Source organism: Podarcis bocagei (assembly GCF_964188305.1).
Source record: "Podarcis bocagei genome assembly, chromosome: 2".
NCBI classification, from domain to species: Eukaryota; Metazoa; Chordata; class Lepidosauria; order Squamata; family Lacertidae; genus Podarcis; species Podarcis bocagei.
In genome coordinates this window covers 54428361-55524038 of record NC_138126.1, presented here as the reverse complement: position 1 = coordinate 55524038, position 1095678 = coordinate 54428361, and the positions used below count along the sequence as shown (strand labels likewise).

Below are 1095678 nucleotides of genomic sequence, written 5' to 3'. Positions count from 1 at the left end.
GAATTGGCAGAGCCAGCCCTTCCAAAAACTACAACATGATGACAGTTTCCAGTTAAAAAAATTAACATTCCCTGTACAATGATGTATGTATGTATCCCGCTTTGATAATGAAGTTAGATGATGTAATTGATATGTTGATTTTCACCCCATAGTCATTAAAGTTGTAGTAGTACTGCCAAATTCTTTGTTTTGTGGCCAAGGGCTAATGTATAAAAACAGTTCTTTAACTGTGTACTTTTTCTGGATTGTATACTGTAAATGAAATTGTACAGTCAAGATGATTGTTTTACAGATTTATATTTTGGAAAAAAATCCTTGGCTATTTGTAATAAAAATGAAATTAATTTAAATCTTTTTTTTTAACAATGGCTTTTAGTTCGCAGTAGCTATCCCCTACCACCTCTGCATTTATTGAGCAATAATTGGAGGGGGGAGATAGGGAGGAGGCAATGTGGGTGGTGGGAATTAGAAACTCTGACCAACTGGAATTTTTAAACCTCTCTAGTGACTTGGCAGCACAGACTATTTCAGGATCATAAACACAGCTGAACAGAACAAATATGAATTGTCTAATGTAAATATCCAGGCCAGCTTTTTATTCCCAAACAGCTGTCATGCATGGAATCAAATTTCTTGGAAGTAAAGTTCTAGAAATTTACTCCATAGTTCTTTCCCACTTGCCCAAGAAAATAGCTTTTTAAACATCTATTTACACCAATAATATTAGATAAAAATAGGTCAGTTAAAACAGAAACATATTTTGGTTTATATAACATCACAGTGAAATAATCTAATGTGTATAGTATGTACATTACAGAATGTACAGTAATTGTTGTTAAAGCTTTTCTAGAATATCCTGAATCTAGGAATCTGCTGCCCTAAATGGAAATTACTGTCTTGATCCCAAACACCTTTGGTGGAACTTCCATTCATTTCAGTAGGAGTTATTTTCATATAAAGTTTTTGGGATTAGGGTGCAAATTTAATGTTAGCGTGCTGCTTCATGTTTTAAAACATTTTAATCTGTTAACTGCTAACTCCCCTTTTTATTTTCTATTTAAACATGTTTGTCATTCACTAAACATTAAACATCACTCAAAATTAAGTCTTTCTGCCCTGCCCCAACAGTCTCCAAAGCCAAGAACTGATCCAAAAGACTACCTTAGATACACCTAAGGCCTTTGGTCATGCTAAGTGGAATTCTTAGTAGTTTCTGAAAGACAGCAATGTAGACTATTAGCACATCAACAAACCTAGCAAAATATCACATTAGCATGGTAAAAGAGAAAGTTAAGGGGGCATGTCTGGTCAAATTCAAAGTGATACTTCCAAGTTGGCTGAAAAGGTAGTGGGAGTAGGAAAACTTTTTAAAGTTTAACATTTGATTACAGGAATCTAATGCCTGTTTTAAGTAAGAGTTCCAATAAAAGCTATTTTTAAAACTTAGACTGTAACATTTCAAAATACATAATAAAGTCTGCTTCTGAATAATATATTTCAAGAGATTGGTTCAATTATCTCTTGTTAGCTGACGACAAAGCCCAGTGAATTCAGTGGGGCTTCTCAGTAGGAAGACTGGACTGGAACTTCAGTTAACAATTCTGTGCATTGATAACAAAACAAAACTTACCGGTACTGAAAATCATTTAATTTTTATTTAGTTAGCACTGCTGATTTTTATTGTATTGCAATGATTTTTGGTTCTTGCCAATGAACCAAGTCACATGAAAGTTATGGTGAGGACCAGACACTGGAGAGAAAACAGAAAAATAATAATCCTAATACATCTTTTGTTTTCAGACAGGTAAACCTCAGTCTAACTGGAGCTCAAAGAAAGGGAGCAGGGGAACCTCTATTACTGTTAGGCAGGTCTGGTTCTGGAGTTGGGTGGCCTGTGGGGGGGTGCTATCAAAGCCACATTAAAAGCCACATTAGAACATTGGATGTTTCTCAACCCTCTCCCTGGAGGAACAAAAATTCTGTTACATTAAAAGGCAGCCATGGCTCCCCTGCATACCAGCGTTGGGAACAAGAGGCCACAGCAGCCCATGTAGATGCTGGAAGGTTTATAACGAGTAGGTGCTGAAGGTTTATAAAGAGTAGGTGCTAGGAGAGACGGGGAGGGACAAGCTATTCAACTACAAAACCCCTAACAGCACCCACCAGGCTTTGGCCAACGTCACTCACAAGAAAAATCTCGCCCTTCAGGCAGCCGTAACAGTCTCTGGATTGCTTGGCATTGGTGCCACACATGTCCTTCAGCCATTCACAGAAGAGGTCCTTGTCCTTTAGCACTAAGAACTGCCCCAGAACCACGTAAGCCTTGTCAAAGTCTGTCTTACAGCTTCCAAGTACATCTCGGTTCCAATGATTCTGTCTGGTGGTCATACTGCCTGCAGCTCTGACTGCTTTCTCACCTCAGCTGTCGCTCCTGCGCCCGCCCCCCGAAATTTCATTTTAGGCTTCTGAATAAATGTTAGTGAGTGGCCTAAAGTTTGTAAACATTTTTTGTTGGAGCATATTTCCAAGATAATGCTTTAAGCTGTGAGCCTTGTTTTTTATATACCTAAAACCAACAACAGTTTTTCTATTAGATACGGGTATTATACACAGAAAATCAAGAAATTTGAATTTTAAGTAACATCAAGGCAATCTTCTGATACCAAGACTCTGGACATTTTACAATTACTTCCCAAATGCTTTCTTATGTTCTCATAGACAGATCCATGAAGGATAAGACTTTGTTCTACCATTACTGATAGAAGTAGTGTGGTTCAGAATATCAACTGGAAACAGCAGGATTAGAGAAGTCCTACTTGTGGTCTTCCCATAGGTGTCCGTTGGCCACTGTGAGATCAGGATGCTGGATTATTGGCCAAACCCAGGAGACTGTTCTTATGTTCCCTGGCAAAATGATTTCTGATGTGAGTTTCAAAGCAACAGATCTGTTACTGTACTTAAGAAGAGCTGGATTGTTACCTAATTCTGTGCAAGGCAAAATGTTGCAGTACAATCCTATACATGCCTACAGTGGTACCTCGGGTTAAGTACTTAATTCATTTCAGAGGTCCGTTCTTAACTTGAAAATGCTCTTAACCTGAAGCACCACTTTAGCTAATGGGGCCTCCTGCTGCCGCTGCACCGCCAGAGCATGATTTCTGGTCTCATCCTGAAGCAAAGTTCTTAACCTGAGGTAATATTTCTCAGTTAGCGGCGTCTGTAACCTGAAGCATATGTAACCTGAAGCGTATGTAACTTGTGGTACCACTGTACTTAGAAGTAAGTTCCATTAAATTCAGTGGAAAACTTGCATTGGCAGCTGAAGAGTCACAAACAATTATGGGGGGAGTTCAACATAGTGTGAAGGCAAGCTTTCTGTTAGTGCAAGGAAATCTTTTTGTGCCACAAATACCCCCCCTCCTCCCCTGTGTGCCCCCAAAATATGTTCTAGGAGTTCCCCCAACCCTCTGAAGCAGAATTGGAGACCATGCAAGGTGTGTTCATGGGAGGCAAGAGGTGAGGAAATTCCTGTTGTGCAAGTGAAAATTGTTCCACTTAGACATTTATTTAGTTGACTACCATCTTGTGTTTGTAATATTTATTACCAGTAGGTTGTAAATGTGCATGTAAAAGGTACACATGCTATCAATGGGAGATAACCAAATGGGAGATAACCAACATTAGTCATACTCACAGAAGACTCGTTAAAATCAATGGACAAATTGGATTTCATCCTATATGGGTACAGAGGATTGCACTTCATAATAAGTATGAGTTTCTAGGAAGTTCTGTCACATTTATAAGAATATATAACCTTAAGACTGGTCTTAACTAGGGTTTGAAATATATATATGTCACACAGCAGCATGGAATTCCATATGATCATTATTTATGTTTGATTTTAGCCTTGAGACACCAAAAAGTGCTATGTATTCAATGTACTTCCCTAAGTGTAAGACTTTTTTCTGAATTAGATACCTATTTGTCTTCAAACGTTATGTGTTGTAATGCAATGTTCTATATTAGTTCCTTCGTACTGCAATCCTCTCAGAGTAAGTCCCATTGAATATAGTGATACTCTTAGTAAATATGTATGGGACTGCACTATCACTAGAATTTCTCTGCTAGTGTTATTGTAGATATAGTTCTAGTAAAAGCACACACTTAAAAAGCTAATGTAGTATAATTATAAACTACTTCATTACGCCAACTCAGGTTTGTTTAATACACACAAACGTTGGGGGAAAGATATGGTACAATGACATATTTAAATCTACCTATCTACTTATATAAAAACTTGCATAAAATTACAGAAATAAAAACAAGATCAATTCTGACAGAAATGATTGTGTGAAAAAATATGTGAAAATAAGTGATGGTAATACTTACAACATAATTATTAGTCTTTATGATCTATCTTGTAAAATCTACACCCAAAACCGGAGAAATGCTGTAATTTTAATATTTATTAGGTGACTCCCACTTACGACTGCCCACTGAAAAAAGGAATCTGACAGCAGAACAAGGTCATTTTCCAAACAAGGAACCCCATTTCTGCCAATACTCTTCCCACCCTCTGCAGCACCCTGATGCATCTAAAAGTCTGCCCAGATATCTAGAATTTTGAGGTGTGTTTTAATCTGTTTTAAGTTTATCACTGATTACATTTTTAAAAATGCTTTAAATAGTTTTTTTCTAACAATAATTTTACGGTTTTCTTTTTTGCAAACTGCTTGAGGGTTTTTTTTCAATCAATCAATATAGACATTGTATAAAATAATGATAAATAAAATAGTTCCAGAGGGCTAGAGATGAAAGGGGGTGGAGTGTCACAAAAATGACCCCCTTCCCCATTCTGCTAATGAGACTGCTGCCATCTATGAGTGGACAGTCGTCATTGAATGTCAGCCAACAGAAAAGTCCAGGAGAAAGGAATAAAATCCAAATGTAAAAGCTAGACCAAACAACCAGCGTGGAAAAAGCTGGAGATGTTTTACATATGGTGGAAAGTAACAAGGGTGTGGGTGTTTGTGTGTTTTTAAAACAGCAACTATGCTACAATATAAAGCCCAACATATTCCAGGGGTGTCTACTATACCATTAGTATCTGCTGCCTTAGATGTTTTGTTTTTACTGTATTGCTGCTGTTTTTGCTTCTACCATACTGACGATAAAAGAATTTGGAAGTTCCACAATATAACTGGATGCTGGATGCAAGTAGCTCTTTTGCAATTGAAAATGACTGGCTTGACATGACTAAGGATTACACAGGAAGAAACACTAGATCTCAAAAGGTAAAAGCAGAAAGGGCGGGCGGGCACTCAGTCAACAGAAACTATGAAGTATCTTTTTTCTGCAATAACCTTTTTTTTAAAGTCATATTTGGGTAGATCCTAATGCAGTTGCTGGGATTCATGGAAAATAACTGCATGCAATTCAAAACATGGAACGCTCAGCTGTATGACGAACCAAGTTAATATCTCTGTATTAGGTAGTCTGAATCTCTTGGTAGCGACTTTGTTCTCTGCCAAGGGTGGCATCAGGGCTAAGCATCATTTGAGACCTGTCAAGGTGCACAGCCCTGCAAGGGGACCACGGTTGACCCTCCAAGCCTCCTGCTTCTCTTCCTCCTTGCTGTGCTTTCACTGCCTGTTCACCTGCCTTTCCTGAGCATGCAAAAGGGAGGAGATAAACCAGCATCTTTCAGCTGCCCTGTGCTTTCCCCCTCTTCCCAATCTGCCGAGAGGCAGAGTGCAAGTAAACAGGCACTGTGGCCTTCCTTGATGAGAAGGCCCCCAGTGCCCCTCAAAACTTGGAGCCAATACCATTCTCTACAGTCCATGCATTATTCTTCCTGTTTCAGGACTAGGTTACACCTATTTCTCATTCTCCTTTACTATGAAATAGATTTGCAGAAAGCAGGCGTAACTCCCGGAAAGTGCTTTTGTCCTATGCCTTTCCTTGTCCCCACAGAGACACAATTAGCTTCCTGAACTCACCCTAACAACACAATGCTGTGATTACCTGTTTTGATGTCTGAACGCCTTGTCTCAGTTAATGAAGGACTTTTTAATTTATAACTTTTGAGAAATATTTAAAAACAACAACACTTGGCAGCACTGAATTAAGCCAATCTTTCACATTCACTTGTGGTGGATGTGCCATGGAGAAGGGGATGACTATCAGAGACTAAGTTTCTCCTACCTAACAGTATGTATTGCTCACTGAGGGCCTTGCCCTGAGTGCATTGTAGTTGGACATTTGATTGACCAGGACACAGGATTTGGCTTTCTGCATAGTGGAGTCCAGATTGTGGACTTCCCTCCTCTAAGCATTCTGATTGGTCCCCTAACTATTGGCATTAAGATGGAATATTAAGACCTTTTTGTTCTGTTGCATCTTTGTTATTACCTTTTTGGTTGTTTTATGCTTCTGCTTTAGCCTGTCAATTTTTTGTTTCTGTTCTTGGATATTATTTTATTATTGAGTGTATCTTGTAGGTTGTTTAAAATTATGTTGTGAGCTACACTGAGGTCCTTTGGAATGGAAAGCAGGTAAGAATATTAAATACATAAACAAATAAACAGTATAAACAAGCTGTATGTATTTAAAGCGTTCTCTGTTGTGACTCTGTTGTGACCACTTGAAAAAGTGAACTTTTAATGTACATGCAGAGATGCCTACACAACAGAGTTGACAGAGTTTTTCGCAAACAAACAGGCAACCATATGATCAGCCATCAGAATGGCTGTTATCCTCATATCCACTGTTCCTAATTGTTATGCCCATCATGTCCAGGATAACAGCAGGGTTGTTATGTTCTTATGTTATCTATATATGGGGACATGGGTGAAATTGTGCAAATTCAGCATTATATTGGCCGGAAAAAATAGCACTATGACAGCAAGGGACAAATTGTGAAATTAAATGGAATGCAACAAGAGTAACTGGTACATGAACACGTTTCTGAGATTTTGTCTGAGGGCCTTATAGGGCCATTTTTGTTTGTGAAATAAATAAAACATAAAAAAGAACACAAACAAATAGAACAATTTCCACATAAATCATAGATCTAAAATAAATATACAAAAAAATATAAATAACAGCAACAACCCCCAGCAAAAAACCCCCAAACAATACCCCAGCCCAATAGTCTCTTCTGCAGCCTCAGCTTTTGTAGCTGGAGTCAGTCAGGACCTCACCCTCCCTGGCCAAGTGGGAAAAGGGCTGCAAGGCAGGGAGTAGGTCTTCCAGGATTCCCAGCCAATATGGCAACACTCCCACATGACTAGACAGCATCTTGACATTTTTTAAAGTTAGTCATCAGAGCTGTATCAATCACATTGTTGTCTTTGTGTCTCATGGGGTTAATCATCGGAAACATGTTTAAAACTGAGTCATTTGCTAACACCTTTAACCAATCCTGAGAATGGTTGGAGTTGCTGATTAAAAACTACTACTGGGATGCCTGCCCTTATGACAAACAGAAGATGGTTAGCAGTCCCTCCCTCACCTACCCTGCTCACAAACACCTCTAGCATCCAAATTCTGGCTTGTTTGGGAGCCGTTAACTATAGTTCCTGGGACATGGGTAGCGCTGTGGGTTAAACCACAGAGCCTAGGGCTTGCCGATCAGAAGGTCAGTTCGAATCCCCGTGACGGGGTGAGCTCCCATTGCTCGGTCCCTGCTCCTGCCAACCTAGCAGTTCGCAAGCAAGTCAAAGTGCAAGTAGATAAATAGGTACCGCTCCGGCGGGAAGGTAAACAGCGTTTCCGTGCGCTGCTCTGGTTCGCCAGAAGCGGCTTAGTCATGCTGGCCACATGACCTGGAAGCTGTACGCCGGCTCCCTCAGCCAATAAAGCGAGATGAGCGCCGCAACCCCAGAGTTGTCCAGGACTGGACCTAATGGTCAGGGGTCCCTTTACCTATAGTTCCCACTTCACACATAGTGAGGAGCTATGCTTAACTATAGCTTTCTGATTCATTTCCCTGCTTGCATAAAGGGAGCAGCCAAGCAGGAGCAAAGTGTGTTTGAGTGTGTGTGTGTGTGTGTGTGTCCGCCAGAATTTGATCATGAGAACTGAAACACAGAGCACAAGCTTTATAAAAGTCTTCACCTCCTTACCTGCCTTCCATTATAGTCCCTATGAAGTAAATCTAAATCCCATTATCTTCCTTAACAGGAATAAAACCAAAATTAGTATTGGTCTTAGTCTATCCTAAACGCAGGACCGGTTTCAAATCCTCTGGGGTTCCATTCCTAGTTCTGTTTATTCAAACCACAGATACAGCCTTAGGTTTAAAGATTCTGACCTGTCAGAGCTCATTGGAGCTCTGTGTACAGATGATTGTTACCAAGTGATTGCAAGTATATCCTGGCATGTGATGCATATATGTTGTTTGCTTGAGGTGAAACAGGGGCTCCATTAATAGAAATACTTATTGTGCAAGATGCATTTCTGCTGTACATTAGTATTTTATTGTTTGTACCGAAATATGCAGACTGTGAGATGGTTTGCACAAACAAACATGGAATAAAATACAGAAAGTGTATTTAAATGTTGCAAAACACACACTGGAACTTGATATAATTATGCAAAGCATGTTCGACAAAAACATGGGTTTGGATAAGGGTGGTAGAATTTTTAAAGTCTACTCACCACCTCTATATTTGACTTGAATTTGTGAATTTCAGCAGCAGCATTAAACATATTATTTTACAAAACAGCTGCCTTATCATTGTAACCCAGAGTCTCTTGTGGTTTGTCCTCATGTTTTTATCCTCTAATGTGTTTGTCTTTACTGCAGTTGCATCTGTTCCTGGGCTGATGAAATATTACTGAAAACAGCAGTGAGGCCCAAACCTTTTTTTCAATTGCTGCATTGAATGATTGTTCTGTTGAGCAGAACGTCCCCCACTCGGTACATGTGCTAGACTAATTATATTGAATATGACTGCATTGACTGCAGCGGGTGCACTTCACCAGCCCAGTGACCTAAATAAAAGTCTTTACGCATCTGTGTCCTTTATTCCCTTTGACTTAACGTCCATTTTAGTTTTATTTGCAAAGCGTATGATTTGTTTCCTATAGTGTCTGAAGAAAATCCCTTTTAAAGGAACTCCTTGTATATATTACTCACAACCATTTTTCTACCGTTCTGAAAGTCCTTGTTTGAGACATTGAGCTGTTTTGTATCAATACTATACCATATGCTTTTGGCTGAAATTCTGTACACTCTTACTTGGGAATAAGTCTAATGGACTTAACCTCTTCACAGACATATATAGGATTGCACTGGTAGTCTTGCCTTGTAGAATCCCCAATTTGCAGAATCCCAAATTGTCTTGTAGAACCCCAAATTTAGAAAAATGTAAATCTGATTTTCACAATGTTCTGTTAGGACTGGGAAGGTGTACCGAATTAAGGGAGGGAAGCAAGAGTTGGTTATCACTAATAACATCAAAATGGACCCCATGGTTTCCAGATTCTTGTTTCTTGTGCTATTACATTGCACATATGCACTAAATTTCACATTTTCCGGTGCTTGGAAATGTTAATGTTTATGCAGAGGTGTACGGTATGTATGCCAAGTGCCTGAGGCTCCTTTGACCTGTGCTAGCAGTTGGAACTTTAGTATTTGTTAATTTTCTTACTGAGCTCTCTGCTTATGTATTTAAGTCCAGATTATTTATTTTGTAATACTTAATTTATGCTATGTTTGCTAAATGATTTTTGTCCCATTTGAATTTATTGATATGTATTGTAAACTGACTTCTGGGCCTCCACCCCAATGCTTTGTACTTTGATAAGATAAGCAGTTTTTTAAGCTGCTTTGGGCACAGCTCACTGTGGAAAGGTGGCATATTAAAAAACCTCAGCCAATCAGTTAGCCTAGCGCAAGATTCCATAGGCCACATCATTTAGCCAGTAGGAAGCCAGTATGTAAATTTTAAAAAATAAAAATAAAAATTGAAGCAGAATATTATTTTCAATTTAATCAATTGGCTTTCTTGAAAGAAAAAGGAAACAATGGATGGTATATCAGATGTCTGTACTTCTACCTAGTGAAAAACATCCAGCGAAGGACCATGAAAGATGTCAGTACGTACAACACACTGAAAATAAAGCACTTTTAATCAGCATGAAAAGAAAACATAGTAATAAACAGTGAGAATTATGTCACAGCAAGGAGTCTTAGTGTTCAGCAATTACTGATCCGCTTTGTGCATTATTCTTGATTGCCAATTCACAGAAATCATTTTTGTCAGTAGCATTTTGAAAGGTGGTGAATAAAAAAAGCAATAAAATTACCATCATGTAGGCTGATAGTGAGAAGTTGAATCTTGCCACCACTGCATAAAGAATGAAAGGGATGTAGCTGATTTCATGACAAATATTTTCATTGTTCTCTATGAAGAACAATTTCCCGGTTCCTCTGTGATGGGGCACGGGGATAAAATCAGGCATCTAATTCTATCAAGAAATCTCTCCCCACCCCCTTTCTTCTTTTACTCTTAGTAAAATTTCTTTAAGCAATTTTAACTGTATACATTTATTTTTTCACACACGCTTTCTTTTTAAGCGCACGTGCAGTAAAATGAACGGTACAGCTCCTCATTCTATGAATACTTATTATTTCTTTTCTGGAACAAGACTGGGTTTCCTTTTCTCTGAATTCTTTTTAAATATAGTGTTAAAACTGTTCAGAAAATTACTATGATATATGTGCTGTGGGGCAAGTGGGGGCAGAGCCAAGCAAAATGTTTGGAAGTTAAAACGTGTCTTTGGGACATTTAGGCTAAAGCACCAACAATACATATTCTGTGAAACACCCCGAGATGTTATGATGAAGGGTGGGTTTAGAAATCAAATAAATAAATAAAAATAAACAAAACAGAGAGTTTCCTTTTTCTGCTTTACCAAAGGCAGTTTGGTACAAATCACAATCACTATGATTTATGCATAGGTTAACAGTCTCACCCCGGCAACAGTCTGCTTTATTATGGCCTTTATTAAGCCCCCTTCATCCTATCCAATCACAAGTTGCTTATAAAATCTCAAATGATTATTTCCCCACAAAGCTTCTTATTGATTACAGCACTGCTTGGTTCATTTCACAAGTGGGTGTCAGTGGATCTTGAGGCCAACCACATCACCACTCCAATGGAAAGGCTAGGAAAAAATAAAGCCCTGGGGGCTTGCGGCCATGGCGAACCCACTTTGTGTTCCCTTGTGAAGACATCAGAAATGGGAATGGGCTACTGGCCAGGGATGGGAATCTGCTAGCCATTGCAATACCAGAGACACAACTAAAACAGTCACAGCTTTTCTGGAACAACCCCTGTGGTGGAATGAGTGCTGACAGAAGCATGCTGCCAACCTTGGTCCCAGCAAAGTTGCGTGAGAGAGAAGCAACAGGCACGGTTTCCCTTGTTTGGGTGATGCATGGGAGCCCTCAGAGGGTAAAGGTGAGAACTATGTGGGAGGCCATGGTGGCTGGTCCCCACTAGGATTAGGAGGGCGGAAGGGAGGAAGGCTAGCAGTAGGTGGGGCCAGACCCAGTCACAGGCAGAGCTAGCTGATTCTAGTTGCTGTCTCCATCCTGCTCCTTGCTGAGTTCTACAGTGGCAACACTGACGTTGAGAAGCAGGAAGCTGACAGACCGTGATACCATGTTGACTGAATAGAAGTAAAAAAAACAGGCAAGTCGAGGCTGAGGTAGTGTAGTTGGTATAACTGACCCCTGAACATAGTATTCTGACTGTGCTTGCAGCTCTTCCACAACTTCTCAAATGCAGCTCCATATCAACAGCCCTGCTGCATCAGACCCAAGCCCCAATCTAGTCCAGCATCCTCATAGGAGCTCACTCCTACAGGCCGAGGGGTCTTCGGCCCCCCAATAAAATATTTGAGGGGCCAGACCCCCCAAAGTTGATGGGCATTCCCATTCAAATGGTGTGCGGGCACCGCATCATGTGATTATGTGGGACAGGGCTTACCTGCCCCCATATTTTATTCAAGTTGACACCCCTGGGCATCCTGTTCTCACAGAGGCCCACCAGATGCCCAGGGAAAACTTGTAAATGCAGAGGCATAGCATGGTGGGGAGGCCTACCAGAACGATTACCCCAAGCACAAAAAAATTAGGGGTGTGCTTCTGCAGCTGCCTCCCCGACTGGAGGTGCTTTCCGTCCCACACACCTGCCTCATCTGAGCAGCATGCCGAGCAGGAGCTGTTGAGAGGGTGGGCCCTTGTATCTATCTCTTGGCCGCGCGGTGTCCCCACATGCAGCAGTGGCAGTGCCCCAACCCATGGAGATGCACATGCATGTCCTGCCACTGCTCCACAGCTCCCTCCAGCAGCAGCAGCACTGCATGGAGTTGCTGGTCAGGGAGCACAATACTTTCCCTGCCCTGGGCCCTGGAAACCCATGCTATACCACTGTGCAAATGGAAACTGTGTGTAACAGCGACCTCCCCCCCTGTGATTCCCAGTAACTAGTATTTGGAGATATACTGCTGCATATGAACGCAGGACATTGCTTTATATGGAATCAGACAATTGATCCATCTAGCACAGTATTGTTTACATGGGCAGCAGCTCACCAGGAATTCACATAAGCGTCTTTCCCAGCCCTGCCTGCGGATGCCAAGGATAGCCATTTGCACGCAAAGGATGTGCAGTACCGCTGGACTTTGGCCCCTCCAAATACTACTCCCTCTCCCCGTCTCAGTCAGCAGGGCCAATGGTCAGAGCTGACGGAAGCTGTAATCCAACAACCTCTGGATGACCCAGGTTCCCCATCTGTGTTTGAAGACTCCAACAGCTTCTATGAGAAGAGGCAGTCACCAAGATATGCTGAACCTTTAGTCGTTTTGAGCTTTATTTCCAATAAATATCATTTACAGTGTGAATATTACCTTAGGCAATTGGGCAGCCTTAGCCAAAATGTTGCCCTCCATTTGTTTCAGATGGTATCTCCCACCAGCCCCATATAGCAAAATAACAAACAATAAAACGAGATATCTTACATATAATTTGAACTGGATGCTCAACAGCCGAATAGCTGACATGTTGCTTGCGCAATGTTGTACACTATTAAGTTTTCTGTGTGTATGAAGTGCAAATGGAATTGCTATTACGGACAGAATTTTTAAAAATAAAGGTTTTTCATGTTTTATGGGTTCAGAACCTGTTCAAAATCCATGATTCTAGCAAATAGTAATGATGATCTACTTCTGAGAATAATGCCAGCATACCCCAGGAAATTTAAAAGCTCCAGCCCCATCTTTATTGCACTTAAATAACATGTAAATAACATGCCTTAAGCAAGTAACCATGAGAGGAGGAAGCTGAAAAACATTTTATAAAAGAGGCCCAATATTATTTCAACCACTAGGTGGTGCAGTTTAATTCTAAACCTATGCCTGAGTTGGGCGCTGCCAGAATATTGACACCTCTCTCATGCCCACCCACATATCACATGTAAAAAAATGCTTTTCTTACAAGTATCTTCTACTAAATAAACAAACTACAATTAATAAATGGTTTGTCAAAACACAGAAAGGGGGAGAATGTGTGTGTGTGTACATAACAATGTGTTTGTTTGTTTGTTTGTTTATGTATACATAATAAACTAATTAATGCATAGGAAAAACAACCTCAAAGGATGCTAAACTATTACTTAAACTGTTTCCAGCAAAATAGGTGGGCAGATACTTTGTTGTTTTTTTAACATGCAGAGGTGGGTGGAAGAATGAACTGAGTTACATTATGTTTAGATAAACTAACAGGAAGGATTCGAAACCGGCGGGACCAGAAATTCACGGAAGACTGGAGTAAATTTACGGACTATCTGAAAAGTATTAGTGAAGATCAGATGATGTATGTAGGTTTGCAAGAAGTTTTGTGAGGAGTATTATTGGAAGTATTGCAAAAATGGATAGGGGAAGGATGATCTGTTAAGAAATGTAAAGGTAATATAAAGTTAAGAAATGCATAAGAAGTGGTTAAAACGGTGGATCATCAGAGGTGCTGACGGAAGTCTAAAAAGATTGTATAAGTGATAAGCTTTGTGGTACATTTTATAATTTATATGTTAAAATCAATAAAAAATATAGAAAAATAAAAAGAGTTACATTATGTTTAAGCAGTGCAAAGTTTTCCTCATTTTACCAGTTTACTATGAATTTAACAGGCAGAATCATTACTACACTTCTTTGGAATTAAGTGCTAAGGAATATATTGGACTTCAAACTAAATGTGAATAGGGCTGGGCTGCATGTAGTAGATCTCTTTTCTGCATTGTGTCAAATGGGCTTGTTTCTAGACATGGATCTAATTTGTCAACATATTTGGTAAACCCAGAATTCTATTTACAAATACAAGATCTCTCTTATATCACTGTTATCACAAATAGTTTTAGTTTCAAGTAAGAACACAATTTGAGTCTTTTTCCATGTAATTGTATTCACAAAATACAGAGTCCTTGGTAAGAGCATACACATCCTGACTCATTGTGTGGCTCAGGATTAGACCAGAACTAGATGTTAAAAGTTGGTTTCTGGCTGTATTTCTCCTTCCTCTTCTTTTTAAACATTTCATAATGTCATGTGTGACACAACATCATAGATTTTTCCTTGCCCTCCAAACCACAACTAATGAGAATTGAGGAAAGCTGTGGAAAGTTGTCATTAAGGATGCAGTTCATGCTCACGGAACATTTTAAGCATTTCAAAATACTGCTGCTACATTATGTTTAACATGCATATTGTAGCAGGCTGTCTTATTTCTGTGTTGTGTGCATGGCATAATGGATTTTTATATATGAAAAATAGCAGTAGTGGCATACACATACACAAATGCTGTTCCAGAATGCATGAAGAGTTCAGTAGTTTGAATGTCCCACAGGTTAAAAATTTAAATTCAAACAAAGCAATTATTTGTGTATAAACCTAGGCATGCTACAACCCTTCTCTCCCTTACCATTTATTTTATGGGCACCGATTTTCTTTTATATAGATTATATATAATAATGCAATCCCCTACAGCACACTGAATTTATATAACCCCAGTATGGTTGTGAAGACAGAAGTGCCTGGTGTGCTCTGGTCCATGGGGTCACGAAGAGTCGGACACGACTAAACGACTAAACAACAACAAGTATGGTTGTACTGTGTTTATTGCTGAACATGTACATTTGTCTTAAGACAGACAACAAAGAGGTGGAGGGAATGATAAAAATTAAATATCTGAAGTGGGGTGGTAGAGGAAATAACATGACAAGTACAGGCCTAGTGCTTGCATGAAGCATTAGAAATAAAAAGAGTAATAAGAGGAAATGAGAGAAAAGACCTCGCAACAGTAGCTGACAACTTTAAATACGAAATGGATGAAGAGAGCAACAGACAATGAAGTGTAGTGTGTGATGTGATTAAAAGAACAGGTGAAGATTTCAGTATTTTCATACAGACAAACTGAATTGAATTAATATGGGAAGTACTGCAGTAAGGAAAGCTAGAAAGGAGGAAGTGAGTATAACATGGCAGATATGACCAGACTACAGGCAAGAGTTTAGTACATTCAGAAGGAGCAAAAAGGTCGCACTATGAGGTGTCATGTCATGTCATGAGTCATCAACTATCTCCGCATAAAAGAATAAGGAACGTGGCAGTTAAAGAATATCCTCCAAGTGGCAGAGAAGAGTGAGTAAGAAACGACACGAGCAAAAGGATCATTAGGGCTTCCATTTCGACATTTTTGGTCTAAAAAGACAGTATTTTAACACCATTCATGGTTACCATGACACTGGAATGTATGTGAGCATTCTGCACTAGTCTAGCAGTACTGCCAGAATATGGGATTCGGACAGCAAATAGAGAGTAAGATAGACATGATGAAGAAAGAGGTGCTAGATAGTCACAGCTGGGGATTTGAACTTGGACCAGTTTCTGATGTACCACTTTCTAAGCAGCCTTGACATTTTAGGTGAAACTCTGCTAGCACTTTACAGGACCTGCTGGAGGAATGGTTGGCAAGACTGGGTAGTGGACAAGGATTAAAATCAGATTTGGAAACCTTCGGCATAAGTAGGATTGCTGTCCTGTCGGGTTTTCTGGACTTGGTGAATAAAGAGAGGCTAACGGGGCATGAGCGAAACACAGTAACAGAGCAATCCAACCCCATCCCTCTTGCCTTTCTTTTTTTAACACATTTTTTATTAAAGATTTCTTGGTTTACAAAAGTATGTGCAATATCTCTTTTTTAAAGTTACATTTTATACAGATCAGTTTCATTTGTTGAGACATTAGTGTAACATTAGGAAGAAAAGGGGGGGAGAGGTGGAGGGGGCCATGGTGAGTGGGGGTGTGGTGGGGTCAGGTATTTCTATTTTACTTAATGTATGTGTGGGGTTTTGTGTCAGCGTCGCTTGTGCAGGTTCTCTTTGCTATTCGCTTGTGTTCCTTTGGTGGTGAGAGAGGTTGGGGTTGGCCTAGGGTGTGGTTGTTTGTTTGCGTTTGGCTGTGGTGAATTTTGTTTTCATGTGTGAGTGGGGTGGGTGGGTGTTTTTGAATCAGGTTGGTGGATTCTCGTCGTTGTCTTGTTGGGCTGTGTATGTGATAAAGGGGAGCCATACCGGGGTGAAGGCATCTTCTTCTAGTTGTCCCCATGTCAGTTTCAGTTTATTGGTCAATTTTTCTAATAAGGCTGTTTCCCATACTATTTGGTACCATTGGTCCCTCTTGCCTTTCTTTAGATGTGATTTGAACATGTGGTCTTGCCACTGTCACTAGCATCCTGGGCTTGAGTTAATAAGGGAGGAACAGTAAACAAGGAGCTGTGAAAGAGAATAAAATGGTTAAGGTCAGCTTTTTCCTTAGTTTTCTTCTAAAAATACACAGTAAAGCATGCTGACATGTATATCCTATGCTCAAAATATCAATCTAATTGACGTTTTAAAAGCTTTCCTTCTTTCCAGCCTGAGGACAACTGAGATGTGGGGTGAAGAGCCAATGTATTATTATTTTTTGTTTGTTTTATAGGTGAATGTTCCAGTGCTTTCCACATCAGGAATAGAAGACCCAAACATGGCAAAGTAACGCTAACATAATTTGCAAGCATTTTACCACCACTTTATTACAAGGAGGAGGACATTTTGGTTATAAAATTGGTTAGGAAAAAAATGTGTTCTATAGATCCTCTGAGAAGGAAACTAAACATTTTAGGGACTAGTGTTCTGTGGTTCTTCTACTGCAAACTTTGAATTTATCCGAGACAGTTCATTGTTTGTAGATAAGCCTTATGAAATTCTTTCATATAGGTAGATTGGAGACGCAATCAAATCTAAACATCTTTTTTTTAAAATGTATTTTTACTAAAGATTTTCTTGATTTACAAAGGTATGTGCAATGTTTCTCGTATTTTTTTACCCATGTAACACTTTTTTAAAAAAACAAAAAAATGGTTTCATTTGTTGAGACATTAGGAAGAATAGGGGGAAAGAGGTGGGGGGGGGGAAGAAGGGTGGCGGTGGGGTCGGGTGGTGATGTTTCTATTTTACTTAATATATGTGAGGTTTTGTGTCAGCCTTGCTTGTGCGGGTTCTCTGCTGTTATCTAAACATTATCTGAACTGCAGATTCCCATTTATCAGAGGGACTTCTTTAACAATATTCAGGCTCAATTATCATAGTACCCAAGGAAGCAAAGTACCTTGGGTTGGGCAATTGACCCTGGGAAGGTTGTGACTAGTCTGTTTACTCTGCTTGATGCAAAGTAGGGTATATTCCTCTGCAAGCAATGTATGGTATGAGAAGCTACAGAACCCATACAGATACAAAGAGTTTGAACTGATAGTTTAACTTAATGTCAAGGATGTACAAAGGTTTGCTGTGTGTGCTGCTAAATTCCTAAGGTTTAAGCATCTTTCTGAAGATCTCTTTCTCAGTCTCAGAATTAAATTTCCTGCTTTCATCTGTCTTTATAATATTATTTTATTTGTTTTGTTGCCTGCCTAATAGTAATCAGCGACAGTTCCATCTTAGGAAGGGAATGACCAAACCTCTTTTGGTAGTGGGAGGACGTACAACAAGAAAACCAAAAGGCTCTCTTCTCACAAGGAAACTGACCCAATCATTTTGCTTTTTACTATTTCGGGAAGTAGGTAGGACTGCTGGTTTATGGGTAACAACACTAAATTCCCCGGAAACACAGCTCTGAAAATCCTGACTCACATTTCAAAGCATTGTGCTGGTCTCCTGCTCAGGTGATTGAAGACTACTGTGAATGTAAAGAGACACCTTCAGTCCAAGAAAGATTATTGTGTGTGCAAATGTCATTGGCAGCATTAGGATTTATACAGATGCATTTATGTTTCAGAGCCTTAATTCATATTAGTCACTTTGGGAGTGTTCTGACTGTAATATTCAATAAATCTCATTTCTAGATACATGGTGTCCCTTGAGCAGCAATGTGATCAGAACTGTACATTCCCGAACCTTTTGGAGCCATTCCATTTAAGACTAAATCGCAAAGTGGCACATTACATCAGCTGACTGCAGGTTTTATTACCCCATTCTGTAATATAACCCAAGGGGTCCAGCATTCTTTGGAAACAATCAGCTCTTTTAAAAATAGAAACATACAAGTCATTGATGTGGTGCCAAAAATATCCAGCCTTAGTTCGTGACACAAACACCATTCACTGCATTAAATTATTCTCCCTCAACTACAAAACAAAGAAAGAATACACTGGCTTCCTTTATGCCATTAAATTTTTTAAAAAAATATGTTTTCCTGGCTTGCATCTCTCTTGCAAAACACAACAACAACAGCAAACACAACACATTTTCTTAATTAGCCTTAAGTTTTTCCAAATTTAATATTTAAAACATTTAAATAATGAACGGCTGTAGTGCACAGGCCATTTTCTGAAGGTTGCCACATCAAGGCATTCAGGCATCTGGCCAAGTCGGGTGAAGATTATGTTATGGCTATGTAAAACTAAATTATCAAACAATATTGCCAACAGTGTCAATCTGGACTATGTTATACCTGCAGAGTCAACAACTACAGCAAAATTTAAAAAGTGCAGCAGAGACGCCATGGTAGATCAAAATGGGTGACTGTGTCATTTCTGTGCAAACTGCTTGGAATTTTGTGCTAGGTTTCCCTCATGATAAGTGAGAATCTGGTGTATTGAGTTATGATAATAATATTATGAATTTACAGGGTGCCTTAAATTCTTGGGTCTAGTAGGTATCAGAATTTAATCAATGCTTGGAGTATTCACCTGGTGACAGACGCTGGATTTAGTGAAGTATTAAAATACAGGAAGAAACAGCTTCCTGTGTTCAGGAATTGTCCGGGAGATTAGCCATTAACCAAAGACAAAGGAAAGGTAATGGGCCATTAGGAAAGTCAGGGAGAGGGGACCCTCCTCCAGCTCTGAGTTTCTTAGCAGGATAAAGGCCAGAGTTTTGAAGGAGAGCAGTTACTTAGGATTGCAGTTGGCTGGGATGTGAACTCAGGGGAAAAGGTGACACTGTTAAATGCAGCAAGCTAGAAGCAGAGAAAGAGCTGTGACTGGTGCCTGTTTAAATCCAAGGCTGCTGTGGCTATGGGAGAAGCAGAACTCTCTTGGAGTGTTAATGCTGTGAGCCCCTCCATCACAGGCCCAGGTTGCATATATGTGTAAATAAACCATATGTCGTAAAGATACCCCAAGCTCCAAGCACCCAGGCACCATGGGTCTGTGTTTCCTTTTGGAAAATGAGGGGGGGCATGACTACATTCCAGCCAGAAGGCATTTACATATATCCTAGCTGGATGTTAGAGAGGGTTCCTGAATGAAAGGTGAGCAGCCAGGTAAGAGATAGCGAGAAGTTAAGAAGAGAAGGTAGGGGGAAGGTAATTCAAAAAGCTAGGCACTGCAAAGAACTAGTAAAGAGAGATGCAAGAGACAGGAGATTTGGCTAGGGAAACATGAGGATGTTAGAATAAAAGGAGAGTGGAAAGGAACAAGGGCAAGGGAGGAAGGGAACTACTGGTCTGGGGAGCCAAGGGTTAGGCACTTATCAGAAGCCATTAGGGCTGTTCCTCAAGAAATCAAGGCTTGACATTTGCTGAGTTCTCCAAGTTGCAATGCCTTCATCTGGGATTTTTGACCCAAGTGACAAGACCTCCACTCCATCTTCCAACTAGGGAGCTTATAGTTGCTGATCCTTACCATTACAGAACTATTGGACTAAAAATATTTCCTGAGGAGTTCCCAAGTGCTGTAATTCAAATTAAACCAAAGAATTGTACAGTTGGAAGGGAATCTTTTGCTCAAAGAGATTAAGAGTCTCACGCTCTACCAAATTAGCTATCCCAGCAATTACATTACTGTTACATTTTATTTTATTTCTGTTTTGTTGTGCCCTGGCTTTGGGCTCATTTTGAGGATGGGTGAGAAGGAAATATTTTCAAATAAATGACAAAATAAATAAAGTGTTAGTCTTAAAATAATCTAAAGTCTTTGACAAATGCACGTTTAAGGACATTTCACACTCGTATGCATGCAAACTTCACGCAAATAATTTACTAAGCCGTTGCTGGAGTCAGGTCTAAAAGCATGACGACATACCAGTATTCCCAAGTTTCAACATTACATTGCATTATTCTCCATTCCAGGAAGTGAGTCACAATGCATGGATTTATAGATCTAGGAAAGGGCAGCAGTTCTGTAACATTTTTCCTTAGAACAAACAATTGACCTCATCTCCAGAAACCTGTAGTTTCTAGCCCAAGGTCTGTGTTTCAACAAGTTAAAACTATAAAACTATTCTTTTGGAAGTTTTTACAAACCTTTTTTGTTTTTGCGACCCTACACAATTTGGTGGCATGATCAAGCCTGGTCACTTTATTGCTCGCCTTCAAGTCATTTATGAACATGTTAAAGGCACATGTCCCAAAGCTGACCATTTGGGAACCCCACTGCTTACACTCCTCCATTGTGCTAACTGTCCATTTATCCCCATTCTCTGTTTCCTCTTCCTTGTCCTCTTATGGATCATTAACCAGTTATCTCTATTTATTCCATGACTATTATTCACGAACTTTTGGGAAGGGACCTTATTGAAAGCCTAAGTACACAGTGTCTACTGAACCACCCCTATCCATATGCTTAATGAAACAAAATGTTAGTTAAGACAGGATTTACCATTAAATGGCATCCTATCTATTTGCTTAATGACACAAAAGTTTAGTTAAGACAGGATTTACCATTAAATGGCATTTAATCTAGGTTTCTGGTTACAGTTTACCGTGGCACCTCAAACTTGCCTTGCTAGAGCAAAGTTAAAAACTAATCTTCTACGGGTTTAACACTCCAAGTTTCAGCTCCTGAGCTGTAAGTTACCTATATTGGTTCTGGCTGTAGGAAGTGCTTACCTCTTTTGGATCGAACTCTTAGCACACAATGTCTTTGCTGTGTGCTTGTTAGTTTTAGCAAATGCTTTCTCACCCCTTCCTGGATATGCCTAGGACTGAACATGGGACTTTCCACATGCAAAGTGCTTAGTCTGTTACTAAGCTACTGCACCTCCCTTAAACGGTTCATACTGCAAGTGGGGGAATCCTTTTAAAAAAAAAAAATTCCCAAATGGAAAACCTCAATGCCAAAGGATAACTAGGAACATAGAGAGCTGCCTTATACAAAGTCAGAGCATTGGTTCATCTAGCTCAGTAGTGTTCACATTAGCACAACAGGGAGGGGGGCTGTGGCAGAACCTTTCTCCTAAGTAGTAGTCTTTCATTTGCAGAGTGTTTATGCAAAAATGTTCCGTCACTTCTGCAGTGCAGGAACTGCAGCCTGAATCAATAACAGTCTACTCTGCCACCTCAAAATCCTGTGATGCCATTGTTGTATGTATGCAACAGCCATCACAGAGCACAGCTGGGGAAAAGATCTCACTTAAAGCATCTGAAAGTATCTGAAGAAGTGTGCATGCACACGAAAGCTCATACCAAGAACTAACTTAGTTGGTCTTTAAGGTGCTAGTGGAAGGAATTTTTTTATTTTGATTAAAGCATCATAGCATTGCTGCTAGAGTCAACAATATTGATAGACCAAATGTCTGATTTTGCCTAAGGCTGCTTAATATGCTCCCAAATGCTGTAAGAAGAAGAGTTTGGATTTGATATCCCGCCTTTCACTCCCCTTCAGGAGTCTCAAAGCGGCTAACATTCTCTTTTCCCTTCCTCCCCCACAACAAACACTCTGTGAGGGGAGTGGGGCTGAGAGACTTCAAAGAAGTGTGACTGGCCTGAAATGACTGGGAGAATCCGAGATTTGGGAGAAGAAACAATAGAAGAGGACTGGAAAAAATTCAAGGACTACTTACAAAAACAATATAAGTTGTATGAATGTTAAGAGGTTGCACGATTCAGAAAAATACGGCTCCAGTAATTTGATTTTGAGATACAGAAAATTAAGTTATAAGTAAGAAAAGGTTGAAAATTAAAGTAATATTATGTTTAATTTAAGGTACAAATAATTGACAAAAACTACTTTAAACTTAGAAGCATAACATTTGAAAAGTACAAAATAAGGTATGAAATAAGGTAATAATTTGCTGGTATTTTTTATTACAAAGAACGCAGGGTAAGGGAGACGTGAGGAAGTCTAGTTAGTTATATAAAAAAATGTTTTGGACAGTTGGGTTTCTTTTTTCTATATTGTTTGTTGGTGTATTTGTATTTGTTTTTCTATTTTTTGTTATCTTCTTGGTGAAGGGATCTTATGTGTTTACTCTCTACTTTGTGTTTGAAAACTTAATAAAAATTAAAAAAAACAAACAAACAAGTGACTGGCCCAAGGTCACGCAGCAGCTGCATGTGGAGGAGCGAGACGCGAACCCGGTTCCCCAGATTATACTACCACTACACCACACTGGCCAGGACCGCAGGAAGCTGCCCTATACCAGAGTCAGAAACATTGTCCATCTAGCTGAGTACTATCTTACCCTGACCAGCAGCAACTGAAACATGGTTTCAACCAGGTCTTTTACAGCCCTACCTGGACGGTACCAAACTGCCTTGTGAGGGCAGGGGCCTCTGAAATGTGGGCTGGAAGCCTTTTAAATATGCAAATGACTAAATAAATTATTATTTTAACTAGTGTGCAACTGGATATTTTAATTTCGTTTTTAACTTGTTATTACATACTCCAAGCCTCCAGGGTAGGGGGCAGAATATATATTTAAATAAATGAATACAATAGCGAGCAGACTCCTGTCTACCTCCGATGCTAATCAAAGCCAGGGTCTGTCGTACAATCCTAAGATGTAGGCCATGTGGTTAAATATATATATATAAGAAGAGGCGACCATTTTGCAGTCAATTCCTGAAGCCGGTTTAGAAGGGACGGCGGCTTCTGAACAAACTGCCAAAACCAGCTTGCCGCCGCTCTTCCTTATCATATCATACACGCACACCTATGAACCGCGCTAAGGCTCCTGCGCATGCTCAGGGTCTTCCCGGTCAAGGGTGACGAACCCATTTCTTCCCGAACTTGCCAGAAATAAAGATGGCGCTTGCTACAGCCGTAGCCTTGCGGGAAGAATAGGAGCTGAGGTTGATGCCCCCATTAAATAGGGCCGGTTAAGGAAGTCCCGCCCCCCATACAAACCTATACAGTATATTATTTTCTCGGGTGGGTGACCTCCGCGTGCCCCAAGGCGGAAGGTGGAACTTCCTGTTCCGATCCGGGCGAGGACACTAGTGTGGGCTGGGAAACAACCAGGTGGTCGGCTTCGTTGAGCGCGTTGTCCGGAGAGGCTGCGCCTCATCGCTGTGTAGGGACTTGTGGGCGGGAGGCCGCGCGCGCAGTGGGACGGGGTGAAAACGGAGGCCGGAGCTGAGGGAGAAGAAGCGGCAAGAAGCAGCAGCAGCAGCAGGAGGCGACGACGACGACCGCCCGCTCGCCTTGCCGGAAACCAAAACGGAGGGGCCATTGGCTGGGGGATGGAAGCGGAGAAAATGGATGAGAATGAATGGCGATACCATGGGGAAGGCAACAAGAGCCTCGTCGTCTCCCACAGACAGGTAAAAAAGAAAAAAGGCGCCGGCCGCCTCTTGCCTCGCGCGCGCCTGAGGTTAGCTGCCAACCGCTCTCCTGAGTCTCGTGCTTAACGGTTCGGGCTTTTTTCTTCCTTTTTTGAAAAAAACACACAAAAAACCCCAGCCCCCCCACCCCCGCCTTCCACCCTTAACGGAAATTTTGGCCGGTCAGTTAGAGGGGGGCGGGGAAGGAGGGAACTGAAGGCCCGTCAGTTCCTCCCGCTTCACCTCTTCAGGGCTCCCTCCGCTGCTCCCCGCTTCCCTTGCCTCGGAAGAGGTGCCCGGGGGAGGCGGGGAGGGGAGGGAGGACACCCGCCGGGGAAAGCTCGCCTTTCTTCTTCATCAGCGGGTGAGCGAAGTGGTCCAACAGCCTCTCCTCCTCCTCTCGCTCCCCTCAGAAGCATAAAGGTAAAATCAGACGCTCCTTATTTCTCTCTCCGTGACACTTTTTTGGGGGGGACTGGGGGACATAAAACATTTTTATACCGCCGTTTTCGTTAAGCTAACAGACTTTGAAAGAAGTTGGTATCTTAAAGTATAACAACAAAAAACTGTGTCGAGACAACGAACTCTAATCGTAGTTGATCAGCAAATCAGATCTTCGGTTTTTTTGTGGGGAGGGGAGCAAGTTTTGGAAACTCCCCTCATATATAGGGAAACTCACTGTGTACATGAAAGATATATAGCTAAAGGCTCCATCCTTGCCAAAATGGGTGCCATCCCCGATTTGTGTGCCGGAGAAGCATTGTTTTATTGGATGCCCATGGTCCTTAATCACACTGTGCCTTAATGTGTGTTGCGTTGTGATAATTCAAGCTGAGTGACTTTCTTTTTCAGTGCTGGAAAGGGCTTGGGGGAGGAGAAAGAGCAAGTTATCTTAAAGCTGACTGGAAAGGGCCTGAGTCATGGTTGTGGAACAGATCTTACACCTCTGACAAAATAAGTGGGGAAAATGGCTATGATGTCCTGGGAGGAAGGCTATTCACTGCACCATGGCAGGAGGAAAAATTCCAAAATGGTGCAAGTTTAAAAGTGCTGGTGTGTTTAACACAAATGTCTTCTTTCTTCACACATCAAATGTAGTACATTTTATGAAATGGCAGACTTGTTTTCTAGGAAGGTGTAATCTAATGAAAGCTCTGTGCTAATTGAGATTTTTTTCGTTGTGTTTCATCTATTGATTCCCTCCTCCAGTGACAGCTAATGTAGTATAGACCAGGAGACTCATATTAGAACCCGTGCTCAACCACAAAGCTTGCTCTCAGCTTAACTTAACCTCACAAGGTGGCTATGAGGATAATATGTGCTTCACATACCACCAAGAAGGTGGTATGTGCTTCTTGGAGTGGGACAAAAATGTACATGTGATTATTAATATTATAGCATTATGGTACCTTTTTTGGGACCAACCAAGAATGTCACAAAAACATGACAGGGTTTCAAATTCTCCAGAACCTTTCCTCAGGCAAAATTTTGCACAAAGCAGGGGAAAGGGTGATGAGGAAGAGGAAGCAACTTGAAAGAAATTAGGCTGATACAGCCATGAGGTTAGTTTATAGACTTGGTTTCAAGATTAATATTGCAGGATGAAAATGTCCCTCACATTTGCTGCTGTGATATATATACTTAGGGTTCTGGGAAAAAGAAGCAATGGCTGCTTTCCATCTCTGAGAAATTGAAGTCTGGCTTGTAACTTCAGGTTGATAAATAAGAATCTAAGCATCCTTTGTCTCCCATTATTTGGCACAACCATAACCATCTGTTTTAGTGCTCCTAAAAGAAAGTTGAGTGATGCTGTTGCTGACTTGATACTGAATATATATGGTGTGTACTGGGTTTTAGGGGAGGGGTAGTACCTCCCCTCATCATGCTTCTTTTGGAGTAGTCTGTTCACCTTTGGTCCCCACCCTGCACTCAGCTCTCACCAGTGACTCCTAGACGCTGCCAGCTCAGCATGCAACAGCAGCCATACCTGAGGTAACAGCTTTGACTAGTTGGCTAAACCAGGTGAAGGTAGCTAATGGATCTCAAAACCTTGGTGACTTAGGAACGTCTCCTGTATGCTGACACTTTCCAGCAGATTGAGTGGATGAAACCAATAGCGGGCCCAATGGCCAAGAAGGTGGTTTCTGTATGTTCTGTAGAGGGAAGTGAGAGACAGATGGGGCTCATCAACATGGGAAGGTATCCCATCTAGGAGAAGGAAAACTGATCCTAAATTTCCTCTGCCTTGAGGGATATCTTCTGGAGAAGAAATCTGGAGTGGAGTCCTTAAGGCGTTTAGATTGTGCCTTGTACACCTTCTGGCAACTCCTGCAGCCAAGCTGGTGTCAAACATATTGCTCTGCTTTCCTTTGGACCACATCATTATGCCGAGAGGGTATTGTTGTCTGGGCAGCCCAGGATTTCCATATACACTGTCCAGGCTTGTACCCCAAGGTCACGCTGGTGCTGCCACAGCAGCGTTTTGACTTCACCCCCAGAGGTGTACCCCATTGTCTCTTGAAACAGACAGATGCCAACAACTGAATATATTTACCTGCCTGTTAAAGAATTAGAAATGTGACTTGTGCAAGTACCGTATTTTTCGCTCTATAACACGCACCCGACCATAACACGCACATAGTTTTTTGAGGAGGAAAATCCGTAGGCATGCCACCCATAGGCATTCCCTCCATAACACACAGACATTTCCCCTTACTTTTTAGGAGGAAAAAAGTGAGTGTTATGGTGCAAAAAATACGGTAATTAATCCCTGAAACATGGGTCCAGTGCAAATGTAACTCTGCCCAGTTGCCTAATTCCTCCCTCATCTCTTTATCTTTCAAAGCTAATTGTGGTTAGCATTACAACTAAAGTGGCATTTTCAATTTTAATTATTGTCAACAAATCAGTTAATTTTTTTGAAATCATGGTTGCAAACTGTGGTTTGGGTTTACTGTGGTTAGCATTAGCTTTATTGTAAATGAAATGCTCATCATAGTTTGTTCAAAAAACAAAGAAGGGGAAATACCTACGTGAGAGGAGATAAATTCATGTGCCTGCATCAGGGATGGGGAACCTTTGGTCCATGGGCCTAATTTGGCTTGCCAAGCCTGCCCACTTGGTCCATGAGGCAGTTTTGGCCAAGCCATGTTTGCCCTATGCCTGGCATGTTTGATATCAGATGTGGGGCTTGGACAAAAGGGGCTGATGTCTGCAAAGCCCTTTGTGCAGTGCCTCTGAGTAACTATTTTAGTTATTTTTTTGCTCCTCCATTGGCAGGGGTAGAAAAAAGGAAACAGGTGTGTGAAGAATTGTATATTTGCACGGTATTCCGTGAAATATTCTGTCCCTTGTTGATCCTGTTCTTCTTCTCTTTGTAACAGAGCTTGAACATGCACACGGAAAAGGTCTGAGCAGGTTCTGCTGCTTTTTCCTTTTGTGCACAAAGTTTATTGATCTGCCCAGTGCTGTTCTCACCCAAGTCTCGGTGTATATAATATGCTGAGCTAGTTTTGGTGCAGTGCTTGATGTTCAGCATAGTTGCATCTCTCTGTTCCCAGCATTTGGATAAGCTGAAGAAACTAGTTACTAGGATATGAGGCTCGTATCTTTTTCTGTGGTGCCAAGATACTTGCATGTGATACCTAAATACAGTTGGATTTTCAGTTAACCAAAGTAATAGCAACAGGGCTGAAAATATACTAGTTTGTGGTAGCTTAGCATAACCAAATGCATGTTCACGCATAGTGGTGCATATGTGTGTCCTTGTCAATTTCAGCATCAGTTGAACAGCAGTGTGTACTAAAATCTGACATACAACAGGACATTTGGAGTAGTAAGGCATTCAGTGATTATTGTGTTTAGAAATAATGCTAAGCCATGAAGTTCAGTTTGTGCAACTCTGCTGTGCAGACAACTTTTCAGTGTCGAAGCTAGAACTTGGGGCTTGTTATCAGCTTCCTGAACATGTTTTGTTTAGGAGAAATAAAGTGTGAATGCTGTATTTACAGCCTATCACAGAAAGTACTTAGGCACTTCCCTTAAGCAACTGGTTACATAAATATTGTGGGAACTGTGGGATGCTTGCTGGAACATGCATAAGACTGCATGTAAGGACTTATAGCACAGCTACTTCCACAACATGGTTAATATAATCACAATAAACAGTTGGTATTTATTTTTGACTAGTGAAGTCATGATAAAACTGAAGTAGCTCAGTTCCCTTGTGTTGACCAACAAATATTTTCCCTTGACCAACAAATATTTCCTCCCGCACCTTAATTGCCTGACAGAACAATGGGACTTGCAAAAGCATTTTTGTATTCCATTTTGGAAAATGATGTTTTTGAACTGGGGCTGGGGTTTCATATTAGAGGAGCTGCACAGTTTTCTTAATCCAGTTATATTCACATGTTTCCAATACATTGTTAGACACAGAATTCAATTGTTAAATCTGTCTTTTTCAAAAGCAGGTCACACTAAATCTCAGAAAGAAATCTTCCTTTCACTGTTGAAAATAAATGTTCACTTAATTTATAGTATTGTGACTATATGGTAGCTACAGCTTTCTGACAAACTCCTATTTACTTCAATAATTTGAAAAATCCTTTTTAGTAAGATGAACCTATGGAAAATGTGAGGCACGTGCTAGTAAGCTTACAATAATAGAAATATTCAGGCAACCATTTTACTTCCATGTAAGCAAATATGCAAGGGAGAGTTTCGGTGTTCTGCCAAGCCCTGCCCCCCTCCGTACATCACTTTCAACCTGTTTACAGCCTTGGTTGTGGAGGGCTGTAATCATGTTGAAAGTTATACAGATTTTTTACTTGATCAGTGTCATTGTAACCACATATAATGTAGAAGCAACTGATACTAATCTTATTAAAATATTGAGTCTGTTGTTAACCCTATAAATTATTTTTAAGAACCAAATTCCCCTGTAGTGCTACTTAGTACTAGTCAGAGTCCAATACCATTAATTAAATGCTCATTTTTGCCTTTGTTATTTTGGAAACAAGGACAGTATAATAAACTAAGTTTCCCCAGAGACCATATGTGATGAATTAAGAAGAAACTTCACTTCTTGTTGAGAGACAATTTGATGCTGTTTGGTAAATGGGCACCAGAGCTTGAATATATAAACTATTTTAATTGCTTTTACCCAATGTCTAGGCTTGCTGATTAAATGTTCACAGAACAGGTGGTCTTGAGCATTGCTAGAATTAGTGTTCCCAAGTTAAGGACAAATTCTTCTTGTTGCTTAAAGCTAAGTTAACACTCCCTTTTATTTTAAGGGGTGCTGCAGTAGAAATGAGTATGAGAGCTGTATGCTGTGAAGTCTGCTTTGAGATTTCCAAGGGAGCAACATCATGTGCCTCACTGTAATAGTTCTCCTACACATAAATAGAACATTTTGAAGAGAGGGCTTCATTACATACGCAGCCACTGCTTGAAGATGTTGAGAAACACAAATTGAAGTAGTAGTCTTATTGGACAAGCATATTATCCATTTGTTTGCATCTCTACGATGCGGTGGAAAAACCCATTTCAAACTTGGTCATCAGAAGTACCAACATCATGCCCCCTCTCCCACACCACCAGAATGATTAGTCCTATAAATCCTGAAAAACCAAGCTCAACTGATCATGTTTTGTATTGCATTCTTGGCACAATGTTAGCCTGAACAAAAGCAAGGGAACAATACACACAGCCCTGCTGGTTTGAATAAAATCTGGATTATCAGCAGTATGGTAAACATTTTAACCGTAGCTGACCACAGATGTGGCTTTTGAAAATCCTCCTATTTGGCTGTAAGAAACAGAAGAATTTACTGGAATCTAGTTCTGTTATTAGGGACGCGGGTGGCGCTGTGGGTAAAAGCCTCAGCACCTAGGGCTTGCCGATCGAAAGGTCGGTGGTTCGAATCCCTGCGGCAGGGTGCGCTCCCGCTGCTCGGTCCCAGTGCCTGCCAACCTAGCAGTTCGAAAGCACCCCCGGGTGCAAGTAGATAAATAGGGACTGCTTACTAGCGGGAAGGTAAACGGCGTGTCCGTGTGCGGCTCTGGCTTGCCAGAGCAGCGATGTCACGCTGGCCACGTGACCCGGAAGTGTCTCCGGACAGTGCTGGCCCCCGGCCTCTTGAGTGAGATGAGCGCACAACCCTAGAGTCTGTCAAGACTGGCCCGTACGGGCAGGGGTACCTTTACCTTTTTAGTTCTGTTATTGAAAAGTTCATTTGCTGTGTATTTTGTTCTTGTACTTTGCAGAGTAAATAAGAAAGCAAGTTAGAAAAATAATTTAAACATAAAAATTCTTGAAAAACATGGAATATCAGCAGACTGTTACTTAGTTGTACAACTTTTAGTCTTAGGTTTGTTTGTTTTTTTAAAAAAACTTGATTTGATTTCAAGCCTGGCAAATTCAGTGCCATGTTACTGTAAACAAAGTGAGGAAATCTTTGCTTCCTGTAGCTTTCAAGGAAGTATTGCACATACGCCAGCAAAGGACATAAGGTAAATGAGTTTGAAATAACAAAATTCACTTCTAGTGCCTATTTGTGAAATATTTCTATAAGAGCATATAGTTGGTTTCCGTAACAGCTGACAAACTGTAAGTTAATGAATAGTTGTGTTTACTGTGTCTCCTTAAGGAGAAAAGCTGTAAAATAGATGTGCATGCAACCTCTGTTGCTATAAAGCATAGAGGGAAACATTATTTCTAAAATACCACTTATGGACTAAAATAAATGTATTTTGTATTAAAGTAATGATCATTATCTACATATTGAAAATAATGCCTAAAAGGTCTGAGATTTGGAGAATAATACAGGTTGCACAAATGTGTATTTTTTAAATAATGACTAGGTCTGCAGAACATGTTAAACTTCTGTATTGCCTTTTTTCAAAGTTCAATGTGTATACAAATTCATAAGATAACATGTCAACAGACAATAGAAGGATAAAAGCAGAATAAAAAACACAAAATCACCGTACATACTCGAGTATAAGCCGACCCGAATATAAGCCAAGGCAGCTAATTTTAGGACAAAAAACTGGGAAAACTTATTGACTTGAGTAGAAGCCAGTTCACCACACCACAAACCTGGTGGTGATGGCAGTAGAGTAGGAAGAACAAGCGGCCCGAAAAAGCTGCCGACAGCGGAAAAGGCGGTGGAGGAGGAAGGAGCAGCCTGAAAGGGCTACTTTTGCGCTGCTCGTTCCTCCTCCGCTGCTGCCAACAGGAGCAAAGGCGGAGGAGGAGGAACGAGAAGCCGCTTGTCCGTCCGTCTCTGCCTCTGCCACTTGCAAGAGCAGGCATAGGAGCCTGGTTGGGAGGGGCGCAGCACAGCGCCTCTACCAGCCGCGGCTCCTGTGCCTGCCCTCGTCCCTCCTGTGCCTGCCCTTGTTTCTCTTCAGCCGCCTGCCTCACTCAAGTATTAGCCGAGGCAGGCTTTTTCAGCATAAAAAATATGCTGAAAAAGTCGGCTTATATTCGAGTATATACAGTAGTATTAACTTAAATAATAGCTGTCTGAAACACAGGCAGTTATAAAACTTTCTCTTACAACTGTTTATAGGTATTTCTTTTTTTGGTCTTCAGGCTAAATACATGTACCCCATGTACGGATTTTCATATTTTTATTGATTCTAGGATAGTTGTTTCTGTTTTCTTGCACTGAAGTCAGGGGAGATGTTGAACTTAATCAAGGCAGGCACATTCTGATTTTTGAGACAGTCTTTAACGTCTGCTCATATTTGCAGAAAATTACTTCTAGGGCCTACCTGATCTCAAACCTATCACAGGGAAGATTTATCCTGGTGGCTAGGGGAAAAGGAATGGCAAACTACAGAGATTCCAGGGAAAGTGCATTCAAAAGGAAGAGAATACAGCAGGTCTTTAGGAGCAGGAGCCCTATGATTCCTGTTGCCTGGTATCCAAACTGACTTCACTCAATGGTTAAAATATCTGAGGAACAGGAGCAGCCAGATTGGCTTATTTCACAGAAATTGCTACAAATACCTGCACATTTTGCTTTATACCGTATTTTTCGCTCCATAGGACGCTCCTGACCAAAAGACGCACCAAGTTTTTAGAGCAGGAAAACAAGAAAAAAAATGTGACTCAAATTTTGTACTAAACTATTTAAAACAGCAAAGTGTGTGGCTCCTGTCCACTTTGCTGCTTTAAAGTGAGCCATGGTATATAATGATGAGAATGGAAAAAGGACACATTCCATTATAATGTAGCTGTTTTCATTATCACTGGGAAGTCAGTATTGGCAGCAGTCACAAAAACTAAAATTTGAGCATTTTACTGTTATTAATCAAGAATATTAATAGTCAGGGAGAGAAACCAGGGCTGTGCAAATGAGAAGTGCTTGGAGTATGGAGGAACAGCAAAAAGATGATGATGATGATGATGATGATGATAATAATAATAATAATAATAATAATAATAATAATAATAATAATAATAATAATAATTTATTATTTATACCCCGCCCATCTGGCTGGGCCTCCCCAGCCACTCTGGGCGGCTTCCAAAAGAATATTAAAATACTGTGAAGCTAAAGATCAAATGATTGTGCTCCAGTTCCTAAATCTCTGAAGTTTTCTGAAAACAGGCATGGTTGTTTTGAAAGGAAGATTCAAAATGGAGTGACTGAGCAAAGAACAGAGGAGGAAAAGAGGGCAGATAAATAGCTTCCATTCAATACCAAGAGAACACAATGTTTTTGGTTTAGTATAGGTGGACTGTACTTGTAAGAATTTGTATAATGAATTATAGAGTTGGAGTGGAATATCAGAGCCTCTTTTCAGCAGTAAAGATTAGCTACTAGGAACATGGTCCACACACACAGGATGTCTGGTTATAGCTGTGCAGTTTAAACTGTTCCTGAGCCAGATACCTGCTCAGTTTTAGCTGAAATTACTATTACTGGTTTGTAGAGATGCTTTGCATGTATTTATGGCTATTTCCCCAAAACTGCTACTTGAAGAAATCCCCAAACTTACTATTTGTAAACTTCAAATGGAGCTCAGAATCCAGTTAGGCAATCCTTTGCAGTTGAATTAGGAGGCACTGAGAGACAGCAATTTGCTGCTCCCCACCCCCACCCTCCACCCCAGGAGCACACAGCCTTCCCTCTGCTTGCAAACCTTGTCCGGACTTCAGGGGAAAGCAAAGTCTGTAGGCAGAGCAGTGTAGCTCCCCACCCCCACCCCCAAAAAGCACCCCAGCAGCACACAATCTTCCCTCTGCTTGCAAACCTTGCAAACCTTGTCGGGACTTCAGGGGAAAGCAAAGGCTGTAGGCAGAGCAGTGTGGCTCCTCCCCCCACCCCCAAAAAGCACCCCAGCAGCACACAGCCTTCCCTCTGCTTGCAAACCTTGTCGGGACTTCAGGGGAAAGCAGAGGCTGCCGGTAGAGCCGCGTGGCTCCTCCCCCCACCCCCAAAGAGCAGCCCGGGAGCGCACAGCCTTCCCGCTGCTTGCAAACCTTGTCGGGACTTCGGGGAAAGCAGAGGCTGCCGGCAGAGCACCGTGGCTCCTCCCCCCACCCCCAAAGAGCAGCCCAGGAGCACAGGACAACAGCGATTTGGCTCCAGGGAACACACATTCGCTCCATAAGACGCACAGACTTTTCCCCTTGCTTTTTAGGAGGGAAAAAGTGCGTCCTATGGAGCGAAAAATACGGTAAATTTCTTTCTTGGAGTGCTAGACACTTTTTTAAAAAATTAAAGTTTATAGTCTAGGGCCTCTGGCTAGAGCACCATTGAAGGCCTTTGTGGGTGCCAGGTTGACAGTTGCCAATCTAAATGGACTGCTGATCTGATCCAGTAAAATCAATTGATATGTTTTGTTTGTCACCTGTCAATGCATTGATAACTAAATAAAGAATGCACAGAATACTGAGCAAATGTATGCTTGCTTCCCCTAAAAGCAGGGGCACTGCTAAGTACTTAAAGGATTCAGGAACAGGCTTACAACACAAATTTGCAAATTAAGATAATGGATGGCTGGGATCTTATGGGCACTACACTTTGCATTGAGCCTAGCTGCCATGTAAACAAAGTAAAAAACTAAAAAGGTAGAAAAGTCCAGGAATCCTGAGGCCTGCCACATACAACAGTGCCCCTGCTTAATAGATAAAGTGCCTTACTTGTGCAAATTATTTTACTGCAATGGGTTGGTACAGCTTGTTTTCCAAATTACAAATCTATATTAATTCACTCATTTTTTAAATTAAATTTCAGCGTTGTGTGGTACTACGTTTTTTGAAGTTTCCTCCAAATCGAGACAAGGTGAGACCATTATCATTTGTTATTCCCTTTTATCCTTCTTGTTTCCCACCAAAGAAATTTCAGCTACTTCTATTTAAAAAGGAGAATTAATTTTCATTCCCACTTTCTGTGAGCTCAAGGAGGCCTCAGCATTATTTTTTTAAAAAACCAACAGCAGCTTGATTAAAACATTATCTGAGATCTGAGGATTTGCAATCCTTTGATTAGCTGGGCTTTTAACCAATTAGTAGATTGAGATATTGCCAGATCTTGATAAATGTGCTTTTGATGATCTTCAATGAAAAGCACTGTAGAATAGTAACTATTCATATGAATTATTTCATTGTAATAAGCAAAAATGGCTCCAGTAGAAGAAACAAAGTCAATGCATATTAGTATTGCAGAAGACTTGGGATTTTAGAACACAGTTTGATAATCGGTTAAATCCCCCTGTGGAGAAGTGTCTTTGCTAACCGGATTTTGAAAATCAAGTTTTGCATATGGGAGCAGTAGTAGAAAAACTTGCTGCTTATAATGGCTTGATTCTCATGTCACATTAACCCATAGTTTTAAAATATGCTGTTTTATGTTGTAAACCTCCCTATGATCTTTGGATGAGGGGTGGTATATAAATTTAATAAATAATAATAAATAATGCTTGAGTACACGGCTAAAAAGCCGTCATTGTGCCTTTCTCCCACTTCTGCTATTGCCACTCCACAGGGACACAAGCCAGTATATGGCTTGTCGTGACAAAGGCCTGACCGAAGGCCTGGCCCGGCTGCAACTTGCCCCTCTTTAGCTGCAGAAGCTCAGCCACATGTCATTGATGAGCGGACCTGTAGTGAGAACACCTGGTTGCGCCCCTTCAGAATTTTGTGCCCGGAGCAATTGCCCCTATGGCCTTGCCATGCCACTGCATACAGCAAGAAGATTTAAGCAAAGTGTCACTTGTATTTAAATTCATTTCTGACTAATATGACATGGGAACCAGACCATTTTGTTTGGTAGCTTATGGTGGGTGTTGTGGACTTTGCAAATTTAAAGTACAGTGGTAGCTCAGGTTACATACGCTTCAGGTTACAGACTCCGCTAACCCAGAAATAGTACCTTGTGTTAAGAACTTTACTTCAGGATGAGAACAGAAATTGCACGGTGGCGGCGTGGCGACAGCAGCGGGAGGCCCCATTAGTTAAAGTGGTGCTTCAGGTTAAGAACAGTTTCAGGTTAAGAGCGGACCTCCGGAACGAATTAAGTTCTTAACCCGAGGTACCACTGTAATCTTTTTCAGGTTGTTTCTAAGTAGATTTAACTGTTATCTAGTAATGCTGCATAATCTGTGTTTCAACAGCAATTTATAATTTGTTTTTTAGACACCAGAAGAAATCTTTCAACATCTTCAGAACATAGTATACTTTGGCAAACACATAATGAAGCAGTTTTTTGGGGAGAAGTATGTTCACCATGGGGTAACTATTATTTCTTGTTTAATTTAGTGTTTTTCCTACTGTTGTGTTTTTGTTAACATCTGTAGCCAAGCTGGTTGGTTTGGTTTTTGTATGAAGGAACATTGCATTAAATCTCCATATTTAACCTGCTTTTAGATTGCTCATATAGAACATAGAGCAGTGGACAAAATGTCTATTACGTATCTCTAGGATTAGTTGTGCTCACCTCTGCAGTATAGACTGAGCTGTAGAGTAGCAACAGGAGTGTGTGTGGGTTTCCTGCGACTCTATTGAATGTTCAATCTTAATTCTGCTACTGAAATTTTAAAATACCCCAATTCTGATAGGTTATCCTTCAGTTGAGTGAGGGATGCAGTAAACATTTACTCCTTTTTTTTTAAAAAAAAAAGGTCTTAAAATGTTTATGTGAAAAGAATCTCTGAAGAAAAACATAACTTGTATACTACTTCTGTATGAAAATGTAAACTGTTGCATATGAAAGAACCCCAAAGCTCTATATTTGAAAGAAAAGAGGAACCCCCCATTAGCATGATGCTACCTTTATATCAGACTACTGTTTCTTCCAAGGAGAACTCTTCTCTGATGTGTATGTTCTTAATGTCTTTAATTTTTTTGTATTGTCTGATTCCCTGGGCTCCTTTTATGAAAAAGAGCAGGATGAATGGATAGTTACAAAACTAACCTATCAGAAAAACTGCCCTGCTCTTACAGGGCCATTTTCTGTGCTTCAGTATCAATTGATCAAAAAATTTAAAACTGTTCTAGTTGATTGCTGCTTAGATATAAAAGAGAAAATATACAACACCTACTTAAATATTCAGCAGTAACCTGAATATTCCTAATAAGTGCATATTGCTTAAGATCGGAGTCTCCTTTGAGTTCAGTGGAAAGCCTAATCAGCCTTGTCTCTTCAAGGAAAGGTGATGGAGCGCTGGGGACTTTCCACTTAATTTATTCTCCTGAATTCCAGCTGGAGTGTTTAATGCTAATGATTAATGACTTAAGGGCTGTTTGCTCCTGACTGAGAAACTTAAAATGTGAAGAATTTTTTTCAGTCACTGCTTTGGCTACAGAAGTGCTTAGGAGAGGGAAAAGATGTAATCATGCTTAGCACATAGTGACAAATGGGACGAACTGTTGATGTAAATATGAGTACTTCTTACTAGGAATGTGACATAACTTGAACCCATTTTCCCCATTTGTCACAATTACGGTTTTATAAGAAGAGTTGGGCAAGATTGCCAAACAAAACTATTTTTCCCAACTATAGGAATGTCATGTAAATTTTTGTCTATTTTTCTTCCACCTTTCCACCTAAAGGATCCTCAAAGTGACTCTGTTTCAAGTCAGTGCTCTTTCACTTTGTTGCAACTGTGCAATTTGTTGTGTAAAATAATGTTTCCTTTTTTCTTTAGGAGGTTGTGCAGCTGTCTTTGGACTTTCTGAAACAGCTTTGTTTAAAGATCCAGTCAGAGAGGCCAGGTAAGGAATTAAAATAATGGCATGACTACTTGCACAAAATATGGAATGTGCCTTATCTGAAGTCTGCTTTTAAAAAAAATACAGAATTGCAAAATGTGTCACACACGTCAGTCAGTATTGGAAATGCTTTCTTGGTTGCCTGAGAGAATTGAATTGCCTCCCAAGTGAGGAGGCAAGAGAGCCATGTGTGCACCCTCTGCAATTTTGGGGTTGGTTGGTGTGTGTGAGTTTTTACTTTTCCCATTTCCTGAAAGGCAAAAGGGGCTGTTATGTGTCATTATTTCTGGAGGCAGAGTATAGGGGTTGCTTTTTTGAACACCCTCCCTCCTTGGAGACAGAGAAACATCTTTGTGCACTGCTCCAGAACGGAGCACCAGAATTCTGAAGACTACTGCTGACTGTGAGTCTCTTTCCTGGAAGGGAAGGGTGAGGAGAAAATGTCACATGCTGCCTCCAAAAGTGAGACATATTCTGGCTAGATCGATTCCTCCAGTTATTTTTTTGCAAGTATGTGAGCTCTTTGTTTTCATTTGAGTCTTTCTTATGCACCTGGGGCATAAATGAAATTTGGATGGATTCTGCCCACCTGATTCTCATATTGTCTACTAATTTCATCTTGTCCAAGGATTTTTGTTAGGGGGCAAAACAGTTGTCCCCCCCCCCGAATAACCCTACAAAAATGATTTTTTCCCCTTTGTCTGTGAAATTAATAAAGGTTGGTGCTTCCCTCAATTACCTCTTCTACAGATGCATCTAAGTTAAGCATAACCTGAATAATTCCCTGTATGCATTGCCTCTCTCCATCCATACTTCCCATGGAATGTTTGTGGAGTTGAGTTTCTGTTTGGTAGCAGGTGTGATCATCTGTTTAACTTGCTGTTAAATTGGGCACTAGTACTTTTCTAAAGGAGTGTTTCAGTTATGGTGTATGTTTGCATTTGAATCGAACTGTTTGGCAGTGAAGCTTGTGCTGGTTAATAGTTTAAGGTGGTGTTTCTGAAAAGTTAGCCAGGCCCATGCAAACATGTTACATCACCAAGATGATAAAGAATATAATCCCTCTTTCAAAATAAACTTGCCCTAAAATAAACTTGTTCTCATTAGGGATAAAAAATAGTACAATGGCCTATTGTTTTGGTAAAGCTGGCGCATTTGTATTTGGATGCAAAATGATACACAACCCGAGGCCTTGCTAAGAGGGAGAAAATTTGCTTAATATTTGAATGGTGGGTCACTTAGTCCTGGTGAAATTCCAGTTCCTGTGATTAATGGAGCCTAATTTATTTGTGCATATAATCCTGGTGGATGAATTATTCGCTTCTCTTCTTAGATCTAACAATATTGTGCAGTGTTGCTGGCTCAGATAAATTCCGTTCTAGGTGTCACACCTGTTGAGTTAGCCATTTTCTGCAGCATGGTGCAGATTCTTCTGTCAGGTAAATTTACAGGCTTGCATTTCTCAAGCAGCTACTTCACAACCAGTGCATAAAATGACAGTGGTTTTTCTGTAAAGGTTTCAAAGATGTGCTGGTATTCATGCATATAGTTTCGGCAAACCAAATTCTCTAACTTTGGGAAACATTTGCAAAAGGAAAGTTAAAACTATGCATGTCGAATGTTATAAAACACTCTGGCTTGAAAATAGTTTATGCTCTATTTATAACCGCACTTGACTGAACTTTTCTCCGGCATTTATGTTGCTTTGGAGAAGGGACACAAAACAAAGTTATTGACCTCTTATAGTAAACTTCATGGAGGCTTTTGACAGAATAATGTTGCCTGCAATTTTATTCTACCCTTCCTTCCTCCAAAGAACTCAGAGCAGCACTTGTAGCCTCAACAATTACTCTGAGGTAGGTTAAAGCTGTTTGTGCCTCATAGTCAGCAGGGACTTAATGTGGGTTTCTCATGTTGAAGCCCAGAAGCTTAGCCATGGTACCACATTGATTCTTTGGTCAGTTTAAAAGATTTGTTGAACTACCTCTGGCCTTACTGTTCTGTAGTTAATGTACAGTGGTACCTCGGGTTAAGTGCTTAATTCGTTTCGGAGGTCTGTTCTTAACCTGAAGCTGTTCTTAACCTGAAGCACCACTTTAGCTAATGGGGCCTCCTGCTGCCGTGCCACTGGAGCACGATTTCTGTTCTCACCCTGAAGCAAAGTTCTTAACCTGAAGCACTATTTCTGGGATAGCGGAGTGTGTAACCTGAAGTGTATGTAACCTGAAGCATATGTAACCCGAGGTACCACTGTAGTTCTTTCTAAGTAGTAGTTGCTTTTGCAGCGTCTTGTACAAAGATGTTAATAGATTATGCTTTTAGTCTAAAGATTGTATATAATTCTGGACTTCAAAGAGATCTTTCTGTGTTTATGGAAAATTTTACAAAATAGTTTCCAGTTGTGCGAATAACTTAATGGCAGTCCTGTTTTATTAGTGCGTAGCTGGTAAAAATCAGAACCTCTTAGATGTTGTATGATGCAAACATTTGTAGTAAGTGTAATCACACTAGCTAAGTGCTTTGAAAATGCAGGGTTTGCTGGACCACTTAAGCAATGGAACCATGCCTCAAGATTGTTGGTGCTGCTTCACACATATGACTTCCTCTCTGGAATAAATCCACAAAATACAGTTTGTCCTTGCATTTGAAGTGTCCTGCTAGCTTACTGTGGCTGTCAAGTTGTCTGTGCACAACAGCATTGGTGCTACATCATGCTTGATGTAGCAGTTCTTTTTGCCTGAATGACTGTGGCACCTTGTGTCTCCCACTACATGTTTATGGGGTCTGCCTTTCTTGCACTTACTTCAGGAGACATGAGTAAAGAGTGATACTTAATTTTCCTTCTGAAGAAGATGGGATTGGGAGAGAATGGCCTTTTCTAAAAGTATTTTTGATGCCTGCTAGAGGGGTGGACTATAATGAATTAAAGAGGCAGGTTGTTTGGGTGAAATGCAAAGTGTTCTTGCTCTTATATAGGTGAAAACATGCTTGGAGATCCCTTTTACTCAAATTTTTGAATGTTTGGCTTGACTGTGCTGGTTCACAAAAGCCACATCAAAAGTCTTTTCTGCTTAAACTCCCAAACATTTGGTGTAGTTCTTCTATTGGTCGGTTTTATTACACTTATAGGGGCACTTCCTCTGAAGTCCCAGAGTAGCTTACACTTGGGCTCTAAGGCAGCTTCACATCCAAATACTGACTAGACTTTTAAGGCACGCTTATGTTAAGCAGTGGAAGAACATTGTGTGATTTCAGTATATTCACGAAGGTAAATGAAGCAGGAGTATCTCCTGCATGCAGGCGAAGCAGTGTAATGTGGGTTCCTGTCTGTTTTCTTTTTACTTATTGCATTTCATGATGGATACAGATGCGGGAGAGACAATCTCTGGAAAAATCTTCTACAGTGTAATGTAAGACAACATTTCCTCTTAAAGGTGGCAAACTGATGGCTGTGAGTTTATTTGTATTGCCCATAACACTTCAGCACTGAACATGGATGCAGACAGTTATTTCTTTTTATCCACAGAGTCTCGCTGTGATAAAGACATGGATGTTCTTAGTGGTTATGCTATGTGCCTTCCTAACCTTACTAGGCTACATGTTGTTGAACATCGACCAATACTTTGTGTAGAGATTAAGGTGAGTCTGTCAGGATTTTAAAAGCAAAAAAAAAAAAAAAAAAACAAAAACCCAAAAAACCCCCCTCAACTTTGAACAGCCCCATTCGCCTGGCAGCTGGTCTGTCAAGAAAAATGTGTCTCATTTTAAATTCTTGGAGCCAAGGCCTGTTCTTGTATACTCACTTTGTGTTTAGTAATAATTAGTTGCTGAGAGTATGAGCCCCTGTTTCTTTGGTGTTGCCACCCCTTCAACTCCCTGTGGAGCTATTTTGCTGGAAATTATGGGCCCCAAAGTACTGTGAATGTGAACAGTCTGAATTCTGTGTCACCATTAGAGGTACAGTGAAGAGGTGATTTGATATAATAGGTGAAACATTTTATGCCAGCCAGTTGTTTAACTTTGTATAAACATTTGAACCTGTACAATTAGAAGCTTAGAGCAAAAATAATAATAATAAATAATACAGACTGTTTTCCCTTATGCTGAGAGTTGCTCTTATCACAAAGGAGATAGGGACAGACAACAGGACTACAGAGAATGATTTTGTATTTCTATGTGATAATGAAAAAGACATTTATAAATGACCTCTTCTCATATGTTAATTTTTTGGCATTTATGCAAAGTTAAATTATTTACAAACCTGAAAACTGAACAGTTAACACATAACTCTTTCTAAAAACTACGAGTTATGCATTGGATTGGTTAAATGTTAGTTTAATTGAGATGTTTTACAAGTATTGAGGGAGATACTGCTTTGGGATGTATCAGAAATCATTAAGGTAGCCCTTCTCTATATTAATCACAGAGCATGAAGAGAGATAATCCTGATGCTCACATGTATCTGGGTGAATATATACACGTCTACCAAAACTTATTTATGGAGAAAGGCTAGATCCAGAGAGAAAGACACTTCAAATGTCATTTTAGACCCCCTCGCCCAAATAGTGCCTTCTAAATACAAAGTGTGCTAATAATTTTAATATATTTAAATATTTATTCTTGCAGCCCAAATGTGGCTTCCTCCCTTTCTCCAGTCATGTTTCACAGGAGATAAAGCACAAAGTATGTCGTTACTGCATGCATCAACATCTAAAGGTAATGTCTTATCTACAAGATATCCCCCCCCCCTTTGGTTAGTAAAATGATAGAACTAACATTCCATCTTGGGTACAGTCCACCAAACAAGAACTATTGAAATTGTGCCTATTGCTTGCTTTACTGAAACATATTTTAAGGAGATTAGTACTTGCATATAATTTTGTTTTGTCTAAGGAATAAATAAAGTACCATTCTTAGTTGAGCATTTTTGGGTGTAGTTTGTAATTGAGAACTGGGATACCTCAGAGCATGAGACTCTTAATCTCAGGGTTGTGGGTTCAAGTCCCATGTTGGGTGAAAGATTCCTGCATTGCAGGGGGTTGGACAAGATTACCCTTGTGGCATCTTCCAACTCTACACTTCTATGATTCTGTGAATGCCTTTATGATAAAATATATATGAAAAAACTCATTTAACCCACTGTGTCTTTATCAAAAAGCATTAGTGTAACTTCTTATGTTCCTTGACATATTGTTTTCATTGAGAAACATATAGATTTATGTGGAGGAGAATTTCCACATCACCATAGACCTTTCTGCACTTGCAAAAATGCTCTACATTACAGTGAAACTAGAGACGAAATGCTTTTGTTAGAGAAAACAAAAGACAAGTAACTGCTAGCTGATCAAATCTTAACATTTAACAGGTGATGTTATATGACAAATAACATGTGGACACCACTGAAGTTTAAATTGCATGAGCTACTTGTATATTTGAGATCCTAAAGGTTCTACGGGTGTAATGCTTGTTGCAGATGTTTTCTAGAAAATGTGAATACATAGTTGGGATCTCACCTTGTACTCATAAATAATGTGTTTTAACAGGTAGCAAAAGGAAAGTGGAAACGGCAAAGTAAATATTGTCCTCTGGATCTCTTCTCAGGGTGAGAGCTGTTACGTTTTTATGAATGTTTTGTGTTAGGTTTGTATCACTACCATTAATACTACTTATTTACTGTTTCTTAATTTATTTATTTTTAAATTTCTGTATTGCTTTGTATTTTTAATAAAAATCTTTTCAATTTTGTGTAGGGTCAGGTGCTATAGGTGCTGAATGAAAGGCAAGGACAGTATTCCTAGCTTGAGAATCTTCTCTGTTAGAGAAAAAAGGGTGGGTTCTGGTGGCGATATCAAAGGGGTAAGTAATGTGGCAATGGCAGTTATGGGCAAGTGTAAATGTGGCTTCAGAAAGACCTTGCTGAAGAAGGAGGTCTTGAAGATGATGCCCAAACATTAGAGGCAGGTTTCTTGAGAATAAAGGTTCGGAAGGAAATACTGAGTACAGATTAGAGGCAGCAAGAATGTTTTAGTGTTTGCCTGGTCACACTTTTTCATTTTAGATAGTCCAATGTGGTTTTCCTTTTAGAAATAAACAGCGAATGCACTTTGCCTTGAGAAGTCTGCTACAGGAAGCACAGAATAACTTAAAAATATTTAAGGTAAGGTGCACTGGAAATTGCAATAAGTTTTTGTTCTTCACCATGTCTGTTGCCCCTTGTTAGTATGCTTTACTGGGTGACCAGCTGCTAGTCCCACAGACTTAAATACAACAAGGACAGTCTTTACTGGATAAAAATTGGATACATATTGATGCATATAGAAACAAAGTTATTTATTTCATTTCCTAAAATAAAAAAATCTGTAGAGATAGGCAAGGAAATGGAGGAAGTGCAAATATGGTTATGTAAAGTTGAATTGAAGTGTGAAACTACTGCCTGTTGCTGTCAAAGAGGACATAGAGGCTTATTTTTGATCTTAGTACTAAGTACCACAGTACTAATATTTGCAATGTCAGCTACAAAGATCATATGATGAGAAAGATCTGTTATCATATGACTTCTGGTGACTGACATGTTGGTGTGTTTTACTCAAAATGATTTTATTAGCCAAATTCAAAGGTCTGGTGGGATTAATTAGACCTGAGGGCTAAAGGTTCTCCTGCTGTACTAAGCCACATTTTAGCATTTGGATTGCACACTTTTGAGATGTGCTACAAGGAGGTGTTTGGCAGTGTTTACTTCTTGTTTAGATTGACTGCAATTTGCCATGTCTAAACATGGTCCAACTGTCTTAATCTTTCCTATAGTTAGCTAAAATGAGCCTGCTTCAAACCATGTTTTTTAAAGCTGCTTTATTTCAGTTAACCATAGTCAAGATTAACCACAGTTTAGGGTTCAGGCAACTTGTAAACTGGTTAATATAAAATGAAAGAACTTGCTGATTTCATGACTGAATAGCTGTGCAGTGTGATCCCAAGGGTTGCTCACTCAGCCTTATTATTGCAGTGCCAGCTATAGATAAGCATTGCATCTCAGCACAACCACTGACTGTCCTCCCAAGTCTCCTCTGTTGATGTGATGGTTCTTTTGGTGAATCCTACCACAACAGAGACCATGGGAGGAATTCAATGTCATAATCTTCTGATTGTTCTGTCAGTGCAAGCATTTCAGCTAGCCAGATGAAATGGTTCTCCATCTCCCCCACCCTGCATACTGTTCTGGAGGTTATCCTAACCTCCAGAGCCTTTGGGGGGGGATGTACTGGGGAGGAGAGGGTAAACACCCATTGTGTAAGCGTATGTCCTCATTAGGTGTATCCCGCCTGCTTTCTCATTTTTTAGCCCTGTATTAGCCAAATTCAACAGGATCTTTCCTTCCTAGTGGCATTCAGATAAGGTGTGTGGTGAACATAAGGAATTGTTCTATAAAGGAAGTCTTTATCTAGCACTTAATCTCATTATAAACCAAAATAGCAAACTTGACTAGTTGTACACCAGTACATGGCTGTACATACTCTGTGTTTTAAAAGTGCAGAGTCTGCTCCATGAAAAGCTTAATTCTAGAAACTACAAAAGTTCATAAACAAATATTTGTGTTTTGCATTACTTGTTCCACTTTAAACTGAAATAGTGAGAATTCTGAAATCTGCACCTGCATGGCACAGTTGTAGATTAATGGCATACATGAGCCCTGTCTCCCTCTGCTGACTGTCTTTAGTTTTTGATGGTACTGTTAGTAATTTGATCTGTTCAGTGGTGAGCCTGTATGTTAGCACAGTGATCAAATAATGTTTTGAACAAACCTTGCCTTTATTAATTTGTTAATATGCTTTGTACCAATTTATCAGATAATTCTGAAGAAAGCAAAACGAGAGGAAAAAGACTTGCTTGCTAAATATACATGGCTAAACAATTCACTAAAGTCAGTGGGTGTCTTTCTATCTAATTTGTTTTTAAGTTGTGTTCTGTGTCAATAACTTTTTTTGTTTAAGTATCTTTTTTCCTGTCAGAGGCTAAGCTTCTTCCTCATGACTTATAATTAGTAGTATCCCACTTAGCAATTGAATAAGCTCCTTGTTTTAACTTAGGTTTGTATTTTGGCCTTCTTCCAGAGAGCTGAGGCTGGAACTATGCTTGGCAGTAGTTCTAGGTCTGAGAAACCAGGTTGCTCCTTAGCTCTTGAAAAAGTGGCAGGGGAGACTGAAATTTGGAAGAGGAAAGCAGCAGCATGGCTTCTTAATCTCTAGCTAAGGTTTGCAGATGTGTTTGCCCCTTCCTTTGCCTGCTGCTTTCCCTTGCCAAATCACACCTTTCTCCTGCCACACTTCAATCTGTCTACCCAGATTGTTCCCAGACTTGATCTGCTGCTGTACGTTTAGTTCACAACCTGACAATATCTCTGTGAGGTAGGAGAAGTGTCCCCTTATGCAAGGTTATTTAGTGTGCTTCACAGCTGAGCAGGATTCGGTCCCTAGCTTCCCACTTTGAAACCCAGTTTTCCAAGCCACAAAAGCACAGGACATACAAGCATGCAGTGTCTCTTACTCCATACATTTTGCTAATATGAAAAAATAAAAATTTAGATGTATGACTTCTTTTTCCTTCCTGTTACAGAATGGTGAACTAATTTATGGTTGTAAAGATAATGAGGACGCTCTCTCTGATTTGAATGAACTTGCTTGCCACCTGAAGCCTTTTTTCTTTCCTTCAAATGGCCTGGTCAATGGAACTCATTGTACACGGACAGTTCTGAAAGAATTAATCCATGTAATAACAATGGCTCTACTGAGTAGCACAGATGCCTGCAAAGCAGGTGATATGAAGACAGTTCCCTCCTCACAAGGAAGGAGTTTCTGTGAAGCTAGTGCTTTCAGTAAAGAAATAGCAAGAAATGGTAAGCAATTTCTGAGTTTCATCTGCCCATCTAGAATTCAAATGATAAAATACTGTACAGCAAGATATGCATTGCTGTCAGTGTGGTTGCCACTGGGTTGAACTGTAAGTAATCTCTGTCTAATCTGGGTTTTCTGGCTTCCCAATAATGTACTTAGCTTTTAAATCAGAAAATCTGCTATGCTTCTAACCTTAATACTTGTCAGGAAAGCATACAAGTATGAGTCTAGATGTGCATATGCTTCCCCACTGTGTCTGCATAATATACATAAAAGTATGTGAATCAATCAATTACTTTAGTAATCATTTTTTCAGAATGCATTGATAAAATGATTGTCTGCACTGTAATTTTCAAGTTGTCTATTTGCTGCAAAGCCCCGTGTGTTTCACATGTATATTGCAGAGTTTTCAAGAGATTTTTCAGTGTAGAAAACGCAAAGCTAATTCTGGGCATCCCGCTTCTTCAGACTTGTAGAACTTGCATATTTTGTTTCTCTAGGCCTATGCTGTTGCTTTTAGAGCTGTAGTTAATAGAATATTTCAGCAGCTTCTGCACTTCCCCTCCTTGCCACGGACTGCTTGAAAATTGATGAGGGCGGGATTCAGCTAATGAGTCCTGATAGCAGAAGCCCGTGCAAGAACTTCTGCTTGTGCATTGGGGCTTCCTCCCACTGTGCCTCCCTAAATTATCTCATGAGGGTGTAGGAAAACCTCCAGAACAGCATGTGGTGGGAGATAAGGAGTACTTGCCCTAATGAAACAATCAACATAGTGCAACATTGAAATGTTGAGAAATAAAAGTGGCAATAAAAACACAATTAAAAATCAATATGAATACTGAATGGACTGTACGTGCTGTTCACAATTGCTGCTCCTGCTGTTCTTCATGGCCACACATGTAGACCACCTGAATGAAGCTTGCAGACCACTGATGGTCTGTGGACCATAGTTTGGGAACCCCCGGAATATGGCATTAAAAATCTACACTGTGTAAAATGTGCCTTTTATACAAAACTTAGATTTGCAAAGATGTGCATGATTAAAAATCAATTAAATCAGTTTGGTGAAATTTTTCTTCTGAATAGCTTGAGGGTGGGGAACTGGGTATTTTCAAAATGTGCAAAGATAATATTTCTTCTTAGGATTGGCTCTCAAATATTGTACAACTTGAGGCCTTGACATTTAAAAATGTATGCCATTTGCAGTAGCATTAGCATATCACCATAAATCTTCCCTCAATATTGGGAGAAGTAAAGGACTTACATTTCTCTGTTGTTTTGGAAATGAACATTGAATTACAGTGCCTCATTGTTTCCTTTTTTGAACTGGGGGTACAAATCTGGCTTTTGTTTTGAAATACGTAAATTGGGCATGGTTAATCTCCCCTGCTCCATAACTTTGCTTTTGTTAGTTGTGAGCAGAGAGGTTTGTATATATATTTTTGTCAAACCAGTTTTGAATACATGCTTTCCTTTCAGGCAAAAATAAAATGGAGACCTCTGGCTTGCCCAAAGAAAGTCTCCTCTACAAAACACTCCAGGCTCAGATGCTGGATATGCTGGATATTGAGGGTGTATATCCTTTGTACAACAGAGTGGAGCAATACTTGGAAGAGTTTCCCAAAGAGAGGTAAGATTTCATGGCACCAGTTTTTAACTTGTCAAGTGGAATGGAGTAGAGCTTAGTGAAGCTCGCTGAGCAATGTGGAAGATTGTTCTCAAAGGCTCATTAAGGTTTATTTAAAACTCGGAGGGCCTGTTCAGCTATTCTAGGATTATCTTCACCATGATACTGGGGATTAGGGCTTGCGGGAAGATGCTGCATTTATTTGACCCTTCAGATCTACCAGTTTAAGAAAACAATGATGTCACTCTATGTACAGCTCTGAGTCGTAATATACAGCTTAGCTTAGCGTCTTGAGTAAAGAAGGTGGTCTGTAATATTACAACCTCTGCATAAATCCAGAAGTTATACTGCAGAAATTACCCACAGTTTACTGACCCAAATGCCACACTACCAATATTGTTGGCAACTGCCCTTCTTTCATACCACATTGGATAAAGGACTCCTGTCACAAAATAGCCTTTTTGACAGTTCTTGTTCTTATTTACACAGCTTTTCTTTAACACAGTAATAGTTATTCACTTTCTGTGTTGGGAAAAGAAAGACAGTAATGGGCTGGTTCTCATAAAATGCACACTCCTCCTCTGTTGAGAAGAGGATCTACCAACAAGATTGCAGTGTGGCATTTGAGTTGGTGACATATGGATTATTTCTGCAGTTCTGGAATATAACATTTGGACTGATGCAGAGGTTGTAATATTCTTTTCTGCCAATACTGCTTTTGGTTTCAAAGAATATAACATAGAACATAGTGTTATATGTGAACCAGGAGTCCTGGTTTAAAACAAACAATGGTATCTGATAAACAAGCCAACTTCAAACTGTGGATGGCGTTTTCAGCTAACCATTGCTTATTTTAAACCAGGATTCCTGGTTCACACAACACTAAGCTCAGTTTCTTCGAACTTGAAATTAAACTCAGTGGAAGTGGACATTGTTCAGGTTCACCCACACAGCACTACATGCAGGGGTGGGGGAATCTGTCTGCTTCCAGACAACTCCCATTATCCCCTGACCATTGGCCACGTTGGAAGTTGAACATCATCTGGAGGGCTATAGGTTCCTCACCTCTGGGTACTAAACCAAAATTTAATGTTAAGTGCAAGCCAGTGGATTCTGCTCACATTAGGAATTAAAGAGAGACTTCTGCATTGTTAGGGACTTGCTTTGTTAGGGACTTGCTTCTTTCTAAGTCAGTGTAGACCCAAAAAACAAGAGTGTTGCTAAGTATTTATATACTGAATTTCTTATTTCAAAAAGTACACACAAAGTACACACAAATGGACTGACAAGTTGGTCTGGACTATGAAGAGCATCTTGCAGCAGTACAAAAACACTTTAAAATGGACATGACAGACTAGACAGAACCCTGAACAAAAGCACTTTGCTCTGCAACATTTTTATTTCAGGTTCTATTTCAAAAACAAAAGACTAGAATGTTACTTTGGAGATGCCTTGTTTTGCAATATTAGTTCCATGGCTCATCTCTTGTGATTTTAGACAAAGGTCACTAGAGGGTGCAACAGCCTCACTTGTTAAAAACACTTTTGTTTTTGAGCAGCTAGATGTACGGTAAGAAAACAGCAGTGGAAACAAATTTGGTGCAATTGTTTAATGATACACGAATATAGTATAATCGGCAATACAGTTATGTATTTCTAGTTTTTGACCTGTTCTCTAATTGGTTCCCCCCCCCCCTGTTTTTTAAGGAATGTGTTACAGATAGATGGGCCTTATAATGAATCATTCTATGAGAAGCTACTAGATATCTCAACTGAAGATGATGGAACAGTAGCATATGCACTGACAAAGGCAAGGATCTGAAGTTCCTTCTTATTAATTATTAGTAGATGCCATTTTCAGATAATTATTATACTCGCATATGTTCTGAACAGTTGCTGAAGAAAGAGAGGCTAGGGCCTAGCATAGCAGAAGATCTACATCTAAGTCCTAATGCCAGCTTCTCTGTTGGGAGGCAGGGGAAGATGGGGTTCCTGCTGCAGGTGGCCTCCCTGCCTTCCAGGCCACCTGGTACCAACTACCCTGTGAAGAAGATACAAGGAGAGAGACACCAGATGTCTGCTCCAGATGCACGCATTTTGTTTGGCTTTTTACATATCAATTTGCATTTCATAAAAGTTGTAAGCTGTTCTGAGGACTCCAGTTGAAAAGGAGGGTATACATCTAGTAAATAAATAAATTCTGAACATAAGGGCAATGTAGGAAAGTTGTGATATGCCAGATCAGGCTGTTTGTCCATCTATTCCATTACTGTCTCATCTGACCGGTGGTTTATCTCCAGAGTATCAGGCAGGAGTCTTCCCTGTTATCTGCTACCTTATTCCTTTTATTGAAGATGCCAGGAAATGAACCTGCATCTTTCAGTGTGCATAGCATGTGGTCTACCACTAAGTTATGATCTTTCTAGACTGAACATAGATTCAGCCTGGTAGTGAGAAGGAACATCCCTTTGGAAGCCTCTTTATGAGGCCTCCCTCTCCAGGACTTAGGATGATCCGAGGCAGCAGGTATTTGTGAAATGTAGCTCCCCAAGGCATCTGTGCCTTCTGAAGGCCTTCTGATGGGTAAGGTGTAGTGGTAGTGTTCCAGTTAACAGACAATGATTCACTTGCTCAGATAACAGTCCAAACTGGAGGAAAACGTCTGAGACAAATCATGCTTAGTTTATAATACAGATGAGGTAATTACAATTTTTGGTGACACCACTAATTACTATGCAGATTTTGCTAATGGTACCGTATATTAAGACCAGCTTTGCATGGAAGGCATTGCCTTACTTTGAACCAATTTTAGGTAAAGATAAGACGTTTCCCCCCCAAGGAATTCTTAATGCACTCCCAATTCAGTTTGTATTAGCAATACAAGTCCTTTGCCTCTGTACACCTGGTCAAAGGGAACAGGAAATGGTTCCTTTCTTTTCGTAAGTAAAATGCTGGTATTAATAGCCACCACCCAATCATTTCACTCTGCATTAGAAGTGGAACAGGGCTTCATCTGACCTTGCCACATATTGGGGCTGATGCGATTGACACAACCTGAGTGCTTTCTCCCACATTGCCCCTGGAACCAATGAAGCCATCCACCTATGCTTGAATTCTTTATGTGCTTACGTGACTCAGAAGTGATGGATCACAGCATCATTTGTGTGCTATATAAATAGGGACTAACATTCTAATTGGACACTCCTGTGGCAGGAAATGGAAGGCAATTTTGAGCAATCCCCCACACTACCCCTGCTGTCTCTGCACTACCTCTCACATTGTTCCAGGGAATACTCTGACTCTCCAGAGCTTGTTTTCATTCAGCATAGAATGCTGCAGGTGGGAGGAATTGGTGTCAAAAATTGCCCCTTCCCCTTGTGTCAGTGGGAGCCTCCAGTTAGCAAAGTTTGGCCAAAGATAAGTCTGGCGCCAGCACAATGAAACCTAAACATGTTAAAGCTCTAATAAGGCTCCAGGTGTAAGAACTGCTTAATTTTTTTTTGTTTTATGACTTGGTTTTATTAGCAGCTTTGAGGGAAAGTGGTGTATTAATGTTGAGAATAAAACTGTCTGCTAAATGTGTTGGCTGATATTTCTCTGCTGGTTACTAGTGTTGTAGGCTCCAACATGTGGCTCAGTAGAACTGAGGTAGGGTTGTAATGTTGTCAATTAATTGGTTACTTGACTACTTGGAGTACAGTGAAATATTCCATGAAGTCGATGTACCTATACCTGTGTGGCCTACCAGTGGCATAATTTGACAACAGCATGAATACAATCTGATTTTTGCTTGATCAAATTCCCAAACATATATAAATGTACAGGATTGTGTAGAGGAACATAAGACCCATTCATGTGGGTAAGGGGCAGCCTCTTGCATCCATGTAGAGTTGGTGTCTGACCAGGGAAAGGCTTGCAAGCATAGGTCTCTCTCTATGTATATGTTTCCATGCAGACTGCATGGAAGCTTACACATCGGCTTCATTGGCTTAATGTAGGGGCTAGGGCCAGCAGCATGCCCTGCTTCCTAATAACTACTTAGATTCCTCTTCCTTGATTAATACAAGAAAGGGACTCTCTCATACCCCAGATAATATATGGGTACAATCAACAGTGGCCAGCAGCTGTTTCTGGTATCATATCAACTGCCAAAATTGAAATGGGGGCAGACCCTTGCAGTATTTATCTATGTATACAGGAGGTCAAGATTTATACTGTTGTTTTGCCACACAATACAGACAATAAAGATGTAAGAGGCTGGCTTGCATTTGTGATTGGCTAGGTCACCATTATAATTCTTAATTGTCTGTTAGATGAGTCCTGTCTTAATTTTGTTGCAGGTTCAGCAGTACAGAGTTGCAATGACAGCAAAGGACTGCTCCATTATGATTGCCCTCTCACCTTGCCAGCAGGATGAATGGTAAGATGATCTAAAATGTTATGCATGCTTCTTGGAGGTTCTCTGTCTGCACTCTTCAGAATGATCAGTATACATTGAAGTTAACGCTGCTTTGGTTCAAATTTTATTGTCCATTGATCATAATTTAAGCTCCAAACCCCATTCAACTAAAAGCATGCAAAAGTGATGATGCCTATGACAGCCTTTATTGAAAACCTAGTAATCTATTTTTTAGATGTCTTAATAGTACACATAGCTTGGTCAAGAGGTTCGTGACATATTAGAATGCTTGGGGTGACACCCATATGTACTGGCCGATGGGCACTTCTTCCCTTGAGGGGAACTCCTTCATTTTGCCCCTTGCTCTGTCAGCATTGGCCAGTCATTGATAAATATGTCTGCTACATTCTAACTCACTTTGCAAAGTTCTGAATGTCTCTAGAAAGGCTCTGGTTTTAATTTAAAATACAATTATGGTAGTTACATTGAAATTTATATATATTTTCAGTTAGGGAAACAGTTAAAACATATAAATAGGGGTTCTTCTGGAAAACCTTGTGTGCACATCTACCAACCACTTAAAGAACTTTACTCAACTAAAATTTACCAGCATAGCTTCTGCTCCCTGCTCCTATGCCAGTAAGGGAATAATGGTAAAGACTTTGTCCCATGAGGATGGGAGTCTCATATTGTGGTTAGCAACTGCACAGATGATGCACCTTCCAAGGGACTAGCCATTAATGCTGGTTTCTATCTGCAGTGTCAGGGGCACATAAATGAATGGAATACTTGACACATTCCTGTACTGGTATGGTAGCACCAGAATGAATGACTTTACTTACCAGGGAATCTTAGAGAAATGCCTCATGGGACCACAGCTATATTATTTACATATCAGAACAAAATTTGTGTAACAGGACATACTGCTATATTAACTTCTATGCAGATCTTTATTTCTTCAGATTTAAGACCTAAATGTCTTGGTTTAGGGAAATGATTACTAATACTATATATTCTCCCTGTGTTATAACTGATGCAATATAATCTGGTGAAAATGGTGACTTAAATTTAAGTAAGCAGATTGCTAACATCTCAGTGCAGTTCATTTTTATGGCAGTGTTGGTGGTATAACAATTTAGGGATGCTTGGCATAAACTGAGGTGGAAAATGATCAACATGATCAACTAAATTTTCATTCCACCACATTTTGGACTGGAAAAGCTGTATCTTATTTAAGACCACAGCTACTTCAAAAATGCAGCATCAGCTGAAGCTGGTCATGATTAGGTAATGGGTAAACTTTTTCATGTGTAGAAGATTTTTAAAAGTCTATTAATGTCATAATTTTTTCTTGGGGCAAGTAGTAACTTTTCTTTTTAAATTCAAACTACAGTGCAGTGCAGAGGCCACTGGTTTTAACTTCTAAATCAAGATTCACCTTTTCCGTCTCCGTCTTGGACCTAGACCTTAAGCCATATGAGAGCATTCACCATCAGTACAAACTTGATAGGAAGATAGTAAACTTCTATTTGAAGAACACACAGGCCAAAGACGACTCGGTGATGTCAAATCTCTTGAAAGAAAATGAAGACTGCACACTACTTCTCCATAAAATGTAACTGGCTAAATATTTATCAAACACAGAATGGGAATAATTAAGTTATTTTGGTTTTCTATTATTTTCAGTTGTGCTTTAAATTTATCTGCCTTTCAGAAACACAAAATACCACTCAGACTACCTTGAAGGAATATATTTATGGTAAAAGAGTTAGACAGATATATGCACCCTACAAACCCTTAGTAAACTGGTTGCTGGGAAAGTAGTTAAGCTTGAATCAAATGACTACTGTATGAAGCAGAGAAGTGAGTATCTTGAATTTAATTCTTCAATGCAGGGAACCAGTGTTCCTATGAGGTTTGCAGATGAAACTTTGCAAACAATAGTATGTGAACAGCTGAATAGCACTTGCTCAAATTAATTGTAAAAGCGAACCAGCTCCTATTTAAAGTAGTTATTAAGCTGGAGAGTGGATATATGGTGCTGCCTAGGTTTTCAGCTTGAAACTTAATATTTTTTAGTCTTGTGACAAAATATGAGTTTGGTTGTTTCCAAAAATGGTATTGTAGTGGCCATTCTAAAAAAGTGATTGGAATACATGCGAGTAAACTTACAAAACAAAGGAAACTTAATGGTATAGAGAAAAACAGCCTTATCAAACTAAACCAGCTCGTCCTTACTCAAATAGGTGTTGCTTTTAAAAGTTCACTAGAACGATTTAATTATGAAGCTCTTTCAAATGGTCCAGTGTTAACACAATTACATTCAATTGTCCCCCCGCCCCCTGATATTTTTAACTCCATGTAAAATAACTATACATGTGCCTCATTTATATACAGAAACCTTCCAGTAAAGCAAGCCATCCTGTGTTTTGCTGCTGTGGGAAGCATTTGTGAAGTTAAATAGTGGCTTTATTATCCCTGCCCATGGGTGATAAATTTTGTACTTAATATTTTGTTGATTTCCCCCTTCTAAATTAAACACCTGCAACTCTCCCAGAGCTGGGTAAAATAAAGTCATTGCTAATTGAGATGTTCCTCAAAGTGAACTCTATGAATTTGAAACTTACCTCACATTAGTTATTAGTTAGCAAGGAGCATTTTCTCTAGAAGTGCCTGTGCATGATTATTACTGTCTCTTACCCTATCTTGCATACAGATAATAGGATATATGCCTCAGGTTTGGCAGGCTGCAGGGCTCATCTGCTCAGACTCTTTTCCCACTGTGCTGTGCAATGGCAATAGGCTTCTCTTATTGTATAAGAATATTACTGTTCTTATTCTGGCTGCGTGACTTGAGCCTCTGAATTCAAAATGCTGGAAAGGCAAGTCATGTCATGGGCTTTTTGTAGAACAGGAGAAACTTTCATAGGGGTTGCCTGGGGGCAAGATACTTGAAGTGGGTGAAGGCTATCTGTGAGAAACCCAGATTTTAAGCTGCTTTAGTCATTCAAAAATTAGTATCTATATTCAACTGTAGGCATTTATGTTCTAACTGACATTTTGTGTGTGTCATCAGTGATCCAGTTTATTCATTGTTTTTAAGGTACAGTATCTATCCCTAAAAATCTAAAAGAATACTCTTGCCATTACCAATTAAGCTGCTACAGTTAACATTAAATATAATGGTAACATTTCAAAACTTGTATAATTTAAAAACTTGTTCTCATCTTACACAGAACATAATTTTGTTAGTGTTTCTATTCATTCCCATTACTTCTAAAAACTGTCTTGTGATAGCTGTACAGCTTAATTATAAGATGTGGTTATATAGAGGTTACAGACCTCAATTCACAGGATGTCAAGGAACCCAACTGCAGGTTAAGGCATTTATCTAGAATAAGACTTATAACTAGGTTGAAGTTAGTAAACTGCTATGCCTAATGGTTGGTTACAATCAGTACTTAAATTTGTTAGCTGACTGAAGTGTCAGGTAATATCTTATATCAGGTTTCCTCTTGGTATGTAAAGGTTCTGCAAGGAAGACTGTCATTCCCATATTCCTGAAGCAATAAGCAAAACAAGGCAATGGCACAAATAGATGTGCAGCAATGCTTATTTGATTTTGCACATTCTGGTCAGAACTAACTGATCAGAAGTAGGTAAAATTCTACATTTATAATCTAGGGCCAGGGAGTCAAGTGAGTTAAATTGCTGTTTAAGGGGTTTGCTTGAGGACTAGGTTTCCACCTTTTGAGAACAGCTACAAAGCTTGCTTTTATGCAAATACTGTTGCGGCACTCAAAAAGAGCAGGGGGACTTTTGAAATGGTTGTGCTACTTAACTTGGAAAACAAAAAAAACAGCAAGTACATGGGATAAGTTGTATGTGGGTCAATGATCTTGACCTTGCTATTTTCATTATAAGCAATCCTGGGACTAAAAATAAATAGGTTACATTTTGTAAATTGTAGCTATGCCTTCTGATCCATTGTAAATTAAAATTTCACAATTCTATTTTATGAAAGGTTTGATAAACCTGGTTTTGCCTTTAATCACTGATTGAGGAAAGAAGCAGTTGCGATACTGAGTGAAGTTTTTTGCATCTTGAAACTTCCTTTCATTTAACTTTTCAGTGTCATTTCTAATCTAAGAATCTGTTACATATACAGCTGTGAACAGAAACTGTCACTTTTTATAAACTTGAGTTTACCAGGTCGATCTGAACAGGTTCTAGGAAATGCTATTGAAGGGGGGGGGGGGAGAAACCACTTCGATTCAGAAAGTTAACTTTTTAAAAATAAAATTCACTTATCTATTTGGCATTTTGTATTTAAAATGGCTGTATTTATTTGTCATGATGATTTATATATATATGTGCCATAATTGTACAGATAGCATGTTTTATGGGTTTGATTTCTAAATGAAAAATAACTTAATGTTTATATTCAATAAACTATAGATGCATATTTTATTGTCCTGGTATTCATTTATCATTGCAAAGTGACTTGATCAGTGTTTCAATGCATGCTTGTATTCCAAGCACATGTAGTAGACTTCTGAAGCAGTACGGAGCATCTGATGCAAACTTGTTAGTTTCCACCACTGTAAGAGGGAAAAAAAAATATGGAGTTAACAATTCACTTTAAATACTAATAATGGCTTGAAATGGTCTAGCACTGAAATTTTGAATGAGGTCTAGAATTTATGCATTCATCTGTATTTAGGAAGAAAATACTTTTTTACATTAGCAGTATACAACCCATTTCTACCTCTGTATCATTAGGACTTGTACTGTTTCTCAGGTGTGGATAAACTAAGCCTGGCTATGTACTTTTAGTTGCCTACTGGATTACCTATAAGGGGAGGTAGATGGTGGGAGTGCATTCCTGTTATTTCCCTAGAAGTCTGAAGTTTTTGATTATGCTGGTTATGCTACCCTTTGCAAACTGGGAGATGGGCTTGGAAGGATATTTTGGTTTGGTGGCTTGGATACTTTCTTGAAGGGAGGCTCCCTAAAGAAAAGGGGGGGGGGACACTAGACCTATCAGTTCTACCCCAACTGCACAGGCCTATAGGTACACTAAATATATATAGTCTGCTCTCAACATCTAGCATGTCTATCACTGTATATATCTTTGTCCTATTCTAAGCTTTGGTAGTTTGAAAGACACTTTGCCTCCACACTCAAGAATGTGGCTTGAGTGTAAATAAATAGATGAACTAGGTATGCCGTACGAAGTTGCATAGCAGCCTCACAGGGTGAATCAATCCCTGGCTTCTGTATATTACCCCAGGATGGTTTAAATTTTAATTTCCTGATAATGATTTTCAGCGTAAAGTTTGCAGTCCAAAATCGATGTAGTTATCTAACGGATAACTAATAGGATGCATGCCATATCATAATTATCTAATTATAACTTGCCAACTGTTGCAAACATTTAATATTTATAATTTGTATTGCCTCTGTGGCTTTGCCAAACTGCCTAAGGAGCAACACTGCCAGAATTTTCACAGAAGAAAAAGGGAAATGAGGTGTTGAAGACAGGAAATCTTGGGCATCTGGCTAAAGAAAATGGTAGTGGCTGAAAATCAGTGGCAGGTCTAAAGAAATTGAGTGGATAAAAGATGATCTCCCTGTCCCCCCCACTTCTTTTCCATCATTTGCTGACTCCAATGGAGCCTAAGGAGCCTAATGGAGCCTAAGGAGCAACACTGCCAGAATTTTCACAGAAGAAAAAGGGAAATGAGGTGTTGAAGACAGGAAATCTTGGGCATCTGGCTAAAGAAAATGGTAGTGGCTGAAAATCAGTGGCAGGTCTAAAGAAATTGAGTGGATAAAAGATGATCTCCCTGTCCCCCCCACTTCTTTTCCATCATTTGCTGACTCCAATGGAGCCTAAGGAGCCTAATGGAGCCTAAGGAGCAACACTGCCAGAATTTTCACAGAAGAAAAAGGGAAATGAGGTGTTGAAGACAGGAAATCTTGGGCATCTGGCTAAAGAAAATGGTAGTGGCTGAAAATCAGTGGCAGGTCTAAAGAAATTGAGTGGATAAAAGATGATCTCCCTGTCCCCCCCACTTCTTTTCCATCATTTGCTGACTCCAATGGGGATGAACGAAACCCATCCCCCCGCTGATCTACATGGGCTGTGGGTGCGTGTTCTTGCTTTAGGGTCTGACTCCACCAACAGCTAAAATGCAGCCCCCGAGAGCTATCCAGCCTGAAAAGGGGTCATAACTTGGTTAGATGCTTGAATGGGCTGCTGCTTAAAACAAGCAAAATTAGGTCAGTTACTTTTTTATAAAAATAATAAATGTATAATGGAAATTGCAAATATTAATAGCCAAGTTGTAATAAGGGGCAACCATAAACTCTTGAAATGTGTGTTCATTATTTGCCATCTCTGAAATTTCTTGTCAGATTGGCTAGTCTCTGTGTCACAGAGATTCCACTCCTTCAATACAGGAGGTTTATAATTAATATTTTTGCTCTTCTGGATAAATGCCAAACAAACTTGATGTTTAGTTCACACTACTCAATACCAATATTCAAGCATTTCTAAATTTGGGGAAAATTCAAACAAAATATGGAGAAAATCAGCTATTGGTTGAAAGTAATTAAACCCTGTAGGTCTTGAATTTCTGTTTATGTAGGAAGTTTGGCAAGATGAAGAGAGCCTATACTGAGTGAATTGAAAACTTGCAACCCAGTATCTCTCCCCCCCATTAGTTGTAAGTTGATAGGTAATGAATGGGACAATTATCCTTTACAATTCTTTACTAAAAATCATACTTTCAAAAGGGGTTTCAGGTCCCCAGCCTTACATTCTCAGTTGAAAATACTGAAACTGAGAGAAGTAAACTGGTTATTTGGTGGCTTAAAGAATTTCCTTCTTGGACTACCTCCCTAAACTGTGTAGTATTATAGTGGATCCAGTGGCGATTACTCCCCTTAAACAAGAAAGTCACAAATGAAGCAGTAGTCAAGGCTTCATGCGTACTACTATCACAGCTGTATTTTGATCTGATAGCCTACAGGGAATAACAAGGGCCAAGAAGCAGGAGGAAAGTAGCTGAACATCACATACCAACTGAACTAGCCAGCAAAGTCTTTGTAGGCATTTAATAAACAGATGCGGATTTTGTTGAACTACATATTATATGCAAGTGTGACATACTAAACCCATTGGGGGCTTCATTAAACTAAACTCAGCTAATCTCAGCAAGCTGCAGCTTGGGGCAGAGAAGCAGGAAGGGTGTGTGTGTCTCCAAGATGCTTTTTCTTTGCAGAGAAAAGGCTAAATAAGTTGCTTTCTATTTAAAACAAAGCGAATGAGGACTTTATTCTTGTTATTAATATGTATTGTGTAGTTTGTCTTTAAGTGCTGCCAAAAGAATACTGTTATCAAGACAATGAATGTTTTGCAGGATGTACTTTCAGGAATGCAAAGCAATAAGACTTTCAGAGAGAGAATGAAGCTGGAATTAAATGGTTGGAACAAGGAAAGAAATACTTTATACAGTACTGTGTAAGCATACCTGACATTGGTATTTTGTGGAGGAGATCCAAGACTGGTGTAACTTTTCCTTCTTCATCTACATATATCTTCCAAACAATCATTAACTCAAGTCTATAAAAGGCAAATGATATTAAATGTCAGAGCTTAAGAGGTCAAATTCTGTATTGCAAAAAACTCTGCAGTTAGCAAATACACACTACTAGGCGTATGTATACCTGCTGCTGCAGAATTTCTGATGCTAAGGAAGAATGTTATTTTGCTCTTAAGTCTTTTTCAGCCTTTTCTCTTCGGGCTGCTGCTTTCAGAGGCAGGAAAACCCTAAAGTTACCCTTTCAAGAGACGTGCCTGGTACCAATTGTGTAGTTGCTAAACACACTTTTGTACACCAGGACTAGCACCTCAGCCATATCCTGCTAAGGCACATTAATGCTGGGCAAGGTCAGTTGCAATGAAAGCAATTTCCTGTTCCAAGACTTATCTACCTATTGCAATTTATTCATGTAAAGGAAGGTTGGCTCATAGGAGAAGTGCACTATAGATTATGGAAGGGCACTTACAATGACTGAGTTGTCAAACAAAATAATGAAGGGTGCGTACTTTCTGGTACTAGACTTTTATCATGGCCTTGAGGCCTTTATAAGAAATGCTAGAAATTGTAACTCCACTTTGAGGATTTCAACATCTTTTTAGCGAAGACTATGAACCAAATCATTAATTTACTTTCAAATGTTGAAGCAGGTAAAGTTATGAAACTCACCTTAGTCTGCATTTTGAAGAAATGCATTTTGCAGATTCTAAAGAGATTTTATTTTGAGAAATTTTCCCTGCTAAAATATGTGTTCCTGCTCAATCAATAATATTTCTATTGCCATCAGTTTCAAATACAGCAAATTGTGTCATCATGTTTCAATACTGTGAACCTTTGAAAAACTACCACCACTTTTCCATTATGTCAGTTTCTATGCAGTTGCTGCCTTGGCCTCCTTTGGAAGGAAGGAAAGGCTGTAAACAGAATAAATAAATAAATTCCACTTATAATTTATAACTATGACCATTCATCAACAACTTTCATTAATGTGTATCATAAAGCTTCCTTACCCAGGAAGGTTAGCACTTCTTAAGATCATGTAATCTCCAGATGATCCTTCGGGAAGTACTACAACATCAGGATACTTGTTCTATTAAATGTAAAAAAAGACAATACTATAGCCAGTCTGTAAAGATATTAATAGGTACAATCCTACTGATAAGCCAAATATTAGTTATAGCCTGCCTGCCCCCCCCCCCGGAAGTATACATGAGTTGAGATTCAATATGAAGTAATATTGAGTAGACTCTGGACACTGATGATGATCCAACAATTGTGATTTTCAGGTAATTATTATACTTGCATATATTCTGAAAAATTGCTGAAGACAGAGAGGCTAGGGCCTAGCATAGCAGAAGATCTACATCTAAGTCCTAATGCCAGCTTCTCTGTTGGGAGGCAGGGGAAGATGGGGTTCCTGCTGCAGGCAGCCTCCCTGCCTTCCAGGCCACCTATTACCAACTGCCCTGTGAGAAGATACAAGGAGGAGACAGACACCAGATGCCTGCTCCAGATGCACTCATTTTGTTTGGCTTTTTACATATCAATTTGCATTTCATAAAAGTTGTAAGCTGTTCTGAGGACTCCAGTTGAAAAGGAGTTATTTACATCTAGTAAATAAATACAATTCTGAACATAAGTGCAATGTAGGAAAGTTGTGATAAGCCAGCTTAGACTGCTTGTCCATCTATTCCATTACTGTCTCATCTGACCGGTGGTTTATCTCCAGAGTATCAGGCAGGAGTCTTCCCTGTTATCTGCTACCTTATTCCTTTTATTGAAGATGCCAGGAAATGAACCTGCATCTTTCAGTGTGCATAGCATGTGGTCTACCACTAAGTTATGATCTTTCTAGACTGAACATAGATTCAGCCTGGTAGTGAGAAGGAACATCTCTTTGGAAGCCTCTTTATGAGGCCTCCCTCTCCAGGACTTAGGATGATCCGAGGCAGCAGGTATTTGTGAAATGTAGTTCCCCAAGGCATCTGTGCCCATGGTTTGAACTAGAATTCCAAGGCCTTCTGATGGGTAAGGTGTAGTGTGCAGGGATGATGATACAAGAATTGTGATTGCACAAAAGACCACTTGAAGAAAAATTCTTATGGGTTGGACATAATGAGACAAGGTGATTTTTTGCCAGTGCCTCGTGCAACCCTCCGGTATGGCCTCTCCACAACCCTCTGTAGCAGGTTTTAGTTGGGCATTGGGGGCTGTAGGGAAATTGGCAAATATGGCCTCTCCACTTTTCCTCCAACAGAGTTGTTCAGTTAGTGGATTTCCACTCTCACCAAGTCTGGATTTAACAATATAAAAACAACTATCTGACTTTAAGATAGGGCTGAAGGCAGCCCTGTTTAGGGAAGTTTTTAATGTTTGATGTTGTCACTTTTTTATTAATATTCTGTTGGGAGCCGCCCAGAGTGGGTGGGGTATATATGTATAAATAAATATTACCATACACCCACATTCACTGGAAAAAAAGTCCAAGTACAGCAGACTGTTTCTGCTATGATAAAGAAAACCTTTCCATTATTCTTTATTTTGTGTCCAAGTAAGAGGAAGCAAATACTTCTACAGGGAACTTTATATGAGTGTCATGAAACGAATTCTCATATAATTACTTGTGTGTGTATTAGATCACTTTCAGTTTACCATGCTTGCAGAGAACTTTGAATTGCATCCTTTTTTTTTTACACTGTACAGTACTTGGATTTATATCCTGATCATATAAACAAATATAAACAAACAAACTGAAGTGATCACTGGAGCTATTATTCCTGAGTAACTGCTGCATTAATAAGCATGATCTAAGCTGAAGATCCTCAAATTGCTATGATGTGTTTACAAAAAAAACCAACCCACATTACAAACAAGCAAACAAACAAGCAAACAAACAAACAAACAAACAAACAAACAAACCACTTTCTTCCTGCTTGATATTTGGCTGGTTTACAGAGTAAGAAATCTTGTGAAATGTGAAAAGAAACTAGTTTAAATTAGTTTACACAGATCAAAGCAGGAAGAGAATAAATGGTAGTGATAAAGGGTCAGGATGTTTCTTTGAAGTGCACTGGAGACAAATCATTTTGCAAGATCCTATCTACATCTGGCAAACAGAAATGGCTACCACATGCTCCCTTTTATTGTTGCTTGGGAATACAATACATTAAACTGCGATCTCAGTGTAATGTGCGGACCTTGCTGCTGGAATCCATATGAACAAGAAAAACAAAAGATCTTGCACTGAACTGAGTAGTGACAAGAGATTTATTACAAAAAAGGCAGATAATTAGTATGGTATTTTACTACAGTGAGAAAAGCATGGAAGATTATGATGCAAAATTATGATGCTCAGTACCTAGGCCCAGGGAAGTCCACCCTTCCCTCTTCCCAATAAAACATAGCAAACTGCAGTATGCATATGATTTTGTGACATATTCAAATTGTGGTTACCTAAGTCAGCAGATTTGGGTCATGATCGAGAGGTGTTTATGTACTGGACTTTTCCAGTACATGAGGAGTTTCCTCCTCGGCAGAGTCTTCTATAGAACCCCCAGTGTTTGGAATTTGCTTACAGAAACTTCCACTGACAACACAGACTATTTTTGCAAAGGCTGTAGGCAAATAAAATGCTAGACTTCCTCAAACAATGAATATAAGAAGAAGGGTTTTCTCAAATGTTTTCCAACCTTAACTTGAATGGTCAGCAACTGAGCTGGCAAAGGAAGGTGAAGAGCAGACAAAGAAAGGGAACCCACAACAACCCACAATGGTTTTCTCGTGGTTATTTTCAGAAATCTTATTCCAGTATGGAACAAACTGGATGGTTAAAGAAAAGAACAAGGATCAAAGGAAGGAAAGAAGGATAGCATTTTTCTTTGGCTGGTATCTCAGCTGAGGGCCTGTAGTCAACCACTGAATAAGTCTTGCTGCATCAAGTCCTGCTGGACCAAGCTGTTTTTTATCTTGTATTTTATTCTGTGAACTTCCCTGAGATCTTTTGATGAAGGGCTGTATATTTTCCCCCTTCAGACCTTGTTTCCTTCCTGCGCCCCCCAATGCTATCTGAGGTTCTACCGCCCTAACAAAAGCCTGCCCCCTAACAAAAATCCTGGCCACGCCCATGCCCCCTCCCAGTCCTACCAGTAGAAAGGTAGCTATTTAAATGTTTTCTTTGTAAATTATGACTGGTAGCCACTGGTAGCCTTATCCTCCATGAATTTGCCTAAATCTCTTTTAAAGCCATTCAGGTTGATGTAAATCATAACATATTTAAGAATGAATTCCACAGTAACAGTGCACTGTATTTCCTGTTATCTGTCCTGAAACTTCCAACGTACAGCTTCACTGGATGACCTCAGCTTCTGCTATCTTGAGAGACTGAAAACTTCTATGTTCTTTTTCACAGCATTCCTTATTGTCTGTTTTCATTTATTTTGTCAAAGTTTGTATTTCTTTTTATTCCCTACATTTAGACAAAACTTCTATTTTTCAAAGGAAGCCTTATTGCCCCCAGATAGCTCCCTTTACTCTTTGTGGCCCTGGTCTGCAGTATACATTCTAGCTGAGTAGAGTATCTAGCAAGAATTACAGAGAAATTTAACCTGCTTCACTTTCCCTTTCAGCTTCCTTTTAACCAATCCCGTCATTTTTGGGAAGCTTCCTTTTCTGAACTCAAAAGTTACTGGACTTCCTTGGCAATTTCCCCACATAAATATGTGTTGAACTTGATAGCACTGGGGTCATTATTAGTTTAATAGCACTTACATCTCACACCAAGTCCTGGGCATAAGCCATAAATAACTAAAAACCTAGCTACAGCTTTCAGACATTGGTTACTTTGGATGATTTTTGCAACTTCAACTTCCTTGACATGTTCCTAAGACAAAGGAAATGGATTCCCCAACAAAAAGATCTAGAATATTCACAGGGCATTTTTCAACAGAGACAGAGATTCACATGTTGACAACCTCCATTCTTAGAAGTCCTGGATAAAAAAATATGGTTGTGTTAGGATTTCCTCACAGGAATGGAAAAACTTTCATATCCAAGGTGAAAAGCAATCACTCATCTTTTAATGTTTCTACACCTTTGGGAGATAACAAAGAAATATCTGTAGTCCACATTTGATGAAACAGAATTGAAGATTTCCAATAAGACACATGTTTCAGTTTAGCACACAGACAAACCCAGCTGTGGTATGCATATTTGTTCCAAACAACTTTTGAAACTGTCAGTTTTGAGAGAGATCCTGCCCTTTTAAGGTCTGCATAGAAGGGAGACTTCTATGATGTCCATCTTTATCTATCACTGCAAGTTGATGGGAAGACCTGTACCTAGTGAAGTTCTCCTGTCAGCATAGAAAATGTGATTCTGAGAGAAGACATATCAGTCATTGCAACACTGTAGTTGGAAAAGCCACCCCTAGATGCTTTTAGGTCTCGGCCTGGACAACCTACCCAGAGCTTGTTCCAGATCTCATGTAACTGTCCTCAATTTCTTGTTCCCTTTCAGAAGATGCCATACAGTCTGCAGAAGCTGCATATTGATGTGACACCTATCTCTTCTCACCTACCTTCCACTAGCTGCTGTCGAGACAATAATACTATTGAGCAACAACTAATTTAACTTATTGCTAATTTAACTTATTAGGCTCTGGCTCTTAAACTCCTGAATGCTCTAGGAACACCTAGCTATAAAAATAATGTTCTAAACATTTTGCTAGTGCCAGGAGAAAGCATTTTCAGGTGGTGTATATTATTTTCTCACTCACCCAAACTGAAAGCCTAAAACTGATATCCAGTAATTAGAGCACACTGCTTATAAGCTTGATGTGGGACATGTGGTTGGGTGTCCTTCCTCTTACATAGACTGCTGAAAGCAAATAGCTGAGTAGTAACTTATCATGGTGTACACACAAGGGATATCTGGTAAGTATGTACTCTTCTGGAAAGTGGCGACTCATCTCTTGTCAGCAGAATACAGATGACTGGTGGTCACATACAGTGTGGTCAATTATCATTTGGTAAATGATCACCTATATTCACCCCCCTCTGCAGATGCAGAACAACCAGAAGAAGGGCGATGGAGAAGAATCATCAACAGAGACTGCTTTCCAAAGTTAGACTCAGCTGTCATATGTGTGAAGGCATGCAGGCCTCTGTTGAACAACTCCACTTAGGTAGATGAGAACACTTTCCTAATCCCTTTCAATCGCATTGATCTTACAGTGGATTGGACTTTGCTTAAAACAGAGGTGGTTAACCTTTGGTTTGCCAGATGTTGCTGGGCTGCAGCCCATGCTGGCTGGGGCTGATGGGAGTTTGAGTCTAGTAACAGCTGGATGGCCAAGATTAGCCACCCCTAAATTAAAGGGAAATTTTCCATCCAATAAATCTGTGACCTAACTAAATAAAGGAGAAATGGGAAGCTAAACTTTAAAAACAACACTGTGAATGCTTCACAATCCATGAAAAATATGTTTCTCTAGTTTTAGTGCCAATTGTATTACAGTTTCAAGGACTTTTTAAAGGGTAGGCAACTGATTCATTCTACAACTCAGCTGGGTTAAAAAAGTGCATGTCAGACACCTCAGAATGTACACCGTTTTTGTTATTGGAGTAGATGAGGAAATGGAAAGTATTTTTGGTTGAACCAAACACTTCACTTCATTTGAAAATCCATTATTTTTCCAGGATCTGGTTATACTTTGTAGCAAGTTAAGAGTTTAAATGGATGTTCCTAGGATTTTAGAAACATTAAGTAACTGCCCTGTCTGGAATTGTTTTCCAAGTCTCACAAGCACTGTCAGCTACAACAGATGCCAAAACCAAACTGACTGAGTAAGAACTTTAGTTTGTACTTGCTAGTTGATTTTTTTTTTATTACCTTTGTGCCTCTCCCACTCCCAACATAAAAGTTGTGTAAAATGTAGACTCTATTGTGTTGGAGATTTTTGCATAATTGTAACATAATCCCAGGGTATATTCTGGAGGTACATGAAGCCACCATCTTGCCGAAGACGAGCAAGCAAGATAGAAAAGCACCTGGAATTTACATGTATACTTTGGGTCCTTGGTGATGTGATTGGGAAATCACATCACATTGGGTTCCTTGATAGAAGAAAGGCCAGATAAAAATGTAGTAATTTTTTTGGAAGTATACTTATTTCATAAATTTTTTACACCAGGTTTATATTCACCCAACTCTGCTGGATTATGGTCAATATCTATTGGAAGTTGTACATCACATTCTTTTCAGCACAGAAAATCTCATCAGAAAGTGGATAGAACAGCAAAGTGACAGTGCAAAAGGACTTCTTAATTCCTATAGTGCTATGGTCTGAAAAAGTTAAAGGTCTATTAATGGCTTTTTCAGCTCATACCCCTTCACCACAATTTAGCATTTTGTCATGGGAATGCTGTGTGATTATTTGCAGTCCATGTGCTATTGCTGTCATCATGACATTAGAATCAAAGCAAAGCAATCTGAAATTTGACTACTTAAGCTCTGTACCACAAATTTAAATTTAACATGTCGCAACAAATGTAGCTACTGAAACAGCAATACAAAACAAGAAAGAAACAGCACACATAGGGTTTGTGTGACTTTTACTGGAAAAAGTGATGGATTAAGACTTAAACCTCAAGGACTTTTAAATTAAAATCATCTGAACAAAGAATGTAAATTAAAAAACATGAATGTTATAGCTTAAATACAATTACATAGTCAGCAGTTTTTCATAGAGCAGACTAGAGGATTGTTTAGTATACAGCACATGGAAAATATTAAATGTAGACACCACCACCACCGAGAATTTTATAAGCTACAGAAAGTAGCACACATTTACAGACACAATTCCTTTAATTTCCAGAGGGGAAGCTGTGTTAGTTTGTTGGAAAAACAACAATAAGTCTTTTGGCACCTCAAACATTAACAAAATAATTTAATATGACATAAACTTTTATGGACTAGAGTCCCCTACATCAGATGAATGGAGTGCAACCCTCATATTACCTGCAACTTAAGGTGACACTTCATGCACAATCAATTATGCCCTATTTAGATTTGTTAGTTTTCAAGGTATCACAAGACTCCCCATTGTTTATTTCCTTAATGGAAAGCCAGAGTATGAAATTCTATAACCCATTCTATTGATGTGCTGTTTCCTCAACTTTGAAACACAGTGTTGGTAGTAGGTTACCTTACTATCTCACAGGTGCAACAAATGTGCAGAGGTGCCAATCCTCAGAGCCAAGGCTTTCCTACCCATGGAACATCCAATGAGGCTGGACTCACTGAAAAGGGTTAACTGAAAATAATCTGAAGTAAGCATTGCTTGTTAGATCAAAAACCAGACTTTATAGGTTCATTAATCCTTGTTGGTTATCTTGGATTTCAAGGGCTGTTCCATGCCTAGCATTCTTATGCTTAATAATTAAGACTGGTGTTCATACAAACTTCTATGTTCCATGGCGTTAGCAGATTCCAGAAGCGTGGCTGTGTTAGGCTGTTGTAGATTAAAATCGAACGTTTTTAATCTACTAGAGCATCGTTTGTCTGATAAATAACTTCAGAAATATATATTAGCCTAGGTTCTGTCAGTTTAAATGCTAATTAGTCACAAGAATGTACAAAATATAGCTGTATTGGGGGTTGGGGTGGAAGAAGATTTAAGATCCAATTTGTGGTTGGGAAGAGTTAAGATACTAGTGCCAAGAAGTTTAGAATTTTGTTCATGTCTTTTCCCATGCTCTTGGGACAAATACAAATGATAGTACTTACCCAGTTTATTGACTCAGAAAAAATCCCTTGGTAATAATTGTGGTTTTAAAAAATTATATATAACAATACATTAGTATTATTTGGAGGGAAATATACTATATCATCAGCCAAGGTTCCAGTTGCTATTATAAAATGTTTTTATAAAGGACTCTTTCTCAGGAAGGAAGGCCACTTCCCCAAGGAGTACATCCCCAGTTGTCTCACCAGCCATTGTCCACTTCTGTTCTGTTCCCCTTTCTTTCCAATAGCACACATAGTTTCCCCTCTCCACATTTTAGCATCAGAAGAACTGTGTGAGACAGGTTACAGTTAAACTATCGGTAACTGATGTGGCAAACTGTGCACACATAAAAACTTAATCTGCTTCAAAACAGCCTATTTGCGAGATAACACCCTCAGCTGGAAACATCCCTTTATGTCCTCATTACTGAGGAGTTAGTGAACAGAACTGAGCAAACAATCATTCTCTGTATTATTCACTGCTTTAAAGGGACAAGGAAAATGAGAGTAGTCCTTCCTTTCATACTCTTAATAGAAATATGGCATCCTATAGTCAGGGCTTGAAGTTACTTGTATCTCTCACAGTGGTAGATATAACAAAACTTTCTCAAAAGGGCTGTCACATGATGTCTTTCCAAATGAAATATACTTTTGACTTATTTTGACACTAAGTGTATTCATGCAGAGGACAATAAATGGCAGAAATAACTGAAAGAGATACTATTGTTGTACAAGTTGCCTAACAACCAAAACGGAGATATGGCACAGGAATGCTTTTCAGTGCTCTTAGTGCAGCACTTCAGTGTGCCCTGAGGCTGGGTATAATATTCATCATCTTGGTATGAAAACTATTCTAAAATGTTGTTTATGTATACATTCCTGTTCAAGGCTTAAGTGCACTGGACAAAAGGAGGGTTCCCCCTCGCAACCCAAAATGAGATTCTGTAGGCTGCTTTTAAATAGCTGCAGAAACACTATGCCAAATTTATGTAAGAAGACTGTACTATGACATGTACCGAAACTTCAGATTTTGTGGGAAATAACAGTGTTCTCTGGAACATTTTAAAAAGTAGTAATGCATTTTCAAGACTGGGAAATTAGAAGTGGTTCAGAAGAGAGCTTTGAAGATGTGGGGTAGGCTTAGTTTAGTCCTAGAGCAAACTATATATCAGGAGGCTTACTTTGGTTAGAATTGAGTATATACTTCCAGAGTTAATGCTAATAAATACATTACTTCTGGTAAATGAGCCATCATAGCCACTAGAGGGCCATGAAAATTTGTGTACTGGGGCCTTTTAGACTCAGCTTCCCATAGAACTTATATTCCACTTTTCCCCTCCACAAAGGAATTGCAAAGTGGCTTACAAATATAAAAGCAATCATAAAAGCACAACTATTAAAACACATTTGAGATGCTAATACTGCTTTCATATCAATACTTTGGCATATTCTAGAATTGTAAACACTTTTTTTTTGGCTAAAAGAAACTTCAACATTTCTTCAAGAAGCTTTATGAGGCTTGTAGAGCTTATTTTCTTGTTGTTAAAGAGTGTTCAGGTACCTTTTAAATTATGCACACATGCCTTAATATTGGAGGGAATTGCTATCAAGGCTAACTCAAACCATGTCTGAAGTTACAGGTAGTCTGGTTGCAAGTCACTGCACTTCTGAATATTATGTGCAACAAAATGCTATAAAATTTTCTTGACGAAAAGCTTGGGTAAATTAAAATAATTACCTCAACACTTGGCATTCTGTGTTAGATCTTGCCTTTATGCAACAGATATTGTCTAAAAAGCCCAAGTTAACACTAACATCATTGTCATGAAAGAAACAAGAACAGCTTTTAGGCTTGAGCAGTTTTTCAGGAATGCAACCCGTTTTCTTTTTGTCCCAAAGAAGATATTTGTGATATGAGTGAGTTTCATTACTTTGTTTTCCCCCAACTCATACAAATGAATTCCAACTCCCTCTCTCTTTTCTTTTGAGACCCAAAGTTTCATCTGGTAATTTAGTATCACAGGCACTTCACTTTGTATATCTCTTCAGGTTGTTTTACACAGAGCAAAGTAATTAAACAATGTTTCTCTGTATGCACTTTTGATGATGATCACAAAAATGTACAACAGTCTTATTAACTAATGTGGTGGGTACTGCCGAGATTATTATTTTTTAGATTAGGCATTTGACAGAAATGGAAAATTCCTGAGTTATGGTGAGGATGCCATCATGAAAACAATCAAGTGACCCAGTCTCAAATTTGGATGTGTTGCCCAGAGACTTTGAAATCCCTGATCAACAATAAATATCACATCACATATACAATATACTCATATCACCAAAAGGTTCCAATCTTGCTTTAGATGCAGAGCTGCCAGCTGGGATTGGGAAGAGTTTTGAGTGTATCTCAGAAAGGCTGAGACAACCAGTAAAATGCGCTGGTTAGTCTGAATATCTGGAGTCCAGGTATGGTGAAGAAGGAAAGTATAGAGAGAGAACACTTCCCAGGATGTGATTCCCCTTGTTCACAACCCCAGTGTAGGCTTGGGTACTGCATGCCCTGCAAGCAGAAATAACCTGCATGTGGAACTCTGTCCCAGATGGCCCAGACTTCTGTAGTGAGATTCTAGAGACCTTGCCATTTCCTGCTCTGGTTCTGTGGTTCTGTGCTATGACAAGAAAGGTGGGCTCCACATACACATTTGCCTCTGGAGGCTGAATGAAGATGCCAGTGACACAGTGTCCCACAATCCCAATGAAGGCCTCTGCCCTCTGTCATTCATGCCTATGACTCAAGGAGTGGCTCACGGTAAGAGTACAAACTCATCATGTAATGCCATCTTTCACAAACACAAGAAGGATATTACAAATTTAAGTGCAAATATTCTGAATAAGTTGAAGGGAGAACTATTACTTTATTGATTTATTTCACTATGGGTTGGAGTCTGAATTTATTATCATGGGCTGAATGGAGTTCTACTCATCCCAGCACCACCTCCCATGCTGTTCTGGGATGGCTCAGGGGGGTATTTTTACTTTAAGCAATTTTATCACAAAATCTTCAAAGACAGGGAGGGTTGAGTTTCAAATATGCTGTTATGAAAGAGGAAACAGAGTTTTTGAGAAGCTCAGGGATCAAAGCTGAGAATTGGTTAGATGAGGTTTTCTGAACTCTCTTGCTGGGATAACTGGGCAATATCACCATGGGAAACATATCAGAAAGCCATAAATTAGCTATTAAATTTCTGTACTTCTTTGAATCCTATTGAATCTTTGTCTAAAGAAAGCAAATTCTTCCTCATATGTATGCACTAGACAGTTTCATGTTGAGCTTGAAGAGTCTTACTTTACAACTGAATGTTCACATGCTATGACTACATATGTTTCCTATTTATTCATTGATGAGATGAAAATCTGACTAAAGTGCTTTATTTGATGTTTAGTGTTAAATCAAAAGCATATTAAATGTACTAAACCAAGGTAGAATATGCTTCAAAAACAATTTGAAAACCTGTGAGAAATTTCTGATACCTGTAGAAGTCAGTGTCAGAATATGAATTATATATTTTGGATATGGCAGAGTAGATACGACTTACCGTATTTTTCGCCATATAGGACTCACTTTCCCCCTCCAAAAATGAAGGGGGAATGTGTGTGCGTCCTATGGTGCGAATGCAGGCTTTTGCTGAAGCCTGGAGAGCGAGAGGCATCGGTGTGCACCGACCCCTCTCGCTCTCCAGGCTTCAGGAAGCTATCCGCAAGACTTGCAAGCCCGGCGGGAGGTCCCGCGGGCTCGGAAGGCTTGCAGGCAGCAGCCTGCAGCCCACAAGCTCGGGTGACAGCGGGGAGGCGCAGCGCCACCACCCTGCTATTTCCCGACCTGGTCTGGAGACTGGCGGGGGGGGGGGAGGGGAGAAGCAAGCTTGCTTCTCCCCATTGCCAGCCCCACAAGCTCAGTGGATAGCGGGGAGGCGGAGCGCCGCCACCCCGCTATTCCCGGACCTGGTCTGGAGGCTGGCGGGGGGGAGAAGCAAGCTTGCTTCTCCCCATCGCCAGCCCCACAAGCTCGGGGGACAGCGGGGCAAGGAAAATTTTTTTCCCCTTGATTCCCCCCCCCAAAAAAAACCTAGGTGTGTCCTATGGGCTGGTGCATCCTATAGGGCGAAAAATACGGTATGTCCTGACACTTCTACATTTTCAACCCAAGGGTTGCATTTCCCTATGAGCAACTTTTCAGAGGCTGAATGCCAGTGGTGAACATGGCCAGAGGCAAAAGTGGGTGAGGCAACTGATGCAACTCTTTTGTTTGAACAGTAGGCCCCATTTCAGCCATGAAAAAGCTAGAGGCTTCTACACTCCCTCCTCATATCTCTTCATCTTCCATCCAGGCATTATCACATTTCAAGTACACATTCCAGTCAGGCAAAAGCACTCAAGGACGATGCGGAACTGTGGCTTGGGAAAGAGGTATAGCCTAGGAAATTTCCCAAGATTCTGGTAGAAAAGCTGGGAGGAATGCATTTGTCTTACCCACCTTCTAGGCCTTAAGTTCCCTGCATAATTATAGCGAGTTCCAGAGCATAATTATAGCCATTCTGGGTGGATGCTACAGACTTCTGATTCTATTGCAATTAGAAAATAGTGTTGGAGAAGTGCACCTTTGGAGGTGAAAATGGAATCCTGCAAACTGTTCAGTTGGGAAAATTTATATTGTTGGAATGGGAGATTCTGTATCTCTTACTGTTCCAGAAACAGCTAAATCCCCCTAAATAAATATTTGAAATAGCTGTTCCCCGTGTGTTTCTGGAGGATAGTGAAAATGATTACTTTAACATTTGCATTAATTTTTTTAAAAAACCAGTTGATAATAGAAGTAAATGTGAAGCACTTTATCACACACAGTAACCAGATCCAATCTAACAGTGCAAGGTTTTACACATCTATTCAGAAGTAAGCACCACTGAGAACAATGATACTTATTCTCAGGTGGTTTCATGTCCTATTTGTGGGTTTCTCATAGACATCTGATTGGTCACTCTGGGAATCTAAATACTGGACAAGATGGCTTAGACCAGGGGTCTGCATCCTTTAAGACAAAAAGAACCACTTGGACCCGTTTCCGAAGGGAAAAAAACTGGGAGCCGCAAAACTCGTCATTATAAAAATAACTTTTTTGTCACTTCTTTATTATTTCTTTGTTTGACCCCTCAGAATTACTCCTCCTCATAGAAATAAACGTTAAATTAACAAGTTACCTTTTTGTGTGTGTGTGTTCTTCACTCCCCTTCAAAACAGTGACCAGCGTACATGCCCCCTTTCAATGCAGTGACCAGCGTACATGCCCCTTACAATGTAGCGGGCGGGCAGGAAGGTGACGTTGGGACGGTGCGTGACTAACACACGCACCGCCCCCATGCGACGTCACAGCCAGTACAGCGCCCGCCACAGTGGGGAGTGTCGGGACACACAATGCGCCTCCTCCCCTCGCTAATATCCGTCCCGGAGCCGCGGCAAAGGTGTAAAAGAGCCACATGTGGCTCCGGAGCTGCGGGTTGCAGACCCCTGGCTTAGACTGTATAGAACTGTAGCCTAAAATAATCATGTACACACTTACTGGGAATAAATTCCATTTATACCAATGGGTCTTAATTATAAACAAACATACATAAGTTTGTACTGTATTTTTTAAAAGCATATAAATATTGAAATTATACATTTGTAAACATAAATACAGTGGTACCTCGGGATACATACGCTTCAGGTTATGAAGTGCAAACTTTAGGACTAGACGACCCTAAGAGCAGGACCAAAAGCAGTCTAATGAGGGCTGGGCATAAATGGCCATGTAATGTTGACTGTAAAGATGGGTGGACAGCAAACTGCATTGGAGAAGGAATGGAATAGAGTTGCTGCAACTCTGAACAGAAGCACTCCATACTGCAACATTTTGTTGCAGGCCCCATTTGTCTTTATATACAGTGGTACCTCGGGTTAAGTACTTAATTCGTTCTGGAAGTACGTTCTTAACCAGAAACTGTTCTTAACCTGAAGCACCACTTTAGCTAATGGGGCCTCCTGCTGCTGCCACGCCGCCGGAGAATGATTTCTGTTCTCATCCTGAAGCAAAGTTCTTAACCTGAGGTACTATTTCTGGGTTAGCGGAGTAGGTAACCTGAAGCGTATGTAACCTGAAGCATATGTAACCTGAAGCATATGTAACCCGAGGTACCACTGTATTTAAGAATGTAAGCAAAATAGTCTTTTATGAAGTGAAAGGTGTCCGGCTCTTCATGTTTTTGTATCTGCTCAAAAACCTGAGTCATCTGAATTCAGACTGAAAATAACACGATTCATTTTCTCCTTTGCCATACTCCAGTCCAGCTGTTTTCAGTTTATTTCACTTGAACCAAGAAGGCTGTTTGCAAGCTCAAAACTTGTCTGTAAAATTCCCAGCCCATTTCCCCCTCCTAAGTCAGTAGGAACTAGAGAACCTCTTGTTCACCAATGAAATCCAACCAAAAATGATTCATGACAAGTTGAAATATATATCATCCTATTCAGCATAAACAGATTCCTTACTACTACAGAAACCATGCTAATTTAGAAACCTAATCTATATTATTTTCCTAACTTGGACTAAATAGTATGTCTGCAGTAATGTAATGGGATTCTTTATGCTTAAATGGCACTGCTTTATGTACCTTAGAAAAGCATTTGCTTTGAACACAGCCTCTTTAAACAGTAACCACATGTGTATAAGTATAGGATATTTTAGGTATTGTTGTAAACCTAAATGAAGTAGGAACAAAATGGATCCAGGCAATGACCACACAATGAAAGGCCAGCAACTGAGAACTGGGCTGGGTTTGTATTACACTATGGAATTATGAAGAAGTAAACATGATAAAGCATTCTCTGATGTGGATCCCCCAGCAACCTATGGCCCAGTCCTATAAGCCGCTGTGCAAAATCTGTTCATAGAATCCAGCCCAAGGATTGTAGCACCAACCAAAGGCAGACTTAAATTCTGCTGGGAATTTCTATTTCATACCACAGATAAACCCTGACATATGTGAAATGTGCATTAAGTAAATTTTAACTGCAAAGATGAAGTGTGCCTTTCCTTAACAATGGAAAAGCCACAGCCTATCTGCCCCCCCCCAAAAAAAATTAAGAGCAAGGAACAAGACTTCTAGATAGGGTTGGGCTCCAGCAACTTTTTCTCTTAGAAAGAGAGCAAGTGTTAGCAAGCATGGCACAGATTCTAAGATAACATACACATGCTAAAAAGGTAAAGGGACCCCTGACCATTAGGTCCAGTCATATCCGACTCTGGGGTTGCGGCGCTCTTCTCGCTTTATTGGCCAAGGGAGCCGGCGTACAGCTTCCGGGTCATATGGCCAGCATGACTAAGCCACTTCTGGCAAACCAGAGCAGCACACGGAAACGCCGTTTACCTTCCCACCGGAGAGGTGCCTATTTATCTACTTGCACTTTGACGTGCTTTCGAACTGCCAGGTTGGCAGGAGCAGGGACCGAGCAACGGGAGCTCACCCCGTCATGGGGATTCAAACAGCCGACCTTCTGATCGTCAAGTCCTAGGCTCTGTGGTTTAACCCACAGCACCACCCGCGTCCCTTATACGCATGCTACTATTAGTCAATTGGCTGATAAAAGATATAGCTGAAAGTAGGGAAAGGTTAATTGTTTGCTGTAAATGAGATGGTAGTCAATGAATACTCTAATTTCATTGTATGTTTTGGCTTTAAAAATAAAAATGATAGTGTGGGATTGATTGTAAAACCAAGCAGAATGAGCACGTATCTATTCAAGGATATCATCACCTTTGTTTGTTATTTTATATTGCTACTGTTTGTGGGGGTTGAATAGTGATACTCCACAATGAGCATCTGGCACAGCAAGGAAGTGTGTGTGGAGTTTATCACAGTCCCTTTGTGATGACTGAAGCTTAGGTGACAGCAGGCTTGGTGGATCAGGGCATAATTGTATGCCAGCTGCGAATTTTCATGGTTTGAGCATAGTGAATGATTCTTGAGTTCATAGTGTGTGGAGATAGGTAAATGTAATAATCTTTACCTTACTTTTTAGCTGCTGTATTGACAGTATTATTTTATCATCTATAATTATTTATAATGGTTTTAATGTTGTTTGTTAATTATACATGGTGCTATTTTTCTATTAAAAGGGTGGCCAGCACTCACCATGAACACCTCCCTTGTTCTCTAAGAATGGCAATGGCGCCAACCTGAGAGGTGCTCTAACTGAATTTCAGTGAGTTCTGGCTGGGGAAAAACCTTGATTATATAGGCGGTGACCATTTTAGGCGAATATCCAATTGATGCACAGGTCCTTTTGAACCCAGAAGAAGGTGCAACAGGAAGGAACATGCTTATATGCGCTCTGCCAATGCACCTGGGGGCCACGTATCTAAGATGTGGTGTAACTAAGATGTTATGTTACATTGCTGCTGTTTATCATTTGTAAGACACCTTGGAATACATTGTACGGAAAGTGGCAGAGAAATACAATAAATCAACCATATTGTATCAGTCAATCATGAACACAGGTCTGCACAGCTTAAAGGCCAAGAGTCAATTGCTCCCTCCAATTTGTCTGTTTATGCTACTTCCAAAGGAATTCTAATATTCACTGTCTGTGTTCCTTTTTCACTGTTGGTAAGAAAATCCAATTCATCAAATGTGGTAGAAGGAACAGAATAATGCCCCATCATTGTTTTTGTAGCTTCTCTGCCATGAGTTAGAAGTTCATGGCTGAGTTACCTCCAGTTTTTTCATCACGATGCAGCCAGTTCTATTGAATGGCCTAGCTATGCTCAAACCCCCTTTGCTGGTGTGGAGTCCTACAGACTGAATGGCTTGTGTGCTGCTGCTGCTGCTCAAGTTAACAAAAGAGGAGTGGAGATAAGGAGGAACTGGCTGAGAAAGGAGGCTCCAGAGGGCCCTGTGGATGAATAGCAGAAAAAGGAGAACCAAAAACAGGGTTGCAGTGTTCTCTTGACAGACAAACAAACAGCACAGGATAGAAGAGATAGAAAAGGAGAGGAAATTAACAGAGTGGCTCAGAAAGAATATTTTTTATGGGGTGAACATAGAAAAAGAGTGTTAAAGGAGAATGTATTAAATAGAAAACAATAACTTGCAAATGATTTTTTAAAAGCAAACCAATGTGGTGCTTTGGATATAGCAAAAATATAAAAATTGCCTTCAGTGTGATCTGAGCTTTGTACCCTGTTTTAATTTAACAGAACCAATACTGAATGCCATTAAAAATATTAAACACAAGTGGGAATTTTTCCTTTTCTAATTGACACTGGGAGTCACTGGGCATGCTCACTCCACCTGACTGGTTCCCCTGTTTTAATGTTTTGCACTTTTGTATTCTTCCAGAACATATCAATAGATTAATCTTGCTTCTTTGTGGCATCATTTTGGCTCCAGTCTTAATGACATTCAGCTATGAGAAGGAATGACATTAGCTCTCAAGGCAGAAATTTAAAAATTCATTTCACGTAGAACTTTGAGGGGTTGTCTCTTCTTCCTCCTCATTTGTGCTTCATGCTGTTGCCTCCCCCCCCCCTTATTTCACTGGCTCCCAAGTCAACAGCTGGTTAATCTTGTATAGTTTTATAACATTTACATATGGAAATGCTGCAAAATCATATAAGATTATCCAGCAATTGGTGCATATTCCTTTGCTATCAGCCAGAGATTCTATTTTGATATAGTTTTAATTCTTGCATACATGTGTTAAAGAAATATATGCAGTGCATTTATACCTTGATTTCATTTGTTTACTTGCCTTCAAGCTGGGCATCATCTTTGCAATGTAACACCCAAAAATCTGTCTAGCACTTAAGGAGATTGCATAATATTATTATTGTAATTTGCTAAATCTCTGAAGATGTGTTTCAAACCATTCTCAAATGCACATGCTTCCTTTAAAAAAAAAGTCAGGATGACTATACAGCACTAAATCATTATTTGGAAAGATCTAAGCAGACATGTTTTATGATCTCACATCTTAAGTATTGTTTGTTTGATTCAGATCCTTTGGCAATGAAGCACTGGGTGGAAAATTATTAAAATATGCTCCAAGGAATGGCTTGATTTATAATGCGGCCTTTCCTTCTATTTAATAAAACATTTTGGAGTTTAAAGCATAGCCAATTAAAAAATATTAATTTTCATTAATGAATTTCTATATAAAATTAACATTTTTACACACACACACACACACACACACACACACACACACACACACACACACTTGTTATTTATTTAAAAAATTCCTGAATTCTTAATATATTATTACTTAATATTTTTAACACATTAATTTTTTTAGCACAGATCTTCCTTGCCTAATTAACAGAAATGTCCCAAATGTCTCCAAAACAAAAGTGACACAATTTACCACTTTTGGTTGTTTGAACCATAATTCAAGGCAGTATCAGATATATATGGGAAGGGAAAAAAGGGTTTTCATTCTTATTTCAGAACTATTAAAAAAACTTTTCAGTGAATTGCTTTAAAATGAAGGGGGCAGGGAATCACATTTGCTGATCATTTGTTATTATTCATTTCAATCCAGACATGATGTGAATCTTGGTTATACATGTGTTTCAGGAAATGCAATCATATTTTCCTAGTGTTCAAATTGTAGTAATTGTCTCTGTGGACAACTAGTGACAGCATCATAATGTTGATTGTTGTTTGGAACAAGTGGCATGGGGACTAACTGAATTGTTCCTCTGATATCACTGATAACTTTCAAGGTGTTTTGTCACCCTGCCACTAGAAGGGATTTTCACAGGAGCTGAAAGAGCCAAAGACAAAGAGCGTTCTGGCAAAGTCATTGTGTAAGAGGAATGTTTCCTTGCACAATTAAATCCCCCCCCCCGCCCTGCCCTCTCAAATCTGCTACCTCAACCCTCCAGAGCAGCTATTTTTTACTAGGTTGCTGATAGTCTAACATGTCTGTGTGCTGCCAGAGCTTCCTTTGGCTGTTATGTTTGTTTGCTTGCTTAGTTTTATGATGTAATATAATTAATTTGTGTTTTTAATAATGTTGCAAGTTACTTGGAGACTTTTGTGAAATAAGTGACTAATAAGAGTAATAGATAGTAGTTGTTGTAGTAATAGACAACAACAACAACAACAACAACAACAACAACAACAACAGACTGTCAGCTCTTGTGCAAAACCCATTTCAGTACAGTGGTACCTTGGTTTTCGAATTTAATCCATTCCAGGTGTCCATTCAACTCCTGATATGGTCCAAAAACCAAGGCGCGGCTTCCAATTTGCTGCAGGAGCTTCCTGCACTCAATCAGAAGCCGCGGAAGCCACAGAGGGCGTTTGGCTTCCGAAAAATGTTTGCAAACTGGAACACTCACTTCCAGGTTTGCGGCGTTCAGGAGCCAAGCTGTTCAAATACCAAGGTACCACTGTACATTGAAATGAACATCCATATTTATGATTACAATAAAAACCAATTGTACTGTTGAACAAGCCTAGATTCATTAGCTAGCAGCATATTGACTACACAAGGGCATAACATGTTATGCTTATACTTAAATTTGTATGCCAGACAGAGGACCAGATCTAGTTCACAAGCTTATATGCTGACAGACCATAGTAGCTATGGTTAATTACTGCCTGGGGTCAAAGGAGCAGGGGACACAGACTTGCTGACAAAGGGAAGGGCAAAAGTTAAGTAATGTAAAAGACTTCTTCATGCATTTGTATCCATGCCCTTCTCCAAAGGAACACAAAGTAGCATACATCTAGTTTCCAGGCCAATTTACTTCCAGGCCAAATACTGGTTAGCTTCAGAGATGGAATTTCCAGAGCATGTTCTGGGACTTGCTGTTCTTGATACACAGTCAGAGTAACTCTGTATTTAGTTATGGAATTCTCCCTACAGTCAGAATATTGAAGGACTATTTTTATCCTTTCTTCTTCAGCCTGTTTTTATATTACTTGTTTTCAACATTCCTGCAGCTCTAGAATTTTTCATTCAACTACCAGAAAATGGTTTCTGCTTTCTGCCATTGGTATTAATATGTGCTCATATTCTTTGCATCACTGAACTATTTCTAGCTGGATAGCTAGACAAGGAGATAACTGATCTGCCAACATGTCTTTTAAAAAAGCAAAGCAACATGAATATTGGGCTTGGACAGTCTTTTGCACATACCAAACACTAAAAACATATGCTACTCCTGGATTCATAAAAAAAAAAGAACTTAATTCCAAGGGCAGGAAAATTACTCATTTTTATATACTCTGCATCCATTTTTTTATAAACCACAAGGGTGGAAAGGTACTTTACAACTGCAATTTCTATCAGACATTCATCTGTTCATGTTCTGACATCACAGTCCTTGGTACTTATAATACAAACAAAACACCAGGCCAATAGTTCAGATTGTATTCTCATTGACTGGAGTATAAGTAAAAAAAAATACTGTCCATGCTTATTGGAATTATAATGAAATTCTATAAATACAGATGAGATCAGAATTGGCCCACTATTCTAACTTACTGCAAGTTACAATTCTTGAAACTAGATCTGCTTAATACCATCTGAAGTGAGATAAAGCCCGCTAACTAGTTCAAACTAGTTTTCTCCTTCAGAAATCAGGGGTAACTGAAAGGGAGGTGCAAAATTACAGGGAGGAAGAGGTTCCCGGGGCATTTAGAGCCACTCTTTCCCTATGAGCTAAGAACTAGGGGGACTGAATGGCACAACTTGGATTTGTGAGGATGTATGCATCCCTGGTACCCACATCATCCCAATTTGATTTGGGAAGAAGGAAGATCAGTTTTTTTCTAACAATAGTCCCCTGTTTTAGGAGACCGGAGATGTCCTACTCATCTATACTGTGTTGGATAAATAACTCAATCCACAATATTTTCCTGCATCAGGAAGCTGCCCATAAGGATCTCTGTGTTAAACAGATTAGTATGGCGGTGAAGGGTATAAGGTAGAGTGAGTTCAGAAGGGGCTAAATTCAGAATGTCTGAGAGGCATTACACATCCGATATCCAGAAAGGCATTATGTTTTCAGCTACCTATAATGTGGAAGTAAATGAGTTGTCTTCAGTTTTTGGAAGAGCAGTAATATTTATTTATTTATTTCACAGGATAGCTGCTCCTTATGTTGCTCTTATGTTTATTATGACATTTTATTATTATTTTGCTCTTTTTTGTGAACTTGGTTTCCTATTTTATTTATCTAAGATTTGTACTGTGAAAAGTACTTAGGAGCCTTACTGGATTGAAAGGCAGTATGTAAGTTTCAGAATAATGCAAGCTAAGTATTCCTGATTCCTTTGATGAGAATGTATAGTTCACAGGAAGTAAATCAAGCCCAGCTCTACCAGACTCAGACTGAATTTGTTATTACAGTCATACCTCGGGTTAAAGTTGCTTCAGGTTGAGCGTTTTCGGGTTGTGCTCAGCGGTGACCCAGAAGTAATGGAACACGTTACTTCCGGGTTTCACCCCTCGCACATGCACAGATGCTCAAAATGACATCACACGCATGCGCAGAAGCGGCAAATTGCGACCTGCACAGATGCGGGTGGTGTTCGCTTCAGGATGTGAACGGGGCTCCGGAACAGATCCCATTCGCATCCAGAGGTACCACTGTATTTAAAAATTTATTAACATTCAGCTTTCAGTTTATAGTGCTAAGCAGTATAAATTGAAAGAAAAAAGATTAAAGCAGTTAAGACTATTTTGTGAGGAGTATTTTGGTCTAGTACATTCTTAACTTTAACCTCCACCCACTCCCCCCCAAAATCAGTTTTTTAAAAAGGTACCCAGAATTTATATTTTATCCATAGAAATATTTTCCAGTTTACAATGTATGAGGCTTTATGAGAAGTTGCTCAGAAAAACTAAACTGCATCGTCTCTTCTAAAATACTGAACTAAACTTCACTTGAGTTTATCAAATAAATATGTCCTTCAGATTCCACCAGTTGCGCTGTCAGCTTTCTAAATCCTAGAAGTCCTCACCCATAATATATTTGTGACTGGACAATAATGATCATACAATCAAAGCTTTCTATCATAATGTGTGTAAGCCTATTTTTCAGGTACTGAAGTTCGGGAGAAAAAATGGATCTGAACAGCAGCCATCTGAAAAAGTCCCAAGACCCCTACATGGTCTGGCCCTCCAGGCAAGAGAGAGAACCTGTATATGTAGTGACATGTCCTTTCCAGGAGGACTTTTCCATCATGAGCATCTATCTGAGGGATAAGATGGAACTAAAAGCTGGAGAAGATAGTTAAGACAATTTCTCAAAAGACAGTCCAGGGAGATGTGGCAGATAATTAGCAGTTCCGATGGGAATAAGAAAATAAAGAAAAGCCTGTAAGAAAGGTGAGCAGGCCAAAACATGCCAGTGCAAACCAAGGGGAAGAGCTTTTGTGCTGCACAAAGTCTGCTAAAACATGGATGAGGTTTGAGAGTATAATCAGAGTGGGAGGGGGTGAAGAAAGGCAAACCAATAAACGTGATGTAGGTTCTAGGAGCTGTTAACAAAAGCAGTTGCTCAGGGAGTTCCATCCCTCTCTTCTCACTGTCTCCCATCTACCGTATTTTTCGCCCTATAGGACGCACTTCCCCCCTCCAAAAATGAAGGGGAAATCTGGGTGCGTCCTATGGGGTGAATGCAGGCTTTCGCTGAAGCTTGGAGAGCGAGAGCGGTCGGTGCACACCGACCCCTCTTGCTCTCCAGGCTTCAGGAAGACATCCGCAGCCTAGGCAGCCCTGTGGGAGGTCCCACAGGGCTGTCTAGGCTGCGGATAGCAGCCTGCTTCCCGGAGTGCCAGGCGCGCTGAAAGCAGAGCACCCAGCGCTTCGGGAACACATCCGCAGCCTAGGCAGCCCTGCGGGAGGTCCCGCAGGGCTCCCCACGCTGCGGATAGCAGCCTGCCGCCCGGCGCGTGGGGCGCCCTGAAGCAGAGCGCCCCGCGCGCCGGGCAGACATCGGCCAGCCCCACAAGCTCGGGGGACAGCAGGGAGGCGCAGCGCCGCCATCCCGCTGTTCCTCGACCTGGTTCGGCTTCCCCGACCTGGTTTTGGGGGGGAAATAAAGGGGGGGAAATTCCTTTATTTCCCCCCCAAAAAACTAGGTGCGTCCTAGGGGACGAAAAATACGGTAACTGGGATTCAGTTAGTAATTAGCAACTGTTATTCAGAGGCATACCACCTCCAATAACGCAGTTCGTATATAGTCATGGTTAGCAGCCAGGATAACTTTATCCTCCGGCTCCCTCACCCTGAAAGCAGAGATGAGCACCCCACCCCACAGTTGAATTCAATTGGATTTAACTGTCCAGGGATCCTTTATCATCCATTAATTTACCTAAACCCTTTTAAAGTCATCCAAGCTGGTTGCCATCACTACATCTAGTAGGAGTGAACTCCATGGTTTAACTATGTGCTGTGTGAAGAAGTATTTCCAAAGATGTTTCTGGGTGTCTACAAATGTTCTCTACAAACCTAGACTTTCCTAAATTCCCTTTCCGTTCAAAGCTCCTCATGCTGTATAAAAAGTTAAGTATTAATGGACTATGATGAGAGCTTGTGGTCCCAAAAGGAGATTCTAAGACCTTGCCCATGTAACCCTTTTGATCATATCAATTACAGGTTAGTATCAAATAGCAATGCACATTATTTTTCCGCAGCACAGAATGTGTCACAACTGGAATGTGAGCTCTAGACAGGTCTTCGTAATCAAGTTTGACATTGTCTTCAAAAACTGTTTTGAAGTATTCCAGCTCAAGGTGATGCTGACATTGCACAGATACACTTGTGGAAAACTGAACAAAATCTTTCTTGTCCCACTTTAAATATGCCCAGTTTCATGTAAACTGAAGTAATAATGAAACCATGCTGACATTTACTTTGCAAGGAAAAATAGGGCTAAAGAAACTTGTTAAAATAAGGATGAACATTTCAGACATATTTTATACATTAAGAGAACACAAATGTGACCAAACTATTTTTTTAGCCGGTGAATCATCTTTTTATGTCTTGCCAGCTGGGCAGGCTAACAAAAACACAGCCAATGTGGCATGGTGTGGAAGACCTCAGACCTCTAATGGGAAAGTGGGGAAACTTAGGTACAAATCCCAGCACAACCACAAAGCTCACATTAGGTCAGTGACAATTTGTCACCCTAGCCTATCTCATAGGGCTATTGTGGAAACAAAATAAGAGCAGACTTCATATCTACTGCCCTAGTTGCTTGGAGGACTGGAAGGACATAAATCTAACAAACCAAAATACATGGCAGCTGCATTAATAAAAAATAAATATAAAACAGTTATAATTTCCTTCCTTCAGGATTCCCAAGGGTGACTGAACATCCAACACATCAAGCTCCTCACTTTTAAAAGGACACTGAATAACATTTACAAATATAATGAATACAAAAATGAATGCCAACATTTCTTACAACTTAAGTATTAGACTTTGCAGTCATTGAGATTATTGTGAAGATATCAAAAGTCTTTAATTAAAGAATGCCAACTGAAAATTAGTATTTTCTTAGAGCCATAGGCTCAAATATAGTATTTTCTAAATATATAATATTTTTGTAAACTAAGTCATGCTGCAGTTCCTGTGGCTGACAGTACTCAGTTACACAAATTGCAGTTTGACAACAGCGGGCAGAGTGATTGAGCAAAGCAGGCAACTGGCAACATGAGTGAGCAGGCTGGCAGAGCCAAGAAATGACTGGGAAGGCAGGCCTTCCCATGTTTCCCTTTTGTTGTTGCAGCCACTACGACAACCACCTGCGTATCCACTTGATTACTTGCTCTCCACTGTTACTGCTGCTGTTATTACCATGGAAGCAGGAAGTCTTTCTCCACTTCCTCTGTTGCAGGAAGGAAGTGGGTTGGTGAGGATTGGGCAGTCTGGGTGTGGAGTTAAAAGCCTATGAGAGTACAGGGGTTTGTGGGGAGGGGGTAAAGGGAAGGAGTGGGAGTAGGCAGGGTCAGAGAGCAATATAATCAAGGATGATAGCCCCTAGTGGAGTAATACCTAAGGAATAACAGCATAATGAATTATTGCCTCACTGATTGCACTTTCCTATTAAAAACTAAATACTGATCACTAGATATCTCTGGTGATATTCTAATAAATCTGAATAAGGATTTATTACTGCTGCAATACAAAATTGGTTTTAAAATTACTGTAAAATTACACAGTGATTGCTGAAGCAAAAATAACAAATTATAAGATAATAATGTTTACCCATTTAAACTATTGATATGATTCAAGGCTTTCACATCAGACTCATTAGATTTAAATGTTGTCAATGAACTCAGACTATTCATAAACAGATGTGTTGAAAACAGCTGAAAGTTGCCCATCTAAGCTATTCCTGAATTAAATAGGGCTGTTTTCTCAACAAGCAGCACAGTCTGATACATGTCCACTCAGACATAAGCCCTACTGAGTTAAATGGGGCTTACTTCCAGGTAGGCAGATTGCAGCCAAAGGTTGCAATCCTAAAGATACTTTCCATTGAATATAGCGGAACTTACTGCTGAGTATTCCTATAACTGTTAAGTTATATTTGTTCAAAGGGGACATACTCTCAGGAAAAGAACTATGAAGAATGGAATCTATATATTCACTGTCTAGCTTATTGTTTATTCTTTTATTACGTAATCCCTGGAATGTTAAGGCTGAATGCTTGTAGAAGAAAACAAACAAAACACGGTTATATGGACTCTGTTCTGAAACCATATGCCATCAGTGCTCCCAGCTATGTACGTGACACCACAGATTTTCTGAGGAAAATACAATCTTTAAATAATCTTCCCAACAATACTATACTAGCTACTATGGATGTGGAATCTCTGTATACCAACATCCCACACAACGATGGTTTACAAGCTATAAGGAACACCATTTCAGATAAAACCACAGCGGACCTTGCCACCAAACTCTGCCAATTTGTCCTTACCCACAACAACTTCAAATTCGGTGATGACCTGTTCCTTCAGATCAGCGGCACAGCAATGGGCACCCGCATGGCCCCACAGTATGCCAACATCTTCATGGCAGATTTAGAACAACGTTTCCTGAACTCCTACCCACTCAAACCTCTCTTGTACCTGCGATACATTGACGATATTTTTATCATCTGGACACATGGTCAACAGACCCTGGACACCTTTCACCAGAAATTTAATGATTTTCACCCCACAATCAACCTTACAATGAACCAATCTATGCAAGAAATACATTTTTTGGACACTACTATAAAAATACAGGATGGGCGCATAGACACCACCTTATACCGCAAACCAACTGACCGACAAACATATCTACATGCCTCCAGCTACCATCCCAAACATACCAAACAGTCCATTGTATACAGCCAGGCACTACGTTACAGCCGCATCTGTTCCAACTCTACAGACAGAGACTCTCACCTAAGAGATCTACAGCAAACCTTCTCAGAACTAAAATACCCAGCAGATGAAGTTAGACAACAGATCAACAGAGCCAGACTGATACCCAGAGAGAACTTGCTGCAAGACAGACCCAAAAAAGAAAATAACAGAACACCTCTAGTCATCACATACAGCTCCCAAGTTAAAACAGTACAACGCATCATCAGAGATCTACAACCTCTCCTGGACAATGACAGTTCTCTTTCTCAAGCTCTGGGAGGAAGACCTTTCATTGCCTACAGACAGCCACCCAATCTTAAACAACTCCTAACCCACAATAATACTACAACCAGACTTAACACAGACACTGGCACCAGAGCCTGCAATAAACCCAGATGCCAACTTTGCTGCCACATACACCCGGACAACACCATTACTGGCCCCAACAACATCACACATACCATCTCGGGACTATTTAATTGCTCATCGTCTAACATTGTGTATGCCATCAAATGCCAACAGTGTCCTTCAGCTCTCTATATTGGACAAACAGGCCAAACCTTACGCCAAAGAATAAACGGACATAAATCTGACATCAAGAATCACAAAACAGAGAAACCAGTAGGAGAACACTTCAATCTCCCAGGACATTCTATACAAGATCTCAAAGTAGCTGTTTTACTACAAAGGAATTTCAGAAACAGACTGGAAAGAGAAGCTGCTGAATTACAACTCATTACCAAACTTAAAACAATGGAAAAACCTGGGCTGAACAAAGACATTGGATTCTTATCTCACTATACATGACTAAACCATTTCTCACCTCCTCACCCCTTGCCTTCTCCTGTAAGACCTATTACAGTCGTTAAGAGTCGTCAACAGGCTCTCCCAGCTATCTGCCTATCTCCCATTCCCACCACCCTTCTGAGTAACACCCCTCCCCACCTTCTCACTATATAGAAGGATCTGGCAACTTCTGTTTCAGTGTATCTGAAGAAGTGTGCATGCACACGAAAGCTCATACCAAGAACTAACTTAGTTGGTCTTTAAGGTGCTACTGGAAGGATTTTTTTTATTTTGACTATGGCAGACCAACACGGCTACCTATCTACTACTGAAACAAAACACGATTTTTTTTATAAGAAAATGTTGAAGTGGATACAGATATAATAATGATCCCATGAAAAATAACTCTGAAAATACAACATCATTGGAAATACATACAACTAAGATTTATTCAGCCAAATAATTGCTTAGGTTTAGGCAGTTAATCACTTCAAATTCTAATACGTTTTAGAGAAAATAATGTTTATAACGCTTATAAATACAATGAAGTCAACTGTCTGACAGGGAGCAGCAGCAGAAACAGAACTTATCTAGCAGATATATGGCTAGGATCCAAGGCCTGCTGATGCTCATGTAAGAGGTTTGTCTGAGTTCAGTGGGGTTGACTTTTTCATGGAACATCTGACCCATTTACTATATCAGAATCTCTTTTTGACATTCCTCTTGGTTTAAAAAGTCATTTGCCATGTTATTGATGTGTGTGCATGTGAGTTGTTGTTGAAGAGAAGAAAATCTGGGGTCACAGAATTAATGTCATATTTTTACAAACAATATTGCCCAATAACACTTAAAAATCACTACTCCTAAAGGTTCATCCTTACACAAACACCCCTCCCACTTCCACTGAATACATCTGTTTCTAATATTACAGAATGTCTTTCTGTGTTTGTTCCCCCCCACAATTCTTCCATATTTATGGTTGTAAAAGAATTAGAGACCACTCATTAAACAAAAGAATGCAACTACTCATGGTTTCATATATGTAGTTTACTGTGCCAAGCCACTTCTTTTTGCATTTTGCTGACTATTATAAAAATAAATTGCTATGGGTTTGAACTCCCATATGGAGCAATGGGTCATTTTCCCCAATAACATAAGAAGCGCCTGCTGGATCAGGTCAATGGCCCTGTTTCAGACAACCAGATGCCTATGGGAAGCCTGCAAGGAGGACCAAGCGCAAGAGCAATCGGATCTACTGAGGTTTCTAACAACTTGTATTCAGCAGCATACTGCCTCCAACCACTAGGCAGAGCACAGCTACTGATAACCTTTAGCGCCATGTGAGATTGAATTCTGGAGTTCAACTATGGCAAATGTGGTAGATCAAACTTCAGCTGATTTTAATCTGATATCTTTGGCTTCAGCTGTATTTATTTATTTATCAATCAAAATATATACCAATATACCATGAAAATATAAAAGCAGATTTCAAAAATATCTGTATATAATCACATAATAATTTAAAATCAGAAACTACCAACTAGCCCTTATGGAAAGATCTATTCTTAACTGAAAGTGCAAGTTGTGCTAGTTGTTGCCTTTTAGCAACTGGTGCAGTTTTAGAGTCAGTTTTCTGCTGATCCCAAAATTGCCTGATTTATTGTGGGCAGGCATACACATCCTAGAGTTTTTAAGCTGGTGGCGCTGTAAACCACAGAGCCTAGGGCTTGCCGATCAGAAAGTCGGCAGTTCGAATCCCTGCGACAGGGTGAGCTCCTGTTGCTCGGTCCCAGCTCCTGCCAACCTAGCAGTTCGAAAGCACGCCAAAGTGCAAGTAGATAAATAGGTACCACTCCGGCAGGAAGGTAAACGGCGTTTCCGTGCGCTGCTCTGGTTGGCCAGAAGCGGCTTAGTCATGCTGGCCACATGACCCAGAAGCCGTACACCGGCTCCCTCGGCCAATAAAGCGAGATGAGCGCTGCAACCCCAGAGTCGGCCACGACTGGACCTAATGGTCAGGGGTTCCTTTACCTTTAATGAGCACGAGCTGGGCTAAATGGTAGGACTATGGCAGAAAAGAGCAGTCATTGATTCTGTAGCATGTGTGGAAATAGCATGATGGAAGCGAAAGGGGGCATAATCTCACCATTCTTTCCAGTTCTTGTTCTTTCCAGATTTGTTTGTGTTTGTTTTTGCAGGAGTGGGGGAGAGATAATTCATGAACAGAGAGCCCTAGCCAGCATGGTCAGTGGACAAGGCTACTGAGAGTTGAAGTCTAACAGCAGCTGGAGGATCACAGGTTCCCAGCTCTATATGACTGGCTATTTGTGTGGAGGAACTGGCTTATACAGAAACTTAGCTGTCTGGTGGAGGGACTTGTGCCACCCCTCCACCAAGCTATTTCAGTGTTGGCCTCAGTGTGTGTATGAGCTGGGCTTAAAATTCCAGCAGAGGCTCATTTAGTCCTTCGGGATTTTTTATTTTTTTTAATGTTCAACATATCTGTTAAGCTGCTCAACAGTAAGTGCTATTAAATGTTAAACACCTTTCCACATTGGGAGTTGTTTTAAAATAGACAGTAAAAATAGTAGGATGGTTAGGGGGGGAAATGTACTCAGTACATAATAATAATAATAATAATAATAATAATAATAATAATAATAAATTTTATTTATATCCCGCCCTCCCCAGACGAAGCCGGGCTCAGGGCGGCTAACAACAATCAAATAATCAGTCAAATAATCACACAATCTAAAAATATTTCATTATAAAAATTAATTAAATCAAATTGATGGCAACCAATTAAGCAAAATTCTGAGCAGGTTGCCAGAGGAGGGAGTCAGGCTGCGCCCTGACCAAAAGCCTGGCGGAACAACTCTGTCTTGCAGGCCGTGCGGAAAGATGTCAGGTCCCGCAGGGCCCTAGTCTCTTGTGACAGAGCATTCCACCAGTTTGGAGCCGCAGCCGAGAAGGCCCTGGCTCTAGTTGAGGCCAGCCTAACCTCTCTGAGGCCTGGGACCTTGAGGATGTTATTATTTGCAGACCGTAGGTTTCTCTTTGGGGCATACCAGGAGAGGCGGTCCCGTAGGTACGAGGGTCCTAGGCCGTATAGGGCTTTAAAGGTTAAAACCAGCACCTTAAACCTGATCCTGTACTCCACCGGGAGCCAGTGCAGCTGGTATAATACCGGATGAATGTGTTCTCGCAGCGAAGACCCCATAAGGAGTCTCGCCGCGGCATTCTGCACCCGCTGGAGTTTCTGGGTCAGTCTCAAGGGCAGCCCCACGTAGAGCGAGTTACAATAATCCAGTCTGGAGGTGACCGTCGCATGGATCACAGTGGCTAGGTCAGGACGAGAGAGATAAGGGGCCAACTGCTTAGCTTGGCAGAGATGAAAAAATGCCGCCTTTGTTATAGCTGTAATCTGCGCCTCCATAGAGAGGGAGGTATCGAAGATTACACCCAAACTCTTAACGGCCGGTGCTGGCACTAATTGCACCCCCGCAAGAGATGGGAGTTGCCCCCTCGATCCCATATCGTCCCGCCCCAGCCAGAGGACCTCTGTCTTCGAAGGATTTAACTTCAACCGGCTCCCACGTAACCATCCAGACACAGCTTCCAGACATCTGGTCAGTGTGTCTGGGGCCGAGTCAGGATGGCCATCCATCAACAGATAGAGTTGGGTGTCATCAGCATACTGATGGCAACCCAGCCCAAAACTCCGGACAAGCTGGGCGAGGGGGCGCATAAAGATGTTAAAAAGCATCGGGGAGAGAATTGCACCCTGAGGCACTCCACACACCAAGGAGTGGCGTGATGACAATTCCCCCCCAAGCGCCACCCTCTGTCCCCGACCAGAGAGAAACGAGTGCAGCCATTGAAGGACTGTGCCCTGGATCCCCACGTCGGCAAGGCGGTGGTCCAGGAGTTCGTGATCGACCATGTCAAAGGCTGCTGACAGATCTAGAAGAATCAGCAGCCCCGACCCGCCTCGATCCAGCTGCCTGCGGAGATCATCTGTTAGGGCGACCAGAGCCGTCACGGTCCCATGACCAGCGCGGAAGCCGGACTGGAATGGATCCAGAGCAGATGTTTCATCCAGAAACCTACCAAGCTGTTCAGCAACCGCTCTCTCAATCACCTTACCCAGGAATGGAAGATTCGAGACCGGGCGGTAATTGGATAGATCTGAGGGATCTAATGATGTTTTCTTTAAGAGCGGACGCACCACCGCCTCCTTCAGTTCCCCTGGGAATATCCCGGTGCCAAGGGACAAATTGATGATATCCCCCAGGGGGCCCCGCACCTCGTCTGGACACGCTCTAATCAGCCATGACGGGCACGGGTCAAGAGGACAGGTGGTGGGCTTTCCAGCTTGGAGGAATCTGTCCACATCGGCTGGAGATATCCGGTCAAAGTGGTCCAATACTGGACCCGAGGACAGTCGAGGGGCCTCCAGTTCCTTTATTGTATCCAAATTGGCAGGGAGGTCATGGCGGAGCAACAGGACCTTCTCCGCAAAAAAGCTCGCAAAAAAGCTGTGTGTCAGATTGTTATTTAAATTTGGCTGTCCTTCAAGGGACGTTAAAGACCGAATTATACTAAATAATTGCGCCGGGCGAGAGCTAGCGGATGCAATGGAGGCCGAGAAGTAAGACTTCTTACATACTAAGGTTTACAAGCAGACCTCAGTGAGATGGCTGCTGTTAACACCTATAACAAATTTAAATGTATTTCTAAGAATGATTCAGATGCAGAAAAAAACCATATGGGTTTGAGGCACTTTCCTGGACCAAGAAACAGAAAGCATAACTCACTTTTTTTATCCAAGAACACAACATTTTCACCAAACACAGGTATGTGGTGGGGGTAAATATAGAATGTGGAGTATAACTTTTACTGCTGGTCCATAACTTTATGATTTCCTGGGTTTTTTTCTTTTCTTTTGTAAATCACCAGTATTAGAATTATAACGTTCCATTCTCTCAAAAGGTGGATCTGCACTCTACTCTGGTATTTGCAGGGTATATCATGGAACAAAGCTATCCATGTTTTCATTAAAAAGTGTTTATACAATTATCTGAAATCAGCAATCAGACAAACTACCTACTGTATTAAGCTTCCAGTCAGAGAATTTAAAGGCCTCACTAAATTTCATCAGTACTTACCCACGTGAAATCGTTCTAGGTACAGAGCCATTTCCCCCCAAAGTAACAACTGGCACCTTATCTATCATAGCTTGATACTTTAAGAGCCAAGGAAGAGGAGGAGAAAACTTTCCTAGCAATTAAATTTACTTTTCTCCTTCTTTTATCTTGTGGAAAAGAATGTAGCATTTTTCCTTGTGAAGAGGAAGCTGTTCAGACTATAGCTGCTGGACAAAGTGCTTTGAAGCCAAACTATTTCTTCCAATCTCCTCAGTGAGACTCTCTGACTGGTTGTCTGGCAATGACAGGGAGCCTCAGATGCAAAGGAACAATTAGAAGTGCTCTTTAAGCTCCTGATGTCAGGTGTGGGACTGGTGGGCATGGTGTGAGGGAAATGGCATTGTATGCCAGATTGGGGCTCATACCAGGCCCAATTAGAAGCAGTGATGAGCTGGGTGTGGACCAATAAACAGAAGGTGAATCCTGAGAAGACAGAGCTGTTAATGTGTCCTGAGTTCTTATGTATGGGAGATGGGGAGACAGCCTGCCCTGGATAAGGTTGAACTCCACTGATAGATCTCTCGCTTAGGGGCGCTTCTGCATTTATCACGCACTGGAGGCTCAGGTGACTTTTTGGGGGGAGGAGGGTTCGCATTTTTCCAGCTATGGCTGGATCACCAGCTATGGCTCCTTTGCAACAGAAATAACTTGGTCACTGAGTTCCATGCTCTGGTGGTATCCAGACTGGATTATTGAAATGCACTTTGTGTGGAGCTGCCCTTGAAGATAACTCTGAAACTTTAATCAGATGAAAATGAAGTGGCCAGATTACTGACCAATGTTTTGTTTAGATCTTACACAACCCCTATTTTTAAACAGCTGCACTGGTTTCCAGTTGGTTTCCAGGCCCAATTCACGGTGGTCAGGTTAGTGACTCCAGTCCCAAATACCTGAAAGACTATCTTCTTCCTTGCAGACCCTCATGGGTGTTAACATCAGCAGAGGGGGCCCAAGTGGTTGTTGCGCTACCCTCAGAAGCTTAGAGTGGTTGCATAGCATATATCCTGTGTGGCTGCCTGAAGCGGTGTAGCTAGCCACATGGGTGCCCAGTGCGGTGCGCACGTCCTGCAACTGGGGGTGGGGTGAGCTGCCATGGGGTGGGACATGCTGCGTGGAGCCTCTCCACCACCTCCCCCTCAGCGGTAGGGCAGCTGAGGGAGAGACGGTGGGCAGACACAAGCCCCAGCTGCCATTTCAGGCAGCGTGGAGCCTGCAGGCGCCCAAGCCACCATGTCACTCCCGGGAGAGACGTGTGGCTTGGGCAGTAAGTGCCAGCCACGCTTCGTTATGTTTGTTGATTGAACTAAAAAGGTTCGTGAGCCCAATTTTTTTTAAAAAATGTTTTTTAGAACTCATATTTTTGTCATTTTGTCACCCCCACCCTCAGTGATCACACCTAGGGTGGCCCGCACCCTCCACACCATCTTTCTCTGCCACTGGCTGCCTGGCATCTTCATTAAACAGCTTTTGGCAAATGTGGAAGGCATATCTCTTTACTCTGGCTTCTGCCACCTAGATGTATATTTTTAGGACCCAGCTTATTTCTGTGACTGCAAAGTTTTAAACTGTTTTAACATTGAGTTTTAATTGTTGCCACCCACCCTGGGACCTTAAGGTGAAGGGTGTGTAATTAATAATATTGATGATGATGATGATAACAACAACAATAATAGTAACAATGCCTGAAGACCGAAATTTCCCCTCTGACATAATACGACTTTGCTACATATCATTGAGTTTAGGATTGCTCATTAAGGATAAATGATCACATAAAACAGACCTAAAGTGAAGCATACCTCAACCTTCACAAAATTATAGAATGATACTTTTTTTCCTAATATGACACTGCCTTTCAAGTTCCAAGCATCTATTATGGCAAATTAAATGATGTGACTTCAAACAAAGGATTGTTCAAAGGTTTTGTTCTGTTAGATGTTTTTTAGCATTTTTGAAACTGTGATACACTAAGAAACATATGCCAAACAATGGGAGACTTCACCCCTTTGGCACAAAGAGAACTTGTGAGTAATGTATACTTTCCTTTTTTGGTTAAAAATCCACTGTAGTTTCTACAGAGCTATGTGCAAGTGTCATATTTCAGGACCTAGTTACTCTTTAATGGCAAGGCAAGAAGAAATGCTTCAGTTACTCTGTTTTCAAAGTGCAAAGATTTCTGTTGTGACTAAATCTATTACTTCAAACAAAGCAGAATTTGTATTCTGAATAAAGCCTGCAGCACAGAGGGGAAAATGAGATACAGTGTTAGCAGAGAAACTTGGTCATTACGTAAGGAAATAATGAGTTCTTGGGGTGCTTCTACTGAAAATTTATGATATGTATGTAACCTGTAAAATTTATAAACCTACAATGAACTAATACTAAAATGTTTATAAATCAGGATTAAAATACCTGCAAATGATTATCAAGTTTGAAAATAGTCCTGTTTTCTTTTCCTTATGTAAGCATATTGTTAAAGGAAAGTTTCCAGCTGTGCCTTGTCAGCCTAAGGACCTAAAGTATTGTGCTGCTTTTCATTTTCTCTAAGTGAAGTTTGCACAATTCTCAATAGCTGTATTAGCAGAATCTTTGCACACAGGGCAGAGCAGTGCCTTGTCCCCAGGGAAAGGAACTATTTCAGACCCTAAGGAGTCATCTTACATGTTTCAACATAATTCTACTGTTGCTTTCTTTATTTTAAAGGCAGCCGAAGTTTCTTTCTTTTGCAGCTGGAGATTAAATAACAGCAAGCAGAATCTACTGTTAGATTAGATTACCAGGTAATATATTGCATTTACATTTTAAATTATTGCTTCAAGATTGGTAGATTCATGTGAAATATATGTAAAAGTTTGCTTAACAATTTGAGGTTTAACGTATGATGTACTTGCATATGATAGAACAAATGTCAAATATATTTGCAGAAAGAACTATGTATTTAGTATCATTAATTTTAATAAGCATGAATGCCACCAATAACAGAGTTATATAGCAAAAGAAAATGCAATGTGGAGTACTGTTTATCCATTTTTATGAATAATAGTAGTGTTGGCAGTGTTTTAATTGCTATGTAGCTAAATTCACAGCTGTGAAAATATGACATGATAATTAATAACTGTGTTGTATAACTATCAACTCCTTGTTCCTAGATATATTGCGTAAAAGTCCTACTTTTACTGTTTGAACAGTAGTTTGGAATATCAAATGTAATGTTTATGCAATTTAGCTTAGAGTCTAAGTACCTTTAATGAAGATCAGTTGAAGAAATTAACCATTTCCACTGCCTTGCTGACAAAAATGTACTAACTATAAAGAATGACCAGCATTCATAATGCAATATTATGGTACCTGGGAAAGTATATTTTTCTCAGCATTCAGTGACATTGTGAAGGATGCATTTGTGCAATGCTGGCCAAATCAGAAGTTACTTCTTGAATGTGATATGAGAGGGTACAAATAATAGAATCATGGAATTGTAGAGTTGGAAGGAATCCCCAGAGTCATTTAGTCCAACCCCCTGCAATGCAGGAACTTCAAAAAATTCCTGTGCATAACATGCTCCCAGTCACTGTTGCGCACTCCATTCCCTACTGCTAGGCAGGAAGCAAAGTCTGATTCAGCTGATCACATGTTCATCCCCATAAAACACACCCAGCACAATGAAGAATAGCTATTGCCTTCTTACCGATTTTATGTAAGGATAGTTGGCATGTTATCAAATCTGCTCGTGTCTATATGCACATATATGTGAATACATGTTCACAGAGGTATCAGTTTGGGGATCTTTACAGCATTCAGTTGCAGAACCCAGGAGTTACTCAATAGAAACAATTACATTAGAAATGCCCAAACTACCTTCCATGCCCATAGGAATTAGCAAGAACCAACCAATCTCAATACAAATGAATATAAAATACAGTGGTACCTCAGGTTAAGTACTTAATTCGTTCCGGAGGTCTGTACTTAACCTGAAACTGTACTTAACCTGAAGCACCACTTTAGCTAATGGGGACTCCTGCTGCTGCCCCGCCGCCAGAGCACGATTTCTGTTCTTATCCTGAAGCAAAGTACTTAACCTGAAGCACTATTTCTGGGTTAGCGGAGTCTGTAACCTGAAGCGTATGTAACTTGACGTGTATGTAACCTAAGGTACCACTATATTTATTTCAAAAATGCTTTTGTGGATTGAAGAGCAAGCACAGAGATATAAAAAAGCAAGATGGTTTTTTATATCTACCTGAATCCATATTGCTAGGGCTGTAAGCATAAATATTTCTACTACACAGACAGTCACTACATTATATGATGTGAAGATGGATGAATTATAGAATTGTAGAGTTGGGAGGGCCCCCAAGGGTTATCTAGTGCAACCCCCTGCAATGCAGGAATCACAGCTAAAGGAAGCTGGTAAAATGTGGGTTGAACGAGGTAACTGATAGGTGGATTTATAGCAGGTTGACTGACCGAACCCAAAGAGTACTCATTAATGGTTCCTCGTCATCATGGACAAATCCTATATTTGTGCATCTGATTATTTCTGCCTAAGTGTACAACTTTACATTTGTCCCTATTTAAATTTATTTTATAAGTTGTGGCTTAGTTTTCCAGTCTGTTAAGGTCATATTGAATCCTGATTATATTTTCTGAGGTACAGTGGTACCTCTGGTTAAGAACTTAATTCGTTCTGGAGGTCCATTCTTAACGTGAAAATGTTCTTAACCTGAGGTACCACTTTAGCTAATGGGTCCTCCCGCTGCTGCCGCGCCTCCGCTGCACAATTTCTGTTCTCATCCTGAGGTAAAGTTCTTAACCCGAGGTACTACTTCCGGGTTAGCGGAGACTGTAACCTGAAGCATTTGTAACCCAAAGCACTTGTAACCCAAGGTACCACTGTATTAGCTTCCCAGTTTGGTGACATATGCAAATTTGATAAGCATCCTCTCAATTACTTCATCAAAGTCATTTATAAAGATGTTGATCAACATCAGGTCCAGGACAGAATCCTGAGGTTCACCACTTGTCACTTTTTTCCAGGATGACGAGGAACCATTGGTGAACACTCTTTGGGTTGTGAGTAAACCAGCTACAAATCCCCCTTGTCTAGCACCTTGTCAAATTTTACCAGTTTCTCTGCAAGAATATCATAGGGGACTTTGTCAAAAGCCTTACTGAAATCAAGATACATTACAGACATGGCATTTCCCTCATTCACCAAGCTTGTAACTCTATCAAAAAAGAAAGAAGATTAGACTGGCATGATTTGTTTTCGAGAAGCCCATGCTTGCTTTTAGCAAACACAGTACCCTTTTCCAGCTCCTCACAGACTGACTGACTATCTGTTCTAAGACCTTTCCTGGTATGAACAAGGTCCCAGGCAGAATTGTAGTGGAGGCATCACCACCATCAATTTCAGTGAGTCTGCTGTGAGTATGAATAACATTGGATATAACCCACAGATTTTCACGAGCCTACCCTGAGTGTGATTTAGTTGGATACATCCCAAATAGTATGTTCTACACTGACAAGCAACAAAATAGCCTCTTGAGAATCCTGGCAATAGAGAATCAAGAAAATAATGTATCAATGCTCCATCCCACATCTTCAGATATTTTAGGCTAGAACAAATCCTTGGCACTTGGTCACACACCTCACTGCCCAATTTATAGAAAGCTGGTCAAAAAATAGTGGGCATTAATAATCACTGCAACAGCTGGGTACAAACATAATCCACTTCAGAGAACTCTTACCATTTTCTACAGTACTATATCCTACAGTTCCATTAATATTGAAAACTCCTTTTTTGTGTTTTCTGTAGGATACAACACTAGAAGGAGAAAATGCAAAAAGCAGCACTATTCTGTTACATTCTGCTTGTTTCTCTGTGCATTGCTGTTGTTCAGAATGAACGCAATGTAATGCGTAGGAGGGCAAGGAGGAGAATGCGCTATAGAGGGTTAAGAAATAGCTCCTCAGGAAATCATAGACTGAACAAGCAACAAGAAATCAAATTCCCAGTCTTTATTACTCCAATACCAAGCGTTCCACTTATTAATATTGATGGTGATATCACTGAAGTATTTGACTCTCTGATTGGTCAGGGTGGACAAGAATCCAGTTACAATATTTTACCAGGTAAGCAGAGAATATTTACTTTTTTATTATCCTAACTAAAATGCCAAGCCTATACTCGCTCACTTATATACGTGTATTTGAACTAAAAATGACTTATTTCTGAGTAGAAATGCAAAGTTTTGTACTATTATCCACCTATATATATTTACTAAACATATCAATTGCTTCCCAGAATTCTGCAAACCATGTATGTACTTTGCCTTCTGTAGAGAAGTTAAAGAAGCTGAGCACCCTGTGCAATGCACTTCTACAACTAAGCAAGAGGGACATGAGTGGCACTGTGGTCTGAACCACTAGGCCTCTTGGGCTTGCCAACTGGAAGGTTGGCAGTTTGAATCTGTGCAATGGGGTGAGCTCCCGTTGCTCTGTCCCAGCTTCTGCCAACCTAGCAGTTCAAAAGCATACCAGTGCAAGTAGATAAATAGTTACCACTATGGCGGGAAGCTAAATGGCATTTCCGTGCGATCTGTCACTCATTACGGTCCTCCATGTGCCAGTAGCGGTTTAGTCATGCTGGCCACATGACCCAGAATACTGCTTGTGGACAAACGATGGCTCCCTCGGCCTGAAGCGAGATGACCACTGCACTCCATAGTTGCCTTTGACTGGACCTAACTGTCCAGGGGTCCTTTACCTTTTTACCTTTTACAACTAAGCACACTAATTTCTCAAGACTGGGTTCTCTTCAATTTATTTTATACCACTGTTCATACAAACACATTTCAAGGCAGCTCACAATTAGAAACAATAAATTAAACTAATACAAAAACACAATTCAAACGAAAGATTTATATGTTGCCTAAGCTTTTGTTATTACAACACCAATGCCAAAGAACAAGATATGCTTTCAAAATACTGCTTTTCTCAATAGATAGTAAATAAAAATCAGTTCCAAATTATTCATTTTTTTCTTCTTGTCTTTTACTCCTTCTTTAAAACAATAATCCAAGAAACAGGCAAAGTATTCTCCTTCATATTCTCATAACCTTGCTAGCAAAACACATGGAATTGAGTGAACTATTCACTAAGTCAGCTTCAGCACATAGTTTCAACTCTTCATTGTTGAAGTATTGAATCTAATCCAGCAATTGGACAGTTCTCCAGTTTACATTTCTACTACCAATAAATGGGCAAACTGTGCATGATCCAAAAAACATCTGTGACTCATAAACAATGACAAGAAACCAACCTTATAAATATGTATGCATTATACAGCAGAGATAAATATGAAGCAATGGTCCAAAAAGGGGGAGGGGGGAGTTTGATCATTTCTCACAGTCTCAGCAGGTATGAATCATGGCCCAGCAATGAACTGCTGAAGAAATGCATTCCACATGTTCTATCATCCAGAATGCTCTTGCCCCCTTACTGCAATTCAATCATAAACTCCCAGAGTATCCTTCAGAATGCAGTGATGCTTTTCTCAGCTAAAGTTCCTCCTATATAGTGAAAGGTATAATTTCTCACAAAGAAACAATGTGAAGAATAACACTCTTTGCATGGTAATGTATTAAATAACATTTTTCAAAACTGAAATGTTTGTGGTAGAAACAAACTATACTACCAATCTATATGGGAAAGGGTGAGTAAAAATATAAAATAAGTATGTGTTTCACCAATAATAAGAGAATCCACAAATGGGGAGTTTAAATTGGAAACTTGAATATAAAAGTGAAAACAGAAACATACATATGCTCTCAACTCCTCCTATTAGTAACCCCATACCCTGCTTTTTAATGCAACTAGTTTATATAACACTAGTTGAAAATGTTCAGAATGACATATATGCATTGCAATTTATCAAGAAGTTACTGCAAACTTAGCAGTATATGACAATGTGAATACATCTACTACATTGTGGTCACTAAGGTGCCAGCTTGGCTGAAAATCGACCATTTTACATAATTCTAACCATGCAACTGGTTGAGAAAACTCCTCTTGCCCCAAACGGCATTTGGCTACTTTAGAGAATTGTATTACTGTTGCATATGAAACTGGATCATCTTCGAACATATATTTACCCTTCCTTCTAAGGCATGCTAAACATTGTGTTGGACAAATAATGTCAACTTCAATAGAAATGGCTATGATAAAAAAAATCTGATCAGAAATTATAGAGAACTACCACGTCCCATTTATAATATACATTGTTGATTGAAAACTGTTCATTTTGAGGCATTTTTTAAACATTAAACACAACTGGCAATAGATGTACCAAGCATTTCATTAACTATTTCAAATCTTCCTGTCAGAAATCATCAGCTGAAGTAATATGTGGTTTCCTCCTTTCCCCATTGATTCTCGTCTTTTTAAAACTGGAATTTTACCCAAAAGCTGAGCTAAAACCACTAGACACTTTAGCTGGAATATTGGATCTGTACCATATTTCCAAAGGTTGAAGGCATTGATATATCTGCCAATGATTTAAACCACAAGGTATTTTTCTAGTCTAGTATTTAGAATACAAGTTAAGGTCAGATTTGGAAAGAAGCCTATTCAACAACAGATCCTATAATCAATCTTATGTCCATATTATTTTTTTTAAGAAAGATCATAAGCATCACTGGCTTTAGCAGAACTCCACATCTTTCTTTCTTAAAATCTTCTTTTGTGTTTTCTTTTCATGATTCACATTTTAATAATATATATGTAGTGTGTAGACTACAAGCAAGCTTTTTCAATTGAACTAGCGATACTCTCTGTTCCATTACCCCTCTTCCTAGCCTAGTCCTACAATCAGAATTGATGGTGGCTTAGCAATTAGCAAGCCTTAACACTGCACTCTGAAAACCGTCAGTGACCCCTGTAAGTAGCTTTCCTACTTCTGTCTGATGGCGATAAGGAGGTCTTGCATGTAAGGGCTGGTACCTGATCCTTAACTATAATTAAGCCATGGTGGCTAACCTTTGGTCTTTCATATGTTGCTAGACTATGAATCTCCTGATTGTTGGCATCCGCCTGTCTCAAGAGACAATGGAGTGTGCCTCTGGGGGTGAAGTCAAACTGCTGGAGAATCACAGTGCTTGCTGTGGCTGCAGAGGCCGGAAACACTCCAAATCCCTAGCACGTGCTAGGCCATGCTAGGGAATTGGAGACCCACAACAGCTGGAGAACAACTGATTAATAACTCCAGCTCTATACTGGACAAAGTAGGTGTACCGTAAGGTAGCAAGTAACTTCTGAGACACATGTCTGATATATGAAAACAACCAAGCAAGCTTTGTTAGTGTTGTCAACTATTATCATATGAAATTAAGCCCTAATCTTGTATTTCTCAACTGTTGGATGAGGATTAACATCAGGTGCTTGGAAAGTAGTGCATTTCCTTTTAGATTTTTAGGAATGACCACTACCCACCCTGTTTTGAATGGCAAAACTGATTATGCTCCTGTAAAATGCTTTCTACTGTAGTACCTGAAGCCCAAGCTACCAGGATTGCAAACTATACCAAATAAACAAGAAAAAACACACAGCAGCATCAGTAAAAACAATCTAAACACTAGACATATTAAAGAAGCAGAAAAATGAAATTCTGCAAAAGCTTGCTGAAATAAAACTTTTCATTTACTATTTGGTGGATGGAGTTGCTAATTTCTGTTGGCATATTGTGGACCTCTCTTGAGTTTAGCTAGCTTTTTTAGACTAAGGACTTGGATTGTTGATCAACAGAGGTTAACAGGCAGTGTAGAAGGCCAAGTAAGTCTATTTCTGTAGCAGAGTAGACAAACATTTACACTAATTTAAAATTTAGGTGATCAAAAACTAAGCCTACATGTAAATCTCAATAATGTAATAAGACCAATTAACTGTAGAGGGTAGGGTTATAGATTTAGAGATACTATCTATGTGATAACAAACCTCCTTACAATGTTAAATAGAACTTATTTTGATATAAAATAATGCAATTCATATTTGGTAATCAAATCACCAGGATAGACAGGTGGCTACAACCACACAATCTTTTTGTCAACTATATCTAAATTAAAAATATTTCTATATTAAAGATATTAACAAAAAAGTATAATTTACATGGCTCTCCCAAGACAGAACATGACCCCTCAATTACATCATCCAATTCTTTATTATTTCTTTCTTTAATTTATAATAGTCTTTCTTCTAAGAGCTGAATGCAGTTTACATGGTACTTTACACATAAACATTTACTCTTGTAAAAACCCTATGTTGTGTGCTAGGGTAAGAAATAGTGGTTAGCTTGACGTTATCCAGCTTGAGGTTATTTAGTGAGCTTCATGGTTGAGTGGGGATTTGATCATGGGTCTCCTCGAGACCTAGTCTGACACCACGCTGTATCTCCCATGTTGGATACATACCAAGGATGGTGTGTAGCATCCTTCTTGTCCATGCACAGTTGTTTTCAACATTGATTTGGCTGGGGAGTCTTTGCTCATGCATACACTAGAGCCCCCACAGAGATTTGTATGAAGTTGGGTATCTGGAAAACCAACCCACCAAATATTTTAATTTACCAATACATTTTATACCAATTTTAAAACTTGCTTTTGTTTTCCATTTATCAGGAAAAGAAAATAAATGTTTTGCAAATGGGATGATTATGTATGATAAGTCTGTGTGGTCTCCTAAACCCTGTGTTACGTGCCTCTGCTCAAAAGGAAAGGTGTTGTGTGATGAAACCTTGTGCCATCCTCTGACGTGTCACAATACCAAGATACCTGAAGGAGAGTGTTGCCCAGTGTGTATGGATATTGGTACAGTATATTGATTTTTTTGCATACTTCAGACACACAGTATATATACAGGATACAATTTAGTGTAAGTAATGTAATCCTTTGAATATGTGCAACTGCTAAAAGGCAATGAAATTAGGAATTATTCATTAACCTTTTAGTATTTGCATAGATTATGGTAGGCTGTATGTACACAGGCATTTCCACTGGGGATATCTATTGCTGTCCTGATTGTCCATGATGATGGTGGCATCTTTTTTTGACCCTGTCAGTGCAGCAACTAGGCCAACACAAACACTCTTACCCATATGGAAATGTCAGCAGACATGAACAGCAAATCTGCATCAACTTAACTGAGCCACAAGCCCACGAACAGATCTGCCTGCTTTCCTCCTCCCTCCCTCCAGTGAGGAAACAAACCACAAAGCAGCTGACTTAACGTTATATCTGAATCAGGATTTGTGGTTTGTTTCTCCCAAGCAAAGATTGATCAGGATGCCTAGAATAAACCTTGGTTTGGTTTATCTTGGTTTGCTTAGAGGGAAATAAACCATGGACACTGGCTCTGATGTAATACTACATCACCCACTCTGTGCTTGCGTTTTCCTACTGGAGGAAGGGAGAAGCAAAGCAGGAAAGCTCAAGCTGCATGTAGTAGCACATAGCTCATGCATAAACTAATTTCCTAATAGTTTATGGTTTAGTGATGTGTCCAAACATTGCCAATGTGTAAGCTGCCATTAAATCAAAGGTGGGAAACAAAGCAGGATAATATACATTTTGCATTTGAATTTTTCCTTCATAATTTTGAGTTAATAACTGGAAAATTATATACGGTAGCTATTGGCACTACTGTTGAAAAGGGCAAAATTACCAGACACCTTAACTCAGTCTGTATATATGTATGTGCGTAAACATACAAAAAACGCACCAGCAAAACCACTGTAATTTTTTTATCTTAGGGATTTTATGCACAATACTGTATTTTATTAATATTCTTCACTATAATAGAATAATTATTCTCTTCAAGCATATATATTAATGCCTGCTACTAAAAACTGTGTTATCATTTTTCTTTATATTGATATCGACTGTCCACTTTCAACACCATGACCTCCTTGCTTTCAGAGCTAAGTACTATTTCACTAGGTGACACATCTGAATTTTCTGGTGATAATCTAGAGCCCAATGACCATACTGATCCAGTCTTGTACAACCGACAAACACAAGATCAAAATGCTGAAAAGAAGGGGAAACGGTTTGAAAAGAAAGAAATTACTATAAAAAATAAAGATAAAGAGAACCAGCAAAGAAGAAAAAGCCATGAACAGAAGGAGAAACATGGACACACAAAGGATCAAAGGGAAGATGAGAAGATGAGAGCAGCAGAAGAAAGGAGAAGAGCATATGAAGAAGAAGAGTTAAGAATAGAAAAAGGACTCAAGAAAGAGGAAGAAGAAAATGAAGAAGAAAGTGAACAACCTGAAGGAAGTGAGGAAGAAGAAAAAGAGGAGGAAGATGTTTTGCGTGGTGATGTTTTCAAAATGCCGCCTCGTTTCCCAATTCCTGAGCCTTCTACTGAAGTGCCTGCTTTGCCAACCGGATGCTCCATCCTGGACAACACAATCAGCTGTGTTAATGCCAAACTCAAACAAATACCACCAATCATGGATGCAGAGCTTACAAGCATAGAGCTTGTAGGTAAGGAAAAACTGACCTGTTTATTATAATAATTTTCAAATGCATCCCACATTAATGTTAGCTCTACTATTTCTGTTTGCACCGGACAACTAATGTCCAATGTTCTCATTGTAAAAATTGGAGGAGGGAAGGGACAATGTGATGTAAGTTTTGATATTCATTGCTTGGCTGTATCAAAATCCTTGCTTTGTTGGTTTATGAAGAAGCAATATGGAGACATCGTAATGTTTACTTGGCACTAAATATGGTACTAAGCATCTGTGTGATAAAACCATAAGGGAAATGGAAAATGATTAAGAAATGGAAGTGAGTCTTAAAATTCCTATTGCTATTACACACCTTTCCTTTTCCTAGGTAATACTATAACTTCCATCCCAGATGAAGCTTTTAATGGGATTCCCAATTTGGAAAGGATTGATCTTCGTAGAAATAATATCACATCATCTGGCATAGGTCCACGGGCATTTAAAGTAAGAAAATCTAGGGTTTTTTAATTCTCTCTGTGTGTGTGTGTGTGTGTGAATGTATAGAAATGGCTGTTTTGCTGAAATTGTTTGTCAAAGAATCCAAGAGAGTACATTAATGAATACTCTGTAACTCTTCACAATTGCAATCAATAATGAAATCATTGACAGAACAAAGTGAGATCTGGGGATATTTTGTGAGAATTACTACTTCCACAGGTTAGAGAGATGAAAATTAGTGTCTTCAATTTAATTTTAAATTCCCCATGTGCTAGTGTAGCCAACACAGGCCACATACAGTAATATCCATAAAGCACACATGAACCTAAAGCAAACAGTGCTAGAAAAAAATATTTTAAAGCTTAAAAATCAAAGTTAATTTGATTTCTCAATTTGTATCTTCCCCAACACAGATACTGAAGAATTTGCAACGTTTATATTTGGATGGAAATGCACTAGTACATATTCCGATTGGTTTGCCAGCAACTTTAGAAGAACTTAAAATAAACGAAAACCAACTACATGCAATTGATGAATACAGCTTTGAAGGTATATTGTAACTATGAATGCAGATGGCTAAGGTAATAAAAGCTTACAAATTCATGACAAGAAAAAAAGTAGGTGGAACAAAAGTAGGTGGAACAACAACTTCCATATTATTTAAAAATGCATCCTACAATTTTTTTGTTTAGTAACTATGAATAAGAATACATTTTAACACTACAATTGCATAGACATTTTTGTACTTGGCGACAGCTCCTAAGTGAAAAATTATATGCGTCATGCAAATTGATAATGGTTGTGCATTTGCCAAATCTTCTACAGAAGCAGCCATCATGAGAACTGCTGTCAGCAAGTTTTATGTCTTGAAGAATGCATATTTTTCTTTAAAATATAAAGCGGTATAGAAATAAAATGTTGTTGTTGTTTAGTCGTTTAGTCGTGTCCGACTCTTCGTGACCCCATGGACCAGAACACGCCAGGCACCCCTGTCCTCCACTACCTCCCGCAGTTTGGTCAAACCCATGCTGGTAACCTCGAAAACACTATCCAACCATCTTGTCCTCTGTCGCCCCCTTCTCCTTGTGCCCTCCATCTTTCCCAGCATCAGTGTCTTCTCCAGGGAGTCTTTTCTTCTCATGAGGTGGCCAAAGTACTGGAGCCTCAGCTTCACGATCTGTCCTTCCAGTGAGCACTCAGGGCTGATTTCCTTAAGAATGGATGCGTTTGATCTTCTTGCAGTCCATGGGACTCTCAAGAGTCTTCTCCAGCACCATAATTCAAAAGCATCAATTCTTCGGCGATCAGCCTTCTTTATGGTCCAGCTCTCACTTCCATACATCACTACTGGGAAAACCATGGCTTTAACTATACGGACCTTTGTTGGCAAGGTGACATCTCTACTTCTCAAGATGCTGTCTAGGCCTGTCATTGCCCTTCTCCCAAGAAGCAGGCGTCTTTTAATTTCGTGGCTGCTGTCACCATCTGCAGTGATCATGGAGCCCAAGAAAGTAAAATCTCTCACTACCTCCATTTCTTCCCCTTCTATTTGCCAGGAGGTGATGGGACCAGTGGCCATGATCTTCGTTTTTTTGATGTTGAGCTTCAGACCATATTTTGCGCTCTCCTCTTTCACCCTCATTAAAAGGTTCTTTAATTCCTCCTCACTTTCTGCCATCAAGGTTGTGTCATCTGCATATCTGAGGTTGTTGATATTTCTTCCAGCAATCTTAATTCCAGCTTGGGATGCATCCAGCCCAGCCTTTCGCATTATGTATTCTGCATATAAATTAAATAAGCAGGGAGACAAAATACAGCCTTGTCGTACTCCTTTCCCAATTTTGAACCAATCAGTTGTTCCATATCCAGTTCTAACTGTAGCTTCTTGTCCCACATAGAGATTTCTCAGGAGACAGATGAGGTGATCAGGCACTCCCATTTCTTTAAGAACTTGCCATAGTTTGCTGTGGTCGACACAGTCAAAGGCTTTTGCATAGTCAATGAAGCAGAAGTAGATGTCTTTCTGGAACTCTCTAGCTTTCTCCATAATCCAGCGCATGTTTGCAATTTGGTCTCTGGTTCCTCTGCCTCTTCTAAATCCAGCTTGCACTTCTGGGAGTTCTCGATCCACATACTGCTTGAGCCTTCCTTGTAGAATTTTAAGCATAACCTTGCTAGCGTGTGAAATGAGTGCAATTGTGCGGTAGTTGGAGCATTCTTTGGCACTGCCCTTCTTTGGGATTGGGATGTAGACTGATCTTCTCCAATCTTCTGGCCACTGCTGAGTTTTCCAAATTTGCTGGCATATTGAGTGTAGCACCTTAACAGCATCATCTTTTAAAATTTTAAATAGTTCAGCTGGAATACCATCACTTCCACTGGCCTTGTTATTTGCAGTGCTTTCTAAGGCCCATTTGACTTCACTTTCCAGGATGTCTGGCTCAAGGTCAGCAGCCACACTACCTGGGGTGTACGAGACATCCATATCTTCCTGGTATAATTCCTCTGTGTATTCTTGCCACCTCTTCTTGATGTCTTCTGCTTCTGTTAGGTCCTTACCACTTTTGTCCTTTATTATGGTAATCTTTGTACGAAATGTTCCTTTCATATCTCCAATTTTCTTGAACAGATCTCTGGTTCTTCCCATTCTGTTGTTTTCCTCTATTTGTTTGCATTGCTCGTTTAAGAAGGCCTTCTTGTCTCTCCTTGCTATTCTTTGGAAATCTGCATTCAATTTCCTGTATCTTTCACTATCTCCCTCGCATTTTGCTTGCCTTCTCTCCTCCGCTATTTGTAAGGCCTCGTTGGACAGCCACTTTGCTTTCTTGCATTTCCTTTTCATTGGGATGGTTTTCGTTGCTGCCTCCTGTACAATGTTACGAGCCTCCATCCATAGTTCTTCAGGCACTCTGTCTACCAAATCTAAATCCTTAAACCTGTTCCTCACTTCCACTGTGTATTCATAAGGGATTTGACTTAGATTGTATCTTACCGGCCCAGTGGTTTTTCCTACTTTCTTCAGTTTAAGCTTGAATTTTGCTATAAGAAGCTGATGATCTGAGCCACAGTCAGCTCCAGGTCTTGTTTTTGCTGACTGTATAGAGCTTCTCCATCTTTGGCTGCAGAGAATATAATCAATCTGATTTCGATGCTGCCCATCTGGTGATGTCCATGTGTAGAGTCGTCTCTTGTGTTGTTGGAAAAGCGTGTTTGTGATGACCAGCTTGTTCTCTTGACAGAACTCTATTAGCCTTTGCCCTGCTTCGTTTTGATTTCCAAGGCCAAACTTGCCAGTTGTTCCTTTTATCTCTTGCCTCCCTACTTTAGCATTCCAATCCCCTATAATGAGAAGAACATCCTTCTTTGGTGTCACTTCTATAAGGTGTTGTAAGTCTTCATAGAATTGGTCAATTTCAGTTTCTTCAGCACCAGTGGTTGGTGCATACACTTGGATTACTGTGATGTTAAAAGGTCTGCCTTGGATTCGTATCGAGATCATTCTATCATTTTTGAGATTGCATCCCAGTACAGCTTTCGCCACTCTTTTGTTGACTATGAGGGCCACTCCATTTCTTTTACAGGTTTCTTGCCCACAGTAGTAGATGTGATGGTCATCCGAACTGAATTCACCCATTCCCGTCCATTTTAGTTCACTGATGCCCAGGATGTCAATATTTATTCTTGCCATCTCATTTTTGACCACCTCCAACTTACCCAGGTTCATGGTTCTTACATTCCAGGTTCCTATGCAATATTTTTCTTTACAGCATTGGACTTTCCTTTCGCTTCCAGGCATATCCGCAACTGAGCGTCCTTTCGGCTTTGGCCCAGCCGCTTCATCAGCTCTGGATCTACTTGTACTTGCCCTCCGCTCTTCCCCAGTAGCATGTTGGACGCCTTCCGACCTGAGGGGCTCATCTTCCAGCGTCATAACTTTTATATGCCTGTTGTATTTGTCCATGTTGTTTTCTTGGCAAGGATACTGGAGTGGTTTGCCGGTTCCTCCTCCAGGTGGATCACGTTTGGTCCAAACTCTCCACTATGACCTGTTCATCTTGTGTGCCCTGCTTGGCGTAGTTCATAGCTTCTCTGAGTTCTTCAAGCCCCTTCGCCACGGCAAGGCAGTGATCCATGAAGGGGATAGAAATAAAATACATAACAACAATTCCCAGAGACACTTGGAGTGGATCATGTACATATATTGTTAAACACGGGAACTGCACTCTTTGTTATAGCACACTAACAGATCTGATTGTGCACAAAGTTGTTTTTCCAGTACTTAGCTACACGCTTTACAAGAGGGACAACCGCCCTCTACTCAGATGCATAAGAATGTAGCTGTAGCCTTGATTTTTACCCAGTAATCTGCCTAGAGGAGAGATACTAGGTTACATACTCTTTTTAATTCCACCTACTCTATAGAACGCAGGTGGCGCTGTGGTCTAAACCACAGAGCCTAGGGCTTGCCGATCAGGAAGGTCAGCGGTTCAAATCCCCACGACAGGGTGAGCTCCCATTGCTTGGTCCCTGCTCCTGCCAACCTAGCAGTTTGAAAGCACGTCAAAGTGCAAGTTGATAAATAGGTACCGCTCTGACGAGAAGGTAAATGGCGTTTCCGTGTGCTGTTCTGGTTTGCCAGAAGCGGCTTAGTCATGCTGGCCACATGACCCGGAAGCTGTTCGCTGGCTCCAGTCGTTTGCGACTGGACCTAACAGTCAGGGGTCCGTTTACCTTTACTGAAATGTATGTAAGCTGCCTTAGGATGGCTTTTCCTGAAAGTCAGTCTAAAAATACTGGAAGTCAATACATTATTTATTTATTTCATAAAATATATACTGCTGATTGTAAGAAAAACCTCAAAACAAAGTTTACAAAAAGAAATTGTGTACTGGTGTGGCTAAAACACGTAAATTACCCGGTTCAGAATGTGAACTGATCTAGCTCTTAATGCTGAAAAGCAGTATGAACAGAACATTATTTCACTCAAAAGTTGTTTATAGCTTGGAATGCAAAATAATACACATTATGTTCATTTTGCTACTTAAAAATTGTTCAAAATACATATCTTCTTTTTTAAGACCAAATATCTTCTAAGGCATTAGTTGCTGATAACAGAGAATCTGGTTAGTTTTAAAAGTCTGTTGCCAATGACTCATTTGCAATATCCAGATGCCACCTTTGTGAAATTAAGTACCTTCTTGGGGGCACCCTAAGGTGCTGCTATAGGATGAACCTCCCCTGGCCCAAGAAGGACTGCAGAAGATCTGGGAAGACCTGAGGCTCCCCTGTTTCTCACAACAGGAGATAGAAATGGGAGAAGAGGATGAGAGATCCTCCTTAGGAAGGACAGGAACTTTTATTTGAATCATAGCACAAAGGGTAAAAAATAAGTTTGCTTATCAGACTCAGAACAAGGCACAGTTATATTTTCAATGCATGTGGTTTCTACTTGAAAACTAGAATAAAAAATTAGTGTATTCTATAATTCTCGTGTATTATATTAATTCCTAATTTATTTACTGTATTTTTCGCTCTATAACACGCACCCGACCATAACACGCACATAGTTTTTAGAGGAGGAAAATCCGTAGGCATGCCACCCATAGGCATTCCCTCCATAACACGCACAGACATTTCCCCTTACTTTTTAGGAGGAAAAAAGTGAGTGTTATGGTACAAAAAATACGGTAAATTTACTATAATCATAGTTGTGTCTTAGTGAACCAACAAACAAGTGTGGAAAATTATAAATTGTATTCAAATAAACATGAAGTTCTCCTGCTATTATTAAATAACATTAGGATTAAAATTTCTCTCTGATATTCTGGAGGCATAGGTCAATGAGGAGAGAAATTGGTTAGAATATGAAATACCAATATGCAGATTCTTTTTTTGCCCTGAATCTTACTGGATGAGCAGAAACATTTCATCATGATTGCTTTATTTTCTAAAGGTTTAGAAAAGTTGGTGACACTGGAATTAGAAGGCAATAAACTCAACGAAGCTAATGTTAGTCCACTAGCCTTTCAACCTTTGAAGAGCCTGTCTTATTTGCGCCTTGGACGGAATAAATTTAGGACCATTCCGCAGCGCCTTCCCAATTCTATTGAGGTAAGGTTTTTTTAAAATAAAAAAGATGATCTGTTTCCTTTTCCATAATAGTCAGGGCTCCTCTAGGTGACCTATCCTGATTTGCTTGCACAAGGCTTACTGTAGAGGTTAGGTTTAGCATTCCTTCTGATTTGTTTGTGAGGCAGGTATATGACAATCAACATTCATCCTGATATGCTTGTGCGGCATTAATATGTTGTCCTGCTAATCACTTGCTTGTTCCATACTTTTAAATGCATTTTCCATCACTTTCCTAATAGCAAAACCTCCTTTTTTAAAAGTGAATTTGTTGCACCAGAGCAACAGAGAACTTTAAATTTCCTGGCATGTGCAAGAATCTCATATCCCCCATCCCCCCATGGCACAAAATACTGTGAGATTGGAGGCAACCTTAAGCTTTGATCCTGGGCAAGCTTACTCATTGGTAATTGCCAATAATTTCAAAAGCAATGAGTCAGGATTGCAGTCCAAGGGCAGGTTTAGGGACATGGGGAAAACAGATGCAGTACTCAATCACACAACCCGTGCAACATATGAAGGGGAAACTTGGGCTTCCCCTTTCATTTGGAACTAATGCCTCTTAACTAACTTTGTCTGGAAACAAGGAACAACTTTGTTGCCACTTTTGGAAAATAAGTAAAGCAGCTTTACGCCACATATTCTACATTTTAAAATAACCACTTTAATGTATCATACAATACACTTTTCACATATTTCCTTCTTTTACCATGCATTCTAAATAGGAATTATATCTCGATAATAACCAAATTGAAGAAATTACAGAAGTTTGCTTTAATCATACCAGAAATATAAACACAATTGTTCTGAGGCACAACAAATTAGAAGAAAGCAGAATAGCTCCTTTGGCATGGATCAATCATGAGTAAGTGTAAACTTTGTGTTATTTTCCAATCACAACATTTAATTAATTAAAGTATAGAATAAAGAAGTTGTACTACATAGAAGATGGAGGTTCCACAAATGTTTTTCTTGGCATATTAACCAACTATTTGCTGGTATACAAAGAGAACTTGGGAGAGAAGAGTGTGGTCTTCTTACCTTGCTTCCTTTTGGAGAAGGCAGAGCAGTGAGAGACACACATGCTGCTTCTGCTTCCTGTAGAAAGCTCAGGGCAATTTGAAATTAACTCCAATGTCCCACTCCCAGTCTACTAGCACAGTACAGGGTACTAGGGTATTTTTCATCACTTTGCACAGAGCTTTGTAGGAAGATGGCTTCAGTGAAAATACATTTCTCAATTACTTGATGTGATGTGGGATATAAGTAACTTCACAAACGACTCTTTCTAACATGATGGAAGGACTTTGTGTATTTCCTTCTAAACATCCAAAGTGAGAGAAAATCCTTTCTCCCGTCCCAGTGAGTCTTCTGTGCATGCCAATGGATTTGAGGGCTGTGCTGGCTCTTGCTTGATTTTGCACAGAATTTCTGGAGAACAGAACAAGTCCCTTACACTGTTCTATCTTCAGGACAATTTTATTTTCCAGACCCTTTCTCTCCAGATTGCTCTGCTCTTAGTGAACTACTGAGGAGTGGAGAGGGCCAACAATGATCATGATAGCAACATGGCAAATGAATTTGTAGACCTGACCCAGAAAACTGTCACCTTAAAAAAAATATCAAACTATTCCATACTCCCCAGGCGAGCTTATTTTTGGATTTTGACAACATATACCACGCAGGTGTCTAGTTTACTTAAAGCAAAATTATAAACACCAGAAGCATCTTCCTCTGAAGAAAGGAACTCCTGTGTTTTTTTATTCTTGGTGTTAATGAGATAGTTATTCACTGTAAGCAGGTTACATTCTACCAATCTATCTCAGTAGATAGTAGAATCCCGATGTCTGGAGGAAAATGTCCAATTAAAGGACGTGGCTATTAAGTAAACATTATGCTAATGTGTTACCTTTTAAAATAGAAAAATAAGGAACTATGGGTACAGTTAAGATGGGCAGGAAGAGAGCATACAGGTAGCATTCATAAATAAATAAATAAATAAATAAATAAATAAATAAATAAGCAAGCGGCCTTGGTCCAGTATACCTGAAGGAGCGTCTCCACACCCATCGTTCTGCCTGGACACTGAGGTCCTGTGCTGAGGGCCTTCTGGCGGTTCCCTTGCTGCGAGAAGCCAAGTTACTGGGAACCAGACAGAGGGCCTTCTTGGTAGCGGCACCCACCCTGTGGAACGCCCTCCCACCAGATGTCAAAGAGAAAAACAACTACCAGACTTTTGAAAGACATCTGAAGGGCAGCCCTGTTTAGGGAAGCTTTTAAAGTTTAATAGTATTTTAATATTTTGTTGGAAGCCGCCCAGAGTGGCTGGAGAAACCCAGCCAGATGGGCAGGGTATAAATTAATTATTATTATTATTATTATTATTATTATTATTATTATTATTATTATTACTACTACTACTACTACTACTTTTTACTTTTTGTGCAAAAATGCCTCTGCTCATATACAACATAGATTCATACAATCCAACAATAAAACTACTGACCAATTAAAACATTTCAATCCAAAGTACACAAACCAGGACTCTGGATGGAGATAGATAATGCTATCATCCTGGCAATAATATATATTGTTTCTTCCTTCAAAGGGAAATGCATTTGAATACTTGAGATTTCTGATGTGTCAAGTATTACAAATTGTATTTAAAAAAACTTGACTAATGAGATAACTGAGAGTGGGGAGAGTGGTTTTAACTCCAAAAGAGTACTTTAGCACAGATGTCCTGAACTAATGGAAGAGAGGAAAATTAAATAGGTTTGGCCTATGAATGTCACTATAGTTATTATTCTTTTTCTTATACAGACTTGAGCAATCTGTCAGATCCTGGACAGTGACAGTTATGTAAACATGTTTGGACAATAGCTATGGGAAAAGAGTAGGTGGTAGGGAAAAAGTTCTCTTTAGTGTGAATTTGTTTTGGAGAGCTGAGATATGCCCTTTGACTTTTTACAGTCCTGCCCGTTTATTAATTAGTGCAGAGTAGAATGTACTGCAGGCTGAAAACTACCAGTTGCTATGACAAAGAAGAGCTGCTCTCAGGCAACCCAAATAATTCACCATTTCTCCTTATAGCCTGCTAACTCTTTATGGCTAGAAAGCAGGATGGCAGCCCATCCCTGCCTTGTACATGTAAAAATGTAAAAAGTACTGCCAGTGTGGTGTAAGTGGTTAAAGCAGCCTTTCTTAACCTTGGGTCCCCGGATGTGGTTAGACGACAACTCCAAGCATCCCTGACCACTCGTCCTGCAAACTAGAAATGACGGGAGTTGGAGTTTTAGAGCCGAACAACATATGGTACAAATATTCCCCAAATGGTTTCCAGAAAAATAGATAAGACTGTGCGCTTCCAATCTTCCTGAACTCTTAAAATGCATGTTATGTATGAAGACAAAATTATTTACTTTATGCTCTAACTTTTTAATATCTTTTCACTTTATTTTAGGAACCTGGAATCTATTGATCTTTCTTACAATAATATATATCATGTTCCCTCCTATCTGCCAAAGTCATTGGTGCACCTTGTGCTTATAGGCAACCAAATTGACAGAATCCCAGGATTTGTATTTGGACACATGAGGCCAGGGCTGGAATATCTGTACCTTTCATTTAACAAACTTGATGATGAGGGGATTGATCCTGTGTCATTCTATGGGGCATATCACTCTCTAAGAGAAGTCTTCTTAGATCACAACCAACTGAAGTCTGTACCACTTGGAATTGCAGAAATGAGATCCTTAAATTTTCTGAGGCTCAACAATAACAAAATAAGGTAAATAAATAAATACACATCTTAATTGTAAATACAATAATGTTATACTGGCTTTCTATTATAAATGTTCAAACACAGCAAATCATGGTTTATGGAATTCTTGCTTACTTCTTTAACTGAATCTTTGAGGCCACTAGTGCAAGACATTGTTGATTCAATAGGTCATACTGATCCCAATAATTGGGATGCCATATTTTAGGTGGTCCTGTTTCACTTCCAGACCAATGGTCCCTCAAACTCTGAAGCCCCCTACTAGATGACTTTGTGGAAGACTGATTTTATGAACCTCAATTAACCCCGATGGCAAGACTGAATATCCACATTCAGATGCAGCATAGCTCTGAATTGCAGATGCTGGGGGAAAAGCCATGAGGAGGGATGTTGCCTTCCTACTCTGTTTACCCTGGATGGGCACTGAGGGAAACAAATGCTGAACGAGATGGGCCTTTGATCAAATATGGCAAGGCTCTTCTTTTGTTCTAACTAGTTATTGTTGAGCAGTAGTCATCTGGAAATTCCACAGTGAAGTGTAAATAAGCATACCACATTCTTCAGACCAAACTTTCCTTAACAATCCAAGGATGGTGCCTGACGTGCACTTAGGACATTTAAAATTATAGTGGTTGAACATCAGACTACAGCAGAAAGAAAATAGTATGCTCCCACTAAGTCTTTTTTCATTTTCTTTTCCATATGAAGATGGCAAACAGCAGTAGGAAATGCTCAGATACATTCTTCACAAAGCCCACAATATAGAAGATCATGGAATAAATAACTGCATATATTAGATTTATATCACCTTATTTCCAAACAGAAAATTAGATTTATATCACCTTATTTCCAAACAGGTTTACGTGGCCTGAGCATGTAAAAGCAACATGGTATGAGGATAGCAGCATTCCCATTTATCAGCAACATTTGGTATCGAGAAAGTAAGAGGCTGTCTAACCCTCAAAAGCAGGATAGGAAGTACATGGTACTGTCATGAATAAAAATAGTGTCTAAATTTTAGGCCAGTATTAAGAAATAACAAATGTGAAGGTTGGCCAAGTTTTCTAAATGAGTGAACTAAATTTCCTGTTCTGAGGATTTTCTGCAATGCTGCATAGGTTTCTAAATGTGACTAGACATCAAAACATGTGTACACAAACAGAAAACACATATGTATGTTGTAGAGGTACATACTGTGTTCATGTTTTTAGTAGTGTGTGCTATGTGTGCAAATGACAAAATATTTGATAGTGGCTTATAATATGCCTAACCAGAATATCTGGGGACCCGTAAAATGAAAAATTCTGGATACAGCTCTGTGTTTTTTCCACACTTTTTACAATAGTTTCCATCTTGAAAATGAGCTGCAAAGAAAAAGGAAATTTGCTAGCAAAATGTAACAGTTAATCTCCTTTAACTATTTCATATATGGTTTTACAGAACAGTCCCTACTGAGCGCATCTGTAGGAGTAGGTCGGATAATGAAGAGGAGGAGGAGGAGGAGGAAGATGATGACAGTGAAGAGAATCATGATTATGAAGATTCACAATTAGAACACCTTCATCTTGAATATAATTACATCAATACAAGGGAACTTTCACCATATGCTTTTTCATGTGTCAGATCATATTCTAGTGTGATTCTGAAACCTCAGAAGAGCAAATAAAAGAACTGTTTTTGCATGTAAATACTATAATTAGAATATTTGTTCTCCACAAGCAAGAAAACCAAAGCACAAATTATGAAAGGTGCCTCAGCACTATTACTTAACAGTATTATTTATTATTAATGAAGGGTAAGGTATAATTGTAGGAATATCTCCAGGAAGCTGGTCGTGTACATGCCTAGAAATGCAATAAATATATTGCAGCCTATTTTTCACTTCTAGTAAGATAAATATTGCATACCAATGTGATAAGTGAGTACAAGAAAGGTTCTTGAACTTCATTGACTTTCTGATTTTCCTCAAAAAGTTGACTTGATAAATATTTTCAATGCAATGAATTATAACCCTACAGAGAGGGGAGGGCTGTGTGTGTGTGTGTGTGTGTGTGTGTGTTTGGAATTGCATTTCAAATTAAGAAAATACTGTAAAATGCACATATAAATTAAGACAGTACCAAATGTAGAACATTTGGGGCCTCTTCATACATGGCATTAATGCTAACCTGTGCTGTAGGTTGCTCATGGGAACTGCAATTTAAAAAAACAAACAATGTAATACAAATCAATACATCACACAACATTATTTGAGTAACACATCTCACTAAGCCGCGTTACTGAAAAGCTCAAGGAGCAAGGAAGTCTTGGTGGGAGTAGTTGCAAGCATAGTCTGACTATTCCTTTAAGGAGTGAAGGAGGCATGAACCAGAGCTGGGAGAGGGACTTTCATTAATACAGTGACAGCTGTGCCTGAGAACGTAGCAATAGTCTACTATAATACCACAATAAGGGAGAACTTCTGCTTTGCAGATGCAGAAGGTCCCAGTTTCAATCACTGGCATCTTTTGGTAGAGCTGGACATGTCCCATGTCTGAAGAGCTGCTGCTAGTCCATGTAGACAGTACTGAGTTACATGGACTTATTCAGCACAAGGCAGCTTCCTCTGTTCTAGGAGAATATGTGATGGCATTTAGTTCACACAAAAATAATACCTGCTTGAAAACAGGCACATGTTCCAAAGCAGAAGTACACTAAGCTCCAAATAAGCTCCAAAGCAGGGAAAGCAGTGGCTCCATAATATACAAGCACAGAAAATCTGTAGCAAAGGAATGGCACAGTCTGCGCTAGTTCCTCTTGAGACCAGATTGCTTGGGAGCAGGATAAAAATGGTTTCAAAATAATAGGCAGAGTTGCCTCTATCACAGTTGCTTACCATTCACACTTCTCATAGTACAACTGTCATCTATTACCTCCACTTGCAGACAATGTAGATTACGCTCAGAGCAAACTTAGAAACCGTACAACACTTTGCAGATTTAAAATGGTATCAAATACCATGAGGAAATGGCATGTTGCTTATGGATAGGATCTTAAAAAGGACAGAATTGACAAGTGACTCTAGCTTATGAACATATGAATCTGCCTTATACTGCGCTGTGTAGCCTAGTGTTGCTTGTTTAGACTAGCAAAGGCTCTCCAACCTGAGATACTTTTAACTGAAGATGGCATATGCTAAGCTACACCTCTGAGCTACACCCTCTTCACTGTTTGATGCATCCTGACCATTATGTGGTGTGATAAAGAAGCAGAGGATAGAGAAGCTTTCTTCATATAGATGTGTGCTATTTGAGGCATAATCAAAAGCTATGCAACTTGCATTTATCATCAAAGGTCAATGCAAGCTGACGTCTTTGTCATCCACTAATGATATGCAGTTTTTGCTTGCATCATTAGCAAATTAAAAGGCAAAATTCCCCACAGAAAGTAATTCCATGCTAGTTCACATCGCAGTATTAAAGCTTTCATGGAACTGTGAACACTAACAAATATTTCAAAGAAATAGAAAAAGTACTACAAAAAAAATAAAAATTGACTGCACTCATAGTTGCCTGAGGCAATCCAAAGTATGTTCAATGAAAACAAGATAAATTGGAAAATCCACCTCCTAACAAATCTGTGTTAATTGAGGTGGTGACAAGAATGACTTACATGCCTGAGATGTAGCGGCTGGACGGCTTTCCCAATAATTCACATTCCAGATAAAAACTTGAAACCATGGAAAGCAGACATAGGATGATACAGTTGTTCCACTGTAAACATTCTTAGTTCCAGCTGCGGAAGCCGCTGCTGAAATCATCATGTGTACATGTTCTAAAAAGATTTTGACAGACAACAGCTTTTTCTAAATTTGGAGGCTTCTTCCACAATCATGAACTGAATGGCTGTTGTCCCGGAAAAGAAGAGGTGACTCTAGAGTCTGGTCACAAAATGTATATCATGCCACTATCCCTTTGTTTCAATAACATGCTCTCACTATTCAAAGAGCCACTAAGAACTGAGGGAAATTAAAACAAGGTGTAGGAGCAGGAACTCTGATTTTACACTACCCCCTGCCAGCTAGCTTTTTGCATTACCTGCTTGCTCCATTATGCAACATGGATACTTTGCCAGACTTCATGACACATGATATTTTACTGCAAAACACACCAGTCCAAAAGTAAGCTAATTGTCATGACCCAGGAATCTGACAATGTGATAAGTAAAAGGTGGGAAATAAAATGTTTTGTATACTTGCTTAAGATACAATAAGATTTGTGACCCTTTTCTCTCTCTTATTTGTGCCTTTAAGCATCTTTGTGGTCAAAAATATGACTCAATATCTGCTAATATGTAATCCTCTTGAGAAATATTTTTACCCCTAATCTGAATTATTAGATCACAACTGTGGCTCTCCAGTTGTTGCTAGACTGCAACTCCCATCATTCCTGACCATTCGCCATGCTAGTTGGGGCTGATGGGAGTTCAACAACATTTGGAAAACAACAGGCTCCTCACCCCAGATCTAAAGTAAAAGGAAAGGTGCCTTGGTAAGTGATATATTTTTGGTCTTTCTGTAATTCTTATAACGTTTTCAAGTTATTCTATCAAGATTTTATTACATGTTCTTTTACATGTTATGCACTTTTACAGAATGGTATAAGATTGCTCAAATATTACATATAACATATGTGTTTTCCAGGAAACATACATGGAGCGGGTAGCATATTCATGGGCCAATAACATGCATAATACATGTGCTTGCAATTATGTGCATATATATATGCACACAGACACACACATATATACACACATATATACACAGATGTATCTTTGGTAAGATAAATAACATACAAAATCTAATCAAATGATAACATATATTTTTAGCTTTGAAAGTACTATTGTTTGATAGCCATTTTCATGCTATATAAGGAATATTAGTAATTATAACTGTCTTCAATACTATAATAATTATAGTATTAGTAATTATAACTGTTTTCAATACTATAATAAAGTATTTTCAAAATACATATTGTCTTCAGATTGGTTAGTACAATTACTTGAGCACTGTACAGTACTAATAGCAGCTGGATAATGGGAAGATTTGGAACCACAGCCTAGCTGGAATAACTTGAATAATTGGGATGAATGGGGACTAAAAGGGAACTGGTGATGAGGGTTACTAGAGTGTATAATGCTAAAATCTCGAGTACTGAGGGAAAGTTAGGATATTAGTAATGATCGGAGGTATTTGCAACCAGATTACTGGACTGGAAAAGGAATTTGGCTGCATGGAAATGTAACTGTAATAGAACAAATCAATTATCGGGAAGATGTCAACTGCACATCTTTTATGGATATTGTCTTTTCAACATAAGCAAACAGAACACTCCATTCTGATGAAAGTATAGCTCAGAAAAAAATTCCATGGTCTCCTTTGTAATTCTTCCATCATTTCTATTTACCTTACCATTTGCCAGACATTTCTCTCATATTTGGTGAACTGTATTGGTATGGTATTATATGGATTGGCTACTGCAGTGGTAGCCAAAGTGGTGCCATCAGATGTTCCCAGATTTAAACTCCCCTCATCCCTACTGGCGGAGGCTGATGGGAACTGTAGTCCAACAACATATAGAGGGGATCAGGTTGGCTACCCTGAGCTGCTATGTCTCATGAAACTATGTAAATATCATTGTACAACATTCCAGTGCTGGGTACAGTAGACAGTAATGGAAAATAAAGCCTGTTCTTTCTGGAACAGAGGTTGTTTAAAAAAGTGAAGGATGTATGATCTCAGTGTTTATTCCTTCAAATCCCATGTCAAATTCCCCAAGACAGTTAAGTGGCTTGTGATTAATACTCCAGTCATCCTTAGCAATTTTTATTTCGTAACTTGAAGAAAATACTGAAATTATATGACAGGTTAGGAGACCTTTATTTTCAATATTATTGGTTTTGCTTCACTCACCATTACATGATCTATAATACTTTAGTCTTTCCATCCCAGTCTAGGATGGCTGTAATAGGTCTGAGCCATTGCCTTGGCTAGTGATAGATAATTAGAACAATACAGAAGTGTTCTTTGTAATAAGGCCACTGACCTATTGACTGGGTGGTACTGTGACTTTATATGGTTGCATTTCCCTTAAAAAAACAGCTTCACAACTTTGGGGTGGTTTCTGATGCTCAAGAGGCAGCTGTCCACTAGCACATATTTTTCAGCTTTTGCTGGTGCATCAAATATGCTAACTCCGGGAGCAGTCAAACCTGGCCGACAGTCAGTTACATTTAGTTACATTAGTTATCACTAGTTACATTTAGACTGGACTACTGTAATTATGGGACGCGGGTGGCGCTGTGGGTAAAAGCCTCAGCGCCTAGGGCTTACCGATCGAAAGGTCGGCGGTTCGAATCCCCGCGGCGGGGTGCGCTCCCGCTGCTCGGTCCCAGCGCCTGCCAACCTAGCAGTTCGAAAGCACCCCTGGGTGCAAGTAGATAAATAGGTACCGCTTACCAGCGGTACCTATCTACTCACCAGATGCAGCTTTGTCACGCTGGCCACGTGACCCGGAAGTGTCTCCGGACAGCGCTGGCCCACGGCCTATAGAGTGAGATGGGCGCACAAACCCCAGAGTCTGTCAAGACTGGCCCGTTCGGGCAGGGGTACCTTTACCTTTACCTTACTGTAATTATGAGGAACGCGGGTGGCGCTGTGGGTTAAACCAGAGCCTAGGACTTGCTGATCAGAAAGTTGGCAGTTCGAATCCCCATGATGTGGTGAACTCCCGTTGCTGGGTCCCTGCTCCTGCCAACCTAGCAGTTCGAAAGCACGTCAAAGGGCAAGTAGATGAATAGGTACCGTTCTGGCGGGAAGATAAACGGCGTTTCCGTGCGCTGCTCTGGCTCGCCAGAAGTGGCTTAGTCATGCTGGCCACATGACCCGGAAGCTGTACGCCGGCTCCGTCGGCCAATAAAGCGAGATGAGCGCCGCAATCCCAGAGTCGGTCACGACTGGACCTAATGGTCAGGGGTCCCTTTACCTTTACTGTAACTATGCCTTATGTAGAACTGCCACTGAAAATTGTTCAAAAAGTTCCACTAGTGACAAATGCTGTTGCTAAACTTTTGACTGGTGGTACATTTCAGGAGCTTCTCGCTCCTTTGCTATACTGTTGCATTTGTTGTCAGTTCGCCTCAATGAGATTTAAATCCCGTAATGAATTAGGACCAAGTTACCTAGAAGCAAGGGAGAAGTGGGGCATGTACAATCTTAGCAGTGTGTACTAACATGCTGCTTATTCACAGTAAGCCATGGTTTGTTTCGTACTATGTTTTACCATGATGGGTGAATGGGGCTGTGGACCTCACTGCATGAGAAGGTTAGGTTATCTTCTACTTTGCCAGTGTTCTATTGTCATTTAAATACTTTTATTGTCCAGTGTGCTTTTAATTATTTTTCTGCTTAAACATTTTTCCAGTTTTGGCTTCCTTGCTATTTATTAGTTCTGTAGAGTTTATTGCATTTTAAAATTGTTTATATATTTTGCTAGTTGTTTTGGGGCATCTCCATGTTTGAACTGAAAAGTGGGATACCAAACCCTAAATAGATAAACAAACAAACAGATTCCACTGTGTACATGGGGCTGAGTTCTTCCACTGATGAAAATCAGAAACCTGAGTGCTCATGACTACCAAATTCTTGATGCCTTATAAAGAAAGATTGTATCCCACTTTAATCTAAGAACTGAGAAACCGAATTTAAAAAATGGATGATAAAATAAGGCCCAGAAGCTGCACCCAATGATTCTGCTTACTTCATTTTTTCGTACTACTTTATGCATGTGATTTTGAATTGCTCCCTACAATTATGTTTGGTAATTCTCCCACAGAAATATAAATATTTACAATTCTGGTGAAAGAACAAATGCAGAACACTGTATTTTCAGTAAATTACTAGTTTATTCTATAGTCCACATACCTCCTAATCAAATGATATTTTAGATTTTTGTTTTAGAGGAGGTAAGTATCTGGTTTATAAGTTAAGCATTATTGTTTTATATCTTAGATAAAAGTCAGATATAATCAACTGCATGGTTTCAAGGAGGAGCCAAGTTTTAAGAAGAGTATTATTTAGCTCATGTATGTATGCATGCTCAGAGACCAATACCCCAATGGCTTAGTCTTTATGCTGGTGAACAAAAAGGAAACGAAAATAGAAATAACATAAACTCTTGGCTTTCAAGAATCATATAATTGTTAGCTTTTGCTTTTTAGACATCTTTTATAAAGCAATGGGTATTTTTTTCCAGGCCACGCAAGCATAAAATACGAACAAGCACTCCATTAAATTACAATAATGCTACCCAAAAATGTTGTCCAAATACCAACATTATTTGATACTTCTGGGAAGGGAGTGGAAGAGGACATGACAAATACAGTTACAGTACACCAAGTGAACATTTCCTGCAACCAATGAATGACATAAACCAAGCCTATATACTGGAAACGTTTGATGACCTGCTCAAATAAGATTCATCCCATTTACTTGTTAATCAAAAGAACTGTGGTTCTAAGTAAAGGCAACTGAATGTTTCCATGGGGCAGTGCCCCCAGACGGTACGCAAGGGTACGCAGTACCAGCATCTCTTTTTGTTGTTGTTAAAAAGTTTGACACTTACTGTACAACTTCATGGTGAGTACTGGCACCTTTTGTTCTAGAGACAAAGCACTGCCATGGGGGTTGCATTCTGGGTCAACACTCACATTGGTGGAACACACATAAGCCTGCCCCATCCCCATTCTTCCCTCTTTTGGGTCCAGAAAAGGACCCACATGTTGGCGGCCACATATCAATTGGACATGTCTAAAATGGTTGCCACGTGTACTACTGCTTTGAGACCTAGATGGTGAGAAGTGGGATATAAAATTTAAAAAGAAAATAAATGACAGAGACACTAATCAAACTTCTTGATACTAATTGTGATGGTAGGACAAGCCAGAACCTACCTATCTGGAACATCCTCTATAAATCTGGTTGTTAAATTATGAAATTCTGCCAAAAAAAGACATGTTCCAACTCTTTGGTTTTCATTTTTCCTCCGACTTACAATAAAATTTTACATTTATTGAGCGAGTTAGCCTTTCCTCCTTTGATATTTGGCCAATGGGGCTTCAATCTTCAATAAGCTTTCTTTTTATTTTTAAAAATGCAAGCTTATCTAAAAACTTTACTCTTCCCAAGGCTATTCTGTAATCTTCATAGCAGAACGCAATTTTCTATGGCCCGAATTCAAGATTGTACAGTGGTGTCTCGCAAGACGGAAAACTCGCTAGACGAAAGGGTTTTCCGTTTTTGAGCTGCTTCGCAAGACGAATTTCCCTATGGGCTTGCTTCGCAAGACGAAAACGTCTTGCAAGTTTGTTTCCTTTTTCTTAACACCGTTAATACAGTTGTGACTTGACTTCGAGGAGCAACTCATAGAACGCAGTGTACATAGTAGCCTTTTTTGAGGTTTTTAAAGACTTTGGTGATTTTTGAAGCTTTTCCAAAACTTCTTTTGCAGCCATTTGGTAAGTTAAGCTTTTAAAACTTTTTTTTTGGGGGGGTGGATTTTGGGTTGGGGTGTTTGGAATTCAAGGACTTGGTGTTGGAAAGGGGTTTGCAAGAATCTGGAAGCTTGTGTGTCTTTTTCAGCATTTTTATGATTTTCTGTGACCATTGGGCCACTCTGCTGTTTTATTAAAAAAATTCTGGGTTTGAATTTTGAAATGCTCTTTACAGTATGTGTGACTTTAAAGAGCACTTAATAAACTCTTGTTGTACCAAATTTGGCTTTGTTTGGAATTTTTTGTGCAAAGGAACGCATTAATTGATTTTCAATGCATTCCTATGGGAAACCGTGCTTCGCAAGACGAAAAATTCGCTAGACGAAAAAATTCGCGGAACGAATTAATTTCGTCTTGCGAGGCACCACTGTATTCATTTCATCACAATGGTGCTCATACACCTGTACTCTTACTACTGTTTCAGTAATTCCATGATGGCATTACACTTCTCACACTTGTAGATATATAGTTGACTTCTTCAGTCCGTTCTTCTTGCATTCATTGTATGACAGAAAATAGGGAACACAGGCATTTGATATCTTGTTTTCTGTTTACCGATATTTCAGTTTGTCCTAACTATTATCAACACCAATATAACTTACCTTAGTACACTTAATATACAGTTGCAATCAAAATTATTCAACCTCCATTGCAAATGAGGTTTATTATCAAAATCAAACAAAAGCAATTGAAATAGCTCGACACAGTGGATGCTTCAAGTGGTTTCTCCATTTTTTTCTGTTTGCAAAAACTCTTGCACAAATATGTTGTGTTGCACAAACTACCTCTCAATATCTTTCCATGGATTACTAAAGATTATATACTACAGCCTCTATCTTTCTTGTTCACCATTTTTCTCATACTGGAATGTAGCCCTCAATATATCAATCTTACAAGTTCCTACATGAGAGTTCATTACTACATTTTCTCCTTTTGTCCGTTCATGATTCTTTCTAAACCTCACTGTACATCTCACAAATCATGCCTGGCCTTCTTGCTGGAACTGCATGCTGTTAACTTCATGACTTCTATGTTTCTTATTGTTTAAAAATCACCAGAACAGCTTATGCTGTGAGAAAGGACTGACAACTAATGAATGAAGCACCAAATCAAAATGCTTGACTGATCCCAGAGAGCACTGAGTCATGACCAGTACACAAGACAATCAAGAGCAAGCATAGCTTGCTTTCAGGAACATTTTCCAATTTCATGTAGCTATATTTATCATCTGGGTGCAAAACTTTAGAAAAATGAATTGTGCGGTTGAGTGTACAGCGTTTATTCTGGTTCTCTAACCCAACATACCAGCATATTTCAATACAATAGTCATCCGTCCAACACTTTAAAAAAAGCATTGAATTTACAGTGCAAACAGAGGAAAAAAAGGTACAGAGAATGAGCAAAACTTCTGAACAAGGTTTAAGTATGCATTAATAGATAAAAGAGTAAAAAAGCTTCTGTGCAGTATTTGTGTTTATATAAATGTTTATGTGATTTTTTTTTCTTTTGACATCTGGTAAAAGATCAAAAAATAACTACAGTTCTGAAATAATGGATTTTCCATAGTCAAGCAACATAAACAATGTACAGCTTTTTAAAATAAGCCAGACTGAACTAAAGTCAAAACATATCACTAGAAAATTATGTCATATTAAATCATCTTGGCCCAATTCAAAAATGAGAATTTGTATTTTCAGGAGCTAGTATCATCAAAAAACAATGGGGGGAAATAAGCGGAAAATGTATTGCAGGATGTTCATATGGAAATATCATTTTAAAAATGTAATGCAAATGTTATATGAGTATTTAAAGAAAATGGATGAAAAGATACTTGAGGTTTTAAAATGTGTGTACTAGTGCTAATCATATTGCAATAGGACAGGAACCCCAAATATGGCTGCTATTTATAGACACTAACTGACATATTACTATTACATAATCTAATGGCATTTTTATATTACACAAAAGTCCAGTTGGAGCATACTCTGCCATAATGTCAACTATTTTAAAGCAGTGCTATTATTCTGAATTGATTTGCTAGGAAATTGTATTTTGATTAGTTTATGTTGATTTAACTAGAATCAGCTGTTGTTGTAATAAGTTTTTTAAATATAAAAAATAGGCTTAATATACACAAGGTTTGCTCACTATTATTAGTCTGATTATTGCTTTACTCAAGATATGTAACTTCTCTGCTAAGCCCTAAAAATCATTCAAATTATGGAAGAGACACTTGTTATCTGATTATTTTCCCCAATTGTGACCTCTGTTACTCTACTATAGTAATGTCTGCTAAGATGATTACCCACTGGGCCAATTGTTGCAGGATCTGCCAATAATACCAGTGTGTTGTTGTGACCCGATGGAGGTGAATTGGCCATGGATAGAAGAATTAACTGTGGCAACTGGGAACAGACAAGAAAATTCATGAGATCTCAGAATCTTATGCTGTATTTGAGTGGAAATAAAGAAAGACTGAAAAGTAAAGGACTCACTATGCAGCTTCCAAAGCAGGGCTTGCCTTAGGAAGGAGGATGAGGATCACAAGTGCAGCTAAACCTTGTCACTTACTATGACAGATGGCCAGGTAAAGCGAAGTTTGATGGTACAATATGGGCAAAACTCCACCAGAGTGATATAGCTCTCAGTATGCTGAGCTAGAGCTTCACTCTGATTGGCTGTGGGTACGGCTAGCCAGAAAGGGGTAGAGACAACACTTTGAGAGGGAAAGGGAAAGAGAGATTTGGTTCTTGGCATTGGACTTCATAACAGCATAACCTCTGAGCTGTATAAAATCTTCCCTGAGGGAATATTTCCAGCCAGAGAAGTCAGACTCTGAGCGGAGAGTTAGCTTGAAAGATAATGTTTATTATCTTTCAAGGGTATACAGACACGTGAGAACTGGGAAGCTCAATTTTGGGAGCAGAGGAGTTGTGAGGGAATACTCTATGTCAGCGGTTCCCAACTAGTTAATTACTGAGGACCCCCTATTTTTCAAAAGCCAAGCCACAGACTCCCTACTTTTGAAAATTTTGATCACTCTATGGTAGTTACCTGTGCAAAGCAATTTTTTTGAAGAAAATGTGCAGTAGCCCCTAATAAGCAAAGGATTTTAGATATACTAAAAAACAGACCATAAAAGTTGTGATATTACCACAAATTGCCTATCCCCAGACGGTAGTAAAAACTTGTCTCCATTGCTCCACTACAACTGAATTAAAAAAGCAATTATGTCCCTAACTTGTAAGTGTTCTATATGCAGAAGGCTTTTTATATGAGAGAGTATTCCTTATTGAGATGGTACATCTTAGCAAAACTAAGGGCCAGGCTTAGATTTTGCATAGTTGCGCTTTTGTTTTTGTTTGTTTTTTAAATAAAGGCGCACTCTGCATCTATTCTGGGTCTGAGTCATATACCCAAGAGACAACATTTCTGAGGTGGGACAATATATTGAACTAAGCCGAAGGCTAGCTCAATTGCCTCAGGCTTTCTGGTTCCCCAGTATTGGTGGTAAAAATCTGCCTCAAGTAGGAGGAAAGGTGCAGGTTCAGATTCACCTACTTTTCTGCATCCTGGGATGGGAGAATTACATAAATCATAATATCAATGGCTAGAAGTCATGATGGACTACCTCAGTCCATCATGGAGCATCAGTGTCTCGCTCTTTTTTTACTATCAATGCTATGTCATGTTATCGTTTATGTTATCTAAATATGGATAATGCTATGTCATTCTAGGATGCTATTAAAGTGCAGAGAAGTCTTATTTTAAGACACACCTGTTCAAACTACCCTGCTGTTAAATTTTCTAGTGAGTAGATTGTCCTCATAAAAGGAACTTTCCCAGTAAACTCATTGGGACAGCCACATGGAAGTACCTTCCTTGAAAGGCTCATCATGCATTCTACTCTTGCTTGGTGTGCTTGGTGTTCCCCTGGGCATCTTGAATGGATTATTGACTATTTCTCGGGACATAACAACATAACATAACATAACATAACATAACATAACATAACATAACATAACATAACATAACATAACATAACATAACATGAGCCCTGTTGTATCAGTTCAAGGTCTTTTTGATCCCATGGCTAATCAGATGCCATTGGGAAGCACATAACAAATCTCCATTCTTTTCAACTCAGAGAATAGGGATCATGTATGGGAGAGGGTTGTTGTATCCATTCCCTGCTTATGAGTTATGAGAGAGGGAAAAGACCTCTCCCTGCTGTTTCATAATGTGCTTTTTGAAGTTCAAGTTATAAAAGACATTTGTTATGTGGCATGGGAAATTACTATTTTAGAAACATAAGCTGAAGTTCCTTTGGGTGTTTGGACTTTGTTGACCAGTTTGTAGGATCTTGAGCAGCGTGTTTCCAACCAATCTGCTGGAGGATACTGAAAAATCATAGTATGCTGGCCTCTTCAAAGAATCCAGTTCAGTTGGATGTCCTACTTCTTTTATGTTGACTAAGAATGTGTGTGTAAATGGAGTGGTGGTCTTTTCCTCTCTCTGCCCAGCAATCATTAGGTCAGGTAAGGGGCCATATTTGGCGCTAAACTTTAACTAGATGCATTTTGGGAGAAGGGTGTGTCAGCAAACTCACTATGCACCCCAGTGGGCACCTTGCTTGAGACCACTGCCATAGCTCTCTCTCTATATGATCATCCTGTAACCCAATACATAGTTGTTTATTTAAATACCTCTGCCTTCAGCTCTACTGATATTCCCTTAAATATAACCAACATAGAATAATTCATTTACTGTTAGGTTGTCCTGGGTAGAAAGATGGAGACGTCTTCATTTATGTAAGAAATGGCACACTGCAGAAATTTTATGAGGTGTGTACTTGCACATCAGAAATGGACTTGAATGAATAATAATAATAATAATAATAATTTATTATTTATACCCCGCCCATCTGGCTGGGCCTCCCCAGCCACTCTGGGCGGCTTCCATAAAAACCAAAAATACAATAAAATATCACACGTTAAAAACTTCCCTGAACAGGGCTGCCTTAAGATGTCTCCTGAATGTCAGATAGTTGTTTATCACTTTGACATCTGCTGGAAGGGCGTTCCACAGGGCGGGCGCCACTACCGAGAAGGCCCTCTGCCTGGTTCCCTGTAGCTTTGCTTCTCGCAATGAGGGAACCGCCAGAAGGCCCTCGGCGCTGGACCTCAGCGTCCGGGCAGAATGATGGGGGTGGAGACGCTCCTTCAGGTATACTGGACCGAGGCCGTTTAGGGCTTTAAAGGTCAGCACCAACACTTTGAATTGTGCTCGGAAACGTACTGGGAGCCAATGCAGGTCTTTCAAGACCGGTGTTATATGGTCTCGGCGGCCGCTCCCAGTCACCAGTCTAGCTGCCGCATTCTGGATTAGTTGTAGTTTCCGAGTCACCTTCAAAGGTAGCCCCACGTAGAGTGCATTGCAGTAGTCCAAGCGGGAGATAACCAGAGCATGCACCACTCTGGCGAGACAGTCCGCAGGCAGATAGGGTCTCAGCCTACGTACCAGATGGAGCTGGTAAACAGCTGCCCTGGACACAGATTTGACCTGCGCCTCCATGGACAGCTGTGAGTCCAAAATGACTCCCAGGCTGCGCACCTGGTCCTTCAGGGGCACAGTTACCCCATTCAGGACCAGGGAATCCTCCACACCTGCCCGCCTCCTGTCCCCCAAAAACAGTACTTCTGTCTTGTCAGGATTCAACCTCAATCTGTTAGCCGCCATCCATCCTCCAACCGCCTCCAGACACTCACACAGGACCTTCACCGCCTTCACTGGTTCTGATTTAAAAGAGAGGTAGAGCTGGGTATCATCCGCATACTGATGAACACCCAGCCCAAACCTCCTGATGATCTCTCCCAGCGGCCGCATGTAGATGTTAAAAAGCATGGGGGAGAGGACAGAACCCTGAGGCACCCCACAAGTGAGAGCCCAGGGGTCTGAACACTCATCCCCCACCACCACTTTCTGAACACGGCCCAGGAGGAAGGAGCGGAACCACTGTATGACAGTGCCCCCAGCTCCCAGCCCCTCAAGACGGTCCAGAAGGATGCTATGGTCGATGGTATCGAACGCCGCTGAGAGATCCAGCAGAACTAGGAAACAGCTCTCACCTTTGTCCCTAGCCCGCCGGAGATCATCAACCAGTGCGACCAAGGCAGTTTCAGTCCCATGATGAGGCCTGAATCCCGACTGGAAGGGATCCAAATGGTCCGCTTCTTCCAGGCGTGCCTGGAGTTGTTCGGCAACCGCTCGCTCAATCACCTTGCCCAGGAATGGAAGATTTGAGACTGGGCGATAGTTGGCCATCGTGGCCGCATCTAAAGATGGTTTTTTAAGAAGCGGTTTAATAACCGCCTCTTTCAGCGGGTCTGGGAAGGCTCCCTCACGGAGGGAAGCATTCACCACCCCACGAAGCCCATCGCCCAGTCCTTCCCGGCTAGCTTTTATAAGCCAGGATGGGCAAGGATCCAGGAGACAGGTGGTTGGTTTCACTCGTCCAAGCAGCCTGTCCACATCCTCGGAGGTAACAGATTGGAATTGATCCCACTCAACTTGACTAGACAGAACTCTAGCACTCTCCCGCCCCGGCCCTGCTCCCACGGTGGAGTCTACTTCTTCCCGAATCTGAGCGATTTTATCTGCAAAAAACTTTGCAAAATCATTGCAGGAGAACATGTGGCCCGTATTGGGCCCCGATGTTGCAGGTGGTTCCGCTAAATTGTGAACCACCTGAAAAAGTCTCCTGCTGCTGTTTTCTGCAGATGCAATAGAGGCGGTGAAGAAATTCTTCTTCGCCGTCGCTATCGCCACTTGGTAGGCTCGACGTTGAGCTCTAACCTGTGTCCGGTCAGATTCAGAATGAGTTATCCGCCACCGGCGCTCTAGCCGTCTCAACGATTGTTTCATTGCCCTCAGATCCGTGGAAAACCACGGGGCTGTCCGGGCTCCATGCAATCGGAGAGGGCGCTTCGGAGCCAAACAGTCAATAGCCCTGGTTAACTCCACATTCCAGCGGGCCACCAGGGAATCGGCTGAAAGGCCATCAACATGGGATAAAGTATCCCCTACCACTCTCTGGAAACCATTTGGATCCATTAAGTGGCGGGGGCGGACCATCCGAATTGGTCCCACCTCCCTGCAGAGGGGAAGGGTCGCGGAGAAGTCCAGTTGCACCAGGAAGTGATCTGACCATGGCACTTCTTTCGTTTCGCTTTTACTTAGTGTCAGATCACCAACATCCATAGAGGTAAACACCAGGTCCAAGGCATGTCCACGGCTGTGGGTTGGGCCAGACTTATTCAGGGACAGCCCCATGGAGGCCATGCTTTCCACGAAGTCCCGAGCGGCCCCTTGTAAGGTCGTGTCGGCATGGATGTTAAAATCCCCTAGGACAACCAAGCTAGGTGTCTCCAGGAGAACATCCGCCACGACCTGAAGCAGCTCGGGCAGGGAATCCTTGGTGCAGCGGGGAGGTCGGTACACCAAAAGGAATCCTGTACTGCCCCTATTGCCCAACTTCCAGAACATGCACTCAGAAAACTGGGTCTTCCCAATAGGACGCCTGGTGCAAACTAATGACTTCCTAAAAATCACTGCAACCCCCCCTCCCCGCCCATGTGACCTGGGTTGCTGTGCGTAAGAGAAACCTGGTGGACAAGCAGCGGCAAGGACAGGCCCATCTGCTTCATCCAACCAAGTCTCTGTTACACATGCCAGGTCAAGTCCTCCATCCACGATCAAGTCATGGATGGCAGTGGTCTTATGAATCATTGACCTGGCATTGCACAGCAGCACCTTCAGGTCATGTGGGTATCCCTTGCTGATTCTAGTATCCATCCGGTCAGGACCAGACCCGGAGGCAGGGATAGTCCTCAGACAACGACTAAACCTGCCTCCTCTGTAATGGCATGGTCTGGTCTTAGCGTAACTCCTCCTCCTACCCGTGATCACTGAGATCGGTTGTCCCAGTGCATCCCCCCCTGTGGAACATGCCCCAGCCATTTTGTGGGCTGGGGCCCACTCCCCGGCAGCCCTGACCCCTCCCCCTAAAAACAAAATAACACCTTAAACAAACAAACAAAACCAATAAACCAATACAAAAAAAAAAAATGTAAAAATTACAAAAACATCAAATTAATAATAATAATAAAAATTCCCCAAGCCCAACCAAACATCAATCCCACCCCCACCCCCCACATACAAAAAATCCAGAGAAAATTTTTAAAAACATTTTAAAAACACTCTGTGCCTCTCCGGCAGTAACAACTGTCCTAGTGAGGCCTGTCAGGCCCCGCCCTGGGCCAGGTGGTAAGTGGCAGGGAGGAGCAGGGCCCTCAGCACTCACTCAGGGGAGTCCTCCTGGGCAGCAGGCCACAAGCAGCAGGCAGTCCTTGTGAGGCCCCAGGCCCCGCCCCAAGCCAGATGGTAAGTGGCAAAAGCAGGGCCCTCAAGCACTCACTCAGGGAGTCTTCCTGGGCAGCAGGCAGCAAGCAGCACGCAGTCCTTATGAGGCCCCAGGCCCCGCCCCAAGCCAGATGGTAAGTGGCAAGAGCAGGGCCCTCAGGCACTCACTCAGGGGACTCCTCCTGGGCAGCAGGCCGCAAGCAGCACGCAGTCCTTGTGAGGCCCCAGGCCCCGCCCCAAGCCAGATGGTAAGTGGCAAGAGCAGGGCCCTCAGGCACTCACTCAGGGGACTCCTCCTGGGCAGCAGGCCGCAAGCAGCACGCAGTCCTTGTGAGGCCCCAGGCCCCGCCCCAAGCCAGATGGTAAGTGGCAAGAGCAGGGCCCTCAGGCACTCACTCAGGGGACTCCTCCTGGGCAGCAGGCCGCAAGCAGCACGCAGTCCTTGTGAGGCCCCAGGCCCCGCCCCAAGCCAGATGGTAAGTGGCAAGAGCAGGGCCCTCAGGCACTCACTCAGGGAGTCTTCCTGGGCAGCAGGCAGCAAGCAGCACGCAGTCCTTGTGAGGCCCCAGGCCCCGCCCCAAGCCAGATGGTAAGTGGCAAGAGCAGGGCCCTCAGGCACTCACTCAGGGGACTCCTCCTGGGCAGCAGGCCGCAAGCAGCACGCAGTCCTTATGAGGCCCCAGGCCCCGCCCCAAGCCAGATGGTAAGTGGCAAAAGCAGGGCCCACAAGCACTCACTCAGGGAGTCTTCCTGGGCAGCAGGCAGCAAGCAGCACGCAGTCCTTGTGAGGCCCCAGGCCCCGCCCCAAGCCAGATGGTAAGTGGCAAGAGCAGGGCCCTCAGGCACTCACTCAGGGAGTCTTCCTGGGCAGCAGGCCGCAAGCAGCAGGCAGTCCTTGTGAGGCCCCAGGCCCCGCCCCAAGCCAGATGGTAAGTGGCAAGAGCAGGGCCCTCAAGCACTCACTCAGGGAGTCTTCCTGGGCAGCAGGCCGCAAGCAGCACGCAGTCCTTATGAGGCCCCAGGCCCCGCCCCAAGCCAGATGGTAAGTGGCAAGAGCAGGGCCCTCAGGCACACCTTTCCTTTGCATGCATGTAAAACTGAATGCATGGTGCAGGTAGATCACTGCTGTGTCTGTGCAGTATCAATAAAGTGCATCAGTCAAGTTCTGGAAGTTTGACAGAAAGGTGGTGCACAAACATATAATACAAACAGCTCAGTCTTATGACCTACCCTGACAAGGTAAAGTATATGAAATCAGGTGTATTAAGGTACAACTCCTGCGATGGTACAGTGCCCTGAAAAACCTCCAATGTATCATAACAATTTTAAAACCTGGATCAATTATGTCTTCTTGACCACACTCACTAAAATAGTGTTATATGACCAACATGTTTTATTTCATGCTTTAAAAAATTATGCTGGATACTATCATTTGGGTTTTTTAAATTACAAATCTCTTAACACCTTTCCTTCTTCCTCGTCATCACTATCAGTCACATTGACCTGCTGTACACTAGAGGGTGTGGATGGGGTTGCAGTAAAAACATTCTCAAGGGCCCCAATGTCCAGCTGTGGCATAGGATTTAAGTATTCTTCTTCAGTCTGACTGTGGCTGCTGTAATAGGATGTCCCTTCTAAGCTCTCGCAGCTACGGGAGTCTTCGCTATGTGTATGCTCATCAGGATACTCTCTAAAAGGATAGTCTCTATTCAGAGCAGAAAACATCGCCTCATGTTTTTGATACTGGTCTTCATAAAAGCCAAGACATTCAGGCATGGAGCTGGGGAAGTTTCCGTAGCCAAATGGTGGGCGACTGTATGGACATGTGCTTGATGGGAAATAATGGGGCCCAGGTAAAAAGTAAGGATGATGAAATGAAAATCGAGGAGGAGCTCCAAACAGGGTGGCTGGATGACCGATGGGAGGAGGCTGATAAACGTGTGGATGGGGGATGGGAGGAGCTTGAGGAATGGGTCCATTTCTAGAACAAGAAGAAACACCTGAGTACTCCTTAGGGGGTTGACTATTTGAGACACTGTATCTGGAATGTGTGGTGTTTGAATGAACCATATGGGGCTTGCACTGGCTTTGTGCCATGCATTATTAAGCTTCAAATTTAACCACATCTTCTGCTTAGACGTCTAGAATTAAGCTAGAAGTTTTGGCTGTGATACAAGCAGTGATGAAAAACACATGAGTAGTAACAAGTTTTCTTAACATCATTCTTCAGTGCTCAGATAGACTAATCTACAGAAGCAGTTTATTCAAGTATCACCCAGAGTGCCAGAAGGAACGGGAACTTTAAAGTGATTTTTTTTTACCCTTTTATTATTTATTGTTCATTTTACAGGCTTGAATCTGAGTTCTATACAGTAAGGAACTGGATATAAACTTCTCAGGTGGATTTTTATCTTTAGAAGAACTTGACAAATCAGAAAGGTATGTTTTAGTTTTTGGTTGTTTTTTTAAAAAAAACTTTTCTCATTGTAACTTAACAGTGTGCTTTTATCATTACTAATGTAAGCTAATTGACTACTATTCAGTATTTTAAAGGATACAGTAGATGATTGTACACAGTAGTAGAAATGCTTTTATATTGTGAACTGTATGAAGAAAGGAAAACAGGAAACCTGTACCTTTTGAACTGGTCTACCATAGCACAGTTATATTTATCTAGGAGAGAAAAAATAGCATCCTATACAGTTTTATAGACATTTAATGATTTTTTTTAAAAAAATTAGCAATGTTTCCAGGCATTCAGAATCTGATATTTACCAAAAAAGCAAAACAAACTGGAAGAAACTCACTGCCAAATAATTGTTTACAAAAACATGGAAGCAGTATAAAGTGCCTCTTCTTTGATGTTTTGAACAGATGAACATATTTAATTCCCCTCCAAGGCATAGCAAGTCTCTGCATTTAAAAAATGTTTGACTTCCAATATTATACAGTAAACATTTCTGCAATGTTTCAGCTTTATGCTGTAGATATTATAAACACAAAAGAGCTTAAAATGAATCAATTTCTCTGGGAGAATGTATGAAAGGTTAGTAGATGCTAAGTTTATAACTAACTCACTGCTCAGGATTCCTCTTTTCCTTCTATGGTTTCTGTTTTTGTGCAGAGCAATGACTGGGGGTTACTAGCGAACACAAGAATTTCCCATGGCTCTTCACAAAAAAACAACATTTTCTTGCTTCTGATTTACATTATTTAGAGACAAGGTTGTGTGGGCACCCTGCTCTAGACAATGGAATTTTTTAGCACTTTTAAAATCTGCCTTTTGGCCATTTAGAATACACTCCAGTGTCAGCTTTGTCATGAAAACAAGTACCAAATATTATAATATTATGCAACTGACATTTTGCCACTAGACAACTAAATGGTGTTCACTGTATGTTTGCATACAACCCAATAATTATTTTTACACTCTGTTCTATAATTGGTTATTTTAATATAATTGAGATGCTTTCCATCCTAGTACTTTTTATTATTTTGACTGCACCTTAAATTGTGCATAATTGCACATGAGTTACCTACTAATATCCTGACAGGCAGCATTTTAAAAATACTATATAAGGAAGAGCACTGACTGCTGCACCAAGTATTAATGTGGAAAAAGCACCTGTATTCTAATCCTAATCTATTGAGTAATTTTATTTATAAATATTAATACTTGGTGTTGCACCCTGCCATTTATGCAGAAAGAAACATATCAGAAAGTTTAGGGTATTGACTTGATAGTAAGGCTGCTATCTTGTGAAAGTCACTTAGGCTGCAATCCTATCAGCACTTGCCTACAAACAAGTTCCACATCTACTTCTTAGCATAGAATTGTGCTCTCAGTTTCTCAGATTTTCCACATATAAAAGTTAATTTGCCTTTGTGGTTTTTCTTTGTACATATAAACCTGTAGCTTTAGTTTTTAACTGCATACATACATTGTTAAAGCAAGAGCAAATCAAGAGTGAGAATTATTTGGCAAAAGTCAGACAGAAAACATATTCCAACTTCTTCTATGTTTCATATATACTTGAAGTACATATCCCCAGTGTCTCAAATCAATCTAACTCAACTTTCTGATGTAAAGTTAATTATTGAAGTTACAACATACTTCTGGCCAAATTGGCAGCATGAAACAATGTTTCCCTACCTTCTCTAAAATAATTATTTCCTGTGCCAAAATAAAATACTTAGGAAGTTTTCCCCATAAGACCAGGGGCTTAGTTAGGACTTTTCCTACTGTTAAGACAGTATGTCAACAGCACAGTTTAACAGCATGCAAAAGCTCTGAGGTCAGGGTATTTTTTCCTATTACAGATGTTGAGAAAGTAGTTAGGTTTCAGTGTTATTTCACTCACCAATCACTTGGTTCAAAGGAATGCATTTCCACCAGCCATTCAAGATTTGTGTTTGGAGTTTTTCATACTGCTAGGGCCAGAATACATATTATAATGCACATTTAGCATTTAGACCATAATACATTTTTATATATTTTAAGTATACACCTAAAAAGGTAAATACTGATTTACTCATTGGGAATTGTGTCTGGCTATAGCTTCTTGTTGAGTGTGCACTCAGTGGCAGAGCTGAGTTTGCATCTTCATTATACGTGAAATTACTCTAAGAGAAATGGGAAGAAATTATTGCCTTGAGGAGAAAACTGAACAATAGTAAGAGAGGCCACAGAGTTTTATTAGCAAGGAAGGAGAGATTTCCTTAATTTCAGGGATGGACAGAAGTTTCCTTCACACAGCATACATATGAAGGGAACTCCATATAACAAAGTAGCAGTGCTGCTGTCCCTGCCCCCAGCATCAGGTGCTGAATGTTTTCTGGTTAAAACTTTGTGCATCCTCAAGTATGGGGACCTTTTCAGACAATCTGGCCACAGTAATGAAAGCACATAGTCTGTTTATTTAATTGCTTGCACTTCTTATCTGTGCAACTATGAACCACACAGTAAGAAGAAAGTCATACAGGCCAAGAGATTGGTTTTAAACATTATTGAAAGCTGCTCTGTTTTGCTATGAGGGTGCCTAAGTATATAGAATGGAACAGAATAGTTCCTTCAGAGAGGGAGGGATGAGAAATGTATTCACGGATTCATTATAAAAATCTCTTAATAAAGTTGTATCCAACAAAATAAACTTTGGGAATGAAGGTTGCAATTTAAAAAGCCTTTAAAAAGCCACAAGATTCTTTATTGCTACAAGTGCTATGAATATGGAACAATAAGATAGTCATTTCCTTGAATGAGTTAATTCCAAAATTCCAAAGAATGAGAGTGTAATTGTGTACACACCCTCAGAGGGGCAAGTGGAAGCAGTTCATGGAGAAGTATGAGAGTTTCGGTAGCTCATAAAGTTCCCTTCCCTTGTTGATTTCACTTCACTGATTCAGCAAGAGCCCTGGACTTCTTCAGACAATTTAATACAGTACTGACAAGTAACAATACACTAGTTTTAATCTTCATGCACTATATAACTGGCTGCAAATCTCAAATAATTCTACACCTCACAGTGTCATATTGGCCTTGTTCTCATGTAATATTAAGACAAACTATGGCACACAAGTATGAGCAACCCAGGGTTAAAAATGCAGCTGTGTTGCTCCTGCCACAGCCATGCTGGTGCTGTGCTATCTGGAGCTAAGTCATGGCTACCCTGAGGTAAGCCATAACCCAGCTCACAATTTGCCTACCACAAACAAGCCATAAGCAATAAATAAGAACAAACATTGGTTGTAGCAAGACAAGCCACAAACCTGGGTTTGTCTGTAATGTATAGCCCTAGATAGAGTGATAGCTGCAGGACCAGGGAGGAGCAAAGTGGCTTCAGTTTTTGTTCTGGATAACTGAACACTTGTTTGTTCTTGCTAAACCAAAGTTTGGCAAGTTGGTACATTGGATATTAAGGTGCAAATAATGCAACACAATACAGTCAATATCCCCTGTCCAAGGAGTTGTTCCTGAGAACTAGGAATGAAATCTGAGCCACTTTATGTGCACATTGGCTGAAACTCTCTAAAGCCATTAGGGCAAACTCAAAGTCTTTGTAGTATTTCTTTTCAAACCCAGGCTATGAGGCCATGAGTTCATCAAAGCATCTAAATGGGCCCCATTAAAGAATACTTACATCCTAGGAAAATTCATTTTTATGGGCTGCAACAGTGAAACACTTCATATTGGAAGTACAAACTTCTAAGAAGAAGTTCCAGACAACAGCATACAAAGAAAGGAAATGCATAAACAAATTACAAACTAGCTTGTATTTTTTACTAGGAGTGTGTTCTCTGAAGATATGAGAGAATATGTGCTTCTCCTCCTCTTGGCTTTGTGCTCTGCTAAGCCTTTTATAAGTCCTTCATACTTCACCTTCAAGAACATGATGCTCATGGATATGGAAGACCTTGACGACGACGACGATGACGACGACAAAGATGACGATGACAGAGATGATGACAATTCTCTTTTTCCAACTAGGGCACCCATAATACCCTTTGATTTATTTCCTGTATGTCCCTTTGGATGTCAATGCTACTTGAAAGTTGTACACTGTTCAGATTTGGGTAAGAATAAATCTGTGCTTTATTTTCATTGGATCTATGTTGTTTATTTGTAATACCCACACACTTTTTAAAAATGGCACAATCTGGAGGTGGTAATAGTTTTTTCTCTAGAGCCTATGAACTCTAAGAGTATTTCCCAGAAACAGAGTTCAATAAAAGTCTATTCAGTAAATTAATATGTTAACCAGAATTATTTCAACAGCTGCCATCACCAAGGTATTAGGGTTATTTGGACACCTCAAAAATAAACACAAGCCTATGGAAAGAACTGCTTTGCTATCTGTTACTTTCTTGTGTATCTCTAGCATAGCTTTAGATTAATCTTATGCCTAATTAGATATAAAGTCATTTTAAAAAAGCATAACCACGCCACCAGAGCAGTCTTTTTGTAAGAGTTCAGTAGAATCTCATCTGTTCAATTTATCGGATGCTACCTTGCCCATGTTGAACTCTCTGATAAACTGAAACCTGATTCCAGGTTTCTAAATATAGCTTCATCTGTTACTCAAACAAAGGAGAAGGGGGCACAATCAGCATTAGATTTTATTGATAGTTGGAAGGGGTGATAGCCAACCAATTCATATTTAGAGTAGACCCAGCAATATCAATGGGTCTACTATGAGTAACATTGGCTATACCCAAAAGTTGGAATTAATGGTTACAAAACATTTTAAATTATTGCAAAACTGAAACAAACATTTCAGCATAATACAAACAAATGGAGATTAAAGGGTCTTTTGTTTGCAGATGAATATTTATTTTTTATTTCTAATTAATAGGTTTGACCTCAATACCAAAGAATATTCCCTTTGATACTCGCATGATAGACCTTCAAAATAACAAAATAAAAGAGGTCAAGGAGAATGATCTTAAAGGACTCACATCGCTACATGTAAGTCTGCTTTCTAGCATTCCTAGTATTTGTCTCTATCAAGGACTATGGCAATCTATCTTATGTCAAGTTGATGTTTTCTACCCTGACAGCCATTAACATAAAATGTATGGAAAGCAATGTGAGAAAAGACCAATAACACTTATGGGAAAAGTCAGTTACAGTGGTACCTCTGGCTAAGAACTTAATTCGTTCTGGAGGTCCGTTCTTAACCTGAAACTGTTCTTAACCCACTTTAGCTAATGGGGCCTCCTGCTGCTGCTGCGCCACCGCCACACAATTTCTGTTCTCATCCTGAAGCAAAGTGCTATTTCTGGGTTAGCAGGTATTATTTCTGGGTTAGCAGAGTCTGTAACCTGAAGCGTATGTAACCTGAAGCGTCTGTAACCCGAGGTACCACTGTATTTGTTATCTAAAGCACAGAAAAAAACACTTTCCATACACAAAGTTGATCAATATTCCTGGTTTATTGTTTACCTAAACTACAGTGGTGCCTCGCAAGACGAAATTAATCCGTTCCACGAGTCTCTTCGTCTTGCGGTTTTTTCGTCTTGCGAAGCACGGCTATTAGCGGCTTAGCGGCTATTAGCGGCTTAGCGGCTTTAAGAAAAAGGAAACAAACTCGCAAGAACTCGCAAGACGTTTTGTCTTGCGAAGCAAGCCCATAGGGAAATTCGTCTTGCGGAACGACTCAAAAAACGGAAAACTCTTTCGTCTTGCGCGTTTTTCGTCTTGCGAGGTACCACTGTACAGACAACCTTCAGTTCACCATTAACTGACAGATCTTGGGCTGAATTCACCCCTAATGAGTCCTGCCGTAGAAGCCTGTGCAAGGACTTTCACTAGTGCAATGGGGCTTATGCTCTCTTCTCCCACTATGTGCCCCTTAAATTGGCTCAGGGTATGTGTGTGTGTGTCAGGAGAACCCCCAGAACAAAGGGGAAGGAGAGAGGGGATCGTTCTGCCTGACAAGCTGAAATTGTTGCTCTGACGGAAAGACTGCTGTAGCTCATGCTGAATTCCTCCCCTTATGTCAGAGTGCAGATGTCTTCATATGCCGAAGTAAAGAAAATCTCATACATTTTTTGTATAAACTTTCCCGCATCTTGGATTCCAGCTGAATGGCCAGTTGAACGCCTAACTAACAGAAAGTTCTTGGCCATATAAGAAATACATTTTGTTTAGCCTAGCACTTGAATTATAAATAAATTGACTACAGTCTTTTAAGACAAATAAACATTTCATAGCTTAATGTAAAACCCTGTTGTTTACTGACAACCAGTAGCAAAATATTGTGCCTAGCCAACATACAGCCTTCTGTTTAAATCAAACTAGCACACATGTTTTTTGAAATCTCACTGAACAGGACTGGGAAACTTTTTCCAGCCTAAGGGCTATATTCCTTATTGAGCAAATGCTAGACACATGTCAGCGATGGACATGTTTTACAAAGCGCTCTTGCAATTGTGATTATTGTTTCAAATGTCTAAGATTGGTACTGGAATCAGGAAACTAAATGGGGGGAAAACACATTTTTAGGGTGGCAATTCTGCCAGACCAAGAGAGGTCTGTCCCTAAGCACAGATTTCAGCCTTCAATTCTCTAGGAAAAGGGTCAAAGTTCCTCTTCCTCAGCTGCCTCAAGTTCTTGGGAATAATCATGCCAAGGTACCTTAGGTCACCTGACTGAAGTTTCAGCCACGTGATGTTCTAAAGTCTTACCTGATGCTCAAGGGGGAGAGCATTCACAAAGTTCTGATTCAGGTTAGTTAATGTCCAGTTCTGCTGGAATTTACTTAGAAGTTGTGATTTTTCTATCACCAGTGCAAAAAAGGAAGGGAGACAGTAGACACCATCTTTGGTCCCCCTGCTTTGAATGAGACTAAGCCATTCACGCAAACTTGCGTTTGAGAGGGAGAGTAACACTGGGAGTAGAGCAAGGACATGATGTGCATGAAGTTTGATATAGAATTTGCTTTGGTGGCAAATGAATTGCCATTCCACCCTGTCAAATATTTTATAAACACCAAGCGACAACAGAGCTACATGGCATTTAATGCTACCACTGTGGTGTATAGCATTCAGTGTTCTAATTACAGGATCTGCCAGCTAATTGTTAAGAGCTGCACAGTGAGATAGACACTGTGGTGTCATAGTTCAGGAGGGCTGTTGGGTGGTACAGATCCAGAGACACTGGATCCTTTCCCATCTTAAGTACCACAATCAATATGGACCATAACCAGGATTCTGGGAAAGCACTGCCCTGCATAATTTCACTAAGCAGCATCAGCAGTTGTGGGACCGTTCCAAAATATCTTGCAAAATTCAGCTCTAAAGCTATCCATGGCATAAGACTTCTGTCACAATCACACACAGTTGGGATACAGCTTACGTTTTGACAGTACATCTAAGTGAAACTAAATGTTAATTCTTATTTCCCATTCTTAAGTCCTGACTGATTTCATTCCCTCTTGTTACTTGTTACTTCTTCAAATCTAAACACACACACACACACACACACACACGTTTCATTTTGGAGCTTTCTGACGCGTAGATGGTGTTTTTGAATTCAAATGTGCAAAATACATATATGCAGTTTTTAAAAATATGACATCTTCTGAATGTGAGACGTAAAATAAAATAAATATTCTAACTTCACATTTTCACATTTTGCCTAGGCACTTGCACTGAACAACAACAAAATAACCAAGATCCATCCCAAAGCCTTTCAATCAACAAAAAAGTTGCGGCGCCTCTACTTGTCCCATAATCACTTAACTGAGATTCCAGCAAATCTGCCAAAGAGTTTAGCTGAGATAAGAATTCATGATAATAAAGTGAAAAAGATACACAAAGAAGCATTTAAAGGAATGAAGGCTTTACATGTGTTAGGTAAGTGTGTTTTTTATAAATCAAGCTGTTGCATAACACCAGGGGGGAAGCAAACTACAGTACAGTATTATTTCATTCATCAGCAATGTGATAGAAATCAGGGATTAAATGAGCCCTAGATGAAAGGAAGGCTCAGAAACAGAGCTGAGACAGAGCTGTCTGCATCCAAATGCAGCCATGGGGTTTCTGCTGAACAAATGGTTCCCAATAGTAGATTATTTTTTCTTAGCCCAAGCTTTGTAGGTAGAATTCAGATTCCTTTTTGGCTGCCTGTTATTTTCTACTCTACCCAGCAAATGCAAACAGAATGGTTGCTTTATAGGGCAGAGAAAAAAACAAACCATCACCTGCACATGGGAGTGAATTGTGTGGGAATGATTTCTTGTCTGGCTACAGTTCACACAGAAACAAGGCAGGCAGCCCAAGTTACTGCATGGTTCTCTCATACATCCCTACCCCATCTGAGCAAACTGTGTGCATTTGTGTGTATGAGACTTTGTCCCAGCTGGTTGAGTTTTTCCAACTATGCTCTCCTGCTCTGTGTTACATGCCTAAGTGGTCAAACTCTCATCTGCACCAGGATGACAAATACTGAGATCATATTCCTAAGTGTGGGTGCTCCTAAGTTTCAGATGACTAGTTTGTTTTTATTCTTTAAATAAGATGTTTTAGAGGGGTGATTCACTTTGGGCAAGTAAGGTAAAGAAAAGTGTCTTGCCAGGTTACTTAAACATTTTAGAAATACGACAAACTGAATGTAAGGGGATAGTACAACTGCATTCCACCCTCACTGTGGAAGATTCTGCCATTTCCCAATAGAACAAACTGAGGAACTGATATATTGCATTGTTTTCTTGTAATAATGTTTGAGGAAAGGTTTGTCAGGTAAAATAAAATGTGGATTTCACCCTGGCACCCTATCTCCTCCATCCCTTAAAAAAAATTAAATCCAGGAAAGTGCCCTTCCTTATCACAGTCATATGGAGATAGGTTCTGTTTACTCCATGATGGGAGGCACACTGTACATAATCAAACATTATTTTATTTATTACATTTATATACCACTTTTATCTTCCAAGGATCTCAATAATGTGTACATGGTTCTCCTCCCTGCCCCATTTCATCCTCACAACAACCCTTTGAGGTAAGTTGGGCTAAGAGATGGTGACTGGCTCAAGGTCACCCAGTGAACTTAAAGGCTGAGTGAGGATTCAAACCCTGCTCCTCCCAGGTCCTAGTCCAGCACTCTAACCATTATGCCACACTGGAACTGAACCATAGCTTTGAAAATAGATTATGCTGCTTTGGAGGGCCCTGGCTTAAAATAAACTCTCACACTGGTCTGTGTGACATGGACAATTAAAACATAAGGAGAACCCTGCTGGATCCACAGACAAGTACTATTTAGACCAGCATCCTGTTTCCTACAGTGGGCAACCAGATGCCTATGGGAAATCCACAAGCATGCGGAAGGGCAAACAACTGGTATTCAGATGCATGCTACTGCCTAAGGGGATTGCAGCTTAAGGCTACAAAAGCAGACTGAAGGTGCAAATTTACATGCCTATGCAGAAGTTTCAAAGAGTAAGATAGCATATGTCATGATCTTGAGGAGAGACTGCAGGGAGTATAAAGGACATTGACTACTCGAATTAGGAAGAAAAGTAAACTGAATCCTGAGAGTGAGGTACATTTCTATTGGACACTTTTCTGCCCCAACACTAGGTTGCGCTGCATAACTCATCATAATGAACTTCACCAACAACAGAATTAGTGAACAGACTTACATGTCTATTCCAAATTCCAAGGAGTAAGATAGCATATAGTCATCAAGCCTAGCAGCCAATGACAACCTTATTCTCCTTGAATTTGGCCAATCCTTTAAAGCCATGTAAGTTGGTCAGTATCACATCTTGTGGAAATTAATTGTTTCCATCTTTGATAAATGTTTGCTTTATGAAAGGTTGACTGAAGTTTTTGAAAGAATTGTATGCAACTAGGAGCAAGTGTTCCCTGACATTTTAGAAGCTTTGATGTGCATTGCTTTGGTTTTTGGTTGTATTCTCCTTAAAAACAATGCACGACTTCAAGAATTTCTGCCATGTGACATGGCTTAATTTCTAAGCAAGAAACATTGGAGTTCAACTTTGTCTGGGAGTCATGCCTTCACATGGAAGCCACTACCCATACCTATGAGTATGAAGAGAACATTTATATTTCTGAGTGGAGAAAATCGTGCTACACATGTTTAAAGACATTCTTTCATTTCTTAATGCTGTAAAAGCCTCAACCAAGGAAAGGTGTCTTAAAAACTACAGCCTCACAAGCCACAACTGTTATTCTTTTGGCAGAGATGAGCGCAAATCCTATTGATAATGAAGGAATAGAACCTGGGGCCTTCGAAGGTGTGACAGTCTATCATATAAGAATTGCAGAAGCTAAATTAAACTCTGTTCCTAAAGGTATGATCTTTTTTATTATATAAATCAGGTTTTTTATCTTACATTTTCTCATGTACATTGCTTTCTAATTTTGAATTTGGTATTATGCTGATTGAATTAAAAATAATGGTGGTGATATACTTTTTAATTACAATGCATAATAAACATCAGAAGCCTATGGACACACCAAGGATCACCCATAGAACGGCCAAAATATGCAGATACCTGGGCAGATAGCAAAAAACTTGGAAGCACAAATTTAAAGGATATACCGTAGATTCCGGTATATAAGGCGACTTTTGAACCCCGGAAAATCTTCTCCAAAGTCGGGGGTCGCCTTATACGCCAGGTATGGGTGGCACGGAGCTGAGCCCGCCCCCCGCTGCTGCTGTGGCGGCGGCTCCAAAGCAGCAGCAGCGGGCGGCAGACTCAGGACTCAGCTCCGTGCCGGGCAGCTTTCTCCCTGAGCGCGCCCCTGTTGCTGCTTCTGAAGCAGCAGCAGCGAGCAGGAGGCTGAGCTCCATGCCGGGTGGCTTTCTCCTGGCACGGAGCTGAGCCCGCCCCCTGTTGCTGCCCAGTGTATTGGGCAACTGGGCTTATAAGACGAACCCTCAAATTGCAGCTGCCAATTTGGGGGGTCGCCTAATACGCCGGAATCTATGGTACATTTTTTTCTTAAGTGCCTTAAAATTCTGAGAAATCCCAGAAGTAGGTGTTTCCTGAGGGTCACTACTGTAGCTACTCTAATGACTATCTACCTAGGAAACCTGATCATTTGGAAATACAGATGAACTGATAATACATTATCTCCTTTCATGACTCAGGTTCATAGAGGTGTCACTGCACAGTGGCAGAGGGTAAAGCTGTAGAGTATCCAAGTCCTAGACAGAGGACTTGTCTGTCTTGTTGGACAAGCAACAGCAAATAGCTGTTATCTTGGGATCAAAACCTGGGGCAATGTATTATGGGAACTGGGGGCAAGACTAAGGCAAAACTAAGGCTAATCGGCAGGCAATCTGAAACATTGCTCCAGTGCTTGTTTGAAGCCAGCTGACAACTGAAATACTCTTTTAGAATGGTACATGTTGTTGAAGGCCATCCTGGCAGTCAGTCTTATTAAAGAGCCAGAATTCTCCTTTTGAAGTGTACACTGACTCTAGGATTAGCACAGTGGTGAAGGCATGATGCCCAGAGCTGGGCCACCTTCCAGGAAGAAGTAATCAATATTCTCAGGAGAAGTCAATGAAGAAGTATGGTCTGTTTATGTTACTCTTCCTCTTTAAGCAAGGAAGAAACCTCAGCAACCGCTTCTTGAGATGGTCTAGGGAGAAAACCTCCCACCTTTCCCAGGGTCCTGATGTCCCAGGAGTTCTCTTTTGCTGTTGAGATATCTAGTAATGAGCCAGGGATACATACTCACTATGTAGTCACTAAAGAGGCAAACTTCTCTGACATTATTATGACAACTTGAAGGAATTCATAGAACTCTACAGAAAATAATTTCCTAAACTAGTTATAACAACTTAGTGAGGGTAGAGAACTACTAGCTCCTTGTACCATTTTCGGGAAATATTTGCCTTCTAAATAAAAACTCCTGGGGAAAGCAAGACATCCTTTAATGACATGCCATAAAACACAGGAAATCAGCCTGAATTGAAATCCTCTTTGCTTCCCAGTTCCTGAATGAACACAAGTAACCGCACAACTTATGCATGTTTACCCCAAAGTAAGTCCCATTGAGTTTAGCAATGTTTACTCCCAGTTACTAACTAACTGTTACTAACTTTTTGTTGACTAAACTCAGGGTCACAATGCAAGAAAATGTTAATGAGAAAACATTAATTCTCCCTTCTGAGTAAAAATTAACATTGGCAGGCAAACAAGTGTGAACAAACATTTTTGTTTAATTTACCAACAAATGACCAGAAAAAACATGAATACATACACTAGAAAAATATTAGCATGCTAAAAAGAGTAGGGAAAGAAAACTATTAGTTGGTATTTTCATACTAGTGTTGCCAGAAGTAATAGCACTGGAGATTTAATATTTTCCTAAGCCACTATGAAAATTAGAAGCATGCTTGAGGTCATGGTACTGCACAAAAAATGATAACTAAATATAATAAACAGAAAGCTCTTGGAATCTAGAAGTACTAAATGCCTTCCATCTCTAATTTTAAAGCACACCACAGAAACAACTTTTGGCTATTCCCTGAATACAGAGGCCAACAGTTCTGAAGTATGGGTGGCTGCTTAGATTTAACTTGGAAAGCTATTCTGCAGATCAGCATGAAAAGAACACAACAAGGATACTATTATGCTTACAATTTCCATAGCCTATGCTATCATAATATCCTTGACAAATATAAAATTGCAACTCCTACATCCTTTGGAAAAATCCTACATGCGGTGATGATTATCACATATTTTTATTAGAAAAAAAATGAACTTGCTCATCAGCTGCTGAGAAATTGCACACAATGTCTGTATCTGGTTTTGTCTATTTTAGGAAGTACTAGGGCAAACTCAAAAGTCTAGCAAAAGATACATAGTGAAATTGTAACATTTGAAATATCACAAATATATGCAGGTCCACTATAACACTAGATGTGGTGTCCTTGCCACTTATGAATAAGTGGGTTATGTGGTTATAAGGCACCACGGTGCACAATGCTGTCTGCAGTGTCATGCCTGTATGCATGTAAAGCCACTCATAGACATACTTTATAACCCTAGGACTAAGGAAACCCTATTCCTGCATCCCAGATTCTTCAAAATAGGATATGGTTTGAACAGATCTCAACAGGCAAGAATCAACATATAGGGAGATATATTTTCCATTTACCATGCTGGGTAACCTTAGGCTTGTCACTCTCACCCTAACGTACCTTCAGATTGGAAATACAGCAATCCTAGCTGGGTGAAGTGATGGACACTTGCAAAGCCCTGCTGGCTTATGGTGGTTAGGTCAGGAGGTGAAAGAGTGCCTATTTTTATTTTCGTCTCCCAGCAGTTCCAAGACTGCCTCTGACCCTCTGTTTCAGAGTCTACCCCATCAAATCTTTCTGCTGATGTATATGTGACCTCCAGAGCATATTACACACACACACACACACACACACACACACACACACACACACACACGCCATGTGGAGAAGTATTATTGCCCCATTTTACCCCTTCTAGCCAGCAGATCTAGGGGTTAGGATTGCTCTCTAAGTCACTTATTTTAATTAATTGACAGTATGCATTTCTACTTAGAAGTAAATCCCACTGTGTCCAAAACAGTCCATGGAAAATGTACACAGGATTGCTGTTCAACACTACAAGCCTATATATGCCTATTCAAAAGCAAGTCCCATGCAGTTCAATCACGTTTACTCCCGGATTATAGTTTTGAGGTCTAAAACTTAAGCAATAAATTGAACAAGATTTTTTTTAAAAAAACACCCTAATAATAATTTGCCCTAGGTCTTTTATCTAATAGTAGGAAAGGGAATGACAGCATAGAAAAATTCCAGAAACTTATTGCAGAAATTTCTGCACAATATTATTTACAATAGTGAGACTTTTTCTATCAGTTGCATTAAAAATAACATCTTAATGCTAAAGGCAGAAGTCCTGCAAATGAAATAGAACAAACTATTTTCCTCAACACAATTAATACATTGCCTCTTGAAACTCTTTGTGTCCAGCTTAAACACTCAATGTGTGTCTCTCCCTAATAGGATTGCCTTCCAGTCTATTGGAACTTCATGTAGATGGCAACAAAATTTCTGCAATAGAACTCGAGGATTTTATTCGTTATAAAAACCTTCAAAGGTAACACTTAATATGGAAAATTCTTTCCAAACATTTGATATTATGTAAACATTTTAGGATTTTCTCATTTTTAAAACTATGAGGAATGGTGCAGTGATTGAAACAACCAATATTTCCTAAAAGAAAAATAAGGGCACTTCAAGGTGGAACATTTCTCAAGTGATTCAGTGTACCTGGCATCTGATCAATTATGTAGGAACTGGGCCAGTCCTTTTGTTCATTCATGTGGCATTTAACATAGTCAAAAAGCTGGTGTCATGGTCCAAGCAACAGGTCACAGCAAACTGTTAAATTTCCATGCAACACTTTAGCCATTTCAGCTTCTATATGGGCATTGCTTAAGGAAGCGTGGCTGTGTAATCCATTTATTTCACTCAAATTAATTTAAACCTTGCTTTTTTTACTTCACTAAGATGTGGACAGTATTGTGATTATATTACAGTCTCTGAACTAAAGTGCCTTTATCTTGTAAGACTCACCACACATAAAGTCCTTAAGAGCTATTGCTAAGGGGGGGGGGGAGCACTTACCATGAACTTGTTTTGCTGTTTAATTTAATTAAATTGAAAAATATGAAGAGCAAATGGGAACTTGAGCCAAAGTATGGTGAGTAAAAGACAGCTTCAGCACAACTGAGAGAAAAAAGTAAGATTAAAGACCTGGTGAATAGCAGTTCTCATTATTTGTTTCACCAAGTAATTTCAGAAGACAGTGCCCAGTGCAACTGATTTTAGGAAGACAGGTTTACCTATCTTGAGAAAATAATAAAATAACGGGGAGGGTGTGTGAGGAAAACTCAGGACAATGGCTACAGTTCAGAGGGCTATACAGTACGTTCACAGAGTACAGAGACTGTTGTTTGAAAGAAAGAAGTCAAGAAACCTGTGTACATAACCAAGCCTTTCGATCTCAAACAGAATTGCCAGTTTAGGTTGCACATGAGGTCAGGTGGAGATTTGGATTACTTCCAGATGAGCATTGTTGCAAAAGAGAGAGCAGCTGGCTGAAAATAAGACAGTGTTTGTTTGTCCAGGGAGCAGCATAAGGAAGGCAGAGTTGCTATAGAGAGGGAGGGGGTGGAAGAAGCCTTAGAAAAACCCACTGACCTTTCAAAAAACTGGATGTCTTGATTTATCAGAATGATTAATTATTAGAACTCCTTCTGTTATAGGCATCAGATTAGACAGCCTATATATAATTCTACCTCTGTAATTAGCTCTTGCTTCAACTGAATATGAGATTTGAATCAGATGCTAAGTATAGACTCTTAACAGAATAAAGACTAATGATGAAAACTGAGAATGGTCAGTGTCCACTACAATGTTCTGAAACATACTTTTGTATACTTTCTCATTGGGTTTCTCTTTGCCAGAGGTATCAGCATCAAGGTACCACTTATTCTTTCTGGAAGACTTGAGTACAATAGCAAGTGCCCCACTTTTCTCTAAATTCTCTGTACACTGCACAGGATCGTGGGAAGGGTAGGTCACTGGCAACCAAATTATGGGTTTGGCTAGTAAGCCAAGACTTCTTAACCACTGTTTCTATATGTTCATTTCTCTATACAGTATGTTAAATGGTTTCTTGGTGTTATCTTAAACCATATTGTCTCAGGTACTCTATTTTAACATTTATCTTTAGGTTGGGGCTAGGAAACAACAGAATCAAAGATGTGGAAAATGGCAGTTTTGCTAATATGCCAAATATACGAGAAATCCATCTAGAGAAGAATAAACTAAAAAAAGTGCCTTCTGGTTTTCCAGATCTGAAGTATCTGCAGGTAATACACAATGCAGCAGACTTTTAAAATCTTATCCTCTTGACATTTTTGTGCTACTTATTCAGTGTATTGTCAATCTATACAATAAACGTTTTTTAAAAAATGTGTTGGATTCAGGTTTTAGCCCACAGATGGGGGCAGGAAAACCTAACTTCCTTGCTGCCACCAGTCTTCAGAGTTCCCAGAAAATACTTCCCATGTGGCATGGGACCTTTAGAGGAGTGGACTAGAGTGCAGAACTTTCTGCTCTACACAAAAAAGGAGCCTATGCCCAAATTTCACTCTCCCTTCACCCCCCACTTAGCAGGGTCTTCTGACTCTCGGGGGGATGTCATTTTCAGGGGGCTCTAGGTGCTGGCAGGGAGAAGGGTGAGAACTTCAGTTTCCACCTATCCCCAGCTGTGTATAGGTATCTGGATCCAGCCAAGTATATTTTATGGTTTTTTATTTTAAAAACCGGTCAAGACATGGGTTTAATGTAAGTATGCACTCATGTGCAGCAATTACCAAAAGCTAAGAGTTAAGTCCCAGTGTAAATGCAATCCTACCTGACTGCCTGACATGGATACATGATCAGGAACGGAAGTTTACAAACTCTTCCATTTTCCCCATCTCAAACTGGCATATCCGCCCCCTTTTAATTCCAAAGCTATCACCACTGATACATCTGGACTTGTGTTTTCATTATCATAGTGACTCTGGCAACCTAATTTCCCCCAATTTTTACCTTTTGTCCTCAAAAAGCATATCTAAGAAGTATCAAAAATTAAACATTAAAAGTATATTGAATACAGTGGTGCCTCGCAAGACGAAATTAATCCATTCCGCGAGTCTCTTCGTCTAGCGTTTTTTTCATCTTGCGAATCACGACTATTAGCGGATTAGCGCTATTAGTGGTTTAGCGGCTATTAAAGGCTTAGCGTCTTAGCGGCTAAAAGGCTATTAGCGGCTTAGCGGCTTAGAAAAAGGGGGGGAGCGAAAAAAATCGCAAGACTCGCAAGACTTTTTCGTTTTGCGAAGCAAGCCCATAGGGAAATTCGTCTTGCGAAGCGCATCGAAAAACGGAAAACCCTTTCGTCTAGTGGGTTTTTCGTCTTGCGAGGCATTCGTCTTGTGGGGCACCACTGTATTTTTCTATAAATCAATATAAACCTCACTTTCCCCTTTGAATTTTAGATGCAAATATCTAAGGCTGCAATCTATACACTTTTACCTAGGATTAGCATATATTTCAAATCTTTACATGCAATTTAATGTAGTCATGGGATATGTCAAATATTTATTTTTTCTTTCTGTCCTCTTACAGGTTGTCTTTCTTCATTCTAACAGTATTTCAAAAGTGGGAGTGAATGATTTTTGCCCAACAGGAGGAAGGCTGAAGAAGACGTTATATAGTGGCATAAGTTTATTCAACAATCCTGTTAAATACTGGGATATCCAGCCTGGAACATTTCGCTGCATATTAAATAGAAACAGTGTGCAGATTGGAAATTATGGAAAATAAAGGTGTATATCCAAAACGTCATTCAAATTGCAATGTTAAAACCAGCAATATAATACTTGAAATCTGTTGAAGATGGACAACTTTATACTGTCCAATTGCTTTATAAAATACTAATGTAATACTGTCCAATTGCTTTATAAAATACTAATCCCATAAAATTCTATTCTTATGTTAAATTTACATATCTTCCAGAATAAAAGGCCTCCTGAACCCTAAACCGGAAACTTATCATTAGGTGTTTCCTATCATTGTTGTCTAAGCTATGTTTATAAACTATTTTTTTCTTAGCAGAAAACAATGCAAAATTTTGAAACATTTTTTGATTAACCTATATTTTTTTCTGTATTGCAAACGTATCCTGTAAAGGTATTTATCAGATTTCAAGGGGAAATTGTGAACTTTTAAGTTAACAAAAGTAAACTAAACTGGCTAAGAAGAAATTTTAAAAGGTACTGTAGTATTAATTTGTTGGTAAAATACATCAGGTCAGGTTAGATAATATGTATATCTTTGTAGTAAGCTGAAAGGCAAGATTGATACCATACACTTACAAGCCTCAAAGCCTTTAGTATTTATTCATGTAGTTTCTCCTGAAAACTATATATTCTGTTGGTAACAAAGGTGTATGTATGCTAAATATTAACAATGTAGAAATCCTATAACTTTTTTTCTTTTTTCTTTTTAAAGGAATGATAAAATTCTCTGCAGGCCAGTACAAATACACCATTGTTATATACTGTAAAAATAATTACTCAAGCTGGCAGTTTGGGACGCAGTTAAAAGACCTGCAGTCATAGGGGCCTAGTACACTGTTGCAAAGGGATTTTTTTAAATGAATGGACAGGAATTCCAAACATGTGTAGCATACCAAACTTAGTTTACAGAGGAAAAAGGAGTAGCCCCTGTGTGCACAGAGCTGTGTGTGTACACCACAGCCACTGGATCACTGTCATCGTATGCTGACCTTGTATTCCATATTACATCTTGAGTACTGTAACTTTGCTGAATCCATATAATGCAAAATGTGTTTAATCATGATTGAATAACTAATGATGGGACTGTATAAAAGTGGCTATCTTGACTATAGATTTAATGTGCTGTTCATATAAACAGGAAGTTGAGAATTTAAAAATTCTAAATGGTGTCCATAAAAATGCTAGATTGAAACCTTTAATGTTGTCATGCTGTTTCCTATTCAATTTAAGTAAAATAGTAATATTAAAAATATACTACTTATTGTAAACTTTGCAGCCTGATTCTTGGCATGTTTTATCCAAAAGCCTGTCCAATAGATTTCAGTACGAGTTAATTTCTAGTATGAATGTCTAAGATTCCTATATTAGATTTTGAAATTTTACTGATTTCTCATAATCTTATTTATTTACTGTAGACTGTATCCAACTAAGTTAGAATAAAGCCACTGAAATCAATAGCCTTGATTAACTTAAATCTATTGTACAATTCATTCATATTAATACTTATATCTAGGCTTTTGGCCTATTACCAATATTTCTTCCAAGAGCAATTTTTATGATATGCTGCTGTGGGACATGTGGGGAAAAACTTTCCTTTCTGTGCACCTCCTTCACTTTATGTAGCAAATCCTGTGTGTGGTTTGCCTCCTTGCACTCATGGTGTTGTTACTCCCTTTACAATAATTTAAATATATGGCCCTTCCTATCAGTCTCATTGACAAGGAGAACAGGTGAGGTCCCTACAGACTGGAGGTGGGCAAATGTTGTCCTCATCTTCAAAGGGGGGGGGGGAGAAGACCCAGGTAACTACTGACCAGTGAGCTTGACATGGATACCAGAGAAGGTCCTTGAACAGAAAATTCAACAGTTGATCTGTGAGCATCTAGAAAATGATGCTGTAATTACTAAGACCCAGAATGGGTTTCTCAAAAATAAGTCATGCCAAACAAATCTGATTTCTTTTTTTTTTATGGAATTACAAACTTGGTGGATCACAGAAATGCTGTGGACAAAGTGTATCTTGATTTCAGTAAGTCCCCCATGATATCCTTGTAAGGAAAGTGGCAAAATGTGGGTTGAATGAGGTAACAGTTAGGTGGATTTGTAGCTTGACTGACTGAACCCAAGAGTACTCATTAATGATTCCTCACCATCCTGGAAAAAAGAGACAAGTGGGGTGCCGCAGGATTCTGTCCTGGGCCCATTGTTGGTCAGCGTCTTTATAAATGACTTGGATGAAGGAATTGAGGGGATGCTCATCAAATTTGCCAATGACACCAAACTGGGAAGGGTAGCTAATGCCACAGAAGACAGAACCAGAATTCAAAATGATCTTAACAGATTGGAGAACTGGGCGCAAGCTAAAAAAACAGAATTTCAATAGGGACAAATGTACAGTTCTGCACTTAGGCAGGAAGAATAAGATGCACAAATATAGGATGGGGGACACCTGGCTTACTAGCAGTACATGTGAAGACCATCTAGGGGTCTTAGTGGACCACAACCTTAACATGAGTCAACAGTGTGACACAGCAGCAAAAAAACCCTAATGCTATTCTAGGCTGCATCAACAGAAGTATAAGGTCCAGATCAAGGGAAGTAATAGTACCACTCTATTCTGCCTTGGTCAGACCACACTTGGAATACTGTGTCCAATTCTGGGCACCACAATTTAATAAGGATGTTGACAAGATGAAATGTGTGCAGAGGAGGGCAACCAAGATGATCAAGGGTCTGGAACAGGCATAGGCAAACTCGGCCCTGCAGACGTTTTGGGACTACAACTCCCATGATCCCTAGCTAACAGGACCAGTGGTCAGGGATGATGGGAGTTGTAGCCCCAAAACATCTGGAGGGCCGAGTTTGCCTATGCCTGGTCTGGAAACTAAGCCTTATAAGAAACACTTGAAGCAACTGGGCATGTTTGGTCTGGAAAAGAGGAAACTGAGAGGAGATATGATAGCCGTCTCCAAATATTTTAAGGGCTGTCACATGGAAGAGGGAGCATGCTTGTTTTCTCCTGCTCTGGAGGGTAGGAATCAAGGCAATGGCTTCGAGTTACAAGAAAGGAGATTTGCCAGCTGCCAGACCTTTTGTCACTCCTGATTTCATGTGTGTTTTCCTTGTTTTTGTTTTATTTCCTTTTTACCTTGAACAATAGCTGGGTAGCTTAGGAGTAGTATAGGCTGCTACCTGTCCCATCATCTTGCTTTCCATTCCCCAGAATGCCTCTGAGCCCCACAAGGCTCAGGGAAATTCTTCATAGGGAATGAAGAAGGGAAAGAAAGAGGGTGGAATAGCCTTTCTCCAAAGCTCTTCAGAAACAAAAATGAAAAGGGAATCTGCCATAAATGTATGTTCTTCTCACTTGTTTTGGATTTATTGTTTTGCCCACATTTTTGTTTGGTTGTTTGGGAGTGAACTGTTTTACCTGCTTTTTGGAGGTTGTGTGTGTGTTGGCTATTCTTTGGCCAGTGTTGGCTGCTTTTGTTTTGCTTAGTTGGTTTGTATGTGTGCATGTTTTTTGTTTTTTTTATTTTGAGCAAGTATTTAATTTTTAACTGATTAATTAACAAGCAGAGGTTGAAATTAAAACTTGTAAAAAATTGGTAAAGAGCCTTACTAAGCAAGGATGCTTGTGTAAGATGGTCATTAAGACATTTACGCAGGCTTGGAACATAACCAAAGTATCAAGGAGGAATCTGAATGGTGAGATGATAACTTGAACCTTAATTTTAAAAAATGTGCCCCTTGCCAGGTTCAAAGGCATACAAGGTGGGTGGAAAGAGGTTTCAGGTGAGGTTATGTTGGCTCAGGGAGAGGCGGCTGACAAGCATGAAATGGAAGCAGCTAGTATGGCTGGGCAACAGGCAACATCCAAGGACCCTTACTTCTAGGAAGAGCTGGTCACTAGCACAACCCCCTTTTACCGCAGCGTTCTATACTTTGCCAACCTAATGCTCTGTTCTGCAGCAATCCTTTTAACTGCTTTATGAGCCAACATTCTGTTGCCTGCTAGGAAAGTGAGGCTTCCCAGGATAGCCAGATACTTCAGGGTCTGAAACATGTTGAGTTGAGTCCAGTACACGTACATGAGCCCCAACATTGTTGCATGACCCAGGTGAAAGATAATGGTGCTTGGAGCAAATCTGAAGTTGGAAATGTTGGCTCCGATCTTTATCCACAGAATAAAGAGCAAAAGCAGTGGGGAGAGTATCATGGCTGTGAATGTGTTGGACACCACGGTGGGAGGCCTCTTCTCAGGTTCTCTGAACAGGTGCTGTATCTCTGGCTTGGGAGTGAAAAGACTCTTTGACTGTACTGTGGCTGGAGCATCTTCTTCTGGGAACTTGATGACAACATCAGCCACATTCCAGAGGATTGGGTTTTCCAAAGTAGCATCCCCAATGATCAAGTACAGGGTGTAGGTTCCAGAGGCGGAATCAAACTCCGTCTTTCTCTCTGAAGTGTCCAGTTCAAACTTGTAGATGTTTTTGCTGTCTGGTTCTGCAACAAAGTATGTGTGCATGTTGACTGCTTTGTTTTCAGGAGTCATTCTTTGCCTGTTTTGAGGTGTGAGTCTGTTTGTGTTGCCTGTATTTTCTTTGTTTTTGCTATGTGTTTTGCTAGTTTCAGCATCATGAGTTTTCCCTCTTTGAAATAGGTATAGAGTCGTGCCTGTGACAGTTTCTTAGATTTCCAAATGTGTCCTAGCAATTCACTAGAAGTATTTCAAAATACTACAATTTTTTCTGTGATTGGTACTAATTATTATTAAATTTATAGACCATCCTTCATCCAAAGATCACAGGGAGGTTTACAACATAAAATAATGGCAGCAACACAATCAAATACATGAAAGTTTATCTGGATTTACTTCCACTTTTTGCATTTTGTATTTACTGTTCAAAAACTGTGGGCTCCATTTGGATGGACCATGCAACTTAAAAGAGATATCAAACAGCTGCAACCAAGATGATCAAGGGTCTGAAAAATCAAGCCTTATGAGGAATGGTTGAAGAAGCTGGGTATGTTTAGTTTAGAAAAGGGGAGACTGAGAGGAGATATGATAGCCATTTTCAAATGTCCCAAGGGCTGTTACATGGAAGAGAGAACAGACTTGTTTTCTCCTGTTCTGGAGAGTAGGATTCAAACCAATGGCTTCAAGTTACAAGAAAGGAGCTTCTGATGAAACATCAGGAAAAACTTTCTGACAGTAAGAGCTGTTTAGCAGTGGAACAGACTCCCATGAGAGGTGGTGGACTCTACTTCCTTTGTGGCTTTTAAGCAGAGGTTGGATGGCTATCTGAGTCATGGATGCTTTAGCTGAGATGCCTGCATTGAGGGGATAGGACTAGATGACCCTTGGGGTCCCTTCCAACTCTGCTACTCCTGTGTGGACCCTATGTGCATGCCAACTGAAGACTACAGTTGATGCATCTGAAGATTTGGATTATAGTCCACAAAAGCTTGCACCATAGCTGGTTGGTCTTGAAGACATCTGTTGTTTGATTACAGATTAAGCCAAATTTCAATGATTATGTACAACATACTGCAGGATTCTAATTACCCCAACATAGCCTGGAGAACCAAAAATTTCCATGAAACAGTAGCTGATACGGATATCTCTCTGCGCTTATTTTTATATGGTAACTTTTAAGATGTTTTACAGTTAGCTGAATTCCTGCGTGCACAGAATTCCTACAGATCTTTATTTTGCAGGAAACTCAGGAATGTTGTAAGAATTTAATTAAACAATTACAATGTACATAAATTTGTTCTGATACCAAGCATCTGAGTAATGTTACAGCAAACACTTTCTTCAGTTGCTGTGCTCTTGTCCTTTGCTGAACTAGTGTCCTTACCAGTGAGTTAGAGTAGTTGCAGCATGCCAATGTATTATGAAGTAAATGATAAGAATAAATCCAGCTTTTAAAATAATTCCCTCAGCCTACCCTTAATGCCATGATCACACTGCTTTGTGACTAGTTTCCTGCTTCTGATTTATATATGAAAACAAAATGTTATCATAGTACTTCCAGGACTGCCATATAGGCTTACCACTAAACCACCAAGAGATAACTTGCACATGAGAATAGAGTGGTGGATGTAAAGGCAAGAAGAAGCTATATTGTGCTCCATGACAGGGAAGGCAAGCCATACAGGCAACTCTAGGCAGGAGTGCAAGAGAAGGGAATTTAAAATGGATTTTTCAGGTACACCAGAATGAGACAAAAAATTACAACTGGGTCTAAGTTGGCACATGCTGAATGTTATTGGAATGCAGAAGGAACAAAGAATGCTCAGGGTTTGGTGTTTGTTTTTTACAATAGCATAAAACCACAGTTTGCAACTATGACTACAAGTAGGTTTGAACATTGTGTTCAGTAACTACTGTTACTGAAATTGCTTGTGCAAAATTAATGACAACCATATTTATCTCCAAAACTGTAATGGAGGGAGAGTGCCTGCACAAGAATAGCCATGTGCGCATGGGTGGGGCACCCATCTCCTAACTGTGGTCATATTGGTAAGTAGTATGTCTGCACTAAACTTGGGAAACTATGACTTCTACTTAATATCACCCATACTTATTATAAACAATTCAGGACAGAATTTTGTATCATTAATGACTCTGCTAGTTATTCTAGACAAAACAATTACACATCAGCATAAAAGGTATAAGAGGAATATATCAATGTCATTATATACAATGTGGACCCAGAAAACAAAACTATTTTTTGTGGTATCTCATCACCAAAGAGGGACAATGATTTTTGCCCCTCCCTCTTCACTTCCACTTGTACTCTGTCATCTGGTCCAACTAAGGAAATATACACATGGAAACACATTTTCCAGTATGCTTTAAAAGAACTGGGGGGGGGGGGGGAGAGAGAAGAATTGTGCTCAGATAATACCTTAGGGTACAGGTTTTCCAAGGCCAATAACTCCATGTCCCACACCCACAATCCCTTAAACTGGAATGGGGCAGTTTTCCTCCTTACAGTTTGTAAGGATATTTTAGTGTGGGGTGGGGAACTAGGCTCAGAAGAGGCATGTCAGGGAGGCTTCCTCCAAGGCTAGTCACCTCCACAACTGTTTGAACTGCAGGATCACCCACTTCAAGGATGGGAAACCTTAGGCCTGGGGCTTAAAAGTAACCTCTCAGGATTCTCCCTTCAAGGCCCTGCTCTGAGTCCTACTCAAGTGCTTTTGGCTGGCTAGAATGTGTCCTTGAACTGTGATAATGCCTGTTTCTTTCGTAGATGGAGGATAGAGGTGTAGGTGGGTGAGTAGAAGACTCTAGTTTTTGCATGGCTGCAATGTAGCCTGCTGCACAAAGGTAAGAGTCCACATTCATTGCTCTGTTCACTTCTTGCTCTAGCCCTACACACTTTTTGTCTCTGACCCTGCCAAGAAATAGCCTTTATAGCATGTAGGAAGGTTGTCCATGAGGATGTGCAGTTCTCAAGTTGAAAAATGTTCTCCATCCCTAATTTAAGGGATCCTTTGATGTGAAGAAATTGAGTTGGAGAATATGCACCTAAGGACCACTGAATCAAAAGAAACCAGTAACCAAGTGCTATTGCTCTTCTGTCTTGATGCAGCAAGTGCAGGCTTACACTTGCCTGCTTCTCTATTCTGTCAACCTAATAGCCAGAGTGTACCTTTACTGTGGAATCCCCAACCCCTTTCTCTGTTTTGATGTCCCAGAATGTCTGCATGTGGGGCAACCACTTACACATCACATCATATATGTTATTTTTTTCCCATAATCTAGTAATATATTCGAGGTGAAGGCTTTTATGTTCAATTTTTGTTGTTGTTGTTTGTTTCTATTTTGGGTGAACACAGGATAGGAAGACATCCTTCAGAGATGTGAGGTGCACTTATTTGATCCACAAATGTTGTAAAAAACCATCACAAAAATAAAGGCTACTCTTTTCTAGTTTAGTTCTTTAGTGTAACAGCACCACCTAACTGTAGAATAATAAGCAAAGGCACAATTCCTAAACTTTTAGACCTAATTATGGACTTACAGTAAAGAAAACCAGAAATAAACCAAACATCTATATGTATATAGATCTTAATGGCCACTTCCTAACATTGCTGTGACTCAGTTAACAGAATGTCAACAGACTGTTTGGTTCATTTTTCTGAATCTATTCCTGCTGTCAGTTTTCAGAATAATGGAGAACTGATTGTTCCTGTTAAGTAAATAACTGTAATGCACTAAAAAATTAGAAGCAGTGCCATGTACTGCCTCAAAGCAGCCTTTCAGTCTGTCATTCACCTAGTTACTGGCACATCCATTTGCACAAGTAGTACTTTGTACCCTGGTGCCTCAGATTGGCAGAGGCAGAAATACAAAACAGTAGGCAACCTTTTTTTGGTGTGCAACCTTAACAGAGCTATTTCTCAATTCCAAAAAGCAAATGGTGAAGGTGATTGGTTTTTCTGTACACCATTAGTTTCTACAATGTTCCTCCTTTAGTATAGTAGAACACAGGGAGTGGGGTCTGACAGTGGGTACAAGGCTTTTCTTCACAAACGTAGTAATGCATCTAATCAAACAGTGGCTCTGTATCTCTTAAAGAACTATGCAAATATTTCATAGAATCATTTGCTTCTTTAATTACATTCACAACATTCTGAACATGAGAAAAATGTTCACCATATGAATCTGACAACTACAGATGTAACCTACAGAGGCACAGCAAGCTGTCTTATATCAAATCAGATCATTGTTCCACCTAGGTAAAAAAGGTAAAAGCGGCGCTCATCTCACTTTCAGGCTGAGGGAGCCGGCATTTGTCCACAGACAGCTTTCTGGGTCATGTGGCCAGCATGACAAAACTGCTTCTGGTGCAACAGAACACCATGATGGAAGCCAGAGTGCATGGAAATGCTCCATCTACCTCATCATTGTCTACGCTGACTTGCAGCAGTTATCCAAGGTTTCAGAGTCTTTCCCATCCTTCCCTGGAGAGAACCTGGTACTTTTGTCCCTTGTCCACAAGCCTCTTGCACCTGCAATAGACTGGTGTCCTCCTGACACCTCCAGCTCAAACAAACCTCAGATATACCTGTGGTTCATATATAATATCTCATTGGCTTAGCAATAACTTCTGATACTGTGGGAAACTTGCCCTGGATGAAGAACATGAACCAAGATTATGATTTCTATCAGAACCTTTAATACTTAAATTGGTACAGTACATAAGCAAAGTAAAGTTCAAATGTACAACACATGGCTAAGCCACAGCTGTCAACGTTTCCCTTTTTTAAAGGGAAATTCCCTTATTCCTAATAGGATTCCTTGCAAGAAAAGGGAAAAGTTGACAGCTATGGGCTAGGCAAGCTAAGATGCAGATCCAGCAAGTGACATGCCCCCTGATATCCCATTATATGGAAATGGGGTGGTACAACTTAGGGAGCAAGTGGGCCTGTTTCTTAGACTAGGCAAGCAAATGGACACTGCTTCAGGAAGGTTGGGCCTGACCTATCTACTTATGTCTGAGCTGGCGTCTCCGTGACCTAGGTGATGGAGGAGGCACCAGCAATTTCTCCAGATCAGATCAGATGGGTGATTCCTCTTTAGGGACTGAACCAGAGGTGGACTCGGGTAGCTCTGGAGACAAGTTGATCTCATAAGCAGAGTGTCCAAGTCAGACCCTGTTGACTCCAGAGACAGAATAGAGCCCACACGTCTGAGTAATGGGCAGGGAAACAGGCAAGGAGATAGGATGGAGAGGAATCCCCTCCACTAGGACCTTCCCTTGTATCCTCTTCAACCTTTCCCCCCAAAATTGTGGCAAAAAGTCAGTCCAATCCCACTGGAATCCAGGAGGGGAGCCCATAAGGCTGTTTCAGGCAATCCCTGCCCACCTCTCCTACACCTATGCTATACATGTCAGGTTGGGTTTGGCAGAAAGAGGCTTTGCAAGCACTGCCAATTAGCAGTGCCTACAAAGCCCCTTGTGCAACACTTTCCAAGCACCAACAACCAGCTGATTGTCAGGTGCTTAGAAGTGTTGAACACAGAACTTGCAAAGTACTTTGCACACTACTTTCCGAAACCTCAACAACCAACTGACTGTTGGGTGTTTGTGAAGCACTGCACACAGGGTTGAGCAAGCCCTTTAAATTATCTCTTCCCAACTTCACAGGTCAACTCTGACTGGTGTCAATTACCTGGTATCATTGATGATTGACAGGTGCTGCCCACCCATCAAAGTTGGCCCACAAAGGCGGGGGGGGGGCGAGCAAAGGGATAAAGATCTGGCCTGCTGAGCCACAAAGCTTTACAATCCAAGTCTACATTGAGCAACGGCAACTCTCCGGTGTTTCATATAAATTTTTTCAAGCCCAGCGTTTAAATTTGGACAGTTCTCCATACAAAGCATGGGTTCTATAACTGAGTTTGGCCCTATCCCTTTAGCACTATGGAGGTGCTATGTCAACATAGTTTATCAGGTCCATTCTGAAATCCAGAGATGCTCACACGTATGTCTAAAGAGTAATGAAAAACATGTAGCGATTAATCTTTCAGGAATATAACAATGGTAAAGTACATATGGCTACTCAACTTTTATTGGTATCATTCCTGACAATCTATACTTTTGCTCCCAAGGGCCATGAAATATATTACTGTAAGATATTTGTACTGTATTGTCATATAAAATGCATTCAGAATTTGTTTAAGTCAAAAACTGATCCTTAATACTTATGCACTAATCAGTATAAATGTTTAATTAATATGCTTTTATCTCTGAATTATTTTAATGTATTTAATGTATTTTATTACTTTTTCACATTTAATAAACGTAAGTTAAATTACAATTTAACTAGTCCCTCAGGTATGAATTATGATGTATTTTTATCTTCTTTTCTCTTCTGCTTACTGTAAAAATAGAAAACTCAGTCAGACCATAGGATGGCAGTCTAATCCCACTATATCAAGGACTTATAAAAAAAAGGGGGGGGGGAATGGAATGCAAATAAACAAGTTTCTGAAAAATGAAGGATACTTTTACAAAGCAGTTTGATATACAGTGGTACCTCGGGTTACATACGCTTCAGGTTACATATGCTTCAAGTTACAGACTCCGCTAACCCAGAAATAGTACCTCAGGTTAAGAACCTTGCTTCAGGATGAGAACAGAAATCGTGCTCCGGCAGCGCGGCAGCAGCGGGAGGCCCCATTAGCTAAAGTGGTGCTTCAGGTTAAGAACAGTTTCAGGTTAAGAATGGACCTCCAGAACGAATTAAGTACATAACCAGAGGTACCATTGTATTAGAATAAACTTTCACACTATTGAGAGGATCCTGGTCCACATGAAGTAGCTCTCCTTCTGTGTATCCTACAGCTTCATTTTAAATGAATAATAAATTATATTATTCCATATAGCATTAGCTAAAGATTGATGAGTAAGTAATTTCTACAGAAATGTGCTTTATCCATAGTTAATCCAGTACCTAAACACATTTACTAGGGAGCAAATCCCACTGGAGACAGCGGGGTTTGCTTCGAATGAGCCTCAGAAATAACCGGAAGACAGTGCAGTTCTAGAAGGACTCATGCAACACACTCCCATCAGCTCATACCTGCCAATAAACAAGCAAGCTCATCCTGAACCAACTGACCTGGCTCCCACTCATGGGCACAGTGTGAAGACCCTGGCTCAATTATTCCTGACAACTTTATTCCAAAAATCACTAAATGGCTTAAACGTACATCAGGTTACACATTACACAGTTCAGGAGTTCAAAGCAGAGCTCTAAGAAACATAGATAGGCACAAGCTAAGACATTGTCTCAACACCTGACACATACCATATTTTTTGCTCTATAAGACGTACTTTCCCCCTTCTAAAAAGTAAGGGGAAATGTGTGTGCGTCTTATGGAGCGAATGCAGGCGGGAGGCTCTGATCAGCACTCCCTTTAAAGAGCCGCGTGGAGCGTGTACGCGGCTCTTTGGGGCTTTCCCCCAAGGAGCACTCTTCGCACGCTCTTTAAAGGGGGCGTGGCTCTTGGGGGAGTCTTAGCCGTGCACAGCCTTTCCCAGGCAGGGGATGAAGGCTCCCCTTGCCCAGGAGAGGCTGCGCGCGGCTATCCCATAAGCCAGGACAGCCAGCGGGATCGTGGCACTGTGATCCTGCTGGCTGTCCTGGCTTCTTGCTTAGCTGTGCACAGCCTCTCCAGCCTGGGAGAGGCTGCACACAGCTATCCCATAAGCCAGGACAGCCAGCGGGATCGTGGCACTGCAATCCCGCTAGCTGTCCTGGCTTCTTGTTTAGCCACGCGCAGATTAGATGATTAGGGAAGACAATGTATATCTGGGTTTGTGCTCTTCCCCACAAAAGAAAACCCAAATGAAGATATAGAAAGAGAAGCTGTCCTTCTCTGAATCACAATGCATTTGTTGTAAGATGAAAGAAAAAAATGCCAACATTATTTCTTCAACATAGGAGAAGGCCAGGGAATATCTCCACTAGTCTGCTGCAGTTATTTTCAGCACCATCAAGGACTTATATTTTTCTTTTTGGCTATCTTCTCTTGGTTTAGTGATAAATCTACCTATTCCTGACTAATGTAAAATAATTTTAGAGTGAAATGCCATATTTCGTTTACTGTAAACTAGGGTTATTGGCGGGATTTCTACCACCCACAAAGAATCAACCTATGGAACGATTACTTATTATGCCAAGAGAAACTCTGCAAGTAATTTTTATTGAGAACTTATGAATGCACTGTAAATTGTATACAAAATGATAAAACTTCTAATATAGGTCAAAATGAAAAGCACAGCTCATCCTCCCACAATAAGAATGGAGAAAATGAGCCAAGGACCTTCTTATTCTTCGAAGAGGAGTAAAACAAACCATACCCAGAACCAGCAATTTCTTTGAGGTTTTCAAAGTATGGGTAGAGATCAGGAAGGATCTGGCCAACATGAGAAGTATGAAAAAGATACACATCTAACATTTCTACCATCGTAAACCAAAAATCACATGCTAGTACACAAAGGATGTTGCTGCATACCACTGAAGGATACTGCTGAAATGTATTTAGAACACAAGCCTAACTTGAACAACAACATCATTTGCCGGTTTATATTTTTTCACAAGTAAATTAGCTATTTATTGGAGAAGATAAGCAGTAGCACAGTATATAGCATGCCAGATTTTTAGGGACATTATCATGCTACTGCTGGAAAATATGCAACCAGAAACATTTGTTGTTGATTTCATAATATCTCATTATGACACAGAATAGTGTACTATATTTAGTTATAAATGTTGCCTAACACCACTTGAATAAGCTCCTTTGCCACTCTATCTAACAAGAGATAAACGCTAAAAAAACACCTGCCGCTACCATTGGCTGATCTAACTAAATGAGGTGAGGTTGCAAAAGTTACAAGTGATGCAAACAGTGAACTACTGTTCAGCAGGAAGAGATCTGCACCCTAATAGTTTCACCTATTATATGCTCTCTTGCTTGAAATTGATTTTCTAGATCTATTTCAGTTGGGCATTAGGTCTGGTTTTGGAACAGAAGCTGTCTTGGTCACCCTGTAGGATGACAGAAGTAGTGCAACCCTGATGATTCTCTTGGACCCTCAAAGGCTTTTAGTACCACCAACTATGGTATTCTTCTAGACAGGCTATCTGGAACAGAGGACTGGATGGTATTTCATTACAGTGGTTCCACTTCTACTACATTTCATGAAGGTGGTGCTGGAATATTACAGCTTTCCCCCTACTATTCAATGTCTACACAAAAGCAGAGAAAAGTAATCTGGGGTGTGGCTGAGATGCGTCAAACTTAAATCTAGAGAAGACGAAGGTACTGTTCATGGGTAATTCAACTGCTCATTAAATGGTTCTCAAATTAAATAGTTTTGAATGGGCCTACACTTCCCTGAAAGAGCAGGTTTGTAGTTTGGTGGTTCTCTTAGCTTTTAGCTTTTTCACTTGCAGCACGGCAGCCATGGTGACAGAGAGTGCCTTTTATCAGGTTTGGTAGATAAATAAACTAGTGCTGCAAAGTTATTGGTGCTCTAGTAACCTCCCAGGTGGATTACTACAATGAGTAATCTGTGGGCTGCCTTTGAAAATGCTCTGGAAAAGAAATTTCAGTTACACGCGCCCCCCACCCCGAAAGACAAGATTATTAATAGGAACTGGTAGATATCAGCATATGATGTCAGTGCTTGGTTATCTGCACTGGTTTCCAATCTATTTCTAGGCCCAATTCAAATACTGTTATTAACCATTAAAACCCTAAATGCCTTGGAGACAGAATACCAGAAGAATTGGCTCCTTCCATACATACCTCCCCAGACCTTAAAAATCTTCACTACAGGCCATTCTCATAGTTCCTCTTCCTAATGAGTTGAGGCAGTTAGGAAAGGACATTTTCAGTAGTTGCTCTCATATCAAATGTTAATTTTACTGCTGGTTTTCATTGTTTTATTGCTCTGATGTTGCTTATGATGGTTTCATACTGACTTTTGTGCTTCTATAGTTTTTCTGTATTGTTTTTAGTTGTGATTGTATTGGTATCATTTTAAATTTGTGAATTGTCCAGAGAACATGTTTAATTGGGCAGTAGATAGAAGCAATAAAGAATACAATACCATGCAGTGTCCTATTGAATACAATGGGATTTACTTTGGAGTAGAAATTTATAAGATTGCATGGTAAACCTGTAATAAATGTAAGAAATATGAGAAATTGTTCTTTGATTTCCTCCTGCTTTTCTAATTAATCCAAACATTGATAGCTGCTGTTCAGTTTTTAAACAAATTGTTGAGTATTATTTTCCTAGCTAATAAAAATCACCAGAAAAATGCAAGTGCAAAAGAAGCATATAATACAATAAGAGTTTTTAATCTCTTCTCTTTTAAAACTATTATTGTATACACTCTTAAGAAATATGGTTACTCAGTGGAAAGAGACTGCGAATACTTTTTGTGTTCAGTAAAACTTAAGAATCTGCTTTCTATTTGTTTCTGGGAAGACTCTAGGTTTCAGAACAAAGCTGCTAACAAGAAACATATGGGAAAGTTTTGCAGTAAGTGAACAACTGGCTTCAGCTCCAAATGCCACGTATCACATTCCAGTGTCTCAGACAATCTGGGAAGAAGCTTGTAACAGTTACCTTACTTGTTCAATCACACAACAGTGCACATAAAATGTCAATTTTAAAAGATTATTATGTAGAACCACTAAAAAATCAACAAACTTCTAAACTGACAAAGCTGGAAACACTACTCAGATATTCAATTTGAAGTAAGTAGTTGGCCAGCATAAATCTGGAAAAATATTCAATAAAAATTAGCTGAGCTACATGTGCTGCCAGGAGCCAGACTTGCTGCAGTTTGTTTACAAAATATGAATGTACCAGTACAAATGTGACTTAAGAGTTTTTAACTACAGTGGTGCCTCGCAAGACGAAATTAATTCGTTCCGCAAGTTTTGCCGTCTAGCGAATTTTTCGTCTTGCGAAGCACGGTTTTAACGGTTTAACAAAGTCGCGAGACGTTTTCGTCTTGCGAAGCAAGCCCATAGGGAAATTCGTCTTGCGAGGCAAATCGCAAACGGAAAAACCTTTCGTCTAGCGAGTTTTTTGTCTTGCGAGGCATTCGTCTTGCGAGGTACCACTGTACATAGTTTCTGGGAAATAAGGATAGGCTATCATTCCCTGCTTTTTACTTGACACCAGGTTAATACAGAATATTCTTAGGAAGCATTCTAGGGGAAATGTTCTTATTTTAGCCCACAATCAGGCTCCCGTGAAACATGGTGTCAGGGAAGAGTTAGAAGTTTTCAGTTTATCAGAGGGAGAAAGCATTCCCCAAGGGGGGAAGGAGAGCAGTGAATCTAATAGAAGAGAGCAAGAGGAACAACAGGGAGGGACCGGCTGTTCACAGGAAAGGCAAGGGTTAAGTTCTAGCTCAGATTCGGAGGAGGGGAGATACAAGCCAGCTCTAGCCAGGAGGTTAGAAAAAAGAGCGGGAAAACGAAGGGAAAGGCGCCTTCACCATTTTGAGGGTGGCTGGTCACAGAGAAGCAGAGCTCAGAAGGTATCTGAAAGAAGTGACTCTGAGGAATAATAGTTAAGAACTGTTTATAAGATTATTTTGTTAATACACAATAAAAAGTTATAAAAGAACAAGAAGCGTTTGTGTGGTGATCTGAAGAGGACAACGACCAGTCCTGACACATGGCAACACCTTCCTTTGTAGTTTCTGAAACTGAGCATATCAAGTGAGTGTGGGAAATGTCTCTTCCAAAACTCAGGCTAACTAAGGAAAGTGTATACACTCATAAAGCATAGCTTCTCAGTTTAATTCTGCTGAACTGCATTATTTCTAGTTTTTAAACATTTAGCGTGATGGACACACATTTCCAATAATAATATCTATTTCAAGCAATTATATCCCCACCCACTAAATCCTTGTTAACTAGAAGGATTAATAATTAATTTTCTCTCTCGTTTAAATGTGTGCATACCAGCAACACATAGGTATTATTCACAACTGTTTATTCTTGCTGCTAATTGTGTTCAATAACCATCACACTCCAACAGACAATCCTTAAAATCTTTATTAAAATCTTTTTATATATATACAATAAGAGGTATAGAAGCCTGGTTCATACATGCTTTCATCAAATTCCTTTTATACCATCATTGTCCAAGTGACATGCTATCTGTGCCTCTGAGAAGTATAGTCAAGATGACAGCCAGTGATCCTATTCAGGAGCCATGTATGTGTTTTATAAAAAGGTCAATCTCCACGTACTGATCAGCATGAAGGCAGATGTTACCATCGTACATCCACTAAGAATGCTTAGCTTTGGAAGGTTATATCTTGAACCATTTCTACCCAGCTTCCTGAATATAGTTTTTGTCACCCTGATTGATGACTTGTATTAGGAGGACATGGGGACTAAGACTATGCTAATTTTTCTTGCTCTCTCAGCAGCTTTAGATAACATAACCTGTAGTATCTTTCTAGAATGACTTTGTGGATTGGGAGTTAAAGGCACGACACTACAGAGTTCTTGCAGCACCCTACAGTTCCTAGCCATCGGACTAGTTCCAGAAAATAACAGTAGAGGACCTCTCCTCAGTTCCTTGGAAGTTGTGCCATGGGGCCCTGCAGGTATCCATTTTGTTCCCTATGATATTTAACCTCTATATGAAACCTTTCAGGGAGTTTATAAGGGGATTTGGAGTGAGGCATCCCCAGCGCTCTCTTCCTTTTCTATTGAAATCAGGTGAAGCTGTACAGGTACTTAATTGATACCTAGAAGCAGTGGATTGAATGAGAGCCAATAAACTGACACTGAATTCCAGCACAAAAACGTGTTGTAGATTTGCAGTTATTGGGAGCAGGCTATTCTGGATGCATTCCACACAAAGGAGTAGATGTGTAGACTGAGGGTATTTCTTCATTCTAATTGTCAGTGAATGCCCAGGTGGCTACAGTGGCCTGGAATGCCTATTTCAGCTGCAGATCAAAGGCAGTCACTCCTGGACAGGTATAGCCTGGCCACAGAAATCCATATCCTTGTAATTTCCCAGCTAGACTATTGTAATGAATTTTACGAGGGGTTGTCCTTGAAGATGGTTCATAGAGTGGAACAAGTACAAAAGGCAGCTGCAAAGGTGTTATATAATCTCATACAGCCATATTAGACAACACAGGTCCTGAAATACTTGCACTGGCTGCCTTTTCATCACAGAGCTCAATTGAAGGTGCTGCCTTTGATGTGTAAAGCCCTAAACAGCTTAGGACCTTGCCACTTAATAAATTGTAATGAATTATTTGCTTCATAATCTTATATTTGATGAATTTTATAGTTATGACCCATTTTGTAATGATGGGCAGAATAGAAATGTTAAATAAACAAATAATTCTTTTAAATATAAACATGATTGATGACACCAACATTTCCCACAGAGAGATATTTATGTAGGGCACGCACTGTTTGATCACAAGAAGAGGTTTACTGTTACAAAATATTGATATATTTATTGTTATGATGTAGAAGTTTATAAAAAAATAAATAAATTATGGCTACTTTGTGAGAAATTGATATCACTAGTTTGTCATTTGTTGCTTTGAAGACTGTCCCCAACTCCTACTAAAAATGGCCAGTTAAAAAAAAGTGTGTATTACTTGGCATATCATAGATTTGCTACTTTCAAACTTTTGCTCTTACTTTTTTATTCCAGCATTCGAACTAATAAGATCAGATAGAGATATCTGAAACATGATGTTCTTATGTTAACTACAAGTGTTTTGTTTACTATGTGAATTGCCTTTCCATTAATGGAAGTCTTCCTTCTGTTGACAGAAGAGACTTTTGATACAATGGAGGTGCCTACTGCCAGAAGAGCAGTTTTCATTGGCAGCCCCCAGAGCCATCTCCTATGATGGATGCTTCAGGGAGTGCTCCAGCCGTCTGAAGCAGATTCTTTTTTAGGACACACATGGCTGCTGGGGTAGGGGAGGGTCACATACTGCCTTTCCACCAATAGGAACCACCCTGTTAGTGGAAATCTGCTCACAGAGTGTTAGGATCCAATCCTATATTTCTGTCTTAAAGCATACTATTGAATTGTCCAAAAATAATTCAGGCAACATAATAAAACTTGTATTGATAAAAATGTAAGGCGAACCCTGCTGGACCAGGGCACAGGTCTACCTAGTACAGCACAAGATATGGAAATTGTGAAAGTGATTTTTAAAATGAAATGTTATGAGTCCCATCCATCTGCCGGGCAGGAAAGATGTTGCTCCAACACATTCTGTCTTTAAATTCAAAAATTCAACTACTGCATATCTTAATCTACTGTTAAACATCTGTGGCACATAAATGCAAGACAGGAACCTTCTTACATTATTTGATTGTGAATGAAATGGCTGACCTGGTATTTGTTGGCTATATGAAGCTAGGAAAGCAGAGTTGGTCCAGCCCCAGACCGTGTCACTGAATACTCAGTACAGCATTAGGCTTCAGTGGCAAATATCAGTCACGGGGCAATCCCAGCAGACGATTCAATTGTTTTATTGATGCATTTTAAAAATTGCTGTTTTATAATTCAAATAGGTTATCAAACCAACTTAAACCATGCATTACTCACTAAGTGACCTTGAGCTAGTCACCATCTCTTAGCCTAACCTACCTTGACCTTGAGCTAGTCACCATCTCTTAGCCTAACCTACCTTGACCTTGAGCTAGTCACCATCTCTTAGCCTAACCTACCTTGACCTTGAGCTAGTCACCATCTCTTAGACTAACCTACCTCACAAGGTTGCTGTGAGGGTGAAATGAGAAGAACCATGTATACCACCTTGAGCTCATTGGAAGAAAAACAGTGTTTTAGGTCTTCAAATAGGCTCTGTGTTTTGTTTGCCCATATAGAACATGGGGTTTTCACCATCTGCACTCTTTAGTGATGTCCTGATGGCAATGTAGATATGCATGTGTAGGAACTACCATGTCTATTCCTGAGGTTAGCCTTGTATTTCATAATTCATTTATACTATCCACAGGATAACCATTAACATGAATAATCCTTATTTTATATAGCTCAAACTATATGCACAACTTTTTAAAATGGATGGCTGTGTTCCTGTCTCAAGAGATTTGCAATCCATACATAAAACAGAGAAGATTACATAGAAAGGGGAGGGAAATGGATGCAGGAATAAAGACACCAATAATATGAAACTATTTCAGTTATACATACTTTTGTACAGGAGGGTATGGAATTTAGGGGTTGCTGTGAAAACATTTTCATAATAGAATTTCCCTTGTAGAATTGTGTAAGCCAGTTGGATCCATTAGGCTCCAGGTATGAACCAGCCTAATTGATTGTGTCACAGGGAGGGTTTGAGAGACAAGAATCCAGGTATTCACAGGGTAATGACAAATGGAATGATGAATGGTAATTTAATGTTAGGGTGAAGGGTCAGTAATAAATTATAATAGTGTTAATAATAATATTTCACTTATTTCTTCTGGTCAACTTTTCCAGGCAAGTTCCACTTTGGAATATGCTTCCCAGAAAGGACCATCTGTCTACTTTTTAGTGAGCTTTCAAAAATAGCCCAAACATAGAGTTTCAAACAACCTTTTTCAAAATAAAACTTTATTTGGTGTTGTTACTTTTACTGATTTTTATTATATTTTGATCTGGTTTGTCGTAATGTTATTTATTTATTTCATTTGTATACCATGTTTTTCTTCCACTGTAATAAGTTGTTCCATCTGCTCAGTGTCATCCAGAGGAGCTCTTTCAGGTGACTAGCAGGCTATTCAGTCCTGGTCATGTTGGACTGTCCACCCAGAGTTAAAACTGCCAAGAGCCTGCTGTGATAAGCTACATTCTTTCCATCTTGAACAGTAATTAATACAGTCTATGCCAGAAAGATCATTAGCTGCCTCTTGTTGTGTTTGTCTGGATCAGTTTCAGTCTTTTTCTCTCCAGTGCTGGCAGGTTGCTTAGTATGAGCAAACATAAGCAGCTAGATAGACAAAAGTTTGTTGTCAGAGGAGGCGACAGCAGGGAGTGGGACCTAAATGTGAGTAACATCATCTGGATACACTGTTATTGTTCAAAGCATGTTTAACAGAGTGATCCTATACATGTCTACTTAGAAGTAAAGTCCCAATGAGTGCAATGGATCTTACTCCCAAGTAAGTGGGCCTATGACTGCAGCTTTAATTTGTGACATAAATAGACTAGGAAGACTAGGAAGATTAGAAGAGCACATGAAGATTTCTGGAAATCTTGTGAGTATGCAGCATTTACTGGTACTCTGTAGTTCCATTTCTACCTAACAGGGTGGTTCCAATAAAGAGTTGTGCCATTAACCCCATGTCAATTGTACTGAATTCTGCTGAGATGTTTAACAATAGGGTTGTATTTTTGTGTTTTGCCTTCAAGTAAAGATGGTCCACTCAAGCTAACAAAAGAATCTCTGACCAATCCGAAAGATTAACAAGTGGTAAGAAATAGAGAAGTCTACATTATCTGGGAAACTCTCAAGCATCATTTCTCAAACTTGGGTCCCCAAATGTTTGACTAAGTTCCATCATTCCTGGCCACTGCCATACCAAGATGATAGGGGTTGTAATCATTGGGGAAGAGTGCTTTAGAATTAAATTGCAAACAGATGTTAACCACCTTCTTCAATAAAGGAGAAGAAGGACAGTTAAAAGCAAAAAATGTCACCAGCACTCAAACAGACTTTATAAGGTGGGTAGTACAGTGGTACCTTGGGTTAAGAACTTAATTCATTCTGGAGGTCTGTTCTTAACCTGAAACTGTTCTTAACCTGCAGACCACTTTAGCTAATGGGGCCTCCTGCTGCCACCGCACCACCGCTGCACAATTTCTGTTCTCATCCTGAAGCAAAGTTCTTAACCCGAGGTAATATTTCTGGGTTAGTGGAGTCTGTAACCTAAAGCGTATGTAACCCGAGGTACCACTGTAATGACATGTATAGGATCACAGTGTTAAACATGCTTTGAACCATTTGTATATCCAGAAGATGTTAGCTACATTTAGGTCCCACTGAAATCAATATAAAAAGTGAGTTGTGACTAATTTATTTCAACAAGGATTATAATCCAATGAAATGAATTGCTGAAATGCATTTAGCTTGATGTGGTGGTAGATAATGACAGTGTGTTACAATGGAGCAGTCAATAAATCCAGATGTGAGTCATAGACTATTCAGGAATCACAAATCAGAAAGAATCAAGTGATGTTCATGCTTGCACTAGCTGTAAGATTTAGCTTATAACAAGAATGTCAAATAGTTAGCAATGTAAATATGTTGATATAATTTACCAGTAAGTGTCCTTAAAAAGGAGAGAATGGTAATATACTTAACTGGACTTTCAGGCAGTAAACAAACTGAATGGACACAAGAATTGGCACTGACAATAAAACAAGCAGAGTTGGATGGATCATGCTAAAAATAATCTTCAGCCACCCCTTCATGTGAAGGAAATTCCTGCCACACCTCAAACCAAACATTAGAGAAAGCAGGCTAAAGCCACATAATTTCACTAGGGTAAAAGTATACTCTTATTTGAATAAACTATTTTGTGCAACAAGCAGCATTTTAAGCTTCTCCGGAGGATTTTTGCAGTAAATTACATTTCATCAAGTACTCATATTCTGAACTAGATACTTCTTATATGGTGACTATGGATTTTAAGGGAAGCACCATCTGACACTTTCTAAAGCTTGCTGCATATTCATTGGCTGAAAACTACAAAATAATTTAGAGGTAGGAAATTATTTGTTTTAAATACTTCTATCTTCTTACTGGTAATGTGCTTCAGATTATAATACAACCTTGTTAACCAATTATCATGCTCATTGATTATATACATTTGGCGTATATCTAGTGTCCTTTCATCTAATTATATTTGTCATGTAGTTTTATCCTTGGAAGCATCCAGTGATACTCAGTGATACATACAACCTTTTGCCCAAATGTATACGTAGACATATTTATGTATAAATATAAATAAATTACTCTGATTATTCACTAAATTCAGGAATTAACATTTGGTGATCTCTTAAAATGTTCTTGACCACGTTGCATAGATATAACAGAAAACAGAACTCTGGCAACTGGAAAATTATGTAATATTGCATAATCCCCAATAAACAGTTAATAGTATGAATTTATGTTTCACTACCCCCCCAAAAAACACACCCTACATTCCATCTTTTGCCAGTCTACTTTGCTGAAATATTTCCCCTGCTCTGGAGAAATGGTGATGTCAGTTTTGCTGTGCCTATGTAAAAAAATGGGAGGGGGGAGGATCAATGCTTTTGGGAAACAAGAAGGTAGTTTGGGTAGTGGTGAGGTTGATGCCTCTTATAACTATCAAAGCAACTCCATTCTATCAGTGCTGGCAAAATGGTGTGCCAGCATTTTATTACATCTTGGTGGGTTGAAAAGGCATGCTGAGTGGAGCTGTTTTAATTATTTTTTTTTACAGTTATATAAAACCTTTTCCTCCAAGGAAGTCAAGGTGATGTACATGTTTTCCCCCTCCCCATTTTATCCTCACAACAACCCTGTGAGATAAAATAAAAAAATTCCTTCCAGTAGCACCTTAAAGACCAACTAAGTTAGTTCTTGGTATGAGCTTTCGTGTGCATGCACACTTCTTCAGATACCTGCATGCACACGAAAGCTCATACCAAGAACTAACTTAGTTGGTCTTTAAGGTGCTACTGGAAGGAATTTTTTTATTTTGACTATGGCAGACCAACACGGCTACCTATCTACTACTGGAACCTGTGAGATAAGTTAGGCTGAGAGATAATGACCAACCCAAGGTGACCCAGTGAGCTTCATGGCTGAATGGGGATTTAAAGCCTGGTCTCCCAGGTCATAGTCCAACACTCTTAACCAATACACCACACTGACTATGTTTCACTAGACTAGCACTCCAGACGCTGTTTCAGTTGCAATGCTGCATGCCCTTGTCTTCATTACTGCCACTTATGTGAGGATCAAGTTATTAGTCTTTTATTTAGGAGTAAGAGTAAGTTGATTGAAGTAAATAATACTTTTGACCTATTCAATCAACGTGACACAACTTTCAGTTATTTTTCACACGCTAATAGAATCAGTTCATTAACAAAAATGAATTCAACATCAGAAGAATTGAATAGCAAATTAGGAAGCATGAGAACTGGGAAATATTTGTCAACATTTAAAAGCTAATATTGTACAGCCAAATCTAGATAAGGAAAAGATGAGATATGAGGAAGCTGGACTTGAAACAAGGGAGAGTGTAGGTGAACGGCCACTATAGTACCAAAGCTTAAGAAGAAAGAAGTATCGTCTTCTTTTTGCACACAAAAAGTAAGCTTTTGACCTCATTATCTTCATTTTTGGAAGGGAAGGTGTTTAAAGTGAAGTGGAAAAGACAAAGGGGAAAGTTGCTAAGGAGAAAAGAGAATACAGCCTTAAAGAAGTGTCCCTCGGGAGCTGTGGTATATTGGATTTGTATGAAGAACGGAAAGCAGAGTGTTGTGTGACTATATTATGAAAATGTTGTTTAATATGCTTGTAAGGATTTCACTAATAATGGTGTCACAATAAAAAAATTCCTTCCAGTAGCACCTTAAAGACCAACTAAGTTAGTTATTGGTATGAGCTTTCGTGTGCATGCACACTTCTTCAGATACACAGAATGGTATCACAGAAAGTTGTAAGATCAGAGCCCTAGTAAATGCTACAGAAGTCTAGAGAGCTTCTTTATAAAGAAATAATAATACAGATTATTTAGATTAGGATATCAATTTTCTCAAGTCACAACAGCTGAATTAGGAAATATTTTTTCATTTTTAGCATTTGAGCTTGTACAGTAGACATTTACTTTGAAGATAGAATACAGTAAAATAAATATAGCTATGGTCCCAATATTGTCTTTAAATTGATTTAATATCTTTTAATGTTGAGAGGGAACTACTAGTAGTTTTGCATGCATTATTGATATTTAGACAAAAAGCATGCTTTGTGATATTTGCCAGTGAAAACAACTAACTGCACAGTATTGTAGTTTTATAGTTTTATATTTTTAACTCATAAACACTTCTCAGCTTGACTTTAAATATATTCTGAATTAGAATAGCTAAACATATTTCATAATACTGGTCCTATTGCAATATCAGATCATATTCCTGTTTCTTGGTCCATTTTATTTTTGTGTAATGTCTCCTTTTGAATTAACTGGAAACTGAGTATTAGATACTTTTTTGCTCTATTTACAAGTAGCAAGGCATGAAATTTCTAGTGTCAGGGACATCAATTCAGCAGTGGCTGTACATCAGACTTTATGGGACAGGCCCAGCTATAGAAAGAAGAAAACCATAAGAGAATAGATTTACAACATAATCCTATACGTGACTACTCAAAAGTTGAATCAAATGGATTTACACCCAGCAGGTTTAGGACTGCTGCCCTAATGTTCTGTGTGAGACCTACTCTTGATCTCTGGAGATACTTAAGAAAACTAAAAACCACATTTAACTCTTTCCATATCTTGAAGAAATGATTTCTCTTAGAATTTTGCTGACCAACATTGTGGGAAGTCAGTGATAAAAAGACCAGATTACTGGTACATCAACTGATGCAAACTAAAAACATGAATCATATACTAAATGTTAAAGCTTCAGGTAATATTATTGATAGGGTAAGATTTCCCTTGGTTATGATCCAAACACTTCTCTGCATCTCATGTAAATGTCCTGTTCATGGGCAAGAGGACTGAGATGGTCATGTACAGTCAGCTTCAGACGTGCTTGGAGGAAGCAGTTTATTTTGGTGAAATGTGGGTTAAACAAGGTAACTGTCAGGTGGATTTGTAGCTCCTTGACTGACCGAACCCAAAGAGTACTCATTAATGATTTGTCACCATCCTGGAAAAAAGAGACAAGTGGGGTGCCGCAGGGTTCTGTCCCGGGCCCATTGTTGTTCAATGTCTTTATAAATGACTTGGATGAAGGAACTGAGGGGATGCTCATCAAATTTGTCAATGACACCAAACTGGGAAGGGTAGCTAATGCCACAGAAGACAGAATCAGAATTCCAAATGACCTTAACAGATTACGGAACTTAGGCAGGAAGAACCAGATGCACAAATATAGGATGGGGAACACCTGCCTTACTAGCAGTACATGTGAAAACGATCTAGGGGTCTTGGTGGACCACAACCTTAACATGAGTCAACAGTGTGATGCAGCAGCAAAAAAAGCTAATGCTATTCTAGGATGCATCAACAGACGTATAGGGTCCAGATCAAGGGAAGTAATAGCACCACTCTATTCTACCTTGGTCAGACCACTCCTAGAATACTGTGTCCAGTTCTGGGTACCACAATTTAATAAGGATGTTGACAAGATGAAATGTGTGCAGAGGAGGGCAACCAAGATGATCAAGGGTCAGATCAAGAGCCAGTGTGGTGTAGTGGTTAAGAGCGGTAGTCACGTAATCTGGGGAACCGGGTTCGCGTCTCCGTTCCTCCACATGCAGCTGCTGGGTGACCTTGGGCCAGTCACACTTCCTTGAAGTCTCTCAGCCCCACTCACCTCACAGAGTGTTTGTTGTGGGGGAGGAAGGGAAAGGAGAATGTTAGCCGCTTTGAGACTCCTTAAAGGGAGTGAAAGGCGGGATATCAAATCCAAACTCTTCTTCTTCTTCTTCTTCTTCTGGAAACTAAGCCTTATGAGGAACACTTGAAGGAACTGGGCATGTTTAGTCTGGAAAAGAGGAAACTGAGAAGAGATATGATAGCCATCTTCAAATATCTTAAGGGTTGTCACATGGAAGATGGAGCATGCTTGTTTTTTCCTGCTCTGGAGGGTAGGACTCGAGTCAATGGCTTCAAGTTACATAAAAGGAGATTCTGACTAAACATTTGGAAAAACTTTCTGACAGTAAGAGCTGTTTGGCAGTGGAACAGACTCCCATTAGAGGTGGTGGACTCTCCTTCCTTGGAGGTTTTTAAGCCATCAGTCATGGATTCTTTAGCTGAGATTCCTGCATGGAAGGGGGCTGGACTAGATGACCCTTAGGTCCCTTACAACTATGGTTCTATGATTCTATTATTTCATTCTAGCTTCAGGCCTGAGTATGGCACTGAGGCAGCCTTTGTTACACTAGTAATCATCTTTATCAGGAGAGAAACAGGAGGACTATGGCCTATCGCTTATCGTTGATTTCCTGGCAGGTTTTGATACTACTGATATTATTTGTAAACCACCCTTCATCTGAAGATCCCAGGGTGGCTCATACAAATACAAAATGAGAAAACAAAGTACACAATAAAACAAAAACAAACCAATAACCGCCCAACCCAGTTTTATAAAGCCATAGAATATTGATCAGCTGAACACCTGGTTAAAGAGAAACACTTTCACTTGGCACCTAAAGTTTTTAATGAAGGGGCCAAGCAAGCCATTCTGGGGAGAACATTCCACAAATGGGAATTCCACTGTAGAAAAAACCTGTTCTCATGTTGCCACCTTCTGGACCTCTTATAGAGGACACAGAGGTGCTTTCCATTAGCTTTGGCTGGTGGCCTAGATGCATTGCTATCTGGATAGGGATATCCTAACTCATGTTGTCTATGCTCTAGTTAAAGTAACCTTTATGTTAGATTATAGCAATGCATTATACATAGGGTTGCCTCTGAAGACAGTTCAGAAACTTCAGCTGGTGCAGAATTTGGCAGTCAGGTTTCTCACTGGGGCAAGATAGTTTGAGCATATTACACCAATCCTGACCTGACTGCACTGGCTACCAATTAGTTTCCGTGCCCAATTCAAAGTGCTGGTTTTGACCTAGAAAGCCTTAAATGGCTCAGGACCACACTACATCAAGGACCATCTCTCCCCATCTGAACCAACCCAGATCCTTGGATCATCACCTGAGGCCCTTCTTCAACCACTTCCTCCTTTTCATCCACTACTTAATCTCATCTACTTCCTTTAATCACCCTGACATTCAGCCATCAATAACACACAACTTTTCTAACTTAAGCATTCTGTTAATTTCCCCCACATTTCCATAGTTTCATTAGCCAGTTTTCTCTTCACTCTGAGTATTCTAACAATTGTGCATGTTCATAATTACATTTTATAGCTATGTATAATTATAGCTATGGGGAGACCGGCACGACTTCCCGGCGGGCACCCTAGGCTTGCGGATAGCAGCCTGTTCTGGGGGCTGGGGTCGGGGGAAGCGCACCGACCCCTCTCGCTCTCCAGGCTTCAGGAAGCTCTCCGCAACCCTTGGGAGACCAGCGCAACTTTGCGCTGGTCTCCCCAGGGTTGCAGAGAGCTGCTTGCATCCTGAAACCTGGGGCGTGCTGAACAGCGCGCCCCGGGCTTCGGGCAGCTCTGCGCAAGCCTGGGGAGACCGGTGCGACTTCCCGCCGGGCACCCTAGGCTTGCGGATAGCAGCCTGTTCTGGGGGCTTTTATTTCCCCCCCAAAAAAACTAGGTGCGCCCTATGGGCCGGTGCGCCCCATGGGGTGAAAAATATGGTATTTCCCTGGACCTCTGTTTCCTTTATCCACTCTTACCACAGATGCCTCTCTCAGATTAAGCAGTGGGTGAGCAGCAAGAAACTTTAGTATATATTCTGACCCTCTGCTTCCCAGCACTGCCTCTGAACTCTCTGACCTAAGCTTCCCTAGTACCTGGGATCTCTTCCAAATCGTCTTCTAATCCTCAACCTATTACTTCTGTCTCTATAGCTGGAGTGAAATTTTAATCCAAACCCACAACTTTCCCTTCCACCACAGAAGCTAAACTATGAATATTCCTTTCCTTGCCATCACTTTAGTGCTTGAGCTGTTGAGAAACATGTGGAAATAAATGCCATTTGACAGTTATGCCTGTATATTTCTCTTAGAACCAAACTACATTAAATTTCTGAGGCAGTAAATAATTTTTATATGGCATCTTTTCAGAAGACCTGTCATATAGCTGGGTTACATCAACTGTGTTTATACTGCCAGCAAGTCACAAAGCTTCCTTAAAGGATCTTTTGCCACAACTTCCCTTCCTTTCCACTGGACACCACAAAATATAGCTTGTAGTAATGCATTCCTCCCCTATTATTTAGCTTACTCTTTCATCTGCTCAGTAGTTGTACAGTATATGTTTTACAGTTTAAATAGATGTGCAGCATGCTATTGAATTTTGAAAGGTAAAAATCAGAATATATCCTTATCTATGAACTTCCTCAACACAAAACATGACTTACAAACCTCTAGTCTCATACACTTACATACTAAAGAAATGTATTTAATGTATATGTCAGGATACCAGCAACCAAATACTTATTGTGCCAGCAAAAATGTTTAGGAAGGGAAATAACAAACATTTTATGTTAACAAATCCTCTCCTCATACTGCAGTGGCAAGGTACCTGAAAGAAAGTGGCCAACACAAGCAATGGGGTGATCCGCAAGAACAGGCAATTAAAATGTCAAATTAATACACTTTTGAGTACATTTTGATTCATTTATTTTTGCTATGAAGAGTTCATGTATTATCATCAACAGTTCTTAGGTTTGCAGTTGTGCTCTGAATTATCTGGAAGACTTGAAAATAGTTGCTAGTTAAGAGGTAGCAGATCTCTTTCATATTTAGCTAAAAGTAGCTGGAAAACATTTCAACTATTATATAATAATTTACCAAGAAATGTTCTGATTCAAACCATACACAGTATTTTAGCCCCAAGCCTAGAGTATGTTTTAGTCTCAAAACCGTACAATGGTTAATTCTCAGACAAAACAACATTAAAAAATGACAACATAATTTTGCCAATTTCACAATAGTCTTATTAATACATTTTATTTTGTTTTGTTTTGTTTCCACAGGATATCAGATCAGAACTTGAATATGGGAATCCTGAGTCAACTGTTAACTATCACTCTCCTCTTTGGAGTCCCAGTGTTCTGCCAATATGACTATGAGGATGACTATGATAATGAAATGGATAATGAATATCCATCCATTTTTCATCATATTCCTAGCATAGAATATGCCATTCCTTATCCCAGCACGCCTGCTCAGTGTGCCAAAGAATGCTTTTGCCCACCAACTTTCCCACTAACAATGTACTGTGATAATCGTAAACTTCAGACTATACCGAGAATTCCCAGTCACATCCAGCAACTCTATCTACAGAATAACGACATTGAAGCTGTGCCTGTGGAATCCTTTGTTAATGCTACTGCCCTGAAAGAAATTAACCTCAGCCACAACAAAATTAAGTCTCACATGATTGACACAGGTGTCTTTGGCAAACTTTCAAATCTAGTACAACTCCATTTAGAACACAATCTGCTGGAAGAAATTCCATCCCCTCTACCTAGAAGCTTAGAACGATTGCTCCTGGGTTTCAATCAGATTTCCAGGTTGCCCAGCAAAGACCTAGAAGGTTTAGTAAACATGACTATGCTTGACCTCTGCAATAACCACCTGGAAGATTCTCAACTGAAACAAACACATTTTTCAAAGATGAAAAACCTAATGCAGATCAACCTCTGCAGCAACAGACTTCAATCAATGCCTCTAGATCTACCATTTTCACTTATGCATCTTTCCCTTGAAAATAACTCAATTTCTCTCATTCCAGATAATTATTTCCAGAAACTTCCAAAGCTTACTGCTATAAGAATGACACACAACAATCTGCATGAAGTTCCTTATAATGCTTTTAACCTTTCTAATCTTGTGGAACTCAATCTTGGGCACAATAAACTGAAGCAAGTATTCTACATTCCAAGAACCCTGCAGCATTTGTACATAGAAGACAATGACATGGAAGGTTGGTTGAATTACTATTTTAAGGAGTTATTTCTGTAATGTTATCCTTTGTTTTCAATGATCTAGTCTCTGTAAAGTTAATATTAGTTTTTAACCATTCTTCATACTGTTAGCTATGCATGGTGACAGAGAAGTTAGAGCATAAATGGTGGAATATCTACCCTATTCTTCTAAAATATTTTTCCAGGAAGTTAGAGCAAGGCAATGTAATATGAAAAAATGTAACATTTATTTTTTAAGTGCTAAGAGGAAGGCATGTTTGGCAAACCCTCACTATGATCAACTCCTGCCCAGAAACCTATGTCCCCACTGTGGAAGAACGTGTGGTCCAGAATTGGCCTCCACAGTCACTTACGGACTCACAGTTAAGACCATGTTCATGGAAAACAATCTTACTCAGCTATGAGTTATTGCCAAAGAAGAAGAAGAAATTTCCTATTTGAAGTAAACAAAATAAATAAATGGATATATGTAGACCAATACAAGTTTCTCATGGTCTCTGAGACTGTTGTGTAAGACTAAGGTAGATGGGTAGAAGGAAACAAATGAGAAACTGGAAAACTTAATGGTTTAAAAAATAAAGTATGAACTGAAAACCACAGTCTTTCCAGCAGCTCTGGTTTCTGTCTTTGGTTGAATTGTGGTTGAGCTGATTAAAGCTAAAGTTTGAGTGGGTAAAGTTGAAGTCACATTATTATTATTATTTGCTCTTACTAGTTGCTTCTTCTTTACAAAAGTAAATAAAAATCATGACAAGACAGAAGTAATATTAGTAAAGAAATCTGATTGTTTGCAAGAGATAGGCTTGCTAGTAATCACTATGTTATCTAACCCTATCAGACCAAGCATATAGCTTAGTTCTCCTAAACCTAGTTTTAGTCCTATATAAGCAGGGGTCTTCAATAAAATACTTCATCCAATACACTAGCTGGAGCTCATCTTCTGATGGGCCTAAAATCATATTCAGCCAGAATTGCAGCCATTGCAGTGGATTACAGAGTTGTTAAAGGTGCACGTGTTGAGGTTTAGGTCTGTATGTACCAAATAGGACATTTTTTCATGTATGAGTTGCCTTGCATCAAGGTAAAAAAGATTAGTAGTAAGAAAAAGGTATTTTTTGCTGGTATTGCTGAGGTTCCCCCAGAAGAATTTCACCAATGTTCTTTCTGTTGTTTTAAAATAATGTATTTGTTCAGGCTCAAGTAGAAATAACTTGAATGGCATGTAGATGAAGGATCAGGTGAGGACATAGGAGGATTGCACAGACTTCCCATTTCTTGCAATGTCTCCATGTCATTCTGCAACATTGACAGGGGTAATGACTCTATTGGTACCTGCAGGGATCCACCAGTTGTGGATACTACATCTGTGATCAGACTGTATCTAGCAGCTGTCTAAGCTATTTTTAAAGCTGCTTTTTTAGTATACATTGAGAATTTTAATTATTATTGGATTGTCTAATATTGTCTAACAACTAGAGTTAAAGATAGCACCTTATTGTCAGAATATGTGAGAAAGATTAGATTTTATCTTATTTTATGTGAAAGTTTGAATATGCATTTGAGACAATACTGTACTGCAGCAAAGACACAGAGGAAAAGACAAAATTATTACTTTATCATCACCCACATAGCAAGTTGCAAACCTCACATCCTTTATGGCATCTGTTCAAAGTTATTTCTGCATGGGTTGTAATGAAGAAAGCAACATGCCATGTGAGTTGTCATGATTGCAAGGTAAGACTCCACTTAGCCAACCCTGGTGGTAAATGCTATTGTGTGAAAAATGAAAGGGAGGGGGAAGCAGCAGTCCATATACCCTATTATTTTTCAAGCTTTGTTACCTGCTTAGCACAGATACCCATTATTCCCATATTCCCAAATTGATTCAATTCAGACTCTATGCAAAACCATAGTTTGCACCAGTCATAGTTGAAAATCTAAAGTACATTTTGACCTCTAAGTTACAACCAACCAACCATGGTCTAGCACTGTTAAATGAATTGCATTCTGTCTCATAACAGCACTCTTACATCCATGGTGCAATCTCTTTCATTACTACGAACTCCAGTTATACAATGTTAGTTCTTAGTTAAATTACAGGTGGGGGCGGGGAGTCACAAAAGCTTGAAAGCAAAGGTTCCTGCACGATATAAGATTAAAAGCCTCACAGAATCATGTTATACTTCTTAAAAAACAAACAAAGCAGTTACAGTGTGATTCTATACATATCTACTGAGAAATTAAGTCCCGCCAAGTTTAATGGGGCTTACTCCCAGGAAAGAGGATATGTAATTGTAGCTTTATATTGTTAAGCTGAAGAAGTGGTTTCATCTTAACTACCGGTAGGCTGGCATAACTAATCATATAGTTCTATACATTTCTACTCAGAGGTAAACATCACTGACATCAATGGGACTTGTATAATGTATCAATGTATCAGAATCCACTCTTAGCAGTAAAAGTATCTTATAAATGACTACAGAAGGGAAAAAATCAGCTCCTTTTAAAGTATTCTTTGGTTGGATTATACTGAGTACCATTTTTGCTTCTATGACAGCAAATCAGCATTTTAGAATTAATAGTTCCACCTTTTTAACACATTGCTTTATCTTTTTACAGTAATCAATGTTACCTTAATGTGTCCTACTATTGATCCACTGAACCTCAATCACTTAACCTACTTACGAGTGGAACACAACAAGCTCACCACTCCAATAAGTACATATGCCTTCTTCTGCTTTCCACATATACGCAGTATTTATTATGGTGAACAAAAAATTGGTGCCAACCAGCAAACACAGCTGAGAACGCCAGTGTTCCAAAGATATTTAACACCAGAAGAGTATGAAGAAGCAGAAGATCACGAAGAACAAGATCATGATCATAATCAAAGGGAAAGGGATGATGATTACTTTGACCCTTATGTATATTAAGAGGTTATAAGGTATAGTAGTATTATGACAATTTATTTTCTTATAAATAGAGAAAATACCCATTTAAAAAGCAAACAAAATCATTTTGAAAATGCAAAATATTTGTGAGACTTGTGAAGCAGGTCTGCATATTTTTCGGCATTTATTTATCAAATTTCAACCTACAATGAAAAAGTACTTCCCATATTTTCAAACCAGACAATGTTGGAACAGAAAAAGATTCTAAATATCTTACCTACCCAATTAGAAACTTTCAGCTATATATACAAACACTTTGCTTGTGTGATATATTTCTAGCTACAGATATCATTGAACTTACTGTCTGCATTATGCAATAATGACATTCTCAAATGGGAATATTATTTTTCCTAGGTTTGTGATATATAGTACAAGTTAAAAGCATGGTCACAATCCTAGGGAAGCCAGTGTAAAAGTCATCACTGATGTAAAACGACCTGGACGGGACTTTAAGAAAATGTTAGGATTCCATTACGAGAACCAGCTACAATCAAATAATTAAAAGTCCACAATTACAAATTTTGCTGCTTTATAAACACTTTATTATTCAAATATATGCTCAGAAAAACATACTGCAACAATAGTCAGTTGAAAAAGAAGGCTATTAGAAATGTGCTTCTAGTGTAAGTTTTCTATAGGGTGCTTAGTGCATTTAAACTGGATCTAGGATGTAATCTGCACCAGTGTTCACCAACATTCAAATGTTTAATGTGAACATACATATACAAAACCAGAACTAGTTTACATTCAATTCAGTGACAATACAGATCAATTATAAGAGCAGAGTTGTCTTTTTATGAAGCATCTGGTAATTCTTTTACTCTGCTGGCTGGTTCCCATGGTTTAACACTATGTAACCAAGTCTCAGAGGGCCCTTGGGCTTGCAAGCTACCCTTGCTCCCATCTCCAGCCAAGAGGAAGGAGTTCTGTCAGTTTCCTTTCAGTTTCAATAATCTCAATTTAGTTTAATGTGCAAACCAGGAATCCTGGTTTAAAAACAAACAGCAGTTAAGCAAGGCAGCTTCATAACCCATGGTTTCACATTTGCTTGTTTAGCAATTAACATTTTTTTGTTTTGAACCAGGATCTGTTGCAAATGGAAGAGGCTTTTCTGGGGTTTGCTGGTGGCTCATCCACGAAGTGCTAAACCATAGACTTTCACAATGGTTCAGCATTAGTCATACCTCGGGTTACAGACACTTCAGGTTGAGCGTTTTTGGGTGGCGCACTGCGCCGAACCTGGAAGTACTGGAATGGGTTACTTCTGGGTTTCAGCGCTTGCACATGTGCAGAAACACTAAATCTCGCTTTGCGCATAAGCGCCGAATCACAACCCATGCGTGCGCAGACGCGGCGCTGCGGGTTGCAAACGTGCCTCCCGCATGGATCACATTCGCAACCTGAGCATCCACTGTAAGGTAAAGGTAAAGGGACCCCTGACCTTTAGGTCCAGTCAAGGACGACTCTGGGGTTGCGGCGCTCATCTCGCTTTATTGGCTGAGGGAGCCAGCATACAGCTTCCGGGTCATGTGACCAGCATCCACTGTACATGTGAACTAACCCAGCATTTCCTCTTTGTACATAACTTTGTAACAGACAAGTAATTATGCAAACCTGATGCTTGTCAGCAACACACATAGACTGAATTATATAAGCAGCTAGATTGTAACTATGTAATGTTTAGTTAGCTATATATCTAAGCATTTACAAATAAATGTACAATATACTTTAAAATGTAACAGAGTTCTTATAGAAGATTATCTAAATAAAGTTATCAGTAAAAACATGCACTGAAAATGTGACATTTATTATTCATTTTGCCCCTCCCCCATGGGGAAAAAGCTTTATTATGTTTTTCTAAATAAATTCTGTTTCTGACACTGCACTGAAGTACTTGAGAAGCAATACCATTTCTGAACAAGAGGTTGCTCAGCATTTAACAGATGTTTTGTATTCTTAGAGATTACTTATAATATATTAACATTCCAATGTAATACATATTCAGTTTCCTTTCTTTTATTGCTTTCTAAAGCTCTGAATTGCAAAAACAAAAAGATATCCGATAGGGGAAACTTCAATAGATGTACTTCAGAGTTAATATCAAAGTTCATTTTAGCTATACCAGATTATACATTTACATTGAGATATTATAGAAATAGTGACCTACCTACCTAAATCTCTTCCATTGGATGCATTGGAACAGCCGTATTTTATTTAGTACAGTTACTCGGGGAAGTGGTGGCATATCATAATGTGCTGCCATTTCCAGGGCTGTTTTTCAGTAAACATGGCAAGCACCACACCTTCTAGCTGCTCCAAACAGCTAAAATTGGGTTTTATTAAGGAAAAAGTGCCAGGCAGCCTTCAGGCCACCTTATTTTTTAAAAACCAATTAGGAACAGATCATGTGGTATGCCCCACAGAGAAACTTACGGTCTTCAAATAAAAACATCTTGAAGGTCGCAGGCCACAGAGAAGTTAGGCTGGCCTCAACTAGAGCCAGGGCTTTTTCGGCTGTGGCTCCGATCTGGTGGAACACTCTGTCACAAGAGACTAGGGCCCTGCGGGACTTGACATCTTTCCGCAGGGCCTGCAAGACAGAGCTGTTCCACCAGGCCTTTGGCCAGGGCACAGCCTGACTCCCTCCCTCGGCAATCTTCGCGGAGCTCTGGCCCAATGGTTGCCAGTGGCTTGATTTGAATTAATTTTATAATCAATGGTTTTAGAGTGTTGTTTGTGCTGTACTTTTGTACTGTTTTATTGTTGTTAGCCGCCCTGAGCCCGGCTGCGGCTGGGGAGGGCGGGATATAAATAAAACTTCTTCTTCTTCTTCTTCTTCTTCTTATTATTATTATTATTATTATTATTATTATTATTATTTTCAGAAAGGTCCACGGGCTTCTAATCTATTTTGCATATAAACATTAGAGTCAAAAGCATGTTTTGTCAGATGTACTCACAGGAAGTTTGCTACAAAGTGTGGAGTGAACTGAAGTCCTTTCCTCTAGCTTTGACCAGCTCCTTTGCCTGTGCCCATAACCCATCTTTTGTGGTGCTGCATCACTTAGTATTGACCAATTCACACTGCACATGGCAACAGTATTTTTTGAAAAAATGTCATGCCTTTATTAAAAAATAACAATCCAGTAAGACATATGAAATAGAATGAATTTTAAAAAGAGAAAAAGGAAAGTACAAAATATAGGGTTCACAACTATTACCTCGTAACTTTAAGTACATCCTTAAGAGACTACAAAGTATTTGACTTACCAGTATATACTCTAGGGCACACTGTGCTGAACACTGCACTATCAGCAAATGTTGAGTGGATACACTATTCCCATGGAGTGGATTCAGTATTTAAGGTGGCAGGGGAGTGAAGAGTAGTCCAGCAATGTAGGAAGAACACCAAAGTGGTTCCCTTCTCATTATACAGACCACTACAATTAGTGTCCCATAATTCAGAGTATTTAGTGTCCCATATTTAGTGTATTTTTAAGGAGGATAATCAGAAAAAATGCTTCCTTCTCTTCCTTTTAGGAGACAGTGGCCTGCTGCTGTGTTTCACTTACAGGCAACCAGGCAGAGGGCCTTCTCAGTAGTGGCGCCTGCCCTATGGATTGCCCTCCAATCAGATGTCAAAGAAATAAGCAACTATCCTACTTTTAAAAGACATCTGAAAGCAGCCTTGTTTAGGGAAGTTTTTAATGTTTAATGGGGTATTGTGTTTGTAATATTCGATTGGGAGCCGCCCAGAGTGGCTAGGAAACCCAGCCAGATGGGCGGGGTATAAATATTATATTATATTATATTATATTATATTATATTATATTATATTATATTATATTATATTATATTATATTATATTATATTATATTATATTATACTATACTATACTATACTATACTATGTTATATATTATTTCCTTGTGATTTACCAGGGAAGCCAATCTGGATCAGAGCACAGGTCAATCTAGAACAGCATTCTATCTCTAGCGACTACCAATGAGATGCCTCCGGGAAGCTTACAAGGGAAGCTCACAAGGTAGCAGCTCTCCCTTGCTGTTAGCATTTTGTAATCATCACTATTTTAACCTGAAGTAAGGGTGAAATATTATTAACCATCAGTTATGAAGTACCTACATTTTAAAAACAGCTAAAAGGTGGGAGGAGTCTGTCCCTGCCTGCAGGTATGCAAATTAAAAGACATGACACAAAAAGGATGGGGAATGAAGTCTCAGACAAGCGAACTGAGGGCTCAGTTTCTTAGTCACATAGCTGTTGTTTTGATGACCAGTATAAATGCAAACAGTACAGGGAAGGAAGGAGCCAACTGGCACCTGGTCTTTCAGCCAAGCAACAGCTGCATCTTTCCATGTCTCAACTATGAAACTAGAAGCAAGATGCTAAGAGGGCACAAAACCTACAGGCCGAAAAGAATGATCTACAAGTAGACAAGATGTGGTGCTCCAGATACTTTTGAACTCCAACTCCCATTAGCCCCAGTCAGCATTGCCAACAGTAAGAAATAAAGGCGGGAGTTGTAGTCCAACAACATATGAAGAACACCACAGTGGTTGCTCTGCAGATTAATAGTGTTTCCCAAATTTTCAGTAAAATTAGAGACACATTATACACTTATTTTTAAAGTGCGTAAGAATGATACAAGGAGGTATTTAGGTTTACAGTATTGCGCATGAGCAGCTACAACATACTGAGTCACACAGAGGTGGTATCTACTGTCAGATGAATTCTCTGTACTCTAGTTGCTGGCAATCGCAAATGAGGAGAGGACTATTGCATTCAGATCCTGCTTGCAAGCTTCACATAAGCATCTAGCTGGCTAGTGTGGGAATTGGATGCTGGATCTGAGTGGGCTTTTGGCCCGCTCCAGCCACAGCACGGCAGCAACTAGATTTTACTGCACCATACAAATAAAAAGAACTTATTTCAAAAACAGGAGAATTCTTTTGTCAGAAATCTGTTCCAGCCCCAGAGAAGCCCAGCCCCTGTGTATTTTAAGCATCACTGAGCTGCATGCAATTTGAAGGAGGCAAACCCAGAGAGCACCAACTTAAGCAGACACACAACTGAGAACCTCCTTCCAGTGGCTAAAAATTCTAGTGTTTCTCTATAACAGCAATGACTGAATTATACCAATTACATACAGTTCAGCCCTCATTATCACTACAGCATACTAGCACAGAGCTTTCCAAACTGTGTGTCATGACACATTAGTATGTCGGCTGCATCCTGTAAGTGTGTCATGCAAATGCTCCCCGTGCTCCTCCCAAGGCTGGAAAAGGGTTAGTTTAACCCCCGGGTTACTAGTAAAACTCTGTCATGATGCATGTCTAAAAAGTGTCTCACCAACATGAAAAGTTTGGAAAGCTCTGTATTAGCAGTTCTCTTACAGTACACTCATTTGTCCTGGCATACACTTTGGAAATTACTGAGCTAGTAAATGCATGTCTACAGGAGTAATAGAGATGAAGGGAGGCCTTGGCCCCTTCCCTATACAGTTAAACAAACTGAGAAAAATGACTGGGGAGTTCTTTGCCTTATAGGCAGAGCCTTATTAAAATCACAATTTGCATTCAAATTTGAGGGGATGAGCTTTCCAGTTCAATTTACAGTCTACCTGCCAACATACAAAGAAATAAAATCTCAGAGGATCATATTATAAAAAGAGTCAAAAGAGCAACAACAGTTATCTCAACAACAACAGGCTCAATTTTACTTTTCTTCTTAAACACCACAGGTTGCAATCAAAGCAGTGCTCCTACAAAGTGAATGCTCTAACCTCTCCTCCCCTGCACAGTTGTCTGCCCATCCAAAAGCATATCCCAAGGGTCAAAAAGTTTCAGGAATGGCCTGGAATGTTGGGTGGGTGAATTGTGCAAGAGCTTTCTCCAGTGATTCCTTACACCCACTCCTGACAACTCTCTCTTCCCACCCCACTGTCAGGCCTTTCCCCGGGAGTGGCTTTTGGAGGAGGATAAGGCTTGAGGGAACACTGCTCCGGATGCAGTCCAATCCGGGACTGTCCATATAATAGCTTGAGTTGTAAAAGTGGCATAAAAGTGAGAGAAATTGTCATCAGTCACTGAATTTAAGAGAAAATGAAACCAATGATAGGAACAGTTGGACTAAAAAACTTTAAAATTCTTCTGGTGCCTCAGTATTAATATTAACAGGACATATAGTATTTTAATATAACATGCACTGATTTTCAGTTTTGCTATCATTATTTTCCATCTGCACAGTGAATTCAGGGGAAACATTTATGTTCAGAATGGATCAAATTTCAAATGAAGACTGTAAACCAGCAGATGTACTTAAAGCAAAGCATCCAACTCCAACTGAGATGGCGTTCCACAGCAAACAGCTGGAGTCTGAACTTTGGCTTTTCTTGGAGCAATAAACATTCTACAACAGCATAGCTTTGGGCTTACAAAACTAATCCAAATGAAAATATTCTCAGCTGATGCATCTTCTATTTGGAGTCCCAGCTAAAAGTAACATACCAAAGCACAGACAGTTTCAGCAATGATGCCTTTCAACAATAAATGCTGTTTGTACATTTAGGTTCTGTTTATCTTTGTTGGCTGTGTATAAAACTGAAAGATTTCCCCTCTTTTAAGAGGTATAAAACATAAGAAGCACTTTTCATATCAAGACATGAATCTGAATTATTTTTCAATGAAATGTAATTTTTCTGCCATATGCACTTTCTGTCATATGTCATTTTCATATGCTAATATGCTTCTATTACAAACTGTAGTCTCAGTGAATATACATCACACTGTTTTCTATAATGAGCTGTTAAGGTTGGAATGCTCTCAAGATTTTCAAAACCTACAACCAACTAAACTGCAAACTAAAAGCTTGAATTTCCTCTGTGTGTATCTTGAGTTGCAAGTTTTAACTGCACAAAAAAAGTGGAATGCGTATGCCTAAACTGAAACGGAAGTCAGCTCCTTTGTCTTCCATTAAATGCTAAACTAAATGAGAAGCATATGACTTTGCTTAAGTCTTTATTGCATGAAACTGCAGTTGGTCCAGTTAAAGCTTTGAATGATAAGAGCAACTATATTAACATATTAAGTTGAATATTTTCCAACATATTAGTCGAGCAGGACTGATTTATCATTTTGCATTCAAGACTGCATGCTGACCCAGCCTTATTTACCCCACAGAAGGTGCTTTTAAAGTTTGACAGTATTTGTAGTAGTATCATTTCAGACTGCTGAAAATAATCTCACTCTTGTCTAGCCATTTGGAATTAATGAAGAGAAAACCATATTGAAACAGTCACACAAGAGATCTCAATCAGCGAAAACGGTAGGTGTTATCTTCCAAGAAGTTATCTTACCAATTTTAGCAAGTTATTGTAAAAGTTTATTATATACTAGATTACATATGTTAAAAGTTATAGTATTTTTTTCCTATTGTATGCATGCTATTTTTTATATTTAAATACATTGTTATTACTTTGTTGCATATTTCAAAGTTTAGTTTGCTCTACAAAATAGTCCTTAAGACAATGAAAAAAATACTTTTCAGTCCCAGGCTGGGCTCAGCCCTGTTCCTTTTAACTATTTCATCACCATACATACAAAATCTAAAACAATGTTTTGTATGTATTTCTATCAGCACTTAACTCACAAAACAAATCTGCAATGTATCAATTTGTACTTCTATTTTTCTACACTGTACATTGTCAACTTTTTAACATTGGAAATATTTATAGAAAGAATGCTAAGAGTTAATAATTTTTCCACGTTCCTTAAGCATTAGAAACCACTGCCAACTAGACCTCTACGCTTTAAATATTGTTTTGAGAGATTGCTTTTTTTATTTCCAGTCACAAAGAAATCATTCTGCTTAGTCCTTCCAACTCAATACAAGCCTCAGCCTCTCAAAATGAAGACTTTGCAGAAATTTGGTCTCTTCTTTTATTTTTTGTTGCCCTTGGTGAAGTTGGCACCACCTAAACAACACTCAGCCACATTTTATGACCCTGGTTTGGCCACTCTTGAAGAGACGATATTTAAGCAAAGCTATGAAGACATAATATTTAAGGAGGATTATGAAGACAAGCCACAGGATGCAGTAAAAAATCAGGTATTTGACAAGTTCTGTGTTCATCTATGCATGCAAGCATGTTCCATGGGTAATTATGAAAACAAGTGGAAAAAATAAGGATAATGTAAAGTTAGCCAAAATAAAACCATAATATAGTTACACACAATTGTTTTATTTTGTTCCTTTATCATAGTGGAACTGTTTGGGCACATAGGAATGGGCAATGTGACATACCTATGTGGGCCACAAACAATGGGTGTGAGCCCATGTTTGCCTTAATGCATGACTTTCTTCCCCTTTTATTTCTAAAGTACAGTTTACCAATTATCTGTTACATTATCATAAAGAGTGACCATTCTGCACTGATATACAAAAAATCAAGTGTGGTCCATTGATCTATCATGAACTCATTTTCTAGTCTAGACAAGTCTTAGGCTTATCCCAACCCCCCAATCCTTTTTGTGTAAAATAGGTTTAACAGTGGCCTATTTTATGAGAGCAACGTTAATATATATTATAAGGAACTTTGTGCATTATATAAATGATAAACAGCTATACAGTACAATCCTCAATTATTCAAACCAAAACACAGCATTGTACCTTAACAAGCCTTATAAATTGCCACTACATTTAATGCATTCACAATGTCCTGCCCTATTCAATAGTATTAAATACCTGCCCTGTGACCATTCAGTGATGGGCGGGCTACAAGTACAAATAATAAATAAATCAGTATTTAAAATTATATTGTCTAGAATGTAGTACACATATGCACAAAACCTATGGTGGATCAAAGCCTCATAACATGATGTTCAGGGCCAATGCCAAAAAGAAATTTAAGGTTTTAGCATTAATGTTGTTGTTGCGGTTGAGCATGTGACAAAGCTGGATCCAAAAACACTCCCATACTGCCTACTTGTTCTTTCAAGGGAAGTGCAACTCATCCAGGGCAGCAGTATTCATAGAATCATAGAGTTGGAAGGGACCCTGATGATCATCTAGCCCAACCCCCTGCAATGCAGGAATATGCAGTTGTCCCATACGGGGATCAAACCTGAAACCTTGGCGTTATTAGCACCATGCTCTAACCAACTGTCACAGATGGTGACAATTTAATTATTACATTATCTGCATATGTATTAAGTTCTTAACTGTTTATTCCTTAAAGATGTCTATTTACTATTTTTAAAATTGTTTACCTAAAAAGGAGAAAGTGTAACATTTTAAGTATAGTAAACTCTGCTTTGCACCAGTAGATGGCGCTTCAGTAAGATGAACTTCAGTTTATAGTACTTATCTTGCAAATTTGTTTTATGCAAAACTAGTCCATGTAATGTAAGATGCGTTTAATGATGTTTGAGACTGCTATAATCCACCCTGGGTCCTTCAGTGAAGGATGAGTAATACATTTAATAGTGGAAAGAAGAAGTGAGAAGGGGGTTAAAGAAGGGCAGCCAAAGCGATTAGAGTACTAAATGGGGAGAAGCTAATGTTTCACTTAAAAGAGAACCAAATAACAGGGGTTACAACTGAAGGGTATTAAAACAAAGACAAATTGCTTTTCTATTCATAATATTAAAACGGGATATGAACAACAAAATTAACTCAATGAACATTTAAGTGCATAAAAGACAAGCTCTTCTCATATATTCCATACATTTACCTGAATTTTTGCAAGTAGCACAATAGTTTGTCACCTCATATTTTAATACCTTTTATGATTTCCATGTCTTTTAATTCATGAACAGAAACAACATCAAAGCAGCAATACCCAAACTTGGTGGCACATTTGCATACCTTGATGGGGACTGGGGTATGATTTATAATTATTTATAAAACAGCCTGAAAGAAAAAAGACCCAGTATAACAAAACCCTGCTCACAAGTTTACAGTTAATTAAATTAAGTCACCTTGTTGGATCCCTCCACCATTCCATGTCCCTTCAAAACATGACTACATAAGGAAAACCCTGCTGAAGATCTAGTTTGTCCAACATTCTATTCTCCAAGGGCCAACAAGATGCCTATGGGAAGCTTACAAGCAACTGGTTTTCAGAGGCATGCTGCTCTCAATGCTGGGGTAACATAGACATCTTAACTAGTACTCCTTGGAGCCAGGAAGCCCCCCCATATGGCAATTGTTCCGCTGCAGCCCCATCGCCAATCTATGGGCAGTGACATCCTCCTGAGTAAATGCACAAGAACTGAAGGCACAAGAAAATCCCAGAAACATCACTGTTGTACAGAAATAGCTGTAACTATCCATAGCCATGCTGCTCTGAGATTTTTAAATAAGGCAACTCCCAATTTACGTGGAGGTTACGTTCCAAGACACTGCATGTTTAAGTGAAATCACATGTATTAGAAACTGAAAAAGCCGGCAAACACCCAGTTCTGTCCCTGTTCCTTTTTGTGATTGGGTCGCTTCTAGGTTCAGTGTGAGGCACATGTACACAGTCACACAAATATCAGTCACATCTAAAATGGCCACTGCCTGTATTAAGCAGTTTATAAATGTTTCATATACTTAAACAATAAATGAAAGGTCAGAGGACCCAGTTGATGTGATGAGGGGTGATCCTGCTTGATGGCTGAGCAATATGGAGTTGCAAAAAGGATGGTCAGCTCAGTCCCAGTAGTTGTCTCAACTATAATGCTGATGATATGGAGCAAAACACAATCAGTTGTTTGTCCAGCTTCAGAGTGTTATTGTGGTATCTGAGAGGCTTTTATTCCCTCATTTCATTTTCCCAACAGATCCCAGGGCAGGATTCTGAAATTCCAAAATTCTGATGGAACTACCAAGAGGGCCCCCTCTGCTAATATTAACACTGGGGAGGGTCTCTAGGGAATGAGGGGGGCCTTTCAGATATTTGAGGTCTAAATTGTTTAGGGCTTTAAATACTAGCGGAAGCACCTTAAATTGGGCCCAGAAAAGAATTAGCAGCCAATGCAGCTGTTTTAGAACAGGGGTTATATATGAGTAGTAAAGGCAGCCCCAGCCAGTAATCTGGCTGTTGCATTCTGAAGCAGTACAAGTTTCTAAGTCATCTTAAAGGGCAGCTCCAGAGTGCACTATAATAATCCAACCTGGAAGTTATCAGAGCACTGAGTACTGTGGCCAAGTCACCTCTGTCCAAACGGGGCCATAGCTGGCAAACAAGCCAGAGCTGGAAATAGGCATTCCTAGCCACAGAGGTCACTTAGACCTCAAGTAACAGTGCTGGAGCCAGGAGTACCCCCAAGCTATCAACCTGCTCCTTCCAGTGGAGTGCAATCCTGTCCAGAACAAGCTGTGTTCACCTCTTGGACTCAAGAAATTGGAACATACAACACCTTTGCTGGCCCACATCCAGCCTGCCACTGCCTCCACACACCATCCCACTTATTATTAGTCTGAGTGTTCACTGCAATTCAGAATTGGTAACCATGGTTTGATCCCAGTTACAGGGAGCACTGGGACACGGGTGGCGCTGTGGGTTAAACCACAGAGCCTAGGACTTACTGATCAGAAGGTCGGCGGTTCGAATCCCCGCGACGGGGTGAGCTCCCATTGCTTGGTCCCTGCTCCTGCCAACCTAGCAGTTCGAAAGCACGTCAAAGTGCAAGTAGATAAATAGGTACCGCTCTGGTGGGAAGGGAAACGGCGTTTCTGTGCGCTGCTCTGGTTCGCCAGAAGCGGCTTAGTCATGCTGGCCACATGACCTGGAAGCTGTACGCCGGCTCCCTCGGCCAATAAAGCGAGGTGAGCGCCGCAACCCCAGAGTCGGCCACGACTGGACCTAATGGTCAGGGGTCCCTTTACAGGGAGCTTTAAACCCACAACCTCCCAGTTCAGTCATCACAGCAAACTACCAGCTAGGTTATATTGTATTAAGCTAGGTGTGCCAGGGAAAGAAGCTCACAAGCGGTGCATGCCTGATCCAATAAATCATGGTTGTTGGGCCAGGAACATGACATCTGATCTGCCCACTAGCAAATGGAAATAACAAAGTATTGCTTAATTTAACTGTCTGTATTCAACATGAGGTGTCACATGAAGTTACCCTATCCCAGAAGTACTGCTGAATGTTAGATTTTGGTGTGTGTGTTTTAAACTAGATTGTTTCCAGTGCTCCAGGAAATGTTCCAGACAATGTGGTTTATTAACTTTTAAAGGTTTTACCACCACTATTGAATAATAATATATTAATCCCTGCATGTGTTTTTATAACTTCCTACATATAAGGAAAGCAATGATATGTTCCTTTTCCACGAAAATGAACTGCAAATGCAGAGAGATGAAGAGATACTTAATGAGGGATCAACAAATTTAACAGGTAAGATTTTACCACATTACAGTATAATATCAACCTTAAAACAAACAAACAAAATAGTTACCAAAAATGTGAGAAAGTATGCACACTGACATAAGCATCAGAATTCAACTTGCCACTTGCTTGGAGCAAGTAATGATTGCCCTGATTGAACCACAAAGTGCAAGATGCACTGGTCTCCCCTTCTCCTTATTTCTAATGCTTCTAGTCAGAGAAGCATGTTTTGGCAGCTGTGTGCATGCACACTCACATACTCTAGGCTTTAAAAATTGTACTTTTTTATAAGCCTAGACAGCAAGCACATGCTCACAGATATCACAGAGTTGCATTTTCCCAGACAAAAATGATGCGAGAGAAAGCAGAAAGCTCAGCAACAGATCTCTCTTCTCAACTACAGTGTTAGTGCTGGCAATATGTGATCAGTCAGTGTTGGGTCTAGCTGCTTCAGAATTTTGACTAAGGTTTCTCAGTGTCAGAAGAACAGGGGATGGAGAACAAAAATACAGTGGTACCTCGAGTTAAAAATGCCTCAGGTTACATACGTGTCAGGTTACAAACTCCACTAACCTGGAAGAGTTACCTCGAGTTGAGAACTTTGCCCCAGGATGAGAATGGAAATCATGTGCCAGCGGCACAGTGGCAGCAAGAGGCCCCATTAGTGAAAGCACGCCTCTAGTTAAGAACAGTTTCAAGTTAAGAACGGACCTCCGTAATGAATGAAGTTCGTAACTAGAAGTACCTCTGTAGGCAATAGTGAAGTGAGTAAATTCCTCTCCATGAAAACAAATGAGGAGGATTGAACCCATCTGTCATATCAAATTTCATTCCAATATCCTAAGGTTTGAGAAATATTACAATTAAAGCAAAGAAAAAGAAAATAGAGACTATTTCTCATGATCTGACTATTAAACCTGGAATTCTAGTTAACCTACATTTGTTATCCTTTCATCTATCTGTATTTTTCAACCCATACAACAATAAGACATGGAGCTGAAAACATTTTAGAAAGAATACGTACATTATCTCAAATTTACAAGATATGGTAAGTTTCTATGCTTTAGAAATCTAAATTCTAAAATTTACTAGGTCAATTCTGTTTGAATAAAGTGCTATGTAAAAAATTATGTTGACTGACACTAAATTCAAAGCTGTCAGAAGGCCTCTTGTGATGTGAGTAAAAAAATGTTTCCATATCCTAATGTCTGCAAAATACACGTAAGACTATTTGAATATAGCATTTACGCCCCATAAAGTGTGCCACTAGGACTGACAGACAATCAACCGTCCAACATTCCACTTACATAGAAACAAAATTATCTTATTTCAGATTTGGCTACTTGTCTGCTGTGTGTTTGTTTAAGTGGTTCAGTTTACTGTGAAGAAACAGATATGGAAAGTGTTCCAGCTCTGCCAAAAGAAACTGGCTATCTTTATGCACGTTTCAACAAAATCAAGAAGCTGAAAGTATCTGATTTTGCTGAAATTCGTAAGTATATACTTGATTTAAAACTACATACCGTACTTCTTGACTATACTAAAAGTTTTGGTAAAACATTAAAAATACATTTCATTACCTTTAAATTCATGTCCATATACTACTACTACTGAAGGTGAATTACATCTCATTCATAAAATTTTAATTGCAACCATCTATATTAGTAAACAAATAAACACTGACCAAGATCACTCTATTCTTTTTAAGTTCAATTCATTTATTATTCTTATTTTTAAAACTTATTTTTTCAGATAAATAACCACAGGTATTGTATGAATCACTATCCTGGAAGAAGCAATCCTTTCCCACACAAGGGACTATCTCTTTATATGATTCCTGTGGCCACAAAGTCAGACCTAGATAACAACTAAGAAAGAACATTTTAATCTTCAGCAGTACCATTTTCTTCATATGCATATACATGTATGGTTAATTAAGTATTTAATTGATTAATTAATTTAATATTTCTTCATCAATGACAACCCTAGAAATAAGATAAAACAGCATAGTACTATCCTTGAACAATGCCCACTGAATGAGAAAGGATTAATCCTAGAACTCCTTTCTGTAAGTTGAACACAGTGCTACTCTAGGAGGAAGACCAAAAAAGAATACATGCTCATAGATTAGCAGGACAACATTGTGTAAGCTGGCAGGAAGCAGACACTGGGTACCCTTGAGCAGCCTGATCAAATGCCAAAATCTCAGCAAAAAGGGATAAAAAAAATAAAGTAGCTTTAGTGCTGTGGTTTAAACCTTCCTACTGAGCCAAGCACCCAGCTCCTGAGAGGGCTGCGGAGCAATCATTTGATAAGTGGTGAAAGAGAGATAACAGCTGAGGAGGTGAGCCTGTTTGTGCACTTTTATTACTGAGTGTAGTGGTGGGGGGGTTCTCTTCCCTGACAGCCCACGTGCACAGAAGAGGAATGAGCACTCCCTTGCAATAGTCTGCTCACTCAGTTGCATGAAATTCCTGGTCATCTGTGGTTACCAGGCTAGTGCTAGAATTAATTAGACATTTACAATTGGTGCTGCCACTGTAAAGGGAGAACATTGGAGGACATTGAAGGCAAGCTTAGTTTATTTGAAGCTCTCCCAAGGAGAAAAATTATCAGCACAATACCCAGGACTCTATAACCAGGCTGCACAGCACAGCAACACTTTACTAGGGGCTTAGCAGGTGATTGCTTACGAAAAGCATCAGAGCCTATCTTTTCTTTCTTTCTTCTTTTTTAGCCACACTGAAAAGAATAGATTTGACTGGAAATATGATACAAGATATTGAAGATGGGACCTTTGCAAAACTAGTATTATTAGAAGAACTTTCACTTGCTGATAATAGACTTGCCAAGCTTCCAACTTTGCCTCCAAAGCTAACTTCACTCAAAGCAAACAACAACTTTATTAAAAGCAGAGGAATTAAAGCAAATGCTTTCAAGGTAATAAAATTTATTATTATAATTGATTCCTATGTCGCGCTAAGCCAAACCATGGCTTAGTGCAACATGTACGCTCTATGAGAGGACATCCTGGCCACTTGGCTCCTCCTCAGTTGTTTTGCTGCTGTGCTATAGTGAGCTATGGCCTGGTGTGTGCACGTCATCCGAACCCAATCTTGTGGTTTAGCTCTTCAGACTGTTTAAGAACTATACCCCAGATTTGTCCTGTAGTTTATAGTTTATGCTTTGGGAAGCTTTTCTACTTCTTCAATACAATATTGCATGGAATCCCAATCCAAAGGACCATACAACTAGTTTTGCATCCCCAAGAAGGCTGTCAGCTTGTTTCTTAACATAGCAGCCCACCATGCTACATAGCATTTCACCATTTTTTGCTCAAAATATCCAAAAACAAGTTGTTCAGAATTAATGTTATGAAAAGGAGAACAGGTAAAGTAGCATAAATAAGGTGGGATTTAATTCATTAATTTTGGCATGCTGAATGGCTTATATATGCCCAGTGGAATCTTTGATTCTTTTCCATGCTCCTCTCTCCCCATCTACAGCATCTATCATATTGGTGTTGGTCCAAAAGAACTGAAGGAGATAACTTTTTAAAAAATGTGTTATTCTTTTTAGATTAAGTAATATTTTTATTTATACTACAGGCTTCAAACATCTTTCAACACAACTGAATAGCCCAATCCCTATCAATAGATCCAATTAGTAACCAATTATCTTGTTTAAACTGCTTGTAAAAGTTTCTTTTCCCCTTCTTTTCTGTTTCTCTTTTACAGAAGTTGACCAACTTGTCATTTCTCGACCTAGGACACAATTTACTTGAGTCTGTCCCACTTAACTTGCCAGAGAGCCTGCGTACTCTGAATCTTCAGGTCTGAAAACATTTTGTTGCTGTCGCACAAAGAAATATTTTGTGTGTGTATGTGTATGTGTACACACATACTACCAATGGCCCAAGAGAACTCAGCTTTACATTTTTTGTTTCATTATTTTTGTATTTTAAAATACTTCATCAGAAAGGTGGTTTATAAATTAAGTTAATAAATAAAATAAAACAGAAGCTGTGCACTGAAAGCCTAAGCAAGGGAAACAGCAACCTGCCCAATAAAGAATACTGTTCTCTGGTAACTTACAGATTCTTCTGAAGGGATATGTTACTGTAGCGTAGGGACTCCCATTTGTAATCTATAGGAATCTGCAAGTTTTATTTTTCTTCATGTAAAGAAGAAATTTTCAGGGCAGAATACTATGCAATAGACAAACAATGTTGTATAGGAAGAGCCATGAAGGAACCAAACATTAGTGTAAGGACTTTCGAAAAACCATGTCCTATATACAATGTACATATGTATAACAGAAATCATTATAGTGCTATCGAGAGATGTATTGAATAGGATTTCAATGAAAGAAAACATCAAACTAGTGTATCTTTTAACTAGCATTGGATCTTCAGATTTTTCAAGTTCACTGTTTTGATTTGCAGTTCAACAACATAACCAGCATCACAGATGAAACATTCTGCAAAGGGAACAATCAGACCCGTTACGTTCGGCAACGCATGGATATCATAAGAATGGATGGCAACCCAGTCATCTTGGGAAAGTATCCCAATGCTTTTATGTGCCTGAGAACCTTGCCTATAGGCACATACTTTTAATTATTAACAAAACTGAAAATGGTAAAAAGTAGGTAAAGATTACCATTTTATCACGGTTTCAATTTGTCTTTCCATGTTAATATCTTCACATATGTATATTCAACACTTTTAGCCGTTATAACTTCTACCTTAACTTGGTGAAATTGCACGTTCTGATTTAATAAGCCTGAGCCTTTTTTATTTCTAGAACTTAGACTCAAATATAAAACCAGTAACGTATTCTTTTTACAAGGGAACCAATCTACAGGCAATGCCCCATCTATGTGCATTCAATATGTGCATGACGATGTAAATGCACATCACGCTGAACCCGAAAGTGGCCCAAAAACATCACAAAAAGGGGCAGAATGGGGAGGCGGTGGGGAACAGGGTGTTTGCAGGCTTTTGTTTTCAACTGTGTTTCAAATGTGCACTATTTCACTGACACGTGCAGTACAGTGGTGCCTCGCAAGACGAAATTAATTCGTTCTGCGAGTTTTTTCGTCTAGCGAATTTTTCGTCTTGCGAAGCACGGTGTCGGAAAAGTTTTGGAAAAGCTTCAAAAATCACCAAAATCCTCAAAAAAGGCTACCACACCGCGTTCTATGAGTTGCTCCTCGAAGTCAAGTCGCAACTGTATTAACGGTGTCGGTGTTAAGAAAAAGGAAACAAACTTGCAAAAAACGCAAGACGTTTTCGTCTTGCGAAGCAAGCCCATAGGGAAATTCGTCTTGCGAAGCAGCTCAAAAACGGAAAACCCTTTCGTCTAGCGAGTTTTTCGTCTTGCGAGGCATTCGTCTTGCAGGGCACCACTGTACCTCGGAACATAACCCCCACATAAATGGGGGGTTGCCTGTATTTCAAAAGAATAAAGAAATTTTAAAAAAATGCTTTAACACTGTGTGGAGAATAATCAGCTGATGTAGAGAGAAGGGCTAGCATTCTCATGTGACCAGTCTAATGTGTTTTATATAGGAAATACATAATGCACAACATGTGAGAAATGAGACAGACTTTGCTGAAGCAGAATAAACTTTTGTTATTTTCTAGCAAACATAAAGTAGCTGGATTTAAGACACCAGTTTTTTGTCTAATGGCAAAGTAGGACACAATATATTGGGGATAAAATGGAGGCAACAAACAGCTTTTCATCTTTAATCAGTAACAGACCTACAAATAGATCTGAGGAAGTTTCCCATTGTTTAAAGTTGGCAACTTCTTAGTTTGCTTTTCCACTCACAGAAACGGAAGTGCGAAGAGAAAGCAAAGGGTCTGTGTAAAGGTGCATGAACCTCATACAAATCCTAGGTTATTAAGCCAGGATTTCATCATGTGAATGAGAACAGTCAGATTGAGTTGGTTAGATTTCTGAAGCAGAAATAGTCAGCACCTGAAACTCATGCTTGGCAATATTAATATTGCTTAAAAGATACCATGGTATCTTAAAAGATACCAACATAGTCTCTGCATTGAACACTGTTACCAAGAAACAATTACTCATTTTCTGAAAAACCCTGAAGAATATTAATAACTGAACAATTCATAATGCACCTTATTGACACTCTTTAAGCTGTCAATGTACTTAGAAGGGAAATGCATCCATTTTGGTAATATTAAGTACAGTCCTATACAATTCAAATAGGTATTTACAAACAACCACAATCTTATGCACAATTCTAAGTTAGTCCTATTGAGCTCTGTGGAACTTGATTCTATCCAATCATGCATAGTACTTTGCAGTAAGCAATAATTGTGAATTTTTATTGTATTTAATATATCACTCTCCTCAAGCCACCACATGACTATTTTTAGATTGTGGTACCTGTGTTGTGATCAGCTAGAGTTTAAACCCTTATCTCAAAACAGAAGTCATTTGGGCTGGTTTGAATATAATTATCCAACTTTGTGCATGTCAGCTGAAGACTTCTTCAGAACTACCTTCTTTATCAGTAAATTCTGATCTGCGTGCTCTTTTTTTTCATACCAGATATGTTCTTTTCTGATTTAATTATTTACTAACATTGAAGATTTTTACAACTATTAAGCTCTGCTCTAGCTCTGCTGCTTTAATTGTATTATGTATCCAATCTCATTTACATGGCAAAATCTTTAGAGATTACTGTTTGCTTTTAGTTTGTGTGTATTACCTATTGACTAAAACTCTATTGACTAAAACATGTCTAATAATACAAATCCTCAGAAAGAAAAAGAAAGAAAGAGGACATACTTCACTATTCCTTTGTAAGTAAATGGTCTTCTGTGACTGGGCAAAGATGGTAATACATAGTTTGTCTTTGGCAAAATATGTGGTTGGGCAATGCCACCAAACCTCACTTCCATTTTATTACCTCAATCCTTTCCTTGTTTGAGCACTTTCAATCTCTGCCTACAGCCAGGTAGATTGAATATTTATTTGATCACAGCATCTTCCTCAGTTTTACGTTCCATGATTTGCCACTCCTTCTACTACATCCTATGACTGACAAATTGAACCCTTTATTTGCTCTCCACTAAACCCTTCTCCCCTTCCCTCAATAGGCATATTGGGGGAATCCTCAAATTGTTGTGACCCAGTCCCCAGTCCTCTTCTGTGACAATTCCAGAGTTACCAGACTCGGAATCTGTGACTAACAGTTCAGACTTAGATGAGGAGTCTTGTCAGCCTACCAACCACACAATGCTCTTGACTCTCTCAGAACCTCAATAGACAAGACAGTGAAAAGTTTCAACTCGGCAGTCCACACAATCATAAAACATTATTTTTGAGGGACTGAGATTTTTAAAATAGCACAGAACCAAACAACCATGAATTTATATTTTCCCCAAAACTTGCAGTACCATTAAATTAAGCCATATTTCAAAAACCAATGTCATTCAGTTTACTCTTGTTCCATAATGAAGCTGGTTAACAGAGAAAAAGGAAGGTTTAAAAGAAAGCATAACTTTTCAAAACACTACCTTGAAATGGGTCAAAGTGCGTTTCCGATGATCACACCACTCAGTGAAATAGGAGAGGCATTTGAAGAACAGCAAGAGATTCCCACTCTCTTCAACTCTAGAAAACAACATTATGCCATTAAAAAAATATTTCCATACCCCTTACAAAAATTCATTTATAATTTTTTAAAAAATATTTAGAACATCATTAGATTTTCTTTAGGCCCTCTGTTGGAAAGAACTTGCTAAAGCTGTTCAAACCAAATACCACATCATTTTGTGTATCTTCTGTTTAGGGTGATTTGTTGTGCTGTTTTAAACAGATCTTGAGAGGCTTAGTCCTGATTTGGATACACTGCTAATCCATAGTTTGTTTAGCTTAACTATAATTTGTTTGTACATCTGAAACCATAGTTTGGGGCCATCAAACCAGTACTGTAGATTACAGTTTGCAGTTGCTTTGTAAAACTCAGTTTGCGTTAACTGTGATTTGTAATTACATCTATGTTCCATATCCTGGCTTAATTCTAGTTTGTTGCATTGCTCCACGAATGCTGCACACTCGCCTACACAGATACAAGTGAAGAGTTGCTGAAAATTAATCTGCTTGCTTGGTTAAGAAACTGTCACTGACACTTTCACAGACCTCACACACCCTACTCACTCTGCCCGGCAGCTCCATTCCCTACCATCTCATGATTGTCAAGCTTCCAGCAGCAATGATGGAATGAGAAGGCAGGGAAGAGACCACAGGCACTTTTACTCATATCTAACAAGGAATACATGTTAAAAGCACACGTTTGCAAGCCCTACCATCACCAACAAACTCTGGGCAGGATTAATCTAATGAGTCCCATCAGCAACTCCTGAAATTGATTAAGGTGAACAAAAAAGAAAATGCTTCTGAAGTTATTCAGCCATGTGAGAGGTGGGAACATATAAGCCCAAGGCTCACTGCAAATTGTGCAAGTTACGCTAAACCACTGTTTACAGTCTCATGAAATGAAGTCGTTAAAAGAAAATCGTAACACATGCAAAAAACAACAACTTATGAACCACAAGCTATGTGTGATAACTTTTAATGATGTTGAACAAGGAAATGTTTCAGAATTGTTGGATTCTACATTAAGTCTTACCAAAAAAAAAAAAAAAAAAAAAAGGTTTTTAGAGTACCAAAGCATGATTACGTTTTTGCACCCATACTGGGGTGGGGGGGTCGAAAGCAGTGACCCTTCCAGTTATGGCAAAAAATGCTTCATGTTTTACCCTCCTCCACTACCTACAAATGTAAAAGTCTTTCAGTGCTTAATTGGCTCCAGATGTGATTTAATACTCACTTCTGGCACACTACTGATGGACTCAAATTTCAGTTGGCTGGTAGGCAAAAGTCAAGTTTAAATGCTTCAAACTGCATCAAGAAAGCAGCTTTTGAAATAATTACACAATGAGTTAGTTCTGTGATGATGATATAACAACCAAATCTAGCATGAAAGCCAAACACTCGCTTATAATATTTTTTTGGGAAACTCTTTCCCATCGTTATTTTGGTGAATGTGCCACATCAATTATGTTAGGCAAGAGCTAATATGCCAAAGTAAACCCAGTCTGGTTTGCTAAATATCAATGGGCACTATATACGTATGAAAACTGTTACTGCATAAAATAAACACAGTAAATCACTTTGTGTGACCCATACAACAGATTACACTAAACATTGGCTGCCACTTTTTATATTGCTCTCAGAAATGGGCAGAACTTCTGAGATGCCACTGCCTATTTCCACAGATGAAGGGAAAGAGTCAACTGTACTGCAACCGGCAGAGAAATTCAAGATCAGTTAGGCTCTGGGAAATACCACATGCTGAAATAGAAATCCTGACAAGAAAACCTACATTTATGTACTGCAAAGATGCTAAGCTTATTTTTTTCATTTATCTTTACCTTGGTTTTGCAGCCAAGCATGTTTCTAAAGGATCTAAACAGTTAAAAAAATAAAAATAGCCATATTGAGGGTTTTGTGTATGCTTTTGACTTCCATTTGGTTTGATTTGAAAGGGAAAGGAGGGGGGAACTATGCGCTGTAAATATTATTTATTCCAAGCCTGCTGTTGTTACTGGGGGAGGGGGAGAGAAAGCCTTCCTCGGGTGTATTTTGAGTAGCAATTTTCAAAGGCAAGGGATGCTTTAGCGACTCCCTTGACTTTAAGAATTGCTTCTAGAAACATGCCCATAGTGATTCCCCACAATTCACTGGACCAGGACTAAATCATATTTCTAACACTTGATTTCCCTACACAAACCTCCTATTTGACTGTCACTACCCCCATTTCTGCATTTATTTTAAAGGGAAAGGAAACAAGAGTTTAAAAACTCATGTGATAAGTTCTCTAACCTATGAACATCTTACATATAAAGTATTTGTGAGTGTGGTAGCAATTCAGCTTCAGGTACTTTTAGAGGAAACTATCTGGACACATTCCAGTCTGGGTTCAGGCCTGGTTTTGTCCCAGACTTGGCCTTGGTTGCCCTGACAAATGACCTTTTCTTCAGTAGCGATGGGGGACTGAAATCCTGCTGCTCCTGTTATAAGTCTCAGCAGCCTTTCATACCACTGACCATGGTATCCTCCTGGACCATCTCTGTGAGTTGGGGATTGGAGGCACTGTTTTATGGTGGTTTTGCTCTTACATATTATTGTTTAGCTAATTTCTTATGTGCCCTTCACCTATAAGTTTCCAGGGTGCATTTCAGCAATTTAAAAATACATTATTATTATTATTATTATTATTATTATTATTATTATTATTATTATTATTATTATTTCCAATAATTACATGTAAATCAATACATACTCAGTTTGAGCTCTCCTCCTCTTAAACATCAGTTTAAAACAAATTACAGTCAACAAATAGGGTGGATACTGAAAATATGTATCTCAGCTGTCAAAGGCCAAGATAAAAAGGTGCCCCTTCAGCATATGACAGATACATACTTGCATGACATGTCTCAGAGCATAGCATTGGGAAACTATGTGTCTATAATCTGGCAACATAGTTGCAGGATACCACAAAGCACTCTTTATTTCCAGGGTTTGTTTCCAGGGTTGTTTAGCATCAGTATGAAGCCATTGGGAGCAGTCACTGGGAAGTCTGGGGTACAATGTCATCACTGTGCTGATGCCACCAAGACTGTTTCTCCATTAAAACTGAGTCAGGAGCGGCTAGGCACAAGCTGAACCCGTGCCTGGCAGCAGTGGTGGGCTGGACAAGGGCTGATAGACTGAAGCTGAACCTAAGGCAGAGACACTGCGGGTGAGTGATTCCAAATCACAGATTGGTGCACCTTTAGAATAAGGTAGTTCATTCTCAAACATAAAAGCTGTATTATCTTGTATAACCATATATGCCAGCAACTTAATTAAGAGAGAAATTTTATACCACATGTGGGTGAGGGACATCAAGCCCAGGGGCTGAATGTAGCCCTTCCTATCCCACCCTCAGGACTCTCCCTAGGCCATACATCCTCTCCCCAGGCCAAGTCAGTCACCTGCCCAGTGTGAAATGCTTTTCCCTGGGTGGAATGTGTCCTTTGACTGTGGTAGTGCCTTTTTGTTACCTGAATGGATAGGTGTATAGATGCACCACTGGTATGTAGTCTGCTAAACTATGAGCCACATCTGTTGATGCTGGCCCCACCAACCACTGACATATGGCTCATGGAAAATTACCTTCAAGGGAATAGAAGTTACCCCTTGGGCTAAAAAGGATTCATTGCCTTACTTTACCACATAGCTGAATGTCTCAATGAACTCAGTGGGACTTGGAACATACTATATGTTGTGTGTAACTGACATTGTCCAAAGCAAAGAAAGATATTTCTCTATATATTAGTAGAAGTCTTACCTTGATACAAGCTTGCTTAAATCCAAATATTCGTCAGATTCTATCACAATGCTAAGGTCCGTAACAATAGCTGAAACATTTTTGTTACACTGGTTCAGAAAAAAGAAAATGTTTTATTAATAGATAAAATAAGTAAAAAATACTCAAATATAGGACTAAAATATGATCAAATTACAATGATTTTTTTCTATATATAGTACATAATAAATCAATGAAAGGTGACCATTAAGAGAAACTGCAATTTGGCAGAAATTTGGATGTCCTATGTTGATCTCTGCATGAGTTAAGGCTACTCCAAATTCTCTTCAACATTAGGGAAAACTAAGATCTGAAGGCACATGAGTCAGTCATGCTGCTGATGCCAAGGAGGCCAGGAATAGGGTTCTCTACTTCTGTAGTAATACAGAAGGTGTCAAACTTGCACTATACTGCTGGCTTACCCTTCCACCACTTTAAAGTGTGCATTTGACAAGTGTTAAACTACTCTTGGAAGATCTGGCAATGATTACTGCTGTTTCCTCTGGGATGCTTTTAAGAGATGGCATTTTTGGCTCAGGGCTAGAATGTATCCTTCCAAGTAGAAATAATAGTTGGGAAGAATTTTTGATCTACTGTGACTTTATTTTGTGAAGAACTATGGAACAGCCACTGCTTTTAGAAACATAGGAAGCAGCCCTATACTAAGTCAGACTACTGCTCCACTGGTTCAGTATACTCTACTCTGACTGGCAGCAGCTCTTCAGGGTTTCAGATGGGAGGGCCTTTCCATTCCTGTCAGGAGTTGAATCTGGGGCCTTTTGAATGCAAAGTGGATGCTCTGAGACAAAGGAACAGTAGTAGCAGGCTACCTACCAAAGCAGTAATACAAAACCAGTACCCAAGTTAACATTAGCACAGAAGTAAACTACTGCTGTCTGAAAAGCTTCCATGTGCACTCTGAAGAGCAAAACTTAGCAAGGGTGAAATATTTTAGGCAAACTAAAATCTTCAGAAGCTGAAGTTACATATTCATATCCAAGTGCCATCTTGTGGTTGAAAGAGAAAATGACAAATGCAATGTCCTAGTTCTTGAGGGAAAGAGATTTTATTTTAGATTTATATCCCCAAAGCAGTGCAAAGCATTCATGAGCTACCACAAGTCCATTCTTAAAAATATAGACTAACTGAAGCCATACAAAGAAATGGACGTTTTAGGAGATCACTTTAGGAGATCACTTAACTTGTTCACTTAAGTTAAAAAAATTACTGGCGAAGGGGCTCCAGAGAGGGGCTGCTTAAAATGGCAGCCGCTCGAGTGCTGCTGCTGCTGCTGGCACCAACAAAGCCCAGCCCCCTTCCTCCTCTAGAGAGGGCGGGGAGAAGCCAGGAGGAGGGAGGGAGGAGGTACCGCCACTGTGTGAGGGAGAGGGAGGGAGAGAGAAAGAACGCGTGTGTTGGAGATCCAAGTGGCGATTCCCAGACCGTCCACGGGACGGATCCAGAAGGCAATTGGGCCTGATCCGGCCCGCGGGCCTTAGTTTGCCTACCCATGGATAAGGCTATCAAGAGCTGCTAACCATGATGGTCATGAGATATTACAATGTTCTAGAACTGATTATCCTAAAACACTTCAGCAAGATTCTTTAGATGAACTTATGGATATCACATACCTTAAAAACTAAAGGTTTAGGGTTTTTTATTTGATCTCTTGTTTTATGCTATTGTTTCCACAACATGTGGAGAACACACTAAAACACCCATACAGCTGGTTTCCAGGGATGTCAAATACACATATAACAGCAACATGCAAACAGTCAACCATTTTCACTCCCTTCACTTTGCTGCACTCCTACCCGCTTTCATTTTACTTAAGGAAAACCTATTACTTGTTTTTACTTTCCTTCGTTCTCTGATCTTGGCAAGACACAAATAGTAATTCATGGAATTACCATGTAAATGATGTAAATGGAAAAGTCTTAGGGAAAGACCAACAGATTACATCAACTCAACCATGCTGCAAATGGCAGTTTGCCACTTATAATGGACATCATGTGAAGAATTTCTGGTCTTTTAATTTTCACAGAAAAATGACTTCATTTCAGCAGCAACCTAAAGCTACAGACACTATTACAATTCCACTGTATGAAAGATCTACAGGTGGATATTTAGGGATAGCTGAATGCCCTCCCAGAAGGCACATCTTCTGCTTACATTGTGATCTTTTTACCACAAGGTGAATATTTTTTTATTTTCCAAGTCTTTTTAATTTTTAGAATTGTAGAGTTAGAAGGGACCATGAGGGACATCTAGTTCAACCTCTTGCAATGCAGGAATCTCAGTTAAAGCATCCATGACAGATAGCCATTCAATCTCTGCTTTAAAACCTTCAAGGAAGAAGAGTCCACCACCTTCGGGGGGGGGGGGGTTCGTTCCACTGTTAAACAGCTATGCCATCAGAAAGTTCTTCCTGATATTTAGTTGAAATCTCCTTTCCTGTAACTTGAATCCATTGGTTTGGATTCAACCCTCTGCAGCAGGAGAAAACAAGCTTGCTCCATCCTCCGTTTGACAAGCCTTTAGATATTTGGCTATCATATCTCCTCTTTCCCAGGCTAAACATACCCAGTTCCTTCAACCATTCCTCATAAGGCTTGGTTTACAGACCCTTGATCATCTTGGTCACCCTGGAATAAATTTTACCTTCATGCCGATGTAAGACTAGCCAGTTTCCTTCTTTAATCAGGATTTGAGTTTAGATTCTGGAATCGATTAACAAATCTAGATTAAGTGGGGACACTATCTAATCTTAATAATAAGCATTGATGTAGAATTAAATGTGGGAGATAATTTCACTCTAGAGGAAGCATGTTACCCCACTGCCTAGCACTGATTACCTAACCACAGTTTAAAAAGCACCAGCATTACAACTGAACTGCCCCACTGAGGGCAGATGTTTGTTGTAAGGCAAATGCTGCACACGACAACTAACCAATTCCAAGCAGGATTATCACAGCTACAGTTGCAGAGGTAAATTACAGGAAAGTGCTATTTTGTGCTGTATTTAAATTATAAGTGTAAAAAAATAACTACGGTTGCTAGGTATATTACAATTTGGTGTTTCTCTGTAAGAAACCTAGGATGTCACATAAACAGAGGCTCCTGTTTTAATGACTATTTCTTACACTATATAGCTTTATAGTATATTTCAGAGCAGAAGAATACATAATCTGCTATACTCACCTTGTTCATGCATCACAATCAACCAGTTAATAGTTTACCATGAATGAACAGATGGCTTCCAATTCAGCTCCCCTAGCAGGAGCAGAAACAGCAAACAGCAATCCTTGGTTTAGTGTTATATCCAAAACCATCCCAAAATCAGCCAGAAATCATGGTTTGCAATTCCCACTCATGCAGTGGGTGGGGAGTTGAAGCAGAAGCCACTTGCATGCTCACAGTGAGACAATGTCTGTCCTACTGGCATAAGTGAACAAGGTGAGTATGACAGACTTTAGACCTACGTTATAAAATATAAAATAGAAGTCTGGATTTCAGTGCTAGTTTATGAAACACTGGTGTACATATATTTTTCTAAAGGGGAAACAATTTTTCAATAAAGATACAAATGGCAAATCTATAGTAATTTATATTTTGATGCTCATGACTATGTCATTATGAGAAGATGGAAAATGCTGCCATCTACTGGCAATTTAGACTTATTTACCTTGTTCTAACAGGATGCGGGTGGCACTGTGGTCTAAACCAGTGTTTCCCAACCACTGTTCCGCGGCACACTAGTGTGCCGCGAGATGTTGCCTGGTGTGCCGCGGGAAAAATTAAAAAATTCGAAAGATTTTTTTTTTTAAGTCAAATTTTCGATTGGAGCGCCGTCACTAGATGACCCCTGGGGTTCCCTCCCTCCCTCCCGCTCTGCGCCTCCCTCCTCCTCCTCCTCCGGGGAGGCCCTTCCTGGCTCTCGGCCAAGGCTTGGCGGCTGCCACTCACTCGCTCGCCCACCCGTCCCTCCATCCCTGCACCCGGCCTCTCCCCCTCCGTCCCCGGCGCGGGGGCTGCCGGGATCCATAGTCCCCTCGCCCTTGGGCTCCACGCCCGCGTGGGGTGCGCGAACGTTTCCCAGCGTGGCCTGGCGGGCCGGGCGTTTTGTTTGAAGCGCTCTTCTCCCGGCCATGGAATGAGCGCAGCGGCGGCTGGGTGGGCGGGCAGGGGCTCTTCCGCGCAGACCCCGCGCAGCCTGCCTGCGCCCCCGCGGAGATCGGGCGGCAGGATGGAGCCCGGGGATCCCCGCGGAGGCGGAGCGGCAGAGGCGGAGGCTGCCCCCCAGGTAGGGCTGCGTCGGGGGGGGGTTATTTTTGCAATGCTGCATCCGCGCCGGAGGGGACGCATCGGACCGCGGGGAGACCCCTTGGCAGGCGTGCAAGGCAATGCATGCGTGCAGGCGTTGCATGGAGTGCAGTGCAATGCAATGGCAACGCGGCGCCCTGCATGCATGCATGCAACTTCCACCGGCGCTCCGGACTTGGCAGGTGAGGGGGGTCCCCAGTGGGCGGCAGAGAGAGCCGGGAGGGCGAAGGGGAGCCGGGGGGGAGCAGCGCTGCTCCCCGAGCCGAGCCCGGGGGGAAACTTCGGCGTCGTTGCGCCGGGTGTTGGAAGCGGAGGCTGGCGGGGGCCCCTCACCTGCAAAACCTGGTCGCCTCTCATATATTTCGTGCATTGCATTCATCGCCCGCTTTCTCCTCCAAGGAGCTCCCGGGGGCGCGCGTGGTTCTCCCCGTGTTATCCTCGCAACAACAGCCCTGTGAGGTGGGTCAGGCGAGTGGCCCAGGGATTGTCCTGGCCAGGTGGGGTGATTTGAACCCTGCTCTCTGCCTGGTCTTCGTCCTCATTTAGCCCCCACATGTGCATGACTGTGCATGACTGAGGTTTTCCCCCCTCGTCTTGGCTATGGTGTGAGTCTGTACTGTTAATTAATGGGGTTCTGCCTTCGGAGAAGATGAGCCAGCCCTCAAGGAGGTGATTATGTAATTTGCTAGCAATTCATGTCCCTCCCGGCGTGACGCTGCGCGCTGACGTCACGGGGCTGTAATGGTGGTGTGCCTCGAGATTTTTTTCATGAAACAAGTGTGCCTTTGCCCAAAAAAGGTTGGGAAACACTGGTCTAAACCACAGAGCCTAGGGCTTGCCAATCAGAAAGTTGGCGGTTCCCTTTACCTTTAGCTTGTTCTAACTCAACCCTCCCATCACACCCCATTTAGATTACAATAGGACAAATCTATAGTAATTTATATTTTGATGCTCATGACTATGTCATTATGAGAAGATGGAAAATGCTGCCATCTACTGGCAATTTAGACAGCTGTTTATCGCAGCAGCCCTGGCTATAAGCTCCTCAGGTGAATGTTGCCTCTCGGAGGAACCTCTCTTGGGGGGATGGTCAGCTCAGAGACCAGGGACAGCAGCAGCAACTTCTCCTGGGAGGACTTCCAAGGAGAGAGGAGAGGAGAGGAGGCTGAGGGAATACTTCACAAGGGAGGGTGTTCAAAAAAGGGTGAGAGGCTGCCAGCTCTTCAGTCAAGGGGTGACTTAATTGGGCTCCTGAGCCCCAGGGGTGCTGCAGAAAGAATGTAGTTGGTTAAGGGAGCCGTGGACTCAAAAAAGTTGAAAACCTCTGCTGTACACACTGAAATAAGCAGCTGAACTCAGTGGAGCCTACTTCTAAATAGGCAAACACAGGATTGTGCTCTTAAATGGAACAAGTCATCAGAAGAACTAATCTTTCATGTGTTTCTAAATTAAATACACATAATACACTCAGGGGTGTAGTCTCTTACTCAGAGAAGACCCATTGAAATTAATGATCATGACTAGCATAGGTTCATTAATTTCAATACTAAAAGTCAGTTGAATACAACCCTCAGTACTATTCATTGTATTCTATCAGAAGCAGAGATGGGATGGCAAGGTGACTCAAACAACTCTACTCAGAGACTAGTTAAATTTGGCTCTTCTTCAACTACAGTACTTCCATGCAAGTTGGTTAGTGTTACGGAACTGTAAGAACTGGTGCTAGAGGTTTCTATAATTTTCTTATTTCCTCTTCATCCCTTTTTCATTTTGCATCACTTTACATAGTTGGCCTGAGAGTCAGTGCTGCCATATCTGTTAGTGACCTTATATAAGTCACTCTGGATGCCATTTCAGCTGAAGAGTGTGACATAAATGCTTTAAATTAAATATTGCAATGAGCTTTCTTTTTAGAAACACATGTGCGCACACCAAATACTAATCATTAGCAAGGAAAAGTGATGTTTTATCTTTCATGCTGAAGGAAAATGCTACTAGGCTTTCTAGAAAAGTAGTTACCAAAATAATCAAAGTGATGCTGTGACCAAATATAGATGGTTGCCAAAGAAAAATCAGACTTCCTAATATATACCTGTTTGATATGAACGTCTTCTTCCTTTGCCTGATTTTCTTCCATGAGTTGAAATTGCAACTGAAAGGACACTGAATGGCAATTTCCTGATAGCCTGTATTTGTGTGTAGTTCTAGTTCCACCTACCACAAAAGTAAACAAAAAGAGACCTTTATTAAGGTACTGATATCTGTTTAATTCATTTTTAAAAATGAGTAATAACATTAAAATTAGCCATATTTAACATAAAATATTTATTCTACCAACCAGTTCATGATTACAATTGTCTGAAGCTGGGCTGGAGGAACTTGTGGACCCTCCACGTGTTGCTTGTTCTGAACTGCCATCTTCCCTGACTATGCTGTCTGGGGATGATGGGAGCTGAGAGTCCAGAAAATATTTAGAGGACCCCTATAGAGTGAAGTAGCCGCATTCATTCCAAACCACACCAAGGAACAATCTGTACTGACAACGGACTCACAGTGAGTTCCCTAATCAATGAAATGGCTAAGATCAAGTCAAGGTTATGTCCAGCCACATGTGCTGGGCCAACAATGTACTGAGACAGCCCTGTCATTGTCCTGGAGGCTATGATGTCCAGAGCCCACCTGCTTGGGCAGCCCTAGTATGAATACTGAAGTCCCCCATGACCACTCTGAAAAAGCTATTCAACATAATTTTCGAGAATACTCACACCTGCTTGATCAGGGAGATTGTAGTACACTGGGATGAACAGTACATTAACAACATCTCTGATCTGTCTCTCTGGCCCAACAACACATACAATCCCTTGAACCCAGACAATGCACATCAGTCTCCTCCTAGAAAAGGGGACGAAGATTTTATGGACTATGGTGAACCCCTCCCCACCGTTAATCTCTCTGACATGGAATGATGTTGCACCAAATACACAGGTGAACACACCTGGGTTAGCAAATGGCCACCAAGCTCATCAGTCCGAGTCTGTTATACACACCAAGTCAGCTTGGTGATAGATGTTTTATTCTGGGCAGATTAGTCAGCACCACCAGTATAACCAGTGTTGGCTGATCAGTATCCCCAGATTCTAAAATACAAAAGGAAAAACAGAAGGGGGGGGGGCTTTCATTTAACTAGGCCTCTTCCTCTCCTCTGTAAACTTTCACTCATCTCCATACCTCCACCTATCTGATATCATGAGGATATGCAGTCTCAATAGATCTTATGTAGAATTAAAGACTATACAGAAAACGGAAACTACAGCTTGAGGATTTGGACAACAGGTTATCCTACCCCAGCTGTAGGATCTTTTCAAATGTGATAAGGTATGACATATGACAGAAGCTTATAGAAATTAAGAATGGGTGAGGCACAAAGAGTCAAAATACTTACTTTTCTCCACAGGTTTTCTAGAACAATGTGTGAAGCAAATGCCTGTAAATTTCATCATGAAGAAGAGATCAGACTCTAAGAAGTCAAGCTGAGTTTTCAAGTCTGGAGAAAATTCATAGTGCCTTAAGTCTTCTTGAGATTTTCCTTTAAATGATTTCCTGATAGAAAAAACTTCAGCTGTCAGCAAGAAAATGAGAAGCCTACTTCCAGCATTGACATATTGGCAAATAGCCTAGTTTTTTGTGTAAAGTATTTCAATACACATCTCCCTAGTATTGTTTTACATAGCACTAGACTTACATTGCACTGGACTGGCTCAAACTTAATGAACTTGGTCCAATAAGCCATATTTTATTCAATTAATAATGAACTATGTACCCAGACACTCCCTTCTCTCTTCCTTTCCTTGCAAGTTTGGCTTTGGCACCAGTATCCTAGATTAATAAATCTAGGACTTCCAACAAATCAGAATATCCTGGTTTCATATTCTGTTGGGGTTTTTTTGTGAATCCTTAAACTAATGTATTTCTCATCTGGGAAGTTGCAAGAAACAGTGGTTTAAGAAACTATCAGTGCCAAAGATAAATGCATGAGGGGAAGAGGAAGCCTACAGGAACACAAGTTGTTCTTGTTGCAATAAGCCACGAACCAATATCATTATGTTAAAAATGAGGAAACTGATCATTTTAGTTTTAAATCTAACAAATATGATAATTAGGCAGGTTGTACACAACAGTACTCAAGGCCACCTGTTCTTTACACTGGTGTTAATATTTATTTTCCTTTTCTAACTGATACCATGTAAAAGCACATCTATTATTGAAACAAAAGGTCATTTCCAATTTCAAAGTACCAGCTTCCTAATCACTTAATGTACTGGCTGCCACTAAGATATCTGTAACAGATGCCCTTTTACATTTGAGTAACAGAAAAAAGTTCAGTTTTACATTGCCTGCATATAGGATAAAGGCAATTTTCTACATTACTGTCCAAACCAAACTCAGGACCCTTCAAGGATCAGTCCCAAACTGCACATTACTCAGTTGGCTTTACATATGAATAAACATGGATTGGGCTAATTAGATAGATAGATAGATAGATAGATAGATAGATTTGCATACATAGCCTTCATTATCTCCCCATCAGAATAAGCAAAAGATCCATGTAGACTACATTCATATTCTTCTGTTAACATCTTAATTTCTTCTTCCAAAGACTGGATTTCATTTTCATAAATCTTAATATCATTATTATTCATTTTTCACACCCCAGGCTTCCTACAGAAAAGAGAATGAAAACAGCAGTTTGGTAAGTAGTGGGTTCCCCATCCCCCCCAAAAAATTAATGTCATTAAAATTAAGGTTAAATTTTCAAACTTAAGTGGAAAAAGTAACATTTATTCATTGGCTTTCTTACCAGACATTCTGGTAATCATCCCTAAAAGCTTTTTAAGGTTGGCATGATTTTAATTGTTTATCTCTTAATATCTTAATGAAGAAATTAATTTGAAGTAAGTGAATTTGAATTTTGGGGTACAATCCATGTAGTTAGCTTGTCTTAGTTGTCAGAAGCAAGAATGAGATTCAGCTTAACTATTCCAGAAGTTTATAACATGCAGTTAGATTGCCTGAACCAAATGTAAGATGTCCTGAATCCCCTCAAGATCATTGGATATATTATGTGGTGCGGTGACATTAAATACAGTGGTACCTCGGGTTAAGTACTTAATTTGTTCCGGAGGTCTGTTTTTAACCTGAAACTGTTCTTAACCTGAAGCACCACTTTAGCTAATGGGGCTTCCTGCTGCTGCCGCGCCGCCGGAGCACGATTTCTGTTCTCATCCTGAAGCAAAGTTCTTAACCTGAAGCACTATTTCTGGGTTAGCAGAGTGTGTAACCTGAAGCATATGTAACCTGAGGTACCATGTAGATACAAGTGCTGTGATCTGAGAGTCTAAAATACCAAACCACACATGCCAAGTACATTTCTTTATTGTCAGTCTTGGCATACTTGTCCTTTTTTCTTTTTCTTTTTTTGCTCTTTAAGTATCATGAAGGTAGAAACACAGGGCAGGGGAGAGAGCAAAATGTGCTTTTCAACGTATGCACACACATGTCTAATGAGGACAGAGGTGGGCTTCCTTTATGGCCACCAAATGCAAGCCCTACTAAGAGTCCCAGGCTTCCCCAGTGTTTTCATCCCAGTGTTTGCCATCAAGGCATTACACTAACCTCACCGTCCCTGCCATCAACTTTGAGGGAGTCGAGGCGGGGGCAAGAAACAGTTGCTGACGGAGGGCTTGGACCCCAGATGAGGCGGGATGAAGCGGTCCTCTCAGGCGGCAGAAATGGCATCACCCGACCCTGGAGAAGCTCCGCTTTGCCGCTGGCGAGGCCAGCATGGAAGCTCCCACCCCGGCAGGGGCAAAAATTTCCCTCAGGGGCAAAAACGTCTCGCGCAGGCCTCAACTGTAGGGCCATTTGGCATGGAGACCCGCCGCGACTACGAAAGTGGGGAGGGCCAGGCGGCAGGGAACGGCACAGGCTCAGAGGCACTCTCGCCAAAGGCAACAGGGGCCCCCGTCGTTGCTTCAGCAGCAACTCCTGGCAACTCTCCCCTGGCCCCACCGCCCCGAGGCTGACGTAAGGAAGGCAACGTACCCCTCGCGCCGCCGCGAAAACCGCCCTAGCTCGAGCTCCTCCGACCAGGCGTTAGATCTGAACTAACCGCCAAACAAAGCGCGTCTCAGACGCTACCATCGCTTAGAATAAGCGGGGGGAGAGAGATAAAGAGGCTAGTAAGCTTCGTCATAACCCTGGGGTTGGGTTAGGTCTCCCCACACCCCGCCACGACTCTTTCGAAGAGCCTTGCCGCGAACAGAAAAAGTTTCCGCGGAACAGCCCATAGCCCTCTTTTTCACACACCCCACTGCCTTCCGTTTCTCCCTCTTGAGGAAGATCAGATAGTTCAGTCCAGAAGTCTGCCGAGTATACTTGTCCGGCTGGGAAACAGTGAGCTTGGATGGCACGTAGAGATAGGAAACGTTTAGAGCGGTGCAGAGCTCTAAAACGGGAACACGCGCGCAGCATATGCTTTGGGTTGTTGGGCGAGCATTGGAGGGAGCGGTTCAGGTGGCCGTTTGGTACCCAAGCTGTGTTTTGTATAGATTTTTCATTGATTCAGGTGGGAAAACGTCCACAACTACAAAAGGACAAAACGGGTAGCTTTCAGCGCCCTTCCATTACCAACCTCCCCCCCTTTTTTTTCTAAATCAAGAGCTACTTAACAAAGTGACTGGAGCGTATTCGAGCGTTCCTAACTCCGCGGACCAGAGACGATTAAGCCCCATGGAATTCATTGGGCGCCTACCTCTGAGAAGACATGGTCAGAACTGCACTTAATAACACTGGGCTATATATTTCAGAGCCGTGGCAAGCGCATTTTCATCCTTACTCGCCTCTGCCACCCCGGGAAAAACAACACCGACTGCAGGGTCGTCACGAAGAGCTCAGGCAGCGGTTCTCAACCTGTGGGTCCCCATATGTTGTTGGACTACAACTCCCATCAGCCCTGAGCTCTGGCCTTGCTAGCTAGGGTTGATGGGAGTTGTAGTTCAACAACATCTGGGGACCCACAGGTTGAGAAAGGCTGCTAGAGGGTGGCCATGTAAGCCTCTCTATCTGGCCGGCGTGAGAGGAGGCAGGCAGACAGTCACGGTTCCCCATTATCACAGCTACGCCGGAGCCGTTTGCCGCAACCCAGCCTCCCAGGAATTTGTTTCTCTGCTAATTCTGTCGGGGAGAGCGGATGCAATGTGTTTAGTAGCGGCGCGGAACGTGACGCTATGGAGCGCGCGGCGGAAGTGGATCGAGGGGAAAGGTGAGCGAGGAGCACCCCGCGGAGACCACGCTGTGAGTAGCTCTGGGTGGCGGCGGGGGGAGAGGGACTGTGACGTCCCAGTGCGAACCCCGAAGTTGCAGGTCCTCCGCGGGTGAGCCCTGAAGCCTCTTTCTTCTCAGTCGGAATTGTTCGTCGTGGGCGTCGGGGAAAGGCAGCGGATCTCTTTATATCCCCCTTTTTAACTGGTCTTGATTCCCACTCAGAGTTTGGTGGCTGTAGGGGAGGGAAAGTAGCGCAGGGAGAATCCTAGAATTGTGGAGTTGGTAGGGACCCCGAGGGTCATCTCTTCCAACCCCCTGCAATGGAGGAATCTCAGCTAAAGTATCCATGGCAGGTGGTCATCCAAACTCTGCTTGAAAATCCCCAAGGAAGGAGAGCCCACCACTTTAGGAGGGAGTCTGTTCCACTGCCAAACAGCTCTTACTGTCAGAAAGTTCTTCCTGATGTTTAGTTGGAATATCCTTTCATCGATCCACTTGTCCGATGAAAGAGAAAACAAGCTTGCTCCATGTGGCAGCCCTTTAACTGTTTGAAGGTGGCTATCATATCTCCTCTCAGTCTCATCAGGCAGAGGTGATGGGGTCACCTGCAGACTAGCCCTGAACTTTTTAGCCCTGTTGGTTTCAGCGAGTTTTACTTGAAAGTGTGTTTAAAAGTATGTACAGTACTGCAGTTTGAGTCTGATAAGCACATATGCAAAGGATTGCAGGAGAAGTAGGGTTTGGGTTGCAGTGGGGTTCAACATGCTGGAGGTTTTTTAAATTCTTAAGTGAAACAGTTACAGCTGTGTTGTGCTTCTCTTTTCCTTTAACTTGTGGTAAATGGATCAAAATAATAGAATGAGTTGTGTGTTACCCTTGTAAAACCAGAAGTGTATCCATTTGAGGGGAATCCACTTCAAAGCAGGCTCAGTGGCTTGCAGTTGGAATTTTAAACTTCTAAGCCTTTGAGCTTCTTAAGCCCTTTGAGCACTGTTCAGTATGTGCCTGTATTTATCTTAATATTTTAATTTGCTTTAAAGTTTATACAGTGGTACCTCTGGTTACGTACTTAATTCTGAAGCAAAGTTCTTAACCCGAGGTACTATTTCTGGGTTAGCGGAGTCTGTAACCTGAAACATATGTAACCTGAAGTGTATGTAACCCGAGGTACCACTGTACTTTGCTTTTCAAATTGTCAAGGCAGGCAGATAATACTTTCTCCAGCGGGAGTGTCCCATGAATGGAGTTCCGCTCATGGGAACTCTGGATCCAACTCCTATTCTAACAACAACAACAACAACAACAACAACAACAACAACAACAACAACAACATCAATCAAAACAGAGTCCACAAACTGAACAAAACAGCATTGAAGGTGGTTTGCTTCCTATCCTTGGTCTGAATGTTCTCTCCTTAATTGATTTCATCTTAAAAACCCTTTCGATGACAAAATATACATTCCTAGTGTTAAACACCTGTTATTTTACAGAAAAGTTAAAACTGAAAAGACCCATGGTAGACCAGGACGTTTCCTAAATTTCTGAATATGGAGGAAGTGCCAGTTATAAAGAGACTATATGTTGGTGGACTTGGCCATACAATTTCTGAAACTGAACTGCAGGAAAGATTTGGCAAGTTTGGAAATGTGACAGAGACAGAAATCGTGACCCGGAAAGATGAAAAAGGTAATATGTTTAAACTCTTTAAAGTTTAAACTCTTTAAAGTCACAATTGATCTGCAATAAAAACCCTTATGCTGCAGTTTTTTAATTGTGCCTTTTTGGAGTAAACATAGTCTCATTCTTCAACAGGGAACCCTACAAAGACATTTGCCTATATCAACATCACCCTTTCAGAAAAAGAACTTAAAAAATGTAAGTACATGACCTATAGGTATATTTTTTGGCAGTGCAATGTTCTGTGTTTTAAGTATTTGCCAGATGCCAGAAGCAAAACTGGCTTATGGCACTGAAATCTGTGGCGAGCAGAAGTGTTGAAATTCACAGCTATTTTAACTCTAACTTCTCTGTTCGCCTTTAATCAATGTGTTTTGCTTAGTCTTTTGGCAAACCACTTGCAAAAATGCAAGTACTTATGTGTATCCTTGTAATACTGATAAACTCTACTATCATCCCACAGATTAGAGTGCTTTGAAACAAACATTTGAATAAAAACAATTACACATCTTAGTCATAGACACCTATCCTTTGTTCCAGTTACAGATAGGTAGCCGTGTTGGTCTGCCATAGTCAAAATAAAAAATTCCTTCCAGTAGCACCTTAAAGACCAACTAAGTTAGTTCTTGGTATGAGCTTTCGTGTGCATGCACACTTCTTCAGATACACTATCCTTTGTGGCATTTGTCTAGCCTTCTTATCCTAGTTGCACTGAATTCCTTACTGATGTGTTCTCTTTCTATTAGTATCAGTCGCCAAGCATTCAAGTTTTCTCTCTGTCACCTGACTCCTCTAGAACTTCTCCAACCTTGACTATCAAGCTATCCTTCCATTCTTTCCCATCATTCAGGCCCAATAACCTTGCCAATGTGGCTGGATAGTGCTTCAACCTAGGTTCCTCAGTTCCCATATTTACCTTGTCTCTACAAGACCAGCCTGGATCCCTCCTGATGTTGATGGACTCCAACTTCTACCAGCCCTAGTCAGTACAGGCAGTGGTCAGGGTTGATGGGAGTTGTGGTCCAACACATTTGGAGGGCTCCAGGTTGGGGGAGGCTGCACTAAAGCACATTGGCTCTTGTATGTTTCTTTGATCCATGGTACTTGAGATAAGTTCTGCCCTGGGCTCCTTTGGGAGGAAGAGTGGGATAGAAATGAAATAATGAAACAAATACTTTAAAACGAAGGTAGTGGGCCTTTGGCCCTCTAGATACTGATGGACCACACAATTGCTATCATCCCTATTGTTCAGGGTGGGTGGAGCTGATGTAAGTTGTAGTCCACCAATGCCTGGTTCCCCACCCCTGCTTTAGAAGTTGTTGAAGAGACTTACTTAGCATACTGGATGAGTTAATAATTCTGTTTCTATTTCTTTTCATAAAGGTGTATCTGCTTTAAATAAGACAAAATGGAAAGGTGGGACGCTACAAATAGAATTGGCCAAAGAGAGCTTTTTGCACAGGTAATATTTAGTATTTTACAAACAGCTTTCAGTGAAAATGTTGGATGAGGCATCAAATGATTTTCAGTAATCCTTCATTATAAAAGTGAACCTTACTCTCACAACAGAAATGAATAATGCATTGAATATATATTGTTTTTCTTAGTGGATGCTGATTAATTGGTATTGGGGATGCACTGTAATATAGAATGTGATCTTTCATTTGTGTGGAGGGAGGAATTTGCATGAACTGAAACTAGTAGAGCGTTTACAGTGTCTGTAAGTAGAAGCAACCATCTTGAAAGTTTACAAGATCTGTGTTCTCTTTTCTCTTAATCTGGAAAACTGTAATTGTATGCTACCATGTAGACTGGCACGAGAGCGTCAAGAGGCAAGTATAAAGAAGGAAAAGCCAGGCAAAAATGGCATGACAGATGTCTTAGAATCTATGAAGAAATCTGGATTTACAGATTTTCACATGAAAGCAGTACCAGGAACAGAAGTACCAGATCACAAGGTATGGTGAATTCAATGGCAGACATAAAATTTGAATGCCTAGCTAGGGATAACCAACATGGTGCCCTCCAGATGTTCATGGACTACAACATCTGGAGGGCTTCCCCAAGCCTAGACAGCTGCTTACCATTTTATTTAAATGCTGCTTTGTAATTGTATTAATTTCCCCCCCAAAATAATGGTGTATTTTCTTTTTCTTTAATAGGACTGGGTTGTTGGCAAATTTGGCAGAGTTTTACCAATCCTCCATCTTAAAGGTCAACACAGAAGCAATATATCCTTTCCTAAAGGCTGGGTAGATCTTAAAGGGCCTTCTCGGTAGTGGCGCCCGCCCTGTGGAACGCCCTCCCATCAGATGTGAAGGAAATAAACAGCTATCCTATTTTTAAAAGACATCTGAAGACAGCCCTGTTTAGGGAAGTTTTTAATATTTAATGCTGTATTGTTTTTAACACTTGATTGGGAGCCGCCCAGAGTGGCTGGGGAAACTCACCCAGATGGGTGGGGTATAAATAATAAATTATTATAATTATTATAAATGGAGGCAGGATATCATTACCCAGTTATTAACACTGTCTACAATGTGATAATCCAATTGTGCCATATATCTTCTTGCCTAGAGTAAAGGAAGCCAAACATGAACAATCCATTGAAATATTTAATCCATAGTAATGGTAATGAATAGTTTTAAGAATGTGACAAACAGTTTTTATAAACATTTTCTGAACTAAGTTGGACAACATGTAGCATAGGTGCACGCTTTCTGATATGTTTGTTCCCAGGCATTCTTAAATCATAGTGACACATTAATAAGAATTTTCTTTCCTGCCAGATAGTGTTGCAAACCTATCTATAATTAGTGCAAGAGAGTGATTTGTTTTTCCTTAATTCAGGCAATTACACCATAAAATATGACCCCTCCAAATATTGTCACAATCTCAAAAAACTGGATCAAGACCTTCCTGAGATGGTTCCTATTTCCAAGCTCACGTGGCATTTGGAGGAAGGCGACGACAGCATGAGCAAGAAACGGCAAGGGCACTTTCCTGCATATGAGCCACCTAAAAAGAAAATGAGAGTGCAGGATGGGGACAGTGTGAACCGGACAGAATTGCATTCATATGGTCAGTTGTCATCAAAAACAACAAGCATGGCCGCAGGCAAACTAGTTCAAAGCTGCACACCCAAGACCAAAAAGCAAAGTAAAGAGCACTCAGCCCATCAGAAGCTTGGAACTGCTTCAGCACCTTGCAGGAATAGAAACCGTCTGTCTGAAAGTGATATTGATTCTGAAGAAGAAATTCGAGCCATAATAGAAAGGGAGAGAAAAGTGCATCAAGATAATCCTGATACTGAACAAGAAGAGAATATGGAAGTTGTCAGAGAGGATTTCAAGCTGAAATATCGCACTCATTGGTCCTTACAGGAAGCACAAGATGCCAAGCAAGCGCCCACTGGGTGTAATGGAGTGCTGAGGACCACTGACAATCAGTCTGGTTATGATTCTGCTGACACTGATGAAATTATAGCTGTGACTAGAACACCAAATAATGAGAAGAAGGAAGCTCCAAAGGAATCTAAGTCAGTCATGCAAGGAAAGGAAGACAAGCCTAAAATGCATGCTTCAAATTCCAGGTCTTCTGTCTCAAGTGGTTTAATATTGGATAAACCGAAAAGCGTGGGGAGAGTAAAGCCTAAGAAAGCATCCGATTCAAAGGCTGCTGCTCAACAGAACAGCCTCAGTAATAAGTGCAAGGCTGGGGACAGTGAAAGTTCCGATTCATATCTTGACACAAGTGAGCCTGAAGGGGATGAAGATTATGAAACCATGATGCAGGGTTGTTACCGGCTAGATCTTACATTAGAAGAATTAGAAAGATTAGCCAGTGAAAATACCCAAACTATAGATAAAGATACTGCAGGTAACCAAAATGACGCTCCGTGTAAAAGTACTGAATTTCCAGTTAACAGTACCGGCAATATTGCAAAGAAATCCAAAGAGATCACCACCCGGAAAAAAGGCATTTCTCCTGAAGAGATAATTTCTGCCATTTTAGAAGGAGGAAGTTCTGATGAAGAGAATCCGAAGAGAAAGAAGCTGAATTTGAAAGTTCCGCCTTTCAGAGGAATAGGGTCATTAAGTCGAGAGCTGACTAAGGGTGAGTTGGGCACACAGGACAGTCAAGAAAACCAGACTTCTTCCAGCCTTGTTGACCTGGAAGCTCCCAAAAGTGTTTCTCAGCGCTCCAGCTCTGCAAGCAAAAAACTTAACTGCAAATCGTTAAAAGAAAATAGCATGGACTCTCTCAGGGGAGCTTGTATTCTAAAATCAGGGGAAGATTCTGACTGCAGTAAACTCAGTGCAAAAAGTATCGAGGTGGAAAGCAGTGGTGTGAGTGTTCTGTCTGAAAGAAAGAACTCAAAAAATCTGAAATCTCTTTGCAAGGAAACAAAGATAGAGACGAGCATTAAAGGTTCCAGTTTTGCACACTGTAAGAACATGAGAAGCGAAGAGCTCGCCCTGGATTCTGCCAAAGTTACAAGCACGTCTGATAAAAAGGAAAAACAGCTGCAGGATAATGAAAAAAGGTTGACTGCTCTACAGGAGAGGCAAAAAGAACGAGAACTGCAGAAGAAACTTATTCAGGGAGCGTTAACCAGTCTGGTAGTTTTTATATTTATATTTTTATTATGATGGGAGAAATTATGATATTATTGGGGTGGAAATTGGGAAGCGGGGTAGTGGTTGAAAAAATGATTCCTGCAAGTGGTCATAAAACCTTGAATTTCACAATTTAATAATTATGCCTTAGAAAAACGTAAAGAAATAATCATATTGGTAAATAATAATATGAAACAACATCTGCCATTACTAGGGAGCTGCCACTGAAAAAATTACATCAATGGTATTTGACACCGAGAAAGTTATCCATGATAAACCGTAATCTTTCCCCTATATGTTGGAGAAGCTGTGGCATGGGACACGGGGAGATTTTAAAATGCTGGGGGTCGGCAGCGCTTCGCTCCCGACCCCCAGCATTTTAAAACGCTGTTCCTGCCCCAGCCGCCCCACTTCAGAACGTTGTTCCGAAGTGGGGAGGGGGGGCGGGGACACCTGCCCCAGCCGCCCCACTTCGGAACGTTGTTCCGAAGCGGGGAGGGGGGGCGGGGACACCTGCCCCAGCCGCCCCACTTCGGAAAGCTGTTCCGAAGCGGGGCGGGGGGCGGGGACACCTGCCCCAGCCGCCCCACTTCGGAAAGCTGTTCCGAAGCGGGGAGGGGGGGCGGGGACACCTGCCCCAGCCACCCCACTTCGGAAAGCTGTTCTGAAGCGGGGAGGGGGGGCGGGGACACCTGCCCCAGCCGCCCCACTTCGGAAAGCTGTTCCGAAGCGGGGAGGGGGGGCGGGGACACCTGCCCCAGCCGCCCCACTTCGGAAAGCTGTTCCGAAGCGGGGAGGGGGGGCGGGGACACCTGCCCCAGCTGCCCCACTTCGGAAAGCTGTTCCGAAGCGGGGAGGGGGGGCGGGGACACCTGCCCCAGCCGCCCCACTTCGGAAAGCTGTTCCGAAGCGGGGCGGGGGGCGGGAACACCTTCTGAAGGCGGGCAGGGGGCGAAAGTCTTTGTCCCCCCTGCCTGCCTTCCCAGGGGCTTTTAAATCGCCCCGGACAGCGGAGAAGTCCTCCGCTGTCCGGGGCGATTTTAAAATGCCGCCCGCCAGCATTTTAAGATCGCCCCGGACAGCGGAGAAGTCCTCCGCTGTCCCTGGGTTTTTTAAAATGCTGGGGGTGGGAAGAAAAGCCCTTGTGTCCCCCCCCCCCAGCCTTCAGAAGAGGTCGGGGGACAGACTGTCCCCGGACCTGGTCTGAAGTCGGTTTCCCTAGGAACGCATTAATTGATTTTCAATGCATTCCTATGGGAAACCGTGCATCGCAAGACGAAAAAACCGCAAGACGAAGAGACTTGCGGAACGAATTAATTTCGTCTTGCGAGGCACCACTGTACCATATTGGCCTGAATATAAGCCTTACTTTTTTTCCAAATTCCAACCATGAAAAGTTAAAGTGTGGCTTAAATTCACAACCTTACAAATTAGGCTTTTATGATGTCGCTGCCAATTTGCAAGGTTGAGACTGTTCATTTGCCATTTACGGGTATGAGTGCCTGTAGAACTGTAGCAATTGAATAGCGATTTTAGCCATTGTATGGTAACTTTTGCGGGCCTGCAAGATCAAAGGCTTAAATTGGCTTGGAGTTCTAATTCTACCAACTGCAGCGATTTTAAGGGAGCGACTTATATTCAGGTATTGTCTCGCCCCCCCCCCCTTGAATTTTAAAGGTGAGGCTTATTTGCGGGTGCAGCTTATATTTGGGCCAGTACGGTATTCAGATTATCAGTATGTATAGTTGTTGAGCTGTCTTAAGCTTGTTAACTTGCACACTGCATCTTTTTTGTTTGTTTTATTTTTAATTTTTATCTTCAGAAAAGTTTAATAATATATTTATTCCTCTATTAAATGTCACTGTGTTAGATTCTCTTGGAGGTCTAGGTGGATATCTAATCTGATAGCTCAACTGTCCCTGTTCCCAGGTGGTTCAACAGTGCTCACATTTTGCACCTCAATGCCACTTCAGATTAAGTCCAGAGTCACCAGGCCCTGCAGAGGACCTTAAGGTCCATGAATAATCATAGTTTAGAGGTCCCGGGCCCTGAGGAAGTCAGACTATCCTCCACCAGGGCCGGGCCTTTTCAGTGATGTCTCTGACCTGGTGGAATGCTGTGTCCCAGGAGACTAGGGCCCTGCAGGATTTAACCTTCTATCGGGCCTGTAAGACAGAGCTATTCTGCCTGGCCTTTAATTTGAATTCCGCCTGATCTTTTATTTCCCTTCTCTTCCCTCCCGCTCCCCTTTTATGAAGATTACCCGCTCTGAGACCCCACAGCTAATTCTCCCCTGGCCTCCTCCCTGGCCCAAGTAGTACTAATTCAGCCAGCTAGCCCTGGTGACCATCTAATGCTTATTGGATGGATTTCCCCCAAATTGTTTTTTTATCTTTGAATTTTATTGTTGCTCATGTTTTTATACTGTATTTTATGCTGCTTCTATGTTGTATTACAATTAAGTGTTTTAAATTTGTTGTTAGCCGCCCTGAGCCCGGTTTTCTGAAATATTATTATTATTATTACCACTACTCTGGTTGGCTCCATGTCCAACTGCTCTAGATATGTGCAAGTTTTTGTTTTGTTCCCCTGTTGAATATTTTGTGTACTGCTAATGTTTCATCTTCATAATTATTCACTCTCTGGTTTTGTAGGAAACTCAGTCAGCAAATAAACAGAAGCACATAGTATTTGATTCAGAGGATGAAGCTGAAAATAAAGATGAAGTACAAGAGAGCATGCCAGGAGGGTCTTCAGGACAGCTGCTGGGAAAAGTGAGAGGACTACAAAATTCAGCTGTATTCATAGCGATAGCTATAAAATTCTAAACATGCATTTTGCATGGCCGACTGGAGAGAAAAATAAGCATACACATGTCTGGGTTTTTGTTTTAGAAAAATGAATGCTTCCACTACTTTCACCCCCGTCCCAGACAAAATTTATTGAATTTTTCTGAGATACACATCTAGAGCAACAACAATAAATTCTTAAGGTTGATTAATGAGTACAGGTAACCTAGATACTGGACCCAAATAAACAGACATGGTAAAATGTCTGACACTTTCCACTATCCTGAGTAGGAATAGGCAAACTTTCTACAGCTCGCCCTGGAATAACTCAAATTACAGGAGTTTTTCAGGGGGGAAATCAGAAGACATCAGTAAGTTTTCTGAATCAATCCAAGGGCTTGGAAGCAGAGGCTTTCTACCTGACTCTTTTAATGTAATAGAGTGGCCTCCATTCATTTGAATTGGAATGGGTAAAGGGTGGCAAGGGGCAAAATCTGAGTTGGGGAAGGCACACCTGTGGCTTATTTGCCTTTGTAGTTTCTTCCCACTCACCCCTGGATAAACTAGTGGAACACTTGCTAAAGCTTCAGGAATTGTTTTTGGAATTAACTGATTAAGATCCTGGATTTGTTACTCTGCCCAAGGAATTTGCTACTAAAACCTCTGGAAAGTTATTTGAGAGCAGTGATGATGAATCAGAAACAACAGATGAAGAAGATGACAGATTCAAAATCAAACCTCAGTTTGAGGGTAAAGCTGGAGAGAAGGTTAGTAAATCTACTTACCGGTAATACATTTTTCTTTCAGCTTCCTCATAGATTCCTATAACTGAACTTTATCCTAAGCATTTTCTGAAACAGTTCCAAAATGCAAATGTTTACAGAGGGCTTCCAATCAGCCCTTTATAGGTATAAATATTGTTCTTTTCATGACTTTTTATCCTAAGAAATAGCAATATTTTCCTGACATTCTAATATGTCTCTGACAATAAATGGTATTTCTGCCCCTTCATGTCTGCTAATCTGCCTCATCTCTGCTGTAACAGGATGCTTATAAATGCTTCGTTTAGCTTGCACATAACACTAAGCCCAAACTTTTGGCTTAGCACGGGCAAGCAAACAGTGCGGTGCATGTTTAGAAAATCATTCCACTTCGTTCTTCTTGTGGTTCTGCTGCTGAGAGATAAGCTATGGTTTGGTTTAGTGTTGCATGCAAACTCAGGCTTGCTTCAAATCTTAAGATGATTTGTTCTTGCTTTACCACTGGTGGTTTTTTTTGGGGGGGAGACAAACCACAAGCCCTGTTTTGGTTATAACACTAAGCCAAATGGCAGCTTAGTTCCCCATAGCGCAGCAGTAGTAGGTAAGAGGGAGAAGTGAAGAAACCACAGTTTTAAAAAACATGCACCAGAGTACTTGCTTATTCATGCTAAGTCATAATATGGCTTAGTGTTAATACAAGCCAGTCGTGTGTGTGTGTGTACACACAGAATAACAGTCATTATAACCACATAGCAATTATTGAAGGTAGAATGAACATCTGCTGTAAACCAGGAAGAAGGAATACCAACTTTCTGTTTGCTGTTGTTTCAGCTTATGCATTTACAGTCACGATTTGGAACAGATGAAAGATTTCGTATGGATGCTCGCTTCCTTGAAAGTGACAGTGAACAAGAAGGTTAGGTGCTTTCCTATTGATTGCTCTAGAGAAAACTCCATTAAAACAATTTTATATGCTGTAACCTTGTTATATTTATTGTTCCTTTTTTACTACTGCTCACCTTAAATGCTTTAAAAGGCAATTAACAAATACTGTGTCTGTGGCCATAGTGATATGGAAAAAGGGAAAAGGAATATACTACAATTGTATAGGAATAGTCTTCACTGCCACCTGCAATCCTTTGGAAACTTGCCATGTGTGACAGAATATCAATAGATCTACATCTACACATTTGGAAGAGGCAAGGCAATTTTTTAAGGCTATCATAAGATCATGGATTGCCATGATGTAATAACAGTCTCTTGAGGCTGGGCAATAACATTGGTTTGTCAGTGATTTGTTAATTCAGACAGCTAGGTTAAACTGGATTGCATGGCAGTTTCACACCATTTAATGTCACGCTATTTGGCAGCCCACTGCATAGGTTCGGATGTTGAAAGCAAACAAACCATGGTTTGGTGTGATGTTTCAATTCAACCAATATCATTTAGTGGTGCTGGTAATTAAGGCTCCTTTAATTGTTGTTACTTTTTCTCCACTTAGATGAATCAAAAGTGGAAATAGATGAAGAGGAGGAGCTCACTTTAGAAAAAAAGAGAAATCTTGACATCTTGAAAAATCTTCTGAATATTGGTGGAGAACTTTCGAAACCTCGCAAGCAGACAGCAAATGCCAAGAAATTCAAGTATGGGTATTTCTTTTATCAGATGAACTAAGGCTTGTTCTACACATACAGGAGAATGAAGTGTTGGGATGTACTACACCTTTTCACATTGCTGATGGTTCTCCCACATTAATAACTCCCTGAATGCAGAGGGCTATCACAGCAGACCAAAGCCTGAGTAGAACCTTTCAGCCTAAGATGGTTTTCTGTTTGTAGGAAGCTTTCTGTATAAGGAAGCGAAGTGAAAACACCCATTTTCCCAGCTTAGAATAGAACTACTGCTTTCTGCTGCTAAAGAGTGGCTTTTTTCTTACTATGGAATGTGATTTTAACATTAACTCACTAAAATAACACAAATTTCTCCTATTTGTTAATGTTTTGTAGCCATCTTTGAGGTTATTATTATTATTAATTTTATCATTTGTTATATAAAATAAAAAGTCTTGAAGTGACGAAGCAAGATAAAATGCTACACATAAAAGCAATTTAAAACAAAAAATTGAAACAATGAATACAAAATGTATAAAATGCTCATCCAGCAACAAATTAACAAGTCTTACCCACCTCACTAAAGGATGATCATAGAAGGCAATTAACTCAAGGCCTGAGTATGTCTTCTCCTGGCATCTAAAGGCTGACAATCTCATGCCTTTTTAAGTGATACAATTTTCTGTGTACCATTATGCATTACAGAAATAGAAGAATAGCAGGAGTTCACAGTCATTGTAACAGAGCTTCTAAATAGCTGTATCTAAGAATACTACTACTTTTATGAAGGTTAAAAGTTCATATCATGTTTGTTTCAGGAATACAGGCTAAAAGTCTGCTTGTATTCCACTTGGTTGTAAACTGGTGCCAAATCCTTTTGGATTGGAGCAATCAAATCAAGAATTGGGGTTGAAGGGAAATAGAAGGAGAGTGATCAGAAGCAAGTTAGGAAGGGGGCAGGAAGAAGGAATGTTGGGAGTCAAAAGAATAAGAAAATGAGGGAGGTCAGAAATACAGGAACAAATAACAGAAGGAAACAATGAAAAGTGAAAACAAGCCCCAAGTGTACAAAGAAGTCAGCAAAAGAAGGGGAAGAGAATATACATAAAGGTGGAACTCACACAAGCACACCTGTACCTTTTCCTCTCACACTAGATATTTTTGGAGAATTCAGGTCAGTCTCCACAGCTCTGTGGGCACTTGCTCTAGGAGAGAGAGAACCTGCAGATAGACAGGTCTTTGATACACCAGACTGAGGCCTCGGAATTCTTCACATAGTCAAAGTCCATTTTGGCATCTTCAGCCAAAATTGCATCACAAATCATAGCATGAAAAATCTCCTGAGGTGACATTGCGGGGAAGATAAATAAGTCAGCATCAAACCATTACAGCCTTGTTTTTAGCCTTCGACTGGTCTTCGAAAAACAGCTAAATGATGGTCTGATGTTAGCAAGAGGATTCCTCTCCCCCCCCCCTTATAGGATCATAGATTTATGCGCATGTACTTTTAGAAAAGAGAGGAGACGTACTTTAGTCCTAAGTGAATGCCCCAAGTATATTATGCAGAACTCTCAAGCAGTGCATGTAAGAGCATATTTTGGCATATATCCCATTCATCTCTGCTAGAACTGCCATAGATCGTTGTACAGTAAAACAAGCAAGATCTAGTTTTAGCAACAAAAACGTTTATAAATAAATATTTTCATAGAATGGAATCTTGGCGCCATTGGAGGAATTTTAAACTTTGCTCATGACATCTTGATTTACTTAGTCGTTTTCTTTTATAGAGATATGAACACCCTGCGCTATGACCCTACAAGGGAAGACCATGCTGTATTTGAAAGGAAGCCAGAAAACACTGAGAAAGAAAGGTAATTTATTCCACCAACTGCTCATTGCTAGGAATCTGTTTGTCTTTCACTTAGCACGTAAGGCTTTCCTTCTCAACACTTTCCTGGTGTGACACTTTAAATCCTATGCTATAGGAACCTCATGAGCTTTGTGCTCTTTGCTTTATTATATGAGTAACTGGAACAGGAGAAAAGGACTCGCCTAACTTTACAGAAGGCGCAGGATAGTCTAGCTGTGATTTCAGAGCTATTGCTTCCTAGTGAACTAGGCCTTACAGAAACATCAGACTCCTGTTTTAGATCTTAGAGAGCGACAGTGATATATATAAAAAACCAAGACTGGCCAGCCATCAAATGCTGAAATGGAGCAATGTGGTGCTTCTAAAGATGGGGCATGACTTATGTCAAGTCCTTTGCTATATGAAAACACAGCCAAAGTTAGTGAAGCAATAGTACCAGGCTGAGGGCTTTTGCACACTGAACGTTCCAAAGTAAATGGGTTGAGAAAAATGCTACATTCCTATTTACCCCGCCATAGGCTCTTGGCAATATATAAATCACCTGTGTATTATTAATCTGTAAAATATGAGAAACTAAAATGCACTCACACTTAATTCCTACAGTAAAGCTAAAAGGAAGAAGCAGAAGGAGGAAGCTCAGAAACTGCCCGAGGTGTCTAAAGAAATATTTTATGATGTCACTGTGGATCTGAAAGAGATACTTGGATCTACAAAGTGTGATGAGAAAACAGAACAAATACCTTGGGATAAACATGAGGATGTGGGAGAAGCAACTCCAGCTGAGGCAGAGACATTAGGATTCAGCACTGGAACCGACAGAGAAGAGGAAACCAGTGGTTTCAAATTTTCCTTTTTTGGTGCTGAAGAGGAGAGGCCGCCAATGAAAGAAGGTACCAATGCCTGTTCTAAGGCTGCAACTTCAGCATGCAAGCAGAGTGTTACTTAGCTCATTTTCATGGCCTCATAACTTTTGAGAGCTGACAACCATGGAGCACTTCATCCAAGGCAGGCATCCCCAAACTCAGCCCTCCAGCTGTTTTGGGACTACAATTCCCATCATACTTGACCACTGGTCCTGTTAGCTAGGGATGATGGGAGTTGTAGTCCCAAAACAGCTGGAGGGCCGAGTTTGGGGGTGCCTGATCCAAGGCCTCCGTTTATGGCGGCTTAGGGATTTGAGCTCATTCCAAACACTGTGGCTCATCTTTTTGATGGGGATGAATCATTAGGAGCTTATTACACCAGTATTGCAGCATCTGCTTGAGCTACCTGTTTCTTTCTAGGCATAATGCAAGGAGCTAGTGACTACCTCTGGAGCCCTTTGCTGTCTGAGCATAGCATAGCCAAGAAACTGTACTCATTCCTGTGTTCCATTGTGGGTCATTCCATGCCAAATTGCCTGGTGCCATGTGCTCTCACAACTCAGATTTTCTTAAAAAATAATAATATTATGTGTAGATACCTATGAGATAACCTCAAATTAGTTTTTTTGGTCCAAAATTGGATTGTTGGGTACCCTTAACCTGTGGGGTGATACACTGTAAGTCCACTAAAATACATCCGTAGAGAGTAAGATAGCTTCTGCGTGCCCACAATCCCATATGTGTATTTGCAACTCTTGTGTTGGTCAGCATTCTGAGCATGACTCCTCTGCATATTGCAGGGAAAGGGTGGGATAGCTTGGGAATGATTTCTTTCAGGTGGGAGTTTCTATGTTGGACTGCTTTCTTCATAAGCTGCCACCCTCTATTCTTTCTTGTGTCTGTTTTGCAGAACCCTATGTAATTGAAACAATAAAGGCTTCCAGGGTCGCATGGCAAGAGGATCCACGTTTTCAGGACAGTAGTTCGGAAGATGATGAGACCGAAGAAGTTGAAAGAGAAGATGTCGAAGAAATGTAGGTGGTCCTTACAAATGATATTTATTGAGAATCCGTAAAGCAGTTGGCTATATAGGCCCCAAATATCAGACATTCCCCAGACCACTCACAGCCAAGCTTCTCAACCCCTGTCTAAACTGTGGTGGTTTGCCCCTTCCATCACATCCCTTTGTGCCATATGCAGGCCCTTCTTGAAACCTCTCAATGTTCAGGAAAGGAGGGCAGGGCAAGCTTTAAAAATGTTGCATGTTGCTTTTAAGAATGTATACTTGTTCCTCAAGTTGAATCTACCATTCATGTGTTCCTTTTGGGGACTAATAATGTTCTTGTTCATTTTTTAGGTCTCCAGCTCTGCCACAGACTAATATTAGATTTTTCTTCTTCTCTCGCGATGATGATAGATTAAAAGGTAGGTACAAAGGAAAAGGAAAACAGACTGGTAACAAATACATGCTTAGCTGTCAGGTTTTCCCCCCATAGACCCTTTACTGAACCAAATAAAGAACAGGAAACAAGAAACTTCATGGTTGGCATGCAGATCTATTTTCCACAGCCTTGAGGTCTATTTAACAATCTGAAGTTCCCGAGGACTCATATTTTGTCTTTAACTTGGAATTGGTGCCCGTTGTGTCAGGTAGATGTTAAAGTGTTAGGCCATAAATCTCAAGGTGGTCTTTGCTAATACTGTCTGAGATCCTCCTTTGGGTTGTCACTTGCAGACCCAAAGAGTTTCTCTTTCCCTGTTTCCTGTTCATTAAGGTTCATATTTATTATGATGTCATCTTCCTTTCTGCTGCCCATATTTTGAACTTTATTTCAAGATAAAGCATGTTATTGTGTATGAACAGGAAAAAGGGCAGGGGGGCAGAATTGGGGGTTCAGCAGCAGGTGCCCCCTTAATACAGTCAACTGAGGAGGAGATGCCACTCAAGTTTTTAATATATATTTTTAATTTATTTCAGTGGAGCAGCCTGTGAGCCTTTACCTTACACTGTGAATGGTCAGGCTTTGAGAATTAGACTCATTGTGCTCACAATGGCAAATATGAGGAGGGACCAGCCCTCCTCCCATATTTGAAGTTGTAGAAGTGAGCAGGGATGCCTGCCACTTCAGAATTGGGAGGGAGGCCAGAAGTGATTTGGTAGAACCTGCAGGAGCATCATAGACACACCAGGCCAAACCAGCACCCCTTGCCAAAGGCAACCTTTCCTACAATGGAACAAGAAAGGCTGGCAGGTGGGGCATGCTTAGATGGCACTGGGCCCAGTAGTAGCCAAGCTAGCACACTCCCATCTCTGCCAGTCTTTCCCCTGGGAAAGGCTGAGGGTGGGTTTGACACCATTGACGGAAGGGAGCCAGTGCCTTTCCCTCAGGAACAGCCAGCAAGAGAGTGTAGCGACCACTGTCTGAACTCATGCATGGCCCCTTCAAACAGCTGCTTCCAACACACCTTGCTGCCATCAGTCCTTCCCTTGGAAAAGGCTTGCCTTAGATGCTACTGTGGGAAGGTGCTCAGAGAAGGCCTGGAAGAAAAGGAGGAGCTATTGGAGGCTGGGGTAGGGTGCAGGGGTGGTGAAGAGCATTTAGGGCAGCTGGATAGTTCAGTAACCAGCAAAACTACCGTAAAATTATAGACCTCTAAAAACATAGATTGTTCTGTCATGCTTTCCATGCATATGGTTTTTCCTTGTTCTAAACTTCTGATTTTTTTAAAGCTGCTTTTCACATTCCTGTCAAAGAACATTAGAATATATGTTAGTTGGCAGTGAAAGTTAGCTTGATTAGCACTGAACTCATAAGATGTGTTTTTAAAACAATATGCTTTAGCTTGGGCAGGAGTTGCCATTTCCCCCTCCCCAGGATGGTGTTAGATTGCGATCTCTCCTTCATGGTGTTTTTAGTATGTTTTGTTGCTGACAACATGGTTTTTAAAGAACAAGCGCAGTTTGGGGAACGCCATATGGCTGAGAACAGCATGTGATTTTCTCAGGCTGTGGACAGCACAGATAACCTTTTGTCCTTTACAAGTATGTAATTCATGCTTAACGTAGCAGGCAGTGGAGTGGGAGGGGGGAAATAGGCCACAGCAGCATGTGAGGTAGTAAACACTATCATGGCTTCAGCTATCAAAGCCATCAAGCATTTCATCTCAAGCAGGAGTTGGGATCACTGTCTCACAGTGATAACTTCCTCCCTTCGTACGCCTGCTGAATGCAAGATAATTTAAAAGAAAATACTAGAGTTCTTCTTTGTGCCTTTTGTAGAGGGTCCAAAGCTGTTCTGTAAATCTTCTAACCTTGATGAAGACAGAGATGATTGGGAAAGTCGGCGCCAGACATTACTTGAGGTATGTTGACTGAAGAGATTATTGGTCTGATTTAGAGATACTTGTGGAAATAACAAGACTCCTGGACCCATTTTTGTAAAGTTATTTTCACAAGCTTGGTCATGCAGTTCACGTTAACTGTACTCAACTAAAATATGCAGTTGAACTATGACCAATTCATTCAGGGGCAGGAAACCTGTCCCTGTTGTTGGTGGCAAACACCTATCAGTCCCAAACAACATAACTAATGGGCAGGGATTATGGGAGTTGTAGTGTGCTCATACTTGGAGGGCTGTAGGTTTCCCAGCCATGCCCTAGTTCATTGTCCAGTGTATCTGTACTATATTCATGGTTATTATAATTAAAAGGGATGGTGGGTTCAATCTAATGATTTGTGCAAGCAGAGAAGGAAGTTCCTCTCCCTCTCCTCTCCCTCACCCCAAAATGTGCTACAGATATTTGGGGGAACCCATGGAGTAGATTTGAGAGGGCGGCAGTGCAGGGGCAAGGAAGGGGAGGAAAGGGAGGGGAAGTCCAATTGCACAAGAAGGGCAGGGCTTCAGACAAAGATTGAGAGCTAGTGGAAAGGGTTTCAGGGGCAAACAAGGTCCCCTAGGCTCCAGATCCAGCTTGCCAGGTCCTTGGCCACTGCTGCACCAATATACATCTGTCAGAATAATCACGGTCACAAAACCCTTCTAGAACCCCTCATTACAATGGATCCAGAAAGCTATCTTAGTGGAGCTTAAACAGGCATGCTGAATAGCTGTGGTGGATGCCTATCCTAATTTAACCAGGGACAGAATAAACTTGCATAATTCCTACTAATACTTTACAAACAGTTGTCTCTCCCTGTCTGTTATGGAGCAGGCTAGCTGGTGAAACTGACAATATTTAAAATGTTAACTTAGAATAACGAACTTGAAATATTTTCAGGATTGTCGGAAGAAACATAAAGATGCAAGAAGAAAAGTTAAAGCAAAACACTGAATACAGCGGCCCTGTGAAACAACAGTGAGGCAGAAAACACTGGGCGTTCAAAAGGGGGATAATGGAAGACGTCTCAAGAAATGCTTCTGCGAGTTATTTGAAAATTGGTGCTAAACACAAAGTGCCGTGAAATCTGGGCCTTGCACAGGTTGGGCATCTTTATGAAAAGTAGGTTTCTGGTTTGAGAAGAGCCATAAGCTGTAGGCAGATCTCCTTTGATTTGCCTGCATTCATTTACTTTACCTGGTTGCAAGAATACATTAAAGTAATCTAGAATAAAATGTCAACTGGACTACAAGGGTGGAGTCCATCCAGATCTACTATGCCTACCACCATTCTTTTGGATGTAAGTCTCTATGCCACAGATATTTGGAAGCAGAGGTTTTTATTATATCATGCATAGCAGAGGGTTGGACTAGATGACCCTCGCGGTCCCTTCCAACTCTACAATTCTATGTACACCAGAAAGTAACATTTGGGAGCAGTTAGATGTCAGGGTAAATTGATACACCTTTCTAAAACATGTAAGTGTAAGAAACGGGCTAATGAGCAAATGCACAAAGGTCTTAAACCTCTGCAATGTTAGATATTACATTTAAAGTGCAAGTGCAATTAAAGTGGTGGAGAAGAATAGGACAAAGGTATTCAATTCAAATTGTACTGGAGCATGTGCTGTTTTCTGATGTGTTCAACATGCATCAGAGCAGGACAAGTGACAAAAAACAACCTACAATTCCATTACTTTACAGGGAGTGAGCCCCCCCCCCCAAGCTTGGTGTGACTTCCTTGGGATAAAGTTAAACATATTTAGGATTGGCCTACTATATTGCAGTCCAAAACTATTTAAACGTGAGCATTTTCATTGATGGTAGTGGGGGGTTGATCACATTTTTAGGCTGAAATCAGTTTCATTGTGTTGGATAAGCAGCTCCCAACTGAAAATAATGCCAAATTCTTTGCTGTCTTGCCACATTGGCTGTTTTTACATAACCAAACTTCTAGTTTCTGCTGTAAAATAAAACTGTAAATTATATTTTTGCCAAAGTGACAATTGTATCAATAACATCAAATGTGTAAATAATTGTATTTCTAAATAATACAAATTGATAATTTAAAGCATGTGCCTATAACTAGTCATCTCATTGGATTTGTGTGGATGTGCTGTTTTGAGTAATGAACCACCCTCCACAGGCGTTTTCTTTCCCCCGGACATTCATCCCTGGCAAAATTATCATCATCATCATTTTATTTGTATGCCGCCTTTCCATAGTTAAAACAGTGCTCAAGACGGTTTACAACATGACAAGATTTACATAATTACCAACATAACAAAAGTCATAAGCAATAAATAAAACACATCCAAAAGTACACAACCAAATGGAAAACAATTTCCACATAAATCATAAAATCTAAAACTAAGAATACAGCATTAATATCAATCACAGTTTAATATGACATAGATAAAAAATAAAAGCAATTTTAAAAACAAATAATAAAATGTGGCAGAAGGAGGTGCACAGTATGGAAGATAGCAAATGCTGTTTGCATTTAAACCAGGTGTGTCCTTGCTTACATGCGATACTAGTGTGATTTTTCATGTGGTTGGATGCTTTCAGTGTTAAGAAAGGGTAGCTGCTCAGTCATCAAGGAGACAGCATTGGAGCTAAACATTTGAAGATGACAGGACTGGCCCACCCATGAGGCCAGGTGTGGAGGCCGCCTTACGCAGCAGGATCTATAGGGGCAGAAGAGCCAAATGTAGATATTTATTCTCCCTCCCCCCCCTTTGTTTCTCAGGTAGAACTTCACTCATCCCTTCTTTTCTTGTGGGGAGAGGGGCACCATTTTGTGATTTGCCTCGGGTGCCAAAATGCCTTGGGGCGGACATGGAAGACAGGGAGGTCAAAGTTCTCAAACTGCTTAAGTGTGAACAATGGAGACGGGTGGGTGGGGGGTGGTGGCTGAAGGCTAAGACCATGGAAAGGAAGAGAGAAATCCAGTCAAAAATAAGCTTGAGAACCCAGTGGTGGCATATCCTGACTCAGAAAGCAAAGCTCATTGGGTGATCATTAAGAAGCTGACACACTTTTTTTCTTTTTTCCCCCTTTAATTTTTATTTGCACATTAAAAGTTACATATAATGAGACACAATATTCTATTATAAAGGGGGGGGAGGAAAAGGGTCTACACCAAAAAAAAGAAAAAAGAAAAGAAAGAAGAAAAAGATTGGAAGGAACGTTAAACAACATATCTTGTCAAAAACGTACAGTGATTTAAGAAATACAAACCATCAACGACATTATTAAAAACACATATTTCCAGATACACATTTTTTCACTTCCTGTTCAGAACTATTACCTAGAAATTTTGTAGGCATGTTGTACTTATCATGTCTTGCAGCTTACATGTAGTTAAATGGCTGAAGAGCAATTTCCAGCATGGTACTCTTTCTTCCAGCAAGTTCTCCATGGGCATTTTTTAAAAATGCTAATGCGTAAAATACAATTCTACACAAACAAGCAGAAGGAAGCTGTGAACTGCTGTTCTCCCCAAGCCAAGAAGGAAGACTTTTAGCAGTGTTTAGTCTGTTTCCTTTAAACTCAGCTTGTCTTTTCATCCAGACTCAGGATTATGGTTTTTCACTAATGTCAGTTTTAACACACGGTTGAAATTGGATTCAAAAAACTGACCATCGTTAGTAAATCCTACATTCGGATGAAATGACAAGTCTAGTTGCTTCTAAATGCAGCCAGTGAGAAGGGCAAAATATATTTAACATTTGTGTAGGGTAGGTCAAGATACAATTGCACCAATAAAGAAAGAAATTACGTTTTGTCTTCCCTAATTTTCAGTGTTTGAGTCTTGCTATAGAAAAAGAACACTTCATAAATTCTAACAAAACAACAGTTTCAAAGCAGATAATGATGGCTCTCTTGGACAAAAATCTTCGTGAATAATAAGTTGTACTCCAGATGCCTTTCTAAGCACTTGGCTTGGGGGGAAGTTGTGCCTGAAGCTATTCTTATTAACCACATATGTGAAAATTCTTAAATATCCCTTACAGATGTATAAAGCACAGCATGGTTCCCTGAAAAAAGAACCAATGGCAATTTTAATTAGATAATACAAAGTGTGCCAGCTAAGAAGTAACGATTGCCACTTGATAAACTCCAGTTTGTGAAACCAAGGTAATCTGCCTTGGTTGTGAAACCAAGGTAATGTGGGCACACTCTTTTATCTCTTACTTTCTGTGCCAGCTTTGGTTTGGGATTGTGGATCATTTAAACCAAAGTTTACAGGTTTGAGTATGGTGGGAAATTATGGTTTATATGCAAACAATGTTCAATGCCAAAGCCCATATGTGAGGGGAACAGGATGTGGCAACATATGGACACCCTTCCTGTCCCTGGGTTAGTAAAGCATGGTTTAGTAAGCCAATATAACTGTCCGAAGCAGCCTAGTACAATAATACCTCCATGAATATCTGCCTTGTCTAGCATCCATTTTGGAGAACGTCCGTGGACGTACCGGAACGGGTTACTTCCGGGTTTGCTGCTCGCACATGCGCAGAAGTACTAAATGGCACATGCACAGAAGAGCAAACTGCTCTTCGCGTGTGCGCAGAGCGGCGCTTTGCCCTGCGTCCTTTTTGGCAAAACAAGGTACAACTGTATCTAAAAAACTTATTTTACCTCAGCCATATTATTATTTTTTTTTAATGGTCATTAAGTAAGGAAAAGTAGCCTACACCAGTTTATTCTTCAGAGAGTGCTGTACTGTATTGCTAATTCACTTCCAACATGGAATGGGAGGCTCGGAGAGGCATATGGCTCACAATTGCCAAACCATCATCTGTTGCGTTCTAACAGATTGATAAAAGACTTATTTTTAGTTCCCTCCAAAGTGACAGTGAAGTGTATGAATTCATTGACTTCTCTTACAAGCTCCCATCTACCCAGCAGCTACATCATGCAAAGAATCCTGGGTCGTGGCTGAATGGTATATACACCAGGAGGATTTCACACTGCCTGAGAAATCAGTTATATTTACTGGCATTTGGCACTGTCAAAGCAGGTAAAGAATTGTAATTAGGTATTTCTCACCCTGTTCCAAGCACTCAAGGCTACGGTATATAGACATTTTTGCATAAGTGCTATAAAATAAACTAGGCTACAAGATAGTAATTTGTGCAAGGCCTCATAAGAAGCAGTGTGCCTGATATATTCAGATCCTCGCATCTGATTTTACTGTGTTTTCTGTTCTAGCTTTGTTTTCCTACTCTTCAATCCCCATGGTGCAGAAAGAAGAAGATAAAGGGAGAAATTAAGAGGATCTGCTTCTTCCCCACCTGCTTTTTAATAGCATTTATCTAGCACCCAATTTATTCCCCCCCCCAATCACATGTGCACACTATATAAATAAGCTACTTTTATTTATGGGCATAGTACAGGATGTAAATACACCTGTTTAGATACAACTGTGGGTGTTCATATATGGCAGACTTCCCCAATCTGGTATCCTCCAGATCTCTTAGACTGCAACTCCCATCAACCCCAGCCAGCACAGATGAAGCTGTCCAAAACAGCTGGGAGGATGCCAAGTTAGAGAAGGATGATATACGATATTTTTCTAGTGATGCAGAAGGTTGGCTTATTGTACATAGGGTTGTGTGAGCTATGCTTATTTTTCCCCTCCAGATGGTGGCATAGAGCAGGTTTTAGAAGCCAAACTGAAATGTTGTTGTTGTTGTGCTAAAGAACAGCAATGATCTCAGTGTCCTACAGCACACCATAGGCGTATTTTTACTGCCATAAACCTAATACTCTTTGGGCAGTCTTTTTTTTTAAAATTTACTTTTAGATGTTGCCAGCCCCTGCAGAGATGGCTCAAGCATGAAACCCTCTGGTAGATTTAAGTCAGTTCCTCATTGGAGCACCATGTTGCAGAATTTATAACTCTCAGTTTTCAATTATCCATGCATTGAATTCAAAGCGAGCTATATGATCAAAGAAAATTTGCCTGAAGCCACATTTGGTCCACTGGAAAATCATGTTACAGTTGCAGAATAATCAAAACACTTTTTAAAATTTTTGAGGTGGTGAAGAAAGGCAGAAGTCTGACTTCCCTTTTTTACTATACAGAGGTCTTTGCTCTCTCTTGTGTAATTATACAGTTGTTGCTAAAACCCCCCCACACAGTCAGCAGTCTACCAAAAGCATAAAATGTTCCAAAAAATGGTTTGTCTGCACCACATTTTAGATGGTTTGCTTCTAAAACAAATAATTATGAATTCCTAAAATTCAAAGTGTTGGCACTGACCTTTAAAGCCCTAAACAGCCTCAGCCCTGTATACTTGAAGGAGTGTCTCTACCCACATAGTTCAGCCCGGACACTGAGGTCCAGCTCCAAGGGCCTTCTTGGAGTTCCCTCACTGCGAGAAGTGAGGTTACAGGGAACCAAGTAGAGGGCCTTCTCTATAGTGGCACCCATCCTGTGAAACACCCTCCCATCAGATGTCAAGGAAATAAACAACTACCTGACTTTTAGATGACATCTGAAGGCAGCCATGTATAGGGAATATTTTAATGTTTGATGTTTGATTGTGTTTTTAATATTTTGTTGGGAGCTGCCCAGAGTGGCTGGGCAACCCATTCAAATGGGCAGATGATGATGATGATGATGATGATGATGATGATGATGATGATGATGATTTTGTAGTTGCAATGACTCTAAAATGCAGCTCTCTTGAAGAGCAATGTCATTTAAAACGTTTGCCATCTTGACCCTTCTAATCTTTTAAGACTAATGCATGTATTATCCGAGTTGAATGGATACTCACCAAGTTGATAATAGTCTTGCTTAACCATGATTTGTTTGCCACATATGCTTGCTAAAGCTACAAAGACATAAGACTAGAGAAGCTGGGAAACAAACCAAGCTTTTGTGAAAAAAGCCTTGGCTTGTTTGCTAGTCTGTAAAACAACTCGTGGTTTGTTGCACAAACCAGGGTTAAAACAAACCATTATTTATTGTTATCTATTCTCTTTGATTTCCTCCTCCTCCTTCTGATGATGATGATGATAGATTGGAGCATGACTTAGTTCCATTGGCATTGGTAAAGGGATGGGCAGCAATTTTCATCAATCCCTTCTTCCCCTTACAGCTCCTTGTTCCTCTAGAATAAAACTCAGTGGAACAGTATGGGAGGCAATGCTGGAACTGAAGGGAGAATCAGCAAAAATGAGCACCCCATCCCCTTCCTCCAGCAGGAAGCCTCCACTGGATCCCAGTTTCTTCTCCGAACAGAAGCTCTTCTACTCTCAGAGTTGCAAGGCTGCATTTAACCCATGGTCTTTTATTGTATGAACAAGTAGTATGCTCTGGTTTGTGACTTCTGGTATTGAAGTCAATGGGTTAGGTTTTAAGTGTGGGTTAGAATTCTATTTCTTGTTTCTTTTTATATCCCTATTTTGGTTCTGATTTCCTAAATAAGCCTTCCTACTAAACAGTTCTTGTTTTGGCTGTGAATTCCTTAAAACTAATGCCAATTTTTACATGGACTCTGCAAGATGTAAACAGAATTAAATGCATGGTGCTTACGAAGAGCTATATTGAAGTTATCCTTCCCATAACTCTGTAAAGTAGGCCACCACCACCCCTTTAATAAAAGGAGGGGGCTGAAGCAGAGACAACTACCTGGATTTTCCACATATGCAGAAGACGGACTCTATCCTTATCACTGGGCACTAAAAGCCAGTCTAAACAAACAAGGCTGCTGTCATCTCTAATATCTGAGCCCGTTTGAGCTCAAGCAACCTAAAAGAGGGGGGTGATTAAATAGCTTCTTAATTATTTTTTAAACTTCTACCAGCATTTGAAAACAGTGAGAAGGGAGGCGGACTAAAAGGGAATACCGTATTTTTTGCTCTATAAGACTCACTTTTTCCCTCCTAAAAAGTAAGGGGAAATGTGTGTGTGTCTTATGGAGCAAATGTAGGCTGCACAGCTATCCCAGAAGCCAGAACAGCAAGAGGGATTGCTGCTTTCACTGCGCAGTGATCCCTCTTGCTGTTCTGGCTTCTGAGATTCAGAATATTTTTTTTCTTGTTTTCCTCCTCCAAAAACTAGGTGCGCCTTGTGATCTGTTGCGTCTTATAGAGCGAAAAATGCGGTGAATTGCCTGTTTGGGGCTTCTCCTCCTTCCATTCCTCAGCTGCTTCATATGAAAGAGATAAAGGATACGAAGCCCTCAAATAGTCCAGAGTACATTTCCATAATATATTTCACTCCTGAAACTATTTGTTCTCTTCAGCATGATGTTCCAATTTCAATATAGTAATTTAGAAGCAAACAAGCAAACACCAATATATGTACAACATTGACCATCAGCTGAACTTAGCCTTCTCTAACTTGCTCATAATGTTCTATTCATCTTAAAGATAGATTAGTATGTATCAGCATGGGCTCTGTAGAATAGGAGGGGGACATGGAAATGGGTGATGGCCTGTGTGCAAGGGAAAGTTGCAAAAAGGATGAAGGAGAAGGTAGGGAAAAGGGGGCAAAGGTGATACAGGTGCCCGTGTGTATGCAAAAGAGACCAAAAGAGAGGCATGCAAGGGTCAAGAATAGGGTGCTTAGTAGTTGCAATGCGTGGGAGAAGGAAGATGCAGGAAGTTACCATGGAGGCGGTTTGTGTGCTAGGAGGGGTTGCACAAAATGAGGGGGAAGGCATGGGCACGGGATGAAGGTAAAAATGGGTGCAAAGTGGAGCTGCATAATAGAAGAGGCTTTAGAAATGGTACTGGGAAGATGAGAAGTGAGCTCTGGGAAGGGAAAGCTCAGGGGCATGACAGCAGGGGTTGGCAAGTGAAGCAACAGGGACACAACACCTTGTAATTTTTCATGCAAGTAAAGTGTATAAAAGTAGAGAAAGTGGATAGAGAGATTTTTTTTTCACCTCCTCTGCTCATATAATACTAGAAGACAAGGCCATTCAATGAAGCTGCATGTTGGAAGTCCTGCTTCGTGCAGCACATAGGTAAACTATGAAATTCACTACCCTATATTTAGTATTAGATATAGTGGCAGAATTCGCTTTAGAACGGAACAGGACAGATTCGTGAAGGATAAAGCTGTCAATGGCTACTAGTCACGCAGCTCAGGCATGAGAGGCAGTATGTCCCTGAACACCAGTTGCTAGGAACCACAAATGGCAAGAGTGCCATTATGCTCTTGTCGTGTGTGTGAGGGCAGGATGCTGGACTCAATGGGCCTATTGCAGCAGGTCTCCTGTTCTCAAGCACTCTGCACTTTCAGCTTGCTTTTAATTGGCTGGACTGAGTGGATGGAGTACACTTAAAACCCACTCTCTAACTGTTAATGGTGTACAGCTAGAGAGCATAAAAAGGAAAGAATTTGACCAGTGTGAGGAACAGGGAAGGCCTTCTTTTCCTTTTAAAACGAACCTGCGAAGTGAATACTCTTGCAATGTTCAGTTAGAATTTGCCAGCCAAAGTCATAGCAAAGAGCCAAACTTCCACCTCTTAGGTTATTTTCCCACTCCCAATTCCCATAAAGCCGCTGCCTTGCCCTAAGAGCTAATTTTCAAATGCAGCAGGCTCATAGCAACAGGCTTCACGGTCTCCAACGGTTGGAAGGGAGAGGAGAGAGAGAGAGAAAGAAAGAGAGAGAGATCAAACAATCCAGTGTATGTACATAGTATTCTTCAGCTCCTTGCTTGTTATTGGTCTGAATATGCTACACTCCCCTCTTTCCTCGCCCAGTGTGATCTGTGCTTGCAACTCGCTGCCTGGATCTGGGCCAGCTGGAACACACCTCCTTTTTCACACATACCCAGACCCACGAGCCAGCTCTGGCCTACAGGGTGGAAACTTGATGCTCTTGTCAGTGCAGCCACAACTTGACTTGCTGAGACTGGAGCAGAGGAGGAGCAGCAGCAGCAGCAGCCGCCAAAGGCTTCCAGTGCCCTTCACACAGAAGTAGTGGGAATGGGACAGTAGGGGCAGGACGAGTGGGGAAGCCCCACTTTGCCCCTCACACCATCGTACATCATGTGAGAGTGAGCACCCAAACATGGCTTGTATCGTTTACAGTAAGTTTCATAGCTATATAAGAAATGTAGGTCATCATTCACCAGCTTTAAGAGTGATCAGACTGTCAAGGCCTCACCCATAGATTAAGTGCAGTCTCCTTGGGGTAGGAAGAATGCAACTATTAATTACACAACTATTAATATTACCTCATCAGTGTGCATTGCACATGACAGCATTGCATATGAAAGAAAAAGAGCACATGTTCCTTTCTTATGAAGCTTGCACTCTGAATGTTGAGAGTGGAGAGAAACAGCAAAATTAGTGAGAGAGAGGCAAAGATAACAAGGCCTTAAAATGCACTGTTATGTTAATTTGGGACAACATAAGAGGAACGATCCAGTTAAAACAATATACGAAGAGAGGTAGAATAGAGTCTATAAATATTGTCTGGCCACTAGAAGATCCTTGCACTGTGTTTGGTACAGGAGCTGAGTAAATCTAAATTTCTCTTGCCCTTCCCATTCCCCACCCCCAGTCAGTCCCTGTAGCAATTCCTGTTCATCTAGTCCTGTCTTCTACAAACAATTTTGTATGAAAGGAATGCAGGAAGTTCAGTTAAAAATTAAACCACCAGCATAAGCTCTAGATTGTAGTTGCACAATAAGAATGCTTGTATTCATAGAGTAGCATCTGAAGCCTTCTTGAAACAAAACAAAACAAAACAACGAAACCTTAAACTACGAAGAAGCAGAAATTAAGAATTTGTGCTATTGTTTCGTACCTCGGGTTAAGAACTTAATTCGTTCTGGAGGTCCGTTCTTAACCTGAAACTGTTCTTAACCTGAGGTACCACTTTAGCTAATGGGGCCTTCTGCTGCCGCCGCGCGATTTCTGTTCTCATCCTGAAGCAAAGTTCTTAACCTATGGTACTATTTCTGGGTTAGCGGAGTCTGTAACCTGAAGCGTCTATAACCCGAGGTACCACTGTATTTAAAGAGAGGGGTCTTTGGAGGGGTCATGGATACATTGCATGCCATGCAGATGTGAATGAATATGCTGGTTCTGGCTTTTACTTTACTTTTTTAAAAAAATCACAGATACAAAGCTCGATTAAACTAATAATAATCCAGTAGCCATGTCAAATGTCTGAATTTGACACACATTCTGGAAACTGGTGCCTGAAGTTCAAAAGAAAACAGGCAGGGTTAAAGCATCCTACTGAAGAACAGGCAGAGCAATTCTTGCCTTTTCCAGATTGCAGCATTCTAGTCCTGTGGCTGTTAGATCTCAGGACTGGCTGGACAAGGCAGTGAAATATTTGCTGAGCATTTGCATTCTGCCTCTCTGCTTCTTATAAAAACACTTGTCTTCTTAAAACTAACCAGTACGAAGGAAGCAGCAGGAATGTGTTCAAGCCTCTAGGATTCAATAGCACTTCTCCCACATATGTGTCATTCAGAAAAAGCAGGTCAGATTTTTAAAAACAAAACAAACTCCTACTTTCAAGAGTGCTGCTGAGCTGCACACAGCTTGTGCTATGGCTACTTGCTGATTTCATCTGACTACACTCTTTGATTGGAGCAGCCTTCCCTCGATCTCTTTTTTCCGGCTTAAAACTAAACTAAAATAATGATCAGACAATTCCCCTCTCTATTATTTTAAGTGGAGTTTTGATCTGATAAATACATGAGCCACACTTGTTGGTTGATTTAGAAACAAAGCAAGGCAGGAGAACATTATACAACTTTAACACAAAAGATTTGCAGCTTCAAGGCTTTGCCTGGCAAAAGGCTTTTTCTGGCAAAAGCGTAAAGCAAATATTCTTTTTATAAAAAAGAAGAAACCCTTAAGGATAGAGGAAATTACAACTGGTTCCAAGTCATGTTGAAAGCAGTGCAGTGCCTCACTGCTGGAGAAAGGAAGCACATGCATTAGCCTACTGGTAGTTTTGTTGCAATTACATCCTGTAGTCAAGAGTCTAAACTTGTCCTATGCAGCAACAGCCCTCTCAGTTGATTAAAAAAGAAAAGGCAACTGGAAATCTCTGAGGCACTAATTTCCCCTCTTTATTCTTAGTCATCAGCACACACACCCATTCAACAAAAAGACATGCAATCTGGGCCACAAACCCACGAATAAGCTAGGAGAAAAGGGACTCCTTTCAAGCCAATGCATGCCTTGATTCCATGGGCACAAAGCAGCTGGAAATGGTGACCATTAGGGCAGGTGACAACAATACAGTGGTACCTCAGGTTACATATGCTTCAAGTTACATACGCTTCAGGTTACAGACTCCGCTAACCCAGAAATAGTACCTCGGGTTAAGAACTTTGCTTCAGGATGGGAACAGAAATTGTGCTCTGGTGGCGTGGTGGCAGCGGGAGGTCCCACTAGCTAAAGTGGTACCTTAGGTTAAGAACAGTTTCAGGTTAAGAACGGACCTCCAGAACGAATTAAGTACTTAACCCGAGGTACCACTGTACAGTATTAAAATCTGTTAAAACAAAATATAGTCAAGAGATTAAGGTTGTGTGTGTGTGTGTGTGTGGTGATTGGGGGGGGGGGATACCAGATCCCTCTAATTTCTGGATCCAGCAACTGTTGAAAGCCAATCAATCTTTCTAATTTCAGGAAACAGCCAAGCTAGCTTCCTGGTGAAAGGATGGGGGATTAAGGGGCTCAGTGCAAGGCGGCAAATGTTTACCCTTTTGTTCTTCTGTTTCTTTCAGACCAAGAGAACAGAACAGCCTCCATAGACTTAGACTGCTTTAGAACTACTCCTCCATCTTTTTTAAGAGGTGTAGTTTTGATCAAAGCAGCGACATAATGGGCAAATGAACCTCTCATCATACATCTACTTCAGCACTCCTTGGCTGTTAACTCTCCTGTTGGTAGCATTTTATCGGTGTGTTTATTTTTTTAAATTGATATTTCATTTGTGCTGAAACACTTTTCCTTCTATATTTTCATATATATATGGCCTTTCCAGTCAGTGCCATTTTAGCAGCCTGGGTTGTGAAGTTTGGGAGATTTTGCTGGGTAGGGTTGCTGATCTTTTAATTAGAAACGAACTTTTTACCCTACCTTTGGTGGTTTGGGGGGATCCAAGGACAAAATTCCATGCAAAAGCTGTATTCTGCTGCCTGTTCACCTAAGATGTCCTAGACAAAACTCAGTGGGGAAGATTGGCCTTGCCCATTGCTCTTCTGGCAACTGTTCCAAAAGCAAACAAAACAGCCAATCCATTTTGTTGTTGTTGTTCTAGGAGGCTGGCAACTCTCCTAGGTGGCAGTTCCTCAGAATTCTAAATAAGCAGCGAAAGGTTCACCCATGGGCAGAAAAGAGACGAACATGGATGAGTCATCCAACAAAGAATCCAAATATTATCCAGTGGTTCTGCCTAATTTTCCAGGTACAATTTTCAGCTTGATACAAATCTTGAAAAACCTACATTCCTGTATCTAGGCTACAGCTGAGCGAGGGTGTGTAGATTGCCATTACAGTGGTACCTCGGGTTACAAACGCTTTGGGTTACAAGCTCCGCTAACCCTGAAGTAGTACCTTGGGTTAAGAACTTTGCCCCAGGATGAGAACGGAGATCGTGCGCCGGTAGCGTGGCAGCAGCGGGAGGCCCCATTAGTGAAAGCACGCTTCAGGTTAAGAACGGTTTCAGATTAAGAACGGACCTCCGGAATGAATTAAGTTCATAACCCGAAGTACCACTGTATATCTGAAAAATAAACGGGGTGTGGGTTAGGCCTGGGGAAGACATTTCCAGTTAAATCGGTGGGGCTTCCATGCAGATATGCTTGGCATTGTAAAACCAGGAGGCATTTTGGGAAAATGCCAGTTGTGATGCTGTGTCCTGGAAGGTCCACCACAGCCTGTTGCTGGTTTTTCTTCTGTCAAACTTCGAAGGCTTCCCCTTGCAATAATATAGTCTCTGTGGAGTAGAGTTGTTCCCTGTGGCCTTGTTTGTAGAAAGCGGCAGTCAAGGAAGCTTCCTTCTCTAGGGCACATCTTGAAAGAGCTGATGCAGCAATGCAGTCTGAATATTTGTGGGTTTATCCATGGCTCAGAAGTATTGGGGCTAATATACTTAGGGAAACTGGTGATGATGCAAGCTATCCACCTACTTGCTGCTTTTATAAATCTATGGGGGAAGGTGAATATTATCATTAAAGAAATGTCTGTTGCATATCCGTATTTATGACAAGGGTCTGGGGAACCTCCAGCCCAGTGGACTCTTCCCAAGATATGCCACTGCACTGCTCCCACTTTCTGCCCCCTACAAATGCTTTTGCTGGACTGGAATGTGACTTCGCACTTTGACCACCTGTCTTGTTTGGCTGGATGGAACCTGGAGGGCCGTGTGTGTAGAAAGCTACTGTACAAAGTTAAGGGTTGTAAGGATACACACCATACCTTTAATGCACATCAGGTGCCCATTTAAACCATATAACTTCTCCCAACGGATCCTCACAGTTTCCCCCTCACAGAGTTACAATTCTCTGCATCCTTAACAAACTACAGTTCCCAGGATTCTTTGGGGGAGGTTGTATGCTTTAAATGGGCATCGGCTGTACTTTAAATGTGTGGATCTCCCCTTAGTCAGCATTGTCACACATTGCTGCTCTCCCACGTCATACCCTCCAACATCCCGCTGATCAACATCCCGCTAGTTTTTGGGTGCCGAGCTCTCATGGGATCCATCTGATTCGCCCCAGAATACCGGACCAAAAGATGAGACACTCTGGGATCTAGTCAGAGGCTGGGATGGCTTCTGTAATTCTGGGGTATCCCGCTCAAATCGGGACAGTTGAGGGGTTTGAACTTTTGCCCTGTCCACTTTTGCCTCTGATTCCATCCAGTACTGGCAAGTGCCCCCCAGAAGTTTGCCCATTAGAGAATGCAGTCTTTGGGCTACAAAAACATTCCCCACATAAGGGAATGTTCTCTAGTGTGGTGTAGTGGTTAAGAGCGGTGGACTCGTAATCTGGGGAACCGGGTTCGCGTCTCCGCTCCTCCACATGCAGCTGCTGGGTGACCTTGGGCCAGTCACACTTCTCTGAAGTCTCTCAGCCCCACTCACCTCACAGAGTGTTTGTTGTGGGGGAGGAAGGGAAAAGAGATTTGAGACTCCTTAAAGGGAGTGAAAGGCGGGATATCAAATCCAAACTCCTCCTCCTCCTCCTCCTCTTCTTCTTCTTCTTCTTCTTCTTCTTCCTCTTCTTCTGGCTATAGAGTGCTGCCCTAGAGGGATGTTTGGGCCAGCAACCCAACCAGACTCTTCTAATGTCCTTCTTTTAGACATGCTCATCTTCAGTAGAAGAATGCCCTCTAAGAACATGCCTTTTTCACCTAATTATCCCTTGTAACAGACTGGCTGCTAAACAAAACAGCAGAGCCTGTTGTTTTTGCAGAGGCTTTGCATTTCAAGGTTAAAAGACCTCCTGCTTCACAGGTCTGTTTGCATTTGTTTAAGGAAAGTCACCTGGCTAAGCGGTTTAAAGTGACAGCATGCTGCTTGAGAATAAAACGTTTAAGAAGAAAAATGCTGGGCTGTTTCTTTGCATTACTCAAAGCCTTTAAATAAACCCACCCAGCCATTTCCTGAACACCACTGCTTGTGTCAGGCCTCCACAATTCTGTTCACTGGTCAAAGACACTTGAGGGTTGTTTCTTACATTGTTAAATTATTTGAACCTGCTCTGGTGTTTCAGTATAACAGCAGTACACTGTTTTATCCTATCCCTTTTAGGTATCCATTCTCTTGCATATTGTATGGGAATAAAGCAAGGCCGGCATAGTTGCATAGTTGGGGCACCCTAATATTCAAATGCTGAGTTGGTCCTCTCAGCATAATGAGATTAGTTCCTAAAGTCATAAAATGGCTAAAAATATTTAGTTCTTCATCAAGTGTTCTGTTGCTAAACCAGCAGAGAAAAGTACAACCATAATTCTCAGTACCTGCATACAGTGATACCTCTGGTTACGAACTTAATTCGTTCCAGAGGTCCATTTGTAACCCGAAAGTATTATTAACATGAGGTGCACTTTCGCTAATAGCGCCTCCTGCTGCTGCCGCGCTACCGGTGCGCAACTTCCGCTTGCATCCTGGGGCAAAGTTTGCAACAAGGGGCATCTACTTCCAGGTTAGCGGAGCTCGTAAACCAAAGCATTCGTAAGGAGGGTGGTGGTTTCACTGTATTTGAAAACAAGCTTTTTGATTTTTTTATGTAGGCAAATTTTACTTCCAATAAATATGTTCAGGATCATGCTAAGGGGTAGACTGTTAACTAAATAAATGGCAATGTAGCCTTTGCCCAAAGTCAAAGGCTGTGTCTTCCAATGTGTACAGGGACTTCATGAGGCAGACTCAAACCAAACCAGTACCTCTTTGGGGAGCCGATCAGTCTTAATGCAAATCTAAGTGTGTAGAGCTTGAAGTAGAGATGAATTTCCAAACATACCAACTTAATTTTAAAAAAGCAAAATCATTACCTCAGTGTAGAATTGCACAATTAAAAACCTCTCAAGCATTATCCCAGAGAAAAACTACACACACTTTGTATTGTTTTTGGGATTCTTCATTCATAGTCCCTGTGCTCATTTCCTTTTTCTGGTATCAACTGATACAGCTTTCTACCAATTCTGGGCATAAAAACATTGCCTACAATCGATAAATTCACCACCACAGCTTCTGGGGGGGGGGGGAGTTTTGAGTTTTTGTTTCTTAAAAAGTGAGGGGAACGAACAATGTACAGCTCCACAATGGCATCCCATGAGCCACTGTGAGAAAAGGATGCTGGACTAGATGGTTGTCTGGTCTGATGCAGCAGGGCTCATCTTGCATGCATTGTGGCAACACCTAGTTCATAAACAGATTATATTTACAAATATGTTAGGATTATGAAGGATTACCAGAAACTGGAGTTAGCTCATCTGGTGGTTTAACAGTTTGTAAAATTTAATCTGCGTTAACTCAAGTGCATTTACCTTTAAAGTATTCAATGCATCAGGTCACTAAAAGCACAAGGCCTTTGTCCTTCCAGCTCATAGAAATAGTTGGATCCTGTGTGCACTTTGAAAATTTTGACTGGGGCACTTGTGTTGGAACTAATTTGACCCAGACTGTCTGGAAATGGTGTTGTCAGGGCAGGACATTAGGGCAGAAGTCCAGGAGGAGCAGGAGGAGCCCCCCCTCCAAATGTAGCAGGGTTGGTTTCCCACATTTTAAAGTAAGCAAAGTAATGTATTTTCAGAATACCTTCCCAGTTCAAAAACAGTAAGTTTAGAGTTTTACATTGCCTGACTGTGCCCCTGCTGTCTAGGAAAGTAAATATAGATAACCTTGTTCTGCTATAGATATCTTCCATTTGTAGTTCGGCTTCTTTTCGTGAAAATTATCCCGTAAACTTACGTTGATGCAATAGCTTTGTTATTATATTTCACAAAACTGTGGAGTTCCTGAGAGCAGGAATAGCCCTGAAAAAGCCTTTGTACCATTTATCTAACTTTCCATATAAAAAACATTGTGAAAATCCTTTTTCTAAAACGTTTTGAAAAATATATTGAATTTGCCATAGCTCACCATTGCTATCAGTTGTCACATTTGCATAATGCACTTTACAACACACTTTAAAGGTTTTATTTGCAGCTGTATAGCTGAGTCCATAATAATGCGCACCCTCCTTGGGAGGTCTGGAGGGTGGCAATGCAAGAAACCTTTTAAGTCAAGATCTTTCCCATCATCATCCATACTGGAATTGTTAAAAACAAGTCTTTACTGATTTGTCTCTTGTTTGCAACCCTGGGAGGAAGGACAGGATATAAACATAATAAATACATAAGATTTATTTATTGCATGTTGTGGTAGGTAGAAAATTCCCCCAGGCATTCTGGGCAAGCCATGGCACAGACATTATTTTCATGTTTCTGGCACTGACCATGGGCAATGAAACTGTGATGAGAAATGCAGCCTTAGGATCCATGGGGGAAAGGAAGGCTACAGGGATGCTATCCAAAGCCGCCTGCCCAGGTGCCTCTCAATGGGGAGCCAGGCATGGAAGCAGCAAGCCTCGTTTAATCGGTCAATAGGGTTTGTAAACACAGTAGCCCAGCCAACTTTGGAGCTTTCCTGTGTGTCTCTTCTACAAATTGCCCATCTTACTCCCTTACTCTCCCAAATTCCCTGCAGTTTTGGCCATCGTGTAATTTCCCTCATCACAAAACAGGTGTACCATTAATTTTTCTTGGTTCAAGGATACTAACGGCAGCTCGCCCAGTGTTTTATTTATTATTTTATTTATTGCATTTAAAATAATATTCTCACTCCTACGGAAGATGGTAGCAGCACACAGCAGGGTGGGGTGGGCAAATCTCAGGAGGTGGTATGTATAAAGGCACCTATGCCTGTGCCAGCTTTTCAGTATGAATGTTGGCAGCTGAGAAAGCTCAGGCTGGGAGGTGGGTTGCCACCTGGCAGATTCACTAATTGCCTTATCACTGTTGCAAAGTTCAGGACAGCTGCCAGTTCTGGCACTGAGAAACCCAGGAAATTTCGCCAGCTGGTGCCTGTCTGTACACAGGAACACGGGAATCTGCCTTCTACTTCTTCGAGTCAAAACTTCTCACTCAGTGCATCGCCTACACTGACTGGTGTTAGATCTCTGGGGTTTAAACATCTTTGCCAGCCCTACCTTAAAAAAAAACATGTGAGGAATTGAACCTGGGGCATGCTAACACGGAGCTGAGGCTCTTCATTCACCTTTGCCACTTATGGCTACCTGTCCCCCCCCCCGCCACAGAGCAAGTGCTGGCATCATTAATATATGGATGCTGGCCAGGTGGAAAACAGGCTGCTTCTTGCAGCAGCCAAACAGTTGCCCTATACTAGGCTCTTCAGCATACTGCCTGCAGCAGATCTGAGGGTGCTTTCCTGGAACAGAGGCAGAGCGCAGTTATGTGCATGGGCGTAGCCAAGTGGGGGCAGGGGGCAGCTCCCCCCCCCCCATCAACTGAAGCCATAGAAATAATTAAGTAACTGACCATTCATGTTGGTCCTAGCTCCCTTAACAAAAGTCCTGCCCCCCCCCAAAAAAAAATCCCGGCTACTCCCATGGTTATGTGAATAGGGAGAGGTTTTCTCTTTCTCTCATAATACTGTAAGTCAGGGACAACCAAGGAATATGAATGTTGGAAGATTCAGGATAGGCAGCAGAAAAGACTTCTGCTTGCAGCAGCTCATAGTTAAACTATGCAATTCACAAGATGCAGCTTAGACAAATTCTTGGAGAATAAATCTATCAGTGGCTACTAGTCATGACAACTGTGTGACTCTGTATACCAGCTTCTGAAGAGCAACAGTGGGAGAGATATCCTGATCTTGTAACTGAAATAGCAGCCTAAGCATAGCAATTTTCCGTTTTATGCTGCAGGTCCTAAAATGCTTAACTCACAGACAGCATCAGAAACCAGAAGTAACACCAACCTATATCTGAATCATAATAATGGAAGGAAATGGAGTATAGCCAGGGCTGGAGGCTGAAAAGGAGTTATGGAATAAAGCAAGAGTAAAAGAAGAATCAAGTTCACTGCATTTTGTGGGGTGGGGGTGCCTAATTGCCACTTAAAGACATCTGCTACGGTAATGAGAAACTATTAAACTTAACAGCAACACTTAATGAAGATGAGACAATTAGATAAGTGCAAAATACCCCTTACCTTTATGGCAAATACTAAAGTGTTACATTGACATTAGTTTGTTGCTTCTGTGGCAAAAGCTATAATGGATCAAATAGAAGAACAATTAAATGATAGAAAATCCTGCTGAGAATATTGCATGAGTTCCTTTTCTCTCCCTCCCCCACCCCTTCTTTCTCCCCTTTAACCTATACATTCATTATAGTTGGCATGTCGCAGGTTGCTAGGTTATGTGAGCACAGCTTGCCTGGTAAAAAGATTGTTCATAATGCCTGCATGATTATTTGAATGAGGAGCACTTTCCATGAACAATGAGATTTTGCTAGGCTGAGTAATTTCCTGCTGTCATAAAGTTCTATATGCACCAAGAGGGTGTATATAGACTCGGATTTTGGCGAGCCTGAGATACATACAACAACTCCTGGCGAATGAGGGGGATCTCTCCTAATGTACTCTTGATATGGGTTGAGCTCCTATCAGTCCACTTTGTAATCTTAAAAACCTCAAAAACCACATTTTATAAAATATGGTGAACTCCTCTAGACCTCAGTAGACATCAATAGAAGTTAACATGTATTTCTCAGGGAGGCAACTTGTCAGTCTGTTTACAAAGACACTAAATTTTAATGGTAGTTGTTACACTTCTTTTACAGTCATCTCTATTTATTGTCCTGAAACTTCAGACTCATTTCTAAAGCACACCATGCAGGGAGAGATATGTGCCAAATTGTGAAAATGTAGAGAGTACTCATAGAAATATAACGTCACAATTATGCTCACATCCCCCTACATTTAGGGCCAATAAATACATGTCCTTGCATTCTCTTTATTTCTCTTCTTTTCAGATGGCCTTCAACACTGGGCCTATGGGGGTTTGTGAGGGAGAATGTAACCCTAACACAGTTGCTATTAAAATTGGTCCCACTGAAGCGGAACATTGTATTTTTGGTCTGCCGCCTTGGGTTTCACTGAATACAATGCACCTTTAAAAACAAAAACAGATAGTTGAACTCAAATAAGTGCAATAAGGGTTATTTTGTGGCTTATTTTCAATAAAACATTTTATGTCTGTGAAGTAACAGTACAGTCATACCTCAGATTAGAGTCGCTTCAGGTTGCGTTTTTTTGGGTTGCTGACAACCGAAACCCGGAAGTACTGGAATGGGTTACTTCTGGGTTTCAGAAGTCACGTATGCGCAGAAGCACTAAACTGTGCTTTGCACATGCGCAGAAGCACTGCGTTGCAACCTGCGCGTGCGCAGACACGGGTTGCGAACACTGTGGGTTGCGAATGTGCATCCCGCACAGATCACGTTCGCAACCCGAGCGTCCACTGTACTTACATGTAATAAGGAATTATTATTAATTGCAAGTATTAGATGGGCCATTGGCAGACTCTTGTGTTCCTACATTACTTTGAAATTTTTAATATGCTCTGATGTTGGACTCAGTGGGCCATAAATTTGGACATTACATTGTTTTGAATGCCATTTAATTTTGTGTGGGGAGAAGGTTTATTTTCCCAAGGCATTTAAATTTAAAAGGGCTTTTAAAAGCTGGACAGATTTTGTGGGCAATTCTTGAACGTGGTTTTACATCAGGTGTAAAAATCTGTGTGATCAAAAATAGCTTGGTTCACTGAGTTCTGCATACTGCAGTAAGTCCTGCAAAGTCATGGATCTCTAAAAATAGATGATGAGTTCAGGGGGTCTGTGTAAAGCCACCAGACTGCCCTAGATGATGAAAGTGTAATACTCTGTTTCAAGCTGTGACCAATGCAAGCAGCTACATTTGGACATACCAGCTGAGGTCTATCTACTTCACCTTTGCCATTTCAAAGCAAAAGACAGATATAAGGCTTGAGTGCTACTGCTGAAGATGGAGGCTACAGTTATGTCAGAGCAAAATCAGTTGATTAAATGTTGATTTTAATCATTTTTCAACACATGCTACAGGACAAAAGGCTTTACTCATTTATGTATACCAAGAATTTCTTCGACAAATGATGGTAGGTCACAACTAAAATAATATTAAAAACCAACGTCATAACATACCAATATAACACAATTTTATAAAAGTACTTAAATCTACAGCAAAAACTGTGCATGAAAAGGCCCGGGCAAATGAAGACGTTGTAACCTGGTGCCAAAGAATCACAATACATGAAGCATTATATATACTATATACTTCATTAATCGTGGACACCCCTGATCTGTACTAAGACTGCACTGTGAATAATGCGGTGTACCCTCAAAGCTTCTGTTTGCCCTGGAAAGGAAACAAGTATTTTCCCTCCTGAGGCACATAGCAGCTTGGGGTGGGGGGTGGGGAACCAGTTCTAGTTTAGAAAACAAGAAAGGGTGGAAGAGTTAAACCACACTCCCCAGGCTGCAATCCTGCTTTAGACTGGAGGTCCTGTTGCTGCTATAATCAACAAAACAAAAACATGGCCATGCACATAGCACATCATCTAGTTCTGTGCTGAAATCCTACTGTTTTATGCAAGTAACGCTTGGGAGAATAATCCAGAACTGGGATGACGCTACAGAGCAGGCCTTGTCTCTGTGTACCTAGCCTTGGGAGGTCAGGAACCCAAGGAAGGGCTTTTGAAGATGGTGTTCCACTGTGTATCTGTGGATTTGTGGCTGAAAATGGAAGACGGGCTGAATAGTCATTTTGATTTTTAATTCTATTTTATTGTTTCTTTTATTTCATATTTTCCATTTTATTGCCATTTGGGTTTTATTGTCGGGAGCCAGCATCTATGGGGACATGGAAAAGTGGGGCTGGTAGGTCTAGCTCTGCTTTTAGCCCTTAGGCATTCAGGCAAATGTCTGACTAAAGCTTGTGCCTGGTAGAGTACAGGATGCTCACATCCCCCCACACCAGCTAGGGAATCTGCAGCAACCTTCTGCACCATCTGAAGCTTCTGAATGAATGTCAAGGGCAGCCCCCTTAATTTTACAAGTCAGGTTGCATTAATCAAACCTGGAATTTACAGAAGTGTGGATCACTGTATGTGGTCCAGCATGTCTAAGAGAGGAAAACAGTGATGGGGCTGCATATTCACCCTGGGAACCTACCTTGTGCCTTCTACTGAGTTAGATCATTGGCCTATTCAGCTCAATATTGTCTAATCAACACTGATCAGCAATAGCTGACCAGGGTTATAGGCGGGAGTCTTTCCCAGCCCTACCTGGAGAGGCTGGGGAAGGATGGAGAATCTGTGGCTCTCCAAATGTTGTTGCACTTCAACTCCCATCAGCCCAGCTACCAATGGTCAGGTATGATGGAAGCTGTAGCTCAACAACATCTAGGTTAGTCACCCCTTCCCTACCACTGTACACATGACTTAATACAATATATCTACTAGCCAGATGGGTGGGCTATAAATATTTAAAATTTGTTGTTGTTGTTGTTGTTGTTGTTGTTGTTGTTGTTGTTGTTGTTGTTGTTGTTGTGTTTCCTTTTTCTGAAGGGACAAGGAAATCAGAATGACTTTATCAACTGCAGCTCCTTTCTGAGAAAGCAGCTTTCTGCATAATTCATCCTTATTTTCCTCATATTTTAAGTAAACTTCCTCTACCTAGATCAGTTGAGTAAACCCAACCCATAAAATAAAAAGGAAACAATGAACTGTAGCATAGGTAGGTTAAAATGTGTAACTTTTGGAGGTAAACTGTTACTAAGGAATATACAGCTTTTAGACTTTGTGTGAGGATTTTGGTAGACCACAATATTATGCAAAAACGGCAGGATCAAAAATAAAACATTGTTCCAAGCAAGAGTTTACACAATTAGCTGAAAGAATAACAACAACAGTCATAATCTCATTAGATGAATACCAGCAGAATGACATCTGATTGTTTTGGAGTTTTTTAAAAAAACTTTTGCAGCAAGCCTGGGAAATATTAAGGTGACGTGTAATAGGCAGCAGCCTTGCTGAGCTGATAGCAGATCGTGCTACAGATTAAAACCATAGACAGCTGCATTTCCGACACTTGCCAAGGCCAGCCTTGCCATGAGGCAAATTTTAGGAGCAGTTTGTGGTAATTTTTGCAATAGGTGGTACATTTGCTGCTGTGGATTATCCTGTTGCACAAGACTGTGATCCTGATAACGGACAGTAACAATGATTGTTCCCCCACCCACCCAGGGCAAGTGTGAAGAAAGATCGCATCTGGTTAAGCAATGTGTTGAGGAGCTACATTTTAACTCTTGCTACTGTTGTGGGGCGGGAAAGTGGGGGTAAAATCCTGTCAATTTGTGTCAAGAGATTCCGGTCATATATTTTTGTGCTTTTATATTGCATATTGTGTATTACTATTGTAAACCATCCTGTGATCTTCGGATGAAGAGTGGTATAGTAATATAATATAATATAATATAATATAATATAATATAATATAATATAATATAATATAATATAATATAATATAATATAATATAATATAATATAATATAATATAATATAATATAATATAATATAATACTTGGAGAGCAGAGGATAACAGGCAGTGATAGCAAGGACTCAGGAGGCTCCAGATAATGACAGGGGGGGCTCTGTCAGGGGCGGAAGAAGGGGGCGGGGGGGGCGGTTCGCACCAGGTGCCTTCACTGAGGGCCGACATTTGGCGTGCCCCCCCTGTGACTCCCAGGCCTATGCTGAGCTGTTGGGGGAAGGGGCGGAGCTGCACTGCCTTGCCAGCGACCTTTCCCCCTTCGTTTTGACAGCTCGGGAGAGGCTTGGGAGTCATAGGCGTGCAGCACGCTGTTGCCCCCCAATCCTGGGCTGCTTCCGGGGGGGGGGGAGCCTCCCACGAGCTGTCAAAAGGAAGAGGGAAGGGAGGAAGGCTGCTGGCAAAGCAGCACGGTTCCCTCCCCCCCCACCCACCCAGGAAGCAGTCTGCCATGGGCAGCTTGCTCTGCCCCCATGGGCATCTCGCCCCGCCCCCTGGGATGCTTGCTCTGCCCCCATGGCCCTGCATGTGCGCCACTCCAGGTGCCAGAACAACTAGCTCTGCCTCTGGCCTCTGTACAGGGGTGTGGGTCTGGGCAGCTGCTCAGCAATGCCTATCCTAGGGGTCAGCAACCTTTTTCAGCCGTGGACCGGTCTACCGTCCCTCAGACCATGTGGTGGGCTGGACTATATTTTGAAAAAATATTCTTCTCATGTAAAGACATGCTGATTCCCAGACCATCCACAGGCCGGATTGAGAAGGCGATTGGGCCACATCCAGCCTGCGGGCCTTAGGTTGCCTATCCCTGGCCTATCCTAATGGTCACCCCGGGACCACTCTCAACAGGAATTCATCATGTCACCATGCAATCATGGTAAAAGAGGCAGGAAACATTAAATAAAAACAAACCAAAGGGGAACCAAAACAGAAGTCCCTATTTATATGTTAACCCGATGTAGTTTGTGCAACAGGGAAGGGGTATGCCTACCCTTTAGATAGATTTAGATAACTGTGCTGAAAATGCCACACATTGTTTATGAAATTCATATTCTGCCCTTCCTCCAAAAGGAGCCTGGGGCAGCAAACATGAAAGTGATCTGACAACACAATACAAATACAATTAAAAACCAAATAAAACAAAAGTATACAGTGGTACCTCAGGTTAATTTGTTCTGGAGGTCCATACTTAACCTGAAACTGTTCTTAACCTGAAGCACCACTTTAGCTAATGGGGCCTTCCGCTGCTGTGTTGCCGCCGGAGCACGATTTCTGTTCTCATCCTGAAGCAAAGTTCTTAACCTGAGGTAATATTTCTGGGTTAGCGGAGGCTGTAACCTGAAGCGTATGTAACCTGAAGTGTAAAGATACCTAAACACACATGCCTCAAAAGTTGCAAAACCTAATTTCCTAATCTAAAATAATTTAAATTATTGATTTAGCTATTTCCCAAATCCCAACGACTGCTGTTCTTAGCTTTTAAGAAACAGTAGGGAGATTGACAGGCATGAACAGGCATAGGTGAAGCTCCTGCCCACACAAAGCTTCCCACAGGGCCGGCCCAGCACGTTTTGCTGCTGAGAGAAAATGGAATGTGCCACCTCCTTCCCTGCCACCTCTGCCACTGCCCCCAAGAAAAAGGTGGAGGGAAGGAGGCTGGCTAGGGGTGGGGAATCAATGGCATGGAGAAAGAAGAGGAGGAGGAGGCAGGCGGTGAGGAGGGGGGAGTCAGCAGCAGCATGGAGAATGCATTGGTGGCATTTGTGTCAGGGGTGGGGGCGGCAAGCAGCGCACCACTTGCGGGCCTAGATCTGCTGCTTCTCCCAATGGTCCTATGCCTGCCACACTGAGGCAACTGCTTCACTTTGCCTCATGGGTGGGCTGGCCCTGCTTCCTGAGCACATATCTGAAATTCAAAGTGTTGTAGCATATAGCATACTTTTCTTTTTTTTAAGTGAGAACTCAGGCAATCACCGATCGTGTACAGGGCTTGCAGCAGATATGTAAGGCCACTTCTGTTTAGGAGGGAACGGTTAAGCCAGTGGCACTTTGAGGTTTATTTAATCATCCAGTTTGCAATCTAGGGGGTGTCCAAACAACTACTTCACAGTTCATAAAAAAAACTACAAAAAGGGGGCAGAGGGATCTTATAGAGTGCTATTACATTTATTAAAAAAAACAAAAAACCCAAAAGTAGACTTTCACTGATAGCTGTCTACTCCAGTGAAATTCCATAATTTCAAGCACTGTAGCGCTCTTGCATCTTGTTGCCATTTAGGGTCTACATTTGAGTGTGTTTTATTAGAAAACTGCTACCTCACAATGCTGCAGCCTATGATGATAGTAAAGGGATGTGGGTGGATGTTTAACTCCTGCAGTTCCAGGAGAGGAACAAGCAGCAATTGGTGTCCCAATGGATTGAACTCTTCACTAGGTAATCCTTGGTGGCGGCCTGAGACAGCAAAAACAGGAATTTCACAACTAAGTTGCTAATGCTCAGCTGTGTGCTATACAGCGACTTCTTTTATAAATACTGTATGGGACACATCTACCAAGTTTGCTCAGTTTATTTTGTGCTCTCCCCTTCCTCCATTGCATGGAACTTGTGTGGAACTGCATGGAATTTGCCTGACTCAAACCATGCACATTGCAAAAGGGAGTTCTGGAAAAGCAGGGGGAACTCTGGCTATCACCCACATACATAAGGCAAAGCACTTTGCATATCTCTTAGGTGCACGCTTCTTAATGTTGGAAAAGTGGCAGCCTGCCAATCAGAATTAGATGTATGCTGCCCACACTGCAAGGTATGTATAAAAAGGCTCAAGTTACACTGATACGTGGCAATCTCTCATGTGCTATTGTGCTCAGGTTATCCTACGTGGAATAGGTCATGTAAACTAAAGTTTCAGAATCAATGGCTCCACTGTTACTTTCCCTGCTGCTTGTCAAACATTCTTGCTTGCCATGCAGGAAACCACACCAATGCCAGGAGAGCTCAGGGAATGCTTAGACGCTTGTGCGCAGGAGAGAGAAGTGTGCTAATCTTTAGCAACACTTAGACATTTTAAGTTTCCACCTTCCTGTCCTAACTCCAAGCTCCCAGAACTAGCAAACACCTCCTCTTGCACATTTTGGCAGGCAATGACCGCTATTGCTCTTTTTTCCCCGCTTCCAACTCCAGTTTACCAACTCTAGTTGCCCTGGTGACCAAAATGTTTCCCATCAAGAGACTGGAAAAAAATCAAGTAACCATACATTTTATTGGAAAATTATTTTTTTCCTGCAACAAACAAGTAGTATTTGAAAGCACACTAAAAAAATAACAAGAGGTTTCTCAAAATCTGACACCTCTTCTCTGTGCAAGCAAGCTGCTACAACTTGGAAGGGTGGGAACTGGCTTGTAGGAACTGGATGTCTGTGATCTATTTATTCCTCTCTGCAGCACGTCCAAGTGTTCCCTAGTACATGCTTCCTTGCTGATCATATGAGCAAACTGCTACAGAAGTTGAGCTGAGAGATCTTGTTTCTCCCTCTAGTGTTCAAAGCTGGATCTTGGAGTGCCAGGTAATTTTCGTCCCTCCATTTTATCAACAGTGTTCATGGTAGGGAAAAATGGCTGAATGAGAATACAGTGGTACCTCGGTTAAGAACTTAATTTGTTCCTCAGGTCCCTTCTTAACCTGAAACTGTTCTTAACCTGAAGCACCACTTTAGCTAATGGGGCCTCCTGCTGCCGCCGCAGCACGATTTCTGTTCTCATCCTGAAGCAAAGTTCTTAACCCGAGGTACTATTTCTGGGTTAGCGGAGTCTGTAACCTGAAGCGTCTGTAACCTGAAGGGTATGTAACCCGAGGTACCACTGTATTTCAATTTTGAATTGTATTGCTTCTTCTCCAGTAGAGGATATTCGTTGTGAGATATGGTGTGCACTTTCGTAAAGGTGGCTGTGTTCCTTTATTCCCTGCAGGTTCTCAAATCCCTCCCACCACCTTTGTTCCTCACTCTTGCCTACTGCCTTGTTGAGTCAGACGTAATGCTGGCTTACTTGTATTCCTTTCCTCACACTGTGCCACCAACACGCAAACCACACTTTGGGTGTCTCCTGTTGAAATGTTTAGCTTCTAAGAGGCAGGCAGTCAAGCTGGTCTATATACCTCTTTAACACTTTTTTATTTTTAACGGTGGAGTGGGCACTTGTGCTACTTCCCTCCTATTATGACAGCCCAGGGATTTAATGATGTCTCTTATTTAAAGATCTGCCCAGTATTCAGCACAGAACAGCAGAAAAATGAGTTTACCTAATTTTGGAACTGCCTCTTTCACAGAGTGAGCACTGTCAGGCTTGCAGATCCCCTTCCCTCCTTCCACAAGACTGGCTTGGTCTTCGCCTCTCCCATTGCATCTTCCCACCTCCCACAGAGAAAGAGGTGGGGGGAAAACCCACAAGAAGTCACATCTCATTTCCTTTAATTATAAAAAGTGTACTTCATTTACAGTCATAATCATAGAATTTTGCATATCAATTGGCCTGGCCCCATTTGACAAAAACGCAAAGGGGTAGCAGGGCAGTGTTTTGTTTTGTTTTTTAATGCCCCAATACAGAGCGTCTTTCTCTTTTAACTCCCTTCTCCATCCATCCCCCAAATTAACTGGGAGTTGAAGGCATATGGGATGTAGCTGCATTCTTCCTGATTATGCCATCATAAAAAAATACACAAATGTTACGAGAACACAATGCGTCTTACATAAATGCTGTTATCTCTTTTGACCACATAAATTTTGTTCTTTGCATCTGAGCAGCTTCTCTGAGCATATTCCATAAAAATGACAAATTCAGCCAGAGCGCTTCCTCCCCCCTCCCCAGTCAAAATCTAAATTTTCCCTCCTCAGGGTCAGACAGACATATTTTGGCACCTGAGGTGAACCACAAAATGGTGCCCCCCCCCACTTCCAGGGGAAAAGTAAGAGAACAGTAGGGGAATAAAGCTCTACATCAGGATCTGCTGCCCCGTGGATGCTGCTGCTTGAGGGAATCGCCTCACCTTGCCTCCTGGGGGGGGGGGGCTAGCCCTGTCTCTCCCAATGATAATCTTTAATAATAATGGTGTGCCCAAAGGGTCTGGTTAAAACCATTGACCAGAGTTGTTGCAGTTTCCTTGGGCAGGAAATAAAAATGAGGATCTAATAGGATCTATGACATACCGGATTGTCACCACGCAGGGGACAGAGATGGCTATTTGCCCACATACATCAGGGGCAAGTGTGAGACACAAATTCAACAAATCCTACTTATCTTCACAGGTTGCCACCTTAGCAAGTGTTTATCCACACACCTTTGTGGTAAGTTGTGACTTGACCATTGGTCCATTTTGGGGGGGGGGGACAGTCAAGAGATTGGGGAGTTTTCAATACACTGAAGCATACATTCATACCACCACAACCCACCCCAGCTACCCAGGCGGTGTGGCTCCCGAGATCCACTCGGACAAACGGCGGTGAAAAAGAGAACGTAACGAGATGACATTCAGCCCAGCCACGGAAAGAAAAGAAAAGCCCAGGCAGGTCAGGCGATGCTGCTACAAAACTCGTGAAAGTCCCTTTCCATGAAGATCTCGCTCTCGATGACATCGTCCTCGGAGGGGAAGTACTGCAAGCTCTCCTCTTGCAGCGCGCCCTCCAGGGATCCTCCGAAGAAGCGCAGCCCGGGCGCCTGCGGCAGGAGGCCGCCGTCGTCGGGGGGCGGCAGCAGCGCCGCCGCTGTCGTCGGGGCCCAGGCGGGCGAGGGCGACCCGTCGGCGCTGGGGCAGTCCATGAGCGCCCCGCGCGCGTTCTCCAGCACGCCCAGGTACGAGTCCATATCGAGCGGGTCCATCTCGCAGTCCGAGCCGCCGCTCTCGGTGCCCACCGAGTCCGAGCGGAGGTGCATGAGCTGGTACTTCTCGCGCATCAGGAACTGGTTGGTGTTGCGCGGTGCCCGCATGCCCGGCGCCCGCTTGCCCATCATGTTGACCGGGCGCAGAGACAGCAGCACCCGCGGCCGCGTGGGCCGGTAGCAGCGGGGCCAAACCTTGGCTTGCTGCTGCTGCTGGTGGTGATAGTGCTGGCGTCCGTGCGCCCTCGAGGAACTGGGGTTCCTGCCCCGCCTCCGGTGGTGCCAGCTGGGCCTGCCGCGGCCGAAGACCCTCCGCGGCTGCCCCCTCTCCTTCAGCGGCTGCAAGCGGGAGAACGCCCCTTCCGGCACCTCTTCGCCTCTCCCGGCCTGGGGGGGATCCCAGCAGCGGACCCCCTTGCCGCACATCAGCAGCTCTTGCCTTCTCAGCATAGCAAAGGACACTCCTCTCGCATACTCCCGGGGCAGCTGCCAAGCAACCCCCCCAAAAGCAGCAGCCCTCCTCGCCTCGTCCTTTCCCCCCTCTCGCTGCTTCCTTCTCGGGTCGGTTTCTCCAGACGCCCTTCAAACCTCCAGATCCCCCACACTGGGCTCTCCTCGCCTAGCTTCTACCTTTTCACAATCCGCTCCGTTTTTTTCTTGACCAGAGCCTTTTTGCAGCGCATAGCCCGGCCGAGAGGCTGCAGGCTGAGGGGCAGCTTGACCACCTCGAAGGCTAGCTGCTGCTGCTGCTGCTGCTCAGAGTTGCTAGGTGGGTCCGGGGGTGTTTTTGCTCAAGTCCAAGAACCCCCTTTCTCTACAGGAACGGGATTTTGGTGCCTGAGACGGTGGGGAAAGGAGAGGGGGGGTGAGGAGGAGTGAAGCGCCACTGGGCTGTGCCTACAAGTTCCGCTCAGCTCAAAGCGCTCAAAAAATAAAGCACATACCGAACTCTCCCTACTCGCTTCAGCCTCTGTGTGTTTGAACGCTTCGCCTCGCCCACTTATATATATAGTTTGGAACGATCCAATGGCGGCCACTGTAGGGGGGTGAGCCGTTTCCCACAATTATCTACACAAATATTCCCACAAATATTTCCAGAGCCTTAACTGGAGGGACACAAATAAAACGCAAAAATTAGACAATCTGAGGGGAGGAGGGAAGATGCTGCTGTGAGGTTCCTTTCCCCATTTTTTTTTGGGGGGGGTGTTTGTGTGAGGGTGTATATCTATATCTATGTTGGTTTGGTCCAAATCGCAAGGCAAGTCATTTTCTCCTGAGCTCCTATGCACAAACCGTACTTACGCTTGCGTTTTCTTTCGAGAGCCGCGTCTTCGAGGTCTCTTCCGTAAAGTGCCTAGCTGTCCGTAGAAGCGCGAGCGAGTGGGGTAGGCGCGTAAAATGGCTCAAAGTGGGTCGCTGAACCCGGCAGACGCGAAAGGAGTGTGGCGGCCCGAGAAAGTTCACGTCCGCATCTCGGTAGCGGAGAGATAGAGCCGTCAGAATGCACAGTCTGCGGTTCCACTCCTAGGACGGAAGGCTGCAAAGCGCATTTTCAGTGACATTCAAGGCTATATATATCTACAGTACTCAATTCCTTCTTAACTCTATTTCCCTGCTCAATTTAACTCCTTCTTGCTTCTTAGCTTCATATCAATGGACCTCTCCACCACCCACCCAACCCCCATGTCAGCTGGCAGACGATTCCGCCATCCTGTCTCCTTGGCCAGGGCAGAGAAAATGGTGGACTGTGTTCCTTGAAGGTGGACATATTTGTTTGGACGTTTCCACTTGCACCCCGATTTGGAAGCAAACCCCTTTTAGTTCAGCGGAGCTCACAAGGAAGCATGTTTAGGGATTGAGAGGAGACCGATCTGCTCTCTTTCCAGAAACATGAAGCAGCCCCGGCGTGGAAGCCGCTTCCACAGGTGCTTCCCTCCCTCACCAATGAACATTTTCTCATAAACTGTCAGACTAAGACTGCAAACCTATGCGCACTTGCTAGAAGTGAGAGTAAACCTCACTGAACACAAGAGATATTTCTTCTGCGTAAACAAGACGCTGAGATTGGACGGCACGGGGTACATTTTCGGGGGCAGTTCAGTTTAAGAAAAGTGAGCAGTGCTGCTCATCTATCATCGCTAAGGTCAGGTTAATGTTACTTTTTAAGAATGCGCGTTGTTGTTATTATTCTTAAAATGACTGCTATATAGTACAGTACTGTGTAGTAAATTCCTTGCAATGGCGGCGGGTAGCAAAGAAGCTGTGGAATATGGTGTACTAGGAGGAAGAGGATGGGTCAAACGTTTCCCTATTTACGAGAGTGCAGCAGCGCCAGCACGAATCGAAGGGGACGCGCGCGCAGCCAGCTCTTCTGGCCTTGTTTATAATCGTCACGTGGAGCAGTTCTTGCACACACCCACCCCGAGAAGATGAGTAAACAAACAGAACTGTCTCACTAAGAGACTTCAAAAATAGGAGTTTATGCTTTGTTGTGTTCCTTTACTTATTTTCTCCCAGTTCAGCTTGGGTTTTCCAATGTGGATTTATTTTATTTTTTGCAGATATTTCAGTGGGGTGGGAGGGTCTTGATGATGATGATTTAGATTCACTACTCTTTGCTGGGTGCACTAATGCACACCTTGTTTCTTAATGGTAAACGACCACTTTAAAATCTTGGGCTTTGCACTTAGGGAAAGCAGGAGAACCATAATACTGTAGCTGCAGGGGATATGTGAGGATCTGGCTCACTATCCTAATTATTCCGCCCCCCGCCTTTTTTTTTTTTTAAAGAAGGAAAACTATCCCATTACAATTTGATATATGGCAAAATGTGAAGTTTATATGCTACCCACTGGCTCTCAGCCAAACTCTAGTTGTCTTAAATGTGCCTTAGCGCCCTTCCAGATGTTTTTTGTGTAGCTCTATAGCTGCTGGGGTTTTTTTCCAGACTTATTCCCGTACTTCCACATGTCATTATCATTCCATCGCTATTCTGGAACACTGCATTCACCAAACCACTTTTAATTCAATTGCAAAAAGATCTGGCATTTGTAAAATATCCAAAATGGTCCTGAAATGTTTGCATTGTGTGGAGGTTTTGTGCAATTGCCCACATTTTGCATGGCTGATTGGTGCGTGTAGTTTGAGCAGCTCTGCTTTGCCCCTTCCCCTCCATCAGACTTTTTGCACAGGAAGTTATATGTAGCTCAGACCAAAACAGTGAACTGGAGAAGTTATTGCTGTCTGATCTCCTAATCTCCGTCATGCTGGAATAGCAAGGATTAAACCCCACACCCCATCCACACTCATAACTCATTTACTGATTGGAGGGGCAAATACGTTTACTTATAATTATCACGATTCGTAAGAGTTGGAATTATTACTTGTGTTGGTAGGTCAATACTGGATTAGTGGAGGAGCAGGGATCCCCCAAATCTGTGGGTGCCAGATTTTTCCTTCTAGATTCTTGGGTGCTGGGGTTTAATCAGAGCTTTGACAATTAAGGTGAGCGGATCCACTTCCGGGTTAGCGCCTCCGGCAATGGCGGATTCCCTCTGATCGGGAGGAATCCGCTCCGTGGAAATCAGGGTCTGGACCGCCACAGCAAGGCGGAGACCCACTAAAAACCACAGGCGGGAGAAGCCTGTGGACGTGGGATTCGGCTGGCACCTTTTGTGCCTCCCCTACTCGCGGGGAAACCCGGTTCCGGGGTTCCGGAGCGACGTGGGGTGAGCGGCGCGGTGCTTCGAATCGACTGCTTCTTTCACGGAGTGAAGCCGCATTGCTGTTGCCGGAGAGCGCTGACTTTTTCCTGTGGACAATTGGACTTTAAACAACTACCCGTGAGTAGAACGGAAAATTGGATCTTTAAACACCTTAATTTAGCATCGAAACGGGAAGGTTTCAAACAGGAAGTCCGCCTTCCTCTTTTGTAAATAGATTGAAGCAAAGAAGTTGCAAACTAAAGTCTGGAAAGCCTTTTGTAAAGGATTAAATCTCCATTGGTTAAAATTACCAAACCCCCCTTGGAAGCAGGAGAAGAGGGGGGAAATTTTAGATCGCCTAAGCCTGCAGGAGAGAGAGTGAAGGAAGATAAATTACCACAGTTTTGAACCTGGGAATGGGCTGCCAGTAAGATCGACGTTTTGGGAAAGTTCATTGACTGTGAATAAAACGTATGTTGACAGATAGTTAAATAAGAGAAATATATTGTTTCCATTGTTTCCTTTTGCATTTAAAAAGGAGCAAAAGTAACTGAAAATCGAACTAACTTTGTTGCTGGATCTGCATTTAAAAGTACGGATACAAATAGAAATTGTTTCCCCTAGAGGGAGTTTTTGAAACTGTTGCAGGAGTGGAGCTGGGGAATTTTCCAGCTGTAGAGATTAAAGACCGTGAGAATCAGAGATTGACCTTGGACAAGAATGTCGACAGAAGAAGCCTTAGTGATTGCATTTTGCAAGACAAGTGCTTTATTGGAACAGCTTCATAAGAAGACTGATGTGATGATTATTAAAATTGACAATTTGGGACAAAAAATGACTGATTTGGGACAAAAAGTGAATACCTATACAGAAACAACTCAGGATTTTATTCAGGAATCTGTTTTGACATGGCAAGCTGTGGAGAAGACGAAGGAGAAAGTTGTTGTTGAACCTCAAGTAACCCAAGTGGAGAGAGCCCCGGCCTTACAGAGGCAATTTGATGAACATAAGCTGTTGCCTTTTACGATTGAATCCAGAGAAAGCCAGATTTGGAGGGATGGAGTCCCGCTTGGATTGGAGAAGGAAAGTTGGATAGATCCCTTTATGCAGGGATGTTCTGGCTTTTGGGACCTGGATTTGGGTCAGGGGGAGATTGGAGTTGTGGGGGCCTTTAGCTTTGGAGGGATTTTGAAACACGCTCTGAAATATCTTTTGGACTCTAGTTCTGACTATGGAGAATGGGCTGACCTGTCGAGAAGGAATAAATACATTGTTAGGTTGGAGTTTCCCCGAGATCTACTCCTCAGTGCCAAAGGAAGGAAATATTGTTCTTAAAGATCAGCAGAAGATAAAGTAAAGCACATGTATAAATATGAAGAAGATCTGCAGAAGGGACATGGAAAAGAGTTAAGAGCCTCGGATAGAAGATCACCAGGCTGATGGACCATATGGAATTGATAGAAAGGACTGACAGAATCCGAGACCAGGGAGAAGAGACGGTGGAAGAAGATTGGAAAAAAGTTTAAAAATTTATTTAGAGAAATATTGTAAAATTAATGAGTGTTAGAAAAATGTTGGAATGAAATTATACGGCTTTAGTAGAAATGTTATAAGGAGTTAAGTACAAATAAGTTTTAGGGTTTTAATGGTAAGATAAGGTTAAAATAAATTAAGACAATTAAATGACAGAAAACAGTGAAAGATGGAAAGGAATTGCTGAAATAATTAATAACTAGAACACAAAAAAGGGAGGTGTGAGGAGGTCGATGAAACAAGTTAATGAAAGATAAAGATATGGAAATATTGGATGTGTTTTTAATTGTTTTTGCTTTTGTTTTTGTTTTGATGTATTGTGTCTTTTGTTTTTTTAATATGTACTGTAATGTATTGATTTGCATTGTTTACTTTTTCTTTTTCTTTTTTACTTCTTTCTGTAATTCTTAAACTTTTAATAATTTTTTTTTTTTTAAAAAAAGACAATTAAGGTGAGCTGACAGGCTGAGCTTGTTTTGCTGCAAGATAGAGAGGCAGAGGAGATGATGGCCCTGCCATTACCCCATCGCAAAAGCCATCTAGAAGACAAAAGACCCTACAAGGGCAACATGAATGTGATGTCACACAGGGGAAAAAATTGTCCTTTTACGCAGAGGTTTGGAGCAAGGTGTTCTGGGAACAAGGAGGAGGAATGTAGGCAAAACTCCATGTGGTGCTGGCTAGAGGAGGCTGCACTGTGAGACTGGAGGCCATGATTGGCTGCTGCTACTTTGTGAGAGGAGCAATGAGGGACACCCTTTGAACATAATGTTCTGCACCCCCTCCATTGAAGGCTTCATATGTAAATATGTATGAATAAACCATATTTCTAAGACTCTGCAAAATCCGCTTGGGTGAGCGCCTGGAACCCCCTGGCAACCAGCTACTGCTCAGCAGAGATTGGCTGTGGTGTGCAGCTATGGGCTGGATTCCAGTAACTGGCCTGCACAATGACTTCCGTTAGTGTAATGGGACTTGCCCCCTCTCTTCCTGCCGTGCCCCTACACTCACACCCCCAATATAGTCTCAGGGGTGTGTGCTTGGGAGAACCCTCAGAATATGCAGGGGAATGAGAGGGGAGAGAGTTGGTCAGGCAAGCAGAAATTCTTGTGCTTTCGGAAACTTTAGCATGATGTCTAATTCCTCCCTACATTTCCGCAGGAGGCTACATGAATGGATTTTGCTTCACATTCCAGAGTCTTGCTAGTCCTCACATTGATGACAATAAAAGCATTTGTTTGTGTGTGTAGTACACTGCTCAGTTGGCTGAGCAATGGCAGGGGCGTTTGTAATGATGTACCTGTATGATATACGGATATGGTTAACGTGATAAAATCCTATTCTTTGGCATTGGCTGGATTAGACGACCTCCTGATCCTCTCTTTTTCTCTTCCATGTGAATATTTCAAATAAAGTCACAGGGATAACTTATATCACCACAGGGAGTCCAAAATACATTCACCAGCTAAATAATTCTGAGAGGCCTAGGTTAAGACCAGCCATAGGTAAACTCCGGCCCTCCAGATGTTTGGGACTACAATTCCCATCATCCCTAGCTAACAGGACAAGTGGTCAGGGATGATGGGAATTGTAGTCCCAAACATCTGGAGGGCCGGAGTTTGTCTATGCCTGGTTAAGACGGTACCCTTGAAATATTTTTTCATGTGAGGAAGAAGTGTTTTGCCTGAGGCAAAACAGAAGGCAGTGTCAGGTAACTCAAGACACCTTGACTCACCCCACTGGTTCACATTGCCACCTCATCCTGTTTCTTCACCTGGTGAAGAACTACAAAAATGAACTACAATACAAAGCATGACTTATTACTAATCAGCCACCATTGACTAAAAAAAAGAAAGAACAATTTTCAGAGGAAAGGCTCATCTGCTGAGAAGAGCCTGTCATTTGTCTAATCCAGGCATCCCCAACCTGCGGCCCTCCAGATGTTTTTGCCTACAACTCCCATGATCCCTAGCTAACAGGACCAGTGGTCAGGGATGATGGGAATTGTAGTCCAAAACATCTGGAGGGCTGAAGGTTGGGGATGCCTGGTCTAATCTGTGGAGTGGCAGTAGAAAATGAGAATCAGAATTGTGTGGTGGTTTAGTATCTATTCAGATCTCTGATGAAAAGTATGTGTATTTATTTAGAATCAAAATGTGTCTGATGTACCAATTGCAATTAAATTAACCAAATGCTGTTGCTTATGGAACCAAAACAACCACAGCCACATACATGGAACCATCAGCAGCTAGCTGATTGTAACCACCTAGTTTGCAGAAGTGCACAACATCTTTGGAAGAAACTCTCAGGAGGGGATTGAAATGGATCGTGGCTATTGATGTACACCACTTCCCAAATCAGTGGTGGGAGTGCACTGGATGTAGAGTACATGGGAGTGTGTACACAGCCTTGGTGCAATCTGAATGTGGGTTCTTGAATGGGAATCAAAACCAGTCTCACCTTTTAATTTGCAATATTAATAATGGAGCACATTGCAGGGCCGCCATAAGCACCTTTACCCTCCAACCTACAATCAGGGTATAACAGTGAATTATACTGCAAGGCTGTTTGTAGACTACTCTCTGCAATGTGTAGATAAAAGGACCTCTGCCTTTCAAGCCTTTTTCATGTCCTTTTTCCAACAGTCCACACATTCACTTAGCAGTCATGTTTATAAATCAAGTGTGGAAAAGCCAAGTGATGCACATAGCTGTGTGCACCTAGATTTAGCCTGGGAAAGGCACTCTGCATACTCATATCCCTGCTTTGTTGTTTTGTAACCTCTGAGACAGACACCTGGCATTCAGCATTCCAGTGCTAAGCTTTGATGTCAGACCTGTAACTGTCATCTAAGCTATGAATAAACCATGTGTGTATTTTGTCACATGGAAAGTAGTGGGATGAGAAAAGGTGATGTCATTGCTTACCTTGTGAACGTATATTTGGATAGACTTTGTAACAGCTGCAGATCAAGAGGTTTGCACTGAAACCTCATAGTTATTCCCTAAGCTCAGGATAGCCAGTGTGGCACCCTCCAGATGTTGCTGGCCTACAACTCTTGTCATTCCTGACCATTACCCATGCTGGCTGGGGCTGATGCATGTTGGAGTCCACCTGTCCTAAGAAGTGTCTATGTTAACAATTCTGGGAAGCTTTTGGGTCTTCAGACACCCTCCCAACCCACTCATTTTATCCTAAATATGCCAAGGGTACAATGCACTCTCATAAACTTCAAGCCTGCTATTTCCCCCCTGCTCACTCTTTTCTTTTCTTTCTTTTTAAGAAATCTGCCTGGACAAAGAAAATTAAATTAAAATCCACATTTAAATAGCATTCCTGGGGGAAAAGCTGGGCTTAATTTGGGGCAGGGTTCGATCAGGAAAACTGCTCCTTAGAGTGGAGCCTGCAAAAATGTGAATAAAAAGGTGCATCTGAGCATGTTCAGAGAACCATTCCTTCACCCTTGAGTAACCACACCCTGTGCCTAGTCTAATTACTCATGGCTGGCTTACCACATTTTAAAGTGAGTGAAACAGTGAACATTACCAACTACCGAGTTGGGAGCAAGGGCAATACAGTCTTGAGTCTAAGCCTCCTTAGCTGCCCCACTGTATATAGTCTGAATTAAGGAGGTCTTCCAGGACTAATTACGTGACATATATTCAGACTTTGGTGTCTCCCTTTCAACAAATTAATCACTGGGAGTGTTATTTTTCCATGAGACTTTCCAGTAGACTGCAAAGTTATAAGGCTTAACATTAATATTGCTCACAGTACTTGAGGCTTTAATGGACGATGCAGAATCATCAGGCTCAGCTGATTTGGAGAAATTATCCTAGAGTACCTTACTATAGGAATTTAGGGAAACACTGTATTCATAACTGTCTGCCTTAGGGCTGGCTCATATGTCACAGAAAGGCCCATATGATTCAGCTTGACTGCCTGAAGCAATGCATGTGTACTAAGCACTCTCCATCTATGCAGCTGTGACTTCCTAGTGCTGATTCTTGCAGCAGAACATTTTTCAGCCACCATACAGGTAAGATCATGTTGCATCCAGAAACAGCTATGCTCATCTGCTAAGATTCTCCATGTAACAGTGGTGTTTGACAACCACTGTTGTCCGTGATGTTTGACAACTTTCTTTGCTGCTATTGTGATAATCATATTGGCCCACATTGCCCTTTCCCTCCACTGGGAGTCCCTTGGGACTGTATACCTTCAGGAGAGTGGTGGGTGCTGCTTGTAGTCTGAAACACAGAATAACTCTAACTTAAACATACCTGTTTGACATTTATGGTTTGCACAGAATGTGAATCATAGTTTGGTGTCACCTACAGATTTGATGAGCATCTCCTCAAGTCATCCAAGACATTTATTAAAAATGTTGAACGACAATAGGCCCAGAACAGAGCCCTGTGTCACCTCACTTGTCAACTTTTTTTACAGGATGATGAGGAACCATTAGTGAGCACTCTTTGGGTTCTATTAGTTAACCAGCTGCAAATCCATCTAACAGCAGTGCTTTTTTTCTGGCGGTGATAAAAGTTATGCAGTACCAGTGTCTTTCCTCCCCTAAATGTCAAAAGTGTGGCACTTACTGTAACAATTTAATGGTGAGTTCTGGCACCTTTTGTTCTAAAAAAAAAGCACTGCCTAATAGTAACCTTGCCCAGCCCATATTTTGTGTCCTTGAACTCTGATGATTCTTCTTGCTTGTCTGGAAAGAAGACAGGGGGGCGTGTGTCTGTAGAAACTAGCCTATTATGTAAGCGCACATTTTCATTAATACTGTTCGACACACTTCTGCCTCTTGCTCCACCCACCATTGGCATGTGACGCCTGTGGGATAAATCAGGCTCATACAACCAAATGCTTAATTCTAATGAATGCATAAAGCGGTTAAGACCATAGAGTAAGCTGTCCTGCCAGTCTTAGCGAGGGCCACGCCCTCATCTTGGGAGGTAGCATTACCAAACTCTTTGTTCTCTCTCTTCCATGATGTGAACCCTAACAGTAAGGAGGTCTACAATACATGCTCTGAGCTTAGATTGCGGTGGGTTAAGCAAGCCATCTTTGTGTTTGATACAATTAATTTAGAAACATTTACCACTTGGGAACTAACCTAGGTTTTGCCGCATGTCTTTTCTTGCTGATGTATGGAATAGCACATGAATCTGACATTTGAAAAGTTTGTAAGTAAACAATTCCTAACCTACCAAATGTGCAGTCTGTTTCTATGCTAAGGGAAGTGGGGAACTTTGCAAGCAACATAGAAGGGCTATTTTAAAGGTCTAACAGTCTGTATTTCCACACTTTACTTTGCTTGCATGTTTTATGATTTTAAATCTCTGCTGGGGATCTCACCCCTGGCCTATACAAATCATCAGTGCTTTTCACTAACTTTGAAATATTTATGAAAACAGATTTTAATACCTGAATCCAGAACTTGGATAACAATGAATATATGAAAAGTCCTTCTCAAGCAGATGTCTATAGGACTCTATAACAGTACGGTATTGAATGACTACCCAGTGAAGGAAAATATTGCCCTCTAGTGGTCTTTCACTCAAAGCTGATTAACATAGCATTAAGGTACCAGGGTGTGTTTGAAAGCATAGAGTGAAGCTGTAAATGTATGCATGTTTTAACTCTGTTTTATAGCTGTGCTGTAAAATGCTTTACAAATCTCTGCAAGTGCTGCATTAATGAACATAAGTGCTGGTACATATTTTATTAAGAGATATCCTGTGCTCAGGTTTTCTGCATAGCCTCACTTCTAGAACTTGGGCAGTTACAGTTTTAGTGCATGCCATCTCCAGACTATTGCATTTTGCTTTCAGTGTATGATCAGCATCTTCAATTCCTTCTTGTTAAATGGCAGAAGAAATATTTTCATAACAAACCACAGAATTTTGTTGGAATTAAGATAACTACACCCTAGGTATGGAGGAATACTGAACCAGAAACAGAAAGGAGGCAATGTTTTTATTCTGCCCATTTAGCTGTTAGACAACCAGGTGAATATTTTCAAACCATATGGGACTCTCACTTCCAGAGCCAAGACTGATGGGACCAGATACCTTGATGAGGTATGATATGTTTGAAATTAAACTTTTAAAATTAATGTACTTTACTACTGACATTAATGCGAGGGGTAAAGAACTGCACTTCTTACTCTCCCCTGAAATTATAGTAGTAACAGAAGCCATTGTACTATAGAGGGCAGAATTCTGGACCTTGAGCCAAAATGACTTGTGTTCCTCATTTGTGAAGTGCACTGTTTAAGCCTAACCTACCTGTCAGGTTAACTTTAAAGGTAAAGTTAGATAATCCTATCTTCTAAGGAATACAGGATTATTTTCATTTAAAATTGAAGAATTTATGGAGGGTGAGGTATGTAGTAGATACTGTTGTGCCTTTCCGCTTTGATATAGGCTGAGAAAAATAGTGCCACTCTGAATATTCCTTTGCATTAATTATGTGAATGCTGCTTACTTTACCCCGAGGAGCTGCCAGTGTGTTGTGAGCTCCAACTGTCACAAATCCTGACAACTGGCATAGTTGGCTGGGGCTGCCGTTATAGCTGGCAACATTGTGCAGGGCACCACAATGCCTATTCACACTGAGGTCCAGCACCGAGGGCCTTCTGGCGGTTCCCTCACTGCGAGAAGCCAAGTTACAGGGAACCCGGCAGAGGGCCTTCTCGGTAGTGGCGCCCTCCCTGTGGAACGCCCTCCCACCAGATGTCAAAGAGAAGAAGAAGAAGAAGAGTTTGGATTTGATATCCCGCCTTTCACTCCCTTTTAAGGAGTCTCAAAGCGGCTAACATTCTCCTTTCCCTTCCTCCCCCACAACAAACACTCTGTGAGGTGAGTGGGGCTGAGAGACTTCAAAGAAGTGTGACTGGCCCAAGGTCACCCAGCAGCTGCATGTGGAGGAGCGGAGACGCGAACCCGGTTCCCCAGATTACGAGACTACCGCTCTTAACCACTACACCATACTGGCAGACTTTTAGAAGACATCTGAAGGCAGCCCTGTTTAGGGAAGCTTTTAATGTTTGATGTATCACAGTATTTTAATATTCTTTTGGAAGCCGCCCAGAGTGGCTGGGGAAACCCAGCCAGATGGGCGGGGTATAAATTATTAATTATTATTATTATTATTATTATTATTATTATTATTATTATTATTATTATTATTATTTACCCCAACTATTTCCCCCTAGGGAGGCAGAAATAGCTACACAATACTTTACCTGCTTTACCTCAGCAATTGTTCCCCAGAAAAACTAATGTAGTTCCAAAGTGGTTCACTCCCTTTTAGGCAGCATAGGGAAAACAGCAGCGAAGCCTGAAAGATAATCTAGAAATAAGTAAACACTGAACACTGATGAAGCCTGAGCCAGAAGGATTGTTTCTTGATTACTTACAGCAGCAAAATGCTGTGAACACACCCTAGATTACAAACAGGCCATGCTGGTGTTCAAATTACATAAAAGACAAAACAGCAAAGGAAACACATGTTGATGGAAATTTAATATCAGTGATAAAAAGAAAAGAAGAAATAATGTTTGTACATCTCTGTGTTTTTTTTGCCTATAGACAGCATCTGTTCCTCCATATAAATTTTCAGTATTTAATCTCTCCACATCCCTGCCACAATGAATCACCTCCTCACTCAATTCAAACCAGCACTTTGAACTGGGCACAGAAACCAATTGGCAGTCTGTACAGTTGAGGTTGGATTGCTGTCTTGACCTTGTGAGCAACCTGGCCACTGCCTTTTGCGCCAGCGGAAGTTTCTGAACCATATTTGGACACAGCTCCACATATAACGTGCTGCAGTAATCTAACCTAGAGGTTACCAAAGCAGAAGTCAGACTATCCCCATCTAGATAGGGGCACAGCAGGGCCACCAACCAATCTGATGGAAATAAGTCCGTTCCACAGGGCCACCTGAGCCTCAAGCGACAGCAATGGATCCAGAAGTACACAATCCTTCAAAGGCAGTATAACCCCATCAAGAGCGGGCAACCTCCCATCCATCTGGTCTAGGGAACCACCCAATAACAGTGCCTTGCTTCAGTAATGGAGAGCCAATAAACTGAAGTTCAATCCATATAAGATTGAGCTTCAGTTTATTGGCTCTCCAGTGCATCCACTGCCACACCTGCAGAACTTTCTGTCCCATTAAACTTTAATTAGTTTAATGCTTATCAAATGTCCAGTGCGCTTCCGATGCGACAACGTTCCATTACAGCAGAGCTTTTCGCACAGCGGCTCAAGAAGGGCTGGAGAGTCAGCATCTTTTCAATAAAGGAATCTTGGAGCAAGCGGTTTGGAACTCAAATAAAAGGTTTATTTACACAAAACAAAAAACCCTGGTGAAGAATCACACATATCAGCAAACACGCCCCAAAAGAAAGGGAAAGGGGGGCAAACACACGAGTGAGTTGACTATTTATACAAACTCACATTCCTGGAAGCCCAACTACCTCCAGCTGCTCAGTGATTAGAGCGTCTTGATTAGAGCTTCTTAACCCTTTAATACCAACACCCCCTCTTGCTCGTAACACTGAGCTGTACCAACCTTAATTCAAACTTAAACCTGAACAGAAACATTTATGAGATTGCGGACTCAAAGCTTTTGTAAAACCGTCTGCGAGATTTTCTTGGCTTGGACAATACTTTAGTTCAATTAAACCTTGTTTTACACTTTGGCATACATTTTGATAACGGATATCCAAATGTTTTGTGTGTGCCTTGAATTGACCTGATTTAGCTAGTTTAATACAAGGTTGATTGTCTTCCCACACTCTGATAGGTAGGGAACATTCTCCAAACAATTCTTGTACCAGTTGTTTATAAAATTCCAGTTCTCTACATACATCTGATAATGCACTGAACTCAGATTCAGTTGAACTTAAAGCTATAAGTGATTGTTTTCTTGATCTCCAACCAATTAGTGCATTTCCAAATTTTATCGCCATTCCTGACACTGATTTTCTATCTGGTCCAGCATCAGCCCAACTGCTGTCAGCCCAACATTCAAGTTGTGTGCTGCCCTCTGCTGATAGTTTTAAGCGAAACCTTTTGGTAGTTTGGAGATACCTTAAAACTCTTTTTACTCCTTGCCAAGCATGCATTGATGGTTTTTCAGCTTGTCTACACAGCATGTTGACAGCATATGTTATATCAGGCCGAGTCCACTGTGCAATGTGGAGTAGACTGCCTATCGCTGACTGATAAACCCCGGGATTACAGAACTCTGTCTGTTGCTCAGTTTGAGCATCCTTTGTGTAACTTAACTCCATTGGGGTTTTAACACCTGCACAGTTGTCCATTTTAAACCTTTCCAGCAACTGCTGGATCTTAGCTTCTTGGCTGAGCCAATAGTTCCCATCTTCATCTTGCTGAATTTTAACTCCTAGATAAACAGATACATTGCCTAGTGATTTTATCTGAAACCTTTCTCCAAGCTTTGTGGCAAATTGTTGTGCAAGTTTATCGTCCTTTCCACTGTATAATAAATCGTCAACAAATATCAAGACTGCTTCTTGTTCACATCCCGAGCCTTTTAGATAAAGACACGCATCTGCTGCGCTCTTTCTGAACCCCATGCTCTCTAGAGCATCGTTTAAGCAGGAATTCCAATTACGGGCGGACTGTTTCAACCCATAAATGGATTTGTGTAAGCGCCAGACCTGGTTTGGCTTGTCTCCTTCAAAACCTGGTGGTGGCGTCATATAGACTTCCTCCTGTAAGTCTGCATTTAAATAAGCCACATTGACATCAAAATGAAACAGCTTATTTCCCTTCTTAGCTGAAGAGGCTAAAAGCATTCTTAATGACTCCGGTCTTGAAGTAGGGGCATAAATTTGAGAATAGTGAACTCCTTTGCGCTGTGAAAACCCTTTTGCAACTAGTCGGGCTTTATATTGCAACTCCTCAGTAGTTGTGGGCTTTAAACGATATACCCATCGACAACCTACAGCTTGTTGGCCTTTTGGAAGCTCTGTACTTGTAAACACACCGAGAGACTTCATTGAAGCCATCTCTTTTTCCATTGCTTCCTGCCACTTTGCGGCTTCTGAGCTTGGAAGCTGTTGTACCTCTACATAGCTATCTGGCTCACACTGTGCCATATTTACGTATACACTTGTCACCTTAAACCGCTCTGGCAGCTTGCCCTTTGTGGCACGTTTTGACCTGCGCAATTGCTCCTCTTGTGCCCCCTCTGACCGTTGGCTGTCAGAATCTGTCTCAGACTTTATGTCTGGACGTGCCTCTAGGGATAGAGACCTCCGTTTAGATACCTCCCTTGGGCTTGGTGTTGCAGGCGACCTGCTTCGCTTTTGCTGTCTGCTAGGCCTAATGACTGGCGATGTTGGAACACTTTTAGATTCTGGCTTTTCTACCTTAGGAGAAGAACCTTGTGCCTGGTCAGAATCTGCATCTGAACCATGTGCACCATCCCCTTCTGGCTCATCACCCTCTGGACTTTCTTTCTCAGCATAAATGCCTAAACCATCTCTCAAAATGTCAGGGTTAGCATGTAAGTGAGTCCATCCGGATTGCTCACAAAATTCAGCGCTCCTACTGAGGACCACTCTTGTAGTATCCCCATCTGGGTTCACGAACCTCCAAGATTTGGCATGTGGTTCGTACCCACAAAAGATGAGTTTCCTAGCCCTTGGACTTCCCTTTTTCCTTAACGCTTTTGGGATAAGTACATAGGCTTGAGATCCAAACACCCGAAAGTAATTAACTTTGGGCTTCTTCCCATATAAAGCAAAATATGGCGTAGTATCAATTACCGAATTATATACTCGGTTCAGAACATGAGTAGCCGTCTGCCAGGCTTCCGCCCAGTAACTTTGAGGAAGTTTAGCATCAAACAACATAGAGTTTGCCAACTCTTGCAGAACCCTGTTTTTACGTTCGGCCACGCCTCCCTCTTGGGGGGAATAAGGTGTAGACAGACGATGCTTAATTCCCTTTTTCTTAAAGAAATTCTGCAACACAGACCCGGTAAATTCTGACCCTCTGTCTGTCTGAAAAGCAAGAACTCTAGTACCGAATTCAAGTTCTACTGCATGAACCCAATTTTTAACTGTTTCTGCAGTATCTGCTTTTGTTTTGAGAGGAAAAAACCATGTAACCTTTGTTTTGTCATCTGAGAGACACAGTGCATACCTCGAACCTCCCATGCTAGCAACAGGCATTGGGCCACATAGGTCCATATGCACAAGTTGGAATACTTTGTCAGATTTCCTATTTGAACTGGGATAGCTGCATCTATGAACCTTCGCCCTTTTGCATGCAGTACAATCCAAATACTTAGTACATTTGTTCAATTTGCACCCTTCTGATAATTCAGGTTGTCTTTTAACATACTGAAAATTAATATGTCCCAAACGGCGATGCCATAAATGAACACAAGAATTATGGGTAGGCGAGTTCACACAACCAGCATGAACCTGTTCAACTTCATCTGGACTTGTCTCAAAATAATATAACCCATCTCTGCATTCCACCTGCAAAAGAGATACATTATTCTTTGAAATAGTGCAAACCCCATTTTCAAACACAGTTTTAAACCCATTTCTATCAAGTTCTGACACAGACAAAATACACCCCTTCATTCCCTTTAGCACGTAAGCATCAATTTCTGTTTGCAAACACTTCAAAAACACTGTGCCTACAGTCTCTAAGGAACGTTTAGTTGAATCTGCCATTGTCACAACTTTAAGGGTTTGCAAATGTCTGCAATTCTGCAAACGGACACTAGATGGCGCCACCAGGTGGTGAGATGCACCACTGTCGATCAACCAGCGTAGATTGCTGCCTTGGCCACGCCCTTGCATCAACGCCATTGCTGAAGCCATGTGCTGTGTGCTGTGGGAGTAGCCATGACCGCCTCCTCTTCTTCGACGTCCCCTGGAACTCCTTGTCTGGTAACTAGGGGCAACGGCCTTGGTGCTATCTTGACCAGGTTCACGTGTACAATTCCTGATTAAATGGGAAGAGGAACCACAGCGAAAACAGTGTCTAGCTGCGAAAGCATTTACTGTGTTCTCAAACTCAGCATCCCCACTCTTATGCACAGCATAACTCCCCTTTGAAGACAAACCTCTTTCTCTTTGCCTTTTATCCTGTTCATCAGCAAGTCGAGAAGAAATGTATTCAAGGGTTAATTCAGTTGAAGGCATAGCTTCCAAAGTTAAAGCTAGAGTCTCATAGCTTTTATCAAGAGAAGACAACAAAATGTATGACTGCTGCTCCATAGAGAAAGGACTGCCCAGCTGTCTTAGTTGATTAAATGCAGACACCATTTTGGCAATATGTTCTTTCACACACGCTCCCGGTTGGAGACGTAAATCAAACAAACATCTTGTAGCATGGATCTTGGCCCCCGCAGTGTTTCTGTAATTTAACCGCTGCAGAACCGTCCAGACCTCATGCGTGTTCTTTAACTCGGAAACATAAGGCATTTGCTCTGGTCCCACTGCCAAAACTAGTAGACCTTGGGCTTTCCTGTCACGTTTCTGTGAAGCTGCCGCTGCTGCTTTGTCTTCTGCAGACGCGTCTGCAGCTGCCTGTAAAGGCGGTGCTTCAGTACAACTCCACAGCTCTTTTGCTTGCAACCAAACCCTTACTCTAGCCTTCCAATCTTGCCAATTTTTCCCATTGAGTCGCGTAAAGGGGACAGTAAAACTTTTCTGGGACTCTGCCATCCTCCCTGGGGCTTAGGAACGATACTCACAGACCTGTAGACCGTCTCCCAGCTGCTGAGGTGGCTCCTCGAGGAATAAGGCGTCTTCCAGCGAGTACAAACTGCGCAGTGCCTCTTTAAAACTTTTCCTAGGCACGTTGCAGGACTCAAGCTGCTTTGAAGGCTTTCGTTGTCGGCAACCGCTTCTGTCTTCGCTCCAGTCCTTGCATAAATCACTCTTAACTGCACTCCTTATCTCCTTCTTGACGTACAAACAACCATAACCTGTCCCATTAAACTTTAATTAGTTTAATGCTTATCAAATGTCCAGTGCGCTTCCGATGCGACAACGTTCCATTACAGCAGAGCTTTTCGCACAGCGGCTCAAGAAGGGCTGGAGAGTCAGCATCTTTTCAATAAAGGAATCTTGGAGCAAGCGGTTTGGAACTCAAATAAAAGGTTTATTTACACAAAACAAAAAACCCTGGTGAAGAATCACACATATCAGCAAACACGCCCCAAAAGAAAGGGAAAGGGGGAAGGGGGCAAACACACGAGTGAGTTGACTAGTTATACAAACTCACATTCCTGGAAGCCTAACTACCTCCAGCTGCTCAGTGATTAGAGCGTCTTGATTAGAGCTTCTTAACCCTTTAATACCAACACTTTCTGTCATCAGCATATTGCCGACAATGTTCTCAAAATTCATGGGTAACCCTATTCAGTAGTTTCATGTAGATGTTGAACAGCACTGGAGATAAAATCAGACCCTGAGGAACGCTACAAGGAAGGCTCCATGGGGCCAAAGAGCACTCTCCAAGCATCACCCTCTGGAAACAACCATCCAAGTAGGACTGGAACCACCACAAAGTGGTGCCACACACCCACAACTCAGTTATATATAAGAAATTTTTATATAAGAAAGCATACCAAGTTATATATAAGAAAGTATACTTTCTTATAACTCACTTAACAACATGGCAAGAAATCATTTTGAAATCCAGAGATTTTAAATGGCAACAGAGGAGAAAGACTGCAATGCAAACTACTGACATTGCAATTGATCAGTTCTATATCACTTATGAGGGACGCGGGTGGCGCTGTGTGTTAAACTACAGAGCCTAGGGTTTGCTGATCAGAAGGTCGGCGGTTCGAATCCCCGCAATGGGGTGAGCTCCCGTTGCTCTGTCTCTGCTCCTGCCAACGTAGCAGTTAGAAAGCATGTCAAAGTGCAAGTAGATAAATAGGTACCGCTCTGGCGGGAAGGTGAACGGCGTTTCCGTGCGCTGCTCTGGTTCGCAGAAGCAGCTTAGTCATGCTGGCCACATGACCTGGAAGCTGTACACCGGCTCCCTTGGCCAATAAAGCGAGATGAGCGCCACCCGCAACCTCAGAGTCAGTCACGACTGGACCTAATGGTCAGGGGTCCCTTTACCTTTACTTATCACTTATGGACTGAATCAGCAGAGAGAATTTTCAAATCACACTTCGTATGTTGATTGGCTTACAAATGCCACAATTTCTTTTTTATTTAAAAAAAATTAATTTCTATATAGAAACAATCCATTACACACCCCAAGTAGGTTCACTTGTTATTAGTACTGTAATAACAAAACCTATGGGCGTAGCCAGGAGGATTTTTTTGGGGGGAGGCAGGCCTTTTGTTAGGGGAGGCAGAACCTCAGCTTCCTATGTATTTTATTTTTATTGATTTAGGGGGGCGGGCAGCTGCCCCCTTGCCCCCCCCACTTGACTACGTACATCAGTGTTGTAAAAATTTTATGAAACAATGTGTAGGTGCAGTCCTTTCGTAAACTCATCATTAGTATTATCAGTTTGCATTTTTCTGTTGTGAAGATGTCCTAGGATCTTCCAGTGAGGGGCGGTATACAAATTTGATAGATAGATAGATAGATAGATAGATAGATAGCAGTATTATTTGCAATATACATCCTCGCCATCCACGTCTTCCATAAAACAATCAGGGTTGACGACTGAGAGAGCCTCGCAGGGCGCTGCAGCTAGGAAAGCAGCCCCAGGCTGCACTGAGAGCCAGTCTAGTTCCTTCACAGACATTCAAGGTTCTTCTTTTAGGCGCTCCCCCCCCCCCCCAGAGTGAGCGCGGCGCGGCTTCGCTCCACTCGACCCCCGCCCGCCCTTCGCAGGCAGCGCAAGAGAACTCGCAAGCCAAGTAGGACGTGCGCGCCCGTCTACCCTTTCTTATCTCTACTCTTCAGCCGCTACGCGCCTCCCTTCCCCCGAAACCTCGGCCAGGATTTATGGTTGCCCGGAAACCCTCCGGCCCAATGGGAGGCCGCCTTATTTGCAGCCTGTGCACGGAGCGCCCTGAGAGGCTGTTGCTAGTGGGCGTGCCGCGCTTTGCTCTTGCCCCTCCTCCCTCTAAACTTCCTGTCATGCTTTCCTTCGGGTTGCATCATTTCTAGCCGGTTGGCTGCTGGGCCTACAGCCGGGTGAGTCCGTTGAGCTTGAAGGGCAGGTGCGTTGCGGGGGGGGGGGAGCGGGGGAGTGGTAGGGAAGAAGGGGGCTCATCCCTCGCACTTCCCGCCCCACCTGCCGCTGTTAGTGAGCCTGGCTCAGTGGCTCCCCGCCGCTCCCGGGGCTGACAGCTGTGGGTGTGATTCTGCCGAGGGCGGGGAGCGAGTGAGAGTTTCTAAAAAAGCCCCCGATATTTCCTGCCTCAGGAGACTCTGAGGATGGTGAGCCCAATCTTGGGTGGTCACTATTTAATCTCATGTTTTAAAGGGAGCAGCAAAAGAGGCCGATTCCCCATGTTAAAAGTACTGTAGTATCTCATCGCCAGCAATTTTGCCGAATAAACGCTGGTGTACTTTTAAGAAGCTTTCGTCTTCTTGCGTTCCTTACGTGGTTTAATTTTGCTTTTTCCTTAAAGAAATGTTATGTTCTTAAAGTTCTTGATATTAAGGTTCAAAATGGAGCTCTTGGGCTTAAGCTGATCCTTGGCCTAAGCATTCATTCATTCATTGATTGTGTGTGTGTGTGTGTGTAGGGGGGCTCCTCCCTTTCCCAGGTTTATGAAGTTTAAAATGAACTTAAGGATGACTAGAAATGCTTTGCTCTCATTTCCCCTCTCCCCACAGTAGCTTTCCCTTAAGGGTTGCTCTGCATAGTCTCCTAACAAGAAGATACTGATTAGGAGGAAAGAGATGGGTTCATATGTATGTATCTATGAGAGTGAAGTGTATGTGTAACAATTCACCTTTATGTAGTTCTTCAGAGTCTTCAAAGCCCATTTCATACACTATCTTAGTAATAATTATAGCAGTGCTATAAGAGAGAGTAATACAAATTTCATAGTTCAGGTGGAAGGAGAATGGGGCAGAGGGAGTGTTTTTTCAGATGCTTTTTAATGAACTCATACCATCTGTATGCGTAGAGTCTAGACTTAAACCTGCTCTTTTAGCAATTACTTCCAGTCAATGAAAGGCTTATCACCTCTGTTAATTAAATCCTAAAAGTATAGCTATCCAGTAAAAGTAGAAAGTATACTATAATCAAATGGTACTAGCAGTATGAAATACTTGGAAGCCTTACCTTTCCCGCCCTGACCTGGCCACAGTGATCCATGTGACGGTCATCTCCAGGCTTGACTACTGTAATTCGCTCTACGCGGGGCTGCCCTTGAACCTGTCCCAGAAACTCCAGCGGGTACAGAATGCTGCAGCGAGGCTCCTCACGGAGTCTCTGCCATGGGAGCATATTCACCCAGTGCTTTTCAAGCTGCACTGGCTCCCGGTGGAGTACAGGGTCAGATTTAAGATGCTGCTTTTGACCTTTAAAGCCCTTCACGGCCTAGGACCCTCGTACCTATGGGACCGCCTGTCCTGGTATGCCCCACGGAGAGCCTCAAGGTCCATAAATAACAACACCCTAGTGGTCCCAGGCCCTAAGGGAGTTAGATTGGCTTCAACCAGAGCCAGGGCCTTTTCAACTCTGGCTCCGGCCTGGTGGAACGCTCTGCCTCATGAGACCAGGGCCCTGCAGGATCTGATTTCTTTCCGCAGGGCCTGTAAGACAGAGTTGTTCCGCCTGGCCTTTGGCTTGGAGCCAATTTGATTCCCTCCCTCTCTTTCTTTTTTCTTTTCCTTCTCCTCCTGCGATGAGGCTACATTTTAATATTTTAATGTTCCATTATTTTAATGTTGTATTTTATTTTTGTTTTTAAGTTGTAATCATTCATCTTGTTTTTATTATTGCTTGTAAGCCGCTCTGAGCCTGGCCTTGGCTGGGGAGGGCGGGGTACAGTGGTGCCTCGCAAGACGAAATTAATTCGTTCCGCAAGTCTCTTCGTCTTGCGAGTTTTTCGTCTTGCGATGCACAGTTTCCCATAGGAATGTATTGAAAATCAATTAATGCGTTCCTAGGGAAACCGCCTTCAGACCAGGCTGGGTGGGGGACAAGGGCTTTTCTTCCCACCCCCAGCATTTTAAAAAACCCCGGGACAGCGGAGGACTTCTCCCCTGTCCGGGCGATCTTAAAATGCTGGCGGGCGGCATTTTAAAATCGCCCCGGGACAGCGGAGGACTTCTCCGCTGTCCGGGGCGATTTAAAAGCCCCTGGGAAGGCAGGCAGGGGGGACAAAGACTTTTGCCCCCCGCCAGCCTTCAGAAGAGGTCCTGGACCTCTTCTGAAGGCGGGCGGGGGGCGAAAGTCTTTGCTCCCCCCGCCTGCCTTCAAAAGCCCTCCGGGACAGGCAGGCAGGGGGGAGCAAAGACTTTCGCCCCCCGCCCGCCTTCAGAAGAGGTCCAGGACCTCTTCTGAAGGCGGGCGGGGGGCAAAAGTCTTTGCTCCCCCCCGCCTGCCTTCAAAAGCCCTCCGGGACAGCGGAGAAACGCGCTGTGTTTCTCCGCACTCCCGGGAAGGCAGGCAGGGGGGAACAAAGACTTTCGCCCCCCGCCCGCCTTCAGAAGGTGTTCCCTCCCCGCCGCCCGGCTTCGGAACAATGCTCCGAAGCCGGGCGGCGGGGGCAGGTGTTCCCGCCCCGCCGCCCGGCTTTGGAGCATCGTTCCGAAGCCCGGCGGCGGCGGGAGGAGGCGTTCCCGCCCCACCGCCCGGCTTCGGAGGAGGTCCGAGGACAGTGGGGAAGACGCGCTGCGCTTCCCCGCTGTCCCGGATATTTCGCTATGGGCTGTCGTCTTGCGAAGCAAGCCCATAGGGAAATTCGTCTTGCGAAGTGCCTCCAAAACGGAAAACCCTTTCGTCTAGCGGGTTTTCCGTCTTGCGAGGCGTTCGTCTTGCGAGGTACCACTGTATAAATAAAAAAATATTATTATTATTATTATTATTATTATTACATTTGTACCAAAGCAAAAATCTATTTTTGAGTATAGACACAAGCCTGACTTTATAGTAAATGAGCAAAACTACAGAGATTCATTATCCAGATAAGAACAGGGAGGCAACAGAATTAATAAGTAGTTCATGTCTTTGTTTTTGTCACCATTTTGTGAGACAACGCAGTGTGCCTCCAGAGGTGAAATCAAACCATTGGAGAATCGCAGCACCTGCTGTGACTGCAGAGACCAGTAACTTGTAACTGCTGCCTCCTGTGTTATTTCACAAGCCTGGGCAGTGTGTATGGAGGTCCCAAGCTGCTCAGACGACAAGACCCCCCTGCTTGGCCTCACTGATGTGGTCCAAAGGAAAGCAGAACAATACATTTGGTACCTGCTTGGCTGCAGGAGGTGCCAGAAGGAGGTGTACAAGACAGTATTCAATCATCTTAGGGACTCCACTCTGGATTTGTATAGTATTTACTCCTTAGTCTTTTTTTCTCCCCAAGATATCCCACAAGGCAGCGGAGGTATAGGGTCAGTGTGTTTACCTTCTCCTAGATGGGCTACCTTACCAGGTTGATGAGCCCCATCTGCCCCTCACTTCACTCTACAGCATGTGCAGAAATTACTTTCTTGGCTGTTGGACCCGTTATTTGCCTCATCCACTCAACCCACCAGAGCCTGTCTTCACATGCAGGGGAAGTTCATAACTCATTGAGGGTTTGAGACCCATCAGCTACCCTCACCTGGTTTAGCCAGCCCGTCAACGCTATTTCCTGGGATGTGGCTGCTGTCGCATGCTGACAGCTTCTGGGAGCCACAGGTGAGAGCTGAGTGCAGGGTGGGACTAATGGTTGACAAACTACCCCAGAAAGAGCATGCACAATGTGTCCTTCACCAGAGGTACTTTCCTCCCCTAACACCCCATACACCCCAGTTGATGTCTACTACTTAACTTACAGCCTTGAAAAGTTGTCCACACAACTGCCTACATCTGACTGATAATCTGTTTGTAACTTGTGTGATAATTGCCCTCATGAGGGCAGAGCTTCAGCCAGGGAGACAATATGTGCATCTTGTTGGATATCTGTCTTCTTTGTCTCCTGCATATGCTTTCAGGTATTTATTCCCTGGCAGTGTGGGTGTAACTTAGTAGAAAATTTGTCAATATTGAATTACAGTTGCATCACATTAATAGCCAGCCAGTATTTGTGTTAATCACCAACTCATCCCCTCCCCTTTCCTCCTCTGAATCCACTGCCTTGTATAGAGAATTTGATAGAGGGGTGAAGTCAGTCTTTTATTTTATGCTGAGATGGGGAACATGCAGAATCTGTGTCAGTGCCTTGCTGCATCTGCCTGTTCTAAAGTCCAGCAGAAATTGAGCGACCCCTTTCCCCAAGTTTCCAAGGACTTGGAAGAGTAGTATGGTTGGTCTCTTGTATCTATCATGGTGAAAGTCTCCTGTTCCTCTGAGTTCTTTGCTATATGCAGAGAAATCTGAGAGGAGGAGTCTTTTCATCTTGAAGTGAGCAGTGTGGGCTTACAGATGATTGAGATTTGTGGAGTCATGTTAGTGTGGATGGAATTATGTCCAGGACCACCATGGCTGTACCTTGGTATTTCTTCATAGACTCTTCAGCTTATTAAATTCCTTCTGTTTCTGCATCAGCATGAAAGTGGGTGGTGGTACCAATGCTGCATGATGGAATTACATCATGCTGCTATTTGAGTAGATAAAACAGCTGGCGTTCCTCACTGATTTGGCTTCTGCTGCACCCCCACTTGCGAGCATCTCCACATCTATAACCAGGCTCTAGTCCCAATTGCAAAACACTTCAAACTTCATCTTCATTCATCTGTTGCTTATTTTACAGCTATGTTGGCAGTACAGTGATCACATTTATCAATGCAATCTTGCTGGCAATTGAAATACTTCCACAAGATCGCTCATTAAAACAAATATGTTTTTGTGGAAATATGAGACATCCAAGAAGCTGTGCGTTGTTTGCACTGTTTCATATTTCACATTTTAGTGGAAAACCTAACAAGTTGTAGTTTGTTACTATTTGGTGATGGATAAATGCCAGGAGGTGTTCCTAAATGTGTGTGCTTGGAATAGCTGTGGCTGCAGTGGATATCCTGTGATGTAGGTCTGAGGCATAGTTTAGTATGCCAACCATTCATGAACATGTATGAAACCTTTTAAAGTTTGGGCAGGTGGATTTAAAGAACATAGTGTACAAATGTAATGTTTCAGTTTTCAGAGGTTAGCTGTTTTTGATGCCCATCTCCTGGGCTTTTGTCGTCCATCCATGTAGTATATATCTAGTATTTCTGACTAGGACTTTTGTCTCTACCTGCAGAAGTGTCCATAGGAATAGTTCCAGCTTTTGACAGATTTGTTGGGTGAATCCTGCCTACAACTTAGAAATTACACTCATTAATAACTTCTTTGTTTCCTGTAGGTTTGAAGGCTGCTGTCCTATTGATAAGATCCCTCATACCACATCCTTTCCCACTGGATGTTCTTCTCTTTAAAAGTAGTGAGTAACATAGCATTTTCAAAAAAATGTTGAATTGCTTTATTATATGCACGGATACATTACTGCAAAGTTCTGAGATGTGTATGTATATGCAGAGAGACTAAAAGAAATCTGACCTGATGGAACCTTCCCACTGACAAAGAAATTTATAAGGTTGTTAAAAAGGAGCCATTTGGAATGATCATGCTTTACTGCTAAAAGATTGCTTGAAGGTTAAAAAGTCCTTTTATATATCAAATGAAACACTTTGTGGCATCAATTATCTGTCAAAGGTGTGAAAGTGGTTTAAAGTGATGTGAATCCGTGCCTTGGCTTTAGTTCTTCATCCTCCCCCCACCCCCGAACCCTGTCCTGCTCATCGAAGAGTGCAGATCTTTAATAAGAATCGAACAATTAGAATCTTTTCTATGCACACATATCTGGGAATCAATTTATTTTTATTTGGTTGATAAATCATTTGCTTCTTTCTTTTCAATCTGAAGGCTTTCAGAATAACTTACAATTCTGAAAAAAGAGACAACGCATCCACTTTTGTTAATCAAGAAAATCTTTAATAAATATTATTTTTAAAAAATGAAAGACAAAGAATAACTTACAATTAAAACTTAACATCAGTAATAACATTAAGATAGATGGATCATTTTTTAAAAAACAAAGCTCCAATGAAATTCATCTTAACAGATCTAAAACAATTTCCACTGAAAGGCCCAGGCAAATAAAAAAATTCTTTACTGAGCAATGGAATTACATTATGGTTGGTGTCAGGCAAGCCTACTTGGGGAGCATTCTGCAGCTGGGTTGCTACAGTAACCACCAACCATCTTCACTCATGACATCTGAGGAACTCTGAGAAGGGCCACTGTGGAGGTTGTTAGAACATGCTCAGATTAATGCAGGAGCCAGTGGGATTTCCTTTTGAGGAATTCTGCACAGGGCTATGCTTTAAAAGGTAGCATGCTGTGGTATGCTTAAATATGTGCCCTGTGGTTGCTGGACACTGTTATCTCCATACAGTGCTTCAGTTAGTAGAAGAGGGCAAAAAATAATACTCTGACTTACGCATGGAGTCTGATACTTAGCAGCCTCCATAGCCCTGTCATTGTTACATTGTATAGGTATTGTAAGCAGAATCCTTTCTAGCTTTATGAATGTTGAATACTGTATATAGAATTGCCTACCGGGAGGGTGGATAAAAATAAATGATGTTTTAAAAAAATAATATCGGATTTTTTACATTTTAAATTGAATTTTTTTGATTTAAATTGGATTTTTAAAATAAAATGCTTTTGGAGGAAAAATCTTTCTAAAGATAGTTTTCTATTTAAGTTACAATGTAGTCCAAAGGCTATTAATCAGGAAATAAGGATTTGTTTTAAGTTTTTCACGTGTGTTGAAACTCAGTCTAAGGTTTTTTTGTTTTTGTTTTTTTAAATGACCATTTAACCACATCGGTTAACAAACATGGATACATATGCTATAATGTTACTGTTTTAGTTAAATAAATTGTTTAAATTGTTATTAAGGAAATGATTATATTTCTCCTTCTAATAAAGTTCAGCAGAAAAGTTGTCCAAATATAAATGGTTAACTTATTAAACCTCATAATAATTTCATAATTATCTGTTTATGTATTTCTAATAGTATAACCAAATCAGTAATTTTTGATATACAGTAACAGTAAAAACTACTCTGAAAATTTATTTTTTCAAAAATGAAACCTTCATCTGGTTGTAAATATTAAGATTATACCAGCCAGAATGAGTCTTTCTGTAAAAAAATGATTTAAATCAAGTCTTACTGACTAGTGATTTAAATCGTGATTTAAATTGATTTGATTTAATTCAAATCCACCCTGTCTACTGCAATATTTAATTTATTTTAAAAGGACAAATTCTAACCTGATCCAGTAAGCAGCACAGGGACATTGAGGGACAAATCAAACAACTGCAACAGATGGGCAGTAGATGGGGGCATATAGAGAGTTGCATTTAAATCTATGCCTTGATTGTTCACTATCCACATCATGTGTGCACCTGCAAAGCTAGGATGACCTCTACTTTTTATTCTTTAAAGCCTGGTAAATTCCTTTGCTCATTAGACTTTTGTCAGATGCTGTTACATCCTTCACATTTTATGAGGTTGTAATCTAAGTTTCCTTACTAAGGAATAAGTGAGTATAGTGAACACTGATTGAGTGAACATTGAACACAGTGTTTGTGTTAACTGTTCTGTTAGTGCAAACATTTCTGCTTGCCAGGTGGAACAGCCTCTCATCTCTTTCCCCCATGCGCTGTTCTGCAGGTTATTCTGACCGTTCACTGTGGATCTGCTGGAAATTTAAGAGTTGCTGGGGGGAGCCCCATTGTGCTAGTGGGAGTCCTTATGCTACCTTCCAGTAGAGCACTGGATTAGTTGAATCTGGCTCAGTTGCTGCATTCATTGCTGTGGTTTCATGCTATGTGCACAAGCAGGGAGAAGCCCATGTTTCTTCTCCCTGCTCCTTCTGGGAGGGACGAAGGAAGACTTCAGTAGAGTTTAGTTTCACTTTCCATGAAACTTGGCTAACTTTTGTACAAACCAGATTTTGTGGTTTATAAAGCTGGCTGGTTGAACCAGAGGTTGCTTGATCTCTGGCTCATATATCACAAGAAACCAGGTTTCTTCAGGGGAAACTCAGCTGCAGCTTTAGTCTTGGCCCTGTAGGAGAAGCAGGTGTTTAAGCCCAAGCAAGACTCATGACTTCTTGTTCATGTACATAGAGCATGTAGCATTATGTGCCCACTGAATCAGTGGGACTTATTTCTGCTTAAGCACTCATAGGATTGCCCTGCAAATAGCTCTTGGAGTCCGACAAATGTGGTACAAGTAGAGAAAACTACTTTTAAATGGCCTTTTGAATTCTTATCAAGGTACAGGCAACTCCCTGTTTGTTCAGAGCTTGCTTTCTGGATCAATGTGTGTGTGAGTGGTCGCACATAAGCCTATTCCGCTCCCACCCTGGGATCAAAAGCAGCAGGTGCGTCAGCGGTCACACGGGCCTTGGTCATGCGCAAAATGGTCATTCCCTGGATGTGCTGGAATGTAGCATTCCAATCCTGACTTCTCAACGAAGTTGCTCTATGAAATGATACATAGGCATTGCTGTGTCACATGGTCTCTGGGAGAAAATTGGTCTTAGCTTTGTGTATTACCTTGTTTCATGTAGGAAAATCATGGTTCAGCAAGTTGCAGAAAACATAAACTTTCCACAGGAGGAAGAGAAAATATTGCAGCTTTGGGGCAAGCTTAATTGCTTTCAAGAATGCCTAAAACAGTCAAAAAATAGACCAAGGTAAGATATATTTTCCAAGTTTGCTCTTCAATGTTCCTGCAAATGGGCAACAAGTGGTTTTTGTTTTGTTTTGAAGTGAATCAAACTTTGGAGAAAGATCTATGTTAGTGCAGGGCAATAGCTGACTGATCATTTGACTTATGTAATCCTAAGAGTAAAAATATGCATACTTGTATAAAACATGGCATTTTGAAAACTTCTGTAAATGATCTAGTTCACTGCTCACTTGACTTATGAAGTGTTATAACTTGAGAACTATAGAAGATAAAGCTGTTTATTCTTTTTCCTGTGTAAGAGAGATTTTTGTTTCTTAATGTGTCTGGTTTATTTTCTTTTTTTTAAATATAGGTTTACATTTTATGATGGACCTCCATTTGCCACAGGACTTCCTCATTATGGACACATACTTGCAGGAACCATTAAAGACATAGTAACTAGATTTGCTCATCAGAGTGGATTTCATGTGGACAGAAGATTTGGTTGGGATTGCCATGGTTTGCCAGTGGTATGTGGAATGTTTTCTCTTGTGTCTTCCCTAGATATAGTTGTTAGTACTTCATTCCTAGCCTTTTGCTGTCCTGATGGTTTTTTGTTGCTTTTTACATTCACAAAGGCTCATTTTTTCCTTTGATATTGTTTTAGTCATAAATAGAATTCAGAGACATGATTTTGATAATTGTTTTATTTGTTGGAAATAATAAAAATTCTCATTTTCTTTTTTTATGAGCATATTTTTTGAATTCCTTTATGAATAGTCTTCCTAACTTCTTAAATATGTCCTTTTCATTGATCAGGATTTCAGAGTGTTATCCTGGGATCATGTGTAAACCATGGAGTTTATTTTAAAGTAGTAATTTTAAAATATCAGGTTCATGTTTAGCAAATTTGAGCACTGGTAAGCGACTAATGCATAAGATGTAAAAAGTAAATTACAATGCCAGGGCACAGCTGGTTTTTATTGCAACTTGCAATTCATCATCATGGTCTTTTGGGTTGTAAAATCAAATATTGCTGACTTTGAAGCTATTCCTGCTGTGTGAGACTTCTGCACTCAGAGGAGTTTTGCCTTATTGTTTGGCACAAAGCTATAGGCCAAGTACCACAGGTCCTCTTGGTTGACGGGCTTCAAAAAGTTCTCTGTTATAGTTAAAAAAGCTACCGTAATACCAATGCAACATATTCTGAGCACCATAATGCATTTCAGGAGTATGAAATTGATAAAACACTGGGCATCAAAGGACCAGAAGATGTTGCAAAAATGGGAATTGCAGAATACAACAAAAGTTGCAGAGGAATTGTGATGAGGTACTCTCAAGAATGGAAAGTAAGTGCAATATAGATATAAGTGCAATATAGATATATAGATATAGACGCGGGTGGCGCTGTGGGTTAAACCCCAGAGCCTAGGACTTGCCGATCAGAAGGACGTCGGTTCAAATCCCCATGACGGGGTGAGCTCCCGTTGCTCGCTCCCTGCTCCTGCCAACCTAGCAGTTTGAAAGCACCTCAAAGTGCAAGTAGATAAATAGGTACCGCTCCGGCGGGAAGGTAAACTGCATTTCTGTGTGCTGCTCTGGTTCTCCAGAAGCGGCTTAGTCATGCTGGCCACATGACCCGGAAGCTGTACACCGGCTCCCATGGCCAATAAAGCGAGATGAGCGCCGCAACCCCAGAGTCGGTCACGACTGGACCTAATGGTCAGGGGTCCCTTTACCTTACTCCCAAGAATGGAAAGTAAGTGCAATATAGATATATGTTTACCCTCTTTCTCCAGAGCAATGCTTCCAAAACATCAACCATGTTGGTATGCAAGTCCCCTTTCTTCCCCTTCATTCTGTATGCATGTACTTATTGACTGGGATTTGAAAAACTAGGTATGGCTAAGAGTTGAACTGTAGTCTATCTCTCAATATTATATCACAAATTACATTTAAAATTCTGTTTTGTTTCCAAAGTGGGCCATGTGATTTGGTGGGATGCTGTTCAGAAAACACAAATGTGAAGCCCTATTGGGCACACAGAACCTAATTGCATGCTGTTAAAAAGAGATCTGCCAATCTTTCTTGATGGACATTCTTGTTTAAAATCTGTTTCTTGAGGAAGGTGTATATCTCTTAGCAATCAAAGAAGTAAAGGGTAGTGGTCATGAACTATAACCATGAATAATTACAGGGTTCACTAAGCTGTTACAGAGTCACAATTTAATGTATTTGCAGATCAGTGTTACAAGGCTTGGACGGTGGATTGACTTTGACAATGACTATAAAACTTTGTATCCAGAGTTCATGGAGACTGTGTGGTAAGTTTACTTTGGTTTTCTCACTGTTCACCATAAGCCTTACCTCCCCTTCCACAGACTATCTTTCCTGACAGGCTTTTTGCCAGTTGATTCTGGAGGGCAACCAAAATGGTCAAAGGCCTGGAAACGATGCCTTATGAGGAACGGCTAAGGGAGCTGGGCATGTTTAGCCTGGAGAAGAGGAGGTTAAGGGGTGATATGATAGCCATGTTCAAATATATAAAAGGATGTCATATAGAGGAGGGAGAAAGGTTGTTTTCTGCTGCTCCAGAGAAGCGGACACGGAGCAATGGATCCAAACTACAAGAAAGAAGATTCCACCTAAACATTAGGAAGAACTTCCTGACAGTAAGAGCTGTTCGACAGTGGAATTTGCTGCCAAGGAGTGTGGTGTAGTCTCCTTCTTTGGAGGTCTTTAAGCAGAGGCTTGACAACCATATGTCAGGAGTGCTCTGATGGTGTTTCCTGCTTGGCAGGGGGTTGGACTCGATGGCCCTTGTGGTCTATTCCAACTCTATGATTCTATGATTCTATGATTCAAATATTTGAGACTCATGGCACCATGGAACTGGGTTTATTATAATTAATGGCAGTCTGTAATATTTTTTAATGGCTTGTGGTTTTTTTTTTACTGTTATGGAGGTCTTTTTAAAGAACTTGTAAGCTGACTTGGGCACTTCTGAAATAGAAAGGCAGAAAGTATGTGTAGGTTTCACGCTGTATGGTTACTGAAATCTTGTTTTTTGTTGAGATTGTCCTGGGCACTAGGAAACCAATTATGCTGCAGGTCAGGTGCTGTGATTTTGCTGTTCCTATGAAAAGACTGTGCCCTGCTGTGCTGCACCAGGTGAATGAAGCACTGTCATCTGATATTGTGTAGCCTTTTGGAGGTGCTGAGAAATGTAATGCTACATGAGATTCTGCTTATTAGAGGCTGAACAATAGAGCAGTATAAAAACGGTCCTGATGCAGCAAAACATCTTTATGTGGTCTCTGTCACTGCTGGATAATGAGAACAGTGTGAAAGTGAAGTAGAAAGATGTCTGAATTTGAGTGTCAGCTTTCAATATCTGAACTTTTTATGTGTTTCAGGCAGTGTGTTAAATTCCTTTATGACTTGTACTAGGATACTGTTGCAATTGACCTTGAATTTTTCCTCTGTGAGCCCAGCAGTGTGTAAGCATTATCTCTTCCAAAGTCTCAATCTAGTTCAGAGTTTTGCTTCCAATTATGACCAGTAGGTTGATGCTGGGAGGCTTAGAAACAAGCAGAGCTTGAAGGCGGCAACCTTTACCTGTTTGTGGTCTGCAGCATCAGATCTTTGGAAGCACACTGCCTCTGAACTTAGAGGTTGCATTTTACTGTGACGGCTAATAGTTCTGAACTTGTGCTTTGGTGGAAGAACTTCCTCCTCTGCCCCTCCTCTGCATCTTCACCCTCCATGCACCTCTGTTCTGCACACTTTATTTTCATATTAAATATGTCCATCTATCTCTGTTCTCCATGCACACCCCGCCCGTTGTTAGATGCTTGAGTACCACCAGGGAAGAAAGTGGCTAGACATAGGTATATAATAATAATTGTATTCTCAGTTGGAAGTTCCCCTTTAAGCTACCCCACACAGCTACTTTGCAATTTCATCTTGAAATGAAAGGTGGTATAGGTTCTTTTAATAATAATAAATAACCTGATCCATATTTGCTCCCTACGCTTGGCGGGGACTGGCAGGGCTCCATAGAGCATGTAGTGGAAGCAGGGGACCAGGGGACTGACCCAGGAGAGGGGACCAGCAGTTTATGGGGTTTGATGCCACTCGCAAGGCAGAAGCCAGGGCAGGGGGAGGAGGGAGAGTCAGTCTGAGATGGAGGAAGGCATGCATGATGTAGCAGAAGAAGCAGGTGGCTGTTCAGCTGACATATGGGTCAGTAGACTTCCCACCTTTGCCCTCCCCACTGGTTCCTAGAAGAAGAGAAGAAGAGTTTGGATTTGATATCCCGCGCTTTATCACTACCCAAAGGAGTCTCAAAGCGGCTAACATTCTCATTTCCCTTCCTCCCCCACAAGAAACTCTGTGAGGTGAGTGGGGCTGAGAGACTTCAGAGAAGTGTGACTGGCCCAAGGTCACCCAGCAGCTGCATGTGGAGGAGAGGAGATGCGAACCCGGTTCACCAGATTATGAGTCTACTGCTCTTAACCACTACACCACACTAGCTCCTAGAACCAGGAGGGGCTTGAAGCAGGAAGTGCAGCAACGACTTCCATGCAGGAGAACTCTCAGTTTGCAGGTGTGCAACCTGGCAGGGGAGGGTATATAAGCTGGAGGAGGGGAGGGGTCTAACTTTTGATGCAACTGCTCCCCAGAGCTCAGATCTGTGGGGGACAGTTGCTTAGTGGCTAGAGGCTTGTGTGTTTGTGCGCATACAGAGTACCTTGGGAGTTGCTGCAAGTGCTTCTTTTATCAATAAAGACTTAACTATCAGACATGAGTCTTCCCTAGCTGGAGTCGGCCTGGATGATACTGCATGTCTTTATTTCTACATTGTCCTGTGGGGCTCATTCCAAGTTTAGCACTTACCTTGTCTACACAGGAGTGAGAAGCAACCATACTCACGTGTGGGAGAAAAAAAATAAAAGGGAACATCCAGGAACATCAGTGTAGGAGGTAGCTAACCTGCTCCCTGCCCTGGTTACCCGAGTTGTTATTTCAAGCCTTCCACTATCAATAAGCAGCATAGCCCAATCCTAGATTCTTTTTCTTTATCATGCTTACAAACTGTTACATAATGCAGATGCCAGCTGTTCAAAGGTGGAAAAGTCAAAAATAGAACTATGTATGCCTGATGGCTAGGCTTGCCTAAAGTAGTCTTGCTTTGCAGTGATTCTGAACACTAAAATTACTAAGCAAACTATGTAAATGGTTTTTAGATGGTATAAAGATAGCAGTCTCACTGGTCTTGTAATGCTGTCTCCAGTATTTTCTTGAAGCTTTGGTTAAGTTGTATATTATTGCAGTAGGCAGTCTTTCACATTTTTACTTGCCCACTCAACATGCAAAACGCCAGTCTGGCTCCCAACCTTACAGCTGCAGGTGATTAGTACTAAATTTGTGCAGTGATCCCCGCTTTCCCCCCAGCTCCGAGTTTGGGAGGAAGGTCGGTAGTTGCTTAGCCATGCAAGGCCAACCAGGCAAGCTTGCTGCATTAGGATTAGGGTCTGAAAAAACTCTTCTGTTGTAAAGAGAATTGTATCTACCGTAGATAGCTGAAATTAATATAAAGTAATAATAATCTGCCTACACTGATGGAGAAGGGACAGTAATGCAAGACTACTGTAACTGGAGGTATATGTGTTTGACATTTCTAGCAAGTTCCCTCACTATGCTAAGTGCCTTAACCTGTTTTCAGAGTTAATATGATGAACTATGACTAATAATTGGAAAAATTATCTTTAGCAGGCTTGCTGTGAAGCAGATCTCTATGATAGACACTTTTGAACTCCTGAAGGCAATAAGTCTTTAAAGCAGATTACAGTGGTACCTCAGGTTACATACGCTTCAGGTTACAGACTCCGCTAACCCAGAAATATTACCTCGGGTTAAGAACTTTGCTTCAGGATGAGAACAGAAATTGGGTGGCGGCGGCGCGGCAGCAGCGGGAGGCCCCATTACCTAAAGTGGTGCTTCAGGTTAAGAACAGTTTCAGGTTAAGAATGGACCTCTGGAATGAATTAAGTACGTAACCGGAGGTACCACTGTAGTTACAATATAAAAATGCTTGATATTTTTGTAACCTTATGTCTGAACTGAAGAGCCTTGCCTTCCACAAATGTCCTTGATTGTTTTCTCATGTAAACCATGTCACCTAGTCCACATATCCAGTAGTCCTGTCCCCAGATGTTGGCTTGGGTCTCTTCATTGGGTTGCAGCCTGGTGGTAAGAGCTGTTAGAAAGCGGAGTAGATTCTCCTTCACCGGAGCTTTTTAAGCAACGGTTGGATGGCAGTCTGTCATGGATGCTTTAGCTGAGATTCCTGCCTTGGTTGAACTCAATGATCCTCAGGTTCCCTTCCAACTCTACAATTCTATAGGAATTAAGAAAATGCTAAAGAATACCTACCCCTGCTAATTGCAGTTCTCTAATATATCTCTAATATCCACTTCAAAAAAATTATTGAGTCTCTACAACAGGGTTGCAATTACTGATGCCTGTTTTAACAAGTAAATGAAATATTGAATTAGTTCGTACATAATGCTAAGCCAAACAGTGGCTTAGCCTGTGTGGGTTCGTGGAGAGGAACAGGAACACTCCTCTTCTGCCCCTTTTGCTGTTGTGCTACTTGGGGTTGGCCCATTGTTTGGCGTAGCATGTTGTCCACATCTGGGCTTGTGATTTGTCTTACTCCAGGCAAATCAAGAACTGTAAAAAGGGGTTTTTTTTGGTTTACAGCTTATGGTTTGTCTTGAGGAGACAAACTGGGGGTCTGTGATTTGGACAGCATGCTAAGTTAAACCATGGCCTAGCTTTGGGTAGCTTGGCAGCAGGAGGACTAGGCAAGGAGTGCTTGGCTGTAGCCTCGTCTCTGAGATCCTGCTTCTTGCAAGTTAGCACCAAGGCACGATTCAGTTTAACAGTACGTGACATGTGAGCCGTTGCTGGATCACTTGAAAGTTATTAATGTTACATTTCCTCTCTGAAAGATAGACATCTTGTAAATTCAGCTTTTTCTTGTACTTGCAGAATTGAACTGTCTTATTCTAATGGCAACACAAACATTTGTGAGCTGTAAAAATGAAAGATGGTGCAGGAAAAGAAAGAACACTTTTCCTGCACTTGGAAAAAATTCCACAAGAGGGAATCGTTGACTTGAATTTGGCTTAGCAGTTCAGTCATCTGGTGATTCAGCTCTTGATTTTGTGTGTGCATGACATTTATATCTATTTTCTCAGAGAGGATTTCCCCCTCTAGTAATAGTTACTAGTTTGTTTTCTTTGGAATATAGAAATAAAATATAGCAACTTTGTATTTAAAAAATGTGCATTACTGTGTCTACTGTAATAAGAATACAGTATCAAACCAAAAGCTCATCTAGGTCAGATTTCTGTTCTTACAATGGCCAACCAGATCTCTGTGGGAAGTTCACAAGCAGCAGGTGAGCACAAGACACTCTTCTGTTTGTGTTCCCCAGCATCTGGGATTCACAGGTATACTGCTTCTGATACTGAAAGCAATTTAGCCATTGTGACTAGTATACATTGGTGACCTAAATCCCCTTTAAAGCCATCCACGTTAGTGGCCATCATCACATTTTGTGGCATTAAATTCCACAGTTTTTAGCTATGCATTGTGTTAGGCCCACCCATGAAGTGGGGTGAAGCTCCCACCTGGCACCAGTGCCAATTTTCACCAAAATCTTAGGCAATTTCAGTGATTTCTTGCCAGAAATCAGTCCTGATACTGGCACTGCTCCCCTGCTAGTGGCCGAGGCAGCAGGGTGGGTGGTGTAGCAGGACGGCAAAGTCAGTATACCAAATGAGAGCATGACAAGTTACAGAGTTAGCCAAGTTGAATAGTGAATAGGCTCCAGGGTTAATAAAGCAAATACATTTTATAATTTATTCTAGGGTGACATAGCATCCTATAAACTCCCCTCCTGCCTTGTTAAGGGGGATTGTACAATCTGATTGTAAGATGAGAAGCGTTTCTGTGATGATTTCTCTAGGTGCTTGCAACATCTGTATTGTTTGACCTTAGAAATCTCTACAGATGCTATAGCAACTTAAGATAGAAAGCTTGAGTATTCATTACTTTTTAAAAATTGTACTTCAATGCAGTTGCTGCTCTGTGTTCTGTGCTTTTGGCCTGGAAAGTACAACTTGCATGATAAGATACCGAAGGGCAAAATGTTTTTTGTTTTTTTTTAAAGAATTTATTTACAGTAAACTCACCAGGGAGGAAAGTAGTTCTGGGCAGAAGTTCTGTGCCTTCTTCCTACATGTGGTCACTTGACTTCTCTAACTATTATAATCTTTTAAAATAAAACAAACTTGTTCTGTTTGTTTGCTTAAATTGCTATTTATTTATTCATTTAGGTGGGTTTTCAAGCAGCTTTATGACAAAGGACTGGTATACCGAGGAGTTAAAGTCATGCCTTTTTCAACAGCATGTAACACACCCCTTTCTAACTTCGAGTCTCACCAGAATTATAAGGTATGTAAGCTTGTTATGTTGTTGTGTTTCTTTTTTTAACTGCCAGCCTGATCTAAAGCTGAATAAATATTTTAGATTCCTGTGCAGTGCTGCTGTTACCACTGGACCAAGTGGCATAAGTCCATCTGCCACCCTACATATGTCCAGGATGCCATAGGCCAGGGGCCTCCTAATGACTGTTAGTAGCAGCAGGCTATAGTGTGCTAGAAAGCATTGCTCCAAATACCTGAAGTGGTACCCTGTAGCTGCTCTGATGCCCCCCGTGGCTCTGCAGCCTAACGGGTAGCATCTGAGTGGCTCAGCTCATTGCCATTCTTTTTACACTCTGAGGAAGTTACTGAGTTAAAGCAAAGCAGTGGCAGGCAGCAAACACCCTGGTCTGGCCAAGCTGGCTGCCATGCCAACTATGCCTGAAATGGTGGTGGTGGTAAGGCTGGGCAGCAAGTGCAGGTATGAGAGTGGAGGAGTAGATATCAGCAAGAAGGCAGGCAGGGTGCATATGTATGCAAAGGTTGGGGCAGCCACAGCACCAAGGTTGCAGAGAGCAGCATCTGGGTTGGGGAGAGCTGTACAAGACAGTTTGCTTGGTGCCCCCTTAAACCTGGCACTGCCTGTGCTGCTCTGTCTCATATTCTAGGGTGGGTAGGCAAGTATGGGCCTAGGATCTATTTAGCCTACAGTAATGTGCTCTGTGTATGCTAAGGGAGCAGGTGGCGCTGTGGTCTAAACAACACAGCCTCTCAGGCTTGCTGATCGGAAGGTCGGCGGTTCAAATCTGTGTGAGGGGGTGAGCTCCCGTTGCTCCGTCCCAGCTTCTGCCAAGCTAGCAGTTCAAAAGCACGCCAGTGCAAGTAGGTAAATAGGTACTGCTGCGGCAGGAAGGTAAATGGCATTTCCATGTGTTCTGCCTTCCTTCATGGTCCTCCGTGTACTAGTAGCGGTTTAGTCATGTTGGCCACATGACCCAGAAAGCTGTCTGTAGACAAACGCCAGCTTCCTTGACCTGAAAGCGAGATGAGCGCCACACCCCATAGTCGCTTTTGACTGGACTTAACCTTCCAGGGGTCCTTTACCTTTTTACCTTGTATGTGGGCTAATTCTGGTGACTGCTTGTACAGAACATTATAGTATCTTGCTCCAGTTGCATACTGGGCTCTTGCGAATTGTCCATCCGATCTGCACAGTCTTCAGTAGATTCTTGTAGTATGTTGAGCATGATGTGGATTTTGTGCTATATTTCTGTGGCCTGAGGATGTGGAAACACTGACACCTGAGGTGGTGGATGGTGACCTGAAAGAGAGACTCTTTGGTAGTGGCATCCCTTCTGGAACATTTTCCAGACTTGTTTGCTGCCAACTGTGTCATCTTCCAGCAAAGTCTTGTTTATTCTCACCGTTCTTTAAAGTTTTTTTGGGTTTTGACTGAGACCTTTTTAATCTGCCAGTTTATTGTTTGCTATAGTGTTGGATTTTTATAGTAAGCCACTCTAAGAACTATTTGTTGACGAGTAGTATAAAAAATATCAACTTGAGCTGCTGCTTCAAACCCATAATTTGTTTTAACCTGCTTGGGATCCAATAACTTTTTATTTTGTCCAGCTTTTAGGGAATTAAGGCACCCTGTTTGTATGTGTGTGTAGTTGGAATTTTGAAGCTGCTGCTGCTTAGATTTTGACTAGCTGCTTTTTTCTAAACAGCTGATTATTTTTAAATGTCAGCGCCTACCCCCAAAATGTGATGTTTTTAGGATTCTGTAATGCTGTAACAAATCCTGAACCTGAAGGATAGTGTAGACTAAACAAAGTAAATCTGCAAAATGGTATTCATTTCTCTTCCATATAGTGAACAGCACATTATGTGAGCTTCCAAGTAAACATAAGAATTGAGAATTCTCTGTTACACTCTAAATAAAATGCGTTATGCTATCACTGGTTTTCCTGCAAAGTGTTCTGGAGTGTTTCAGTTTTTTGGAATGTACACTGTCAAAACTCAGAATTCTGAAAACAGGGTTCAGCTAACTTCTAAGAGAACAAAAAATAACTTTGGTGGTTCTTTTCTTTAAAAAGTTTTTTCCCATTCTGTATGTGAATTCAAGAACTACAAAAACAAGTTATTTAACAACAAAAAAAGAGTGATGTTCTTAAGCTTCCTGGGGTCCTCTGAAATGCGTATTAAACTGAACACAAAGTGCACAAATGGCTCTTCCCTTGTTCTAACACAAAGCTTGTATTCCTGAGAAGTAAGCTTATGGAGTAAGGCAGTGGAGAAAGAAAAATAGCTCACCAGTATTCTGCAGCTGAAGTGTTGTTCATCCTGCAAAATGCCAATAAATGTTCAGTGAAAATTGCTCAACTATATTTAGTATTTGTTGAAACCGTGAAGGTGGCTGGCAGCATACAACATTGCTCAGAGACTGAACAGAATTGCTAGCAGTTATATAATAACAACGGGGAAAGCATGCTTGTGTTTTGGCTGCTGAGTGAGCTTCATGCTCAGTGAGTGAACTCCCTCTGGAGTAATTCTTAGTTCTAACATAAATAGTGGCAAACACTAATGGAATTACCAGAGTTTACTCAGGGTGTGAAGAAGGAACCAGGGGGAGCTGGCAGTGCAAAAATTAATATATTGCAAGGTCTTCTGACGCTGTACCTTTGAAGATCGCTATCCAGACTGTCAAAAGTGCTAGAAGAAATGGGAGGCAGGGATGGAATCTTCGCCAGCTTAATAGTTTTTAATCTGGGACTCAAACAAATCATTGACACTCACTTTATCCTAACCTTACCTGAGTCATGTGAGCCTGAACACTGTATAACTTGGCAAACAACTGAATATTGGAAATGAAAATGCTGTAAAAAAACCGAGAGGGAGGCAGAGGCAGATGGGGATAGACTGTGCTGTTTTATTGTAATCATGTGAATACCCTAATAGGTTATAGGTAAAAGTACAGGACAGTGCTCTTGGATTCATGTCTACCCTAAACTCAAGACATGTAGAATTTGAAGCAGCTCCATACAAATTGTTGTTTAATTTGAAGCTACAAATTAGCTCCATGCCTATCTGGAGTGTACCTCTGCTGTACCTCTCAGCACAATAGCCACATTGTTTGTATCTAGCTATATTGCTTGTTTTGGTTAACCTAGGTAATGGTGTTTTGCTCCCAATCTCCGTTTAAATAGTTAATTACATAAAAATCTGAATAGGTTGTTTTTTTTTTTAAAAAACGGGGCTATTTCTTAACAATCCAGTAGCTTATGGAGAAGATTGTTTTAAGAAAGATACTTGTTGCCATAGCCTTTGATAAATGAATCATGCTCTGTAATAAGTATTAAGAATATTGTTGGCCATAACAGTTTGCTTTCATTATTTGCTCCTTTGTGCATAAAAAGGTTAACTTTTTCCACGTTGCTTCTAACTTTTCTAATCCTGTATTTGAGGATGTCCAAGACCCTTCGGTCATTGTTACCTTTCCATTGGAAGAAGATGAAGGCATCTCTCTAGTTGCTTGGACGACAACCCCTTGGACTCTGCCTAGCAACCTGGCCCTCTGTGTCAACCCAGACTTGCAATATGTGAAGGTGGAAGGCAAGTGCAAAATATGCTATGCTTTCTTTGAGTGGTTTCACGTGCATGCTTACTTGCAAGTATGTCCCAGTTGGTTCCGTGGGGCTTGATCCCAGGGGAGCATGCATAGGACTGTAGTCATGGTTTTGCAAACGGCAACTTTTGTAACCAACCCATACAACATGTTTCTCCATCCTGTCCACCTGCATGTACTGCTGTATTCTAGAACAGCATGTACATTGACTTGACTTGCCTGGCAGCAGCAGGAGTCATTTCCTTCAGTCAAATACGCAAGTGGCTTATTGCAAAGCTGATGTAACTTTTCACTTTTGTTCTGTCATCTTAATAAAAACAAAAAACCTGAAAGTAACTTCATGCTGTTGTCATAATAAATCTCAGGAAGGCAGCATAATGGGGGAGAGTACAATGGTTACATAAAGTGCTTCACTCCAAACTCCTGTAGCTTTTGTTTAATTTATTATGATTTATCTAATTGGTTTGCCCTCTGATTTACCTACCCATGATGATTCAAGCTGCCTTCTAATGCTAAAAGGATAATTGGAAAATTTCCTTGTAAGGGAATCTCTGGTGCGTCTTCTGCTGAGCTCCGTGCTGCAGGCTAGGCCAATCCCCGTCCAATAAAGATATCCTTTCCAGTCACAGCTAACCAGAGTGGTGCAGCTTCTTTTCAAGCATGGGTCTCTCTTGGCCCACAAAATAAGCAAAAATATGCCTGAGATGAACTCTGCACAGTCAACAGCCATTATCTAACTTGGTACATTAGTTTGCCTGGGCTGAACCCTGTAATCTGTTTTCAGTGCCCAGGCTGTTCCCTGGAAAGCATGGATTAAGAATATGTGAGATGCTCTTGAGGAGGTGCAGAGTGCATTCCCCTCACCAGGGATGGGGAACCTCTGGCCCATGGGGCTAATTAGGCCTGATACTGGTTTCGGTTCGCCCCACCAGGCTGTTTTCCCTAAACAGTGCCCATCTGCCCCACACCTGACTTCATACGTTGATGCCAGGTGGAGGTGTGCCTGCCAAGAATCTGGAGCCTTAAGTTGCACATACATATGCATATCATGTAGAGCTGTATTGATTCCTTCACAGAGTTACAAATGAAACATCCAGAGCTATCTCCTCAGCTCAGATGAAGCGGTTTCTGAAATTACTGCCTCCCATTCTTTGTTGCTCATCACTTACGTCCTCTGCAAATTTGGCCTCAGTAGTAAATTGGGCCTGGCCCAGTCACTCCTTAGAAATTTTGAATTGATAGTTCTCGAGTTCTAAAGCAATCTTTTGAACAAAGCCATAATGGCTGAAAGATTTGCTTCCTCCCAAATTAGCACACATCTATTCTTTGCTACTGCTACACTGCTTTGCTCAAGGCTTTTTGAAAGCCTTTGCAAGATTTTCTCAGTCTTGTGGTTCATTCTACCAGGTGTCTGAATTGCAGTGATCCACAAAGATGCGAGGAGTTTTATCTGTATAAAATACGGGGCTCATCCCTTCTCTCTACAACTCTAGCAATTGTTTCATTTAAAAAAATATTTCTCAAAGTTTATTAAACATATAGCAATACTAAAAATATTTGATACAAAAGGAAAAGAAGTGTTAGAAAAATACATAAACCAGCCTTGTAAATAAGCCCATAAAAGTTGCTAGTGTACATATTTTCAGGAGGACCTAAGAGTGCCACCCTCCTACAGCAGACAACTGTATTTCTATACTGGGTGTAGAGGAGGGGTTTTTACTCCTATTGGCAGCCTGCTTGGTTTCTCTGCTGCACACAGAGAAGGGATGGAACACTGCTGTGGTCTTCTGCCAGCCTGCTCCTTGCCTGCCTGCAATCCCTTGTTGCTTTAGTTACCAGGTGAATGCTGAAATACAAGGCTGATACAAATCTATATAACAAATTGTAAGATAGCAGTTGAAGGCATATTTTTTTCCAACTACGTAAGGTCCTTAGAACCTTCCACCTAATTTTTTAACATTAAAATAATTTTAATTTTATTATTGCACATATCTCACCTGTCCTTCATGGAGCTAAGGCATTCATGGTTCTTCAACATTTTATCTTTGCAAGAGCTGCACATGGAAGGTTCGGTTGACAGTTTGGAATAGCTAAATCCTCAACTTCGGTTTGTAAATCAACAAGAATTATGTAAACATATTCATATTTTTGCAACAATTAATACTTGTATTCAGAGAAAAAAGGTTGCCTCTTATAAATCTGTATTTTGCCTTCCACACAATTCCCAGTTGTTTCAGGATATCTTTCTTGGGCATTCATAGCCAAAGTGTCCATCATGAAAAGTGCTTGGTAGCTTTTCTTCTTTCCAATCCGAAGGTCATTCATACCCTTAATGACATGAACTTCTTTGTCCAAAGAAATATAACCCCCTCGGTGCCCTAACTGTAATATTTATGCATATTTCTGCTTTGCAACACAGCATGCATCCTGTCTTGGGGGAACCAGTAATAGAAGTGTGTCATAGAGAGATCTGGGGAGGAATTCTGTCCCTTCAACCTTTTCCCAGAATCTCTGGGTCTTGCTGTTGCCCAAGCATCAGAATCTGAGAAATATATTCAGTTCTTATTAGTTTGCTGTATGTTGCTTTCTGGAAGCAGAATTCCCATCCTCACAATTTAACCTTTTTAGATTTTGGAAACTGAATATGGCCTTTGTATCCACAGAGCATTTTCATTCTGGAAAAGCTTGCTCCTCTTATTAATCTTGTATTGTGAAAGTAGGCAATGCTTGCTGTCTATGAGGCAATGGATACAGAGGACACTGCAAGACCAACAATCAGCTTGGGTTGTTGTCATGTTCAAAACTTTAGGCATTCTCTTCACATCAGAGTTTGGTGGCAGAGCTGGAGCATTGAGATAAGCTTGGGGCAAGAACAGTGGGGCTTCAGGCAGATCAGAACTCAGTTTGGTTTGAAGGGAAGGGTCACGCCTCATTGGCATGTGCTGTGCCGACAATTGTGCTTTAATACTTCCAATCATTTGTCTCATTTAAATAATTGAAAACCTCTTTGAGAGAGCTGTGCTGTTGCACTATAAAAACTGACTGACCAGCTTGCCTAACTGAAGGTTCTGCTTTTGAAGGAACCACCAAGAAATGGACCCTGGGTAGGGAGAGCTGGACTGTTGGTTTCAGATTCTAGCTTCCTTAACCATGGTTTTGGTGTGATGTCTGTGCTGAGTCTGAAAGTACAGGTTTGGATTTGGGAAGTGATTTTTTAAAAAGTGTGTAATAGCCTATGTCTTTATTTGGTCTTGGCCCCTGTAATAATAGCGTAAGAGGTATTTTAATTAGCAGAAATGAGCCTGGCATCTTCATACTTATGCTGTTTTTCATATATCTTTCTGTAAGATTTCAGCAATTGAATATTAACATCCATGGATTTCCTCCCCAGATAAAAATACAGGGAAGATTTTCATTTTGATGGAAGCTCGACTGGCATCCCTGTACAAATCTGAAAGTGAATATGCAATACTTGACAGGCAAGTAGATAAATTAGTACATACATTCTAAATTCCACATTCTATAAATAATTGCATTGCAAGGTAAGAGAATAGAAGAATTGTTGTTTTTTCTTAGTCTGATGCCATAATATATGAAATTGCTTGTATGTGCGGCAGTCTCTCAAAAGATCTGGTATCGGCCACTGAAGATTGCATTAGATTTGAAGTTTCATCTGTAGTAAGCGGTGACTTTATTTTTCTGCAGCTTTTTATCAATAATGTTAGAGTGTGAACTTGGTTTTGAAAAGTAGGGTTCTCCAAGTCTCAATCTGACTCAGACAATAGCATTCTGGATCTCCTTTATGGTCTTATTGGCATAACTGTTTTAAAATCAAGGCTTTTAAAGTGCCATCCACAAAACCATTGAAGTCACTGGCAAAGCTCCCATTTGTTTTAAAGAACCAGGATTGCACAATTTTGTGTCTGCCCCAGTTCTGTTAAGGCCATCGAATATAAAAAAAACACACATCAAATGACCAAAGATGATAGAATTTTGTTAAGAATTGCAACTGTCACAAACTCTGAAGAATACTTTCCTAAGAGTGTTTTCTTGTCATTCACTGCCTTTCCTGCTGCAATTTTCTCAAACATCTACAAAGCGAAGCTGATTTCATTTTCCAGATATAAGAAAAAAGTCTTAACTGAAATAAATAGAACAGCAGAGATTTATCACAGAATTATAGAGTTCAAAGGGATCCCGAGGGTTATCTAGTCCAACCCCCTTCCAGCCAGTTTATAGGAGAAATAAAAAAAATCCTTCCTGTAGCACCTTAAAGACCAACTAAGTTAGTTCTTGGTATAAGCTATCGTGTGCATGCACACTTCTTCAGATACAAGTGTGCATGCACACTTCTTCAGACACTTCTTCAGTGTGCATGCACACGAAAGCTTATACCAAGAACTAACTTAGTTGGTCTTTAAGGTGCTACAGGAAGGAATTTTTTTATTTTGACTGTGGCAGACCAACACGGCTACCTATCTGTAACTAGTTTATAGGAGGTTGAGGAATGCTTTGCTGGAATGTAAACCACCACCACACACATAAAACTATGTAGATTTGCAGCTTCTAGTTAGTCCATGAAAGCTTATACCGTAATAAATTTGTTGGTCGTTAAGGTACCACAAAACTTAGTTGTATTTGCTGCAACACAGACACGTGGCTGTCCCTCTTTAAAAAAGTGTAGGTGGGCCAAGTATTCCTATTCATCCGGTCCATTGGCTGAAGAGGCTTAGCTTCCAGTGCCTTGCTGCTGATGGAGAAAGGTTTATCTAGCAGGGTGGGAACTTCACTGTGGAGGCCCCTGTGGAAAACGCAGTAGGCTTAGCATTTCTGCCAGTAGAGCTCCTGTGAGCAGTAGCCCTGAAATAGGGCATCTGAGGTGAAGGTAGGACAGAGAGGATTGGATCCTTGCAAGGCCCATTCATTATTTGAGGAGGCCTGTGAAGTGGGCCCTCAGTTCTCACCAGCACAGAGCAGTTCCCAGCCACTGAAACCAATTGGGGGGGGGGGGTTTGAAGAAAAGATGTAGGAGGAAAGGTCCAACATCCCCACCTCCTGTTGCGTTGCCACAGGACTTAGGAAGTGGTAGTAGATCTGCCACTTTGCACCCTCTAGGCCTCCTAGGCTTGCTCAGTTTGTGTCTTTCTTGGAGTTCCAAGAAGTTTTTATATCATTGTAACTTGCTGATGGAGATTCTGTTGCTTGTTGCTTTGATATTTATGCAGTACTTCCATGCAGTTTTATTTTAATGTCTTGTTTTATTATGTTGCATATGGCTCCTATAGCCAAAAAGCGTTTGATAAATATTGTACATAAACAAAACTTCTTAACTACTGCAAATTTTTGGGGGGAATGTGTTTCAGGTTTCCTGGTGTTACCCTTAAAGGGAAGAAATATAAACCTCTTTTCAAGTATTTTATCAAGGTGAGCAGTATGTGTCTTTATTATTATTATTATAATACTTATTTATTTCCTACCTTTTTCCTGAGACTCAAGGGAGCTTACACGAATTAAAAGAACACAGATAAAATAAAGAAAATAAAGAAACATAATAGTTAAAAAGTAATTAAATTCTAATAAAATTAAAACAATATAAAAACAAATCCTTTCAGATTTGATGTTTTAACGCCATAATTTTCTCAAATGGTGTTAGTATTGTTTAGGATTATAAAAAGTAATGGAAAAATCAACCCTTTTGATCCATGAAGGATCAATTTATGCAGATGCGTTTGGGGAGGGAATGTGGGATCTTATGACCCAGTCTTTTAATTAATGAGACTCAAATTTACTGTGTTTTGCAATAGAACAGTGTTGTACTGGGAGTATCAGTCTTTGCCCAGGGCTTCCCCTGATGGGACTCATTAGTTGAATCCCATCCAAATTGGCTTCATTAAGATACGAAGGTTGTAATCCTATACACATTTGCTTGGGAGTAAGTTCTATTCAACTCTGCATAATTTACTTTTGAGTAGATATGTATAGGCTTGCAGTGTAAAATAAATTTAGGGTAGCTTTATGTGCTTTGCTTCCCTTTGTGGAACAATAGAGGGCTACGTCCAGCTAATAATTGGAGCAGATCCATTGAAATCTGTGAACAGTGACTAACTTAAGTTTATTGATTTCAGTGGAACTACTCAGTTTAGAACAATCCATAGTGCACCGTGACCTTCGCCTTGACAGCTTTAGAACCTTTTTAATCATCCTGAGTCCTTACCGCATCTTCTCATGAATATTCCCAAGCCTTGTTTGAGATGAAGGATCAGGGAAATTGTGGGTGTATCATATGCAGATGTATGGATGCCACCTTTGCATGTCGGTTCTGTGTGCTCTGTCATGTGTGCATGCAAAGACCCACATTCCACCCTGATTAGAAAATGGCTATTTTTGATCTAAATTGTCCCTCAGTTCTGGAGGGTGTCTCATAGATCTCTAATAGAATAATATCTAATGGAAGGTACCATGAGGATCATCTAGTCCAAACCCCGTGGAATGCAGGAATATGCAGCTGTCCCTTATGGGGATCGAACCTGCAACCTTGGCATTGTCAGCACCACTCTCTAACCAACTGAGCTATCCAGGAAGCTTTTGTTTGGTATTCATACTGCTGATCTCTCTCTATGTCAGTTTATGTAACTCATGTTTGTAGCAGTGGTTTTAATGAACAAATTCATATGTAACCATTACTAGAATGCTTGAACAGTGTTTCTGGCTTGTCATATTTTCCATGCCAATGTTTTGTACATTTTTTTTTTAAAAAAAACACCTATCTCTTTTGTGCTAGTGCAAAGAAAATGGTGCTTTTACTGTAGTGACTGACAACTATGTGAAGGAAGAAGAAGGTACCGGGGTTGTACATCAAGCTCCTTACTTTGGCGCTGTAAGTTTAAAGTCACTTATGTGCTTTTATGTCAAACATGTTTTGATCTTGTCTTAACTCTTTTAATTGAGAAATTCAGATTCTTTTTTGATCCAGTAACTTGTCAGGAGCTCACTGTACACATATTCTAATGACAACGAGTACATTTGTGTTACCTACCAATTTCCATTTGCTCCTGACACAATATAGAAACAGCATCATAATTTGTATTAGAACTCTTTTGTGCAGTACATCTTTTTTGAAAAGAAGATAGCCTAATAGTAAGCAGGCTATGTGTCCACTACATTTCAAAAATTAACTCTCAAGGGGACTGCTGCCTTAGTTCAGCCACGGTTTGTCTTAGCATATTGTCTGAATTTGGGCTCATTATTTAGCTCTCTCCAAACTTTTATAGCACACACACAGACACACAGCTTACTCATAGTTACTCCAAACTATGAACTTTGTCCAAGGTTTGTTTTATGGTTTATGGATTGCATTTTGTTTGGGAGAATTAAACCACAAGCCTGGACTTGGACAGTGTGTTAATCCAAACCATGGCTTAACTCACCACAGCAGCAGAACAAGAACTGGGGCAGAGCGAAGTGGCTGCATGTTCTTCTCTGCAAATCTGGATGGTACTGATTCATAGTTTGACGTAGTGCAATGTGCAAACCATGAGAGAGCATTCTAGAAGCATTAAAAGGGAAAGAGAACATGTAAACCTGAGACTCATTCAATGCTCATTCACAGAATACTGAACCATGGTTTGCTCTCAACAGATGCCAACAAAAAGACACGTGTTGAAGCTCTCTAGACTATTTGAGAACTTGAGATGATGATTTTATTTATTTATTTATTTATTTATTTATTTATTTATTTGCAATTTCTCCCAAGAATGGCAAAATGCTCAGGCAGTTTGATGTGACCATGGGCCCATTGTGTGGGAAGCTGCCTCCTACCAAGTCAAATCATCTAGCTCTGTATTGTTTACACTGCCTTGTAGTGGCTTTCCAGGGTTTCAGGTGGGAGTCTTTCTTCCAGGCCTACCTGGAAATGCCTAAGATGGAACCTGGTACTGTCAAACCTCGGTTCCCAAACTGCTCCATTTTGGAATGTTTCTGCCCCCAAATGCCAAAAACCCAGAAGTAAATGCTCCAGTTTTTGAACGTTTTTCGGAAGTCAAATGTTTTTCAGAAGCCGAACATCCGATGCGGCTTCTGTTTGATTGCTGGAAGCTCTTGCAACTAATCGGAAGCCACGCCTTGGTTGTCAAACGTTTCGGAAGCTGAACGGGCTTCCGGAATGGATTAAGTTCGACAACCGAGGTTTGACTGTACTTTCTGTGAACAATCACATGCTCTCCATTCATCTACAACCCTGCCCTAGTTATCATCACCCCCCCCCCACTCTAAAACATGGGAAATGCAAATTAAGGTGACTAAATCTTGCAAGTCTTGTAAAATCTCTTGATTACTCATTATTTGATTTGCAACTATCCGCATTTGATTGGAAAGTATTTGTCTCCTGAGGTAGTGGGCAGAAATGTGGTGCTTCTTTCTGTGGTGTTTGATCATTTGCACATGTGGGTAACCGGTTGATGCTGCAACCATGAAGTGAAAAACATGCGTGAATGAACTCATCCTCAGTGTGACAAGATACTTTATAACACAAGAAGCAAAGTATTTCCCAGTGTGAAGAAACAACTTAGCAGGTTCCTGTTGAAGTTGGGGAATCTAGAAAATCCAGCAAAATTTTGAAATTCAAAATGCTGCCTTAGAAATCAAGAGACACACATTTGAATATTTAACTTTATTTTTCTCACATAGGATGACTACAGAGTCTGTATGGATTTTAATATCATTCGGAAAGATTCAGTACCAGTTTGTCCTGTTGATGCCTCGGGCTGTTTCACAGCAGAAGTGACAGATTTTGCTGGACAATATGTGAAGGTTGGTTGTGAAGGAAGGAAGCTAGAAAAACTCAGTGTCAAGCAGTATTCATAGACTGAAGAGAAGTGTGTGCTTTGTTTCCTACTGCTGCTTTTTGCCATAAATGTTGTCAGTGGTATTGTTTGTGAAAATGGTGAAAAATCCAGATGAATCATTTCCACTCCAGCACTTCTTCATTCAGACCTTTGCTCACTTCTGACTAAACAAGCTATAATCAGAAGCCTGGGTCTGTTTTTGGCTTACCACTCATGCTCTGTCAGGAGGAAGAAACAATGAGCCCAGTTTCAAACATCATAGCAAGTCAGTCTCTAGCTTGTTTCCTGGCAGAACAGCAGGAGGAGCAAAGTCAGCACTGTACTAGCTGCTCTTTCACATTAAACCATAGTTTTATCTTTAACTATGGTTTTAAAAAAGGTAAAGGACCCCTGACAGTTAAGTCCAGTCATGAACGACTCTGGGGTTGCAGCACTCATCTGCTTTACTGGCCAAGGGAGCCGACGTTTGTCCACAGACAGTTTTTCTGGGTCATGTGGCCAGCATGACTAAGCCGCTTCTGACAAACCAGAGCAGCGCATGGAAACGCCGTTTACCTTCCTGCCGAAATGGTACCTATTTATCTACTTGCACTTTGACATGCTTTCAAACTGCTAGGTTGGGAGGAGTAGGGACCGAGCAACGGGAGCTCACCCCGTCGCGGGGATTTGAATTGCCGACCTTCCGATCGGCAAGCCCTAGGCTCAGTGGTTTACACCACAGCGCCACACACGTCCTAACTATGGTTTAATATTACATAAAAACCAGCTCAGCATCTGTGCTAAATGCTAGATACATTATTAATCTCATGCTACATCGGAACTGGCTGTTAGCTTGTAATTTCTCTATTTTTTTCTTTCCTGAAGCTACCTCCCATCTGGAGAAATTCTTTGTATGGGTTATCATTATTCTAAAATAATATTTTGCTTTACTCAGGATGCAGATAAGAACATCATCAGATTCCTAAAAGAACAAGGAAGACTGGTCCATACCAGCTCTTATAAGCACAGCTATCCTTTTTGTTGGAGGTACGGAGAAGAATTAACATACTATTTAAATGAAACATTTTGACTGGTAACTTATTTGTAAAAAATATGTCCTGTTTACATTGTCTTTTATTTGCTAGACACTAAGACTAACCTATGCAGTTAAATCAGTTGTATTCAAAGCTCTCTTCGTATCTGTAAGTAGATCTCACCTCTGGCACAGAGTGTGTATAATTTCTCACAACTATCAGTGAAAGATTAACTATATGTCAAATTGGGCAGAGGCCGCTTTTTCGAATGGAAGCTGCTTTTGCCGACTTTCCCCTGAGTCACCCATGTCCATTGCAGTCTCCCTCTTTTACAGACCAGACGTTTGGTGAGGGTCACTCTCAGTGGGGAGGAGGGAGGCAGGTGTTTCCTTTTCCTCTTGTGCTTTTTTAATTGTACAGTATTGGATACAACCCATAGTGACACCATTTATTCACTAATAACTGCAGAAGGTTCTTGTTTCAGTTGCCTGGCCACAGTTGTTCATGCCCTTATAATCTCGTGGCTAGACCGTCGTAATGTGCTCTGTGTAGGTGCACTCTTGAAGATGGTTCAGAGCATGAGTGTTTACAGGGGCAGGGGAGAAACAGTTGCCTCCTCTGAGTGAGCAAAAATCCTGTTTCCTAGCTTTCATTTTTATAAAAAATGTTCTATAACAGTTGTAGAACCTGAAATATGGGAAACTAGCTTGCTCCCCTCTTTCAGTATTTTACCTTGTCTCCCGCTCCCCGCAAGAAAAAGATTCTGCAAATGCCATGGTTAAGAAACTGCATGCAATGCAAAAGTCAGCTGCAGAAGTTAAATAGTGTGTGTGCCAGATTGTTCTCCCATTGTAGCAATTCTGTGAGAGCTACACTGGCTGCTGTTATAACTGGACTTTCGTTAATATTTCCAGTGTTGGCATAGGTTTCAGAAAAATCAAAGTTCTGGCTCAGAGGAATTTAGCAGTGGGTGTATAAATATAAGCTGTGTTATATAGTTCAAACCAATTAAATCTCATGTATCAATTTATTTTGCCCTTTGAAATTGCAGAAAGAGTATGAAAATTCTTCCTGTGAAGTTATATATCTTTTAAAGCTAGTTTGAATTTGTATTCAAGTCTAATCTGTCTATATTCTCTAAGACCTTTAAAAAGAAGAATTAATCAATCTTGTTGAATCTCCCTTATCCCCAAAATTCTATAATTGGCTAGGCCTGGGAGACATTTTTCATAGCAAAAGACTAGCTTTGTGTGTGTATGCAGTCCTTTAAACTTCTAAACTTTTAGGGAGAGCTGTAGAAAGTGAAATAATTGCTCCAAACTGGTTTGGCATAGTAATATTGTATCAATCACTTTTGCTCAGTTTTAATTCTGTTTTCCACGTGCTGAACTGAACAGAGTGATATTTGTTAATAGCAAAATGTTTTGAGAGATGATGACAGTTGGTACATTGGGATCTGGCCCATATGTAATGCTTGCTTCCTGCAAACTATGGTTTGGATATTAGAAACATGCCTTTGGAATGTATGTGTATGCTCTTCCTTTTCCCTTCCATATCTAGCACACATTTTTCTTTTGTCAGCCCTAGCTGCAGTTTAGTATTTGTTCTACACTGCTAAAAACAAGGCTCTCTCGTAATCAGGCTATGCAATTCTTCATGCCCTGGTTTCAAATCCTGGTTGATATTGAACTCTGCTCAGCATCTGCAGGGAGCCAGTATTATGCCTGTACAAGGCAGGGGATAAATGATGAAACTAAGCTTCTTTACATATATAGCTTTGGTACTTTTGTTCTGTTTAGGATTTCAATATGCTGACAAGAGAGATTGCCAGCCTTCTTGAAAATCATTAGCTTTAGATTACGTAGAATTACATGTTTGGATTGAAAGGAGGCAGATAATATTTTTGCTTTTGTTGTATGGGGTTTCAAAAGCAAGTTGTCTCTTTCTCCTCTTCATTCAGTTTAGTATGCGCTATACATTGAATTTAAATTCTTTCTTGGTGTTGAGAAATGCATTTTAGCTTTTCAGGAGCTTATGTCTGGACAGATTAGGAAATAGCCCATGGCATCTTAAAATATTGCAGAGTCTGAATGCAGGCACTGTCCCTGTGTTGTCTTTAATATAAGAAGTTAACAGTGAAAACTGAGTTTAGGAACAGGAAGCTGCTTTATACTGGGTCAGAGGATTTATCCATCTAGCCCAGTATTGTTTACAGCAGGCATAGGCAAACTTGGCCCTCCAGATGTTTTGAGACTACAGTTCCCATCATCCCTGACCACTGGTCCTGTTAGCTAGGGATGATGGGAGTTGTAGTCCCAAAACATCTGGAGGGCCAAGTTTGCCCATGCCTGGTTTACAGGGACTGGCAGCAGCAGGGGTTCAGGCAGGGTTCCTTTCCAGCCCTCCCTGGAGATGCCAAGGATCCCCAAAGAAAACTAGGGTTCTTTTGCACACAAAGCATGTTCTCTGCCACTGAGCTCTAGCCCTTCTTCTTAAATGTATTATTAAACCTTTTTAATTTTATGTTTGTATGGGGCAAAGGAAACCTTTCAGAAGCTTTAAGGAAGAACCTTGAAAGGAAGATGAATCTATACTTTTGCAAGGTGTCCTCTGCGATTCTCCTTGATGCATGATTCAGTAACTGTATTCTTAAGTTCCTTGCCAGGTGGGTTTTAAATAAAAGACTTCCCACTTCTTATGGACTAAATTGGTATCCTCATGTATTCATGTACTCAGATAGCTTTCCTTTTTCCCTGGGTGATATATTGGAGTTCTATATTAGTTGCCATTTCAGTGAGACTCTGGAGGCAAGGGGCACAGTCACGCTGTGCGTGGAAATCAATGGGAATTTTGCTACTGAATTTTAGAGGGGTGACTTGTGAAGCTGGTGCAACAAGTATTGCAGAATAGCTAAAGAGCGTGCCTAATTTTCTTTTCATATCATTTATTTTAGGTCAGATACTCCTCTAATATACAAAGCTGTGCCAAGCTGGTTTGTCCGTGTGGAGCACATGGTGGAGAAGTTGCTGGAAAATAATGCTCAGTGCTACTGGTAATCTCCTCAGTTACCCTTTTACTTCATAGTTTCATTATTGTCTTGCAGCTATTTCTCCCCCACTTCTATTTTAATAAGGAACTCTGTCGCTGTGTGGCTGACATCCCCTACTCGAATTTAAGCTGGGAAAAGGTTTCTTGAGCTTAAGCCAGGCTGTAAAGAAAGATTGCTGCAGTCGATCCCACTGAATTTTACTAGTTTGTTTTTACCTATGGCTTAAGGTGATGTGTGAACTGATCCAGTAGCCAAGTACACTTGGACGGGAAGATTACTTTTAATTTCTCTGAGGACCATACTAGAAATTGCTGTTGCATTTAGTCCATTAGTATTGTTGCATGAAGCTGTTGATGTTCACATAGCTACTATCCATGCACAATTCCTGTATCTTCTCTAACATTTGGTTGTCTGTTTTTTTAATGAGGTGTAGAAGTTTGCCAGTAAAGTCTTGATCTTTTCTGACATTTGCTTTGTTTGAACAAGGAGTCTGAATTCCAACTATTGTGTCAGTAGATGGAGATCTCTTGCTCCAAATTCTGCTTCTTTCTTTTGATGTCTCTACCTATCGGCCAAGGGCACGTGTGTGCTGCCAGGTGAACTTGGTCTTTGGTCTTAGTCTTACTGGGCTTCAATTACGAGTCAATCTTTGGCAGCCTTTTTGTGTTGGAATAATCTTTTCCACCTCTTCTACAACTGATGGTGCAATGGAAATAAAGACGTGTACCATTTATCAAGGGTGACAGAAAGTAATGTATACAATTGGGCGTTTTAACAGATAGATATTCTTGCAGTCTACAACTTACATAATGGGGTAAACATCTGAGAGTGTCAGAGCTCTCTTCCCTTAAGATTTGGGAGCCTGATAAATATAGTAGTATTTCAGGGGCAAATTGCTTTTTTGCTGTTATTGTTTCTTGGGGAAAAGCTAAAAGAAAGAGACTAAAAATGTATGTGTTGGTTTCTCTGCAACACTGTTAACATGAATAATTTTTCATAGTCATATTCTTTTCATGGAAGCTAAATTTAAGTAGGGCCTTTATGTAAGTTTCCATAAATGATTCCAGTGTGACTTTCTGGCTTGATGTAGGCAAATGCATGGTTCACATTTTTATAAAGGCTCCATAGCAAGCAAGTGCAATCTTTGGTACTCAGCGCTGAAAGCTGCTAATGACCTTACGGGAAAATAGTTGTAAGCTTGAAGTATTTGTCTTCTATGTTAATTGTTGTCTGCTGCAAGCTTTTACTGTCTTGAAAATATACACTGAAAATATGCAAATGACAGTGCATTATTCTGCGAAAGAAAATTATGTCTCTGTGGAAAAGGTGGCAATTGAGCTTTTAATTAACTGACTTCTAGGGTTTCGTTCTTACGGGATTGTATTCGGCAATAAACATTTCAACTGCCTTTCCCAAAATGGTGCACTCCAGATGTTATTGGACTCAAACTCTCCTTAGGAAATGCTCAAGAGTCCAACAACACTGGGGGAGGCTGGTTTATAGTGCACCTTTTTCATTTATTTTTACTGTCATTTGATTTTTGCTTATTCCTTTTAGTACACATTTAAAGTCACATAACAGGTGGTACAGCGCTGATAGTCATACTAGCAATAGATTTGTGAGAAGTGTACAAAGATTTAAGTTGCCTGCAGCTGGGTTTTTCCAAAAGAGCTTAATTAAATCCATACATGTCAGAATGAAAGAGGAACCTTTTCACCAGAAAGTTGTTGATGTTTGTGGGGTTGGACAGAATTTTTAGCTGGGTAGTTCTTTTGTCCTCTTTGAAGATGTCTTAGATTTTTGTCTGCTAGCCCTCGAGAGAGGAATGTCCAACGTAGGACAGTTTGGAATTTAGCTGTCATTATTAGTATGGTTAACAAACCTTGTCTAATCGTTGGGATATCTTCATTATTCAAGCAGTTTAGTGATGCTAAACTCTCACCTTGATTTTGAATATAATATTTTTTAATATGAGCCCAAATATCTAACAAGAAAGAGCTTGATGCTCAACATTATTCCCCAGCATTCCCTGGCATTGTTTCGACAGTTTTGTTGTTGGTTTATTCCACCTTGCACACAGCATGAACAATGTTTTCTGGAATTGAGAGAGGACTAGATTCTGGTTTGATATTAGGCCTGTTACTTGCTATCAGGTTTTCAAAGCCCGTTTTAGTAGCCTGCTGAGCTGCTCTCTTTTGAAGTTGAAGCTATATGATTTGCATGTGTAGGTATCAGAGTACGGCGCCATGTTATATGTAAATGCTTTGGTTCAGCATTAGTACTTACTGAAAGTGTGCAAAAATGTCTGCAGATCTGTCTGATTTAGTGCCATGAAAAGGTCCAGTGATATTCTCTATTTTCCCCCAATGGGGTTGTTGAGGGATTTACAAAATTTTTAAACTAGGGATGATAAAAGAGGGGAGGGATGCCTTTATAACATCCTTTGGAATTGGTATGATGCTTGCACTGCCTTTAGAATCCTTGCTGGCTGCTAGGACTAGATTTCTCATAGGAATACTTTCTACTCCTTATAGGCACTGCTTCTGATGAACTAGATTAAATGTGGTTTGACTAATTTTATAACTTAATTGAATTTCTAATTTGTTTTTAATGAGAGAACTTAATACTAATGTATTTTGGAACTGGCATATTTTAAGAAGCTAGCAACAGTTTATCTTAATTTTGACAAATGATCCTGCTGTATCTTCCAAGGAACGAATAAACAAAAGGAAGTGGTTGTAACTGATAATAAAACAGCACCGTGGTGCACTGTAAAACCTTTCTGGAGAAACCCAATTTTAAATGTGTCAATTTACTGTCTAAAATCCGGAAGGTTTTGGAAGTGGGAGAAGTGTGGCAAATCAGAATACAGGACCAAATATATCTTTTGAAATCACTATGCTCACCTCACTTGTTTGTTTGTATCCTGTGAAATGTCTAATACATCTACTGCAGGGATAGGGAACTCCAGATGTTGTTGGACTATAGCTCCCATCATCGCTGACTGGGAGTGACCGCCAAGACCATATAACACTGGTCTTGAAAGACTAACATTGGCTCCCAGTACGTTTCTGAGCACAATTCAAAGTGTTGGTGCTGACCTTTAAAGCCCTAAACGGCCTCGGCCCAGTATACCTGAAGGAGCGTCTCCACCCCCATCACTATGCCAGGACACTGAGATCCAGTGCCGAGGGCGGTTCCCTCGCTGCAAGAAGTGAGGTTACAGGGAACCAGGCAGAGGGCCTTCTTGGTAGTGGCACCCGCCCTGTGGAATGCCCTCCCATCAGATGTCAAGAAAATAAACAACTATCCAACTTTTAGAAGACATCTGAAGGCAGCCCTGTTTAGGGAAGTTTTTAATGTTTGAAGTTTTATTCTGTTTTTAATGTTCTGTTGAAAGCTGCCCAGAGTGACTGTGGAAACCCAGACAGATGGGTGGGGTAGAAATAAATTATTATTATTATTATTATTATTATTATTATTATTATTATTATTATTATTATTATTTTATTCACCATGCTGATTGGGGCTTATGGTAGTTGCAGTCTAACAACATCTGGAGAATTACAGGTTCCCTATCCCAGAGCAAGTGCCACGAGCTCGATTGGTAATTAACTAGAAAATAAATAATAAAAATGGCTGTGTTCAGAAGTGCTCTGATCCTCCCAAACTTGATCGTTGGGAATGAGCAACATGTGTGTGTATTCCTTCCTTCTTCTATATTCCCGGATTAATAGAACACTTTCTGGTTAATTTGGCAAACCAGTTTGGAAACTCGTCAAAACTCGTCTTCAAGCTGGATGTTGTGGTAAACCATAACAGCAGGGAGGTGGGAGTGCTTTGGGGCATGGTTGAAAAGTCCCGCTGTGGGGCGTTTTGTAAGTTCAGAAATGTAGAAAATGTAATTTCAGAATTAAAACAGTAACTTTTATTTCATGACTCAAGAAATTGTATGTATGGGATAGATATGTTTGGGGGAGGAGGCCAGTGACACGGGTTTGCGTTGGGTCTAAAAGACTGTGCTTGGGCCTTGAGCTGTATCCCCTCTCCCCTTGATTTAGAATAAAGCAACTGTTCTGGAAGGCTAGTTCAGTCATGTGTAAGGGTGACTTTGTTTGTTTCATACAGCCAACTAAGTTTTGCATTCATTTTTTAATATAATATTTGTGATGGTTAAATAACAAATGACCTTGTTCAATGTACGCCATTGTGCAAAAGAATAACTTGCTTGAAGAAAACTCCATCATGTCTTATTAAAGTTGAGCGTTTGTAAAAGTGCACACTCAGATGAGAGGCCTAATTTAACTCTGTTACTGTCTTGTCATTTTAATGAGGGACAAAAGGAACCTTTATCATCTCTCTCCTTACCCAAAGGTAGGATTGCTAAACATCAGACACAGTAAATAAGAGCTTCTTTCTGTGCAGCCTTCCCTTGGTGCCTTTGCTGCACCAGCAAAGGGGGGGGGGAAGGAAAAGTCTGACCTGTGACTCTCTCTGTAGTAGCAAAGCTGGCAGGCCCACGGCAGGTTGGGATTGCTGTTGATGTAACTGTTACAGCAAGTAAGAGAGGCAAATCTAGAGAGTGCAGGGGTCAGCTTACCTCTGTTCTGCCTCACCTCAGCTCTTAGTAATAATGAAAAATGTTCCCAGATGCTCAGTTTTTCAATTAAAGGAAAAAGATATGTGTGTCCATAAGCTACATTGCCTGCATTGTTGCACTTTTGGATCTCTTGTTAGCATCTATTCACAGTTTAAGTAGCTTTTATCTGTTTTAAGCTACAGGTGCCACCTGCCAGCATCTTGTAGTTGAAAGCTATTGTAAAGGTTGCAAAGTTCATTTTCCACATTAGCGAATTGTTCAAATGCTCTTCTTTTATCTTAATTCAGTTTTCCACTTGTGCTTAGACTGGGTCTCTTTAGGTCAGCACAAAGTGTATAACTATAATAAATTGAGGCTCTAGCACTTTCAAAGGCACTTAGATTCGTTCAAAGCAAGGAAATTTATTCGACTGGAAAGCTAAATTGCTGAGTTCTAAAATTTTTTTCAATAGTTGTGCCGGAAATTTGACTTATACTTCCTGCAACCAGAAAGTAACTTAAAACTTCATAGAAAAGTCACAGAATGAGACCTATTGCCCAAATATTAAGCAGCAAGCACAAAATATACTCGCTTGGGTTTATATACAGTGACAGTCAGCAGAAGTCTTTTATGTATATTTAGGGTGTTCATTTTGGGGGATAACTTAGGGACCAAGTTACCGTATTTTTCGCCCCATAGGACGCACCGGCCCATAGGATGCATCAAGTTTTTTTTGGGGGGGGGAATAAAGGAGAAAAAATTTATTTCCCTCCCAGGCGCTTGTGGGGCCGGCAGCGGGGAGAAGCGCTCTTCTCCCCGCCGCCCGCCTTCAGATCAGGTCCGGGGACAGCGGGAAGACGCGCTGCACGTCCCAGCTGTCCCCGGAGCTTGCGGGGCTGGCAGCGGGGAGAAGCGCTCTTCTCCCCACCACCCGCCTTCAGATCAGGTCCAGGAACAGCGGGGAGATGCGCTGCGCCTCCCAGCTGTCTCCGGAGCTTGCGGGGCAGGCAGCAGGGAGAAGCGCTCTTCTCCCCACCGCCCGCCTTCAGATCAGGTCCAGGGACAGCGGGAAGACGCGCTGCGCCTCCCCACTGTCCCCGGAGCTTGCGGGGCTGGCGGCGGGGTCTCCCCGCCGCCAGCCTCCAAACCACTTCGGGAGACAGTGGGATGGCGGCGTTCCGCCTCCCTCTGTCCCCTGACCTTGTGGGGCTGGTGCTGGGGCTCTCCAGGCTTCAGCGAAAGCCTGCATTCGCCCTATAGAACGCACACACATTTCCCCTTCATTTTTGGAGGGGAAAAAGTGCGTCCTATAGGGCAAAAAATACGGTATTTCCTGGCATCCTATTATTGTGAGATAGCATGCAGGAAATATGACACAAGGATGAAAGAGGTACAAATGCCCAAGGTTGTGGAAGCCTAGGTTGTAGGATGATATAGCAGCAACATGGTGTAAAGAACCTGAATCTCATATCTCTTCTGAAAGTGCATTGCAATTTGGTGAACCAAAGGAGGCACATGAAACAATCCTCTCTGAAACACTAGATCAGTATAAACTTGTTTGCATCTAAAATTATTTTGAGTGTAGGTAATACCTTGGTTTCACATGTTATAGAAAAGCATGGTTTACTGCTACATGAGTGAGCCACAGTGACCTTCAGTCTCCTCTTTTCCATACATGAGGGGTGATCCAGAAATGTTTACTATTATAGCAAACCACAAAACTGGAAATTGGAGAAAAGTGTGTTGATTTCTGATCACTTTTGCGACCCTTTATTCATGACTAAATGAACCAGAGAAGTAAATAAAGTAAATGCTATCAAAGTTATAATATTCCAACGTAGGGTGTCTACATATGCCTAACAAGTTCTCTTGATTTTGTTTATTGTAAGTGAGATTTTCTTTTTAAAACTTAGGGTTCCTGACTTTGTGAGAGAGAAGCGTTTTGGAAATTGGTTGAGAGAGGCACGTGACTGGGCAATTTCACGAAATCGATACTGGGGGACGCCAATCCCATTGTGGGTCAGTGACGATTTTGAAGAGGTGAGTAAAAATAATTTAAGTCAAGATTGCTACACTTTATTTTATTTACTATAATTGTGCTTAGAGTGCAATTTTAGATCAGATTGACTAGAGAAAAGGTGTGATCCTCAGTGGCTTAAGGTTTCCATTGCCGTTTTGGGCAGATTACTATTTGACTGCTTCATGCTTTCGCTGCTTTCCCCTGCCACTGCTAAAATGGAGGCATTGCTGGATTTTACTACTATTCAGAATGGTGACATGTCTTAATGATGCTCAGTTAGCAAGGCACCACAAAACTTGCAAAAAGTATATTGTGAATGAACACAGTAGGTATAAGGCACTTCTCTGGGGTACATCTGTTTCTGGAATGCATGCGATCCTGCTGTCATGGTAATTCTGGGAGACAGTTTTACTTTCTAGATTGCTGGTGTGTCAAAAGCATTAAATGATTCTTCCATCAATATCTGTAGCTTGTTTTTTAACAAGCATTTTTTCCATATTTAAGAGTTGGCATACTTATTTAAAACTTGCTAGTTAAAACTTTTTCCATCTTTTTTCCATTTGCTATTGTCAAAAATAATCAATCTGCTGATGAAATCCAATGGACACCTTTTTAAAAGTTCTAACTAGGGAAGGAAAAGTTTTGTTTGATTTCAAACTGTTATTACTATTTTAATCTGCTGTTTTGGATAACAACAAAAACTATAATTAGGTCTCTTGTTGCATTACTAAAACCTTAAGTAAAATCACAATTTGGTTTGAGGCCTTGCTCGATGCCTAAGTTGCATTCAACTCCACCTAGTATAAGGAGTTGATTGGGAAAATTAAAATCCAAAAGGTTAAAGGGCTATTTAGTGGAGTCATTGGGGCGGGGAAAGATAACCGCTTGGTGACAGTGGTGAAGTTAAGGAGAAAGTGTGTTGGTTTGGGTAGTTTGTTTGCCTCCATTTCTTCTTACAGTACATGCCATACCCTATGCTATCACAAGGTTAGCACCTGTGATATTTACAAACACGTGGAATATGAAGTGATTCAGCTTTGCTAAAACCAATTTACAAATATTTAAAACAGCTGCTGGGCTTCATAGCAATCAATTAGTATAAGAGGTTTAGAAGTGTAGTATCAACTGACTTTTCCAGTTGCATGCTTCAGCTATGAACTATGTTCATTAACAAATCCTATTTGATATACAGTGGTACCTCTGGTTAAGAACTTAATTCATTCTCGAGGTCCGTTCTTAACCTGAAACCGTTCTTAACGTGAGGTACCACTGGGACGCGGGTGGCGCTGTGGGTAAAGCCTCAGCGCCTAGGACTTGCTGATCGTCAGGTTGGCGGTTCGAATCCCCGCGGCGGGGTGCGCTCCCGTTGCTCGGTCCCAGCGCCTGCCAACCTAGCAGTTCGAAAGCCCAGGTGCAAGTAGATAAATAGGTACCGCTTACCAGCGGGAAGGTAAACGGCGTTCCGTGTGCTGCGCTGGCTCGCCAGATGCAGCTTTGTCACGCTGGCCACGTGACCCGGAAGTGTCTCCGGACAGCGCTGGCTCCCGGCCTATAGAGTGAGATGAGCACACAACCCCAGAGTCTGTCAAGACTGGCCCGTACGGGCAGGGGTACCTTTACCTTTACCTTACCACTTTACCTAATGGGGTCTCCCGCTGCTGCCGCGCCGCCAGTGCATGATTTATGTTCTCATTCTGAGGTAAAGTTCTTAACCCGAGGTACTACTTCCGGTTTAGCGGAGTCTGTAACCCGAAGTGTCTGTTATCTGAGGTGTTTCTAACCCAAGGTACCGCTGTATTGGACTTAACAGGTGGTCTGTATTGGGTCTGTAGCAGAACTGGAAGAGCTGTCAGGAGTGAAAGTGACTGATCTCCACAGAGAAAGGTAAGTGATTGTAACAAAAGCAAGCCAGGCGCTGTTGTAGCTCAGAAATAGCTCTGCTCTCATTTGTGGATGTTGAATCCATTTCAGAAATGCATCCCTGATATTAGAGTCTAAAAACTGGTTGCTTGTCCAAACCAGAAAGGACTATCAGGCAATTCTCTGGAGATAGTCCTGCTGCTGTGCAACACCTTAAGTTACAGAATATCATTTTTTGATAGTTTCTCACCTTCTCAGTTTCCCCTAACTCCTGAATGAGAGCAAATCCAAGAGTTTAATTTTCAACCTGGTGGGGAGACACTACCAACTAGCATATGTCACTGTTTAGAGCAGGAATGGATAATTTGTGAATCTTTAAGAGGTTTATTAATAGCCAGCATACCTAATAGACAAGGATGGTGAGTTACAGTACAACTGTATCTGGAGAAGCACAGGTTTCCCACCACTGGCTTACTGAGTTCAGTCTGGTTCCCTGTGTGTACCCATACACATAAGTTATGGGGTTTCTCCCAACCCTCTGTAGCTGCAGCTTAAGCAGAGATTGGCACAGGCTGAAGAGGCATCATTTTGGCCATTTATCTGTACAACCCCCACAAAAAACTACTGTACAGTATAGTAACAGTTTATTAATGGAACGCCATAATATGTTGCTTTAGCTGACAGATTTAGACTCTGGACTGAGGTGGATTGTATAAGGTTCTTCTGCAAAAGCATTTCTGACGTGGTTTGAAATGCAGTGTTTTATTGGGAAGCATAGGCTATTTCTAGTGTTAGCTAAAACTATCATTCTTTGGAAACTGACCTGGAGAGATATGTGGGACATTAGGGTAGCTTTCAGCAATTTGTATTCATTAGCAATAATTTAAGTATATTGTATTTGTGCTAAATTAGTGAAACCCTTTCAGTTCTGAATTATTTTGGAAAATCTATGCAAGCAACTTGAATATGTTAGATATAGAAGTTTGGGATTGGCATCTGTTTCTGTAATTGGGTTCCTTAAGACTAATTTCCAACTTGTAGAGTGGAAATTCAGTGTCTAAACTGTTGCTGGATTATTTTCCCTTTAGCGTTGATTATATAACCATCCCCTCGCGCTGCGGCAAAGGTGTATTACATCGTGTTTCAGAAGTGTTTGACTGCTGGTTTGAGAGTGGGAGCATGCCTTATGCCCAAGTCCATTACCCATTTGAGAACAAAAGAGAATTTGAAGATGCGTTTCCTGCTGACTTCATTGCTGAAGGCATTGACCAAACCAGAGGATGGTAATTCTTTGTTATTAGTCTGTTTTACAACTGCAGAGCACTGGGAAATCTGGATAACTTTAAAAGAGTACTTGAAATATAATTTGGCTCATGTTTGTATAGCGAGCACTGAACTAACAAAGTTTCATGGACAGAGATTTTTAAAGGAAGAAAGAAAGTAGTTGTTATTGAATGATTTTAATAACCTGTGAAATGTGTGTTGGGACCCACTAGTGGGTCGCAGCCTGATCCAAGGTGGGTTGCAAACAGGAGCACTACTGCCATGCAGATATATGGTAAAAGGTTAAGAAAAGGGTCCCTAAATTCATGTTTGGGTTAAAAGTGGTTCCTGGGTCTGAAAGGGTTGAAGATACCTCCACTAGCTGATTGAATAGGTAGGTGGCTACAGAAGACCCATGGCAAAAGGCAGCAATATGGAAATTAAAATTGCTTCACCTTTTACCTAACAAAAAATCCAGAGAGCAAAGAACCTAACTAGCAGTACTTGATGAAAGACTTGGCCATAGCAAACCTCGCTACAAAACTTGTGATAAACGAATAACTTTTATGTATAATTTCCTGGCCAAGGCAAGCCTGAAGGTATTCTGTGGGATGCGGGGGTGGGGGGGTGGGATCAGCAAATGCTATCTACATAGTACCTTTTTCTTTACAAAATGAGACAAGTTGACCCATTCAGATACAGCCGAAGAGAGAATTACATGGTGGTCTAACTCACTGTAATTCATGAACACTAGACAGAAAAGCTCAGAGAAATTTGCATTTGATTTTCAGGTAGCCTCAATTATCAAGGCAACTTTCAGGGCCACATCTGCTTAGTTTCAGCAGTAGAACTGCATTGTATGCTTTCATAACCTTACACCCCCATTTTAGCTGATAAAAACAGTAAGGAAGAGCTGGATTATTTCAGTTGTTGATTTCTCTCACTGAGGGTAAAGAGCTAGGTGTCATTTCTTTTACTTTTGGCTTTCCTTTTTCCAAAGATTGTATTTTGTTAGCTAGTTTGTTCTTAAATGTCTGGATCTGTGCCCCCGGCCCCCAGGACATCCCCGACCATTGCTTGATTACCAGAGTAGTGGAACTCTGGCAGTGGCAGGCATCCCAAAAAGGCACAGAACACAGAAAAATCTTTAGCAGAGATTTACTAAGGCTTACAGCTTAATGTTCATTGCAAGATCACTAGCAAGCTACAACTTGGCTCCTGTTAGAGCAAAAATCCAGTTTCAGCATAAAAAGTACACCACACAAGTATAAAATGAAAGCAAAGAATAGAAGTCAGTAGAAGAAATGAGAGTGAGAAACTGTACACTGACTAGCAGATATACCCTTCCCAGTAGCCTTGGCACTAAGGTAAGACTCAGCCTGTAAGCATGCAGCTGTGCTGTGAGAAGAATGGAAAATTACAGATGCGCTAGAATATTCTAGCATGTTCCGGCTTTTAATGGCAACTTCTGCACACACAAAACTTCACTCCATGATGTGGAGTTAACTTTCCAGTGATGTAGATAACTTATTTTCGGAACTATTATACATGGGAAAACAAAATTTAAATTTCTAATGAGCCTTGTAATCCCAGTGCAATTCTGTTCCTTTACTGAGTATTATAATCAAGTCCCAAGTGAAAGATGAAGGTTTGTGTATATATATATTTGTGTATATGTACCGTATTTTTCGTCCCATAGGACGCTCCGTCCCATAGGACGCACCTAGTTTTTTGGTGGGGAAATAAAGGAAAAAAAAATTTCCCTTTATTTTCCCCCCAAAACCAGGTCGGGGAAACCGAACCAGGTCGAGGAACAGCGGGATGGCAGCGCTGCGCCTCCCTGCTGTCCCCCAAGCTTGTGGGGCTGGCCAATGTCTGCCCGGCGCGCGGGGCGCTCTGCTTCAGGGTGCCTTTCGCGCCGGGCGGCAGGCTGCTATCCGCAGCGTGGGGAGCCCTGCGGGGAACTCCTGCAAGGCTCCCCACACTGCAGATGTCTGCCTGGCGCGAGGGGTGCTCTGCTTCAGGGCGCCCCTCGCGCCAGGCGGCAGGCTGCTATCTGCAGCCTAGACAGTCCTGCGGGAACTCCTGCAGGGCTGCCCAGGCTGCGGATGTCTTCCTGAAGCCTGGAGAGCGAGAGGGGTCGGTGCGCACTGACCCCTCTCGCTCTCCAAGATTCAGCGAAAGCCTGCATTCGCCCCATAGGACACACTCAGATTTCCCCTTCATTTTTGGAGGGGGGAAAGTGCGTCCTATAGGGCGAAAAATATGGTATTTGTGTGCACTGGCTTACACACCTCTACCCTGAAGTGACTGTAGGACTGTGTTAAGCAACATTTACAAATGTGATGTACACAATGCTGTAGAGTCACATTATGAAAGGAAGCTTCTGCATCATTATGTCACTCAGTTTTCTTGAACGCAGGTATATTCCTTTTGACACTGTAGCTTTGGAAGGAGAACTGTTTTGTGTGATAATGTAGTTTGTTACAAGATTAGAAGCTAGCAATAGGGGGGAAATAATATGTGAAGATTTTCCATAAGATCTGCATAATAAAATGACACTTTTGGATAACTATAACCATGTATTTCTTATTAATATCCCTGGGGTTTGAAATCCGCTAAAAGGAGTCAATTAAAATTTGAAGGCATACAAGGGCTTGAAAGTGTGATATTTTAGCATTAACCTAGAATCAGCTGCTAACTATCAATTTGTTTTTCAGGTTTTACACGTTGCTCGTGTTGTCCACATCTCTTTTTGGGAAGCCCCCTTTCAAGAATGTAATTGTAAATGGCCTAGTTCTTGCCAGGCAAGTAATATTGTTAATATCTTGCTCTTTCCTGAGGTTCTGCTTGAAATGTAGTTCTAAGCTGCAGATATTTCTGTGTAATCCTTCATTGAATAACCAACGTTAGCTGAATGACAATTACTTTACACTGAAGGCCCAATCCCTTCCAAAATGATACAAGTTTATATATCATTGGGAGTGGGTAGAATAAAGTAAAAATTCTCATTATCACCCAATACATAAATATGGCTAGAAAAAACTATGGTTGTTTCTCCACCTGTTCCATTGTTCTTCACTTTGCAATAAGGCTGTTGTGAAAGTAAACAGAATTTGCTCTTGAGAGGACTGGCACTTTCTATCATAAAAATGGTACAGCATTTGTATTAATTTTGAGAACGTTACCAGCAACGCATCCTTTGTCATAGTTTCCATCTTTAATCTTTTCTAGTGATGGGCAAAAGATGAGCAAAAGGAAGAAGAATTACCCGGATCCAGCAAACATTGTAAATTCTTATGGGGCTGATGCTCTAAGGTAGGATCCTGCTATTGTCCCCCCCCCCCCCGTTTCTATTAATGTTTGTGGGTCCTCTGCTTAGGTATAGCCAGTCAAAATTTGGCTTTTGCTCCTTGCTTTGGCTGGTGGAGCTACTGCTGTTCATGCAGTAGCAGTGTGTGTGCATGCTTCTTCTCAGAACTTTGTACAACTTTTAGAAAGACCAAAGGAAGGTAGATACAACCGCAGAACAACTGTATACATCTTGAACAAAAATACTTTTATAATATGCAAAACGAGGGAGGGAGTGCTGTGAGGCATCTCAATGGAATGGTGAAGTTGTCCAGATTGTAAAAGCTTCCCAAAAGCATTTGGTTCACCACTGGTATAAACAGAGTGCTAGACCGAATGAAGAATAAGGGATTGTCCAGTACTGCAAGCGAAGTACAAGGCAGGCCTCGCATCACTGCCAGCTCCTTTTAATTTCCACATTGAAATATCTGTGTGAATGTGTGGATGCGTGCAAAAACATTATAGCAAGGATGATTGGGTTGGTGGTGTGAGACATTAGGCTGATTCGTATGAGCTTACCAGCATGTTGTGTCTCCGGGGCTCTTGATTATACACGTGTGGGTGTCGTCTTGTGCATAGTCCTTAAGCCTGGGGATTGTATTGTAAGTGCCAAATTGATTGCACAGCTTAGGTGTCTATGTGTGGGGAATTTTCATTCGTAGGCTGTATATCCCATCTCTAGGCTTTCCAGTTCTACACAGCATTATATGGTTAATTTTTTCCAGACATTGGTAGGCTCTAAACCAAATATATAGCTGATTGTATTCTGGAAGCCTTGAAGAACTTGAGCACTTTTTGGTGTGTATATGGTTTGAATTATTAGCTGTATTTGTTCACCTTAAAGAACATTGTCTTTCTAAAATATATTTCTGGCAAGATAAAATATTCTATGTCAGACTTCAGTAAATTTTATTTTCTTTACCTAAATGAAAATCCCCAGCTCTCAAGAGCATTCATTGCTGTCCTCATTTTTCCAGCAAGATAAATCTGTTTTTGCTTGCTGCCTGCCTGATATGTGTACACTAAAGTCTTATTTATACATACTCCCACACACAATGCAAAGTAGTGCTTGCTAGGTTCATTTAAGGAGAGAGCTCCAGTTCAGATGTCTGAACTTATTTGAAGTGCTTGATGTCAAGCACTTGTGTTCTGTTTATAGAATAAACTACTTCTGACTTTCTCGTGGATTTTTTCTTTTTTACTGAGCTAATTTAGCTTCTGTGGAAGGAAGAAGTTTTTCCCTTCCCCCATATGCAAATTTTGATTAAGTACTGCAGAAATATCCTCTGCAGCTTACTGATAAATGTGGTATTTTTGAACAGCTGCACATTTAAACTGCTTAAGGAAGTGAAGAACTCTAAATGAGAGTAACAAGTACTGAGTGAGTTTATGAGTGGCCGCCTTTTGTCTTTTGGTTCCTTGGCTAAAACTTTACCTATTAGGGATGAGGAATCTGTGGTTCTCCAGGTGACATTGGACTACAGTTCCCATCAGCCCATCCATTGGGTGGGCCACCTGAGACTGATTAGAGTGGGAGTTCAACAGCATCTGAGGGTAACAGATAGGTTGGTGAAGAGCAACCATTTAAAACTCAAATATTTGAAGAGTTTGGGATTGTTTTAAAATGCTATTTAACTCAAGCCTTTCCCCATTCAATTCTGTGCTACACAACTAAAGTATAGATACAGTTAATGGTTTTGAAATTTGAAAAACTGACCATCTCCATTGGATTTAATGATTGGTATACTCTGAGATCAAAACAAAATTGAATGGGGAAAACCTCTCTTCGTTTGAATATTTTCTAGTTTGATATTTTTGGAGGATTATCTCAGAGTTGGAAAAATGAATTATGCACATTAGCGGATATATATACTTTCAAAAATATATATAGCTGAAGTGTGACTTAGAATCAGAACATGAAAAAGAGTAGAAGGTTAGATGAACTCAGGACACAGGTAAAATTTTTCCAGTGGATGTCTGGGAAGAATTGTGGAACAGTCTCTTGAAGCCCCCTCTCTTGGAATACAGCTGCATGGGGGAAAACAACATTATAAAAATGTGTAGATGGTAAACAAAATAAGCAGCTACATGTTTGAAATCTCAGGGCAGAAAATGACAACTTTCATTACATGTGATAGGAAAATTAAGAAACAGCCTTGGCTTTGTTCAGTGTGGTGCAAGAGCAAAATGGAGCAAAGTGCCTGCAAACTCCTCTCAAAAGAACTGCACACTTACAGCCCTAGCAAGCCATAGTTTGGCTTACCATGTCATTTAAACTAGGCCACTAACTACAAACCCTGTATCCCTGTTGTAGGTAGTTTTAACCATATTCTTTAGCTTTGGCTGCAATCTTATGCATGCTTTCCTGGGAATTAGCCCAGTGGGACTTCTATCCAACTATACATACATAGGGTTGCATTGTTAAAATACCAAGGCTCTTGTACATTATGCAGAAAAAAAATCAGTTTGTCCAAAAGCCATCTTGTCATATGGAAATGTGAAATGATGGGTGATGGTAATTTGAGCACAGTTCTTTAGAAATGTTTGCTTTCTGAAGATCTATTCAGCAGCCTAATAGAGTAAGAAGAAAGACAGAAAATATCCAGCTAAATTGGACTAATGCAAGAAATGGAAAGGTGTTTTTATGTAGTTGTAGAATTTTGGGGGTGGGGTGGGGGTTACACCTCTGCTAATACTGCCAATTAGAATTGCCATTTCAGCAGTGTGAGTTGTATCTTAGCAACATCTACAGATTTCCTGGCACTGAAGAAAGTATTAGGACTTCAACGTTATTTTGGGTCCTGGGTGGAGGATTGTTGAAATTTTAATTTGTGTGTATTAAAAAGGGATCTGGTGTGTTTTCTTTAAAGGCATGTCCAAATTTTCATTACTCTGCTCTGTTTGTGTGTGCTGCTGTAGGCTGTACCTTATCAATTCTCCTGTTGTGAGAGCCGAAAACTTGAGATTTAAAGAAGAAGGTGTGAGAGATGTACTGAAGGATGTCTTCTTGCCATGGTACAATGCATATCGCTTTCTCATTCAGAATGTTGTCATTCTGCAACTTAAGGTACAAAGCTTTGCAGTGTCGAAGAAAGTTGTTTCTCTGGTCATTACTGTATTTTGCTTATCAATATGGGATCTCTAGTCACACGGCATGCTGCCAACATATGTAGTTATTCTTCATGATATCTGTCCTGCTCATCTGATCAAATGGACTCTCAAGATGGCTGAGACAACATGTATTGGTGCAGTCGGTTGTGGTTGCAGTTTATCATTCTTGCATTTTGTTGGAGCCAGAAATGTAGTGCTTATAGTGTCAGACCATCACTGGGAAGACCCACTTTCAAATCCCTGCTCTGCCATGAAGATAATGTGCTGACCTTGAGTTAGTCACTATCATTCTTAATGCCATCATCTATTTTATTTTAAATGTAATGGGGAAAACGTGGTTTTTTTGGGGAAGGGGGGAAGCATCGGCCTTGCACACAGAAGCTTCCAGGTTCAATACTTGGCATCTCCAGGTAGGGCTGCGAATGTCACCTGTCTGAAAATTTAGAGAACCGTTTCCAGTCAATGTAGATACACAATTCTGACCTAAATAGACTAATGTTCTGATTTGGTATAAGGAAGCTTCCTGCTTTTCTGTGAAGCTGAACTGTCTCTCAGCCTAATCTAACTTACATGATTTTTTGGGAGGACAAATGTGAGCAGAGGTTCAGGAAGAGTTGTTTATTCCACCCTGAGCTTCTTAGAAGGTGAGGTTAAAAGTTTAAAAATGTTAAAAATTGAGGGAGGGGAGGAAAACTCAAACTCAAGTAGCCCAAGTTAGTATTAATTATGCAGTTTGAGAGTGTAGTTGCAGACAAAAAAATTATAGGCTGCAATTTATGCCCACTTACCCAGGCATTATTCTAAGAATCTGATTTAGAGTTCACTTGTGTTGGGGAGCTGTTCAGTTTATTGGTGCACCAATGGCTTCTGAAATGCGAATTTACAAGAGTAATATTAACTAAAGTTGAAAAATTCTGATGCCAGAAATTTCTGATTTGATGACACTGTATCTCTCTGTATGTCTTACACTTTTTATGAAGACCAGTTTAGATTCCTAACACCTGCAAAAACTGCTAGTTTAATGGCTGCCATTACTATTCTAGGTTGGGGGACAGTGCTCTGAGGAAAGCAGAATGGGAATGGAATATTTGATAAACATTTATTTCCTCTTCGCTGTTTCAAATGTGAAATGTTTAGGTTAAGAATGTGTATTCTTAATTTAACTTATGTTCCAAAGTCTATAGCCCTCATTGACTAGAAACATTTCATTTTATCCAATGGGATTTAATAAATCCATAATCCTCCTGTAATATATATTCTACATAAAAAGTGGTAAAAAAGGCAATACATTATTTAGGATTGTGTTTAATTTGTTGGATTCCAAGAATAGCAATATATCTCTTCTATATGTAATCATACATAAGATTAAATGATCTCTAGTCATTGATACCAGCTTATTTGAAGCAGTTCATAACTTTTACAAAGTACACTTGGCAACCTGAGGGAAGACTTCTGACTTGTCAGCGATACAAGTTTCAAAACTCTTCTGGTCAGTCAGTACTTAAATCTTAATATGTTCTCTCAGCAACTGTTTCTAAATGGTTGCCTTTCAAATAATTTACTTGAAGAGAGAACACGGGTCCTTTGAAGATTGGTTCTTTGGTAAGGAAAGTCTCAACAGATACATTATCTTAGTGAATACACTATGTTTCCGATGGGAAATTGATAACTTGAAGAGCTTATAATTACTCACCTCTCATGATACATGAGCTTTTCAAACCACCATGGAGCCCTTGCTATTAGAAGCAATAAAGGCAGCAGACTTCAATAAATAGTAATGGAAATTGGTTTACATTTTTAGCAGTCACCTCTGTAAGGAGAGCTTTGGAGCTGCATAATTAATCAGCTATTTCTGAGGGTCCCCAGACAATGTTCCTAATACTGTTCTTCAAACTGCCCTAATATTTTACATACTCTGAACTTAGTTTTGGTGCCACTGTATTGTTCTTGTGGTATTGAGTTCCTGGGAGATGTATTTGCTGTCATGGGCCCTGAGTGGGGAGGTCTGGTTGAGCCAACAGAGAGAAGAGGAGTTGCAAAAAGATGACCTAGGAAGGGATCTAGTGGGCTAGGAAGGTCTTTGCTCAGGCCAGGAGAACCCAAGGTAGAGGATACTAGAGAGCATTCTAGTGGTGGTGAGTTTCCCTCGCCCCGTACCTGCAACTTGAGGCATTGGCTCCTTTTCCTGAGTTGTAGGAAGCTGGTTCTGGCTTGTCCAATTATCGTGCCACTAACTCTGCCCCTGAAGTTGCCAGAAACCACATATAGTGTTGCCTGTCCCAGGGAGGTTGCTGCCTCACCTGTCCCACGCGCCTCTTATGAGGCAGTGGTGCCCCTTCCATCACCTAGACCATGGAGATGCCAGCACAAGCATGAACAGTTGGGGCAGGTTCAGCCTTCGCAGAGAAGTGCCAGGTTGCTTGCCCACTCTAAGGACTAGAACCGTTTGCTGCGCTAAGTTGTCCCCACCCCATTTCCTGGCATTTCAGTGGGGTATTGTTGTTGGATACGTTTCTTTGCTTGGGTAGTTGTGGGCAGCACCTGCTGTGCCTTTGAACCACATTACCTCATTTTGTCTGTGCATCGCACTGATCGGAGCATTAAAGGCTTTGGTGGAAACCACAACCTGAGTTAAGAGTTCTTCATCAAATGGGAGCCAGGACTTTTGCATAACTAAGTTGTGCTGGCAATTGCACAAATAGGAAGCTCTCCCCTCCCTTAAGTTATAGCAATGTGGTTCAACATTGTTCAAGGGTCTCTGTGTATATAGCATTAAGGTGAATGGTGCCATAAAGAGGGGCTCTGACCACTCCCTCATTTCATGCAAGGAGCAAGCAGTAAATCCTGGCAAATGTCTCTACATTGCATTTAACCTTTTAAGCTTGCTTTGAAATTACCATCTGCTAAACTATTTATAAAATGTTATTATGTACCATAGTACTAAAGTGAAGTGCTTTGTTCCCTGCTAATGGGAGCAAAGTCCAAATGAGAGGTCCTCAAATGAGAACCTAGAAAGCAGCTATTTTTTGACTGAAGCGCTTTTCAAATTATCCTACCTTATTAAAGCAATTGAAACTATTGCTATGTGATACACTTGCCAAGAAATTTGAACTGATGGTTTCATCCTGAGAACTACTACCCTCTCAGTGCAGCATGATAAGGTGAACAGACTTTCGGAGTGGCATTCACCCCAGATGGCTTTCTCACAGAAAGAGAATAAATCTGCAAATAGCTGCTGTGTTTGCCTGCATGTCTAATGAATGAATAACATTTGCAACTGACTTCTTGAATGACCCATGAACTGCAGGAGTTCTCTTTTCACTTGACATTGTTGCACAGTCAGAGGCATACTGGTTCAATACTGGTCTGTACTACTGTAGTACACCAACTGAAATTGGAAGAATTAGGGTGTGATCCTGCAGCTGACATAAGTGCAGCTCTGCTGGTGAAGAGGAAAACCTGATGGCAGGATGGCACTTACATCACCACGGTCCCTGGTAGGCATGCGGAAAGCTCAGCAGGCATGTTCGGCCCACTTGTTATGTTCTTCCAGATGTGTGAGCCAAGCAGAGTGTTCTGGGATGGTGAGGCTGTGGACTTGTAAGATCCTCAGTCACTACACTCCCCTGACATGCGCCTAAATAGATCCCAAAACTACATCACCCCCTGAGCTGGCTTAGTTAATATCTTCCTTTTGCAGTAAATAGAAGGGGAAGTGTGAGGAGAAAACAAGGGGAAAGAAATAGAAAAATTGTTCCCCAACCACCTATAATGTTGTTATGGTTACCCCAACCACAGATTCTTTCCCACCTCCACAACATATTGCTCTGGCTCAAGTTAAATCTCTTTTCCCACCTCCATATTCATAGGAAGATGGAAAGGAATTCCTTTACAATGAGAATACAGTTAAAGAAAGCAACAATATCATGGATAAATGGATTCTTTCCTTTGCACAGTCACTCATTCAGTTCTTCAAAGCAGAAATGGCAGGTGCGTATGCTTCCTCCAATTTCAGGATTCTAATTACATTCATGTTGGTGCTGCAAGATTATACAGTAGAAATATACTGATTTCTGTATCCATGGTTTTATTTACTTTTTGTGGGTTGTGTGATGTGGATTCATTGAAATTACTGGGTCCTAGTTAGTTATGCCTATTCATTTCAGTGCATCTACTTAGAGTAGGACTAACTTTGGATAAAACCCAATGTTTGTTTACAGATTTGAACATTTTTGCTCTCTTAATATGAGTTTGAAACTAGGGTTTGAAAAGGGATTTCTTAACTATGGATAACATGAATAAGGGACTCATAGTCAAATCCATTCTTTCTTTATAGTGATACATTTTTAATGTTGTTAAGGTATTGTCACAGGCTCCAGGTGGTTCTTATATCTTCAAGATTTTGATAAGAAAAAGAGACTGAAGCCAAAAGGTTAATGGGACATTACAGCTTGCTATTTCCTCTCTCATTTTCAGCCTACAGACTGTACACGGTAGTTCCTCGTCTCGTTAAGTTTGTAGACATTCTTACCAACTGGTATGTCAGAATGAATCGCAGGAGGTTAAAGGTATGTGACTTCTGTTTCCAGGGTGTATTCATGAGAGGTGGAAGTAGTTTACTCCTGAGTTAATTCAGGTTCCCTTTAAAGCTGAGTACTTTCTTGATTTGTGTGTTGAAGATCAATACCATTTTGTGCAATTATTGGTCTAATCTCTCTTACATCTATGACTACTTCTTGAGTAGGGTGAAAATGGAACAGATGACTGCATTATGGCCTTAGAAACCTTATTCAGCGTTCTTCACTCTATGTGCAGACTTATGGTAAGAATTAACCACTGTACAGTTATTCATCTGGGATGCAGGTAGCGCTGTGGTCTATACCACTGAGCCTCTTGGGCTTGCTGATTGGAAGGTTGGCAGTTCGAATCTGGGTGAGCTCCTGTTGCTCTGTCCCACCTCCTGTCAACCTAGCAGTTTGAAAGCACATCAGTGCGAGTAGATAAATAGGTACTGCTGTGGCGGGAAGGTAAACATCGTTCCCGTGTGCTCTGGCTTCCATCACGGTGTTCCGTTGCACCAGAAGCCGTTTAGTCATGCTGACCACATGACCCATAAAGCTGTCTGTGGACCAACGCCGGCTCCCTCGGCCTGAAGCGAAATGAGCGCTGCACCCAGTGCTAGATTTACGTATAAGCTAAACAAGCTATAGCTTAGGGCCACACTCTCTTGGGGCCCCCAAAAAAAATTAAAGGGAAAAAACTTTCCAAAATATAAGATAAAAAACAAATAAAATAAAACCTACATACAGCAACAGTGTTTTGTGTTGTGTAGACTCCTATGATGTAAGTAATGGGCCCCGCCTGCTAGCCCGCTCCCTAAAATATCACATATAAAGGGCCCCATTACCTTCAGTAGCTTAGGGCCTCATCAAACCTAAATCCGGCCCTGACCGCACCCCATAGTTGCCTTTGACCAGACTTAACCGTCCAGGGGTCATTTACCTTTTACCTTACCTTACAGTCATCCTCTTACAGATTTAGGTACAGAAGCGTTGCTTTTTGATATAGCCCCATGAAGCTCATGGCAGTCAGCTTGTAACACAGAGAGGGTTCTTGCTAGGGCTGCATGTGGGTTATGATTCTACAGGAGCACATAATGTGGGACTGGGGCAGAATCCAGCTCTCAGACAGTCTCTGATTTAATTAAGGGAAGGAGAATGAGGGCAAGTTTCTTTAGTCAGGAAGAAATGCCTGGCTGTGTGTGGACTGTGCCTGGTGAAATCTCAGTAGTCAGAAGGCTTGGAAGGTTCACTGTCTCCTGGTGTGAAAGGACAAGGACTAAGACAGTGCATGCTAAGATTTCTGACTTGAATGCTATTCACTTTCTTTCATTCCTCTGTTCTCTGAGGGCGTCTAGAGAGCTTAAGAGATATAGGTTGCCTTCCTGGTCTCTGAGATGAGCTATTTTCTTTGTTGAATACCTATCTGTAAAAAGGCCAGGTAAGAAGTACAGTCATCAGGTGGTATTAGACCTTGTAATTTTGTTATTTTGATTAGCCAGAGGAAGTTGTTCAACTGGAAACAGTTTCCTGATTGAACTCTGTAGCTGGTACATTTTTGACAGGAAACTGTGCATGAAAACTTGCATTATAGTAACAGAGAATATCTTGGGCTATATCCAACAGAATTCTGTGCATACAACAAAACTTCTTGTTCTCTCTAGCCCTCTGCATACTCTTAAGACTCCAACTCTGAAGAGTTGGAGGATCCTCCGGAGCAGATTTGCAGTGGCGTAGAGGAAGAGAGGGAACGGAAGTCTACTTGTATAAGTGAAACTCTGCTTGTGCAGTCTTGGATACAACCTAAGAGTTTTAGCAATTTATAACGCATTTGTAATTACTTCAAAATATAGAATAGCCAAGTAATGAAAAATTGTCGTTCCAGGCACCTTATACTCCATTTATCACTGAACTGATGTACCAGAATTTGAAGACTCTTATTGATCCTGCCTGCATTCAGGAGAAGAACACAGATAGCATTCACTACCTCATGGTTCCTCAAGTTCGGTGAGCAACTCAGTCAATTGTAGTGGATGCCCAAGTTTAAGGTTTTATGGGTCAAAGCCAGCACTTTGAATTGGACTCTGAAACAATTGGCAGCCAGTGCAGTCAGGTCAGGATCGGTGTAGTAAGCTCAAACTGTCTTGTCCCAGTGAGTAACTTGTCTGGCAAATTGTGCACTAGCTGTAGTTTCTGAACCATCTTCTGAGGCAGCCCTCTCTTTTATGCTTTACCTATAAGGCAAAATATTAGAGTTATTAAAATGTGTTTTTCCAAATCCAGTTGTAAAACTGCTGTAGAATCTGCAACTTTATTAAATACCCATACCTGATGCTGAATTGTAGACTGAAGAGGGTGGTAATTCTGTATTGTGGTTCCATAGAAAACCAGTTCTGATAAATACTGGAAAGGAGTAGATGAAAACATTTTACAAGGTGTAAGTAACAGCCAGGGAAAAGGTTTTAGTGATCAATACAATTGAAGGAAGAAAATATGTTTATATATTGGCTTTTTGATGTTCTGACCATGTTGCAGTTTGCAGTTTAGCAGAAGCCCCAACATTTGTTTTCTGGATATGGTTGGCAAATAGGTTTGGATATGCTTTGAATATTTCTTGTTTTCACTTGGGGGAACTGTTTTTGGTGTATCAAACAGTTTAGAGGTATATGAGTTAAACCTCTTCTATCAAAGCTGTGGATTTTACAGGGTATAAATGTTCTTTTGTTTGTAGCACAGAAGGTACATTGTCATTACAAATGCCCTTGAACTAGTATTTTGAAAGGCACATTAGAAAGATGTTCAGTTATTTATAGGAATCTAACTTAATTTTTTTTAGTCCCAGGTGCCACCTTGTTCTGTCCAATTAATGATGCCAAAGATAAATGTGATTTGTGAATGTAAATTACATTAAAAATACTGCAAATTGACTTGCTTTGTTGGAGAGTTTATTTGTTTTTAATAGCCAGTCTCTAGTGAAGCAGTTTTTCTACCTCCCAAAAGCTTTGTAGTAATTACTGAGTCTGTTAACAGGGGTTGTTATACCATTTCCCCCTGTTTCTGTGCTGTATGATGGACTTGCCCATGATGGAAAGCAGTCAGATTGCACATGCCATGGTTGTCAGGCTAAAGGTTTAAATTTTATTTTGCTTTCCTTTGGGCAGCTTTGAGTAGTTAAGTTTATCATTTTTACTATTTCCATTGTTGAAATGAGAATGTGTCAGGTTTCCTGAATTCTCTTACAAACTAGCTGCTCAGTATTTGCTTGATGTGTGTACTGAGGGAATTTCAGTGTGTTTCTATCCTGCCTTACTGCACATCGTTTCAAGGCTTTAAGGTTAAATAATTTAATATAAAAACTATTAAAATATATTTTTTAGTATAAAACAATAAGATGATTGACCCAACATAAGCATGAGCATCAGTTAAGGCAAAGTTAATGCATTAAAGCAGCACTAGAATCTGTAGCATTTATCTTTCCACCCAGTGCCTAAAAGAGTGGACCTTAGGTACGTGGTCCAGGGGTTGAAGGTCCAATCATTGGCCCATTCATCTGGCTTCAGCAGAGAGTCTCCTCAGATGGTCTCAAGGAATGAGCAGGTTCTAGGTCCATATTTTGGTAACCTTACATCAGGGGTGGGGGATGTTGGACCCTAGGGCTGAATATGGCCCTCTAGGCCTCTCTGTCTAGCTCTCAGTACTCTTCATAGGCCACACCACCCTCCCCATCAGCAGGTACGACTCCATACCTTCCTCATGTCTGGAATGTGTTCTTGAACTTTGAATTGTGGCAACGTTTCTTGCTTGCCATGATGGAGAGATGTGTGTGGATGTAGAAACCTCCTCCTTTCGTATGGCTAGAATATATTGCCTGCTGTACAAAGGTTGCATCCATTGCACGGCATCACTTTTTTTGCCTTTGGCCCAATCCACCACTGACAGGAAGGCGCTAGAAGGCTGGCTTTGAGGTGAGGTTGCCTTTCAGACTGCAGAATGTTCCTCACTCCTATCTTACACTTTAAACTTTGGAGAACAAAAGATTATCAAGTAAATGAAGATGGCTTTGTCATCTCACTGTGAATTCTGAAATAAGTCCTATAGGTACCAGCTACTTTACAGAACTTGGCTTGGTTAGAATCTCATAATTCTGCTTCCTGTCCAGCTGTGTGGAATTTTGAATAGCAAGCAAGTCCCATTTTCATACAGCCAAACTTTTAAGGCTCATCCATAATTTGTTTCTTTGGTGTGTGTAAGTCACCGTTCCAGTCTGCTTCTCATCTTCATTTTTGGATAGTTTTATTTGCTAGACAGATCAATAATTTTCTAATTTAAGTTATGGTTAATGAATGGAATAAGAGGCATTGGACCCTCTCATAAATATGATGGATTTTTTCCTGTATTGTGTGGCTGAGTGACCAGTAAAAGCATTGATTGCCAATGAAAGGCTATTCATATTTCAGTGGTCAGGCTTAACCTCCAGAATTTTTACTGGTTGCAATTCCTTTTAATATTTAGCAACTTAGTTACTAGAATATTACTTACTTACCCTCCATGTGACATAAAGTTCTTTGAAATAAGTAAAAAATAATAATTGAAATGCAAAATAAAACATAAAACCATTAAAAAGCGGGGGAGGGGGATGCTACATAAATAATGCAAACCATAACTTGCCACACACTGAAAATCCAAACAGGTTAAAAAGGGAAACACAGTCCCAAGGCCCAGATTTTACCAATTTCAAAGGCAATCTACCCTGGACAGGCTATTCCATAACTGGAGTGCCCATGATAAAAGGGCCCTCTTCCTGATGACTGCTCACCTTGCTTCATTTTATGGGGCCACTCTGAGCAGGACTGCCAAAGAAGATCAAGCTTTGGGTAGATACATGTGGGAGGAAGTGGTACCAATCTGTTTAGGGATTTAAAAATTAAAACTCGCATAGACTTGGGAGCCCAGTGCAGCTGACAAAACCCTCTTGTAATATGGCCCAGTCCTGGCTTGCAGTCCTGTTCTGCACAAGCTGCTGTTTCTGAACTGCTTTTAACAAGAGTATCAGAAGCAAATTGGCAATAAAGTGATAAAACAACCATTAAGCTATGTCTTAAAATCTTGAGATAATGAAAAAAATATTCACTTAGCACCTAAAAGCTAATAAAGTAGAAGCTGCTGGTACAGTAGGGCAGAACCTTCCGCCTGACACCGACATCATTGCTGCTTACCAGAGTGGGAGCAGAGCAGCAGTGTAGGTGCCCTGGCAGGATCACTGGATTGGCACAGCTACTGTGTTAGCAGAGCTCTAATCTTAGCACTGCCCACACTGTCCTGGTAAGTGGCAGCGATTACATTTTCTAGAGGGCAGCTCTGTGGCATCACCCCACCCCACCAGCTACTCCTAGTTTGTCCTAATAATTTAATGGAATAGGTTAGGTAGAAAGAGAATGTGACTTGCTCTTTGTTGTTGTTGTTTAGTCGTTTAGTTGTGTCCGACCCTTCGTGACCCCATGGACCAGAGCACGCCAGGCATTCCTGTCTTCCACTGCCTCCCGCAGTTTGGTCAAACTCATGCTGGTAGCTTTGAGAACACTGTCCAACCATCTCGTCCTCTGTCGTCCCCTTCTCCTTGTGCCCTCCATCTTTCCCAACATCAGGGTCTTTTCCAGGGAGTCTTCTCTCCTCATGAGGTGGCCAAAGTATTGGAGCCTCAGCTTCATGACCTGTCCTTCCAGTGAGTGCTCAGGGCTGAGAGATCTGCATTGGCTCCCAGTACGTTTCCGAGCACGATTCAAAGTGTTGGTGCTGACCTTTAAAGCCCTAAACGGCCTCGGTCCTGTATACCTGAAGGAGCGTCTCCACCCCATTGTTCAGCCCGGACACTGAGATCCAGCGCCAAGGGCCTTCTGGCGGTTCCCTCATTGCGAGAAGTGAGGCTACAGGGAACCAGACAGAGGGCCTTCTCGGTAGTGGCGCCCGCCCTGTGGAACGCCCTCCCATCAGATGTCAAAGAGATAAATAATTACCTGACATTCAGAAGACATCTTAAGGCAGCTCTGTTCAGGGAAGTTTTTAATATGTAACGCTGTACTGTTTTTAACACTGATTGGGAGCCGCCCAGAGTGGCTGGGGAAACTCAGCCAGATGGGTGGGGTATAAATAATAAATTATTATTATTATTATTATTATTATTATTATTATTATTATTATTATTATTATTATTATTATTATAGGATAGATTTGATCTTCTTGCAATCCATGGGACTCTCAAGAGTCTCCTCCAGCACCATAATTCAAAAGCATCACTTCTTCGGCGATCAGCCTTCTTTATGGTCCAGCTCTCACTTCCATACATCACTACTGGGAAAACCATAGCTTTAACTATACGGACCTCTGTAGTGATCATGGAGCCCAAGAAAGTAAAATCTCTTACTGCCTCCATTTCTTCCCCTTCTATTTGCCAGGAGGTGATGGGCCCAGTGGCCACGATCTTCGTTTTTTTGATGCTGAGCTTCAGACCATATTTTGCGCTCTCCTCTTTCACCCTCATTAAAAGGTTCTTTAATTCCTCCTCACTTTCTGCCATCAAGGTTGTGTCATCTGCATATCTGAGGTTGTTGATATTTGTTCCGGCAATCTTAATTCCGGCTAGGGATTCATCCAGCCCAGCCTTTCACATGATGAATTCTGCATATAAGTTAAATAAGCAGGGAGACAATATACAGCCTTGTCGTACTCCTTTCCCAATTTAGAACCAATCAGTTGTTCCATATCCAGTTCTAACTGTAGCTTCTTGTCCCACATAGAGATTTCTCAGGAGACAGATGAGGTGATCAGGCACTCCCATTTCTTTAAGAACTTGCCATAGTTTTCTGTGGTCGGCACAGTCAAAAGCTTTTGTATAGTCAATGAAGCAGAAGTAGATGTCTTTCTGGAACTCTCTAGCTTTCTCCATAATCCAGCGCATGTTTGCAATTTGGTCTCTGGTTCCTCCGCCCCTTCGAAATCCAGCTTGCACTTCTGGGAGTTCTCAGTCCACATACTGCTTAAGCCTGCCTTGTAAAATTTTAAGCATAACCTTGCTAGCGTGTGAAATGAGTGCAATTGTGCGGTAGTTGGAGCATTCTTTGGCACTGCCCTTCTTTGGGATTGGGATGTAGACTGATCTTCTCCAGTCCTCTGGCCACTGCTGAGTTTTCCAGATTTGCTAGCATATTGAGTGTAGCACCTTAACAGCATCATCTTTTAAATTTTTAAATAGTTCAGCTGGAATACCATCACTTCCACTGGCCTTGTTATTTGCAGTGCTTTCTAAGGCCCATTTGACTTCACTCTCCAGGATGTCTGGCTCATGGTCAGCAACCACACTACCTGGGGTGTACAAGCCATCCATATCTTTCTGGTATAATTCCTCTGTGTATTCTTGCCACCTCTTCTTGATGTCTTCTGCTTCTGTTAGGTCCTTACCACTTTTGTCCTTTATTATGGTAATCTTTGTACAAAATGTTCCTTTCATATCTCTAATTTTCTTGAACAGATCTAGTTTACTCTATAAGTTTCATGGCTGAGCATGAAGATTCGAACCCAGTCTCCATAGTTCCAAGTCCATCACTCTATCCACCACGACACACTGACTCTCAAATTGGCGTTTGTGTTCGGTGCAATCTTTAAGATGCTCAAAAATTGTGTTTCTGGCAATTTTGCTGTACAAGAGGGTCCCAGCAAAGGGCTTTTTCTTTTCAGCAAGGTTTTAAATGTAGGTTATTATTTTTAAAGGGTTAGCTTCATATGCAAAACAATTTTCCATTTTTCCCCCTTTTGAATCTAGAGAGGATCTGATTGACAAAAATATAGAAAGTGCCGTTTCCCGAATGCAATCTGTTGTTGAGCTTGGACGGGTAATCAGAGACAGGAAAACCATTCCAGTAAAGGTAAGATGTTTTTTAATTTATCTTACATCAATATCCCATAAGCACTTATTGGTTGTGACAGAGAAATGCATAGGTAAATCAATGAATTCCAGAAAGTGAACTATAAGGATATCTGTTAAATAGCCATGGTTTAAATAGCCATTTTGCAATAGATCTTGGGTACCTTTTTCCAGACTGATGATGTTGAATTTAATTTCAGTATCCACTGAAAGAGGTGGTGGTTATTCATCAGGATCCCCAGGCGCTGGAAGATATCAAGTCCTTGGAAAAGTATATACTTGAGGTAAGACAGAAGAGCAGAAGGCATTGTTGCTAGAACTTAAGTTCATATTGGTTTTTATTCAGGTTGATGCCACGTTTTTTGCCTTGCAAGTCTGTCACCCCTGCTTCCACCTGCACAAGGGGACTGCTTCCTGATCTGTTCTGGGGGTTTTCCTCAATCCTCTGTAGCAGATTTGGAGCAAGGAGTGGGAAGAATATAAGGAAGGAGAAGACCACCCATTTGGCAGGTGGAAGTCCTTGTGTGTTGGCCTGAGTTTGTTGGATATCTCTTTCATACACATATCTTCTGACTCAACCTTTGGATTTCATTTGACCCAGGACTACAATTGTGTACTGCTTGATCTTCACTTAGCTTTGGACTCCCCTTGTTATTGCTCAATGCTATCATGTTTTGGACTTGAGCCTGCAGTGGACTTGTGTGTTGTCTTACTCCAGTCAAGCTCAGGCACAGAGACCTAACTCAGTTGGAGTAGGAGAAAGTATCAAGATCTATGTGTAGGTAGGGGTTAAGCAAACACATGCTTTCTTGAGGGAAAAAAGGTCATTACTGAGTAATCTTGATTACATATGAAGACTTCAAGGACCAAACTAAGCAGAGGATAAATTGTGACATCTGTATATTATGTATAATACAGTTGACTTTTGACCACATATTTTTCGGAGATAAATACTTCATGATCATTGATCATTCACAAAATCATGAAAAAGGATTGTTTTGCAGCATCGCAGTATCGTTTTTCATTATGCCTTTCTGAAGAAGCTTCCCTCCTAAACTGTCTCATTCCACTAAGCTAACTTGAAAAGGGCAGTTTTGGATTTTGGTGCAAAATAAGATTTTTTTAAAAAAGCTGCTGGTATGGATGTGGTGGCTTTCCTTGAGTTTCCCAGTGAAACGGGACGAGGTAGAGAACCTAAGTAACACTCCTGCTCTGTGGCTGCTTATGGGTGTCTGTGGACCTGCGTCCACCTGCATCCCTTTGGAGTGTGGCTGATGGAAACGCAAGAGGAGCCACTCACTTGTTGTGTAAAACCTTGTTGCTGTCAGTTGACATTCTTTTTGATTCCAATACCAGTTGCAAAAGCACAGTTCATTAAACAGTAAGTGGAAGGAAGATTAGTAGGTGGACTTTCCTGTTGAAAAAAGGAAGAGAAAAAAATAAATGATATGGAAAGGAAGTGCATAAAATGTTTTGATTGTTTTGTACTAGTATATTGCTTTCAGCTAAGCGTTGCTTCAGAGGGCTGATAGTGAACTGTTCTCCTCTGGAAATGGAGCCAATTTTATCCTTTATCTATTTTAGAGATTAAAGAGTGGCTTGCCAGACAAAGTGACCCCTTGTGTGGTTTCGTGTATTGGATTCTTAGAGCTCAATGCCTCGTAAAAGACATGGAACTCTTTATAATATTGTATGTACATTTGTTTGGCCAGACAAAAGGTCTCCCAGGCTTCCTAAGAACAAGAGCAACACAGCAGAAGTATGCTAGAAAAGCTTTCAGATGCAAAATAGGAAAGGTGGTTTATTTTATCTCCTGTTTGGTTTGTACAATTGTATTTAACACCAACGTTGCATTAGATGGAATTAAACAGTAGATAGTTCTTAGTTACTGAAAAGTGTTCACTATTTAGGAAAATATTAGTTTGGGGTTAGTTCAAGGAGGAAAAGAGGCCTGGCTTAATAACAAGACAAAAGAGCCAAGGACAAGGGCTGAATGGAATAGGAGTGATCTCAAAGGTTTTATGGGTTGTGGAGTGAGAAAACCTTGAGTAGAGTAGGACTGGGGTCTTTAGAAGGTGTAAGGTGGAAACTCAGGGGTGGGAATAGGTAAGGATGTTTGGATAATACTTTGGTGGGAGAATTTTTCTTATTTAATAGCATGAATGGGAGCTCTATTTAACTTGGTCTTCTGTACAGCAAAGTATTTTTGTATAGCATAACAATCTAAAATGACTTAATCATAGTACTGTTCAAACTTCAAGCGCACATATATCAAAATAGCAGACAGCTGTTTTTTGTTTGTCCTACTCTCTGTACTATTTTGCCATTCAGCCTGTAAAATGGTTTGTTAAACATGACTTCAAGTGATGATTATTTTTTATACTATTTTTTTCCATTTTATTACTTTTTTGGGAAATGTGCAGGAACTGAATGTCCGTCAAGTGACATTATCAACTGAGAAAGATAAATATGGGATCCGCCTAAGAGCAGAACCTGATCACATGGTGCTTGGGAAGCGTCTGAAAGGTGCCTTTAAATCTGTTATGGCTGCTGTGAAGGAATTGAAAAGTGAGCAGTTGGAAGAATTCCAGAAGACTGGTTAGTATCAGTGGAGTATGTGTAGTTTGTCAGAAAAGTGTGATGACCTTGCAAACAGACGCAAAATAATTTTTATTTTCAAGTATGGAAACCAATCCATTTAGCTGCTTGGTTTTCTTTTCTAGTCTAAAAGCAAAAAGGCAGAGATTTAAAAGCTATTTCTCTTGTTAGTATATTGTCAAATGTTTATAGGTTCCATAAACATATTGGAAAATAACTGCAAAGAGGAGAAAGGTTAAATCAATTCTGCAAAACGAGGAAATGTTCAGGGAAGCGCTTAGTCAGGGGTCTAAACGTCTATAAAAGAATCCAAACTACCTTGAGTAGAAAATGTTTTTATACTTCTCATATTTTGCTTTGAATGTTCTTTGGATGGTCTAAGCTTTCAGAACCTGGAACACTTTGTTCCAGTTATTCTGCCAGAGACTGAAGAGGTGGAAACTGGATTTTCAAAGTTACTGAGGGAATTTTGACAGGTGGGAGACCCCATCCTCCTGTAAATTTCTGATAAACACCTGGCCCATGGAGCAAAAGTGTTTGTTCTAAACACAAGAAAGTCAGAGAAATACATTGATATGGATGTTGTCATTCAAACAAGAGACAGAAAACATCAGTACATTGAAATGTTGACTAATTGCCCATTTTTGAAAGCTTGGAATGCTTGCTTAATATAAAATAGGTAATTCTGTGGTTTAAATGAATCAGGCACCATTGTTGTAGAAGGTCATGAACTGCATGAAGAAGATCTCCGTCTGATGTACACCTTTAACCAGGCTGAAGGAGGATCTGCCCAGTTTGAAGCACATTCTGATTCTCAGGTATTAAATGTAGTGATCAGTGACGACGATGGGAAATCCAGCTGTTCATGTTGCTAGCACTAGTTGCTGTGGATCAGTGCCTCTGCAATATAGAACCTATACCATACCATTTTGGCATATCTGCTCGAGATGGCAGGAAACAGTGATCCAAAGAGTTGCTTAGGCTCATGCAAGGATTTTGAACTCACCCAGGGGAATGTTTGACATAGAACAGTTGGCTTCTGTTCCATATCATAAATGGACATAATCGTATTATAGCAGTTGCAGGAAGTGTAGAACTGAGCAGATAAATTGAAGAAGAGCAGAACAAAAATTGGCTGGAATTTGGAGAAGGAGCTGTGTCATTAGCAGCAATAGCTTAAATGAGGAGGAGCGCTTTGCAAGTCTAAGCAATGACGTCCTCAGATAAGTGTCCTCCATAATAACTGCAGGAAGTTAACTGGTTTTTTTCTGATCCTGTGGCTGGCTATTTCACTTTCAAGTAGCTATGCCCAGCTAAAATCTAAAGACCTGTGGTGTGCTTAGCACCCCATCACTACCACCACAACCTTTATTGCCAGTATTGACATCAGGGCAAACAGTTAAGCACACCATGCATGGGGTTGTCCTAGTGTGCCCCATTGTGCATGTCTCTAGCAGTATGTATATTTGAAACAAAATAAAAAAATTCCTTCCAGTAGCACCTTAGTATATATATTGTAACAGTTCAAAAGAACAACAAAGGTTGATTTAATAGTAACTAGCTCTAACTTGTAAAACACAGTTTCTCTTGTCTCAATCCACATGAACATGTCCATGATTTTTGTTATAAAACAAGGTATATATAGCATCTGCCTTTTTTCTGGCCAGGTTTTGGTTCTCCTGGATGTTACTCCCGATCAGTCTATGGTCGATGAAGGCGTTGCACGTGAAGTAATAAATCGCATCCAGAAACTTCGGAAGAAGGTTAGTAAATCTGGGAAATGAAGCACAAGAGCAGCCTCCTCTCCTGTAGTTTCCACCAACTGGTATTCAGAAACATGCTGCCTCTGACCATGGAGGCAGAGCACAGCTGTTGTGGCTAGAACAGGATAGCCTTCTCCACTGTGAAGTTGGCTAATCCTCTTTTAAAGCCATCCAGGTTGATGGCCATCACTGCCTCCTGTGGAAGCAAATTCTATAGTTTAAATATGTGCTGTGTTATGACGTACTTTCTTTTGTCTGTCCGGAATCCTCTAGCATTCAGCTTCACTGAATGTCCACAAATTTTAGTGTTAGGAGAGAGGGAGAAAAACGTTTTTCTACCCACTTTGACTGATAGCATGTCCACTCACTGTTGGGCCTGGTGTCACTACCAACAATGCTAGAGGAGTCTACCTCTTTGGGGATTTCTAGCTTGTTGAATTCAACGCTTTCTTTGATGTATAGAGTGACACCACTTCCAGTCTGTTGTTCCCTGTCCTATCGAATTTAGATCCAGAGATACATTCATGTCCCACCAGTTCTCTCCAGTCCATCAGATTTTTGTTATGCCCAGTATATGAATACCGTCCTCTTAAGACCAAGCACTCCAGTTTGCGCATCTTGGCTTGGAGGCTTTCTGGCATTAGCGTGTAAACACTTATAAACCGTGACTCTCTTAAAGTATATCTGGCAGTTGTGTGTTGGCCTGCGGTGCTTTGGCCTCTCTCAGTTGTTATCCTGTGTGCCTGCACTCACAATGTCTAGTTATATGCATGAAGAACAGATGGCTATAAAAGGAGACTAGAAAAGATGATTTAAAAAATGAGCATGACATAGGTAATTGTGTGTGAAGGTGACTTCTCATTTTATTAAGATAACAAGAACTAGAGATGCCATTTCTCAATCAACTGCAGACTCCTCCAGAACAGAATTGTGTTCATTTGGTTAATATTTTAAAATCTGGGGAAAGTATTTGTTGGTCAGTTCTACTTTTTGTTTGCATTCTTAAATATAAAAAGCAATTGCTCATTGCAGAATACCTTTATTTTTGTTTTTCTTGGTGAAATCTTTTTTATTTAGAAGAAAAATGTTTTGTAGAGTGCCATTGGACTTTGGCTAAGACAAACTAACATGTGATGTGCAGTTAGATGCTTTTCTGCTTGCCTGAATATTTGCTATAATTATGCTTGACTTTTTAAATGTGTGTTTTGTTCTGATTATACCAAAAAACAGATTTTACTTTTTTGTCGCAAATATTTGGTGATAGGTAATCTTTATGGCTCACTCAATTGGATTGCTGATTTTGTTACAGCGCAATCTTGTTCCAACTGATGAGATTACAGTGTATTACCGTGCTCATCCAGAAGGTGATTATCTTGATACTGTTATTAAGGAGCATACAGATTTCATTTTTGCAACAATCAAGGCTGCCTTGAAGCCATACCCAGTGCCTACCTCAACGGAAGTGCTTATTCAAGAGAAAACCCAGGTAAAAACAAGCAAGAATTTCTTTGGAAAATATTCACCTCACCCCATTATCTGAATAATGCATTGCCTCACATTAAATGTTTATTGGACCAGAGTCGGTATATCCATTTCAGATGTTCATATTATATGACAAGCTTTAAGTTCAGGAAGTCACAGAAATCATCCAAGTGGTTTCAGAACTGGTCAGCATGGACTTACATACACAGCACTAAAAACCCTCTTGGTTTTCTGCATTTCAGCTAATCATCTCTACCATATGAAATTAAAACTCAGAAATGCATGTTGTAGGTTACCTTTTTGATTGTATCTACTGATTTCAAGTAAAGCAAATTAAATCTGATGATGCTCAGGAGTCTCTTTTAATGCAGACTTGATAGACCTTAATCCACAGGGGTAGTATCTGTTGAAATGTTTCTTAAGAGCTACATTGTGCTTATTGTAGCCACTGCCGACATAAAAAGTGCTTTCTCAACTCCCAGAGCCTACCTTTCACTTTTTATCATGTGGATGTCACCTGTAAGCTGGGTATTTCACAGGAACACCATGTTTTGCAGATGCCTCCTTTATGTGGTCTAACTCCATCCTTTATAAGAGCAAAGAATTGTGTAAACGTAGCAATATGTATTATTGGGCATAGGTTGTGGCTTATAAATAGCGCATCTCCCCATTCAGAAAATGCCAGCTCCATTACTCTCCCAAGTTAAGTCTTTCACTGGGCCAGTGCGTTTGTTGGATATATTTTACTCACCTGAATATAGAGTGAATGCATCTGGGTAGCACAGTATAGAAGTGTGAAAAAACCATACATTATTTTTTCTTTTACATCGAATAGTAGATTTTTAAAAAATAGAACAATGCATGCCTTGAAATTATTTCAAAGATAAAAGGTAGTCAGTGAAGTTGCCTATTTCTTTTAAGCTGCACAACGAACTTAAACTCCACAATGTAACTGTTATTTTGTGTATCTTAAAGGACACGGGTGGCGCTGTGGGTTAAACCACAGAGCCTAGGGCTTGTCGATAAGGAAGGTCGGCGGTTTGAATCCCTGCAACGGGGTGAGCTCCCGTAGTTCGTTCCCAGCTCCTGTCAACCTAGCAGTTCAAAAGCACGTCAAAGTGCAAGTAGATAAATAGGTACCACTCCGGTGGGAAGGTAAATGGCATTTCCGTGCGCTGCTCTGGTTCGCCAGAAATGGCTTAGTCATGCTGGCCACATGACCTGGAATCTGTATGCTGGCTCCCTCGGCCAGTAAAGCGAGATGAGCGCTGCAACCCCAGAGTCGTCCGTGACTGGACCTAATGGTCAGGGGTCCCTTTACCTTTTAAAGGAAATAGTCATTTACTTTTCTGGTAATCTATGAAGTTGCCTAACAGAAATGTAAATGTCTTTGTCTATTGATATGACATTGATAGATAGAAAGCTAATCTAAAACTCCAGAATATAATCCCTGTATTACTTCATTAGCAAATAACTTGGAAACATATGAAAATAGTAGTGTATAGTCATTTAATAATTTGTTCATACAGTTAAAATGAGGCAAATCTACAAGATGTTGGTGACAGTCCCATTCATTGTGATGAATACAGATTTAAATGTAATTTGGTGAGAATAATAGTTTAATGCAAGATACTGAGCAACAATGTGTGCAGCCAGAAAAAGCAAATTCTATGTTAATTTTACTGGTGTATGTACAGATGGTTGATCTAAATGGAATAGATGAGTCTTGCAATTTTTTCATATTTTCATTTTATCAGGTCAAAAGCCCGTTAGTTGCTTAGGCTGGAATACTGTTTCAGTTAAGCCTAAAAACCTTAAATCAGGCATAGGCAAACTCGGCCCTCCAGATGTTTTGGGACTACAACTCCCATCATTGCTGACCACTGGCTCCTATTAGCTGGGGATGATGGGAATTGTAGTCCCAAAACATCTGGAGGGCCAAGTTTGCCTATGCCTGCCTTAAACAACCTACTACCTTCTGGAAAATAAAGCTATATATGAAAAAGGCAAAAAGTCCAAAGCAGTACCAAAACCATGCTTTAGAACAAATACTGATGCAAATCAGGGTGCAATGAATATTAATGAAACCGCAAAAATTCCAAGCAACTACCCCATTTTTGAGTGACTTCCCCCTGTCCTTTCAGCCTCTCATGCTCCATTCCATGTTGCTGAAAACAAGGTCCCCTGACTCTCTATGAGACTATGGGGGGAAATAAGGGCAAGAAAGCCTACTTCCATTTAGTAATGGAATGGTAATTTTTCTTTCAAAGGATTCAAACTTAAAAATTTATTTCCTCTGGTTTTAGCATCTTTAAAATGCTTCAGCAAAATACTACCCAGTCTCTAAAGGCATTTTTACAGGTTTAAGTCTACAGGTTCCAGTCCTATGTGCACCCAGATAAATAAAAATAATAACGTTTTGGGGAAAATGGGCCTTAACACTTGCATGGTAGCTGTGAGGGGGGTTTTTTGTGTAGCTTTGCACCCACATTTTCTTACTATTCAGAATTCTTAATTCGGCTTTGAAATGTGACAGTTTCCTGGTGGCTAATGGGTAGTAACAGTTGCCCCCTAGTGGCCAACATTAGCAGACCCAGAAATGGCATTTCATAATGTTATCTGCATGTGCTGCTGTGACTCCTTTCTGTCTTCCTCTGATTTTCTGCATTTAACTTTTTTGCAGCCTTAAAAGTTTGTTTGCTGGCTTATAAATTGCAAATATTGTATTTTTAATGTCACCAGGGTTGCCTCTGCTAACATACTGTATTGCAGCCTTTTATTATGAAGCAGCGTTAAATTACAACTATTGTCACTATCATCCCTGCAGCATTTCCAAGTTGTAATAATTCTGAGGGGAAATAGTTTGAGTGTCTCCTCTTAGAATATTAATTTTAAGAAAATGTAACGCTTGTTTATTTAGCTGAAGGGATCAGAACTGGAAATTACACTAGCCAAAGGTGCTCTGAATCATCGCATTGAGCCAGCATGTGCTTATGTCAATCTGAACATCTCTGTGAATGGGAAAGAGCAAGGTAGGAATTCCTTAAGCTATTTCTGAAAGTTACTTGTCATTTGTCTTCTTTGAAACTGCTGCATCAAAAATCAAAAACTGCTTTTTAAAAAGGTTATGGCAAGGACCCAAAGGGTAGTCCACACAAAGGGTTTGCATATCCTTAATAAGACTTCTTCTTTTTGAAGGCTTGACCCCTGTGCCAGATCGCAAGAGGCTTTTGGAAGCTATTTTCATTTCTCATGTGCCTTGTTATGTGCAGTGGAGAGCAACCGCTCAAGAAAAATCAGTTTCAACCTCCTTTGGCTCCTTTGAATTAGTTTTACATATGTTTAAAACCTGACAATTTTCTTTTTAAAAAATAAATATTTTCTAACAAAGTCAACCTTGAGAATTGTGTTTAGGCATCTTAACCATTTGAACCATTGTGCTTGGTTATTTAGTGCCAATTTTAAAGAATATAATTGAACTGATATAATTGAACTGAAGTTATAATTCGTGGATGAGATGAAATAATTGTGCAATCCAAGTAACTTGCTTGGTGAATGTATTCACCCAGTAGGTGTGTATTCATAGCAGGAATTTCAGCCTGAGAGCCTTGTTCTTTTGTGGGGAGCCTCTGAGGGCCTCATGCCAAGGATGGGAGGCAACGATGGGTGCAGCAATGGATGTGATTTTTGCCTTTGTACAGTAACCTACATTCCAGCCAGGCAAAATCAATTGAGGGATGTATGGAGAAGGAATGGGAAGGGGAAATGGCCAGGGAGAGTCCCAAGAGCCACATTTCTTCCCCAGGCCTGCCCCCCACCCCTTACATATAGGTGTAACAGTATTGACAACGAATTGATTAAACAAAATTGGTTTCTTATGATTGCTGCTTTGTGCTTCTCTTTCCAGCTGGTACGGTGTTGCTGGAAAATCCCAAAGGAGATAATACATTAGACTTCGCCAAACTTGTTAACACCATTTCATGCATTTTTGGTCTTGAAAATTCAAAGTTAGCGGTTTTCAATGGAAAAACAGGTGGGTAGTGTGGTTAAGTGCGATGAGGGCTCATGTGCATGCAGCGCACACTTCTCACGGTCTCTGTGTGTTTGCATGTTTTGGGGAAATTATTATTACTGCAGTTTTATAGCACAGGTGACACTTGCTTTAAAATTAAAATCTCCTTGGAAGTATGCCTAGTCTTGGACCTGTGTTTTACTTTACTTTTTGACAAGAAGTTTATACACTGTTGAAACTGGTTATAAACAACTCCAGAATTATATTTAAAAAAATTCTCCTGAAGGCTGCTTCTGTGGTAAATTTGCTCGATTTCAGATGGAATGTTCAGGAGAGTGCTTTTTGACTCCTTATTTGGCTACTTAAACCCAGAAGAACAAGTTGTGATAGCATTTCAAACTCTGATATAGTTAGGACGTATGCGGTTTACATTCTAAAGCTGTCATAAAGCCATTTCTCTGCTATTGCCACTTTGAAGTGTTTTGTCATACGGAGGTTTGAAGATCTCCAGACTTGTATATACAGAACAATTTTGTTAAAATACACTTTAGGTTTTAACTTGTTCCTCTCTTAAACAGGTAGACAATAATTTTGACACATAAAACTTCGCAGCAACAAGAAACAGAACATGACTGATGCAATAAAAAGTAACAAAAGGATCTGAGTAAAAAACTCACACTATGTTCATATTGTGTTGCATGGCCATTGTTACCCTTTTAAAGTTTTTTTTTTTTTAAAAAAAGAAACTGCTGATCCTGTAGCAACACATGGAAAGCACAGAGACCCTATGGAGGTTTCCTGAACCCCCTTGTTGCTGGCATCCTAGCTGTCAACTTTTTCTTCTTTTTAAAAAAAGAATTTAAGAGAAATTGCATACGCCATAGCAAACAGTTTCACGCTAGTACTTTGCTTAAACGCTTTCATGCACATTTCAGAAACATATTTTTTAGTATACTTTGCATAGCACATGAGTAGTGTCACACTTTACAGAAGTTTTATACTACTCACACATAGTTATCAGTTTTGTTTGGTAGCTTGTACCATGGATATTAAGAAGAAGGTGAAACAGCAGTTAGGGGTGAGCCTGAGTGAGGGGGGCTATTAACAAAATCTTTCTCTGCTGTAAAAAGTGCTTTCCTTCTCAGTGATGTATGTAGGTGGCTGCTTCCTGGTAAGCCCTTTGTATTCTGATTGTGGTGGTAGAAATACTCCATTGTGAGCTTGTTCTCACAAGCCCAATTGGCTGCAGCTTTCTCACCCTTCAAATTGGCCTTCTTCCTAGCAACGGTAATGATGCAGCCAATCAGATTTGTCTATGTGATGACAGCCAACGCTAACTCACAGTGAAAGCAGTGCCTAGTTGTGCTTTGGGAGAGATCTATTGATTTTGCAAAAAAAAAACTGCCCAATATTTAGTTTACCTCCTTACTATATAAAACTAAATTGTGGTCTAAACCAGATGTTGGCAGTTTTAGCTTATACGTATGCATTGTAAATATAGGGTTTAGGAAACAGGACAGATAATAGAATGAGTCCACATTTTTTTTCTGCTTTCTGTTTAATATCCTAATGTTGTAAACAGAGAAAGCTATATATGAAAAAGACGAAACGGTCAGGTAACAGGAAAGCACTTTTCATTTTTTAAACTGTTAATTAAAGTGATTTCTTGCTTGCCCGGATCATCTTGAGCTGTATTGTTCTCTCTGCTGTGTCAAGATGCATGGTGCCATTATCTTTGGAGTAAAAAACAAACCTGCACAAAGAGCAATGTGCTCATCAAGCCACAAAGCAATACAGCTGAATCTGCTGTATCATCACTTAGTGATGAGGGTCAGTGGGAAGGTTTATCTCTGGTCTACTCAGCATTTTGAACCAAATGTTCAGCTATAGCACCTTTATTGAATATTGAGCTCATATTCCAAATTATGTATCTGCTTATGTGGTTTTGCTTGGCAGACAAAGAGGCAGACTAATTTGCATGTCTTAGAATGTGATTTTTCTAAATATAAAAGTATGGACAAATAAATTTTGCTCCACATAATTCCACACAGCTATAGAAATATTTTTTGTAATTAATGCACTTGCTTTAAAATGCAGCTCTGTAAGATTCTGTAACATCTCTGAATTTATATTTATTCAAATAAGTTGAAGATCTATTCAACTGATTTGAACTTAAAATTATTCTTGCTGTATTGTCACTCACCTGTGTGTGTGTGTGCATATGTATATATATTAACAAATTAATTTCAGAGTGTTTGGAAGACTTGTGATTTATGTTCACACAGGATGGCACCAATTCATTGATACACCTTCTCCAAAATGTCATATCAGGCATGAGAGGGCAAAAGGTGTGGGAATTGCTTTTTGAGTGGTGTGTCTTGACAGATCCCCACCCCAATTTATGGCACATTCACATAATGTGTAGGTTATCTGAGTTGTGTAAATCCTAATATGGCATTTCTTGCAATTCATTGACTGATAATGATTGGGTGTGCCATCCTTATTTGCAGGTAAATTTATTCAAGCACTAGACTTTTAGTCTGATGCTGTCAGAATTTCTGCCTTCTGCAGATAAAAAATCAAATAAATCCTTTTGTGCAATACTTCTTAATGCAATAAATGCATTAATAAATGTCTTCTCCATTCCTAGCAGTCTTTGTCCTTCTAGACGGCACACTTTTTTAAAAAAATCAAAAGGGGCAAAATAAGCAAGAAGGCTCTGTTAGAGACTCCTTTGGGAGGAAGGGTGGAAGATAACTTTAATAAATCATAAACTTTTAAAAAATGGTTTCTAGAAGGATTTCAGGACAACATGCCTGGGGTCCCTCCTCCCAGAATCTTGCATGGTAGGTTAGGCTGGACAGTAATGATAGACTTACATGGAAATCTTACGTTTTGTTTTAACTCACCTGAACAATTTGGTGTCCTCAGCAAACCCAACTGCCTCACTGCTCACCCCTATTTCTAGATAATTCATGAACATTTCTGAAAGCACAGGTCCTAATATGGATCTTTGGAAAACTTCACTTTCTATACCCTCCATTAAAAGAACTGTCCATTTATTCCTACCCTCTGCTTCCTGTTCCTTGTCCTATGGATCAGTAGCTCTTAACCCATAACTTCCAAACTTACTCAGGAGTCTTGGGCGCGGTACTTTATCAAAAGCTTTTTGAAAGTCTTAAGTGCACAGTGTCAACTGTATCACCTCTAGCTATATGCTTGTTGACCCCCTCACTAAGATTTTAGAATTCTTTCGAACAAGACTTCTCCTTGCAGAAATAGGATGCAACACTGAGAGTCTTGACACACTGGTAACATAAAAATGGCCCAGACTTTGCAATGTAGGACGTCCCAATCCAGGCACATCAATCCAGTCCAAAGATGCTTTCTAATCTTTATTCTCTTTATGCCATATACATTGGGGATGGCAAAACTGTGGCTTTGCGGATGTTTCTAGACTAGAAGTCTCATCATCCCTGATCATTGGCTACGCTGGCTGGGGCTGACATGAGGTGGAGTTCAACACCACCTAATGTCTACTGCACTGTAAATATTCCCAGCAAGTGAATACAAATAATCAAAAATGTTTCCAGTTTAAGGAGGAGTATCTGTGAACTCCATACACACTGCCCAGGCTAGCACCCTGGAGAGGTCACTTCGGTGCTGCTAACACAGCAAAACAAGACAGGAGGTAGCTGTTACAAGTTACAGGTATCTGCAGCCACAGCAGGCGCTGTGATTCTTCAGCAGTTTGACTTCACCCCTGGAGGTGCACTCCATTGTCTCTCAAAACAGATGGATGCCAACAATCTGTGAACTGCATCGGAAAGCAAACTTACTGTAAGCAGCTGACCAGTATCAGGTGATAACTGGGAGAGTTGTTGCTTGTTGGTTTGCTTATAGCAGCTGGATTTTTCTTTTCAGAACTGAAAAACCAAACAGACTTGCTGAGTCTCAGTGGAAAGATGCTTCATGTAACTGCGGGGTCAGTGCCAGCCTTGAACAGTCTTGATGGCTTCCTCTGTCAGTATATCAATTTACAACTAGTGAATGCAAAACCACAAGGTAATTATACTGATCATATGATACGAGATCAAATTATTTATTGCAACTTAAATCTTGGGCCCTGTTTGAAATCTAGCTAAAGGCATGGCTGCTTCCTGTTTCCAGTTGCTGTGGTTACATATGACCCCCCGTCACACAATTAAACAGGCACAAGTCATGCTCTTTCTGCCTCTCCCCAAACAGTAATACTATTCAGGTTTTGACATGCTGGAGTTTCTTTTGAGGGAGGGAAGGTAAAGAACTGAAGTGATATTGCGGGGAAAGGCAATTGCCTGGGGTTTTCATAGGACATCAGAAGACAAAACTAAATTATCTCTAGAGCTGATAATAGAATTAACAAGACCAGCTCAAGGATATATACTGGAGAGCAGCTGTTCTGGATGTGTGCGAAACAGAGACATTTATTCGACAATCCCATTGCATGTACTCACAAACTTCTCATGTTATCACCTTGATCTTGTTCTCACAAATTCTGTAGATGTTGTACATTTATGCTAGACAAATTGTATTGCCATATCATCGTAGTTTTAATATAAAAGCATTGCAAAATCCTTTCTTAACACTAGGCAGCCAACTTCCAGCCTTGCTCGGGGTGTGAATTATGAATGATAGTGCATTCCCATGCAATCCCATGTATTTAATGGGGCTTACTCCATTAAGTGCACATGGGATTACAGCCTGAGGCTGGCATCAGATTTCTAGGAGGGTGTAGGAGAAATGCAGGCCTGTGGGACCTAAGGAAACCTTTTGTTTCTTTTTCGCTGCTGAGAATCATCACAACTTGTTTCCTGCAGAGTGTCTGAATGGATTGGTGGGAACTCTTCTAATGGAAAACCCGGTTGGTCAGAACGGACTCACATATCAAGGGCTTCTTCATGAAACGGGGAAAGTGTTTGGACTCAGAAGCAGGCGGCTAAAATTGTTCCTGGATGAAGCACTGACAGAAGGTAAGCAGAGGGAGCTGTCCTTATTCAACTCACATTTATATTGCTTCATGCTGTGATAAGTCTCATACTACTCTTAGTGTTTCTTGGTTTTTTTAATAAAAAAAACTCCTAGATACTTTAATAAAATCTGTGTTAGAACAAAAATAATAATAATCCCAGCATGGTAGAAAGAAGGCTCAGCTACAACCTTTTCCCATTATGTAAATGTCCAATGTGCACAGAAAGATTTTATGCAGAGCAGCAGTCAATCATGTCAGCCCCTGCTAGTGTTTCAAACAGTACTGTCTTCACACATCTTTTACGTACACTGGCCTAGATCTCATTGGGGTGATAAACCAATCTGTTAAGGCAGAGGTTTTCAACCTTTTTGAGTGCATGCCTCCTTTGACCTACTACAGTCTTTCTGCAGCTCTCCTGTGGGATACCTGGTAAAACTTGGGTTGTTTCATCATTCCCTACAATCCTAACCATGCCTGCTCGTAAGTAAGTCCTACTGAATTCCTGCCCCCAGCAAAGTACACGGCTGGGGTTGGATCAAGTCACTTGTCGCCAAAGCAAGAAGTGACAAGTTCTTACCTATTAACCTGCCCACTGGTATCTCACCATTAAATGAAGTATTCAACAGAATCCCAGTTTGGAAAAGCAGAGTAGCTGTTAAGACCAAGCACCAGCAGTGAAGCTTAGAATTTAGCCTGTGGGAAGTGTGTCTTACAGATGTTCACAGCTGCCCATTTGCAGCCCAATCCTATGTGGGTTTATAAAAAGTAAGTCCCACTGAGCCCAACCAGACTTACTGCCTAGAAAGTTATGAATACACCATTTAGATTGGCAGCATCCTCCCCCACTTCCCCCACCAGCCCTTACAAACCGGGGTTCCAGGTCACCTGTCTCTCTCTCTCATGACAAGTAAAGGTTTGCTGAACCTCAGTGTCCCAACTCCAGGAATGTGCCACTTGTTTGGGTCCTTCCCCACCCCCTAACACCTTTTCCTTAGTGCCAGCATTAGAAATAGGTAGGAACCCCGCAAGGTCTCCCTGCCTGGGGATCCAGAGCTATTTCTCCGCATGGTTCACTTCACCCTGCCCTGCACCATCATGTTTTCTCCCCGTTCACCACGGTTCCATCACTGCCCCATGAGGACTGGTCCTGATTCCAAGCTAGAGCCGCCCCAGAAAGTCAACAGACTATAACCCCGAGTTCAAGGAGGGAGCCTGGCTTGCTGTGGCCACTGCAAACCAATCAGGGCAAGCCATGCTAGTTTGACTTGACCAATCCATTTACTGCTTCTTACTTCCTCAAGTAAGTACTGCCCCACAGCTGGTTTAACAGCTCCCTGCCCTATAATCAACCACTCACCCCCTATTCCTTTGCACATGGCATGTAGAGAGCAAGGGGGCAGAACAAGGCGTGGCTCTGCGTGGGAGGGAAGAGTGTGAAATGACAAGCCTTTTGACCAGTAAATGACAAGTGCAGTTGCCTGGTAGGTGGTACCAACTGAGTAACAGCAGTGTCAACCAACTGGAAAGAAGGATAGTTTCCCTCCAATATCGTTCCCCATTTCCCGGTGGCTGCCCGTGGCTTCCCCCACAACGCCCATGACCATCATTCAAGGTGCCACAGATTGCCACAGTGCATCGCTTGAAAACCACTGTGTTAAGGGGAAAGTGCTGGGTTGTCAGGATCCCACGATCGACCACGCCCCCTCCCGCGCGATCGACCAGTAGATCACGATTGACCTGTTGGACATCCCTGATCTACATAATTACAAAGAATAGCACAGTAGTCATAAAAATAAATAAAACACATTTAAAACTACATAACCAAACTGAACAATTTACACATAAAAATAAAAATACAAAAAGTTAATATCACTTAATATCAGTAACAACAGCAAAAACTCCAAACAAAACTTTTCCCCCAGTACCCCAGTCCTTGCTGGGCAGCAGCCACAGCAGCAGTCCTTATGAGGCCTATCAGGCCCCTGTCCTAATCAAAACAAAATTAAGATCTGAAAATACAACAGGTGCCCCAGGCTCCCTTAGTGATATTGTGGAGACTGTTTTCTCAAATAAAGTGGTTACTGTATGCTTATTTAAACACGTAAAAGCATCTGAAATTGAGACATTTTATCTCATTAAACTTAAAGCATTTGAGAAAGGCATAAAACAAAACACAGCAACTTGTGTAAATGGAAAATAAGGCAGTACTTGAAATCTTGATGACCTGAGAAAACGTGAGAGGAATTGAATATTGCATTTTAATGCTAAAACAAAGTTGATTTTCATCTGTCAGTGTTGCAGGGCAGAAAAAAGTTATTACAGTAAATGTTCCATGAAGATTGTCTGACAATTATCTCAGTAAAATGACTGACTTGGTAAAATAACTGACAAACACTATGATGTATAGTAATTAGATATTGTCCACTTGAATTATGTGTATATCTCATTCAAGAAAATATCCTATTCTTTTTTTATTCTACTACTACTTGAGGAACTTTTGCTACAGTTAAGCATGTCAGTTAATTCAATCAGGAACATGACGTGAACTTTTTAAAAGTGTGCCGTACATTTAGTAACAAGCACTTTAAAAAGTAAAATGCATTTGTCTTAACAGTAAGAGCTATTGATTTATCATATTGATGAGTGTATGGATATTAAAATCTAGCATTAAATTGGCAGCGGTTATTTTGAGAATGCTGCCAGTGATCTTGTTTGCATGACGTGGTAAGCCAGACTGTGCTTGGTTTTGTTCTTTGCTGCAGCTCAGTGTTAGGGAAGTGAGCCATGAACCTGGGTTTAGACTACATGCTAAGCCAAACCTTGGAGTAAAAAAGGCAGTGGGGAGGAGAAGCAAAGCAGTTGCAAGCTTATCTTCAGGAATCTGCATAGTCATGCCATCGTTTGGTTTGCAAACCAGGCCAGTGTTAGACATAACTTTTTATTTACATTGGTACCTCGGGTTACATACGCTTCAGGTTACAGACTCCGCTAACCCAGAAATAGTACCTCGGGTTAAGAACTTTGCTTCAGGATGAGAATAGAAATCGTGCTCCGGCGGCGTGATGGCAGCAGGAAGCCCCGTTAGCTAACGTGGTACTTCAGGTGAAGAACAGTTTCAGGTTAAGAATGGACCTCCAGAATGAATTAAGTACTTAACCCGAGGTACTGTAATGTAGTCCTCAGAAACTTATGGAGGTGTCTAGGGGAGAAATTGTTGTTGGCTTCAAGCAGGGTTTATGGATAAAATGAAATGGCAGAGCATTTTGAGTGATCCTTCACAATGATGGCACAGATGGATGTTGGTAACAATAATAACAACCATAGATTTAACTCGTAACTGCTGCTTGCCCCTACTTCAGCTGTCAAGCTGGAACAAGAGATTACTTCCCCATTTTCTGATATATAAGGTATGGTACTCTGCAGTCACAGAGAACCTGAGGCAGGAGTGAGGTGTTGTCTTGCTCTGTGTCAAGCAGCATGAATCTTGCTGCCTCTGTCATTTCAGTTCCTGGCACAAACTAAGAGAGCAAGAAAGACTGTTGACACATCATGATGTATATGCGTGATCTGGGATACTACTTTGTTAAATGTGCAAGAGCTTCTGAATGCACAGGTTATGGGGCGGGGGGGCAATAAGTGCAGTTTTGACTCTCTCTGTCTTCACTGTACAGATGATGTTTGTTTGAACAGAGCATGTCATTTTGCTCCAAGCATCGAAGGAGCTTGGACCAGTGAGTGAAATTCCTGCTGTTTGTGCCTTTCTCCAAGGCCCAACATGAAATGAGGCTTACCCCATCTCATCCCCTATGTTCTTTGCATATATTAGAAAATTCAAGGGACTTTGGTGCTAATTATAGCCAGCCTTTCATAGCATCATGTCTTTAGCATTTTTTCATAGCATCAGCAGTTTTGTTAACAGTTTGAGGTTTGACGGGAGATTTACAACAATTGCAGCATCATATTTAATGAAAACAGCATATCTCTTGAAATTTGCATTGCAAAATAGATTGGGGGGGAATGAGTTGGGTGTGAAATTCAGGCTCTTATCACAACTACATGGTTCCATTGATTTTATTTTTTATTTTTTCCCAGTTTGTGTAGAGGCATAAATTGTCCAGTTCAACTGAGAGGCAATGGCGCCTTATCTATCCTGGCATAGGATTTGTTGTAAATTGATAAATATCTGCATACCAAATGAGTGAGATACGGACTTCTATAGGTGGAGAGAAGGGTGTGAGACAGCAAACATTTATCAGCTCGGGAATTTAAATGCTAATGGTATTCATGTGGCAGTCTGGTTGTATGAATCTTCTATTACAGTCAGGTGGTGATTTCTAATCCTCTGAACATGATACTCCAGAGGCCGGTTTAAAAGATGATAAATCTTATCTGACACAAACTGTACTTGGTAGGACACCACACTCTCATTTCTGGCATGAGGCTAGCAAATTAATTTTTCAAAAACAGTGAGACTGCAGAAATAACAAAAAGAAAGTGGCTCCACTTGTTTCTAGGGCCCAAAAGAGAGAGAGGGTTCTTCTACCTGTCGGTCTAGTGCTGAGAAGGTCCAGGTTCTGACTTGTGGCCCTTAAGAAGGCATGAACTCATAAAAAGGGATGAATGGAAGCTTGCCCCTTACCTGGTAACAACATTAACATCTCTAGGAAGCTCTGGTGGTGCTGGAGGACTAGGTTTTCCTGTCTGTGACATGCGAGTTGGATCTATATGCTGTGTTGGACCTAATATGCTCTTCACCACAGATATCTTTCTGTGCTGCTGCTATGATAACAGGAGAAGCCGAGTGATGTAATTTATCTGTTTATAGATGCTGTGTCTACCCAGGGTGACAGAACTCATTAAAGCATGCTGAAACCAATGTCAGAATGGTCAGCTTTGCTTTATGAAGCAATTGTGCACATATTGCAATGGGAATCATTTGCGGCTATGATTTGTTTGCTGCAGGCTTATCTTGCGTACTGGCATATTGCTAACTACACTCTTTAAATAAGTAAATTCAGAGGCAGGTTTTATGCTTCTACCTTCTGTGTCTTTCAGTTCATTTTCTATCAGTTTCAGCTGGACTGTTCTTTAGGGCTGGGCTATATCAGCTTTTCAACATCACAGTGTATCACCAAGCCAAACATCATGGTCTGGTGATATATCACAGGGTTGAAAAAACAAGCTGCATTGGCCTCAGCCCAGCCCCACCCCCAGCTGAGCATTAAACTGCCCCTGCCCCCCAGCTGAGCAAGCCCCATGCCTCTCTGGCTCCCGGGTCAGGTATAGGGCTCGCTCAGCTAGGGGAGCGGGAGCAGTGTAAAGAAGCCAAGAGAGGACTAAGGTGTATCAGCCCTGCAATACAGCTTGCTCCTCCCTCTGCGGTATGAGGGGTAGAGCAATGGTGGTTTCACCTGGCAGTATATATTGCAAGTGAAACAGCTGCTGCTCCTGAGTACCTCTGCTACCAGCAGCCCGATGTTGAAAGCAGCGCTGGTAGCAAAGGGACTTGGGAGTGGTGGCGGTTTCACCTGCAATATACCACCGGCTGAAGCTGCCATCACATTCTCTCAATACATCGCCTAGGCCTACTGTTATTTGAGGAAACAAGTGCTATATTTGAAGTGGCATATCCTTTACCTTTTTAAGAGGATTCCTAATTTTAATTTTTGGACTGCAAAATGGAGATGAGCTTCAGCTTATAGATCTCTTGTTTAATTTTTCAGGTAAATGAGCAGCCTACTGCAAAATTTAGGTTGGGTCTTAAGCACAATGAGGTGCAACTCTACAGCTGGCCAAAGGCCAGATGAGGCTCCATAGGAAGTGCTGTGAGCGCCACAGCTGCCATGAGGACTGGCAGCGTTGCCATGGAAAGTAACCACATCAGCCAGCCCATTCACTCCACATAATCCCTTCTATTCAGAGGTTACCAATGAGGGAAGCAGACTCAATGTTTCCGCTCATATGCCATTAAGGTGACACATATATCAGGCCTATAACTGATCCAGGTGGATGCACCTATTCACTGTCTGGGTTTACCAGTACATCTATCTTGTAGATTCCTGGTGACGCTTTCAGAGTAGCTTGATGTCAATGTTAAGATAAAAAGGACTTGCTGTGACCCAGGCATGTGTCTCTGACACCAGAGTAGAATTGGAAATGTAGGGAACATTAATATAAAACCTGTTAAGGTACACATAGACGTCCTCATTTTGATTGACACCTAACAAATAAATTGTAACTCTTGTTCTAGATGATCTAGAATCTAATTCCATATTTTTCTTCGATATGATCTTTGATATGATAAAGCTTCATTAAGAAAATAACTGTTACTTTGCTGTAATACAAAAACCTGGTTTTTTAAAAAATGTATGTTATATGAGATGGATTGTTTTTATGCCCTGTGTATGTTGCGACCCAGCCTGGCACCATTGGGTCATGAACGGTAGGATGCAAAATTTAAAAATAATGTTCATTGTTCTCTTTTCTTTCAGAGATCACAAGGAATACCTCCATGAAAACTTTAAATACGAAGACGGTGTATGTTCATGCTGCACCAACAACAGCTGAATGTTGAACAGTTTGGACTTTTTCATGGAGAAATCTGATTAGCAATTGGGATAGAATCACCGAAGTGTTTAGGGTGATTTGAACAACAGGAGCGCTACATGGAATGTGTTTCTATCAGTGCATGTGTAATATGCTGCTTTAGGTTAAAATACCGTGATTTTTCATTATGTTACGAGATATTTAAAAGCTATGCAGAGTAATACCCAGTCTCAAATACTCAGAAGGATCTATGCAGTGGCCTGAAAGAAATTGAGATGAGTACCTCAGTATTGCTGTTCTGTCTGTTCTTTATAGAGAGGCTATCTTCAGTTTTTCAAATGTTTCTGTTTCTGCAACATTCATACTATGCTATGTTGGCTTGAACCCTAATTAAATAAGAGTAACCTGATGTATTTTCAGCAATGCTGACAGGCTATTCATGAAGTACGTATTGACACACATTCTCTAATATCCATGATTTTGAACAATAAATTGCTTTATCTAGATGGCTGCATTACTTGATTTAATGGTTAACTAAAGAAACACTCTGCTTGTCTTAAAGAGGAGTGTTGGAGGGCCATGGATACCAAGACTGTAGCTAGGTAAATATTGTTTCGTTGGTTTTGTTTTTTTGCCAAGTAGATTTGATAGAATTTAGTGTGCTTTGCTTTTGCTGATTTTAAAAAAATGCTTCACTTTGTGAATATTTCTTGGTTCTGAAGATGGAGCAAAAAATAAATAAATAATAATATTTGATTGGCATCATGAATTCAGAGCCAGGGGGTTGGTGGTGGAACAACTATGCATGGTCAGAAGGAAAAGAGGGGAGCGGACTCTGAGGACGAGGCGCCAGAAGCTGAAGAGGCAACAGGGTTTATTGAGCAGGAAGAGGCTGGGGCAGAGAGCAGTCCAGGCTCAGAAGCAGAAGAGGAGGGGACCGAAGAGGCAGCTATGAGGCAGGCTGCTGAAGAAGCCAAGGAGTATCCCCCTCCTGCTGCAACCAGCTCACCTTCCCCCTGGTCTCCCATTACATGCAGAGAAATGGAGAGGGTGGAGCAATGAGATACAAGGTGCCAGATCCATAGACTGTTGGGGAAGGAACCCAGGGGAGGAGCCTTAGGGAGCGGTGGAAAAGCAAGGACCTCCAGTCCTTGCAGCTGCCTCATTGGGGGCAAGACCTACTGGGAAGAGTCACTAGGCCTGCACTGTTTTGGCTGCTTTGAATAAAGAATTCACTAACATTGGTGTCTTTTTTTATTGCTGATCTACTCCTGGCTCTGACTCCTTACAGAGATTGCCCTGCTGGGTGTTGCAGCAGGCTAGTGGGATGGGGCAGCTATGGTTGGAAAGGACACAGGAGTCTGCAGTCTTGTCTGCTAACCCAATGAGTCAGATGGGCTGCAGCTGTGGATAGGAGTGGAGGCAGGTGGGGAGAATTTAAAGGATAGGGAGAGCTGCGTTTGGGGAAAACAGAAAGGCAACAAGCAACACATGGAGAGAAGCAACAAGCTTGCCCTAGGCCTCTTTCCCCTCAAGCTAGTATGTTTCTTGGGTGGAGTATTGTCTGTCCAGTGTCCACCACTGCAGATCAGCCTAGCCCAAAGGCTTTCAAGAGGAGGCTGGCAGCAACAAACAGGAAGGCCGCTTCAGCAGGACAACAAATGGAAGGTATGTTTATTGCTTATTTAGCCACAGAGGCCAACTACTCTCCTGTTATGCAGTCTGTTTACCTTGTTCTAAGGAGCTGCAGCTCCAGACCAGATGCAGTAGAAGCCCAGGCTGTTTGACTTACCCATTTGGGACCACAACTGGGGGAAAGTGTAGTTGAAGCCTGCAGAGAAGGCTCTTTATCTTCAGGGAGGAGGATGTGGAGATATACTTAACTTAGATAAACTGTGGTGAGGGGGCTCTTCCAGAAGCAGCCAAATTGTGACTTTTTAAAGGCAACTATTGGACGAAATTAATTTTGTCATTGAAGATGGATCGCTAGTTTGGAAAAATTGTTGTCAATAAAAGGAGCATGGAAAAAAATGGAAGTATCCGAACACTTTGAGAATTTAGCATGCAACTTCTCTAATATAAGTATGTCAACAGTAGTCTGCTTTTCTGTGACACTAGATCTTGGATTAATGGCAAACTTATTTTGCTGTAATGACCAGTATTTTCACTTTTTGAAATACAGCAAATCTACATGCCTATAGACTGCCGTTTTATTAACTTTGCGATTTAATAAACCCGTGAACATGAAACTGATAAGGTGTGGGACACATTTTAACCTTTTAAAAGAAAATTATTACACACTATTTTTTTATTTTTTTTAATAAAAAAGCTCCATTAGCCATACACGTGCTATTCAGATGAGGCAGAACTGTTGTACATTGAATATGGCTTCAAAGTAATGCTGGCTTGGAATTACCAGGGTTACCAGCGGCAAAAGATAATCCGTAACAAAACCCTTTACTGACTCAAAGTACATATGATGCTGCTACTTGCCAAAAATAGACTTTACCCTGCAGAACAGAATACCTTAAATGGAGCAAATCCTTCAAATTACATCCAGTATAAAATACATCCAAAACTGTCTCCCTAGATTTTTACCCAAGATAAGTAGCTGGTATGCTCTTCAGTGAAACATAAACCCCCAAACATCTGTTTAATTTTATTCTCTGTGTCCACTGGTTTTTTTATTATTATTCTGATGGCTTCAGTGAGAAGCACAATGCTAATGCTATATGAAACATTAATTTACTCTGAGAGCAATATCCTTTCTGAATTTTGACATGTTGGAGGACAGGCTAGGATAGAAGGAACCTGATGATGCTGAACAATCCCTTGCCAGTTAGATTCTGGGTGTTATACTATAAATAGTGGTAGCATATAGAAGACCTGAAGTGGGGCCTCTACCCTTCCAGAGATGGGAGCAAGGAATGGGGATGTGCTCAAAGAATTGTGAGTGCTGTTAGCACTGTTCTTTTAACATTGAAATACCAACAGTGTCTGTGGTCCTGTATACAAAATGTGAGCCACTTGGGGCCACCTCAAACATGGGAAGCTGCTGTTTATTTTCCTCTCCTCAATGTATATAAATACATTGGTTATGATCATGTGGAGAAAACTCACACATGTTCCCAATGACTAGGAAAAGTCCCTTCCCAAGGCTGCTGGAAGTTATATTTTTTTAAATGTGGAATCACCTACCAGAGGGTTTTTGTTTTTGTTTTGTTCCAGAATACCCAAGTGTAACCTGCATAGCATCTCTCGGAGGAGATTCAGAAAATTGGACCCATAATAAGAAGTGATAATATAAGTAATAATAATAATCTGCTCCTGGCAGATATGGGCTATACATTCTGATATGGGCTATACATCCATGGGGGACTCTGACTCCCCTAAAGACCCCCGTGACAGGGATGTTTTGTGGGCATTAAAAACAAAAACGGCAGATTCTTGCTTAGTAGATTTTGCAGTTAATGTGATGCCTGCAAGCCACCTTGAAGATCTTATGGGTGAAAGGCAAGATGAAATCTTTTAGATAAATACTGGTTTGCTGATTTCTGCACCACGTCCAGAACTGATGGCTATAGATCTGTGGTGGCTTGCAGAGAGTATTTGTTGCTGCATGTATTTTACACCCATGTTCAGAGACTTATGGTAAATTTGATGGCCCACTTGACAAGGCATTGTGAGGAAAGATGAGCAGGATGCCAGAAGATCTCTCCCACCCTTCTATCATAAATGCTTCACTTTAGTGAGGGTGGGGGTAGGGCTGTAGCTAGGGCGTGGTGAGGTGGGCTCTCCGCCAGGGGCGCAAGTAAGGAGGGGGCGCAAAATCGGCTAAAATATGTACATAAATATGTCTATAAATAAAAATATTGACTATTGCCTCATAAGAAAAGGGTTTAAATAGAGGATGAATGAATGGGTGGAGGGAGGGTTGGAGGAGAGGCGGAAAGAAGAGCTAATTTGTCCGTGACTAGGGGGTGCAATCTGGATGGTTCTGCCAGGGGCGCAAGATCACCTAGCTATGGCTCTGGGTGGGGAGATAGTGTGTGTGTATTCTGACTTGCTACAACCTTTTAAATGTCACCCGTTTCCTTATTCCATGCAGTGAATTTTGTAGTCATATTATATATGTATGGGAGGCAAATGTTCCAACCTTCAGATGGAGCTGGAAGGTGCTTCTCCTCTCATTTCAGTTGCTATGCTAATTGAGAGCAATGCAAGGCTGAGAGGCTCTCATTTCAAGTGACAGCGCTGCACAAGGGCTCATCTTTCAAGGAAGCCAAAGGCTGTCTTTCTTGTCAAGAAGCATCTTCTGCTAGCAATCTGAAAGAGGCTCCGTGGGTTAAGCTAAACTCACCCCATAGTTCTCAGGTACAAACAGCTACAAAAGGAAAACTTTTAAGAAGCCATTCTGCTTGGATCTGGGGCTGCTATGCTGAAAGATGCAACAAAGGAACCAGCTTCTCCTCTTTGTGCTGCTTTTTAGTTGCTAGACATCCAAAGTAATGCCTTTTCTTCTCATGTGTCACACAAGTGCAGGGCACAACCACTTACCTGGGTTTCTCAATTAACATTTTACAAAGCAAGGGTAAAAATATTATCACGGATAAGTGTTGCAAGTCTACTGTTGCAAGGTTCAGCTGCTTCTGGGTCTGAAAGTAATGTAGACCATTTCTTTCCACTCAGATGAGAGCTTATCCATTTCAAATCTCTCTGTGTTATCATTGAAACTTATAAGAGGGAGAGGGGCTCATTAAGAACCAGTGCAATGACATTTTGCTAGACCAAATAGCTAATCCTATATAATATAGAACAGCAGACTCATGGTGTGGACCATTACATAGAAAAAATAGCACCACCCATGTACAAAAGAGATGTATCAGCAAGCCTGGGGGAAGCCCAAGATAATAGGGAAATGTTTTTAAAGGTGGGTGGCTTTGGGAGAAGCCATGGCTGTTTAAAGTGGTATCATAGCACTTTAAATGTATGGTGTTAATGTGGCCTAAGTAAGGACATTTGTTTGCAGTCCAAATTCATTCTCCCATATATACTGTTGTGGTTAGGCATCTCAAAGAAGACTCTACAGTACCTATATAGACAAATCAAGATCTCACAGCAAATGAAACTGATCTGCAGAAAACACAACTTGAAAAAAAGAGACAATGCACTTATTTTTGTAAACCAAGAAATCTTTAATAATTTATTTATTTATTTTTTAAAAAAGATTTCAACTTAAAGTGTAAAACCTATTCTGAACTGGCATTTCTCCAAAGTTGCATTCTTATAGCTACATTAGAAGAAATACTAATAAATTACGTTAGACGTTTTTATTTATTTTCCCATTTTTAGGTTTTCTTCCCTGCTCACTCCTTCCAGGAAAGAATACAATTATCTTATCTCCTGGGTTCTCCTGAAATGTGCCAAAGCCTTTTTCCCTCCCCTCCCCTCCCCTTCTCCTTAACTTAACCTACTTCTTATTTTTTGTCAGTGCCCTCCATGTGTTCACCTAGATTAGGACTGAAAATAGTTACTTGAACTGCCCTGAGATTCTGTAGGATTTACGTGCTTCAATTAACCTTCTCTCAAGAGGTGCATGTTGTGTGAATCAGCTCTCTTGCCCCATTGTTGCCGCTTCCATTTTGGACATGATTCTCTCTCTCTCTCTCTCTCTCTCTCTCTCTCTCTCTCTCTCTCTCTCTCTCTCCACCCCCCTCTCCCCGTTGCAGAAAATACTTCAAGCACCAGGCATGCCCTTGTTGTTGTAAGCGTTTTTTGCTTCCACTCCTGGCAGCATTCCCATGACCTTTTCTGTTCACTTTTTAACTGATGCAATAATACAGCATCCCATCCTTCTCATCTCATTGAAATATAAACTGCATCCAGCAGCCTGGCAGAGCTGAACTATGCTGAACAAGCCCTTTGCTCCTGATGGAAGAGCATTAGGCACTGAGAGAGGGCAGGGAGGAATGAAATAACTTTGGCTATTGGACCTCTGTGAATTATGCAGCAAGAGGAAAGAAGTGGGAGCATGGTCCGCGGATGATGAGGTTGTTACAGGGGGGCAGGGGAGAGACTGGTGGGGCATGGGCTCAATGTGCCCACTCCATCCTCCTCTTTAGGCATCCTGATTTTAAAGTTAGTCCTGATCTTGGGCTAAGTGGTCTGATAGTTGTAGCTCACCATGAAGTTGTTACAGTAAGTCACAGAGAGACTTGGGGCAGTACTGAACAGATGCCAGTTTCACAACAACCGTGTTTACAGAGGTGCAAAAAACTACGGCAAGCTGCCGCCTCTGGTGCAGGTCAAATAAATGCACCTTCGCCTCCCTTGTTCTTCTTAGATTCAGGCAAATGGCTTGGGCAGCTCGGAAGGACCTTCACACATTTTAGTACAAATTTCTCTTCAAACACATTTTTGTATACAGTTTTAACTGATGTACACATTTTTGCAAGCAATTGTCATGATTTATTTTTCTTATAATTTTGTGATTTACTACAAAGTATTTTGTCTGAAAGTGACTCACAATCTTAAAAAAAGCAAACAACACCAACATCAAAATTCATCAAAAGATTTAAAACACTATTAACTAAAAATCCTGGTGCAGCGCTCATCTCGCTTCAAGCCCCTGGGGTAATATAAAAGTGACACATCCCAAACCATCCAAAAGAAGATCACTGATGTATTGGGTGTTCCACTAAATTTTCCCCTAAAATACTGCATTTTTGTATGCTATGTTCACTAGTATATTAATTTTTATGGGCACCTTCCCTAAATATATGCATGTTTGTGAACATTTTTTTAAAATATACATTTTTATTAGTTTTTACATATATTTTCCAAACAGAACATATCTCATCTCATCTTATACAATATTTTGGCTATTTTAGCCTGAGACTTCCATCAACCACGTCTAATGATTTTCAAACCTCATCTCTTAATCTTACGTTTGTTATCCTAATACTTTTAATAATCCATAACTTAAAATACATTCTGATAAATCTTTTCTGCAATATTTCATATAGTTCTCCTTACAAAACTTCTTGTAGTCCTATAAGCGTAGTCAGTTGGTTACAGTTGTCTTTCAGATAACTCATATATTTACTCCAATCTTTCAAGAATTTCTGGTCCTACTGGTTTCGTATTTTCCCTGTCATCTTACCCAATTCTGCATAGTCCAACAATTTCATCTGCCATTCCTTGTTTGTGAAGATTTTTTGCTTGAAGAACTAGATCGCAAAATTCAGATAAATGTGACTTTCAGAGGAAGGTTGTGTTTGAATTCTAATATTGTTTGGGGAAGTGAAAGTTTGATAGATTCTCCATTAAATGTGAATGGAACTGAATTTCTCCTCCAATTGTAACATAAATTGAGCTGGACCCTGTCTGTTCCCTCTCTTTCAAGAAATGTCTCCCCAGTAATCTCCAATGATTATCTTCAAAGTGGACAAGTAGGAGTCAGGCCTTCTGATTCCAGTCCTCTTCACCCTGTGCCCAGGCTGAGTATTTGTGAAAGAGAACATTCAGATGAGCAAAGCAAACAAGGTGTTTATTAGTGTTTAAAATGCTGGTATAGTTAGGTGACTGATTTCTTCCACCCATCCTCTTATACGAGTAACTCCTACAAAGAAACTCAACTATGCTGAGTTTTGTTTGCCACTGTTCTATGTTTAATGACACTTGAGTTTCTTTGTAAGAGTTACTTGGTATAAGAGGTAGTGGTGTGTGTGTGTGTGTGTGTGTGTGTGTGTGTGTGTGAGAGAGAGAGAGAGAGAGGGAGGGAGAGAGAGAGAGACACATAGACTTTTCACAATGGCAGAGCAGAAAGAAAACCCACATACTTTCCATTTTGTGTCATTAATTTATGTCATTAATTAGATAGGTTAATGCTTAACATTGACAAAAAGGTATTTGATGGGTTGTATGCTTTGGTGTAAAAATGGTCTAACTTTTTAAAAACTTCCTAACCTTTTTCTTAAAAAATCATCATTTTTTAAAAAAATGGAAAATAAAATAAAACAAATAAATAAGGAAACAACTTTAACATAGTGATCTATCTTTAGTGCTAATTTTATTCTTCAGCTGTGCTGTGACTGAAGAGGGTGCGCCTCCAGTTATCTTAGGTTTCTCCTCCATTAAAAATGTTTGCATAACCAATATAATTACAGTGTTTATGTAACTAGTGCGGGGGGGGGGGAGAATCTCATTTTAGTGTGCTATGGTTGCAATTAATCTCAATCTTCCTCTGCCCAGGATCCTAATTAGGGGTCATGGGTGTCTGCAGAAGATAAGAATTGAAATTCCTTGAAGGTGTAATTAATGATCAAATAAAATAATATCTAGATACTTATTTCTATTAAGCCTCTGTTGTGGGGATCAGGGAATTCTGTAGAACTTGCCCTAGTTTTTCACTTTCTTCTCAGTTTTCTCACTGGTTTAAATTACAGCAATAAAAATCTTATACAAAGTAAGCTCTGGGAGACCTTATACTCATAACTTACTCAATTTGATGGGACAGGACCACCAAACACCTGCATACGGGTATCTACAGAGTATACATTTTTAGGCTAATAATTTTCAATCATTTGTAAGACCCACAACTTGCATATCAAACACAATGAGAAATCACTTTCAGAGAAGGAGGGCCTGGCTGCAACTTGTATTAAGCAACTATTGTTAAAGCTGAAATGCCGTTGTGAACAGCCAGTGTTAGTTATGCAATTGCCAATTAATGCTGTATGCATTTAATTTCCTTCTCACCCAGTGGCAGATCTTGGGGTCTCAAATTTCAGTGGCACTCTGTGCAACACCAAAATTCGGCTCCCACCCTGCCTCTTGCATTCCATTTTATAACATAGTTACTGCGCCTCTGCAGTGCGCCCAGTGAGACCCAACTGACTGTGCTCCCCTAAATCTGCCTCTGTTCTCACCTCGCTGTCTATATACCCCCCAACACTTATGCCATTATAAAATTTGTTATCCTTTAAGGTGTGATTAAACATTCTAGCTTGGGGGGAGGGAAGCAAAGAAAATGCATTTAAAAGGTCTTTGGAACATATATCATTAACACCAGCAAACAAGATCACCTGCACAGGTCTACTTGTCTGGCATAGAAGCCAATATGGCAGAAGAGGAAAACAATCTAGCACAAGTGAGGCGGAATGGTGGCACTAGCACTCAGAGTTGCTTTATGGTGGTAAAATGCTTATTGTTTAGGTTGCTATGGAAAACCACCAGAGCAATGTCTGTTTTCTGATTGACACAGGGTGACAGAGGACAATCCTTGATCCACTCTGCTTTAAAATTCCAGTTGATGGAAGCACTGCTCACGCAAAGCTTGCTGCTTCCATTTTCTTCTCCTCCGTATGATGTGATCTCACAAAACTAGCTAATGTTACAGTGTCAGTACTTCTCCTCCTCTCGGGTTGCTGTTGATGACCAGCGCTGCAGAAGGTAATTATCATGGGAAGAAATCTTTCCATTGTTCAGTGCTAGTTTTTCTTTCACCAATTGCATAATGCTGAGGATCAAATGGCCATTGCTGTGACAGGCACTTGCATCTCTTCAACTGCTCCTCTTAACAAACTCCTCCCATATGATGCTCCTGGTTCCCAACCCCGTTCCCAACCAATATAGAGTATGCTGGACCGCAGTTCCACTTCTCTTAGCACTTCATATATAGTATGAGGACCATCAGCAACTTAGGCTTTGTGCACACAATACATTCAAAGCAAAAGCAGCATCTATATCTGTATCTCCCTATTAAGCCTTAGAATGTTGCCTCCACATTTTGCTTTGTGACTTTCTTTGCAGATGTATGATTTACTTACTTTTTAAAAATGAAAGCTAAGAGTCTAGATCCTCTAATGGGGGGGGGGTCAAGTGGGGAGGGAATGAATGTAAATATGAGCTAGATTTTTTTGGGGGAGGTTTAACTGTCAAACGGACATAATTCAGCAGTTATGGGAACTGCTTACAGGTGTAAGATTTATTTAACTAGTTCAGTGCACTTCATTGAAATGGACTAGTTCATTCCAAGCACTCAATATGGCTGAAAGTCTTCTTGATCAAATGCTCATGCTTGTATTTTGTTAATATGATTTGTACTCACGATTCCTTTGCACAAGTTTCTAAAGCATTAGGCTTAGGCAAGACAAAACCAAACTAGAGTAGGGCAAATTAAAAACAAAGATCTGTTAGGAAGACTTCCTCAAGTTTAACACAATTGAATCAAGATTTTCCTTCTTTCTTGCTTGTGGATGAAGACTCAGAGAGATACTGCAGCATATTTACTAATACTCTTCCTTATTTGTTCCACCTGCTCCTCCTGCGTAAATTGCTTGTGTCTATTCTATTTTGGCAGTCTGTCCAGCTTGAGAAGCTGTTATTGTACTGCAAAAATGTATTTATTTTTATATAGGCATTTCTATCCTGCCCATGCACTACGCAGGGTAACTCACAACAAAGCAAGACTACAATATCATATAGAATATGGTAATTCATTCAAGAAAAATACACTAAAATATAAACAAAGTTAGGAGCTGCGGGTTCAGGATCATGTTTTGAAAAAACACCAGTGCTCAGCAAGCAAAAGCCTTCCAAATTAAATATGTATTCACCAGCTAGCAAAAGACAACAGGATGAGGTGTTTCACAGTGTTGGTGCAGGCACTGAAAAGTCCCTGTCTCTTGATATTGTCAACTGCGCATGCACCCTTGGTTTACTATGTTACCATGATGAGAAGGCTACAGTCACATAAATTACAATGAAGGTTATGCATTATAGTTGGACAGTGATTTAGTGATGTTTTACTTGGTTCCTGCCCAGATTGGTAACTTTCCAATTTCTTTGGGAGCTTCTATGAGTGTTTGTGACATCAATGATAGAGTGACTAGAATAATAAGCTTAGTTCTGAAGCCAAGTAGCAGCTTGTATTACTGCTTAAGCTGACATTTTAAAACATTATCTTGTGAATTTACAGCTTAAATACCTAACCCTGTTTCCAGTGCAGCCAAGTAGTACATCTCTTCTATTAATCAGAACGTTCAAATTATTTGCAGCTACCAGCTCTCTTCCCCTCCATCACAGTTTTATTCTTTTCCATAAGAAAAAAAACCTCCAAAATCCACTGTTGAGTAATACCTTTATTGGGAACAGCCAAAAGTGTGACAAGCTTTTGAGTTCTCTAGAACTTTTCCTCAGACGAGACGTCACACAAAGCATCAAGTGTGAATGGGATGAGGAAAAATGAAAAACAAAAAGGACAAAAAATAAGCTGATATAGTAGCCATGAACACATCTGAACAGCAAACAGAATCCTAATTTTTGCAAGTTTTGATAGCCTGGATTTAATGTGTGAAATTTCTGTGGGTCATATTGAGAAAAGATCAGATAAAAACAAGGGGGTGATTTGAGTATAGGATGGTGATTTGTTTTCTGAGAGCTGAGGCTCTTGTTTATAAATGATTTCTACTGTTATATTTTTGTATAGCCATGTAACAGTGAGATTAAAGATTACCTGCCACTTCTCGTTTGCATTTTCTTGTTGAAATACACCAGTACCACATCCTTTATCTTATCAAGTGTTCTGACACAGCTATTAATAAGTCTTCAGGGTTTCTTAAGGATCTGATTCTATCGTGCACCAAAGAAGTCACAAGCTTGCTGCTCGTTTTTCTTACTAGCATCTCCTTCCTCAGCACACTGAGTTGGATCCAGACTTGGGCTCCCACTGGTCAGAGCATATTCTGAATGGATGTTCCCACCAGCAGAGTGGAGGACCCTCTTGAAGAGCATGGGAGGTGACACTATAGACTGTTGAGGGAGTGGGGAATTGGCAGAAGTTGCCTTCTCCATCAGTGATGTGCGATCCATGGACTGGTGGAACTATGCTAGTTCCTTTAATGTTCCCAGCAGGACCTTTCCATGTAATTGCTTAGCCAGTGTCTCCAGGCTCTGTGTATGTGTGTGCATGCACCCCCCCCTCTCTCTGTCTCTGTCTCTGTCTCTGTCTCTGTCTCTCTTCATAAAGGCTGCAAAACTGCACAAGCCTGCAGAGCAACACACATGCATGAGCAGGAAACAGCTGCTTAAAGCAGAACTGCAGCCCCTTCTTCATTTTTTAAGGAACAGCAGTTGGAAAGCTTGAAGTGCCCATGGGGTGGGCTTGGAAGCCGAGATCCCTGCAACCTTAATATCTCAGTTCTTCCTTCCTCTCCTTCAGCCTCTCTCTCTCTCTCTCTCTCTCTCTCTCTCTCTCTCTCTCTCTCTCTCTCTCTGTGTGTGTGTGTGTTGAAAGCATGGTGTTTTAATAAAATAAACCCCCAACCCCAATCTGCCAGAACCTGAAGCTTCATGCAACAACCATTAACAACAGAATCATAGAGAGAGAGATGATGAAGAAAGGGGGGGATGTTAAAAATGTTTGTTTTTTAATTTTGGGGGGCAGGGATCCACCCTTCCACCCAAGGTTGTCTTTTTCAGAAAACAAACCAAGCCAAACTTTTCTTCTTTTTGCAAGCTGCTAGGAATTGGCAAATTGACTGTCCAGGGAGGCTATGGACTCTCCTTCATTGAAGGTTTTTAGGTATCTGCCAAGGATACTTGAGTGGAGATTCCTGCCTTGCAGGCAGTTGGACTAGATGACCCTTGGGGTCCTCAACTCTACATACAGCCCTGTTTACCAATGAAAAAATTCCTTGCATGCCACTGTTCTCCACTCTTCGAGGGGCAGCCAGCAGCATTCCGTAGACAGAAAGGGTTGTTAAGTCTTCAGAAGGCAGAGCCTGGATCAAGTCCTCATGTTCATAAGAATTCACCCTGACCCAGCTAGAGAGAGCAACACATGTAAATAATTTTCTAGACTTTAGAGTTTGATATGATATGGAGTGCATATCTACTTGTGGGGCCACCAATGGCTGGTGTACTGGGACCTTCAATAATTTGTCAATTTCTTCAATTATTTGGAATACTTATATCCCACTTTATACGCCAAAGAAGCTTACAAGAGATTTGCACAATACAATCACATTCAAGTGTTAGCATCAGGAACAGAAATAATGCTGTCCATATAGTACCTAGGTTACACAGCATTTCCTGTCCTTGTTCTTGGCCTGACCACTAGGTAGCAACTCTTCTGAGACAAGGGAGTGAGACTGAGCAGATAGAAATTGCTCAGCTCATGATGAAGGCACGTCTTCCCTTGCTGGCAGCTGGCTGTTGCCAGGTCAAGAGTTCGGTTCAAGATTTTTCTACACTTTAATAAGCCATACCATCTGATAGCCATGAACAGCTCTAAAAATATTCAAATCACCAGAGTTATGACAAAATGTGTTTTTATTAATAGCTGCATCAGAACATCTGATAGGATGAAGGATGCTTGTTTTGGTATATCTAAACAGGATAATATAAATGAGAAGTGATAGGTAATATTCAATCCCCACTGTTGCATTTTTACATGTGATATAAAACATTTATTCTCTCTCTCTCTCTCTCTCTCTCTCTCTCTCTCTCTCTCTCTCTCTGTGTGTGTGTGTGTGTCCTTGCACAACTTTCCTCCATCTAGGACTGGCCTTGTGAGGTGACCTTTCCCAGGCAGCACTAGGATTGTGGGTTGGGAAATAGTCTGAAATTTGTAGCAATAGCTTTTAAAGTGTTGGCCTAGCTCTGTCTTTCTCAACCTTGGGCCCACAGATGTTGGACTACAACTCCCATTATCCTTGGGTAACAGGACCCGTGGTCAGGGATGATGGCAGTTGTGCTCCAGCAACAGATGGGGACCCGAGACTGAGAAAGGTTGGCCTGGTTTGTGTGTCATGGGTGTGGGAATGCACCATTTGGGTTGTGCTTCAGGTAGCAAAATGTCTTGGGCTGGTCCTACACTTCCCTGGTCCCTGTGCCCTGCAAAAAAGAAGCGAAGGACTAGAAGTAACTGAATTAAGACTCTTCCTCTGTCTAACCCTGACTCCATTTCCCACTGTTTCCGCTCTTATTTTCCTGGTGTTCCTGTTCCTTAGATTGCCAGCCCCTTGTAGGAGAGAGTGGTCTTCTTTGTACAGCACCATGCACATGATGGATGGTGCTATATAAATGAACAACAACAAAATCTATAGGCCACAACTGCGCCTATACATTTAAAGCAGGATCATACCACTTAGAACAGCCATAGCCTATTGATATCAGGTAGATGCCTTCATTGTACTCTTTTTGGCACCTGCTAAGTACACTTTTGTTTAGGCAAGCCAGATTTTTAGGAAGTTGGCATAGTTTATTGTTGTTTTAACTTTTTGCAAATTTTAAATTATTGTTGTTAATCCTCCTTGCTGATATTGTTTTTGTTTTACATTTTTTGCAAACTGCTTTGAGGGTGTGTTTTTTTACAAGCAATTTTATAAATAAATAAAATAAAAAATCTTCCCCTAAAGAAGTGTAATTTGTTAAAGATGCTGAGAGTTGTTAGGAGCCCCTATTTCCTTCAGAGACCTACAATCTTCAGAGTTGTTTAATGGTCAAGCCCTCTTCCTGGGGAAACTCTTAAGACTTGTAAATCTTCGAGGGAAATATGGGTCTCTTAACAACTCCCAGCGCACTTAACTTCAGTCCCCAGGATTCTCTGCGGGAAGCCATGACTGCTTAAAACTACTTTAAACGTATAGTGCAGATGGGGATTAGAGTCTGTTCTGATTCATAATATAGCAGTTAACAGATCAACAAAAGCCTAATGTCTTGCCAATATAATGTCCAAGTTTGAGGCTTCCCATAGGCAGTGGCAGAGCTTCATGCTCTGGCACCGGGGGGCGGAGAGCAGGCGGGGTGGGGCTGGTGCACATCCTGGGGGCGTGGTGTGCTGCCCACAGGGGCGTGGCACCCAGCACGGGTGGGGGGGCAGCCTCAATGGCACCCCCACTGGGATCGTGCTGCCAGGGGCGGTGCGCTCCCCCCACACTCCTCTTCCTCCGCCAGTGCCCATAGGTACCTGAGAGTTAGGAAGGTGGCCTAGACAAGTTTTTGGGCAGATATAGCAAGGCTCTTCTTAACAGAACTGTGTTTCGTTCTGTAACATTCACAATACAATTTATCCAAAATGTACTTCTGCATTTGCCTACGTGGGCAGAAGAAATTCTCCTCTTAACTAAAATTATAAGATTAGAATGTTTACATTTACAAACTCCTTTAAAAAAAAAGAAAAATGAATTGCATGACTTTGGGAGCATTAGATAGAACTGAGGCAACTTGTATTTATTAGTTGGTGGTGGCGGTATTTTTTTTTTAACACACTGGCAAAGTGATTTAACATGATTTGGCTCCTTTTCATCAGCATATTACTTGTCTGTTACCTGATGCTCCAACTCATTCATAATAATGGCTGCATGCCATGGCCAATCACTCTTCAGTGCATTGGCATAATTCTATGTGTGATGAGGAAAGGCATTGTACAGATGCAGCAGAGGCAATATATTTTCTCTTACACGTTTCTCTCAGTTGGTCTTGGGTCTTCATGTAGTGTGAGAAACCTGTTGGGAAGTAGACTTGTTTGGCTCACAGCAACCATTTTAGGAAGTCTGAGCTTTGATTAATTGGATTGCAGTGTCCTTCAACCCAGCTTTATATTTTCGCTCTAAGAGCGGTTACTGAATTCTAATTGTCAAGGACCTTTTGTCTTTTTTTCTTGTCGTTCCTAGAAAGCCTGTCCTATGTAAATGATGGTTTAAGGTCTTGATTAATAACACTTAAGGTTATAACTGTCTAGGTGTATTGCCACCCTGGGTTTCTTTAGGAGGAAAAGGGGACTATAAAATATATAAATACATATAGATATAGATATAGATATACGTGAGGTGTTGAGAATTAACAGCAGAATCCTCTTTTTATCTGCTAAAATAAGTCTGACTGAGGTAAGCGTGTACTGGATTGAAAGCTTAAATAACTTAGATGTAGAGATGAGGCAATTATGAGTCATCAATTTCTTTTAGTAAACAATTATGTACAGTGGTGCCTCGCCAGACGAAATTAATTTGTTCCGTGAGTTTTTTCGTCTAGCGAATTTTTCATCTTGCGAAGCACGGTGTCGGAAAAGTTTTGGAAAAGCTTCAAAAATCACCAAAAACCTCAAAAAGGCTACCACACCGCGTTCTATGAGTTGCTCCTCGAAGTCAAGTCGCAACTGTATTAACGGTGTTAAGAAAAAGGAAACAAACTTGCAAGACGTTTTCGTCTTGCGAAGCAAGCCCATAGGGAAATTCGTCTTGCGAAGCAGCTAAAAAACCGCAAAACCCTTTCGTCTAGCGAGTTTTTCGTCTTGCGAGGCATTCGTCTTGCGGGGCACCACTGTATCATAGGGATGTTTGGGTTCTTAGTTTGGTCCCCACAAGTGCTAACAGCACCATTTTAGTGTAACAGCACCATTTCAGTGTTCTTCTATCCATTCTGTAGACTCTCCCAATTAATTGTTCATGCAGCTTCCAGAATTTAAACTGTGTGTAGTTAAACTGCCCCCTGGTGCTCTATAGTCCATGGTCCTGCCCGTAATACTGAGGATGGAGAAAACCTTTCAGGGCAAGTGTCTTTATAACCTGCAATTCTCTGAATTATCAAGTACCTTTGCTTTGGGATGTGAAGAGAGAAAAAGTGGAGCATAGTACTCAATTTTGGGGTGTGAAAATTGGGGCCCCCAAATGTGGAATGGACCAATGGTCTCCATGGGATTGCAAGACTTTTGCACAAGACAGCTAGGAGAAAGAAAGAAAGGGCTCATAGTCTCTTCAAAATTGCAGAATACAGTCAAGGTTTTTTAATCTAGCCTGTTTTCATTGTAATAGCTCTGTACTATTTCCCCAAGAAGCTCAGGACTGCACACACTGGGTTACCCATTTAATTCTCTCATTCAGCAGTGAGGTTGTATATGTCAGACTGCAAGACTGTGTAAGTCTTGTGTTGCTTTCTTCGGTCCAATGAAGGCTCGTTACCTGTACTTTTAAACCAAACTGTTACAGAGTGAAAAAACACACATCATATTTGCCACCATTCTTCCTTTGGTGGATAATAAGAACCTTGTTTCATAAAGTTTTATGGTGCCGGATTTGAATAGCGGTTCCTTCAGACCATACTTGTCCTATGATATTTTTGTAAGGTCAACAAAAGTGCTTAGTACAATATGCTTCCGCCTTTAGTTTGCTTTGTCTCCATTTTATGAGTGAAGAATTCACCTTCGCACTGTTTTGAAGATGTCATTAGTGAAAAGTTTAAAGAGAAAACAGGGCAACGTTTTCACATACATTATGCCCTCTATACTGAGGAATTGGTAAGTTTGAGCTGTCAGCCAGAGTATAATTTGATTTTTTTTCCTAATTCACATTCCACTACAGTTATAATTAAAAAGAATATTAATCTGCACAAAGTACATGTACTTCAACACCCTTATTACTGCAGAACTTTGCAATAATTATGGAGTAACTTTAATCAGAAACTCTATGTTAATCCATGCTGGTGCAGCTCATTAAAATAATATGAACATGCAGTCTTTGAAAGTTCACAGTACATTTGTATTTGTGTTGCTTTGTTCTGTTTGCAGAATGAAGCTGCTCTACCTTATAGGTACAATGCTGTCCTGTGCAATAAATAAACCGTTTCCCCCAATACGGTATCTGGCAAAGAGCTACACAGCTGGAGTCTGTTCCTTCCCCTTCTTGTCTTACATAACAGAATGTACAAGTAGGTTCAGTTCCTCTGTTTGTTTCCGTCTTACAAAATTTATCTACCTACCTATCTCTGAACAGGCTCCCCCAACACTTGTCTCATATCCCTGTATTATGCAAGAGAATTTGTTTTAAAAACTCACATTAAATGTTGAAAATTATTTTCTTTTTAATTTCTCCCCCCTCCAATCCAAAATTAGATTTGAAGCTTAGAAAGTACATACCAAACTGTGGGACAGATGGCTGCTACTTCAACAATCCAGGAAACATTTCATAGGGAAAACCAACAAATGTAATCTGTGTGCCATCAATAATTCCTTACCAATTGTCTTCTGTATAGTTATGTTGGTAGAGACAGAAAAACCTGCAGATGTAATCAATCAGAATTTGGGCCAAAATATTAGGAGCCATGTTTACAACAACTAGCAGTAGTTCTAAGCTAGTGATTTTGAAATAAGTTCAGCTTAAGGCCTTTTATATGATATGTAGACATCCAAGCTGAGTCCTTTCTCTGGCATAGGATGGTGGTAATGTTGACACCTCTCTGCCATTAGTAATAAATATCATGCATTGTGTGTGGTGATGCACTGCCACAAAATTCAGTAGACTCTAATGGTCTGCTGCTGAAGTAAGTGTATGCCCCTAACTGTGGTGCTTGAAAAATCAGTCCCTTTTCATTTGGAAACTATTACTGAATGACACGCTCTCAGGTTATCTAACCATCATTTTATTGCCCTACTGCATAAGGAAAACAGACTTTCTTAGTCCATGAGGTCCACCTTATGTATGTATCTAGGCTACCTATAAAACTGCTGAGCCAGTATAAAAAGCCACTGCTTCAGACATTTACTCCCTCCTTCTCATAGTCACCCATTCCATTCTCTGTCTCTGAAAGATTCTCCCATCATCAGTCAGGAAGGACCAAGAGGAGCAAGAGGGCTAAATAAGATTTTAATCTGTGACTAAACTAATAGCTCCTTAAAACCCTGCAGACCATTTGCCCTTCAAGTTCTCTCTAATGTCTTGGAGAACATTTTTCAAAGTCCCTGATTGCCATGAGCATCCTTGATTGGAACCTAATGCTAAACTATCACTTTGTCCCTCATCACTTTCCCACCATTCCCAGTTTTCAGTTTCTCTCTCTCTCATTGCTCCTGGCTGCTAGGGGGTGGGGTGGTGGTAAAAATCCTTCAAATGTTTTCCTACTGTGTATTGGGGATGCATATCTTGTTGCCAACAGAACATTCTTGTTTTGCAATAGACGTTTATTCTGGTCCCATAAAGCCCCATAGACCAGGCATGGGTGCCTATGAACCTGTCATTCCTCCATAGTTGGTTTCATCTAGCTCACAGATCCCCATAAATTGCTTATTTCATCTTCAGAGAATGCATGAGTGGAAGAATGGTATTGCACCCACTAGCTGCACCCCTAAATACCAATGCAGTCAGTCTCCATGCCCACAGCAGCTACAAATTCAGCATCAGAGTCGAATTTCAGTCATGGAAATGTAAAGTTAATTATGGTGTGGATCACTGCGGCCAAAGCTCTAAGAATGGCCTTAGCTGCTGAACTAGCTGAAGCTAGAAAAAGATGCTCCATGTCTGTAGGGCTATCTGGGCCCCTAGTGACAGCTGAGTCAAGGCAATACTTCAAACTCTCTTGGAGCCAAACTGGATATGATCTAAACTGTATGAATACAATTACTGCATATATTTTTTTAAATGTTAAGTAACAGTATTGGAAAGCCTGAGAAGCCATGCCCCCACAACATGATTAAAATACCTCCCAAACATGCCCCTTTGAAGTGGAAGGGAACAGAGCCTCCAGTTGCCTCCAGGGAGGGGGGGGGAGGCAATTGAGACTAAATTCTTTAGTCTGCATTTTCCACAATAAAATTGATGTTTTGAACCAGTTTGGCATCCATAGTAGTAGCTGCAGCAACATCTTGTTCGCCCAAAGCCAATCTGGGTTTCAATAATAGTAATGTTCTTGCTTTATAAATATTGATTATGAGTTGCAAGATCATAATTTTTTAAGGAAAGCACTCCTGGTCAGAGGTTGAAAAAGCGAGAGCTAATATTACATTAACAGAGCTGTTTATTTGAAGCGTAACTTTGCTACAGTATGATTTAGATTCTTCTAGACAAGCCTGTTAACCTTCTCTTTTGGTCCCCTGGCACAATTCTGCCAAGGTTATTCCTTTACTTGCAGTCTTTTGTGAAATGAAATGTACTCTGTGCCCTGTTGCTTCCTAATCTTTTTCGGACATGGATTCATTCTTGAGATGCTTATTGGGAGCTTTTGTGCAATGGGGTTCTGTAGGAAACAGCGAGTTTAAAATAAAATGAGCATCTCCAGCAACTTTGCATTTGAAAAGCAATATAGTTGGAAAAGTTAGAGTGGAAAACTATTGTTATATCAAGCTGAAGCATTGTCATCTTTAGCCAAGTGGCCCGGGAACAAAGATGCTACAATCACCCTGGCTGCAGGCCAGTATTTCCCTGGTTTTGTATGGATGGAAATTGGAAGCATACCTTACTACTGCACCATAAAACATTAGACGTTCCCAATCTCCTCCTATGACAATGTGCAGGCATCCTCTTAGCCATCGTGAAGTAGACCCGTTAATATTGTCATTAGCTTTCCTGCCCTCATCTTTGCCCAACCAGTAAGAGATCAAGAATAAGTCAGGGAGGAGTTATATCATGATGCGGTGGGTCTGACCTGGCTAAAAGAATGGATCAAATTAGATGACTCGGATGTATTGGATTTAGAGGGAGTAGAGACGAGATTTGGATGGCATGCCTATCTAATAGATGAAAAAGTCAAAGTGCATAAAGGCTTCCTAGGGCATATAGTTAGAAAGTCTATATATAAAATATGGGAGAAATATAAAAGACTCCTAGAACCGAAAACTCCTTGGTGGGCATCGCCAGCAGAAATTGTCGCAGTGAAAAAATTAAATATGAAAGAAAACTGGGCTACCTATAAAATGGTATTAAAGGAAGAAAACGGAGAATTGGAATTAAAGGATTATACAGAAATTAAAGTTCATATTAGTGATTGGTTTCAATATATTCAAATTAAGTACAGATTAGCGAAAGACAAAAAGTTAGGATTTGAAAAAGAAATATCAAAATTCGATAAATACTTAATACAAGAAAAATCAAAAAATATATCTAAATTGTATAATTTGATCTTAGAGTGGGAAACAAAGGATGAATTGGTTAAAGCATCAATGATCAAATGGGCGCAAGATATTGGGAAAAATATTATGTTTGAACAATGGGAAAAATTGTGGAAGGAAGAAATGAAATTCACTATGTGTTATATATTGAAAGAAAATTATCTCAAAATGCAACACAGATGGTATTTAACACCTGAAAGAATAGCAAAAATGAATAAAAATTGTAGCGATGTCTGCTGGCGATGCAACACTGGAAAAGGTACTATGATACATATATGGTGGAATTGTTTAAACATCAAACAATTTTGGGAAACAGTATATAACGAAATGAAAAAAATGTTCAGATATTCATTTAGGAAAACACCAGAAGGTTTTTTTATTGGGAATAGTACCAGGAAGCCTAAAGGAAGAAGACAAGACCTTATATTTATACGCAACAGTAGCCGCAAGGCTATTGAGTGCGAAAAATTGGAAGTGGTACTGTACCAACAAAGATAGAGTGGCTTGCCAAATTATTGGAGTACTACAATATATCCAAAACAATGGGAGAAATTGGAAGGATCTCAAAAGAGAAGGCAGGCAGGGACTGGAAGGTGTTTAAAAGATACTTGCAAAACTATATCGAAAAATCAGAACTCCTATTAGAATAAACAAGTTTCATTTCAAATATTGGAATACTAAATAAGATGGATAACAATGTCTAATAGAAAAAGAAATATGAAATTGGGTTAAAGGTGTGTGAAAGAAAGTAATAGAAGTAGAAAGAAATTGCAATTGAGTAGATTGGAAGTCTAACACAAAGGGTGAGGGGTGGTGGATGGTGATGGGAATTATCTGTGGGATTGAGTGTAGGTATGTTGTATGTATGTAGGTATGTTGTATGAAATGTATGTTTGTATGTGTATTAATGTTGAATTATTTTAACAATAAAAATTATATATATATTAAAAAAAGAGATCAAGAATAAGTCTGCGCTTTCTGGGCAATGGATGATGCTTCTGGGATTCTCTGAGGATTAAAGGAGGATTACAGTGATAGTGTAAATTATATCAGGGAATCCCAGTGTGGCCTTGCTTCCTGCCTTAGGATATTGTTGCTGTCTTACATTGACAGAAAGAAGGACAAATATTGCATGGGGCCATATTCTTTCTACTGGGCATAGCCAGCTTCAACTCTTCTTGCAGAACACAGAGATCCCTTAGCACAGGGGTCAGCAAACTTTTTCAGCAGGGGGATGGTCCACTGTCCCTCTGACCTTGGGGGGGGGCGGACTATAATTTTTTTTGGGGGGGGAAATGAACAAATTCCTATGCCCCACAAATAACCCAGAGATGCATTTTAAATAAAAGGACACATTCTACTCATATAAAAATACACTGATTCCTGGACCATCCATGGGCCGGATTTAGAAGGCGATTGGGCCAGATCTGGCCCCCGGGCCTTAGGTTGCCTACCCATGCCTTAGCACGTAGTTTGGGAATCACCTCTGCAATTGTAATTTCTATATAACATTTACTGGGGCAAATATTTTGTCTTCATTGTTCTGATGTTTGTCCTATAAATGTCTGTCAAACCTGGTTACAGCTGCTTCCTTAATTGGTGCTTTCTAGAAAGAACATTGTCCCAAGTAAGGAAATGACTGTCATTTAGAATGTGTTGATTTATACGTATTCTCCTAGGATCAACCCTTAAGTGCCTTCAGTGTATTGAATCACATGTTCTGTCCCATATGGACCATTTCCTGAAGTCAGATTATACCTCAAGCAGCACGTCTGCATCTGGGTAGTTAACAGTAGTTTAAAGAAGGGGACAGCATGGGTATTTTAATTTGCAGACCAACTGGATGGGGTATGTTGATTTCAAAATACGTTATTTTACAAGTATGCTAACCATGTAGCAGCTTTGGTTTCCTTTAGTAAAGTTAGTGTAGGCCAGATTCTCAGGTTTTCAAAGATGCCTGTGCTTAGACCATACAGGAAAATTCAATTGGCCTTAGTTTATAACCTTTATACACACTTTCAAGAACACTGAGATCCAGTTCTGACCTCACTGTGAGAACTGATGTTACAGGGAACCAGGCAGAGGGCCTTCTTGGTAGTAGCACCCGCCCTGTGGAACTCCCTCCCATCATATGTCAAGAAAATAAACAACTATATGACTTTTAGAAGACATCGGAAGCAGCTCTGTATAGGGAAGTTCTTAACATTTGATGTTTTATTGTGCTTTTAATAATTTATTGGGAACCACCCACAGTGGCTGGGGCAACCGAGTTGGATGCGTGGCATATTATTATCATTATCATTTGATGCAGACACCTTGTGTTGATAAAACATTTTGCCCAAGGCCTCTCTATCAGACCACTTGGACTCTCTGTAAACCCCACCCCTCCCCAGGCCACACTGTGGGTGGTTTTCCTGCACAGGGTTACCAAGCCAAGGTGGCACAAAATTGAGAAAATCTATAATTGAGAAGATCCATTTTGGGGGCACCAAATTTTGGCCTCACTCATATTACCAAAGTTTGCCCCTGCCAGGACACTTTCACTACTCCTGCACTCTGCCTGACTGGAATGTGTCCTTGAACCATGATAACTCCTCTTGATTTCCTTGCCCCCTCTGACCATTGGCATTTGATGCCACCAAAAGTTTTCTTGCTGGAGAATATAGCTCTCAGGCTGAAATGTTTATACCTGCTTCCTATTTACTGATTTTTTGTAGAGTTTACCCTGTTCCCTTGGTTGGTTATTTCATAAAAGTTACTTTAGTATTTTTTCCATAAAGTGGAAACAATTTATTCATGCTGCTTAGTACTTTGAACAGTCACCCTGGAGCACTTAGCAGAAAGTGCAGGCTTACTTGGTTGCTTGAAAATCTACTGCTGTATACTCCTGAAGCCAAAGGTTTTGTTCATGAACTTTGCGCGCATTCATAAATTGTGCATAGTGGGTTTTTTTCCTTCTTCCCCAGAGTTGTGGGGGAAAGCATAAAAACCTTCTCCCAATGTTCATTTATTTCTTTGTACATGAAACTGGATAAAGGAGAAAGCAAATCTAGCTATGAGTGTCCAGTACATTTTTTAAAAAAGAAATAAATATGACTGCCTTTCTCTTGGGCTCAGTGGTATTTTGTGCCAGTTTTCTGTGCTGCAAATTATCAGAACAAGGATTGTTCTGGACTTTTCCACCTAGTGTGGCATTTCTATGTAACTTTTTTTTTAAAATATTCTTGCACAGCTCCTGAATCAGTGCTTTTTGGTGCAAGATCATCAACTTTTATGTCAGGTTTAACAAATTGTCTCAGCGTGAGGCTGCTTGCCAAGGAGGTGCCAGATTTATTTTAGAGAGAAATCAATCAGTAATTTTTAGTTCCTCTTATCTCTCTATCTGGGATCATTGCCTCAGCAAGGTCATCAGCTAGGTTACAATTTAGATTGTGTTGATGTTTTGGTCACACCAGATGGCTGGTAAAGTCCACCTTACAGGTGTAAGTTGTAAGTTGTACTGATTCTGCTTCAAGGGCAGTGAGGGTCACACAGGGTGTGCTTATATACACTTGCTGCAGTGATAGTTGGCTCCAGATGTATTGCCTTTGCCTTGCCTTGATGCTGAATCAGAGGTGATGCAGAATGAGGAGAGAGATCTATGAAATATTTTTCAGGATCCCGATACAAGCAAATAGTCAGACAACATGATTTGTTTTGGTTAGTGAAAATCATATGTTTACAGAGTTTCTGCTCATTTCCCACTGCAATCCTCAACCCCTACCAACAATAAAATATTAATGTAAGAAAAGAACAATGTGGACCTGACTGATTAACAGGTCAAATTATGAATATGTCTCAAAGATACTGTACAGAAGCTACTAATTATGCTATATTTGCTAGATGATTAGTAGGGTGTGTGTGTCAAAATTTGTTCAGTGCATCATCACCAAAGAAGGGTGGAAACGTTAATGCCAAATTGTTCAGTATAGGAACCTTTTGCCAGAATAAATTTGAATATAATATACCTGAAACTGGATTTAGAATCAATATATTCTAGGCTTCGGAATGTTTAGTGCTGGCTACTTGTGATGATCAATGATCTTATTTTATATTAACTTTTAACTTCTATTAATTTGGTGTGAGGAAATGCTTTCTTAAATAGTAGAGCTGCATGGATCTTTGATGTAGGTGGTGTATAATAAAAGCACCAGAGAAGAGAGTCTATACCAGGGGTCAGCAAACTTTTTCAGCAGGGGGCCGGTCCACTGTCCCTCAGACCTTGTGGGGGGCCGGACTTTTTTATTTTGAAAAAATAAATAAATGAACGAATTCCTAAGCCCCACAAATAACCCAGAGATGCATTTTAAATAAAATGACACATTCTACTCATGTAAAAACACACTAATTGAAAATGTAAGAGGAGCCCCGCTGGATCCTTCTATGCCCAGTATCCTGCTCTCACAGTAACCAAACAGATACCTGTGGGAAGCTCACATGCAGGACATGAGTGCAACAACAACCTCCCCACTTGTGTTTCCCAGCAATTCATATTCAGTTACATACTATCTCTGACACTGAAACATAACTACTGATAACCTTATCCTCCTTTAGTCTAAACCCATACTAAAACCATCTAATTTGGTCACCATCACGGCATTTTGTGGTAGCAAATTCCATAGTTTAACCATGCACTATGTGATGAAATACTTGATTTTGTCTGTCCTGAATCTTCTAATATCTTCACTGAATGACCCCAAGTTCTAGTCTTACGAAGGAGACTTTTTCTACACCATGCATATTTTTATACAGGCAAGTTGCACCTTACACTTACTATAAGTACACAATTGCAGCTATATAAGTGTCACTGAAAACAAGTGATTTCTTTTTAAAATAATAATGCTGTGGAAATGCCATGTGCAAGGGAAAAGGGGGGCAGGAGAGCGGGGGGAAATTGGGCCAGCAATCCCAGCAGTCTTTGTGGGAGTGTTTGGGCGTGGTTGGGGAATTGATGGAGTGTGAAGAGAGAGCGGAGGAGGAAGCAGAGAACTTTGGAGGTAGTTGGAGAGGGAGAGATTTGCAGAGGAGTTTGAGAGACAGTGGAGGAGGTGGTTTGAGATGGTGATCAGAGGAGGCTGGAGAGACTTGCAGAAGAGTTTGGAGAGACCATACAATGTAATGCTTGATGAGCTCAAGAGACAACAGCGGCAGCTGCCAATCACCACGTTTGTCACAAAAAAGCCACCAGTAGCAGCACTAGATGTGCCCATGCAACCTGCCTCTGGATCTGAACCATAGCACACCCAAGCACTTCTTTTGGCTATTGGTCAATCACCCTTGTCCTCTTATCATCCCCTGAAGCTTCATCCAGTGATGAAGAGGAGAAGGAAGACTAAGAGCCACATTCATCCCTCATATAAGTACAGTAGGGTTTTTAAATGGCTTTTGTAGGTTTCATTCAGGCTTTACAGTACGGGCCACATGATCTCCTGCAATGATTTTGCAAAGTTTTTTGCAGATAAAATCACTCAGATTCGGGAAGAAGTAGACTCCACCGTGGGAGCAGGGCCAGGGCGGGAGAGTGCTAGAGTCCTGTCTAGTCAAGTTGTGTGGGATCAATTCCAATCTGTTACCTCCGAGGATGTGGACAGGCTGCTTGGACGAGTGAAGCCAACCACCTGTCTCCTGGATCCTTGCCCATCCTGGCTTATAAAAGCGAGCCGGGAAGGGCTGGGCGATGGGCTCTGCGGGGTGGTGAATGCTTCCCTCTGTGAGGGAGCCTTCCCAGACCCACTGAAAGAGGCGGTTATTAAACCGCTTCTTAAAAAACCATCTTTAGATGCGGCCACGATGGCCAATTATCGCCCAGTCTCAAATCTTCCATTCTTGGGCAAGGTGATTGAGCGAGTGGTTGCTGAACAACTCCAGGCACGCCTGGTAGAAGCGGACCATTTGGATCCCTTCCAGTCGGGATTCAGGCCTCATCATGGGACTGAAACAGCCTTGGTCGCACTGGTTGATTATCTCTGGCAGGCTAGGGACAAAGGTGAGAGCTGTTTCCTAGTTCTGCTGGATCTCTCAGCGGCGTTTGATACCATCGACCATAACATCCTTCTGGACCGTCTTGAGGGGCTGGGAGCTGGGGGCACTGTCATACAGTGGTTCCGCTCCTTCCTCCTGGGCCGTGTTCAGAAAGTGGTGGTGGGGGATGAGTGTTCAGACCCCTGGGCACTCACTTGTGGGGTGCCTCAGGGTTCTGTCCTCTCCCCCATGCTTTTCAACATTTACATGCAGCCACTGGGAGAGATCATCAGGAGGTTTGGGCTGGGTGTTCATCAGTATGCGGATGATACCCAGCTCTACCTCTCTTTTAAATCAGAACCAGTGAAGGCGGTGAAGGTCCTGTGTGAGTGCCTGGAGGCGGTTGGAGGATGGATGGCGGCTAACAGATTGAGGTTAAATCCTGACAAGACAGAAGTACTGTTTTTGGGGGACAGGAGGTGAGCAGGTGTGGAGGATTCCCTGGTCCTGAATGGGGTAACTGTGCCCCTGAAGGACCAGGTGCACAGCCTGGGAGTCATTTTGGACTCACAGCTGTCCATGGAGGCACAGGTCAAATCTGTATCCAGGGCAGCTGTTTACCAGCTCCATCTGGTACGTAGGCTGAGACCCTATCTGCCTGCAGACTGTCTTGCCAGAGTGGTACATGCTCTGGTTATCTCCCGCTTGGACTACTGCAATGCGCTCTACGTGGGGCTACCTTTGAAGGTGACCCGGAATCTACAACTAATCCAGAATGCGGCAGCTAGACTGGTGACTGGGAGCGGCCGCCGAGACCATATAACACCGGTCTTGAAAGACCTACATTGGCTCCCAGTACATTTCCGAGCACAATTCAAAGTGTTGGTGCTGACCTTTAAAGCCCTAAATGGCCTTGGTCCAGTATATCTGAAGGAGTGTCTCCACCCCCATCGTTCTGCCTGGACACTGAGGTCCAGCTCCGAGGGCCTTCTGGCGGTTCCCTCACTGCGAGAGGCCAAGTTACAGGGAACCAGGCAGAGGGCCTTCTCGGTAGTGGCGCCCGCCCTGTGGAACGCCCTCCCATCAGATGTCAAAGTGATAAACATCTACCTGACATTCAGAAGACATCTGAAGGCAGCCCTGTTCAGGTAAGTTTTTAATATGTGACATTTTAGCGTATCTTTCATCTTTGTTGGAAGCCGCCCAGAGTGGCTGGGGAAACCCAGCCAGATGGGCGGGGTACAAATAATAAATTATTATTATTATTATTATTATTATTATTATTATTATTATTATTATTATTATTTATTATTTCCCTATACACATGATGACCAGGAACATACCCCCCATGTAAGATCTGAGTTACCTGTATATCTCTATTATTACATTTTTTTTCTAAATTAAAAGGGAAATTGCTCCAGCCCTTGATCATTTGGGTTACCCTTTTACAAAATATTTTCCAGGTTTGCAATGTGCTTTTGAAGCAAGGCCACCAGAACTGTACGACCAGAACTATACACAGTATTCCAAGTACAGTCTCACCATATATTTGAATAATGACATTATGACATTGGCAGTTTTATATTCAATCCCTTTCTTAATCATCCCCAACACAGAATTCACCCTTTTCACAGCTGCTTGACATTGGTCTAGGTGCATGTGTGGTATGACTTGGCATAAGGCAGCTTCCTATGTTCCCAAATTATTATGATTATTTGTTAATGGATTTATGTGACAAATTTGTATACTGCCTCCACCAAATGGTGTTATTTTATCACAGAGATAAATAAAAAGTAATATAAAAAGTAAAAAAAATAATAGTATTAACCTGGCTGGTGCAGTTCTTTGCTATTGAAAATGCAGATCTCACAAATGAACATGCACTGAATGCATGCTTGCTCATTCTCCTGGTCTCTACTTGTCCTCCTATGCAGCCATTGGGTAGAATCTGGGACAAGGAAGCAGGGAATGGAGAGAGAGAGAGAGAGAGAGAGAGAGATAGATCCCGTATTTCTTTCAATTCACACTGTCCCACCTGCATGACAAGATAACACTGCCATCCTGATAGACCTATTAAATCTGTGATCAAAGGGTGACCTCCAAACCATCCTAAATATCTTCACAGAAGCTTACTAAAAGCTTGGCCTATCACTCAACATCCCCAAAAACCCCCAAGAAGCACAAAACAATTCCTCTGCAGCACTACAAATCCAACTCAATGGTGTAATGTTGGAAAGTGTCAATCACTTCTCCTACCTGGGCAGTTATCTTTCCACAAGGGCCAACACTGATGCTGAAATCCAGCATCGCCTGAACTCTGAGAGTGCAGCTTTCTCCCAACTGAAGCACAGAGTGTTTGAGGACCAGGACATTTTCAGGGAAACCAAAATGCTTCTTTACAAAGCTATTGTACTACCAACCTTACTGTATGCTTGTGAAACATGGACCACTTATAAATGCCATCTCCAACTCCTTGAAAGATTCCATTAACGGTGTCTCTGGAAATTTTTGCATATCACTTGGGAAAACAGGCGAACTAATGCCAGTGTACTGGAAGAAGCAAAGATCACCAGTGTTGAAACAATGATTCTTCAACATCAACTTCGTTGGACTGATCATGTTTTGATGCCTGATTATCGTCTTCCAAAGCAACTACTCTATTCTGAACTTAAAAATTAAAAGCGTAATGCTGGTGGTCAACAAAAGAGGTTTAAAGATTCTCTCAAGACAAATCTTAAAAAATGTAGTATAAACACCAACAACTGGGAAACACTGGCCTGCGAGCGCTCCCATTGGAGAACAGCCTTTACCAAAGGTGGCATGGACTTCGAAGACGCTCGGTCAGCACATTTCTCCCTTTCATCCTAAGAGAAAGGCGTGTTTAGCAAACAGTCACTTATGGACTCACGGTTAAGACCGTGTTCATGGAAAACAATCTTACTTGGCTACAAGTGATCACCAAAGAAGATTAAATCTGTGCCAGTCATGAATGACATCATGGAGCTACTAAATTATGCCTTCACCAGTTGACATATCTTATTAGCATTTAAACTGAGAGTATTGGGGGTGGAGACAAGGGAAAAATATTGGCGATAATCTCTTTTCCCAGGAAATGACAGGCTACTCACTATGGAATCATGACATACACTTATATCCAGCAATCCTGTCTTTCCTTGCTGGCTCCCCAAATGGAACGTGCAGCAGTAACTAGGTCAAGCAGGCCAGGATAATAATAGACATTGGTGAAGTTACAGCAACAAAAATTGTTTTCAGCATAAGATGCTTATTACCGTTCTTATTTCACATCTCTGTTTGGGAAGAAGATGGTTTTAACAAAAAGCAAGCAGATTAATGGACAAACTACACATATTGTTAGCCACATAATGCAGTTTGGCATTACATGCATAATTTGTTCCTGTGTATAATTATTTTAACAAGAGGGAGCACTTACAAAGGGAAGATCAGGACCAGGGCTAGCAAATGATCTGCGTGGAGGGGAGCTAGCTCTTTCCTACCACACAATGATCCCAATCAAAATGGTACCCCCAGAAGCTGCCCTGGAATGGAGGCTTACCTCCTGGAGCTAAAAGCAAGTTTTTTTAAAAAAATAATTTTTATTAATTTACAACAAAAACATACAACAGTTTCACATCCAATTTTTCACAAAATGTTTCTTTTCTGGACTTCCTTCAGCTTTTCCGTAAATCGTCCATAGTCATTATTTAGGTTACGCATTCCTTAAGTTTGTATTGTCATTATTTAATCCTTTCCCTTTCTATTCCCTTTTAACAATACTTCTAAAATTTCACGGTGCTTCTTTAAATCCCTCTAGCGTTATCTGTCCCTCACTTATACATTCCAGGTATTCCGCAAATTTTCCCCAGTCCTCGATGAACTTTTGGTCTCTTAGGTATCTGATCTTCCCAGTCAATTTGTCCAACTCAGCATAGTCTAACAGCTTCATTCTCCAAGAGCTAAAAGCAAGTTTTGGGGGGTTGTGGTGTTTTTGTTGGGACCGCGGTGTGAGTGGGTCATGCAAAAGGGTTAAACTCCTCCTCTCCATGCACTGCGGTACAGATCCCGAGTGTCCCCCTTGCCACCACGGCTGCTGCTTACAGTTCTAAAAATGATACACACAATGCCAAAATATACATTTAACATCACTTGTACTTTAGCCCTAAGCTGATGGTATGACTGGAATTCAAACTGAAACACCAAAAATCCTTTGCTTCTCTTACTTTCTAAAAAAATAATTATAATGGAGCTAACATAACAGAATGCATCAAATTCATAGATACTTTAAATATCTCAGACACTGCCCATTCAACCCACTCTCTTAGTGCTTAATTTTTAAGATGAATTGTGCTGGAGCTGTCTATATTTCCTCCTGTCATGGAAGTCACCATCCTTAATTGGTGAAAAATACACAGCACTGACAGTAAAACACTCTGCACAAACTACTCTTTATTATTGCTGCACCCAAGCAACAGAAAGCAAGTTTAGGAGCTTTGTTACTGTATTGGGAAGATCTGCCACATGTGAAGCTGCCAAGTGTGATTTAGCAGTGTCTGATGGTATTTTTCTGTGATTAATAAGTAATATATTCCTGCCTACTTTCACCATTGTTAACTTATGGAACATTTGTTCCTGCTTTTAACTGCCAGAGTCTTCAAGCAGTCACAAAATTTGGTCTCAAATACATTTTTTTAAATGATACATTTTAATGACTACTATGCTGAGCTCTGGGATGCGGGTGGTGCTGTGGGTTAAACCACAGAGCCTAGGACTTGCTGATCAGAAAGTCGGCGGTTCGAATCCCTGTGACGGGGTGAGCTCCCGTTGCTCAGTCCCTGCTCCTGCCAACCTAGCAGTTCGAAAGGACATCAAAGTGCAAGTAGATAAATAGGTACCACTCCGGCGGGAAGGTAAACGGCTTTTCTGTGTGCTGCTCTGGTTCGCCAGAAGTGGCTTAGTCATGCTGGCCACATGACCCGGCAGCTGTACGCTGGCTCCCTCGGCCAGTAAAGCGAGATGAGCGCCGCAACCCCAGAGTCAGCCACAACTGGACCTAATGGTCAGGGGTCCCTTTACCTTTACCTATGCTGAGCTCTAGGAATACTTGTCTCCCACTGCCACTCTGTTATTTACACAAGAGTTCTGTGATGTAGGTTAGGCAGAGACCAAGGTCACCCAGTGAACGTCATAGCAGATCTGAATTGGAGTTTTCCCAGTCCTGGACTAACCCTGTAACCACGACAACATACCGACTCTCAGTTGACTGGTTCTCACATTGCTAGTAAATAGAGAAAAAAGCTAATTTGGGCTGCTGTTATGGCACTTGGGGTCACTGCATCCCCCAGTGACATGCAACATGCGGGAGTATCATGAGGCTTCATCTTGCTTTCCCCTTTTATCTGACTTGAGTTACATGGATAGATGCTTGTGGTTCTGTGTCAAGATAAATGCTTGCTCCTAAATAAATCTTAGGAATAATGTTACAGCAATGTATGACCTGCCTTACTGCGTCCAAATAGTAGTGACATTTCTCCTGGACATGCAATATTGCTAGGTCTTGCTTCAAACACCACGTTTAGAGCAATGGGATGCTAGGGCCTAATATGTACCCTGAGAACTGCCTAAAAGCTTCTCCCAGTCACAGGTGCCGCCTGCGTAACATGAGGGGATAGCGCTCTCTCTGTACATGCTCAGAGGAACCCTCGTTGCTACTTCGAAGCCTTGGGATTGGGTGCTGGGTGCTAAACTCCGACCAGCCCTCGCTTGCTGCTTCTGTTTCCCCAACCACCTGAGCCTCTTCCCGCCTCAACAGCAGGAGGAAGCTGCCTCGGCGTTTCCCCCGAGGAGAGCGCGAGCCCGCTCGTTTCGCGGCAGGGTTCCCTTTCCCCCTCCCCCGCCTGCCCTCCCTCCCTCTGTCCCGGCTTTTCCACACAGCCCAAGACTGGCGGAGGGAATGCCAGAGCGCAGGAAGACGAGCGCGGCAGCAGGGGGAGAGCTTGGAGCAGCAGCATAAGCGCCGCGCGCGCGGTTGGTGGAATCCCCGCGCGCTGCCGCTGCCTGTGAGGAAAAGAGCGGCTCCCTTTTATCCTCTCTGAGGTGACTTAGCAACAGCTGCTGCTGCAGCAGCAAGCAAGCATCCGCGCGCCCTCCCGCCTCAGCTAGTCAGCGCCAGCAGCGGCGGCGGCTTGACTTCTGAGGCGCGCTTTCTCTCCTCAGTCGCCACCTCAGGTAAGACGAAGGGAACTTCCCGCGCTGCCTCTGTCTGTTCGTCACGCTGTGAAGCACTCTTTTCTTTCTTTCTTTTAATGGTGTGTGTGCTTTCATTATCTTTGTGTGTTGTTCTCCAACGGGACCTCTTTCTCCAGCCTCCTATCCTCCTGTTGCAGGTGCTTCTGGCTGGCGCCTTCTTTTTTCCGCAGGTTTTTTCCGCCCCCCCCCGCCAACCCCCGAAAGGTGCTCCTGCCGGGCTTTGTCGTAAGGTGACCTTGAGCTGCTAGGTGGGCTTTTCAGGCGGCGGGGCCGGGATTCGCAGTGCGACTCTGGCGGGGTGGCCCGGCCAAGTGAAGGGCACAGGGGAAGGACTCTGGACTTGGTCCGGGGAGGCTGGAGAGGAGGCGAAGATGCCTGGAAAGGGCGCTCTGGACCAGCCTGCAGCCAGCACGTCCCGAGCTCTGCTGGGAAGCTGCTCTCTGGGAGACCCAGGCTGTTCTCCTCAGGATGCTGACCTGGGGCTGGGGGTCCTCAGAAACCAGTGGGGCTTGCTTCTGAATAAGCATGAATAGGACTGAAGGGTGGAAACCTCTGAAGTCTAGGGATGGAGGTGGGGAGATGTGGTTAAATTTATGCAACAAATGTGTGTGTGTGTGTGTGTGTGTGTGTGTGTGTGTGTGTGTGTGTGTTTAAAGGAAAAAGCCAAGCGCCTCAGAACATGTTGCACAAGGAGAAATGGTAAGGGACTTTTCATGTCATTGGGTGACTGGAACAATATGGAAACTCTGGAAGGGCAAGGATGCAATTCCCCTTGAGAAAATGCCTTTGGATGGATACACCAGGAGAGCTGTAGCTAATTCAAGGCTGCCCTTAATTTTATAAGCACCAACTGGGTTGATAATGGCAGGGTTCTTCTAGGGAAGGGAATTTCCAGATGGCAACATCTCCCCGGCCCAGTTTTTGAATGGATTGTTGTTACTTTAAGGCAATTTGTGAGCCTGGCAAATAAAGGCATTTCAGGAGCTTAACCTTAGTAGCTGATCAAGTGGCATTAGAGCAAAACAATTTAGAAATATTTTTAAAGAATCGTTAAGAGTTTTACAGGCTGCCATTCTTCGATGGGAGTAAGAGAAGCAAACGCACAGTTATTGCAGGCTGGGACTATCTCTTGCTCGCAAGGTCAAGAACAAAGTAAAACTTTGTCATGGAAACATTATGTTCTGTTCCCTGTTTCTCAGTGCAACTGTATGCAATAAACGAAGAATGTAAAAGTGGCTAATGAGGCATCAAAACAGTGTATTGCATTACAGCTTAGTTCACTTCTGCAGTAAGTAAACCTGGCGCTGCCTTTCAGTGTGGTACAGTGGACCAGGGTGAGCTCATTTCAAATCTCTATCCAGCCAGAAAACTCTTCAAGTGACCTCTCTCTTTCTCTCATCTACCTCACAGGGTTGTTGTGAGGATAAAATTAATTTGAATTACTTGGAGGATGTGGGAATGGTTTTGTAAGCAAATTGTATGGAACAGTATTGGCTTGCATTGACAAATCAGTAACCAAATTGGAAATTCACACATTTTCTCACCTTTTCCATTGGCACATCTTATTCTTTGTGACTCCATGTTCAAAATACTGCTCTGTCAATAAAGGAATGTCTTTTAATGGATATTGCACTTTGGAAAGAACTGTGATAATACTTGCCTTGTATAGAAAAATTGTAATAAAAGCATACTTTTTAATTAGTAGTTGCAGAACTGGAGCTGTTGCCCCCCCCCATTATATGCATATAATGTATATTCTCATTTTGAGAAATGAGTGGATTGCATTTAGGCATTCCCCTCCTTAATGTAGTATTTGGTTTTCAATATATAAATATACTGTATTCTATATCAATACTTAAAAGTTTTATTTTAAAGCCCTGTATGAATTACTCTTTAAATGCAGTTTATAAAGGACTACATCTATGCTATCCATTATTTTTGAATTCTAGTAAAATATACTGCTGGAACTAACACTACCTGAGCTTCATTTTTCAAGGGTAGTATTCATTCAAGAATAATCTGTGGAAATGTGTACTTTTATACCAAACCTGGCCTAACTTCTCTAGGCTCCATTGGAAGAATGTGGTATCTATGTGTAGAAGCACTACCAGTTCCCTTTCCCCTCTAGCTACACAATGACTAGTCCTTTTGAAGGAAGGATGGCTGCTTAAGATGGTGACAGGAACATAGGAAGCTGCCTTATACTATGTCAGACCAATGGTCCATCAAGCTCAGTATTGTCTACAGTTACATAGGATCATAGAATTGTAGAGTTGAAAGGGATGACCCTGATGGTCATCTCGTCCAACCCACTGCAATGCAGGAATCTCAACTAGCTCATGGATTTCAGCTGGAGTGTCTTTCCTAGTCCTACCTGGAGATGCCAGGAATTGAATCTGTGACCACTTGCAAAGTAGATTCTCTGCTACTGAGCTATGTCCCCTCCCTTCCCTGCTCCATCCTGCCTAGGGAGCAAATGATGTCCAGAGATAGTTGGCCCCTCTTTCACTGAGCTGAAACAAGGGCTGAACATAGACAATCAACTTATAACTTCAGATATATGGATATATTTCCTAACTGTATTTATAGCAGTACGGGCAACAATTAATAATTTTGAACTATTTTGTGGTTTCTATTGTTTCTGACTAGTTGTGTTCATCTCTTGCTATGATGTAAAGGTATTACATACATTTTGTCACTACTTTTGCTATTAATGGCAGTATGGTCTTAAAAGTCTACTGATAATGTTGTATGTATCATATTCTAATTCCTTTATGCAATATTTATAAACAGTTTTCTTATGCACAACTGGATGTTGCTATTTCTTTTTAATCAGTCGTGCCTCTTCTATGCACATGTGCTCACTACTCCAACAAGAGGAAGAAGAGAACCTTTCCCCTGCCAATTCCATTACATATTAAAATCAAGATTAATAACTGATTTACGTGCCCTTATTATAAAACAGAATAACTAATGGGACTTCATAGATCACAATATAGGGTTGTATCCAATGAGATAATTGCATTTGGGTGTGTTTGTGGAGTGGACTAAGAGAGAAAGGGGAAGTTCTGGTGTGCTCTCAGAAGTTGTTACATGTGCAGTTATTTAGTATCCAAATATGCTAACACAGAAATAAAAGGTAACAAAACCAGAATATCTCACAAACGGTGTGTGTGTGTGTGTAAAGATACACAAAACATGATATTGTGAAATTTGAAAAGAATGGGAAAAAGCAGGGAAGATTGCTTAAAATGTTCTTCTTTCCAGTCATGAAATTCTGTAGCCTGGAGGAATATCTTCAGTGTTGTTATTCATGGATCACTAATACAGACCATCCAAACTTTACCAACATTTAGAATGCATTGCAGAAAAATAACAATAATCACCTAACCTTTATCTTAGTACCAATAACCAAGCATTTACATGGTAGAAAATCCTATTACATGGGTAGCCGGCCCATGTCCATTTCAAATTATGGTGAATTTTCAAAATTTGAAATTTAGATTTTGTAAGTTGGCATCAACATTCAATTCCTGAATTTCAGAATAAAAAAAATGACACCAATGTTCAAAATCTGCCTGTTTTGCTTAGTTCAATGAGTAAATGTAATTTGGAAAATTTACTAAATTATTTTGCAAGTCATCTATCATATACTCTCACATATTGATTGCTACTGCATGTCATATGTCAGATAGTGTAAAATCTTGGCAACTACACATTAGATACTGACAAATGTTAACTGTGACTGTAGGCCAGCTGTCAAACACTGCCAAAACTTACTGCTACATGTTAGATTTCTTTCAAATGTGATTGCTGGTGACTGCTACCTAAAAAGATTGGACTAGATTGCAGAAATCTTTAGGTGGGAAATGATGGTGTGGAATAACTGAAAACTGGAGAAACTTCACCACTGGAATTAATCAGAGGAGAACTTTGAAGTTTGTTTTTAAATCATTTCCTCTCTGAATTTATGCAAGAGTTGTGCTGGTATTCACCACACTTTTCCTGTTAAGCACAAGGATCACCACTTGTGTAATAAGGTTGCCCTCCTGCATCTCCTTCCCCCTGTACTCTCCCAAAATCTGCTGTGGAGGTTTGGGGGAGTACCAAGAACAGATTTAGGGAACATGTGGGAGGGGATGAGAGGGAGGAAAGTCTCGCTGTGCTAGCAGTAATCCTTGTGCTAATGGGACCACCCTTGGTATTGGCAAGAACTAGAACTTAGGTTGGCTCCATATTGAACATGGACACCTTCAAATGAGACTGTAGCTTTGTAAGTGTTTACTGGAATCGAATCTTTGCTAACAATTAATGATAAAAAGGCTTTTTTTGTATATTGTGCTTTAATGGCCATTAAAACATTGTTCATTAAAACTTTAAAGGCTTACTTCCATTTAATTCACATAGCTTTGAAATTATGATTGATATTATGCATTGATATAAAATGGTTGTTTCTTCTGGAGCTGATATTCAGAATGTTAATATGTTATTTGAAGGCAAAGACTATTTCACATTCATAATTCACTCACTGCAAATAAGATGTTATTTTGCAATGAATCTCATTCTCAGCATGATTCATATGCCTTTTAATTATAGCACCAACTCATAATCCCAACAGAGTTCGATGAAAAATAAAAATGGCAAAGCATTTTGCACATTAAAGGTGTTATGAACAATAAGTGATAATACTCTATTCTGTAGTGCTGAGAAATGTTCAGATATCATATTGACATTGCATTGGTGAAGCATCATATGTGCAGTTGCATATATATTTCAGTTGACTGGCACAGTGTCACTTAACTCTGCTACTACTATCATTAGCTGCCATTAAAAAAGTGTACCAGAGCTGCACAGTGCAACAGCATGGCACATATTTGGACAGAAAATGAATGGATAGGGGCCCAAACCTGCAGACGGATCATTTACATAGCATTCTAAAGTCATATTAGCTTTTATATGCAAGCTTCATTGCCACAACCTTATATTGGGATTTCAAATTATGAGAAGCAGAACAAGCCTTGCCATTGTATCTATGTTGTGTGGTATGCCACATGAAGCAATACTTCAGTGAGTTTGGGGTGCTGCAAATATTTTATTGATTTATTTCTGCTTTAGCCTGCCCCATTTCAAGAGACTGGGATGACAAGTCTTAGCAGGTCAGAACCCTTGAGAGGTCACCTGGCATATAACTAGGCAGGCAATTGCAGTTCATCAAGTGATAAAAATACAGCCCAGCCCATAATTCGGGAGGCCTTCTATGAAAGGTTGTGAGATATAAATGGGGAGGAAAACAACAGAACCTAGGGCAGCTCACAAGTTACAGAGCCAGACTGAACTCCTTCATCCCTGTGATCTGTCCTTCTCCCTCATCTTAGTCTCTGCCTCCTCTCTGAGGAATCTTAGTCTTAAAAGTATAGCAGTGTAGTCTGAGGTTTTGCAACCCGAGTTCCCTGTCCAGCTGATTAAGTCTGATGAGATGGAGATGGAAGTTATGGATGGGTGGGGTCCAGGCACCCTGCCTGTGAGGTCTCTGCTAATGGGTTCTGAGGTGGTGTTGGAGACAGCCTTGGAGGTGGTGCCTGGTTTTTCTGGCAGAAGTACATACCTAGGAACACCTCTGAACTCTCTTGCATCCATCCTTTGATGAAGATGACATAGGACAATTGTTATACATTCCAACAATGTAATGTAATTACATTGTATATATACCATCAGCTGCAAAAAATAGTATTCCTCCCCTTTACTGCTATTGTTGGCAGTCATAATAAAGGTAAATGTAAATTAAAAACTCCCAAGCTTCACCTCTTCTAGATGGTTATGCTCCTGCAGTTCATTTTCACTACTGTTTCATTGGAATAACAGTGGCAGCATGCAGGAACTCTAGACTACTTTGCAAGAATTCCAAACCATGGCTTCTTTCATGTGAATTCCCCATTAATCAACTATGTTCAACCCTACATAGCACTGTTCCTAAAATGAGCATTAATAAGATAATGTTGTTGGTTTTTTGGCTTTGCCACTGGTATTAAATATAAATTATGCAGCACTGGGAAATGGTTGGCATACAAGTTCTGATGGCATTGTGGCTAGCTCTTGTATTAGGGCTCTCGTACCTTAATATAGGATGCTGCTTAGTTAGTGCAGTTGAATGCAGAATAAACTCTTAAGATTGTGCAATCCAAGCTGTTGAATTAGAGATTGAATGGGTTGTTCTGTTTGTACAAGAACTTTCACATGCACAGTGGGACCCCTGTCTTATCCCTGCCACACACTCCCTCTTTTGGGGTTTCCCCCAGCCCTCTGGAGCAGATTTTTGGGGCTTCAGAGAATAAGGAAGTTCCATTGCCCAAGTGTAAACCCTTGCATGAGCAGAAGATTTTGTTGGATATAGCCTTATGTCATCTGCACTGCAGGATCTGTTTATGCATGCGACTTCCTATCCAACTCTGCATAAGTAAAGAATCCTGCTTTCACATTTATATAGCATCCCTAACTTGATGGAGCAACATTCTAATCATTAGGGTTGTATGTGAGGGTAAAAAAGGAGGATGGGGAACCTGTGGCTTTCTTGCTGCTGTTTGACTGCAGCTCTCATCATCCACGATCCTTTGCCATTCTGGCTGGTGCTGATGCGAGTTGGAGTGCAATTGCAACTGGAGGGTCACAGCTTTGCATCTCTGATTTTTCTCCATTGATGGAGTTCTCAAAAGGTATTTAAAAAAATGAACCCAATGATGCAGATAGCAGAAAATTATTTTGAGGGCACTAAGTTAGTGGATTTGTCAGCATTGCTTATTTCCCGTAGAAGAAATAGTATCCTGTTGATTTTTGCCTGAACCTGTAATGTTCACCTCATATATTTCCCTTGAATGTTCACTGTTAACATTTATTGCTCCCAAGCTGAAATGATCATAAAGCATTTCCAGAGAAGGACTGTTCCTTTGCTGTTCTCCCTTGACTCTTGTGATGGAACTTGCTCTCGGTTTAAACAGCACCATTAAAATATGTTCACATTTAATGTTTTTTAAAGAATTGTATAGTAGTTGGTTCAATATTTCAGAAATTTTCTGGCTTTGTTGCTGCAGGATTTTGTTTTGAAATTTGTTATGTTCCAGGGGTACCTAAGGCCGTATTACAATAAAACAGGGGGTGCGCAGGTAAGCTCTGCCCTGCATCAATGATCACATGACATGACACATGTGCACTATTTGAATGGCAATGCCCACCAGTACAAAGTGGAAGAGCTTTTACATTGGTTATTCTTCCTTATGCTGTTAAGAGGTAGTGTTAGCAGAAAAATGTGAGCAGTAAAATGTGTATTGCAAGTAAGACTTGCACACTATGATTTGCAACAAAAACAACAAAAACCCAACCAAACAAATGTGAGAAGATACTTGTTCAAAGCAGTGTTTTGGATAGAAATCACTAAACAGATAAGGAATTTCAGGAAAATGTCCAGAGCAGTTCTTTTTCATTCCTGCTGCCACAGTTGTGCCACTCTTTCTCTAGGGGAGTCACCAAATCACCTTGTTCACTTTCAGATGGCTTTTGATGGTGTTGGGACCTCTTTGCTGTTGATGATTCTAATTATATTGTGCACTGTTCTGAGCTCCCTAATTGGAAGAAGAGTGGTATAAAAATACAATAAAAGGAAAATAGAAATATTTCTGCAAGTATTTTAAGAGTCCTGGTTGTGAGGGTAAACTTTTGCTATTTGCTGGCCTTATTGTAATTTCCGTTCATTTAAAAAAAGTGTTTAGTTTTTTAGACTGGTCTTGCATGTCACCTAGAGTATTTAATCTTGCATGTTACCTAGAGTATTTAATAGAAAGATGATTATCAAGCTTTGAAATTAATCAAAAGCAATATAGTTAAATTAAATTGCCACTAAATGTGGTTTTCACATAGCAAAAATCAAGGTGCATCCTGTACTTTAGACTACACACACACACACACACACACACACATTTTCCAGAGTTGGATATAAACGTCTTACATTTTCTTTTAATCATCTCCTATATCAAGATTCCCAGGCCATCTCTCCATGACATCCTAGTTGATCTTTATTAGGCTGCATATCAGTTTATTCCACCCAGTTTCATTCTACATAAAATCTTAGTTGTTGTAAACTGCTGCTCACAAGTCTATCTATCAAATAATTTATTTTACTATTATACCTTTTTAGATATTCTCCAAAGTGTTCCCATTCCTCCCTTATTCATCTTATCTTTGCCGTCATCGTAGCTAACTGTGCGTACTCTATCAGCTTATTTTGCCACTATTATTTTGTTGGGATTTCTTTCTCTTTCCATCTTTGTGCTGTAGTTGCACAGAGGAAGAGAGATAGCCTTTGGGGGCGAATGTCACCATTTATTATACCTAGTGGAAAGGCCTCTTGGTTTATTTTGGGGGGGATGTAAACCCTAAGCCTTTTTAAGTTTCACATAAATCATTTCCCAATATTACTTCAGAAAATAAAATTTAAGGTCATTAGAGGTTTTTGAGCCCTGTTCTAGTATGTTTTGCTTAGGTAAATCAACTGTTAATGATTAGATAAGTTGTCATTTCTTTGGGTTTTAGGTGTACAAATACTAAAGCTAGCAAGAAAAGGTTTTGTTACAGGAAGGTATTCTGTAGATGGATGGAGATGGAAGGTATTAGAGGGAGGTGCTACAGGATAGCTTGATGGGTCAAGCAAAGACAAAAGGAGGATGTGAGATAATAAATTTGGTACATACATACACGGTGGGGAAGAGCAACAGCTCAGTAGCAGAACACTTACTTTGAATACAAAAGGTCTCAGGCAAAATTCCTGGCATCTCCAGGTAGGGCTGTGAAGATATTGTGTTCTTACTACTGCTGAACTACTTCCTATGTTCTCCAGGAAAACTTTCCCTAAATTTAGGAATGTCTGGTTTAATTGATTTTTAAGTGTCATTGCCTCACATTTAATCAAAAACCAATTTAATCTTGGCAAAGCCTCAGCAACAGTGGCAAATCTTTTATTGACTCACAGTAGAAATAAGGACCATTAGATAATACATTCTTACTCTGTGGATGCTGAATTTATTTCTGAATTATAACTCAGAAATAGTACATCCCTGGCAGTTCAATTATCCAAATAATTGTGTCTGTTCCATTTTGTCATCAGTATTGCATGTGGAGGAATGTATAGCCATATTTCCTGTAAAACCACTTACTTATTAAAGGATAACCACATTTTGGAACAAAGCTAAAAGAAGCTAGGGAACCCATCTTTCTTTCTACTTGCGTATTATTTATATTACTTTTATATTGCATTCTCTAACCCCCTCCCCATGACTCCCCCCCAGGCAAAAATAGAAGTAATTAAAAAAAAACAGGCAGAAATGTTAACAACAGAAAATGGAGAGAGACACACTACTACAGTAGCAATGTAAAATGATGCACAAATAAAAAGAAAGTACCAGCTCCATCACCCAGCAGGAATGATAAAGCCATGTTTAAACCTGGCAATGGAAAGCCTGTGGAGATTAGCGAAGCAACAAAGTACTCCACAGTTTAAATACTTGCGTGTCGAGGTCCCCAAGCCACCCCCCAAATAACTCACAACGCACACTTAATTTTTGTTTAAGGTTTTTGGCATAATTTTGGCCACAACTTTATTTAAATACAAAACCGTGAGTGGTTGTTTAGGCATTGGTTAAGACTATCTGTCCCCCCGCCTGGGGACAGAACTGACTTCACGGCACCACCGAAAGCAAGTCAGGGAGAAATGGAGCTGAGTCACAGACCCTCAATTCTCATCTGCATGCTCCCCGAAGGCTTGCCGGCCCTAGTCCCATTCCAGGGATTGGACGAAAAGATGGCAAGCCCCAGGATTCCTTTAACGGAATTCCCTTTCCGCAGCAACCATGGAGTGGCAGGCCCAGCCTATCCTAACCCCTCCTCCACCAATTTATAACCAATGCCTAACCACAACCTTACAAGTTGTGACAATTTGCTACGCAGTACGCAAAAACCAAATGGCCCAGCCAATCAGCCAGATGGACAAAATTCCTACCATGCCCCTGCCCCAACGGCAGACGACCCCATGACAGGCATAGCAAGGTCAATGCAACAACCCCTTACTCAAGGGCGGGTGGGCGGGTGATCCGTTGCACGCAGCAAAGAGAAAGCTCCAGGCTGCGTGCAGAGTATTTAAACATTTTACCCCTCCCACCAAAATTGCAACATAACTTTTACCCCAGCAACCCAGTGAACCAATCACTGCCCCAGGCCATCTTTAGAGACCCTGCCTGGTAACAGAGGGGTGGCTCAGCAGACCCCACCGCAACACATGCTCTCCATGAAGGAGAACACGCTTTACCACTGATATGTAACCTCTTGCCCTTATAGCTCTCATACCAGTAAAGCATGTTTACCTGTAAGCTTTTCCTAACAGGCCAAATGGAGGTTTTCCTTGGTTCCAATATTTTGTGTGTGATGGTGGAGGAAGGGTTAAATACCTGTTCCCTCAGCAGATGATCTTAATCAAAACAGATCCACATTTTTTTGTTTTAGTTTTAGACAATGGTTAAAGGAAACAGGAGACCTGGTGGTGACAGATCTCAAATTTATTTGTCTAGGGCGCTTAGAAAAAGCTCCTTTTAAGATGATCATTTTGATGGGTCTTTTTGCATGAGGAAATCCTTATAGATCTAGTGATGCCTGTCTTGGATTCAGTTTCCTGCCCATACCAGGAACTCAAAGGTTCTTTTCATGGTGCTTGGAACTAGTATTAATAAAACAGCTTGTCATCTTAGTATGTGTGGTTATGGTATCATGATGAGTGTAAAGAATTTTGTGCCCCTGATAATTTTGGGCCTGGGGCAACTCTCCCTATCCCCCCTCCCCTACTCCACTGTCCTAACCACCTCCAGAAACATTTATTGGTATTAGAACTGCACAGGAACTCTACCAGTAATGCTAGTTTTACTGGATATGTTACAGATAATCTTACAATCTGCTGTAATTGTCTCCCACCCCATGTTTATATGTGGTATGTATATTGTTGCACACCATTCTAATCTCCAAGCGGTGTGAGATTCCAGAGGTTCTAGGTGCTTACCCCGGGTTCATGTTTCCGTTTGAATGAGGGACAGTGGAGAGGGTGTTATCTTTTTGATATAATGATTTATTTGCACATATATGTAACATGAGCCTACGATGGAGGGGTTCACAGCATCAGCACCCCAAAGAGTTTTTGTTTCCCCCATAGCTGCAGCTTTGGTTTGCAGCAGAAATCTGGGAGAAATCTGTCTGCCAGCTGTCCAGCCTTCTAGCTAAGACAAGTCAACTCTGATGTTTGTCTGTCTAACTACCAGCGAGTTTGTCATTGGTTATCTGGCACAGAGTCACTGCCTTTGTTAACTTAATAGCCCATACTTAGAGACTCAATGCCTCACCAGGAAACTAGCCTGGCTATTCCAGAAATTGAATCCCAGGAATTAGAACAGAGCTCAAACATACAGCCTACCCCACCCCCACCCCCCACATAACACTAGGCTGCTCTTTGATGCTTAAAATGTCTTGTCAGTTCTTCTCTTCAGATCTCATACAAAGGGCTGTTGCTGAGAGGCTATATGTTGCAGTACCCTCAGGCTTTACACCATATAAGCACAGCTTGAGTAGCTAAAGTGCTGGAGTGCTTCCCAGTGTAGCTAAGAATTAGGAGTAGAGAAGGAGAAGGCATAATGGGTCTAAACAAATCAGCGCAATTTGTCAATTGTTTCTGAATTGTGCCTCCTATTTTCATAAGTGCATATCTCTTTCAAAGAAATCTGTTTAGGCACCACGGCGTGAGACGTTTTCCAAACCATGTGTATACCTTAGCAGTATCAGAAATATAGCATGGTTTGGACATGTTACTCTGTTGACAGCAACCCTCAATTATGAAATGAATGGAGTTGGTTTGATGAGACGGATGACAGAAATCAACTCAGTCCGTTAGCAGGCAAGCCCTGACTGAGGCCATTTCATTGCCGCCTTTTGGCAACGTAAAAAGATTAGCTCTGACTAGAGTCTGCACAATGCAAGCTGCATCAGGACAGCTTGTTATGCTAAGTTCATTCTTCTTCTGCTGTTCTAGTGATTAGACTCCAATCTCACTGTTCTTTTTATTTTTAAAATACAGAAGATGTATACTTCTATATTTTGAAAGTTTCAAAACACCATTTAGTGGCTTTTAAATTCTTACCAGGAAACAAAATACCTCTTGACAGTAAATGCTTAGATAACATTTATTTAAATTGCCATTTTGTTTATAGTAATATGTTCAAATGGAATAGATATTTGGATTAAATTTATTTTATAGATATGCTTAAAATGTTACAATTTTAATGTACTTAGATTAAAATATGACTGTGATAATGGTCAATAAAATTTCTTCTCTGTTCACATAGGGCATGATTCGTTCACAGTCTGAAATCTGGGACCTAAATAGCGACTTTATTTACTTTATTTTCACTGCAATTTACTCGTTTTATTTTCTCAATTATTTGAATTAAAAAGTTATTAAAAACAAGGTAAAAGCAGTAAACCAATGCAATAAAAACAATTCAACAACAAACAAACAAACAAACAAACAAATAAATAGTGTCAGGATTCTCAATACTTATCAATAAACAGATATCAATATCAGAGGTATGGCATAACAAAAAATATATTTACTTGTTTTTGTCAAGGTCAAATGAACACCCTGGCATTCCACAACATAGAAGACCTTTGTTTCTAATCGATGGTAATTTTTCATGAGTTCCTTTGTCATTTCAGATGACTATGCAAACTCATCCATTATACCGTATATGATTTGTATAAATGTAGAAGTATACAGATAAATAAAAAAGCAGTTCTCTTTAAAATGCAGTAGCTCAGTTTGGGGACAAAGCTGAGCCTGAATAAGGCCCCATCTTCTGCAAAATAATATTTTTTAGCCATTTAACAGTGCTAGCCAGAAAAACTCAGCATAATATTTTGCAAATATGTGTATAACATTGTCAGGTACTGTTAAAAGAAATGTGTGCCCTCTTTATTTTTGTTTTACACAACTCAAGCCACATTGCAATATGGAGAACTTTAAAGTTTGGGGGGCAGAATATTGGTGAAATGGCCTCCTTTCATACTGTTGGCATGAATGAAGGAGATAATCCTTAGTTTGAGGGGGGGAAATAGAATTATGTGTGCTTGAAACTGGATTTTTGATGTGCAAAATCTGTGGTTGAGAAACCCCTAGAACCTTTTAGTTACCAGGAGATAGCTGTGCTTTTCAGCAAGCTACTGAGTATAATTAAGGTCCCAAAATAAGACTTTTAGAAAACGCTCTTACACACAAGCTAATTTTTGCATCCGTTAATAGCAGTCCTCTTTATCAGATCTCCAGCACAATTTTCTCTGGAATATAATTGAACTGATCTGGTCAAATTGTTTGGTTTAAATATAGCCCATAGCAATTCATGTAAAGCTAGCCAGTGAATATCTTTTTGGAGGAAAAATATCCTCTCTTACTCCGAGGCACAAAGGAAGATTTTCTTTCTTTCTTTCTTTCTTTCTTTCTTTCTTTCTTTCTTTCTTTCTTTCTTTCTTTCTTTCTTTCTTTTCCCCTTCCTTCCTTCCCTCCCTCCAGTTAAGAAGGTATATGTTTTATTTATATATCTAAAAATTTGCAATATGCTTCTTTTTATTTGATAATGCAATGGTAAATAAGAACACAATATATTATAGGCTTGGTTCAGACATAAGAAACCATGGTTTGACTCTATGACGAAAAGCTTTGTGCTCGTGCACTCCTTTCTTCACATTTCAATTAACTGATTCCTGTTTAAGGTAAAGGTACAGGTAAAGGGACCCCTGACTATTAGGTCCAGTCGCGGACGACTCTGGGGTTGTGGCCCTCATTTCACTTTATTGGCCAAGGTAGCCGGTGTACAGCTTCCGGCTCATGTGGCCAGCATGACTAAGCCGCTTCTGGCAAACCAGAGCAGCGCACGGAAACACTGTTTACCTTCCTGCTGGAGCGGTACCTATTTATCTACTTGCACTTCATGCTTTCGAACTGCTAGGTGGGCAGGAGCAGGAACCGAGCAATGGGAGCTCACCCCATTGTGCAGATTCGAACCGCGACCTTCTGATCGGCAAGCCCTAGGCTCTGTGGTTTAACCCACAGCGCTACCCATGTCCTGTTTAGTTAAGCTATATATTCATAAGGCAAGAGTCGATTGCACCAGGGGCCAGTATTTGGAATTCTGTAAAGATGAGTTTTGCATTAGTACTAATTACAGGTAATGTCGGTTCATATAATGTATCAAGCGAACCTAGGAAAATTTAAAACTGAGCTCCACCATTGGTGAAAAGCACCAACTTCATTCGCCATTGGAGGTGGAGGGAATTGTGCCAAAAGGAGTGGGTAAAAGTGTTCACTCATTCATGTTGAGGGCAGTGTGATGATGATTGTTGTCTGTCTTGATTGGCTTTGTCTGCCCTCAAGAATGCCAACTATGGTCTTGCTTGGCTTTGTTTGCCTTCAGGGATGGTACATATTATGGTGACATTATCACATTCATTATGTGTTCCCTGACTGGCTATGATCATCTGAGAAGGGAGAAAGCAGCTCATCAGAAATAGAGAGGGGAACAATGGCCGTGAACAACTACAAAGAGATACATAATAAGGGTGATGAGAGGGGTGGTTTCTGAAAAGCAATACTTTCACCCTGATAAACAATATGGCTGAAACAATATTGGCGCTATGACTAATGTTTGGTCTGCACCATAGTCTTTTTTTGGGGGGAAGGGCACACAGGGGAAGGAATGGGGGGGGAGTCCCATTGTTCAAAGACAGCGCTTGTTAGGTGGCTCCCACCCAAAGTTTATTAAAAAATTCTTAAGCCATTAAAGCAAAACCTTTCAGCACAACCGTGAGCATGTTCACGGAGAAGCCAGTCTTGATGTGTACAATGTGGTGTACTTGCACATGTAAATGTGCATAGGATTTCATCCCTAAGCACTAATGTAAGCAGAGTATAGATTGTACTCTTGATATGTTGGTGTCTGAGACTGGATTGCAGCACAGGGTGTTACGTAGCTTATTATGCATCAGCATCACTTGGCTCATTCAACACAATATTCCAGGTTTTAATGTTGAGAATCACATTACACTGCATATACCTAAGCTGATTGACCACTACTCCTTAGTGTATAGGGTGTGTGGGGGTGTGTGGGGGTGTCTAAATTCAATTATAAAGCTAACTGTATCAGCTTCATATATTATGGGGTGGAAGCAAGTACATTCTAAACTTATACTTTTAATAAGCTCAAATAATTTTTCCACCAGCCCACCTGGTGAAAGGAAAGTGAATAACAGGGGTTGTTCACTTACATTTCCTCTGCTCTGTTCAGACATGGCCTGTGCTTTAAAGCTCGGTGTCCAAGCGCCCCCCCCCCAGCACTTTCCCTGAAAAAGCAACTCTTTAAAGTTCATTTGGAGCAAACAGTAATCAGTGGAAAACCCGAAATTCTTTTTGTAAATCTATCAAAGAATAAAGTAAAATAGAAATGGGATTAAGTGGTTTTCTTAGGATGGTGCAGTGTGTGTGCCCTGTTCCCTGTTGGTGTAATGGTGATGGAAATGTTATGTGGTGGAGAAGGGAACAAAAAATAGATGGTCGAGGAGGGTCAGTCGGGGGAAGTGAGAATTGTCCCTATTTTCATCCGAGGAATGTTGGAGGGTCATGATGTACACACATTCAAGACTGAACCTCTGGTTAATAGGTTCAATATTTTAAATAGTGAAGGTTTGTTTATAAACATGAAGACTAATTGAAGTAATTTTAGCATTCGTGTTTAGAGTTATATATATATTGTAAAATACTTCTTAATTTTTTACCAGATGAAGTGCTGCATCTTTTAGCTTTATGGAGTGAACAAAGTCAGAGACATTTCTAACCTATATATAGGATATGCAAGAAACAGGAGAGGGAGATCCATACCCAAGGATTTCCCTCTTGTTAAGCAGCAATCTAAGTTTTTTGTTTTTATCACGGGTGTGACCTGTGTGCACAAGCCTATTTTAGCCTTAATCGTTAAAGAAGAGGAATGCGTACAGAGTGCTAAATTGCCAAACATAGAGTATAGACAGCTTTAGGAAATGAAAATGTTTCCCTTTATAGAAAAAGTAATCATTAACACCACACTCTGCATTTTCTGAAAAGTCAAACTTCATTAGATACCAAGAATTGTCTGATTTAAAAGGCTTAAGATTATCAAATAAACCATGCCTGATTTTTAAACACTGGGATATTAGTATGAGAAAAGTCTTCATGTAAATCTGAATGAAAGAATTTCAAAGCTACTCCTAACTGATGAAGTTTTTTTTTTAAGGAGGGGGAGAACCTCCGTTTGGATTTGAAGCAAACAAAAATGTTTTGGTGAAATAGGATTAGTTCTTAAATCTCAAGAAAGCTTGTGGAGTCATGCAAAATAGAAAAGAGAGGTTTAGCCTGCATAGAAACAGAATCACATGAGCAAAATATTCAGACTTTCATTCATGTGATGCTTGGTTGTTGTTGGCAACAAATCTTTAAGAGGAAAAAAAAGTGCAGCAATTTTTTATAGCTCAGAGGTTCAGTTTGCTTGGCATTTTGTGGTGCATAAAATGTAATCATTGTCGGGTGGGTAAGGAAAGCTTAAAATGGAAACATGGTAAAAGTGAATTTGATTCAGTCTTATCCTTTCTTTTTTAGAATGCGTAGCCATTTTCATGAAAGCATGTAGCATCAGGCCATAAATATATCAAGTACACAAAAAGGGAAGAACTTTAGGAATCATCATGTAAAAAAAATATGCTGCTAGGGGCACATATAAAAGTAGTTGAAAGTGTATAATAAATCACAAACAGTTTCATTTTTTATTGGCAATTCCCACTTATTTTCTGAGAGTTTCTATGTTGTATGTTGTATGTTGTAGTTGTAGGGAAGAGACTGGAAGCTCCTGCTTCTGCTAAACTGTGGTTTGAGAAAGCAGGATAGTTTTGCCCAAGTTGGGCATGCAAGGAAAGGGGATGGATGATAAGGGAAATTGCAGGTGTGTGGCTTGTTCCATGGTTTATCATGCCAATGTGGTTACATATGGACCAGGCCAGTAAGTTGATTTGAATCATGCTAGCTACTAGTTATTGTCTGATATTTTCACAGAGTTTTAGGAGGCATTATTGACCAATGTTTTTCTAAACAGTTTCTGGGAATATGATTGAACAGTGGTATTAAAATAATAAAGAAATAATAGAGCACCTTATTTTCACAGGTTTTTCAGGGTTTCAAGGCAACACAGGGACATTTTTTTTCTGTCTTTGTGCACCATAGAAAACAGTATTTCTAATAACAACCTACAGCTCACTTTTAAAACAAACAAACAACAAACAAAAACAACAAACAAACTGCAGTCTCCTCAGAGCTACTTGGAAATGCTGTCCTCCTACTCTGGGATTCTAAGTGGTTGTTTCGATTGATGTTTTGCTTTCTTTCTTTTGATGCCATTTTTTTAATACTATATTTGTATTTTATACCTGTTAGTTACCAAGAGCAGTATTTGGCAGAAATGCAGGATATAATAAATGCTATATATATATTTAAAACAAAACAATAACCTCAGATTTTGTAGTTGAAAATTCGTGTTAAGTGATGCTGCCTTGGAGCTAGTTCAGAAACTTCAGCATGTGAAAAACATGATGACTATGACGTTTGGTGCAGTTTATAAAGAGCATGTAACACTGATTTTGAAAGGATTGTGCTGGCTGCTGATTTGATATTGAGTCAAATTCAAGGTTTTTATGCTAACCTATAAAATCCTACATAGTATTCCTGGGCATAGTATTCCTGTACATTAATATCTATGGGAGAGGCCTTTCTAGAGGCACTGCAGCAATCTAAGATACACTTTGCGGCAACCTGATGGAGGATTTTGGTTGTGGTACCTCAGTGGTAAATCTTCCTCCCATTTGAAATAAGACAGTTTTATAACTTTTAGGTGCCAGCTTAAGACATACCTGGATATTAGTGCCTGTTCCTGTCTGTTATTATTTTAGTTTTTCTGGTTGCAAATTGTGATATATTTATTCCTGCCGTTTTATATGTCGTATTTTCACTTTTTATGTAACCTGCTCCAGGATTGCTACTGTAATGAAAAGTGGATAATAAATATATTAATGAATGAACAAATTAAATGAAATTGGATGCTGATTGAAAGGCTGCTCATACATGTACACTCCTCTTCGTTCTATTGAAAATAAATTATGGATGTCAGGTCAAGCTCAAATTTTTAAAAAATCATTTATCTGCCACATTCTTTTATTTGTAATTTTGTTTGTATCATTTCAAATCCATATAAACCACAGTGGAATTAATTGTGATGATGGGCAAAAAAGGGGTTTTTGGTTTTTTAAAAAAGTAAATAAATAAAATTAAACTCTGATTGGGATTAAGAAATGGGTCCTAAGGAATGGACCGCCACAAAATTCTTCCCAAATCCCAGATGGCGACTGTGTGACGACATCAATGCTTGAAGAAAGGCAGAGTGCTCTTAGAAATGAAGTGGGAACATTTTCCCTTTTTTGCTTACTGCCTTTGAGGTGTCTATATTGGCCAGTAAAGGGTCATCCCAATTTGCAGGACCATAATTAGGAGGAATTCCATCATATCCTCTATGTGCCCCCCACCCCCATAACCAAGTCAAGGCTTGAAAGAGAGACTTGTCTTTGGTTTATTATTTTCCATAACTAGGTCTCTCTCTTTTTCCTTTCCTTTCTACTTGATTTGTGTTTTATTCTGTTTCTTACCTGGTTTATGTGTAGTTCTAAAGCTGTTCATGTAGCAAATTCAATATGTTTTCAGCTAGGGATTTCAGTTAAGATGATTAGTTGCTCCACTACAATGCTAGTGGACAAGATTAACACATGTGACTCACTATATGAAATAAGGCTTACACACATTCATTCTGGGCAAGTGTTAAACTACAAATTATATTCCAGCATGCAGCCTTCACTTTGTTTCCTCTCAGGATGGAGGATTACATCCAGGCATGGAATTAAAACACACACAGAGCTCTGCTTGGTATGTGAAAATTGCTTGTTATTGTGCTAACAGAAATAGGAACGTGCCATTGTTTAATATAAACTTTTTGAGAAACTTTAACTGTGCCTTAAAAAAAAAATCACAGTGAAACAAAAATTTTGAAATATAATTTGTAAAGCACTTCTAGTCTTTTGTTTATAAATATGGAACAATTCATAATGTTGATGATTTTGAAAAGCTGTACCCTCGAAAGCCCAGAGTGGGTGACTTTTACATTCTTCTAAAATACACAAACTAAAAATATATTGAGTTACATTTGCTTGTGCTTCTCTTGAAAAGTTTACCAAAGCAATGCTATTTTAGCAACGAATTTTCTAGACAATTAAAATTTGATGCAAAATTTACTTTATTTATCAAATTTATTTATATCTTGCCCTTCCTCCCAATGGAGTAGAAATAAAACAAAATCATATTTAAAACTTAAAAACATATAAAAGAAATGAAATGTAATAAAATAAAATATTGTTGCATATCACCCCAATCTTCAAGCGGTGTGACCTTCCTCTTTTTCCAAGGCATCCTTGCAACACACAGTTTTCCCACCACAGCAAACATGCAAAAAGCACAAATCAACAGCATTATTTTTTAATAAATCATTGCCAAAACCTGTGGGAAGGATCCCTGCAGCAAATAAGTAAACAGTCCCAGAAAGCACAAATCCCTGCCCACTCACTGGATAGGCGTCAGTGGAGCATGAGATTGAATAATTGATATAAGGTGCTAATGTAGATTTTATAATCTCAGACAGTTTGCTGCCTCTGAGAGAGAAAAAAAACATAGGTTAGAAACAAGCAGTGTATAACAACTGGCCTCCTGATTCAATTAGTGGGCTACGCAAACCAGGATCCTCTCTCCAACAGCAATGTGTGATAACAGTTTTCATGCACTGAAAAACTACACTGAATTATTACCCCCTCATTGGAACTTTCTAGTTGTTCAAATCCACTGGGTTCTTCATGTTAGGATAGCATACATAAATATATTTATATATATAAAAAACTATTTAGGAACCTACTACACATATTATCTAATAGCTGTAAATATTTTGAGGCTAATAAATTATTGAATAAATTAACTGCTCCAACACCATTGGGGAATAAGGCTGTGAACCAAGAAATTAGAATATGCAGTGCCAGAGCTGGAAGCAATCTGCAGGTGTAGTTATAAAATATGCATGGCTTCTTGGCTCATTTCACAAGAATTAGCAATCATTAATATAATTACAGTTTTTAGGATGGTAAAGACCTTGGTTATGCTCAAGCCTGGGCCAACCACAGTGCTGTTGTTGTTTTTTTAACCCAAGACACTTGAAAACAGTATCTGATAGTCACACTACTTACATTCAACTCAGTGTTGCCTCTAATAATACCTACTTTATTTCACAGAAGTAATATATTCCCATATCTCTGCTTTGCCCACTATCCATTATTATTCCACAACTAGTGCTGTCAGGTTTTCTTCTCCCTTCCTGTTCAACCCCCATCATGGCACAGATACTTCCCATGAATTCTTTTTGCCATAGTTGCACTTCAGTGGATGAAAAAAAATGGGGGGAAAGTAGACTTGTGTAAAACGAATTGCAGTGGAATGGAATAAACTGACAGGAGCCGGTACATAACACCACACACAGTGGAGTGAACACTTTACTGGCAAAAACAGGATCTGTACAGGAGTGTCAGGCCTAGTGAGCACAGCAACTCGTGTCCGGCAGGTCTTGCCCCCATGATGCAATTGCTGAGACCCTGCCTCCCCACATCTGCCTAAGTTCCTTCTCCAGGGTGTTCCCCCAGCAATCTGAGACTGCGGCGTGCCTGTGTGAAGCTAACTTCTCCGCCCTCTTCATGCCTTTCCTGGATCTGGGACGCCGGGCGGAAGGGGAGCTTGTCGCAGCAGGAGAGAATAACACCCATGCCTCTTCACCAGCTGGACTCCTTCCTCTTCTGTTTCAGTTTCTACCTTTGATTCTGGACTTCTCTCCGCCACAGACTCCCTCTGCTCCCTAAGCCCTGTTACCCCTTAAGCTTCCAATACCACCTCCTCTCAGTCTTCTTTTTCTTCTCCCTCTGACCAGTCAAAGTTGTTCCATCACCTGGCTCTCAGCCTTCTACCCCTGGGGGTTCCCATTCCTCCCCGTCAATCAGACCATAACACATACAGTGGTAACTCTACTTACAAACTTAATTCGTTCCGGAGGTCCGTTCTTAACCTGAAACTGTTCTTAACTAGAGGCATGCTTTCGCTAATGGGGCCTCTTGCTGCTGCTGTGCCTCCGGCACACAATTTCCATTCTCATCCTGGGGCAAAGTTCTCAACTTGAGGTAACTCTTCTAGGTTAGTGTGGTTTGTAACCTGAAGCGTTTGTAACCTGAGGCATTTTTAACTTGAGGTACCACTGTACTAGCCAAAAACATGAATGAACACCAGCATGGATTGAGGAATGCTCATGCTTACTTAACCATAACCATTTTTCTGTTTTGAAGAGTTTAGAGGGATTTGCATATGACTCCTAGGTGGTCTACAGCCAGGCAATTTACATGTTTGCTCTGTTTCAGATATAGTCCTGTGTTGCATGCCTGTTGACCACTCTCTGAACAATAATAAATGTAAATCAGCTTTCAAAAGAAACATGCACCTACTTGTGGTTAGCAATATTTTTTTAAAATGATATTTTATAATTTATAGAAAACACAAAATAAAGAACACCAAGTATTAAAAAAAGTAGAAAGCATAGACATGAGGCAGGTTTGTAAAAATACAGCTTTTATTTAAATTCCTTCCACAGCTTCCATATCTTTTATGGTCACATAGGGATACATCATGTTGGAGCTAGGCAAGGATACCCACCCCAATAGTGTTGCCAGGTTTTTTTTCTGGCAGAGCTCCAGTGCTGTTTTCCAGCTGCATGTTGCCAGCTGCATGTTTCTGGCATGAAGATGCAATGATGATAATTACTTTACCTGTTGAAATTCTATCTTCTAAAGTGGGTTATGAAGCCCCAAAGTTCTAGCGTTTTTAAAGGAGCAACTCATTGCTCCATTTGACAGATGCATACTTTCCCCTGTATGCAGCTTCATGCAACTTTTCAAAATATTCAGGATATTCTCAAAATATTCATTATATTACAATATTGTATTCCTTAAGGGTGCAGTTAGTTTTAAAGTAGTTTAAACATGCATCCAGTGCCCTGTTGGGCCCATCCTGGCAAGGCAGAAATGACAGTGTTCTTGCATTCCTCTGTCCATTTTGCTGGTTTCTTCTTTGAAAACATTTAACAGGAGAGAAATAGATCAGCCCCTGAGCTGATCTAAGCACATCTCCTTGGTTTAGGGGCATTTGGGGCACTAGGATGACTTTGTACCCTGTACTGCTCCCTCTGACATCAGTTGGACCAAGGGCCTGGAAATTGCTGTGGTATAGAAATTTCAACAACAACAAGTGTTGCATGAAGCTGTACTGACTGCCCTGACTTCTAGCCAATCAGTTTCATTGGATGACCATGAGGTCTAGTATTTTGTACGTGAAAGAAAACACTTCTACCTACTTTCTTCACATAATTTGGCATCATTTATGAAATTCACCACTGCTCATCCTTAACGCCAGATCATTTACGAACAACTTAAAAAGCTTTTACTTAAGAGCAAAAAACATAAAACCAATATAGCTATGAATGAGCATTGATTTTACAGGAGACAGTTGGTCCTGGTGCCAGCACCAGTTTATTAATACAAATGCACAGATTGGTTTCGTAGGATCTGCACCTTTCTGGCCCCAGAAATAATGCTGGAGAGTTTACAGGAACACCTGAGCTGTTCTTTGTGGAAAAGTGGTAGAGGGGCTCATTTACATGGTGGCAAGAACTGCCCATTGTAACCAGTGAATTCTGCAACATTGTCTAATGTCCATCCCTTTGGTGGGAAGATGGATGGAAATGGTGTGTTGCCCAGCACCTGTGACTGCTGTGGGACTCACCATGTGTAGGAATTTTCCTTCTGTTCCCCTAAGAATTAATTCACAGTTCCAACTGAAGGACAGCTGGCAAGTTAGAAATGCCCTTTTTCCCATTTTGGGAGAAGGGAGAGAGGAAATATTAGGGTACCTGCATTTTTGCCCAGTGAGACAGATAGCATATAGATGAGACTGATGTATCAAGGAGCAACAGGACTCTTAGTTATTCTTAGTTACTTGTGATATGATGTCCTTTGAAGGCACCAGGTCCTGATTTACCATATGAAACTCAATGAGCACAGTCACCAGCTGATACTGCACACAGTATTGTGTATTGTGCGGGCAAGTAAGGGTTCCTTCAGAAGGAAAGGTATCCTGGAAGGATTTATGGGTCAGTGGAGGGTTGATGGAAATGTTTACCATCCAAACAACTGGGTTTTTAAAAATTGTTTTGCTCCCCCCCCCCCCCGTGCGGTGGGATTAGAGAGCCTTGATTTGGTTTGGTTTTGCTGTGCTTAGTAGTTGCCACCAGGGGGTATTAGTGTTTAATGCAGTCTGAAATCTGAGCTGAAGTACTGAAAATTTTCACAACAAATGTTCCTAAACTTTTATCCCTCCTTTCTTTTCACTACAGTAAAGAGGGCCAGGTTCTTCTGGAATGTATACAGCTTCCATGTTGAAATGACAGCACTTTCAAACTCCTCTCCCATTCCCATTTATACATATCACTTGATTTTTTAAATGACCCAATGCTTGATGAGTAGCAGCAGGATGCACAAAACTACTTCATTGTTTGCAATGTGATGTATATGATCTATGATGGCCATTTCATACATGAAAGCCAATTATTGATGCTGCAGACACGTAGCAAGTGATGAATGGACATTGGAATACTTGGATACATTGGAATGGACATATGTGAATACTTCTTAGATGAATAGCCATTTCATATTTTGAAATCCTTTTGAAAAGCATTATGTTGTATTTGAATGATCATGTAAAAAGAACTTATTTTTCTTATCTATGTTTGATGTAAGGCTGGAACAGAATTGGTCATAAAGCTTAGCCTTTGCAATGCTACTGCACCAGTTCTAGGCTTTGTGATGTGGGCCAAGTATAACAGACCAGTTCAGCTGCTGTTCAGAAAAGCATGTGAAAGTATTTACTTTCTGCCTCTAGCTGGACACACACACACACACACACACACGGCAGTAGTCTACCAATTTTTCTTCTCATACAGCTGGGTGGGTGGGGTGGTGGTGAGAGATTGAAAAACAACAACCCAACCGTTGATTTTTATCCTATAAGATACTGCCCCTTCCCATTCTTCTGATGCTACATAAAATGAGGGTCAAAACAAGGAAATCAACAGAAAAGAACTGTGATGGGATAGAACAGGGGAATCTTTTTGAGCCTGAGAGCTACATTCCAGGCTGATGAGGGCCACATGCTATTGGTGAGGAACACCTAAGGCAAAAGTAGGCAGGGGGAAAATACAGGTTTTTTTTAATAAGATATTTATTAAAGTTTCACAAATTTTATAATCAAACACAACAATGCAAACAAACACAAACAAGAAAAAACAAGTATAATTTCAAATCCTTATTTTCTTAAAACTTACTTCCCCGACCTCCTCATACCTCCCCTTTCTGCATTCCACTTTCAAATTATTAGTTCAGCAAATCCTCACCCTTAATTTTATCTAATTATTAACCTTTCTTTTCTTTTAACTTAGTCTTTACAGCTGTAATCCACTTACTTTCTAAAGCCGCATCATTTTAACACTCATTAATTTTACAATGTTTCTTAAGATAGTTCTTAAATTTCTTCCAATCTTCTTCCGCCGTCTCTTTTCCCTGGTCTCGGATTCTGCCAGGGGGAAAATACAGTTTTAACCCCCCCCCTTTTTAAACTGTAGGCTACTTTCTACAGATTTTCTCACAACCCTCTATCCTTCATCCAGGCAATCAAGAAGCATTATTAGAGTTCAAGGACACATTCCAGCCTGGCCAGAAACACTCAAGTAGGATGCAAAGGAGGGTTATCTAGTCCAACGCTGCAACGCAGGAATCTCAGCTAAAGCATACATGACAGAAGGCCCATGCAACCACTGCTTAAAATCTTCCAAGGAAGGAGAGCCCACAACCTCCCGAGGGAGTCCGTTCCACTGCTGAATGGCTCTTACCACCAGAAAGTTGTTCCTGATGTTTAGTCAGAATCTCCTTTCTTGTAACTTGAATCTATAGGTTTGGGTCCTACCCTATAGAGCAGGAGGAAACAAGCTTGCTACCTACTTGGACATAGGCTGTGATTCCTCAGCATTGTTCATACGTACTGTATGTACCAAACATTTGCAGTATTCAATAGTAATGATATTAAAGTTATAATAGTAATCATGATGAACTGAAGGATATCTGACTTCATAATATTTTAAGGCAGGTGTATACAATAGTTTAAAAACTTATGACGATTCTGCATTTATTTTTGTCCATTTGCCATGCTTTATAGTTTATTTATGGTTTATGTGTTCATGCTGAGATCTTTAAAGCTGGCCATAAAATGGCAAACTAGGAACTGCTACCCTTAATCCTACCATAGTCTAAATCTTCCCAGAAATAAGTGTAGCACATTCATTAACGTCTTACCATACACTGCTTTATAACCTGCAGCTTTCAGTTCATTAATATGGAGAGAATGAATCCACACCAGAGAATAGCAGTGATTCTTATCTTCTCCTTAAAAGCATATGCCAGCAAAAATGAAATGAAGCTGTCATAAGCACAAACTTTAGTAGGTGTTATTCATCTGCATATAGGATAATACCTCTATGTGTTTAAAAGATGTTTCTGGAAATGCAGAGTCAATTTGTCATGCAAATGAACTCATTAGGGAAGCCGTATTTTTAGAATGTTAGAAAAGGCAAACATCTTCCCTTACCTCAAAATGCTACTTTGCACATAGAAGCATTTGCATAAAGGAATAATTTAACTAATTGGATTTACATTTTTAGTATCCTAGATTTTGTACAATAAGATTTTTAATTCTGTCCTTGGTATGGAAATTATATTATTTCCCCACTCCTTTGGTAAAAGTTTTCTGCATTTGTGACTGTACCACACCAATGTATGTAAATACTGCCCTTCCAAAGTTCAGCTAAAGCAATGTTTTCCTTCTTAGAGAAGCACAGAGAGGTTCACTTACCCACAGTAGTTTAAACGGAGATTCTGTTGAGGATTTCCTGTGGCAAAACAAATGTCTTCATTGTTGTATGGGAAGTTTCAGGTTGGTAGTTCAATGAAACTTTTGCATTCTGAAATGCAACAAACACTGAAAAAACCATGAACAAATAATGGAATGTCAAGAATAAACTGCTGACTACTTTAACAGAATAAGAAATGTTTCTTCCCCCCTCTATTATATCAAGTAAATATCAACATTTAATTGCACTTTTGATGGAGCTAAAATAAAAAAATTAACATAAAATTCCCCGCATTGGGCAAAATGTGGAATCTTGCATTGCAGTAGGTTGGATTAGATGACCCTTGTGATCGCTTCCAACTCAATGATTCTATAAAAATGTAGCATCTTTGTGGTTTGGAGTACAACTCCAATAGCAAAATTCAATTCAGGTCTAAAAGGCAAAGGTAAAGGGACCCCTGACCATTAGGTCCAGTCGTGGCTGACTCTGGGGTTGCGGCGCTCATCTTGCTTTATTGGCCGAGGGAGCTGGCGTACAGCTTCCGGGTCATGTGGCCAGCATGACTAAGCCGCTTCTGGCGAACCAGAGCAGCGCACGGAAACGCTGTTTACCTTCCCGCCAGAGCGGTACCTATTTATCTACTTTCCTTTGATGTGCTTTCGAACTGCTAGGTTGGCAGGAGCAGGGACCGAGCAACGGGAGCTCACCCCGTTGCGGGGATTCGAACCGCCAACCTTCTGTACAGCAAGTCCTAGGCTCTGTGGTTCAACCCACAGCGCCACCTGCATCCCCAATTCAGGTCTACCCCAAAGTAATTCCCACTGAATTTGTTGAGGCTTACTCCCAGGTAAGAAATTATAGGATTGCAGCCTAACAGTACTGATTTTATTTGCATTGTGCAGAACACAGATTTCATGTGGAAACAAGACATGACATGTAGATTTAACGTAATGCACACATGTCTAATTAGAAAGGAAAAGGCTAGTTGCATTTTACATGAGCAGTATGGTACTTCGGCTGGGGTGGGTGGGCAATGAAGGTTGTTTTATATCCTTTGTCTCCCATCTTTTCTGTATTATTATCTGAAAATAAAGATAAATGGTAAAAAAGTAGTCTGGTATATCACATACATGCTCTTTGTATCAGCACGGCACAAAGAATGAAACTGACTCCTCAGTTCTTTAAAATCTGTACTTGCCAATAAAGTTATTGGTTTCAAACTGATTTGTTGCCAAATGAATTTTAGCCTAACTGCCTGTTCCTGTGTACCTCATCACTTCTTACAGTCTCCCACAACAGCAGGAGTCCAACTGGTAATGTTGCAGTACCAGGTAGGCTCACCTCCAGTTCATAATCAGCTTTCGATATTGCTGTATCAACAAGGATTCATGGCTTTTGATGCATTGCAGTGGTGTACTGTTCCAATAGGATATGGCTGTGGGAGAAAGAGGCAAAACTATTTATCTGTCTTTTGCTAAACAGGTCCCCCCTAGTTTCTAGATTCAATATTCTGCTTTAGCTGCTGTGGGGTTTTTTTTGCAGCTAAAGCAGGTTGATATGATGGATACTATCTGACTGTAATCAACTTTGTGGTCTGGATGGGCAATTAATTGCTGAGGAACACTGATTGCTTAGGAATAAGTAGTCTTTATATTCAACAAAAAAATCCATTTTTTAAAAAGTGTGATCAACCAGTTAATTGGTGTAGATACAGATGATAAACTGAAATTGCTTAGTAATACAGCATTTCTGCCTTCTCACAGATAGCACTGACCCATGAATGCACCTTGATATGAAGATGATGATTGGCAATATAATACTATATATAAGCTCAAAGTTCATCTTGTCATTTCAGCTAACAGTTACTTAATTTTTCAGGAATAAAACATTGTTCTGTACTTAGCGCCTAGCTTTAAATTGATAAATAGTCTTATATACTTTCTTTGTAGGTAAATACCATTGACAAGAGGTAAATAAGTTATCTTCAGCTGGAAATATCATATATTTAATATTACCATGTTTTGTTTTTTTCTGTTGTTTTTTTCTTTAAAAAAACTATTTTATCCTGTATTTTTATCTTGTGAGTTGCCCATATATCTTCAGATGAAGGCAGGCAAATAAATTTAATAAAATAAGACAGATAAGATAAGATAAAAACAATTAGATTGAAGTCTAGTTTATAGCCATAATAGCTGGCATAGAAACCCAACACAGCCAAGTTTAAATCCCATTGACTTCAGCAGTATACTTCCAAGAAAGCATGCTAGTTCTCCAACTTGTTCTTTTGACCTAATGTTGTGCATTCAATTAACATAATGTTTTGGAAAGAGCCATACAACCTGATGGTGGTCAAATCTATCAGGAGGAATCCAGCCTCTTGCAACCAGCACTCATAGAATCGGCTATCAGCAAATCATTGCCATGTAAGTCCTTTATTTCCATGAGAAATGAGCCAGGAACTGACTGGATTTTTCAGTGTCATGATTATCTTCACCTGCTGTGAAATTTTTATATTATCCCATTAGTATGCTTGCTGTGAGAGGTACTACATCCTTCTTACCCTCTTTATGAATCAGGTTTCGTAGTGAGATCATTGTACCTATGACAGACTAAGTAAGTTTCTATGTATGTAAGTGAGGGTTAAAATGGTGTAATAGAGTGCTTTAAAATATTTTCAGGAAGCAGTCATGATAATTGACCAAAATAGAGTATTCACCCAGCAAAAAATCTGGTAGCTTCATCACATACTTCATAGCAGTCAGTGAGACTTTTATGAATAGTTACACATCAGGTTGGTATAAAAGAGGGGAAGCCAATACGATGGCATCAGGGTAATTTGGGTTATAACTCCCATCCTCCCTAAGAACTGGCCACACTGCCCTGGAGTATATTGCCTACCCCTGTGTATAGAGTATAATCACATTCTTTACTAGACAAAATCATGTTTAGGCTATGATGAAAATATCATTGCCATTTGAAAACACAGTGTATGATTCATTTATCTGCTATATCGAGTTACTGGAAGATGTGAAATATGCAAATGTTTAATAATGCAGACCACTGATATTTAATTCCAAGGGACTTTCCCACATAGCAATTTGAATCTTGCAGCCGTACGTAGCAGCCAGCACAGAAGGCTTGTGATATTTTGCATCTGTTAATAAATCAAATAGCCACAGGGGTTACAAACTGTCACCTAATCATTTTGTGTTCTGCAAAAAAAATACAGTATCGATATGTATAATCTATGTTCAACCCAACATAATTTGTATACCTATCCAACAGAAAATCTTACTAAACGGACTGTTTTGTACATGTTAGATGAAAATATTTTGAAGAGCTGTGATCTAAAGCAGAGTATTTGTATTACCATTACAAATGAATCAACCCTCAATATCACATATTGAAAGGAGGAAAAGAAAAGGAATCGAGAAGTTGATCTTTGGACCTGTTTGTTTTAATAGCAATAAATTAAAATATCACTACTTGAGAGCAATAAATTGTATCTATTTCCCCCTCTTAGGAGACTGTGGTCACTAAGAGATAAGCACCCAAATGTGCTTAACACCATTGGGAAGGGGAGCAAGAAAAAAATGGTCAAGTACATTCAAAGTAGAAGGTCCATCCATACTGTCATTTAATATGGATAATCAGCTTTCTCCATTAATTCTTCACTGGTCCATGTAATGTTCTTTTCCAGATATCTGCCTCGCACACTTGCCTCTCCCTCAATCTGGATTTTCTCATACCTCTTGGTGATTAAATTAAACACTGATATCTACCTTTCCAAATTGCTAAAACAGCTCCACTTCAACTGGTCCTAGCCCCAGATTTCTGACTGGGGTTTCATTTAGAACTCACCTAACCCCTGTTTTAAAACAGCTGCACTGGTTGCCAGTTGCCAGTTCATTTCTGGGCCCAGTTCAAGCTGCACACATTAGAATTTAAATCCTTAAATGACTTACCTGTATTTTTCGCCCCATAAGACACACCTGACCATAAGATGCACCTAGTTTTTAGAGGAGGAAAACAAGAAAAAAAATATTCTGAACGAAATAGTGGATGTATGATTTTTGTGGTTCATGCTGTGGCCATAGACATGATATGTGTTTCGACAGTAAGTTTGGGGTAGCCCAATGCAAAAATCCTGAGAATCCATGTGGATCCGTGCTTTGTAACCATGTTTTTGTGCCACTGCGGCCCCACGAAATAGTGGATGTGTGATTTTTTTGGTGCAGGCTATAGCCATGGACATGCTATGTGATCTGATGGTGAATTTGGGGTGACCCAATGCAAAAATCCTGAGGATCCATGTGCTTTTACCTCCCCCCTCCCAGGCAGCCTCCTTTATTGCTAGCGTCCCTTATCTCCCTCCCGATCACTTGCTGATCAGCTGCTCAGTGGCTCCGTTTCAACACCCCCTTCCCTCTTTCTAAAAAAAAAAAAAAAGCACGACCTGCTTTTTGCCCCTGGGCAATTCAGCTCCAGGGACCATGCATTTGCTCCATAAGATGCACAGACATTTCTCCTTACTTGTAAAAAAGTGTGTCTTATGGAGCGAAAAATATGGTAGGTCTTTGGTATCTGAAAGGCCACTTCAGTGGTGGTGCTGGCAGGATTGACTTTCACAAATTCCATCTGGTTAGACTTGCTGCATGTACTGTTTTCTGAGGAAGTAAGAGCTGGTATTTATCTCTCATGACCGTTTCACCTTCAGGTTGTAATACTGTAATGTTCTCTGTGCAAGTCTGCCTATGAAATTCCAATTGATCCAGAATGCTGTACCCAAAATTTTGTTTGGGGTCATCAAGGCATACTATATTACAATAGTTTTGTACTAGTAGTCACCCTGACTTCAAATAATTCTAGAGTATGAATACTAGGTGTTGATAAGGTACCTAATTTGCTTCCATATGTACCTAGTTTAGAAATTTGCAGAGCACCTGAAGCCCTTCTCACTGTTTCCTATGACAGATGTATGCTAGTGAGGAAGAAAAGAAAGTGGTTATAATGCTTGGATTTTGGAACTGCCTTCCAAGGGAGTTACATACACTGGCTTGCTTTTAAGCAGTCACTGAAAAGTTGCTTTCTGTCCCCAGACATTTTAGTCAAGGCCTTTAAAAAAGTGTTTTAAATGCTGCTGCTGCTCTTAGTTTGCTATCTGAATATTTGTTTTGTATTGTATTGTGATATGTATTACATTACAGAATGACAGGGAATAAAATTTATTCATTAATTTATTTTGACAAATATACTCTATCTTCCTCTTATAGAATCAAACTCAGGGTGTCTTACAAATAAAAATAGTAATCAGAGTAAAATGAAAAACGAACAGCAATAAAAATAGTCAGCAAAAACAGACTAAACGTTGAAATAAAGAAATGAGGCAGGAGTGCTGTACCCAATTACTTAGGAGTGAAGTTGCATTGAACTCTGTGACATTTTCTACACAGTATGCAAGCATAGGCTTGTACTGTAGAATCCCCATGCAATTATTTGGTAGAAGTTCATTCTCCTGTGATGTAGTGAGCTATACACTTCTTGGTCAAACTAGATACAATGTGCATGTGAGAGAATGTTTTTCTGCAATTAAATGTAACTATAGAGCTGCTTTGAATGTAACACTAAACTATACCATGGTTTAGTGCATGCGACTATGAAGGCTGCTGCAGCCCTCCTCAATTCTGCTGTTACTGCAGCACTGTTGCAAGCAATGCCATGGTTTGGCTTAGTGTGCCAGCTGAATCTGAGCTCATGGTTGGCTTCCCAGACAAACCATGAGCTATAATGCTAAGAATAATGTGGAATGTGACATATCACGTGATGCACCCCCACAATGTGGGGGGCAGGTTGGCGCCCTTGCTTTCCAACCCATGGGGGAAATGTATATAAACCCGGTGTCTTCTACACAGATGGAAAAGCACATTTCAGGGACACTGTTGCTCTGATGCAAGTGAATTCTTGCCAGATGTGTGTCCCGCATTCCATGTTACTCGATCCTTTGACACCACACTGGAAAAAGTTAAATGTAGTGATATAGATTATGAGGAAAACTAATATCTAAATTTATCTTGCATAGTTTTGATCTCTTCTCTTACAGTATGATGCAACATGTTTATGCAGAAATAACTTTTAAGCTTAATGGTGTAGTTATTATACACATTATTAGCTAATGTTTTTGGCTAAAAGCCTTACAAATCATTGTTGCATCAAGGGACCCATATTATATCCCAGTATTAATGTAATTACATCAAAATGCTTTCTTTGTGGAAATAGTTTGTGCTTATGCAGTGTACAGAAGATGGTAGACATTAACACGTTTCTTCTGAAATAAATAATGCTTATATCCTAGAGGTAAAAAATAATACCACCCACAAAGCTGCGATAAATGTGTTAAGTCTTTCAGGTGCCACAGGTCTCTTTGTTGATTTTTCTTCAATAGATAGGTAAAGTGGCTATCTGTTTGGAATTTATCCACAAAACATTTCAAGTGAGACCCTTAGCTTTCGCCATCCACGGAATAACAAAGAAGCATTTTATTTGCCTTTCCAAACTGCTGAATCTCCTTAGACTGTAATCATACCTATATGCACACCTAAAGTCAGTGCTGTTAAAATATAGTTTTCAGATGTCAAAGAAAGCTGGTGACGCCATGAAATTTTAACAAATGTGATACTTGAGAGGCTTTGTAGTTGAGAGCGATCATTTATCAGGCAATGCTTTCAGGCACGTGTTAAATTCTTCAGTAATTAAAAATTCACAGAGGTGAAAAGATACCTTGTAAATATTTTATTTTATTTTTATTTCTTTAAAACAATTTTGAAGGCATTCATTTATCTCAAATAAGATTATCAAACTTGGAAGAAACTGTGCGGGATCACTTTTTAAAAAAATGTTATCTAACTTCTCTCAATCACCATAAAAAAGGAAGAATTACACACTGGTTAACTGGTCTTTCAGCATATGTTTAGAAGTGAATTTGTTTATACAGTGCATTCTTCTGTTGAGGTGCAGATCAAATGATAAACTAAAATCCCATGTGAAGAGTAATTTGTGATTGTGTCCTTAAGACAATATTTTCACTTTTGGGGAATGAATGTTTGTTTGTTTGTGTGTGTGTGTGTACAAGTCATAATTTCTTAAAGAGTCCGAGAGCACCTGTCAGTCAGTTTTACAGAGCTGTGGTGCCATTTTACACTGAAATGACTCCCTAGGCTCCCCTTTACATCAGTGAGAGAGACCTGCTACTGCACTGTACTGTATTTATACTTAAGAGCCGGGTATGTTGTGATTCGGAAGGGTCAAACAATTACTTCGTGCTGAGCTAAATAACTTTGGGTCCATTCGCTTGGTCAGTGACTCTAGAAAGTGCTCTTTGGGATTATTCACGCTTGTTACTTAGCAAAGTGTTAAAGATATAAAAGTTTAATGTGCATAAATGTTACGTTTGAATGCATTGTATTTAAAATCCTATGCAGAGAGGTTTGCATTAGGCAAGAGAGGTTTGTCTTCGCAAATGTGGCAAGGAGAGGGTTTAAGGCTAATTGATGACTCATCCCAGAAACCCAAGCAGTGATCTTTCACAGCAGGAAGAGGAAACCTAAGAACTCAGTTTCCTAGTCCTTGGAACCAACAGCAGGAGGAGTTCAGCTCAGCGATCCTGAGCAAGCAAGATGTTTCTTTAGGATCTCTCTCTCTCTGGGCCAAGAGAGAGGAAAGTTTATTGAATGGTATTAAGGACTAAAAAGAAGACTGGACAGTATTGCTAGTTTGTTTAAGAGAAATGTGATACATTATATATAAGCATGGTGCTTAGGTCAGCAAACCATAGAACAAACTCGCTCATTTGAATACCTAAGTGTACTCTTTAGTGAAACCTCTTGGAAGTGTCCTAGGGAGGCAGTTAAAGACAAAGCACAGAAAACCACAAGGGCACTGATGAAGATCTATTACAATGCTTGAAACTTCCCTAAATATATTTGGTAGCAAAGTGATTACACAAATGCTCTATGGTGTTGAAATCCAGGGCTTTGATTTGAACTCCATCAAAGTTTTGGAAACACTGCAGAATTTTTATTTTTTGAAACTATGCTCTCTACCATCAGGAATATCAACAGCTCTTCTCGGTACAGAATCCGAGTTGCCATCAATTAAGACAAGAGTGGGCTATGTTTGGTTTGAGGAAGGGTCAGCAAACTTTTTCAGCAGGGGGCAAGTCCACTGTCCCTCAGACCTTGTGGGGGGCGGACTATATTTTGAAAAAAAAATGAACAAATTCCTATGCCCCACAAATAACCCAGAGATGCATTTTAAATAAAAGGACACATTCTACTCATGTAAAAACACGGATTCCCGGACCATCAGTGGACCGGATTTAAAGGCGATTGGGCCAGATCTGGCCCCCGGGCCTTAGTTTGCCTACCCATGGGTTAGAGCATATTTTAAAAATGGCTACTATGCCTATTGAGCAGTTTCCTGAACTGTGCAATATGGAATTGGTTGATAACCAAACCTAGAAAGCAGCTTGTCAATAAGACTATTTTTATATTCCAGAACTGAGCTCTGTTTTAACCTTGAATAAGTGTCAACTAAGGGATTAGAATACAGAAGGGGTCTACAACTAATGAGAAGCACCAATTTCCCCCTTGGTATCCACTCTTGAAAAAGCAGCATTTTACAGCTTATTATCAACCTAAATCTCATCAGTTTCCTTAAGAAATGCCTTTATTGAGCTTTATTTCCAAATGATGCCTATTGAAGTCTTGGATGGCCGCTACAATAAGGTCCCATTCACAGACATATTTTTTATCCCCTTATTGCTTTAGTGTCCCAACTTATCTATGTATAAAAATATATGCAGTTTATGTTTTTGGTGCTACAGTACTAGGTATATTAGGCAGAACATACCACTGATTCAAGCCAGGGCCAGATTAAGACCTTTAGAAACCATAAGCACTAAAAATATTTTGGTGCCCCTATATATATCTAATTTAAATTTTTAAAAATAATAAAGCATAAAATATTTTTTTATTTTTCAAAAGGAAACAAAACCTACAGTAAGAAGGAAAATAATGTTTATTATTGTATATTTTCCACTGTGTGTGTGTGTGTGTGTGTGTGTGTGTGTGTGTGAAAGAGAGAGAGAGAGAGAGAGAGAGAGAGAGATTCAGCTGCATCATATGTTTCATGGTAAATCTGGCAATGGAAAATTTGTGTGCTAATTTAGCTTAATGGTTAATCCATTCCTGATTTAAACCCAGAATTCCAGGCATCTTTTCCTTATCAACAGATAATGTAATTCAAGGCTTTTCACTTAAAATGCTGCAAGTGCTAAATGTTAAACTAATATTACTTTTATTTAATTGGATTTTGTTTCACGAAGTTATACATTATTTATGTGCACTTTTGCTTGATCTTACATTTTCAAGACTAATTTTAATATATCTGCTACTTGACTATATTGGTTAAATTTTCAGGTCATGAAAACTGCACAGATGTATGATTTTAGGAATGACTGAGCAAATGTATTTTTATTTTTAACTGTGTTTTGTGTGGCAGACTGAGCTGCAATTCTTAGTGGCAACTGGTAAGCAGCAGGCAACTGGTAAGCAACTGGTAAGCAGCAGGGGAGGACTATATAGTCAGTTGTTAATGCCCTTGATCAATACCAAGTTCCAGTGATGCTACATCCCACATATGCTTGTATTGGCTGGTTTGGACAGGGGATAACATTTGCATCAGTGCAGAATGCTGTAGGCTAGTGTGCAGATGAAGTCTATTGTCTAGGTTTTCATTCCTTGTTGGTTAGGAGTAGAGGCTGGGAATTATGTGTGGGGAATGGGAAAGTGGCAGCAAGCCATTGTTAACTTAGGAGCCAGAGTTTCTGGAGTAAGGTGTGTGTCAAAAAACAACCACGATTCTTGTGGCATCTCAAAGACTAACAAATTTATTGTGGCACTTACTGAGGAGAAGGGATGCCCTTTATATTCCCAGAGGATATTAAACATGACAAATAGACTTATTAATTCAATAAAGTAAAGAGAGAGATACATGCTCAGTAATCAACATTGCTGCTTACAGTAAATAAGACATTTTAAAGCATTATCTTGTGGAAAGATGTCACCAAAGTTTGTAATTACTTGGTTCAGAATATGAATTTACCCAGCTCATAAAGCACAGTCCTATGAATCAAGCATGATATCCTGTAGAAGCTCTTCTCCTGGTTACTTCTTCCCTGGAGTCAGGTCTCACCTTGACAGATATTAAACTGCAATTGTGGTTAAGTCTAAGTGCTTAGTTTTAAGCAGAAATATTATGGGGCCAGTGGTGCAGTCCTAGGTTTTGTTATGCCAACAAGTGCTTAGTATGAAGCTTATAGTGATCCTTTATTGCCACAAAACTCCAATCAGATGTACTACTGTAAGTCAATCATGCCAGGATATCAGGATGGCAATCTAAGCACTTGAAATGAGCTGAGCTAATAGATTCTGGACCAATGAAACCCCGTTAGCTTGCAGGATGATGTTTTTATGATGCAGAACAGTCTTTGACCATTCCCCATGTTCTTTGAATTCACATCTATTTAAATTTCTTATCCTCTCTCTGTAATATGTAAACATCTTTCAGCTCCAAGGTTTACTGGAAAAGCTGTGTGATTTTAAACTCTCCTGTAATTGTACATTCACTGCAGCTAACAATACACTTGCTTTGCTTGCTGAGCCAGAGAGATTGCTCATGCAGCACTTTAACTGTAAATTATAAAACCTTCAGGACAAAGCAACCTTAAAGGAACTTCAAACGCTTGATCAAAACACAGAACAGAGCTAGAAAGGCTGAAATGTATTTTTATAATAGGCTAACATTTCTTTGTCAATGCCATGCCTCTACCTTTAATAAATACATCTGACAGATTAAAAGGTATAAGAGCAGATCTGAGATATATTCAATAGATTGTTATTCAGAACCAAAATCCTAAGGGAGCGGGGGCCACCAGGTGGCGCGTTGGAAGATGGCCGACAATAACATCTCTCTGACCCATACGAGGTACTAAGGGGCTGCTATGGGAAGTATGCAGCCTTCCTTTTGCTCCCCCAGGATGTGGGGGAGTGCTGTCCTGCCAGAGGTGTTCACAATGCACCCCCTGAAACGAGTGATGGGGTGCTGAACACTTGGCACAGGCCCTCGGTGAAGTCAGCTCTTCCTGAAGCCGATTCCAATCAGCGCGTGCTGGTTGCTGCAGCTTGGAATTATAATTGGAAACATACGATTGGAAAGGAAGCTGAAAGCACATACATCAAGTAAAGCTTGACCGATAAGGCTGCTGATTTATGGATCTCTGCGACCAGGAGTGACGGACGGATAAGTAAATTTTCTGATGAACTACCATAAGGAGACTGTATGTTTGGAACAAAGGGGGGTGGTGGTGGTGGAGGAAAAAACTCTTTTTTTCTGCATGATGTGACATTAATAACCCTTCACCCCAGAAAGAAATAAGATCATCGCGTTTCTATGAACCACAGGCAGGATTTTAAGAACTATGTGGGAGGAAAGAAGACTGGAGAACGATGAGAAAAGAGGAAATTTTTTATGACGCAGTTAAAAAATGGCGTCTCGCCAGGACAGGTCTGCCGGAGGAAGAAGGACTGGGGGAGGAGAATCAGGATTGTTTGATGAGAAGGAATGCTGGAATGGTAGTTTGACCTGACAGAACCCCCAGACTCATTTGATTTATTCGGTAAGCCTGAGAAAAATAAAGGACAGATCGGAGATTAATTTTGTTTATGGAAGCATTGTACGGAGGCTGTCCCGGAGCGATATGATTTTTGGAAGAGTATAAAACCCACATAGATTGCCAGCTTTCAACCTGCTTGTGAAAATCATCAGAGATCGCAAAGAAAGGAATTTATGATAACAACAGGAAGAGAAAGGAAGTAATAAAGCTCTATCCGGATCAAACTGGACAGAACTGTTTAATTAATGCAGTAAAAAAAGTGATGCTGTTTTGGACTCGAGCCGAGCTTGATGTATGGGCACCCCCAACAAAATTTAAAATTTGGCTGTATAATTTGGAATCAATGTGATATGGATAATGTGATGTGATTGGCCTGTTAATAAAAATTATTTTTTAAAAAACAACAAAATCCTAAGGGAGCATTAATGATTTTAATATGCAATACCAATTAATGAACACCCCGGTCATATTTGATTTTGGAAATGTGGCTGAAATCAGGCCATGTTTTGTATGAAGCTGACTTATACAGAGTTCTGTCTTTGGTCTGTTTAGCATAGGAATATTGATCTGAATGTAGAATTTGTATTGTACTTCTTATAGTGATTCTATTTCATTGGGATATTTAAACCACTTCAATATTTCTGTTGAAATATGAAGCAGTATATAAAACAAACAATAATGGCAGTAGTAGTCTCAGAGGCATTCCCCAGCACCAGCTGATACTGAATCTGGGGCTTCCACCCCTGGGGCTTCCATCTGGGGCTTCCACCCCTGAGCTGTAGCCCCTATCCTGACATACCTTGACCAAAACCACCTTTCTAGCATTCAGGAAACCTTAGTGGTGAAATGGCACCAATGCAATAAACATTAAATCCACTTAGATACATGTAGCTGTGTGGTGTTCTTTTTCATGTAGTTTTGAAATAAATTTAATTTAGTAAGTAAAATTCACTTTCAAATCCAGTCATTTCTGCTGTGCTCATAGATTTTTCATTAGCATGGTAAGCAAAGAGAACTTGGGATCCAGTCCTATGCACATTTCCGCCCAGCTTAGCTAAATAGAACAGTGAGCCGGCCTATGATTGTGCTGTGCAACAAATTTATATTTGATTAAATTACTGTTGGTGTAACATATAATTGCTATCTATCTAGCTCATTCACATAGCTGTCAGTTTTTTCTTTTTTTTTTGCGAGGAATCCTATTCGGAATAAGGGAATTTCCCTTAAAAAAAAGGGAAACGTTGACAGCTATGCTCATTCATCTAATGAGTCCCTTCAATGCAAGCCCTAAATGAGGGCTTCTGCTTGCACAATGGGGCTTTCCCTCCTCTCCTCTGCTGCTTCCATCCATCTTTCTTTCTTTCTTTTTCTTACTTACTTACTTACTTACTTACTTACTTTCTTTCCCTTGACAGGACTCAAGGCAGCTTACAGATAAAAACAAAAATCACTAACAACATAAAAAATTAACAATTTAAAAACAATGGAACATTAATATAATTAAAATGATATACATGTATAAAATCTGTTTTAAAAATACAAATAAGTAAAATAAAAACAGCATGGCACCTGCCCTTTCATTAAAAGCAGTCAATTTCCTAAGCTTGTTGGAACCAAAAGGTATTCACTTGCCAAAGGAAGGACAACAAGGAGGGAGACAGATTAGCTTCTCCAGGTAGAGAGCTCCAGAGTCTGGGAATAGCCACCAAGATGTGGAGTTAAATGGCAATGTGAACATACCCTTCGTGTTTGCACCTATAGTGTCCCCTTTGAGACCAAAATACTGGTTATAAATATTGTAATTAATTAATTACAGTTAAAAATGGAACAAATTCTTTTTATGGCTGAGAATGAGCTAAAATGTTTCACTCTTCCTCTTTTGTTTACCTTTAGGAATGCTGCCTCTTAGCATTGCATAATACCATTATTTTTTATTAACTGCAAAACAAAACCTCATCTAATTTATTATAAAGTATAAGCAAGCCTATACTAGGCCTTAAGCTGCAATCCTCTACACACCCACCTGGGAGTAAGCGCCATTGAAAATAATTATATTTCAGAGTACAGTACAGGATTGCACTGTTAATTATTACTTTTCAATACCACCTTTAATCTTTATTCTTTAATCTAACAGGAGTCATGTACCACTGGAACACCATTTTATAGTGAGCTTTCCTTAAAGGATCTTGGAACATAATAAAAACTGCACAACTGCATTATGAATCTTTTCCCAGAGTCTCTCTGATTTAGTAATATCTAAATCCCTCGCCTATAATATTTTATATGGATCTTTGCTAGGCTTCAAGGTGGTAGTCATTTTATATAATTGTGAAATTTGTCCTCTTCCTTTCTTTTTCTTTTTCTTTCTCCTTATTAAGATATATAGTTTAACTCTTTTGTTAGTTCCTGACAAAGTTCTTACATGGCAGCTGAAATTTTCTACTTTAAGCAACTTGCCAACTTTCCCTTTATAGTGGTACCTCAGGTTAAGAACTTAATTCGTTATGGAGGTCCGTTCTTAACCTGAAACACCACTTTAGCTAATGGGGCCTCCCGCTGCCGCCACGCTGCCGGAACACGATTTCTGTTCTCATCCTGAAGCAAAGTTCTTAACCCAAGGTATTATATCTAGGTTAGCGGAGTCTGTAACCTGAAGCGTCTGTAACCCGAGGTACCACTGTATAGATTGTTCTACTTTAATTGAGAGTTCAGCTCCTTCTGGATACCAGACACTGGAAACATTCTATTGTATTCAGGTCCCATTTGCAGACTTCCCATAGGCATCTGGAAGATGGGCCTTTCGCCAGATTCAGCACTTATTCTTATGTTCTTATGATCCCAATAACATGTACTTTGCGTAAACCTGTATAAGGTATTCAGCTTGTGCAGAATGCAGCCACCAGGGTTCTGTTGGGTGTAATCAGGAGGAGGCATATCATATCACTTCTCAAAGAACTGCACCGGTTGCCTATGTGTTACTGGACCCAGTTTAAGTGGTTGATGTTACAGACAAAGCACTAAACAACTTGGACTTGAAGAAGTCATCTTTCCTTTGCCTGTTGGCCTGAACCCTGAGATCAGATTCTACTGATGGGTGACTGTCACCCATCTGGAGCTTTCATTAGGCCAGCTAGGCAGCTGCTTAGGGCACAGACCTCAGAAGGGAATAGAACTGAATTCTGGGAGCACAGTTTTATACAGATTAGTTGTTATATCTTATTTCAGATAATATTTTACTTTTATATTTTGAAGTAATGCATACATTAGAATTGGTTTTTTTAAATGTATATATGAAATCATTAAGGGGACGTGGGTAGCGCTGTGGGTTAAACCACAGAGCCTAGGACTTGCTGATCAGAAGGTCGGCGGTTCGAATCCCCGCGACGGGGTGAGCTCCCGTTGCTCGGTCCCAGCTCCTGCCCACCTAGCAGTTCAAAAGCACGTCAAAGTGCAAGTAGATAAATAGGTACCGCTCCGGCGGGAAGTTAAATGGCGTTTCCGTGCGCTGCTCTGGTTTGCCAGAAGCAGCTTAGTCATGCTGGCCACATGACCTGGAAGCTGTACGCCGGCTCCCTCGGCCATTAAAGCGAGATGAGCGCCGCAACCCTCAGAGTCGGTCACGATTGGACCTAATGGTCAGGGGTCCCTTTACCTTTATGAAATCATTAGATGTTTTTGAAGTTTGTAGAACATCTAGCCCTTTTTTTAACCTGTCCTGAATGAACATTTATGCAGAGTTAAAGACCAACCTAGGAAAATAAATTCAAAATGAGCTTGTACAGCTTTCAGCAGGTGCACTCTCTCTCTCTGATATTAGTCATATTGAACAAATGACAATGACTATGTTGTGCTGATGCAATCAAACCATCAGATAATGAGATGTCTGAGCCTGAGGTTATCATAAGAGAACATTTCATGGGATTTGTTCCACTAAAGGAGACTACAGATGTCTTTATGATAGAAACCCTTATTAGACAGCTTAAGCAAATGGAATTACATATTGAGAATCTTTGTGGTCAAGGTTATGATTCTGGGAGTAACATGAAAGGCAAAGAAAATCATGTACAAAAGAGAGTCCATGTGAACCTGCAATGCACACTCTTTAAACCTGGTAGTCAATGATGTCACTAGTGATGAGCATTGACGATTTTTAACTAGCCATATATCAGACTTAGGCATAACCGTTAAGCCATTGAGGTGGGAGAGTTGGACTGATGCTTTGAAACCACTTAGATATATTGGTAGTGTATATGATGCTTTCTTAGAGATTTTTGATGACACAAGTCTAAACGGATTATCTGGAAATACTTCTGAAATGAAGCTACAGCATTTGCTGATGAAATTTTTAGCTTGAAGTTTGCAGCATCCCTTGTTGTGTGGTACAACATCCTTTTTGAAGTCAATCTTACAAGCAAGCTACTAGAAAACAAGGAAACTGATTCAAATTCAGCTAAATGCCAATTGCAAGTAACCAAGAATTACCTTGTGGGCTGCTGCTGACCTTTAAAGCCCTAAATGGCCTTGGCCCAATATACCTGAAGGAACGTCTCCACCTCCATTGTTCTGCCCAGACACTGAGGTCCAGCGCCGAGGGAGTTCTAGTGGTTCCCTCATTGCGAGAAGCGAAGTTACAGGGAACCAGGCAGAGGGCCTTCTCAGTAGTGGCGCCTGCCCTGTGGAATGCCCTCCCATCAGATGTCAAGGAAATAAGCAACTATCTTTTTAAAGACATCTGAAGGCAGCTCTGTTTAGGGAAGTTTTTAATGACTGATGTTTTAATATATTTTTAATCTTTTGTTGGAAGCCCAGGCAGATGGGTGGGATAGAAATAAATTATTATTATTATTATTATTATTATTATTATTATTATTATTATTATACAGTATTAAAAAGGAAACTACTGCAATAATTTGGAAAAATCATTGACACACAATGAAAACAAAGATACCAAGGCTGAAGATCTGTGTTGTGAACTTGAAGCAATAGCATGTAGTTAGCTTTGCCTAGGGTGCAAAATAGCCTCAATATGGGATAGGGATGTCTTTTTGTGATACTCAAACTATGGAATTCCCTCCCCATGGAGGCATGGGTGATCTCAAGCTTCTGGTATCATGTAAAACGAAACAAAACTGTTCACCTTGACTTTTGGAGGAGGTTGAGTGCTGAGTTTCTTTGTGCAATTATTGACTGCTGCTGAACTATGTAATGTTTTTATTAAAAAAATCTTGGTCATTTATTATTCTTTTTGTTGCTGTTTGCATTATATTTTATTCATATTGTAACTTTGTGTTTTAAAATAATAGTTTTTAAACTATTATTTTAAACTACCCTGGAATCCTGAATGAAAGTTGGTTTAAGGTCACTGATGGCATATCACCTCCATGTTAACACTGTTATTCATCACCTGGGTTAGTGAGTTGACCATTCATATTTTGCCAATTGTCCCTGACAAGTCACTGTCAAAGAAGCCAAGATAGAACTATAAACCTTTTCCTTTTGTCCAACTGTTATAATTAAAGAACATAGGAACCTATAATCAGTCAGTAGTAATCATAGCGATACAGACCACAACTGCCCATGGCTAGCCCAAGTTGTGATTTTGCTGTGCCTGGTTGGCACTGGTGAGCAGAATGAATATTATAGCTATTGGATGAATATTAGCTGAAAGAAACAACACTGATACTGAAATACATTACATTTCAGAAGGGACGCGGGTGGCGCTGTGGTCTAAACTACTGAGCCTAGGGCTTGCTGATCGGAAGGTCGGCGGTTCGAATTCCCACTATGGGGTGAGCTCCCGTTGCTCAGTCCCAGCTCCTGCCAACCTAGCAGTTCAAAAGCACATCAAAGTGCAAGTAGATAAATAGGTACTGCTCCGGTGGGAAGGTAAACGGCATTTCCATGAGCTGCTCTGGTTTCGCCAGAAGCAGCTTAGTCATGCTGGCCACATGACCCTGAAAAACTGTCTGCGGACAAACGTCAGCTCCCTCGGCCAGTAAAACAAGATGAGCACTGCAACCCCAGAATCGATCGCGACTGGACTTAACTGTCAGGGGTCCTCTACCTTTACATTACAGCAAGTCATCCTTGCAGCCAAAGTATGGAAGCTTTGCCCTTCTCCCTACTTTTTAACTTCATGTTTTCCCCTATCAAATCTTTAGAAACACAGCATGGAGTAAAACTTCAAGGGTTTTTATTCTGAGAGTGGGGAAATAGCTACAGTTACATGAATGTGAATCCCTCTAATTAAGTGTGTGAGTAAAGATTGAAGCTGTCCTATACCATGCTGTAGCAGGCATATTTTATGTAGCCAAACAGAAGCATAAAAAGCAAGCAGCACATCTCATAAATTACTTGAATTTTCATGTTATTTTGTAAGTATATATACTGCATATACTATATTATATAGTGTAACTCTGGAAATAAGAGACAATAACTTTATTTCATCTGGCTAGTACGGTCACTCTTGTTCTAGTGAATCTTTAAAAATACCAAGACATTTTCTTAAATCAAGGGTTCTGCACCATTAATGTCTCTTGCAGGCATGTTACTTGATACAGAAAAATTATGGAGGTTGTTCTCTGCTATACTGTTCCCTATCCTTCTTCCGAGTTCCTCTTGCTGTATGTCCTAAATCCTACATTACTTTACAAGTTCAATTATCTCCTCAGCACTTTATATAAGTTCAGACTTTTGAGGCTGTAGGCAGGAAAGACACAAAGCCTGGATGTCCATATAAATTAAGAGAAAAGTATCCAAGTTGTGTAAGCTACATAGATCATTATAAATCACAGGATTTTAAAGCTGTGCTAAATTCTTAGGGAACTCATGTTATTGGGCTGACAGAATGAGAAGGTGAAAGCCATTCTGTTGCTCCTGTGCTAAGGAAGTTGAGGGATGAATCTGAGTAAAATCAAAGCAGCCTGTGAATTTTAAAAGGTACAATATTTCGTATCCTTCTCATCTGCTCCAATTTCAGAGTTCGGTTCAGTATTAACCATGCAGCCCTATGCATGAATGTCTCACTGAATTCAGTGGGATTTACTTCCAAATAAATATGCAGGTGATCAGGCTGTGAGGTTTTTTTGTTGCATTTGTAGGATATTAATAGGAAATCACATAAAAACATAGAAAATACAAGTATTTGTAATAGAGGAGGAGGTGGCCATTCTGAAACAACATTTTATGCACTTTCTCTAGACAGTTACTAAACACCTGTGCCAAGACAAGAAGTGAGAACTGATCACGAGAGAAACTGGATAGTGCTACTCTTACTGTTTGCCTTCGATTTATTTTATTTTATTTATTATTACATTTATATTACACATTTCTCTAAGGAGCTCAAGGTGACATATGTGGTTCTATCTAATTTCATTAAATAGAGCAAGCCTTATCAAACTGCTACGCTTGGTTGTTGGGCAACATTCAACACTTTCTGAACAACATTCTGAATATTGTTGGGTTTCTGCTTAATTCTCCATAATTAAGATGTTAAAACATGTCTTATTTATGGCTATTCTAATCATATTATATAATCAGGTCTGGGGACATAGCTATTACTATCGTATCAACTTACAGTCCACATATGCAGTATACTGAGGTAGAAATAACACAATATTGTAAAGTGATGTATTGACATAGAATTATCAAGAGGGAAGTGCTTGCATGAATATGCTTGTTTACCCCCTTAAATTGGTTTAACTCAGGGACTGGGGACTTAAGGTTCTCCAGATGTTACTTGACTAGATCCCTGACTGTGGGCCTAATTTGGAGCCTAACAACATCTGGAGGACCCCTTGTTTAAGAATGAATTAATTAAAACAATGTACATGCTTTAAGCTATCTTTTTAAAGATGATTATAATTTTAATTAACTTCACGTACACATTCTTATTCCCCTGTCCCCTTTTCTGGCTTCTTAGAGGCCAGAGGAAGAACAACTTGGTAAGTCAATTCCAGTAATAATACTAAAGGAAAATAACTTCAACTTTATAAAAAGGAAAATATGATCATTAGCATTATCCTTAGTGTCTTACATATCAACTTGTGAGTTTGCTGAAAATTCAGCTGTGGGAGCTGATAAGCTGTTTTGGCTATAAGCCAAGGAAAGGATCTCTCAAACATTTTTCCATCTGCCCCTACAGTAAACTAAATCTGTACTAGATAAAGGACTTCGTTTCCCACAGATTGATTATTTTCATCCTTGGAGAGAAGCAGCCAAGCCCATTAATTATTCCTGTTTCCTATGTCAGTAGAAAAATTGCAACAAGGAAAAATAATCTTTTTTAAAAATATAATCTCGCAATTTCTATTATTTTAGAGGCATGTATTGCTAAGATTGTGTCTATTTTGTTCCATTTATTTCTATTTAATTTAATCTGTGCCGTGTTTTAAAAGATTGGCATCATTTTATACCTTCCATCAACTGCTGACTGCAATCCTATATCCCAGGGATGGCTAAACTCTTTAGCCCAAAGGCCACATTCACCCCTAGCAAACTGTCTGGTAGTTTTGAAGCCATGGGATAATAATAATAATAATAATAATAATAATAATAATAATAATAATAATAATAATAATTTATTTATACCCTGTCCATCTGGCTGAGTTTCCCCAGCCACTCTGGGCGGCTCCCAATAGAATATTAAAAACACTACAGCATTAAATATTAAAAACTTCCCTAAACAGGGCTGCCTTCAGATGTCTTTTAAAGATAGGATAGCTGCTTTTTTCCTTCACGTCTGAAGGGAGGGTGTTCCACAGGGTGGGCGCGACTACCGAGAAGGCCCTCTGTTTGGTTCCCTGTAACCTCACTTCTCGCAATGAGGGAACCGCCAGAAGGCCCTCGGCGCTGGATCTCAGTTTCTGGGCTGAACGATGGGCGTGGAGATGCTCCTTCAGGTATACAGGACCGAGGCCATTTAGGGCTTTAAAGGCCAGCACCAGCACTTTGAATTGTGCTTGAAAACGTACTGGGAGCCAATGCAGATCTCTCAGCACCGGTGTTATGTGGTCCTGGCGGCCACTCCCAGTCACCAGTCTAGCTGCCGCATTCTGGATTAATTGCAGTTTCTGGGTCACCTTCAAAGGTAGCCCCACGTAGAGCGCATTGCAGTAGTCCAAGTGGGAGATAACTAGAGCATGCACCACTCTGGCGAGACAGTCTGCAATATTAAATAAATAACTTTTTCCAGGGGGGGAAATAGAAATATGCATTATGTATAACTTGGTTTACCATAGAATTATCATCTCTGGTATATAAAAAGTACAGTTTATTCAGACAATGATTACAAATTGCATTTATTTTTTATTGTAACAATTGGAGCTGTAAACTGCTTAAGTGTAAAGAACTAGCATCTCTTTGGTTTTGCATCTTTATCATGAGCTTAATTATAGAAACATAATAGAAAAAATAATTATTCATTCTGAAAATTATTTTTATCTTCTCCAGTCCTCCACATTGTCAAAAGGTCATGAAAAGTGTTGAGAAAAAGAAGGAACAAAACTGAATCAACACTACATGGAATTTAAACAGTCTCTTTTCAGTTTCTGTTTCTTAATATTTGTTATATCAGCTCTATTATGTGTCTGCCGATTCTGAAATACATCAATGGACTTTTAGGGTGATTTTTTTTTTACTGCTCTTACACATTTGGAACTTATTGTGCCTCTTACTCTTATATGATTGAATTATCTGTGGATCAGGGGGCCACTAGGGGGCGCATCGGAAGATGGCTGACAATAACATCTCTCCGACCCACACAAGGTAATTTGGAGGCTATGATGGGAGTAATTAGCCTCCCTACCCCCCCCCGGAGGGTGGGGGGGACTGCCCTTGCCTGCTGTGCCCTATACCACCCCCGAATTTGTGGGGATGGGGGCACTAGGCACAAAGCCCTCCTGTGGGATTCCGGCACTCCTGGACGCCGTCCCTGATCTGTGCCACTAGCTGCAAGAACTTCAAAAGAAACAATTTGGATGAAGGAATGCACATATTTCAAGGAAGGAGGGGGAGTAAAGACCGCTAACAGAAGAGATCTCTGATAAAACAAGAGAAGTCGGAGGAACAAGCATAGCTTATGAGAAGATACGCCAAGACTCGGTATGGCAAATGACTGATGGGGGAGGGGTAAAAAACTTTCCTTTCTTTCATTATGTGATTAAACAAGAATCCCCTCTCCCCACAAGTCAGAAATGTCGTTTTAAGGACTTAAGCTGTGGATTTAAGGCTGTGTGGAGATAAACTTTCAAACCAAAGCATGTTTTAAGAAGAGCGTGGAATGTATAAGGGCTTTGGAATGACGCAGTTAAAAATGCCATCACCATATTTGGAAGTTCTGTTGGAGGTCTTGAGTCTGGGAGGAGAAATAGACAAATAGAGCTGTTTTTATATTGTGGGTGAAACTCCTCAGAGGGACTTAAGAGCGACAGTTCTGTAATTAATGATGGAAAGAGCGATGTTATCTATGAAATTATATGGAAACCATCTCGATTTGAGGATTGGAAGAACGGAAAAATTCACACAGGATTATTATTATTGGTGTTTATCGGCTTAAGGAGACTATCAGAAGAGATCATAAAGAAAAAAGAGAAAATATATGAACAAGATGTGATGTGGAAACAGCAAGATAAGACTGGATAGAATTATGAACTCTGTTTGGACTGATTTGGACTGATTTGGATATTAACACAGTAGCAAGAAGATGATCAGAATCCCCCTTCGGATCCTGAAATATGGGTCCCCCAACAAAATTTAAAATTCGGCTTTGTAATTCAGAATTTATGTGATGTGATTAAATTTGATTTGATTGGCCGGTTAATAAAAATTATTTTAAAAAAAGAAAAGAATTATCTATGGATCTTGGCAACCATGTTAACCACAGGATGTTATGTAATTTGAATACAAGTCTGATAACCAGATAGTATGAGTTTACACTTCATTTTATATTTCAAAAAGTGAACATCCAGCATTTTCTGTACAGCATTTTCTGCCTGATGCCTGAATCCCAGCTATGTCCGGACATATGGCAATTCTATTATATAGTGAATTTCTTATAATAATCACCCAGTTAAAGATAGTTTGACTATTGTTGCACAAACATCTTTAATTAAAATTGTAAAAAATCCTTTATTAATATTTATTTATTCAATTAAGTCCATTTATGTGCCACCGAACATCCATAGATCTCTGTGCAGGTACCAATAAAACAATATAAAACCAAGCAATACAGTACTGTACATAGTAAGAAGCTGTAAGATATAGTTATACAAATAATAAGAAAAAGGTTAAGATAAGTGAAATGAACTGTCAATATAGTTCATGGAGTTAGAAGCTTCAAAACGAAATACAGTGCTAGTTCAATAAACATCCACGAGCTATTTAAGCCATACACTTAGACACAGTAATGAATTTAATTATCCTTCAAGGCACTTTTATCTTAAATGTATATTATTCTGTTATAATTTGCCCCCACCAAGATATATTATTTTCCACAATCATCCTAAGTACACTTGAAAATAAGGCCCACTCATATCAATTTCAAATATATGTATTTAGTATCTGGTGTGCCACTATGTCTATCTGAGTATGAAATATTAAGAAACTCATAGGCATGACACCACAGGGCTCTTTTATAGAGAAGAGTTAGATATTAAATAAATAAATAAATAATCACACTTTCATCATAGCAGGAGAGGTACAATAGATTGAATCAAACAGCGCTCTTTGATCTGGATAAAATGGAGATTTCTGAGTCTCTCTCCTAGCTGAGTCCCCACTTGCATTCTTTGTTTCATTGAGAAAGGCTGAAAGGGTAATTAGTTGCCTCTGTGTTGAGGATCCATCAGAATAGGAGCTATGTCTCCACTCCTTGTCTCTCTCTCCTCATCAACAGGTGAGCATTCCATTTTCAGTCTGAATTTGGTTCCAGCTAAATGGGAGTGGGAAACACATATACATTCATGGAAATGAATTTGCTGGATCCTGTGCTTTTCATAGATACTCATAAATGCGGCTGGGTACATCTCCACGAGGAAGACATAAAATCTGTCCAGCTGGAATCTAAATGTAAGGAGCCTGTAATGAGAACGATAATCTGCAGAGAAAATTTAGATGTGCAAATGACCATCCTATGGATCGATATGACAGACATCAGTTCTTAACAATGAATGAGAGCTGAGTAAATTGGCTTCAAAATGCAACATTGCCATGCAATTTGTTTGTTTTGTATAGCTCATAATAATGTTGCTCTTGCTCAGTCTAAAACTAATTAACATTTTACCTGGGAGATTAAGGCTGCAATCCTATATCCACTCACCTGGGAGTAAGTCCCGTTGAATTCATGTATAGGATTGCACTGTACGTGTATCTGACCAATGCAAAGTAAAACTGGAAAAAAGAATGTTACATTGGTTTTTAATGATGCCCTGAAGTAATTCTGTTGTGCTTCTCATTATGAGAGTTAACAGAGGGAAGAAAGGCTATGTCTAACACAGATGAGCAATCACATTATGAGTGCAAACAGCAAAGAATCTTGAGGCACCTTTGAGACTCTAAGATGTATTGTCACATGGACTTTCATGGACTAAAGCCTTCCTTATCAGTGGACTCCAGTCCAAGAAAGCTTATGCTACAATAAATCTGCTAGCCTTTAAGGTGCCACAAGACTCTTCCCTGGGTTTGCTACAACAGACTAACATGGATACTCCTATGAAATTCACATTATAAAAATGTATTTCAAAGGGCTCACAGGCATGTGCATGCTTGCTTTGGGTTAATTAGATTTATGCATTATTTCATAAATGTATATACTTCGTTTCAAAAAGGAAATTCTTCCCAAGGCAGATTACAGAGTATATTAATACAAATACAGTTAAAAATAATGTAAAACAGCACAATCGCTTTAACACAGTATTTTTCAATATTGTTAATATCATTGAACCCAGTGCAGTACAGTGGAAAACAAGAACAATCACCAGAACCAACCCACAATACCAGCCTGAGGCAGAATCAATTGCAACAGTACAGGCCATTAGTTCCCTAATTCCCCAGAGAGCCAGTGTGGTGTAGTGGTTAAGAGCCGTAGATTCGTAATCTGGGGAACCGCTCCTCCACATGCAACTGCGGGTGACCTTGGACTAGTCACACTTCTCTGAAGTCTCTCAGCCCCACTCACCTCACAGAGTGTTTGTTGTGGGGGAGGAAGGGAAAGCAGAATGTTAGCCACTTTGAGACTCCTTCGGGTAGTGATAAAGCGGGATATCAAATCCAAACTCTTCTTTTTCTTCTTCCCCACTCGCCTAACACTTGAAATAATTCTTGATCACCTTTTGTTTATTCATTCATCAAGTCATTTAACAAAATGTAGATATCACTTGACTGTAAGAAAATCGCTAGGCAGCTTATAACTATATAAAATAAAACATTAAAATTATCGATGACCAAAACAGTTACTAACAGCTATTTAAAAACATACAAAAGATCAGCAGTAGCTAAAAGAGATAAAATGCACATAACTTCTACATGCCTGGATAGGTTTGCCTAAACAAAAGCATTTTAAGCAGGCAGGCACCAAAAATCATACAACAAGGGCACCTGCCTGATGCCAATAGGCAAGGAGTTCCAAAATATACGTGGTGATGCACTAAAGGATCTATTTCTTACAAGTGCAGAATGGGTTTCCTGCTTGGCAGGGGGTTGGACTCGATGGCCCTTGTGGTCTCTTCCAACTCTATGATTCTATGATTCTATGACACTTATTGTAACAGTGCCAGTTCTGCAAATCAAACCATCACATGGGCATATATGGGATAAGGCGATCCTGCAAGTAAACTGGTCTCAAACTGTCAAGGTCTTTATATACTAACCTTGAACTTGGCCTGGTATCAAACCGGTACAGACCCCTCAGCACAGGTATTAGATGCAGGCTGTGCTTCAGCATTCTGCATGAGCTTCAGCTTCTGGATTGCTCGCAAAGGAAGCTCCACATAGACTGCATTGCAGTAATCCAATATTGAAGAAAGCAATGCCTGAACTTCTACTGTGATCAATATCTCCAAGTCCAGGAATGGATGCCGTGTCTGGTACCCCCAACAGACCCTCCAACCACATCCTGAGCCAGCACCAAGGGGGTGCATCATCATAGTCATCCTTATCTATACAAGTACCTACTAAGAAGATTCACAAAAAGCAACTGTACCAAAAGGAATTATTGTGAAAATAAGAAATATTTCTTGTCGGGGGTGGGGGGTGGGGGAGAGCAAAACTTCGGCCTCGTTGAGAGCATCCAGAGTTCGCCCCTGTCCTGAGCTCTGCCTTCATCCATGCTTCTCTTGCTTCTCTCTAGACCAGGGATGGCCAAACCTGGCCCCCCTCCCGATGTTTGGGGACTACAACTCCCATCATCCCTGACCCCTGGTCCTGTTAACTAGGGATGATGGGTGTTGTGGTCCCAAAACAGCTGGAGGGCCGAATTTGGCCAATGCTGCTCTAGACCCTTACTGGGTTAGTGGCTTCCTATTGAATTCCTTAATGTCAAGCACCCTTTAGTTACTGTTGTGTAATCATGCTCAAGGTAGTAAAATGGTGTATTTTTCTCCCTTTTAAACATATGCATATGAGTGATGTGTGGGTTCTAAGATATGTTAGTCTTTGGGAATGCAGGCTTGGCTGTGCTAGTTCTTTAAGATTAATTAATGTTAAAGTCAAGCATGTAATCTATATGTGGTGGCAGAATCATTAGAAGCTTCTTCCCTGTTGTTTCTTTTTGAAATATGCTTTATCTTCTTGCATTTTAAAGAATTTCACTTTTCTTTTAGATTCCTGTATGTTAGGTACCCCCCTTCTCATTTTACTTCTATTAGCTGTGCTGTTTTATTTTGAGCTTACCTGTTTGCTTTTGTCCCAAACGTTATGATTTTGTGTGCATTTCCAGTTATATTTTGAACGTGAGTAAAAACTTGTTTTACTCGTAGCACTGTATTGGAAGCATGGTGCTTCCAAAATAATGTGTATCAAAATAATGTGACGCGCTAACATTAAGAATGCTGAGTATGAGTAACTGGTGAAATTCGACTCCATTAAAACCAATGGAGGCCTTGCCCTTGAAGTCAAAGAGAAATAGACTTTATCCTGTATCCCTTGGTTCGTTATATGGAAAATGCATTTAGATTCTGGGCGGGAGTGGAAGGGTACACGATGTACTGATTTCTGTGTTCAGAAGAAAAACTTAAGGCAAAAAGGAAAATGTTTTCAGTTCTCTCTGCCTACACAGCCTTTCATTTTCATTAAAATTCAGTCAACTCTCTGTGCTTTATGATTTGTATAAATGACTGACTTTAATTTGACCTCCTGGAATGTGAAGTGATTTCAGACATCAGTTAAATCCAAAAGATGTTATCATTACTGAAGTGTATGGGGAGTGGGAATTGACAAAGCATCACGACTGAAGAAACACACCTGCTTGAGCTCTAACATAGCAAGCTGAGGTAGCAGTGGGCATGACAGGTCTCTCCCTTTGCCTTTATAGAGTGTTAAATGAAAATAACTGTCGTTACGGGGAGCTATCTATCTAACATGAAGACAGACATTTATTATCCCCCGAGTAATTATAAGTCTGATCTGGGATATAATTTTAGCAGTAGAGTGTCCTGGATTTTAGATTAAATATGTTTTTGTGTGAAGCTCCTCATTCCCAGATTCTTCTTTCAGGGAGCCCTTGAAATGTTTGGCCTTCAGATCAAAATGTTTTAAGAATCGTTGTCACCTTGAGCGGGAGAAAGAGAGCTGCAGCCAATAGCTGATATAGCAATACCAAAATGAGCACAGAAGAATTGATAGGGTTAGGGTGTCTGGCAGAATTTGGGTGGCAGCAGCTAGGAAACTTTTATTAAGGTGTGTGTGTGTGTGTGTGTGTGTGTGTGTGTGTGTGTGTGTGTGTGTAATCTCACCACAATGTTTGCATTTCAAGCAGTCACAGCTTGAAAATTCATGGATTCTTTAAGTCTTGTTAGAAGAAATATGCACAATTCATGGGTCTCCAAGATGTAAGCAGTCTACTAGCCCATCTGTTTGGGCTTGCCAGATGCTTGGCAAATTTTGTAGTCCATGGGAGGCAGTGAAATCAGAAGGGATTGTATTCAACTAGGTTTTACTCAGACCCACTGAAATTAATTGCCCTAATTAGTAGTGGCTAGTAATCGAATGAGCCTACTCTGAGTAAGATTTACAGTGAATGGAGCCCAACAATTGCAAAAGGCTTTGATGGCGACACTATACATGTCTGATAATGGTCTGTATATTCATATTGGTGGGTTATAAATTACAGGCAGCCCCCTGTTTAGGTGAAGGTTTCATTCCAAGGCACCCCATGCATTGATGAAATTGCGAATAATTGAATCCCATTGAAAGAACCTGCAAACATCCTGTTTCACTCCATTGACACACGCAGTGACCTGCGCAGTGACCTGCACAAACGGGGAGTTGCCTATATAGCTATAATATAGAGCTTGCTAATGCTGTTTAGTATCTTATTTTTTTAAAAAAGGAATGCAAAATTAAAGGCTTCAATTTCTGGTTGCAGCATGACAAAATTGGGAAAAATAAATGCAGAGGTATACAGGAAGTTTATAATGCAATATAGAGATATTCTCTTTGTGATACGGACTTTTTTTTAGTGCTTTTAAATGTTTCCTTTTACATAAGGTAAATAAGAGCTGCTCATTCTCAAATATTGCTTTCATTTTTAGAATGAACAGAGCATATTAATCCTGACACAATTTTGTGTCCAAGAGGGAGTGAACATTGTTTTTAATTATAAATTGATTTTGGATTCTTCTGCCCAGCCACTTCCAACATTTTAACAACAATATATGGAAAAAACCGCAAAAGTTTTGGTGTCCTCTAGCAGACCTTTCTGGTGGAAATAGGATTTATTGCTACCAAATGCTGAAAGAGCTCTGTGTTAATAGCAGACAGTAGAAGTATTATCACTTCGTTAAATTTTGACAGAATGAGCTATGGGTAGGTGTTAGAGGTGTTGATGGTGATTGTTCTTCTGTGAAGAATAAAGAGAATGGTGCATCTGACTGTAAAGCAATGGAATGAGAGATTACTCATTCCACTCAGTAAAAAGCGCCCCTAACCCCCCCAACCCTAAACCAGACTAGGTAGTCTGTAACCCACTCTACACATTGCATTTTTAGATATTCCCTTATCGCAGGTGGAGAAATCCCACCATTCATTCATTCGTTCATTCATTCTCTTTCTTACCCCCTTTACCCCCATTCACCACCCACAGCACTCCATTTATGCCTTATCCATTCACCACAGTCTCTTTCTCACCCCCTTTACTCCTGTCCCTATCTCTCTGACACACACCTATTCAACAATAAACAATTCTCTCCCTCCTTTTCTGTCATTCTTCCCTCTTTCTTCTCCTCCCCTCCCCAGCTGTGACCCACCCATTGAAACTATCCCCTATCAGATAGTGGAAAATGCTAAAATAATTCACCCAATTGTGACCTAGGATGAATTTCAGGCCAATTCAAAATGCTTTGGATTAATGAGAAGGTACATGGGACAAAGCCCTGTAAAGAGAACCACAGCTTTATATAATTTCACTAATTTTAAATGTTATGGCATTAATAACGATATATTCACTCAGCACACGTTACGTCTCTCTTCTGCTGCAATATATTATTTATTAGTAGTTCACATTGCAAGCCATTTCTAAAGATTCATACAACCGGTAAGACAATACTAAGGCATAGAAAGCTTTAAGGCACAATATTGTCTCCAAACTTCCTATAGTAGCTGGCTTGGTGTCAACAGAAAGGGATGGCTACTATGGAACTCACTTTGGTCAAAGGGAAGCATGAGTACAAAAACAGTGTTTCTTAGCAGATTCATGCATTTGGGGACATATTTCTTAATCTTTTAGCACATATTTGCATGGTGGTAGTGCTCCTTTTGCAACCCACCTTGGATCAGGCCATGACCCACGACTGGGTCCCAACCCATCAGGTGAGGTAGACTATATACTGGCATGCATTATGCTCCTCACTTCACTTCTAATGTGAAGTCATAATCTAGTTATATTATTTACATCGCAAGTAAAACCCGGCCTCACTTAATAAGCAGCAAAACATTTGCTTTGGGTTGGGCTGTATCTGTCTAATTTGCACCCTGCTGGCTGAACTGGAACTATAGCAAAACATTTAAAAGATTGGCATATAGGTAGTATGATCACCCCTAGGTAATCAAAACAGCTGCAATCACAAGGATACTTTGATATAGAGAGAGTTGTGCTGATAAGCTATCAGATCAGCTGTTGTTCTTGATTAAATAAAAAACTGTCCGATGGGATTCTAAATTCTTCCCTTTAGCACAGTGTGTGAGCTGGAACAGTGTGTGTGTATTTTGTCACCGATTATTCGCAAGCAATATATCCTGGTGAAATATCAATTTAGAACAAGGCCTGTCATTCTACGCTTTTATTGAAACTTTGAAATCTGTAATATATCTAAGTTTCAGTCGATGTACATCATTTCTAGCAAAGCATAACTGATATTAATCCCTTCTGTGCTATGGATTATATATAGGGTATGATTTAAGATCATACGAATTCTTACGCTGGACCTAGAGTCATCTATGCATACAATTTTGCTTCTATATTGTTGATGAAAAGTTCTATGTCACCTTAAACCCAGTTCAAATACTCAGTTCATCACCTGAAAATCAGAAATTTACCTGGCAGACTTACAATAGCCATCATTTTTCATTCACATGTGTGATCTCGCCTTGCCCCACGTCTCCGATCTGCCATATGGGTTAATAATACTGCCCTATTTTACTATTGCAGGAATTATTGAGATAATGTATGTGAGGCTCTTGACACATCTGAAGGTCATTTTATTGCACGTTAAAAAAATGTATTTCACAGATATTGCTCCTTACGAGGATGCAGGTACAGCTGCAGGCAGCCCAGCTGCTTCCAGGGGAAGGAAGCCCCCACAACCACTACCCTTTTCTGGCCATGGGAGTGGAGCTGGCTAGGGCTGGAGCAGGATCCCCCCCCCTGCAGCCACAGGGGTCTGGCTTAATAGACTACAGTATAGTGTAAACATAAGTTTTATTTGCACTGGGAAACCCAGTACACTATACTACAGTATAGTGTAAACATAAGTTTTATTTGCACTGGGAAACCCAAAAAATTGTGTGACTTGCTTTATTGCGATATTCACTTTATTGTGGTGGTGTGGACCTGAACCTGCAATATCTCCAAGATATGTCTGTACTGGCTATTGAATGATATATCCTCCAACTCTATGGCAGCAAAATCTGGGACACAAGCTTCCTTGACGTCATCTTCCTGTTTTTGCCTGTGAGAACATGGTGGACATTTTGGTAGCCAGGATTTCGTGTTGTAATCTTGCACTGAAAAGAGGACCTTTTCCAGCATAGAACCCCAAAACATGTATGTTGGGTTTCCAAGATTGTGGTTGTGGAAATGGTGCTCTTTTTGGTGTGTATGTGTGTGTGTGGCTATCATGGTGCAAGATCATGGTGTCCAAAATGGTTACCATTCTCTCATGAGAAAAAATGTGATGTCCCATTTTTGGGGGACACTTGCAGGGTATGGAATGAGCCTGCCAAAAGAATTACAATATTTTAACTAAGGGTTGTAATTGAGGAAGTTGTGTAAGACCCAGATGAAAGAAAGTACCGTATTTTTCGCCCTATAGGACACACTTTCCCCCCTCCAAAAATGAAGGGGAAATCTGTGTGCATCCTATGGGGCGAATACAGGCTTTCGCTGAAGCTTGGAGAGCGAGAGAGGTCGGTGCGCACCGACCCCTCTCACTCTCCAGGCTTCAGGAAGCTATCAGCAAGCCTGGGGAGCCCGCGGGAGTTTCCGGAGGGCTCCCCAGGCTGCGGATAGCAGCCTGCCGGCCGGCGCGCCCCTTGCGCCGGGCAGACATCCGCAGTGTGGGGAGCCCTGCCGGAGTTCCCGCGGGCTCCCCAGGCTTGCTGATAGCTTCCTGAAGCCTGGAGAGCGAGAGGGGTCCTGAAGCAGAGCGCCCCGCGCTTCAGGCAGACATCGGCCAGCCCCACAAGCTCTGGGGACAGCGGGGAGGCGCAGCGCATCGACCTGGTTTTGGGGGGGAAATAAAGAAAAAAATTCCCCCCTTTATTTCCCCCCCAAAAAACTAGGTGCGTCCTATGGGACGGAGCATCCTATGGGACAAAAAATGCGGTACTTCTTCACACAAAGCACAATTTATGGAATCCACTGTCACAAAATGTGGTGTTGGCCATGAGTTTTGATTTTTTAAAGGGTTAGACCAATTCAAGTGGGTGGACAGATTTAACTTCATGGAAGATATAAAATGCAATCCTAAACACAAACCTGGAGGTTGGTCCCATTGACATGAGTGGGCCTCATTTCTGAGCATGGTTAGCCATTAAAACTAAACAAACCCATTGTGTTCAGAGGATATAATTCTGAGAATTAAGATGCTGTGGACATGTTGTTGTAAGAATAAATTAGACCAGAATCAAAAAGCGCTTTCTATATGCTGAAAAAATGTATATAGAAAAGATAAATATTGAATTTTAGAATCCTTCCCAGCACTTTGGCGCCCCTCTTTCTTTTCATTATATAAAATTCAGAAGACATTATTGTTAAGGTCTTTCTAATATGAAATATAGTTTAGCCTGTAGGCAGATATCTTCTTCAGTACTATATTTAAGTACTTTTATTTGAGCTCTCTTCTCTTTCACTCTCATAAAGAATATGAAACAGTATTCCCTGAAGGGACTGGGGTTTTTGTTTTGTCTTGTCTTTTCATTAACCAGTTGAGTGCACTCAGTCTTTTCGCCTGACTATGTACCACACTTGGCTTGAGTAACAGAGTTTTTGCTAGGCCTTCTGCCAATGTCAGATAATATGTAATCCAAACTAAGACTGTTGAATGATTGCTTCCCACCGCCATTCCCAGTTTGTCATATGGCTCAAAATCTGGATCTTTTACTGCTCTTTGCCAGCCTCAGAAGCACAAGAATCTAGTGTTCAATAGTATCAGATGTATCCTACTGTTAACAGCATTTAAACTACTTAACTAAGTGCTGATATTAAGTTGGCTTCCCTGCTGTGCTTCACTACTGACAGGCTTAGGGGAAAAAGTTTATTTTTAGAAAAGCAATTATTTTACTTTGAAAATGCATAGTGATGAATGAAGCAGAGAAATGTCTTTACTGGTCACAGTGAAAGTAGAGTGACTGCAATTTTCACATATATGATTTTTTGTAGAAATGAAAAATAATAATTGCAGATATATGGCAGGGGAGAAATTCTATGCCCACTTATGTGAGTAGGTTCCATTGAACTCAATAGGATTTGCTTGTACATTGTTTATCTTTTTAAAAAGTGTTTGATAGGTTAAACTGATTTGTTTTCAGGATCATTACAGATTTATGTTAAATCCACATCAAGAGACTGCAGAGGCCTTCCAACTCTGCAATTTTATGATTCTATAATGTATCTTGAATCTGTGCAATCACTAGTTTCACCAGAGAAACAATACAGCATATTCTTACCCTAATGAAGAACACAGTATGGGTTCAAAATACTTTCAGATTACTTTACTATATAATAAATTTATATACACCTTTTTATATATGCCTTTTTATTTTCTTTATTTCTGCTGACCTTTCATGTGGCTTTTGTTCTTTTATGACAGTACTCTCACCAAAAAGAGAGACTACAGCAGGCTCCCATTAGTGGAATAACAACTAAATGGAACATGAGAAGCTGCCTCATACCACGTCGGTTATCTAGTTCAGACAGTGGCTCCCAGGGTTTTAGACAGAAGTCTTTCCCAATCCTACCTAGATGCTGTGGAGTGAACCTGGGACCTAGTTAATATGCTTAGGGTGGCATACCTACGGGACCGCCTCTCCTGGTATGCGCCGTGGAGGACCTTAAGGTCCATAAATAACAACACTTTGGAAGTCCCGAGCTCCAAGGAGGTTAGATTTGCCTCAACCAGGGCCAGGGCCTTTTCAGCTGTGGCCCCGGGCTGGTGGAATGCTCTGTCACAAGAGACTAGGGCCCTGTGGGATTTTACACCTTTCCGCAGGGCCTGCAAGTTGGAGCTCTTCCGCCTGGCCTTTGGGCTGGACTCAGTCTAACCCCCCCTAATTTTTTTTTGATGGGACCCCTTATTTTGTATATTAATTTTTCCTCGGCTCTTTTTGCTGGCCCATGTAGGACCAGCATGGATAGTTGGCCCCAGTGAATATTTGACGTTTTCTTCCCTTATGGCTTTGATCTATAGGCTACCACGAAAACAAGGCTGCATCTTAAGCTGCAGTTTAAACTGTATTCTAACTTATATTTTAATCAACTGATTGTTTGGTTTTTTTGTTTTGTTTTGTTTTTAATTTTTTTACTGTATTTATTTATATTCGGTGTTAGCCGCCCTAAACCTGGTCTTGGCCGGGGAGGGCGGGGTATAAATAAAAATTTATTATTATTATTATTTATTATAGGTCTGGTGGTGGAACTTGTGCCGGTAACATCTGTTGAAAATAATTGTTTCTTGTGCCTTTTTGATCTGTTCATAAAATCAAATCAAAGGCTGGACAGATAACCAGAGTTACTGTGTGAATTTGCTGCTTAGCAGTTTGTGGTTTCTAACTTGTTATTTGACTCATGTGGTAATTGCTTATGGCCTATGGCAAAGTGTTCTGGACTTTTAAAGTGAAGGCTATTTTTAAAATATATATATCCAGAAGTTAGACTTTGAGTACTGTATTTGCAACCCTATTGTATGCAAACAACATCTAATGACACATTACCACTTGGTAAACATTTTGTCTGTGTTGCCTTGCCAAGAAGTAAGAGGAATTTTGCCACATGTACAGGAACAGAAAAGGGTAAAATGAATGTCTACATCCACCCTTATTATTCTTTGATATGTGTCATCTCCAGGCTGGTGCATGAGAGAGTCCTAGATTAGACTGCCTTCCATTAGCAGGACGGATTTAGATCTGGTGGTTCTTTGGCAGGCCCAGATCTTCTCCAACCCAAAGTATGTCATTTTGTGTGCCTCTGCAGACAACCTTAGGTGGTAACTTTGCTACTAGTAGTGTTGCCTGGTGTGCTTTCTGCAGCTGCAGTGAGGGTTTTCACAGTGGCAGAAGCTTCCTGCGAGTAAACAGGGACATCTATTGGATGCTAAACCCCTCCAGAAGTGCAGACTGGTGGGGTTAGGACTGCAGTCCTTGTCGCACAAAGGTTTCATTGACATTAGCAGGTCATAAATTAGTCACAACTAAACAGACCTATTGACTTTTACTTGGATTTAAGCCAAGCTTCTCACCTTTTATAGAGAAAACCCAATCACCTTATTTCAATTCATTATTCTGTTTTAAAGTAAATTTATGTATGATTTTGAGACTATCTGAACATTGAGCTGATTATCACCAAGTACTTGAGGAAAGACTCTAGGTCATTATCTCAACTATAAAAAGATCTTTGATTTTTTTTTTTAATTGACTCCCTTCTGCTCATGTTGCCTTTAGAAAGTAATTTGTACTGTACAGAATAGAAGGTTACATTAGAAAGCCCATCCGTTACCTTGGCAAGAATAGATTTCCTGTTGAGCTTAACAAATGTGAGCATTATATTGTTGCGAACAGTGCATTTGGTTGGAACACTGAATGGATTGCTGTAATATCTGCATGTACGGAGTCAAACATTTATGGGCCACTTTATTTGTGAAGCAGTGACGAATCAAACTCTGATTTGCTTGTTTTTGCAAAGCTTGCTTTTTCAGAAGTGTATGGGGGACTGGGCCCTTCCATTAAAAACAAACACTTTGTCCAGCCTTCTTTCTTTGCTTGCATTGGTTTATATTGACAAATAATTTTGTGGCATCTGTGACTACAGAAAACAAATGGCGGTGGAACTTTTTATTCCGAAAGAGGGTTTCGGAATAACACTGGTTAAGCTGCCATACTTCTTCAGGCTTCAAGGCAACATTTTATTTGATAGCAAATTTAGCTTCAAAATCTTTTCTCTCAAAACTGTGTGTGATTTTTAAGCCAAGGTACATATTACTAGTTGTATGAAGATTAAATAGATTATCTGAAGCTGTCAAAAAGATGAGTGATTTATGATATGCAAAGGATGGGGGCAGTGTAATTAGCTGCCACTTAACAGTACCAGGATAATAATAAAAAAATATGTTGCTGCAGCATAAAAGGAAACTGCAATATATCTAGTTCAGTTATGAAAATTAGCTAAATGCCTTTGTAATAAAAATGCTTATATATAAAAGCAAAATGAGGAGTTATTTTTAATGCAAGCCTAATCTTTTCAGAGCTCAAGAGAGCAACGTTAATGGCTTCTAAGGAAAGTTATAATTATGGCTGCATTTATTGTAGACTTCAAGATGAATAGCACAACATTAAATGGTTTCAGGAGTCTTTTAAGTAGTCAACATGGAAATGCAAGCTTAAAAACTACCAATACACATTTTAATCTTCCCCATAAGTCACTGAATGAAAGACATACTAGATATATTTTTAAAATGTTTATTAGTCTTTGTTTCCATATTTGAGTTTCTATTTACACTAATAAAAATTAACTTCTAATAGAGAGATTCTGTCCATCAGGGTATTTCTGAAATGAACCGATTTACTTTTATGCTTTTCCTTCACTCTTCACATAAAATATCATCAGGTGTAAAATATAGCAAACCTTTCAGTAAGTTGTCACTCTTGGTTGTATTCAAGACATATCTATTTATTGAAGGCATGCCTATATTTTAATATCCAATAATGGAAAGGTCTGCAATCATGCATACTTAATGTTTTATTCAATAATCTTTTAAAAAATTGAAAAGCAAAAAACAGCAAACAAATTTATTTTTACAAGCTGTGACTTGAATTAACTTATCATCAGTGATGTAGGATTTTAGCATGTGACCAGTAGGAGGCTGCCCTCAAACTGACTTGATAATACAACATTTACATACCATCTACTAGACATGTGAGCAACAGAGCTATTAGTCATTTTTTAAAAAAGGAATGTATCCACACATACATGCATAAATCAGCTTTGCTGGTTGAGATAAGGCTACAGATTTGTGCATTCATTTATTTCAAAGTCCCTTCCTTGATGCTGAGGGAACATTTCAAAAAGTTTGATCCACTAAAAATGTTCTGTCCTTTGCCTGAGGTGCTGCATTCACAACTCTCCCACTGTGAGTAACTAGATACATCTCTCCTACATCCCAGCAGTAGTTTGCTCAAGTGCCAGTGTGTTATCTTTCCCCACTTAAAAGACCACATGCTTCAAAATAGTTCTATTTCTTTCTCCCACTAGACTATAGACTATTTCTGAAACAAAATGGGTAATATGCCTCCAGGTTTATTTCTAGGTCGCTATTTTCTGAGGAAGGAAAAGTTTTCTTATTCTATTTAGCGTTTTCTTTGGGAGAAAATATATTATCTAACCTTTATAATGAGTATTTATATTATGCATTAGGAAAACCCCACAAGAAATTTCGTATCACAAGCAACAAATTTTAAAATTATTGTCAAGTTATGAGGAAATTGTTGATTTCACTTTGTCTTAGTGGTAGCTTTCCTTCCAGAGATCTGATGAGATTTGGTCTGGGTATTGAGAATGTTATGTCTTCCTCATAGAACTACATTTTTGGGGTTTCACTGGTAGAGGGTGTAAGTTCTAAAGGGGTGATCTGTCATTCACCTATAGCTAGGCCCTATATGCTTACCAGGGTGATCAGATATTAACATGCTGAAGAGAGGAGTTTGCTTTATTTAGCAGAGTTGATGGAGACGTTTTCCTTTTACAATACAATAACTTTCAAAAGCCTGTTGTAATGATACATATCAGTTTGCAGTCTCTTTCAAGATAAGTTAAACATTTTTCTTTGTGTTCCATGTTTTTTGAGAAGTCAGTGTTCCCTGTTAGCAGTGAGTGAACATAAAATAAACAAATAAGTCTAAAAATATATAGGCTTAGCTGATGTCAGCCTGTATCAGAATCAGAATTTTGCTGCAGAAAAGAAAAAGCCAAAGGCAGCAGCAATTACAATAATTAGAAATGCTGTTTTAGAATGTTGTTGTTCACTTGCTCTTAACTGCAGCACTGCTGCTTTGATGGCATTCTTCAGTGAAACATATGGCGGAGCTTCACAGGAATAAACATGGAAACAGACTGTCCGAGCTTGTGTTCACATTTCTACATTAGGTCAAACAATCTGGTTACTGGATTTTCACACTGTCCGTTTCACTTTCCGACATCATAATCATCCTTAGGCATTTACAGCACTTCCACACTTTGTGTAACAAACATTTTTGCTGTGGGTACCCTGGTGGTTTTGGCAGCAACTGTATGGCATGCAGACATCTTTAAAATCCATTTTGTACCTATAGTGGAGCCCCAGTGACTCATGGTTACTAAGCATTGTGCAGAGGTGGAAAGACATGCAATTTACATAAAGCACATATAAGCAATTCACACTTTATGAACTGAATCCATTTGCAGAAGGTGTTTGGATTCAGTGAAGACACCTGCTCATGGAAGGGGTGCCAGGACATTTCCACTAAGTTTCCCTGGAGACCTCTGTGCCACTTGAAAATGTAGATTATTGGAATATCCTCTGAAACAGAAAGGAAGTTGGCACAGTGTCTTGCAGTGGAGGAGAGTCAGTGCAAATCATATCCTTTCCTTCCATGACCAGAAGCATCTGCTAAATTTGAGCTTCTGCATTTCCTGTGGAAGACATTCAAGGCTGGCTCCAGAAGGTGATGAAAACAGGCATTTGAAAAAGAATCTGTGGGCACAACCAGGAGCATCTGGTGCTGTGGAGGTGGCCTACTTACAGTAGTGTCAATGCCCCTTACTAGGATGGTGCAGGCAGTGTGGGTGCCCCAATGAAGCCTATCCAGTACTCTCAGAGGTGTGCTCACCCTCCCGCAACTTCAGCAACTGCAGAACTCTGGTAAGTGGCAACATCACTTCTCCACAACAAGGCTCCACTGGCCACTCTTGGCCCCCACTATGCTGATATTCTCACTTTGCACTGAGCACATTAAAAGGTCAGAGGCAGAGAGAACTCAGAGTTTGAACCATGCTTTTTTCCAAGTCAAGGAGGCCCACCAAGAGCATTTTGCACCAAGACCTTCCCAATCTGGGAGTTGGCTTCTGTGATGGCACACTGGGAATTGGTTCCTCTTTAGTACTGTGGTGTCATCAGAGCATACCACCCAACCACACTCTCTAACATTTCTCCAATCCTAAGGAAAAGTGGGAGATTCTGGGATCAAATCAGAAACTGGGATGGTTTCTGTAAATCCAAGACTGGCCCTGTAAAATAGGGACACTTGGAGGGTCTGCCAGAACCAGCTTTATGTCCGAGGGTGGTATATTTGGCGACAGAGAAAAGCAGCACTCTGAACAGCTTTGGCCAGATGGGTATAGCTGCTATTTTGATTTTCTACATACACCTAGGCCAATGATCTCTGGGAAATTATTATACAGGCTTTTAAGTGCATTGGCTGGAACATTTCTTAAAGGGCCATGTTGTTTCTGCCTTTGGAAGGACTGACTGATCCTCTTGTTCTCTATTTAAGTTGTTTATTGTATTTCTGTATAAAATGTTGGCTTTATCCTGAGTTGTTTTAGCTACTGTTATTTTGTTGTTGCAGCTGTACTACATCTTGAGGCTCCCTTATACACGACAACACAGGATAAAATAAATAAATAAATAAATAAATAAATAAATAAATAAATAAATAAAGGAAAAAAAACCCTCCAATTTTCTGAAGAGCTATTCTTTGTACATTGCCCTAAAGCAAGATTTATTTTTTTAAAAAGATTGCTTTTAAAATGTTCCTTGTTATTAGTTTTCTATATGGACATTTTATTTTTTTAAAGTATTGTACGTGTTCCAGTTCAGTAAGTTCAGCTAAGCCTTTGCTGGCTTGCTTGCATCTCTTGAGAAGAAGTATGCTGTAATATGCATTTTAATGTTTAGCATTTCAAATGACATTTGTACAAATGTTTCTTGTACACAGGTATTATAAATTAGAAGTTGCTGGCTATGTTATATGCAGAATTCTCTCAAAACCTGGAAGTCCAAACAAATTCATTTTAATTATAGCCATGCAGACGATTAGCCCTTCATTACAGGTCTTATGACTATGCTTTGAAGAAAATTAAGAGCTCACAGTTGTCATTTTAAAACTAGAGTTTTAGAAAAGTTGCATATTTCCCAAAGACCTAAAGTTGCTATTTTCAGAAAACTCTCAGCTGATTCCACTAAAACAACTAGCACAAAAGTCACCCAAGTTAAAAGTCATGCAAGTTAATAGTTGAACTATTTCTGTGTGAGAAATTAATTCTACTTTTTTGGGGCAATGATTTCTTTCATCTCTAGCTTAAATGAAAAGCAGGTTTTGAGGGCAAATTTGCTCTTAATCATTACTATTACCAGGAATGTGAAGGCGTTCGAATTATGTGAAATACATGTAGTAGAAAACAGTAAAAATAGAGGAGCTTTCATACTCTCAGCAATATGCGTACAACTTCAGGTGTTTTTACAAGCATCCATAACCTCTTTCTTTTTACAGATAGGTAGCCATGTTGGTCTGCCATAGTCAAAATAAAAAAATTCCTTCCAGTAGCACCTTAAAGACCAACTAAGTTAGTTCTTGGTATGAGCTTTCGTGTGCATGCACACTTCTTCAGATACTCTTTCTTTTTGATCAGGTTTATAAAGTAGTGACAATCACCACATGTATGGTATATGAACATGTCAGTTCCAAATGGGTCACCTCTCTCTAATTGAAATTTTCTCAGTAGCAGGGTCAGCTGGTGATCAGCTACGGTGCGCCATGACCCCAAGTAGTCTGCATCACGTTACAATATGTATCTGCTTGGTCTCTCTTGTTCTCTCTGCCTGTATGAAAATGCCCTTAAATCAGTTGCACAGAGCATGGTGCTGATAATGCCAAGGTTGCAGGTTTGATCCCTGTATGGGACAGCTGCATATTCCTGCATTGCAGAGGCTTGGACTAGATGATCATCAGGGTCCCTTCCAACTCTTCAATTCTATGATTCTACTTGGGTTTTCAGAAATTGAGAGCAGAACATTACATTTACATATTTTCTAGAAAGTAAGGCAGCATTTAACAAACAGTAGCTTATGAATACTGTAACTAATGCTTTTGAAAGTTGTCGGTCTGTGGGAGATTTTCAACCTTGCATAAAAGGGCATGAGAAAATTTCAGTTCTATTTGGACCTTCAAAAAAAGAAAGAGAAATAATAAAGTTTTTAAAATGAGGAACAAAACGTTCTTTTGCAGTTTCTTCCTGTTACCATTATTTGTAACTGCCGTATTAACAGGATAAAAGTATTAGCAGCTGATGACATTTCGCCACTCAACATAGTGTAAATTAACAAATGTATAACAGGTATTTCGATTCAGCACAATCCAGCCCATGGTTTGAAGGCTTCATTCATCTTATTTGAGGGAGTATGTAAGAACATAAGAGCCTTGCTGGCTCAGACCAAGTGTTCCATTGAGTATCCTGTTTCCGATGGTAGCAAAGCCGATGCTTCTGGGAAGAAACAGCTGCCCAGAATGGCTTAATAACTTGAGGTGTGTAATAACTTGGTCAGAGGCCCTTGCTGCCTGTGGCATATTGGGAAAAGATAACTAGGTGGGACAGTCATCCGGCAGCAAGCAGGCATTACCACCAGCAGCTGGGGCAGCAGCTCAGGGGGACGGAATGGTCTGTGTGATGGAGGTTCACGAGAAATGGCAGAAGGGCTTGAAGAGGAATGGCTGTTGCTGCTATCCCATTTCCCAACATCTCTTCCTGTGGTGGTTATTCCCCATTGCCTAATGACCAGACTGGTCCTGCAGCTGGGTTTAAAGCCAACCTCCCTCCTGTGCTGTATGTCCAAACAATGGGGAAAGCTGGACCAAGAAGGGTGGCTTCACCCTTACTCCCCCACCAGAGGCCATCTTCAGGTTCTTTCTCTAGGCTCCATCGGGTGGCACCAAAGAGAGAATAGCTGCATTCCAGACCTACCTAGCCCTTTCCTCCACAGGAAGATACAGGATTCCTAGCCTTCTAAGCATGCAACAACCAACAGCACAGAAGTCAGGTATCCCAAGTGAGAGGGGCCTACAGAAGGACTGTGCTCATTGTAGGCAGTAACGGGAAATGATGGAAGCTGGTCTGTGAAGCAACAGACATGAAATAAATGCATCCTTGCAGCAGACCAGCTCCTTAGTCAGATGTTGGCCCGTACAGAATGCTCCTCTTTGGGGACTGCCACTTCCCCCAGGGTACAGCCTGACTATAAGATCCAGTTTGGATTTTCTTAATGTTAAATAGCTTCAGCTGAAAAGAAGTACCGGTATATCATCATTTTAATTATCTTTGCAGATTATGGGATAAGGCATACCATAGGTAAGAGGGGTCTTTTGAGGAGGAGGGAGAGATGCCTGACAGTAGCTTCAAAGGCCCCAAATCCTCTGAAGCCAGCATTAAACATTTCTGTTGTTCCTTGTAATGTTGTATTCATGAAGTGCTAATGATACAGCACTGGAGGAAAAAGCGATAAATTATTTTTTAAAGTGTGGCATTAAATGTGAATTTCATACACCACAAATGAAATTAAACATGGCTGTAAAATAATTTCTTTCCATCATACCATCTGGTTATGACATATTTATTTATAGCTGTAATCTGGGTAATAACTTCTAGCAGACGCCAGTTCTGCTGCCAACTGCTCATGAGCATATAAGGACTCAGCAAATGTAGAGTCTAGTCTGAGATAAGGAAAAGTAGTCAAACGTTTCCCGCACAGATATTGCTTGAATGCCAAGACATTTACTGAAATATATCTTGTCAGAGGGAAGTGTGGAGTTTTGCCCACAGCAAGATGCTGCCCTCATGCCAGAATTAAATTTCTTTTTCTGTAGTAACTTGGCATTTCCAACATTGGGTGGCTTGACCCAACAACTTTTCTGGTCACATTCTTCTTTTAGAACCACAAGGTCTTCCCAGGATGCTATAGGGATTGCTTTCTGTTGTAAACTATCATGACAGTATATCAAATAGGGTATTTTAGTCTGTGGATGGAATTTAAAGTGGCTTTTACTGCAAGTTGCTGTAAGTTTAGCAGCATGCAAGCCCTGCGAGCATATGCTTCAGTGGTCTTTAAGATTCAGCCATTTTCACTGTGGTACCTGTTATTGTTCTATATTAGATTGTTGTAGTAGTCTAAATGGTAAAAATTAGTGTCAAGTAGCAATGAAATGGAAAAAGAACAGAATGAAAATCAATTAAAGTTTAAATGCATGTAAACTAATTACAGTGAAGTGAACATTTACATTAGTAATGAATTGGTGACAACACAGCTATAGGTAGAGTCAAATGACATTGAAAATACTACAGACTATGAAATTCCAATCAAAGCTTAAATGTATGTAAATTAAGCACAGTGGCCATTCACAACAGCAATACAAGGAGAACAGAAACTCCTTGTTACAACAGCTCCACTGGCTATCAGTCCATTCCTGCTGGTTATAACCTACAAAGCCTTAGATGGCTAGGGTCAGGCTATTTAAAGCTTTTGTATTGTGCAGAGATGCCTACACATGTATGCACATTTCAGGACAATGAAATGAATACATTGGTACCTCAGTTAAGAACTTAATTCATTCTGGAGGTCCGTTCTTAACCGGTGACTGTTCTTAACCTGAGGTACCACTTTAGCTAATGGGGTCTCCCACTGCTGCCACGCCACCGTCATGCGATTTCTGTTCTCATCCTGAAGCAAAGTTCTTAACCCGAGGTACTATTTCTGGGTTAGCGGAGTCTGTAACCTGAAGTGTCTGTAACCTAAGGTACCACTGTATGTATGAAAAAGGTCGAGACTGTTGCTGCTCATGTTTGCTATCCACAGATTTTAGCATCTGAAAAAGGAATTTTTATTTTGTCTATGGGCCATAGAATGAACCCAAATAGTCAAACATCTGCCAATTAAGCATTATGCGTCATCTAAGGCATATGCTATTTGTATATCAATATTGTGGTTAAGTTCATTGTTAAAACCAAAAGCACTGAGCTGCCAACCATCTTGCTAGCTATAATATAGATTCAGAAAAAATTGCCTGAAGCAATATTTTTAAAGTTCCTTAGTTAATTCAGATTTTATGGGGTTTCTGTATAGCTATAAAGGTGTCTGGGATGGTATGATGCCACTGAATCCCTAATATTTGTAATAATGAAGTGAAGATAATTGTAAGGAGTTCAGCTTAAAGCTTCGATAGAAAACATTCAAGTTCAGAAAATAACAACATGAAGGAACAACGATAGATTCTACTTCCCTAGTGCAAAAAGGGTCTTTGTTCTCATGTCATAATAAATAATGACAGCATAAGATCTTTGGTTTTGGTGGGTTTGGAGATAAAAAAGCAGCTGCTTCTGAAGTGCATTTTTCATAGCTTTGAAATGAGTATAGGCATGAAACGCAATCAGGAACAGCTCTTCCTTTTTAACACCTACGGAATTTTTCAGCATCTGTGTTGCTAACACATTTCTGAAATCAAACACACTGGACAGACAAGTTCAGATATCACTTATGGAAACACAGATAGCAAATTAAGTGATAAATAATGCTAGTAGCAAAACAATCAATTTGAAAACTCCAAATTGGTCCAACAAATTCTTCCATTGCCTCATTGACAAATTCATTTCCCAGAAGGTGGAGGAAGCAACATGAGGATCATCTATCTTGGACCTGGTCCTCACCAACAGGGAGGAACTGATGGACAAAGTGGAAGTACTGGGAACCTTGAGAGGAAGTGTTTATGTCCTCTTGGGTAACTAATGCCACAGAAGACAGAAGTGGGATTCAACACAATCATAACAGATTGGAGAAGTGGGCCAAACAAACAAAATGAATTTCAATAGGGACAATTGGAAGATTCTGCACTTATGCAGGAATACCCTGCTGCACAAATATAAGATGGGAGACACCTGTCTTGCCAGTAGTACATTGGAAAAGGATCTAGTAGTCTTAGACCACAAGCTTAACATGAGTCAATGGTGTGATGCAGCAGCAAAAAAAGCTAATGCTATTTTAGGCTGCATCAATAGAAGTATTGTGTACTGATCAAAGAAAGTATTAGTACTGCTCTATTCTGCTTTGGTCAGACCACAATTGGAGTTCTGTGTCCAGTTCTGGGCACCACAATTTAAGGAGGATATTGAAAAGTCGGCATGCGTACAGAGGAGTACAATCAAGATGAACCAAGTCTGGAAACCAAGTCCTATGAGGATTGGTTGAGGGAGTTCAGTATGATTAGCCTGGATAAGAGGAGTCTGAGAGAAGATATGATAGCATCTTCAGATGTCCAAAGGGCTGTCACCTGCAGGGCCTGAACCAATAAATTCAAGTTACGAGAAAGGAGATTCAAACTAAACACCAGGAATGACTTTCTGACGGTAAGAGCTGTTCAACAGTGGACTGAACTCCCCTGGAAGGTGGTGGACTCTCCTTCCTTGGAGGGTTTTAAGCAGAGGTTGGCTGGTCATCTGTCATGGATTCTTTAGTTGAGATTCCTGCATTGCAGGGGGTTGGACTAGATGACCCTGAGGGTCCCTTCCAACTTTATAATTCTATGAAACATTCATATTAACACAAGACACATTCTAGGCAGATTTAAATACTTGCCCCATTAATTTCATTCTGAAATTTTTAAAAAAAACATTCTTAAGCTATTTGTTTGTTTGTTTATAGTATTAGTTACTTATCACCTAACAAGTCATAAGAAACTGGAGGATGGCTATGCTAAATTTTCACCTGCAAAAACTGGGTAACAAGAATTGGGAGGGGGCAAAGCTTAGTTAAAAGCCCCTTATTGACATTTTAACATATTGTGCTTGCAAGTGATTCTACACCACACTTGATAGTAATATCCTCACTAGCTATGTAATATGCAGCTTGTTAAAACTGTCTCAGGAGAAAGCCTCTTTTAAAAAGGGGGAAATGGTTGCTAGAATTACACATGGCCAATGCTTCCTCTATCAAACCACTTGGAACGTATTTATCCCTGTTAAAAACAACTGGATTTACCTTTATGATGTGAAAGAAAGTGATCCTATTGTTTTTGTGTGGTTTTGTTTAACATTAACCCAACTAAGCATTCTGATGGCAAAACTTATAAAAGGGACATTAGCTGAAAAATAGAAAATATGATATAAAACAGTAGGTGAAACCACAGTGCTTTTTTTTTTTTTTTTTGGTTGGTTTGTGTATATATGAGTATAAAGTTGGACTTTGGCATAATGCATAATACACTGCCAAAAGCAGCTTTTAAATGTTGAATACAACAGTCATTCATAAACCTAAATTTAGTGGCTGTACTAAGTGCCCACTTAAGAATCTAAATATATCCATAGCTGTTCTTTTGCTGTGTTATTGATGTAAGAGTGCTCTTGTATTGATGTTGTATTATTCCATTTGCATTTCAGTGAATGTGTGTGGGTGGGGGGGGGGTGCACTCTTGTACTTACATCCCCCACTCCACCCCATCACCTTGCAATTGACACTTTTTTGTATGCTACTCACTCACATCTTCAGTTAATATGGTCTAGCTGTATAATGTACACAAATAAGGCTGGTTATTTGCTGTTGGTTCAAAATAAAATTGATTGGAGGAGATAAGTGCCCTGTATCTTGCTATAAAAGTCCACAAACATAACTCTTAGACACTGCTTTCTAAGCAGCTCAGTAGCTGTAGTTGCAAGGAGTTTAATTTCCATTTTGCATGTATTCACACAGTATTGCTAATTTAGTTTTGGCTAAATGTTATTTCTAGCCCAGATTTAGAGCAGCACGACTGGTTCTGCCACACTGGGTGCTGAGCCTAGGGGGTAATGATGGGCATTGCAACTATGATGTAGTGAATTGAGCATAAAGGAAGGAGAGAGGTGGGGGGCGGGTGCCCAACTTTGGCCTCACACGGGTCACGGTTCAAATTTGAAAGACCGAAGTCTTCCCCTATCTAGCCCTGGTGAAGTTGTGATGCTCTTCTCCAGAATACTCCATTCAGTCCCCCCTCACACTGTGTGTTCCCCACACTCCCAACAGTCAGTTAGCATTCCATTCCCACTGAGCTAGCTCAGTCTTCACTGGATTGCTTTGGGATTAACTTCTTCCCCTACTTATTTTTGTACTTAAACAAACCTTGAGATTTTTCTGAGTCTGCTGATATCTACTTCCTATGTGTGGATTGTGTCATTTGCAAAAGCACCCGCCTCTGTAAACAAATGAAAAGAGGGAAAGATCATAATAGCCACAGCTGGGGAGCAGGAAATTTTCACACCAAAGCTGTATCATCGTTTGGAAAGGCAGTGCTCTTGCATCTTTGCAACTTAGTGATGACAGCCCATAAAAAGATGGGTTTCTGCACAACTTCATGCCACCCATTTCCCCAGTTGCTCCACAGTACAGATAACTGCATGAAGGTCAGCAAAGTAAAGATGGGCATAACTACTGATTTGGCACAGAAGGCCATGTTATGTTATAAACACAAAAACATACGTAACTTCATAGTCATCATAAGAAGCTGATATTGTGTGCCATTATGTTGAACTTTGATTGTAGCCCCTCATTTGATTCAAAATGGAGACATTTAAATTGAATGTTGGAGAACCCTAAATTCATCATTGTAAAACTGTACATTCTGAACCAGCCCTGTTACTCTCTTTATAATATTATAACCACCTCCAACCACCATCAGCTCCAGCCATCATGGCCGTTGGTCAGGGATTATGAGAGTTGTAGTCTAGCCCCATTTGGAGGGTCACAGTTTCCCCACCTCCTGGAATATATCCATCATCCAAAATGCACAGCTGCAGATGCAGTGAACAGAGGTAAGATGGAACACACAACCTGTGTTTTATAACCACTGGTTTTGTATACAAGGCCATGTTATGTTATAAATACAAAAAGCATCTTACGTAACCTCACAGTGAAGTGGGGTTGTGAGAGGGTAGATATAGTGTGCCATTGAATGAGCCATTGTGCTGAACTTTTTAGATTCACTTTGCTGACAAAAGAGCAGTAATTCTGCTGGAGTTTCTTCCAAAATGTAATTCATCTTGAAAAGAGCTGCTTTCATTTTTCAGGGACTGTTACTGGAACATTGTGCCTATTTCATGACAACTGCCTGCAAATGCTTCACAAAAATATACAGTAGTCTTGCAACTTATGCAGGGGCTACATTCTGCGTATCGCACCTATAGCCAAAATCACATATAGTCAAAACCCATTGGGTTCAGTGGCAGGTGGGATTGCCACTGTAATTTTTCCTGAAACCCAGGCCCCTTTCCACTTCCTTTTTAATGTTTTTGCCATGCGTGTAAAGCCGAATGCGCATAGGATGTGGGCATACTGTAGTGTGCCATGTTGTTTTACATAGTAATTTAAAGTAATTTGTTTGGCATATGATCCTCATGGGTTTAGTGCCCATACATAGATTCCCATAGGGCATACAGAGCCTTGTCCCCCCCCCCCCCACATGTATATGCAGGTCTCATTAAAAATAATTATAGAGAGTTTGTGAAATGCTGATCAGCAGTAGCAGCAGTTATGGTGGGACAAAGTAATGGAACTACTCTACTAACATTGGCACCACTGCAATTTACCTGGATGAGGCAGGGCTGCACGGGATCAGGATGGAAGTGCCAGAATCACTCAAATGATTTGTCTGTGCAGCTGTGACCTCACCACCCTCCTGGCCCCGCCCCTGTCTAGGTAAGCTGCAGTGAGGTGGGTGTCAAGAGGGCAGTTTCTCAGCTCTACCCCAGCCAACGAGCCACTACTGATAGACAATCTTAAACATTTCCCCCCCTCAGACATCACATTGTGTTCAGAAGGACTTACCCAAGGGTAAATATGCATAGCCATTACAGCCTTAATGGAGTACAGTATTCACACAGAATCATTAAACTATATAGAGGAGAAAATAAAGTTGCTCCGGAAGATGAATCAGCATTATTCTACCTCAGAGTCCATTGTACTGAATGGAAAATCTTTCCGCTTTAATAAACTTTGAATCAGGAAGTACATTTTTAATTATCATTAAATGTTCTGGTGCCCTTTCAATTATATTACAGTATTCTATGTGGATGGCATTGTTTGTCAGTTGGGTAATGTGGAATGGCTGCTTCAATTGCATGATATCTTCATTTGCATAGACTTCATGTGTCTGTTTCAGCAAACAGACGAATCTGAGACTTGGGTCTGCCAAGGTAGTAGAGAGGCTGCAACTAAACATAGGATAGGGTACCATATCAATCATCCTACCTGTGTGGCCCTTAAATAGCATTTTGGAGCTTGAGCGAATATGGACAGCCCATAACACAACATTGTTAAAACCAAAATAATTTTTGTCAGTTGAATTTGATTACATTTTGAGAAGGGTATGCAGACAACTCCCTCATCAGCCAAACTTGAAATTGAAAATAAGAAACGTAATGAAAAACTCAGGAGAAGAGATGAGAAGCAGGTTTGTTCCATTAGCCTTGCTGAAAGGCCAGCTCTGTCAAGCCTCCTCTATTTCAGTTGTCTTTTTTAAAAAAATGATATTTATTAAAGTTTCAAAGAAAAGAATTACATGAATTTAAAAAAGAAGAAAAAGAAAGAAAAAAATAAAAATAAAAGAAAAAATACAAAATACAAAAAAGATAAAAAACACTTAAAAAAAATACATCAGTCTTTCCATACCTTACATTCATTTCCTTGTTTCCCTGACCTCCTCACGCCTCCCTTTTTTGTATTCCAATTCAGTTAGTTAATTTAGCAATTTCTTTCCCTCTTTGTTTTTATCTTAGTCCTTTAACATAATATATTATAACTTTGGATTCTCACCTGTTTACAATCCATTTTTACATACACCTTTATAACATTGCTGCTTAAACCACTTAACTTCATTCTGACATCATTCTAACATTCATTAATTTTGCAATATTTCTGTAAATAGTCTTTAAATTTCTTCCAATCTTCTTCCACCGACTCTTCTCCCTGGTCTCGGATTCTGCCAGTCATTTCTGCCAATTCCATGTAGTCCATCACCTTCATCTGCCATTCTTCCAGAGTGGGTAGATCTTGTGTCTTCCAATACTTTGCAATAAGTATTCTTGCTGCTGTTGTGGCATACATAAAAAAAGTTCTGTCCTTCTTTGGCACCATTTGGCCGACCATGCCCAGGAGAAAGGCCTCTGGTTTCTTCAGAAAGGTATATTTAAACACCCTTTTCATTTCATTATAAATCATCTCCCAGAAAGTCTTAATCCTTGGGCACGTCCACCAAAGGTGAAAGAATGTACCTTCAGTTTCTTTACATTTCCAACATTTATTATCGGGCAAATGATAGATTTTTGCAAGCTTGACTGGTGTCATGTACCACCTGTATATCATTTTCATAATATTCTCTCTTAAGGCATTACATGCCGTGAATTTCATACCTGTGGTCCATAACTGTTCCCAGTCAGCCATCATTATGTTATGTCCAACATCTTGTGCCCATTTAATCATAGCAGATTTCACTGTTTCATCCTGTGTATTCCATTTCAACAGCAAGTTATACATCTTTGACAAAATCTTAGTTTTGGGTTCTAGCAGTTCTGTTTCTAATTTTGATTTTTCCACCTGGAAGCCAATTTTCTTGTCCAAATTGTATGCCTCCATTATCTGATAGTAATGAAGCCAGTCTTGCACTTTGTTTTTTAATTTCTCAAAACTCTGCAATTTCAGTCTATCTCCCTCTTGTTCCTAAATGTCCCAATATTTCGCCCATTTGACCTCAATATTGAGCTTTTTCTGAGCTTTCGCTTCCATCGGTGACAGCCACCTTGGGGTTTTGTTTTCCAATAGGTCCTTATATCTTATCCAAACATTAAACAATGCTTTCCTGACAATATGGTTTTTAAATGCTTTATGTGCTTTGACCTTATCATACCACAAGTATGCATGCCATCCAAATACATTATTAAAACCCTCTAAATCCAAAATGTCTGTGTTTTCAAGAAGCAGCCATTCTTTCAACCAGCAAAAAGCTGCTGATTCATAATAGAGTTTAAGGTCTGGCAGGGCAAATCCACCTCTTTCCTTTGCATCTGTTAGTATTTTAAATTTTATTCTGGGCTTCTTGCCCTGCCAGACAAATCTAGAGATATCTCTCTGCCACTTCTTTAAGCAATCCATTTTGTCCAAAATTTGCAATGTTTGAAACAAAAACAACATTCTAGGCAATACATTCATTTTTATTGCAGCAATACGGCCTAGCAGTGAAAGCTTCAAATTTGACCAAATTTCTAAATCTTTTTTCACTTCAACCCAGCATTTTTCGTAATTGTCTTTAAATAAATTCCCATTTTTTGCTGTCATGTTTATCCCCAGGTATTTCACTTTCTTAACCACTGTTAAACCTGTCTCATTCTGAAACCTCTCTCTCTCAATCGGTGTTAAATTTTTCTCTAAAACCTTAGTTTTTAACTCATTCAGCTTAAATCCTGCAACCTGACCAAATTCTTGAATCAGTTCCAAAACCCTTTTAGTACTAGATTCTGGCTCCTGTAACGTCAATACTAAATCATCTGCAAATGCTCTCAACTTGTACTGTTTAGCTCCGACTTATATACCTTTAACCAACTGGTCCCTTCTACAGTGGTGCCCCACAAGACGAATGCCTCGCAAGACGGAAAACCCGCTAGACGAAAGGGTTTTCCGTTTTTGAGCTGCTTCGCAAGACGATTTTCCCTATGGGCTTGCTTTGCAAGATGAAAACATCTTGCGAGTGTTCCGATTTTTTTCAGCTTTCCCCCCCTTTTTCTAAGCCGCTAAGCTGCTAATAGCCTTTTAGCTGCTAATCTGCTAAGCCTTTAATAGCTGCTAAGCCTTTAATAGCCGCTAAACCGCTAAACCGCTAATAGCGCTAATCCGCTAATCCGCTAATAGGGTTGCTTCGCAAGACGAAAAAACCTCTAGACGAAGAGACTCGTGGAACGGATTAATTTCGTCTTGCGAGGCACCACTGTAATCATATTCAGCAGGACCTCCAGGACCGATATAAAAAGCAATGGGGAGATTGGGCAACCTTGTCGTGTCCCTTTTTCTATCTTAAATTCTTCCGTCACCACGTGATTTACAATTAATTTAGCCTTTTGTTCTGAATAAATTGCACCTATACCATTTTCAAAGCCTTGGCCTACCCCCATCCCCTGTAGGTTCTTCTTCATAAAACTCCAAGAAATGTTGTCAAAAGCTTTCTCCGCATCCACAATATCAAAACTGCCTTAGTATTTATGTTCACTTGTAATTTCTCTAAAATATTAATTATATTTCTCACATTATCCGACAAGTGTCTACCTGGGAGAAAGCCAGCTTGGTCTTTATTATTTCAGTTGTCACCTCGTAGCAGCTATCCTAGCAGGCTGCCTCAGTGGGATAGATGAGAAGCAGGGCTGATTCCATCAGCTCTGCTGAAAGACCAGCTCCACCAGGCATCTCCTGTCCCTAAACTATTTCCAGCTCATTATTATACAAGTTCCTATTTAACACGAAGAACTGGCACCAGAGTTTGCCTTTCCCCCTCTTTCCTTCCTGACCCTTGTGTGTCATGTTTTGGGGGGTTTTTTTAGTTGGTTTTGAAAAAGTTGTTACCCACAGTTAGCATTTCCACAGCTATATACATACTCAATAATAGCTTCTGTTATCTTGCGACATACTGCACATAAAAGTTAAACCCTTGAATCTCAAAGTGGATTCTCAGAATTCTTAGCTGCTCATGGTAATCATGAACCAAATATTTGCATCTAGTTTTCGAATCCCTGGACATGCAAAATAGTCACAATTTAGAGTGATATTCAGGGGTCATGATATTATATGCAGTTGAATCAATGAGAGTTATGCATAAATAATTACTGTGGTTGAATCAACTGAACTGCTTGGGAAGATAATTTAGATATATCTGTCAATTTATATTAAAAATTTAAAGACTAAACAATATATTGTGGGACCGTATACCATGCATATTTTTATATGTCTTGTATTTCAATTTTTATATGCTAAGGACTTCATGTATTGCCAGTTCTCTCCCCCCCCCACCTCATCAGACCCACCAATGAACTTTTATTTGCTGTTAATCCCACTTTATGATTTGGAAGTTACCCTTCTTAGCACCTGATGTCACAATGTTCCCAACACCCACTGTTGGTAGCTTGGCAACCCACCCACAAGAGGCTTGTGATTCATTCTCAGGTCCTGACATACCATTTGAGAACTGCTGACATAATTTCATGCATACAGCATTAAATGTGTACTTTATTGCCCTATTTGTCTGTAAAGGGCACATATTTCACTAGGATGATTCTACTCTTGGGCAGCTTTTAGCATGCCAAACTTTATGCAACTAATTTGCTGCAGAGTTAGTCTTGGCAAATAGGTCAGTAACTGAATTGCTGTAGAAGAGTAGTGTTGTAGAACACTGCTGTAGAAGTCCAGTGAAAACTGAAGTTCCTTCTTGAGAGAGAAGCCAGAGATTTTATCAATATAAAATGCATCACTGTTACCATATCTGCCTGGAAAGGTCTACTCACCTAGGTTAATAACCTTTAGGATCAGGGGGAAAAGAATCCCTTTGCTGGGATTGTGTTGTGCTATAATTTGCCCCCAAATTATTGCAACAGGAATTTAGGCTTTCATAGAATCATAGAATCATAGAGTTGGAAGAGACCACAAGGGCCATCGAGTCCAACCCCCTGCCAAGCAGGAAACACCATCAGAGCACTCCTGACATATGGTTGTCAAGCCTCTGCTTAAAGACCTCCAAAGTAGGAGACTCCACCACACTCCTTGGCAGCAAATTCCACTGTCGAACAGCTCTTACTGTCAGGAAGTTCTTCCTAATGTTTAGGTGGAATCTTCTTTCTTGTAGTTTGGATCCATTGCTCCGTGTCCGCTTCTCTGGAGCAGCAGAAAACAACCTTTCTCCCTCCTCTATGTGACATCCTTTTATATATTTGAACATGGCTATCATATCACCCCCTAACCTGATTATATAAAAATTACTATTTTAAACCTAGGTCCTCAATTTATTTATTTATTGCTTTTTCCTAAAGACAAAGTGGTACTGTACTCTAGTTGACAAAGCACTGGATCTGGGAAGCCAAGCTTTAGAACCCCTGGCTAGTCATGACCAAAATACACTTATAAGCATCCGTGTTGCATTTGTAAAATAGCAGTAATAAAGAAATACCAACTGCTATGACCTTACAGCAGTGCAAAGACTCAAGCCAGTGTAACTTTATCAGCTGTTTTAGGGCTTCTGATGTCACAGTTCATCTGTGTTACTTTTGCAAGTTAGATAAAGCTCTACTGTTCTGATGGTGGAGCCTGCAATGTTACAAGGAGCCACCAGCTTCACAGCAGGCTATTTTGAGGCAGTGATGAAGCATGAGGAATGGTGATTCTACATTAAGATCCATTGGCAACTTTAAAAATAAAAGTTATGTATTCACACGAAAGTTTTTCAAAGTCACGTTGCTGATAGAGTTGAATTGTCTTGGAATCTTTTATTAGAAGTAAAGGTAAAGGGACCCCTGAGCATTATGTCCAGTCGTGGATGACTCTGGGATTGCAGTGCTCATCTCACTTTATTGGCCAAGGGAGCCGGCATACAGCTTCCGGGTCATGTGGCCAGCATGACTAAGCCGCTTCTGGCGAACCAGAGCAGCACACAGAAACGCCATTTACCTTCCCACTTTATCTACTTGCACTTTGACGTGCTTTCGAACTGCTAGGTTGGCAGGAGCAGGGACCAAGAAATGGGAGCTCACCCCGTTGCAGGGATTCGAACCGCCAACCTTCTGATCAGCAAACCCTAGGCTCAGTGGTTTAGACCACAGCGCCCCTGCGTCCCAATTGCATACTCATATAAAAATAAATTAAAGAATAAAAGGGAAAAACTGTTGAAAGAAGAACTTAAAGACCCCGTCGCGGGGATTTGAACAGCCGACCTTCTGATCAGCAAGCCCTAGGCTCTGTGGTTTAACACACAGCACCACCCATGTCCCTCTTTATTAGGAATAGATAGGCCTTCATAGCTGGATATACAGTAAGATGTGATGTTTCTTTCCCCACCTCCAACAGTACAAGAAGCAATAAATTAATCAAGCCCAAGTTTCTTATAACCTTAAAACTTCTGTTACATCAAACTAGGAAGCCAAAACTGTTTATTTTATACACTCATACTCAAACTTATAGACATAGAAGGAACAAAGTGCAGGGAATATTACGGTAAGTTGTACAAAGAAATAATAAACAAGAGAAAGGAAACACTGGTTTGGGATTAGGGGGCTTTTAATAAAACAATTTTAGGATTGGAGCTCATGTTTTCAGTTATGTGTGGATGATATTTGTACTAGATCTTCCCTGCTCTGGCAAGTGAATGTGGTGATAACAAGGCTTTCAATCTTGCTTATGACAGTTTAGTATACAGGTAGTCAGAGAATGAAGATGGAAGAAATAAAGCAGAGGGTGGATACTTTTTTTGATGGGGTTCTTCAAATGGTATGGGGTTTTTTAAATGGTAGTGTTTTGCTACAAGATTGTTTTGTTAAGGTTTCATTTAGGTTTTGTTAATACCTAAACATTGCATTTCAGCTGACTTAAGATATTTTGTTAAAGTTTAATGTGTTTTACAAATTGAACCTATGCGGTCAGAATCAATTAATTCATTGAGCTTTAATGGAGCTTGCTCCTACATAGGAAACAATGCATAGGATTGCAGGTGGGCAGTTCCTAATAAACTGAGCTTTATGCTATTAACTATCATTCTTTGGTGTTTTGTATGTGCATTATTTATAAAAATATTTATATATTGCTAGTCATAAAAATATAAGAGCAGTTTACAACAGTTATATATAAAACAGTTCAATAAAAGCCATATAAATATGGAGATTAGCTGCTATGGAAATATGTATTCTTAATTGGCTGCATAAGCCTGGCTGAAGAGAAGAGTTTTCAGCAGTTTTCAGTGTGTATGGATCTACACAGTTAAATGCATTTTAAGCCTCCCCTTGAGGGCATGGCTATGGGGGTTCTCACTTCACCGCTGGTCAGAAGTTAATTATTCTGTTCTATGTATACAGCAGGCTCACTTGATGACTCACACAGAGTTAGATCAATTGGTGCCTTTCTGTTTACAGAAGGGGCTTGGATCCAGCTAGAGGCTTCCAGAAACAGAACAGTGAGAAAGCAGCTGCAGTCCTCCATCCCTGCTGCTATTGCATAAGATCCCCCAACCCTCAAGAGCAGGGAATTTTAGGGTGAAGGCAGTTGTGCTAAGCTAAAGCTATTTCTCTAACAAAAGGCTGTAACACCTCAAACACAATTACTTAAGTCATAGGTCACTGACTTAAACCAACTGATGAAAAGATCAAGTACTCATCTGCCTGTATATTTGAATGGGAAGTATATAAAGCATATATTTGTGGTCAAATAATTGCCTAAAAAAGTAAAGGTAAAGGACCCCTGACAGTTTAGTCCAGTCGTGAATGACTCTGGGGTTGAGGTGCTCAACTCGTTTTACTGGCCAAGGAAGCCAACGTTTGTCCACAGACAGTTTTTCCGGGTCATGTGGCCAGCATGATTAAGCCACTTCTGACGACACCAGAGCAGTGCAAGGAAACACCGTTTACCTTCCCCCCGCCAGAGTGGTACCTATTTATCTACTTGCACTTTGACGTGCTTTCAAACTGCTAGGTTGGCAGGAGCAGGGACCAAGCAGTGGGAGCTCACTCCGTCGTAGGGATTTGAACCGCTGATCTTCTGATCAGCAAGCCCTAGGCTCAGTGGTTTACACCACAGCGCCACCTGCACCCCAACTGCATACCCATCATATAAAAATAAATTAAAGAATAAAAGAATAAAAGGGAGAAATGATGAGATACTTGATAAAGGTATTTTATCCACAACATTTAACTAAGCTTATATCACAGTTATTCCCAAATCAGATAAGGATCACACAAAATGTGTGAATTGTCACCCTATATCCTTGATTAAGGTTGATACAAAAAAATTAACATTGACACCAGCAAATAGAATCCAGCTGGTTATTGCGATGGTAATCGAGAGGGACTTTATAAAAACAAGACAGGCTGCAGATAACATTAGATTAGTGGCAAATTTGGTTGATTTAAATAAAAATAAAGATCAGTTTGTAATCATATCATTAGATGCCGAAAAGGCCTTTGATAAAATCTATAAACAGTATATGTTGTTAGCTTTAATTAAATTTGGATTTCCCTTGGAGTTCGTAAAATAGATCAAAATAATGATCCACATCTAGAATCAAAGTGAATGGTATTATGTCTGTTTAGACATTTGTTTAGAGCCCCTGCCTAGTGCTATTAGACAACATCTGATAGCATCACGGAGCAGTTCACAATTCAGTTGAACATAAGTTGGTTTTATTTATACTTTTGTTTATTTCAGAACCTCAGACCAGTATACCCATCTTGATGCAAATGATAGATGCTTTCGGTAAAATATCAGGTTATTCTGTTACTTGGTCCAAATCAGAATTGATGTCAATAGGTCAAAATTTGTTTACACACTCATTCAAGGAATATCAATTTTGGGTATGTTCTGAATCTATAAAATATCTAGGTATGTTAATACCAAGAGATATAACACAGTTAGTTACAGTTAATATGAATAAATTAATAAAAGAGGTTTCATCAGATATCAATAGGTGGGAGTCATTGAACCTTACCCTTTGGTGAAGGGTGAATGCTCTGAAAATGAACTCTCTTCCCAGATTCATTTATATCCTGAGAGGACTTCCGGTTTTTATATCTGGATCATATTTTCAAAAGATAAACTCATTGTTTAGGAAATGCCTTTGGGGCTCAGCATCACCAAGAATATCCTTGCAGAGAATGAAACTACAAATTAAAGAAGGAGGTTTCAGAATCCCAAATTTGGAATTATATCACTATTTAATATAAACATTAAAAAGTACTCATTTTGTCTCCAGATTTATTCCATTATTTATTATTGAGAAGACGTTCTCACAAGGTATTCAGTGTCCTTTTGTTATTTCAAAAATCATATCCATACCAAAAAATATCTTGAGGAACAACATTAAGTTTAGTGCTGCCCTAGAAATATTCAATACATATTTTTTTTTAAACGGCCACATTTGAAGTTAAAAGATCAAACGTATTTTATGGTTCTTCAGAATATTTTTCTGAAATTTATATTATCCAATTAAATTGTGAAAGCCAATAAAACATGAAAATGTTCAGAACAGTTTTTTTTTATCTGCATATGCCCTTATTTGGGGTTTCTCATACTGTTCCCTGAGCAATATCCAGATGTGTGTAGGATATAAATGCAAAGATTTTCACACCTTCTGATTTCTCCACAGGGAACCATCTCTGTAAAGTTCCTCGGTTGAGCATTACTGAACTAAATATATTACATGTCAACATGATTCCACCCCCACCCCCATTTTGGTCTGTATTGGTCTGTGTTTGTGTGTAATTGCAGAATTCAAAGCTCAGTTTGAAATGAGGAACCTTAGTTTATTAAAATATATTCAGCATGCCAAATTACAATCCTGGTTTCATCTAGATTGTCTTGTAGACTTTAGCGAGAAGTGAAAAGGTGCAACCGAGGTCAGAATTCTCCCTCTGCATATTTAAATATGTGTTAATAATGACAATAGTTTTATACTTTCATTTGGGTTTTTCCAAGCTCAGTAATGTGAGTCAACTATGATCTAGATGGCTTTAGTCAACCAAGGCTTTTAGACGAATGAACAGGACTTGATGCTTCATCATTTTATATGAAGACAGAGCCAGTGCTAACCCACAAGCCACATACTGTGAAATAGTTGTGAAGTGTAGCCATAGTGCAACTAATAAAATAGCTCCAAATATAAAGAAGGTTGTCACAAGTGACCGATTAAAATTAATGGGATTTCAGATATTTCTAGCTAACTTGTTCATTGATTCCAATAGGCCTAAATTTCCTCAGAAATTTCTACTCAGAAATAAGCCCCATTGAGTTAAATACTATTTCCAAGTAAGTGTATTGCAGCCTGAACTGGATGTAGCTTGAATCCTGAATGCCTACCCACCAGTGGGGGTGTCATGTGAGTAAAGTTCCATTCACAAGTAGCTCCTGCTGGCAGAGGAAATATGACCTTTATTGACAGCTCATTCATTGTGTCTGCATGCTATGGAATGTTGTGGGGAAGCTTCAGAATAGTGGAGTTTCCTCCTACAAGTAGGATTCTTCACTGGACTGCAAGTCTTGCGTGAGTGGAAGCTGCTGTTCTATTCATGGAATTGAGAGGAAGACAGCATCTAAGTCACTTCCTTAGCTATATTTTTCCTAAGTCCCCTAAAATAATCTTTTACATTTATATTTTGGATAGAAGAAAAATGATTTGTAGTATGGTGAAAAAAAGAAACTATGCTAATAAATACTTGGGAATAGAGAGAGAGAGAGGGAAAAAAAGAGTGCCATTGGAAATTGGAGCATTAAACACAATAGATCAATGACAGTTGGTCACTGTGAATATTTCAATGACAGAAAAGAAAGAAATCTGAGAAGCAGAAGTGCTCTACGACTCCTTGGGAAATGGTGATAGGTAGACTTCAAAAGGTTCTGATATTCATTTCAAGTCTTCAAAGTCTGGTGTTTGATAATCACAAAAAAAGAGTGGTTATGTGAGCATTTTTGTTCTTCATGTGCCAGTAATCTTAGAGAATGTTTTCATGTAAGAATTCAGCAGTGGCTTCCCCCACTCCACTTTACATGAAAACTCTGTTTGAATTTCTGGTAAAGAAACTTCCCAACCTACAGTTTATTGGCCTTTGTGATTACCTTAACCTGTTTATCTTATTTATTTCAAACATTTATAAGCTGTGCTCACATCTTTCTTGGATTCCAGAGAAGGGTACATAAACATTCATATAACAATCCAAAATCAAAACTAACAATGAAAAACAACACTGAAAAGATCTGAGAAGTAATAAACTAAAAAGCTATTCAACCACCTCAACCAATGCATTCTTTTTAAGAAACAAAAAACTGGGCAAATAAAGAAGAAGAGGATGCAGTGGGGGTGCCTGTCGCACTTCCTTTAGGATGGGTGTTAGAAAGCCAGGGTTCTAGCACTGAGGAGGCCTTCTCCTTTACAGCTGCATTATACACATCCCCTGCAGTTGGAACCTGGAGAAGGCCTCATCTGAAGACCATATTGCATCATCCTCATCATTACTCACCCTTCACCCTAGAAGGTACATCTCTTCTTATATCTATCCATGTGTTAAAATTATTGCCTGACACCCTGTTTCAACTACCAACCCTGTCAGAGGTGAGAAGACGAGGAAAGTTTTTTTCAGCTGTGTCAGGCAATTCATGTGCCCCAACTGTGTCAGGCAATTCATAGGAAGGTTTGCTTGGAGCTGTTTTTGTTAACTGTTAGGCACCAGAGATACTTCTTAAAAACCAAGCAAAAAAACCAAGCATTTTGAATCTCCTAATAAATTTTAAACTGAATTTTAATCCACCATTCTTATGCTTAATGTTATTCTATTTTATTGTTTTTCTTGTACTTTTGCAACATACATACATGTACTTTTAGCCTTTTAATTTATTAAACCTCTTAGATTTTTAAATATATATATATATATATATACTGTATTTTCATGTTCTGGTCAGATGCTGCTTCCCACAGAGAAGGCGAGCCAGAAGGTCAGGACCATGGATAGCTCTGAATGAGCAGTTTGCTCCAACAGAAGTTGCAAGCAGTCTGTGGCCTTTTAAACCTCCAGCCATTCTACACAGGAAACCTCCACTTTACATGTCCTTTGCATAGTCCTACAGATACAACCGGCCCTTTGAGGGTGACCAAACTGCTGATGCGGCCCCCGATGAATTTGAGTTTGACACCCCTGCTCTAGACTATCTCTTATTGGAGACTTCCGGCGCTGCCGCCATGGAGAACAGCGGATCCCATGATAGTGGATGCCAGCCGAGAAGTTAATTAAGGATAATCTGGGAGTAATTATCCTGACAAGCCCCACCCCCCTGGGTCGAAGGGGGGGAGAGCTTTCACTTGCAGGAGTCATGGCTGGATGCTGGAATACTTTTGGTTTTGGAAAGGCAAAATGGAGAAGTTGTGGCGTAATGAGAATTGAGTCCTCGAAGGAGGGGCAATGTTGAAGAGGATTGATTGGTTATAACATGAAGGAAAGGATGAATGTAAACAAATATTTCACACAGAGAACTACAGGATATAAATTCCTATTGCAAGTTAATGTATATGGCTTTGTGAAATACGAACGAAAGTCATCATACCAGTGGCTGCTAAAATAAAGGATTAAGAACAGAATTTTTGTATTTGGACTAATTAAGAGAATTGGAGCAGGACTAAGGAATAACATCAACACCTGATAACCGGAGCACGGGAAGTCATCCAAAAATGATGAATTTGGAACTGATTAATTGGCTCTTTTGATTGTATTATGATTTAGGATGATTAGGTATTGTATTAATGTGGCCTCCATTGGACTGTTATTAATGAAAATCTAAGATGCAACTTGTCACGCTGGCCACGTGACCCGGAAGTGTCTGCGGACAGCGCTGGCTCCCGGCCTATAGAGTGAGATGAGTGTACAACCCTAGAGTCTTTCAAGACTGGCCCGTACGGGCAGGGGTACCTTTACCTTTTTACTTAATAAAAGTTACTTTAAAAAAATAAAATAGACTGTTCCTTAGTGGCAATACCTCCTTGTTGAGAACTTCAGATTCTTAAAGGGACAAACCACTGGTCTAAAGATAGGCATTCCTCCCCCATTCCATAGACTTCCATTTGGTGCACGTTCTATGCCACTGTATCAGTGAAGTAATGTGGGAGACACAAGACCCAGAGGATCCTGGCTCTGGTTTAGTAGACCTGGTGGTATGGAAGGCTGTTCTGTGAGCTCTTGTCTGAAAGTCTCAGGAACAGTGGTCTCCTGGGCTCCAGCAACCAGCTCAAGGCATGAGAGCAAAGAAATAATTCACAACCTGCACTGCTGCAACTGAATCTTACTCATAGATTTGAACAGTCATACCATTTTATTGTTAGAGTCCAGAAGCGGCTGTTGTATGATGATTAGTTCACTGAAACAAGCAAAAATAAATAAATACTTTAAATACTTTTCAAAATCTCATTGGAAATGCCAGGCAAAACTGCTTCTCTTTACCCAGTTTTTTGTTCCTTAGTTTGGAAGGTTCTAGGTATTTGTAGTTTCTTTCAGTGTATGGGATGTGTTAGACCTGCCTTTTACATGAATAGATAATAATAATAATCCTTGTTTCTGAAGTTTGACCTGCAAGATACAAAAAGGTAGCAGTCTGCAAACATATAGGTATTGTGCAGCTACTGTTTTTGTTGTGTATTGGTTTGCAGTGCTTTCTATGCCTGGATACTTTGTGACGAATAACAAACATCAGCAGTGCAGATTTAGAAAAGTTCTTGCCAAGACTATGCAGCAAATACTCTTGGCAACTTCTGCTGCAGGGATAGTATTAGCACTGAAAAGGAAAATAGCACAGACTGAAAAGCCAGTAAGCATCCTTCATTACAATTTTCTGACTTTACATGTAGATGAATGGTACCAAACTGGTGAAACTTCAGTTGTTGGTGAAACTTGTGCTTCAGAATTCTGAAATTAGAGTTCTTTTTTTCTTTTTCTGATAAAGAAACATGTAACATGCCTAAGCTTGATTTTCGTTTTGATAAAGTTCTTGTGGACATATCTTTAAATGTCACGTTCTTTAGTCGTTCAGTCGTGTCTGACTCTTTGTGACCCCATGGACCAGAGCACGCCAGGCACTCCTGTCTTCTTTTAAATGTCATACTTGCCCATGAACATACTTGCCCATGCATTTTGAGGCCATCTTGGTAGCTCATCCCAGATTTATTGTTTCTGTAATCTGCAACTCCTGGTCAGTCCATGGAAAATCACTCATATAGCAGCCTGGAAATATATTTGCTTCCCAGTGGTGAATAAAACCATTAGTGATGTCAGTACTATAATCTGTGCATCCTCACAGCCATGGTATTTATACATAGGAGGTCATGGGACATGGATGGTGCTGTGGTCTAAACCACTGAGCCTCTTGGGCTTGCTGGTCTGAAGGTCATCAGTTCAAATCTGTATGATGGTAATGAGCTCCCGTTGCTCTGTCCCAGCTTCTGCCAACCTAACAGTTCAAAAGCACACCAGTGCAAGTAGTTAAATAGGTACCGCTGCAGAGGGAAGGTAAATGGTGTTTCCGTGTGTTCTGGTACTCACCACAGTCCTCCGTGCACCAGAAGCAGTTTAGTTATGCTGGCCACATTGACTGACTTAACCGTCCAGGGGTCCTTTGCCTTACATAGGAAGTCATTAAGTTCCACTGAGTCTTCTATAACTTTTAGTGCCTAGCTTAGCCCTGCTTCATCAGACATAATGTTATTCAATGGCTTAGAATTGTGCATTGAGTAACTTTTCATCTGCTGAATTGTCATACTTTCATTTCTTTGGAAATACTCATGAAACCAAAGCATGTTGGGAAACTCACTCTGAAACATTTCCTTTATTATTGTGGATCCTCTCTCACAACTTTTGCAACCAACTTTTTGTAAAAAGGTTTGAGTCCTTGAGAAGATCTCTGCTCTTGATTCTATCATTCAACTGTAATGCAGTGGGCATGATTGGAGAACATTTGCTGAACCTCTGGTAGTCATGTCATCTGACAGTATCGTCACCCATCACTTTGAACTTGGTGACATAATGGTGAACCATACCGGAACAAAACCAGCAGTACAGAAACTCAGCAACTAAGAATCAGCGCCTTCTAGCCATAACCAGTGGACTTCCAGATGTTGTACTCCAACTCTCATCAATTCCAGTCACTATGACTAATGGTCAGGGGTGATTAGAGTTGAAGTCCAATGTCATCTGGAGGCCCATAGGTCCCCCACCTCTATAGACTTTAGGTGGACAGTATGTGTCTTGAATGCCTCACAGGCACCCAGGCATCAATTTGAACATCAGTGGGAATAAGAACATAATAAGAACCTGCAAGAGCCTATCGAGTCCAGCATTTCCTTCTCAGAGTGGCCAGCCAGCTGCCTGTGGGAAACCGGCAAGCAGCACAAAAGCACTCTCCCTTCCTGTAGTTTCCAGCAACTGGAATTCAGAAGCATTACAGCCTCTGGCTGAGGAGGCAGAGCACAGCCACCAAGGCTAGTAGCCTTCCATAGTCCTCTCCTCCATGAATTTTCTTAGTCCTGTTTTAAAGCCATCTAAAAGCTGTCACGATCCAGATTTGTGTTGCATCAGGTACTGATTTTTGTTTCACAAACTTTGCAGCCAAATTTTTTGCAAGAAGTTTGGAGTTCTTGAGAAGATCAATGTGATCCTCAGTTTCTCCCCATCCCCCACTCTGTACAATTTACTGCAGCTTATTTCCACTTATGAAAGTAACACTGAAGTTTAATGAAATTATACAATACTTGGACCGTTAACCACACCCTCTACTTCTGTTCCAGAGCATTTAGGAAACATCCGGAGAACATTTGAGCTCATCACCCATTAAATTTGATGTGACCAGTATTTACTTTTAGGGGAATTCTTAAACACATATAGCAATTTTTGCTTGTAAAAGCCAGTGTAATTAGAATTTTCTTGTTGCAATGTTGATCCCAGAAAATGAGATAATTTTATTAAACCAATGTTCTTGAGTATGGGATTATGTGAACTTCTGTGTCTCACAGAACTATTTGTGCAGCAGACAACAATTTTGTCTTCATCCAGTTATTCCATTTTTTTTAAATAAGAAGAATATAAGCATTGTTTTCCACAAAGGATAGTGTATGTTATTCCACGTATATTGGGGTGGATAAGTGTTCAGGATACATTATTTATTTACTTACTTAGCATATGTATATCTCACTGTTCCAGTTAGTTGACTATTGAAGCTCAACACACACACACACACACACACACACACACACACACACAGAGAGAGAGAGAGAGAGAGAGAGAGAGAGAGAGAGGATAGCCTTGAAAAAAATCAACCCACCATATTAAGGAATTAAGGAAGGTCTTTAAATCATGGGCTATGGATTATTTCCAGAAGTGAATGGCTACTGCTGCAGCATAATTTAATGGACAGAATGACTGTTTCAAAACACTATTTTCTAGGTGCTATTTATTGTCAACTTTACAAAAACCTGCAGCTTTACTGGAACATTTGTCCTTAATTCTTCATTTAAGCATCATCCCTTATTTTTTTGGCTACCTATAATATATTCGATGACATCTCCAGCAATCTGTTGTACTTTTATCATTAATTGCTACTGTTCATACAGTTACCAGAAACTAATTAAAAGGCAACAACTGATCTCATGTGAATATTATGTTGTTTAAAAATGGCTTATTCCATTAAATTAGGAGTAGCTCTTAGTGAGAAGAAATTGTTATATGAACATGAAACTTGACACTGCTATCTTAAACATCAGAAGTGCTATGTTGCAAGGCTAGCTTACCGATAGGCGACTCACACTTCCAAAATGTTCCTTTATGGAATCCATTTATTATGATGTCTGCAAAAGTATACTGAACCTTCTGTTAATTTTATTCCAACTGTAACAATGTACTCCAGACAGTAACTATCTTGATTATTTGTATGTTGTTGTTTTCTAAAAGCTAATAAACATATCCTTAAACAAAACAAAAAAAGAAATACTATTTATGAAGGCGGGAATTTTGTTATCATCTCAGTGATTTCAATATATAAACAATTTAGCTTATTACCTAGGTCATATATTTATGCCAGGTCCACAAGCACTTTTTTGCGTTCTGGAACAAAAATGAGAAGTATGAGATTTGACCCTGGATAGACTATTTACATAGAGTTATATGGTATTTCTAACACCTATTACCTCATTATCTAACGTGCCAGATTTCCTTGCTTCCTACACAGAATTTTGCCTTAAGGCTGTCCACTCAGACTGTTGCTAACCAACGTTTTGCTTACTTTGTGTTTGTTCAACAGTGCCAGCTCATATTTCTGGATATATGTCCTCTTAGAGAGAGAGAGAGAGCTGTTTTTCCTAACAACCCCCTTGACTCATGTAATAGAATGAGGAAACTTGGCACTTACAGCTTTTCAAATTCATCACCTGATGAGATGTGACAGTAGATGCGCCATAGCCTCCGAGAGGCCTCTACTGGCATCCCTTTTGACATATTGCAGTAACATGGCAGCTGTCAGCTTTGTTTTATAATGCTATAATTACTAATACTAGAATCCTAAACATTTTTATTAAAAGAATAGAAGTAAACATTTTCTATTAGGATCACACAGTGCTGAACAAAGCAGTACAGCCTTTTTAAAATGCAGCAACAACCAAACCCTGATGCAATAAATTCTTGAGAATTAAAATGAGAATTCACTATGCAGGTTGCTCTTCCACTGCCACTGGAATGAAGATTGAGTAGCGTGCAAGGTGGGGGAGAAGGTAGGGCACAGCATCTCATGGTAAAAGGTAAAGGACCCCCGGATGGTTAAGTCCAGTCAAAGGTGACTATGGGGTGTTCTGCTCATCTCGCTTTTCAGGCCAAGGAAGCCAGACAGCTTTCTGGGTCATGTGGCCAGCATATCTAAACCGCATCTGGTGCAATGGAACATGACAGAAGCCAGAGCATACAGAAATGCCATTACCTTCCCGCCTCAGCGATACCTATTTATCTACTTGTATGTTTTTGATCTGCTAGGTTGGCAGAAGCTGGGACAGAGCAACAGGAGCTCACCCTGTCACGCAGATTCGAACTACCGACCTTCTGATCAACAAGCCCAAGAGGTGGTTTAGACCACAGCGCCACCCACATCCCTAGCATCTCATGATCCTTAGAGCATTGGACAATTCCAAAAGCCTTTATGTGTCCTTCTATAGCCCAGGTTTTTTGACCAGCAAGGCCCTAGAGCTGGCCAAAAATCAGAGAATTTCCAGATTTTATGGTGAGGGGCATTGTAATGATCCATTCCTTGATTGTAGCAAGGATGCCAGGAGACTCTGGTTGCAGGAAAGCCTAGCACCAGGATTTCTACTTAATTTGTGGAACAGAGAAGATTGGGAATAGTACCTTTTCTCAATGCCCATATGGAAACAGAAGCACTGAAACATTCCTGTGTTTCTTTGCCTTTGAAAGCTTCAGGACTTGGTTCTTTTTATTTATGTCCTGGTGCAGAGAGATGCAACTGACATCTTGTTGAGGCCCACTAACTTTGGGTTTTGGCCCCACCCACTTTGCACTGTTCAGGCCCTACACATTTTCCTGGGGGGGGGGGCTCCCCACCCCTACATAAAACAGCATATCGACAAAGTGAGCCAATGACTAAAAATCCATTAAGCTATCAGCAATTAAAAGAGAGAGACCAATTATCACAAAGACCATAAAATGCCATTAAAAGACTGAGCGATCAGGATGGACTTCACTTGGCACCTTAAAAATGGCACGAAGGGTGTTAGGTGAGGGTGTTAGGTGGACATTCTTAGGTAGGGATTTCATAACTCGGGTGCCACTACAGAGAAAGCCTTCCAACAGCAGATGGTTCTCTTAAGATCTTAATTGATAGGAAGCTTCATTTGGGAGAAGGTAGTATTTCATGTGGAACAGTGATCACCAGACTTATCCACAAAATCTACCAATCCATGTGATGAATGTTTACACAGTCACTTCTACAGTGGGGAGAGCTGCTACCAAGGTAGTGTTTAAATCAGGCCCTTTCCACTTAGTAATTTTCAGTGTGGAACCATTATTCAGTTTCTTTATTAAGGGTATATGCAGATTCATTTCAAGAGTTTTAGAAGATTTTCTCAGAACATAATTTATTTTCTATTTGAAACATCAGAGCTGACAGAAATATTGTTCCAATATTGACTGTGTATATAGCAGTATTTTTCTATGCCTGAAGGATAATAAACAAAGCAAGTTATTTCCCATCCCCAGCTTGGCATTTGGATATTTATGTATATTGGAGAAAGATATTCTCTTGGTAACAGCACCTTGAGTATATTTTAGGAATTATAAGTACATTTATGCTTACACATTTTTTTTCTTTGGCTGTTGGATGTAGAGCTAAAAAGAACTGAAATAACAAGACAGCAGCATTATCAGTATGGCAGGATTTAATATTGTGCAATTGAAAAACTGAGATTGGAAACATTTTGTAGCTCATATTCAAAAGTGTTTAAGGGGTTCTTAATGATCATGGCTATTTTAGTATTGAAAATAAATGACCTGACACAGCAATGCAAATGTTTGAATAAAGTGTAGTTGTTTTAAAAATGGTCTAAGTGAAGTAGCTTTCATAACGTTCCATGCACCTTATTTTAGCATTTTAGTATTTTACAGTCAGAACAAAAACATTTTTTAAAAACAACAACAACAACAACAACAACACATTTAAAATAAGTTTAATAGGTAGTTTTCTATCTGAAAAGGATGAAGACATGGCATTTATTCCATTAAACTCAAGGACACTCACATCCAAGCCAACAAAGAAAGAAAAGAGGAGTGGAAGATCTAAGGTCAAATTAAAATTTGCAAAAAGCAGAAACTGCAGAAAGCAGTCCTAACCATTAAAACTGGAGCAGATTGCAAAAGTTTGGTGGTAAACTGGCAGAAGTAAATTTCAGCTTAGAAGCAAGATGGGACAAGCCTGGAAAGAACCAGCAGAATGGCCTTCTTATATGGCTCAAGACACTCTTAGCAAATATGTGTGTTTGTGTGGAGAGGTTGTTCTTTGTTCCCCACAGCTGTCCAGAGCTGAGAACGCATTTCCTTGCAGAGACTCAAATTTGCATATTCTAAACAACACTGGGAAAACAATTCACATACGTATGTGCTGCTGCTTGTTTAAGAATTTGTGAAGAATATTTGAAGTGTTAAGGATTTATCATCTGTCCAGTTGCTCGCAGTGCTTTGCAGGTGAGGGCCTCTGGCAGATGTCAACTCATCAGGGCTGCTGGCGGATGCATGACTTGTCATTGTTCTGTGTGATGTAGGAATCAGGCTTTAGTGTGCTGGCACATACCCTTTGGAACTCCTTTCTGTTATGTATCAGACAGACACTATCTATACTGCCTTTCTGCTGTCTATTGAAGACCTTCCTTTTTCAATAAGCCTTCAACAAGTTCCCTCTCTCTCTCTGAACTGTTATTTTACCAAACACTGAACAGAGAAGGTAGAAATAAGTTTTTGGTTTGTCAGTTTTCCATTTCAGTATAATCAGTCTTCCTCTGCTCTAAATCGCCAATCAGCGATTATTCCTTCTGCTCCCATAATCAGGCTATTTGTATGCTGATCATTTGTCTCTACAGCAACTCACTATCATATTGCAATGCACTGCTGCTATTTTGAGATGGTGCCCAAATCATCATATTTATAGTTTATCTTTTAGGTGTTATACCATAACTTTACTTGGAATTATGTAAATCCACATAGTCAGCAAAACCATCTGAAAAAGGAAATCAATAAGTTTTGTTTTCTCCTGCAAGGTGTCTGATCACCAACACATGCCTAATTATTCATGCTTTCTGCCAACTGTCATTAGGTGCTGAAAGGCATTCTGAATGTCTGCAACCAAAGGTTTAAATGGTCTAATCTTAACAACTGAAGCGCAACAAATTTTCACTGGCTATTTTTTTAAATGACAATAACAAAATTTTTGATTAACTCAGTTTAGATCAAATGTTACTTGAAACCAGAAAATAAACTGAAATAGCAGTAACTTTCCAATGCTTTGGAAATAGGCTGTATTGTATTGTACAGGTAGTGACTCTTGCAAACCTACATCCTTTTTAAAGTGAAGTACAGTGGTACCTCGGGTTACATATGCTTCAGGTTATACACTCTGCTAACCCAGAAATAGTACCTTGGGTTAAGAACTTTGCTTCAGGATGAGAAATGAAATCGTGCAGTGGCAGCGCAGCAGCAGTGGGAGGCCCCATTAGCTAAAGTGGTGCTTCAGGTTAAGAACAGTTTCAGGTTAAGAATGGACCTCCGGAATGAATTCAGTACTTAACCCGAGGTACCACTGTACTGTGGTATAACAGCTCTAGCAGCACAAGCAGCATTTTACTTCCACAGTGGGACTTCCTCCTCCCCCCCATGCACTCCCAAATTTGCGCCAGAGGATCCCCTAACTCAATCTTGTGTTCCTTATGAGATGAGAAAGGATGGGACAGAGTGAAATCCAGGAAAACTCAGCGTGAGGCAGATTTTCCAAATACTGGGGTTGGGGGAAGCTCATGATATTCAAGATTTCAGTATCTGTGCTCTATAAATGAGAAATATTTCTAGATCTTTGACCTAGATATAGTTGAAGGCTGTTCTTGTTACTGCTGCTGCTTCCAATATGTTTCCTGAATTTTCTTTGCTATGAAACTTGCAGTGTTAAAATAGCAATTTGTCATTATCAGAGACTACAACTTGTTTGTTTATATTTTACTTTAGGACCCGCATACCATTGTATGAATACCAGGCAACCATTGGATTACATGCTTATGGTAAGTTTTCTATTTCTTCAGCATGTTTCATGGCCTTGATGTCATTGCTTACATTCATTAATTATGCTCATTATGCTCATTGAGTGCAGTTTATCATTTAAATAATCCCTCGAAACCACTTGAAGAATATCTGAGACTGATACTTCCCAGCTTAAGTACATCCAATTAAGTATATCTTGGTGCTTTTTTTGGCTGTAGTGCCATATATTTGGAATGCCATTGCCAAAGAGGAGCTTCTCTGGTGCCACCTTGGATATGTTTTTCTGTCCTTTTGCTGTTTTAATTGTTTTGAATGTTGCATTCTATTGCATTCTTTTCATCCTGTTAGCTCATGCTGAATGTTGAACAACCAATTTAATTAATAAAAAAGTTATTCTTGTATTGCTGTATTGCTGCAATGTTCAAGTTCAAAAACATATTAAATGTGCACTCTTAGTATACTGATATCATAAAGTGCCTTGACATGGGAGTGGGGCCTAAACCAATCTGTTTCATACACAGTTTATGCACACAAAGGAGTCTCATAGGCTTAATAGAGCTGTTTATCACCCGTCCCCCGTGCTTGCACACAGGTCACTCTGCTTTATCTCGCTCTCCCACCTTTGTGAATGCAATGAAGCAGTGCAAAGGATCATTAAGGGGAACAAGAGATCGGGGGGGTGGGGGCACTTCCACATGGCAGCTTACTGTGGACAGTGCTGCTGTAGAATGCAAATTTCATGTAGTGTTTATATGACATTACCTTCATCAAAAATGTTGATGCCCAATACAGTGGTACCTCGGGTTAAGAACTTAATTCGTTCCAGAGGTCCGTTCTTAACCTGAAACTGTTCTTAACCTGAAGTGCCACTTTAGCTAACGGGGCCTCCCACTGCCACCGTGCCGCCGGAGCACGATTTCTGTTCTCATCATGAAGCAAAGTTCTTAATCCGAGGTACTATTTATGGGTTAGCGGAGTTTGTAACCTGAAGCGTCTGTAAACTGAAGTGTAGGTAACCCGAGGTACCACTGTATTCTTTTTTTCAATGTGATCCCAATTTACCATTTCTGTGCAAAATCCAATAACTAAAAAACTGAAACCATGTGGAAATGGTAAATCCAGATTAAATGGGGAAGAAAAGTATGGAATCATGGTTATCATTATTATATTTACAAGATGTCAATTGCAAAGAAGTGTGGTGCCAGCATATGATGAAATTGTACAATGGAGGCATGAAATGCACTTCGGTGGGCAGGGAATTCCACAATTTAGGGGCTGCCATGAAGAATGCCCTGTCCCAGGTCATTACCCCAGAACCTCTGAGGGTGGTGGAACTACCAAGAGGGCCCCGAAGGGTGTAGCGTGGTTAGCCAGTACCCAGGGCATGCACACACTGGGGGGCGGGGTGCAGAGGGTGAACGGAGCATGACATGAATCTGTATCTGGTTAAATTTATTACTGGAATAGGAGAGACTGAACACCTTTTCAATAAATGGAAATAACATTTATACTTAATATTGCAGGTTATATAGACACATGCAGTCAGTGTGTGTGTGTGTGTGTGTGTGTGTGTGTGTGTGTGTGTGTGTGTGTAAAAATTAAACCAGTAACCCTTTTAAAAATAGCACTGAAAACACTGAAAACAATTTAAAAGCGTGTGTGCGCGCACCCCCCCCCAAAGTACAACACCCAGCCTCTGAAGATTGCCCCAACAGCCAGTTAGTGGCCAAAGCCTTGCCTTAAGAGAAAGGGTCATCTTAGTTTCCTGTGAAAGGGAGTTCCACAATCTGGGGCAGCCACTATGCTCACTGTCCTCTCCAGATGTGCCTTTGAAGGTGGTGGGACCAAAGCCCACCTGAAGATCTTAAGGCCTGGGTAGGCTCATATAGCCTGGACCCAAATCTTCCAATCTTCAAATAGCCTGGACCCAAGCCATATAAGGCTTTATATGTCATAACCAGCACTTTGATTTCTGCCCAGAAAGGGACCAGTAGCCAGTGGAGCTGTTGTAATAAAGAGCTGTTCTTCTAGTAACCAGCTCCAGTCAGCAATTTGTTCATTCAATGCAAGCATTTCAGCTTGCCAGATGGAATGATTCTCCATCTCCTCCCCTTTATGTGCTATTCTGGGCTTTTTTGGGGGGGGGGCAGCGTGGGTATGCAGTGGAAGGTGAGGAGAGAAAGCCCCATTGTGCTAGTGGAAGACCTTGTGTGGGCTTCTACTAATGGGCCTTGTTAGTTGAATTTGGCCCATGGCTTTTGCTGGAAGATGCACAGCCGACAAGCAGAAATTCATTTGCCATATAAATTGTGAGTTGACTTTTGGCATCTAAGAATAAAACAATATTGTGCCCTTTATCACATTGAATAATTGGACTGCTGCAATGTCATCTTCTTTCCTTTACTGGTGTGATGAATTTGTGCCAGAGTGCTGGCCAGGAATAGCAACCCTATATATGCTAGTCATTGACCTCTTTCTGTGAAGATTGTAGACAGTAAACAGCTTTTCCTGGATGACAGGATAAGGATTGCTAGGATTGGGGAGGAGCAAGGGGAAGGCCAAGGTTTTAAGGCCAGCCGTGATCTTTTAATCTTCTTCACTGGTTCACTTTAAGTTCAGTCAGCCATTGGAAACTCCACATGAGACTGTCAGGGTAATTAATAGACTTATTTAGTGAAATTCCTTGATGTACTTTCCATCGGCCCATTTAGGTAGGAAGACACAACACCGAATCACACCATTTCCATTAGCAGCTAGAGGCAGTAATACTATAACAAAAAATATTACACTAGGTTATGCTTTATTTATATGCCATCTTTTGTCCCAAAGGCCCCCAAAGGGATGAAAGGCTTATTAATACAAAATAAATATGCACTAAATGCACAATAAACAAAACAAAACAATCAAAACAATATAAATGAGTAAAGTCATAAAATGGCCAATAACCACGCAGCTTTGTATTAGGAATGCCAGTTAATCCTTTGGAAAACAAACAAACACCACAAATCAAGCCACACTTATTTCTTACTCAGGGTCTACACACTCCCCTCATGTTGGTCACCTGGCAGGGACAGGTTCCACCAACAGGTTCTTACCCTGGGACAGAAACAACTTTTCTCTCCCACTGCAGCCAACCATTTGTGGAAGTGCGTGCCTTCTGAGAAAATAATATACTAAGGAAAGTTAGGTTGTTGGAGATAAAGGGAATTTATTGGGTTTCTTTGATACGTTGATTCCATGACTAGATTCCAGCTACAGTGGACCAAGGTAGGAGAAGCAGCAAGTCCTCAGAGGGAAGCCAGGAGATGGAAGAAGATTGTTCAGCTAGGCACTCTCAGTTCACGAAAGAGTTTAGAAAGAAGGACAGAAATAAAAACAGGTTTTCAGAATAAGAGCCAGTGCTTTGTTTCTTAAAAAAAAGTGTTTAGGGGCACTCTCATTTTCCTACTCATATTGAAATACTGCCCCTCAATGAGGCCAAACTTAGATTCACAAAATGTTTAGGGGTATGCGTGTCCCCCCCCCAGAAAAAGCACAGATAAGAGTTATAAATAACAAGCAATGAGAACAAAGGATAACAGAAAGGAATTAAAAATTGATTCTTCATGAAAGACAAGAGGAAAATGTTAACATGTCACCATCTGCTCCAACCTGGTGCCCTTTAGATGTGGTTCAACAACAATTCAGAGAGCCCTAGCTGATTAGGCCTCTGTGAAAGATCAGCCAGGTCGATACAATTAGTTTTACTCAGTTTTTGCTATAAAAAAATGGTGGCATTCTCAATGTTTTTCTTATGCAGGTCATTTTTGGGATGTAAGAAGCAAGAGGCAATAATGCTGCCAGCTTAATTCATGCTTGTCTTCTTCATTTCCAAGACTGGAATGCAGAAACAAATAAACTTTACTAGGCTATTATTCAGATTGAGACTGAAGGGATAATTCATTTTATCTTGCCAATTTGTCTGTAATAGTTTTTAAAAGCAGGGGAAAAAAATCAACTAAAAAGCAGTATTAGGTGCCTGGCAAAGAAAACGCTATTTTGCTCAAAGGCAATTCTAAACCAGAGAATTAGTTTTCTGCATAATCAGATCACAATAGTCGAAAGCATTGTTCTCCTCCTCATTACATTTCACAAATTATGATGCCAAGGACACATGCTCCCACAACTGAGTCATTTCAGGGGATTTCCAGTGGCTGAGATCCAACAAAACATGGTGGTGTGGAAGCAGATCACACTCAAGGTTCTATGTTTTCTGCAAATTTCTACTGTGGCTGTTCTTCAGTGTTGAAAAGACAAGCTGCATTGCAAAATGCAAACTAGTATACTTCAGCAATGTGAAATACTGAATGGAATTATCTATGCATGGGTATAGCTTTATTGGCGTCTAGAAATTACCAATCATAAGGCTGCATATTTAAATTCTAAGCATCTTCCACACAGCGGAGAAATGCAAACTTGTGTGTATTTACTGTTCACTATGGGTAGTGGTGTTTTTTGTTGTTGTTTTTTTTTGAAAACTCAGCAGATTTTTATTTTCCAACATTTTCAATCAGTGGATAGAAACTTAGAATGTTATTTTGGATTTTATTTTTTTAAAATGGGAGCATATTTACCAAAAGTTAAATGGTTGGCAGTAGGTCATTAAGGTAAACTGATACCACTAAACAAGAACCTCCAAGAATTGTGTGAGATCCCCAAAATTAGGGGCATATTTCTGGTCTGTGTTTTATGTTTTCTAGTCTAGGTTTTACATAAAGCTCAAGGGCTCTGGAGACCAGACTGAAGTAGTTGAAGTAAAAGACTTCTGGTGAGCATTTTCTCATGTCTAATATGTGTTTGAGATAGGGCTGCCATACGTCCGGAATTTCTTGGACATTACTGGGATTTCAAAGGCGGAATTGACATCTGGGGGGAATTTCCAAAGTTTGTCCTGGATCTTAGGCAAGTCAATTGAAAAAAGCCCAACAACTTTCAGGGTGTCATGGTTTTTACTTTTTGAACTTTAGCATCCCTAGTTTGAGATTGTTCAGATTAAAGTGGTTTGGACACCGTACTTCATGTAAAGAATGCAAAACCTCCAATAATGTTGGGAATTTTTTATTTATAATTAAATATGACCAACATTTGTGCTGTGAGCTTCAATACAGTTCAACACAAATTTGTATGATCATTCTTTTCTTTTTTTAGCCAGTAACTAAGGTTACTTGACCCTTCAAAAATCCCAAACATTAAAGGAAACCAAACAGCAACAACAACCCCTTCTCTATCACAGGATACAGTAATGTACTATTAATTATCAAACCCTAGTAGATAACCAGTTGCAAGAGAGGTGGTTCTGATAAAAGACACCACTTTATTATGGGTTTATAGTCTGTTCTCTGAGGGTACAGCAGCAACAACTGTGAATACCAAACTGGACAGCTCTGAAAGGAAAGTATTAGTTGGCATTTTAACATCTCATTAATTTTAATAGATTTGTTATTTTCCAAACTCGACCAGGTGTTATAATTCATCTTCTGAATTATGATTTATGGAATTTGTAGATTCTCATTATCCGAAGTCATTTCCTTTATTTTTAATTTGCTGTAATGTAATTTCAATTAGGTGTAGTCTTGAAAAACTGACTGCAATTTATGTGTCTGATGTAGGAAAACAATAAAACATACTTCCCCTCCATAATATAACAATTAAGGCTTGCCATTGTTTCATGACTTGGCTTAAAATTAGACATGTTGCACAGGACCACTATTTTGTTAGGGTTATCTTAAAGTTATTATTATTATTTTATTGTTGTTGTTAATTTTATTATTGCATATTTAAATCACCCTTCATCTATTTAGTTCCCTTGTTTGTTTATAAAACAATGAAATAAAATGAAATAAAAGCAAGCATATCACAAAACAAATAATGAAATATATTGGGACAGAGTCTACTAAATAGTTGTGCTAGGAGGAGCCATTACAATGAGCGCTGCTAGTGTGACAGGGCTTCCCCCATCCTTCCCCCATGACTCCCCCCCACATTGGCTCAGGATGGTTGGGAGTACCCTGAGAACAGTGTGCAGAGGGAGGGGAGGGGAGATTGTGCAGTGCACTAATGGAATTCCACCCAAACAAATCAAATAACATAACATAACAACATAACATAACATAACATAACATAACACAACACAACACAACACAACACAACACAACACAACACAACACAACGTCATAACCAGTATCAGCACAGCAGTGACAGCATACTGGTTGCTGCCCTCCAGCAAACCTTAAACTCTCAAAGGCCTGAAGGAAAAGATGCTTCAGGAATATAAGGCTTGAGATTGTTTTCTAGTCAACTGGATTCTGCAGTTTGTACGCAGATACATAGAACAACAAAACACTGAAGCAAAGGTCAATATTGCAGAAGCAAAACCAACCAACAGCAGTTTGACTCTTCTTTTAAGTGTTCTGACTGTGGACGAACTTGGGCTTCTCCTTAGCAGCTTTCCACAAAGTTATTGCCATACTTCTGCTGCAACATCCATGCAGTTTCATCAGAAGCAATCTGTGCACTTGGACAGTGCAGTGCTGTTCGTGGCAAGGTAGAGGATAGGCTTCATGAGGTACCTGTCCCTGGGACTTATCTGGACATCACCACACTCTACCACTCACACAAAATGCAGGGAGCTGTCTCACACCTTATGGCAATAACTGTGGTAATAATTAATAATGCATTTCCTGATTTTTGGTAAACGATAAGAGATGGTTGTGTATCTGTGCTGATTTAAACATACAAAGGATATTGTAAAGGTTGGGATAGCGTAAATAGCAGCATTAGAAGAGAATTTCCCCCTAGATGTTCAGGGGAATGGAAAGGGTAAAATTTCCCATACCCACTACAGTGATCGTGATCATTATTTGTCTCCAGCTGATACTGTTTCCATTTATTTTAAAATGTGTATTTAAAGTTTCAAAGTTGCATTTATTATCATATGTGCTACCTCCCACCCAGTGTTATGACTCTACTTGTTATCAGCCCCAGAGAAATTGATTGGAATGATATGCCATTCATGAAATAGCAATTACACAATAGACTTTTAAAAAGAAAATAACAAGCATAGGGGTCCAGTCTGAATTTGTTTTTCGCTGCAGTCACACTCTGGTTCAGCTCTCTGTGCTTGTTTTCTGTTTTTAAAAAATCGTTCACACAACTTTGTATAGTCTGCTTAGTCTCTTAAGTTAAGAAAGTGGTCAAAACCAGTGTGAACAATCAAAAAGTCTTCTGTGGCAACCACAATGGGAATATGAATGGTGCTCTATTTATATGCAAAGTAGGAATTCAACACAGAAAGAGAGTTTTCTGAATGTGACACACTGCATATGTATTATGAATATATATGAAAGCAAGATGAAAGAGTTATTGGAGCATTATAGAATTAATACCTACTTTATTTTAAAAAATAAATGGCAGCTTGTCAGAATGTTAACCAGATAGGTAGGACCATATGGTCCCTTCAGATCTCACAGCATAGAGGAATCTTAACAGGTCACATACCGTGGAGAAACATTGTGGGAGGGAAGCAAGGTCAGGTGAGCAGATGGAAAGCCAAAAAGTCTGTGAGGTGACCCTCAACTGCTTATGTCTCAGTTTCTCCACTTTATCTACAGAGTAGCCAAGCAACACAGGGAGAAGAGAGAAGCCTACTTTGAGTTTTTTAAGGCACATATTCCCTTTAGGCATCTACTTAAAAAGGGTTTAACCTGTTTTTAGAACAAGATTTTTTTCTCCTTTACTTGACTGATGAACAAATTTATTTAGAAATAACTTTGCTGGGAGCCTGCTAATAGAGAACTCTGGCTTTTTCTTGAGCAAACCAGTTGGCTAAAAGAATATGAGGGGATAGTTATTGCTAATAGTTATCTCCTAGTCTTTCTTTCCATGTGCCAATTTTTTTACTTATATAATTTTTTAATATTTCTTATGGATGGCAATTTGGAAAATAAATTAAATAAATGGTGTTAGGATTATGAATTCTTGCAACCTGAAACTATTCACACAGTGTTCCCAATGACAGAAGGAGACAAATTTGCCAATTCTATCCCTCCCCTAGGCAACTTTCTGTGCACCCCAAGGATGATGTGGCCTTCAGCCCTCAACGTCTGGAACATTGCAACCTAGTTCTTTCTGTAGATCCTTTGAACTATCAGTAATAATATTGTTACTGCCATCTCTGAGCAATTAGAGATTCCAAGGGTCCTAGTTCTTACTCAGGGTTTGGTTTCCTTGGAATGAAGTTCAGCAGGGACTGTGGTGTCTTATATATGGTTTATAATATATATGGTTTTTTATTACAGATAGGTAGCCGTGTTGGTCTGCCATAGTCAAAATAAAAAAATTCCTTCCAGTAGCACCTTAAAGACCAACTAACTTATTTGGTCTTTAAGGTGCTACTGGAAGGAATTTTTTTATTATGGTTTTTTATGTACACATATATACAACCTGAGTCTAAGACCGAGGGCCCCAGCATTAACACCTCAACAGATCTTGCTTCTTCCTCAACCACAGCCTTGCAGGCAGGAGACAAAAATTTGGCGACCCTGCCTCTCACCTTATGTTCTGCTCAATTCACTACGCCATAGTTGTGGCATCCTGTAGCACCCTCCAGACTCAGCGCCCGGTGCTGATCTATGCAATCCATACAAGAGCCTTATACAATGAGGGATGCATTTGCAGTCCTCATGCCTCAACTTCATTCCCCCACTGTGGGTGTGCCTATTGATGGTTTGTGTGTTAGTGGTATGTAATGTAGTCATTAAGTCAACACACCTCTGCCCCATATAGTTGCAGTGGATCTCAAAGGTGAGGTATGCAGTATGAAACACCTGAGGTCAGCAGAACAAACCTTTACTTCACATGCCTCAAGCTGTTCAGTGTCATCTACGTTATTACTTCTGTTATATGACAGACTCTGCAAATGATCCCCTTTACTCCCTGACATCCTGCCTTAAGGCCCTTTTTTTCATGAAGTAAGAAATCACCCAATTCAGTTTTCAGTTGTCTTCTCTCTCTGTCATTTGTTCTCAAGTATTTCTAGGTCATTTTACTGTTATAAACATAAAACCTCTTTTTCCTTCTATGTGCCAACTGAATTGTAATGTAACATTGACAATTCAACTGCACAAATACAGTGCCAATTACAATGAATGTTATCGTACTATACAGGTCACTCAATAGATATTCAGAAGCTAATAGCTAATTTGATTTACTGCTGTCATAAAAACAACAACCACATGTATCGGTGAAACAGCACAAAATATGTAGGCAATTCTAAAACTAAAATACCTTTAATAAATAAAGCGGTGAGAGACAGATTAGATGATTGATGTGTGCACATAGCTCCCACTGATTTTCATGGGAGCTGCTTTGCACTGCCTGATATATGTTTACAAATACTTTTTTATGGCACTCTAATGAAAGCTTAGCGAAGTTTTATAATAAGTAAATTCCATTATTTCATAAGCCATTGACATTTGAGCTTATTTAGAACACAGGTGGGTAAAGTTCAGCATTTTACTATTTGTCTTTAGTAAGCAGGATAAATAAACAGATTAAGTTCGAGATTTAACGAGGTAATCACAGTTTTCCCATTGCCGTATATCAGGCAGGAGATAAACTCATTCAGAAAGAATGAAAACACACTTCCACATCAGCCTAAGTTTGATTCCCAGGAGCCCTGTATGGCCACAATACTTCTATTGGGCTGGTCACTGGTGTCATTTGCATGTCACAGTAAACCAAACTACAACTTACTAGAACTGCATGAACATGCTAGCTCCTGGAGAGCAGCTCATTCCCACTTTGCTCTTCAAACAGTATGGCAAGGCAGCAAGGCCAAGGTTTGGCTTATCATGCATTAAACATGGGCTTGGTCTCTCTCCTCTGTAACCACAGGACTTCAAGTATAAAACTGTTCATGTCTGTATGGAATTAGATCCCACCGTTAGCACTAGTTCTGTGGAAGTGTCCAGAGTACCATCTAGTTGGGTTTCAATTGTTGTGGCCTAAGGATGTGGAGATGCTGCTTGAAGGAGTTTGGCATATCACATGGATTTTTGACCCTTGCCCTTCTTGGCTAATAAAAGCTAGCCAAACAGAAGTGATAGGGCAAGGTCAGGGTGTGGGTAATGCCTTGTTGTGGGGACTGAGGAAGTGTTAGCAGCCTTAAATGAAGTGGCATTATGCTCCTTCCTTGAAATGATCCTCTGGACTCAGAAGTGTTAGGCCAGCTGCAAATGTCACCTTTTGTTGCAAGGTGGTCCAAAAGGTGGTCATACTTGAAGGAAATAGATAATGTGGAACAATTTCAATCTGGCTTGAAACCCTGGTTTTGACGTTGAAACTGCCTTGCTCCCCCTAATCAATGACTTTCGTCAGGAAAGAGGCAGGGGGAGTGCAACCCTGTTAATTCTCTTTGGTCTCTCAGCAGCATTAAATATCATGCTCTCCTCCTGGAGCACTTAGTTGCCCATGCACTGAACTCTGATAGTGACATTCAGTGCCGCTGGTCTCCTTTCTTATAGCTTTTTCTCTTCAAACAGAACAGTCCTTTACCCATAGAAGATTCCTACAAATAGTGAAGACTGTCCTCTGACAGCCTCACAGTTAGAGGACTGTTCTGCATAAAGTAGGACACATGACTACCATAACAGTCATTCAGTTATAGCCACAGTGAGTCAGTATGTATAAGTGAACTGGACAGAAGTACAGCTGTTCTAGGATTCATTGCAAGTGGTTTGTACAAGCGGGTAAGAATGCCCCCTATACTTTCTTCAAACAGCGTAGAGGGGCCCTCAACTTTGGAGCAACACTCCCCTGTCCAATTTCATAGCATGCAAAATTAGTTTACTGTCTTCTTTGTTAATAAAAATCAATAGATTAAACTAAACAGTTCGTTCTTTAGTTGTATGTATATACAACATTTTTCATTTGTATGAATAGAAAGGTGATATTTTAATGATTTGAATGCATGGGCTATCTAGCCTTGTTTGAAAAATGCAAAGCTCCCTAAAACATTAAGGATTTCCCTATAAGCCTCCCTCTGCACTACTACTACCATATGAAAGTTTTAGCTTACAGAGGCCAGAATAATGTATTATGCGATGTTTCTTGTAGTAGTATTGTGAAAGACTGTGGCGGGGGCTCATAGCATTATAAAGCTATTCCTAGAATAAAGCATCTTACACTGACATATAGAAGATTATAGGTTCTCTTGTAAGGCTGAGGAATATAAGAACAATTTGAAAGGAGCCGGGATGTATTAAATTTAAATTTCCTTCTGCTGGGAAAGATCTTGGGAATTACAGTTGATAAAGCCCTGACCTACAATTGATAAAGCTCTGAGCCAGAGAAAATGGAGAGATCTTGTTGAGGTTTTATAGGCCTGTCCTATGTTTCTTTTCCATAAAATTTATTCAGCAGTGAGAAGTTGGTCATTCTATCAAAGCTGCACACATTTATGCCTGTGTCCTACTTTTTATTTTATATAAAATATTCACAGGCAACTTCTCTATTAAAGAATACTCAAAGCAGCTTTCAATAAAAACAATAACAATAATTGTGACTTACACAGAGGGGATCAATAACATTTAAGTAGGATGAAATGAACAGTTAATAAACAACAGTGATAAAATTACGTTATTTATTTAAAAGATTTTGAAATCACCTTACATGACAATGTTGGCAAAAATCAAAGCACAATTCCAATAATAGGTCATCAGCTAAAACAGAAATTATAAACCACAAATTTGTGGTCATAATTTGTTTCTAAACTGTTTTTCATGTTGTTGTCATCTGCTCTGTTGTTGGGACCTTAGAGGGAAGGGTGGCCAACAAATTAAATTAATAAAAATAATAATCACTACCACCACCAGTGGACAATAACTACAGTGTAATAAAATCTTTGAAACAATGTATAGTCTAACATAAAAATAGCAAACAAAACAAAAAATCCAGATAACCAAACCAGGTCTGGCATCAGCACCTGGAAAGATTTGGCAAAATGTCCCCCACGCCCCCAAAAATCATACTGTCCACTACAGAAGTTCTGGGTGAGGCAGCTATAGTCACAGCTACATCCATTCTCTCTCTTCTCAATTCTTCTCGGCCTTCCTGCCTATTGATACCTAGGAGTGGGGTCCAGAAGCACTGGGAGAAGGAAGGGGATGGCGGTGTGATGCCAGTGCTGCACTTGACCAAGCCCAGAGGTGGACCTAGGGGTTGGTGAAACTGGCCCTCCCCAGGGAGCAGGCCCAGGGCATGCATGCAAAAATAACCCCAGAAATCAATCTCCAGTTATTTCTGTAAGGTCATGAGTTTAAACAAGAGCTGGGAGCTGAGTGGTAGAAGAAATGGAAAAGGCGGTATGAAGGCAGACGGGTGGAGACTATGGAGTGTATGACATATATGTGTGTGTGGCGACACAACTCCATTGTTCGGGTGAGAACAAATGCAGGAGGAGCTTCCTGTCCTCCTTGCACTGTAGGACAAAGGTGTGCAATTTTTTTCACCCTTCCTCCTTGTCTTGCCTTTGCTCCGGACCCTTTGAGTACTTGGGTCGCATAAAATATAGCAATTTCTATACGGTCAGCTGTACCAACAGGCTAAAGAATAGCTTCTATCCGTGGGCTGTTATGCTGTTGAACGGAAAATAACACAGCGAAATTGACTTGCGAGGTGGCACACAGAGTGCAACGAGACTGAGTGTGTTTTTTTGGGGGAGGCTCATTTAATTTCATTGTGCACAGGTTGTACAATGACAATAAAGGTATTATTATTATTCTAATGTGGCTATTGCAATAAAGTCTTCTTGGGTGGAGGGGTTGCCAATACAGCTCCTTGCCAAGGGTGCAAGGAGCACTAGGTATGCTACTGACCAGACCAAGTGATGAATGGAGGGAAAGTGTTTCTGTCTGTGTTACACTGGGCAGGTGGTGACTGCAGAAGTGAGTCAGGAAGCCCAGAGTGCTGCAACTGGCAGTGGCTCTATTCCATTGCTGGCCTCCTGCCATTGCTACTTTCCCTGTCCCCACATGCCCATGCTAGTGCAGATGGTGGCTTGGAGGAGTCAGTGTCTGCGCTTCTCTGGGTGGGTGGGAACGGCAGAGGAATGGCAGTGTCTGCAGCCAGCAATGGAGAAGTAGTGCTGGCTTGGAATAGTATGGCCAGTCCCCTAAAAAAGCAAAACACTAGCATTCAGAAGCATTACTGCCTTCAAGTGCGGAGGCAGAGCATACTCATCAGAGCTAGTAGCCACCAATAGCCCTCTCTTTCATTTGCTGGCTATCACTGCCTCCTGTGTGAATGAGATCCATTGTTTAACTATGTGCTGTGTGAAGAAGTACTTTCTTTATCTCTTCTGAATCTTCTGAGAACTTTCCATTGAAGCCCACAGTAGTGAAAGGTATGGTGCTTTTCTTTTAGCCTCCCCATCAAACCGCACTTGGCGATCCTGCATCACAATGGAAAGCTAGCTGGGATGGGGAATTGTTGGAAGAAAGTCAGCATGGGCAGGGACTTCATTTGCTTAATATTTTCTCGCAACTACATTATTTAGTGTTCCTTAGTAAACCAGCAACTCATTCTTTACAGTGCATTACTAGGAGATTTTTATCAACTAAATAATTCTCATTTGTGCTTTACCACCATCACCGTCTTCTTTTCATCCAGTACCACCTCTCTTAATCTTTCCATACTCAATGGGTTTTGAATTAGCTGTGAAGTCTCACATAGGAAGGAATTGCGCTTCCCAAGTGGATAGTTCGATGAAGCTGTATATCCTCTGCAGTATACAGTATCCATTCCCCCTCCTTAGTCCTTCTTTGTTTACGATACCAATACCGATGTTTGGAATAGGAAAAAATGTGTTGCAAAAGTCATATTCATCTTCTGAGGATGTATTGCTTGAGCACTGTCATCAGCCCCCTATAAAAATCTATTGAGGGCACATGGAGTTTGAGAAACTGATTCCCAAATGGTTGGCAAGCCAGTTCTCAGTCTGATCACGGAATTCCAAGCTGTTCTCCAAACAATAAGTTTACTCATATCAAACCATTTATCGATCTCATCTAGCTCACACTTGTCTACAGAAAGGAAGAGGAACCACATTCTTCCAGAGGGCCACATTCTCTTGGAGGTAATGTGACAAGGGGTTGGTGGCATGGGTCCACTGATTCCAGGGCAAGCAGTTGGCATGGGGAGAATGATGATGATTAATTCGGTGCCATTCACCCTAATGCCCCAGGATGGATCACAAAAATTGAATATACAAGTTACAATCCCAAGAACAAGGCGGGTCCCAAAAATATATTAGTGTCACTGTACTGAGCGCCTGGCACCAGCCCTGGATTCATATATAACTGTGTTGTCAAGACCACCATCATGAGCTGTTGCACACATGAGCTGGTCCAGACGTTTACTTAAACCTCTGCAGTCGGTTCACTTTGCTGTGTTAGCATTTGCATACATGTAATTGCAAGACTGGATGTTAACTGAGGATGTTGTCCCTTTGAAAAGCCACTTGAGCGTTTCTCCTTGTCCTGCTATAGACGGCATTTTTCTTTTAATGTTAAGCAACTTGGAAAATATAATGGCCTCTCTGCATCAGAAAAGAGCATGAGAAACAGAATTAATTAAATCATTTTAAATCTTTAGCTGTGACACACAGGTTAATAAACAAATAAAATGAAGTTGATTTTTTTGCCCCTTTAAATGTGTGTTCCATTATTTCTATTCAGACAGAAGGGAATACGATAGATTGCTGTTCTGTTTTCCATTTTAATTACATTGCACGAGGTACCACTCTTTTCCTAACATACTTAGATGTAAATTGTTCATTCTTCTGACTAATGTGTCCAGAATGGAACGGAGTGCTACCTTTACAGAAATGAGGACAGAGACAGAAGCCAGGCAGGAGCAAAGTGGGTCACTGCAGAGGAGAAATAAGACGAGGGTGCATCAATGCCCGAATGCCAGGAGACAATTATTAAAGTACTCTGTGTAGGTGGAGGATGGGAAGTGAACAAAGCATGCACCACACTCTCCAAATAATGGTATGTTGCTCTTAAAGGGATGTGGGTGGTGCTGTGGGTTAAACCACAGAGCCTAGGACTTGCAGATCAGAAGGTTGGTGGTTTGAATCCCCGCAATGGGGTGAGCTCCCGTTGCTTGGTCCCTGCTCCTGCCAACCTAGCAGTTCGAAAGCACGTCAGTGTGCAAGTAGATAAATAGGTACTGCTCCAGTGGGAAGCTAAACGGCATTCCCGTGCGCTGCTCTGGTTCACCAGAAGCAGCTTAGTCATGCTGGCCACATGACCCGGAAGCTGTACACCGGCTCCCTCTGACAATAAAGCAAGATGAGCACCGCAACCCCAGAGTCGGCCACGACTGGACCTAATGGTCAGGGGTCCCTTTACCCTTTACCTTTAATGTTGCTCTTATACATGTTCATTGTTCTATTAACAAGGAGAAAGCTTGGGTTGAGCTTGATGAATGCATGGTAGCTGGTCAGCCAACCACCCCTACTGTCAGGCAGTCAGCAGCCATGCGCTTTTGCAACACATCATGCCAACACACTCTCTGCTTCTTGCATATTGGCTGCTCTCAGTAAGGGACAGAATTATTCTTTCACCAGAGATTGCTCTGCAGCATTGCACTAGCAATTTCCAGTAGCAAACAGTTCACTGGCTGCCCTGATACAATGACATTTTATTTATGTATTTACATTTACAATTTATCCTACCCATAGTTATTGTGCTAACAGCTATTGTGCAGTCCATGATGCCTCCACCACTGTGTGATGGTCAAAGTGAACATAGAGCTCATACAGAAGGTAGCTGAGAATAAGGAGGGAAGGAAATATGGGATATAAGAAAAGCATTTGAGAATGAGAGACTAACAGCAAAATTACAATGAGGCTTACTCCCAGGAAAGGAGGAATGACCGCTCCACGCTTAAAACGGGGGGCGCCCTTTGCGTGGACGCGCGCAGCCCCTAGATCTGGAGTGGCTCCAACAGCATAGGCTTGGTTTGCCTTCCCTCAGGTGGGATACCTGGAGGTCTCCGCCTACCTCAGTCAGTTGTCCAATCCCACCTGGGGGAAGCGTTGCCAAGGAGACCAGGCCAGGTAGGGGAGGGATTACCTGCCCACACAATAGAGGGAGGATCTTACCTGGGAATCCTCACTTGGCTCCAGAGCTTCTCCCACCCTACCCACCCTCAGTTAATGTCTTATTTGCAGGTAACTTTTCTTCACAGGTTTTGCAGGTTAACTTTTCTTCACAGGTATGCGGGCGCTGCTACGTTAAGGTCGCTGTTAAAGGGCCGGAAAGGAATTTCCCTGCATTGGCAGGTTCCACCTTTCCCGTAGCAAAACGTCACAACTTTGGCGGTATCAGGCCTTGGGCGGAATCCTTTAGTCCATCTTCCTCTTTGCGGCGGCGATACCAGGGTTCCCCGTTAAAGGGGTTTCTGAAGGGAGGCTTTGACCGTACGCCGAAAGGTCGTCATTGGTCTCCCCTGTGGCGGCGGCGTAACGGGGGCGGCTATCTCTGCTTGAACATATGTTCTCCAGAGCCGGCCCATCCCCCCCACACACTGGATAACCCTGATGCTCCCTAGGTCCCCGGCTGGGGACTGGGGAGGGAGAACGCCCAATGCCTGAGCCAAGGTCTACCCACATTTGAAATTTAATAAAGTTGTGGCCAATTTAATCCCATAGCAAATTGTCATGAGTCGTTATTTCACATGACGGGGGGGACCGCACGGGATCTGGGGACTCCGCCTGTCCACGCAATAGCATTTCAGCCTTAAACAATGGAACAAACCATCTTGGGCAATGGAATCTCCACACATCTCAATTGTGATGATCATTTCTTTGTTTATTCTTTCAAATATTTATTATATACAGTATTGCTTCTCATCAGAACCGATCACAAAGTGGTTTTCACACGCATCAACACATTGGGAAGAATCCATTGCAATTTAGCACAAAGTGCTATTATACCCTACAATATTAGATATTTAAAAAATGTCTATATGAATTGTTCTATTTTTGTGTATGAGACTAACAGAAAATATTCATTGTGTACTCAGCATGAAATAAAAAAGAATAGGTACATTTTCTTCTCAAAGTAGTACCTTCATGGGATTATAATGTCATATTCCTTGATAATACATAAGTGCTTACACTCCTACACATTCTTCCACAGAAATGTAAATTGAGTGAGTCACATTAAAATTACAAAGCCTTAAGGGGTTTGAAATATTATTTCTTATTATGCAGCAAAAATAATTTGATTTTACATTCCAGAACTTTAAAATCATAATGAAGATTAAAAACAATGGAACCAGGTGTTGTGATATAATTTTGGTAAGCATGATTACCAAATAACCCATATAAAACCTATAGTAAGGAAAGCCATCAAACAATTTAATTCTAAATTACTACATCTAACTCAATAGCTGCACCAATTAAAAAATTACAATATGTACAATTCCCAAACATTTTATTATTTAAAAAAATAATAATATTTGAGTTTAACCACACTTTCTGTGTTGTAGCTGGAATTCTGAGGGCTAAAGGACAGACGCATGTAACAAACAGATGAGCTCTGGTGATTACCTCAAATAACTGTATGCAGGGATGTCAACTTGAATAAAATATTGGAGGGGGCAGGTAAGCCCCAGCCCACATAATCGATCACATGACACAGTGCACACACACTATTTGAATGGCATTGCCCATCAACTTTTTTTGGGGGGGCTGCCCCCCTCAAATATTTTATTGTGACGGCCGAATCCCCCACAGCCCCTAGGAGTTGGCTCCTATGATTGTATATATGGCAATCTCTGAATACTGTGTGAAACCTGGAGCTTGTCCAGAACATAGGTACTAGCTTGCTAATTGAACTGGGATCAGATCTTGCTAGGGCCCAATCAGTTCTGCTGATCCTTGATCTGTTTCCTTTGGGGGGGGGGGTAATGGCTTACTTTGGAAGTTTCGTACAGCTTAGGACAGGAGATCCTGTCTCCACATCCGTTTGTCCATTTATTAATATCATCCTTGGAGGCCCCCATTCTGGTTGCTGCCACCGTGGCTGGTGAGGCTGATATTTAGTTTGTAAGTTTTTGTAACAGTTTACAGAATAAGAGAAAGAGAAAAGTCAATACTGTACATATACATGTGCACTGTACATCTCTCCCCCTACAAATCGAACAAAAATGCATTACGTATTTAAAGCAGCAAAAATGAATGATAATGCCCCAGAGGGGCTGGGGCAATCCAGTCAGATGGGCAGGGTACAATTATTATTAATATTATTCATTTTTTTCATTGCAAGGTTACAAACAAGGGGTATTCTTAAGGGTTTCTTGTATGGTATATTAATTTGAATAACAATACAGTTTCCCATATTTTACTTTTTCATTCAGGTGGTGTGAATGAGTGATATAGTAGTGAGTCTGATGTTAGACAGGGCCTTCTCGGGTAGAAATTCTATCCCCTGGGGAGGTTCATTTTTATTTCCCCATGCCTTTAAAACAAGTTTAATCCCTATTGAAATTTGGTTTAATACTGCTTTTCATCTGCTCTTTTTATACGTTGTATTTTAAAATGGTTGAGTTTCTTTTTATTGGTTTTATCTGATCCAATGCCTCTGAAGAAAATATAGGGCTCCATTGTTGTGGCCTTGGGGTGGGAGCAGGATTTCAGGGATGTTTCTCGAGGACAGTTTCCAGATTGCTTCATGGCACTTTGGTAACAATAAGGTTTCTAACAGAGTTATTTTGAGGTATTCTGACACATTTTCTCCACAGAAACGTCTGATTCAGAAAAAAATCCATCTACCATATGCATATTTGCAAGGTGAGGCAAAGAAATGCTTCGAACTGCCCTTGGATTAGTGCTGAGCCTTCAATACAGCCTATTCCTTTTTACAGATAACATTTTTTACTCTAAAGTCTACTAGTAGCTGATTATTTGCAGATGTAATTGAGTGTCTCAGAAAGCACCATACTTTGCTGCTGACCCATCATTTTTATTCCTGGCTGCTGTCTTTCTCCAGTCCTAGGACTACCCCCCCTCCCCCTACTGCCCCCAGTCAGAAGGGACATATGTTTTTGCCCCTCGTGTCCACTTCTTCAACCTGTTTAAATTTTAAACTGTATTGTTCTTCTTTCATTTCTCAGCTGTTCTAAGCCTCTAAGGGCCACTTCAGATGACAGTGCCACTGTGGAAGGATACCAAAGGTGTCATAGGTGGTGAATAATAGTTTCTTGTTGCTGAAATAAATGGAGGAATGGTCTCCCTACAACCACCACCAGCAACATGCAGATGCAGAACTGTTGCAGGCTGGGACAAAATATGTGGAAGACAAACCTAATAGTCCCTATATGGAGGAGGCTTTAATGTACCCATGTCAGGCTCATGTGGGGTGAGTGGGGCAGCCAGGTACACTTGCCTTGGGTGTTTGAGGAGTACGTTGGCCAGGGCTCCCCCACAAGGGCCTGGCAGGTTCCCGCCCAAGTTTAAACTTTATTCTAATAAGATTCCCACACTTGCCTGGCCCATGGAAAAGGGCCCTAAAGTTTTCAGCCTTCAGAGGATGCCAACTCACCCAGAGGGCTTGCTCAACAGACAAATCAGTGTGGAAAGGATTTCTTGAAAGAAGAAAGCTTGAAATCACCATCCTACGGTTTGTTGAACTGCACAGCGAGACTCATCATAAATGAGCATATATGTAACTGCTATTTCAGTTGTAGTTTGGTACATGTTAGGTGGAAACCATTGTAATAAAATAAGATACACAATGGCATGATGATTTATTTTATATAAAACATTTCTGCACTGCCTTTCATCAAAGCAGGTTCCATAAATTATTTAACGCCTAATATAATAGAATCAAACACTAAGATTAGCAACTATAATGAAAGACAACAGATAAAAATTAGAATACCAAGCAATTACAAATTAAAATGCCCGGGTAAAGAAAAAGATCTTAACTTAGCAGTATGCCCACTGATTGCCACTGCCAGGTGCTCACTGCCTCCTCCTGATCTTCTGCCACTGTGGCTGCATCTCATGTTACAGCCATGCCCCTTCCACGGCCTGCCTGATGCTATGACTCCGCCACTACCTGGAGGCAGCCTGAGGAAGCCCTGGTACAATGGCAGCGAAGGCTGAGGGTGGCCACAGCAGGGAGTCACAGCCACAGTGGCAGAGGAGCAGGTGGAGCAATCACCTAGCCAGTGGTGGGCACTGGGTTGTGTGCGCATGGCGGCAATGAGGAGCAGTGAAGTGGTACCAGGGATATTGCCTCAGGCGGCAAAACGTCCCAGGCCAACTCAGCCTCTTTTAATAATGAAGGCATTTGAAGAAATGCCTCAGCAGAAGATCTTAATAATTACTTCCAACAATTACTTTCTCATCCTAAACCTTTATTTGTGTTATTTCAAGTGGGGTCATCTTATGTCCAACATCTTATGAAAAGGTGTATGAGGGAGCACAGGGAAGGTCTTGGGCTGGATTTTGTACTGTATATAAAATCCATAATCCAATAGTACATTCCTACTAGTGCACAATTATATATGATTTGCTGGCATGTCAGGCATTTAGAGTACACGAAGTCAAAACCAGGTAGAGCTGAGCCAAAAATTATTGAAATACATTTTTCTAAGAAACAAAAGAAGGTCATTTTACAGATATTATCCACCCTTTTTGTGTGCTAGCCATGATTCCCCTATCACCTCAGTGGCGTAGCAAGGTCAGGTGGTACCCAGTGCAAAAAAATTCTTGTCACACCCCCAACATTTAAATTATTAAAAGAAAGAAAAATAAGATTTACTTAACAATGCGAGCACTTAAAACCTTTATCTCGCGATGGGAATTTCTTATTTTAAAAACACATATTTTAGTCATCTTGTCAGCCCTCTCAGTGATAACACCTGGGGCACCCCGCACCCACCGCACCCCCTTCCTACGCCACTGCATCACCTCACAGTGCATTCAAAACCACTAGGTTCAGACCATTATTCAGAGCCAGGCTGCCTTACAGTAACTGAAAAGAGAGAGAGAGAAAGTGCTTTGCCACTGCTAAAGCAGAGGCTCACACTCCTGGGCTGGATCTACACTTATTTGTAAAAACGCTTTAAAAACACATAATATAGCAGTCAATGCAATTTTACATTGACGATGGACGCTGCTCTACGGCGCCCTCTCGTGTCATATTTTTATAATGCATTTTTAATGTTTTAATTGACCAGTATCGATTAGTCTGAAGAAACCCTTGGACAGAAATTTGGTGAAATGGTTCTCCCCTCCCTCAGTTTTTCTGCCCCAAGTAAGGTGGAGAATTTTGAGAAGCTCTAAAATCAGCTACTCTTTGCTGGAAATTTGTTTGTCTCAACATGTTAGCTACTCTATTTCTAACTCTTCTAGCACAGCAGCAAACTGATTATTTTTCACAAATAGGAATGGAACTTCTCCAGCAGAAAAAAATAAAAATGAGATTTTCTATTTTCTACTGTCTGGTTTTGAGCTGCAGGACAAAGCTAAAAATAGATGTTTTTCTTGCTCCTGTAATATTTGCCACATTGGAAATGAACATGGCCGATACATAAAAATAGAAAACAATATATTCATAATTTTTCCATGTGTTTTTTGTTTGCTCTGCCACAATGGGAATGGCTAAATGGAAGAATAAAATAAGACACTGTAGGTGCATAATGGTACAAGTCATTCTTTTTTGCTCTTCAAGATAAGGCAACCCTAGTTGTGGTAAGCACTAGTTTCCAAGGATCCTTCTTGGACGCCTGAGAAATTTCAGTAATAGGGTCATTTCCTGGATGGACCACTGGGACTGATAGAGTGGTGGTGCTGTGGTGCCATCTTGTATGATAAACAAAGTAAAGGTAAAGGACCCTTGGACAATTAAGTCCAGTCAAAGGTGACTGTCCCCTTCATGGATCACTGTCATGGATCACTTGCCGTGGCGAAGGGGCTTGAATAACTCAGAGAAGCTATGAGCTATGCCGTGCAGGGCCACCCAAGATGGACAGGTCATAGTGGAGAGTTTTGACCAAACGTGATCCACCTGGAGCAGGAACCGGCAAGCCACTCCAGTATCCCTGCCAAGAAAACTCCATGGACAAAGACAACAGGCATATAAAAGTTATGACGCTGGAAGATGAGCCCCTCAGGTCAGAAGGCGTCCAACATGCTACTGAGGAAGAGCGGAGGACAAGTACAAGTAGATCCAGAGCTGATGAAGCGGCTGGGCCAAAGCCGAAAGGACGCTCAGTTGCGGATATGCCTGGAAGCGAAAGGAAAGTCCAATGCTGTAAAGAAAAATATTGCATAGGAACCTGGAATGTAAGAACCATGAACCTTGGTAAGCTGGATGTGGTAAAAAATGAGATGGCAAGAATAAATATTGACATCCTGGGCATCAGTGAACTAAAATGGACGGGAATGGGAGAATTCAGTTCGTATGACCATCACATTTACTACTGTGGGCAAGAATCCCGTAAAAGAAATGGAGTGGCCCTCATAGTCAACAAAAGAGTGGCAAAAGCTGTACTGGGATGCAATCTCAAAAATGATAGAATGATCTCGATACGAATACAAGGCAGACCTTTTAACATCACAGTAATCCAAGTTTATGCACCAACCACTGGTGCTGAAGAAACTGAAATTGACCAATTCTATGAAGACTTACAACACCTTATAGAAATGACACCAAAGAAGGATGTTCTTCTTATTATAGGGGATTGGAATGCTAAAGTAGGGAGTCAAGAGATAAAAGGAACAACTGGCAAGTTGGGCCTTGGAGTTCAAAACGAAGCAGGGCAAAGGCTAATAGAGTTCTGCCAAGAGAACAAGCTGGTCATCACAAACACTCTTCCAACAACACAAGAGACGACTCTACACATGGACATCACCAGATGGGCAGCATCGAAATCAGATTGATTATATTCTCTGCAGCCAAAGATGGAGCAGCTCTATACAGTCAGCAAAAACAAGACCTGGAGCTGACTGTGGCTCAGATCATCAGCTTCTTATAGCAAAATTCAAGCTCAAACTGAAGAAAGTAGGAAAAACCACTGGGCCGACAAGTTACCATCTAAGTCAAATCCCATATGAATACACAGTGGAAGTGAGGAACAGGTTTAAGGATTTAGATTTGGTGGACAGAGTGCCTGAAGAACTATGGATGGAGGCTCGTAACATTATACAGGAGGCAGCAACTAAAACCATCCCAATGAAAAGGAAATGCAAGAAAGCAAAGTGGCTGTCCAACAAGGCCTTACAAATAGCGGGGGAGAGAAGGCAAGCAAAATGCAAGGGAGATAGTGAAAGATACAGGAAATTGAATGCAGATTTCCAAAAAATAGCAAGAAGAGACAAGAAGGCCTTCTTAAACGAGCAATGCAAAGAAATAGAGGAAAACAATAGAATGGGAAAAACCAGAGATCTGTTCAAGAAAATTGGAGATATGAAAGGAACATTTTGTACAAAGATTTCCATAATAAAAGACAAAAGTGGAAAGGACCTAACAGAAGCAAAAGACATCAAGAAGAGGTGGCAAGAATACACAGAGGAGCTATACCAGAAAGAAATGGATGTCTCGTATACCCCAGGTAGTGTGGTTGCTGACCTTGAGCCAGACTTCCTGGAGCGTGAAGTCAAATGGGCCTTAGAAAGCACTGCTAATAACAAGGCCAGTGGAAGTGATGATAGCTGAACTATTTAAAATTTTAAAAGATGATGCTGTTAAGGTGCTACACTCAATATGCCAGCAAATTTGGAAAACTCAGCAGTGGCCAGAGGATTGGAGAAGATCAGTCTACATCCCAATCCCAAAGAAGGGAAGTGCCAAAGAATGCTCCAACTACCGCACAATTGTACTCATTTCACACGCTAGCAAGGTTATGCTTAAAATTCTAGAAGGCAGGCTTAAGCAGTATGTGGACCGAGAACTCCCAGAAGTGCAAGCTGGATTTCGAAGGGGCAGAGGAACCAGAGACCAAATTGCAAACATGCGCTGGATGAAAGCTAGAGAGTACCAGAAAGACGTCTACTTCTGCTTCATTGACTATGCAAAAGCCTTTGACTGTGTCGACCACAGCAAACTATGGCAAGTTCTTAAAGAAATGGGAGTGCCTGATCACCTCATCTGTCTCCTGAGAAATCTCTATGTGGGACCAGAAGCTACAGTTAGAATGGGATGTGGAACAACTGATTGGTTCAAAATTGGGAAAGGAGTTCGGCAAGGCTGTATATTATTTCCCTGCTTATTTAACTTATATGCAGAATTAATCATGCGAAAGGCTGGGCTGGATGAATTCCAAGCCGGAAATAAGATCGCCAGAAGAAATATCAACAACCTCAGATAATGCAAATGACACAACCTTGATGGCAGAAAGTGAGGAGGAATTAAAGAACCTTTTAATGAGGGTGAAAGAGGAGAGCACAAAATATGGTCTGATGCTCAACATCAAAAAAACGAAGATCATGGCCACTGGTCCCATCACCTCCTGGCAAATAGAAGGGGAAGAAATGGAGGCAGTGAGAGATTTTACTTTCTTGGGCTCCATGATCACTGCAGATGGTGACAGCAGTCACGAAATTAAAAGACGCCTGCTCCTTGGGAGAAAGGCGATGGCAAACCTAGACAGCATCTTAAAAAGCAGAGACATCACCTTGCCAACAAAGGTCCGTATAGTTAAAGCCATGGTTTTCCCAGTAGTGATGTATGGAAGTGAGAGCTGGACCATCAAGAAAGCTGATCGCCGAAGAATTGATGCTTTTGAATTATGGTGCTGGAGTAGACTGCAAGAACTGCAAGAAGATCAAGCGTATCCATTCTTAAGGAAATCAGCCCTGAGTGCTCACTGGAAGGACAGATCGTGAAGCTGAGGCTCCAATACTTTGGCCACCTCATGAAAAGAGAAGACTCCCTGGAAAAGACCCTGATGTTGGGAAAGGTTGAGGCACAAGGAGAAGGGGATGACAGAGGACGAGATGGTTGGACAGTGTTCTCGAAGCCACAAACATGAGTCTGACCAAACTGCAGGAGGCAGTGGAAGACAGGAGTGCCTGGCGTGCTCTGGTCCATGGGGTCACGAAGAGTCGGACACAACTAAATGACTAAACAACAACAACAAAGGTGACTGTGGGGTTTGGCGCTCATCACACTTTTCAGGCTGAAGGAGCCGATGTTTGTCCACAGATGGCTTTCTGGGTCATGTGACCAGCATGACTAAACCACTTCTACCGCAATGGGACACCATTACGAGTGCCAAAGTGCATGGAAATATTGTTTACCTTCCCACTGCAGCGATACCTATTTATCAACTTGCACTGGTATGCTTTTGAACTGCTAAGTTAGCAGGAGTTGGCTGTTGCACAGATTTGAACCGCTGACCTTCCGATGGGCAAACCCAAGAGGCTCAGTGGTTTAGATCACAGCGCCACCCACCTCCCATTTTGTATGAGGTATATGTGATGATTTGGGGGAGGGGGAGTTCTGTGGCATGAATTCATTGACTTGTCCTATGTGTTCATGTGGTATGTGGGCATTATTGTTGGCATCAGTGGACACAGTTATTGTGTCCAAATTTGCTGGGGGCATGTCTGCCATTTTTATATGTCACCTGCTCTCTCGCTTTCCGTTTTCTTCCCTGGCTTAATGTGAGAATATGATTGTTCTGACTATTACATCAAAGTTCTTCTGGGCCTTTTTCCATATGCTCAATGAAAAGTCAAGCTAACTTTAAGCTTATTTCTTCCTAGATTAATTTAATGGTGTTTAGAATCCATCTTCATCAATGTTAGTTCTCCATACTAAGGTTCCGCCTTCCTGCTTGGTTCAAAGAAAATACATCTTTCTTTTTTTCATTTTGAAGTATTAAATATTAATGTGAGTCTTTCTGTCAGAGTCTGTCTGGGAATTATATCAATTTCAGCTGCCACAATTTTACATTCCAATGAGCTCTGTGCTAATGAGAAATTAAGAGGCTTTAAAAAATGAGAATTTATATCAACCAATTAATTCCTTTTCAATATTTCAGGAGTTTGTGAAACATACACAAATCAAAGTAACACTTTTTTTTTAATTGCTAGCAAGTTATTTCTTTGGGTATTGTCCTTGTTGTAAATTTTATGTCAAATTCAAGGATTTTCATAACACGTTTCTTGTATTCAGGAATAGTGCGGTGGCTGTTTTTCCACTCTTCCATGACCTGCTTGCTGTTATTTTTATGTTGGAGGATATAACATGTCAATGTTTATATGAGAGGAGTGAATGATGTGGTTTCCTGTCACACCAGTATACCCTAGTGTTATGTAAAGTTGTGGTATTTTGGTCTTTCCCACATGACCACTCTGATTTTGAATGACAAATGGGGGGAGGCATGGGGATCACAAAAAACCTCTCGGGAAATCATATGTAGGCCATAGTCTGTGGGTTAGCAACACCTGCTAATGGGTCATATGGGCAGTTTCAAGGGCACTCTCTTCAACAATCACTGCATGAAAACCAGAACATGCAGTCCAAATTGGTTAGAAATTTGCCATGAGTTTGTTGGTGATTTTGGCTAAAGTAATGTCTAGGCTCGCTCTGTGATTGTGGCCCGCTGTGTATACTATATATAGCATTTTGTAAAAAATTTCCAGTCAATGTGGTTCCTAAGTTAAAAGATGACTGTGCATGCAATTATACACTTATTTTTACACTTTCCTTAGTGGTATCTTGTGATAAACAAACCTTATCACAAAAGCCACATTCAAAATTTTGCCTAGTCTGTCCAAAATATCTCATGCAGTATTGCTCATTTCACAATCCAAGCCTATTCCTTGTAAATATATAATTTGATTTTGAACCTCATAATGTAAGAAGAGCTTGCTGGATCAGGCCAATGACCCACATAGTCCAGCATCCTCTTCTCACAGTGGTCAATCAGAAAGATGCCTGAGGTAAACCCACAAGCAAGATTTGAGTACACGAGCATTCTCCCCTCCTTTGGTTTCCAACAACTGTTATTCAAAAGTATTTTGTGTGAATGTAAATGTGCAAATATGTAAACTTAATTGGGATGTAGCTACTGTATATCTGGCTATATTGGTTGTAGCGCATGCTGGAAAGCTCTTGCCGTAGAATCCTTGACCTCAGAGACAACTGCAAATCAATTACATCACTGGTTTACTTTCCCCACTATTTTTGAAAGCTGTTGCACAGGTATTTTTTATTTCTTTTATTTTGTACACTACCCTATACCGTAGATCTCGGGGGGGGGGGGTTTCACAACACTATGATTCTGGACTTGTTCACATGTAGTAAAATAGGAAGGTTTAGTACTACATGGATAAACCTGAAAAAGCCCGAGTGAAATGTCCTGATTTAGTGTTAATGTTTGAAGCAGAGATCCTAGATTAAAACAAACTGTGGTAAGTTTCATGGCAAGCCAGCATCAAACCATTGATGATGAAGTTGGCTTGTTAAAGTAGTAATTCCCTGTTTGAAACCAGGATCTTTTGTTGAAATGTGACCTTGAGCTGGGGTTCTTGGTAGAAGTCCTCCTTTGCGTTCCTTGCCTTCTTCACCACCTAGAGGCAGCTGCTGATATAAGCAAACTCCCCACTCAGCTGATGCCTCAACACCTGAGCTGCATGAAAACATACCACATAGCTGATAGCTGTAGAATTTTTGTACTGATCTGTATAAATATTGGGATAACTGTAGTGAACATATCTACTTTTCTGTGGGGCCCATCTTAGCATCTGTAGACAAGAATCCTTTCTCTAACTCTGACTAGCCTAGACTTGCCTGATCTGTGGTGATATCACTATAGAGTGGTAAATAATAATAATAAAAAAGCAGGAGTGCTAGTTCACTGAGCAGAGAAATTGCTTCTGACAGCTGGAATATGCATTAAACCCGAGGCATTTCCACCAAATAATACTGTGATATTGATGTTCTAAGTACTGATGGAGAATGCAGTATGATGATGAACTGCTTCATGTTGCCTTAGGCTTAACTCATAAAAATACTAAATTTAATTATCTTAAGTGTGACCTCAACACACACACACACACACACACACACGTTTGTACATCTGTATATGTTAAAACCTCATCTCTCGCTCCCCAAACCACCACAGCTAGTATGGGGCTGCCATATTTCAAAAAGTGAAAACCCGAACACAAAAGTTGTTGATCTTTAGTTTTGCCCAAAATCTACGCTTCCGACATGGGTTGCCATAATGTCCAGATTTTCCTGGACATTCAAGCGAATCACGACTATATCCGTGAAATTGCTGACATATGGCAACCCTTAAGTACAACATAGCTCTGTTCTCCCCCAATCATTCAAGCTTCTTGGACATCATCTTTCTGTAAAGACTTCCTAGATAATGTATTAAGCAGTACTGGTTGGTAGGGCAGCACAAGTAGGGTGGCTCTGGGTTACCTGTCTTCTCAGTGCTGAGAAGTGTTGTCAAATACCAAGAGGAAGATGGGAAGGGACAAGACTGTGGGTATCTTGGCATGGTTTGTGCAGAGTGCTGGGAATGTTGATCAGTTCTGCTGCTGCATCTGTACTGTGCTGAGCTCCCCACACCTCCTTCCTCAATAACTGGCAACAGTGCTGAGCATTGAGAGCCAGATGAGCAACACCACCCTGCCTGTGTTGCTTCACCATTCACTACTAAATATAGGACAGTTCGGTCCAGATTCAATATTGATTGAAATTTTATGTTTTTTATGCCACTAGCCACCTCCATGGGGTACTAGTGCTGCCAGTGACAGCTCATTTGGACTCAGACTGGGAATGTATTAAATTGAACCAGCTTACAGTGGGTAGATGTTCCTCTAGAAGCTGCCTCCATGGAAGTGATCTGTAGAGGACCAAATGGGTGCTACAGCTGTAAGCCGGCCTTTGACAGTAAGCTGGCTCCATAGATGCACATCCTAGCCCTAGGGCAGTGGTGGCCAAACTCGGCCTTCCATCTGTTTTGGGACAACAATTCCCATCATGCCTGACCACTGGTCCTGTTAGCTAGGGATGATGGTAGTCCCAAAACAACTGGAGGGCCGAGTTTGGCCACCACTGCCCTAGGGCATTCAGTTCCCCTGTCTAAACATTTTCTTCCTCTGAATGATTAACATCTGTAAAGAGCAATAGAAGATATGCTGAGTTGCAGAAGAATAGAAAATCACATACAAACTCACAGGGAACATTTTCATAAAATTTTGATATTATCTATAGTGGGATGATAAAGTATAGGACTATGTTCTGCCTTCTGCTTCGTTAAGAATAATGATAAGGTATTTAATGTTTAACAAAGTTAAAATATAATGGTTTTCCCCACTCGTGTGTGTGTGTGTGTGTGTGTGTGTGTGTGTGTGTGAGAGAGAGAGAGAGAGAGAGAGAAACCACTTATTTTGCTTAATATTTTTGAAAAACTTTTTTTATGTTTTAAATAAATTAAGAAAACCAAGCATTATAGAGAAAAGTGACTTTTATGAAAAGGTGGGCATGTTTGGCATTGCTCATGTATTTAAAGTATATTTAGTAACCTGTGATACAGAAATGTCACTTGAAGGACTACACACACACACACACACACACACACACACATTCATGATAAAGATTGTGAATAGTATTTTCTATTATAATTTAGAGTGTTTGCTAAATAAAGTGGCACATGGAACAACAGGGAGGAAGGTGCATATTATGTAGGCCTATTATGAAATAAAACAGATGATGCACACTCTCTAGGGAAGATAATTAAAATGACAATGAAGTGGTAAGCTGATCCATGGGAACTGAACTACAAAACCTAATAAAATGAGTATCACTTTAATCAATCATTTTCAAAATCAGTCGTTTTATTCGTATGCTGCCTTTCAAAAGTTAAAACCATGCTCAAACATACAAACATAACAAAGTCATAATGAAAAAACAACAAAATGTACACAACCAAATTGAACAATTTTCACATAAATCATAAGACCCAAAATAGAGGTGCAAAAAATTAACACCCCAAACAACACCCCCCCCACAACAAACCCCATAAACAATACCCCAGCCCAATATTCTGTTCAGCAGTCTCAACTTTTGTATCTGGAGTCAGAGAAGCAGAATCCAGATCAGAAATCTTTGCAATCTTTGCAATAACAAATTGCCCATACTTCAGACTTCAGGGAAAGCAGAGTTGCAGTTTCATTGACTTACATATGAGTCAGCTGCGACCAGCGCTTTCTTTATGAATGTCACCCATCTCCCATTAAAACTCCTGCTACAAGACCCTTAAGAAGTGGAAGATATATTGGTTGTTGAGATGTACTTGCTAACAATGCTCAGAGCAATAATGCAGTAGTCATAACTGCTACATAAAGTAGGCGCTTCTATCCCAGGAGACAGCTCCTTCTTTTAGCCTATGATTTTCAGTGGACTACACATACAGTTTTAAACTACAGTAGAGAAATAGCTTGGTGTGACACAAGAGGATTTAGGAAAGAAGGCAGTGTACAGTTTCAGGCCCATTAACAGCAAAGTCTCAGAATGGTAATTCAAGCTTCCACAGTAAGATCTCTTTCCTGCAATTTTACCTGCCTGATGCAGGAACCACACTCTTCAGCTGCTAATTCATCAAACAATGCAGCAGCTGTGCTTAGTATCTTAGTTTTTGAACATGAAATTATGATGTGAATTAAAGGGGATATCATACTTCCTGCCAAAGCTAGTAGCCAAGTCTGAATCTGAAGCTTTACCTCTAATTTTATGGTTGACAGTTAGGCAGTGGAAATCTGATAAGCTGCTGTAAGAAACACCTTGCTGAATACCTTGCTCGTATGAATATTTCAGACCTAAGAACTAGAGAAGGGATTTGCATGAAATAAACCACCATATCCTTGCATCTATATTTTTCATACCATCTATCCTAGCTTCTCCCCATCACCACTTCACTCTCATTCTGGGGAACAGCAGCACCCCGTGTTTTCAAGCTGCCTTCTTCTCCCTAAGTCCCCATGTCATAGCCCATTTCCTTCAAGAAGGTTCCCTAATTTTCATTATCTTCCCTCTCCTCTCCTGAAGCAAAGCATGAAGTTAAGGATTCCCCCACCCAAGTCTGATCTGGGCCCCAACAAAGTCTTGTGCTGCTCTGTTTCTATGTTTTTCTGTATGTATATATGTTTCTCTATGGCCGTGGATATTTCAAGAAGTATGAATGTCCAAAGCATTGAATTAACAGCACCAAACATCTCTGGATTGTTTTGTTGTTGTTGTTGTTTATAAGCACAACAGCAGGGGATTAAACTTCATTTAAGTTTTTTTTAAAGCCTGTGTTCTGCTTCAGCAAAAAAGATAAACACCCAGGGCTCTTCGGTACTTTGCAGACAGCATTCTAGACAACCTCAGATTGTAGGGCCAAATGCAGAAGACTGTAAGGTCTATTAGAATAACCACCAGAAAGAAAGGCTGGTGTGAAGCTACAAAGGTTTTGCAAGTGTTCAAGGAAGATTCACACCACCCGACCACCTCTTATTTATTTCAAGGTTAGAAAAGGACAACCTCCTGCTCTCCCCAAAAGGAATTATGTAGGTGGGTCATGGCAGTGCAGATAGTTAAGCATTTGGTCCTTACCGTCAGAATTTCCAGTTAAAGACCACTGATTCCTTACATCTCCGAAACATCGCCTCTGAGAAATAACCTGTACTGCTACATTTATGACATAGCTAGGACTGCACAGAGATGCCATTTTGTATTAATCCTGAATCAGCCCACCCACTGTTGAATCCTATGTCCCCTTTCAGACTGTAAGACTGGCAGCTGCTTGTGTTCTCTATCAGAAGTGAATAACATATCAGTAAAGAACATGTGTATATTTAAGTTGTTCATCAACCAAACCCAAAGGCTCTAGAGCCACTCTGAAATTCAAACCAATGCCTGCTTTTAAAATAAAAGTTTTAGGAGTGACAAACTATTTCACAGTCCATCTGCTAATCAACACTAAGAGAAAATATCTTTTCACAGTTGGTAAAAACAGGCATGTCTTGATTATAGATCCACCTACCCTCAAGTGTCAGGACCTTTCTGAGAACGCCTAACAAATCTCAGCATGGCAGATGCACTTACAATCTTTTGTGTGTCATAGGCTAAATTAATCACCGCTAAATTAATTTCTGCACGTGCTGTAGAGGGAGGTGAGGGGCAGGTGGGGCTCGTTAACCTGGGAAGGTAACCCATCTAGGAGAAGGAAAACTCTGATCCTAAACTTCTGCTGCCTTGTGGGATATCTTCAGCAGAAGAAAAGGCTAAGGAACAAACTGTCATGAACTGGCAGGATTTCGGGGAGGAGGAAAAGGAGGAAGAGGATCCTGGTGAGGGGTGCAGCTGGGAGTGGGTCACATGGGAGCAAGCTGGGGATGGGGAAGGAGAGGTTGTTGTAGACAACACTCATGGGGTGACAGAGGATGATGAGAGGACAGGGACTAGTGTGTGGAAGCTGAGCAGTGGGACCCTTCACCAGAGCAAGAGAGGCCCCCGTCCCCATGAACATGGTAGGTCCTAAGACAAAGGGAACAGCGGGTGGGGCACTCCAAGAAGCAGAGACAGGCCAGAGCCTGTAGCCTAGTTCAGTGTTTCCCAAACGTTTTTGGGCAACGGCACACCTGCTTACCGGAAAAAAATCTCGCGGCACACCACCATTAAAGCCCCGCCCCGTGACGTCAGCGCGCAGCGTCACGCCGGGAGGGACGCACAAAAGTGAACATTTTTTCCCTCCCCCTTGCCGGGGTGGGAGGAGGCAGCAGAGCGAGGGCAGCTGAGGCGGCGGCGGCAGCTGAGGCGGCGGCGGCTGCGATAGCGGGCGGAGGAGGGGGCGGCGGCGGGAGTTGCTGCTGCTGTTGTTGCTGCTGCTGCCCGGACATGCCAGCCTCCTCCTCCTCCGCTGTCTCGCGCTCCTCCCTTTTGCGCGCGCTGCCCCGCCACTCGGCACGACCACCGCGGAGCCGCCCCGGCTCGACGTGGATCCTCGCCGCCGCCGCCTCTCGCCGCCGCCTCTCGCCCGCCTCCCTCCCACGGCACACCAGCCGGTGTCTCACGGCACAGTAGTGTGCCGCGGAACACCGGTTGGGAAACACTGGCCTAGTTTACTAGCTGGCCAGGTGGGGAAGGAGGCATGTGATTCCTCAGCTGGGGCAAGCTGAGAGCAGGTGAGTGTCACATGCCTCATCAAGCCCAGATGCTGCAATCAGCAGGCACAGTATAAGAAGGTAGCAGAGCTGGTGTACTGTGTCTGCTCAACTGCCCATGTTGGGGGACCTCACCTAGGATTCTCCTTGGACCTGCATGAGTTTCTACTTTGAGTTTGACTGCTGAGCTACTATCTTGGCTTACTTGGACTGAGCCTGGACTGCATTTCCTGATCTTTGGACTTGGCTTATGCGGGTTGGCTTCTGGACTTGGCACACTGTCTGCCAGGTAGGCCAGGGGATCAGGACATAAACCGTACACATATAGAGTGGAGTCCTTATGATGGCTGTATCCCTAAAGCAGCCTTGTATTCCTCCTTCCGGCAACTCCTGCAGCCAAGCTGGTGCCAGATGTATTGCTCTCATAAATTACCAAATTGGGTGATTTGGGCTCGTAAGGATTTTGTCATTATATGTTTGCTTTTTATTCTACAGGGCCATGAAAACAAGCGCAAATAGCCTATGTCTTCATGGCTTCTCCTTGCTAGGCTAAGTGTTTTAGAAAGCTTTCCTATACATTAGTACTTGGGTGGTTTTTTGTTTGTTTGGGCACAAAACTCATTTTTCAGTCTGATGTCAGTTCAGGGTAAACTACAGAAGGACAAATATGTTATATTTAAAGCCTTCAGGAACTAAGCATTCAGTTGGATGACTTCAGTTAATTTGGGAGAGAAAAGTACATTTTCTATTTTTATTCCTTCAAGTTTGCATGATATTTCTGAAGTCACAGAGGGAAAAGCCAGTGTTCTTATTCATGGAATCCTACAATGTTCTTTTAGTGACTGCTATTAATACTCTCTGTAATTCGTTTCCCCCCTCCCTTGCAGATAAGTTTGCATTAGAAGACCAGATTTGAGTTGGCACGGTAATAATGGGCCTATTCAGTTGTTAAGGGAAAAGAGCTTGTTATCAAGCGCTAAACTGCTGCTAGAGCCTTTGATTTATTTGTTAATCTTTGGTAGTAAATACTTGTCCTAGTTCAGCAAAATGGTTATGAAGTAAATGTTTCACATTTGGTCATTTACAACCAGTAAATTGAAATTTAACCCAGTAGTATATGAATAATTTTATTATCTGTAATGTTGTGTGTGAGAGAGAGATTGTGCTTACTAGTACAGAGTACCATCACTTCTTTTTTTGGCTGCCCTTGGCAACCATTTTGTTCTGGCACCTGAGGCAATTTTATCAACATGAGTACCAGCACTTTATTTTTTATTTTCTACCATATAAATCACCATTCAACTGATATTTATCAAAACAATAGGAAGAGAAATCCATGCTGCGTTAATTAATTTTGCCTGCTCTTTCATTTTCTATTAAACTATAAAATACTTTCTCATATGTTTTTGAAGCAACATTATTGATAGCGTGTTGAGGTGATACGAAAGCTTTTCTGAAATAATGAAGAATTGCACACAGCATTGCAGTGACTTGTACCTTTATTTGCTTTACCAGAATTAAAATATGAGACCTAGCCTGGAAAAGAAAGGGGTGCATTATGATGGAAACTGGAAAGAAGACTGATGATTCTAAAATAAGGAACAAGGGCAGGGCAGTTCTCAATACTGTTTTTTCTCTCAGAATATGCTTTTGTGCACATTTTCCTAGTTAGACTATTCCAATTTTACTTGTTACAATAATCATTTTAAATCCGTGTACATTTTTTTCTCTGTAGTGCAAGTAATATTGAAATTAATATGGATCCTATCATTTCACACATATTTATTAGGCCTTGCGCAGGTGCAATTGCTTAACCATGGTTAGCTCCCTCTTCCACCTCAAGTGCTAATTTTCCTAACCCTTCCCTGCCAATTCTTAGTCATGACTAAACAATATGAATATACTTTTTACACAATTCATTTCATTTCTGGCAGCCACATGCATTTCATTTTCCATTTGTTATGTTTTTTTCAACCATTCAGTCTGATAATGGAACTAAGACTGTTTTAGTGACTCTGGTAGACAATATTTGTCTAGAACAGCCTTCCCCGATCCAGTGGCCTCCAGATCCTATTGGACGATAACTCCTATCATCCCTGATGATTGGCCATGCTGGCTGGGGCTGAGGAGAGTTGCAATGCAAAACATCTGGAGGATGCCAGGTTATTGAAGTCTCCTCTGGATATTGGCAAGGGAAATATCCCTGTTGATTCCCTTGAACTGCTCAGTGACCTATATTTGAGAAAGTTACATTCAGAAGCATGACTCTAGGGATAACTGTTTTCACTCATGAAATACTGGATCAAATAATGGACTGACTCTGACATACGTTAGTAGTCCAAAGATATGCTGTATCATTGGTATATGAGGTCAAGAGCAAAGACATTTAAAGACCTTGCTTTGGAGGTAAGGTTAAAGTAACTCTCAAGTTCCAGATTGGTAAAGATGCCCAGGATATTAATATTAGTAAATACACAAGCAAGGTGTAGCTTGATGTGCTATTTATACCAAAGGTGAATTTACCTTGCATTCATATAAGACATTTTTGTACTGGTTTTATTTGTCCTGTAGGGACAATAATTAACCTGAAGTATATAAATAAAATTAACAACAAAAACTTTTAATCAAATGGCAGGGCCTTGATGTATAGGGAGGGGGAAACCTTTAAGAAAAAGGAAAGAGAAGTGAATACAACAGATGGCTGTTTCTGACCATTGACTTAGTACAGTGTTATGATTTAACAGGCTTTTCAATACAAAGGGGAGATTTTTTTAAAAGTCAAAATAGAATGAGAATATTTCGTGGAAATCCATAAAAATGGCAGGAAAATAGAGGCCATAAAACTCCTTGATAAAAACTCATTGGATGGTAAAAAGCCAGGAAAATAAAAAAGGGTTTTACTTGATGCCAAAAAGGCATTAAAGCAGGCACCTGGCAAGAGTCTCCTGGGAGAGAGTTCCTAATGATATAATCATTTAGTGAGTTGGTCAACTGTATCATTCTGCAAAGCAATGAGAAGAATTTTAACCACTCTCCTGCTTCCCCAGATGGCTGAACAGTAACAGGAGCATAAAGATTACTAGAATACAAAGTAGTTGCATGTATAACTCTGCTTAGGTTACCACTTGGTACATGGACAGCTGTAGTAGTCTCAGCATTCCTATGCTGAAATGGTAGTATGTGGGTAGTGGTCAACCATTTAAAGAGGGTTGGGGAACTTGTGACCCTCTAGATGTTCCAGGATTAAAACTCCCATCCTCCCAGACCATTGGCCATTCTGACAGGAGTTGATTGGCAGCTACAGTCCAATGACACCATTGGCTTCCTATCCTTGCCCTAAAGCAATTAATCTACACAATATTTCTGACATGGGGTTGAAGCTTAACACAGGCAATACATCACAAATTCTCATCACAAATACATACATAATCATATCCCTCTAAGCAATTTGCAATAGCAAGGGCAGAGCTCTCTGGGGGAAAGAACAGCATTTTTCCAAATACAAAATTCTATACATTGAATATTTTGAATTGCAGCTCAGTTCTGCTCCTTTGAAGGAAAAAAAATATCCACCATACAGGTTATAGTAGTGCCCCCATGTTGCGGATGCAGGTTAAGTGTGCACTGTACAGAAATAATTTACATGCATTGAGGATTCATGGCCACCAGGAACATAGTTTCTGCACAGTGCATACTTTCCCCCACAATGTGGGAGCGCTATTAAACCCTGCGGGAGGATTGTTTAGAAAGTTTCCACTTCACCATTTTTTGTCTTTTATGCAAGGGACGCCACCACTTTCTAATAATACCTTTGTTGTCGATGTACAACCTGTGTACAAGAAAATTAACCAAGCCTCCCCCCCCCACTCAGTCTCATTGCACTTTGTGTGCTTGTCGCCAGTGGCGGAGCTTCGTGTTCTGGCACTAGGGGGCAGAGAGCAGGCGGGGACAGGGTTGGTGTGTGTCCTGGGGGCGTGGCACGCTGCCTGTAGGGGCATGGTGCCCACCACAGGCTGGGGGGGGCCCACCGCGATGGCACCCCACCGGGATTGCGCTGCCGGGGGCGGTGCACTCCCCCCGCACTCCTCTTCCTCCGCCAGTGCTTGTTGCACAACACACCAACTATATTATTTCTGCTGTAGTGGTTACAGTGGAATAATCACTAGCACAACAGAATCACAATACCACTCTGTACTTTAATTTGGTATACCCACTGCAGCAGCATATTTATGTACAGTATTCCATTAGTTTAAATATCCTTATCCAACAGTTGTAAGGTTGCAAGTTGAAAATACAATCATACACAAATGTTGCAGGTCTTTGAAACATAGATAAGGAGTGCCTCTCTCTCTCAGTTGTTCCACCGTCACAAGCATTTCAGTTTGCACAGTGGAATGATCATAGAATTGTAGCGTTGGGAGTGACCCCCAAGCAGTGGCATAGTGTGGGGGGTGTAGGGGGGCCCGGCCGCACCGGGTGCAACATCTGGGGGTTAGGGTTAGGTGGCGCAAATCCACGGGTTAGGGGGCGCAAATTACTTGCCTTGCCCCGGGTGCTGACAACCCACGCTACGCCACTGCCCCCAAGGGTCATCTAGTCCAACCCCCTGCAATGCAGGAATCTCAGCTAAGGCATACATGACCAGCCAACCTCTGCTTAAAACCTTCCAAGGAAGGAGAGCCCACAATCTCCCGAGGGAGTCTGTCCTACTGTCAAACAGCTCTTACTGTCAGAAAGTTCTTTCTGATGTTTAGTCGGAATCTCCTTTCTTGTAACTTGAAGCCATTGGTGATCTCCTCTCACTTCTTCCCACACATTATTTTTCGGGTTCTCCAGAGCCCGCAGAGCCAATTTGGGGGGGCTTGGGGTGCACAGGGGGAGGAGAGGGGGAAAGCCCTGTTGCATTAGCTCAGCTGCATCCAGCGCATAGTGCTTTAAACACTATATACAATTATATTGGTAATTCTTACAGCCCTGTAAAGTAGGTCAGTGTTATCATTCTTAGATTATGATGTGGGGTTAGATGAGTTTGAAAAAAAAGAACATCTACTGTAAGCATGGGGGCAGTGATGGCTGCATGCATTTTAAACTAATGCAAAGGCAAAGGATGTTGTAATAATTTAAAATTCAAATGTCACTCTGAATGCCATTACTTGAATGTGCTTCTAATCTTTATTTAATCTTTATTTTTACAATCTTGCCACCTTGTGGTGTGCTTTGGCAATGAAAGTTTGATTTAAATTCCTTTTTAAACTTGATGCATTTTATAATGCAATATGCAAATGACAGGAATAGTCCATGGAACATACTGAGCAATCTGATTATGAACAGTGTGATTTAGTTTTCTCTGTTCTGCCTTTAGCATATTGTATTTTTGGAGAAGTAAATAATTCTGTTAAATAAAATTTCCCAAAACAAAACACTGTTGCATGACCCTGATCTTTAAGCAGCGTGACTTTCCAGGAGTTCCACCTAGGGTCTGTATTTTCTTTTGGGAATGAGGCACAGCAGAGAGCCTTTATGATATATGGTTTATTTACACATATATACAACCTGAAGCTACAATGGAGGGGTTCACAGCATCAACACCCCAAGAGGGTCTTGCTTCTCCATTGGCCGCAGTCTTGGATTCAACCAGAAATCAACCACCATTCTCTGACCCTCTATCCAGCTTTTGCCTTTAACAGCCAGCAGCCTGCCCCCCCCCCCAGGTCACATCATGGCCAACCCCAAAACTCTAAATCAAACTCTGACTTTGTCTTTTATCTCCAAGTTGGAGGAGGAGCCCCATCCATTTTCTGTCTGGCACAGAGTCTCCTCTCCTCGGCATTCTTAATAGCTCATTACCTTTTCATTGTTGACTCATCTTCCATGCAATTACCTCATGAGGAAGTTGGCCTGGCTTATATTTTAACAATTGCTGGATCCAGGGGTTCAGGAAGCTTGATTAAATTCTAACACTTACTGGGTTCGGGAATTTAGAAGCGTCTTGTACCAACAAACTCATAACAACACTAGAACACTAAAACCTAGTAATAAAATGAATCCTTTCTCCTTGTTGATGGGACCATGTTTATCTGAGGCCATTTTAAATCTATACTTTCTAGTGAATGTTTACTCCCTCCACCATATGCTCAAAAGAGCCAGCAACTGATCTATGGAAAATTGCAGTCTGGATGAACACACAACAGGGGCTTTGTTTCTATCTTGGGCTTTGTTCGCAACATGAATAGCACAGCACCCTGGTATATGATGATGTCATTGCCATGCTCCAGGGCTTTTTATTTCAAACGTGAAATGAAATTCTTAGACTCACTGAGAATGAAGATTAGATCAATCAGGCTAGACTAAGTAAACCTAGAAAATAAAAATGCTAACTAAATGAAAATGAATGAAAACCTTTCTGCAAGCAATGGCAACCCAAGCACAGAAGTGTCCTGCATGCTGTACTTTCCAAGAGCGGACTGAAGATAGGATAAGACATTGTCCTCACCTTTCCCCCCACTTCCATTTCTGATGTAAAGTAGACTCCTCAGAGAGATTGTTGGACACTTTGATTAGAATGTGTCTGAATTAAAGTGTACAGCATCACACGGAAGAGCTTTGGGTGGGAGGAAAGAGGTGGTCTACCTCTTTTGTTGTTATCTTTGCTGTTGTATCATGCAATATGATATAAATTCCATTTTCTCTTGAGCATGGTGGAATCTGCTAATTGATGGAGAAAATAGACACTGATTAATGGGAAATTAGCAGCAGCCACCTGACCCGGTAGTGTCTCCGAGATGGGCACACAACCCTAGAGTCGGACACGACTGGCCCGTATGGGCAGGGGTACCTTTACCTTTACCTAGCAGCAGCCAAAAAATATTCACCCCAAAGCATCTGGAAGTTACACCCATCTGCAAGGGATGGAGGGGCCTGATTGAACTTTGGATTTTGCTGTGCTCAGACCTGTTAGATTAAGTGAGGATACACCATTGGAACTACTACTGTTTGTACTTAAAATTTATTGCCAGCTATATGCTGGGTGCTGCTGCATAGAACATGGCACTGGCCCAGAGAGTATAACCCAGTACTATTTTGGGCATGTGCTTCTGTTCCACAGCAGTAGTTGCCCAATCAGTAAAACATATTTATTTTGATCTGGATTATTATTATTTCTTAATTGCTGCTCATTTTCTTAATCACTACTCAAGTTTTAACTGGTGCTGTTGAAATTTAAGGGGGCATTAACTGGATGCTGATGATTTCTCCTGAAATTTTATACACGGCTTTGAAGGGGCAGTTACCCCTTTAAAAATGGCACACAAATCAGGAAATAAAACAACATTGCGCATCGTTTAAGTCACAGTTTGAATTAAATAATGCTTTAAAGCGAATGAGCAATGTGTTGGGGGCAGGCTGTTCAAAAGTCCCTGGGGTGTTCCTGACCCACTCCTTCAGTGTGTCAGAGAAGTCGGCAGTGGCTCTCTTCCTGTTACATGCTCCCCTTTGTTCTTGGCTTGCCATCATGGTTTGTTTAGGAGAGAAACAGTGACAGCCAGTGAGGCGGCATGGGGTAGGGCACTGTTGCACCGCACACTGCATTGGGAAACTATGAGCCCCCCACCAGCTGCTAGTGGGGGGAAAACAAAGCATGAGTACTGACTTGCTGCAATGGCATGCCAGCCTCTGGTTTGTTTCTTCTGCTGCAGGGGAAAGGAGGGAGCAGGGGCGAAGCAACTAATAAACATTTTAGCAGTGGTACTTGCAGGCCACACATTATTGAAGCGTTGTGTGCAAACTGGGCCTATAAATCTTCACCTGTAAGATCATTCTATAATTCTATCAGATTTCTGAAGGAGAACCAGCAGGCTGAATATCCTATTGCTTGGGACAGGATAAGTGTGAAATGCCCTATACTAACTTTGCAAGCAGGTTTGATGCTTCAGATATGAGATTGAAATGGACCTGAAACTAGAGCCAGTGAAATGGTGGCATCAAGTCAGATGTTCTGCATCACTACCAGCAAAGAGGAGGAGGAGACTGAGCACTGTTATTTGATGGAAGACCCACATCTCCTATAACATCCAAAATGTTTTAGCCTCTTTTCATGCTGTTTATGTCATTAATGCAAAACAATGTGGGAGTGAAATCAAATGCACATTCTAGATGATGGCATTACCATCTGGTGAGATTAAGCAAAAACTGATTTTTACATGTGAAATTCATTTATTTATTTTTAATAAGAGGGAAGGCTTAAATGTCTTAGGCAGCATACCTGCGAGAAAAGCTCAGTGAGATTATACAATGTTCAATGGGCAAGACTGAACATTTTCTTGCATGTAAGGTATAACTGAGACATTAGGAGAACCCTTCATGAACTTATATCTATAACCATACATATATTGTCAGAATCTTATAAATTCCAATCTGATATCGCAGTATTGTAGTCTGCTGCTATTCTCCTACTTCACTTGTGTCCTTTATAGCTTGTCATCTTGAATCTTTCTGTTGTGTTTTTTTCCTCTCCCCCCAGTTGCGACATCAAGATTGATTAACCCTAGAAGAAGCTGGTGATGTGACTCCAGTTCCAGTTTATCAACTCATTTCTAAGGATAAATCAGCACTGTGAGTTTTGTAAGATGTTCTCAAAGCATTCTAAATAATCTTTAGCTTATCTATTAAGCTTAAATAATCAAGTTTCGTTGCTAGTGAAAAGAAACCAGTCAGGCAAATGAAAATGGTTGGTTCACTATAATCCTGAAAATATTTGGGAGGAAGGGAACACAGCAGTGTGGCAATTGTTCCATAAACTTAGAATTGTAGAGTTGGAAGAGACCTTGAGGGCCATCTAGTCCAACCATGCAATGCAGGAATCTCAGCTAAAGCATCCATGACAGATGGCCATCCAACCTCTGCTTAAAAACCTCCAAGGAAGGAGAGCTCGCAACCTCCCCAGGGAGACCGATTCACGAGAATTTCAGCTTGCCAAATGGAGTGGCCCACATTATCTCACCCTGTGTGCTCTTCTGGAGATTCTTCGAACCCCACCCCAAACCAATAAGGAGGCATATGGGGATAGGAGTGGGGAAAGCCCCTTTGTGCTAGTGGATGTCCTTGCATGTGTTTACATTAGTGGGACCTTTTGACTGAATCCGGCTAAGAATCTCCCTCTTTCTGAGAATGCCGTTCTGTTCTATATTATGAAAAGACTGACACTGTAGGGCTATATGGATGTTCAGTTAGAAACTAATAGTGCCGTCCTATACATGTCTACTCAGAAGTAAGTCACTTGCCTTTCCTTGGCTTATTCCTAGAAAAGTAGGTATAGGATTTTTTGCAGCTTAACAGCACATATTAATTCATAAGAAAGTCACATTTAATTACTCCCAGATCATGGGATTGCAGCAAGAAAGCTTCAGTGAACTCAGTGGCACTTTTCAATATACATGCGCAGGACCATGTTATAAAAGAAGCACATTTTAACACTTGATACTAGAACTGCATTGATAGTGAATTATTCAAGGGAATATAAAATTAGTAGTTGATCTGTCTGCAGTATCCTTCATGGCAGGAATCATTTTCTGGTATTCTGATTGCACCCCCTCCCCGAACAGAATTTAGATTATTTGCATTAAACAATCAAGCTCATTTTCAAAGTATTTTGTATGTGCATTTGAGTCTTATTCATTCATATAAGAAGCATAGATTAATTAAATGTTATTTTACATGGAAATGTGTATTGTGTTCTGGTGATGCACTGTTACTTTCCACAACGTGAGCTAAATGACCACATTACCTGCAATTCTCAAACCAACTCACAATGATTTAAATCATATTTCATTAGAGTAAGTGTAGTACTTGAATTGCATGCCCTTAGCTATTAAAGTAAAAATATAGTCTTATTGACTGAAATGACAGAGGATCCTCAAGAATTCAGGTTTTCAAAAAGTGGGATAAGTAGGAGTGTTACTTACTGGGTATTACACTGACAGTGAACTCCCATGGATGGCACACAAGAATGGTAATTATTTCTCCATAGTCCTTATTGCAGAGGCACTTAAGGTTTAATATTTACTTGCATAGAGGACAGTATGATGCATTTTTATATCTCCCATAAGTTCCTTTTAAATTCTATAGCTAGCCGCAGTTCCCAAATTTTATGTGTCTAGATAATGGCCTATATCTTATCAATTTAAAACAGAAGGCATTTTCATATGGTCTGTGCCAACCATTTTATTATAATTATTAATTCAGTGCATCATAAGTATGGCCACTTACTCAATCATTCCTATTGCACTGCATTAATCAATTAATATTACACTAATTTGTATTTTGGTGTGTGGTGTAAATTGAAGAGAGACAAAAATGTGATCTTTCAAATATCCTTAGCCATGCTTTAATGTGTTCTTGAAAGTGAGTTCTTTCTAATACTTGAGTAATCAGACTTTTAAATGCCTGTCTTTGGAAGATTAAAACACACTGAAATCCTGATCCTATAGATCTTTGCAATAGTCACATACAGAGTTCATCCACACTTCTGGTTGAGCTCTGTACCATAAACTCTTGGTGCAGGTCAGAGAGGTTTCTCTTTCGTCCCACCACTTTTCCTGGGAAAACCCGCTGTTTAGGATGCTGGCTACGTTGACCGAAAACCCACACACAAAAATTATTGCACTGTGAAATGATGTGTTTATTTTGCTTCTCTAGACTTGCCTAATCTCTGCAATGCAAAATAAAATTAGATTTGCCAGATGTCTGTGCTTCACTCATATAGGACATTGTATTATTTTTCAAATAGTAAAAAGCTAATGGGGGCAGCAACTGTTGCCAGAGTTTGCACCTTGCAGTAGGGCAGCCTATAATGCCAAGGGAAGGCTATGCCATGTCATCTCATTTCAATATTGGTAGAAGTCATCAAACTTCACATTCCTTAGCTATTAAAATATATGGATTACCACAATACAGCAGCACTTCCAGATTCCAGATTGTGTCCATGCCTGCATTTGTATAGCCTGTTTTTCTTCCATCCCACATTGTTCATCTGATCTTTTTGACATGATTGCCATTTTCACACCACAGCTAGGTGTCACTTACTTTCTTTTTGAGCCTCATTGCTGTGGAACTGTTCACCTTGCTATTACTCTGAAAGCCTCAGGGAAACAGCAGCTTTCTTGTAGGAGATGTGTGATTCACAACAGAAAAGGCTTTTTCCTGTCAATCCATCTTGAGCTAGTACTGAAATGAAAACAAAATCAATGACACGCACCTTGGTATATCCGACTAACTACAACTACCCACCCGTCACTGTCTATTAAAACCACATTGGCTATGCATATAATTGCATCTATTGCAGAATGGAGTAATTGTTGGCTTGCTGCGATCATAGAATCATAGAATCATAGAATCCTAGAGTTGGAAGAGACCACAAGGGCCATCGAGTCCAACCCCCTGCCAAGCAGGAAACACCATCAGAGCACTCCTGACATATGGTTGTCAAGCCTCTGCTTAAAGACCTCCAAAGTAGGAGACTCCACCACACTCCTTGGCAGCAAATTCCACTGTCGAACAGCTCTTACTGTCAGGAAGTTCTTCCTCATGTTTAGGTGGAATCTTCTTTCTTGTAGTTTGGATCCATTGCTCCGTGTCCGCTTCTCTGGAGCAGCAGAAAACAACCTTTCTCCCTCCTCTATGTGACATCCTTTTATATATTTGAACATGGCTATCATATCACCCCTTAACCTCCTCTTCTCCAGGCTAAACATGCCCAGCTCCCTTAGCCGTTCCTCATAAGGCATCGTTTCCAGGCCTTTGACCATTTTGGTTGCCCTCCTCTGGACACGTTCCAGTTTGTCAGTGTCCTTCTTGAACTGTGGTGCCCAGAACTGGACACAGTACTCCAGGTGAGGTCTGACCAGAGCAGAATACAGTGGCACTATTACTTCCCTTGATCTAGATGCTATACTCCTATTGATGCAGCCCAGAATTGCATTGGCTTTTTTAGCTGCTGCGTCACACTGTTGGCTCATGTCAAGTTTGTGGTCAACCAAGACTCCTAGATCCTTTTCACATGTACTGCTCTCAAGCCAGGTGTCACCCATCTTGTATTTGTGCCTCTCATTTTTTTTGCCCAAGTGCAATACTTTACATTTCTCCCTGTTAAAATTCATCTTGTTTGTTTTTGCCCAGTTCTCTAATCTGTCAAGGTCGTTTTGAAGTGTGATCCTGTCCTCTGGGGTGTTAGCCACCCCTCCCAGTTTGGTGTCATCTGCAAATTTGATCAGGATGCCCTTGAGTCCATCATCCAAGTCGTTGATAAAGATGTTGATAAAGATCATGTAATGTGACTTTGTGCAGGGCATTTACTTAAGGTCTTAGGTTCCGAATATTGCAAGTCATTTTAACTTGTTATTTTTTTCTAATTGCGGCAGTGTGATTGAGCATGCCTCTGTGACCCGCCTGAAATTCAGTTGTGTTTGCATCTGAGAGATTGTCCCGCTTTTTACAAAGTACCATATGCCTCAGCTCTGTGGAGCTACATGGCAGGAGACAAGATACATTCCTGCTCCATAATTGCATAAGCCAGATGAGAGCTTCTGTCCTCAGTTGGGCTCCCAAGCATATTGGAGCAATCCTCATTTACTTTCTGCAGTAGTCCCACAGAACAACCCCTCCCCCCTAAGGCATCAACACTTTCGCCACATGCATAAACCAGAGGAACAAGGCAAGCAGATGGAACCCCTACATAGCTGTTCCATCCCCCCCTCCCAGTTCATCCTCAGCCATCCTGCTGCTTCCTGCAGGCTACTGGACAACAGCACATCTTGTATAGTGGTGGAGTTAATGGGCTCATCTCTGCTGTTTCTGTCCACATGCCTTTCATCTCTCAGCCCTCCTTCCCTTGCTTCTTCCTGCCTCCCTTTGCCTTAATATCCCAGCCAAATAGAATGAATGCACTGCTCACCTTAGTATTTGCCTTCACATTTTGTGTTACAGAGAACAAATCACATCTAATAAGGTAGCAAGCTGGTAGAAGGCAGAGGCATCTCTCCCTATTCCATCCAGAGATGCTGCCCAAGCTGCTGCAGAAAGGACAGAAATGGGGGTGGGGAGATTGTGCACACAAGTCAAAGCTTGTGAGCCAAGCCAAGGAAGTAGCTACCTTAGAATTAAATGTGCACCTGCATGTTGGCAACTAATTTGTTTTTATTCTTATTATTACACTATGGAATTTCCTGAACCACAAAGAAGGAAGCGGTTCAGAACTACTTCCTTCTTTCTGCATTAATATATCAATATAATCATAGTGTTATTCAGAGCCTCCTTTCAACTGTACTGTACACATGTTTGCCTTTAGCTCACCACAAGCCAAAGTCTGCAGTCCTTTATTTCATAAGATCTTATTAAAGCTTTTTCATAATACAATAAGGTCAAAGAAACGAGTCTAAGCAGAAACAAAATGGAACGAAAAAAAGAAAATATAGAGTCCTTTCTCAAATGTAGCTCTTAACCCTTGTCACACACAGAAAGAGGTGGATCCTTCCAGCTCTCACCTGGGAGTTTTCTTTTCTTCTCCCAGTCTCTCGCCCTGGGAGATCTTTGCTTCCCTGCTTTTCATTTAAGGTCCTTCTGCCAACCATCCACTACCTTCATGTGTGTGTGTAATCCATGGACCCTGGTAACAGACCAGAGGATACCAAATAAATATTAAAGAAAATAGAAAGAAAAGAAAGAAGGAAAATAAATAGGACTTCCAATTTTCTGTCAGTTACATAAAGGAAATCAATAAAAACATTCACTCTTGGATATTCTAATTTCTGTCAGGCAATATTTCCCCAGTTTTCAGACCAAAAATGTCTCAAATTCATTCCTTTTCCATTTCACACAAAAAGTCCAAAAGGGATTCTCTAATTATTACCATTAATAAATGTCAGCAATGTTTTTTGTCTAATCAAACATATCAACTTTGCCTCCAATAACTTCAACAAACCATTCTTCCAATATTAAATAATAATAAATCTTTCCATCTTTGCCCATATAAGCCAGTACAGAAATACATATAGGCATTCAAGGGTTATTATTACTGACCCCCATGTATCCCAATCAGTCAAAAAGTAATGGTAGCTGTGTTGACCCATAAGAATTCCAAAGTCCATATTGGAGACTGCAGTGTTAAGCGGTATGTAAATTCTGAAATAAATAAAACAAGCAAAGCATAATTGGGAAAACCTTTAAGTGGAGAAAGCCAAATTATTTCCCTGCCTTGGACCCTATTGTCTCACTGAAAAGGAAGCAAAATTAATTTCTGGCTGGGGATAGCAAAACAGTTTGAGCCACCTATGGCTCCAGGTTTGCCAAGGAAGAGCAATATGAGATGCAACATGTCTTACAAAAAAGGGAAGCTATTCCTATTATACAAGCACCTGGCGATAAAACAGTGTAATTAAGTTTTCATTATCAAAGAAAGTGAAATACTAGTACTGAAATTTCATTGCTAGCCAATATTCTCATGATGCCCTTATTCAAGGAGAAAACAAGGAAGTACTTTAAAGGAAATGTTAATACTGTGTTGAAAAGATTCCACGCCTGAGAAGCAAATATAAATACAGTGCAGGAGGTGGTTTCTGAATAGAGTACGTGGTTTTTCAGTGTGAATTGTCATTGTGTAAAAAGGATGTGTCAGATCTTGATTTGGGTTACCCTGTCAAATATGAAATGACTTTTCTCTTTGCCCTTGACTGTGTTGTTAAAAGGCAAACACAATCAAAGGTAGAGCACACATAGTGGCATAGGGTGAAAGAATCCCTTGAAATGGCATTGTGCTTCTGTGTATGATACAAAGAATATATGTATTTTCCCTCCTTTTCTTCAAATATTTTCCCCCTCATTGGATCAAAATATTTTCAACTAGATACCAGATACACATTTACATACTATTTAAATTTCATTACAAATTTCTTATTTAAAAGTATGGAATGGATTTTGGTATGTGAAAACTGAAATAGACCAGAAATGCACTGATCCATCCTTATTTTGCAGTGCATTTAAGTGCTGTCCTGCCCGCCATTCCCCCTTCTCGATAAGCAACAGTGAGCTGCCTGCCAGAAAACTAACTAGTGTAGTGGCTTTGCCTCACCTTGAGAGAGACTTCTTATTCTAAAACTAATGGAGCAAACAACAACAACAACAAAAACCCTCAAATCAATCAAGAATGACACTGGAGACATTTTGATCCAGTGGGAGACACCCGCTAAGGGAAGAGGAAAAGAGATTTTTGTGTGGATTCCCCTCTCTGCAACCCCCAGCACCCCAATAATCTGTTTTGAGGGACCCCAACTATGCAGAACAGATTTCTGGATAGGTGTAGGGGAAAGAGGACATCAGCAAAAGTCACTTCCCCACTTCCTCTTTTGGGGATGCATCTACTGGAGCAAGAGTGCGTGGTGGACTGATTGGACCTCACCCTATATATGCCTAGTTCTGTAGATGTAATTGTAAGATTAGGACTCTAGGGCCCCAAAATTGTGTGCTTTCTACACACTCTGTGGTCCTGGAAACATGTATGGTTCAGGAAGACAAATATGATGTACTCGGAACAAAAGTTGCTCTTTTGACTTTTCTAAGGGTTATGATAGCTATTTGGGCATATTAACCGTTTCTAAATATTGGCTGTGCTATACGCAATGTTTAATTGCTCTCCTTCTGCCACACTGGATGGCTGTTTTGTGGGTACTCTGTATAACCAACGGTTCTCCCTGTGTGGGAATAGAGCAATAAAAACATAAATGCATTTTCTCTTTCTTTCTTTCTTTCTTTCTTTCTTTCTTTCTTTCTTTCTTTCTTTCTGTTATTTTCTTTTGAAGACATGCTTTATTGCCAATTCCTATAGTCAGTCCTAATATCACCTGATGCTCAGCATCTACTCCTCAGTATAGGGTGTATAGCTGATTTTCAGTACAGTAATGTTGGAAGAATTCAGCCACACTTAGTATAGAGAAGGCGGGCTCTTTATTTTCTGCAGTTGGGGAAAGAATAGTGTGCTAATTATGCGAGACAGACCCTGAAGTATGAATGAATAATTCTGAAATGAAATGTGGTGTTTTTAATCCCATTAGCTATTAAGAAATATTTCCATCTGGAAAAGATCAGATCTTGATAGGTTTAATATGAATGTTTTTATATTGATTTAACACCTACCAGTATTGTGTTTACTGCTGTGCAGTTGTTTACATGTTTCTGAAGCAACTGCTGCACACATTTTTCTGTGTTATGTAGTTGCTCTTTTAATTTTTGCACATTTATTTTTTGTTTGTATACTTGCATTATATACTGCTGCTTATTTAATCGTGTTTCTATAGCTCTTGGATCTGTATAAAGGAAAATAAGCTGAGGCAACTGTGTTAAGATGTCATCACATATTGCTAGTTTGAAATGAGAATTAGAATTTGATCTCATTGATCACCTATGCTCCTTTAACTTCACTTACAATGCTGGCACTTACCCCAAATTCAGATTAGTTAATTGGGATTTCTATACCTATACGAGAGTCAAGATGCATTTGCCACCATCTAGAGCAGGCTTCCTCAGCCTTGGTCCTCAAGATGTTTTGAGACTACAATTCCCATCATCCCTGACCACTGGTCCTGCTAGCTAGGGATCATGAGAATTGTAGGCCAAAAACATCTGGAGGGCTGAGGTTGAGGAAGCCTGATCTAGAGACTTAACCTGTGTAGACAACATCAAGGAGAGCTCCAGTTCTCTGCTTCTGTGCATGTGAAACCTCCAAGATCTGACAAGTAGTCAAAACACTGCTTTGGTTGAACTTGGTTGGCCTGTCTACCTAGCAGTTGCTTGACTTGCTGGGCCTTGCAAGGAAACATTCTGAATGGCCCCCAATAACTAAGGCCGCACCTCTCAGGGGTCCCTGGGGCTTTGGATTCAACATCTCCCAAGCCACTGATTTCTTACTTGTACCTGCCCCTCTTCACAGCTTTTACACAGGCTATTGCTATGAGGAAGACTGCTGGAGGTTGCTTTCCATGCTTCTGGATGCAGAAGGTGCCTTCACAGCAGTGGAAGATTATCCTCCACATTATCCTAATACTCTCCAGCAGCACAGACCGGGGGTTAGGTTGGTCTCCATTAAAACCTGAAAGGGCAGGAGTTCCAAAGTCATTTCCCGATGACCTGTTTATTGAAAGTGCATCCTGCCTGGTTTGCAGAAGGTTTGTGAGGAAGTCATACAGTGTCCATGGTTGATGGAGCATTTGTTCTGATTTGTGAGGTTATACAACATCATTCCCAGATAATGGTTATCTCACACATTTCCATCCATTTCCCTGTCACTTTCCTTACTTCAAAAAGTTCAGGAGCTTTCTGGAAGCAGGTTTGTTACAGAAGAGCACCAAATCCACTTTAATTGCACAACCTGAATTTGCTGGTATGCAGCTGAATCCTGACTGCAAAATTGCAGCAATCTGAAAGCAGCCTAACTACTATTAATCATTCTGTACCTGCTTCTCTGAAATGGTAAAAGTGAGGAGTGGGGAGATACAAAATGTAAAAAATGGAATAATTTTTCTTTTGGTATGCTTTTCAGTATGCTGCAGGAAGGTTAAAAAAGACTGCTGTAAAAAAAGAAGGTAGAGACAGAGAAAGTGAGATATTATGATTTCACTCTTCTCACTGGAAGAATACCTATTCTTTCCTATTTTCTGTGTTTAGATTGGTGCCTAGCAAAATGGATGTTTTACTAGGTTCCTGTCAGATTGCCTCTTTAGTACCTCATCAGGGATAGTGTTCCTGATGCCCAGCAGCTTCAGTAATTGCAGTTGCTGTACAGTGACTGCAGTGTAGCAGCAGTGGTCCTTTCCATTGTTGAATTGTGATGCCCTTTAAAGGGTATCTGTAGGGTTAATAAGATACAAGGAAAAAAGGCCAACACATCGCCTCTGTTTCTTAGGGTATTGTCTTGATGAATTGATTGGGGAAGGTTGGCTCATCTTTCAAGACCTTGATTTAAAATTTCAAGTTCAAATTTAATATTTGTTATTTGCAAAAACATAGTCCATATTTGTTTTCTCTTTATGAAAACATATCACTCAGGATAGCTTGCAATATTTAACATTACTGCATTATGCAATTGTTCCAAAACTGATAGAGTTGAGGCTAATGTCGAAGACATACATAGAAAGGATAGGGAACCATTTTAAATGATATGACCCAAAGTAACAAATAAAGTAAAAAACAGAACCCAACCTGCTGGTGAATTCTAGCTGTGCAGAAACTTGGTGGCCCTCACCATTGATTCTGTCAGTGTCTCCAGCTAAAAAGAATGACCATAGCTGTTTTGGAATCTGGATCTGACAGCAACAGTAAGGATATTGAAAGTGAAATAATGACCTTTAACGTTGACAATTATGCTACTGGCACCATTTGTTAGACCATCTGTTTATTGACTAAGCAACTGAAAACTAAATACCGGTACACTATTTAAAAATCTCTCTGTTCAAGAACACTGTGAGTGACACCAGCTTTGTGTTTTCTGTGCTTCAGTTGCCAGTATAATAACAGTCACAAGGAAGTAATGACTACTGTGTTTATATTTCCTATATGACCCATAACATTTCCGTAGCAACTTACATTGTTGCTTTATTCACCAAACCTCATCCATTCTACTAAGAGATACTAACTTGGCTTCACTAGGTGATGTATTTCCTCAGGTACTGGAGTGCAGCAGGTACCTCCAATTGAAGGATAATATGGTAATATACATAAAAGAGAGGGGACTTAATGAATGTTTTGTTCCTGGGTTCACACAACTTGGGAAGACATCCAACAAAGAAATAAATCTATAAATGCAAATGTTAAAAAAATAAACAGCATGGAAAATGACAAAACAGGAGTGTGCTGCATCTTCTCAAGAATAACAAAACAGAAAATAGTCAATAACACCCAGAAACTACTTTCATATACAGCCAACACAGGATGGAAATTATTTTAGCTTACACACTGTTTTAGCATTCATAAAAGAGCAGAATCTGGGGGGTGGGATATAATAAAAAAAACCTGCTTAGAGTGTTTTGGCCATTGGAGCTACATTTAAGTATACAATACTATTATTTATTTAGTATTGTAGTACTATAATATTTATCATATATTTAGTTAGCAAACAAAATACTTTTGTTTGTTTGTTTAAATGTGCTTTTAGTCTAACCTTCCTTGATAACAAGCCCAAGGCAGGGTACAATAGAGTAGAGTAAGACATAAAACAATCCAACAATATGTGTCAGGGTAGATGAAATACAAAACCAGAACAGGGATAATACAGCAATAAAGCAGCCAACCATATGAGAAAACAGATGTATTTGCAACTGACAATAAAAACTCAATACAGTATCTGAGGGGAGGGCATTCCACAGTCATGGTGCTACAGCAGAGAAGGCCCTTTTATAGGTCACCACAATGGCATGACTACCACTGCATGTCTCAACTCTGGGCTGTTTAGGTCCAAGTTGTTTAGAACTTAATATGCTATTAGAAGCACCTTGAGTTAATATACTATTAGAAGCACCTTGGCAGGACAATTGTTATATGGTCTTGATAACTGCTCAACAACTGAGCAGCTGAAGCTTTGGGACCATTTTCAAGGGCAGCCCATTAAAATACTTTCTGGGAGTACAGAATACTTTCTGGGAGTACTTTCTGGGAGTGTAGTGGCTAGGCTATTCCTTTCCAGGAACTACTGTAGCCTGAGAACAAGTTGACGCTTGTAAAAGGCACTCCTGGCAAGCAAGGCACCTTGCACCCCCAGTGACAGTGATGGATCTCTGAGCATCCACAGACTGTGAACCTGCTCTTCCAAAGGGATTGCATGCACGACCAAAACCAGGATTTACACCTAATTCCCAGACCCACAAGGTCTCTGTCTTGTCAGGATTCAGTCTCAGCTTATTGTACCTCATCCAGCCCACCGCAGCATCCAAGCACTTTAGAAGACATCTGAAGGCAGCCCGGTTTAGGGAAGTTTTTAATGACTGATGTTTTAATGTATTTTTAATATTTTGTTGGAAGCTGCCCAGAGTGGCAGGGGAAACCCAGCCAGGTGGGTGGGGTATAAATAATAAATTGTTGTTGTTGTTATGCAGAACTCACACAGCCTCACCTGATTCCAGTGTCCAGAAAAAAATAGAACTGATTTCAGCATGTTGTAGTGGCCTGGGTGGTGTGGCAGAGCCATGGAAAGCACCCCCCTAACACTGGTGTCACCATAGAAGCAAACTCCTAGGAGCTGTGGGAGCTTTAGCCCCCCCAATAAAATATTTGAGGGGGCCAGGCCTCCCCAAAGTTGATGGACATTGCCATTCAAATGGCATGAGTGCACTGTGTCATGTGATCTATTATGTGGGGCGGGTCATACCTCCCTCCCCAATGTTTCGTTCAAGTTAGCACTCCTGGGCATCACTGTCGCTCATCAGTATGGGGCTGGAATGAGGCAGGGAAGTGGCAACACTGGGGCTGCCCTGACCCTTGAGCCACTATCATATTGATGGCACTGAGCTCCAAAAATTAAGGACACTACCCTAATTTAAAGGTTGTATCCTTGGCAACAAATGCAATCAGATCCAAACAAAACAAGCAATGGTTTCAATGAGAGTGTGTGCTTAACTCTTCAGTTAGAACAGGACTTAACAACGCTTAATATTGGTTGAATTGTGTTCTTTTTCATTGTAACAAAGTCATTACTCATCCTGATGGCAACCACAATAAAAAAATATCTGGGTTTTTCTTGTAGTTTGTGAAATGGTTCACAATTGGTTCTAGCCTTAGTGTATAAACAGCAGCTTATGGGGAAGTTTCCCCAGCACATCTGGGTTGTGTGCTAGAAAAATAGGTGACCACTGTCCACGTACTGTGCTCCACACTAGAACAATTCTAATTTGAAAAGTAGTGCGTGGAAATGGAGATAATTGCAGGGCCGTTTAGTGAGGGCAGCGTGAAACTTTACTCTCACTTCAGCTTTAAGTGTAATGCTTGATCACATCATGTAGAGAGATGCATTAGTGGCCACTGTATAATCTCAGCAATATGACCAATTGCTGAAGGGATGAATTGTTCCAAAGAACTAGTGCACAGAAATAAAGCCAATAGGCGATGTGTTGGTCTGCAGTACAATCTTCCTGCTGGGATAAAGGGTTCCAGTATTTGATACCAACAGCTTTCACAGTCACTGTCCATGAAAAAAGGTTTATTCCCTCCACCTGCAATGTTTGCAACTGATATTATTCACCCTGGTTAGGAAGGGGAATTGTTCTTTTTCTAGCTGCTGGGGGTGGGGAAAAAGTATTTTTCAAACCTAATTACTGTGTTTATAGATATGCTTAATGATCAAATAATCATTTGCTGAAAACTGTAATAGACATGATTAACAAACACGATCTTATTGTACCATATTTCTTTGAGACTTACAATTATATCTCACTTCCTAACCAAAAAGGTAATTCAGCTTGCAATAAAATAGGACAAAATACATACAAAATAACAATGCAAGAACAAATATAAACAACCACAAAAGCATAAAAAACAATCTTCTCAATACTCAAGTAAAACAGCCAAGACCACAAAAGCCTTAAAGTGGTTTTTTTTTGGGGGGGGAGGGGGGAATAATTGTGTTGCTTGCAATCCTGCTGTTGGGTTTCCTTCTTTTAATTACAGGCATGGCTGGGATGATTATTTCTACTGGGACTGCAGCACATAGGGAGGTTGGGGTTATCTTTTTCTCTCCCCCCTCAACCTTTACAAAAATGGACTGGATGACCCTCAGAGTCCCTCCCAACTCTACAACTCTATGATTCTATACCCTCCCTATAGTGCTGCAGCTCCCTATAGTCCTATCTGTCACAACTGAAGCTTCCCTGCCTCCTAACTCTGCCATGCCTTTTGTGTGTGTGTATTTTTAACAAGATTGTGGTTGGAGAAGAAATAGTTAAACTTTCCCTTGCAGTGTGGTCCCATTAAAAAAATTGCCACAAAAATTGGTCACCCCCCCTTAATTACAATGTGGTTGCAAGTGCTGCATTTAATGCCACACCTAAATAAAGGGAAGCAGGGAACCAACTGAAATTCTCTTAGCAAAGTGTTTCAAAGAGCAGGGGCTGCAATGGAGAAGGTGGAGTCCCCTGTGTTTTGGCCTCTCCTACTGATCTGAAGACATAAGCATGGAGGAGGACACGTTGCTCCTGGTATCCATGAACTTTAAAGGGGGGCACTCATTCAACCACAGCTGAGAGGTGGTGGAAATAATACACATTTAGCATTATAGAGAAAGGTATAAAACAGAAGGGGAAGGTCAGTAGGGCCTGCTTACACCCTTTCTGGTAAGGTGAACCAGTCGCGTTGCCCCCCAAACTATCCAATAATTGCTTCCACCACACCATCTGTAAACCTTTACAACCCCCTGGTGGGGTAAAGTCTGGGAAGTCAATGCAATTGTTTTCCAAGGTACTACAAGGCAGCCAGATTCCTTTCAGTTTTCTTGGGAGGGAGAGCTAGTACCTGGCTCCTTGTCTCTCCTAGAAATTAGAGCAACCTGCTTTTCTCTGTCAACCTCAGTCCAGTGTCTCAAATGGCTTAGGCTTGGGGTGGGTGTGTTCATACTAATCCTGTGAGTTGGCAACAATGCAGAGACACAACTGTTCAATTATATAACATTTATTAAGAATAAGGAAGGCAATGGATGTAATGAAGGGACAGAGCAGAATACTTCCAAAACAAAAGGTGCTCTTTAGCTGGAGTCTACCTGATCCTGAACTAGTTATTTACTAGTCTCTGCTAGATCTCATCATGAGCAACACAGCATAGATGGTCAGTTGCTGGCTTGCTGCCCACATAGGGTTGAGTGACAGCTGGCACTTTGTCAGCCATTCAGAGCACGGGTCAAATAGAGGGCAAGAGAGCATGGCCTTTCTCCACAGGGTGCAGAACAACCTGTATGAAATACAGTGGTACCTCAGGTTAAGTACTTAATTCGTTCCAGAGGTCCGTACTTAACCTGAAACTGTTCATAACCTGATGCACCACTTTAGCTAATGGGGCTTCCTGCTGCTGCTGTGCCGCCGGAGCCCGATTTCTGTTCTCATCCTGAAGCAAAGTTCTTAACCTGAAGGACTATTTCTGGGTTAGCAGAGTCTGTAACCTGAAGTGTATGTAGCCTGAAGTGTATGTAACCTGAGGTACCTCTGTACCACAAATGTCATACGTTCAACTCTTAACACATGAAAACCAGAAAGCAACAGTTATTTAGCAGCTCCTTCTTAATGGTTTGAGATGTTCTACAAATCTTTCTGAATGTTTCTAAACATCTAGAGCAGGGGTTAGCAAACTTTTTCAGCAGAGGGCTGGTCCACTGTCCCTCCGACCTTGTGGGGGGCCGGACTATATTTTGAAAAAAAATAATGAACGATTTCCTATGCCCCACAAATAACCCAGAGATGCATTTTTAAATAAAAGGGTACATTCTACGCATGTAAAAACACTCTGATTCCTGGAGCATCCGGATCCAGCCCCTGGGCCTTAGGTTGCCTACCCATGATCTAGAGCTATAGCCCATTGGTGGAACAGGCTGGTACTATACTTTTTAAAAATATACTGGGCATACTATAATCATGTATTTTCCCTAATCTCTATTTAGACACTTATTTACATACAGTATATGTAGATTCATTTTTTAGACTGTCAGAGTATTTTATGCAAAATAAAGGTAAAATAAAGGAACCCCTGACCATTAGGTCCAGTCGTGGCTGACTCTGGGGTTGCGGCGCTAATCTGGCTTTATTGGCTGAGGGAGCCAGCGTACAGCTTCTGGGTCATGTGGCCAGCATGACTAAGCCACTTCTGGCAAACCAGAGCAGTGCACGGAAACTCCGTTTACTTTCCCGCTGGAGCGGTACCTATTTATCTACTTGCACTTTGATGTGCTTTTGAACTGCTAGGTTGGCAGGAGCAGGGACCGAGCAACGGGAACTCACCCCGTTGTGGGGATTCGAACCGCCGACCTTCTGATTGGCAAGTCCTAGGCTCTGTAGTTTAACCCACAGCGCCACCCGCATCCCTTTATGTAAAATACTCGAGATCAACAATACTTATTCTACACAAAACCTTTAAGTGCTGTGTCAGCTGCATAATATACATTAATAGATTATATGCATCAAGTACTGAATGCCACCCCCCCCCCCACATTGGGCTGTACTCCATTCCCATTAACAAGTGATCCAGCTGCTATATTTCATACTGTCATTATTAGTGGCGTGCTGCCCTCTGTACTGGTTCTTTGCCAGGACAGCATTTCAAATGTTCAGTGATAGCCCCTTTCAGATATTCTTTGCATGTGAATGCTAGGGTACAGTATCGTTGCAGGCTTTGCTCCCAAAATTCATTCTGAGAGGAGCAGTGTCTGTACAGCAGCAGCAACCGTGTAGAGAGGCAGAGCTCTACAACCAGGCTGCTGGTGTTGTTGCAGGGATGGGGAAAAGCAGTAGCAAGATTGGCGCCCTATGGGCAAAATGGCAAGGCTTCTGGGGCTCCCTCTGGATTGCTTGCCCAGCCCAAACCCTGCAGCCTTTCGTATCAAAGCATTCGAGGCTACTTACTCATGTTATCAGACTCTTGGGACATGCCAGAAGAAAAACCAGGACATAATCTGTCCCAGGGACTATATGATTGTATCCTTAAATAATCAGATCTGCAAGTTATTTATGTTTGTATAGAAAACAATGAGAGCTAACTAAGTTTTTAGGCACAACCAGAATGAAATCATAGTGAAATGTTAAGCAAAATAATAACTTAATGAGGCAATCCAGCCTCTATGTCAAAATCTATTATTAATGTCCTTTTGTTTGTTGAACAATAAAGAATTTTAATCCCTTGTTCTACAATTAATATTATATAATCATGAAATATAACTTTCTCAGTGAGGAAGAGTCCCACCCTCAGCATCATTTCAGATATTTCATTGAACTAAAATCCTAATGAGGTCTGGACTTTAAGAATATCTTGCAAAACCTAAATTCTAATGAGATGTTTAAATTGAATAACTGTGAAGAATGGCAGTATTCAATAATAATAATAATGATGATGATGATGATGATGTTATTGTACCAACATGTTTTTTATTGTTTAATTTCAGAATGTTCTCTTGAATTTTTAAAACTGGGGCAATCACTGTGAGTAGGGATGGAATTTTCAGAAATTATTGACTTTAACCACCCGAATGATTTCTAATTCTTTTCTCACTCCTTCCTCTCAGTGATAAGTAAATCCACTGCTGGTTCCACTAAAAATACAATTCTCACATAACATATACATTATTATACACATATTATATGAATAATATTATATGAATATTATTAGGAAACACTCCAGGTTTCCTAAAGTAACTGGCACACAACGGGTGCACAACATGTATGTCTTAGTGCACTTACAAAATTATGCCTCAGAAATAGAGTACAGCATGAGGCTTGGCTCCTCTAACCCTAACTGTGAGCTCCACAAGGTAATTTTGAGCAGTTCACAGAGGTTTGTTAGAGTGCTGGTCATTTAGTTTTCCTTTTGGAATAAAGTCTGTTAAAACCCATTAAGCCGGTAAAAGCTTTTTGAAAACCCTTATTTTCCATATCTCATGGGCTATAATGCGTGCCCTCCATGCTTGGAAGACAGCAATGGCAATCAAGGGGAACAAATAAAGCCAATGACGTCAATTATAAGGCCAAATTATATGCTCAGTTGGAAGCTCAGAAACATAGGCACCTAAAAGGTAACGAAGGCACTGGGCCAGTTTCCACAGGGTGAGAGTTCCAAGCCTGGGGTGCCATAACAGAGAATGCCCTCTCTCCGCTTTCTTGACTTCACATGACGGGGGAATCCAGAGAAGGGCTTCTGTTGCAAATATTAGGCGATGGGTAGATTGATAAGGGTGCTATTTTAGGTATGCTGGTTCCCAACCATAGAGGTGCACCCTCCAAACCCTGGGAGCCAGCATGGTGTAGTTGTTAAGAGCGGTGGACTCGTAATCTGGTGAACCGGGTTTGCTTCCCCGCTCCTCCACATGCAGCTGCTGGGTGACCTTGGGCCAGTCACACTTCTCTAAGTCTCTCAGCCTCACTCACCTCACAGAGTGTTTGTTGTTGGGCAGGAAGGGAAAGGAGATTGTTAGCCGCTTTGAGGCTCTTTAAGGAGAATGAAAGGCGGGATATCAAGTCCAAACTCCTCCTCCTTCATGCAAAGTCTTGAACCACCTGCAGGGATAGGAAACCAGTGTCCTTAACTAAGGGATTGCTTTGACAAAGTAACTGGGACAAGGCAGTGCTGCTTGCCTGAGCTCTGGCCATTGCCATTGCTATGGCATACTGCAAGGGCAAGGCAGCAGTGAGGTTGGTTTGGTGCAAATGCAGCAGCAGGAGTGCCAGATTGGCTTGTGCTCAGTACACCACAGCAATGGCTGTGATGGAAGGTCAAGTAGGCAGCACTGCCCCACCCTGCCAACTATTGCTGACTGGTCTGAGGTTGACAAGAGCTTTAGGGTTCTTTTCAGAACTACACGGCTGCATCATGGTTGACTGCTCTTCCTGTGTTCAGAAACAAGTTGGATAACTGGATAACTGGAGCAAACTCTGGGTGCTGAGCACTGTACAACTTTTTTTTTTAACTGCAAATGGTTGCACTAGGTCAGGAAGAGAACTGGAGGAGTAGAAGCAGAAGTGTAAGTCAGGTAAGGTAAAGGTAAAGGGACCCCTGACCATTAGGTCCAGTCGTGACCGACTCTGGGGTTGCGGCACTCATCTTGCTTTATTGGCTGAGGGAGCCAGCGTACAGCTTCCGGGTCATGTGGCCAGCATGACTAAGCCGCTTCTGGCGAACCAGAGCAGCGCACGGAAACGTCATTTACCTTCCCGCTGGAGCGGTACCTATTTATCTACTTGCACTTTGACGTGCTTTCGAACTGCTAGGTTGGCAGGAGCTGGGACCGAGCAACAGGAGGTCACCCCATCACAGGGATTCAAACTGCCGACCTTCTGATCAGCACGTCCTAGGCTCAGTGGTTTAACCCACAGCGCCACCTGCGTCCCTCATAAGTCAGGTATACAAGGCCATTTAACAGAATCTGTGAATGTAGCTAGGTAAGTGGTGGCATGAAGAGAAAATCTTTAGAGAATGTGAGTGATCCGCTTCAAGCAGTTGCTTTCATAGTTTTAATTATTGTGAAGGGAGCAAAACGTACGACAGCACTTGGAAGTGCTATGCCAGTGGTCATTGTGTCACAAGTAAATGGTTTTGGAGTGAGGAAAGAGAGAGAGAGAGAATAAAAGAAATGAATAGAATGGCGGAGTGGGAAGGGAGGATTATATGACTTTTATTTCAGTGCATACCCTTTCATTGAACTGGGGGGAGGGAGACATACCTGATGTAAAGGGGTGCTTATTCAGTGTGTTAAGTCATGCTCAGGTTACTGAGAGTACATTTAAATGACAAGCAGTTGCATTCAGGCTACTTCTTTTGATGGCATGTTTGCCTGTAAAGGCCCACCATGTACTGAAAACCTACAAACTGGATGGCCATTGTGTGACTGCTCGGTCATTTGAATCTACCCTGGGTATGTGCAGTGAACTCTGAGCTGTACTGGCCTCTTTGCTAGCTAAGAAAACAGGTGCTTGCTTAAACTTATGCATTTACGTGATTACTAAATGCTAGATGAAACAGGAGTGTTTCAAGAGCAATGGTAGCCGTGGCCTCTTTTCCTTTCCTCGATTAGTGCAGGATACTGATTAAGATTAGAGCTTGGCTCTAGAAGACCCTGATTCAGTCAACTCAGCCATTGGTTACTGAGAGATTTTATTCTCTTATCCATAAAAATGGTACAGCATTATTGCACTTGTTATTTAACACTCTATGTGAAGTGTGCACTGACCACAAGACTTAGTTCAGACCTCAGTTTGGTACTTTGGAAAATTGCCCATCTCAGTCTGAGGCATGCTTTGACTTGAGGTCCATCTAAGTCTGCTTTGTCCCCCGCCCCTTAGTCATTACTGCTATTTTTAAAAAAACAACAACCTAACAGCTATAACTTTTTCCTGGATGAAATTTGCAGGCAAGGTTACTGTTTCTGAGAAAATGAATCCTGACAAATTTCAGAAAGCAAATTTCTAGCAAGTGCAGCAATGACAGTTTGGGGTTCCACATGCTTTGTGTCCCCTTCACTATTGGGAAATTTTAAAATGGGCATGATAAAGAAAAAGAAAAACCTAGAGGTAGATGAAACTTTAGGGGTGTGCAACCCCCCCCTGCCTCAAGATAAATGATTGCATAAACAAACCATGTTTAAATTCAGTACATATTTTGTTGTGATGTTCCAAAATCCAACATAATGTTATCTAGGTCCTTGTAGGATATTGTTTAAGTGGCTGATAAGAGAATTTAGTACAAGAGCTTTTGTAGGTGGGCATTCATTTCCTATTCATTTCAAGTGGCTTGAATTAATTAATTTTTATAATGAATGATTTTAGAATGTTGTTTATGTTGTACTTTTGTACTGTTTTATTGTTGTTAGCCGCCCTGAGCCCGGCTTCGGCTGGGGAGGGCGGGATATAAATAAAATTTATTATTATTATTATTATTATCCTCATAGTCACAAGTTTGCTTTGGCCCTCTCAAGGTTATGTGAAATTCCAAATTTTTGCCTCATTCTTGTGCTTTAATCTGCTCAAGAAAATGCCATGGTTTCCTATTCATGAATGTTTGCACCTGGAATGCAAGTACAGATTGCTATTGGAAAAGCAGAGTGGTCTGGCCAAAAATGTTTCTCCAATTTCCACAAGTGTCAGATAATAGACAAAAGATAAAATAATACTTTGCTTTAACAAGAAGATTGCATTACCTTTTCATTTGCCAACCTGCTTCTGTAGATGGAAATGTGAGTGCTTATCTTCCACGAACAAATCCAGCCTTGAAAATAATTTTTGTTTGTTTATCATCTTACAAGTTATTGGGATCTTAAGTTGCTGTTAGCAATGGTATGAGTTCATACCATTTTAGCGGAGTGTTCTTGCTGCTTATTTTTAGTCAGCTCTATAGTTTGACTTAATGAGGCATTAATAACTAATGAATGTGAGTAAACAAACAAACTGCTTATGATTTCTAGTCCATTTAATGGGCCTTGCTTTGTACCTTAGTGCCTTTCTTATTGGTTTTCTATCTGATAGTCCAAACCTATGAGATGCAGCATTAGCAATGTGACTTACAAGATCATCAGGCAGTTGGGTCACAGCACTGCAGCCATTGCTTACCACTTCCTCATAATAGTTTTGAGACCCAGCTGATATGGCAACGTACATCATCACAGTTGTGCTTCCCTGTAGTTCAGTCTACAGCAGTTGTGCTTTTTCTAACTCTCATGGATGAGACTGAAGCAGGGAGGGGCATCTTTCAGAGTGTCCCACCACAATCTGACATATCAGCTACAATGAGTAATGGCCCCAAAGGGGCTTGTACAGAGATGCTCTTCAGTTCCTATCAGTATATTTGTGAAGTTAGATTATTAATCTTTTGCTCCACTGTGTGTACTTTTCTAGTTCCTAACTTCCAATATGCGCTGATGGGATTAGAAGTAGTGGTTTCTAACAAGGTAAGAAAACTTGGAATCATAGTGGGCTTAGTGTGTATTGCACAACTGTGAAGAGTGCAAATTTCAGGAAAGGGGTTGAAAATTAAATTGCTAGTATGCCGATGCCATTATGCAAAACTGTGGTAAAGCCAAACTTGGAATGGTGTGTACTTTTATGGCTCCCATATCTCAAAAACTGTATTGCAGAGCTGGAAAAGGTGCAGAAAATATCAACTAAGCTAAACCAGGGGCTGGAGAATCTTCTCTGGAGTATATTGCCAACCTTGGAGGTTTTTATTTGTTTTAAGAAAAAGGGAGGACATGATAGAGGTTTAGAAAATTATCATAGAATCATAGAATCATAGAGTTGGAAGAGACCACAAGGGCCATCGAGTCCAACCCCCTGCCAAGCAGGAAACACCATCAGAGCACTCCTGACATATGGTTGTCAAGCCTCTGCTTAAAGACCTCAAAAGAAGGAGACTCCACCACACTCCTTGGCAGCAAATTCCACTGTCGAACAGCTCTTACTGTCAGGAAGTTCTTCCTAATGTTTAGGTGGAATCTTCTTTCTTGTAGTTTGGATCCATTGCTCCGTGTCCGCATGGAGAAAGCAGGTAGAAGTCCCCACCCCCCACCCCCACATAATACTGGAACTTGGGGTCATTCAGTTAAGCTAATCAACAGAAGAATCAGGAAAGTACTTCTTCTCAGACCACATAATTAATTTATGGAATTTGTTGCCATAAGATGTGGTGATGACCTCTGCCTTAGGTGGATTTACAAGGGGATGAGACAATTCATGGAGGATAAGTCAGTCAGTGACTACTAGTCATTATGGCTATATAAACCAGGTCCTTAAGCAAAAGAGTCAAGCCCTGGCCTTTCCTTGCTTTTCTCACTGGCTGGCCCACCCAACTTAACTGCTGCCACCACCTGCCAGCTTTTGAGTCTCTCCAGAATGCTTGTTCCATCTCTATGCCTCACTGTAAGGAAATTCCCTTCCTTAGAGTGAGACAAAGAGGAGGTGGAGGTGGAAAGACCAACAGTGCTAAACACTTAGGAAGTATGGATGGGTGAGACAGTGGAGAGGAGAAACAATGAGGAGGAAAGGAGTAGTACAATTGCCAACCTTTTATTCTTTCCTTTATGCTTCCTAAACTGACTTGAGATGGTTGGAGAAAAGGAAAGACAGAAACAGAAATGCATGGAGAAGGAAAGGAGGGACCCACACACATCTTTCTCATATTTTCTCTGCTTCCAGAAGAACATTATAAGAGCCCTGCTGGATCAGACCAGCAGCCTCACAGCAGCCAGTTGCTAAGGGAAGTCTGCTGGCAGAACATGAGCACAACAGCACTGTCTCTTGTGGTCCTTCAGGCACCATAGAAGGAAGCTGCTTGAGATGTCCTGGGAGATGAGAAAAAATCAGATGGAGACAGGGATATTTAACCTCCTGCTTTTTCCATTTATTGAGCTGAGAGGTAAGAGAAGGTGTCTGTCATCCCATCCCCAATATGCTTTAGAAAGCATGGAGATGAAGGAGATAGTGGGATAAGGAAAAGGGAAACTGGATGCTTTTTCAGGCCGCTTGGGAAAGTAGCTTGACCTGACATTATCCATGTAAAGTGGCTATAGAAAAAGCAACTTTTCACCAGGTATTCAACTTCCCAAGTCACTATACACTGGGGGCAGATTCCCTGTTCATCCAACAAAAATCCTACTGATTTGTGCCCATCAGCCCAATGAAAGATGAAACAAAATGAGATGTTAATTCTAACGTAAACCTACATTTTTTTCTTGTAGCTCTAAGGAGGTCAATACTTAGCTTGACAGGTATCTATAGTGTCTTGCCCTTATATGCATTTTTGTTTAGCCAGTTTCTCAAGGAGACTTTCGTAGACTTTTCCTGGTGGAATTAAACATTCTATCCTGCAGCAAACAGAATCTTCCTAATTTTTATGATTGCTGCATCCTTGGGTAGCAGCCTCTCAGACAGTGCAGTTCATTCTGGGTTTTGGCGGCAGATCAAAAAAAGTGTCTGAAGAGTTTTTAAGTTATGAACCTTAACGGAAGTCACAGAGTGAACTTGAGCATTCCATTGCTGCAAAAACAACAGCAGCTATGCATCTGGAATAAACAGTCTATGGCTGAACCTCACAACAAATTATGTCAGATTCTTACTTCAGAAGACATGCCTTGATGGGATTGCATTTGGTAATGTTAGCTGGCCCCTGTTACCCAGGTGACAGTGTGATGACTCACAGCATTACAACAAATAGAGACACTTGCCAGTAGCACATAGCACTGGGAGATTCCCCTCCCACCCAACTGATGAGGCTAGCAACAAGGTTAATAGCTTGATCATCACATTGTGTGGCACGTTGCATTGGAGCCCCTACTCTAAATGAGGACTGGGAATACTGGTGTGGAAACAGCTATCCCAAAATGTCTCTTCAGTAATTAATTTAAGTGCTACAAGAATTATCATATTTTTATGCTGTTCGGTGTATCATTTCAAGACTCAATGGATTTCTTGTATTGTGTGTGCTCTCTGTGCTTTGCTGAGTTGGTTGCTGTCATTGCATAGCAGTATCAAATAGTTAAAACAAATAAAAACAAATTGAGCATCTCAAATGTCTCCCCCAAAAAGGTCTTTTTCATATTCTTTTTTTCATTTTAGGAGAGAGCAATGGATGGTATTATTTAATGCCCGTCATTTAATGGATGGTATCATTTTAATGCCCCTTAGAATATTGTTAGGTGGGAAAATTACCGGCAACAAAGTTTTTATGCAACAGATTTTGCAACTCTGATGCAGCATAAACATTGGACCCTGGCAGGAGACTTTTGTGCAACAACATTTGCAACCTAGCACAGCAGCTGAGGTAGCAACTGACAGTTGCAATTCCTGAGCCCACTCAGGACGTCCTTTCACTCTGCAAACTTTATCCTCTCTATTTTATTTCAGTCTTAGACATTGATCTACAGGCTGAGCACTATCACTCGCACAGTTAGAATTGGGTGTTTCTTAGCAGGCGATAGCCTGCACAGTATGGTTAAAATGTAATACAATGTCACTGCATATGATGTCATGATAAGCATGTGTTCCCTGAGTGTTCTATTTATAAATGCAGCTTTTGTTCTTTTTAAAAAACAACAACAACAAAACCTTTATTTACAGACTTTCCCCTATTTTCTAACTGATTGGCAAAGGTGTGATATTCCTTCATCAGAGATGTTAGGGGTTTTTTTTTAAGCTTCCATTTTGGTGCACTGCAGTGCAGACTTTGGTTTAACTGGCTGAATTGATATTCTGAGCAGCAAGTAAGCAAGGATGACAGAGCATCCGTACAGCTACTCCTATTAGTGCTCAGGGAGGTGTGCTTGGTTGCAATTGCATGCTCCATCCAAGATGCAGCCCAGTCACGAAGCACTGCTGTCACTAAGATAATCTAGAAAAGCTTCCAACTTGAAACATAGTAATATTTTACATGCTTAAAGGCACAGGGTTTCTTGCATATCTGCCTATTTCAAAACTTGGATGCATGGCTTCATGCCTAGACTCTGAGCCTAAGAATGTTATGGGGCCTAAAATTATCTGAAATTTAAATTTGTAAATATGCCACTGCCAGAAATTTGTAAAATTTTAGAATTTGCTTATACCATCAATTCATGTAAAATGAAGTATTTACATCCAGTACACTGTTGCACTATTTGGACATAGAAGAAATTACCACTTCCCCTACTCAAAAACACTGCTCTCATTCCCCACAGATTCTTCAGTTTTAATAATTCTAGCTGTAAATTGAAATGCCTCTGTGGAAATGCACTGCAACAAAAAAGAAGCACATAAAACAAATAACTTACCAGTAAGCAAAAAAGTGCCTATTTTAAAAAAAATATTGGGGGGGGGGTTGCATTTTGGAAAAGTGTGTTGCATCTTCCTTCCCTCCCCATTTCACAAAAGTCTGTGCTTTACAGGGATTGAAATAAATATTAGTGCTGAACATTTAAATCTAGGACAGTGTTCTATTTTGCTTCATAGGTTAATGTACTGATTAAAATGTTCTGGTTACCCACATATCGTTATTTCAAATCCTTTAAAAAGAAAGGGGAGCAACGATGTACTCTACTCATGTCTTGTAGACAAAATCATGCTACATTTGCCTCAGAGATTGGAAACATGTTGCCTGTGCGTGTGTGTTTGTGCACACGCGTGTGCAAAATCATGGTGCTCTATTTACAGAATGCTGCTTTTGTAAATGCTTTTACCTATTTCTCCATTAGTAAAATGAGTTTACAACTGAAATGCGAAATTTTGATCAGGTCCGCAAATGATTAATGGGGGGGGGGGACAACCCACACCAAATCCTGGTTAACCTTAGAAACTGAAATCAAGAGTCTCTGCAGTCTGGATATCCCTTCTGTAGAGATGCAGTAGTGAACAGACTTCTCCCCTTCCTCTCCGCTCCACCAACACGCATTCCCTCCCCCCCCCCCCCGCTTTCTCCAATGATAGTGATAGAACTTGACAGTCCTTGTCCTTGAAGGTTTCTCCCATAAGTGGCATATTCCTGGTAGTTTGCCATCTTCCGTTTTTGTCATTATCCCAAGGGAAGCATTAAAACCACAAACAACAACATGGTGGTTCAGTCCATTTTCTTTGCAAGAAAAAGCCTTCCTTTCCGTGCCACCGTTGCTGTTTGCCCTCCTCCTCCGGCTGTCTGCGACGGCAAGCCATAAACATTCCCTGGGCTTTGCTCTCTCCTTCAGCAAGATGCTCGCTCGGAAATATCCGCTCCTTCCCCCCACCTGCTCGGTCTGGATGGTACAGTCTGCAGAGGGACTCCTGTAATGTAGCTCAGTTTGTCAATCCCTTACAGATGCCGAGCAGTGATTACTCCGCTGTATAATTGAAATAATTTTGGATTTGTGATGATAGCTTAACCAAGTAAGTAGCAGCTTCCCAATCATACTAGCTAATTTTTTTCTTCCTTTCAAGGAGGCATTCCCCTTTCTATTTTGAGATTGTTTATTTGGCAATTTGCATCCCGACCCGCGGAGGCAGAAGCTGTTGGGGGGAAATGGTGTGCAGATTTGGAGGACTGAGTGATGCATTAGATTTTAGTTCATGTCCTTGTGTCTCTAGAAAGGTAATGCAACTTCTACATAAAATATTATAATGGGGGGGGGGCTACACTGCATAAAGCGACTACTGCAGTGAGAGGCAAACGATGTGACAGTACTTGCAGTTTCTTTTTAAAAGTCTAAACAGTAATGATTTTGTATAAGCCAGTTTTTAAACAAAGTCTGAGGGAAATGTGTGTGTGATATTCTTTCTGTTGCTGTTGGTGAAAAACAGATTGGGGCTTGTTTGATTTACAGTGTAGAAGATTTGCCAGATAGAGCTTTTCAACTATAACTTTAAACAGTGCAAACACAGCATTGTATAAAGACTTGTATGTATTTTAACAGGGTGTAAGACTGGAATGACTTTATTATGCATTTGCTGTATAGTTTCAAACTCAGGGTAATGTTGACCTACACAATTATTCCATCTTTGCGAGTTAGAATGTACTGCTGTGCATAAAGCCGGGAGATTTTCTTATCTTTTAAATAAGTGGGACATCACATTTCTTGAATAAAACTATTTGCCTTGATACTATAATTAGTTCAGAATATTCAAAATAACCTGACAGTTCTCAAGTCAAAAGCGCTCATAAATGGTGCATGGTAAATCTTTGCCTGTTTCAGGCACAGTTATTGATTTAACAAACATCACTGGAACGCAGGAGGCTTTTCCCCATTATGTAAAGAGAGATCCTAGTCATCTGATCTCTAGTTTAAGATGAGGCACATCATCTGTCTGATTTGTACCAGGCAGCAGTCAGTCCATCTCTTTTGTAGACTTTGATTTATGTCCTATGCAAAGTTAGCCAGTTGTGTTACACTGCACATTGTCACCTTTGACTTAATGAGATGGTTCTTTTAGGTGGTCCTGGAACCATTGAGTAGCTAGCAGCTAATGATTTCACCTTCTAAAAGATAGAAAATGAAGCTTGTCTTTAAAAACAATTTTTAAAAATCCCGGGGGTGGGGGTGGGAAGCAGTGTTTGCAATAACACTGCATTCCTTCATGCATAGCAAGCACATGTATAAATTAAAAGACTGTAGGACAGCTGAAGCTTATATTCATTTGACCTTTTGATTACATGCCCTTACTTATGATATTAAAGGCTAAAGTCAGCATTATAGTGATTAGGGTGCTGAAAGATACCGGGGATACTTGTATACGGACAAACTGCCTTTCCTTCCAGAAGGGATGTGTATAATAATGAATAAGTGCAGGAAGAGAGAGACTGTGCATAATCTAAGCATGGCTCATCCTGTCTGTAAGAAACAGAGAGTTTATAGCTCTGCTTTGAAATATCCACATTTTTCTGTTGCTGGTGTTTTCCGGGGCCAGTGTTTCATTTGGGAAAGGTCACCCATAAGCATGATTATTAGCTCTCCTACTTTGCCTGTAAATAACTAGTCGACTTGGGTTTCCAGCAGGTATTTGATCATATTTGACTTTCACTTGGTTCACCTGCCTTTCAGTTTGTTCTGAATGGCTACCTGCAAAGAGAGTGTTGCATATTTGCCCTGAAGTGCTGGTAAAAATGAGCAGGGTTTGCAAATAGCACAAGAACCTGGGGGTTCATGGGAGGTTATTCATAGTAATGCAGCGTCATTATATTTTCTTTGTGCCTGTATTCCTGTGGAGAATTGATTTTGACCAGCACATCACAGTTAAATATACTTACATTTCCACAGGAGAAATGCTCAGTCCTCCCCATCCCACCTTCAAAAATGAAGAGGAAAAGGAGGTTGGCATCTTCTGTAGTTGATGCACATATAAAAAGGCTCCATGTGTTCATATTGATGCAGTATTTGAGGGTGGCTTTATTTCCCCCTCCACTAGAACTGTAGCATAGGAAAGCATGAAAGAAGATGAAAGAGACTGTGCTTTTTGGAACACTTGCAGGAAAACGGTTTTAGAAGAACATTCATCTTACAATTCAATATGTATTTAGCAAACCATTCAGAAATTTTATTTCTGAACGCCCCCAGTTACCTGCTAAATACTGCTGGAGACCGCCGTATGTGCTTTGACACTGTTCATCTAAATTGTGCTAGGATTTATTTCTCTCAAAAATAAAAAAACCCTCTTTAGTCATGCTCACCTCTTTTGCCAGGTCCTTTTCCAAAAGCTGATAAAGCATTTTCCTCATTTCTGCCAGATTTGTCCTTATAATTGCACATGGCTCTTTTGTCTAGGTAGCTATAATTATTTCAAATTCTGATGGGACATTATTAAGAAGACATGACCTTGTAAGTACAAGCCAACCTTGTTGGCTTATTACACTGCAGTAAAACTCTAGGACCTGATATCTATGCATTTCGTTTAATTGGATAGCGATACATGTTACCAGATCTGAAATACATTTGCCCATGCCTAGCCTTTTAACAGTGCTCAGAGACAAGATGACAACTGACAGTGGTACCTTGCAGTGAAAGTTGCATAATCTCCTCTTTTATCTTCAACTGGCAAGAAATGCCTTCTTAGGCAATGGACCTATGCTTCTCAGATTTCCTTTTAAGAATAGGCAAACATGTTAATTGCCACTGTATCTATGCCAAGACACTGAAAAGAAAAAGACTTGTTACTAAATTCATTTAAAATAAAAACTTGGGAAAACTTCAGAAAACCAAGCTTGCAGTCCTGTGCAAGTCTACTTCTGAGTAAAACTTATTGAACACACTGGGGCTTCTTTCTGAGTAAATAGTTAAGGATAGGTTTGCATGGTTGCAATCCTATGACTATTAAATAAAAGCAAGTAATGCTGTAATTCTTCTAGATCATTTGCAAATTTATGCTTAACTTTACATAGTCCTAGAGAGCATATTTTGAGATTGTAATAGATTTCTTTCTCTCTCTTTTTTAGAACACACTTGCAACCCAATCCAACACATGCAATGTTTAATTTGGAATCTCGAGTTCATAAATATTTGCATAACATTGCTCGCTTACTGTAAATTGAAAACCTACCTTTTAGGTTTCAATAGCTTAAAAGTGGGGTGTCAGCATTCCTGATACTATAATGGTGTGCTGGTGATGAATGCAAGGCTGCATGATGTGTGAGGTCTTCATTTGGTGTAGCATAGTGGCTAAGAAACTGAGATGGGGAAGAGTCTTTGGTTCTAGTCTCACTTCTGCTGTGAATTCACTAGGTGGCCTTAGCAAGCCACTGTTCTCTCAGCCTCTCCCTTTTTTGCAATTTGGGAATGATAATACTTAACCTCCTCTACAGGACTGTTGTAAAGATTACTAAGAGAATATTTTAAAAAGCATTTGGGGTATCTGAAATTTCTATTCGCTAATTATTACCGCATCTGTTGCTGAGGTTCTTTTTTGTAATGTAATCAATTGGAAAGACCTTAGCAGCGCAACCTAAGATATAATATACATGCCACATTTTTATTTGCAATACTTATTGTAAAATCAAGTCACTTTTTCATTATTCAGATGGAATTCTATATATGTTCTATGTATAATTGATTTGTGCCCAGAACTTAAGAAAGAATATTGTGCTTTTCACATTTGCTGTTTAATCTTAAGAAAACCTGGTATAACGTTAAGTTGTACTCCATAGCATATAGGAAGGGAAATATTCTGTGGATGCAGTGGGGTAAACATTTTGTAGCCTTATTTAGAAAATAAATTCCACATTCATGAGTTAAACCTTTAAACACTGGAGGAGAATGTGTTTTTTGCCTGAGGACCACATTCTTTCATAGAGAACCTACTGAGGCTGTATGCCAGTTAACACCCCCCCCGTATCCGCCCTCTCTCACACATGCCTATTCAAACACATACACACACATACACGTACCCTCAGCCATCTACACCCTTGTCCATCCATGCCTAGCTCTAGTTCTGAACAATTCTTACCAGTTCGATTGTGAATTGTACTACAAACCATGCAAAAACAGAATATATTCTCAACAGTAGGCACAGCAAATCTCTTGCTTTACACATGCAGTCCCTTGCTTTGCTTTTGCAAGGAAACAATTAATGCACAGGTGTCTATCATGTTCTTCAGTGTGGGAATAAACCATGCTTGTTAAGCATTCTGCACTTACGTAATGGCATTTCAAAAAAAAGCTGGTATGGTGCAGTGGCTCGAGTCTTGTATTTAGGCCACAGACACAGAAACAAATTCCTGCTCAGCCATCAAGCTCACTAACCACATTTGGATATTCTGTTAAACAATAATTTAGCGTGACAAAAATTAGCAATGTGCAAGTCTTGGGCTTGCACAACCCCTCCCTCCTCTGGGAGAGCCGCACGGAGTTCAGAAGCCAACTGCGGCTTAACAAAACACACACACACATCTGTGGTCCAATGTTTTGTTTGAAACAAGCCACCCTGAAACCAATGAAACATATTGGGCCAGATTCAACTGAGTAGCTGCACTAGCAAGAGCCAGTGCAGGGACTTTGCTATCACAGTGGGATTATCCCACTCCTCCCCTTGTGTCCCCAAATCAGTTTTAAAGGGGGAGTGGCCAGGAGGCTCTCTAGAACTGCATGGGGTGGGGAAAGGGGGGGAGCAGAAATGCCTGTGGTCATAGAATGTTTGTGTTAGGGTGATATTGAATTGCAACCTTTGTGTCCGCTAGTCGACATGTATTCTAGAAGTGTGCATAAACAATTAAATAATAAAGCACTGTAATGATGGGGAAATTTGACTGGCTCCTTTTCTGCAGAGGTGAGTATTTACCCTAGTTAGCATTTCCAAACTGCTTGAGCAAAGTTGTTTTGCATCAAGTGTTTATACCTACCAACACCTGTAGTCCAGAAGGGGTAGATATAGGCTCTACAGTCAGATTTAAAGCCCTTAGAATATAAGAACAGCCCTGCTGGATCAGAACAAGGTCCCATCTGGCATGTATCCCGTTTCCAACAGTGGCTAGCCACCTGCTTCTGAACGCTCACAAGCGGCAACAATGCTCTTTATTGTTTGCCCCCCTGAACATTGCCTCTGAATAGGGACACTCCATTGAAGCCTACATTTTAGGATACTGTGGCTAAAAGCCATCAGTGTCTTCCATTCAGTTGCCCATTTCAAGCTTTGTGACATCCGCTCTTAGCTCGAACTGTACATAGTATTCCCAATGAGACTGCACCATTGGGTACTGTGAAACTGTCATCTGATTTTCAGTCTCTTTCTTAATAATATCTAAGAGGGAATTTGCCACTATGACACTTTTCATTGAACTGTCCACCCTGGCGCCAAGAGCTCTTCCAGTTTAGTCTTTTCTGGTTAGTCACATTCAGTTGAGGTCACACCAGTGGGGCGTGGTAGGTGCAGCTGGATAGAACCTTGCCAGGTACTTTGCTCTGCATCTGGACAATTTAATGTTGTCTTTAAAAAGGATATTCAGCAACTGCTATCAGCCCTGCTACATGACTACCCATTCCAGGTACTGGCCCTATGTCAGTTTCTTGTGGCTGCCACTTGTCATCTACCACTGGTAGTGTTTTTAGGGGCCCAGGGTTGTATGACTCTGGGTTCAGACTCCAAGGTCCAACCTCAAGGGAGCCACTGGGACTCAGAGTGAAGCCCAGCAGCCTCACAAGCTGTTGGGGTTTGGGGATGGACTTCTGTGGCTAGCCACATTCGTTTCATAAGGGTGGTGGCTTCACTCTTTTGCCTATGTGTCTGAAGTGAGAACTAAGCATGTAAATGCCCTTGCTCCCCTATCTGAGGCCAGCAGGGTGTGTGTGTGTGTGTGTGTGTGTGTGTGTGTGAGAGAGAGAGAGAGAGAGAGAGAGAGAGAGAGAGAGAGAGACTGAATGAAAAGCCTAATTGGATTTTTCATCTGCTTTGACTTTGCCCCATGTGGGGGGCAAATATGGCTGACCAAAGGGGCCTCCCTGAAAGTATATACGAAATTAGTAATAATAATAATATTAATAATTTTATTATTTATACCCCGCCCATCTGGTTGGGTTTCCTTAGCCACTCTGGGTGGCTTACAGTACATATAAAAACATAGTAAATGCTCCCAGTCTGCCATTTTATTGCCCATTCACACTGTTTGGACAAGTCGTTTTGCAGTCCCCCTCATTTTCACAGTCCTGAATAATTTGGTGTCATTTGCAAGCTTGGCTACCTCAGTCATCCCCTTTATGCCACAATACAGTTTTTAACTCTAAACTGTAATGGTGTGGTGCTGGGCATAGACAGAGGCATATAATTAATAATATTTATATAAGTTAAACTTAGCAGGGTCCAAGTCATGATCTGGTACTGTAGCAGACCGGATTTTGGCAATCCACACTACTATTTGTGAAGTTCATCTTTTTAGGAAGGGTACATGAGAAAATGTTGACTTCACTCAGCACCTCACTACATTTGGCATAGGCTCTGAAGCTAGAGACTCGCCATCTTCATTTTTAGAAAGTTCTTTTCCTGCACTATACAGAATTAGAAAGCTACTGTTTCCAGCAAGGGATTCCAATTTATTTAAAGATGTTCAATCCTCTAAAATGTCGGGAGGAAGTATTAGCTTGTGGAACTACAAAAGTCAAACTTGGAAGCCACTGCTGTTGTCCTTACTTGAGAGGGCTTTCATTTCATACTGCATGTTTACTACATTTCTTTCCCCCACTAGAATTATAATGATTGATTCTGCGTGTTCTAAAAATATCCCTATTGATGGACTGATGGCAGCACACATTTTCAGTGCTTGAAGCTTTCACATTAGATTCTCAATGAAACAGAATGTTTTACATTCTGTCCTTTAAGTATTAGAATAAACGCTGCCAAAGGCAATCAAATATAGCTTACTATGCTGTGCGCATAGCTTGTGTCTACACTAAATGTTTCCAATATAGCTGCATTCTGTTAAGACCAAATATTGCACATGCACGGTGCCTCTTTGTAAGTGTTGTGCAGGTGACTGTAGATGATCTAACAAGGCAAAAAGGTGTTAAGAGATTGGTCAAAGAATTAGGAAGTCAGAATAAATACAGAATTGTAGGAAATGACATGTAGCATTCAATTTTTGTTAACATGCATGAAAACTTGAATTCAAATGTTTAAGATAATACCAACCTGGCTCCCAATGAATGAATTGTATTAATAGTAAGCTAAAGTTAGCCTTAAGTAACCAAGGGTTGGATCCAGACTTAAATTAACTGCACTTAGTTTCCATTAAAATCAATATGAGAAGAACCATTGATTTTAATGGGAACCAAGTGCAGTTAACTTAATGCTTCAGATGAAGAAAACACACTGACAGCACAAGGAAGTGGTTCAAGTGTTCTTCTAGCTAAGTTAGCTCTAAGATTTTTTGGAATGTAGGTTGACCATTGTCCCTCTGACTGTGACTCCCTTCATTGCACCCATCCCAATTGCAGCATTGCCACAAAGAGTGGAGCTTGACTTCCACACTTCTGCTAGTCTGGTTTGTGTCTATAGGTTAAAAAGAATATGAAAAACTTGCTGCTGAGCTTTCTGCAGTGCTATATCCACAATGAAATCAGGGACCATATGACCCCACAAAAGGCTCCATTGCTGACCACACATGGTGTCCTAATTGGAGGAGTACCTAGTGGCACTGAGCATGATGTTCTTACACTCTTTTTAGGCATATCTCCACTGATGGGCTAAATTATTCAGTCTCGTGCTCCACTGTTCCCCCTAGGTAGCTTCCATTAGGAACTGGGGGATTGCCTCGGATGCAATTTCAGGAGCCCCCAGGATTATGTCCAATTTCCAGGCAGTGACACTCTTCCCGCCAGCTGCCTACAGGCACCCTCCCATCAGAATGATTTCCTACCATGAATGGTAGAGGTAGGAGCACTACTGGAGAAAGTTAACTATGGTTCTCCTGCTGGCAGCACTAAAAAGTGTGGGGTCTTGTTGGGCAAGTGAAACTCTTTGTGCTGACAGATACTGTCCAAAGTTTCTCCCTTTGCTCAGGTTTTGTGGCCATTTTTTTTTATTTCGTCTTAGTACTTAGTAATGCTCCAATGTTAGTTGTCCTGAAGATCCTTTTACATACGCTGTTGCAGTAAATAAATGCTTCTTTGGTCTTTGAAATCTGTGCATGATCCAGACCAGGTAGTCTAACTATACTTCTGACATCTTGTCTACCAGCTCTGGCACAGATTCCCAGCAAAGTTTTAAAATGCTGCAAAGCTTATGATTTATTTTTGCCAACCTAGCAAGTGTCCTCTTGGCAAGGGAAAAGCAAGTTGTCCTAAGGCATTCTATACAGATGGTGTATTTGCCTCTGCTCTGTGAATTCCAAAACTGTAGATTTTTTTCTTAACATTAGATGGAGGAGAAGTATTTCCATTACAGCACAATTCTTAGATAGCCGATTGCAATTTGGGCCGTGATGTTTGAGCACTACTTCTCTTAAAACATTTGCTCCTCCACCAGTTTTAACAATGAGCTTTGTGCCTCCCTCAATGTACCAAACAAATGTTCTAGTAACTTCACATTTGAGAGACACTGATTATTTACAGCTTCAGATAGTGAAGGTTCATCAGCTGTTCTGACCACAGAAGGAGAAGCATTGCCCTTGTAATAAAAAAACAACAACAAAAGACTGGCGATGAGAAATTTCAGCTGTTCTGCTTCTGTCCCCACATAATCCATGTTATGAAACAATTCCAGTAATGGAAATAACTTATTTCCCAGTAATATCTGAAAAAAGATGCTGCTGTTTTTGGAGGGGTGTGGCAATAGGTTCCTTTGAAGAGCCCCAAGTTGCCTAGTCCCAGGTGCGCAGGAAGGCAGAGCCGGCCGCCCGCCTCAGCGTCTCGGTGGCTCGGTGGCCCCTGGACTCGCAGCACAGCAGAAGAACCCACCACGGCGCTCCGACTGGTGGGTGGGATTTTCCCGGACTCAACTCTTGGGCCCCGGACTCTTGGCCTGGCGCACCTGGGTGCCCTGCACCCTTAGAGCCTATGGGTAAGACGGCCCTGAGGAGGAGACAAGCTCTTTAGCTCTTCCTAGTCAGCTCACATCTAAGGCTTGTGCCTCTGGCACGGTGCTCAGCTTTTAAAGTTACCAGGAAAGGAGGGAGCAGTCTCAGTGCGCTTGACATTGAACACAGGCACAGACTCCTAGCAAGCTCCTCTCCAAGCATGGATTAGAAATTCAACATTCCTTTAATTTCAAAATGTGAACATAAGGAGAACAATGCATTATAAACTGGGCACTCCACTCTATACAGCATCCTTTCGTCTTTTCTTCATTCTGAACCTCCCAACAATCCATTTCATTGGTGATCCTTAGCTCTAGAATTATTAGAGAAGAAGAAACATACTTTTCTCTTAGCTTCCCACGCCATCCACAATTTCATAAATCTCTGCAACATTTCCCTCCACAAGCAGTCTTTATCCTAAAGGTAAAGGTAAAAGGTACCCCTGCCCGTACGGGCCAGTCGTGTCCGACTCTGGGGTTGCGCACCCATCTCGCTTAAGAGGCCAGGGGCCAGCGCTGTCCGAAGACACTTCCGGGTCACATGGCCAGCGTGACAAGCTGCATCTGGCAAGCCAGCGCAGCACACGGAAACACCGTTTACCTTCCCGCTAGTAAGCGGTCCCTATTTATCTACTTGCACCCAGGGGTGCTTTCGAACTGCTAGGTTGGCAGGCGCTGGGACCGAACAACGGGAGCGCACCCCGCCGCGGGGATTCGAACCGCCGACCTGACGATCGGCAAGTCCTAGGTGCTGAGGTTTTACCCACAGCGCCACCCACGTCCCATGTCTTTATCCTAAAATAGTAATAATAATAAATCCTAAGTGCTTTAGCATTTCCTTGCAGAAAAGGTGCTCTAAGCCCTTGAGATTTTTGGTTGCCATTTTCTGAGTCTTTCTAGGGTCATGGCATCATTTCTGAGATGGAATGACCAGCATTCGTTTCTATGTGCATGGAGGCATTACACTTCAGTACTATTATCTTGTTTTCAGTCCCTTATTTTCAGTCTTTACAATCTAAAACTGATTTTAGGTTGCTGAAGTCTTGTGGTTTCGATGGCCAAACGTGTTTAATTCTGGGTGTTCAATTTTTGTTTTGTTTCACGGTGCAGTACTGAAAATTCTTTATTCTTCTGATTCATCACGTCTGTATTTATCCAATTTTTATCATATCCAGGTTTATTTAATATACATATATAATATAATGGTGTTATTTCCCTCCTACTGAGACATGACAATTTGTTGGCATTTGTTTGCTGTAAGTGAGGCATATTAAAACTATTGCTTTAAAAAGAAATTTTGAAGAAACACTATACTATAATTTGTTTAGATTTCTGATCAAGCAAACAGTCATGATCAAATGAATTTTCATCTGCAAATGCTTATGACTATCTTATTGAGTTAATAGTCTGTCTCTTGTTATCTTTTAGTTAGATAAATTAAACAATTGAATGATAATATCCTACAGTGGCTTTTTAGATTTGCTTTTAACGAGTCATAATGTATTCCAAAGCAAGGTTGCTAGAGAGTATTAAATGTTATATTGGGATTATATCAGTCTTGTAAACAAATCATCTAAAGTTACCAGCCTACCTCCCACACATCTCTGCCTTAGTCCTTTGAGGTATCAAGGTGCAGCTAGTCACATAAAAGATCTGGGGTTAGTTTAATACCCAGTGAATGGGGAGTCAAATTAGACTGGGAACATAGGGTGATATTCAACTATGCCTTACTCAGAGTGGAGGCATTTAAATTTATACGCATGACTAAGGAGTCATCCATACTTCTGCTTGTCCCATGCCTAGAAAGCACAGATCTGAGCAATTTCCCCTTTGTCCCTCTCCTTTCCAAGGGAAAACCCGTTCTTCGGTGCTAAATCAGAGCAAACATCAATCTGGAGAGAACCTAAATAGCTGTTTGCTTCGACTGAGTATGAAAGAGTGGCTTGGGGGAAAGCCAGCAGGACAAGAGGAAGTGTGAATGAGTCCAAAGCTTAGGCCCATTAATTTCAGAAGTTCCACTCTGAGTAAAGCAGGGCTAATACTTTATTTTAGTAATCTAGATTTTGGGTACTGTTGTTATTTTTGGGCTACCTTTGAAGGTGACCCAGAAACTACAATTAATCCAGAATGTGGCAGCTAGATTGGTGACTGGGAGTGGCCGCCGAGACCACATAACACCTTGAAAGACCTACATTGACTCCCAGTACGTTTGCAAGCACAATTCCAAGTGTTGGTGCTGACCTTTAAAGCCCTAAATGGCCTTGGCTCAGTATACCTGAAGAAGCGTCTCCACCCCATTGTTCAGCCCGGACACTGAGGTCCAGCGCCAAGGGCCTTCTGGCGGTTCCCTCACTGTGAGAAGCCAAGTTACAGGGAACGAGGCAGAGGGCCTTCTCGGTAGTGGCGCCTGCCCTGTGGTACAGCCTCCCATCAGATGTCAAGGAAGTAAACAACTATCTGACTTTTAGAATACATCTGAAGGCAGCCCTGTTTGGTGAAGTTTTTAATATTTGATGTTTTATCGTGTTTTTAATATTCTGTTAGGAACCGCCCAGAGTGGCTGGGGAAACCCAGCCAGATGGGCGGGGTGTAAATAAATTATTATTATTATATTTATTTAGTTGCCAGCACTATGTAAGGATGGGGGAAAACCAATATTCTTAAGTGCCATTGATTTCTAAGATGGTAAAGAGGTGCAGTCTGCTTCTGTTGCTTCTTTTTCCACTGCATTGCCTTTTAAACAAAATAAGTGTTCAGACCAGGAGAGGAGATGAACATGGAGTATAATGCTTAGGAAAGGCCCAGATTTCAATTACCCTAAACAGATAATAGGTTTCCAGTAGGGAAAGCACTCATCCAAACCATATCCTGAAGAACATTTCACAGCTTTGGCTGCAGGTACCGCTCATAGAAGTCTTTAATAGTTCCTCTGTGTTCTCTCTCTCTCTCTCTCTCTCTCTCTCTCTCTCTCTCTCTCTCATTCACCAGTCTTCCTTCCTTCCTTCCTGGCTGGCTAGATTCCTAATGGTTTCCACCTGGACTACTGCATTAAAGTAAATTAGCCTTCCTTGCAGCCATAAGAGTCTTCTCAGCTAGCTCTGTTCTTCCACAGCTCCTCCAAATAGATTAAATCACAGATAAGCAGCTATACATGAAAACAGTGTTGCAGCAGAAATATCACAATCTTCATAAAGTATTCACACCTTTCACCAAACAAGAAAACTAGTGTAACTCCCAAAAAGGTATCCAAGATTTTACTTTCCCGTTCCTAGAGTTCAGGTATTTCTGTGCTGGTGATATGTGATGGACATTTCTTCATTGTTCACAAACATGTTTTTGTGCCCAGGTAATATAGTTCTTGGCGATGTTACAACATGCCACGTAGAGAGGTCTGTGTGCACTGCGTAATTTTGGAAGCTCTTGTTCAGCTGCTGCACTTTCATACCACCCTGTAAGACCTTATATTCAGACCGTGGACATTCCCAGTGCTACCTGGAGGTGGACATAAGGACTTTCTGCATGCAAACCAGATGCCCTGCCCACTGTGCTATGCTGCTTCTCCTTATGTCCAGACCACCTTCAAAAGTGGTCTCTGAATCCAGCATGAGGAAGTCAGTAAAATAAATTGGGCAGGTTATAGCTTGTGAACAGTATTCTCTGGAATTTAATCTCGATCTTCCACGAAATAAACTTTGAGCTCAACTTTCTTCTCACAGCTTTATCCTTGCAGTCCCAGTTATCAGGCTGGAATCCATGCAGAATGTGACCCCGCTGAATGGTGGGAAGATCCACACTTTGTAACTTGGATAAAAGACTTACAGAATTGTAGAATCATAGAGTTGGAAGGGACCCTGAGGATCATCTAGTCCAACCCCCTGCAATGCAAGAATATGCAGCTGGGATCAAACCTGCAACCTTGGTGTTAGCAGCACCACACTCTAACCAACTGAGCTGCGTGTCTCCCTTTGTCAGCCAACAATGACAAGAGCCTGGCAGCTGCCCACCTCGTTCTGTTCAAAGGGCTGGAAGGTGCTCACAGTTTGCATCCCTTAGCCAGTGTATCCTAAATACCATACTTACTCATGCTTGGAAGAAGCTCAGTGGTGGAGCATCTGCTTCGCAAGCAGTTCAATTTTCAGGTAAGGTTGGGAATGCCCCTTCCCCGTCTGAACCCCTGGAGAGCTGCTGCCAGTCAGTGTTGACAATACCAGGTTAGTAGGCAGCTTCCCATGTTTTTCATGTTGGAGCTATGCAGTCTGCAGCTCCATCCTTAGACTCTTGCATGTTGAGCAGGATCACAATTGAATGCAGTCAAATTCGAGGATAATTTTCAAGCACAGCTTTGACACTTCTGTGTAAACAGGATTAATGCCGTATGAAGCTACTAAGTGTTTAATACGAAACTGTCAAAAATAGTTACAGGAAATGTTGATGCAGACAATGCACATATTTGTACAAGCCTGTGTGTGTAACCAATAACAGGATCTGAATATTAAGAACACAGGACACTGAAGAAGAAGAAGAAGAAGAGTTTGGATTTGATATCCCGCCTTTCACTCCCCTTCAGGAGTCTCAAAGCGGCTAACAATCTCCTTTCCCTTCCTCCCCCACAACAAACACTCTGTGAGGTGAGTGGGGCTGAGAGACTTCAAAGAAGTGTGACTGGCCCAAGGTCACCCAGCAGCTGCATGTGGAGGAGCGGAGACGCGAACCCAGTTCCCCAGATTACGTGACTACCGCTCTTAACCACTACACCACACTGGCTCACCTACACCACACTGGCTCACTACACCACACTGGCTCACCTACACCACACTGCCATAATACTGAGCCATATCATACTAAGCCGTACTTCCTACCTCATTATTGTTTGCACTGACTGGCAGTGAATCCCTGGCCATCAGCCAGGGGTTTCACCCAGTCCTACCTGGAGCTGTTGGGAGACTGGACCTAGGATTATCTGCATAGGTAGCCTATCACTAAGCAACTGCCCTTCCCCTAAAATCAAGGAACACAGAAATCTGTGTTATACTGAGTTAGACGATTGGTCCACCTACCTAAGCATTGTCTACAGTACACTGATGGGCATCAGATCTCTAGGATTTCAGACAGGAGTCCCTCCTAGACTTACCTGGAGATGCTGAGGACTGAACCTTGGACCTTTTCCATGCAGAGCATTTGCTGTTACCTCTGTACACAGTAGACACTTAGAAACAATACCAACTGCAGATATGAGAGGGCCTTAAGTGAGAGATAACTGCAGCACTGTGTGATCAGTACCACGGAGGTTGGAGCTGCCATTTTAATTTGCCACATTTCTAATCAAGGGCACTGTGGAAAATTAAAACAGTGGCTCCCAGATGCTGTCACTCAGTGGGATGGGGCAGGACCCCAGAAATCTGGTAGCTACCTGCTTGGGTATAGCCAGCATTTTTTTTAGGTGGGCAGGATTTTGCTGGGGGGGGGGAGACAGAACTGACATGATTGGTCTGTTAGCTAAGTATTTCTATTGTTTTACTTGATCTGGGAGGCAGTTGCCCCCTACTCCTCTGCCCCCCCCCCGCTACGCTCATAGCTACCTGTGAGATTTGATGATGTCACATGTGTATACACAGAGCGGGGGGGGGGGATTTATATTTTGCCAACAGCTCCCTTAAATTTAGTGTTTAACAAATAACCCTGAGTTGTGTGACATATACTACCCAGTCACAAATATTTCCTTCTTGGGAAAGCTTCTTGAGATGGTGGTGGCCATGGAACTTCAGATGTCCTTGGAGGAAACAGATTATCTGGAGGTATATTTAGAGGTAGCAACTGAATTGCCCCGTTAGTATTTTGATTGCCATGTTTATATTTCTTCTAAAGACTGATATAACTTGTTCCATCAGTGTTGTTTATAAGTGATAAATAAGTTACAAAGTTATACTAATGCACAGAAGAATAATGAAAGATCAGATCCTATTGGCTAAAGGAGAGCAAATTATAATATCATAATAGACTTCAAAGAAAGGGCTATTGTTAGGAATAGTTTCTGCTTCAATATTTATGAAGTTTATGAAATCCCCAAAAGGATCACGGTAATAATTTTTCCAATTATCTGTGTGAACCAGGTGCCTTGTATTAGACCCCAAAGATATTACATGCTTATATCCAGTGTTATCCATGTGTAAACAGAATGGCCTGTCATGACTCCTTTGGTGCTGTTGGGCTTGGCCCCAAGATGGCAGAATCCAGAGGAAGAAGAGGAATCAGAGGAGGAGGCTGGAAAAGATGGAAGTCCTTTCTTCCCTCTTCCCTTTCCAGATTCTGTTTGACTCTAGTGTAGAGATGGGACTTCCAGCTCCCTCCCCTCCTGATGGAAAGAGAGCATGGAGCCTGAGCCTGGGCTAGCCAAGCTGGGTTGTGGGGAGGAGGGCAGGTTTAGTGCTCTCTTCTGGGACCAGTTGCCACTTCAGGAGAAGGAACCAGACACATCCACATAAACGCCGCATCTGCTTGCAGACTAACCACTCAAGCAGCAAGAAAGTTGTGGAAAACTTGTTAGAACAACTTAGCAGCTCTCATGCTGTCTTGAACTTCTTGTAGCTGACCCCAGACTTCTTGACCTCTTTTCCTGGACCAGGCCCACCCCAGCCAACATTTCACCTTGAAAGAGCTCTGGACCTGAATGGCTCTTTTGCTGCTGCTGAGTCTGTATCATTACACTGCCTCAGTGAAGATCCTTTCCCTATTTACAAGTAAGAGCTTTCCATTTGCACAATGGGACCACTTTCTTCTTCCACTTGAAGCCCCCTGCATGATGTCACGCTCTTATCTGGATGGTTGGGGGAACCCCTTGAGCAGATTTTGTGGCTGTGAGGTTGCGCTAAACAGGGGAGAGGAAGGTGAAGTACCATTATGTGAGTAGAAATCTGCTTGTGCAATGTTGGGTTCCACTCTTGATCTTCCCCCTCGCCACGCACCACATCAGCACGGACCACACCAGCACATATTTTCCTGGTATTCTTCACTGTGAATTCAAAAGCTGGCTCATACTGTGTCAAGCTATTAGTCCATAAAGTCCAGTGATTGCTTCTCTGATTTGCAGAGGCTTCCATCAAAGGTATTTCATAGTTCTGCTACCTGATTTACTTTTAGCTGAAGATACCAGACACCATTTTTCTGTATACAAAGAAGGAGAGAATGTGCTCTACTATATCTAATGACCTCTCTTTAATAGTGTATGGCAGTTGATTTAAGTTATGTTATCAGATATCTCATTTGGGAGTATCTGGGTAGTTATTAATCCGCCCCTTACCATTCTGTGTAAATCAAGAGAGCAACTGCCACAGGATACTTTTAAAGGAGGAAATTGCAGGGACTTTGCTATGGAACTTTGTGGCCAAGTTGAAGAGCAGACTTTTGAGACTAAGGTCAAAAAACCTTTTTAGCCTGTTAGAGATCAGGCATACAGCTGGAAAATGCTTACAAGAATATTCTGAAGCTTTTGATCATATGCTGCAGGAATCCCCAGTAGGGGATTTCTACAGGGAGAAATATTAATTGCAGCCCTAAGGAAAATGTGTAATAAGCCATCCCTGCTGAATAGAGAAAGTGCTTCAAAGGCATTTCTAAAATGAAATGCTACAGGAGGGGTGCGTGTGTGGGAACTCTCGTTCCCTAGGGACAGGGTTAGATATATGGCATCAAGTGGACTTTGCCAAAGCTTGTCTTCCTTCCCAGGCTATGGCAGCACTTTGAATTTTCCCTAAACATTTTGTTATTTCTCTATCTTTTTTTAAACAAGTGTTTAAATGATAGATTTATAGCACACAGATACACTATTTAAGAAGAATTAACATGTCAATAATAAATTCATGTTTTACTATTAAAGCAATAATGAGTTGCTAGTAACCATCACCCTCCCTCAATATTATTTTGAAAAATGCTGAGAGTATTATGCTTTTGGTGCTTCTTAAAAACTGTTTTATATATGGGTTTTTGGTACCCATTAGTGCTGTGCATTTTGGACTTCAGTTAATTATGGGTGCTGCTTTTTATTAATTAGTCATTAATTTTTATTTAATGTGTTGCTTTAAATCTGTAATTTAGTTGTTGTAAGCCACTCAAATATTACTGAATTGTGAGTGGTGTATAAATGGTTTTTATATAAATTAATAATATACAGTAAATGCTAGTTTAGGCTAGATTTATTAGAACTAGATTTATTTGAATCCTTTCCAAAAGGATACTTTCTATGTTTGTCACTGTCATTTCAAACCAAAAAGAGAATGATTTCAGTACTTGCAAAAACAAATGTTTAAATCTACTATTGTGGAAGTATATATGTACTATTATTGTACGCTGCTTATTTCCTGTGAACTGCTTTGAGCATTAAAGTATTTCTAGAAAATGTGGTGTATAAATAAATTGACTATGACTATATAGAAGACAGGGGTGCGGGTGGCGCCGTGGTCTAAACCACAGAGCTGAGGGCTTGCCCATCAGAAGATCAGAGGTTCGAATCCCTGCGACGGGGTGAGCTCCCGTTGCTCGGTCCCTGCTCCTGCTGACCTAGCAGTTCGAAAGCACATCAAAGTGCAAGTAGATAAATAGGTACCGCTCTGGCAGGAAGGTAAATGGTGTTTCCGTGCGCTGCTCTGATTCTCCAGAAGTCGCTTAGTCATGCTGGCCACATGACCCAGAAGCTGTACACTGGCTCCCTTGGCCAATAAAGCGAGATGAGTGCCGCAACCCCAGAGTCATCTGCAACTGGACCTAACAGTCATGGGTCCCTTTACCTTTATATAGAAGGCAATGGATTGATAGGAAATTCTCAAGATACTGTTGCCAGTTTTACATATAACACTAAACCATAGTTTATCATTATTATTTTTACTTATTTCCCACCTGTCCTCCTAACTAGAACACAGGGTAGCTAAAAATACTGTACAGAACAACACAACCATAAACAGCAATACAATGTTGTTAAAAGTCACATCCAAGTATAAAACAGAATAAAATTGTATTGTGTTCTAAACCTACCTCATCCCAAAGCTGTAGATTGCAGGTATCAAGTCAGAGTATATCAGTATATCTGCCACTTGGAAAGCAAAACATTAGTGTTTTTTGAGAGTCTGCCATAATCATCAGAAAATTAACCCTGGGCAGCAAAACAGTCCATCTACTTAAGTCAAAAAAGATGACAGAAGGGGCAAAACAGGCTGCGAGGGAGGGAAACATGACTAGAGCCCCCTTGGCGTGCCATTGGAAAGTCTCTTCAGATGCAGAGCATAAATTAAAAAATAGCTAGATAAATAAACATCTGCTGGCACTGTCCCCACTGTCAGAAACTTTCCCAGCCATGATGGTCATACACTGAAGGTGGATGGTCTACAGCAGGAGAAAATTACAAGGCTTCCTTTCTATAGACATCAGTGTTCATGCAGGGCCAGGGAAGGCGTGCAGTGTCAGGGTATGTGTCCAGCAGTGTGACTCTTCAGCCCCTTTAATTCCATGTAGTCATTTCACAAGACTAACATGTGAAGGCACCTTAGAAGAAGGCATATTCTGAAAAACTGCCAAGCAGCTGATCTTTGCTTGGTCAGGTCAGACGACTGAACACCACAAAGGAACCTGGTATGGTTCATCAACAACAACTCAGGAACTTCGCTGCCACAATTCCTTTATCCGGCCTACTGAGATTAATGGTGAATTTTCTTTCTTTTTATTCATTATGCAGAAAAGTTGGTTTTTTATATGTGATCATGTCATGTCACTATCCACCTTGCAGGCAGGCACAGATGCAGCAATATTTCAATATATGTGAAACAGCACCACCTCACTAAAAAGCAGTAGCTGATTCATGGTGGCATGGTATTCACAAATCTGTTTCCAGAAAGGGCGAAATTGTTGAGGAACAGCCCTTTTCTCTTCTTACTTGAGGAGTCACGCTTTCAAAGAAATGAAAACTAAGACTGTTCGTGTTGGATGAATGTGAAAATCTACCCTTGCCTGATAAATCTTGGCTCAAGTCCTTTGTGGCTTCAGTTCCTAACACTGACGTATTCATTATGTATAAAAATAGGATAGCAGGCGCCCCTGCGTCTTCGGTATATGATGCTACTCTAGCAGTGACACCTATGAAGATCATGATATATGAACTCTTTTTAAAATAGATCTACCTGCGTATAGTTTTCCCCTTCTTGGTAACAAGCAATACAATGTTTTAATGTAAACGCAGACTCTCGGGATTTGGCCTTTTAAAGAGAATAACTTGAATGGTCAGCAGTGACATCAAAGCTTTATCAGGATTGTAATGCTATAAAATTGAGTTAATTCCCCTTTGTCTATATTCTTTCATTTGAACTAGCAGCAATAATGTCTGCCAGTGCAGGAGTCTTTTTAGGACCCCCCCCCCCAGTTTGTCTGTATTTGTGAACACTCAAAGACAGCTTGCGAGTATGGAAAGCAATTTGGTCTCCGTTGGATTTATGCTGAGACTGTAGTCTGGTAAAAGCGAAAAGCATATTGATTTGTGGCCTTGGACTGACTTAACATTTTGTATCCCACTTGTTGATAAGAGGGCATTGCATACTTTTCAAAAGCTGTTCTCGATTGTTCCTTGTCAAGCTGGCTTCATTACCAGCAGCAATCAGGTCCACTGTCAGCACCAATTAGCTGGTTGGCACTGACAGCACAATTTCAAAGGAACCCATTGACCTCTCCAGCATCTTTGAAAAGAAGATAAAGTAACAACAGTGGGTGAGGACTCTTCCCCTCATGTCCAGCTTGCAGGCTTCCCATAGACTGATATGGGAACCAGGATGCTGGCCTAGACAGGCCTTTGGACTCTTACGTTCCTATGACTGGCCCAGTCTATTGATGCTAGCTGTTGGGTCCTGTCTTCCTCATCCATCATCATCATCAATTTATTTAGTTTCTATACTACCCTATAGTGAAGGCACCAGGCAAACTTCCCTGTCGCATTCCATAGACGGGAAGCCACCACAAAGAAGGCATGTTCTCGTGTTGCCACCCTCCTGACGTCTCGAGGAGGAGGCACATGAAGGAGGGCTTCAGAAGATGATCTCAGGGTCTGGGTAGGTTCATATGGGAAGAGGTGGTTCTTGAGGTATTGTGGTCCTGAGCTGTTTAAGGCCTTATAGGTCAAAACCAGCCCTTTGATTTGGGCCTGGAAACTAATTGGTAGTCAGTATAGTTGGACCAGGATAGGTGTAATATGCTCAAACCTTCCTGCTCCGGTGAGCAGCCTGGCTGCTGAATTCTGCACCAGCTGAAGTTTCCAAATCGTCTTCAGAGGCAGCCCTACGTATAACACATTTCAGTACTCTAACCTTGAGGTTACCAGAGCATAGACAACAGTAGTTAGGATATCCCTGTCCAGATAAGGTTGTAGCTGGGCCACCAACCAAAGCTGATGGAAGGCATTCCGGGCCACTGAGACCATCTGAGCCTCAAGCAAAGGATCCAGGAGTACCCCTAAGTTACAAACCTGCTCCTTCAGGGGCAGCATAACCCCATCAAGAGCAGGCGACCTCCGAGCCATCTGGTCAGAGGTACCACCCACTAACAGTGCCTCAGTCTTATCTGGATTGAGCTTCACTTTGTTGGCCCTCATCCAGTCCATTACCGAGGCAAGACACTTGTCCAGCATGTCCACTGCCTCGCCTGCAGATGTCAAGTAGTAGAGCTGTGTGTCATCAGCATACTGCTGACAATGCACTCTGAACCTCCGGATAACCCCACCCAGCAGTTTCATGTAGATGTTAAACGATATGGGGGATAGAATTGAGCCCTACGGAACCCCACATTGGAGGTTCCACGGAGCTGAAAAGCACTCCCCAAGTAACACCCTCTGGGTGTCCAAAACATGTTTTGGAGAGGAGCAAGTCAGCAGTAAATCACACTGAGCAAGTTGGAGTTAATTCTTTATTAGCAAAAACAGATTCTACACAGGCCTAATGAGCCTCATCTCTGGTAGGTCTTGCCCCTATGAAGCAGTTGCTGAGACTAAAGGTCCCCACATGCTCACAGCTGCATGGTTTCCCCCCAATCAATCTGAAACTGCACCTGCTTTAAGCCTCTCCTGGTTCTGGGAGACTGGGGGCAGTGCAGGTTGTCTCAGCAGGAGGGGGAGACACCCATGCCTCTTTGCCAGCCAGATTAATCTCTTTTACTTGGCCCCCCTCCTATCCTGCTTCAGCTTCTGCCTCTGATTCTGGACTTCTTTCTGCAACATGCTCTCCCCACTCACTAAGCCCTGTTACCTCTCAAACTTATTACACCTCCTCCTCCCAGTTTTCTTCCTCTTCTTCCTCCAACCACTCATTGTTGGCCCACCACTCCCCAGGCTCTGAGCCTTCTTCCCTTGCGGGTTCCCCAGCTGGTTCCTCCCACCATTCCTCTGCGCCCAACCAGTCCACGGTAGTTTCATGTTGTTCCTTGGTTTGAATCTTGGTCTGACCCTCTCAGGTCTGACCCTCTGGCACAACTTCTGACTCTTGATTTCCAGGTCCAGGCTCCCCTCCAGTTTCCCATGACTCAACTCTGACATACTGGAAGGGAGGACTCCTCATTTTGCTCTTCAAGATTGTCTCTCCATGTGTTGTCTCAGGAAAACAAGCACACCTGCCAATGTGAACTGCACCACTGCTGGTCACAACCACCATCTTACGAAGGAGCTACAACTCCTTGACAGCCCCCTACCCTTGCCCCCCTCCAGCCTTGTTGCAAAAAGCAACAGCTTTTAATTAGTACACACTTTATTTAGAGAGGAAAGCCATTAAAGGGTGAAGTGACCTTCCTGAGTTTTTCATGTTTCCTCCTTGCCTCTGCTGTAACATTTTGCTGATCCAGTAAAGGATCCAGTTTTTTTGGCAAGACCAGTAGTAACCCCACAATACTCTATGTCACTCTCCTCTCCTCTTCATACTCCATTCCACTCTTGCTTGCTAAGTAAGAAGTGATTTAGCAAGAAGCTATGAATCATAGCTGATGTTTTCTCTTCACTGACCTTTCCCATAAGATTTCTTTGAGACAGGAATCCTTTCTCCAATCTTAAATGATGAATGGGCACTCAAATATTGGACCAGCTGTAAGAGTCTGTGCAGCTGAAAGGTTAACAGTCAAATCGGATAGTGAGCAAATAGCCTTGTATGTGTCAGAATTTCATTTTGACAGAATGCAGTGTACATTCTTGCTGATGCTCACAGAAGAAACAAAAGAGTTGTCTGAGAACAGGATTGATATTCCAATAATAACTGCTACATAGGAAAAGAAGAAAAAGAATGTAAATTATTGTGCTGCATTTTAATCTTAGATTATATACTGTTATTAGCAGAGGAGCCTTCTTTTTAAACACAAGCTTGGCCTCCCAAGCATGTGACCTGTATGCACCTGAAAGGTTAAGTAACTGAATCTTCATTATTCTTGTGTAGGGTTTCGAATAGGTGGAAGCTTTGTCATTCCATACATCTCAATGCTCTGCCCACCCTGTTTATGCTTGTTATTTGTTATTTGTTAGAAGCACCTGTAATGTACTAGGTTTTGTTTTAACAAAATGTACACATCCTTAGGCACAGGCCCACAATCTAGGTAGCAGAAACTTGATCCACTTAATTTAGATTGAGTCTGAGGAACTCATGAGATTGTGTATTCCCAGAAGCTATATCACTTAACAAAACAGTGTGATTTAATAAGTACATTATCACAACATGCTAAGCTAAGCCATACCTTCCCTTAGCCAGACCATGCAAATGAACAATCTCCCGGAGGAGAGCTCACAGCCAATTTGCACCTCCCTGGCTGTGTTGCTAAGCCAATGTTTGGTTTAATGCATTGCCCAAAGTGGGACTTGTGGTTACGTTCTGTGCTCATTAACCACAAGTATTGTTAAAGATGGAATATCCAAGTGTGTAGAAGAACAAGCCTTACTGAAGCAGAGTTTGCATGGCTTCTGCAAGAGCAAGTCCTATCTCATGAACCTAATTAGAGTTCTTTGAGCGTGTCGACAAGTATATAGATAGAGGTGGTCCAGTTGACAGCGTGTACTTGGACTTCTAAAAAGCTTTTGGCAAAGTTCCTCAGGAAGGACTCCAGGGTAAGCTTAGCAGTCAAGGGGGAAAAAGAGAAGCCCTCTTGTGGATCCCAATTTGTTAAGCTGCAGGAAGCAAAGAGTAGGAATAAAGGGACAGTTCTCTGAGACATGTAGAAAGTGGAGCCTCCCAAGGTTTGGTATGGGGACCACTGAGGTGTTCTTTAGTATGCAGAGGAGTATCATAATACTTTGCTTTGAACTCAGAAACTGGAACAGTATTACCTTATGTAGTTCCTAGAACTGCAAAACACTCCTGCAGTACCTTTCCTACCTCTTCTGGTTACATGCAGTGCAGATGGAAACAAATTCTATAATTGTCCACAATGTTAAGTTTCAGAACAGTCAATTGAAGCATTTTGTAATTATAAAATATAGACTCTCCTCCACACAGATCCTCATTATAGGGGTGGAATGTGATTCAGCCAACTTGCTCTTAAGATAGGGCTGTGAGTGTAGCCCTAAAATATAAAGTTACATGCCTCCACTTTTTATGTACCCAAGAAGATATTTTATTTTAGTGTTTTGTTTCATCTTTGGGAGTGAATTGTGATATGAGATCCTTTTTCTGTTTCCTTGTTTTCTGAGGAGAGCTAATAATGTTTGCTATTGTTCAACTATTCTGTTTCTTGGGGGTGATATAGAAATTTAATCCGTAGATAGAAGAAAGAGGCTGTGAGAATTAAGATAAATATATTTGGCAGCAATTTTTGGTTCAATTACCTTTAAAAAATAACTCTGTGCTTGTAGCTTTGGTGGTTCCACCTTGTTACATGGTGAAAAGTTGTACTGGCATGCAAATTTTATCCCTTTCTGTCTCCGAAACAGCTTGATAATATAATTCAGACAATATTTTACCAGAAGAGCCATATCATTCAGATTGTGGGCCATTTTCAGTGTTGGCTGTACCATTTATTTGAATGTGAAGGGATAATGATATTGTACCCTATTGCAGCATAAAGGTAAAGGGACCCCTGACCATTAGGTCCAGTCGTGGCCGACTCTGGGGTTGCAGCGCTCATCTCGCTTTATTGGCCGAGGGAACCAGCGTACAGCTTCCGGGTCATGTGGCCAGCATGACTAAGCTGCTTCTGGCGAACCAGAGCAGCGCACAGAAACGCCATTTAACTTCCCGATGGAGCGATACCTATTTATCTACTTTCACTTTGACGTACTTTCGAACTGCTAGGTTGGCAGGAGCAGGGACTGAGCAATGGGAGCTTACCCTGTTGCGGGGATTCGAACCGCTGACCTTCTGATCGGCAAGTCCTAGGCTCTGTGGTTTAACCCACAGCGCCACCTGCATAGCATACCCACACCCAAATGTCAGGCAGAAATAACCTGGCAGAAAATGTAAGAAGAGTCCAGCTGGATGAAATCAAGTGCCCATCTTGTTTCACATTTATGTATTAATTTTCTCCACTTTAGATGCCCATAAAAAACCCTACATGCTATACAATACTTAAAAAGTAACAAGACACAAGTAGCAAGATACAAACAACAACATAATAAGACATAAGATCCAAGCCAGCACATCCCACCCCAATTACAAATCACAGCTAAAATGCAGTATAAAGCACAGGTCCTCAGAACAACAGCAACTAGCAAGAATGCAGGAGCCAAAACTACCAACCATAAAACATAATCTTAAAAACCTGGGACAACATACTGCATACAGATCTTAGTTTGGTGGACCATGTGGGCCACCCCCAAGAAAAGCCCCATCCCATTGCTACCCTACTAATTTCTTATTGAGGGGAGCTCAGAGACGTATGGACAGACTGCAACAAGACATAAAGGAAACAGACTTCCACCATTATTAGTTCTCCAGACATGGAGAGTCCGTTTATCTACAGACTTCTCCTCCATTAAAAGCCTTCTCTGTGATTTGTTGTTTTGTTTAATGTGGTTGGACTTCTGATTATAAATAAAGCATTTCATTTTTAAAATAATCAACTTAGAAGACTTGCAGACTACAAACTCAGGAGCTGTTTCCTTCTGCTCAGTTACCAAGATTTGCTTGGTAAGTTCCAGCCAGTTCTAACAACATTTGCTCTCCAGTTCTTAAAGAGACAGTAAATTATTCCCATGTGTGATCTGCAGTTTTTCCATGTACAGGGAGTTCCTCCACTTGCACAGGAGCACTGTTCAAGTGGGACAGACAAGTGAAAGCTTTATCACATTGTTTTGCTGGTCCTGGATGGAGGTGCTCTAGAATAGGGTAACAGGTCAGAATGTGATCAAACAGGCTTTTGGCCCTCTTTTATCCATCTGTCATGTTTATCTGGGGTGAGAGAGACCAAGTCTGTTCACTGCACCTACCACATCAAACCTTCCCCTGCTCCATCTCATTGTCCATTGATTCACTGGGTGGGTTATCTATGAGGATGAGTACCACTCAGCCCATCTTCCCATCACAGCCATCTTATGCTGTTTTAAGAGCTCCACACATAACCAAACTGTAGAAACGTTATAAAGATTATATGCAAAGTTTCATTCTCAATTTCAATATTTCCCATGGAAAAGGGGTTAGTATATGTTCCGATTTGGTAGAACTTGTGTTATAAAAGTTTAGAACTTCACATATAAGAGGATGAACTGTGAAAGGCATACTGGAGGCATTTAAGCCTTCAAACATCACCTACTTCATTACTGGTACTCTTCCATAGCCTAATCCTAAATAGCTTGCATGTTAGAGAAGTTTTGTATTGTTTAAACTGGTTAAATAGTTTAAAGCAAACAGATGAAAGCTAAGCCCCCACCCCCACTTCCTGGTAACGGCAACATAAACTAAAGAAATTGCTTTTCAAAACTTTAAGTTATGTTGATGCTAGCAGTCAGTGTAAAATGCTAAGATTAAAAATATGCTGTTATATCTCCAGTAATTTAGTCAATTCCTCCAATTAATGCAACCATAACAACGGTCAGTGGGACATCTTTTTGCAAATATGATTTCATGGTGCACGTGTTGTTTTCCTATTAGGAAGATATGTTTTCAGTTCAGCATGAAGGATTAGTTGGGCTTTGGCAGTTCTTCTTTGAGCTTGACATTGATATTGTAATAAGCTTAAATGGCTCATTCCTGGCCAACCCTCTTTATAAGGTAAACCACCTGGTCAGAGTTGTCAGCTAGGTAAATTGCCTCTTAGGCACATCTAGGAAGCATCCCTAGATGACTAACATACACTTTGGGAAATGGTCATATCCACGGATTCTGAAGGACAATGTGGATTGAGAAACTGGTATACTAAAGCTGAGAGATAAGGAAGGGTCCTGCATTTGAATCTGTATACTTACTGATGGGATTATGTTCATTTCAGTTCCTGTAACCTAAATCAATGTCTAAATCAGTTTTGAAAATGGGATTAAAATCCCAAAGCACTTGCAACACAATGTGAATGCCGCCCTCTCACTCTGTGAACATGGCTTTTGCAGTATTCTGGGGCAAGAATTCTTTGTGGATAAAGGGATATCTAAACTACTTTATGCACTGGCAGTTGATAGCATGGAAACTAGTTATACCCTGTAAACTGATTTACGCCAAATAATCCCCACCCCTCACAAAAAAAGAGTCAGTTAGATTTACATCCAAAAGAAAAACAATGGATGGAATTCAGTGCAGCATACTTACAAGGGCTCTTATTCTGGCTAAAGCCAAAACTTTGTGTGTCGAACCTGTTTTGCCACCTGAATTATTTTGCCAGTTTTTCATTATACATTTGACAATATTTTTTTTCCAACCTGCCAGGTGAACCTTAATCTGCTGTTTCTAATACTTTGTTCTGCATGAAACTTGGCTGTGGTGCAGATAATAGACCAAAGTGCTTTCAGCAGGTACAACATATTCTTTACCTCCATGAATAACAACTAAGTCTGAGAAATAGGAATGAATTCAGTCGGAGAGCCTCTGTTGTGGTCATTCACAAGGCTGCTGTGTTGGCACCTGTTATTCTTTGTCCTCCTTTCAATCTTTCTCGGACTTCCAGGAGAAATAGGATATGACTTCAGCAGTTGGCATGCCTAAGAAAGAGGCAAGCCTTTTGCATGTCCTTGATTCTGTTTGGGAAATTGGCTGCAAAACAGCTCAGAGCAAATGATCAGCAGCTGGAGCATATGGACCAGGATGCACAGAAGGTATTTGTGAGGAAGTGAGAGAGAAGGAGAGGTGCCATCCGTGTGCTCTGCCAATGTGCATGCCTCTGCCATACCCTTCTGAGTGAGGGGTGTGGGGAGAAAAGACCCCTTACCTCTTCACTTGCAAGGGAATTCTTTGTCCAGTGACAACCTGTCCTGCTCCATGCAACTAGGCTGCAATACTGCGAGGCAAAAATGTTTATGAATGCTCAACGGTGGCAACTGTTGAAGTGGAGTGCCTGGCCTTTGCTAACTGTGTGCAGGGATGTGTGCTTAGCATGTATGTTTAGGACACTACTCCCTTCTGAGGGAAGAATATTACCACACATGACACAGTATTCACATGCAACAAACTGAGTCAGAAGGAGACATGGGAGACAGTTGTGGCCATATATATTTATAGCATGGACCACCCCTGGTGTGCATGACCAAGTTATTTTGTGCAATGTGCCATTTCTCCATAATTCCCATCCTCAGAGTTCTCCCTTAGGTGCATGGCATGAGGTTAGATTGATCTAGCCCTATGCTAAGTCCCCTGTCATCTCAGTTACTGGCTCACTATCTGGGGGTTTCTACATGGGTGATTTATGTACAGGGATTAGGTGCAGAACTTTGCCTTATCCTATGCACCTTATAGGAATGTTTTGCAGGGGGCTGTCATCATGGGGAGCATGTGATTTTGGGTAGTAGTCAACTAAGTTTTACTCAGAGTACACCCACTGAAATTAATGAACATGATTAAGTTGGGTCCATTGGGCAGGATTCAACTAAGCTTCTGTATGTGTAGAATGGAGTCTGCTCACACAATGGAACTTTCCCCCTCTGCTCCTGCACCCCTTAAATCTGCTCTAGAGGGTTGGGTGAACCCCCGAAACAGGTTTAGGGTGTGCATGGGAGGAAAGTATATTGAAAGTCCAGTTGCACAGGTGGACCTCATTCCCACCCCTCTTAGCACTATTTTTTTACTCAGAGTAGACCCATTGGTAGTATTAAAATATGTTTTATTCAGAATAGACCCACTGAAATGAATGAGCCTAACTTACGGTAGTCGTGTCCATTAATTTCAGTGGGTCTGCTCTGAGTAAAACTTAGTTTAATATCACCCAGTAGGTCTGCCTTGAGTAAAAGTTGAATTAACCTTTTGTATTTATTTTCTATTCTTCATTGAATTCAATGGGAGGAAAATTGCTTGCACCAGCTATGTCATTAATATTTAATTTCATTATCAATACCATCAATGGCGGTGTGGTATAGTGGGATTTTCTAACATATGCTATGGCTCCCTTAATTATAGGATTGTGCTAGGAATTTGCTTTATCCACCTGCTTTTCCCCTGAATGTAAGTTTTATTTTCAAGTAATAATTAGTGTTCAGGTCTTACTTAGCAGGATTTGCATGGTGGCATTTATGCATACCATCTCCCCTAAATCAAAAGCTACCTCCCCTTTACCAATATCAGTGTGAAGGAGAAGGTTTAAGCCCTCTCTCTGCCAAGGCTAAGGTCACAGCCTGGATCCAGGCCCTTTAGGGATCCTTTTTTTTGTAAAAGGGAGTTGAAGTTACAAAATTCTCATTTTGTATCTAGTTTGATTCTTAACCCATCTGCATCTGGCAGGTGTAAAGTTCTTTAAAGTCTCTTGACCATATTTGGGTTGATTAAATCTACATCAAATCGTCTTTTGTCCACTAAATGACATTTTGTCTTAAAGCATTCATACATGGAAAACTACAGTTTCACAGTTCTGATACCCATATCTTTAAGCTTATAGACCAGGGGTCAGCAACCTTTTTCAGCCATGGGCTGGTCCCCCGTCCCTCAGACCATGTGGTGGGCCGGACTGTATTTTGAAAAAAATAATGAACGAATTCCTATGCCCCACAAATAACCCAGAGATGCATTTTAAATAAAAGGACACATTCTACTCATGTAAAAACACGCTGATTTCCGGACCGTCCGTGGGCCAGATTGAGAAGGCGATTGGGCTGCATCTGGTCCACGGACCTTAGGTTGCCTACCCCGTTATAGACACTTGATGCCTTTGGCAAGCCTGCTCTCTCCATGTTTATTATCACACTGTACCTTGGGAACTGTAGTTTGTGTAGGATGGCGAAGGCAGCATGTTGTGTTGGCAACAGTAATGCTTTGTGCCCTGCATACATTATGTTTCATCATGCATAGTTCAGTAATTGTTAATCCACATTGTCAAACATGCAGCAACATGTAAATGATTATTGTATTAGCATTGTGTGTTGCAAATCACATGATTAAGAATGCCTATAGTTTTCAAACACTGAATTGTGGCCAAGGATTAGTTTATTTATGTAAGCAGCATGGTATTGTTTTGTAAATTGGAGATCCGTTGGAAAGGTCCACATAGCCTCACAGTGTTCAGCACAGTTTAATTGAGGGCAAAGTTTAGCCTTAAATAAACTGTACACCTGCAGAGCAGCTGCCTTCAGGTATGTGGCTGACTGAATGCTGATCATGTGGACCATGCATGCAGACTATCCCATTTAACGTTCTAAACTAGAGGAGAACTTTCAGGAAAAAGAGCACTCAATTCATAATACAGCTAAGCCTTATAACCAAATTAATGCACCTTATTAGGTAATTACAAACGTTGGCTACCTCACTCGTTTAGATTCCCCACACAGAAGAGCTGTGCATTTATTGTATAAAATGACAATCTGATAAAGAGGGTGAGGTAGATTTGCTTTCGAGTGAAATATAGCCTAGCTTGCTTCCTTACCAAGCTATTTTAATGTTTTCCCAAGCATTCATTGTTCGTAAGTACAGGGGACTTGCGTTTGAATTGACTCTGCACTTTGCGTACTTTTGAAGGTCACAATGCCATTTTGGCTTTGATTAAACTCAAACTGTATTCACTGGTTAAGCTTGACCTTTTAGGACTGTTTTCCATGACATATTGTACATGTGCATGCACGCTTTCTGTGTCAGTCAATGGATATGGTTCTTTTACTGAGATAGAAGACAAAGCTGGTATCTGAGAGATGTTTATCTTTATGGAATATATTCTGATAATTGCTGGACCTCCTATAGTCAATCCAGTTATTTGCTTCTTTTTAGCCATTTCGGTAAGCCTATTTAAGCTGGAGCACATCAAGGTAAGGCATTCAGTTTGTACTAGGACCCAAATATATTTTAGATTGTAACTGCACATTTATCATTTGTGTATTGCAATGCCAAGGAGTAGACAGTTGCAGCAGCTGCCAGTAACACATGAAGCTGCTCTTCCTTTTACCTTTGAATGGTTTTGCAGCACATGGAAGAATAAGTGGCCAGCTGTTGAAATGTTGCCAGGCACATACTATGCAAGACAACTCTTCTACCCCATCCTTCTGATATGCCTTCTTACAATCAGAACAGAGCATAATAACATGTGGAGGATCACATGGCATAATGCAAAGGTAGCTTAATGCAAGATGTAAGGCTGAAGTAGATGATCTTGAGATAGTTTTAAAGTCTTAAGACCAGGAAGGGAACCCTTTGACCCTCCAGATGCTATTGGAATCCAATTAATATTCATTCCAACTAGCATAGCCAAAGGTTGGAGGTGATCGGAGTTGGAACCCAGCAACATCTGGAGGGGACACCGCAGCCATCTTAAGATGCCCTTTCAATTTCATTTTCATATTGTGCACACACAATATGGTGTATATGCACACATACCAATTGTCCTAATTTCCAATACATGCTTTGTGTATTAGAATTTTCTATCATTTCTGTATCCCATGTATTTTATATTCTTATGTTGCTTGACACAACTGCCAGTGCCTGTCCCAAAAAGCCTATTGACTGATCTAAAACAGCCACTGAAACCTTTTCAGGGAGCATTTTGACTGAAATTCATAGCCTGCAATTGATAATCCAAATTGCAAGAAGGGAATTCCTTTTCAGTAACTGATACTACAAAATACATTTTAAAAAAGAGTTTTTAAAAAAGTGCCCATTTTTGTTATGCTTCATGGTAAGTACTTGCTTCTGTTAAAGCGTGTTCTCCTTCATGGAGAGCACGTGTTGCGGTGGGGGCCGCCAGGACACTCCAAAGTTGGAGGGCGGGCTAATTGATCGTTGGCCACTGATGCGGTTGGGGCTTCCCTTGTTGTTGGGAAGAAGTTAATGTTGCCATTTATTGATTGACAGCCAGAAATACTAAAACTCCTTGCACGAGGCTAGGGCTTCCTCTTTTCGCCCCTGCATCGGATTGCCCGTCCCTCCCTCCCTAGAATAGGGTTGTTCGCTTTGACCTTGCTATGCCTGTCATGGGGTCATCTGCTTTGGAGTGGGGGCCTGGTAGGAATTTTGTCCATCTGGCTGATTGGCTGGGGCCATTTGGTTTTTGCCTACTGCGTAGCAAATCGTCACAACTTGTAAGGTTCGCGGTTAGGCATTGGTTTATGGTTTGGTTGGTTGAGGGGCATGGATTGGCTGTGCCTGCCCCTCTAATGCTGCTGCTGCAAGGGATTCCGTTAAAGGAATTGGGAGCTAACTATTGCTTGTCCACTCTGTCAAGGGTGCTCAGGCCATAGCAATGAGCTCCTGGTTGCATTTGGGGTGAGGGCAGGTTCCCTGCTCCGCGTAACCCCCAAGTGTATTCCCCTATTCTGACTTTCGCATCGTGCGAAATGTCAGTCTGTCCCCCATGGTGGGGGCAGATAGTCGCAACAATGCCTACGCAACCACTCACAAAGTTGTATTTTAATAAAGTTGTGGCCAAAATTATGCCAAAAATCTTAAACAAAAATTTTTGTGTGATGTGTTAGTTATTGGGGTGGACCTGGGGACCTCGACACGCAAATAAAGCACATCACAAATTTTGTGCCTCCTGTGCCAGTCGCTTTACATAACATTAACTATTAAGAATAAGGATCTATTTTTAAATCAGAAAGCTCCTGAATTTATGTATACAATTAGCAACCTTTTAATGCTAATTTTGGATTACTAATTAATTATAATGTAGAAAATGTGTTTTTTTTCTTCCTCTGAGGAGTCTTTAAATCATGGATCTTATAAGAAAAATACTGCCTCAGTTTTAATTATACTAATGTTTATAGGAACTGTGACTATATTTAATAAGCTTTCTAAAACTGTTGGATAGTACAGATGGTAAATTCTGTATTAAAATGGAATTCAATAGCTTGTTTCACTGATAGCTGGCTTTCGTACTGTGACAGTGAAAAATACAGTACAATCCATTAAAACATAATTACTTTTGTTGGGATAATTTTAATATAATGAAACTGCTGCCCTGGAAACCATTTTACTTTTGAAGGTCATAATCCTAAAGGGTCACGTGAATGTTTAATGCATACACCAGATTCCCCCTGCACAAATCCTTCCACATGTTCTTTACATTTAGCAGAATTCAACGTATAATCTGGGGTTAGATGCAAATATCCCCCCCAAGTGGAAATAGCACATGTTTAAACAGCTACAAAGGTCTTCACACCAAGTTACTAAACTGTTTTTGGATCTAGCGACATTATCTGCCTCCCAAGACTGCTGCTGGATGACTAGAGCCCACCAAGCTTTTCCCCCTCCCCCAATTCCCCAATCAAGAAAGGATATATATATATATATATATACACACACACACACACACACACACAGAGAGAGAGAGAGAGAGAGAGAGAGAGAGAGAGAGAGAGAGAGAGAGAGGTGTCCTCTCTCTGATACAGTGACATAGCATGGATTGCTGGCACCTGGGGCCATATGGAGGTGTAGGGTGTGAGGGAGGGAAACATATGGAGTATGCATGCACATTCAACTACCTAACAGCATCTGCGTCACCCAGATCACAGTCTGAGAGATAAAAAGAAGAAGAGTTCCGTTGTTAGAGAGGTCACTTCATGGTTCACATGGAGAAGCTGCTTTCAATAGAGCCCAGCAACAGAAGTGTGCAGCCATATTGAGGCAGCACCAGGTGCTGAATTTTTGCACCCCTAACAATTTTGTAGCTGCGGCAACAGCCCCTGTGGCTCTCCCATGCTACACCACAGCTTAGATGCCATTTTGAGCTAACCAGAGTTATATTTTGGATATAAAAACTCCTAGGGGCTGAGGGGTCTTCACCCCCAATAAAATATTTGAGGGGGCTGGCCCCCCAAAGTTGATAAGCATTGCTATTCAAATGGTGTGCATGCACCGTGTCATGTGATCAGTTATGTGGGGCGGGGCTTCTCTGCCCACCCCCATATTTTTTTCAAGTTGGCACCCTTGGTTTCTCACCAAGGGTGCTTATTTTTTATATTCCACATTTTATTTTAGTTATTCATTGTTTTTCTGAGTCGCCCCATAGCTTCATAATATTGGTTGTAAGCAACAATGGGCATTTGTATGTAATGGATATACGTTCTTTCAATAACAACTCCCACTCACAATTTATCTCACTATACTAGGCTATGGTCCAACACACAGCTAAGTGTCATTATGCCCACTAATTTCAGCAAGCCTATGGTTATATCCAGTGCTTTTTTTCTAAAAAAATGTTTAGGGGTACACTCATTCTCACTCAAGGAAATCACCATTTTACAGTTCAAATCGGGGGAAATAAATACAGCAAATGGACAAAAGTACAAAGATTCACAAAATGTTTAGGGGTATGCGTACCCCTGCATCCCCCCAGAAAAAAGCACTGGTTATAATTATGTGTACTGTGTCCTTAATGCTCTAAAAAAGCTTGCTATTGAATGAATAATAGCTTATCCTTGCATGTTTTAAGTTACTACTTCTTTCAAAGTACACTTCTGTTCAGAGGTCAAGGTTTTTACAAGCCTAGCCTGTCCTTGCATATATCTTGCTTCTTCACTCACTTTTTAATTCTCTCATGTCCCTCCCACAAGTATGCCAGAACTCCATGTGGAGATCAAACACCACACTGGGAAATCCTGTCCTATGTCTTCACCTTTGAAAATGTATGTCATCCTGGCCTTCCAGCAGAGCTATATGTATATGTCTGGCAAGTAAGGCTGAATCAAAACAAAATATGAAAAGTAACATAAATAAATAAACATTTAAAATATCTTAATAATCTCTGCACATTATTTTATCCAGCATTATTCAAACTAGCAAACCCACCAACAATCCAGCAAAATGTAACATAGCAGGACATCATGTAACCAAAAGAACTCATAACACAATGCCATATCAACAGCTAAGGTAAAGGGAGCCCTGACCATTAGGTCCAGTCGCAGACAGCTCTGGGGTTGCGGTGCTCATCTCACTTTACTGGCCGAGGGAGCCGGCGTACAGCTTCTGGGTCATGTGGCCAGCATGACTAAGCTGCTTCTGGCGAACCAGAGCAGTGCACGGAAACGCCGTTTACCTTCCCGCTGAAGCGGTACCTATTTATCTACTTGCACTTTGACGTGCTTTCGAACTGCTAGGTTGGCAGGAGCAGGGACCCAGCAACGGAAGCTGACCCCGTTGCGGGGATTCAAACCGCCAACCTTCTGATTGGCAAGTCCTAGGCTCTGTGGTTTAACCCACAGCGCCACCCGAATCCCTTACCAACAGCTAGACTGCAGTTAATTGCTATAAACTGTGGCAAAAGGGTTGGTTTTTCAGCCCTGTTTGAAAGTGTGCAGGAATGGAGGACTTCCTGATCTGACATTGGATCATTTCCCCACAACTGTGGGGCCATTCTTCAAAATGCCCTGGCCTGTGAGCCTGCCATCCTTTGTTGCTGCGTACCTCAACAGGGCTTCAGCAGTGGATCTTAAGGGGCAAGTAAGCTGATATGGGATGCCGGCAGCCCCATAAGTTACATGGCCCCAAACCATCTGGGGCTTTAAAGGGCAGCATCAGAAGCAGTTTAAATTGGTCTCAGAAAACACTGGAAACCAGTTCATCTGGTGCAATCTTGGTGCAGTAGGCTATGCTTGCCTGCTCCGAATGTAGATTCATTTCATTTTCCAAACTGTCTTTACAGGCAGTCTTTCCATTACATATCATTTTGGAAAGTGATTAATAACCAAAGTAATGGTTCGAGCCCCATGTTGGGCAAAGGATTCCTGCATTGCAGGAGGTTGAACTAGATGAATCCCAGGATCCGCCGATGCGCCCCCCACCTCTACAATTCTATGATTTTATAAGTCTCCTTGGGGAAACAAATGATTACAGCAAATACCCTGATCTGAGGAAATAGTGAAAGCAATTGCTTTGTAACATTCCTGAACAGGAAATCATACAAACACCAAAGCAAAGTCAACGTTGTTTATCTTTCTTTATAACATCCTCAAATCACCCTAGTTACAAGAAACTAGGAATACTGTACCACACAGCTATTCTAAAAAGCATCTTTTCCCCACCCCACCTGATGAAAGCTGCACACAAATCTTGTAGACCACAGGACCGTAAAATTGTTTTCTTAGGAACTCGCATGATATAAGGGACCTAATACCACCCAGTGCAAATAATTGTTTGTTGAGACATAGCTAAAAGAGTAGTGTTCATCAGCTGGATTAGACCTTGCCTTGACCTATGTTGGCTGTGCCTGTGACTCTCTAGTCTCTTACCCCAATTCCCAGCCCTCAATCACTGTGTTTCCTATACTGGTTTACCAATAGCCAGAAAGTCACAAAAAAAGAGGCAAAGCCACAAAATGGTGCTCCAAAAATTTAATTGCAATATGAGATGTTCACAGTATGATTCAATATATTGGTTTATATACAATGCAGCATAAGTGCAAGGAAAACTATCATCCCCTTTTCTTTATTGCACCCAAAAAAGCCTTTCCTTTGAGTTGGGAGCTTCATTCGTGCAAGCTAGTTCTGGCTGATTTCCCTGACCTCTTCTCTCCATTGCCGCTACCACACTTCCTGGCTTTTTCTGAGGGCCCCTTGACCCTCAAAAGAGCGCTTTCTTCTGCAGAAAGCTGCAGTGTGAGGAGGTAATATCCCTTGCATAAGCATTCTTGATCTCATGCTGCACCAAATAAGCTGATAGCATGCCTTGGTGCTCTGAATAGACCCCTGTGGTTACCTCATTGGACCAAAACACTGCAAGATTTTTATTTTCACTGTGGGGAAGGTTATATGTTGACATGTTAACCATATCACATGTCACTTTAAAAAAATCAATTTTTAAAAACATCAGTTTGAGACTGTCTCTTCTTTGTCCTTTTGGTGCTGGCTATTTGTTCTACCTGCTCTTAAGGAGGTCCAAAACACCAAGCTGTTCTCCTGTAATAAATGTCAGTGTGTGAGAATGTTTGTGAACAGTTTGTGGAAGTATGTGAGAGAGCATGTTTTCCTTCAATTCTGTAAGAACTAAGAAAGCTTTTTTATATTTAATCAGAGTCTCCCTGTCTATAATGGAAATGCATAGTGGTGTTTGCTGTTAAACCTTTGGCCCTGGTAAAATATTTTGTTGATCCAAATTAATGTTTCATAATTTCCTGGTGAAAATCCTGCCATATCTGGACTGAACAAGCAGTCCATAAGTGCATCACCGGGTGTAAATGTATGGGCCATGTGTACTGGGCATAACATGTGGTGCCTGTTCCACATCTGCATATACAAAACATTTTATTCTAGAATCAGTGGAGACCAATACTTGTATATTCTACCTAGTCCACACACAGTCTAGATCTTTTCATATTTTTTGCTTCTTGAGAAACTGGTTTCATTCTGATAAAAGCTCGTTGCAGATTTAGTCTGCATTACCCTGAAGTGTACACATTTGAAAACAGATAAAAACAGACTTATACCCTGATTGCAAACACTTCTTTCTTCAATTACCTGAACACATGGATGGAGGAAAAAGCATAGATAACCTAATCAAGGGCAGGGTTTTCAAATGCATATCAAGTTACCACACCCACCCTTGTGGGCAGCAGGACCTAGAATCAATCTAAATGGAAGGTACAATGTTGAGGATGAGCATGAAGGATTCTGGATTAAGAAAAACTGTTTTTTGGTGTTACAAGCAGGTTAGTGTGTGTGTGGCCCAAGATAATGTCTAATATCAAAAAAGACACATAGGCACATACATGCAAAGCACTTCATGCGCCTGGGGAAGCAACTGATTTCTCTGTCAGTTGCTGCCCTACTCTGAATGGCAATACAGAGGAGCTAGCAGACTTACAAAGTAGGTTTCATGGGCTTCAATGGGATGAAAATAGGAAGCCCCTCTTGAAAATTCCAGCACACATGTGGTCTTCTAGATACTAATCCTTGCTACATAAAATGCTCTGTTTAAATAATCATGTGGTCTCTCTCTCTCTCTCTCTCTTTCTACTTTCCACTCCACCAGTGAAACATATATTCCACCCCGCCCCCAGCGTTAAGAGGCTTTAAAAAGGTTTCTTGGCAGACTCAATACTTTTGCTATATGTGATGAGGATGAAAGGATGGAGTCAGTGGCACTTTTCCTAAGGAGGATCTAGACTGCTTTGAGATGCTTAAAGTAGCATCTGCTAAATCTTCCTAACTTGCTTTCTACTTCATGATACTCTTCAGAATTAGAACTGGGCCTTTTGACCTTTGTAGCCTGAATTCACAGAGACCAGCAGCCACAGCAGAGAGTCTGCATTCCTTGGATAATCCATTTAGCTTACTGTGCACCCTAGAGTGGTCCATTGTTTCCTGCAGAGGGACCTTCAAAGAAGCAAGTATTGAATGCTGGAAAAAGAATTGTGAAATGTTTGGAGTTGGCAGACCAGGGTTGCTTTTTTTATCTTTGAGATTTACTGTTAGACTAAAACAACTCAGCCAGACTTGGTCAGTTCCTCACTATGCATATTACATCAGGAAACCCCTTTGTTCTTTTGTAGCGTAACTGCTTCACTGGCTACCTTTTGTTCCCAGGGTTGTGTACAGTTAAAAAAATTGAAGAAGGGGTGGAGATCAAACACACCCTTTCTAAATAAGTAAGGCTTGCTTCATCACCCCACAGATGGTATTGTTGCCTTTGGAAGGTTTAAGGGAAGAAGGTAAGATGCTGTTGTGACTGTTTAAATAGTCTCACATGTTGTTTGCCTGCTTAATCCAATTTCTGCAATTTGTTGGTCCACTTGGTGGCCACCTTCTCACTTTTTGATTTCTGTAGTGCTTAATGCACATATTTCATTGCTTCATGAGAAAATAAAGTATTGGTGATATGCTTAACAAAACCCTATGATTTCTGACCCGAACTCTTTTTCCACTGTAAAGAACATCAACAGAGCAAGGGAAGAACAATTGCATTTTGAGTTGCTTTAAGGTGCTAGTGGTTGTGTGTGCTTACATGAGTGCTTTCAAGAAGGTAAATAATTTACCCAATGCTATTATTCTAGAAGAAGAGGTGCCAGAACTCACCATGAGCGCCTCCCTTCTTCTCTTAGAATGGCAATGGAACCCACATGAGAGGTGCTGGAACTGAGTTCCAGCAAGTTCCAGCTGAAGAAAATGCTGGATTTACCTCTTGAGCCAGTAAGGGGGGGGACCTATTTTTTAAATATTTAAAATATTCTGTTCAATTAGAATGAATTATACATCAGAAGGGTTACCATGCATTGTTAGAATGTCTTGATTATATGTGTGTGTTGTGTTATTATTCAACATTATGCAAAATATTGTACTTCCATATACCCAGTGGTTGATGATTTAATGCCTCTGATAGTAAACTAAGAATGGAAATAGTAAAAAGTGCAATAAATTGGAGCCCGCAGTTTACAAAACTCTAAAAACCAGTATTTTGGGGAATGAAAGATTTGAGTGATGGAAATGTAAAATAACCTTAATTTTCTTCAAACCTTTAGAGTCACAGGTCTATTTTGTAGTTGTCCCCCCCCCATTCATGTTGTAGTTTTTTTCTGACGATTCAAATCCAGGTTGTTGATTACTTATATTCAGTATAACAGTTGCTTGAGAATGTAAGTTCCTACATAGCTATGCCAAGCCAGAACTGCTACAAAATGTTCTTGTTCAGCTACCCAGCCACACATTCTCCTGCAGAATATTATAAGCTGTTAAGGGTTCAAGAAGCACCAATTTTCCTTCCTTGCACTTCACAGAGCCTGACTGAGCAGAGAGTGGAAAGGCCACTAATACTGAACCCTGAAAACAAGTATCTAGAGACATCCTAACTTGGTACATAACTGCCAGTCAAGGAACTGGCTGCTTGAAATACTGTTCCCCCACCCCCATGAATCTGCCTCAAACATTGATTAAGCAGAAGGCCTTCTTCAAGGCCCCCTGACATCTGAGGTTAGGCATTGCGAGGGAAGGAGAGAAGGAGAGGGAGGGGTGGAAGAGTGTCTTCTCAGGTGTGGCAGCCTGAATTGAGGTATGCCCTTTCCAGTAAATTCACCTAGTGGGTGCCAACTTTGTTGTGTATTTGGCACCTAGCAAGGATTTCTATATTTGCGCAAGCTTCCCAGTCTGTTTTAGAACTGGTTATAGTGTTGTCTTTATAGCTATTTTAATAGATTCTGTTCCTGAGTGCTTTTAATGGAGTTTTTAAAAACTGTATTTTTATCTTAAATTGTTCTATATGCAGGGAGCCTTTCTCTGAGGCCAGCCTATAAAAGGCTAATACCGCAACCTTGTGCAAGTCCCATTGCATTCAGGTAAGTGAGTATAGGATTGCAACCTAAAGAAATAAAAATTAAAGGAATAAAGGCACGAGAGTTTCGATCTCTTTGAATGTGCTGTTGCCTTAATACCTCACATTCAAGTCCAAGTGACGTCGTCCTTAGGATTCAGTTCTCAAGTCTCTACAGGCTTGGGAATTTCATGAATGTGAAACCTTATTTTCCTCTCTGTTGAAGTCTCAGTGATTTCCACATGCTGTCATTAGAATAAGTACCTGAAGGAAATTTTGGGAACGTTAAGGCAATTTATAGGCTAGAGCAACAGACTAGAAGCACAGCACACAGAATTGCTGCTCCAAGGACAAAGCTTGAAGAGGGTAGTGCTGTAAAATATAATGAGGGATATTCTTAGCTATTTCTGTCTTATGATGATCAGAGCAAGCAAGAAAGTCACCAGCAGTAAGAATTACTGCAGTAGTTATGGGCAGGCCCAGCTTCAGTTCTACTTACCTCTGGCAAAGTGCTGCTACTCCTATGGTGGACAGTCCTTGAAATCGGTACTACTCTGGAGGGAAGGCAGCAGAATTTTCTGGGGCTGGTACACTGTGGGTTGCACCTCCTGACCCACTTGCAAAAGAGGGCACAGATGACCATAACATTTGGATATGCTATGTTGTTATAATTTCATTTTCTGTTGCTGTAACACCATGTTATGGTGTAGGGCAGGTAAGAAGTCATACAAATAAATAACTTGTATTACTGTAAATTTTAGAGGGTTCGTTGGGGTAGAAGGTAGAGTAGAATCATTTGCATGTTGTTTGGTGCTATAAGATCAAATGAACAAGAGCATTTACTCAGGCTGTCTGCTGATAAACCCCTACCTCTTACCAATATGTTGGTTGAATTTAATCAGCTGAATAAATAAATTCCCGTTATAAAAAAGGCCTCGGTATAGCTGACTTTTTTGAGACACAGAGTCTACTTACAATTAACAGAAACCCAAACACCTTTCTCATTTTTTAGATGGCAAGGTGCTTGTTGCAGAATTGTCTTAGGTTTACTCAATAATATGTCCCACTCAGTTTAACAATATTTACTCCCAAGTAAGCGTGCACAGGACTGCAGCATTTGCATTGGTTTTCATTCCTTTTTTTATAGTAACGTGCCAGAACCATTTAACTCCTAACCCCCGCCCCTCATAAAACAAATATAAACACAAGGTTCAGTTGCACTAATTAGCATTGATCTGTACCATCTAATCAACAGGCAGAGCAGTCCTAATGACAGGGCCAGGGACACCTGGAACTGTACAGCCACCATTTAATTGAAAGCACTGCTGGCTCTTTCTGATCAGGGCAGGGGGGTGTTTTGGAATTTGCTGTTTGGGCTTTTGCTGAGTCAGCTCCAGGCTGGCACACCAGCAGTGTTCCAGATCAGGCCCCTCTCCAGAAGCTGGAACAACATCAGATGCAGCAGATCTGTGGTCAGCCCTATGTTGCCCCGGCCCTGCCTGTTTGGGTAGAGATTGGGCTCTGCAACAGTGGAGCCCCACCAATCAACAACACTGTGTCTGCCAGTGGAGGCCAGTGAGCAGGAGCTATGTTGCTTCTAACCCCTCTCCACAACCATCAATATTAAGAGGGGTGGTGGTGTTTAGGGTGCAGCCTAAGTAGTTAGTCAAGGGTGGGGAGCCTGCCCCCCCATATGTTGATGCATTAGAATTCCTATCAGCCCCAGGGAGTGTGGCTAATGGCCAGGGATTATGGGAATTGTAGTCCAGCAACATCTGCAGGACAAAAAACTCCCCACCTCTGCTTTACTTGATTCATTTACAGTTTAAAGCTTGTAGTCCTGATATTTATGTCTGGGGGAGAAAAACATAAAAGAGCGATTGCTCTTTTTATATATAAAAAAAGGGTTAAATGAATAAAAGCTGAATTTTGGCAACATTTGCATTAAACAAAGGGGTCAAATTAATTCTGAGTAGTAATAAAAAAGAGGAGATGCACAACAGCAAAATATCAAGAAATGGGTAGGAAAACATGCCACAGCTACAGTAACAGAACATCTGCTATAACCTGTATATGTTGAGCCTGTGAGGGATTAGGGTTGTATAGAAAACACAAACACAGTGTAAAAATGACAGAAACACTCCGACATTCCTGGAAACACTGTCAGTGTCCACCAATCAAGGGCTGTGCTTGCAGTGATGCCCACATGCTTCTCATCTAAAGGTAGTAGCCTCCAGGACCAATAAGTGTGGATTAATCACTCAGGGAAAGAGCTTTCCCCAGCATTTCCCCCTGCTCTGGTTTAAATGAATGCTAAAAAGGTAAAGGGACCCCTGACTGTTAAGTCCAGTCGCGGACGACTCTGGGTTGCGGCACTCCTCTCGCTTTACTGGCCGAGGGAGCCGGCGTTTGTCCGCAGACAGCTTCCGGGTCATGTGGCCAGCATGACTAAGCTGCTTCTGGCGAACCAGAGCAGGGCACGGAAACGTCGTTTACCTTCCTGCTGGAGCGATACCTATTTATCTACTTGCATTTTGACGTGCTTTCGAACTGCTAGGTTGGCAGGAGCTGGGACCGAACAACCGGAGCTCACCCTGTCGTGGGGATTCGAACCTCTGACCTTCTGATCGGCAAGCCCTAGGCTCTGTGGTTTAACCCACAACACCACCCACATCCCTTCAAAAATGAATGCTTAGAGTTCTATTAACTTTAGTGAGGACCTTGAACTTTAAGGTTTAATATGGGGGGGATAATTCTCTCATGGATGAAGAGACAGCAATGTTGTCTTCTATGGGGTTGATTCAGTATATAAAGTTAAGGCAAAAAAGAGACACTCTTACTTATTCTTTCCTCTCAACAGCATCTCCAGGCATAACCATCACCTTATATCTCAGATCCTCTTATCTTACCATTTCCTTTTGTTTTGATTCATAAAGAGGGGTGAGCATGTGAAATGTATAAGGAGAGCACGCAAGCAGGGTGGGCTTGGGCAAAGTAGGACCCTTTGCCTATATTTCATCTTGGGAGATATCAGCTGTGAAGTGAGAAAGTGGAGTGTCCTTGAATTAGGAGCCAGGCTGCAGCACTATTTGAAAAAATAGGTGATACCAAGCAGAATGGATTAATAGGAAATAAAACGCAATGAACAATGTTTATTTATTTATTACTGAAATGGATTTAGGAGTAATGGACTAGTGTTTCCTCTCACTTGGGCATCAACTGAGTGCTATGATTTCCCTGTGCTCACAATTGAGTTACTTACTGGTTCCTTCAAGGGCAAGGGCAGTGTAAATCACCATTCTCAAACCAATTAGTGTTGTTTGCCAGTGAGAAACATTACCTACATGAACTGCCTTGCTATAGAAAGTTTGAAGTCTCCAGAGCTATAGTCCATTGAGCCATGTGAATAATTCCACATACAGATGAACTTCTGCAGGCATTTTCAAAAACTTTTGATTTGACAACAATATCCCATTGCCAAATAGTCACTGAGAACTGTGTGTTGGAAATATCAATTGGCATTGGCTTGCTTTTGCTTTTTATTTAGTAGATTTCTTGCATACCTTTCATGATAGGGTCCCAGTGTGGGTTTTTGTTGTTGTTTAGTCGTTTAGTCGTGTCCGACTCTTCGTGACCCCATGGACCAAAGCACGCCAGGCACTCCTGTCTTCCACTGCCTCCCGCAGTTTGGTCAAATTCATGCTGGTAGCTTCGAGAACCATCCATCCAACCATCTTGTCCTCTGTCATCCCCTTCTCCTTGTGCCCTCCATCTTTCCCAACATCAGGGTCTTTTCCAGGGAGTCTTCTCTTTTCATGAGGTGGCCAAAGTATTGGAGCCTCAGCTTCACGATCTGTCCTTCCAGTGAGCACTCAGGGCTGATTTCCTTAAGAATGGATAGGTTTGATCTTCTTGCAGTCCATAGGACTCTCAAGAGTCTCCTCCAGCACCATAATTCAAAAGCATCAATTCTTCAGCGATCAGCCTTCTTTATGGTCCAGCTCTCACTTCCTGTGTGGGTTACAACAATGTAAAAATACAATATTAAAATCAGAACAATCAAGAATCGGAAAGAGGGGTGTCTTTAGCAAACAAAGTTATACGGTGAAGGTGGCAGGTGCACCACCATGGGGAGGGCATTCCACAGCTTAGTGGATGCTACAGGTTATAGCTTCTCCTGGGTCTCCATCCCAAAAACTCTGAGGGTGACAAAACTACTTTGCCACACAAGTGGGTCTGTAGGGTAGAAGGTGATCTTTCAGATATTGAAATATATTGTTGATATAGTTCAAAAATGGAGAGGGGGCCTCAAATAAGATACAAGGAGGCAGGGGCATGCATTGTTTGCAGCACCTGGAAGGCTCAGAAGAGAGACCTTATATATTGCACCCTCCAAGACTACACCCTAACCCCAGCTGCAAAGGAGTTCCAGGGATTGTTTACTCATGAGAAGACCCTTATTCATGAGCCATGGGGAGACCCTTGGTGTGAACATACTCCACTGCTGCTCTTTGGCCTGAGCCTTTTGGTGCTGGGTGTTCTCAAGGACTGAGGGGTGTCTCTACCTGCTCCATGACAGCTCCAAGAGCTTTTCAGCATGTCTCCCGCTGAGAGGACCCCTCCAAGGGATCCTCATCACCAGTTCTAGGGCACCCTGACTGCTTCTCGGGATCCTTGACCTGTGGAGTGTCCGGTTCATCCTCTAAGGCCTCAGTGCCTGGCACCAGGTCAGTACAGGGCATGAACCCCCCAAAATAGTCAGAAGATTGGGAAAACAAAGAACAGTTTAAATAGCATTGCTTACTTTAAATTTAACTTGTCAGTTAACTTTTCAGTTATAGGAAAAAATAAAAGACACCTAGTATATTTGCAGTATTTCATGTGAACTGATGTGGCCTAGTGCTTTTTATATAAGACTAGAACTATGAAGACCCAAATCCCCAGCCCCCAGCCCCAGCAATAAAACTCAGAGTGACATCTCAAGATGATTGTGAGGGTAAAATGCGAGCTATAAATTATGAGGAAACTGTGGACGAAAGGCGAAGTAAGGAATGCAGTAAGCAGTTCATTATCAAGTGTATGACGTGGCTTGCACTCCTGAGATAATTCATTCTCACAATATGTGTAGAATGTAGGCGAACTATTCTACACATATGTAGGTGAACTATTCTACACATATTGTAGAATATGTTCCTCTTTACTGGCAGGAAATAGGATGAAGAAATTACTCTCCTTTAAAAAAAAGTGCTCATTTTGTGGGCTCATTCTGCTCGGTGTTCCACTCCACCTGGATTTTAGTTGAACTAGGAAAATTTATGCAATTCAGGAGCATGTAGAGCTTTTCCACAGCTCTCATTTAATTTGTAGCTTTCCGTTACTAGTAGCCTAATACAGACTAAGAAATTACTGCGATGCGAAGTAATCCTGAGGTGATGGTAAGTAATATTCCTTTGGTGCAATGTTTTACTGACGTGCATGTCCACTCCTTAATATTGGTAAAGAACGCACAAATAGGCTTTTGTTTTAGTTGCAGATACAATCAAATCAAGATTACCTATGGTATTTTATCAGTGCACATGGGCGAATATCAGCAAAACGCTGCACAGGAAAAATATATTGGAGCCAATGCAATGCCACTTAGTAACATCATCTGTTACTAAATTTGATTGGCTGCGTGCAAGTGAAAGCAATGATGAATGAGGGCGCTGAAAATTATTCCAACTCAGTGCCTTTCCTTTGGACAAAATACAAATTAGCATGTTGGCTCCTTGCAATGCCTGGCAGTTTATTATGCCACATGTCCAGGAGGAGTAGGCACTCTTAGATACTTGAGGCATCCAGTTGTTTTGATAATTACTTTATAAATTATATGCATTCTAGGCATATTTGGGATCTTTATGGAGTATTATTTCTCTCATCTATAGTGGTATATGAAACCATTACCCCGAAAAAGCAGTGGGAAATTGCTTTCCACTTGTTTGAGTACCCCCAGGAAAAAAAATCACTGCTTATACCACACAAGGAGATTAATCAAAGGTATCCAGTACCAGCATTGTTTTTTCTAGAAGAAAAGCACTGAGTATAAGGAAGAGCAAATGGCTACTGTTATCCACTCCTATGACTTCTGCATTATCTGCTGTTTGTTCCACTTTTTAGATGAATGCGGTTTCTGTCAATTTCTAAACACACAGTAATATTTGTTTCACAGCAGGAATTCCTGCCTTCTGTGAACTGGTTAGTTGCTTGGATTAATTATAGCCTTTCCAATTTAAACAACAATTTAAGATCTTGAAGTCAACATGGGTTCACTGGTACAGTTTTCCTTAGTTTGCTTTTAAATTAAATTTAATATCAGGTTGGGTGGAGAAAGACAAAAACAGAATAAAGCACAATTATTTTTGTGACACTGCTTTTTTTTACTGAGATGAAAGGAAGTTGAGGATCAGAACACTGAGGTAGGGCCAGTATAATTTGATTATAAAAGTACTTCAGATCGGTTTTTAGCTTAAATTATACACTGCCATAGAAGATGGGAGCAAGATCTAAGTAAGTTTAGGTTTCAGACTAAGCCCATTCCTTCGCAGATTCATCTCTGACGCTGCCATTTTCAGCCCCTCCACTCGCAAAATTACTCTACTGATGGAGCTATACCAACAGAATATTCTACTTGTTGGAATCAAGACCCAAGTTTGGGGCAAGTATTGTTTGGTTGAGAGAACCTCAGCAGATATTTAACATCACAAAACATGCAGCAAAGCAAAGCATGGAAATATAGCCTGTAAAACCTTTAAAATGTTCCTTCTCCAGTGACTCACCAAATGTCCAGTTTTAGAAGCTCCTTCCAAGTTTTCCCATTTCCCTAGTACAGAGATAGACTGTGCATTTGGTAAGTCATAAAGTGGTTTACTTACAAAACCCTTCAAAGGTCAGAGTCATGCTTTTCCATACAGCAATCCAAAAAGTTGCATAGGCAGTCAAAATGTTGCTTAGTTACAGAAGGTAAATGTTTCTAAACTATTGGTAGAGGGGAAAAAATGCTACTATTAGACTCCATTCTGGTCTGAAACAAAAGAGGCTGGTTAAAGCCATGCTCTGAGCTCCTTACAAACTGAATTCCGCATGGAGAGAGAGAGAGAGAGAGAGAGAGAGAGAGAGAGAGAGAGAGAGATAACAAAGGCTAGGCCATTTGCCCCCTCAGTTAGGATCATTGCTGGTTTGAGTGGGAAATGAATCAAAATGCAGCATTTTATAAGAAATAGCAGGATAGTTGCATCATAGATACGGTTGTAGCTAATGTAACACATACAGTGCTTCCTAAACCAAAGGTGAGAGGTGAGAGTGCACTGGGTGCAGAGTAAACTGGAGCATGCACACAGGATCAATCTTTCTGTTCCTCTGGCTAGATTGAAATTGTAAAGCTGTTTCTCAGTCTCCACCCTAGGAAATAGGTGTGACCTACATTCCAATACAATGGTACCTCTGGTTACAGACTGGATCCATTCCAGAGGCCCGGCCGTATCCTGAAAAGTCCCTAACCCGAGGTGCCCTTCTGCACACACGCGCAGATCACTTCTGCACATGCGCGCCTGGCAAAACCCGGAAGTATACACTTCCGGGTTTGCCGCGTTTGCAACCCGAAGATTACGTAACCCGAGGTACCAATGTATCTAGGAACACCAACTGATCTTGATTGCCCACTAATTAGCATTAATTAGCTCTTATTACAAGGCATCAGTGACAGAAATCCCTTGGTTGTTCTTTGGGATGTCTGTGCTGTTGATTTCAAGTGGGGAAAGAATGCTTTGTTACCAAAGTGAAACAACATTAATAGATAAAACCAGAGTGTTTTAAAACACTCTCATGCCACCCATGCAGTACACACATACAGGAACAGAAATAGTGCTCAGAAGCCATGAATGTGAGAAGCTTAAGGGGACCGGGACCCATGCCTGTCATGACAGTAGTGAGTGATTTCTGCCTGCACCACAGGAGCTGATAAAGGGCACTCAAGCAGGCTGCAAATTGGGGTGTGTGTGTGCAGTGGTGTATGGCTGGATGTGTCCACATTGCAGTGAGTTCATTGGCTCCATTTGTGGTTAGGATGTGGCAGTTGCAGTCCCTGATTGTATTTTGTGCTTCTACTTTGCTCCTGCTCTGAGCACTGCTAAAATGGCACATGTATGTAATTTTATGTTCCCTTGTTCATACTATTGTGTTATGGCCATTAATATGGATGGAACAAGCATTGTTTTTGTTTGTAATCTTGCTATGCCTATATCCTAAATATCTGATCCCCCTCATTATTTGGCCCCTAAACACCCAATGCACATTTGCTACATGCACTTAAATCTCATGGATGTTAAGCACACATAGTTTGTTGACTGGTACAAAAAAAAAGCTCTTTGTTTTACAATAACATTTGAGTTGAGTCAGATTTTCCATGATTCTTATTCTGCAACATTAGTAAAAGGCAGCCTTATCTGTCCTTTCCAAGCTTGTTTCATCCTAGTGACAATGTACTGTAGACGTCCTTGGAAATATCTACAGACTTACAAGGGTGATTTTTTCTTTTGATAAGGGAAGTTCAGAACAGCTTGTTGAGCATGAAAACATCGACAGCTGACTTCTATCACGTCAGACTATTTGTATATTTAGCCCTATATTGTCTGCTTTGACTGGCAGTGGCTCTCCAAAATCTATTCATTTTAATTAGAGGTGTGTTATTGCTAGTGTGTACTGTTTGTAGGCAACTGGCGGCCCAGTATTTTTTGAATGATACAAGAAAGAAAAGTTATATTAGTGACTGTTCCAGGTTAGGGTTGCAGGTTAAATGACCATAATATAGTCGTACCTCCGCTTACGTATCCCTCCAGTTATGCAAACTTTGGGTTATGTAAGTGGCAAACCAGGAAGTATATCTCTGGGTTTTTGCCCTGCACGCATGCGCAGAAGCGCTCTACCGCCACGTGTGCGTGTGCAGAAGCAGTCTCTCCAGTTGCTAAAACATCGGGATCTGGCCGGACCTCCGGAACGGATCCCATCCGCAACTGAAGGTACCACTGTATAAGGCCAAGCTGTGAAGGCATTCAGCAATATGTAACAATAGAGCTTGGAGATTGCAAAGTGATCCTTCGAATGTTACAAACATGTTACCATTTTCATCTGTGAAAGGTTCTAAATATGTGCCTATATGGAGGCTGTCATGACTTTGGACCACTTTACTTAAGGAAACTCTTTGTTGGAGTTTGGTAAATATATTGCAGTGGGGGGCAAAAATAGTCTGGTAAGACTGCTGGGTTACAGGATAAAGACTAGGGCCATAAAATTTCCCCAGTGTGCAATTATATATTTTCAAAATCTATTTTGTTTATAAAAGCAAAATCCAGTTCAACAGCATATCAATATTTGAAGTAAGCTAAAATTGGTCTGATCTTTCTTGTTTATATCAATATTGTCTAAATATTGAGAGTTCAACATTAGGATAGAGTTGCTGGACCTACTTAATTTTCTTCTTTGCATTCTAAAATGAATCATCATCTAAGTGAAGCCTGCTGCAAACTGTGACAGAGCAATTTGAGGCAAAAGAAGAAATAATGATAAGAAATCATTATTTGCTGTACTCTAATAGAGCTTTAGAGATTGGAGGTTGAGATTGGAGGTCATTTAGTTGACACTGTGGAAATACATAATGACAGACTCCTTTTGTCAAAGAACTTTCTTCTAAATTGGATACAGGAAGAAGGAGAGAAGCAGGAAACCCAATTTTGTTGATATGGACCAGGATAATGATGGCAGTGATACCTCACTTCTTCATGTATTTATTCACATATTTGGAATCACAAATAGTTTGCTCTTTCTTTGGATTCCAGCCCCACACATGCAGGCATCAACATGCTAACATTCCAAATCCAAACAGAAACTTAATTAGGCAAGTGAAATGTAAATTGAGGGAGGATAATTCATATTTCCACTTTTAAAATGTATTCTGCAATGTCACTACTCCAAGTCTTTGGAGCTTCTGATTCCTTGTTTCAGATTCCCGGCCTTTTATGAAGCAATTGCGCTAATCACTGAGTAAGAGTCTGAGGGCAGTGTTTGTTTCAGTTACAGCAAACTGCTAGGCTCCTTGGCAGACTTCCTGGCCTTTTCATAAAAGAGATTTCAGGATCGAATGAAAGTTGCATATCTTGTTCCATGGGATTATAGAGCTGCATTATCAGTGGATAATGGTAGTCATGCTCTGCGCTTTCTGCATTTTATGACCTGCCTTCCAGAAACACAAGATATGCTATTTCCCAGGGGGTTGTGCCATTAAGTGAATCCCCTAGCCAATGGATAAACATTAATAAGAGGTATGTAGTCCCACGAGTAGACTATCTGCTGCTTTTTTGTTGGTTAATATTTAATTGAAGGTCAAATAAAATATTAAACAGGCAAATTATTTCGTTGGATGTGAGAAAACAGTATCATTGGCTGACATTGGCTGACAAAAATGACTCAGTGATATTTACAAGAGCTGGAACAAATATTCATACACGCTGATGGAAGCGTGAACCGAACGCACACTGTACGCATCACTATCCTGTTGAAAAACATCCTGTGAGGAATGTAGATGCATCTCTAATTCTCTGTATGAAAATTCAACATTAATAGTATTAAGGAAAAGCAACTGGTGTATTTACATAAAGCACTCATTACCCAAATTTCAACTAATAGTTACTTCAAAGAATGTAGTGGTACATCACTTTTGCACAGACGCTTTTCTAGGGATGTGTAAATCCTATCATATAAGGATATTTTCCTATGTAAGCTGAAGGGATATGCTGTGAAGGAAGAATCTAAGGCTGCAGCTCTATTTCTGTGGTAATATGAAATATGTGACTATACCAGATGAAATATTTGTCTGGAACTGGAAAATGCAACACATCAATCAAATCGAGTGAATATTCAAAAACATTCCTGTGTTTTTAGTGTTATATGTCGAATTCTCGTGAGATATTAATCTTTTTTAGGCTCAGAGACTTCCTGTGATCCCATCCAGTCTGACATAAGTTTTCATGCTAACAGACCTGTCTACAAGTATAAATATTGAGGATCAAATTAAATATCATCCAGGGGATCTGGGATCAGGATCACTGTTGCGGTTTCATTAAAAAGATGGGGCTGCAAATTTGGTCAGAGAAGCTGCATTTGTGGAGGATATATCAAACCCTTGCCCCTCTGTTTGCCTGTTGTACTTATAGCAGAGGTCACCAATGTTGTGTCTGTGGGCAATGGTGCACCACTGAGGTCTTCCATTCATGCCAGCAAAGCCTCTGAGCTCCTTTCTTCACTGCCCCTTGGTCATGAGGTGGTGAGGGTGGTTACCTTGAAAAGTACATATAGCTGAAGGAAGACTCGTGCTCTTTCCCACTTTTTCCAAGGCTCAGGTGAAGTCTACTGGGCCTGACATTCCCCCTTAACCCTTAGAAAAGTGAGGTGTGTATGTTTGCGCAAGTGTACATGTTTCCCCCCCCCTTTATGTCTCCTGATATGTGTGGGGGTTGGTCCAGGAAAGTGGCAAAGAAGTAGCAAGAGGGGGTGGTATCCACTGTACATATGAAAAATTCAAATGTCACCTAAAAAGGTTGGCAATCCCTGACATTTTCCCATTGTGGCAAATAGCAGCTTTGGTGGTGAGGGGTGCTTTGGAGTGGGGAACTGGCAAAAAAGAGGACAGCTCCCCATCCCATCAATAACACTTCCCCAATCAAATTAGCTGCATTGAAGTTTGTTTGTTTTTTTAATGCTGGCGGCTCTTTCCTACTTTATGGCCAGTTGAGTCCTTAAGTGCTTCCCCATCTGTTTTGATTACTTTTTTATGTTAGAGTGGGTAGTGGGAAGTGAAATATATTAATTACAAAAACTATGAGATAATGCAACCAGAAGAGGAAAACACTTTTGCAATGACATCTGGGTCTGGATTAAATGAAATAATTGATAAAGTGATATATTTAATGAAGTGATGAGCAATCTGTGTTTCCACACAGTCTGACAGACTTTCTGTTGAGCCAGTGAAACTCCCACAGACATCCATTGCTCTGGTTGTAGATAGGTAGCCGTGTTGGTCTGCCATAGTCAAAATAAAAAAATTCCTTCCAGTAGCACCTTAAAGACCAACTAAGTTAGTTCTTGGTTTGAGCTTTCATGTATCTGAAGAAGTGTGCATGCACACGAAAGCTCATACCAAGAACTAACTTAGTTGGTCTTTAAGGTGCTACTGGAAGGAATTTTTTTATTTTATCCATTGCTCTGGACCAGGAAAGTAATAACAACTGCAGAAATTCTCCTGTGTGTTTCACACATCCTTGGATTCCTTCTGTAAGAGGAATGCATGCATGTGGCTTCTAAAAGGTGTCATATTAGGGTTTGAAAATGTCTTTTTTCAGCTGTGCAGAACAGCAAAAAATATTTTCAAAGGTTTGAGTTTATCGAACTATGGACAGGCACTAACCCACTTAAAGAAAACAAAACCCTTTAATCTTAGCTGAATTCTTCGTGGCGAAGTATAAGAGCTAGCTTCAGCATTTTGTCCAGAGCTCATTAGTATATGTGTCTGAGAAAGAGAATTTTAAAATATGTTAAATAACTGCTTTTTCTCACAGATAATCTCTGTGTATCTGGCTATTGCACATTAAAGTCCCTTGAAGGTAGGTGTGTTTGCCTGTTTGGAGTTCTGCAAAGGAATATTCAGCTCTCACTAAGTAAGGGTATCAAATGTGCTGGTGAGTCAGATAACAGGTGGTGCTGAAGGAGAGCAACTTTCCCCATTTGTATGACACAGAGGACTTGCTGTTTAGTCTAAGCACTCAAGTGGGCTTTTTTTATTATCTTCCTCATGTTTGTGTTTATCTTCGAAGCTGCAAAGCTCAATTTATTTAAATGTATTCCAGATTGGAAATGAAAATGCCCTGTTTTCAATTTCACTTTCCTTGAACTGAAAAACAGTTTCCATAATGGATGAAAACATAAGTAATAGTTCTCAATTAATTTTTATTACTTCATAGGTGTGTGTGTGTTTGTGTTCTTGTCAGATGAAAGTTTGAGAGAGCAGTGTGAACAAGAGCCACTACCAGAGGCTGTTGGGCTAATGGCATACTTATTAATATTCATGAGGCATCTCATTTAGCTTGTGCGCTCGGGATTTGATTAAAGTAAGGACTGCCGCTATTGCTGCTGGAGCTGGAAAGAGCCTTGTGGGTGACACAGCTAGTTCTGTGGAGTCAGCTAATACTGTAATTTTGTGAAATCTTCATAGGGCTGTTGTAAAGCCTTCTGTGCGACGGGCTTCTGTTTTTAAGCCCCATTTCATGGTTTGGTGATGGAATAAATTTCAGTGCCTCTTGTTCCATTTTCTAACATGTGCTCTGTATTTATTTCTTAAGGTCTGAAGGAAGCGATGATCATGTAGATGCCAACAGCCTGGGTGCAGCATAATGGGAAACGGTGAATGGGGTGGAACTGGTCTGCAACCTTGAAAGCAGCCATTCTGTGGACAGAGACACATCAGTCATTCCTCGCTTTCTCAACTGTTACTACTGGCGGCATAAAGTGGATTCGTTCTACTGTTTAGGCCGGAACTTGAGTTTCCACCCTTGCAAATTTTCGAGCTGCATACAGTGCAGTGTGGAGCAATACCATCAGCAACAATGGGTGACATGACAAATAGCGATTTTTATTCAAAGAACCAAAGAAATGAGGCCAATCATGCAGGAGAATTTGGGTGCACGCTTCTGGATCTGCGCTCCCTCATGGAACTTCGAGGAACAGAAGCAGTAGTAAAAATTAAAGAGACATATGGGGACACTGAGGGCCTCTGCAGACACTTGAAAACATCGCCAACAGAAGGTAGGCAATGATATAGTTTTCTTTTCCCACTAGAGCCAGAGGTTCAGGGCTTTTTGTGTGTGCATTGCTGTAATCCTTCTTTCGCAAAGCAGGTTTCTGTCGTACATTTTATTTTACATGCTTCAGAGAGGAGCAGATTGAGACAAATATAGCCACTGTTAAAGCTTGTGCTGTGCGAGAGTCCAAAAATAGTGCTGCTCTTATAAAGTTGTTAAATATGCTAACTTGATTTTTAAAGCAGAATTATTTTTAGAGAAATGCATGAGAAAAATCCTTGAAGAATTCCATTAAATTCTCTGCTAGGTCATACATGCAATCCTGCTCAGTGTATCCATGTGAACGACATTATTTTTCATATTATTCTTGCTATTCTGCAGTATTTATACCTTCTGTTCATGTATGCCATCTCTGTTTATGTATCTGCATTTGCTTTGGATGCTTGAAACATTGACCTGTAGTCTGTGCCACAGTCTGACAGACAGTCACATAACCCCCCCCCCTGTAATCACCTTTGGACACTTTAGTCATTGTCCCCCATTTTAGTGCATTACACAAAACATCCTTTTTCTGTGTAGGGAAAGTTGCTTATAGTAATGTAAAAGACAGTTTGATTAACAAATCAGGAAAGCAGAAGTACCAAGATTTATCCCTATTTAAATTCTGATCCTAATTTTGTTTGTTTAATAGTCCATGTCTCTGTCGCTGTCATTGTATTATGTGATGTTAGGTTAGTGGAACTGTTGGCAATGGCCATTTATCCTAGCAAGAGTTGGGACTGGGAACTTGCAGCCCTAATTTTAGGTAAATTTTATTCTGCATAGGTATATGTGAGGTTACACTTTTGGGGCAGACCAAGAAACAAGGCCAGAAGTACATGAATCAAAACATTTTGCTTTATAGGCTTGCTAGCTTGTAGTTCATTCCAAAGTAATGATAAGAACAATGTGCTATTTGAAATAAACATGGGAGTCTTTATTAAAATAGAAACCAGGCCACATATTTAAATACTTTTTCTTATACTTTGAAGTAACGATCATTCTCCTTATTCCCATATTAGAGGAAGTATGGGTTAGAGGAAATGTTGGTTGTACTGTAGGAAACCGTGGTCTGTTTTAAAACACCTTGCTAGACAAAAACCTTTTAGCTATTAAATTGTCATGAATTAATACGCTTTCAAATGAGGTCCTTGTTTTAACTTCAGAACAATATAAATAAAATATAATATAAAGCATGGGGTGAAATAGACTTTCTATACAAGATACGTTTCTTTGGACATTTTGTTTAAGCTGTTGAAAATATGTAGTACTATATCATGAAATGTACAGTATCTGGCATGTAGATTTAGTGTGCATTGGGCATGGTTTTGTATGCTCTGTGAGAACAATTAAATATAGCAATATATTTGAGACATTTAAGACCAAACTCTTGGGATGTGTACAGTACAATCTATAGTTCACTTTTTCAGTTGCATAACCTTGTTGCGAACACAGTACATAGTTTAGCTTCAGAAGGATTCTATATTGCATTATTTACGGAAGAGGCAACAATGAAGAAATCTAATCCTGCTTAGCAGAACAGGCTATTCAATTCCATTTAGTCTGCAATACAAAGTAGTTCAAAAGTAATCTGTATTTAAGGTACGAGTACCAAATTCCATGTGTGCCGTGAATGATGGAAAGGAGTGAAGACTGGCAATTCCACAAGAGATTCAGAATTTAGCCTCAGAGGCTGATGCCTTCTATCTTGTCAATTAGCCTATGTACTAGGAAAGAGCATATCAAAGGCTGAAGTATACATAATACTGAAATATATGTTTGGCAGGATTTCTAATAGGCTGGAATAGTGCAGTTTAGACGACAAATACTGTATAGAATGAAGGTTAATAATTGTGCACTATTTTTAATAGTATTAAGGTACAGAAGTAGACACAGTGTAGCTTCACATAATGAATGAAAATATGACAAGCAATACGATTAAAAATCTGATGGCATGAAAACAGCTATATTTTTGCTTCTATAGTTCAGGAGGCATGGGCAGTAAATGTTGGTGTGACCTCCAGAACTGCAGGGGTTGAAACATGAGCAAGTAGTAGTTGCCAGCTGACTGTTGAAGCAAGAGTAAAAGCAAGATCCAACAGGGAAAGGTCCTCAGCTTTAAAGCAATGTGTTTTAAATGTGAATGGGATGGGGAAAGATTTGGGTGAAAGAATCAACAGAAGTTTGGATTACATTATCTGTGATTTCTTCCTACTCTATTATTTGGAATTTTTCATTGTGTTAATCTACCGGGGGGGCATGGAATCCCTCAACTGTTTATGCGATCCCTAGACTTGGCATGTGATCTGTTGACTTGGCTTGTGACATGTTTTGTGGAAACTGCTGAGATACAAAAGGTGCCCGTTATCTGTACTTTCGGGAAACAATTGAATACATTCTTGTTTCAACTAGTTTTTCCTGCTGGTTTCTGCCTTAGGTGCTCATTTTGCACTGTTTTAAAACACACCTTCAGCTTTTTTGTATTATTTTTTTAAAAAACCTTATTTTTAGCTGTAATGTTTGTAAACTGCCTTCAAATAAATGTAGAAGGAGATTCACAAGTAAACAAATAAATACATAATGCCCATCACTTTTATTCTCTAAACAACAAATATAAACATAATAGAATTCTCTTACTTGGTATATTTTTGTTTTAGTGATATTCTTTTACAATATGTGGCTTGATAATGCTATTAGGAAGACACAGTGGTAGCTGTTCCCACATCTAAAGGTCAGGTTTTCTTTCAAGAAAAAAATGTGCTGGTTTCAGTGGTAAAAACATTGAAGTCACAAGAAGAGGCAAGAACTGTCATCCATGGGGTTGCACTCCCCTGGAACGAGACTCTCCATAGCTTAAGGGTACTCCTTGGTCCAACATTGACAATGGAGGCTTAGGTGGCCTTGGTGGCTAGTAGTGCCTATGCCCAGGTACAACCTATTTTCAACAGAGATGACTTTGCTACTGTACTCCATAGTTGGTAACTTCCAGATTGGATTGTTGCAAAGTGCTCTGCATGGGAGTTCACTAGAAGGATTCACAATCCAAAATGCAGTATGTGGCTTGATAATGCTGTTAGGAAGACCCAGTTGTAGTTGTTCCCACATCTATAGGTCAGGTTTTCTTTCAAGAAAAAAATGTGCTGGTTTCAGTGGTAAAAACATTGAAGTCACAAGAAGAGGCTCACTAGGTGACCGTGGGTCAGCCAGTATCTCTTGTCCAGTCTATGTCCTATGATTGAAGTCAAAATAAAAAGGGAAGAACACAGGATCTCCTTGGAGCAAGCAGGGGATACAAATGTAATAATTACAAACAGCCTCTTGCTCATGCCCTCTGTGTGAGATAGGAGTGGATGGGAGACACACAAGGAGAATTGCCACCACTATGTTAAGTACCATAAATCTGGGCATTATGGCATTTAAAAGGGGAAGGAGAAGACCTGAGTTTGCTCATTTCTGATAATTAAGTAGCAATAGACAGAGCAGCCAGATAAGGGTGAGATCAGCTCCAGGTTTCTAATTCAAGATACTTTTTTTTACCTTGATTCCTTTACTAAACTAAGAGATATCAGAAACTGCATAAAAAGACTATAAACAAGTTACTGGATAAACAGAGACACAATTATGAATAAAGTGTCTGTAGCAGGCTAAATCTTCATGTAAGTAATATCCTGAGTGCAGTTATTAAACCTTATGGGATAAGAGCTGATGAAACAGCCTTATCTTTTATGCAGGGATCCCTCTGTGGATTAGAGGTATAGAGTAGCCTCTCTTTCTGCTTGTGGCTCTTCGCTACCCATACATCAAAGATGAGCCAGGAGAGAGAGGCAAGTGGATAGATCCTGAGTGGATACACCGGGTGGGTCCTGCCAAAAGGCCAAGCACAGTGTTTTCCCTGCTTATTCATCATGTGTATTTGTGTGTTAACTGAAATCTGACAAATCTAACAAAGGCAAAATCATTTAACTGTAACAGAAACCCTGGCACTGCACTGGCAAACTGCTTTCAGCTTCACTAATTGATACAACTTGAAAGTAAAACATATTTTACTTGCTTAAATGATTACCTTTGCAGTTGTGTGGATGAAGATCCCACTGAGGAAATAACAAGCTTATCCCACTGCTGTTTAAAAATTATTGTGTTAGCCTCTGTTTCTCTTTAAAGTGTACCCTAGTGAAAATGAGTTTACATCAGTGTTTTGAATGCTGCCTAGGTGAAAATGAACATATCAAAGAAGGTCATATTATTTTCCTGAACCATTTCAATTTACTGCTTCCTTGAAGCACAAGTATTTGATGAACTAATTAAACAAGACAAGTTATGGACCATTGCTGTGTGAACTTTTCAACTAAGTTAGCTTTGAAAAGCCTAGTTGTGATTTTTAGAGATAATATAACACATGGGCCCTCAAAACAAGTACCGTACCTTGAAATGTTGCTAACGGTGGTTCCCTGGTGACAGTGAAATCGATTAGCAATTAAAAAATGCAAGTTTGATTGCATAGAAAGAAGTCCGCTCTTACCTTACTGCAGGGAGTGAATGCTGTGCGTATGTTGTTTTCACCTACAAGGGTCGTCACTAAGGAAATGCAACTGTAGGCATTCTTCATAAGTCATAATTCAGCAGGTTCAACTGGAGTTTGTTGTTGAAGATCCTTTCAGCACCAGAGTATCCTGGGAGGCTGAAATGCCCCCCCCCCCGGTTTCTGAATACTGCCCTTTCTGATGTCAGATTTGTGTCCGTTTATTCTTTTGCATAGCGACTGGCCAGTTTACTTCATTTAGAATGCCCAAAGGTGTTGCTGGCAGATGATAGCATATTGTCAGGTTATAAAAGGAGCAGGTGATTGAACCCTTAATGTTGTGACCGACATTATTAGGTAATTATTTTGCCTAATCATACATGGGGAGAGAGTAAGCACCAGGGCTTGGATTTAGTCCCTGTGTTTGTTTCTCTCTTATGTTGTTTGTTGTTGCTGTTGAGCAGCTCTTTTAGGTTAGGAAGCTGTCTGTAAGCAAAGATCTCCAACGGTCTGTGAGAGGGAGGCATCGTGGTCCAGACTGAGCTATAGATCATTTATGATATGCTGTCGTTTTAACTGAGAGCTACAGGTGACAACAGGTGGTGTTCTGGTTCTGAGAGCCAGTGTGGTGTTGTGGTTAAGAGCGATGGACTCGTCATCTGGTGAACCGGGTTCGCGTCTCTGCTCCTCCACATGCAGCTGCTGGGTGACCTTGGGCTAGTCACACTTCTCTGAAGTCTCTCAGCCCCACTCACCTCACAGAGTGTTTGTTGTGGGGGAGGAAGGGAAAAGAGAATGTTAGCTGTTTTGAGACTCCTTCGGGTAGTGATAAAGCGGGATATCAAATCCAAACTCCTCCTCCTTCTCCTCTTCTTCTTCTTCTGCTGCTGTCACTCTCTTCAGAGACAGTTCTGTGGTAGTTTGTTCCTAAGTATCAATATGACCTTGTTGATTTGCTTGACATCGTTTCAAGCTAGCGAAGGGGTGAGGTGGATTTTGCTGTGTTGCTGCCAAGACTTGGGTCACAGGCAGCATTTTAAGATGACTTGGGAAGAGTAGGGCATAGAACTGAAAGCCGGAAGTCAGGACCAAAGAACAACAAAAGGATACAGAAACACATCATAGCTCAGGAAGGCCATGGTGCTGAGTCAAGGCTTAATGAGAATGGGAAATCTTTGCATACTCCTGCTTTTCCAGGATGATCCAGTGGCCAGCCTGGGTGAGTAGAATCAGTCCAGAACCTGAGGGTTCTTCACTGTCCAAGTAAATGGTTCATTTCATGTTGTAGATGCACACAAATTCAAAGACTTACCAGTGTGAGTTCTGCCAGTTTTTGGCAGATGCCAGTACATTCTGACGCAAGTTCCTTGTTTTTCTGAAATGCAAATATTCTTTAAAAAGTTATTAAAGCATGCACCATATGAATTGAATGGTCAAACATAAGATCCCCTCCCCTCGCAAAAAAAAAAAGATGATAAAAATTGGAACTGAACTATACACTGTGTCATGTCACACTTCCGTCCCCCCTCCCTTTGGTCTTCTTAGCTGCTCACATTGTAAAAATATCCCTAAATTGCACATGAAACACTACTTTGGAGGCAATTTAAACATAAAATATATAGGCTCAGCTTTTATTTTTGCTGTATTAGGTCATATACTAATGTGCTTTTGAAAGAAATGTTCCCAGGAGGGAAAAACCCTGAAATGTGAAAAGGGAGAGACTAGCAAGTGTCCTTGTCTTGTTACAAGATTCAGAATGCATGTCACCAGCAAGCCACACAGAGATAAAAAAACCCATGTCAACTCAGAAAAAACTAGTAGGATCAACACAGTCAGTGAAGTACTGTAAGTCCTGGATCTCTTTCCTTTAATACCATTGTCTCTCTCTTTCAGTTTTAGAATTATTGTGCTAAATCAGCCATGGTCACAGCTATAATAATTTAATAATAATTAATAATGTTATTATTTACATGCCACCCATCTGGCTAGGTTACCCCAGCCACTTTGGGTGGCTTCTAGCATAATATAAAAACACCATAAAACATTAAAAACTTCTGTTTACAGGACTGCCTTCGGATGTCTTCTAAAAGTTGTATAGTTATTTATCTTCTTGACATCTGATGGGAGGGTGTTCCACAAGGCTGTTACCAGTCTAGTTGCTGCATTCTGGATTAGTTGTAGCTTCCAAGTTACCTTCAAAGGAAGCCCCACGTAGCATGCATTGCAGTAATCCAGGCGGGAGATAACTAGAGCAAGCACCACTCGGGTGAAACAGTGCACAGTCAGGTAGGGTTTCAGCTGGCATACCAGATGGAGCTGGTAGACAGCTGCCCTGAACAAAGAATTAACCTGCACCTCCATGGACAGCTGTGAGTGCAAAATGACCCACAGGCTGTGCACCTGGTCCTTCAGGGGCACAGTTACCCCATTCAGGATTGGCTTGCCCCCTGTCACGCAGAAACAATACTTCTGTCTTATTGGGATTCAACCTCAATCCATTAACCATCATCCACTCGCCTTTGTTATGAACAGGCCCAATTAAGCATCCTAACAAAATAATGTGGGAAAGATAATTTAACTTGTAACTGTTGTGTACTGTGGCAGGGGTGGGGAACTCTATTTGGACTGAGAGCCAGATTTTCCAAGTGGAAGGCTGTCAGGTGCAGCATTCCACTTGTGGAATGGGCCAGATTCAAAGTGTGTGGGGTAAGTCATGCTCACAATCACACACCCTTAACACAGAGAAACACATGCAATCACCATGCAATTGCAAAGACATTTATTGGTATTTTACTCAGTTCCTTAGTACATAAAGCCTCTCTCTCTCTCTCTCTCTCTCTCTCTCTCTCTCTGTGTGTGTGTGTGTGTGTTAAGGAACACATGGAACCAGGTTCAGACATAAATAAAAAGTTTCTTTTGTAACTTGACAGAGTGAAACTTCACAGTTCAATGCACTGAAATCATTCATTTGCCTTCATACGTTTTCCCAGAAATGTTGCAGGGAATGCACAATATAGTGTGAGTTGTTTCATTTGCTTTGGTTTCCATGCACACCTTGGACATTGACAATGGAGTACAGAGACACCTTGTTCTTTTGTTAATTGTTTATTAACTTCCCGAGTTCTCCAGGTAAAACAAACATATTCTGTGACAGTTGACCTGCTCTTTGAATTCATTATGTACATTTGAAGCTGACGAAGGCACAGTGTGCCTTGCTATCTAGCTTAGACAAAAATCGTTCTACATAGTTAAAGGAGCATTGAACTGAAGAATTAAAGCACACACAACAATTGTGTTGTTGAGTAAGGCTGTAGTCTTAAAGCTCATTTACTTAGGAGTACACCCCACTAAACTCCGTGGGAAATACTACTAAGTAGACATGTATATAGGATCACACTGTAAATGTGTTTTGAAAGAAAGGGCAATCCATTTCCCAAGAGCTACAGTGCATCCAATAGGATAATAGCTCTTAAGGAACAGTCTTTGGCACACTGTGTGCCTGGTGCCTAATCTCTCATCCATCTGAACTAGGTGAATATATTTATTATTATTATTTTCCCAGTCCTTTTATTCTAGCTTCAAGTTATTATCTGCTACTTGGCCTTTTATGCTGCACTGTATTTTGCTATATATTTTATTGTCACTGAATTTAAATTTGTTTTGATTCCACATTATAAGCCATCCCAAAAACTATGTGATAGGGTGACCTATTAATATAGAAAAATAAATAAAGAACTAAGGGGCTGATGGGCCCTTAGGAAAATCAAATTTGGTATGTTTCACTTTCTCTTTTACAAAAGACTCTGTTCAATATATATATATATATATATATATATATATATATATACACACACACACACCAAATATTTGGTATATTTCACAATTGGCAAGGATATATTCCCAAATAGCAATGCTTCTGTGTTACCACCACCCCATTTAATTTTGTAGGACAGATGATGATCTCTGAGCATGAATGAAACTTCAGGTGTTGCTGAACTGCTCTACGCGGTATGAATTTATTAATATGTGTGTAGATAAAGAATCACACACTAGACATATCAAAGCTAAAGCAACTAAATGCTATCCAAATGCATGCCTACCATTATACTGTACAATCACATTTGGATAAGACATCGTTTTAAGGAAAATGTGCAATGTGCCCTATTAAATTTTGGCAGAGTAGTTCATTGACTTTAATAGGTCTGTATACAAAGAGATTAGCTGTCTTCCCCACCCAGCCCCATTTGAATGATCTATTCATGCTTTTTCCTCATCATGAGTCTGGAATGTCCTGTTTACCTGTGAAATATCAGATGGCAGAGCATAAAACACAAAGTGTCTTATCCAGTATTAAAATGACCTGCTTTTAGTGGATTACAAAGCAGTCACATAGTTCCAATTCACAGGCTTCCATTTACACAGTTGTGATTAATACTGGAATAAAAAGGGGGCAAACAGATCTTTGCAATAACACCAATGACATATGAATATTAAAACAGCCGTTTTTTGAGAGGCACAGTTTCTCAGCTTCATCCTCAAATCTTTAAAGTGATTTGCATGCAGTAATGTCAGCAAGTGTCTGAAATGATTAAAAATAGCTTTTCCTAGTGTGGGTAACTGTTTTTAGCATTAGCAACAGACAGAGGTCTCTTAAGGGCAAGTAGGAGGTTTTCCCCCCTCCAAACATCGATGTTATTTTTAATTCCTGATGTTAATCCTGTTCAACAGTGACATCAACGTGTGGCATGTTTTGTCATGAGATGCTGGCAGTTCTGCACATTGTCCCAGTTTTCCAGAAGTACCGCTGCTTTTGCTATCAATGTGATTAACTGCTTAAAATGATTGAAAACACAAATCTATTTCTGTTTGTTGTTCAATAACAGCAACATATTTATTGTACTTTCACTTTTTCAGCTGTTTTCCCCCCTTAAATACATTCCATGCTTAGCAGCTGCTGCAGTTGAAATAATGAACTAATGAGAAAAAGATAGTTTGCTAATGAAATGGTTAAAAAATGTGGCTATATCATTATTAAATTACCTGCTTCTGGTCAGCGGCGTAGCGTGAGTTGTCAGCACCCGGGGCAATGCAAGTAATTTGCGCCCCCTAACCCGGGGCAAGGCACGTAATTTGCGCCCCCCCTAACCCCTAACCTGCGAGTTGCCGCTGGCGCTGCCGCCCAAACGACGCCGCTTGCCCGGAGGAGGAGGGGGGCAGAGAGGCTAGGAAAATGCAACGGCCCAGCAGCTGCAGCAGCACCGGCGGAGGCGGGGCTGTGAGGAGGGGCTGCCTGGCGCGTCCTCCGCGGCAAGCGCTGAGAGCTGCTGCCTGCCGGGCGCCTTCAGCCCGGACGCGCGCACAGCTCGTCGGTTCCGCGAGACATGCGGCTCCGTTACAGCCTGCGCCCGAGGCTCTTCGGCGACTCCGGAGGCAGCGAGCGCGCCCCCTCCCCCAGATGTTGCGCCCGGTGCGGCCTGCCCCCTTGCACCCCCCACGCTACGCCACTGCTTCTGGTAAATGTCTTTGGGCAAGTCTTTGTTGGCAATAGTGACCACTTTTTCTGCATTTGACCTGAATTGTGACATGAGGATAAGCGTTTGAGGCTCTTTAAGTTCTGAATGCCCTGTCTTCTTCCCTTTGCATTCAAAATTAGGGGGGAAATGGAAAGGGAAATGGAAATGGAAAGCCATACTCAAGATCCATATTTTCCTGGGTTTTTGTATTGTTGGTTAGAAAGCTACTTCAGCCTGTGCTCCCATTCCTCATGAGTGTCTCACTGAAATTCTGAGGATTATAGAAAGGGAAAAGTTAGCTCCTCAGAAAGGATAGGAGTTTTATAATGAGCTATCTTTGCCCAAATGTAGAAGCTCTGGTACTCTCTTCAGAGAATCAGAAGCGTCTCTCCTTATGAATCACCTAACAGAGCTGGTAGGCAAGAACTTCCCTGAGAAAACCACCTCATCAGGAATATCCTCCACATCCAGGAGGGCAAGGCATAAGATAGAATGATCTGAAGCAGATTGGCAAGGATTTATGGTTCCCAGTTATTTCACAGAAGCTACAAAATAACCCTCCGCACGCAAACACTCTAAATGACACCTCTGAAACTAAGAAAACCTGAAGTAAAAAGGAGTGGATTTGTGTGTGGAAGGACTATGGGATCAGTTCAGTTCTGAAAACTGAAACAAATTCCTAGGCTCAGAATTCCCTTTGCACCAGGCTCTGGTTGGTGTGTTCTAGCAAAAAAACAAATATCCAACATACAACTACATTTGCACAGAGGATACCAGCACATACCGGCCCTAAATATTTAACCAAAGCCCTGTAATTGTGTCTGTCCTATGGAATAGTGCCATCCATTGTGGGTGAGGCATGCTGGTGTAAAAGGAACAGGAAGCAGCTGCAAGGGAGTGACAAATGTTATTCTGGTAGTAGTAATAAGAGGCCTTGACATGTTGTTCTTGCTACATGCTGCCATTGTTAGGTGCTAGCAGGTGGAATCTGGTCAAACAGGCTCTCTAGCACTATTAAACAGTATTGTATCAATACACAATCTTCCACCTGTAATACTCTGCAGGATAGATCACATGAAGGAGGTAACATCCACTATAGACACTGTTACACAGAACAGGAATTCCTTGGTTTTCAAAACTTACATATACCTACGGCAATGGAGGGATAGCCATCTTCATCTGTTTCAGCAAAAACAGTATTGTTTTTGTAGAGCGTTAAAAGCTTATTTGTTATGGCATAAATAAACTTTCAAGGGTCAGAACCCACCTTTTCAAATTCATGAAATGCTCATCTAAGTGGGTAGGTAGAGATATACACACCCTAAGTTCATAGAGAAGATACCATGCTTCCCTATCTTGACAATGTGAGACCAGAAATCCAAACAATGCAAAAGATAGCCAAGGTGTGTCACATTACTAATGAACCCTACGTCTGATCCAGCCAGTGTGGAGGGTGACTCATTCCTGACTAGCAGTCCCTGGTGTTGAATATGCCTTGCAAGATCAATAGTGCAAACAGACACTTAAAGAGGGACAATTGCTTTCTGTAGTGAACTAATCATTCCTAGGGTTTCAGTTTCCCACTGAAAAATTGCTAATGAATTTGTACACTGCAGCTTCATTCAGCTTTCCTTCGAGTAGCATGGATCCTAGAGCCTTCCTTGGAGCCTCTGCAGATGTTTTTCAATGTGCTAAAAGTCCAGTTCTACTATCTGATGCCTCCTCATAGCTGTGTACATCTCTCACTTTGGATATTTTGCTTTGGATATTTTGCTTGCAGTTGTGAGGCCTTTGGTACTGAAAGCTGAGAATCTGATCTAATTGCTGTATCGATCAGGTACTTATTAGAGTGTCTTGAATCCAGGAAACCCTGATTTTACATGCAGCACAAAACTCTGCTTGTCTGCCATGTTATATACTGCAGTTTACAGTGACTAATTCTTTGCTGTCATCTCTGAATCTTGACAAATTTCAGTTCTTTGGCAAATAATGGTTTAGCATATAAGGCATGTGGCTGATGCGCTGAGGTAGGTTTTTGTTTGAATTGCATGTGCTTGTCTGATTCCTGATAGATAAACATAGGAAGGAAAATTTGTGCTAATTAAGGAGTGAATTTTTTTTAGTTTAACTTTTAAAAAAAGTATTTCCAAAGGGCAAAATTATTCATCGAGAAAGGCTGGTTTAGAACTCCACAACATTAAGTCATTTTAATGCACACAGATGATTTTTTTTAAATAGACATTTTTATTGTTAGACTTAGATTGGGATAAATGTTTGCAGTCTGGTAGACTAATGAGGCTTAGTTCTAGTTGCAAAGCCATTTAAACAGTATCAACTTCCTATGAAAACAAGGAACAACCCAGCAAAACATTCAGATCTTTTGAGTCCCAGTGATTTCACTGGCAGAGTTAAGCAGAATTAAAATCATCGCATTGAAATCAGTGGGAGTTGGGCAGGATAGCACTTGCAGTTTCTAATAGATTTATGTGGTAGTTTTCTGTTGAAAACCTTCAACAACTCATAAGAAATACGGATTGTTTCTTTGTTCCACCAGTTTTCATGTATTTTGCCATCTACTGCCTGCCACTGTCTTCTTTCATGAATAGACATGGGTGTAAAGCAGGGATGGAGAACCTTTGACCCTTCAGATGTTGTTGAACTACAACACCTATCATGCCTGGCTGGGCTGATGGAAATTGGAGTCCACAGGTACATTCACCTGGTATAAAAGGGAAGTCCGTCATGAAAGGGGAACTTAATCAGACAACTTTTTTGATAGTCCATCTTATCAGTGAGAAAAAAACCAAGCTGATTGTCAAGGGGTGTATTACAACCATATTATATTCGTAAGCATCTAGATATGCAATTGTAATTCTTAAATTATAAAACCCAACATTGGAAAACAGGACTTAAATGGTTATGTTACTAAAGTTACATAATTTTTTCATCTGGCCGCACTACATTAATATGAGAAGAGGTTGATGGCAATGTAGGTTGTGCTATATCAGTAGGGGACATCAATTAATTCAGTAATCATAGTGGCAAATACACCATCTGTGATGCATCATTTATGTGAAATCTACTAGTGTTCATTGAGATTCCATTTCTTCTGACAAATGTCTCATGAGGGGAGGAAATGGACAAACTCTGCTTGGGGCACCATTATCTGTGCTCCTTTCATTTCTAGTTCTGAATTATCTAGATGTTAATTCAGTTTAGAGTCTGATTATTTGAGACATGTGGACACTCTCTGCTTACTATTTGATTTGCTACCCACAACTTGCTACCCACTGGTGAGAATCTACTTTGCAGTTTAGCTTTTCAGGTAAAAATCACTTATTCTGTGGACTTGGTCACACATTACCCAAAATACATATTTTCTGTAGCATTATTATATTTATATCCTGCCTTTCCCCCCATAGTGGAACACAAGGAGAACATGCATGTGGTTGGCTGCTATGAATGAGAGCAGGATTGCTGAACCACATAAGCCTTTGGTCTGATCAAGCAGGGCTTGTGAAACACTTGCCTGTGAGCCTCAGTCAGTATGTTGGCATAGTTACTTCTGTGAAACATTAAGGAAAATAACTGGTTGACATCCTGTGGAAAACCAGAGTTGCATTCCTTTTGTAGTGGGTGATATGCATTGACTAACACGGGCACTTTTCACAGCGGGTCATGCCTGCTTACAGTTCTTTACCTGCAGCCTCCCGTATGTAGATTTGGTGGAAGGCATGAAATAATCTAGGTGCATACTCTGCAGTCTCTGTACACACAGGCAATAACTTTTGCATAGCCAAGGTCTCTGTGTTGCCTGTCTCCATAAGAGAGATGCCTAATTTGTAAAACAAACTCCTGCCCTGGGTGTAGTTCCCTCCTTAGTTAACTGAGGACTAGCTGGAACCTTAGTCTTGCCCATCTGCCATGTAGAGTTGCTGTTCCGTTGCTCATGAATAAATACGACTATTGAAGTTATCCTGGCTCCTGATGCTTCTTAGTACCCTTCCCAAACTTATGGGGCATTATAGTCTCCATGGCATGGATGGAGCATTTGCACACACAGGGCATGTATTCTCTTTCACATCTATTACTGAATGTGCACATATAGGACACAATTCCACTTCCATTGTATGTACTTTTCAATGAATCTGTGGACAGCTCAAAATAACCCTAGTTAAAATTCTATGGCCTGTCTTATTTTATGAATTCAGATAGTTAGAATCAGTGCTACTCAACATTCTTCCTGCAGAAAATTGACATTTCCCCCCCCCCTTTTTTTAAAGCAGCAGCTAATTAAAGTGAGCTTGCAAACTGCTCCAGAACATTCAATGGGGAATATCGAATGTATTTCGCATCTGTATAAATAAGTCAAGTGAGCTACAATGAATTCATTATTTTCTGAAATTTTTATTGTTGAGGCTGAGCTTGGGAAATAGTAGCAAGCAAGTATTTTGTTGTAGGCAAATGATTTGCAGTTATCTAGCACTGGGCAGAACATAACACCCACATGTTCATTTTTTATGATTAAGCATTGATAGCAGTGCTTTTAGTTTATTTACATAATGTATTTGTGTAATCACTGAAATGCCTGGGAAAATCCAGACAAACGTATGGCAATAACTTTTGTGTCTGGATTTTCACTTTTTGAAATATGGCAACCCTACCTGGAACGCAACTGCTCTGTCTTACTTTATCTTCACAACAATCATGTGAGTTAGGCTTATTTTATTCACATAGACACCTGCCTCTCTTCATTTTAAAAACGGACTCCCAGGTTAAGCTGAAAGATGACATGCCCAGCTTCATGGCTGAGCAGGGATGTGAAATTTGACGTTTGGCCCAATCTGACTCTCACGTTAAGCTTCATATTACTTCAGGTGAAATGACATCACTGCTGAGCTATTTTTAAATTAATGTTAACAATTTTAGGTTCCCTACAATCCAAAGAGTAGCATCCATTTTTGAAAAGTGTTGCTTCCACTTATGTAATTAAAGAGCTGTTACATGGCTCCATTCAGATAAATAATTCTTCTTCTTGTTGTCCTTACTGCAATGCCTCTATTTTCACAACAGCTGTGAGGCTGAGCAGTAGCAGTATCCCCACTTTGTATTTTTAATTCAGTAGAATGGAGAGTTACCCAGTGACCCGGTTGTGGGCATGCATGGACTCTATGTCAAAGCCAGTAATTTAACTTGAGTCTTTTAAATTCTAGTACACAACTTTTAACACAAAAGCAATAGCAAAGGTTGTTTATCTGATTTGGTACCATGTTTCTGTTACGATATAGAAGCAATTCGGCCGCGAGCTGGCAGCTTGAAAGCAAAACATAATGGGAATGTTGGGACTGTTCCGTGGGAAACAGAGGGACAGTCTATTCACAGTGCGAAGCACCGGAATTAGCTCAGAGTGTAATATGAGCTGTACAGGAAGTACAGGAGGAGTTTGTCTCTCGGCTGTTGGAGTTTGAAGAGAGCAGACGTGTTTTTCTGTAACGCTGCAAAGACAGAAATAAAGACATGTAAATCCGTTTCTGTCTATCTCTTTCCCCTGCCTGGGGGGGGGGGGGCAGGAAAGAGTGGTGTGTTCTTCTCACGCTGAGGAGGATCGCCGATCGCAACCTAGCCTGGATCCTGCCAGAGAATGCAGACAGGGAGGTCAACCGGAGATCAAGCCGGGTGCCTGGAGAGTGGCCAGTTTCTCCTGATAATGGCTTGAATCTCAACAGTTTCTTGGTTTGGTACAGGGTTTCACAACTTTAGTGTAAAGGCTTAAGAGGGGAGCAAAGAAAAGGACAAGCACAACTGCAAAGCGCTGTTCTGTGAAGGAGAAGAGGAACAGCATCCTCTTCCATTTCTTTGTGGAAACTTGTGTGGGTCTTTTTGATCGGTTGGAGTAGCTGAAGCCTCTGCAAAGCTCAGCAGGTTACAGCTGACAGAGGAGGCATGGCGCAAAGTCTCACAACATTGCCAGTTGTCATAAATCTGCAACATTTCTCCCCTCTATGTTATGCACGCCAACACATTGTACAAACAATACAGCTCTTATTGAAGTCCTGTAAATGTCATTGCATCCAGTTGCATGACTTGCAGCTCATGAATTAAGTGTCTCATTATGGTACTATGCATATGATTTTGAACTTCAAAGTATTTGGAGTTAAATGTTTAATACTATATAGCATGCTGTACTAGCACAGGCTTCTGTTAGAGAAATGAACCCACCTCTGGCTGCTTGCGGTGATTGGCACCATCTTAATCTGTGCCTGTGTGATCCCAGCTTTCTTCCCTCATTTCTGCACCTGCTGGGATACTAGAGAACAGAAATGGAGGAAAGAAAGGATAACGGAGGGTCTCGGTGTGACTGTTGCACAGAGGAATAAGGAGTAAGTAGCTACAAACTCTAGAAATTGTGAAGGAAGAAATGCTTTTACTGATCTTTCCCCAGTTCATTAATGCAGGCTTTGGCATTTGACACTGGAAGTGGCTGCCTTATGTTGGAACGCTCGTTGTGTGTTTGGTCCCTCACCTGCTGTCTTCTAAGATAACTGTTGCTACTTCTTTAATGCCTCAAACACAGGAGTTTTGATAACAAGCAATTTCTCAAAAACCAATGGATGAAAAACTCTTCTGTTCTCTGGAACAGTTTCCTTATAGCTGAAGTGAAAAGAAATGGCAGAGCGCTCAAATACTTAGGAGTGTCAACTATCAGTTATTTATGGGACAACGGAAACTGTATTTTGAATACCTGGATCAGAACATCATCACAAACCACAGTGATGTGCTGGTATTGCAAGGACATTGCTCTAGTGATGTAGCTAGGTGTGGCAGTATAAATGTTTAGGATAACAGAATAAACAATGCAAGGAGGGAGCTGCAGCCCAAGATAGAAAAGAGGTGGTCAGGGAACACCTAGCTACCTTAAATGAATTCAAAACTCCAGGGTCTGAAGATCTGCACTCAAGGGTACTGAATGAGTTTGTGGATATAATCTCAGCCTCCGTCTATAGTCTTTGAGAATTCTTGGAGAACAGATGAGGTCCCTGCAGACTGGAAGTGGGCAAATGTTGTCCACATATTCAAAAAAGGGAAAATAGAAGACCCAGGTATGTACTGACCAGCGAGCTTGACATTGATACCAGGAAAGGTCCTAGAACAGATAAATAAACAGTGAGTCTGAGAGCATTTAGAAAAGGATGCTGTGATTACTAAGACCCAGCATGGATTTCTCAAAAACAAGTGATGCCAGACGAATCTCATTTCTGTTTTCTATAAAATCACAAGTTTTGTGGCTCAGGGGAATGCTGTGGATGTAGTGCATCTTGATTTGAGTAAGGTTTTTGACAAGGTCCTCCATGATATTCTTGTGGAGAAGCTGATAAAATGTGGTCTGGGTGAAGTTACTGTTAGGTGGATTTGTAGCTGGTTGACTGACCCAACCCAAAGCATACTCACAAATGGTCCCTCATCCTGGAAAAAAGAGAAAAGCGGGGTGCCACAGAGTTCTCTCCTAGGCCTGTTGTTGTTCAACATCTGTATAAATGGCTTGGATGAAGGAATTGAGGGGATACTCATCAAATTTGCAGGGAACACCAAAATGGGTGGGGTAGCTAGTTCCACAGAGGACTGAATCAGGATTCAATATCACCTTAATAGATTGGAGAACTGAACCCAAACTAACAAAATTAATTTCAACAGGGACAGGGACAAATGTAAGGTTCTACACTTAGGCAGGAAGAACCAGCTGCACCAATATCATCTTCTTCCTCCTCCTCCTCCTCCTCCTCCTCCTCCTCCTCCTCCTCCTCCTCCTCCTTCTTCTCCTCCTCCTCCTCCTCCTCCTCCTCCTCTTTCTCCTTCTCCTTCTCCTTTTTGTTAATTTCAGATCCCTAACGTTCTATAAGTATTAGGATGCGGGTGGCCCTGTGGTCTAAACCACTGAATCTTTCGGGCTTGCCGATCAGAAGGTCATTGGTTCAATTCCCTACGATGGAGTGAGCTCCAGTTGCTCTGTCCCAGATCCTGCCAACATAGCAGTTTGAAAGCACGCCAGTGCAAGTAGATAAATAGGTACCACTGTGGTAAAAAGGTAAGCAGTGTTTCCGTGTGCTCTGGCTTCTGTCACAGTGTTCCGTTGCACCACAAGTAGTTTAGTCATACTGGCCACATCACTCAGAAAGCTGCCTGTGGACAAAACGCCGGCTCTTGCAGCCTGAAGCCTTTGACTGGACTTAACTATCCAGGGGTCCTTTACCTTTACCTTTCTGTAAGTATTGTGACAATCAAAGGTCCCATTCTGTTCTGAAACGAGATGGAAAACCCAGTTTTCACTAAAAGTGCCAATCTTTAAATTTTGCTGACAAGAAGTTCATCATTTTCACAGCAAGGATGTTTAGCAGATGCACGTACATGATAGATGATGATGACCATCAAACAAAACAATGTTCTGCCCAGCACTTCCCTTGCTGCTAACAGTCGGGAAACAACTTGACTATCAGTATAATATCCGGGTCCATTTTCTATCCATTGCTTTTGTTCAAGAAGAGGAAGTTGATAGATTCTCCTCATTGTCAGTGCAAATCTGCAGTCAACTGAAATTCTGAGTGATAAATTATAGATGAGTGTACCTGAGGGGGCTGAGATGGCTGCTATCAGATCTGTGTGATGTTAGACTTTGAAAGGGATGCCTGGAGAAAAGGAAGTCTTTAATAATTAACAAACCTGTATACGGGGATGGGGAGGCAGCCTTGGCCTACATACTGCAAGCATTTTCCTTTATGTCAAAAAGGCAGTAGGCAGTGTATGGTAATTGCAAGTCACACACGCCAGAGGAGGCTGGAGTGCCCTTGTGTAAATACTCAAGCATTGTTTTGTACTCTCTTCTCATATGAGGGAGCTGCACTCCTCGCTAGCTTTTCCTCCACTATGAAGAGATGCAGTTCATGCGAGGTGACGGATGAATTGAGTAGCTTCACTAGACCCCAAGGCTCATGTTTTATTGTTGTTATATTATTCTACAGCACATTACATTGATGCTGGGATGAAGTATTTGACCCGAGTCACTATTTTGATGTGCCTTTCTGGGAGGAATCACAATGTGCTCTTCCCATTGCTAGTATGAAAATCTCTGAGGTAGCTAAGCGTGTCAATCATGTCATTACAGTACATTCATCTGAGCTTTTAGAATGTACTTGGGATTGTTTGTTGCTGCAGGGGTGAAGGTCAGGATGACCAATAGAGAGCCAGGCTAAGAATCTCTGAAGCCATATTATAGGGCCATCTAAAAGCTAAAAGCACAAAGCCATTTTAGAAAGCTAAAGACTATTTCTCTTTCTCATGTTTGTCACTTTGCCACCTTTTGCAGAGGCAGCAAGCATGCAAGCTTGTGGGTGCCGCTAGCTTGCCCCTGCAGGAAGTTTGCTAGTTGAGGTTAAGCCATTTCTGAGAAACGACCCCTGACAAAGGCAAGTAGCAGGATGTTTGCTGACCGCCAGGCTCCAGAGATAACGCTTAGGTGTGAAGTTGCTAAACCACAAGGACATTTCTTGGAAGCGGGGGGTTCAGGGGCACTTCCTGGAACTAGTACAGAGGTTAAGTAGATTATAAGCCAGTAGCGCCACCTAGTGGAATAGGCAACTTGGTACCGAAAGGACACACCAAATTTATTCATTGGTTGAGCTTTAATGAATATGCATCAATGACCATAGGAAATTGTCAATCATTGGCTAAAGGGATGCCAAGGGGCTGAACTGTGCTTTGCAGAAAGATATATAAGTTGACTGCCCCAAAGGGGGGGCGGGCATTCTTCATTTTCCTGAATGCACCCTATTTGCTTTTTGTCGGACAAAAATCCAAATAAAAACTTTTTCTTTAAGAAACTTTGCTGCCTGATTTTTACATTCCTGGTCTGAATACCGATGTCCCTTTCATTTCTGGTGCCAAAAGTGACTCGGATCAGAAGGACTTTAAGTGTCCTCAGAGACCAGGAGGCAGCTCCCTTGCCCTCTGGGCAGAGGCAGCGGAGGGCCAACAGACTTCCTGGCTTCCAAGTGCACACCGAACCTTTTTTCGGAGGGGGACAGAAGGCAACTTGACCCTCTTGCTGTATCCTGGGACAGAGGACAACGGATTTGAAGAGCCGAGGTTGGGAGGACAGGGCAGAGAAAAGCCGGCTGGGGTGAGTACATGGCAACAAGCCCTGAGGGGATAGAAAATCCTCCTTTTAATTAAGGAGAAGGGAGATCCTGATCAAATCTCCAGCGTGGATAGTGGCATTAAGGAGAAGGATTGATTCCTGACAACCACCCACGCTTTGGTATTAGGAAGGAGAAAAGGGGGGGGGCACAGGGTGGATAGTGTGTCGTGCAAGCGTCCAACGAGAGAGGCATTTTGTGCATGTATGTGTGTTACCCCGGGGCATTCCCCTGGGGTCGTAGCAACAAGTACTCCATTTCCCAGTCGGGCGACCGCACCTGGGTGAGAAAAGTTGCGAAATGAATGTGTGAGTGTTTGGTGTGGGGACGCTGTACAGGGCCATACTGAAAATGGGAGGGGGGAGGCTTGAAAGGCTTGAAAGGTCCAGTAATCCCCCTTCAATGTATGTTAAACAACTTCAAGGAAGGACCAAAATCAGCATAGACCAGGGGGGACATCCTGACCAGATTCCCTATATAGACAACTGGCTGAAGGTGGTAGATGACAATCACCCCCCCCCCCGGTTGAAGAAATGCAGGACTGAACATTGCAAAGTCACTCCCTCATGTCAGGTTTTGGAGAGGGAAGATGTCCAGAAGAAGTGCAGTGTTTATGGAGAAGAGTGTACAGAACAGTAAGCAGTTATTACTGCATTAACAGAGGAAAATAAAAGAAAAGAGCATGAAACAGGATGCTGCTATAGAATTAATGTAACAGGATCTTGAACAGACAAATGAAGGACTTAATAGATTAAACACAAGTCATTTAGAAGAGAGGTCTCAACTAATTCAAGACCTCCAGAGGCATGGAAGAGAATTTGACAACCTCAGAGAGGTTTTAGCTGAGAAAGACAAAGAAATTTCTGCTATTATTTCAAATACAAATGTGTATTCTGAGCAGATTAATATTCTGAAATGTCAGATCAAGTGCAAAGAGGATGAAATGCAAGACAGGGAAATAGTGTTGTCTAAGGCTGAAAGGGAAGTCCAGTTACTGAAAGATCTACAAACCAAAGGTGTGAACAGTGGAGGCAGAAAGCTTTCAGAACTTTCTGAACAGTTAAGTGCAATAAAATCAGAACTGGCTGAGAAAAAAAAAATTGAAAACGTTAGTAAAACAAAAGAGAATGAAGAATTTGTTAGGCAAAACAAAGAGACTAGCCAAACAGTTAAAGATCTTCATTCTGCAATTAAGACTTGTGATGTTACTTACAACAACAAACTCATGGAGTGTGACTCACAAATTAAATTGCTTAAAGAACAAATAAGTAAATCAGCTAAAAATTGCAAGAAACAGAAATAGAATGTAAGGAGGAACAGACCATTTTAAATCCCAGGTCGATGAACATATCTCTGTAAAGGAGAAATTGAACAAGTTACTAAAATTAAAAGAAAAACAAAGAACAAAGTTTTGTGAATGAGCTGAAATCAGTGAAAGATTCACACAACCAGCTCACTTTACAAAATGCAAAAAAGGGATGAAGATTTTGGCTAATTTATCCAGACAACTTGCTGAACATACTGACCATCTAGAAATTGTCAAAAGGTCACTGTAAGAAAAGGCAGAGATTGTGATATCCCTAAAAGACAAGCTTAAAGTTGTGGAACAGCAGGCTTTTGCAGAATCCTGATCCAAGGCTTCAGTATTTTAGCAAAACCTCTAAATGAGAGTACCAGAGGAAGAGAAAGAGACCCCTTTGAGTGGGGACCGGCCCAACAAGAAGCCTTTGAGACTATCAAGCAATTAGATTCCACAGTGAAAGGCTGGCCACCCTGTCTGTGGCCTGTCGCTGCCACCGCCACACTAGTGGAAGAAGCAGACAAGTTCATGTTTGGCCAGGAGATGCATGTGAATGTGCCCCATTTGGTTCTCACCCTTATGGAATATAAGGAGGCTGAAACAGGCTTTGCCCAACCCATTGAGAAGTCTGCAGGCGCAGTGGAAGCTTGTGAAGCAGACGTGCCTGATGTTCTAGAGAGACCAAAGGGTCCTAGTCATTTTAAGGGCCAGCGTTGATTCTTGGCTGTTGGCAATACTCCAAGGGAGGAAGTCCTGGGTAGCGTGGCAGCCACTGAAGACAGCATGTCAGGCCACAGTGGCAGCCAGACCAGAAGGGGCTGTGGGACGCCCAGAAAGCCCAGAGGGGGCTAGAGAATGCCCAGAAAAAGTACCAAGCCCAGAGGGGGCTGAGGCTGTTTTGGGAAGCTGTTTCTACGCTTCAATAAGTTGTTCCTCAGGCAGCAGAGCACCCAGAAGTGGGGGTGCAAGGCAGGCAAGCCGTTCCAAGAGCTCTAAGAAAGCCAAAGTCTCCAAGAGTTGTTTGTGTTTTGAGGCGAAGTCCAACAGCAAAAGGCATTGCCCTGCAATTGGCAGCAGGATGCAAGGCTAATGTCCAGAAGTTGAGACGTTACTGGAAGCAGTATGGGGTCCCGAAGAGATTGCCGTGATGCACTGCAAAGCCCATGGGAGAGGCCGGGACATGGTCACTAGGGGCAACCGGAAGGCAGACAACGCAGCTCGTGAAGCAGCTTTGAAACCTCCACCAGCACTCAACGCAGCCCTCATCCCACAACTCACTCCAGACGATGTGGAACCACGCTACACACCGGAGGAGCAACAGTGGGCACGCCAGGAAGGAGCAACACTCCAGGAGGGATGGTTCCGTCTACCAGAAAACCGTGTTTTTGTGCCCCAACATCTGGCTACCGTGATTGTGAAGAATTACCACGAGTCCACTCATCTAGGGGGTCCAGCTGCCAGAGCACACCTTGGGAGACTTTTCTATATCACTAACCTTTCTCAACTAGTTGCTGCTATATCCCAGAGGTGTGTCCTGTGCGCCAAGAACACCCCCAGACAAGGCCACCTCCCCCCACCGGGTGTACAACACGTGGGCTTTACCCCTATGGAAAGCCTGATTGTGGACTTCACTGAATTGCCTCCAGTTAGGGGTATCAAATACCTGCTTGTGCTTGTCTGCACCCTGACAGAGGCATACCCCACTAGAACAGAGATACCTTGTGAAGTGTCCAAGAAACTGTTACATGAACTCATACCCCGATTTGGCCTCCCCAGAAGTATTGGCAGTGACAATGGCCCTGCCTTCATTGATAAAGTTGTGCAAGAAGTGTGCAAGGCGCTGCAGATAAACTGAAGGCTACACGCAGCCTACAGACCCCAGAGTTTGGGGAAACCTGAGCGTATGAATCGCACCTTGAAGACCCACTTGGCCAAGCTGACCCAGGAGACGGGACTACACTGGATAGATGTCCTGCCCATTGCCTTGTTTCAGATTCGGAGCGCTCCAACCAAGAGACTGAGACTATCACCCTTTGAACTTTTGTATGGCAGGCCACCCCTTTCGTCCGAGACATCCCCGCCAGTTTGGGGCGGGTGGGAGATCACATCACTCAGGAACAAGTGCAATTCCTGTCCCCGTGTGTGTTTGCTTCCCTTTCCAGGTACTACCTCGAGCCTACACCATGCAGTCTCGCTGAGCCGGTCCACCAGTTCCAGCCGGGTGACAGTGTGGAAGCGCAACCCCCTCATCCCTAAGTGGCGAGGCCCGTATACCGTCCTCCTCTCCATCCCAACTGCGGTGAGAGTAGCCGACGTGACTCCCTGGGTGCATCACACGCGTCTGATCATCACCTTGTGTCTGACGCTACCGGAAACGCGTTGGGCCACGGGCAACGTGATCCTGCGACTGATCATCACAAGGACTTTCACAAGGACTTTCCCCTTTTCTCTATTATGTTCTGTATTGATTTGCTCTATGTCCTACTGCCCTTTTTGCTCTATGTCCTATTGTCCTGACCCCACTGAGCCATACCAACCCTATTGGCCTGCGGACCTCTGCTATGACTGGTTCGTCTTGCCAGTGGTAAGAAATGGCGTGCTCATTGGTTATTGGGAACAGGGGTTTGATGAGGTTGCCGTATTGAAACATCCCACTACCCCACTGTGGCTTCTCTTCCACACCACTGTCCAGCGCACATGGGTACTGCTCCTACGGGAAGTTGCAGAGACGGTCGAAATCTATCGAGTTCTGGACCGCTCTTGCTGTTGTGGGGGGGGTAACCAACTGTCACTCAGGGGGTAGAGCACTGTACCAACCCCATCTGGTAGACCAGGTCCTAATCTTAATCCAGGTGTTGCATGGGACGGAGCCTATCTTAATGCAAATATTGCAGGGGAGGGAGCCTGAACCAGGTGCGCATTGAAATTGCTGAACAAGTGCCAGTAAATCCTGCAGCCCCACCTGTGGTTGTCGTGGTGGTTCGAGCCTCCCAAAAATCCCAGAATACTGCCTGAACTACTGGGCCTGGTAACTCCACATCTAATGCCCTTGAATGTGGTAGGGTATTCTTGTGGCTGCATAAGGGTTACCACCCCAGGCTTCAGCCTCCATAGGCCCTGGTCAGAGACCACGTAGGTGAACGCTACCCAGTAGGACCAGCCTTTGAACTTTACAGAGTCTATTGCCATCCCTATAGCTCCCGAGGCCTAACAGTGTATCAGTGCCAGGCGGCCACTTTTCCCTGTGTAGAGTGGGAACGTTTTGTGGGTAGACGCTGTTCACGCCGTAGCAGGGCCAGGAGTTAGAGGCCCCATGACCTGGCCTTCGTGGGCCACCATCCCTTTGGCTTGTGGTATTACCCTTTTTGTGGTATTTCTGTGTTGGTGGTACAGTTCTTTGTTCTGGGGCACCGAACATTCCTCGAATCAGGATGTGGATCATACCCCGCCTCCGGATGGTTCTCACCTCTCAGATGGCCACCGGGGGGAGGGAAAACACCTTCCTGAATATGACAACAGCTGTAGCTAAGAGCCTGAACAGGTCTGAGTGTTACAGGCTGATTTGTACCACAAAATTAGTCTAGATGGTGCAGGTCTCCCCAGTGTATGTAGTTGAATTAGTTCTTAACTCCCAGGTTGGTCATGGTTAAAAGAGATTTTGCTTGTGATTTTACTTCTCTTCGTTACCGTATTATTCTTATCATGCTTTTTGCCTTGCCTTATCCAGATTGTACGCCAAATGGTAAGCCGCTCAGTTAATGCAGCAACACGTACCTATATCCTGGCTCTCTATGATGTTGCACCTATAGGTCCATCAAGCGAAAATGGAGAACCGTGACCGGTCAGCATTTTCGTGATGGAAAGGGGGGAATGCAGGGGTGAAGGTCAGGATGACCAATAGAGAGCCAGGCTAAGAATCTCTGAAGCCATATTATAGGGCCATCTAAAAGCTAAAAGCACAAAGCCATTTTAGAAAGCTAAAGACTATTTCTCTTTCTCATGTTTGTCACTTTGCCACCTTTTGCAGAGGCAGCAAGCATGCAAGCTTGTGGGTGCCGCTAGCTTGCCCCTGCAGGAAGTTTGCTAGTTGAGGTTAAGCCATTTCTGAGAAACGACCCCTGACAAAGGCAAGTAGCAGGATGTTTGCTGACCGCCAGGCTCCAGAGATAACGCTTAGGTGTGAAGTTGCTAAACCACAAGGACATTTCTTGGAAGCGGGGGGTTCAGGGGCACTTCCTGGAACTAGTACAGAGGTTAAGTAGATTATAAGCCAGTAGCGCCACCTAGTGGAATAGGCAACTTGGTACCGAAAGGACACACCAAATTTATTCATTGGTTGAGCTTTAATGAATATGCATCAATGACCATAGGAAATTGTCAATCATTGGCTAAAGGGATGCCAAGGGGCTGAACTGTGCTTTGCAGAAAGATATATAAGTTGACTGCCCCAAAGGGGGGGCGGGCATTCTTCATTTTCCTGAATGCACCCTATTTGCTTTTTGTCGGACAAAAATCCAAATAAAAACTTTTTCTTTAAGAAACTTTGCTGCCTGATTTTTACATTCCTGGTCTGAATACCGATGTCCCTTTCATTTCGAAATGACAAGCGTTATTTTACACAAAATATAGAGCATGGCTGGTGATGAAAATGAGTAGCCAAATAATAAACTTTCACTCAAGATTTTTTGTTGGACTGACAGTATAATCTGCCTGAAGTGAAATTCAGATAATTTCTGGTGTGTGGGGGGTGTGTGTGTGTCCCTTAAGCAGAATGATTTACAGATTGCGGGGTGAGAGTTTATTAGAATGTACTTCAAATTCTGTAGTTTCAGGCTCTTCTTGTGCCTACAAGCCTCTCTGGGTCTTTGTGGTGGTCTAAAGGTGCAACAGAGCCATTAACACTTGCCATCTCTTTGAGGAGGAAGGGGTTGCAGCTTGGAATTAAATGTGAGCCACAGGAAAAACTCAGAGGTCATTTTGAAGACTGGGCTAATATTCTGAGCCAAGGAATTATGGATCTCACGGAGGTCTCTGCTCTAAACCAAATGTTATGGAGGACTATGCAGTTGTTCTCACTGTGTATTTATCCCACAGCAGGTGCGGAACAAATAACTGAAAGCTCCTAAATACATCCAGAGCTATCACAGTGATTAGGTGGCGTGAGACCGGTGCCCCGCCTGCCCTGCACCAATCTTGCCCAAGATCTTATGCAGTGCATGAGATCTCACCCAAAATAAGCCAAGATGTTGCCTGAAATTGGCACCAATGCCGGTGCCACTTCTCCATAGGGATCATGAGTGGCAGCAGCTAGGAAGAGCAGCACTTCCTGTTTCACCTCAAGCGGCGAAACGGGACATGTTGCTGATGGCTACATCCCGTCTCCCTGATAAACAGTTTTCTGAGTGGGGTATGTAGAAACATTCAGTCTTGTGTGCTTCTTCCTGCAGCTGGAAGTGGACAGACCAGACAAAGGTGAGAACTAGGCCTTTGATTCAAGTAGACCTTGGTTTTGACTTCTGTATTGGTATGGTGAAGAATTATGCTGGAAAACAATGGACGGCGTTGTTTTTCCTACAGATTCTGTTGTTCTGCAGATGATTTATGATTTTGAATTACCTGGGCAAGGTGAAATTGCTCTTTAGGCTTTTACGTTACATTTTGCTCATCAGTTTTTATTCCTCCAGTTCCACATACACAGCAGTGTTCTTATATTTCACATTCTGATGAATGCTCAGTTCCTGATTCCCATAATAGCATGCCTGCTAGGGAAGGACATCTTCTTAATCATTATATTTAGTTGGGTGGGGAGAAGGTGTTTAAAAATAAAAGATAATTACCTATGTAGAAAATGGTCCCACAAAATTGCTGGTAAAGCCTTATGCTAATATACATTTTATATAAATTGATAGTCTACAATATTCTGAAAAGTAGTAGTAGTTTGATCACAATTTGCTATGTAGATTGCGGAAATTAGATTTTAAAAATAATAATAATTATAACAGCAGGTCAATTGCAGGTTAGCTTGGCTATGGATATGTTAAGTATTCTCAACATTTGTATGGAATTCTGTACCAGAAGGCTGTAGTCGGATGCAGAGTCTTACCCTAGAATCATTTGGTAGGCAGCTGGAAAAAGCTTATACTATTGGGCACCCAGCTCTTGGTAGAGATTTTCAGTGGTCTATATAGTATAACACCCCCCCCCCCCATTTATTAGCTAAGACTTTCTTTCCCCTTGTTTTCTGTGGTTTGCTTTTATCTGAACTTTTATATGTTGGAGTTTTCTGCTGAAACCCATTCTAAAAATTTAATGCCTATTGAAATGTTTGTCATTGAAATTTTGGTGATTTATCAGGGGAAGGTAAAATTCACTCCAGTGCTGAGGGGGGCAAAACCTTCCAGCAAATTTCAAAAGAAGAGAGGGGGCAGATCCACCCTCCAAGGATTGTGCTACTGCTGCTGCTGCCGCAGCAGCAGCAGCAGCAGCAGCAGGTGATGCATTCCTTGGAGGCTGGAACTGCTGCCGCTGCAGATCCTGCTGCCTGAGGCAGTGACCTCTCCTTGCCTCATGGGTGGGCTAGCCCTGTGAAAGGGTGTTATCTAGTGGTGAAATTTTCAGCACAAGTTAAAACATTTAGTATTCATTTAGAAGTAGATACGGTATGTTTCAGCTCTCTAGATCAATAAGTGTTGGTATGAACATACTCTTAAGGATCTAGTTACAATATGAATTTTTCTGGAATAACAGGGTTATTGCATTCCACATCAATTCTACTCAGAGTAGAGCCACTGAAATTAATGGAGAGGACGAATATAGGTCCATTACGTCCAGTGTGTCTACTCTGAGTACAACTGGCTGGATAAAGAAAGCCCACAATTTTCAAACCCCTGATTTGTTGACGAATAAGGGTAAATCAGTTATGGAAGCAAATTATTTATATATTTATTACATAGGAACACAGGAAGATGCCTTATACTGAGCCAGAACATTGGTCTGTCTAGCTTCAAATTGTCTATACCTGATTGGCAGCAGCTGTCCAGAGTTTCAAGAAGGGGACATATATCACCCCAACCCTGAGATGCTGCAGACTGAACTTGGAGACTTTTTAAGATGCTCCATTGCTGAGCTACAGCCCTTCCTCAAATATATATTTATCCTGTAAGAAGCTGTGGTATGGCACTCAGTGTAATCAGCCCCTTAAAATCTTAACAATCCCATGAGGGAGGTTAATGAGAAGTAGTGGACTGGTTACAAAAGTAACTAATCAGTGTTAGTAGTGGACCAGCGTCAACTTTATGGCTGCGGAGGGATTTGAACCCAAGCCTCTTTTAGCCAGACATCCTTACTGCTACGTAATGCTGAGAGAGTCAACAAGGCCTTGCAAAAAAGAAAAGAAAAGAAAATAGCAGGCTTTGATGCATCCCTCTGCTGTCTCAGAATAAAGGAATGTGCAAAAACTATCTTTGACAGATACAACATATTATTCCACAGAAACTCATGGTGATCGACTGTGATTGACATAAAAGAATAAACAAGGGAATGTGGCTAAATCATCCTAGATTATCCCTCCCCCTCCCCCGTCTTTATACACTTGGGGTTGTTATTTCAAGACACAGCATTGCTCTTACTGTTCAGCGAAGCTCCCAGTTAAGAACCCAGCAAATTAATCTAAGAAATTTCACTTCTCCTTCTTTATTAAAAGATGTAATTTGTAAAGATAATCAAATAGCAACGGAAGTTAATGCAGGGCTGATGACTTAACAATACTCCTCCCACTTTACAGAATAGCCTTTTATTTAATTAAGACTCTCCGGGAGGCTGACGCTTTCCTCTTGCTGAGAAAACAGCTGTGCAGCAAAGATGAATCCTCCCAAGAGCTAAATGTATCTATAACTGCTGTGAATCTAGACAGAACAGTGGCAAAGATTCCCTTTGTATTGCTAAGAAAGCAGCCTGATTACCTTTGCAGCAATTTTCTCAGAGCATTGGGATTTTAATTTTAATTGCTGCTCTTTCCTTAGGCTGTTTTTGTTTTGTTTTTTAGAAAAGCATATAATACCCTGTTCAGGCTGTGTTGACATAGGTGTTCCTGGGGATATTTGGTTCAAAAAAGGGTGGAAACTACTTATGTGGTAGTTAGAATGTGGACAAAACAAATGCCTTCTAGCATTTTTTAAAAAAGGACCCATCACAGAATTTTCTCATCTTGTTAACAAGAGTAAAGTATTGCAGGATTGAGGCTAAATGAAAACAAGGATAGGATTATATTCAGAACACCCTTATATGAAAGGAACTTCCTTGTTTCTAAATCTCCTTTGCTGTGCACTGGATCACAGCATCTCTATGGCATAGAATCAAAGTTGGAAGGAGCAAAAGAACATCTGCTTCAATGCTTACCTTGAAGGCAGGGTGATACATTCACCGGATCTTTCTACCCTAAACGTACAACAGCATGCCTCCCATAAATGGAGAGAATCTCCATATAGCAAAAAGCTCCATGCAGTGCAAACAATTAAACCAAATCCCATGCTACATCTCTACCCCATCCCCAAATTACTGCTTAATGATTCTTTCATGATCCAGAGAACACCGTAGATTGAAAAAACTCATGTTTTCTAAAGCATTTCTACCTATGATCTGGCAGCCATAATGACAACCCTGCCTTTAATCTACAAAAAGGTTTGTAGAACTGAATTTATGAAAGTTGCAATCATTATCTATGTCATTTATATATTCCCTATATACTGGAATCCCCTGGACAGTCTGCAGACTCTATTAGAATTCAGAGGAGGCATTGTCACCATCCTGCAACAGCGCCCGACCTGGCGATCAGAATAATGACATAACAGAGGAAACATGTACAAACGGTTTTTCAGAATTTTCTTCTCTTCTTTATGCTTCTACCGCTCCCTTATTTTTATTCAGTGCCCACCCACCCCCAATTGTATCTGAACCGACTAACACCCCCTGGATCATTCCAGGAGGCGTTATCACCCACTTGGGGAAACACTGATCTAGACAATCGGTATTATACAGGAATACCTGCAACATGCTAGCATCCAAAATGTTTTAGAATTTTTGCCATAGTGAAGTTGTAACTTACAGTTTAAAGTTTGAAAGTTAAGGTAATATTTACAGGTTGTCACTGAATTCCTTAATATTCAGTGTATTACAAGAACACAAGAGGCAGTTATATATAATACTTAGCATTTGTGGATTCAAATTTGACTTTCTCCTCAGGCATTTGCGTGTTCAGACCCAGACCCCCCACCCCCAATAAATTCACACTTGGCTCAAATTTTGGTTTTGGTTTTTGGCAGAATTTAGGCCACAACTTTATTGATTACAGAAAGTGAATGGTTACATAGGCTCTGGTTCAACTGGTTCCGAATGCACGCACCGAAAGAGGAAGCTCTGGGTCATGTGCATCGGTATAAATAGGTCCCTCAAACCGTTTTGACTGCGTCCTATTGGCCAGATTGCACCCAGCTATGAGGGGCCTACCAATTGGGTGTTGTGGCTGACCAATCGTACCCACCCACAACACAGGGTGTCGGTTTCCAGGTCCCACCGCAATACGAGCCCTCTTTAAGGGAGGACCCGATTTACTAAGAGTTGCAAATAACTGCTTAGATGTTAGATGTCAGCTTGTGTTAGCAGTGCAAGGAAGTGGTCATAGAAAGTCATGTCACCTGCCAGTGATTGACACTTTCAAACATGCCCCACTCTGCAGTCTGACATGGGTGCCTTATTTGACATTGCACTGCTCAAATAAGTAGGCCAACAAAATGTGTGATTATTTGTGTATATCCTGGCTCAGATGAGGTATGAACCAGCTCTAACAAAACTTATGGCAATGGTCTAGAGGTGAGAGGCCTGTGGCCCTCCAGAGGTTGCTATATTACAATTCTATCATTTCTGCCCATTGACCATGCTGGTTGGGGCCAATGGGAGTCCAACAACACTTGGGTGGAATCGACACACATGTTAAAACATTGTGAAAATGCTTTTTTTTTTAAAAATCGTTTTGAAAAATGCATTGAATTTGCTATAGCTCACAGTTGCCATCTAGTGTCAGAATTGTATATTGCACTTTACAACACATTCAAATCGTTTTATTTGCAGATGTATAGCTAAGTCCTTAGAATGCCACAAGTTCCCCATCCCAAGCTTCATTGGCTGGTTCCCTGTTAGGCACATTCATTTCTGCACCTGTGCTTGCTTTCCTGTTCTTTTAAATATTAGGTAACTCTCTGCACAGGTCTCCATTATAATCACTGATTCCCCAATATAGACAATACAGGAATCGCTGCATATACGGAAGTCTGGGTGTGAATCAGCATCTTTTCATTCAACCAGGAGCCATGATTTATCAACAGGTGTGAACAAAGAAGGCCCACTAAGTTAATGTGATTTTACAAAGAAAAATAATCCAGGGAGCAATAGGCTTAATTTTGTATCCGAGACTCAAAATGAAAGGAGAGCAAAAAGTTCGGCCAAAATATCTGCATACAGTGGTGCCTCGCAAGACGAAATTAATTCGTTCCGCAAGTCTCTTCGTCTTGCGAGTTTATCGTCTTGCGATGCACGGTTTCCCATAGGAATGCATTGAAAATCAATTAATGCGTTCCTAGGGAAACCGCCTTCAGACCAGGTCCGGGGACAGTCTGTCCCCGGACCTCGTCTGAAGGCTGGGGGGGGGGGACAAGGGCTTTTCTTCCCACCCCCAGCATTTTAAAAAACCCCGGGACAGCGGAGGACTTCTCCGCTGTCAGGGCGATCTTAAAATGCTGGCGGGCGGCATTTTAAAATCGCCCCGGGACAGCGGAGGACTTCTCCGCTGTCCGGAGCGATTTAAAAGCCCCTGGGAAAGCAGGAAGGGGGGAGAAAGACTTTCGCCCCCCGCCCGCCTTCAGAAGGTGTTCCCTCCCCCCCGCCCCGCTTCGGAGCAGCGTTCCGAAGCGGGGCGGTGGGGGCAGGTGTTCCCTCCCCCCGCCCCGCTTCGGAGCAGCGTTCCGAAGCGGGGCGGCTGGGGCGGGTGTTCCCTCCCCCCCGCCCCGCTTCGGAGCAGCGTTCCGAAGCCGGGCGGCTGGGGCGGGTGTTCCCTCCCCCCCGCCCCGCTTCGGAGCAGCGTTCCGAAGCGGGGCGGCTGGGGCGGGTGTTCCCTCCCCCCGCCCCGCTTCGGAGCAGCGTTCCGAAGCGGGGCGGCTGGGGCGGGTGTTCCCTCCCCCCCGCCCCGCTTCGGAGCAGCGTTCCGAAGCCGGGCGGCTGGGGCGGGTGTTCCCTCCCCCCTGCCCCGCTTCGGAGCAGCGTTCCGAAGCGGGGCGGCTGGGGCGGGTGTTCCCGCCCCCCCGCCCCGCTTCGGAGCAGCGTTCCGAAGCCGGGCGGTGGGGGCAGGTGTTCCCTCCCCCCACCCCGCTTCGGAGCACCGGGAGAAGCGATCTCCCCGCAGCCCCTTGCTTCAAAAGAGGTCCGGGGGCAGCGGGAAGCGCTTCCCGCTGTCCCCGGACCTCTTTTGAAGCAAGGGGCGGTGGGGAGAAGCGATCTCCCCGCCGCCCCTTGCTTCAAAAGAGAAGACCCGCTGTCCCCGGGGCAAGCTTCGTTTTGCGAAGCAAGCCCATAGGGAAATTCGTCTTGCGAGGCAACTCGAAAACGAAAAAACCTTTCGTTTTGCGAGTTTTTCGTCTCGCGAGGCGTTCGTCTTGCGGGGTACCACTGTATAATAAAACAAAACCACTGAATTCAGGGTTGTTGTATCCATACGTTTAGTTTAATAAGCTGGCATTTGTAATTACGAAGATTAACCTAGCGCCATCCTATTATATACTATTCATAATTAGTATGAATTCTCCTGCATTTTATTAAATTATAATGCACTCTGATTTATACAAGTTATGTGGCAGGTATGTGGTAGATAAAGCAAATTGTCCTAGTGTTCATGTAATTGCGATCTAATTATTAGTTTTCCATTTATTGCAGAAAAATGCCATGAAATCATGCTACATATTTCTATTTTTGTATTAGGTACCAATTTTAATATGCCCCAAATTATGTAAAATTATGTGCATCCCATAACTATTATTGTTTAGTCACATACTTTTTGAGGAGGAACAGAACTGTACATCCTGTGCTCTGCTTAAAACATTTGGGAGTATTTTTTGAAAAATTTGTTATTACTTCAAAGATAATGATTTATTTATAGAGAAGTCTTTTAGATCTGCAGTAAGATACTGAATTTTTAAAGCAGGGTATGTGTCAGAAGTTAAATAATTAAGCTCAATGCCACTTCAGCATTTTATTTAAAATATTAAATATTGTATAAGGTATTTTTCCCCAAAATAAATCAAACATTTACAGTGAGACTGGATTTATCCAGAAAATTCATGAGTTAATATTATACAACAGGTCTGGAACCAATAGCAGATAGCGATTTGTAATGGAAACTAGAAGTACTGAGTTCATATTCCACTTAGCCATTTTGTAAACTTGAGCAAGATGCTGGTTGTCGCCCAATGTGCCTTCTGTAAAATGGGAACAACCGAAGTTTACTTTCTTGGGTGGCTGTGAGGTAGCAATAGCTGGCAAGTTGGTGTGTACAGTAATGGCAGCTGCTGCCCTTAATTTGCAACCAGGCAAGAGGTTCTATGTCTTGGAAGCTGTGGCTGGATGGCTGCGTGGGAGCCGGTTGAAGTTAAATCCTTCAAAGACAGAGGTCCTCTGGCTAGGTTGGGACGACATGGGGTTGGGGGGGCAACTCCCATCTCTTGTGGGGGCTCAATTAGTGCCAGTGCCTTCTGTCAAGATAGTTTATAATATTTTTATTATTAAAATCACCTTATAAAATCTACTTGAATAGCATAACATGATAGATGATGCTTCCATTTTTAAACTTTTATCTGATAATAAAAATATTATAAACAAACCAAGATCCAATTCAAACTCTTCTTCTGAAAGTGTAATATCCAGATTAGATTGGGACCTGAATAATAATTTGAATATGAACAACATAGAGTGCATTTGAAACAATTACTATCCAGAGTGTGAGGATGAGGTGCTATTTGTTGTTAGTTGAGGAAAGCTTATATAATTATTTTTCTTTGAAATTTCTCTGGATTGTTATGAACTACATGTTTCTGCTCAGAGAACTGTGGGAGAAATCCAGCCTCATATAATCAACATGCTTAACTCTAATGAATGCATGAAGAGGTTAAGAGCATAGAGTAAGCTGACCTGCCAGGCTTAGCTAGATCACACACCCTCACCTTGGGTGGAAGTGTTACCAAACTCTTTGTTCTCTCTCTTTCCACCATGTGAACCCAACCAGTATGCATTATATTCAATTATACATACATACATGGCGAATTTCATTAAAAATAGCTTTTTTAAAAATATGGCAACCCTACTTCAGGTATACCGGACCAAATCCACTTAGGGCTTTAAAGGTCAGCACCAGCACTTTGAGTTGTGTTTGGAAATGTACCGAGAGCCAAAGTAGATCTGTCCCAGTGGCCGCTCCTAGTCACCAGTCTGGCAGCCACATTCTGGATTAGTTGTAGTTTCCAAGTTAGCTTCAGAGGCAGCCCCACTTGTAAAACATTGCAGTAGTCCAAGTGGGAGATAACCAGAGCATGTACTGCTCTGGCATGACTGTGTGCAGGATGTCTAAGCTGATTCAAGCTTAGACTGTGTGGCTTAAGCAAGCCATCTTTGTGTTTCTATATAAGTAATGTGAAACTCACCATTCTGAAACTTAGTTAAGCTGCCTATCTTTTATTGTTGTTGTATGGAAAAGCACATGAATCTAACGTTTGAAGAGCTTTAAGTAAACAAACAAAAAAAAACTTATCAAATGTGTGGTCTCTTTCTATGCTAAGAGAAGTGGGTAATTTTGGAAGCAACTTAGAAGGGGATATATTATAGGTCTAACAGCCTATATTTCCATGCTTTGCTTTGCTGCATATTTTGTGATTTTAAATCTCTGCTGTGGTTTTCTCACCTAAGAGTACTTGTCCCAAACCTGGATCTAGACATCCAGGGAATTCTCTTTTCTGTTTTACCAAATGCAAATTACTTCACCATTGCGTATTTATTTGGTTGCATGCACACAATGCATTTAAAATACATTGCTTTCCCCCAAAGCAGTTCTTGAGAACTGTAGGTTGTTAAGTGTGCTGGGATTTGTAGCTCTGTGGAGGATAAACAACATTTCCTAAAATTCTTTGGGGGAAGTAATAAGCTTTAAATGTGTGGTGTGTACACAGCTTAGACTTTTTAAAGATTGCTACCCATGCACAATTTACCTTTGCTGCAGCTTTCTATCCTGTCGTGTTTTCCCCCATCTAGGCCTTTGAAATAATGCACACAATAATTTTGAGAATATATTATGCCCATGAGCACATCACTATGTGCATTTGTATTTTTATTTATAAGTGCTTAATATCTCTTTCACAATCCTTTGAAATCTTGTGTTAGGAAGAAGTATATGCAAGTAGTGCTTGTTGTTGTTTTTGTATTGCTGCTGTTGTTTTTAAAAAGAGTAACTGAGACCTTAATGTTTCTCAAATCCAAAAGTTGTTGACACTAGAAGCACTTCTACTATATCTACAGAGCAGAGAGAGCCATTAAACTCCACTAATAGGTGGGCAATATGACTACTGTGACCCTTGCTTAACAGATCTGAACCAGAGTGCAGCTCTGGTTACTTTTAAAAATTGCTTCTGACCAGAAAGCCTTTTGCAGTGCTCCTTATCTCTGCAAATTTTGGAGCTCTGAACGTCTCTTTTTCAATTTGTCCATTTCCATTTGGTTGGAAAACCTACAACATTCTGCCTGTAATTTCTTAGAGCCTGTTTTCCTAAAACCAAAAACCCACATGCTATAATTATAGCTGGCCCTTGTAATTTTATGAACCACTGAAAGGCAATATGATTTTTGAGTCCTATGACATGCCCAGAAATTATTCAAGTGAACAATACCCATAAAAGGTGATAGATACTAAATAATGCCTTTGGAAAGAGCATGTTACTCAGTATTGGACTGCGGTACAGGTCAGCTTGACCCTGGCTGCCAAGGTAGATGGTTGGGTTTTTTAAATGCATGTCTGAAATTTCCCTTAGAGTGGAAATTAACACTATCCTTGACTCCACAAATAGTCACAGATATATCTTTGCATTATTAGCATGTTACTTCTTCTATGGTTTCCTTTGGATGGATGAAATTACAACTGCTTACGCATATGAAGGTGTTGATAGTAAGAGGAATGACTTTTGCTTCCATGGGAGCAGTTTTTGAAAAGGAACAGTTAAATTCTGTTGTTGGTCCTTCAATAAATACTGGCAAACCAGGTACCCCTGTTTATGCAGCTGGGTTAAACCACAGAGCCTAGGGCTTGCAGATCAGAAGCTTGGTGGTTTGAATCCTTGCGACAGGGTGAGCTCCCGTTGCTCAGTCCCTGCTCCTGCCAACCTAGCAGTTCGAAAGCACATCAAAGTGCAAGTAGATAAATAGGTACCGCTCCGGCGGGAAGGTAAATGGCGTTTCCGTGCGCTGCTCTGGTTCACCAGAAGTGGCTTAGTCATGCTGGCCACATGACCCGGAAGCTGTATGCCGGCTCCCTCGGCCAATAAAGCTAGATGAGCGCTGCAACCCCAGAGTCGTCCTCGACTGGACGTAATGGTCAGGGGTCCCTTTACCTTTATTTCTGTCTAAGTGGAGAACTTTACATTTTCTTTTAAGAACTTATGGATTTATGGACGTATGTATGTTCTTCCTTTTTTATTATTTTCCTATTTTTAAATTTTGTGTGTGTGTGTCTGTAATTTGTTAGTAAGAAATGGAACTATTTGTAAAATGTAAGAAAACTAATAAAAAGCTTTTTTTAAAAAAGAACTTTACATTTGTCCCTATTGAAATTAATTTTGTTATGTAGTTTTGGCCCAGTTCTCCAATCTGTTAAGGTCATCTGGAACTCGGATTCTGTCTTCTGTGACATTGGCTGTCCCTCCCAGTTTGGTGTCATCTGCAAATTTGATGAGCATCCCCTCCAAATTTTCATCCAAGTTGTTTATGCAGAGACTTCCCTGTATGATTAATTCTGTGTTGTTCTGCTTAGTTGACTGAGAGCCATATGAATGCCGGAAAACGGTGACTCATTGTTGTAAAGAGTCTTTTCAAGGACAAACCAAGGGCATGAGAAGGTGCCTGATAAATTTAAGACCCCAGGAAGCTCCTGGACCATTTAAAAACTATTCAGTTTCAGCGTTAAGGACTTTCAAAAGTAAAAGATAGATTGATACAACACATTGAAATTAGCTTTATCTATTTTGCTTTTAAAGCTGCCTGCTGTGAAATTGTCCCCAAATGTGTTTTTATAATATACAGGAAGCTGCAGGCTGAGTATTTTGGGTTGGATTCAGAGTAGCCCTTCTATGAACGGAGGGGAGATCCTTCCATTTGCAGAAGGGATATGCTGGGTCTGAAACTGAGTCAGGGGATCCAACAGAAGCTACAGAAAGGAAAAGGAAAATATTACTTTCACCAATTTTCTTTTCCCCTTGCATCCTTCTATATAGCTTCCTATACTGTTTCAGAGCAGATTTCTGGAGGACTGCAGTGGGGAGGGGAAATTGGCAGAAGTGAGAAATCATCTTTCCCTCCTTATGTGTGTGAGAAAGATTCCATGGGTGGAATTCTACTCTCAGGATCTCTGGACCAGATCTCTACATATTAAAATGAATACTATTAATAAAATGTAGAAATTCAATTGGAGTGGTTCTTGAGGAGGTTGTGCTTCCCCTAGAGAATCACGTTGGCAAGTTGGGGTTGTTCATCCTTTTCAATTGAGACACAAGCATCCTTTCTGATACGATACAATAATGGCCTTGCACTACTGTAACTGCAGCAGCATTGCATTAAACAGTTGTTATGTTTTAATCATTCATGTTTCTAATGTTGTACACCACCCTGAAATCTTTTCATAAAGGGTGGCATATAAATTGAAAGAATGATAATAATAATAATAATAATAATAATAATAATAATAATAATAATAATAATAATAAATAATAATTCATCTCCACTAAATCCCAATAAATTTCTGGACCAATTCAAAGCGCTTGTTCTGACTTCTAAAGCTTTCATGGCTTCAGGCTGCAGCATCTCTTCCTACATGGACTTGGGCTTTTCTGAATTGATGATTTCTCAGCTTTCTCACCCGCTTCAAAATGAGCAGCTTTGTTTCTGCTACATTTCACCAATTTTATTTTCTTTGCTTTTTTCTGCTACCCTATCTACCCAGTATACAGTGGTACCTCGGGTTAAGTACTTAATTCGTTCCGGAGGTCCGTTCTTAACCTGAAACTGTTCTTAACCTGAAGCACCACTTTAGCTAATGGGGCCTCCCGCTGCCACCACCACGCAATTTCTGTTCTCATTCTGAAGCAAAGTTCTCAACCTGAGGTACTATTTCTGGGTTAGCGGAGTCTGTAACCTGAAGCGCATGTAACCTGAAGCGTATGTAACCCGAGGTACTATTGTATTTGGGTGATCAATAGAGGGCCTTCTCTAAATACCCTAACAGAGAAATAGCCTTCTCAGCTCTGTCCCCTTTTGATAGACTCCTCTCCTTAGAGGGGTTCATCCTGTGCACACTTTAATGTCTTTTCAGCGACAAAAAAACCCAGCCTGATTTTTGCAGGCCTTTGGACTCTATTCTTCTAATCTCTCTAGTATTATGCTATCTTTTAATGTTGTTGTGGAACTTGTTTGGCTTGTGTTACTGTAACTGCTGATTGTCTTGATTTTAAGACATCTTCTCTGATTTAAAATGATTTAGTGGGAGTGCTGATATATAGATATACTTATGTGGATCTTGTGGTTTTAAACTGATTTTATAGTTTTTGCATGTCACCAAAAGAACAATTGTTATTGAAAGGTATATCTGGTTATATCGATATAAAATTAGTGCTGGATTCAACTAACCTGTTCCACTAGCAGAAACCAGCGCAGGGGGAGATTGTTCTGTTGGGAAACAAAATTGCTTCCAGTGAGGGGACAACCAGCACTATGCTGCAATCCACACGAAATATCAAAGGTCCAAATATGACAATGGTGAACAGATACGATAGGGTTGCCATATGTCTGGATTTTCCCAGACATGTCCTCTTTTGGGGGGGGGGGTAAAATCTGGGTCCAGGCGGATTTTTAAAAACTTGGCAAAATGTCCAGGTTTTTTTGTTTGGTAGCAGACCAACCTCAGAGGTGGAAGCAGGAGCCTTGTGGCCCTCGTCTTCTTCTCCTTCAACCAGCAGAGGAGGCCAACCCCACTCCAGGAGGACGCTGCCATTGAGAAGCACGTTGGCCAGCAGGGCATGCCTGGGCAAGCAGGGTGCTTTGCAGCTCCGTGACACACATTGAAAGCCCTGCTCTGGGCACCTACCCTGCATCCCTGCCACTCTTCCGCCACTGGGGCCTTTGCCCAGCACCTTCTACTGGCACCACGGGTCTACCTCTGGACTCTCCGGGTCCGCGCCCGAGGCACCTCATTCGAGAGGCTGCTCCCTCTGCATGCTGCCAAGACTCCCCAAGCTGTTGGGGTGCCTCCCAGCTGTGGTGCCTGGCTCAGGGCGAGCAGGGCGAGCAGCTGGAGAAGCATGGCTGGCACCAGGGCATAAAGGAGCAGGAGCAGCATGGGGAACGGGCTTTCTTGGCCAGGATCTGGCATGCTCTAGTGGGGCTTGGGTGTGTGGGAAAGCCCTGGCTGGTGGCAGGCCAAGGTGAGACCCTGGCGGTCTTGGCTTTCCCCACTCCCTGGGCAAATGACAAGGTGCAGTTAACCCTAATTTTAGGGCCTTGGCCGCAGCCTTAGGACACTCCTTCGTGGGGCAGTGAGGAACAAGTCCCCAGCAAGTTCCAAGCCTCCCTCCCATGGCCCCCCTGGCAGTCTGTGAAGGCAGGTGAGGGAAGCAGCGGTTGTGCCACTGGAGAGAGCAAACCCACCACCAGAAAGCTGTGGCTGTGAGCCAGAACCCACAAGGCACAGGAGAAGGGAGCATGGCAGCTCCTGGTGCTGCTTTCACCAGAACCGCAGCTGCTGCATTGATCCTCAGGCAGCTAAGCCCCAGGAGCCTGTTGCTGTGGATTGGATGCCCCACCGCAGTCCTATTGATGTGTAATTTGTTTTGTTTTGCCTTGGGTTGCTTGGATTCGTCCCTATTAATATTATTATTATTATTTATTGGTGGGCGAGTGCAGAAGAGACTGAAAATGGCAGGGGAAGGGAAGCCTGAGACAATGAGGGCTTCCCTTTAGGATGCTCCCCTAGCCCTCAGGAATGGCTCCAACCTCTGGATGTGGCAATAACCATCCTTATCCTTATTTTAATAAATTAAATTATACTTAAAAAACCTTCCCCCTCCTTTTTCGGTTTGTTTTTGCATTTTTACTCATCTCCTCCCCCCTTTTCTTCCTTTTCTCTTGGGGGCGGGGAATCCCCTTCTTCCTTTAAGTACTGTAAATTGGGGGGGAGGGCCTTTTATTTTTTACTTTCATTTCCATGTTTTATTTCCATTATTAAATATTTCTACACACATTTTTTCTTTTACTGCACCCAGTAGTCTTACTACTATTTTTTCTTCCTCCTTCCTCCCTCCCCCTCCCGCTGGCCCACCTACACATGAGTCCTGGCAAATCTGTCCTCTTTTTTATTTTTGCACTTCAAAATATGGTAACCTTAACATACTATATGTGTCACTATCGTACGTGATTGTAGACACATACCTTTAAACACCTGGGTACACTTGTGTGGGAAGATCCTGTTTCCAGTTTCAGAGCTGCTTTGACTTGCCTACTGAAGCAGAGCACACCAAATGTGAGTGAGATTTAATTAAAATTTGAAGATGCTGTAAGTTTATTAATAGTAGCGATTATGTAGGCACTCTTGCAGTTGGTTATACACACACACACACACACACACACACACACACACACACGCTTCATTGAGTTCAGTTAAATACCAAGAACTACCAGAAACCAGTGTGGCTCAAAGGTGAACAAGAATTTATTGTGTGTACATTGCTGCCCTATTCAGTCTGGAGAAGATATGAATATGCAAAGCAGAGTACATAATGGATTTCCATCTTCTGTTGGAATTGCTAGGAAGGTCTTGTGGACAGGGGGACTTCATTCACCAGCTCTGGAACAAGGGCATATCCATAATATTCAGTAAAGGTTCCTGAAAGAATTATTATTCAGATGTTGGTTTTCTCTTTGTAGATGAAGCAGAATTAAGAATGGAGGGCTGCATTAATTTAAAAAAAATGTTTATCCTTCAGTGACACTGAGGCTGTAAATGAATAATGGCAGTTCAGGTTAAGAGGCTCTGTTTCTGTATCCTTCAGCTCAGAAGCAGCATTAGACACAGAATGCTGCATTGCAGCTACATATTTAATTGGGGTGTGTGTGTTTTTAGCATGTTTTAGTTTTTTCTTATTAAAAGCGGAGAATGCTAAAGTGACTGTGGCGTATGAGAAAAGGGGAGGAGAGAAAAAGAATATGGCAAAAAAAACCACACAAATTTGACAAAGAAACGAAAAAGACATACTGGCCAATACATGCAGGCAACACTATAATGTGGAGGAAAGGGGATTCCAAATGCTACAGACAGAAGCAAGGAAAATCTTGTGGTTGCTTCATCCCCCTAATGCACATACATAGAATTGTAGTATTGAGAGGGATCCCAAGGGTCATCTAGTCCCCTGTGATGCAGGGAATCTGAACTGAGGCATACATGTCAGATGACCATCCAACCTCCTCTTAAAAACCTCCAAGGGAGGTCCACCACCTCATGAGGGAGATTGTTCCACTGTCAAACAGCTCTTACTGTCAGAAAGTTCTTCCGGATGTTCAGCCAGAATCTCCTTTCTTGTGTAAACCAAATGGATTCAAGTTACAAGTGGGTTGCCATAGGATTCTGTCCAGGGCCTGTTGTTGTTCAACGTCTTTATAAGTGACATAGATGAAGGTGTTTTTTTGGGGGTGGGGGGTTTGCTCATCAAATTTGCAGCAAACTAGCCAATGCCGCAGAAGACAGAATCAGGATTCAAGATTACCTTAACTGATTGGAGAACTGGGCCCAAACTAACAAAATGAATTACACTAGGGACAAATGCAAGGTTATACACTTAGGCAGGAAGAACCAGCTGCACAAATGCCAGTTGTACACACGACATGGATCTAGAGGTCTTAGTAGACCACCAGCTTAATATGAGTCAACAGTGAGATGTAGCACCAACAAACACTATGCTGCTTCAATGGAAATATAGTGTCCCAACTGAGGAAAGTAGTAGTTCCGCTCTATTCTTCCTAAGTCAGATCACCCCTGGGATGTTTACTTCTGATGTCTAGCAAGAGAGATGTGTTCCTATCCTGACAGTCCACTGGGCAGGCCCAAGTAGGCAGGGAAAGAAAGAAAGAAAGAAAGAAAGAAAGAAAGAAAGAAAGAAAGAAAGAAAGAAAGAAAGAAAAAAGAAAGAGAGGGGTGCAGATAAGGAGGTGACAGAAAGATAAAGACACAAGCAGAGAAAGGATGATAGGAGAGGAGGGAAAATGTTGACCCCATACTTTTTGATTCTGGTCTTATCCACTGCTGACTTTGACTCCACTTGCTGTTGGCAAATAGCTCCCAATAGGAATAGCTACCCTGAGGAATGAAGCCCTTTGACAGAAGAAATGTTGCTCACCCACGACATGAAGCAACACTTCAGATCCCACCATGATTTCATCATCTTTCCCCTGCCATTATATTATAAAGGTAAAGGTAAAGGGACCCCTGACCATTAGGTCCAGTTGTGGGCGACTCTGGGGTTGCAGCACTCATCTCACTCTAGGCCGAGGGAGCCGCCGTTTGTCCGCAGACAGCTTCCGGGTCATGTGGCCAGCATGACTAAGCTGCTTCTGGCGAACCAGAGCAGCACACGGAAACGCTGTTTACCTTCCATCCCGAGGGGTACCTATTTATCTACTTGCACTTTGACATGCTTTCGAACTGCTAGGTTGGCAGGAGCCGGGACTGAGCAATGGGAGCTCACCCCATCGTGGGAATTCGAACCACCGACCTTCCGATCGGGAAGCCCTAGGCTTACTGGTTTATACCACAGCGCCACCCACGTCCCTTGCCATTATATTGTATTTCATCTTAATGCCTAGCAATCACTTTAATAGGCTTTTAATTCAGTTGTTGGATTAAATATCTGTGAATTCTTCTGGTCACTACATCAGCATTGTAGGATCGGTGAGATCATTGTGCTTTGCGTTGGATTGCCTTCAGTGTAAGACTTATAGTTCAAGATGTTTACAGTATATATATATCTAGAGAGAGAGAGAGAGTAATCCCTCAGTTATGCTTTTGGAAAAAGAAATCCAGGCACATCATTTTGAAGGCATTTTCCTAAACAGCTTTAAAAACATGCAGTATCTACTAGCAGCTGGTCTTGTAAGTGTATTTCCATTTGGGTGGGGTAGGAGTCAATGACCAATTCAGAATTCCTTAAAGTATACACTTTAGCGTCTCATGAAATTGTGCTGTTTGTGTTACCCCAAACTGTTGCTGTGGAATTGTTTATGCCAGGTTTTCCATGCAGCATCAAGGACTATTCAACTGATGGCTTTTTAAATGCACTGTATAGTAAACTGTTCAGTAGCTGGAAGGAGTGACAGAATAATTAATTATATTATGTCTTTTGCTTCTGTGCGACAGAGAGAGAGAGGTTGAAAAAATAAGAGCAATGCTGAAATGTATTGCTCCAGTGAAGCCCCTGGCTTACGCATCAAAGACATGAGTGAATTTAGTACACTATGCAGCACTGCAGGGAACAGTTTAAATCATTCAAAGTAATCATAATATTTCATCCTCCCACATAATTTCAAAACAGATTACAAAATAAAACTGTGCTGATGCTAGTAAGCCTTTATAAAATACTTGCACGCATGTATATCACACTGTACAAAGAACCCCTCCCCCCTTTTAAATTATTTGGCAAATGAGTGATACAAGATTAAAAATAGAATTAAAAATAGAAACCCTGTTGTGTGTTACATAGAGCACCTGATAATGTCCACAAAACTATATTTTTATTTGGCAGATGGTACTAAATACACAGCATCTATCTATCTATCTATCTATCTATCTATCTATCTATCTATCTATCTATCTATCTATCATCTATCATCTATCTATTCACCCATCCATCCATGGGCCCACTGGTTTTATCCAGCAGGGCTCTTGCATTCTTTTGTGCTTGGAATAGATTCCACACTTGCCTTGTGTGTTGAGCAACCTAAAGACAAAGCTCTCTCCTTACCTTACCTTTATCCCATACCCTCCATTGCTGTTTAAATTGAATTGTTGGTTGTCTGGTGTATGTGGGTAGAAGCATAAGAGAAGATAAAGGGAGACACACACAGCTTTTAAAAGGCAAAAAAAGGGACAGCTTTCTTTCTCCCTCGTTTTCAAAGGAATCTGGGAGTAGGGCATACGGAAGGTAAACAAAAAACAAAATGAAAAAGGCCTGGTGAAATGTGTTGTGTGTGTACGTGTGCACACGCTATGTATTTCTGAAGTTGTTGTAAATATTACATACAGTAAATGTATGTATGGTACATGCATTTTTTTTAAAAAAAATCATACAAAAGAAAATCTAACTCCAAGCTCATACAGTGGTACCTCGGGTTACAGACGCTTCAGGTTACAGACTCCACTAACCCAGAAATAGTACCTCGGGTTAAGAACTTTGCTTCAGGATGCGAACAGAAATCGTGTGGCGGTGGCAGTGGGAGGCCCCATTAGCTAAAGTGGTACCTCAGGTTAAGAATGGACCTCGAGAACAAATTAAGTTCTTAACCCAAGGTACCACTGTATGTACTTCCAACAGTGCTAGTCTTATTGTACAGAGTGGTAGAAACAGAAAATGGTGCTAAAATGTATCCTTTCCAGATACAAGCTTATTCCCTGTTGCCTGCCACATGCTCTTCCCCATCTAAGAACCCATTGCTGCTCAAATCTTTCATATTTCTACCTTTTATGTTCTCTCTGCTCCTCACAGTATCCCATGTCACATAGTGTTAGTTTTGTATGAGATTGTAAGCATACCATTTCACACAGCTTGAGGATGTTCTGACCAATGGAACTGAAGATAGTTAATTGTGGGACAGATTCCCAGTTCAGATTAAGCCATGAATTAACTGAATCTCAGCTGATGCAAATGTATCAGTTTCTTATCTGTAAATGGAAGAATAATAACATCTAAAAGATGCAATATGTGGGGATTAATAAACTAGAGAGTACATACAGTTTTCCAGGTTTAAAAAGTGTGCAATGCTAAATAGAAAATAAGAGCTAGCATCTGATGATGGCTATTACTAGTGAAAAACATTTCCACTTGTACAAAGTTTGGTACACAATTTTTGCCAATCCCTTATTTCTACTCTGCTACTCAAATAGCTGTTCCTCCATGATAATGCATGGAGGGCAGCAATTGGTATGGAGAGTCAACAAAAAAAATGTGTGTCTCACCTTGCAGAAGTTTTTTTCTGCTAACCCAAATCCACTATTGCATGTGGCTCGAGTTTAGTTATTTCATCCAATATTATTTTCTGTGGCTTTCTCTCCTTTGCTATTGAGCCTTATACAGGGACTTTTGAATTATTTACATGCCATTAATTTGTTCAATTAATCTATTTTGTTGTTGTTTCTGTTCTTCCCAATGTTCTGTGTGATCACTAGATGAATGATACCCTTCTCTGTAAATTCCCTTTAGAAAATTAATTTTCTCTTTCAGTGTAATAAAAAGTTGCTAAGGAACTGTATTCCTAAAACAATTCTCTAAATATATAGAACTCTTTGTAATACATTATCAGAATCTGATCTCGCCAAAAGAGAATAGCAAAAGCAGAAGTCTAATAAACAAAAAATGCTGTAATGAAAATCTGAAGTTGTACTTTAAAAATGCAGTTTATGTGGGTGTTAACATACTTGGCAGTCACTTTTAAACCATTTTGTTTCATTTATTTATAGGATTGCCTGGCACTGCTGCTGACTTAGATAAAAGAAAGCTAATTTTTGGGAAAAACTTTATACCTCCAAAGAAGCCAAAAACTTTCTTACAGTTAGTCTGGGAAGCATTACAGGATGTGACTCTTATCATTTTGGAAATAGCAGCCATCATATCTCTTGGGCTCTCATTTTACCATCCACCTGGAGAGGAAAATGAAGGTAAAACTATTTTCTTTACTAATACTCACTTGGGTTAACTGCTTTTGATTATGCCAATTTTATTTCATTTCCTCTAAACATTTAATATGAAGCAAATTATTTTAGCGTATGTACAGTCCTTTAATTTTCTCTCAGTTTTTAACATCTATCCTAATGTCATGTGACAATGTCATGGAACAGTGATAAAGTTCAGTGGTGTGTCACCTCACCCCAGATGTGTTATGGATCTAACATCACAGAGAGGTATCCCTTAGTATTATTATTACACATATCATGCTTTTCAGCCCCATGGAACCTTCAATGTGGGGTTCAATCCTATCCCTCTGTTATTTAACATCTACATGAAACCACTGGGTGGCGATATCTGGAGGTTCAGAGTGCGCTGTCAGCAGTATGCTGATGACACTCAGCTCTATTCCTCATTTACATCTGCAAGTGAGACAGTTGATGTGCTGGACCAGTGTCTTGCCTTGGCAATGGACTAGATGAGTCAACAAACTGAAACTCAATCCAGATAAGACTGAGGCGCTGTTAGTGGGTGGTTCCCTAGACTGGATGGGTGGGAGATCATCTGGGTTACACTTCTTCTGAAGGAGCAGGTTTGTAGCTTGGGGGTACTCCTGGATCCTTTGCTGTCACTCGAGGTTCAGGTGGCCTCAGTGGCCCAGAGTGCCATCAGCTTCGGTTGGTGGCCCAGCTTACACCCCTATCTGGTCAGCGATAGCCTAACTACTGTTGTCTATGCTCTGGTAACCTCAGGGTTAGATTACTGCAATGCGTTATACGTAGGGCTGCCTCTGAAGATGGTTCGGAAACTTCAAGTGGAGAATTCATCGGCCAGGTTATTCACCAGAGCAAGACAGTTTGAGCATATTACACCGATCCTGGTCTGACTGCACTGGCTACCAGTTAGTTTCTGGGCCCAATTCAAAGCCTTAAACGGCTCAGGACCGCAATTCCTCAAGGACCGCATCTTTCCATATGAACCTACCAGGACCCTAAGATCATCTTCTGGGGCCCTCCTTTGTGTGTCTCCTCCTCGAGAGGTCCAGAGGGTGGCAACACGAGAACGGGCCTTCTTTGCAGAGGCTCTCCATCTGTGAAATGCTCTCCCCAGGGAAGTTCACCTGGCACCTTCATTATACACATTTAGGTGCCAGGCAAAAACACTCTGTTTTAACCAGGGCTTTGGTTGATTTGATTGACATCCTATTAAAAATTTTGGGGGTTGGGGGTTGGGAGGCGGTTATTGGGTTGCTGTTTTTATTTTGATTATATATTTTCTGGATTTATATTTTGATTTTATTCTGTGAACAGCCACGAGGCCTCCGGATATAGGGTGGTATATTATTATTATTATTATTATTATTATTATTATTATTATTATTATTATTATTTTATTAATCTTAGTGATCACTAACCTTAAGCTAAGGATCAGACTTTTAAAGCCAAATAAATGTGGGTGGAGGGGCATACCAAGTGTCTCTTTTCCATCTCTCCATCTCTTACCAAGCTCCTTTCCTTCCAAGGTGATAATCAACTTTGGTCCCAATAATATTAATCTCAACCTTTTAGGTTTTGCGGACAGTCAGGATATTTTGCAATGTGTTTCAACAGTGTTTCAAATATATTTTAGTTGTGATTTAATTTTTCTTATTCCTACCCCCCCCAGCTGTACATTGTCTATGCCTCCCTTACACATCTCAAATCTACCCTTTCCCAGTCTTAAAACACTTAACTTTATTTCTGTTCTTGAGATGAGGATGAATTGATGATCATCTTTAGTTTTGTCACTTTTATTCCATTGCAATGTTTATGTTGGCAATAAATCTCCTTAGAAAACTTACTCTTTCTCATTTGCATATCAGTTTTGTATAGAAACCAAAAGAGAGGGTTTATTGCAAGCCCGTCTTTAGACTATGTTACAGCATGTACATATACATTGCTCGCTAGGAATGTTTTCATTGCTTTTCCTGAATCTACTTTTTATAGGGAATCAAGCAATACATATGGTGGATCACATCTAGATATGTTTATGACAGCCCATTTTCTTGGTCTATAGGGATATCCCAGTGGACAGATGGTCAGAGTGATGAGAATTTACAGAGTGATCCTCTGTAAAAAATAATAATAAATGGTAATAAAAGTGGTTGGAATAACTTCTGCCTGCAATAGCTGATTGGCCTGTTAAAGCTGATGATGTTGGCCATCTGTTAAAAGAACCATGCATTTATTCCAAGTGTAATACGTAGCGCTCTCCCTCTCTCTTTTTTTTCTCTCTCTCTCCCTCTCCTTTCTCCCCCTCCCCCCTCTCACACAGAGCACTTTTTAGCATGCAGAATTCAAACACAGAAAGCTGTCCACATGCACACATGCACATTTCTGTGCATTAAGTATCCTCCCTAGATTACATGCCAACAATTGCTTAATTTCCTGTTCTATATGCAATCCTATGCAATTCCTTGAGTCATAGTGTTGAGGCAGCAATTCATAGGGTCAGGAACTAGATTTGGAGTGCTGGTGCATTGTGCAATTCATGCTTATGTTGGTACCAGCCTGCTGTTAGTGTCATGTGCTGGCAGCTGACACTTAATCGTTACTGGGCATGGTACAGGCTTGTCACAGGTGTGTGCTGCTTGTGCATGGAATTGTATGAGCAGAAGTACTGTTTGGGTTGGCAGAACTGGATCATTCTGTGCAGAGTTACAGCAACTGGTGTTTCCTAAGAAGGTACAATTAGTGGAAAGCAGATGCATTATGCAATATGAAATTGTGCATAGCCTGGCCAGTGCAATCTATTTTGGAACCACACATTGTCTGTAAGGATCATCCATCATGCTGTGCCTTGGGGAAGGTGGATCCTTATGTGCCATATTCCTCCACTTTTTTCATTATAGTGATGATACTATTCAAGTGGAAAAAAATGTTGTACACAACTATCTCTGGAGGTGGCCCATTAAGTTTCAATTTCTATTTTTAAAATCTACCCCTGAATTTATATTGTTCTTTCATTTCCTTGCTGTCATCTCCTTCCCCTAAGGCAACACTTTTCAGTGAACTATTAATGTTGTAGGGATTGTGGCGGTAATGACTTGCACATCACATGCTACTCTCCAGGGAAGAGCATGTATCTAGACATCTTTCTTCCCAAACTGTTCTGTGTTCATTGAAAAGTTCATTACTTCCTGCTTTGTTTGTATGCATGTGTAACTGTTGCTGCTCATATAGATTTGTGGAAATCACAACAACCTGCTGATATATGTGGTGCCATCCAGCTACAGCCCAGGAAATTTTATCGGGAAACAGTTAAAAACTTGTGCTAAATTAATAAAGTTTATTAATCCTGCCCAGTCAAAAGTTTTAGTGCAGTTAAGAATATTTTAAAGCAATTAATTTTCAATTCCATCCCCATCCAGGGACAACATGTATGTACTCAGTCAATTCAGCAGTCCTGCCAGAGAGCATTTTGTTTGTGTTTTGCACAGGAACACAATGCCGGTTAGTGGGAAATGGCTGAGGTTTGGAAAGCTAACTTTCAGTCTTTTAATTCTATCCCAAATTTTAATTTATCAACATCTTGCCAGTTCCCCCATGGATCTGATTGCAAGTTCAATGGGGCTCACTTCCTGGTAAGTGGGTATAGGATAGCACCTGGATTAATACACGGTGCTTATGGACAGGGAGCCTCCCCAAGGTGAGAAAGGAACCTGAAAACAGGGGGACAAGGGCAGAACTGGCCCACAAACTGCCTGGGATGAGACCTGCTGCAGCCAAACTGTATTCCCCCAGCACAGGGTTTCACCATCAACAGGAAGCTGCTAGGGCAACTGTGGCATGCAAAGCGGATAAAAGTGCAGATAGTGGACAGCCTGCCCTCCCTATTAGCTTACCAATTTGAGTTGCTCTGCCCCTAGATAATTAAATAGAAACTGTGGCCCATTATGCACCAACCACTGCAAGACTCTTCCTTACTGACTATGGTTGCCTGCTGAAGCCTGAATGTGAGACTAACTGTTCTGCAACGAATGACGATGCTGTTCTCTGCATATGAGGAAATTTGGATCTAACACGTCACTGCACAATTAGGGACAGTATCCAGCTTGGTGTATCCGGAGCGTATTTGATGTAACTGCTGGTACAGAATGAGTCCTGTAAGAAGAGATTTTATGCAGAGGCTGTATGCACAAGGTGTGATACTTTGAAAGTCAATTGTTTTAATGGCCTTGCTTTTATTAGGGCTGAGTGGATGCAGTTTGAATATTTATTCAGTTCTGTCCCTGTGCTGAAGCAGCCCATTTGCAAAAGTGATCACATATTTGCTCTTCCTACTCTCTGTGTAACTCCCTTTGGTGCTGTTGCTGCTGATGGGGCATAGCAGCAGCTGCAGAAACTGGGTTGCACTTCAGCATGTTTGAAGTTCAGTGGCTGTACCATGTTGGTGTATGGTGCACTTTGACTTCCTTGTGCATTCTAGATGTGCTGTGGAATCTTTTGTTGAGATAGAATAAAAGATATAGTGACACTTTCTGCCTTCAGAGTATTTCTGATTTTCTGTCGCAGCAAGATTTTTCATTCCTTTTTAGGTTTGTCAAGCACTAGTGGTCTACTTACTTCTTTTGTCACTTTTGTCAATGATACCTGATACATCACCAAGTGGTAAAGTGTGTGTGAGAAAGAGCTCTGCCAGCGGTTATTCTTAGGCATGTAAGCGCAGGTCAGGTTAAAAGCCAAGCCAGTGAAGGGAAGTGTAAGATCAGCTTCCTTTTCTTAAAGGATTTCCCATTTTGAAGCAATTGTCCAGTTTATTTGAATATCCTCTTTTGATGGTAGATTATCAGTTTGGAATGTGCTTTTGTTCTGCATGCTGCGAGGCAAAGTCAAGTAATTCTTAATAGCTGTGTTTGTACACACACACAGTGGAATAGCCATAGCTGATCCTGTAACGTGAAATCTAACGTGAAAGCAATTTTACAGATGCAATGTGAAATTAATCCTTGCTTTAACTCCCCTGAAATTATAGCATAATATTCACCATTGAACAATTTGATTCATTCATGCTAACATTGCTTTGCAACATATTTAGGATTTGCTAAAATATCAGTGTTGCAACACTTGCAGATAATATCATGCAAATTCATCATGACAGCCCTCATAGCTAAGCTGCAAAGGAAAGTACATATATGCTGACAGCAGTGTTTATCATCACCTCCAAAGAGCGGCAGCATAGCATGATAATCAGTTCATTAGGATCAGCTGCTGGTCATAGAACAATGAGCTGGCAAAGTATGGTGTGGTGATTAGCATGTTGGTGTATAAGCCTAGGTTCAAAACATTCCTGGGATCAAGCATGTGGCATGACCTCAGTCCTACATGGAGGAGTAAACTCCCTTCAGCAATTCAGTGGTGCTTACTTCTCACTGCATAAGTTTAAGTTGTAAAACACACTGTTTCGACAAAAGAACTTCATCAGCTGAAATACAACTTTTAACATTTAATGAGAATACAAAGTAATATTGCAAAGGTGTGTTACTATTTAAACTGCTAACTTTAACAGGAATTCCAGGAAAAGAAAGAGGCATCTGAGAACTGCTTGATTATTATCCTCATTTTCTCTCACATCTTCTGTACTAATCTGCTAATTTTAAATTTTATTCATTTGCCAGACCAAGGAAGGTTGATCAGTTATCTTGACACTACAGCAGATGGCATTGCCATTCCTACTCTGAAAAAAGAGTCCTGAGAATCTCCCGTTCCTGCTCCACTACACCCATGACTTGCATGAAGTTATATATATAACCCTATGAACGTACCCTTTAAGTTACAATCCCCTACCCTTTAAGTAGGGGATTCAAATTTCATAGATAAATTTTGACAGGAAATACCAATATCCTCACTGCAAGTTGCATAGCTCACAGTCCAGTCACGAGAGGGTTGTATGTTGGAGAGTTCACCACCTTCCAAAGTAGTACATTCCACTGTCAAACAGCTCTTACTATCCGAAAGTCTCTTAATGTTTAGTTGGAATCTCCTTTCTTATCATTTGGATCTATTGGTTCAGGTTCTACATGAAATAGGTGTGATTCACAAGCTATTTGTCCTTATTTAATGCAAAAACTTTCATTGCCAAAATCAACATTCTCATCTGAGGAAAAATAATTATTTTTAAGTTTTGGGGGAAATTATCTTGGGTTTTGGTTTTACCTATTGTGTCCTCTTGCAAAAAAAAATGCAGAAAATAAGCAACAAGTTGAAAAGTGGACTACTGAATAAGTACCTCCCATAAGTAAATACCATGTATTTGTTTATGCAATTGTATGCCAATGGCTTTTGCTTGTGCAGTAATGCACAAACAAATTTCACCGATATGTGTGTTCTGATTTTGTGTGTGTGAGAACTTACAAAAGAAACATGGATTAAATGTGATATATATCACATTTATTTAAAAATGTAATTAAGAAACCATTTGCTACTGCTCCTCCTCCTCCTCCTTTTTCTTTTCTTTCTTTTTTGAAGTGACCTGTTTTTGCTTTGTTTTGTCTCTCAAGCCTGTGCTACTGCATCAGGAGGAGCTGAAGATGAAGGAGAGGCAGAAGCTGGTTGGATCGAAGGTGCTGCCATTCTGCTCTCTGTTATTTGTGTGGTACTTGTCACTGCCTTTAATGACTGGAGCAAAGAGAAGCAATTCCGTGGGCTTCAAAGTCGTATTGAGCAAGAACAGAAGTTTACTGTGGTCCGGGGTGGACAAGTTATTCAAATCCCAGTAGCAGAGATAGTAGTTGGTGACGTTGCACAGATAAAATATGGTAAGTTTCCTTGCATATGTGACTGGATATGTGCAAACATATGACTTGGTACCCAGCGTTCCTTTATGACTTGCTGAATAACAAAGGAGCTGGCAGCACATATCAGCCCCAGCCTTGTGCCAGGCTGAGAGGGGTTGAATTGGACAGAGGTGTCCCACTTCCTAGTTCTGCTGGCCTCCTACTGCCTCCGAACATTATCTTCCACCATTGCAGGTCTACAGATGCAGCAGTGTTCCTGCTGCATCATGCAGCCAGTGACCTGTGGATCGTGCTCTGAGCCCAAAGCCCTTCTCGTCCAGCAACATGCCTTCACAGTGATGAACCAGATACCTATGGAAAACACAATAACACTTCCCCTGCTTTGTGCTCTCCACAACTGGTGTTCAGAGGCATTCTGCCTCTTGATTCTGGGGGCAGTACACAGCTTTCATGGCTAGTAGCCAATGATAGTCTTGTCCTCTACAACAGTGTTTCCCAACCTTTTTTGGGCAAAGGCACACTTGTTTCATGAAAAAAATCTCGAGGCACACCACCATTACAGCCCCGTGACGTCAGCGCGCAGCGTCACGCCGGGAGGGACATGAATTGCTAGCAAATTACATAATCACCTCCTTGAGGGCTGGCTCATCTTCTCCGAAGGCAGAACCCCATTAATTAACAGCACAGACTCACACCATAGCCAAGACGAGGGGGGAAAACCTCAGTCATGCACAGTCATGCACATGTGGGGGCTAAATGAGGACGAAGACCGGGCAGAGAGCAGGGTTCAAATCACCCCACCTGGCCAGGACAATCCCTGGGTGCTCCCTTGGGCCACTCGCCTTACCCACCTCGCAGGGCTGTTGTTGCGAGGATAACACGGGGAGAACCACGCGCGCCCCCAGGAGCTCCTTGGAGGAGAAAGCGGGCGATGAATGCAATGCACGAAATATATGAGAGGCGACCAGGTTTTGCAGGTGAGGGGCCCCCGCCAGCCTCCGCTTCCAACACCCGGCGCAACGACGCCGAAGTTTCCCCCCGGGCTCGGCTCGGGGAGCAGCGCTGCTCCCCCCCCGGCTCCCCTTCGCCCTCCCGGCTCTCTCTGCCGCCCACTGGGGACCCCCCTCACCTGCCAAGTCCGGAGCGCCGGTGGAAGTTGCATGCATGCATGCAGGGTGCCGCGTTGCCATTGCATTGCACTGCACTCCATGCAACGCCTGCACGCATGCATTGCCTTGCATGCCCGCCAAGGGGTCTCCCCGCGGTCCGATGCGTCCCCTCCGGCGCGGATGCAGCATTGCAAAAATAACCCCCCCCCGACGCAGCCCTACCTGGGGGGCAGCCTCCGCCGCTCCGCCTCCGCGGGGATCCCCGGGCTCCATCCTGCCGCCCGATCTCCGCGGGGGCGCAGGCAGGCTGCGCGGGGTCTGCGCGGAAGAGCCCCTGCCCGCCTGGCCGCCACCGCTGTGCTCATTCCATGGCCGGGAGAAGAGCGCTTCAAACAAAACGCCCGGCCCGCCAGGCCACGCTGGGAAACGTAGTTCGCGCACCCCGCGCAGGCGCGGAGCCCAAGGGCGAGGGGACTACGGATCCCAGCAGCCCCCGCACCGGGGACGGAGGGGGAGAGGCCGGGTGCAGGGATGGAGGGACGGGTGGGCGAGCGAGTGAGTGGCAGCCGCCAAGCCTTGGCCGAGAGCCAGGAAGGGCCTCCCCGGAGGAGGAGGAGGAGGAGGGAGGCGCAGAGCGGGAGGGAGGGAGGGAACCCCAGGGGTCATCTAGTGACGGCGCCCCAATCGAAAACTTGACTTAAAAAAAAAATCTTTCGAATTTTTTAATTTTTCCCGCGGCACACCAGGCAACATCTCGCGGCACACTAGTGTGCCATGGAACAGTGGTTGGGAAACACTGCTCTACAAATCTGTCTCACTCCCTTTTAAACTGTACAAGTTGTTGACCATTGCTCCATCTTGTGGTAGCGGATTCCATAGTGAAATTGTGCACTGCCTGAAGAAGCAAACTAGAAGCTCATCAATATAGCGATGTCTAAGGAAGGTCAGGAGAGACTGCCCTTGTAGAGAGAAAAATGTATTGTGTGAAAAGGATTGAATGTGACATACTTGAGGATTAGTATTTTGATTACGGAAATGTTTTTGAAGGTTCACACAGTAACCTTACTAAATCCACTTTATTTTTCCTTAACTTGATTTTACTGATAGGTGACCTTCTACCTGCTGATGGGGTGTATATTCAAGGAAATGACCTTAAGATTGATGAAAGCTCTTTAACTGGAGAATCAGATCAAGTCCGCAAATCTGTTGACAAAGATCCAATGCTGCTTTCGGGTGAGTTTTGCACTTTCAGTGAGCTGTTGCTGATTGAGAATCTGGAATATTGCTTTTGTGGCGGTGGTGTTTTAAATTCTCCATTAATTTTTCCTCACTTGGAAATACAGGATTTTAACCTTTCCCAGTAATCTGCAAGCTATTCGTTTGTTTGTTTATAGCTGAACTAAGTAGGAGCCTGAACCTACAGTAAGCATTTCTGTTTTACTAAACTACAGTGAAATGATGTGGCATGACCATGACTTAAACTCAGATAATCTGTATGATATAGTGGTTAGAGTACTGGACTGGGACTGGGGAGACTCAGATTCAAATTCCCATTCTCTCATTAAGTTCACCTGATGACATTGAACCAGTGAGTTTTTATTTCTCAGCCTAACCTACTTCACAAAGTTGTTGAAGATAACATAAGAAAGAAAGAACAGTATTCACCTAGGAATAAAGGCATGCTTTCCTAGCTGTTAATTTTCTTCCAGTGGTATAACTCGTATGTGGTTCCCCAAGTCCCACCCCCACAATGATTGATTGTTTTGGGATGTTGTTTAAACCCTCTACGTGCCCATTGCCCTTCTGAGGCTCCTTTAGGTTTTAGTTCCCATGTTCAATAACAGGGGTGGTGAAGCTTTTTGGCTCCAGGATGTGCCTCGTGGGCAAAATTTGACAGGTGGGCAAGGCCACCTTCCTGCCAAAATCCCTTATGCTCAGATATTAAATGGAGGGGAGAAGACTCTTGGAGGCTTTGCAAGCCTCCTCCCACTTCTCCTTTAAACTCTCAATCTTGTAGACTGAAAAAGGAACTGAAGGAGGCTTGCAAAAGCCTTTGCAACTTTCCCTGCTTCCTTTTTAAGTGCTTTGATCGTAAAGGGGATGCAAGGAGATGATTTGCACAAGTCCTTGGACAGCTCTGCACACCTTTAAGATTTCAGGGACTTAAAAGGGAAGTGGAAGGAGGCTTGAAAACCCCTTTGTGAGGCTCTCTCCTTCCCTTTTAAGAAGGGAGGCCATTTCTTGTAAGCAAGTGGGCAGCATCAGTGGCCGCCAGGTGGTGGTGAAGTCTGCCAACTCTGTACCTCCTGCTGCCCACTTAAAGGAAAAGGCAAAGGGCTTTAATTTTCACTCACCATCTGATGAGCAGAGATTAAATCCTGTTGCCTAGGCTGCATGGTTCTATTCTCTGTTGGGAACAGTGCAGCACAGCCAATGCAGGATTAAACCCTGCCATCCCGCCCATCAGCTGATGACACTAGCGATATAAGATGATGGGCAGGTGAGCATGGTTCCAGTTACAGATAGGTAGCCATGTTGGTCTGCCATAGTCAAAATAAAAAAATTCCTTCCAGTAGCACCTTAAAGACCAACTAAGTTAGTTCTTGGTATGAGCTTTCGTGTGCATGCACACTTCTTCAGATATGTGCATGCACACTTCTTCCCCTAACCAGCATGGGTTAGGGGAAACAGACTGCCTATGAGCCAAGGATCCCCACCCCTGATCTAGAGGCATGCATTTCAAATCTCCCAGTCATTTTGAGGCCAGTGTGGGTTGTCCTGCTATCCTCTGCCCAGGAAGAATATATGTTGTGACCTCCCTATGTGATTAATTTCCCTCCCTCAACTAATAGGAGCAGGTCCCATCATGGCTCAGAGTCATTCAGGGGCCCATTTTGATCACATGTCATTGATGGGCCTCCTCCCACCTACAAGCGTGATTCCTCCTTCTTCAACTAACAGGAGCAGATTTCAAAACAGGGCCAACTTTTTTTCCTTTTGGTAGAAGGGGTACATGTTTGGGATAATATTCATGTTTGCTTATGCTTACTCCCATGTCACAGTTAAGAAGTTAAGAATGGAGGAGATTACATATTGCTATTTAACACAAAGCTTCATTGAATAGCAATTTGTCAGTGGAATTATCTCAGAACCATAACTGGAATTAGGTATAGTTATTAGGCTCAGATTAAGGACAGGACAATTCAGGGCCGGTCCACCCATGAGGCAAAATGAGGCGACTGCCTCAGGTGGCAAGATCCACAGGAGCAGCAGATCTGGCCTCCAAGGAATGCTGCAGCATCTGCCACCTACTTGGCAGCCCCTGCCCAACAAATGCTGCTTCTACAGTGGTCTCTCAGTGAATAGGAGGTGCTGCTGCTTTCCTCCTATCCCTATGACAGGGGTTGCACTCTGGGATCTCCTGAGTTCTGCACCTGCTGGCATGATTCAGAATGAGCCCCTTCTCTCCCTGCTCTCCCCACAATGGCCCTTGATTCCTAGTTCAACTGCCGGGTAAGATTGATTTGATTTTCTACCCTTGTATCTGATGTACCACCATGTACCAGGGGACCATTCTGTGGTTTGCCTCAGGTGCCAAAATGTATTGGGCTGACCCTGGGGCTATTCTATAGTGAAACAATAGGACACCCTATAGTAACAATATGCATTATTGCCCCTTAGAAAGGGGGGGGGCATGATGACTCTGAGATACTTACACTTGAAGACATAGGCAATTTTTACCGTTTCACATGCCGAGTTATTAACTGGATGCAGACTTCATGAAACATGCATAATACTGTTCCGAAGGTGTGCCCCTCCTACAAAAAAAATTATATGTAAGCCTTGGAAAGGTGTTCCTGTTGGGGCAAATCCTAAAGAACGATCCTTCTGATGGAAAGGGTGAAAGACACCTGTCACTTTTTATTTTGATGAATGGGATGTCTACTCTTTTCCTAATATTGCTTGGCCCTCACACTATGTAGCTACTGCCAGTAATCTGCTGCTCTTGGCCACAAGGTGTGTGAGTGCTTTGTCCGTTTGCAAACCTGGCCATGAACAGGAAGATGTGACGGTGGGATGGGGGGGGGGAGGTTAGCCACATGAACCTTGACCCATATAATTTCTGACAAATGCACCTGGTTTCTGCTGCTCACACTGGTGTGAAATAGCAAGGAAAGAGTCTGCTTGCCTGGGCTGGTTTATTCTGCTTCAGCACATCAACTTCTGACTTCACCCACATAATGCTTAAATAAATGGGAAGCTGGGATGAGTTTAGGTGATTGTGACATGAGGGAGATGGCCTTTTGTCAATCCACTCTCAGCTTGGCCTCTTCTGTGGTGCACTAACATCTCCGGTGCAACGACGTGCTTTGTAAATAGTGCCTGCTTGTTTAAAACAAGATGAAGAGGAAACCCTAAGTATGGAGTACTTTAAAATGCTGAGCACTGGCTCAGCATGCCATACAGAATGCCAATGCTCAAAGCAAACACTGTGAGATTTTTCAGGGTAAGTAAGTGCTAGCAGAGCAAAGATTTGTAGGGCCTAACAGTATTGCTTAATTATTTTGCGCCTTTTATTCTTTGTGCATGGCATTTGAGTTAGTGCATTGCATCCCAGCACAGAGGTCAATCCAGAAACAGAAAATAGGAAAACCTGAGCAAACTAGCTGCCATTCAGTTTCACCTCCCATTCAGCCTGAAGATTTATTTTCTGTTTTTCATACTTAAATTCCCACTGTTGTAGAATGTACCCATATGAAAGTTTCAGTTTATTTTAGAAGTACCCTGACCATTTTGTTACTCTTGGCAGACAACAATTATGGCCCAAGCATCCTTTCGATATGTTTGGGTCCTACGGTAGCCACTTTCGCTTAGGCAAAAAAAGAGGAAGTGCATTACCGAAAAAGAAAATAAACTTCACAGCTGCTCCTCTATGTTCTTATGGTTCTTAATCTTCAAACCAGGCTTGGACTGGACAGCTCAATATTTTCCTCCTATAAAGTAGGGCACATGGCTACCCTATGGCCTGTCAGGTTGATTATACTGCATTTAGCTGTTCTAAATAATTCTTTCCTGCACCTTTCCAATTCTGAATTTTGGAACGGAGTGCTCTCCTTGAATTACAACAGCATTGCTTTGGCTACAAGTCTTACTATCACAGTTACTTCTTCCAATTTAGCATTGCTTGCTTGCCATCTGTGCCTTCACACCACTTGTGTTTGTGGTAATTCTGTTCTCATTAGAATTAATGTTTTGGCTGCTACATATTTTGGAGTGCCAAATAGGACAGAGTACTGCTAAATGTATTGGGATTTTCCATTTCCAGCACATTGTTTTCAGCTTGATTTTTCAGAGAGAAAGACAGTTAGTTCCCTTCTTTGTTCTTCTTTTGGATCTGTGAGTTCAAGTCACTGGTGCACACCTCCCCCCTTTGCTGGAAGTTAACCAAAAGCATAAGCTTCCAAACTCGTCTTCTGACTTCAAGAGGAAAGAATGGGAGTCACATCATACTTCACTGTGGATTAGCGTGCAAATGTAGTCAATTTATGCTTATAACATTGAAACTTTTATATTACGGTACATATTGTGGTTGCTTTTGGTCTAACCATCCCCTTTTTAATATAATATCCAAATACAATAATAATTGAAACTATATAAAACCAATAAAATCCAAGGGAGACTTTCCTTGAGCCTGCACCTATTACTGCTGTTTTACTGATCAGACAACATAAATTGGGAATTTACTGTTGTTTATTAAAGCTACCTCTCTCTTTTTTTTAATACCGAAAACATTGAGTAATACTAGGTTTGGCATTTTTTTTCTCTGGTTCTTGGGCTGTGTGCTCACCAGAGCTTCAATGTACATGTGTAGTGCACAGACCTGATTTTTTCCATATGCACTTTTGTGCATGCTCTTCCACATGTGAGTGCTTTCAATTGAGCTCTATCTCAACTGTTTTCCATCCAAGCTAGTGGGTGGTACATGATTGGATGCATTTGCACTGTCTGTTGTTATCCCTTCCCCTCAATTGGTACTTTCCCACTCTCTTTAGTTCTGGGAACTTGAGATGCCTTGTGGGTATGCACACGGGAATTTGCTTACCTGTGTATGTGACCACTTTTTTTAAAAAAAGAGAGAGGTACAAGTTTTCTGATATACCCTACTTCCACAAAACAGTGTATTAATACATTAAAAACACACATGTGGCTCCTGGCCCCAGCAGCAGTGCACTGAGGGCCACCCAACTAATGGAAGTAGGGACATGATGATCGATGGCACCCACACATATAAACAACAGCAGCAGCAACAACAAAACCCAACTACCAACACTAAATGCACTTCAGTATGTCCACAATGGGATGACAGGCAATTTTACGTTGGATTCTTTTTTTCTTTTCTGCGTTATCCACACATTGGGAAAATTCTCATTAAACAGGGGGAAGTGTGAGTTACCACTTGGATGAGGACAGTGCTATGCAGATGACACGAAAAGCATGCACACATGATGCATCTGGCACATGCAGCTGGGAGGCGTTGCGGTGTGTGTGTATGGGGGGAGCGTCAAGTAGAGAGAAGGGTCACGTGCACCTCCTGTCTACTGCTTCTGTCTTGTAAATTGCTCCATTCCAGCATTCTTCTGCTTTGGCAACCAAATGCATAGTTCTGGTCTCAGAAATGGCAAGCTGGTCACTTTGTTTTAAGACAACTTAGGAGTTATACAGTGAATGCACACCAGAATATAGCATCTGAGTCTGAAAAACCTGAAATAAATAGATATTAGTTCGTTGAGAAGCAAAGAAATGCTGGTGGTCATTGTGCTTTATGAGTTTCTAAATAAATAAATAAATGCAGCTATATTAAGGAATCAGGTCAGTCACTGCCTGGAGAAAAACAACTCAAATTCACTCTTGGTTCTCTGGCAGTAAATGTTCCAGTACGGGTTTCTTGCTAAACAGAAAGAGCAAGCTTCCAACCTAAGAGGCCCTGTGCTCTTTTGATTTCACTGAACATGCAGATGTTTGCTTGAATTTGTCCTCACTTTTGAATGTTTTTTTTTTCCAGCTGCTTCATTGCATTGACAAAGTTACTTATTTCTTTCATTTGCATAACTGAACCATGACCTGCTTATATCTGCAGGTAGAACATCTGTGTTTGCATACTATCGTGGCAAGTTTTAGTTCCACGGGAATAACAAAGGTTTATCTTTTTTCCATTTACACACTCCTAACCTCTCCATTTTTTGCAAGTTTTGTTATAGAGGTTGTCAGGGCGGCGCTTTCCGCTTTACCAACCAGGGCGAAACAGGAAGTGCCACCGTGTCTGATGTTGCAGACATACCTGCTCCTGCCACTGCTATCTATACTGCTTGCTGTGCTGCTGCCACTGGCAGAGAACATTTGGGGTAAGGTCTCGGTGATTTCAGCAAGACCTTGGCCAAATTCATTGAGATCTCACCTGAAATCGTCACTGATGTTGGTGCCACTTTTTTGCCACTGGTGGATGCAGCAGAGCAGGTGGAGCACCTGCAGGGGTGCAGCCTCAGGGGCTTCCTCTGCTGGAGGCAGAAGCCTCATCCCACCTAATGCCAGTGCCAGCACTGAAGATTGTGGTTTTCCCTTCTCTTTTAGGCTCACTATAAGCTAAATGTGGGGAAAATGTCTCAGAGATGGCATTTTTTGTTTTTGTTTTGTTTAATTTAGTAGTTTTATATACCAATAGGAACCTAACTTTAAACAAAAACAATCCAGCTAAACCAGAAGCAGGTGTGCAATAGTGTGAAACATAGTCGTCACACAAAACAGTTGGTCTTAGATGGTCCTGGGAAGGGACAGTCCAGCTGAGACAGGAACTGATGTCTGATGAAGTCTCTGCCTGTCTTCTTCTCTCTGCCAGTGTCAGTGGTGGTTTATTGTATGCCCTACAAGAATTGCAAAAAGACTTGTGATGCACAGCAGCCTAGAGAAAGTGCTTGATCTGGAATCAGGACCCTTTACTGGAAAATCAGGGCTCACAGGCTAGAGACAGAGAGAGAGAGAGGGAGAGAGAGAGAGAGAGAGAGAGAGAGAGAGAGAGAGAGAGAGAAATAGTTAATGCAAAAGGCGAAATAAAAAAAATCACATAGCATGTGGAAATAGATTTTCTGCTTACAAAAATCAGGATATACTTATTCAGTTATGAAAATAAAATAAATTAATGCAATGAAGCCACCATGAATATACATAAAATGTGTGGATGAATTCAAGCAAGTATTAGCTTCAAAGATATAATGGCTTCCCAGGTGTTTGAAAGAAGCTATCAGAAGAATCAGATTGCATTTCAGTTTTTTAAGATTGGATGATAACAGTGACATAAAAAGCCATCATGAAAAATATCCGTGGCACCTTATGTCTGAAAGCAAAAACAAATAACCCCCTTTTTCTTCACTGAGTTTTGTATGGTAATGAAATTATAAATGTGACATACTAGGAAAAGGGCCCAAAGGGTGATTTTTAGATAGGAGCGGCAATGATAAGGGGAAGCAATTAAATTATGCATAATTGACAGAAGTGAGAACTGTATTTATAGTGAGAAATACAAGATGACAATAGCAGACGGATGGGGGAAAGCTCATTCCCTAAAGAACCTAACATTTTTGGACAGTATGAAAGTTAAAGAGAAAAGAGAACTGTAGACAAGTTAGAGAGAACTGAGTAACACACCTGAATCTATCAGGAAGAGTGTGCCATACAACAAAAGCTAAGCTCTTGCATGTGCAACCAAAATTTGTATTTTAAAAAGTTTGATTTTAAAAAGTCCCCCCCCCGTCCTCCACTGCAGTAAAGAACACAGTTTATATTATGCATTCCTTTAAAGGTTTGTAAGAATAATATTCAGATTTTACATGTGGGAGGTATATTGTGGAAACACACTGGGGGATGGTTCAGTTGTAGAATCAAGTACAGGATGGTTTGAAGGAGAAGCTGGGAGCCTCAGGAACCACAGGCCTTGGTATTAGACCCTCTGGTTCAAACTAACATCCCATGTCTCAGTGCAGTGGAGTAGCTTTTAATGAACAGAAGTAAAAGAAATTGAATTCGCAGGCCCGATGCAATATTAATGAATTATATCCATTAAAAATGTACAGCCCACTTTAGTGCCGTTTAAATTGCATACTATATCTGAAATTACCTACGCATGCTTTAAGGCAGGAGATAATATCAGAAAACATCTCAATATCTTTTGAAGAACACAGTCAGTACAAAAGCTTTGCCATTAGCTTAAATTAAACAAGGGGTAGAAAATTGCAATGAAAATGTGCACTACTCAGACAGGTCCAATGGATTTACTAAGAAATGAGTCTTACTCAGTTCACAGGGATTTGCTTTTAGGTGGGAGTCTAGTGGATTATAGCCAGAATTGCACAAACTGATGGATATAGATGTGAGCTGATACTGATCCTTGGGACTAGGAAAAAAATTCTGAGTGAAAACAGAGGATCCCTTTTTGCAAAATGTTTTTTACTCCAGTGAAAGTATAGGCTCATTCACACTTCTGCTTGCCCTGTGCCTAGCAAGCATGGGTTTAAGCGGTTTTCAGCTTGTCCCACACTTTCTAGGCACAGGTCCAAGCCTTTGTCCTGCTACTTTCCCCCAGAAAACCCACTCTTCAGCGTTAAATTGGAAGAAATGGCAATCTGCAGAAAACCTGATTGCTTTTTGTTCAGATTCAGCATTAAGACTGGCGTTCCCCAGGGGAATGGATAAGCCCCAAGCACGGATTGTGTGACGGCCAGGGAAGGAAACAGTTCCCAACATTGTCAAGGCATCTGTCTGGATGATCCTCTCTGTCTCGCCCTGCTGTGAGATGTGATAAAACTGGTCTTGCAGTGAAGTCCACGAAGAGAGGCACCCTTCCCCCCACCTCATCGTCAAGGCTACCCAGTGGCGTAGCGTGGGGGGTGCAGGGGGGCCCGGCTGCACCGGGCGCAACATCTGGGGGTTAGGGTTAGGGGGCGCAAATCCACGGGTTAGGGGGCACAAATCCACGGGTTAGGGGGCGCAAATTACCTGCCTTGCCCCGGGTGCTGACAAGCCACGCTATGCCACTGAGGCTACCAGATAATGCTCCCTGTCTTCCTGGACTGCACTGTGAAGGCAATTCCATTACATCTTCTAATACGCTCTGTCAAGTCAGTGAACATATCTGTGCTTGGGCAAGGCAATTTGCTAATGCTCTTTCCTGCGCTTTGCTGAAGGGACAAGAAAACTGCCCTCACAGTGCAGCATGGGATGTCAGTTCCAGTCAGTTGCTTTGATTCCTTCTTCTCTCCTATGAAGACAGTGCTTTAGTGTTAGATGAAATGTTCTGGTTTTGCTGATCTTATATTTTACATTTTCATTCACTCTTTATCTTGGAATTACTTGGACTTGTATAACACTTGTCTAATAGCCCTGTAATCATTCCCTTCATATTGCAAATGTGGGACTGTGGGTGAGAGGATGTTACTTGGCTACTTACTGGGTTCATTTTAGCCACTGCGCCAGCTCTTAAGATGAAACTTTAGGTCACACTCCACCACAGAATGGAGAATGTTTAAAGCTCATTGACTTCTCTGGTCTGAAACAAAATTGATTCTGGATTTCATTGCAATCTTAGATTGAAACCTGATCATATCACAGGGACAAGGTTGGGGTTTTTTTTTAAAAAAAGTATCATAGTATATTGTGCAGCATTACCTCCCAAAGCAGAAAGTATTAATATCTATATTTTAATTTTTTTAGGTACACATGTCATGGAAGGTTCTGGAAGAATGGTTGTTACTGCTGTAGGAGTTAATTCTCAAACAGGGATCATCTTTACTCTGCTAGGCGCTGGTGAAGACGAGGAGAAGAAAGATAAGAAAGGTGCAAATTTGATCACATCAAATTTCCTCAGTGTCTGTTTTTATTACATAAAACTGATACACAAACTAACTACACAGCATTTATTTCTGATTCAGTCCCATCATTTTGGGGGGCAGGACCTATGACACTCACAACTTTCACATGCTAGATGTGTACCAAAGTGTTATTTTGAACATCATGCATTTTCTATGTAAAATGTGAGAAGGGAAAAGTAAAAAAAGAAGTTCCGGGCTCACCTACGTTCCACACATTCTCAAGCTGTGTTATATATCCCAAAGTCATAACAAACAGAGATTTAAACAAACATAATTGAGTGCTGTTGTTAAAAAAGAAGCAAATTACTACCTTAATAATTTCTATCCTCACATCTGATATCTAACTGAAATTGTTGTAGTCTTGGATTTTATGTTTTAATTTAACACCAGAATTTTAAATTGTGCCATATTTTATCGTGCACAGTTCATATTTTACTTGATGTTAGCATACAACTAACATTCATCCAGCTTTTGTTAATTTAGTAACTGGTACCATTCCAATTATCTATATAGTACCTTCTACTTTTGTAGTAGATGGGGACTTATCTTTCTAAGCACAATCGAAATGTTGGATCTAAACAGTCTATTCTCTGGATAGAAGACGTTTCCACTTATAGAAGGGGCGCTTCCATGAGCAGAACTCTCTTCTCATGAATGGAAGCCCATTCCATTAACATAACAGAGTATTTTGATCCAACCCATGCCTATAAGTAGGCTGAACTGAGATGGTCTCCTTTGTAGAATATTTCTTGGAAAGAAAGCCACTTATGTTTCATGGGAAATTATGTGAAGATCACTCTTCAATTTCCAGATTCAGGCAGCCTTAATGAAAATGAAAGCTAAAATAATAATAGGGTTCTGTTCAAGTTTCTTTTCCCCATAAATCTTCACTGCAACTGATTGATGATTGATTATTCAATTCAGTTCAATTCCTGCATTCCTTATTTAAACAATTTCTTCCTTTCTTTTATCAAACCATGCATCATTGATATAGGAATGGTTAACGAGCAAATTTTTGATAAACTTGTATACACTTACCTTTTCACAAAAATAATGTGTGCCCAGAGTCCTTATACTTTTGCCAGATGGTCTTATATCTAGTTAAACTGCAGTCCATGTGGTTATGATCCAGAGCAAAGCTGACCACGTCTGTGACAGTCACCCTTTGCACCATTGCAGGTCATGTTAGAGTCTTAACGTGAGTGCAAATAAAAATAAAGGAAATAAATTGAATGTGTGCAATCTTCTTCATGAACACAGTTTTCTGACACTCCTAAATCAGAAAGGGCATTTTTCCCCTCCCCAGAGGTATATCAGAAGCTTTAGTATGAAAGGAATGATAATAAATCCTATTGATTTCAGTATGTCTGTAAGGTAGGTGTACTTCTAGAGTTCATTTGTTTCGTATTAGACTAGATCAGTCTAAACTAGGACAAAGTGAAATACAATTGCCAAGAAAGTGTAGGCAGTTGTATTTGGTGTACAGAATATTCAATGTAGTTTTTGCTGTATTCCCTACACTTACAGTACACACTAAACTCTCTATCTCTATGTTGACTAATAGTGTTACATTACATGTAAAGCTAATATGATAAACGGGGATTAAAATGTGTTTTCTCAGAAAACAATGGCTGGTGATTGAGGGCTTTATAGCTAATATATTTTAAGCAATTTTCACATAGCCTGCCACAGTCTACAGTCTGGGCCTGCTTTTCTGTGACAAGATCCTGTGTAATTCTCCCCAGTGTTTCCTCTTTCTTCATTTAGTGTTTATTCTTCCTTGTCCTGTATTTTAATTTTTTAAAAGAGACAATCTGTCAGTCTACGCCACCAACTGAGGTGAAAAAAGAGGGTCATATTTGTCATATAACTTCCATAAAACATCATTACACATCCAATAAAACACCTAACAAAATGCTTTCAAGACTCATTCTTCAGTCATTCAAGTAAGCCTCCAGTGATGTAATGATCAGGCTGCATGGAATGTCAGTCTTCCAAGCACTGTTCCTGTGAACACACTCTTTTATTTAAACAGAGCTTGTGGATGAGTCTGGCATGAGCCCCACTGAAATGAGCAGTGTTTGTACAGCAACAGTGCTCATTAGATTATGTCCCTATTTCCTAAGCTCAAACATACATCCATTGTTATGTATGCTTGCAGCTTTCTGAAAGCCTACCAATCAGATGTGTTTGCATTTCTCTAGATGTATGCATTTCTTCCTCATTAACATTTTGTAAAAATCATCATACAGGTGTGAAACAGGAGGATGGACATCAGCTTCCAGGTAGAGTAAGAAACCTACCATATCAGAGGAAAGGCTGAGGCTTTTAACTGTGACTTTCCCAAAAATGAGGGTGCGGAAAAGACCTGAGTGAATAGTCAAGAAAACTTGTCTTCACTACATGATTGGAATCTAAAATTAAATTTCAGTTGGAGTTCTTTTTACCCGTTTTTATGTGGCTCTTCCCTAAAAGAATTACTTCAGAAAAGTTCGTTTAAAATAAGGACTTTTAAAAACCTCAATTAAAAATGGAAGCCATGATTTTTAAATTTTCACTTACATATCAATACAAAATGGCTCAGCTAGTGGGTGAACCAGAAGTCTGACTCCAGTGGGCGGGCTGAAGTGCTAGGCAGACAGAGGAACTCTTGAAGAGTTCAAGAAGCCTCACTGAACTTGGGGCCTACTTTGTCTCCTGGAATCTCCATTCATTGGACCATTAGGCTTATTAGGGCAGGGGCAGGGTAGACACAAAGATAAATAAACATAGAATAAGACCTGCTGGATTAGACCACATGCCTATCTAGCCCGGCATCCTGTTTCCCACAGTGGCCAGCCAGTTTTCTCTGCAGATTCCATAAGCAGAGCAAAAGGCAAAAGCTTTCTAGTGTTGTCCCCAATAATTTCAGAGGCATGCTGTTTCTGCTCCTGGAGGTTGCATACAGTCATTGTGGTTAGCAGCCATTGTTAATCCCTTTGGATTTTAAAGCTATCTAAAGCTAGTGGCTGAGCCGCCATATGCTGTGGCAGTGGATTCCATAAATTAACTCTGTGCTGGATGAAGAAGTACTTCCTTTTGTCGGCCTTTAATCTCTTGTCAATCAACTTTATTGGATGACCCCAAGCTACAGCACTGATGCAGTACTTGTTCTCAGTTAAGCCTTGGTGATATGGCTGGCTGACCTCCGCAAGCCCTACAAGGGGACATCCAGACAAGGAAGCAGCCTGGCTCCTAGTGAGCCTCATCCCCACACTTGTAGTCGTTCCCCCCCAAATGTTAAGATGGGAATTAGGGGGCTCTGCTTGATGATGAGCCTCCTGCCAGTTTGTGTGTTCTAGCACATGCCCGACTTCGTTGACCTCTGGAGTTCCATGGTACCATCTTAACGTTAAACATCTAGTACTAGAAAAGCAAATCTAAGATCAGACAATTTATTTATCTAAATAGCATGTTGGCCCAAGGTATTATTTATGTGACACTGAAAATGAACCACTGAATATTTGAAGCCAAAATTGTTGCTGGAAACATTTGTACAGTTTCAGATCATTTATTCACTGCAGATTATTCACTCAGCTCTAGCACAGCTAAATTCCAATCAATGCAAAATCTGCTGGGAACTTTTGCTTCCTCTTGATGTGAAGGAACTTCTTGCCTGACCTATTCCCCCCCCCCCACTCCCCGCTGCCACCCCTTGTTTGAAAGGGAAACTGCTGACACTTTAGAACTGTGATTGACTTGATTTAATTTTCTGTCGTCATTCAATGCACAATGAAAAACAGAATTGGTAATAAAATTGTTTATCAAATCTTGAATGGACTGTGTATATATATATATACAAACAAAAAGAAAGAGTCAAATAGGGCTCGTGATTGTACTCTTGAGTTTCCCAAAATCTCTTTTGAATGTTACACTGGAAAATGTGCCTTATTATTTTTAAAACGAATGAAGGAATTAAATAGAATACCTTTTAGATGCATAGATAAATAAAGCATATTAGTTCTAGTAAACGTAATATTGTAGTTATTTATGGCTGTCCTGAGAAATGCAGGTGCTTAAATAATACTTTATTTTTTCCTTACACTTCAAATAAAAACCTATTATTATTATTATTATTATTTAAAAATGAGGCATCTTAAGAATGTCTCCGTGGAGGAGCAGAGGAATTAGAAGTACTATGTAAAGTCAGTTTCTCACCAACTCTGTTAACTCTGTTAAATGTCTTTCATATTTACTTTTATAATATTCCATGTATGAGTTTTTGTTCCCCACTCTTGTGACATTCTTGTAATAACATCCATTTTTAGACATTATGTTGCTTACTTTAAAACAACTCTGTTTTGGAGAGAGAGAGAGAGAGAGAGAGAGAGAGAGAGAGAGAGAGAGAGAGAGAAATGAAGCCACATTAGTCCATAAATGTTATCCTTTCTGTCATGTGAATTTGTTCATATTATTATGATTTATTCTTTTTTTTCCTTTTATGCATTATTACTCAGTAGATTCTTCCCATACCTCCTTCCATCCTCCTTCAACTACAGATGGGGCAGCAGGTGCAAATGCCACAGATAATGCAAATGCCAGCTTAGTCAATGGTACGTTAAGAACACCTAGCTTGTTTTTATTTGATGGATTTCTCTCCTTAACTCTATAAGCTTCCCTCTTTCTCTTATGAACGGCACAGATGTTGTATGTGCATGTGATTATTACCCTGTGAGAGCTCCTATTGTATCGCAGCTTATGAGAGATGCCACAAAATCCCACTTGGTCTTAGCCAGCCAAAATCTTTGCTTCTCACTGATGCAACAATGGGACGTGAACAAGTAGGAATCAAGGAATCTTCTATTGCTGATTCAAACTATTAAAAACAAACCACTGCAGCAAGTATCTGCCAAATCCACATTTCCTCACAAGGTTTTCAGTGCAAAGCTGTTGTTTCCATGCTTTCCAATGTCTATTTTAAAGAGAGCATGATTTTGTTTTTCATTCTACTGTTCCAGTGTGGCACTCTCATAAGCATTCATAGTCTCAACATAGCTTTGGGAGAACAATCCTGCTGGGGTCAGGAATCTGGCTTAAACACTACCAGTAGCATTGTAGTGCTTTATTGTGCGTTCCCACAACCTTTTGACTCAGCACTGAGCTAAGCATTTACTGTAGGCAATGATAGTAGATAGCAAACTATTGCTGTGTACTACCGTGCATGTGCTTGGATATGGTTTCATACATTTTCTTTCTTTCTTTCAACAAATACAACTTCACCTTTGCAATTCTGAATGTGATGTTGGCCAGCTTCTTGACTCCATTTCTTAGCATGCCCATACAATAAACTGCTTTATAATAATATAAATTTATAGTAAGTATGAATGGGTGTATTTTATCTCAAGCTTGGATAGAACACTTGCTTTTTCTCTAAACTTATTATAATATCTTTGCTTGATTACATTGTTGTGCTTTTAGCATCTAAGTAGTAATGAATTATTTATGATACCACTAAATAGTAACCAAAGCATGGATGTTATACAATGTTTATTAATCCTATTTATAATTGGATACACTTCATGTCCTGTAGAAAGTTTAAAAAATGAATGTTAAATGTGTTTTCTGGAGCCCCGAAAGCAGGAAATCCTAAAGATCAGAAATGAGGAATTTGTGGTCCTCAGGATGTTGTTGGAGTCCAACTCCCATCAGTCCAACTAGCATGACAAATTGTCAGGATTGATGGGAGTTGTAGTACAGTGTGTTATCGGAAAACAAGTCTAGACCCTCTCAAGTATCATAACTAATTTCATGGTTGTTCTGTTCCTGGTAAAAATATGAATACAATACCATCTTAATAAATTTGAACATGCTATAATTTCATTCTTTCCGCTGCTGAATCATATTGGAAACAAAGCCTTCTGAAACTTGCAAAATCACACTCTTGATGTGATCACAAGTCACAGATCATCCCTTAGGGAGCTGTGAATACTTGCTGTACAACCAAATTGGTCTGTTTAGCTCAGCATGGGACTGCATTTGAGAGATGGAGGCTGAAATTGATAGCATCGTCATGTTAGGCTCATCTGCAAAAGTTCCTTGACAGACAAATGAATGCAACCTTCATAAGGAGGCTTTGACAGTATATTAAGAAAGGGCCTGTTATATATGTAGGTAGCCTAGCACTGATATGTCCTACATTTTAAAGAGAACTATTACATATAATGGGGTAGCTACTATAGTGCCTGGCATGTACTTGAGCTCTCTTTTACAATTTAATGTACGTATTTTACTTTATTTAACAAAATTTATAAACTGCTTGATTGGAACAAATCCTCTAAGCAGTTTACAGAAGTATAAAACAAAACATTAACATTCTTGATTAAAAACAGTTAACAGCAGCTATTTAAAAACATTCAAATGATAATTAAAATCAACAGTAGCTAGAGAGAGAGAGAACACGTATAAACATTCTACACATCTAGAAAGGCTTGTCTCATGGTGGCCATGAGTTGTGTGGAATAATACAAAATTAGAAAAACAACCTCTCTGGAGAACCTTATGCTTGTCATGGGAAGTCAGCTATAGTTTGCTTGTCCTGATAGTGCAGATCACATAATATTGATTTTACACACACACACACACACACACACACACACACACACACACACGTCTATAGTAACAAGAAGCATTCCTCAGTACCAGGAAAAATATACAAAGTGGATACACTTCACTCATTCTCATTTCACAGAAATTGCTTAGAATGTACCTGTACATTTTGCCCCATAACATTTCTTCAAGGAGAGCTAGAGACTTACTTTTTTTTAATGCAAACTCAGAGTTTGGGATACCTGCCCAGGGGCACCATTTAAAGTTTCGATAGGTGTCATTGCCCCACACTGTGTTGGCAACTCCTGTACCGAATCATGTGGGATATAAAATATTTCTTTGTTTACTGTGACATGCATATTGCTGTCAGAAAATACCTATTCTAGGATAGCTTGTCATTTCCAGGCAACACTATAGAACACAGATCCCTTTTAGATGCTCTACATCTGCAGTGTAGTTTTTCTGGCTTGATATTTGAGCCTTTGCTAGGTTTCCAACTTAATCCTATAATCCCCAATGAACAAACAGGTAAAAATACCCACACTATATATATGTAGTAGTCCATACAAACCATCCATTTAAATAGTCTAGAAATGTATACTTTCCAGTACTAGTTAAATGCAGTAGTCCATGACTATTGCTTCACACTGTGGCTTTAAAATATTAAGTACGCAAGACTGAACTTTGTGCTTCTACTTTATGTCTGAGTTTTGAAAGATGGGAACTTCATTTCTGTTATCATAAATTAAAACATATTTCATTACTTGTCATTACGGAAGTATTCCTTAAAAAAAAAAGCTAACCTTGAGGCTTTGGTGAACAGTATTTCCCATGGATTTTTGAAATGTTAATAGCAGCTGATTGAAATGTCCCACCAGAACCACTATTTGTCCTCCAAGACCAAACATGTACCCACCCCACAGGGCAAGTAGCTGCTTGGGGGGTGGGGTGCATTTCAAGCAGGAAAACAGCGTGGAAGAAATAGTACAAGTCTTCCTTTGTGCTACAGTTCCAATCTAAACTGAGTCCCTCTCTCCAACACAACTGTCATTAACATTAAGAATGCTAAATGATCCAGCTCATGGATCTCCTGGATCATACCCAGTTGCCCCTTGCAATATGGAAGCATTTGCTGGTGCGGCCAGCATTGCATTCTGCAAGGTCTCAGTGTGTGCTAGGGAAGTGGTAGCAGTTACTTGAGTCAAGCTAGGCTGTACCAGAAGAGTCATCCAAAGCTTTCAGAAGGCTGACAAAGGCCTTCTGTTCCCATTGGCCTTCCTTTCCCACTCTGACCCCACCCCCAAAGTGCTGCCTGCAATCTTTAAAGAACCATATACAGTATGTGGCTGTGGAGCACGAAAAGCTAGAGGAAAATAATTCCCAAGGAATTATTGGAAGAACCATGTCCTTGGGTTAGAATGATATAGAAAGGAGTACTGAAGGCTCTCTCCCCTGAGTTGGTGACTTGTGAATCAACTGAATTTGAGTCTTCCATGGTGTGACGCTGGGACATGGACACAGGGCACATGACAGTCAGCTCTCTACACCACTGCCTAATTTGGGGGCTGGAATGTATGTGAGTGAGTGAATGCATAAATGAGTGTATCATATTTGTGTTTATCTGTGGATGCATCTGAGTATATGAGAAAGTGTGGGTAGGTGCCTACCACTCGTATATTGCCCCTGGAAGGTCAACCATAAGGAAATGGGGTCCTCAGGCTGAGAAAGTTCCCTACCCTGGATTAAAGGGTAGTCTGCTCCCTTAGACATTTTAGTAGTGGGTTTAAGAAAGACCTTTGAATTCCCAATGAATAGGTTTCAAAATGATCAAAGCAGATATTTTGGGAGACATGGAGGGCATGGGGAAGTTGGGGAATGCCCTGTTGCACAAGCAGAAGTCCTTGTGCAAGGCCTCCTCTGATGGAACTTGTTAGATGGATCCTGCCCTAGACTAACAACAAGACTTAACTTACCTATAGTTCCAAAAAACTGCTAAATAGTCATGTGTCATTATTTAATGAAATCTAAGTATTGTATCAGGGATATTATATTACCGGTAACATCTGCTAGAAATATAGGCCTGGTGCGAGGCTCCTTCCATGTCTCCCTGTGCTTCCAAGGTAGCTCTTCCCAATTTTAGATGATCTCCCAGCTGAGTCCACAGTCCACCAATATTATTATCTCAGTTGCAAATCTGAAATTTCTTCTGCCTTACTGCAGTTAGGCTTGAGGAAAAGCCTTCCATTTGTTCAGAAGGCTTTTTTGAAGCCTAATTGTTGCAGGAGTGGGCAAGATCTTCCTGATGATTGCTGCTGGTTTAACTTTCTCTCCAACTGCATTCTTCAGTAACCATTCTTCAATAACCATTATGTTTATGTGTGCACATATATGTGTAGTTGTGGTAAGTATGTGTGTATTCTGCCCCAATAGTTTGCATAGTCCCCAAATGAGCTCAAAAAATCTGGAGACCCCTGGTTATTGTCTAATTCTGTCATGTCTGTCATCCTTTGGTATATGCTTATTATACATTTTACAATGGAGTATTGGGCTAGAAGAAAAAGTAACATACTCCCTAATAGTCATTTCCGCAGTTTAGTAATATAGTATATGTGTACAAATCACACTGTCTAGTGGAAATACATAGTTTTACCTCTCAAGAGAGGCAATTTATCCAGTATTTCTGGATCTCCAAGAATGCTTCATTGCTGAGACTTTCCTTGTCACATCCCTTTTATTTATCTCTGTGATATATTAATATGCAACTGCTATCCCATCCCATAGACACCTGTCAACTGGCTTCAATATTTCTCTGTGCCAGATTCAGCATTTCTCTGTGTATATTTGGTGAATTTTTTAAAAGCAGTCATTTGTACCTAGCAGCAGCTTTCTCCAGACAGAAACTTTAAAAGTGAACAGTTGGTACTGTAACTTTAACATTACATGAAAACATTCAGTACAGAGGAAAAGAAATGAAAATATATTTCTTAGTTTATTAATTGATTTAAGGAGAAAATGCATTTTTTTAAAGAACCTTAGCCTAAGCCACCTTTGCCCTAATCCCACCTGTGATGCTGTGCACACAGAACCCTGCTTCTGCATGTGTATTCCCAGCAGGATGAAAAACTGTGTGCATAAGTGGCACATGTGGTTCACAGCTGGGGCTATACATGCAGTACTCTCTTATAAAAGGTTAAAATTCCCATTTCCAGCTCTTCAGGAAGGCCTGTAGAAGCCTGAATTCATTCCTTCATTTTTCCTGCTGACCTGCTGGTTTCACATTTTATGGAGAACATGATAGAAATGTATCCTCCCCCCACTTTTTGGCACACTGCAGCACTCTTGCACTCCATATTATGAGCATGGAATGTGGAAATTGCAGTTTGGCGAATCTAGTGGAAATGTATAGAAACACTATAAAAGAAAAATGAATAGTACCTTACATGCAAATTTAAAATAACCATTGTTTTCAAAATAATCATGCTGCTCTGCATTAGAGGAATTTATTATTTTATTTTACTCTAAAATTAGTCACTTTGTTTAGCAAATATTTATTAGCTTCAGGTGGGGAAATAACAGCAAGTAGATTTGTAATTGCAATTGGGACATGTAGGGTTGTTTATAAACATTGCCAGTCTAACGCTTGTAACATTTATACAAATGTTGGAAAGATTGTTCTCCAAAATTAATTTTGCATATACATTTTGGAGAACATTCTTTCCAACATCAGTACCGTTCCCTGACTGAAAGGCCTGTGTGCGCACATCAAAACTGTACATATCTGCACCTTGCCATATCCATTCATTTCAGTGGAGGGAATGGATACTTACCTGAAAATGAATACACGTGCAGATCCATTTCCTCCCTTAAATTAAATAGGTTTCTGAGAGGGTGAACATTCTATATACACAGCATTCTGTGGTGAGATCGCTGGTTTGGGGGGTGATTATAACTGAATTTTATTTTATTTGCAGGAAATGCCGGCTACTCTGAATGTCTCTAGTTCTTTGATATTGGAATTCCAAGGATTAATTTCATCAGGATTTTTAAATTATAATTTCATCTTCCAAATTTTAAAATCAGAATGCAAATCTATATTCTGGTTATAATATTAGCAACTATGGACTCATTGATTTAAGCAGTCTGCTTTGTCAGAAGTACATATTGGATTTTTACAGTGTAATGGATTGTACTAGATAGTCTTCAGTTCCCATTCCAGATCTCCTATTTTATTATTTTATAATATGATACACATTGCTAACGAATAGCATATTTTAAACATACTAATTAAACTAATACACTAAGAGATACTAAGATACTAAGTTTGGGGATGGGAAAATGCAAGGCTGCACTGCACCTTGAAATTCCCCAGGTGTAGACGAGAGACGTGAGTGTTAACACTCAAAGAGGAACTATTGGCAGCTGCCCATGTCCTCCAAGAGAAAAATTCCTTGAGCACCAGGGGGTGACGTTAGTTTCTTCAAAGATGAGAAAGGCCACGGGGCCTGTCTTCTTTCTCCCATGAGTATATTGAAAGTGCAGAAGATTCTGCCAATGTAGAGCCACTAGCAGTATCTATTTCTCCTGGGAATAAAGGGGTTTGAACTAGAAGTCCCATGACAGCACCTTGGGACTTCCTGTTCATGAGACCTGTGATCCTGCTAGAAATAGACATTTGCAATGTCACTAAGCTGGCAGACACTAGAGCAGCAATAGAGGCTTTCCCCATCTTTGGAGGAACCATTGTCTGCCGCCACCACCCCACCATACGTTTTCTCCCATTGGAAACGGGGTAGCAGGCCGGAATGGTAGAAGTGCAAACGTAGGGGTAGGGCTGTGTCTGTCTTGACTGCTCTTTTTATTTGTGTGAGCAGATCAGACAAGCCTGCCAAGTGTTCAGTGTCAACTTTAGAACATGCCCCAGAAACCTTTGCAGCACAGTATAAGTAAGTTTCTATATCAAGCAGGTCTATGTCAAAAGTATTTCCTGACAGAAGAACACAGAATCCAAAACACTGGGTTAGATAATTTCAAATTATTGCTTTAGGCTTTGCAGTATAAAAACAATTACTATTGCTCCAAAGTGTTTATGACTTTCTATTATTACTGCAACAGAGGAGGCCTTGGTGGTAAATGATAAACTTGGTTGTAAATTTTTGTTCAGGAAGCTCATTCATGCATATAAATACATCATAAAAATTTGCATTAAACTTTATTTAAACATGCTCATAACGTGTTTTTTTGGCCCTTTTTATTTAAATACCCCTTTGTCTTGTGTTCTGTCTGTGCGTACTGATTGTTTACTGTCTGTTTTTGTTTGTTTGTTACAATTTTTATCACATAGGCAAAATGCAGGATGGGAATATGGAGAACAACCAGAATAAAGGTAACCTTCTTTTATATTAAGGAGGATTTTAAACATCTACTTGAATTTAGTTCTGCAAGTATAGTATCAGGAATATCACGCCCGCAAAAAAAAAAAAAGACCTCAAAAGCAAACTTTTTAATTTTTTTATTCCTATGACAAAAACAACACTGTAAACAGTCGAGCCTTTTTCTTGCCTCCTTTAAGCCTTCATGTTGGAATAACCAACCATGGGACGCTGATAGATTCCAACAACTTGGAGCTGTCATATCCATCTTACCAGAAGGCTTCCGTCAACTGCATCATCACGAAAGCTTCATGGAGCTATGCTCACACAACCTCTCTTTTCTAGTGCTGCTTCTGCTGTTTCACTTCTGCACTCTTCTCCTTAGCGATATTCTGTGGTTATTACTGTGAAATGCTCACATAGGGAGCACTGTCTGTGCCATCTTGAAGGTATTCTGTGCCAGTGCTAATATCAAGTTGTGCATAAAGAAGGATTTGCAACTTGCGGCTTAGAGAATATTAGTGTATTGGACTTTTAACCAAGTTAGGCTGAAATCCTGCAGTGCTGTGTGTGAATGCAGGGAAGCATGCACCCAGACAGAGGTTGTAGTCACTGCATAGCTAAAGAGCAATACACTTTTCAGATGGACATCAGGTTGCATCTGTGTAAAAGTGGTTGCAGAAGAAACTTCAAAAGCACTGCCAGGGCACATGTGGTTCTTCACCACAATAGACACATAACCCTTGTAAGATTTCAGCTAGTTGTCAAGAAGTGTGTTTCATCTTTTTAAAATAACAACAAATAATATTTATTTCCTGTGCAAATTATTTAAGTGTATATTCCCTGTGTAAATTAAAAATTAGAATTCTCAAAAGGTCTTTTCTTTACTGAATAATATCGTATCTATTTTTCCAATATAACATTTGCCGTCTACATTTGTCTAACAGCAGTTTCTTGACATGTTTTTCTTTGCAGAATGAATATAACTGGTATAGAACAGTTGAACACATTTGTTTTCCTAAACTACGTAAGATAGATGAATAACGAAGAAGATAAAGCCCATAAAAATAATTTTTTTAGTTCCTCTTAGGAATTTCAAAATACAGAAATAACACATACAGTCCTACTTGGTGCTAAGCTAAATTGATTATGTCTAACTATTCTTGATAGATCTTCTAAACAGTGTACACCATAATATACTATGAGTAGTGGAAAATTTCTCCTGAGCAACACCATTAAATTTATGTAAGGCCATAGTTGTGCTTTTGCACATCTCCCTTCAGTTTCAGCTGGGATTGCACAGGGGAAGTTTGTAATATATTGTGCCCTATAGCATTTTTATTATTGCACCAACTTTAATAAGCAGTGTGAGACAGACACACAGGGATGATGAAGAAATTATAGTGCAACTTACAGCTACCAGCTTTCCTAACCATTTGAACACTTGCCTTTGCTTTTCCTCATATTTCTTCATGTTTTCAGTTTTAATTATACAAAAAATGATTGTTTTTTTGTTGCTACTTCAAATGCAATTGTAATTGCATATATTTCTGAGAGTGGTTTAGAGCATTAAAAGACTTTGAGTAGGTTCTCAGTTGTGGTAGTTAACATGTTCTGTGTATAGCTGGTATTTTAATACTTGATGTTTATCTAAATTTACAAGGTGGCAAGAGGCTTTGCTTCCTTTTAACTAAAAGAGAAAATCTTCACACTGATCTTCAGTGTCTAGCTGGAGTGCTCCTACGAATAACTATGGAAAGATGTTGGGCTATAACATCTTCCAGTGCTCTCCCTCTTCAAAGTTTAGTTCTTCATAATGTTAGGTAAGCGTCACCCTCCGAAAAGATTTCAGCAAAATTTACCCACCCCCCTGGAAGTGGCAGAAAGATAACCGCCTCTTCCATAGCGTCTCTGTGTTTCTCTGAGTGTGTGAGAGAAGAGGTTTTCAAAATTGGTAGGAAGGTCTCAGCACAATATCTTTTAATAGGCATTTTTTCTCCTTAATATCACTCTCGGGGGAAATGGCTTTAAAGATGGCTGGATGGCTGAAGCAAGGGGAAGAATTTGGTTTCTTGCACTCATTCTGTAGGGATGCGGTGGTATACACATTTCTGCATGCAGTTCTGCCGTCGTGTCTAGGCTGACTCCTGGGCTAAGTAAACTGAATATAAAATCAGTATCTTAAATCTATTCAAGAACTTTTGTTCCAAGATTTACCTTGGACAAACTCTACCACCTCGGAACATGTGCAAGTGTAAAAAATGGTACATGGAGAAGGAGTAAAGCACCCTTTCCCCCTTCATTTCTCTGCTCAAAATTGCACTTCCAAAGGCTGCTTTCCTCTTTAAAGAAATGGAGGGAACCTCTTAGGGCTTGGATAAATGTGTGATGTCCAGTTGTGTCCCCTTGCAAAATGAAGGCTAACAGAAAGGAAAGGTACATGTTTCTCTCTACACGATTTATTTAAAGTTCTCTGCAGGAAGATAGGAGAAGGTTTTTTTCTTTTTCATATACTGAATTCTTTGTAAAAACATACTGCAGTTGTGAGACTTTTGACTTCTTCGAGCGTTAGAAAATTAAAATGAAGGTGGAACCTTGAATCTGTGTGCACTACCACCACCACCCTCTCTAGCTCTGACCTTGCCCCATTCAGTAGCAAGGTATGCTGTGAACTTGTAAGTCTGTTTGCTTCAACACACATACACATACCTGATGGTTTCATCCCTTATACAGTGGTACCTCAGGTTACATACGCTTCAGGTTACATACGCTTCAGGTTACACACACCGCTAACCCAGAAATATTACCTCGGGTTAAGAACTTTGCTTCAGGATGAGAACAGAAATTGTGCTCCGGCAGCACAGCAGCAGCGGGAGGCCCCATTTGCTAAAGTGGTGCTTCAGGTTAAGAACAGTTTCAGGTTAAGAATGGACCTCTGGAACGAATTAAGTACTTAACCCAAGGTACCACTGTACTGATCACTGCACTCTGCAGGTGAGGGCCTCCTGTAGATATCATCTTACCAGGAGGTCTGTTCCACTCAATATAGGAATCCAGCATACTGGTATTCTCTTTTTGGCATCTATGGAATTGCCACTTACCTGGAAATCCTGGGGAAGCCATGGTTTGCAGTCATGGCATGACTGCTACCCAGCCCAGAACCATTGTACTTCCATGGTCATTGTGGGAACACCTGTTGTGGGAATAACACTCAACCCAAGGTCAACCCAGCCCTCTCGTCAGCCAGCAGGTGAACTGGTTGACGCCAGAGTCACACCCACTTCCTTTGCCAAAACCTACTTACATCTGTAATCAGTAAGAAGTGTGGCCTACTTCATCCCAACTACCGGTGTCATGTGTATTCCTCATTGGTCTGCCTCTGGCTGGGTTGCATGTTTCTATGCCTGGGCACACAAAGACTTTCCTCTTTCAACAAACCTTTTAAGTAGAGCTCTTTCCTAGTCTGCAGCTTTTTCAAATTGTTTTTAGATGTTTAAATTGTTTTGTTGCTTATGTCTTTGCAGCCCTGGACTCCTTTGGGAGAAAAGATGGGATACAAATTTTTATTATTAATAGTAATAATAATAATAATAATAATAATACAAGCGTTCTCGATAATAGTGTAGCGTTCTCTATTATGGGGAGGCTTGTTAGTAGGGATGAAAGGATCTGCCAAGTTCTTTCAGTTCTCATCTTTATAATCTTAAATTCAGTTTTCCACATTTCTGCAGCAAGTGAATTTTACAAACAACAGATCATCATGAAAAGCCTTCAGTTTTTTGTGCATTTTTCCCTAATTAACACAATTTGTACACAGTTTTGACTAATGTACACATTTTTGCAAGCAGTCTCTCCTAATATAATGCCCTTTTCTATGTTTTTTTCATGAATGTATTCATTCACTCCCAATATATGTGTTTTTATAAGCATTATTTGGTGGGAGAAATGTATCACAAAATTCAGATAGGTGCAAATTTTGAAGGATGGCTGTGTTTCAGTTCTCATATTGTTTTGGAAAGCGTGAGCTTGATAAATTATGCTTTAAATGCAAACTGAATCAAATTCTTCTCCCATCCCTACTTGTAAAGCATGCTGCAAACAGACTTAGAAGTAATCGTCAGACCTTGCCTCTGAATAAAGAAGGTGGAGTAGGTGACGCTGGCATCCAGAGGCAATTTAATTATATAATTCTGAGGAGGCTTCTGATGTAAAAAAAAAGTTAGATAGTTAATTATATAGGTCATAAATCTATCATTCATATCCTGGTCTCAGGATATAGTGTGAGTGCACATGAAACCACTTTTTGCTAAAGTAAAACAGGTCTGAGTCTGGTAAGTACTTTGGAAGGGGGATAACCCCATGTAGGCCACTTTGGGTCAAACAGCAGAATAATAGTGTGATATAAATGCAAGAAAAAACCTTTTTTAAACTTAAAAGTGAAAAACTGCTATAAAACCAACAGACTTTCATTCTAGAGAAGGGGAGGCAGAAGCAGACCTTTGTGTATGTTTTCTAAAGTGCTTTGTAAATTGAAGACTGGAAAATGGTTAGACGCTTATAATCTTATCAAAATAACCCGGCATGTCAACTGTTCTAAGGAAAGCAGTGGTGCAGAAGCCAACACTGAAGGCCAAATATCTCATTTTATAAATTAAACATCTGAAATAACGCTACAGTTCTTAAATAATTTTCCTCCTTCTGCACTGTTAGCCAAACAGCAGGATGGTGCTGCTGCAATGGAGATGCAGCCACTGAAGAGTGCTGAAGGTGGAGATGGAGACGATAAAGACAAGAGGAAAGCGAACATGCATAAGAAAGAAAAATCTGTCCTCCAAGGGAAGCTGACTAAATTGGCTGTCCAGATAGGGAAAGCAGGTATGGTGTACATTTGATGGGGTAGCCTATTGTCATGAGGAATGTACTAGAGAGTTTAGACTAATTGCCAGCCAGATCTGCACACAATTTCCAAAAATGTACATGGAACTTGATTAGCACTCTATGATTTTGCACTCCACACTCAAGGCATTAAAAGCAATTGTAGTATTAAACACATTTCTTTGGAACCCAAACTGAGACTCCGTAGGTTCTGCTCATTCTCTGTAGTGATAAGAGTCCAGTGCAATTTCCCCAAGGTATAGCTGAGCTCAAGATCTCGAAATATCACATAGGACATTGCCTTACGCAGAGTCAGATAATTCTCATAAGTAGTTTTGATGGGCTGTATGTATGTGTGATTCTGGATCACGTCTCCGGGCTTCATAGTTAAGCTGCCAGACACGATAATGATTAAACTGAGATTTTAACACACAGAAATGTTGTAGCATGATGCCTTAAATAAAAATATTTTTTTCACAAGATTTCCACCACCCCACACACTTGCTATAGTAAAAGTTAACTTTTTTTGTCTGTTTCAGGTTTGGTGATGTCTGCAATCACTGTCATCATCTTAGTAATATACTTCACTGTTGAAAACTTCGTAGTCAGCAAGAAGCCATGGCTGCCTGAATGCACACCTATCTATGTTCAGTATTTTGTTAAGTTCTTCATAATTGGTGTTACTGTGCTTGTAGTTGCTGTTCCAGAAGGACTTCCACTTGCTGTTACTATTTCCCTCGCTTACTCTGTAAAGGTAAGCAACAGACTTGAAACCAAGATGAAAAGAAACAATCGTTTAGTGTAGTTATTTAATTTGGTCATAGATTACTTAAAAATTGATTTACTGTTTGGTAAGGTAAACAGGACTACATGTCAGTGTAATTTTAAAGGTTTTTCAGAATGCTAATGTCTTCAGATAAAAAGTGTAGCCAAAGAATAGAATAGAATAGAATAGAATAGAATAGAATAGAATAGAATAGAATAGAATAGAAAATAGAATAGAAAATAGAATAGAAAATAGAATAATGTTGACAATGTTCACAGTAGAATATATCTCTAGAGGAACTTCCCTCACTACTGTGGAACTAATAGTTCAAACAATAACATGGGTGGGCTTTACTTAGGGGGATCTCTTTAAAGAAGTGAATGAAGCAATGGACTTGGATAAAGAGACATGGATTCCCACTTAAACTGAAGCATCTCAGGTGCCATTGTGCCATAGTGTGAGCCATTTTGCAGTTATGGGGGGGAAACACTTATGCTAGAATAGCTCAATTTCCAGTAAGGTATATATACATAATTAAATTATTCTACAGTGGTAGGCTTTCAATATGCATGAATAATATAATCCAGTAAATAATGCAAATGCATTTGAATGGGAACCCAAACACCAAAGCAGAGTCTGAAATACAATTCACAATGAACTTAATTGCCTTAGGACAGCAGATCTCTGTACTGTGTGATGAGGGTTTCCTGTGCTAGTTTGTATGGAGTTATGTACGGGACTGGTCCTCATTGTGGTGAAATGTAATAGAGTTTACTGTCTCTCTTTTTCCTCAAAGAGGATTTTTTCAGGGTGTTGGTAGGCACCTATTGCTGTAACATAATTCCTGTTTTTCCACAAACAACTTCCACTTCTTCTTCTTCTTCTTCTTCTTCTTCTTCTTCTTCTTCTTCTTCTTCTTCTTCTTCTTCTTCTTCTATAAATTGAAATTACCACTTCCTCTCTTTATCCGCTCCCTTAACATGCTTGTTTATCACCTTGCATTACTTTAGCCTGGTAAAGCCATCAATTGCACATGGTAATATCTGTACCTATATTATAGTACCTATAACTGAGTGCTGAGTCATTGCATTAGAGGTTCATGTGCAATGCACATCTTCCTCCTCTCATCCTCAATTTGCTTACACAGGCCAAGGAACACTCAGGTGTGTACAGTATTTATCATTTGCTATTCAGCTTTGAGGTCTCTTAATATTCCCTTAAGTCTTTCCCCCAAGGATGCTTCTGAGTTTCCTTTCAAAGTTAGTGTTTTAGTGGTTCCCGCTTCCCTTTTCTTGGATTGTGGAGCGGCACCTATGAATGTTTTTTTTTGCCATTTTTCCTGGCTTGTATTTTCAGAATTTGTAAAGACTGCTGTCTATACTGATGCCTTCCTGCCATCACAATGCTTAATACCATTCTTAGTAGCTTTAATATTCTGGCTTTTTAATAGCAGTTCTGAAACACTGTATTAGTTTTGTTCTTAGATTATATAAACACAATCTCAACAACAATGACATATAGACAAACAGAAAAGGCTGGTAAAGGGAGGAAGGCAAGAGCTACCATAAACATGCATAATAGAATGTTTAGCTTAACATGTGTGTTTCTCTGAGTTCCATTCCTACCTTTCTCCTCCCCCCACCCTGAAAATGTTTCCATTACAAGTAAGGATCAGTGTTTGGGTGGAGAGCTCCACTGAAGTCTAAAACACCAGAACCTTTCCATTACAAGAAATGTAAATGCACTGGTGTAGACAACTGTATGCTGAAAAGCAAACAAAGAAAATAGAAATGACTGGGGTTTTTTTAATGTGCATGATCACTCATGCACACAGCTTACCTAAATGGAAAAGAATAATGGAAATGGAAGAAATGGAAAGTTCAGCAAGAGCAAACTGTACATGCACTGCTACCAAAAATAATTATAGAAATCCTTAATGTAAAATTGGAAGATAAGTAGAGTGGAACACAGGACAGAGCCATCTGTAGAATTACAAAATGGAATGAAAGAAATATGTCCACTCCTACTTTGGTTTAATGTTCTGTGTGGGTGGGTGAGTGTATCTTTCAAATGAATTTCAGTATTTTTGTACAGATGTTTGAAAACTGTGGCCAGATTATATTGTTCTTGTTCAGCTGATTGTCTCATGTGCCTAAAAAACACCAAAAAAACCCCCACCATTAAAATGTTGGCAGATATTAATTCACATTAATCCCTCATTTACAGGAATTTTGTAAAAATGCATTTTGTGTACCTGAAGTTTCTATGTTTTACAAGTGCAAATGGGATTTTGTGGAAAGATTAATCCATCTGCTCTACTTAAAAAATGCTTATGCATTTAATTAGCATAAGGGATTTTCAACTTATTTACCAAATAGGGTTTATTTTTTCTTCTTTTTCAGAAAATGATGAAAGATAACAATCTGGTCCGTCATTTGGATGCGTGTGAGACGATGGGTAATGCTACAGCCATCTGCTCTGATAAAACAGGGACGTTAACCACCAACCGGATGACAGTAGTACAAGCGTACATTGGAGATGCCCATTACAAAGAGATCCCTGACCCAGATTCCATTCCAGCCAAAATTCTGGATGTGCTGGTTAATGCAATTGCCATCAACAGCGCTTACACTTCAAAAGTTCTGGTAGGTAGGCTTTGATTTCAGACACTAAAAAGACATTTGGGGAATCTGTGTTGATACTTAGAATTCTCTTTCACTGTAATAAAAATGCTGTTGTGTGAAGGTTTGGCCAAAGTAAGAATAAATCTACATCTATATGTTGTGGTTTTAAAAGAAATGTTTAGAAAACTATTCTGTTTTGTAACTTACATGTGCCATGCCAAATTTTCACGAAGTTGATATTTTTAGGTAAGTGGTGGGTTTATAAGGAATGTCAAAAGGCCCCCAAAGTCTATTAACTTAGCTTTCACATTTTTTGTCCCTGTTGACAGCGCAGATCACTATTGCATAATTCAAGCAAGTCAAGGTTCATATAGTAATAAATAATGATAATAATGATGATGGGGATGACAGTTGCACAGTACTTTCCACTGTTCAAAGTGCTTCGCATGCACTACTTACTTGTAATCCTAGCAACTAAATCAGTATTATTATCCTTCTTATTGCAGATGAGGGGATTGAGGCTAAAGTAAAATGGCTTACTTTACGCTGGCTAGTAAATATGATCACACACACACACACACACACACACACACACACACAGTCTGTCTATCCAGACAAGCAAGATGCATTTTCACAGTTCAGAAACACATATCCAGCCAGGCAAAAAGCACTCAACAATGGCATGGAACGGGGCAGGTGAAAGGTGGGTGTGGCCTAATCAGAGTCCCAAGGGCTGTAAAGATACAGCTGCAGGGCTGCATCAGATCCCTACTCCTTGAACTAAATGAATAATGATCATGCTGTTTTTGTATTCCATTTTGCTTAAAGAGGAATCGGTTGGAACTATTTATTCGTTGTGTGGCTAGAAGAATAGTTTCAAGAAGAATCCGTAGTTGAGAGTTCTGTTTATTTATTTTGCCATATCATGTTTATTAATTTTACAATAATGCTTTCCATTACAATCTCTCCTCTTATATTATACATTTTGGCTTTTTAGGGCCATGACTTCCTTCAAACCTTCCTTGTGATTTTCTTTCTTTCATTTCAAATTTCTGCATTTTCACTACTTAACCATTGCTTTAAAATCAAAAACATCAGAACATCATATTTTCTTATTCTTCTCTGCAGTGATTTTTATACCTTTCCTTAAAAGCTTCTTGCAATCCTACCAACGTGTTTGATTGACTACAGTTGTCTTTCAAATAATTTACAAATTTAGTCCAGTCCTTGATGAACTTCTGGTCCCACTGTTCTCAGATTCTTCCCATCATTTTGGGCAGTTCCTCATACTCCATTAACTTCAGTTGCCATTCTTCCTTTGTCAGTAATTCCTCTTGTTTCCACTTCTGTGCTAGTAAAATTCTTGCTGCAGTTGTTGCATATAGGAAAAGCTTAGTATCTTGTCTGTTAATGTCTGTACCTACAATTCCCAGAAGAAAAGCTTCCGGTTTTTTAGTATATATATATTTCAACATTTTCTTAATTTCATTATATATCATATCCCAGAAGCAGTTCACTTTCTTACATTCCCATCACATATGATAAAAGGTACCTTCTTTTTCCTTACATTTCCAGCATTTATTATCTACCTTATAGAGTTTGGCTAGCTTCACCGGTGTAATATACCATCTATACATAATTTTCATCACATTTTCTCTTAAGGCATTACACGCTGTAAATTTTATTCCTTCTTTCCATAATTTCCCCCAATCTTCTAACTTTATATTATAGCCAAAATCTTTAGCCCAATGAATCATTACTGACTTTACCTCTTCATCTTTCAGATGCCATTCCAGCAATATTTTATACATTTTTGACAATGTTTTATATTTGTTATTCAATATTTCAATTTCAAATTTTGATTTGGTATTTCCAAATACATTTTTCTTCATATCATCCTTAAACATCTCCTTAATTTGGTAGTAGTGCAACCAATCATTAACAAATCCTTTCACCTCTTCGTATGGTTTTAATTTCCACTTATTGCCATCATTTTTGAGTAACATTTCATAGGTTACCCAATTTTTATTCATATTTATTTTCTCAACACTCATAGTTTCTAACAGTGATAACCACCAGGGTGGTTTCCTTTCTAATAGGTTTTTGTACCTATTCCATACTTCATAGAGAGACGTTCGGAATATGTGATTTCCAAATCCTTTATGTACCTTCATTGTATCATACCATAAGTACACATGCCACCCAAATCTGTTATCATGGCCTTCTAAATCTAATAAATCTGTTTTTTTCTAATAACATCCATTCCTTTAACCAACAGAGGCAGGCTGCTTCATAATACAGCTTCAAGTCTGGCAGGCAAAACCACCACTTTCTTTACAGTCTGTTACTAGTTTAAATTTAATTCTCAGTTTCTTCCCCTGCCAGATATATCTTGAAATTATCTTTTGCCAATCTTTAAATATACCTTCCCCCTTGATTATTGGAACTGATTGAAACAAAAACAACACCTTTGGTAGCACATTCCTTTTAATTACATATATCCTACCCAGGAGTGATAATTTCATTCATTCCCACACTTCCAAGTCTCTCCTTATTTTATTCCAAACCATTATATAGGTATCTTGAAATAAATTTATATTCTTTGAGGTTAACCAAATCCCCAAATATCTGAGAGTTCTGTTTAGCCCTTTCCTTACCCATTTCTCTACGAATGCCCCTCTGGCCATTTAAATAAAAACTCCAGCCAGATTTCAAGACCAAATTTCTGTGCGTATAAAAGGCCTATGGAAGAACTGGTGGGTTCAAGAGGGGGTAACAACGTTCTCCCCTACTAATGTCTTCTGTGAGTCTATATTTGCATTGAGTCAGGATTTGGGAAGTGACATTTGCATAAATAATATCCAGTTCTACCCTAAGAGTCACTGATAAGAATGGAGTGGGGAAAGCCTTTGTAGTATTAAAATTGCAGCCTGGACATTAAGAAAAGCTGTGGCACAAGGAACTACAATGTCATTGATAACTGTTCTTTATGTATGTGTTTTCAAGGACAAGAGAAGTGGCACGTATTTCTTGACAGACTAATAGTTTTGACTATATATGTACTTTTAAAAATAAAATTACTCTTCTGTTTTCTGAATCCTAAGAGCACTGTGAAACTTTGAAGGCATTATAGCTAGAAATGTCTATATTTTATTTTGTTTCTGCTTAATGTAGCTTTGACTTACTATTGGGCCTCTGGGAAGCCCATGTAATTCAATAAATTTTAGGCCTATTTATAATCTTACTACAGTAGTAGAGTTTCTTATAGCCTCCTGCTTTCTTTGTCCTGCAGACATATACATGTGAGCTGTAGACTATTTAGTGACTGATGTGTAACGTATCTATTGAAACATATCATGTTATTTCAAGGTGCCGGTGAAGACAATCAAAACATCTGAATAGCATCTCCTTTTGTCTACAGGTAGAGGTCAAATCACTATGATAAAAGGGGAAGAACAACCCAGTTTCCCACACGGCCTTTGCCTGTTTAGCTTGCTTTCTCTTCTGCACCTTTTCTTGGAAATTAACAAGCCAGTTTACAGTAACAAACAGACTTCCTTTTCCTCCCCTGCTCTGGGCATAGGAGGTGGTTGAGAAGGCAGGCTAAGCTTCAATATTACTTAAGCAGTCACAGTATGGCATACTGCAGCAACTGCAGCCCACAGATGCCTAAAAAGCATCTGTAGCCCCCTCCCAAGTAAATTCCATGCTTGCTCATTTCCCACTTCAGTTTCTCTAGTGATATTTAACAAAATTTACATACCACTTGACTTTAAATAAAATGCATAAGCAGTTAAAAAATAAAGCAAACATTAAGGGCGGAATTCAGCTAATCTGTTCCACAAGCAGAGGTCAGCACAATGAATCCTGCTACTGTAATGGGACATTCCCCCATGTCTCCATTGGCCACATAAGATCCCCCCTTTTAATTACATGTGGCTTCAAATACAAAAAGTAAATAGTGTTGTTTTTACATCTACTCAAAGAGTGAACCTAAGCTATTGGGTATAAAATGATACCATAAAATGATACTGGGCTTGCAAGTATGTGGAGAGCCAATCATCTGTACTATTTGCCCATAATCTAAATAGAATTTTCAAATGCCCTGCTTTCCTTCGATTTGTGACTAGGGCAGGCATAAGCTGATTGGGCTTCATCAGTGGCATCTAGTGAGATGTATAGTTTGTTAAGCAGGAATTGTACCTCTAAGGGGGGGATAAAGCCTTACAGTTCTCAGGATTCTTTGGGGGTTGTGTGTGTTTGCAGTAAATATATATATTATGTGTAGGACTAAGCTGTGTGTATGAGTATGTGTGTGAGAGTGAGAGCAATATATTTACTTAGGGATATGAAATATTAGTTGTTTTACAACATTGAACTAAACTAAGATTTAAGTTTTAAAAATGAATAGTGGATTATTGCGTGGACAGGCGGAGTCCCCCAGATCCCGGGCGTCATGTGGAATAACGACTCAAGACAACATGCTATGGGATTAAATTGGCCACAACTTTATTAAATTTCAATTGTGGGTAGACCTTGGCTCAGGCATTGGGTGTTATCCCTCCCCAGTCCCCAGCCGGGGACCTAGGGAGCATCAGGGTTATCCAGTGGGGGGGGGGATGGACCGGCTTGGAGAACATATGTTCAAGCGGAGATAGCCGCCCCCGTTACGCCGCCGCCACAGGGGAGAGCAATGACGATCTCTCGGCGTATGGTCAAAGCCTCCCTTCAGAAACCCCTTTAACAGGGAACCCTGGTATCGCTGCTGCAAAGAGGAAGATGGACTAAAGAATTCCGCCCAAGGCCTGATACCACCAAAGTTGTGACGTTTTGCTACAGGAAAGGCAAAACCTGCCAATGCAGAGGAATTTCTTTCCGGCCCTTTAACAGTGACCTTGACGTAGCTGCTCCCGCATACCTGTGAAGAAAAGTTAACCTGCAAAATAAGACATTAACTGAGGGTGGGTAGGGTGGGAGAAGCTCTGGAGCCAAGTGAGGATTCCTAGGTAAGATCCTCCCTCTATTGTGTGGGCAGGTAGTCCCTCCCCTATCTGGCCTGGTCTCCTTGGCAACGCTTCGCCCAGGCGGGATTGGACAACTGACTGAGGTAGTCGGAGACCTCCAGGTATCCCACCTGAGGGAAGGCGAAGCCAAGCCTATGCTGATGGAGCCGCTCCAGATCCAGGGGCTGCGCGCGTCTACGCAAAGGGCGCCCCCCGTTTTAAGCGGGGAGCGGTCATTGTATATTTAGGCAAATGAGAGAAGTTATCACAGTTATCGCAAGTTCAACAGCCTGATCTGAATGCACAACTTCATTGTGTCACATAACTCTTCTGATCAGGATTTATGGTTAGGACAGTTTTCTAAACAATTATTTTCAAAAATTCTCCAGGTAACTTTGTTTTTACATTGTATCATGTTTCAGCCTCAATTTAGATCCATATTTCTTTTCATTTTTTTAGTTTAAGTTTATTTGTCATCTGCAAATACTTGGTTACAAAGGCTAAAGGCTCTGTTTTAATTTGAATGGTGTATACAAATAATAATAATAATAATAACTTTGATTGTTGTGCACTTTAGACCCGGGGCAGTCAGCCACCATGGCAGTCTGGTACAGCTGATACTCAGCCTGCAAGAAAAGATTTATGGTATGATTAGCATAGCAGAAATTGCAGGTGGAAATAAAATAATAGCTTTCATTGTAGCAGAGTTAAATTTCTGTTATTTCTTTGCTTTAATTTTGAGAGTTAATAAACATGAAACAGCCTAAAATAATTTCATTTTAAAGTGTAAAGCAGATTCGTTCTCACTACAGATTGCGGACAGTAGTCTGCAAGGAAACTGGCTTGGCAGTCAGATGGTTTGTGCTGAAGCATTCCAGGAGAGGAAATGTCACTGCCAATTCTCACCACCGTATGCTTTATTTTATTACACCATGGTGAGATTGTGGGATCTGCAGCTGTTCTAGCAGGTCTCACAGAATTTAAGACCTCTTCTGAAAATTATTGTCTTTTCTTATTTATACTTACATTTACTCATGTACACTCAAAACAATGAGTATCTTTTATTAAAACTTACTTTAAACCACAGCAGAAATGCCTGTCCCAATTGGGGAGGAGGACAAGCCTGCATAGAGTAAATACGTCGGTGGATGCAAACAATTATTTAGATTATGGTTAGGTCAGACCTGGGCTGGATCTAGACACATCAGAAAAGTGTTTCAGAAAAACGCGTTGTAAACCTCAAAGTGCAAAATCACGTTGGTGAAAGATGGAACTCCACAGCGCTGTCTGGTGTCACAGTATTATAACACATATAAAACGCTTTTTCTTTACTAATGTAGCTGAGTCACTGGCCTTGGGGGGTCACACTTTTTATTCTTTTGTTAAGAAGTTACAGTTCTAAAATCCTTTTAGAAATTATTTGTCATGATGGTCAAAACATAATATCAGAGGAAAATACATTTATTTTGAATGAATTTTATAGCCTTTATTAAGTTGCTGAAGAGAAGGAAAGGCAATTAATATGGGGGGGCTGTTACCTAGGTACTCAGTGTGTACAAAATTGAGGGTTTTGTTATGTTTTCTTGAATACAATTTACTTCCTTGTATTAATGTAAATTACCTTGATACCTTTACGGTACAAGGTGAATGAATCAATCAACAATAACCTTACTAATGCCCGTTATTATCCCCAGATGGAGAGCTCAGACCAAGAAATAATGGCTTTCCTCAAATCCAGTGACTCCACCCATCACTATAACAGGGTTTCAACAGAGAACTTGCAGTTCAAAGCTTATGTTTTTAACAAACACAGTACATCAGCTCTCTTCCATTCTGTTAATATTAAGGGTCACTGTTAAATAGAATTGCAATAGAAGTAACATGTTATCTTTTAACATGTTATCTGGATGTGCATATTTTGGTGCATTTTTTTTTTAAAAAATGATTTTTATTATTATTTTGTTGGCCGCTTTGCATTCTGCAAGGAAAGGGAGAGGGTGAAATATCTTTATTTATTTGAATTTGTGTGGTAAGTTAAGATTTCCAGAGTAAGACCCAGTTGACAAGTTACACATACTTTGCTCTTACCTTTTTTCGTTTTCAATGGGCTGCAGAACCCTACAGCACAAAACTGGAGTGGGGGACAGACTGCTCTTGTCTACGCCCCGTCCACATGGTGGAAAGCAGCATCCGGGAAATTTTTGAATAGAAAGTCTGCCTGAGAGGAAAGGTTAGGCAGCTGACCTGGCCCTCTACAAGTGCTCCAATCAAGATTTCAGACTTCTGCTGCTTTACTAAAAAATAAAAAAGGGAAATATCCGAGGGAAAGCTGCACATGCATAGTGTGGCTTTATGTAAGATCTTTATGCTGTGGGGACATGAAGGGAAGTTTGAAATCCCAATTCTTTCTTTCTCCTTAGCCACCAGACAAGGATGGTGGTCTGCCTCGCCAGGTTGGCAACAAGACAGAGTGTGGATTGCTGGGGTTTGTCTTGGACCTAAAGCAGGATTACCAGCCTGCCCGGAATCAAATACCTGAAGAGAAGCTCTACAAAGTGTACACGTTTAACTCTGTGAGAAAATCAATGAGTACTGTCATCAAAATGCCAGATGAAAGTTTCCGAATGTACAGCAAAGGAGCTTCTGAAATTGTCCTAAAGAAGTATGTACTTAATATTTGCTTTGAACACATCACAAAATTTGGGTATGCGCATGATCCAGTTCTCATTATTTGGTTAGTTTAAATCTTACTAACACAGATTGACAGATGCGCACACAGAGACCTTAAATGTACAGCATGGAACAATGGAACATGTTTTTACATTATCAAGTGCTCTCCTGTGAGATGCCATGTATTAGGTGATTCCTAAATAAGTCCCATGGAAATGAATGGGAGCTAAGGAAGAGCACTACTGCGTATGCATAGCTGCCATTCATTTAAGTGAGACGTAGAAGAAATTCCTGGCAGACATGGTACATGTCCTTTTATCTTATTTACCACAAAGAGGTAAATTGTTATTTTTCTGCTTCCTGGAAAAAGTATAGATTAATTGATTGAATTGAATTATTTTAAGAATAACAACAGCACATTTCAAAGTGTGTATTATTTATCATGAATGGATGAGATAGTTCTCACTGTTACTAATTGGCTTACTATGAGTGGCTTGCTAAAAGTCTGATTCAGGGCTTGTTAAATTCAGTTCTTCTAGGTTCAAGACCAATGATTTTTAAACACTGAACCCCCCCCCCCACATTATTCATACTACCTTTGTTATGCATTCAAGGCTTCTTCTCTATCTTTGTTCTAACATTTATTATTTTTTTGCCAACAAAGAGATGTTATAATTCGTTATTTCCACCGATAACTAGAATTCCATCACCCATTTGGCTTAGGAAGGTACCAATCAATTTGCTACTTATTAAATTTAATTCTATATCTCAGGCATGTTGAAATCTTTATTCTTTGTTGTCTAGTAAATTGTTTCTGAACTGTAGAATTGCTGCTGGTATCCTTTCCTTCCAGGTGTTCTAAGATTCTTAGTTCAGCTGGCGAGCCTCGCATCTTCAGACCTCGTGATCGGGATGAGATGGTAAAGAAAGTGATTGAACCTATGGCCTGTGATGGATTGAGAACTATCTGTGTTGCTTATCGAGACTTCCCCAGCAGCCCTGAACCAGACTGGGAGGATGAAAACGACATTCTATCTGACCTGACCTGCATTTGTGTGGTTGGCATAGAAGACCCCGTAAGACCAGAGGTATGCTAAACTTAAGCCCCGATCCTAAACCATACTCATTTGAAGTAAGTTCCATGAACTAATAATACTAATTTCCAAATAGGTTTTAGGTGTAGAATGTTAAGGCACTCACATCATCATCATTATTATTATTTAAAAAATGTGCTTCCTACAGTTCAGTTTTTGAAAGCAATTCTTTGTACTGCAGTGTGGCCAAAAATACATCATGTTGTATCAAAAGTGGCCCATTCATGCAACATTCCCACCTCCCATTTTTTGCTTCTGTTCATTGTACATACCCATTTTACTCCTGAGGTCTGGGGAACGCTGTGGAATGGTCAGTGTGCTGTTGAGGACTGCAGCTAGTATGAGGAAGAAGGAATTGGTAGATAGAAATAGGTCCAAGCAAGTCTGCACATAGAGATGTTTCTTTTTAAAACAAACACACACACACACACAGACACATTTTAGCAGGTTTGAGAGTACTACCAGAAGACTCATGCTTTGATGCATTGTTTACATATTGTTGCACGCCACCCCAATCTCCAAGTGGTGCGAGATTCCAGAGGTTCCAGGTGCTACCCCAGGGTTCATGTTTCCTTTTGGAAATGAGGCACAGCAGACACTGTGGTGTCTTAATGATATATGGTTTCTTTACACACATATACAGCCTAAGCCTACAGTGGAGGGGTCCACAGCCTTAACTCCCCATGAGGGTTTTGTTTCTCCCATAGCCGTAGCCTTGGATTCAAGCAGAGATCCGCAATGGCTCTCTCTCTCTGCTTGCTGCTCTTCCTCCAGGTCACATCCCTGTCCCCAAACCTCTCATCTCTCAACCCTAAACTGATAACAATACAGTGGTACCTCAGGTTACATACGCTTCAGGTTACAGACGCTTCAAGTTACAGACTCCGCTAACCCAGAAATGGTGCTTCAGGTTAAGAATTTTGCTTCAGGATGAGAACAGAAATCGTGCTCTGGCGGCAGCAGCAGGAGGGCCCATTAGCTAAAGTGGTGCTTCAGGTTAAGAACAGTTTCAGGTTAAGTACGGACCTCTGGAATGAATTAAGTACTTAACCTGAGGTACCACTGTATGTTCACTTGGGGAGCTTGTTTATTACAAGACATGAATGGGTGCACTTGCTATGATGATTTTTGATATCATTACTGATAATGTATTAACAAACAGTAGGTGGTTATAAAAGGGCTACATGACTTGTTTTTCTATTCTATTATGTGTCTGGTATATCTAGATGAAATGCCTTCCACTCCAAACAGGTTTCAGCTCATTCACTAAATGGCTTGTTCACTGAATGAAATGTTGCATGGCAGTTTGAAATAAAAATATTGTTTTTTAAATTGATAACTTTTTTAAAAAAATTATGGAGCTCCTAATTTCATCCTCCCAACAGTTTAGTTGCTTCAAGATGGGATCCAAAGGGCACTTCAGCAAGCTAATTCAGTACTGTTTTCCACAGTATACTCCTGGACCATTTCTGTCAGTTGCTGTTTTGCAGTCTTTCCGCTCCTACTTACAGCGCTGGGTTCAAAGAATAGCATTGGTTTTTATGTGTCCACCTCCTGGTAGCTGTGCTGTGGGATGCCACAGAGCGCTATTTTGTTCCCAATGCTGTTTAATATTGATACAGAACTGCTGGAAGCAGTTGTTAGAATATTTGCTCTCCTAATGTCAGCTCTATCTTGCCATTACAGTCTGAATCAGGAGACACTGTGATTGTTCTTAATTGGTCCCTGGATGCACTGCTAAGCTGCAGATTGGTAAAATGGAGACTTTGTGCATGAGTGTCCCCATGGGATTTTACGAGTTCTGGATAGGGTTTTACTGACTCTGAAGGAAGCCTTTTGATTTTTGGGGTACTGATAGATCCATCTTTGTTACTGGAGGCCTAGGTAACCACCATGGTGAGGAGGACCTATGTGGAGAAATCACATTTTGCAGTTTGTTTATAGGGACAAAGTTTGTTTTATATGAAGGTAATAGAAGGGTTCAGGTCAAATTACAGTGTATCCATTGGCAGGCGACCGTTGGCTATTAATTATATAAGACAGGACTGGTAAAAGTTAGGTTCTTTTTATACTGGGTTAGAGGATTATAAAAGTGAATTTGGACAGAAATTCTTGATCACAGGAAAAGTGGTCTGATGAGGGGACAATGATAATTTTTTGCTGCTTAAATCTCATTGGTTGAAGTGTAGGCTGACCAGAGCATCAATAGGCTACTGTATTGGGAGAGTGTGGGACTGAAGGAAACTGCTGAGGAGGAGGAGGAGGCAGAAGGAAGAAGGCTGGAGTCTGGAGCAGAAGGAAAAGAAAAAGCAGTATGGGCAAGAGGCTTATTGAGGCTAGGGGAAGCCTAGTAGTATCGTCTGCCTCAAAAGAGCTGAATCACTGACTTAAGCTGAAGATTGACAGAAAGGCTATCTAAGGGCACTGAGCAGTGAGGAAGAGTTCAATAAGGAGCTTCTGGGTCTGACCAGAGAGGTAACTGCTGGAAAGCCTGGCTCATAAGACAATGAGCAGTCGTCTTCAGTACTTGGTGGCACTGAAAGTTGGCTGACTGGGCAAGAGGAACTAAGAGAAATCGGCATAGAAATTAAATAGGGTTAGGAATTGTGCATAACAAATCAGTCCCTGACCCATAATGTTGGATGCTGTTATTACTAGGTTGTTGTTTTTATCTGCATTTTTATTACACTACTTTCGTGTTTTTATGTTTGTATTTTTGCACACTGCTTAGAGATTTTAGAAACAGACATAGGCAGACAGGCGGACAGCTTAGTTTTCTGAAAATATACATGCAGCTTCAATGTGAAAGCCAAGATGGTGTTTAAAAACAGCCTGTGCATTCTCTAGAAATGGGTCTATGTGTTGTGACAATAGAATACAAAATCAGTCCTTTGGATAGTGAAATAAAATAGTTGTAATACCTTATTCATTTTTTAAAAAAAGCAATGTGTTAGTTGTCACATGAAACACAGTTGTGTGGCAGCCACTTCATAAGCCTGGTCACTCCTAACAAGCAGTTCCCAATGTAGCTCTGGTGATTTTCACTTTGTGATAATCTCACAGCCTGTTTTATTTATTTTTGGACCAGTGTGGTTAAAATTGTTAGAAATGTGTAGGAATTGTCAGAGTTAAAAGACTTGCCGTTACGTTTGGTAGAAAACATGCACGAGTAAGACAAAAAATATTTCTTATTGCTGCTGAATGTCAGTGCTGCCACCTCCTACATTCTCTTTCTTCTTCATCAGGGGGCTACTTTATTAAGTAGCTATTAAGTAAGTCCTAAAATCTAGGACAGCAATGGGGAACTCCTAGTGCACAGATCTAGATAGGGGTCCGAATTGGCTCACAAGGCCATTTCCCTCAAACTATGTCCACCTTCCCCACACCTGGAGCAAGTAAAGACATGGTGCAAAGGAACTATCAGAAGTTTAAAGTGCTCTCCTGATTATTCCTTGCTAAGTGGGGCTTGCTGACAGCTGCTTGAGGGTGACAGTGTTCCTTCAGTGACAACAAGCCCTTTAGAAGTTGTCACTTGGCATCATAATGACATCAGGTGATTTGCAGGTGGGTGGCACCACCTATCTGTCAAAAATGCCCCACAGCAAACATTTGTTCAACCCATAATTGCCTTGATGCTGCAATCTGACTGGAAGGGGGCACATTTCTTTTCCTCTGTGTAGTACTGCTTTTTCTTATAGAAATGGCCCCTCTGAGCTGCTTTTTACCCTACGGGGCAAAATGATGCAGGTAGTCATTCTGTTTCAGAATGCAACTTTCTGAAGAAAACAAACCCTATTTTGGATTTAGTAGGGATATTTCTGGAGATTTCACACCTGGTACCACATGGCCCTGGGCATGATTTCCTTTCTTAACAGCTTAAGAGGTAGCCACATTTGTTTGGATAGTGGGAAGGTGATTCTCATCTCTTTTAAATTAAACAATAAAATATTATGGTTGTTTGTTGCACATGGGCACCCAGAGCTGATATTTAGAAAGTCACGGGGAAACATTACTAAGTCAGCTTAATTATGTGAGTGACTGAGACCAACTGAAAGCTGAGAAGAATTTCTGGTAGACTTTTTTTGTGTGTGGTAGAACTTTGGCTGTTTCTTTCCTAGCAGGCCTCAAGTGACAATGCCTCATTTTTTCCCTGTGGTAAAATGGCTGTATTCTTAAGACCTGCCAATGTACTTTGGTCTTCCATGCAGCATTTCCAACAGTATCTAAAAATGTGGCAAACTTAAAAGTGCAATCTTATACAGAGTTACTCAAAAGTGAGCCCCATTGATTTGTCTCCAGGTAAGTGGGTAAGTGGGACGTGGGTGGCTCTGTGGGTTAAACACAGAGCCTAGGACTTGCCGATCATAAGGTTGGTGGTTCGAATCCCCGTGATGGGGTGAGCTCCCGTTGCTCAGTCCTAGCTCCTGCCAGCCTAGCAGTTTGAAAGCACGTCAAAGTGCAAGTAGATAAATAGGTACCACTCCGGCGGGAAGGTAAACGGCGTTTCCGTGCGCTGCTCTGGTTCACCAGAAGCGGCTTAGTCATGCTGGCCACATGACCCGGAAGCTGTACGCTGGCTCCCTCAGCCAATAAAGTGAGATGAGCGCCGCAACCCCGGAGCCGGTCACGATTGGACTTAATGGTCAGGGGTCCCTTTACCTTTACCCTTAAGTGTGTACAGAAGGGTGGTGAATCTTTTTTCACCCCGAAGGTCACATTACCCTGTGGAAAGCCTTCCAGGGGCTGCATGCCGGTGGTGGGTGGTTCCAGAGGCAAAAGTGGGCAGAACAACTGATGTCATTGTTTATTTATCTGTTTTTAAAAGGCACTGCTTAAAATATTAAAAATCTCTAAGCAGTTTACAGTAAGTTTACACTATGAAACACCATTCAATAAAATTACCTTTAAAACATGATTTTAAAAACAAGATAGAAACATAACTCTACATGACAAATAAAACTACATTTGCACAAAGCAAATGTAAAAATGTAAGCATCAGAGTGCAGGGTAATTTTTTTAAAAGATTTATTGAAAGGTGATTACTGTCTCTGTCTCACAAATTACCTAATGGAAGGCATCCCAAGAATAATCCTCTGGTCACTGAATAACCAATAGGGTCTCCTTGGGAGATCTTAAAGAACAGATTGGTATGTACTGGGAGAAGCAGTCTGCAAAGTATCCTGACTCCAAGTAGCTTAGGGCTTCAAATGTCAACAACAAAACCTTAAATTGGGCTTGGTAGGTAATAGGGAGCCAATGCAGACCTTTCAACACTGGTGTAATATGTACACTAGGCTATATTTCAGTCACACAGAAGATGGAGGTTTCTGCATACTCTGTCATTCCAACCCACCCACCCCGCCTCTCCATCTAGGGAAGCAAGAGACACTATAATAGTTAAAGATCACATTTCAGGCAGGTAAAAGCACTCAAGGATATCACTGAGCAGGGGGAGTCGTGACCTGAGGAGTAAGGTGTGTCCTGCCTGGAGCTCTGAGGACCAGATACAAGGCCTGGAGTTCTGCATTCAGTCCCTGGGTCTGAGGTACCCCACCTCTGGGGGCCTTGCATTGTCATCTAAAGTAGTCGTATACCTTGGAGTAAAATTTCTTGAACTTGGTAGGGCTTGCTTTTAAGTAGCCACGTATAGGATTGCACTCTAGAACGTCAACAAATCTGCAGGCAAAGTGTCAGAATCTGAAGAGCTTTTCAATGTGACTTTGGCGACTTGTATGTAGAAGCCACACCGGCCCCTGCCACCCTACAGCTTAGCTTCTTTGTCTGCATGTCTGTATGTCTCTTGTGCATAGGATTGTGGCTGCTTCCCCACATGATGTTATTAGCCTTACAAGGATTGAGAGAAGTGTGGTACGCCAGGATGGCATTATGATTACCCAAATTTATATAAAGAGAAATTTCTCAGCTTTTCTGTGTTACTCTATAGAAGAAAACATTTTGGATTACATCCAATGCCGTGCCAGCAGCATTCTACGGATACAATGGGACACCTGTTTCCCCCCATGTGCCCCAAAAATTTGAGGGTGCACAGGGGTCTGGAGGGGACAGGAGTGGAAGAGGGAGCACTATTGTGTGCATGGAGTTCTGCTGTGTTTGCAGAGCCTTTGGTTTTAAATAGCAGTAGTCATTGATTGATGGAGTGTCATACATCAAAGCTATATACATATATTAAATGTTTTTAGTGCACTACTTTGCTAATAGAAGTTCAGTTCTGTGGTTCTAATGATCTCTGTTGTACCTTGAAAGGATTCTTAGTGCACCTTCAGTATTATTCAGGCTGTAACACCTAAACAGAGCTTCATGAGGGATAATTCAGCAGAGTTAATTACATTCCTCAGTCTTTTATATAAAAAAGTCATCAATATTCTATGGAGATCTTAACATACAAAATGCTGCAGGAGGGCTAGAAGCCTCATTACTGCATACTCTGTTTACTCATTGGATTACAACTTCATAAAAGTATTTTTGGAAAATTAAAACAGTTGTTTTATATAAGCTATTTAGGTTTCTAAACTGGGTTGTGGATGCTGGTGGGTTGTGCTAGTTTAAATGATTAGAGAAATCATAGTAAAATGAAAGTTAAAACTGGAAGCATGCAGTTTATAAGGCATTTCTCTTCATGTTGTCTTGCAATTGATATGTCCCCAAAATTGGGAGACGTTTTAGTTTTCAATCTCGTATAGTTGTAAGATTTGAAGATAAGTTTGTGTGTCGTGGAGCAACCTGTTTATTGTTTAAAATTCCTCATGATTTCTTCAAAGGAAAGAAAATTATATCATTTCAGTTAGATCTTTAATTAGGAATCACTATCTGTCAATGCCAAAACAAGATAAGTATACTTGTACATAAAGTATTATTTTACAAACTGAATTAGGAACACTTTTTTAAAAAAAACACAGGAGTTTATAGCCTGGCCTGCATTAGTCCTTGAGCATCTTCTAATTTCTCTTGTTTAAAGCAGAACCTAAGATGAGTCTGCTGGCTCATGCCAATGGCCCATCTAGTCTAATGTCCTGTTCTCACAGTGGGAAGCCTACAAACTGGACTGTTGATAGTCTTATTCTTAATGAATTTGTCTAATCTTCTTTTAAAGTTATCCAGGTTGTTGGCCATCATTGCCTTTCGTGGGAGTGAGTCCAGTAGTTTAACTATGTGCTGTGTAAATAGGTGCTTTCTTTTATGCTGAATCTTCCAACATTTGGCTTTATTGTATGCCCATGAGAGAGGAATAAAAACTTCTCTCCATCCATTTTTCCACATTTTTTCCATCATGTCGCTACTCACGTGTCTTTTCTCTTGAGATAAGAAGGTAAAGGTAAAGGGACCCCTGACCGTTAGGTCCAGTCGCAGACGACTCTGGGGTTGCGATGCTCATCTCACTTTACTGGCCAAGGGAGCTGGCGTACAGCTTCCGGGTCATGTGGCCAGCATGACTAAGCCGCTTCTGGCAAACCAGAGCAGCGCACGGAATTGCCGTTTACCTTCCCGCCGGAGCGGTACCTATTTATCTACTTGCACTGCGTGCTTTTGAACTGCTAGGTTGGCAGGATTCTTTTAAGATAAAAAGTCCTAAACACTTCAGCCTTTCCTTAAAGGGGAAGCACTCCACCCCCTTTATCATTTTTGTTTGCCTTTTTCTGAACCTTTTCATACATTAACTTTTAAAGAAAATATATCATAACAATATCCTAACCTCAGCCATATCATGTTATGTCATATGCCGTGGTTGTTAGCAACTTTGAGGACTTAGACGTGGGTGAAAATGTTCTATTAAATAACTATAGTGTGGTGAAAGTTCATGCTAATGTCCTATTTCTTACTTGGTTTTTCTCAAGATTGTATCACAAGTGTATCAGTCCTAACTCTGATTATGCACAGAGTGCACTTCCTTTACCAGTCACTATTTCCCACCCACACTTCTTGAATGTGGATATGTAGCAGAATGTGAGCACTGATTCCATTATATCCATGCTGTGAAAGTACCACAACTTCCTTAAGCTGTTCCACTGGTACTTATTTATTTACTACATTTATGTTTATCTCTAATGCCTCTAGTACACTCTTCCTTCATGTAGCTTGGAACAGCTTACGTAGGGCTTCCAAGCAGTCTGCCATCCGCCTATTGATTATGTTGAGCTTTAGCAATATATCTGTGCTTTCAGGACATAATGCTGATTTTCAAATATAAATTCTCCTTGAGTGATCTTTTGTAGGCTTATAACTTATTCATAATGACTATAGTATTGGCAAGGGATTTTTATTTTTTTTTAAGCCACTGAATAGAGGATAGAGAGCATGCCTTCCCATTGCCTTTTCTCCTTGGTGCTATTATTGGAATAGCTGAGCTCAGATAATCTGGTAAGGCGGTGCTGAATTTGTATTTGCTGCTTTAAAATTGTGAGATGTAACATATAACAACTACTGTTAGGTGCTGTTAGGATAGTATTCTATTGTGAACCTTTCATAATTTTATTTACAATTCATCATAGCTGCATAAGAGGCTTTCAGTCCCTTTGGGGAATTTTTCATTAGGTTTCTAGTTGTTTCTAATGCCTATAAAAGAGTTGCATGACCACCTAAACCAATAGCAGGAATACAGCATATTATGCAAGCAGTAACTTATTAGGGTTGGCCATTCCATAAGCAGGGAGCAGCGACAAAGTGTTGGGAGGACAAACCTATGTGTGCCATATGACGTGCCAAACATCCCCTAAGCCAGCCTGCTGCCCTCAAGACCTTCCTTGTCATTATTATTATTAAAGTTTGATTGAACTGTCAGTTTGGTCAGTTTCTATACATGTAATTATATTTTGCTATATTTCATCAGGAAAACATCTTCGGCAGTCATAACAGGTTGGATGGCACATTAAGTTAATAACGATTTCAAATTTGTCTCTTGTATAAGTTGATGTAGGAAGAAATGATCTTACTTGTGTTCCCTATATCTCCATCATGCTTCTTTTGGAAATGTTAGAAAACCAATCCCTTTTGGTCTCACAGTACTTTTGCTGCTATAATACAAATCTGATCGTGATCAGCTTGTTTTTGATATTTCCCCCTCCATTTCATTTCACTGTTTTAGGTCCCAGAAGCCATAAGAAAGTGTCAGCGAGCAGGAATTACAGTCCGTATGGTCACAGGGGACAACATCAATACAGCTCGTGCTATTGCAATAAAGTGTGGGATAATTCACCCTGGAGAAGATTTCCTCTGCATTGAGGGGAAAGAGTTTAACCGAAGGATCCGAAATGAGAAAGGAGATGTAAGTCATGTCAGGACAAAACATACAATATTCTATAAAATAGTTACAAAACCTGTCATATTTGTCCTGTGAGCTGTTCCTCACGTTCTTCCTTTTTTCCAAATGGGAGAGATGGTACTCTTTTTAAGATTGTATGTCTTTAAAAAGCCAGCAGATCATGCCCACTTTTCTCATCCTCCAGTCCTTCTGTGTTGCTGTGTCGTCCAAACCGGGTTTGTCTTGCTGCAGACAAACCATGAGCTAAAGTTGAGGTTTGTCCTTGGTTTAGAGCTCATGGTTTGGAGGAAATAAGCTATGAGCCCAGTTTCAGATGACATGCTAAGCCAAGTCTTAGCTCACAGAAGCACAGCAGCAACAGGTCCAGAGGAGGAGCAAAGCGGCCTACACATTTATATATTTGTGCTAATTTATGGTTTGTATTAGCCTTGAATGCCAATTGAGTCGATGTCTGTGTTTCATGCACCAGCTTTGCTGACTGTACAGTTTGTAGGGATTCAGGATGTTTCTGTCTTTGTCTTGTTCAAATATGTTATATGCTAGGGCTGCCATGTGTCCAGAATTTCCCAGATATATCTGGGATGCATCAGTCGAAAACAGCATCGGGGTGGAATTTTCTATAATCAGTTAAAATGTCCGATTTGCTCAACAACTTTGGACAAAAAATGCTTGATAACCCAGTATCCTCACTACGTCCCTAAAGTGCATTAATATTTTTAGAAGTGGTGATATAAACATGTCAGTGCTTGTTTACTGTGTGTTCAATCATTTACATTTAGTGAGAATATGAAAAGTGTCTTTCCTTTATAAAGAGCTGATGCAGCAGCTGGTTCAGGAAAGACAGATGATAGAGGTCAGAAACATATTTGTAAAGGCACCGAAAGCAACATGGCTTCTTCAAAGTGACATTATACTGTTACTCAGGTGAAAATAACAATATGGAGCATAGTAATTAGATTGGGGAACAAATCATTCTTTAATAGGCTAGCATAGCTCAGAGAGTGAAACATAGCAGAGGATGAGAGCAGCAGAAAACCCCAGGAAGTCCTTGTAGTTGTTGAAGTATTAGCAATGTCAGGTGGGAAACAAGTTAACCTCAAAGTGACATTTATTCTAAAGGGTACATGGTGGTGGAAAGGTTTCTGAAAGACTGACAAATGTTTCATCCTTATTTCTTTCAGATTGAACAGGAACGCATTGACAAGATATGGCCAAAACTTCGTGTCCTTGCTCGTTCATCTCCCACTGATAAGCACACTTTAGTCAAAGGTGAATGCAAATTTACCCATATACATACAGCACCAATGATGCATGCATATATATATATATATATATATATATATATATATATATATATGCTTTCGTAGATGCCCTTCTGTGACTACAGATATAATTCTGTAGATTTAGTTGTTTTAAACTGGTTTTAATGTCATGTTTCAATATTAATGTTGTGTTTTAATTGTAACCCACCCTAAGACCTAGAGAGAAGGGTGGGTAACAAATTGTAATAGTAGTAGTAGTAGTAGTAGTAGTAGTAGTAGTAGTAAAATATATCACTACAGTTTCCTACATATCAATACACTTTGTTTAAAACAACACAATGCAACATTAACTCTTTTGATAAGAATTTCCTTTAACCTTTTACTCTTACTCACCAACTAAAATGAAGGTAAAGGAGGTTAACTGCATAGCTGGTGTTCTTTTCCTCTTCCTCATGTCTCTCAATTCCTCCCTCCCTTCCTTTGTTGTGTTTCCCACAGCTGATCTGCCTTATTGCTTATGTTGCTTTGTAAAGTGCACCATACATTGATAGTGTTCTATAAATTAATGATAATTATAGAACTGGCACTACCAGTAATAAGTCTAGTGTGTGGCTTTCTCATTTCTCCGTGCAACCAGGGAGCAAGCTGTCTGCTGTAAAATGATCCTTGTGAAGATACGCAGATGAATGTTCCTAGAAGCCCAACATTCTAATGTCAGAAATCCAATTAAAGTGTTTGTGCCCGCAGCATCTCTCAGGATTAGACTAGGTAGTCTTGTAGTCAGCTTAAAACAAAATGTATTCTAAAGCAACGTAAATAAACGTTCTGGGATTGCTCATTCGGATATTATAGACTGGGAGTAAAATGAATTATTCTGTAGAAAAAACACAGTCAACAAAGTTGAGGCACTGTAAACACATGAATCATAACAGGGTTGTTTACATGTGCAGGATATGAATCTGACAGAAATAAAGCAGCCCTGAATGTCCGATATAACTACAGTTACAGCTGCAGTGAGGACACCGAACAAGGAAGGTTTTTTTTCGGGGGGGGCGTCATGTTTGTGTTAAATAGCCATTGTAGTGGAAGAAGAACTTTTCTATGCTTGGGAGGATTTTTAGCTTTTGTATTTTTGTAGTCCCTTCAAAGTTAATATGAAATTATTTGAAACATTAACTAGCTTTGACTGAATGTGTGTTTTCCTGCTGCTTGAAGGACAAACCAGGGTCTCTGCTTTGATGCATAAGAAATACTCTAGAGCTGAAAAAAATATAAGATACAAAGCAACCCTTCTTATATATTGAACATTTAATGATACACAGTTGCCAGAGGGGCACCACATTTAGCATAATATAAGGTCTCCTTCATTCATCATTAATGGTGTTAACTTTTCATTCCTCTTTGAGGAGTAAAATGGTCTGCTTACCATATTTAATTAATTAAATATTGAAAATGGTATCTTGGCTCAAAAGTATGTTTAAAGCAGTGTTTAGTATTTGCTGTTAGATGGATACATTTGTAATTTGTTTGAACATCCTCAAAATCCTAATAAATCTGTATGAGTTTTGACCTCAATATAGCCTCCAACTAAATGTTCGCATATAAATAGCAGTTAGGTTTTTATGAACTTTGTATTATCTGGATCATTGGAGTGCTTAATGGATCCCTCAATAAATGTTAAGCTCAAGTGGTAGATATGAGCACCTCAGGAATGAACACCTTTCTCTGAATGCTTGTTACACCATCACCATAACTTTTTGTGAAATCATGCTGGTGGTGTGAGGCATTTGAAACCTATTAATACTCAGAGTTTAAGGACTGGACTGTTTGGTTTTTTAAAAAATAAAAATAAAAAATAAATAAAACTCTGAATAATTTTTTTTTCATATAACCTTCATTGTTCTGTAATTGTAATAATTTATTCAGCCATTTGTTATACAATGGATTTTCATGTATATCAACTGAGGGGGATGGGCCTTCAGGTCTGGTGGCTAGAGGCGAGCTCTGATAATGCCTCTTGCATGCCTAGATGGAAGATAGAAAATGATGTGTGAGCATGTATAGAAACTGGCCTACTATACAAATGTAAATTTACAGTCATTGCTCCACCTATGCTTGCCTCTAGACCTGCCTGCCACAGGCATGTCACCCTGGAAGGTTGCCCACAAGGGAATGTGGTGCTGCAGCTGAAAAAGTTTTCCAATTCAATATAATTAATAACTTTGGAAAACTACTTCTGCCCTCACAGTAGCAATGTATGCGCCCTAGAAATGAGATTAACATTTAGCTTCAGCAGTGGGTTCTGTAAGTGCCATCAGTTCTTAGAAGCTGGGAAAGAAAAGAGAGCAAAGATGAATTGAGAAGACAATGCTTAATAAGGGGGGAGAAAGAAGAAATAGGGTAGCACATTGAGCTGTGTGTGAAAAGGATGCTATATGAGAAATATGATGTAGTTAAATCAAGTAGATTGGTATGCTGGAACATGTGGACTGATTTACACAGTTTTAAGGATTGTAAAAAGTTTGTCCATCTGTGAAGATGCTTCTTCCCATATGAACATGCAGATTACAGCATCAGACTATAATTTTTTTTAATCCACCATACTTTCATGCAACCACACAGTTTCTTAAAATTCATTGCAATATTTTACAGGTATTATTGACAGCACTCAAGTGGAGCAGAGGCAGGTTGTAGCAGTGACTGGTGATGGAACTAATGATGGACCGGCACTTAAGAAAGCTGATGTTGGCTTTGCAATGGTACATTTAAGAACATGCTCCTTTTTAGGAATGCCCAGAATATTCAATAGTTTCAATTTTGGGGTTAATGTAGTGCATTGAGTAGTGGGGGTGGGGGTGTGTAAAATATTTCCTGAAACTCCCTCTAATGATAAATATATTCACCATTTTATGAGACTGTTCACACCCAATCTGCTGCTGCTTTGGTGCCATCATTTCCCTGGGAGTAGGCTTGTAGACAATCTCAGTCAGTTGATGTCTTGCTGTTACTTCAGCTGAATTGATTGTCTTAAGTATGCCCATTGACAGTGTGATGCCAAATTCCTATACAGTGGTACCTCGGGTTTAGTACTTAATTCATTCTGGAGGTCTGTACTTAACCTGAAACTGCTGCGCTGCCGGAGCACGATTTCTGTTCTCATCCTGAAGCAAAGTTCTTAACCTGAAGCACTATTTCTAGGTTAGCGGAGTCTGTAACCTGAAGCGTATGTAACCCAAGATACCACTGTATTGTGATGTAACTGAATTTTAGATTTGCCATATTACGAACTGCTATTGAAAACATTTCCAAATTGGTTCAATATCTATCCAGCATAGAAACTGCTGTTGAGGAAAACAAGTCTAAAGTCTCCTAAAGTTTTGACCAGGCTAACCAGTTTAATGGTTCTTTGGCTCCTGGCTCGTTTTATTTATTAACAGCCAATTTAAGTTACCTCTCTTCTGAAAGTGCTATTCCTTATTGAAACACTGTTTCTCATTCTAGTAAGTTATTTTTGACATGTCTTCTACATTTTTCAGGGTATTGCAGGAACTGATGTCGCAAAGGAAGCCTCAGATATTATCCTGACCGACGATAACTTTAGTAGCATTGTGAAAGCTGTAATGTGGGGTCGTAATGTCTATGACAGTATTTCCAAGTTCCTGCAGTTCCAGCTCACAGTAAATGTAGTGGCCGTAATCGTTGCTTTCACTGGAGCTTGCATTACCCAGGTAAGGTTGAATTAAAGTAAATGACTAAAGTACCTTAAGATCTTCATCTGAGGCACTTGTCTGGAGGCCTTGCCAAAGAGAATGTTACAAATTGCTTCTTGGAAGAAGGCCTTTTCAGTGATGGCACCATGATCATGCAATATTGTCCCCACAAAGGCTCGCCTCACCTTGTGCCTTCATTGTTTGTTTGTTTTTTGGTACCATATACATACCTTTTCACTTCCCCAGGTTTAACTATAGTGATATTAAAAAACTTTTAGTGATTACGTATATTTATTGAAGTTTTAAGATCTTGTTGAATTTCCAAAGCTATTAAGAGTTTTGCCGGAAACCTATTTTGTGCCAGTTTAATTCTGTGGTGTATTTGAAGTTTTTAACATTTATTATAAGCTTGCCAGGGAACTTTTTTTGCTATTGGGCAGCCTAAAAATATAGTTAATTGAAAACAATTAAATATAAATAAAGGGAATTCCATTTCAAATGATGATGCAGTCACTGCATTCAGTATGCAGATTCTACCCAATTCTACTCCATTCATTTATGCACACTGCATTTACTCAAATCTGATCCTGTCTTAGAGAAACAAATGGCTTAAATGATGTCATATATGAGGACTCTTACCCAAGTTCATACAAGCACCCTTATACAGCAATTTTATATGTTGTGCTACTGGCAGGCAGTAACCCATGTTGACTGCTTGTTGGGGCTAAGAACATGGACCCAAGTCCAGAACAGTTTGTACCTCACAGGCAGCAAACATTATGTTTTCTGTTGAAACCACATATCAGTGCTCTTTTGGAACTGCTAGTGCACCCAGTTACTTTAATATCCCTAAAAAAATAATAACAAACATGTCAGCACCTTATAATCTAGAGGTACAAAGGTGTCCTCATACCTGCTTATTTCACCAAAAGTGAGTAAAATACCAATCACAAAACACCAGTTGTATTAAGTAACTGTTTATATTATTTGTTCTCATGTGCCCATTGCACATATTTTCTACATTGTAAGAAGTCTAAGGAAATACGGCAACATGGTTTTTAGAAAGTAATATATACAGGGCTATTTTTCGGCTGGAACTCACCGGAATTCAATTCTAGCATCTCTTGGGTAGGCGCCATTGCCATTACAAGAGAATAAGGGAGGAGTTCATGGTGAGTTCCGACACCTCTTTTTGTAGGAAAAATAGCACTTCATATATAGAGATATATAGATAGAGAGAGAATCAAATATGGAAGGGTGATATTAAGCAGAGTGTGGCACCTCTGTGAATACAGTGCAGATATACACATAGCACATACTGTTCACTCTGGTACAACAGGAAAATTCAGCCTCAGTGAGCAAAATCATGAATAAGTCATAGGTATACGGCAAAGAATAAGTTTACCTTGTCATCATGATATGGCCAAGTGAAACCCGAGGCTGTCTCTATTAGATGCCACAAAGGTGAAACTCCTCCCAAATTACTCTTCTAAATTTTTCAAGCTGTTCAAAGGTTATAACTATTTATTTCTTCATGGATCTTGGGCTCAGTTGCAGACCTGTGGTTCCTCTGAGCAGTGAAAACTCTAGCTGTTGCTGTTCACTGTAGCAGGGATGGTCAGAGCAAGGGGAGGGAGGACTGCTCATGTCACTTTGCCACTCTTTAGTATTTCTTTTTCCTATACAAAAGACAGATGTGGAATCAGGAAAGCACAGTGAACCATGGAGAATATAATACCAAATTTGTTTGCCTCTTGTACATTTCGTTTTAATTAGACCTTGGGATAGAAATATTAAAAAGAAGTCAAAGGATTGCATGTCCTTGCCCCTGCCCTTTTGAAAATTCTAAGGCATATTGATAAAATATTTTGATTTAAGTATTTAAGAAACTTTAACACAATTCTTCCCTCCATGAGTGCAGCTAAGAATGCAGTGGCAGGGATCAGCGTAGAGCTCAATGGAGCCCTCTTTCCTTTTCCCCTAATCATGACTGCATGTGCACCTCAGTGCATCACTCATTACTACAAATGGGAGGACGATGCATTCCTCCCATATATGCACCCAGACAACTCTCCTCCCTAGGGCTCTGGAATATTTACTTTGCAAGCTAGGAACTTATCGGGATGGGCAGAAAAGAGAGTTCTATTCAACCCATTCTAATCAATCACTTGCTTATGAAGCTTTGCCCTTTCTCTGTGTGTCTGGGAAGTGCTTCTGAGGAAGAGCATCCATCTATTTATTGGAAGAACCAGTAGGGTAGTTAACATAGCACAATTACCTTTTGCTGCTTTGTGTGTAGGAGAGTTACACTTTTCTTGATAGTTGTGCGTTGTTCATTCATTTATTGCAAATTAAAAATTGACTGTCACAGAATGATTGTGGTTTTCTTTGTGCAGCTAAAATCTAAAATAAACTTTGCAAAGATATTTAAAATGGTAGAATACAATAGAACTATTATATATATATATATATACTTCTATGTGGCTATGTGTAAACATACTTCTACTGTAATTATATTTTTAGGTAAGTGTGCATAACCCCTACTGTTATGTGTTTTAATTTGCAATTTCATACCTTTGTTGTTACAGTCCTTGAAAGTTTTAATATGGAAGATATATGCTGGGTTTATGAATGAATGAATGTTTAAAAATAAAAATAATGTTCCTGATATGTCCAACATGAAACATGTAGGGGTGATATTTCATGATGAATTGTGATGTACAGATTTGTGTTTCATGTAAAACATCTGGGATCTTTTTACAAAAACTTCCCCTTTTTTATTTAGACCCTTGCTAATGCCTTCCAAGGTTACAAAGAAAAGAACAAGTGAAATAAATGTTGTTTTAGGTGGATCACTTCTTAAACACATTTCCACATAAATTCAAAGTCCACATAATTGTTTTAATTTCCATTTGCTTCTGCCTTTGAAATGCATAAAATCATATTTTTTAAAAAAAATCTTTTGCAATGTAACTGAATGACTCATCTCTAAAATTATTCTAAACCCGAGCTCAGATGCACATTTCCCTTAGCTTGCAAAGAATTAATCAGAAATAAGAAAGAGCTGCAGTGGAAATTTCATTCCACCAAGTGCCAAAATTAATGTGTGTTTAATGCTTAGGCTGGGGTTTAGAATAAGCTTTTACACTTGACTGAACTGTGCAGCGCAGTAGATGATAGATAATTATTAGAGGCACCTTAGCAACATAGAATGATTGGCACTGTGAAATGGTGAGAATGAGCTGCTGCCAAAAGTGATGGCTGCCAATTGCACATGTGTAATTTAGAGGATGGATCAAAGTGAGAAATTTGCTTTTCATTATACACTGGAGTTCCCTTGGGTTTCTGCTGACACTTGCACAACAGAGATCTTTTTATAGCAACAAATATAGCTTCAGATGATAGGAGAGCAGGATGCAGGGACAGGCACTTTAATTTCACACCATTTGTAAAAAGAGGATTTTTCCCCCCTCGGTGCACATATGATCTCTTTGAAAGATTGTATGCATGTCAAGTTGTTCACTGAAGGAGTAAATGAGTTTGGCCTTTTGCCAATCAGGGGAGGGGCAAATGGCTTGCAGGGCATATATAGAGACCTCCAAGCTTATTTAGGCAATTGATAATCTCTTCAGATAGCTCAGCTTTCATTTTTCAAATCTTTATCTACGGCACAGAAATCTTATGAAATTATAATCATTATATCATAAAATTGCATTGTTTCTCAGACATGGCTATGGTGTTGCTTTTAGGCAGATACTGCATCACAAAAAAATGCTTCTGTATTACTGCTACAAGCATAGGTTCTGAGTTTTTTTAGTTAGCACAATGAATTTATTGCTTCTGGTGACCAGAGCAAGCTGTCACAGGGATGCTCAGTTCGTACACATCAGTGTGGAAGAACAATGGCATAGTTTGCCCTAGTGCAGTTACAGAAGCATTTTGTTCTGGCTAGTAGGGCAAAACTAGGCAGCAGAAAATACATTGTAGTGGGACGAGCTCAGAACTGGACCTGTTGCTTAGTATTAATACAACAAGCTGCGCATTGCTTTAAGATAGTTATATCCTAGGTATTCTAAAAGTGATGGATATTGTTACAGTTGAACTCTACAGCTGCAATTCTATAAATACTTACCAGTCAGATAGTGCCTTATGATCGCATTTGAATAGTCATGCATAGGATTGTGCTGTAAGGCACGTTATCCAATTATATTGAATATTGTGATTGATTTTTATGCATTTTTCACAAACCAAATTAATTTTCACTTTTTTAAAATTTAAAAAACACATGACAGAATAGTCTGTTTTAGGTTTCAGAGAAACATGAATTAAGCATTTCAATTAATCTAAAAAAATAAAATCACATGCTCTTCCTCACTAGAGTTTATAATGCCACTTTATCCATAGTTCTCTAGTGAGGAAAGATGCTGAGAAGGAACCATTATCCAAAAGACAATTTAAGAAAGCCTATTTAATAGTAATTTATTTTGGTTTTGGGATCTGAATTTGTTTGTTTCTTTTTAACGGGCAATTTCAAAGCCTGATTTGACTCCAAGCATAGCCCTACTAGATTCAGTGAGCAGATAGCTCCTTCTAGTGGTTGTTTATGTAGTCTTGGAAACAAATACCGAACAAACCATATAATCCTTGACCAGACTGATGTGACATCTTGACTTACCATTAATTTGTAAAAGTAAAATAACTCAAATGGTGCTTCCTGAAAGGTTACTGGCTCCATTACTCCACCATTGTTGAAGGCTTTTCAAACTTCACTTGCTGAAATGTTTGCATGTGTGTGTGTGTGTGTGTGTGTGTGTGTGTATTTTATTCATATCTATTTTAAGGCTTTAGCATTTAAATTAGTCCTTCTTTTCTCTTGCAATTGTACAATAAGGGTTATGTCTGTACAGAACATTTGGAAAATGGGCTTTGGATGCTGGAGGCCAAGATTCAAACACCTGCTCACTGCTGAAATTTGACTTTCTCAGCCAAATCCATCTGACAGAGTTGTTGGGAGAATACAAAAAAGAAATTAGAATACTGGTAGTTATGACCTTGTTGCAAGGAAAGGTTTTGCAGAAATATTTAAGAGCGACAAGTACATATATTGACATGGCAAAGATACTGACATTTCACTCTATAATTTCTCTCTTAAGGACTCTCCTTTAAAAGCTGTACAGATGCTATGGGTCAATCTGATCATGGACACCTTTGCCTCTCTTGCTCTGGCTACGGAACCTCCTACAGAGTCGTTGCTCCTAAGGAAACCATATGGCCGAAACAAGCCTCTTATCTCCCGTACTATGATGAAGAACATTTTGGGCCATGCTGTGTATCAGCTCACTCTCATTTTTACCCTCCTTTTTGTTGGTAAGATTATCTAGCCTTTTTATTGCTAACTCTAACAAACTGTGGTAGAACTACAGAATTGTATGGCTTCGGGTTTCAGACACGCTTTCCATGCCTTTTTTGATCTCTAGATGTGACACAACATGTTGCCAAGAACACAGACTAGCTCAGCGATCCAATCCACAGAGCTACTCTCTTGGCTTGTCTACATGTGGTAGGACTTCACCTCATAGAAGACAATAGTTTGGGATCAAATTGGCCGCAACTTTATTGATTATAGATGTCAGTATGTTCTGGCATAGGCATTGGGTGTGTATCCTGAATCAACCAATCTATTTGCTGGAAGATTATTCCATCAGGTTTAGAATTATTCCTGGGTTTAGGATCACCCAATGACATGCATCAATTCTGGGCAATCCATCCATCATGCCTTTGGGGGGGGCGTTATGGCCGCCCCTGTCTGGGCATTCAGACAGAAGTCTTCCCCCTGGACACTTTAATGGGGTACCCTGAGACTTCAATACCCTGATACTTCAACTGAGGAGATGGAGGTGTGGTTCTGACTCAGCCCCTCTGCCAGACTGACCCAACCCAATGCCCTTTTTTTTTTTTTTGCCAACAAACTGTGGCTATGAGGTATGAGGTAGACAAGATCTCCAGACAGGCCCAATTTTCTGCAAGGAAATTCCTCCCTGGCCCTGAATATGGCAACCATATAATTCCATAGCAAAGTCTTGTGCTCATACTGATTGTTTTCTTCAGGAATTGTCAATCATTAGGGTGGGAATGACCATCCAAGTAGGACCTGAGCTGCCACAAATATTCTTGTGCATTATGTCCTCTACTGGAAATATAAAATGTCGGATGAGCAAATCTACGGTTGCCGTGGATGTATGGCAGCCCTAGCAAATCTATACTCTCAGTGTGTTGGGGGGGGGGTTTCTGGAGTTGTAGCAGTAACTTCTATAAATTATGGATCGGGATCGCATTCAAGTAACTTGGATCCAATTAACTCAGTTTGAAATGAACTGAAATGAACTTAAGTTAGGAATGTCTATTAACTTTAACGGGTCTGCGCTGAGTAGGACTAGCATTGGATACAATACTTCCCGTTGTATTTCTTAAACTTTCTGCCTGTTAATTTCATTCTCTCAGGTTTTAGGGTCAAACTACATATGTCACTAAATTTTTCATTGAAGCCCATGATTGAGTTTCTCTGTCTTTTTAAATTAATAGCAAATAGGAAGGGGGTGCTCTAGTTCAGAACCATGGTGCAGAGGGAAATAATTAATCCTTCCCCCCCCCCATACTTTTTTTTGCTGAAAATTCATTCCCAGCAAGCCCTCTCTTTACCCACTAAGAGCAGCAAATAGCAGCTTAGGGAGTGAATAAGAGCATGAGGAAAGAGAGGAAATATTCAAGGTGAAAGGGTTAATCCTCTCCAGGTTGTGGTGCTGATTCATATAATTTCACTGTGGCTGCTGATCATAAATAAATGAATAAAAATTGAAGAAGAGGATCCCAATACCACGATTCAAATCCATGTTTAGTGTACCCTGCAGTTTGCCTTTTAGTATTATCTGTGCATCATGCATAATTTTATGAACTGTTATCAAGTTTTTTTCCTTGTGTTAGTTTTTAAATTAATAAATTCTTTTGTTTTGTTTAATTTTAATAAATAACATTTAATCTAGTTAATAGTCCGGTGCTACCCAAAAATCAGTGATCCGGATATGGACCTCAGTCTGATACTTTTCACAGTAAAGCTTCTTTGCAATATTATCATTTAGCAATCATTTCATTGCTAATTTCAGCTGAATGCTATAGTGCTTCTAATGTATGTATTTTTTATTGTTGGTCTTAATGGTTTTAGCAATCTCAGATTCTTTTTTCAATTGTTTTATCATCAGCTTACATTTATTTTGTCAGAGTTTGTGCTTCTTGTTCTCTTCATTTGGGCAACACTTCTACTTGTTATTCTTGCCTTATATAGCTCTTTCGCTTCTGCTCATAAACCACATTGACATCTTCTTGGATTTGTTGGTACTTTCCTGAACTATCCTGGACTGTGGTATAAATTCCAGCTGAGATTCTATTATTGTAATTTTAAATCACCTCCAAACATCCTGGAGGGAATTGACCCTTTTGGTTCTCCCTTTTAACTTCCTTTCAATGAATTCCTTCATTTGGAAAAGTTTCCTCTTTTAAAGCATCCCTGTTGCCTAGTCTAGGTAACTATCCCCTTCAGTGTATGTTAAATTTTGTAGCACAGAAGTAACTGTTCCAAATTACTTCATCAACAGTCACATCAGGTTCTGAACACCTCTCAGTATTGCTTCCCTTCCAAATGGTTTTATTGCTGATTATTTCAAGACATACTCACTTATTGCATCAAGAAGTTTTGCCTTGTTGTCAGGACTTGAATATGCATTTATCCAGTCAATGTGAGAGTAGCTGAAGTCACATGTTATTACAAGACTGTCTCCCTGATTTATTTCTCCATCTGAACATCATTCTCGGTGTTTTGGTTTGAATGGATGATAAACATGACTATGTCTTGAATTCCAGGACTTTTGGTCCAAGTATTTTCATTTCTGTGAGTTCCATGGAGGAGTTTATTAGAATCATTTTATCTCACTTGCAACACCGTACATAATATTCCTTTGCTTGTTTTTTCTACGGAGTTTATATACAGAGATTACTTTATCGTACTGCTTTGCTTCATGCTACCAGGATTCAAACATGGCTATTATATTTATTATCTTATTAGCACTCTAGCTCCCCAATTCAGGCTTGAAGACTTCTAGTATTAGCATATAAATACCTATGCATTTATTCCTTTCCAGGTGACCTTTCTGTGCACATTTCCCCCTGTGAACCTTCAGTATCTTTAAACAGATGTCATGTTCTTCTGTATTCTATTGCCAAGTTCTATTCTATTCCCATTTAGATGATCTGGAACATTTACAACTTAATTCCTGAGCAATGAATCATCTTGAACTGGATGCTCCCCAATTCCTTTCAGCTTTCCTCCAGAATTGAGTTTAAAAGCTGTTTTGCAAGCTTTTTGATATAAATCATTGGCAGTTTGGTTCCATTGCAGTTCAGGGGGGAGCCTGTCTCATTTGTACAGGCTTGGCTTGCTCCATAATGTTCCCCAGTACCTAATAAATTTAAGTCCTTCTTTGAACACCAGCATTTCATTCATCCGATGAGACCCCTCAACTCTGAATGTCTAGCTGGCTCTGTGTGTGAAACAGATGGCATTTCTAAATATGCAGCCTTGGAGGTCTTGGACCTCAGCAGACTTCAGCAGCAAAATAGAAATAAAAAGCTTCACGACTGGTTATTTACTGTTACTGTTGCTGTCATTGCTGCTATTATGACTGCTATCTTGCTGACATGGTGATGTGATTGTTCTATGGTACACTGAACTGTCCACAATGTTTTTTTAGATTTTGTTCATTTATTTTTTTGTTTCCTCCTTATAATCAGGTGAAAAAATGTTCAAGATTGACAGTGGCAGGAATGCACCACTCCACTCTCCGCCTTCTGAGCACTACACTATCATCTTCAATACCTTTGTTATGATGCAGCTGTTCAATGAAATCAACGCACGCAAAATCCATGGTGAAAGGAATGTTTTTGATGGCATCTTTAGAAACCCTATATTTTGCACTATTGTACTGGGCACATTTGTTGTGCAGGTAATCATTATACAGTGTTAACGCAGCAAAATATTGTTTGCACGTTCCACTGTAAACTCTTCACCCTCTTCTCACGAGATTCTTTGAAAATCCAAAGGCATGTTAGGTATAAATAAACTGCTGATTTATCCACCATTAAGATAGATGTTATGATTTTTCTCCTGTTGTTTCTTTCCTGATTGTCTCAGTTCAATCCTCACTTATTTTTATCCTGCAATCTATTTATTGCTTTCTGTTTCAAGGCTTCATCTGTTATGTCTTTTCCTTTCATGTGTTTATATTATGGAGATATATTCATTTTGCTCTTCTTCCCCTTCTAAAATCCAAGAGCCATATTATGTGAAGGAAGATGAGAAGAAGCAAAGGAGCTGGAATATATTATATTCCTTTTGAAATTCTTGTCATTGGCTTAGCAGTACTAAAATGTGTCTGGTTATTTTTGAGACAGCACAATACAAAGTATATTAATAAGTAATCTTGAAATATAATAAATCTCACGATGACAGACTTCATTTGGTAGAGAAAATGCTTCTTCACAATCTTTTTCAAATATCTTACACTTTAAATTTAACAGCTAGTCTTGGATACTCTGCTGCCTTGTGATAGCAAAAGCAGTATTTCTGAAATAGCCTGCCTTGGATTAAATGCGAGCGTAGGTCAGTGGAGTGATTCTGCCTGCCACAAGAGTAAGGAGGATTGGAAGCTGTACTGTTTTGATAGGCTATGACTGGGGTGGCGGGGAAGACCCTGGAGATGAACTCAATTGAAACCTAGCATGTACCTCAATGAAATGTAACAAACAATTAATAACATTTGAGAGAATATTGAATAAAACTACTTAACATTTCACAACTACTTTAGGTAGGTAAATATGAACAGAAGTTAGAACACAGGTGAAGTAGTGCTGCTGTTACAACTATCAGAGAACATACATGAGATTCCTCCCCCCCCCCCTTGGGGTGCTTCAGGCTCAGTGTTATATTCTGTATGGTAGCAGTGGGGCTGGCTCAGCCACTAGGCAAACTGGAGCAGCAGCCCCATGAGCACCCCACTGGTGGTCCACAAGGGGTGCCAGTATCTGCTGAAATCACACGGAATCTCGCAAACACACAATAGCTCATGCAATTTGGGCATGTTAGGTATAAATTGGGTGAGATCTTGCCTGGAATTGGTTCCAAATGCGGGAGCTGCTACTCCGCCTGCAGCAGAGGGGGCAGGGCAGGCTGAGAGGTGGCGCTGGCGGCAACAGGCATGGCACTTTCCGTTTCGGTCTCCCTAGGCAGCTGATTGGTGGGAATATTCAAACTATGTTGGTTCTTCCAACATGAATGTTTTTGAAATTCAGTTGAGGAGTTCAGTTTTCCCAGTTCCCTCCCACTTGCAATTAAAAAAATAAAAACTGTTTAATGTCGGGCTGACAAATAGGCTACAACGCTTTCCCCTGATGTTTAGTTTTCTGTGTGCAGGGACCAAGCTACACCTGTAACCTGATCTTGCAATCCCAGAAAGAAGTTTGCATATTAGCTCAATAAGGAATGGTTCACAGGTCTCTGAAGTTGACCAGCAGCTGAGGGGGGAGCCAGGATAGAGTTCCCAGAGAGCTGTCTATGGAGAGTGGAGTCAGTGTTACCAATGCAGAGCCATTTGCCCTTTCCCCAGGTGTCTGCTGGTCTATCTGTGATGTGAGGTCATCTGTCCTTCCCAATTTTTTCTTAGGCTGGTATGCTTGGGACACTTTGAGAGCTTTGTCCCAGGTGCTGTTCCCACACCTACATATGAGAAACTGCTTCAAGTCTCCCTGCTGACTGAAACTCCCCTTTACCTCACAGTTCATTGCTTCCTTGGGAACATTTTACTTTTAAACCTGCATGCATTTATTTTGCTGCCACCTTCTTGACATTAGATTCCCTCTACTAGCAAAGTGAGTGGTGCCATTCTGGGAGTATACTCAGTGGTAAACCTGAGTTTGCTTCTGTGAAATAGCTCTATCCCTTCTGCAGTCTATCCTCTGCTCTTTCTTATCAAAAAATCATTTCCTAATTTGTTCAAGAAGCTTGACCAGCTCCACCTATCCTCTCATGCTCTCCTTTCCCTTGTAATAAGAAGTTGCTTTCTTGGCAATTTATTCTCCTGTTCTTCTCCTAGCCTTCCAGGCTAGACTTTGCTCTTTTCACTCCACTGAAGGTTACCAGGTTTTAAAATATTCTTCCTACCATTTTGTGAGGCCTCTTTGTCATCGTGATCCTTCTTCACTTCTCTGCTTCTCCATACTGTTGATCATACCATCTCCTTTACTTTCTTTCCTCTGGACTTCCCTCATATTTTTCTCTTCTTATTCCCATTCAATATTTCTAATTCATCCTTTGCTGTGTTATCATTCATACTTTTCTACTCTGGTCACTGTTTGTTCTTGTGACTTTTTCTTCTACCATTGTATTGATTACCATCATCCATATTATTCTTTCTTGGTGATATCTGTTCTGATAGTCTGTGTCTGCAGTAGTCAATCCAGAATCTCTCCATAAAATGAATCAACCTAATTGCTTTGAATATGCCACCATCTACCTATGTATTAGGGCACTGTCACATTTGCTGAACATCAAAGTTTTGGGCCTTCCATTTAAGGCTCTCTCCACCTTTCTACTCTTCCCTCCCAACTTTTTGCTTAACTGTTATCTGAACAGGCTTAAGTGCTGATTTTCCTGTCCCTTCTTCTTTTTCACAGGCTGATCAACCACTTTTATGTTTTTCTCCCATTTCCCTTTCCCATGTTACTCTCTATGTCAAGAACCAACTTCCCCAAACTTGTTTATTCTGCAAAGAATTTATTGAATCACTGTACATACTCTTGTTGACATTTCCATTCCACCTTAAGGAACAGGCTTGTGGAATTGTTGTGTGTCACATGTCTGTTTACATTCCAGCACAGTATGCTGGGAACTTCCGCTTGTGTATAGCTTTTGCTTTTGCTGTTCTCTCTGAGACGACATGAGAGAGAGACGACATGTTTCTTTGTTCTGATTCATGATTAATAAATCTGTAGCCGTAGTATGACTTCACAAGCCTCACGCCTGTTCTGTGTGCACAGTACACTCTGCTAATAGCTTGCCCTGGCTTCTCAAGTCCGGGTTGCTGATTTACATTGGAGCACGGGCCGATGGAAGGAGACGTCGGAGCTGGGGCTTGCCAGCTGGCCTCCCAGCCTCTGCATGTCGACAACTCTCACAAGTCTGCACCACCTTTCCTGTTCTCCTTCCCAAATCCTCACTTTACAATTTTATCAATCTCCATTATCTCCCAGTGTCAATATTTTGCCCTTATAACATGTGCTTTCAATTTTCTAAGCCATGTCTATTATTTGATTTGTGTGTTCAGCTCAAAATAGCAGTTCTTATGCTATCTAAAGAAAATAAATTATCATTAGTAATAGTCGGAGTATGTTCAAAAGCTATAATAGGTAAATATGGTTGGGCTTTATATAGCATTTATTCTGACAAGATCCCTCAGGAGTTATACACATAGTTGTAGAGTATATATGAAAATGATAATAGGTACATTTTAGCCTCAATCCAGCAAAATTTAGTCATGACGAAGTCTCATCGGCATCTCTGGGAGTTTAAATTAGTTGTGACTAACTAGCACTGATGCTTTCAATGGGTCTTAGTCATGACTAACTTTACCTGAAGTGCAGGGCCCTCCTGTATATGTGGACAGTTTCATTTGATCGTGACTCATATTTTGTCTGTCACCCTCTTGCAAGGAGAGTAAAATAATTAATGATAGCATTCACACCTGGAAAGAAAGCTTGTAGAAAAGCATCAGAACAAAAAACTTGCATCTCTCTGTCCTTTCCCCCCTTCTTTGATTAGTAATTGCACCTTTTATTTTTCTTTCTGCTTTCCCCTTGCAGATAGTAATTGTACAGTTTGGTGGTAAACCTTTTAGCTGTTCCCCTTTGGAGCTTGACCAGTGGATGTGGTGTGTGTTTATTGGATTAGGTGAACTTGTATGGGGTCAGGTAAGGACTACTTATTTTATATAATTACAAAGAAAATCACACATTTTATAGTAAGGCTGCAATCCTATCTACACTTACTTGGGGATCCCACTCAGGGCTGTCTTAAGCATATGCGGCGCCAGGATGCAAAGATCCGCCCAGCGCCCCCCCCCCAGGTTGCCCGGTCCCAGGTGCGCAGGAGGGCGGAGCTGGCCAGCCACATCAGCGTCTCACTGGCTCAGTCGCCCCCGAACTTGCAGCGCAGAGCTGCCCGCAGAAGAGCCCGCCACAGCGCTCCAACCAGTGGGTGGGCTCTTCTCCATACTCAACTCTTGGGCCCTGGACTCTTGGCCTGGCACTCCTGAGAGCCCCCACCCCTAGCGCCTATGGGTAAGACGGCTCTGGTCCCACTGAAGACAGTGGTGCTTACTTCTGAGGACACATGCAGAAGGATTGTGGTGTAAACAATTTTATTCGTATATTGAAGGTGGGTATTGCAAATGACTTGACTAGTATTTTTTAAAAAAAATGTAATTGTCACTGACGTCAAATGAAATTCAGTAAAGCATGTAAATGCTTCACATTCTTCTAGGGTTTGAAATATAGATGAAGGCCGCACTCTGAATCCCTTTGTGGTTGTGAGATTCACATTGCTGCCTATGGTTGATGGACCCTTATTTTATTTTATTATTTCATCCCACCCTTCCTCAAATATGCTTGGGCAGCATACACAGACTCCTCGCATTTTGTCCCCACAACAACCCTATGAGGTAGGATAGGTTGATAGTGTGTGTCAGGCCCACAGTAAACTACATAATCAGGAAGTATGTTTCCACAGTTTAAGCCTAATAGTCTAATAACCACAAAACCTTGGCTCTTGAATGGCCCAGGACTCTTTCATCACCTACAGCAAACAGTAAGAAAACCCTGTTTTAGCAGAAATTCAAATTTTCTGAATTTCAACCAACGTTAGTTGCTTCATTTATATCACTATTTCCAGGCTGCCCAAATACTTCCAAATGATACATAGTTGTTTGGAGCTGTTATCAGATCCTGACAACTACCGTACCGAATGAAACTTGCAACTGTGCTGGAAAGCTAACGTTTCCTAATATCTTTCATATATTATCCGCTGTTAACTAATATATTCAAACTGTATCCTAAAATGTCCTCACCAGAAAAGGCTGACAGGGACATGAGTTCCAAGAAAGGCAGAGAAGTTCACCCTGTAATTAGAACATGTACAGTAAAGACAAGACATTTTAAAGCAAATGAGCCAGAATTCAAATGCAGAAGTCCATTATTTTCAATGGAATTCATATTTCTAAAAGTCACACTTACAAGGTGACTTGTAAGCTACTTACACTTTTGAATTCCCCTCCCCCTTGAAATTATGGTTGCAGTTTTCCTTACTCTTTGAAACCAGTATTGAGAATCACAGTCATGCTGGAAAGTTTGAAAACGTAGGAGCCCTGCTGGATCAGGCCAAAGGCTTCTCTACACCAGCTCCCTCTTCCCCACAGTGCTCAACCAGATCCCTGAGGGCAGGACATGGGGGCTTGGCCACACAGGGTCAAGGATGGCATATTTCCCATGCCCCAAGGCCTTCTTTCAGATGTGCCCTGTGGGTCAGCACAGTGATTGCACAATTTCCTGGGGCCCTAAATTCAGTCTCTTGCAAATTCATACCCAGTCTAATGTGTAATCAGCACATGTGCCCACAAAACAGCCTCTTCAGGCTGAATGTTCACTGGCATGTTATGCATTACAACTCAGAGAACCACTTCTGTGGATAGTACTACAGTGGTGCCTCGCAAGACGAAATTAATTCGTTCTGCGAGTTTTTTCGTCTTGCGAATTTTTCGTCTTGCGAAGCACGGTGAAGTCGCAACTGCACCTGTTCAAGTGGTTTTAAGAAAAAGGAAACAAACTTGCAAGACGTTTTCGTCTTGCGAAGCAAGCCCATAGGGAAATTCGTCTTGCGAAGCAACTCAAAAAATGAAAAACTCTTTCATCTTGCGAGTTTTTCGTCTTCCGAGGCATTCGTCTTGCGAGGTACCACTGTACAGTGGTGCCTCGCAAGACGAAATTAATTCGTTCCGCAAGTTTTTTCTTCTTGCGAGTTTTTCGTCTTGCGAAGCACAGTTTCCCATAGGAATGCATTGAAAATCAATCAATGCGTTCCTATGGAGACCGTCCGGGGACAGAGGGGAAGCGCCGCTCTGTCCCCTCTTTTGAAGCAAGGGGCGGAGAGGAGAAGATCGCTTCTCCTCCTTGCCGCCCCTTGGTTCAAAAGGGGTCCGGGGAGAGAGGGGAAGGCGCAGCGCCCCGGAGCTTGCGGGGCTGGCAACGGGGAGAAGCGATCTTCTCCGCGCCGCCCCTTGCTTCAAAAGAGGTCCGGGGACAGCGGGGAAGACGCGCTGGGCTTCCCGCTATCCCCGGAGCATGCGGGGTAAGCTTCGTTTTGCGAAGCAAGCCCATAGGGAAATTCGTCTTGCGAAGCAACTCGAAAACGAAAAAACCTTTCGTTTTTGCGAGTTTTTCGTCTCGCGAGGCGTTCGTCTTGCGAGGTACCACTGTATTTGATTTCTCCCTCTTCCAATGTTTTACCATCCAAGAAAAAGTGATGAGTTAAGGATGTAATGCCAGCTACATCTTCATGGACAGATCACCTGTAAAAGTTTATCTGTCTACACACCCCTCCAGGTCTCTGCATGGAGATTTCTAGACTCTCCTGTGCCTAGCGAAAAAGCTGGCAGGGGGATGAGTGCCTAATGCCACGAGCAGTTTCCATTGGCTCGTATTAGTTGGGTTGGAATGAGGGTTCTATAGATCTGTTTCCAGTCTATGCCAGTTTTGCAAGTTTTCATTCAGGTTTGTTCCATCCTGTTTCCATATTAAACTGCCATTTTTAATTTAAAAAAAAAAATCCAGACAAATTTCACACAAAATACTCATGTCATGTTTCCCTCTGAGCTCTTTGATTCAGACCAGGAGGAGGAGACACCTGAGGATGAGCACGTAGAAGGAAAGAGGGGTGAGGCTATGCTGGAGAGCCCTCAAGACAAAGCCCCTATCTGCCCCCCCTCCAGTTCACCTGGAACTACTGATGAGGCAGTAGACCCAGGACCTGCTCTTTCCCTGCCTGTTGAGATTGCTTCATAAGATGTAGAGTAGTACTTCACCCATCAAAGATCTTTGGGCTGATGTGAATTCCTTGGCATACGACAATATATATTTTGTTTGTCCTCGATTAAACTTGTAGTTTGTCTAATACAGACACGATTTTCACATACTCTCTACAAACGGTGCTCAATGGCATAATTCTAAAACTTACTTTCAGGTCATTGCAACTATCCCAACAAGTAGGCTAAAATTTTTAAAGGAGGCAGGAGGTCTTACATTAAAAGAAGAGGCGCCTGAAGAGGAGATGAATGAAGATGTAGAAGAAATTGACCACGCAGAAAGAGAACTTCGGCGTGGGCAAATCCTCTGGTTCCGAGGGCTCAATAGAATCCAGACCCAGGTATGTTGTGCTACAAGGTTGGGGATATATTATCCCCAAAGCTGCTTTACATTTAGACAAAATAATTATATACCCTTAGTCCATATTGCAAAGCTCTATGTAGCTCTGATATGAGCAGGAACTGTTGTTGCATTTCTGTGACAGGGAATGCTTTGCATATTCAAACCGCTGAATATTTGGAGGATTTCACAGTGCTGAGATGTGGACCTCCACAGGTGAATCAAAGCTTCTGTGTATTATTGAGTAGGACAACATCAAGTGGGCTGGAGCCCTGTTGCTTGGAGGCAGGAAAACATCACTCCCTTTTCCTGCCTTGCCTGGAGCAGACCTTTAACTTGCTGGTGCTTTTCTGGCCTGGTTTAATTGTTTAGAAATGTGAGTCTTGAGTGTTAGATGAGTGTGTGAATGGTATGGCTCCATCCCTGTGTTTGTTCTAGTGTTTCTGTGGGTGTATTCAAAGCTTTTGTAGTTTATTTTCCCTCTGTGTTTTTGGCTGTTAGTCCTCTTCGGTCTGTTGTGGCATGACCATTGCTCCCCTGTAAACATCCCCCCCAATCAATTATTCACCTACTCCAAGTCAATTTCCCCATTTATTAATTGATAATTTGGATTCTGCCATCCCACAATGGATGGTAAATTATTCAAAAACAATTGATTAGTTATAAAATTAATTCTGATTGACCCACAAATTAATTTTAAAGCCTTAGCGCAGACAAGAAATGTTTAACTGATTAACTTACTGAACCAGAGTTAGTGCATTCTTCTTGCTGCCTCTGGAAATAAAATGCCTAAAGTTTTATAGAAGAGTTCTGTTGGGTCCTCAAGTGAGTTAAATATTCCATTGTTGTGATTATGTTGGCCAGCCTTCAGGCAATAGGGGGATTACAGCTCATTTGGTGTTGTCCTAGTGGCCCCTATACTCTTCAGATGTGGGCAGCAGTCCCCCTTCACCTGTGTCTGTGGGCTTGGAAAGAGAATAGAAAGTATAAAGCACAGGAAGAATGTTTCCTTAGCCTACAAGTTATAAACAAGTAAACTAGCAAAATCTGAAAGAAATATATGCAGGCTTGCAATATAAACAGCATACTTAGCTCTGTAACTTTGCATTACACCTAGAAGCTACTGTGATACATCAAACATTTCTGTGTTGCACTATCTCTGTTACTGTATTCATTCATAAAAAAATAGGATAATCTTGTATTGTTTTCCAGGAGTTTTGCATGAGTCTTTTTGAAACTAATGAACCCTTTGTTTCGCACCATCAAAAATTTATATTTGAATATATATACGTATATATATATATATATATATATATGCTTTCGTAGATTTTCACGGGTACAGGAATGCAGGTTTTGGTGTCTTCGGGTGTCTTCCCGTGTAAGAGTTGGGGTGTCTAGGCGACGTTTCGACGAGGTCTCACTCGTCATCTTCAGGCTGGTGCTTTCGGCTTCTTGTTACTAGAACAGAGCAGGATCTCAGTGTTTGAGTTCCTATAAATACTGTTGAGGGGGTGTGGTGTATAGCCTCCAACGTTCTGGGCAGAGAGGAAGTTCCTAGGTTAATGTGCCTTTTCTTCTTTTGTTCATTAATTACTTGAGGGATATCTTGAGTGATTACTTGAGTGATATTCTGAGTACCACTTAGGAGGGTCATTAGGTGTGGATTAGTTGCTAAAGCTTTCGTGTCTTGACCTCTTGACCTTGTAAAGAGTTTTTCTGAGAAGATGGCTGTACTGCACTTAGTTGTGCTCTGGCTTGGCTTCGTGTATAGGGGCGAGCTGTGGTTTTGTGCCCTGTGCCAGCCAGATCTGTGTAGGGATTGCAGGGGGGTGCAGCATCCGGAGGTGCCACTATGGTTTGGCTACTGGATGGTGTCTGTAATTTATCTGTGGAGAGGGTCTGGGTTTGGGTCTGGTGTGGTTGATTGGAGATGGCGTTCTGTGTGCCTCTGGTTCTGGTGTCGGTTTTTGTGGGGAGGGCTATTTTCCAGATGTCTGGCAGGCGGGACGTATCGTCACGCTTGTTCATGTTGTGAGGGTGTTTCTCTATCTCGATGGCTTCCATGATTATTCTCTTGTGGTGGTGTTCCATGTTAAAGAGCAATTTGGAATCTGAAAAATTAATTTCGTGTCCTGTTTCTTTCATGTGTTGGTAAAGAGAGGAAGTTTTTTCTTCTTTTTTGACGGCATTCTTGTGTTCTGCGATACGTGCATTTATTCGTCTGTTTGTTTGTCCAATGTACGTGGCTGGGCAGACTTTGCAGGGTATTTCATAGACCCCTTGGTTTTCTAACCAAGTAATTAATGAACAAAAGAAGAAAAGGCACATTAACCTAGGAACTTCCTCTCTGCCCAGAACGTTGGAGGCTATACACCACACCCCCTCAACAGTATTTATAGGAACTCAAACACTGAGATCCTGCTCTGTTCTAGTAACAAGAAGCCGAAAGCACCAGCCTGAAGATGACGAGTGAGACCTCGTCGAAACGTCGCCTAGACACCCCAACTCTTACACGGGAAGACACCCGAAGACACCAAAACCTGCATTCCTGTACCCGTGAAAATCTACGAAAGCATATATATATATATATATATATATATATATATATATATATATATATATATAATGTATAGGAGACGCGGGTGGCACTGTGGTCTAAACCACAGAGCCTAGGGCTTGCTGATCAGAAGGTTGGCGGTTCGAATCCCCACAACGGGGTGAGCTCCCGTTGCTTGGTCCCTGCTCCTGCCAACCTAGCAGTTTGAAAGCACGTCAAAGTGCAAGTAGATAAATAGGTACCGCTCTGGCGGGAAGGTAAACTGCATTTCCGTGCACTGATCTGGTTCGCCAGAAGCGGCTTAGTCATGCTGGCCACATGACCCGGAAGCTGTATGCCGGCTCCCTCGGCCAATAAAGCAAGATGAGCGCCGCAACCCCAGAGTCGTCCGTGACGGGACCTAATGGTCAGGGGTCCATTTACCTTTACCTTACACACACACACACACACACACACACACACACACACACACAGATGTCTGTGATAAACTTGAAATAGTGTTAACCTTGTTCTTTATCTTGTCAGCAAAACCTTGAGAGCTAGAAACTAAAAAAAGTTTTTCCATATGTTGTATTACTGCATTTGTTTTTAATTAGAGAAGTTGGGCATGGCACCAGGATTCTACCTTTTTCTGCTTGTAAAAAAAATATTTAATTGTTTTACTATAATATGAGGAAAAGGCTATGCATGATAAATATATCCAAGTCAGTAGAAGAAAAAGATGGAAGCAGGTTTATTAAAATTTGCAACAAAATTTGTTTACTAAAAAATGTTTCAATCATGTGGGTTTCTTTTTTCTGCTCTCTGAATAGGGGTGTTTGTCACTGCAGTAAAGTGTGGAGGTAGTACTAAAAATAGTCAGTTTCTGGAAGGACTATTTTAGTCAAAGCTTTGAAAAGATGTGCTCCCTATAATGCAATGGAGTAGAAGAAAATGAAAATACTGCTTTGTAAGGTCAAGGCACTTCGAGGGTAAAATTAATCCATCTTGGAAGGTTTATTTTTACAATCAGATTTTTAAAGCAATGTGGTTCTATTAAAGCAAATGCTAGTTAATTTTCTAAAGCAGAAGGTGGTGTGTTTTTTTGGGGGGGGCTGTGAATGTTTTTAGTGCAAGAGAAAAATTTCTATTATCCCTTTTGATTTTTGTAAAGTTTTGTAAAGAAATAAAAAGAATGGAAAAGGAAGCGGTGGGATTGGGTGAATGGGAGTAGACCATAGATATATGATAATACGATACGATCATCTTTACTGTCATTGTCCCATACAGAACAACGAAATGAGCTGGATAAATTTACATTTTTCACTGTGTAAATAATTAAATGAAGATCTGCTCACTTGGGTTAGAGTAGTGATTTGGGATTACTCTCCGAGAAAGAAAAATATTTAATTATATGCCCAAGTGGGGGGCTATTATCAGCCCTAAGTAATCCTCTAAATGTGAATTATTTTCTTCCTGATGGCTGTAGGAGGAGTATTGTCTGTTGACATTTCTGTCAGGATGTCTTTCTGGTTGTGGTGAGTGTAAACAACAAAGAGCAAAAACTGCTCTTAGTTCCTCTTGTAGATTGAGAAATATCCTTTAGTTCTATATACTTTTATCTTCATGATCCATGGAAAATTCTTGTTGTTTACTGTTTAAACCAAAATAAACCATAATGATGTTTTCTTGCTAACCAACACTGTTCACTTTCCTTTCTGCTTAGAAGTAGATGTATTGTGAAAGGCTTACGTTCCCTGCCAGTTGGAGTCTGTGACTGCCCCGCTCCATGCCTCCATCATGTGTTCATTTGACATCAACAAGCCATTAATTCAGAAAGAGTTTTGCAAGTGGCTCCAATATATCCACTGGAGAGTTCCCATGATGTTTGGGAAGTTCAGATTAGTAAAAGAATTACTGCTGGGCAGTTACTGTCAGGATGGTGCATCCGGATGCCGCAGTTCAGATAAGCAGAATACCCAAATGAATTAGTACACCTCTACTGAATTTTACAGGAAATAATCAAACAAAGGATTTCTGTGAAGATTAGGTTGATAGGCTTCCTCATGAATGGCGGAATGATAGAAATCCTCCAATGCATTATACACTTCTAGAAACATGGGGAGGGTGATTGGAGCACCTTTTCCAACTCTTTGATTTTTTCACTCAATGTGTGCATCTAGTGTGTATCAACTGGCCTCTTATTCCCCAACCGTCCCCCCTCTGTGGGGAAAGATGGAACTTGAAGAGGTAAACCCCCAACCCTCTGGTTTACATCAAGGTGGAGTCTCTGTTCTCTCCCTCTTCTGTGTACCCTTACAGGAGAGACAACGAAGGAGTCCTGCACGTCAATATTCAGACCCTTTCCCCCCTCCTGTCTTGCATTATAGGAATTGAAATGACACCACCACCACCATATCTCAACACATTCCCAGGAAATTCTCTCCCTCTCTCATGTACGCATGCACGCACGCACGCACGCACGCACACGTACACACACACACACACACACACTTTGAATAGGAGGAGACAAAAACAGGAGATGTGGGTTAAAGCTAAAGTCTGTGACAGATCTTGCGCTTGGATTTTATTTGTTCATCTGTTTAAACTTTGTAAACAGCAGCCTCTGTTATATTCCAATTTGAATAACAATATTGTTAGCTAAGAGATTAGATCATGACTGAGTTCAGATGTAGTGAGAAACCATGTTTTCCTGCAATGTGAAATAACACTTTACTTGAGTGCCTCTGGTTGTGTGCTCTTCATATCAGGCTTAGAAAACTGATTTGCTTAAATGATGGCTAGTGAGAACAAGACAAGGTTTGATTCTGGATTGTCCTTACAAACCATAGCTGCTCAAATTTGGATAGAACTGCTTTTAGTTTAAAAGTAAAAGTGGAGGCTCTCAGTCTTTGTCTTTGGCACACAAAAGATGTAAAGGAGGAGCACACAAACCCAAGGCTCATATAGTGAGGAACCATAGTTTCATGTTGCAGCAGAATCAGCATTTTCTACCAGCTTTTCCTGTATCTACATATGGAACAAATTAGTAACTTTAAGGCACAAACTAGGAGACAGGAGGGGGAAAACTTCAGATTACTCAATTTTCTTGCCTATTTGGCAAGATTGATTTATCAAGTTGCCATATTAGAGTAATAAACTGCAACTTTCATCACCAAAGTAGTCTTGAATGGCATTTTAAGAATTTAGTGCAATAGCTGAAGGGGAAGGGAAAATTAAATTTTCGCTTTTGAAGAGGTACAAGGGCTTTTAGCAAAATTCTACTCATCCAGGTTACTACTATAATATAAATGAATATAATATCCAGTTTCCTTTAAAATGTTTCCTAGTTTGACTTCAGTTCTTTCTTCTTCAATACAGAACAGGTGATAACTTTTTATATGATCTCTACTGCTTTCACACAGAAGGCAAACTTTAAACATGCTCTGCCTTCAGAATACCCATTGTTAGGCTTTTCTAACAGATGTTTTCCACTAATTATTCAGCAAGTTGGGATGTTTAGGTACAAATACATCTGTGAAATCTTAGTGCCATTATGGACAGTAAATACTGATCTTTCCATATTTACTTGAACTTGGTTTTTGTTTGTTTTTTAGTCTTAGTACAGACCTCTTTTATCATATGATTGAAGAGCATGTAAAATTGATTGACTAGATTTCCACAATGGCACATACATGATAGTCTCTTAGCAGGGACTCTAGAAAGCTTGCTGAATTGTCCCTGTTGGAGAGTGCTTAGGATTGCATTAGAATATTTCAAGCCAGAATTTGTATTCAATTCTACTTAAAAGGATTAATTTAGTCAAGTAAGTAAGTGCCCCTTAATATTAAGAATGCAATTTATTGTAGTCAAAATAGATTCTTATTGAATGCTGTTCAGCAATTTATGAGCCTTTGGCAAATTTGCCAAAGAGACACTGTGGCCTGTTAGGTAGTGAAGAATCTGGGTCCAAAGCTATAGTAAGTTTGTATATATACTGCATTTTCCAATAATAATAATAATAATAATAATAATAATAATAATAATAATAATAATAATAATAATAATTTATTATTTATACCCCGCCCATCTGGCTGGGCCTCCCCAGCCACTCTGGGCGGCTTCCATAAAAACCAAAAATACAATAAAATATCACACGTTAAAAACTTCCCTGAACAGGGCTGCCTTAAGATGTCTCCTGAATGTCAGGTAGTTGTTTATCGCTTTGACATCTGCTGGAAGGGCGTTCCACAGGGCGGGCGCCACTACCGAGAAGGCCCTCTGCCTGGTTCCCTGTAGCTTTGCTTCTCGCAATGAGGGAACCGCCAGAAGGCCCTCGGCGCTGGACCTCAGCATCCGGGCAGAATTATGGGGGTGGAGACGCTCCTTCAGGTATACTGGACCGAGGCCGTTTAGGGCTTTAAAGGTCAGCACCAACACTTTGAATTGTGCTCGGAAACGTACTGGGAGCCAATGCAGATCTCTCAGAACCGGAGTTATGTGGTCCCGGCGGCCACTCCCAGTCACCAGTCTAGCTGCCGCATTCTGGATTAATTGCAGTTTCCGGGTCACCTTCAAAGGTAGCCCTACGTAGAGCGCGTTGCAGTAGTCCAAGCGTGAGATAACTAGAGCATGCACCACTCTGGCGAGACAGTACTCTAGCCTGCATACCAGGTGGAGCTGGTAGACAGCTGCCCTGGACACAGAGTTAACCTGAGCCTCCATGGACAGCTGTGAGTCCAAAATGACTCCCAGGCTGCGCACCTGGTCCTTCAGGGGCACAGTTACCCCATTCAAGACCAGGGAATCCCCCACACCAACCCCTCCCTGTCCCCCAAAAACAGTACTTCTGTCTTGTCAGGATTCAACCTCAATCTGTTAGCCGCCATCCATCCTCCAACCACCTCCAGGCACTCACACAGGACCTTCACCGCCTTCACTGGTTCTGATTTAAAGGAGAGGTAGAGCTGGGTGTCATCTGCATACTGATGAACACCCAGTCCAAACCCCCTGATGATCTCTCCCAGCGGCTTCATATAGATATTAAAAAGCATGGGGGAGAGGACAGAACCCTGAGGCACCCCACAAGTGAGAGCCCAGGGGTTTGAACACTCACCCCCCCACACACTTTCTGGACACGGCCCAGGAGGAAGGAGCGGAACCACTGTATGACAGTGCCCCCAGCTCCCAGCCCCTCTAGACGGTCCAGAAGGATGTTATGGTCGATGGTGCCAAAGGCCACTGAGAGATCCAGCAGAACTAGGAAACAGCTCTCACCTTTGTCCCTAGCCCACCAGAGATCATCAACCAGCGCGACCAAGGCAGTTTCAGTCCCATGGTGAGGCCTGAATCCCGATTGGAAGTGATCCAAATGGTCCGTTTCCTCCAGGCGTGCTTGGAGTTGTTCAGCAACTACCCGCTCAATCACCTTGCCCAAGAATGGCAGATTTGAGACTGGGCGATAGTTGGCCAAATTGGCCGGGTCTAAAGATGTTTTTTTAAGAAGCGGTTTAATGACTGCCTCTTTCAGCGGGTCTGGGAAGGCTCCCTCACAGAGGGAAGCATTCACCACCCCGCAGAGCCCATCGCCCAGCCCTTCCCGGCTCGCTTTTATCAGCCAGGATGGGCAAGGATCAAGGAGACAGGTGGTCGGTTTCACTTGTCCAAGCAGTCTGTCCACATCCTCGGAGGTAACAGATTGGAATTGATCCCATGTAACAGGACCAGACAGAACTCTAGCACTCTCCCGCCCTGGCCCTGCTCCCACGGTGGAGTCTACCTCATTCTGAATCTGAGCGATTTTATCTGCAAAAAACTTTGCAAAAGCATTGCAGGAGATCTTGGGGTCCCTACCAGGCCCCGGTGGTACAGGTGGTTCCGATAGATTGCGAACCACCTGAAAAAGTCTCCTGCTGCTGTTTTCTGCAGATGCAATGGAGGCGGCGAAGAAGGCCCTCTTCGCCGTCGCCATTGCCACTTGGTAGGCTCGACGTTGATCTCTAACCCGTGTCCGGTCTGATTCAGAATGAGTTTTCTGCCACCGGCGCTCTAGCCGTCTCAACGATTGTTTCATCACCCTCAGCTCCGGGGGAAACCACGGGGCTGTCCGGGCTCCATGCAATCGGAGAGGGCGCTTCGGAGCCAGACAGTCAATAGCCCTGGTTAACTCCGCATTCCAGCGTGCCACCAGGGAATCAGATGAAATACATTTGTACTCAAAGCAGTTCACAGAAAACAGTCTAAATAACATAATGGTACAAAGAAACTATAGCACATAATAAAAGATACACTATCACTCCAAGATAACACATCAAAAAGTAAGCCTAAATCTTATCAATCTTATCAATCGGTCAATTAACAATGTTTAATACCTTCACATCCCAAGGTAGCCCCACACTAATGGCATTAGTTCAGGACACCAGGCATCCGTATTAAAGACTCAGCCATTGTAGATTAATAACTACATTTCTCAGGGTTCCTGATGTCCAAGAGAAGACCATTTCAGGATTCAAAGTGTCAGGGAAGACGAGGCATATTACAGGGAATCCTCCAATTTTTCATTATTTGTTTATTTTAAATATACATACTCCACTTTTCACCTGATCTGGGTCTCAAAGTGACTTTCAAAGAATCAAAACATGCAGTTTATAAAATTTTAAGCAATGCTGTATGCTTGCTGGTGTGACTCCATCAAGGCTTTGGATTTGTGGTTCATTCACTTTCAGTTGTCCATTCCTTGACCAGATAGAATTGTTATGCCCAGGATATAACAGTTCATGATGGTCTACCAAATGAAATACAGCATGGCTTCTCCAGAACCATGTGCCAGATCATGTGACAACCTGCCCTATTAATAAGTAAATATTGGGATGAATTCACATAGCTACATGTCCAAAGGAGCTTAGACTTATGTTTCTTGAACAGAAACTTAAATGCTGAACGGCAAAGTTATTTTGAAATGGAAGGGAGATTTTAAAGATTAGGATAAAGCAGTAGGTTTGTGGCGTAGGAATGGATATTTACTGTTGAAAGAATAGAAGTTTCAAAATGTACTGGGTATGCCATAAAGGACATATCTGTGTCCAGACACAGTACATATATTCCAGCTCCACTCTACTTGTGCTTTAAAAGTTATTTATATTGCTCCAGAATGTGGATGAGGAGAAATCCAGTTTTAATAGATAGCTTTGATGTTCTTATGTGCATTTTAATGCACATTAAACGAATGTGGTTTTTGTTCCAGCAAGTAATGCACACAAAGATGCATTCTGCTACATGTGGATCTCCCTAACTGCTTCTTAGTGACGATCACAAATGTCCCAAGTAAGGTGCTCACACAGGTGAACATCATACCTTGAATGTTCAGCTCTGCACAGTATTCTGAAAGCAAGGCTCTGTTTGCCCTGATCCCATGAGCCTAACATTTCCTATGAGCCCAAAGATGAAGAAACATAGCTTTGAGCAGGTGTGCAAAAGAAAGATGTTTCAGCCCGTTAAAGCATCAAATGTGACATTCGTACTAATCCTAGGTATCTTTGTGATACCTTGATCAGTATTTTGTGATCCATTTGTGTCTTACTGAGACGTATGTAAACATATTCATCCTAAGGTGTTCTGATGTAACACCTAGTCTAAAAACACCAGTATTGTGCTTTCCGTTATATTACAAATGTTTTTGCAGTAGGCACAGTGGAATCTCCACTTCACTACCATAACCCTTAATGGCAATCACAAGTGTGTGTGTGTAATTGTATATTTGCCAAAATGTCTGTGACAAAATATTTATAAGAAGAAATGAGTGACCTACCCATGGCTTGTGTTGTAATGATTCAAAAATAAGCTAAGCCATTTCCCCTAAAATCAGGAAATGATTCTGCTTGTTTTCAGTACATTCTGAATTTGGATGGGTCTTAGAATCCCACATCCCTGGCTGTCAAATGACCGCTTCATACAGCCAGGACAGCTCTCTCCAGACTGTGAGAAGATGCTGAGGTTAAACTGGCCTCCCAGGAGGAAAAAGCTATTGTGGGGTGGGCTTGGAGTAAGAGGATCATTTCTAGTAGTCAGCATATCCCCTGCATAGCCTGTTTAAAGGTTGTGGGGCAAAAATTGCTTGTGGTGAGGAGCCTGTTTCTAGACCCAGGGGTCTTCTGCAGGGAGTGGATTTCCTCTCCACCCCCTGCAGCCTCTTCAATATAATTGTGTAATATCATCCCTAAGTATTTTAATTGAAACAGAAGAGTATTTCAAGGATTATTACTTTTTTTGGCAAGGTTTGCATTATGAACTCTTGAAGCCTAACTTAGCCTGTCGAGCTTTGTTTTCATATCTAATACATCTAATATCCATATTTGTTTTCCTAGCAACATAATGTGTAGCAGTATAATACCACCTAACATTTGTATAGCACTTTCAAATGTTCAAAGTGCTTAATGTGTTATTTATCTGGTTGTAATCTTTGCAACAGACCTTTCAGGTAAGTCAGTGTTTTCCTCCATGGAGCAATCGAGACTGAGAAGGAATGGCTGTGTTCAGGGCAGAGGTGATATGAAAACAAGAGACTTCCTGGTTCATACTCTGCCCTGCCATCAGGTCCTGTGTGGCAGGTGCCTCAGAAGAAAGATCCTGGGTAAAAAATGATATTTTCAACCTGGGTGGATGCAATTTGAATCTTCTACTTGGCTCCAAAATGTACAGGTGTACCCAATACAATGAATTAGTAAATTATTTGTAAATGGAAAGCTATTTCACTGTGCAACTTTCATAATCAGAATCACTGTTGGTGAATGATAAAAAAAGAATGAGGTAATTTTAATGTGGTTCAAGTACATAAGAAGTCTTCAGTTTACCTTTTGACTATTATGAATCTGAAATGGTCAGAAAAGTGGTTCATATGGCATTTATTATTCAGTACTATTATTTCAGGCTGCAATCCTATACACACTTAACAGGGGCTAAGCTCAGTTGAACTGAATGGTGCTTTTCTCTGAATAGACATGCATAGGTAGAATTTGTTTTTAAAATGAGATTGGATGTGTCTGAATTTCTTCCCTGTCCTGCTTTTTGAAGAAAATCTACACGGTAATAGATACAAGGGTAATGACTATCTGCAGATGAACTCCATAGTAATGTCTGGAATTAATTTATTATTAAAGCCCAATAATAACAAAAATGTATACATAACAGTTTTTCTTCTAACTACCATGAAATGAGTTGGCAAACTGTCAGTTGTGCTGCCTAACGTTGTTCTGTACAGAACCTGCCTGTCTATTCTAAATTTTAAAAGGGGCTTGTTTTATTCTTACCTTGAAAATGGAAGCACTGTTTGTATGAGCAGCTGAACTTGACTAGAAAATATTGTTCCTGTGGGTTGCAAAGTTCTGTCCGTTCGTCAAGCAACTTGTCTCATTCTTTCCTCCATTACAGATCGAAGTAGTCAATACTTTCAAGAGTGGCACTTCCTTTCAGGGGGCTCTCAGGAGACAATCCTCCGTCACAAGCCAGAACCAGGATGTAACCAATATTTCTAGCCCTAGCCACGTTTCGTTATCCAATGCTCTTTCCTCTCCTACCAGCACAACTGCTGCGGCGGCTGGGCGTGAGTGTGTATTCTTAATGCATCTGATTACAGAGATGCCAACTTATCTAGCAGTCATTCAAGACTGGGCCATTCAAGATTATGTCCCTTTCCCACCTCTTATATTCCAGAATAAGTCATATAGTTGAAATATTGGCACACCACAGTGGCACTTTTCCTTACAGGTCTCCATTTTCAGAAATAGGGTGTGCCTCTATAAAGCTACCTCCTATGGAATGAATACCAATTTCTTCTTTTATGAAAATATCTCTATATCATAAATCTCCTCTGAACAGTTCACATGTTCACATTTCTTCTTAGATTGTAAACTACATCTCCTGTTGACTCATCTTTCCAAGGCTGCTTTGCTTTATAAAATATTGGACTAGATTTTATGTAGTAGGACAACACTTGAAAACACATAAAGCAGGATTGTTCTCACACATGCTCTGAGATAGTAAATTGTTCTATTAAATCTATTATCACGCCCATTTCTTTAATACTGTTATCTATGCAGTTCACTACTGAATGCCTAGTATACTTCCGGTTGTGTCCAGTGTTGTGTCTCCACTGATGAAAGACTCTTTGGTCCAGTGGAGCCTCTTATCAGTGGAACAGGGAAGGAGACTATTCTTGCCATCCACCCCTGCAACACCCGCCCCAAACAACGACACTGTTCCAAAGTTCCCCAAACTCCCTGGGGAAATTTTTATGGGTGATGGGGACTGCAGGGAGGAGGGTGAACATACACTTAATTCTCCTTTCTGAGGATGAAAGCTATTGTTAGATCAAAGAGGCTTCCATCTTTGGATACAATCCTATTCAAATAAATAGGAAACATTATACCCTGTAAAAAAAGTATAAATAATCAACAACCAACTTAAGAATTTCCTATGTGTGCAGCATCCCTAAATGTATTCCATCAGTGAAGAGTAACATAATAGATGCTAAATATTTAGGTTTAGTAAATATTAGGATTTAATTAGAACTTGTTTGTTATATCTGGGATGTGTTATAAGACAGTCTCAGTGTGTATTATAACCAAGTAATGTGAGGGGTTTGAAGGGTTTAATTAGTTTTTATGTGTAAAGATTTCTATCAGACCTTGAGAATGTAATCAAGATTCATGTGTATTGAAAGAGGTGTGTGTGGACCTACTTCTGAGCACCAGCAATTAGCATTTGAAGAGTTAATTAACCTAGGTAAACATCCTAATTGTATGTTGTTGTTTAGTCGTTTAGTCGTGTCCGACTCTTCGTGACCCCATGGACCAGAGCACGCCAGGCACTTCTGTCCTCCACTGCCTCCTGCAGTTTGATCAAACTCCTAAGTGTATACCAGCCTTTAATCCTAGTCAATCAACTAGTGTTGATGAAGTCAAACAAACTCCTTTCATAGGTGAGCCTTGGAGAATTAACCATTAGTACTTCAGCACATCAAAAGTTCTAGCCATTGGAATGTGAATGAGTAAGGCGGCAAATAAATTAGTAGAAATAATAAAAATAATAATAGTAATAAATAATTTCATTATTTATATTCTGCCCATCTGACTGGGTTGCCCCAGTCACTCTGGGTGGCTCCCCACAAAATATTTAAAACACAATAAAACATAAACCATTAAAAGATGGTACAAGGAAGCAGACAAGGAACTATGTGTGCATGTGCCCTGGAGACCAAGATAGCCTGCAGATCAGAAAGGAGGCTGGTGATTCTGCCGTAAGGATAAGGTGGCATTTTGAGGTGCTGCTGTGCACCCCTCCATCAAAGGCTAAATGTTGTATATATGTGTAAAATAAACCATATACAGTATCTTAAAACACGACAGCCTCTGCTGTGTCTGAACTCCCAACGGAAACACGGTCCTGAGTCACCCCCCAGGGGGCCCTGGAATCTTGTAACTCTGGTGTCAGAAGTGTGACACTGGTGTCAGAAGTGGGTTCACACACACAATCCAATACACATGGATCTTGATCACATTTTCAAGGTCTGATACAGGCTTTACACATAAACACAAATTAAACACTTCAAACCCATTACAGCATCATCATTATTATTATTTTATTTAAATCTGTTATTATTATTGTATTATATATTTATGACCTACCTTTATCCTGACAGAGACTTTCAGCAACATACATTAAAAGCAATTAAAAACCTAAAAACACAGCTACACAGGCAGAACTTACAGCTCTCACCCCCCAAAAGGAGGCCACAATGCCACATTTCAAATTAAGTCAAAAGAACAGGTAAAGAGGAAAGTATTTGCCTGGCACCTAAAATATATAGAAAGATAATAATGATTTTATTGTTTGTACCCCACCCATATGACTTGGTTGCCCCAGTCATTCTGGGTGACTTCCAACATATATAAAAGCATAAGAAAACATTGCACATTAAAAGACTTTCCTATACAGGGTGTGCCTCTCTGGGAGAGTTGCCACAAGTGGGCAACCACTGATAATATTAATTTGGTAAATATGTGCCTTTAACAAAACTACTCAAGTTACAATAAGATTGCTTCCCTTGCCAGCTATTGCTTTCACATTATCTGTGGTAGCTGAACAAGTATAAAATGTGCATGCATAGTCACATGAAAGTTGTTATCCCATGGTTACTATTTTTCTGCAATTGCATTTAACTACATTTTTAAAAGGCTGTTTAAACCATTTAAACATTTATAAAGAGTTTTGAGGCAAAAATGAAATAGTTATGCATGCATGTTAGAGCCTTTGACTTTTTAAAAACCAGATTGCACTAAAAAATATTGAGCAAGACCCAAATTCACACCACCACGTGCAGCTTCACTTTTCCTTTCTCTGCTTTTCTGCAGCCCCAGCCCCATTCTTCTCTGGGGAGGTGGGGTCTGCAACTCTCTGGCAAGAAGGAGAGAGAGGATAAGTGTGTGTGAATAGAAGTCTGTCATGCAAGGGGGCTGCTGTAGTTGAATATCAGCAAACCTTTCTATGCAACTAGCTGGTTCCAGTAACTTTAAAAAGCAGGCAGGAACCAGTATATAGGATATGAAACCCAAAGAACTGCATATGCCATCTTTCTATGCCAATGCCATTGCAATTGATACTCCTGCTGTAGCTGGCATTGGAAGCTAACTCTACTTGCAGACTCGGAGCATGTAAAAGTTGCACATTTTTCTTCCACCTGTCATTTAATCTCCTTTATCCTTCTGTTCTAACATATTAAAAGATAACATGCTGCTGCTTTAGTTTTAAAATTTTAGCTAAGAGGTATCACTATATATATTATAATGCTACATTTTCAAAATTAGATTTGGAGTCACATTTCCTGTAAAATATTTTGTTAGGTTGTTGGTTGTGCAAAGCCATACCGATGTGTGATACTATAAACTGAATATTGCAATGATGTTGCTTTTTGGGGTTGGATAGGCTTCAAATATACTGCTAATTTTGAACTCCATTAGCTAAGATGCAGGGTTTTTTATTTTTGTTTTAAAAACAATCTTCAGCCACGGAGAAAAAGGAGAGAGCTTTTATTTCTCTTGATAGGCCTTCTAGCATTAAAAAGAAGACGATAACATTATGGGACACTGACCCACAGACCCTCTACAGTTTGTATATCTCATCCCAGTATCATTTTGCTCCCCCACTTTTTTTCTTTTAGGAGGGAGGAAAGGGGTTTAGGAATTGAGTATAGATGCTATTGATGTACCTTTACACACACCGTGTGCTCTGGCTTCTGTCACAGTGTCCCATTATGCCAGAAGCGGTTTAAACATGTTGGCCACATGACCCGGAAAGCTGTCTGCGGATAAACACCAGCTCCCTTGGCCTGAAAGCGGAGTTGAGCGCCACACCCCATAGCTGATTTTGACTAGACTTAACTGTCCAGGGGTCCTTTACCACACCAAGCAATGCCACATTCTGTGGGTGTGAGTGTGCAACATCTTAGGATCCCCACTGCATGTAAAAAAAAAAAAAGCACTGGGTTAGTGAGTCTGTGAATGGACCCCATCCTATCACTAAGTAATGTACAATTCATTGTTTCCCATGAAGTTGCTAGCAAACAATGATTATGCATTCTGCATTGTTTTTTCATTCTTTTTGAAATATGTTGAGAGTAGAAGGATTATTTTTCTATATAAATGGCACTTGTCTGAACTACTACTTCCATACAATGCTCATGCCATTGCTGTGGTGTATTGGCTTGAAAATGTTGCTGTAGCTTTAAACTCAGAACCCGCACAGTGATGCCAGTTCATGAAAACATCCCATGTACATTACTGTACTCTCAAAGTCCTCTTGCTGATGTGCCATTGGCGGTGAAATGGCCCTGAATATTTTCAGTGCTCTGAACCGTATTTCAAAACGAAGGGAAGTCTGACTGCAGTTAAGTCAACATAAGACTTGCTTTTGCACAACCACATCCTTAACTAAAAATAGAAGCAGTTAAACCTAAGAGTTGGCATCTCTTGGCAAAACGGACTTCATGTTTACATTTATAAACTAACCGCCTTACTGTCCTTTCAGTAAAATTGCAATATTTGCTTTTGTAGTGCCCAACTCTCTACTTTCTGAATATTAAATGTGTTTGTTTTCCCAGAGGGCTAGAGATCACTGGACAAAAGGGTTCAGCAGGAGAGAGTGAAATAAAAAGAGGTTGTGAGTCTTTAACCTTGAGCCTGACAATGAATGTGAACCAAACTCAAGATACTTGGCTTATATGAAGCCAGGTAAACATTCGAGTATAAGCTCATATGCTACCTACTGTAGTACATCTGAAAACTGGTCCTGCATATTTAAATGGCATTGTACTTAGGAGTGATATTCTATCAGGGTGGTTTTGTTCTTCAGTAGAGGTAAAAATCTGCAGTATCTAAAAATTGTATTTATCTTTTCTTTGCTGGATGCAAATATCTATGTCTCACTTTCAGTGTGGGGCAAAATTGAAGCACTTTTTATTACAGCAGCAGAGAAGAAAGAAGTGGAAACTTAAAAGCCATGTCAAAATGTCCTGACGTGTTGTCCTTAACCCCACCCGTAATCCCGTGTTAAGAGCAGTTCATTTTTTCCTGTTGTCTCCATTCCTGTGAGAAAAGAGAGCTGTACATCGTTGTTTATCATCTCTTGACATTGTCCGTTTCATGAACACTGTCCATTACATGATCGCCATGTAGTTGATATCTATTTCTGGTATGTCCCCACATGTACATGGAAAGCAAGCACACATACGATCTTATATGAGTGTCATTAAAACCTGCCTATATAAGGAAATAGCCCAAAAGTCTACATCTTTAATCCTCGCAACTCTCAGTTTAGTGAGCTAATTAAACTATATAGCTATATAACTATTTTCTTCCTTTTAATATAACTTCAGGAGACCCTAATTATAAAGTGACCCTCCAGATATTGTTAGTTAGTTTCCAACTACCATAAGCCCCAGCCAGCATGGCCAATGATCAACAGCATGCAACAGAATTTTGTGAGTTACCCTTCCTTAGAAGGACTCCTGCAGATTCACTAAACCTCCCCACCCCCATCCCACCCAGCTCACAAAGGAGTTCAGAAGTATGGCACTAGCGCACAAAATATTTTTTTCTAATGTGTCCTTCTTTTAAAAGTTCTCAGGTCAGAATCTCAAGTTATTCGGAAACAGGCTAGGTTCATGCTGATGCCTATAAGTATCTTCTACTTGAAGAGATTGTTGATCACACTGCATATTTAGACACATGCATATTACTTCTGAGGAGAAGGACTACTTTGGTAAATGGCTACATAGGAAATTGTCTTATAACAAAGTCATGTGATTGCTCTAGTTCAGGGGTCGGCAAGGTAAACCTTGCCTGGGCCGGTTCACACCAGCAGAGATTCCCTCCATGGGCCGAATTGTGAGTGTGTATGAACACTCGTGCTCATGATTTCCAGCATCTGTGTATGCACAGATGTGATTTCCGGTGTCTGCGCAGACACGATTTTCAGTGTGTCGTCGCGATTTCTGGAGCCACAAAACGAGTCCCTGCGCCACGCTGTGCTGGTTTAGCACAGTGCATGGGGACTCACCAAGCGGGCAGCTCAGTTTGGAGGCGGCTTGTGGTCCATTTAAACGACCCCCATGGGCCACTTGTGGCCCATGGGCCTTAGGTTGCCAACCCCTGCTCCAGTTAGTTCAGTATTGTCTACCCTGACTCACAGTGGCTCTCTAGTTATAAAACACTATATATGCAAGATATATATATATGCTTGGTCCAATCCTGTATTTTTATTTATTTTTAAATTGTACACCCAACTCCTTGCTGCAAACCCCCAGGGTAGGTGACACATGCAAAGATAAAATATCAGAATATCATGCCACAGCCCATAATGTAAGATTCTAAACGGGAAGGTTCCAGAGAGTGAATCACTGTTGCCTTACTATCACTATCCTGGAATGGCTGAGCTGGTGAACTAGTCAGAGCTGGAAATCAGCCCTCTGTGCCACCGAAGCCACCTGGGCCTGCAGGGGCAAGATAGAACAGGCTTCCTACCCACAGGGGTTGTGTGTCTCATTTTGCCACCTGAGGCAAAAGGGATAGGTTTCCCCCCCTTTCCACTGCCGCCCTGCTGCTGAAGCCTCCCTACCTGGGGTATTCAGTGGTGCTCTTGAAGCAGCAGCAACAATAGTGGGTTCCATTAAGATTTGGGCAAGATCTCACAGATTTGTCAATCGAGCATTTCCATCTATTGTGGACCATAACTGGCACACATTATTTATTTACTGTAGTAATATAATTCCCCTCTATGACACTGACAGCTTACAGTGTAGAATGATAAAATGCAATTTAAAGACACAAGACCTCCAGCACAAAGAATAATAAAAGGAGATAAATCGTGGTTCAGAACCAAGCATGCACCATGTTGGATATGTGTAATCTGTAGTCAAAAGGTACATGAGACTACCGCTTTGCAAAAGCTAAGGTGGTTTGTGTATGGATGGTTGAGGCATCCATGCCAGATTGTTTTTTCATGATGGAAGAACGGTGGGGTGCAAATGTTGGAAAACAAATAAAACACTCAAACATTTCTAAAGGCCCCAGAGATTTAAAATTCTTCACCCATTTCCAGGTGAGCATCCCTTGCTCAATGCATTTGCCATTAGTACCTCATTCAGACTAGCATTAATACCTCACTCATAATTTGGAGAAAAATAAAAAGCTCAACAACTCTAGAATTCATTTATAGTCATAATACATTTCCCAACAATTCACATACTTGCCATTCTGTTTTTTCCTTGCTAATTCTTTCCTTCAAGAAATCCTGTCTTTTCTCACTAATAACATAGTAGAAGCCTCTGCTTTGGCAAGAGCCCACCAGGCAAGCCACTTCTGGAAGGAATCTAGAATGCTCTCCTGTTTCTGGTCACGGAGAACTATTTGTCCGTTGCTGACTCAGCAATGCATCCTGCTGCTCCTGCAGCTCAGTGCAGGCATAATTAATTGGTGGGCCATCCGAACATTACTTCTATTAAGTACCTGGCTTTCCCATGTTCTTATGGCTTAGTGATGGAAAGGCAAGAAAATATCTTGACATAACTAAATGGACATCAAGTACTGCAGATGAGGCATAAAAATGTACCACCTTATGCACTTAACTTTATGAATGATGTTCATAAGTGAGCCACAGAAAATGAAGGAATCGGACTTTTGTAATTCAATTATATGAAACCCAATAATCACTATATAATTTTCTAGTCTTAATTGTTTATTAATAAGTTATTTAAAAAACAAATGGCTAGAACAGTGGGTCTATACTCGAGTGTTTACCTCACATATGCATGAAGAAAAAATAAAAGTTGTATCAACAATTACATGTTCACATTATCCAGGCTTCCAAGTGTAGTTGTTGTGTGCCAATTAGCTGTGTTTATGTGATTACTGTGACTTTTTCCTGTATAGCATGTTTTTGCCTAAGTATTTTGTCTGCTTGGCTTTTTTTGTGTGTGTGTGCGTGTGTGTGTGTGTGTGCGCGCGTGTGCTTTTGGCTGCTTCATTTAGATCTTGCTTTTTTCAAAAACCTATGCTCTGTTCTTACATTTGGCTCCTATGTTTGTCTCTCATACCTATCCATCCATCCAACTGTGTCTATGTTTTGTGCTTTCTCGTTTGAGACATACAATTTGTTTTGTGTTGGTTTTTTTTTTTGTCTATATAAATGAAACTTTTTAAAGAATAAATTAAAAGCTTTCTTAATTATTCACTGCAAACTATCAACATGCATGGTTCTACATTTGCATTTGGATTAACATGGCTTGTCTTTTACTAGGGAAATATCACATGAGTGGATGTTTGCTTTCTTTAACCAATGCTTCCCATCAGTTCTGCGAACAGTTCTGATGGCTTTAATCTCATATGGTTTTAACATTGCAGTTGATTCAGACACCTAAAATGCACAAAACTGAGCCACTTGTTTATGCATTTAGCATCCAGAGACTATGGACTACAGCTGCCTGCTCTGCCCTAACCATATGCCACATTTTTTTCACCAAAACAAAAAAATGTAAATCATAATGAGATGTTTTGAAAAAGCAGTTACCACTGACATCTTTTCTATCTTTTCCCTCCTCTCAGATCCGCGTCGTGAAGGCATTCCGTAGCTCTCTCTATGAAGGGTTAGAAAAACCAGAATCTAGAACCTCCATTCACAACTTTATGACTCATCCTGAATTTAGGATAGAAGATTCCCAGCCCCATATCCCTCTCATTGATGACACAGAACTAGAAGAAGACTCTGCACTCAAGCAAAACCCAAGTCCACCGTCTTCACTGAACAAGAACAATAGTGCTATCGACAGTGGAATAAACCTTACAACTGATACAAGTAAATCAGCTACCTCTTCTAGTCCAGGAAGCCCGATCCATAGCCTGGAGACATCACTTTAGCTGAAAATGTCACTGCAAAAATATTAATATAAATATATACATAGAGAGATATGTATAAACAATGCTGGCTGAGAAGCTGTTTGAACTCCTGTTCACTTTGAGAGAGGGGGGGACAGAACGAACCACTGATCATGATGGTTTGGGGGGATTTACATATGGCTGATTTACATATTCCCCTCTTGCTCCCCCTCCCCCGCAGAAACAAACAAAAACAATACAAATGCCCTCCTGCATGAATGTACTACCCACTTCCAACCTTCCCTTCTTTTTATTCCTTAAGCAGGAAATGCAGAGGACTTCTTTGAGGCTATTTATCCAATTCACTGGTCTGTGAGTTTTTTTGGGTTTTTTAATGCTTGTGTGGCATGGACTCAGTTGTATAGATTAATTTAAATATTTTTTTTTGAAGTTGCAAAGCTTAACTTGCACAGTAGATTTGCACCAGTTGGACAGAGGAACCTAAAATAAGCATTTATGAGACTATATATAGAAATATATAAATATATACATAATATAATTATATATGTGTATATATCCATATATATATTTATATCTATATACAGATATAGATATATATATAAAGTTTCTTTGTTGGCATGTTGCCTTTTTCTGCTCAAATTGCTATATTTTAACTTATTTATGTCCTAAAAATAAAGAATGTAATTTGTTTACAGAACTGTAGATAATATCCTTAACTATTTGTAGGATTAAGACAGCACTTCCTGCCGAGATAATATTCAAATCGCTCAATTCAATGAAAATTTCTGTAATATGGCACCCTGGATGTTTTATTACAACTGTGATCAGATTTTTGCCTGATAGGTTTTTCTTTTTTTGTTAAATAATGTAGATATTGCTAGCAAATAACAAAAGAAGCCAAAATATAATATATTGGATGTAGCATTGTGATCCTATATAGAGGGTGATGAAACAGAAAGGCTTCCTTTGTTTTAAATACACATTTAAATGATCAGGTTTTTTGCTCTCTCTTTTTTAATGAATTATTTGACCTTATTTTGATGCAATACTTAATGATGAGGCCATTTCATTATTTAAGTGTATTGCAATGGCTTCTTAAACATATTTTTTTTAAAGATTATAATAAACCTCAGTGGAGTTTCTGAATATCAGTTAAAAAATAAGTTATATTTGGCTTTGTATGAAGATCAAACTAATGTTTAAATACTGTGTGCTGGATTCTATTCCATTAGAAATTTAGTCATTTATTTCTTGAAAAATATGGGCTGTTGGCATTTTGGATGAGAACCACTATGGTTTGTTGCTTTGACATTTAAAAAGAAAAATAATATCATTTCTGCACTATGTAGACCTGAATGAAACTTTATGAAGTGTATACTGAAATGTGCTCTGTGTGATTATTTTTAAACCAAGCTTGTCTTCCTGTAGTCACAAAAGTATATTATAGCAAATCCACTAATGTTGTTTTCCCCTTGTATTGTGCTTTCTACACTGAAAGCCATTGTAAACAACTGCAATATTCTGGGTGAGATTTCTTTTTTCTTCAAGATGGTAACAGCCCTGGTAATTTAAAAGCTTATATAATTGCTATGTCAACCACTTGAATGCAAAGCACTTTGTGGGTCACAGATTTTTCATAAATGACTTTTGTATTTAATACAAGGTTTGCTTCAAGACTTTTCAGCAAATGATCTTTTCCATAAACTTGTACAGTGCAAAAGACATTTTGATTAATATGATCAATTATGCCAGAAATGTTGGGGGGAAAGCCCTTTAAATTAACTTGAAAACTTTATATGTTGTTGTATTGCCTGCTGTTTTAAAGTTGGCTAATAAGGTGGAACAACTGTAGTCAGAAGAACTATTGCAAGCTAAAAACTCTTCAGACAAGATGAGATTCCTGGCCAACTACAGTTTCAGATGACTAATGTTTTGAGGGCATATCAGAACTATTCTGCCAGGTAAAGTTCTAACCACCTTGAATTGCCAGCTTCTGGACTTTCGTAAGAAGCTTTTAATGTCTTTTGGCTCTACATAATTCACCCTGATCCAAACGTCTGGCTGAACAGCAAACCTACCCAGGCTTACACAACCCTCTTCTCAACAGACAGTGTTACCCGCTTCTTAAATCTCAAAGCTGGCATGACAGTCCAGTTGACCAGCTTACAGTATTCTTAAAATCAAACTGACTGACTGACAGGCAGGGTTTATCCCTGGATTGTAAATAACAGCAACTAACTTTTGTGTAACACTGAGGTTCTATGATCTCCTTGGGATACTATATTTGAAATACAATAAAGTCTATTTACAGGGAAAAGCATGTAGCTCTGGGCTGAAGACACTACAAAATTGTTGGCACTGGAATATTTTGCCCCCTAACATCTTAACATTGATGATTTGCCTTTTATTTCAAGCTTGATTTTCATCAGATACTTTTTTGATTTTCATTTCATTTTCTGTGTGTGCGCATTGTAAGACAGATTCTTAATAACTAGTAGGGTACTATTTGAGACTTGAAAAACTGTTAAAAAGAAACCAATATTTCATTCTGTACATATATAGTTTAAAAGGAAAGAAAAAGACAATATAACATATATATTAACTGTGATGCATAGGAAACTTCGGATTCTGTCAACAGAAACCATGCTCTCTCTTTATATATATATATATATATGTATATGATAAACAGACTGGGGGGGGGGAGAAAATAGATGAGCTGATAACAGCTTTTCAACTACAAGCTTTGCACCTTGTTCCCTTTCTTAATTGCTTGGCCTCTCTATGATGGGAAGAATGGATCAAAAAACCAAAATGGTCTATATGTTGAAATTCACTGCAATACATAAAATGCTTGCTCTCTGCGTACTGTACCTAAAAGCATGAGATTTGTGGAAAAAAATACAGCAGTACATTTGGCAATTCATCCCACTAGGGGATATTATTCCTATATGTTTATTCATCTGTTTTTATGAATTTTTTAAATCTAGACAATAATTGTAAATAAAGAACTTACTGTCTCTGTTCATTTAATACTATGCAAAAGGTTATGCTTTCTATTGTTATTCCTACAGTGTGATGCTGGAATGTTTGTGGTTTCAAAAAAAACACGAAAAAAAACACACAACAGTAAAATTATGTGATGTAAATTATTTTATAGTTTGAAACAAAATGATAACGTTTTACTCTTGCTGCTTACTGTCTAATAGCTATCTCCTGGCAGGAGCACAAGTGGAAATTGAAAAAAAAAAGTAATAAATTCACAAAGCAGCATGAACAATAAAAGTCTGAATATAACATCCTTCTTTATTTCCACTGTCAGTTGAAACAACACATGTATTTTTCAATGCACTTAATACCAGACACTTATAAATGATAGCTATGCTCTGTCTTTGCAGTTGGAGGCATTATCCCTCTGAATATCAGCTGCTGGAAACCTCTGGAAGGGAGCACTTCTGTGCTCAGGTCGAGCTTACTGGTCTCTGATAGGCAACTGGTTGGCCATTGTGATAGCAGGATGCGGGACTAGATGGGACAAAGTCCGGATCCAGCAGGCTTTTCTTTACATTATTATGAATATTTTGGAGCACTGAAGGATTTGGGGGCAATGTTCTCTTGGGAGCTGCTTGCTGATCAGTTGTGGTTCACCAAGTCGAAGGCTAGCCCCCTTAAAGAAGAAGCGATCTTTGCTAGGAAGTCATAAGCCTCTCCCTGAGATTTTGTGTGTGTCAATAGAGACAACTATACCACATCTGTAGTTGGTAAGCATGTCTGACCAATTTAGCTCCATCACCAGTATCCTGCCAAATAGTAAGGAGGGTACCATACAACAGATCCAGATGTGTGAAAAATTCACTTTCTATAATCACCTTTTGTATCATATTTATATGCAAAGGCAAGAATTTTACTACACCTTATTTTTAAAAAAACAAACTATCGGAAAGCAGAATGTGGTAATAAAATTCTTGCCACTGCATGACAAGATGAGAGCTATTGTATTCACTTGCAACTTTTCATTATTTAGGCTGCCTCTTCCTCCCGCTTAAAAAAAAAAAAAAAGCAGTGATGAGGCACATGACAATACAAAAACATTTGAGGGTTTTTTTCTACTAAAAAAGAAAGATGAAACTGGTTACCACTTACCAAGTATTACTGCAGAGAGCATGCAAGTTACTCCTTCATGGATAGTTCCATATCTGCAGCCTTCTTGACAGAATCAGGAGAGGGTAAGTGCATTCTAATCATTAAAACAGGGGAGGCTACCTTCATCAATGCTCAAGTTAAACAGAGTTGCAAAAGCTTTTTGATTCCTTCGTGTTCCCACTGCAATAGCATTAAAGTACATAGCCCTGACTCCTCCCTTTCCATTTTATTTTTTAATGTTTAGCAAGCCCTATCAGTGGAGATAGTTTCAGAAACTCATGAAAAACAGTAATAATCTCTGAACTGAAGGGCCACTTTGTCAGCACTGTATCATGAGTATGGAGGCTTTAGTTTCACTATTTGGCCAGAGTGAAAATGTTAGAAGCAGCTCACACAGAGACCCTCTATTTTCTACCCGGCAACTTAAAATGGATCATTTAAAGAAAGAAAACTGTGGTATGAGAAGTCTAAGCCAATGGTTTTGTATGAGGTCGGTTGCACTACTCTGTCAGGAAGATGCCTTTGAAGTAATTCTTTGCAAATAGTAATGGCTTTCTGAATGGGGTATCACAGTTAATGTGTTTCTAATAAGCAGCAGCAATGGCCAGGGATGTTAATGCTGGATGGAAATGATGGAACCAATGTGGGATATAATTTAATGCAGCTATTACTATTTTCTGCATTGGTTATAAGTGACTTGGTCCCCTGCTTCTTGCTTTTTCTCAAAGCATGAAGAATATAAGCAGCTTGACATAAAAACTTGTCCTAGAGAGACAATGGAAGAACATATTTTAAGGTTTGACATATAAGTTACCACATGCCCATATAAAAATGTATATATACCATTTCAGTAGCAACTTACCCTCTACTGTTATGAAAACCATCAAGTAATATTAAATTGAATCAATTCTACCATTAGCTTTAACAATTTGATTCCCTTAAATGTGAACCTTGAGTGCCTGCATTTAATTTATACTGCTGTTTGGTAAAATGTGCAACATAGATGTATTTTTAAATTTTATAGTTTAACTATTGTACTTGATAATACTTTGTTAAACAATCAATTTAATTTATTTAATCTCATTTAAATCACCAAATACAAAATATCAGATTCAAAAAAGCAATTGGTAACAAGTTAAAGTGACAATTTGAGTTAGATTCGCAATAGTAGATCACTGCACTTCACCAGAAATTCATGTGGTTTGAGTGCTCAGTCCAGCTATATAAGTCCAGCTATATAAGTTTAAACACACCTAATATTCTGAATTAGCCCTGTTCCATAAATGCTCACAAGAAGGAAAATATATGCTGTTAGGCCTGTTACACCCTCTCCTGAGGGGAAGTTGCTACAATGCAATATATATTGCATTTAAACTACACCACAAATAATTTTTAAAAGGCTCTGATGGCCGTGTTTGGCCACACTGGTTTAATGGAGCCATACTTGGGTTTCTGTGCCACATGATTAATGGCAGGAAGTTGTTGGCCAGTATGATGACTCCAGTTGTTTGGGCATGGCAGGCACAATGCACCCTGACATGGGGTTTAGACTGCCTGGAAGGTGCATTTTGTCATGATTCAAGGACAATCAGGCTGCTAGCCGTTCTTGTCTTTGAGGAAGGACTACCTGCCTTACCAACCTTTGGCGGCAAGCTTCTCTCCTCCACTGATTGGGCATGGTTGTTACAAGGTCTCTCTTTTCCTATATTTTGTGTGTTCTGATGGTCCTTTGTTAGGGTGGAAGTTTTATGTTGATGAAGTATATTATACTATTCCTTTATTTTTTTGCAGTTTGTCACAGCTTGGGCAGGTATACAGTACAGGATCTTGGGATTTGGACACTGGCCTTTGACACAGGTAATTAGGCGTGCTAGTATGTATCTGAAACTGGGTCATTGGGATAGTATCACTGTAACAGGGTTTTTTTTGGGGGGGTCAAACAGTGCTAATTTAGGGATGCATAATTTGAGTCTGTATATTTCTGTGGAGTTTTCTTTGCCTACACGTGCTTTTGGGTATCTATGGAGATGCTGTGGCGTGTCTCAAATAGCCCTGTATTTACAAATCATTTATGCACACACAGGGTTCTTTCCTCCACCCACCTCCACGTCAAAAAGCAGTGTGCAAACTGTTATGCGTTACAGTGGTCAGAACATGTCCTGTGCATGTTGGCATTTTATATCTGCAAATGTATGTGAAATATTGGAAGCTATGTTACAGTTCTATCTTTTTATTTTTTGCTGCCTTGCCTTAATGCATGAATACATTAATAATTTGAGGAAGGGCTGACCTAGAAAGTAACAGCTACAGAGGCTCAAAATCATTAGTTTGCTTCTTCATGTCTATATACATCCTAATCCAGCTCCGCTCCTGCAGAGTTACATTACACACCACTTGTTGCAGTACTTGTGAAATTAATGGGCATTTGACTGTGCGTTGTAATTCATGTCCCATTAATGCAATGCTGACAGACATCTGCACAAAGGGGCACATATAGTATGTTCCTCCTCTTCAACTGTTTTGTGCAAGAGTCTGCACATCCAGCTACCAATTACTAAGTCTAGCAGATTATCACAGCAATCCTAATACTGATATTTTGCCCTTAAGACAGTCTTCCCCCACCTTGTGTTTTCAGATGTTGTTGGACTACAATCCCCCTCACCCATAGCCAATATGACCACTGGTCAGAGATGGTTCTTTCCCCCACAATATCTAGACTCACGATTGGGAAAGATTGATTTAAGGAAAGCATTCCTAATACAGGTACAATGAGATGGCCAGTCTAGATCATTGGTTTCAGTGGGCTCAAGTACATTCAGTAATAATGTGTTACACTGTAGCTTGTGAGTTTTAGCCCAAATGGAAACTAATAATATTACCTATTTTTCCCAAGCTCTAACCACGTAATTGCCTACAGAGAAGAAGAATGTCAAGAAGTTAAACTGTTGGTTTGCATTCTCTGGATCTTCCGGCCTTCGGATTACTATTGTTTAAGTATGTCTGTCAATAAGATGTCAAGATGAGATGTGCCTAATTCTCGCACTGGTTGATTTGGAGTGTTGCAAGCTCATCAAATAAAGTTGTGCCTTTTTCTAACCCAAAATGGTTTCAGAGTTTCTTTTCCTTTTTTGGTTGTTGGTTGTTTTTTTTTTGGGGGGGGGGTTGCCTCTGCAATGCCCCGTTAGTTGTGTGTGTGCCATACTTATGTGTACACGGGCTTTCTGGGTCAGGGCCACTGATGTAATTCCCACTGATTTTTATATATTGTGTTTAGAATTTAAATTTTAAACTGGAAAGTTATTTTTGTTTCTTAAAATTAAACTCACGAGTTTTATACATTTTAAGCTCATGTATAAAAGTTTGCAAAATGTTTACAATATAACAGTGTTTTTAAAGTAGGACAGAAAACCATTTTTGATCAAGTCAGATTTCTAGAGGTAGCTATTTCACATGAAGTAAGAGAATTGCTATACAGGAAGTTGCCGTTAAGGATTCTGCTTGAGACAAATTTGCTACTTTTCGTTTTCCTGTAAATCAATGAATAAATTTCTAGGTGTAGAACACAATCCAGTGTATAACTTGCAGGCACATAGTTTTTGCATGAACCCAACTCCTAGCATGGTTGTGTGTAGGAACTTAGGAAGCAACCTTATATAAAGTCAGAACAGCAGTCTATCTAATTCAGTGGTGATGGACAGCAGCTCTCCAGGATTTCAGACCAGCCGTCTCTCCCACCTCTGCCTGGAATTGCTGGGGGATGAACCCGCCTGGGACCTGCTGCTTGCAAAACTGAAGGTCTTCTACTGGGTGCTCTGGTATGTGTCTGTCAATAGGAGACTCCATACTCAGAGCAGTGGGTGTTAGAGAGGAAGGGAAGAAGCTGTGATGGATTTAATCATCCTTCTGGATCAGGAGTTGGGAACCCCCAGCGTATGGGCCAGATGCTGACCACAGCTCAATTTCATAATCCTGCTGAGTTCCCTCCCACCAACCAGCAATTAAGTGGGGAGCAGTTGAAAGGAAAAGGGACTCTCGGGTTGTGTGAAGTTTGCAATTGCAGCTCCTTCCTCTGTAAGAAAATTTGTGGCAAGAAGCTCAAACAGGGACAAACAATGTCTCAGCAGAGAGGTAGGTTTATGTTTCGCTAAAAAAAGGTAAAGTTGAAGGACCCCTGACAGTTATGTCCAGTCGCAGACGACTCTGGGGTTGCGGCACTCATCCCGCTTTACAGGCAGAGGGAGCTGGCATTTGTTCGCAGTTTTTCCGGGTCATGTGGCCAGCATGACTAAGCCGCTTCTGGCGAACCAGAGCAGTGCACGGAAATGTTGTTTACCTTCCCGCCGGAGTGGTACCTATTTATCTACTTGCACTTTTGTCAATGCATTCTGCAGCTGTGTACATGGAATTTTCAGAATGCAATTGCATTTTGAGATTTTGAATAGCTGTAAGAGAAGGCTTACAGTGTGGCACTGCGGATAATTGTGTTAGTAATAATAAAAATATTACATTTAAAACCCCCTTTAAAGGGGGGGGGAAGAGAACTGGTGTAAATCAGATGTGCAGCTTGACATGGATTAGATACTGTAATTGATAGGCAATAATTTGGGTTGGGGTATTGTTTAGGGGGTTTTGTTATGAGGCTCTGTTATTGCCCTAATTGTTTAAAATGTTTTAGATTGTTTTAAACTGCTTTTAACTTGGTTGTTTTTAAATTTTGGGTTTTTTGTTTTAATGGGAATGTAAGATGAGAAGAGAGGAGCTGGGGAGAGCAGGGGCGACCCCAATCATAGTGGTTCTGGGCAAGAGGAGGTATGATGTGGTGAGTGTGGCAGGCCGGGTGAGGGGCACATGGCACAGGCAGGCAGTGACTGTGCTGTATGCCAGCCTCACCATTCACCTGGTGAATTGCAGTTGTCCTATCAGTCAGTACTGAGGTCTGCAGCTGCTGTTGCTGAATGCCAGGTCGTTCCAAGACCTCCCTCATTCATTATTTGATTATGAATGAGGCCAATCTAGTCTGTACAGTGGTACCTCGGGATGGGAATGGGATCCGTTCCAGAGCCCCGTTCGCATCCTGAATAGAACATAAGATGCGACGGCGCATCTGCGCATGCACAGGTTGAGTTTTGCCACTCCCGCGCATGCACATGGTGTCATTTTGAGCGTCTGCCCATGCGTGAGCGGCAAAACCCAGAAGTAACGCACTCCGTTACTTCCAGGTTGCCGTGGAGCGCAACCCGAAAGCGCTCAACCTGAAGCACATTCAACCCAAGGTATGACTGTATTACTGAGACCTGGGTGGGTGAGGGTAGAGTTGATCTCACCCAGCTGTGCCCACCTGAATGTTTGGTGCAGCATCAGGCAGACTTAAACATTGGAGAGGGGAAGCTGCTGTTGTCTATAGAGAGCATCTCTCTCTCCTGGGTTCTCAGTCCAGTATGCCAGGGCAGGGGATCTAGAGTGTGTGTTCCTGGCACTGAACCAGCATTCTGCTGGTTTACTACATGCCTTGCTGCCCACCAGACTCCCTGTTTGAGCTGACAGAGCTGGTCTCAGAGGCAATGTTGAGGACCCACAGTCTGCTGGTTCTGAGGGACTTCAACATCTATGCCAAAGCAACTGGCTCTGGAGTGGCGCAGGACTTTATGGCTGCCATCATGGGGCTATCCCAACATGTCACCTGTCCAATCCATGTGGCAGGGGTGATGCTTGGGAAGTACTTCTCAGCCCCATGGAGCCTTCAATGGGAGGGTGCCTGGGGTTCAATTTTATCCCTCATGTTGTTTAACATCTACATGAAACCACTGAATGGGGTTTTCTGGAGTTTTGGAGTGCGTTGTCAACAATATGCTGATGACACACAGCTCTACTTCTTGACATCTGCAGGCAAGGCAGTGGATGTGCTGGACCCTTGTCTTGCTTCGGTAATGTACTGGATGAGAGCCAACAAACTGAAACTCAATCCAGATAAGACTGAGGCACTGTTAGTGGACCTGATGGGTGGGAAATCGCCTGCTCTTGATGGGGTTACACTCCCTCTGAAGGAATGAGATTTGGGGGCACTTCTGAATCTTTTGCTGTCACTTCAGTTTCAGGTGGCCTCAGTGGCATGAAGTGTCTTCCATCAGCTTCGGCTGGTGGCCTTGCTGCATGCCTACCTAAGCAGGGATAGCCTAACTTCTGTCGTCTACTCTGGTAACCTCTAGGTTAGATTACTGCAACACATTATACATAGGGCTGCCTCTGAAGACAGTTCAGAAACTTTAGCTGGTGCAGACTTTGGTGGCCAGGTTGCTCACCAGGGCAAGACGGTTTGTGTATATTACATCAATTCTGGTCCAACTGCACTTGCTGCCAATTAGTTTCTCGACCCAATTCAAAGTGCTGATTTTGACTTATAAAGCCTTTAACAGTTTAGGACCACAATACCTCAAGGACCGACCGCTTCTCCCAGTCTGAACTGACCTGGATCCTGCAATCATCATCGGAGGTCCTTCTTCATGTTTGAGTTCTGGGTGTAAAACAAGCCTCCTTGTTCTCCAGTTCTAGGAGCAAACAAGCCTCTGGTCAGCTGGCAAGTGGAGCACCTGGTAACCAGAGATCCCATAGTTAATGAGGATCCTGTAATTTTCCCCACTCTCTGCCACAAAAGTCCCACCACTCTTTAGTATTCTGAGAGCAAGGAATCAAATGGTGGTATAGCTGGGAAGCGTTAAATCCAACTTGATTTTAAAATACCTTTTGCATAGGTATTAGCAGGATGTGTTGCTTACTAATTTAAAAATTCATCACTCAGTAGTTAATCTGACAGGAAGAGTGAATTAGCACAATAGGAAACAGTTTGACAGCTCATTATAAACTAAACATGCTTCATTTTCAGCATCTTTTCAGATTTCTGGACATCTGCCAGCCTGTTCATCCACTTGTAAAAGCAAAGTTACATGTACCAATTTCATTTTCCCCCTTTCCGCACACTGACAAAATCTTGACATTTTAGTTTTCAAGTTGCTTTTATTCTCAGCATACACATCTAAAACGATAGGTGGCATTTAATTATCCCCTTCTTTAACAACTGACAGCTGTTTTGCATGGTACATTTTGCATGTGACGACAGCACCTATCCCACCCATGGAATGCTTGAGAGAAATCCTTTTATGCTGATTTCATTCATCATGTGCAACTTCCTTTGCCTTTTCTAAAAACTTGGAAGTAAAAGCATCAATATTCTGCCAATAAGCATTTGTATCACTACATTTTGTGCATGCTCAGAGCTCTTGCTGGCTTGCCTAGTTTCTTGCTGCCCGTCTGCCATGACTATAGCTCTACTTGTCCAGTTGCATACAGCTACTCTTTTTATTTTTAAGTAATCACTTTCTTAGAAATGAATTCCTCCATGCAAGTCCACAACCTGTGTTCCTAAGATATGTTTTGGTCAATCCAATTTGTTTTTCATGATTACTTTCGAAATTGGGTGGTTCTGGCAAAAATAACCCTACATATGGAAGTTCTTTGAGTGGATTTTGGATCATCTACAGCCATAAATATATGAAGTCTTAACAATTTGTAAGCACACAATTGGATATAAAACAATGGCAAAAATCAGTCTGGTACTTGGGGCTGTGGCAGGAAGGCCAATGTAAGCATCAGCCAACTCTATGACCATTCATGCAATGGTAACTGGTGTAAACACCATCATGCTAAATTTTTTTTGTTACACAGCAGGGAGGCCCAACTTTTCATACCAAGCATACCAAGTGGACTGCAATAGTACTTTGACACTGAACCCTCCAGAGGGGGGAAGGTGAGGCAAAAATTTGACACACATACCACAGCCCTCGTGCCACCTTCCCAAAGCTGGGTAAGTGAAGCACTGGCCTTTGGGAAGAAGGCATGAGGTTCTGACAGGGTCCTAGAGCCCTCTTTCTGTTGGGATACTGCCAGGGAGATAAAGTCCATCATGGCCCCAAGCCGTTTGCCGGACGTCCATCGATCTCCTGTAGATACGCAGTATCAGCAATTAGTGACATGAGTTTCCAGAAAATAGCTTGCCACATTCTGGAGCTCATGCACACTCTATCAGCAGATAATTCACAGCAGAAGTTGCACGCAGGAGAGCATGATTTACAAGTTTATTCAGCGTTGGTCAGAACAAAGAAAAACATGACTGCCTGCATCAGTGTCTACAACACAGAGAGAGAACGAAAGCAACAGAAAACATAAACATCCTGTGAACAGGAAATGCGCAGACTCTGTGACTCACAAAGCCTGCTCCCTTTTAAGGTGGAACGGAAATATCCTAACACTTTCCTCCTTCCTAAAGCCCAGCACCTCATCCACCTTTGGGAAGGTGACAAAAAGACTGATGGGGTAGGGGGTGTCCAATGTTGCTGAAGCTCACAAAAAGGCTTTAGAGACCACCATAAGATGTTGTTTCGGAAACCTTGGACAGCATCTCAATGAACTTTTCCTGAAGCTTAGGATCTGGGCAATATTACCACCAACCAATGTTTGATCTCAGGAATTAATAGCCACTGTAAGACACCCCACCTCATGACTGATGTAAACATCAACAGAATCAGTAAGTTTCTGTGCATAAGACACTTGAGTTTGGGCCCATTAAACTCCAGTTTGCTGAGGTTTAAGCAGCAGTATGGAGCTGCTTGCAAATGACTTTCAAAGAGCAGTGTGAGGCTGCTTAAAAACCTCTTGTAAACCACCCCACACTGCTCTTTAAACCTGCTTTGAAAGCCCTTTGAAAGCAGCCCTGTGCTGTGTTTTGAAGTCCCAATAACCAAGGCCTCAAAGTGCGGCATCACCTGACATCACTATGACAAGAGATGATTGACAGGTCCTTCCTACCTGTCAAATTTGGCCCACCATGATTGAGTAGATTAAAATCTGTCTCACTGGCCAGAAAGCATTCCCCATGGCTGATTTGCAGGTCTTCAAACAAAGCATATTGGAAGCAAATCAACTTCTAAAGTAGACACTGCAATTGCTAATCTTGTATCAGATACCCAGAGCCTTATTTGCAGCCCTATCTGATTCTATCAGCTGCATTTATCCTAGTCCAACTAAAACCCCTCTTTCTCTCCTGCCAAAATGCAACATATTAAATTGTATCTGGCTGCTGGAACACATTTATGTCCCTTTTGCAAACTGATGTGTGTGGGAGGCTGAAGCAACAAACTCCTTTTGTTAAGCCGCTGATCACCAAGTAAGTTTGTCTGATAAAGCCAAATACTGTAGATAATGCAGGCAGAAACAAAAAAGGGACAGTACTCTTTTTAGTGCATATACAGGGTTCAGAAGAATGACCCATATGTGTGTGGAGCATATTTAAAGAATATAGATACACGTGCCCACATTCCCAGTAATCCTAATTGAAAATCTCAAAGAGTTGTCTTTGATTTGGTAGCAAAACTGAAATGCAGTCGTTCTGCAGTGATAATTTTAACTTTTTCTTTTTCATTTCCAAGGCTTCACTAAGGAAATACCAAGAGCATTCATTATTTGACAATGCAATACTTATCACTGACAATTAATTCTGAGTTTCAAAATACTAGCCTACATGTATGTTTGGTGTTTCATTCTTGCTTAAATTTTTAAAAAAGAGAGAATTATGTTCCCATTTAGGTTAATCTGTATAACTGGAAATCATCTTCTTTGAAAACAGTTACATGCATCCCTTTATAAACCATTTTGAAAACTGACTTTCCTCAAGCTATTTCCAGTTGAAAATTACAATGAAATAGTTTTCCTGCTACAGCTGAGAAACAGATGCCATTTGCTTATTCTGTTCCCAGTGTTGAAAAACATCACCAAAGATTGCCAGCTTCAGTCCACAAAGATGCAGTATGCAAATTTCCAGGCAATCAAAATAGTGACTAGTGGAGTTTGGCCACCCCAGCTCAGGCCCTGTGCAAGGCTACTTTTTTCACCAAGGGAAGCACTGCTTTTACATCACTTCTCATGGTCTCCACACACTTACAATTAAAGCACGGTGCCTCTTCTGCAAATTCCAAGAGGTACACATCAGTATTACACACACAGCACACTTAAGAAATGCCACTTAAAAAGCTACTCAACAAAAAGAAAAGAAAAATGGTACTGGAAGCTATGAGAGGGTCAAACTACATGTGACACCACTACAGCATGTAACATAACCTCTTCTCTTCAGTCATCCTTGGGAACAGGCAATCTGCTGTGGAGAAGGAGTGGGAGGGGAAATGCTGGACCTTTCTTCCACCCACTGCACAACTCCCCTCATCCAGCCACTTCATCTCCTGCCTACTGGGCTCTCGAGGCTTCATTGAGAGTTTGCACCTGACTTTGTGTTCTTGTTAATGCTTGTGTTTTATTTATTCTGTAGCAGCAATCATGAAGCATGGCTAATGAATTGCTTCTGTGGCTCAAGTACATAAGCCTTTAAACACCATTGAGAAGCAGTGATCCAGATCAGACGTATTACAGGGAATGACATGCCTACCTGTACCCCATAATACCTTCATGCTGCACATTTGCTCCAACATTTGGTTAGTCATAATATACCTGAATGAAGTGGGTGGCCTGCATGCAATTTTTCTGCCCACCAAAATGGGCCTATAGTGGTAACAGGAATGGGTTTTATTTTTTATTTTTGTGGGGGGAAATCTTCTTGCAGAAGCACACAGAGGGGAGACACTGCCAGGGAGGTAGTTACACTGAGTGGAATGAGAGAGATCAAGCATTCCACTAGCCTTAATATTAGTGCTGGATCATCTCCCCTCACTTCATTTTGGAATCGGCTCAGTCCTTATGAGCTCTCTCAAGGAATGTTTGGGGGGAAAATCTGCTTTCCGGAAGTGCTCTTCCAGCTTATGGTGCTGAAATATGACTGCTGTTGCATGCTTTTTTATTGTTCCTAGCACAAGCCATAGTTAAGAGCCCCTTGGAAATTCATATGACACCCCCCAATCTTAGATGTGGATGTGAAGCAGCGACCACTTAAAACACTTGCAGGAGGTAATCAAAAGAAGTTATCCCAAAAGTAGGAAATATGCACCAACACTGAAAGAAGGGTTTAACATTAAGATCCATTTTTGTACCTGAAATGATAGTTTGAGAGATGCAAAATGTGAAGAACTGCAGTTAACCGTTCACATCTGTATAAAATTTGTGAGAGATAGTGGTTACAGACTGGAGACCAGTTTTTGTGACTAAAGGGCAAATCGTGAGAGGAACCTGGTGCTAAGGAGCTCACTCCATTAGCGCAAACATTTCTCTTTGTGTGATGGAAAGATCTCTCCTGCCCTGTGGGCTATTCTGGGGATTCTTCTAAATCCCTCACAGTTAATTTAAGGAAGGGGGGCACACAGGGAAGGAGAGGGTGGAAAACTCTTGCATTGGCAGAAGTTCTTACGAGCACAAGCTTCTGCTAGCTCAGGCACAGGCAAACTTGGCCCTCCGGATGTTTTGGGACTACAACTCCCATCATCCTTGACCACTGGTCCTGTTAGCTAGGGATGTTGGGAGTTGTGGTCCCAAAGCATCTGGAGGGCTGAATTTGCCTATGCCTGTGCTAACTGGACCAGTTAGGTGAATCCACAGTAATAACATAATAAGATGCAAGATAGACAAAAGTCCATAGTGGTGAATTCACAGCAAAGGACCATGCACATTACAACTGAAATCAGACTATAAAAAAGAAACGAAGATTAAGGAAAACAAGCTGAACAGAATAAAAGTGTTTGAACAGAAGAGGAACATCTAAGATTCATCTGAAACCCCACATCACTTCATAATACCTGTCTAGAGATGTAAGAAGGCATCAGTTTCCTATCCGCCCTGTGTTTGTGACATATGGTGCTGCCTCCATTCTGCTTCCAACAAAAGCAGCATTATTTGCCATGGTATCTGCTATGGCGATGTTTTATGTAATTAATTACATAATTATATTATCATTACATTATTCTACACCATTTCAATGCAGAGAAAACACAATGTAAATTTGGGGGCAGGGGTTCATCAATTATGTATTGTTATATATCATTTGAGGACTGAATACAACGACAGTTGTACTGGATTAATTTCTGTTCCAGACAAGGGATGAACAAGTGAATATTGGCAATTTCTAGTCCTGCTTGGGTCAGAATTCTCCAACATTCCTATCCATCACAAGAGGCAAAATGAGGAAAGATGACAGTCCATTAGGCCATTGATGAAATTTCTATCACTGCAAGTGTTATAAGAGCTGCTAGTTAAAGAAATGATCTATTTTCAAAGTTGGTTCTGCCACCACTTACGATCAGGCTCCCTGATTCTTGTTTAATTTCTCTTGCACCAAGAGAATATTTCCAAAAATCCAGACCTATTTTTGCAGTCCATGAAGAAGGCTGTGAAAATGAAGTGGCAAAAGTGGGATGGTATTTTTGAGGGGGGTCTCAGCACTGTGAAGAACAGGATCCCTGCTATTCTTACTTGAATTCAAAGCCCTTTACCCATAGAAGCGTGACACTCCATCCCCATGGCTCAATTCAGCGACACACACCTTTTGAAATACGATTGGGCGGTGTCAAAGCTGACAGTTCCCACCATCTGGCAGACAACTCACACAGAGATCTAGTCCAGCAAAGACCACCCTCTTTGAGAACAGCCACCAATCGGCTAGATCTAAGATTTAGTAAGTCCAGAAAGCAGCATAAGAGCTTTTCTTGTAAGGCAATTGACATGTAGAGACTTTCCCTTCCTGTGTTGGATGATTTCAATTAAATTAAAAAACCAAAAAACCTTTTTATTAAAAAAGAACTCACTTAAAGACCAGCACTGTTATTCACACCAAAGTCATGTTCATTTCAGGTATTTATAGTGGCTTTATTGTGTAGGAAGTTATTTAGATAGAGAGCCACAGATAGTTGTTGGCATACACTCACCATTAAAAATAAATAAATCCTTAGCACAACTCAGTGCACTCCACCCAAGGCCAACAGGTCTCCTTGCTGGGTGGTGTGTATAAATCTGGCATCCCCAAACTCGGCCCTCCAGATGTTTTGAGACTACAACTCCCATCATCCCTAGTTAACACGACCAGCGGTCAGGGATGGTGGGAATTGTAGTCCCAAAACAGCTGGAGGACCGAGTTTGGGTATGCCTGGTATAAATAATAAGATAATCATAGTTGTCATATTTAGGCTCTGATCAGTCATCAGAAGAAATGAGTATGCAGTGTTTCTTTTTGGATTGAGACCAGAGGGCAGATCCTGCACATTGATCACACATCTGCATGTATCTTTACCTTGTAGAAAGTTATAGGTGTTCTCGCTACTCCACTGTGAGAGGGAACACTATACAGTTGATCTGTGCATTTTAATTGTGTCTCTCTGGGTTGAATTATCTTTAAATTTAACAAAAGGGGTTTTGTTTGGTTTTGTTTCTTATTCTAAGTTCTTATTAACAGATCACTCTTTACTAGTTTGGTAAATGTGCAGTAATCTGTTAAGACTCTTTCAGGCAACAAACAGAACCTCAGATGTTTACTTTGCATCCATATTTCAAGCACCTCCCCATTTTATGCATAGAAACCTTCCCAGTGTGCATTCCATTCCATGAAACAAATGATGTGCTTTGTAAGAAGGATTGATTCATTTAAAACTAAGGTTTGTTCTAACAGCTTGAAAAGAAAATATTTATCTTTGAAACCTGTATATGCTGTTGCTATTTCAGTGCTTGAATTAACCACATAGTGTCACCCTAGACCATCTAAACCAATCTTGTGTAGACATTGCAGTTTTGTATTTCAATACTGCAGTCCCATGAAGCTCTTCAACTTCATAATGAACAGCACAACCCTAACCAGGTCAACTCGGAAGTAAATCCTGTTAAGTTCAGATAAGTAGGGATAGGACTGCAGCCTAAATTGTAGTTTTGATGGAGCATGATAAAATAGGGTAAGCAATAGGGATTTCCTGAAACAGTGTTTGACTGATTCTAACTTGAAGTTCTAAGACAGAAGTGCCTGGCGTGCTCTGGTCCATGGGGTCACGAAGAGTCGGACACGACTAAATGACTAAACAACAAAAACAAACTTGAAATTTACTGTTTGGGAGAGCCCAAGGAATTGGGTGGGAGGGGTGATTTATAGTTGGGGAATCTCTCTACCCAAAATTCACTTAGTTGCTTCCTAGATCTATAATTCAATTGCCCTATGATGCTAATTTCTTGTATTAGGGACTAGATGAGCAGGAAGTTGTTATTATTATTCTTAGACTTCTTACCCAAAGATTCCCAAGCAAGTTACAACACATTTAAAAACAAGAATAAATACAACACACTATTAACAATTCATACACAGAACATACAATTCAAATATATATATAGCTATTGATAGATATACACAAAACAAGCCCTACCCCATCCCACCCCCCAAAAAAACCTTTACAGAAAGCTTTGTCATTAACTCAGTCCACCAAAAGCCTGGGGGAAAGGGTTAGTCACCAAATAGATGCCAGTGAATGTGTCAAGCAGACCTCCCTGGGAAGAACTTCTGACAGACGGCTCACCCCATTGCCAACACATGCAGAGCTTCCCTCAGAGGAAGGCCATGGATGAAAATCTAAAGGTAGAGATAGGTTCATATCAAGAGTGGTGGTCCAGAAGATATTGGGATCCTGAACCATAAAGAGCTTTACAGGCCAACACCAGCACTTTGAATTGGGTTCAGATGGATATAGGCAGCCAGTGTATCTGTAGCAGATTTGGTGTTTTATTATCGGGTTGCCTCAAACCTATCAACAGTTTGACAACCCCATTCTGCACTAATTTAAGGTTCTCCACTAATTATCAGAAGGATAATGCCTGCCAGCCAGGTATCATATAGTCCAGGAGTCAGCAGACATTTTCAGTAGGGAGCCAGTCCACTGTCCCTCAGACCTGGGGGGGGGGGGCTGGACTATATTTTTTTTGGGGGGGGGAATAAACTAATTCCTATGCCCCACAAATAGCCCATAGGCACATTTTAAATAAAAGGACACATTCTACTCATGTAAAAACACACTGATTCCTGGACCGTCTGTAGGCAGGATTTAGAAGGCGATTGGGCCGGATTCGGCCCCGGACCTTAGTTTGCCTACCCATGATATAGTCAATGTGACCATGTCGTGATGCTTCATAGCCAATCAGATTTAGCTAAGTCATGAAGAGTGACAGCAATGTTTCTTGGACCAGTACTTTCCTTTACTCTGAATTGGCACACACTTTTGTTCTCCTTTAGGACAAAAATGGTTAATAGGTGGGAGGTTTGGAATGCTGTGAAATGTTATCACAAAGGCAGGGGTTTGTAGTGTAATCAAACAAACCCTGAAATGAGCATATTTAGACAGATTAAAGACTTCTCCAAGCTGAATCACGCTTCCTTTGAGTTACTACAAACTGCATGAAAGGCCTCCTGAAACCTTGTGAGCAATTTAGACTTTGGGAGGCAGATTTTGTAGCTTCAAAAATTGAAACATTTCTCCCCAGGCCACTGTGAGAACAGGATACTGAACTAGATCCATCAGAAACTTCATATGTTATTACTTCCACCTTCTCTTGTTTTATCAGCTCCACACACACACACCCCTTCTAGCCTTGCTCAGGCCCCCTCCTCTCTGAATTGGAATCTGGAATCACAAAAGAATGTGGTTGTTCTGGAGACACTTTACTAATACAGTGGTACCTCAGGTTACATATGCTTCAGGTTACATACATACGCTTCAGGTTACATACACTTCAGGTTACAGACTCCGCTAACCCAGAAATAGTACCTCGGGTTAAGAACTTTGCTTCAGGATGAGAACAGAAATCGCGTGGTGGCGGCGCGGCGGCAGCAGGAGGCCCCATTAGCTAAAGTGGTGCTTCAGGTTTAGAACAGTTTCAGGTTAAGAACAGACCTCTGGAATGAATTAATTACGTAACCAGAGGTACCACTGTAGATCTGAGACTCTTCACCACTTCCTGGGACATTTAAAACACATTTTTACTGTGTCTGGAATCTTTTCTGCCAGTCCAGGGGTAGTACATTATCTTTATTTACAGAGACAAATCTCTCTGATGGTTGTGTTCCTGAAGATCAACAATAAGTGCATAGCCACCTTAATCACCACTACAGTGTGTTTGTGGAAGTGGACAGTTAAGACAGAAAGATAATATGTATGAGCATCCTTCTAACAAGGAACCTAGGAAGCTACATACACTCTTTCCAAAAGCAAGGTTTTTCTTGCTCCTCATGCTGTATTCTAACATTTATAAACCCCTGGAATAAAACACTTGGCAAAATTAGTGATACAATATTTCCACTGCTTCTTTGTCCTTCTGTGAATATTTTAGAATTATTTTGGTTTGGCAGAATCCATTTGAATAGCACCTTTTTGTGCCTTGGAACTGTAGACTTGCACTGCATGCTGAAGGTGACCCAATTTCAGTACTTCTCCTAAAACCAAAATAACTCTAGGAGCTAAGTCACCTTTAAGGTAACAGTCACCAAGGTGATTTTTGTGTGACAGCTAAGCTTTCTCAATCTTCTCTTTGAAGACAGTTTCATTTTCCACCTTAAAAATTTATCAACATTGCTGTAAGTCCCGTTCCGTTTGCAAGATGAAGGTACGGCTTGGACCGAGTTTTTGTAAGCCGCAACCAGCCACACACACCACATCGGAAGAGAACTTTGCACACATGGAATCTGTATGCACAAGCACATCCTGTATTCCAGGGAAGATATGAAAACAGATAATTAAAGAACTTACACATCCAGAAGGAGCAACTCTCTCATCTGCAAATTGATATGGTTGCTGTGACAAGGATGCCTTCTAGTGTCAGGAACATAACTCTTCACAATAACTTTTCAACTGCACCTAGTAGCTCAGCCTATGAGATGCTCTGCTGAGAACGTAGCTTCTAGGACCTGAGCCTGGCTTCTTTCCTTAGAATCATAGACTCATAGAACTGTAGAGTTGGAAGGGACCACACAGGTAATTGAGTCCAACCCCCTGCAATGCAGGTTTGTATTTTATTTTTACTCAGGGAGGGGCTTGAACCCATGAGCTTGAAATTAAGAGTCTCATGCTCTACTGATTGAGCCAGTGCTTTTTTTCTTTTAAAAAAATTGTTTAGGGGTACTCTCATTTTCTTAGTCATATTGAAATACTGCCTCTCAATTAGGCCAAACTTAGATTCACAAAATGTTTAGCGGTATGCATACCCCAACGTCCCCCCAGAAAAAAAGCACTGGATTGAGCTATCCCACAGCTTCCTAATATCTGCTTGTCATGGACACAACTGTACCATCCAAGGGGTACTGGGGCACTTGATGGTTATAGAGAGGGACTGGGTGTCCTCCTGTCCCTTGAGCGGCTTTTTATTGATAATTTGAAAGAGAGGTGTGGGTGACATTTCATCAGCACAGTAACACAAGTCATTCCATTTGCTGCTGCAGCTTAAGCCAATTCATATTATTGGGATGAGAAACAGCAAGAATATGATCTGCTCTTGCAGCTATCTTTGAAAGAAGCTATTAAAAGTAAAAAGTGAAGGCCCAGTGACTCATGAACCATGCTTATTGGTCCCTTAGAGTCTCTCAGGGAACAAAAAGCCTGTTAAATATAGAGGGTGGCTCAATTGAACTAAATTGCCCACAGCAGCCAACACAAGGGAACACCCGATTTCCATTGTACTCACCATTCCAGAGGGGCTGAGTTTGCACGTTGCCTCTTGCCCCAGTCGAAAGAGACTGTGGGAAAGGGGTCAGGAAGGACTTTGTGCAAGTCTTCCTGGCAACTGTGAGGGGGGAGGGGGAGGGGACAGCTCAGACTTTGAGAGCTGCTTGTTTAACTTTACTGAGCAACTGATGCTTGTGAATGTGCAAGGATTAGAAATGAGTAGCTCAAGGTTACAGGCTGTCTGCCTTTGTTTCAGATAATACCGTTCTGATATAATTTATCAGGACTCTCTTTTTGTCACACCATACAGCTAATGAATATCTTGCTACTACAGCTGCAGAGGCTTAGATCTATTGGCAACTGCCTGTGTTGTGTTCAGTTGCAAATAAGGAGGCAATGAAAATATCAGTCTCTATAAATGTATGATGATACTACATAAGGTCTGTACATTTATTTTTTTATTTTACAAAAGCTACCCTCAATCCCCCAAGTCTCTTGTTTTGGCATAGGACAGTGTGTACTTAGCATCACAGTTGTTGCCTTGGAAACTGGAAATCACATGATGTGTGCTGCTAGTGGAGCATGCTCAGTGAATGAATAAACAAGGCCAATTTTTCTTCCTTTGCTTTAAAGGCTCTTTGAGACTTCCTGTTGTCAGCTACAGCTGTAAGGAATGCTTAATTTGCATCGTATCGAGAAGCACGGGGCAAACGCTCTGGCAGCGTCTGGGATTGTGGCTGCTTAAACCTAAATTAATGTAGAACAAAACAATTCACACTGCTGTGGGAAAGTTCAGACTCCCAGCACGGAGACTTTCCAAGATGTCCACGCAAGGAAATTCTTCCGTTAAGGGGGGGGGGAATTAGCTAGTAAAAAATCTCTGTAGGAAGCTTCCCTCAATCTGAACACAAAGAAGACCTTGGGTCACTTTGAACCCTACTGGTGCTTGTTACATCTTATCATTAGGTGTTTTGTTTTATTTTGTTCTTAAACATAAATATCTTTTAAGGGGGGGAGATCTACAAAAAACTATTCCCAGCTTTCCTTTTTAAAGTTGGCCCAACATCCTTTCTTCCTTTCTTCTCCCTCCTGTCCCGCCCCCTCACCTCTTTTTAAAAGGAGGTTAGCTAATTCTTCTGCTGAAGGCTGTAGTGCTGTACTTTATTCCCATTTGCATGTGGATGTGTGCCTAGAATTCCTGATCAGCCCTCTGCAGACACTTGCTACTTTGTGGAGCTTGCAGCATAGGGATATTCAAGCCCAGACCCAATCTGGTTTTGTTGTTTTTCTCCAAAGAATAAGATCTCTGTTGGAGTTGACTTGAATCATGCTGCTTCCTTGGTGCTAAATTGAGGACATCCTATAGAAAGAGTCAGTGCTGCAAGTTTTGTTCCCCCTTAAAGGGTTGTTTCTCGTTACAGTGGCATTGCCCCTTGAATCTCTGGGATGATAAGTCTTCCAGAAATAAAATGTTTAATAACTGCTGTAATGAGATCACCAAGTTTAGTTTCTACTACTATTCCTAGTGGAAGTAAGTAGCTATCCCCCTGCTTCTTTTTTACAACTTAAGGAAATGCTTTTCACATGTTCATATCTTACACATTGGCTGAAAGTCAAAGCAAAACAAAAAAGCAAACAAAAACCTACAGTTGAGGGTTTTACAAGTCTTTGTTATATGGAGAAATTATAAGGAGAAATTCAATTTTGCTTGCATTTTAAGAAATGGGCAAAAAACCACAGTAGTGAAAATAGCATACAAACAAGCATTATATTAGGAACAATTGCTTTCAAAAAGTGTTTATAAAATTGCACTAAAATGCTGATGGGTTTTCATAAAGATTTTAAAAATTAAAATCATAAATTGTTGTGGAATTGTAGAATTTGAATTTAAGTTTGGAAAAATGAAAAATGAGAAAACCAAACTTGACAGATTTGTCCATCCCTACTTTCTTGCTATCTCAAGGCCATCCTTGGCTTAACACAATGCGAATTTGATTTCAATTAATCAATGTCCTTGATGAGAGAAAGGAGTACCAGGGAGAGGGTATTCAATTGCACCCATCCTTGGGTAAGAGAGTTGGGTTAGAGATAGCAACCTGAATAAGAGCCAGATTGCTGTTGGATGCTGTGTTGTGTGTAGTGGTGGATATGTATGAGATGAAGGAGAAGAACAGGATTAGTGACACTGAATGAGTAGTAGGCATTCTATTATTTGTGTAGATGTAATGAAGAATTTGAGCATGGGGTATATGTATTAGTGGGATAAGTGTTGTATTTTGTGAATCAGGATATGTCTTCACAGGACTTACTTTGCCAAACCTTTATTAGGCATTACAAATATAGGCCATCATAAAACATCCATGTATAATTTTTTAAAATATACACAAAAGAGTGTCTTGGCAGGAGAGATGTTTTGAAATGTGCTACAATATTTTTGTTTTCTGTGATTTTATTCTTTTATTACATTGAATTGTATTGTAGTTCCTTAGTTCCATTGTTTGTTATATACCTATTGTATTTGCTATTTTGTAAACTGTGTAAAGACTCTCTTAAGTACAGATTCGACTTCTGAAAAGTTGGAAACCAAGGCCCAGCTTCCAATTGGTTCTCGATTGCACAGGCGTGCCAGAAACAGTAGCGGTAGCCGCACCAGTCATTTGGCTTCCCAAAAAAGTTCAAAAACTAGAACACTCACTTCCAGTTTTAGATCGTTCAAGAGCTGGAACATTCGACTCCCAAGGCATTTGGGAGCCGAGGTACAACTGTATTAAACTATATATACACATATAACCTTTATACCAAAAACATGGGTTGTTGTTATCATCTACAGTGGTGCCTCGCAAGACGAAATTAATTCGTTCCGCAAGTCTCTTCGTCTTGCTGTTTTTTTGTCTTGCGATGCACGGTTTCCCATAGGAATGCATTGAAAATCAATTAATGCGTTCCTAGGGAAACCGCCTTCAGACCAGGTCCGGGGACAGTCTGTCCCCCGACCTCTTCTGAAGGCTGGGGGGGGGACAAGGGCTTTTCTTCCCACCCCCAGCATTTTAAAAAACCCTGGGACAGCGGAGGACTTCTCCGCTGTCCGGGCGATCTTAAAATGCTGGCGGGCGGCATTTTAAAATCGCCCCGGGACAGCAGAGGACTTCTCCGCTGTCTGGGGCGATTTAAAAGCCCCTGGGAAGGCAGGCAGGGGGGACAAAGACTTTCGCCCCCCCGCCCGCCTTCAGAAGGTGTTCCCGCCCCCCCGCCCGGCTTCGCAGCAGCGCTACGAAGCCCGGCGGCTGGGGCAGGTGTTCCCCCCCGCCCGGCTTCGCAGCAGCGCTACGAAGCCCGGCGGCTGGGGCAGGTGTTCCCCCCCCGCCCGGCTTCGCAGCAGCGCTACGCAGCCCGGCGGCTGGGGCAGGTGTTCCCCCCCCCGCCCGGCTTCGCAGCAGCGCTACGAAGCCCGGCGGCTGGGGCAGGTGTTCCCCCCCCCCCGCCCGGCTTCGCAGCAGCGCTACGAAGCCAGGCGGCTGGGGCAGGTGTGTCCCCCCCCCCGCCGCCCGGCTTCGCAGCAGCGCTACGAAGCCCGGCGGCTGGGGCAGGTGTCCCGGGGAGATTTTAAAATGCTGGGGGTCGGGAGCGAAGCGTTCGCTGCCGAGAAGAGGTCCTCTTCTGAAGGCCGGCTGTGGGCGAAAGTCTTTGCTCCCGACCGCCAGCATTTCCCTATGGGCTTTCGTCTTGCGATGCAAGCCCATAGGGAAATTCGTCTTGCGAAGCGCCTCCAAAACAGAAAACCCTTTCGTCTTGCGGGTTTTCCATCTTGCGAGGCATTCGTCTTGCGGGGTACCACTGTAATTCTCTGCACTCCCAGCAAAGGTCTCTTACTGAAAATTGGCCAAATCATTAACTACTACTTACATAGAGTCCTACTGGGTTTTTTGGCAGAGGTTGGTCAGTCTCATCCCAGGGGAAAGGGGGGGTCAACTGAATTTATATGGGTTTGGAAGGGTCCTGATGTTGATGAAGGGAGAGAGAATCAAGGGAAAGGAGATCAAATTTAGGAAGATTTTTGATTACTTGAGCAGCAAGTAAACAGAAGGGTTATGATTATCTGCAAAGAAAAATTAATCATGAGTGGAGTAAATCAGTTGAAGAGATGGATGTGAACAGGGTAGATAATAAGTGTGAGATATTAATCAGGTTACCACCTCTAAAATGGCTGTTGTGCTACATCTTATCTGGGGGCTGAGAAACCCACCATTGCATTATATGCATTTGATTATTTGGGACAATTCACTTTTCCCTCTGGTCTACATGCCTGTTGGAAATAATGGCCACCAAATGTGGTATAGTGGTGAGAGAGACAAAATCAGACTGGAAAGACTTTAAATCCCTGCTCCTCCATGAAGCTTACTAGGTGACTATGAGCCAGTCACTACCTTGTAGCCTAACCCACATCAGAGAGTTGTCTTGAGGCGGATAAAATGAGTAAGAGACAACCATACTGCAGCTGAGAGAGAGCAGTTTGCCTGAGGCTATCTAGTAAGCACAGAATTCTCTTCAGCTGTTTAAACATAATATCAGATACATTTCTACTGTGATAATCAGAACACAAATCTGTTTCAAAGTATTCTTAAAATGTCAACCACTTCAAGGTCAAGTTTGCCAAAAGCAGCAGACAAACGTGTAAAATAAACAAATAATATCTATGTATATTTCAAGTTTTCTTGACTGAAGTCTCCTATATTCTGGTGCCACATTTAATAGTAAAGTTTTAGAAACAATATGTATTTCTCCAGCAGGCTTCAGCACAACACTGGGCTTTATGTGCATTGGCTTAGACTGACAACCAGAATGAAGGGCACAGAGATTCAGTGAGAATAACTACTTGAATGCCACCATATCATTCACTCTTTTCCAATCCAGCAGGATTTGTGAAGACCAAGAGCTCTTTTGGCTTAACTATAGCACAAATAATAAGCTTGTCATGTTGTTCTCCAGCAGGCCACATAACCCTATAATTGCGTTTTTGCAGGCAGCGATATAAGTTGCAGGTGCAAAACAAAATCTTGCAGCAGTACCCAATATTTGGCCAACAGGAGAAAGCCTCCAACGCTGTCTCAGCTGTTACTACAAAGCACTTCTTTGCAAAGAAAAGTGGTACGGGATTCACTAATCTTAAATGGCTCCTGGGGTATAGCATCAAGTGCCAGCTTTGCACTGAATAGGTGAGGGAGATCACCAGTGTAGCCAGCAATGTTGCTTGTGACTGATGCACTGTTTCAAGGGTCAGATCCCAGCACAAGTGGAAAAGCCTCCACATTTGTGATCTTATGGGCAGCATAGGATGCTATTTATCTTATGTTGAAACTACTTATTCATCTAGTCCTCTATGGTTTTTAGCTTTTTGGCAGGATTTGCTGTTTTCTCGGTAGTCTTAACGTCTCCAAACTCTTCTGGCAACTGAACAGACTTTTACGTTTTTCTCTTTTTCCCCCCTCTAAAGAAACTAGCCAGTTCCTCTCTCTTTTAAAAGTGCATTGTTTAGGCATTTTGTTCTTTCAAACTCTTAGAAATCGCTTCCTACAAAGACTTTTTTCTGGTTTTTAATTCAGCTGGAAAGAATGGTCTCTATTAAAAACGTCAACAAATACAGGGGAAGAACAAATTAGAATAGTAGGGGAAGTAGAATGTTTTGCAACAACTCCAAATGGATTGGCTCCTGAACTTTCTCCTGGAATACTTATCTCTATGTTACCTTGTGTGTTTCTGTGTTAATCTAATGGTTATAAAACTGTTGCAAGTTGTTACTTTTCATTAATATTTTAGTTGCTTAGTTCAGTTATTTTGTTACTCCACTGTATTATCAAGATAAATTAAACCTACCAGGCATCGGTGATGGACCAGGACAAAAAATTGCCATTAGCATTAGAAGCACACCAAGACAACTTCAGGCTGTAGGCTATAAACCAAATTATTTTTTCCATAATGTCATGATTTCTGTAAGCATAAGTATGTGTCTAATTTAAAAAAAACACCACCCTGTAAATTCTTGAAAAATACTTTATCTGCATCAGAGCTTCTCGTGTCTAGAGCAGGGAATTGTGTCCTTCCCACCAACTTCTAAGCTGAATAGCATTTCTTGGATTTAGCTATTTTGTGACTTGCAAACCTACCCGCAGAAGTAATGTTGCAATGGTGTTCTCAAACCCTTTTTAAAATTTTCAACCTGCCTATGAACCCAGAAACTTTGAGGACTGCTGGCTTAAAGTATCACAGATTTTTAAAAGAGACCACAGAACCTCAGATTCATGGAGGAGTGTGTCAGGGATTGGCAGGGCTCTGAAGAGTGTGTGGCAGAGGTAGGGGGTACCAAGGGAGTGATCCAGGAGAGTGATCCAGCCAGTGGTTTATGGGGCTTGGTGTTGCCTGCAAGGCAGGATCCAAGGCAGGAGGAGGAGGAGGAAGGGGCAGGGCAGACCAAGATGGCCAATGTGGTGGAGAAGGAAGAGAGTGTTGAGGCAAGGGATGGCCAAGTGGGCATACCACCATCGCCCACCTTGTTGTCTTCTAGAACCAAGCTAGGCATAGCTTCAGGTTGTGCCACCCCCATCAGATGAGGTTACATAAGCTGAGGGGTGGGGTGTGGTCCTTCTGTTGCTGTAACTGCTCCACAGGGAACAAATCTGGGGACAGCTGCCTAGAGGCTAGAAGTGTGTGTATGTGTGTGTCTGGAGCACTGTAGGAGCTGCTGTAAGTGCTTCTTTGGCAATAAAGACTTAACTATCAGATGTGTGCATTCCTTGGCTGGGGAGAGGGCAGGACAGAGAGACTGCTAAATCCATTGCTTCTCCCACCAGAATTGCTCCATCTCTTAGCAGGGACGACGATGGCCTGGAAGTAGCTGCTTAATCAACTCCTCCCGAGTGGCAGGAGAATAAGCTATGCTGCAGCATCTACCACACCACTAAGGTAACATGAAATCAACTAATCTCAGCATTCTAACTATTACTCAGTTTTCCAGATAGGATGACTGATTTTCTTCCTACATTTATATTTCCCCTATGAACTAATGCCTGATTTCTCTCTCTTCGAGTTAACAGATATCAGCCGTACAGGAAAAATTAAGTGACAATGATTGGCAGGGAATATCTTTTGGTGTATTTCTATTATTAGATTTCAGGATATAGCATGCAATCACTATTCTCATAAAGCAGCAGTGCATTAATGCAAGAAATTACTTAGGCATATGTGGCTTCAGTTTTTGCTCCTAGTGCAGGAAATCTGCATGAAATTTTATGAAACATGTTAACTTTTGGTACGCTAATTTATATCCCATCATCCATCCTGAGTTTATTCTTCTCCAAAGTGTTTTGCAATGGCTGCCTCATCTTTTAGAATTTCTCTTTTGAATCACTATTACAGCTAATTGTTGCAAAATTTCAAGGTATATAATATATTTTTAAAAAGCAATATATTCTAAAGAAGACAGTTGTTGCATGTTGTTACTCTGGTAACGTCAATGAGGCAGGCATGTGAAGCTTATATCAATTAATTGAGGTTACACAGAGGTAGAATACCCCTTATTTGCTTCCAATGCCACATAAGAGAACAGGCCTGAAAAATGTTTCAGAGAGAAAAAATGAATTAAATATAAGGACTGATAGCACTGAGGGCAGTAGATCATACATTATAAAGAAGGAAAAGAAATTGGAAAGATGACTAATGCGTTATGTGCACTGCTGATTTACAAAAGGTGACTGCTCCATTGCAGCTGGCAGCACGCGATACTAAACAGATGCTATAGACTTGTGTTGTCCTGCTAGGAAGCACCCCATCAGAATTCATAACAGGGCATATCATATCATAGTGCTTTGTATGATGTTAAAACAAGTGGCATAGAATTAGGAAAATATATACATATCATGTTTTCCCTCTAAGAAACACTGCATGGAATATCCATACAATGTGCATATATCCTCCTATGTCATTGGTTTAAAGAGCACATAGAGCATTATACCTATCATTTGGAACTCCCATGATATCACAAGTCTACTCTTAAGTACCTATTCCTCATTGTGTTGGGCATCTGTTTTTCTTAAACAAGTTCCATATAGGTAAAATAATTTACTGTTACTAGTAGATAGTTTCAACTCTGACTGATAACAGCCCATTTCTACTGCCCATCATGCTTCTTCATTTCTCAAAGGCTCTGAGAACCAGGAAAACAATAAAATGAGTTGCATAACGAGCTAGGAGGTTATTTTAAGAACAGTGTGTGTTCCCTGACTGCACTGACTAAATGCAGGAGTTAGTACATAATTCAGTATCTAAGGCTGCAATCCAATACACATCCACCAAGTAAGCCAGATTGGATAGAGTAGAGATTACTTCTGGTAAACGTAAGTGGCTGAAGGGTAGATCAGTGCCCTGCCTCATTCATTCCCTCTCTTCCTAAAGGAAAAGCTCTGTGCATTATGAAAGCATGTGTTTATATTCAAATATATGTTTGTGTATTGTTTCTCATCCAGATAGATAATAATGGAATGAAAGTATGTTCTATAAACAGGCATCAGTTCCAGCAGCAACTTGGGGGGGGGGGAGGGGAGCAGATTTCATAGAATCACAGTTGGAAGAGATCCCAAGAATCATCTAGTCCAAACCCTTGCGATGCAGGAATATGCAGCTGTCCCATACGGAGATTGAACCTGCAACCATGGTGATATTAGCACCACACTCTAACCAAATGAGCTATCCAGGCATCTAATTTTGTCCAACAAGTACTTCATCAATCTTCTGCTGGTAATGACATAGTCATAAATCACAGTATATGATACAATCTAAACTTCACAGTGTTAGGTAATTTTAGCTGTTTAGTTTTACTTGTGATGCTGCAGGATCGGCTTGTTTATGAAAGTGGAAGTGTGGATGAGCCTTTGGTTGACTCTGACATTGGTTCTGGCTCCATCTACTGTTTGTCTCACTGTTGTCTACACTACCAGTCTTTCCCAGCAGTACTGGAGTCACCAGGTATTGAACCTGGCAGCTTGTACATGCAACTCATGTGCTCTACCATTTACAAAGATGAATGTCTATCAGGCATGCATGTTGAGCATGCTGCTTTATGGTAGTGAGACAAGGGCAACTTACACCCGCTAGGAGCGGCACCTCAGTGCAGGGCTGGATTTAGGTCTGATGAGGCCCTAAGCTTCTGAAGGTAATAGGGCACTTTATATGTCCAGTTGTCCTTTGTCAACAACAAATTGTTGCTGTTTTTTGTGTTGAATATATGCTATATGGTAATTTATGGACCTAATAGGTATCTAAAGCCATTTGCTGTATGTAGGTTTTATTTTATTTGTTTTTAATCTTATATTTTGGAAATGTACATCTAGGTCTTTTTCTTTAATTTTTTTGGGGGGCCCTGAAGAGAGTGAGGCCCTAAGCTATAGCTTGTTCTGTCACTGCCTCAGTGCCTTCCACATGGACTGCATCAGGAAGATTTTGGACATCACAGAGTCTCAAACAAAGCTGTACTCTCCCAAGTCCACATTCCCACTCCTGTCTCAGTAACGTCTACACTGGCTTGTAGATGGCAGGATCTCCAAGAACATGCTCTATAGGGAACTGGCTTCAGAAACCAGGCCCATTGGCAGACCAACTATGCATTACAAAGGTGTCTGCAAATGTCACATGAAGGCTGGAAACATCAACCCCGCCAAAGGTAATCCCTAGTAGATGACTGCAGCTCTTGGAGACAGTCAGGTCATGTATCCACAGCAGTGACCAAAGGAAGAATGATCGCTTGGAGGAGCACAGAGAGAAGAAATGCTGTGGATGCCTTCAACTGCCTCAGCAGCAAGAAAACATGTCTCTCCTGTATTGGCACAGCAGGTGCTGCAACCTTCCAACAGTTTGACTTCACCCCCAAAGGCACACTCTTCCATTGCCTCCTGAGACAGACGGATGCCAATCAACTATTTAGCTACAGACTTACCCCTCGAATCTCATAAGACCTTGTGGCAATCCACACCAAAGGACTTGAGATGGCAATGCATTGAAGATGACTCTTCCTCCATCCCAGCAAATCCTTCCCTCCCTCCACAGTCTTTGCTTATGGCTGTGCTATTTTTCTAGAAAAAAGGGTGCTGGGAATCACCATGGGCGCCTCCCTTGTTCTCTTAAAATGGCAATAGCGCCCACCTAAAAGGTGTCAGAACTGAGTTCTGGTGAGTTCTGGCTGAAAAAAAGCCCTGCTTATGGCAGAGCAGTTAACCACGTGCGTCTCCCACTGCAGTGTAAAGTGACACACCCCAGGGACAGCTATTGTCAAACTGCCGACAGAACACAATTACCATCTTCCAAGTTCTGTTACTTGCAAAGTGTGATAATCATAGCAGAAACCTGCCTGTTTGGGAATATTGGAGAGGTTGTACATGTTGGGCAATGAGTACTCTCTGTACTGAAGCTCAGTACACAAAGCTGCATGCATAGCAGTGTGCCTACCCATAAAGTGTAGGGAATATTAATGACTTTGGGTGAGTTTCACAGCTTACATCACATGATTCCATTTAGCTCCACAATATTATGTTGGTTTCTATTTTTATAAGCAATTCCCATGGTGATGTCATAGCATGTTTGGTGGTCCATATTTCTTGTCTAGCTTACACTGATACTTTTATCTTCCCGGAAGTCGGAAAGGTCAAACAGTTAATGAACTTTTTAAAAGGAATATCCAGTCCTTTTCTATCTAGATACTTGGCTCTGGCAAAAGGAGCCTGCTGTGCCAAACACCCATTCTGTTGCCATTGCTTTCCTGCTGAGAAACCCATTTTCTAGATAATAAAGTGAGCACTCAAGTGTAGAAAAGGAAGAAAAGCTTGAGAATGAAAAGGTCTATAACAAGGGAGTGAGGGAGACGTTAAACACCAGCACGTTGCTCGTCACTTCTCCTGCAGTTACTACCATTCTATTCTCGCTTTTAGTATTCCAGTGAACTGTTTTCAAGGCAAAACAGAAGGGATGTGATCTGTTTTTACAGCTGTTAAAGAACAGTTACGTCTGACATATAATTGTACCAAACAAAATATTTGCATACAAGTGGATTTTCCAGGATGATCAAGCTGTGACAACATAAACTCAAGAGTTTAACAGCTAGGGAACTGCAGGGTTTTATATATCTTTCAAAAGGCATGGTTAACCTGTGGTCCTTCGGATATTGTTGAACTTCAACTCCAATCATCTCTGACTATCAGCCATGATGGATGGAGCTGATGGGAGTTGGAGTCCAACACCTGGAGAGCCCCACCCCTAGTTTAAACTGAGACATAGTATCAGTGAGGGAAGAAATGTTTTGCAAAACAATGTATTGACCTTTGTTTTATGAAAATATGAAGCTGACTTTTTCAACTGTTCCATCTAATCGTAGAATCACAGAGTTGGAAAAGACCACAAGGATCATCTAGCCCAACTTGCTGTGTGCAGGAATCTTTTGCCCAACCGCATGCTCTACCAACTGAGCTATCCCAGGAGATGCAGCACTGTCTACTCCAAGTGTCTGTGGCTCTTCAAGTTCTCAGATAAAGGCCTTACAAAATTTTTGAAAAGTCTAGATCTACAAAGCATTGCATTTTCCAATGCAAAAGTCTCATTTGGCCCCAAACTGAAATACACACTTTTCAAAGTGGCTCGGCCTAAATCAACTTGCTTTCTGAAAGCTAGATCTTATCTTTGGTGCATACTCCCAGATATATTATACAGTGGTACCTCAGGTTAAGTACTTAATTCGTTCCGGAGGTCCGTTCTTAACCTGAAGCACCACTTTAGCTAATGGGGCCTGCCGCTGCTGCTGCCACCGCGCCGCCAGAGAATGATTTCTGTTCTCATCCTGAAGCAAAGTTCTTAACCTGAAGTACTATTTCTGGATGAGTGGAGTCTGTAACCTGAAGCATATGTAACCTGAAGCATATGTAACCCAAGGTACCACTGTATTGCCTTCCAGAAATGTCCTTCTGAATTTTACACAAGACAATCTCCCTGCAAAATTTATTTATTTAGAGATTTATATGTCGTCATACAAAACTGAATTTCCTCAAGATGGAAAACAGTTACTATAATATAAATAGTAACTGTAACTGTTTAAATGTAACAGTACATTTAAAACAAGTTATCTTTCAAAATCATTCAGCTTAAGCAGCAGCATACAACCATTTCCAGCCAGACCAGTACAAAGTAATATTTTGGTATTAAATAGAGAGAAACTATAGTTTAAAATCCAACACCATTTCAATAAACATCAGCTGATTATCCCTATGTTAACTGTAGCCAGAGCCACAATAGCCTGTTTTTGGAAGGATCTAGCCTGAGCAGACATTTCTCACTGGTACATGAAAGTATGAGACTTAGCCCTACTAGAAAAAATGACAATATAAACAGAGCCTCGAGAAGTAAAAGAAAAAAGGTAAGGACCTTTTCTTTCTTCTTGGTATGATATTACTGATGCAGAACACAACCAATTGCCCCACCCTACCCTGGCCTAAATGGTTGTGCACAATACAGTAAAGTCCAAAACCAAACAGAGCTTCACAAACAAAGGTTTGTTGGAAATGCAGTACACCCTACTGGAAAATAAGGGGTCCAGTGTTTTTATTTTTATAGACTGGTTATAATTTCTATCATACCAAAAGTCTGCAGTGCGTTATGGTTGCCCTGGTCCCCTTTTTGTCTCTGCTTCAATATTTCATACTTGTTTTCTGTAATGCATAGTTTTGTATTTTGAAAAGATGCCCACTTAAAAGCAGATAGATAGGGATCCAGACAGGGATCCTTTAGGAGGGTGCTCTCTGGGGCTACCACTGTAGCAACCCTTTCACTTGTGTCCACCAACCTAACTGCTCTTCATGGCAGGCTTGTGAGCAGGAATTCCTGACATTCAAAAACCAGTCACCCTAACTGGACATGCAGTTGCTAAATGGAAGGTTGTCATGAACTGGCAGAACAATGGGGAGGAGGAAGAGGATCCCGGCCATGGTTATAGCCGGGACTAGGACACACCAGGGCAAGCTGGGGATAGGGAAGGAGAGGTTGGTGTAGGAAGTACTCACGGGGTGGTAGAGGATGATGATGAGGGGATAGCGGTCAGTGCACAGGAACCAGAGAAGCAGGACCCACCCACAAGAGCCAGAGGAGCCCCTGTCTCCACAAACACAGCAGGCTCTGGGGAATAGGGAGCAGTGGAAGGGGTGCTCTAAGAGGCTAAAGCAGGCAAGGGCCCACAGCAAAGCTCATTAGCTGGCCAGGTGGGGCTCAGCAGCTCTGGGAGGAGGTGTGTGATTCTTCAGAACAGGTGAGGGTCACATGCCTCATCACGCTCAGATGCTGTAATCAGCAGGCACAGTATAAGAAGGAAAGCAGAGGTGAGATGCTGTGTTTGCTTGGATGTTCCAGGGAGTTCTTTGGGACTGATCTCCAGGTGCCCTGACCCCTGGATTGACTGCAGGGGTGGCCTGATTTTGGACTTGCTGACAGGTACCCAGTGGTTCAGGACAAAGGTAGCCATTATTGAGCAGGGAAACTTCAAGGAAAACTCTAACATGAAGGTTACCAATAAATGAAATACTATCACCCCTACTTGGATAAAGAATATATTTCTATCCCACTATAGGCGTTAATTTATTTACAATGATAGGATGCTTGTGTAATCCATTGCTGCTATTGTGAATGCTTATTGTGGTTTAATAGAATTGTCATAGGTTCTAGTTCTCTTCTACACCCATGTATTGGCTGCCAAATAAAAATCAAACTTCATGTGTCTAAAGTGGACTTAGATACTTTAAAAGAAAATTAGGGTCAGGACCATAACTCAGTGGTAGACCACATGCTTTGCATTCGGAAGTTCCTAGTTCAGTCACTGATGTCAATAAGTAGGACTGAGAAAGACCTTGTGTGAAACTCTGTTGAGCCGAAGTCAATCGATGTGGGGAACAATATTCAGCTAGATAACCCAATGGTCTGACTCAGCTTAAAGCTGCTTCCTATTATTTATGTCATTAAAAAATTAGTGCCACCACAAAACTCAGCTGTTTTTGTTGAAGGCAAGCAGTTAAAAGTGGTGGTGTACACAACAATTTCATGCATATTACTTTTTGAGAAACTGGAGCAAGCAAAGTGTAAAGGCAGGCACTTATTTTTAGTCAGTTCATTGTTGTACTACTTTTTTGTATCTAAGAGTCAATTCAAATAGTTAGCAGCTGCACAGAAGCTTTAAATCTAACTGAAGCATGGTAGAGATGGTATCAGTGGCATAGGAAGGGGGGGTGCGGTGGGTGCAGTCCGCCCCGGGTATCATCACTGAGGGGGGTGACAAAATAGCAAAAATATGAGATATATATAGGGCTCATGAAACTTTTTAGTTCAGTCAACAAACGCAATGAAACACGGCTGGCACTGGGCACCACACCGTGGGGGCCTGCAGCGTGCCCGAGCCACACATCTCTCCTGGGAGTGACGTGGTGGCTTGGGCGCCTGCAGGCTCTACGCTGCCTGAAATAGCAGCGTGGGACTTGCGTCTGCCCACCGCCTCTCCCTCAGCTGCCCGACAGCTGAGGGAGAGGTGGCGGAGAGGCATTGCGCAATGTGCCCTGCCCTGGCTTGCTTTGCCCCCAGGTACAGGGCACGTGCACCGCCCTGGGTACCTGAGCGGCTAGCTACGCTGTTGGATGGTATGTCAGGTGCAGTGAACTACGGTACATAACCAGCTCAGCAGATGGACTAGACTTTGGCTTTTTAGCATCCTGCATAGGTGCCAAAGGAGATCATTGCAAGGAGGGCACTTGGGTTCATATAAGATTCATCTGAAAGCAGGGACAGCCTGATCAGGAAGCATTTCTCCTCCTCCTAGAGTTTAATCCTTATGTGTCATTAAAAATGAATTCCAATCTAGAGCAGATTGGTGGATATATATATATATATATATATATATATATATATATATATATATATATATATATAGCTTCTGCTATGAATATGTGAGAAGCCACCCCACACTCTGTGTAACATGTGGCAAAGTAAGGGTTCATGGAGCTGCCTGGATCTGTCCCAGCAATGCTTGTCAACGTATTAAGTTCCTCCTTACATTGTGACCAAATAGTTATTGTGAGAGAATAGGCTGTCGATTATATTTTCTCACAATACACTTTACCAGCATTAATGCAGCACTCACAATAATGCAATATTTTCACAGTATTAAAATATTTTTTCAAAATATTAGTACTCCATGCTAACTGTGGCTTTTCCAATCATTTATGCAATAAATCTTGGCTGCTTTTTATATACTGCATTTTGTGTATATATTAGTAAATGTATCTAAAACGTAAAAACATTTTATATGTCAAGCATGTTTATACATATTGGACAAACAATTCATGTATCCTCTACAGAAAGTATTGTTATGATGTCCCAATAGATGGCAGTGTTGAGACTTATTTTGCTCCTTACTCTGTAACCTAACATTATATAATATAGAAATCTTAACATTAATTTTGTGTTTAAGTAGTTTGAGCCTGGGATTAAGTCAGAGGAGGAAATAAATTCAAAAGCTAACAGCTAGTTTAGTGCAAACCACACAGGTATTCCAATTCCTAGAAGCAGCAGACATCTGTGCTAAAGCAAAATTGATTCCACTAGACAAAATACAACATGGCAGCTGGTGAGACAAAGAGAACCATAACAAATTATGGTTATGTGTTTAACATAACTGGTCACAGAAATGGTATTTGAGGTCACTATGTTATGTGGCTCCAAACTTGTGGATAGGTCCTTTGGTTCTGTCTTGTCTTTCAATCTGTTTAACATCTACATGAAACCTCTAAGGGACTTTGCTTGCCTGTGGATTTTTAGTTAGGTATCAATATGTAAGCAATACCTAGATCTCACTCTTCCCTACCCACCCTCTCTCTTTTTTCTAATGCCAAGCAAGCTGCATAGGTTTTGAATAGTTACAATACAGTGGTGCCTCACAAGACGAAAAGAATCCGTTCCGTGATTCTCTTCGTCTAGCGGTTTTTTCGTCTTGCGAAGCAAGCCCATTGACGGATTAGCGGATTAGCGCTATTAGCACTATTAGTGTCTTATCAGCTTATCGGATCAGCTGATAAGTGGCTTAGCGGCTTAGAAAAAGGGGGGAGGGGGAAAAACCCGCAGGAACTCGCAAGACATTTTCGTCTTGCGAAGCAAGCCCATAGGAGATTCGTTTTGCGAAGCACCTCCACAACGGAAAACTCTTTCGTCTAGCGAGTTTTCCGTCTTGTGAGGCATTCGTCTTGCGGGGCACCACTGTATATGGTTGCTATAATAGACTAGAAATGGACTACGTAATAAAATGAGCCCTTTCATGGATCACTGCCTTGTTGTGGTGAAGGGGCTTGAATAAGTCCAAGAAGCTATGAGCTATGCCGTGCAGGGCCACCCAAGATGGACAGGTCATAGCCGTGAGTTTAGACTAAATGTGATCCACCTGGAGAAGGAACTGGCAATCCACTCCTTATTTTGCCAAGAAAACTCCATGGACATAAAAAAGGAGAAGCTTTGAGAAGAAAGTTTTCAAAGCATGCTCTGATTCATGGGGTCACGGAGAGTCGAACACGACTAAGACGACTAAACAACAATTAAATGAGGCTTAATCCAGTTTAAGGGTTCTGGAAATTGCAGCTTTGTGAGGGGTGAACTACAGTTCTCAGGATTTTTAAAAGAATGTGTACTTTAAATATATAGTGTGTAATTGTCAGATGTCATAGAATGATGACATACTTAACAACTGTCCTGATTTAATAAGGAAATCCTGTTTTGGGGCACTGTGCTTTCATGCAAGTCATGTGACGCGTGTGGGAGTGCAGCTATAAAAGGCATGCATCCCAGTTTTCCTCTGGGACATGTTGGTGAGGGTGATTTGGGTGCTGCTGTTCACAGGCGTAATATGGCAATGCAAGCTGGGGTGGATGTTAATTGGGAAAGAAGGTTGAGCCATTTGAGGACTGTCCCTTCTTCCAGTCTTGGGGAGACTGATGGTCATGTTTGCTATCCCTTGAACATGAAGATGCTGCTGGTTAACTACAGATGGGGAGATAATAAGACCGTGGCAATCAAGGACTTGGTTGTGGTTGATAAACTGATCTGGCAAGTGTCAGAGCAGGAGTTGGGAATTGGATCTGGCTGGAGGGCTGGATGCAGAGCTGCCCAGCCTCATAGGCCATTCTGACAGGTGGGTGGGACAACCCACTTGTCAGTCACCTGATATCAGTTGAGTCAAAGTTCAAGCACTAAAATAAGAGATAAGACTCTGCTGCTGCCTTTTACCATGGAACTACTAGTTCAGGGACAGGATGGCAACATTGATAGCATAGGAGTACTCATAGATCTGGCCTTGTGGTGTTTGCTATAGCAATCTAGCCCAGGTGCTGCAATGGGTCAGTGTATTGGCTGTTAACCAGAAGGTTGGTGATTCAAGCCCACCCAGGGTATAGCTGTGGGCAGGATTCCTGCATTGCAGAGGTCTAGATCAGGGATGTCCAACTCCTAATAGACTGCAATCTACTCACATTATAAAAAAACTGGTGATGATCTACCCATTGTTGTTGGATAGACCAAAGTTGAGCTTTTTTTAGGAAGCCAAAGTTGTTGAGCTTTCTTTAGGAAACCACAGTTGTTCCACCCCCTTTTGTGGTGGGGGGGATGGAACGAAAAAACTGAGGGGCCAAAGCTCTACCAGGAAAACCCTCGCGATCTACCAGTAGATCACGATCTACCTGTTGGACATGCCTGGACTAGATGATCAAATGGGTCCTTTCCAACTTACGATTCTGTTACTCTGTTAAGAAGTGCGTTTTCAGCTGATGTGCCAATTGCACCCATTCCTGGTACAGCCAGACCTTGCCATCACCTTAGATGAATTGTTTCTTGATTAAATTATTGTAATGTGTTCTGTGTAAGAGCTACCACTTGAAAATGCCTGCTACCTTTTGCATTTTAAAGCTTAATAGAATGAAACAAGAAGCTTAGGGTATTCTCTGGGCATCATATCCATCTAATTTCAGGGGGATTGGTCCTCACTAGAGAAGCATTTAAGAAGGAGTAGATAGCCAATAAAACTTCACATGATTTTGATAAAAATGGAAGTGGGAGCATATTAGTCTTGATCAGAACAAAAACAAAAGTACTGGTCATAGCTGTCAACTTACAGATTTGAAAATAAGGGAGCAGCAGCCTTGGAAATAAGGGACCAGCAGCCATAATAAGGGACCTGCAGCCTCACCTGTTCCAGGCACTCCAGTCTTCCTGTCCTCCTGCAGTCTGGTCAAACTCATGCTGGTAGCTTACCTTAGAGAACACTGTCCAACCAACTTTGTAACCAGAGGTTCAACTGAATAGAATCTGAATCACATGCACCACAAGGCCTATGCAGCCTCAACTTAAGATGGCTCCCCGGCCTGGCTTTGCACTGCAAAGTTTGCAGCAGCACGTGCAACAAAATGCCGTCCAGCACTCAAAAAACCCCTCAGCTTGCATTAACCCACAAGGCATGCAAGCTCCGCCCTCCAGTCGTTCTTAGACTTCTTATTGGGTGAGCAACGCAGCCAAGCAACACAGTTGGAGCCTCCCTCCTCCCTGGCCGGCAGGGAGGGAGGGAGAGGAGCTGCTTCCTTTGAAATTTAAGGGACATCATTTAAGGGACATCCATCAATAAGGGACAGCAGCGGGACATGGCGCTGGAATAAGGGACTGTCCCTTCAAATAAGGGACACTTGACAGCTATGGTACTGGTTCATACAGTGCATATTTACTACATGGGTTTTATATATATATACCTTTACCTTTATTTACTACATCTCTGATTCATGTAATTTATTGTCTGATAGTTGATAGTTGTGACAGCCTTTTTAACCACAACCAAATCCTTGATTGCCATGGAGCATGTGGTTTGTATTATAAGGGTCTTGTTTCAATCCCTGGCATCTCCAGTTAGAAGGATTATTTACATGGAATCATAGAATTTTTGAGTTGGAAGGGACCCCAAGGGTCATCTAGTCCAACCCCTGCAATGCAGGAATCTCAGCTAAAGCATCCACAACAGAAGGCCACCCAAACCTCTGCTTTAAAACTTCCAAGTGTGAGGTAGGTTAGGCTGGGAGGCAATGACTGGCCCAAGGTCAACCAGTCAGTTTTGTGGTTGAGTTGGGACTCTGCCCCGCCCCTAACCACATTTACATGCTTGTATTAGCAATAGAAACACACCTGTAGCCTTGAACCCTAGATGACTGCTCCCAGACAAACTAAAAATTCTGGCCTAGATGGACAAATTGTATAAACTGGCACAAGTAAACTTTCAAAATATAAATATTTATTAGCAACAATAGTGCAAAATATCTATTTTCATAGACAAATTCCCCGATCATCAGATTCTAATAGGACTCGTACTGCTCATGAGAGTCCTACAAGACCACTGTTGAATACAGAAAACCACTTTGCTGGTCAGATCCACTAAGTCATATATTATTTTTAATTTTGTCATTATTTCATTAAATGTATTCAAATTGCATGCTAACCTTTAAAACTTTTGCAAGATGGTGGCATCCAGCTGCATGGACATGTTCCAGTGTTTCTATTTGCAGATTATGATCAATACAGGAACAACACTGTAGAAATATTTAATGATGAAAAAAATTGTGAGAATTATCTTGACAACAAATAATTTTCATTACAATTCTCAAAGCATATTGTACTAGCATGTGCCAAACTCAACAGGAGCCTATCTTTTCGGGCCATAAATGTTGCCAGCAAATCTGTCCATTGTGTGCTATCACTGCTTGGCAGCTCAAGAAGATGTCATCAATTGCTAGAAAACTAGGACACCAAATTGAACACCCGTGCCTGCTATTATTCTCCTGTATACATGAATGTGTGGGTATGGAAATCTGTGCCAGCAGCATACTAGTTTCCTGAACCCACTGTTTCTATTTCATCTGATGGGCTAGAGCTAGGTAATTTCAAAATGCCACCTGAGGTTGTAGACTGGAGACAATACTATTGTTTGAAAGGGAGTTGGAAGTAGTTTGATGGAGGCATTATGCAGGTGTATTCCTTTTGTCCAATCTGCCATAACCTGGGAATCTTTTTTAAATAATATTTTTATTAATTTTCACAATAAACAAAATCATTGCATTAAAGAAAAAAAGAAAAAAACATAAAATAAAACATTTAAAACAACTGTATACACACTTGTGGATTTAATGTTAAGTGTGTATAACCTGGGAATCTTGAAGTGTGCAGAAGAGGACTATGATGAGGTCCAGCTGTTTCCTTAAAAGGAGAAGCACCAACATCTTATTAGTGGCTCTGTGACAGGAAAACAATTCTCCTACCAGGGTTTTGAGTTCTGGCATCTCTCAGGTGGCCATTGTTATTATAAGAGAACAAGGGTGAGTTCTGGCATCTCTTTTTTCTAGAAAAATAGCACTTTCTCCCACCATCCTTAGACTCTGATAACATGTGCCATACAACGCCTCTGTCTCCCCAGCCTTGCAAAAGTCAAAGTATACAAATAACATGAAGGCCTTTTAATTAGCCAACCAGAGCCTACCACACTTCAAGTCTTGCCCAAGGTCCTGTTCTTGCCTTATCTCAGTTTGGGCTTGACTTGTTTAGAAACAAGGTTTGTCTAAGCTTAGAAATAACATGCAAATCTGACAAATATTTCATCAGATAGGACAGTGGGATATGTGTACATACAAGCAATACTCTTGCTTTCAAACTTCAATTCTTTGTGGCTTGGAAATGTATAACTGATACTTTGGAGAATCATTTTTGTTTTCTTTTACCAAGCTGCAAACAGGGACGAGGGTGGCGCTGTGGGTAAAACCTCAGCGCCTAGGACTTGCCAATCGCATGGTCGGCGGTTCGAATCCCCGCAGCGGGGTGCGCTCCCGTTGTTAGGTCCCAGCACCTGCCAACCTAGCAGTTTGAAGGCACCCCCGGGTGTAAGTAGATAAATAGGAACCGCTTACCAGCGGGAAGGTAAACGGCGTTCCGTGTGCTGCGCTGGCTTGCCAGATGCAGCTTGTCACGCTGGCCACGTGACCCGGAAGTGTCTGAGGACAGCGCTGGCTCCCGGCCTCTAGAGTGAGATGAGCGCACAACCCGAGAGTCTGTCAAGACTGGCCCATATGGGCAGGGGTACCTTTACCTTTACCTTACCAAGTTGCAAAACAAAATATGGTTGTTATTGTGCTAAAGGTCTCTTTGCTAGCTTTCCTGTGTTGTTCCTCTATTCCGAGCAACTCTTGTATGTGTACTTTCATTTCTGTTATGCCTAATCTCATAGATCTCTTGGTGACTGGTTCTAGTGCTGAAGAATATTTGCCTATGATCACATGACAAACAATTAAAGTCAATGATGCACACAACTGCTACAAAAGTTGTATTGTTTGTGTGTTGCTTGATCCTGATCATTGCTTTACTTGCAAAAGAATACTTGGGTAATTTTCTACAAACAAACTGATTTTCCTGTATTTGTGTGTCCACTATGTTTCAAACAGCAATGCTATGATGGGTATTAGACATAATTCTATTATACAGAATTTTTTTATCATAGCTTTAATACAGTACATTTCCAGTGAAATTCAGTTTATGGGCCGAGTAGGGGGCAAAGGTTGCCTGCAGGTAGATTGCCATAACTGATGCTTGAGACCCACCTTATTTTTCTGCTATGGTGGAAGAACCATCATATCTTTGCCCAGTAGGCTATGCCTACTGCAGTTTGGTCTGAGACTGAAATGAACCCAATGAATTCCTCATGTACAGATGCACTCTCCTCACTTTCTTCCACAAATCTTACACCTAGAGAGTTGTTGTATGCAAGAAATATCTGCTGTTTCATCTGCTAAAACTGAGAAATTTGTGGAAGCATCAGTCTTCACAACAATATCCTCTCTTGAAATTCGGCCACACAACTTGATTAATTTGCTTTGTGTTCTTGCAGAGGGGTACTTAGCATTGCCCACCCAAGTTTCTAGGGTTTTTTGAAATACCATATCCCTTTACTCAACATGAAACTGTAGAAGGTCTGTCATGTTACCTGTGGTACTGGTCTTACCCTAAAGAGAAGTAATGGTCTAAAGAACAATGCTATATGACCCACAATACACAAGAGTTGATTGTATACAGTACAGTGTCTGTTTATTTTCCTGTTTAGCTCTTACATATGACTTATTAAATTGCTGTTCAGTTGACACATGTGTCCCGTATCCCTTGGACTACTAGCTAGGGAAATAAAATGCAATAATGACATATAGGTCCTTTCAAAACAGCAGTGAACACCAACAAATGAGACTATTTAGAAAGCCATGCATGGCAAAACGCTATTGGACCCATACTATGATGCTTAAATACATAACTTTTTGTAGGGGGTCTAGGTTTGTGAAAACCACTCTAAAGCACCTGATACAAGATTTGCTTTCGGTAGTTCCCTATATCCAGCTTTTTCTGCTATTCAGGTTGTACAGTGCTAGTAGCTGCCTCAGTATTTTCATTTGGGATGTTCTCATGCCCTGCCCCTACCAGTACCTCAATATTTTCTGTCTTTTAGGTGCTACTTGCATGATATCCAGTGAAGCAGTATGTTCAGTATGTGTCTGAGGCTCACTTGGTGTCTTCTGCTTTTTGAAGTAGCTGATATCCATACCTAAACAAACAGAAACAGCTCTCCTTTGCTTTTTCTCTCTAGCAACCATAAATAGCAAACCCTTGTGCCTTCTTTCAACCCTCACCCAATCAAAACAGTAGCACCAGAGCAGGATATTTGCTACCCATTTCCTGAGGACCTTTTCAGGACTTTCGGTTTCTATTTCTTGGGTTACTTTTGGTTTCTATTCTTCTTTTCTCCCCATGTTTATTGAAAGTTCAAAAAGGACATAATTATATGTGTACTAAACATAATGAGATGTAAATAAAAGAGAGAAAGAAAAAGAGAAACAGTAGCTATGTAGAAGGGAAAATAAAAGGGGGGGGCAAAATTGTATACAGTCGAACCTCGGTTTTCGAACGTCTCTGTTGATGAACATTTCAGCTTTTGAACACCATAAATCTGGAAGTAAATGGTTTGGTTTTCGAACAAGCCTCAGAAGTCAAACGTGTCACGTGGCTTCCTTACTGAGTTTTCTGTACTGAGGCTTCCGTATCGAGTTTTCGGTTTTTGAACGTTTCAGAAATCGAACAGTCTTCCGGAAGGAATTACATTCAAAAACCGAGGTACCACTGTACTTTACAAAGTTGTTATTGTACTGCACCAGATCTTAACCTATTACAGTACTTGTAAGAATGGATTCCAAATATCATTGAATTTGTCCATGGCAAGTCTGTGTTTATATGCAAGTTGTTCATATGTTACGAGTTTGTACACATCTTCAATTCAATCATAGAAGGGAGCCCCATTTTTATTTTTCCAGTTCATCAGTATCAGTCTTTTTGCTGTGGTAAGGGCATGGAGAGCCCACTTGTATTGTCCTTTTGTACGGTTCCATGTGCTGGGTATATAATTCAAAAGAATATTTTGCTCTATAAATGTAAGGTTGTTCCATACAGTTCTGTTGCTAGTTTCAGTTACCTTCTGCCAAAAATCTTTCAATATAGGACAATGAAAAAACATATGTTTTAGAGAAGCACTATCCCTATTGCATCTCCACTTTTGGTTTCTGTTCTTGGCCACTGCTCACGTACTCCTCTCGAAAAGCAGGACCAGGTGCAGCAGTACTCTGGACCTCCTTACCTGGTCACAAGAAAGGCACCACAACTCATTTGTTTATATTATCATTGTATTTCTAGGGTTTCTAAACCTTGTAACATCTGTAGAAGCAGCATCCTTAGATCACAACAAGCATTTTGAGCTGCCTGCTCAGGAAAGTGCTCCTCCAAAAAAGTGCTGAGTTCCAGTCTAGCAGCCACTTTCAACAGGAGTGGTCTTGTTGACTAGCTGGCATAGGAGTCAACTCCTAGAGGCTGAGGGGTGTTTGGCTCTCCCAAACAAAATATTTGAGGAGCCCTATGGAACTTGCTCCAGAGGACGCAGCAATGGCTACCAACCTGAATAGCTTAAAAACAAGATTAGACCAATTCATGAAAGGAGAGGGCTATCAATGGCTATCAGCCATGACGGCTATGTTCTTCTTCCACAGTTTAAGGCAGCAATGCTTCTGAACCCTGGTTGTTGGAAACCTTACCTTTGCTGGCTCACCACTGTGATGAGGCCAAGGCCTCTGCCACCTCAAGGCCTCCACTGAGGTCCACTGCTGCTGCAGACATACTTCAGGAAGCCGGGCTTCACTTCTGGAAGTGCAGGATGGTAAGTTGGCAGGAGGCAGTGGGCTGAGGCAGCCTGCACACTTGCAGGTGTGTGGGTGTGTGGCAGCGGCAGTGGGCCAGGTCAGGCGGAGGCTGAGCGCGTTGTGTGGGTCACATCACAGGCGCATGATGCGCGTTGCCCATGTGACGTCACACACACACATGATGCTGGGACCCCACAATCTGGTGTGCAAGTTGGCGCCTCTGCTCAGCGGCGAACTATGGCTAGCCGTGTGCACATCCCTGGCAAACACCGGTTGCCTCTGCTGATGCTGAGGATGCCCCAAAGGCGAAGCTAATGACATTGTTGCCCCTCGTTTTAGGCCATTGCAATCTCATGGAACATTTCACACACAGTGTCTTACGCGGGTGGCCTCTTCTCCCGCCCCCCTTTTTGTCTCATTCGCCCCTCAGCCCAGCTTCGCCTGCATTTTGGCAACGGCTTCGTTTTCTCCCTCGGCCGCATGGCGCCCAGGGCTAGCTTGCTTCAGCTTCCCGCGCCTATGTGGCCCGGGCTAGTAGCTCTTGGCCTCCCCGCCCCTTGCTTCCCTCAGCTCGTAGATGTCCTAAAGGCGGGAACGGGGGGTGGGGAGGATATGGGAGGTGGCGGGGCGGGTGGGAATAGACATATATATATTTGTCGTCGTTTATAAGGAGGTGGAGCGCGGGCTTGTGCTGTTCTGCTGGCAGCGAAGCGGGGAGGAGGAGGGGAGGCGGGAGAGCTGGTGGGACAGACTGAGGTGGGTGGAGGGGGCGGGTGTTGTGCGTTTTCCTCCGTGAGCGCCGCCGAGCAGTTGCAAATTTCCCCTCAGCAGCGTGGCCAGCCCAGGAGCACCCCAGCCTTTCCCAGGCAGCGGCAGCGGCCAGGGAGAAGACCAGACGTCCCTGCCTATCACGAGCCTTTCCCCCTCAGCCCCGGTTGCCGCCTCCGCCGCGGACGCCTGCCTCGCCGCGGGCCCCCTGTGCCCAGTTTGACGGCGCAACAGGACGAAGAGGGACGCAGCCCGAAGGTTCAGCGGCGAGCCCGGCACCGACCTCTTCCCTCTCCCAACAGCACAGGCAGAGTCCTGGGTGAGTCGAAGAATCCGGCCTCCTCCCCACGCGTTACATTCACCCTAGGAAGATGCAGGGCAGCCCCAGGGATGCATGGCAGGTTTGCAAGGCTGCTGCATTTGGTCAGGGGAGGGATTGTGGGAAAAGGGAGCGCAATGCTCCTTGTCTCCGTTTGTATTTATCGCGCTAAATAATCCCAGCAGCAGCAGCAGCAGCAGCAGGGATCTGGCAAAGTTTTGCATCTCCTGCGCTTTTTATTGAGGCTTTTGTGAAACGGGAGATGCAAAGCAAACGGTGTGTTGACCAAGTAGAAAGGGATGTCTCAACACCCAAACCTTCCTTACTATCTCCCCTCCCTTTTCTCCTTCTCCTTCAGGCTGGAAAGAGTCATGACAGCTGAAAAGACTATTCCTATAATTAATGGCAAGTCAGAGGATGCTCTGGACCCCGAAGCCTCAAGTACCAACTTGGTCCACAGTAACGATAAGAAAGTGCATGAAAGAGGCCACTGGAACAATAAGGTTGAATTTGTGCTTTCTGTGGCTGGGGAGATTATTGGGCTGGGAAACGTGTGGCGATTCCCGTATCTCTGCTACAAAAATGGAGGAGGTAAGGTGGCATCATGTGTAAATGCATAGCTTTCATGCCCTAGGGAATCGCCAAAAGGTCTGTGTGCTTAATGTCAGGAAAAAGAGGTTTTCTCAGTGTATGCTAGCATTCAGGCAGGTGTGAGCATGGCATGTAAAATGCTCCACCTGCAGTATGGAATTTAGATTAATGTAGTGACTGTGTAGAGTCATGTTGATAAAAGGACAGGTTTGTTGGCTAGACTGAATTGAAAACACACCATGCAACCCCTTTGAACTCTTTGAAAGTGTTGTTGTTGTTTTTTTAAAAAAAACCTTTAATGACAAATATCAGTTTTGGCTCTCAGGAAGGAGGTTTCTTTTCCTAAAGCTTGTTGCTGGTGAATATTATAGAGTTTAGACAAAATCCATGTTAAATGTCTCCTAGCAAAGCAGTGCTATCACATGGGTGTTTATTGTGGGGTTAGAGTTCCTCAGATATTCAGGTATTTAGCAGCATTCACATGTTGTTGGGTTCAAAATGTCAGACTGTATATTTTGCACATTTAATCCAGATGTACAATTTCTAAGGGATATCCGATGTTAACAACAACACACTTGTTGCTAACATTCTATCTGCAAATCTCAATGGCCTATTTCCAAATTAAGCCCCATCTAGAAGCACCCAAATAACATGTGCATTATGCAGATCTTTTATAGGCAGCAACATACTTCTTTAACTGCATGGTGGACAGTGAAGAAAGAAACTATTATATTGACTGCATTTGTGTGTTTGTGTGTGTGCATGCACATATATTTGCTAGTCTTTAAGGTGCCACTAGACTTTTTGTTAATATAACTTTGGAAAGTATTACCGGTTATACTGTCACATATACTATACTCTATACAGTTATAGAGATTTTATGTTGCATACTGAAGTTATGTTCACAGTGCAACCTTAAGCATATTTATTCAGGTGGAGTTCAATGCTGTCTTGGCATGGTGTTGGCACAGCAGCCTCAAGTTTTTGTTTTTACAAATTAGGTAGACTTCATTTGTATTGCCATGGAGCTCTGTGATGACCACTGGCTTTAAATAGCTTCTAAAAGTGATTTTAAGGTCTGCCATTGGCTACTAACCATGTTAGTATTCAGAAATATAAACATCAACCACAATTCAACACACAGTGAAGTGCTTTTATAAGACCATCAATTCTCTGTGTCAGAAAGAACCTCTGAATGCTGTTCTTGGGACAGTCAACATGGAATGGATAGTTCTCTTTTGCTTTGCTCATTGTAAACAGGTGTTAATATATCTGATGATCGATTGAATTTTCCATTTTTTAAACATTTGAACAGTAATTCTTAAAGTCATGCCACAGTAAATGCTGTTTTTGAAAGTGTTTCAATAGTATTTTGCTATGTTTCATTACTCTGTGTGTGTTTGGGGGAGAGGTGACTGATTCTTGAGAACCACAAGTCTAGGATGTTTGGGATGAGTAGAGCTAGTAGCATGGTTCTTTGGATCCTGTCCTGAATGCTAACCTTGATGAACTTCTGCTCTGTAATAGCACAAGGAGGCAAATATGGTCAATGTTTTCAAAGGAAAAGAGGGTGGATTGTAAACCGAAGATGGGACATACTGCTACAGCAAACTCTAAACAGTATTCAGTACAGTACTGTGATATTGTGAGGCAGGATGAAATGTAATTTGGATTAGGTATTATCCTTAGATTATTAAATGACAAAATATTATAGATAGTATCTATTCTAGGTATATATTTATGGATCACATTCATAATAGTAACTACCATGCAAGAAACATATGTGCCTATATGCACATATGATCAATGATAAGAAAATGCATTCTCTAGACTACTGGTTCCCTAACTCCCCTGCCCTGCCCCCATCATTAACCACTTGAAATTGCTGAGGCTCTTGACAGTTGTAGCAATTATAATGCACTGTGCTAGATGCTGATTGATTTTCATTGAACTGAAATTGCAATACAATAAAAAATAAGATATAAAAGAAGTAAGAAAATACAGTTTAAAATGTAAATTAATATTTAATCCAGAGGCACTGTGTATCACCTTAATGAAGTTCATGGAATACTGACTGTCCATGGACCTCAATTTTGGAACCCCTTGCTCTAGTGGTTCCCAGTCCAAGGACCATTTGGACATTGCTTATATTTTTGGTGTACCACCTAATGATTTTTTTGCCTCTTTTAGCAAGTGTAATTTCACAGAATGCAAATTGTAATACAATAAAGTACAGTAGAAGAAATAAAACAAGAAAAGTACAGTTAATAATCAGCATAGATATTAAAAATGATGGATATGCTACTTTCCATCTTCATCCACAAATCCAGAGACATGTTGTGGATCACATGAATGAAACTTGTGGATTACTGGTGGTCCATGGACACTATACACAGTTTGCTATACACAGTTCCTCTTCCCTTAAAGTTATAAGGCTACAATTCTAAGCACACTTTTGGGTCTAAGGCCATTGAATATGAGAGTAATTTATCTACAGATAAGCTTTAAGACCAGAATCTAAGCAATTGTGCAACCAGTCCATTGGATTGTCCATTGAAGAGTAACCTCCCATACTATATGGCTAGTAGGTTATGCTTTGGCATAGAGGTGATGCTCCTCAAACGTGGAAAAGAAGAGGCGCTGGCAGAGGTGGGAGGGACTATGATGTGCGCTCAGCCAATTGAGTACACTTACAACGCCTAGTTCTATCCTGACCTAAGACATTTGTAAACAAGTATACTGCAAAGATTCAAACACTGCCAAAAGAGATGGGGATTGTGTTCATTAAACAACATGAGGGAAACTGTGTTGGGTAGCCTGTCTACAAAGCAGCACAGAAAGTGTGAATCTTTATTTCTTGTTTCTGTGCCAACAGTTCAGGGCCAAAATATTTTGTGTTTCTGTACTGCGGAGCACCATCATGAATTTGGCCCATTCGGTTTGCTAGGTCTCTTAAAAGCACAGTGTGTAGGTTTACCTGCTTTCTTTATTGTCGTCTGTTGCTACACAGTGGCAGAAAAACAAGCTCTTCTGTATTAACAATGATTCTTGTTGGTTAGTGTTAGTCAATTCTTCATGCTGTTTTTGTTACATGATGTTGACAAAGCTGGGGGTGTCATTTTTATGCCATATGATCAAGCAAATTTCCTACTTCAAGGTATACGTTCGTCAGGGCAAAATAAGAAATATGTTACATAGGAACACAGAAGCTTATTATTATTATTATTATTATTATTATTATTATTATTATTATTTTGAGGGTCTAAGTACTGCTTTTCAGTGGTTAGTGCAATACTGACTCAGAACTTCACTTCTTCCATGTTAAATTTAGTTGAGATATTAGATGATACTTGATTGGTGGTGTAGGAAATGTATAGCTTTTGCTTAGGTGTTTTGAGAATTGATGCTTGTTTTTGACATAGAGACAGGTTTGTTTGCTTTTTTTATATAAAGGCCAAACACTTCAATCCTATACAGTGGTACCTTGGGTTAAGTACTTAATTCGTTCCGGAGGTCCGTACTTAACCTGAAACTGTTCTTAACCTGAAGCACCACTTTAGCTTTGCTTCAGGATGAGAATAGAAATTGTGCCCCGGCGGCAGCGGGAGGCCCCATTAGCTAAAGTGGTGCTTCATGTTAAGAACAGTTTCATGTTAAGAACAGACCACTGGAACGAATTAAGTATGTAACCAGTGGTACCACTGTATTCGTCTCTTTAACTTTCATAATGGAGTTGCATAGGGTTTTTTTCATCTAGAAAAGCACCAGAATTCTGTATTCTGAAAAGGCTTGAAACAATAGGTTTCAGCAAATGGCCAATGTAATTTATTTGCAAAAAGAAAACCAAGAATTGAAGGTGTTCCTGAATAAAGATTTCTATGTGTGATTGTGCTGTCCTTGGAAGACTTGAAAAATTAAGTGTTTGTTGAAATGCTGTTGCATTTTTCTCAAGTAGGTGTACTTAGAATATCATTACCTAATGTATTAAATTATTATTAGAATGCTTCAGTCACTAAGGTCCACTGGTGTATGTGAGAGAGGTGAAACTGTATTGGAAGAAGATTCAGTTTCTTAAAATTTCTGCATGCCACTTGCTCTCTAGAACCAATCCAGCAATATTTTCTAAACTTTACCAAACTGCTTAACGACACATGAAAAATATTCAGCTTTCACTGTTGGGTGTCCCCCCCCCCTTTTTAGTGAATGTCTGTTACTGTGGTCATATTTACTACCAAAATAAAATAATTTTGTTTGCAAACTTATTTAAGGAAACCTGCTATATTTTCAGGGCTAAGTAATAGCATAGTATATGCTTTGGTGTGCTGCATGAATGGAAGGCAATACAAGAATATTTAACTGTTAGTTTCACCAGTTAAGTTTAGTTACTTTAAAAGTATAGACAAATTAAAGTTAAAATAGCTTAGAACTATGCAATTGGAACTATTATTAGTATCATTTGTTTAGGTAATTAGTCACTTTACACAAGTTTCTCTAAGCAATTTACAAATACAGTCATACCTCGGCTCCCAAACACCTTGGAAGTTGAACATTCCGGCTCCTGAACAATTAAAAACTGGAAGCGATTGTTCTTTTGGAAGCCAAACATCCAACGGGGATTCCAAAAGAACAATTGCTTCCAATTGGCTGTAGAAGCCGCGCTTTGGAAGTCCAACATTTCAGAAGTCAAACGGACTTCCGGAACGGATTCTGTTCAACTTCTGAGGTATGACTGTAATAGTAAAAAGCAATGCATAAAAAGCAAAAAACGAAGTAATTCAAAGTGAAGTGCAATACAATGTAATCAGACAATAAAGGTTATACATTTACTAGTTAGATTTTCCATGCTACACGTTTTGTCTACTGTTCAAGTATCTTCTCTTGTTACATTTGCCATTGGGGTGCTGCAGCAGATATAGTCCATATGGTGACTGATTAATGCTTGACCCGTAATAGGAGCACTTATTAAATGAACTGTAGCCTTAATGATTTGGGTCTCCTTGCCCACTTTCTACATTCCTTGTGATGACTGAAGGGTGTGTGGAGGCTTAACACATGACGGGTTGAGAATTCATGCAGTAAGTGCTTCTAAATGTCTTTGGCCTGGCAGGTATCTTGCCACAGGGAGGTCATTTTGAGTCACATCCCAGTTGTACAGTGGTGTCATCAAGTCAGGGCTTTTGGACAGAAGTCAAAGGCCCCCAAACTCAGCAGGGTTTGCTTACTGCATTTTGAAATAAGTGAAGAAAGACAGAAAGCCATCTAAAGAAGTCACCCCCAACCTCCCCCACCCAATAAAGTCCAGGATCTATGATTGCCTAACTGCATCATTAGCATTGTGTGCTCTACAAGCTGCACTGGCTCCCGGTGGAGTACAGGGTCAGATTTAAGGTGCTGCTTTTGACCTTTAAAGCCCTTCACGGCCTAGGACCCTCGTACCTACGGGACCGCCTCGCCTGGTATGCCCCACAGAGAGCCTCAAGGTCCATAAATAACAACACCCTAGTGGTCCCAGGCCCTAAGGAAGTTAGATTGGCTTCAACCAGAGCCAGGGCCTTTTCAGCACTGGCCCCAACTTGGTGGAACGCTCTGTCTCATGAGACCAGGGCCCTGCAGGATCTGATCTCTTTCCGCAGGGCCTGTAAGACAGAGTTGTTCCGCCTGGCCTTTGGATTGGAGCCAATTTGATTCCCTCCGCCCCCTTTTTCTTTTTTCTTTTCCTTCTCCTGCAATGAGGCTCCATTTTAATATTTTAATGTTCCATTATTTTAATGTTGTATTTTATTTTTGTTTTTAAGTTGTAATCACTCATCTTGTTTTTATTATTGCTTGTAAGCCGCTCTGAGCCCGGCCTTGGCTGGGGAGGGCGGGGTATAAATAAAAAATTATTATTATTATTATTATTACACCAGGTCCAAGTCAATAACATTTAAGCATTTAACTGGGAATGTCAGTTCCATTGATATTTCTGGTTGCAAATATTGATACTATAGTAGTTTCTTATCCATAGTGTGCGAATGCCTTTGCTTTGTGAGTGGGTTTAATACTCACATGCACAAAATTATTATAGCTCATATTTATAATAACTTTTTAGAGACCACGGGTACATGTCCCAGAGTATGTTAGATCTGCGATTCAAGTGTAAGTAAAAATCAGCCTGAAATATGTATTGGATAATATTAAGCTTGTTGGTATAACAAATTGTTGGCATTTAAAAATCAATTTTGAAAACTCGGGGGCCAGAGCTATGCATCTTTACCCGCATGAATATTCCTTTGCTATCAGTGATACTACATTCAAGACAGGGGCTCATCCATATTTCTAGTTGTCCTGTTGCTTTCCCCCGGAGGAAACTGCTCTTCAGCACTCAATCAAAGCAAATGGCAATTAATTAAGGTTTCTCCCGGATTGCCATTTGTTCCAATCTATCACTCAGAGGTTTTTTCCATTGGGAAGGAGTGGGGCAAGGGGAAAACCACTCAGACCCACACTTTCTAGGCATGGCACAAGCTCAAGGGTGGATGAGCCCAGGGTGTTGTTTGAGATAAGACAATAAAGTGATGTTATGTACGGTAGTCTTGTATAAATAATTTATGCATGAAATTAAACTTATTACTTATCTTTAAGGACCTGGATCAAACTAAATAATACATATCCAATCCTTGCTTTTAGGTGCTTTTCTCATACCCTATGTGATTTTCTTTATTTGCTGTGGAATACCAGTGTTTTTCCTGGAAACTGCCTTGGGACAGTTTACTAGCGAAGGAGGCATTACATGTTGGAGGAAAGTTTGTCCACTATTTGAAGGTACATGTCAAATTCTCTCTTGTTTCCAATATATAAACATGTATGCGTCTATCTATGCATGTGCACACACGAAACATTCATGAGTTTTGGAAATATCTTACAAATGTAGCAAACATATTTTTTACTGCTTCCTTCAACAACGAAAACATTGCACCAGCCATTCTACACACTTTTCTTACTGATGCTTTCGGAACTTAGTTAGCAAATCATGCCAAGTCCTGACCAGTGCAGCACATCAGAGGACCAGTAAACTCAGGAATCCTCAGTTCAAATCCACTTTAACCATGAACTCATTGAATAACCGTAGGCAAACCACTTTCTTAATCCTAGCTTTATCCCACCCAGTCTATAGTATGGGGATAATGATGCAGCGCAAAAGTTAATGATACCAGATCACCTTACAGGTAGCCATTAGCCAGATAATGCATGCAAAATATCTGGAGAATTTAGGAAAAAGTTGTATGTTAAATGCTTTGTTGTAAACTTAGAATGTATCCTCTTCTCTATACATTGAAACAGAACCTCTAAAATCATTTCCCCAACATGCTTTACCTACATTTGAACCCATTCCATAGCCCTGCTGTTCTCAGCCTTGGCCTTATATCATTACACAATCCAATTTGTCACATATATTCAAAGACTGCTCCCCCCATGACCAGTTCTTCCCTTACAGCCCTTATATTTATATTTTCAGGGTTTTCTTTGTAACAAGTGACAATCTTAGAATCTGAACAAAAACTGCTTTCTGACTCTCGTTCCCTGTTCCTTTAACAATGCTGAAACAAGTTCCTGTATTTGTACTTTGCAGGTATCGGATATGCTACCCAGGTTATTGAGGCACATTTGAATGTTTACTACATCATCATTTTAGCATGGGCCATCTTCTATTTGTTTAACTGCTTTACAACGGACCTCCCCTGGGCAACCTGTGGGCATGAATGGAATACAGGTATGGGCACAATGAACATACAATCTGTATGAATATGTTAAAAGAGCAGCAGAGTGATTTAATATTTAAATGATTATGGGGCCAAACAAGATAATGGTGAAAATTAGTGTAATTCAGATTTGCAACACATGATGTAAGAATAAAGGGATGAATCCCAATAATTAATGTTGATTATTCCAATAATAAAAGTAATGCCTTCAAATCTTCCCCCATACATCATTTTGCTTCATGAATTAAACAGTCTGGTTTAAACAGCATGTATTATTTTTGAAAATCTTCCCTTCTAAAACATACTGGTTTGAAAAGGTTTGAACATATTGAACATAGTACAATATGTTCCTTAGCTGTTTATTAAAACTTTGCAAACTAAACAGAGAGAAAGTATATGTAGGGTTTTTTTACCTCTTATGTAATGAAATTTAGTATATTATTATTATTATTATTATTATTATTATTATTATTATTATTATTTTATTTTATTATTTTGTTATTTTATTATTTATTATATTTTAAAAACTTACATCTGAGCTCACTGTAAACGTGAAGACAAAACAGTTTACATTTTTTTGATTCACACAGCTATCTGCTGGATCAAACAGCTTTCCATCAACAGATGGACACATTTGCATACTATTGTGAATCATTAAACATTGTAATGAAAAGTGTGTGCAAGTGTGAAAATATGGAGGCAGAGATTCAGAAAGGGTTACATGTGTGCACTAAAACAAAAGGTGTGGAAGGGTTGCCAATCTGTTTATACTTCCAGTCTTATCTCTTGAAATTTTTGTGGGTTCTTTTTGTTGAGTCCAGTGGAAAGACCCTCACACTAACCTTTGGCAAATATTAATTCTCTTATGAGTTTACATGTAGTATAAACTACAAACCAATAACCTCTTTTATTTGGTGATGTATAAGGGCACGTTGAATTAGTTCATTACACTTCAAAGGGAAATAATACATTATTAAATGGTAAGGGTTTTCTTTTCAGATTCCTCACATCTAATATAATTTTTAGTGAGAATTGTACTCTTTCATCCTCATTCTTTTATTTATTTTAACAGCTTGGGACTCTTACTTGAATCTATTGATGTTTAGGTAAATTAAAATAGCATCAAGTCCATCAGAAATGATAGTGCTTCAGTGTCCTTTTTGGCATCTGTTTAGGAAAGCCTAGCCAATATTCAATGCTGTCCAAATAGTAAGTGTCAACACAATAATGGAGAACTTCTTTGATCTCTTTCTACCATTTCTCTCATGCCAGAGATAACAGTGTGCCAAATGGTAGCTTTGTCACTTGCCATAGTAAGTCCACCTTTCTGCTGGTAGAAAGAGATTCCCGAGCCAGTGATAGGCATTAGGAATTGAACTGCGGTCAACTGAATCAAGCACAATGCATGATTAAACTCCCTAGCAATCAGAGGAAATTATCCTATTTCTGCTGCCTCCAACTGGTCTGTTTGTTGCAGTTGTAACAAGACAAACCAAAAGCAGCTAGTGAACACCTTTCTGAGGACAACCAGTATGAATTAGTAATCAAAGCATGTGGCTGAATCTTGTTTTCAGTTCTCTGTGGCCATGATCTTAACATATTCAAAGTGAACTTGAAAGTTTTAAAATCGCAGCATTATTATTTTGTATTCTTTTACAGAACACTGTGTAGAATTTCAAAAAATTAATATGAGCAACTGTTCCCAACAATATTTGCAGAATGCTACTTCTCCAGTCATGGAATTTTGGGAGTAAGTATAACTAAACTTTTATTCTAAACTAATTACAGTATTAACTCCCTTCAAATGAAAGGTGTGGAGCAAACAATAATAGCTAAATGTAAGCTTATGGCAACGTGAGAATTTCAGCAGCAAACTGTTTTTACATAAAATTCACATAGGTGACACCGAGAACGCTTCCGTAATAATAGGAAATAAAAATATATATTTTCTTTGGGAATGAATATATGCAATCCAGACACATTTACTTGAAAGCACATCTCATTAAAATCAAACTTTGTTCTGCACATGATGGTTAGTATTTTGTGTATGCATGTGTGTTGAGAGGATGGGAATGTTTTCCTTGGAATATTATCTGTAAGAGTTTGTTGCAAGACTTTCCTGAGCAAGGCCCTGAAACTTAGATTTCTGTTGGAAGGGACTGCTAATCTCAGCCAAATATTATCAATGCGTAGGAGATGGCATATCATACATAATACCTTATCTGAGCATTTCCTGTTGTTTAGGAAATGTATTGCCCTTAGTTTGGTTTTTGGCTAAGGATACCGTTTTTTTCACCCTATAGGACACACTTTTTCCCCTCCAAAAAGGAAGGGGAAATGTGTGTGCATCCTATGGAGCGAATCCAGGCTTCAGGAGAGCCCCACCGCCAGCCCCACAAGCGCGCCATCCCGCTGTCTCCCGACGTGGTTTGGAGGCTGGCGGCGGGGAGAAGCGTGCTGTTCTGGGGGCTGGGGTTGGGGGAAGCTCTGGCTTCCCCTGCCCCCGCCCTGCGCCTGGGGGAAAAATAATTTTTCCCCCTTTATTCGCCCCCCCCCAAATCTAGGTGCGTCCTATGGGCCGGTGCGTCATATAGGGCGAAAAATATGGTATATTCCAGTTGTGTTCTCATTGTGGTGATGATTACTTGGCAGGGGTGGGAGAGAGTGTTCCTTTGCTTGTTTTGGTCCCAGTGCTTCAATTTTTCTTTCGCTATGTTTTTCTGTGCTATCTATGCTGGCTGAAAAATGTTCACAAAAATATCTAGTGAATTTTCCCCAGCATTTTTAAGCATTAGGAGAAGGAAGCACAGGAGTTCTCTTTATGTGTGTTTATACTTCTGACCATCTGCTGCTACAGATTTTGTAGGGAGTAATTGCATCTAAAATGCAGAGGCACAAAATTTGCATGGTCAAATGTGTTGAGTGGAGTTTCTCTATCCCTTTCTGCCATAACTGTACATAACCGGGGAGCTTGTGCCTGGTCATCTTTGGGCAGGCAAAGCAGTCTATTGTTTCCCCAACAATTACTATTTTTTCCTGTATTTATTTTTTAAAAACTTGCATAACTGGACATCATCCATGGCTGAACCTGGAAAATGGATTGATTTCACTGGTGCTTCTGAGATGTTGCATTGTTCACCTGAATAGCTGCGACCTGATAAGAACTCCCTTAACCATGAATTGTATCCACCACTCTTGCTCCATTTACATAACAGACTTCGGCTTATGCAATAAAACTTGCCTTTTCTCCCTTGCTGCAGAGGGTCCAAGTACTCTCCAAAGCAGATTTTGGGGGTGTGCGGAAACAGAGATGTTAAGTTGTGATAATAGAATGCTGATTGTGCATCCTTGGACACAACCACATGCGTCTGGGAGTTTCTGCTTCCTAGAATCCAAATATTAATCATTCAGTTCAAGTAGGAGAGTGGGCAGTGATTCTGGTAAATGACAACTTACCAATTTCTAAGTAATAAAAAAATAATTTATGCTAAGCCAATTTCCTTGCTAGCTGGGCAATTTATTTGTACAAAATAAGTATCCTGTGAAAAAACTGAATCATTGAAGCATTTGTTTGGTGCAGAACTGTGCCTCAGAAGAGGAATAATTTGTGTGCACAAGCCACTAAAACTTGTTTTTAAATGATTGATGAGAAATCCAAGCTTTCATTTCAGCAAATGTTGAGCAGGTTCTCTTGTGTTTTTTAACCCCATCAGTCATGCTGTGCTCTGTAGGCATAAGCGTTCAAAGCAACAAAATTAACAAAGTAGCATGTGGTAGAGTATAGATGTGTTCAGAGGCCAGCTGCACACACACACGCACACGCACACACTGAGAGAGATCAGAGAGGAACCCAAGTCTTTCCTTTTTAAAGTGTAAATGCTGTATTTCTACTAAAATTCTGCAGTAGTCACCTGCAAACATTCTTTAAGATTGCCTTTATTAATAAATCTCTGTGCCACTCCCATAAATATGTTGTCTACTACTCTTATTAAGACATATTCTTTGAACGGGTCGTTGACCAAGAGAGAAAGAAATAATTAATGAATGTTAGAAAGATGTTGGAATGAAGTTATATGGCTTTAGTAGAAATGTTATAAGGAATTAAGTTTAAATAGATTATTAGAGCATTAAAGGGAAAAATAAGGTTAGAATGTGTTAAGACAATTATAGGATAGAAAACAGAGGAAGATGGAAAGGATTTGCTGAAGTAATTAATAGAAGTGGAATACAAAAAGGGAGGTGTGAGGAAGTCGTGGAAATTAGTGAAAGAAAGATAAGAGATTGAAATTGGACTGTGTTTTAAATGGTTTTTGTTTTGTTTTGTTAGTTGTATGTTAGTGTTTTGTAGTTGTTGTTTTTTGTATTGTATTGTATTATTGTATGTTTTTTCTTTTTTGGTTTTTTGTAGTGTTGTGTTCAATTTGTTGGAAAATTAATAAATATTATTATAAAAAAAAGAAATAATTTGATGTTTCCATAACTATAATAAAGGACAGAGTTCATTTAAGTTGGGGAGTGTTTTCTGAGTTGAACTGAACATTCACCACTATCTTGACATCTGATGGATTTGTAATGCATGGAAGCATATTCAGAGGCAATGAATATTAATACTTGCATTAGTGGATTTTGAAAAGTTTGAGGAGAACTAGAAATTTATCAGGGATGAAAGAGTGCATATTTGCATTAGATCTAATTAGTTAAATATGTTGCCCCCTGGAGCATGTTTAGGAGTTCCAGAATAATATTTATATCACAATAATATTTGTATATTTGATCCCTGAGGGTGCTGAGGAATGCTTTTTCTGACATTGCAGGAAAGAATACCACTGAACACTTAGAGTTATATTTTCTATATCTGCACTTTTCAAATGAACTTATTCCCATTGTTCACATGGCTTGAAAGTGTGAAGAAATGACTAAGGATACATTGTATGCTGTGTTTACTATGATTTCACGTTTTGTTTAAAATAAAAATACCATGTGATATGCAGACAGCCAAATTTCTGTTCATATGCCTACCCACATTACAGTTTCACAAATGCATAAATCCAAAAGAGAAGAATGAGAACTTTAGGTCCTGTTGGCAAATGCTAAATTTTGGCAAAGTATGGAGTTTTGAAAATCAAGAAATGTGCCCCTTTTGCATTCAGGAATACTGTAATTCACCATCACAATATACAGTACTATATTTGCATCGACAAAGTTTTTCTTATCGTCCACTACAAATAATACTGGTTTTACACATAGCCAGTACAGGTATAAGTGACATAGTATGGGGCAGCAGGTTTGATATGGAGTGAAACTGGCATCAATTTATGTTAAGTTGCAAAGCTGGGATTTATTCTTTCAGTTATTTAAATATGTATACCCACCTTTCCTCATATAATTCAAAGCAGCTATATTTTGTTATAACTATACTGTAGCTTTTAAATAATCTTATGGAATATTGTAATGCAAAATATATAATAATGTTGTTGAACGTATGAGTCCTTTTACCTATTGACTGACCCAATTCTTTAGTTGTGGGCACTTGTGGGAGACAATATCTAGATGATGTGGGAGTGTCTGGTGCCAGCATGATTGTGTGTGTATGTGTGTATGTATACTCTTATTTGGGCAGGCACTGATGTCTTGTGAGAATTTGAGAGGCACACAACTGGACACCTACTACATTCATACCTTGGAAGTCAAATGGAATCCATTCCGGAAGTTTGCTTGACTTCCAAAACGTTCAGAAACCAAAGCGCGGCTTCTGATTGGCTGCAGAAAGCTCCTGTAGCCAATCGGAAGCCCTATCAGATGTTCAGCTTCCAAAAATAGTTCGCAAACTGGAACAGTCACTTCCAGGTTTGTGGTGTTTGGGAGCCAAAACGTTCGAGAACTAAGCTGTTCAAAAACCAAGGTACGACTGTATATTTTTAGGGATCCCTTAGTTGCACAGGGAATGAAAGCAAGTGGCAAAGCTCAGTCTGAATTTGCAGGCCACAAAATGTAAAAAAATAACCCCACGCCTCTGTATGAAGCTTCCTCTCTGATAAGCTGTGGTGCTGTAGGGCTGTTGTGTGATGTTGGTTATGTTATAAATATAGTGGTGGAAGTTCCTTGATGTATCCAAGCCATGATGCTGGTTTATCGATCCAAAGGCTGGAAACAGTTGAAATGTACATGTTAGATAGAATGGGAACGAGACTTACTTGACAACTAAACTTTTGTAGCAGGGAAGATCATTCTTCTATCAAATGAGAAGGGTGCAGCTGAGGGAACCCATTGATGTAATTTTTGCTTACTGGCTCTGTTCAAGTCTTTTACCATGGTTTAGAAATACAACTTGCTGCTTCTTAGAAAAGGATTTGGGTAAACGGAGGTGACACGGTGGTGAAGTTATTTCCACCTCAATAGTCTCCTTTGTTAGGCAAGTAACAACCCAGACCTCTGCTAAAGAAGACCTAGTTGTTAGCCTGTCATTCAGTGGAAAAGGTGGCATATCCCTCGTGTTTTCAAGTAAAGCCCAGTGAGAAAAACATTTTCTCAAAGGAAAATGAGCTATGCTCTGTAGAAGGAAAAGGTTAAAAAAAAAAACTTGACAAAGTCAAAAAGAGTTTTTCCTGCTTTATTCAGGTTGCAAATAACTGCAGGAGACACATTGTTACTAATCCCCACAATCCTAGGAAAAGTCATTAGCAAGTTTGGGCCTGATTCTGGTGCACTTAGCACCCACACACTTATTCAGTTCCTCTCTGGACTGGGCCTTTTTTGTGCTCAACTTGAAGAACATTTTGCTGTGCCAGACTCGTCGGTTTGTGTTCAGTTCACAGAAGGCCATGTGAAAACATTCTTTCATTTGGATGAACACAAGTTTTTCTCTGGGTTCTGCCTCGAAACCACAAGCTTTGCTTGGTTTTATTTGGAAGCACTGAACATGGCTAAGCCACCTTCTCTTTGATATACTAGGCAAGGTTTTGAGTTATAATAAGGCATCAATCCAGAAAATTTTAAATAGTCTAGGAATCTGCATCATTTATTTCTATGATGCACCCTAGAGATTATGTTACCTGCAAAAGTAGAACTTTCCAAATGAATTTTGAGCAAACATGGCAGAAAAAAAATATTTTGCAAAACATTTAATGCAAACATTTAAACCAAAATATGCATCCTGGAGTAAATCTTTCTTTGGGATTTTTAAAATATTCATTTACCATGGATTTCTTTATTATTTCTGTTTGGTAATTCGGAATGATGGCAGGTGCCTTGGGGGATTATATACAAGGACTCAGAGTGTTTTGTCTGGACATGGTGGAAAGTGACTCCTTACCTTTATATCTTGTAACAAAAATGAGGAGACATTTTTGGATTGTTTCAGAATAGGTGGCAAAAATTGACTTAATTTTTTGGAGGCACTTACAATTGGAATGCCTGGTAGTATAGACAACATTGCCCCCATTTTTCTTTTTTGCTGTTATGGCAAGTTACACTCCTAATACACTCCACAGCACCTTTGTGGAGGGACACTATGACACAACACAACATCCTTCAAGTGATATTGTTGCAGGATAAAAGGGTTCCATGGTTTTTTGATTAAAGATTTCAGCTTTAGTCAGATCTCATTTTGGCAAATTTGGCATGATGCAAAAAGGGTGCTATAGAATCACAGTTAGAGGGAACGTTGGAGACTATATCCTGCACAATGCAGTCTCTTAAATGCAGAATGCAACTGCCACATTGCTTACAGAGGTCTGTCAAACTTCTTCAGCTTAAAATATGCCCAATGATGGCAAATTCACCAGCACCTAAGACAGCCTGTGGCATTTGCATTTATCACTATCAACACTATTTTGTTCTTTTGCTGCCTAATGCTTTTGAATTACAACTGGGTAGTTAATTATACACTGAAAGCAAAATAGGTTAATGGATGTTAGTAATTAGTTTATTGAAAAATTGGTAAAAATATGTGCTGAATCTTGACGTGTCTGAATGTAGAAACGTTTACTCAAGGGTATTAAACTTTAATTAATAGAATTACTAGTGAGATGTGGTTCTTATTTTGACTCTTAAAGAAACTACTTATTGGTGCTGCCTAGGAATGCTGTAGTGATTTTTAAGATTCAAACAGATACTGTTGTTCAGCTACGTGCAGTTATTCCATGTATTTCTTGTATCCTGTTTTATATGATATATTTTTCTTTCAGGAATGATTGAATAAGAATGCATTAGATCTAGGGCTATTAGGTGTTATAAAAACCAATACTTGATTAAAATGCACAAGTTTAAATTATTAAAATGAATGAAGTGGGTTATGATAATAAAGACTCTTTCTCCCCCTGTTTTCTATGGAGTGCAACTCAGTATGAAGTGTCAAGAGCAATATCTCCTTTAAATAATTGGTGTGACTCAAAATCACAATTCACACTTCACATAGAAGTCCATTCCCTTACATCACAAGATCAAAACGGAGCTAGGAACGATTAAGAAACATGGCATAATTAAAGGAATTGCTTAGCACTTTGTGTTGTGCAACAGTGGTGGTCACAGTCATCAAGAAAATGGGGAAATAATATGCATCTGTGTAGATCCTTGACAGCATAATGGAACTAGCCAAGAAAATACGTACTTCAACACTAGATGACGTTTTAATGAAAGTGACAGGAGCTGATTATTTTGCAAATTAGATGGCTCAAGCAATTTCTAGCAAATATTGGACAAACCAGATCACTAAACTGGAGGCATTTAAGAAACTGATAGTTTGCCTGTTCTTTATGAAATTGCACTCCACGTGAAGGAGCAGATACATAGCTTGGAAATTCTCTTTGATCTGTCACATCACTGGAGACACAGAGGCTAAGACTGTTTTCTTCTGGCTTCAGCTAGTGTATTTGCTATGACCATTCGTGGTCAAGGGTAGCTTGGTCATAGTGGTTCAGGTCTTGGTAACTTCTAGATTGGTACTGCTTTGTGAAGAATCTCCCTCCCCTTTTACAGGCCAACACAGAAGGTGGGACAACTGACCTGTCAATCACCTGGGGTAATGAAACCAGATGATTGGCAGAAGGATGGACCAGCAGATAATCGGTACAGGATTATACCAAAAGGAATCAAATCTCTCATTGAAAATTTGGAGAATAAATTATGAAAGTAGGCTTCTGCCTTCTGAACAAATGCCAACATGCATGGCCTGAAAAATAGCTTTCTTACCTTTTGAATTTAAAAGAAAACACAATAGAAGAGCTTGGAATATCAAATTTTGCTCATGAAATTCTCTAAGGAAGTTTCTTCTTACTATATTTCTCCAGGCTTGGAGATAAACAACTGCAGATTATGGCAGCAGTGGCAAGGCAATTTGAGACTGTAGTCCTAAAAACACTATTGGAATATGTGAGACATAATTACAACCAATGCATTTAGGCTTTGGGTACCAGTGATGCAGAATAGAGTGAACGAAATGCCAATTTTAATGAATCATGAGTCCAGAAAACACTTTGCGCTCATGCAAATTCAATGAATCTTCAATAAGGGTTCAGTGAAACAAAGACTAATTCTATTGCTTGAGTCTTTTAAAGGGAAAAAAAGTTAAACTAGCAAATCCTTCCCTTAGTAGGATGCAATATGGTGAGAGTGACCTTAGCTATGAGGGTAGTTCAGTTTTTAAGTATTACATTCTGGTATTTGACAAAGGAAGGTCACAGAAATCTTTATGAAGTGGTATATTTATCAGAGCACAATGCTTTTCTTTCCCGTTAACATCAACCACTGGGAACCACTTGGAATATTCTGCCCAGAATTTCTTCTGGGGGCAGAAATATGCAAAATACTTGCAAGCCAGGATTCGTGCATTTTGAATGGGGCCACGTTTTCAATTCCTTGTTGCTTACCAAGACTAAAGCTCCCTACTCCCAATGTCAGAGGGCTCAATCCAGGTTGGACCCGACAGCAACTATTTACTTTGTAAGTCATTCACACACAGTTGCTATTATTGAAGATGCATGTATCACTTTAAAATGTTTAAAAGAAAGGCTTGGTGTGCAAAAAGTGCTGGAGATCAAGACTACTTGGTAGTCTTGATTAATCTACACCATAGCTTTCCTTTCCATATTTTGAATTTTGTTTGCGAAGAGCCTCAGTCGGGCTTAGCATACTTCAGTGAATGTCCATCCACCTCTCAGCAGCAAGATCTGTGGAAGAGGCTCTCCCTTAAACAGAGATGCTTCTGAAATTATCTTCATCGTTATTTCTTTCTGAGTCTCCCAGATTACATGTACTTCTCTCTGAAGTGGAACTGATGTTCTAAGAATTATTGGTTGTTCTCTTTTGGTTCCCTAGAATTTGCCGCAACGTTCTGTCAGTTCTGTACTCCTCCCTATTATGCACCACTATGATAAAACTTTAAAAGCAGTCTTAATGTAATTGTATGCATGACTGCATCAATATTCTTTTTTTTTGTAATTTTTCAGGGGGAAAAAAACACAAGTTCAGTCACAAAACAATCTTAGATAGTAAGTAGACCAGTGTATCAAGATTTAGTTTGCAAGGACTTCCATTTGGCATGAGGTACACACTTGTATATCAGCAACACTGCACAAAAGAATATTAGTGCATTCAAGAATATTATGCATTGTTTATCAACTGGAAATCAGCAATGTGTGTGTGGAGAAATAAAATAAACTGGGTGAACTGAAAACTGTGGGAAACAGTGTCTGTTCCAATAGCAGAATTAATTTTGATTCTCCCAGTTAAACTGGAGTTCACGAGGAGTGGAAGACAGAGCAGAGAGAATTGGATAAACAATAATGGAATGGAACGGAAGGAAATCCGCTCATCCCTAGCTCTTAAGTACCATTCATGAGAATGGTTTATTGTTCAGAAGCTCAGAGCTGGGCTCCTACAGTAGTTACACCACTGTTATAGAATTCTGTCCCCAAAGAAGCTGCCCAGACTAAGCTGTCTTATTATTGAATTTTAAGAGAGCAGTTACAGCTTTGCTCTGATCTCTGAGAATAGTCGGTAATACTGTATATTGAATTTTACACATAGTATTATTGTTATAATATACCATCCCTAAGACATTACAATGAGAACAACCATAATCAACACATGTATGGAGTTTAAAGCCCTTCACATGCATTATCAAACTTTAATCCTTACAACAACCGTATAATGTTGGCCAGTATCATTATTCCCCATATTATAGATGAGGTACTGAGAGAGAATGGCTTGAATAAGGCCTCTTACACGGCAGTCCTGTGCATGTTTAAAGGTTGGTAAAGGGGATCCCTGACCATTAGGTCCAGTCGTGACTGACTCTGGGGTTGCGGCACTCATCTCGCTTTATTGGCTGAGGGAGTCGGCGTACAGTTTCTGGGTCATGTGGTCAGCATGACTAAGCCGCTTCTGGCGAACCAGAGCAGCGCACAGAAACGCCATTTACCTTTCCGCTGGAGCAGTACCTATTTATCTAATTATCTAATTGTTATCTAATTATCTAATTTATCTAATTGTTTTAATTAGTGTTTTTATAGTTGTTTTGACTTTGTGTGGAGTGCCCTACCTGGGTGGATGGAGCAGCCAAGTAATTTCGTTGTCCCCGAGAGGGGGCAATGACAATAAAGATATTATTATTATTATTATTATTATTATTATTATTATTATTATTATTATTATTTACTTGCACTTTGACGTGCTTTTGAACTGCTAGGTTGGCAGGAGCAGGGACCGAGCAACGGGAGCTCACCCCGTCGCAGGGATTCGAACTGCTGACCGCAAGTCCTAGGCTTTGTGGTTTAACCCACAGCGCCACCCGCGCCCCTGCATGTTTAGTCAGGGGTAAAACCCATTGTGCTGAGTGGGACTTACTCCTTGATAAGTGGGTTTAGAATGTAGCCTCAGTGAATTCTGGCCCAGGTAAGATTCAGTCCAGGGGAATTCCTGATTTTCATACCAGTCTATGCTCCTCTGGCTTTGTTTGGTTTAACAGTTCCTTGGGCTGCTGTGAAACTGAAAATATGAAGCATACTTAAAATATGTTTGCATGGGAGCTGCCTGCATTTTCTTTATATTGTGGGGAAGATATCTTATACATGAAACGCTTTTCTGTTTGCTCCAAGTACAGGTGTAGTGGAAGTCTGGATTAATTTATGAGAGAAGGGACCTAAATTGATATCCAGAGCAGTATGAAATCTGTGAGCCCTTTATTTTCTTTCCTTTCTATGCTCCTAAATGGGCTTTCCATATTTATTAATTATTAGTGAAATTAATATCCCACCCTTCCTCCCAAAGGAGCTCAGGGCTTCTGAAAAAACCAGGCCCAGGGCTGCCCACCCCTCAGCATGCCCTGCCACTTCATACTGGTACTTTTTAATTTTACTTTGAGTGACATCCTATCAAAAAAGAAAGAAAAAAGACCTGCATCTCTCCTTAGAAACTCTGGTCTGCTTGGGGTCGGGGGAGGAAGGAAACTCTCAGTTCCTTGCTGGCTGTGAGAGCTTCCTTCACCCCATGTAGGGGCTTGTTTTAAAAAGCAGGGAGAAAAATGGCAGGGATGTCCCTGCAGGTTCCAAGTGTTATTTGTTGCCTGCCAGTCAGGTAGAGCTGGCTGCAGGTGTTACCTTCTCCCTGTGTAGGGGCTGTTTTTATAGCTGCAGAGGAGGAAGACGCATCAGGGATCATTCCATTTGCCTTGCTTGTTAGTTGCTTCCTGATTGGATGTATGCGTGTTCACACAATACGCTGTCTGTATGTGCAGAAGAGAGAGAAAAGAAGGAATATGTGTGTTGTCTTTGTGTGTACATGCATGTGAGAGAAAGAGATGGTGTGTGTACACATGAGGTATGTGCAAAAGAGGGAATATGTAGGCGAATAGGTCTGTAGGTATGTGTGGTGGGCATATGAAAGAGAAAGGGGAAGAAAGTCTGTAGTCTGTGTGTATCTGTGGGATGCACTTGGGCAGAGAGAGAGAGTGGAAGAAATATATTTGTGCTGTGAGATATACACAGATATATAGGTAGTATAGAGTGAGTGAATGTGCTGAACGTGCATGTGCAAGAGACAGTGTGAGGCAGCCAGCTTGAATAGTTTCCCTAGAACTGGGGAATGTTCCTTGTTGTTAGCAACATCACTATGTGTGTGTTTGTAGAATTAGTAGTGTGATCTCCTCAGTGAGGATCAGCAGGTCATATCTGTCTTCCCTCAATATACTCTTTGTCAAGGTATGCCAACCAGAAAAAAATCCCCGAGCTGCTGTTTTCATTTTTTCAAAAGAGTATATTCAACAAATATATGTCTCTACTGGTTTAGTAGGAAGGACATATTATGTAGGAACTTGGTTCATTTTATTCATGACAATTGTACACTTTGGTTATGATTTGTACTTTTTTGCAGATTCAAGGGTGTGGTGTAGTGGTTAAGAGCGGTAGTCACGTAATCTGGGTAACCGGGTTCGCGTCTCCGCTCCTCCACATGCAGCTGCTGGGTGACCTTGGGCCAGTCACACTTCTTTGAAGTCTCTCAGCCCCACTCACCTCACAGAGTGTTTGTTGTGGGGGAGGAAGGGAAAGGAGAATGTTAGCCGCTTTGAGACTCCTGAAGGGGAGTGAAAGGCGGGATATCAAATCCAAACTCTTCTTCTTCTTCTTCTTCTATATAGAAAGTTCATTTTGAAGTCAGTACAGAAGGTGAGGAATAGGTGTTTTACAATTTATCAGGATATGAGTACCAGTCTCTAATTTTTATTTTTCTTATGAAAAGGCCCTGGCCAGGCCTGATGCCAGTGTAAGACTGAAGAATTTCCTTCTGTTATTTTAGGTAAAATTATAACCTAGTCAGCTAAGAGGGTATGCTGTACTCCTTAGGTATTGGACCCCTTGTATGGCAGCCTTTGTCAACCTGGTGATATTTTGGAATACAGCACCCCTCAGTCCCAGGACCTGTAATTCAAAACATCTGGCAAGCTCCCGTATGGCATTCCTGGTGCTTGGGAGAGTAACATTTTGCTAGAAGTGGCTGGGATTTATCCCACTTCCTTTTAAGCAGGTTACTTAATTTCATTCTGAGGACTGTTATAAATCCCTTACTTATTTTCAGTTTGAAATTTATTAGCAGTCCACTGATACCTAACTCATATTGTACGAAGATTTTATTTCTTGCTACGCCCAATTTTTGGTAGTCGCAGCTTTTCGTAGGAGGGGGAAACTGTTTTGTTCAATGGCTGCTGTGGATAGAACGCAGGTTAAGCATTAAAAAGAGATTCTTCCTATAAAATTGTTTAGGACCCAATTGGGTCAGATAAAGCGTGTATTACCTCAAGTGTGTGTGTTTAAATGCTGTTTCAAGTGGTGCAATAGGAGAAATAAACTCTAAAGACCTCGTCCCCAGATTAACAGACACCTTGTATACTGCTCTAAAATAGTTAACAGACACAACAAGACTTTCCCAAATAGACTGAATTTGTTCTTTAGCTTTTCCAAACCATGAAACAATGCAGTAAGTACTCTGGTACATTCCTTTCCATGAAACGTTGGCAGTGATTAAACCTCTTGCTATTCAGGAGTGTGTTACAGCCCTACATGCTGGAAAGCTTTATTAAAGAAACCCTTTCCCAGGAAAATTCAGTGTACTCCAAGCCCATGGGAAACGTAATGCTGCAGCTACTTCATCCAAAATGGGTGCACTTGTGTAAAATGAGGCAAACACACTGTCAGGCTTCCAAAGTGCTAATCATTTGAATTCAGATGAATATGTTGCATGTTAATTTCTAATTGGGGGGAAGTTGCGCAGAAAATTTTGGTGGGCTGTACAGAATTCTAGTCCTGAGGACCAGGGAGAGTGTTGGGCAGAAAGAACCATTCTGGAAGTGGGCTCGTCTAAGATCTGATCTCTATGCTTTGTGAAGCCTTCTGAGGACATTATTAGGGCATGCCTAATTTTTTCAGGCACACCCCCACTTACGCGCAGTCGACTCATGAGCGACCACTTATATGCACAGCATCGGGAAATAAATAAATAGATTCAAACCAGGAAATGGTGGGAGAGAGCTGGAAAGTTCTCATGGCTCATGAGGAGACTCTTCCCGGAGCCCAAAGAGGACTTCAGTGAGGGCAAAGAAAGTCCCAAAGAGACCAGAGGCACAGTGGGGCTTTGCACAGTCTGTTCAGCCTCCCTGCCTAGCTGCTGATTGCACCAGAGCCCATACCTGCAATGGGCCCCAGACTCTGATTTACTTTAAAACAAAAAAGCACAAAAAAACCCTTAAAGCTCAGTCAGCATCCTATGAAGTTAGGAAGCAAAATGTGCAGGCAGATGAGCCAGTCTTGCTGCTCCTGCTTGATGAGTGAGTTGCTTTGACACCAGAAGATATAAATCCTTGGGTCCTAAAGAGTTCACATTTCCCCCTTTCCTTTAGTGACCCTTTATCTCATTTCCTAGTGGTCGTCTCATTTTCTCCCAATCAGAGAAAAATAGGTGCATCTGTAATTAATACGGTACAGCCTTAAAAAAAGGGTAAAGGGCCCCTGACAGTTAAGTCCAGTCACGGATGACTCTGGGGTTGCGGCGCTCATCTCACTTTACTGGTTGAGGGAGCCGGCGTTTGTCCGCAGACAGTTTTTCCGGGTCATGTGGCCAGCATGATTAAGCCACTTCTGGCGAAACCAGAGCAGCGCGTGGAAATGCCGTTTACCTTCTCGCCAGAGCAGTACCTATTTATCTACTTGCACTTTGACGTGCTTTCGAACTGCTAGATTAGCAGGAGCTGGGTAAAAGTTTATTTATCTCCACCCCTTGCTGCAAAAGCAATATAATAAATTGAGAATAAGTGTGGAGGTTTGGTGATAGGAAGTGATTTATAGTGATCTGTGTGAACAAAGATAAGAATTTGACTAAGTGTAGTCAGAACAGGGTTAAACTTTGCATACTAAGGTTTGTGTTTGACTTCTGTGCAAAGAGACAATGATGCGTCTGTGGAAAATAGTTGATTTAAAAACTTTTAAAGGTTTTATTATTAATTAAGATTTGTATTGTTCTTGATCATTGGAAGCTACTCTGGAAGTCTTTTTTGTCAGAAGGAGGGCAGCAAAAAATGGTTTGTTTTTCTGCCATTGTATAGTACAGTATGTAATATAAAAAAAATATTGCTGCTTCAGAATAGTAGAGTTTGCTTGGGTTCTTGAATCAATGAGGTGTATTCACAGGTTAGTAAAAACTAAATGCAGCAAACCAGAAATAAACCATGTTTTCTTTAAAAGTGGCGGGGAGAGTCTATTTGAATATTATGATCATAACTAACTAACTAATTAAATTTGTATACCACCCTTCTTTTGAAGATTTTAGGGAGAAACAGAAAAATACAACAGAAAAATACACAATGAGAACATAAGGTACACATTTAAAAAAAACAACAACCAATAACCCCCCCCACCTTTCCGCAAACACATTTAAAAGACCATAGTATGTTAATCACCAAAAGGCTTGGTTACAGAGTAACGTTTTCACCTGATGACTAAAGATATGCAATGAAGGTGCCAGGTGAGCTGCCCTGGGGGGAGCATTCCACAAACAGGGAGCCGCTGCAGGAAAACACGCTTCTTCTGTTGCCACCCTCTGAACCTCTTGTGGAGGAAGCACATGAAGAAAGGTCTCGGATGATGATCACAGGATCTGTGTTGGTTCAGAAGGGGAGAAGCAGTCTGTAAGAGGCCCTGCACTTCCCAGAAAAGCTGCAATGGAGGTGCAATGGAGGCAACAAAGTATGCCTTCTTTGCTGCCTTCACTGCCACTAGGTAGGTTTGATGATGAGCCCTCACCGTCTGGATGCACCAGGACTGGATCAGGCCAGGTGTCCATCTAGCACAGCATCTTGGCTCCCCAGTGGCATTCAGTTGCACCAGGAAGCTGATAAGCAGAGTTTGGGGCTAATTTTAATTATTCTAAACTGTTTAGAGCTTTACTACAATCAAGCAGTATATAGATTAAATGAATAAATGTACAATATTAGTTATATAAATATATAACACTTTAAGAATGAAAGCAGATCACTGTTTTCCACAGCAGCACCACCACCCATCCATCCATCCATCCAACCAACCAACCAACCAACCACAATGGCTATAGACCTAAAATATGTTCTTGCGGTTCAATCCTGTATGCTCATTGTCTCTGTATGAGAAGTACAAGGCACCAGAAAAATGCCTAAGCCTGTTGAGTTCGTTTTATATAAAATATTTTCCAGAGAGCCAAGCGACCTTTATCCAAGGGGCCTTTGTGTCACACTTTTCCCCGTTAAATGCATCCAGTCACACGGTTTTGGTACAGTGGATAATCAGCCTCATATGCATTCTAAGGAAGCTGAAATTCTGACTTTTCTGCTAATATATTTCACCTGATAAAATGGGAAAGGGGGAAATGTACGGATGAATAAAAATAGAAAATGGGCATCCTGGGCATGGTGCCTTAGATTTTCAAGAATAGAACTGGCTAGGCTTCTGGCATGGCTCTGGGCAGCCAGAGTCTCAGCAGGGGATCTGAGGGGAAGGAATTAGGCAAAGCTGTGTTGTGCCTGGTGAGAAAATCACTGTTGGACCCTGTGTGAGCCTCCTTTCTCTTTTCTTACATGTATTCTTTGCATAGAGAGTTCATGGAACATTGTACTTTATGGATTGATTATATGTTTCGTGCTTTCTACCATTGGCCTCCGAAGGGTGGTAGTGAGGCCAAAGCAAAGTCCCTCCCCCTCTTTTATTTGAAAAGCTTTGAATACCATATGCCACTAATTCAAAGTGATTGGCAGCACATATCTTTGAACAGGAAGGCTAAACACTCAGATGTAAATTTTCCTTGTATTCATTCCCTAGGCAAAAAGCTTCAGCTGTGAATTAGGTAACTTATTAGAGAAAATTCTTCTGGTGGCTTGTCTGGTCTCTTGCTCAAACAATACAGCCACAGCCTCAAAGTGAAAAACACACAACACTCCTGCCTAATTTAGTTAAATCATGATGAGTTTATCTAGATAAGAAAGAGATAAGATTTCTAATCAGTCAGACTGTCTGCACAATTAGCAAAATAAAGATTGCAGATCTTGGGTGCTAAAGCTTCTGTCAGTATGTCCTGACCTCTTGCAGGTGCCCAGGAGAACATTTCTAGGGCCTCTAGTTTCTAGAGGCAAAAAACTGTTATGCAAACAAAGTGTACAGTACTTCAATGCCAATCTTGTACCCTTAGATAGCTGTACAGAAGAGCTTCTTTCAAATGGGGAATAAGTTAATAATCTCTGCCCAGCTTGCAGTGTCGGGAGAGCATTCCTGCAGGTCTCAGCAGCCTACTGTAACAATTTGGGAAAACAATTGGAAGATAAAATTGCTCAGATTTGTGTGCGTACAATTACATAGTGGATAGTAATTGCAGTCATAGTAGATAGCTCGATGAAGATGTGGGCCCAGTGTGCAACGGTCATGAAAGAGGCAAATTCCATGCTGGGTATCATTAGGAGGCGAATGGAAACTAAAACCGCCATTATCATTATGCTTTTATACAAATCTGTGGTGCGACAGCATTTGGAGTACTGTGTATACTAAAAAGGTAAAGGTAAGGACCTCTGACTGTTAAGTCCAGTCACGAACGACTCTAGGGTTGCGACGCTCATCTCGCTTTACAGGCCGAGGGAGGCCTGTTATACGATTAAAGAGAACATCGTGAAAATGTTTTTTAGATGGTACTTGTTAAGTTGTGGGTGAACATATCAGATGACGCAGCGATTTCTCCAAAGCAGCTCTTTATTTGTAAGCTGGAACAGAACTGAACGGCAAAAAGGTCAGCCAACTGATGTGGACCTGAGTGAAAACAATATACCTGATACCCCTGGTGACCATGGTGAGAACTTCAATACATAACAGTTCTGGACACCATCGAAACTAGCCAAAATTTACAAATTAAAATCCAACCTATGTTGGAAGTGTCAAGAATTGGAAGGGACAATGTACCATGTCTGGTGGAGCTGCAAAAAGATAAAACGTTTCTGGGATACTATAGATGAAGAAATAAAAAAGATTTTAAAGAGTCCCATAGAAAAGAAACCCGAGGCCTACCTATTGGGTCTTTTGGGAAAAGATATTCCACAAGAAAAGAAAGTAATCTTCCTCTATGCTACAACAGCTACCAGAACAGTATTAGCCAGCAAATGGAAAAGTGAATTGATTCCCTCCAAAGAGGAGTGAATATGTAAAATGAGTAACTATATACAGTGGTACCTCGCAAGACGAATGCCTCGCAAGACAAAAAACTCGCTAGACGAAAGGTTTTTCCGTTTTCGATTTGCCTCGCAAGACGAAATTTCCCTATGGGCTTGCTTCGCAAGACGAAAACGTCTCGCGGCTTTGTTTCCTTTGTCTAAAAACAAAGACATGTTTTGTTTATAAAGTTAATTTATTTTCCCTTCAATTTTTGAACTGCTCTTTACAGTATGTGTGACTTTAAAGAGCAGTTAATAAACTGTTGTTGTACCAAATTTGGCTTTGTTTCGACTTTTTTTGACCATAGGAACGCATTAATTGATTTTCAATGCATTCCTATGGGATTTCGTGATTCGCAAGACGAAAAATTCGCTAGACGACAAAAATTGCGGAACGAATTAATTTCGTCTTGCGGGGCACCACTGTACATTTGGCAAAACTAACAGCAGCCAAAAGGTCACAGTCAAATCAAAAGTTAAGACTACAATGGAAATGCTTTGAAGATTATATAGATAAACTGTCCACAAAATAATACGTTGATATGTATAGATTAAGACTGTAGAATTTATAAGAAGAATGATGTGTAAATGAGATATGAAAGAAATTCAGATAAGAAATGCAATATAAGGATTTAACATAATATAAAACAGAAATCGAGGTGTGGTGGAGGCGAATCAAGGGTGGGATTATATATACAGGCCGAGGGAGTCGGGGTTTGTCCGCAGACAGTTTTTCCAGGTCATGTGGCCAGCATGACTAAGCCGCTTCTGGCAAAACCAGAGCAGCACACGGAAATGCCTTTTACCTTCCCGTCGGAGCGGTACCTATTTATCTACTTGCACTTGGACGTGCTTTCAAACTGCTAGGTTGGCAGGAGCTGGGACAGAACCGCTGACCTTCTGATCGGCAAGCCCAAGGCTCAGTGGTTTGCACCTCAGCGCCACCCGCGTCACTTAATCTCAAAATGGATATTGCAGAGCTGGCAAATGTTCAGGAAAGGGCCACCAAAATAATGGCTGGGATGAAGCAACACCCCTATGAAGAAAGGCTGCAGCATTAAGGACTTTGTAGTTTAGAGAAAAGGTTAATGAAGGCAACATGATAGAAGATTATAAAATTATGCATGGCATGGAGAAGTGACAGAGAAAAGTTGTCATTCCCTCCCCCCCCCCCGCGCCCCCGTCTCATAACACTAGAACTCATGGACATCCAATGAAGCTGAATGTTGGAAGATTTAGGACAGGCAAAAGGAAGCACTTCTTCATGCAGCAACTATGGAACTCACTCCTGCAGGAGGCAGTGATGACCACCAACTTGGAGGCCTTAAAAGAGGATTAGACAAATTCATGGAGGAGAGGGCTATCAACGGCTACAAGCCATGATGGCTGTGCTCTACCTCCACAGTTGGAGGTAGTAATGATTGCTGGAAACCATGGGAGGGGAAAGTGCTCTTGTACTCATGTTCTGCTCCCTGGTTCCTCACAGATATTTGATTGATCACTGTGAGAACAGGATGCTGGACTAGATGAGCTATTGGCCTGATCCATCAGGCTATTCTCCAGAGAATCAGTTTTTAATTGTTGTTGATGATGTGGAGATGCTGCTTGTATCTGTGGGATGCATGTGGACAGCCTGCTTGTATGAGCTAACCAGGTACCTCCTCGCTTCTTGATCATTGTGGCTTATTAAAAACCAGCTGAGGGAATTGACAGGCTGGGTTAATGATGCCTCACTACGAGATGGTGAGCTGCCATCTGCCTTGAAAGAGTGCTCCCTCCATAAGAGGATCTCACCAGCCACAGAACTGTTAAATAACAAATAAATATCACCCAGTTGTAAATATACCCTCCATAGGCAAGGTGCTCAAGAGGGTAGCAGTGACACAGCTGTAGGCATGCTTGAAGAAAGTGGATTATCTGGATTCATTTCAATCTGGCTTTAGGCTGAGATTTAGAACCAAAACTGGTTGATGACTTGTGGTGGGGAAGAGAGAGACAGGAAGAGTGCAACTCGGTTTATTCTCCTTAACTTCTCCCTGTTTTTTGATACAGTTGGCCATGGGTGTGGTAAGAACCATGGTTATGCTACTTAGGAGACTGGTTCCAGTCAAAGCAATGGAGGACACTGTTCAGCACCATGGAAATATATCTGTCCTGTCCTGCCATACTCCCATCTTTCACCCAGTTTAACATCCTTATGAAGCTGTAGGAAGCTGTCATCAGGGCATTTGGAGTGATCAGCATGCTGATCATACACAGATCTATCTCCATTCCATCTGAATCAAGAGAGGCAGTTCAGGTTCTTGACCAATGCTTGGATGTAGTAATGGGCTGCATGAGGGCCAATAAACTGAACCTGAATCCAGACAAGATGGAAAGGTTATGTGGTCTGGGTTATTGAGTCTGGAAGTCTGTCTTACTTGGGTCACACTTTCCTGGAAATGGCACATCTGTAGCTTTGTCCAGCTTTATCATTTGAGGCCATATTTGGCAACGGGTCCCTATTTCCAGTTGCAGCTGGTTCACCAGCTATGGACTGTACCAGAAAGATAAGGCTATGCAATTGTATCCTAGTAACCTTCCATCTGGATTACTGCAATGTATTGTATGTGGTGCTTTCCTTGAAGATGGGTTGGAAGCTGCAATTAGAAGCAGAATGCAGCTGATTACATGCAAGTATGAGTGGGAGATCTCATGCAATTCCTATTATGGGAGAACTGCACTGGCTGCCTGTTTGCTTCCATTTAAGGTTTGCCTTTGGCATATGAAGCCTACACAACTTGGGTCTCACATACCTGAAAGATCCACTCCACTTACACAACTCATCCCAATTGGGAGCTGTGTTCATTGGGGGAGGGGGCTCTGTTAGAAGCTGTTCATCCTCAGGGGTTCAAAGTGTGGCTGAAGGTGTAAGACCCTTCTTCGTAAAGGTCCCCAAGATCTGTAACTTCCTCCCTCTGGATGCGCACTTAAATTGTACACGTTTTGGCAGCATGCTATGATGCATCTTTATCACCTAGGCTTTGAGAATGACTGAATGTGAGTTTTCCTCTCTGTATCTGACGCTGTATTGCTTTTACTTTGGACTGGTGTTTTATCCTTTTTATTTTAGATATGATTGTATTTTTAGTCTTCTTAGATCATACCTTGGGAAGTGTGTGTGTGTGTGTGAAGGGCAGGTAGCAAATATTTATAATAATCAATATCAAATAAAAATAAATATCAAATAATCAAGAGGCAAGGTTCCTGCAGGAAAGTATTTAATTAAGAGAAAAACATTGTATTTACTTCTGCTTATTAACTCTGCAGCCGTTGCTCATTGATATTGCTGCCCATGCCTCCTGTTTCCTGTTGCCAGCTCTTGAAAAGCAAAATTTTCCTACCTGGCTTGGATGCAAGAGGAAAGGGAGAAGCAGAGCCAGGTGGAGTAATGGGCGGTATCTGACAGCATTAATAGTGGAGACCATTAATAGTGGAGACCATGTATGTCTCTTAAAAATAGTGGAGGCCATGTATGTCTCTTAAAAATAGTGGAGACCATGTATGTCTCTTAAAAATAGTGGAGACCATGTATGTCTCTTAAAAAGCTGAGACATCACCTTGCCAACAAAGGTCCGTATAGTTAAAGCCATGGTTTTCCCAGTAGTGATGTGTGGAAATGAGAGCTGGACCATAAAGAAGGCTGATCGCCAAAGAATTGATGCTTTTGAATTATGGTGCTGGAGGAGACTCTTGAGAGTCCCATGGACTGCAAGAAGATCAAACCTCTCCATTTTGAAGGAAATCAGCCCTGAGTGCTCCTGGAAGGACAGATCCTGAAGCTGAGGCTCCAATACTGTGGCCACCTCATAAGAGAAGACTCCCTAGAAAAGTTCCTGATGTTGGGAAAGATTGAGGGCACAAGGAGAAGGGGACGACAGAGGACAAGATGGTTGGATAGTATTCTCGAAGCTACCAGCATGAGTTTGACTAAACTGCGGGAGGCAGTGGAAGACAGAAGTGCCTGGCATGCTCTGGTCCACGGGGTCACAAAGAGTCGGACACGACTAAACAACAACATTTATTTGGGGACAAAGGCCAGAATTAAAGAGACAGAACCCATAGAGTGTTCAAGTATTCAATGTGCTTACAAATACCCTGCCATCAGGCAGTAGTACATCTAGGCATCATAGCAGGTTAACAGAGGTCATCCAAACCCTAAACCAAAACTTTTAGTGAAATGTGCCTACCTGTTTTGCAATGGGCACAGAGCAAGAATTAAAAGTGCATAATTCAATGATATGAGAGTACCCTGTGGGAGGCATGAAGTGTGTGTACACACCCACACCCCTACAGTATGAGCACAAGGAGTGTGGACTTGTGCACAAACTGATTTGGCCAAATAAAAGTAACTGTTTCCCCAAAACAGAAGTAAACTGTTTCTGTCCACATGGCTGATTGCAGCTTAATTATGGCAATGGAGGAAAACTGCATACTGCTCTGTTTTCTCTGCTTCACTTGTTGTTCCTTTCTGCTTTACTCTGCCTTGACCCAGCTGCACCCTCTCTAAATCAAAGCTGCAAGCAAAGATGAAATGCCCATGACTCATAGGCCAAAGCAAGTTTTGGGCAAACTACAGTGTATTATTTTCATCAAGTAAAATTGAAATGCCTGTATTTGGTAGGTAGCCACAAATATTAATATTCAAGGAATGATGAGACTAGTGTTTAGCATGTTTATATCCAGGTTATTCATATTAACCTAGCTGTTACACATGAGTAGCACCCTAAATTCCGTTGTTGTTTTTTTTTTTAAAAAACCATACTTTTGTAAACTGCTTTGAGAGTTTTCTTAATGTGTATGGTATATAAAAATTGTTACATGTTATGATATTTTTAATGTGTCGGTTTTTAATGTGTGTTGAGGAGCAGCAAAAATTCAGAATAAGGGTAATTACCAATCAGGCTGTCCCATGCCTTGAGTTCTCCACTGTTCTGCTGGCACTGCTTTTCAGGCTACAGGCATGGCACTACAAATAAAATTTGAAAGAGAACGAGATAGGAGTGGAAACTGGCTTTTGCCATCCTTGAATATACAATTTCTGCACATGTAGACTCTGTACACAAATCTACAGAGAGCTTGGGTGTGTGAAATCCTTTATCTTTCTCCCCCACCTACCATCCAGCCTGCACGCCTGGCTTCAAGAATTTGCTGTCACAGAATGCTTGAGGCTCAGGTGGTTTGGAGTGCCTTCTATAAACTTTGGCTGGTGGCCCGGCTGCACCTCATCTGTACAGGGATAGCCTCAGCTCTGCTAACCTCTGGATTAGACTACTGCAATGTGTTATATGTGGGGCTGCCTCTGCAGCTGGTGCAACACTTGGCAGCTTGGTTGCTCCCCAGGGCAAGATAGTTTGACCATATAATGCCAATCCTGGCACCACTGCACTAGCTGCCAATCAGTTTCCTGGCCCAACTCAAGGTGCTAGTTTTGATCTATAAAGCCTTAAGCAGCTCAAGACCACAATATTTTGAGGACTGCCTCTCCTCATTTGAACCGAACTGCACCCTGCAACCATCATCTGAGGCCCTTCTTCATGTGGCTCCTCCACAAGAGGTTTGGAGGGTGGCAACACAAGAGTGGATTATTTTCTGCAGTGGCTCCCTCAGGGAGGCTTGCCTGGTGCTTTCAATACATACTGTTAGGCGCCACGTGAAAACATTCCTCTATGATAGGGTCATCCAACTTGCTGCTTGTGGTCCACATGCAGTCTGCAAAGCCTTTTTCTGGTGAACCTCAGCAACATTCAAGAATAAAACATCTTAAAGCCTTATAAAAATTATTTTTTGTGTCATGTGTTTGATCCAGCCAGATTGTTTCCATGGTACATATCAGGCTAATGTGGGGACCTGACTGTGGTTACTTTTTTACTGAATATATTGTGTGTCTGGTAAATGCGTACCAGACTTGAATCAAGATAGCAGCTAAATGGAATAGGTTGCCTTTGGCTTGATGGTACAATTTCTACCACAAGCAAATTGTCTTGGTTTACAGAGTATGCACTGCACATAAAAGTGGTCACGGAGCAGTTGCCTTTTTGTGCTTGTTCTGAGTGTGTGAAGCTGTTGTATGAATGGGAACCAACTTTTGACACGTGACTTTCCACATTTAGTTGGCAGTTTTACAGATTACCTTGTTGTTATACTAATTGTAACACTAGCCAATGTGAAAGGTATCATAATAATTGATAATGATCCTTGCTTAGCACATTGATAGATTTCTAGCAATTCTTTTGTCCTCTTTCTTTCAAACTTTCTATAGACTTCATTAAAAGTTTCCAGCAATTTATGGCTTTTTTTATTCTTGTGCAGACGCAGGGTGTTGGCCATATCTGATGGAATTGAACACATTGGGAATCTTCGCTGGGAGCTGGCACTATGTCTTTTGGCAGCCTGGACTATTTGCTATTTTTGCATATGGAAAGGAACCAAGTCAACTGGCAAGGTAAAAGTAATGGTTCTATATACTATGTAAGCTTATGATAGCTTGTCATACTGGACTGAATCCTACCTCAGCCCCATTGGCACAAAAGGCCTCTCACGACACAACAGAGCTGCTGCTTCCTCTCCTGTCTCTTCCAGCAACATGTGCCCCCCAAATCAGCTGGGGGGGGGCTGAGGGACCCTCCAGAGCAGGTTTTGGTGTGGAGAGGAGAGCATGTGGAAGTCCCTTTGCACCAGCAGACGTCTGCTACCACAGCTTTCAATGCAACCCACTGTATTGAAACTATAATATTATTTAGGCTGAAAGTCTATTCACTATTATCTGGGAGTAAGTTATATTAAAGCCAAAAGGGCTTACTTCTGAGCAGATGTGTATAACTTCACACTGTTAGTATGAATAAACAAACAATAGCAGTATCTTTCACATATATGAAACTTGTCTTTTGCAAAACAGCTCAAGATTTCTGGAAAGGCAAGCTCATCTAATCAGTAGAAAGGAATGAGAAATTTATGTACAGTACTGTTTTGGTAAACACACAAGATGAGGCCAGCCACAGAAATCATGTAAATGTAAGTTGATAGGGCTGTGATTTGCTATGAAATTGTCAAGTTCATTGTGTTCACAGAATTTAGGCAGCATTTATTTAGAAACACTATTCTTGACACTTCTGTTAATGCAGAAATGAATATTTAACCGCATTCAGAATACAGTGAATTTCAAAGATTCAAAGCCAGCAAATTATAATACCGTTTTTTTCTGCTGCATCTCAATGCAGTTAAGATCCTTAACAAAACCCACGTGCTTTTCCCCAAGTACAAGCAGGGGTAGTCTGCGGCATTTGGGCACCTGAGGTGAAACACCTCACTCCTACCTCCATGATGAGTTTCTCTTCAAGAGTTTCTCCTCAAGAAGTTGTTGCAGAGTCTTCCCTACCAGGTGGCAGATGGGAGAGATCAATTTTGGATTCCCTTCACTCACCCAGCAGCAAATTGGAGTGGGGAGAAAATCTTTCAGTGACAAAGCTGGGTGGTGGATTGCCTCCCCTCTCATTGACTCAGCAGATGGGGAGGTGTTCGGCAGAGCTTTGCTACTGGTCCCTCTCTGCCCATTGAGGCTGGGCAGACTGGTGGCAAAACTGAGAACAAGGGTGCCACCTGAGGCAGCTGCTTCATCCTGCCTCATAAGCTGGCTGGCTCTGAGTACAAGATAGCCTGCTTTTGAGCACAGGAAGTCATTGTACACTGCTGAATCCTCAGTGCTCCTAGTCACCCAGTGATAGCCAAATACCTACTTCAAGGTTTCTGAAGGACTTGTGTGTGTGTGCTCACAGAAATTTCTTTTCTATGAAAAGCTGACTGTCACATATCACAAAATGTTTGCTTCAAAATAGTTTGATATGTGTCAACATCTACATGAGAGTAGTGTGGGGAGAAACGTGGCAATGTGGGGCACTTTTATTTTTAATGCATTTATTTGATGCTTATTATATAAAATGTCTCAAAGCAACTTACAATTGCAAGCTCTTTAAATCCATTATTTTAATCATGCTAGCATCCTTTTGTTTGTTACTTTTACATCTGAAATAAAATTATTATTAATGTGGCCTTTTTAAAATGGATTCCAAAGTGCCTGAACTGGTTTGACTCTCTCCCCCCCCCCCTGCCAGTAATAGGCTGGGTCTGAAAGTTTTGTACACTGGACTTTATGAATACTAGGTGATTGAAGTATTATTTTGTCAAACCTTTTAATTTAATTTGCAGTACAACCCGTTGCTTGTCTACTCAGAAGTAAGCCCTATTGAATTCAGTGGGGCTTACACTTAGGAAAGTATGCATAGGACATTTGTGCATACTGCTCTTATAGATTTTGCTGCTTTAGTGTATTTTTTGTTTATTTTTAACTTGGTTTATTTGGATCTGAAATTTTATAAATTTTGGGAATTTGATTGAAGGACAAGGGTATACATCATTTTAATAAATAGGGGGAAAAAAGGCCACCCACTTCACTTAGAATTCTTACTTTATGAGTGACCTTTCCTGAACATGGTGTTTTCCAGATGTTTTGGACTAAAATTCCCATTCGCCCTGGCCATCACGGGTGGAGGGACCAGTTTGAAGAAGACTGATCTAAGGTTATTCCTGCTAAAAAGAAAAAAATGTATACCAAATACTAGACTGTTTCACACATCACAGTGAACCACAGTAAAAAAGGAAAGGGGGCTTGCTATGCTGTTACAAGCTTATTGGTTGTGCCTGCTTTGCTTTGCTCTGCCTGGAGCAAGAAGAAGCAAAAGCTTTAGCTTAGCATTGCATATGAAAAGTGGACATGCTTTATTACTCTCTGAAGAAACCACTTAAATGAATAGTCAATTAAAGCCTGAAACACTATGTCATACAACCAAAACTTGCCATGATTCTGCAATGGAGGAATCATTTTACTGTGCTGTCAGAGTAGTGTTAAGCCTTCATTGAGATGTAGTGGGGAGATGCTTGTCATAAGTATTTAAACAATCAAATGACCATTGCACAGTGTTGCTAGCTCTGTAAGAAACTCATCATGCAAAAAAAAAAAGTTTTTGATTCTGTAAATTGGCCTTTTGAAATACCATCATTATGGTTTACTGATGTGAAAAAAGCTTCAAAACATGGAATTGTAACCTAATCTTGCTTTTGCATTGTTCAGAGTCAACAGATTCTCCTTACATATAGTTGTACTAGAATACATAATCAGTGGGAATGGAAAAGGTAATGTTTGCTTACTGAAAAGTAGCAAATTGTTCAAAATTCCATTGCTGTACTTTCCAGTGAAGCTCATAAGTGCTGTGGTGTGTGTATGTGATTAGTATGTGTTAAAGTACATAGCTATGGTATGCCTTATTGAATTACAGAACTTTAAGAACATAAGTGGCTGCTTGATCAGGCTAAAAGGCTGTCTAGTTCAGCATCTTGTTCTCATACTGACCAACCAGATGCCTTTAGGAAACTAGTGAGCAGTACCTGAGTACAATAACACTATCTCCATTTGGTATAGAAACGTGGGTGGTGCTGAGGTCTAAACCACTGAGCCTCTTGGGATTGCCAGTCAGAAGGTCAGTGGTTCAAATCCACGTGATGGGGTGAGCTCCTATTGCTCTGTCCCTGTTTCTGTCAACCTAGCAGTTTGAAAGCATACCAGTGCAAGTCGATAAATAGGTATCGCTGTGGCGGGAAGGTAAACGGCATTTCCAAGCACTAGCACTCGCCACGGTGTCCCGTTGTGCCAGAAACGGTTTAGTCATGCTGATCATATGACCTGGAAAGCTGTTTGTAGACAAACGCCATCACCCTCAGCCTGAAAAGTGAGATGAGCACCACACCCCATAGTCAACTTTGAGTAGATTTAACCATCCATGGGTCCTTTACCTTTACTTTTTTTACCATTTGGTATTCCCAGCAACTGGTAGGCAGAACTGTCTAGCATTCTCAAGATAGCTAACACTGTTTCCTAAAGCAGTTCCAACCAATCAGTGAAAAAGTTGGAAAGGTAAGAGTCATCATATGAACTGCAAAAAAATATTCTCTGTGAAAATTTGCCTTCCCCTATATGCTTCTGTCCACTGATGTTGTTTGGCAGAGTTTTTCACATTTTCTTCTTTCACGAAAACCTTTGCACGCTGACCAAGAAATATCTACTTGTTGCAGAGGATTCTGATGATTATTTTTGAGTGCGTACTCTGTTAGGCTGGGTGCTGACTGGGGCCCTTTGGGACATAATATTCATGTCTTGCTAAACCATGTTGGTCAAGCTGAGATCTCAGCGGGTACTAGGTGCATCACCAAAGTTTACAGCTACTTGGTTTGCTAATAAATCTAGACAGTTCATAATGCTAAAACATATTAAATCAAGGAGCATTTCACCAAAACTATTTTCTGGCTCAGAACATAAAACATTCTGCATATTGGTGGCAGCGTTCAGCAGATCAGATGCCAAAAGGCAGGTTCTTTGTAGGCACATCCTCAAAGATTCATTAATATTAAACCCTCTTCATCGGTGCTATTTTTCTAGAAAAAGAGGTTCTGGAGCTCACCATGAACTTTTTCCTCTTAGAATGGAAATGGTGCCCACCTGAGAGGTGCCGGAGCTGAGCTCTAGTGAGATCCTGCTGCGGGGGGACGGGGGACGGGGACTGTGCTCTTCATCTGACCGGAATTATGAAGTTACATGAAATACCAAGCTAGTACATTGTTTTTGTGCCACATCTCCTGCTACGTGGACTTTCCAGATGCTTTGGATTTCTGCCATTTTTCTTATCCTGAAATGTTTTGAGCCAGAATGTATTGCTCATTTCTGGGGATAGTAACATCTGGCAGTGGTGTATTCATCCCTTGACCGAAATTCTCAAACTGACAATAACATTACAAATTCAGTTGGAACACTGAGAGTAAGATGCAGAAACCGGCAGTTCATCCTGCTGCTACTGCAGACTTGCCAGTCACTTAGCACCAATTTTTTTTTGCTTGTTTAGAGGAGAGCGAGGATAAGAAAGCTCTCATGCAGAGGTGAAGTTAAGCCAACATAACATGTGCACATGTTCATAAAGTTAAGGAACAGTGCCTGTGTACCTTTCACCTTCTAACTCTAAAGTAATCTCATCAGAAGGAGTTAAGCTGTACTTGCCAGCAGTTAAGACTCAGTCAGTAGTTCCACACAGAAAATTTATTTTTTTCAATAGTAGACTGAATAAGGAGTCTAATGGATTCAATGAGGCATAAAGAAAAAGTGTAAAGGGACAGCAGAGGAAAATAAAAGAGAAAGATGTGCGAAAAAAGAAAGGAACTGGGAACCATTGTAAGTCTTCGGGAAGGGGAACTAGGCAGCAATGATTATATCTCCTGAAGTGTCTTTTGTTTCAGCTTGAAGTAATAGCAGAGAATAGTCCTTCATAGTGAGGCTTTAACATGCAGCCCAAGATTGATCTCTGTATTCAGAGGAGGAAAGTAGAACATTCATGAGATGCATGCAGAGTTTTAGGCTTTCCTGCTTTTTCTCGTTGAAGTTTTAAAACACTGAAAAATGTTTTCTTCTTCTCTTAACACGTTGGTGAGGATTTAAGGAAATCTCAGAGCAGCTTGCTGCAGAAGTCTTTCTGCAGCACTGCAATTGTATTTCACATGCAACTGCAATCAGCATGGAATTGCAATAAAAACAAACTATTTAATCCCTCGCCCCATGTGGTTTTCTGTCGCAGATATCTTTAATTGGCACCGGAGACTAGATTAGGCTTCAGTCTAATAGACATGAAAAGGAATTCAGCTTCACCCTAAAAATTAAGCAGGATTTTTTGGGCTGTGACAATGCATACATTGAGGAACTTGAGGGTCATTCCCTTGTGAAAAATAACTTAGGGTAGTTTTCAGTCTCAGTTATACAAGTGGCCTCATCGCCTCAATTTAATATTTTCCTTTTTTACAATCAGAGCTTCTGATTTTTCCTCCACCCTATTTTTAAAAAATAGGGTGTCTGTCTAGTTTTTAAAAAGTAGTACAGGGAAGCGACTTAATAATACTAGGTAAGTAAATGACTGATAAAATAAAAAGACAAATATTTTTATGCACAACTACAGCGATTATTTCAGTGTTAATAATTTATGACTTGACATACTCAATCTGTATTACTCACATAATCTCATACAAATGAAAATGTATGTGTAGATTATTACTTTTTTCTCATATAGTCAGAATCACATTTTAGCCACTCTAGATTAAAAAAAGGAGTGGCAGTGAAAAACTTTTGCAGACAATTTCAGTTTGCCAGTAGACTCTGTAAAGAGTTATGCAGATAGCTGAATGACTTTTTGCGTCTAAGGCAAAAAATAAAAATAAAAATCCCAAAACCCAGCCTCATTTTGAAATTATGTTAAAACTTTAATGGCAATTGTGCAGCCTTTAATGTAATCCCAAATCTGACAATTGAGATGAATATCAAGTCTTCATAACTGATTCCATTCACTCATACATTTTAAACATTGTTTTTTCCTGTTGCTGAATCCCCTCTTAATTTCACATAAAATATTTTTTAAGTCATTGCACAGGTCAAGCATCTGAAGAATCCCAGTGGAAGGAATAAATAATTTAAATAACACTAGTAAAAACTCATGTGCATGTGTGTGTTGGTATGTGGCCAAACATCCCCTCAGGTGCCACTAAATTTAGATTTAAGCAGAGTTTCTAAATGAGTATGGAGATTTCTAGTCAGGCAAACGTTCAAAGAATCTTGAGGAAAGCAAAATGTGTTTCAGTAAATCTGGGCAAAGTTCTCATGGCAGTTGTAAAACATTAAACCAAAATGCAACCATAATTGTTAAACTGCAGTGAGAAAAGCCTCAGTGTAAGGGACTGGGAGCCTCCAGACATCCTTTTCTTTGCACGTTCATGATGATTTGTGCACTTTATGTTATTGGGATGGTCATTTGTCATCCCATTTTTCAGTACTGTTTGCCCGTACAAAAGTTTTGGGGTGGTTAGAATGTTTTGTTTCCAGTTGGTGCATATCCCTGCTGAAATCCTGTAACTTCTTATATCACAAATACTCTGGCTTTTTTTTTTTTTGCTTTTTTTTTTTGGTCACATGTTTGTTGCGCTGGACAGCAATAATGTAGCAGCATTTGGGGTAGCACCATGGAACAACTAATAAAGCAGAATTAAACCACCACTAATGCACTGTTAGGACGCGGGTGGCGCTGTGGGTAAAACCTCAGCGCCTAGGACTTGCCGATCGCATGGTCGGCGGTTTGAATCCCCGCGGCGGGGTGAGCTCCCGTCGTTCGGTCCCAGCTCCTGCCCACCTAGCAGTTCGAAAGCACCCCTAAGTGCAAGTAGATAAATAGGTACCGCTTTATAGCAGGAAGGTAACGGCGTTTCCGTGCGCTGCGCTGGTGCTGGCTCGCCAGAGCAGCTTCGTCACACTGGCCACGTGACCCGGAAGTGTCTTCGGACAGCGCTGGCTCCCGGCCTCTTAAGCGAGATGAGCACGCAACCCCACAGTCGGTCACGACTGGCCCGTACGGGCAGGGGTACCTTTACCTTTAATGCACTGTTATTGTGTCGTGAACATTTAGCAGAATATATCTCCAATAAAATAGCAGTCTGGAGGGGCCCATTTTTGCAAAAAATCTTGATTGGCTAACAAATAACATGGTATACGCACAATCCAAGTAAAGCAAAGGAGTAAGGTTCACTACAGCCAACTCTTTTTTCTGATTCATCTTGAAGTTGTGGTGATATAGTGTGTGAACATTAAACTGACATGCTGTGTTGTAGCAGCAGCCTGGGAAATCTATTTTTAACTTTTCCAGCTAAATTTGCCATGCTGAGTGCTTCCTATTCTGTCTCAACAGGTTAAAGATAAACTGTATCGTTCCTCCTGAGGTTTGCTTTACTTCTGGACTGGCTCTCCAGAGTTAAGCTTGCTGCATTGCAAACTGTATATACTGTGATTTTCTGATCAGAAGTCTCAGTTTATGTAATGACTCAAACTTGCAGTCCAAACAGATAGGCTAGATATTTGTTTTGTTTTCTCAGCACACTGACATTGCTGGGGCATAGTAGTGATGTGGAGGAACTATTTTGAGCATTGGTATGCAAATTAATACACTAGGCAATTAGAGGCAATTAAAACAGGATCTAGTGTAATTAGAAACGATGTTGTCCTTGTTTTATTCAGAGAAGTTTGACATGTTGGAGAAAAGAAAAGAAAAAGTACAGGAAGCTTGCAATGCTTTTTGAGATGTACCCAGTAATAATAACAGCAACAAAGCTCCATAATGACGGTACAAGTTAACATAAGGTTCCAGGTCATTAAGTGGGGAATCAAAGGGCAGAAGTTGTATTTAAGGATGGGAATAGTACAACACTGAATGTTAATGCGTAGTATGCGTGACTCAAATTTAATGTATTGTAAATGGGAGCCAATGCACCCAAAATATTACCAGGATATCCTGCAGTGCAGACTAATCTAAATGTACTGTTTAATTGACACTGCAAGTCCAAACCTTTGATACATTCTACCATCCCCATGCAATGCTGGAGAGCAATTACATGGGATTCATTTCACTCCCAGGAAAAATTCCCTACATTTCCACAAAACCACTCAGCCTTTGGAGTGGCTCTTGAGGCATCTCCTCTCATGGAGTCAATCCAACTCCTTGGTCCTCTATAGAGCTAGTGATGATGAAACACATGATTGCGACTAGAGCAACATTGGCAGAAAGCTTGGAATGAATCCGGCTGAACACAGGTTGGGGCCTATTTGAAGATCTGTTTTGCGGCAGTGTAGGGAGCAAAATTATTTTCCCCCACCCCACCCCGTCTCCATTGCATCAGCAAGGAGTTGGTCAACTTGGGGGAGTGGGACAGGGGAAGTGTGTCCCTGTAAGGTTGTGCTGGACATTTCGGAAGCTTTCAAAAGCATAGACCATGGTATCCTTCTGGACTGCCTTGCTGGGGTGGGACTTGGGATGATACAGTGGCTCTGTTTCTCCTTGGAAGGGTGAACCCAGAAGATGGTGCTGGGGACTCCTGTTTAATGCCTTTGCTGTTGACCTGTATGGTCCCTCAGAGTTCTTTTCTGCTCCCCATGCTATTTAACATTTACATGAAACTGCTGGGAGTTGTCTGAAGTTTCCGGGTTTAGTGTCACCTGTATGCTGAGAACACCCAGCTCTGTTTCTCCTTTCCACCTAAATCCATGGAAGCTCTTCTCAATTCTAAACTGCTGTCTGACATCAGTAATGGACTGGATGAGGGTGAACAAATGGCAAGACAGAGGTGCTCTTGGTCAGTCAGAAGGTAAAACAGGGAAGAGGGATTCAACCTGTCCTGCATGGGGCAACACTCCTCATGAAGACACTGGTCCACAGTTTGGGCCTGCTCCTGGGTTCAGCCCTGAGCATGGATGCCCAAGACTCTGCAGTGGCCAGGAGTGCATTTGCACAGTTAAAGTGTGCCTTCCGCCAGCAGGTGAAGGCCTTCTTATTCCAACCAGCTTTTGGGAATTTTAATGAAAGGGCTGGTACAGTGCTGTTTTTATTGTTTTATTGTTATGTTTTTAATTTTTTATATCTACATATAGTTATAATTCAATTATTATTATTTTTTAAAATTCCCTGTATGTTTTTAAGCTGTTTGTATTTTATCTGTAAGCCACTTACAGTCCCTGTCAGGGAAAAAAGTGGGGTATAAATATAATACTAATAATAATTTAAGGATGCATGAATGTGCTGCCAGAAGACAGGGCGCATAAAGACTCTTCCATATTTAACATTCTAACTTTACAACACTTCAGTGAAAGTCCTTTGTTTATACATTTGCTTCTGTTCATATAAATGCAGCTTTATTTGCAGTCTAAATTTAGCCTTGAGCTTTCTTGTGTTTGATTTATGGATGAGTAGAAGAAAAATTCAGTGCAAATATATACAACTTGTAATCATTTTGCTTGGGATACCACAGTTAATGCAACTGTGGAAATGGCTTGACCTTTTGTTTTGGATAGTTTATGAAGGATGCAGATGGGATTTTTGGAGGTGCGAGACCAACCACTGGTATACTCCTCCACCCTTGCCCTTCCTGGCTGATAAGAGCAGCCAAAGGAAGACTCATCAAGTGGGTAATGAGGGTGGCAAATGCCCCCTTGGAGGATAGCATAATTGCAGCAAGACTGAAAGAGATGTGTGAAAATTTTCTAAGGCTGGAGGTACCCTACAACTGTCTTACTGTTTTACTTTCCTGGCTTTGGGGATTTCTTTATCCAATGAACTCAATATTGTAGAGTCAACATAACTGAGTTGCAAGTTTAACAATTTTTTAAAAATTGAAACTGCGCACACAGACATACACAGCTTCAAAGAAAGCAAATAGTTTCTTACACTTCCAAAGACATGTCAGTCTACTTGTGGAGGTGGCCCATCAGCACAGTCCAACAGAGCTACCTAACATTAATGCAACAAAATGGGCCACCAGAGTCCAAGCTAAAATTCCACCCCAAGCTTAACTTCCCAACTTCTTTTATACAGTTTTTGGGTTTCCGTATATGGTAACGATGGGCATGCCAGTATTCTCATTGGTGTCTATATATTCTGGACACATGCAGAATGCCTTCTCAATTTGAATCATAATTCTTACTTCCCTGTTCCCTAACATTTTCCTCTGTTTTCTCATTTCTAGACAAGAACGTATTGCCTAATCTTTTACTCTTCATTGGTACATATAGACTCCTGTTTGGTTCTGGATTTCTAACTGTACCCTGATCTAACCATATTTCCTGCTGAAACCTGTGCCCATCAACTTCCTATATAAAATTTTGCCCAGGAATAAATGCATCCGTGTCAAAAATGATTTTTGCTTTTCTGTAATCACTTTTAGCTATTATTCTGAGTTAAATCTTAGGTTAACTCTTTCTACTTATACCTTATTGAAGTATGATTGATACATATATGTGCATGATATATTAGCCCTACGGTAATGGTGCCTCATCTTGAATTTTCCAAATAAGGATTAGTTGGTTCCATCTTAATCTGGGCCTGATTATGTAATGGGCTTGGTTGCTGTAGTGCAATTTATATGCCAAAAACTGGACAGGGAGAAATGTGTCCCTATAAATTCAACTGGTTCTTCCAGTAGCTTTTGATACCATTGACTACCATATTCGTCTGGACCATAGATTAGACTGGGATGCACTGCTTCAATCTGGCTCCAGTCCTTCTTGGAGGGACAGTTTCTAGCAGTGGTTGTGAGGGTTTCTTAGGTAAATTAGAATACCCCTGCTGAACAAGCAAAAGGCCCATCTAGTCAAGCATCCTCTTCTTGCAGACAACTAACTGCCTAAATGAAACCTGGGTGCAACAGCATTCTCCACACTTTTGATTTTGATTTACAGCAATGGTTATTCAGAGGCATGTTTGGGTCTGTGGTGTTTCTCAGGGTCCATCCTGTCCCCACAAGATGTTTAACATCTACCAAAAACTATGGAGGGAAACCAGCCATGGATATGGAGTGTCATAGCACCAATATGTTGATAAAATTCAGCTCTGCTTCTCCTTTCCATCGCATTTTAGGGTGGCTTTTGAGCAGCTAAGCTGATGTTTGAACTTAGTAATGGACTAGATTGGTGGTTCCCAACTAGCTCAGTACTGTGGATCCCCTATTTTTCAAAAGCCAAGGCATGGACCCCCTACTTTTGAAAATTTTGGTATCTCTGTGGTAGTTTTTTGTTATGTGAATGTTGCCACAGACCCCTGGGTGGGTTATGCAAACCCTTTGGGGTTCACGGACCTGCAGTTGGGAACCTCTGGACTAGATGGAAGCAAATGCCTGTCTTTCCAGGCAGGACAAAGTTGATGTTGATGAGTAGAATTGATCTGAAAATTGGAGTTCAGCCTATTTTGGGTGGGTACTATTTCCCTTGAAACTTTTGGTTCAGAGTCTGATAATACTCCTGAATCTATCTGTGGACCTGATGTCCAACTTAACTACCTTCTCGGTTGCTACACTAAGGCTTTGGAACTTACTCCCCTTAGATCAGCCTTTGTCAACACAATGTCTTCCAGATGTTTTGGCCTACACCTCCCATCAGCTTGAGTCAGCTGGGACTGATGGAAATTGTACCCCAAACATCTGGAGGGTACCAGGTTGACAAAGGCCTGCCAAGGCCAATTTTGGGATAGTGGTAGTTCATGCTTTGGGTATAGAAGGTTTCAGTTTAATACCCAGCATCTCCAGGTCAGAGTATGAATAAGTTTTGTCTGAAACCCTGGAGAGCTGCTGCCAGTCAGCTCAATACTGAGCTGGATATATCAATCGTCTGACAGTATAAGACAGCTTCATTGATTTGAACCAAGTTCATTGATTTGAACCAAGCTCTCCAGATCCAGCTCCCTGGCAACTAAAGTCTAGCTACAAGCCTTCCATTTCCCAGAGAGCGCAGTGGGTCAGTGCATCTGGCTGTTAACCAGAAGGTTGGTGGTTCAACCAACCAGGGATGACTGTGGGCAGAATTCCTGCACTAGATGGGTTGGACTAGATGAACTTCAGGGTCTCTTCCAACTCTACAATTCTATGATTCTATTATATACCGAATCATCATGAACATAAGAAAATTACATAAGAAGAACCCTGCTAGATCAGACTAAAGGCCTATCTAGTCCAACACGTTTCCACAGGGCCAACCAGCAGCCTATGGGAAGTCCACAAGCAGGACATATAGGCAATATACCCCGCGTGCTGTTGATCTCCTGATAGACATCTGGATTAGTAAGCATACATAATATTATCCTCCATTTATGAACTGCAGCTGAGTACATTATTTTACATGTGTTTTCTCCCACTTGTTCTTCATAGGTTGTATATGTAACAGCTACATTCCCTTACATCATGCTCTTGGTACTGCTGGTTCGAGGAGTAACACTACCTGGGGCATCTGAAGGGATAAAATTCTACTTGTACCCTGACCTATCGCGACTTTCTGACCCACAGGTAGGAGATAATAAAATGTAAACATTCAGTGCATTGTTGTTTTCCATCATGTCCCCAAACTTTTGTCTTCTGTGTTTTTATTTCAGGTTGAAACAAGGGGTGAATCCCTATAGTTTCAACTAGATGTTAAGTAAGCAAAGCCAGTTTGGAAACATTTGTGCTGTGTTTAACTTAATTGTACCTAGAGATGTAAAAATTTCAGGAATTTTGAAACCATGAGAAGAATACCATTTCCTTTAATTTTTTCCAGGGAGAGGGGTGGATTTGGGAGAGATGTTTGGAATATATGCAATACATACTCTGTTATCAAAGCAACACTTTTTTTACTGCTTCAATGCCATAAAATGTATCATTCATAACTTAATTAGCATATCAGATTGTACTGCTTGGCATATTAATGAAATTTACAGAGAAATCCTATGTATATTTTCTTAAAAGCAAGACTCACTTATTTTATATCTGGAACAACTGTTGTCGTATTATATTTACTTTTTCAAGCAAATTGGTTTAAATCTTGGGTGGCTGCTCCATGGCCCCATCAGTAGCTGCAGCATTATCTCCCATCAGCCCCTGTCAGCATAGCCAATGTTCAGGGATGATGGAGGTCCAACAGCAGCTGGATGGAAGGCCACAGGTTTCCTACTCCTGCAATAGAGATGTGCTGCTTGACAGCAGGGTTGTTGTGGGCACGATCCAATATGCATCTGATAGTCAAGCAACCACATTAGTTAAACCACTCTAAATGTCAATAGTTTCCCTATTTAGGAAAAGAATCACACTCACATGCCATACTAAAATTAGTATGTGACAAATGGAAGCACCCACACCACCTTTATTTCAATGCAGAACAAGTTTAGAGACACTTTACTTCAGGCAAGGGCAAACTCCGGCCCAGCAGATGTTTGGGACTACAATTCCCATCATCCCTAGCTAACAGGACCAGTGGTCAGGGATGATGGGAGTTGTAGTCCAAAACGTCTGGAGGCCTGGAGTTTGCCTGTGCCTGCTTTACTTGTTAATAAGTCCTGGGTAGCTCTTTCACTCTATTTTATCTAGATCTGGGCAAAACAACAACAAGAAGACTTGTGATGTTTGTGGGTGGTTGAGTGGGGGAACTGTGTTAGCACTCCCATCTTGATTATAGGCATAGCTGTCAACTTTACCCTTTTCTTGCGAGGAATCCTATTTGGAATAAGGGAATTTCCCTTAAAAGAAGGGAAACGTTGACAGCTATGATTATAGGCAGCCAGAGTCCAGTAAGTAATTGCAAGTACTTCATATTGTAGTCTCAGTGAATGTTTAGGCACAGTGGGTGAGGTTAGAATCTGTAGCAAGACAAAAACTTAATCAACTCTAGCATTCAGAATAAAAGAGCAGACTTATTTAAAACGGTATAAAACAATGGGGAGAAAATACAAAGCTGTGATTTGAAAACAACAGCCTAACTATATAATTTCTAGGCCAGGCTTAACAAAGTAACTTCAGTTGTCATGAAAAACAGCTTGTGTCGTCCCAGGCAATTTGTAGCAGGCATTCCAAAAAGTGATAGAACCATTGTTGGGAAATGGCACTTTTTATCTGTTGATATTCAGGTGAGGGGCTTGATTGTGTGGACACAAGGATCCACTCAGATAGGATTCTGGCTGGGTCAGATTCTGCACAAAAGCACAGAGGGCAATACCTAACATACTGTTTAAAGCCCCTGGAAGAGGCTTTAATTGGTGTAAACCTGAGGACACGTTTCTAATTTGGATTTGGCAAAGCACATCCTTTGTACTTTGTGGGTGCTTGCTTTTGAAATCATGGAGATAGGACTCTTTGGGCAGAAAAGCAGCATTCTGAAAAGAAAAGGGTGCTGGGCTTTGGGTTTTAGTTACAAAGCACTTGCTTATTAGACAATTCTGGATTCCATTCAACAACTGAGCATTTGGTATACTTTCCACCACTTGTCAGAAAAGGACTTAAAAGGGAGCCGGGAAATGAAGGCCATTGAAAGTGATTTATTTTATCAAGGCCGATGTCTTAAGAACTGTAAGACTTCATCAAACATAAAGTTTATGGTGGAATTAGATGGAGTCAAATAAATAATAGAGGTGTTTGTCAGTCTTCATTTCTTAAAGTAGCTGCCTGAGTCTAGTGGCAACTCCTCTTTCGAAAGGTTTTGGGAGGAATGGTGGTGTAATTGGATTTGTATGGAACTGGTGAATAATTTAATGCTATTTCCCCCCTTTTTCTCTGTGATAGGGTCCTAAATTTGTTTCTGTTGTATTGTTTTCTGTTGTTATTTATGTAAACCATCCTAGGGCTTCCTGGCAAAGGGAGGTATAGACAACTCTGAAATAAACAATTAATATAATAAACAGTGAACATCTCAGCAAAAGTACATTTTAAGGTAATATAGCAATTCCCCCAAACCTTTCCTCTAGCACTTCTGAAGTTGTTAAAATGTACAAATTTCATTGGCAAACTCTTGATAGATACAATCCTGTGTTTTAAGTATTTGTATGAATCATTCTCTTGTTCAAGCAGTCAGAACTTTTGAAAAGCAGGACTCTTTTCAAATCCCCTTTGCATGTCTCACTATTTCTCTTCTTCCGCACTTTCCCATTCAAAAAGATGTTGCTAATATTCCGATATAGGACCTTGAAAAGGAGGGTTGCATTTGGAATCTTTATCACAATTTTTGTTTACTTTTAAAGTCAGCATCACACCTATATTTAAGCATAGGCTAATTACATTAGTAACTTTATTTTGCCAAATTATGTATTTTAGCAGTTTGAGAAGGACTAGGGTAGAAGCTTTGGGAATTGCTATTTTTGTTTTTATTTTGGGGTATACAGGAGGGCTTTCAGTTTTAATTGGTTTCAGTGTTAGATTAATCAACTCAAGCTTTCATTTATTAATTGATGGAGGTCTGTTTTAATTGGTGAGGGCAATTTTTAATTGGTTGGGCTATGAGTAAAGGGCATCCTTGGATTTTTGAGGCTATTTTTTTACTGTGTTGGAAAAGAAACTATTCAAGATTGCCATTCTTCAAAGAATGAGGAGGTAGCTTTTGTGAGTTACCTTACAGTTATTCCAGTGTCTCAAAGACATCATTCTATTGAGATTTTGGTAATATGGATTTTTATTTAAATATAATTTGTTGTTCAATTAATTGGTTAAAAGGCACATGCTATACAAACTAAACATGGTTTAATTGGTTGACAGTCTTGTGTGGACCATTTTTTTGTTAGAGTTTTATGGACAGATAGTGCTTTTGCTTTTCTGCTTTTACTGTCATTATTGCTATGGTCATTTCTTGTTAACAGCCTTGAACCTTTTGAGGAAAGGTGAAGCAGATTTAAAAAAACAACAATGCAAAACAGTAAAAAGTTTTTTCAGAGTCCAAACAACATTTCACAGTGACCCAAACAAGCTTATGCTGGCCTCATATTATATACCATTTCAGAGACATAAACTTGTTAAGAAAGGGGGGGGGGAGTGTTAAATGACATGGAGTCAACTTTGCATGAGGGTTGCTATATAGTCAAGACAGTAAATTAACTAATGCATTTCTGTACCATACCAGAAAGCATTCATTTTTTGGATATCAGATTGCCACAATTTCCACCATTACAGTCACCAGCAAGATTATAAGGCTATATACACTTCACTGAAATAAAATTAATATGGTTTGCATGTACTTTTTTTATAAAAAGTACAAAAATTGGAATCTCTGGAATTTCACATTTCTTTCCTGCTTACAACCTGAGACAATTCTACATAATTATTCTCAATTTGTAACAGAATCCTACCTGCACCCTACCTGCACTTTAATCCTTGCTATGATTGCATATTCCGTCCTTGCTGGCACAGAGATGTGAACGCACTGGATCAAAAGGTTCCCTTCTATAAATGAAAGAAGGGCCCTTTCCATGAACAGAAGGGAAATGGATCCTTTGGAAGCTTTGGTTTACAGAAGTGTGGGGAATGGTTTTCACTTATTTCTTTTGCTGCTAGAGTCACACACACACACCCCACACACACCTAGGCCATTTCTCATACGGTTCTAGAGGTTCCCCAACACACTCTGAAGCAGATATTCAAGGGACACAGGTAGGGAAGTATGAAATCAGTAGTGTCCATTGTGTCGCTTGTTCATTGTAAAGCAAGCTGGTTTTGTTCCGCTGCCATGTCCATCCATTACATAGCTATCCATCCTGCTGTTCGCTCTGGTATGTCTGCATCATTTTATTGTGAAATATAGCTGTATTACACTATAATTTACAGTTCAGTTGCCTTCCCAGTATATTCCCTTTCAAAGTTTAGTGAATTTCCAGAGAGGCAAACACAACCAAGAGCCTTGTGGCATCACTCATCACAAAGCCATCTATGGCTACAAACCTAACCATGTCTATTCAGAAGCAAGTCCCATTGAGGTCAGAGAAGCTTACTTCCAGATGGGTGGGGTTAGGATTGAAGCCACTCTCATTACCTTGTGTGATGGGATGATGAGCTGCTTGTGCGTAAAATCGTAGTCCCTCAGAGTTTGTGTGGGGAAACTCTGATGGCAGTTCCCTGACATCCACCTCCCCTCCAGGGCCCCCTTCACCCCCTCCCGTTCCCTCTCCTCTGGGCGGTGAGGAGGTAAAACCCCGAAAAGAACCCTCTTCATCTTCAGACGTCTCGAACATTTCCCTCCATCGGTCGCCGTTCCGGCTCGCTGAATCCTCCTCCTCCTCAGAATCTGTGAACCCCTCCAACTCCTCTTCTTCGTCGGTGGTGGCAAAGTATTCCCTCCGGAACCTCGCTACAGGCTGAGGTTTACGTGGGAACCTCTGATGAAAAGTTTCTATTAAAACCTCGTCATTGACATCCTCTGCCATGACCCAGGTGTTTTCCGACTCCGGTTCCCCTTCCCACATTACCAAATACTCTACTTGATCTCCCTTCCACCTGGAATCGAGGATCTCCGCTACATGGTAGCTGTGTTCCCTTTCCTCCATTGCTGGTCCCCGAGTGACCCTCCCTTCTCTGTCCCCTTTATACGGTGACAGCAACGACCTGTGGAAAACTGGGTGCAGCTTCATGTGGTTCGGTAACCGGAGTCTGAAAGCCACTGGGTTGACCTGTTGCGTGACTTCAAATGGGCCCAATCTTTTGGGTCTTAACTTCTTACAACCCCCTTTGAATGGTAACCCTTGGGTTGACAGCCACACCTGGTCCCCCACCCTAATGGTTTCACCTTCTCTTCTGTTTTTGTCTGCCTGCCTCTTATATTCCTCCTTGGCCCTGTCTAAGTTAAGTTGGAGCTGGCGATGGATCGCTTCCATTTCTTCTACGAACTGTTCGGCAGCTGGAACGCTCCATCTCTCCCCTTCCCCCCCTGGGAAAGCCCTGGGATGGCACCCGTAATTAGCCAAAAAGGGGCTCATCCCCGTGGACACGTTCTCCGCATTGTTGTAGGCAAATTCCGCCAACGCCAGCTTCTCCACCCAATCATTCTCTCTGTCATTGACATAACACCTCAAATATTGCTGGAGGATGCCATTGGCTCTTTCCGCCTGCCCGTTGGTTTCAGGATGCCGGGCAGTCGAAAAATTGACCTCTACATGCAGTAAGCTCATGAGCTTCCTCCAGAACCTGGAAGTAAATTGTTTCCCTCGGTCTGAAACCACCATGCAACCTAAACACATTTTCAACAAACAATTTAGCTGTTTCTTCTGCCGTGACAGCATGTGAGCAGGCTATAAAGTGGGCCATTTTGGTTAACAGGTCTACCACAACCATGATGGCTGTTTTCCCCCTGGACTTTGGCAGATCAGTCATGAAATCTATTGCCACAGCTTCCCATGGTCTTTCAGGTGTGGGTAGCGGTTCTAATAACCCTGCCGGTGCCCGCCTCTCCCCTTTGGCTCGCTGGCATTGGTCACACCCTCTCACATACTCCCTCACATCTTCCCTGACCTTGGGCCACCAAAATTCCCTGGTAACCAGCCACATGGTTTTGTGTTGCCCAAAATGCCCTGCTGTGGGGCTATCGTGCAGCTGCTTGAGTACCTTCCCCCTCAAATCTCCTTCAGGTATATATAACGCTCCCTTGTAATACAACGCCCCGTTTCTCTCCTCAAAACCTCCGGGTTTATCTCCCTCCCTCCTGAGACCCCTGAGTTTGTCCTGGGCGTATTCATCATTCTCCGTTCCCTCTACCAGTTCTCTTTGCCCCACCAATGCCGCCCCACACACCCAGCGGTCCTCTGGAATGACATGTCTTTCTTCGGGTGCTCCCTCCCCCTCCAAATATTCAGGTTTGCGTGAGAGAGCGTCCGCCCTAACGTTCTCTGGGCCTGGCACGTAACAAATCTCAAAGTTAAATTTGGAGAACTCCTGGGCCCATCTCAACTGCCGTTGGTTGAGCACTCGTGCCGTTCTCCAATACTCTAGGTTCTTGTGGTCAGTGCACACTTGCACCTTATGTTGTGCGCCAATTAGCAGGTGCCTCCATCTCCGGAAAGCCTCATGAATAGCAAGAAGTTCTCGGTCATACACCGTGTAGTTCCTCTCAGATTTGTTCAGTTTTCGCGAAAAAAAAGCACACGGTCTCCACTCTGACTCCTCCTTCCCTGGCTGCAGAAGAAGCACCGCCCCTATGGCTCTGTCTGATGCGTCTGTTTCGACTCTCATCTTTTTTTGTAAATCCACATGCAGAAGTTGTTCTTCAGAGGCGAAGGCCCTTTTCAGTTCCTCAAAAGCTCGCTCCGCCTCCTCAGTCCAAACGAATTTCTTCTTACTGCTGAGACAGTCTGTAATGGGTGCCGTCAGGTGCGCAAAGTTTCGGATGAACTTACGATAAAAGTTCCCAAACCCCAGGAACCTCTGCACATCCTTCTTTGTTTTGGGTGTTTTCCATTCCAGCACTGCCTGGACCTTTCCGGGATCCATGGCCAATCCCTTGTCTGACAGGCGGTACCCCAGGAATTCCACCTCCTTGGTATGAAACTGACACTTCTCCAGTTTCACCCACAGCCGTTTGGCTTGCAGCCTGCTCAACACTTCTCTGACGTCTCTCACATGCTGCTCCTCATTCTCAGAATACACCAACACGTCATCTAGGAAGGCCACGCAATTCTTGTAAAGCAAAGACCCCAGTACGTGGTTCATAAACGATTGGAAGCACGCCGAGCCTGCTTGTAGTCCGAAAGGCATCACTAAATATTCAAATGCCCCCAAAGGGGTGAACATGGTGGTTTTCCATTCATCCCCTTTCCTTATGCGTATCAGGTTGTACGCCCCCCTGAGGTCCAGCTTTGTAAAAATCTTTCCCTTCCGCACCCTGGTCAAAATGTCGTCAATCCTGGGCATAGGGAAGGCCACTGGTTCTGACACTGCGTTTAAAGCCCTGAAGTCACACACAAGTCTCGGCTTGTCCGTGTTTTTTTTATCCACAAAAAACACTGGGCTACCTCCCACCGCTCTGGACTCTCTGATGAAACCTCGCTTCAGGTTCTTGTCAATAAACTCTCTTAACTCCTGCATCTCTCTGTCTGACATGGCGTACAACTTGCCTACAGGGAGCTGTGCCCCAGGGAGTAAATTGATTTGACAGTCAAAGGGTCTATGCGGGGGTAGTTGGTCAGCTTCCCTTTCGCTGAACACGTCGCTGAGATCTGCGTATTGTCGTGGTACCTTCACCTTCTCAGTTACTTCCGTCCCTGCTAGGGTGGCTGGGGCCCCTGCTGACCCCTTTCCCTCCTTGCAGTGTTCTAAGCAATGTGCGGAACCAAAGGAAACCACTCTCTGATGCCAGCCCACCAGCGGATCATGTAACGCCAGCCAGCTCATCCCCAAAATAATAGGAGCCCCTCCCAAGGTGGCCACATTAAACGCTATCAGTTCGGTGTGCCTTGCCACCTTCATGATCATTGGGACAGTCTGCAAGCTGACTTCTCCTCCCAACAGCTCCCTGCCATCGATCGTGGTCACCTGCAGGGGGTTGCTTAAAGGGATAGTATGTATCTGGTGTTCAGCTGCAAACTCTTTGCTCATAAAATTGCAGGAGCTGCCTGAGTCCAACAGCGCCTATATCTTTAGAGGGTATCCGTTTTGCAGCTCTAGTGACACTTCTATCACTAGGGCAGGTTTAGGAGGTTCTGGCGTGGGCACTTTCACTGCTCTTTGGCCTGGCTGCTGTGCCCCGACAGTGGCAGCCAGGCGTTGGCTTTTACTTGCTCCGGTATTTCCTCCACTCCTCCCTCAACAGCTCCCACCATCCCTTGCCATTCCTTCCTCTGGGGGCAGACTCTGGCAAAGTGACCTGGCTGTTGGCAGAGATAGCATTTCCGGGCGCCTTTTCCCTCCTTCTTTCCCCCATCACTGGGCTTTGAAACTGCGCGCGCGCTGTTCCGATTTCCATCGGCTCCGCCGGCAGGAAAGTTGGCTCTGGAATGTCTGGAATGCGGAACTCCTTCCACCGTTCCCCCTTCCCTTCCCGCCTTTCCAAGGCTCTCGCCTCCTGGCGCGCCCCTATGGTCAGCGCAGTTTTGGTCAGCTGATCCATAGAAACTGCCCTGGGACTCCGGGAAAGTTCGTCTTTCACAGCCGAAGCAAGCCCTTCTTCAAATAGCATTTGAAGGGGTTCTGCCGATAAGTCCCACCCCAATCTGTGAACCAGCATAGTGAACTCAGTCCAGTACTCACGGACAGATCGGCTCCCCTGTTTGCAAGCCATTAGCTGTCTGCGCACCACTCCCTGCTCAATATCGCTGGAAAACATCAGATCCATTGCACGAAAGAACTTCATTGTGTCCTTTAGGACGTCATTATTTGTTGCCATCAGGGGTCTAACCCAGTCCCTCGCCCCCCTTTCAAGATGCCCAATCACGAAAGCCACTCGCGATTCCTCGTCAGGGAATTCATCAAACTGCACATTGAGGGCATATTGCATCTCTGTCCTAAAGGCATGGTAGTCCTTGGGGTCCCCCCCAAACTTCTGCACCAATCCTGGTACCTTTCTGGTGAACTGGGTGGCTTTCCCCTTCTTGTCTGCATCCTGAGCCCTTCTCTCCTCAAGCCTCGCCGTCTGCAGCGCCAGTTGGATCTCCAACGCTCGGTACCTTTCTTCCAAGCTTGGACCCGCTCCAACTCCTGCTTCTCCGGTTCCGGCTGGGTCGCTCATGATGCCTTCTCCTGCACAAACAACTTACAAAGACTGTCGGAATGCTGTGATGGGATGATGAGCTGCTTGTGCGTAAAATCGTAGTCCCTCAGAGTTTGTGCAAGTCCACAAACCTCTGTCTGTGACGGAGCCCCTCAGACATGGCTGCTCTAGTCACTTGCAGATTCCGACCGTGGTTGCTTTCGGAATCGTTTCCAGCATAAAAGCTCCTTAACGGAAACACGTCTTCTGGACTCACGGCGTGACAGTTTCCGGCGAGGAGTGGGTCTCCCTATGGGAGCTTCAGATACCTCCCCACTGTTCTCGCTGGACGTGTCCCTGTTTCCTCCCTCCTGCTCGCCTTCCCTCAGAGACCCACCTCTCCCCCTGCTGGTTCCTGCTTCAGCTGCTGAGTCTCTGCCAGCCCCCGTGAGCCCTTCCACCAGAGACCCACCTCTCCCCCTGCTGGTTCCTGCTTCCTCCGATGGCAGTTCCCTGACACCTTGATTTCACAATTCAGTATGAATCTGTCATCCTATCTCATTTCCCTTGCTCAGGCATCAGGGAGGGACAGTTTCATTATAAGGCAATATAACTGTAGCAGGGGGTTGGAGAAATAAAGAAATTTTAAAGTTACTTTTACTTTTAAAATACATAATTGGTGTGGTAAAGGTAAAGGTACCCCTGACCGTTAGGTCCAGTCGCGGACAACTCTGGGATTGCAGTGCTCATCTCGCTTTACTGGCTGAGGGAGCCAGCGTACAGCTTCTGGGTCATGTGGCCAGCATGACTAAGCCGCTTCTGGCAAACCAGAGCAGTGCACGGAAATGCTGTTTACCTTCCCGCTGGAGCGATACCTATTTATCTACTTGCACGTTGTGCTTTCGAACTGCTAGGTGGGCAGGAGCATGGACCGAGCAACGGGAGCTCACCCCGTTGTGGGGATTCGAGGCTCTGTGGTTTAACCCACAGTGCCACCTACTGGTGTGGTAAAAATGGTTAAATCCAGACAGTTCTCCCCACTTTTACAAAGAGGTTGGAACTAATGGAGGAGCACAGATAAAATTCACAGGTAGCAAGAGACACCACTACTTTCCACCTGAAAAGAGCAATAATGAGCTATGTATTCCCTTGTTGTTTTTTAAAAATTCACAATAGGAAGTAAATTAAGGCTGAAATTCTAACTCTATACTGGTGAGTAAGCCTCACTGAATTCAGTGGGATTTTCTTCTGAATACAGTGCATATAGACTGCCTTTGGCAACACACCGCACTTCAGAAATATGAAAAGCAAAGAGTCACCTGTATACATCAGTGACTTTCTCACACCTTGGCAGCCCCTTTATCAGCCAAAAACAAATACCTTGCATTATTCACTCCCCTGTGTGTTCTCTTTCAAAGTAAATGAAGCAGCTAGCCACTCATCAATTAGCCATCTCACCACAGGGTTCCAAACCTCTATTGATCTTCATTGTAGCAGTCTGGGGAAACATCAAGTGAAGTGACATGTCAAAAAGTGTGGCATTAATTATGTATAATTTATGGACTTGAAAGAAAACCAAACCCTGCCGTGGATGAATGTGGATTGCAATCTCTTAAATTCCAGTCCTGAACACTAAGTGAACATGCAGGTGCCTCTGTTCTGGGAGTGTGTGAAACGCATAATCAGTAAAACATAGAAGCCAGACATATTTCCTAGAAGCCAGCTTGGAAGAAAGAGGAAATGGAGACATGATGTTACTAGGGGATAAAAGATACTGTTGGTCCGCTCTGGTATCTTTTCCTCTCTTGCTCCCACTGGACCTTAAGGCAGTGCTTAACATAGCAGTGCTCAAGCCTTCTTGGAAATCATCTGACTTGGAGCCCCTTCCTCTTCCAGAGGCCTGATACAGTAGCATAGATGATAGGAGAAGATGGCGTCCCACCAGGTTTCAGTAATGCCTATTAGGTCATATTTGCCATTATATATTAAGAGCAATTCATCTTACTTGTTTCCCATACTTTGTGGGTTAGTATAGAGACAACCATTCCCTCCAGCTGCTTCCTTCTTGTAGTTTCCTGCCCTTTAGCAGGTTTCTGCAGCACCACCTCAGTTTCTTGTGCATCAGTTAGGCTATTATCCCCAGTACCAAGTGTTCCACTGTCATTTGTAATATTGCCTCCCTCCCCCTTTGATCTGAAAGGAGCCCTCAGTCTGAATCTGGGGCCTGTATCAATTTCTTGCTGAAAATTACCCCACTCTACATAGTTCTCTGCTGCTTAAGGTACTGTTTGCCATAAAACACATTTGGGGCACATTCGGGGGGAGGGGGCTCATTTCAATAGAATGCTGGCTCAAGACCCCAATCTAAATCAGGAGCACATTCCAGTTGGGAGCCCTATATGTCTTTCTCCCTCCTCTGCAAAAAAAGTTGGCAGTTTAAACAGGTAGTCCTTCTGATATTGGTGGGCCAAGTCATTGAAGGCATTATATGTCATTTTATCATCTTAAATTGGTAGTGAATTAGCAATCAGTGCAGATCCGCATAAAATGTGTCTGGTCAGAGACATCCAAGAGCAGCCCTGCCATTGTATTTTGCAGTAATTGCAGCTTCCAAACTGTATTCAAGGGCAGCTCCATGTAGAGCACATTGAAATAGTTCCAGACTGGAAATTACGCAGACCAAATATTATTGTAGCCAAGCTATAGCTATCCAGAAATGGCTGTATGTGCAGATAGTTTTCTTCAAGGGAGTAGCTTGAATCTAAGTGTGAGCATTGGACTCTCTGCAGATGTGAGGATATGGGTTTTCCCGCTTTGGAAATTATAAGTTGAGTACATTTTTGTGTTGTCTTAGCCACTTTATTTACATTAAAAAAAACCACTTTTAAGAATACAATTTAAATCAACATCCCAATCTTTTGAAAGCAGCATTGCCACCTTGAGGCAAAGATGTGTTAAAACACAGACCAAATGAAAAGGACATAAAGGACATTTCAATTTCACTTTAAAAGGGGGAAATGTAATATAATAATAATAATAATAATAATAATAATAATAATAATAATAATAATAATAATAATGCCACCTGCCCTTCGCCATAAGGTCCCAAGATGGGTTACATTTTTTTAAAAAAAGATAAAGGGTATTTTGGAAAGGGTGAAATTCCATATAGAGCTGCTTCTTGTTTGGAGATCACTTGTAGCTGAGTAAGATTGTCTTCCATGAACATGGTCTTAACAGTGAGTCCATAAGTGACTGTGGAAGCCAATTCTGGATCCACACATCCTTCTAAAGTGGGGACATAGGTTTCTGGGTGGGGGTTGATCATGGTGAAGATTTGCCATACAGCTAATTAGGGTGTGAATGTGGGGAATGAGGTCTACCTGTACAATTATTATTTCCCCCTGTGTGCTCCTGAATCCTATTCTGGGGCTTTCCACACCCTCCACACCAGATTTAGAGGGGCTCCAAGAGGGAGGGAGTGGACCTTGTTCTGTGCATACAACTTAGTTAAATCCTACCCTAAACAACTTCACCACAGATTACCATACTGAAGCTATAAAGAAACAGTGCCTGACACACCTCTGTAGCGAGGGTGTTCCACAGTTTTGTGGACATTGCATAGAAGACTGTCTCATGAGCCCTCTCACCTCATACTGCCAAAGAAGATGTCACCATAAGAATTGTCTCTCGTCCTCTAGATTGCCATGTTCTGACCGGCAGAAAGAGCAGAAGGAACTCTTGCAGGTATTAGGGGCCCAAGTCATTTAGGGCTTTAAACCCCAAGGTGAGCACCTTGAATTGGACTTGGAAGGGAATAGGCAGTTCGTATAAGTGCTTTAGGAGGTGTTACGCTTGTCCTGACAAGTTGTCCCAGACAGGAGTGCCACATTGTTCACTAGTTGCACTAGACAACCCCGTATAGAGGGCATTGCAATAATCTAATCTGAAGGTTATCAGAGCATGGAATACAATGGTCAAATCATTACTGTTAAGAAAGGGCCATTGCTTGCATACCAGCTGAAGCTGGAAATAGGCACTCCTAGCCATCAAGTTCACTTGGCCTCAAGCAAAAACAGTGTCTCGAGGAATACCTCCAAGGTATGCACCTGTTCCTTCCAGTGGGAGTAAAACTCCACCCAAAACAGGCCATCTCTGCACCTCATGGACCTGACAACTCTGCCCACAGAGCACCTCAGTCTTATCTGAATTCAGCTTTGTGACTTACACAGCTGTTCTCTTAGATAAGAATGGTGACAACAATCTAATTCAACTGAGCATTTTCTCTTGGTTAGTTTGCCTTACTGAGATAGAGGACAGTAAGGACCTATTGTTACTAACCCAGAAGTATGTAGGATGTGTATCTTGCATACTTCATACTCCTAGGAGGAGGAAAACTCCTATGCTGGGCAACAGTCTCTCCAGATGTTTTAAAATGCTAGCTGAAAATGTTACCAGTGTACAATTCATGTGGAAACTGGGAGTGAGAGATTTCTTGTAACACCTTAAATATGAAAGTTATTTCTGTGTTAAATAACCAATTGCTTGTGACAGAGGAAGGTTGCTTTATTGGAATTTCTTGTTAATTCCTTAGTAGCACTCAAAGTAAGAGCACTCACAGAGTGGTGCATGCCTCTTTGGCCAACATAAGAGTGCATGGTGCATTTAATACTGTGCTTTCACTGGCACCCCTTGATGGGGTTTTCCATTTCATTTAATGTTGTGTCTTGTCACTCAGAGACATTCCTCTACTGATTTTTCTCCAAATGCAGCCTGTACATAGAAATATTATTTGACAATTTTCCCAAACCTGGATAATCAAACATAATTATCTGCTGCAAGTCTCTCTGCTGTTCATCTGACTTATAGGCACATTGCAGTTATAGCTTCTTCAAGCATAACAGCTCATTACTATACATGTCTACTCAAAAGTAATTCTTGTTAAATGGGATGAGGTTTACTCACAGGTAAATGGGTAAGGGATTGTTCCTCAGTCAGCTCTTGCCTGAAGTCTCAGGTGCAGAAGTGGTTCCAAATACATATCTTACATACTTATTCTCAACCACATCCTTCTGACCCAAGGTCGCACAATTATAACATGCTAGGTATTGCTGTTTGGCTTTCTCTACATTCTCCTTTTCAAGTTTGGCATAGCAAGTGAATGGGGAAATATGCTGGTCCATTTGTGATTTCTTCCATGCTGCCCTATGTTGGTATCATTTTATAATATAGGAACAGTGGTTTATTGCCAGGGTGTATTTTGATACAGCTTTATTACTTAGAACCACAACCATTATCCTTAGTGCATGATGTGCTAGTATCCTATACCAGATTAGTGGAGCTATAGCTGGCTGGGCATATCTGTCCTATAATACTGTACTCTCCAATTTCACATCACTACTCATTAAAAAAGGGAAGATAATTTTCTTTACAATACTCTGACAATTATTTCTTCAAAACCTTTTACAGTTTTATTGCCCTTGCATAATCTCCCACATATACACATTAAGCCAGAACAGACATAAGGCTGACAAATAGTTAACGATGGTTAAGATATCAAGAGCAGGCTGTGGGATCATGCATTCCATGTCACTCCATGACTTCTTTCATGCCTCTCCATTTATACGTGAACACATCAGTTGTAGCTAAAGCATAAAGTGGCACTGTCCTGAACCCATGGTTAATGTAATTGTTATAGCTAAATGTAAATGGATAAGGCTGGGGAATTGGTGTGTGTGTGTGTGTGAGAGAGAGAGAGAGAGAGAGAGAGAGAGAGAGAGAGAGAGAGAGAGAACGAGGGCAATTTTTGTGAGTGAGGCCAAGGGTGCAGAGGAGGGAGCATAGAACTGGTCCGACTGCGCTGGCTACCAATTACTTTCCAGGCCCAATTCAAAGTGCTGGTTTTGACCTATAAAGTCTCAAACAGCTCAGGACCGCAATTCCTCAAGGACCTCATCTTTCCATATGAACCTATCTGGACCCTAAGATCATCTTCTGAGGCCCTCCTTTGTGTGTCTCCTCCTCGAGAGGTCCTGAGGGTGGCAACATGACAGCGGGCCTTCTCTGCAGTGGCTCCCTGTCTGTGGAATGCGCTCCCCAGAGAAGCTCACCTGGCGCCTTCATTATATACCTTCATTATATACCTTTAGGCACCAGGCAAAGACGTTCCTTTTTAACCACGCCTTTGGTTGATTTGATTTACATCCTATGCCCTTTTAAAATGTGGTGGGGTTTTTTGGGGGGGGGGGCGAGTATTGGGTTGTTTTTATTTTGATTATGTATTTTGTGGTTTTATATTTTGATTTTATTTTGTGAGCCACCCTGAGACCTCCAAGCATAGGGTGATATATAAATTCAAATAACAACAAAAACAACTGCTTCAAATGTTGAACAAAATCACCAGTTTCCTGTCCGTATCACCTCATAATCTCTCCCAAAGTAATGCATCTCTTTTTTATAATTCAGAATGGCCTGCAAATTACCAAATAGGATAATTATGATGAATTACCACATAAAATATCAAAAATAAAAGCAGCATAATAATAATAAGTGTTAGATTTATCCCATACAGTATTTCCATGCATGAGTCCCAGTTAGATCTGTATTGTCTATGTTATGAAAAGCCTTCATTTAGTTAGTTGCTATATTTTATTTATTTGGATCCCACCACAGTGCTGTGGTTTCTGGGCTTGTAATTATTTCTATAAATAAAATCAATACACTACGTCTGCATTCTTGTGTCAATAATTCGTACTGAGCCACATTGAACTCAATGGGATTTACTAAACACACATAAGCTAAGTCTGCATAGCAGGAATGTATACAGTACTTGTATGCATATGACCTATTAAAATGTCATCAACTGGCTAATCACTACTTTTAAATGATTTGTCCAGGATTAAAAAAGATCCTGTTATGTCACAAATAAATTCTGTATTTGGCCATATACTATAGCTTCACATTTTAGTCTATAAGATTAAAAAGTGATTAGTGATTTTGTCTGTCCCACCATTAAACACCTCATATTTAGGGATTTAGGAACAGGAAGTGTTAGTGTAATAAATAGTTACTGGAATGTTTGTGTCTGGATAGAAGTGAGATAAATGGTAACATCTTCTGACAGGTGAAATAATTTATTGTTTCCTCAGATGTGAAGTCTTAGTTTGTTGGGGGAAAGCAGCCAATGAACATTTACCTCTTCAGCAGCTCATTCAAATAATTAGAAATAATTTTAGTTTAGAAAGACGCTAAAGTGGTATTAACAAAAGAACATGTGGCTCTTATCACAATGAGAATGAAAGTAACAAGAACAGTGAACAATGCCAAAGCTGAAGAAAGCGCATTGGCATTAATGAGCCAGAGAAAAGGGAAAGGATTAGAGGGAATGCAGGTACCTACTACACAATATGACTGCAGCTTTTTAGTCAATGCTTGAAGGTAGAAGGCAGATAGGAATGAAAAGAAGTAATTACTAAGAGAAATGACTCATGGCTCGCAGAAATGTGTGGTTTACTCATAAAATGTTATCACATGATTAATCTGCAGCTAGAGGACTGAAATGCCAAGTATCTAAAAGATTGAAGTCTATGACTTTTGCCAATGAGGCTTCTTTCTGTTATCTTTTGCACATCCACAGAAGAGCAGAAACAGTTTTTGTTGAAATTCTGCTCCCTTTAAAGAATTAAGCAGTACTAACAGAGGCCCTTGAAAGTGTGCAAGTCATTAGAAACTATGAGCCCTTAACCCAGTATTATTAGGTATCTACATCTGGTTCCATGAGTCCAGTGGATACCTGTAGTTCGGAATGGCCCATTGAAATCCATTAGAGTTATGGCCAAGAGACACAGGCAGACTTGTCCCATGTATAATCATAGGCATTAGACTTGTGGAATTTTGCACAGCCAGTCTTCTATTTACTTTAGCCTGTCCAAAGTTGACATTGCTGCTTTTGGGTGAATAGCAAGAGAATTTTTACTGTTGGACCACAGGAATTGGCAGCTCTAGACATGCTGAGATGAAAGATGTTCCTTGTGGTCAAAATCCCAATGCTGATTGACAGAACATTAATAGCAAGAAGGCTTGGAGATTGCAATAAGACTCCTTCCAACATGAAGTTAGTATTGGGATTCTATCACTGTCATACCACTGGAAGGCAAGATGATGAAGTTTGGGGAAAGTTCCAGGATAAGTGGCAATGAGCCTTCTTTCCTTCTACAAGTTGAAAGCTCTGTAGTTGTTCTAGCATTGGGGTAGCATCCCACAAAGAGATGGGGCAGAGAGGAGTGGCCCAGTTGCTAATGTGATCTGCTTGCACTGTTAGCAGACATGCTTTTGTTTGAGTTGTTAAAAGGTATGTAAAGCGAAGCGAGCTAAATAGAGGGCAAGCATGATTCCCTGCTAGTTTCCTGGTGTGCAGAAACACTGCAAACAGCACGGGAAATAAATGGGAATACAGCTGATTCAACACCCTCCCCTCTAGAGCAGGTCCAGGCCCTCCCTCCCTCATATGTGTGTATGGACAAACAAACAGGATGAATATTTCAAAGGAAAGCCTTGGAAGAGACCACTAGTTGCTGCCCATCCTAAGTATGCTGGCATCCAGACTATGGATCCCTTTGCTCCCCCTCCTTTGATTTGATTAAGTTATTGTATTGTACTGGTTCTTTATGATTTGTAAAATGTCTGTGGGTAGGAGGCAAAATACTTTGTGCACCAGCGTGGGCAGCAAGGAATTAACATTGGAGAGGCTTGTGGAATTAACAATGGAGAGGAATGAAACAGAGGTAATATAGCTACTAAAATGCATAGTTATAAGAGCTAAAGTAATTAGACTATTATAATATAATTAGAATTAAAATATACAGCTACTAAGTTAGTGTCATTAAAACATGAATATTTAATGTGTATTCCTAATAGCTCCGGTGGCATCCATCTGTCTTAGGAGACCATGGAGGAGTGCATATTTGGGGGTGAAATCAAACTGTTAGAAGGTTGCAGCACCTGCTGTGGTTGTAGAAACTGATACAGGAGAGACATGTTTTGTTGCAGCTGGGGCAGATGAAAGCATCCATTTGTGCTGCTACAGATACACCATGGTGTTTCTTCTCTCTGCGCTCCACCAAGTGGTCATTCCTCCTCTGGTCACTGACTGGTCACATGCATGACCTGACTGTCTCCAGGCATTGCAGTCATCTACAAGGGCAAGGTTGATGTTCCCAGCTTCCATGTCACATTTGCAGACATCTTTGTAATGCTGAGTGCATGGGGTGCTGGCGATGTCCTGACCCAAGATGTTGGTCCTTGTCAGACTGAACTCAGTGCAGCCTTGGGCAAAACAGTTGATGGGTCTCTGAAGAGCTTCCTTGGAGTGCATTGTCAAGGCAGTGTCATCTGCATACAACATCTCTCAGATAAGGACCCGCCACACTTTTGTCTTGGTGTGGAGATGGCCCAGGTTGAACAGACCCCTGTCACTCCTTGAATGGATGTACACACCATCTTCAGTTGAGCTTAAGGCATAGGAGAGCAACAGAGAGAAGAATATGCCATGGAGACTTGGGGTGAGAACACAGCCCTGTTTCACACGGCTCTTTATAGGGAAGGCATCTGAGGATCAGCTGTCATATTAGACGGTGCTGTGCATGTTTCCATGGAAGAATACAATCATCTTGTGAAGCTCAGGTGGGCATCCTATATTGTTTAGTCCTTTTTGGCTAATGAGATCAAAGGCCTTGTCCATGAAAGCGCTGTGTAAGGGGCATCTCTGCTCTCGCCATGTCTCCTGCAGTTGGCACAGCAAGAAAATCATGTCAACTGTTGATCTCTGTGTCAATGAGTGATTGCAATCTGTTGAGAACTACATGGCCGAGGCTTTCCCCACAGTACTCAGTGGGAGATCCCATGGTAGTTGTTAAAGTCGTGGTGGTCGTATTTGTTCTTGTAGAACAGGGGTATGCAGCCTAAGGCCTGTGGGCCGGAAACTGCCCAATTGCCTTCTCAATCCAGCCCGTGGACAGTCCAGGAATCAGTGTGTTTTTACATGAGTAGAATGTGTCCTTTTATTTAAAATGCATCTCTGGGTTATTTGTGGGGCATAGGATTCATTCATTCCCCCCCCCCAAAAAAAATATATATAGTCCAGCCCACCACATGGCTGAAAAAGGTTGCTGACCCCTGTTGTAGAGGGTCACAATGCTGGAGTCATGCATGTCTCGTGGCATGAATTTTTGTTCCCAACATTGCAAGAGGGGGCTGCGGAGTTATGTCATGAGGGAGGAAATGAAGTTGGCTTTCAGTGATGCTGTCCTGCCCTGGGGCTTTACCTCATACCTGAGAGTTGATGGCTCATCAAGGGAGAGTCTGGATACTGTCAGCTGCTATGTCAGAGACCATGCTTTCCTGTAAGTACAATTCTAGAAAGTGCTCGGCTCATCACTTCATCTGCTTGCTGTGGTCTGTGATGCTCCCTCCTGAGAAGGTTTTCAGCGGTGCAGTTTTCATGACCATTGGTCCAAAGGCTTTCTTCATGCCTGTGTACATTTTGCAAGTGCTGCTAGTGTCGTCAGTGAGTTGAATGCTCTGACAGAGTTTTAGGCAGTAATTGCTCCCCTGATGATATAAAGGGGGGAGTAAGTTATTACCCCTCCCCAGCTGAACTGAGAGAAAAGAGTGCTCTGAAAGAGTGAAACATGTCACTTGCTAACCAGTGTAACAAGAAACAATGGTTAGCTGCGAAATGAGTCAACTTCAAGCAATGGGGCAAGATCCTGGCTTGTTTTAACTAGACATTTTATATTCACTTTCTTCCTCACCAGGGTATCGCCCCTGTCCCATTACGTGCCTTCCTTCTCTCCCCATTTCTTCGCTCCTCAACTGTATTGAAACTTCCTTTGGTTTGGTGTAAATTGTTTTCCTCTAATCATTGCTGCAAAATGGAATCAACAGTTTTCTATTTTGTTATATCCTTTTAAAAATGAAATGGATTTAGCAAGTAAGTTCTCTTGGAAATATGATTTGTAAGGAAGAGGCAAAGCTGTTGTGCGGCTGCTTAGCAGCACCTTTTGCAGATCATTCTCTTGTTTACAACCGTTGTTGTAGACTTCAGACCTTCACTGTTGATATCCGTATTTTGTTATAGTCCCATTAACCATTTACAGTGCAATTAGTATATTTGCAACAATAAACTATGTGAATGATGGTGAAAACAGCTTTTGCTATGTGGGTAAGGTTTTCCTATGCTTTCAGTGTTTCTTTAAAATTTCATCAGGCAGCTAGAAGCACATGAAGGTTAGTTGCCTGTCAAAGTAGATCAGTGACTGTAGAGCTAAGCTAGTCTCGGCCTCCTCCCAGAGGAATGGCTCAGTTTGTTTTGGTGAGCTGAAATGAACCCTCTATTTGAAGAAGTGGTGAAAAGAACTGAATCTCAGTAAGTGCCAGCAACTCTTCAAACATTTGGGCTTTCATGTATGCTTTTTCTTCTAATTCCCAGTTAAGCAGAAAGCCTGCCTTTCACCTTAGGCATCCTCTCCAAAGATGAAGTGGTGGGCATTCTTTTCATATCAGGAAAAGAAAAGCACCATTAAGTTTATTTCAGAGATGAAGGTTAGACCCATTACGAGCAATGCAGCACTACTCAGGTGCAAGATTGGATAAATTGGATGGTGGTCCAGCTGCAGTCCTGTTTGGATGAAGATTTCCCTGCTTTAGTGGGCTACACTCTGCTACTACAATGTATTAAAAGTTGTACTACTTCTGAGGATGGTTTAGATTGAAACTACAGCTCTGCCAGTGCTCCTGGCTCAGCCTCTCACCCCACTGAGGGGAAGGAACTACAGCCACATACACCTTTGTGTGCAGTAATGATTTGTTCTGCCCCATGCATCTGGTCTATGATTCTGCAAAGCGAAATTGCTCGTGGGTCTGTGGCCAGTAGTGGTAGTGACAGAAATGGAATGCCTCCGATTCACCGATGGAAAGCTTGTCTGCATGCAGGGAGGATTGCTTAACCCGTGTGGTAGGCACTGCTCTCAGCTTCTGCTCATGAAGAAAGTGGCAAGGAATGGAGTAAGGGAATGGGAAAAGAAATGAAAAGTAGTTAAAGCAGTTATATTTTGCAGCATGGAGCTCCCTCTTTCCTTGTGTACCTGTGTGATGTACTCTTCTTTTTATGCATCCCCAGCTGGGGCTGGGTTTTGAATGTGGAGCCCTTGAGGCAAGGTATAAGAACAGAATCATAGAGCTGGATGAGACCTCAAACTTGGGTCTCCAGCTGTTTTGGGACTACAGTTCCCATCATCCCTTAACACTGGTCCTGCTAGCTAGAGATGATGGGAGTTGTAGTCCAAATACAGCTGGAGACCCAAGTTTGGGAAACCCTGATCTAGCCCAGCAAACTGCTGGTGCAGGAAATCCACTGCTACAGAAACCCCGATATGTGTCAATCCAGCCTCACCTTTTAAAAGTGAAAGGAGAGTTCACCAGCTTCTGCGGCAGCCTGTTCCTCTAAAGCAGAGCTGGGGAACCATATGTCACTTTCCAAGCCTCTCTATCCAGCTCTTGGCTACAGTTCTCACTGGCCCTGCTCAGCAGCCCTCGTAAGTGCTTTTACCTGACTGAAATGTCTTATTGAACTGTGTTAATGCCTTTTGCCTTTCGGCTGCCTAGAAGGTGTGTGCATGCGGACATGCCATGTGTAGGTATGTAAACCTGACTTTTGTGTGGTTGGAATGTAGTCTGCTATGCAAAGGTGAAAGCCATATCCATTTCTCTGCCCAGTTTTGCCTCTGGCTCCACCCTCCACTGGCATGCATCCCCCAGAAGTCTGCATGTGAGGGTACATGACAGTCAGAGAAAACTTGCACAAATTGTTGAAAAGGCAATCTGCCTCTCCTACCTCAAATAAGTACAGTGGTACCTCGGTTTAAGAACAGCCCCGTTTACGAACTATTCAGTATACAAACTCCACAAAACCGGAAGTAGTGTTCCGGTTAGTGAACTTTACCTTGGTCTACGAACAGAAGCCGAATGGTGGGAGGACACCAGCAGCGGGAGGCCTCATTAGGGAAAGCACACCTTGGTTTAAGAACGGCTTTGGTTTAAGAACGGACTTCCGGAACGGATTAAGTTCATAAACTGAGGTACCAGTGTAGTTGTGAATCTTGTTGGTTGTAGCACATCTTGTCAAACTTTTACAGTTTCAAAAGCGGGTTTAAAACACTTCATGTATCTTTTTCCAAATACTCCAAGACATTGGGCTAGATGGACCAGTTGTCTGACTCACTATAAGGCAGCTTCCTAGGTGCCTCAGATCAGTACATTTTTGCATGGTATGACAGCCTAGGTTGTGCCAAGCTCAAACTTCCAAAATAAGAATGTGATAAATCTCTGTCTTGCCACTGGGAAGGTTATAGTTTAGAATGTTTTTTTTTTATAGTCTGGCCAATGAACAGCCTACTTTCTTGTTTCCCTGTGTGACCCATATAGCTATCAGGGGTAGAGATGTGGGAGAAATTTGATTCAGGTCTCATTTAAAGCTGAATCTATCAAATTCACAATTTCCAGAAGGATATGAAATCCCCCGTGCTTTAAAATTTGCACTTGTCTGAATTTTAGTATCCCAGTTCGCCAACCATCGTTTTAAAAAAATGCTTTCATTAAGAGAAAGTATTGCTGAAAATGAATATATTGGTGGAAAAGACATAGCATTGCATAAGGAGAAATTGCTTGCAAAAACTGCAAATAAAAATGTGCTTATTAGGAGAAGTTTGCACTAAAATGCTGGTGGATTTTCATTAGGATTTTTTCAATCAATCAAACAAACAAACAAACAAACAAACAAACAAACAAACCCAAAACCACAAATTGCTGTGAAATGTGGAGAACTGAATTTAAGATTAGAAAAATGAAGAGAACTGAAATCGACAGGTCTTTCAATCCCTAGTCAAGTATTACTGGTTTATGCTAGACATTTTAAAGAAAAAAATGTTAATGCATCTTCAAGGTAAGTGGCTAGAACATAGGATTGCAGAAGGGCTACATAAAGAAGCCCCCCCCCCTTTTTTCGCTAGACACAGTCACACTGGCAACTGACTTCCTACATTGGTTGGCACCACAAAAACATGACACAAGTGTGACTTTTCTTCCAATAAAGTTTTGTGGGTTTTTTGCTTCATTTAAAGAGAGATAGGTTCCTACTAATCATGCCTGGACAAATTAGCATTTAAATATGTGTAAAGTATTTTGAGCTATAGTGCTTGGTGCTGGAGGCAGCAGTGAATAAACAAAAACAAAAAAAAAACTTCAAGTATTTAGGCCCTTCTATCCCTCAGTTCCCTTTTCTCATAATGAATATGCTGTATTCATTGGCGTCTGTAAGTAACATTAGCAGAAGGTAGGAGAGGGACTGCTTAGCAACCCACAGAAATCCCAAAGAGAGGTGGAAAGGAAGTGATTTTCATGTAATTATTCACTGCTACAAAAGCTGTTGTCAGGTAGACACTAGAAACATAGCTGTTTTATTATTCCCCTAACCTACTTTTAATCTTTTGAGAATCACTTCCATTAAAAGAGGGGGAAAGAAAGGGCTTAATTCAGCCATTTTATGCCTAACCATTTAAGTTCTGTTTTCTCCCCTAATGAAGCCTCTGCTTACAGAAGCTGTGTTGTTGAAAACCCCTGGGTAGTAAAACCTCAGAAACAAAATGAGTCCTGTATCCAAATACTGCACATTTGCTGTTATTTATATACACAATGTAGAGTTCATATTTTGTGTTGCTTTATTTTCCTGTTGAATCGCAGCATTTAAGGGCGAGACAAACCGAAGGTGTAATAAGATGATATGTACACGTAGTAATGAAAAGCTTGGATTACTGTGGTGAAGGTTAAACATACTTATATTTGATCATACTTGGAGCACTTTCCACACTTAAGATTCCACAGAAGGCACAATTTAAGTCTTGTTTGCTTGTGAGATAAAATCTTGGGCAGCCCCTGAGTTGTGGAACTCCCTCTCCACAGAGGTCTGTCTGGCAATGTCACTGTACAGTTTTCAGTGGATGCTGCAGATGCGCCTCTTTACCCTGACCTTTGACCGCTGAGATGTTCATTTTTAGGACCCACTCTATTTTTGTGATTTTTTTTAATTGTAAGTTTTTTATCTGTTTAAACATTGTAGTCTACTCTGGGATCTTTAAAACAACAACAACAACAAGCCCACAAATTATGTAACATCTCAGCAACATGTCTACTTCCTTCCTCCCAAACTTAGAGAAAAGCTCAGAAGTACCGAAGAATTTTCAAAAACAGATTTTTGTTTTCAACTTCAGGAAAATTGCTATTTAAAATGTAAATAATGCCAAGACTCATCAACAATAATGCATAATTTATGTCAGTCTTCAACTATAAAATGATTATTCATTCCTTGATGAAAATAAGCATAGTAAACAGCTTTCTGTATCTGGAAGAGTCTGTTTTATATAGTAGTAGATCTGAATTTCATTATAAGTGCTCTGGGGGAGGGGGAGGGAAATGCTGTAGTTGGGCGAAAACATCTGTATAGCCACTAATATGCAGGGAATTTTTTCTCAAACATTTCTTGTGTGTGACTGATGGTTGAATACTGCACTAGCATGCACTAGAAAGGTAAAGGGACACCTGACCATTAGGTCCAGTCGTGACCGACTCTGGCAACAGGAGCTCACCCCATCACGGGGATTCGAACCGCCGACCTTCTGATCATCAAGTCCTAGGCTCTGTGGTTTAACCCACAGTGCCACCCGTCCCTTATCAGAGCATGCACTACTTTGTATAAATAGTATAATCAATCTATAAAGTAATTCATTATACATTTAAAATGTAGAGGTTGTTCTCTGTTGTATTGAAACTCAAAAATGTAATGGCTTCAGCAAATTTCTGAATCACACGTTTAACTGTAAGAAGTTGTTAACAGTCACCAGAAATCATGGTATTCAATTTAATGCAATGCATGTTACACTTAAACTCATAGGGAGGAATTCAATGTAGCACTGAGTGGGGAATGCACATGAGGAACTTGGTCTCATGGAGTAGGACTTTGCCTCACTCTTCTTTTCCTGCATCCCCTCTGACCTGTTCTGAGGGTTTGCCCAGCTCTCCAGAGCAGATTTAGGGGGGAAGTCCCATTGTACAAGTAGAGCTTGTTCCACAACTGCAACAATGTCCTTGAATCTCACCTTCCAGTTTGAGCAGTCATGTTCATCATACCCTCCTCTGAAATATTTGCTGACTTTTGACTGAAACAAAAGTCAAAGAGAGCAGGTTCTCTATGTCCCTTCTTTTCTATTGTAAAACTGGGGTGTGGTGGAACCTTTCCCAGTACAAAAATCTTGATTAGTTATGCCATAATTGTGTTGCGTGTCAAGGTCCCCAAGCCACCCCCAAATAAATCACAATTCACACAGAATTTTTGTTTAAGGTTTTTGGCATAATTTTGGCCACAACTTTATTAAAATACATAAATGTGAGTGGTTGCTTAGGCATTGGTTCCGACTATCTGTCCCCGTCCCGGGACAGAAATGACTTCAGATTCCAGCGAAAGCCAGTAAAGGAAAACAATATTGGGGAGAAAATGGAGCCGGGCACCAGACCCTCACCTCTCCCCGCATGTTCCCAGGGGCTTGCGTCGCCCAAGCCCCATGCCAAGGATTTGGACAAAAGCATGGCGAGCCCCTGGATTCCTTTAACAGAATTCCCTTGCAGCAGCAGCACTGGAGGGGCAGGCACTGCCAACCACATCCCCTCCACCAACCAAAAATTAACCAATGCCTAAACACAACCTTACAAGTTGTGACGATTTGCTACACAGTAGGCAAAAACCGAATGGCACCAGCCAATCAACCAAATGGACAAAATTCCTACCAGTCCCCTGTCCCAAAAGCAGATGACCCCATGACAGGCATAGCAAGGTCAGACGCAAGAGCTCTAAATTAGGGAGGGAGGGCAAGTGATCTGGTACACACTGCAAAAGAGAACGCTCAATGCTGCATGCCCTGCACATAAAACCTTTGGTCCATCCCACAAATTGGCAACATCAAAATTAGCCCAGTAACCCAAACAGCCCAATCACTGCCAATGACCATCTAAATGATCCCACCCAGCAACTGCGGGGGTGGCCTGTCAGACCCCACTGCAACACGTGCTCTCCATGAAGGAGAACACGCTTTATAGTATCTCATAAATTGAGGGACGCAGGTGGCGCTGTGGTCTAAACCAGAGCCTAGGGCTTGCTGATCAGAAGGTCGGCGGTTTGAATCCCCGCGACAAGGGTGAGCTCCTGTTGCTCGGTCCCTGCTCCTGCCAACCTAGCAGTTCGATAGCACATCAAAGTGCAAGTAGATAAATAGGTACTGCTTCGGCGGGAAGGTAAGCAGCGTTTCCGTGCGCTGCTCTGGTTCGCCAGAAGTGGCTTAGTCATGCTGGCCACATGATCTGTACGCCGGCTCCCTTGGCCAGTAAAGCAAGATGAGCTCCGCAACCCCAGAGTCTTTATCTCATAAATTGGATAGACTCATCTCTATTCAACCTCTATTCTTCGGGAATAATTCATATATAATAACACAAGAGGGACTCACCAGCAGACTCCAAATCTCGAATGAGAACGGTGACTGTTTTTTGGGAGGAGAGTTGAGAAACCCGGTGGGAGATGGAGTATCCTGAAGATCCTTCACGCTGCAAAATTTTGTCACAGAATTCTTTGTTGTGATTCATAATACCTAGAGTTCTTATTTAGGCATGGTGGGTGAGAGAGAGAAAAGTAAACAGGAAATCACTAGGAAATCTTTGGAAATGGCAATTTATTCACTGTTCTGGTTGTTGTAAACTATTAATTTCTGATTAGTTTGGCTTAATAGTACATGTGAATTGTACTATTAAGTTGCCATGTAGGGTTGCCATATGTCCTCTTTTTCCAGGACATGTCCTCTTTTTCATGGGTATGTAAATTGAGAGTTGTCATGGTGATCCATAGTTAAAAGTGGAAGTCAGCAAGTGTCCTCTTTTTTGCTCTTCAAAATATGGCAACCAAATGAACATCACATAACAATCCTTCCTTTATTATATTAACCCCTTGTAGATTCTTATACTCACTGAGGAATGTATTTGTGAGCATTGCTTTCTGATCTTTGCGATCAACGCCATCAATAATATGCTTGATAAATTTGTTAGATCTGCTAGATGTCCTTGTTTCTAGTATTTTACAACCATGATATATAAAGCAGCTGGCAATGATGGCATGTTTCAAAGATATCACTTCATCTCTTCAAGTCACTTCATTACATTCAATAGATCCATTGTAGTTCCAACTTTGTAATTTGCAGCTTTGTTGTGATCACTTTTTTATAAAAAAAAAGTTTTGAATGACTTATTTTTACCACCCCCTTTCTCTGGAGCTTCAAAATATTATATATAATAGTTTTTACTCTTTCCAAACCTACGTTAAAATGGTAAAATCTACAGGGTTGGTGTAAACTGACTTCCTCATCCCATCCTCTTCATAGCAGCCTCTGAAACCCCACCGTGAGGATTCAGGAACCCTGCTGAATTGGGAGGGAAGCTGAGGTATGGTGGGCTGATTAGAATGGGGAAATTCTTTAAAACCGAGTGGAGGCTTCCTCCCCAAACTGAACTCCTGCCTGGAGAATTAGTTTATTCAGAGTTTTCAGAGATTCGTCCCTTCTCCCCCTGCGGCCATGGAGTATCACCTTAAGGGAGCCTGGGCGGTGGTTTTTGTCCATAACGCCCCATTGGGTGATCCTGGGGGATCATGAATTGACATCTGTAATTAACAAAGTTATGGCCTTTTCAATCCCAAACACACCTATCCTGTGTCATTTGTTGATGTCACTATGGCACCACTGCTCCCGGCTCTACTCAGCTCACAAAGCCCTTTGCTGGGTGTGGTGGTTGGGGCCACAACGATGCCATGGCAGGGCTGATCTCCCTTCCTCAGTGGGAGGTGATGCTCCTGGTTCCTCTCACTGCACTGGTGGCTAGGTACTTACTTGTAAGGCCAATTGCAGGTAAGCTGGGGGTATGGCTGGGGCGCGGACCTGATGGGGAAATTATTCTCTGTGATCGACTTCCTCATTTTCTTCCATGGAAGGTACATATGTCCCTTCTCAGTTCTGAGGCTGGTACCCCCTCTGAAAAAAATTAGACAAAAATGGCTACAAAATGATTTATTCAATTTCATTGTTCTTTCAGCTTCCAAAAGTGTGGTCTCTGGACTGGTAGCAAAGGTTTATGGAATCAAGTTGATCTAGTAGATACCGTCCTCCTTATAGACTATGCAGACACCATTATTATTATTATTATTATTATTATTATTATTATTATTATTATTATTATTTGTATACCGCCCTTCATCCGTAGATCTCAGGGCAGTTCACAGCATAAAATACAAGGTTGTTGTTGTTTTTTAAAGCATAATAAGCATGTTGTTGTTTAGTCATTTAGTCGTGTCCGACTCTTCGTGACCCCATGGACCAGAGCACGCCAGGCACTCCTGTCTTCCACTGCCTCCCACAGTTTGGTCAAACTCATGCTGGTAGCTTCAAGAACACTGTCCAACCATCTCATTCTCTGTCGTCCCCTTCTCCTTGTGCCCTCCGTCTTTCCCAACATCAGGGTCTTTTCCAGGGAGTCTTCTCTTCTCACGAGGTGGCCAAAGTATTGGAGCCTCAGCTTCAGGATCTGTCCTTCCAGGAGCAATCAGGGCTGATTTCCTTCAGAATGGATAGGTTTGATCTTCTTGCAGTCCATGGGACTCTCAAGAGTCTCCTCCAGCACCATAATTCAAAAGCATCAATTCTAACAAGCATACAACATAATAAAAACAAGAACAAAACAATTATCTTCCTCTCCTTTCCCTCTAGCTATTTGGCAAATATGACATCACAGCAATTCTGACATATCAATTTTACTCCACTGATACAAGTGTTAATTCCAAAGGTAGCTTCAGTATGGCATTGGTAAGATGTATATTTGAAAATGCATTGTAAACAAAAAATATTGCTGCAATATTCCACCTAATTAAAGAATTGTGAGATGTTATTTTCAAGAGTTTGAGACCACTTTAGCCCACAAATGATCTTTAAAAATCCATTTTGGTTTGCCATGCAATGTAGAGAACTGCTGTTGAAGAAATGAGATCTCCAGACTTTTTAGTTAAAATGTGTTCCGTATCCACTTTTCTCACTATGAAGTAGAACATTTTACAGATATAATCAGCTATATTTTACTCATCATGACAGCAGTGAAACCATTTTAACTTGTGACACAAGTTAAATGTGATCGTACTAGTGCTTCAAAACAGAAACACTTCCAGCTTTCAACAACTTGAGAAATCGGAGCCTCTTGGAATTTACATGTAAAATACATTTTATCTTTTTTATGATTTGGAGTTCCATGAGACAACTGGTAATTCAATCCAATTTCTATCTTGCATTAAGCATTTTGTCCTGAAATTTTAACGGTTAAATGGTCTACAAATAGAATAAATTGCTAGGTAGGAGTATTATCCATGGTTGGATTTTTTGTTTTCTCTCTGGGAAGCTGACCTGTATACAATATTGCAAAATGCTTTTGAAACTCCCTGTAGTTCCAAATGCAGTTTCCTGTGATCGACAAAAGAAGCAGAAATGGTTTTACAGTTCATTGATGCTGACCATAACTTTTACATTCACAAATTTTAAGCAATCATCATTATATTTGTCTTTATTTATTTGACTGCATTGTCACTTATTTAGACACTATCATGAAACCTTAGGACATGAAACCTTATAATGAAAGCTGTTGAAGATATGTTAGTGCTGATAGTATACTCATCAAAGAATAAGTTACAGTTCAGCCACATCTGGAATGCTGTGTCAGAGTTGGCTTTTGGGTAGCACAACTGGTTCCACTGCACTGGGCGTTGAGCCTAGGGGGCGCCACTGGGTGTCACAACTATGATGTAATGAACTGGGCAGAACAGAAGGCAAGAGACAAGGGCCACCAAATTTTGGCCTTGCACAGGGCACCGCTAAAATTTGAAAGACCAAAGTCCTCCCCTAGCTGTATGCAGTTCTGGTTGCTTCATCTAAAAAAAGAATACAGTAGCACCTTGGTTCTCGAACTTAATCTGTTCTGGGAGTCTGTTCGACTCCCGAAACTATTCGAAAACCAAGGTGCAGATTCCGATTGGCTGCAGGAGCTTCCTGCACTTAATCAGAAGCTGTGGAAGCCGCATTGGACGTTCAGCTTCCGAAAAGCGTTCGCAAACTGGAACACTCACTTCCAGATTCGCAGCGTTTGGGAGCCAATTTGTTCGGGAGCCAAGCCGTTCAAGTACCAAGGTACCACTGTATAGTTAAACTTGAAATGATAAAAGAGAAGGGGCTGGAGTTGCCATGGGGAAATGGTGATGGGAAGTGCATGGCATGGAGACAGTGGGTAGAGTATATCTATGTGACTCATAAAATCATAAGAGTTGGAAGGAATGCAGGAATATACAGCTGACCCTTATAGGGATCGAACCTGCGACCCTGGACTCACACTACTAGAATTCAGGGTTAACCGATGAAGTGGCTTGGCAGTAGGTTCAGGAGAGGTAAAAGAAGTTTATGAAATTTACTGCCAGAAGATGTAGCAATGGCCTCTGGCTTAGATTACTTTAAATTGAGATGTAAATAAATTCACAGGGGATAGGTCTATCAACTGTGAGCCACTGCTGTTTGAACCCGCTGGATATGGTATGGTTCTGATACTGTATGGGTGACAAACAGCAAAATGAATGAGAAAAAACAGAATGATGATAACCGTTATATAGCCATGAAGGAAGTTCCTCATTCAAGTCTATTACACTGGTCTGAAAAAAAAGTAATTTTGCAATTTCAAGTGAATTGCAAAAACAAACCCCAAAACACTGGATAGCACTAGAGAATCTAATTTCAAGGCTTCTTCTAATAATTTATGATCTGCTTACCTTATAGTAACAAGGATTTTTTTAAACCTTTTTATAATTATTCCTATATTTTGTGTTTGCAGGTCTGGGTGGATGCTGGAACACAAATATTTTTCTCTTATGCCATCTGCCTGGGGTGCTTGACAGCCTTAGGAAGCTACAACAACTACAATAACAACTGCTACAGGTAATACACGATTACAGGCATGTTTATTTTTTCTGTTGAGTGGTCTAGTCTGGCAAATATGTACATGACTGTTTGAGGTACCCAACTAAATAATTGTGTATGAGGAACAACTTCTGTGATTGCAATGGAATTTCCCCTCTCCCCACATGCCCCCCACTCCGCCGCTAAATCTTTGCTGGAGGGTCGCAGGAACTCCCAAAGCAGATTTAGGGGATGTGCAAGGGAAGGAGAGGAAGGAGAAGTTCATTTGCGCATTCAAAAGTTATTTTATGTGTACAGTGGAATAGTTGCATAGAGCTGAATATATACTAGTTAGATACACAGAACATGCTTGAGTACTGTGTTTCACACAATGACATTTTAAGGGTTCTGAGCATTACTTTATCCCTTTCCTTTTGAACTGATTTTTTTTTGAAAACGGTAATTTGGGAGGAAGAATTATGTTCCATTATTAAAGTTATAAAGATAAATATAGAATAGATAATACGTTAACTGTATTTTAGGCACATGTATGATGCATGCATTATACAAAAATTAACTAGCACAAGTTCTATCATTTGTGAATATTTTTTCATGTACTTAGATTTCAGTCATATACACTTACCTGGGAGGAAACTTCACTGAACAGGGTGGGACTTAATTTTTGAGTAGACATGTAGAGGATTGTGCTGTTCAGAAAATATATGGCTACATGGAGCAGGAATTCTAACAGCCCAACGCCTTTTTATGACAAAGATTAATCTAGAATTCCACATGGTGGTACATTAGCATTGGTGCCATACTAGTATAAAATTGTGAATTTGGTCAGTATTCACTGCAGGTGTGGTATCACCTTTCAGTACATTAAATTACATGGTATGACTAGTGGTTTTGGTAACATATTTTGGGGATGAAAAATTTACATAGTATACCCTTTGGAGAATGCTGATTTTCTGAGTGTTTTAAAATGGCAGGTAACGGATAGAACAAGAGTAGTGTCCATTTCATAAACACTTTTAAAAAGCTATAACACAGCAGCCATAAGATCTAGGTACCACCATGTGACAATAACCTTGTATTTCATAAAGAAATTTGAAAGTGGTGTATTGGCTCCCTCTAGTGTAAACTTTAATGCTTATCCGCTTTAACTGTATAGCCAGCACACGATATATGCCCTTAATTCACCTCTTAGTTTCATCTTTCATAATTCTAAATAATCATCTGCTTGTTCTTTCTTAAGACTACTATGGTATATTATTAAGTGATTGATCACTCATTTGATTCTGGGACCAGTTTGTCTGTTTACTTATAACAGCTTTTCTTCATAAAAACTACATTACCTAGGTAAACAATACAATTTTATTTTTTGTTAATAAGATTGTGTGTGTATACAGACTTTTTTTTAAAAAAAAAGATTTGTATCACATGGGAGAATTTTATTTCTATCCTGGGATAGCTCAGTTGTCAGACCATGAGACTCTTAATCTCCACTGAGATATTCCCTCAGATGGAGAATCAACTATGATATTTTGAGAACATTAAAAACCAAATATTTTTTTCATGAATTTTAATTAGACTCATAATGCATCTGATATTATTTTACCTTCAAATTTTACCTTTTTAAAATCCCAATTCCTAGTCACTAACAAAATTTGCATAAAACATACTAAGGTTTCTGGTAGGGAAGTTTAAGATGTTTTTGTGAAAATCGGAAGCTGCTATAAGGAAATTGAAAAATACTGCAAAAATAAAGTCAGTGTCACTTTTATTCATAAGGTGCAAAGTCCCACTATCCTGTTCACTCACCACGTTTATTGAACTAGAAATTCAGCTGGTCTGTTGGTCTATTTATTATGCAAAATAGGAAGGGAGGAATATCCAGTTTAAACAGATGCCATACAGTTATTGTAACTGATACATATATCTGAAGCACAGTCTAGCATTTCCCCGTAGTCAGTGGTATTTATTATAATGATTTTTAATGCAGCCAGTCTGTAAAAATGTAAGATTCTTTACACATTAAAATGAACCTCTTTACACATTAAAATGACTGACTCTATCAGTTCTGTTGAAGACAGCAGTGCCTGGCGTACTCTGGTCCATGGAGTCACAAAGAGTCGGACATGACTAAACGACTAAACAACAACAACATCAGTTCAGTCATTAAGAAATGATGCCTTAGGCCAGGACTTATTTTAGTAAATTACAAGATAAACCGATATTATGTAGTAGATCCAACTATTCAGTCATGCCTGACATTGTAAGTCATGCCAACTCATAATATTAATCAAATATTGTAGTCTTATCATGAGAGTAGAGAACGTTTCTTATCTGAGCCTTGGGCAAAGTTAACACATTTCTTAACAAATTCCAGAGAGGTAGCTTTGTTAAGCTGTTGCAAGAACAACAACGTCTTGTGGTACCTTAAAGGCTAATAAACAAACCTGTTACATTTAAGGTGCCACAAGTCTGTTTTGTTCACATTTTTCCTCTTTTACTGACTACAGTGGTACCTCGGGCTACATACGCTTCAGGTTACATACGCTTCAGGTTACAGATTCCGCTAACCCAGAAATAGTACCTCAGGTTAAGAACTTTGCTTCAGGATGAGAACAGAAATCGTGCTCCGGCGGTGTGGCAGCAGCAGGAGGCCCCATTAGCTAAAGTGGTGCTTCAGGTTAAGAACAGTTTCAGGTTAAGAACGGACCTCTGGAACAAATTAAGTTCTTAACCCGAGGTTCCACTGTACTGTGAAATTACAAATTGTATTGTAAACATTTACTCACACTTTGATAAAACAGATGGTTTATCAGCAGGGCCGGATCACCCATGAGGCAAGGTGAGGCAACTGCCTCAGGCAGCAGGTTCCAAAGGAGCAGCAGATCCCGATGTAAATCTTTATTCCTCCCTTGTTCCTGATGTAGATCTTCCCTCACATCTTCTTCCCTGGCAGGGAGGGGAATGCCATTTTGTGGTTTGCCTCATGTGCCAAAATGTCTTGGGCCTGTTCTGTTTATCAGTATAAAAAAAATTGCTTACCTGTGTCACTGGAAACAAAGCTGACTCTAAACCTGCTTCAGGCAGCAGCCCTGCACATAAATATTGATTGCAAATACTAAAATGTACCACTGTTGCATTTACAGTATATTATCTCTGAAGGGTTTGTGTCACTTCTTCTAAGGTTAAGAGTTTTCTCTGTTGACCTTGAAGCATATCTGCATCACTATGCAGTCAGCTATGTTGAGGCCCATGAAGCTAATAATTGCAGATCCACAAAGGGGTGATTTGGAAGTTGTCTTACTAGATACTGAGTGGAGAACTGGAAGCAGTGAGGAAGCCCTGCCTATTGGCAAAGTCCACCAATCACAACTTGATGGCCAAATAAAGAGACAGGCACAGAGGTTGGGTTGAACTAGGGCCACTTTATTTAAGATTAAACCATAATAAAACCTCTGCAGAGGGGAAGGAACACTATTGCTGCTCTACGGTGATCAAAACACTTGTTTCATTGTCTGATTTTTCTAATAACTGTGGTGTCTTGATCTACATGTGTACCAAATTTCAAAGCTGTTGTAGCCGCCCAAAAATATGTGAAGCAAAGCCACACACTGAGAACAAGCGAATTGCTCTTTCTTCCACAGAGACTGCATTATGCTCTGTTGCTTGAACAGTGGAACAAGCTTTGTGGCTGGCTTTGCCATCTTTTCTGTCCTTGGCTTTATGGCGTATGAGCAGGGAGTGCCCATAGCAGAAGTTGCAGAATCTGGTAAGTACTAAAAGTATACATTTATTATTATGTTAAAGTGTATTTGATATACTAGTGATATTGTGTACTTTAATCATTATGTAGTATTTGTTAAATTTATATCACACCCCACTGTGCAAGACCACCATATAAACAATTCCTATTTAATTTCTTTTCTTTTTTTTCAGGACCTGGGCTTGCTTTCATTGCTTACCCAAAAGCTGTAACAATGATGCCTCTTTCTCCGTTATGGGCAACTTTGTTTTTCATGATGCTGATATTCCTTGGTTTAGATAGTCAGGTATGGATCAAAGATGACATTTTAGAACATCCTTTCCAGGTGTAACTTAAGCTGAGATCTGAATTTAAATCAAGCTGTAACTTTAAATTAAATTTAAAACTAATTTAAATTGCCAGCTTAATATTGCTGAATTCTTGCTTCACTGCACTTCAGTTTATTTTATTATTTTAATGTGTCGCCCACAGGTGAGTGAGAAGCAAGGTTATAAGATAGGAATGAAAAGTTATGAGCCCCAGTCTTATACTGGACATGAGTATGCAGAGCCCTTCTTTAAAAGCTAAAGTGGTGGGGACTGCATCTAGCTCTTATCCAAAACAGCTAGTTGGTTGGAATGCAGCTGTTTTGGGGAATCACATGCACACAGCCCTGCTGCATAAGGTTGGAAATCCTAAAGTACAGAACCCATTCTTATACAGTCTTACACACTCACTTTGGAGACACTCATATGGATGGGTTCTAGCAAGACTGGGGCAATGAACTAAAGAGCAGAAAATACATTTAAGACGAGAGCAGGCTAGCAGCATGGTTCAGGAAGTATTGGATTAGACATGAGAAATATCAACTGAAATCATAGAGTTGTAGAGTTGGAAGGTTCCACAAGGGTTTGTCTAGTCCAACCCCCTGCAATACAGGAATCTTTCGTCCAACATGGGGCTCAAACCCTTGACCCTGAGATTAAGAGTCTCATGCTCTACCAGCTGAGCTATCCCAGCTATCTGATAGCTCCTGAGCACTGATAGACTCATAGCAGTACAGAGTTTGAAGTTACCCCAAGGGTCATCTAGTTCAACCCACTAACTAACTAAACCAACTAACTAAACTAACCAAACAACCTACCTCAGGTTACTCATGTCACAGGGTTGTCATTTAATGTCGTGCCTAGTGCCTGATGCAGTACTTTCCCTGTGATCAGCGTGGAGGAAATGCCATCATGCAAGAAAGGCATTCAGAGAGCTCTTATCAGGTGGGAGCAAGTATGGCAAGTTAGGTGCTATCTTTAGTGGTGATATTTAAAGCTCTATATAGGAACGGGCTATAAATAATGCAAAAAATAATAATTAAAGCATATAGTGCACTGACATGTGCTGAGGAACTGGTACTGTAGATCATTTACTCTATATGTCATTTTTTTCTTCTGCATTTGCTTTGTCCAGTTTGTGTGTGTTGAAAGTCTCGTGACAGCCGTGGTAGATATGTACCCAAAGGTTTTCCGGAGGGGATACAGACGAGAGCTGTTGATTCTTGCTCTTTCGATTGTATCATTCTTCCTTGGTCTAATCATGTTAACGGAGGTAAGATATATTTATTTGTATTTGTAATGGTGGGGAAGAAAATTGTTTCCATTCTTTTTTTAACTTAGGCTATGTTCGCACTAGTGGCTTGAAACACTAAGTGATATTTTTCCCCATGCTGAGTGGAACTTTGATCTGCGCACATGTCATCATGTGCACACACGCAAAAGCCACCTGAATTAGAGCACAGTGGAGCCATGGCTTCCCTTTTCAAATCAGATGGAAGTTGGTTCCAAGCAAAACACATCAAAGAGCTCCAGGACACAGGTGGGTTGTGGCTAACATCTTGTGAACCCAGCTTTGAAAACTAGCAGTGGGAGTGCGCTGGAATGGCAGTAAATAGCAATGTGAGCACAGCCTTAGAAATTCTAAGCAAAACTATTTGAGGATTGATAGACATCTGGAGCAACAAAATATTGATCAGATGTTGTTCTGTGACAAAATACAACATACTTGAAAAGATTAATAAATCCTCAAAAGAACTGCAGTCGCATCTGGAGGGAATATGGGAACAAACATTATTGTATCATAGCGAAGGGAGCCTTTTACTTCACACATCACCCTATCTGATATATGGCAATTGAACATGGTCATCTGTTGCTTTTGGCTCTAAGGTATATTGCTAGTCTAGTTTGAAATAAAGAGCTGAGTGGCTTGGTGCTCTGCAGCAATGCTGGACTCTTCACATATAGGCTGGCAGCCTCACAGGAATTCCTAGAATGTCCGCATGATGCCCTGTGGTCACTTGGAAACTGTAGGAAGTGCTGTGAGGAGAGATGCTGTGTTTGTAAAGAGCTCTGCTCCACTGCAAGTGTGCACAGTGTGTTCTAAACATGTCACAGTGTTATGTACTGAGTTGAATAGGATCCAAAAAGCAGCAGTCTGATTAGTCCTAGAACAATAGGGTCCAGAATGCAGCAGTCTGATTGGTCCTAGAACAATGCAGCAGTCTGATTGGTCCGCAGGAGCCACCCAATCCAGCTCCAGGTGGAAGTGAATCCGCAACCTGATTGGCCTACAGGAGAATCGCAGAATTAGCCAATCGTGTGCGACCCATTGTGTAAATAATGTATATAAAGCAGATATTTTGGGGGCACATTCATTCCTCACTACTATGAGCTGAATAAAGAGCATGAAATCCATGCTCGACTCCGAGTATATTTCACACAGACACCTCTTTATAGTGTATAAGGTAAGAATAGCACATGTTGCCTTTCTCGCTGAGAATAGTCTCTGAAATTCTCACACTCCCTGGCCTCTTCCTAAACATCTGCTTCACCCCACACCATCTCTTAAGTTGCTGAAAATTAAAATAGTTGGTGGAGTTCACCTAATGAACCCCATCAGTGGAAGCCTTGTGCAAGGGCTACTGCTTATTCTTATGCAATGAGGCTTCCCCCCTCCCCCAGTAAACTCCCTGAAATTGGCTCTGGGAGTGTTGGGAGAACCCCCAAAACAACACACAAGGGGAGGGGGGGTCATTCCATTGGGAAGCGGATATGCTTGCATACACAGAAAGCTTGCTATAGCGTGACTTTGAATTCAACCCTGCAAAATGTTCAGCGTACTACTATTTATTGTTCCAATCTGACTGAACTGTTTCTTTCTTTCTTTTTAATTATTGTGCTATTTTATAGATCTGCTCCTTTTAGGTTTTTTATTTGTGATTTTAAATGGCATCATATTTTATTGTATTTTTACAATACAGTGACAGTTGCATTGAAGGGTAGAATATATTTTATAATAATGGATGAATAAACAGAGTTTGGAGAAGCTAAGGCATGTACTAAAGATGGAATTGCTCAGAGTAGGGAGTTGAGGGTAGACATTTTCTCTACAAGTTTGCAGGATCTAGCATCAGTAGAGGTCCTTCCCAGCCTAACTAGTAAGATGTAAATAAACAAATGTATACATTTAAGATTCATTACATGCATTGGCATTACCTGAGGCTGTTAGAAGAAAACAGATCATTAATCACCATCTTGCAAGGGTTTTCTGTACATATGACCAAGTAATTGTGCTATAGATATCTATTATCTACTCTTAATGACTAGTTTCCTACATAACAACATCCTGAATTTGTATTTCAGGATGTTAACATTTAAAACTGCACAGCATACTGTATTGGATATTATTATTAGGCTAATTATTAATTTGGGAGACAATAGTATTTCACTGGAACAAAAAAAATGAGGTTGTTGAATGTCCATTTAAAACTGAATACCAAGCTTTCCAACCTTTGCCTTTCAATGATAATAATAATAGTAGTAGTAGTAGTAATAATAATAATAATAATAATAATAATAATAATAATAATAATAATAATAATAATAATAATAATAATATTATAATAATAATAAAATAGAGAGGTGTATAACCATATACATATGAGTTGATATCTGGTCAAAGTTCACTCTTGCTGAAGGGAGATCACTGAGTCCCTTCTGCAAACAGGATGACTGCTTCCCTTTGTAGAATAGACATTTTGCAACCACTCCAATATGTTTTGCATTTAGTTTCAATCTTTTGAGCACATTATTGCCCACACAAGCATAAGCACTCTGAAGTGTGCATCCACACAGCTAGATTAAACCAAAGGCCTATCCAGTCCAGCACTGAGGCCACAGTGGCCAAAGAGTTCCCCAAGGGAAGCCAGGAAGGAGAGCAATAAACCTCTCACCACTGTTGCTGTTTCCCATCAATTGCCATATAGAAATACAATCCAGCTTTGTTGTCAATTTTCTCCTTCCTTTTCTATGTATTTTTCAAGCAAGTCCACCTTGTTTCCATGTACAGTTGTTACTCTTCTCAGAGTTTCAGAGTCAGGCTCTTAGTTGTTTTTGTTTGGATTCGGGCTGGCAATCCTGCTTGAGGCTGGACTAAGCATCAAGGAATAAGCTATTTTTCATGGTGATTAATTCATCTTCCCCATTCTGTTGTGTAGAATGGAACCATAGTATTCAGTTGTTAGTACTTTCGTGCTTACCCAACCGTTTTTGATGGGCTGCAGGAAAAAGAGAAGCAAATTGTTCCAAATCTCAGCACGGCAGCTGCTGCTGTTTCTGCTGCCGGGAAGAGTGCAATGTATGCTGTGAAATAGGCACTCCGCGGTATAAATCAAGTTGCAGTGTGCATCATGTGCCACCAAATGGCACTGTTGTGCAACATTCCACCATGTAAATAATTTCTTTAGATCTCTTTCCAAAACGTTCCGAGGAGCTTGGCGTAGGGTGCAGAAATTCACTCCTGTTCAAGAGGACTTGATTCCTTGGGAGCACTTGCAAGCAATACTGAAGAGGGTTTGTTGTGCAATGAATTTCAGTCTCAGTTTGCCCCTGCAAAGCCTGGATCTAGGCCAGCTCTCAAGACAGCCTCAATAATTAGCTGAGGAGATAAATGGCTAGTGTCCCATTCGATATTTCTGACTTGGGCTGACTGTTGAAGATTAACTTTTGACTCGGAAGCTTTGTATTCCCAAGTCCCTCACCATATGCACTCATATGATAATATCTAAAGGTTCTTACTTGCTGTTATTATAAGAAAGATACTGGTGTCGGCGACACAATAGGACTAGCACATAGATTAAGATTTTGATCAGCTAAAGGAGCATAGATTACTCTGCCTCCATGTTCGGAGGCAGTATGCTTCTGAATACCAATTGCTGGAAACCACAGAAGAAGATAATGCTCTTGTTCTCAAGCATCTGTTGGCCACTGGGAGAACAGGATTATGGACTAGATGGCCAATTGGCTGGATCCAGAAGGCTCTTCTTATGTTCTTACAAGTTACATTCATATCTTACCCTTTAATGAAACTGTTCCATGCTCCCTGATAGATGCCATTCACCCAGAATACTGTCTGTGGTTTTGTACTTGCTCATGCAACACACAACTGAACAAATCTGAATATAATGTACTTCAGAGACTAAAAGTGTTTTCAGTGATTAGCAACTTAAACCTGAATATATGCAGTTGGAAACACATCTCAAAAGAGCAATGCTTAGTGCTCTGTCATCATAAATTAAAGTATAAGACATCTTCGCCTGTCCCCCCCCCTCCACTCCAGATGTTTACTATGTGTATGGAAATGTACACTGCTTATGGGCTAATACAGTGTAAGACTTTTTATGAAACAGATATTGCCTTAAAATTCCTGGGTGTTTAGAAGGAGAATTTATATTTCACGTGTCTGAACCTGCTGCCAAGGACAAATAGCATCACTATCAAGTGTATGCCCAAAAATAAGCACAAGGTGTGAGGAAGAACTTCTTTAAGACAGGAGATTTTTGTCTCTCACAGTTTCATTCGCCTTCTAACATGGACAAAGGGCCTGTTTCCAAAAAGCAATGTGGGAAGTTTCTTGGGTTGAATATTGTTACCCTTCTGGCAATACAATTCTTAAATAAAATAAAAGGAGGGAAGAACATGGTATAAAACATAGCAAAGCAAAGGATTGCCAAAAGACAAAACAAATATGCAGGGTTTCTTAAAAAACAACAACAAACCATGGTTTTCTTTAATAGTATATTTTGTGTGGTGGAGTAATAATTCTCAAGATCACAACAGGCATGGAGCACTTTTAAAACTCTTTTATTTCCTGCTCCAGTCCTGAGGAAAGGAACCAGGGAGGAAATAATTAAATCCCTCCTCCGTTGAGAATGATCAGTCACGCCTCAAACAGATGATGTTTGCTTTTAATGGTCCTATAAATACAAGCATGCACTTAACATTGCATCTCATTTGACCCTTAAACCTAAGCAAGCAGACATACCGTATTTTTCGCTCTATAAGACGCACCAGACCATAAGACGCACCTAGTTTTTGGAGGAGGAAAACAAGAAAAAAAATATTCTGAATCTCAGAAGCCAGAACAACAAGAGGGATCGCTGCACAGTGAAAGCAGCAATCCCTCTTGCTGTTCTGGCTTCTGGGATAGCTGCACAGCCTGCATTCACTCCATAAGACGCACACACATTTCCCCTTACTTTTTAGGAAGGAAAAAGTGAGTCTTATAGAGCAAAAAGTACGGTAATTTATGTCTCCTTCACCAACTTGGTGCACTCCAGGTGTTTTCAACTACAACATCCACCACCCTTGGCCATTGGCTTTGCCACCTGGGACTGATAGTTGCTGTAGTCCAAAATATCAGCTGGTTCAGAAATTTCCCAAGTGGAGGGAAACCTTATTTCAGCTGTAAAGTGTTATCCGCACTCAATTTTTCCTGTTTTTAACTGTTTATCTTCCAGGGTGGAATGTATGTTTTCCAGTTGTTTGATTCCTACGCAGCCAGTGGAATGTGCCTTCTTTTTGTTGCTATATTTGAATGTGTCTGCATTGGCTGGTTTTACGGTAAGTCAGCAATTCTTGCAACATTGGGGCTAATTCTGAAATCACGTCATGCATTTTTAGAATGAGCCTTACCGTGTTTTCCATAGCCTACCTTGCCATATATCATCCTGTGGATTTCAAGGATCAGTCTTTTTCACAGTCTTGTTTTCATATTGCAAGTTGTATATATTTCCCCTTCTGGTGGATCCTATTCACATGTGAATCTTCATTTCGTAGTACCAGAAGAGTCCGTACAAGTTGTACTTTCTCTAATTATGCATCTAATATAACATAAGAAAAGGAAGTTGTGAGTCTGAGATAAATCTGCTGCTCTTATGCCTGGAGCTTGTACATCTTATCTTCACAAGTCCTTTTTCTATGCTATGCTAGAAAAAACACAGCTTGCACATTCTTCCTCTACTCCATTGTAATATGTGGAGTAGTGTTACAGGCCTTTCTCTGGATGCCAAGGTTTATGTTAGTACTACATGCCGTTTGTGCAGTTAAATTCAGCCAAACCATTTGGGTTTGTATCCAGCCGTGTCCCTTTGTTGACAGAAGGCTTTTTGATCCAGTGGGAGCTTCCAAGAGCAGAAACAGGAAGAGGTGACTTTAATTGATTCCCAGCACCCTTCCCAAATCTAACACAGAGGGTTGGGGCACCTTTGGGACAGCATGATTGGTGGTGAAGGGGTTGCAGAAGAAAGGAAGAATCTATGAAAATCAACTTACATTCCTTCTGTCAGTGGAGAGAAACCACTGGATACAAGCATGAAACTAATGGAACTGTACTTCTCTTCTTCAAGGATGGCAGAATGGCCACCTAGCAGAGGTGTTGTATTTTTACCTCCTACGTCCTCTTAATGCTGAAGATACTAAAACTATTAGTGCTCAGCTGAAATTTCACTGAAGAAACTCAGCTTTGGCATGTAAAGAAGAATCATAAAAGGGTGAAAAATACTTTTTTTAACTTTCAGATTCCCTCCTTTATCTTTGATAACTCTTTCAATTCTTTTTGTTTTGCTTTTGGAAAAAGGTATGCTAGACACTGCCTGTGGCAGTGACAGCATCAAATCTCTTCCTGGCGTCTATAAGCTCCAGCCACTGTTTTCTTTCCACCTCAGTGCCGCTGGATGACATACCATCATTCTGGGGGAGTTCTTGGGTAAATACTTGGCAGCCTCCATACTGGTTGCTATTTTTTCATCAAGTAGTTCTCTCAGAATGACATTATGTTATTCTATAGCATCATTCCAGGGGTAAATGATTCTGGTGGAAATAACATTTCAACCAAAGGTCTCCATCTGCTGGGCAGGTGGCAGCTGTATCATCTCTGCAGACCCCACTAAAGGTAAAGGAGGGCTTCAATTTTTCAGCAGGCCCTCCAAAAAACGTTTCTTATATATGCTAGTTGTGAATGAGATTGTGAAAATGGGGGGGGGGCAGATTTTAATCTCATTCCCACCAACTGCATTTACCTCATGTTTTCAGGCTTTCCTTGCCAATGGCAGAGGCAAGGAATATTCTAAGAACGAAAGCATAAATTCTAATGAAGCTACATCCAGTAACATAAGCCCTGGTGACCTATATTCATTTTCTAATAATTTTTATTCAGGAAGCAATCGTTTTTATGACAACATTGAAGATATGATTGGGTACAGACCACTGGCATTATTTAAATGGTGTTGGATGTTCCTCACTCCTGGCATTTGCGCTGTAAGTAATGAAAGTGTGATAAAATGATAGAGCAATCTGTAAGGTCCTTGGCAGAACCTTTTCCCAAAGACTTTTGGGAAGTCTTTTGAAGAAATAGAGCATAATCATGGAGCCACACATATGTGTTGGAACAGGAAGTACACCTCCAAAATGCAAAATAGTTTAACTTCCTGGTATCAGTAAAAAAAGCAACAATTCCTCATAAATTAAATAAAAAAGTGATTTAAAGACTTATTTAATTTTCAAGCAGGTGTTGTTTATTTCATTATTTTAAATTATTTAGGTATTTCTTTGCTATTGGTTTTAGACTTCAGTAGCCCCTACTTTTTCTTTTCTTCCTCTTCCCCCACCCCCCTACAGTATGATGAGGTATGACAACTTCTTTTTATGTGTTCACACATTTCTGTTCCCACACCATAGTGGTTTCATGTGCACTCAAGGTGTCTATTATAAATAAATAAAGGTAGTATTGGAACAATTGTATGCTACTATGTTGTTACTTACTATGGAACTGAACTGAACTGTACACAAATTAAGGGCTGGAATCCAAAGGCTTATGTGTGGTAGTCCTCACACACCCTGGGGCTTTTGTGGAGGGGGGAGGTTCCCATTCTTGGTGCAATTTCTCAAGGGCCTTCAAAAGTAATATACAATGTGATGCATTTGTGGGTGATACAGCTGGTGGGGCATGAGAGAATTATGACCCCCCCCTCTTGTGTGTGCACAAGCCACAAAGCAGATCCCCTCCCATGGGTCTCTTCAGCACAGCTGTAACTTGCTGTCAAATTGGGGGGGGGGGGAGGCCAATTTCTATGGTCCTTAAATGAAGACTGAGATTAAATGTGAAAGGAAGTTCCAGTGGAAGGAAGGCCTGCCTGCCTGCCTGCTTGCTACCTGTCTTGAAAGCTGAATGTAGCAATTCAGTGAACTGCGGTGAATAAGTTTCCTAAATATCTATGTGTTGTTTCCAAAAATGGATAAAATGATCATCTCCATTTCAGGGAATCTTCATCTTCTTCCTGGTGAAATACAAGCCTTTGAAATACAACAACATTTATATATACCCAGACTGGGGTTATGGCATTGGGTGGATGATGGCTCTCTCCTCCATGGTTTGCATTCCTTTGTGGATCTGTATTAAATTGTGGAAGACAGAAGGAACTATCATAGAGGTAAGGAATGTTTTCAGACTATTATTGCTTGATAGAGTAGGTGAACATATTGAGCTATTCAGAAGTTATGAAATCTAAGCTGGTGTCTATGCATCCAGACCAGTTTCTGTGATGTAACTGTAGTCAACAATCCACGTATCCACTTTGGCTGTGATCCTGGGAAGTTTCATAGTAATAATTATGAAAAAGAAAAGAACAGTGGGTTGCATTGTCACAGATGTTCAGTGACTAAAACATTAGAAATAACAATGGTAGGTTCAACTCTGCCCTGGTTTGGATGAGCGTGTTTTGTCTTATTAAGCTTCCCCACCCCACCCCCACCCCCGCATGCAGGCGGTATTCTATCAGTTCTTGGAAGTAAAAATCCTAGAATATCTTGGAGATAAACATATTTTATTAGATGACTTTAACGGAGTAGTGAACCCGGGCATGCATAGAACAGCAAAAAGAAAGAAAAGAAAAGAAAAGAAAATGAAAGCAACAAGACAAGACAAACTCCCAAAGTCCTTTTTTCAATTAATAGACCGCCTGAATCTGAATGATACCAGGAGGTTTAAACACCCAATAGATAAAGAATTTACGCATTACTCAGATCCTCACAACTCGGCTGGAAGAAAAGATGCAATTTGGGCCTCAAAAGACCTATTAGGTAATATTAAGAAAGTTGAAATCCACCCAAGAACAATCTCAGACCATAACCCGGTATGGATTAAGTTTAAAGGAGGGGAAGAAAAAACTAAAAGATAGCGGCTCAACAAGAATGTATTGAATGACAAAAAGACAGCACAGAAGGCCAATCAAATTTTAGAAGAATACTTTAAATTTAACTTAAATCAAGGGACGGATATAAAAATAGTCTGGGATACGAGTAAAGTGGTTATAAGAGGCTTCTTCATCCAACAAAGTGCTTACCAAAGGAAAATAAAGGCGAAGAAGAAAATGGAAATATGGGAGGAAATCAGAGATAATGAAAAGAAATTATTTCAAAAACCAGAGGACGAAATAATAAAGCAAAATATAAAAATCCTACGTACACAATTTTCAATGATTATAAATGAAGAAATAGAATGGAAGATCAAAAGGTTAAAACATAGAAGCTTTGAATCTGCAAACAAACCAGGTAGACTTCTAGCCTGGGAACTGAAAAAGAAACAAGATGAAAGAATCATCAACAGAATTAAAATAGATGAGACCTGGATTCAAGACCCGAAAGAAATTAGTAAGAGATTCACTCATTTTTATAAAGAGTTATACAAAGAAGAACCAGAGAAAATAGAGAAAATAAATGAATATTTAAACAAAAGTAATCTGCCAATAATTCCCAAGGAGAAAATCGCCACATTGAATTCACCAGTAACCGCTATGGAGGTGCAACAAGCAATGCAAAGATCGAAAATCGGGAAAACACCGGGTCCGGACGGTATACTGGCTATTTATTATAAAAAATTAGAACACTCACTGTTTCTGTGGGAATGTTTAGGAATGTGGGGGAGGATATATTATCTAAGATACCCTGTTCCAACTTGTCTTCAAGTTCAACAAAATCAGCAGAGTTAACATTCCCCTTTTTTCTTTTAAACACACGCACAGCAGATAGCTTGCTCAGACTCATTAGAGTCTCTGTAAATATTTCCTGGTATTTTCCCCATTTAAACCCTCCTAAAATAAGACGCTACACAGTCTTCTGTAAAGTATAAAACATTTACTCACAAGTAATCATCTGTTCACACAAAGTTTCCCAGAGGGTAGACTTAAAAGGTTAGAACATAGTTTAAATGTGGTGACTGTCTCCTTATGGGAGAAAGCCCCCTTTTTCTTCTCTTGGCCTGGAGCCAAGGGTGCATCTTAGTAGTGCTGTTGTTAAGATGGCATTGATAGAGACAAGAAGAGACAAGATGGCCGCCAGCCTGTGATTCTGGTTATTTCTACTTCAGGAGAGGCCACACCCATCTCAAGTTACACATAGGAAGTTTCGTCTCAGTCCTGGAAAGCAGGAACTTCCGGCTGGAGTACTGAGACACAACCTTCATGTCTACTCTAGCAACGTTGTGTTTGACTGCACCTGATTCTTACATCCCACAGTTTCTACCTATGAAAGATACAATGAATGACATTCTACAAAATGGAATACTACTGAGCTCGTGGAAAGAAAGTTTCATTGCCCTTATTCATAAACAAGGATCTGACCCTTTAAGCATGGTGAACTACAGACCTATTGCCCTGCTAAATAAGGACTACAAGATATTTGCAGACATTATTGAAAACAGTCTTAAAACAGTTATAAAAGAAATAATCCATAAAGATCAAACAGTTTTCCTCCCAGGGCACCATATGCAAACTAACCTCCGGTGTGTGATAAATGTCTTAGAATATCTTGATTATAAAATTGATAAACCAGCCGCTATTATGTTGGTGGATGCTGAAAAGGCATTTGACCAGGTATCCTGGAAGTTTATGAAAAAACTAATTCAAGAAATCGGAACTGGTGAAAATCTCTGTAAAGGAATAAATGTCATCTATTTGGAACAATCAGCTGAATTAATAATCAACGTTAAAATCACAGATGAATTCAAAATAAGTAAGGGGATCCGGCAAGGCTGCCAATTATCTCCCTTATTATTTATTATGGTAATGGAAGTCCTAAATATCCGGATACGAGGAGACCAGCTGGTCAAAGGAATAACATTGGGAAATAAATCCTACAAACTCAAGGCCTTTGCTGATGACCTATTAATAATGACCGAAAACACCAAAGAAAGTTTAATGAGCATATTAGACTTGATTAAGAATTCTGGAGAAGTTGCTGGTTTTAAATTGAATACCACAAAAAGAAAATTATTGGTCAAGAATGTATCTTCACAGGAAAAAGAAGACCTAGAAAAAATATCGGGCCTGAGGATATGTAACAAAGCAAAGTATTTAGGTATATGGTTTACCCCTAAAAACATAAATCTATTCCAGGACAATTATACAAAAGTATGGTCAGAGATAAAAAGAAACCTTGAGATTTGGAGCAGGCTGAAGTTATCAATTTTAGGGAGGATATCCATTATAAAGATGAACGTGCTCCTCAGGTTGTTTTTTTTTTTTGTTTGGTTTTTTTTGTTTCAAATGATTCTGATACTGGGTGGAGCAGGCTGCCTCAAGAATTGGCAAAAAAAAAACATTTCTAAATTTGTTTGGCAGGGGAAGAGACCTAGAGTTAAACATCAGATTTTAATTGATATAAAAGACAGAAGAGGCTTCTCCCTGCCCAATCTTAAATTGTATTATGATGCGGCCTGCTTCACCTGGTTGAAAGAATGGTGTACATTGCAGGATTCGGACCTATTGGATCTGGAGGGTTTTGACAACCGATGGGGTTGGCATGCGTATTTGGCTTACGAGAAAGCTAAAATCCATAGAGGCTTTACAAATCATATTATTACGAAATCATTGTTTGTTGTGTGGGAGAAATATAAAAACTTGCTAGAACCAAAAATTTCCCGATGGAGGCCTGTGCAGTAAAGAGAAAAAATACCCAGGGAACATGGCCATCATAAAAATTACTCCTAAAGGAAGAAGCTAATAAATTTAAGTTAAAAAGCTTTGAGAAAATGAGGGAGTACATAACAGATTGGTTTCAATACCATCAATTATATGAGACATTCAAAATAGATAAACAAAAAGGTTTTGCCACAGAGATTTCTAGATTTGAATCTAACCTAGTGAATTCCAACTCTAAAACACTCTCCAAAGCATACCGACTCCTCCTTGAATGAGAAGTCAAGGAGGAAGAGGTCACTGCAGCTATGGTTAAATGGTCGCAAGACTCTGGGCATACAATAACCATGAAACAGTGGGAAAATCTGTGGAAAACAAGTTGGAAATTTACAGCTTGTTGTTATTTAAGAGAGAACTTTCTTAAAATGCAACATTGATGGTATATAACTCTTGGAAGCTCTCCAAGATATATAAAAGTGTACCAAGTAATTGTTGGAGGTGTAAAGTAAATCCAGGTGATCTATATCATATTTGGTGGCAATGTAAAGAAATATTTGGGAGGATATTCATTCTGAAATATTTGGGAGGATATTCATTCTGAATTGGAAAAAATGTTAAAAATATCTTTCAACAAAAATCAGAAGCCTACCTATTGGGAATCACAGATGCAGATGTCCCTAAAAAGGCAAAGGAAATTTTTCTATACGCCACAGTCGCAGCAAGAGTGCTCATTGCGACAAATTGGAAAAGTGATAAAGTCCCTTCTAGATTAGAGTGGACTCAAAAAATGCTTGAATATGCGGAATTAGACAATCTATCAGAAAGAATAAAAAATAAAAGGAAGTATTTATTTCAAAATGGGAAGTCTTTAAAAATTATTTGAAAAATAGTAATGACAGTTTAAACTCTGTAGCAGCATTTGAATAACTTCGGTAGGAGTTTCAAGTTTGATGGTAAACCCATGATAAAATAAATAATATTAAAACCAAAATATGTTATGATATGGCAGTGAACAACTGATGAGAAATAGAAGTAAGGAGTAGACAGGAAGTCAGGTCTACAGAAAAAAGGCCATTTTTATGCCAAAGTATCATGAACACTATTCAATGTATTGTTTGTTTTTTTGTGTTTTTTTGTCTTTGTTGTTGTTTTTAGTTGCCAAGTGGTGATGGATGTTTATTTATTTTCGTATTTCTCTTTTTTGTGATGTATTAAAGTGAAATAAAAACTTTTTTAAAAAAGGAAGCAGTGGCAGAGAGCAGGCGGGGGCGGGGCTGGCGCATGTCCCGGGGGCATGGCGCCCAGTGCGGGCGGGGGGGCAGCCGCGATGGCACCCTGCTGGGATCGCACTGCCAGGGGCGGTGTGCTCCCCCCACACGCCTCTTCCTCCGCCAGTGCTTGGAAGAGTCCTTAGAGCCAGATAGAGAGGACTGGAGGTTCCAAGCCCCTGATCTGGATGGAGTGTGCTTGTGACCAGGTTACAGAAATGGCTAATGCCTTCCATTTTCTTCATTCCCTGCCCCCAGAAATTTAGAAAGTTGATTGTGGCCAGCCCAGACCTGAAGATGAGAGGAAAATGTGGAGCAGGTGCATATGCTGCTACAGTAAATGACTGCGATGCCAAACTGAAAGGTGATGGCAACATTTCAGCCATCACAGAAAAAGAGACGCACTTCTGAAAGAACTTTCTTCTTCTGTTGTTGTTGTTTTTTGTATAAATAAATAAGTAAATAAATAAATTAAATACTTCACTTAATTATAGAGGCCAGCTTGTTTTGCACAACTTTATTAACAAGTTAATTTTAAAGTGAACTTGTATACTTGTTTAAAAGTGATTTTTAATTATTATATAAGTAACGATTATATATAAATATAAATATATATATATATAAAATGAAATAGAATTGTTAGTGATGCCTTGTAATATGGTGATTTCAGTAAGTGTTTTATAGATCCTAGAAGGACCTGTATAATGTGTTGTAAAACTTTTATACTTTTGGTTTTTTTAAAAAAAGAAAAAAGGTATGGTGTTGTATAGCTATACACATTCTAATTTGTGAGCATCTCAGACTATTTCAGCTTCTACTGTATGTATATAAAGGGGATTACAATGTCCTCCTATTAATATCTAAGGGAATTGTCTTTGGATGTGTAGCTCTGTTTCTGAATTTGGGCCCAGTCCAGTGAATGAGTTTGCCAAATGTCACTAGACTCAAACCCTGGCAGTCCTTCCATCAGGGTGGGCAACCTTTTTAAAGTTGAGGCCCTTATTTCCTTGGAGGAAGGTGAATGGGAACTGCATACTGGCAGTGGGCAAAGCCAACATCAAAAATGGGCAGGTAGACCCTTTTTCTTTCATTCGCACAGATACACAAGCATGTACCTGACTCATCCTCAATTCATTCTCATTCTGTTTTTCACACACGCACCCCTCTGGCTCAGTTCCCACTACTTACCTTCATCTGCCAGTGTACCCCACTCCTCCACCACTGCCCCCAATATCTTCATGTTCTCTATGCCTTGTGATTTCCCAGTTCTGTTGTGCCACAAGTTGCCACTGCAACTGTCAGCTGTCAGAAACATGCATGAACCAGCAAGTTTGTGGTGGCCAGTGTGGTTCTGAAAGGCACTCCGTTGCATGTGGATATATGGGTGTCATTCTGAAGTGTGTGCTACCCATTGAATTATGTGGTTGTGTCACATACCTGCCTGCTGCCTCTTTCTCCCATCAACTCTTCTGTTTCTCTTCATTATGGGAGTATAAAATGGTTAAAACACCAGTGTCCAAACAGAGGGAGGCCAGTGCTGCCCACCAGCCACCCTCCTCTACCTTTTGCTTTTCTACTGAATGAAGTGACATAAAAACAACCTGAATTGCCCATGTTTAACTCTGACATTTTGCAAACATGCTGTCACAGGTTTGGAGGCAAAGGGTTGTATTCTAAGTAGTGCTAAGCAGTGCTTTGTGCAAGCAGAATGACTTGTGCTTATGAAACAGGACTTCTTCTTTTTTTGCACTCTCCTCCTGCTGTGCCCACTCCAAAATCTGTTTGGGTGATTCTCTCAGTCATCCAGAGCAAATTTGGGGATGCTGCAGACCACACAATGGAAGAAGAGAGTAGGAAGAAGTCCTGATGCAGAAGAAGAAGTCATTCCAGTTGCACATTTATTTAGCTGAATACCACCCAATGCCTTTGTGAACAATTCTCTGGATCTGATTCCAACCTTGCCCATTGAACGCAGCCCAAATAACTGACTAGCTGGATGACAAAGCTAGACTTTGGACCTGCATGTCTTGAACAGCAGCTCCCACACCTCATGGAAGTTATCTTTGAAGCTTGCAGGGGTTTCAAAAGCAGCTTCTAATATATCATGGGGTCTTCTGTTCCAAGAAAAGAAGTTAATTTATTTCTAAACATGAGACAGCTCTTGGCCACTCTTGTAGATGTTCTGTGGATGTCCAGACGTAGTGGATCATGTCTTTGACTTTTAAAGCAGGGAAGGCAACACCTCCTCATTTTGGAGCAAAATGGGAAAACTACATCTCAATATCCTGCTTCCCCTGACCTGCTAACGACATTTGTAGAAGTTATTTTTTACTGAACTCACTTTAAAAATTATTTTTATATATAAAAGAGCTATTAATATAGCTGTGACCTTAATAGAGTTTGAATTCACAGGTGCTGTATCACAAGATTTAAAAAAAACTTCCACATTTTATCTCTCTTTGCTTGACCCCAGTGACTGCATAAAATGTCTCACCATTTGGATATTTACATGTCTTCACAGTGAAATGTGTATGAATTTGTGCATGATATTCTGCATGTGACATTGAAAGTGAGGTAATTGGACAGCAGGAGATGATGGAGTCAGGCTTTGGTATCCATAAGGACTTTTTAAAAGCTACTGAAAGTAAGAAGATGTTCTTAAAAACATTGATGAATGTGATAGGGACAATACAAAACATTTATATTACATTTTAATATATCACTGTACTCCTTGTTGTATCTATAATAGCTGTCACCTGGGCCCACTATTCATAGTTACTAAAAATATATTAGAATCTCAAATCCGTCCATAAGCATGCATGCCTTAAACACTTTATGGAAAAATGCACCCAGCTACCAGTCAATCAGCATGATTGTGGGTCTAACAGGGCAAGTAGATTAAAACCATTTTTATGATAAGTAAGCTATATTGACACATTCCGAGTACTCCTGGACAGGTATCCATGATAACATAAATCTTCCACTATAGGCAGAATGCCTTTGTCTTAAGTATTTCTGAAACTGATACACATTTCAGCATAGAATACGTATCTAGCCTGTTTTACAAATGGGAAATATAGGTAATGTGATTTTAACTTGCACCTGAATACAAATAAAATGGACTTAGAATTCAGGAGTGAATGTTGTACAAAGTTGAGAGTCGTCAATTATGTTGCTTAATGGACTGGCCAATCTATAGGGTCTCTCAGCTAGGCTACTAGACTCAAAGTAGCTTTTTGCAGTGAATTTACTTCAATATTTATGGCACATTCCACCATGCATATCTGTATACTGTATAGCTAAAGCACCAGTTTTCATACTATTTCTGGTAACAACCTTAAAATAGCATGCCACTATAAAGAACAACCATAATGTGTATTACTTTACGAGGAACAAGTTCTTCAGAAGTGCATAATGGGGAGCAACACAGAGACCAAAACCCATCTACTTTTAGGCTATAATCCTATATATATTTTCCTGAGAGTAAGTTTCATTGACCTCAGTGGTCCATATTCAAAGATGCTGTATGTCATCCATCTCACCTGTCAACCTTATTGAACTAATTATAACTAGTGGTTCAAATAACCCCTTAACTGCACCTTTGCAGTTTCATTTCTTCCTTCCATAGGTGTTATAGGTTCAGAAAGAAATGAGAAAGAAAACCATATACTTTATTTGCTCTTCTTGAATCTCCTGACCATAATAATTAGTAACAAAATATTATTATTGGTATTTTTTATTATTTACACATTTTGGTAGGACAACTATCCACTGCTTAAATCAATGAACTGACCTTTTCAAGTTCTAGACTTAATGAGCCAAAAGAAAATCAAGCTGTTAATTTGGAAGGTGACTATTCTTCATTTCTGAACTTATTTTATTCACTGCCTTAGTTTGCATGTAACACTCAGTCAAATCATGGCTTAGTGTGGACAAGCAAGTGTATGGCTTTTCGGAGGAGATTGTGGCTATTTTGGTCTTCCCAAATCGTTTTGCTGCTGCACTGCAACCTAACCTGGCCTCGTTGTTTAGCTCTCTCCAGACAAGCCATGAGATGTAACCAATGTTTGACCTATTGTTTGCAGCGTGTGGTTTGTCTGGAAGAGGTAAAACATGAACCTGGATTTAAACAACATGCTAAACCAAACCACGGCTTAGTTCAGTGCAGCAGCAAAACAACCAAAGAGGAGCAAAGTGATTGTGGTCTCTTCTCTGAGAGTCCACACATTTGCTCAAATGCCCTGCAAATACAGGGATGGTTTTCAAGTGAACCTCTGAGAAATATATCTCTGCATTTTTTAAGTATTGGATGCCTACAACAAATAGTTTTAAGTGATCACCTTCATCAGAACTGTTCACATATAAGAATTTCCCAAAGTTCGCAATGATATGTTTCAATGCATGTGTTTATTACTGCCACATCAGCCAGCCATAGTCCAAATAATTTGAGGTAGTCCCAACACTCATTTAAATTAAAGCATCTTTCGGCCAAAACCCTTTATAGAGGTAACTCCCACTTCCAAATAGGTGTGGATGGGAGAAGATGGTTCATGGATATGGAATGTTACATGTGGAATGTTTTCATCCAACCATCCCAACAGGTACGATTTATGGAATACGATTCCTACTCTGCTGCTATGAACTACTTCACTAATAGCTTTATACACATACATGTGGTTTGGCATGGTCTAAAGCAGTGTTTCTAATTCACTGTGCTTGTAAATGTGCACATTTAATACTTGACCCATTTAACACTTGTGCTTTTATTTTTTATTTTAAAGTGTTGGGGAAGGGTTGAAATTCCTGACTAGTTCTGTTGTTATTTTTTTTTCCTGGAAAAGAATATGAAGATAAACAACAATGATATTGTGATTATTTCTTTTGATATGCAGCAGTAAACAATAATGCCCTTTTCTGAAGTATATATGCAGTATTATTCATAAGTAAAGAAGAGCCCAGATTTATGTACTGTTTTACACAAAGAATGTTTTTATTTGGTATTCAAGGAAGCACAACATTTTGTCTGCTTACTCCTTTTTAAAAAATTAAAGAAAATGGGTAAACATACTGTGCTTGGTGCATTGTACTTTGTTTATGTTACTATACCTATATAGCAGGAGTGGGGAACCTTTGGGGGCCTGAGGGCCACCCACCTGTCAATCATTTGATGTCATGATGGTGCTAGGTGACTGATAGATGAGTGGATCTGCCCTCCTGTCAAAGTTGACCCATGTGGGGGGGACACGCACTGTTTTGCAGCAACCAGAAGGACTGAAATTTCCATGCACAAGCTGATGGGTATATTAGCACAGCCTTTACAATTATATTTGAACAAATTCAAACTGAGGAGTCCCATATTACAGACAAGTATGCAAGCATTCACTACCATAGCATATAAAGCAATGGCATACCAAGGCCAACTATTATTGGCACTAATGTGCAGTTGCTGGTCCAGAATCTGGTTCTGACAGAGATGGTTTAGACGTCTAGTCTATCAGCACCAACCAGGTTCTTACACTGGCACCAATGAGAACTTCTACTGAAATGCAAATAGCAGCTGCTAAGGGGGGATCTTTTGGCACAGAAAGAGCTGTCCCTGCCTGCCCTTATGGTTCTGAACTTGTTCAAGCTTCCATGCAGCTGCTATTTACATAACAAAAATGTGTACTTATAGAATCCATTTTGGGGCAGGCATTGGCCACAGTACTTGGGTGTAATTGCTCAGGGCAGCTTAACATGATCAACTTCTTCCTCGAGAGGTGTCGACAGCAAATGACTCATGAGCTTGTATTGTGCTGCGTCCGTGGCAGTTCCCCCCCTAAACATTAATCTAAGTAACACACGGCTTCGTAATGAGGAGTGAATGTTCTTGTTAATCCATCTTTTATTTTAATAATAAAAGAAAGCTCCACTGTTCTCTTATGATGCTCATAGATGAATCACTTTCTACTGTGTTCCGCCAGCGGGTGATTAGCATGCAAGGAAGGCAGAGTTAGAGGCAAGCCATGCTCAAAAGAGCAGGCTACAAATATTCACACAGACACCCCCAAGGGGCAGCTCTAACTTGGGCTCTCGCTGTTGATGTGGGCTTTAGTTCTGCTCTCTAGTCACTCACTCACCACCATCATGAATCCTGGCACTTCACTGAGTCATAAAAAAGGCACGCACAGGCAGAAGGAAGAATATGAAAGATCATGGGATGGCAGCCAAACCAACGTGAATGGCTATGCATGCTATGGAATAACCTGGTTGTGATGCCAGCTAGAATACACAAAGTTTAGTGGGAGTTACTTTTGAGTAAATCGGAATAGGATTTGGGCTGAAAGATGCTTTCATTTAAGCAAGTGTGGGGACAAAGACAGCAAGTGTAGATGGCACATCCAGTGAAGTTTAGCATACAGTTCTGGTTGCCTCACTTAAAACAGGATATTATCGAGCTGGAAAAGGTTCAGAAAAGGACAGCCAGGATGAGCCAAGGGATGCAGCAACTCCCCAATAAGGAAAGTTTACAACATTTGGAGTTTTTCAGATTAGAGAATAGGTGAGTAGGAGGTGGCATAAGAGAAGTGTATAAAATTATACACGACTTGAAGAAAGTGGTTTGAGAAAAGTGGTTCCCTCTATATCATCACAGTAGGACATCCAACGCTGAAAGATTCAGGACATAAAGAAGGTACTAAAGCTAAACTACGGATTTGCTCCTCCAGGAGGCAGTATTGGCCACCAACTTTTAAAGCGGATTAGACAATTTCATGGATCTATGATCAATCAAATCAAATGTAGGCAACACAAAAATGTACCTGTATCTACTGCCACCCCTGAGCACATGCGCTCTGATAACCGAGCACCCCTTATCGTTAGATGCTTTTGCTTTAATACAGGCCTTGATTAACCACTCTGGCTCCCTGTCCACTAGTTGAAGAATAGATGCTATGAATAAAGAAGTTGGTGACCTTGCCATAAATCTCCCTCTTTGCATTGTACTGATAATTCAAACGGTAACCAATATCAAGATTATGTATTGATAATAATATATCAACAAGTATATAGTATAGTAGAGTAGAGTAGAGTAGAGTAGAGTCCTGCCCTTCTAAAGGAACTATGGGCAGTAAAAAGTCCCTTGCATTATCCTGCTTTTTCAGATTACAGTGGTACCTCGGTTAAGTACGTAATTCGTTCCTGAGGTCCGTTCTTAACCTGAAATTGTTCTTAACCTGAAGCACCACTTTAGCTAATGGGGCCTCCTGCTGCTGCTGCGCCGCCAGAGCACGATTTCTGTTCTCATCCTGAAGCAAAGTTCTTAACCTGAAGCACTATTTCTGGGTTAGCGGAGTCTGTAACCTAAGTGTATGTAACCTGAAGTGTATGTAACCCGAAGTACCACTGTACTGCACCGGTCTGTATCCTTTTCTCTTTCATATGGACATACAAACAGCTACCCTTGCTCTAGGCTGCTTCGTATTTATCACTATAAAAACTGGTAATATACTAATTTTGTACCATCTGGGAAATACTGTGATGGAGAAAGAGCAATGACTAACTACTGGCCATATTCTGTTCAAGTGAAATGTCTTTGTGCCATCATAGCTATTTTCCACAGCTGTTTTTCTCAGGGTCAGTCAGAAGTCAAGTCCATAACCATGACTTGCCATGTGGTGTATTATCCCAGAGCAAAACACAGCAGTTCAGCTAATTGGGTTTCAAGCCCTCCCCCTTCTCTTTGGCTTTGATTTGAGATAGACTCTGCACCCTGCCGTTGAAAGGCGTGCTTTCTGTATCATTAGGTGGCAGCAAATGCCAGCAGAAAATAATTTGTTCCACCCTGGAGCAAATGAGTAGGGCCGCTGGGAGAAGGAGCTTTCATTTAGTTCAGACTCTAACACACGGACCTGCAATTCACTTTTTTCTCAAGACAGAAAGTGGTGAAAAGGAGTCGGCGTCAGCATTTGCAAGGAAGTAATGTAGGCATCAGACTGAATCTTCCTACCTCGTTGACAAACATTTTCAGAGCTGCAGTTGTAGTGGCATACAAACTCATTCTTACAAGTGTAAGGGAGGCACTCTGCACACTTCTGAAAGGGGAAAGTGGGAAACAGGGTAGAAGGGATCTCCGAGTCCCAGGGTGGGAGGCTAGGGGAAGAAAGAGAAGTTCCCAGGTGTATATGGATGAAGGATATGAAACAATTGTGATAGAGGGTTTTTATATCTATTTCTTGTTCTTATTTTTGTTCCTCTTTCTCTTTTTAGATTATTTTGGTTTTTCTTTGTATCTTATGTTGAAAACTTTCAATAAAAATTTTTTTTAAATGAAAGGGAAAAGATGAACATATCTACACTCCTGTTTGTCCTGGTAAAATGGTGAGCTATTTGAATACCTTGCAGTTTGCTTCTTTAACAGCTCAACAGCACAGAAGTAAGAACCACTGAGTATAGGATTGCAGCCGCGCTGTTTAAGAACTGCCAAAGGACATCCCTAGTTGAAACTGCATATAGATAGCAATGGCACCTGTGGGGTCATGAGACCATGATGTGGAATTGCCTTCTATTATTTGTATTACGGGTTATGTTTTTGTTCATGTGTTTGGGGTTTTGTTTTTTTTACACCTTAGATATACATCCCCTCCAACTTCTCTCTGATGAAAAGAGGGACGCCCAAAGGGAAAGCAGGACAGTCTGGGATTAAATCAGAAACCGAACTCTGGGAAAATCAGAAGACTTGGAGAGCCTGGATGCTGGAAAAGCTTGTTACTCTGAAATGGGTAGTGGATTGTTCTCATTTCTAAGATTAAGCAATGGTAATAAAGAGTCTTGGTTCCTTTGGCCTTGGGTCCTGGGCTTAGGTAGGTCAGGCAACTGATCAATCCAAGGCAACAAACATGGAATACTCACACAGTTTTGTTTTGGTCATGACAAATTCCAGGTTTCCAAAAAAACCAATTCACCATTTGGAGTAGCCAGAACAGGCCCTTTAAACAATCAGCTTAAGTGGTTATAATGCCATCACCAATTCAATTGCATTCATGACTTCTTTGCAATCAGCTGCTGTGTTATTAATACTGCATAAGCAATTTACCACTCTAGCATCTTTATGTTTTAATATTTTCAGGTACAGATTCCAATCCTTTAGATATCACCACATAAGCAACATTCTGCTTACTGCAAAAATATTTATCACCCTATATATATGTTCATATATGACAGCTCTGAGCTGGAAGAGAAAAAAAAACTATTATAGCAACATAGAAAACTGACCCAGGCCAAATCACAGAAACTAACAAAGCAGCCAATCTATTCTAATGTGCATGTGGAAGGGGATCCCACAAAGGACTGGGAACTCTCTCCTCTGTCAACGGCCCTCCATTGGACCAACAACATATTCTTGACCATTACCTGCTATGGAAAGAGGTCCTCATGTACAACCATCAATTCTGTTCCTCTTCAAGGCTATGATCACAGGCAACTTGCACAGGGAGTAAAGAGGTGAGAGAAGGAGGCAGAAATCCTAGTGGATTTTCATCCATTGTGGACTACATTCATACAAACCTGTGCACTTAATCCTCGACAATACAGAGTTGACGAAGGGCACAACTAAAGTGCAGCACCGCAGGGTGAATGTAGTCCACTTGCCTCATCCCAATTGTTGCTGTAATCACATCAGCCAGGCTCCTTGATGTGTTTTTGCAGCCGTGCAGGTCTTGGGAAATCAGGTTGTCTACTCTCATTAAGGTCCTTGGCTTTAACTCTCCATTTGACAAAATTCTGCAGGTGGGGCAGGGAGGTTAAAAATGCATGAATTTTGCTTGTGATTATATTCACCACATGTCCAGAAACAAGTGGTACTTTACACAATCTAAATGAAAAATGTTTTCCTGAGATTAAAAAATAAAACCCAAAGACCAAGTCAACAAAAGACTTTGTGCTGGGATCAATTTTTGTTTGGGAGGGGGGGAACCCTGTCTATTGCTTTGTTACTCCTCACGGGGATGCTTTCTCCTAGAGACACAAATAAATCTGAATTCTTTACACATTTCACATGAAAAGGCAATTACGGTGTAGTTTTTGAATAAAGAGCTTGATTTGCAATCATAAAGAGGCCCTCCTATCATCACTTCCCATAAACAACAGCATGAGAAGAGAGCTATTTAAAGTTCCACATCAACTTTGCATTTTCCTTGACGAGGCCGTACATCGATTCTGACATGCAGAGTGACAGTGTTATGGCATTTGGTTGTTCTAACTGCATTAACGATGTGGTCCTATTTACAAACGCCATTCTTACAGCAGCAGACACTGACTCACACACAAAGAGCTGAGAGCAAGACTTGGTATTTGTGGCCCATTTGTGGCCCATGTTCATTAACCTTTCTTTATGTGGACATACATTTGAGTCTGACATGAGTTATTTTGGGGAATGCATCAAAACTGTATTTTAAGAACAGTTTGGTTTTTTGGGGGTGGGGAGGAATATGCCACATACAACATTATAAGTAGATAAGATGGCTAAGCTCCAGCATTTATTTATCTGAAACATTTCTTAACCACCCTTCATGAGAGGATTCCAGCATGATCTACAAAAGTATGAATAAAACTGTCCTCACATACCTGAAGGAGAATCTCCACCCCCATTGCTTAGCCCAGACACTGAGGTCTTCCTCCGAGGGTCTTCTGCTGGTTCCCTTACTGTGAGAAGTAAAGTAACAGGGCCTTCTCGGTTGTAGCGGCTGCCCTGTGGAACACACTCCTTGCAGATGTAAAGGAGATAAAGAACTATACAACTTTTAGAAGACATCTGAAGGCAGCCCTGTGTCAGGAAGTTTCTAATGTTTGATGTTTTATTGTGTTTTATATATTCTGTAAGCGGTCCAGAGTGGCTGATGGGCAGGGAATAATAATAAAACAACAACAACAACAACAACAACAACAACAACAACAACAACAACAACAACAACAACAACAATAATAATACGATATTCAAGTGGGAGGTGGAATTTTAAAAACAAAAAATCAAGTTAAAGGCCCCCCTCCAGACTGGTGGGGGGTTATGGACACAATAATAGTACACCAGTGTTGGATTATCTGGTACCATTCACAAATCATTCACGTTATTAGTTGTTGTGTGATACTTTCCCAATGTTACAGCAGTTCTGTGCTATAGCACAGAAAGGGGGAGGGACGCACCTCCAAACAATTGTTCCATGAAAAATTGCAGGATTTCAGCAGGAAGCTACAGGACATGCACCAGCTGAGCATGAAGCAGCTGTTACAGGAACAGAAAGTAGTGAAAGCAAAATTGTGTATAACTGCCCCAGTAGCATCATGAGCACAAATAATTGTGAATGAATAATAAAAAGGTTGTCAGCAGTGGGAAGGGCTACGGTACAAATGCATCAGTTCCATCTGAAATATCATCTAAAATACCCAAGAAAATAGGAAAGAATTAACTTGTGGGTAGGGCATTCCAGAGTCAGGGAGCCACCACAGAAAAGGCCCTCTCCTTTGTGAATATATAATGTAATTCAATTGCAAAGAATATTTATAAAAAGACAAGCTTCTTCTAGCAGTGAGATCTTCCAGGAGCACCAAGACCTAGGTTTGACTTTCTTTTGGATAAATTATCACCAAAGACTGCTGCTGTGTCTTTCTGGTCACATTTTATTTGTTTACAAGATGGAGAGGAAACCTCCTTCCCACTCGTCACATGTTGCAGATCCACTGTGCCACACCAGATTCCAAGAAAAAGAAACCAGCATCCCAAGACACTTTCAGCCTTCAGCTAACTCTCTGCCTCTCTCTGTTTCTTCCCACAGACAACGGCCTTGTATCACCTCCTTAGTTTGAGCAGGGAAAGGTGTGTCACTTTCTCACAACTTCTCACAATGAGAAATTATAAATGACACATCCTGGCCAAACAATCTCCTTAAGGAGAGGAAGATTTGTCCTGGAACGGCTTAGTGTAACACCATAATAAGTTAGCCATAATAATCCTGTCAACAAAGCAGCCTCTTGTGGAGGAAGCAAGGGTGCCAACTTGATCAAAATATTGGGGGTGGGGTGGGCAGGTATGTCCTGCCTTGCATAACTGATCACAAAGGGCAGCGCATGCACACCATGTGAATGGTAATGTTCACCAACTTTGGGGGTGCCCAGCCCCCTCAAGCATTTTATTGGGAGGGCCAAAGGGAACTCAGCCCCTAGGAGTTGGCTCCTATGGGGGAAAAGAACCTATCAGCTGGGGTACCACACTGGCACCAAATCAACAGGACGCCTCACTAATGGAGTTTCTCTCACCCTACAAAGTCCTCATTAAGAACTTAGAGAACCAAGAGATGCCACCTCTCTCACACAGCACGTACACACAAATACAAATACTACACAGACATCCCTCCCCTATTATACACACATACATTTCTTTCTCTCACAGACCACACATACATGCACACCTCCCCTCCCTCACCCCTCTCTCTCTCACACACAGAAACCATACATCCCTGTTTCCCTTTCCTTCGCCACCACAAAGACATCTCTCTTAGTCCCACACACACAGAGTCCCTTCATGAGGTGAAGCAAGTGCCCACTGCCAGCTCCACATGGTTGGCAAGCAATAAGCAAGCAAACATGAAGGGCCACTTCCCCCCTCTCCCCAAATATCATTCGAAACTGACCAGAATGCAAGGGGGCAGGCCCTTCCAGCTCTAGAAATTGTTCTACCCTTAAAATAAAATAAAAAACCAACAGCATATTGAGGGTGACCCACTCAGGACATCCACAATCACCCGTTTGTCAATTCCCAGCCTATAGAGTGAGGTGAGGTACCCTGGTAAATCAATCCAATTAAAACAAGGTCCAAACATCCGAAATGGTGAAACAGGTATCTTGCATTGTGAAACCATTATCATCAACTACACCAATATGTTTTCCTTAAATTAATCGAATCTTGCCAATGATTTTGATGAGAACAAAATTAGATCTTGGGTTTTCATCCTTATCCACATTATGCTTTTGATGGATGAATGCTGCAAATGTCCAGGAATGAGGAGAAGTCATCAACAGCTCCAGGACAAATGCAGAAGCCAGACGCAAATGAGCGGTTATGAGTCTGAATAAAGGAACAAATGAGGACACCAGCAAATAAAAGACACAAGTGTAGATAACTAACTGACAAGGCTATCACTTTATGTTCTCTTGTATGGAATCTATGGTGTTTTATCAAACCAAAGCTAGTGCTAATAACACATTGGTGTGGGGAAAATGTGTCCATTGCTTCCTCATATAAATTAAAGCCAACAGTAATTGTGACATCTTTGGCTTCGATTGCAAGATAGGTGAAAAGAAGAAATTTCACATAAAGAAAGTTACAAAAAAAAATGTTCTCCTAATCCTCCCTTTTGCCATTTCTGTCCAACCATGATTCCCCCTTACCCAGCCCCCCCCAATCGCTGCATGCCCTGTCCTACTTTGTTCAAATGAGTCCCCTTATACTCCAGAAAGATCTGCAGGGAGGAGGAATGGTCAGAAAATTTTCCTTCCACAAGCTACTTTACAATCCACTTATCCACTTTACTCTTCATATTTCAGATCTGCACACATGCGCAGCAGCAGTAAACTTGCTAACATAAGACAATGCTTACATATTAATAGCATTGCCCCTTTACCACATTTCTTATTCCTTTATCATATTTGTTAGCAAAATTAATGGCATCATTGGTTAAGGAGAATTACAGACCTGCCTCTGTTCAGAAAGCCAAGTATGAGGGCAAGGCTGGTAGCTGCAGCAGTGTCACCAGTGATGCCCAAGGGGTGTGTCAGGAGCCCAGGCTGCTGTCTAGATAACATAGCACGCATCGTAATTAGCTTGAAGATTTATTGCAAAACAAACAATCAGTCTCGGATGCTCTATCGGAGCTTTGTACCTTATGATTCAGTTGACCCTTCTGAGGAGTGCTTCCTGGTTCTGCAGAATATCCTGAAACTATGACCCTTACGTTTCTGTGTTTGTTTCCTGTCTAATACCTTCCCCATATGTCTACTCCTTGGGCTCAGGGGATTAATTGCCTCCTCTTCCGGTGAGGAAATGTTACCCCTCCTGCTTTCCGAGCCTGACTGTGCTTCTTGAGTGAGTTGGTTCTCTCCATCCTGCTCTCTGCTAACTCCTTATCCACATTCCATTCTGTGTCAGAGAGAGGGGGAGGAGGACTGCTCCTATCTGTCTGACTGCTTCCTAACTCACACTGTGCTTCTCTGTTTGGGGCAGATGTGTTCATGACAGGGTGCTGGGTGCTGGGGGTGGGCAGGCCAGGCATCTGCCTTAGTGAGTACTGCAAGGAAACATCCTCTCCAGAGATCGCCCCTGTAAACTAAATGCTGATGTCAGGCCTTTGGAGGATCGCACATTTACCATAGATGCCTACCATGGCTACTTTCTTATTTTCTTTTTTGAAGACTCATCTCTTCACCCACTTGATTCGTCATCTTTAGCAATGTCCATGTTCCATGGAATGAAGACAGAAGAGGGAGAAAAACTGAGCCAGCTGGTGACCACTGGTCATGCTCCTATGTTTTGGTCATAACCCTACACATGTACAAAATATAAACATGCAGACTTTGCATGCTTGGGCAGAAACCCAGCCTTTTTAGGGACCCCTGGTTTTGCAGAGAGCCTGCACACAAACACTTTGCACCCACCAATTCTTTTTCACAGTTTATGAAACTGACTGTAAACATTCCAGATTCCAGACTCCCAAGCCTTCATCCAAGCACAACCTGGTTGGATGGCACTTCATATGAAGTCAAAGTTATAAGTTATGGTCTGCTTCCTATGGAGCAATGCTTCCAGTCCTGGGTATTTTCTGGCTACAGTGCTTTAAAGTCCTAAGAGGATAGCATTTGATCATGACTGACCTCCAGTTCAGCCAGTGACCCAAAGATGAAAACGTTATGGATCCTATTACAAAGCTCATCTCAAAAAAATCAATAAGCTATCTCAGTATATTATAAATCGATCAGTTGTCCTTATAAATGTTAAAAGGCTGCTCGATAGGCAGCCAGTTGCCCTATTTATTTAAATACACACAACTGAGCTAGTTATTCATCTAATATCAAAGCTGATCCTTGACTAGTTCTTTCTTGAGGAGCCCATGTCATGGAATGCAAAGGTTATAGGTTATAGAGCCAAAAGCTCAAAAGCCTGAGACTCAGTGCATATCCTGTGAGACTGTGGATGATTGAGATGAATGTCTCTGAGATCTGGGGATAGAGTGAGGCAGTAGCTACCCCGGTGCCCTTGCCTATGGCCACTAGACCATGCCACCATGTTCCCAACAACACTTTTAAATGGGTCCACCCAGTTGCCTGTGGGGAACAGACAAGCAGGACCTGAACACGACAGCACTCTCCCCTCTTGTGGTTTCCAGCAACTGGTATTCAGAAGCATTGCTGCCTCCAGCCATGGAGGCAGAGCACAGCCACCATGGCTAGTAACCATTGATAGTCCCCTCCTCCATGAATTTGCCCTATTCTCTTTTAAAGCCATCCAAGTTGATGGCAATCACTGCCTCCTGGGGGAGAGTGTTCCAGTTTAACTATGTGCTGCGTTAAGAAGTTTTTAATTTTATCTGTCCCAAATCTTCCAATATTCAGCTTCATTGGATATCCACAAGTTCTAGTGTTATGGTGAGGCTTCCTCCTTTGAACAGTGTGCATACATGCAGGGGAGGAAGAGAATTTGCTTGAGGTTACCTTCACCCCATTTTCTGTGGTTATGCACACTATACGACCTAAAACATGGCAGCTGGTTTCATTGCCTTTTTCTCAAGCTAGTACTGTGACTGCCTGGAAATGTACCTCAAATGAGGATGTGAGCATTGCCTACACAAAAAGGAAAGGGGTGGTGAGAGTGACTAAAGAGCAATTACTCACTCTTCTCCAAAGTACAAAAGCAAGGATGAAATTGACTGGCAGCAGATTTCAAGGAAATAAAAGGAAGGAGGTTTGTTTATTCTAGCATTCATTGCCAGCGGATATTGTGAGGAGTAGTGTTACGGTTGGATTTAAAAGCAGTGTGAAAGGTTCATTGAGAACAGGTCTCTCAAAGATGCTTTGCCAAGATGATCAGGAATATGACCTCATTTTAAACAAGCCTTGAGCTCTTGTTCATTGGAAGGGACATGGCAAAGCTCTCCTGGTTCAACTTGCTGCATGCTTTCTCCATTGCAATACACATAAATATGTCTTAGTGAATCTAGTTAACCCAAGTGGGGGTTGCAAGAAATGATGCACTTCTGTTCAAGAAGTCCATCCTAACCTGGTTTTCTATTGCCAGGCTCCCCCTGCTCCCCAAACATTCAGTCATCATTCTTTGGCCACATAATGCAGTCTTCAGTCTTCATTCAGCCGTAAATGGGTTTCCCCAACTCCCATCCCTTTAGGGAGTTAGTTGTTGTTTTTTTTTGGGGGGGGGGAATTATATACTAAATATTTTTTCGTACTTCTGCACACTTGTGGGTTTTTCATTGCTGGCATGATGATAGCGCCATAAAGATCACTATTAGGAAATATAAGTGGGAATGCTGCTGTATATAGTGTTTCTGTTCAGGATTCCAACCACTTCACTCCATCCCCCTCCCCAGCTTCCTGTTTCTTTCCCCATCAGCATCCCATGGCAATCCAGCAACCAGCTGAACAAAATCTGGGTCTTGATTCAGGCACATGGTACACATTTAACTCTTTCCCACCAAAATAAATGGGACTTTAAAATGCCACACGTTAGCTGTTTCATGCCCAAGATTTGCTCAGCGCTCAAATTCTGGCTGCATCAGTCAGAATTTGCTCTTCACTTTACTGGAACAAACTACCCAATGAAAGGTCTGTGCACTATTAGGGACATTAAAAAAAATTAACAAGATCTGACATTATCAAAGCTATTCTTTTGCTTACAGCAAGTATAAATGATGTGTTTTCAGTCTTTCAAGCTTAATTCATTCAGACATTAAGCTACTGAAGAGCCTTTACTCCACAGCGACACATGCTTATTTTTTTACAAAGATGTTGAAAGCTGACAATAGCAAAACACCATATCATTTTTCAATTCTTATTGTTTGTTGAAGGCAAAAGCTGCAAATTTATTCGTTTCCCTGTGATCTTCGGAGGAAGGGCAGTATATAAATTTAATAAACAAACAATAAACAAAAAAGACACCTTCTGCAAAGTGTTGCACTATTCAAGTCAGACCCCAAGCCTATTCCATAATATTCAATCCAATCTACCCCCCCCCCAACAATCAGTCAGCATCCCATGGCTACTGAGCATGGCTGACCTCATAGGGCTGCCCCCTCCTAACTTAGGGTTTTATACTTTTGCAAAACTTGGGGTTGGTCCAATGCTGCTGATCCTCTAATGCAGGGGTCCTCAAACTACAGTCCGTGGGCCACATCTGGCCACCAGGTTCCTGAACCCGGCCTGCCCGGCAAATGCAGAACCTGCCACTGTCTAACGGGTCTGCATGTGTTTCCATCTCTCCCCCCGCCCCACCGCGTGTGGGGACCGGAACTGACGTCAGGAACCCCATGTGAGGCAATTGCTACTTGTGCAGCGCAGAGGAGAGGAGAGGAGAAGAGAAGAGGGAGGGGGTGCAAGCGAGCAAAGTGAAAAGGAAAGGAAGGAAGAAGCTGGTAAGTGACATCAGAGGTGCTGTCATGAGGAGCCTTTTGCTGCCATTCAGAGAGGGAAGGGAAAGGAGGTTAAAAAACACACACGCACTCATCTGCCCGTTCTTCCGGCTCAAAGGAGCACTTGGCTGGGCTTGTGGTGGCCCCACTCCCGGGTGAAGGAGACCAGGACGGGCCTAGCCTAGCTTGCACTGGGAGGGACGGCTTTTACTTTTACCTCAGCCAAGCCGCCATTCCCATTTCTCTCTCCACCCCTCCCTCCGTGAGGAGGTTTATTAGTATTTTGTGAAGTAGCAAACAAGAAAACTGAGCATCACAAGAAATCAAACAAGGTTATACTCAACACAGACAATTGTCTCCTCAGATTGTGAGGTATTTCCCCCTTCTTCATGAAGCTGAGTAAGACCAGGGGAGGACTCTTTGACAAATATGGAACCAGATATTGTCCATCTCAATAGCTAAAAGCAGGCCCATACTTCCCATTGAAATACTTATAAGTTTATGTTGATTTAAATCATTCTTCATTTTAAATATTGTATTGTTTTTTCCTATTTTTTGTGTACCACAAATAAAATATGTGCAGTGTGCATAGGAATTTGTTCATGGTCCCCTGTTTAAAAAGTTTGAGGACCCCTGCTCTAGTGTGAGGATCCTGCCATTTTTGCCTCATAAGCAAAAGGGTTCACTTCTGAACATCAGAAAAAGAAAAAGCTATTATTAGTGTACCTAAGAGAAAGTTTATCAATTTTTTCTAAAGCTTCTAACTTACTTACTAAAGCTTCTAGGATTTTGCTGTAGTTTGTTCCAAAAGCTTCAGGGACACAGAGGTACTCGTATTCTGAGGACTTGTCCGATCTTAATTCAGTAGCTACTGAAAGCCTTCACAGTTTCTCCCAGTTCCTGTTCAACGAGTTTCCATTCACTGTGTTTTAAAGTGTGATTATAAACAGCTCTCTTGATTATTTGTTTTATGTAACTGTTCTAGAGCTTCTGATTGCTTCCTTGATTAGGAGCTTGATTGTATTATTGGTTTTTGAGTATCATAAAAAGGGAGTCAGAGGTTGGCTGCCATTCAACACTTTTATTGCTATTTTTTGTGTTTCCCCTTTGAGATACAGTATTACCTCCAAGTTCAAAAAGTAGGTTGTACATTTTTACAAAGAGAAATGCCACCCATCTCCCAGATCATCTGCTACAATGTTCTGCATTAAATCCACACAATGCTTTTTGAGTTCTGCAAATGATTTTAAATGTTTACATGGAACATGCGTTCTCAATCCCTTGGGTCATAACTTTGAACAATACATTTACCACTTACTCCAATGGTGATGATGACTTATTAGACACTTATTACCCAAAGACCTACAAGTAACTGACCAATATGTATGATTGGATGCTACTGCAGTATCAAAGCATGCGTGTATTTCAGTGTAATGACGATAGTACGTCACAGCTTTCACCCTGATATCAGTATTTCAATGTAAAAATCCCCACAATGCAGTATTATTGCTATTCTTAATGACCTCAAGTTAGAGTTTTTGACATCCAGAATGTCCTGGTAGGATGGCTGAAAATAACAACACAGTCAGCTTGAAATTAAATTATAGTTCTTTGTGCTGGACCGCAGGTCAAAAGGAGGGCTTATTGAAGTGGTTGTATGCAGAGATACCAAAGAAGGATGTCAAAAACACCAGAGCTCTCGTGCTTTATTAAGGAAAAGGTGTAGACTTTTTATTTATTGAGGAACTCATTTTAGTGATTTATTGTAATCATTTCGTTATGCACTTTAAATAATACGTAATAATAATACCCCCGCCAATTTTGTTAGTCATGTCATTTTTAAAAACTTATGTGTGTACAATTTTGTAACAAGAAAATAATGTAATAAATAAATAAATTATGCATCAAGTTTAAAAACCTACAAAATGGTTAAAAGCAACAACCATCAAAATTTAACACATCAATACAGAAAACAAAACACCACCCTTCACATAAAACAAACAAAAACTTACAGCCCTGTTTCCTTATAACTGGTGGGAGCTGCAAAGGCATACAGGAGGAAGACAGAGGTCTGTCCCTGCCCACTATCCTAGTGCCAGCAGCTTTCCTCTAAGAGAATATCATGCTTTTCTGAGATGTGCCCTGAAGGTAGTAGTGGGGAAGCACTGCAGTTCCATCAGCAACATTTGCAAAGATGACACCAGAAGACCATAAAACAAAACAGGTAACTCACCACCTGCATGAAATTTCCCCCATCTCTTTCCTAAACATAAAGGGCCATGCATTACCAATACATTGCATCATTTCAGAAATGCAAGGTGAGACGCACAATGGCATGGCAGGCTGGCATTTATCCCCCAGGAAAAAGGCTTTGTATCTGCACTCATTATTTTAGCTGAATTGTTGTAAGCATATAGCCAAGATATCTTAAGTGCCAACTTAAAAAGGTAAACTCTGAATTTGATGACATTGCATTGAGTTACATGAAAGTGCATGTATCATATAAGGGACATACATTAGAAATCAGCATTGGTTATGGTTTCCTCGTGAGTGTATATGCTCAGCAGCAAATCAGTGTGTCCTTGTGCAAAATATTTTGCAGCATTTAAATGGTTTAGTCTTTTTCTGCTGATCTTTGGGATCTCCAAATAGCTTTTCAAATCTCCAGAATATCAAGCTAGTTTGGAAAACAGAATGGTTGTTTGGCGTCCTTCTTGTCTTATTTTGTCTGAGCTGGGCTTGCCCATCCCTAATTGTTCCTGGCAAAATGGGACACAGCATGCTCAGAATTAGTTAATGGAGCATGAAATCTTACCTGCAGATGCTGTGAATCCAGCAAGTGGATGTAAGCTATCAATCAGGTCCAAGTGCAGCCTGCTTCGTTGCACATTCTCAATTGTTTGTATTCTTGCTTGCAACATTCACATCACCCTTATCATCCAGGGACTGGTGAGCTTGGATAACTCATTGTATGCATTTTGCTGAGGGTTGTATTCCCGCCCCGCCCCCCATTCTTTTTCTTTTTGGTAAGCCACTTCCACATTATATGAATAACCTTTTCAATCAAGTCTGCTCCTCTCGATAAGAAATAAAACCTGGGGAGAGCCCATCTTTAAAAATGTATATATTTATAAAGCATTCAGTAAACGCACAGCTTTTCTGGGGACAACTCTATTACACCTTATTATTTTTAATACTGGAGTTTTTCCTGTTTCAAATGGCATGATAAACATATCTATCCTTCCTTGTCAATTCTGATTACACGTCATATTTGAAGTCTAAAATGTAGAATTGCACCTGTCCTGTTCAGCTTCTGTAATAGTGAATTGCTTTTTGTTACCTCCATAAAATTTGAAAGAAGTTTTATAAGGATACTAATTGTGGACCCGGTACTTCAGAACTTCTCAATTCTGTGATGTTATCCCATGGGCAGCTGGACTCAGGTATCTAACCTGACTAGACAAGGTTCATATACTTTAGGTGTGATGACAGGGCAGGGCTAGGAATCAATTTAAATATTTATGTTTCATAAAAAAATTAACTGTTGTGGGCAACTTGTTGTGTTCTTACTTGGTGCATACCAACACATAACATCAGGGCAGGAGGGAAATACTACTGCTGTAACTATGGTCATTTGTAAGTTTGCAAATTAGCTGGAGATAAATGTGATTCTATGTCAAATCAAGTCACATCTCATTGTGTTGTGTTGCCATCCCTCCCTGCCATATTCTTCTTATTTGATTGCTAGGGAAGGAGGTAGTGGTTCCTGTACAAAAAAATGGAAAGTAACATATCCTTTTTGAAGTCCTTGGGCCTCTGAAGAACACAACATACAATCTGTCAGATGTATACTTGTTTTGTATTTACTTGAAAGGTAATCTCTTTTTAGAAAATGGGTAGGCATGTTAAGTGACCTAAGTTTCAAAACACGTATTTGGCAAATACCTTGCAAAAGGGTTTTTTTAAGCCAGGTGTTTTAGGTTAGCACTTAATAAAAGGCCTGTACACACAATTGCCACGTTGAAAACCCACTTAATAAATAGAAGCAAAGTTTATATGGTAAAGCAACACTACAGCAGGACCACTGGGATTCTACCAGCCAAATTTGATACACTTGTATGGTAGTGTTTCACTCTCCCCACTGTCCTGAGTGGTATAAGTTTTACAGTGCAATCTTATTTAGAAGTCTCACTGCATCCAATGTGGCTTACTCTCTATTAGTATGTGAATATTGGGTTGCAGCCTTCGTTTTTTTCCAAAGAAGCCAAGACCACGGGAGACTTATGCTGCTTTTGTAATGTCTGTTATCCTATATCTAGTATACTCTGTAGAACATACTGAAAACAATTGAAAACAGAGTTCTAAGGCAGACAACACAACCAATAATCACGCATCGCATTGCCAAAGAGCAACTGCTCTTTGCATTGCTTCACTTCAAAATGAGGTAAGCCAGGCCCACCGGGGACAGGGGTACTCCTGCTCCTTCTGCTGAGTGGAGCTTGTTAAGTTGTGGGTAAACATATCAGACAACACAGCGATTCTTCAAACAGCTCTTGTTTATTCACAGGCCAAAATAGAACTGAACTGAAGGGTTCAGCCAGCCTGCTTATATAGAGCTCCACTAGAACGCAACAGAAACCATTTTCTGTAACTATCCAATCACTGAACGTCGCTTTCGATCCCTTATTTGCATATGTGGACCTGAACTATCTACAGTATCCCCCTGCTGGCCCAGGGTGAGAACTTCAGTACATAACAGAGCTCTTGGCTTCTGCCCCAAAGTCCTGCTCTGACACTGCTTTCACAGCATTAAAAAAGATAACTAGTGTAAAAAGAAGCAGAGTGAGAGCACTCTATACCCACCCTCTGTCTAAAAGTGCTCCTACTAGTGCTACATATCTATGGGAATCCAAAATTCCAAGATTTCTCCAAGGATTCCAAGTGACCTCACAGTCGGATGGGCTCAGGAGGTTGGAATGGTCCAGAATAGGTAAGTCAGCTTGCCATCCTCCCCACCCCAATCCAAGCAAAGGTTAAGGGGATTGGTGAATAATGACCTATATACTATTAAAAACAGGGTGTACTGAAATATTCTTTCATATGGGGGGGGGCAATACGAGAACGGGCCTTCTCTGCAGTGGCTCCCCATGTATGGAATGCTCTCCCCAGGACAGTTCGCCTGGCGCCTTCATATTACACCTTTTCCTTTTCAACCAGACCTTAGGTTGATTTGATTGACATCCTATACCCTTTTAAAATGTGTTTTTTTTGGGGGGCGGGCTATTGGGTTATTGTTTTATTTTTATTAGGTATTTTGAGGTTTTATGTTAATTTTATTCTGTGACCCCTGGGTATAGAGTGGCATATAAACTCAGTAAATAATAATAATAATAATATCTACTCCATCACCCATTTTTTTAAAAAAGGGTTTCCAGATAGAAAGGTTGAGTCTATGAGAGTAATCTAAGTGATAGTAATGTAAAGGCCCATTGCTTGGCCCTCCCTGCTGCAATTGCTATTGGCAGAAGAGTAACTTTCCCTAGCTTTGAATTCCACTTTCTGTTGGCATTCATGGTCTGTAATAGCATGCCAGAATCACCTTGCAGGAATGGCAGTAGTATTAGGTATGCTTCACTAGCTAGCTGAGCTCTGAAGTCTCCAATTTATTGCTTCACAGCACAATGTATGACTGGAAGCCTCAATATTCCGGCCAAGGAACTCTGTTTTTAGGAATCTTAGGCGTCTTTATTTCCACACAATACTCTTCTAATGTCTTCGGAAACATTTGGGTAACACAGATCAGCATCATATACACAAATGGTATGGAAAATGTAGAAAACATTCAACAATCCTTATGTTGTTTCCGTGTAAAGTAACAATATGGATGGCGGGGAAGGAGAGGGGTAGGAATTGGGACATAGTTTATCTGGATGACTAAAAATATGAGATAAGCAAGATTCAGACAACTGGGGCCATGGGTTCCATGCAGTGTGCATGGTCCTGGCACCAAAATTTGTGGGTGCCTGACCCCTTCATGGGGAATTTTGTGGGTGCTCAGGCACCCAGGGCCCCAGGGAGTTGGCACCTATGAGTTACACTGTGTGGGAAGATATTATTATGTATTTCAGTAATGATTATTACTGTGAATGTGATGAAGTGCGTTCTGCATTTATGTTAGTTATCGTCACAGCCACACCATGTGACAATTCACTAAGTTTGGGTTTATGACACACACACACACACACACACACACACACACACACACACACACATCACTTCCCACTACAAAAAGTCCCAAAGTGAATTGAAACCAGAGTAAATATACAACAGTGAAAGTACATAAGCATGTTAAAGCACAATTGATTAGAAATATTCAATAACTGGTGCCACCTAACCCCTTTTTGTTGTACTGGTGGGGGAAAGGGACATGGACTAAAATGCCACTAGGGGAGCATATGGCTGTTTAAGAAAGGACATGTGGGCTCAAAACTCCCATGTCTAAATCCTATCCACAAGACCACAGTAACTCTCAGTGCTTTGAGTGATGATTTTGCCCACAAGGTTTAAATGGCAAGAAAATAGTCATAAAGAGTACCCATCTCTAATGACCACATTCCTTATTTTGGTATCCTTTAAAAGCCCTTTCTTTTTGGTTGATTTAAAGAATATTTACAATTTCATTTTATACAAGTTGTTCCTCTTTTAACTTTCTCGAATTCTAAAACATTGCTTTACATTTATTTTCACTTTGATAAGAATCAAAGCCCACTCAAAGCTAGTTGAAATATGGAAAATTTCAGATTCTTTGAAACTGTGGGAGAGATTTCACAGAATATTTTCTGGGGAGAGAGACAGAATTCTTCAAAAGTTTGGGAGGTGGACACAGACACAAAAAGAAAATCTGGGTCAAAATTTATCATGTATGTTCTCCTGTAGTGGGGAGGGGGGAAGAATCCACAAAGGATATGTTTTTCCTATCTGTAGCTTATTTTAGACCTGCCTCCCCCCCCCCACCACCACCTGTTTGCTCTTGAGTCCCTTCCAGGTCAAAGTCAATGGCAGCAAAGAATATAGAGTTGAATATAAATATAGTCCCTCATACTTTGTGGGGACTTTGCTAGCTTACTGATAAACGCCACAAACCTTACCAACAAAGTCAACAACTCTTCTAACTCCTTCCCTGTCACGGTGTTTGGTCTTGTATTACAGCATAAAAAGTCTCCTATTTGAAAGGGACAAAACCCCCACTAAAGCATAAGAAGGAACATTTGCAGCGCTTCAGTAGGCCACTTTTTGTATTGTGTACAGGTGTGGTAAATGCCAAATCAATAAGACTTCAAATTACAATTGACTTTTTAAAAAAATTGAACAAACTGCTCTGAGATAGTTTTAAAGAAAAATGACACTGCTTATTTTCACCAAGAATTATTTTCATTGCATCCGTCTCAGGTTGTACTATATTTTAAGGTTACATGGTGAGTCATTTCGTAAACTACTAATGCTCTCTCTGCTTCTATAATATTCTGTTACAATATTCCAGCCTTACATCTGCGTGCCAAAATTATGTCAACCGCATGAAAGAGGGAAATGGGGATTCTGTTTCAATAACTGAAAAGAAGCCAATGATGTAAACTAAATATGACATAATAGGCATCACTGAAACCTGGTGGGATAAGTCCCACGATTGGAATGTAATAATGGAGGGATACAATCTATTTCAGAGAAACAGACCAGACAAGAAAGGAGGAGGAGTGGCATTATATGTCAGGGATGTGTATACCTGTGAAGATATCCAAGATTTAGAACCTCAAAGCCAAAGTGAGAGCATTTGGGTCAAAATTAAGGGAGAGAAGAATAACAGAGACCTCATTGTGGGAGTTTACTATAGATCCCCAAGCCAAACGGAGGACATAGATGATGCCTTCCTGGAACAGATGGCCAAGCATGCAAAAGGAAGGGAGATAGTAGTAATGGGGGACTTCAATTACCCGGATATTTGTTGGATGTCAAACTCAGTCAAGAGCATAAGGTCAAACAGATTCCTCACTGGCCTTGCAGGCAACTTCATTGTCCAGAAAGTGGGAGAAGCAACAAGAGGAACAGCCATTTTAGATCTGGTCCTAACCAATGTTGATGACCTGGTTAGTGGGGTAGAAGTGTAAGGATCATTAGGCGCGAGTGATCATGCTCTTCTGAAGTTTACTGTAATGGGTATGGGGTTGCTCGTGCGTAAGTTGCCGCCTCTCCTGGTTATGTTGCCTTGTTAAACCTTTCTGTCTGGACAGCCCTTCAATTCGTGGCTGCCTCAGTCGCTAGCAGAATCCGTCAGTGGGCGTTTCTTAAATCTTTTCCAACATAAAAGTTGTTTGACACCCAGTCTCCCCCTACTCTCTCTGCGCGGAAGTCTTCTGCGCAGGGTGGGCGTGGGTAGCAGAGGACCCGTGCTCTCCCCGCTGGTGTCCGGTGAAGAGTCCTGGAGCCCTCTCGCTGATTCCCCCATCAGCCCCTCTATATCCCTGGTGTTGCACTGATTTGCTTCCCCATCTGCGGAGCTGCCTCTCTCCCTGCTGGGCCCTTCTCCAGCATCATTTGAGAGCCTTCCCTCCGCCTCTAGCTCCGATGTCAGTTCCCTGACATCCACCTGCCCCCCAGGACCCCCTCCACCCCCCAGCCCGACCTGTTGACCCAACTTCGTCCCTTTCTTCGGCCGACGATGCGGGGAACCCACGGAAGGACCTGTCACCATCCTCTGAGGATTCAAAACCCGCTTCCCACCCGCTCTGATCCCTTCCCTCGGGGTGGACCTCCGAGTCTGATTCTTCTTCCTCTGAAACCTCTTCTCCCTCCCCTTCGGAGACAGAAAACCCCACAAAATCCTCTTCATCCAGTTGTGTCATTCACATTCTAGACAAGCTTTTAGATTTTGTTCCACAGAAATTAAGGTGACAGCATAAAAGCCAACAATATCTATTTTCTAGTTTTCAATTTCTTACTTTGAGAGTTCTGATTTGCCAATGCTCTTCAGTTAACTAGATTCTATTTCCCAAAAACCGAGGGTGGTATCTAAATAGCAGGGTTTTGAGAAAGTTCATGTCAAAGGTTCTACAAACTTTTCTGCAAACGCTGCACATTGCTACTGAAAACTTATTTTGGCTCTCAAAAGACATCTTTCCTATCTGTTATTTTTATTTATCTATGAATCATCTTTTAAGTGTGTGTCAAGGTGATTTACAAACATAATTAAAACAGCTAAAAGTAGTTTTAGTATAGAAAATAACTGAAAATAGGTTTAACAACAATACAAAATGAACATTTAGGAACCGCCCTGAAATCTATGGGTATAGGGCAGTATACAAATTTAATAATCATCATCATAAAGGCACAGACCTTTTTATCCAGGTATATCTGAGGCAAATCCTAAAGCTATTAGCAATGCTAGTTAAATTATCAATAATACCTAATTCCAAATGCATTAGGTGAAAGAAAACTTCATTGGAATCCATTTAATTCTAAGAGAAGTCATTGTGATCAAAGTGTTAGGGCATGCCTTGGTCAATCTAATTTATGGAGAAATATGGGTAGAATTCAATATACTGCTAAGAGTGCTATGGAGTGCTTTGCAAGTAGGGAATGGGGTTTGCTCTCAGAACAAAATGTTTCTCCATCTTCTCCCACTGTGTGCCCCTTGTGCACTCCGTAATACAGTTACAGGTTTTTCCCCAACCTATGTGACCGATGTGATTATACATGCCTAACTAGTGTGAGATATAAACAAAGAAACAAAGAATCCACAACTCTCTTAAAATACACAGTTGTTTTGCTTTGCAACTGAATATTTTTTTTGGGGGGGGAGACTTCGAACCTTGCTGTGATTAGGGTTTCCAGGTCAGGAACCTCCCAGATCCTGGGATTTCAAGACCCAAACTTGACACCTAGGGGCAGACCCTGATTATTTTTCGCTGAGCTCCCTCCTACCACTGAGCCCTGGAGAAGAAGGTTAATTGGGAGACATGAACTGACAGGTGGGAAGAGGGAAGAACTGCCTCTTCCCGAGTCTGTGCAATATACATCCAGTTTTTACCGGCCAAAGTTTGCAAGCTGCATGCATTGTCTCCATAAGAAATAAATAGAAGTACTCTTCCCCATCTGAAGAGTCGAACCCTCCCTCTGCCACTGGGGAAGGGGGAGGGCAAGCAAACCAGGAGGCTTCAGGTCAGCCCTAGAGGTCTAGCAACCCAGCTGTGAATTTCACTCATCCTGCTGGCCTGCTTTGTCATCCCATCTTCCCTGAAGCTGGAATCACATGCAATCTTATACTCCTCTACTGCAAAATAAGCTCTATTCAGTTCAGTTGGGTTTACTCCCACCATATATGTGCATATGATTGTAGCCTCACCCATTTGTTGTGGGCTCTGGATTGTGGATCTTTGGGCCCTAAACATGCATGGGTAATCAATTAGACCTGAAATCATTGCTGAATGAGCAGTTCTTTGTAGCACCCTACAAAAATATACCATGTCGTTTCACAAAAGTTTTCTTCCCTCGTGAAAGAGTTTTGCATTTTTTCTGTCTCATTAGCAAGCTGCTTTAGAGTTGTTGTTTTGTTTGTTTGTTTGTTTAGAATTTCAGTGGATACGAGTGGTTTTGACTTACTTTACTGTTGCAAAGAGACCAATCTCTCTCTTTCTCCCTCTGTGTGTGTATCTTTCTCCAGTGCTCTGCAGTCTCCCCTGCTGCCCATGCTTCCTGATCCAGAAAAGCCCATGGTAGGAGTTACCTAATGAAATCTTCCCTGGAATTTTGTTAAATCCTGGGAAACTGGGAGGCTGTCTACCAACTGCCTGACATAAATGTGCTCACTGATTTTGTTTGAAGGAAAGGCCTTCCTTTTACCTGCAAAAAAACTTTATTTCAAAACAAGATTTATTTCAAAGCAAAATGAGCCTGTCAGCTGCTCAGTGACCTCTCAACTTGCAAGGTAAAGGACCCCTGGGCGGTTAAATCCAGTCAAAGATGACTATGGGGTTGAGGCGCTCATCTCGCTTTCAGGCCGAGGGAACCGGCGTTTCGCCACAGACAGCTTTCCAGGTCATGCGGCCAGCATGACTAAACCACTTCTGGCGCCATGGAACACCATGACAGAAACCAGAGCGCACGGAAATGCCATTTACCATCCCGCCACAGTGTTACCTATTTATCTACTTGCACTGGCATGCTTTCGAACTGCTGGGTTGGCAGGAGCTGGAACAGAGCAATGGGAGCTCACTCCGTCGTGGGGATTCAAACTGCTGACCTTCTGATCAGCAAGCCCAAGAGGCTTAGTGGTTTAGACCACAGCACCATGCACGTCATGCTTACACCAACTTGCATGCTTACAGTAAAGCCCAGTGTAAGACATGTGGTTTTGAGGAAACAGAGTGCAGACCACTGGAGTGATGATTTGTGTGATGAAAAACAAAAACTCTTGGTCACTTTGAAAGTGAGGTAAGCACATCAGTAGGCCTGCGCCACACCCAGGAGAACGTTGCTCATTCACTCTTCCCCTTTTGATGATGTCTGAATGCAATTTCTTTTTTCATTAATTGACGGATAATGAGATGGTTAAATTAATGCAGGATTATTTTTTACCAGGTTGCTAGTTTTGGGCACTTAGGTCTTTTCTTTGACTTCTCTTGTTGTTTTCAATACAGAGGTTTTTTCCCCTCTCCCCTAAAGATATAAAGCTGAGAATCTGAAATGTCCGTTTCATACTTTCCAGGTTTTATCCAGATGGATGATATTGGAAAGAAGATAGGCAATTTTTGAGCTTGTCATGCTTAGAAAAGAAATTATTTGTGAATTTGAAGTCATTTGAAGTCGACAAATAAGTGCCTGCTTTTCCTCTCCTGATGCTCCTGTCAGTACCTTAGAAGCATCGCTAGGCAGACATTGTCAGATATTATGATGTCTGTCTCTCGTCTCGTAGAAGATTACTTTATTTCTGGCTATTTGTCAAAATGATTTGTGGCCTTATTAAAGTACTTGGATCAGTACCAAATTCTACTTCTGAGCTGCATTTTGTTTGTTTTTTCATTTTAAAACAAAGAAAGTTTTTTTCTATAAAAAAAAAGTTTTTCTGTGAATAAAGGATATTTCATTCTTGATAATGAAAATGTAATAATTTCCCATGTCATTTTGTTGACTGTTCTTGTCAATATAGATAAACAGTGGGGGGAAATCATTAAAAGTCAGCAGACCTAAGTCATTTTGGCTATCAAAAGATGGCCACAATTGTGGATAAGATTATTTAAAATAAAAATATATGTACTGTATAACAGTCAACTGCTTCTCCAAAGGATGCTTTCATATATACTTGGGTCTAACTTCTTATTCTCCTTCTTTAGTTTCATTTTGTCTGCTGGTATTTGAGGCACCTTCAAAGCAGAAATCAGTAATGTGCTGGTAAACTAACTCAAATGTAATGAAGGTTGTTTCCAGGGAGGGGCTTTATAACACAATTATGTTACTTTTGTACCTCTTCAACCAAGGAAAACTGCGTAGAGCTTTTCTCTCACCCTCCCTCCCTCTTTTACATGCACAAACATACATACATACACACACACCCCTAAAAAAAAAACAACCAGAGTCAGAGACAGCAGCACCCATATGAATAATGTGTTGTTTTCACTGGCTTAGGATGGGCGATCATAGACCTGCCCTACCGTTTTTCTGTTATTGCTTTTGAGGGCTGTCCTGTTTCAGTCCTGCTAGTGATTTTTATGATTGGCTAAGCAGAGGAGATCTAAAAAGGATCTCAGCCACTAAAAATGGTTTGATATGTTTGTAGGTAGCAGGAGAAAGACTAAACCACACAGCTTTGGATGTTTTGGAAGTTAAGAATCCTGGCAGGGCTACACCCCACTTTGTCCATAAGAGGGGACCCCCCTGCAGATATAGGTTTGCATTTTAAAAGTGAGTTTTTAAAAAATGAATCAAGGAACAAACCCATTGCACTTGCAAGATAACAAAAGGAGGAGAGGGTAGTTTAGGTTTAGCCTTAATAAAAACCTACCTAACTTGCACTTCATGAACCAAGGCACATTTGAAATTTACGCAATGAAGTTTTTCAATAAAAAGATACATATATTTGGAGGACTGGATGAGGGCCAACAAACCAAGCCTGAACACTGGTATAACAGACTTTGTGGGTGAGTGGTCCCCAGACTCAGAAGTTGGGAAGTTCACCAGTCTGAGTGGAGTTTCATTCCTCCTGAAGGAACTGTGTGTGTGTACTTTGGGGGTGTTCCCAGACCCACCTCTGTACCCGGAAGCTTAGGTGACCTCTGTGGCAAGGAGTACATATTATCAGCTTAGGTTGGTACATCAACTACATCTTTTCCTGTGTAATAGCTTAGCCACTGTGATTCATGCATTGGTAACCTCACAAATGGACTACTGTATCGTAGTCTCATTGCTGAGCAACAACATGCAGGGCTCAGTGGAGTGGGAGGCCAGCCAGCCAGAAGAGTCTCTGAGGTCAGTATCTAAAGGAGTCCAGGGGTCAAGGAATCTGATGATCATGGAGTCAAGGCTCAAGCAGGAAGTAGCAAGGTAGGACCAGGAAGTGCAAATGTTGTTACCAGTATCTGACTGCTGCTGGAAGCTCTGCTTAAGAAGGCTGAACCCAGCTGGTTCTCATCAGCGTATTTTCTGTATCCTTGAAGGCTGGTGAGCTGCAGGTGAAGTCACTCCCCCTTCTCCCCCTTCAGGCTGCTGTTCAGCACACAAAGCTGACTCCTGGCTCATGAAATACTGTAATGCACTCCATGTAGGGGTTCATTTTGGATTGATCTAGAAGCAGCTACTGCAAAATGCCAGGTTATCGAGTTGAGCATCTGGATGTGCACATATTACACCTGTGCTCAGGGAACTGCTCTGCCTGCTGATCAGCTATAAGGTTATGTTCAAGATCTTATGAAGCCCTGAACAACTTGGGCCCAGGTTACCTGAAGGGCCGCATGTCCCTGTGCAGACTTGTAAAATCGCTTCAAAAATTCTAATTGTGATTCTACAGAATATTATTGTTGCCATCAAGCTACACAAACAGACTGGCACTAAAAGCATAATTTAAGAACCTGCTTAGAACAAAGGTCTACATTAAATTCCATAGCACAGGTTTAGCTTAAAAATAGCAATCCAGACAACATACATGTTGTCTTTGTGACATAGATCTAATGCCCTCTGATCCAATCCCAGGAAATATCTTTTTTAAAAAAATTAGTTTTACGGACATCTAATATTTTAAGTTTACAACTGATGGATATTCTTTTAAAAAAATGTATATAAAAATGTGTTGGTCTGAACTCTGGTTAAGTGGTTTTGATAAAGCAAGAAGTGCTGCTCATACATTACAGATTATATTTGATGTACAGTTCATTATGCTAACAACCAAGAATTTCAGTGGCAAAAGAGTCCTAGAAGCAAAATATTTGGCTATCCATTGATAGACTTACATAAAAGCTTATTATCTCACAAATGCATACAAATGTCATCCTTTTCGTTTCTTATAGGATCTGACATCCAGTCAGTTTCTATTTAACTCTGTAGTGAGGAAGATTAGAAGGTAGGAACAGCCACACAGGGTCAGCCCAGTGGATCGTGCCCCGTGAACAAGGCCAGAACTGAAGGATTCAGTGTACAGAACTAGAGGTGTTCTCTGTTCCTCACCACATACTCCCAGTGCCTTCACCACATACTCCCAGCTTCAGTCTCCACTTAATGGAGATGTTCTGAACATTTTGAAGGATTCCGTGGGCATTATTTAAAAAAAACCCAAAAACACTTTGTTTATGCTTTTACTTTGCATTGTGGCAGACATGAAAGACAGCCAATACTTATCTGTTTCATTACAAACAATGGAAAATTCTAGTCATATATAATTCAGTTTCAAGAAATTACCACACAATAAGCAAACAAAGTTACACTAGTTCATAACACTGGTAGGGACCACCTGGCCTTGGGGTCTAATGAGTCCCAGTTTGGCCCAAAAGGTCATGCCCTCTAAAACCACATCACCACCTGACTCACCCCTGACATCAATTCTGGTGCAGGTATGGACACAGCTACCAAGGCACAAATAGGGTGAGCTTAAAGCTTACTGGTGCTGAAAGTGCATCTTCCAAGGAGGTTGCTGTGTTTGTCACCTAACAACATGATGTAAGGTGATTGATTGGCAGGTAACAAGTCCCATCCACCTGTCAAAATTGGTCTGCAGGGGGTGGGGAAATTCAGGATCCAGCTCAACAGTTCCCTATCCAGTGCATATGAAAAATCCAGAAATCCAGAGATGGGCAATACTTTTATTCAAACTAACCCCAAAGTCACAAAATAATGAGCAACCTTTCAAGTTCTCCAGAACACTTTATCAGGCTGGATGGTGAGCAAAGTAGAGATAGTAATGGGTGAAGCAGCTGGTCACAGTCTTAAGATGGCTTGTAGGATGAGGTAGCAGAGTTGATAAAATAAATATATAAAAAGTCAAACACCCGTTCAGTTCCTCACATGGAGTGGTATTCATGCCATTAAGCACTGACATTTAAAATATACAGTATGTGACCTCTATAACCCAAACAACATGCACTAATTTATGAAATGTGTTTTAGTAGAAAGTATCCTGCCTCAGTTCAGCTGACCTTCAAGTGCCTTCCATCCTTGTTTTATAATATATTATTACGAGTTTGTGGGTGTGAGGCCCACATAATCCTAGCAAGTGTTAAAAGCTAATCAAGCCAGGCAGTGGTGGACTTTGGTGTTATGGTGCCCTGTGCAAGGCCAAAATTTGGTGTGCTCCCAACCTCAGCACTCTTGCTCCCTTCCCAAAGGCGGGTAAGGAGGTGGCCGGCTTTGGGAAGAAGACTCAAGGCTCTGGCAGGGTCCTAGAGCCCTCCTTGTTGTTTAGTCGTTTAGTCGTATCCGACTCTTCGTGACCCCATGGACCAGAGCACGCCATGCACTCCTGTCTTCCACTGCCTCCTGCAGTTTGGTCAAACTAATGCTGGTAGCTTCGAGAACACTGTCCAACCATCTCGTCCTCTGTCAGCCCCTTCTCCTTGTGCCCTCAATCTTTTCCAGCATCAGGGTCTTTTCCAGGGAGTCTTCTCTTCTCATGAGGTGGCCAAAGTTTTGGAGCCACAGCTTCAGGATCTGTCCTTCCAGTGAGCACTCAGGGCTGAATTCCTTCAGAATGGATAGGTTTGATCTTCTTGCAGTCCATGGGACTCTCAAGAGTCTCCTCCAGCACCATAATTCAAAAGCATCAATTCTGCGGCGATCAGCCTTCTTTATGGTCCAGCTCTCACTTCCATACATCACTACTGGGAAAAACAGCTTTAATTATACGGACCTTTGTTGGCAAGGTGATGTCTCTGCTTTTTAAGATGCTGTCTAGAGCCCTCCTACTTCCTTCCTAAAGCTGGGAAAGCACTAACTAGGCTTTGGGAAGGAGCCAGGAGGACTCTAGGAGTCTCACACCTCCTTCCCAAAGCCCTGTGACTCGTTTACTGGGCACTGAGATGGCGCCCACTCATGTGCACCACTCGCAAAGCCCTAAATCCACCCCTGAGCCAAGCTAGCTTCCTGATGAGGTAACCTCCTGGGCAATTAAGAGAAGAAAAACAGGGGGCTCTGTGCCTGATGAAAAATGGGTGGGGCCCCTCCTCCAACTCTCAGATAGTTACAAGGACAAAGCCAGGGTATGAGGGCAATGTGCTGCGATGTGATCTAGTGTAAAAAGCTGCAAGCTTGAAAGGCAGAGAGAGTCATGGCTAATTTCTGTTTGAATCCAAGGCTATAGGCAAACAAGACCCTTTTGTGCTGTGAACCCCTCCATCATAGGCTCAGGTTGTGTGTGTGTATGTGTACACCATACTTCATAAAGACACCACAGTCTCTGCTGTGCCTCATTTCCAAAAGGTAACATTAAACCTGGGTTAGCTCTTGGAACCCCTGGAATCTCTCACCACTTGGAGATTGGGGTGGCATGCAACACTATTTTGTCGCTCTAACCTTCTGCCAAACAAAACAAAAAGCGCAGTGCATACAAATCTATGATTAGCATTACAAAGACGGAATAGCATGTAAAATGCTATGTTCTTGGATTGCCTCCCTGGTTGCTAGGAAACAGATGCTTAGAGTGCAAATTGCTAGAACCATTCTGATTGGATGGATGCATGGAATTGCTGATTTGTCCGCAGAATCCTTAGGTGTGCATTTTAAATAGTTTACCAAAAACAGCACAGTCTACTGTTCTAAAAATCAATGTTTATGTGTACTGTTTTCTACCTCTGATATGTTTAAGTATATTTAAATTATTTATTGAAGATTTAGCTTAGCTTGATGATGATAAAAAAGCTTCCATAAGATGTGTATAATCCAGGCCATTGTATAGTTGCCAATTATCTTTTTTTCCCTTTTCTTTTACAAAGTAGGGAAGCCAGAATGTGCCCCTGATAAAACAAAGAGACAGTAGGTACAGAACGGTTTGAAAAGCTTGTTTACACAATATGCTTGGCAACAAAAGCCACTGCAATAGGGTGTTGTATAAGTCAAATGGTAAAAGGTACATTTTGGAGAAAAGGTTTTCAAAGCAAAAACAGCTGTGCATTAAAATATTGCCCCTGAAAATATTCCTTCCCTTGAGGTTTTTTAAAGTCCCTAAAATGTAATTATTGTTGTTATTGTCTTTAAAAAATATTATTAAAATAATAAAAAGCCATAATAATAACTGATAGCAATTACAAAGTAATATGATGTGTAACATAAGGGAATGCTTATAAGTTACTATTTTAAAAAAATATTGAAAGCATTTACCAGGTCAGAACCATGGGGTCCATGACCTCTTTATGAGTTTCAATATTTCCCTACAAAGTGAAGAGCACTTGAGCACCTGACAGTAAGAGCTGTTCGACAGTGGAATTTGCTGCCAAGGAGTGTGGTGGAGTCTCCTTCTTTGGAGGTCTTTAAGCAGAGGCTTGACAACCATATGTCAGGAGTGCTCTGATGGTGTTTCCTGCTTGGCAGGGGGTTGGACTCGATGGCCCTTGTGGTCTCTTCCAACTCTATGATTCTATGATTCTATGAAGACTGTTAGGAGAACATAGAGTAGCCCCAAGAAGATCATTTGCAGAGACTCAGATTACAATTAGCTCTAATGAATAGTTCACTGGCAGGTCAGAACATGGATGTAATTAGCCAGTGAAGGTGACTGGCAGTTAATGTCAGACCAACAGGAAGAAAACATCATTCTACCCTACAAAGCCATATTATTGTTTGTGTGTATTTTGATGAAAGGTGTTTTAAGGGAAATTATTATTCTTGTTATTCCACAAGATTAATGAAGGACAAGATTTCCAGATTGCTAAAATTTCTAGATTGCTAAGATTTCTAGCACTTAAGTGCCCTGGAGGGATATTTGTACTATAACCTTGAATAAAAAGTAATTCTGATTAGAAACTAATGAGTCTACTGACTGGCAAAGGTATGATTATTTCTACTGAGGCAGCAAGGACACAGGCTTTCTTAATACTGACTTTCTTCCTACAATGAAGAGATTATATGCTAAAGAGCCCTGTTCTGTAGTTTTTCTCATTCTGGTGCAATAACCTACTTTCACTGAGTCTCTTTGAGGAACAGGACAGTGTTTCTCAGCTGTTTCTCTACATGACTGATTTTGAGTCTGAAATTGAAGTAAAATACAAGCCACAAAACTCCATTCTGGGCAAAAGATGCATTTCAACTTTGGCTGAGTTGCCATGCCCCTTTTGTGTCTATGAGAAGACATGTCAGTCAATTTCCTTCTGTTCAGAAAGAGAGGCAAAATAATTGCAAAAAGGTAGCAATGAGAAAGAACTCAGAAGCTCTGGGAAGTGTATCCACTGTTCATGCTCAGACTTCTCTGCCAAAGCATGGACCTATTTTAAAACTAAATCCACAAGCCTGGATTTAATCCCTTGATCAGCATTAATCTGCCAGAGTAACATGATATGTAGCTTTGGGTGACATGTCTGGATGTTGGTGAATTCCCAAAGAAACAGAAACAGAAAATGCTGATGTTTCCTTATACCATGTCCATCAACAGAAATAAGTCCAGCAAATGTGACTGATCAGTATTTGATGTTGTAATTAGAATTCATGGACACCCAAAGAAGATGACTTCTGATATTTAAGAGTAATTTTTAAAAACTTCTTACTTTTTCCCCAATTTTTCTGAAAACGTGTCACTCCCACACACACACCACAAAAAAAGCCAGAACAAAAACTTCCCCTGCTGTGGCATCAAAATTTCCAGAAATTTTCTCCCTGGAAGACATCTGTTTGACAACACTAGAAACATTATTGACATTTTGGAACTTTTGCAAACAAATATCAATACAAAAGCAGTGTTGATTTTTATAGACGCGGAGAAGGCCTTTGATAATATTTCATGGAAGTTCATGAAGAAAAATCTTGAAGGGATGGGAGTAGGACGGGGGTTTGAGAATGGAATAGAGGCAATCTATTCAGAACAAAAAGCCAAATTGATAGTTAACAATGTGGTGACAGAGGAGTTTAAGATAGAGAAAGGAACACGACAAGGTTGCCCCATTTCCCTTTTGCTGTTTATTTCAGTCCTGGAGGTGCTCTTGAATATGATTAGAGGGGACCGGTTGGTTGAAGGGATTCAGGTCGGAGACAAACAGTATAAGCTTAAAGCCTTTGCAGATGACTTAGTTTTGACATTACAGGAGCCAGAATCTAGTACGAAAAGAGTTTTAGAATTGATTCATGAGTTTGGTCGGGTGGCGGGATTTAAATTAAACAAGCAAAAGACTAAGGTTTTGGAAAAAAAATTGACAACTGTGGAATCAGAAAGGTTTCAGAAAGAGACAGATCTAAAAGTGGTTAAAAAGGTGAAATACCTAGGGGTTAATATGACTGCCAAAAACCTGAATTTATTCAAGGATGTCAGGGGTTCAGGGACAGAGGCACAGGGGAGGCAGGAGATGGAGAGCGATGGGGAGGAATCCCAGGACAGCGAGGAAGAGGATGGCAGTGGTTCGGAGGATTCCATGAGCCTCTCCAGCGAATCTGAGGATTCCCAGGAGGGGGCGCCTGTGGTCAGAGCAAGGGGAGTCCCAGGGGGGACGCAGCGAGGGCAAGGGGCCAGCAGGGAATCCCAAAGTGGCAGCTGGGAGTCAGGACCAGCTTCCCCACCAGAGCGCAGCGAAGGGGGAGGAGGTTCCAGTGTGACGGGGGAAGCAGCTTCGGGAGCAGAGAAGGAGGGGAGGTCAGAGCAAGCCGTCCTCCCGGAAGGGGAGGGGAGTAGTGAAGGGAGTAGCGTAACTGTCAAAAGGAAGGTTAGAAGTTGGGCGGGCGCGCCAAGTTCAAATGTGCAGGCGCGCGGAAGAACAGGGAGCCCGGAGGAGGAGCCAGGTCCCAAAGCCCGCAGGAGGGAGGGAGAGCAGTCTGGGGATTCAGCGTCAGGGGAATCCAGGAGGGGCGAAACCCCAGCGGGCAGGAAGACCCTGCGGAAAAGGAGAGAAAGGAAAAGGTGGAGCAGCTCAAGCTTCTTAAACTGGTGCAGGGGAGGGACTGACTCAGAGGGGACTTCAATGGTCTAAGGCTAACAGACGTGGGGCTGCACGCCTCTATTGTGGAACCAATAATGAACTGCAATAAACATCCTTGTATATAAGAAGAGCTTGGCGTTGGTCTTTTGTGAGCTGAGACCTGAGGCAGCCCTGACAAAGGATAACTATGAAAAGTGTTGGACAGAAATTAAAAAGGACTTAGAAAGTTGGTCAAGACTGAAACTTTCCTTGTTAGGCCGAATTGCTGCGATAAAGATGAATGTATTGCCAAAAATGCTGTTTTTGTTTCAGACCCTACAGATTGTGGACAGGGTGGAATGTTTTAGAAAGTGGCAGAGAGACATCTCCAAATTTGTCTGGCAGGGCAAAAAGCCCCGAATAAAATTCAAAATACTAACTGATGCTAAGGAGAGAGGGGGGTTTGCCCTGCCAGATCCGAGGCTGTATTATGAATCTGCAGCTTTCTGCTGGTTGGAAGATTGGTTTCTTCTTGAGAACACTGATGTCCTAGATCTGGAAGGGTTTAACAATGCTTTCGGATGGCATGCATATTTGTGGTATGACAAGGTAAAAATTCATAAGGCTTTTAAGAACCATATTGTCAGAAAGGCAGTGTTTAATGTCTGGATAAAATACAAAGACTTATTAGAGGATAAGACCCCAAGATGGCTGTCGCCAATGGAAGCCAAGGCTCAGAAAAGACTCAATATGGAGGCCGCATGGCCGAAATATTGGGAAATACTAGAAAAAGAAGGAGAAACTTGGAGACTGCAGAGCTTTGAGAAATTAAAGGATAAAGTGCGAGATTGGCTACATTATGCTCAGATCAGGGAGGTTTTTAATTTGGATTAAAAAATAGGTTTCCAGGTGGAAAAATCGAAATTAGAAACAGAACTGTTAGAATCTAAGACCAAGGTACTTTCAAAAATATATAACTTGCTGTTGAAATGGAACACTCAGGATGAAACGGTCAAATCAGCTATGATAAAATCGGCACAGGACATTGGGCATAATATTATGTTTGCTGAATGGGAAAAGTTATGGACCACCGGAGTGAGGTTCACGGCATGCAATGCCTTGAAAGAAAATATTATGAAAATGATATACAGGTGGTACATGACCCCAGTCAAGCTTGCAAAAATATATCACGTGCCCGATAATAAATGTTGGAAATGCAAAGGAACTGAAGGAACATTCTTACACCTCTGGTGGACATGTCCAAGGGTTAAGGCTTTCTAGGAAATGATCTATAATGAATTAAAAAAGGTATTTAAGTATACCTTCCTTAAGAAACCAGAGGCCTTCCTTTTGGGCATTGTCGGCCAAGGGGTGTTAAAGAAGGATAGAACTTTCTTCATGTATGCAACAACAGCAGCAAGAATACTCATCGCAAAGCACTGGAAGACACAGGATTTGCCCACTCTGGAAGAATGGCAGACGCAACTGATAGACTGCATGGAACTGGCTGAAATGACCAGCAGAATTCGAGACCTGGGAGAAGAGACGGTGGAAGAGGACTGGAAAAAATTTAAAGACTATTTACAAAAACATTATAAGCTGTATGAATGCTAAGAGAATGCATGATAGAAAACAACACGGCATCAGTAATTTAGTTGTAAGATGTATGAATAAGTGATGTCTAAGAAAATGATGAAATTTGAAGTAATATTATGTTTAAGTTAAGCAGTTCAGTATATGATAAAAATATTGAAAATTTGGGACATAATATTCGAGAACTATAAAATAAGAATTGAAATAAGGTAATAAATTGCTGCTTATAACTATATGACTGAGAACGCAGGAAAGGGTGATGTGAGGAAGTCCAAAGATTATGAAAATATGATTTATGGATAAATTGATTTTGTTGTACTTTTTTTTCTTTTCATTCTATGTTTATTCTCTAAATTTTTTCTGTTTTCTTTTGTTTTGTTGTATGGTGATGGTATTGTATATGTTTGTTGGTTTGTTCTTTTGTTTAAAATCTGCAATAAATATTTTATATATAAAAAAAAAATTCCAGAAATTTTACATCTCTAGCATCTACATATGTGAATCTAGCATCTACACGTGTGTGAATCTGGAGAACATTAATAATTCTAAATATAAGATTTAGAAATTAGTTTTTAACTAAGTTCTTAGTTTTTAACTAAGCAATAGGGGCCAACTTTTTATTGTTGAATCTTACTTAATTGGAAGGTTGGTCACATTTGGCATTATACAAAGTATATTGAGTTGCCAGAAGTGCAATCCTATGCATGCCTACTCAGAAGTAAGTTTCATTGAGTTCAAAGGGACTTACTGTATTCCCAGGTAAGTACAGTATAGGATTGCAGCCTACATTGTTTCTTAAGGTCAGAACAGAACAAGAACTAAAGAGAACAGAAGTGCTGCCACTTAGTATTCCTCTGTTTGCTCAGCCTCTCTTTAGGTACAAATAATCTATATTTGCCTGAGGCATGAAGGATTCTTGTATTCTAAGGCAACCATTTGTCTGACAGCTGAACAGAAGCACCAATTACCATTGTGCTCAACTGAAACGTGACATGCTCATTCAAACACTGCCCGAAGTTGTGAAATCCTACACATTCCAAAGTGATAAGCGTATATTTTAATGCATCTATGATTTGCCAGCCCATTCACTAACACACATCCCTTTAAGTCAGACACAGATAAACCCACAGGTAGTGGGTGAGGGAGTGGGCAATTGCAGGGCAGAGGAGAGGGGTTCACAAAGGGCAACTTGCCCATCAAAACCTGGAGCCAATGCTATAAGCGTCCTGTATCAGATCCATCTAGTTTAGCATCCTGTTTGCACAGCAGCCAACCAGATGTTGTTGAGAAGCCCACCGTCAAAACATGAGTGCAACAGCTCCAATACTAGAGAGAATATACATTATTATTATTATTATTATTCAGTCATCATGACTTTGCATGGGTTCATCAGTATGCAGACGATACCCAACTCTACCTCTCTTTTAAATCAGAACTGGTGAAGGCAGGGAATGTCCTGTGTGAGTGTCTGGAGGTGGTTGGAGGATGGATGGCAGCTAACAGATTGAGGTTGAATCCTGACAAGATAGAAATACGGTTGGGGGGGGGGACAGGGAGCAGGCAGGCGTGGAGGACTCCCTGGTCCTGAATGGGGTAACTGTGCCCCTGAACGACCAGGTGCACAGCCTGGGAGTCATTTTGGACTCCCAGCTGTTCATGGCGGTGCAGGTCAATTCTGTGTGCAGGGCATCTGTCTACCAGCTCCATCTGGTACGCAGGCTGAGACCCTACCTGCCCACAGACTGTCTCACTAGAGTGGTGCATGCTCTAGTTATCTCCCGCTTGGAGTACTGCAATGCGTTCTACTTGGGGCTACCTTTGAAGGTGACCTGGAAACTACAACTAATCCAGAATGCAGCAGCTAGACTAGCGACTGGGAGTGGCTGCTGAGACCACATAACACCGGTCTTGAAAGACCGACATTGGCTCCCAGTACATTTCTGAGCACAATTCAAAGTGTTGGTGCTGACCTTTAAAGCCCTAAATGGCCTCGACCCAGTACCTGAAGGAGCATCTCCACCCCATCGTTCTGCCTGGACACTGAGATCCAGCGCCGAGGGCCTTCTGGCGGTTCCCTCCCTGCGAGAAGTGAGGTTACGGGGAACCAGGCAGAAGGTCTTCTCGGTAGTGACGTCTGCCCTGTGGAATGCTCTCCCATCAGATGTCAAGGAAATAAACAACTATCTGACTTTCAGAAGACATTTGAAGGCAGCCCTGTTTAGGGAAGTTTTAAATGCTTAATGTTTTATCATGTATTTAATATTCTATTGGGAGCTGCCCAGAGTAGCTGGAGAAACCCAGCCAGATGGGTGGGGTATAAATAAGTTGTTGTTGTTGTTGTTGTTGTTGCAGTTGATAGCCTTATCCTCCATTAATATGTTCAAAGCAATACAAGTTGGTAGTCACACTGCTGTTATTTTCCCCTCAAAAATAACAATAAATCAGAAATCGAGTGGGGGGAGAAAGAAAGGGGAGATTTTATATTCATAAATACTTGAAAGCACAATAGTAAACCAGCTGTCATCTTAATGGCTGTGGTCATATGCTATGCTTTCAGGGTAAAGAAGAAACCGGATTACTGCTGCTTTTGAAATTCAGCTAAGCACCCTTTAGCAACACAACCAGTTAACACAAGCAATACACGTAACAAGACTAGTGGAAAGCTACCACCCTGAGAACCAACACATTTCCCATTTGTCTTTTTGCTGCTATAGACCAAGGTGGCTACTTATCTGGATCTGTGAAGTGATTCTGCAGAATGGAATTAGTGACAGAATCTCAAAGGATCTTCTCCCTTATCTACTTAGGAATTATTAGCATTCACTCTCATTCAATCTCCCTCCCTAAAATCATGTAGATTTATATACAAATATATTCAGTACATTAAAAAAAAACCAACCACATGCTATAGAACAATTCACACACATAAAAATGGAGAAAACCCATTTCAGACTTCAATTAAATTTTTAAAAATTGAGCCTACATTTCAGTATCCACTGTAATTATAATCAGCTCTTTATTCTGAAGAGATAAAAAAGGAAACTGGAAGGCAGGAAGAGGGGGAAATGTTAGAAGCCTTTTCACTGGGCTTTTAGGCATTTAGTCAATTTACATTTTTAATCAGGAGAAAATTTATGTAATACTACATAACTACTAAGGATACTTTGGGACAAAGAGCACAAAAGCGATCATTTCAAAAAAATAATAATAATCTGTTTAAAAATATTGCTTCAAAGTTTTCTTTTTTTCAGAGCTGGAGCAGTAGTTTAAAGTGATCATTTCATGCTACTTGTTTGGGATTAAGTACAAAGTCAATTTAACAAATCATATATGGAGAATTGGGGCAGCAAAGAAATATTTACTTGTCAGTAGAACCAGTTGAGAATATATAATGGGTAAAAATTAGCACTACTCCTAGCTCCTTGCCTCAAGGAGGGGTCTTAGAAGGCCAGAAAAAAAATGGCTTGGGGGCAGATAGGCCCCCAGATCTGATGTTAGCTACCCCATGCTACTTGATTCTTCTATTAAATGGATATGCCTGGGAATACAGCCTGTAGCTTTCTGAATGCAATGTATGCACTCTGCCCCTGACCTATGATCCCACTCCAAAGCCCTTCTTTCCAGTATCCCTTGCTCCTAAGAAATGTTATGGGTGGGGCAACATACAGGGCTTTTTAAGTGTTCAAATCTGAGTGCCTTTGGCTCTGTATACACCATGCATTAAAGGTGCCTGGCTCTCCCCTGGGAAGAAGAAGAAGAGTTTGGATTTGACATCCCGCTTTATCACCACCCGAAGGAGTCTCAAAGTGGCTAACAACCTCCTTTCCCTTCTTCCCCCACAACAAACACTCTGTGAGGTGAGCGAGACTGAGAAACTTCAGAGAAGTGTGACAAGCCCAAGGTCACCCAGCAGATGCATGAAGAGGAGCGGGGAAGCAAACCCGGTTCACCAGATTTTGAGTCCACCACTCTTAACTACTATACCACACTGCTTACTGGCAACTGTCACCGTAGAGCTACAATTCCCAGCACACTTAATAAACTACAGTTCCCAGGATGATTTGGGGGATGTAATCCAAGTTTATGCACCAACTACTGGTGCTGAAGAAACTGAAATTGACCAACTCTATAAAGACATTCTAGAAATGACACCAAAGAAGGATGTTATTCTCATTATAGGGGATTGGAATGCTAAAGGAGGGAATCAAGAGATAAAAGGAACAACTGGCAAGTTTGGCCTTGGAGTTCAAAACGAAGCAGGGCAAAGGCTAATAGAGTTTTGCCAAGAGAACAAGCTGGTCATCACAAACACGCTTTTCAACAACACAAGAGACGACTCTACACATGGACATCACCAGATGGGCAGCATCGAAATCAGATTAATTATATTTTCTGCAGCCAAAGATGGAGAAGCTCTATGCAGTCAGCAAAAACAAGACCTGGAGCTGACTGTGGCTCAGATCATCAGCTTCTTATAGCAAAATTCAAGCTTAAACAGAAGAAAGTAGGAAAAACAACTGGGCCGGTAAGATACAATCTAAATCAAATCCCTTATGAATACACAGTGTAAGTGAGGAACAGGTTTAAGGATTTAGATTTGGTGGACAGAGTGCCTGAAGAACTATGGATGGAGGCTCGTAACATTATACAGGAGGCAGCAACGAAAACCATTCCAATGAAAGGAAATGCAAGAAAGCAAAGTGGCTGTCCAATGAGGCCTTACAAATAGTGGGGGAGAGAAGGCAAGCAAAATGTGAGGGAGATAGTGAAAGATACAAGAAACTGAATGCAGATTTCAAAAAAGTAGCAAGGAGATACAAGAAGGCCTTCTTAAACGAGCAATGCAAAGAAATAGAGGAAAACAATAGAATGGGAAAAACCAGAGATCTGTTCAAGAAAATTGGAGAAATGAAATGAACATTTCGTACAAAGATTACCATAATAAAGGACAAAAGTGGTAAGGACCTAACAGAAGCAGAAGACATCAAGAAGAGGTGGCAAGAATACACAGAGGAATTACGTATACCAGAAAGATATGGATGCCTCGTACACCCCAGGTAGTGTGGTTGCTGACCTTGAGCCAGACATCCTGGAGAGTGAAGTCAAATGGGCCTTAGAAAGCACTGCAAATAACAATGCCAGTGGAAGTGACGGTATTCCAGCTGAACTATTAAAAATTTTAAAAGATGATGCTGTTAAGGTGCTACACTCAATATGCCAGCAGGTTTGGAAAACTCAGCAGTGGCCAGAGGATTGGAGAAGATCAGTCTACATCTCAATCCCAAAGAAGGGCAGTGCCAAAGAATGCGCCAACTACCGCACAATTGCACTCATTTCACACGCTAGAAAGGTTATGCTTAAAATTCTACAAGGAAGGCTCAAGCAGTATGTGGACCGAGAACTCCCAGAAGTGCAAGCTGGATTTAGAAGAGGCATTCAAAAACCATATTGTCAGAAAAGCAATATTTATTGTCTAGACAAAATACAAAGACTTACTAGAAAATAAGACCCCGAGATGGTTATCACCAATGGAGGCCAAGGCTCGAAAAAAATCCAATATGGAGGCCGGTTGGCCGAAATATTGGGAAATAATAGAAAAAGTCGGAGACAATTGGAGGCTGCAGAGTTTAGAAAAATTAAAAAATAAGGTGCGAGATTGGTTACATTACGCTCAAATCCAAGAGGTTTTCAAATTGGATAAAAAAATAGGATTCCAGGTGGAAAAATCGAAATTAGAGACAGAACTGCTTGAACCAAAGACTAAGGTACTCTCAAGAATGTACAACTTGCTGCTTAAATGGAACACTCAGGATGTTCCATTTAAGTCAAATCAGCCATGATTAAATGGGCCCAGGATATTGGGTATAACATTATGTTTGAGGACTGGGAAAGGTTATGGACCACCGGAATGAAATTCACGGCATGTAATGCCCTGAAAGAAAATATTATGAAAATGATATATAGGTGGTACATGACCCCAGTCAAGCTTGCAAAAATATATCACCTGTCTGATAATAAATGTTGGAAATGTAAGGAGGCTGAAGGGACATTCTTTCACCTCTGGTGGACCTGTCCAAAAGTGAAGGCCTTCTGGGAAATGATCTACAATGAGTTAAAAAAGGTATTTAAGTATACCTTCCCCAAGAAACCAGAGGCCTTCCTCTTGGGCATTGTTGGCCAGAAAGTGTTAAAGAAGGATAGAACTTTCTTTATGTATGCAACTACAGCAGCAAGAATACTTATTGCAAAATACTGGAAGACACCAGATTTGCCCACACTGGAAGAGTGGCAGACGCAATTGATGGACTACATGGAACTGGCTGAAATGACTGGCAGAATTCGAGATCTGGGAGAAGAAACAACGGAAGAGGACTGGAAAAAATTTAAGGACTATTTACAAAAACAATATAAGTTGTATGAATGTTAAAAATTTACACGATTTGGAAACTATAGCTTCAGCAATTAAAGTTGGGAAGTATGAAATTATATTTTAAGTAAGAAAAGGTTAAAATCTAAGGTAATACTATGTTTAATTTAAGATATAAGTAATTGATGAAAAGTATGTCAAATTTAGAGGTATAGTATTTGAAAAGTACAAAATAAGGTACGAAACAAGGTAATAATTTGCTGATATTTTTATTAAAAAGAATGCAGGGTAAGGGAGATGCAAGGAAGTCCAGTTAGTTATATAAAAAAATGTGTTGAATGGTTGGTTTTTTCTTTCTTTCTTTTATTCTTTTCTTCTTTTTCTTGTTCTTCTATTTTTTTCTTCAGTGTATGTTTCTAACTTTGTATTTGAAAATTCAATAAAATATAAAATAAAAAAAAATAGAAGAGGCAGAGGAACCAGAGACCAAATTGCAAATATGCTCTGGATTATGGAGAAAGCTAGAGAGTTCCAGAAAGACATCTACTTCTGCTTCATTGACTATGCAAAAGCCTTTGACTGTGTCGACCACAGCAAACTATGGCAAGTTTTTAAAGAAATGGGAGTGCCTGATCACCTCATCTGTCTCCTGAGAAATCTCTATGTGGGACAAGAAGCTACAGTTAGAACTGGATATGGAACAACTGATTGGTTCAAAATTGGGAAAGGAGTACGACAAAGCTGTATATTGGTCTCTCTGCTTATTTAACTTATATGCAGAATTCATCATGCGAAAGGCTCGGCTGAATGAATCCCAAACCGGAATTAAGATTGCCGGAAGAAATATCAACAACCTCAGATATGCAGATGACACAACCTTGATGGCAGAAAGTGAGGAGGAATTAAAGAACCTTTTAATGAGGGTGAAAGAGGAGAGCGCAAAATATGGTCTGAAGCTCAACATCAAAAAAACGAAGATCATGGCCACTGGGCCCATCACCTCCTGGCAAATAGAAGGGGAAGAAATGGAGGCAGCGAGAGATTTTACTTTCTTGGGCTCAGTGGCGTAGCGTGGGTTCTCAGCACCCGGGGCAAGGCAAGTAATTTGCGCCCCCTAACCCGGGGCAAGGCAAGTAATTTGCGCCCCCTAACCCGTGGATTTTAGCACTCGAGTCTCTTCCACGCCCCCCCAGATGTTGCGCCAGGTGCAGCAGGCCCCCCTGCACCCCCCACGCTACGCCACTGCTCCCACCACAAGTCTTCAGGACAGCCATCCGAAGGCTCTCCGCCCCACCGCCAGCCTTCGGAGGAGGTCTGAGGACAGTGGGGTTCCTGCTTCCTCGAGGAGGGCCGGCCAAACGCGCCCCCCCAAATGTTGCGCCCGGTGCGGCCGGCACCCCTGGCACCCCCCATGCTACGCCACTGCTTGGGCTCCATGTTGGTGACAGCAGATGGTGACAGCAGTCAGGGAATTAAAAGACGCCTGCTTCTTGGGAGAAAAGCAATGACAAACCTAGACAGCATCTTAAAAAGCAGAAACATCACTTTGCCAACAAAGGTCCGTATAGTTAAAGCTATGGTTTTCCCAGCAGTGATGAATGGAAGTGAGAGCTGGACCATAAAGAAGGCTGAACGCCGAAGAATTGATGCTTTTGAATTATGGTGCTGGAGGACACTCTTGAGAGTCCCATGGACTGCAAGAAGATCAAACCTCTCCATTCTGAAGGAAATCAGCCCTGAGTGCTCACTGGAAGGACAGATCCTGAAGCTGAGGCTCTAATACTTTGGCCACCTCACGAGAAGAGAAGACTCCCTGGAAAAGACCCTGATGTTGGGAAAGATGGAAGGCACAAGGAGAAGGGGACGACAGAGGATGAGATGCTTGGACAGTGTTCTCGAAGCTACCAGCATTAGTTTGACCAAACTGCAGGAGGCAGTGGAAGACAGGAGTGCCTGGCGTGCTCTGGTCCATGGGGTCACAAAGAGTTGGACACGACTAAATGACTAAACAACAACAGTCATGTGCTTTAAATGTATAGAGTTCACAGAGTCTCATGACATTTACAGACAAGTTACCAATCTCTTCCCTTCTTTCCCATCTGCTGGCACCTACTAAATAGCTGAACGTGTGAAGCTGTCTTACGCTATCCGATCACTGGTCTGGAAGGCTTAATAAATGCTCTGACTGGATGGAAGCAACTCTTCAGGGCCTCAAGCAAGGCCTATTTTGAACCCTACTATCTGAGAACACTTCATATGAAGATGCCAGAACTTGAACTTCCTCAGGCATGCAAAGAATAAAATAAAAATAAATATGCACTACAATAGACCCATGGCCTCTGCCCAGCAACTGACATGACGGGTTGAGCTAATTCAAAAGACTCTCCCCTCTGACTGACCTACCCACATATTTAGAAAGGCCCTGGGCAAGACAGAATTATTGCCATGGGGAATAATGCTGGTAAATCACAATTTCCCCAGAGCAGTAATCTAAAGAGACAGGGCCAGTTGGACCAAAGTGATTTCTTAAAATGCATGCGCCAGTTTAATATGCTTAGGCATACATTGTATAGTATAGCCACACAATCTGGCTGTGGGAAGAAATGGCAGATTTGTTGTTGTTGTTTTACATATGAGCTAATCATGAATGAAGGCATTCATGCGCACACATATCTAGATGAATGAAACACAAAGAGGTTATGAAAACAGGAATTGGAGCTGGAATGGGAGAAAACGTGGTAGATGTCGCAAATGCCCCAAAAACCTTTCTTTGTGGGACTGGCATGTGGAGTGATCTGTCACTTTCAGTTCTCTCGATTTCAGATTTTTCCAATCTTAAATTCAGTTATCCACATTTCTGAAGCACTGTTTGTTTGTTTGTTTTTTAAAAAAATCCTTTGGAAAAATTCTTCAAAATTAAGAAAATTATTCAGCATTTCTGTGTAAATTTCTCCTCGTATACAGTTTTGGCCAATGTACCCATTTTTACAAGCAATTTCAAAGGAAATAATGGATTTTGTACATTGTTTTCACTAATATATTCATTTATAGGCACATATACCCTAATATATGCATATTTGTAAATATTATTTGCTTGGGGAACTTCCTCACATTTCTTTGGAAGGCGCAAATTTGATAAATTCAGCTTTGAATGCAAATGGAATCAAATTTCTCCACTATCTCTAGTCACTACCTTTAAAAAAACTTTTTCAAGGTCAGCAAAGAACAACGATATCTCCTGCTCAAAGAAGGATCCAGTCATGGGCCACATGTTCATTCCAATTCCCACTCTTTGGCCAGAGACTTGCTAGTTAATTATGCTACATGTTCAGTTGTCTGTAATTTTTTGCTACTCAAATTTATACAAAGTATTTCCCTCGGTTTTTCTTGTAGATACATTGGGAAATATAAATATGTTTCAAAAGAGGAAGGAAAGACAACCAGGTAAAGTGGGCACCTCAGCCAACCTCACAGGGTGGATTTGACAATAATAATGGGAAGGGGGACCATACTGTACCCTTATGTCCTTGAAAGAAGGGTGGAACAACAACAAAGGCATTTGTTGTTGTTGCTACTGCTGCTACTACTACTGTTCTTGCTTCATCATTTTGAAGAGCAGGATCTTGAACTGTCACTACACTGAAATTGCAGTATCATAACACTGATGCGAAATATCTGTGCAGTTAGGACTGTGTTGATTAGATAGCGAGCTTCTCACCCTTGGTGACTCTGCAGTGTCTGAAAGCAAAATCAACCCCACACTCTTGTCAGAATTCATTTGACTTTTGCTGTGATTTATTCTCAGCTAACATGTATGTGTGGCCAAAGACTATTTTTTGTTTTGGTTTCAGAAGCAGTAGCTATCCTGTCTTTCTCAGTCATGTCACAGCACAGACAACTTAGAGCTAACGTGAAACGTTGCTTAGCAACCACGCTAAGCCTGCTGGGATAATCTTACTGTTGGTTTTTTTGATTATATTTGGGATTCTTACAATGTTTCTTCATCATAATAAATTACACCTTGGAAATCCCATCTCCTTAAATGCTTATCTTTTTCTTACACCTTAATTAATGCTTAGTAATCATAGGAAATATACCTTCTTAAAATGTCTGTTTTGCTCCTTTGAGCAGAATTTATAACCTGGGAAGCAAACCCCAGGCAGCATGCCTAATGATAGGCCTGAGAAAATAGCTCCAGATGACAGTTCACTGTGATGCAATTCCTCCTTCTGACTCCAGATAGGAGACATCATTAATCGGACTGTCACATTCTACCAGACCCCAAAACACCTTTGCATTTTTATCAAAGGGATCCTTACTTACCTCTTTGCCTGCCTCACCTCAGTGGGAGGAGCCTAGAAATTTGCTACCACTTGGTGGTCCCACCCCCTTTTGGCTCCAGCTCAATTGCATTTATTTTCACATTTGGGTTGCTTGCACAGGAGCCGTTTGTCTGGAAGCCTCCTCCTGCACAGGACCTTTTCTGAGACAATAGGTAGGTGATAACTAGCACGATTTCTATTTCTTCCTTTAAATAATAATAATAATAATAATAATAATAATAATAATAATAATAATAATAATAATAATAATAATAATAATTTATTATTTATACCCCGCCCATCTGGCTGGGCCTCCCCAGCCACTCTGGGCGGCTTCCATAAAAACCAAAAATACAGTAAAATGTCACACGTTAAAAACTTCCCTGAACAGGGCTGCCTTAAGATGTCTCCTGAATGTCAGATAGTTGTTTATCGCTTTGACATCTGCTGGAAGGGTGTTCCACAGGGCGGGCGCCACTACCGAGAAGGCCCTCTGCCTGGTTCCCTGTAGCTTTGCTTCTCGCAGTGAGGGAACCGCCAGAAGGCCCTCGGCGCTGGACCTCAGCGTCCGGGCAGACTGATGGGGGTGGAGACGCTCCTTCAGGTATACTGGACCGAGGCCGTTTAGGGCTTTAAAGGTCAGCACCAACACTTTGAATTGTGCTCGGAAACGTACTGGGAGCCAATGCAGGTCTTTCAAGACCGGTGTTATATGGTCTCGGCGGCCGCTCCCAGTCACCAGTCTAGCTGCCGCATTCTGGATTAGTTGTAGTTTCCGCGTCACCTTCAAAGGTAGCCCCACGTAGAGCGCATTGCAGTAGTCCAAGCGGGAGATAACCAGAGCATGCACCACTCTGGCGAGACAGTCCGCAGGCAGATAGGGTCTCAGCCTACGTACCAGATGGAGCTGGTAAACAGCTGCCCTGGACACAGATTTGACCTGTGCCTCCATGGACAGCTGTGAGTCCAAAATGACTCCCAGGCTGCGCACCTGGTCCTTCAGGGGCACGGTTACCCCATTCAGGACCAGGGAATCCTCCACACCTGCCCGCCTCCTGTCCCCCAAAAACAGTACTTCTGTCTTGTCAGGATTCAACCTCAATCTGTTAGCCGCCATCCATCCTCCAACCGCCTCCAGACACTCACACAGGACCTTCACCGCCTTCACTGGTTCTGATTTAAAAGAGAGGTAGAGCTGGGTGTCATCCGCATACTGATGAACACCCAGCCCAAACCTCCTGATGATCTCTCCCAGCAGCTTCATATAGATGTTAAAAAGCATGGGGGAGAGGACAGAACCCTGAGGCACCCCACAAGTGAGGGCCCAAGGGTCTGAACACTCATCCCCCCCCCACCACTTTCTGAACACGGCCCAGGAGGAAGGAGCGGAACCACTGTATAACAGTGCCCCCAGCTCCCAGCCCCTCAAGACGGTCCAGAAGGATGCTATGGTCGATGGTATCAAACGCCGCTGAGAGATCCAGCAGAACTAGGAAACAGCTCTCACCTTTGTCCCTAGCCCGCCGGAGATCATCAACCAGTGCGACCAAGGCAGTTTCAGTCCCATGATGAGGCCTGAATCCCGACTGGAAGGGATTGGTCCCACCTCCCTGCATCCGAATTGGTCCCACCTCCCTGCAGAGGGGATGGGTCGCAGAGAAGTCCAGTTGCACCAGGAAGTGATCTGACCATGGCACTTCTTTCATTTCGCTTTTACTTAGTGTCAGATCACCAACATCCATAGAGGTAAACACCAGGTCCAAGGCATGTCCACGGCTATGGGTTGGGCCAGACTTATTCAGGGACAGCCCCATGGAGGCCATGCTTTCCACGAAGTCCCGAGCGGCCCCTTGTAAGGTCGTATCGGCATGGATGTTAAAATCCCCTAGGACGACCAGGCTAGGTGTCTCCAGGAGAACATCCGCCACGACCTGAAGCAGCTCGGGCAGGGAATCCTTGGTGCAGCGGGGAGGTCGGTACACCAAAAGGAATCCTGTACTGCCCCTATTGCCCAACTTCCAGAACATGCACTCAGAAAACTGGGTCTTCCCAATAGGACGCCTGGTGCAAACTAATGACTTCCTAAAAATCACTGCAACCCCCCCTCCCCGCCCACGTGACCTGGGTTGCTGTGCGTAAGAGAAACCTGGTGGACAAGCAGCGGCAAGGACAGGCCCATCTGCTTCATCCAACCAAGTCTCTGTTACACATGCCAGGTCAAATCCTCCATCCATGATCAAGTCATGGATGGCAGTGCTCTTACGAATCATTGACCTGGCATTGCACAGCAGCACCTTCAGGTCACGTGGGTATCCCTTGCTGATTCTAGTATCCATCCGGACAGGACCAGACCCGGAGGCAGGGATAGTCCTCAGACAACGACTAAACCTGCCTCCTCTGTAATGACATGGTCTGGTCTTAGCGTAACTCCTCCTCCTACCCGTGATCACTGAGATCGGTTGTCCCAGTGCATCCCCCCCTGTGGAACATGCCCCAGCCATTTTGTGGGCTGGGGCCCACTCCCCGGCAGCCCTGAACCCTCCCCCTAAAAACAAAATAACACCTTAAACAAACAAACAAAACCAATAAAACAATACAAACAAAAAAATGTAAAAATTACAAAAACATCAAAATAAAAAAAATAATAATTCCCCAAGCCCAACCAAACATCCATCCCACCCCCACCCCCCACATACAAAAAATCCAGAGAAAATTTTTAAAAAACATTTTAAAAACACTCTGTGCCTCTCCGGCAGTAACAACTGTCCTAGTGAGGCCTGTCAGGCCCCGCCCCGGGCCAGGTGGTAAGTGGCAGGGAGGAGCAGGGCCCTCAGGCACTCACTCAGGGGACTCCTCCTGGGCAGCAGGCAGCAAGCAGCACGCAGTCCTTGTGAGGCCCCAGGCCAGGTGGTAAGTGGCAGGGAGGAGCAGGGCCCTCAAGCACTCACTCAGGGGAGTCTTCCTGGGCAGCAGGCAGCAAGCAGCACGCAGTCCTTGTGAGGCTTCAGGCCCCGCCCCAGGCCAGATGGTAAGTGGCAAAAGCAGGGCCCACAAGCACTCACTCAGGGAGTCTTCCTGGGCAGCAGGCCGCAAGCAGCACGCAGTCCTTGTGAGGCCCCAGGCCCCGCCCCAAGCCAGATGGTAAGTGGCAAAAGCAGGGCCCACAAGCACTCACTCAGGGAGTCTTCCTGGGCAGCAGGCAGCAAGCAGCACGCAGTCCTTGTGAGGCCCCAGGCCCCGCCCCAAGCCAGATGGTAAGTGGCAAAAGCAGGGCCCACAAGCACTCACTCAGGGAGTCTTCCCTGCTAAGGTGTTATGTTCCCTGCTAAGGTGTTATGTTATTGGTTTGTGGGTACCAGATCCTCCCCATAGTTCCTGGATTCGGTAAAAGTTTGAATTAATCAAGGTTTGATTAAACTTTGCCAAACACAGAAACCCTCTGGATTTAGTTATGCTAACGAACTAAGCCAGCTTGGCCAAGCTAGCTGGATGGGCCATTGGCAGGGGACAAAGGCCAGTTCAAGGCCCTTCAAAGAAACCATCAAGGGGTGGCATGTAAAGACCCTCATAGGATGTGAATGCTCTGCAATCACTCCATCTCGGACTTTTGCCTTTTGCAAAAGGCACCTTTTGCCCACAGGCTTTTTCTGCTAGGAAACATAGACCCCACTTCTGACACCAGTGTTCCATGTCCCCCCATTTCCGAGTGGTGTGAGATTTCAGGGGTTCTAGGCACTTACCTAGGGTTCATATTTCCTTCAGAAATCAGGCATAGCAGAGATTGTAGTGTCTTTATGATATATAGTTTCATTTACACAACTTGAAACTAGACGGAGGGATTGCAGAGCCATCATGTCCTTTGTGGGTCCGTCTTCCCCCTAAAGGATGCCATTGGATTCACAGGACAGCAACAAGTTATCCTCTGTGTCTCTTAGTTCTAGCCTGTCATGTCTAGCTCACATGGAGTTCTGCCCCACTTCTCCTTTTCGCTGCTAACCTACTCTCAGGACCTCCCTCCAGCTTACTCATCCAAAGTTGTAACCCTATACCAGGCCTTTGGCTCTGCCCACTACCACCCAGCAAAGAAGGGCCACCATTCCTTTTTGTCAGATAGTCTTGCTCTCAGATGGTTTCCTTGATAGGCCATTACCAGCTTTTGTCCCCTGCTAAAGGCCAGGCCAGCTCTAGCTAGCTGGTGTGGCTCATTAGCATAACTAAATCTATGGGGTTTCTGTGTTTGGCAAAGTTTAATCAAACCTTGATTTACTAAAACTTTTACTAAATCCAGGAATTATTGGGGGGGGGGGGATCTGGCACCCAGGAATTTAGGAGAACCTGGCCACCCACAAATCATAACATCAAGGATTTTAAAATTTTGATTTCATTTCTGTCCCACCACATTTTCAGATTAGGTAAGAGTGCTTTGAAACAAAACACAGGTTGTTGTTTTTTTTAAAAAATGTAGTACTGTAGTAAATAAATTTATGCAGCACTTCCTATCTGTTGACCCAAAGAGGCACTTAGCCTAGTCTTGAAATAAACTGGGGGGGGGGAAGCAACTTTAAAATAAATCAACTGAATAAGAACTACACTAAAATTGGCAACAGAAGAGTATAATGAATTATTACCACAAAGACCTCCTGGAATAAACAGGGTCCTCCAGCATTTAGAAAGCCAACAGAGAATGAACCTCAGGGGGAAGTTCCATAATGAGTGCGCACACACACACACACACACACACACACACACACACACACACAGACACACACAGTAGTCAATTCCCTATCCACAACTATAAATTCAGGAAGGGAAGTATTCAGTGCAGATATGATTTGAGAACAGATGAATGTCCATATAGAAGTCTCATAAGGAATCCTGAACCCAGAATGTTTAGGGTTCCGAAGGAGAAAATTGATGCTGTCAAGAAACCTCTTTCAAAAGACTACCGGTAATGTCTAGCAGAAAACTTCAATAAAGGGTCTTGTGATATTCTGTTATTCTCTGGAGTAGAACACTTCAGAAAATGTTTTACATTCAGCATTAACATTTGAAGATTTTTCAGTAACACTTCATATTTACTTAACTGTATTGGACAGTGGGCATACCATAGCTTTAAGTACTTAACAATATGTGACATGTAGCAATCAGTATTTGACGGTATCTGACGTTTAATAGTATCTGACATGTAACCAACATTTGATAGTATTTCGACAGCTGACATGCAGTAGCAGTCGGTATTTAACAGTGTTGAACAGGTGACTAGCAATAGAATTTACTAAGTTCTGTTTGCATTGCACTTAAGCTGAGCATCCTGAACAGGGGAAAGCGGCGCTAAATTTAAAATAGCTGCAGCTCCAAACTGTAGCCATTGCATATAAGCCACATGATGAAGGAAAACAAGCAGGTTCGGCTTGGCTTGACTTGGTCAGCTCAAGAGTTCCTTAGGCAGTAAAGAAAGATGAAGCTGACTGGCAATTAAAAACTAAAAATGACCGGAAATGGAAGCACAGATGGCAAAAAATGCTTTGGCTAATTATAAACCATAGCTACCTCACAGGCTAGAATACCACTCTAAATCTTTGGAGGTGCAGTATGCCAGGGTTTGTGCAACAAAGAAATACAACAAGCTTTGTTTTGAGTAGTGACTAAGTGCCTCCCTTTTCAGAGTTGTTCAGTGCCATTGGCTTCAATTTTGATCATTTACATTGGTTAATTAATAATAGTAGTAAATATATAAATATAGTGTGTTTGTGTGTTCATTTTCAAAGATTAAAACCAATATGAGAGCCCTTTATGTTTGTCAATGTCAGTGTAGGATTCCATGTTACAAATAAACCAACATCAATTTTGATTTATCCCTGTTGTAAATAGCATGTCTTTCTGCAAGTGGGATTGCGGGAGCTCGTCGTTATATATGGCGTGTATTATTGCCTTCCAAATATGCTCATTCTAGTCTTTGCCAACAAGGAGTTAGTCAACTATGTTATGTATGGGATTGTTAGAGAGCCCGAGTTGTTCTTTTCTGACCTTCATATCTTCTGTCACTGACTTGTACAGCACAACATAAAATTCTTCAGCAGCATACAGAGGCAGCGATATGCTTCTGGGCAATTGCTTTGCATGGCTACATTAGTGACATGGCAGCGATAGTACATCTGACAGTTGTGCCCTATAGGGCTTTCTCCCCCCCCCCCCCACCACACACACACACACACACACATTGCACACTCTATTTATACACCCCAGCTTTGAGCCATGCAAAGCATTTGCAAACTGAAATTCTTCTTGACTCTATCATAGTACTGTATCCAATAATCAGCAAAGAGCTGAGCTAAATTTCTTGAAGTAAAAGCTGCATTTTACATGCAACCATGTCAGAAGAATAACTCAGAAAGGTGGCCTAATTTATTGGTGATTAGTTTTAAGCCAGCATGTTGCACTAAATCTCAACTCTGCAACACTGCATTATGTCATTAGAGATGAATTGTACTGGCTCATGGGACGTTAAATGCCCAACCATATGACATACTGTAAAATGACATGACAAATGCTTGAGACAGTATAGCTGTCCCTAAAGGTTTAAAGGAAAATGCCCTTTTAAAAACCGATATTCTTTCTATGCTTTTCTACCAGAATGTTTCAATGGGGGCAGGGGGGGAAGCTGGTGGGTGAAAAAACCCCTATACATTTTGATTATTGTACCAATTTATTTATACAAGTGATATGAAGATATATGGTATGCATCAGGCAGAATGTGCCTATTTCCAAAGTCTTTGCCAAGTTCATACTCTGACACAATTACAAGGCAGATAGCTCCATATCTGAATGGCAGGAATATGCACTACTATGTCAAACTGTCAGCCACTGGCTTCAGTGAATATCTTGGCCAGGCTGTCTTCACAGCAGAGATAAATCCAAATTATGAATGGATTGGTCATCTGAGTCTTTCTGATAGAATCCTAAACCTCACAGCTTTTTTCCTTCTGCATTTTATCATCACTACAGCATGTCAAGCCAGGAATGGCCACCATTTTATGAATCCCTCTCTGTGTTTCTTGATTAAAATGTTCGATTTCGCGCCCCCTGGAAAAAATGCTTCTGATTGCTCAACACAAATTAAGTACTGCTTAATAGATGACCAGCACACTCTCTATGAATGTTTACTGGCAAGTAAGTCACATTATGTCCAAAGGCACTTACTCCTTAAAGGTAAAGGACCCCTGACAGTTAAGTCCAGTCGCAGATGACTCTGGGGTTGTGGCACTCATCTCGCTTTACAGGCCGAGGGAGCTGGCATTTGTCCACAGACAGTTTTTCCAGGTCATGTGGCCAGTATGACTATGCCGCTTCTGGCGCAACGCAACACCAAAACCAGAGCAGCACACAGAAGCACAGAAGCACTGTTTACCTTCCCGCCTATTTATCTACTTGCACTTTTGGGCGTACTTTCAAACTGCTAGGTTGGCAGGAGCTGGGACCAAGCAACAGGAGCTCATCCATTGTAGGGATTCGAACCACCGACCTTCTGATTGGCAAGCCCAAAAGGCTCAGTGGTTTAGACCACAGCGCCACCCACGTCCCTCCTTACTTACTCCTTAGTAAGTGTATTAAGAACCTAAATGGGGTATGTCCTGTTAAACCTAATGAAGAAGCACAGGATTGGATGGTTAACCTTGGGGTGTGGAATGGATTTTGGTGGTTTAAAATTCCAAAACCAGCTCACTTGATCTGCACTAATGTGCAGATTGGACTTGACTCCACTTCAGAATCTGTGCTTCTACTAATCGGCATTAAAAGGTGGCTTGCAGTCTGAACCTCTTCAACTTATTTATTTTCACAGATACTAGTCAGGGGAATGGTGTCATACACTGATCTTATTGTGCGTGTTGAAAATGTTGCTGCAATTCCCTCATCACTCTCAGGGAGATTGTAGGAGACGGGGGACATGGCAGCCCCCATGAGCCCACAGGAGGGCAGCCATGTTTTTTTCAGTACGGTACAATCTCTACAATCTCATTACTAGGTAATGTACATAAAAAGAAGTTCTGATACTCCCAGGGGAATTGCAGCAATGTTTTCAACACAGCATGATAGGACTTGTACATACTAGCTAGCTTCTTCCAGATGGCCAGTATTTGTTTTAGTTATAAAGAATTAAAAAGGAAGAATCAGCCTCCAGAGCACATTTTGAGTACTTAATACATTTTTTTTAACAGTTCCTGGATTAATACTATTCTACTCACTCCCAGATTAACTACTCTGTTTAAGTACTTAATAAATAACAGTAAAGGGTAAAGGTAAAGGGACCCCTGTTAAATCCAGTGGCGAATGACTCTGGGGTTGCAGTGCTCATATCGCTTTACAAGCCGAGGGAGCCACCGTTTGTCTGCAGACAGCTTCCGGGTCATGTGGCCAGCATGACTAAGCCGCTTCTGGTGAACCAGAGCAGCGCATGGAAATGCCGTTTACCTTCCTGCTGGAGCGGTATCTATTTATCTACGTGCATTTGATGTGCTTTCAAACTGCTAGGTTGGCAGGAGAAGGGACCGAGCAACGAGAGCTCACCCCGTCATGTGGATTTGAACTGCTGACCTTCTGATCGGCAAGCCCTAGGCTCTGTGGTTTAGACCACAGCGCCACCTGTGTCCAATAAATAACAGTAGTAAATTACAAATAAATCACATCCGATTGCAATGTCTGTTTCTGTGTAGAACAGACTTTCCTAAACTGGCTAACCAAATGTTTTGGAATGCAATTCCCATCGGTCCTAGCCAAAATGACAATTGTCATAGATAATGGGAGTTTTAGTCCAAAAACTTTTGGAGACCATCAAATTGGGTTACATGGGTGCAGAACTTTGCTTAAACACTGCTTGCTGCTGTGAGTTAAAAACAATTACAACAACAAACAAGAATGGCCAGTTACTGCTGCTGCATCTTCATAGCAAGTGTTGCAAAGAGGATGATGTTCTCAAAAGATCCAGATTAAGCATCACTTTTCAAGTTTCCTTTGGCAGAGTAAACAGTAATGTATGAACAGCCTTTGTTTCTTGATCACCTGAAGCAATTTGGCAATACAAAGCTTCTCCTTTTTCATGCTGGAGGGTTACAGGGTGTTCCTTTTGCCATGGTTTAGTGTGTTGGTTGCCCAAAATGCACAAACATACAACCACAACCCAATCGAAAGATTTTAAGTACTGTAACCATTTGCAGTGACATCTTGGCCAAAGGCTCTGCTTTGGGCTTGAGAAAAACAACTACCAAAATTTAATCTAACATTGAAATTAACCTTCCCTCTCCTACTTTTCTCTGCAGCCTTGAGAAGGCCTAATGGGCAAGATGTCACCTTTAATTTTATGTGTGTATCTCAAACATATAGTCTGACCCCATTATAATTCCTTAGCTTTTCACTGTGGTTAATGTTTATATTAGAATCTGTTGTTCTGAGTTCCTTCGAAAGGATGGTATGTTATTCAGATTTTTTATTTCGAGATTAGCTCTTCCTCTCAATTTAGATGTGCTGAGCTTGATTGCTGTATATATTAATCACATTTTGTTTTGCCCTCAGGGTTTTTTTAAAACTTCTATTTGTTCTGTTCCAAGCAATCTGACTCCAATTGTGTCTCTTTGGCGCAGTATCTGTCTATATTCAGCTATTGCAATGAATATTTGATATTTTTGCAACCTGTCCAAATATCAATAGTTTATTGAATTTCAATAGCATCGCATACATGAGCTATAATTTCAAAGATGTTATTCTCTAAATATTTGAGGGCTGTAGGGGCTTAGTGGAATAGACTGTAGGAAAGGTCTTTAGTGGTACATATTTAATGGAGATACAAGCTGTGTACACACTCCCATTTGCTCTGCATCTAGAACACTCACACAACTGGTTTGGGAAGTGGCATTCACACAGCATTAGCTACCATACATATATGTCCTGTAATTTCTGATTAAATACTGCTGTAATTTGAATTGAGAAACAGAACAGCCCAGCTGCATTTTAAGCCAGTAATGTGTACACAGTCACAATATAGCTACTTATTTGTTATAATGCATCTCAGCAGCTAGGTGCTATGTGGTATATATATTAAAGGGGGGGAACTGCTCACACGTTTAATATTCTAAAAGATAATGCCACAAGAAAAGGAGATGAGGAAAGGACACAAAATGAGGTTTTTAAAAAATGCAAAGTTGCAAAGGAGGAAGCTACAGTCCCTTATTTTTGTAGGGTGTTAATAAGGAAGATTGCCCCTAAGGAATTAATCTCTTGTTTCCAAACTATGTCAGGCAATAATAATTTGACGGGGATGGGGGGTGGCTTTTGAAAATGTTTTCTCTTTGCTTTGTTTCTGCATTCTGTGCCTCCTTTCCTCCTTTTGCGGGTGGGGTGGGGACAACAGTGTTAAAGCCACATAGTTACTCTAACAGGGCAAGTCTGCACTGCTCACCACAATTTGCTGACAAGCATGATGAGGTCCCAATGACCTCCAGAGTCCTTTAGGAGCTCATGGCAGTCTCCCCTCATTGTCCATTTCAATGTACCACACAAAAGGTATCTATAGATGTCACACACAGATGCACACTCTTAATGGGACCACAGTTCCCAGCCAAGCCCCCCAAATGCCAAGGTGTCTGCTAAGCATGTCCCTGGTAGCTCTGTACAGTGGTATCTCTGGTTACGTACTTAATCCGTTCTGGAGGCCCGTTTTTAACCTGAAACTGTTCTTAACCTGAAGTACCACTTTAGCTAATGGGGCCTCTCGCTGCTGCCGCACAATTTCTGTTCTCATCCTGAAGCAAAGTTCTTAACCCGAGGTACTATTTCTGGGTTAGCGGAGTCTGTAACCTGAAGTGTATGTAACCTGAAGCGTATGTTACCCGAGGTACCATTGTATTCAAAATTAACAAGAAAAGGGTGGGGGGCTATGCGCATAACAGTTACAATACAGCTTCGAACAAAGACAATTTTTGTCATTTGTTGATTGCTCTGGTATAAGACACTGTGCCCCATAGGTTGATAGTTAATAACAGGGTTGGCCCTAAGCCATTTGTGCACCTGAAGCAAACCATAAAATGGCGCTCCACTGCCAGGAAAGAAGTGGTAAGTGAAGATCTATATCAGGAACAAGGGGGCAGGAATCAAATCGGCTTTACCTGATGGTTGAAGTAGGAATCAAAGGATGTCCTGGGGGGAAGGGCAAAGGGGCCCACTCTGAATCATGACGGGAGGGTGCAGAGCCCAGGAGACCCCAGAGGGCAGCCCCTGCCATTACTTCCCTAGAGGTGAGAGAAGACCAGCAGTGCATCCTATTCACCAAGAAGCAACTGCAGAGGTGGAATGAGGGGGGCTGCCGAGGAGGTGGCTGATCTGACCTCCAGGGAGCATGTCACAGCCATGGCTGAAATTGCAGCAGCAGTGGCAGCAGTAAGTGATGCGTTTCTTGGAAGCTGAATCCGCTACCTCCAGGGATCCTGGCACCTGAGGTGATTGCCTCACATCGCCTCATGGCTGGGCCAGCCCTGGTTCATAGAATTTAGTGTGTTGCTTTATTAGCTTTATGGATTTTATGGCTGCCTCCCCCTATGTATTTCATTGTGAATAATAAAACACTGTGGTCAAGGTCAAAACCTGATGGTTCCAATTCAACATGTAACAGCGGGTAGATAACGAAATAGCATCATAATTCACTCCAGTTTGAACAGCTGAGAAATGTGTTCCCTGCTTCCATAACTTATTATTATTTTGCACACATGTTAGCATTTAAAACTTATCTATTTCATTTCTTTACTTCCCATAACATCATTGGAGGACAGTGATTTCAAAGAGAATATTTTAAGATGTTCTAAATGTTTGCAAATGGTTTTTATATTAAATGTGATTGTTTTAACAAATTGATGTTTACTCACCTGGGCTTCTTTGGGACAAAGGGCGTGATATAAATTTAATAAATAAAATAAATATAAACATGTTGAGCTGGATGTACATTTAAGGTCTCTGGTGCAAATTGTTGGATCCTATGTTTACTCAGGCGGATGAAAATTGAATTAAAGTATGAGCAATGTTTATTTTATCCCAGTTTTGCACAAAATTATATTAATAGTTTGCAGGTCTTCAGTGTCCCAAATAGATCTGAATGAACACATATCAGGGCAGTTTTATTTTATGCTGGTGCCATCACATCAGCATGGCTTCATTAGTGTCAGACTTGTTTCTGACACCAGTGGAAGTTGATGGGCCAGGGATGTCTTTGTCATATGCAAATTTGTTCACACCTTGGCTAGAGATTAATTAGGAATGGTTGAGAAGAAGAAGAAGAGTTTGGATTTGATATCCCGCTTTATCACTACCCTACGGAGTCTCAAAGCGGCTAACATTCTCCTTTCCCTTCCTCCCCCACAACAAACGCTCTGTGAGGTGAGTGAGGCTGAGAGACTTCAGAGTGAGGCTGAGAGACTTCAGAGAAGTGTGACTGGCCCAAGGTCACCCAGCAGCGGCATGTGGAGGAGCGGAGACGCGAACCCGGTTCACCAGATTACAAGTCTACCGCTCTTAACCACTACACCACACTGGCTCCAAGTGGTGTGAAGCTGGTTTAAGAAAGAACACATCCAACTGCCACAACACCTAACAGGATACATATGCATTTTGTACAGGCTACATATGCATTTTGGAAAAATTGTGCAAACATGTATTCACAACTCAGCACTACAGCCACAGTGAGTGCACAGTAGCCAGTGTGTGAGTGCACAGTAGCCAGAGTGTGAACGCAGTCGAAGTGTTATAAAGGTATGTCCCTGCTTTCATCTGCGAAGTGTTAGAGGGCATGCAGTGCAGCTTGCATTGCCCATGGCACCAGTCTATTTCCTTCTGAGCAGCACATCCCAAAAACACACAACTGAAAGGGCAACTGCCAATACACATTCCAGGATAACTGTTCAATCTTTAAATTTATTTATTTTATTCAGAGCTGTGAAGGGGTCAGTTCTCAAGATTGACAGTCTGTGGAGATTTCACAGCAAGGCAGACAGGCTAATGTACCGTAAATAAACACTCCTCTAGAGCCACTGATTTGTAAGATTGAACATTAGCATCTATTAGCAGCTTGCTGAAAATGCTCCAGCATTTCCTTCCTTTAAATGTACTAACCTCTATTTAAAATGCTTGGGTCCAGGAAGGTATGATCAACTGCTCTCCTGCACCCAGTTTTTCCCCTCTTTTAAATTTCATGCTCCAGTTTTTCCAAATTCAGCTGTGGTAGGAGAAGAACCATTTTCTTTGTCTGGTAGAGGGAGCCTGATGATAATTGTCTTTTCCCGAGCAATATAAGGTAACTAATCAGAATAATGATCCCAGCAGCTGTGACTTCTAATGAAGTTTGAGCCTGTCACACTCAAGGTAATCATTGTCTTTTTCTTAAAAACGAAAACAAAACAACCCGCCCTACTTCATTAACATGATCAGTACATAATGGACCCACAATCATTTTTTTTACTGTGTTAGATATAGGAATGTGAATTGATGTTTACAGGTTGCTAAGTAAAACCCTTTTACTTGCAAATTACCCCAGTTATCATTCTTGCATCAGCCAACATCCAGCACTAATGTTTTGCACTACCAGATACTTTGGCAATCAGTGAGTTGCTATATTCTTTATACTGTGGAAGTTATATTGAAATGATTTTTAAAAATAGAGTCAACAACACCCCACATAGCAATACAAGTCAAAGTGCTAAATCAACACCCTCAGCCAAAGCCCTAACAGCTCAAATCAACCAGAGAAGAAGGTAAGCAACAATTTTCATGTCATTTTCTGCTGTGCTAGGCATGAGCTGACACAACTGAGGGGCCAAAATAGGACCCTAACCCTAACCCTTTCTGGTGAACAGATCAGCGTAGTGACCAGTGGGTTCATGGATGGCCCTGCTCCATTCCTGTAATATCCTGTTCCGAGGCCCATATGCTGGCAGTGGTGTTCAATTGACCATGCAAACCTTGGTTGCAGCAGGAGTCTCCAAGGCAGCAAAACAACACCTCTCACCCCACCAGTAGAGGTTGATGGAGGCCAGCAGACAGCTGCATCTGCTACATCCTAACATCCAGCAGTAGCAAGTTACCAGTGGGGTGTTTATAAGATTGCAGCCTTAGTTGCATGGGATTTGCATGCAAGGAAATGTGCATACACTTGTACCCAAGATCAGAACATAAGAATCAAATAAAGAGACAATAGCAAATTTCTGTTCTTCTCCATTCTTGCATTGTGGCAAGAGCCCTTTAAGCAGGATATGGATTTGTTTAACACATCTTTAACCCTGCTTTTCAGCTGAAAAGTCCTCTAGAACTGTTCGTATAGATCAATAACAAACAATATTACAAGCAAAATAAATTTAAAAAATTTAAAAATTGTCCAGTAGCACCTTAGAGACCAACTAAGATTGTAAGCCTGAGAGTAGGCACTATCTAAAAAGCATGACACTAAAGGTAAAGGGGATAAGGAGGGAAGAGAAAAAAAATAGTTATCAGTCCTTAAAGTTATATAGTACCAGATTGAGTGAAATCAGTTCAGGGAGAGTCTGTCTCTGTTGTAGCCTGGGCAAATAGATGTGGCTAGAGGACATTTCAGCAAGGGAGGAGCATGATGCATCTGGTCTCTCAGCAGAGTAAGCAGAGATGCTTGTTTTTCTTGATAGCCAAAGATCAGCAAAATGAAAAGATCCAAGTGAAGGAACGATTACTTTTGACTGAGGAACAATTTCTGTCAAGCAGTTGCACGTTGCTTACCACATCAGAATATTGCTTCCAGGATGGTTTTTGTGATGGAGATGTTAAATGAAAACTAATAAAAATCACGCAACCAACTTTAGCTTCTTTCAAAAGAGGATATGAAAATCAACTGTGTCCCATTTTTTACTGTCCTGGTTCAGAGACTCCCAGTTTCCAAAGCAGTGGGCTTGTCCACACTTGAATATTATTTACCTGTTGATCCAATTCAAATTAGACCGGAGAATCTACACCTATTTGAATTTGTATATGAGAAGCAACTTTGGTCTTTCCTGTTCATGCCAGGCCTCTTTGTGCTCACCTTCAGCTTTGTAGATTCTGTCATGGCACCAGGGTATGTGCGCAGATAGCTGCCCACACATCATTGTTTGCTTGTTTAAAATGGGGAGGCAGAAGGATGCAGTCAGGCAATTTAGGCCGCTCAAGAGTGTGCCCAAAATAGTTATGAGCATGGCTGGAAAAGAAATGGAAAAAAAACCCCAAGGAAGTAGTGGGCATGAAAAGGAAAGAACAGGAAGTCACTCAAAAGCTCTGAAACAATCTGTGCCCCTGAGTGGAGTGGTTTAGAGTCCCATTTCTCTCAAGTTTTTGGATTATCCCCACATAGCGTAAGACCAAATTTACAAGGGGGAAACATCAAGACTGATTTTATTTGGAGGTAATATCATGTGGCCTATACAAATTAAATGGGAATGCAAGTAGTTGCAAACATCCAGAGGACAAGCCCTAAACCATGGGTAGGCAAACTAAGTCTCCAGAGCCAGATCCAGCCCAATCGCCTTCTAAATCCAGCCTATGGACGGTCCAGGAATCAGCATGTTTTTACATAAGTAGAATGTGTGCTTTTATTTAAAATGCATCTCTGGATTATTTGCGGTGCATAGGAATTTGTTCATTCCCCCCCCCCAAAAAAAATATATACTCCAGCCCCCCCCCCACAAGGTCTGAGGGCAGTGGATTGGCCCCCTGCTGAAAAAGTTTGCTGACCCCTGCCCTAAACCTTTCCCTAGTACAGGCCGCCTCAGCTCCTACTCCAGGTTCAATGTGAGATTTGCCATGCCTCTCGACTTCCGGGTTGGTGCCTCCGGCAATGGCGGAATTCCTCTGATCGGGAGGAATTTGCCCCGCGGGAATTTGGGTCTGTACCTCCACGGCGAAGGCGGAGACCCATAAAAATCACAGGCGGGAGAAGCCTGTGAACGTGGGATTCGGCGGGCACCTTTTGCGCCTCCCCTACTCATGGGGAAACCCGGTTTCGGGGATCCGGAGCGATGTGGGGTGAGTGGCGTGGTGCTTCAAATCGTCTGCTTCTTCCACGGAGCGAAGCCGCACAGCTGTTGTCGGAGAGCACTGACTTTTTCCTGTGGACAATTTGACTCTAAAGTAATTACCCGTGAGTAGAGCTGAATTTGGAAGAATTTGATTTTTAAACGTTTAATCTGGCATTGAAACGGGGAGGTTCAATACAGGAAGTCCACCTCCCCCTTTTGTAGATAAACTGAAGCAAGGAGGCTGCAAGCTAAAGTCTTGGAAAGCCTTTTGTAAAAGACTAAATTTCCATCGGTAAAGAACTAAACCCCTTCCCCTTTTTTGGAGACAGGAGAAGAGGGGGGGGGGGAAGTGGTGGACTGAATATGCCTGTAGGAGAGAGTTAAGAGAGTTAAAATACCACCGCTCTGACCCTGGAAACGGGCTGCTAGCAGGATTGATGTTTTTTGGAACGTCCATTGACAGCGTTTAGAACGTTCATTGACAGGTAGCTAAACAAGAGAATACATTGTTTCTACTGTCTCTGGTTGTTTTCAAAAAAAGGAGGAAAGTAACTGAAAATTGAAACTAACTTTGGATTGTTGAAACTGTGTTTAAAAGAGGACATACTGACCGATACAAATAGAAACTGTTTTCCCCTAGTGGAAGCTTTTGAAATTGGTTACTTTACAGGAGCTGGACTAGGGGAATTTCCAGCTGCAAGATAAAAAATTGTGAGACTTTGGAATTGACCTTGAATCTCTTAAGTGTTATGGCAAATGGAAAGGAAAAAACAGACAGGATGTCGACAGAAGAGGCCTTAGTGGCTGCATTATTGAAAATAAACGATTCGCTGGAACGACTTCACAAGAAAACAGACGTGATAAATCTGAAAATGGATGCTGCAAATATTGAAATTGACTTAATCGTAGAAAGTTTAAATAACTTGGGACAAAAGGTGAATACCAATTCAGAAACCACCCAGAAATTGACACAGGAATCTACTCTGATAGGGCAAACTGCAGATGAAGTCGGGGAAAAACCCTTGCTGCTGAATCTAAAGCAATACAACTGGAGAGGAGAGTCCCATCCATACAAAGACAACCTGATGAACATAAGCTGACATTCGTTATGATTGAACTTAAAGAAGAACAGATGAATTTGAGGACCAGAGCCCTATCTGAACTGGAAAAGGAAAGCTTGACAGAGTTTCAGGAGGCGACAGGACTAACATTGGTTGAGAAAGAGAGGTATTTGGGGGCTACTATGACCGCCAAAAATGTGAATCTGTTTAAGGATAACTGTGAAGGATGTTGGATTGAAGAGAAGGGGGATTTGGAAATATGGACAAATCAGAAGTTGTTACTGTTGGGCCGAGTTACTGTGGTGGAGATGAGGGCTGCTGTGTTGCTGGGGATGTTGCTTTTGTTTCAAACATTGCAAGCTTTGGATGGGATGGATTGTTTCAGGAGGTGGCAGAGGGATGTTTCTAGAGTTGTTTGGCAGGGCAGGAAGCTTCGAGTAAAACTTAAGATATTGATGGATGCCAAAGAAGGAGGTGGACCTGCCCTGCCAGACCTTTAAATTTCGTTGTGAACCATCTGCTTTTTGCTGGTTGAGAGAATGGCTGCTTCTTGAAAGCACTGAAGTGTTGGACAATGGCAGACGAAGTTGATGGACTATATGGAATTGGCGGAAATGACTGGCAAGATCCGAGACCAGGGAGAAGAGTCGGTGGAAGAAGATTGGAAAAAGTTTAAAGACTATTTATAGAAATATTGTAAAATTAAGGAATGTTAGAAAAATGTTGGAATGAAGTTATATGGCTTTAGTAGAAATGTTATAAGGAATTAAGTATAAATAGATTAATAGAAAATTAAAGGAAAAATAAGGCAAGAATGTGTTAAGATAATTATAGGATAGAAAACAGAGTAAGATGGAAAGGAATTGCTGAAACAATTAATAGAAGTGGAATACAAAAAGGGAGGTGTGAGGAAGTCGCTGGAAATAAATGAATGAAATATAAGATACTGAAAATGTTTGAGGTGTTTTTAAATTGTTTTTGTTTGTTTTTGATTTGTTTTGTTAGTCCATGTAGCGTTTTTGTATTGTATTTGTATTGTTTTTTCTCTTTTCTTTTTTTGTTTGTAGTGTTGTGTTGAAAATGTTGAAAAAGTAATAAATATCATTTAAAAAAGAGAGAGAGAGATTTGCCATGCCTCTCTTTCATCACTGCTCTGAATTTCTTTGATTCTCTTTCTTCCCTTTCTCCATCTCCTTAATGTCTCCTGACCCCTTCACTCACTGGCTCCCCTTTCGCTTATGTTGGGTTTGGGCAGATTTGGCTAAACAGGGGCTGAGTGGCAGGTTAGATAAATAGGCCAATACATTGTGTGTGTGTGTGTGTGTGCGTGTGAACTAATTATTTAGTTATTTGTTTAGTGAGTCATATTTTGAAAAATTGTTTTACCACTTACTTAGCTTTTCCTTAAGTCCGCCCTCTGCCCCAGGGATAAGGGAGGTAAGAAATCAAAATAAACAAATATGTTTATGACAGCCATTTCTTAAACTGTTTACTAATCACCACTTCAATATAAAGCATGCCTTAGGAAAGAATCTGCAATCTGTGACAATTAATTTTTTTAATAAAAAAAATCCAATCTTATGCTTGCTTTGATGTGAACAAAATATTTAATAACAAAATCTGTTCTGCTCAGCATAAAATATCAACATGACTCATCAGCAACAGATTGGGTTTCCTATGTGCATTTTTACAAACACCTCCAGTGCATATTTATGCAACTGATTTATAATTAGTTGAAATGTTGGGGTTTTCCTCCATCGATTTAAGGAAAGAAAATGCAGGAAGATACCAGTTGCAGAGGGAAGGGCAATGAGGAAATCTCCACATATAAAGGGGGGGGGGAAACAAACATTTCCCCCCAACCCTTTGTGTTTCGAACTAAGTTCTTTCTCCAGGCACTCTTACAGTTTCAATCTTGCTTGCAAAATCTTGCAAAATTTCATAAAAATAGCTGCAGTGGTGTTCCTGCAAGCACAGCTTTACAGTTTTGAAGTGGTTTGGAAAAAAGGACTAAATCTCTTACATTGTTTTGTGGACACTTTTTATGGGGAAACATGAGAGGTGCCCTTAGATAAGAAACCCGTCAAACTATAGTCAAATATATCCAGGAAGGTTTGCTTTGGGCGCCTTTATAGATCATAGAATAATAGAATCATAGAGTTGGAAGAGACCACATGGGCCATCGAGTCCAACCCCCTGCCAAGCAGGAAACACCATCAGAGCACTCCTGACATATGGTTGTCAAGCCTCTGCTTAAAGACCTCCAAAGTAGGAGACTCCACCACACTCCTTGGCAGCAAATTCCACTGTCGAACAGCTCTTACTGTCAGGAAGTTCTTCCTAATGTTTAGGTGGAATCTTCTTTCTTGTAGTTTGGATCCATTGCTCTGTGTCCGCTTCTCTGGAGCAGCAGAAAACAACCTTTCTCCCTCCTCTATGTGACATCCTTTTATATATTTAAACATGACTATCATATCACCCCTTAACCTCCTCTTCTCCAGGCTAAACATGCCCAGCTCCCTTGGGGTAGGTGGGAATAAAAAGAATTTGTTTTGTAGATAACTATAATGGAGGGAAAGTGATTTTACAGACCTGGTCCTGCTTAGTTCCTGGTCCTAGTTGAACTCTCACATGGCTGCTTTCCATCATTCCTGACACACTGTCCATGGGACTGTCATGCTTTGAAGGGAGGTTCTCTCATACCCAATACTTTTGCAAGCTACCTTTAAATGTATACCTCTAGCCTGTTCTCTCAATTTCTGTTTTACCTACTTATTGGATGGGCTAGATACCACAGGTGCATAGCTCACTTCCTATGGATGGCAGAAGACTGCAAGCAGACAATGTGCTCTAAATGCCCACATGACTGAAATTTTTGGTATTCAGCACCAAGGATTTTAATTCAAGAGATCTTGCCCAACAAGATTATTAAGCAATTAATACAAAACAGCATTTTTGCTAGGCCTTAAATGTAAAAAAATAAAAAAATTGTATTGTAATTTATCAAGCAGAAGAATATTTAATATCTTGTTTCTTTCAAGAACACTGAAGCAATCTTCTCACAAAATGTGAAATTACTGCATGACTGAAATCCACTCGTTTGAATTTGTATTAGCCTTCAATATATTTTCTGTGCTCATAAAATAGGTAAAATAACTGCATTGCATACATTCTAAAAGTAATAGTTTTTGACAGGGCTGGCCCACCCATTTGCTTCACTGAGGCAGTCGCCTCAGGTAGCAAGCTGGGGACAGCTCAGGGAGCAGCAGATCAGGAAAGAGGGGCATCCTCCCCCACCTTTGCCCCTCCTCCTTTGGCTGTGAATGCAGTGCTGCAAGGAGGGCAAAGCCAGCAATGGGCAGATGCACCTAGACAGTGGAGGGAGATGGAGGAGCTGTTGGAGCAGTGTACAGGCTCAGCAAGGAAGCATGAAAAAGAATGGGGTGAGTGAGTGAGTGAGCAAGCAAGCAGGCGGATGACAGAAAGCAGCCGCCTCAGTTGCTGACCATGTGCACCATAGGCAGGAGGGAGGGCTTGGCCTGGTGAGGTGCAAGGGAGCAGACTTGAAAGGAGGGGTAGGTTGTGGGCAGGTGAATTTGTGGCAGGTGAAGGCTGAGTGTGTGTGTTTGTGTAACTCCACCCTTGGAGACTCCAAGCAGGAGGGCAGCCCCCGTGAGCATCTTGGGCACTGATAGCGACTCCTAAAAGTAGAGAGTCCCTCCTCTCCCCCTCCCCATCCTGGCAGCAGCATCCACTCCCCCTTCCATTAGCTTGATGGCAAATGCAGCTTCCTAGGAATATGGGTTGATATTCTGGGTAGAAAGCTGAAAGGCTCTATTTCTATGAAAAACACGTGCCGTCTTTCCCCCTCCCTTTACTTACTCTTCCAAAGGAAAGCAATGTGGGACATGTGGGAAGGAAGGCGGGTGCCCTTTTCTGATTTGTCTTAGGTAGCAAAATGTATTGGGCCGGACCTGGCATCTTATGCAGTGTCCAATGCACCATTTTATCTGATTTTATGGGTTCAAGTTTAGTTATTGATGCCTAAGGATGCGGACAAGATGCTTTCAGTTGTATTTTTAGGTTTTTACTGGTAGTTTGATTTATTGTTTTTGTAGGTCAGTTTTGTGGGATGTGGGTGGCGCTGTGGGTTAAACCACAGAGCCTAGGACTTGCCGATCAGAAGGTCGGCGGTTCGAATCCCCGCAACGGGGTGAGCTCCCATTGCTCGGTCCCTGCTCCTGCCAACCTAGCTGTTCGAAAGCATGTCAAAGTGCAAGTAGATAAATAGGTACCACTCCGGCGGGAAGGTAAACGGCGTTTCTGTGCGCTGTCCTGGTTCGCCAGAAGTGGCTTAGTCATGCCGGCCACATGACCTGGAAGCTGTACGCCGGCTCCCTCGGTCAATAAAGCGAGATGAGCGCCGCAACCCCAGAGTCGGCCACGACTGGACCTAATGGTCAGGGGTCCCTTTATCTTTACCTTTAAGTCAGTTTTGGCCTCTTGTGAAGAATGTGACTGATTAATAAATAGCAACAACATATCACCTCTGCCAGTACAGAACAAGCTGAACTTTCAAGGACAGGTTTCAGCTCACTGTTTCACCCCAAAGGTCAGTCCTGATGGACAAGCAGGAATACAGCAGCAGGGGGCACTGTAGTAAGACAAGGGAATCACCAGAATTGTGGGAGGCTCCTTACACAAGCAGAAATGCCTTTAGAGCAGGCATAGGCAAACTCAGCCCTCCATAAGTTTTGGGACTACAACTCCCATCATCCCTAGCTAACAGAACCAGTGGTCAGGGATGATGGGAGTTGTAGTCCCAAAACATATGGAGGGCCAAGTTTGTCTATGCCTGCTTTAGAGCCAGTACTGATTGCACAGCGCATGAAATGCCTCAAACGAATATTCATATTCTCCAGCATCCTTTGGGATCTGTGCAGTCTGACTTCAGTTCTTGGTGTTCATATACAGATTTCCCTGCCAAACCGCATCAACCACAGCAGCACAAATTCTATAAACAAATATGTAGAATCTGCAGTACACTGCAGCATTTCATACATCCATTAAAATGTTGTAGTCCCCATCATTACTACAATATTAATTTAAAATTTTATCATCCTTGATGGCGTTTAATTTCTTTACTCTATCAGTGTTTTCCAGACACATGAAGTGTCACATTGAGGCAAGATTTACATATTCATGACATGATTTGTATTCAGGATTCTTTGTTAAATGTTTATAAAAGATATTTTCCTCTTACCAATATGTAATTAACCCACACGAGTAGCCAAGAAACCTGAAAATCTGAATTCTGATGTGTGCTTTTTTTCTATTTTGAAGATGGCAGTTTGTTAGGCAAATTTCAAAAATACAAAATGACCTAAAATGTTATAAAGTATCATCCTAAGAAACTTCCATTCAAAAGCACATTGGAAGGTCCCAAACAAAGTATACAGAAGTGAAGTTGTAAACTTTATTTATTGTTTTGTCTTCTGCTTCCTATACGAAAATATATATATATTTAAGCTAAATGACTAGTTATTTTGGATTAATGTCCCAGATATGTCCAGTTCAAAGCCATATATCCCATTAACTGGGTTGTCAGGTCACAGCATGCAGAATCAAGACTCTGGACCTCAGTTTATGAAGCTAGAGGTGAGCACTGGGTCTGCCCCAACTACTCTTGAGCACCAGCTTTGGAAATATGATCCTAGTATCTTCAATCCACGGTTCCTTGTTACATCCAAAATTGGGAACTGTGATTTAATGTGGACTTACTAACCAGGAACTTAAACAACAGAGCAGTGCTACATTCACTTGGAACACTGGTTTGTGGGCAAGACTTCAGATGTCAAGCATGGTGAAAGGAGATGTGGCTGTGCATTTTGTCTAGGCCACAAAGCTGCATGACTCCTGCCTCAGCTGACATTGGGCATTACATCTTTATCGTGGAGACTACTGTTATGGAGAGGGTGTCCCAATGCTATTTAGAATTCTGGACAATTCCAATATTATGTAGGAAGACTCAGGGCTGGTCCACCCATGGGGCAAGTTGAGGCAACTGCCTCAGGTGGCAGGATTCACCAGGGCAGCAGGTCCTGGTGACAATATTTCTTCCTCTGCTTGTTCCTAATGTAGATCTTGCCACACCTTATCTTCCCCTGTGTGGAACGGGGGCATAATTTTGGGATCCACCTCAGGAGCCAAAATGTTTTGGGCCAGCCACACACACACCAGTTGTTATCCACAAGACAGCAACAGCTATGGAAGGGAGTAGATGTGCATCTTCGGGGCAGGGGTAAACACATAGATTCACCATAATTGTCTCCTCATGCAAGTAATACCTGTGAGTCTTGCCCACCTACCAGTGTTCCAAGCAAATGCTGATGCATTATTGTTCTGAGGGTATCGCCGTTCTGTCAGGCTAATGAAATCTTAAAGCTGCAACAAAGCTGTTATATATTTAAAAGTTTTTTTTAAAAAAAATTCTCATCCACCTTATATGTAAAGGTAATAGCAATCCTGAAAAGGCTTAACATTTTTCCAGCTCCTAAGGGTTGCTAAATATCCTACTGCTTCTTTTGTGGGGGACAAATGGTTCTGTAAAAGTCAAGAGGAGGGCTATTCAGCCCAGCTCAATCACATTCACCGGCAACACTATGGGATGTGTTCTGTGGCAATTCTTCTAACCTGAAACACAGAACATTGCCTGTTTGCTTTTCCTTCTATCTCCACAAGTAAAAGGAGGGACTTAATTTCTTAAAATGAAATCTGCATAGTCAAAAGGGACCCTTTTGAACATCATGACCCAAGAGCATTGTGGGACGAGTGGGGATACCTGCCACCTGAACTTGGAAGTTTTCTGTTGAGTCAAATAATGTTGTATAAATGTATAGAAAATTACTACATTTCACACACACTTTTGTAGGTAGGTATTTTGAGATGAGCTGTATTTTTATTATTATCATCAACACCACCATCAGAACTGTCATTTACTTTGATGCAAAAATTCAGTGAGGGCCGTTTTAATACACACATTACTTTCCTCAAAACAAACATGAAAAATCTGAGCAAGAGATTATGTTTGAATAAACACTGCTCCTCAAGAATAGCCAGCTGCTGAAGGGATTTTTTTTTTGTTCTTGGCTCAATGGTAATTTGGTGAAATTAAGGTAAACGAATTCATTTTGAGTAAAAACGGATGGATTCAGCGTTTCTATTGGCTGAGCTGTTGCTATAGTAACAAATTCTTAGCAGCTGAAATCTATTAGTACTGGTCTTTTTCTCTCAATCTCAGGTTAAGTAGAGAATTTGTTGACATGAAATAACTTCCAAACACTTTGCTACTAATGGGAACTATTTATCTGCCCTCTACTAATTAGTTGTTGACTGTGGCTGAAATATATTAAATAACTGGGGGAGAAAGAAAGCTCATTTTCTCTCATGAAGAGACAGAGTGCCGGTAGAATTGTGTAGTTAATAGATATTCTGAAACTGTAATCCCAAACACACATACCGTGAAGTAAGCTTTATCCAGCAAAGTGGGACTTTTTTCTGAGTAACTACCGTATTTTTCGCTCTATAACTTGCACCCGACCATAACACGCACGTAGTTTTTAGAGGAGGAAAATCCGTAGGCATGCCACCTGTAGGCATTCCATCCATAACACGCACAACCATTTCCCCTTACTTTTTAGGAGGAAAAAAGTGAGTGTTATGGTGCAAAAAATACGGTATGCACAGGGTTGTGCTGAATCCTGGATTTTGAAAACGTGAGATGGAAGTCAAGATGGACCCCCAGGGATCTGTTGCCTTGTTGTTTATACAATATCCTGCAGCTGAGGATCAGGTCACATCTTGCTTTGTATCACTGCAGGTACTGCTTGAACATGTACAACTGCTGGCATAGACCTTTCTGTTTTTTAATGGGAAGCAGCTAACCTGGGACAGATCAGCTGTCAGCACTTTATGTTTAACAAGTAACACTTTTCCTAAATATCAGCTGCTGTTTATGATGTATGTTAAATAACTGGATGGGCCAGTTTATCAAGAAAGTATCGACTTTCTCCCTGACCGCCTAATGTCCTCCAGATGTTGTTCACTCCAACTCCCATCATCCCTGACCACTGGCAGGCTGACTGAGGTTGAAGTCCAAAGACACCTGGAAGGTGCTATATTGCCTATGTCGGCTCTAAATAGCCTGATGTTCCTCCTTGGGGAGCCAAACTGTCTTCCCACCCTACCCCATCTCATAACAACGTGACAGTGGATAGCCATAGAGAACTGTGGCTTCCCAGCATGTACTGAGTTTACACCCTTCTATCACTCCAGCTTGTTTTCTTCTGCCCAGAAATAATCTGGATATTGCTAATCTTATACACACACTAAATTCCGTTGAACTTAGTTGGATTTGCCTTCAAGTAAATTGTACAGGATTGCACTATTTTCACTAAAACGGCCTTCTAATTAAGCCAACACTATCAGAACGTTACCTCTCATATTGCTAGAGACACAGGAAGAGTGTGGAATAAGAACACTCAAGATAAATTTGTAATTCAAGGTTAGCTTTAGAGAGAGTAATTGAATGCAGAAAAGACAGTAAGAGCTGTTCAACAGTGGAACGGACTGTCCCAGAAGGTGGTGGACTCTCCTTCTTTGGAGGTTTTTAAACAGAGGTTGGATGGCTATCTGCCAGGAACACTTCAGCTGTGATTCCTGTGTTGCAAGGGATTGGAATGGATGATCTTTGGGATCCCTTCCAACTCTACGATTCTATATAAAACCCACAAATCAACCACGTGAGACAATTGTACACATGTGCCTTTCATTATGTGTGAGCCCACAGGGGAAAACTCTTGCAACTGCACACTGTGCATGAACTGGGCATACATGCAGAGAAACACATGTCCTTCCAGTTGCCATACATGTTTTAGTGTTCCTGTGAACTGTAACTAGCGAAGCATTCCATGGCAACAGCCTTTGTGATGAACTTCTTCCAAGCCTACTGCTTGCCATTCTAGGATCACGTAACATGACTTAATGGGGAGGATGGCTCATAATAGGAGCCATTCTTATCATAGGGAAAGCAAGATGTGACCTCATTCTCCAATGAATACTATTGGATTCAGTCAAGAACTGGAGTGTTCCATGGTTTTCCTTAAGCAGACACAATAACTGTGACCCTGCCAACCACAAAAAGAAAAGAAGTGGTGCCTTGTCACCATAATTCCCCCCAGAACAGCTCTGCTGATAGTGCATACAAATAAGGCAGGGGCTTTCTGTCTCTTTTGACCAACTGGCTAATGCTCTAAACAGTTCAGTGTTCCTTGAAATTCAAGACGTGAGTCTTCCCACCCCATAGTATCACACAACGCTTCTAGTATGATAGGAAATGTGCTCTGCTTTCACAAGCTAGTTAGCGTTACAGGACACAATATGGCACTGAAAAGCTGTTTATTTGGTCAGCTTCCAAGCCATGGCAGCTGCAGCTGGCGATTAGCTTTGTGTGGTGTCAGTTGCATTTTTATCCAGTGTGACTGCACACTGTTTGTTTTCTTTTGAAGACATTTGTCCTTGTTGCTAGCACAGCTGCAGATGGGGGCTCTTTGGATCAGCATTCGCAGAATGCTTTCTGTGGAAGGTGGGGGAGGGGGACATGACCGACCCCCCAGAAATAGACCATCTCCATGATTTTTTACTTGGAAAACAATTTTGTAATAAGCTCCCTACCACCACAATTTTAAGCAGTGTGTGTGTGTGTCTATAGGGAACCACGTGGCTGCCAATTTGCACTCATGTTTCTGGAAACTGGGTGGATGACAGGAACATATTATTTGGCAACAGGCTCTGGTCAAACTGATTATGCAGGTTTACTCACAGATGCATTCATGGAATACACAAGAATGCAATTTGTGCTTAAGTATCATAGCCAGTACAAGAAGGCTAAGGCTTCTGCCTTTCCAGCTTGTTTCTGCAGCTACGCTGTTCATAGCAGCTTGCTGCACAGGTGTTAAACAGGTGATTCATGGCATGGAGATACATGTCATCACCTGGTAATTGCTGCTGTTCAATGCATGGTTACAGAGGCCTGTTGAAAAGTTGGCAGCTGTATCGGAGTAGGAAAGGAGGCAATAAAATGCTGTCTTCAATTACACGTTGGCAAAGATTCTGCACTCAATGTAATGGATCGAGGAGTGCAATTTGGCCCAGCATCTGATATCAGTTTCCAGTTGGCTGAATCTAATGGCTCCAGGAAAGCCTCAGAGACTGTAACAGAATCAGAGCGTTCACTTTTACTACCTGTACAGAGAATATAGGCATCCCAAGGATGACCACTTTTCGCAAGAGACCAAGCTTTTGCCCCTTTAGGAACTTCAAAGCAGGGCAACACTTAGTGGATGCAACTTTCCCCATTGTTGCAACCCAGGGATTAAAGAAGCTGAGCCTTTACCCTGCCCAAAAGCTCTTATACATTAAAAGAAACCATTGCCTCATATAGAATGTGAACATCCTACTCTGGGCTTTCTCTTACTCTGACCTGAATGCCATGTTAGCTAGGGTGTTTTCATGGGTTCGTTGTCTATTGGAACAAAGCTAACAGCAGGCATTCATAGCGGCAGTCCATATCTTCCTGTCTACAGCTCAAGGAAGCTTTGTGCAAATTAATGTACACCAGCCTTCCCCAACCTGGTGCCCTCCAGATGTTTTAGAATAGAACGCCCATCAGCTGCAGCAAGTATGGCTGGGATAGTGGAAATTGTAGCCCAAAACATTTGGAAGACACCCTGTTGGGAAACACTGTTGTTGTTTGCTTCCATCTGTCTTACGAGACAATGCAGTGTGCCTTTGGGAGTGAAATCAAGCAGCTGGAGAATTGTAGCATCTGCTTTGGCTGCAGAGACCAGTAACTCATAACTGTTGCCTCCTTCACTGTTTTTGCTGTTTTAGCAGCACCAAAGTGACCTCTCTGGGGTGCAAGCCTGGGCAGTGCATATGGAGGTCCTGGGCTGCCTAGATGACATGACCCCAGCTTTTGGCCTTGCTGGTGTGGTCCAAAGGAAAGCAGAGAAAACATCTGGTACCAGTTTGGCTGCAGGAGTTGCCAGAAGGAGGCATACAAGACACCATCCAACTGTCTTAGAGACTCCACTCCCGATTTGTGTGAGGTTTACTCCCTAGCCTTTTCTCCTCCTGAAGATGTCCCAAAGGGCAGCTGGTACAGATTCTTCCTCAGGGTTTACTCCTGAAGCCTTTCTCACAAATGAGTATAGCCACAAGGCAGCGAAAGTTTAGGACCAGATTTTTTCTTCCCCTGGATGGGTTACTTTTCCAGGTTGACAAGTCCATTTGTTGTACACTAGCCATAATTAGTAATGGAAAACCAGTATTTTCTACCCATAACATGAGCATATGGAAGTTGTGTAGGGTATTGAAGGGTCTGTATTGTGGAAAGCATGAGGTGGAATCCAGTTTGTGTCATTGAACTCATGGAAGGTCTTTTAATTCTGTGGTTACCTCTCCTCTTATTCTGATATTGGAGATATTCACTGGGTCAAGTTATGGAATTTCTTCAGAAGGTGCATCTGACACCTTCATTACGTAGTTCTTGTGTATGATGAATACACACCTCTTTGCCCTGGCAGTTGACACTGCAGACATACCGTTTTAAGACCCACCTAATAATAATAATAATAATAATGTTGAATAATGTCTATGACTTCTTCAAACCACCATTGAGAAAGCTTGGCAGACAAGCCATGATTTCTTGCATTAAGAAAAATACAATTCTAACACCTTAGTATCCAAACAGAAAACACCCCACTTATTCTCCAAGCATAAAACATAGGTATGGAGAAGGGGGCAGTGGAATCATGCTGCTGGCTTTGCCCCCATACCCTGCATGGCAGTGGCCATGCCCCCTTGATGCCCATGCATTGGCACTAGCATCTGCAGAAAGCCTAGCCCAAAAGAGGTATGGTTTTGTTTTGGTTTTGGCAAAATGAGCTTCAGGGAAGACAAATTGCCGTTTGGGGTTGTTGAAGTGCTTAGCGGGGGCGTTGGAAGTCTTAGGAGAATAATGGTTTCAGGATATTAAAGTGGGGAGAGAGAGAGAGAGAGAGATGAGAATAGAAATTACAGTTGAGCATGCTGCTTATATACCACCAGCTTATAATTCTTTTGATATCAGCATCTGTCCAATTTAACAAGTGTTTTGCAAGGTCAGAATATAATCAAAGCTATTTCATGATAACTTCCTTAAAGGAAATTGTGATAATCTTTTTAATACTCATATCATAGTCTCTTCTGTCACCAGTATGTTGATAATCTCCCATGTGGAAAAGCCATTTAATAATAAGTCTTCATTTCTCTCTTTTTTTAAAAAAAAAGTCAAAGAAAATTGGTGTAGGTGGCAGCAATCATAAACAAACACACTTACTAAAGTATGAGCCACAGTGAGCACAGTAACCAAGCATGCATAAGAAATCACTGCACATATGTCTCATATGATGGTCAATGAATCATTATTAATTTTACAGATTAATTAAATACCAAGAACGACATAACTGAAAAAATGGGATCAAATAATTCATCAAAAAGGGTGTTACAGAGAGACAGACTCGAGTGGGGTTTCCACCCTAGATATGAAACAGAGACTGAGATTTGTGTGTGCTACTGACAGAATGTAATCTAAGATAAAGTTTAATTGGGCCATAAATCTCTTGCTGGAAGGAAAAGAATTGGGGGGCTGTGATAAGAACACTGAAGATTCTGGGAGTTGGAAAGGAGTATTAAAATCATCAGCGCCTTCGAAAACTGCCCAGCTTTTCCTAGGCTGAGGGGAAAATTGTGAAGATCTGCAATGTCCACAGTAACTATGGCATGCGTCATGATTGCCAGAGCCACATTCTCTAGAAATGAGTGCATCAGTTTAAGCTGGGCAAAAGAACTCCTGGTCACACGAGCTACCTGAGCATTCAAAAGTAAAGCTGGAGTACAACTATACTTACTGGCTAGGAGCACTTCTGACTCAAACCTCATCTTCGTTTGGCTCTAGGTGGGACCTCAGGCACTGAGTCAAAAACTTGCCTCCCTGGAATGCAGTGGACAAGAGAACTGGAACTTGGTGTTGTCCGAGCAGCAGTTTCATGTAGATGTTAAAGGAGCATGGGTAGCAGAGTCGATGTGGTACATCATAGGTAAATGGGCAAAGTGTAAAACTGGAATCCCTTAGCGTTATCTTCTGAAACCTTCCAGGAAGGACATGAACCACCATAAAATGGCACCTCCCATACCAATCAGGCAGTCCATAAAAATGCTATGGGCAATGGAATGCAAGACTAAGAGGGTTGGGACATGTAGAACCAAGACTGTCTCTGTTCCATAAAAACAGTTCAAAATGAGCCCAGAAACCTTATGAATCTGCCTCTGAGCTTCTTCCTTCTACCTAGCTTCAGAAATCAGCTCTTTTTGGTTTGTTAATTTTCTAACCTGCTCTAACCCATATGCATCCTATGTTGGGGGGAGGGGAGCAGAACAGAGTGATCTGCAACACAACTGGTCAGTTAGTTAAGTATTTATATTTATTTACTTGACTGGGGGAGGCAGCTATGCCCACGTTCTATGGCTGAACCTTTTACAGGAGGTTTCTGGAAATACTGCAAAATACTGATGGGAGATTAGAATAAAATTCATAAGGTATAGAAAGAAATAAAAACAGTTAATGTATCTTAGCACGCTTCCAGTAATATTTGTTTGTAGACTGGCTAACATCTATCATGTTCAGCAGTTCCCTGTTTACAGTCCATTTTGCTCATAAACTATATTAAGGAACACCTAGCTATGGCTAATTTAGGGCTCAGTTTAGGTGCTTAGCGCAAGATATAAGCACATGCTTATCCAGGATTCAAGAAATAGCAGCTTAGGGAGATATTACTTTAGCTATGTGCAGTTGTTGCTCAGATCTGTTTGACAGTTCTCTCTATTCCACTACTCTAAGGACCTATTTGCAGTAAGAGACTGCAATCAAACCACTTACTTCAGAGCACTGCCATTAAATCCCATGGGTCTCTTGTGATCTGAATGATACCTAGAGCATAAATATATTGTGTACATCTGCCCAACTATCCAATTTAAAGACACACAAGAATGGGACTCTTTGGAAAAAAAATCATTGTTTCCACTTCCTTTGTTTGTATATCACTCTGTGGAATGTTTGTGAAGCCCTTTGGGTTTTCACATCCCTGCCCAAAATAAAATGTCTTCTCATGTCTCTGCAGGTTCCTATTGACATGAATTGAACATGGTCTTAACTGTTTGTTTGCTGCACTCTAAATTAAGCTGAAGCATACCACCAAAATATTTTTCACTTCAGTATATTCTAAATGCTCCGAGGAAAGATCAGTTACCAGTGAGGTTTCTTTCCCTGGGCATGAGGGGAGAATTTCAGCACAGTGTGTGTGAAATTAGAAAGGCGAGTCCTATTACTGTTAATGGAAAATTTACTCTGCAATGTTCTTTCATGGAAGGCTGCAATTTTGTTCTGTCCATTTGAATTTTCCTTTGCATAAATTCCTTGCTCTGGTGTTAAGCATTCCAAGTGCTTTGTTAACGCATCCTATGCTGGCAACCAGAGTTGAATTGAATTTGCACTGACATATGTTAGCTATGTCACAGGGTTTGGTGTAGATTTTTTCCTGTCTTCCTATTACACAATGCCTTCCTTATATTTTCAGGGAATGAAGTGATGTTTATTCAAGCAATTATCATCCTTTCTAAAATGGGAACCTCCTCAAATTTGCATTTTTTAAAATTCAATTTTATGTTATTTCTCTGTCAGCAGATTGCCAATGCACACCTGTATCCTGTTATATAGCCTTCCCATTTCCATCCTCAGCTTTACAAGATAAATAGGTGCCCTAAATGGAATCCAGTCCAAATCTGCTATCTTTTGGTTTTGACCCTGTCCATTCATGTTACATGACAGTCCACCACCTATTTATGTGTCTTCTCGAAATTACCCTGCATTGCCTGTCCCTATCCAAATTCCTTATATTAACCAGCAATCTACTGTATATGGAGATTAACTAGCACATTTAGCCTAGTTTCCAGTCCATTTGGTTACCTTCTAACTAAATGTGATTGGTCAATGGATCAGTTAATTATTTCAGATTATGAATTTTAAGTAGAGATTTCCCATATAACGAAGTGACTGACTGCAATTTCTGTAAGCATCCTTTGTGCATCTCTTGATTCTTGGAATGGGCTGAATGGGTTTTTTACCTACGCACAACTAACCTATGCTAATTAGCAAAGATAAACATCCTCATTAAATATTCCCCCAAAATAATCTGCATTCAAATTTGCTAATTTGTAATTAGTTAATTGGTGAATCAGCTAAAAGCAGTTAAGAGCAAGATGATTAGCTGGCTTAATAGCACAATGTTATGCATGTTTACTCAAAAGCAAGTACCAGTGAATTCAATGGAACTTATTCCCAAGTAAATGTGCATAAGTATTTTATGTATTTTGTTCATACTTTGGGCACTGGTGGGAAAGAAGCAGCAGAAGACTATCCCTTACATTGGTGCTTTTGAAGCAATAACCTAGTATAGGGTCATTTATTTTCAATATCTTTAGTTTTTCCTAGCATAAGAAAGAAACCGCAAAGTATTTTGACAGCGCTGGTCTTCACTTTAAATGGCTAAAAGTTTAAGATAATATCACATCACTGGCCCTATGTTGTTTAGGCTTGTTAATGCTTCCATGTTATTTATGCAACATACGTTCTCTACATATCTCTCTCTCTCTCTCTCTCTCTCTCTCTCTCTCTCTCTCTCTCTCTCTGTGTGTGTGTGTGTGTGTGAGTGTGTGTGTATTTCTGGAAACACTGAGATTGCTGGATGAAATAATGTTTTTAACCCTACCTGTTTTTAGACATTTTTAACTGTAATAGGATGTTCTCTCTCTCTCTCTCTCTCTCTCTCTCTCTCTCTCTCACAGAGAGAGAGAGAGAGAGAGAGAGAGAGAGAGAGAGATGTTGATGTGTTTTCTGCCCTGGGCTCCTTTGGAAGTAGGACAGGATATAAACTCAATAAACACAATATATGCATCCCCCAAGCCTCTGTGCTTTTATTTATCCTTACAGTCATCACACAAGGCAGAGAAGTCTCTGTTAGGAGCCGGATGTGAAAGGCTTGGATTGAATGGTTTTGTTTAAGGCTCAACAGGAGCGTGCAGCATTCTAAGGAACTTAGCAGTTGTATGGCCATGCACAAAGCTAGCATTTATTTCATTGTCACCACTCACAAGCACAGGAAGCGGCTTTATACTCAGTCAGGCCATTGGTCCATCTAGCTCAGCTCGGTCTACACTGATTGTCAGTGGCAGGCCCATGCAGAGGGAGGAGCAGCAGCAGCTGGGTACACTTGCCCTGGAAGGGCAAAGCCGGCTAGGGGTCCCTGCCAGGGACTGGTTGCTTTGGTTTTTTTTTTTTGTTTTTGTTTCTTTGAGTTTGTAACTTTATTCCAATAAAACTCATGCCCCTGGCCTCAGACAAGCTCTGCATGGGCCTGGTCAGTGGTCCAGGTTTTCAGATGGGAGCCTTTCCCAATCCTTCCTGGAGATGTCAGGATTGAACCTTGATATTTTGAATGAGAAGCAGGTGCTCTGGCATCAAGCTATGAATCTACTCTTGTTCCAGCAAGTACTGCTCTCTAGCCCATTCACACAAATCCAAGAAACAACTGTATATTTGGGCAATAGTTTTATGTCCATTGATAACGTTCCTTAATCTTGGCGAATCAATCAGGCTGTGTAGTTAATTTGGGTCTGCATACCACCCTCTGCCTTTCTGAAAGAGCAACATGTTAGGCTGCTAACCTAAATATTAAGTAATGATTAGACGTGTGAAAGCCAGTCAGAAAGTTTGTCATACATCTCATAGAACACTTAAGGAAATCAAGTGCAGTGTAGCTTGTATATACTAAGGGGAAATAAGGCTGGTGGATGGAAGATCATCAAAAGACACTAAGCAAGATCAAGACTTAACTTTACTTAAATTTATTTCCAATGCATATTACAGGGACAAAATGCCAGCTGTCACAAAGGGATTCCCACTTGCTTTTTTTAGACAGGCTCAGCACATCTTTGCAGCCTCTAGTCACACAGGAGGCATGACAATTCTCTCCATTGGCACTTCAAAATGAAGACACTCAAAGTCTCAGAGCTGTCTTTCCCATGTTTTCCTGCTTTATATCTCATACCTAGTCCACCCATTTAGTCTAGACCAATATAGAAAACTGAAACAGATTTCGTATCCTGCTAGGCTGCTAACCCAGTGGTTGCAGATAGACACACCATTACTCACACACACCATTACTCACACACCATTGACTGGGGGAGCCAAACATGGCAGCAGGAAAATATAGAGCCAAGGCGGGGGGGGGGGGCACATGCCAGGCTACACAACTTAGGATTTCACTTTTCCTTCTTTTTCCTTCATAAGAAGTCTGACTGCCTCTCCGCTCAGAGGACTCAGGATCAAATTGAATGTGGTATCATTGGCTCAATTAGCAACTGTGTAATTGGCTTTTTAAAAGTAAATTATAGGTGCCAGGGCCCCAGTCTGGATCAGGCAGCTGGAATGGGAGGGGGTCTTAACTGTTCGCTGCTCCTGTGTTTCCAATCTGGATCGTATTTGCATGACAAAGGGGGGGGGTTCTATTTGCTGCAAAGGTTTTTTTGTTTGTTTGTTTTAAAATGCAAGGCAGAGGGCAGTTCTGACAGCAGAGAGCAAACTTTCTTATTTTTAAAAAATCCACTGTCTTACGTCCACATAAACACCTGGGTCTCAGTCTGGATTGGTAGGTGGGGGCAGTGGTAGAGGTTTTCAGCTTCCCTTTTAAAAGCCATTCATGCAGTTGCTAATTGTGCGAATGGCATAACATCTAGTTTGGCCTACAGATTCACAAAAGAATAGTGGAAGTATGCCTTTGGGACACAGCAATAGCATAGGAAACTGTCCTATATCTATCGCAACATTGTCTTACACTGGCAGGACTCCTGGAGGAGTCACTCTTTTGCAGCCCCACTTGAAGATGCTAGGGATTGGACCTTAGACCTTTTGCATGCAAGGAGGTGCTCTACCAAGCAAGCGACAGTCTTTCCCCAAATGGACAATGTTGCGCTGATGAAGAGACTAGAATACTAATGTACTTTTGGAAGGTTGTGGAATGACCTTCTGATTAGCTGTGTGACATACTGAATCAAAAGCTGGTGATCAGCTGCTTGGACTGGAGGAACAGGAGAAGAGGATGATACAGAACAAGAGCCAAAGAAGGAAATGCCATCAGACTGCATTCAGAAGCAAAATGCTAAGTCAGTGTTAGGGCTATTGAGCAGTGCTGAGAACAGATGCAAAATGCAATCATCTTCTCCTTGAAAACAACAGGGAATATGAATCCCAGTTCTGTGCAAAGAATGCGATAAGCCTTTGCCACATGATCGCCTTTTTCCTTTGGGAGGTAGCACATTTTACATAACTCCTACAATTTTTTTTACTTTCTAATGCAAGCCGTTGTTTACATAGGCTGATCCTGTGATTAGCATTTCATCTCTTCCCATGTTTACAAACTTTTAGCATCCATACAGATAAAATACTACGTTGTTGGTTTTTTAAAAAACCCACTCCTAACAAACCTGATTCTGACTTCATAACTGAAATACTTTGCATTTGCCTTTGTTTGAATGAGATTTTGCTTAGTGTGTCGATTATCAAGCCATTGTCAACTTTAATCCTCTATAGAATCCTCTGTACAATTGTCTCTGCTTTGTGTCATCTAAAAATCCTAGGAATATAAAATGAAGAAATGCGAGCAGTTGAAAAATGCTGGACCAATAGTGCTACGGAATGCTACTTGTTTCTAGGACACTGTCACAAATTGCAAGCTGTACAATGTCCCCAAATTTTAGCCAGTTATCACTTCCCATTTTCCTCCTGGACATGAAAGGACACCTGGAACAATAAACTGTATTGGGGGGGGGGCAGGCGTAAATAGGTTGGCACAAACCATATGTTGTTTGGGGACCAAGGTTTCTGAATTGTTTTGTCAATCACACTTCATGTGATGCCACAGAAACAAACAAACAAAAATTTATGGGGTCCAAAATCACCCCCCAGCATACACTGCAAATATCACTGGGGTACTACAGACATCCCAAAAACCATTAATGTAATTTTTAATATTGAGAATGGATTAGGATTAACCGGATTTACCCAATCGGACACCCTCTAGATGCTATTGGACTACAGCTCCCATTAGCCCTAGCTAGCCCTAGCCCTGATGGTTAGGGATGATGGGAGTTGTAGTCAAACAACATTTGGGAGAAACTAGGCTGAGCAAAGGTTAGCAAAAATTAGCTTTTTATAGGAAAAGAGTAATGAACAAGAGGGAATAAGAGGTTATACAATGATGCCAGGTGGGCTGGAGGGAGGAAAGAAGGTGCTGCCTTCTGCTTCATATTTTCCTTTTATTGTTGTACCCATGAGAGCAGTTTGCATTATTACTGAATTTGCTAAAGCACTTTGTGACCTTTCGAGATGAAAGGTGTAATTTAACTGAAAGCGAAATTCTATTTATCAGTGCTTTACTATCGTAATGAATGTACAGATTCGGGCTTTGTGCTTAAAAGGGGCTGTCTGCTAGACAAGCAACATTTCTGGAGAACAACACCTAGCATAATATAGATTGCTTTGTTAAGAGAATGGCTGTGGACTAGTATTGTTCAGTGGGGACTATAGTTGAGAATCACTAATGTCTTTCTTCCAGCAAAGAGCTATTATTTGGGAATGTTTTTCACATTATGGCTATGACACACATAACAGGCATTTGCATGTGTTCGCTCCTTCAGAAGGGTCATATCTGGGGTTCATGGCTCTGAATATCAGTTTCAGGGAATCACAAGTGGGGAGAGTGCTGCTTCACTCAGATACCATGGGCATCTGGTTGGTACTGTGGGACCAGGATGCGGGACCGTGATGGCCCTTTGGCCTGATCCAGCAAGGCTCTTCCAATGTTCCTATATAAGAATTTACTGCACCTTCCTTCCTTCCAATGCAGAGAGCATTTCCATTCCTGATTATATGAACGCACATGCATATTATATATTATGCATTTGGTTGTATCCTGTATTTGCGTTTTCCAGATCCTGCTTTCAAATGGATGAAAAATTAACCAAGTTGACAAATATGATCCAGGGTGAAACAGGGATGAGTTGTTCATATTCTGTGATTCTGACAAAGAGTTCAAGGACCCCATATTTTTTCAAAACTCCAGAATTTTCTAGTCCTGATTGTGGCAAGGATGGTGTGGGTATCTTTTCACATGTGTAATGCGTTACTTTAAGAGTTTGTGGAGGGCCTAAGACTTCCATTAATATTAGTGTGTAACAGCACCTAATAGCTCCTATAAAATAGTTGTAACTTGTCCCGGAGAAAGGCCGGTAAAATTTTTAACGATTAGAATAGTAATACATCAAATAGAATTTTGAGAACTATGCATAGTATTCCAAATATGCTCATCCCATAAGTTGTATTATGTTATGTATATAATATATATTATATGTATTATGCACTATATTGGCAATTTTTATTTTTAGTCACTTTTCTAATTACCCCCAAAATTGAATCTACTTTATTCACAGCTGCTGCAGCATTTTCTGAGAGCTATCCAGTACAAGCACCAGACGTCTTTCCTGGATAGCCACTACCAGTTCAGATGTTATAAGCATGCCTCTATTTATTGTCTTGTCTGCTCCCATTTTATTAATGTACAGTAATATATTCTTGCTGCCCACCACGAGATCAGTTTGATATAGAATGGGTTGTAAATATCGAAATAAAATAAGAAAAAAAGCAATCCGTACTTGTAAAGTTAGGTAATTGTCTCAATATAGCAAGAGAAGTATGATTCAGAATATGGACCAAAGACTACAACCTTCACTTTGTAGCATTCAAGTTCTGGACTCTTCAAACATCCTTTTATCTATGCAGTTGACAACATACACAGCTTCACAAATCAAAGATGTCACAGACGCTACAAGAAATATCATCCAAATCACTTTCAAATAAGCTTGTATCAAGCAGTCAGGATGTCAGTTTAGTATCTGACCTAGAAGATGACACCTTCAGGATCATGCAAGAATTAGTAAGATGCCTAGACGATTTCTGTATTACCTACAGAAAATAAGTGAACACTTCTTGGCAGGAGGGTTTTTTTGTTTTGTTTTTTAAATCTTTCTCAGGGATGTTTTGTTCCAAATGGAGCAAGGTTCACCACTCAAATTAAAATGTAGAATATAGGACAGAATGGTAATTTAGGGAAAGAAAAGAGCTAGAAAAAACAATGCAGGAGATAGCAGAGTCGAAATGTGGTTTCCATGACAACAAATCCACAAGAAGTCTTTATATTCATATTGTTTCTTATGATGGATGGGCCTGTTTGGGGCAGGCAGGGTGGGCTGGCAAATTAGGATTTATAATCTTATTAAAGAATTGTTCCTAGTTTGAAGCACATCTACAAAAAGTGTAAACCCAAAAGGTGGCATGTAGGATATAAACGTGGCGTAAGGTGCATCGTGTTTCACACTGAGCAAAGCACTAAGTGTATGGGACACTGGGATACATTTTGTGATGTGAAAATTGTTTTACCAACAATCATTTGTGTTCTCAATGATTCCTAAGCAGTACCTCCACTGTGAAAAATGTATACATGCTAAAATGTGAAACCAGCTTTGAACTGAATCATATTTCCTACTCAAAAGCACGAGTATTCTGCTCTAAAAATATACTATGTCAGGAAAACCAGCTGGACCTATTTGCTGCAATTTTCTGTGGCTTGTACATCAAGCTTGACCAAACCTATTGAGAATAATAAACTTGAATACATATTGAGGACCTATTTTGTGTACCTGAAAGCACATATGCCGGTGGCTGCTCCACTTTGAGGGCCCAAGGACACTTATTTGGGGAGTGCCATGGGCACCACAGACACAAAAGTTGCTGCAAGTTTTGTCTTACCACAACTGGCAACTTCGAGTGCTGCCTAACACAAAATGGTTATCATGGGGGAGAATTACAGCAACCAAAATACAGATACCCATGTATGGATAAATTCAAGATTAATTTGTTAGAAAGCAAACATTGTATTCTAAAAGCATTTGTTGTGGTGGTTTTTAAAAACAACATCTCATTAAAACTACAAGCTTTCTTCTTTTATAAGAAAGCTCAGAGTATGAGCCCCATGAGGGCTGTGGTTCCTGTACCACAGTCCCCTCTGCACTTCCACCCCACAGTGGCTGTGCCAACAGTAGCCTTTTATTTTCGAATTAGAATGCCTACTGCTTCTCCATCTCACTAAATTCAATTTTGCAGAGGAAATAGATGTAAGTAGTAAATTATGAACCTCCACTTTTAAATTGCTTTGTTTTCCACTGTGAAGGACAGGATATTTTAACTCACCTACTTAGTTTTCTTTCAGGACATATGAAATAAAACATAAACAAGATAATATATAACAGTGGTAGAAAGCAAAAGGCATTCCTTGCTTTGGTTTTCAGTATTTTGGGTTAGGAATAACAGGGAACTAAATCCTGAAATCCATAGGCATCAGTGTACATTTTTGTGCATCCAGCAACCCGTTTTTCTTTTTTCTTTAAAAATAAAACCTTCCCAAATGCACATGTACAATAAATTGTTCAATTATATATGGAGATTCAGACTGTTGGATGGGTATCAGTATCTCCAAGTCTGACATGTGAGAAGGCAGGAATAGACACAGGAATGAAAGGCTGGACTCCACACCTTCTCAGATTATGTACTGCTTTACCTGAGTACAGTGGTACCTCAGGTTACATACGCTTCAGGTTACATACACTTCAGGTTACAGACTCCGCTCACCCAGAAATAGTGCTTCAGTTTAAGAACTTTGCTTCAGGATGAGAACAGAAATCGTGCTCTGGCGGCGCGGCAGCAGCAGGAGGCCCCATTAGCTAAAGTGGTGCTTCAGGTTAAGAACAGTTTCAGGTTAAGAACGGACCTCCGGAACAAATTAAGTACTTAACCCGAGATAGCACTGTACAACAGAGCATAGGCTTAGGTTGTTTTTTGTAGATTGTGTCTACACTCAGACTTCGCATGCTGAGATGGGGGACTACCTAATGTTGATATTGTATGCTACTTTGGCAAACATGAGTTTCCAAACCTGGCTTTGCTGAGGTACCACAGAGAGTCTAGACATTTGTAGAATGAGAATCAGTGGGCAGCTGGGTGGTTATTTTTCTAGTCCTCAGATTTATCTTCAACCTCAGGACCCAGTTGGTGATAAATTCCTTAAAAACAGTCAGGATAGACTTCCGGTCGGCGCCAGCGTTAATGGCGGTCCTCTTTCCGAGCTCCGGAGGAGGACTGCTCTGCGAGTTCGGGTCTGACCCGCTACGGCAAGCGGGGAACCCCTAAAATCACAGACGCAGAAGCCTGTGAACAAGGAGACTCGGTGGGCACCAGAAGCGCCCCCCCTTACTGCAGAAAGAGCCTTTTTAAAGGCTCCGGAACGGCATCGGGAGAGCGCGGTGCTGAGAGTCGCTACCCAGCCCGCAGGGTGAAGCCGCGTCGCCATTGACGGAGAGCGCCGATTCCTTCCTGTAAATTTTGGACTAAAAAAACCCGTGAGTAAGACTGAACATCTATTTGAAACTAAAGTTACTTGAAATTTGGCTGAAAACGGGGAAGGAAAAAAAAATTAAGGAAGTCTGCCTTCCCCCGACTGCATGACGTTTAAAGCAACGGAAAAGTTAAGCTGCATCCGCATGAAGTATCCTTTGACTATTTAAACCTGACATTGGACCTAGGTTTCCCCTCTAGTAAGCAGGGCAGAGGGGAGGAAAAAAGAGGACATTAAAACCTGCATGATCTACTTAAAAGAAAAAGCCTTCTGCTGTTTTAATACCCTGAAACGGACTGCCAAATAAGACATTAGGACATTGAACTGCCTTTAGACCCTTGGGAAAGTTACATGGTTGAAGTTCTTTTTGGATACAAAGTTCTAGGACTTGGTTGTTACAATATATTGGAGTGTGTTGAAAGAGTATCTACTGGAAAAAGTGTCGTACCATTTACAGTTTCAAGCCTCCAAACATATTTGTTTCTTTTTTTTTAACTTCTTTGTCTCCTCACTTGGACATTTTGTGTTGCTCCCCCTAGAGGGCTTAAAGTAACGGCTTTAACAGTTTAAGACAGTGGGATTTTCCATCAGGGGATTGTTTCTGTGGGAACGTCCTTGGGACATGAGTGGCTCAGCAGAAGAGATAACCACCAGAGCCAAAGCTAAGCAACAACAACAGCAACAACAGCAACAGAAGAAAAGAGGCTCAATTACAGGTCTAACTCCTACAGGAACAGCAGGACAAGAAAAAGTGACAGCTGCCTCCACGGAGTCAGTGACACAGGCGCTACTCAAGATAAACCAATCCTTGGAAACTTTGACAAAGCAGAGTACAGAAAATACACAGAAATTAACAGAATTAACTGCGAGATTGGACTTGAATACAGAATCTATAAACAAGTTGATTGAAGAAAACTCTACAACACGTAAAATTGCAGAGGAAGCCAGAAGCGTTGCTGGAGAGACACAGGAGAAGCTAGAACCGATTGCTAAAAAGGTTTATGAACATGACGCAACTTTGTCTTTATTGGAATTACAGAGAAAGGAAAGAAATCTGAAATTAAGATTAATCCCTGAGAGCGAAGGAGACAACCTGGTGGAGTTCCTAACACAAAAGTTTGCTGACTTTTGGGAAGACTTGGAAGAGGAAGAATTTAAGATAACAACAGCATTTAGATTGGGCAGGAGACTGAATAGAAAGACCCCGAGGGATTGCCTGATTACCCTTAGATCCAAGGAAGAAAGAGATAAAATATTAAAACTACATTACCAAAAGGCTCTGCAAATTGAAAATTCATCTATACAAATTTTTAAAGACATCCCTAAACATATTTTGGAGTTGAGAACCTTCTATAAGGATCTGGTTTACCTGCTGAAGAAGAACATCATTCCTTTTAGGTGGGAGTTCCCACAAGGATTGTCCTTTGACTACAAGGGAAAGAAAGTGAAAATAAAGACAATACAAGATAAAGAGAAGTTCTTGGAAAGAAACCAAGAGGACCTACAGAAGGGAACTGTGGACCCAATTGCAGAACAAAGGAGAGTACTTGATATTCTGAACCTATCGTTTGGACTCAACCCACCACCATCAGAGGAAGAGCAACAACTGGGAGCGGTTGGAGGAACAACGGAAAAGTAACAAGATGGCCCTGCAATTCCTTAGTTGGAATTGTAATGGGCTCAACATGCCTTTGAAGAGACGTCAAGTGTTTCATATTTTGAAAAGAGAACAATTGGATTTGATATGTTTACAAGAAACCCATATAACCAGAACACACAGGAAACTACTTATAAATAAAAGATTAGGACAAGAATTTATTTCATCGGACAAAGTTAAGAAAAGAGGAGTTGTGATTTATGTAAAAGAGAAATGGGTTCCAAAAATGAAGTTTAAAGATGAACAAGGAAGATACCTGGCAGTTGAAATACAAGTACAAGGAGAAAATTTTTTAATAGTTGGAGTCTATGCACCAAATGAAGGCAAGGCGGAATTTTTTAAGAAGCTTCATGAAACTCTGATGGACTATTTGGATTACAATGTAATAATTATGGGAGATATGAATGGTGTGGTTTCTACAAATATGGACAAGGCACAAAGACTGACAATCTCAAAGGAAGGGAGACTTCCGAAGACCTTCTTTGAAATGACTGAAAACATGGACCTAATAGATATATGGAGAACGAGGAACCCTCTTGAGAGAGAAGGAACATTCTTTTCCCAAGCAACGATGACCTGGACCAGAATCGACCAAATCTGGATTACTAGTGGGATGGCTCCAAAGATTAAGAAGGTAGAAATCTGCCCAAAGACATGCTCCGACCATAACGCCGTGAAGATGGAAATGAAACTTACAACAACTGGTCAATTCAGATGGAGGATGAATGACACCCTGTTTAGAGACAAGGAGATCCACATGAAGGCCCAAAAAACTTTAAAGGACTATTTTGAAATAAATCTAAAGGCCGATGTGGAAAAAAGAGTGATCTGGGACGCTAGTAAAGCTGTGATGCGAGGTTTTTTGATTCAACAAAATTCAATTAAAAAGAGAAAGCAGAATGAGAAGAAGGAAAAGATTTTGGAAAAGATAAAAGAAGGAGAGAAAAAATTAAGATCAAGACCAAAGTCCCAGGAGATTTTGAGAGAGATTAAGCTATACCAGACACAATACATGGAATTGATGAATCAAGAGATTGAGTGGAAGCTAAAGCAAATGAAACAAAAGACATTTGAATCGGCAGATAAATGTGGTAAACTTCTGGCATGGCAATTGAAGAAAAGGCAGAAACTAAATACAGTTACAAGCCTAGAAGTGGATGGAAAGAATATATCTAAACCTAATGAAATTAGAAACTGCTTTCTGAGCTATTTCAAAAAACTTTATTCTCAAGGGCCACAAAATGAAGAGGACATAGATAAATTCCTTAACAAATATGGATTACAAAAAATCTCTCATCAAAGTAAGGTGGATTTAAACCAGAGAATAACAGAACAAGAGATAGAGGGTGCCATTCAGGACATGCAACTGGGCAAATCTCCAGGACCAGATGGATTGACTTCCAGATACTACAAAGTTTTGAAGGAGTGGTTGGTTCAACCGTTAAAGGAAGTCTGCAACGAGATCTTAGAGGGGGAAAAGGCACCAGAGTCGTGGAAGGAAGCGTATATTTCACTCATACCAAAGACTGAGACTGAAAAGACTCAACTTAAGAACTACCGCCCAATATCATTACTTAATGTGGATTACAAAATTTTTGCAGACATTATGGCGAAAAGATTTAAAAGAGTGTTGATGGAGAAGATTCATAGGGACCAAGCAGGCTTTCTCCCAAAGAGGCATTTATCAGACAATGTAAGGAATATAATAGACATTTTGGAACGGTTAGAGGTGAACATAAACACCAAAGCAGTGCTGATTTTTGTGGACGCGGAGAAAGCCTTTGATAATATTTCTTGGAGTTTTATGAAAAAGAATCTTCATGGGATGGGGGTAGGCCAAGGATTTGAGAATGGTATGGGTGCGATATACTCTGAACAAAAAGCTAAGCTGATTGTAAATAATGTGATAACTGAGGAACTGAAGATAGAAAAAGGAACACGACAGGGGTGCCCAATCTCCCCATTGCTTTTTATTTCTGTTCTGGAGGTGTTGCTGAATATGATTAGAAATGACCAGCAGGTTAAAGGTGTACAGGTCGGGGTTAAACATTACAAGCTAAAGGCTTTTGCAGATGACCTAGTATTGACTTTACAAGAGCCAGACACTAGTACGAAAAGGGTGTTGGAGATAATCCAACAATTTGGCCAGGTAGCTGGATTCAAACTGAACAAACAAAAAACTAAAGTATTAGAAAAAAACTTAACAGTCATGGAGAAGGAGAAATTCCAAGAAGAGACAGGTTTGACAGTGGTTAAGAAGGTGAAATACCTAGGGGTTTATCTGACATCTAAAAATTTGAACTTATATAAGGACAACTATGAAAAATGTTGGTCAGAAATTAAAAAAGATCTAGAAATATGGTCAAATTTGAAATTGTCAATGTTAGGCCGAATTGCAGTTATTAAGATGAATGTATTGCCTAGAATGTTATTCTTGTTTCAAACTTTGCAGATTCTTGACAAGATGGACTGTTTCAAGAGGTGGCAGAAAGACATTGCGAAATTTGTCTGGCAGGGCAAAAAGCCCAGAATAAAATTTAAAGTACTTACAGATGCAAAAGAAAGAGGGGGATTTGCCCTGCCGGACTTAAAATTGTACTATGAAGCAGCAGCGTTCTGCTGGCTGAAAGAGTGGATGCTCCTCGAGAACACAGATATCTTGGACTTAGAAGGTTTCAATAATGCATTTGGTTGGCATGCTTATCTATGGTATGATAAAATCAAAGTGCATAGGGCCTTTAAAAATCACATTGTCTCTTGGGCATTGTTGGTCAATTGGTGTCAAAGAAAGATAGAATCTTTTTTATGTATGCCACGACAGCAGCAAGAATACTTATCGCAAAGTATTGGAAGACACAAGATCTACCCACCCTGGAAGAATGGCAGATGAAAGTGATGGACTACATGACATTGGCTGAGATGACTGGCAGAATCCGTGATCAGGGGAAGGAGACGGCGGAAGAAGAATGGAAGAAGTTTAAAGTCTACCTTAAGGACTATTATAAACTGCATGAATGTTAGAATGTCGAGGTTTTGGGAAAGAAAGGGCTACAGCGATATAAGATTAGAATGAAGGAAAGTTTAAGAGGACAGAGGTTTCACAGAACCATTTAGAAGTTGCTGAAAAACTTTGGACATTGGGATACAGAAGGGGGAGGTATGGGGGAGTCCGAGAAACAAGGTTTATGAAAAAAAGGGTATGAAACTATACATGTTTGTATGTCTTTTTATATGTTTGTATTGTTTTAAAATTTTTTTGTAAAACTAATAAAAATCTTTAAAAATAAATAAATAAAAACAGTCAGGATAGAATATGCAGGGGAGACACTGCCTCCCCTTGCCAATTCTCCTCTGTAAAAGCCACCCCCAGATTAATATTATAAGGCAAACATGGAGTTGGAAACCCTGCATTTGTATTGCAATATACAGTCCCTCCCCCAATGAGATAGAAAGGAGTAAACAATGAGAAGGTGCCTGGAGAAGGCAGAATGACAGAGGTGAGAATGGCATCCTCTTTATTAAAACCCACAAAATATATGCAAGTAACTGATCATATACCAACTCTCAGTAGCCAGCAAGTTTGCTTTACAGTGTTCATTGTAGGAACATCATGAAGACATTACTGGGCAGTGCATTATTCTGTATAGGAAGAATATCTAGAAGGGATTAACAGGATGTTCTGAGTATCAGTAGAATTTCCCTGATGCACTGCCGAGGTTGATGATGTGAGCATTGCTACAGTGCTTGCAAGGTCCTATAACTGTATTTCACCATTTACTGAGACTCATCATCTGAAACTGTTATAGAAGCAGGTGTGAAACACTGCTAGTTGGATGGGTCACTTCGGTAGGGTTGCTTTGCAAGAGCATATTAATCTTCTGCTGCACTGGTTAGTGAGCCTGACAACGGAAACCAAATAGGCCATTAATTATTGTATCTGTTTCCATTAATAGCAACAAGGATTATCGTTTATACCAATTGTTGGTATCTCAAAGTAGTTTATAAGCATTTACTAACAAATCTTCACCTCCTCCCCCGGAGAGGGGTAAGGTGCCACTAAGCTTACTTTGCAAGCTTGGAAGAACAAAGAGAAAAAAGAGACCTGTTGCAAGCTCAGCTCTGATCTGAAGTTCTTTGCCCATATTATGCAAAAGTAAAGATGGCTTGACACAGTACAGTGGTACCTCGGGTTACATACACTTCAGGTTACATACGCTTCAGGTTACAGACTCCGCTAACCCAAAAATATTACCTCGGGTTAAGAACTTTGTTTCAGGATGAGAACAGAAATCGTGCTCTGGCGGCACGGCAGCAGGAGGAGGCCCCATTAGCTAAAGTGGTGCTTCAGGTTAAGAACAGTTTCAGGTTAAGAATGGACCTCCGGAACGAATTAAGTACTTATCAGTAACCCAAGGTACCACTGTAATAGGTTAATATGTATTGGTAGTTAATACGTAGTAAAACATCTTATTTTGATTTCACATACTTTCCTGCAGATTTCAGTTACCATTCTCACATTACTCATCAATACAGGGAAATACTCTTCTTGTATGTAATCTGTCTATATTATTGGACAACAGGGTCCTTTGCAGCTGTTCACTGGATTCTTTAAATCAACTATATCTATTCTGACATGCTGGCGCGGTTACTGACGGCAGGTCCTGCTTTGATCCGGATCTGAACTACTGTCTGCTTGAAGGTCCTGGAGGCAAAGAGCAGTTTTTGGCTCTTCCAGGAATCTCTAGTAAGTAGCACAGTCTTTCCTTTAGACCCAAACTCAGGGGTAATGAGAGCATTTAAAGGAAAGCAGGGAGGCACAGGTTTGGCATACCTTGCACAGGACTCTGCCTGAATATTAACAGAGGGCAGAGCTCTGATGTTGCCTCAGCACTAGTCAAATTGAGGCTGAGCCCTGTATATAGGAGGACAAGCTGCATTCTAACAGAAAGCTGTGCCTTCATTGAAAGGTGCTTCTTCATATAATGGGGTCATATCCACTCCAGCAGTCTTTTACTCCAACAGAGCCATGGAGGAAACTACGGCCACACTGGGACTTCTGTGCTAGTCCTCCAAGTGTGACAGTGGCAGAGAGGCCCGAGAGGCACCGGCACCACAGATTTGTTTTGTGGAAGTGATTCTGGAGCTGACCCAGCTTGTCACTCCCCTTCTGATTCAGAGTCCTCAGCTTCATCCTCTGCAGAAAAGGGATCTGACACCAGGTTCATGATAGAAGATGCAAGCTATCAAAATGGTTCTGTAAAATATATTTATTTTTACTCTCCGTCAGGATTGGGCTGGTAAGCTCACTCACTCATAGCGCTAAAGGCAGATGGAAGGCATCCCTTGCAGGCAAGCCACTGAAATATCCACAACTTACATTTCTTTCCCTTGTGTTTTGGTTCTGTTCTTGTCATCTGTCATACCTAACCAGCAATGTAGCATAATGTTCAGATTCAAAAAAATATCAGAGCTGGCTGACTCCACCCACTCCCCCTCGCCGCCACCCCCCCTTCAATCTCAGGTTTAAAATTGGCACTCTCCATCAGAAGCTTTCTAATACCAAGGTACCAAGAGAGATTTCCAGTGCTGAGAGGTATTGCTTTCTGTGGCCATCATAACTAAAATCCAAAAGCAATGAGCACCCTGTGTGGATCTGTAATTGCTACCTTATGTGGTCCCTGAGGTCCTAGTTTCAGCAAAGCAGCCATGTGTGCTACAGTCCATTTGCAAGCTCTTGGAATTGGATTATAGACTCATAAATTTGCCGCATGTTGTGTACACTCTCACTGAAACCCCAGAAGACCAGTTGAGTGTAAAGGCATTCCAGATGGGAATTTAAACGCTAAATTTCATGTCATATTATTTAACAGGTTAGTTTTTATCCCTCATTTACTTGCCATCTGTCATTACTTCAGTTTCCCAGCAAGACTGCCTGGGTCATGCACAAGCTTTTGAAAGCAGAAGAAAATTAATACTAATATCATCCTTGCTCATAAAATGCTGTATTTAAAAATAAAATTTGAAATTATACACATGTCATAACTACTGAACATTTTAATCAGGATATCATTTGCTTTAATGCTGGGAAGCCTTAAATTATAGTTTCTAGTAACATGTTCTCATATATTGTATTTAAAATCTAAGGACAAGTTATCGGTCAGGTTCGCACTTTGGTTGTATCCTGTAGCATCTTTTTACTATTTGACTAGTGGAGCCTTCTGTTAGAAGAGGGAGGGGAACATTATTATTATTATTATTAGATGATGATGATGATGATGATGATGATTTGCCAATTTCCTGTGAACCTGTGAAGACTTTGCACACACCCAAACCCAAATTCACTTTAGGGGTTTGGGATTTCTCCTGGAATATTGTGGGAGCTGATGCAGGAGAAGAGGAACAGCAAAAATTACCTCTTTACTATTCTGCTCACAGAACCCTCCACAGGATTAATATTACTGATTATTGCTTAATGATAAAGATAATCCCATTCCACCCACAAATGAGAATGAAATCCTTTTGCACATGATAAAATACATATTTTGTGGGAAGAAAATAGGGATCTGGGAGCGTAATGCAGGTTGACAGAGTGGCACTGCAATTTTTATTTATTGTCATCCTAGTCATTTTTTGTTTTTTTAAAAAAAACACCTCTGTGGAAGGTCCATTATGCCTCAAATGCATTACATATTAATAAAAAGTGCATTGCTTTTCAGTGTCTTTGAGATCGGGTATCATTTTTTTGCCATAATGTTTACATCTGTTAATTTATGTGAGAGCCCGATTTAGAATTCAAATCACAAAAATTCTGAAGAAATTCATAATATTGAAACTAATACTGAATATGAAGTGTTAAATCCTGCTTTCCATTACACCAAGGGATAGACAGACCTATTAAAACCCAGTATTTACAGGGGCAGCCATTGCACAATTCCCCTGAGAGCATTGGAATGACATCAAGTTCTTTCATTCCTGGGGCCACTTGCTTTTGTTGCTCTGTGCTGGCAAGGAGTTCCATGCACTAACCACTCCAGGTGCCCTATTCTGAAAAGTTTAAAGGAATAAAACATATTTAGAGGTATGGGGTCAGTGCATAACCTTCATACTTCCTGACAGAGGAATTTGCTTAACTGTGAAATCTGAAGTGGACCAGTGATCTAATTTGCTTGGATCAAATCAGGTGAGCTTGGAATTTAGGAATCTGAGTTTGGCAGATTCTTCCCTTATCCCTAGTTGTACCGAAGATGAGGAATAAAATATAGCATGTTTATATGAGAACTGCAAGCTTTAATCAGTAGATTAATCAATTAATTTTTAAAGGCCAATTTTAATCAGTGAAAGCAATTTATAATTGGGGAACTGAGAGTGCTACTGTTATACAGAATGGAAAGAATGTTACAGATGATATATCCTTATTCTAACAATGAGAGATAGCTTGTATTTGTTAATTTGCACATTGTTTCATGCAACCTTCAATAAATATCACAAATGCTACCTATACAGAGAATTTGATAGCATGCATTTTAATTAAATGTACACATTAGTTTTAAAGGTGCATCATTAACTATGATACATAGGTATCAGTGAACAGTCTTAATCTACATGAATTACCGTATTTTTTGCACCATAACACTCACTTTTTTACTCCTAGAAAGTAAGGGGAAATGTCTGTGCGTGTTATGGAGCGAATGCCGGCGGGGGGGGGGATCTGCTGCAGTCGTGAGCAGAGGATCCATGGTTCCCCTTCCTTCCCTCCTCCGTGGCTCACTTTGAAACAGCAAAGAGGGAAAGGAGCTGCTTACACAGGTGTAAGCAGCTCCTGTCTGGTTGGCTGCTTTAAACCGTACTCTCTGTCCCTCTCTCCTCCCCACTCAGCTCGCTAAATAGCAGCAAAGCTTTTCAGCTCTCTACGCCAGGGAGGAGGGAGAGAAGCAGAGCCCGCTTGTTTTAAAGGAGCAAAGTGGGAGAGAAGAGGAGCCTTCTCCCCTTATACCCCTCTTCTGCATTATTAGCAGCATCCTTCTCCACCCACTCCACACGTGCTCCTTGTCCCTTGAGTGCTTTTCCTTCCCTCCCCACTTAAAACGTGGTTACAAAGCACGGATCCACATGGATCCTCAGGATTTTTGCATTGGGCTACCCCAAACTCACCGTCAGATCACATGTCTGTGGCCACAGCATGAACCACAAAATCATACATCCACTGTTTCGTTTAGAATATTTTTTTTCATGTTTTCGTCCTCTAAAAACTACGTGCGTGTTATGGTCAAGGGTGTGTTATAGAGCGAAAAATACGGTAGTAGGTTTCTGCACAGGGAGCCTACAGATGGGTTGGGGTTCTTATGGTTTCTAGATTTAATGATTTGGGGCTCCACCACCACCACCTCTTCATTGGATGAAGAGATTACATTTCCCTCTATTTATGACATTTGAAATCTGTGCATAACCACACATTTAATACAGCATTTAATATAGCATGGATAAATGCACTGGAATAACCAACAGTTGTGAATTCACAAGATTGTTTCCTTCGCTCTGTGAAGTGTCTGGGCTTTTTCAAAAGTTATTTTGTGGCCAGGTAAGTGCTTATCCACCTACACTCTGACTGTTTTATCAGGGTTTCTGCAAGTCCCCTATAGATTTATTTAAGTAATTTATACCTCACAGTCAGACCTCACACAGCTGTTCATATAATGAACAATGAACATTAGGAAAAATGGAATGATCAAATGGAAAAGACAACTGTTTCTTTATAAGAAGCTGGTTTTCCCTGCAGCAGCTCCCTGCCGCCCAAATTTATTGAATGCTCTCCCCAGGGGAACACACCAGGTACCAACCTTGTCCCTGGCACAGCAATAGACAAGGACGTTTTTGTTTTCCTGGCCATTTGGGCAATAACTGTGATATGGTATTGCATTGTTAAATCTTTTTAAATTGGTTTATATGATCTTATCACTAATTTTGGTCCAGGCCTTTTAAAAAAATAAATCAGTGATATATAAATTTAATAAACCTAATCGTATCTGGACACCATGCTAAGATCAAAGTGAAACTAATGTTTCTTCTTTTCACTCCAATATAACACCTTGCATAGTTCCCACCTATAGTGGCTGTGGAATTTGTACAGCTAACACAACAGCCGGTTCCTAGGGTAACAGGTAGGAACTAGAGAAAATGAGAGAAGAGGAGATGGCCAGGAATGAGAATATTTGTGAGTTCGATGAAAAAGAACTCTGACTATTTCTGACCTTGCATTTGAAGAGAACATAAATAAGATACAAATAAGAGAAATGGGATGAGGAACGGCAAAGACTGCACTCAGTAAATTAATGCCAACAAGACATGCTTTTCTTCTGTTGCCATTAATTTTCCTCATATGGCTTTTTAAAACTAACAGTAATCTCCGTTTTTAGATATCCTATTCCGATTTCCACCTTTTTTGTTTACTTATACCAAGCATGAGCATGGATCGACACCCGTTTGTAACAATGGATTTTTGAGCAGTTGTTTGCAAACAGGAGCCCAAACCTGATGTGTAGTGAACTCCGCACCATGTTGCGATGAGATTGTACATGACTGACTCAGCCTGTGCTAGCAAGGGTGGAAGTTATGAGTAAAATTCATGGTGGTCAAGGGTTCAATGGGCTCTGCACAGTACACCATACACATTTAAAGGAAATCCCTAGGGATAAAAATTTATAACTCACGTGGTGAAATAAATATAACTGGATGCATGCTAAGAAATAAGTTTAGGAATCTAAGTTCAAGGACGAGCATTCAGTGATATGGTATTTGAATTGTACCTTTGTGCAATTAAGAACACAAATCAGTGAAGCACCATTGCAAGCAGAACTATAGAGCCAAGGATGGTAGGGACCCACTTCGTCAAGTGCAAAACAGAGCATAGGAGAAATGTTACCAGAACAAAAGGTTGTGTTTCTTTCCTCCCACTAACCATGCCTAACTTCAAAGAGCATGCAAGGCCATTTGGCAGCAGGAGTTTTTCAAAAAGTGCCAACTCTCAGCAACCTCACATTTGCTAGAAGTGTTCCAACACTAGGGAAACAGCATCCCACCAATAAAAACAACAACATCCCAATCATCTCTCCTTCAGGAACCAATCCAAAGCTCACTAAGGACATTGGGAACAAACAGGTTGACATCACTGTGAAATCATCTCTTCATTACTTGATTGCTTCAAGCACAGCACTACTCCATTGCAAAACCTCTCTGCAGAAAACAACAAGCAGCTTTTCATTACAAATGGAATGTATCTCAGTTCTTTTCTTAAATAGTGAACTCAAGTATCTGGCAATGAGAACCCAGAAGTGCTGGATCAAACTATTCAGTCTTAGTGGTTTTTATTTCTGTAAGTTTCAGGATGTGTGTGAAAATGCACCCCAGATATTGGATTAAACTTCTGGAGGAAAACCTGCAACAATCAAGAAGTGTCCTTACCTTTACAGATGACATGCCAATGGTCTGTCTTTCTTTTCTTTTCTTTTCTTTTCTTTTCTTTTCTTTTCTTTTCTTTTCTTTTCTTTTCTTTTCTTTTCTTTACAAACAAACATAACCTTCCCACTGTTTCATGCAGTGGCTTGGCTGCTTTCTGCAATGCTCTTGAGGTGGAATGCTCCAATGAGAGCAACACTACATCAGGATGTGGCAAAATTCACAGAGGTATTCTTGAGAGAGAAGTATGGCCAATGGTGCATTCGCAGGTGCAATTCTGGGGAAAAGATGGCTGGTCCCATTGGCCAGTTTTTCATGAAGGGACCTCATTCCTGTGCATTCTGTCCCAGGAACCACTTTTGGGCTGTTGATCTGCTGCCCAAGGAATAGGTGTACAGGTGTAGCGCAGGTGACACTGTGGTCTAAACCACTGAGTCTCTTGGGCTTGCTGATCAGAAGGTCAGCGGTTTGAATCCCCACAATGGGGTGAGCTCCCATTGCTCTGTCCCAGCTCCTGCCAACCTAACAGTTTGAAAGAATACCAGTGCAAGTAGATAAATAGATGGGTGGAAGGTAAACAGCATTTCCATGTGCTCTGGTTCCATCACAGTGTTCTGTTGCACTAGAAGTGGTTTAGTTGCGCTGGCCACATGACCTGGAAAGTTGTCTGTGGACAAACGCCAGCTCCCTCGGCCTGAAAGCGAGATAAGCGCTGCAACCCCATAGTCAACTTTGAATGGACTTCCAGAGATCTGTTGTTTTATTGCTGACCTCTGCCTCACCTGAGCAGTGACACTGATTTGTAAAACATGAAAATATGTGTTTTCAAAATAGATGGCTAACATAAAACCTTTTCACCATTCATGGTCAAGAATTTTGTCCAGACATAAATGTTGTCTGCTTATTTTCATTTTAAAAATAATTCAGTGAAGATTTACCAACCCCCCCAAACCCTGCATTTCTCTTTTCCCTATGTTGTTGTAGTTTAGTCATTTAATCATGTCTGACTCTTTGTGACCCCATGAACCAGAGCACGCCAGGCACTCCTGTCTTTCACTGCCTCCCGCAGTTTGGTCAAACTCATGCTGGTAGCTTCGAGAACACTGTCCAACCATCTCGTCCTCTGTCATCCCCTTCTCCTTGTGCCCTCAATCTTTCCCAACATGAGGGTCTTTTCCAGGGAGTCTTCTCTTCTCATGAGGTGGCCGAAGTATTGGAGCCTCAGCTTCAGGATCTGTCCTTCCAGTGAGCACTGAGGATTCTATTGATATTTTTCACAAGTGTCTATATAATGTTCTTTTGGTAATTTCTGCGATAGTCTGGATTTGGGGTTGAGTCCCTTTGCTTCAGTTTGATCCTTGGAGGCTTCCATAAGTGGGACAGTGAGAAATACCCTGTTCGGTGAGCAATAATCCAGGACTAGTATTATGGCTTATTTTGCTCATTGCTTAGGTCATATTATAGCTCATTCAGAGAAGCTTGCTGTAATGAAGGCAGGAAACATTCTTAGGGAAGCATCTGAATGAGGAAAACATTATTTTGATATAGCAGGAGCTGAGAAGTGCATGTATTTACAATAACAATATTTCACAAAACCACTGTGAGGCAATTTTCTAAGATAAATTATAGCTGCCTGAGACATAACTTTCAGATATGACCTTTGTCTTATTAGAATATCTTGAGGGATATAACAGCAGGTGACTATTCTTGTTTCATAATACTGGCCACAAATACAGCACAATCTCTTTTCCTTATTATATTACATCACTTTGAAACAAAATCATAGAATAATAGAACTGTAGAGTTGGAAGGGATGCACAGGGCCATTCAGTCCAACTCCCTGCAATGCAGGAATCGCAACTAAAGCATCCATCACTGGTGGCCATCCAACCTCTGCTTAAAAACCTCCAAGGAAGGAGAGTCCACAACCTCTTGAGAGAGTTCATTCCACTGTCGAACAGCTCTTACCGTCAGAAACTTCTTCCTGATGTGTAGTCAGAATCTCATTTCTCCCACCTTAAGTTTAGTATGACACATTTTTACATCACTTTGTTACTTTTTTTTAAAAAAATAAAGGTCTTCATGAAAATCTACCAGCATGCACTATGCATTTGTCCTAATATAACCTTTCTGTATGCAATTTCCTCTAATATAATGAATTTTCACAAATATATGTAATTTTCTACATATTCCCCCATATATGCATATTTTGGAAGAGTTGTGGGGGGAACAGCTAGGGGAAAACTCATCTCACTCTCTCACTACTTATTTAGCTAAATTCTACTTTGTGTCTGGATGCAACCAGTGAGAAGAAGGAGTCACCTAAAGCAAAAAAGCTGGAAATAATTTACCACAGATGACTAGAAAATATGGAGTGTCCCTGGTAAACAGCAACAGATGGAACACATATGCTTTAGTTAATGAAATCTACCAGCCAAAGAGCAAATAATGATCTAATACTTCTGTGTTCCATGTTTAGGGGCAAACACATCCCTAAAACATCCATTTGAACTCTCCTGCACACTTAAAGTTTCAAGCAAAATTGCCAAAAACTTTCTCTAAAAGAGAGATTAAGCAAATTGTGCACCAAGAAAAGTATTTGTGCATTTTAAGATGTCACCTTAGATATCTTAAGGGTATGAGGACGAATAGAAGCCCCTGCCTCAACTAAAAAGGGCCAATGATTCTTTGAATACACATAATTCTTTCATGTAAATGGCCACTATTGTTAATTTGGATATGAAAAACTGAGAGCAGGCATTTTGAAACTTTAGCTGCTGTTGATGTGCAACTAGGCTGATTTCACTCCCATAAATCTTGCTGAAATGCTCCAAGCAGTAAGAAATCTTCCATATGAGCTGTTTATTGGCCATTCGTCCTGATTTCTTTTCACACAATATCTGCTGTTTATTGAACATTAATTTACATGTTTGTTTACATCAAGCGTTTTGTTATCCTAAATTTTGTAGTATATTTTCCCATCACTTTTATTACTGCAAAAAGACCAGGGTTGGGGGGGAGGCTGTTTTTTCAGGGGTTTGGGAAGTGGGGAGCAAATGCCTTTTAATTGTACAAGCTAAATTTACTGCTGTATGTTAGAATTCCATCCATTAAATAGTGACAGTGGGGAAGCAATCTAAGCAGAAGACCCGAGATAATTAATAATGCTGAATTGGTGCCTGGTTCTCTTTGTATGCCACATAAATAAAGGAGGGTAGGATAGACATGTAATAACTAGAGAAAAATAATTAAATCACTACTGTAGTAGAGGGCATATTCTTAAAATTCTACTATAGGCCAGGAAGGTTGTTGTTACACTTTCACTGCAGTCTGTTCCGCAATTGCCCCCCCCCATCAACCCCCCCTCGCCCAGTCTAAAACTTTGAGTACTTCACTTTTTACTCTCTCCCTCTGTGTGCAGCCTAGCTGAATTAGGATATCACAGCTGGAGACCTTTCTCTTCCAAAGTGCTACAATATGCAGTCTAAAGGAAATTATAGGGTAAGAAGTCCCAGCTGATTTCCCCCCTCTTCCTTCGCTAGCTTTCACAAGGAGGAACACCACTGGAAGCCAGTGAAATTTAAAATAGACTGCAACTTTTCCTTCTTTGGTTTTGCGCTTTGGGGGACAGTTTCTGAAAAATACAATTTGAAGTACGCAGCAGCAAACTCTCTTTCTTCTGCCACCTATGCCACATTGGGAGGTAGGCTGCCAATTGAACTTCCTGCTCCTTTTGAAGCACATCACTGCTACGCTTGTATCAACTCCATCATTTGCTCCTGTTGTACACAGTGCTGTCTCCTCATGGGAGTGTCAGTGTCAGTGAAGAGAGGTAAAACGAGCTATTGGATCACACCAAAAGTCCTTCAAAATTCCACAGAATTTGGTGAGCAAAGAATATAATTGTTAGAAGAAGTCAGACAGATATTAGCAAGATACTTGTATGCAGGAAGAAAAGAGAAGCAAATTCTAGTTTTAAATTATGGCATGATAAAACTACTTTAACAAAATATGGGCACATACAGTTTTAAAGCATTTGGGGTGCAATCCTAGACACGCTTACCAGGGAGTAATCCCCATTGAACCCAATGTTCAATGGATATACTTAGAATGGTCCTCTTAATATAGTCTTTTTGCCTTCATCTTCAGCCTAAGCTGAGAAAAAGTTCACATTTTAGGGTTTTCTGACAAAACCTGGTATGAGCCTCTGGTCCTAATATAACTACATGTTTGGGTTCATTGAAAACATTATACCCTATGTCTTATTTTGTGCATTTGGTTATAAATTTAGCTAAGCCTTGGCAATGCCAATACAAATCTAAAGAAGTGGGTGTATGTTTTGTAAAAGCTGGATTTGGTGGCATTTTTATTACTACTTTATTTAAATGACAGACATGCTAACAAGAACAGAAGCTTCCAAACTAATCACTGAAGTAAATCATATTTGGTTCTCCTTGCAGTGGAAATAAAGTAGATCTTTGGTTTGTTCAAACTAACTCCTTCTATTCTACTAGTCAGAAAATATTTCAGAGGTCCTTTCCACCTGAAATGGTTTCTATCTAATTTATCAGACACTGACAGACAATTGTATGGTTATTAGGTTTAGGGGGTTTGGGGGGAAAGGGCCTGCAACCAATTCACAGGCAAAAAACTAGAGATGCTTAAAACTGCCCTCCAAACAGGCACAAATTCTGAGTGGTGATTGGACTTTTGTCATCTTGCCAAGAGAGTATTGCTCTGACACCCTTGGCGAACTGCTGTAACAACTTTGCAAGGGCACTTTAGGGACAAAACCACTCAGATGCAGACAGAGCTAGATGCAGCAATTAGAGAAAACCCAATAGAGGTGTCTAGAGCACTGTCTGTTCCATCTATACTGGATCAGTTTAGATTATTGTAGCCTAAGGATGTGAACAAGCTGATTGAAGAAGTACAGCCAACCACCTGCCCCCTTGACCATTGCCCATCTTGGCTTCTTAGAGTTAGCCATAAAGAGTTGATGGGGTAGGTCCTGGAAATGACCAGTGCTTCATTGTAGGGGGGGGAATACCACCTGCTTTGAAGAAGGTGGCAAGGTGTTCCCTCCTGGCCCAAGACACATTACGAAACTATTGTCCAATGGCAAATATCGCCTTTAGGGGCAAGATACCTGAGAAGGTGGTAGCAGTGCAGCTTCAGGGATGCTTGGAAACTAATTACCTGGATCCATTCTAGTCCTGCTCCAGACTTGTCCATGGCACTGTAAGTACCTTGGTCACCCTGGTAGAAAACATTTTAGCAAAATGTGACCCTGCTCATTTCTCCTTGATCTCTCAGCAGCTTTCAATACAGTTGACCGTAGTATTGTTCTGACATGCGATAATTTAGATCTCATATAACCCATGTTTTAAAACAGCTGCACTGGTTGCAAATTTGTTTTCAGGCTTAATTTAAGGTGCTTAAAGTCATCAATGATCCAGGCCCAAATGTTTGAAAGACCACTTCCATACCTACAGACCCCCATGTGTGTTATGATCGGCAGAGGGGGCTTTCTTGGTACTTTTGTTGCCCTCAAAAGCTTGGGTGGTGGCGCTGGCCAGGGAGAGGGCATTATCTGTGGCAGCTGGTAACAATACAGTTTTGGGCATATGTTGGAGACACACATCTTTACCTGGGCCTTTGACAACTGAGATGCATATTTTCAGGACAAATCCCCCCCCCCATTTTTGTGATTACATTTTTGTAATGATAAGGTTTACTATTTTTAAGAAACCTAATTTTAACATTGTATTTTAAATTGCAACCCACCCTGGGACCTTAGAGTGAAGCATGGGTAATAAATTAAAATAACAGTAATAGTAATACTCAGAAGTAAGCCCTAATGCATTCTTCCAAGTATGTAAAGTTAGGGTTGTAGATTATGTGTCTCATAAATATTACAGTATAACCTTATTAACTATTTTGTTGCTGACCAGGGCAATAAGTATCCAAGCTAAGCTCTTGTCAATTGAGCCCTGTTTTTTGCCATTACACTTGCCTAGATTTGCAAGGCACATGAATTGTGCTCAGATCCAGAGCTCTTTCTTTTTCAGATGAAAATACCCTTCTCATCTTGCATCACTTGCTATGAAGGAGTTGTGTAGGTTCCCTTCAAAGCATGGTGCCATACTGAGACTATGGAGTCAGCATAAAATAGATTGACTTGGACACTCAAATAAATTAAATGAAAGGAACTATGTTTCATTGTACTAATTTTCTTATCTAGGCTTTTCAGCTGAGCTCTGTGAAGTTTATTATGAATTTTCTCATGCTAGTACAAGACAGACGGAAAGATCATCCTCACCACTTTGCACATTTAGCAAGATTCTGGTAAAATGCACATTTAAAAATAAATATCAGAATTTAAAAAGAGCTCTGAACAGCTGCCTAGGGAATAAATTGTAGCTCTATTCCTAGAAGAATAAGCAGAATTAGTAGAATAAGGCCTGCTATACATTTATGAACTAATTCTTAATAGTTTTGGTATTTTAGTACTACAATAAGTTCATGAAAATGTATAATCTGTTTTATTTGTTTTATTATGCTGGACGAATTCTCTTAAATTACTTAGAGCAAAATTGTCTACTTCCTGATGTCATCCATTCTTATGATTGCATTCCCCCTCATTTCTGTTGTTGTTGTTGTTGGCATGTAGTCCAAAGGAAAGCAGATATACATTTGGCAACAACTTGGCTGCAGGGGTTGCCAGCAGAAGACCCATAATATGTCATCCAACTGTCTTAGGGACCCACTCCAGATATGTTTACTCCTTAACCTCCTTAGGCAGGGGGTATGGATTATTCCTCGGGGTTTACTGCTGAAGCTTTCTCACAAATGATAGCATGCGCGCGCACACACATTCACCACACCTACACACACATGCAGACAGACAGCTGCATATTCAGACAGCCCTTCCACTAGACTACCAATCAGCAGAAGGAGTAGAATTATTCCCCATCACAGCACTTTGATGGGGTGGAAACAAAGGACGGACAGAGAAGCCCTCTTCTCACTCTGGACACTGGCATTGCAAGAAGGTCTTAGGAATCAGGAAGGGGCCCTCATTCCTGTTTCCTGAGTTTTAAAACCCTGTAGTAGTGATAGCTCTTTTAAAACACTAAGAAGAGATGGCCAATTTGGACGCTGAATGCATTTTAGACACCCCAAAATGCCTTAAAAAGCTAGAAAAAAATTGCATGGACAAGGAGCAAATGGAAAAGGGGTTTGTTTGGTTTTAAATGAAAGACATTTTTCTATTTTGGAGAGGTGTGTCTTTGAGGCAACCAAAATGACCTATGGTTATGGACTGTGAACCACAGTTTAGCCACCCCTGAACAACCACAATTCCAGTCTTCCTTCTCAGATGTGAGTCCAATTAAATAACATTATTTTTTGACTTTTTGAAATAAAGTCAAGAATCCCAGTAGAGTGGGTTTTTTTTAAAGTGTATTTCAGTATTAATTGTTTTAATTGTTCAGCCAGTATTGTTTCTAAGAAATTCTAGGATGTAAAATATGATGGAATGTTATGAATGTACATTTATGCTATAGAATCTGCTGTAATGATCTCATTAATTTGTTTGTTAATCTCTTATTAAGGCTAAATCCTGACTTGCATTCAGCCCATTATGGCTAGACTCCAGTGCCATATTCATTTGGACACTAATCCAAACGTCCATCAGAGTCCTCAATTAGGTCTTCTTTTCTATCTAAAAATATTACTCAGTGCCTAGTAAAGCCAAAATTCTGCTCCAGCCAGGCTTTACTTTTGCAAAAGTTTCTGCAACTTCTGGTAAAAAGACAGTCATAGCAGCATCAGCCCAGTATCCTCAGAATCACCCTGAAGTTTCACCCTTTGCTTGATGTTACCTTTATAAATTTATTACCAGGAAACATGGAGTGGATACAGAGAATAATTTTACCACATGTGCTATACAACATTTGGCTCCATGTCTGCACATGAAGCATAGTAATACATCCTTAGCAATTGGCATGAGGAGACCGATTATCAAGTTATCCTGGAGTGTGAGAGACAGTGGATAATGTCATCATACCTACATGGGATTCCTGCCTAACCCTTATGTAGGAAAACATTGCATTGTGCACCTGAGGGTTTGAAAGGTACTTATTCATCGAATTTATACTTCATTTTTTAATCTAGCTGTCGTAAATATATGTCTTATATCATCTATATCTTATACTATTTTCTAAAAATGAAGCTGATGCCAGATCTCAAATACCTTGATGTTTAATACTAAAGGCAAAATAAAGTTAACTCTTCTTACCAGAGAGCCATGGTTCAAAACTTGGCAGAGGAGGGGTTATACAGCAACAAGGAATTTGCACTCTAACATTAATAGAAAAACTAAACATCCCAGTTCAAAAACAAAACTGATTTGCTATAAAGCCTTTTCTTTAAGTATTATAATTTATGTATATTATTACTTCTGAAGTGGCAAGACAAACTTCAATGGTGACCTATATTCATCATTTCTTAATTATAAGGAAATTAATCACAAAATAAATAGTGTCTTATCTCTAGGGATCCCCAAACCTTTTTTTAAAAAAAAAAATTCAGGCCAAATGCTGCCTTTCATTATATACTACCAAATGCCAAATTAAAAATTACCCCAAAACACACAAACTAAGTTTTTGCTTCGTGTTACTATGATGCATCAGCATTTAGGAAGTAGTGTATGAGATAATTCTGGGTTACAGTATGTCCCACCCTGAATAAAAATGGATGCTGCTTAGGAAATGACTGAAAATACTCTTATTGCGCAACTTTATTTATGTGTCAAGAACTATCTGATCACACTGAAAGTTAGGGGAATTATCCTTGGATTCTTCAACAATGCCTTGGTGCCTTGAGGGTAAGCCTGCAATCCTATATACCAGAGGTGAGACATCTTTGGCACTTCAGAGGTTGTTGGACTCGCATCTACCACAGCAGCATGGCTAATGGTCATGGATGATGGAAGCTGTAGTACAACAACATCTGGAGGGTTTCCTAGTTCTGTTGTGAACCATATATATTCTACATGAATAAAGCTTAATGTTCTGAGTAGACCAATATATGATTGGATTATTAAATGATGCATACTGTGCTCTGTTTGGGGCTGCCTGTGGAAACTCTAGCTACTCTAGAATGTGGCAGACATATTATTAATAAGATCTGGTCCAATGATATCAGGAAAGATGTTGATTTGATCTTTAAAGGCCTGTAGGACCTCAATAAGTGCCTCATCCCAAATGTGCCCTTTCTCCAAATTGTGAGATTTTCAGATGAAGTGACGCTCTCCGGGCACTACTACCAGCAAAGATAATGAGTAGTGTGCCTTCTATACAATGGTATACATCCTCATGGTTGCATTCCTATTTAGTAATTGGCCCATATGACCAATTCATAGGGGATATTTTAAAATGTTGTTAGCTGCCACAAAACCTATATTTTTGGCCAGATAATGAGAATAAACAAGCGTCAGGTATGCTGCACACAAGACAATTTCCTACACATATACCTATTCCATGTGGGAAACATGTTTTATTTGTTTAATACATATATATACCCTTCCTTGCATCCATCATGGAACTCAAGGTGACATATAGGAGCATAAATATAGTGTTGAACTTCTCCCAGTACACTGCAAACATGAAATTGCTCTTGAATGTCATAAAAGTGTGGCAAGCTTTTAAGATCTCCAGAATTTGTCACTAGGCTGACAAGATGTTATTTTAAAAAATGGGGTGAGTGGTAAGAGGAAGAATTAAAAAACAACAACAACTAGAGCACTGGTCCTGTTACCTAGGGATGATGGGAGTTGAAGTCCCAAAACATCTGGAGGGCCGAGTTTGCCTGTGCCTGAATTAGACTAAAACAGTAGCCATGAGTTCAGTTTGTAGACTCAGTTCCAGGATGGAGATTTCAGGTTAAGATCCTTGCAGGTGCTACAGATAACAGGTTACACACCTAGGACTCTGAGATGAAAGCACAATGACTTACCTACACCATCAGATGTTCAAACAAGCTGGAAGTATACAACACATGTTCTTTTTTCCTTATCAACTTAGAACAGCTAGGCTGGTATTATCTCTCTTATATGAACACATGCACCTGCCTGTGAAGGGTCAAGGACAATGCATACACCTCCTCTAGCAACTAGTTATGTCTCATTAGGAAGGCATTAACAATTTTGTGAGCCATTGCACCCAAAACACTTTGTGCTTTGTAAATGGCAATGACCTCACAGTACAATCTCAAAAAAAGGTTGCCATTCACTAAATGATAGCTCCTCAAAATGGACAGAACATGGTCCATTACTATTTATCAGTCTGGGGGGCAACAGAATTTTTTGGGGGGGGGAATCATGTATTGCATCACATGCCCTTACCTTCTGAAATCAATGAAATTGGATATGCAAATATGATGTCTATAACCCAAGGTACTATTTTGGCTAGTGGAACAGAACATATTCCTCTGAAATCTCAAATGATGACCAGCACAAATTATGATCATGCTTATAAGGACCATTTAGTATTTACGAAAGCAACCTTCTCAGGGTTAAGTTGGTTACTAATCTTATGACTAATTATCAAAAGCTGTAACACCAATTCTGTCCATAGTGCTATCTTCTGATGGACTGTAATGGTTTGGAGTGATAATGCAGGCCAGCTTCATGGATAATCTGTGTCTGTATTGTTTGAGAACTGTGTTAGAAAACTGATTTTGTAGCCAGCAGTACTGAATGCTATGAAAAGCTGGTGTGAATGTAATGACATCAATTGTGCCAACACATATCAAAGCAAGTATTAATATTTGCTTTACACTTAATGCAACAGCTGACTTTTTGCCTCCAGGCCTCTAAATAGCAGCCTGTTTTTAGATTGTTCACTTGGATATCACATATCTTGAATGTAACAAAAGTGTCAGCCAAAAACGAATTTCTCTGACATATTTCCTTCCTCTTACCTCTTTGGCATAAAAAGGAGTAAAGCTTTAAAATGAACATATGATTATACAACACATGCTCATTCATTTTCTAGTTTGAATGCCAATTTACCATGAGCAGCGTTCACAATTTAGAGGTCCAGTGTTCAAACAGATAGGTATTCAGTCCATATTTTCAGCAATGGGAAAAGCACAGGCAGTCAATGTTGGGTTTGGGGTACAGCAATTTTTGCATCCAGGAAGTTGCAGGTCTGGGTGGATGTCATAAGGCAAGGCATCTTAACTGTGTTGAAACTTAGGCTGTGGTTCATGTGCCTGTTAACTCTGCATCTAATGTGCTCCCCTGCTGGCTTAGGAAGCGGTGTACACATGACATTAACCAAAATCCACATATATTCTATTATGTGTCTATCCTGTCATTTCATATGAAATGCCGCGTTTTGATGCATTTCTCCCCAACCTAGTTTCTGTATCAACTGAGAACAAGAACAAATAAATAAAAGCCATGGGTGGTATTTTTACACTGTTGCTATAATGGAAAAGGAGGGGAGGAGATTATTGCCAATTTGGGGAAAGCCATGCGCTTAAAAGCATGGTATATATGCAGACATTTACTTGGAAATAGGTCACAGTGAATTCAATGGAACTTCCTCAGCTAAGGGTTGCAGCTTTAGACTAAGAGTAAGTCCCACAGTTCTTCTACGCAGGATTTATGTTTTGTTTGAATGATTGGGTTGCAATATAGGCAGCCCTATCAAACACAGTAGGAAGTAGCTTCTAGTAAACAAGCAGTTATTTTTTTAAAAAATATCATCCTCAGCACTTCACTGCCTAGAAACTGTGCCCAGGGAAGAGATGGGAGTACCAGCCACTACCTCTTCTTCCCTGCTATATTTGACCAGGCACAATCAAAAGGACTGGGCAAGAAATGGTTGCAAGGAGAGGCCACTGCTGCTTCTGATTGCTCACTTGCCACCTTGTTCGCAGAAGCTCTCTCTGCTCACTTACCCTTTCTCTTTCCACGGCATGGGTAGGAACGACTGGGACCCGAGTGAGTGAATGAGCGGGTGGGTGAGCAAAAACTTGCCACCATCTCAACTGGCCTTCTGTCCCTCTCTGGGTGGGAAGGATTTGCTGTGCACAGAGGAAGAGTGCAGGAGGCAACTAAATGTAATGGTTGCTCCTTGCGCAAGCAGCTGCCTTTACTTACTTGAACACCTGTTTTCTCCCTGTGGACAGAAGTGGCCAATGTGATGCCCTCAGCATCCTTCTTGGGGGCTTCGCATTGCTTGGCCACTGTGGGAACAGGGTACATGGGCCTTTGGCCTGATCCAGCAGGGCTCTTCTGATGTTCTGATGTCCTCCAGAGGTTGATGAATTTCAGCTCCCATGGAATGACTCAGTTGGTAGAGCACTAGTCTGAGGGTTGAGGGTTCGAGCCCCACATTGGACCAAAAGATTCCTGCATTGCAGGGATTTGGTCCTCACAGTCCTTTCCAACTCCATAATTCGATGATCTGAAGACCATTGGCCATGCTGACTGCTGCCAAAAGAAACTGGAGTCCATGTTAGCCAGGCCCAACCTTCTCTCCAAGCTGCCCAGAGAAACAGCAAGAAATCAGCTGATCTCTGCCCACTGCCTCACCTCTTTCTTGGTAGCACTGTGAGGTGAGCTGCCCTAGCTGGAGAGCATGGAGAAACTTTCTGGCCAAAGTTTTTTTTTTTTTTTTTTTTGAGGGCGCAAAATGGCCTAGGAGTCCCTTCCCTCAGGTTGACTCATGGCCAACCTTCTCTCCCGCCTAAAACACTCCTTGTCATTGGCGTCGCCTGGCTGCACAGGAAGCTGCCTCAGAAAGAGGAGGGGCGGCCGGGGCAAGTCCTCAGCCAAGCGCCGCGTGCCAGGCTTTCCACGCCGCCTCCCCGACCAGGGTCAGCAGCACCACCAGCACCGCTAGCGCCGCCCAGCTCTCTCTCGGCGGCTGGACGCGGCGGGCTCGGCTGCGCCTTAACTTTACCCCGGCGCGGGGCGGGCTTTGGCTACTTTGGCGGGAGAGGCGGAGTGGGGGGTACGGAGCCGCCCGGCGGCAGGTGCGGGTCTCTTCTGGCGGGGGCGGGGCCGCTTCGCCGGGCTCCTCGGAGCGGGCTCGCGAGCGCCTTTGTGTTGTGAGGGGAGAAAGGAAGAAGCCAGAGCCGGGAGACTACAGCGGAGCAGCAGCCACTGAGCAGCGGGCGCCGAGCTTTAAATGAGCATTCACACCGCGCGGGGAGAGCAGCGCGGGCTGGCTCGGACGGAGCGCGTGTGGAGGCAGCGAGCGCGGCCCCTCGGCTCCAGCAGGTAGGTCGGGCGCCAGGAGGAACGCGAGGCTGGGGGAGAAGCAGCAGCAGCAGCAGAAGAAGAAGAAGAAGAAGAAGAAGGGGCAAAGCGGGAGGTTGTCTGAAGCAAGACAGCGAAGAAGAAAGGCTCTTTGGCGGGCAAGGGAGGAGGGGGGAGGCTCCGAAGAGCCAAAGGGAAACGCTGCTAGCGGGACAAGGCGACAAGGAAAGGAGGACACGGAGCCGAAGGGACCGCTATGGGAGTTGCTCGGAGGCTTGGGGAGATGAGGGTCCAGCCTGGGATGTCAGTGGTCAGGGTAGAATGAGAGGAACCAGGGGGGCTGGATCGAGCGCCAAATGGTGATTCTGATCTGGAATCCTCTGTTTAGTGTGCTCTGGACCATGTTTTGGAAAGGGTGGTTCTGCCGTGGTCACTATTTTGCATTGCCCCCTCCCCATCCACACCGTTTCTAATTTTCCACAGAGGGGGTGGAGAATACTAATGATTTGGTTTGCGTTGATGGTGCGCGTCTTTGGCGCCTCGAAAGGATGGGCAGGTAAACCCAGGCGCGCAGCTGTGGACACTTTCGTCCAAACGGAAGCAAGCGTTTTGCTGCCCATCCATATTTTTGTTTTATCTAGGTCGCCGTCTTTCTACCTGTGGAATCTACCTGTCCTGGACAGATACACTGTGCTGTGCTTTAGTGTGCAAAGACTATCTCAGCATCTCACAGTTCTGAACTTAATGATGTAAACTGAACTAGATGCCACAATTCCACGTTGTGGAAATGTGTGTGGTGAAATAACCATTGGTGTCTACTGGCACAGTTTGATACTGTGTACATAGAGCTTTCTGAAACAGCAACAAAACGATGTTTGAGGTTGTGTGTGTGTTTTTAAAAAAAAATCTTGCACGAAACATTCACATTTGTATAGTTTGAGCAGATGGAAAAGCCTGATTAATACAAGAGGCTATATAATGTGAAGAAGGTGGATAATATGCACAGGTACCCAAGTGCAGGCTGTTAAAGCGTAGTAAGACTGTTGTAAACCATGTCTGCAATCCTATACACATTGTCCAGATAGTAAGCCCTATGGAACTGAATGGCGCACACTCTGGAGTAGAACCTATGGAATCGTACTATAGATGGAGCCAGCCTTTTCAAAATATAATTGGATCTGGCATAACCCTTCATCAAATACCATTTTGATGACTATGTCTTAAGTTTAAACAAAATTAGGTTTTCTTAGCATGCAAAACTCTTATATTCTTGTGCTTGCCCTAGTATAAAAAAATTATCAGACACACACTGAGACAATATTGTGTTGCCAGCTGTGCCCAAAGATTTGCCTTTTCTCTGTGCTGATTGTTGGCCACTTTGTGTTTGCTTCTCATTTGCACCCTGTCATGTTGCCTTCTTCTGCACAGTGGTATCAGCAGTGACACAGAATGCTTGAGATGCTCCTGAAAGCCAAGAGCTTTGGTAATGAAGGTCACTGAGCAGGCATTTACCTAATGTCAGCAGAGTCATTCTTGTTCCCAACTTATCCCTAGAGGCAGAGTTCTTTAAGGTACTGATCTCCAGCCTAACCTAAATTTACCTGTAGATTACTGAATTGCAGAACTCTCTGGACATAAACATACAAGCCCCTCAGCGGAACTGATGTACTGCATTTCCCCCTTTTCGTATAGGCTGCATTTATTCAATAGTCCCATGCTTAGTTGGGGCTACCTATCTAATTAAATTCAGTGAGAGTTCAAACATGCAAAGAATTGCAGTGCATTGCAACTAAATAAAGCATTTTTAAAAACATTTAGATTGAAACCTTTCTGTTCTGTTGAAGTAGCCAGTCTGGGCAGATAAAAGCAACATTAATAAAATGGCAGCGTCAACTGGAACCATTAAATTTATATTCGAATGAGTTGATAAATGCATTTTAATGAACCTAGTCAATAAATCATTATAAACATCTGGCAATGATTCAGACAGCTCCACATTATTTCTGTTTGAATTTGGGACAGAAGAATGAGATAAGAAGTCAATGAAAATGTAATTACCAGTGGCATTAATATTTTTCTTAAATGGAATGTCAGGAATGTTAAAACGTTTTATGCGTTGATTCAGAAATTATCAGTGAAACAATAATGGATGTTGCATTGCATTTGTAAATGGAGTGGTATGTGCTTCTTTCATTCAGTGGAATATATTCATTATTTTTTCCCATTGATGTTGCCAGTCTTCCAAAATAAATGGAAATTTCAAATAGAATTGAATAAAAACAGTCAAATTTAGAACTTACATTAACAACCTTTGCTTTTATGTAATGTCTAATTGAAATAAGCAACTAATTTCAATTTCAACAGTGAAAGGACAGTGGAATTTGCCTCTCAGTAGACATGTATAGGATTGTATTGCCAATAGGTGAAGCATCACATATATTACCAACGTAACAAATGTTATAGGGAGTACAGAGACCTTTATTCCAATCTTTTCTGATAATTTTTCATTACAGCAGTCCATGTCATCTTCACCAATGAAGGCTTAAATAGGATGATGTGAAATTTAAAAATAACTTTTTCAAATAATTGAGATGTTTCAAACCAACATGGTTGAAGTTTGATGCAGAATTAGAATTCTGAATGATAAAATAAATATATAAAGCATTTATAAACCAGTTCATATTGTAGTTAAGAAGCTATAATTTCTGTTCACTTTACATATTTGCTCTGCTGCAGTGAAATTTATTTAAACATCCTCATAAGATGCAAGCAAACTTTAAAGGAAACCAGGTCAGGAATAGATTGCGGGCATACAATCTATGCAATTTATGTCCAGAAATAGCTACCAGATACAATATGACAAACTTCTTTTCCATGCACAGATCAGTTTTCTTTAGGGAAATATATCTTTAAATTTTGCTGTTGCAAGAGTCAATTGCAATATGGTTTGGGACCATTTTATATGAGAGTATATAGCTGTCTAGAGACCAATATTGATCTAGCCAGAGTTGAGCACTTTTGAATTCCACTTATTTCAGTGGCAGAGATTTAGGAAGGCATACTTTTAATTAATGGATCTTAAAACTGCTTAACTGTAGATTGATCGTGCTAATAGCTCATTAATTTTATAAGGCTTATTTCCAGTACAGAGCTCATATGTGAGTGAAAATATGATCCTGAGCTCAGATTGGTGCTTAAATAATACTGACTTCTGGATTCAAGCATACTGTTGATGGGATTACAACCAAAACAGTTTAGAAGATTAGTTTTTGGCAAATAAATCTATTGCTGATTTTATCATAGACAGCGAAGTAACTTGCCTTTGGATTGAAATGACATACAAAACAAATATCTGCAACTGCATAATAAACTTCAATGAGATATTCATTGAAAATTTTGAATAAGACCATGGTATGTCTTCAAAGACCGGAAAAAGACAAAAGATCTGAAAGAAATCTTTACCATAAAGTTAATAAGAACAGAACCTTTTCCCCTGGCTTTCTTTTATTCTTATTGGGTGGCTTCTGATAGCTAGAGGCAATGAATTACTAATCTTAAAGCAGATGATGTCATCACATTCTTCCACTTGATTGATCATCAAAATAGGACAATAATGGGTTCTGAAGTATATGCCCCATCCCCTTAAAATTACTCATTCCTTGCAGGGACTGCCTGTCCTGTAGTGCTAAATTTCAAGTAAAAAAGTCAACCTAATATGTACATAAATGTGTACATTCCTACATTTAAGAATAAAAGACACAATGGGATTTAAATGGACAGAAAACTGCATGATCGTCCCCCTATGTGTGTGTGCGTGCTGTAGATATGGCTTTCGGAGAATGAATTTTAAGTTCTAATTGAAAGAGGTATGAATGCATTGGGCATTCTCGTTACATTTTGAACCTATTTTTCAATAAATTATTTTAAACTGGTAGTTTTCACAAATGGTAAGCAATTCATTCTTGATCTTGTTAGCGCACCTAGGCTAACAGGAGATGACTCATTTTCTTATTGACAAAGCTAAATTAGTTTACAAAAATGATATATAGTCTTCAGAAAGGTTGAATGGTGAGCTGAATTAACATCCAATTACAATTATAAATAATATAAAATTACAAGAGATGTTACATCAGTTGTCTATTATGACATCTATAATTTCAAAAATAATGTTAATAATATTTTAGGTTGTGGCCTTAACCCATTTTGCTTTCTTGGGTGTAGATTTTAGTAAAAACTAGTGCTGGGTGATGATAACATTTTAAGTGTTATATTATAGGAGAATTAAAATGGGCCTTATTTTACGGATACAATATTAATTTGCAGAGCTTACAATGCATGGTAGCTGTTGATCTGATCCTTCCATATTGAAACAGTATCAGCAAATGTGGGATTATTCTGGAATGGAAAGAGAAAGGAAGGAGACTCAAAGTACGTAAGAGAGAAATTTTAAAGGCTCATTAGAAAATTATATTGTGGTGGTAGACTCTATTCTAGCCTGTCCATGAAATGCCTGGGACAGATTTGGTTTTTGCAATTCTCCATTTGAACTTTCCTGTTTTAATTTAATTTTTCATACTTTATGAGGATTCTGTTGTACAGCAAAACAGAAGATTATCAGGGGTTCATTTACCAAAATAAGCATAATGTGTAGACAATGATTGTAATGTAAATATTACCTTTTGAACTCAAGGAGGGTATATGAGAAGGAGGGGTCTATGAGAGAGAGAATAATGAGGAGGGTGTACTATAGACTCCTCCCACAGGCAATGGTCACAGTGACCAATAAATAGGTTTTTACTAAAGTAATACACATAGGCCTCTTTTCAGTTCAGTCATTTTTAGCAGAGATCATTGAAACACATGACATCTCCAATGATCATTTGATGTTGTATGCACAAAGATAGCAGATTAGATGCAAGTTAAAGACATCTTAAATTGGAACTGACACACTATAAACAACTAGTACAGACATGTTCTTAGGCTCTGCTCTCGATGCTCTCTGCAACATCACCTCAGTTCACTTCACTGGAACTTGTGTTGAAGAGGGCTATGCATTTACACTGAAACAGGATGACAACCTAGCACCCAGATTCAAAGCACTACGAATTGCACAAAACAATTCTGAAATATGAACCTATTTTTGTTCCTTTGAGTCGAATTGGTAGCAAAAGGTCATTGTATTTCAGAACGGAATGATAAGCCAATAGCTTCACAATATTTTTTGAGATACGTCTTCCAGATAGATGACTATTTTAACACAGATCAGCATTTAAATCATTTTATGTCTTAGCAGACCTTGTTTGTTTAGAGGAATCCTTCAAAATCATAGAAAAGCAAAATACTTTTTTTCCAGGCTATTTTAGTAATGATAATTATTCAGTTATGAACATTAATAATATTAGAGAATTAAAATGGTTTGAAGGTGTGATCATTAAAGCTTGTGAATATTTTCGTATGGTAAATAGATAAGACTTTTTAGATTTTATTTGATTCATTCATTTAGAGACAGAAAACTCAGATGGCATAAAATTGGTACAAGCACCATTTGCAGAAAGGAGGATTGGTGTTCACATCCAATAAGATCAAGGTTAGGGTCAATATTTTGCATTCTTTAAATCTGATAAATGGCATGGTTTGTTGACGCAACATTTTAATTGAAGCCAATAATTTGAACCCTGTGGAGATTTACAGAAGAGATAGTCAGCTGAACTGAGAGCGTTGTCTCTTGTAATGTTAGTAGGTTCCTCAATCTGTAATTGTTATAATCTAGGAGAATTTAACAGGCACGCTTAACAAGCAATGGGTAATAGTGATACATGCTTGACCCTATACATGTAAACACTGACAAGTTGCACATAGTAAATTCTTAGTATAGTAATATTAAAGCCCCTCTGGAGCTAAAATTTGTATGCCATCATATATACTCTAAAACATAATTCTTCATGGAAAAAATCTCTTAAATATTGAATTAAATATTTAATTCAAATGCTCATTTAATATTTTTTCCTTGGAGTTATTTTTTTGTTCAGTTATTGAATTTAATAAGTGGTATAATTTTCTGGCTCTTGTCTGCATAATGCATTATGAAAATGCAAGTTGAAGGCAAAATGTGAATTTGAGTTCTGGGCCTTCTGGTGAATTTTAGGCAAGCACCAATGATATTGCTATAGTTAGTTATTCCTCAGTCACATAGGCATATCTGGTTGAATTTTAGAATCCCTAGTATGGTGAGAGTAATTCTGAGCCTGATTAATAAGCATTAATTCAGTTGTGGCTTCTTGACCTGGCAATGACTGCTTGAAGAATGACAATGAAAAAGTCATTATTGTGACAGAATTCATTTTGGAAAGACAAGGTCAGTTGTAGTCATGATTTAAGAAGCCAAAAGATGAGGTAATAATATCTTGTGGCACTGTAGTGATCTAATGATGGGAGACAAGACACACTGCTATTATATTATATAAACCTTTCAATATTCTAAGGAAGGCATACATGCAAAACTTGCTACAACTTTTTTAGCCAAAAGAATACAACCTGTATCAGTAGATACTGGGGGGGGGAGGGGGAGGGAATGTCCAAACCGTCTTCAATGTATGCTTCTGCCATACAATTACGAAAGCAAGAGATAAAACGAATCTAATTTCAGGCTAGTTGAGTAGGCTGAATGTCAAAATACAACTAAAATAAGTTAATAGGTCACCTAACATCTAGGGAAATGCTTATTATATCAGAATTCATTGCATCGGGTAAATAATTCCAAGCTATTTATGATCTATTGCTTTTCTGTTGATTGAATTTAAATGAAAACTTGCAGTTTCAAAGTGTTAGGTGTTTTTAAAGTCTTGATAAATCAAATAAGCATTTATTTCATTGGAAATCAGAAGCAAAAGTATATAATGGCTACGAGTAAAGTTGTATCCAGAGCCAGGAATGCCTTGAGTTAGTATAGTAAATTTCAGCTCCATACTATTACGGTAACTAATGTCATGTTAATTTCCTTTTTAAATATATGTACGTCAAACATAAGGTTAATTAAAGTTAATGGAGTTTTAATACTTACTTTTATGGGCCACTAATTTAACATGAATGCAAATATATTTATAAGTAGACGGGGGGGGGGGTCTATATACTGCAACAACCCATGGGGACCAAGAGCTGTCAGAAGCTACTCTGCGGAGTAATGGCATCAGGTTGAGGATATTTTGGAAATACTAAATTTAAGGATAAACTATAGACATTCATTTTTATGCTACATGCTTGATTATACTACAAACTTATAATCTCTTCATGGGGAGCATGTTCTGTTAACTTAATTGTATTACTTTGGAGTAAAAAACTGAAGCACGCATACTTTAATGTCCTTCCCACTGAAATCAGTTGGATATTGTAAAATAACATTTTTCTTTATTAAGATATGGTCTTTCCTCTTGATACTTTTTGATTTTAATTACCAGCTTTTGATATGAAGGGAAGTGCTGGTGTTCAATATGTACCAACACTGTTGAGAACAGATATGGTGCATTATTTCCTCGGACAACTCTACTGGCAGTATCTGTTGAGAGAAATATTTTTGTTTTCCTTAGCAATTTAAGATGCTGAGAAGGCCTCCATTCATATGTAGAATGAACATGAAACACTATATACCTTTGTCGCTTTTATTGACAAATGCATTTTTCAGCTTTGCAGCTGAATTTTACTTTCACTAACAGTTTCATAATTTTAGTCCAAACTAAGTTTTCTTAATGTATTTTCATTATCTCTACAACTGTAAAAATAGAAAAACTAAAAAACAGAGAAAATAAAACTCAAAAGGACTTGAAATTCATTCTTATAGAAATTCAAACATGCCATTTATACCTCTATTCTCTTTATATTTAATTTTTATAATAAAAGGGATAAATGTATAAAAGTGTTTTATAATATGTGCATTTATATGTAATAGAATATTTTAAAGAGGGGGGGAAACATGAGTTTTCCCTTTAAAGTGGCCAGTATGTTTTTGCTCTGGCAATGCTTATATCTTCTTCGTAGTCTTTTCAAATGAAAATGTAGCAGGACTGGTGTATCTGTTCCATATTTTTTCAGTTGATAATAAAGTGAAGTTGCTAGTTTGTGAAATCACAGAAGTCTATTGCAATTTTAATGCTGAAATATAAGAACTGATTGAGGAGCATATTTTAAAGCAGTCACAAGTATGCAGTGACTTCCTTGCTAGTCCATCATTTTTTCAATTATAATACACCAACTCAATTTTCTTTCGACACAACTTGCAAAGAAGCATGTAATGAGTAGATATTGTTGTTTTTATTACCAGAATAGTCTCCATTTGATTGAATGCTATTTTGCCACCAGTTTACTTTATCGTCTTTCCTTGCCCATCAAGTGAGGCTGAGAATAAAATGTTGTTACTCAGAACATGCTTGAATTGGTATTTTGATGGGTTTATATAGCAAAGGGACACCCTTTAACATTTCTGCTTCTCCTGAGTTCTTTAAGTCATTTTGAGATATTTTTGGGTGACACCATATTCTTCTGGATCCACTACTGTCACGTGAGGCAGAGATGGCATCAGTAGTACAGAGTGCTTTTCAGCAGTTGGTGGCCCAACTACAACCCTCTCTGGACTGGGATAACTTGGCTACTCTAACCTATGCTCTGGAAACCTCAGTACTGAACTATGGCAATGCACTTTACCCAGCTGCCTTTGAAAACAGATTGGGAACTTTAATTAATGTGGAAAGCAGCTGCCCAGCTGTTGACAGGTTTGAGACAAATAGATCACCAATTCTGTTCCCGTTACACAGGCTGCCCCTGTTCTTTTGAGCCCAGTTCAAAGTCCTGGATAGCTCAGGACCCCAGTATCTTATGGGATGCCTCTTCCAATATGAATCTATCCAGATCCTTAGATTGGCATTTGAGACTCTGCTGCTCCTCTGAATGAGGCTTGGAGGGTGATGACAAGGGAGAGGGTCTTTTCCATTGTGGTCTTGTCTGTGAAATGCTCTTCAGAGCTTGGGCTGCTTACTACCTTCCCAGGCTTTTGAAAGACAAAAGAGTGGAGTTTGTATCATTGTTAGTGTGTTGTGAAAGTTTCCTATTGCTGTTATGGGGACGATGTGTGCTTTTTTATGTTGTATATGGTATATTATATTTATGTCTATCTTTTTACATGTAAATTGCTTGGAGACTTTTAGGTAACAAGTAACTATTAAATAGATAATCATAATATTGTTACAGTTTGTGTGGCGAAGAAGTGGATAAAACACAACAACCATTTATCCATGTATTACGTAAATATCATCAAAAGATAGATGTTGCTTCAATATGTTGAAATGATCATGAGGTTTGCTTTGCTGAAGAGGCTAGTACCAAACGAACTTTAAATTATATAAATGGTTTGAGTTACTGGAAGAACAATGGGCAAGTATGCATTTTTTATAATATTGTGCAGTAATATTTCCAGTTGCTCATAATTGTTGTTTTCCTGTTGTTATAAATACGTATCTCCATTTTCCTGTGTTCTGTTCATAATGCACAGTGGAGGGCTCCCATTGTACACCCTGACACTGTGGTAAATTAAAATCATCATCAAAATGAATGACAAAGAGTTATATATTCAAAAAGAAATGTAAATAGTAAAAACATTCCCTCTTTGTCTTCAAGGGTTCTTTTCAAATGGTTTCAAATGGTTCAGCGTTACAAATGCACACTACTGAGAAGGAACTGGATTTGAACCAGATGCTATCCCGCCCCCCCAAAAGGTGCTTCACAATCTATGATGTTCTTTCCTCTGTGTTCTTTCTAGGAATACAAATTAATTCTCCTTTGTTCAGGTGCCCACTTAATCTGATTGGTTTGGCAGACAAAGGAAGTGGAGGTGTTGCCATTTCTTCAAGATCCTTAGTGGGATTCTCAGCCTCAACTGGGAACAGGGACAAAAAGAGAGAGGCTCAAAGCCTTCCCTTGTGTAGAGCAACTGGATTTTCCCTTTCACATTCTCTCTTCTTCTCTGTTCTTTCACATAAAGATCAAGGACATGTGTATCCGAATGTTCATGAGGCCCAGTTCTTGATACATTGATTTAAACAGAGAGAGAAGCTTGGCAAGATACAATGCTGAAAAACAGGGTCAAAATCTGAAGTGACTTACTGCTTCTATTTTTAAATAACTCAGTACACTTAAGTTCATGCGAGATAAGAAGTAAGATCCACATTTTCAGAAAACAACCTCCACTTGATCCACTTGGTGCTTAAAATGCATGCCATTTGGTCAGTTGTGGTTAAGATTGCCATGATATTCAGCATTTCACGGATGAAAACATGGACACTGATATGACCCACTCCCATTCTCACACCAAGGATCATCGCCTATGGCAGCCCTCTCCTCCATACTGAAGCCTTTCCCCCACCAACTATATACTGTATTTATCTATCCCCCACAAGCTCCTGAAGGAGGTATTTTACTAACCTGGTCATAACACTTTCCCTTTACTATCAGAGTAGCCATTAGAAGGAGAACAACAGAATGGCAGTTCACGTACTTTTAGATTGCTCTACACACGTGAGAATGAGGTGACAGAATTCTAAATCACTAGGTTACTCCAGGAGGTAGTTGGAAAGAACAAGCATACCAGCAAGAAAGTCTACAGAGCCCAACTCTCTGCCTGCTATTCTTGTTTCTGCTTACAAGGAGCTTTTGGGTCGGATTCAGCATCACACATTGCAGTTTGCCAGAGAAAACAATTCCCCTTCTCCTCCCATGTACTGTACTAAGGTTCTTTCAACCCCCCACAGAGCCAATTTGTTGTGCAAGTGGAAGCCTTCACAGAGTGCTTGTGCTGACAGGAATCATTAGGTGAATCCCACCCTTTGTTTCTTTATTTTCAATTTTTTTTTAAAAAAAAAAGGTAATCCCCCACCCCCACCCTCTGAAGCGGTACTGGCCATCTTCCCACTTCATTCTGTTGCATGGGGCATCATATATTCATTTCACCCTCTCCCCAGATGTAATTTCCCCAGAAATGTGGCAAAGCAGGGCTGAAACCTAAGAAACTCTTAGTGCATGTATATGCACACCAATGACATTTTTAAAAGGTATCCCCAACATCTCCCCCAAAAGGCAAAATTGAGAAAAAATGGGTAAGGGGACTAGAGAGAGGTACCAGAAATTGAGGATGGTTGCAGAGCGTGTTACACTAACATTTTAATAATTTGAGAAATAGTACAAATTACGTTTGCACATGGTTGTTGATTTGAAAAAAGATCACGTATGCAATTACTGCCAACATGGCATGAGCATATAAAATGTGAAACTTGAGGGCTTCTTTACACAATATGGCTGTGAATGCCAAACCTTATCAGCAACAAATTTTTTTCACAGCATAGGGACAAAAGTTCTTTGGGGTTGTGGATGTGTAAGAATTAGAACAAGTCGAGCAAGTTCACGGCATGTTGTTTGAACTGCTTCTTTTATATAGCAGCTGTATCAGATGAAGCAGCCCTGAGGATGAGTTTGTAACCCATTCATAGCAGTTGCAACAGCTGATACTCTTTGATGAATCTACCTTTGCATGGCCACTCCGAATTTTATCTCCATTGTTTCTGAGGCTACGCAGGGCCTACTGGATTCAAGGGCAAAACACTGGTGTTTTGGAACTGTGTATGCTTCATAGGATAATCCAATACACATAAATTCTAGTGGGTTGGATCCAGACTTAGTAACAGTTAAAGAAGACCTAGTGAAATTACTTAAGTTATAATAACTAACCTGAACCGTCTATTTCAATGGCTCTGTGTTAAGTATGCAATCCACAACCCGACTAGGTAGTGGGGTTCTTAACAGCAGTGGGGCCACATCAGTTGTCTTGCTGGTCATGCTGTAATAGAATCGGTATAACAGTTGGACCCAGTGCCATCATGTGAAAGCAAGAGCTAGCTTGGGTCAGCTTAGCTCCTTGTCCTACCTGCTGAGTTCAGTGAGGCTTACTTCTAGGGAAATGGATATGCAGTTAAAGTAGAGTTGAAGTACCAGAGTACCCATACTATAGCAGCTTAGGTATGTTTTGGAAATAGACATTTGAAATGTGACATTTTGAATTTTACACATTTACTGACAATTTTTAAATGTTCAAGGGATAATATAATACTTTTTGGTTCCACCCCACCTCTCACTTGAGTCTTTCCTGTCCATACTGTGACAGCATTTCACTGGATAACTGTGAGAATGCCATGGAGTCTAGCAGTAGCTGCATACCAGCAAGAGTGCTATCACACAGAAATGGCCCAGGCATTTTTAATATCGGGCACTGCTGCTGGATTTGCTGTTGCCAAAACAGAATATGGGGAAATTCTAACATACCTCTTCCCATCTCAGTAATCCACATCCTAGATGGTTATTTTACAATGCAATTATCTCCTCCAAGACATTATCCACCTTCCCCCACCTGTCCAAGAGAAGAGGCAGAGATTTTGCAACATGCAACGGCATGTTGTTGTCAGCCTTATTGAATTCCATAATGGATTGAGGGTGGTGGCCTTGAAAAGTATTCCAAAATCATGTTTTCAAAAAAGGTTAAAATGGGTGTCACTACAACATTGGGTTCAGCCATGGCCACCAACACTTACTGTGAGCCATTAATCTACTCCAAGCTGGAGTAGCACCTTATGCAGCATAGGAGTGCCACACAAACCCTTGCACAGCAAAGAAGCACTGTGCAGGGGGGCTTTCTTCAAGGTCGGGGGAAATTAGAGAGGACGGGGGGGATGCTGTTAGTTCTGAGCCTCATCCTTAAGGCTTACTGAGTAGGCTGAACTGCACAAGGTGGTGCTCAGAATGGCAGCTGCTGCTGTGCAAGCTCTTATTGTACCACAAAGCACCAGGAGTGGGCTGTTAGTTCCTAAATCCTGTTTAGTGTACAAAAATTGTTTTCCTTATAAAACATCCATCATTCTGCCTTACCCATAACACTGAGTGCACTTGCAAGTGCGAGGATAAATCTAGTTCAGAAACCACTGGATGATTTGTCAACGGGTGCTTTTAAAAAAATAAATTGTCCTATTTATTTTCTGCTTGAAATTCCTTAGTTGGTGGCTAAAGGAAATTCTCTGTTGATCCATATGGTGCATAATGAGTTTGTTGTAGTGCTTTGATGTGTGAATGCTTAGATATAACAGAAGGATATGGGCACTTACTGACTGGGAAAGCTTTCCGCAAATGTTAAAAGGATGGCTTGTGTCAGACAAATACAGATTGGATTGTAATGATTTTTAATTTAATAATGGCAACACCCACTTTCACAATTTGAGAGATAACATTGAAAAGGTAGAAATCTATCATTTCCTAGTTGTATCTTTTATGAATATATTCATCATTTACCTCTTAGAAAATACAATCTGATAGCTGCAGCAGTGGCTAATTAATTTTTCACTGCAATAGGTGTGCAATGAGATTTTTTCTTCCAGATAATTAGTAAGTACTGTAGCCCTGCTCTGCTATTAGATTCACTCAGACAGTTATTCATCACAGGAACTAAAGGTCTGCAGTGAACTGTCACTACACTTATCTGGCTTAATAAAGATAGTTATATAACAGTTGCTTCCCTCTAGCTGATTGAATTTAATTTCCCAAGCCGCCACTGGCTTATAATGCTAAGTGTCGATCTGCAAAAGTGTTTCTCCCCTCTCCTCTGTGCTTTTCTACTTGCATCTGTATTTGAGGGTTATTAGCACAAACCAGCTCAGAGTGATGGCTTGGACACCAGAGAGTCTAAAAGCCTCTAATAGCCATAATAATAGAGTTGGTTGAAGGATACTGGTTGCCTTGGCAACTGTGCACGTGCCATACAAGATAATATAACTGCGCTGGTAGCGAAATCTGCACTGCATTTCTATTCCAGGAGTTTTCTGCCATGTTGTGTTTTACACAGCACCCTAAATTTCTGAGCAGACAAATAATGTAGTTAGCTAAGTTAACAGATTCCTTTTTACATAAACAAGAAGCCTTGTGTTGTTTTCCTGAGTCCATAATGTTTGCCAGTGTGGCGCACAATCCAAAAGCTCACATCTGTGTCTGCTTATGTGTCAGGAGAAGTTTCTTATTTTTCACCATAGCGTCCACACCTCAATCCACTAAACAAGGTGTTTTTAAAGCTCCCTAAATATTAGGCATGGGACTAAGAGAAATGGTGCTGTGTCAAGCGCGCGTGTGCACACACACACACGTGTGACGTGCAATCTGTTTGTGCATGCAAATGAATTTGCTGAATTGTGGCCTCTAGATCTCATAGATTCCTGTTACAGTGGTGCCTCGCAAGACGAAAAGAATTCGTTCCGCAAGTCTTTTCGTCTTGCGATGTTTTTCGTCTTGCGAAGTATGGTCCGTCGCAACTGCGCCTCTTCAAGCGGCTTAAAAAAAAAAAGCGCAAGACGTTTTCGTCTTGCGAAGCAAGCCCATAGGGAAATTCGTCTAGCGAAGCAACGCAAAAACGGAAAACCCTTTCGTCTAGCGAGTTTTTCGTCTTGCGAGGCATTCGTCTTGCAGGGCACCACTGTAAAATCATATTCTGTATAGATCACAGCTTTGGCACAAAGTCACAGAGACAAATAAAAATGGTAAAATTCTTCATACACTAGAAATGGTTTAAAAAATGTATTAAAAATCCTGTTTAAATAATAGCAATAATAAACATTCAGTGCCTTTTGAATGCTCAAATTGCATATTACAATAATCTTTGAAATATGATTCTATAAAAAGGGGTGCCAACTCTTTTCTGCCTGTGGGTACGTTTGCATTCCAGAGAAATCATCATGTTCCCCTGACGTGTTCTGCAAATCTCCTGTCTCCAGCTGTAACTCCATACACTTTGATTTGGCTTGGGAGAAAGTATTTTACTGGCTTCTCTCAAGACTAATGTCAGTGGTGGGAACAGGACACTCAAGGAAAGGCCTCTGTGTGCAGTAATACATTGGTGCCGTGTGCTCTGTAAGGTAGTATTTATTTGAAGATGATGGGAGAATTAAGGTAAAGAGATAGTGGCTTGCCAAAGGCAAAATTGTGAGTTTGTTGCTGAGGTGAGTTTTGAAGTAGTTACTTCACAGCTCACTCTCTTAACCACATTACAACAACTCTGTTCACAGCTTTAAAAATGATCTCAGATGCTACTTCACAACAACTCTATAAGACAGTTTAAAGACTGTGAGATTAAAGACAGTGACTTGAAAGGCCGGTTATGGCTGTTTTCCGTCCTCCTGGTCAGCGGCGGTTGCGGCCTGACGCGGCACCTCTTCTTTTGCCCAGATGCACCACCCCATCTTACCCGTTCCTCTTGGCCACCACAGAGACTCACATGTTCCCGCCAAACCCATCCATTGAAATAGACCAACCTGTGGCAGCTCCCCCTGGGGGGGGGGGCTGACAGAATTCGAATCTGGATCTCATTGCTGACATCCAAATCCAGCATTTCAGCAACTGTATAATTTGCTTGTTGGACATTTCTATTGGTACCAAGATAACAGAATTATGAGACTGTATAGCTACAAGTGTTGTGTAGGTGTTGTGATAGACTGAAGTTGGCATGTGCATACTCTATACCCCAATCAGATGCCTGGATCATACCCATAGCTGAGGTATCTCAAGGAAAAATAATAGTCATATGTTTTAAACAAGTCAACAGAGTCTCTGAGGCTGCACACCTTAAGAGTTGGTGATAATGTAAGAGCAGAATTGGTGATTACCTAGTTCTTAGTTCACACACTTACAGCCACAATGCTTTCATTCTGATGGTACACTCTGATGGAGCACCTTTCCTTTTTAGAGCAACATTACAGTCCCATCTCTGTAATCACTCTTCAGCCATCCTCACTATTGTGTATGGGAGCTGAATTACTCCCATTCCAAAGGACCAACACAGCTGCCTTTCTGTATGCACCAGTAGTTCCCTTCTGCTGTTCTTATTTCCATGTGCTTGATTTGCTGATTATACTGTCCCCTTTTCCCTCAAGACTATATCATCGTCACCATTATCCTCCTCCTCCTCATTATATGCATGCACTCTTTTTCTGTGTGTTGAGATTCCTGCACTGCATGGGGTTGGACTAGATGACCCTAAGGATCCATTCCAACTCTACAATTCTATCATGGTGGCAATGGCACTCAGACTAAACTCTGCATGGAATATCTTTATCTATCACCCCATGAAACATATATGACTTATTTGGCACTACAGAAAGGATGATGTGCGTGCACCAGCTAAGGCCTCATGATTTTTGATGCAAACTGATTTGTATATGTATATATTATTTAAAAGCAGCCACACTCCTTAGTTAGTGGCACATTTTCCATGCTTCCTTGGTGCTGCCCACATCTTCCATTCCTTCTCCAGAAGGAGAAATGTAGGGGAATTGCAGTGGTTTGGACTTCAGTAGAGAATATGACTCTTCCTATCATTTCCAGATGAATAGCAAAGTTTCATAATATGCTTGGTAACAGATTAAAAGCAACTGAGCATTGGTTTGGATCCTGACCAAGTTAGTTGAACTTAATTCCCATTAAAATCAAGTAATTGCTAAGTTGTCTCATGATTGCAGTGGGGACAGAGTTCAACTAACTTAATTTATATCCAACCCACTGGATTTATATATGGTTGCTGGGTGCAGATGCCAATTTTTTGGGTTTAGCCACTGCACATGTTACTTGATTCTCAAACATTTGGTGAAGGATGAGCAAAAAGAGGCAATCTGTGAATCAGCAGGTGTATCTGCTTAGCTTCAAAATGTTGATAAATAGCAATGCCTCGCGTGCTTTTCAAGTTCAGTTTTCAGATATATTTTATGCCACTTTTTAACTCTCAGATTAAGAAGAATTGGAAACAGCAACACGGAAAAATGGGCTGAGAATAAAACTTCACTGAGGGAGTGTCACAGTCTTACAATGCGCTTGTTTATCCCCATTCTGTTCTGGGGTCCATGGTTTCCCAGGGCAGCCACTAGTTGAGCAGGAAGTAGGAAGTAGGCCACTGTCCAGTTCACAGCATGCTTGACAATGCATTGCAAACCATGACGAGGGGGATAAAAGAAATACTAGCTGCTGCCAGTTCTCCAGAGGAGACAACTGCTTACTATTTTGAAGGTCTATAACATACTTCTGGCATTTCAGAACCTGTGTTTCCATGTCAAAATCTGGAATGGAATTCGTATTATCCTGTAAAGTATCAATCTAGCATTGGTTTGTGTATGTCTTGTTTCTGAGATGTTTCCTGCTGAAGATGAACGCTTATGAAAGGAAAGATTTAGAAATGCTTGTTCGTAACATTGTTATCTTCAGTGATTACCTGCAGGTTCCTTTTACTCTAGTCATCAGCTGTGGGTAATTTGGAATGCCATTTTCCTATTCCCAGCGAGTTCTGTTTTTCTTCAGCTTATTATCTTTCTTAAATCATCTTTAAGAAATTCAGAAAAGCTTCTGGTTAATTTAATGGCAATCCATAACTCCCTTATATTATAACTTCCTTTTGGCTGCCCTGTCTCTTGATATCATTTTTTTTTATTTTATTTTTTGCATCCTTGGAGAGGAGGGTGTTTCATTCTGGCTGATTAAAGCTAATTGGGGGAAATAGTTGTAAGGTCTCCTTTCATTCAGAAACAAACTCATTTCCCATTAAAAAAAATCTTACTGAAGGAGCTGTTATTTGAGCCTGTGTGGTGCTGTATTACTTTTATGAGAATTTTAGTTTTCTTCAAGCTTCTATGGTGAATGGGACTAATGAATTTTTATCTTTTTTATTGTGGAATTTACAGCCCTAAAATTAGGAGTGTTAAGCACCCTGCTAGGCATGCTCATCCCGTTGATGTCCAGTTTTAACAGCCTGACAACTAAGCATATTATCTGGATATGTCCCATTATTTTAACAGACAGTGCTACCACACCAGTTTAGGTGCTTACTGTGGATCATGGTATAAAGCACATTACAGAAAAATTGTGCCAGAATATAAGTGCTTAGGACTGAATGTGCCACTAGTGCCTTACCATAACCTGGCCTTCCATTTTCTGAAATTTTTCTTCCACTGTGAAAGAAGCTTCTGTTTTTCTTCCTCATTCTCAGGGCATTTTAGAATTTCTTTATAATTTCAGTGGATTTGGAACTTACTTTCATCATGATGAGATGGCTGAGGGTGGTGTGTATGTTTTGCTTTCCATTAAAAATTGATCCAGTACTGAGTTGCCTTCCTAGCTACCCATGCTTCCTCATCTGGAGGCCCCATGGGAGGAGTAATGGCATGATGTCATCTCCTAGGCTTTAGCTGAAGCACTGGACACCCTGGGAGGCTGCAGAATACACACCAGAGATGTGGTTTGTAGAATGAAAGGACACAGACGGCCATTTATTTTAGCATGCCCTCTTTATTATTCCACAGTACTGTCTGACTCCATCGGTAACTTAGAGAACTACAAGGACAGAACCAGTAGATAAAGACTGCTTATCCTTGGTGACAGCAGCGGTTTCAGCCTGGCATGGCCTTGGGTGAGCTGGGAGGAGAGAAAGCCTCTCATGCAGTTGGCTGGCTGGCGTTAATCAGCCCAGCCAAGCCATGGGGAGTATGGGGCTTCCCTACCTTAAACAGGCTAATTAGAGGCCAGACAGCAGGATGGGAATTTGGAGACAGACCTGGGTAAACCTGTCTTCTCAGGTCCACCTCCAAAATTCAAAAGCAGGCTGTGCCACCTTCCTGCATTCCATCCACCACCCTGGTAGATATTTGGCCCTGCCTGAAGGTAAGCAAGCAGTGCATCCATATGTCCTTGCTGTGGAGTGAATCCGTCGCTGTATTTGGGGCCAGGGAAGAATTTTCTTTGCAGACCAATCGGGCCGGTCTGGGTTTTTTGCCTACCTTGCAGCAATTGTCACATCTTTTTGTCACAAAAAGGCATTGGGCTGGATCCTTTTTATAATCGGGGTGGGGGGCAGGAAGGAACCTTATTTCCCCTATCCTATGGATGAAAGTATCAGGATACCCTGGTAAGGGGGTCCCAAGGGGAAGGATTATGTCCACATGGCCAGATGGAGGCTAATGGGCCATAGAACTCCCAAACTTGTCCTGGAGGGATCATCCATATCTGATGTGTGTCAAATGGGAAGCCCAACTGGCTGGTTCAGAGCAATAAACGGGGAGGAAAAAATCCTGAAGGGGTAGCAACCTGCACCCTATCAAACACAAATCCTCCTGAAGGGATTTGGGTCATCTTTAAAATTTCATAGAGCTTTATCAGCTCCCAGTGAAAGCTCTGAAATGGTGCTGCCTAGCTCTGCCTCATTGAGATCCTAGTTCAAGTTTTCACACATTGCCCAGTATGGGCTGGGGGAGTCTGTGAAATTTGAAGGGGCTTGCATGCTGTTGCTTGGGGGGGATTGGCATCCCACTTAACCCCCCACTTAACTTCAGCACCAACAAGCCTCCTTGGATCTTTACCTTACAGGGAGAAACTTTTTTTCTTCTTCCGCCATAAGGAGATACACCTCCCATGAAAGAGAAAATATGAAAGAGAAGGAGAGAACTTTTTGACCTTCTGTGCCATTTTTTCAAGAAGAGAAGGCATTTTATTTTTGAAAACCTCCATGCTGTGTGTGTTGCGTAGAGCGGTCTCTTCCTTTTCTCTTCATCTACCACTCCCCATGAGTGAGGCATCATCTTGTGAATGGAGGAAGAAAAAATAAACACTTCTTAGCTCACTTTTATTCTTCCCTGAAATGAGCTGGGGAGGAAATTTAGGGATTTTCTTTTTCAAATTTGTAGACTTTCATCCTCAAAATAAATTAAAAAACTAGGCTGATGATGGGGGAGACCCCAAAAAGGCTGCCACTTATCTAAAATAGGCACTTAATAATTTTAATTTGTTACTTTTTGTTTTCTATGTATTTTGAGCTCCCTTGTTTATTTATTTTACAAAGTGTTTACCAGTATCATACAGAACATTTTTATATGTGGCTAAACTACAAAGGGTCCAAATGCAAGGGACAAATTAAGGAAATCAGCATAAACAAGGTTTATAATTAGAAAATGGGGTACCTTGGAATACAAAACATAAATATAAGATGCATTTCTAAAACAATCTGTATCCCATGGGAGTAGGGCATATAATTTATTGAGCTATCATTCTAAGATCAAAAATCCATTTTCCAAAGGTTGTGATGATGTTGACATATTGGCCTTGACCAGGGCTTTTAAAACAAAACAAAACCCAGAACTCACCGGTACTCAGTTCTGGCACCTCTCAGGTAGGCATCATTTCCATTCTAAGAGAACGAGGGAGTCATCACAACCTAGGACCATAATATTTTGCAGGTTTCAATTTGTACTTGCAAAATTAATTGTCACAAAATGATTAAAACCTAACACAGTAAACCACAATTTCAGGAAAAGAAAACTATTCAGTAGAAAAGCATGTTAATATATAGTGGGCCAGCTGAAGGTATTATTGGATGATGTAGACTATCTGAACCCGTTCTAATCTGAGTTTAGGCATGACTGCCAAAGTCAATTATTGGCCTTGGTTGCCCTGATGGGTAGCCTTTACTGAGAGCGGGACAAGTGTGACCTTGCTCCTGCTTCTTATCTCTCAGCTGCTTTTGACCATGGTATCCTCCTGCTCTATGGGATGGGAATTGGGGGCCCTGTGCTAATGCAGTTTCAGTCCTATCTACATGGCCAAATTCAGAGAGTAGCATTTGGAGAGTTATACTATGGGGTGCCTCAGTGCACTTGTTGTATCCTCAGTTCTGTTATTCTATAAGAATAATATAAGAATAATGTTATATCTATAAGAAGCTGCTGGGAGCAGTCATTAGGTGATTTGAGGCAAAGCACCAAGGGTATTACAGCACTCAGCTCTATTACTGCATAGCATCTGCATCCGGTGAGGGCCTCCAAGCCCTGGACTGTTGTCAGGATGAAGAGTGGGAGGGATGAGGGGAAATAGGCTGAGCTTGAATCCAAGGAAGTCAGAGGGGTTGTGGGTGAATAGTTCCCATTTCTGAGAAATTAGACAGGATGAAGTTCTGGACAGGATGTGTTTTGGGGGTTCTTCAGGATCCAAATTTGTCACTGATAGGAGAGCATAAGCACAGCAGTGCGGGTATTAGTGACTTCCAAGATTGTCTGGAAACTGCAGTTAGTGCAGAAATTTTCAGCATGGTTGTTGACAGGGATAAGATCCTGCCAGCACATAACACCACTGTTTAAAGGTCTGCACTGGCTACCAATTCATCACTGGCCAAGTTCAAGGTGTTAGCATTAGTACATAAAGCCTTTCGCATCTTGGGACCAGTTTACTTGCAGGATTGCCTTAGCCAATATATGCCCACTCAACCACTTTGTTTTATGGAACTTACACTTTTGCAGGTGCCATGCAATGCACATTCTGCATTTGTAAGGATCCAGTATTTTAGTGAGGCAGCCCCTACACTCTGGAACTCCCTGCCCATTGACATTAGGTAGGAGGTTTCACTGTATCCTTTTTCACATCTGCTAACACCTTTTTGTTGTTGTTGTTTAGGCAAGCCTACCCAGGCATCTATGTTTGATATGTATTTTAATCTGTAATTTTAGCATAAAATGCATGCATTTAATAGTTGATTTTATTCATTTTGCTTTTTAAACCTTTTATATTCTTCCTAATCCACTTAGATGTTTTATTTGCAGTTGAGGCGCATACAAATTTTGTTAAATAAATAAATGCTAGTTCACAACCCAAATTTCAGCTTAAAGAGGAAAATGTTCACATGCCTTCTAAGGACAAAGAGTCAAGCCTCAACTGCAAGAAAATTCCAGAGGGTAGAAGCCCTGATGGAAAAGGCTTTTCCCTGTGCTCCATCAAGCTTACATCATGGAAACATGAAATTCAAAGCCGCACCTCCTTTATGATCTAAAATGGGATCTGAGGTGTGTATCTAAAGGATACACTCTTCTCCAGGCTGGTGTAAGGCTTTGTAGGTAACAATCAGGCTAAAACAGACACATGTGATAATTAATGTCACTTATTTATGGGCTGTGTGCTCTTCTTAGTATTTTGCCCTAGCTGTTACTTTTGGAGACTTGTCAAGGGCAGCCTACAATACACTCCGTGTCCTGGTGAGCTAGGCGATTCTAATTAAAGACATTAAAGGTAAAGGGACCCCTGACCATTAGGTCCAGTCGTGGCCGACTCTGGGGTCATCTCACTTTATTTGCCAAGGGAGTCGGCGCACAGCTTCCAGGTCATGTGGCCAGAATGACTAAGCCGCTTCTGGCGAACCAGAGCAGCACACGGAAACGCCGTTTACCTTCCCACCGGAGCGGTACCTATTTATCTACTTGCACTTTGATGTGCTTTTGAACTGCTAGGTTGGTGGGAGCAGGGACCGAGCAATGGGAGCTCACCCCGTCACAGGGATTCAAACCGCCGACCTGATCGGCAAGTCCTAGGCTCTGTGGTTTAACCCACAGCACCACCCACGTCCCATTAAAGACATTACAGTTCTTAGAATACAACAGTTAAGCTAGGCTGAAGCCAGGAGCACCCTCAGGTTAATAATAATATTCTAATAATAATTTATTATTTATACCCCGCCCATCTGTCTGGGTTTCCCCAACCACTCTGGGCGGCTCCCAACAGAATATTTAAAAAGCGATAAAATATCAAACATTAAAAACTTCCCAAAACAGGGCTGCCTTCAGATTTCTTCTAAAAGTCAGATAGTTGTTTATTTCCTTGACATCTGATGGGAGGGCATTCCACAGGGTGGGCCCCACCACCAGGAAGGCTCTCTGCCTGGTTCCCTGTAACTTGGCTTCTTGCAGTAAGGGAACCGCCAGAAGGCCCTAGGTGCTGGATCTCAGTGTCTGGGCTGAATGATGGGGGTAGAGACGCTCCTTCAGGTATACTGGGCCAAGGCAATTTAGGGTTTTAAAGGTCAGCACAAACACTTTCATTTATGCTGTGAAACGTACTGGGAGCCAATGTAGGTCTTTCAGGACCAGTGTTACATGGTCTTGGCAGCCTGTGCAAACCTGTGCTTTCTGGGAGAGTGTGATCCTGTGAAGAACATGCAAGATCATCAAATGACTCACCATCACCACTCCTATCTTATATGGACAGGTCATTTTCTCCTATTTGTCTAATAGCACCAATAGACTGCAGCCAAAGGTTGCTCTGAACAATTTAGGACTTACACTGGTACCTCAGTTTATGAACTTAATCCATTCTGGAAGTCCATTCTTAAACCCAAACCATTCTTAAACGGAGGTGCGCTTTCCCTAATTAGGCCTCCTGCCATCGGTGCCTTTCTACCAATTGGACTCCGTTCTTAGACCAAGGTAAAGTTCTCAAACCGGGACACTATTTCCGGTTTTGCAGAGTTTGTAAACCAAATCGTTCTTAAACCAGACGGTTCTTAAACCGATGTACTACTGTGTGTGTGTGTGTGTGTGTGTATCAATCATTTGGAAGTTTATTTTATGCATATAATGTTTTGACTTCAGAATGAACAAGACAGACATGTTTTTAAAAACATCTCAAAGTTCTACCAGCTAAAGTCTTTAAATAATAACCAGTTCCTAATAATTCATTCTCTCTGTGTCATGCCCTAAAATGCCTGTTTCCATTGCACTCTGACATTCCCAGGATTCCACCCCATTCTAGAACCAGACCAAGAAACTGCCTTGAGTGCAGTAAAGCAGTGCCAAAAAAAGCAGTAAAGCAGTGCCAAAAAAACCCCCCAAAACAAACTCTTCATATTCATATTTGTTGCTTCATTTAGGTAGGTTCTTTATCTTGGTACTTCGGTGGCATATCTTGCTTTATTTTCTTCCCAATTCCTAGGGCCACTTTTTTTATTTTTAAAGGAAAAGCTTTATTTGCATTTCTCATTGATTTAAATGAGGAAGTCACAATGTACCCATAATGGTTACTTTTCTTCCCCAACAGAAGTGCATGAAATTTGCAAAAAATCCTGAAGAGATGAAGCTGGCTGAATGTCAGATAGGCATAGAGCAGTTTGTGCTAAGCACCTATACAGCTATTGGAGGTTTAAAGGTTTATGCCAACCTGCTACCTTTTTTTGTAGCAACAGTAGTCTCTCTCCTCTGACATGGATCCAGAAAATGGATCCCACCAGTTTCTACACTCTACTCTGTTATCTTTGCATTTAAAAAATAAAATAAAAAATCGGTTGGTTAAGAGAAACAAAGTGATTGTTACTATACGTAATGTTTCTTTGTATACAGATTGTCATTTCCGGAAATAATACACATTGTAACAGAATTGGTTACTATATGTATTCACACAACCCATATTGTTCTCTGCAGCTTAAAACTTTGCTGATAATTATATAACCAGCTGAGTCCCCTATGGGAGTCTGTATGTAGTAGGTAATCAGTCTTTTCTTCTATTAGTCCTTAGGTGCTTATTTATGCAAACACTGTTTTACAGACAATATCCTATGTTTCCTCGTTATTCCGCAATTTGGGTTTTTTGCACATGGTTGCTTATCGATGAAATATAATCAAGCTGATAAAATAATCTCCCGGGCTTAAAAGGCAAGATACAGCAACTAAGTGCTCAGCAAGAGAAGTAAATTCGCTAACTGTGCCTAAGGCCTTTAAGTGTGTATAGTTGTAATTCTATAATGCAGTGGTACCTCGGGTTAAGAACTTAATTCATTCTGGAGGTCCATTTTTAACCTGAAACTGTTCTTAACCTGAAGCACCACTTTAGCTAATGGGGTCTCCCACTGCCGCTGTGCCGCTACCACTCAATTTCTGTTCTCATCCTGAAGCAAAGTTCTTAACCTGAGGTACTACTTCCGGGTTAGCGGAGTCTGTAACCTGAAGCCTCTGTAACCTGAAGCGTCTGTAACCTGAGGTACCACTGAATTGATTATTATAATGCATTTAATAATTATATCCCACCCTTCCATGAATGATGCCCAAGGCGGCTCACAACAACAATACAATTAAAATAATTAAAACAGAAATACATCAAATTTAAAACAAAAAGACGAATAAATAAGTGGGGGTTAAACATGATAAAAGGGCAGTCAAATTACAGTAGCTATAACACAGAGCCTGTGTGGTGGGGTGACTTGAGTGGTGGGCTAGGGCCTGGGAGACCGTGGTTCAAAGCCCCACTCATCCATGAAGCTCACTGGGTGGCCAGTCACTCACTCTCAGCCTAACCTACCTCACAGTCCTGGTGTGAGGATGAAATGGGGAGGAGGAGAACTATCTATGCCAATGAATGAATGAATCTTTATTTGTGTCAGCCATAGCAATGAAACAAAAATACAGTGGTACCTCTGGTGATGTACTTAATTTGTTCCAGAGGTCCGTTCTTAACCTGAAACTGTTCTTAACCTGAAGCACCACTTTAGCTAATGGGACCTCCCGCTGCTGCCGCGGCGCCGCCGCGCAATTTCTGTTCTCATCCTGAAGCAAAATTCTTAATCCGATGTAATATTTCTGGGTTAGCAGAATCTGTAACCTGAAGCGTATGTAACCCAAGGTACCACTGTACAATATACAAAGAACAGAAATAAAAAGTCAGTTATATAAAGTACATTTTAGGGTTTTGAATCAATAGTCAAATGGTGGATCTTATTCTGAACTGCCCCAGCTAAAAACCTTGCAACCTTTGCTGTCCCCTGCTCATCTTGATCTGCCAAGAGAAAGGACACTGTGGCAGTGGTGAGGTGACGCAGAATGGACAGTAAAAGAGGGGTGATAATCACATTCTTCAAGTCTTTATAAAGAGTGCAAGCCAAGTGGCCATCTTTGCCACTTTGAGCTCTTTGGATGAAAGGTGGGATATAAATGTGTAAAGAGGATGGAGTAAATGGGGCAGCTGGCTTTTTGGATATCCCATGCCCATTTAGCTTCTCCATGCCCATTTCTGTACCACGTAAAAGTTTTGAACAGGCAGGATGTTGCCAGTAGAGTAACATTAACACATGCTGCTATCCTCCTGCTGGGTTGGACTTGATGTGTCACATCCACACCACAGATTTAAAACTATTTTAAAGCACATGACTTCTCTCCCCCAAATTCCTGAGAACTGTCATTTGTTAAGGGCGCCGGGAATTAAAGCTCTGTGGTGGGTAAACTACAGTTCCCACGGTTCTTTGGAGGAAGTCATGCACTTTAAATGTATGATGTGGTTTGCACTGAGTCCTCTTTGCTTATTTGGCTGCACAGTGCTTCATTTACATCACATCATAAGCTTTTTACTACTTTAGTTATTTGTTACATTTATATCCTGCTTTTTCCAGAAGGAGCCTCTGAGCAGTCTTTTTAGCTTTAAGACAGCCACATGTAAGAACTGAGAGAGCTTTCACAAAGCCACCTAAGTCAGTTTAACATCTACTGTCAATGTAACAATGATATACTTGCGATAATTTAGGAAATACAAGAGGCTGCTGGGGAAGGGATCTGATCTATCTAGGAACATGTTGGGAAGCATTAAAATTTTAAATCAGAAAGTGCCACAGATCCAACAATGTTACTCACATGTGGGGAAAATCTGATGATGTAGCCCTTTTTGCTTCCAAACTAAATTAAGTATTGGAAATTTCTTAGAAAATAAATCACTGAATAGTCCACTTTGAATATCTGGTACTGGGATTTGCTGTACAAAGGTTAAACCAGGTGTCCCATCTCAGACAAGGTCTCTGAGTTCAGGACAGCAATTTTATCTCTATCTAGCAAAACACTGAATGTTTACTTCTTGCTTCATTGCTTAAAAGCAATCTCTTTTTTTATTCCAATCAATTTCATATTCAGCTAGCAATGTATCTTATTGAATTGTTTCCTTTAATAATACTTAACTGACTATTCAATAAAATTACATCTCTTTCTATAACAGATAAGCAAATTTGATCCAGTCTACTGTTGAGATGACTGCTCCTCACCAGAGGATTTTCTTTTGAAACATTTCTACAGTTTGGCACCAGGTGTAAACATTTTTCATAATTCTATAATGGAGTCCACTGTTTATTTCATCCTTTAAGCTTTATATCATTCCTTGGATCACGCTCCATTATATATATCCCCCGATGATGATCAGATCCAGTTAAGCAAGCAAATACTGCTTCACAAATAAGCTGCTAAAGAATTAAGTAAATAAATAGTTAGGGAGGATAAAGCAGTTTGTGGCTACCTCTTTTGGGCTGTTGACATTGACTGGTTCTGTATTTTCACCTCTCTTTGTAAGCTGGTATCCCTGAATTTAAACCAGGCATAGGCAAACTCGGCCCTCCAGATGTTTTGAGACTACAATTCCCATCATCCCTGACCACTGGTCCTGTTAGCTAGGCATCATGGGAGTTGTGGACCCAAAACATCTGGAAGGCTGAGTTTGACTATGCCTCATTTAAACCCTATATCCTCATCCTGTGGTGGTTGGTTTTTCCATCTCCTGCACTTCATGACTTAATTTCAGTTTATGCCCAGGGTCTCTTAAGGATCATTACCTTCTGCCATTGTTGAAAGGGCTTGTTTCATGTCCAGCCACTAGGCCCACTGGCAGGAGGACCCCCAACACTACCTCCTTGCTGCTCCTGCTCATCTTCCCCTCCTGCCATGATACCACAGCACTATACCTTTCCTCTCCTTTTTGCATGTGAGGGGGCTCCTTTTCACCTGTCTGTCCACCAATAACAGACCTCTATAAAGGGGAAGTACTGGAGAATAAGAGAAGAGCTGGGATTTTGGTAATTTATCATGGGAAGGATAAACGGAAAGATTTGTTGGGGTGGAGGCTTAGTGGTGGCCAGGACAGTTTCAGTCCTTTATCTTAAAACACAGTTGTGTTGAGATTTAGAGCTCCTCTTGGCAGCCACTGGCTGACAGCTACATTTTCCTCTTTTCACAATGCCACATAGATAGCTTTTTTTCCTAAGGCATTTTTAGAAGGGGGAAGGGCAGTCACCACAATTTTTTTGTGGTAGGTGCCATTTTGTCCCAAAACGCCTCCAATATTGCTACATCCAGGGCATTCATGGGAAAGAAAATGTCAGAAGCCAAACAGATGTTGGCAAGAGGAGTTCTGCTACTCCCTCCAGCAGCAGAGCTTTTTTTTATTATTATTATTATTATTATTATTATTATTATTATTATTATTATTGAAAAAGTGAAGGAATGCGCATCTTTTTTCATTTGTTACCAAATATGTGTGCCTGTACATACATACTTACAAACCTGAATCTTCTTACACATGTGCTCATGGACCTGTTGTTATGGGGATCTTGACTAGGCTCAAGTATACATCACAGAGGTTGTCAGGCTGTCAGGTCTCAGGCCTTTCTATGGATGCCCCAGCTGAATATTGCCTTTATCAGTAAGAGCATGGTTGAGGACCTTGAAATATTGGATTTTCCTCCATTATAGAGCCCTATCCCCTAATTCTCTACTTTACGATCTTTTGAGTGATAGTGCAATCTACAATCTATCATTGATTTGTAAGAGAAAACTGGATTCGATAGGGCTTACTCTAACTGACTTTGAAATCTCTGATCCCAAAGATACATGGGAAATTATCAGAAAGACTCTCACAGAAAAAAGTGTTCTCGCCATGCTTGAGGTTGCAAAGCACAGCACTTGCTCTCCTATCCACTTAAATCTCCCTTTGTGTAGAGATTTCCAAAAGGGATACATGACAAATCTGAAGAAACATGAATCGTGTAGGCTGTTTATGTTGGCCAGATTCAACATGTTTCCCTCGATGGTAGTGAGAGGAAGATACTTAGCTATCCCAGAATTAGGGTGTCTCTGCAAATGCAGAAAACAGGAACCCGATACTCTAGAGCATATATTCTTTTCCTGTGATTTCGGCAGTTATGCCAGAAAACAATTATTTGAGGCCCTAAAATTTAATAGACAGATTTTTACACAACCAGCTGTTCAGGACCTGCTGGCAGACAGCGATGATCAAATTACATTAATAGCGGCTGAATTTTTAAGCGCTGTCCATGAAGAAAGAATGGGCCATGATAAAGAGACTTAGTGGTTTTTAATGGTAGGTGATGTTGCTGTGTTGTATTATATTATCTTTGTACATCGATTCATTTCTTGGAGTTAAGAATAGGACTAGGATAAATTGTGTTCGTTGAGCCCGTATTTTATACAGTCTGTATATGATGTTTGTTTGTTAATGTGTTATGCCTAATAAAGGATTTTGAATTGGATGCCCCAGCTGTGTGATGTGGAACAAGTGAAAGGGGCTTCTCAGTAGTGGCCTCACACTTGCTTGGCTCCTGTATCAATGTCAGTTCAGCATCAGACAAGCACCTTTTTAATTTCCCCAAATTATGGAGTGATTCTAAAATTTGCTTTAACACAGTGGGTTTTACTGTTCTGCTCTCTCACACATTAGTTTTGTCCTGCACACATACTTCTTGCTTTTTAGGGATGCATTTTGATCACTTGTGTGTTCTTCTTTAATTTGTTGACTTATATTGTTGCTGTAATTTTTGCTCTAGGGAACTTGTTCTTAGGCGGACATAAATGAATAAATAAATTTTGCAGTAAACTATAAATGGCTGAAAGCAGGAAATAAAACAAGGCGAGTAGTTTCAGTAGTTCGGTCCTAAAACCATTGGTTGCCAAACTATTGCAGGCATAGGCAAACTTGGCCCTCTAGATGTTTTGAGACTACAATTCCAATCATCCCTGACCACTGGTCCTGTTAGCTAGGGATCATGGGAGTTGTAGTCCCAAAACATCTGGAGGGCCGAGTTTGCCTATGCCTGAGCTATTGACTGTCAAGCTATTTACAAGGAGGAAAGCAAGGGACTTATGTAGGCATTCTCATATGGCCCTGGACAGTTCTCTGAACGGAGAGGTATAGAACGTGGAGTCCCCTAAGGGGCCTGGGTTTTTTTTAACTTATAAACACTCCAGAATTAGGGATGAGCAGTGAAGTGGCCAGGTTTGCTCATTAAAATACACAGATATTTTGAAGGGCTTGAAAAGGACCTCTTCAGATTCAGTTGAATGAGCAATAAAATGCTAAATTCAGTTGAAACATAAAGTGATGCATGTCATGGAAAAATAATCTGAATCACACATTTACAATCATGGGGTCTAAACTAGCTGCGACTGACCACGGGTGAAATATTGGGGTCATAGTGGGTAGCTTGATGAAATGTTGTCCCTGTGTGCAGCAGCTGTGAAAAAGACAAATTCCATGCTAGAAATCATTAGCAAAGGAGTTGAAAATAAAACTACTGATATCATAACGTTGTTACGCAAATCTACGATGCAGCCACATTTGGAATACTGTGTACAGTTTTGGTTGCCTCACCTCAAAAAAAGGTTATTGTAGAGTTGGAAAGGGTTCAGAAAAGGCAGCCAAAAGGATAAGGGGATGATGGGAAAACTCCCCTATGAGGAAAGGTTACAGCATTTGGGACTTTTTAGTTAGAGAAAAAGTGAGAGGAGGCCTGGCAGAAGTTCATAGCATAGAGGAAGTATAGAAAACCTCCTCCCCTCCCCCCCCAATAACACTAGAATTCATGGACATTTAGTGAAGCTGAATGTGGAAATATTCAAGACAGACAAAAGGAAGCAATTCTTCATGCACCACATAGTTGAACTATGGAACTCACTGCCACAGGATGCACTGATGGCCACCAAGTTAGATGGCTTTAAAAGAGGATTAGACAAATTAATGGAGGACGATGCTATCTATCTCTGTTATACATGATGGCTATGCTCTGCCTTCACAATCACATGCAGTTGCCAGACACTGCCATGCTGTTGTGCCCAGGCCCTGCTTGCGGGTTTTCCACAGGCATCAGCTTGGCCACTGTTAGAACAGGATGTTGTTGGACTAGATGGGCCACTGGCCTTATCCAGCAGGCTCTCCTCAAATTCTTAGAACAATTTAGCTTTGCTAAAGCATTTGATACCATCTGAAATAAATTTGTGCATGCTGATGTTCCCTTAATATTATTGGCTGCTAATGTGTTAATATACAGGTGCCATAACGCGTTGGGTCTTTACTGCTGTAGTGAAAATGGATTTGACTACTTATCTGGCTGCAGTGCACCTACTGCTAAAGGAAGCTACGTCTGCTTATTCTTAGTGACATGTATGCAGGGCCAGGCAATTTAAAGAAAATAACCTCTTATTAGCCAAAGAGGAACTGTCTCCAAGCTACAATAAAGCATTTTTTTTCTTTTAAAAGCAAAGCAATAGCAGTTTGTCTTTAAAAAGTGAGCTGTAACTCTAGGGTAATCACAGGTTTGAAAGCCAGAAGAAGAATGCAATTCATACAGAAATCTGAAAGGTAATTATATGGTTGTAGGCAATGGATGGATATAACACACCAATTCCGCTTCACTAAGTCCTGGAGGAGGTCATTCTACTCCAACCAAAAAAAAGAGAGTGGGTGGACCCAGAATGGCTTTTACTGCCCATTTCAGACATGCCCACAGAAGCTTAACATGGCCGAGCATCTCTGTACACCACAAAGCCATTAAGTTAAAAAGTGGTTAAAATATTGGCCCCTTGCGGTATTGAGGAAGGCCATGAGGATGTGATATGGGGACCTAGTCCCACATCCTGATAGTCTGGTGTACAAGAAGAGTGTGCTATTCTTACAGACCCCTTGCCAGGATCCAAAGCCCTAGTGTTAAGACACATTATCCCAGCCCCATGGCATCTGATGTGGAAAGGGTACATGGATACAGCAAAGATATCACACCTGGGAGCACAGGGGCGCATTAATCTAAATTTTCTAATTGCACGAACTCCCCATCAGATATCCCACACTGAAAAATTAAGCCAAATGAACACAAAGCATGCTTTGCTTCTTGCTTGCGCCCAGTATAAGCAGCAGTTTCTCCATAACTCAGTCGGGGTTTTTGATCTACTAACAAGATAATCAATGTAAATCCCAAGTCAATGACACTTACACTGGTGCAACAGCCACTGGATCATCCCAAGAGTTCTCTATCTATTCCTGTTGCCTCATCAAACTTGTGCTGGCACAGCTAGTACCTCTCAAACACTGGGCTTCTCCCTTTCTCACCAAGATTGCCTGTTCAGCACAACTCAGCTGGTGGCTTAGACTGATCCATTTATGGTGGAGAGAAGGTTTGGCATGGTGCCACACAGCATCATCATTATTCAGCTACTATTCCAGAATAATATACTTGAAAAGCCACATTTTCATCTACTGCAAAAAATTAACTTTCGTAAAAGATCTGGAATGGATCCTCAGCATCTTAATTTGTGTGATATGTGCACCATCCAAGTTTCTGAGTGGAAGGGTTGGAGGTTGGTGGGTGAGGTTTAGGAGAAGTCTCTTTTATGCCACTTCCCTCTGACTGCCTACGACAGCAATCATTAGCTGCAGACAAAATTTCATCGCAATAACCAGGTTTTCCATAGCTCAGGCAGACACGTAGTTCCTCTTCTAATTTGCTACACACCCACAACATCAACATTTCAGAATATTAGGCTTTAAATAGAAGAAAAGCTGCAAAAGGGCTATCCCTGTGCACATGCTAATAACTCTGACAATTAATTGATGGAGGAGCACAAGTGTCTGTAAGGGGTGTGACTACAACCACATAACTTTTCTTAATTTGGGCATAAACCATCATTAGTGTGGAAAGGAAATTGTACATCTGTGATGTTAAGTATCCTTAACAAACTAATGTTCCAAGATTTTTGGGGGGGACGCCTTGATTGTAGGGGAAATGTATGCTATGGGTGTGATCTATGATACTTAGCAAAGCAAGATATATATATTTTTATGCTGTACAAGAAATATGCTCCCAAAAGATGGTAATTTGCTCCAAGGCAGCAGTGGGCAACTGTGGCTTTGGCCTAATTTCATGCTGTTGGCAGAGTACCTGGAGGGAAAGAAGGGCGGAAGAAAACAAGTGAAGAAGAACCAAAACAGATAGAACATAGGAGGGAGGAGGTGGGAAGCCCTCTGCAAGTCATCAGTTCAGACCTTTGGCAAGAGTGATATGTCCCTCCCACAACAGAGAGGAAAAAGAGACAGAACCAGAAAGAAAGGACCCAACCTTTAGCTCTGACCCCACCTACCACAAGCTTTAGTCCAGCCCCAGCTACTGCAGCTACACGCCTCCTGCTGGATTACGCCTCTGTAGGATGCAGCTCTCTACAGAGAAAGAGAGTTCTTCACCTATGCATTAAAGAGAAGAAAGCCATGCAAAGTCAGAGAAGACTAGAAGAGAACAGGAAAGCAAGTCACAACTAGGATAGAGAACAACTATGGGCAGTTCCTCACTATACATTTAAAGCACATTCAATGTACACTTAGAGCACATGACTCTCCCCCCAAGAATCCCAAGAGCTAGTTTCCCCCTCTACAGAGCTACAATTCCCAGCACCCGTAGCAAGTTACATTTGTATTCCTCTATTTTGAAGACTCCCCTCCATTTATTTTTGGATTTCTGCAAATGTGGGGATTTCACCAAACCCTCTGATACCTGCCTCTTGTGCCATTTTGTTTATGAGCAAAGATGCCTAAAGACTGAAAATAAGAGGAAATGTGTAAATCCTTGAGTTCCATCTGTAGAAGGCCTTTCACATAACCCTGAAATGTCATTTGTGGAGGTCCGGGGGGGGGAGCAACACAAGAACAGGCCTTTTCTGCAGTGGCTCCCCACTTGTGGAATGCTCTACCCAGGGAGTCTTGCCTGGCGCCATCATTATATTTGTTTAGACTCCAGGCAAAAGCTTTCCTCTGTAGCCAGGCTTTTGGCCTTTTAACTATCTGGGGCCTTTTAGAAGTGGGTGGGATGTTCTCTTTCCTCTTGGTTTTAATATACCTATGTGGTGCGGGGGGGTGTGGTTTGTGTTTTTTGTCTGTTTATTTGTTTGGTTGTTTGTAAGCTGCTTTGGGTTGCCCTGGGCAAGATAAAACAACTAACAAATTTAGTAAATAATAAATGATAATATATATTGTAAACATCTACCATGAAAGTTATTTAGCTGTCATAACAGGGAAAGCAAAGCTAAAGGTATTTGATAGACAGCATAGATGCTACAATTCACCTAAAAACATGAAACATTTTATTTATTAAATGTGTTAGTCACTTTTTATCTAAAAGGCGTTTTACGTTTAAAAACATAGACACAAATTCATTGTACTATAGAGAAAAAAAATAATATAAACATTAGCATTTCATGAACCAAAGTGTTATGGGCAAAAGTCCAAAGCTGGATAACAAAGAGGTTCATATTTTTAAAAAAAAATACTGAAAGCATTTATAAAACAAAAATATCAACAACAGCAACAGTAAACAGTAAACAGATTCAACAGATTTAAACTCTGATAGGTTAATAACCTATTAATGCTTATGTTCTTAGATAATCCTCTGCCCCCTCTATCAACTAACATTTTCACCTCCCAACATAACCATGAAAGACACTCACCCAGCTTTCTTAAAAATCTTCAGTGATTGAGGTTCCAAAATTTTCTCTGGCTTTACATTTAGAAGATTAAGCTGCTTGCTAAAGAAGCTTACCTTTGGTGGGAGAAAGTACATCTAAAATTAGTCCACCTCAGGCTATTGAGCTCCAGTGAATGTTTTTATAAGTGGAAAAAAATCACAAAATCCATGACCAGCCACGGCAGCATTTCCTCCCCCCCCCCCTTTAAAGCCCCAAACTTTTAATGTATGGCAGTTTTGTAGGATCAGAATGGAGAGCATTTATTTATTTATTTATTTATTTATTTATTTATTTATTTATTTATTTGTAGTTCCAGGTTTGGGCAGACATGGGGCAAATTGCAACCTTTCTGGTTTGGTTCTCAACATCGGCTGATGCCCTGACATATAGGCCAACATCAGTCCCCCATAGCTGGCAGAACACAATGGATTGTGAAGTTGTGATGCTGCAAGCATCACATAACTTTGGGCAAAATAATGTTGGGTCAAAGGACTAGTCACAAGGTTCAAGCTTTGTGAAATTTCTTTGAATTATACTATACAGAAGCCCAGTCAGAGCTCAGATTGGAAAACGGTATCAACACAATGAAACAACAACAGAGCAATAAAGTACTTGTGTGTAGGCAAAATTATATTAGATCTGAACCAACAGGTTTTCTCCTGAGAACCTTTAGCAAAACGGGACCTAAAATTGCAGTGGTGAAAGTTTGTAGGAATGATTTACCAATTGTGCAGCAATGTACTTCCTCCTTGGTTACTTAAACAGGGTGGAGTGATACTGAAATCGTGGCACTGTTGAAGGCATAACCTTTTCCTGGCTATACTCCATGTTTACCTTTCCATAATACCCCTGGAATAGCACTGCATCACAGCAAAGGGACAGTTTCAAGGAGCATTATTGGGAACTGGGGATGTGAAAGCATTTTTAAAAACACAAAAACCAGAATATCCCTCGGAATGTTACATTGTGATGTTCATTCCAGGGACATGATGCCCAACTGACTCCATAAACCCACTACAGTACTACCAAAGGTCAATTTAAAAAGCCAAGGTTCTATTAATTGTCAAGAGTTCGAAAGCACGTCAAAGTGCAAGTAGATAAATAGGTACCACTCCGGCGGGAAGGTAAACGGCATTTCCGTGTGCTGCTCTGATTCACCAGAAGCGGCTTAGTCATGCTGGTCACATGACCCGGAAGCTGTACGCCGGCTCCCTCGGCCAAAAAAGTGAGATGAGTGCCGCAACCCCATAGAATAGAATCATAGAATCATAGAGTTGGAAGAGACCACAAGGGCCATCGAGTCCAACCCCCTGCCAAGCAGGAAACACCATCAGAGCACTCCTGGCATATGGTTGTCAAGCCTCTGCTTAAAGACCTCCAAAGAAGGAGACTCCACCACACTCCTTGGCAGCAAATTCCACTGTCAAACAGCTCTTACTGTCAGGAAGTTCTTCCTAATGTTTAGGTGGAATCTTCTTTCTTGTAGTTTGGATCCATTGCTCCGTGTCCGCTTCTGTGGAGCAGCAGAAAACAACCTTTCTCCCTCCTCTATGTGACATCCTTTTATATATTTGAACATGGCTATCATATCACCCCTTAACCTCCTCTTCTCCAGGCTAAACATGCCCAGCTCCCTTAGCCGTTCCTCATAAGGCATCGTTTCCAGGCCTTTGACCATTTTGGTTACCCTCCTCTGGACACGTTCCAGTTTGTCAGTGTCCTTCTTGAACTGTGGTGCCTAGAACTGGACACAGTACTCCAGGTGAGGTCTGACCAGAGCAGAATACAGTGGCACTATTACTTCCCTTGATCTAGATGCTATACTCCTATTGATGCAGCCCAGAATTGCATTGGCTTTTTTAGCTGCCGCGTCACACTGTTGGCTCATGTCAAGTTTGTGGTCAACCAAGACTCCTAGATCCTTTTCACATGTACTGCTCTCAAGCCAGGTGTCACCCATCTTGTATTTGTGCCTCTCATTTTTTTTGCCCAAGTGCAATACTTTACATTTCTCCCTGTTAAATTCATCTTGTTTGTTTTTGCCCAGTTCTCTAATCTGTCAAGGTCGTTTTGAAGTGTGATCCTGTCCTCTGGGGTGTTAGCCACCCCTCCCAGTTTGGTGTCATCTGCAAATTTGGTCAGGATGCCCTTGAGTCCATCATCCAAGTCGTTGATAAAGATGTTGAATAAGACTGGGCCCAAGACAGAACCCTGTGGCACCCCACTAGTCACTCTTCTCCAGGATGAAGAGGAACCATTGATGAGCACCCTTTGGGTTCGGTCAGTCAGCCAGTTACAAATCCACTGAGTGGTAGCATAGTCAAGACCGCATTTTACCAGCTTCTTTACAAGAATATCATGGGGCACCTTGTCAAATGCCTTGCTGAAATCAAGGTAAGCTACATCCACTGCGTTCCCTTCATCTACCAGGCTTGTAATTCTGTCAAAAAATGAGATCAGGTTAGTCTGACATGACTTATTTTTCAGAAATCCATGCTGACTATTGGTGATCACAGCATTCCTTTCTAGGTGCTCACAGACTGTTTTCTTAATGATCTGCTCCAGAATCTTCCCTGGTATTGATGTCAGACTGACTGGGCGGTAATTATTTGGGTCCTCTCTTTTCCCCTTTTTGAAAATAGGGACAACATTTGCCCTCCTCCAGTCTGCCGGGACTTCGCCTGTTCTCCAGGAATTCTCAAACTTGACTGCCAGTGGTTGTGAGATCACATCTGCCAGTTCTTTTAATACTCTTGGATGCAGTTCATCTGGCCCTGGAGACTTGAATACATCTAAACTAGCCAAGTATTCTTGTACTATCTCCTTAGTTATTCTGGGCTGTGTTTCCTCTGCTGAATCATTTGCTCCAAATTCTTCAGGTCGGGCATTGTTTTCTTTATCGGAGAAGGCTGAGGCAAAGAAGGCATTGAGGAGTTCAGCCCTTTCTGTGTCCCCTGTTTGCATTTCACCATCTTCTCCTCTGAGTGACCCCACTGTTTCTTTGTTCTTCCTTTTGCTATGAACATACCCATAAAAGCCTTTTTTGTTGCTTTTAACCTCTCTAGCAAGCCTGAGTTCATTCTGTGCTTAACTTTTCTAACCCCAGAGTCATTCATGACTGGACCTAATGGTTAGGGGTCTCTTTACCTTTTTTTAACATGTGCTTGATAACACCTCCAAGCACAATGGTCTTGGGAGGCCAACACCAGGTACATACACTTGAAACTGGCTGACTGCTGGGACAGGATGCTTGGAAAATGAGATGCTGAAAACCCATCTATTGGCGACATGGCAAACAAGGTGCCCTGGGATGGGAGAAATGTAAGGCAGCTGTGAGCTACTTAATTCTACTTCCTCTCATAGACTCCCAATGCAATATTTCCCACCCAAACGCATGACAAGCACACACTAAAAGTAAACATCAAAAAGTTTCTACAAATATATATATGGAAATGTGTTTTTCAGGGGCTACATGCTATTTTACAGTCCAACCCATGCTTTTACCATAAATCTGGATATTTTTCCATATAGCTTAGAAATTAGGAGCTAAATAACTCGGGGCAAGATCTTAGCTCTAGAGATGATTACCATGAACTCCACCCTCATTTGGCAATGGATGCCAAGGATATTATCACTCTCTTCTGACCCTGTATAAAGCCCAGCCAGCTCTTGCATCATGGCCTTGCAATTCTCTTTCGCCGGCATCTTGATTTAAATGTTAGGCTCTTGTCAAAATGTTTAGCAGGTTGGTCCACTCAAAGGTTCCATATAATTTGAGAATCTTCCATATTTCAGATTTCTGTCTGAGTTTAAAGAAAGTGTGTTCAGTTACTTTGCTGTTCAGAGGTTCTTTGTTTTAGAAGGTCTACATTTAAAATAAAAATAAAAATTAATTAGACACTAAATGGTTTTAAGATTTTAAGTTCTCTTATGATCCTATACTGATTTATGTCTTTATGGAATAAACATAGAAGCAAACACTGTGCTTATGGTTTATATGTTGCTAACGCTAGAATGTCCTTTAATTTCTTCATGACATATTTTATTTTGGACAGTTCCTTTAAGGTGGAATGCAAGGAATGGTATCCTTAATTGCCATTTAATCAGGGAGCCTAATTAAGTCTTAGCACAAAACATTTCCATGGGAAAGCATCTACATATGGTTAATTGCAGCTGGAATAGCAATTATAGGCAGTCATGTTGCCCCTCACTGCACAAACATGAATACTTCATAAAAATTAGGAATGCTTAAAAAGAGAGCTTAGTTTTCTCAAAGCTCAGAAATTTCTGAAAAATTATCCTTAGTATGAACATAACATTGCTATGTGACTTTCCTGGCTGATGATTAATTGCAAATAGTTTATGAAATTATTTTTTAAAAAACCTGATTTTTCACTAGATTTTGTTTTTGATATTTTAATAAGTTAGATTGATATACAGTGTGATCAATCACAAATTACTGCTTATCTTTCGGTAGGATCAGTGTGTAACTACTGGGGAAATATTATTATACTATACTGGAAATTTGAATAAATATTGCATGATAAGGCACAAACCACAAAGGACTTTCCCCCATGCTAATGTGCAAAAAAATTATATCCTAAGTTTAGAAATGGAGGAGGAATAATAACATAATAATATAACAATTATAATAATTTATTATTTATACCCCGCCCATCTAGCTGAGTTTCCCCAGCCACTCTGGGTGGCTCCCAATTGAGTGTTAAAAACAATACAGCATTAAATATAAAAAACTTCACTAAACAGGGCTGCCTTCAGATTTCTTTTAAAAATAGGATAGCTGCTTATTTCCTTGACATCTGATGGGAGGGCATTCCACAGGGTGGGTGCCAGTGCCAAGAAGGCCCTCTGTCTGGTTCCCTGTAACCTCACATCTCGCAATGAGGGAACTGCCAGAAGGCCCTTGACGCTGGATCTCAATGTTCGGGCTGAACGATGGGGGTGGAGACGCTCCTTCAAGTATATAGGACCGAGGCCGTTTAGGGCTTTAAAGGTCAGCACCAACACTTTGAATTGTGCTCGGAAATTTTAAACAGATTTATACCCTGAATTTGGCAGTTCTAACCCAATTGACGCTGGCCTGCATCTGACCACGTCTTGTCTCAAGTTTGACCAAGCCACTCATGCGTTGCTGAGTTCTCTTTTTTAAAATGTTGAACTAATTATACACAAGATTATATACAAAACAGATGTGTACATTTATTATACATTTAAAATGTATAAAAGAATCAAGATGAGTATTTTATGCAGTTATATGCATTGGTGCAGGTATCTGTTTATGTGCTGATTACTTTGAGAAACATGGGGTATAATATCTGTAATAATACATGTAATATACAAGAAGAGTTTTTAGAGGAACAGGTAAAAAATGACAGAATTGGGGGGGTGGATCTGTCCAAGTAAGCTCAGTGCTAAGATATTCAAAAAATCCCTATCTAGAATCACAGAATTCTAGGGTGGGAAGTATACTGAAACATATTTTACTATGTTCTATATATGCTGCAACCTGCCCAGAGTGGCTGGCAAAACCCAGTCAGATGGGTGGTGTATAAATATTATCAATTAATTAATTAATTAATCCCAATCCACAAGCCTGGAATGACCATCATCCAATCTTCCCCACTTCTAATAGATTATATATTTGTATTGCACCACAAAGAGAGAATATGAGGCATGGGGAGAAGCATTGCATAGACCAAAAATTGGGAGGTGCAAACCAAAGCAGTAATACTTTTAAGATAAAGAGCAAAGTTTAATTAGGACTGGAATAATCAAAGCAACTGGTCATTTAGTTATATGCTGGGGTATATGTTTCCCATTGCAGTTCTGATTTCCAAGTTGGAATTAGATGCATTTATTCACAGGCTACCGGTAATTTATTATGCTAATTAGTTCATTCACAATTACTGCACCATAACAACCAAAGGCAACTGTCCTCCTCCAGAGAAAGCGCAAAATAATCCCTTTTTGAAAAATGCATTCAGTAATTTTCCGTGTGAATTTCTAGAGTGTAGGGAAAGGGCACCGATGAAAAAGGGTTAAAGGGATTAGAAAAAATATTATGCAAGTCCATTCTACCAAAGCTGGCCAAGTAATCTTCAGAAATACTGTGGGAGAATCCAAAAAGAGGCAGAGTTGGAGAGTCTAGTGAAAATTCCTCTGATTTAAGATCTTGTCATCTTCAAAGAAAAAGTATCCATTCTCTATCCCAGTGTTCATTAATTCAGTGGGGCATACTCCCATCGAAGTGGGTATAGGATTGCTGCTTTTTGTGGCCTGTCTCTGAATTGCATGTGTTAATTGAAAAATCCTCCCTAATGCCATGTTAAACTCTAGGCTGTTATTGTTGTTTTAAATGTATCTTTAAATTCATATTTTATCCCCAAAATACATATTCAGTGTGTATTTTATATCAACATACACATCTCTAAATTTATTTTACCCTGAAATTGTGAAAGCTTTTGCACATTCTTGTACTGTTTTTGAGCCAAGAACTTTATTGCAAAATTCGGTGAAATGCAAAATCCTAAGGAAAATTACATGTGAATTAGGGCAGTGAATTACTTCAGGACGTGTAAATTAGGTTAAACCACTTAAAGTGAGATTCTTTTCCATGTCTTCTAACAGCACCATCTTAGACATATCTGTTCAGAATGGGGTTTATTCCAAGGGAAACTATGTATAGGGTTATACCCTAAATGCATGTATATTAAAGAAAGAAAGGGTGTTGGGAGAACACAATCCAGATGAAGTTAAGTGCTTTTAAACCAGGGCAGTCCAACTTTTCATACCAAATGGGCTGCAAGAGTACATAGAACCCAAGGGCTGCACACAGCTTTGTTGCATGGGAGGCAGAGTGAGAGCAGAATTTCACACACACACACACACACACACACACACACACACACACACACCCTTCATGCTGCCTTCCCAAAGCTGGCTAAGCTTTGAGTAGGAGCTGCAAGCATCTGGCAGAGTCCTAGAGCCTTCCTATCTCCTTTCCAAAGCTGGGAAAGTGCTAACTAGATTTGAGGAAGGAGACAGGAGGCCTTTAGGACCTTATCAGAGCCCCCATACCTCCTTCCCAAAGCCCAGCACCTTGCTTACCAGCACAGGGGTTGCAGGGAGCATCAAATGTTGCTGAGAGCCATCAAAATAGGCCTGGAGGGCTGCATGTCGCCATTGGACTACGTGCTGGACCACTCTGCTTTTGAATCCATTGATTCCAATGTAAGACATACAAATACAGGTATATGCTTAATGCTTCTGTAGAAATCAGTGGGACTAAGTATTTCCATTATGTACAGAGAACCAACAACAAATAAACTCTGCCCTCTGCCTGTTGTTTGTTTTCACTAAAATTGAGAGTAGGAAAACATCATATAGACTGGTTTTGAACCAACATAAGGGCTGTGCAGCATTCCAACCATAGGAATGCAGAATCTACTGCATACGAAGGAAAATAATGATAACACCTTAGGGCTCACTTGTGAATCTCCAAATAAAATTCAGTGCAAGACATGATCCCAAGGAGAATGCACTGAAATTATCTGTAAGGTGTGCCAACCTCAGCTGTTCCTTTTTGGAAGGGAAATGTGAATAGTTAATTGCAGAAAGTATCAGCTGCTTGCTAGCATTAGCTACACCATCAAAGCTTTTATTTTTAAGTTTTACTTAAATAATCAGAATTGTTCTAAACATACTGGTAATAGCTTCCCTTCTAGTTAGTGGCCTATGGAGCTTGTGTTTTCTGCAGCGACTGCTCTGCTATCAAATGGTAGCATACAGCCTTACCTCTAGTATTGTCTTATTCATTGGAGAAAGGCGTTTCAGAACTGCCATATTCAGTAATATATGTTTTATTTAAAATACCCTTTTATTACAGCAGCTTCATGGAGAAATTGTGGCAGCTGAAAGCTCTGTGAAAAATGGACGTAGTGTTGAAATAAATGGAGAAAAAAGGAACGTGTGTTGCTTTGTCAATATATTAATGAAATTCAATCAGCATGCAAAGCAAAAGAAGGCCAGTTTTCACCTATTGACCTCTTGCAAAATATATAAAAACTTATCTTGAGCTCCTACTTTTTGAAGTGAGATGAAAGGCACTGCTTCGGTTTATCTCTTACCTTCAGAGCAAGCTTACTGATTGTTTGTCCTTATCACTTCAAGCCAGAAACTTACCAAGATTGCTAGACACTTCAGCAGCACACAGTTTTAAATTCCCAATTTGGCAGGAGGTGGAGATTTCTTGTTTCCATTTAAACTGCTTTCATTTCAAAATGAAATCCCATTTAAACCCAAAGGTTTGGATTGAAGCCTGAGGATCAAAAGAAAAGGGGAGGAAAAAAAGAAATTTGGGTTTAACTTGAATTGGTAGCTGAAAAGGTAACAGTCACATTCAATTGCTTTTCAGCTCCAATTTCTTGCACTCAGGCCAAACAAAATCGTCCTCCCTCCCCTGTGTTTATAATAGGACTGTCATATGTTTTTAATTTATTGTCATAGCCTTGAGCCATCATAAAAGATTATACAAAACATATGAACAGACCACTCCCCGCCAGAAAATTGGATCGTATTAGTCCAATGTATCAAATAACAATCACAATCATTATGAAATTGTTGGTCTTACCTTAGCAGCTAGAAAAGGGATATAACATATAGTATATTGTTATGAGTTCAGGGATGCCAAACCCCTCTCAACTCCCGAATCCAGTAAGCGTTAGGATTTAATCAAGACTTGGGGTGTTAACCAGAGTGCTAGATACATCTAATCTCTGGAGCCAGCAAGTGTTAAAAGATAACCAAGTCAGGTTAGCCTCCTGGCAAAGTGTAAGGAGTAAGGAGAACAAAGGAATCAGCTCTGTGGGAGATGCAAATGGGGGGTTCCCTTCTCCCTCCCTTTACTTGCAGCTAGTGAGAAGGACCAAAACCAGAGTTTATAGCTGAAAGTGTGTGTAGTGTGACCTAGAAGGGGGGAAAGCAGCAAACTGGAGAAAGTGTCAGAGAACAACATTTGAGTATGTGGCACAATGAGTCAGTGTGTCTGGCTGTTAACCAGTAGGTTGGTGGTTCAAACCTGCCCAGGGATAGCTGTGGGCAGGATTCCTGCACTGCAGGGCATTGGACTAGATGAAATCACCAAAGGAAACTTCTGCCAAATATTTTCAAATTTATCTGGAGTCACCATTTTTAGATAGCTCTTATTAGTTATGAGGGTCAAGAGGTCATGAGATCATGAGTGTGTGTGTCTGTGTCTGTATGTCTGTCCTTTTTATGGCATATATATATATATATCTATATATCTATATATATCAAACCCTATTTCCAGAATGATAGTAATATGTTACATCCCCAAAGCATATGGCAAATGCCCTTTCCTGTTGCAGCAATTGTGGCAAGAGGCTAGGCCTTGAGTACACAAGCAGGCTGGTGTCCAATGCATTTGAAATATTTATTTGTTTGATTAACTTAAGTCTGGGACCCAGAGGAAACCTTCCCTGCAAACAATGCAGCCTTCCATTTGAGTGGCTGCATAAGCAAAGGGAGCTCTCCATTCTCTTGCTACCTAGGATGATCTAACGCAGGCTTTCTCAACCTCAGCCCTCCAGATGTTTTTGGCCTACAACTCCCATGATCCCTAGGTGGCAGGGCCAGTGGTCAGGGATGATGGGAATTGTGGTCTCAAAACATCTGGAGGGCCGAGGTTGAGGAAGCCTGATATAATGTCTGCATCACACAAGCACTAGTAAATATATTGTTGAACAATCAGTTATATGCTAGAAATCAGGGAATTCAGTGATTAAAGAGCATTGTAAAATGTATAAATTTACACTCATGCACATCCCTTAATCTTGAATATACAACCCACCACAACAGATTTTTCAGTACATTTTCTCCTCATACTCAACTTAAGCCGAATTTTCCAGATAAGACATTATTTCTTTTATCTGGAAAATTCAACTTAAGTTGAGACATGGGCAATCAGTTGACTAGCAACACAATCTCATTACCCAGAATCTTGCTGACACCAAGGCATCTATGAAAAGCGTCATCTTCAATAGGCATCTTGATCCTCATCCCACTATCTCCGTCGGTTTTCAGAACCATGGCGTAATGGATAGAGAGAACCCCTTAATCTTCACCCAACCACCCACACTTGGAAGTCAATGTTAAATATTCATTCCTTTCTTGGGTATAAGGTAGCTGAAGAGTTAGTTGGCCAAGGGCAGTATGTTCAGTGGTAGATAGGAGCACTACAGCTGGAAAACTATTTGAGAGATGGAAATTAAAAGGAGGAAATGTGTATTTTCAGGATCCCTAAGCATTAAATATTAATGCTGTTTGCTAAATAACTGTAGATGAAACAAACTATCATTTCTGTGCTATAGATGAATATTTGGCCCATTAATTCTCAGAAGAACCTGCAGTTTACAATCTGAGCATGTACTTTAACAGCATGTGGATCATTTGGCAGGTCAAAAAAATTGAAATTGAATTCTTTTGTATAATTAGCTTTCATTACCCCTTTTTACAAGGCAACTTCAGTTAAATCTCCTGAATTCTCATGTATCCATTTAAATCTCTGCACAACACCAGATTGTAATTCTGGAAGTCGTCGTCTTCTTCTTCTTCTTCTTCTTCTTCTTCTTCTTCTTCTTCTTCTTCTTCTGTTGTATTCTGCAAAGGATTGCTGACACAAAATGAATGCATTCACATCTGAATGCTGGGTAGATTGTATGTGCACTTTGGGACCACTTAGCAAGCACTTGCCAGCCTGATAGCTCAGCTTGTGTTTAAAGCACTGTTCATAGCATCCAGCAAGCAACATCTGCAGAGTGCCTTGCAAGTTATACTGTCATCTGCATATAAATTAAACTGAGAATTTAAAGTGGAGTGTTAGAAACTTCCTTAGGATACAGGCAGGGACTAATGGCAATCAAAGGTTCACACACATTTCAAATTCAAAGTTCCTTCTCTGATGCAATTAAATGAAGCTGATTAGTAATTATCAGGAAAATAATTCACATTAAATATGATATTTATGCTCAAGCTGATAGCTAGATTTCACTTTCCACTTACCATATCATTATTAATAGGATACGTATTATCAACATGGAAAATATACGGAAGATGCCCCAAATCAATATATATTATACAGTGGTACCTTGGGTTACAAACGCTTCAGGTTACAGACTCCGCTAACCCAGAAATAGTACCTCGGGTTAAGAACTTTGCTTCAAGATGAGAACAGAAATCGTGTAGCGGTGGCACGGTGGCACCAGAAGGCCCCATTAGCTAAATTGGTGCTTCAGGTTAAGAACAGTTTCAGGTTAAGAACGGAGCTCCAGAATGAATTAAGTTCTTAACCCGAAGTACCACTGTATAGGGATGTACACAGGAAGCTTTGAACCTTTCTTCAGTCTCTAAGAAGCATGGGTAGCATTCAACTAAGTTTTACTCACAGTAGGTCTACTGATATAGGTTCATTAATTTCAGTGTGTCTTCTCTGAATAAAACTTAGTTGAACACTGCCACTTGTAGAAGAAGGAGAGAAGGAAACAGAGTCAGAAGAAGAAAACATGTTCTGCTTGCTTGCTTCCGGTGGTAACATCACACAACAAAGTTGGGTGAGGATTGTTATATTCATTCAAGTTGTTTATATCCTGTTTTTCAGGTGAACATTCTAAAGCAGTTTACACAGAACTTCATATATTAAAACTATAATAAAAAGGCAGGAGACAAGCTACAGGGGGGGAAAGGCCTTTTGAAAACTGTTCCCCTCAGGCAAAGATGGTTTGTGAGTAAACCTGTGATGGCAATTTAGGGTGCCAATAAAAAGTTGGCCATAGAAAGAGGAGGCATGGCTAGGCCAGGCCACTATTTAGGAGCTAAATAATGGGCTGCCTGTTTTGTCTTCTCTCTCTCATTCGTCAGGGCAATATTAGGTAGCTCTGTGGTGGCAGCTGGGAGAGGGGAAACATCCCATCTGAAACACAGGGAGCTAAAGGGTGGGCAGCTGTTCAAGCGTGTAAGATCTTTCCCCCTCAAAAACACGCCTGTTGCTTTTGCAGTTCAAGCTGGTGTACAGCAGGAGCCCTGTACAGTATTAAGGACACAAAACTCTTCTTAGCACTGCAAATTTTCTTTGCCCTCCTACAAACCAGACTGGGCCAAAGGGCAACCGTTAGGCAGGCTCCATCCACATGCTGCAAGCCTGTCCCCATTTTACATCTGCCAGACTCTGCAGGCTGCTGCATCCCTGCAGCCATAAAAGAGAGGAAGTTATCTTTTTAGTGCTTTGTACTCACCAGAGGGGATGCTCTGTACTATGGTCTAATTTTATTACGGCAATGTTGCCTCTGGAAGTACTGACTTTCTAACATGCTGTTAGGCTACAGGGTGCCATGTCTTGATACAACTTCTTTTTTTTTGGGGGGGGGGTGAAGCCTAAGGTTTTGTCTTCCTCTTATAGGTGGTCAGCCAAGAATGAGCAGCTGTTTTATGACTCATTAATTCTCTCTTATCCCTCCTATGTATTGGAGGGACAGAAATTATAAGCTCTGGTTTCCTCTTATTTCAGTAGAACAGTCCATCTGTGATTCCAGGCACTGTACATACATTATTGGCCATGGAGCTCTGCATCTTGGGTGCCTTCAGGGAACCAGCCTGGGGAAAACAGTTCTTAATCCCCATCTTCCAGCAGTCACTAGTCATGAAATACAAGCTAAGAAATGTCTCTGTTGAGCTAGCCTTGTAAAAGCTGGGTAACTTCATTAAGAAAGCATCTAAAGGCATACTAAAATATTATTAAAATTTGTTAGTCATTCCCCCCCCCAAAGTGATCCAAAAGAACTTAGTGTTGGGGGGACATTAAATCCAAGTATAATTAAAAGGCACCTGACTCAATGTTGACAGATAAAGTTGTTCCTCTGTAATCTCCTGTTTTCCTAACACAGGGAGGATGTGTAACTGGATTGAATGATGGGGAGGGTGGAAGAAACTGTAACCACCATCCTTTGGGGTGGGGGCAGGACATTAAACTAAAGGAAGGTTCTTTGGGCTGCAAGCTGGCAATCCTAAACAGACTGAGGGTAGAAAGAGTCACTTACGGTAATTTTAAAGGCAATGAATGCCTTTGTATCTCTAACTTACGAAGTGTTTCCTCCGTATTTGTGAGAGACTGGACTAGCAGTTCCCATTTAAAAGGACAGGGCAATATTAATCTAATACTGACAATAGTATTCCTCTGCAGATGCAAAGATGACCTTAATATGAAGAAAACATACAGGCTTTGACTCTCCGTCTTTATGCTAAGTCTTTGCCATTGCTCCTTCCGACCGTGCCTTTAGGCACCAGCTAGCCCAGCTGCAGCTAATATAAAGAGTCACTCGTGTAGCAGTAAAGCAGCCAACGGGAGTGGAAGCAGTAATTGAATTGCTGTAGAGAGACATGACAGTGAAGCCTGGGGTTTATTTCTGCTAGGAGCTGGAGAGAATCAGGGCAGTCTGAGACAAAGCGTTCATGTAGCCTCGGGAACTAAAGGCCTAGTTTTTCATGGTTCTCAAGACATGCAAAGGTAAAGACCGTGTACATTTTTCTAATTCAGGATCTTCCTCATTTCCAACCTAAGATATTAAAAAAAATATATCTCATGGCTGTCACTAAAGTCTGAAATATAATCATTTGTAGTTCTTTTTAATCAGTTCCTAGCACCTTGAGTGCTTCAGGTGGCCTCAAGCTTTTATGTTTGACTTGACTAATAAAAGAGTTCAGCTTTCAATGGAATTCCAAAACCAAATAATACCATTTAAGAAGCCAGTGTTTTGAGTATCTTCCACTTCTGTGCAATGGGTAGATGTGCTCCAGTTATTAGAAATTTTAGTAATTCCTTAAATTTCACTTCCGAATTGTTACCTTCAAACACATTTCTAAGAAGCAACTGAGGGGTAAATTAATTCACTTAAGATTGTCAGCATTTCTGGTCCAGCATTTCTTGTGTTAACAGTCAAGCACTTCCACCAAATATATACATGAGTTCTCCTACTCCTGCAATTTCTTCAATTTCTTGAGAAATGTCTGCTTCCATATAACTAAGCTGTACTAGGTTTCTGAACTACCACTGCATTATTTTAAGAGCATGGACCCTGACGTGTGGACGTGTTTGTTTCAGTGGTGCAAGTCTTTTCCCAAGCATTTTCATCTAATGTATGACCTAATTCTGTCTCTCAATGCATCTAATGTTTCCACAGAAAGTCCTAGCAACCTAATGAGTATATTCAACACCATATCTATATGAGACTGTTCTGTGTCCAAAATTATGTGTTTGAAGGCTGTTGGATATGAGGGGAGACCACAGAAGATGAAACAACTGGTCTTCTGTAATCAACACAACAGGGAAGCAATTTCCATGCAGCTGAGGAAGTGTATGAAAGCTGACTCTGTTGTATAGTAACATCTTTGCTTATACTGGTCAACAGTAAACTACTATTTTAGTTACATTTTCCATCTTACCTTGACTTTTCATCATATTATAGACAGGGTTGTTTTAAGGTTTGGCAGCAGTGAATTTCTCAATTTTGTCGCCAATGTAGTTTAAAGTTATTTCACTTCCTGCACACTGGGTTACTGGTTATTATTTATAAATGATTATTAACACATATTGTGCAAACAAAGGCCCATATAGGAGACAGCATCTTAAAAAGCAGAGACATCACCTTGCCGACAAAGGTCCGTATAGTTAAAGCTATAGTTTTCCCGGTAGTGATGTATGGAAGTGAGAGCTGGACCATAAGGAAGGCTGATCGCCAAAGAATTGATGCTTTTGAATTATGGTGCTGGAGGAGACTCTTGAGAGTCCCATGGACTGCAAGAAGATCAAACCTATCCATTCTGAAGGAAATCAGCCCTGAGTGCTCACTGGAAGGACAGATCCTGAAGCTGAGGCTCCAATACTTTGGCCACCTCATGAGAAGAGAAGACTCCCTGGAAAAGTATGCAACAACAGCAGCAAGAATACTTATTGTAAAGCACTGGAAGACTCAAGATTTACCCACACTGGAAGAATGGCAGACACAACTGATAGACTACATGGAACTGGCTGAAATGACTGGCAGAATTCGGGACCTGGGAGAAGAGACGGTGGAAGAGGACTGGAAAAAATTTAAAGACTATTTACAAAAACACTATAAACTGTACGAATGTTAGGAAAATGCACGATTGAAAGAAACAAGGCAGCAGTAAACTTTATTGTAAGATATATGAGAATAAGTAAGGTTTTAAGGAAATGATGGAATCTGAAGCAATATTATGTTCAAATCAAGTAGTTTAATTTATGACAAAATCATTTAAAAGTTGGAACATAATATCTGAGATTTATAAAATAAGAATGGAAGTAAGGTAACAAATTGCTGCATATAACTATATGATTGAGAACGCAGGGAAGGGTGATGTGAGGAAGTCCAAGGACCATGAAAATATGATTTATGAACAATTCTACTTTATTTCTATTTTCTCTTTCTATTTTTTCTTGTCTCTATAATCTTACTTTTACTTTTTTCTATTCGCTATTTGGTGATGGTATTTTGTATGTTATTTAAAAATTGCAATAAATATACTTTAAAAAAAAAAAAGAGGACGAGATGGTTGGACAGTGTTCTCGAAGCTACAAGCATGAGTTTGACCAAACTGCGGGAGGCAGTGGAAGACAGGAGTGCCTGGCGTGCTCTGGTCCATGGGGTCACGAAGAGTCAGACACGACTAAACCAGTGTTTCCCAAACGTTTTTGGGCAACGGCACACCTGTTTGCCGGAAAAAAATCTCGCGGCACACCACCATTAAAGCCCCGCCCCGTGACGTCAGCGCGCAGCGTCACGCCGGGAGGGACGCACAAAAGTTAAAGTTTTTTCCCTCCCCGCGAAGCAACGAAAGAGGGCGCCTCAACTCCGGGAGGTGGGCAGGGAGCGGGGGGAGCGGCCAGACGGGCTCCGCTGGGGGACTTTCGGCTGCCGGAGGCGGGGAAGGGGCGGCTGCAGCGGACCCGGAAGTGGTTGCGCCCATCGGGGGCGGTGGGAGCGCGCCGTGCGGGTTGGTGGGTGGGGGAAGGAGAGGAAGAGGAGGGGGCGGCGGCGGCGGCCGGAGGCTGGACGGATCCGCGCAGGGACGGCGCGCGAGCCGGGAGGAGGCGCGAAGAAGGAGGCAAGGCGAGAGCAGCGCGGCTCGGGATGCATTCGGACTGCCGGCTGCTGCGCCCGAGACGCGGGGTATGGTGAGCAGCCCGTCTCCCTCCCACGGAACACAAGGCAATGTTCGGCGGCACACTAGTGTGCCGCGGAACACCGGTTGGGAAACACTGGACTAAACGACTAAACAACAACAACATTAACACATATATTACCAAATGTGTTTCCAGGGTGCCTCAAATAATTAAATAAATAAACAAACAAACATGAAAATAGTACAGTTTAGAAGAGCAGCATAAAGCAGTAGAAGGGCATATTAAATGTTTTTATTTTTTTAATGGAGCTAAGTTCATAAATGCTAATCTATTATTTGGCTGTGCCTGCCTCTTAAATACATGAATGTGATGACATAATTTATTTATTAAAGTTTCCCCTAACCTTGACAGGATTGTATGCCATTCATTCTTCCTTTTTAGAGCTTTCTGGTGCTTATTTCTCAAGCCCAGCGTTATTTTAACATTGCATATAGGGCTGAGTCAATACTAAATGTCCTGTTTTAGTGCTTTCTAGTTGTTGAAAAAGCTTGTGTTGTGTATGTCAACAACTCTAACCAAAATTTCACTGTTTTTGTCTAAATCCTGGATACAAAGTGCTACTCACAGGAACTGTGGTGGAAGCCCCAATAAATAACATCTTGGTTTGGTTAAAGATTTTGGTAATAGTGCCATTCTGGAACTAGAGCTTTATGCAAAGGAGTTGGACAAAGTTATGCAAAGGTTTTTGCATAATTCTCATACCTAATCAATTAAAAATATGATTTTGCATACTAAAAATTGTGATTTGGGAGATCTGAGCAAATATTGCACTTATATTGCACTTATTTTAAACTGGAAAACAAAACTGGAAATCTTGATAACAATGTACTGATAAAAAGAAGAAACACCTCATTTGTGCTTCTAATTTTCATCAGTAGGTGGTGCTAGAAATTTGTGCACTGGCTATTTCAGGCACATTTCTATTATTCAGTGATGCCATCAATCTTTCTCCCAGATAAAGAAACTCACATTCATTGTGGGTATTTTTTGCAGGTGTCTAAATATTCTGCACACACAAATCTACACTCCTTTTTGAATTAGATTGTTAGGTTAAAAAAATATGAATTGGGGGCAGGACAGAATATTCTGAACTCAAATTTGAAAGAAAGGCCCTTAGGATGAATTTGGGAATGCAAATAATGTGTCATTGCCCCTGAGAATAGGGTAATGCTATTAGCAAATGTTGGTGCTCATGTGGAATCTGAGTACTATAACTCCTTTCCAACAACCCCTCTTTTTTCACATTTACAATTACAATCAAAAAAGTTAAGGAAGGTTATCTTCCCATGTCCTTTACTTCATCAGCATACATAGGAAAATATAACAGTTCCCAAAGAACCGATTCCAACTTGAACTTGTGAATCAGCAATGTTTACGAACCCAGATGACTGCAAGACAAGTGATGCTCTTTGGAAGGAAAAAAGAAAGAAATTCTTTCATTTCATCAGCTCATCTTTTCCTTTTCATCTTAATTGGCTCATCCTTCCATTTTTCTTTTTTGCCTGCTGTGTGATCAAATGGAATAAAGGCAAGAAATATCAATTTTTACAAGACAATAAAATAAAATGGAAGTTCGCCACAGTAAAGTGAAAATTTAATCTAGTGTGGATTATGATGAGCAAAGGAAGCCCAACACATTGAGGACTACAGAGACCCATGAAAATCTCGTAAAAATTTGAGCTGGTCCCAATAAAATGCATGACTTGTCTTTACAAAGTCTTACTCTACCAGATTCTGTGTATAAAATGGATTTGATTGTGTAATATAATCACAACAAGCAGAGGGGCTTGTACTTCAAATGGAGGTACACACATTTCTAAAAATGCTGGATGCCAGTGACTGAATGCAGTGGTGGACAAAGTGCAGGCACGCTAAATTGTTCTTTACCCAGCAGATTCAAAAAGATTGGTCTAAATACAATGCTGCTTCTCTGAGATGCAACTGTAGAATAAAGGGGAGAACAGTTTAGCTAAGAATTTATAGAAAAGAGTTCTGATTACTGACATTTTGATTGGAAATAATGGCCAGAAGGCTGTAATTGAAATGCCAATATATTTGGATTATAATTTATCACTGATGGGTTCCTCATCAGTCATACTGACAGTGCAACAATTGTCCATTAGGCATTCACTGAGCTATTTTTTTAAACCAAAGCTTGCATTCATTATATGCTTAATACTAAATATTCATTTTATCTTCTAGTTCTTTCAAACAATGAAAGTTGAAATGCATGGGTTACATCCAATGCTGGTCCACTCAGAGTAGACCCATTGAAATTAATGGACAGAACTAACTTAAGTCTGTTAAGTCCAACAGGGCTACTTTGAGTAGAGCTTAGTTGGATACTATCCTATGGATCCGTGTTCTATTTTAAAAAGTTTTAGTTTCATTGCTATAAGCATAGGCAGCTACTGTGCAGTCCATTGTAAAATATAAATATTTGGTGGTTTGGTGGTTTTTTTTTTTGCATGGGAGTTATCTGAAAGGGCAACAAAGTAAAATACCTTGGGAGGACTCTCCTTTGATGGAGGTTTCTAAGCAGACATTAGATGGTTATCTGCCAGGGATGCTTTAGTTGAGATTACTGCATTGTATGAGGTTGGACTAGATGACCCTTGGGCTCCCTTCCAACTCAACGATTCTGTGATTCCATTAGTACACAGTGTGACAAAGGTATCATAAAAATAATGTGATCATTATAAACCACTAGCTGAAATGATCACAACATTTGTGATAATTTCAGCTTCTGATTATGATGGTTCTCTCTGCCTTGTCTTGGTTCATTTACCTGAAATGTGTACTACAAAAGCAATTATTAATGCCATTAAACAATATTGTATTATCATAACCATAAAGTATACTTGTTGGCATGCATATTGCCTGTTTGTTTTTCTTCAAAGAAATCCAGCAGCGATCGAGGGAACATGTAAGTTAAGGTGCAAAGTTAGACCTGAATCCTAAGAAGGTTTCCCTTTGTTTCTTATGTTGTACAAGTAAGAATAGCATTATGACCAATTCACAGAGAAAAATAATCGCACCCTGCATTCAGATACTTGAGACACACCTGAATGGTGTCCTAGTGGTATGGGAGCAGCTTTCCAGGGAGCTGTTCCCACAACCCCACAAGGAGAACAGTCATAGTTCAGTGGCAAAGCACAAGCTCTGCATACAAAGGATCCCAGGCTCAGACCTTGGCATCTTCAGGTAGGCCCAAGAAAGACTCAATTTAAATCCTATTGAGCCACTGTCATTCATAGTAGATAATACTGATCTAAATCGGTCAAAGTTCTGACTCAGTATAAGACAGCTTCCTATGTTCAAATGCCTTAAACAGTCCATAAAGTGTAATTATTTGCTAACCCTTTAAAATCCAACCTTTGAGAAAAGATTAAAGGTTTTATTGTTTATTTATTTGATTTATCAAGTATTTGATTTATTTTTTGTTTATATGGTTAAACCACCTAATTCATAAGAAAGCTATTGTGATGGTGGTGGTGGGCACCAAAAAAGTACAACCACTATTGATAAAATCATAACTAGAACCAAATGACTAACAATAAACAGAATTAATTATCTAAAACATTTGAGAAATTAAAATGTTTTCAACGGATGACAAAACATCAGAATTGTAGGTGTCCATCTAATTTCAATAAGATCAGTGCCACTACACTGAAACCCTTGAATCAAGTAGAAGATAAAGGAATATGTGGCTTCTCTTGATGATCACAGTGATCTGGCTGGTGTATAAGGCAGTCTTTCAGGTAACCTGTTCCTTTAAACACAAATAATAATACATTGAGCTTAGCCATTGCAGTTTCCAGTAATATGCTGATGCAGAGCTGTTCCAGGGTGCAGCATTCAGCAGCATCTGTAATTTCTGAACCAGCCTCAAGGGTAGGTCCATGTCGAGCACACAACAGTAGTCCCATCTAGAGGTTACTAAGGCCTGCAACACTATGGCCAAACTCTCCCTGCCCAGAAACAGCCAATGCTGGAAGGAAGCATTCCTGACCACTGAGGATACGTCTACCTCCCAAGCTATGTACATGCTCCTTCAGGAAGGGAGCAACCCCATTAAGAACAGGCAACTGGTCTATTTCCTGAACCTGGGAGCTCCTCACCCACAAGGCTTCTTCCTTTCATCTTCATTTTATGATTGCTACTTCCTCATGTATTTTTTTTTAATAACTTAAAAAAAACCTGAGTGTAATTTTGAAAAACATGGTGTTGTGCATTTATCCGTGCATCATTTGTTTTGTGAATTGTTGGGTGTTGACAAATGTCATGAGTTAAACTCCCACTCATTCCAAGAAGGACTCCTGTATTTAGATAAAAAGTACACTTTCATGGCTGGTTGTGATCAAGGGCACAATCTGAAAATACAAGTTACTGAAAGGATTTGAATTTAACTGTGATCGTTTCTGTGTAAGGCCCAATTTAAAAAATCTCCTGGTCTTGTTTTGCAGATCAATACGGACACCTATTACAAGATACCTGTTTGGATTTTAACACTCTCAAGCATCACCTCCACTGCTATTTTAACAATCCCATCAAGCTTTGGTTGGGTAGTCAACAGCCGCAAAGCTGCTGTCCACGTGGACTGGTGCTGACATTTCTCGTCCAGCTGCGAGAGCCTCTCCATCTAAACCTAGAGACATGGCAACAAATGGAACAAAAGTAGCTGATGGACAAATCTCCACAGAACTCAGTGATGCCTCAATCACCAATGACAAGCCTAAGACACTCGTGGTCAAGGTGCAGAAGAAAAAAGGAGATATTCCAGACAGAGACACCTGGAAGGGGAAATTTGACTTTCTTATGTCCTGTGTTGGCTATGCGATTGGCTTAGGAAATGTTTGGCGGTTTCCATACCTTTGTGGAAAAAATGGAGGAGGTACTTATTTCATTTTATGTAATTAAGTGCTAAATATTTTTTATCAGAATCCACTACTTCCTGTTAATCTTACAAGACCAGCAGCAGAGAAGGGAGAGCAGGCTGAAGTTCTTAACACAGGTCTTTCAAACTGCATGATAATGCTTTTTGGAAAGGCACGCTAAACAGATTTTACTACTTGCACACTGGATTCCTTGGCCATGATAGCCGATCACTTCAGTGAAGGATGACAATCGATGTATTTTGAGTTCCCATCTGGTTGGTTTGGAAGGCAGCAGAACACTTTCCCTATTATTCATTTGGAGGAGAGCAAAGAGGCTCACAGGGACTGCTCTGCTGATTCTTTGCCTTGTCCCATTCAGAGTGCCACCATGATATACTATTATATTTGGCGGCAGCCACAGCAGCTAGGTTTTAGGAAAAGGATATGCCTTGTGTACTGTGAGAACATCTGCTTTTGCCTTTATCAGGAAAGCAGTCTCTTCCAGACTAATATGGCACCAAAAAGCCAGGTTCTGCAGCCAGGTCAAGGTTATGTCAGGGTGCTCAGTAGCAAGAGTAACTCATTCTTGCTGTGACACAAAGCAAGACCCTCCTGGTGGTATTAATTGCTGGTGAAGGCTGTCTGCTCCTATAATAAAAAAAAGAGGCAGAAACTCATCTGCAAACATTCTTTGTAACATGTGACTCAGCTCACGCTGCAAAACAGCAAAGCATATCCCTAACCATGCATACAATTAGGGCAATAGTATCAGAGGAGACCTAGAGCAACTAGGTCAAAAATAGTGTTCATTTGCTTTCTGCTGCATTTAAAGGAAAAAATGAATGTTGAATTCTTGCTTAATGATACATATGTTGGTTTTCAGCATAATTGCTCATTTTTTGTATCCTTTCAGGAGCATTCCTGATTCCATATTTCCTTACTTTAATTTTTGCTGGAGTACCCCTGTTTCTTTTGGAATGTTCACTTGGGCAATACACATCCATAGGAGGTCTTGGAGTTTGGAAGCTTGCTCCAATGTTCAAAGGTACAGTGTTGAGTTAAATACAATGCTATTAATACCATAGTAGGTGTTAACATTCAGGTCATTCTTTTACCAATTTAATACTGGCCCACTTTTTCTGGACTAAGAATTCAAAGTTATTTAAGTATATTAAAAGATGCACCAAACCAATAAATATTTATTGCAAAAGAAATAATAAAATGATAACATAACTCTGAAATTGCACTTTTACAACAAGCCAGTATAAACTCTGTCTATATGAGAAAAATAGACCGAATAACCAGATAGTTCTGCAATTTAATCCCAGGCATCTCCACCTTTTATCCTATTTTTCTTTCCATACACATCTCTTGACTATGGCCAGTGTTGCAATGTGTTATCCTCAGTCTCAATTTCTCAGTATATTGTTTCCAGCTGTAGGCTGGCTAAACATTCAGAACCCTTATTTCATTTGGCAACAGAACACTGCTTTCTAATGAGGCACTCTCTTTCCTTTGCCCAACAACCCTAATTTGCTTACTTGTAGTGCACATAGCGACATTTCTTGTGATATCTCTTCCCCCTTCACGTGGTTGCTCCCTGCCCATAGCAAAAGGGTTATCTGACTTTGTAGAAACATAAACTGAAAGTGTAGTTTTTTTTGTGTTACTCTTCAACCCTCATTAAGAAGACTGATACCTCAAACTGCAGTTCACGTAACCACTACTTTCTCATAACCATTTTCATCTTAGTATAAGTGCGCAAAAACACATAGCAATTTTGTCTTATTTAGGTTTACATCCCTCCAAATGTACTTATTATTGTTATATTCTGAAACTCTACTGCTAAGAATATGAGTCCTAAAATGCTCTGATATGCTTTTCTCCCTATAGGTGTGGGATTAGCTGCTGCTGTCCTGTCCTTCTGGCTTAATATTTACTACATTGTGATTATTTCCTGGGCCATATATTACTTATACAACTCTTTCACCACAGTAAGTGATCTTTCTTCTCATGTTTAAAAAACCCTCACTCCTCTCATCAATCCCTCACCAACTTCTTCACAAGTTACTTTACTTACCTAATGGACAAATCATTTCAGCTTCTCCTTTCTGTTGCATAGGGAAATGATTTAAATTGGATGAACTTGAAAACTGGAGAACAACAGTTGTGTATGGACATAGATTAGGACCTAATAGCGTTGCTAGGAAGTCATGCTGATTCCTTGACCACTAAAAGTTCCACCCATAGCATTTTGAGATTCTATTATTCCAACAGGTATTATAATGTTTTGGTCCATAAAACACATCATGGCAACATACTGGCGTAATATATAGCTTTAATTTCCAGAGGCAGCCAGAAGTTCATATAGCAATGGCCTTCCTCTATTCCACAGGTCCATATATTTATTTTTAACTATTTCTTTACTGTCTCTCACATCAACCTTGAGGTGGAATACATCTATTTCAAAACTTTAGGGCATGTTCACATATAACCAACCACTCCACCCTGCCTACCGAATGATGGTGGCAAAGAAAGCTTACTTCTCCACTACCATTACATCTGCAAGTAGTCACCCAAAAGAGTTTTTTCAAGTGGTGAATGGTGTTGTGTTTTTTGTGTGTGTGGTTTTTTTGCTTAATCTGGACAAGCTTCTTGAAGAACTGCCCCCTTGACTCTTGCACATCTTATCTTCTTTGAGTGAGCCATAGAAGGTTAATTAGGTGGGCCTAGGGAGTGATTAAGAGGCATTGGTTGGTTCCCTCCTTAAGAAGACCTCCCTGCACCCAGGGACCATACCCTTGATATGCTTGAGAAGGTAGTGGTGGTCCAACTTCAGGGATGCTAGGAGGAAACCGTTTCCTTGGATCCATTCCAATCTGGCCTCAGGCCTAACCATGGCACTATAACTGCCTCGGTTGCCCTAGTTGATCACATCTTTGGAGAGAAAGATAGAGGGTGTGTGACCCTGCTAATTCTCAGTCTTTTAGCAGCTTTTGATACTGTTGGCCACAGTATCACTCTGGAGCATCTCAGGGAGGTTGGGGGCACTGTACTTCAGTGGTTCCACTTCTACCTCCAGGACCATTTCCAGAAAGTCATTATGAGAGGCTACTATTTGGTGTCATGGAAGTTTTCTGTCGTTTCCCACAGGGTCCCATCTTGTCTCCCATGTTATTTAATGTCTACATGAAGTCTCTGGGAGTTGTCATCAGGAGATTTGGAGTGAAGTGTCCTTAATGTGTAGATGACACCCAGCACTATCTCTTTGTTCCAACTGAATCAGGAGAGACAGTTGAGATGTTAAACCTGTGCTTGGAGACAGTGACAGGCTGGATGTAATCCAATAAATTGAAGCTGAATTCAGAAAATACAGAGCTGTTATGCATCCTGAGTTCTCACATCCAGGAGCTGGGAAGGACAGCCTGTTCTGGATGGGTTTCACTTCCATGGAAGGAGCAGGTCTACAATTTAAGGGTTCTTCTGGATTCTGCTTGTCAATGGAGGCTCAACTGGCCTAAGAGGCTAGGAGTGCCTTTTTCCAGCTCTGGCTGGACCACAAGCTGCAGCTCCTTTTGGACAGAGATGATTTGGCTATGATATTCCAGGTTCTGGTAATTTTCAAACTGGATTATGACAAGGAACTCTATATGCGACTGCCTTTGAAGATGGCTTGGAAACTTCAATTGGTCCAAAAATGCAGCAGCCAGATGGCTGGCTGGGGTTCCATTTAGATTTCACACAACCCATGTTTTAAAACAGCTGCATAAGTCCAGTACAGCCATAGCCCAGCTGCATGGGCAGCAGGAATGGATGTGTCGGTCTTCTTAATTTATCTTTTGCATGTGTTCACCAATACATGTATTCTATCCAGTATCTGTGTGCATTTCGCCCTGCACAGATTTAATATTTTACAATAAAAAGTGCCTCAAGTGCTGGCTTTAACACATTTTCTCCCTCTTTCTTTTTTAAACAGGTACTAGCTGTCTGCAGCAGCTAGAAAGCATAGCTGCTGCCATACCCATTGAAAATTTGGCCAGAACTGTCCCTGGGATTGACAGCACATGATTGATGGCTTCCTCCATGGGTTCATAGGGGCAGCCATACATTTTTCATATGAAGTCCCTGGAATGGATGACACATAATCGCATCCTGTCAGCCCAAGGGGCTTTTCTGACCCCCATCTTCAATGCAAGTGGTGTGAGTTGTGCTTTCTAGAGGCTCCAGGTGGCTAGCACGTTACCACCTGCTGTTATAAAGTGTGTTAAAGTCAGGCCTCAATCAACCTCACACAAATTGGTTGTGGTGCAGAATTCCTACAGAGACCTGCAATCTGATTGTTTCAGAATGCACTTGCCTAGGAATTCACAACCAACACATTTCTAATGGACCCATAAAGTGGTAGAGCTCTTTTTAGCAGGCTCCACCAGAATAACGTACAAAATGGGTCTGAGAGAAAAGGCTAGTAGGAAAAGAAACACTCAACTCAAGTTAAATTTTTGTTTCAGCTTTAAAAAAGAAAAAGAAAGCATGTTTGGTTCTTCCTAATTGTGAAGAGTAAATCAGAAATGCTGGAAAAAGATTAGATCAGTGCCACTCTTCATGTCCAATAATGTACTGTGTGTCTTCAGAAGTATGCATATATAATAATGTAAGTCAAGAACATTTAAGAGACAAAAGTTACAACAGAATATTGACAGGCATGAACTCTGTGGAAGCTTAATGCCCTGAAAAATTGGAACCAGCTTAGTTTTAACATTGGCTATCATTTCTAAGCGAGCATGATATACTAGCTGTTAGCTCTTAAGATGACTTTAAAACACTGATGTTTTTATCTTCTCTCCCCATTCTTTATCCTTGCCTTTTTAATTAGAATCTTCCATGGAGACACTGTAACAACCCCTGGAACACAGACCACTGTTTCTCAAATTATAGTATAGCAAATACCACCAACATGACAAGTGCTGTTTTGGAATTCTGGGAGTAAGTTGAGAAAAATCTTTTCCTCATCCCAATGAATATGCTCAGTTAATTTCTTACTAGATGTATAAGGTCAGCTAAGTTCAATAAATTTATACATTTCCTCTTTGATTTTAGACGTAACATGCACCAAATGACAGATGGATTGGAAAAACCAGGCCAGATCCGTTGGCCATTAGCAATTACTCTAGCAATTGCCTGGATTTTAGTGTATTTCTGCATCTGGAAGGGGGTAGGCTGGACAGGAAAGGTAAGAATATGTTCTAAAAGCCTGTACATTGTAATCAGAGTCAGCATAGAATTCTAAAGCTTCGAAATAGACTAGCCTTGCTGATACATCCTTCCATGAGATATGAATGTTAATGCCCTTTTTAAAACTCTTTGGATACCCCTGTAAATTACTAGAGGGATAGTGGTGCTAGTCTGTTGCAGCAAAAAACATAAAGACTCTTCCAACACCATAAATATTAACAAATTTTATTATGGCACAAACTTTCATAAACTTGGATAAAACATGCAAGCTTTAAAGGCGCCACAAGATTATTGTTATCTGCTGTAAGTTGTATTTCAAGCATGCATATATATATTCCATTACTGTACAAATTGAACTTTTAAGTTTTTAAAAGTGAGTAGTAGGTAAAGGACCCCTGGACGGTTAAGCCCAGTCTATAGGGTTGTGGCACTCATGTCGCTTTCAGGCCGAGGGAGCCAGCATTTGTCCACAGACAGCTTTCTGGGTCATGTGGCCAGCATGACTAAAACACTTCTGGTGCAACGGAACACTGTGACGTAAGCCAGAGCACTCGGAAACACTGTTTACCTTCCCACCAACCTAGCAGTTCGAAAGCACGCCAGTGCAAGTAGATAAATATGTACTGCTGTAGCGGGAAAAGTAAGTAAGAGCAGACTTAACTATGAAAGGTGGAGGGCGGCAGTCCGTACAAGAAAACCATGCATGGGCATGTCTAGCAAGGAGGGGATTCTGTAGCCCTGTGCTTAACATGCAAGAAGAAAGAGCAGAGTACTGTTGCATCTGTCTCAGACAGGGGGCAGTGGAAACTTTTTCAGTTTGAGGGCCACATTTCCTTCTTAGTAACCTTTTTGGGGGGTGGCCACATGCTAATCGTGGGTGAGGCCGGAGGCAAAAGTAGGCAGAGCAACTAATATGAATTTTAACTTCTCTCAGTAAGCTAGTTTCTACACACACTGTTGCACACCTCCTCTGTCCTCCATCCAGGCAAGTAGTAAGTATTGCAGCCAGGCAAAAACACTTAAGGAGGGTGCAAAGCAGGGCTTACAAGAGGAGAGCTGGGATGGGGGGGTGGCCTAGGAAGAGTCATGAGGACCTAGTATGAAAGTCTGAAGGACGGCACTTGGTCCCTAGGCCTGAACTTCCCATCCCTAGTCTTAGATTCAGATATGTACAGCATCACCACATTTATTTCCCCTGTATTTCTTAAACCTCAGTTTTAAACTCATTCCTTCTAACGCTACGCACCCCATTCTTTGTTTCAGGTAGTGTACTTCTCTGCCACGTATCCATACATCATGTTGATTATCTTGTTCTTCCGTGGAGTAACATTACCAGGAGCAAGAGAAGGCATTTTATTCTATGTAACTCCTAAGTTTGAGAAGCTCTCTGACTCTGAGGTAAGCATTCAGGCCTGGTAACCTAATAATCCTATGGGGAGGAGTTCAAGTGATGCACTCTTCTGATCATTCTGTTGGAGCAAGTGTTTCTGCATTCCAGATTAAATCAAACCCCCTCTGCTCTCCCCTCCATGTGGTGTTCTGGGGTTTCTCCTGTCCTACCAGGCATGTTGCACTAGCAGGAGCCCTTGTACTGATTTCTGGGCCATTTGTAGTAGTATTGCTCATATTGTCATTGCACGCTCATTATTTATTATCACCTGTTTGTAACTATATATAAACTACCAATCATAGCCATGTGGCCTTGTCTTTGTCCTTTATGACTAGGTATGGCTGGATGCTGCCACACAGATCTTTTTCTCCTATGGTCTGGGTCTTGGCTCATTGATTGCTCTTGGAAGTTACAACCCTTTCAACAACAACGTTTACAGGTAAAGCAGTTACCATTCTTTAGTAGCCTAGATTCCTAGATGCTGCAGATAGGGAATATTTGATACAATTCACAGGGCACAAACATAATCCCTCAGAAGCTGAAAGGGAACAATTCTCTCCTACTGCACACAGAGCACATGGTGTTTCCAGATTCCTCCCATACTGGAGGAGCAGCTGTATTGTTCAAGGAGAGATCCTCATGAGATGCAAAGTGGGCAACATCATTCCTTCTAATACTTCATTTGGATGCTTTGGTCCCTATCTGTTTTGGCAGCAAAATGGAGCCATTCAAAAGTACTAGTAGTGGTTTCCACCTTTTTAAAAAAGGTTCTCAGCAAGGACCTACATTCAGTGTGGCTTCCACCAAGACCTATGCTTCATTTGGGGTTAGAGAGGAATATGAAGAAATATCTTATGGAGACCCTAAATTGATCTGCAT

At 40.9% G+C, this 1095678-nt stretch overlaps 11 protein-coding genes, 10 long non-coding RNA genes and 1 pseudogene across 59 annotated transcripts in view; 14 read left to right on the top strand and 8 right to left on the bottom strand.

The window, feature by feature from the left end:
• The first annotated feature begins 6 nt into the window (after positions 1-6).
• LOC308580045 lies at positions 7-9018 on the top strand. Its single transcript, XR_014004683.1, has 3 exons — positions 7-2924; positions 5178-5294; positions 8810-9018. It is a non-coding gene; the product is annotated as an uncharacterized lncRNA (long non-coding RNA).
• Positions 9019-23178: 14160 nt separating this feature from the next.
• On the top strand, positions 23179-56701 carry IPPK (inositol-pentakisphosphate 2-kinase). 2 transcript variants are annotated; one of them, XM_081176750.1, is made up of 13 exons: positions 23179-24090; positions 34349-34396; positions 35749-35844; positions 37260-37326; positions 40850-40962; positions 41950-42039; positions 42867-42925; positions 43408-43480; positions 45934-46213; positions 47691-47841; positions 49545-49647; positions 52178-52257; positions 53630-56701. In XM_081176750.1, exons 1-13 carry the CDS (start codon positions 24010-24012, stop codon positions 53853-53855), a joined length of 1467 nt encoding a protein of 488 aa, XP_081032876.1. In that variant the 5' UTR covers positions 23179-24009; the 3' UTR covers positions 53856-56701. The 2 variants fall into 2 exon arrangements, with proteins under 2 accessions (XP_081032876.1, XP_081032877.1); XM_081176751.1 differs by lacking the exons at positions 23179-24090; positions 34349-34396; positions 35749-35844 and adding an exon at positions 38657-38762 and having other exon boundaries at positions 37272-37326.
• On the bottom strand, positions 56674-221874 carry CENPP (centromere protein P). 3 transcript variants are annotated; one of them, XM_081177137.1, is made up of 9 exons: positions 221793-221874; positions 219982-220137; positions 218861-219018; positions 217511-217632; positions 211078-211166; positions 207197-207293; positions 60854-60933; positions 59775-59866; positions 56674-56837 (listed from the first exon to the last, which is right to left on the bottom strand). In XM_081177137.1, exons 2-9 carry the CDS (start codon positions 220116-220118, stop codon positions 56719-56721), a joined length of 894 nt encoding a protein of 297 aa, XP_081033263.1. In that variant the 5' UTR covers positions 220119-220137; positions 221793-221874; the 3' UTR covers positions 56674-56718. The 3 variants fall into 3 exon arrangements, with proteins under 3 accessions (XP_081033263.1, XP_081033262.1, XP_081033264.1); XM_081177136.1 differs by lacking the exon at positions 221793-221874 and adding an exon at positions 221521-221767; XM_081177138.1 differs by lacking the exon at positions 221793-221874 and adding an exon at positions 221092-221490.
• On the top strand, positions 95641-121009 carry ECM2 (extracellular matrix protein 2). 5 transcript variants are annotated; one of them, XM_081176402.1, is made up of 11 exons: positions 95641-95867; positions 98122-98157; positions 98903-99219; positions 103758-103946; positions 105054-105626; positions 105981-106096; positions 106504-106639; positions 112044-112201; positions 112945-113084; positions 115683-116009; positions 117441-121009. In XM_081176402.1, the coding sequence occupies exons 3-11, from the start codon at positions 98925-98927 to the stop codon at positions 117664-117666; spliced, it is 2160 nt and encodes a 719-aa protein (XP_081032528.1). In that variant the 5' UTR covers positions 95641-95867; positions 98122-98157; positions 98903-98924; the 3' UTR covers positions 117667-121009. The 5 variants fall into 5 exon arrangements, with proteins under 5 accessions (XP_081032528.1, XP_081032530.1, XP_081032529.1 ...); XM_081176404.1 differs by lacking the exon at positions 98122-98157 and having other exon boundaries at positions 105108-105626; XM_081176403.1 differs by lacking the exon at positions 98122-98157 and having other exon boundaries at positions 105075-105626.
• On the top strand, positions 136085-154025 carry ASPN (asporin). Its single transcript, XM_081177051.1, has 8 exons — positions 136085-136448; positions 140293-140579; positions 141359-141471; positions 144149-144362; positions 146714-146824; positions 150532-150625; positions 152267-152405; positions 153712-154025. Exons 2-8 carry the CDS (start codon positions 140312-140314, stop codon positions 153907-153909), a joined length of 1137 nt encoding a protein of 378 aa, XP_081033177.1. The 5' UTR covers positions 136085-136448; positions 140293-140311; the 3' UTR covers positions 153910-154025.
• Positions 157659-158439, bottom strand: LOC308579701 (dolichyl-diphosphooligosaccharide--protein glycosyltransferase subunit 2 pseudogene; annotated as a pseudogene). Its single transcript has one exon. The product of its transcript is annotated as a dolichyl-diphosphooligosaccharide--protein glycosyltransferase subunit 2 pseudogene (transcript).
• Positions 174167-189348, top strand: OMD (osteomodulin). Of its 8 annotated transcripts, XM_081176948.1 has the most exons (4): positions 174471-174608; positions 183341-184293; positions 186914-187238; positions 187600-189348. In XM_081176948.1, exons 1-3 carry the CDS (start codon positions 174583-174585, stop codon positions 187225-187227), a joined length of 1293 nt encoding a protein of 430 aa, XP_081033074.1. In that variant the 5' UTR covers positions 174471-174582; the 3' UTR covers positions 187228-187238; positions 187600-189348. The 8 variants fall into 8 exon arrangements, with proteins under 8 accessions (XP_081033075.1, XP_081033074.1, XP_081033073.1 ...); XM_081176949.1 differs by having other exon boundaries at positions 174167-174493; positions 186914-189348; XM_081176947.1 differs by having other exon boundaries at positions 186914-189348.
• Positions 194271-204344, top strand: OGN (osteoglycin). 2 transcript variants are annotated; one of them, XM_081177135.1, is made up of 7 exons: positions 194271-194588; positions 195136-195371; positions 199560-199650; positions 200975-201133; positions 202379-202581; positions 203379-203474; positions 204086-204344. In XM_081177135.1, exons 2-7 carry the CDS (start codon positions 195171-195173, stop codon positions 204257-204259), a joined length of 924 nt encoding a protein of 307 aa, XP_081033261.1. In that variant the 5' UTR covers positions 194271-194588; positions 195136-195170; the 3' UTR covers positions 204260-204344. The 2 variants fall into 2 exon arrangements, with proteins under 2 accessions (XP_081033261.1, XP_081033260.1); XM_081177134.1 differs by having other exon boundaries at positions 194272-194588; positions 195112-195371.
• Positions 221875-222753: 879 nt separating the features above from the next.
• NOL8 (nucleolar protein 8) lies at positions 222754-242381 on the top strand. Its single transcript, XM_081176312.1, has 17 exons — positions 222754-222851; positions 224232-224427; positions 224554-224616; positions 225802-225880; positions 226229-226376; positions 226581-226650; positions 227278-229040; positions 231692-231811; positions 232471-232593; positions 233419-233503; positions 234089-234230; positions 235985-236068; positions 236671-236957; positions 237841-237964; positions 238288-238355; positions 240211-240293; positions 241209-242381. The coding sequence occupies exons 2-17, from the start codon at positions 224289-224291 to the stop codon at positions 241260-241262; spliced, it is 3432 nt and encodes a 1143-aa protein (XP_081032438.1). The 5' UTR covers positions 222754-222851; positions 224232-224288; the 3' UTR covers positions 241263-242381.
• Positions 242382-267718: 25337 nt separating this feature from the next.
• Positions 267719-665124, bottom strand: LOC308577287. The gene is made up of 2 exons (XR_014003568.1): positions 664917-665124; positions 267719-268115 (listed from the first exon to the last, which is right to left on the bottom strand). It is a non-coding gene; the product is annotated as an uncharacterized lncRNA (long non-coding RNA).
• IARS1 (isoleucyl-tRNA synthetase 1) lies at positions 290638-375077 on the top strand. Of its 2 annotated transcripts, none has more exons than XM_081176112.1 (35): positions 290638-290774; positions 296087-296164; positions 299370-299495; positions 299844-300000; positions 300700-300819; positions 301712-301794; positions 307882-307999; positions 311433-311580; positions 314985-315072; positions 316957-317017; positions 318375-318470; positions 320279-320401; positions 321371-321462; positions 324403-324501; positions 330991-331117; positions 332908-332981; positions 334046-334240; positions 336941-337027; positions 337455-337538; positions 340491-340638; positions 344552-344672; positions 345159-345250; positions 345427-345504; positions 347127-347248; positions 353058-353160; positions 353360-353443; positions 355583-355757; positions 356463-356575; positions 357425-357520; positions 358830-359006; positions 361923-362034; positions 362910-363035; positions 366939-367079; positions 367874-368026; positions 374517-375077. In XM_081176112.1, exons 3-35 carry the CDS (start codon positions 299377-299379, stop codon positions 374597-374599), a joined length of 3795 nt encoding a protein of 1264 aa, XP_081032238.1. In that variant the 5' UTR covers positions 290638-290774; positions 296087-296164; positions 299370-299376; the 3' UTR covers positions 374600-375077. The 2 variants fall into 2 exon arrangements, with proteins under 2 accessions (XP_081032238.1, XP_081032239.1); XM_081176113.1 differs by having other exon boundaries at positions 290706-290800.
• On the top strand, positions 407452-775767 carry ATP2B2 (ATPase plasma membrane Ca2+ transporting 2). 18 transcript variants are annotated; one of them, XM_081176144.1, is made up of 27 exons: positions 407452-407695; positions 504438-504490; positions 546221-546312; positions 625591-626053; positions 672677-672874; positions 679420-679677; positions 681873-681998; positions 691527-691649; positions 693937-693969; positions 696181-696276; positions 703611-703652; positions 708349-708513; positions 709053-709267; positions 711682-711924; positions 719327-719568; positions 720430-720664; positions 729771-729950; positions 731129-731216; positions 733862-733968; positions 734746-734937; positions 740073-740286; positions 743761-743972; positions 747883-747990; positions 751313-751495; positions 763457-763628; positions 768183-768238; positions 772183-772233. In XM_081176144.1, exons 4-26 carry the CDS (start codon positions 625855-625857, stop codon positions 768188-768190), a joined length of 3639 nt encoding a protein of 1212 aa, XP_081032270.1. In that variant the 5' UTR covers positions 407452-407695; positions 504438-504490; positions 546221-546312; positions 625591-625854; the 3' UTR covers positions 768191-768238; positions 772183-772233. The 18 variants fall into 18 exon arrangements, with proteins under 18 accessions (XP_081032270.1, XP_081032268.1, XP_081032272.1 ...); XM_081176142.1 differs by lacking the exon at positions 768183-768238; XM_081176146.1 differs by lacking the exons at positions 763457-763628; positions 768183-768238 and adding an exon at positions 755520-755568.
• Positions 775151-804352, bottom strand: LOC308577227. 2 transcript variants are annotated; one of them, XR_014003527.1, is made up of 3 exons: positions 804265-804352; positions 783079-783200; positions 775151-776793 (listed from the first exon to the last, which is right to left on the bottom strand). It is a non-coding gene; the product is annotated as an uncharacterized lncRNA (long non-coding RNA). The 2 variants fall into 2 exon arrangements; XR_014003528.1 differs by lacking the exon at positions 804265-804352 and adding an exon at positions 794302-794383.
• On the top strand, positions 777081-779716 carry LOC308577226. Its single transcript, XR_014003526.1, has 2 exons — positions 777081-778470; positions 779507-779716. It is a non-coding gene; the product is annotated as an uncharacterized lncRNA (long non-coding RNA).
• Positions 804353-819342: 14990 nt separating the features above from the next.
• Positions 819343-920886, top strand: SLC6A11 (solute carrier family 6 member 11). The gene is made up of 15 exons (XM_081176679.1): positions 819343-819725; positions 820084-820316; positions 826986-827120; positions 827929-828069; positions 829718-829808; positions 853617-853749; positions 866121-866255; positions 897433-897536; positions 901157-901281; positions 901449-901561; positions 902716-902853; positions 908099-908201; positions 909796-909896; positions 910898-911068; positions 916078-920886. The coding sequence occupies exons 2-15, from the start codon at positions 820097-820099 to the stop codon at positions 916228-916230; spliced, it is 1863 nt and encodes a 620-aa protein (XP_081032805.1). The 5' UTR covers positions 819343-819725; positions 820084-820096; the 3' UTR covers positions 916231-920886.
• Positions 920887-934548: 13662 nt separating this feature from the next.
• LOC308577291 lies at positions 934549-938386 on the bottom strand. Of its 2 annotated transcripts, XR_014003569.1 has the most exons (3): positions 938346-938386; positions 936858-936981; positions 934549-935180 (listed from the first exon to the last, which is right to left on the bottom strand). It is a non-coding gene; the product is annotated as an uncharacterized lncRNA (long non-coding RNA). The 2 variants fall into 2 exon arrangements; XR_014003570.1 differs by lacking the exon at positions 938346-938386 and having other exon boundaries at positions 936858-937675.
• LOC308577294 lies at positions 938384-945519 on the top strand. The gene is made up of 2 exons (XR_014003574.1): positions 938384-938472; positions 945241-945519. It is a non-coding gene; the product is annotated as an uncharacterized lncRNA (long non-coding RNA).
• A 1451-nt stretch (positions 945520-946970) lies between these two features.
• On the top strand, positions 946971-1004275 carry LOC308577240. The gene is made up of 3 exons (XR_014003538.1): positions 946971-947072; positions 996499-996640; positions 1004145-1004275. It is a non-coding gene; the product is annotated as an uncharacterized lncRNA (long non-coding RNA).
• Positions 1004276-1032121: 27846 nt separating this feature from the next.
• SLC6A1 (solute carrier family 6 member 1) overlaps positions 1032122-1095678 on the top strand; it is a 77319-nt gene continuing 13762 nt past the window's right edge. The window contains exons 1-8 of one of the 2 annotated variants that reach the window (XM_081176713.1): positions 1032122-1032570; positions 1087767-1088194; positions 1089091-1089222; positions 1090071-1090171; positions 1093051-1093160; positions 1093275-1093407; positions 1094673-1094807; positions 1095135-1095238. In XM_081176713.1, the coding sequence (XP_081032839.1) occupies positions 1087957-1088194; positions 1089091-1089222; positions 1090071-1090171; positions 1093051-1093160; positions 1093275-1093407; positions 1094673-1094807; positions 1095135-1095238 (953 nt within the window). In that variant the 5' untranslated portion in view covers positions 1032122-1032570; positions 1087767-1087956. Of the gene's footprint in view, positions 1032571-1038114; positions 1038137-1087766; positions 1088195-1089090; positions 1089223-1090070; positions 1090172-1093050; positions 1093161-1093274; positions 1093408-1094672; positions 1094808-1095134; positions 1095239-1095678 lie in introns of those variants that run through there. The other variant, XM_081176714.1, reaches the window with a different exon arrangement.
• LOC308577307 lies at positions 1052116-1053305 on the bottom strand. The gene is made up of 2 exons (XR_014003580.1): positions 1052793-1053305; positions 1052116-1052231 (listed from the first exon to the last, which is right to left on the bottom strand). It is a non-coding gene; the product is annotated as an uncharacterized lncRNA (long non-coding RNA).
• LOC308577297 lies at positions 1054297-1067076 on the bottom strand. Of its 2 annotated transcripts, none has more exons than XR_014003575.1 (3): positions 1066989-1067076; positions 1065633-1065732; positions 1054297-1054544 (listed from the first exon to the last, which is right to left on the bottom strand). It is a non-coding gene; the product is annotated as an uncharacterized lncRNA (long non-coding RNA). The 2 variants fall into 2 exon arrangements; XR_014003576.1 differs by lacking the exon at positions 1054297-1054544 and adding an exon at positions 1065261-1065433.
• Positions 1070367-1076062, bottom strand: LOC308577279. The gene is made up of 3 exons (XR_014003566.1): positions 1075657-1076062; positions 1075209-1075344; positions 1070367-1070871 (listed from the first exon to the last, which is right to left on the bottom strand). It is a non-coding gene; the product is annotated as an uncharacterized lncRNA (long non-coding RNA).

Excerpts from the sequence above, each read along its gene's own strand:
- IPPK (XM_081176750.1), top strand. The coding sequence starts at position 24,010 with ATGGAAGCGGAGAAAATGGATGAGAATGAATGGCGATACCATGGGGAA. Across the intron at positions 43,481-45,933 it reads ATAACTTAAAAATATTTAAG|AATGGTGAACTAATTTATGG; the intron begins GTAAGGTGCACT and ends TTCCTGTTACAG. Across the intron at positions 49,648-52,177 it reads TAGCATATGCACTGACAAAG|GTTCAGCAGTACAGAGTTGC; the intron begins GCAAGGATCTGA and ends ATTTTGTTGCAG.
- ECM2 (XM_081176402.1), top strand. The coding sequence starts at position 98,925 with ATGCAAAAAGCAGCACTATTCTGTTACATTCTGCTTGTTTCTCTGTGC. Across the intron at positions 99,220-103,757 it reads CAGTTACAATATTTTACCAG|GAAAAGAAAATAAATGTTTT; the intron begins GTAAGCAGAGAA and ends TCCATTTATCAG. Across the intron at positions 116,010-117,440 it reads CTCAACAATAACAAAATAAG|AACAGTCCCTACTGAGCGCA; the intron begins GTAAATAAATAA and ends ATGGTTTTACAG.
- ASPN (XM_081177051.1), top strand. The coding sequence starts at position 140,312 with ATGAGAGAATATGTGCTTCTCCTCCTCTTGGCTTTGTGCTCTGCTAAG. Across the intron at positions 140,580-141,358 it reads TGTACACTGTTCAGATTTGG|GTTTGACCTCAATACCAAAG; the intron begins GTAAGAATAAAT and ends TCTAATTAATAG. Across the intron at positions 144,363-146,713 it reads GAAGGCTTTACATGTGTTAG|AGATGAGCGCAAATCCTATT; the intron begins GTAAGTGTGTTT and ends TTCTTTTGGCAG.
- OMD (XM_081176948.1), top strand. The coding sequence starts at position 174,583 with ATGAGTGCAATGGATCTTACTCCCAA. Across the intron at positions 174,609-183,340 it reads GCAATGGATCTTACTCCCAA|GATATCAGATCAGAACTTGA; the intron begins GTAAGTGGGCCT and ends TTGTTTCCACAG. Across the intron at positions 184,294-186,913 it reads AGAAGACAATGACATGGAAG|TAATCAATGTTACCTTAATG; the intron begins GTTGGTTGAATT and ends ATCTTTTTACAG.
- OGN (XM_081177135.1), top strand. The coding sequence starts at position 195,171 with ATGAAGACTTTGCAGAAATTTGGTCTCTTCTTTTATTTTTTGTTGCCC. Across the intron at positions 201,134-202,378 it reads ATCTGATTTTGCTGAAATTC|CCACACTGAAAAGAATAGAT; the intron begins GTAAGTATATAC and ends CTTCTTTTTTAG. Across the intron at positions 202,582-203,378 it reads TTAAAGCAAATGCTTTCAAG|AAGTTGACCAACTTGTCATT; the intron begins GTAATAAAATTT and ends TCTCTTTTACAG.
- CENPP (XM_081177137.1), bottom strand. The coding sequence starts at position 220,118 with ATGAATAATAATGATATTAAGATTTATGAAAATGAAATCCAGTCTTTG. Across the intron at positions 217,633-218,860 it reads TAGAAAACCTGTGGAGAAAA|GTGGAACTAGAACTACACAC; the intron begins GTAAGTATTTTG and ends CTTTTGTGGTAG. Across the intron at positions 207,294-211,077 it reads TTAAGCAAGCTTGTATCAAG|AGTTGAAGAGAGTGGGAATC; the intron begins GTAAGACTTCTA and ends GTTGTTTTCTAG.
- NOL8 (XM_081176312.1), top strand. The coding sequence starts at position 224,289 with ATGGAGGAAGTGCCAGTTATAAAGAGACTATATGTTGGTGGACTTGGC. Across the intron at positions 226,651-227,277 it reads AGGTCAACACAGAAGCAATA|CCATAAAATATGACCCCTCC; the intron begins TATCCTTTCCTA and ends CAGGCAATTACA. Across the intron at positions 240,294-241,208 it reads GGCGCCAGACATTACTTGAG|GATTGTCGGAAGAAACATAA; the intron begins GTATGTTGACTG and ends AAATATTTTCAG.
- IARS1 (XM_081176112.1), top strand. The coding sequence starts at position 299,377 with ATGGTTCAGCAAGTTGCAGAAAACATAAACTTTCCACAGGAGGAAGAG. Across the intron at positions 331,118-332,907 it reads TCAGTGACGATTTTGAAGAG|GTGGTCTGTATTGGGTCTGT; the intron begins GTGAGTAAAAAT and ends TGGACTTAACAG. Across the intron at positions 357,521-358,829 it reads TCCAGAAACTTCGGAAGAAG|CGCAATCTTGTTCCAACTGA; the intron begins GTTAGTAAATCT and ends ATTTTGTTACAG.
- ATP2B2 (XM_081176149.1), top strand. The coding sequence starts at position 625,855 with ATGGGTGACATGACAAATAGCGATTTTTATTCAAAGAACCAAAGAAAT. Across the intron at positions 703,653-708,348 it reads GGAGAACAACCAGAATAAAG|CCAAACAGCAGGATGGTGCT; the intron begins GTAACCTTCTTT and ends CTGCACTGTTAG. Across the intron at positions 711,925-719,326 it reads CTTACACTTCAAAAGTTCTG|CCACCAGACAAGGATGGTGG; the intron begins GTAGGTAGGCTT and ends CTTTCTCCTTAG.
- SLC6A11 (XM_081176679.1), top strand. The coding sequence starts at position 820,097 with ATGACAGCTGAAAAGACTATTCCTATAATTAATGGCAAGTCAGAGGAT. Across the intron at positions 827,121-827,928 it reads AGTTTGTCCACTATTTGAAG|GTATCGGATATGCTACCCAG; the intron begins GTACATGTCAAA and ends TGTACTTTGCAG. Across the intron at positions 828,070-829,717 it reads TGGGCATGAATGGAATACAG|AACACTGTGTAGAATTTCAA; the intron begins GTATGGGCACAA and ends ATTCTTTTACAG.